The 1153433-nt window shown below is 36.9% G+C and overlaps 5 protein-coding genes, 3 long non-coding RNA genes, 1 other non-coding gene and 1 pseudogene across 17 annotated transcripts; 5 read left to right on the top strand and 5 right to left on the bottom strand.

Moving 5' to 3' along the window:
• The first annotated feature begins 74950 nt into the window (after nt 1–74950).
• FERD3L (Fer3 like bHLH transcription factor) lies at nt 74951–75473 on the top strand. The gene has a single exon (XM_047695650.1). The coding sequence runs from the start codon at nt 74979–74981 to the stop codon at nt 75471–75473; it is 495 nt and encodes a 164-aa protein (XP_047551606.1). The 5' UTR covers nt 74951–74978.
• Nucleotides 75474–109596: 34123 nt separating this feature from the next.
• On the top strand, nt 109597–111601 carry TWIST1 (twist family bHLH transcription factor 1). The gene is made up of 2 exons (XM_047695649.1): nt 109597–110386; nt 110936–111601. The coding sequence occupies exon 1, from the start codon at nt 109739–109741 to the stop codon at nt 110342–110344; it is 606 nt and encodes a 201-aa protein (XP_047551605.1). The 5' UTR covers nt 109597–109738; the 3' UTR covers nt 110345–110386; nt 110936–111601.
• An 88299-nt stretch (nt 111602–199900) lies between these two features.
• On the bottom strand, nt 199901–1138535 carry HDAC9 (histone deacetylase 9). Of its 9 annotated transcripts, XM_047696020.1 has the most exons (27): nt 1138345–1138535; nt 1065096–1065215; nt 742127–742189; nt 653554–653795; nt 648527–648677; nt 647384–647510; nt 645009–645130; nt 608228–608359; nt 604977–605092; nt 594717–594839; nt 591477–591687; nt 590806–591023; nt 572339–572602; nt 500705–500882; nt 483334–483467; nt 470389–470509; nt 464553–464602; nt 436596–436703; nt 405719–405774; nt 405387–405474; nt 399897–400016; nt 399435–399532; nt 333584–333702; nt 266739–266872; nt 242977–243061; nt 223299–223446; nt 199901–203337 (listed from the first exon to the last, which is right to left on the bottom strand). In XM_047696020.1, the coding sequence occupies exons 2-27, from the start codon at nt 1065118–1065120 to the stop codon at nt 203298–203300; spliced, it is 3273 nt and encodes a 1090-aa protein (XP_047551976.1). In that variant the 5' UTR covers nt 1065121–1065215; nt 1138345–1138535; the 3' UTR covers nt 199901–203297. The 9 variants fall into 9 exon arrangements, with proteins under 9 accessions (XP_047551976.1, XP_047551977.1, XP_047551978.1 ...); XM_047696021.1 differs by lacking the exons at nt 199901–203337; nt 223299–223446; nt 242977–243061; ... (1 more) ...; nt 333584–333702; nt 399435–399532 and having other exon boundaries at nt 399819–400016; nt 648527–648668; XM_047696022.1 differs by lacking the exons at nt 199901–203337; nt 223299–223446; nt 242977–243061; ... (9 more) ...; nt 483334–483467; nt 500705–500882 and having other exon boundaries at nt 569960–572602; nt 647390–647510.
• On the bottom strand, nt 450978–451919 carry LOC125081397 (heterogeneous nuclear ribonucleoprotein A1-like). Its single transcript, XM_047696029.1, has one exon. It carries the CDS (start codon nt 451860–451862, stop codon nt 450978–450980), a length of 885 nt encoding a protein of 294 aa, XP_047551985.1. The 5' UTR covers nt 451863–451919.
• Nucleotides 493078–494444, bottom strand: LOC125081259 (26S proteasome regulatory subunit 4-like; annotated as a pseudogene).
• LOC125081401 (uncharacterized) lies at nt 729402–741194 on the top strand. The gene is made up of 2 exons (XR_007121673.1): nt 729402–729516; nt 741146–741194. It is a non-coding gene; the product is annotated as an uncharacterized LOC125081401 (long non-coding RNA).
• Nucleotides 875391–877072, top strand: LOC125081399 (uncharacterized). The gene is made up of 3 exons (XR_007121671.1): nt 875391–876305; nt 876409–876529; nt 876829–877072. It is a non-coding gene; the product is annotated as an uncharacterized LOC125081399 (long non-coding RNA).
• LOC125081400 (uncharacterized) lies at nt 941441–946038 on the bottom strand. Its single transcript, XR_007121672.1, has 3 exons — nt 945885–946038; nt 943196–943270; nt 941441–941489 (listed from the first exon to the last, which is right to left on the bottom strand). It is a non-coding gene; the product is annotated as an uncharacterized LOC125081400 (long non-coding RNA).
• On the top strand, nt 1039426–1039552 carry LOC125081554 (U6atac minor spliceosomal RNA). Its single transcript, XR_007121750.1, has one exon. It is a non-coding gene; the product is annotated as a U6atac minor spliceosomal RNA (small nuclear RNA).
• Nucleotides 1104838–1139350, bottom strand: LOC125080496 (sterile alpha motif domain-containing protein 1-like). The gene is made up of 3 exons (XM_047694370.1): nt 1139054–1139350; nt 1138531–1139015; nt 1104838–1104928 (listed from the first exon to the last, which is right to left on the bottom strand). The coding sequence occupies exons 1-3, from the start codon at nt 1139348–1139350 to the stop codon at nt 1104874–1104876; spliced, it is 837 nt and encodes a 278-aa protein (XP_047550326.1). The 3' UTR covers nt 1104838–1104873.
• Nucleotides 1139351–1153433: the final 14083 nt, after the last annotated feature.

Below are 1153433 nucleotides of genomic sequence, written 5' to 3'. Positions count from 1 at the left end.
CAGGTGACACTCATGATAGATTTTATCCTTCTCCTTGATCAACTGTTTGTCTCCCTCTCTATTTTCATCTTGTTTCATTTTTCCCTCTCTTCCCCTAGGATCTTCCGTCTTGTTTCTCAAATTAATCATATCAGTGAGTTCATATGATAATTGTCTTTCTCTGATAGACTTACTTCATTTGGCATAATACCTCATTGCAAATGGCAAGATTTTGGCGTTTTTTGAAGGCTGCATAGTATTCCATTGTATATATGTGCCACATCTTCTTTATTCATTCATCTGTTGATGGACGCCTAGGCTCTTTGCATAGTTTGGCTATTGTGGACATTGCTGCTCTAAACTGGCATGCATATGCCCCTTCAAATCACTATTTTTGTATCTTTTGGATAAATACCTAAGTGCAAATACTGGGTTGCAGGATAGTTCAATTTTTACATTTTTGAGGAAACTCCATACTATTTTCCAGAGTGGCTGCACCAGCTTGCATTCTCACCAACAGTGTAAGACGTTCCCTATCTCCACATCCTCACCAACATCTGTCATTTCCTGACTTGTTAATTTTAGCTATTCTAACTGGTGCTGTGGCCAATGTCGAAGAGGTTACTGCCTATGTTCTCCTTGAGGATTTTGATGGATTCCTGTCTCACACTGAGATCTCTCATTCATTTTGAGTCTTATTTTTGTGTGTGGTATAAGGAGATGGTCCAGTTTCATTCTTCTGCATGTGGCTGTCCAATTTTCCCAACACCATTTGTTGAAGAGACGGTCTTTTTTTCCACTGGACATTCTTTCCCGCTTTGTCAAAGATTAGTTGGCCATAGAGTTTCAGGTCCATTTCTGGGCTCTCTGTTCTGTCCCATTGACCTATTTGCCTGTTTCTGTGCTAGTACCATACTGTCTTGATGATTACAGCTTTGTAATAGAGCTGGGAGTCCAGAATTGTGAAGCCACCAGCACTGGTTTTCTTTTCCAATGTTCCTCTGGCTATTCAGGGTTTTTTTTCTGGTTCCATATAAATTTTAGGATTATTTGTTCCATTTCTTTGAAAAAAGTTGATGGTATTTTTATAGGGATTGCAGTAAATGTGTAGATTGCTCTAGGCAGCACATAAACATTTTCACAATATTTGTTCTTCCAATCCATGACCATGGAACGTTTCTCCATTTCTTTGTGTCTTCCTCAATCTCTTTCAGGAGTACTTTATAGTTTTCTGAGTACAGATTCCTTGCCTCTTTGTTAGATTTATTTCTAGGTACCTTATGGTTTTGGGTGCAACTATAAATGGGATCAACTCCTTAATTTTTCATCCTTCTGTCTTGCTGTTGGTGTACATAAAGGTTCTAGCATTTTGGGGGTGCATGCTGGTTAACCTCTTTATTACCTAACCCTGAGCACCACTAGAAATATTTGAACTTTAGTATCTACATCAGCAAAGTGGGAATAATTACATCTGCTCTGCACCCCTCACATGACTATTATGAAAAACAAATAGCATAAGTCAAAGCACCTTTTATAAAGTACTATAAACACGGATCGCTACTAGTGCCTGGCACACAGAAGGCACTTAACAAATGTAAATTTTCTGTCCACTTTTCTTATACCCTATATATTCCCTCATTTGTAAAGTGTGCAATGGAATAAATATGCAGGGTGGAGAGGAGAGTTGATATCCAAGAATCTTTCCCCACCTTCCAGTTTGCATTTTTCCATGAAAGCCAAATCTCTTTCGCAAAACAGGGCAGTGGGTTATGCAGTACAAACAGCCAAACAGTAGCTTCACCGATTCAATGCTTACTACCTGGGGCAAGCGAGGCAGGTGTCACAGGACACAGTACTGCCCCACCTGTGTGCTGAGAGGGTAGTTATGCTTACATAAAGGACCCCTGGGACTTTAGAGCCTCCAACATACCTCTGCCCAGCTTGCTCCCCTAAGAAAACTGGGAACCTTAAACACACATGGATTTCAGATGGACTCAGAGTGAGGTATAATAATACTACCTGCTGTACTCCCATAGGTTTCCAAATGTCAAAGTTTAACTCAATAAATGGGGCCAAGGAATGATAAACTACTTGAGAAAGGCACAGGACCTTCTCAATTTAAAAACTGTGATGTTCCCTCTTTTGTCATACAGTTCAGAATATCCCTATGACTCTGTCCCACTCCTCCTCACCACCTAACCTCTGCCCCCTCCTTCTCCCGCAGCCCCTGGGGAAGCATATGCAGAGTACAAGTTCACCAGTGCCCACACTTCCCGTGCTCTGGCCTTGACCCTGTAGCAATTCTTCAAGACTCAAGACAAGAGCTTGTTTCTTTATCCAAATTACTAGAGCCTGCTTAAAACTTTGGGCAGCTGAGAATGCAGCCTGTCCCCACAGGGTATGTATTCACCACCCTATAAAAGTTATTTTTAAAATTGTATTTAAGGAACAGCAGCTGGAGAATAAAGAAAAGAAAGGCAAAACACAATTCCTTTATACCCGGGCTGCTGTCCCTCTCACACCAATCTCCCATGGCTCTCTGTGGGAAATGCATCCATGAAAATGCTTTAAGTCTGGCCTCCCAAACTGGAAACTGGAGAAACTAAAAATAAAACAGGAAATGCAAAAAACCTTTTTGGTCAGATTCTTGTAGTTACGTTGCTTAATTATATTAAGCAAGTTTGACAACAGGCTTAGAATTCTTTCTTTGGATTTGGAGGGCATTACCAAAAAATTAAAGAGATATTAAAATACCACCATATATAATAAGCTCACTGCCATTTGGGAATTGTTTCCTATCAACAAACTGTAGATGTTAATATGGAAGATTTTCCAGGAACTCCTATCCTATGGATAAGAGAGTAATCACTTGAGTAAAACGAAAAAGAAATTTAGCGAACTACAAAGCCATGAAATAACTGAATATTAATGCAGTCTATGTTTCATTAATCTCTAAATTGTGAGGAAAAATAATTCTGCCTCTCACTGCTTTTTTACTAACACTGTATTTGCAATATATGATTGCTGTATTTGTTTATTTTTAAGAAAACAATGCACTGCCAGTTTGGAATTCACCTCAATTAGACCAGATTTATTGAGAGTACCTACTGTGTGTGAAAAGCAGTTCCCACTTCAAGGAATTTACACAATTATAGGAAGAAAACATGTGCATGCACACAAGAAAATAAATATACAAGATGCAAAGTGGTATGAGCTGGGAAAGGGGAAAACACCACATCCAACTGGAGATCACCTTGAGGAGTGGGTAGAATTCTGAGAGAATAGGAGAAAACAGTATAAGTAAGGGCAACAGTGGGAAAGGAGTGTGCATGTCCAGAAAAAAATAAGTCATCTCTCAGCAGCATGAGAAAGTGAGTCAAGATTTCAAAGGAAAATTTTTCAAAGGAAGGAAGGAAATAAGGAAGGAAGGGAAGGAGGGAGGGATGGAGAGAGGAGAGAAAGAGAGAGAAAGAGAGAAAGAAAAGGAAAAAAGAAAAGAAAAGAGAAACAAACAAACTGACAGAAGAGAGTGGCACTGGTCTAACAGAATAGAAGAGGATAGAAAATAAGAAATTCTGTTAGGGTTATTGTATACGGTTATCATTCATCTTTAAGATTTCAGTTTCAGTAGAGGGTTTGGAGGGGAAAGCTAGATTATAAATTGAAAACAATAAACGTGAGAGGTCCTAGAGCAACAATTTAGTGTGTTCCTACCTCATGTCAGTGTATGAAGCAAAGAATTAAGGAAAAAATAGTTTAATGTACATGAGTGTTAAGGTTAAATAAGTTTTATTGCATTTATTTAGGTTATTTATTTTTATGGAATGGATAAGATGAAAGCAAAAAGAAACCAGAAAGAAAGAAGAGGTATAGGATGACAGCAAAAGAAAAGTCATGTCTTAGTGGTGGCAAACTGAATCTAGAGGATTGTTAGTCTTGATTGACAAGGAGATACATCTCGTCTTGAGTCAAAGGTGTTGCAGTTGGTGGAGATACACAAATTTCTTGAGAAGGAGAGGATAATAGCTAAGAAAGGTCATGCCAGAAAGCACCCATCTCCTGAGCAGGGTTCCATGAGTGATTCCTATTAATGCTTGACACTCTGGAAGTAGGAGAGTTACCAATAGTGAAGGATCCCCAAGTACTAGAGAAAGCCCTGTGAAAATGACTGATCATGGGGCCAACAAAGCACATGGAGACAGAACAAGGGTAAAAGACCAAGAGGATTTTGAGTCCACAGAGTGAAGCCTTAAAAGATCTGTGATTAGAGGGTACAAATGTAGAAGGCAAAACACTGAGATTAAGATGATTTAGAGTTTAAAGAGAGTTTTGGTTGGGCCCTCCCTTGCTGGAAGGGTCAGAGTGTTAACACAATGGGAAGGTCTACAGTGGATGGTGACATTCTTCTCATCTGAGGCTTCAGGGAGAAGCTAACTAACACCAAGGGTTTAGAGAGAAGGCCAGCTAATGAACTGGGGGTAGGGATGGCCCAAACTTGGATACCAAAAGCAAATACTGAATGCAGAGGAGTAAGCCAGCATTCAGAGAGCCAATGAAGTAAGACCCTAGTGGGTAAGAAGCATTCCTGAGGACATGCTTGGAGGAACAATCAGTTACAGCACAACAGGAACAGAGGCCCACCAAAGAGGCAAAGTAGACTCAACAAAAACTTTTCTGTGCTCTAAAGAGGATGAAGCAGGATGAAGGGAAAGGGTTTAAGTAGGCAAAAAAGCTGTAAGATCAGAATGCTAGAAAGCTCACTGATACAGGCCTTATGATGTCTCCAAAGATGATAACTGAGGCATAGCGGAGAGACTATTTTAGCAGACTTAACAAAAAAAAATAGATTTGAAAGAGCAAGGTTCCGGGGTGGCTGGCTGGCTCAGTAAGAGAAGTATGTGACTCCTGATCTCCAGTTCATGAGTTCAAGCCCCACACTGGGCATGGAGCCCACTTAGAAAATAAATAAATTTAAAATTAAAATGATAAAAGTAGTGCTTCAGTAAATATTCTTATTTTTAAAAAAGAGAGATAGCTTGTGACTTTGAAAAAGGAAAAGAAAAAGAATGGTCACAGTAGAATAAAAATTATTTAGGTATCTCTATTTATAACAGGGTATTATTATATAATTATACACTATATAATGTATTTTACATAACAATGTTTCTCTATAGTTACTGACATATCTATAAAATAATTAAGAAATAATGTTACTGTGAATTGCATAAATGAGGAGTGCCTGGGTGGCTCAATCAGTTCAGCATTCTACAGCTTAGATCATGATCTCAGTGGTAAGAGATGAAGCACTGCATTGAGCTCCATGCTGGGCATGGAGTCTGCTAAAGATTCTCTCCCTCCCCCTCTGCCCCTCCCCACCCCTCCTCCCTCTCTAAATATATAAATAAATAAATAAGTAAATGTAGTCGTATTTGAGGATGCTAAGAGAAAATAAAATGCTGTCATTCCAAGGAAAACAATAATTTCAAACAAAAAAATTTTGAAATGTGACTGAATTATTTTGATTAAAACGTATAAAGCAATTATTCCCATTTTCTGGGAACTAAAGAATGATTGCTTTTATTGATTTATTTTTTTAAAGAAAATTATTTGTCTTCCTAAAGGTATAATATCCACATAATATAGGCTGGAGTGATTTTCAAAAATTGAACAGTTTTACATTTGATAAATTGTACAAGATAAAATGTGGGTTATATGAATTATATAGCACACATACATTCAAAAATTAAACTGTAGGGCACCTGGGTGGCTCAGTGGGTTAAGCCTCTGCCTTCGGCTCAGGTCATGATCTCAGGGTCCTGGGATCGAGTCCCACATCAGGCTCTCTACTCAGCAGGGAGCCTGTTTCCCCCTCTCTCTCTGCCTGCTTCTCTGCCTACTTGTGATCTCTTTCTGTATGTCAAATAAATAAATAAAATCTTAAAAAAAAATAAACTGTAATTATCAAAGTGTTTTAGGTAATAATACTTGGAACTTTTGCACATAATAACTCATCTCATCTCCATTGTAGTTAATGTTGAAGTGCTTACACTATTTTGTAGCTGTTTCTCTTCCCTAGAAAAGCAGCCGCAGAAGTACAAATGACATCCTATGGGCATGTTGCACTATTCTCCAAGACTTAATGAATTTTTATAGTTATTGAATAAAACACATACTTCTACATATTTACTAAGTGCTGCTGATTATATACTAGAAGTACCTTCCATGTTTCTGTTAAGAATAGGCTGAACTGAATTTTTTGAATTATTTTAAACTCTGCTGTTCAGAAATTATCAATAGAAATGAAATGTTACAAACTGTCATAATAGAACGCGTGCATTGGAATTAGCAGAATAGAACTAATGAGGGTAAAAACATATGTCCAGTTTAATAAGTAGAGTCTGGAAATAACACACATACTGACAGGCTCCAATAATTATCAAACATCAAATCTACACCAGATAGGTACACTGGTAAGCCAGTGGGTCCAGAAGATAAGAGAGACCACAAGAACATTACTACAAAACAAAGTCAGTGAGTTATAATCCACTGACAGTAATTATTTCCTTCTTGATCTGCTCTATCTTATTGTAATAAGGTAGTGAAATAGCCACAACGATGACAGAATACATAAACAAAATCTGCCTCAGCGTTGGACACACTTCCAAATGATATAAAGATCTTCATCAGAACCTAAAGAATTCTAATAGCCAATCATTGAGGCCTCTTTTCATCCCTCTTTCAGCTTGATATTTCACATTAGCAATCACTCCCTCATGATGCGAATAGTCTTGGCTTTATTTTTTGCATTTTTTTACACAAGCCTGACTCCTTTTCCAAGTCCTCTTTCCCTGGTTTTTCTACTTTCAACTCCAATTATAACTCCTATATCTTGTTCACAGTTTCTCCTTTTATTCATTCAACACATATTTATTAAGCTCCCATTGTGTGCCCAAAAGTGGTCAAGGCACAGATATAATCAAAACATATTTAATCTTTGTTATCATGGTCTTGACAGTCTAACTGGAGGGGGAGTGAGAATGAGAATGTGCATTAACAAATACACAGATAACTCATACTAAATTAATGTAGTACATTGATATATGCTCCACCACACAACTGCCAATATATATATATATATGCCCAAGTCTTAATCCTCAGTACCTACAATATGACCTCATTTGGAAAAAGGGTCTTTGCAGATATAGATAAGGATCTAAAGATCGGGTCATCACAGATTGGGGGTAGGGGAAACCTCAATTAAATCATAAGTATCTTTACAAGAAGAGCTTATATAATGTAGTAAGTATGCATTGACCTGTCTTAACAGTGACATGATGGAAACAGAGATACTCTTCACAACTCCATCAGTGTTAATTATAAGGTAAATAAAAGAAAGTTCTTTGTTCAGCAAATAGCAATATGTGAGGTCCATTATTATAAGGTGTGACAGAGACTGATGCTGTTCTGACGTAGCTAAATAGGTTGTTTAGGAAAAAAGAAAGTTAAAACATAACATTTCATGACATGGCTATTAAAAATGTAGATACCTACATACTAGCCACTCTTTCGGGTCATTTTAGCACTTTCGCCACAGAGGTAAGATCTGTGAATGAGATATATTAAGAAAATCTCGTGCTCTCTCCTTTAAAAAGAAAATAAAAGGGACAAAATTCTCCACACACCTTGTTTTTCCCCATATTTACTAAATGCTATTGTGGCAGGGCAATCAAGATCACTACAGGATCATTCAAAAGTAATTAATGCCATTGTGAGAAAAGGATGACTGTCTTACAGTCTGTGCCTTGGCCTGGTTAGGAACACATCTAGATATGGAAAAATTAGCAGTCATTATTTCTAGGAGCAACCATCTTTAAAACTATACCATAGGTTCTGGTAAATTTATGGTATAGCTAGATTTGCAGTCCCCATTTCTTTGTAATTGGTCAAAAACAGCAAGAGATTGTTTTTTTTTTTTTTAAATCATCTCGCCAAAGTGAAATGAAAATTATATTGGTCATATGGATAATCAGCCCACAAATTTGTGGCCACATTTTAGGCACTCTATTGTTTTTAAAATGAATGGGAGAAAATGACTCCCATTGAAAAAGAGAGAACCATCACCACAATCTCACCAGTGGATCTAAAGTCTACCAGCACAGAGTCAAAAAAATTGGAACTTCTTTCAGCTCAAGGGCTCTACTTTATATCTTAGGACTCCAATAATTCAATTTTGTTTTACTCACAATCTCATATGTTATTTTTAAAATTGCTGAAATTAGGGGCACCTGGGTGGCTCAGTGGGTTAAAGCCTCTGCCTTCGGCTCAGGTCGCAATCCCAGGGTCCTGGGATTGAGCCCCGCATCGGGCTCTCTGCTCAGTGGGGAGCCTGCTTCCACCTCTCTCTCTCTCTCTCTCTGCCTGCCTCTCTGCCTACTTGTGATCTCTGTCAAATAAATAAATAAAATCTTTTAAAAAATTGCTGAAATTAAAAATAGTGGAAAGCTGATGGAAACTCTTTGTGGATAAAACATGTATTTTTATTAAGCTACTTTATTCCTGGCAACTGTTTCGTGGTACGGTTGTGGTAGCATTCCTTAAATGCCAACATTCTGCTGGTACTGAACATTGGCACTTTTTATAAATAACTAAGAACTCTTAAAGCTAATCCATGTGAAATTCCTACCTCGTGGCTGGTAGTTTGCATAATATCAGGGCCCCTGAATAGAATGTTAGAACCTCATAATGAATATGCTGATTTAGAGGTAGATTATCAATGTACGTGCCTAATAAAAGTTTAGTGGAGAAATCTGTTTAAATATACAATCAACGGTATCTTAGTTTGTCAGTGTCTTCAGGTTTAGTTAGTTAGCTTGCAAGCTAGTGACTTAAATTAGTCTCTTTTGTGAATATCCTCGTCTTTCCAATTTCTCTCCTTTCTTACCTTTCTTCATGATGTGACTGGGAATCAAGAAGGTGTATGTGACTCTGCAGCACCAGCCTCCTCAACAGCTCCTTTTTCTCCCCTGCAAGCAACCAGAAATTTGTAGATCTTTCACATGGTATAAACAGATTATGACCAGGAGTGTAGTTATTGGTTCATCCATCTAGTCAGCCTTTTCTTCCAATTGTAGCCAGGTCTTGAGCAGGAAGCTACGTTTCTGCTAGAGTCTGAAGCTCTTCTGGATAACCCTGAATGAGCAGACCCCTGATGCCAATGCATAGCCTCCAGTCATACCTACATGTTTGCCCACCCCCTTCAATGCTTAACCCCAGTACAAGAACTTTTGCATCTGATCTCCTCTCCCAAATTCCCATCTGTTCTATTCTATGACATTTAGCATCCTGGATGTGTTGACATAAGTTTAAGGGATTTTGAAAATTCTTTAACTCTCTTAATAGTATATTCTCCTACAGACGTAAAAAAAAAAAAAAAGCATCAGTACTGTCCCTCACCATCCCGTCAGTCAAGGTAACATGAATCTAAAAATATAACTAATTGAATCCCCAATAAACAGAGAGATACTGTTTGTACTATATACTTTCTCAATACTGAGAAACTTCCCAAATTCAAAGAGAAGAAAAGCCTTGAAAATGTTCTTCCAGAGATGATCTATCACTTCTGGGGGTAGAAACGTGATGAGTGGCTCTAGAATGTCATAGCACATCCCTTAAAACTGTTTCAAGGGAAACACTACATAATAATGACCAAGAGTTGATGATGATCATAATTAATGACAGCACAAAGATAAAAGACAATTGTACACAGTCCCTGCAGAAACTCACTTTCCCTAGTAACATACGTGGAGCCTGTTACTAAGGCTGATTCTATGGCCACAGCCTAGAACCACTTGATCAGAACATTTTATTTATTTATTTATTTTATTTATTCATTTAAGAGAGACAGAGTAGTCACAGAGATAGCAAGAGAGGGAGAGAGCATGAGTGCGGAGGAGAAAAAGAAGCAGGCTTCCCGCTGAGCAGGGAGCTCAATGTAGGGCTCAGTCCCAGGACCCTGGGATCATGACCTGAGCAGAAGGCAGATGCTTAACCAACTAAGCCACTCAGGTGCCCCTGGATCAGAACATTCTAGAATGGAAGCTGGTATTATCCATTTTAACAAGTTTCAGGGATGATTCTAATATACATCTATTAGTATCTCATGAAGGGTTAAAGACATTCTCCCTTCCCTGGAAAATTTATGAAGCCTGAGTTCTACTCCGCTGGACTTATACTGATCCAATTTTTGGTAACTTGCTTGTCAGAGATTAGAGAAAAGGGATACATATGTTGGATTCTAAATAATGATACAAATAACATTACATTGCAAAACTTGGGGCACCTGGGTGGCTCAGTGGGTTAAAGCCTCTGCCTTTGGCTCAGGTCATGATCCCAGGGTCCTGAGATAGAGCCCCACATCGGGCTCTCTGCTCTGCAGGGAGCCTGCTTCCTCCTCCTCTCTCTCTCTCTGCCTGCCTTTCTGCCTACTTGTGATCTCACTCTGTCAAATACATTAAAAAAAAAAAAACTTTGCAAAACTTACTATATTATGTCCCAAAAGCTCTGCTTTATTATTATCCCTTGCCATGTAGCAAATCTCAATCACTAATGAGTAATCACTTATTGAATTATATTTCATTAAACATGAAGACTCTCCTTGAAGTTATTGATAATTTAAGTCTTTATGAACGTACAGTTTATCAAATTCATATAATGACTGAGTGGCAAAAGTATTTGCTTTCATGTTAACAGGTAACAGAAGGCTTCAGCAACTTTACCTTAATATTTTAAGGTAATTTCAACTATTGGGGGTTTTTTTTAGTTTTTATCTTTGAGGTGTCAGGAACAATGTTATATTAGTTTCAGGTGCACAACATAGTGATTTGACAATCTATACAATATGCAAGCTCACCATGATGAGTGTAGTTATCATTTGTCACCATACAATATTACTGCAGTATTAGTGACCATATTCTCTATGCTATATTTTTCTAAAAGTTTATCTTAATTTTTGATGCATCTGCTCACACTCTCACACACACAGCTCACCTATACACTTCTTATCCCTATTCTTCAGGCTTATTCTAACATCTTTTTTAAGTATCCTAAGATCCAGTTTAATTATTCACTTTTGTTAATTTATTTACTTTTGCTTTAATTATTTACTTTTATTTATTTTACTTTTGAAAAGCCACCTATCAGTATATCTCCCCAGAATTTAGTTTTAAGTTTATGTGCTGTTAGAAAGAAATATTTATCCCTCACTATTCAAATTTCCCTAAGATAAGATTTCCACTGAACATTTCCAGTCTCTCTCTATCCTCTAGGAGAGAAGCAGAGGATAGAAAGATGTACATGACTGAGAAGATGTGGAACAAGAAATTGACCAGGAGCAACTCCGCCTCCTCACCTTACTTCCTTTTGAAAACCTCCCTGTCTACAATGAGTAGGCATTCTGGTTTGCTCTTCCAAGCCACACATTTTACAAGACAAGAATTCCCATGGAGGAAAGTCTGTGGCTGTTTAAGGCTGTCTGTAACTTAGTGGGTAAGCCTAATTCTGAAGATCAACAATAGGTATTTTATCATTGCCACATCCTGTAACATATCATTTATCTGCATTAAGCTCATATTGTGATATCCATCTGTCTAAATGGTTTGTGTCTATCTCTAAATTGGCTTTAAACTCAGAAGGAAAACAAAAGTAACATTTATTGTATTCCTTCAAACCCCAAACCTATTACACAATTTAAGTAAATATTTATCTAATTTGTAGCATACAGATACTCTTCTTGGCTTTTCCTCCTATTCCTCTTTATCAACCTTCTAAGTAGACTCCATATTTACATTTAAGAAAAGCTATGCAGGAGTCTGCAAATAGTAGCTAAAATATTCCAGAGTAAAAGCCACATAATAAATCGGAAGGTTAAATGAGGCAGCAACATGACAACATCTTTTTTATTTTTAATCTTAGTATAGGATTATTAGTAATATCATTAGGGGAGAATTTCCATTCCCCAGTTCTTTTGTTTCTCTGTGAAGAAGATTCTATTAGAGTAAAATACTTTCCTTTGTCTGAAGGATGAAGTTATGAGGGAAAACCCAAGAATACATCACCCAGCCCTTCTGAATCCTGTCCAATGTTCCTTGGTAAGGAATATTTGGGGTGGTGGCCTCTGTCTTTCCACAATCTCTTGTGCGTGTGCAGGTAATTGTGCTGAAGATTGGGTACAGTGATATGAAGCCTGTTATTTCCACCAACCCAAGCTATATTCTCCATAGTTTTGTCCGGAATTCAGGACACATTTTAATCTCCAGTTTTCCCAACTCCTGTGCCTACTGTTGTTTTCAAATCAGTTGGGGATAGGGGAGTGTTATTTATTAGGTGTCCCCAGGCATCAACAATAATATTACTTTGCATTTAAGCAGGTATTTATTTTTTTCATTCCTATAGTGTCAGCACCTAAAATAGTGCTTATTGCACATTAGGCACTCAATAAATATTTGTTGGATTTGTTGAAAGAATTGGAATTTCATCATTTTCATACCTAAGGCAGTGACAGTGATATACGCCTTCAGTTTTTCAAGGAAAGACTCAGAAAATATGAGGAACAGAAGTTCTTCTGGAGCATGTATATACCCTTTGAGACTAAAAGCTTTTTAATCATTTACATTAACCATGGTCTTCATGGTAATTAGAACCCTCTCCTTATTTCTGAATTCTGTTCCTTTCCGTTGGTTTGTCTTACCCTCCTCGCCTGCTGCAACCTGATTGCCTCTGCCTTCTGGTCTCCATGTCAGAAAAGGTTTGGTTTCCCTCTATTCAACAGACCAAGGAGTACTGGCTGGAATCTGTTAATTCCAATTCCAAATACCCCAAATGAACATGTAGTTGGCCCTGGTTAGACCACTTACCCACCCTAATCAGCTGTGTGAGTATGGGGTCAAGGGAAAGGAGAGAAATAAAGAAAAGTTATATTATATGGCTCTAGACATGCATCATCTTGCCTCACAGGAATAGGAAAAATATATGTATGTATTTGTAGTTTGCCACCCAGCAATATCATATCCATAATACATTTAGATCAGTAGAGATAAGAAACCATGGATATCAAAAAAGATTATCCTACTTAGGAAGACATGTAAAACGTATCTAAATGCTAACCAAATATTATCTGGTTATTAAAGTGATAAGTGATTTTAATTTCTTTTTATTTTTCTATTTTTTCTGTTTTTATCATTTCTATTTATTTTAATATTTTTTAAATTTTATAAATATGAATTACTTTTATGATAATGGCAAATACATTAAAACAAATGTCAAATAAAACTAAACAATAAATTACCAAAGATTACTAAATAATAAATTAACCTTCATTTATTGTTTCATCAATAGATGTTCTGAAAATGTGCATGCAAATTTTAAACTAAACTTAAAATTTAAGAGAGTATTTGCAAAGCATGTGCACATTCAGTAAAATATTAAATTAGTGGGGCTCCTGGGTGGCTCAGTGGGTTAAGCCGCTGCCTTCGGCTCAGGTCATGATCTCAGAGTCCTGGGATCGAGCCCCGCATCGGGCTCTCTGCTCGGCAGGGAGTCTGCTTCCTCCTCTCTCTCTGCCTGCCTCTCTGCCTACTTGTGATCTCTCTGTCAAATAAATAAATAAAATCTTTAAAAAATATATATTAAATTAGTATACATAAAGGATTGATATATATTATAGAATTAGAATATTAATCTGTTAATATTCACTTTGCTATCCTGTAGCAATAAGACAATCTTTAATTACTGAGAATAATTACTAAAGCACGATGAAAAAGAAATTTAGTTAATAAAGCATTTTTCAGATATAAGTGCCAAATATTTTTTTTCTAGGATTGTAATAATTACTATGACTAAAAAATTAATGTGATAATCATTTTAGGCTTATTTTTATGTCCATTTTTTAAACAAAACACAACATTCTCCTTAAAATCATAGAAAGTGCTTAAAAGACAGTAAATAGGCAGTAAATATAGACTGTTATATGGAAAATATGTACATGGCACTGTAGCTAGTTTTGTGCATTTTTTAATGAATTTCCATTAAAGCCTGAATTAATTGTTCTACAACTGAGTATTAGTACACAGACTGAGGCCAGAAGTCAGCTAAAATAAGACTGATTCAAAAAATGGGAAACTAGGGGCGCCTGGGTGGCTCAGTGGGTTAAGCCGCTGCCTTCAGCTCAGGTCATGATCTCAGGGTCCTGGGATCGAGTCCCGCATCGGGTTCTCTGCTCAGCAGGGAGCCTGCTTCCCTCTCTCTCTCTCTCTCTGCCTGCCTCTCCATCTACTTGTGATCTCTCTGTCAAATAAATAAATAAAATCTTTAAAAAAAAAAAATGGGAAACTAGGTAGGATCTCTAGCTCCAGATTATTTTAGATGTTTAAAATCAATTTCATAATCTTTATTCATTGATTTCAAAAATATAAAATGTTATTTCATATATCCATACCAACAAATTGCAACCTCATATTTCTTGATCAATAGAATCATAATTGAATTGCATTCAATGAATCTGCCATTTTTTAAAAATATTTTATTTATTTATTTGACAGAGACACAGCGAGAGAGGGAACACAAAAGGGGGAGCAGGAGACGGAGAAGCAGGCTTCCCGCCAAGCAGGGAGCCTGATGCAGGACTGGGTCCCCGGACTCTGGGGTCATGACCTGAGCCAAAGGCAGACGTTTAAGGACTGAGCCATCCAGGTGCCCCTGAATCTGCCATTTTGATACTCTTATAATTACTGTGATTTCCCTCTTGACAAAATGGAGATTCTGCTTCTTGGTTGTCCATGTAACTCTAACTGTAAATTATCCCTAAAGCCTTTGATTGCACCCAGAATGCCTATGCCACGTAGGTTTGATAAGGCTCCCACTCTACAGGGAAAGATTACATTTTGCCAGGTATAACTTGCAACCACGAGTAAAGATTTGCACAATTAGGTCTTGGAGTTAGCAGGGATCACACCTATGTTTAACAGTTTTTAGATCATCTAAGGGCTGTGAATGTCTGAGAAGAGCACTTCAGGGGGCGCCTGGTTGGCTCAGTCAGTTCAGGACTGATTTTATTTATTTCACTTCAGGTCTTGATCTCACTGTTGTGTAATGGAACCCTGAGTTGGGCTCCATGCTCAGTGTGGAGTCTGCTTGTCTGCCCTTCCTCATAATCTCTCTCAAAATAAATAAAATCTTAAAAAAAAAAAGAAAAAGAAAAAGAAAAAAAGAAAGAAAAAAGAAAGGAAAGAAAAGCATTTCAGTTGTTTTTACTAAAGTCTGTAGGACAGCTGGAGTTAGCGGTAATAAAGACAGATAGTCAGAAGAAAGACAGGCAAGAGGAGACAACCCTTAACAGGAAAAAGACCCCATCCTGTTATTCTACACTTTACTCAATGCCTCAGCTCTAAGTCTTCTTACTGGAAAGACTTACAACTTGTACCTGACGGAAAGGAAAGGAAGGCAATGGCTTTGGTTGTTCCTATCCAGGCCCCTGAGGCCAAGTCAACAACCAGGAGCATATTTAAACAAAGACCTTGATCTGGTGGCCTGCTGCTGGCCTGCATGTCTTACTGCAGTGGTGGCCCCAGCCTTCCTGGTCCTGAACCCTAGGAAGCACCACCCTGGAAGAAGCCCTCCATGCTTTCCCTGATAGGTAAACAAAACCCCGACTGGGTGACAGGCACATGAAGGGTTAATCAGATTAAAACAGCCCACACCAAAGAGCCCATAAAAACCCCTAGATTTAAAGCGCCAAATTGGCAACCCTCTAGGTCCACTCCCTCTCTGGGAACTTTGTACTATTGCTCAATAAACTTCACTTTGCTGCCCACCACTCTGGTCTACCTCTTCTTCCTTTGAGGCAACCTGACCGAGAACTGCGGGCACCAAAGGAAAAGAAATCCTTCGACAGGCCGAAGAAGGCAGGCAGGCTCTGACCACACACCTCCCACGATGGGGAAACACACACAGAGAACAGAGGGTATTCCCCACTCAGTCCTTCACAGTGTGTACCTTGGTGTTCAAACAGAGACTTCCCAAGAAATGGGACAGAGCTTGGACCTGGGTGAAATCATGTATGTTCACTCTGCAGTATGACACGGTTCTATTTGTTATGCCTGGGCTATGTTGCCAGTTTTCCTTCAAATTAGAAACCAAAGTAAAATTCTGAACTTACCTAACAGAAAGACATATTCAGTTGTGTTTTTCAAACTCTACTGCAACCATTTTTTTTTCATGCTCTATTCTGTCTTTCCCCCCCCAGGAGACTTTTTCTTCTGATGCTGGAGAGCAGGGGCAAGGAGTGCGGTGGTCCTTACACCTTTACATGTCATTAGTTGAGGGACCACTACCCAGAAGTGCCAAAAGATGTCACTTTGATATCCAGATGACAAGGAAAACTAAAAAAGTTGCATAGGGACACATGAAGCTAGAGGAAGGGATTACATAGATGTTGAATTCAAGATTTCTATTCCCTAGTCCAAAAGACAGACTGATGGCAGAGGCCCAGGAATCACTGGCCTTAAGCCCAGAGCTGAGCTTGTTAAAGGGTCCAACAGTGACCTTGAACACAGATCTAAAATCATGTGGGTTTGGGAATGGGAAAACACCAAGGCCTTTTTTTCTTTTTCTTCCCCACCCCCCCCCAAACTCCTAGAAGCACAGTTTGAGCTTCTCTCCCTTTGAGCTCCAAGAACTTAGGCAAATGTGATCCTAGACAATTTCTTTCAAAGAGTCTATCAGAGTGATAGCATTATTTATATGGCAGTTTTGAAAAAAGAGTAAAAATATGTTATTGCCCAACATCAGTTTTGTAAAAATTAAAAAATAATAAGATGGAAATGCTAGAAATATAAAACCCATCTATTAAGTTTTACGCCTGGTGTACTTAAAATTACACATTAATCCAATTTGCAGAGTTGGTAATCTGATAAAAATAAACAAAGCTCATATTTAGATATGAACTAAATTCCTCCATCTGTCAGAAAGCAACTACCACTTAAGCTGCTTTTTCACTGAAATGCGTCTATTTCAGGTTGCAACCACTAATGTGCTGGAATCATAAAATGAAAAAGCCTAAAATTTCATGTAAGATAACCTTTCCTCAGCATCCAAAATACTTTGCAATGTGATCCTCTTTTTAGTTTAAAAATCAAACTTTGGTTTACATCAAAAGCAGTTATGAATAATGAAATTGCTGTATGGTAAGCTTGGAAATAGATCAGAGCAGAAGTGGGGGAAGTGGATGGAAGGGTGCCCTGACTTCACAATTTCAATCCTGTTTCCCCAGTCAGGCTGGATTAGTTTAGTGCTCTCCTTCCCTCCCCTATTCCTAATCTGTAGTTCCATCTTTCTCACCCAGAGGCAATGAAAATAATAAAGTTCATTAGGTAATTATTTCATGCAAATCATTATGTTAAATACTAATTAATTCTCACAAATCCCCCCAGGACATAGGTGCTATTGTTATCTGCACTTTAAAGATAAGCAAATGGATACACCCAGAGCATTATTCACAGGAGCCCAAAGGTAGAAGCAACCAGAGTCTGTCGACAGATGAGTGGCTCAATGAAATGTGATATATAATACACGCGCGCACACACACACACACACACTCACACACTCTTTCTCTAGAATATTATCCAGCTTAAAAAGGAAGAAAATTCTGCCATTTGCTAGAATGTGGATGAACCTTGAGAATATTATGCTAAGGGAAATAAGCCAGCTACAAAAATATTAATAATGCATGATTCCACTTATATAAGGTACCTAGAACAGTTAAATTCTAGAAAGTGAAAGTAGAACAGTGGTTGCCAGGGCAGAGACTGGGGGGCGGGAAGGAGAGAGAGAGCTGCTGTTTAAGGGGTACAGAGTTTTAGTTTTGCAAGATGAAAAGAGTTTTGGAGATTGATTACGCAGCAACCTGAAGGTAATTAGCATGAACTGTACACTTAAAATCATTGAGATGGTAAGTTTAATGCAATATGTATTTTACTACAATTTTTAAAATATTTTAAAAAGATAAGCAAACTGAGATACACAGAGGTTAAATAACATTAACTTCACTTGGAAGTTTTGTGTTACTACAGATGCTATAATGAAATTTTAATATTTTTAAAAGTAACTTAAAAATTTTTTAAGGAAGTACATTCCTGACCAACATCCAGTCACCCACTAATTCTTACTGATTCAACCAATAAAATATTCTTTATTTCTAAAGAATATTTCTAAAGAATTTCTAAAAAAATCTCTTCCTTCCTTATTATCATTGTTCCTGCTTTATTCCAGGATGTCATCGCAGGGACCTCTGCGTCACTTCCTGTCTTATCTTCCTGTATCCAGCAAGACCCTTCATTCTAGACTGATCATCAGTCCCAAGACTGACATCCTTCAAATGAAGTTTAAAGTCCCTCATGTGATATACATGGTCCTTCCTGCCAAGCACCTGCTTTCATCCCCTGTCTCATCTCATACCACAATCACTGTTCCATAAGCTCCAGACAAAACCAGCCCCTTGGAGGACCCAAAGATGCCACATTGCTAATCAACTCCTCTGTCTCTGAATATGCTCTTCCCTCCACGTGCAACTCCTCCTTTCCTTTCTCATTGAAAAATATTTCCACGTATCCTTGAAGAATTACTTCACAAGAATCTAGTCTGGGAAGCCATTCTTTTTTTTTTTTTTTTTAAAGATTTTATTTATTTATTTGACAGAGAGAGAGGCAGGCGGAGAGAGAGGAGGGAGCAGGCTCCCTGCTGAGCAGAGAGCCCGATGCGGGACTCGATCCCAGGACCCTGAGATCATGACCTGAGCCGAAGGCAGCGGCTTAACCCACTGAGCCACCCAGGCGCCCCCTGGGAAGCCATTCTTGAAACCCAAGACTGCAAAGGACTCCCTCACAATGATTCAAGAGTTTTACAGAATGCAGAAAGTGGATGAGTTTTAAAGATGCTTCTATAATCTCCACCTCGTTAAAGAGAATAAATATTTGCTAAACAGCACAGAAGAACTATTCAGACAAAAGAAAATAATTCAAAGTCAATCTCAAGGATTGGTCAACAGGAAAAAAAAAATAATTTGACATAGACCAGAAAAAGAGAAAAAATTCTATGCTACTGCAACAACACAACACATTTGAGGTTTTCCACAGAGGCTGAATTTTTGCAATAGGACAGATGATACCCTTTTCCTTCAAGAAAGGGTTAAAAAGAATGCTGAGTCCCTGAAAACCCTGAGGACATTATTAGTCCCAAAATGAAGAAATGCACATTAGCAACTGACAGCTTCCTGCTAAAAAATACAAAGACAGCATAATGAAGAACTGCTATGTCTAATTAAGAGCGAGATGTATTTCTGGACCACGTATATGAGATGTGAATACAAGTTAATCGTTAGTTAATCAAACCCACCAACTGCTATCAAATGCTACCTGACTCAACCTGGGAGGAAACCTGACTTACACGGGAGGACTGAACACAAAAGAAATGGAGGATGCATTTCCAATAATTTCAAAGTCCTTACTGGAAAAACTGGAGGACTTGAGGGCCTAAGTGGCATTTTCTTTCCCTCCAGTTGAAGGTCATGAATTTAGAAAAAAACGTAATAATGGGGTTGAAAAGTAGCTTGAGTCAGATCATGGAGCAAAGAATTCCAACAGATTTGGAGTTTACCCAATAAGTAATTAGGAGCCATTGAAGTTCTTTGCAGAGGAAAGTAAATTTGCATTCTACCTTATAAATTAGACTCGCATAAATTGAATTTATGGAATCAATTAAGTGTGACATAAATGTCTCCAGGATCTATTAAAACTAAATCATTTTATGAGACTTGAAAGACAAAGTATTAAATCCTGAGTGGCAATAACTCTGCTAAGCTTTATTGGACCTTGAAATCATTGGCCAAATATTCTTCAGTCCTCTATACATCAATTTTTTTTTTTAATCTAAAATGCCTAAGGGTACTTATGACTAGTAAATGCACATCAAATCATACGTGTCTTGCAGGAATGTGAGAACAATGCCCACCTCCAGTTCACTGTTTCTATACAATAGGAGCAGTAAAAATAATAGGGTAGTAACACAGCACAGGCACATCTACCTTTCCTGAATTGTAATTCAGGAAATGGAGAAGTATCATCTCTTATACTTAGAGGGCATATTTGGGAAATGTCCATTAAAATATAGATTTATAGCAGTCACAGATTTTCCTATGGGCCTCGAGGAAGTAATAAGGTATAACAAGATGTTTATGTCTGCCAACTGGAAAGGATATGCCGTATTTTAAAAGATGCACTGGAAAAAAATAAATAAGAAATACACTGACCATAAATAAGTATGAATTCATACTTAAAACTGAAAGCCTGGGTGGTTCATTTGGGTAAGTGTCTGAACTCTTATTTCAGCTCAGGTCATGATCTCAAGATTGTGAGATTGAGTCCTACGTCAGGCTCTGTGCTGCGAGAGGAGCCTGTTTAAGATTCTCTCTCCCTCTGCCCCTCCCTCCTTCTCACTCGGCTCTCTCTCTAAACAACAACAACAACAAAACCCCTGAAAGTCTCAATAGTAACCTTTCTTATTTGCATTATATTTAATTAAACTGCTTTGAATTTGTACACTCTACATAATCTGTTCCAAGACCGTGAGAACAGGATTATTTTAAACAGTGTTTAATGATTCTCCAGAACAACCCCAGTGAGATTAGAATGTATAAGTAATCTACACACTGTTTCTAAAAGGATATTCGTTATGGGACCCATAGATTCTTATACAGATCCACTGAAGCCAAAGAACCAGAAGGCCTGGGCTTAATGTTAAATAAACTGTTTGCCAGTAGAAATAGTACTGGCCCAAGTTTTATCACAATAACAGCTCAACTGCTATATACACAGCCCTTGCTATATGCCCGGTACTGTACTAATACAGAAGATGACAGATAGATTGGTCGGCAGACATATATTCATTCCATCTCCATCTCTAGCAAGCACAATCTTCATAACATCCTATGTACTAGGTACTTACTACATTTATGTGAGAGGAAACAGAGACAAAGAGATACTAAGTAACAGCCACCATTACACAGGGAAGAAATGGCAAGGTTGAGATTTAAGTCTAAGTAGACTGATTCGAGAGTCCACTCCCAACCACCAATTTCAATGGTGCTTCTATAAAGTGTTCATTCCATTTCACCGTCCTCTGTGCTTATATATACACCCTATACCTACCTCCAGAGTGATGCTTCTCAAATAATGGTAAAAGAACAGTGTATGTGTGTATATATAGTAACATTATATTTATATATATACAGATATACATATATATACTATAGTTATAGAAATATAACATCATATTAATATTAATGTAGAGATATAAGATATATCATTATTAGTATATAAATAATATAAATTACTGACATATAGTAATATATCGATATATTATAATTACTGTATAATTTTCAGTAATATAATCCAAAATCCTCTGTGAGCCCATTTTGGGCAGAAAAGATCATTGTTTTACATCTCCTTGTACCCATATTCCTAAGGTAATGATCAACACATCATATACACTCAATGAATATATATCTGCTAATGAAAACCCATGTAAACAGCAGACCTACTCACTACTGTCAGGTCCTTCCACCTGCTAGGTTGGCATTCGTACTGTCTTTATGACACCTGACTTTCACCTTCAACTTCTGAACCCTGATCCCTTTTCAAATTGCTATCCCTGGAACTAAAGCAGCGATAATGTAACACCTGCTATTTAAAGACAACAATGATAATAATAACTACAATAAAGACAGGAGTTAACATTTACTGGGCATCAACTATGATTTCAGTCTTTTTTACCCTGGGATGTCACAATGTCTGGGCTCTATGCAATACAGAAAGGAATTTTCTCTGAGTCTGGTCTGTATGGAACCCACAACTGCCATCCAAAGAGCACTTGCATATGGAATGCTGATTCAGCAAAACATTTACTCAAGAAGCACCTGAGAGAAAACTGTAGTTCTTTGTTCTGTGAGAGAATCTACAAATTTTCTTTTAAAAATCAAACCATAGGGGCGCCTGGGTGGCTCAGTGGGTTAAGCCGCTGCCTTCGGCTCAGGTCATGATCCCAGGTCCTGGGTTCGAGCCCCGCATCGGGCTTTCTGCTCAGCAGGGAGCCTGTTTCCTCCTCTCTCTCTGCCTGCCTCTCTGCCTACTTGTGATCTCTGTCAAATAAATAAATAAAATCTTTAAAAAAAAAAAATCAAACCATAGTTCTTCCTTCTGTGTCACAGAGTATCATCTCTAGCCAGAGTGCATTTAATTGAAAGCAAAATCCTACCGCTTAGAATTTTAGCTAACATTTCAACCTACCTTTGGAATGCAATTAGAGGCAGTAACATTGAGTCACAATTTATCTCAGTGTAATGACTTCTGGCATATATATATATATATGGTATTAAAGAATGAGACCAAGAGCTTTCTTCTTCACAATTAATATTTACTAAGTCTCCAGGGCTGAAATTACCTCAGTCTTTTCCTTCAAGTCTACAATCACAGCTGTAGTGTTTTTCCATTACTATAGCAACCACAGGAATGCAAGCATTGTGTTTCCTTCTCTGTCCAAAACATATAAAAGGGGCCAAAGTAGCAACAACCACCAGGAGACAGATAAATACCCTAAAAAATGGTCATAATTAAGAATTTACATTTATGGGAATATTTTGAAAGCACATCTGACTTCAGAGTACTTAGATCATTCAACTATGACAAAATACATATTCATTCAAGTTTATTGAATCAAGATTCATTAGTCTCATTTACAGAGACTTTCCACAAAGGAATCCTAAATTTACCAGTTTTGTCTTTTTGTCTAAACAAATGATAGGAAAAAAAAATCTTCCCCATTAAAGTTATAGAGAACTTTCCAAATTACATAAAACAGTGTCTTATTTATACCCAAAAGAGAGCTAGAATAGGACCAATGTATAAGAAAGTTAATGGGTTGATCCCCAATTTTGTTTATACTTCAAAATCACAGTAATAGTAAGGACATTCCTTCATGCCTACAGTTGTATTTTTAATCTAAATTCATTATAAAGTAACACAATCATGGTATTTTTAAAAGAACTCAATGGAACTTTCAAACATCTGACTCCCTTTCTGTATATCGATGGCTGTGACTTTAGAAGTCCTCAGCCTAATTTTTCTATAATTAAGCTAATTTTAAGGTGAAAGACCCTTGGCATAAATAACAGTATTCTTCGATGTAAATCAGTAACTTTAGGCTTTGGACATAAGCACATCCGTAGATTTGGTTCCTATATATATTTGGGGAAAGGATGGGGGAGGATTTAAAATATCCTTCTCCATCACCTATTCTGATCTCTTGTTTCTGAAAAAAAAAAAAAAACAACTGATAAAAGATAAAATGATGATACATAGGTAAATTGATAGATACCCCAGTTCTCACAAAGAAAGGTTCCCATTATTTAGTAATTGTGGGGATTTTTCATTTCCAAGGAAGATGGCTACCCCAATTATTTTCTAAGGACACAAATATTAAATATGTATACTACCCCTGCCAGTCTATGTAGGGCTCTTCCTTGGAAGATAGACTCCAACACCAATGTGTATAATTTACTGAGATAAGTGCTATAATAGATGCACTGATAAAGCACAATGAAAACACACAGGATGGGCCCAACTTTTCCTGGAAAATCTTCAGAGAGGGAGGAATGTTTTCTGTTGGGTGGTAAACACATTGCGTTCACCAGATGAAGGTATGATTTTAGGCACAGAGAGCCCAGAGGAAGAAGTATGCCAGAAGTTGAAGCAGAAAGTGAGCAGGGAATGGGAAACTAGGAACTCAGTGACAATTTTAAAAAGGATAACTGGGGAGGGGCTCCTGGGTGCCTCAATGGGTTAAGCCTCTGCCTTCGGCTCAGGTCATGGTCTCAGGATCCTGGGATCGAGCCCCGCGTTGGGCTCTCTGCTCAGCAGGGAGCCTGCATCCCACCCCCGCCCCCGCCTACTGCTCTGCCTACTTGTGATCTCCCTCTCTCCGTCAAATAAATAAATAAAATCTTAAAAAAAAAAAAAAAAGGATAACTGGGAAGATGGATTGTAGTGAGGAGAGATTGTAGAAAAAGAAAGCCATTACAGTAAACCAAGGAAGAAGTTAAATAAAGAATTTAGGGTAAAACAGAGGAGATTAATTATAAAGATATTTAGGAGGGAGACTTCACAGGACTTACTTACCTTGGATACATCTCAGAGTCAATAAAATAGACCAGTTGAAAATAACCATGATAATTTCTTTTTGTTGATATATAATTAACATATAACATTTTATTAGTTTCAGGTATATAATATCATGACTCAGTATTTGTGTATATTGAGAAACAATCACCACAATAAGCTTAGCTAAAATCCATCACCTCACATAGTTACAATTTTCTTTTCTTTTTTTTTTTTTTAAAGATTTTATTTATTTATTTGTCAGAGAGAGAGAGGGAGAGAGAGCGAGCTCAGGCAGACAGAGTGGCAGGCAGAGGCAGAGGGAGAAGCAGGCTCCCTGCTGAGCAAGGAGCCCAATGTGGGACTCGACCCCAGGACGCTGGGATCATGACCTGAGCCGAAGGCAGCTGCTTAACCAACTGAGCCACCCAGGCGTCCCACAATTTTCTTTTCTTATGAGGAGAAATTTTAAAATCTACTCTTAGCAACTTTCAAATATATAGCACAGTATTACTATAGTCACCATGCCATACATTACATCCCCATAGCTTATTTATTTTTACAACTCGAAGTTTACCTTTGGACCATCTCCATCCATAATAACTTTTAATTGGAAAAACATAAATGGCAGAAACAGTGAGATATATTAAACTTCTAGATTTGTCCAAAAAATTAGGTGTTAGATGCTCTACTTTGTAGTACCCTTCACTCATCCTTCACTCATTATGCTCTGTCTTTGCTTTCTATTTTACCCTTAAGATAGTTTAAATTCAGTTAGTTTAATGCCTTCGGTAACTCACATTTAACAGAAATGGAAAACAATTACCAAGTAGTCTATGTAAAAAATACCACAGAAAAGTAAACAAGTAATCTCTTGGATTCGCAAATAAACCAGGAACTTTAAATATTTTATAATTATTTTTCCTTAGTCCTTTGACTTCCATTCCTTCTCAGAGAGAAGAAAAATACTTATAAATGTAGTAGTCTGACATTTTTATAATATACTTTTAAATACTAAGGAAAGAATAGCATCTCACAATCACATTGTAGAGGGAAAAAAACTACCTTAGTTTTTTTTTGTTTGTTTGTTTAAATAAATTCATTTTACTATGTAGTAGTTTAAGAAATAACTATAGGGGCATCTGGGTGGCTCAGTCAGTTAAGCATCTGTCTTCAGCTCGGGTTGTGATCCCCGCATCCTGGGATCGAGCCCCAAGTCAGGATCCCTGCTCAACCTGCTTCTCTTTCTCTCCCTCTGACCCTCACTGCCCCATAAGCTCCTGCTTGTGTGCATTCTCGCTATCTCTCTCTCTCTCCCTCCTCTCAGTTAAGCATCCAACTCCTGGATTTTGGCCTAAGTCATAATCTCAGGGCCTTGGAATAGAGCCTTGCAATGGGCTTCACACTCAGCTTGGAGTCTGCTTGAGGATTCTTGCCTTCTGCCCCTCCCCCCATGCTTTCTCTCTCTCTCTAATAAATAAATCTTTAAAAAAAAAAAAAAAGGAAGAAATGGGGAGCTTGAGTGGCTCAGTCAATTAAGCATCTGCCTTTGGCTCAGATCATGAGCTTGGGCTCCTGAGATCAAACCCCATGTTGGACTCCACGCTTAGCAGGCTCCCCCTGGCTTTCCCACTTGTGCTCTCTCTCACTCTCTCTCTCAAACAAATCAATAAAATCTTTTTTAAAAAAGAAATACCTATAGCTTTGTAACATTACTACATAATATTACTAAAGAAGTTTCTGCCTTGCTAGGACAAGGTAAGACAAAACTATAATCATATGATCTCACTACTATTAAAGCACAAGAAAGAAAACAGCATATTAGAAAGAGTAAGTACGTATCGCATTCTCTATCCTACCTTCATTCGATATTATGCTGTTATGATTTATATTATTGTATGTCATTCTAACTGCTGCATTGTAATATGTCAATCTATCACATTTCTTATGTAGTGTGCTTGCATCAGACATCTAGTCTTCCTTCACCTCCCTACTACCACCATAATACTGTAAGAAACAAGACTTAATTTTGCTAAGTACTGTAAGATTGCTTTCCAGATTACTTAGGTCTATGCTTCAATTAGCAGTACAAAAAATTGGGTCTTCCCAAAACTTTGCCAATGTTTGCTAGTGACTCCCTGTCTTAATTTCTGCCATTCTGAGTGAGGTGAATGGTGATTTTTGATATATTAATTTGCATCTCTTACATTGCTAGTAAGATTGAGCATCTCTTCATACACTTGAAAGCCATTCATAGTTCCTCTTCTATGAATTGCCTAGTCATGCTAGTTACTCATTTTGCAATTTTGGTTCCTATTTTATATACTCATTACAGAAATTAAAGCCGATGTGTACATAAAGGCCCCATGTTTTACATAGATAACTAAGAAGTTTAAGCATGTGACTATGTATGCAAAGTACCTGCCTGTGAATAGGCTTGCAAAGGTGCTTTTTGTTTTCCTTTCTAACTTAACCTTAACCTAACAATTGCAAAGCATTATTTATCAGAAACTTTTTTCTTCAGTATTTACATTGTCTGAGAATTTACACTAAGTGGAAAATTCAACTGAGAATCTACATACAGAGCATTGGGAATCTCTAAAGTTTCCAACAGCAGAATAGTGGAGTAAATTCTATATGGTAGAAGTATATGGTAGAATATATGGTAGAATATATATCTATATGGTAGAAGTATATGGTAGAATATACCGTTGCCAATAAAACTACAGTTACAAAGATTGTATAATAATTCATTTCAGAAGCATTTACTGAGAGCTTATGGAGTATCAAGTGCCACATTAGGTGCCAGGAATACAGTCATTACATTTCAGCTCCACACAAAGAGCCTATCATCTAGTGAAGAGAATACATATGCAAACAATTATTATAAATTCTTTGCATACTGTATAGACATGCTTTCATGCAATGTGCTATAAGAACTCAAACCAGGAAAACTCTCCTGGGTGAAAGGAAAGTGCTTTGAAGATGAGTCTAAAGTCAAGCTGAATTTTAAGGGATATACATTTGTCAAGTGCCCTGGCAGGGGAGGGAAACTGCATCCTGGGAAGAAAAGGAAAGCATATGCAAAGGCACTAAGGTGTGAAGGAGCATAGTTTGGGAAATTCTCCACTGTTCTTACTACTACAATCCTAGACAGGTATCCAACTCTTGCTGGAGTGAGAATGGTGGCTGGGAAGATACACAGGAGGCATGTGATGAAAGATTTTTGTGCCCTTCTTTGGAAGCCCCCAAATACTGGATACATAACTATCAGAGGCTTAGTAAGCACAGATATCAGGCATGGGCCTGGGAGTTGGGAATGTGGTAGTGTACCAGACAAGACAAACCTCTACTGAAAAGTATGAAGTGAAGAACTGACCATCCCACCTAATATTTCAGTGGTTAATCTATCTAGGTGCACTGTGGAATAAAGAGCAGAAATTGAATCATACAAGCTAGTTACATTACTAATAGATGTAATAAACCAGACCTGAACTTCAGCAAAAAAAGTAGTTCTGATATAATTATGGGAAGCAAACCTGCAGATACAAACATGCGGTAATCAGCACAATCATCTTATGAAGAGTACTTCACAATATAAAAACTTCAAGTGAATGCTCTAATTAATTCTTACTGTGATCTCTGTGAATAATACTATCATTGCCTCCATTTTTTTAGGTGGATACTGAGCATCATGCCCAAGGAAAACAGCCCAAGGAATGGAAGAACGGGGATGCTATCTGAATTCATTGATCTGATATTCATTCATTTATTCACCAAACATATAATGAATAACTTGTGCTATGTGTCAGATACCACTCTGTGAGCTGGGGGAGTGAAGTGGAATTCCAACAAAATAAAGCCTTCTTCCTACAAGTGTCTGCAGTCTAGAGACAGAAACAGATAAGTGAATAGCCAATTACAATGCAGGGCAATGGGCGTTCTGATAAGGGCTGAGCCAGAACTCCTGTCTGCTCAGAAATGTGTGAAGTATAATAAAGACATAAAGCCAAACCAAAAAGGAAAATCCATTGCATGAAGGCTAGCAGACCTGGAATTTGTATTTTCTTAGAAGTCACTGAACATTGCTATGATGGCACTTCTACAAGGCTAAAGTCAGATAAGGAAAAGAGAATCATCCTCAAACACAGAGCAAAGATGACTTCATGGCAGCCATTTCATTTCTTTCCACTGACAGAGCTCATAGAAACAATATATGTGGTAACTCACAGATAAATATCTGAAACAAATGAGACAGCTCTATAGAGTTTCCCCCAGTTTAAAGAGCTAAGTGTTTAATAATCAATACCAGTAAGTAGACTGAAGAGGTGAAACACAGTAAAATATCAAGAACTAAGGAAACTGGATAAGGTAACATTGTTTACATTAAAGGATAAACATGTCAAATTGGACTTAATTACCAATGATGCCTACAGCTTTCCCAACTTCATTATAATTGAAATCACTTCTCCACTTCTTAACCAAAATATGTTTGAGAATTTGTTTTGTGATACATAAGAACATCATGTTAAAAAGTGTCAATTCTAGACTGTATTAAAAAAACAAATTCATTTTTCATATTACATGAGGGCATTATCCACATAATTCTCAAGTAAATTAAGAATTAGAGTATTTTGCCTATTAGAGGTAAATAGAAAGTTTGGGGTTAAGGGAACTGGGGGAAGGGGTGGTTGGGATGATTGTCTGGAAGACCAAACCATTATTTTACTATTAATTTCACTATTAGGTCTTGCCTTAGTAGAGCACATATTGATGAGAATGTTCATCAATACAAGTCTGAGGGACAACATCTTTTTGTCTTTGATGAAACCATGGTGGACTTTGAAGAGAACTGGAGTTGCAGCTGGAAAGTCCATGTTTGGGTCTACCTCTTGCCAGTTGTGTACCCTTGGGCAAGCCACTTAATAGCTCTGAAATTCAAATTCCTCAGGCAATTTCACATAAAGATGGTTAAGTGAGATAACATGTGCCAGCATTTTCAAAACAATAAAGTATCACATAAATAACAGTTATTTATTACCCTGTAATTGTAAAGGGCATTATTAAACTCTAATCAAAACCAAAATGGTTAAGTTTAAAAACAAATTCTTGACTAGATGCAGGCTTTATCTGCTTTCATTACCTTGTCACCTCATAATATTCATGTTGAAGTTTTGTTGTTGTTTTTTTTTGGAAGATGTAGGGTTATAACTGATGGGGTCCAACAGAACACAATCCAGAACTTTGGAGAACAAGGAAATGATTAACATTTTTCAAGTACTACAGGGAAACTGTAGTAATTAAAGAGTATGTTTTCTGGGAATTTCAATACTCAAAACCTCTACATAATTAACTATTCCTCTGTCCCTTCTTGGTTTGGGTTAGTAATTTTACACTCTTCTTAAGCGAGAGAAACAAAGGTTAAGTGACGGAGAGAAAGCTGAAGCTAGAAACAATCCTTAAATCTTCAGACTCTGAATCCAGACCTGTATTAGCTATGTCACAATAAACCTTTCAAGTTGCCACTGACTCAAATAAAACATCAGCCCATTTGTGCCATTGTTCCTTTATCTGCTGTGCCTATTTGAAATATTACCTTGTTCCATAACAGATAAAGAGAGTGACCTAAAGCAGGCACCTATTCCTTCCACTACCACCTCTGTACCTTCAGAGATGTAAGCCACATCTAAAAAGCCTCCATGAGAAAACTTTCTGTGAAGAAAAAGGGCAAATAAAGTACTTCTAAGCACTACACGGAGAAAAACTTTAGAGGGAAGTTTTTTCTCATTAGATAGAGTCTCATAATTGGCAAGTTGAAGTTCTGACAGGGGTAACACTAATCGTTCCTTTGAGTTCCATGATAAGCCTATTTCGGGGAAAATACATGTTCTCTGGTTACTACATAAGTAGTTCCATTATAGGCTCAGAGATACAAATAACAACAGCAGTAATAATTACATAGCACAGACTGTGTGTCATACACTGTCCTATTCATTTTACATATTACCCCATTGTCCCTACATATCACCAACACTATGTCCAGGGTACCAAAAGAGTAGCCAATATTTATCCTACTACTACTCTTCAGTTAACAATGTTAATCTTCAGGAAACTCTGAAGCAGCTCCTAAGGACCAGCTTCCTGATAGATACAACTTCTACCCTCCTAGCAAAACCACCATCTAGAAAACAAGCAGACCAATCTCAATCCCTTCTACTGAGTATTTAGTACCAAAAGGCAGGAGACATCCTGAGAAATAAAATTTTGTGAGAAATATAGAAAAAAATTTCCTTCCAGGAAATATACAAATGAAAACCTAACTTTTCCTGCTCAAATCGAGGAAGACCAATGAAATCCTACTTACCCCAAGTACAAAAGGCTTTTCGGAGTAGATAGATTTTTGCTAAGTGTTAGCAGAATCATTCACATTGAAAAAAACATCTGTTTCCCAAAAAGTGCACTTATTTGTGCCATAGAAAATAGGAAGAGAAATAACTAGAGCCAGTAGAAATACAGGCACAATAGCTCAACGCTTCACAGATGGCATTTGAGCAATTGCAGACATAAACAAAACACTCTGCAATGAGGATATGGGCTCGGGTTCAAGGAAGTGAGCAGCATGGGGGTCTGTAAGATGTGTGGGCCAGTATAGATCCTGGAAGTGAAGACCCAAAGACAGACTGAAGACCAAAGGGGGTCCTGTATGACCCTATTCTCTGACAATATTCCAGTGAGTGAGCAGGTAAACAGCTGTGTCTGTTTGCTGTTCTGTTTTGTTTTTATTTCTTTTAACTTAAAAGTCGAATTTGGTTGTTTAGAAAACTGTTGAGGGTGAATTCAACTCATCTCTAACCAGTCTTTGGCTGAACTTAGGGATTGACTATCATATACCACCTTTGTGTCTTGTTAGGAAGAAGACTTTCCCAGCCTGTTGTGACCAACCAAAATTGTGGCCACTATTTTGAAAGGTCCATATGGGGCAGAGCAGGCAGTAGCCCTTTTGAAAAAATGGTTTTCTTGAATCAGCATACCCTTCTTGTTTACATCCTGAGCACAGAGTATGAAGAGAGAGGAGGGGATTACTTGTACTAAGCCCATAACCTTTCACAGAGCAAGAGGCAAAAAAAATGCACAACAGTCTGACCTAATTCTGAAGCAGTTTTAATTAACTTATAAACTAAACTTGAAATAACACCCAACCTCAACAGAATTATAACTTACTTTTTCACTCCACGACACTATGTTGAATCTAGAAATAAAGGGATAAGGGCACAATTTGCCTTTTGAACTGGCCAAATGTGCCTGATATGAACATAAAATAATTCCAAAACAGTAATCATAAAGCTTTTTATATTATTAAAGGCTATATCAGAGGATAAAACTCCAGTTACTTAATTCCATGAAATATCTACTTTATAATGCTAAATGCAGGTGAAGTACATTATTGTTGCTATTTAAAATAAGATGAAATATTAAGTTCTTCTGAGACTACAATAAACGGTGGAACCAGATTTTCATACTTATAACTCAATATGACTATTTCTACAGAATAAGAATCTGGCTTAAGTTGTGTAATTATTTAAAAGGTCCCAATGTCTCCTTCCTGGCTCTCTTCTCACCTCTCAAATGTCAAAAACACATTTCCTGACACAGCTGAGATGCATGCCAGCTCCCTGTCAGAGAAAAGTAAGAATGAGAACTTTGACACAATGGCCATCAACAGCTCTCTGTGGACCGCCACTGTTTGGAACCTGTTTCTCTCTCTGGTGATGAAACATCTTGGTCTGGTGCCTCTCCTCTCGGTTCTATATCATTTGCAAGCAATAGTTTCTTTGTGGGACTTTTCAAGGTTCCAAATAACCCATGCAATTTGTCTCTACTCTCAGCCACTACTTGGTTTTGGAACACAAACCATTTCTTAAGATGATCAGGCACCAAAATAATCAAACCCTTAATTGTCTAGCATTCCTGTAATTCTGCAGTGACTGGAAACCTAAAAAAAATACGTACCGAAGGAAATAATCCCACGTGTAAATGTTAAGCTTAGTGAAAGTTTAGGAATAAAACAATAAATAATGGGAAACTAAATTAGGAAAAAAGCAATAGGGTTTTACTTTCAGAGCTAAGTAGGGCTGTATCATTTTGCCTTGTCATTTTATTTAGTGAACTCAATGTTCATTTTTTTATATAACTAACATATGACCATTCAATAAATATTTGCTGTTAGTATTTGTAGTAGTGACTGGGCATTCAGGTACCCCTAAATGGGAGTGAAAACAGAAGCAGAAGAATGGAGAAATACATCGTATTGTATATAATATAAAAATATTCAGGGCTAAGTAATAGTTATTCCAAAGAGATATCCATTGGAAAAATGTACTGTGTGCATGCTACAGATGGTAGCTACATTTGTGGGAGCACAGCATAACTGTAAATAAAGATAATGAGTTATTATGTTACACAACTGAAATTAATGTAACATTGTGTCAACGATACCCGAATTTTTAAAAAATTTTAAATAATAATAATGAAAAAAACTGTGTCAGTGGAGAACTCCATGGAGAAGAGACCCTGACTTCTTGTTCTCCGTTCACATCTGAATTAAGGGGAACACTGCCTGATACATGTAAGACCTTAAATATATGCTGAATGAGGGGTGCCTGGGTGGCTCAGTGGGTTAAAGCCTCTGCCTTCAGCTCAGGTCATGATCCCAGCGTCCTGGGATCAAGCCCCCGCATAGGGCTCTCTGCTCTGCCGGGAGCCTGCTTCCCTTCCTCTCTCTCTGCCTGCCTCTCTGCCTATCTGTCTGTCAAGTAAATAAATAAAATCTTTTAAAAATATGTATATATGCTGAATGAATGAATGCAATCACTCATACTAAAACTTCCCTGTGAGATTCAAAGTACACATGAGGTAATCAAAGACCCTAAGAAGTCCTGCTGTTAAAGAAACCTATTTATGGGGCACTTGGGTGGCTCAGTTGGTTAAGCATCTGCCTTTGGCCCAGGTCAGGACCCCAGGGTCTTGGGATGGAGCCCCACATCAGGCTCCCTGCTCATCAGGAAGCCTGCTTCTCCCTCTCCCTCCGCCCCTCCCACTGCTTGTGCTCTCTCTTTCTGTCAAATAAATAAGTAAAATATCTTTAAAAAAGAAACGAAACTTATTTATCTTCTTTTTTATCCTACAATTTTTAAAATTTCCTGACACAGAACACTTTTTGGGGGGTGGGTGGGATCATATTTCAAGGAGCTGATATGTTAAAAAATGTGTCTAAGGAACAGAAATTTATGGACTATCTTTTAAGTGCAGCATACTGACCCAGAACATACAGACACAATTTGTATCCTCAAAGAGCTTAGTCACATGGTAAGACTGATATATATCAATGAGATATATACATGTATATCTCATTATGATAAAAGAAAGACCAAGGTGAAACATGTGATATTTATTATCACATTTAAAATATACTTATACATTTTATATATTATACTACTATAAATGCTACATTAGTATAAATATATTAGCATAACATAATAACAACTATTGCATCTTACTGTCATAATCTATTATAAAATAAATTATAATATTAGACACATAACACATAAATTTTATTGAAGGCTAGAGGCTCTTATAGTAAAACCAAACTTACAGAGGGAGAGTAACAGGAGCAAAAAAAATTTTTAAATGAACTCTCAGTTTAGTATAAGATTTTTGTGAATTAAATATATAAAATGAAATAAAATTCCATTTTCTCGGGGCGCCTGGGTGGCTCAGTGGGTTAAGCCACTGCCTTCTGCTCAGGTTATGATCTCAGAGTCCTGGGATCGAGCCCCGCATCGGGCTCTCTGCTCAGCAGGGAGCCTGCTTCCTCCTCTCTCTCTGCCTGCCTCTCTGCCTGCTTGTGATCTATCTGTCAAATAAATAAATAAAAAAAAAAAATTCCATTTTCTCTTCTAAATCTTCCCACTTTTCCATTATATACAAAATCACCTTGAAATCAGATCATTCCAATGACATTTTTTAAAGATTTTTTATTTATTTATTTGACAGACAGAGATCACAAGTAGGCAGAGAGCCAGGCAGAGAGAAGAGAGGGAGAAAGGGGGAAGCAGGCTCCCCGCTGAGCAGAGAGCCTGATGAGGGGCTCGGTCCCAGGACCCTGAGACCATGACCTGAGCTAACCCACTGAGCCACCCAGGCACCCCATTCCAATGACACTTTTAACATGTATGAGTCATAGCATCTTACTTTCGAGTCTGCAGCATTAGCTAGCCATCAGTTAGTATAAATTCTCAATCACAAGATGACACAAGACATGCCTGGTTAATTATCTTCTGTTTCCTTGCTCGTGTTATACACAATATTGTTCCCAAAAAATTCGAGAAAGTTGACACGAACACATATATTCCAATATGCAGAGCTGCTCAGAGGTAAAACTGAAATTAAAAGTTTGAGGCATTCTAACTTCAAGCACTTTTCTGATGCTCATGGAAAGAGCATGTCCCAATCACCTGCTATCTCTAAAGTGTTACTCTATTCTTTTTTTTAAAATACCACTGTTGAAAATCCTAATGGAACAACACCTCTATAAAAAGGACTCAGGGCTTGGACTTAACTAAAAGTGAGAAGCAGAATTCTGGTCCTGGTGGCAGGAGACACACATATGGGTCATAATAACAAACACCAATGATTACGTCCACATAGCTTACAATACATATCCCTTAAAAAAGTCGTCCAGGGGCGCCTGGGTGGCTCAGTGGGTTAAGCCACTGCCTTTGGCTCAGGTCATGATCTCAGAGTCCTGGGATCGAGGCCCGCATCGGGCTCTCTGCTCAGCGGGGAGCCTGCTTCCTCCTCTCTTTCTGCCTGCCTCTCTGCCTACTTGTGATCTCTCTCTGTCAAATAAATAAATAAAATCTTAAAAAAAAAAAAAGTCATCCACATAGCTTACAATACATGTCCCTAAAAAAAGTCCCCCACAAGATAGAAGAAAACTAATCTTTGTTCATCCAGTGAGCAACTATATTCTAGATGCAGTGTTTGAATCTTTACATCCATGATACCACGTAGTCCTCCAACAATATTTACAAGTTCTCATGATACCTTAATTAAAAATACAACATGGAGGTGTGGAGAACAATGGTGACCATTTCCAAATCTCCTCCTCACCCAACCAAAATAATAAAATCAACAAGCGTAAGAATTAATCCACACTAGAACCATAGCTTCAGCATTAGATAGACCACACTCCAAGTTCAAATTACATATAAGTAAAAGAAAGAAAAGACACATTCCAACAGAGTTTCTACCACGTGTCCACATTGCAACCAACCCACACTGCAACCAGCCTGTGGATACAGAGAACAACAGAGAGGAAACTGAAAAGGATCTGTGAAAAAACAGAGGGTCTACTTAGAGGAAACACAGGCCAAGTATCCCCAGGAAAAGGAAGTGAAACTACAAATGCAAAAATGATGTAAACAGGTGTGGACCTGGTAGTTTATGGGCCTGGCAATGGGGAAGGAATGTGGAAAGTCAAGGGAAGAGAAGTGGCAAAACTCATAGGAAGTAACATTTCTGAAATTCTATAGGTAGGGGATGAGGATGGGAGATCATAGAGAGTTTGGGCTTTTTAATGGAATTACACAGTTTGTGTCATGAGGCCATCCACAGAAGGATATATTTTCAACTCTGGCCCCAATCAGGAGTCAGAAGAAGTAAAATATTCTGATACCTCAATCTTTCCTATCACAGCAGAGGTATATGATCACAGAACAGACTCTCCAGTTAGAAAGTTGACCTGCAGTACTGAACAAATGAGGGAAGTCAATGCTGGAGAAATAAATGGCTCAGGACACTCCACAGGGCTTATGAAGGGGAAAAACAAAATAAACACTTCCACAGTGATGGTATTAATCAATATTTAGAGATCTTAGAGCAGCTGCAGTAGTAGAGACCAAGTATTTTCTGCAAATAGAAATAGGATCCACTGAAAGAAGCAAAAAGGCATACAAGAACATGAGATAAACAAATTCAGGAACACACAGAACTAAGATCATAAACACCTGTGTAAGACCAGAATCAAACAATTCTCTTATCCATATTCTTTCTTGCACATATCTGTTTTCATCAATTCCTGAATAAAATGACTTGAGGTTTGCAACATTTTTTTCTAAGATGTTATAAAATATTTGGTTAACTGAATAGAAATCTATGTTATTTGTCATTCTCAAAGACTGTGCATATCACCTTCATGAAGTTCTGGATTAAAGAATGTTTCTAAGTATTTATATTCATATGTCTGGGGTTGTGTGAATTCTACCTAATCACTACAATCATATTTTGGGGCCCAAAATATGGGGTCAGGAAAGCCAGTTAAGTTACACCCTTCAAAAAAAATACCTTAGCCACATTTGTTTGTTTCCATGTGTTACTTGTGACACCTTGACTTGTTAAGAATTTTAACTGAAATGGAAAGCAGCTAGTTTTGCAGAATACAGGTAATGATGTGAACAAATTTATTTCCATGTATTTGTTATGCATATCCAATTACAGGCACCTATTTTAAGTTCATAAGATAAAGATATTTCTTTGTTTTCATCAAATAAAGTTTCATGCAAGACTGAATGAAGGGTCTATTTGGAGGAGACTGTTTTTGCCATTGAAAATTCTGTCTTCTTCAGGCATTTGCTGAATGATGCATTAGCAGGAGCTACAAGGGTCACATTGTTTCACACCAAATAGCCTCTACACTTTGATTCATATATCACACATGTTCTGTTTCTTACATTTCTGTTTTCACACCCACTACCTAAGTGCAAAGGGATTTGAAGACAAGTACCACAGTTTTCTAACTGTCAGCTGCTTTGGTTGTATTGATGGAGGAAGTTATGGAACATGTAGAAAATAGAATCAAGATTAAGGAGATCATATTTCTGGTTTATGCCCTATGATGCAGTGAAGTTCACCAAGTAACAATTACTCAAAACATTCATTTTAGATCATTCAGCTTCACTAAAAACCCCTTAAGTTGGCAAATACAATTTTTTAAAAATATTATTTATTCTAGAGAAGAAAGAGTCAGAGGTGTGACTTCATGGAAGGTGAAGGAGGCTATCAATAACAATAAATGGTCGTTACACAAAAGGAATTGATACATAAGTCTCCTTATCTTTTGAGAAAGTTAAAACAAGGAAGTGAGTTTAAATGACTCCAGGAAAGTTTGCTTCTTATAGATACTGAGATACAATAATGAGGATGGTGACATACTTTCTTAATGATGTTCAAAAATACATGTGCATTCTGCTAATGAGTTCCAGAACTTTTAGTAGTTATACTGCCTAGTGATTCTCAGATTCTAAAAAGTTAATTAAACAGATAACCTTAGGGAGTCTTGCCTAATACTATTAATTCACACTTTATAAATTAATTTAGATAAATTCCTAATCGACCAAATGAATAGGTAACACATGTTCACCTCCCTAATTAAGGTTATAAAATTAAAATAATAGAACTAATTTTATAATGGAAAGGACCCTAGTAACCAAAAAACCAAATAAGCCCTTTAATTCTGTAGAGGATGGAAGTGAAGCTAGAAATATTACAGACCTTTCCAATACCACATAGAGTAATAACTAATTCTGTATAGCTCAGGAATCCTGGTTTCCAAGTTCATGTTTTTTGCCACTACACCTCATCTGCTACTTTATCTGAAACTACAAATTTATTATATGGACTTATTGTTCTTTATCCAATCTACCTTGGAGGCAACCTTTCTAACCTCTAGAGTGTCTGGGAAAAAACTTAAGTATCTGTTCTCACGCCACTGCAGAACGTTTTTTGCATAATTTTTTAATGACCACCATGGAGCATGTAGAGTGAAACAACAAAAGCAGTACTATGTCGATGTTAACAAAATGAGCACGAGAAAAATCAAATAGAAAGGCAAGGAGGCGACTTAGCCACAAATTTAATCAAGTTTATGATGGAAGAAGGGAGAGGGTGACCAGAGACCAGAGAGCACAGTGACGAAAACACAGGAAGCACTAAATAAATATTTTTAAATAAATCAAGAGAGCAATACAGAATAAATGGTATCTATAAAGGACAAACATGTGGATTCTTTTTTTTTTTAAAGATTTTATTTATTTATTTGACAGAGAGATAGATCACAAGTAGGCAGAGAGGCAGTCAGAGAGAGAGGAGGAAGCAGGCTCCCCGCTGAGCAGAGAGCCCGATGCGGGCCTCGATCCCAGGACTCTCGGACCATGACCTGAGCCGAAGGCAGAGGCTTCAACCCACTGAGCCACCCAGGCACCCAAACATGTGGATTCTTATATACCCTCCTTTATCTTTCTATCCTACTTCATGATTCCTTAGCCACAGTTTGCTATCCGGGGAACATCTACTTACCATGTGACTCTGCTCTACCAGATTCGACTTTTCATTTCTCCTTAGCAAAAATAGTCATGGAACATAGCTTAATACTATTATCTCTATTCAATTACACTCTATTTTTCAACTTTATCAAAAACCTGAAAAACCTATCAGAAATACTGTCTAGTAAATCCTAAGTCAGTTAACCTGTCCAATGAAAAAAATGCTTTGCAAACATATTTTTGACAAAGTAGGGAAAAAATTCCATATACATTTTTATTATATATGTACATGCACATACAAATCTGACCACCCAAAGTAGATGGAGAATAAAATACTAAATAACATTTAGCGTACAAAGCCACTTCACCACATCTCGCCATTACAAGTGGTTCTAAACATATATTGACATAAAACAAAAATTCCAATTTTTCCAAACAAAGGCTTAATTAAAATAGAAATGTGGTGTTCAAAAATCATTGGCAGTAAATACTAGGGCTTTTGATGGCTAGGATATTGGCCTTTAAAGAAATACAAATCTAAACAGAAACTTTAATTTGTCAAAGAATATAGTCAAAATCCCACTGTTATGATTCATGAAATCCTTAAAGCATTTTCTACACATTACAGGTGTAGATAGCCATGATGCTCCCTTCAGGTAATCACTGACCACCTGAAAAAGAAGGAAAACAATCACTCTTAAAACGTTGAGGACCTAATCTCAAAGGGAGGCCAACTGAAAGCTCTAAAGGAGGGGAAAAGACTGTCAACATCAGCAAAGCTGTATCTAAAAGGCATCTCCATCAGTGTGGACTTGCCTTAGATAGTCTGAGGAGCTACACTGTTAGCGCCTTTCTTAGGACCCTCAACAGGAGTTGGAGAGGATGCAGAAGAAGGGGAACACTCCTGCGCTGTTGGTGGGAATGCAAACTGGTGTAGCCACTCTGGAAAACAGTATGGAAGTTTCTCAAAAATTTAAAAATAGAACTACCCAAAACCCAGCAACTCTACTACTAGGTACTTACCAAAAGGATATAAAGAATACAGATTCGGAAGGGTACATCAACCCTGATGTTTATACAGCATTATTAACAATAGCCAAACTATGGAGAAGCAGCTCAAATGTCCATCGACTGATGACTGGATAAAGATGTATTTTATACATACAAACACCCACGCGCATGTGTGTGTGCGCGCACGCACACGCGCGCGCGCACACACACACACACACAATGGAATAGTACTCAGCCATCAAAAAGAATGAAATCTTAAAAAATCAAAAAGAATGAAATCTTAACCATTTGCAATGGATGGAGCGAGAATGTATTCTGCTAAGTGAAGTAAGTCAGTCAGAGAAAGTACCAAATGATTTCACTCATATGTGCAATTTAAGAAACAAAACAGATGAACATATGGGGGTGGGGCAAGAGGGGGGATAACACACCATAAGCCTCTTAAGGACAGAGAACAAACTGAGGGTTGATGGAGGGAGGTGGATGGGGAATGGGCTGGATGGGTGATGGGTATTAAGGAGGACACTCGTTGTGATGAGCACTGGGTGTTGTATGTGATGAATCACTGGAATTCTACTCCTGAAACCAATACTGTACTTAACGTATGTTGACTAACTAGAATTTAAGTAAAAATTTAAGAAGGAAAGAAATTTTGAAATTGAGTTTTTTAAAAGATTTTATTTATCTATTTATTTGACATACAGAGAGAGCGCGCGTGCACAAGCGGGGGGAGTGGGAGGAGAAGCAGGGAGGCTGATATGGGGCTCCATCCCAGCACCCTGGGATCATAACCTGAGCCAAAGGCAGACACCTAACCAACTTAGCCACCCATGTGCTCCTTGAAATTGAGTTTTAGTGTTTCTTTTGTTTTTAATGTTTTCTGGTTGTTCATAAAAACAGAGTACAGTGCAGTGTCCCTCAGCTTCTTTCCCTAAACAAGCACAAGATCCAGACTGTCTCCACAGTTGCCCAACACAAGAGATAAACCCAGACAACAGCAACTAACTACAAAGGAAAGCTCTTCAATGTTAGGTCATCTTGGATAGCACATGTTTTTGGAGGGGACCGATATACCAATACCTGTATTTTCTCTTGTGAACACTGACTGGCAAGTCTAAGCATATCTAGAGTCATCTAGCTTCTTTAGATTTATTTATTTTAAATTAAAGAGAGATTCCTAAGCTTCTGAGTCATTTGTATTAATTTATATATATCTCTCCCTATTTATGTTCAACTAAAGAAGGTACACATACACAAAGAAGTTTCCCTACTGCCACTTGAAAAACCTAAAACCATCTGGTTAGAGCTATAAATTTAATTTACATAGGGCTCTATTATAATTAGTATTTGGTGAAGAATTACAAACAGACATATCTAGCCTGAAAGATAATTCTTTGCTATGGTCTTTCCATATTTCACATGTCACCATTTTTCCTTATGCATAAAATACTTTTATTTATTTGAAAAACAGCACAATTTTCATTAGTAAAAAGTAGTCTAACAGACACCATGTAATTCATAGGGTCCAAGTGATTTCCAGAAAACACACATACCAATTGAATACCTGAAAAACAGATGACATTACCTAGGTCCTTTATCAAAAGGCTCCTGATTGATTTTTAAAAGGTATGCCCCCAAACCATCTCACAAGTAATAAGGCTACAGCAATCTCCTCCATAATAGACACACCAAATCCTCCTAAATCCTACCTTTAAATCAAATATTTGCATTTAGCACACATGTTCTTGTCAGTGACTGTTCAGCTCTCAGAAACATAATCTAAATGGAATTCAGACAACTGATGACATAGGTCTATGGAGGAACCTGTGTAAGTTCAGAGGACTTAGAGCAGTGCCTTCAAAACCACCTTGATGTAATCACTGGAATTATTATTATTTTTTTGCCTTAACAACATATATGAGATTCTTTTTTTTTTAAATCAGACAGTGGAAGGGGCGCCTGGGTGGCTCAGTGGGTTAAGCCGATGCCTTCGGCTCAGGTCATGATCTCAGAGTCCTGGGATCGAGCCCCGCATCGGGCTCTCTGCTCAGCAGGGAGCCTGCTTCCTCCTCTCTCTGCCTGCCTCTCTGCCTGCTTGCGATCTCTCTGTCAAATAAATAAATAAAATCTTTAAAAAAAAAAAAATCAGACAGTGGAAGACATAATGGTTTATATACAACCTGTGTTCTAATGTCCCTTAGTTTTGCATGAGAGCCATTCTTTTTTTTTTTTTTTTTATTTTTTTCAGCATAACAGTATTCATTATTTTTGCACCACACCCAGTGCTCCATGCAATCCGTGCCCTCTACAATACCCACCACCTGGTGCCCCCAACCTCCCACCCCCCACCCCTTCAAAATTCTCAGATCGTTTTTCAGAGTCCATAGTCTCTCATGGTTCACCTCCCCTTCCAATTTCCCTCAACTCCCTTCTCCTCTCCATCTCCCCTTGTCCTCCATGTGCATGAGAGCCATTCTTAAGGAGGAAAAAAACAAAACAAAACAAAACAAAACAAACTGAGTGAGAAGAACTGATAGAATAAAGGAAATAAAAAACCTTGATTCTTCCCCTCTGGGTATCCAGGATCTCATATCCAGGTTCCCCATCCTCCACAGTTTTTTGATTTTCAAAGAAAGGAATGTGTATCTTACCATGTGGTCTCTATATCCAGGCACAAAATTATGTTCCTATATGATTTAATTAAATTCCCTTGAGTTAAAGATAACTGAAATGAATTTATATTTGTTTTTGACTTTTTCTACTGCACTTTTTTTAGTAGTAAGAAAATAGAATTTTTGTTTTCTTATTAACATGGTGATGAGTTATCTACACCTACAAAGACCTCACATTCCCCCATAGAGTGAGTAGATAGCATTGGGTACCAGCTGCACCTTCTAGAAAGAAGCCACTGGGTGTTATACACAACTGATAAACTATTGGAACACTACTTCTAAAACTAACTGAATACTACATTTGAAACTTTAAGTTGGCTAATTAAAATTAAATTTTAAAAAAAGAGTCTTTCCAAATCCAAGGTTTCCAAAATCTTATTTAAAAATGTATAATCCGAAATAGGATTTACCTATTTGGCAAATAGGTAAATTTACCTTTTTCTCTACCTTCTTGGTCCCTGTTGAGCACAGTGTGTGACCTCAACAGAGAGAAAAATGGATTTTTTAAATAAAATTAACTAATCCAAATGCTGGCAGATACATAGGAAGCTGATGGAAGGACTATCAAGCTAAAGGCAAGAGGATAACATTTTATCACTGATGAACTCCCTGAAGTCAAACCCAACTTAAATGCACTTTTCTTCTCTATTCACCCCTATTTATTACCATAATTTTAAAGTTTTTGGCAAAAACATGGCATAGCTCCATCCATAGCTCAGTAGCCATCGCTCCTATACTGGGTCTTTCAACCCTGTTTGATGTTTTGTGTCTCTCTACCCTGCTCCCTAATGATATTTGTGCTTTTATCTTTTACCTTCTCCCTCTTTAACAACTTTCATTTATCTTTAAAAGTGAGGACCAAAAAATAAATTACTTAAATAATAAAGTAAAACAAGAACAGACAAACCAATATTATGCAACAAAAGCATAAAGTGACATCATGGTCACAGCTACCGCAATTTTGAATGTGCTTAGTTAAGGTTTCCCTTCATTGAGACGTTTTACACACAAAGAAATTCTAAGTAACTACAAAGGAGAATCCAAGGAAGAAAACCGACCAAAAGATATATCATCGAGGAATCTGTGTGGGACTTTTATGGTAAAGCAAAGAGAGGGTTTTGTTCTTAGCCCTTTAAAAACAATAAAGAGTAATCACATTCTGAAAGAACATTCTGAAATTCTAAATTTAGAATGTATAGTGCAAATGAAATACACTGGGAGGATCAACACATGTTAGGAACAGTATAAAATGCAGCTTGAACTAATAATGGTTTGGATCTATTTAGTTATGCTAAATTGAAATTTATCTACAAAGTGAACTCTGGTTTCCTAAGACTATGGTTTAGATGCATTAAATGTTTAAGCACATCTCGCACTTAAATCATGCTCCTGTGGCTTAAGGGTACTGATGCTGGTGTGCACATGCACAAAACAGTGAAGTCAGGAACCGCAGGTACACATTTATATTTTTAAATCAAATTTAAAACTGTGAAAAGTAAACTTTTCTATAAAATTTTTTTCTCTAATTTCTATCTTTGCTGTTGTTGCTTCCCTCTCTCAATTATGGAAACTTAAGTGCAATTGTTGCCAACCTCAGGCATAGAAACCTACTCTCAGACTCACTGGTGTAGCCCAAGGTTGCCAAAACCTTATTTAAAAATAGATTATCCAGGGCGCCTGGGTGGCTCAATGGGTTGAGCCTCTGCCTTCAGCTCAGGTCATGATCTCAGGGTCCTGGGATCAAGGCTCACATCCTGCTCTCTGCTTGGCAGGGAGCCTGCTTCCCCCTCTCTCTCTGCCTGCCTCTCTGCCTACTTGTGACCTCTCTTTCTCTGTCAAATAAATAAATAAATAAATAATCTTAAAAAAAAAGATTATCCTGATGGTGATCCAAACTTGCTTTTATGCACATCACAACATAAAACACACTCATCTTTCTTGCGGCATGTGTGTGTTTGGGATGGAAAGTCCTCTGGAACAGGTCATTTCCTGTCACAATCACTTATATTTTGGCTTAGTCAGAGCACTAACATTTGCTTCACAGGCCATCTCCCTTACCAGCTCAACTGCAAGCTGAATGCAGTTCTTTTAGAAAAAATGTTGAGTTTCCTCAGAGAGACCCAGTGGCAACTTACAGGATTGCTCCTACAGCCGGAATAATGTGAGGTGGGATTCTTATAGGCCACATCATGGCAGCAGACAAGCAACTAGCCGTCACTGCTGTCCCTAGAAAACCACAGTGACAAAGCACTGTCTTTGTGGGGCCGTGTCAGAATGAATTCTGGTTACCAGTTCCTGCCTCAGATATTCACGATTCCTCATTTCACTCCTTGAACCTAAGCTTTACTATAATGTGATGATTTGACGAAGAAGAAAGTGTCCCCACATGAATGGCATCCTGGGCTTACACACAAATATCTCTGGTTACTAGAGCTTTGCCTTCACACTGGGATAACTTCTACCTCTAACATTTCACCAGTTGATACTCACTCACTGAAAGGTTGATACACTGAAAAGATGGCATCTCCTTCTCTGTGCAGTCCTTTGCCAGCCTCCCCAAAATTGCCATGCTGTATTATATAATACTTCCGTAGCTAGATTCCAAGAATTCTATAAGCTGTAATTTAATCCTAGGGAAACCAGAGGATATTAAATGATCTAAACTGTCTTAGCCAGAAATCTCTGATTTGGCTGCCCTTTGAAGTTCGTATCTGAAACTTTTTGATGTCTTAATATTGTTTTAGAAATTAGGGGGGAGAGTTGACTTTGTAAATCATTTTAGGATTGCAAAAATGACATTATGATGATGAATGGCATAAAGCTTTAAAAAAGTTTCTCCGAATATTAAATTAATCGCAAACCAAGGCTGTCTAACATTAGCTCCTGATAACTTAGAGATCTTGTGGCATTCCAGATGCTCTATGAAACAGAAATATTCTGTCTTTATTATGAGCACCTTTCCACATCTGCAATTCTGTTATACAATAAAGTCTTGTTCTTTTGTTGCAAGATTGCCCTGGTTCATTTTTTTATTATTAATTTAAACCATGTGGGTAAAGGGTAATCCAGTAAGCCATAGGATTTCAGATCAGAGCTTTCATACAATCACATGTAACACCAAACATCTGGATATTTAGATGGATAGGGATAGGAAAAAAATTAAAAGAACCACAGCATTGTCTGAATGAATAGCTATTAATTGTGTATAATTTTATACACTTTGAATATAACATATTCTTAGCATACCTAATACAAACAGTGGTCAGATTATAATAGAAATTAAAAATCATAACCCAATTGCATCAGCCACATATAAATACATAATAACCAAATAGCTTTCAGTAAAAAGACCTTAAAATTATTATAAATTGCTTAAGTAACCTAGAATCACTTTTATTACATCTAAAAGCAAGTTTAACAATCCACTTAAAGAGAACCTAATATACAGTTTTCTTGGAGCTCTAAGTCACAAGGTTGTCTATTTAACATAAAACCTGTCCCAGAAACATTTTCCCTCCAAGGCACATTACTAATTATACACAATAATTAATATTTACCTTCGTCTATTTTTTGCCAATCCCTGTACTTTTCCTAACCCTTCTTCCATAAGAGTTTTGATAAAAAGGAAGTCATGATGATGTACCACTGGAAAAAAATCTTCTTTCAAATTTTTATATTTTTTTCAAGGTACCTAAAACATAGGAAAAATAAATAATATAAAGGAGATTTTTAAGAATCTCACTAATGAATGATTCTCTCCTGTGTTTTAGAAGTCTGTTTAAAGCAAAGCAAGGAGGTACACTTAAGAAGCAAAACTTGTCATGCTTAGTAAAATACTAGATTAATATTGTTTGTATTAAAATAAGACCAAGAAGAGTAAAATGTCCTATTCGGTACCAAAGAGGGAGGCATAATAAAGTCAAAGCTAAAAATCATATAGAATTATATAAAGTGCCTATTGCAGTCCAGATCGATTTATTTCCAATGCATGATGCAGACACCAAGGCAGCTCTTCTAGAAGGTTTGCCTGAATGGATGTTATTTGTATTCTGTAATCCAGATGCTGTGTATTTTACTGCCAGGTGCGGACATTCAAAAGTAAAAAACCTAAAGATCAAAGAAACAAAGCCTGATCTCGTTGAAATGTTTAGCCACAAGTCATTCATACAAGTAGAGACTTTTTGTTTCATGAGGTGTTTACATCCTTTGTTGTTAAAGCTATTTATTACCTTTGAAAACAGTTCACCTTCCTTTTTGGAATACTATAGAGTGTGATAAGGTCTTAATGTGTGTTAAGGGAACATCCATGTTTGCAAGGGCAACCACCACCACTATTACTGCAAAAATAAATTCAATCTTTTGGGTTACAGTATAAAAACAGGTCAATGTCTTAACAAAGAGGAACTCAGGCCCATTAAGTAATATGTGATAAATATGGAAACAACAAAGCTGAAATACATGAAGGGGAGGAAAAAAAGTTCTAAAACTCAACTAGCTCCAAAGGTAGTTAACAAGAGGGGGCTGAAGCCACAGGTTATAATTTCTGCAGTAGCGTGCTCTTTTTCTGAGAGGTCTCAACAGAGTTGACCCTCTAAATCCAGCATCTCTTTATTCCTTAATTCAAAATACGTATTTACTGAGTACCTGCCTTCTGTATGCCAAGCAATGTATACACCAGTGAAAACAAGCTCCCTCAAGGATCTTACAACCTACTGGAAGAGACAGATATTTTTTCAGTAGCATAGGAAAGGCAGGTGTTAGACTGAGCAAAGGTCAGGCACAAATATTAAGGAAGGATCTAACTTTTTGGTCCATCTAAGCAGACTTCCCAGAGTGATTTCTATTGCCAGATTAAAAAAATAAACATTGCACATTAGTGAGAGAAGGGGATAGGGGTAAGGGACCCTGGCAGGAGGAAAAGATGGGCAACTTCCCAGAGATGAGGCAAGGCAACAAATATATGTAACCACACGCAGAAAATGAGGACTCTAAGACAAGCAATGGGGAGAGGTAATGTATGAAAAGAAAAAAGAAAAAAAAAAAAAAAGCAAACCTCCAGATCATGAAGAATTTAATTTCTTTTTTCATTTCTACTATCCCAGGAAGGGAAAGTCATCTCAACTCAGCCTTAGGTAAGAAATTCTTAGGTATCATCTGAGAACTATACAGTCCTCCACTACCTGGTCCAAAATACACGATATACATTCTTCCAAAATACAGACTTATTCTATTTTAAATGAAAGAAATACACAGAGAACACTTTACACTAGCATTCAAATATTTACTACTTACTCAAGAAAATATGTATTTTTTTAATCTTTAAAACAATTGCAAATAGCAAGGGAGAAGGAATGGGATCCCACCAGACCCATTGCTCAAAAATAGAGAAACTGTGAACTTAATCTCTCTGTAAACAAGCTTTCTTCCTGTTACCTTTTATTTCCATTATTATTTATATGGTGATAAGATTAATATTAAAAATATGGCATTGGGCATCAAGCATCTAATATCTGCCACACACTCCCCTGAGGTTTTCATGAATTCTCTATTTGTTCTTCACAATAAAGACTTATAAACTAATTACAATCATTATCCTCATTTTACAGAGTAAGATATTGAGTGCCAGTGATCTAAGTAGATCACAGGTCTGATAAGTACAGTTCTAGGACTCAAAAGGAAGACAGTGGAAAGTATACAAATATGCAATGGTAAATTTTCACATATTCTTTTTTTTAAAGATTTTAGTTATTCATTTGACAGAGAGAGAGAGAGAGAACACAAGTGGGCAGAGTAGCAGGCAGAGGGAGAGGGAGAAGGAAGCTCTCCGCTGAGCAGGGGGCTTGACATGGGGCTTAAATCCAGGATCCTGGGATCATGACCTGAGGAGAAGACAGATGCTTAACAACTGAGCTACCCAGGCACCCCAGTTTTCACATATTCTGATAATACACACACAGTCCTAGGTAGATAAATGAATAAAGATTCATCTCACAAAACAAAAATTTCCCAGGTCTATTGGGTCCCACAGAGAAATGCTTACTGTTCTCTGGGGGATGATGAAAGAACTCCTAAGAGATACACACCCTCTGGCATCATAAGAATAGAATCATTCTCAGGCTCATCAAATTCATCCATGGTTGCAAATATTTGTCTCTTTTTCTTTCTGGACTTCTTTCGCCAATAGGTCACTACAATATTTAGTTGCAAACTCAGTCCAATCCCTGAACATTCAGCAACTTATTATTTCCTGCTTTTTGTCTGAGTTACTATAGATAGAAATACTATTTTAGTAAAAAGAGAATCCATATGGCCACACTGACACATTTTATTTTAAACAAAATTACCCGTAACACCCCATAAACCTGAGCAACAATTTGGAGATCAGGTGTTCCTAATATCTAGTACTGAATATTAATCACTTTCAAAACTTAATGGCTTAAAACAATTATTATTTCACATTGTTCTGTGAGCTGACTGAGTTCGGCTGAAGTGGTTCTTGTTTGGGGCCTCTCATTTGACTACAGTTAGAGAGCGGCTGGGGCTAGGATTATCTCAAGGCTTCTTCACCCACATGTCCTGTCTGGTGCCTGTGCTGAAACGGGTGGAATAGCTAGGGGCTAACTAGATATCCATCTGGCTCTCCATGTGGCCAGCAGAGCTTCTTCATAGCATGATTCTCCTGGCACAGTCAGCCTTCTTACACGGAAGGTGACTACACTCACATTGAGTATGCCAGGACGTTATAATGAGAAACTACCAGTTTCTTAAAAGCTAGACTGGGAAAGAGACTCAAGGTCACAATGTCATACTGTTCCGATCAAAAAAGTCACCAAGCTCACTTAGATTCCAGAGGTGGGGATGAGACTCTACCCCTCAATGAAAGAAAGGTCAAGTAATTCGTGACCACCTTTAATCTATGATACTAATTCTTTGCTGGAAATAAAGCCTTAATCTCTTTATATTCTTATTTTTAATTAACTATTAAGATCTTGAAATTTGTTTTTTAAAATGTTAACTTCTTAAACGTCTAAAAGGAGAAAAACAAGAAGTATTGAAATTCAATATGCTTAGTCATTGTTCATAGGAATAAAGTAATTTATATTCTCAGAATTTTAAGTTTGAATTAGCTTATAACTAGCACATATGGTTGACCAAGGGTTCAAATGCACTTATTAGTGTTAGTCTCTAGTCTGAAAATTTGATGGATGGTGTTATTTGGGGAATATAACTTCAATTCAGTTCAGAAGAACTGGCAAAGATGCCAAGATTCAAGATCAGTGGGAAGAAAATGGCAATTCTTTCATAGTACTTAAACTATTTTGGAAAAGTAAGAATTTATGATAGACTGCATAGCAAATAATATGCTCCTTTTGAATGATTTTATAATGATAGTAACAATTTTCATACACTTCCATAGGAGAATTTTTCTTTCCATAAGTATTTTTTAATGACTATTTAAACAATACTTGATATTCACATAGAATTTGAACCATGCTATAATGGCTTGATTCACTTCATTAGTAAGTCTGTGGGAAAACCAGTGGCCCCTTAATTTGGGACTAAAAGGTTTCTTCCTATAGCCTTTAATTTAAATTCCCAGGGAGAATCATAGGATATGACTCTTTAAAGTTACATATATGAAGTTAGGTTATCTCAATCCAGTTTTAACGGCACTGTTTTTATGCTGAATGAAATTTATGATCCAATCCACAAGAGACACTGTGCAAAGACTGTTGACAATAAGATACAGGAGCCCTATGAGTCCACCACTGGGAAAGAAGACAGATAAAGTGTATATATATATACTATAAACTACTGCGTCACAATAGGGAACATATTGAATAGATATTTTAAAAGTAACATAGATCTTAAAATGTAATGTTGAATAGAAAAAGAAAATTATATCTATATAATGATAAAATTTATGTAAACTAAAAATCCACACAACAATATATGTATAGTCTTTGCAAGAACAAATACAAACACAAAGATAAGCCTTAAACACTCTATAATTGCTCAAAGGGTGAAGACAAAGGAGGGAAATTGCAGATAAAATGGGGTAAATGACTTTTTTAAGTAAACAAACAAAGAAACTTTGTACTGGCTAATAACATGATTTGCTACAAGCTCGGTAGTTGTGCTTGATTTAGTCTTTTTCACCAAATAAAACAAGTTATGACCCAATTACTGTCATCTAGTTTTAAGTTACAAATAATTAGATATTATAGATTTCATTCCACAGATGGATTAAATACTACTACCTATTGGCTAAATGTCATATTGGACAAAGGAAACTATTAGAACATCACTGCATATAAAAATCAGTCACATTAAAATAATTTTTAATATGGAACCAAAGGGGAGCCTTCTAGAATCTTCATGATCTATTCATACCTTCTCTGCCCAAGTTAATGGGCTCTTTAAAGCATATTTTAAAGGTTGGCCTATGTCCAAACAACTGCTTTAAGAGATTGACCATAAAGATACATTAAGTTAGAGAGGGTTCTCAGAATAGTGGAATAGTAAGCACCAGAAATCTGTCTCCCCACCTAGACTACAATAGCACTAGCAAAATTTGTCTGGTGCAACTATTTTGGGACTCTGGAGACCAAGGAGGGTTTGTAATCTTTAAGAGAAGGCTTGAGAGGTCAATCGCAGTTAATTTTGGTCAATTTCAGCTCTTGGCACAATAGCAGCAACCTGGTGCCTACTTCCCAGCCACATAACAGGCAGCCATACAGGCATTCCAGGAACTACACAGTTTCTAAAAACCACAGTGGTTAAAAGGACTCTGTCTTCCAAAAATCAGGGATCTGTATTCTGATTACTAGCTGCTGCTTCTAATCACAAAGACACAGACAAAGAGGCAGGTGACCATTTTTGCTGTGACTGCCCCCACTACTGCAAGCCCTTGCCCTATAAAACTCTTAGAAGAAAACATAGGGGGAAAGCTTCATGGTTTTAGATTTGGCAATTATTTCTTGGATATGACAAAAAAGGTATAGGCAACTAAAGAAAAAACAAAAATTGCACTTCATGGAAATTTAAAAATTATGTACATCAGAAGACACTATCAGAAGATTAAAAAAGAAACCCACAAAATGGGATATTATATTTACAGACCATGTACCTGATAATTGATTAATATCCAGAATATGTAGGTAACTCCTAAAACTCAACAACAACAAAAACCCAATTTGGAAACCAGGGAAAGGACTTGAATAGACATTTCTCTACAGAAGATATACAAATGGCTTATAAGCACATGAAAAGATGATCAACTTCATTAATCATTATGGAAATATAAATGAAACTTACAATGAGATACCACCTCATATACCTTAAGATAGCTACTATTAAAAAACAAACAGAAAATAACAAGTGTTGACAAGGATGTGAAGAAATTGGAACCCTTCCTTGTGCACAGTGGGTGGAAATGTATAGTTGCTGTGGAAAGCAGTACGGTAGTTCCTCAAAAAGTTTAAAATAGAATTACTATATGACCCAGCAATTCCACTCTGGGTATATATCCAAAAGAATTGAAACCAAGGTCTTTAATGCTTTCATTAAATGAAAACGAAATATTTATTTCATTTGTACATCCTCGTTCATAGCAGCATTATTTAAAGTAGCTTAAACATGAAAGCCATTCAAGTATCCATCAATGGATGAATAGATAGATAAAATGTAGTACATACATACAGTAGAATATTATTCAGCCTCAAACAGGAAATTCTGGCATGCTACAAGATGGATGAACCTTGAGAACACTGTGCTGAGTGAAATAAACCAGTCACAAAAGACAAATACTATATGATTCCACTTAAATGAAGTACTCAGAGTAGTCAAAATCATAGAGACACAAAGTAGAATGAAGTTGCCATGAGCAGAGGGAGGGGAGAATAGGGATTTATTGTTCAATGGGTTTATTTATTGTTCAGTGTTTCAGTTTTACAAGATGAAACAAGTTCTAAAGCTAGACAGTGATGATCCTTGCACAATGTGAATCTATTTAATACCAGTAAACTGTACGGTTAAAGTGGCTGAGGCGGTAAATTTCACATTATGTATATTTTACCACAGAAAGAGGCAGGGCAGAGTGGGGGAGGAGGCAGGCTCATAGCAATCACAGATCTATTACAACTCTTGAAATACAGCTAAACACACACCAGTTCCTTGATTGAAGCCAGACCAGCTGCCTGAGAGTGATTTACATGGCTATTGGCTTTGCCTTCTGGCCCGTGTTTAGAGCTGAATAACTTTCTATCTGCTTCATGTCTATAGAAGGTTGAAGACCCACAGACCTCTTTTCATTTTAAGGTGACTCTACTCTTAATGTTCTAGTATATGTTCTTTAAAAGCCAGGTGGGTTTCTTGCCTATCAAATTATAATCCATACCACACTGCATATGAATGAGCTAAAGCCAAATCACCAAGGAAAGGTAAAGCATATTTATGACATAGCTGGATAGGTGTGAGAATTTATGTTAAAATTGAAACTTCATAATGTAGCCAATAATAAAGCTTTTATACATTTTTCTAACATGGACCTATTTGCAGAAGATTTTAATTGTTGTTGATAGCATTATGTAAATTGGCTATAAATCTAAAGGAATTTTGAAGAATATTTTGTTGATGTTGATAAATTCAGAGTTAATTTTACATTTTGCAATATTGTTGAATTCAACATTGTCACAAGAGTTATCCAAGAGTTAGTGAATTTATTTAACTTAGACACAAGGTTAAAACTGATGTTTTTCCTTTAAGTTCCTCTAAAAACTATGAACCAGTTTTATCAATATGAATGTAAATGCTAAAGGAAAATGACTTGTGTTTTTAATTAAGTTTTTGGAAAACTTTAAAGTGTATTTTAAACAATTTGGGTATATAATTCTTTTCAACTGGAAGTTTTCTAAAATTTAAATACAGATCAAGTCTATCCAGTAAAATTTTAGTGTCCAACTTGAGATGTGCTATAAGTATAAAATCTACATTGGATTTTAAATACTTAGTACTTAAACACTTCGAGGATTGGAAAGTAACTCATTAATAATGCTTCTATTGACTAACTGTTGAAATGATGATAATTTGTTAGACTGTATTAAATACAATATATCATCAAACTAATTTCACCTATTTAATTTTACATGCGGTTATGTGTCAATTTCAATTTTTTTTTTTTTGAGATCCATATTTACTCTCCACTACCTGCTCCGTAAGCATAGACTGGATTTTTTTTTTTTTAAGATTTTTGTTTATTTATTTATTTGAGAGAGAGAGTACAGTGGGGAGAAGAGGGAGAAGCAGGGAGCTCCCCGATGAGCAGGGAGCCCGATGTGGAACTCAATCCCAGGACCCTGGGACCATGACCTGAGCCGAAGGCAGACACTTAACTGACTGAGCCACCCAGACGCCCTGGACTAGATTCTTAAAGCATTTTGCCTTTACAGTCCATGTGCTTCCAAATTTTGTCTGAGGGTGTTAGACACTGCAGGATAAAGGGGACTCCTCTTCTTGATTCCGAATGCTGAGCTTTTGGTGTTTACCTTCCTCTTGTGGCACAGTTATCAAGAGTATGGGTGTGGACGCCTGGGTGGCTCAGTGGGTTAAGCCGCTGCCTTCAGCTCAGGTCATGATCTCAGGGTTCTGGGATCGAGTCCCGCATCAGGGGTCTCTGCTTAGCAGGGAGCCTGCTTCCCTTTCTCTCTCTCTGCCTGCCTCTGTCTACTGTGATCTCTCTCTGTCAAATAAATAAATAAAAATCTTAAAAAAAAAAAAAAAAGAGTATGGGTATTTGAGGACATCTGGTGGTGCACTGTCCCAGCCAAATTTCTAGAGTACACAATCCCTCAGTAACCTCAACCTTGGAGTAGTGCCCCCACTGCTAAGGTTACCCTTCTTTGAGTACTCTCCCTCAGCTCTAGGGTACCTTTTATAGTTTTCCTTACATTGTCATAACTACTCTTCTTTCTTAACTCAGTAATTCTTTATATTAAACTTTCCCTGCTTTAATTACCATGTGACTTATGTCTCCTGATTGGACTTAAACTGTTATAGGGTATAGGAACAGAATATTTTTAATAACATACGTGGCTTGTATTATATTTATTTTAGGTAGTGTTGCTGTAGAGCATACAACTAGAGAAGGCAGGGGAAGAGAAAGTAGCAGAAAGTTTTGAAAACGATGATTTAAATTTTTAAATTACATTTAAATGAAATTAAGAATTAAAAAATAATTTCAAAAAAACAACAAAAAACAAAACACAAAACAAAACAAAATAATTTCAAGCTTCAAAAGACAAATGAAGTGCTTAAATTGAAACTTCAAAATGGTACTGAAATATGAATCTACCTATTAAGATTCAAAGATTTTGATGGAAAAAGTCTGGAAGTCTTACCTGAGAAGTCACAGTACTTAGCCCACTAAAAGGAAGTTTAAGCCATACCTCAACTGAAGAGAAGAATGGAGAGGAAGAGATAGATATGAAAAAAAGGGGGGGGGGATAAATGGGGAAGTTTTTATGCAAAATAGATACCTCTGGAAAAGGCCAATGTTATGTCAAAAATGATACCAATTTGTACAATTAAACCATGGTCAAAATAAATATGAATATCTGAAAAAAATGGTTTACCCCTTACAAACTTCTAGTCCAGGTCTCAATTAGCAAAAATGAGCACAAATTAAACCACAAAATAAAACCATATTTTAACCTTCTAATGTGAATTTAAGTAAGCAACAAATATTCAGATATAAACAATCTATTGCTTAGAAGTCTGTGATACTCCTTAGAAAAAAGGAGTAATCATTATTGCCTATTAAGAACTACCCCACCAAATGCAAGTTGGTGCAGCCACTTTGGAAAACAGTGCGGAGATTTTTTAAGAAATTAAAAATAGAGCTACCCTATGGCCCTGCAATTGCACTTACTGAGTCTTTACCCCAAAGATACAGATGTAGTGAAAAGAAGGGCCACCTGTACCCCAATGTTCATAGCAGCAATGGCCACAGTTGCCAAACTGTGGAAAAGAGCCAAGATGCCCTTCAACAGATGAGAGGATAAAGAAGATACGGTCCATATATATAATGGAGTATTATGCCTCCATCAGAAAGGATGAATACCCAACTTTTGTGTCAACATGGACGGGACTGGAGGAGATGACGCTGAGTGAAATAAGTCAAGCAGACAGAGTCAATTATCAAATGGTTTCACTCACTTATGGAGCATAAGGAATAACATGGAGGACATTAGGAGAAGGAAAGGAAAAGTGAATTGGGATAAATCAGAGGGGGAGATGAAGCATGAGAGACTGTGGACTCTTGAGAAACAAACTGAGGGTTTTGGAGGGGAGGAGGGCTGGAGGATGGATGAGCCTGGTGGTGGGTATTAAGGAAGGTACGTATTGCATGGAGCACTGGGTATAGTACATAAACAATGAATCTTAGAAACTGAAAATATTAAATTTTTAAAAACTTTTAAAAAAGAACTGCCCCACTGAACTGTTTAAAGTTAGGCGGAATCTCACTGACTGTTCAGACAAAACTTAATACTGTCTATATAAGCAATGTTATAATCATGTTGATTTCATGTTTGATGGGAGACATATCTAAGACTATTTCTTAGTCAAAAATCCTAATTAATTTTGTTCTGTATGGTCTAAAAGTGCATTTAGAGATTTCAACATAATAACTGAATATCTTCAGAACACGAAATGAAGACCATCATATCAATCAATAACAATAGTCAGCAAAGGAACAGAAGGAAATTTTACAGGAATGTAAATTCCACAGCACTCCAACTATAATTTCAGTCATGCAAGGACCAGAATATTAAGCCATCAGAAAAATAATCCATAAGAAAACTGCTGATTCCATGTTTTTTGTACTGAATAAAGTCCTAAAATTATGTTTCAGAAAGTTTGTTTAGTATTATGTAACTACTTCGGTTATGTGGTTTTCATATTTTTTAGTCTATTTACCAAAACCACTGGTCCTACATTTAATTGCTCATCACACAGAAAGGCTTCCTAAGATGAGAATTGCATTAAGTTACATATAGATGATAAATGTAATCGAGATTTTTTTTTAAAAGCATGCTCTGTGTGATCCACTAAAAAAAACTAATATAAATTATGATATAAAGGTCTTTTCCAGAATTACCAACATCAGTTAAGGCAATTACAAACTGGATTTCACAATGCTCTACCCACATTCAATGTTATATACATAATTTAAATAATAGTGTACCAAGCAATCTCAATGAGTTGCTGGTGGCACAAAACCAGGACACTGATTTCAAGGAATACATAATGTGACATCATGGGCCACGATTCTAAGCTGATAATACAACTTAAAAAAGAGAGAGAGATTTTATTTATTTGTCAGAAAGAGAGAGCGAGCAAGAAGGAGTGGCAGGCAGAGGAAGAAGCAGGCTCCCTAAGGAGCAAGGAGCCCAACGTGGACCCTGGGATCATGACCTGAGCCAAAGGCAGATGCCTAACAGAATGAGCCACCCAGGGGTCCCTGATAAAACAACTTTTAAGGTTTTGGGAATTCCAAGTCTATACCTCAGGAACCCAGATCCATTCTCAAGCCACTAACAGCTACATTGTTCAAACCCACTGGTCTGTTGACTCTCACTTTGGGGTGTGTACCATCAGTCTTCTGAGTAATCACACCTCCCATCAACTCTGGAAAGTTAACAAAGTAGCTCAAGGGGAGTTTTGCTTATTAGAGATACTCTATTATAAGTACACGTGTGGGTTTTGTTACCTTTTTTTTTTTTTTGTAAAAGCTTTATTGAAGTGTAACTGACATATAATACACTGCACCTATTTAAACACAATTTAGCAAGATTTCACATAGCTGTACATCTCTGTAAAACTACCACTGCAATCAAAATAATAAGCATATCCATCACCACCAAGTTTCATATTGTTTTCCAAGTCCTCCCTCCCAACCACATACCCTCATTCACTGGCCAACACTGACCTGCATCAGTTATTATAGACAAGTCTGTATTTTCCAGAAATTTGTGTAAGTGGAATCATAATATATGTACTCTTTTTTGTTCTGTGTTTGCTAACTCAGATAATTATTTTAAGATCCATTGTGTTGTAGTGTGTATCAATAATCCATTCCTTTTTATTACTGAGTAGTCTTCCACTGTTTAGATATACCACTGTTTGTTGATCTGTCGATGGACATCTGCATTTTTTCCATTTTGGGGTTATTAAAGTAAAGCTGCTATGAATATTCATGTGCAATTCATATGCTTTCATTTCTTTTGGGTAAGTACCCTAAGAGTGAATAGTTGACTCATACGGTAAGCATATGTTTAACTTTCTAAGAAACTGCTAAATTATTTTACAAAATAGTCATACCATTTTACATTCCAAATGGCAGAATATAAGAGTTTGTTTCATCTTTTTTTAAATTTTTTTATTTTTTATTAACATATAATGTATTATTAGCCCAGGGTAAAGTTTCATCTTTCTTATTTATCCATTCTGATAGGTATATAGTATCTTATTGTGGTTTTAATTTATATTTCCTTACTGATTAATGATGTTGAGCCTCTTGGTTTTCTATCACAAATATATTTGCTTTATTAAAGTGTTTGTCCAAATTTTTCCTAGGTCCAAATTTTTTATTGTGTGGTTTTCTTAACAATTGAGTTCTGAAAGTATTTTTTTTTAAAGATTTTATTTATTTATTTGACAGAGAGAGATCACAAGTAGACGGAGAGGCAGGCAGAGAGAGAGAGAGAGAGGGAAGTAGGCTCCCTGCCGAGCAGAGAGCCCGATGCGGGACTCGATCCCAGGACCCCGAGATCATGACCTGAGCCGAAGGCAGCGGCTTAATCCACTGAGCCACCCAGGTGCCCCTGAAAGTATTTTTAATATATTCTAACTATACTTCCTATGTGTTCAGATATGTAACTTGTAAATAGTTTCTCCTAGCCCTGTGGCTTGTCTTTTCTTTCTCTTAAGAATGCCTTTTGAAAATCAAAGGTTTTCATTTTGATTAAGTCCGATTTATCAATTTAGTATTTTTATGAATCATGTTTCTGCAGCCAAATCTCAGAAATTTTTGGATAACTAAAGATTACAAAGATTTCCTCTTACTTTTTTCTAGAAGTCTTGCAGTTTTAGGTTTTACATTTAAGCCTAAGATCCATTTTGAGGAGCATTATATTTCTCTAAATACACATAAATTAACTATATTGATGAAGAAATACATGTGGATAGGTCAGTGGCCAAAGTTACAATCATAGGTTGTGTGATACAAAGATTTTGAGGATTGTTTTAAAGTCCTACCACCTGGGGCACCTGGGTGGCTCAGTGTGTTAAAGCCTCTGCCTTGGGCTCAGATCATAATCTTGGGGTCCTATGATTGAGCCCTCCATCGGGCTCTCTGCTCAGCGGGGAGCCTGCTTCCCCCTGTCTCTCTGCCTGCCTTCTTGTAATCTCTCTCTCTCTCTCTCTCTCTGCCAAATAAATAAATAAATAAATATTAAAATAAATCATACCACCTGAGATGTTTCACGTGTTTTTTGTTCATTTTTTGTTTTAAATAGCAAATTCAGTCCTTATTGCTCCACCTTGCCCAAAAGTCCTCTACTATTTTTTTTTATTTTAGTTATTTATTTGAGAGAGAGAGAGAGAGAGCACAAGCTGGGGGAGAGGCAGAGGGAGAGAGAAGCAGGCTTCCTGCTGAGCAGGGAGTCCAATTCGGGGCTCGATCCCAGCACCCTGAGATCATGACCCAAGCTGAAGGCAGATGCTTAACCTACGGAGCCACCCAGGTGCCCCTACTCTTTCTTTTTTAAGAGAACTAACAATACAATATCTGTCATTATTTCCTTCCTGAAGAACTAGAGGAGGGGGAAAAAAAAAAACAGAAGGATGTGGTACCAGGGGTGTGCAGAATATCTCACATCAAAAGAGCTAGAGACTAACCATGGTCTATCCCCGGAATTCAAAGAACACCCAAGTATGTGCAGAATAAAGAGAAAAGGTAAGAGATGAGCCTGGAGAGGATGACAGAGATGAGATTAATGAAGACCTAAGTCATATAATGGATTTCTAATTCCCTCCTAAGAATAACTAAAGTCACTGAGAGGTTATAAACAGGATAGCTGTGATTAGATTTGCAATTTGAAAAGAATCACTTTTAGTTTCAGAGTAAAAAATGACATGCATTATAGTGGGGTAAGAAATTCAGAGACCAGTTAGGAAAAGTGAAACATTTGGAGTAAGTCAGGGGTATAGGATGAAAGGTTCAGAGTGTACTGTGACCAAAGGCAAATAATCAGGAACAAAGAAAGCATATTCCTTACATGGTTAAGAGAGAGCATGTGAGGTTTAATGGTACATTAGAAGATAGAGGAATATGGAGGGTTTTTAATGGTATAGGGAATAGAGTTCATATTATATGAATAACAAAATTAAATATTGAGCAAATTGAAGGTTTTGTGTTAAAGAGTATCAGAGAAGTTCTTTAGGTTGGTAATAATATGGCCCATGGGTTAAAGGAGATGAGGGTGAATTTTAAGGACTTTGGAGATAACTGCAGGTATTGATTTAAAGCAATATGAGGTTTGGGCAGATGTGCTAAAATGGGGATTGAAATCAGAACAAAAATCTCTTTATCTAGTTTTAAAGCCTCACAATTTATCCACAGTCACTCCATTAAGCCAACCCCATTTCTCAATTCTGTCATATGTATAGATGATTTTCTTATAAACTTAAAATATTACTCAGCCCTCAAAATGTTTTATGTATTTTAAGTATGTTTACTATACTACTTTATAATACCTTCTATATTATGCAAATCATTTCTGACTACATTTAGAATTATTTCAAGCCACATCATTCTGATTAAGTTTAGCATCTTAATTATAAAAATCCTATCCATCTATTGATTTATACCCTAGCCTGTTTAAGCATTGAATAGATTAATGACAACAAACTGATTAATACTCAAATAAAGCAAATTAACGTCTTCATGACTCTAATTATTTATCAATGAAGGCAAAATGATAAGAGGCTGATGCATTTCCACTTCCCTTTATGGAGAATACTCTTAGGAAATCAAGCTCTGTGATGAAGAAAATATATTGTGTACTAAAATTTGAAATTCAGTTTTACCTATTTGATTCAAAAATTGCATTATAAAACAACTACTGATTTTTCCCCTCAGCCTAAATTACCATTATTGTTTTCAAAACCAAAAAGTTACATCACATCAACGAAACAAATGCTCAAGTTCAATAAAATTATCACCATCGACTTAAAATTTATAAATGACAATTCAGTAACTATACAAGTGAATATACATCCTTCAGTACACTGTGTATGTATGATGACTGAAACCAGATTCCACTAAGAAATGATTCACCAGGGATGCCTGGGTGACTCAGGTGGTTAAATGTCTGCCTTCTGCTCAGGTCATGATCCCCAGTTTCTGGGATCATGCCCTGGGTTGGGCTCCCTGCTCAGGAAGGAGCCTGCTTCTCCCTCTGCCACTCCCCCTGCTTGTACACACTTGCTTGCTCTCTCTCTCAAATAAATAAATAAATCGGGGGGAAAAAAAAAAACTAAAAAAAGAAAAATGATTCACCATACCCTAGAAAGTCATTTAGAGGATGACCTGATACACAAACATAGCACATTAATCTGAGTATTAATCATGTCTTGGCCATAAAATGAAAGAAAATACCCAGCATCAGTTGTGGTAACCAGACCTTTAAGCATCAGATTCCCAACACTTGCAAGGTAGATAAGATGGATGTAAAGAATTTTTTTTTTAATTTAAGTGGTATTTTAACCATTAACTTACAAAACTCAGGGAATCTTTGATGTTCATAGAAAGATGAATGGATAAAGAAGACAGGATAAATACATACAATGGAACATTACTCAGGTGTAAAAAAAGAATGAGATCTTTCCATTTGTGACAATACAAGGAACCTAGAGGGTATTATGCTCAGAGAAATTAGCCAGAGAAAGAGAGCATATGATTTTTTAACATGCAGAATCTAAAACACAAAATAGACACAGAATCATAAACACAATAACAAACTGATGGTTGACAGAGGGGAAGGTTTGGGGGGATGGAGAAATAGGTGAAGGGGATTAAGAGGTACAACCTTCCAGTTATAAAATAAGTCACATGGATGAAAAGTACAGTGTGAGGAATAAAGTCAATAATATTGTAATTAATGTCATATAGCAAAAGATGGTAACAACCACTTCTCATGGTGAGCATAGTTTAACATAGAGAACTGTCAAAGAGCTATGTTGTACACCTGAAACTAATATAACACTGAATTTCAACTACATTTAAAAAAATAAATAAAAATATTAAACAAATGTTAGCTGTTATTATTATTAAAAGACCTATTCCAGGGCAGCTGGGTGGCTCAGTGGGTTAAGCCTCTGCCTCTGGCTCAGGTCATGATCTCAGGTCCTGGGAGGCAGCATCGGCTCTCTGCTCAGCAGGGGGCCTGCTTCCCCCCCTCCCCCCATCCCCCCACCCCTGCCCCGGCCTGCCTCTCTGGCTACTTATGATCTCTATCAAATAAATAAATAAAATCTTTTTAAAAAAAGACCTATTCCATTTTTTAGTACAAAATCTATCTAACTTGACTTTAAGATGATCACATTTTTATATGTACAACTTACATAAAGTTTCAGAGGCTAACAGCTCAAAACAAATATTCCAGTTATGTTATTATGGATTCTAAATGCATCTCATCTTTCTTCTTGTTGACTGAACTATTCTATTAGGAATCTAACTTTGATTAAACTCACATAACGTGTGGTCAGAAAGAAAGTAAAATCAAAGTAAGTTGTTGGAGGCTACGGCATGGTTGGAGTCGTGGATCAAACCAGACCCTGACTTATGACTCCTTTAAAGTCCGGATGACTTTTTTAGGGGTTAAGGACAGGAAAGTTGAGTAACACTGAGAAAGGGTCTGTGCTACGTATCGTGCGCTCGCCTACGTGACTTCCCACACGTTCTCCCTACAGAAGGGAACAATGTGATCAGGGTCATAAATTCTTAGTTGACCCTTGTTGTTCCTGTACTTCCCATAACCTACTCCCTGGTTGATTGTCTTGCATCAATAGTAGCTAATGGCATTAGCCGTGACTACCTGGCATCACGAGATTTGTTTGTAGTTAATGTAAACCTGTTATAGGAACTTGGTGGCTATCTGACTAGATACTGATGTATTATTACTCCTCCTATTGGGTCTGCCTTATAAATGATTATAAGATGTAGAATAAAACCGGCACTGTTGGACATCCCCCTCAGTGCTCCTCCTGCCCCCATCTCTTTGTCTCTTAATTTCTTTTCACCATCCTCTTACCCTCACGTTCCTGGTCGATTTGTCGCACCGGCCGCGACAGTAAGACTTCACTATTTCGGCAATATTGCTTTCCTAATCCATGAATTCAACTGTAAGTGCATTAGAGTCACCTGGGGAATTCAAGTGCTGATTTAATTTTTCTGGGATATTATCACATTGTCAATAGCTTTCAATCTACAGCAATTCCGAGATGTAGACAGGATTGAGAACCACTCTCAGGTTTAACCCATGAACCAAAATTTTAGCATATATAACAATATGCTGGATAGGGCAACCTCTATCATTACATACTGTGATTCCATAACTCAAGGGTGGGTCCAGAAATCTTTCTTTTAACTAGCAGGTCATTCTGAGATAGATTGTGTATAGATCAAGAGAGAATCACTGTCCTAAATGAGAAACAAGCTTCGTATTTTTCTGATACGTTTAAGGCCTGTCTTAAGCACAGATTCCCAGTCGCAGAGGAAAAATAAGACACCGAGTCAGATAGGAGAGGAAAATCAGAAGCAGGGTGACATGTGAATGCTCCAGCACTTTCATAACTTCCACACAATGTAATGAAGAGCAGTAAAAAAAAAAAAGAAAGAAAGAAAGAGAAAAAGAAGAAGAAAATACCCAGGTGAGCAGAAGTTCCATCTATGCAAGCTGTATCCACTAGGACTCTGATCCAATAAAATGTCATAGAATCTGCACCAGAAACTACTTCCCCTTGTGAAGTAAGATGGGGACTAGAGAGAGGCCTCGTGCTCTTCCTAAATGCTAGTGTTTTCTTTGTATTACTGTTACTACAAAAAGTCTCCGTTGATTCCTTCAAAACTCTAGTAGCACCCTATAAACTTCAGTTTTCATAACTTTAAATAAGATTCTGAAAATGGCCTATTTTAAGATATAAATGTAGGGCTTCATTCTACAATGATTCCAACATTCATTGAAATCAACCTTCTCTTGTTAGAGAACAAAGACCCTAAAATGGAACATTCCAGATTAATATTGTACTAAGGTAAAAATAATCCACTGCTTTACTAGGGTATTACTCACAGCCTATCTTATCAGAAAAAGAGCTGCTCCCTCCGGGTATTCATGAAAAGTGAAACTGATTATTTAAATGCCAGAAAATGCCTTGGTCTGGACTGGGACATACTAAGAGAAATACTTAAGCTGGACTCGAACGCATACCTTGAATGAGAAAAGACACAGACAAGAGGTAAACACCAGATGCACAATATATAGTAAGTTCTCAAAAGTATTGTATCATACGATGACCGCTCCCTCACTGCCCGCCAAGGTGGGCTTCCACATCACGGAAATGGACCAGTCCCAGTCCGACTCCTTCCGGCAGGTGCTGCCGCCGCCGCCCACCGCCACACCGAAGGCCCGGTGGTCCTCCTGCTGCGCAGCCCCAGGACGGCGCGCGCACTAGCAATCCGAACCCGCTTTCGCCGCGAGTCTGAGCACTGCAAAGCAGTGCCCATGGCGCCAGCACCTGCGTCCCCTGGAAGCTCCGTCGCCTAGTCCCTGGAGGGGTGTCCCGGGAGGCTAGGAGGCGCCTCCCACGTTTGTCAGCGAGCCCCTATCCACCCTGTACCCCTCGGGCCCCCGCCTGCTGCCCGCGACTCCGCGGACTTGGCCCAGCATGCGGAGGGCTTTGGGGTTCCCGCCGAGAGCCGCGGTCGACGCCTCAAGTCCTGCCCCCCTGCCCACCCCGCCCACCATATGCATGGGGGACCCCGAGGGCGCGGTGCGGTCGCCGCCACCACCGAGGCAGGCCTGACGAACAGAAGCTTTCTGCTGTAACCGGAAGTCCCTAGCCCGTCTCGACCCTAGCACTTCCGCCCCCAAAACCACCTGAAGACCACTGCCAAAATCCAGGGGCTGGCCGATGCGTACCGAGCGAGTCGACCACTCTGCGGCCAGACCGAGCCCGGTGAGCCAGGAGGTGGGCGCCCCTGTCCAGAAAGTCCTTAGTCCCAAAACGGCCTCGAGGCCCGGGTGGCCGACAGCCCCTCCCAACTCCCGGTCTACCTCAACCTGGCTTACCTGCCCCGCGGGAGCAGCGCCTACTAGGCTGAGGAGGAGCTCTTCCGCCGGCGCGCGCTTTGCTTTACGAGCGGCGCCGAGACCAAAGCACGTAAGAGGGCACGCGCGGGCGTCGCAATAGTGCTGTCCCCCGGGCGAGCCGCAGTGGGATTGGGACCTACAAAATTCAAAAGTGGGTCACCCTTTTTTATTTTAATATCATAATACCAGTCATATATTGGCCTAGCGGAAAGGGATATTGATCATGAGATCTGAGAGTCAATGAATAAAAGTATGGCAAGAAGAGCAAAATGAGTAGAAAGAAAAAAGGCAAAAAGGCATAATATGGAACGCTGAAAAAGTCTAAGGCCTTAGAGACCCAACCATTATAATATTGTGTGTGTTTGGCATGTTTCTTCACAGATGAGAGAAAGCGAATTGACAATGGCTAACAACGTAAGATAGTGCTCGCAGTGTTGTTACTTTATTCTAAGGGCAACACTGAACCAGCTCACACTTTCCATATACTTTCCATAGCATGCCAAGTTCAAACCTGATATCCAAACAAGGTCAAAGTTACCACACTGTGAGCTACAGTTAGAACAAAACAAATCATGAAAAAAAAAATTTTTTTTTTAAGCTATGGAGTACACATAATTGTCAGAAACTTTAAAAAAATACCCGACCATTTTCCTTTTCTCCAAGATCTTAACAATTTAACTCCAGTATCTGATCTTCCCTGCTATCTTCAATTGTCTACCATATTATAACAGTACCTTGTAATGAATTGAAAGAAGTTTATCATACACTTCCTAGTGGATTCCAACTGAAGATAACCAATCTGGAGATAATGGTCCCAAGAGCCACTTCAAAGTCAAACTGGCCATAGAGAAGATAACAGATCAAACCATAGTGCATAATCATAAATAAACTAAATAAACCCAGGTAGGAGTAACAGAGAATAAATTTTAAAGCCTGGAGAAATAAAGAGATAAACCGGGACTGCATACATTTGTGACAGAAGGTGTGAGGAGATTTGAGAATAGATCAATGGATATGGCGACTGGTGTGGCAACTTAATTTTAAAAGTCTTTAAGTTAGGACACCTGGGTGACTCAAGTTGGTAAGCAGCTGCCTTTGGCTCGGGTCACGATCCCAGGGTCCTGGGATTGAGCCCCACATCAAGCTCCCTGCTCAAAGGGGAGCCTGCTTCTCCCTCTCACAAACCCCCTGCTTGGATCCCCTCTCTCACTGTCTCTCTCTGTCAAATAAATAAATAAAATATTTTTTTAAAAAAAAAGTCCTTTAAGTTAGTAGTATGTGGGTGAGCCATTGTGGCCCTAAAAGACAAAAGTGAAACCCAGAGTGAATGTATTGAAAGAGGTCTAGAAAGAAGAAAACAAAAGTGTATAACAAACCACTTTGCCAAATAAGATGACTGGTATGATATTAATACCACTTGGTTGGGATGAAAGGAAATTTATTTTAAAAATTGGAATTTTCTCTTGCCATAGATGAACACTTGTGAGAGTGCTCTGGTTCAGGACCCACAGAGATAATGACAGTCATGGCTTCCACCATGATGATGGTTTTCTCCATCCATGATACTAACCAATATGGAGATTCCATAATCCTCAAATGACAGCTATAAGAAGCCACAAAGAGGCTAAAGACAGTGGCAGGATAACCAGAAAACCCTGCCCAAGGAAGGCTGGTGAGTCAAGAAACAGGAAAATGGTTAGGAACCATTTCACTTCAAAGTTTCATTTTGTTAGTTTTGAAACAGCCAGCATTTTTAAGCTTAAGTAAATCACTTAAATTTAGAAGAGATAATATGGGACAGAAATAAATCTAAATGATACCCTTGGTATCCTTACTTAAAGAAAGTTATTTAATGAAAATATCTGGTGAACCCAATACAATATCCTTCACTGAAGAAAAAAGGTGATTAAAAGCATCCAAACTCAATGCAAATCAAATTGAACATGCAATTCCTCAGACTGAAAGTTATCAAAGAAATAATTGTGTTAGACTCTGTGCTGATATCAGAAATATAAAGACATGAGTTAGTGGGAAGCATTTTAGAGAGTCTTCTGCATAAGGCTGTTGTATTAAAGGAAATAATATACGCACAGCATTTAATACGTGGTAAATATTCAAAAACATTTATTATTAATACTATTGCAAAATGGTGGGTGGGGTTGTGTTGTTTTTTTTTTTAATGGTGGGGTTTTTATAGTTGTCTTGGAGTTTCTTGGGAGGGGTAACTCCCCTCGATTACTCACAGGTGACTCCTGTGAAAGTTAAAGAGGGAGGGGGAACAGAATTGAGCTGCCAAGAGCTTGAGGCAATAATACTTATATGACACGTGCGGGGGGCGGGGGGAGGAATGAAGACAACATAGTAAGAACATCAAACTATGATGCAGACCTGAAAAAAAAGCTCTGCAAACATACTAGGGTGCAAATATCACTTATTAGGAAGTCCCACATTAGGTAGAAATGGCCAGGATCTAGTTCCTTCTGTGCTGAGGCTAACCAGAAAGTGTATAGCCTCACCTGGAATGCTGCAGTGACTCCGAAGTCACCAAGGATGGAGCGTGTTGGCTAACTGCAGTCCTTGCGGCTGAAAAAGAAATCTAGTCCGTGTAGTTCCATGGTTACCACAGGGAGTTCATATTCTAATGAGGGAAACTGAAAGTACAGAAGTGAAGAAATAAATACACACTGTGCCAGATGTTTTGTGTGCTTTGGAGAAAGGTAAAGCAATGCAAGAGGGTTAGGGAGTACAAGAGAGAGGAAGTACTAGTTTATATAGGATGGTCAGGAGTGCTTCTCTGATAAGCCAGCATCATCCAGGGGCCTGAAGGAAGAGAAGGCGTGAGTTATGTGGATATCCTAAGAAAGGAGTATTGCAGTCAGATGCAACAGAAATACAAAGGCACTGGGACAGATTATGTGCCTACATGTCTGAGGAACAGCAAAGAGACCAGCATAGCTAAAGCAGAGTGAGGAAAGGGGGAAAATAAGAGATGAGTTCTCATGGGCATTCAAGTATTTATTCAAATATCACTTTCCAATCAGACTGTTCCATGATAACTATGTAAAAAACAACCTGCGGGGTGCCTGGGTGGCTCAGTTGGTCGGGTAACTGCCTTCCACTTGGGTCAAGATCCCAGAGTCCTGGGATCGAGTCCAGCGTTGGGCTCCCAGGGAGTCTGCTTCTCCCTCTGACCTTCTCCCCTCTTGTGGTCTCTCTCAGTCTCTCTCTCAAATAAATAAATAAAATCTTTAAATAAATAAATAAAATAGCCACCTGTCACTAACTTTCAGTATTCATGATATCACTTATACTAAGCAGTTTTTTCCCATAGCACTTACCACCCTCAACACCATAAAGAATTTTTTTGGGTTTCCAACTTGTTTACTGATATTTATCAGATTCCTACATCAATGCCACAAGGGTTAAGCTTGTCATAGGCATTCAATAAAAATTTGTTGAAAAAATTGTATAGTGTATTTTTAATTTAGTGTGCAAAGCATTCAGTGTATAATAGGATAACAGATTATAATTGTATATATTGATGCAGGTAGTACACACATATATAACATTAATTTTAAATATAATTCATTTTCTTATAAAGTAGGAGTGTCTTTAAATAAGTTAAACCAAATTAAATTGTCCACTTTTTTTAGGTTAAAAAATAGTTTGATTTTTGGAAGTTACATATGTTTCAACTTAATATTTTCCCCATATCATACATAAATAGTATAACAGGAAAAACTTTTAAAAAATTATTAAATTTGCAAAGTCACACATATAGTGTTTAATCTCCAAATATACAAAGAACTTATGGAGTTAAGGATGACTATCAAATCTATAATGTTTATTACAAAAGAAAGTCATATTTAAAAATAATGTGCAAAAATATAGTATAGGAAAGGAGATGAAAAAGGAAATTATTTGGGGTAGTAGTTTATAACATCCTGAGGGATTTTTCTTCACACCTCTTTAGTTTTCCACATGTTTTTCAAAAAGAAAGACTTTGGAAAGGGTTTAAACAACAACTAATGTAAGATCTAATATAATAGAAAATTTGGAAAATACATTTATTCCAAAGGCTAACCGAAGTGGAACTATTTCATGTGAAGAGGAAAAACCTGAGACAAAAAAAAATTTAATATCTGACTTTAAGCCATATTTATAAGTGAAACTTTAAAAAAGATATAGGGCTGCTTGGGTGGTACAATCGGTTAAGCCTTCATCCTTTGGTTTCCGCTCAGGTCATGATCTCAGGGTCATGGAATCTGTTTGAGTTTCTCTCACCCTCTCCCATGCCCCTCCCCCTGCACACACACATTCTTTCTCTCTCTCTCAAATAAATGAATAAATATTTTAAAATAGATAAAAAGTAGCATATCACATCCAAAAAGCAAATAACCCAGTTAAGAAATGGGCAGAATACATGAATAGACATTTTTTTCAAAGAAGACATACAGATGGATAACAGATACATCAATATCACTCATCATCAGAGAAATACAAATCAAAAACACAATGAAATATCACCTCACACTGGTCAGAATGGCTAAAATCAACAACACAAGGAACAACAGGTATCAGTGAGGATGCAGAAGGGGAACCCTCTTGCACTGGCTGGTGGGAACAAAACCTGGTGCAGCCACTCTGGAAAACAGTATAGAGGTTCCTCAAAAAGTTAAAAAACAGAACTACCCAAAACCCCCAGCAATTGCACTACTAGGTATTTACCCATAGGATACAAAAATACAGATTCAGAAGGGTACATGCACCCTGATGTTTATGTGAACATTATCAACAATAGCCAAACTATGGAGAGAGCCCAAATGTCCCTCAACTGATGAGTAGATAAAAAGGTGTGTGTGTGTGTGTGTGTGTCTATATATACAGATAGATCTGTATATATACTTATATATATGTACACACACGTACACACACAATGGAATGTTATTCAGTCATCGAAAAGAATGAAATCTTGCCATTTGCCAATGACATTGATGGAGCTAGAGTATATTCTGCTAAGCAGAATAAGTCAGTCAGAGAAAGACAAATACTATATGATTTCACTCACACGTGGAACTTAAGAAACAAAACAGATGAACATATGGGAAGGAGGGGAAGAGAAAAAGAGAGAGGGAAACAAACCATAAGAGACCCTTAATGACAGAGAACCAATTGAAGGTTGATAGAGGGTGGGGGATGGGTTAAATGGGTGATGGGTATGAAGGAGGGCACTTGTCATGATGAACACTGTGTGTTATATGTAAATGATCAACCACTAAATTCTACTCCTGAAACAAATATTACACTATATGCTAACCAGAACTTAAATAAAAATTTGAAAAAAAAATAACAATAAAGTAGCATATCTATCTGTTCCATCTTTCAAGTCATTGTCTAATTTTTTGGGTACCAACAGAAAACACACCAATAAATAAAGAGCTCTGAGATACACTGGAAGTATATTTTTTTCTTATATATTAAGCTGAATTTGAGAGGTACAGCTCTACTCTGTTAGGGCATTTAAAGTAACAGCTTTCTGTTGCCCTGCATTACCTAGGCAGGATTCAGCAACTACAGCCTGAGAATAAAATTCTGCTGCCACCTACTTTTGTAAGTAAAATTCTATTGGAGCTCTGCTACCTCCATTCATTTATGTATTTTCTGTGGCTGTTTTCACCTTACAGTGGTAGAACTGAGTAGTTGTGACAGAGATCACATAGCCTACAAAACCTGAAATAGGTACTATCTGGCCCTGTATAGAAAAAAGTCTCCTAGCCCTTGCCATTGGGTGTTATCCTCATCTACATGGTCAGTGCTAGCTCTCCACCGAAGAACCCACATTCCAGGATAGGGGAAGAGAACAAAAGACCAAATGGAAGGAAAAAATTGCATTTCCTAAGACCAACTTGAACTTGCACATATTATGTCTCATTTACTCTATTGTCATGGGTTAGACATGCTCAGCAAAAATTCAGTGGGTCAGAAATGTGCCCAACTAACATATGTGTGGGTGGGTCTGTTACTAAAAGGAAAAAGGGTAAGTAGATACTGCAGAACGCTGAAGAGTTTCTGCCACAGATATGGGGGGCGGGGGGAGTGGCAGTACAGTTGGAAATAAGAGTGGAAAGGATAAATAAACCTCTTAAAACATCTGCCTTCATTGAATAAATTTTGACAATTAGGAGCACATCACAAAGTAGATGCCTGCCTTTCAGGAATTATGTCTCTTCCTTATTTATTCCTAGTGAAATGTAGTTCACCCTCAAACTGGTAATGCTTATATTTTAAAGAGCAGATCATCAGGGCACCTTGGTGGCTCAGTCATTAAGTGTCTGCCTTTGGGTCAGGTCATGATCCCAGCGTCCTATGATCCAGCCCCGCATCAGGCTCCCTGCTCAGAGGGAAGCCTGCTTCTCCCTCTCCCACTCCCCCTGCTTGTGTTCCCTCTCTCACTGTGTCTCTGTCAAAAGAAATAAATAAAATTTAAATAAATAAATAAATAAAAGTAAAGATCAGATCGTCATATTTTATATTTGTTTTCTTTCAATGACGAGAAATACGCCTTCAGTCTGGGAAAGTGTAACGTTAGCCTGGTATGTATGCCTCCTCTGCAGAGCCTCTTCTTACTCTATAACACACCTCAGTGTAATTTCAGTGATAGTATCTACATATTCAGTTGCTTCAGGAGCATTTTTATACCTCCTATCCCTCTTCCTGACACACATATACAATATAAACAAGATATGTGCTCACCAACTAGATATTCATTTACATGCTTGAATGCTTTATGTTAGCAAGTCCCCATAAGAGGTATCCCAAGGAATGTGAAGATAGGCATATTAAATAGGGCAGAGTCAGCAACTATAGTTCAACAGTTAAAGCCAGCCCACTACCTGATGTTGTAAATAAAGTTTCAGAGACCACAGCCATTCTTTCTCATTTACATATTGTCTATGGCTACCTTTATACTACAAAAGCAAAGTTGAGTAGTTCCACAGAGATTGTACAACCTGTAAAAAGCCTACATTTCTATTTTGCCAATTAAAGAGAAAGTTTGCCAATCCCTGAATGACGGCATTCTGAGGAGCCCTTACTTTCATTTGAATTCAGGATTATAAGTAGAATAGCAAGAAGTTAACTTGAAGGTAAGCAAGAATTTAACTCTAAGTATAGACAGACCCTAGAATTGATATTTATATTTCTTGAATTTTTTTTCCTGGAGCTTCTAAAGGCAGAAAAGGTACTGATTTCCTTTGGAAATACTTTAACAAGATGAATAAGTTTAATGAGGATTAATGGTTCCTTCCAATGGGATGAACTGTTTCATATCATTTATATAAACTTACTACATTTACTATGTATATTTACTGTGAAACCAAATATCCACAAAACCATTTTTTTAATTTTTTAAAAGACTATTTATTTATTTATTTATTTGCCAGAGGAAGGGGGAGAAAGAACACAAGCAGGCAGAGCAGCAGGCAAAGGGAGAGGGAGAAGCAGTGTCCCCACTGAGCAGGGGGTCCTCCATATGGGGCTCCATCCAGGACCCTGAGATCATGACCTGAACCAAAGGCAGATGTTTAACCCACTGAGCCACTCGGGTGCTCCTCCAAAAAAATTATTTGAAAATTAGAGATGTTTCAAAATAAGCAGAGAAAAACAATTTCACTTATTTCTGTTCCACATTTATAAACAAAAAATAGAGTCAATCATTACAACTTAGAGTTTAACATTTTTGCTCTAATTGTGTCACCATGATTAGAACACTGTAGGATAAACTGAAGTTTTTGTGGTATAAGCAGAAGTGTTAACCTTGGTATTTTTTTTTTACATTTTGGGGTATTTTTTAAAGATTTTGGGAATTTTTTATTGCTACAGACATACCTATTAAGACATTTTAAATAAATTCCCTAATATTTTAATATTGATATTTCAACCCAATCCTATGCATTGGGTTCCATTAATTTCTTGCATTCTTTTGTGATAAGGTTATTGAAATATTCATACCTTTCTATAAAATCATGAAGAATTTTAGTCCAAGTAAAATGTTTCAAGTCCCATGATAGCTTCTGACACCTATTTTATTAAATTTTACTTTTAAATCTCTCTCATGTTTCCCTTCAGTAAGTGTCTTAATATATTCTGTTGTCAAACTAGATTCTTACAATATGAGGTATTTAATCCATTTACGTTTGCATTTAAAAAAGAAGTCATGAGAAATATTTAACAACTAAAAATCAACGATAAAATATGTCCAAATACTGAATAATGCATTAAGTTAAACAAGAACTAGAAAGCATGTTAATGCTTGTCAAAACAAAAAAATAATTCTCCCATTTAGTTATCCTTTAGCTACTGTTGAAATTCCAATTCATTTTTTTTTATTTCTCAGTCTTCTCTTTGAAAGAAGTTGAGTAAAAATCAATAGGTAATCATAATCAAGGACCTCATATTCATTAACATCTTTCAAGAACATATATTTCAATTCTTCTCTGCCTGAGTTATCACAATGCACATTGGAGCATAAAGAATAAATGCAAAAGAAAAGAAAATCAACCACAGGACAAAAGAGCAAGGGAGAACACAGACACAAATGGGTTAAAAGAACGAATGAATGAGAGAAAAGGAAAAATTCAAGACGATACTGCTTTAATAGTATCTAGGAGTACACAGGGGAAGGCTAGGAAGAAAATTGTGCTGACCTGTAAGAAATAGGCTGTTTCTGGGAGCTGTCCAATGTACTAACCAAACTGTCACACAACTTACCTCCTTAGTAGGAACTGTCTTCAGGGATTCTTCCTTGAACCAAGGCATCTCTTTACTCATCTTTTACAGCTATTTCTTCTAAGCAATCTTTAAAATGATTATCCCAATATATTACTCTGCCCTTCCGTGTCTTCTTAAAAATCCCTATACCGAATAATTAAGTAAATATAGCCAGTGGCAAAAAAGGAAATATGAACCCGTCTTTGTTAAAATATTAGAGATAATATGAAATCAGTAAAATTTCATTTTCTTTTACCAAATTTTAAATTTCCTTTCATCTCAAAAACATGATCTAATGATAGCTTTTAAATCTCCCTTAAATTGAACTCATATAGTTTCCACTCTTAAGTCCTGTAGGGCAGCACAAATCAATGAGAAAAACAGGCCAGAAGGACGTGAGGATTTATCTTTGTTCACAAATACCGATGGGCAATTTAAAAGTCGAAAGATTTCACAACAGAGGGCTGATCGACCCATTGGCCTATCAAAGGGTAAATCGCATTATTGAAAGGAGATTGAAGTTGTTTTGTTTGGGCGGGGGCCGAGGGTTTGCTTTGCCCCCCACACTGGGGTTACATAGTTAAGTACAATCAGAGAAAATATTAGGAGCCTTTCCCCCCCCCCATTTTATTGCCATCATAACTTTTGCCCTGAAGTAATTTCTTCCACTTTACATGAGTAGGAGATAAGTAGGGAAGGGAAACTCAAGTATCTCTGTTGTTAGGGTGATTACAACAAAACGGACTTTAGAAGTCGGGTTTGTAACACCGCAGGAGAGCTGTTTCGATGCCCTGGAAGGAGAAAGCCGGTTCCAACAGCGACTCTGGGGAATGCACTCTCCGCCCCCCCCTACCGTGCTTACTTAAGCTAATGGAAGATCCTGCCTTTCAGTAGCGGCTGCACTGGGATACCAGACAAACAGCTCCCCTCGACCCCTGGCAGACAGGGCCCCTCTTCAGGACATCATTAAAAGCACATGCACTTATTTCACACCCATTGGCAGCCTCCGGTGGCAAGACTCAGGACTCCTACTCTGAAGCCAAGGAGAAACCAGAGTGGTGGAAAACATCCTCGCTTTGAAAATCCAAAGCTAAATTAAAAGAGCTACATGAGATAAGGAGCCTGAAGAATATTAGTTGGCTGCGGGGGTGAGGAGAGGCACAAAAAGCACAGCAGGTAAGAGGCTGGGGGTTGTTGCCAAAGTGTCCCAGGTGGCTCATGGAAAAGGATCTCAGAATTGGAGGCCTGTCCCTTTGAGACTTCCACGCGTGCTCAAGCTTGTCTTCTTCCATCAGTTTCGAGAGGACGACATTGTCAGAGCCTTCTCTATCGGTGCCACTAATCCTGTTATCATCTTGGTTATAAATATTAATTCCTCTGGCCTTTTCGGTGATGGTGCCGCGTCAGATTCAGAGCTGTTAGGAGTCTCGCCCCTCGCTGCGAGAAACCTATGCGAGGCAAGGCCAAGCTGATGCGATGGCGGCCCATCCGGAGAGGTGCGTGGACGCCAGCGTGCTGGACTTCGTCGCAGACCTGTCCCTGGCCTCCCCTGGGCACCCTCTCCTCTGCGACTTCGCACCCGGGGTTCCCTTTGGGGACCCGGACCTTGTGCTCCGAGAGGGAAGACGCAGGAGGCTGGCACGCTTTGAGGAGGAGGATCCAGAAGAGGAGGGCGAAGTAGACGAGGGGGAGGAGGAGGAGGAGGAAGAGGAGCATGGGAGAGGCGCCTCCCCGCTGGGCCGTCCCAAGAGGAAAAGGGTGATCACCTATGCCCAGCGCCAGGCAGCCAACATCCGCGAAAGGAAGCGGATGTTCAACCTCAATGAGGCCTTCGACCAGCTGCGAAGGAAGGTGCCCACTTTTGCTTACGAGAAGAGGCTGTCCCGAATCGAGACCCTACGCCTGGCCATCGTCTACATTTCCTTCATGACCGAGCTCTTGGAGAGCTGCGAAAAAAAGGATACGGGCTGAGCCGGAGCGGGGTGGAGGTGTCTGCGCCCACCTGCCGGGCGCGCGCGGGCTTGGGGTGCTTCAGGACCCAGCAGGGTGCGGCCGATAGGCCAGGAGGGACTCTTCAAGGCAGAATGTCTTGCCTTCTGCAGTTTGGTTCAGGGTTGTGAAATCCCCACAGCCCTCAAGAAGTGGCAGCCGTAGAGTTAATATACACGCGAACGATCTCAATTGGAGTCTGGGGCAGGGGCGGGCGGGGCGCCTTACGAGTTCGAACGCGCTGGGCTGTTGACGCGAGCGCCGGGACACAGCTTCGGCCGGCCTGTTGGTGAGGAGCTAATCCTCTCCCCAAACTGCAGATTTCCGGGGCTTCTGTAGAGTCCAAACTCTTCCATTTTCTTAAAAAAAAAGAAAAAAAGAAAAAAAGAAAAAGAAAAAGAAGGAAAGAAAGAAAAGGGAAGAAAGAAAAGAAAAAATTAAATAGATGTTTTTACCCTTTTTTTTTTAAAGCCTCAAGAGTCAGTGTTGCCCAATCCCCAATCCCGGGCAGGCACGCCGCTCCCGCCCGCGCGTTTAGGGGGGACCTACGACAGAATCATTGGCAAAGCGTTCGGGTGCGGGTCTTCTGAGAGGCCAAGGGACTCCGGACCTCTGGTCTGATCCTTTTTGGCTTGCCTAGAGACAGAAGGAAGGAGATGAGGACGGAAGGAGAGTCCAGGGGACAGGCGACCTCTGAGAAGGGACATCATTCTCGCCTCTCTTCCCCTTAATTTCCAGAACCAGAAACCTTGCTCGGGTCGCTCCAGGAGACCAAAGCTTGAACCCTGAGGTGGACCGAAGGAGCTCGGTCTCAGAAGGCGGGAATGCTCCCGGGCTTGCCCGGATCCTCGGCTCTCCGAACTTCGGCCGCGGAGCCGGGCTTACCCCCTGCGCTTCCGGGAAAATGACCTGGTCTTCCCAGGTGCAGCGCAGTTTGAGTGCACACTTTCCAATTTTAGCTGTAGGTGGAGAAGACAGTTTTCTTTCTAGCTGCATCTAGGAACAGGCAAAGCAAAAACTCCATTCTTCGACTTTGGAAAATGTATGTGATGGAGAGGTTTGAAGCAGGACCTAGGCGAGAGCCCACCTCCAGTTTGGATGCTCTGCCACTCCGTGGTTTTGCTTTGTGAGCGACCTGCTAACACCTGAACTGGGGTTGTTCAGATAGGAGTAGGTAAGCGAGGAGGAACCTGAGTTAACAAGTACCGTCTAACCATAAATTCAGAAGTTCGAAAGGATAAATCCCAATACTTTATTTTGCCTCTTCACATCGCACACCTTTGCACACACACATACACAATACACACACACAATTCTCCCTCTTATACCTTTAGGAATATAATACATTTTTATTAATAAGTACAATATACTCACCCTATAAAGTTTGGAAAACATAAGTTAAAAAAAGAAAATTTAAATCACTCCACAATGCCATAGTTAGCATTTTTATTTCCTTCTTTTTTCTTTCTGTACAGATATAAATTAAATATGCTTAACAAATTTGAGATACTTTTGGATACAGGTCTTTTTCCATTCAGCAATATAGAACGAGCACCTTTCCCCTGGCTTTAAATACTATTCAAACATAATTTTGATTACTGTATCTGGTCATAACGACGTATCATAATTCAATGCCAGTTCTTTACAAGTAGATAGCTAAGATACTTCCTTTTTAAAAAATAAGCAATGAAAAAAATAAATAAAAATAAACAATGATGCAAAGAGCATTCTTTTAAATGTCTTCTCTGCCTGTGGTAATTTCCTGGTATTAGATAACTAGAAGTAAAATTTCTTCATCACATGAACATTTAAGTTTGTGGCTACAAATGGCCAGATTGTCTTCCCAGGTGGGTTCTGCCAGTTCACACTCCTGCCCACCAGCCCTGCAGTGACTTGCTTGTCTCTCAAGTGTCTTCATTTAAAACTTTTCCTAGTTCTTCTATCAATAGGAACTGAAATAGTTCTGAAATGACCACCCTACCGAAGACGATTTCATATTTTGACTGTGTCTTTTCACCAGGACTTTTTCTACTTCTACCATACAATCTGCATAAACAGGTAAAAGGGAAAAAAAAATCTAACTAGATAAGATAAAAAAAAAACAAAATCAGGGAGTACATTTTTTTATTCTCTAGTGCCTTTAATAAAATGAACTGAAATTTGGATAATGACCCCTACATCAGTCTTATAAAGTAAAATTACTCATTTTCTCTTCTTTTTCTAGACAATTTTTTGGCTAATGAGACTAACATTTCTTTCTGTATTTTTAAAGATAAATTTAAAATTGCTAATTTTAATATGTTGGAAGGACATAACTAATTACTTCTCAACTTTTCATTAAACAGTATTCTGTTTCCCAACTTCTTTTGGACTGCTAGTGGCTCCATCAATACTTCATGTTTATCCAGTTATTTATTTAATTGGTCAAAAATGTGTTGACATTTTATGTATAGTGTGGATGGGTTCAAAATTTAACGATCTTGCAGACTCTCCCTTCCTTCTCCCACATAAAGTCCTCCTGAGAAACATCATGTAAAAAAAAAAAGAAAGAAAGAAAGAAAGAAAGAAAGAAATCTATGGGTATTAAGTTTTTAAAAAATGGTTCAACGCTAAGAATCATCAATATTTTTTTGAAAACCAGAAATTAGAAATAAAAAACTCTGTAGACAAAAGACCTCAAAAATTACTGGGTCCTAAAGAGTAAATACAAGCATCCACCATCCTTAATCCTCTCCCTCACATTCTGAACCATATTGTCCTATTTTTAATAAGCACGTAATATCCTACAGTGAATACCTCTTCAGTGTAGTAAATAATATCTAGAGATTGTAAGTGAAAAACAATTTCATCATTATCACTAGAAGATTTATGTCCACAATTCTTGAATCTGTTAAAGCTCAATCGTTTTCTCTTTGTAATTTATGTTTAGAAGCTGCTTTAAAATGTAAAGTCCCTTAAGACATTTTCTTAATCATTGTACTGATAGAATAATTTGAAGCCAAATAAGTATTATAAACACTGAAAAATGGCTTGACTTATTTCTCACATGAAATCATGCATAGGGATCAGACATGATCATCTGCATCTAGAACATGAATCTACTATACCTCCATATCTTGACACCCAACTTTTATAAGCAGTGTGACAGTTGTAGTTCTTTTTCAATCTTTTCATCTAAGATCCATAAATTTAGTGTAGTTTTAATTTTTTTACTGTAGTTGACACACAATATTCCATCAATCTCAGACATACCACATAATGATTCAACAACTCTATACATTGTTACGCTCACCACAGATGCAGTTACCATCTGTCAGTGTAATTTTTTTAAGATTTATTTATTTACTTACTTATTAGAGAAAGAAAGAGAGAGAGAGAGCTTGAGCGAATGTGGGGGGCACAGGGAGAGGGAAAAAGAAACCCAATCAAGCTGCTCTGGGGTGAGCACCAAGCCTAACATAAGGTAGGGCTTGATTTCAGGACCCTGAGATCACAACCTGAGCCTGAGCCAAAACCAAGAGTCAGATGCTTAACTGATTTCACCACCCAGGTGCCCCCAATGTACTTTTTAGTACAACTGCTTTTAGTGTATAACACATCCTATGTTAAAATATATGATTCTTTATCTTTTAAACTAACATGAATAAAATATAAGTAGATATTGGTTTTTTAATACCTTCCACCAGTTAAAAAAATCCTAATGTCAATTACTTCTGGAAAATTCTAATAATGTTTTTGAAATCTAAACGTTATTTGGACATTTGGAATCTAAATATCATTTCAGATGCTGCTTGGAGGCGATTTTATTTATATACAATTCACTGACTGAAATCTGCCTTTTGGTGTCAAACTAAGTTCCCCACACTTATCTGGTTACTATTAGTATTCAGACATGTAAACCAAGAAAAAATCTAAATGAGATCATATTTGAGACATAACCAGATTTTCCAAGGAAAGTAGAAATAATCAAAGCCTTTGCCATCAATAGACAGCTATTCAGGGCAATTATCTTTTACGGCTGCCCAGTGTGAAAGCAGAGTTTGGCAAAATTAGCACTGAACACTGAATATTATGCTAGTATGCGTAATTCCTGCAAGAACATACAATTAAAACCCTTGGATTGGTATATATTATGGCATTTATCAGCCTTTCCATCACAAAAACACGATGGTGGAAGGTTTATAGCAAAGCTATAAAAATTCTGATTTGAAATCCGATAAGCAGAGTTTAGCATAACTCTTTTCTTAATTACAAATCTCCAAAGAAAATTTCAAAGGCAATGAAGACACTTAAGTACATTTTACATTTGAGCTTCCAAATTGGACCAGCAATTTGAAAAGCCAAGAGACTGTATTTAATATAAAAGGTAAATTATTTTGTTTTTATCAAAAACAACTGGTAGATTAATACCGAATTTAAGTACTAAATCCACTTTTTATAGGGTGATATTATTTCATTAAATTATCTTTAACATAAAGTAGAAAAATGTTTAAGTTTTATTATAGATATCTATCTGGGGACAAGTTCACTCAAAGGTTCCTGAACTTTGCCAACATTCTGGGTGAAGTTAGTCCTAGTTTCTGGTCAGTGACCTCTCTTCCTGTGAATGCTGCACTAAAAAAGTTTGCAAAACAAGAATCAGCAGTTCTGACCATTTTGTTTTGACTTTGGGGTTTCTTTGAATCCAAAGCTCAAAACCAAACCTGGCGGAGGAGGAGAAGGAAAGGAAAGAATCCATGCAAACTGACATGAATAAAATACCAGAGAGATGGAAAAAACTTCAAGTCTCTATAAACCAAAGCCTATAAATTTCCACAAATTTCTCTGTGACCCCAAATTTTTAGTTCTGTGCCTGAAACATGTTCCATAAAGAAATACAAGGAAATGCAACAAATAGTATGAATGTATTTTTACAAACTCTTTATGGTTAATATTTGGCAGAATCGCACCCTTAATCTTGCAGAAAGCAAGAACTTTTAATGCAAAACCAAAAATTTAATAAATATGATGGAAATTATCATAATAAAATGACTTATGGCTACTGAGTGCTTTATGGTTTTCAAAGCACCACTCACAAACCTCCTCTCATTCGATCCTCCCAAATGGATTTCAAAAGGATCTAGCGTCTCTCTATTAAATCGAGTCATCAGTGTACCATCTTAAAAATACATTCACTCATTGAAATCAGCGAGATACTGAGATACCTAAAGAGGGCCAATGGTCACATATAAGCAACACATTACTTTGAAAGTTATTATTTCCAAAGATCAAAAGCACCTTAACACACTTTGTGGATGATAAATTGTACAAAAGGCTAGTAGAGTCCCGCTCCCTCAAAGGCCAAATTTTACCACCTACTATTTAGGGCTCTGTGAAAGAGATTTCCACCTGCAGTCAACATACGTAGATGACCTCAAAGCAGCTGTTACAGACAGCTTTTTATAATTTCCAGTCTTCAAAAGGGAGGAAAATATCTATGAGAATTTGGAAATAGATCAAACAGTTGGTGTACAATAAAAGGCAACAGCATCAAATACATGTGTTTGAATGAACAAATGAATGGAATATGATTACACAACTATTTTACTGTAGATAATTTTGTGATTTCTCCAAAACTTAGTAAAATCACAAGCTGTATTTGTTACCAATCATATCTTGAACTGATGATATTTAGTCCTATAGTTTAGTGAAATGTTGGTTATATTTAATCCCATGTTTAGTGAAATGTTAGAGAAGCTAGAAATGGTCTCAAGGAGAAAAACCAAATAACTGAATTATTAGATCTAGATACAGTAACAATATCTATAATAAGAAGTAGTAATATCTATTATTCTATTTATTATATTGCTTACTTATATGACAACTCATGTTCTAAACACTGAGTTAGGTTCTTTCCATAACTATTAGAGTTCAAATAATAATTTTAGGATATAAACACTATGATTATCCTAGCAGTGATGAGGACAGTATGGAATAGAGAAGTTAAATAAATTTCCCGGGTCAAGCAGCTAACAAAGAGTAAAACTAAGATTTATATCCAGCCAAGGATTTGAGACCAAATTCTTAGGGATTGAGGTTATTTGTGAATGAGTATATGGTTATTATTTTTAAATAGAAATGATATGGTAAAAATACATAAGTATTCTTTATCTTTACTGAGGATCAGAAATGTGGACATGGGTTTATCATGTAGTAAAGGGATATAGTTTCTGCAATTAGATTCGTAAGGTGGACTACTGGTGTAAGTTTTTGAAGAGGCCTTGAAATAATCTTCTATGAATATTTTAAAGCCAAAACTTTCCTCTAGTGGTTTCAGGGCAATCCTGCCAGAAGAGAAGAGACAAAATTCTTTTGGTGAACATAATGATTATAAACACAAGCTTTGGAATTTGACAGAAGCGGGTTTGAATTGCAAGTACATTACATCATGTTATGGAAGCTAGTACAACTTTATTTATTTGTTTATTTATTAGTACAACTTTATTTGATGACCCTCAGTTTATTCATTTTTAAAATAGGAATAATAGGGGCACCTGGGTGGCTCAGTCAGTTATGCATCTGCCTTTGGCTCAGTTCATGATCCCAGGGTCCTGGGATGGAGCCCCGCATTGGGCTCCCTGCTCAGTGGGGAGCCTGGTTCTCCCTCTGCCTGCCACTCCCCCTGCATGTGTTTTCTCTCTCTCAAATAAATAAATTTTTTTTAAAATAATAAAATACGGATAATAATATTATTCCCCCAATAGGGCCCTTATGAGGATTGACTAAAATATGTATGCATAGTAAATGGTGTATCAGCATTCAGTAAATGGTACCTACTATGAAAATATTCATTGTCATCAGCATCATCACCATCACCATCATATCCCTTCCAATTCTATGGCAACAAAACCTCTATGAACAAGGCATCACCTTTAGCACCAATGGTAACATATGAAAGTACAAAATATGTAAAAAGCAGAACTCACTACAAAGTACTTTTAAATAATTTTTTAAAAAATGAGATAACATTTTTTCCTTCAATATTTTTTATTCCTGAAATACTTGAATGTCAGCATTTAGCTCTGGTCCATGCATCTTTCTAAGGGGAACAATACACACCCAACAGGAAAAGAGAGATCAGAACCCCCTCCTTTAACCCACTACTGCAACAGCATATATATTAAAAAAGAAAGGATAGGTAAGTGACTTTAAATCTGAGACAAAATGATTTGAATTCATTCAGAGAAGTTCTAGTCTATCAGCAGCCTAGACATTACATTTAAGTATGTGTTTTCTTTTTTTTTTTTTTCCAGGTACTATTTCTTTTTAAGTATGTGTTTTCTAAGTAACTGTACACGTACTTAAATCCAATAATTTCTGATGGAATAGTTCTGTATCTTAATCTTGAAAAACTAAAAGTTTTTCTTTTTTTTATTTTTAATTTTTTTTTAATTTTTTCAGCATAACAGTATTCATTATTTTTGCACCACACCCAGTGCTCCATGCAATCCGTGCCCTCTACAATACCCACCACCTGGTGCCCCCAACCTCCCACCCCCCACCCCTTCAAAATTCTCAGATCGTTTTTCAGAGTCCATAGTCCCTCATGGTTCACCTCCCCTTCCAATTTCCCTCAACTCCCTTCTCCTCTCCATCTCCCCTTGTCCTCCATGCTATTTGTTATGCTCCACAAATAAGTGAGTTCTGTATCTTAATTGCAACAGTAGTTGCAATAACCCTACGTATGTGATAGAATGACATAAAACTATATCTTTTTACACCAATGTTAATTTCCTAGTTTTGATATTGTAGCATAGTTACGTAAGATGTAACCAATGGAGAAAACTGAGTGAAAGCTACACAGAACTTCTCTACACCACTTTTGTAATGTCCTGTGAATCTATAGTTATTTCAAAATAAAAACTGAAAAAAATTCAGTTAATAACTATGACATTCATTTGAACATATAAAGTACCTAGCAAATGTAAATTGTAATTATTTTAGGGAGACATTCACATGTACTTGATTCTTGTCCTGTTCTACAGTTTTTCTTCAAGAGTTTCCCGTGAAAGTAAAGCCAAGTTTTGTGCATGGTATTATGTGTATCCTGGAATGAAAATCAGGAGTCCACCCATGAAGGTCTTAGCCAAGAACTGATTATCTGATTCTGGGTTCCTTAGTTCATGCTGACTTCCTTGGTCAGACACATTCTCAAGTATGGATTTGAGTGGTGGAAGAGTTATACATCCTAATTCTGCCACTCACTGAATTAGATAATAACTCACTTAAAACATCTGGGCTTCAGTACCAGTCCTGGTCTGTGAAGTAGAAGTAATAAACACAGAGTTAAAGTATCAGAAGAGATCTCATAAAGTGCTTAGTACAGTGCCTCATACAAAGTAAACATTTTGTGAATGTTGTTATTGTTATTGTTTATGCTATTTCAATGTTGAATGTGTATAGAGAGCAAAATGACAATTCAACCTTTTAGAAAGGCTCATGGAAACACATACAAAAACTGTATTAAATTGCTCCTCTTAAACAGAATCAGCTTTTAAATAGCATGGCATTTGTGCCAAATTTAATCTGCCACCATAATAGCAAATTTTTGCTAAATTTTGTTTTTAAAAACATAGAAAGACCCAGCTTCTGGTCCATAACATGTAATCACAATCTTTCATCTGCCAGGAAGGTCACTGTAAACCCTACATTTCTAAAATAACCTCTAAAATTTGCATATAAAGTTTTTTATATGAAAAGGTGATACCCTGATTGGTAAATCCTCTGGGAATTTATTTTTGAGCAACTTCATCTTGAAAGTTGTGGTGTTGGTAATAGTAACTGAGAAGTAGGACTGCCTCAATTACTAAGCATTTATGTATACCTGACCTAGACAAACACGAAATATGAAAACCTGAAACTCCACTCAGTCAACCAGGAATGGAGTACATAATCATGCTTTGTTTTAGGTTCCCTGAGGGATGCAGGGGTCCCTGTGCACCAAGGAAAGTTAAATGCTACCTGCTTTCCACATAGGAGACTCAGAGAGGAAAAGAGAAAAGGATCCTCCCTGGAGCAGCAGAGAAGGAAGTTAGGTCTCAAAGTGCACTCTTGGACATCCTGTGCTATTTCTGCCATTTACATTTTTTTTTAAAAATTTGGCACCTCGCTTTATTCTCTTTATTCACAGATCTTTTTTTCAATGGCAAAAAAATTATGCAAAATCTTTAGAAAGTTTTGTACACTTTGGCCTTGATTTATTTGCAATTTACAAAGGAATTTTTGAAATGATAAAGTTGGTCTGAAATTACACATAATTTCTCAACATTTAAAAATGGATAACCAAAAAAAAAAAGAAAAGAAAAAAATGAAAATGGGGGCACCGGATATCTCCGTTGGTTGAATGTCTGACTCTTGATTTCAGCTCAGGTCATGATTTCAGGGTCCTAGATCAAGCCCCATGTCAGCTCTATGCTCAGTGAGGCATCTGCTTGAGATTCTCTACTTCCCTTTCCCTCTGCCGTGCCCCATCACTTGTACTAAATAAATAAATAAATATTTAAAAAATAAAAATGGGTAATTCTTTTTTCATATCTACTATTTTAATTTTTTTCTTCCTTACATAAAAAGATAAAAGGATAATTGTCACATCTTACTGCTTTTAAAAGCTTTGATTCAACTTCAGGTGGTTTATTTGAGGGATGGTAAAGGGCCTTCTGAAATTAACTAAAATTTTTCTGACTTAGGGAACAGACCTAATTTCAAATATTCTCATCATGGGTTCATACTTTTGACCCAAAAATGTGGTAACTGTAGCTAACAAGTATTTGACAAGAAGTGGTTTTGTTAATTGTAGATCTTATTGAACATGCCACACCAATTCTTTCATCACTATTCGCTTGCTTAATCTCACCGAAGTCCATTAAAATTAGAGCAAATGAGCTCAGTTAAAATATACATACTGAATGCCACTTTGTTTCAAGATGACACAACCACAAATTAAACTTCATACCCTTATTAGTATATTGCATTTACTCAAATTCAATCAACTGCTTCTAAAGTTAACATAAAGCAGGCGAAAAAAGTGCTCAGGACTCACAGTATTACACAACAAATCACAGCAAAAATCTTCCCACATTATATCCACATGAAAATATGCATCATACCTCAATGCAAACCTCAAGGTCCTTACCCAAGACATCTCCAGAGCTTCTCTTTCTTTTTTTTTAAAAGATTTTATTTACTTATTTGACAGACAAGTAGGTAGAGAGGCAGGCAGAGACAGAGAGAGGAGGAAGCAGGCTCCCCACTGAGCAGAGAGCCCGATGTGGGGTTGGATCCCAGGACCCTGGAATCATGACCGGAGCCGAAGGCAGGGGCTTTAACCCACTGAGCCACCCGGGCACCCCTTCAGAGCTTCTCTTTCTAGGTTATAATCCCATCCTTCCATTGTATGGTTCACATACATGCAAACATGCATACATGTAAAAATATATATATCAGAAAGCCTTCACTTGTATTTTAGAGTGGATGGTGCATATGTAAATTTTTTCACTGCTAGCTCAAATCTTAAAAATGGTTTCAATTTGGGCATCAGGGTGGCTCAGTTGGTTAAGCGACTGCCTTTGGCTCAGGTCATGATCCTGGAGTCCCAGGATTGAATCCCCCATCAGGCTCCCTGCTTGGCAGGGACTCTGCTTCTCCCTCTGACCCTCTCTCTTCTCATGATCTCTCTCTCTCATTCTCTCTCTCAAATAAATAAATAAAATCTTTTTTTAAAAAATGGTTTCATTTTTCTTCATTTCTTTCATACTTTGGTAGTTTCGCCTTTTTTTCTTTTAACTAATAGCCATTTCTTTCTTGAATATTTCCTATGTCATAATATTAATGATTGTTGAATATTTCTAACTTTTTTAACCAAAATTCAGGGGAGCATCAGTGTCTTTACATATATTGAAAATAAGCCCAGGAATTACTCCAGTTATCAACTAAACATTAGCCCCATATAAGTATATCAGACCTGAATATAATTACTAAGACTAGCAGCCAGTAAATTGTAGAAAAGAAAGTGTCTGGAATTGCCATTCAGGAAACCTACAGAACACTCATTGATTAGATGAGGGTCATTTACTCAATGAGAAAAACAGAATTTCTCCGGGAGCAGAGCTACTTCCTCTTGGAGAGATTCAAGACTATCTGCAGTTCAGGTAATTTACCGTATCAAGAAAGGTGTTAGAAAAGATTCAAGAAAGCTCTCTGAACTTTGGCTCTAGTTGGGAAGATCTAAGCCGTATTTTACAACATTAGGACATTTTGTGGATTGTTACAGCTTGCTTACAGAAATTTCACGGGTAGGAATTTAGCCTAGGAAAATAATACTATGTACAAAGATTAGATTGCAAAAGATGCATCTAGGTATTATTTATAATATTAAAATTGAGAAAATAACCTAGATATCTAAAAATATAAGTCCTTTAAAAAATGTAAGTCCTCGTTTTAAATTGTTGTGGTCAGTAAGGGGTACCTGGGTGGCTCAGCTGGTTAAGGGTGTGCTTTTAGCTCAGGCCAGGATCTTAGGTCCTGGAATTGAGCCCTGTGTTGGACTCCCTGCTCAGCAGGGAGCCTGATTCTCCTTCTCTCTCTGGCCCTGCCCCCAACTCGTGGGCATGCTCTTTCTCTTTCAAATAAATAAATAAAATCTTAAAAAAAAATAAAATAAATTGTTGTGGTCATTAAACGGATGAGGTATGAAAGAGACTGGGCTGTGGAAAGATGATTCCAATAAATCATAAATGAAAAAGTATAAAGCAAAATTTAAGTCATGATTTCATTTCTGTTTCATATGGGAATGTGTGGAAATACATATGGGTATGTATGCATATCTTTATGTATATAAACATAAATGTTCATTTTATACATGCTATGGGAGAATTGGTCATTTTTGTACTTGTACATACTTTTCCAGTCTTCTAACATTCTCTTGTAGTCAGAAAAAAAACACAATTATTTTAAAACAAGTGGGACCATATCAAACTAAAAGCTCTGCACAGCAAAAGAAACCATCAAAAAACCAAAAGATGGGGCGCCTGGGTGGCTCAGTGGTTAAAGCCTCTGCCTTCGGCTCGGGTCATGATCTCAGGGTCCTGGGATCGAGTCCCGCATCGGGCTCTCTGCTCAGCCCGGAGCCTGCCTCCTCCTGTCTCTCCCTACCTGCCTCTCTGCCTACTTGTGATCTGTCAAAAAAAAAAAAAAAAAATCTTAAAAAAAATAAAAATAAAATAAAAAGACAACCTAAGGAATAAGAGAAAATATTTGAAACCATCTATCTGATAAGCAGTTAATATCCAAAATATGCAAGTAACTCATATAACTCAATAGTAAAAACACATAAATCCAATTAAAAATGGACAAAGGAAGCAAATAGACATTTTTCCAAAGAAGACCTACAAACGGCCAACAGATACATGACAAAGTGCTCCACATCACTAATCATAATGGAAATGCAAATCAAAACCACAATGAGGTATCACCTCCCCACCTGTCAGAATGGCTATTATCAAAAAGAAAAAAGGAAAGTGTTGGCAATGATGTGGAGAAAGGGGAACCCTTGTGCAATGTTGGTGGGGATGTAAATTAGTATTATCACTATGGAAAACAGCTTGGGGGGTCCTCAAAAAATTAAAATAAAACTATTATATGAGCCAGCAATCCTACTTCTGGGTAAATGTCTGAAGGAAATGAAATCACTATTTGGAAGAGATACCTGTGCCCCTCATGTTCACTGCAGCATTATTTACAATAGCCAAGACATGGAAACAACCTAGTGTCTATGGACAAATGGATAAAGAAAATGTGGGAAATATATACAATGAAATACAATTTAGTCATTTAAAAAAAAAGAAGAAAATCTTGTCTTCTGCAACATGTGATGGATTTTGAGGACATTATGCTACAGGAAATAAGTCAGACAAATACTGTATATTCTCACTTATATGTGGAATCTAAAAATGCCAAAGTCAGAGAAATTAGAGTAGAATCGTGGCTGAAGGGAGTTGTACAGCAAAGGAAATGGGAAGATGTTAGTCAAAGGGTACAAACTTCTAGTTATAAATAAATTCTGAGGGTCTCGTATACAGCATGATGACTATAATTAACAATACTCTATTAGAGACTTGAAAGCTGATGAGAGAATGTATATCGAGTGTTATCAAAACAAAAAAAATAATAAAATTATTTTTAGTCAAAAATAGCCACACAATACAAATTGTGAATTCTATTCTTAGTTGTTTGTCAGTATGCTGTTACTTAAGGGAGAACTATTGCCTTCTAACTCTAAAATATTTAAAACTAGGTATTTAATATGCTTTGATAAGATATTCTGTAATATTTTTCTTTGGCTCTGCAGAGCATAACATTATCAACATACTAGAAGGCCCTCTCATGCTTCCCTCCAATTACTGCCTTTTTCCCCTACAAGGACATCCAGTAACCTGATTTTTAACAGCCTTGATTAGCTTCCCAGTTTTTGTATTATTTTATATGAAGGAAATCATTGGGTTTTGGTAAAGAGTGCTTTTCAATTATAAATCTGTCTTCAATAAAACAAGTATTTTGACATTCTTCCCAAACACACAAGAGAAGTTGAAATTAATTAGAAAGATAAGAAATAAAGTTACCATTAAATACAGAGTTAAAAATTATAAGGAAAGCACTTAGCAAATATGCACTTTAATTTTATTGACACTGAAATGGAAAATGCAAATGGAAATTTTAACAATGTTTTGAGCCTTCTTAAACACAGCTGAGTTCACCTGCAATTTACACACATACACACACATACACAAGCCTAATAAAAATAACCATAGTAAACTACACTAATTTCTAAGGAAATTCCTCATTTTTAAACAATTAGCACCACATTTTTCTTCTTATTAGCCCCACAGGAATTACAATGCATGTATGAATGCATGTGCATATGTCTTGTGTGTATTTGTGTGTGTGTGTAAATTGCTTAATGTTTACTTCAACATCTAAAAGGATACATTAGAGCATAACAAATAGCATGGAGGACAAGGGGAGATGGAGAGGAGAAGGGAGTTGAGGGAAATTGGAAGGGGAGGTGAACCATGAGAGAATATGGACTCTGAAAAACGATCTGAGAATTTCGAAGGGGTGGGGGGTGGGAGGTAGGGGGCACCAGGTGGTGGGTATTGTAGAGGGCACGGATTGCATGGAGCACTGGGTGTGGTGCAAAAATAATGAATACTGTTATGCTGAAAAAATAAAAAAAATTAAAAAAAAAATAAAAGGATACATTAGAACCAGATAAGCATGAGCCTCAAAACCACAGTCATATGCATATTCATTTTCATGTACTTTTCATATTCATGTTTGAAAACTGCTATATATTCAAAGAAAAAATTCATTTCTAATATAATTTCAAATTATTTCAAACTTGCACTGCTTTTAATAACTTTTATTGTTTTTAACATGTGACATTTTATCCCCATTAGCAACAACAGATGTCTAATGCATTAAAAGGGAAAATCCTGCACATATGTTGAAATAGAGGACTTTCCTGAAAGGAAAGCATGTGCTTTGATTTATATTAGTCAAAATTTAGATACTGTACTTGTGCTATTTCAGGAAATGAAAAGGTGAGGAAATGGTTATATACTAGTAAACCAGAGCAAAAGTCTCCATAGAAACCAAAACAGTTTCAGTGGGAGCCACACAAGCTAAGTTAATACCTAGACTATGGTCATATTAGCCCCTAGAGAGCTAATTCGTACAGAAGAAAACCCTGTCTCTTGATTCGTTTGTGTTACATAGTATTTACAACTCTTTTGTTCACATTTAATTGTTAAAAACTCATCAGTCATCGACAGAATGAAAATCTCGGTGAATGCTAAAGAGAAAAGATCACAAGTGTTTACTTATTCTTCCCCAAATCCATTATCTTCACTATGAGTCAAAGGGAACACAAAGGGCAAATTGAAAAATAACAAAGGATAAATCCCATGTTATTTATTCGGCTGGTGTTTTGCCTCAACTCTCACAAGCACTTCTGTGGATTTAGCTCCCCACTGCAGACAGTGCCATGTGACGGACAAACCACAAGACAGTAGGGACAGCAATTAATTGATTGAACAACTACTATGCTGCCTACAAATTCTATGTCACCCAATCCTTACAAAATACTATGATGAATATTAATAAATCCACTTTAAAATAAAAAAACAAGTTCAAATTAGGTATAACCTGTCCAAGCTTAGAGAGTGGTGGCACTAGATTTTGACCTACTTGTGTCCTTCTCTAGAGGTAATGGTGACAAATGTTGCTGTAATGGAGCTCTATGCCCTGTCAGTTAGCTGAGGACAGTATACAGTCCTTGCGAACGTGGCCTAGAATTGTGTGTGTGTCCAGTTTGGTAAGGAACTTTTACAAGCATAAACTGAAGGGACTCCTTTAATAGTTACCATCAATTCCTATGGTTTCAATCTATACCAACTTTCAATAGTATATTTGTTGCTAGTAGGGTGGTTTGTATTTCATGCGATTTGTATTTTGTTCCCTTACTCTCGTTTTCTGCATTATTATTGCTTTGTGTTCATAGAGTGTGAAAGAAATCGTTTCTTGCATCTAAATTTGGTTGTTTTCTTAGATGCTTCAGAAATATGTGACACACTTGTACAGCTTCGTACTGGCTGATACAGTAACAAAAAGGCTACCACCTCAAGACCACATAATCCTTGGTATTTCCTCCATGTGATGCATTTCATTAGTCTCTGTTCATAATTAATCATAAGTAGGCTGTCAGCTAAAGTACCCTGTATGTGATATTTATCATATTTATGGTGCTTGGGAACAAAGGGGTGGTGTGGAATACATAAGCATTAGACAAATCTGTGTTTTGGCAGGTGTGTCCTACTAATCAAACTGAATATCACAACCTTTGTGCTAGTGGACAGAGTTACTGTCCATTTTTTTCTTTTCTTCTTTACTCGATTTTCTTACTCTTTAGCAAAATTAAAACTAAATTGAGATGATCCTCTAAATGCGAAATATTAACCTTAAAACAGAGAAAACTTGCTTGTAAGAGTGTCTATTTCATCATCTCCACAAAAGAAAAACACAACTTATGGGCTGAAACTAAGTCTGGTTCATATCTATATTCAGTTCTGGTATAAGACATAATTTGCCAAGTTATAATGCCAAGAAACCCAAAACAATGTCAAGAGCAGCAGCAAGGTCAGAAATGCCAGGTCCTACTTATAAGAGGACAGTGTGGACAAACCCCAAGGAAGCATTTTTTAAGAAGAAAGGGTACTATTCAGACTAACCTAAACTATGAATCTGAGGGTGGCTGGAAATGTTTCATGGAGGCTGACTGCAAATTTACTACTGAGTGGATCAAGTGGCAAAAAGTGAATACAATTCTCAGATTTATGACATTTAATTCAAAAATAGAGCTTCTCCTGAAATAAAATTCAAACCATTGGGAGAATTTCCATGTCAGAAGATAAGATTTATAATATTTTCATCATCAGCTTAAAGTATAAGGCCATTCTTATGTCTCTGATTTTGTGGATGTTCTTTGGATTCCTTCACTATTGCATAAATCTGTTTTTCCTTCATACTGATTGATTTGCTACAAGTCAGTTGTAGTTGCTTTTTAATATTTCTATATCATTAGTAATTGGCTTTCAATGTATGACACTGTATTACAGTTCTACTAGCTCTTCATTGATCATTCATGCCACAAGGATAAGTGGTTATGTATAACAAAAAATAAAATCGTTATAGATCAATTTTTATTCCCTTTACTTCTCTCTCCCCACATAGCTTCCCCCCTCCCCGGCCCCGTTCATGCTGTCACACTCTTGGACTCACTGACTGAATTTTACACAGTAGCATATAAAATTAAAGGTTTCTTTTCTAGAGTCTTTCCTTCTGTTAAAATACACGCAGATTATGTTTCCTATAGAAATTATAGAGAAAGAAACATGAAGATATATTTTACTCCATCAGTGAAGTTAGTGGGCTACATAAGTATCTCCTTTGGGGGAGAGAGGTTGACAAAATGATCAAGAAGGTGCACAATTGCCTGACTCCTCTTTCCCTAGTCAGTGTGCATGGTCATTCTTATGCATAGCCCTAAACTAAGTAAGCACACAAATGTCATAGCGAGGAGAGAGTGAAAAGCAGCAATAACGTAGGCTCAGCTTACATTTAAATTGGACTGGATCGGATTGTGTTTTCTTGCTCTATTCTGCATCCAGTTCTTGTGCTAACTTTCATTACTTACTTCACAAAAATCTATCTAATTATATATTGGATGCTTACTATGGACTTGGCTCTGTTTGCAACACCATTTTCTTATTTGGTTAAGATATCTTGCCTAAAATGAGCTCACAGTAGAATGTCCCTCATTCATCCAGCTTGTGCAGATACTGGATGAGATATGTGGGAGCCTTAGCAACACTAGCTATTGGGATAGAATAGAAGACACGTAGTTAATATATTTTAAGTTCTGTAGTAGCTTACACTTCAATGTCCTTAGGTTGAGGCTGCTGGGAAGAGGTACATTGGCAGGCTGAGTAAAAGGGCCATACACCTAGCATGCAGACTATGATGAGGTCTGAAAGAGTACATTCTCAGGTAAGAGCTACATTGAAGCCAAGATTCATGACTGTTTTGTTCACTACTTGATAAAGAACCTGCTAGTTATCTAAAACTATCCATTCTCCCCTTCCTCCTTTAGCAATAGAAACTGTGAAGGTTGCATTTGATATGGCTATCCACCTAATGACTCTATTTTAGAGGCTCACCTGCAATTAGTTGTGGCTATGGGACTGTAATCTGGTAATGGGGTATGAGCAGTAGTCACAAATAATTTCTAGATAGGGCTCTTAAAAGACGGACATGTCTTCCCTTGGCTTTTCTCCTTTCTCAATGGCTAGAATCCAAAACTGAAATGAGACCTGGGGTGGCCTTGTGGTCTAAGAGGTGGAAGTCATATTTTGAGGATAATAGAGTAAGAAGTTAAATCAACACGGCTCAGCCATTGAGCCAAACCTATAACACCTATCCAAATTTTTAATAAAGTAAATAAACTGTGCTGTTTAATCCACTTTATTTTTCAATTTCTTTATTATAGTGTCATATCCAACTTAATATATCTCTTCCGCCCAGGTGCCTGGGACAGTGCCTGACATATAATAGGGTCTCATTAATATTGTGCACCATGAAGGGGCAGAATAAACTCACACTGCACAAGTTTTTAAGCCTGAGGCCCAGGTGTACACACAGGCAAGGACTAAGTTGAAACTGTCCTAACCATGGTAAGCTGATATGAGAGAGGGAGGGCTACACATTATGCCTTTCCCTCACCTGTTTATAACACACCGCATTTCCTCATACCCAAGTTTCATCTCACAAGGTACCATTCTGAGGGTTTAGAAAAGAAAAACACTCTAACTCTACAAAATGAAAGAGGGCATGAAATGGGACAGAATAGAAATTAGCTTGTGTACATTATAAAACATGACTCAAAGTACTGTCATTCTGCTACAGTATAAACAATATAAATTTGAATGTAATACAATTTTAAAAAAAGTTATCTAAATTTAAAATTTTAAATCATAAGAAATTAAGCATGCTTTTAGTTCATCTGTCTTTTGTGACTTTCCCTTTGACAATGCAGATGTGGGCTAATAGTACTAAATTACAGAAAATTGTAACTGTTAATTGTTACAGTCTTGCCTCCAAATAGGGGCAATAAAGCTTTTAACTTAAGTATGTTTTCCATTTAAGTTATTGTTGGGCTCAATGGTTTTTGCAACCTAGATTACTTCATTTGAGTATCAAGTTTCAGGGAACACAATCTCAAAATCACTTCTCAAGAACTGTCAATATCTCAGCTAAGAAAGACAGTATTGGGGCACCTGGGTGGCTCAGTGGCTTAAGGCCTCTGTCTTCTGCCCAGGTCATGATCTCAGGGTCCTGGGATCGAGCCCCACATCTGGCTCTCTGCTCAGCGGGGAGCCTGCTTCCCTTCCTCTCTCTCTGCCTGCCTCTCTGTCTACTTGTGATCTGTCAAAAAAAAATAATAATAATTAAAAAAAAAGAAAGACAGTATTTATAGAGGATAAACAGAAGTAGATATATTATTCAAGACACTCAAAAATCTATGACAGGACTAAACCACACAATTAGAAAGAAATTACCCTTTGGTAACATTATTTTTAGATAATCATTTTTGTCACCATACTATCCTAAACCTATGTTAAATAACATTATTTTCAAAAAAGGAAGAGCCCTGTGTAATTTGTTGGGTATTTAATATACAGATATTGTCATATGAAACTGAATGCTTCCTTTTCCAATTAACTTAAGCAAAAAAAGAAAAAAAATCTTTCAGGCAGGTCACAGTATCAGGAACAGTTGGACTTCTCCTGGATTCTGTGTGTGTGTGTGCGTGTGTGTGTGTGCTTCCCTTATGGACTCTAAGGATCTCACAATTTTTTGTGACACTTGTTCATATCGTATACTAGAGTTCTTAGAGCCAAGTTTCTGGATCCACCATTAAAAAATACATAGAATAAGAAAGATAAATACAAAATATATATAAATATAAAATATAAATATAAATATAAAAATAATATAAATATAAATATAAAAATAATATAAATATAAAAATACATAGAATAAAAAATACATAGAATAAGAAAGATAACTAGCTACTGGAATTCCTGACATCTTAAATGTAAGTCCTCAAAAAAAAAAAAAATACATAGAACAATGCTTCAGCTAATTTACATTTTACTTTATATCCTTGGTTTCTTTTTGTTTTTTGCTTTGATTCATTTATCTTGCTTATTTTTAATATAGGTCTTCCTACTGACTTTTTTCTCTTTAAATCATCTACCTCAAATCTTTTTCTGGAATTGTTACTTATAAATACATGAATTTTTTTTAAGATGTTCTTGCTTAAGAATTTTTTGTTTAGTTTCACACTTACTCTTGTCATTTTTATAACAACTGGCTGGACCTAGGTTGCTGTATTTCCTTGTATCATTGCTCACCACATTCTTGTATCATTCTTGGTAACTTAAGAATACACTTGAGGGGCGCCTGGGTGGCTCAGTGGTTAAAGCCTCTGCTTTCGGCTCAGGTGATGATCCCAGGGTCCTGGGATCGAGCCTCACATTGGGCTCTCTGCTCAGTGGGGAGCCTGCCTCCTCCTCCTCTCTCTCTCTGCCTACTTGTGATCTGTCAAATAAATCAAAATCTTAAAAAAAAAAAAAAGAATACACTTGACCTTTTGTTGTTGTTAAGAGGAAAATGGTATTTTCTGAGTCTTTCCACGCTTGTCCATATGTTTAAGTGTGACTTTGGCTCATAATGTGAACTTGATGGGCTATGACATTCTTTTGGCATGTGTTCTTATGGAGAAGACCTACATAGCCTTTCTTTTTTAAGTAAATAATCTATGTTCTCCATCTGAATGCCTATAGGATGGTTTCTTTATCTTCTTCAACATTTTTCTGAAAATAGTAATGGGCGTGGACCTGTTTTCATTCACTTTGCTTGGAGTGTGCCATTCCATTCTGTGAACTGGGTTAACTGTTTTTCCCACTCTGGAGAATTATTTTATGTCTTGCATTATTGATTATTGCTTCTTCTCGATGTGTCCTACTTTCTTCTTGGAAAAATGACTTATCTCTAATTTCATAAATATCACTCTACTTAAAATTGTACTGCCCCATCAATCCCCATTCCCCTTCTGATTATTTTTTCTCTACAGAATAATTACCACCTTTGGTTTTTCCACTCCTTACCTCTTCCTCACACATACTCCCATCATGCTCTCCAGCAGTACACAGCTTCAAAGGCCACTGATATGCTGTTATATTCCGAATTTTACCTCCAGTTCAGACCTCCCTCACACACCCCAGACTCACAAGTCCAACTGCCACCCAGCAATTCCACTTGGATTTCTAACTCACATCTCAAACTCAACATGTCCGAAATGGAAGTCTCTCCCCTGAAATGTGCTCCACCACAGCCTTCTCCATCTCAGTAATTGCCAATGCCCCCCTGTTTTTTCTCAAATAAAAAGCCCTGAGGTCCTTCTTGATGCCTCCCCCACACACCTCATAACTTATCTTAAGTGAATCCTACTGGATCTGCCTTCAAAACATAGCTAGAATCCAGTCATTTCTTTCCAATTCTAACTCTACTGTTACCATCCAGTTTGTGTCACAATTGCCTCTCACCTAGATAATGGGAAGGTCCTCCTAACCAGATTCTGTTCCCCTCAAAGAAAAGCCCATATACCCCATAGACCTTAGCACATTGCTGGGTCAGCATTATTTCTTCTATATGGGGATGTCATCAAGTGAACACTCTTGAGTTCTGACACCTGTGGTGGAGTGATATCTTCATATCATGACTGGAATGGACCACTCCTTAAATGGTTGTGCCATCCTGAGGAATCAGAAAAAAAGAGGATTGACGTTTCAGCAAAGAACTAACTATCCTCCCAACTCGAACTGCCACAGCCTCAGATTGGGTACTTCCCTCACTACGTTCTAGCAACTATTTCATCACACAAACCTCCAGCTCTCTGTAACAATTAGGCTGGAAGGTCTTCCTTTTCCTCTAGCTCAGGGTCAGCTGTTGCAACTTCTTCTTTGCAAAAGAAAATAAAACAGAGAATTTACAGATTTTTTTTTTTTTGCTTTACTGTAGTCTTTTACCTCCTCACCAGTATTTGTGCTAGTGCTGCTATAAAAAAAAAATGCTAAATATGTGTGGGTATACACGCATACACACACACATACATATATGGGGCATATATAGCTATAGCAAGACTACATATGTTTATTGAACAATTTCAGAATCCAGTTAGTGGCAATATTTGATTAAATATCTATGGGAGGAAACAGTCTCCAAATTTATTTATTTGTTTATAAAGATTTTATTTATTTGTCAGAGAGAGAGAGAGAGAGCGAGCGAGCGCGAGTGCACACACAAGCACGGGGAGCATCAGGCAGAAGGAGAAACAGGCCTCCTGCTGAGCAAGGAGCCTGATGCGGGACTCAATACCAGGACCCTGAGATCATGACCTGAGCTGAAGGCAGACGCTTAACCAACTGAGACACCCAGGCATCCCTCAAAATTAGTATTTTTAAACTAAGTATTTGTAATATCTGATTTTTGAGGAATATGTAATACTCCATTTTACTGTTCAAGTATATTAGCTAAAATATAGGTTAAGATAACACTGAAGTAAATTAAGAAATATTTAACCTGTGATAGTACCTGCATTTTTTGTACATTTCTAAAGAGAGTAATAATCAATAAATAAGTATTTATGGACTGCCCATTTAGCACATTATGGAGCCCATGAGGAATTTGGGAAGATTCCGGTTTCTTAAAACAATTAGACATCTCAGGAAGAAAATACTAATAAATGAAACAGATTCCAATATGAGTCACTTAACATTAAGCTGTGCTGCAGGGAGTCTCAATGGTGTGAACTCTGGAAATGCCATCTCTGTTGGAGTTGTAAATACACCGCACCCAAACTAACTTCCTACTACTGTGAAAATACCCAGTCTGTCAGTCTTGGTAGGAGACCGTACTCCACATGATCACTTGGATGGAGGAGAGGGTGGTCTGAGAGCAAGAGATGGATTAATGATGGTTTCTAGGTTTTTAGGCTAAGCAATGAGATAAATGAATTACTGAGCTTATGGGAGGAACAAGTTATATGAGAGTGACAATAAGTTCAAGATGTCTGTGAGAAAGTGTCATATCAAGTGGACACTTGAATATGAATCTTTAGCTCAGACAACATACCACCTACTATGGAAAATGGAGGTCATATGCCTCCTGTTACCATTTCTTGGTAGCAAGGGCATAGATAAATTATTGAACCTCCTCCAATTAGTGTCCCCACCCTGAACTTTGAGTCCTCAGGGAGTGAGACAGGAATATAGGAATAGTTTCTCTTCAGACAGAACTGGATCATCAATTATTTTCCTCATTTACCCTTTAAACCCTTCTTTTGCACTTAGAATTGAATGTAAATGCTACATCAACATCTACAAGATATGCATAACTTAGTCCTTATTTAAAATAATAATATCAAACACATATCAAGTGCCAGGCACCATTTTAAATACTCATGACAACCACTGACGATGTACATATTCTCTCTCTTTCACAGGAAGCCTGGGGGAGTAAGTAACCTATCTAAAGTTACACAGGTAGTGAGAAGTTGAGCCATATTTGAACCCAGGCTGACTGGCTCCAGAATCTGGGCTGTCATCTACTACACTGTTCTCCATGACTATTCTATTCTATTCTATTCTATTCTATTCTATTCTATTCTATTCTATTTTTCAGTGTTTCAAGATTCATTGTTTATGCACCACACCCAGTGCTCCATGCAATACATGCCCTCAGTAATACCCACCACCAGGCTCACCCATCCCCCCATGCCCCTCCCCTCCAAAACCCTCAGTTTGTTTCTCTGAGTCTACAGTCTCTCAGACTTCGTCTCCCCCCTCCGACTTCCCCCAACTCACTTTTCCTTTCCTTCTCCTAATGTCCTCCATGTTATTCCTTATGCTCCACAAGTAAGTGAAACCATATAATTGACTTTCTCTGCTTGGTTAATTTCACTAAGCATCATGTCCTCATGATCATTCTTTCTTGTCAGAGAAGGGAGAAGCACTCTGGACTTCTAAAATGTCTTCTAGCGCTAGCAGTCTATGAGTTTACTGAAGTGCTTTTTTTATAAGTAGTTTTTCCAGTTCTGCAAGTGTAATGTTTTAAGAATTTTATAATAAATTAATCCAAAAATGATTATCTAATTTAATCTAAGGAAATGACATGGATTCTTAATCTGCATTCTATTCTATCCTACCCAATCTTATCCTATCCTATTCTCCAATAATACGATCCTCTGCCATACCTATTAACTCAGGGAAAAGACAAAAGCTAAAACACCTTGTGACTGAAGCTTCTGTTGCTGACGCATTCACAAATAAAATCCAACATTCTGTTTTACCAAAGCTGGCTGTGAAATTCTCTCTCTCCCATTTAAAATGTATATTAAGGGGTGTCTGGGTGGCTCAGTGGGTTAAAGCCTCTGCCTTCGGCTCAGGTCATGATCCCAGGGTCCTGGGATCAAGCCCCACATCGGGCTCTCTGCTCAGCGGGGAGCCTGCTTCCCCCTCTCTCTCTGCCTGCCTCTCTGTCTACTTGTGATCTCTCTGTCAAATAAATAAATAAAATCTTTAAAAAAATAAAATAAAGTAAAATAAAATGTATATTAAACAAAGTACTGTAAAATGTTTTAATGAATCTCTATAAAATATCTGGGTGCCCGATTTGTCATGTAAGAATCAATATAATGAACATAAGAGTGAATAAATGTTACATGAACCAAGAAGTGGAGTTGATTTTTCCTAATAATTCTATCAGAGTATAGGCTATTTTGGAGAATGGCCCTGTTAAAAAACAAACTAAACAGAACTCATTTGCAGTGTCTTTTCTTCAGATAGTCTGAGCCTGCCAATATGCTTCAATTTAACATCTCTGTCTTTCTCTTCAGAATATTTTTAACAATTATTTATCCCCGGCCCAAAAACTTGGCTGTGAAATTAAAATTGTCATTAAAGTTGCTTATGACTACTAATGGCTATTTTTATTTTTCTCAGTCATTATATGTCTTTCATATTACATGGGAACAGTTCCACTCTTGAACAGAACTACACCTAAATGGTTCCATTATAATTAAAGCAAAGAGACTGTGATTAATATTTGCTCTTAACACACAGCTGATAGTGAAATAGAAGAGTATGGTTTCTTTGATAAACATTGTTCAAGGTTCTAAGACCTTGGAAGACACCAAGAGGATGAGACAAGACCAGTGGGTTCTTGTTTCCTCACTGTCTCACTGTGCTCTATCTAGAACTGAATCCAAAAGAGAGAAGGGGACATCAGCCACATTGAAGGGCAGGCATGGAAGGCTCGGACAGGCCTTGGAAAAATGGCAAAGGCCTTAGAACCACAATCATTCCTTTCTTAACAACTTTCTTTGACTTTAAATCCCAGCTTTCCAGTTTGTCCCAGTGTCCTTTGTCTACTCTGGGGCCCTCCTTTCCTGAGAAAAATGTCATACAAACGAATTCACTTAAAGGTGTTAGTGAGCTAATGTGTTACCTCACCTTGAGGCCTCTGCCTTCCAATAGAGGAGCCTGGAGAGGACAATGCCAGACCCCAACTTAATGAGTTACCAGTGAAAGGTTTAAAGCATGACTATGGAAAGAATCAAGTGGTTTTGGAGGAAGCCTCTCCTGCTCCCCTTCAAACCACTTTTCTGCTTATTTTACTCATTTTTGGTACAAAAGTTTAGGCCCACAGTTGGCCACAAGCAGTTTGCAGAAGGAAACTCATTCTCATCACTTAGGAAAATGCTTGCAGGTTCCAGATATTGCCAAATTGTGGCGTTAAAAGCAGTCACAGGCAAAACTTTTTTATCTATAAACCTGTCAGATGAGATAATTTCAAAAATGCTTTCAAGTTTATACATTTTTGAACTTTTTTATATTACTGATCTGATTCCTTCATTTTTTTTTTTTTTTTAAGATTTTTATTTATTTATTTGACAGAGAGATCACAAGCAGGCAGAGAGGCAGGCAGAGAGAGAGGAGGAAGCAGGCTCCCTGCTGAGCAGAGAGCCCAATGCGGGGCTCGATCTCAGGACTCCGAGATCATGACCTGAGCCGAAGGCAGCAGCCTAACCCACTGAGCCACCCAGGCGCCCCTGATTCCTTCATTTGATAGATGAGGAAACTAATGTTTCCAAAACTCCCTGAATCCAGTCCTTTCCTCTCAGATTCATTCTCCTGTTCACATGCCCCATAGCTATTACCATGTGTAAGTTCTCATAAGTAAACTGATGTACTTACATAATGTATATTGTGGGTTGATGCAAGAATTTCCAAAATATAATCACATAGCTCTCTAACCCATCCCCGCACCGTCTGTTCACAGGATGATACTTCTAGAATATAAATCTGATCATGTCCTTTCCTTACTTAACATTCTTCAGTTTTCCCAACTGCATTTAGAATAAAATCCAAATTCCTTAGCATGGCACACAAAGTTAGTGATCTAAACTTTGTGTCATTTCCAGACGTCTTCACACCGCTTCCTTCTCCAGCCCTGTAAGACTCCTCCCAAGCCTCCGAGCAGGTCACACAGGCTCCTGCACCCCTGCCGTTGCCCATGCTGCTCCCAGAGTCTTTCCTACCTTCTATCCAAGCGCCTGTCTAGAGTAAAGCTGAGATAAAGGGTACTTCAGAAACATTGCAGTGTATGCCTCCTGTAATATTTATGAATATTTACTTCTGCTGAGGACAATGGAGGACATGAAGCACAGAAATAAGGCAAAGAAAATAGATGACATTACATATGGAAATAAGTAACAAAAGGACATCTTAGACATCACTAAAGTAAGTAGGAAGGGACAGAAAAACTATGTAACATCAAATAGCCATGGGGCTCTCAGGGAATTCCATATTCATGAGGTCTTGGGCTCCCTGTTGGTAACGTCCTACCTGGGCCTCTTGTTCTCTGGCCCAGAAAGATTAAAATCCATAGCTGCTCAGAAGATAAGAGCCAAGGTCTGGCTGTGGATGAGACCATTTGCCCTCTGTAATAGAGCAAGTTATTTGACCTCCAGGCACCCTCCATCACTGCTCACCCTTACCTTGGACCTCTTTAACCATCCCATCAGCAAGGAAGGCTGACAGAGGGACAGAGAGGGAGAGATCACTGTGAACCTGTGTACTCCAGGACCTGGGGAACATGGACCTCCCTGCATGCTTGCAACCTATTCTAGTATATTAACCTACTTGACTTCCTTTTCTTGCTGTGTGTTTTGAGTTAATAAACCATGTGACATGTGCATTTTAATTTGGTCTGTGGGCTTGTGTTTCTCTCTGGGACAGACTTCCTGGAAGTGTAGCTGGAGGCTCCCATGGCAGGGAGGTAATTTCCCAACCCAGAAAGCCATCCTGTCATCTCAGACCAGGTCCACAGTCCTTCCTTGGCGCTCTGTGAAAACATCTATGACAGCAGTTAGCTCTCCATGTTACAAAACTGCTTTCATATTTTACTTCTCATTAGACTGGGACATCCTTGATGTCAGGGACTAAATCTTTTTTTTTTTTTTAAGATTTTATTTATTTATTTGTCAGAAAGAGAGAGAGAGACAAAGCACACAAGCAGGCAGAGAGGCAGGCAGAGGCGGAGAGAGAGGCAGGCTCCCTGCTGAGCAAGGAGCCCGATACGGGACTCGATCCCAGGACCCTAGGATCATGACCTGAGCCGAAGGCAGCGGCTTAACCCACTGAGCCACCCAGGCATCCCTCAGGGACTAAATCTTACTGCAAGCACCTAGCATAATTAGAGACTGACCTCTTTTTGTTAAAGAGTCAAAAAACATGTTGTAAAAAATTAGTGCCACTTGAAACCAGAATTCAGGTCTTCAGAATGTACCATCAGGCAGAACCAGAAGCTTACAGTCTCTCAAGGTCTTGAGTAGGGAAGAGTGAGAATAAAATGCATCACTTAAAGCTATGTCTTCCCGGAAGTATCTGAGGTGGGGAAGGCAAAGGTATTGATCTTGGCTAACAACAGGGAAAGACCGAAGTCAAATAGAAAACAAATGATGAGCTAGGATTTCTAAAATCCTACCAGGGTTCAAAGCCTTTTGCACAGAGTAATGGCATCAGTGTCCCCCAGATATCTTCCTCTCCGCCATCTTGAGAGGCAGGAATGACAACATATATCATCTTCACTCTAATTCTGGATAGACCATATCTGTTAGATGAACACTAACCTCGATTAAAAGTTTCATGGCCCTCCACCCAGTTCCTTAGTCTTGTTAGGACTTCAGTGAGAGTGACAGGGATTTTTAAAATTAAATGCCTATACAGAGGGAGAGGTAGCTACTTACAACAGTCTCTTTGAGCAGAAACCGAGGCAAATAATCTTGGTACTTTTCTGCGTCCCACTGAGTGCAATTCTTTCTGTCTCTTGTGATTTAAGCCTTTTATCATTGACCCCCACATATGAAGCCTGATTCTTTTTCTCTATCAGTCTTGGTCAGTTGTTCCAGCTCTCTCTTTCACTCTTTTCACATTCTTTTCGCTCTTGATCTCTTCCTTGTTTTCACTGTTCTTTTCTTCTTGTCTTTTTCTCTTCTCTTTCCAGCAATTTTGGTCCTCCAGCAGGTCTCAGAAAATGTGATTAGGAAAGGATCTGCAAGAAGATACAAGTGAAAGCAAAAGCATTGAGTTCCAGGGGGCGCCTGGGTGGCTCAGTGGGTTAAGCCGCTGCCTTCGCCTCAGGTCAGGATCTCAGGATCTCAGGATCTCAGGATCTCAGGATCTCAGGATCGAGCCCCATCGCAGCGGGCTCTCTGCTCAGCAGGGAGCCTACTTTCCCCTCTCATTCTGCTTGCCTTTCTGCCTACTTGTGATCTCTGTCTGTCAAATAAATAAATAAATAAATAAATAAACAAACAAATCTTTAAAAAAACAAAGAAAAGCATTGAGTTCCAAATGAAGCGGGGATTTCCCCAGCCGGGTTGGCACCCGCACTCTACCAGAACCCAACCGTAAAATTCTTCTAGAAAAATATTAAGACATGCTTCATTTTAATGTATTATTAATTTACAAAGTAATCGGGATGCTCTGAAACTTTTTTTGAGAAGTAATAAGAAAGAAGAAAGTGATCTTACATTAAACAGTGTGCATAATAATTTGGGGGAAGTGTTGGGAGTTGGTATCTTAAAAATGTTCTTTTTCCCTATCTATGAAAAAAAAAATTTAGTTCTTAACCTACGATATGCATTAAAATATAATCGGCAACCATAAAACATAATTTCCGTGCATTTTTTTCCACGTAAAGACATTCTAAATGTTAAAATTAAAAATTCAAACTTTCAAAGGTATTTTGGAATAGTCACATATTTTTTAAAAAACTGTTTTACATTGCCATAGTTCTAAAATTGAGAAAGCAAAATTCCAGGTCACTCAGTTTTGTACAAAATTCTACTAACATAAAATAAACATTTTCCCTTAAAATCGTAGTATTTTGATATATTTTCATAAACATTTTTCTTTTGCATTCTACAATAAAGAAAAAAGAGAGAATCTCCCAAAAAACCTAACGTTTGAATGACAACTCATGTATATTTTTCAATTAATAAAAGTGACATAAATCAAACAGGCATACCCAAAATGACAGTCACAGATTGTGCAGTACTTCTGCTATTTTGTTAGTTTTCTTCTTCTGTAAGTTTCTTTAAAAACAAAGTTCTCTAGGAAATTGTGTCCTCTTGTGGTCACTGGCAAAAACAACATGTTTTGTGCAGGAAGAATCAATCAAAACAATGGAAATAGGATTTAAGGCTTCAGGAAAAGCCATTTGTGAAAAAAGGAAATCCCTTGAAGTGCAGAGAGATGAAAGTTATGAGTAATCAGAAAAGCAACTTTATCTGGAAAAACACAAAATATAAACCATTAGATTTAGATTTAAATTGCTTGATGATGAAACAGAGAAGATAAAAATGCTTACTAAGCAGGAAGCCTGTGGCCATGATACAAGCCTCCATGAATAACTACATATTTCTTCCATTATTTCTTCAGTTATTCCAGCAGCTCCCCAAAATAGGTGAGAGTGTATTTCACCAAGGTTAACCGGCAGCTAAGGAGGGACCCGACCTCTCTAGCCTGTACAGCCAATAAGCCAATAAAGGTATGTGTGTGGGGGTGGGTGCGGGAGGCTGTTCAATACTCCGTACTTTCCACACGCAGATTCCACTCTACATGTAAGTTCAGCATGTCATGCTTCTTTGCCTTATCCTCATTTGGAATGCAGAATGTCAGATATTTTAAAGATTAATTTATTTGAAAATTTGATTTGCTCATTTGAGGTGCTCTTGGCAACTCAATTTCTTATGCCATACTCTTTTTCATTTTATTTCTGGACTGAAAGTGTCCCATTTTATGATTTTAGTTCCTTAAAGGGTTCAGAGGGGGAAATACAGAATCAGTTAAATTCATGAATTAAACTATTATTAAAAGAAAGAGAAGGACTTATTTAGCGCAAGGAGTTCAAACACCATCAAGGCTGCCTGTGTTGCTAAGAATCTGCTCTACACAGTCAGAGAAATCACTTGTGCTGACACAAACTTTATATTCCACTTTGATAACATTCTCTTACTTTGCTATCAAACTAGGCAATCCCTGTGGAGTGTTCAAAACAAGATGAAATCTAAGATGTACACTCTAATTCAACTGCAGCCTTTTCCAATTTGCGCCCCCTTCTGTGTGAATGCTCCTGTGCTCTATTCATGCAATTCAGAGAAATTATTTCACAAAACTCTAAGCCAACCTGCAGGTGGTAGGTCATCCCAAGACTAAGAAGAAAGACTAGGAACAGATTCAAATACTCACCTTTTGTGCAAACCCAGTTCCAAAATTTACTGTCTTGCCAACAATTCTATATAGCGTATAAATGTTTCTTTTCCTTCTCTAAAAGTATTTATAAATGATTGTTGCTAAGAGAATGCCAGTGCATATACATTCAAACTGGAAAAGTACAGATACATACATACTTACTGCATATGCTCAGTATGAGATTCCTAACTTTGTTTCTTCTAACAGTATTTTTTTTTCAATTTTTAACACAGCACACATTCCTCAGGAAGGACTGCGAACATGCCAAGTTTGCAGTTTTGAAAACAAAGCTCGTTTTGAAATATCCGAGTGCAAAAGAAAAACTTTTTTGTTTTCAGTTAATTTTTTTTTCAGGGAATTTATTTTAGAAGTAGACAAAATGATTTAATTCCAATTAATCCAGTATTCCCAAAGAAGGTAGTTCTCCACTACCGTCCTTCAAGTCAAGCTGAGTTCAGCCCCAAAGGGAAATTTCTAAAACTGTTTTTAAGAGCCTGAAATTAGGATTCTCGAACTAAGTCTGCTTTCCCCAGCAAGTGTGGACAAGAAAATTGTTAGATAAAATGTTAGGTAGGATACAGCTACAGATGAACAGGGTGGGACAATCCGGCCACGAAATATTACAGTTTGCAAAGTAGGGAGTATCAAGCCCCAGACATTCTGAGAAGTAATTCATTTGGCAAACCACAGCCTTCTGCTCAAAAAGTATCATGCAGGCACTCAGAATCCCTCTCATTCTCATCCTCCACTCCTTCGAAGAGTTCAAGAGAAATTTCTTCACAGAACTAAAGTCATTCATTGTGACTCTGTCAGGAAGATTCCATGCTGAGATGGTTCTGGTTAGGTCATTCATTTTAAACTCTCTTATTATAAGCATTCTGGCATCCAGGGCACGGCCTCAGCCCCGGGGGGGGGGGGGGGGGGATCCCTGGTACCCAGTGGCCAGGGACTCTTCATCCCCTAGAAGTTTAGTGACCTGAATAGGGTTCCGTTCACTAGTTTAAGAACCAGTCTTGGAGACTGACGACTTTGCAAGTCCAGCTGGCTAATGATCCGGGGCTGCTGTGTTTTTGTGGACTCGATTTCTCCTCCAGCTCCTCTGCCCTCATTTCCATCCCCCAACCCCAAATCCCCTTGGTCAGGTAAGGTTTCCTTTTACACTTTGCCCACACTTTCCTGTCTTGCTTACCCATAGCCACAAAGGAAAAAGCCCAATTATTCAATCTCTTTGGTTTTAAGAATTCCACTAAAGGGAAAAGAAAAACAAAATTAAGATTTGGGATTGATTTTTAAAAAGAGAGAGACGTGAAGGTGGAAAATTTTCAAGATTTCTGCAGCCACCTTCAAGTAAAAATTGTGGAATAATCGGTGATTCGGAGTTATAAAACAGAACACTTGGTAGAGTGTGGCAGAATTCCTGCCTTATTCTCAGCTTCCAAGAGATAAAATCCTGAAGGCAGGAGATGTAAACAAAAGGGTGACTTAACACAGTACGCTTGGTTTTAAGGATACCTGTCTGCATACTGGTAAGTGGAGTGATCCTTAATTTTCAGACAGGATCTCATTTTAAATAAGGGCAGAGACTCTCCAGGCAGACCAGTGGGCACGCTGTGGTCATTGTTTATGAATCTTTGTAAAAATGGTGATAGCCAAATCCTGCAAGTTGCCTCCAAAGAAGGCACAGCCCCCATTGGACCCCCACGGGAGAGAGGGATGCCTCTTGCCCTCACTTCCCCCCCAGAAGTCTGAGTCCTTCAGCCAGCTCCAGGCGCACCAGACCCCAGGGTTTCCAGACTGAAACTGTGAGCCTCAGCGGGGCACAGCCACATGGCCTGCCTTCCAGTAGCCTGGGCTCCCTCCTCCTCCTCCCCACCCCCAAAGTCGCCACCCTCAGTCAGGCCCAGAATGGGGCCTTTCGCTGAGTTAATTCTCATCTGACAGTCCAGTCTGGGGAGAGCGTGAGCGGAGGGCGGCCTGCACAGGGCACACAACCTCAGCACCCCTAAGTCTCCCCTGAAAACTGACTACTGCTTTTGACCTCTAGTTTGCCTTGCAACTAACGGATGAACACGAAACGATTATTCTATCCCAACTTGTTCCAAAAAAGAGAAACAAGTCTGGCATTGCAAAGAGGGGTTTCTCTTTCCAAGGCTTTCCTTCCAGCCCACCAACTTTTGTTGCCTCCTATTTGCCAGAATCTGCATTAACACCCTCTTTAGGGCTCTGGGGTTCGTTGTTGTTAACGTATTAGATAGAATTGCTTAAAATATACAAGTGTCCAAGTAGCTGGAACGCCTTTGGGTCACACGCAGCGTAACTGCCCACTCCACCTCCTAGGAATGAAGGGTGGAGAAGGTGCCTCTCACAATCGTCAGCCGCGTGTGTTCGGGGGCTTGAACCCCATCTCTCTCTCTTACGAGCCTACCTTTAGAGATCACAATGTGGGGCTTTGAGAGTAGAGTTGGGATGAAATGCCCACAGGGTCCTCCACCTTGGGCTGGCAGCTTAGGAGATCGGGGCCGCAGCGAAGACGCTGCACTGTCCCTCTCTGGTCCCGTGCCTTCTCCAAGGACAGGACTGCCTGCGGAGAAAGCACGCACTGTCGCTAGCACGGTTGGAGGTGTAGACTTTTGAGTGGTAGGAACCTTTAGATCGGGTCTCTGTGGAGGGAAAAGGAAGGTCCAGATGCTTCTCGGGGAGGGGTGAGAGCAGGCCGGGGAGCAGATCCGCAGTCCCCGCGTCGCGGCCACGTCTTCAAAAACGCCCACGAGCTCAGGGCCAGGCGCGGCTGTTTGGCTTCTGCGACTCTGGGGTCCCGTCTACCTAGCTACTGGGGGGAGCTCGGCGGTTGCCAGTACTCCTGCCACTGCCCCCACCCCAGCCATCCCAAAGCGGCCCCACGACCTAGAGAGTACAGGGGCGAGATGAGACATCACCCACTGCGTAGAAGCTGTTGCTGCCGCTGCTGTCACAGCCACTCCGGGAGGAACTGACACCGGGCACCGGGGCCGAAAGGTCCCCTCCGGCCGCTTTCCGGGGCTGCGCTCGGGTGCGGGGGCGCGGCCCGCGCGCTGAGGCGCGGAAGGAAATCGCCCCGCGCCCGCCTGCGGAGGGCGGCGGAGAGGGAAGGGGGAGGGCAGCGAGGAGGCGGGCAGAGGGGCCGGCCGCCGAAGCCAGGTCGTTTTTGAATGGTTTGGGAGAACGAATTGTTAGACCCTGAGGAAGGGGGGGTGGGGACGGGGAAAGGGGGGCTGGAAAGCGGAAACTTTCCTATAAAACTTCGAAAAGTCCCTCCTCCCCACGTCAGGCCAATGACACTGCTGCCCCCAAACTTTCCGCCTGCACGGAGGTATAAGAGCCTCCAAGTCTGCCGCTTTCGTCCAACTCCCAGACACCTCGCGGGCTCGCCGGCACCGGCAGCGTTTCCGAGAGGCCGAGCAGGGTGTGCTTGCGGCCGTTGGGCGCCTTCTTTTTGGACCTCGGGGCCATCCACACCGTCCCCTCCCCCTCCCGCCTCCCTCCCCGCCTCCCCCGCGCGCCCTCCCCGCAGAGATCCTCCCCGCTCCTCCTCCCGCTCCCTCCTCGGCGGGCCGCACCGCCCGGGCCGGCGCCGCGCGCGGGGGAAGCTGGCGGGCTGAGGCGCCCGGCTCTCCTCCTTTTCCCGGGCCGCCCCTCTGCCCCGGGCCTGCGAGGCCGCGCGTTGCCACCTGAGAGATGATGCAGGACGTGTCCAGCTCGCCAGTCTCGCCGGCCGACGACAGCCTGAGCAACAGCGAGGAGGAGCCGGACCGGCAGCAGCCGCCGAGCGGCAAGCGCGGGGGGCGCAAGCGGCGCAGCAGCCGGCGCAGCGCGGGCGGCGGCGCGGGGCCCGGCGGGGCCGCGGGCGGGGGCGTCGGAGGCGGCGACGAGCCGGGTAGCCCGGCCCAGGGCAAGCGCGGCAAGAAGTCTGCGGGCGGCGGCGGCGGCGGCGCCGGGGGCGGCGGCGGCAGCAGCAGCGGCGGCGGCAGCCCGCAGTCGTACGAGGAGCTGCAGACGCAGCGGGTCATGGCCAACGTGCGGGAACGCCAGCGCACGCAGTCGCTGAACGAGGCGTTCGCCGCGCTGCGGAAGATCATCCCCACGCTGCCCTCGGATAAGCTGAGCAAGATCCAGACCCTCAAGTTGGCGGCCAGGTACATCGACTTCCTCTACCAGGTCCTCCAGAGCGACGAGCTGGACTCCAAGATGGCAAGCTGCAGCTATGTGGCCCACGAGCGGCTCAGCTACGCCTTCTCGGTCTGGAGGATGGAGGGGGCCTGGTCCATGTCCGCGTCCCACTAGCAGGCGGAGATCCCCACCCCCTCGGCAGGGCCGGAGACCTAGGTAAGGAACAGGCGCCGCTGCGCCCCTTCGCCCTTCCGCCGCTCAGGTGGCAGACGGACTGACGGCCGGGCCGCGACTCCCCGTCCACCTTGCCTTCCTCAGCTCCCTCTCCCACCCGGCTCTCAGCCTTCCCACCCAGCCGGGCTCCGCCACCTCCACCCCCGAGCTTCCCCGAAAAGCAGGTCGGTCCCGGCTAGGGAGAGGGGGATGCGCCCTGCTGAGGAGTGTACGTGTGCGTGAGTGTGCGTGACAGACAGCAGGGCGGACTGAGAGCGATTCAAGGGTCACGGGTGTAAGATCGGCTTTCTTGCCAGCGCCTCCCTTTCTTCTGGCTTTAAGTTTTCGTTCTCCTTAAAACAAATGCTTCCAAATTCCACCTCCTCCTTCTTTCCGCCCACCCACTTCCTCTTGCCCTTGGGCTGAAATCCTTCCAGGTTGTTCAGCGTAATTTCTCAGTAGTGGTGATAAGAACAGTGCTCACTAGTCTTAGCAAGCAGCCACGGAGACCTAAACAATAACCAACTTTCCCCCCTCTCTGGGTTTTTGCAGATGTCATTGTTTCCAGAGAAGGAGAAAATGGACAGTCTAGAGACTCTGGAGCTGGATAACTAAAAATAAATATATATGCCAAAGATTTTCTTGGAAATTAGAAGAGCAGAACCCAAATTCAAAGAAACAGGGCGTGGGGCGCACTTTTAAAAGAGAAAGCGAGACAGGCCCGTGGACAGTGATTTCCAGACGGGCAGCGGCACCACCCTCACACCTCTACATTCTGATAGAAGTCTGAACAGTTGTTTGTGTTCCTTTTTTTTTTTTTTTTTGACGAAGAATGTTTTTATTTTTATTTTTTCATGCATGCATTCTCAAGAGGTCGTGCCAATCAGCCACTGAAAGGAAAGGCATCATTATGGACTTTCTCCATTTTAAAATGGTAACAACCAGAGGAATTTTAAGAACGTCTTTAGAAATAAAAATACGGGGATCAAACTGACTTGCAAAATCACAGTCAGTTAATTCCTTTTTACAGCCTTCCTCTGAGAGAAAAAAAAAAAACTTAAAATACAAAAAACAACATTCTATTTATTTATTGATGACCCATGGTAAATGCAAATAGATCCGGTGTCTAAATGCATTCATATTTTTATGATTGTTTTGTAAATATCTTTGTATATTATTTTTCTGCAATAAATAAATATGATTGAAAATTTTAAGAACCTCAGAGTTTGGTCTATATTTTTAAAGCTCAGGATTAAGCTGGAGGTAAATACCTGCTTGTTTAACTCTGGAGGCACCCAGGAGGGAGGGGGGCACTAATATAAACAAAGCAGTGAAAAAGGCAAATAAACTAGCTACTGACAGGCACAGGCATGTTAGTTAGAAAGACAGCTTTATTATTATTCCAGTTTGGTGTTCAGTGGGCTTTGTAGCATCTATCCTTCATCTCTTATCATGTCCCCAAACACAAAAACTTAACAAGTTTGTTATTCACTTCTCTTGCTTATATTTTGAGGAGGCAGCTGTAAAACAGTTAAATGCAAATAAGCAATATGAAGCCAGCACTATTTTCTCTTGTTACTGTGTATTTTTGTCATGCCCTCTGCTGTGTGTGAGGATTTCTAAGTAATAGGTTCATTGCACTGAAAGGATGCACGAAGTTATTAAAATGATCTATTTCTGTACACATATAAATCAGTAGGAATGCATAAAAAATAATAAAGTTTAATTCAGCAGTAAAGATAATTCCATTTGCAAAGGAATTTGCCTAACTTTTTTCATGAATGAAAATGATATTTAGCGTCTTATTTCCTTAAAAGAAAAACCAAAGTTAATATTTTTCCATGTTGATGGTACCATTCAGGAAGCAGTCTCCTTCTTTATATATAAAAAACATATAACTATGGAGTAACATACAATAAACAAAGAACCTGAACTTTCAGTATCTTCAGTAACTATTGGAACAATCACAATTTTAAGTACTAGAGCTATTCATTTTCTAGTGAGCCCATTAGCAAATAGATTTTATTCAAAATGACACAGAATTTTCCCCTGGTTACTTACAGGTATACAAAACCTGAAGTTAAGTAAAACAGTAACAGCAAAACAAATGGGGCTTGATTTTTTATTTCATTCTGGTTATTTCTGAGCCAGGAAAATACTGGCTTTTATAACTACTATCATTAGAAGTAACTTTGTATTACTTCTTAACTTTTACATCTAGTTGACTGCATTCAGGTATAATCAGGGAAGCTTTCAAACTGGAAAATAATTTTGCTGTCTAAATCAAACAATGGCTATGACAAACAAGTGTATATGAATTCAAACATATCGTGTTTGCTCAACTCAGATTGAGGTTGTTACTGCCTGAAGGTTTTTGTTTCCCTCCCACACATCATCAGAGAATGCTGACATAACAATATTGTAAATTTACTATTCTGAATATCTTAGACCATGTTTTATGATTAGGAACTTGTAGCATTGACTTACACACAGAGATTAGTGAAGGCTTGGGGAATTAATTTTTGATTTTGATAGTCCTTTACCAAATAACTACATGAGCGGGGAAAGTGATTACGTGTGAGTGTACTTGTAGGGTCTGGGTATATTTGTAGAGTGTGTGTGTATGTGTATGTTTGAGAGAGAGAAAGAGAAAGTGTGTGTGTGTGTGTGTCTGTGTGTAGGGTAGAAATGTAAGGTGGATACCCTGGGAGGATGAGTGAGAGCATCAGGTTGGTAATTCTCTCTTCTGTGTGTATCATCCTACCACCTCCATTTTCTAAACTGTTCATGGAGGAATCTCCTTGTTCACTAGCTTGGTATGACTATTTGATATTTCAGATTTCTTGGTGTACATCAAGATGGAGCTGACCATCATTGCTGAGAAGGTAATCTCTCTTATCTCTGATGATAGAAAACCCAGAAGTTTCCAAAAAAATTGCCTTTTAAAATTTTTTTGGTGTTTATTCTCTTTACATTTCTCATAAGAAAAAACCCTTTGGAGAAAAGCAAATGCCATATTTATGTTGCTAACCTGAAGATAGTATTTCCCCCTAGATTTTCAGGGAAAGAAAGAAATGAATGAATGAAAGGTGATGGATAGCTTTACTTTGAATGAGAATAATTCATGGTGGAAATATTTACTATTAGAATACAATTTTCAGCTTCCGTTTGTATTCCCAATGTCCTCCCTCATATATATGCCAATAGGAATTCTTTTTTAGAAGAAAAATAAAGCCACCTGTGTTTCTCTAGCTCTACCATTATTTCCTGTTTTCATTTTATTTTTGCTACCTATTCTTATATAAAGGGCAATTGGAATGAATTACCTCTGCTTCAGAAGTGAGAATTTAATGTGGTGGCTAGACCGGGGAACTCTATCCTTTAGCCAGAATGCATTTCCTGGAGAGAAAATGCTGTATAAAATTGCCTTGGGTGAATTCTAAACTACTGAGTAAGAATGTGCATCTATGTAATTTTTTAAAAATCTTTTTAATTTTGTTGCATTGATAGCCTTCCCTCATAAGAAAGCAGTACATGTTTGTCCTCATATGAGAACATATGCACACATTTCTAAGCACATGCACAGATGATAATTCATGCACAGTTGCAGGTACCATCCCTAAAGTGGTACATATTGTTAATAAAATAACGTTAAATAGCAGAAACTCACATACTGCGTGTACTTTTTTCCCACACTCAACAACGGCACAAACTTCTTGATCCTTCAGTCTTCAGGCTCATGTTCATAATAGAGCTTTTTAAGGGACACTTGGCCTCTTACAAAAAAGTCGAGCATTTTGCACATTCCACGGTTTGGCAAACTCAGAACTGGTTATTTTCTCTAGACCGGTATCAAGTTCTTCTCAGGCATATGATTTCACTTGAAGTCCTGCCCAGGAATCCTTCAAAGTGAGCGTTTGTCCCGCTCTCATGATGTCAGGCGGTTTTCCCTGCATCTGTAATTTGAAGAAAAACAAACAAACCTGCGGGGAACAAACGCCACGGAAACCCAAACAGAACTCCGTGGGGAGCGGGAGTCTCACCTGCGGCGGGCGCGGGAGGGGGGCGCCGGCCCAGACTCCCCTGCGTGGGTGGCGGGCCGGTGCCACACGATGGGGAGAGTGACAATGTCCGTGTCCTCCTCCGACTGCGTGGACGCCCCGGGTCCCGCGCCTGGCTGCTGCGCGGAGGCGGCGGTTCCAAATGTCAGCGGTAGCAAAAGGAGCAGCGGCAACAGAGTCAGGCAAAGGCCCAACCTCAAATTTCCAGAGACAGGCCTGTATTAGCGACAAACAGGGGTCGGGCGGGGGATCCCCAGGGGCCACTTTTCCAGAATTTTCTGCGTGTGTGTCGTAAAGTGTGCCCCACCCCCAGCACCAGCGAAAGTGGAAGGAAAGTACACCAGCAAAGTGGAAGGAGAAATCGGTCACCTCATAATTTCTCAAAGCCGGCAACCCCACTCTTTCCCAAGTAACTTGGAAACCGAGACCTCGAAAATGCAGACAGGATTATTAATGATCCTTATTTACTGAACAGCAAAAGATAGACCCAGTAAACAGGGTATGGGATACTTTTGCCGTTTGCTTTTGTCCCAAGGCCCCAGGACGTGAGCCCACTTAATGTTCTTAGCAAATCAAAGCACGTGTCCTTTGAAGAAGGTGTGTAATTGGAGTTTAAGGCATGTATGGAATTCCCAGATGTCTATAAAGTAAGAAGGAGCATGTGGCAGGTCACTGGAAGGTGGGGCAGGTTAAAATCACTGGCACAAAAATCCCCCCTTTATACTCTCCTTTATAAGGGCCAGGGAGATAAACCTTGGGGACCGGATGGGACAGGATCATAATGAATATCCAGCTTCTCCTATCAGAGTCCTAGTAACCATGGCAAAAAGCACATGGTCAGAAAACCTCAAAGAAAACACTCAATTATAGCCGGGATTTCGTGAGCGCCCTGCAATGAGATCGTTTGGGGTTTGCTGCAGCGCAGGCCTCGAACGGCTGTCTTTCTTGTTTACGTGGACTGTTTTCTTCTCCTTCCATTCCCCAACCCCTCCAGTTTGTCGATGTGTACTTATGCGTGAACAAAATTCCAGATCAGGAAAAGAAAAAAACATTTCTAAGAACATTCATCCCAAAGGCAGCCTTCTTGGGGGAGGGAGAGATTATGAGCAAGTGAAATTAAATTTCTCTAAAACACGCAGTTTAAACATCTACCAGAGAGAGCAAACGTTCGATGAAAAGACAACCATCAGAATCAGCAGCACTCTTTTTTGATTTCACTGAAGAATGTAGAGATGTATAGGAGACTAAGCGCGAGTTTGAATATTGCTTATTAGGCAGTTTTGTTTTGTTTTGTTTTGTTTTTGGTTTGAAGCCGGAACCGAAGGCAATCTCATTTTCCTCATTGGGTTCAAGATGGTGCCTTCATTTACCTGCACGGCGGAGCCAGAGGCGGGAGTTGTAAGGATGGGGTCGCCCAAAAACGCTGGCCTTGGCCAAGGTTGGCGTTGGGAGGGGGGCGATGTGGGGTCCCAGGAGGCTGGGGGCCGGAGCGTGGGGGCTAGAACAAAGCGCCACCGAGGCAGGCGGGAGGGCGAAACGGACCCACCGGGGGTGATGCGAGTGTGACAAGTGAAAAGTTAAGCAGGTACCTGAAGGAAGTTTATCTTGCCCAGATGTTAGGGCTTTTATGAAATGTCACGTGAAGAGAACAGATGTACGATTTGCAAATGGGGCCACGCCTGTAAATACAAGGAAGGCAAATGCTTGGAGGAAAATCCAGGCATCAATCATCAACCTCCTTTTCTAGATATCGATTTTCTCCTTTAAATACTTGCTTCCGGAAAGGGAAGACACATCTTCAATCGTTAGGTGCCTCCTCCAGGAGAGGTCACAATCTTATCCCTTCCCCAGCGCCCGCTCTTCCCCTAGATGCCTTAGTTGCAGAGGGTTGGGGTGGCTGGCAGATTTCTTCGCTCCCCGCCCCTCGCGCTAGCCTTCTTCACGTTCCCCATCCCCCACGTTTCTGTCTTGGCCTCTCGGAGACTTTTGATCCTGAGAAACGTATCGGGTCTCGGTTTGGAAAAGCTGAAACTAATCAATTGCCTTTTTGAAGGGGTAGAGAGTGATAAGAGGGAAGGAATGCCAGGACTGACAGACCCTAAACCTCCAAGATGCTCAGCTGGGCTGAAAGATGAGCGGGTGATCCCTTCCTCCTGGGACCGGGTCCCAGGCTCTGGGGATCTTTGCTGCCCATTGGGTAGGGCTTTTACGAAGTTAAATTATCGGTTTGATTGAGGATTCTTAAAAATCATGTGTACAAATAAGAGGTTCTCCCATCCCCCACCCTTCCATGCAAGAAGGAAGCTCAGTTCCTAAACAAAATTAAAATGAATTAGTAGTTACCCAGTTGTGGAAGACAGATTCCTTTCTCTGTTCTAAGAGAGATGTTCATAGAGGCTATTGTGAATATTAACGGGTGGCTCAGGCCAGATCTCTGCACATATTAAGGATTTAAATATTTGTTGACAATACCTATACATTAAATGAATGAATTGTTCTGTGGCTCTTCACTTAAATGCAACATTATTCCTAAGTCACTGTTAAATTGACAATTGCACCTGGCTTATATTTATTATATAGCTGCCCATACAGCTCTGTACTTTTTTAAAATTAAAAGTTGGGGTATTTTCTTACACAATATTAAATCTAAATTTACTGTCGGAATTTATATTAATTTTCTTTGGGTTTCCAAAGAATTGAAATAAATTCAAAATGATCACATTAGCTTTAAGGGTGACAGTTTTAAAAATGCGCATGACCAGATAAACAGACACATCTTTTCTCTATGGGATTTAATCTAAATACCCATCCAGCCATCCCTGAAGGAACTTAACCTTGATTTATTACCTTTGGGTACATAACATATCTGGTTATGGCCCCTACAGCGTCCTGGAGGAAGACCTCAGATCCTGCCCCTCTGGGTTTGCCTAGCCAGGATGAATGTTGGGTTGAATTCCAACCCCCAGATTCTCATATGTGTTGCTTTAGGGCTTCCAGACCTCCATTTCTAAACATACTACTGGACACAATAGTCCGAATTTCTTTTCCTCTTTTGTTTCTGAAACAACACCAATTAAAAGAATTGTTACTATTGTCGAAAGCCAACATGCTTCAGAAAGAGACTGAGTCAGTACTGCACGTTAAGTAATGATAATGAACCCTTCAGAGAGGTGCGTTGATGAACCCCTACAATCCTGGGCAGAACCCGACCTTCCAGAGCAGCATTCTTTAAAAGTGTCCTTATAAATCCCTGTTCCATTATGACAGAAGGAAACTTCTGTTAGTCTCTTGCTAAGGTTGCCTCATTCCGCCCTTGACTTCTTCTCTTGCTACCCCCATCAACACACACCTTCTAAAACTTAACTTTGTAACATATTAAAGAGACCTGGAGCAGAGAATCCTTCTTCCTCTTCCTTCTGTCCAGGCCTCCACTGAGTGAAACTTAAAACACATCTCATAGATCAGTTTTCCTTCTCTGAAGTTAGGCACAGTCCACGACCCGGATTTTCAAATAGCCCAGGCTGGAGTCTGCAATATTTAATCCAGTCAGCTATTAAATGTCCTCCAGCTAAATCAAGAGTATAAGAATCCGTGGTGGGATAATGATACCAACCAAGAGCAGTTTGGTAAAGGAAAGGGGGGCTGGGAGGGGGCACGGACTGCAGGGATCCTTTGATTTGGAAAATCCTGTTTTTAGAACTCCCGTCAGAGTAATAACAAAGCAAAGAAACATGAAAGAGCAGCTCTTTGTTCCAGGATATGGTTTTAATGAAATACTACTAACACACACACACACACACACACACACACACACACACACACACACACACACATTCACTCACTCACTCACGAAAAGAAAAGGATCTACTATTAACAACCGCTTCTGAGACTCCGCTTTTCCTTTACCTATTAGGGACTAGCGGGCTGAGCAACGTGATTCCCCCCTCCCCCTTTTCTGCCGCCTCCTTCCCTCCCTAGTTAAGCCGAAGTGATTGTTCTGATGAGTCCCGGCCAGCACAGAATCCCGGACCACACTGCCCTCCGCATCCGGGCTCCAAGTCCCTTCTCCGAGCAAAGGCGGCCCCCGCGGGAACTTGACTGCGAGGGCTTTGCTTCTCCCTTCCCAAGGCGGACACCCGCACTTTGGTAGCTAGTTCTCCGGGTCCCTGGCTGGAGGCCTTCATAGAACCCCAGCACATGTGGCACCAAGGGGATAGCGTGCCCCAAATCTGCCTGCCTTGGCTCCCAGCTGACCCTGCCCAGCGCTTTTTTGTTGACTTAAAACATCCGGAGGGACTGCAACTAATAGAGAGAACGGGGCTGGGGGCAGGGGAGGAGAGCGAAGAGGCAGGGGTGGGGAAACACCAGAGAAAAAGCAACAGCATTTGGGAAGGGGGGGCAATCTTTTAGGCAGCGGGAACGAGGCATTTTAGCAGCCGCGTCTGTCATCTGTAACAGTGGACAGATAAAAACCGTCCCAGATCAAAGAGGTTCGTTCATAAATCACCCGTAAGAAATGGATTGTGAGGAGTAAAAGACACGTGTCCAATAATCTCAGCCCTGCGGTCAGCTAGCTGCCAGCGCCGCTCCTAACTCCCCCTCTCGCTGCACCCGCGCAGCGAGCGCGTCTCCCGGCAGGGGATGTAAGGGGGGGAGGGTCTCTCCCTGCTAGTAGCACCCGGCTCCCCATCCGCCAACCTCCTGCTCTCCACCCCGCCGCCCCCTCGCTTCCGCCTTAGACGCGCGGCTGGGCCATCCCCGCTCCAGACTTGAGATTTCAATAAATCGGTGGACTAGATCGACCCAGGAAGTCATGGTAAAAATTGGAGTCTTCATTTCTGAGGCAAGAAAGTTGCTCTCTCAGAATCTTAGACATCTACCCCTCGAGGTCCCTCTTAGTGTGCTTGTCCCTCTGCTGATTCCTCTAGAGAGAACTCGGAAATTTATAGTGTTACGGTGCAAACGTAACTCAGCCCGGAGAGGGAGTTCAGCGAGAGCAGAAATTGCCTGGGCGGGTGTTTTCTGTTGGGAGTTTTCGAAGTTTCGGATGAACAGTGCTTCGCAGTCAGGTTTGCCGCACTAGCGTTATCCGTAAAGAGTACTTGCTGTCCCTAAACTAGGACCCAGTGAGTCTCTCTCTCTCCCTCCCACCTCCCCAGCTTGGGACTCTCTCGCACCTGCTCCTTTCCTGTTGAAAACACAAGCGAAAGAGAATGTCCAGCCCCGCGTTCTAAACTCTCCAGCCAGCTGTTCGGGCGACCCCAGAAACGCGTACTGAGCGAGTTTAGAAATGCTGTAGTTGGCCATCCCCGAAAAAGCAGCAGACAAATCTAAGACAAGACAGAGCTGGTGAATTTGTGCGGGGGATTTACATCGACAAATACCTCTTACTCCTTCCTTCTCTCTTAAGTTTCAGCATCCTCCAGATAAGTAGGATTTTGCTTATAATAGGTGTTTATGGTTCCAGGAATTGCACTTTGATCTAGGATTTTGGGGGTGGAGTGTCTAAGGGGTCTCTAGACGCTTGTCTGATTTGAATGCCTTTCAGGATGATTTATGGCAAAAGACTCCTTTTTGACACTTCCAGATGCCAAAGCTCTTACCTTCCAGGAAGGGGTGAGGAAAACCTGCTTCCAATAGCAGCGAGCATGGGAGCCGGCGCGCCTACCGCGCCACCCTGCGGGTCCCCTTAAACTGGCAGTATGCACCACCAGCCTTCTTGAGCCCCTGATAACCTTTCCCTGCCTTCCAACTAAGGAGGAGGGAGAGACCTTTTCTGATGACCAAGCTATAGAGGGAAACCAAGTCACCGTTGTAAAGTTAGTCTCTTGCAGTTAACTCTATTTTATGCAATTAACCACCTGCTCCCGCCCTGTTGGTGGTTTGGTGTTAATGCGATTTGACCCCCAAATGTGAAGCGGGGCGGGAATAAGCTCTCCATTGGGACCCCTGGTGGTTTCACCCGCCGGTCTAAGCCTCTGGCCGAGGCCGCGTGGATCGAAATCTTGGTTCCCGCGGGGCGGAGGCCCCAGCAGAGCTCAGAAGCAGCCCGGGCCTCGGGGCAGGGCGGTTGGGGGGAGCGATGTCTTTCCGAAAGCTTCCCGCAGTCTCAGGACGGTGAGGCGAGGCCAGGAAAAATAACCCTCCCGACTCAATTACTGCGAGCTCCACCGTGAAGCTGAAAAGCTGAAATGTGCGCCGCTGCAGGGGGGCAGGTCAGACAGGGAGGACGCCATTGCGATTTTAGGGGACCCCTAGGGCCCGCGGAGTTGAGAACGCGCCGAAGACATTTGTCAACCTGAAGCTAAAGGTGGGCCCGACCTGCAGTAGCCTCCAGCAGACGCTTTTCCCAGTGGAATCGACGTTTTCCAGCCATTTCTTCTCCGAAATGTAGCAGATTGGGGACTGGGGAGGAGGAACTTTGTTTTCTTCTTTTCCAAGGTGAAGGCAAATTAAGGAAGGAATTAGCCGCGCAGGCTTAAAGACCAGCGGTGAGGAGGGTCGAGGCCAGGGCACCGCTAGAAAACGTCTGCTTACAGAAGAAGGTTTAGCCCTGAGTGATATTCTGGTTATTTGCTTAGAATCCCACAAGGCTGGGAATCTGTGATATTTGGGGGAAGAGTGTTTGACTATTTCAGTCTTGCTTTGACGAGTCTCCACACTCCCTCTTCCCCTTGAGATTAGTAACTTGAAGGTCAGCTGTTTGCTTTCCCAATTGAGAAGTAAACCTGATTTCCTGGGTGAAACAGAATGGATTAACTCAAGAAACTTAAAAAAAAAAAGTATTTTCCAATATACAAGCTTTCTTCATTCTTTATAACGTTACAAAACAAAGAACCAGATCAGAGTTTATTGGTTTATGCAGAAACGATCCTGATTTGATAAGCTCAATCATATGACAAAAGACATACCAATTCTTCTCCTCCTCTCTAAGGGCAACCTGAGAGTTTTTGAAAGTCCCTGCCTTCTTCCTTGAGTCCCAGTCACTACATCAAAAGACTCAGGTCACCTCTTGTCTTTTCTGTATGTATATATTCAAGAGCATAAAAATATTAAATAAAAAACTTTTCCAACTTCAAACCTATCAAATGTTTAACAGCTGAAGGATATTCATCTTTAGGAGGCAGGCCAAAATGTCAATAAAAATTTAATTATTTCTGAAACATATGGGAGCACTTACAAGACCCAAAATGTGATACTAAGTATTGATATTGAGAGGAAACCAAACAATACACTTTCATATTTGCTGGTCAAGACCTTATACCCTGAAAAAGTTCCACAAACCACAGAAATTTTTATTCTTCCTGACAGGGTTTCTAAAACTAGCATGAAGGACAGGTTGGTGGTCAAAGGGGTCATCTGTATTCTGTGTAAGGAAAAATTAGTGTTGAACTCTTACGTGTTTGGCATTTATTTTCTGTAGAAAACTGTCTGTGATGTCTGTGATAGTAAATAGTATTCCAGTAGGTAATGGACGGAAGTGCACACTGGTGTGGCCATTTTTTATTTTTAATAACTACCACGAATTGCTTTTCTGAGATGTTTCATCCAAAAATTCTTTCCAGCTTACAATTCTGCCATATTGAGAGCTAGCCCTTTATGCTGGAAGGTGACATTGGTGGTATTATTTCAGTAGTTGGCTGTGATGAACAAGACTGATATGCAACTTGGAATAATCTCTGAAGTATAATGAGGGTCTCTTAGGTAACTACTTTTTCCACTGATGAGCTCTAGCTTATTTTTCACTTACAGCTTCCATAGGACTTTTGATTTCTAAAAAATGACCTCAAACTTCAACTGTTGAATTGCAGGTTAATTTCTTGGTCAGCTGCTACTTTTGTACCAATTCTCCGATAAACCCCGATAGTTGGTTTGATTTCGTTGTCATCATTTCCAGTTTCCCCTGGGGTTCACTTCATAATGTCTTTAGGAGTTTCTTTGGGTACCTGGTTTTCTGCTTCCCTAGACAAGTGGTTTTCAGTGTCAACATTAGCCTGGTGGTGATTTACATACCTTCCTTGACTGATAACCCATTTAATTTGCAGCAAAGGACTCTGGAGTGTTTAAGGTATTTGCCCAAGACTAACTGGGCCTAGTATGTGCTCATTTCTCTACTTGGGAGCATAGTTTCAAAATTCTAACCAGGATAGTAAACTCCAGAATTGGCCCGAGTATAAGAACTACCCATTTTTTTTCCAGCTGATCAGCTATTCCCCAAGACTCACTATTTTTCTCTTTTACTACAGTTTTGCATAAACAAAGCAGATTACAGGACCACGACTGTCTGTTAGTAAGTGAGGCTGGATACCTCCCTGTGTATAGATGTAACAGTTGGTAAAGTATAAAGACCAGCATCCTAGTTAGCTGTTTTATCCTTTCATTTCCCAAGAATGAAAATTTCTTTATTTTTACTAAAAATTCTAATAGTAATATTATGAGTACAAATATGAAATTACAAATTATGAATTACTTTATTTTGATTTTTACAACTACTGATACAAAGTCTTGTGAAAAAATGCCCCAAGTCCATTATCTTTGTCTCTTACAAGGATAATTACCACTAAGAATACTCTTATGAATTCAAGACTGTTGGAAAAGGAAAGATAATTTAACTAGCATGTGCAGAAACTGTTTGTTGGGCAGAAAAACCAGGAGTGTAGTTTGCCCCATGGAGTGATTATGGAATGAGGCAGAACCAAAGGAGAGTGATCATAAGTGGGTTTTCCTATTCTGTGCAAATGATCCCAGAGGCCTTTTCAATTTGTGATCTGTGATGCTATTCTTATGTCTGACATGCTTTCTTAGTGGGTTTTATTTCATGAGTTACTGATGCAGGGGACAATTTGAAATCAAGTTGCCGGTAGCATCATTCTGGAAAGTAACACCCTAGGTAAAAGAGTGTGAGAACTTTCTCGCGTGTAGAGCCACAGGTCACTTTCATTTACTCCTGTGAACGATCTACTCAATTGTCTGATCGTCTGCCTTGAGTTAAATATCATGTAGATCTGCAGAGGCAATTTCAAAATCTTCACTCTTCCCCAACCAGCTGCGTGGCTGGCCACTACGACACTGCCTTCGATTAAGCAGACGTGTGATTTTTCAGTCAACGAACATTTCTTTGGGCCCTCTCGAAAGTCTAAAGTCTATGTAGCAGTCAGTGTGTCACGTTCATCATAACAAACAAAGTAATCTCTAATCACAGAAGGTTGGTCTTACCTGTGGATATTGGCTGCGTCTGTGCTGAAGGCCCCAAGAGGTTTTCTTTGGGGTGGTGCAGAAAATTAGGGCCCCTCTACCTGTGGAAGAACGGAAGTGGAGAAGCAAAAGTGGTTCACTCTGCATTTCTCATTCTCAGAGTGGAAACTTTAGAACAGAGAGTAAAAGTGACGCTAGGAACATTTTCTTTTTGGCCTTTGCTACTTTTCTTTCTTTCTAGTGCACATTCATTATTCTGTAGCAACACCCTATAGAATATAGTTGCTTGTTAGACGAAGCTTTTTGTGCCTATCCAGCTCACTAGTAGAATCCCAGTATTTTGCTTAGCACCTGTCACATGAGATTTTTGTTGATTTGAAAATCACCATTATACTATGAGAGAAACCAATGCAGAGAGGCAGGATTCACATCTAAAAGAACGCTCCCCCCCCCACAACGTGACAATATGACAGTCCCATACTACGATGGTGGGGTAATTCATATGCTTCTCTCTCAGGTTTAGAACGAAAACCCAAATAAGCACAAAAGTAGACATGTATTAAGACAGTGAGGTTCAGGCATTCACTATAACTTCAGTATTTTTTTTTAAAGATTTTATTTATTTATTTGACAGAGAGAGAGAGATCACAAGTAGGCAGAGAGGCAGGCTGAGAGAGAGGAGGAAGCAGGCTCCCTGCCGAGCAGAGAGCCCGATGCGGGTCTCGATCCCAGGACCCTGGGATCATGACCTGAGCTGAAGGCAGAGGCTTTAACCCATTGAGCCACCCAGGCACCCATAACTTCAGTATTTTAGAATGTCTTTCTGTATGGAGCCCACAGCTGTCATTTGCCTGTATAATTTCTTTGTGTGAAGAATTAAAGGATCCCTTTCTTCCAGGGCTTCTGGCTTGCCTATCAGAGCAGGGCTGACTTCAGGTCCCCATTACCCCATGGGCCAGGTGTCCTTGTTCAATGAACATCCCTCTGATTGGTGGATAGCAGCCTTGGCACCTCAAAAGCAGTAATTGTGAAATTTAATAAGAAATCTGGCTTGCTTGTTATCAGTCCATTTTCCTGTCTATGAAATTGATTTCACTGTATTTCTGTCAAAGACCCAAATACAGAGTCCCCACATGTGCCTCTTAACCAAACGGGGGCAGTTTATTCAGAAGGCTCTTTTCTGGTCCAGCCAGTTAGAGTTCCATTTTCCTATGTTCCTGGGCTCTACAGAGCTCTACATCACCCCAGCACCTCCTAAAACAGTATAAACACTAGTAACTAAACAGTGCACATCAATCAGTATTTACTGAAAAACTGAAACTCCAAGTTACTTACTTCTTGCGTATATATCTATACATACATTATTCCAAACCCAAGAGTGGTGGTTTAGGGATTTAAATTGATTATGAATTGAAAAGAGGTATTCTAAAGCTATTTTAAATTTGGCATGATTCGTATGAATGGAGAAAGCCTCTTCTCCACCCCATTCTTCTCCTGCCTTCCCCCTCACTCCAGGGATGCGGTGAACTTGTGTAATTTAAGGCAGGTGGTCCACTCAGTAGGCTGACCACAGAGGATGAGAGAGTGTGCATTTGATACCCTGACTGCTGCTCTTTAATAGACTTTAAATACACTATGACTATTATTTGGCTTTTGGCTATTACATTTATTTTCACTTTCTTTCAAAGGCTTCTCTCTTTCATTTTGTCATTTTTCCACACACTGAAATGCAACCCAGGTCCAATGGCACCAAATGCAGAATTTATCTATATTGTCATCAAATTAAATGCAAACGCAATATCAAAGGGGGGCAGAGGGCACCACTATGTATGGCTCTTGGATGCTGACAGAAAATGCATGCATTTTTCTTTGCCTAGGTAATAACAATACTTTATTTTTATATAAAGCCTTTCATCTGAGAATCTCAAAGTCCTTCAAGATGTCTTTTGGGTCTGGCATTCTTCAAGGGGCTGCCCTTTGTCTCTTTCAGTAAGGAAACACTCCTGCTGGACGCAGCTTCATAACTGAGCTCGCACTTGACTGTGCCCATTCAGGGGTCCCAGGGCACCGAGTGTTTCTTGAATAGATCAAACAAATGACCAGTTATGACATTCTCAAAACAACCCTGAGAGGAACATGGTGGCAAAGGTGATTATCTAATTTGCAGATGGAGCAGTTGTGACACAGCAGGTTAAGTGACTCACCTGAGGGCACACAGTGGAGTCTTTGTTACTGCTGGAAACAGTAGTAACATCTACCAGACCATTAGCATGGCTGTATTTTTTGGACATCCCACCTATCTGCTCCTTGCCCTTTCAGGATGAAAATCTCTAAGAAATGGCACTCTTGTGCGCATTAAAAAAAAAAAAAAGTTCCAATGCAAGGAAGGATACTAGAATAGCAACTTTGGAATTGTTTAAGACAAAGAAATGTGTGGGCCTTCTTCAGGAAAATCAGTGAGTCTAAAATATAAAAAAAATCCCTTGCACATAGAAAGTGGAAGTATGATCTTTAAATTCCATTCCTTATAAGTAAGAGAGCATGTGTTCATCTCAGCCGGGAAGCATAAATTTAATGTGATATGTGTTTCTGTGTGTATATATGTAAATTCTTTAAGCTATTTACATATTTTAACACTTCAAAGAATTTTTCATTTATATCTGATTTATAACTATCTTTTTCTTTCCTGAAATTTTGTTTTGCTCATCATTTCAAGCATAGTCACCTGATTTATAACTATCTTTTTCTTTCCTGAAATTTTGTTTTGCTCATCATTTCAAGCATAGTCACTAGATTCAATATCACAGTTATTAATCTGAAAGAAGCTTGAATCTGGATTTTTCCTTGGCATCACTATATGATTTACTGTTAACTCCATGTTTGACAATTCTGACTGTGATATGCCAGTTAACACATATGTTTTAATATCCTCTAGGGACACCATCTCATAATTTACTTTTAATTTTAAAATTCAGTGCAGCAGGGATCCCAACTCTGCTTTTGCAAGTAAAGCCACTTCTGGATTTTATTCCAGAAGGAGTATGTATATGTATTTTTAACAGAGAGGATTTAATAATAAATGAGACTATAGTTTACATCTGAGCATAACTGTACATTTGAAACAAAATAATTTACTAAATAAAAGATTTATTTGTTTCATTTTTCTTTCCTTCATCTTATATTCCTTTTGAGTTTCTAACATGGAACCTACCTTTCCAAGTGAAGGATTATTATCAAAAACCAAAAAAAAAAAAAAAAGTTCTGGAGCAATTCTAGTATCATACATCCCACAGCCATCATCAGTCCATCTTACTGTCAGTTATATATAAAAAGAAAAATATCCTGGGTATGTATCTTTCTATTTTTCTAAGTTTAGAAATTTTCAGATCCAAGATATGTAATTCAGAAAGTTTAGAAAAAGCTGTTCCTTATATAACATTGGTTTGACCATATCAGGGGTAGAAATCTCTGTGATATGCCCATTTCTTTATCTGTACATACCATCTAGGTTCTCAGCTTAGTTTTGATCTGCTCCAGAAGAAATATGCATAAACAAGCAGGAGTAATGATGAAAAGAAGTTAAAAACTCGATGATCTTATTTTGCCTGAGTTTGAGAGTCTAGAATCCGTACTGCATCTTGTCATTATCAGTCTCTGTCTTCCATGTAATCTCAGTTGCTTTGTGCTCTCTCTACAAATGAAGCCACATTGGAGAAAGAAGGTGAAGTTTTAGCAACATGAAATGAAGAAAGATACTTAAGATTTTTTCCTGCTTTCTTAGATAATCTAAGCATGGTTTTTGCTCTTCTGTCTCTTAGAGCAATCAAACCCTAAATGCTGGTCTTTTTATTGGCATATGTATCTGTGTTTTGAGGTTATGAGGTCTTCTTGCATTATTGATTTGCCCTAAATGAAAGTTCCATGGGTGATGTATAGTTTAGTTAGCTTAAGGTATAAATGAAAAGAGAAGAACAAGTCTAGCCTAAGCTCCGCCTCTTCTTAGCTATGTTATTTGCCAATTAACTGAATTTATCTGGGCATCAGGTTCTCTAAGATTGGGGAAAATGGTAGATTACATCACAAACATCATCATTCTGTCATTCTATGATCTAATATCTCTGATGATGCTTCAGTAAAATACAGTTTTAAATTACCATTGCAGACTAACTTATCAAGACATTTTCTGTTAGATGCCAAATTTTAAATCTACAAGATTGATTAAAATGCTGTATTTTCTAAATAATTTTAACTTAAAAATTGTGAAATAAGGCATTACTTAAAAATCCAAAAACTCATTCTAAACTACAAATTATTAGAGTTAAAAAAACAAAAATATAAACTTGAAATCTGGGAGCAAATGCAAAAGCAGTGGTAAGTTGATAACATCCCTGCTTTTAAAAGTCATTTGCTAATAGCTTAACTATTATTTTCTTGTTGAAGGAAAATATTTGTTATTTATCCCTTAAATCAAAGATTATTTCTATCTTAAATCATTCATAAGATATCTTTACTCGTTGATAGTAATCTTAGTCAGTAGTTCATAGCCATGGTATGTCCATGAGAGACAATGAGTATGTGTTTACGTACAATTAGCATGCTTATTGCTGATAATGAAAATGATGAATACAGGAATGTATATTGGTTTCGAGGCTTCTTTAAAGCATTAGTTCACAATTCTTCACCAAAATTTCCTTTTTCACATATGACATCAAAGTAAGGGTTTATAACTTGGAACTTTTCTTGGGATTCATTCTCTGAAGTATTTCTGTTTCTTGTTTTGTTTTGTGGTCACTAACCACAGAGAAATTTGTCTTTTTTACATACGCTGGAAATAATTTACTGCTTTTAGAAATATTAAACCACAAAAAAAAAAAAACAACAATGTTAAAGAAACATTATGGGTCTGCCGAAGCCCTCAAAAAACCAGGAAATTGAGAGTTAATGTGGAAGCCCTGATTTGGCTCTACGTCCAAGGGACTTTAGACCTCTGAAGAATGACAGGTAGCACCCAGCCCACATACATGCAAATATTAAAAAAACAAAAAACAGTATTAACAGGAGAATGTGGTAGAGGGCACACATGATTAGTGCAATTTATACGAGACATTAATATTCGCACTGACTTACCATAAAATAATACTCTTCATAAACACCAATTCTTGCCTAACCTTAATCCATAGAGAAAAATCACAAATTCAATAGTCTTCTTGAATGACAATGCAGATTTTGATCTGTTGTATTTAACGGTATGAACTTGACAAAAATTACATTCTCAAGTACTGTTCACTTGTACAATCTTTGCATTTCGTGTATGGGGAAACAATGCTTTCAAGTGCATCTGTTTTACTGATTTCACTGAAGAGGCCAGAGATCCAGGTTATTCACAAAGATTAGGTCCCAGGAAATAAAGTCTCCCGTACGTATATAACACAGAAGGCAAAAGTTCAACGGCAGTAGTGTGTATATATTTTTAAAGAGATGTTTTTCAAACATTATCTTACATATAATCATGTAGAAACTGAAATTCATAAGTCAATTCAGAGCAAATTTTTATTGATGAAAACACTTAATAACATTGTATTCAAATAACTTAAATGATGTAACACTTTTCCTCAAGAACTTATACTTGCTTGTTGTTTCCATTTTAATATTTAATTATTATTTAGAGCAGAAAATGTATTTTGAATTTTTAATGAAAACATCAATTTTAAAAGTGGTTTTATTTAAAAAAAATATTGAGTACATTATTTATTATCACAATTAAGAGCCTAATTTATAGAAATTACATCACTCTATTCAATGCAATGCTTAAATTTTTAAAATCTATAAATAGAGACTAACATTTCTTGTATTATAGATATACCCTTGATGGTATCATTCAAAATGAATTGTCATATAACAGTAATAGCACAGTTTTAAAAGTATTTCTGTTGCACTGGAGTTTTTGTCAAAATAATTAGACAGTGATAATTAATAAATTAATGTATTGCTCCATTTATCATCATATTGTTTGCTTTCTTTGTAAACAAAAAAGAAAGGTGGTAAGAGTCGAATGCATCAGTTACTTAAAGTAAGCACATTTGGAATCTGAAAGATAAAGACCTCAATCAGAAAGCACAAACGGCTTCCAATTTTAATTAAGAAAAATAATTTTTGTTTTTTGATATAAACATTACCTCATCAAATATGTTTTTTTTTCATTTTAGAGCTCAGTTTTAAAAGCAAATAAACTGTGAGAATGCAACACAATGGATGATATATTTAAGAAGTACTAATTTCTCAGTATACATTTCAATTTATTGAACATCGATAATTTGCCTGCCTACACTAGTGATTTCAGAAAATACTGTAAAATAAAAATCCTTTAGTGAGACACATTTAACAACCTATTAAGTTGGAGTTAAATTATTTTTATACTTCTAAAAGGATTAACTATTGCAGTCTAAAAACACTTTCCACAGGGATTGAATTTTTACATCTTAGTTTAGATCTAAAGTCTTGCTTTCTGTACTTGAACATAGAAATGTTTAAGACACATTGCTGAATAAAGATTCAGAAACACAATTATAATTTTTCACCTGATAAGTTCCAAATTATGGATTTGATTGGGCTGCAGTTCATGAATAAATAAATGAAATTATTCAACCTACTTTTTAACATAATTTCCCCCCATAAGCACAGGAAACACGTTACCAGGCAGAAAAATTAGTGCAAGAACGAAAGCTGTCCTAACACACTCCTAAAGATTAAACTTTGTGAGCGTAAAAATCACAGCTTTACAAATAAAAATCATTTTGCCTTTCTATTCTGGGCTTAGAGGAAGACATTTGACACATTTACATGGCAAACGTAGTCAATGTTTGGAAATGCTTTGTAGTGGCCAAAAGCTGTGCATTTCCTTCTGTTGACCCGATTTTTTTCTTCCAATAAAGTTAATTAATAGAAGATGCATCAAACAGGATTATTGCAGATGTGCACATACTGCAGTGCTAATTGCTCTTATATTTTACAATCCAGTCCTGCACATGCTTTAATTTATATTTGCCTGAGTTAGCTTTTTAGAGTGAATTAGCGGCACTCTGCCACACACTGAATAGTAATGGGCTTGCATCACTCGATTATCTCAGATGTGTTATTGTCTAGAATCCATGCTCCTAATTTCCTTACCACCCACACCCATCTCTTTCCTCTGGTTGGAAGGCTGATTTGTGTTAAGAAGGGACCACCAAGCTATTAACTCTAGGACATAACTGGCATTGTTCATAGAGAGCAGGGCTTATGATCATATCACATTTTAACTCTTCCACCAGCATTATCCTTGTTTCCCCAGTGCTTTCAAGAGGCAATAACTCCAAATGCCTCGCATGGAAATGATAAACTGCCTGTTGTGCCTTTTCTTTGAAGGAGTTCTCCTGCAGAGTATCATATTTAAATAAATTGCCATTGAGTTTAGCAAGCAGCACAATCATGCCCATTGAGGTAGGGTCTTTTGATCATATTTTGTAATGCAATCAAGGATCACATGAGGATTCTCAATGAGCAGGCCAGCCTTGCTGTGTGCTAAATAGGCGACAGGAGAAAGAAAACATTAATTGCTCTGAATCCCACTGACATAACAAAGCACACCTGTGTCCCAGATACTCCAGACCCTAAGGCGGTGGTTACACCAACGACCAGGGTCACTCTTTTCACTTGATTGGTCAGTGATTTCAAACTACCAGATTAAAAAAAAATGCCGATATATTCATATTGTCAAAAAGGCTAAAATGTGTGCATGTAAGCACAGCATTTATGTACTTTTGGGTAATGGAATGTCCTAGATAGGAAGCTGGAGACGTGGGTTCTAGGCCCACCTATTTGTTGATGTCTCTGCCACTGGTCTCCTCTGCTGTCTCACCCTCTCAGGAGTTAGCAGGACAGGCACAGTAACAGCCTACTTAGGAGAACAACTGTCTTAAGGGTTACGTGAGAGAATTGTTGAGAAAAACTTTAGAAATAGAAGGGACTTTACAAATGTGCTGTTCTGATAACTGTGTAGATGTGTGTGGTACAGACTGTAAATGAACGGTGTCCAATTCTCATGACCTCTTTGCAAACATTTTTACAGTATTAATGTTTCTAGGGAAAAAAAAAGGACTTAGGGGTCTTTCATCTACCAAAGATAAAGAGGCACTAGTAGGGAATTTCTAACTGACAGATTAATTGAGGAAACTTGGGGACACTGTTGAACTTCAGTCAATGGATTTAAAAACAGGCAGCAGATGTGGAAGTGGGGGCTTGTAAGGAATTTCCTGCTCTGCTGGTCCAGCATTTCGACTTTCTGTTCAACTCTAAGATATCAATGAGAAAGAACTAGTCTATACCATTCCAAATCATTTCCTGCTGACAGATACTGTTTATTAACCTGTTACCTCTCTGCTTTTTTTTTTTTTTTGATGGCACAGGAGTGAAATGAAAAATCAAGGAAGTAATTAATAAACATAAACTTTTTTCAATCTCCTCTAAAATAGTTTTGTAGTTCAGATTTATCGCCACCCCCAAGAATAGGATATAACTTTATGTTGCATTCCAGCGAGACCTCAGAAATCAAAATGGAAATGCCATTTTTTTTTTTCTAGAATGTTTCTCTCCTTTCATAAAGAAGAAATGTGGATGTCTGGTCCTAGTCTAATACCTTACCTCTCTGCCAAAAGGGAATAAAAAAACCAAGGGGATTGAAGTAGGAAAGCACATCTTTGGTCCTGAAGGGTGAAGACTGAGACTCCTAAATAAATGTTAAAAAATATTTATAATTCTACCTCCTTATTATGAGTTGAAGTCACATAACCTGAAAAATAAATGACTGAGAAGGCAAATAGGCTATGTGCCTTTCCTATTACTTTAGAGCCTATGTTAGTTAGCTGGGGCTGCCATTAGAAAGGATCACAGGCTGGACTGAAACAACAAAAATGTATTTTCTCACAACTTTGGAGACTAGAAATACAAGCTCCAAGTGTGGCAGGGTGGGTGTCTTCAGAGGCCTCTCTCCTAGCTCGTAGATGGCTGTCTTCTCCCTGTGTCTTCACATAGTCTCTCTTCTGTGTGCTCTTAGGGCCTAATCTCCTCTTCTTATAAGGACACTGGTCATATTGAATTAAGCCCACCCTAAAGACCTCATTTAATCTTACCTCCTTAAAAAATTCTGTCTCAAAATACAGTCACCTTCTGAGGTACGAGGAGGTTAGGACTTCAACATGTGAATTTTGGGAGGACAAAATCTGACCCATAACAGAGCCCCTTTTTGTCCAAAGAATACTGAAAAAGTTTGCTTGAAATCCTTTGAAAAGAAATCTCTTCCCTCAAGTCCTATTGACATTTCAGAAAACATAAAATGTATTCCGTTTACAATCCTGCCAATACAGGTGGGATTCCTGGGAGATACAGTAACGATTTTTGGATTAAAAAAAAAAAAACAACCCTCCAAAAAATCCACCCAGCTGGAGAAATTAATCAAAACCTAAATTAAGGACACCTGGGTGGCTCAGTTGGTTAAGAGACTGCCTTCGGCTCAGGTCATAATCCTGGAGTACTGGGATCGAGTCCCACATCAGGCTCCCGGCTCCATGGGGAGTGTGCTTCTCCCTCTGACCTCCCCTCTGATGCTATCTCACTCTGTCCCTCTCTCTCTCTCAAATAAATAAATAAAATCTTTAAAAAAAAACACCCTAAATTAAAATCAGAAGTGGATAATCCACTAAATGATAAAAATTTAAATAATCTAAGAAACATTTTTTCATTGTATAAGGGAAGAGCTACTTCAAACATCTGCTCTTTTTTTAGATCGTTCCACACAAATAATCCACAGCCCCAATTATAACCCTGTTTTATATTCCCCTATAGCCTTTGTTTCTTGCCTCTCCAACCTGGTAGCTCTGCCCCTGTCATTCCCACCCCATTTTGCAAATGTAAATTTTATGGAGATAAAGTTTTGTCTGTTTTGGTCACTTCTATAACCCCATGTTAGCCCATACAAAGAAAGCTAAGTAAATATATCTCGAATAAGTAGGAAGGTTGTTGCTAAATATTAGGGGCTAGGAATTTGGAGCTCCAAGTTACTCTCTATAGCATCTTATACTTTGTGCATTGCAGGAGCAACAAAAAATAATCTGGGTCTCCTGTAAGTGTTTAGCTAAAGCAGATCTTTATAAAGACTCGAAAAAGTCTGGGGCAGTCTCAGACAAATCATGGAACGTTTTGATTAGTAGATATACCTGTGAGCCAAACACTTTATCAGATAAAAAAATCAGTTGTTTATAAGACAGCATATATCCCATCCATATACACATCACCTCTAATTCTTAAAGTAATCCACAGAGTGATGTATATAATCTTCATTATACAAATGATGTAATAAAGTTCAGAGAGGTTAAGTAACTTACCGAAGATTTCACAGCTATTAACCAACAGAGCCAGGATTTCAAATTAAGTTTGTCAAGTTCAAGGCCCCATGGCCCCACCCCTACGCAACTTCGTTTCTATTCAAAATGGCCACTCTAATGGGGTTGGGGACACATAGCTAGTTAGAGCCTGGTAATATTTTTAAGTATCCTGCTCTCTTAGAAGGGTAAAAGAATTGTTAAAATACTACTCTTCTCAGTAAAGTCAAACAAAAATATTGGCTTGTTGTTATAAATACAACATGTGTAATTAAAAGCTGGGTGGTATTTTCTGAAAAGAAAGGAAAATCATCCATCCTTTCTCAACCGATTTTCTCATAACTTGACTTCAACTAACCTTATTAATCAGGACAATGAAGAAAAAAATTCACAAGACCCATGAGTCAGCCCATTTCAGATTCTCAGTGTCAGCATATGGCCTCAAAGCCCAGATGCAGTATTTTCACATGATGCATCTTTGACTATTTATTACAGGGGAGGTAGGAGAAGAGGAAAGCAGTCTGTTTTGTTATCCATCCAGGAACACAGTTAATTGTCTTCATTCCCAAAGGCAACTTGGCAGTTTTGGGCTTGATGCCCACATTGTTCAAGCTGCGTTTGTTCTCACGTCTCCAGAAGGGCTTTTAAAAAAATATTTTAAATATTCCTGTTTCTTCATGTCCCCTTCCCATCCTCTAGAGAAATCGTTTAAATCATGATTGATCTAATTTAGGCAGCAACTCTGCTACGGCTCTTCAGCAGGGAGACTTGTTTTCTTTTAACTTTATGGTACTTTATATAGGACCCTTTAGTCATTTTTATATAATTTGTAGCAGTCTCTGATCCCAGAGTCTCATCTGTTTTTTAAAATGCTTTATAAATTGAATATTGTGTACACAACTGAAAGTCTTTCTTTCCAGCCATAAGCAAAATAAGGTCTAAAATTTTTTTAAAAAGGTCTAAAAATAAATTTTCTTTTCCATCTACATTTAATTCTAGTAATTGGATTTTAATATGGGTAGAAAGGATGTGTTTGGGGTCCATGTGTATATTCATTATATATAGAAGGTTTTCAGTCAATGGTTGGTGAGTTGAACTAATATGCTGGCCATGTGGCTGTTCACTTGCCCAGACCCCTCCCTCACTGTCACATATTTGTGAGGCCCATGGCCTCCAAAGTCTGTTTCCTTTGATTCACATCTCCCCTGTGGCTGCCCAGCCATATGAGATTTTGCAAGGCGCTCAATCTTTTTACACTTAGTTACCCCATTTGTTAAGTGGACAATAAAGGTATGTGTCTTGAGAGGGTGTGCAAGTTAAATACGATTACCTATCCAGGTAAAGGATTTAGAACAGGGTCTGTCACATCACACTCCCTAATAACTACTTGGTTTTGTTATTATTGTGGTTACTACTATCACCACAGAAGATGTGAAAAAAAAGTCACTCTTCATTTTTTAGGAAAGGAAGAAAAGCTCTCTATGGACTCTTCTCCCAGTGGTTCTGTGTATGTTTGGAGCTGAGAATCCCTCAGCTTTCTAATGCTAACATGGCTGCCTCACAGTTAGCATACAGACTTGCTACCCTAAATCTAAATTTCTTGTTAGCTCTGCCCACACTTTAAGTCCTGTCCCAGCCACTCGCAAATGCAAAAGAAAGTGTATGCAGAGAGGGTGGAAGGTTGGACCATCACTCCCAAATAACAGTAGTTCACTGGGATGAATGGTTTTCCCTTCACCTCTTCCCCTTCCCCCAGTAAATCTGATTTACTCACAGTAAGTCAGGAGCAGTTGAGGTAAGGATGACTATTCCCCAGCAATGGAAAAGGTTGTAAAACTGTTTCTGACTTAACAATAATAGGAAGGTTCCTACTGGGTGGAGGAGGATGTAGGCTGGGTCACTTCATATCTAGGACCAAACATTATTCTAAAAGTCTTTACGTGATTGATCATTTTCAAAACCTTACTGACTACTCAAAGTTTAAGGGTAACAACAACAGCAAAAAGCCCTATTTCATTGGTTACTGACCACACTATCTGTCCTGCCTTTTTAAGGAAGGACCCTCATGGTAGCACTCTCACCCCCCACCAATGCCCCAGCCACAAGAAAGAGAACTAGAGCAGAGCATGTTATGGGTGCTATGTGTTACTTAACATATGGCTAAAAACTTCAAGCGTTTGAACTTGCTATCTTGCTCATCAGTGTCACATGTAATCTACTTCATCACTCAAATCAGAGGAAATAATATGTTCCGCATTTTTACAAAATGTAGGACTCCCTTGCAATTCCTGAGATCTGAGTTTGGAACTGGAAATGAACCTTTCCAGAACTAAGTTAAAACTAATGTTGTCAAGCACAGCATCATGGTTCAGAGGGAAAAAAAGGAAAACATCCAACTAAGGTTCACCACGTAAAAGATTTGCCAGTCCCTTTAGTCATCAAGGGCCTCCTTAGAAACCTTGTTGATAAATTACATGTAAAGCAATCATAAACAAACGTATTATTAACACAAGACTTCAAAGGGAAAAATATTGGGCCATGTGTTCTTTAAATTTTCTAAATATTGTTCAGTTTTACAACTGGTCGGTTTGAAAAGTAGATTTTTTTTTTGCAGCATTATTGAACAATAGTTCACATACCATATAGCTCATCCACATGAAGTATACAAGTCAATGATGTATTCACAAATATATGTATATTCACAAATATAAGCGAGGATTACCACAATTTTTGAAGTTTCACCACATTAAGAAGAAACAGTTTATCATTTAATGATCACCTCCCAATGCTCCCATGCCCACCAGCCTTAAGCAATTAGCAATCTACTTTTGTATTTATTGATTTGTTATTCTAGACATTTCAAATAAATGGAATTATGTATTATGTAGTCTTCTGTGACTGGTTTCTTTCATTTAGCACTACGTTTTCAGGGTTCATCAATGTTGTAGCATGTATCAGTATTTCACTCATTTTTATGGCCAAAAAATACCCCATTGTATGGATGTACTGCATTGTGTTTTCTGTTCATCAGCTGATGGAAAATGGGGTCCTTTTTACTCTTTAGCTATTATAAGTAATACTGCTATAAAAACGGACAAGTCTTAGTTTGGAGATATATATGCTTTTATTTTCTTGGGAATATAGCTGGGAGTGGGATTGCTGAGTATCATAACTCTAACTACTTGAAAACAAAACAACTATTTGAAGAACTGCCAGAGTGCCTTCCCAAGTGGCCTTACCATTTTACATTCCCCCCAGCAGTGCATAAGGATTCCAGTTTTTCCACATTCTTGTCAGCACTTGCTATAATCTGACTTTTTGATCGAGGCAATTCTACTGTGTATGAAGTACTATCTCATTGTGATTTTGATTTGCATTTCCTTAATGGTTAATGATGTCAAGCATGTTTTCATGTACTTTCTGGTCATTTGTGGTGTATCTTCCTTGGAAAGTTGGGTTATCTCTGTGTTATTGAATTTTATGTGTTCTTTATATATTGTGGATACAAGTCCTTCATCATATCTATGACTTACAGACGTTTTTTCACATTCTATGGGTTATCTTTTCCTTTCTTGAGTGCCCTTGAAGCACAAAAGTTTTAAATTCTGGTAAAATCCAATTTACCTATTTTTTTCTTTTGTCGCTCATTCTTTTAGTCATATCTAGTAATTCTTGGCCAAATTCCAGGTCATAAATATTTATCACTTTTTTTTTTTTTAAGATTTACAATTTATTTTTGAGAGAGAGAATGCACACAAGAGAGCACAGGGGAGAGGGGCAGAAGGTGAGGGAAAGAGAGAATCTTAGGCAGGTTCCACACCCAGTGCAGAGCCCAACATTGGCTTGATCTCATGACACTGAGTTCATGACCTGAGCCAAAATCAAGAGTTGATTGCTTAACTGACTGAGCCACTCAGGTGCCCCTCATTATGTTTTTTTCTAAGAGTTTTATATTTTTAGTTCTTACACGTATGTTAATTTTTGTACTTGTTATGAGGTAAGGGCTCAATTTCATTCTTTTTTGCATGTGGCTATCAAGTTTTCCTAGCACCATTTGTTGAAAGAATTATTTCCCCAGTAAGAGTCTTAGAATTCTTGCTGAAAATGGGTTGTTCTTAGACACATGGGGTTATTTCTGGACTGTTAGTCCTATTTATTTGATCTCTATGTCTACCCTTATGTCACCACCATACTGCCTCGAATAATGTTACTTTGGAGTAAATTTTGAAGTTAAGAAATGTGAATCTCCCTAATTTGATTTGTTTTCAAGATTATTTTGTCTACTTCAAATCCCTTGATTTTTCATGTAAACGTTAGAATTAGAATGCCAATTTCTATAAAGAAGTTAGCTGGGATCCTAATAGGGAGTGCACTGAATCCATACATTAATTTGGGAAGTATTGCCACCTTAATAATATGAAATTTTTCAATCCATGAACATAGAGAATTTTTCCATTTATATAGATATTTTAAAAGTCTTTCAACTACATTTTGTAGTTTTCAGAATAAATTTTGCATTTCTTTTATTAAATTTATTCCTGAACACTTTGCTGTTTTTGATATTACTAAAAATTGAATTTTTCTTAATTTCATTTTCAGATAGCTCATTGCAAATTATGGAAACACTATTGATATTTGTAATGATGCAGCAAACTTAATGAACTCAGTTATTAGTTCTTTTAGTTTGCTCGTTTGTTGTTTTAGCAAACTTAGAATTTTCTATAGACAAGATCTGGATGTCTTTTATTTCTTTATAGTATCTAATTCCTGGACCCTCCAGTATAATTTTGAAAGAAGTGGTGAGAGTGGACATCCTTGTCTTGTTACTGATCTTAGTTGGGGGGGAGAATATCATGCTTTTTCATATTAAGCCTTATGTTAGTTGTGGATTTTAAGTAATGCCTTTTATCAGGTTGAGAAAATTCCCTTCTATTCCTAGTTTGTTGAAGTTTTTATCATGAAAGTGTGTTAGATTTGTCAAATGCTTTTTCTGAGTTTATTGAGATGATGTGTGGTTTTGTTTGTATTCTACTGATATGGTATATTACATTAATTGATTTTCAGATATTAAAGCAACCTTGCATTTCTGGAATAAATCTCACTTTGTCATGATGTATAATTATTTTTTTATGTTGCTAGATAGCTAGTATTTTTTTGTGGACCTTCATATACATATTTACCAGAGATAATTGGATTATAGCTTTCTTGTGATTGTTTGGTTTTGGTATCCAGGTAATACTGGCCTCACAGACTAACTTGGGAAGTATTTTCTCCTTTTACATTTCTTGGGAATACTTTGTGAAAATTTGATATTAATTCTTCTTTAAATGTTTGATAAAATTCATCAGTGAAGCCATCTGAGTCTGGACTTTTTGTTGTATATGAATTTCTGATTACCAATCGAGTCTCTTTACTTGTTAAAGTTCTATTCAAGTTGTGGATTCTTTAGTTAATTTTGGTAGTTTGTGTCTTTGTAGGAAGTTGTCTCTTTCATCTATGTTTTATAATGTGTTAGCATATAGTTTTTCATAGTATTCTTTTGTAATTGTTTTCATTTTCTGTAACATCATCAGTGATGTCCCCTCTTTAATTTCTGATTCTATTAATTTGAGTTCTCAGAATTTCTCTTGGTTAATATAGCTTAAGGTTTGTCTAACTTGTTGATTGTTTCAAAGAACCAGCTTTTGATTTCATTGGTTTTTCTATTCTCTATCTCATTAACTTCAACTTTAATCTTTATTATTTCCTTTCTTCTGGTTATTTTAGATTTAGTTCACTCTTCTTTTTCTAGTTTCTTAAAGTGGGGGATTACCTTGTTAATTTGTCATTTTCCTTTTTTTGCATATGGGAATATACAGCTATAAACTTCCCTGTAGGCACTGCTTTAGTTGTGTCCCACAAGTTGTGGATATGTGTCTTCATTTGCTTTAGCTCAAAGTATTTTTTACTTTTCCTTTTGATTTTTCCTTTTGACCCACTGGTTAAATAAGAGTGTGTTGCTTCATTTTTGTTTTTATGAGTTTTCCAAATTTCTTTCTATAATTGACTTACATTTTTAATTCCACTGTGATCAAAGAACATACCTTATATTACTTCTATTCTTTCAAATTTATTGAGGTTTGTTCTATGATCTAACATATAGTCTATCCTGAGGAATATTCCATATGAACTTGAGAGGAATGAATATTCTGCTGTTTTTGGATGAAGTACACTACAGATGTCTTTTAGGTCTAATTTGTTTATAGTTTTGTTCAAGCATTCTATTTTCTCGTTCTACCTAGTAGTTCTATCCATTATTGAAAGTGGGATATTAGAGTCTCTATTATTATTGAGTTTTCTATTTCTCCTCTGTCAAGTTTTACTTTATGTATTTTGGTACACCCTATATTAGGTGCATATATGTTTATAAAATGATTTCATTTTCCTGGTGGTTTTACCCTGTTAAAATGATAAAAATCTCTCTTCTTATCTCCAGCAATATTTTTTTATTTAAAGTGTATTTTAGGGGCACCTGGATGGTTTAGTCAGTTAAGCATCTGACTTTGGCTCAGGTCAAGATCCCGGGTCCTGGGATTGAGCTCCATGTCAGGTTCCCTGCCCAGTGGGGTGCCTGCTTCCCCTTCTCTCTCTCTGACCCTCCCCCTCCACTCATTCGCTCTCTCTCTCAAATAAATAAATATAATCTTTAAAAAAAATAAAGTCTATTTTACCTGGGATATTATAGCCACTCTGGCTTTCTTGTGATTAGTATTTACATGACATATCTTTTTCCAACTTTTACTTTCAATCTATTTGTGTCTTTGACCTTAATGAGTGTATCCTAAAAACAGTGTATAGTTGGACTGGGAATTTAAAAAAATCCAGTCTGACATTTTCTGCCTTTTGTTTGGGTTGTTTAATCTGTTCACACTTAATGTTATTATTGATATATTGGATTTCCATCTGCCAATTTACTCTAACATGTCTAATGTAGGGGTGCTGGGTGGCTTAGTCATTAAGCATCTGCCCTTGGCTCAGGTCATGATCCCAGGGTCCTGGGATTGAGCCCTGCTATGGGCTCCCTGCTCAGCAGGAAACCTGCTTCTCCCTTTCCCACTCTCCCTGCTTGTGTTCCCTCTCTTGCTGTATTTCTCCGCCAAATAAATAAATCTTAAAAAAAATTAAATTGTGTCTCTTTTATATCACTTTCTTTTGCATTAAGTAAAAAAAAAAAAAAAAAAAAAATTCCCCGAGTGGTTTCTTTTAATGCTACTTTATACATCTCAACTCCTCAGAATCAGACTTACACTAACTTAATTTCAGTGAGATATAGAAACATTAATCCTATAGAGCTCTATTCCCTTTCTTCCCTTTCTGTGATACTATTATTTTGGTTATTACATCTATAAATGTTACAAACTGACCAATATATTGTTATAATTATTATTTTGTATTGTTTTATGACCTTTGAAGAATCTAAGAGAAGACTAATAATGTAACACTATGATGATGAGGTTTTTAAAGGCTTTATAGATTCTTACTTTGATCATGAACTGATTTGCAGGTTGCCATTTTCTCCTTTGAGCAGCCCTACTATGATTGTTTTGTTGCTATGGTTCACTGTTGTTACCATTTAATTGCTCCATATCTCATATTGTGTGACTTCTAACAGCAAAGATTTAGATACCAAGAAGGACTTAAGCTACTTAAATGCATCTTAATAATGATGGGTTTAAATCCATAATGCACCTAATCATCAAGATATAAATTAGTTCCTCAACCAGTTGTCTTTTGTGGATAAAAAAATAATAGAAATTGACAAGTTAGAGGAAACTTTGGATTTTTATTAACTTTTTGTTTTGTTTTGTTTTGGAATGGGAGTATCATACCAAGTATAAAATTTATCTTGTGCCTTTATGAAGCAGTGTAAGAAGGTAACAGTGTAAATTCTGTTTTCTGATTTCATATTTTTCCTTCTTAACTACCTTTACAACTTATGACACCTTCCAAATACTATGGTTTTCCTCCTTCCTCAACCTGAGGTATTATATTCTGTTCATCTTGGTTCCTCTAGAACCTAAAAAAATCCTTAGCACATAGTAGATGCTCAGAAATTGTATGTTGACTATTATGAATACTTTAGGTTTTGATCCTTAAAGATGTGGATCTTTGGGGCGCCTGGGTGGCTCAGTGGGTTAAAGCCTCTGCCTTCGGCTCAGGTCATGATCCTAGCGTCCTGGGATCGAGCCCCTCATCGGGCTTTCTGCTCCGCAGGGAGCCTGCTTCCTCCTCTCTCTCTCTCTGCCTGCCTCTCTGTCTACTTGTGATCTCTGTCTGTCAAATAAATAAATAAAATCTTAAAAAAAAAAAAGATGTGGATCTTTTTCCCCCCAAGAGGTTTTGGGGAGATCCCAATTTTATGTCAAGATTGATGCTATTTGAGAAAGTGCAAGATGATGCTTTTATTTCACATCTTCTACTAAATCTCAGCCATGTGATGACTATACTCCTACAGAAGCCAAGTGTGTCTCCACAATATTGATTCTATTTGGTGACCATATATGGTAAGAGGCACAAATGTACAGAACTGTCTGCTCAGCCTTCAGTATATGTGGAGATAATGTAATAGGGGAATCACTAGGTAGGAGTAATGGTCAAACTAGGAAGGTGTTCTGGATTCTGTAGTTGAGGCAGAGAATCAGGCAGAATGGCTAGTAATAATTAAACTTAAGAAGAGTGAGGTAATAATAGTGATGATGGTTGCAGACAGCACGTGGTGAAGTTCACAAATGGGAGAATTGAACACTTGCCTGGGTCTGTGCATAAAGCTTCTGCCTCTCCAGAGAATAGGAGCTTTATGAACAGATTGAGGCAAGAACTTGAACACTGACTGACACCACAAAGAGGTGTGAGTTTAGGATACAGATTTTAATCACCATCTGGCATGTGTTTTGAAGACATCAATCAGAGCATTAAGGAACAATTTACATTTTACATACCATAAAATTTTGCTTTTTATATTTTTTAATTAATGTTCCATTTAATGAAATGGTTTTCTTTCATAGTCACTTTTCTTGGAAGGAGGTAGAAAATTAACCTTTAGATGCTCCTCCTAGATGTGTTTATTAACATATTTAACTCAAGAAGCAGAACAGACTAGTGATTTAGGTGTTTTTATGTCCTTTTTACTGATGAGGAAAAAGAAGTCCACCAAATTTAAATAAAGCAGTCAAAGTCACATAGCTAAGCATTAGTACAGTTGGGATTCACACCATTCTATTACACTACAGATAACAAAAATATTTTTTGACCAAACCAGCTCTACAGGAAATATTGAAAGGGGTCCTCTAAGCAAAGAGAGACCCTAAAAGTAGTAGATCAGAAAGAAACAGAGACAATATACAATAACAGTCAACTTACAGGCAATACAATGGCACTAAATTCATATCTCTCAATACTTACCCTGAATGTTAATGGGCTAAATGCCCCAATCAAAAGACACAGGGTATCAGAATGGATAAAAAAACAAAACCCATCTATATGTTGCCTACAAGAAACTCATCTTAAACCCAAAGACACCTCCAGGTTTAAAGTGAGGGGGTGGAAAAGAATTTACCATGCTAATGGACATCAGAAGAAAGCAGGAGTGGCAATCCTTATATCAGATCAATTAGATTTTAAGCCAAAGACTACAATAAGAGATGAGGAAGGACACTATATCATACTCAAAGGAACTGTCCAACAAGAAGATCTAACAATTTTAAATATCTATGCCCCTAACGTGGGAGCAGCCAACTATATAAACCAATTAATAACAAAATCAAAGAAACACATCGACAAGAATACAATAATAGTAGGGGACTTTAACACTCCCCTCACTGAAATGGACAGATCATCCAAGCAAAAGATCAACAAGGAAATCAAGGCCTTAAATGACACACTGGACCAGATGGACATCACAGATATATTCAGAACATTTCATCCCAAAGCAACAGAATACACATTCTTCTCTAGTGCACATGGAACATTCTCCAGAATAGATCACATTCTCGGTCCTAAATCAAGTCTCAACCGGTATCAAAAGATTGGGATCATTCCCTGCATATTTTCAGACCACAATGCTCTGAAGCTAGAACTCAATCACAAGAGGAAATTTGGAAAGAACCCAAATACATGGAGACTAAACAGCATCCTTCTAAAGAATGAATGGGTCAACCAGGAAATTAAAGAAGAATTGAAAAAATTTATGGAAACAAATGATAATGAAAACACAACGGTTCAGAATCTGTGGGACACAACAAAGGCAGTCCTGAGAGGAAAATATATAGCGGTACAAGCCTTTCTCAAGAAACAAGAAAGGTCTCAGGTACACAACCTAACCCTACACCTAAAGGAGCTGGAGAAAGAACAAGAAAGAAACCCTAAACCCAGCAGGAGAAGAGAAATCATAAAGATCAGAGCAGAAATCAATGAAATAGAAACCAAAAAAACAATAGAACAAATCAACGAAACTAGGAGCCGGTTCTTTGAAAGAATTAATAAGATTGATAAACCCCTGGCCAGACTTATCAAAAAGAAGAGAGAAAGGACCCAAATAAATAAAATCATGAATGAAAGAGGAGAGATCACAACGAACACCAAAGAAATACAGACAATTATAAGAACATACTATGAGCAACTCTACGCCAACAAATTTGACAATCTGGAAGAAATGGATGCATTCCTAGAGACATATAAACTACCACAACTGAACCAGGAAGAAATGGAAAGCCTGAACAGACCCATAACCAGTAAGGAGATTGAAACAGTCATCAAAAATCTCCAAACAAACAAAAGCCCGGGGCCAGATGGCTTCCCGGGGGAATTCTACCAAACATTTAAAGAAGAACTAATTCCTATTCTCCTGAAACTGTTCCAAAAAATAGAAATGGAAGGAAAACTCCCAAACTCATTTTATGAGGCCAGCATCACCTTGATCCCAAAACCAGACAAGGATCCCATCAAAAAAGAGAACTACAGACCAATATCCTTGATGAACACAGATGCAAAACTTCTCACCAAAATACTAGCCAATAGGATTCAACAGTACATTAAAAGGATTATTCACCACGACCAAGTGGGATTTATTCCAGGGCTGCAAGGTTGGTTCAACATCCGCAAATCAATCAATGTGATACAACACATTAATAAAAGAAAGAACAAGAACCATATGATACTCTCCATAGATGCTGAAAAAGCATTTGACAAAGTACAGCATCCCTTCCTGATCAAAACTCTTCAAAGTGTAGGGATAGATGGCACATACCTCAATATTATCAAAGCCATCTATGAAAAACCCACCGCAAATATCATTCTCAATGGAGAAAAACTGAAAGCTTTCCCGCTAAGGTCAGGAACACGGCAGGGATGTCCGTCATCACCACTGCTATTCAACATACTACTAGAAGTCCTAGCCTCAGCAATCAGACAACAAAAGGAAATTAAAGGCATCCGAATCAGCAAAGAAGAAGTCAAACTATCACTCTTCGCAGATGATATGATACTCTATGTGGAAAACCCAAAAGACTCCACTCCAAAACTGCTAGAACTTGTACAGGAATTCAGTCAAGTGTCAGGATATAAAATCAATGCACAGAAATCAGTTGCATTTCTCTACACCAACAACAAGACAGAAGAAAGAGAAATTAAGGAGTCCATCCCATTTACAATTGCACCCAAAACTATAAGATACCTAGGAATAAACCTAACCAAAGAGACTAAGAATCTATACACAGAAAACTATAAAGTACTCATGAAAGAAATTGAGGAAGACACAAAAGAAATGGAAAAATGTTCCATGCTCCTGGATTGGAAGAATAAATATTGTGAAAATGTCTATGCTACCTAAAGCAATCTACACATTTAATGCAATTCCTATCAAAGTACCATCCATTTTTTTCAAAGAAATGGAACAAAGAATCCTAAAATTTATATGGAACCAGAAAAGACCTCGAATAGCCAAAGGAATATTGAAAAAGAAAGCCAAAGTTGGTGGCATCACAATTCCGGGCTTCAAGCTCTATTACAAAGCTGTCATCATCAAGACAGCATGGTACTGGCACAAAAACAGACACATAGATCAATGGAACAGAATAGAGAGCCCAGAAATAGACCCTCAACTCTATGGTCAACTCATCTTCGACAAAGCAGGAAAGAATGTCCAATGGAAAAAAGACAGCCTCTTCAATAAATGGTGTTGGGAAAATTGGACAGCCACATGCAGAAAAATGAAGTTGGATCATTTCCTTACACCACACACGAAAATAGACTCAAAATGGATGAAGGATCTCAGTGTGAGAAAGGAATCCATCAAAATCCTTGAGGAGAACACAGGCAGCAACCTCTTCGACCTCAGCCGCAGCAACATCTTCCTAGGAACATCACCAAAGGCAAGGGAAGCAAGGGCAAAAATGAACTATTGGGATTTCATCAAGATCAAAAGCTTTTGCACAGCAAAGGAAACAGTTAACAAAACCAAAAGACAACTGACAGAATGGGAGAAGATATTTGCAAACGACATATCAGATAAAGGGCTAGTGTCCAAAATCTATAAAGAACTTAGCAAACTCAACACCCAAAGAACAAATAATCCAATCAAGAAATGGGCAGAGGACATGAACAGACATTTCTGCAAAGAAGACATCCAGATGGCCAACAGACACATGAAAAAGTGCTCCATATCACTCGGCATCAGGGAAATACAAATCAAAACCACCATGAGATATCACCTCACACCAGTCAGAATGGCTAAAATGAACAAGTCAGGAAATGACAGATGCTGGCGAGGATGCGGAGAAAGGGGAACCCTCCTACACTGTTGGTGGGAATGCAAGCTGGTGCAACCACTCTGGAAAACAGCATGGAGGTTCCTCAAAATGTTGAAAATAGAACTACCCTATGACCCAGCAATTGCACTGCTGGGTATTTACCCTAAAGATACAAACGTAGTGATCCGAAGGGGCACGTGCACTCGAATGTTTATAGCAGCAATGTCTACAATAGCCAAACTATGGAAAGAACCTAGATGTCCATCAACAGACGAATGGATAAAGAAGATGTGGTATATATACACAATGGAATACTATGCAGCCACCAAAAGAAATGAAATCTTGCCATTTGTGACGACGTGGATGGAACTAGAGGGTATCATGCTTAGCGAAATAAGTCAATCGGAGAAAGACAACTATCATATGATCTCCCTGATATGAGGGAGAGGAGATGCAACATGGGGGGTTAAGGGGGTAGGAGAAGAGTAAATGAAACAAGATGGGATTGGGAGGGATACAAACCATAAGTGACTCTTAATCTCACAAAACAAACTGAGGGTTGATGGGGGGAGGGGGGTTGAGAGAAGGGGGGTGGGGTGTTGGATATTGGGGAGGGTATGTGCTATGGTGAGTGCTGTGAAGTGTGTAAACCTGGCGATTCGCAGACTTGTACCCCTGGGGATAAAAATATATGTTTATAAATAATAAAATTAAAAAAATATATATTTGAAAAAGAATTAATTGTAATATCAAGAATAGGATTATCTTTAATATCCTATATAAGAAAATAAATAAATTACAGCACCCATCCATATGTTGCAATATTTGTAACAAATTATTTTTTGGAAAGAATTTTTAATGATATTGAAAGCAGTTATGATATAATAAGTGAAAAAAGTAAAATGCAAAATTGTTATTATATTTAATCTTAGCTATGCATTTTTTAAGTATTTCTAGAAAAAAGATTTTAAAATATGGGATAATTATGGGTAGTTTTTCATTTTTTTTGTTATTTCAATTGTATTCCTTTGCATTCCAATGAAAGTTATGTTTATAACAATGCAAAATACACTCTATACAAAATCTTTTGCTGTGACCATCAAATTTTGAGTTGGTATATTATAAAAACATTTTAGTTGATTTGCCCAAATTGCTTTGTTTGGGGCTCATGAAAGGACCAATTTCATTAAGATATTAAGTGCCTGGTTAATTGAAGAATTCCAACAATTTCTCATACTACTCTTTAAAAATTTGGTTTATATCTAGGTGTGCTTAACATTAAAAACCAAATTCCTATTTGACTCCTTCTACCTGTACTATAGAGCACCAAGTTCTACAACGTGGAGGAAACCGGAAACTCTAGAATTATCTTTTCAAGATGGCAGAATTTATTGTCTAAATTTTTTTTTAAATAAAACATTTAATTGGGTGGATACTGTTTAAATGCTAACACCTTGCCAATTGTCAAATTTTGACATTGCTTTGTTTCTTGAGCTTTTTTTTTGTTTGTCTCATAATTGTATAGTCAGTTTGGACAGAAGTTTCTATTTAGTTTTTATGTTGTAACATGGATCTGTAGCATATTGGGAGAGTTCTCTAAAATGTTCTTAACATGAGTGATTTTAAGTAATGTTAAATTTTCTAATTGATTAAAACATTCAGGATAATTTAAAAAGGACTTAAAACACCAAAATCTTCTAACATCATTTTAGATATTATTATAAAAGAAACACATAAAAAATGGAAAAAAAATGAAAAGTAGGTAGTTTGAAAGATACCATGTTAGAATTTCAGGTAGTAGATCCTATTTCCTCTGAGCCACTTCTGCGCCAGAGGCCCACAGATATTGATTGTTCATAACAACAACACTGTTAAAATTAATTATTCATTTGTACACTTTTTCATATTCATCAGGGAGAGATGTTTATGATATGCATATCAATTCACATATCACTTAACACTCAAAGGATTCCTGTCATATTTCTCAATTTTTTTCTCTAGCTAGGTTCTTTCCCCCCCATTTTATGATTAATTGTATTATAGTCCCATGTTCCATGTATTTACCCAAAGAGGAAATGCCCCTGATGAAATATGCTTCCATAATCTTCTTCCTATGCCACAGAGTAGTTTCCAGTGAAAGATTCAGAGATGCAAAACTAGAAATTGGAAACAAGAAATTGAGACTAGTAATAACTGCTATTTGTTTGGTGTTTAGCACTTGCTTGTCACCTTGTTGACTGGTTTATATGAATTCATTTATCTAATCATCAAATCAATTCCATGAAATAAGAAGTTGAGGAAAATGATAAGTACAGAGCTTATGAAACAGGTTCAAGGTCAATGTGACCAGGAAATGGAATACGTGAGTGTGGAAACGGACTCTGCTTCAGACTCAGCCTCTTAATCACTCAACTGTGTTAAGAACCTGGAAAGAAGGCTGAAGGTTAAGAAACTATCTAATGTCTTGCTCTTATTTTTGTCAGAGATTGGACCTATCACACAAGAATTACTGGTTCATTCAATAAATATATTGTTAACAAATTCTGACCAATAAACAGGATCTCTATAGTGAGGTCTTAGAACACACCCAGTTTCACGCTGAAGAGGAAGTATTCATCATACAGCAAACACTTGAAATTAGCTTGTTTCACAGGCTGTGGAATAGTGGAATTAAATGTGTTGATTACAAATAACATGTGCAGTAAAATCACCTTAAAGACATGTAGAAATGTACAAGATATGTCAGTCAGTGTGCTTGGTAGAATGAGGTAATAGAAATATTGTGGCCTGTAGAATACAAGTTATACCTTTTCTTTACTCACATTGTGAGTTTCAACAAGGTACCCTCAACAATCCCTAGTTTTTCACCACAGCATGGCCTCATAATGCCTGTTGGAAGAGTTATTATGAGGATTAGTGACAGTGGTTTGAAACCTAGTTGGCATCTGACGCACAATAAATTTTGGTTATTATTATTTGTATTCTAATAGGCAACAGGTACAATTTGCAGGATGAGGGCTCTATATAGAGTTCTAATATCCAGAAAAGATGTTTTGTATTACATTGGGCAAAGAGTCACAGATGCAAATGCAGATATAAGCATAAAAGGTGGTGATTCATATCTTAAAATGAACAATTTTCTCAGTATAGAAGGGTGTACTGATAATGTATATATGAAAAATGACAGCCTTCCTTTCATCAATCATCCAACAGTTATCTAGAGCCTAGTTTATTCTAGGTGATAGAGATATACTCAAACTCCTTACACATAAGGCCTATAGGTAAGAGTGGTTTCCAAGGAAAAGTAATTGGGGCATATATTCAAATCAGCCATTTGTAATTGACTTGTTCCAATTGCAAATTGATAGGCAAGACGTGTTTACAAAAAATGAGTCTTACTTAGGGCTTAAAAAACCATAAAGTAAAATGTGATATTCATGAATAAGAAAATGCTTAAAATTTAAACTTAATTTATTAGACTCTGACTTACTTTTTTTGAAAATGAGAGAATCATTAAAAAAATAAAGCCTGGGATGCCTGTGTGGCTCATTCGGTTAAGCTGCTGCTTTAGGCTCAGGTCATGATCCCAGGGTCCTGCGATCAGAGTCCTACATCGGGCTTTTTGCTCAGAGGGGAGCCTGCTTCTCCCTCTGCCTGCCCTTCCCCCTGCTTGTGCTCTCTCTCTCTCTCTCTCTCTCTGCCTCTCTCTTTCTTTCTGACAAACAAAATCTTAAAAAAAAAAAAAAAAGGCCAACTGATTTGTAAAGTGGATTATTTCTGACTGAAGATCTTGATGTGTAAACACAGTGTATTATGTAATCCAATGGTTAAGGTTACACTTATAATAGATGATCAAGTGATTTAACATAGCAATTTATATTATGCCCACATAAAGTCCAATGAGACATGAGAGTGGTGAGATCTTCCTACAAGGGAGACTGTAGTCCAGGTAAATGGTATTCAAATTGTGGTTTGCGGACTGGCTGCCCATCTAAAACTCAGTGTTACTGATCTTTGGTAAGACAAGGAACTTGTTCTGGATGCAAATCAGCTGTCATTAAGGACACTGTTGAGTATGGTAACACTTTTCTTGATGAGGGAAGCAGTTTGTAGATTTACATTTTGGTGCAAGCTTCTAGAAGTGGACTGGCACTTTGAGTAGCACTAGCTTAGCTGTGTGCCCAGGAAAGAGAGGAAATTGATTTGGCTCCCAATTAGCCTATCTCTCCTAAACCCAGCTAAATAGTTCAAGTAGACATATTTGTGGGAGTGATAATTGGGTCTGGGTTTTAAATATCTTTAAGGTCTTTTAATAGTAAAATATGTTAATTAGATGAAAAAATAATTTGCAAGAAGTTATAATAATGCTCTTTAACAATATGAAAGCATATTTAGTATTTTTTCATGTACCTGTTAGCCTTTCATATATATCTTCTTTGAAGAAATGTCTATTCAGGTCCTTTGCCCATTTGCTTTTTTTGCAAACATTTTTCCCAACTCTAGACTGTTTTTTTCACTTTATTGATCAGTTCTTTTGCTGTGCAGAAGTTTGATATAATCTCATTTGTTTATTTTCAATTCTGTTATTTGTGCACTAGGAGTTATCCAAAAAATCATTACCCAGGCCCATGTCAAGGAGCTTTATTCCTATGTTTTCTTCTAGGAGTTTGATGATTTCAGGTCTTACATTTAAGTCTTTCATCCATTTTGTGTTAATTTTTGTAAGGGATATAAGGTAGGGGTTTAGTTTCATTCTTTTACATATGAATATCCAATTATCTCAGCTCCACTCATTGAAAAGATTGTTTTTTCTCCATTAAGTATTCTTGACTCCCTCAAATATTAATAGACTGCATATGCTTGGGTTTATTTCTGGGCTTTCAATTTTTTTTTTTTTTACATTTTATTTATTTTTTATTTATTTGGCAGACAGAGATCGCAAGTAGGCAGAAAGGCAGGCAGAGAGAGAGAGAGGAGGAAGCAGGCTCCCTGCTAAGCAGAGAGCCTGATGCAGGGCTCGATCCCAAGACCCTGGGATCATGACCTGAGCTGAAGGCAGAGGCTTTAACCCACTGAGCCACCCAGGCGCCCCTGGGCTTTCAATTCTATTCTGTTGGTCTATTTATTTGTTTTTATGCTGATATCATACTGTTTTGATGACTATAGCTTTATAGTGTAGCTTGAAATCAGGAAGTGTGATGCCTTCTGCTTTGTTCTTCTTTCTCACAATTTCTTGGGCTATTTGGGGTCTTATCTGATTCTATATAAATTTTAGGAGTTTTTTCTATCTCTGTAAAAAATGCCATTGCACTCTTACAGAGATTGTATATTGAATGTATAGATGGCTTTTGTTAGTATTGACATTTTAACAATATTAATTCTTCCAATCCCTGGATACAGGGTACCTTTCCATTATTCTGTGTTTTTGTTTTTTTAATTTCTTTCATCGATGTCTTATAGTTTTCAAAGTACAGAATTTTCACCTCCTTAGTTAACTTTATTCCTGAGTATTTTGCTGTGTTTCATGTTATTGTAAGTGGGATTGATTTGTTTCTTTTTCAAAAAAGTTGTTTTTAGTGTATAGAAGAAGTGCTGATTTTTACACGTTAATTTTGTATCCTACAACGTTATTGAATTCATTGATTAGATCTAACAGTTTTTTGGTTGAGCCTCTAGGATTTTTTATATATAAAATCATGTCATCTGCAAATAGAGATAGTTTAACTTATTCCTTTCTAATTCTGATATGTTTTATTTCTTTTACTTGCTTGACTACTCTAGCTACCCCTGTTGTAGGACACATGGGGAAGTTGTTAAGAGAGAAAATCCTAACTATGAGTTCTCATCACAAGGAAAATTTTTTTTTCTTTTTTCTTTCTTTTCTCTTTATTGTATGTTAGTTGAACCGATTATGGTAATCAGTTCACATTATATGTAAATTAAACTATCATGGTGTAAATCTTAAACATACACAGTGGTGTACGTCAACCATGTCTTAATAAAACTGGGGAAAAAAGCCACATATTTAGCTCAAAAAAATGAAAGCATGACCAAATTAAGAATGATTTAAGATAATAATATGGATTCACTGTAATTGTCTGCATGGTAAATTTTTAGAATCAAGTCTTATTATCATTTTAACAGGTAACAGTTATGTTATATATACTCATACAACACATGTTAAATGAGTTAACTCAACTAACTCATATTAAATCAAAAGAAGTCAAACTCTTGATACTAAAAGATGCTACAAAAGGCCTTAACAGATTTGGAATGAAGAGTTTTGCATTCTAGACTTAGAGGTGTAGCTAGCCAACTGTTACCAGATAGAGTGAGCATCCTTGGTGGGACTGTTGGTGGCAATGTCTAGATCAGTTTCAAATGGGTTTTAACTCATGTGTTAGTCCAATGCAGATGTCTGGAAGTGTTGGGTTGAGAATTCTGAAGTGGAACTTAGGCCCATTGGTCAAAAGTACCAAGATCAGTAAGAGATGTCTGCCAAGGGTGGAAGAATAGAAAATACTTTCAAATTAGATATTTGCTATATCTCAACTATGTAATTTATCAGGCTCTTTATATTTCTAAAACAAGTGTTCTTTTGAAGGGTTTAGACATAACTATACTGAAGTATACTAAAGGGAGGATATGAGATAGGGTATGCATAATTAAACAGCAAAAACAAGGAAAATGGAGATGTTTAGAGAGTGATTTCATTTGTTTGATGAGAATTTTCAAAATACAATTATGTCCATGTTTAATGTTAGCACAAAACACATTACAAATTTAAATGTCTCTTGGATTAGTCACCATTTTGAATTACCCACACCCTGTTTCTTTCTTTTAATGTGAAGAATCAAGTTTTTCTGGATAGTATATTTTACCACTGTTGTGACCTATTAACTGGAGCATGGAAATGAACTATCATAATAATACATGAGAGAAATAGTACTGTCATGTCTAAAAAAAGGAGTGTATGTAATACATTTAAGAGGGAAAAGTGACTTACACATTACAGGAAAAAGTGTCTGCAGATGGAATTAATGAAATAGGATTTAGGTTGCACACGCAGATGATGTTTGACATTCCCCTTTAAAATATCTCATATGGAAAAGCCAGTCTCTTCTGGTTAATCTAGCTCTGATGTATCCAGTGAATTTAATCAAGATTGCTGAACATTTACATTGGTCAAAACTATATTTTAAGATTTTATTTTTTTTATATGAGAGAGAGAGAGAACATGAGCAGGGACAGAGGGGCAGAGGGAGAGGAAGAGCGAGAAGCAGACTCTCCACTGAGCAGGGAGCTGGAGATGGGGCTTGATCCTAGGACCCCGGGATCATGACCTGAGCCAAAGGTAGACACTTAACAGACTGAACCACCCAGGCACCCCAGTCAAAACTATCCTGATAATTTAGTATGAAATGAATCTCTTGGTCTCCCTGGGATAAAAAATTTTAAGGTATCATTTTTCTTTATATTCCTAAAAACTACAGATTTGGGATATCTGAGTGGCTCAGTTGATTAAGGGTCTGACTCTTGATCTCAGCTCAGATCTTAATCTCAGAGTCATGAATTCAAGCCCCACAGTGAGGCTGGATGTGGAGCCTACTAAAAACCAAACCAAAACAAAACCCCATGCAGAGTCAAGAGTCAGAAAACCCAGATTCCAGTGTGAGTTCTGTCATGATATGGACACATCTTCATCTGTGAAATTAGTTAATTCAAACAGATGTTTTCTGATACTCATACTGTCCTATGTTTTAATCACAGAACACCAAGAACTTCCTGACTTGTGATTTTAGGTAGAAATTTTGAGAATCACATGAAGGCAGAAAGCTAGAGTTCAATAGTAATAGTCTGTAATTGTCCAATACACTCAAGATGTTAAGCCAGAAATCCCAGATCCATCTTTTATACTCCTTCAAGTGGAATCTATTTCTTCCTCAACCTCTTTGGACTTCATTTTTGGGTGTTTTGGAGCGACAGGCTCATTTTGGTAATTTTGGAGAAAATGTCTGCCAAATACTCATGTCTGAAGGACTAGTTTGTCTACAGTCAGTGAAAAAAAAGACCTCAATTTGTCTTTTCCTATCTCTTCTCTTGCCCCATAGACTTATCAGCAGGAAAGAATGTTTGTTTTTACACCCATTATCTTACACAGAACACATGTTCAAAATATGCCTCTGATTAAATACTGCATAGTATTGTGATAGTACTGATATACCAGATCAAGTTAGTCAGATGACCTTTGTCCTAATGCTGAAGTATACAATACAGAAAGTCACCTACTCTCTATTTTAATTTACCTAAATGAACATAGATGCTTCTGTTTTACATATCTATGTATATGTATATCTATCTATCTATCTAAATGTAATCTCAGCTGAGGAGAAACTGCATCTCCCCAAAGAATAATGGGACAATGAAGACCAAACAGCCAAAACCTCACCCTGGTGGATTCTAATATTTAAAGAGGTAAAATAAGAAAAAGAATGTTTATAATCAAGAAGGTTTAAGCTCTCCTTGGGGAGATTGGAATAGATACAGGTGTGAACTTGGACACAGGGCAGTGACTGGAAGCTAATACCAATTCCGAATAAATGAGAAAGAAAGAAAGAAAATATATAATTTATACATACATATGTATACATATATATATAATTGTTTTTTTAAAAAGATTTTATTTATTTATTTGACAGAGATCACAAGTAGGCAGAGAGGCAGGCAGAGAGAGAGAGGAGAAAGCAGGCTCCCTGCTGAGCAGAGAGCCCGATGTGGGGCTTGATCCTAGGACCCTGGAATCCTGACCTGAGCTGAAGGCAGAGGCTTTAACCCACTGAGCCACCCAGGCGCCCCTATATAATTGTTTTTAAGCAACATTTATTTAAAGGAGTTGTATTTCTCAGAAAAATGTTTTCCTATAAGAACCTTTGTTTGCTTAAGTTCTAAATATACCTCTAATTTTGCTAAGAGACTAAAACTTAATTATTCCAACCACTAAAAAGAAAAACTATGTAATGTGATAGAGGTGATAAATATTACTTCAACGATGATCATATTCACAATATAAGTATCAAATTGGCACACCGTATACCTTAAATTTACAGAATATTGTATGTCGAATATATTCAGTAAAAAATATAAAGCTAGGAATGAACTAGAGAAAACTAATTAGGAATTCTAGTCCTTCTATTTAAATATTTTCTTATTTTGGATAAAGAAATTTAAGATTTATTTTATGTTATAAATAATTTATACTATTTTGAAATAGTATAATTTATACTATTTTGAAAAGCTTTCTGTTATAAAAACAAATAAATCTCAAGCATGACCTGACATAAATATTTTTGTTCAGCATTAAAGAAAAGATTGCTTCCTATTATTTTAATTACCACAAAATCCCAAGTGAAATCCTTTAGCAAAATTTGAGATTTCATATTTTTTAATCAGAAAAAATATCAGGAGTAATCACATGTATCATGAGAATCTAAAGTAGTCCATTACATATGAGTTGGGTTAATTGATAAATATAATAATTGGAGACAACATGTGTCATTTCTTCAATTTAAATTGATAGAAAATTTTGAAAAATTTGTTGAATTACTTTCAAAAGTTTTGTAGACATTACACTGAGTATTAATATTGTTGGCTTTATTTTAGATATCTCTATGAAGGTAAAGCAAAATGTAGAACTAGGCACTTTGCAGGGGAATTTGATCAATGCAGACAATGCAGAATTCCTCCCCCCCCAAATTTTTCCAATTTGGAAAACTGCCTCCACCTTTCTTTCCTTCCATCTTCCCTCCCTTTTCCTTCCTTCTTTCCTTCCTTCCTTCCTTAATTCTGGTAGATGAGCAGATTGCAAATGTCTAAATAATAGCTATTGCTCTGGGATAACTGGAGTGTAGAGTGGTGTGCATGTGTGTATAATCCTCAACCTAATTGTCATATTCTTCTATTTTCACTTTCATCTACTAAATTGAGTGAGAAGTTGGAAATGTGAACTGTTTCTATAAATAAATGAATCATCCAGTAGACTTGGTACTGTTAAGTGAAAAAGTGTAGGAATAGAATCCAAACTTGTTATTCCTCTTCATTCACCTTGGGTGTTCAAAAAATGTAGATCAATGTTAATACCATACGTCAGTTAAAGAAGAAATTAGTTATACCTTGTTAAAGTCCAAAGAACCCATAGGTATAAAGGAAAACCAAATAGATTAAGGTTTGCAATTCACCTGGACTTCTATTTGCTATGTAATCTCAAGCAAGTTACTTAACCTCTTTGAGCTTCAGGTTCTCCATTTTAAAATATGAGTAATAACAGCTTGTGAACATCAAAGGAAATATCATACATTTAAATACATAATATAGCCTCTGATGCAGCATAGACACTTGGTGATTTTCATTCTGTTCCCTTACATTTTTCAAGATAATATTCCAGGTAAAAATTGTCTTAATTAAATTGGTCAGCTCTTATTAACTGGAATTACAAGGTAGCAGTGGGGCTAAAACAATAAGAAGTACCTCCAGTATCACAGGAATTGAGAGTTTAGAAAAGTAAAAGTATAATTTGTGAACCTATAAGAAATTTACTCTTTTAATAGGAAAGTGACACCCTTCAACTGTTTTGGTTGCTTTCTGATATATCAGAATTACTCTCCCAATTAAGTGGCAGTTACTGCCATTATACATCATTATGTTTAAAAGGAGTATCTGGAAGATGTCTCAATTAGACAGTCCTCCCAATTAAGTGTGTCTTATAGGTTAATAGGAACCACTTCCTCTCCCTTGAATAGTGCTATTTGGGAAAAATACCTAAGGCCCAATCATTAAAAGGTCAAAATTATGCTTCTCAGTTAACACTCCATAAAATGGAACTGGGAAAATTGGCCATGACTGCTGTGGTTTTTGTTAGTCTGGCTGCAAATGCATCAAGACAACTACATTTGGAGTTACAGTAGGATGTACACTAGAGGCAAAATAATGCATAGGGAGATCAGGAACACTCCTTAAAAGGGCCCCAAACTGGCAACTGTTGGAATAATTCACCCCAGTATTTTTATTCAGGTTTGATACATTTATAAAATAATTTATGATTGAAAAAATAGATAAATTGGAGCAAAAAAGCAAACTCTGAGGTGATGAAGTCTATAGTTAGAAATTCACTGATTAGTGGGTTCACAAATAATCCCATTGTGTTCAGTACAAAGCACTTTGCACTGTGACATTAACCATAAAGACACAGGAAAATATTTTCTGGCCATGAACTAGAAGACACGAATACTCCTTGACTAGTATCACCACTAATGTCTATAGATACTGGTGATTCTTAAGTCAGAAACCTGTAATCTGGTGTACAAAATATATAGATTACAAATGTCTAGGCTAAATGTTTTGGATCCACCTAAGAGATAGTGTTTCACTTGACTTATACTATCTTAAGCCGTTTATAGTCTGGGAAGAAGCCACTGACGGCAAACATATTGTGCTTTTTCTAAGCTATGCTCTATACAACCTTTCAGTTCTTTGGCGAAGAGGATAAATAATTTTCAAAGACAAAGATGTATGAGAAAGACTTTAAAGATGACTCATTCCGGGGGAGGAGTCAAGATGGCGGAGAAGTAGCAGGCTGAGACTACTTCAGGTAGTGGGAGATCAGCTAAATAGCTTATCTAAAGATTGCAAACACCTACAAATCCAACGGGAGATTGAAGAGAAGAAGAACAGCAATTCTAGAAACAGAAAATCAACCACTATCTGAAAGGTAGGACTGGCGGAGAAGTGAATCCAAAACAACGGGAAGATACCGCGGGGGGAGGGGCCGGCTCCCGGCGAGCGGCGGAGCAACGGAGCACAAAATCAGGACTTTTAAAAGTCTGTTCCGCTGGGGCGCCTGGGTGGCTCAGTGGGTTAAGCCGCTGCCTTTGGCTCAGGTCATGATCTCAGGGTCCTGGGATCGAGTCCCACATCGGGCTCTCTGCTCAGCAAGAAGCCTGCTTCCCTCGCTCTCTCTCTCTCTCTCTCTCTGCCTTCCTCTCCGTCTACTTGTGATCTCTCTCTGTGAAATAAATAAATAAAATCTTTAAAAAAAAAAAAGTCTGTTCCGCTGAGGGACATCGCTCCAGAGGCTTAACTGGGGTGAAGCCCAGGCGGGGTCAGTGCGGCCTCAGGTCCCACAGGGTCACAGAAGGATCAGGGGTGTCTGAGTGTCGCAGAGCTTACCGGTATTAGAACGGGTAGCCGGCTGCAGAGACAGAGCTGAGGAGTGACTCTCAGCTCGGGGTTACCTTGAACCGGTCACAGACTCAGTCAGCTCGGAGCGTGGCCGGAGGCCAGGGTGACGGGAGTCATTGGGCGCTGTTCTCTGAGGGCGCACTGAGGAGTGGGGCCCCGGGCTCTCGGCTCCTCCGGGCCGGAGACCGGGAGGCCTCCATCTTCATTCCCGCCCTCCGGAACTCTACGGAAAGTGCTCAGGGAACAAAAGCTCCCGAAAGCAAACCCAGCAAACCCGAGCGGATTACTCAGCCCGGCCCCTGGTAAGGGCGGTGCAACTCCGCCTGGGGCAAAGACACTTGAGAATCACTACAACAGGCCCCTCCCCCAGAAGATCAACGGGAAACCCAGCCAGGACCAAGTTCACCTACCAAGGAGTGCAGTTTCAATACCAAGGAGAGCGGCGGAATTCCAGAGGAGAAGAAAGCAAAGCACGGAACTCATGGCTTTCTCCCATGATTCTTTAGCCTTGCAGTTAAATTAATTTTTTTTCTTTTTCAATTTTTTTTCTCTTCTTCTGCTAATTTTTTTTTAACTTTTACTGTGTTTTCTTTTTTAACGTTTTTTTAAATAGTTTATCTAATATATATATATATTTTTTTCCTTTTTATATTTTTTCTTTATCGGCTTTCTTATTTTAATAGTTTCTTTCTTTCTTTTTTTTTTTCTTTCTGAACCCCTTTTTATCCCTTTCTCCCCCCTCACGATTTGGGATCTCTTCTGATTTGGCTAAAGCATATTTTCCTGGGGTTGTTGCCACCCTTTTAGTATTTTACTTGCTCCTTCATATACTCTTATCTGGACAAAATGACAAGGCGGAAAAATTCACCACAAAAAAAAAGAACAAGAAGCAGTACCAAAGGCTAGGGACCTAATCAATACAGACATTGGTAACATGTCTGATATAGAGTTCAGAATGACAATTCTCAAGGTTCTAGCCGGGCTTGAAAAAGGCATGGAAGATATTAAAGCAACCCTCTCGGGAGATGTAAAAGCTCTTTCTGGAGAAATAAAAGAACTAAAATCTAACCAAGTTGAAATCAAAAAAGCTATTAATGAGGTGCAATAAAAAATGGAGGCTCTCACTGCTAGGATAAATGAGGCAGAAGAAAGAATTAGCGATATAGAAGACCAAATGACAAAGAATAAAGAAGCTGAGCAAAAGAGGGACAAACAGCTACTGGACCACGAGGGGAGAATTCGAGAGATAAGTGACACCATAAGACGAAACAACATTAGAATAATTGGGATTCCAGAAGAAGAGGAAACAGAGAGGGGGAGCAGAAGGTATGTTGGAGAGAATTATTGGAGAGAATTTCCCCAATATGGCAAAGGGAACAAGCATCAAAATCCAGGAGGTTCAGAGAACCCCCCTCAAAATCAATAAGAATAGGTCCACACCCTGTCACCTAGTAGTAAAATTTACAAGTCTTAGTGACAAAGAAAAGATCCTGAAAGCAGCCGGGGAAAGGAGTCTGTAACGTACAATGGTAAAAATATTAGATTGGCAGCAGACTTATCCACAGAGACCTGGCAGGCCAGAAAGAGCTGGCATGATATATTCAGAGTACTAAATGAGAAAAACATGCAGCCAAGAATACTATATCCAGCTAGGCTATCATTGAAAATCGAAGGAGAGATTAAAAGCTTCCAGGACAAACAAAAACTGAAAGAATTTGCAAATACCAAACCAGCTCTACAGGAAATATTGAAAGGGGTCCTCTAAGCAAAGAGAGACCCTAAAAGTAGTAGATCAGAAAGAAACAGAGACAATATACAATAACAGTCACCTTAAAGGCAATACAATGGCACTAAATCCATATCTCTCAATACTTACCCTGAATGTTAATGGGCTAAATGCCCCAATCAAAAGACACAGGGTATCAGAATGGATAAAAAAAAAAAACCCGGGACGACTGGGTGGCTCAGTTGGTTAAGCAGCTGCCTTCGGCTCAGGTCATGATCCCAGTGTCCTGGGATCGAGTCCCACATCGGGCTCCTTGCTTGGCGGGGAGCCTGCTTCTCCCTCTGCCTCTGCCTGCCATTCTGTCTGCCTGTGCTCGCTCGCTCTCCTCTCTCTCTCTTACAAATAATTAAAATTAAAATAATTACAAATTATCTTACAAATAAATAAAATCTTAAAAAAAAAACCCATCTATATGTTGCCTACAAGAAACTCATCTTAAACCCAAAGACACCTCCAGGTTTAAAGTGAGGGGGTGGAAAAGAATTTACCATGCTAATGGACATCAGAAGAAAGCAGGAGTGGCAATCCTTATATCAGATCAATTAGATTTTAAGCCAAAGACTACAATAAGAGATGAGGAAGGACACTATATCATACTCAAAGGAACTGTCCAACAAGAAGATCTAACAATTTTAAATATCTATGCCCCTAACGTGGGAGCAGCCAACTATATAAACCAATTAATAACAAAATCAAAGAAACACATCGACAAGAATACAATAATAGTAGGGGATTTTAACACTCCCCTCACTGAAATGGACAGATCATCCAAGCAAAAGATCAACAAGGAAATCAAGGCCTTAAATGACACACTGGACCAGATGGACATCACAGATATATTCAGAACATTTCATCCCAAAGCAACAGAATACACATTCTTCTCTAGTGCACATGGAACATTCTCCAGAATAGATCACATTCTCGGTCCTAAATCAAGTCTCAACCGGTATCAAAAGATTGGGATCATTCCCTGCATATTTTCAGACCACAATGCTCTGAAGCTAGAACTCAATCACAAGAGGAAATTTGGAAAGAACCCAAATACATGGAGACTAAACAGCATCCTTCTAAAGAATGAATGGGTCAACCAGGAAATTAAAGAAGAATTGAAAAAATTTATGGAAACAAATGATAATGAAAACACAACAGTTCAGAATCTGTGGGACACAACAAAGGCAGTCCTGAGAGGAAAATATATAGCGGTACAAGCCTTTCTCAAGAAACAAGAAAGGTCTCAGGTACACAACCTAACCCTACACCTAAAGGAGCTGGAGAAAGAACAAGAAAGAAACCCTAAACCCAGCAGGAGAAGAGAAATCATAAAGATCAGAGCAGAAATCAATGAAATAGAAACCAAAAAAACAATAGAACAAATCAACGAAACTAGGAGCCGGTTCTTTGAAAGAATTAATAAGATTGATAAACCCCTGGCCAGACTTATCAAAAAGAAGAGAGAAAGGACCCAAATAAATAAAATCATGAATGAAAGAGGAGAGATCACAACGAACACCAAAGAAATACAGACAATTATAAGAACATACTATGAGCAACTCTACGCCAACAAATTTGACAATCTGGAAGAAATGGATGCATTCCTAGAGACATATAAACTACCACAACTGAACCAGGAAGAAATGGAAAGCCTGAACAGACCCATAACCAGTAAGGAGATTGAAACAGTCATCAAAAATCTCCAAACAAACAAAAGCCCGGGGCCAGATGGCTTCCCGGGGGAATTCTACCAAACATTTAAAGAAGAACTAATTCCTATTCTCCTGAAACTGTTCCAAAAAATAGAAATGGAAGGAAAACTCCCAAACTCATTTTATGAGGCCAGCATCACCTTGATCCCAAAACCAGACAAGGATCCCATCAAAAAAGAGAACTACAGACCAATATCCTTGATGAACACAGATGCAAAACTTCTCACCAAAATACTAGCCAATAGGATTCAACAGTACATTAAAAGGATTATTCACCACGACCAAGTGGGATTTATTCCAGGGCTGCAAGGTTGGTTCAACATCCGCAAATCAATCAATGTGATACAACACATTAATAAAAGAAAGAACAAGAACCATATGATACTCTCCATAGATGCTGAAAAAGCATTTGACAAAGTACAGCATCCCTTCCTGATCAAAACTCTTCAAAGTGTAGGGATAGATGGCACATACCTCAATATTATCAAAGCCATCTATGAAAAACCCACCGCAAATATCATTCTCAATGGAGAAAAACTGAAAGCTTTCCCGCTAAGGTCAGGAACACGGCAGGGATGTCCGTCATCACCACTGCTATTCAACATACTACTAGAAGTCCTAGCCTCAGCAATCAGACAACAAAAGGAAATTAAAGGCATCCGAATCAGCAAAGAAGAAGTCAAACTATCACTCTTCGCAGATGATATGATACTATATGTGGAAAACCCAAAAGACTCCACTCCAAAACTGCTAGAACTTGTACAGGAATTCAGTCAAGTGTCAGGATATAAAATCAATGCACAGAAATCAGTTGCATTTCTCTACACCAACAACAAGACAGAAGAAAGAGAAATTAAGGAGTCCATCCCATTTACAATTGCACCCAAAACTATAAGATACCTAGGAATAAACCTAACCAAAGAGACTAAGAATCTATACACAGAAAACTATAAAGTACTCATGAAAGAAATTGAGGAAGACACAAAAGAAATGGAAAAATGTTCCATGCTCCTGGATTGGAAGAATAAATATTGTGAAAATGTCTATGCTACCTAAAGCAATCTACACATTTAATGCAATTCCTATCAAAGTACCATCCATTTTTTTCAAAGAAATGGAACAAAGAATCCTAAAATTTATATGGAACCAGAAAAGACCTTGAATAGCCAAAGGAATATTGAAAAAGAAAGCCAAAGTTCGTGGCATCACAATTCCGGACTTCAAGCTCTATTACAAAGCTGTCATCATCAAGACAGCATGGTACTGGCACAAAAACAGACACATAGATCAATGGAACAGAATAGAGAGCCCAGAAATAGACCCTCAACTCTATGGTCAACTCATCTTCGACAAAGCAGGAAAGAATGTCCAATGGAAAAAAGACAGCCTCTTCAATAAATGGTGTTGGGAAAATTGGACAGCCACATGCAGAAAAATGAAGTTGGATCATTTCCTTACACCACACACGAAAATAGACTCAAAATGGATGAAGGATCTCAGTGTGAGAAAGGAATCCATCAAAATCCTTGAGGAGAACACAGGCAGCAACCTCTTCGACCTCAGCCGCAGCAACATCTTCCTAGGAACATCACCAAAGGCAAGGGAAGCAAGGGCAAAAATGAACTATTGGGATTTCATCAAGATCAAAAGCTTTTGCACAGCAAAGGAAACAGTTAACAAAACCAAAAGACAACTGACAGAATGGGAGAAGATATTTGCAAACGACATATCAGATAAAGGGCTAGTGTCCAAAATCTATAAAGAACTTAGCAAACTCAACACCCAAAGAACAAATAATCCAATCAAGAAATGGGCAGAGGACATGAACAGACATTTCTGCAAAGAAGACATCCAGATGGCCAACAGACACATGAAAAAGTGCTCCATATCACTCGGCATCAGGGAAATACAAATCAAAACCACCATGAGATATCACCTCACACCAGTCAGAATGGCTAAAATGAACAAGTCAGGAAATGACAGATGCTGGCGAGGATGCGGAGAAAGGGGAACCCTCCTACACTGTTGGTGGGAATGCAAGCTGGTGCAACCACTCTGGAAAACAGCATGGAGGTTCCTCAAAATGTTGAAAATAGAACTACCCTATGACCCAGCAATTGCACTGCTGGGTATTTACCCTAAAGATACAAACGTAGTGATCCGAAGGGGCACGTGCACTCGAATATTTATAGCAGCAATGTCTACAATAGCCAAACTATGGAAAGAACCTAGATGTCCATCTACAGACGAATAGATAAAGAAGATGTGGTATATATACACAATGGAATACTATGCAGCCACCAAAAGAAATGAAATCTTGCCATTTGTGACGACGTGGATGGAACTAGAGGGTATCATGCTTAGCGAAATAAGTCAATCGGAGAAAGACAACTATCATATGATCTCCCTGATATGAGGGAGAGGAGATGCAACATGGGGGGTTAAGGGGGTAGGAGAAGAGTAAATGAAACAAGATGGGATTGGGAGGGATACAAACCATAAGTGACTCTTAATCTCACAAAACAAACTGAGGGTTGATGGGGGGAGGGGTTTTGGGAGAGGGGGGGTGGAGTTATGGATATTGGGGAGGGTATGTGCTATGGTGAGTGCTGTGAAGTGTGTAAACCTGGCGATTCGCAGACCTGTACCCCTGGGGATAAAAATATATGTTTATAAAAAATAAAAATTAAAAAAAAAAAAAGATGACTCTTTCCCATCTCCCTGCAATTGAGTCTCTTCAGTGCACACATACAACAAGAAAATACAAGAGGAGAACATTTCCCAGGAATATAATGTCATCTTGCCAAATATTCTAAAAAATCACAGGATATTTGCATCTTTAAAATATCAGCACAACTGCCAAGAGTAGAAAATAGTAAAAAAGTTTTAAAAATAGTCATTTTCTTATTATGAACTTATAAAATTAGATTTTACATTATTATAAGGAATGTATACACATTACATGTGACAATGAACTTTTTACCTATTCTCCTATTTGCCTCTCAATAGCTCAGTCTACTTCTTGGTGTGTTTATATGCATCCTGAATATGCTCGTAATAAAGCTTTGTATATTCTGTATAATTTTCTTATGTCAAAAAGCAGATGTCATTTTTCAGAGCTAAGGAATATGACAATAATCTTAGTTTCTTCATTTGGCAAGTTCAATCTTTTCTGATTCATCAGGTAATCATGATTCTTTATTGGCGTTTTGTTTCTTTGTCAGAATATACACACATGCATACTTGACAAGGAGAAACTAAATCAAGAATAACACTGCACTGTCGATAAGACAGGACCAATATCCTGGGGAATCAGGGATTCCAATCTCTAGATCAGGTAAAATCTTGGCAGTTAATGTGAAGCATTTTAGTGGATGGCTTACTAGAAAGCTTCAGGGATGTGAAAAATTAAACCAAAACCTATATCCCTATCTATTAAAAAAGGTATTCCAAAAATCATGCCCAGTGGCACCATCTTGGAGCCTAACCTGGTGTCAGGAGCTTGTTGGAGCACTGTGGTGCTGCTCAGACTTCAATTCATGGGAGGACACTTAAGCCTGCTAACAGCAGACAACCTCCAGTGTCAGGCCTTTCAAAGTTTTCTTCAGCTACAGAGGACTATTTGGGTTATCGCCATATTTTTTCCCAGGCAGCCCACATACAATGACTTTTCAAGGTATGATGATAAAAGCTTGACCATTTCAGCTCAATGCTAGATAATTCTGAAGGACTGTTCTAATTTCAGATCTCCTTGTAAGGTTGGCTTAAGTTTTGTAGAGGCTACATCCAAGTTTGACTTCCCCTCTGGCCTGTTCTGCTATCTCCCTTTCCCTTCTACAGGTATTAATCCCCTAAAACATCATCTCAGCCTCTATTTCCAGAGACCCTAACCTGCAACAAGTACAATACAAACTTGTTGATTTTCTGGGTTTCCATATGTCTATTTGCTCTTTTTGTTTGATTGCTTATTTTGTGTTTAGTGACTTCTGTTAGATACTACCTTCCTTCTTAGGAACTGTTTTGCCTAAAGATGTCTGTCCTTCTCTTTGAACCATGTAGCAAATCCTGTGTTCAGAGGCTAGACAGTTTTGGTTCTATAGTACTATCCTTATCTGAAATGAACTAAGTAAGATCTGTGCCTATTGGCACTTACCAAATGATTATCCATAAAGTTACTTAACTCATTTTTTTAAAGATGGACTAAACTACACTTTCAGGGGTAAATTTTTATGTAACAGAACTTCTAGAATTCAAGTAAAGCACTACATTTTAAATAATATTTTGCTATTTCTAATAAACTATTTTAAAAGAGCCAAAAATTAATGAATTAAACATCCAGCTAGAGAGCCCAGGGAAATAACAGAAAACTCCCAACGAAAGTATAAATAATTAAAATAAATAAGAGCAGAAATTACTGAAATAGAGCAGAGGTCAGCAACTGTAGCCTGTGGGCCAGTTGGCTGTTTTTGTAATAAAGTTTTATTGGAACATAGCCACACCAATTCATTCAGTATTGAACATGGTTGCTTTCATACCACAATGTCAGGGTTGAGTAGTTGTTATAGAGACCATATGGCCCACACAGTTGAAAATATTTACTATCTGACCTTTACAGAAATAGAAAATGACTATGATTCAGAGAAATAAAAAACAAAAGTTTGAATCTCTGCAAAGACATATATTGACAAACATTTTTTTTGAGTCTGATTAAGAAAATGAGAGAAGACAAAAATAAGCATTGTTAGAAATGATAAAGGGATCATAAACAATGAATAGTAAGAGGAAATTATGAAGAAATGTAAGTCATTAAATGCGAAAACAGCAGCAGTGACAAATTCCTAAGAAGGTGTAACTAACTAAAACTGTTAAAATATAAGACATATGAATGGTCTTGATAACCACTACAAGAAACTGAGTTAGTAGTTAAAATATTTCCCAAATAGAAAACATTAGGTCCAGATGGTTTTCACAGTCAAGTTCTTAAGACACCAAAGAAACAAAAAAGCTGATATTATACAATTTTTTCCAAAGTAGAGAGAAATAGAAAACACTCCTCTACTCATCTTAAGTGGCTTAAGTAATTATATTCCCAAATGTAGATGAGGGCACAAAAAAGGAAAATTATAGGCAAATCTCACTTAGAAAGGTAAACACACAAAAATGTATTCTACAATTAAATATGACTATTTAATGAGAGCTTAATTCCTACTTTACCATGGATTTTTTCCTAATTAAATCTACTTTTCTCTTTCTTAAAAAAAAATAAAGATAAATGTAAAAACTTGATAAAATACTAGCCAAAACTCCCCTCAATTCTTGTATTTAAAAATAACCCATGACATAGGATTTATCATTAGAAAATAAATTACCAGCCATCATATTAACACATGACAAAGAAAGTCATATGATCATCTCAGTAGATTAATATGAGAGTTAATTTTACCTACTAACTTGACTGGGTCATCGGGTGCCCAGATATTTGGTCAAACGTTATTTAGGGAGTTTCTGTGAGAGTGTTTTGGATGATATTAACATTTAAATCAATAGACTGAATAAAGCAGATGCCTTTCGTAATGTCAGTGGGACTCATTCAATCTGTTGAAGTCCTAAATAAAACAAAAGGCTGACCCTCTGCTGAGAAAGAGAATTCTCCTGACTGATATAGTTCACATAGGAATATCAGCTCTTCCTCCCCAACATCAAACAGGTACTGACTTTTCCTGTTTCTGCAGCAGTCTGTCACCTTTCAGACTCATACTTGAACTGTGATGCTGACTGCAAATTTTGGACTTGCCAGCCTTCATAAGTACATGAGCAAATTCTTATTCCCAATTAATATATAATTTCAATTAGAAAGAACAGGTGTTGGTGAGGATGTGGAGAAAGAGAACCTTCTTGCACTATTGGTAGGAATGCAAACTCATGCAGCTACTCTGGAGAACATTATGGAGGTTCCTCAAAGTATTAAAAATAGAACTACCCTAAAATCTAGAAATTGCACTACTAGGTATTTACCCAAAGGATACAAAAATACAGATTCAAAGGGATACATGCACCTTAATATTTTTGTCAGCATTATCAACAATAGCCAAACTATGGAGAAAGCCTAAATGTCCATCAACTGATGAAATGAATAAAGAAGATGTGGTATACATATACAATGGAATACTACTCAGCTCCCCCAAAAGAATGAAATCTTGCCATTTGCAATGATATGGATGCAGCTAGTGTGTATTATGCTAAGCAAAATAAGTCAGTCAGAGAAAGACAAATACCATATGATCTCACTCATATATGGAATTTAAGAAACAAAACTGATGAACATGTGGGAAGGGGAAAATAAAAAAAGGAGAAAGGAAAACAAGACATAAGAGACTATAAACAACAAACTGAGACTTTTTTTAAAAAAAGATTTTATTTATTTATTTGACAGAGAGAGAGATCACAAGTAGGCAGAGAGTCAGGCAAAGAGAGAGAGAGGGGGAAGCAGTCTCCCTGCTGAGCAGAGAGCCCAATGTGGGGCTCGATCCCAGGACCCTGAGATATGACCTGAGCTGAAAGCACAGGCTCAACTCTCTGAGCCACCCAGGTGCCCCACAAACTGAGACTTTATGGAAGGAAATTATGAGGCTTAGGCTAGATGGGTGATGGGTATTAAGGAGAACACTTGTTTTGATGAGCATTGGGTGTTGTAAGTGATAAATCACTGAATTCTACTCCAGAAACCAATATTGCACTGTATGTTAACTACCTAAAATTTAAATTAAAAAATATATAGTTTCAATTCAATTACAATAAAAACTTCGGATGTCTTTTTATAGAACTTGACAAGTTGATACTAGAATTTATATGAAAGAGCAAATGACCAAGAAATGCTAAGATACAACTGAAGGGCAAATTGGTAGGACTTGCTTCATAAGATATTAGAAGTTATTATAAAACTACAGTAACTAAGATAATGTGATATTTGTGCTAAGGCTAGAAAAAAAATGGAACAGATACATATACAATAGGAGAAATGTATAAGAATGTAACAGTACTGTTCACATTAGCAAAAATATGGAAACAATACAAGGGTCCATCAATTTGACAATGAATGAATGAAATACATTTATATAATGGAATATTATACATACAGCAACTGAAATGAATGAACTACTGAAACATAAAACAATATGTAATGTCAGCAATCCAATATCACATGAAAAAGTGTCAAAACTACAAACATTTTATGCTTTTTACAAATTAAAAAAAGAGGGGTGCCTGGGTGGCTCAGTGGGTTAAAGCCTCTGCCTTCAGCTCAGGTCTCAGGGCCCTGGGATCGAGCCCCGCATCGGGCTCTCTGCTCAGTGGAGAGACTCTTTCCTCTTCTCCCTCTCTCTGCCTGCCTCTCTCTGCCTACTTGTGATCTCTGTCTGTCAAATAAATAAATAAAATCTTTTAAAAATTTTTAAAAAGCACATTAAAAAAATAACTAAAGTATAACTTTAAAGATATTTATGGATGTACTAAATCCATAATAAAAGTAAGACATGGGAAGAGGGGGAGGACCAAGATGGCGGAGAAGTAAGACACCTAAATATCAGGTCCCAGGAGTTCAGCTAGATAGTTATCAAACCATTCTGAACCCCTACAAATGCAACTGGAGATAGAGAGAAGAAGGACAGCAATTCTAGGAACAGAAAAGCAACCGCTTACTGGAAGGTAGGATATGCAGAGAAGTGAATCCGAGTCAATGTCTGGGAAGAGAGACTGCGGGGGGAGGGGCTGGCTCCCAGCAAGTGGTGGAGCAGCGGAGCACAAAATCAGAACTTTTAGAAGTCTGCTCCACTAAGGGATGTCACTCCAGAGGCTAAATGTGTGTGGAACTCTCATGGGGACTGTGTGGTCTCAGGTTCCTCCAGGTCACAGAAAGACTGGGGGTGTCTGAGTGTGGCAGAGCTCCCAGGTATCAGAGCAGGGAGGCCAACTACAGAGACGGAGCCGAGCACTGGGCTCTCAATTCAGGGTTACCTTAAACTGTAATCCATTGCACGGTCAGATCACTGCTCTTCCAGCAGGGACCGAAAAAGCAGTGGATTCGGGGAGATCCCCTCCTTCCTCTCTATGAGAAGTGGTGCAGGAGCATGGCAGGAAACTGCTGGGTTTGTAGACTCCAAATGGGGCCTGGCACCAGAGATAGAAATGCTCAGTCACAGGCTGGGTGAGCACAGAGTGTGGCCGGAGACCAGGGAGATGGGAGGTACTGACTGCTTTTCTCTGAGGCACATTGAGGAGTGGGGCCCCGAGCTCTCCACTCCTCCAGGCTGGAGATTGGGAGGCCGCCATTTTCACTCCTGTCCTCCAAAGCTGTACAGAAAGCGTTCAGGGAACAAAATCTCTGAGAGAAAACCTGAGTAGATTACTTAGCCTGGCCCCTGGCAAGGGCAGTGCATTCCACCTGGGGCAAAAACACTTGAGAATCACGGCAACAGTCCCCTCCCCCAGAAGATCCGTAAGAACATCCAGCCAAGATCAACTTCACAGATCAATGAGAACTACTGAACTCCAGATCTAGGGGAAAGCAACACACAGAATTCATGGCTTTTCCAACATGATCCTTTAGTCTTTCAAAGTTAAATTTTTTTAATTTTATTTTTTTCTTATTCTATTTTTTAATTTTTCCTCTTTCCTATTTTAATGTTTTTAAAATATTTTATCTTTTTTTTTTTTTACAGATTTTATTTATTTAGTTGACAGAGAAAGACACAGTAAGAGAGGGAATACAAGCAAGGGGAGTGGGAGAGGGCAAAATAGGCTTCCTGCTGAGCAGAGAGCCCAATGTGGGGCTCAATCCCAGGACTCTGGGATCATGACCTGAGCGAAAGGCAGACACTTAACGACTGAGCCACCCAGGCACCCCTAACTATTTTACCTTATTAATACTTTTTAAAAAAATCTTTTAAAATTTTCATTGCTGTAGTCATATTTTATCCCTTCATTGTACTTAATCTTATTTTTTGTATACATACAGGCTTTTAAAAAATTTTTTTGGGATACAATTTCTTCCAATAGACCAAAATATACCGTAAATCTAGGACATGGCTTTTTTCTAGTCTCCAGCTTGATCACATTCTTTCCCTTTTTTTTCTTTTTTCAACCAACTTCTTATCTTATCAATTCCTTTCTTAGAGTCTTTTTAAATTTTCATCTTTACAGTCATATTCCATCCCTTCATCATGTTTACTCTTCTTTTTGTATATATATAAGTTTTTCTTTCTTTAAAATTTTGGGAGGTAGTTTCTTTTAACAGGCCAAAATGCAACCAAAATCACACATGTGGCTCTGTTCTACACTCCAGCCTGATATATATATATACATATATATATATATATTTTATATTTTATATATAATATAATATATAATATATAATAATATAATATAATATAAATATATTATATGTATATGCATATATATATATATATATATATATACACACACATTTTTTTCTTTTTTTCTCCCTCTCTTCTTCCCCCAGTTTTGGGTCTCTTTTAGTTTGGTTAGTGTATATTTTTATATTTTTTAAAATTTATATATATATATATATATATTTATATTTATATACAAAAATATATTTATATATTTATATATATAAATATTTTATATTTTTTATATTTTTATATTTATATTTTTATATTTTTCTGGGATTGTTGCTACCCTTTTAGTATTTTGTTCTCTTATTCATCTATTCTTATCTGGATAAAATGACAAGGGAGGAAAACTCACCACAAAAAAAAGAAAAAGAGGCAGGACTGATGGCTAGGGACCTAATCAATACAGACATTAGTAATATGTCAAAACTAGAGTTCAGAATGACAATTATCAAGGTGCTAGCTGAGCTCAAAAAACATGGAAGATATTAGAGAATTCCTTTCTGGAGAAATAAAATCCCTTTCTGGAGAAATAAAAGAACTAAAATCTAACCAAGTTGAAATTTAAAAAGCTACTAATACAGATGTAGTGGGAAAAAAAAGGGCCATATGTACCCCAATGTTCATAGCAGCAATGGCCACTATCACCAAACTGTGGAAAGAGCTAAGATGCCCTTCAACAGATGAATGGATAAAGAAGATATGGTCCATATATACAATGGAGTATTATGCCTCTATCAGAAAGGATGAATACCCAACTTTTGTATCAACATAGATGGGACTAGAGGAGATTATGCTGAGTGAAATAAGTCAAGCAGAGACAGTCAATTATCATATTGCTTCACTTACTTGTGGAGCATAAGGAATAACAAGGAGGACATGAGAAGAAGGAATGGAAAAGTAAATTAGAGTAAACCAGAGGGGGAGACAAAGCATGAGAGACTGTGGACTCTGAGAAACAAACTGAGGGTTTTGGAGGGGAGGGGAGTGGGGGGATGGGTGAGGCTGGTGGTGGGTATTAAAGAGGGCATACATTCCATGGAGCACTGGGTGTGGTGCATAAACAATGAATCTTGGAACACTGAAAAAAATAAAATAACGTTAAGATGTTAAAAAAAAGCTATTAATGAGGTACAATAAAAAAATGGAGGCTCTCACTGCTAGGATAAATGGGGCAGAAGAGAGAATTAGGGGATATAGAAGACCCAATGATGGAGAATAAAGAAGCTGAGAAAAAGAGAGACAAACAACTACTGGGCCATGAAGGGAGAATTCAAGAGATATCTGATACCATAAAATGAAGCAATATTAGAATAATTGGGATCCCAGAAGAAGGCATATTGGAGAAAATTATAGCAGAGAATTTTCCTAATTTGGTGAAGGGAACAAGCATCAAAATCCAGGAGGCACAAAGAACTTGCCTCAAATCAATAAAAATAGGTCCACACCCCATCATCTAATAGTAAAACCTACAAGTCTCAGTGACAAAGAGAAAATCCTGAAAGCAGCTAAGAGAGGTCTGTAACATACAACAGAAGAAATATTAGATTGGCAGCAGACCTATCCACAGAGACCTGGAAGACCAGAAAGTACTGGCATGTTATATTCAGAGCACTAAATAAGAAAAATATGCAGCCAAGAATACTATATCCAGCTAGGCTATCATTGAAAATAGGAGAGACAAAAAGCTTCCAGGACAAACAAAAAACTAAAGGAATTTGCAAACACCAAACCAGCCCTACAGGAAATATTGAAAAATGTCCTCTAAACAAAGAGAGAGCCTAAAAATAGTAGACCAGAAAGAACAGAGACAATTTGCAGTAATAGTCACCTTACAGGCAATACAATGGCACTAAATTCATATCTTTCAATAGTTACCCTGAATGTAAATGGGCTAAAGGCTCCAATCAAAAGACACAGAGTATCAGAATGGATAAAAAAACAAGACCCATTAATATGTTGTCTATAAGAAACTCATTTTAGACCCAAAGACAGCTCCAGATTTAAAGTGAGGGGATGGAAAACAATTTACCATGCTAATGGACATCAAAAGAAAGCTGGGGTGGCAATCCTTATATCAAATAAATTAGATTCTAAGCCAAAGACTATAATAAGAGATGAGGAAGAACACTATATCATACTTAAAGGGTCTGTCCAATAAGAAGATCCAACAGTTTTAAATATCTATGCCCCTAACAAGGGAGCTGTCAATTATATAAACCAATTAATAACAATCAAAGAAACACATCGACAGTAATACAATAATAGTGGGGGACTTTAACACCCTCCTCATGAAATGGACAGATCATCCAAGCAAAAGATCAATAAGGAAATAAAGGCTTTAAATGACACACTGGACCAGATGGACTTACTGGACTTACTTACTCCCTTGGTGTTTTCCTCCAAATGTATGATTTCATTTATTTATATTTTTACAGATTTTATTTATTTGTTTGATAGAGCATGAGCTGGGGGAGGAGCACAGGGAGAGGGACAAGCAGATGCCCCACTGAGTATGGAACCCAACATGGGCCTCAATTCCAGGACCCCAAGATCATGACCTGAGCTGAAGTCAGATGCTTAACCTACTGAGTCACCCAGGTATCCCCCCAATGTATGATTTTAAATAGCATCTCTATTTTGGTGACTCCAAATTTTATACTGCTGACCCAGACATTTCTCTCAGCTTTTACTAGTTCATGGATGCCAGTTATTAAATGTTCAGGTATTTTACAATCCATTTTTCAAAACTTTGGTAGCTTGAGATTAACCATAGTGGTAGTATTTTACCTGTTAATAAAACCTACCCTAATGAACCTATTTAAAGCTGCAATTTTCATACTCTTCCTCTTTAACTCCTGATTCTCCATCTCCTGCTCTCTTTTTTCCATAGCACTGTCACCTAATAGCTTACGGTTTAATATATTTGTTGCCTTTATTATTTGTTGACTACCTCTGCATGCTAGAATATAAATTTACTAGGGCAAAGGTCTTTGATTAGTTTATTGTTATAACCCAAGACAATATCTGACACATAGTAAAAACTAAATAAACATTTGTTGATTGAACAAATGAAAGAAAAGGCAGGTGCTTCCTCTCACTGTGGGACAGGCATAAATAAAAATTACAAGTAACTCTAAATGTTTTTACATCAAAAACTTTAACTTGATGGGTGCCTGGGTGGCTCAGTGGGTTAAGCCTCTGCCTTCAGCTCAGGTCATGATCTCAGGGTTCTGGGATCGAGTCCCGCATCGGGCCTCTCTGCTCAGCGGGGAGCCTGCTTCCTCTCTCTCTCTGCCTGTCTCTCTGCCTACTTGTGATCTCTCTCTCTGTCAAATAAATAAATAAAATCTTTAAAAAAAAAAAAACTTTAACTTGAATAAATGGCAAAGTGAGGGTAATGACTTTTCAAATTGTTTGAAAGCAGGGAGCTGTCCTAGTCTTGACCATTACAAAATTATAAAGAACAAAAAAAAAAACAAAAAAAAAAACAAAATTATAAAGAACATTAGAGTTGAGATACATCAAATTATACCTTATTTGTACATTTTTTTCAGTGTTTCATTGCTGGGGTTTCCATTAGCAAAGACTGGACTAAGTATAGTGTTCACTGCAGACAATTTCACTTAGAGGCAACCAAAAGAAAAATGTATATATACACATGTTACATACCTCAAATTCCTATACTCCATTTGATAACCCTTTCTCTGAAATTATGTGTTTATGTACTCATTGTCTGAAGCACCTATTTTCAGTTTGGCTAGGTATTTCCACCTAACACAGTGTTTAACGGACTTAAGATTTTTGGGTCTTCCTAATGGGTAACTGAGCTTTCAAATGACTCCAGTATGTTGACCTTATAGAAGACATTTGAAAATATAAAGTGATAACAAAAAAAAAGCACCTCATAAATAATGTGGTCATACAACTGTTTCTTGATCAGATGTCATTGAGATATCTTATATGCTAGTGAAAGTGACTTTTCTTTGCAGTATGCTTTTAAGTGTTCCTTTATTGGTCTCTCATGTACTTTCTAGTCAAGGGATAATATAAAGTCATTTTCAAATTGTGATTTGGGATGCTGAAACACTAAATTATACCCACCTAAATAATTACATTTCCCTGGCTACAAATGATAATAAAACAGATCAAGTTCATGTACTTTGCTTATGTCCTTGTCCAACATCAGAAAAACAAATAACACTTCAGAAATATTAAGCATTATATTCATATTTTTTTCTTTTGGGAAATAATAGTTTATATAAACTAGAAGTTTTACACAAAAGTATATCAAGCCAAATAGGAGGAAAGTCTTTTACAAAGTTAAACATCTATAAATGTAACTTACTCTTATTTCCAGGGACTTTGAAATTCTATTAATACCTAAAATGCCCTAAAAGAATCTTGAATGTGTCTCTCAGAAATTGTTTTCTTTTCTTTTTTTTAAATATAGAGAAGATCCCCAAATTGTTATTTCTTTGGCTGATTACAATGTCTGTGGGGGAAATATTACAGATTAATAAAGTAAAGCCTGGATTGAGAAGGGATTCGTGCAAATCAGATGCATATCAGAAATAAGATTCAAAATGTTTTGTGATGAATACACTAAAGCTGTGAACCCTCTCATAAATCTGACACATGAACAATTTATAATCAGTCAGGAACCTTTGTTCAATGAGTCTCATGCTTACAGAACTCCACCGCTCCTAAGTTCTTTTTCAGACTACGCACAGTCATTTCTGCCAACATTACTAAGGACTCTTTATTTATTGTTCTAAAGTGTATCATAAAATCTTAAAACAACCTGCTAGTCTAAAGTCCATGATATTCATGACTTAAGCAAATACCCCGGAGTTGCTGCAAGTCATTACTGTGGCCCCTCAAAATCCAAAGTCACTGAGTCTTGCTCACGGCTCGAGCTGGATGAGATGGATCTTGCTGGTACCCAGCGGCAGGGTAAGTAAAGGTTTGAGGGCTTGTGATTTTTAGTTTGATAAATATATCGACAAAATTGTCTGCCAGTTATTATTGTATGGGTTGGGTTCTGAGACATTTAATCAGTTAGAAATATGTCCTACTGCAGATAAGTGAAAGTCTACAGCATAAAAATCATGGGTTTTTTTCCCCCCTCCATAACATGAAAGTCAGTGGCAGGCTGTCCAAGCCTAGGCAGGTGTTCAACAGCACTGTCCAGGATGCAAGCTCTTTTTGCATCTTTTGTGCATCGGTGTCCTTAGCATGCTTTCTTCCTCCTGCTTGTCATTTCTTGGTGGCAACATGACTGATGCACTAGCAAGCATTATGTCCACAATCCTGGCAGAAGAAACCAAGAGGGACACAGATCTATGCCAGCCATGTCTGCTCCTTTTTAGTGGGAAAGAAAAAGACTTTCTAGAAACTCAGTCCAGCAGACTTATTCTTACAGCTTATTGGCTAGAAGAAAGTTGCATGACTACCTCCTGATCAGTAAGTGACCTAGGAGAATCAGACAACTACAATAGTTCAGACCAAAGGAGACTGGCTTCCTGGCTTAGGGTAAGAGCTAAAAGTCTCTGAGATCAAGGTACTGCAGGTATCACCTGAACAATCTAGGGTTCTGTCAGTAGGCAAAGGTTATTGGATATTTTATAGGCAATGGGCAGATATTTTCATACCCACAGTTCTGCCTTATTCATCTTCAAATTAAACCACTAGCATAAGCAAATAGCACACAAGTCAAAGAACAAAGTACAGCAGAGATTGGCTGAGAACATGCTTAGGCATCCACTTTCATTCATTCCCTAGGTTTTAGGTATGAAGGGTTCTAAATGACTTTCGGATTTATTAATAACTTGACTTGTAAGTATGTCTCAGTTCCATTGTATAAATAAAGTACAATATTCAAGACCTTGGCTTAGATTCTCCTTTCTGACATTTATTAGCTATGGGGCTCTTTGAGGCATATTAAATAAACCTTAATGTTCTCATTTGTAAAACAGAAATATCATCATTTATTTGGGGAACTTATATCATAGTTTGAGTATAAGGATAAAAATCTTTAATTGCAAAAATGCCACAGAGTCTGTCATTTTTAAGTGCCTAATAAATGTTTGTAGTGAGGATTGCTCAGTTATTAGTATTCCTATGTTCAGGACTTATTGAATGAATAAAGGGACCTCAACTCACCATCACTGTGTGGTATTTAAGGTGGTAGGAGTGGGGAGAAGCCATAGTATATCCATATCAGAAATTCTAGCCTCAGTTAAGTTAGCAGCTGATCTTACTAATTTTTTAAATATTAGCCTATTGCTCACTTATCGTGTAATTACAAAACTTAAGACCAAATAAACACTTCTCAACAAATTGGGGACCTCATTAGGAATCAGGGGTATTCCAGGAGATTTTTAAAGACTAGAGGAAAGTGGGATTTTCTTGCATAATATATCAAGGCAATTGCAATGTACATTGCAGTGTAAAAATGTTTTAAAAAATATTTTATTTATTTATTGGACAGAGAGAGATCACAAGTAGACAGAGAGGCAGGCAGAGAGAGGGGGAAGCAGGCTCCCTGCTGAGCAGAGAGCCCGATGCGGGACTCGATCCCAGGACCCTGAGATCATGACCTGAGCCAAAGGCAGTGGCTTAACCCACTGAGCCACCCAGGCGCCCCTGCAGTGTAAAATTTAATGTGAAAACAAATTCCTACCAATAAATAAACAAATTTATACATATAAACCAAATTCTGAGCTATTGTCAATAAAGAAAAAGCCCATTTTTAAAAATATTTTATTTATTTATTTGAGAGAGAGACAGCGAGAGAGAACATGAGTGAGGAGAAGGTCAGAGGGAGAAGCAGACTCCCTGTGGAGCTGGGAGCCTGATGCGGGACTCGATCCCAGGACTCCAGGATCAAGACCTGAGCTGGAGGCAGTCGCTTAACCAACTGAGCCACCCGGATGCCCCGAAAAAGCCCATTTTTAATGATACTCTTATGGCAGTCATATTAAACCTAGAGCAGATGCCACCCTCAGCCCACTAAACAAGTCACTGGATAGGTTCATTTCCAAGCTGACATAGCAGAAATGATGTCTGGTCACCCATCATAAAAGCAAACCACATAAACTTACCACAGATAAAAGATAGAAAGAAAAATGAAATTCTTCAAAGAGCAAAAGGAGTTACATATGAAGCACAGAGATCCTTGCAGGAATTCACATCAAGGGACTAGGACAGTATAAGCATTGGCGTTTTTTAAATATGATTAAAAATAACCCTCCCAACTAAACATGATTTGCCACAGGGATTTCACTCACTATTACCAAAAGATCATTGAGAGGAGAGCCTAGACAACCAACAGACTATCCAAGCTTTACTGAACATCTAAATATAAGACATTATACAAAGGTTGTGGAGGGTAAGTTTTATATTTGGTCATTTATTAAAATTTATTAACTAAAGTTAGTGCTGAAAACTGCTAAGTAATTGCTTTCTGTCTTTGATGCTAAAAATATAAAATCTGTTATAGTTTTTATACAAATTTTCCAAAGGATTAAGAAAGGAAAACATTTGAAGTTACAGAACATTCCAAAGAGTGGAAGACAGCTTGCTTGGATTTTCTCTCAAACTTGAAAAATCTAATTATTACATGTGGGAAAAGACATGTGGAAATAGTATGACAGGGCTTCCCTATGTTCACTACTTAGAGAAAATACACATCTTTCTATAAAATGTGTTCCTTTCCTATTCTCCCAATGTTCATATAGTTTCTGTGTTCCCAGTTGAAAATCTTTCAACTTGTCTACATCAGTCTGGATAAGAGTTCCTAGTTCATAATCCAGTTCTTTGGTGCAGTTTTACTAACATTCATTATGTCAAGAGAAGTTATTACTGCTTTCCGTTCTGTGACATCATCTTCCTCCACGTTGGCCTCTCTAAACCAACACTTTGCAAATCCTTTTGTGGTAAAGAGTGCCAACAATTTGGGCTTACCCTAGTCAAAAAATTGGTCTTCTAAACCCTTCCATATCCAGCAGTTATTGCCTTTCCCACCCAGCACCCTAAGTAACAAACCATTCTAGCCAGTCATTCTGTCTTCCAACATGTTTTCTTACCTATTCTTTCCATCCTCAAGCCACAACATCAAATTTCTTTCAGTGTTGGGGGCGCCTAGGAGACTCAGTCCATTAAGTGTTTGACTCTTGGTTTTGGCTCACAGAGTTGTAAGATCAAACCGCCTGTCGGGCTCTGCACATAGTGGAGTCTGCATGTCCCTCTCCCTCTTCTCCTCACTCTCTCTTTCTCTCTAAAATAAACAGATAACATCTTTAAGATTATTTATTTATTTGACAGAGAGAGATCACAAGTAGACAGGCAGTCAGAGAGAGAGAGAGGGAAGCAGGCTTCCTGCTGAGCAGAGAGCCCGATGCAGGACTCGATCCCAGGACCCTGAGGTCCTGACCTGAGCCGAAGGCAGCGGCTTAACCCACTGAGCCACCCAGGCACCCCAAATAACATCTTTAAAAAAATTTCTTTCAGTGTTAACAACCAGTGCCTTTTTTTCTTTTTAAGATATTATTTATTTATTTGACAGAGACACAGCGAGAGAGCAAACACAAGCAGGGGGAGTAGGAGAGAGAGAAGCAGACTTCCCGCTGAGCAGGGAGCCGGATGTGGGCCTCCATCCCAGGACCCTCTGGGATCATGACCTGAGCCAAAGGGAGAGGCTTAATGACTGAGCCACCCAGGCACCACAACCAGTATCTTAAATGTCTATCTTTTATGGTCGCACCTGATGGATCTGAGAACCTGAAGGTCTAATGATAGCATCTTGGAGAATTTCCCCATAGCAGCATAGGCTCTTTTCTCTGAGGTAACACGGGGATATTTACAGGATCCTATAGAGACCATGTCTTTTTCCTTGTCATCCAACCCAGGGAATTCCCCTGTTAAGAAATACTTAATAGGTAGTACTTAATTTGCTGAATTCTTATTGACCTAATCATAAGCTATAGCTTATTTTTTCTTATCTTCCATATATAAAATTTTATGTAATTTCTTTTCCTTTTCTCCTTATCAATTTGCCATAGCTTATACATTAATTATCCATGTACTGGATGCTTAGGAGACCATTGAGTTTTGAAATGGCAGTAGGGATAAATGATCCCCTCGTAGCCAAAAGTTGTATTCCTAGCTCCAAAACCTCTAACCAAATAGTAAAGTTAAAAAAAAAAAATTAAAGTCAATATTTAAGAAGGATGTGAATTATTTAGTTGTTTCCTACTCATATTCTTTTTTTTTTAAAGATTTTTATTTATTTATTTGACAGACAGAGATCACAAGCAGGCAGAGAGGCAGGCAGAGAGAGAGAGAGAGAGGAGGAAGCAGGCTCCCTGCGGAGCAGAGAGGCCGATGTGGGGCTCGATCCCAGGACCCCGGGATCATGACCTGAGCCGAAGGCAGAGGCTTTAACCCACTGAGCCACCCAGGCGCCCCTCCTACTCATATTCTAATTAGTTTCCAATGCTATTATTGAATTAACATGCACTTACAAAATGTTTTAAACACCAGTTATCACAACTGGAGGTAGACCAATATTGGGGTGTCCTATACTAATTACTGAGGACCACTTCAAACTGATTTAACCCATTTCAATTTGTTTTAATATTTTATTTGATTTATATATTCAGCATTTTATTTAATATTCTACCTTAACATTTTAAAACATTAAGAGAGTTTGAAGTAAACCAATTTTCTATTAATAAATTTTATCTTCATAATTAGGAATGTGTTACTTAGAAAATCAAAACGACATTTCAAATTTGAGGATATTTGAGATCGTTTTCATTTCACAAGTTTTCCATCAATCATTATTATATAGCATCAGTCGCTCATACTCACTAAAGATAGACATAATGTTTAAATTTTCTTTCCCACCATCTGCCCCACCCCCAGCCTCCATAGAGCCATGGCATACCCTATTTTTCCTCTTTAAAAAAAAAAAAAAAAAAGATTTTCTGAGCTAAATACTTTTTTTTTGGAGACAAATTAAATGGTTGCCATGTTCAAATGAAAATATGAATCACCTGTTCCTGGTAACCTGGCCTGAGGCTAGTGACTTCAGGAAACTATGGCTTTGTTGGTTGCGGGAATTAGGACCTAGACTGAGCAGCACCAAAGAACCTACATGTATCTGTGGCAAAATTTTTCCATAGAGACAGGCTAGTGAGGGTAATGAGTGTGTTTTATTTCTACTCTGGGGTGCTATCTGTTTCAGGGAAGTCAGGGCCAATTGACCTTTTGCCAGTTATGTAAGAAATCCCATGTGGAAATCTGTATTAGCTGGCATCATATTACTATTTTTTCCAGTGATATTTCAGTACCTTTTATAGTTGGCTTCCAAAGCAACTGCCTAGTTAGACTACCCCCTAACATGATTCGGCTCACAACAATCATAGTTATCGAATTAACATTCCGGACAGTACTTCCTTCTGATGGCAGGAAAACCCCACTGTGGTAACTGCCAAGGGCAGAAGCTCTTTGTAGAGAAATCCCACAGTGGTGTTATATCTATCATACATTAATCTGCACAGGCTTCACAACTTCTTAGAGCCTTGGAAAGCAAGACTGCTTCTTTTTGTGTGGTTGGCTTCAAATGAAATCATTCAGTAGATCATAGATATTCCCCCTATATGAATAGATGAGTATAAGGATTTTTTTCCACCAAAAATTCTTGACTCAGTGCAGATGAGCAGGAAGAAAAGAGATTTCATTTTCTACTAGAAGAAAGGTTATTAATCATAGCAAAGAGTAACATAGCTCCTCCTTTTGAAGATTTTACAGTCATGCTATAAAGCAGGTTTGTTCTTAGCTCTTTCAACCTTCTTTTTGAAAGTGTCTTCTGCTCTCCTGGTGTTTTCCTTCAAGTATTCATAGGTATTTCTGCCTTCTAAGTTCTGTTTTTCCACAATACCCCTGTGGGTAGATGATTTTAAATTTAATGCACGGTTTTCTTAAGGGTATTTGTCTTTTTCCTTATGAAGCTAAAAACTTTATTTTAAATACATTGCCTGCTGTAAATGATTGGGGGTAAATTTAGGGCAGACGGCCGAATAGCTCTGATGACACAGTTTAGGAATGACTTTGGCACTGAGTCATGTTTAAGAGTTTGCCAGATTTGAACATCACATTCTTATCGTGGCCTCCGATACGGAAACCAGGTTTAGAGAAATACTGAGACAAAGCAAAATGGTTTAAAATTTGGTGAGATATTTGAGCATACAAAAGGAATCTTAGTCCTTCCTACCAGATATGCCAATGGCTTTGCAAAGATTGTTGTGTGGGACACAGACTATTGATAGTGATACTTTTGATTAGGAATGTTGAAGGCACTCTCCTGGCGCCATTGATAGCAAGCTCTTGGAGACACTTACCCCGACTGGGACTATTGTTGTGGTTGGACCAGTCTTGTGCTTCTTACTATGAATGCAGGATATACTTCAGCAAAAATCAGCAGGATACTTAAAAGAACAAGATTATTACTCATAAGGGAGTAAGGGATTTCTTATCCTCCAGGAAAGGTACCTGGCATGTCTGTGGTCCATCTAGCAAGGTCATGAGTTAGAATGTGCAATTTTGGGGTTCTTCTTTTATTAGGGCCTGAGATTGGGATGTCTAAGCTTTTTGCAAGCTCACTCTTTATTGATTAAATCATGAGAGCAGAAATTGGGGAGCAGGAAGGAAGAAATGAGGTCACTCAAGTGGTCTAAGTTACCCATGGTTTTGTGAAAGTAGGACCTTTAGGGCAGGGGGTTGGGGAGCTCATTTGTTATCTGGTTGCTTTGTTAGTAGCTGTGTCATATAGCTGGCAATAGGTCTGTTTAAGATAGATATATTTTGCATTAGGTGCTTCAGTAATCCAATGCTTAATGTTTAGCATTTAAATACTGTAATCAAAAAGCCTAACATCAAGCAGTACACTATACTAGAAGAACATCTTTCCATGTGCTTATTGGTCATTTGTATATTTTCTTTGGGGAAATGTCTGTTCAAGTCTTTTGCCCATTTAAAATCAGGGTTAGTTTTGTTTTGTTTTGTTTTGTTTTGTTTTTGTTTTTGTTTTTTTTTTTTTTGGTTCTTGAGTTAGATTCTTTATATATTCTGGATATTAATTCCATAGCAGATACAGGAGTTGCAAATGTTTTCTCCCATCCCATGGTTTGTTTTCTCACTCTGTTGATAATATCCCTTGATGAGCAAAAGTTTTCAATTTTGATAAAGTCCATCGTCACAATTTTTTCTCTTGTTGTCTGTGATTTTAGTATACCATATCCAAGAAATCATTATCAAATCCAACATCACAAAGATTTTCTTCTGTTATCTTCTAAGTGTTTTACAGGTTTAGCTATTATGTTTAGGTCTTTATCCATTTTGAGTTTATTTTCATATATGATGTATGGTAAGGGTCCAAATTAATTAATTAATTAAATTTTGGTAGCACACGTTTATTTGATTCAGCCACATTTTATAAGGTAAACTGAAACTAACACTCCTGTGTTACTTTCTAGCATTTAATTTTTTTATTATATTAGTCACCATACGAGATGGCAATCCACTTTTCCCAGTACCATTTATTGGAAATATTGTCCATTCTCTGTTGAATGGTCTTGCACCCTTGTCAAATATCATTTGTCCGAATATGTGCAGATTTAGTTCTGGGCTCACTATCCTATTCCATTGATCTATATGTCTGAGGTCATGCCTGTACCACAGTGTTTTAATTACCAGAGCCTCGTAGTAAGTTTTGATTTTAGGAAATATGTCATCAGTGACTGGATATCATTTTAGTATCTTCTTTTCTAATCTGGTGTCTTTATTTCTTTTTCTTGTCTAGTTGCTCTGGCTAGTATTTCCAGTAAAATGTTGAATCAAAGTGGTGAAAGTGAGCATCTCTGTTCCAGATTTAAGAAGAAAAGCTTTCAGTTTCAACCACTGAATAATGTGGTGATTAATTTTAGGTGTCATCTTGATTGGGCTACATGGTGCCCAGACATTTCGTCAGTCATTGTCTTGGAGTGTTCTTGAGGATGTTTCTAATTAACAAAGAATCAGTAGACTGAAAAACTCAGGTTGTCCTCCCTAATTTGGGTGGGCCTCATCAAATCAGTTGGAAGCCTAACTAGAACAAAAATGCTGACGCTCCCATGAGTGAGGGGCATTTCTTCTGCCTCACTGTTTTCACATGGGGACATCACTTTTTTCCTACCTTCAGACTTAAGCTGAAACACTGGCTTTTTCTGGGTTTGGAACCTGTTTACCTCTCAGGCTGGAATAACACCCTTGTCTCTCTTAGGACTTCAGCTTGCCAGATTCAGATATTGGGATTTGTCAGCTTCCATAATCCTGTCAGTCAATTCTTTATAATATTTTTTATATGTATATATCTTACTGGTTTTGTTTTTCTGGAGAAATCTAGTGACTAATGCCAGTATGATGCTGGATATGGGTTTTCATATATGGTCTTTATTATTTGGAGTAGGTCACTTCTCTTCTTAGTTTGTTAAAATTTTATTATGAAGGATGTTGAATTTTGTCAACTGCATTTTAAATATGAATAGAGATGAACATGTGGGTTTTCTTTCCATTCTGTTAATGTGGTGTATTACACTGACTGATTTTTGTAAGTTAAAGTATCCTTGTATTCTAGGATTAGAACCCACTTGGTCATAATGTATAATCTTTTTAACACTCTGTTGAATTTTGTTTGCTAATATTTTGTTGAAGATTTTTATGTCAATATTCAAAGGGAATATTTGTCCATAATTTTCTTTTAGCATCTTTGTCTGGCTTTGATATCAGGCCGATGCTGGCCTCATAAAATGAGTTAGGAAGTGCTCCCTCCCCTTCATTTGTTTGGAAGAGACAGAGAAGGAGAGATGTTCTTTAAATGTTTGTTATAATTCATCACTGTAGCCATTTGTTCTTGGGTAAAACACCTTATTGTTAGAAGGGTTTTGGTTATTGATTCACTCTCCTTACTAGTTATAGGCCTATTCAGATTTTCTATTTCTTCATGATTCAGTCTTGGTACATTGTATTTTTAGGATCTTGTCTATTACTTATCGGTTATCCAATTTGTTGGAGTATAATTGTTCACATTACTCTCATGATCCTTTTTGCTTCTAAAAATCGGTAGTAGTATCCTTTCTTGTATTTCTGATTTTAGGGTTTTTGGGGTCTTTTCTGTTTTCCTTTGTCAAGCTATATAAAGGTTTGTTAATTTTGTGGATTTTTCCAAAGAACCAACTCTTGGTCATGTTTGTTTTCTCTGTTTTTTTCCCCCCCTGTTCTCACTTCTATTTATCTCTGCATTAATCTTATTATTTCCTTCCTTCTGTAAGCTTTGGATTTAGTTTGTTCATCTTTTACTTTTTGTTCCTTAAGGTAAAAAGTTAAGTTATTGGTTTCAGGCCTTTCTTCTTTTTTTTTTTTTAAAGATTTAATTAATTTATTTGAGAGAGAGAGAGTGAGAGTTTGAGTGGGTGGGAGAGGGAGAGAGACTCTAATGCAGACTCCACACTGAGTGCAGAGCCCAATGTTGGGCTCCATTCCATGACTGCAAGATCATAACCTGAGCTGAAACCAAGAGTCAGATGCTTAACCGACTGAGCCACCCAGGTGCCCTGAGACGTTTCTTCCTTTTTAATGGAAATATTTAAACTATAAATTTCCCTTTTAGCTCTACTTTAACTGTATCCCATAAGCTTTCATGTTATCTTTGCTTTATATATTTATGTGCTCTAATGTTTCATTTAGGTATATTTATAATTATTATATCTTCCAGGTGAATTGACCATTTTATCAGTATAAAATGTTCTTTGTCTTGTGACACTTTTTGCCTTAAAATCTATTTTTTTAAAGATTTTATTTATTTATTTGACAGCTGGAGATTACAGGTAGGCAGAGAGTCAGGCAGAGAGAGAGGAGGAAGCAGGCTCCCTGCTGAGCAGAGAGCCCGATACGGGGCTCGATCCTAGGACCCTGAGATCCTGATCTGAGCCGAAGGCAGAGGCCTTAACCCACTGAGCCACCCAGGCGCCCCAAAAATCTATTTTTTTCTGATGAAAATATAGCCATCTCTGCCCTCTTTAGGTTACTATTTGCATGAGATATCTTTTCCTATTGTTTCACTTTTAGCCCATGTGTGTTCTTAGATCTAAAATGTGTCCCTTTAGTTGAAGACGACACAAACAAATGGAAAGATACTTCATGCTCATGGGTTGGAAGAATTAATATTATTAAAATGTCCATACAACCCAAAGCAATGTATACATTCAATGCAATCCCTATCTAAATAGCAATTGTGTTTTCTATAGAACTAGAATAAATAATACTAAAATTTGTACGGAGCCACACATAAATAGCTAAAGCAATCTTGAGAAAGAACAAGAGGTATCACAATCCCAGATTTCAAGATATACTACAAAGCTGTAGTAGACAGAATGGTATGGTACTGCCACAAAAACAGATGCATAGATCAGTGGAACAGAATAAAGAGCCCAGAAATAAACCCATGTTTATATGGTCAATTAGTCTATGAGAAAGGAGGCAAGAATATACAATGGGGAAAAGGTAGATTTTTCAATAAAAGGTTCTGGGAAAACTGTACAGCTATATGCAAAAGAATGAAACTGGACCACTTTCTTAGACCATATACAAAAATAAACTCAAAATGGATTAAAGACCTAAAAGTGAGACTTGAAATTATTAGACTCCTAGAAGAAAGCCAGTAATTTCTTGACAATGATATTAGCAACATTTTTCTAGATATGACTCTGTAGGAAAAGGAAATAAAAGCAAAAATAAACTATTGGGACTACACCAAAATTAAAAAAAAACCAACTTTTGCATAAGGAAATCATCAACAAAATGAAAAGGCATTCTACTGAATGGGAGAAGACACTCAAAGTGGTATATCAGATAAAGGGTTAATATTCAAAATATATACAAAAACCTATCCAACTAAAAGCCAAAAAACCACAAATAATCTGACTAAAAATGGGCAGAGGACCTGAATAGACATTTTTCCAAAGAAGACATTCACATGGCCAACAGACACATGACAAGATGCTCAGCACAGTAATCATCAGGGAGATGCAAATCAAAAGCATAATGAGATACCACTTACACCTGTCAGAATAGCTAGAATCAAAAAGGCATGAAATAACAAGTGTTGGAGAGGATTTAGAGAAAAGGGAATGCTTGTACAGTTGGTGGGGGTACAGCCACTGTGGAAAACAGTATGGAAGTTCCTGAAAAAATTAAAAATGGAAATACCATGTGATCTGTAATTTCGCTACTGAGTATTTACTGAAAGAAAACCAAAACACAAATTTGAAAAGATGCATGCATCCTTATGTTTATTGCAGCATTATTTACAATAGCCAAGATATGAAACCAATCCAAGTGTTCATAGGTAGATGAATAAAGATGTGATATGTAATAATGGAATTATTGGAATATTACTGGATATATATATTATATATATAATATATATTAATATTATTGGATATATAATAATGGAATAATGGAATATTACTCAATCATAAAAAGGATGAGATATGCGTGTGTATATATATGTATATCTTGTGTGTGTGTGTGTGTGTGTGTGTATCTCCTGGAAAATTAGTCATAAAAATATTACTGAGTCCTTTTGCGACAACTTGGGTGGACCTAGGATGTATTATGCCAGATGAAATCAGTCAGAGGAAGACAAATACCATAACATTTCATTTATATGTAGAAACTAAAATCAAACAAATAAAATAAACCAAAAAAAAAAAAAAAAAGCAGAAACAGACCCATAAATACAGAGAACAAACTGATGGCTGCCATAGGGAGGGGGTTGTAGGGATGAGCAAAACAGGTGAAGTGGTGGGAGGTGAGAGATTAAAAAGTCATGGGGATGAAAGGTATAGTGTAGAGAATTTAGTCAATGGTATAATTGTGTTGTATGGTAACAGATGGTAGCAACACTTGTGGTAAGCATATAATAGTCTTGTCAAATCACTATGTCACTATGTCGTACACCTAAAACTAACGTAACATTGTGTGTCAACTACACTTCAATTAAAATTTTTTTAAATAAAATAAAATGTCTCTCATATAGACAGCTCATAGCTGGATCCTGTTTTTGTTTGTTTTTGTTGTTTTGTTTTTTTAGATTTTATTTATATATTTGTCAGAGAGAGAGAGAGAGCACCCACAAGCAGAGAGGAAGGCAGAGGCAGAAGGAGAAGCAGGCTCCCTGCCAAGCAAGGAGTCTGATGTGGGACTCGATCCCAGAATCATGGGATCATAACCTGAGCCGAAGGCAGCGGCTTAAGCAACTGACCCACCCAGGCATCCTAGGATCTTGCTTTTTTTTTTTTTTAAACCCATTCCACCAATGTATATCTTTTGATTAGGGAGTTTAATCTTTTTACATTGCCAGAGCTTTACAATTTCCACTGTGCTCTTTCCAGCCCAAGGGAGGGAATTAGGAATTCGCCCCATTATGGACTCAATGTGTCCCTCTCCTGAACTCATATACTGAATTCCTAACCTCCAAAGCATGGAATTAGAAGTTGGAGATTCTGGGAGGTAATTAGGTTTAGATTATATAGGCCATATAGGTGGAGACTTCATGATAGAATTAGTGCTTTATTAGAAAAAGAAGAGACAACAGAGTTTCCTCTATCCACCGTATGAGGATATACGAAGAAGGCAGCCGCCTTCAAGTCAGGAAGAAGGCCTTAACCAAAACCCAGTTATTCTGGTGATCTCAGACTTCTCCATCTCCAGATTTGTAAGAAATAGATGTCCGTTTTTTAGTCTATAGTGTTTTGTTAAAGCAGTCTGAGCAAAGACAAGCCACTTCCTCCTGACCTGCAGAGAATTGTGCAAGGATGTAAAGGAGCTGGGGCAAAGGTGAAGAGAAGCACCAGGAAATTTACTACCATTCTATGGCTTTTTCTTGATTGGGCATTTGTTTGGTTGTTGTAATCTTTAGCTGTTTTCCAGAGTACCTATAAAGTTATGTCAGTCAGTCTGAGGATGTTTATTTGATAATTTGGTAAGGGAATGAAGCCCCGGAGCTCCCTAGTCCAACATCTTGCTGATACAAACCCTCCTCTCCATAATTGAGAATGTTAATTTTGAGAAATGAGGGATAATGTACACTGAAACCAAGTATGATTCCAAAGTTTGGAAGTTGATCATTGTTAATAAAATTAATATTTTAATCATGATTTTATAAAAATGCCTAATTTCTGATAATTCATAAATTTGATTCCGTAGTTCACCATGTTCACTGTCAAATATTCTGAAGTATACGTGATAAATAGCCAAGTTTCATGCCTAAGTATATATACTATACATATATACAGAGACATTCCTGAGCAGTTACAAAATATGGTTTTGTAATAAGCACTGTGTTTTTTCATATATAACAAATGCATTATTTCCTTGTGCCCAAAATGCAAATTTGCAAATTGCATCCAGGAACTCATCAAATCTGCTGGATGAATTATGTAATTCAATTTGGCAAAATTTTTGCTCACAGTACAAATAGTTTTCTTTGGTTTTCTTGGATTCTGTTCTAAGAAGGAGGTAGCTGGAAAAAAAGTGAAAAATTACAGGATATGATTCATAAAAATCCCACATCTTTTTTGTGTGCTTGTACATTCTTTTTTGAAGGAAAATGTTTTTGTCCCACAGCAATGATTTCTCTTCCTTCTCAGTAAGTACTCTTTAGTTGGAAAGATACCCATGCACAACATATCCAAGGTATTCAGAAAGGGGTAGCCAAAATGAGAGGAAGACGCATGCCATTTAGCATCTAGAGGAACATGTAGCATGTTCATTAAATCCTTTTTTCACCAGAAAGGAATGTGAAGCCTGAACTTTAACATGGCCACAGTATGTACTAGAGAGCAAAGAAATGAAACCTCAGCTATGTATATTCCTGCCAAGCATTAGCCCAAATCTGTTGCTCTCTGACATGTGACGAGTATCTATTTCCCCATCATTTTTTGAGAGACAAGAAAATGATGTCCATGTAACCCTATCCTAACTTCTGAGGTTCAGACAAGTGGAACTCACTGCTATGCCATCCTCTTCACATTTGCTACCAACAGTGAGATTAAGCACATACAACCCAAAGACGGACACCAGCACTGCATTGTCATGGATAGATTACAGAGCATTGAAACAACAGAACGTCAAAACAATTCCTAATTAATTAGGAGTAATTAAATCTCTGCGGATATCACAACTGCTTCTAACCTCCTTTTCTCTCTTGAGGTAGTCTGCGAACTCTTATCATTTTAGGTTTGTGAAAACCCTTACATCAGTAACTCTATGCAGAGTGAGGGGTTCTCTTAAGCAATGGAAGACCAGCGGTTTCAGAAACCAAAGCAACAATTTCATGCATATGAAGAATTCATGGAATAGCAGAGCTAAACAGAACTGTGGAGATCAGATATCCAGTGCTCTCATTTCACAGAAAGAGCCTGAGACCACTTTCAGTACTGTCAGTGTGAAGGACCAGTTAAACAGTAGCAGTTCCCCTGTAAAGATCAAGAAAAACCAAATGAAAAATTCTTTTAAATGTATAGATAAATTCGCCAAAGCCTGCTGGTGAACACCTCCAAGTACAAGTAAGGAAGAAAGCACTGAAAATAAGAGTGGCAGGTGGGAGAGCTGATGCTGCCACGGGCTTGAGATAGGGTCATAGGGATTTGCCAGGGTAAGTAACCCAAGGGGTTATGCTTTAATACCTATGCAAAGATGAACACTTGGGACTTCCTGAGGCAAAAAAAAAAAAAAAAAAAAAAATGGAACCGAAAAACCCATCCTACACACACGTGCTCACAATTAGGGAGGATCTTTGAAAGGGTGATTTCCTAAGTGGTAGGGTAGACTAAAAATTACAATCGCCCATGGACAACAGAATGACAAGGAGGCCCTAATTTCTTTGTGGACACTGGGTGGGAAAAAAATTTTTCCTGATGATTGGTAAACTTGCACACAGATTTGAGACTTAAACTCAAATTAGTTATAAGATCAACAACCTACAAGCAGCAAAATGAACATCAAAATAGTCCTACATAGTAAAACTCCTGAGATCCATGCCAGAAGAAAATCCAAAACTGCTCAAAAGGGATATGTCCTCAATCCAGGTAATATGGAATTTCCACTGGTAAAAGCCCACTGAACATGAATTCACAACAGAACATTTTCAAAAGAATAAATAAACCAATTTAAACAATTCCTGAGTACCTGAGATCATAGAGAACTCTGATAGACACTATAAATTGTATGTGTAGAAAATAATTAAAATGTAAAACAGGAAGTTTAAGCAATAAGAAAACAAGACACCAGGACAATGGGATATTAGGGAAAAAAGGTGAGTATATATGAATAATATGGTCTCTGAAAGTTAAACTTCATAAGATAGAAATGTATAAAATTAGACCTGAATGATAAGGGGAAATTTTGCAGAGGGCAGCATAGAAAAACAATGTAATGGAAAATGTAAAAGGCAAGTTTATGGACAAAAAGTATAGTGAAGCCTATCAGTATGGGTATAATAAGAGCTATATCCAACGAGAGAGAAGGAAATAGAAGATTGAGGGGACTACTCTCAATCATAAATAACTTAAAGTACACAGAATAGAGGAAAGAATTTAATTTTCAGATTTAAGAAATGCAAGTCTCTTGAAGGATAAACAAAAAGATCACAACATCTTACAGAGATGATCTTAATAAATCTGGAGGGAAAAAAGAGATTACTTTCAAAGGAAAAATAATTAGGTAATTACTGACATCTAAGCAGCTAAAGTACAGGTAGGACTACAATAAAATGATGTTATCATTGTGTTGAGAAAAATATAATTTGGAACCTAGAATTTTATGCTCAGCCAACATATTATTTAAGAGTGAGACCAAAAAAACACATTTCGGACAGAGAAAATAGGAGAACATTAATCACTCCAAGCCTGAAGGAAGAAAATAGTGGGGCGTAAGCAAAATTACTGGGCAAGAAATTTGGCAAACATAATGAAATATCAGTAATTATTGACTATTACTATTGTCGCAAATAGAAAATACTAATAATGAGTGCACTAAAGCTATATTATAAATAAAATCAAGGTTCAAAAAAGTGAAATTAAATACTAGACAATGATAAGACATAAAATAAAATAGCATATATAGGAATCAGTGCAATTTAAGGCTTTTGTATTCTGTAAGAGGAAAGTACAGATGGATAATTAAGACTAAATGATGTTAAGTCAAATGGGTATTTTAATAATATAAGTAACCTCTAAAATGATAGAAATATAACGTATAATTTTCCTAAAATAACAGAAGTATAATGTTTAACTTTCAAAGCATTAAAGAGAAAAAATAAATTAAGGCCATAAGATAGGGAATTTACCCAATATCACAAGCTAGTTCATGGTAGAAATGGGTCTGGAGACCAAAAGTTTGGATTTCCAGTTCTGCATTTCCTTCTCTGGGAATACTCTGGGAATAAATACATCAACCAAACTTGAGAGTAAACAAGATTTATATAGTTGGCTACTTTTAAAATTGTTTCTTTTTTTTTCTTTTTAAGATTTTTAAAAATTTATTTATTTATCAGACAGATATCACAAGTAGGCAGAGAGGCAGGCAGAGAGAACGGGGGAAGCAGGCTCCCTGCTGAGCAGAGAGCCCGATGGATGCGGGGCTTGATCCCAGGACCGTGATCATGACCTGAGCTGAAGGCAGAGGCTTCAACCGACTGAGCTACCCAGGCGCCCCTAAAATTGTTTCTTAAAGTTCTATATACCTGACTTGGCTTGATCTCAACAAAAAGGACAGGGATTTTATAACAGTTTATAGTATGGGACCCCATATATGTTTCCATTCACTTTCCATTGAGCTTAAAGGAGTAGTGACAAGAAGGGACTATTTCACTGCATCTAGCAATCCTTTTATAATATTCAGTAATTGCAAAGCAGTGTTTTTGACTATGTGGGATTGCTGGGTCTTGAGAGAGACATACATGTAACTATAAAAAAAAAAAGAAGTTAGAATGCATTTAGTTAAGTATGGGCTGAATTTTAAACTGGAGAAATTCAAATTTCACAGTGGCAGCCAAGTTTAATGGCACAGAGACCCTGTATAAATACAGTCTGATGAGAGTGGTACAGCCTATCAGGATTTGGGGTCTGATCAAAGAACTAAGAGTACCATTTATCAGTATCACTGCTTTAAAAAGTAAGAGAGGTTGGAAATTATGTTTCGTTAAAGGGCAAATGAGATAAAGCAGAAATGGTTATTGAAGAACATGATTATCTGGGACTTGATGCACAGAAATTATAATTAACTGATTAAAAAAATAAATAATGACAAAAATCCAAATGCTTAAAATTTAGGAAGCAATTTTTCTTTCTTTCTTTCTTTTTTTTTAAGATTTTACTTATTTATTTGACACAGAGAAAGTAAGCACAAGCAGGGAGAGCGGCAAGCAGAGGGAGAAGGAGAAGCAGATGCCCACTGAGGAGGGAATCCAATGTCCTGAGATCATGACCTGAGCCAAAGGCAGATGCTTAAACGACTGAGCCACCCAGGCACCCCTAGAAAGAAATTTGAGGGGATTTTTAGGCTCTCTACAAATTTAATCTCCTCGTTCTAATTCTCAACATTATATACTTTTAATTGAATGTTGACATTAGGGATGGTAGACATTAGGGATGAAAGGGACATTAATAAATGCCCTAGGGTGGGGGGTGGGAGGTTGGGGGCACCAGGTGGTGGGTATTGTAGAGGGCACGGATTGCATGGAGCACTGGGTGTGGTGCAAAAATAATGAATACTGTTATGCTGAAAAAATAAAAAATTAAAAAAAAAATAAATGCCCTAAATCATATCGACCCTTTTGATAGATCTTTGCCCAAATCTTCCTGTGAATGTAATTTTATGTAATTTAGAGAACAAATATCTCTCCTATGTATTGTGTGTCTGCCTCTATGTCATAATTCAATGGAGAAAGACAGGCCACACTTTGTTTAAAGCCTTAGTATCACACAATTCTAAACCTAAATCCATTCTTTGGTAGTATTTCTTTTGTAGCTATATAAGAGGGAGTTCTCATGAAACTTTCATTTCTTTTATACAGCCATATTGCCAATTTTCTTGTTATTCTCCTTGCTATTATGAGAACAAGTACTGAATACATGTGACATCTTGTAGGCATTCAGTGAATGCTGGTTACATTGAATATACTTGTTTGACTAGCAGTAAAGAAGATAGGCTTTTCTTTCTGGCAATTAAGCCTCAATTTCCTTATCTATTAAATTATTCCTCCCAAGGGAGCGTTTTGAGAGATAAATGAGAGCCCAGACTAAGGGCTTAATAACTATTAATATATTTATTTTAAAAATAAGCAACTAAAATAAAATGTTTAGTGAAGGAGAAATCTTATGAAGAGCACACTAAAAATACAGATTCTTTAGGGGAAAAACCTCATTTAAAATCGATATAAAATCTTCATCGCTAATCAAATCTTCATGAATGTATAATTTATTAAAAGTAATTTTATCACATGATTAAATTGATTTGCTTTATGACATCTTAAGTTTTAAATCTTAGACTTTTGGAATGATTATTTTTTGGGAAAAAGCAAAAAATGTATGTGGGACTGTATCAAATTTTACATGTACTTTATAAGATTTCAATAGAAAGTTAATAGTCCCTTTTCTAAATATAGTAAGGACTCAAAAAATCTGACTTAACCTAAGTGCAATCTTTCCTTTATTGTATCTCTAGCTTTTTAAATGCTAAAAATGGGAATTCATTCACTTCCATCTCTGAATCTTGTTCCCCTATTCTTATGACATGTGGAAGAGCAACTATCAGTCTTTTCCAAAGTACTTATTAGGATATGTGCAGAATCGTCCAGTTATGGTCAACTGGAAGGAGCATGGGAATTGATACTGATATTACAAAGCTGTAATTATAATATTTGGAAGTATTTTAAGTCAAAAAATTCCAAAAGTGTAAGTAGTAAAAGAAATTCTTTAGTCTTCTATTTTTAACTACAAACTAGTTTTTAAAAACAATACACTCATTCTCATTTTCAGTTACTCTTTTTTCACCATGGAAACTTAAAAGAAACAAAGAACCATGAAGTAACATTTGCCATTCGATAAATCTCATTAAACCAAAGGTGTTTACCATTGAAATTGACTCTACCCACCCACTCCATCTCAAGTTTATTTTCTGTTAGACAAAACATTACTATCTTTCCCCAGAAGGAATCCAAGCCATTGTCCACTGGAAACAGTTATGTTTTAGGCTGTTAAACATTACAGGGGGTTATAAAACACAAAAATAAGTTTTGGTCTTGGAATAGATTTCAAGAGTTTTTGAAATATGTATTCCAAAGACATCTTAGGGTTGTTGGCTGATTAAAGAAAGATGTCGAAATGGGGTTGGGGGAGAGAACTGTTTTGTAACTTGCACTTACTGTACAAACCTAGCCGCAATTACCAAATCCATTTAAAATGATAATTTAATAAAATCATGAGGTTAGCAGAGACTGAGCATATAGTCTATTCTGAAGGTCATAGTTTTATAGTTAAAAAATATCTTTAGTACGCCATCTTTGCCATATCATGTATGCCATTTGGAGAGAGGAAAGACTTTAGAGCCAGATAGATGTAGACAGGAATTTAAGCCTATCTCTTACTATCTGTAACCGTGGGTAAGTAATGAGTTAATCTTTTTCATGCTCCATGCCTCATCTGTAAGTTGGAGTAATGATACATGATGTAGCGGTCATGTGATGAATAATGTAATTCTGCTATAGTGCTCAGTAGAGTAACAGGCACGAGTTTGGGCTTAACCAGTGTGAACTATGATTCTTTATCCTGACCAGCATATTACATTCAAAGAGCAACTCTGTCTTAACCAACTTTTTCTTTTTTTATTAATTCTCCCTTTATAAAGGGGGCTTATTTGCAAATAACCCTTGCAGTTTTTGAAGCCCTTTTGAAAGTGGAACAGTATATGTCACAATAATTTATAATTAATATTTTATTTATTCAGCAAATACTTGTCAAATATCTAGTCTTCAGAGTCTAATGGTGAACATAAGGAGGTAGACAAATAAGAACACTTTTATTTCAAACAGCTTTTATTCACACTAGGACTAGAGGAAAATCTAATTCAGTAGAAAACAGAAGACAAAGGGGGATCTTTCATCCTCTTTGAAGGAGAATCACAACATTAGTAACATTGACAATAATTTGGAACACACCATTGAATTATCCATTCAATATTTTTAAATACAAAAAAGGAATCAGAAAGAAGGTAAACATTCCATGAGCATGTTCAACAATGGTATTGTTATTAGGTATTAATCCTTTATTAGATAATTATTTTTCACATCTGGGAAAACATCACTGGCAGCACAATTTTAAGAAAAGAAGTTTGGCAACATGTATTTTTCTCAGCAGCTCTGGATGACAGATTTTGGTGAATGCTAGCCAAAAAAATTAAGGGCAAAACCACTGGTGCACAGAGGACAACAAAATGATCTTATTACAGAAACAGATATCAGACCACAATAGAAAAGACATTTTCATTTTACACAAAGCCAGAAACTCCAGATTATTGGCATACACATCAACAAGCCTGATCTAAAGTGTTTAATCATGAGAGTAATAAATATTGGTTTCCTGCCTGCCCTGCCCACCTTGTCTAAAAATATCAGGATATTTGCTTTCAAATGACACAAAGTGACGAGGCTATAATCTACAAAATAATCATTCACTTGTAACAGAACACTTCTTAGGCCTAGCAACCACGGAAAGGGCAATTTCATATAACCCAGCTTTTGTGGAGACAGATACTGACACTGCTCATCCAGAAAAAGTTTAAGAATCTTAAAATTTAGAAAAAGCATAGGTAGAGTTTATCTAAAAACAATTTTTTTTCATCCCTAAGGAAGTGCAATTCCTCCTCAGATCTCAGAATTCCTATTTCCTCAGTTGTTTTATTACTTCATTTCTACTCAATTTTAAGTTAATAAAAGCAATAGCCTGAAATTGCTGCAAGATATCAAGTGTCATAAAATGCCAACTCTAAGAAAGGGCACTGAAATGAAGCCTAAAGGACATGACTACATTGTCCCACAAAACATTTGACCCTCCTTATTTTCTTTGATGTTGCAACATTTGCCTCTAATGTGCCTAAGGCCCAAACAGAAAAATAAAAGAACTCCAATTTTCTTTGAATAGTCTGGAAATAATATCTTATTTCCAAATTATATTGATTTAAAATTACACTTCTGCCATTTTTTTTTTCTTCAGGTTAGAGTTTATGCCTCTGAGTTTGACTCACAAAGGCATCATCCAAAGGGCGAGAAAAGTGTATATACAATTTTCTTTATGTGATTACTAGTACAACACAAATAGGCAGTACCAAGAACGGTGGAAACCTATATTGGAGACCAAAAGAAAAATTCTGTATTAATAAAACAAAGTACCAGGTCCAAAATTGTAGACCAAAAGACAATAACTGGATCTATATTTTAAAATAAGAATAGTCAAAAAAAGTCAAGTGGTTCTTGAAAAGGAAAAGGTAAAAAGGAAGATAAAGAGTATCCATCAGAGTTTATATACATGAATCAAAGCACACCTAGTAGTGTTCAGAAAATAAGTTGCCAAGGTTGTTTTTACTTAGGAAATATAGAGATTTAAGTGATTACTCTGATAGTTTAGATACGGCAATTTGGTATTGGCAGTTGGACAAGAGAAGGAGAGAAAGGTGGAAATGACTGGTTAGGAAGACTGCCACTATATGGTGAATTCACCATGTATTTGCTAAAAGTTCCAGTTTGAGAATTAAGATGGTTTGAGAAATTGTTACACCCCTATTACTCTATTATTGAGATTAAGCCCCCAAAGCCCCAGATGAACAGTCTAAGTTTCAACAGTCTGACCCAGCTATTTCCAGCATATTTTAATTGACTCAGTGTTGCATAAACCATTATGTAAAACCAGCCATGTATTTCATAAAAAAATAGACTGCAGCTGATTTGGAGAAATCAAGTTCTAGAGTCCTGTATGAGTAAACCATGTTCATCTAAAATATTTATACTCTGGACCACATGACAAGCATGCTTTGTTTCATGAAGCAGTTGATGGAGTAAAAGCAAGGAGGCACGGGCTATGATTTTCAATGTAAATATGACTGGGAAAAGAAGACACACATGGGCACTTCCATATTGTAGTGATGGTGTTAATTCAGGTGATGTAATACTCATAATACTTTATTCAAAAGGGAGTAAATAGTATAAAATACTGCTGGAGACCAAAATACAATTGTATCCTCTGGGAATACAAGAGATATTTGAAGAAGATCATGGCCATGTTGATGACCAGTTTTGAAGATGACAATAGAAAGCCTCCATTTCTTAGCTTAGATCATCTGGTTTTCATTTCTTTTGGAGGTGAAAATGCCCTTTTTATGGAATAGCTGAACAGGTAGGTGTTGTTCCCTACTACTTTTTTTTTTTCTCTTATTTTCTCAGCAAGTCAAGTGATTTCATTCCTGAAGCACGAAAAGAATGTTAAGATAGATGCCACTAGAAATGACAATGTCAAATTCTGACAGAGTGATTATTTCAATCTCAGAATGAATTGCTTTTAAGACAGAAACCTTTGGCTTGTTTGTTTTGTGGCTGTTGGACATTTAATACTTTCACTGAGATAAACTGAGTGTAAACTTTCAAAAGAAAAATAGTAAGAAATATTTTAAATAAACCATACTAAACATAGATGCTGGTATAAAAAATAAGTATAAAAGTACTGATTGAAGAGAAATTTTCTCCAAGGAGACTTTCCACAGGGTCATTCTATTTTACTTCCATATGGAGTCTGTGATGAAACCCAGTAAATCCACAAAGCTTTACGAATGACCTTCGGAAACAAAATAGTACTAAACTATTAGGAGAGACCAGCCCTTACAGTTTCTGAAATTGCGTGAGGAGTTGTCCTGCTTTCAATGCTTTCTTTCTTTTTTTATAAAAAGGTTTCGAGTAATCTCTACACCCAGCTGGGGCTTGAACTTACAACCCCAAGATCAAGAGTTTCACACTCTACTATCTGAGCCAGCCAGGTACTTCTGCTCATCTTCAGTGAGAGGTGTGTGAAAGTTTTGCAAAGGGTTATAGTCGAAACTGAAGGCAAGGTTTCAATTCTTATGATTGGTAATGAAATGTGATTTGCAATAGTTTTTCATGAGTATCTCTGTTTTCTCTAAAAGTGGATTTCTATCTCTAATATCGATGTTGTAAATTTGTTAAAAATGTTTTAAAATATTTCATCTCAAAATGTTCTTCCTATTTACTAAGCAATAATTAAATAGCCTCAATTACCACTTGAAGTCCATTTTACTTATCCTAATAAAATTGTCTATTTTTAAATTCTATATGCAACCTTGGATTGTACTATATAATTGAGAAAATTTTCTTTTGGTACTTATTATCAAAACATTTTAAAGCCCTATGATTGTTTACGAATTGGTTTCTAAAAAGTCATCATTTTTATTCATCATGTATGAGCTATGAGATTGTGAGAAAGCTTGTGTATTTAACCTTCAAAGTACGGATCAGAAAGATATATTATTGATAATATTTAGAGAGGAGTTCTAATAACCTCTTATTATGAGCAATAAAAATTAAATATATAAGTGAAGAAAACTATTACCACATGAAACCACCCTTTTAAAAAGTGCTGGTCTATCTCAAAAGAAGCATTGATATTCTCCAAAAGCCTCCATTCTGTCCCCGGGGGCTATGCTACAGTTTGTAACGGTCTAATCAAAAAGCACTGGCATTCTGTTCTTACAACTACATTCAGCTGTGATTAATCCTCTCCATAGTTTATCTGCCTCTCCGAGTATCCTGAAGACCTAACCAATTGGGTACAGTATCACATGGGAGGATGTGTGATAAACTCATTAATGTGTCATGTATTAAATTTAAATAACCATGGAGATGTCCTAGCGATTTGGCTTTATCAGGTTGATGGTTGTGTATAGTAGGTAAGTGGCAAGATTATTATAGGCAACTTCAGCAAAGTAGTATGCTTGCACTGTACTGTTTCATTTTTTTATTCAACATCTAAAAAATATCTGGGAGGACTGAAAGTAATAATTGAGATTTGTTACTATCAAGTTGATTTTAAAAAGTCACAATTACGTTCCCAATTAAAATATGATGTAAGTTTCCTTGTTGGGGGTGGGGATTCCTTTGGCTCCACTACTTGGTTTTCTGTAAGTAAATCTCCTCAAGCGATTACAGAAAATAGAAGAGCTAGCAAATATGACTGGCACGAATTTCTCTGAAAATATGAATTTTTTTGCAAAAATTCATTACTATTATGAATCTAGATTGACCTTACCCCTTATGCAATAAAACTAATTTTTACTTAATACTGAGTTACATACCATTTCAGATTTCCTATTTCAAAGGGTGTCTCAAATTTCTAAGATGTTAAACCAAGTATTCAGCCATTTTTGTATATGTAATAAAAGTCTTTAAAATTAAAATGGTAATCCTAAGAAAACCAAATGCATGAAAAATATGGTCTGACTGTATAACAAAAGGGAGTTATATAATTCTACTTGAGTGAGATCTTTCATCTTTGATTTACAGGTTAGAGTCCTCTTTAACTAAAACCATATTGTTCTGTATCTTTCATATCATGGCCTTCCCTAAAACCTTGTTTTAATTAAGGTTTCTTTCAGATTTCTGAATAAAAGCATGACAATCTTCCCTTATGGGTTTAATATATCCTTTGAGTTAGGAAAATATATAAAAAGAAACATCAACGCTTTCAAAAGCATTGTCAGATATTAAATACTGCGAGGTATTCTACATCAATGTCTTTAGGTGTTTGAGCTATATATTGAAATAAAATTTAGGGAGGCAGGGGCATAACCTATTTATATTTAGTAAATCGCTTTTCATCTCAGAAATAAATGTCCTTTATTTTTAGCCTCTGACATTAAGGCAACATGTGCAAAAGTTAAATATGTGTTTTTGTGTGTGTGTTTTTTCCCCCACAGGAAGGCACAACTTTGAGGTTAACACAATTCAAGGTGACTTCAAATAGGCAATGCCTTCATTAACACATTTTGAAGATCTAGAAAATTCAGTGATATTGCTTCATCTCCATGGTGTCTCAGCTAAAAGAACACATCACACCAAGCAACTGTGTTAACCTGAAAAGTTAAAAATAATGAAATACTCAAATCTCCTGAATAGCCAGGGAGATTGTGGGTAATCTTTAGCTTTTCTGTAAGGAAGGAAGGATGAAAGGTAAGAAAAAGCATGTGCTGGAGGAAAGAAGATGGAAAGTGCAAACTAGGTTCTTGATAGATTTGGAAAAAAAAATTAAGACCATCCTCTGTGGAACATATGCTTGATACTACTTCTCATCAAAGCAAGGGACGTATGAGGGGAACCGGAGACCTCATCCTCAAATACAACTGCAAATCCCCCACGTGTGAGAACACACAGAGGGATGTTAAGGAAATAGGGTTATTCTTCTAAAAAAATGGACATAAAATACTGCACCATTACATACAGTATGGGAGGGTCCTTTGGCATTTGGACTTTGAGATACAGGATGGCTTATTCTATTGAAAAAAGCCTCATCCCAGTTTTTCCATCTTGAACTCTTACTAGCAAGAATTGAACCATGTGTTTAAAACAAAGGCCAAAAAACAAACAAAACAAAACAACCCCTGCAATATATTGGGAACTGCTGTCCGTTCATAGCTGAAAACAAATCCTGTAAACAGTTTAAGACTGACAAAAATTATCCATTAAGAAACTGATCAGAATGTCAGGAATGAGTATTTTTCAGGTTTTGCCCAGAATTTCTCTGGCTGTCATAGCATCCATAATAATTAATAGTATCTAATGCCATACTGGATGTTATTAGTTTATACTTAGGGCCTGGCAGTGGGTCACCCAGCATATTAAAAGCATGCTGGAAGCAGTTTCTTCCAATAGTGGTTCACCGTAACTTGAGAATCACAGCGGTTACGTTTTAGAAATCTTTAATGCCCTTTCAAGTCCATCCAAAGAACAAGTGAAGCTGCTGTTCGGAATTTTGTGCCCAGTGTTTACGTTACATCGAATCTGTGCCACCCAGGCAGCAGACAAGACATGTCTGAGGGTGCTGGGTGGGGGGATACACAATGATGTCACACACAGGAAATATGGGGGTGGGGGGCTTGGCACTTCACAAGGCTGGCTCCTCTTCCATAGGCTCACCAGCAGTTCTGTAAAAATAAACAGGCAATCAGAATACGGCATAAGAGTACACAATGACATTGTAGATTTTCATGCATAATCAAAGCTGATTTTTCAGCTCTCTCTGATGTTTATTTGTGTTATTCAGTTATCCATAAATAGAGTTTCTTTCCTAGGAAGTATAAACAAATGTCAAGTGGAAAAACATTTTAGATCCAAGCAATCATTGGAAATGTTCCTGTTTATATTAAAACATGTCAAAATATTTTATAATTCTAGATCCTGAAATGTACATGTTTTGTGTCTAGTACAGTCCAATAATTTATTGAAAAAATTAACTACAATATTTTATTTTAGAAGCAATCACAATGATTTCCTATGGAACCAGTTTGCTAATGAGAGCAAAGGACCCAGCTCGCTTCTGGAGGAGACTCACCAGGGCTCTAGTTTTTGCTTCTGTGCTTTCATAACTGGATTGGCTGCCTGCCGGAGGCATTTCAAATCAAATTCTGAATTTGATTAGCAAATCGCTGCTACAGACTCAACGTTTTTACAAGAAATGCTCTATGGTAGTGTGTAAATAGTTTTTATTCGACATCATCTGTGGGGTGTTCTGCTCAGGCAAAACCAAAACTAATTGCTTGAAAATTTATACTTGATATTTAAACTTAATTTAGTAACACTCTGAGGGTATTTTAGGGCAAACTTTTAGAATGATTTTTAATTTAGTCAAAGGGACAGATTGTAGCTGAAATACAAATACACTGAAGTAGTTGCATTGTTGAGGGAAGAGAACTGGGATTTGAGATACTAAGAGAATTTAGTTTGAATCTGAGCTCTAGGATTTGCTAATGTTGCCACTGCTAAATATACTGTTAGCGGTGGCTTCAGTTCAAAACCATGGGGGAAAAACGTTCCTAAGAGAATTAATGAAGTTTAAAAAAAAAAAGAGGAGATAAAATTCACTTGTAAATAATAAACACTATGAGACATTACTTATTTAATATTTTGGATTTGTCCCTTTGTCATCTAACACATATACAAAATTATGTGAATGGCAAAAAGACACAGAGTTATGTCTATGCTACCACAGGAAGCTAAGGAAACACAGTATTTGGATGATGGCTCTCTTTGGGTGGTGGAATAATAGATAGATGGTTTTCATTTTCTTTTTCATACAGTTTGTATTTTCCAGTATTCTATAATGAGTTACTTTCATATTAGAAAAAAATGCCATGTTTAAAACATGGCTGTTTATGAAGACTAACTATTTAGCTATGTTTGTTTATAGATTTATAATGGAAAAAAAGCCAAGACTTCTATGCATCTATAAGTAGTTGCCATTTTAACTTAGTGTTTTTATAATAATTTAAAATATTGAAATAAAGTTTTTATCAATGAGATAGTAATAAAAAAGATTTTAATGCATTCTCTAAAGAATGAGAAGTATCAGTTATTCATTACTTAACATTATCCAGAAGAGGGAGTTCCACATGAGTCCATGGGGAGAACAAAACAAAAAAATCATGTCTTAGGTAGTCATAGCCTGACCAAGAGTATAATTGATAAAGAGGCTATGAGAAGGTGTTTAGAGTTGCTATATAAGATAAAAGCTATTTAAATGAGTCATACTCCTACTAAAATCGTTCCAAACTAAAATTATCAGCATTCTGAGAAGAAAATTCTTAAAGAAAACATTTAAGTAGCTAATTTATACGTAACATGCAAACTTATTTACATCTAAGAATATGTGGATAATACAGGTGTAGAATCCTCAAACTAGGTACTCTAATGGAGACTGAGTTTTCCTAATTTCTTCAGCTTCGAGACCCAACTGACATACATTATATAAATTTAAAGTGTACAATGTGATGATTTGATGCACATATATATTACAAAATGTTTACCACAAAAACACATCTTTCACCTAAGTACCATTTTGTTGTTGTTGTTGAGAACATTCAAGATTTAATAATATAGCAACTTTCATGCATAAAATACAATACTGTTAACTATGGTCACCTTGCCTTCCATTAGATCCCTGGAATTTGTACCCTTTAACCAACATTCCCTATTTCCCCTAACTCCCAGCTCCCAGTAACTATCAATCTATTCTCTGTTTAATTGACATGTATCATTGTATAAGTTGAAGGTGGTTTCATTTACATTTATTGTGAAATGATTATCATAATAGGTTTAGTTAACATCCATCAACTTACATACATATCGAGGTCAATGTTTTTAGATTTCACATATAAGTGAGATCATACAGATAAGTATTTGTCTTTCTCTGACTTATGTCACTTAGCCTAAAGCCCTCAGCTTCACTCATGTTGAATCTTCTCTCTTATGGCTGAATAATATTCCATTCTAAGTTTAAACCACATTTTCTTCACGCATTCATCCATCAATGGAGACAGGTGTTTAGACTGTTTCCTTGTCTTGGCTATACTGAGTAATGCAATGAACATGAGACTGCAGATATCTCTTCAAGATAGTGATTTTGTTTCCGTTGGATATATATACCTAGAAGTTAGACTGTGGTATCACATGGTAGTTCTACTTTTAATTTCTTGGGGGAATCTCCACCACCACCATTTCTTATCTCTTATCTTTTTTATGCAAGCCATTTTAACTGATGTAAATGATGTCTCATTATGGTTTTTACTTGCATTTCCCTAATGATAAGGGCTATTGAACATCTTTTTATATGCCTGTTGGCCATCTGTATGTCTTCTTTAGAAAAATATCTGTTCTGGTCTTTTGTCCATTTTTTAATCAAATTATTATTTTTTTGCTATTGAATCGTATGTATCATGGTTTACAAATACATCATATACCACATACATACATGGTTTGTAAATATTTTCTATTTCATAGGTGGCCTTTTCATTTTGTTGATTGTTTCTTTTGGTGCACAGAAATTTTTAGGTTGATGTAGTTACACATGTTTATTTTTGCTTTTGTTACTTTTTCTTCTTTTATGTCATATCTAAAAAATCATGGCAAAAGACCCAAATCGAGGAGCTTTCCTCTATGTTTTCTTCTAAACTATAAATATGTTTATAGTTTCAGGTCTTTAAGTTTTCAGTCTATTTTGAGTTAATTTTTGTGAGTGGTGTAAGATGGGATTCAACTTCATTCTTTGCATGTGAGTATCTAGTTTTCTCAATATTGTTTACTAAAGAGATTATTGTTTTCCCACTGAATGTCCTTGGCTCCTTTGGTAGATATTAGTTGAGGGTTTATTTCTGGGCTGTCAGTTCTATTCCATTGGTCTATGAGTCTGTTTTTTCTGACAGTGCCATACTGTTTTGATTACTGTAGCTTTGTAATACAGATTTAGCTCAGGATATGGGATGCCTTTGTTCTTTTTCAAGATTGCTTTAGCTATCAGGGTCTTTTTAAAAAAAAATATTTTTTTATTAACATATAATGTATTATTAGCCCCAGGGGTATAGGCCTGTGAATCACCAGGTTTACACACTTCACAGCACTCGCCATAGCACATACCCTCCCCAATGTCCATAATCCCACCACCCTCTCCCAACACCCCCCCCACCCCCGGGTCAACCCTCAGTTTGTTTTGTGAGATTAAGAGTCTCTTATGGTTTGTCTCCCTCCCAATCCCATATCAGGGTCTTTTCAAATTCCATATGAACTTAAGGATTTTTAAAAATTATTTTTGTGGAAAATGCCATTGGACTTCTGATAGGAATTGCACTGACTCTATAGATGACTTTGGGTAGTATAGATACTTGACCATCATTAAATCTTCTCTCTGTCTTTTTCAATTTCTTTCATTAGTTCTCTTTTTGGTATATAGGTATATAGATCTTATTTTATATTCTGAAACTTTACTGAAGTGGTTTATTAGTCTTAATAGGGTTTTGTGTGTGTGTGTACTCTCTAGGTTTGTCATTAGCAAACAGAGACAATTTTACTTCATCTTTTCTTGTTTGGATGCCTTTAATTTCTTTTTCTTGCCTGATAGCTCTGGGTAGGACTTCTAGTACTGTGCTGAATAGGAGTAGTGAGAGCGGGTACCCTTGTCTTGTTTCTGATCTTAGAGGAACAGTATTAAACTTTTTACTGCTGAGTATGATGTTAGCTTTGGCAATGTCATATATGGTTTTTATTATGTTGAGGTATGTTCCTTCTATAGCTAATTTCTTGAGTTTTTTTTTATTATGAAAAGATGTTAAATGATGTCAGTTGCTTTTTCTGTCATTATTGAGAGGATCATATGATTTGTACCTTTCATTCTAGTAATGTGGTGCATTGCAGTGATTGAGGTGTACGCATTCAACCATCTCAGGGATAAATACTGCTTGACGAGGTTGAATTCTTTTTTTTTTTTTTTAGACTTTATTTATTTATTTATTTGACAGAGAGAGAAATCACAAGTAGGCAGAGAGGCAGGCAGAGGGGGAGGGGGGAACCATGCTCTCTGCTGAGCAGAGAGCCTGATGCAGGGCTGGATCCCACGACCCTGAGATCATGACCTGAGCTGAAGGCAGAGGCTTAATCCACTGAGCCACCCTGATGCCCCATTCTTTTTTTTTTTTTTTCTTCTTTAACTTAATTATATTTTTTCAGTGTTCCAAGATTCATAGTTTATGCACCACACCCAGTGCTCTATGCAATACATGCCCTCCTTAATACCCACCACCAGGCTCACATAACCCCCCACCCCCACCCACATCCCCTCCAAAACGCTGTTTGTTTCTCAGAGTCCACAGTCTCTCATGGATCGTCTTTCCCTCTGATTTCCCCCAATTCACTTTTCCTTTCCTTCTCCTAATGTCCTCGTGTTACCTTATGCTCCACAAGCAAGTGAAATTGTATGATAATTGACACTCTCTGCTTGACTTACTTCATTCAGCATAATCTCTTATTCTTTAAATGCATAGTTGAAAGTGCCAGTATTTTGTTGAGGATTTTTGCATTAAAGTTCATTAGAGGTATTGGCTTATGATTTTCTTTTTTTGTAGAATCCTTGTAGTATCTGACTGTGGATACTACAGGTAAGCTAGTATGAGGTAATATGGGCTACATTAAAATAAGTTTGACAGTGTTCTCTCCTCTTCAATATTTTTGACAAGTTTAAGAAGAATTGCTGTTAATTTTTCTTTAAATGTTCTAGAAGAATTCACCAGTGAAAAGATCTGGGACTGAATTTTCTTTGTTGAGAGGATTTTAATTACAGATGCAATCTACTTACTCATTATTGGTCTGTTCAGATTTTCTATTTCTTCAGGATTCAGTCTTGTATGTTGTAAATTTCTAGGAATTTATCAATTTCTTGCAGGTTATCTAATTTGCTGGCATATAACTGTTCACAGTAGTCTCTCATGATACTTGCATATGTATTGTTAGTGTAATGGGCCCTCTTTTATTCCTAATTTTATTATTTGAGTCTCTTTTGAAAAAAGCAACTGAATTTTGTTGATCTTTTCTGTTTTTAAAAAATTCTTTATTTCATTTATTTCTGCTGATTTCATTTGTTTCTGCGGATTTTTGTCATCTTCTTTCTTCTGATAATTTTGGGCATGCTTTGATATTTTTCCTATAAGTTCTTTAAGGTGTAATGTTAGGTTATTTATTTAGGCATTTATTGCTATAAATTTGCCTCTTAACACTGCTTTTGCTTTATCCCATAAATTCTGTTATACTGTGTTTCCATTTTTGTTTGTTTCAGGATATTTTTTATTTTCTTTTGGTTCCATCCTTGATCCATTAGTTGTTCAAGAGTTAATTTCCACATTTTTGTGGATTTTCCAGTTTTCCTCTTGTTATTGGTTCTAAATTTCATACCACTGTGGTCAGAAAAGATATTTGTATGTTTTCAGTTTTTAAAAATTTGCTAAGGTTTGTTTCCTGACAGAACATGTGGTTTGTCCTGGGGAATGTTCCATGTGCACTTGAGCAAAATGTGTATTTTCCTGCTGTTGAATGAAATGTTCTGTACATGTCTGTTAGATGTATCCATTGTAGAAAGTGAGGTATTGAAGTCTCCTTTTACTGGATTGTGGTGTATTACTCGCTTCAGATCTGTTATATTTGCTTAATATATTTAGGTGTTATGATGTTGGATGCATATATAATTGTTGCATTCTCTTAATAAGCTGATCCCTTTATCATTATATAATGAACTTGTTACAGTTTTAGACTCAAAGTCTGTTTTTTCTTATATAACTAACCCCTGCTCTATTTTGGTTTCCATTTGCATGGAATATCTTTTTCCATCCTTTCACTTTGAGCACACGTGTGTCACATCCTAAAACTAAAGAGATCTTTTGTAGGCAGCATATAGATGGATCTTGTTTGTTTGTTTAAATCCATCTAGCCACTCTATGCCTTTTTCATGTTATTCATTATCATCCTTTCTTTTCAGCTTACAGAACTTCTTTCAGCATTTCTAAGCCAGGTATTGTGGTGATGAACTAACTCAGCTTCTGTTTGGGAAAATTTTTATCTCATCTTCATTTCTGAAGGACAACTTTGCTAAGTAAACTATTCTGGCTGGTAGGTTTTTAATTTCAGCATTTTGAATATATCATCATATTCTCTCCTGACTTGCAAGATTTTTGCTGAGAAATCCACTGACGGTCTTATGAGAGTTCCTTGGTATGAGACAATTTTTTTTCTCTTGACACTCTTGACATTTAAATTTCTATCTTTGTCTTTGATTTAGACAGTTTTATTATTTTATTAACATCATTTTGGATTGGAATTTTGGGTTGACCTACTAGCTTCATAAACTTGGGTATCTAAATCTTTCCTCAGGGTTGAGAAGTACAGCCACTATTACTTTAAATAAATTTTCTGTCACCTTCTCCTTCTGGGACTCCAATAATTCACAGATTGTCTTAATGATGTCCCATAAATCCCTTAAGGGGTTTCTTCATTCCTTTTAATTCATTTTTTACTTTTTGCCCCTCTGACAGAATAATTTCAAATTATCTGTCTTTGACTTTACTGATTCCTTTTTATTTGGTTCAGTCTGATACTGAGCTCTGTACTGAATTCTTTGATTCAGTTATTGTATTCTTCAGCTCCAAACTTTGATTATTTACTGTTTTCTGTCTCTGTTGAACTTCTCATTTTTTTTTATTGTTTTCCTGATTTTTGTTGAATTGTTTGTGTTCTCTTATAACTCTCTGAGCACCTTTATAACAATTATTTCTAATTCTTTTTCAGGCAACTCATGTATCTTCATTTCCTTGGGTCGGTTGCTAAAAGTCTACTCTGTTCCTTTGGTGGCGATCCCTGTGGCTCTGTATCTGGGGCAGGAAGGCACAGTATTTGGTTGGCTCAGGCACCTCAGGTCCACAACACTGACAGCTGTGTTGTCTTTGGTGAGCACTCGGATGGCAGGGCAGGTGGGGAGATGCTGGAGTGACTGCAAGGGATTGTGGAGTCCTCAGTGTCTTCTTCAGTACAGCAGTACTTCAGTACAGCACCTAGGGACCAGGACGGGCCACTGTGGTGGCTAGAGTTGGTGGTGCACACACTTGGCTGCAAGGGCAGTGGGTCTTGGCACCAACTCCTGTGACTGCAAGCCTTCCCAAGGCGCACAGCACTGGAAACCAGTGCTGGGACTCAGGCTGGTGGGGTGCAGGTACATAGGTGGAGGGGCAGATGCAGTTGAGCTCAATGGTGCAGGCTAGTCATAGGAGTCAGGGCTAGATGTGGGCTTCGATTTTTGGAGTATACTCCTATGGCTGAAGGGTCTCAACACGGATATGGGCATGGCATAGGCTAGAGATGTGAGTTGGCCAAGGGTGTGCAGGTGTACAGTTGGAAGGGCTAGCTGCATGTGGGCTCAGCAGATCAGGCAGTGACAGAAAGCAGGGCTGAATCCAGTCTGCTGGCAGTTGTGGGGGTCTTGACTGTCAGTATGGACTCCTATGGCTGAAAAGTCTTGCCATACGTGCATTCATGCCAGTGGAGGCTGGTGATGGGAGTCCAGCCAGCATATGCAGGTGCATAGCAGGAAGGGCTAGCCCTGAGTGTGTGCATGGTGGTGGGTCAGTGGCAGGGTCAAGGTTGGCATCTTGCACTGGTGTAGCCACAGAAGCTGGAATGGGCTGCTGGTATAAATCCCAGGCTGCAGAGGCATGGGTGGCAGAGGGAGAAAAGAGGGAAAGACCTGGATAACTGGTGAACATGTTGAAAACCTGTGGGGGAAAATCCTTAGTGGTAAAATCTGCAGGGGTCTGAAACAGCTGTTTTGGACATTGGTTTCTTCATTGGTGAAAGCTGCTGGGGTCCTTGCAGAACATGTCACTAGAAACCATGATCACTCCCATTGCATATCTGGTACTGGTAGCCCCCACCCTTCTTCCTTGTTCCTAGCCATCTCTATATATCTCCATTTTGCCAATTCTCTGGGTGGGTGAAACTGAAGTGGTTTTTTTTTCCTGCAGTGTCCCAAAAGGCTGGGGATGCTGGTCACTCACTCTGCTCTTTCTTTCCCAGCAAGAAGAACTTTTTCTAGCTCAGGCCCTCTTGGTGCTGAGTAGTATGAGTCAGGAGGATGGGATGACTCAAGCAAAATGAAACCGTTCTTCCTTCCCTTTTTGGGCCGTTATTCTGTTGTTTATTTTCCACTCTGTTGTTTTGTTCCACTCTGTTGCTAAAGTTTCTTGAGCGGACTTCTGAGCTCTCCCAGAGCTATATTTTTGCACTGATAGATGTCCAATTATTGATCTTTGTTGGGAGACTAAAGCTCAGGTCTCTGCTCTCCCATCTTAGTGACATCACTCTCCTGGCTTGCATTTCACTATTTCTAAACCAAAGCAAAAGATAACAGATTGTCTTTTCCCCTATACCCAGGACTCAGTTGTGGCTGGAATTTCAGAGAAAATAGTGTGTAGGAAAAATGTTCCAGGGGTCAGAGATGTACGTAATAAATATCTACCCTTGGTGCAGGATCTGTGCATTCTCCAGATGTATACCTGACCAGCCTGGGCTCTGAGGACATGAGCAGGGTATCTACTATGCAGCCCACACTTACTGGCAAAAATGGATCCTCTTCTATAGAAACACGGGGACTTTCAGGTACAATATAAAACTTCGCATCAGATGCTTCTCTTTCTTTTTCTCCCTTCAAAATCATTTCATACTGACCACTTTTTTGGAAAATAGTCCACTTATAATCCCCACCTTCTACTGAATCAAATACACATCCACATAACTGACCAATTCTCTCGGTGTCTTGCTGCATAGAAATAGTGTTAGTAGCAGAGCAGGTTGGAGAAACTCCTGGATTTCAAGGAATGCTCTGCATTTAAGTCCCAGCTCTGTCACTTTTTAAAATTTAACTTTGAGCAAGTCCACACTTCTAGATTCTCAATTTTCTCTTTAAAAGTTGAAATAGTCCCTGACTTGCTCTTAGGCTTAATTGAATGAGGTAATTTAAGAGAACATGCTTTATATACTGTAAAGTGTTGAAAAACTATAGAAGAATTGTATTATTTATATCTGCCATTGTGATGATTTATAGTATCATAGCTTTCAGAGGAGGTGTACTGTCTTTATTGAATTCCTATCCTTATGTAACTATTTTATATGTCTACATATTTCTTTAAAAAGATCATTTTTAAAGGAAATCTTCTTCATGAAACACTTAGAAAGTCAACTGGTGAGGAATGACCTTTTAATGGTTGTTTTGGTTAAAGACTGAGAAGCAATGCTCTGGAAATGTGGGGGCTTCCCACTTCCATCATCTGTGTACACACACCAAACTTACCTTGATTAACAACAGAGTTGTGGAAAGAGATGGGGAAAGAGAAGAGATGCAATTTTCACAGTTTTGAATTTAATTTCTTTTGTAATTAGGTAAGATGGAGACACAGTAAGGTCAAGAACACATATAAAATAGGGGCGCCTGGGTGGATCAGTGGGTTAAAGCCTCTGCCTTCGGCTCAGGTCATGATCCAAGGGTCCTGGGATCGAGCCCCACATCAGGCTCTCTGCCCGACAGGGAGCCTGCTTCCTCCTCTCTCTCTGCCTGCCTCTCTGCCTACTTGTGATCTCTGTTTGTCAAATAAATAAATAAAATCTTTAAAAAAAAACATATAAAATAAAACCTCCAAAGATAAATTTTAGTTCAATAGTTTAGCTGATTGAAGATATAAACTTCTATTAGAGCAAGCCAACTTCACAGTGAACACTGATCATTTTTCATCAATAAAGGGCAAAGATTACACATATTTAAGAGAAGGATCTGTTCAGTCCAGCAATCACAGGTTGAGAAAACTTCTATAAATATAAAGCAGAAAGAATTTAACTTGAGAAAAGATATAGCATAAAATTAAGTTCTTGCATTTTCCTTAAATTCTTGTACGTTTCCTTAAATGTATTTCATTTCTTATGATTTTTAAAACAGTATTTCTTTATTTATATTAATAATGTTATTTAATATGACATATTTTCTCTTGTTTTGTTGATTTAGTTTAATCTTCTTAATATCTTACTTTCTCTTCCTCCTCCAAGGCAAGCAATCTAATGCTATGTACATTATTTTGATGGTAAGGTGTTCTTCAGAGCTTTATATTATTGTTTTGTGGGCACATATTTTTATTTTATGTAAATTCTATTTTTACACACATATATAATTTCTGCTGCTTGATTTTCTCAGTCAGTATTGTATTTATTAAATCTTTCAATGCAGTTATGTTTATCTAGTCTGTACCTGTTAAGAACTACATGGCATCTCCACGGTATACATCTGCCACGTTTTAACTACTCACTCTCTCAATAATGGATCCCAGGTTTGACTCCCTCTCTCTACCCACCATGAATAAAGCTACAGTGAACAACCTAGTACATGTACTTAAATGACCCTAGATGAGAAAGTCTTCAGTATATACATATAGCACAGGGGCAGGATTACTAGGTCATATGTTTTGTGTATAGTAAATCATACTAAATTGCTTTCCAGAATGGCTGTCATAGTTTTACCTTCCCATAGCCTCCAAAGTTCCACATATCTACTGGTTCTGACATTCAATTTCAAAATTCCACATATCTACTGGTTCTGACATTCAATTACTCAATTTTTCACTGACTCAAACAATAATAGACTGAGTGTCTGTTATACACCCTGACTCTGTTCTAGGTATTACAAGTATAGAGGAGACACAGAAAATATAACAGGGGTATCCGATCTAATTTTGGGATTGATGGTCAGTGAACATTAACCAAGAAGAGGAAGTGATATTTGATCTGAGATCTAAAGGATAAGTGGAAGAAAACGGAGAGGCTAGCACAGGGTCAGTGGGAGGTAAAGGAAGATAAGTATTCCAAACAGAGGGGAGGGTATGTGCCAAGAGGCATGATGTGAACATGAATATGGGTCTTTGGAAAAAATGTTAAAAACCACAAGAAGACACCATTACACACCCACTAGAAAGGCTAAAATTTTTAAGACTGATTTTATAAAGTATAGGTGAGGACATAAAGCAACTGGAATAGTCATTCATTGCTGGTGGGAATGAAAGAGGCACAATCATTTTGGAAAGCAGTTTGGAAGTTTCTTACAAAGTAAAACACATGGCCTCCCTGTAGCTTGGTGATTTCGCTCCCAGGTATATATCAAAGAAAACTGAGTGCTTGTGTTCACAAAATAAAAACCTGAACAAAAATTTCACAGAGACTTAGGTTCCTCAAAAAATTAAAAATATAATTACCATATGATCCAGCAATTCCAGTTCTGGGTATATATCCAAAAGAATTGAAAACAGGATCTTGAAGAGATAATTGCACACTCCTATTCATTGAAGCATTATTCGCAGTATCCAAGAGGTGGAGGCAACCTAAATGTCCATTAATAGATGAATGATAAAGAAAATGTGGCATATACCTACAATGGAATATTATTCAGTTCTAAAAAGGACGGAATCATGTCATATGCTACAATATGGATGAATTTTTACAACATTATGCTAAGTGAAGTAAGCCAGTCACAGAAAGAAAAATACTTCATAATTCTACTAATATGAGGTATCTAAAGCAATAAAATTCTTAGAAACAGAAAGTAGAATAGTGGTTTCCAGAAGCTAGGGGAATGGGGTAAAGAGAAATTGTTGTTTAATAGATAGAGAGTTTTAGTTTTGTAAGATGAAAAAGGTCTAGAGAGATGTTGCACAATAACGGGCATACAGTTAACACTTCTGGTCTATACACTTAAAAATGGTTCAGATGGCAAACATTATGTTACATGCTTTTCACCACAATAATAAAAAATTTTCATAGCAGTTTTATTCATAGTAGCCCTAAATGGCAGAGGATCTGAATAGATATTTTCCTAAATAAGACATACAGATGATTGACAGGACATGAAAAGGTGTCTACATCACTAATCACCAGGTAAATGCAAATCAAAGCCACAATGACACTATTTCATATGTGTTTGAATGGCTATTACCAAAAAGATAAGAAATAACAAGTGACAGCAAAGACGAGGAGAAAAGAAAACCCTTGTGCACTGTTGGTGTATTGTAAACTGGTGCAGCCACTATGAAAAACAGTATGGAGGTTCCTCAAAAAATCAGAAATAGAACTACCATAAGATCCAGCAATTTCACTTCTGGGTATTTATCCAAGGACATGACAACACTAACTCAAAAAGATAAATGTACCCCTATACTCCTGCAACATGACTTACAATAGCCAAGACATAAAAGCAGCCTAAGCATCTATTAGTGATGAATGGATAAGAAAAATGTGATACAATGGAGTATTATTCACCCATAAAAAAGAAGAAAATTGGGGCACCTTAACAGCATAGCTGGTTAAGCATCTGATTCTTGATTTCAGCTCAGGTCATGATCTCATCTTTCATAAGACTGATTCTTGCATGGGGCTCCACCCCATGGAGCCTGCTTAAGATTCTCTTTCTCACCCTCCTTCTGCCCCTCCTCTCCTACCTCCCCCAATCCCCCCTTTCTCAAAATAAATAAATAAATAAATAAATAAATAAATAAATAAATAAATAGTAAAAGAAGAAAATCTTGTCATTTGTGACAATTTGGATGGACCTTGAGGGTATTATGTTAGATGAAATAAGTCAGATGGAGAATGACAAATGCTATATGATCTCACTTATTTGTGGAATCTAAAACAAACCCCTGAACTTACAGAGAAAAGACTAGTAGTTGCCAGAAGTGAGGGTAGGGGTAAGAGGTAGGTGAAGTGTGTAAAAGTTGTCAAAAGGTACAAACTTCCAGTTACAAAATAAGTAAGTCCTGGAGATGTAATATACAGAATAGTGACTACAGTTAATAATACTGTCATTTTTTGTTTGAAAGTTAAGAGAATACATCTTAAAAGTTCTGATGACAAGAAAAAAATTTTAACTATGTGTGCTGATGGATGTTAACTAGAGTTATTGTGGTGATTATTTAAAATTATATACATATATCAAATCATTGTTTTACACCCGAAAGTAACACAATGTTATATATCAATTATGTCTCAATAAAAATCCCTAGCAAAATTAATAGCCCCAAGGGGAAACAAGCCAAACCCTGATCCACAGGTACATGGATAAACAAATTAGTGTGTGTTTATACACTGGGATAATGCACAATAATAAAAATGAACAAACTACTGATGGACGGATCTCAAAAACATTATGCTTAGTGGAGTAAAAGAAGACAGATGAAAAGCTGTATGAACTTCCAATTCCTTTAAATGAAATTTAAACTTTGGCAGAACTAATCTACAGTGTTAAAATGAAAAAAAAAATTACCTTTGGAGAAAACAGCATTGACTAAGAGGCATAAGGAAATTTTCTCGGTAAGGGAAATGTTTTTGATCTTCTTCTGGGTGATGTTCATTTGAGTACGGAATAGGTAAAAAATCTTTTGGTTTGTGCATCCTATTATATGTAAGGTATATCCCAATTTGAAAAAAAGAAAGGAAACAAGTTCAGTGTTGGAACACAGATCAGAAAACAAAGAAGAAAGATTTCAGATATAACGTACAAAATCAAGGGAAGGATTTGATCATGGAGGGCTTATGGGTCCTGTTGAGAATGATGATCTTTATGCTAATGGAAATGGAAAGGCACTAAAGGTTTTCAAACAAAGGCCTGATGACAGGATTTGCTGTCCAGTTGTGTTTTGTTTTGTTTTTAAGAGCTCTCTGATTGCCTGTGTAGAAAATGGATTAGTAAGAAGGCAAAAGTAGATACAGGAACTGGTAAGAAAACTACTACTATAAGAGTTTGGATAAGCAAAGAAGGTACTTTGGACCTGCTGTCAGTAGAAGTTTACAAAAATAGAAGGATTGCTCAAGCTATTGTCTCTATCTCAGATACTTTTACTCTTGTTTACTAGGTGAAATTCTATATATTTTTCTACCCTGGCTCTGTTGTCCTACTCTGTGAATTGTTCTGCTTTTCTAGGCCCATGATAGGTCTTCTTATATTCTAAAGCTCAATATAGCAAATTACTTGTCACTTATTATAGCTGGTTGTTCATGTCTACTCTTGCGGTAGGAAGAATAATAGCTCCCAACAATGTCTATGTTCTATTCCCTGGAAGTTTTGCATGGCAAAACTGACATTGTAGATGTGATTAAAGTTAAGTGCCTTGAGATGAAGAAATTATGCTAAATCATCCTAGCGGAGCTAATCTAATCACGAGTTGTTAAAAGCAGGGAATCTTTCCCAGCTTGTAGGCCAGCTTGCCCAGCTTTCTTCCTTCAGTCAGAGAGAGACATGGTAAGTGAAGAAAGGTCAGCAGGATATAAAGTTGCTGGCTTTGAAGACAGAGGAAGGGGGTCATGAGCCAAGGAATGCAGGCAGCCTCTAGAAGCTGGAAAAGACAAAGATACAGATTCTCCCCTAGAGTCTCAAGGAAAGGACCCAAGCCCTGCCAACCTCTTGATTTTAGCCCAGAGAGACCTATGCCAGCCTTCTGATCTTTCTGTCATTTTAAGTCATTAAATTTATAGCAATTTTTAGAGAAACAGAAAACCAGTATATGAACATTTTGAGGACTATGAGGAAGCTTTGTGACCCTGCCTCTCAACACTTTTTAATCAGAAAGTGTTTAAATAAAGAATGGACTGGATATTCTCCTTCCTCATTCTGCAGGTTGGAGGATAATCCTGTAATGTCAGCATCACTGCCAAGTTTTTCTCCCTCCCTATATACAATTCCTTTCTCCATTCAGACAGATACTTTGCCCCCCCCTATTATGTTTATTCATTCAATCCATATTTATTATATGAGTACTATGGATTCTTGTAATCTGAAAGTTGATATTGTCAATTAGTACTATAAAAGAAAATAAATACAAAACATATTTTGAAAACTCTTATAAAATATAAAAAGACTGATTATCTCAGAAAATACAGTAAATCAAGAGACAAGAACTGCTCAGGTAATCATTATAAAATGTTATGTTACCATTTCAACAATATTTTGTCTTCTGTTTTTGGATTCATTCATTCATTCATTCATTCAGTATTTACTACCTACAGTGTATTAGGCATTGTGAAAGTCTTGAGTTAAGCCAGCCAATTAACTCAATCAATTTATTGCTTAGAGATTATTTGTCAATCTCTTGTTATTAATGATTGTTTTAATGATTTAACCCCTGAACAGTTAGATGCCTAGTACAGCCTCTATATTCTAATATAGATCACTGGATGATGAGCTATGTATTTAAGGAGAAAAAAAATAAATGGTGGAAGAATAAAAATGATGGAAAAATAATAAAACCAATATTTATTGAGTACTTACTATGTATCAGGTGTTGTGTTAAGACATACTATTTTATTTCATCCTCAAAACCTTAGGAAATTCTCCTTTAATTTTAAAGACAAGGAAAATAAAGCCCATGGAGACAAGTAACTTGCCCATGATTGCACAATTATTAAATTGAAGATGGGATTTGAACCTTTGTAAGTTGATTCTAGAGTCACACTATATTCTTCCTTTGTGGTGGGAAGAAGACAAGAGTGAAGGAGTAGAGAGGAAGATGAGAAGATGGGAAGCTAAAGTTATCATGCATCTTATTTTACTTATAGTTCTATTCAAATATGTTTCTTTTTCCTTATAAAACACTTCTTTAAAGAGTTCAGAATGGAACCCTGAATATATAAATGGGCTCTGGATTGAATCCCTATCATACTAAGTCAGACTTCATACAGACCCCATCCCCTGACCACATGGTAGGCACTGAAAACAGAGATAAAAAGATGGTCCCAAAAGGAGGAGGAAAAAGAAGAAAAGAAGGGACAGATTATCCTTCCTTTTATCAGGAGCCTCCAAATCTTAGGCGACCTAGCCCACTTTTCAACTATGACTTTCTTGATACTGGATGAAAATTAAGAATAACGTTTGTATTGGAATGTTTGCCTAGTTAGATAAACAAGTGCTCAAAATAAAGTGATCATAGAGAAAAATCAGAAACCTGCATAATTTATACAATATTTAGCTTTTAGAAGCCTTGGAGACACAATTCTAAGGAATGGAAAACAAAGTTGTGTTTCTAGGTATACTAGACATGAATGTGTATTTAATAGTCATTTATATTTCTATATACACTTTCAGATACAGAAAAATGTGGTTATTAATGTCCTTGGCACACGTTATAGGCCATTAAAAGCTAAGGTAGAAGATACCTGGGATTTTCCAGCATATCATTATACTTCTTTAATATTCACGAATAAGACAGTTACTCCAAAAAAAAAAAAAAAACAAAACAAAAAACAAAAACAAACAAACCAGCTAGACTTGGAATCATATATTTTCTCATGCTTTTGTATTATATAATGATATGAAACCATCTCATTCATGAGAAAAGTTGCCAAAAGCTGAAGACAAAATGATTAAACAAACAACCAGACTAGATTGTACTAAGAAAATCAAACATGATTCACACTATAATCAATAGGTGCAACTGACATTTGAAAAGTGTAACTTTAAGTTTTCGTTTTGATTTAAAAAGAGAGAGATAGATAAAGAGACAGGATTTCTAGAGTATATCTGTGTTCCCAATAACATAATATTTGATCATCCTGAAGTTCTGATTGTTTTTCCTTGATTTTCAGCAGAGCCTGAACTAGTATTCAAGAATAAACCTAAATACTGCACTGCCCTTTTCAAAGTAGAAGCATTTGAAACAGATATCCAACCAATGTAAGTATAATCTTTTAAAGGTGCAGTCTCCCACTAAACAAGAAAAAACCTAAACCTAAAAAAAAAAATGACTTTAGGTCATTTAGAAGCTAAATGCTTCTAAGCATAAATATATATGCTATATGTGATCAGGTCTATCTGTTTAAATATTCTTTGAACATATAAACGGACCCCATTTAATTTTTTTGTCTTTTTTTTTCCGATCCACTAATTTTTTCTTTCTTGCTCAAGTCTTTGCCACCTGATAATTATGTTTTGAAACTGTATTTCAATTAATCATCCCCCAAATGCATCCCCACATATCAGCCTTTTTCAAACAATTTACTCTTCATGGTCCATCAATAAGTTATAAAAATGAAATGACTGTTTTCACTGTGTTGTCATCTCCCTCTTGCCACCACCCCCCCAAAGAAAAATGAACAAAAAATACTTACAATGGTTCTTAGCCAGGAGCATTTTATCCCTTATTCACTAGTGGTAAATGAGTCAGATATGAGTTGGCCAGGAAAAGAGCTGTTTTACCCAAAATCTTAGTACAAAATGAGTCATCTCACTCCAAGCACCAATATATCCTCCAAAATAATTGGCAAGAATTTCCTATAAAAGAATCTTGCCTTCACTCTTTTCCATCCATTTAGTTTTCTGATTTTTCTAATTTTTAAATTTCCTGTGTACTTACAATATTACATTCATAACAAAGGCCCAAGAACATTTCCACCTCTTTATCTCATTCTGAAAGTCTTTCCTGTATTGAGTAGGGGGACAATTTGGATAGCATGCCTCTGGAAAGAATAAAGGTTCTGTGGCTTTCAAGGTTTCTCTGTCTCTGACTCTTTCTGATGAAATTCATGCATGGTTCAATAGACATGCAAAAGTCAATTTTAGAAGAATTTTTCTTTTCCTCTGCTGAAAAAGTGAGTGCAAAGCCATAGAAAATAATTCAAACAAAACTATTTTTCTTTCTCTAGGAAAAAAATCAATCAAAACAGATATAATGTGTCTAATACTGATAAACAAATATGAATCCAGGTCATAAGCATCAACTCTGTTTCCCTACACATCAAAACATTCACATTCCCATTCTTTGCCACCAAAGGAAGCTTAAAAATCACTGTGAACCAAAAAAATAGATAGATAAATAAATAATCACTGTGAACTGAAGCTGGGGGTAAGTCCCTGCAGATTATCAGAAGTCAAATACACCTTTTACCTGATGATAAGCAAGCATGTTTATAGAGCCAATTCCTGCCAAAGTGCTGAGATTTTTATATTACTTGGGGTGTATAACAGAATTTATTATTCTTAATTATTCTAAGCAAAATTATTTATAACTCATTTCACTCTGGTTGGAATTTAGTTTCATTTCTCTATATTAAATGAATTCTAAATAATAGATATACTCCTTTTATATCCAGCACTAACAGATGTTAGTTTCCTCAGTTTTATAGCCCTCAGATGACGGACAACTAACTGCATTTGGCTTTGGGAATAATTGCAACACCTTTGGATTATGAATTTGGTTTGGTTCTTAGTTGGGAACGGCAGGGGGTTAGTTCATATTATCAAAGATGTAAAATAAGTTTTCCTTTATGTTCCACATGCCCACATGAAGATGTTTTCTAATAAAATATTGTACAACTATTTTTTTTCTATAGGTAATCTGGTCTTTAAGTGGTTATAGTAAGAAAAAAATACTTGCTTAAAAATGAAATCTCTTATTCAATGCATCTCCTGCTGTTGACCAAAGCAAGATGTTAAATCCATTAAATTCTGAATATCCAGTAAAAGCAAGAAAGCTAAAACTGTTTAAATTGTGCATTCTTGGGAAAATTGCCAACTAAGTACTAGGTAGCAGGATCTGTGTAATTAATGGTGATGTTATTGACAGAGGGAATATGATTTCCTTCTCAGAGCAATTTAGAAGTGCAAGCTGGCAAACTTCAGTAAAGCCTACCTGATTCATTTGTAAATTGAGAAAATGTGACTTTGAAGATAGCCAGAGAAAGCACCAATGTTTATATATATATGTACATTTGTGATGGCCTTGATTGCAGCAGACTTAAAAAAAATCCTAAATGTAGCATTGTCTGTATGATAGGATGATGAACACCAAAATGCACAAAGTGACAAATATTTCTTAAAGGAGAACAAGCAAACCCAATCTTAGGTTAATATTATTTTTCTTTTCCTGAATGCTATATTCATATGAAGACTAATTGGAATCAACTTCTTCTTATCAGAAAGTGGAATAAAATCAGACTCAAGAGTCCATACATTCCTTTATACAAACTCCTGTCTCCGTTGGAGGCACCTTCTATCTTTACCCAGTCCTTGGACCGAAAGGGCAGTCACAGAAAGATCCTGTATGTATTTAGGTTATCCAACTGACTAGTAATACTTTCAGCTTCCTCTCTCCTTTTTCCACTTTGTTATAGCAGTAATTTTGAAATGATGATAGAAGGAAAAAGATTATCTGGAAAAATAGAGAGAACTAAGGAAAGAAGTAAAGCATACAAGTAGCTCTTTTCCACAATGATCTGCATTTAAATTAGCCAATGAGGAGTGATTTCTCTCACCATGTATCTCATCCACTCTAATTCTCTGTGTACTGCAACCACATGCTCCAGCTCTGTGTTTCCCATGAAGAATGAAACAAATGAATTCTTGGTGGCCTACAGCATTTGCTGTGGAATCTGTGGCTTTGAAGAAGACAAGTGGTGGAAGTGGAGGAGACAGGTGAAGGAAAGCCTGGAGAGAGGTTCACAAATGCTAATGATGAGCCTGGATGTTACTGACCTTAATGACTCCCCCATGTTGGATCCATACCTGCTATCTTCTGAAGCAAAGGGGTGTTCTACATCTACCGTCAGGGAGGCCAGGGCAGAAACAGTCTCGGTCTCCTCCTGCAACTGAGTCCCAGCCAAAGCACAACCCCTTGGCACAGCCACCATCCTTACTGACTTCCAGTACTTGCCTAGGAAAAAAAAAAAAAGCATCATACTTTAATAGGAATTTTAAAGCAGTATTAATCAGAATACTTATATAGATCCAACTCAGAGCAGTTGTTAAAACTATCTATGTTATACACAGCTGTAATTTGGCTTCTTAAATGTTATGATTAAGTCTTTTTCTCAATCTAAGAATGCCAAGTTGTGAAGTACTAATGGTCCCGAGCCCGAGTCTCTCCCTCACTTAGAAGATAATAAAGTGAGGAACAGTCCACGGTCTAATGAACTCACTATCAGACTGACAGCTGTCTCTACAATTAAATAATAACAAACTCTGGGCATAGCGCCCTCTGGGAAACCCTCAAGAGACTAAGAGGTAGAAGTCTCATGGAGAAATTGAATGAAATAGTCATGTTAAAAATTGCTACTTGAGCTATTACCTTTTATAAAAAAAAATACAAGGTTAGAATATTAAAGAAAAGAAAAGCCCAGAAATGCCAGCATGAATCGAATGGCAACTTTGCCAGAACAATCAGGTTGTTAGTCCTGGATGTTCTTTCTTCTCAACCCCAGGGTGTGTACTAGAACAATAATTGATTTAAAACTTTAATATATGCACTGGCTGATATTGGCACCCTTCCATATGTCAGACGGAAGTTTCATTTTTTGAGGCAGGGAAGGGGAGTAAGAGGAAAAGAGGAGGTCATTTCATGAGAACATGCCAGTGGAATAAACATGAAAGAGAGAGTCAATGGCTTTCTCGCAGCCCGAAGCTATTTTTTAAAGTGTTGAATAGTTCGAAATCAAAGCAGGAGAATCTTCCTAGGTGGTGACATGACTTACTAGGTTAGAACTATCTCTGTAGCCTGACCAGTGAGGTAGGAATTTGACATGGATTGGTAAGGAAGATAACTGGGTTCTGGACCACGCTCTGCCACTGACCATCCTATCATGCAGGTAAGATTCTCTGGCACTTCATATCTGCTTCTCAAAACAGGGGAATGATCTCAAATCCCTTCCAGCTCTAACTAACATTTTGCATTCGGCCTTTCCTTATCTTACTGCCTTAAAAAAGAATGGATATCATATTAGGGAAGGAGACTCAGTCTCCCCAACTACTTCCCATGCCAACAGAACCTTCTGACAGTTGTCCACTACAACTTTACTTGCTGTAATTACCTATTCTGTCCTAAGTCTGAGAATCATAAAACTTTCAATTTGGACCAAATGATAGCAATTCTAACTGTGAATAAACCCACAAGCTAACATTTTGAGGTATTGAGGACATAAAGATACTTTCCTCGCACCAAGAAATTCATGGTCTAAATGACAAGACTCTGTGGAAAAGGCCCATGTGATCCTCAGAGGAAGTAAGTAGAACATATACTTATGATGATGGGAAAGTGAGAGAAGAGCTGGCAGAAAAAAATAGTACTTAACCAAGTATTTGAAAGACCATCAGAAGTTAGTCAACCTGAAACAGAGGGAGGTGATGGTGATGAGGTATTCCTAGCACAGGAAAGAGTACACACAAATGTGCACAGACTTGAGTCTCAAGTCTCTGTGGGCTTCTTTTTTGGGGGGCAGGGGGTGATGTGGGTACAAAGTCCACTACTAGGAACTACTGGAATGTTTTAAAAAGTCTTGAGTGTGATGAGGGAGACCGTTGCAGCAAATATGTGCTAAATAACACACAATCTTGAATAACATGCGAATGATCTTGGACTCCAACTTGTAGGTATAAAGAGGGCAATTTTAAGCAGAAGATGCAGGGAATCAGGTTTAAGTTTTTCAAAGATCCCTCTGGACAGATCATGGACAATGAACTAGAAGGTGATGAGAGTGATGGCAGGCTCATAAAACTGGAGACAAGTGCTCACTGTAGAGGAGGAGTAAGGAGTCCATTGAAGATGGAGGCCTGAACTAAAAGTCAAGACTTCGAGATTGGAGACTACACACTAGGCCCAAAGAAATCACTTGGATCACTCTGGGGCACAATTCCCACATTTATAACATGATAGTGAAGGGCTTGATGATAATGAAAGGCTTCTCCCTGCTGTAATTCTCAGTGATTGTGATTTTTCTGATCTCATGTTATGTCTTACTCTTGGATGTTAGAATGAATTTGTTTTGGAAGAAAATCTTACTTTTCTGTGAGTCCGTATACCCGTGAGGAGGTCAGTAAACACTTGCTTTTAGATAATATGGCACATCTAGAATAACCATGGGTTTTAATTTTTAAGCATTGTACTTTTTCCTCAAGAAGAGAATTCTTGGCCATAGACAAAACAAACATCTTTACTCCCTAAACACAATCAGGACAGAAGGTATGAATCATTAATAATGATTTTCAGCAGAATGACTGACAATGATCCTTTAACATTTAGCCTTTATGTATGTGAGTAGTAAGAAAGATTTTAAATAGCTAAGACCTCTTTGAATAAAATTTAATGTGTATAAAATATCCTGCTAAGTTAAGATTAAATGTTGGAAGTTTGGTTTTTATCCAAATGTATGAGGTTTCTGACTCAGAAATAACCCAAAACTTTGAATTCAATATGGCCTCTGGTGAAGCCTATAAAAACAAAGGAAATATTCTACATTAATAATGCATTCATAGACTACTATCTCTACTTGTAAAGGAGAATAATTAAAATGAAGTGGGGATAGCATAGACTGTGCAATATGCAGCCAATCCAAACTCCAAATTTATGGGTTATATTTTCACAAGATGAGTAGTTTGTTTTTTTTTTTTCTTTCAGAAACATATGTGCTAGAAAATCCTATCTGTTGGCATGAGAATAATATGCTTATTAGCACACAAGAGAAATGAACCAAAGTTTACTGCTAGAGTATTTAGGAGCTGCTATTTATAGAGTAAGATATTAGCAACCAGCAACCACTGGGTTGCTCTCCTAAAGCAATAAAACTGTCAAAAGAGAGGGGTTTTCCACTAACACTGGTCATGCACACTCCTTTGGTCATATCCTCTATCCTTATTTGTTTTGCCCACTATGTAAACCTCCCCACTTTTCAGCATTTTCTTTATCTTTTCACTTTCTTCCTCCCTCCCTCCCTTCCCTTCCCCTTTTTTTCCCTTTCCCTCCTTTTCTTTCTCTTTTTTTCCTTCCTTCCCACCCCTCCCTTCCTCTTTTTTCTTCCTTCCTCTTCCTTCTTTCCTTCCTTCCTTCTTTTCCTTTCTTTTCTTACTTCCTTCCTCCTCTCCTCCCCTACCCAGCCCTTTCTTTTTCTTCCTTCCTTCTCCTTCCTTCCTCCCTTCTCTCCTTCCTTCCTTTTCTCCGACTCTCCCTCCCTTCCTCTCTTCCTTCCTTCCTTCCTCTCTGACTATTTAGCCTTCACTACTCTGCATTTTTGTTTTATCTGATAAAGGCAAAGGAAAGAATGAATCTAAAATAAAGGTAAAAACTAGATAATAGATGCAGATGGTCAAGAATTAGAGGGCAGGCCAAAGATGGAGTTACTGGGTCAGATATGAGCCAGGAGAGGACCTCTTGCAGGTACTGAATAATCAGACTTCAGCATAAACCACATTGTTCTTGGTAACGAAAAATTTAGAAAAAAAAGTTTTTGCTGACGTATGAAGGTCTGTGTTAAAAATAACCCAACTGTCAAAAGTTTTACCAACCAAAGCCTCTGACACTGCAAAAGCCTCCTCATTCCAGAAACCTCACCCTTCCCCTCACCATTCTGGGGGCTAAGAGTCACTTCTCAGACTTGTTCTTATGATTTGAATAATATTGTCTTTTGTTATTACACACCATGTTCTCATAGGACAAGAAACTGGTAGTAAACCTTTTCCAAGCCCCAACAACTTCAGAGATTATTATCACCTGGGACTAACAAGACACCTCACTTCATGGATTCTCCAGAGTTCAGAACCTCCTAATAGTTTTTTAAGATAGGGTTTTAAAGCTAAATGGAGAACCTTACTGGGTTCCAAAGCATTGTATATATGAAAAATAATGATATTCTGAAAGTTGGTATATCAAGAGTGACCAGGTAGTTTTCATCCAAGTTGGGGTAATTTTAAGCTTAAAATGGGGCTAAAAATAAAAATTATATGTCATTGAAATGTTTATTTATTGGTCAACAAATTGTTTTCATCAGTAGATCTATAAAATATAAAATAGTCCTATTCAAAAGTTATTTTCACAACTAAAATTCATTCTAAAAAACCAAAAATTGAATAATTCATGTGTGCCACAGCACAATAACTACTTCATATTGATTATCTAAACATTAGAAAATAACATAAGCAGAATTATGATTGCTGATACATAATCACATTAGTAAATTTTGTGGCCATATTTCTCACTGACAGAATATCATTATATTTTTATGAAGAATGTTTCAATGTGGTCTAAGTATTTTAGATGTGTTCATAAAATTGCCTGCACTTCAAAGCGGAGGTTAACAGTTAATTATTTTTGAAATTGTGGCATCTTTAATTACTCTTCTCAAGAGACGATAGTGGTTTTGGTTGACAAATACTGTCTTTACAGGTGTAGTACTATGTAGTAATTTCCGCTAACATGGAATATTTTCACTTCCCCAATTTTTAAGATACTAAAATGAGTGACTATTTCATAACAAATATTTTCATGACTAATGTCTTTTTCCTCCTTTTCTTTTTATTTTTTTAAAAGATTTTATTTCTTTATTTGACAGAGAGAGAGATCACAAGTAGACAGTAGGCAGAGAAGTAGGGGAAGCAGGCTCCCTGCTGAGCAGAGAGCCCCATGTGGGGCTCATCTCAGTATCCTGAGATCATGACCCGAGCTGAAGGCAGAGGCTCGACCCACTGAGCCACCCAGGAACCCCTTTCCTCCTTTTCATAGGTATCTTTCTTTGGCAAACATTTTATGTAAACCAAGCTTATCAAGAAAGTTTTCCCTATTTTTGATTCTATAAAATTTTGCTTACTAAATTTAGATGCTGCAAAATCACATGACTTTTCAGTGTCATTTTATTCCAGAACAGAACATAAATTTATGCCACTAAGAATAGGAATTTTATCATTGATTCTATCAAGAAATAGACACCTTTGAAAGCCCAATTACAGATTTTCAAAATCAAATCCTATGGTTTGCATGTTTATCCTCAACTTGTTCATTTATTCCTTTGCTTTTGTAGGGATTAATTTAAATGTTTTTCTTTAAATTGATCAGAAACACTGTTTCTGTAACTGATACTCTTTTTTTTTTTAAAAGATTTTATTTATTTACTTGACAGAGAGAGAGATCACAAGTAGGCAGAGAGGCAGGCAGAGAGAGCGGGGAAACAGGCTCCCCACTGAGCAGAGAGCCCGATGTGGGGCTCGATCCCAGGACCCTGAGATCATGATCTGAGCTGAAGGCAGAGGCTTAACCCACTGAGCCACCCAGGCACCCTTAACTGATATTCTTTAAAAGTTTCAAAATCTAGTATTTTTCCTTCATTTCATAACTATTTTTTTATCAGCTTCACTGAGTATAGTTTACAGTCAATAAAATTTACCAATTCTAAGGGCAGGTTGTGATGCATATTTGACAAATGTGTGCAGTGATACATATAACGACTACCACAATCAAAATACAGAATATTTTCTTCATCCCTTAAACCGCCTTTTGGCCCTTTGGAGTCAAGTTCTTACCTTCCTTCTTGGCCCTTGACAATCACCGAAATTCTGTCACTCTACATTTGTCTTTTCTAGAATTTCATATAAATAGAACCATATAGGGATGCCTGGGTGGCTCAGTTGGTTGGACGACTGCCTTCGGCTCAGGTCATGATCCTGGAGTCCCGGGATCGAGTCCCGCATCGGGCTCCCGGCTCCGCGGGGAGTCTGCTTCTCTCTCTGACCTTCTCCTCGCTCATGCTCTCTCTCACTGTCTCTCTCTCAAATAAATAAATAAAATCTTTAAAAAAAAAATAGAACCATATACTCTGCAATCCTTAATATCTGGCTTCTTTCACTTAATGTAATACTTCTGAGATTTAAAAGATTCTTATCTTTTTCTTATCATCTCTATTTTTGTTTCTTTGTATGTAATATGATTTTTCTTTTCTCTGGATTCTTTTAAGATTTCATTATAATGCACCTCAATGTGATTTTATTCATGTTTATTCTGCTTGAGATTGATTGAGCTTCTTGGATCTGTGGATTTGCAGTTTTCATCAAATTATAAAACCTTTTCCCACTATTTCTTTATTTTCCCCCATTCTTCTTAAAAATATTTCCCCAACTGCTGCCTTTTCTGGGACTCGAATTATAGATATGTTAGCCAACTGATGCTGTCTAATATACCACTGATAATACTATTTTTCAGTATTTTTCCCTCTATTCTTTACTTGAATAGTTTCTATTACTTCTTCAACTTCATTTTTTGTTTGTTTGTTTATTTGTTTTGTTTTTGTCTTTTGCAGTATATACTCTGCCATTAACCCTTCCAGGGTACAAAATTTTTTAATTTCCAATACTGTTATTTTTCATCTCTAAAACTTCCATTTGCATGTTTTTTAGGTTCTTCATTTCTCTCCACATTATGCTTGAACTTTCCTCTTCATATTAGGAATAACTAACATTCTTGTCTGCTAATTCTATCATGCCTTGAGTTTCTGAGTCAGTTTCTGTTTAATTAATTTGTCTTATATTTCTAGGCCATATTTTCTTACTTCATTGTATATCTGGTAATTTTCATTTGGATGCCTGACATTGTTATTCTGAACATATCTGGTTATTGAATTTTGTTGTGTTCTTCGAAGATGGTGGACTTTATTTCGGCACGTAGTTAAATTACTTGTAATTAGTGTGATCCCTTTGAGGCTTGCTGGTACTCTTTGTTAGACTGGCTCCAGAGCAGGTTTTAGGGTAAGGCTTATTTAGTCTTAAAACTAAGAGAAAACCATTTTGATATCTCTGCATGTTGCCTTATGTATTACAAAGTCTCTCCAGTCTGGCTATTAGGAATGCAAACTATTCCCAATCCTGTGTAAACTGGTTGAATTATTTAACCTATTGGTTTTCTCAGCCTTTTGGAGTTTCACCTCATGCACGTAAAATAAAACAAAGGTTTAAAGCAACTTTTGTACAGATACACAGAGTTCTTTCTGGGAGCAAGAACTTCAGCTCAAATATTCTGCCCCACAAATTATAGTCACTTCAGTCTCCCCAAACTCTGATTACTTTATCTTCAACTCAGAAAAACTGCTGGATTCTATTTGAATTCTCCCTCCCTATGTTGAATCCTGGAAATTGCCTCATATTAGGTAACCTCAGGCAACTGTAGGCCTCATTTTTCTCTTTCCTAGTTTGTTTCTTGCCAGGATCATTGGCTTTTAGTATTTGTTGTCCAGTGTCTAAAAACACTGTTCCATATATATGATTTTTTGGATTCTTAAAAAGTTTCTGACCAAAGGACAATTCCTGTAGTAGTTAGTTTTTCATACATTGGGGCAGAAGTCCATTTATTGACGCTTTTGATTAATGAGTTCTAACTGATTAGAAAAAATAGAATAAAAATTTAGAAACTTATTTATAAAATGGTTCAATATTACTATAGAATAATCATCTTAAACAATTCTAAAGTATAATTGATAATGGGTACCAAAGAAGAAATTTTGATTACAAAATTTTGAACTGCCATGCTGAAAGGTTTTTTTTCTTATCATCAATATCAGCTGTATTTCAAAAACTTAGTGTTTCATTTAACTGTTCATTTACCTGTATTTCACCCTGTGTTTATAAAAAGGTATTGCAAATTTTGAGAAAAAGAGTTTAAATTTCCACTGACAGAATATTAAGCCTACTTGTTTTTTAAAGACATTTTAAATAAAAATTTATTGAACTTATAATTATATTTTATAAAGTTATTTATAAAAAATTAAGGAATTTATGTTCTCCATAACTAATGCCAAATATATTTGTTCTTTAAGATTAAGCTGTGTCCCACCAAAATCTAAATTTGCCTATTAATACAAAATCAAATGTTTCTATTTGTCAGTGTTAGATTTTTACTATAATTTACAATAGCATCTACAATAGTAACTTATGTTTCATTTATGGCAGATTTATTTCTAAAAGCTCTACTCTGATTCTGTAAATTGAATGAAAAATATCAAATCATTATTAGAATTAACTGATTTTTCTGTTTGAAGCATCTAAGGACATTCTATCATTGAACCAAGAGATTCTTCCAGTGGAGTCAAGATATAATAACTATTACCTCACTTTGGAGCTTGAAAAGAATACTTGAAATTGAAAATTTATTTTAAAAATGTAGATGCATGGTTATTTTATCTAAGTAAAAAGTCATGTTTCATAAAGTGATACTTAATTGCTGAGTTGCTTCCTGAAAGCAAAGGGAATACAGAATAGGTAATAGAAGAAGGTAGTTATAAATACCAACTATGGCCACATGATGAGTTACAGTAACAAGGAATATAACTGTTAGGAGTATTTCCTCCTTATTATTATTGATATATTTGTATGCAAATATCTTTGTTTTCCTCCATCCCTTTCTCCCTTATCATGTAACATAAAATGTATCAGCTTTATATCATAGTATTTAAGTATTGTTAACTTTACATCATAGTATTTAAGATATGGGATATTGAGAAGAGCAAACATTATTCAAAACTGTAGCTATTCTCCTGGTAAAGTGCTTAGTGTGTTTTCAGTTGTAGTCAGGAAAGTTGTATCATGTTAGACAGAACTATGATTTTGTTATTGTCTATATATGGAGATGAAGTACGGTTTAAGGAGATGTGTATGGTGCCCAGTTGACAAGAGGTGGACCTGTGATGGTTAATTTTTATTGTCAATTTGACCAGTTTAACACTTGTTTTAACTATTTGGTTAAACTTTGTTTGGCTAAACATTATTTCGAGTATGTCTGTAAGTAACATCCATGTTGCTAAGTAAACATCCATGTTTCTGGATGAGCCTAACACTTGAGTAAAGGCTTGGTAAAGCAAATTGCTCTCCGTGCGTGGGGCTCATTCAGTAAGTTGAAGGCCTCAATAAGGGAGAATTCTCTCTCTCTGACAGTCTTCAAGCTGGGACATCAATCTTCTTTTGTCTTTGGCCTCAGAGTAGAAGTTAAACCACTGGTTTTCCTAGTTCTCAGGTCTTTGTACTTGGACTGGAACTATGCCATCTACTTTTCTGGGTCTCCAACTTGCCAAAGGCAGGTTTTGGAATTCTCAGCCTCAATCACAACTGCATGAACTACTGCCTTAAATATGTATTTATTTGTATTTATATTTGTTATAGTTACTGTTAGTTATATAGAGTATATCTCTCTGGAGGATCCAGACTAATACAGACATGGAAAAACCCAGGTGAACTTAGAACATTTTGTGATGCCAGAAACTAAGAAAGTGCTCACAAGAAGACAAAACCATTTCAAAAGGACACAGGAGCCACCCTGAAAGAGCTCCAAGTGACCAGAGCTAAAATAGCTTGAGTAACAAAATTAATAATGTGAACAAAAAAGGACAGTTCCTCATTACAGATAATTCCCAAATAATAACTTCTAAGGAGTAAGGAAAATTAAAAATCAGCATTGGAATACCAGAGTAATAATTTTTGCAGGTAAGATCCACAAATGGGTGCTCAAATGATTGGACAAAAGTTTGAAAAGAAACAGGACATTTTCATAATTGCAAACTATCTTTCCAACATACTTATTAATTCCAAAGGGAAACAAGGTAACATCACATTAGAGAGCTCTTTAATCAAGTGATCAAGGTTACCCTCACCAATAATAGGACATACTGACATTATGTTCTATGGATCCAAAGCACTAGGCAACTGTTTAACTGCTGTGGTAATCTTGTCCAAAACACACATCCTCACTTTACTCATGAGGAAACATCAGAGAATATCAAGCTGAAAGATGTTCATCTAACTAAGAGACCAGTACTCTTCAAAGTGTCAAGCTCAAAAAAGGCCTGGAAAGACTGAGGATCTGAAAGATGTGAGAAGACTGAGACACAACAACTGAATGTAATGGGTCATAGACTGAATCCTAGAATAGAATAAGGAAATTAGTGAAAAAACTGGTGGACTCCAAAGAGAGTCTACAGTTTAGTTAATAAAATTGTATTACTGTTAATTCTGCATTATATATATATATGTATATATACATATATATATAAAATATATTCTGTATATATATGTATATATATATGAACATATATTATATATTCTGTAATTCTAGTTTCTTTAACTGTGCTATAGTTATATAAGATTCAGGGAAGTTGGGTAAAGGTCATATGAGAACTCTGTATTATACTTGCAACTTTTCTCTAAATCTAAAATCATTTCAAAATAAAAAGTTTAATAAAATCACATTTTTAAATCTGGCAGCAGAAAGGCCACTGATGACCATAGTGAGAATGCAACCAGACTAGAAAGGTTCTGACAGGGATTGGAGCTAAGAAGATGGGGATGGTTAGACAGAAACAATTTTCAAGACTTTGTTCCTAAAGGGTTGAAGAGAAATGGGTGGTAAGCTGAAGGAGTGAGGTAGCTGGAGTTTCCTTTGTGTTTTTGTTTTGTTTTGTTTTGTTTTTTTAAGATAAGGGGTATTTTAGGATGCTTAAATGTTGATGGAAACAAACAGTTCAAAAATAGCAGTTTGGGAGCTACAGTTTAAGGTTTGTTGCTTAGATTAAGGGGGGAGGTAAAGGTAAGGTGGATAGAGGTTTGAGGACAGAGAAATTTGAAAGAGTAGTTTGATAGAGCAAGTTGACTTGAGAAACATAGCAGGATTATAATGGGTCCATTTGAGTTTGATGATCATAAATTTACAGGAGGCCAAACTGCTATGATTCAGGACAATCATGAGCAGACTTGTTTATTTAGGTCCAGTATTGGAAGAAATTTTCTGTAGAATATATCAAGGGTTGAGATTTTATTAGATTGGTAAAGTAGAAAGGTAAGATTTTTAAGGCAGATTGAAAGGTAGAAAGGCAACTGAATTTAAGTGTTACTGTTTTCAAGACGGATGTAAAAGTGAAAAAAAGAAAGGAAAATGAATTAAAAGAAATGAGAAATGAAATGAAGAGTCTTAGGTGTGTGGGTTGACAATTCTATGGCATATGGGTCTGATGTATCCCTCTCTGTCAGAGATATGCCTGCCAGTACTGGCTTGGGATTTTTTTTTTTCCCCTCAAGGTCTGCTAAGACAGTAACAGATGGTCATCTGCTCTCCAGGCTCCTACTATTTCCTTTTTCATTCTTTATTCCTATGAGTGTATGTCTGAAAAACAGAACAAAAACTCTCTTTTTTATTATCTTAGTGCAATTCCATGGAGGAGTGAAAGTACATGAGTATTTTTAATCCATTATCATTATTTAAAAATAGTGCCCTTTCTCCATTTTAACACCACAAATAAGGCTTATTATTCTTTTTTCTCTTTTCTGTTATCTTTCCCTAGCGGCCTGTGCCCTTGTGTACTTGATTTTATCCATTTATTTAAATATGTATATATTTATTTATTTGAATTCATATTTTGTTGAACTTGATCTCTGCATATACTGGGGTCTAAATTAGGGATACTTATCCTCCAGAAAAAAAATTGCATTTGCTTCCTTCAGAACCTGGAGTGGACCAAGATAAAACCTCTTTGGTACCCATTAAATTCATATCCCCAACTATGATGCAGACCTTAGGCCTTCTCATGCACTGATATTATCATCTGACCCAGGGATATTCTCCCGTTTGTGTTACTTTCTCTATTAAATTTCAGCTTATTTCTTTTTCCCTCCTCTTCCTTTACATTCTAGTAAGTCTAGTAATGTATTAAAATAGCCTGTTTTAATGTAGGCAGAATCTATCCTATTTTAGGAGAAGCCTAGTTTAGTGTCTATCCTGGGATACCTGGGAATAGGAAATGTGGTAAAACTCTGTTTATATCTGTGAAGAAAGGAATAGGAGGTCATATGATTTAACAGAAAGTGGGCTTTGATAGCATAGTCATATCAGAATTCAAATCTTGGTTTTACTGCTTGCCTGTGGAAAGACCTGCAAAAAGAGACCTAAACTTGTTTAAGCCTTAATTCACTAATGAACAAGATGAGGAAATCAATTATGCTATTTATGATACGCATATGATCAGGTATAATATAGATAAATACCTAGCAAATGATCTCCTGAACTTGACTTTCTCCCATCCAAGTACTAACCAGGCCCGACCCTGCTTAGCTTCCGAGATCAGACGAGATCGGGCGCGTTCAGGGTGGTATGGCCATAGACTGAACTTGACTTTCTAAACACGCCTTATCTCCGTGAATGGAATCAAATGTATGTGTGAAGCTAATCTGGGTGTTAGCAGTTGACTATATAATCACAATGCATTCCTATTCTTAAAGAGTGTTCAGTCCTGGAAACATGCATAGTTTTATTTATTCTCATAGTTTTATTAGTTTTGCCTTGGCAGAACATGAGTGAAAGAAAAATCATAATTACAGAAGCAGTTGGAATTAAAAAAAAAGTCCAGACAAGACTCTACGCAGATAGCATATTTTCCTTTTGGTTTTGGTACATTCTAGTATTAGTGCTCTACCAAACAATAATCAGAATCTCAACATTTCAAGAGAACGGTTACTTAGAAGTTCAAAATCAACTTTCAAAGACCCACATTACAAGTTTGACCTGGCTCTGATGCGAATAAGGGTTGGTGGGGTTAATAGTAGGAAAATATTTAATGCTGCTTTTCTTCAATGAAGGTCTGCCTGGCCTAGGTCTGCAACGTCAAGGCCTCTGTCTCAGCCAAAAAATCTATGACAAATAGCAGCTCACACCTGACAACAGTCAAGGTTTTAAACTCAACAGGGCAGGGATTTGAAATTCTGCCAATCCTTGCATTTTTCTGTGATTAGATGTATTTTGCAAGTTTACAAGGGGCTCCAAAGTAGATTCATAGCTCCATGGCTCCTTGTAATTTGGTACTACCCTTCTAAAACTAACTGACTAAACCTCAATTTACAGAACTTCCAAAACTCCAAATCTTCAGTTAAATTAATTTTTATCCTAAACATGTCATTTTTTGAAGAAATGAAAAAGGTATACATAAAAATTGCAAAAAAAAAAAAAAAAGAATTATTTGTGAGATAGACTAACATAACAGTTAAGACCATAGACTCTGGAGCTAGATGGCTTGATTTATGATGTTGCCTTTATCCACTTATTAAATGTCTAACTTTGGGGAAGTTAACTAACCTAGATGTGCCTCAGTTTACTTGGCTGTAAACTGGAAATGAAAATAGTACCTACTTCATAGGGTTGTTAAGAAGATTAAATGAGTTAATTTTATATTCATAAGAGTGCTTAGAACAATACCTGGCATACTGAAAACACTCATAATTGTTACTTAATTTGCTAGCAGCTTACAGGATTTGTGTTGTGTAAATAATTTAATCTAATATCCCTTAATAACTTCACTGTAGTAAAAAACTGATACTTAGGATGGTCCTGCCTTCCCTGCTAAATCCAAGCACTTTAATTAACAAAAGTTCTTCTTTTTTTTAAGTAAACTCTATGCCCAACATGGGGTTCAAACTCACCCCATGATCAAGAGTTGCATGCTCTACCAACTGAGCCAGCTGAGCATCCCAAATTTCTTCTTCTTAATTCTAATATTTTCATCTTCCTCTTCAAACCATTTTTCCTTGCACTGTTCCCTATCACAGAGAGTGACACCACCATCTACTCAGTTGTCCAAGTCTGAAATCTAGAAATCCATTAATCCCCTCCATGCCAATTAATTACCATACCAACTCAGTTCTACTTCTGAATTAAATTGCTCATCTATGACAATAAGCAATGCTAAATCTCCTGTCCTTACTGCAGGCCTAATAATCTTTTGAAATGCAGATTTGACCAGGCTCCTTCTCTGACTGAAATGAATCCCCAAATCCTTATGAGTTAAAAGTTCCTTTCCAACATTGTGGGTTATCTCTTATTCTTCTCCCCTGGATTGCAATTGGATAAAAATGGAGGAGAGGGGAAAAGAGAAAGAGGTAAGAAAAAAAAAAAGATAGAAAATCAAAATAAAATAAGAAGGAACAAAAAGAAGAAAACTGAGTGTGGTTTAGGATTTGGGTGGGGAATCAAGAAGCTAGTAAAGCTTTTAAGATGATTCATGCAGCACATATTGCATAGCCCCATGCATAGCCCCATGAGGTCAAGATATTGGACAGTTTCCTTACAAGATATGTATACAATTCCTTACAGCTTAGAAACAATCTGGGTTTTCTTCTCATTTGTCTGGTATAAATGCCCCTTCTCCTTGGTAAGGGGGTAGATAAGGGGTATTAGGCTAATGGGAGGTATGGCTGAGAATGGCATTTCACTTAAAAAAGACAATGGTTGTCTCCTTAGAACAAGTCTTACTTTAATAGCTTTGCTTCATTAATTACTATCTAGATCTCTTAATTGCCAAGAGAACTGAATACACTCCTCTGATTATCCACTTAGTAGGTACATCAACAATGCCTGTATTTTATTTTACCAACTAGTTATTTCTATTGGAAATAGAGTAGAAACAAAATCAACAAAATTAGCTTGCCTTTGTTTGCTTTTAACATCATTTGTTACTTCTTTTTCTTTTCTTTTTTTTTTTTTTTAAGATTTTATTTATTTGTGAGAAAGAGAAAGAGAGAGAGCATACCCACAAGGAGGGGGAGTGGCAGGCAGAGGGAGAAGAAGGCTCTCCACGGAGCAAGGAGCCTGATGCGAGATTCGACTACGGGACCCTGCAATCATGACCTGAGCCGAAGGCAGACACTTAACCTACTGAGCCACCCAGGCATCCCATGTTACTTCTTATTTCATTTTGGTGCTTGAACTAGTGGATACTGACCAACTAAGTCAAATACCTGGTCACATGGTATATTCTGCTGCAATGAGAAAATCCTATCTCTTTTCATACTAGCCTCAAAAGCTGGGTAAATTCAGAGGACCACAAATTCACTTCTCATTGACCTAAATAACTCTGTGTGTGTGTGTGTGTGTGTGTGTGTGTGTGTGTGAGAGAGAGAGAGAGAGAGAGAGAGAGAGAGATTTAGCTATACTGACAAATTTTATATGCTGGAAACATGGATGTTGTTTGACAAGAACATACATGACAAATACTGTCCCTTCCTCATTCTCATTCTGGCCTATGTAACCATTTTGCTGTTATTGGCATAATAAGGAATTCTAAGAAGACCCCAATCTGCTAAACAAAGGAAGAATCCCTAGAGTGGGGAAAAGATGAGTAGAGGCAGATGGGAAAAATACCACAACCATTTTTTTAAAATGATCTTGATTCTTATTTCCCATTGTGTTGCCACAGTAGATCCACCTTAGTAGAGTAGAATGGTGATATGCCATGCCATTCCTCTTGAAATTTCTCAGAAAAGTTAAGTGGCTTATTCATCATGGCTTGTGAGTATTGAAGTTCCTGTCATTTTTAAATCCTCTACACTAGTGTTTTTCAACTTATCAGCTCCAAACCACTGGAGGGTTGTAGCAAAAATTTTAAAGAATCCTCAAATCCTTGTGTACATATATATTTGTCTTGATCTACAAATCAAAAGATATTATGATTATCACTATTATCATGCAGGAGGTCTAGAAAATTGGTTGACACTTAAAAAGAGTACTCTTCTTACTAAACATTTAAATAAATAAAAGGAAACCATGGCTCTATACTTGTGGTTTTCATATTTTGGGGTTTCACAGATCAATATCAATATCATTCATTGTATGTTTTAGAATTTAAAATTATAGTCTTTCAAACTACATGAATTAAGTTTTATGGAAAACTCACTTCATGATTCCCCCCTTCAAAATCAGTGAACATGTTATCATGGGCCAGGACTGGTGTGAAAAAAGGCATTTGGGAGCCTTGCTTCTCACCTTGCAATGCAAAAGAAGGGAAGAAGAGTATAATAGACTCTGTAAGTGGTTAGGATGGGTTTTAGGAAAGGAAACATACCTATGAGGATCATTTATCCTTCTCTGGGCTGACTCTTACCTGGCATCACTTGTTGGTGATTACAGTCATCAGCCAACAATTAATTTCAGCTCTGAGAATTGCCGCCTCAAAGATTAGTGACAGAAATGGTAGCTCCCAAGTAATTCAAATTCTTTCTAACTTAGAAATGATTCATCATTACAGGTTCTGGGAGACAGACAAAAAGAGCTCACATATATTTTGCCCATTTTTCTTATGTTTTCTCCACATGGGTTAGCCAAGGAGTATAATTGCCTTTGTTGGTTAAAAAAATCAACTTGGGCTAAGAAAAATAATGTGGCAAATACTGACAGATAAGCTGTTTCATCCATTCAGTAAATATTTGCACAATACCTACTATGTGCCAGATACTGTGCAAAGAATTCAGCAATTAAAAACAATATCAGCGAAAACAAGCCCTGCTATGAAAACACACGGGAAATGTACCTAATCTAGAATGACAATGAAGGGATATACAGCTTCCCAAAAGAGATAACATCTGAGCTAAATCCAGAAAACTTAATAGGGGATGAGGCAAAACACTTGCTAGAGTGAACAGCATGTGCAAACATGAAGCTTCTTGACCTGACCATCTCTTTCGTCATCTCAAAAATGGCTGATCTTTGTATACATCCACCATCTTGAGATGAAACCAGAACCTGACCTGTCAGAAGGGGTCTTTATTACCTGTCAGAAGAAATGGTTGCCCTGCCGTACTGCCTTGTAAGGTCTTTTCTTCTGGGTTAAAAGAGTAAAACATAAACAAGGACAGGACAACAGGGATGGTCCTGCTGCCAAATACTCTCTACATGTGGCCAGGCAAAGGGCCAATGTTAATCACAGCCTCCAGCACCTGCATACCCTCAGCTGGGGGGCTCAGTTCTCAAAGAGAAATTCATATAAGGCCTGTCAGCACCTTGCTGTCTGCCTCAGGACAAGGCTATCTAGGAACTTGCCTGAATGTTTCCCACATGCTACAAATCCTGCTTCTCAACATTTACATAGTTTTTGGATACTGTAGTCTCAAACTGTAGCACAAAATAATCCTTCACAACCTGTACTAAGAGGTAGGCTGAAATTCAAACACCTCCCAAAGTTAAAAGGAGGCACCTGTGTGATGCTCAGAGACATATGTGAAGAGAAGGTTCTTCAGTTAACAAAGGCTACCTTAGTGGCAACCAGTGCAGCTGCAAAGGTCTTCCATGTACCTAAGAGTCCTCATGTTTGGTTCAATGCTCTGTGGTCACCTTCCTGAATTATGGTAATTTTTTTTTAACATGGAAGCATTCACACATTTTCATTTTGCACTGGGATCCAAATTATGTGGTGAGTCTTGACTACTTTCCCCACCAAAGAGGATATGGGGAGCCCAGTGAAGGGCCTGGATTCCTGTAAGAGCACTTAAAATGGAAGACTGAGTTATAAAACAGAGAAAGGTAAAATTAAGAGCACAGTTTTATAGTTTATAAGGAAATTTAGCATTGTTTGCTAGGCCAGAAGCCCATAATTTTAATTTCTCGAGGCTTTATAAAATTTGGTACTTGGAAACACTGACTTTAATTTTATTGCTTTATGGACCTAATGCAGCCCCCTTCTGTTTCTGTAGTCTGGAAGAGTGGCCCCAAAGACATACAATTAAATTGCCTCAAAAGATACACAATTCACAGAATGACATAAAAATGTACCACATAGGGTGCCTGGGTGGCTCAGTTGGTTGAGCAACTGCCTTCAGCTCAGGTCATGATCCCAGACTTCTGGGATCGAGTCCCGCATCAGGCTCCCAGCTCCTTGGGGAGTCTGCTTCTCCCTCTGACCTTCTCCTCTCTCATGCTCTCTCTCAATCATTCTCTCTCAAATAAATAAATAAAATCTTAAAAAAAAAATGTACCACATAGTGTCAAAGCCAAAGTCTGAAACAACTTTCTCTGTAGTGATTTCTACTCTATGTCCCAAATGACAAGAGATCACTCTCATATTTGTATTTCTCTTTACCTCAACTCACCATTCGGTTCCTTCTCAACCACAACCTTACTTCTTTCTCCCTGTGGTAATCTAAGTATCAGTCTTTCTTGGCAAGTATCTTTTCACATCACTAACCTTGAATTTTATCAGGACTGACTGCATAATTTGCAGGGCTCTGTGCAAAATAAATGTGGGCCCCTTGCTCAAAATTTTTTATACAAATTTAAAGACAGCACTAGTAAGAGCATTAAACCATGCATAGGGTCCTTCTAAGTGTGGGGCCTGTGTGACTACACAGCTGAACACCCAAGAAGCCAGCCCTGAGTCTCAGTGGCCAAAATTGCTTCACGTACCCATTCCTTAACCAATCACTGTTAAGTGGGTTGTCTAGTTTAGCCTTAGACTAAGAACTGATCTCCTGGAGCTGGGCATAAGTTCATTTTCCCCTGGTATCTGGTGACAAGGATTCATGAGGAAAACCAGGCTTCTTTTGAGTAGAAGTGAGGAAGGCATTGTTGCTGAGAAACCAACAACAACATCTACTACATTATATGTCCATGACTAAGAAAGTGGAGGTCTTCTTCAGAAGCTCCCTTTGGAGCAAGCTCTGGTCCCTAGGGCCTTGAAGATCAAATCCAACCTACTTAAATCTGCCAACTCTTGAGTCCCAGGCTCCCATGCACTTCAAACCTCTCCTCTGCTGCCAACCCTTTTTACAGGTACCTGCAGGGGTGAAAAGAATGTGATTCCTGTCCTCCTGATCATTATCCTCTAAGGAACCAAGACTAAGAGACTATAAAATACACAAAAAACTCAAATAATAGAAAAAATTAAAAGAAAAATGCTAATTAAAATCCACATGGTATTGCTAAGAGTTTGGGGGAATATTGGATTTACAAGTGCTAGGTACAATCCTCACTAGGAGTTAGTATTTGCAGGGTGGGGGGGTTGGGTGAGCCTGGTTGTGGTATTAAGGCGGGCACGTATTGCATGGAGCACTGGGTGAGGTGCATAAACAATGAATTCTGGAACACACACACACACACACACACACACAAATTAAACTAAAAAAAAAGAACATACTTCTCCATGAAAAATAATATTCATAAATGTTAAGTTCTTCCATAATTTTACTTTACTAGATTCATAGAAAAATAAAACTGAATAAAATTTAAAAAAAATAGGAAAGGAAAAAAACAGTAAATGTTTGCTGAATTCCAACATCATTAGGACATAACTTATCCTTAGTTAAATTAGACAATATAATCAAAATTTCTAGATTATCTCATTGTTTTGGACAGACACTTAGTGGTAGTAATGAAAAAAAAATCCAAGTACTTGGAAAATATGAGAAATACAAGATTCTACATCTGGAGCCTCTCAGTTATCAGTTAAGGTTAGATCACCACCTTAAGAGCAAGGTAGTAACACATTTAGGTGTGAATATATAATATGTGTGAAGTATAATTCTAAATATGTTTCTCATATTTGGAAACTCAAATATGTTTTTCATGTGCTTTCATTTTCAGTATAAGTTTAATTAGTTGTACCTGATTAGAAATTAAAAAGAAACTTTGAAGACATACTTTGAATTTCAATGATCTTCTGTAAAGAAACAACAGCATTCATATTCGGGGTTTGGTGGAGAATATCCTCGGCAAGCGGCTCCAGCTGCAAGAATAGTAGATAATGATGAGCGGAATATTATGACTTTATAGTAAATCTGAAAGAAGCAAAGCAAACTGAAACAATCCCACCCCAAAGCTTGCTTGAAGAACTAGTTAATATTTTCATTTTGCTGAGAGCAGTTCTGAAAGTATAGCCAGTTTTATTTTCTGTTTTGCAGCCATGTAATTGAATTCCAAGGGGCTTTTATATTGGTCACAAAACTAATCTATGAAGTCCGTGAAGCAGGTGCATGTCTGTGTATTATTCGTTAGAAACCTGAGTTATCTGTGTAATTTTTGTAGGTTCTTTACAAACCAAATTCCATCATGTCTGTATATGCAGCTGGGCCCTGCAAACAAAACCTCAGGGAAGTTGCAGTACACAGAAAGTGGGCAGTCTATTATCTGTACTTTTGCAGTGTTTTTATATTCAACCACTTTACACTTCTGGACACTTCACAATAGAAAGCCATGAGACACAGCTGCTCTTATCCAACTGCTATTAAATAAATGGTAGAGAAAATGTTCAAACAAAACCAAAGCTAAATAACAGTGCATTTTTAAGGGGAAAAAACTGCACATTTTCATTTTACTTCTACTGTTCTTATAACTATGCAGATGTCCATGTGGAAACATGGGACAAATTCCTGCCTTGCAAATGTATAATGATCTTCTGGAATTACACTGATTTTTCAAGGACAAGCTTAGCAAACAGTGCTTTGCGAGAAATGAAGAGGAACTTTAAGTAATATATGGAGTGTTTTGGCAGAACTAAGTCTGATGATACATCCTGGGAATACCTTGATCATGTAGCTTGGTGTATAGCACCAGGAACTGCATAGCCAGAACACTTGCAAACAAAAGGAAAGTAATAATAACAAAGGTATTAACAAAAAAAGGAGCTTTCTTAGAAAATTTAAAGTCAATAGTCTCAAATTCAAACTGATGGTCGAATTATAATATGGCATGAAAAGGAACCAATGTCACCACACACTGTACTGAAATAGAAACTCATCTGTCTCTTCATCTGAAGAAAATAACCTAAAAACTCAGGAATTCCAAGTTTCTACAGCATATGTGAGTGAATCTTCCCCCCAGGGTCTCTCTGAATTGATTATTCTATACTTCAGTCATGGAATCTAAAACAATAGCACCTTTCTTCCAGATGCCATAGGATAACCAACTAGCTTAGGGATATTTATACATGGGTAAATTCACTAAATACAACTTTCAAGAGTGTTTTTCTTAGCTGCCAAAGAAAAACCTTTAAAACATCAAAACGTTATTTGCAATACAGTTTAGTGAGAAAGAAAGAAGTGTCAGTGTAAAGGCTCTGTAATCTCAAGTTCTTACAATTTTTAAAAATATTTTTTAAAAATCTGGTATTTTAGATAGTATCTCCAAGAATATGTTATCCTAGTAACAAGCTCTTAACTCAGAGACACTAATGAATCATAGGCAGAATGTTACTTGGAAAACTTATTCCAGAATTAGATAGTGTTGAGCTATCTTGCTTATAAATACTCTTTCCTTTCACTCTGTCTCAGAGATTAGAGAAAAATTTTAATAGAAATCAGATGGATTTTACTAATAAAACATTTTGAAACATCACTCAGTGTTCAAATATCTAAGAACAAAAGAACGAGGTGATTTCAGAATATAGCTTTCAAAAAGCTTTTCTGAGACATTAGAGGAAAAACGCTGACAAACTGAAAGGTGCTGGCTACTGCAAAGAAAACTACAGGAAGATCTTTAATGTAAAAACCTCACTTCTGGAACTCTCTTGCATTGAGGTTTGTGGGCTATTTTTAAGACCTGGGTTATGCAGAACATAAATGTGATTCAGAGTACTGAGAGTAAAAATACAAACAACTCTAATTTGGAATCATCATTTGGATATGATAAAGTTGTGTCCACTTATAAAAGCAACCTAGAGAATTAAAGCAATTACACTGATAATTTAAACCTCCCAAAACCATTTCCCTGCATGTTTTAGGTGAATGCCATTTAGAGGATTTAAACTTCAATAAATTGCCCCAATCTTCTTCATTTTTGAGGGTATACACACAGAGATGAATTCAGGAAGTTCTCAATGTAGGTTCTTTATTTTTTCTTTGGTAGCTCTGCAGAGAAGATAATAGGTAATACTCTGAACTGACAAGAAGGCAAATGACATTTAGAGTCTGTTTTTATAAAATTAAAACCTTGATAGAGGGACCACAGAACTGAGCTGTCTTTTCTAGAGTGCTGATTTAATCATTCACAATTAATGTGCTTGCTTTGGCAGCACATATAATCATTCACAATCAAAAGCACTAAAAACATCTGATTAAAGCAGCTATTTAACAAATATTTATAAGTACTGGTCATAATTAGTAATCTAATAACTAACTGTAATGAAATAATATTAAATGAATAGTCATTTTTCTTAAATTTGGGCAAAATCATTGCCTACTGAGGCTAATCAATGTTAGAGTTATTAAAAAATAAGGATGTATTTTATGTAAATCAGAGTACTTTTGTATTTAAAAAATGATAAAGCCGATGCAGTTGTAGAAAATGTCTCACACCCATCATGCTATTTCATCAAGTAATAATTATTATCATGGAGTAATAAGACACACAAGGTAATTTTAACACAATCTCTTGACACACAAAGTTCTCATGCAGCTTTATTAGGTCTAAAGCTTAAATGCAACCATTACTTATAGAACTTTATAGAAATTTTCTGACTCTGTGACAGGGACATTTATTTTTCTACATTTTTTACACAAAGTGGCAATACCATATTGATGTACTTCAGATATTTGGTAAGTTTTACTTATCATGTAATTTCTAAGTATACAGCTATTTTGAAACACCATAAAATTGTGACTGTTATAATGTAGTAAGTAAGTAATTTTCATATTCTTTAGAATCAAATCATTTAAATAATCAAAAGTCATTTTAGTTGGCTAAGATGCATTTATAGAAATAGGCAAGAGTATCTTTGGAGAAGCTCCTGAGTAAGAGTTTTAAAACTCACTCTGTACTCATGAGACATGAAAATCAACTTTATTATTTTCATGATTCAGAACAGAACAAAGCTAAATAAAGATTTTGCAAATAAGTACATGAGGATAGATGTATACGTTAATCAAGCAAAGAATCTAACTACTCTTGTTAGCTTTTATGTTTCCCAAATATGTCAAGCATTTTCACACTTTAATGCCTTTATCTGTTCTGTTTCTGCTAAATTCAATTTTCTCTATCCTTATTTGAATGGGTGAAACCTTACTAAATCATCCAAAGACCAACACAAACATTGCCCGCTCTGTGATATCTTTTCTAAAATTCTGATAGAGCAAATTACTTCCATCTCTGTGCTTTCTTTCCACCAAATATTCTTGTTTACTCTACACATTATTGTGGTAAGTCATCTCTGTCATTTTCTATTTTGTTGTGAGCCACTTAAAGGCAAAGATAGAACTTGGGATAAGATGGGTATTTTTAAAATGTTGAATGAATGAAGGAAAGATTAATTGAAAGAAAACGTGAGGAGGCTGCCTTTATTTGACGCTTCAGAGCTAAGAGACATAAGTGGAATAGGTTCTCCCTCTTGGTTGCCTGCTATAGTTGGGGTATGGTTTAGAGTGAAAGACTAGGAATAACAACAGTGATGATTCATTTCTAAATCAATAAATTGATTTTAATTGATATTTTAATTGATTTTTGAACTTTAATTGATTTTTAAATTGAGCATCAATTTCTTTTTTTTTTTTTAGATTTTATTTATTTATTTATTTGACAGCCAGAGATCATAAGTAGGCAGAGACGCAGGCAGAGAGAGAGAGGGGGAAGCAGCCTCCCTGCTACAGAGAGAGCCCGATGCGGGACTTGATCCCAGGACCCTGAGATCATGACCTGAGCCAAAGTCAGAGGCTTTTTTTGTTTTTTTTTTTTAAAGTCAGAGGCTTTAACCCACTGAGCCACCCAGGCACCCCGAGCATCAATTTCTTTAAACTTATTAATTCCAGTAATGTATATATGAATAATCTTGTATAGATTTTCTATATACACAATTATATCATCCATAAAAATTAATAGATTTGTTTACTCCTATCCTCTTATTATTTATTTTTTTCCTACCCTATTGCATAGTCTAGGACCACTGTGCAATGTTAAAACAAAGCAATAAAAGTGAGCATCTTTGCCCAATTTTTGATTTCAATGAAAAATTCCCATATTTCCCTCTTAAATCTGATGAATACTGTAGAACATTTGTAGATATCCTTTATCAAGTTAATAAATTTTCTCTTTATTCCCAGTTTTTCGGAAGTAGTTATCGTAATGGGGTGTTTAATTTATTAACTGACTTTTAAGCATCTATTGAAATGGCATACTTCTTCATCATTCTCTCAATGTAACAAATTATAATTACTTATTTTGGAATTTTTTTTTTGAGGATTTTATTTATTCATTTGAGAGAAAGGTGGGGCGAGAGAGCACAAGGGAGAGGGGAGAGGCGGAGGGAGAAGCAGACTCCCCGTTGAGAAGGGAGCCGGGCTAGGGCTGGATCCTAGGACTTAGAGATCATGACCAGAGCAGAAGGAAGATGCATAACCACTGGAGCCACCCAGACGCCCCTTATTTTGGAACGTTAATATGTTCCTGGCTTAAATACAACTTTGTTATGGGTTTTAAGATACTGACAAATGGCTAATATTTTGCTTAGTGTTTTGGCTGCTAAGCTTACGTGCAAGATTTTCTTATAATAGTCCTTTCTTATAATGTTCTTTTAAGTTTGAAGTATCATATAATACTGGTCTCAAGAAATCAGCTGTCAAGTGTTCTTCCCATCCTCTCCCTCCCTTTACTCTAAAACAGTATAAATTATAGAATTCACTGACAAAGCTATAGGGGTCTAGTATTTTCTCTTGGTAAATTTGGCATTCAAGATTCAATTTCATTAATAATTACAGTGCCATTCAAATTTTCCATCTTTCTGACTTGGTTTTTGCAAAGCTGTATTTTTGTAAGAAATTTTCCATTTCAAGTAAAATTTCAACTTTTTTTTTTACATAACAATTTTTCTTTAATACATTAAAATCTGTAATAAAACCCCCTTTTTCATTTTGAGTACTGGTAATGCATAACTGTTCTTTGTCAATTAGTCTTCCTAGAGTTCTATCAATTTTGTTAATTATTTCAAAGAACGAAATGTAGACTTTTACAAATCATATATTATACATTTGTTTTGTATTTTATTATTTCCTCTCTTTATACTTCTTTTGCTTACTTCATATTTAATTTATTGCTTTGATTTTTTAACTTCTTCAGTTGTATGCTTCTATCTTTACATTTAAACTTTCTATTCTAATATACACATTTATATCCCCCACATTCACTTTACATATGTAAGTGTACAATACATTATTGTTGACTATAGGCATAATGTCATAGAGCAGATCACTAGAGCATAATTATTCATCTTGCTTGACTGAAATTTCAGGTTCATTGATTAGTAACTCCTCATTTCTCTTCCCTCTGGCCCCTGACAACTACCATTCCATTTTCTGATGCTATGAATTTGATTATTCTAGATACCTCATGTAAGCAGAATCACGTAATATTTGCTTTCTGCAACTGGATTATTTCACTTAGCATAATGGCTTCAAGGTTCATTCATGTTTCACATATTGCAAAATTTCTTTCCTTTTAAATGCTGAATATTATTCCATTGTATGTATAGACCACATTTTCTTATTCATTCATCTACCAGTGAACATTTAGTTTGTGTCCACATCTTGTCCTTGGTAAACAGTGCTGCAATGATCATGGGAGTGTTATTATCTCTTCAAGATCCTGATGTTGATTCTTTTGGGTAAATATTCAAAAGGAGGATTGCTATATCATATGGAAGTTCCATATTTAATTTTTTGAGGGCCCTGTATACTGCTTTTCAGAGCATTTTGCATTCCCACCAACACGAATGCAAGGGTTCCCTTTTCTTCACATTCTTGCCAATACTCATTTTGGGCATTTTTGTTAACAGTCATACTGACAGATGTGAGGTGATATCTCACTGTGGTTCTGACTTGTATTTATTGACAATTAGTGATATTAAACAGTTTCTCATATGCTTTGTGGCCATAATATGTCTTCTTTGACAAATTTCTGTTCAAGTTCTTTGCCCATTTTAATACCAGGTTATTAGTATATTTTCCTACTGAGCTGTTAAAGAGTTCATATTTATTGTAGAGATGAACATCTAATCAGATATATTTGGTTTGCAAATATTTTCTCCAATTCCACAGATTGCCTTTTTACTCTGTTCTTTCTTTTCCTGTAAAGCTTCTTAATTTGATGTAGTACTACTTGTTTATGCTTGGTTTTGTTGCCGTGCTTTTGGTGTCATACCCATGAAATCACTACCAAGACAAATGTCATGAAATTTTCCCTAGTTTCTTTTAGGAGTTTTTTAGTTTTGGATCTTACATTTAAATCTTAATACATTTTGAGTTCATTGTTGTGTATGATGTAAGATAAGGGTCCAATTTCATTCTTTTATAAATGAATATCCAGTTGTCCCAGCACCATTTCTTCAAGAGACTATCCTCTCTCCATTATGTATTCTTGGGACCCTAGTTGAAGACCACATATGTGCTTTCTATTCTGTTTGCTTACAAATTTGTCTTTATGGCCCTGCCATACTGTTTTAATTACTGAAGCTGGAGGTATGAGGACGCCAGCTTTGTTCTTCTTTCTCAAGATTGATTTGTTTACTTGTAGTCTTTTGTGGTTTCTTATGAATTAAACATTTTTGTTCTATTTCTGTAAAAAATATCCACTGAGGTTTTGATAGGGATTGCTCTGAAATGTTGATCACTGTGTGAAGTATGGGCATTTTAACAATATCAGGTCTTCCAATCCATAAACAAGGAATGTCTTTCCATTTGTTTATGTTATGTAATACTGATTCTGGTTTAATTCATTGTGGTAAGAGGTTATACTCTGTATGAATTCAATTATTTGAAATTTATTGAAATTTACTTTATGCCCCCAAATATGGTTTGTTTTTGAAAACACTGTAAGAATCCTTGAAAGGAATGATACTCTGTAGTTACGGAGTATGGCCTATTATATATTTCAATGAGGGCTAGTTTATTAAAGTATTTAAATCTATATACCTAATTTTTATTGTCTTCTTTCTCAATCAGTTTCTGAGAGGTGTATTAAAATCTGTCATTATGATTGTGGTTTTGATTATTTTTCCATTTGTTTTTTCAGTTTTTGCTTGATATGTTTTGAAGCTGTGTTACTAGATATATAACTCTTGAACTGTTTCATCTTCTCAGTTAATAGAATATTTTTAGCACTATGAAGTATCTCTATCTCTAGTTCTTTTTTGTCTTAAAGTTCACTTTATCTGATATTAATATAGCTACATGAGCTCTCCAGTTAATTTCTGTAGCTTAATTTTTTCTTCACTTCTATATATTCAAACTTTATTATTATATTACATAAAGTATCCCTTTAAACAGCACTTTTTTATTACAATGTGATAATCTTTGCTTTTATTGATAAACTAAATTAATTTATATGTCTTTTGTGGAACTGCACAAGCTGATTCTAAAATCTTATATGAAAACACAGAAGGGACAAATGTAGCCCCAAGACTATCTTGAAGACAAAAAATAACTGGGAGATTTTTTCTAACAGATATCAAGATTTCTTATGTAACCACAGTAGTTAAGGCAATCTAATAATGTCAAGCAGACAAACAGATCTGTGGAATAGAGAAGCATCACCATGAGTATACAGACAAGGATAGGTCTGTATAGGGGCCATAAGGAATAGATGAACTTTTTAATAAATGGTACAAGATCAACTGTATATCCACATTAAAAAAAAAACTGACTTCTACTTCATGCTACATATAAATATTCAATTCCTGATAGACTGTGCAGCTAAATGTTGCAGTCAAATGCTCTACCACTGAGCTATACCCCCTCTGTGCAGCTAAATGTTGAAGTCAAAAACAAAGCTTTAAGGAAAGATAGAGGAGAATATTTGAATGGCTTTGGGTACAAAGAAAACTTTAAAAGAATGCAAAAAAAACTAATCATAAAGGAAATGATAGGTTTGTACTACAATAAAATTACTTTTACTTATCAAAGGACATGATTAAAAGGATAATTAGATAAGATATTTCAACACATTTAACCAACAATAGAATCCATAAAGAACTGCTCAAATCAGTAGGAAAAATGACAACCTGAGAGTGGAGAGAAGACTTAATAAGTACTTCAAAAATGAAATATACAAATAATCAAAAAGTAAATGAAGATCTGATTTACTTCATTAGCATTTTGCCAAGACAAAACCATGATGATATACTATCACATATCAAAAATAATGTCTAAAATTTTATTTTATTTTTTATTTTTTTTTAAAGATTTTATTTATCTATTTATTTGACAGAGAGAGAGAGCACAAGCAGGCAGAGAGGCAGGCAGAGGCAGAGAGAGAAGCAGGCTCCCCACTGAGCAAGGAGCCTGATGCGGGGCTCGATCCCAGGACTCGGAGATCATGACCTGAGCCGAAGGCAGCGGCTTAACCCACTGAGCCACCCAGGCGCCCCAATGTCTAAAATTTTAAAAGACTGACAATACCAATATATGGAACCAATAAACAGGAAATATACAGAACAACGGAATAGTCATATGCTACTGGTAGGAGTATGAGTTGTGACAACCACTATGGAAAACAGTTTATTATTATCTATAACAACTAAACACATGCAAATCCCACAACCCAGCAATACCTCTGTTAGATATATATTCAGCAGAAATGTGTGTACAAATGCATCAAGAAACACACATAAAATCCATTATAACATTGTACGTAATGGCCCCCAAACTGAAAAATTCCCTATATTCATTAAAAGTAGAATAAATTTTAAAAATGTAAGTAGAATAAACAAACTATGGTATTTTCCTATTCTTTTTATGAAGTGTAGTACTATATAGCAGTACAAACAAATGAACTATATAGCTAGTTGCAATAACATGTATGAGTCTCACAAACATCATACTGAGCAAAAGAAGTTATATACAAAGATATATATATATGGTTTCATGTATGTAAAGTTAAAAAATGGGTAAATTTATTATGTTAGAAAACAGGAAATTGGTTACTTTCAGAAAAGAGAAAGGGAGTACTAATTGGGAAAGAAAATATGGGGCCTACTGAAGTGATGAGATTATTTTATTTCCTGACTTGGTTGATGATTATATATGTGCTTGATTTGTAGTATTTCATTGAGTTGTACGTTCATACCTTATACAGTTTTCTGAATATTATACTTTACAGTTAAAGACATTTAAAAAAGAGAGTATGTTTTCTGACATAAGGGAAACTAAGTCTGGTTCTTGAGTACATATTTTTTCTACTATACTATTGTGCATTTTAGGAAAAAAGTGAGACTATGAGTGTTTCAGCAAAAATAACAAGTTGTATTCTTAGATACAGGCTACGAATTCACTTAAAAAGGGACTGAGAGATGCACTATAGCATGCATGCAAAGCAACACAGAAAAAATTCAGAAAGGGTTTAGTTGTCAGGATCAAAGATATTGCAGAACTTTGGAATAATATGATGATCAAGACCAAGAGGATAAGGGAAGTAGTTTGCCACATAGACCTGACCTTCCAGGCGGATGAACTATTATCAATTCCCCAGTGAGGAGGGATTGGGGGTTAAAACTCAACCTTCATTTAACTAATTATCTTAGAGATGTTTGCAATTAGCTATACATGTTTAATTTGATTGCTTAAGTAAATCTGGTTATAATTTTATCTACATTGTGATTCATGAGTCACTTTCAAAATAATCCCTTTTATTTATTTGAAGTCACTGAAATCCTTGACCAAACAGATTGGGGGGAAAAAAAAAACTAAATGAGGATGGATTCCATTGATAATCAAGTTACTACACTGACAGACTACTAAGATTATTCAGACTGAGTCTGCCTGAATCCTACCTACATGTGGATAATAAAGGGTAATATCACATGGCAATAAAGAAACATCTCTGGCCAAGAGGAATGATATAAATCTAACAAGTCTTATGAGGTATCAGGAAAACCAAGAAACAAAGGGTAAGTCATGACCATGCAGCCCACATAAGATATTAAAGGCACCTTGAACAAAATAAGAGGGACACACAGGCTAAAATCTGAGATTATTATTGAGGTCATTGTTCTATTTAATGCTGGGGTTACCCTAACACTGGGGCACCTGGGTGGCTCAATCAGTTGAGCGTCTGACTCTTGGTTTCTGCTCAGGTCATGATCTCAAGGGTTGTGGGATGAGCCCAACATCAGGCTCTGTGCTAGAGGGGAGTCTGCTTGGGGATTCTCTCCTCAAACCTTCTCCAACCCTTCCCCCCACTCCCCCGCCAAATCTCTCTCTTTCTGTAAAATAAATAAGTAAATACTAAAAAACAAACAAAACAAAACAAAACAACTACCATGACATAAAATATCAGCTAATGAATGGAAGAAGGAAGATTATGAAGAAGTCCCTCTATTCATTATCATATTCAAATAGTACTCCATAGTTTCTATGATATTGAACTATGGCAAGTTTGGACTTAGTGGCATAATTAAACACCTGTAGTAAGAACTAGCTAAATAATTAAAAATGAACTTAAAGGTGAAAAGGAGGCGTAGTGGTGTACTGGGAAGAGGATAATGAATGCAATAAATTGGATAATTCACACTATCAATATTTTTAAGTCCTGAGGTAAGATTATAGATGTGCAATACAATGAGAAAACATTTCAAACCACAGGTGAGTTAGGGAAATAAATAAATAAATACATAGGTGCATGTTAAAATGAAGTTTCAGTAACATTGAAGGGAAGTCTGCTCAGTGCTTTATGTGTAGTTTCCTAACACAATGCCCAGAGTTTAGATATTAACTTTTATAACGAAGGCTTAATTTATTCTATATGCCAAAAACCTTGTTTTCTTGTCCTTGTTTTTCAAATAAGCTTAAATTTGATAGTTATACTTGGTAAGTCATCTTGTTTGATTGTCTTCGATCCTATTTTTTTCCCTCTGCATGTGTTTTTAAATTTTCTCTTCTTTAATCTAATTTGCATTTTAAGCTGCTTTTCCTTGGGGCTTTTGCTTGTTTGTTTGTTTGTTTAATAAAAAAGATTTGTATTATACTCTTTTCCAATGTCAATTTTTCTGCTAAGAAGACCTGTTTCACATCATGTAGCAGTGGTATGCTGGTAAATGTTTAACAGAAATAGCTGTAATTTGTAGCATTTGCTGAATTCCATGCTATAAATATTCCCACCAACGCCTATTTCAAGATACCAGTGTGATGTGACTGAACTCAGATTTGAGTAGAGATATACACACACTTGGCTTTCACAAGCCACTGAGAGCTCCAACATATCACTGATGGACTATTGTTCTGTATATTGATAATCAGAGGAAAACTTTGCCTAATGATTATTTCCTTAAGAAACTCTTTTTTTCTTATATGAGAGTCTGTCTTTTTCAAAAATTACATACTTTGTTGTTATTTTACCCCAAAGTATGGTGCTTATTTAAGTCTTCCATATTTTCCACAGAAATTCCAATTCCTTATCATATTCCATACCACTGATCCAGCCTCATTATTTACTTTTATTCCATTCAAAGTAGCCTTTCCTCTGCCAAAAACAAAACAAACCCAAAACAGAGCCACCCACAATTTCAAGAAGTCTTAATGTCTTTATCTATCTATTTTTACTATAACAGATAAATCCTTTCCTTTGATTTTTGCTTGTCAAAATCTCATTTTTATTTAAGACCAAGGTTAAATATTACCTCTATTAAAATATTCCTCCATCCTCATAGTTAAATACAAAAGGTCCTATATTACATTCCTAAGGTATTTTGTTAATATTGCTTTTAATGTTACTCATATTAGAACTTTTGGGAAAAAAAATAGATATCCAATAAAAGACTACTGAATGAATGGGAAGATAAAGGAATGTTGAAATATGTCTGTTTCACCACTAAAAGAAAATGCTTTCTTTCTTTTATTGGTAATTGGAACCCTATGAAGTATATAGGTTCTTAGCCCACATTCCTTTTAACACCTTCTGGAAATCCTAAAGACAAACAGTATATAACATCTACATGATGGAGTTTTGAATTACCAGTTATCTTCTACTTTATTTGGCATTTGCTAAAACAGATAACAACAACAAAACTATCCTCATATCACTTTGGCTCAGCTTCTTATAAACCTTATAGAATATAAGAAATGTAATATCATAGGCCATATCTACAACAGAAAGTATCTTTAAATAATATTTTCCAAAACATTTTTACTCTCTTTATTCCTACATTCTCTTTCAGAAAATGGATAGGATTCAGTCTAAGAAAAAAAACCTTAGAAAAATGTATTCTGAATTATCATACATTGTCCCTGTATTCAATTCTCCCTTTCTCTACTCATGAATTCCAACTATTTACGAGATTGTAAGCTTTGCCAGATTCACACCAATTCCCCAATGGAGTCGGTCATACATAATTTAAAGGATGAAAAGATGGCAAAAGTTCTTTATTTAAAATCTAAAGCAAACAAAGCCCTGATGACCAACTTGGACAGTACCATCTCCAGAGTTCACCTCAGCGGTAGCTGTCTACACCTATTAGAGTTAATTCAAGGGACTTTTTCAGCATCTTTAGAGCAAAAAGTCACCTTGGGAAGATATCAACATATACAATCACTAAGTGTAACCACTACTGCTGAAATTCAAGTCAGAAAAAAACAGCTGAGCCACTCAACAGAAGACTGCAGTTATTATAAAGAGGAGGGGAAAGGAGAAAAAGAAACAGAGAGAGGAAGGCAAGAAGGGAAAGTGGGAAATAAAAGAGATAGGAAGGTAAAAAAGGAGGGAAGAAGGGAGGGAAGGAGGGAGAAAGAGGGGCACCTGAGTGGTTCAGTTGGTTAAGTGTCTGCCTTTGGCTTAGGTTATAATCCCAAGGTCCTGGGATGGAGCCTGCACCAGGCTTCCTGCTCAGTGGGCAGTCTGCTTCTCCCTCTCCCTCTGTCCCTCTTCTTGCTTGTGCTCTCTCTCTCTCTCAAATACATAAATAAAATCTTGAAAGAGAGAGAGAGCGGGGGAGAGAAAGAGGAAGAGAGAAAAGAAAGAGCGAGGGAGAAAGGGAGAAGAAGAAGGAATGAAGGAAGGAGTAAAAGACAAACCTTAATAAGAGTGAAGGAGATGGAAAAAAAACTATAGTCGATATTTTAATAGCATCACATGGTGACAGATGGCAGCTACATTTGCAGTGAGCAAAGCATAACATAGCAAAAGGCTGAATCACTGCTATACCCTTGAAACCAATGTTGACATTGTTTGTCAACTCTACTCAAATAAAAAACATTTTAAAAAAAGAAAAAACATGCCATAGACTCAAATATAAGGGCTGAACCTTTCGTACCAGAGGCTGTAGCATCATCCCAACAACTTCCACATTGACAGCAATTTGTTTTTTTCTCTAACAAGCTTAAAACAGTCATTTATTCTGTTTTGACAGGTGGCCTTTTAATGGCCATGTTTCCAACTTACTACCCAAGGCTCTTCCTACTATATGTCATCCCCTTTCTTTTACCTGCCTAAAGTTTTTCAATGTTTTCGTTTTAGATTCCATAGGAATGCCAACAGCTTAAGCTTTTCTCACCTCTTGGAAACATTTCCTTCAGGGGAAGCAACCCAGGGTGCTGTTAATTGGCTTTGCATAACAGTAGGCAAATTTGTCCTTAAATTAACTGTGCCACTGTTTGCTGCCACCGCCACCAGCACAAATGCAGACTACCAAAATCATTTTCCCTGAGAACCTCACACATATTTCTATTACTGATTCTAAAAATAATGTAACTATTTGTATAAAGATCTCTGATGCCATTTCAAGCAGCCTGACTCTTCTGATTAAGATAGTCACTTCAATTTCTTGCAAACCCCAAGCTGGTGTTTCTAAGTGCTTCACTGAAGAAGTTCAAAAATATTCATCGTACACTGATTGGACTGATAAATCTAAGTTCTGATCTTTGCCAAGAGAAAGAAAAAAAAATGCACTTATGGTATGTCTTCAAAGTCAGTTGCCTCAAGGAATTTTCTGTACCATGCTTAAACCAGTTTTTATCCAATACTATATTATTTTGACTGTCCTCGTGCATATTTCTTAAAAGGACAGGTAAAAGATGTTTTGGTAACTAGATCACTTTCATGATAAAAAATATTTAAAAGGAAAAATACCTATTTTGGTTGCATCACTCAGATAACTTAATTTTTAAAAAATTAAGTTTTTTTGGTACCCATCTATATATTTACACTAAGATACAGAGCCAAAAGTTTCTGCTGATTTTATAATTCCTTTGAGTTATGTAATACATATTATTCTGCTGATAATAAGTCATATGAAGCAGCATTTTGCTGTACTGACATGGCCTGGCCAAGAACAACAAGGAAAAGAAATAGCATTCAAAAAACTGGCAAAATGTTTATGAATTCTAATCTTCTACACATGAATAAATACCTCTGACAAAGTGCAGAGTCCCTCAAAAAGGCCCTTCTTGACCTTCCTAATTTGAGTTCAATTGCACGTTCAGTGTTGAGAAGCCAAGGCAGGTTCTGCCAATGTTTTAAGCTAAAGCTTTACTACATTTTGCTATTTGTAAAAGTGAAATGCCAGATAATAAGTTATAATTGCCCTATTAATCACTTGAAAAGGGAGTTTAGAGGGAAACTGGGATTTGAAATTGCAATAATTGGTATTTGAAAGATTTTTTAAAAAATTCTCTTACCTAGACCTTACTACATAAAACTACTGTGAAAACTACATGTATGCACTTTTTAAAATGATGAGGTACATGCAATATGCCTTATTATATATTATTTTTTTCTAAAAGAATGAAATTTAAAACTTCAATGTAGTCATGCTGTTAGTCATGATGACCTTTGAACTGGAAAAAATATATAGAAAGCCAGACCTTGGATTATAAATTATATTGTCAATGAAAGTGAGAAGAACTCTTTGTTTCTTAAGTTGTTTCAAGTATTACATTTTCATTTCCTTTTTTCAAATGAATTATAATGCACAACACACATGTATTTTTCTTCCATTTTTCATTAACAAAAAAAATCTTTCTTTTCCTAAGCTTTGTTCCTCTGCATACTGATAGATGTGACACACCAAAATTTACCTTTCAAAGTTCAATATACCAAATCCATCTGTTTCCCTTAAAGTATCTTGTGGGGAAATTTATAATCTTATTTATATTCCAAAGAAACCTCAATGGGAAAAAAGATACAGAAAATCAGAAATCATTTAAACTTGTCTTCCTTTATTTCATGATACACAAATTTTAGATTGTGCTTATGCAATTAAAGATAGTCAATGAAAGAAGACAAGGTGGTATTTAGGGTATTATAATAAATAAAGCAAATTTACGGTTAATAAAGCAGATATTACGGTTGATTAAACTGTCAATATAGCCAAAAATAATCATTTCAGTTGTAATTTACTGGAATTTTTAGTGCCTACACATCCACATGGGCATCTTTAAGACCGACCAATGACATTTTTATCCCTTTCTCTATCTTGAGCCTGGTCTTTTTAAAAATGCAGAGAAAAGGTACAGTAGGTTTGAGAATAGGGCCCAAACTTTAAATTAGGGGGATACTGTTCTAAAGCAATGTCACTAATTACTCTACAAAAACAGTCTGTTTGAGCTCTAAGCATAGCCTGTATAATAAAATGACCACAGACATCCCAGTCAAAAGGTCATGTAGTGGAAGGAAGGTACAAAACACAACCATTTAGCTTTTTAGTATATTCAGACAAATTAAGAAAACCATGTAACTCACACAACTGACTAGAATGTATTCTGAAATAAGTCATCTCTTAAAGAAAGAGACAACACCAAAAAAATTATTCCACTCTCACTGGAAATCCTCCCTTGGAAGAATAAAGTAGGCCAAGTGTAAAGATTACTAGCACAAAGAAATAGAATCTCATTTGAATGAATGTGCTCAAAGAGAACCAGTGAAATCCATAATTTCCTTTCACATAGTTGGAAAAGTACTTGGCTTTTGCAACTGGGTAACATTTTTTTCTGAGCAGGTCAATCATCCATGGAGCTACAATCCACAACCTACTGTGATTTTCTGCACATCTGGCATAAGCTTTATAATGTAAATATTAAAACCAGTCTGCTTCTCTAAAATGTTTCCATATTTAAAATCAAGTAAGTTGAGACTGTAGGTGAATATGCAAAATATGTTTTCTGGTAGGGAAATAGAGCAGCTCAACATTAACTGACAAGACAGAAGCAGCATTGTTTTTTGCATTTCTTTATTGCCATACGTGCAAAAAAAAATGCCCAACATTATTTTTTAAATCTTTTGTTCACAGGAAACTCAGAAGGACTCTAATATTTGGAAAATATTAGACATTCTGAACTTTGTGTGATCTGAAATAGCCAGGCACTAATAATAATAATCATTAGATGGCAACATCCTTGAGTTATTGTGCTGTCTAAAATTATACAACAGAGTAAAGACTTAAAGATTGCTCAAGTTTTCTTTCTCATCTTTTCCTTAAGAAAAATGTACATATTTAATTCAATAGATAAGGCATAATAGTCATGTTGAAGTACTACAGATTTGTAAGATAAAGATGACAATAAAACTTAGGTGTTCAGCATGCAGAAGAAAAAAAACACTTTTTCCCCCTTCATAAAAGACAAAAGCATAAGTCACTGTTAAAAAATAATATGCATGACAAATTTAAAAATGATTTTATGTTTATTTTATAAGCGGTCATATTGTAAGTTCATGAAAAAAGGTAAAACATATAAAACAGTCTTAACACTTGTATATATTCACTATAAAAAATAAAGAGTCACTCTGGAAAACTATATGAAATTTCCTCAAAAAGGTTAAGAAGAGCTACCCTGTGACCTAGCAACTACACTACTAGGTATTTATCCAAAGGACTCAAAAATAGTGATTCAAAGGGGCACATGTACATCAATGTTTACAGCAGCAATGTCCACAATAGCCAAAATATGGAAAGACCCCAGATGTCCATCAGCGGATGAATGGATAAAGAAGATCTGGTGTGTGCACACAAACACATTATATACAAATTACATGTACTATATATAAAATGGAATATTACTCAGCTATCAGAAAGAATGAAATCTCACCATTTGCAATGACGTGGATCGAACTAAAGTGTACTATGCTAATCAAAATAGATCAGTAAAAGAAAGACAAATACTGTATGATTTCACTCATGTGGAATTTAAGAAATAAAGTACATGAACATAGGGGAAGGGAAGGAAAAATAAAATAAGATAAAAACAGAGAGGGAGGCAAACCATAACAGACTCTTAACTATAGGAAACAAACTGAGGGTTGCTGGAGGGGATATGGCTGGGGGGATGGGGTGATGGGCATTAAGGAGGGTACATGATATAAGTAGTACTGGATGTTATATGCAACTGATGAATAACTAAATTCTACCCCTAAAAATAATAATACACCAGACGTTAACTAAATTGAATTAAAAGGAAAAAAAAACAGCTGTGAAGATGGTCACTGAGATCAGGAAAGCAACACAGGAACGAAGTGAAAATATCAAGAAAGAGATTGAGAATATTAAAAGGTACCAAACAAAAATCACAGAACTGAAGAATAAAATAACTGAACTGAAAAATTCAACAGAAGAGTTCAAGAGCAGACTAGATAAAATGAAAGAAAAGATAAGTGAATTCAAAGACAGGTCAGTGAAACTCATCCAGTCAAAATAGCAAAAAGAAAAAAAAAAGAATGAAAAACAGTAAAGATAGCTTAAAGGACTTACAGGACACCATGAAGCAAATCAAAGGAATTACAGGAGTTTCAGGAGGAGAAGAGAAAGGACAGAAAATTTATTTGAAGAAATAGTGGTTAAAAATTATCCTCACCCTGGGAGAGAAACAGACATCCAAATATAGAAATCCCAAAGAGTACCAAATTAGATGGATCTAAAGAGACCCACATGAAGGAACATTAAATTTTCAAAAGTTAAATACAAAGAGAGAATCTTAAAAACACCAAGAGAAAAGCAACTTGTCACAGATAGGGGAATCTCATTAAGTTTAAGAGTGGATTTCTCAGCAGAAACCTCAGCAGAGACCAGAAAGGAGTGGCATGATATATTCAAAGTGCAGTAAGAAAAAACTGCTGATCAAAAATACCCTACCCCAAAAAAGCAGTCATTAAGAACTGAAGGATAGATACAGTTTTACAGACAAACAAAAGCTGAAGTCTTCATTAGAATTAGATTGCCTTTACAAGAGTTGTTAAAGGAAGATCCTCAAGCTGAAATGAAAGAATACTAATAACATAAAAATGTTTGAAAGCATAAAATTCACTGATAAAAGTAAACATGTAATTAAATTCAGAATACTCTAATATTATATTGATAGTGGGAAATCACTTATAACTCTAGTGTAAAGTTTAAAAGACAAAAGTATTAAAAATAACTATAACTACAGTAATTTGTTAATGAATACACAATATAAAAAGTTATAAACTGTGACATCAAAAACATAAATTGTGGGAGGGAAGTGTAAAAATGTAGTTTCTATATACATTAGAGTTAGAATGTTATCAGCCTAAAATACACTATTAGAAGATATTTGCAAGCCTCATGGTAACCAAAAGCAAAAACCTATAGAAGTATGCAAAAGACAGAGAAATCAAAACATAACACTACGGGAAATCATCAATGCACAAAAAAAGATAGCAGGAGAGGAAGAAAGGACTATGCAACTGCCAGAAAACAGTAACATAGCAACAGTAAGGCTGTACCTATCAATTCTTACTTCAAATTTAACAGACTAAAATATCTAATCAAAAAACATAGAGTGGTTGAATGAGTACAAAAATAAGACCTAACTATATGCTGCCTACAAGAGAATAACTTCAGATTTAAGGATATACAGACTGTAAATGAAGGGATGGAGAAGATATTTCATGCCAGTGGAAACCAGAAGAAAGCAGGACTAAGTATGCTTATATCAGAAAAAATAGACTGTAAGTTAACAACTGTAATAAGAGACAAAGAATGTCATATGATGACAATGAGGTCAATTCATCAAGAGTATATAACACTTGCAAATATGCACCCAACACAGGAGCAGCTAAACTTATAAAGCAGATATGAACAGATCTGAAGAAAGAAATACACATAAATACAATATTAGGGGACTTTAATACCCCACTTTCAATAATGGATAGGTCAGCCAGACAGAAAATCAATAAAGAAATGCTGGACTTAAATGATGCTTTAGACCATATGGACCTAAAAGACATATACAGAACATTCTACCGAACAGCAGCAGAAAATACATTATTCTCAAACACATATGGAATATTCTCCAAGAAAAATCATATATTAGGCCATAAAACCAGTCTCAGCAAATTTTAAAAGACCGAAATCATTCCAAGTAACTTTTCTGACTACAATGGCACAAAACTAGAAATCAATGACAAAAAGAAAACTGGAATACTCATAAATATGTGGTAATTTAACAACATGCTCCTGTACAACCAAGGCATCAAGAAATGAAAAGAGAAATTTAAAAATCTTGACACAAATTAAATAGAAACACAACATGCTAACACTTATGGGATGCAGTAAACAATATAAAAAAATCAATGCAACTAAGAGCTGGTTTTAGGAAAATATACGCAAAACTGATAACCTTTAACTAGACCAAGAAAAAAAGAGAAAAGCCTCAATTAATAAAATCAGATTTGAAAGAGAAGACTTATTACAGAAATCCAAAGGATCAAAAGAAACTACTATGAATAATTATACATCAATTAGTTGGATAACATAGAAGAAATGTATGAATTCCTAGAAACACAAACTCTACAAGATGGAATTCTGAAAAAATAGAAAATATGAACAGACCAATAACTAGTAAGGAGACTGAATCAGTAATTAAAAACCTCTTAAAACAGAGAAGTCCAGAATCAGATGGCTTCACTGGTGAATTCTACCAAATATTAAAGTGCTAATATCCATCCTTTTCAAAACTGAATAGGTGGTAACATGTCTGAACTCATTTTAGGAGGCCAGTAAATCCCGGTTACCAAAGCCAATAAAGGACACTACAGGGAAAGTAACTGTACTCCAATATCCCTGGTGAACACAGATGCAAAAACTCTCAACAAAAATATTAGCAAACTGAATTCAACATTACTTCAAAAGGACCATACACTGTGATCAAGATTTACTGCAGGGATGTAAGAATGGTTCAACATACACAAATCAACCAATGTGAAACAATACATTAACACAATGAAGGATAAAAGTCATATGATCATCTCAACAGATACAGACTAAGCAACTGACAAAATTCAACATCTTTCATGATTAAAAAATTTCAACAAATTCAGAATAGAAGGAACATGCTTTGACATAGTAAAATGCCATATATGACAAGCCCAGAGCTAACACCTTACCTAAGATCAAGAACAGGACAAGGACGCCTGCTTTTGCTACCTTTATTCAAGATAGTATTTTAAGTATGATCTAGAGCATTTAAGCAAGGAAAAGAAATAAAAGGTATACAAATTGGAAAGGAAGAAGTAAAACTGTCTCTAATTGCAGATGACACAATATATATGGAAAACCCTAAAAATTCCACCACAAAACTATTAGAGTTAATAAACAAATTCAGTAAAGTTGCAGAAGGCAAAATCAACATAAATAATCAGTTTTTATGTATCAACAATGAATTATCTGAAGAAGAAATAAAACAATCCCATTTACAATGGTATAATAAACAATAAAACATTTAGAGATAAATGTATCCAAGGAAGTGAAAAGTCTATACACCAAAGACTACAAGATACTGATGAAAGAAATTGAAGAAACAAATAAGAACAAATATGCCAAGTTCACTGATGAGAGGAGTTAATGATAATAAAACATTCAAGTTACCCAAAGCAATCTATAGATTCCAATCCAATCCTTATTAAAAGGTATTTTTTTATAGAGATAGAAAAAAAAATTCTAAAACTCATATGATACCACAAAGACCCCGAACACACGAACGGATCCTGAGAAAGAACAATAGTGCTGGAGTCATTACACTTCTTGATTTCAAATATACTACAAGTAATCAATGCATTATGGTACTGGCATTAGAAATAGACACTCAGATCAATGGAAAGAAGAAAGGGCCCAAAATAAACTCATGCATATATGGTGAATTAGTTTTCAACAAAGGATCCAGGAATATACAATGGAGGAATAGTCTCTTCAATAAATGATGTTGGTACAAAAAAGAATAAAAGTGAACTCCAATCTTACATCACACACAAAAATCAACTTAAAACAGATTAAAAATGTAAATGTAAGATCTGAAACAATAAAACTCTTAAAAGAAAACATAGGGGGTAATCTCCTTGACATTAACTTGACAATGTTTTTTTGGATCTGACACCAAAAGTAAAGGCAACAAAAGTTAGCAAACAAACAAACAAAGTGGGAGTACATCAAGCTTAAAAACTTCTGGACAGCAAAGGTGAATAAAATGAAAAGGGTTTAACCTATGGAACAGGAGAAAATATTTGCAAACTGTATGTCCTATAAGAGGTTATTATCTAAAATATACAAAGAACTCATACAATTGAACAGCAAAACAAAAAACAAACAACAGCAAAAAAAAAAACAAAAACAAAAACAAAGGCAAAACCCCAAATAAACCAATTAAAAATGGGCAAAAGGCCCAATTAGATGTTTTTTCAGAGAAGACATATAAATGGCCAACATGTACATGAAAAGGTGATCAATATCAGTAATCATCAGGAAAATGCAAATCAAAACCATAATGAGGTATTACCTCATGTATTATCAAAAAGAAAAGGGTGAGGATGTGGAGAAGAGGGAAACTTTGAGCAATGTTGCTGGAAAGGTAAGATGTATAGCCACCATGGAAAACAGGAGGATATTCCTCAAGAAACTAAAACTACATGTTTTATGCTGTATGATCCAGCAATCTTACTTCCAGGTATATAGCTAAATGAAACAAAATTACTATCTTGAAGAGATATCTGTACTTCAATGTTTATTGCAGAATTATTTACAATTGTCAAGGTACAGAAACAAACTAAATGTCCATCAACAGGGGTGCCTGGGTGGCTCAGTCATTAAGTGTCTGCCTTTGGCTCAGGTCATGACCCCAGGGTCTTGGGATAAACCCCTGCATCGGGCTCCCTGCTCAACAAGGGGGTCTGCTTCTCCTTCTCCCACTCCCCCTGCTTATGTTCCCTCTCTCATTGTATCTCTCTCTGTCAAATAAATAAATAAAATCTTTAAAAAAATGTCCATCAACAGATAAGTGGATAAAAAATGTGGTGTATATATGTGTATATATATATATATATATACATATATATATGTATATATATATACACAATAGAATATTATCCAATCTTTCATAAAGAAGAAAATCTTGTCTTTTTAAAAAAAAGATTTTATTTATTTATTTGACAGAGAGATCACAAGTAGGTAGAGAGGCAGGCAGAGAGAGAGAAGGAAGCAGGCTCCCCACTGAGCAAAGAGCCAGATGCTGTGGGGCTCGATCCCCGGGCCCTGGGATCATGACCTGAGCCGAAGGCAGAGGCTTTAACCCACTGAGCCACCCAGCCGCCCCAGTCTTGTCTTTTTTGATAACATGGACAAACAAGGAGGGTATTACACTAAGTGAAATAAGCCAGACACAGAAAAAAAAAATATTGCATGGTATCACTTATTCTGACCACTCCCCCACTGAAAAAAAAGCAGCCGAACTTGTAGAGACAGAGGATAATAGTGGTTGTCAGGGGCTGGGGTGGGGGGGAGGGGAAAAGGAGATAATAAGATAAGGGGGGTAATAAGGAGAGGTTGATAAAAGGTTTTAAACTTTCAGTTACAAGATGAATAAGGTTTGAGGATCTAATGTATAACATGATGACTATAGTTGACAATACTCTATTATGTAATTAAAATTTGCTAGGAAAGTAGTGTTCTCACCAAACAAAAGAACAAAGGTACAAACAAAAAGTATGTGAGGTGATGAATGCATTAATTTCATTTCATGGAAGGAATCATTTCACAATGTATACATATATCAAATCATCACATTGTACACTTTAAATGTATTACAGTTGTGTCAACTCTATTTCAATAAAGATGAAAAAAATTTTAAAAGCTTTATTTTCTCCCTTGAGCTAATACAATCCTATGGAAAATCTCAGGAGAAATTTTCTTTAAGTTGTCTGTTTTTCAGTGTTTCAATGATTATTAGCTGGGTCAATATACAAAGCATTTCTCCTCCCAAGAGTTATCTTATTTACTGAGCTCATGAATAACCTGACTGAAGGAAGTGATATGTAGATTAACTGGACAATAGTTATACCATATGACAGGAGCACATGTAAACTTCTTAAAAGCTTACCTTCTCTCTTAAAATTGTAAGAGCAACATTGTGCTTTCTGATTACATGGGATTAAAAAAAAGTGCATGCATATAATCCTAGTCCTTTCACCCTACTCTTGTGTACTTTTTAATTTTTTACCTCATTTCCTAGAAGGGCATTTACACAGGCTTCTGAGGCATCACAGATGGCTGTGAGATCATGTCCTCCTTCTAGAGCCAACACCACGTGTCCATCAGCCAATGTCATCAACTGCTTCGTCAAATGACCAAAGCCTATCATAACACAAACAGAATATTTCAAGTATTAAAAGAGAATATTACTAGAATCTAATATTGATTGAGCTTTTATTGTGTGTCCTTTCTCAGCATCTTCCATGGGCGAATTCATTTAATACTTACAATAACTTAATAAATCAGATTCCGTTATTGTCTATTTTACAATTGTGGGAATCAAAACCTGAGATCCCACAGCTAAGAAGTATAACAACCAAAATTTATACCAAACGATATGGCTCCTCACCAATGCACAGTAGTGCCTTTCACAGCACATTCTATATGTACCTGGATGAAAAATTTGATGGCATTTGGCAAGTGTTAATAAGGTAAATAATTTCTTATGGTTGATTTTTGTTTCTTGTCTCCCTCATGTCTTACCTTATAAAAGGAAGCTGTTTTTTTTTTTAACCTATCACCTCAAATTACTTAACTATCACATTAGATTTTTTTTAAATGAAGTTTTTTTTTTAAGGACTTAATTTATTTATTTGACAGAGATCACAAGTAGGCAGAGAGGCAGGCAGAGAGAGAGGAGAAAGCAGGCTCCCTGTGGAGCAGAGAGCCCCGATGCTGGACTCCATCCCAGGACAGTGGGATCATGACCTGAGCTGAAGGCAGAGGCTTTAACCCACTGAGCCACCCAGGCACCCCTATCATATTAGATTTTTATAGATATAATTTTGATTATAAAATAGTTGATAAATGGGGGCGCCTGGGTGGCTCAGTGGGTTAAAGCCTCTGCCTTCAACTCAGGTCATGATCCCAGGGTCCAGGGACTGAGCCACTCATTGGGCTCTCCACCCAGTGGGGAGCCTGCTTCCTCCTCTCTCTCTGCCTGCCTCTCTGCCTACTTGTGATCTCTGTCTGTCAAATAAATAAATAAAATATTTTAAAAAAATAGTTGATAAATGTAAAAAATAAATAACACCTATATATATTATAAAGTATAATGATATGAGAAATACCTGTTCACTCACCTTTCAATTTAAGGAAAATAATGTCAGCAATACTCTTTTTTTTTTTAATATTTTATTTATTTGACAGAGAGATCACAAGTAGGCAGAGAAGCAGGCAGAGAGAGAGGGAAGCAGGCTCCCCACTGAGCAGAGAGCCCGATGTGGGGCTCGATCCCAGGACACTGAGATCATAACCTGAGCCGAAGGCAAAGGCCTAACCCACTGAGCCACCCAGGTGCCCCTGTCAGCAATACTCTTAAAGCCCCTTGTGTATTTCTATTAATATCCTTCCTCCTCCCTATGGGAAATTAGGATCTTGACTTTGTGTTGATAATTCCTTTGCCTTTTTTTTTGAACTTCATAAAATTGGTTTTATATTTTCACAACTTGCTCTTTTTATTCAATATCTTGTTAGCTCACCTCTTTGATAAATGTAGCTATAGTTCTGTGCTATCTAGTAGGCCATATTATGAGTATAAAAGAATTTATTTACCCAATCTCCTGATGACAGATACTTGCATTTTTATTACAGAACTCCAAAGCTTTGTTATTAAAAATAATGCCTCCAGAACATTTTTATAGCACTTCTGTGGTTCACATGTGCAACAGTGGACTAAAACCATTGTGGCTTAAGATCTGCTAAATAATACTAGATTATTTCTAAAAGGCTATAAACTCTACTCTGAGAAGCAGTGTATGTAAGAATTCCAGTTTAGTCACATCCTTGCCAATGTTTGGTACAATTTGCCAAGCAAGTGAGTGAATAATGGCATCTTACTGTGGTTTCATTCAGTTCTAGGAGGGACCTTACTATTTCTACATTGAATTAAAGCTTTTATTATAAATAGATGTTAAATTTGTTTACACCAAGATGAGATTTTTTTCCTATGATTTCATAGTTGTTGTGAGTCACATTAATTAGTATTTCTAATTTTAAGCCATCATGAAATTTATGGAGTATAATAAGCTTTATTTTGATGTAATTATCTATTTTGTACATAGCTGAAATTGTTTTACTACTGCTTTGTTTAGGATTTTTTTCACCTATGTTCATGAATGGGCTTAATCTATAATTTTCCAGTCCTGTATTGGCCATGTTGAATTTGATGTGGTCAGGATCACCTTTTTTTATTATATGATTTTAGAAAGTTGGGTAGAAATCTCCTGGAAAACCATTTGAGTTTTGTGGGTTTTGAGAAAGACTTTTAACTATTGATAGAATTTCTTTAGCAACTATAGGGCTACTCATGCTTTCTATATCTTCATAGGTTATATTTTTCTAGAAATATATTTGTGTTCACATTTATTGAACTAAAGTTATTTATTTATTATCTTATTTTGAAATTTCATTTAGATGTATGTGGTCATGGTCATTATATTCTCAAAGTCTCTTAAGCTTTATTTCATATTTTTTGTCTCCTTCTGTCCTGAATTATAAGTATTTTTATTTCATATCTACCTTCCAGTCTTTCTCCACATGTGTCTAATCTACTGTTTAACATTTCTATTGGTATCTTCATTTCAGTGATTATACTGTTGAATTCCAGGTGCTCTATTTGGTTAGATTTCATAACTTCTTAGTTATTTTATAGTTTTTTACTCTTTGCTCATGGTTTTATTTCTTCCTTTTATTTCTTTACCCATAATTATTTTATATTCTGTATCTGTTATTTTAAGTCTTTATGGCTTAGTATTACTATTTGTTGTTTCTGCTGATTCATCCTCATGATGTCTTAATTCTCCTCTGTTATCTATCTATCTAGCTACCTATCTCATACACATGGAACTTCCAATGTGAGAAGTTTTTGAAGACTGAACTGAACTTGATATCTATTTTTGAAACCTGGAATGGGTGTGATTTTGTTTGCCTCTACTGGATGGCTGGGATACTATCACTAAGAGAAATTTAAATTCTTAGATTGCAGAGACTTTGCTTTTTTAATGCACAGTTATTGTAAATGTGGACTCCTAAAAACCTGATTACAAATTATCATGTAAAAAATGAGATTTAAAAAAAAATGAGATTTTTTTCCCCTTTTGTTTTCATTGCTTTTTCAATTCCCTCTATTTATAGCTCTAGCTAAGATATGTTTGTTGTTTTTATTCAGCAGTATTTCCTCTTCCATTAACCTTTTTTCTTAGAGTTGGCCCTTTCTTATTCCTTTCTTTATGCTGTTCTCCAACAAAACTTCTCCCTTCAGAGGTCCAAGGCTTTGACTCCCTTTTCTAGCAGTAGTCTGTTAAAAATGTTCAGGCTCTAGCCAGTAGAAGACTTTGTGATAGCCCAGGGCAGCCAACAGCCATAGTATTTGCTTACATTCCTTCATCTTTTTGGAAGTGATTCATAAATCTAAAAAGTAGTTTTGCTATTTTCATGTAGAAGTGTTTCAGGATGTATAGGCTGCCAAATATAAATATCTCTCATTCAACATTTAAAAAATTTTAAAATTGCATCCAACTTGCCCAATTTCAAGGACAAGTGCAAAAAAAAAAAGATAAGTGAAAATAAATAAAACTATGTTTTCAATATGGCATTTCATTTTTTTTGTTTTGTTTTGTATTGTGATTTACTTACAAAATTTCACCAAATAATAGTAAGTACCTTTAAAAAAAAATTGGCATTAGTCTTATAAAGGACATTAAGTTAATTCTTAAGCCTACAAAAATTGCCTTAGTAGCAATGTTCCTAGGCATATTATTTTAACTAAAATCTGACTCCAAAGCCCATATATAGTTTCTGATTCTACACATTCAGTTTGAAGTATAATCTAATTAGATTGACAGGAGGACCCAAGCAGTCCTATCAATGTCTACAAGAGGTGTATGTTAGGCTACTGATTACATCCCTCTAGCTGTACCACCATTTATTTATAATGGGACAACCGAGTTGCCCTATTATGCTAAAATATGATTCCTCTGGAAAAAACAAGGCATTATCTAGATTAGCTAGACTGGTCAATAGGATGAGTAAAAAGTGGCTGTCAGTAGTAAAAAATAGTTTCATTTCTTTGAACTTTTTCCTTTTCTGGACTCCTTATTTTTTTCTGATTTTGAAGGCTTTGAAGATTTTGGTTTTCTCTTGTTCATTGCATCAGTTTCCATAGAGTCTTCATCAGATTGAGTGTCATCTTTATTTAACTCTTCATTGTTTTCAGTATCCAGTCTCTGGTTTGTCAGAAATTGGGATACAGATATGTGGAATGGAATGCAAGTGACACTCTGGAGTAAGAATAGTTTCAAGGACATTGTTGTTGAATCAGTGAATGATACCAATATCACCAGCTTTTATTCAACCTCTCAACATGAGTCAAGTGGAGCAGCCCATTCAGTAAATACAAACATATTCTCACCAAGGAAGAAGTAGATGGCATGTCAGGAAATGAGGACAGGGAAGAATTCAGGAATTAATTGGTCTGATAAAGCATACAAAAATTCCCATTATTTGTATGTGCAATGATAGAAATCATCCCAAGGTTCAGTCTTTGGTTCATTATTGCTTTGATCTTTGCTTTCAAAGACCCTGAATTGAACAGATTAAGGGTGCTATAATGTCTACTGAATTTAAAGAGGGTTTGAAGACCCTCCTTCCAGCTATGAATGAAATAATTTTGGGAGCCAATCAAGGTATCAGACAGGTTTTACACAATCTGAGGATGTGGTGTGCATGAAGTAAGGCACTGACCTATGACCAGGTCAGGGATGATTCTCACAGAGCCAAAAAGGATATCAGACTGGGCTCATTTGATGATTCCTGGAAAGTGTTTGTAGCTGGAGAGGAGACTGCTCATTTGTCACTTGTGGACAAGTCAGATCTCTTTTTTCAAGATCATTCAATAGCACCCCTCTTTGTCCATGAGAACTACATACATGTGAAGCTTCCAGCTTCAGGGGGTAACATGAAAAAGCACCTGATGCTTTTTAGCAGAGCAGCAAATAGCATATGTGATGATGACCTAGTGGACCATCACATGCAGAGTAAGCAAAACTGGAGTCTTCTGCCCACACAGGCTATTTATGCCAGTGTTCTTCCTGGAGAGTTAATGAGGAGGTACATGACCCAGTTTCCTACCTTCCCAAGTTGTTGGGGAAGCACTCATCTACCAGCAAACATGATTGTATTGTGAAGGACCTAGTACTGCACCTGAGTCTCAGAGCTTATTCCAGAAAAAGGACTGTAAATGTGGATTATCTGTCACATAAAAGGAATGCACTTGTCCAGCCCATGCATGACCTCACAAGGGGTAGAAGGAGTACAGGATTATTATTGCTCTTATGGATTCCTACTACCTGATGAAAGAAGACTTTGAGAATATCATGGAAACTGACATCTGGGGAGTTCTAGTCCCTTCTTCAAGCGGGATCACAAGGTGAAAGCAGCCTTCAAAAGAACTTACAATAAGGAAGTCCACCTTATTCCATATTCACTTCAGGCAGTAAAGACACCCAGACACAGCACAGGCCTGGCACTGGCATATCATTTTTTTTTTATATGCTTGAAGAACTTGCAAGGAATAAACATTTAATTTTTATTTATTTATTTTTTATTTTTTTTTTAAAGATTTTATTTATTTATTTGACAGAGAGAAATCACAAGTAGGCAGAGAGGCAGGCAGAGAGAGAGGAGGAAGCAGGCTCCCTGCCGAGCAGAAAGCCCGATGCGGGGCTTGAACCCAGGACCTGGGATCATGACCTGAGCCGAAGGCAGTGGCTTAACCCACTGAGCCACCCAGGCGCCCCAACATTTAATTTTTAAATAAATTATATTTTTAATAATTAATGGAATATTTTTTAAGAGCAGTTTGGGTTTAAAGAAAAACTGAGAAGAAAGTACAGAGAGTTCCCATGTACTTCACTGTCATTTCCTCTATTACTAATATCTTGCATTAGTGTGGTACATTTGTTACAAATGATGAGCCAGTATTGATATATTACTGTTAACAAAAGCCAGTGGTTAGGATTCACTCTTTGCATTGTATGGTTCTGTGGGGTTTGACAAATGTATAATGTCATGTATCTACCATTATAGTATTATATAGTACAGTTTCACTGTCCTAAAAATCCCGTTCTCCACCTATTCATCCTTCCTCTCTACCACCAAACACTTGCAAATTGATTACCTTTTTCGTCTCTGTAGTTTTATCATTCATTTTTCAAATTTTTTAGCTTCTTGTTATCCATTCTACAGTACAAAGAACAATTTTTTCATTTTCCTTCATTTGTATGGTACTTATAATATTTAGAATATTTCTAAATCCATAAAAATGTGAAAGAATAATCTTGAATATGGAAGTGCACACTCTGCAAGCCTGCCTGGGCTACTTTCAAACCTGATCTCTGTTCTTCTTTAAAGCACTGTGGTCTTTGTTTGAGAAGAAAGGAATTCTCAGAACAAAGTTGATAGAACTAAATGAAAGCCTATTAAGTATTGAAATAACTAGACTTACCAACCAAACTTAGTTTCTTTAACTTTGGAACAATAGAATAATATAATCTTAATCTTTGGAATGCACTGAGATATCCACCCAATAAACTGTAACTGTCCAGAATTTCAGTTCTGCTCTAGCACTTGAGGTTAGCCAAAAATAAGATTTCACTTCCCCACTGCCTTGAAGCACTTCATTGTTGATTCTATCCACTTAGCTACTATTTTGATAGAAGTCAAAACAGTCGTTTTACAATTACTGTATGTTTCTAAATAGCTGGCAAAAATTATTCTAAAAAGTATTTTAAAATTAGATAAAAACTCTTTTCAAGTACTGTAATGTTCCTCACTTTTTATGGACCTCATGATGATACCAATAAGAGTCTTTTTCTTGGGCCACTTAGAAATGAGTATGACCATACTAAACTCCCTATATTCTTATATGATTACTATAAAAAGAATGCTAAGCTTTCAGAAAATGTGTAATGCAAAGTTCTGATATCTAATGCTTAGAAATGTTCAAAGCTAATGGCACGTAGTAACGAGTTCCATTCCAGAAGATTTAAGAAGCAAGAAATACTCAGAATACTTAGAGGCAAAAAGGCAAATATTTCTGCTAATCATATTGTTAAATATTCAGAAGTTTTTACTATACTCTAAACCAGGGCTATAGTGAGAACTTAAAACACACAATAATAATAAATTGAGCCAGTATGCCATATCTTTCATACTAAAGGGTCCTAACAATTGAGCATTCAGTTATCTAAAGTCATTACTGAGCAGATCAAATCACATGGATTTAGAAAAAGAGAGAGAAAGCCTCAAATCTGATTTAAGTTCACTCTTTCCCATGGAAATAAAAAAAAAGTCCCATAAAATACCAAATTTAGATGGGATAGTAAAAAGTGGAAGGAAAGAATGGAATGAAGCTAATCTTTGATCTCTATCCAAATTCCTCTTTCTTCTACCTACAGGGTTTATTTCCATTCACATGTTAGCCATGTGATTTTGAGCCACAGACTGAAGCAACTGAACTTTTGAGTTATACATGCACAAAAGATTCAAGTGAAATAAAGAAATGAATTTCTATATTATATATATAGAATTTCTATATTATATATATATCTGTGCCCTCTCTTCTACTCCAAGTAAGGAATTCAAGAATAACTTTTTAGCCTTGTTAACCTGATTTCTACTGTGTCCGTTACTGTTGTACATATATATGAGGTACTTAAAAAGCCAAGCATGGCTATTAATGTCAAGGTATTATTTATCAGGACATTTGAGATAAAAGTTTCAGTGGTGTGTGTGTGTGTGTGTGTGTGTGTGTGTGTGTGTGTGTGTATGTATAACATTTTTAATAGGCATAATCGCAAGTTGCATTTAGTACTTTTTACTCCTATCTTCACAAAAGCTCACCCAGCATGTTATAATAAACTTAACCTGAACAGTTGAAAAATTCTACTGAGACCATAACTAGCAATGCTTTTCAGAAGGGGATTGGAGTGTCCTGAGTGTCAGGGCTATGGGAAAGAAGTGATCAAGTGGAAAAACGCATCTATATAACATGCTGCATCTCAGGCCCAAGCCATCACCAGATAGGGTGGTATCACCAGATAGAACTAGGTTCTTAAGGTCTACATATATACATTTAGCTTCTGGATTATTTGTGGGGGGATTGGGGGTAGAGTTTAGGGAGGAGCCTGTGGAGTAGCAATATGGGCAGATTCAGGTTAGTTACTGAAATTGGTATATATTCACTGAAAATGAGACTTGACAGTCTTCCCCACTACCTTACTGCACTGACTAAAACAGAATTCTTTAAGTAATATTTTTTCAAAGTGAAATTTGGCACCTTACACTCTTGAGGAAGTCTTCCAGAATGAGGCATTAACAAAAGTACTAACACAACTATACTACTTCTACTACACTAAGGAATCCTGTATGCAGCCTGGCTGTTTCAAAAAGAATTAAATTAATTTAATCTAATCAGCATTAAATTACAAGAATGAGAATGAAGCTACATTGTAACAAGTCATTTCTTTTCATGACCAAACAGCTGAAGTGGTAACTACCAAGAATGAAATGCCACTCAGAAGAGAACTGGAAGGGCATTTTCACTTAGAAATCCTGTTCAGTTCTGTTGATTTACTAGAAGCAAATAAATTGTTTCTGAAAAGAACCATACAGTAAGTTGTAAATATGGCTGTGGTTCAAATTATCAGTTTCAATTTTATTTTCTGATATTCTATGGGTTATTACTCCTGGCTATATGTCTTACTGTGTCAGCAGTTTATTAGTTCAGAAAAGTTGTTTGAAATGAAAAGTTGCTCAAAGGAGTCTGAACAATTAAACAATACAATTAAAGTGTATTTAATAACCAAGTTATAGGTCAAAAAAGGATTCATTCTTCAAAAGTATGTCTCAAACACTTCTAATGTTTCCCAAATAGTTCCCAGAGCATAGTGGTAATGAAACGAAACACTAAGTAGCTTTATTTTAATTTCCATAAAAAAACTGTTTTGAACACCAAAATTCATATAAGTTCATTGTAGAAAATTTGGAAAATAATAGAAAATAATGAATAAATAGTAAATAAAATAGTATTTTATATATATATGTTGTTATATATGACATAAATGTATTATCTAATAATAAATAAATAAAAGGGTAGTAAACTAATTATAATATATACAATTATAAATTCATAGTCCTACCAACCAAAGATTAGCCAATTCTACTTTTGTGGTATTTCATGTTTGTTGTTTTATTTTAAAAATAAAGCAGTATCATATTATAACTTTTTAAAACTTATACTCACAAATGTCTGTAGTGGGAAACCTTTTTTAAGTCCTTTACAATATTATTTTCAATGTATTAATATAACAACAATACTCTGTTTTTAGATATTTAAGTTGTTACTAGGTTTTCAGCTTTGTATATGATTGCAAATAATATCCTCTTGTATGGTTAAAGTAGCTACTTCATAGCATTTATTTGACACCGGTATTATTATATATTATTTTATAATGGAACGAGACCTGTTCCTTTCACCGTCAATGTTTCTCTCCTTTTTTTAACTTTTCTTATCAGTGATGAGATAAACATTAATAGTAAAGCATATAAAGGAAAAACAAGAACAAAGTTCCCAAACTCTACATATACTTCATTTGTTTAGATGTATTCATGGGGCACCTGGGTGGCTCAGTGGGTTAAGCCGCTGCCTTCGGCTCAGGTCATGATCTCAGGGTCCTGGGATCGAGTCCCACATCGGGCTCTCTGCTCAGCAAGAAGCCTGCTTCCCTCTTTCTCTCTCTCTGCCTGCCTCTCCGTCTACTTGTGATCTCTCTCTGTCAAATAAATAAATAAAATCTTTAAAAAAAAAAAGATGTATTCAGCAATGCCTATTGTGGATAACTGAAACATTATTATCAAAGCCCAGGGAAATGAGATATACTCCCAGATAATCTGTTTCTTTTATGAAATTACAAAACTACTGAATTGGAATTCTCTAGGGAAGTTAAGATGGAGAGAATTCTGTTGTACACTGAGGAACTCTCTCCAACCCACAATTTAGTTACCTTTGCTATTTTGCCATCCTGTAATAGATTAGACTCTAGAATCAGCAACCAACTGCCAGAGAAAGTACCTGGGTCATGATTCACTTGGTTATACAGAGAGACTGTCTGTTTATACAGACAGACAGATAGACACACACGTGCACGCACGCACACACACACACGACACAAAGTGATTGATTAGACAAGTAATTTTATTTCTACTTATATTAATCTCTTAACTTTACTGATATCAGTCTCCCACTGCAAGTGTTTCTCCACAGTTATTTTTTTTCTGCTGAGGAAAGCTTCAAGTAAAAAAAAAACAACCAGATGACAGAGGCAATCCTCACCCCCATATCCGTTCAGGAGAGGTAGTAGAGTACTGACAGCGTCTTTGAAATAGTGACAACCTATTATGTTATTGATTTATATAATTTTTGTAACTCTGATATAGTTAAAAAGTTTATTCATTTTTTAACACGTTAGTGTTACTCATTCATTTTTTAACACTTTAGTTTCATTTGGGCCTGAAATGTTTTTGAAGACCTCATTGCAGATTCAATATTATAGGGATCAAAGGAGACACAATTTTGTCCCATTTTAACTTGAAATTTAATTCTGCATATCTATTAGCATAATTTCTATAGTTAAGTCTAGAAAAGATCACTGAAGAATTCATACACAGTTAAGTATATTAGAGAAACTGTAGCCATTTTCCTCTCTAAACCCCTTCATCATTAAGTTGCCATATTGTTCTTTGGGAAAATGCAGTCAAACTCAAGTTGAGAGAGAAGTTTGGGTAGCATGTGGCTGTCTCATGTATTGTGAGACTCTAGCAGGACTTCAAAGCAGAATCTGATTGTTACAGATGGGAAGAATGCTTTCCACAGAAATACCTTTTTAAGACTCATGGTGCTGTAATTCATATGGTAGGCACTTGTGATTCGTTCCTGATGATGTTGGGATCATTTAACTCACAAAACCATTGTCGCTACCATAAAATCCTTTCATCTGTAGCCAAAAAGGTTTATTTCATGCAAATGAAAAATTTTCATTAAAGTATTACCTTAATAATGGGCAAATATATATATTTTCTGGTCATGTTTAAAATGTAAATTTATGAACATATTCTGAAGATTCATTTTATGCTAAGATCTTTATTTATTTGATGTCCTCAGACTCTCTCCAAGTTCACTGAAACCGGAAATCAATTTTAGAAGAAATATGGAGATTATTATCATTAAATCTTTCAGTTGGCTTATTCTAAGCAGCCCTATAAATATTGCATATGTTTTAAAGAAGGTACTTTCAACTATTCCAGTCAAAGACAGTCCAGGAGATGAGTTTATACTCTCGATATCTTTTGGGAAAAAAAAATAGTTAGTTTATATCTTAAAGTCTGAGACAATATAAAAACTTCAATGCCATTATTTCTGAAAAACAAAATTGGAAAACATTTATCTTGAAGAATTCCTGCAAATAAGATAGCAAAACGGTTGACTGGCATTTTGACTATCCATCCATCCATCCATCTATCCACCATCCATCTCTCCATCTATAATCAACCTACAAATCAATAATTATTTACTAAATTCCTACTATGTGCCACAGTTTTATATATAAATTTGGTATTTCAAATAGATATGTGAATCTGTTTTTTTCACCTGTAAATATAACTAAGGAATATCTTACCTCACAGATTTGAAATGAGTATCTAGTCATAAAAAGGCACATAAAAAAAAATAAGTACCATACATCAAACAGAGACTGGCACATAGCAGTTTTTAATCTTTTTTAAATATAAGATTTCAATCATGGAATTTTAGAACAAGAGATGAATTTTAAGATTATTTATTCCAGACTTTTCGTTTTAAGGATGAGGAAACTAAGATCCAGGAAGGTGAATTATAAAGGTAACAGTTGACAATATAGTTGGGTTGAGAACCCAAAGCTCTCAGTGAGTGTTTCTTACCATTCAGCCAACTCAATAGATATTAATACTGCCCATATTTTCAGACATGATCTTTACTTCAAAAGGAACTTTAAAAAGAGTTCCTAGACACCAAATTGCTTTTACAAATCACTGCTTTGGTGTGTTAAATGTAAACAAACCAGAAACATGTGGATTAAATTTCCCTTAAAATCACAAATAAAAAACCAGTGAGGGGAAAAAAAGTCACTAGAAAATGCTTTTGGACATCACAGGGCCATTTCTTCCTACCCCTCAATAATTTTTTTTTTTTTTTTTGCCAAACCCCAATTGTAATTTGATTTGCCAATCACTAGTTTTTACTGCTGTTTTAGATAATGCATTAAACACATGGGATCTATCCTCTCACCAATGCTCATGCATAACTGGCCAAGTGGGATGGAACAAGAGCAGAACAGACTCATGCTAAGCAATGATGATCCCATTACAGTAGTTTGCACTACTCAAATTCAACCTGTATTTACTGAGCTCATACTGTAATAGCTAGGGAAATACATAGATTAATAACATATAGTTCCTGACTCCAAGGAACTAAAATCTGAGAGGCAAGTAGAGGTAAATAAAATTTAACATGAGAAAGATAATTGTTATAAATAGTTTTTTAACAAAACTTAAGAGTTGGAAGATATACATCTGCTAAGAGCAACTCAGAAGATAACAGGACATACTCAAATATTTATGTGTTATACATTTGTCTATCTTTGCTTTAGCTTTTCATTTCTGATGCAGGAATAGTAATGTTGGTTAGTTTCAGAGAAATAATGTATGTAAAATGCATCCATCTAGTACTTAACATGTAGGCAGTATCAGTTAACTATTACTTCCTCACTCTAGGCCATTAACCCTCTCAATTATTTAACAGCTCTATTAGATAAATAGGCAATATCACCTAGATGGTATCATGTTTTTCATTTATTTAGTTTTTCAACTATTAAATCTAGTTCTAGAATACTCAATTATGCTTACAAAGGATCATACATATCATAGTTCCAGTAAACAAAATAGGGACTGCAAAAATAAATCTGGTGGACAGCAACTGATGTTTCTAGACAATCCTGCTTTTTAAAACTTATTTAAAAACAGTAAATTGCCAAGAATTGATCGACACTTACAAATCTAACATACAGCTTAGTACATGGTAGGTGTACAGTATTTGTCTATCGATAGAATGAGTGAATTTGGAATGAATATATTCAAGTGTACTTGATTGCACTGAAATTAGTAAGGTAAGCAAAATTCTCAGAATAACTCCCAATAACTCTAATGACTCTTACCTTTGTGTAATCCCTTTCTCTTTGAGTGTGGGTAGAACCTATGTGTATTATATATTCCTGTGGTATGGTAAAAGGATTTTTAAGTTGAATAAATAAACCAAAAGGAAATATGGGACAGTGTTGAGCAGAAAGGGGGTGGATATATAACTTAATCATATGAACCCTTTAAAAGCAAAGAGTTTTCTCCAGCTGGTCCCGTAAAAGGAAACTGGAGAGACAGATCTGAAGAATAAGAAAGACCTGATGTATCATTATTGGTTTGAAAATGGAGGGTATCATGTAAAATGGAATGATGGTAACTTTTAGCCAGCAAGGAAATGGGGATTTTAATTCTATAACTTCAAAAGACTGAATTTCAGGGGTGCCTGGGTGGCTCAGTCGTTAAGCATCTGCCTTTGGTTCAGGTCATGATCCCAGGGTCCTGGTATCAAGTCCCACATCGGCTCCTTGCTCAGCAGGAAGCCTGCTTCTCCCTCTCCCATTCCCCCTGGCTTGTGTCCCCTCTCTCGCTGTGTCTCTCCCTGGCAAATAAATAAATAAAATCTAAAAAAAAAAAAAAGACTCAATTTCAGCCAGCAACCTGAATGAACTCAGAAGAAGACTCTTCCATTAGAATCTTCAGAATAAGGAGCCAGCTTGGCCGATATATCAGTCTTGCGAGACCTGAAGCAGAGAACTCAGTTGCGTCTCTCTAGATTTGTGACCTACAGAACCATGAGGTAATAAATGGGTCGTGTTTTAAGCTACTAAGTTTTCAAGTATCTCTGAAAGTAACTCAAGTCTAAGAAAGTTGAAACTACAACAATTAGACATCCTAAAATATTTATCCTGTGCAAGTCCTTGGACTTTGCAGAGATGTTTCATTCAATCCTCACAGCAACCTCATGAGGTAGCTCCAAGAATATAAAACTTTGTATACAGGAGCAAACAAAGAGAAGTTGAGTAACTTTTCCCAGGTCACACAACTAGAATATAGTAATGTCAGGACTCATCTCAGGCTTTAGAGTCTTAGATTACTGCCTGTTCCACTTAGATTACTGCCTGTTCCAAATAAGTGAAAAAAAATAATTAAAAAAAAAAAAAGCATCTTTACTTATCACTTAGAAGACAAGGTAACCAATGTGTGTCACCACGTGCCCAAAGTATTCAACTGTTTTCACCAGTTCTTCACCTCTTTTCTCCAGTAAATGCCAAGTGTTAGTAGCTGAGGAGTAAGACAGTTACCTTGATAATGCTTGAACAAACTGTATATTGGATCTGGGGAAGGTGGGTTGTTGGGAAACAATAAGGTTGTGATCAGTTTTCAGTTGCGCTGAGATTCTTCAAATCAAGTCACTGATGCAGATTTCCCTTATTAGCCTGAACCAAAGCCAAAATCTGGGGGTCATTCTATTTAAAAGAATGTGAGAACTCCACTCCTGGGTGAGCCTAAATTTATGTAGATTAGGGGACCTTTCTCAAGCAGAGTGATTTCTAGAATTGTGGACCCTTCTAAAGAACTGAGGGCTCTGTTAAAGAGGTATGATCACTGGCCACACCTAGTTGGACACTGCAAGGCTTTCCTAATTAATATATCTTGTATTTAAGAAGTCTGGGAGGTCTTACATGCCTGAAAAGAGTATACAAGTTAGGAGAAGATTCTGATCATAGAGATAAGAAAGCATGACACCAGAAAACTCTAGGCTCACTCACATACAGCAGGGAGCTCAAAATGCCAGTCACCCATCCACCTGTCATTAACTTTTTACAACCTTCAGGATTAAATACAAAGCCGTTAAGACATGGTTTCTCTCTCCAACCCCATCTTCTACCATTGACCCACATTTAGTCTTCCCTTGACTTAGAGATTATGAGCTATACAATTTGATGAATCAAATGTTGTCCACAACATTTATGAGCTTGTGCTGATGAAATAACCTGTCCATGTTCAGTCAACACCTACTCGTCTTTTAAATTCAGCACAAGCAACATCCTAAACTCTCTGTGAAATGTAGAATTATTTCTACATGCCACCTTATACATATTGATCTCTATATACTCCTTAATTCATGAGTTTATCCTACCAGGGTATAAACAGGGGCAGTGTCTTGCCTGGTTTTGTATATCCATTTCTCATAAAGTGCTGGGAACTCTCATTTTAATTAAATGGCTGATATATAAATAGTAGAGAGACACAAAGCTGACTTTATGGATCTGGATGCACATGTGATGATAGCTAATTTAGATAAGACTTATTACAGGATAGGCTCTGTGATAAATACTTTAAAACTTATTTAATGCTCAACTCCCCCACCCATTCTCAACACACACATAGACAAAAGAAGTATTTACCGTTTTGTCACTGTAGACATAACAAAACAAACACAGTGAGGTTAGATACATTGTACAAGGTAAAAAGCACAGGTAGGATTTGAACCCTCTCACTGTGGAGTCCCTGTTTTAGACCATAATACCCAACTGTGTGGAATTAGAGTCTAGGATGATAAAGGCATACCTTGGAGATATTGTGGGTTTGGTTCAAGACCACTGCAATAAAGCAAGTCAAATGAACTTTTTAGATTTTCCAGTACACATTAAAGTTATTTTTACACTATACTGTAGTCTATTAAGTGGGCAGTAATAGCATTTCATTTAAAAACACAGTGTACATACCTTAAATAAAAACACTTCATTGCCAAAAAATGCTAACGACCAACTGAGCTCTCAGCAAGGCATTACCTTTTTGCTGGTGGAGGGTCCTTGCCTAGATGTTGATGGCTGCTGACTGATGGGCATGGTGGTTACTGAAGGTTGGGTGGTTTGGCAATTTCTTAAAAAAAGACAATGGTGAAATTACTTGCATCGACGGGCTCGTCCTTTTGCAAATGGATTTCCCTGCAGCATGTGGTGTTTGATAGCATTTTCCCCACAGGAGAACTTCTTTCAAAACTGGAGTCAGTCCTCTCAAACCCCGTGGCTGCTCTACCAACTAAGTTTATGTAATATTCTGAATCCTTTGTTGTCGTTTCAACAATCTTCACAGCCTCCTCACCAGGAGAGGATTCCATCTCAAGAAATCACTTTCTTTGCTCAACCATAAGAAGGCACTCCTCATCCATCAAGTTTTATCGTGAGACTGCATCAATTCAGTCCCATCTTTAGGCTCCACATCTAGTTCTAGTGCTCCTGCTATTTCTACATCTGTAGTTACTTCCCCCACTGATGTCTTGAACCCCTCAGAGTCTTCCAAGAGGGCTGGAATTGACTTCATCCAAACCCCTGTGAATGTTGGTATTTTGATGTCTTCCCCCGAATCACAATGTTCTTTTTTTTTTAATTTAATTTTTTTAAAATTTCTTTTCATCTTAACAGTATTCATTGTTTTTGCACCATATCCAGTGCTCCATGCAATACGTGCCCTCCCTAATACCCACAATGTTCTTAATGGCATGTAGAGTGGGGCAACCTTTCCAGAAGGTTTTCAATTTACACTGCCGAGATTCATCAGAGAAATCACGATTTATGGCAGTGGCAGCCTTGTGAAAGGTATTTCTTAAACAAGAAGACTTGAAAGTTGAATTTACTCCTTGATCTACAGACTGCAGGATGGATGCTGTGTTAGTAGCCATGAAAACAACATCCACCTTGTTGTACATTTCTGTCAGAGCTCTTGGGTGACCAGGAGCACTGTCAATGAGCAGTCATGTTTCTAAAGGAATCTCTTCTTCTGAGCACTAGGTCTCAACAGTGGCCTTAAAGTATTCAGTAAACCATGTTGTAAACAGATGTGCTGCCAGCCAGGCTTTGTTGTTCCACTTGGAGAGTACAGGTAGAGCAGATTTAGCATAATTCTGAAGGGCTCTAGGATTTTCAGAATGGCAGGTGAGTGCTGGCTTCAACTTAAAGTCACCCACTACATTGGCTCCTCACCAGAGAGTCCACCTGTCCTTTGAAGCTTTGAAGCTAGGCACTGATTTCCCCTCTCCAGCTATGAAAGTGCTAGGTGGCATCATCCTCCAAAAGAAGGCTGTTTCGTGTACGTTGCAAATCTACTGTCCAGGGCAGCTGCCTTCATTAATTATCTTAGCTCCACCTTCTGGAGAAGTTGCTGCCGCTTCCACATCAGTTGTTGCTGCCCCACCTTGAGCTTTCATGTTACGGAGATGGCCTCCTGCCTTAAACCTCACGAACAAACCTCTGCTAGCTTCCCACTTTTCTTCTGCCACTTCCTCACCTCCCTCAGTCTTCACAGTATTGAAGACAGTTAGTCTTGCTGTGGCTTTGACTTCAGGGAACGTTGTGGCTGGTGTGATCTATCCAGAGCACTAAAATGTTCTCTATATCAGCAATAAGGCAGTCTCGCTTTCTTATCATTCACGCGTTCAGTGGAGTAGCACTTTTAATTTCCTTCAAGAACTTTTCCTTTGCATTCACAACTTGGCCAACAGTTTGGCACAAGAGGCTTAACTTCTGCCTTACCTTGGCTTTCAACATGCCTCCTTAATCATTCTAAGTTTCTGAGAGATGGCAACTCTTCCGTTCACTTGAACACCTGGAGGCCATCGTAGGGTTATTAGTAGCTGGTCTAATTTCAATATCATCGTGTCTCAGGGAATAGGGAGGCTTGAGGAGAGGGGGAACAAAGGGAGAATGGCCATGGATGGCACAGTCAGAACCCATACATTTATCAGTTAAGTTATCCACTTTATATGGGTGCTGTTCGTGGTGCCCCAAAACAATTATAATAGTTAATATCAAAGGCCTCTGACCACAGATCACAACAAATATAATAATGAAATGGTTGAAAAATTGTGAATATTACCAAAATATGACACAGGAACATGAAATAAGTATATGCTGTTAGGAAAATGGCATCAATATACTTGATAGTAGGTTGTCACAAATCATCAAGTTGTAATTTCACATTATCTGCTAAGTACAATACAGTGAAATATAATAAAATGAGGTACGCATGTACTGGAGAGCAATTTTTGGAGAAAAGTGAAGAATTGCAAGGCACTGAAAGATGTTATGTTCTTGGGGCACCTGGGTGGCTCAGTGGGTTAAAGCCTCTGCTTTCGGCTCAGGTCATGATCCCAGGGTCCTGGGATCGAGCCCCGCATCGGGCTCTCTGCTTGGCAGGGAGCCTGCTTCCTCCTCTCTCTCTCTCTGCCTGCCTCTCTGCCTACTTGTGCTCTCTGTCTGTCAAATGAAATGAATAAAATCTTTAAAAAAAAAAAAAAAAAGAAAGATGTTATGTTCTTAAAATACACCTACTGTAGAATATCTATTTTCCTTTCTCTAGAACTTTAAAAAAAAAAAAAAAAACTGTGGCCAGTGTAAGTAGAACATCATTTTAAAAAACTGGTAAGGAGGAATACCTATGAAAGAAGTTCAGGTTCAAAGAAACAGAAGAGACCAAAGAGAAAAGTCAAGTCTTCTTGTCACAGATTGTTTTTTACATACTATAATATCCATAATGAATTTCATTAATTTATTTTTATAAAAAGTGAAACTAGAATGCCATGTCTTCTAGAGGACTAAATAAAATAAGTACAGCTGATCCATTCATTTCAGAAATATTTGTTGAGAAGCTGCTATGTGACAAGAACTGTGCTGGCTAATGAGGATATAGTTCTGAGTACAACAAAGATAGTCCCTCATATCATTTATTAACTAATATTAGTGAAAGCTAACATCACCAGGCAACATGCTATTTATGTGAAATACATTATTATCTCATTTATTGATCATATAACTACCCTAATGGGAGAATGAATTATAAAGAAATTAACTTGCCCAAACAACACAATCAATAGCAAAATTGTAATAAGATACTGGCTTGTTGAATCCGGGACTCGTACTTTAAACCACTTGCCTGTGTTTAAACCCAAATAATACTGAAGAACTAGTTTAATGTATTAGTACTATAGAAATAAGCTTATACACACTTATATTCATTGTGTATGACTATTGGTAATCAATTTTTAATGAAAATTAATCACTTGTATTCCTACTCAAGTTTTTATTTACATTAATGAAAACTAATTTTCAGAAAAAGAAATATCAGCTTTGATTTTTCTGATATTATCAATTTGAAAAGAAATATATTACCACCCCCATCACTATCATTTCCTTCTTCTCACTCATCCCCACCAAAAAAACCGCATAATTTCTTTTCAAACTAACTAAGCTGTGGAACTAAGCTTGCATTTCAACTTCAGTATAGCATTAATTCATGGCAGTATTCCCCAAATTCTGCTCAGATAATGATGGCCATGCCAATATTTATAGCTACCATTGCCAAAAAGTTGATCTAGTCGTTTGTCCTACTTTGTGGTTACTTCATGACTATTTTTTTTTAATAGATATTTTCAATGAGCACAGTACCTAACACATAGTACCAAAAGCAATCTGGTCTTTACTTGAAACAACAAAACCTCCACTACTGAGTCTCAATGCATACATTTTCCACAAACAGATGCCTATAAACAAGAGAGATGATAGTTCATCATGAGTATCAGTTAAATTTTAAAGGTTTGTTAAGAGGTAGAAAACCAAATAATTCTCTTCTAAGGAATATGAGGACATGTAACTCATTGCCAAAAACATTCCTTGGAATTCCAATTCCCAAATACCTAGGTTTTTCATTTCAAGACAAAAATACCTAATTTTAAAAGATAACTATCTACCCTCGGGGCCAAACTGATGATTTCTCATTTTTCTACTATAAAAAGAGAATCAGGAACTCTCTAAATTACAGGTTTCAAGCAACCATTTAATTTAGATTAAATTAAGGAGCAATTATATGTTAAATAAATATGAAATGGCTCTGAAAGTATTTGTTAAAGATTAAGAATTCTGTAATACTTGGCTTCTGTTACACATTTGTTATTGCTGATTTTTAAAATAAATCACCATTTAATTGAAATACTTATAGAACATTTATAAATGAAAAGAGCATTTGGCAAAATCTGTAAGAATCTAAAAAGCCCAAAAGAGTAGCTCTGTAAGAAGTAGCCAGTGCTACTTCTGCCACACAACAGTGTGGCAGAAGGTCTGTGGTGCAAACCTGGCCAGGATTCTATATAATATTTACAAATGCCATGATTAAATTTGCCAATGTGGACCCAGAAAGGTTTCATTTTAAGTATCTGTTATAAAAAAAATATAAATAAATATCTATTATCAAAGTGGTTTTGGTCTATAGGATATCAGTCCCACTTGCCATTAAAAAATCATTGAATGAAGTAAAGGTAGATGAAAATATGAACTACCTCATAAATCCATCAGACACTTGAATATAACTATCATCCCTTGGAGAAGAAAATTAAATATTCCAGCACATAATGCATCATGGCTTTTATCTTGCATTTTTCCTGTTTTCCCAAGTTGAATTGTGGGAAGTGAAAAAGGAGATTTCCTTTGATCATGCTAGAAGTCTTGAATTTTAAGGCAGTTTCTTCGTTAATGAGGCTCACTATCCAACTTATAGAAAATACTATAAAAACTTCAGCATTGCAAAGACAGAATATTTCAGGGAAGGTGGTAGCATTTTAGGTCAAACACTTGCAGGCACTAAGGAACCTGAAAGACGACAAGACTGGAATATTCAGAGAGTGACGTAAGCAGAGGCCAGATTCAGTATGGGTAGATCAAAGATATAGAGGAGTTGCTAGGACTTTTAGGATTAGCTGGGTATGTATGAGAACAAATGAAGGAGCATAATCTGTTGGTAATTCTAGAATTATTAGAACTGGGAGGTCACGGACATCTTTCAACAAGAGTCTGTAATGGGATTAGGCCACTGATTTTCAGACTAAAGATAATCACAGATGCATAAGGCTAGAAGTCAAACTGGAATACACTTGGGATAAGCAGCTATTGGGTCTACTGCCCCTGCCTTAAAGTTTCAGTTCAAATTCACCAAAAACAGTTAAAACTTCAGGATCTAGATATTAACAGCCAGCCCTAGAGCTTAAAAATGTGGGAATTTTATTATGATGTAACCGGTGGCATTTTTCTTAATCCTGTCATAAGTGTTACAGCTTCAGGAAAAAAAGCAACTAGGTACCCCAAATTACCTAATAATAGATGACATAGAAATTTAAAGTAACTATTAAAGGAATATGGCTTTTATCATAACCATTATGTCTCAAAAGAGCTGTGTAACTCATTGTACTTTCAACCTTAAATTCATTAAAGAGATATTATTCCTCTGAAGAGATAGCCAGATGTTCTCTGCCAGCTGCTTAAATCCTCCCAAGACATTTGCTGATTCTTACTGCCTAAAGAAGTTACCAGAAAAGATTACCTAGTCAGTCCTGTAAAGCATCAGTGACAGCACCAATGTGGTACCACTGATTATGAATTTGGAGAACCTTAATCAAAAATTATAGTGGATATTATAATATAAATGATAGTTCAAGTTCTCTGACATGCGGGGTAAAGCAAATTCTCATGTCCATGTTTTTATTTCTCTAAGGATCACATAAAGGCCTTGGACTAAGTCAGTATCTCTTAAAGGTTAACCTCTGGCTAAACATAATCATATGGGTATTTATTAAAATGCAGATTCCTAAGCCTAACTCTCAATCAAGTTAGAATCCAAATCCCTGAGATGAGACCCAGACTCTGTATTTAAAATAAGTCCCTCAACTGAGGTCTAAGTGCTGTCTGACTACAAAATCTGAAGATTCCTTCATGCTCTGCCATTTGGATTAATTTCTTGATATCTCTTACAATTTCACAGTAGTCAATGATTTAAGCCTACCAAAAACCAAGCAAAACAGATCCAGTTTATTTTGTTTATCAATAAAACAAACAGTTATAAAAATAATAGAGTACATTGGTGTTCCAGGTTTGGGCTTCCATGAAATAGTAGAAGAAATAGGTTTCAACCTGCCCTTTCACCTCTTCCCCGCCCTGGGATGCATTCCAACCTCCCTTTTCTCACTAGTCCTCATGAAATGCACTTTCAAGAAGGGCTCTCACACAGTGAATTTATGTCAGTGGGTTATCCAAGATGCTTTTGAAATGGGGGTCCCAGCTCGATACTTAAATACTCATAAAAAGGTGCCATACTCAATATAAATTAAGTAACTGTTATTTCTAGAATTACAAAAGACTTTTTCCATAAATAAATAAAAAACTTTTTCCTATATTAGGAAGATTTCTCAAATGGAACCATGTCCTGGCTCTCCCAAACTACATCTTAAAGGAAACTATTTTACTCGTATTTAAGATCAAACCTCGTTACTATCATTTTGGTTACTCTTATGATAAATTATAGAGTAAAAAGCCAACACAGAGATGAGTAGTTTATGTTATACTGATATAGTTTAGGTTATATTGATAATAGGCAGCTCTCTGGAAACAATCATTTGCAAAATGATACATAAGTACCCTTTGGACTTACATTTCTAAAGATAATAAAATGTTCCCTAAGCACATTGGATTTTCTTTATAATTAGGTCTTTAAATTAATTATGACTTATTATTTATTAAGTCAAATAATGAGGAGAGTTTTCTGTGTGGTACTTGCCTCTTTATTACCTACTACTCCAAAGTGCAAGGCTTGATTTGAATAGAGGATCTGAGACAGTATATTATTTAACAAAAAGACTTGGGTTATGTTCAAACAACCAGAGAACTAGATTTAAGAGGCCATGATTCTCAATGGAAAATAACTTTTCAGCTCCTGGGATAAAAACAAAGCTTATTAATAGGAGAACTCTGGTGAATTTCAACTGTCATCATCACTGAACACATAAGGAAAAGCAGGTTTTTAGGACACTTACCATTTCAGCTGGTTGATTCAATCAAATAATTGGGTCTACTGAAGTTTTTGTTTCTGACTGAAAAAATGGAGGTAGCAGCATCTTTAGGGATAAATGGTCCAACTGGTTGTGTGTGACTATATTATGCAAGAATATGCTAACTTTTTAGTGTGGGAGAGACAGGCAATAAATAAAAAGTAATAAGAAGATGGCTATCTTAGTGGCTTAATTTCGGGGCAATTTTTAATGCAAAAAAAGCATACAACTTTGTTTATTCTTAGCATAAACAAATGAAAAAAATTGTACATAAACAGATGTATTATTTAAATACATTCACTTGATATTATATAAGTATCAAGCGTATCAAGCGTATCAAGAGTATCATCTTGAATGATACTCTGGTTTTCTGTATCATTAGCCTCCCCACCCCCGGCTTTATGAAACTCTTTCCTTAAAGCTCCTTTACCTGAGAAATATGGTTTCTCCCAATATTCTGCCCTCAACACTCCACCCTCCCTCTGCAAACATTGTCCATGAGAGTATCTTTTCACTGTCATAGTTACATCCATTCACCAAGTAAAGACTGAACTCTCCATCACTACTCTCCTTTTCTAGATCTAATTCTCAATTACAAATTGCCAGTAGAGCATTTCTTTGTATATCTCAATCTAATCAACCAGGTCTAAATATTACCCATTATCCATCTTCTAGTTTCTCCTCCAAAAATCCCCTTAACATGTGCAAATGATAATGCTCAAATGACTTGGCTGGTAATCCAAGCCCCCAAATGCTATACTGTCAAATTGCTGTCCTAGATTGGTTTTTCTTATGGAGAGTGCATTGGATAACAGATTTGGGAGTTTGAATTCTATTTCTCTCTCTGTCACCAGTGTCATCTCAGACGTGTACTTTAATGTCTCTGAGTCTCCATTCTTTTTCTGTGAACTGGGGATAATAATACTTGAAGTTATTGTAAATACATGGGAAAATGTACATATCTACTTAAGCACAATGTGAGGACAAAGTAAAGCCCAACAAATGGTTGTAAAGAACAAATGTGATACATTTGCTTGTGTCCTTCTTTCCATCTGCTTTCTCTCCTCCTCTCATCTGTGTGTAACTCATCACTGAAGAGCCAGCTCAACTTGGAGAAATTTCCTTGATCTCTACACACTTTGCCTACAGAATACCCTTAATCAGATACTGTCTTTTCTTGTGTGTGTGTGTGTGTGTGTGTGTGTGTGTGTGTGTGTGTGTATATATATATATACATACATATCAGCTAGTAAGCCAAAACAGTAGCATTGACTGAATAAATCAAATGCCATTATTTCCCATACTAACTAAAGTCCAAAGGACATTTAGATTTAGCAGTACCCATGCTTAAACTTGAGTTTTCAGTCATGACTGACTGTAAACGTTGGCATGTTTGAGCCAGGGAGATCAGTGCTTTGGGATTTTCTATGTTCTTTCCTCAGGAATGTAGGAAGATTTCATATTTGTGAACTTTCAAAGTATTTTATTATAGGTCACCTTTACTGTCTCTTTTCTGTCTGCCACATGTGCTCACAGAACTTGTAAGGGAATGTGAAATCTGAAGTGCACTGTCTCCTTCATTTGGGCACTGTATAATCTCCAAATGTAATTTCACATGAACAAAGTGTGGACTCTACCCCAGCAATGCTCAGGAAAGCCTCTCAAGGTCCGGAAATAAACATTCTGGGATACTCTGCAGGCCAGATGTGCAGACTACAAGATGGCATGTGGGAAAGGGGAGAAAGAACCAAGCCCATTAAATCTAGCATATTCCCAGGGTGGCTTACTTTTCAAGGACAGGGAGGGGAAATCCTTCCTCCCTGGCTGCTCTTTGCCCACACGTCCTGGATGTTTGTTAATATTGTTTAAAAGAGAAAGACAGAGGTAGGTTTAAGAATAATGGCTCTGATAAGTAGGTAGACAGCAATCCCTAAGCAGCCCAAAGTGTTTATGGGCTTGTTTTTCTCTGAGGTTCAATAGCTTCTATATCCACTTCATTAGTGACATGACAGAATTAACCAAAATTCAATGACATTTTACTGTATTATCTTCAGCAAACTATGCTGCCACTATGAGATGTTCTGTACTCACAAGAAATAATAAAAAGAATTGTTGTAGATGATATTGAAGTGCATATACAAGTCTCCCTTAGTGAAGGACTAATCTTTCCCCCCACATAACAGAGTTCTTCAAGTCAAACTCTAATTACTCTCTTTGGCACTCAAAGAAATGGCTGCCAAATTTCTGGCTGCTGACTGACATTTCATATCCACGCTAGTGCACTTTCAAACACAAACCATCCCGAGCCTTTCTTTGTTCTTTGGAAATGTCTGTTTCTGTCATCCCAAGAAAATGTAAGAACAGCCAAATGCAGGTGTTTGGGCATGGCCTAACAACTATGGTGCTTTGTCTTTTTAGTTTTTTTTCTTTTTTCTTTTTGAGGAGGGATCTGTTTTAATGTACAGAAAAAGTTGCAAAGGCTGATACCAAAGTCTTGACATCCCTCTGGCTGTCTGAAATTCCCTCTCAAGTTCATGGGGATTCTATACTCCACAGGCCCAGATCCATAACTGTTAAATGAAGAAATATCCAAAAGAAGACAATTTCAGTTAACAAGAAAAAAAAAAAAAAAAACCCTTACTACAGAAAAAGTGATTTTGTTGTTGTTGTTCCTGGAAAAAATGGGAATTTAAACAGCACATTTATTTCGTTTTAATTTCTGGGCTGTCAGACATCAGCTCGAAGCCCTGATTCGGAACACATGCGAGGTCCCTTTGAAGTTCTCGCTGCCTTTTAAAAAAATGGCAGAGAGATATAAAGAAATTAAACTGCAACATAATCATGAAACAGAACTTCTGGACTCCTGATTTACAAATCGTCATTAATGCATTATTTCAGGACTTCATTTTCAAAGCTTCATTGTGGTGCATACCTTTTTATAATTTTCTTCCCGTTAAACTCAAGCTTCAGCTATACTTTTCCTTTCCAAAAGAAAGCATTCTACTTTTATTTTAATCAACTAAAAATAGTTTATTGTGGTTTTCTGAAGACAAGAAAGGAACTGGAAAATTTGCAACAATATATTAAATGGCATCTTTCTGATAAAGGCATTGCAATATGGGGTTTAGCTCTTAAAATACCCAATTCTCTTGGCATAGGACAAAAATGTACCTTAAATTTTTAGGCAGTCCAAAGAAAATATCGACTTTGTTTTCATGCTTTAATTACAAACGATCCTTACCAAAAATTTCAACTTTAAGGATCCTGAATAAAAACTGCATTTCAAATTTGGTCTGGTAGATGTCACATTTAAACACACACACACAACACACACACACACACACATACACTGCTTTCATGTTGTCATTCGCTCACTGGTCATACATATTATTTGAACAAATTATGGAATTTTGTAATCCAGTTGCCCCTCTTAAATCTATATGCAAGTATGAACAGGCTAAAAGATTCTTAGCCCCTAAAGTCATTTTCCTTATTGTATATATTTTTTTCTGTAATCTCTTACTGGTTTTATTCTATTAAATATTCTAATATTTATACTCCCAAATACTGCTGTACTTTATTCTACCTCTTTCCATTTTTAAAATGAAACTTTCACTCCAGGGTTTCTTCTGTGCTATAATGTTAATAGTCAAAATTTCAAAAATATTTTTTTGAAAATTTTGAAAAATTTTTTTATCCAATGTACTGACTTTCAATACACTTTCAAGGAGTACTTGTCGTATATTATTTCAAGTTCCAACTCCATACAGCAAGGTGATATGGGACGTTGAAAGACCATCCTCATCAGTGATCAGCTCAGACTAATTTGTGAGAACTGGCTGCCAAATTTTCAGAAACTTTGTAAGCCAGCCATTATTAAATATCAGTACAGATGTATTATAATTGAAAAATTACATTAAAAACAAAGGTATTAAAACTTAAAAATTATCACTTGCTAATATTTTAGTACTTTTGCTATTGTTTATGCTCCTGATGTTATTTGCATCTATTGTATTGATAGGTGAAAAAAATATATGATACCTTGCTACTGTATATATCAGCTTGTGAAAGTGACTTCAAATTGGTAGCTTAAATTGGCCAAGTTGGAATATTATAGCACAGACCTACTTCGTTTTTGTTTTGGAGAACTAGTTTTTATACATTTATCTGTATAATATTAATTGTCCTCTATACCTGAATCATTCACAATAACTAATTTAAAATTTATAATAATCACTTTATATTTTATCTTGAGTATTTCAATTAAGAATTGGAAGCTGGAGTTTATATTTGTTAGTCATACTTTTTGGGTAAGGATTGAAGGGGAGAATAGGAATATGTGAAACTATTTCTACTATTTCTACCTGCCTACAGCTTGAAACTCCTCATACTTCCTTAATACTGCCTATTATTCTTTAATCCCTTCACTGTTATTCAATGTATTGATTTTCTTTTTATATTTCCAACTTCTAGGATTTTAATTTCTCTTATGCCTAGAATAAAATTGCATTTTCACATCTACTAAAACACCTCTTAAACCTTTAATGAAAACTTACAAACTCTTGATGTCAACAGTAATTAAGAAGCTTGGTATAAGATACCTCTTATTTTCTGTCACAGGATCAGGCACATGTGGTCCAAATGAAACATAAAGAAAACTGTACATACATAAATATATATTTTAAAAGGTGTGGGGAATAAAGTGTGTATTGCTGTGTCATTACCTTAGAATCTTGGACTGTAAGTATCTAGAAGGGAGGTACCAAGTATGTCAAGTAGCCTAATCCCTTAAGTATTAAATAATCATCAGATGGGTTGCCAAACTTCCTCCCATTTTACTTTGACAAAGGCCTCATCTACAAATGAAAAACATTTCGATGTCAAGTAGTTTAAATTTTATTATTCTGATATGAATGACTGTCTTGAATACAAACAGATTTTAGACATAGAAAATTAAGATCTCTTCCTTCAGAAGGGATGTGGAAAAGATTTGGATAAGAACTGGAGAAAGTCTGACCATGGAAATTAGCCAAGTGTTGAAAAGACTGCATTATTTATACATACTGCTATAGCCTTTGGTCTAGCTCTCAAGAATGCGAGATTCCCCTCAATGCCCAAAAGAGAATTTTTAAGCAGAGAAATTATTCATTTGTTGTGCTACAACTAAATACAACTTTTTCACTGAAAATTCCTCTTTGGGTAGTTTTCTAATAGTAGTATTAGTATTATTTATAGTGCATGGTGGTAACATTAATCTACACAGGCTACCTAAGCTCTGGTATAACATTTTGAGGAAGCCACAAGCATATCCTTGATGAAAATGGAAGACCTAAATCTCAGGCCTAACTAGGTTCAACACAAATCTGTCTCATCCTAAATACTAGCAAGAGAATTACTCTAGTTTTTATTAGAATCATTGCAAGCAGTATCACATACAATTTAACAAAAAGTTTTAAAATCAGACTAAACTGCACACTATCAACATTTTGGATCAGTTAATGCTTTGTTACAGGGAACTGTCCTGTGCCTTGCATTATGTTTAGCAACATCTCTGAGCTCTATCCACCAGATACTAGTAGCACCAACCAGCTGTGACAACTGCAATGTCTCCAGTATGACAAATATACTCAGGAATGCAAAGTCACCTTGAGTTGAGAACCACTGTAATAGACTTATTTTCAATGAAAATGTTAATCTGACATGGAATGCATTTTGTAAGTTTTTAAGTCCCATAATAATAGTACTTTCTCTCACTTATTGGGTATTTCTGTTTCCAAAGAGTTTTAAAACATTATCTCATTTTTTAATTCTTACAACGACCTAAGAATATACGTTTTTATATCCATTTTCGTAGATGAGGAAACTGAAAATAACTTCCCAAAGATCACTCAGCGATTATGCTAGACCTAAATATATTTAATTCTAAAGTTCCTAGTTACATATTCAATGGAAAATTATTAAGCTTTGACTATATAGAAGCAATGTAACTGATATGGTTCTTACTTTCATATTAGGCTTACTTCTAGAATATGAAGCTTTTTCTTTTTTCTTTTTTTTTAAATATTTTATTTCTTTATTTGACACAGAGAGAGATCACAAGTAGGCAGAGAGGCAGGCAGAGAGAGAGAGGGGGAAGCAGGCTCCCCGCTGAGCAGAGAACCTGATGCGGGGCTCGATCCCAGGACCCTGAGACCATGACCTGAGCTGAAGGCAGAGGCTTAACCCTCTGAGCCACCCAAGTTGCCCCTAGAATATGAGCTTTTAAAAGACTATGCATACATTTTTGAAGTACCAACTATTCCATGTAGCATCTAAAAATAGGTTCCACATAAAGTTTTTTATACTGCATTTTAACATATAGAAGAAAAAAACTTGATAAAAATAGTCTCTTCCTTTAGAATAAAATACATTATCATGAAAACAGCATTATAAAAACAACTAACATATAATGGGTGTACATATTATGTCTACACATTAATATATACTATGACATATATTCTAGGTATAGATTTGCTCAGAACCAGTTCTACAGAAGTCACCTTTAACTCTCACTTTCAAGGTTCTTTTGGATCTGGATGATGCTGAAAATGACCCTACACTCTTATACCTACTCTGAAGATAGCACTATTCTAACCAATAGGTCACTATATTACTAAGAGTAAAGTAAACCGTAGGAATATCTCATATACTATGCATGTTGCCCTTGGTAATTATATTTTCTTTGCAGGATTACAGATTCCATGTCACTAGTTTGCAGGATACTGACGATCATTTGTCCATACTTCTCCAAGGAATTACCTAGCTATGACTCCAAAGGTCTGTGACCCTTCTCATAAGAATGGTACGCTAAGATATCATTGCTGGATTCTACTTTGCTATTTGAGGTTGTGGTAGTTAAATTTTGCCTGTCAAATAATATGACATCGCAAAATCTGTGGGAGAATTCCTAAGCTGGCAGTATGACTCAACTGGTAATAACACGAATGACAGTATCTTTTTTTTTTTTATTTTTTTTTAATTTAAATTTTTATTTTTTTTCAGCATAACAATATTCATTATTTTTTGCACCACACCCAGTGCTCCATGCAATCCGTGCCCTCTACAATACCCACCACCTGGTGCCCCCAACCTCCCACCCCCCGCCCCTTCAAAATTCTCAGATCGTTTTTCAGAGTCCATAGTCTCTCATGGTTCACCTCCCCTTCCAATTTCCCTCAACTCCCTTCTCCTCTCCATCTCCCCTTGTCCTCCATGCTATTTGTTATGCTCCACAAATAAGTGAAACCATATGATAATTGACTCTCTCTGCTTGACTTATTTCACTCAGCATAATCTCTTCCAGTCCTGTCCATGTTGCTACAAAACTTGGGTATTCATCCTTTCTTTTTTTTTTTTTTTTTTTTTTTTTTTTTTACAGCTTTATAAACATATATTTTTATCCCCAGGGGTACAGGTCTGCGAATCGCCAGGTTTACACACTTCACAACATTCACCATAGCACATACCCTCCCCAATATCCATAACCCCACCCCCTCTCCCAACCCCCTCCCCCCATCAACCCTCAGTTTGTTTTGTGACATTAAGAGTCACTTATGGTTTGTCTCCCTCCCAATACCATCTTGTTTCATTTACTCTTCTCCTACCCCCTCAACCCCCCATGTTGCATCTCCTCTCCCTCATATCAGGGAGATCATATGATAGTTGTCTTTCTCCGATTGACTTATTTCGCTAAGCATGATACCCTCTAGTTCCATCCACGTCGTCGCAAATGGCAAGATTTCATTTCTTTTGATGGCTGCATAGTATTCCATTGTGTATATATACCACATCTTCTTTATCCATTCGTCTGTAGATGGACATCTAGGTTCTTTCCATAGTTTGGCTATTGTAGACATTGCTGCTATAAACATTCGGGTGCACGTGCCCCTTCGGATCACTACGTTTGTATCTTTAGGGTAAATACCCAGCAGTGCAATTGCAGGGTCATAGGGTAGTTCTATTTTCAACCTTTTGAGGAACCTCCATGCTGTTTTCCAGAGTGGTTGCACCAGCTTGCATTCCCACCAACAGTGTAGGAGGGTTCCCCTTTCTCCGCATCCTCGCCAGCATCTGTCATTTCCTGACTTGTTAATTTTAGCCATTCTGACTGGTGTGATAGCAGGAAGATTTTCTTTTTTTCCTTTTCACATTCGGAGCATCCTCACATGAAAAGGAGAAACCCAACTCCATGTGCATCACAAAGCTTAGAAACTGCAAGTGGGTTCTATGGAAATAAGTTCCAATAAAACCCAAATGATCCCAAGGGTGGGGAATCCATCCTGCATACCATAATGCCCTTCAGAACATAGAAAGTTGAATTTTTTTCTTTATAACTTTGTTTGAGTGGGAAAAAATGAGTTTAACATAGAGGAGGAGGAAAGAGGTTCTCATAAAAATCAGTAGACTACTCTGATTTGGAAAATGTTTCCCAGGTATAATAGATAGTGTCCAGATGAACTATACATTAAAAACATTTGTCACTAAGTGAGGTATATTAGGAAATTTTATAGTTGAAATTTTTAATTACTTAATTCTTAAGTGTTGAAGTTTTGTCTAAAAAAATTTTTACAATGGGCACATCATAAGATGCTATGATGCATATCAAGATACATCAAGATGTCATAGTGTGAATGACAGTATCTTGATATGCATCATAGCATCTTATGATGTGCCCATTGTAAAAATTTTTTTAGACAAAACTTCAACACTTAAGAATTAAGTAATTAAAAATTTCAACTATAAAATTTCCTAATATACCTCACTTAGTGACAAATGTTTTTAATGTATAGTTCATCTGGACACTATCTATTATACCTGGGAAACATTTTCCAAATCAGAGTAGTCTACTGATTTTTATGAGAACCTCTTTCCTCCTCCTCTATGTTAAACTCATTTTTTCCCACTCAAACAAAGTTATAAAGAAAAAAATTCAACTTTCTATGTTCTGAAGGGCATTATGGTATGCAGGATGGATTCCCCACCCTTGGGATCATTTGGGTTTTATTGGAACTTATTTCCATAGAACCCACTTGCAGTTTCTAAGCTTTGTGATGCACATGGAGTTGGGTTTCTCCTTTTCATGTGAGGATGCTCCGAATGTGAAAAGGAAAAAAAGAAAATCTTCCTGCTATCCCATGTTCTCTCTTTCCTCAGGTTTATATACAAACTGTCTCATCTTTAGGACAAAAGTTCTGGTATTCACTGATCCAACTTAGAGCTTTCCACAGCTTTAAAACTTTAAGACACCCATTAAACTATAAATATCCCACCATCTTCACCATCTCAACCTTGTAGTATGTTGAAGAGAAAAACGGGCTTTCCAAAGTCTATGGAAAAGAGCTTTGGATACATCTTCACTAGCTCTGTAAGAGACAAGGTAGTCTTAGTGTATATCGGCCTACTCTAAGATGCTATACTAAACCCTCAAATGCCTGCAAGCCAGTACGAGATGTAAGGCAAGGTCATGGTTTTTAACAGGACAGAGAAAAAGGGATGAGGAAAAGAAGAGATTCCAAGAGTATCACAAGCTGTCAACAAGAGTAATTCCAGCTGGGAAATTAGGAGGCTCTTTAAGGAGCAGATATTTTATGCTGGAGCTCAAAGATCAGTACAGTTTGGCCAGTGAAAGTGAGAGGAAGAGCTCTGAAGGTGGAGTGTATATATTGGACAACTTATAGAGGAAGAAAAAGCAGAGGATTTGAGGTTATTCTGTTAAATTTAAGGTCTTTATGTAGAAGAGCGCAAACATCACAGTAAGGGGAGTTTGTAAACAGCACAGGGAATCTCTTGAATGTCCTTTTTTCACAAACCTGACCTATATCTGACCATCTTGATTTGAAGTGATTTTCTGAAAGCCTAAAGCACTCACTTTTGTCAACCATTTATCAAACAAAACACATAAATTCGTAAAATTTTAGCAGTGGAATAAATCCAAATATACAGGATGGAAATAAGAGTAAGGTTTAGTTATTCTGTCTTTTATTACTTTAAAATAGAATCTATTTTTCCCAGAAAAACAATCTATTGAGATACTAACTAGTGCTTCTTCCTTTCAGGAAAATAAAAAGATTTTCTTTCCAACCCCTCATCCTCCCAGTACACACACACATACACACATTCTCTTATTCACAGGGAAATCACACACAGCCTTTGGGTTCTGAGTGTAAGGTTCTTCAGTCCTCAGAGGCTACTGATGACGTTTGTTATTCAGGGGAAAAAAAGAAGCTGCCAGGTACAATAATCTCCATCAGGCATTCGTTTGGAAGTCCAGCCCTATTAGGACCATTTAATATAGATCATCACTGAGGGTGAGGAAAAGGGAAACTAGAGCTTGATGTAAAGTGAAACTCACTGGGACAGTAGGGTGGCTCAGTCAGTTAAGCTTCCGTGTGATCACCAGTGGTGATCTCATGGTCATGAAATCGATCCCTGCCTGGGGCTCCACTCTCAGCACAAGGTTCCAGGCTCAGCACTGGGCCCCAGTTCAGCATGGAGTCTACTTGAGATTCTCTCTTCTTCTGGCCCTCCCCTCCTCTAAAATAAATAAATAAATCTTAAAGTGAAAGTGGTCTAATACCAAATATTGTTTCACATAGATGGAAAGGAGAATCCTAAATCTAAAGTATTCATCATGCCACTCTCTGTCAAATCACTGTAATTTTCCTTTAATCCTTACTGCTACCAGTATTATCTATTTTTGTTTGCTGTCTTAATCCCACACTCTTATCACTCCCCAAAAGTAAGTTCTATAAGGACAGTAAATTTATCTTTTTATTTTCATAGTTGCATCCCCAGCAACATTACTTAGGGTTTCAGTAGGAAACAGATGGCTCCTCAAAGGGTGTGAAAAGAGAGTTTAATAAAGGGGCATTTTACAGAGACAGAAGCAACACCTGAAACAATGGAAAGCCATTGCAACCTTTAAGTATGAGGACAATGGAAAGAAGTAAGAGATCTGCAGCTGAAGGGAGAAAAAGGTCATGTAATAGAGGCTATAATGTTAGGCAGAAAAATGTAGCCCTTGTCCAAAGTTAGGTAGAAATAGGAAGGGGTGTCTTGTCCTCTAGGCTCCCGCCGATATCCTCAGTGGCCACGATCATCTAGAATCAAGGGGCTTGGTGCCTCTTACGGCACCAAGCAGGTTGGAAAGTGGATATGGAGGGACTAACAGAGAATACTGCACACATTTAAAATTCACTAAATGAAAAACTAGGTTCTCCAAAATGATAGGGAGAATTATCTTCTCTTATCAGGAAAAGGCAGGAGAGCTGATAGGAAAACATATACATTTTGACATAAACAGAGCACCAAGAGTTTATAAAATTGGGAGCCAAAGGAGAACGAAAACGTCCCTGTGCCTTTTCTTAGCACAGAGTAAGTAAAAATACTTGCCTTCAAATGGCTCAAATGAGTTGGACAGTGAATAGCAGCAACTATGATGGACTAAAGGCTATAGACCCCTCCAAAACTTTTTAAGCATGTAACTCTCTTCGATTTCATTCAAGTCTAAGCAAGACTTTGATTATGGTTAGAGGGCCTCCCACTGAATTTAGCAAGTGTGAAACTGTGAGCCAGATAAAATTTTATTTAGAATAATAAACCAGTGCAGTATTTTATAAATCCAAGAATTTAGAGCAATTTCAGTCCTGCTATATAGTCCCTATTCTTCTAAATAGACTTTAATCTCCATCAGGGCTATTGTGGGTTGAATTCTGTCTCCCCAAAATTCATATCCCAATCTCTCAGTACCTCAGAATATAGCCATATTTGGAGACAGGATCCTTAAAAATAGGTGGTTAAGTTAAAATTATACCATTATATAGGACCTTAATCTAATATTACTGGTGTTAGTATAGGAGAGGGAGAAACATTTTCAAGCCAAGGAGAGTGGATTCAGGAGAAATCAGACTTTCTGAAATCTTAGTCCTGGACTTTGAGCCACCAGAACTATGAGAAAATAAATTCCTGTTGTTAAAGTATTTTAGTAGTAGTATTTTGTAGTATTTTGTTATTTTGTTATGGCAGCACTAGGGCAAAGGGCTAAGACTCCATCCTATGTTAACCATACTTTATTATCACAGTGGTGGAATGGTGCCCTAACCATGACAGCTACACTGTGAATTCTGTGACTTGTTAGCCGTTCTGCCTTATTCTTCTTTTCTAATATATTGGGAGTGTGAAGAACACTGAATCTTTCATAATTATCTTCTACCTCCATTATATAAAGATGTGAAGTAGAAAATAAACCTTACTATTTCAATAAATTTCTACTTCTTACTAAAGTAGAAAATAACCTTTATCTATTTAAAATAAATAGGAAAAATTATATTTTTTATCTAAAATATTTTAAGTCTTGTACTTATTCCAATTTGGGGGAATTATTGGAAAGATAGGAACTGTGCCTGTTGTAATTTCAAGTATTTCAGCTTCAGACATCAGCTGAATCTCTGTTCCCAATCGAAGCCAGCATTATTCTGATTCTAGATCCTTTGCCAGTTGAATAAAGGTCATATAGAGGTGAGCAGAATATAAGGTATCTGGCTCCAATTCTACGTGAAACATTAAAGTGACTCCAGATTGATAAAATAGAGAGAGGGAACAGCATGCTGCGCTACAAAGGAGCCAAACAGTACATTCTTGACTAATGGTAATTGGCAACGAAAGGGAGAAGAGCCCTAGGAACAAATAGAAGCTCCATTTTGATTTAAGATATAGTTAGGACATATGAGAGTATTTGGAAGAAAGAGGACTGAAGACATGAGAGTAAATAGCTGGCAAGAAGGACAAGTAAACAGTTAACATTTTCTGCAAAAAGAGGATAACTTACCTTTTTATGATTAATTACTGGAAGTCAGTGAGATAATGGTAAAAGAGAAAATTAAGAAAGTTAAATGAAATTCTTTATGGATGTCCTCAGAAATTCTAAGGAAGGATTATTTTGAAGGTCATTTTGGAGGTCATTTTGAAGGAGTGACAAGAGTAAGAATATATAAGCCTGAGAGAATTATTACAGATTATCTACAAGCAAACCATGGATATATTGCGAGTCTGGTTCCAGAACCACCACCAGAAAGCAAACAACACAATAAAGTGAGTCAAAGGAACTTTTTAGATTTTCCAGTACACATTAAAGTTATTTTTACACTATACTGTAGTCTATTAAGTGGGCAGTAATAGCATTTCATTTAAAAACACAGTGTACATACCTTAAATAAAAACACTTCATTGCCAAAAAATGCTAACGACCAACTGAGCTCTCAGCAAGGCATTACCTTTTTGCTGGTGGAGGGTCCTTGCCTAGATGTTGATGGCTGCTGACTGATGGGCATGGTGGTTACTGAAGGTTGGGTGGTTTGGCAATTTCTTAAAAAAAGACAATGGTGAAATTACTTGCATCGACGGGCTCGTCCTTTTGCAAATGGATTTCCCTGCAGCATGTGGTGTTTGATAACATTTTCCCCACAGGAGAACTTCTTTCAAAACTGGAGTCAGTCCTCTCAAACCCCGTGGCTGCTCTACCAACTAAGTTTATGTAATATTCTGAATCCTTTGTTGTCGTTTCAACAATCTTCACAGCCTCCTCACCAGGAGAGGATTCCATCTCAAGAAATCACTTTCTTTGCTCAACCATAAGAAGGCACTCCTCATCCATCAAGTTTTATCGTGAGACTGCATCAATTCAGTCCCATCTTCAGGCTCCACATCTAGTTCTAGTGCTCCTGCTATTTCTACATCTGTAGTTACTTCCCCCACTGATGTCTTGAACCCCTCAGAGTCTTCCAAGAGGGCTGGAATTGACTTCATCCAAACCCCTGTGAATGTTGGTATTTTGATGTCTTCCCCCGAATCACAATGTTCTTTTTTTTTTAATTTAATTTTTTTAAAATTTCTTTTCATCTTAACAGTATTCATTGTTTTTGCACCATATCCAGTGCTCCATGCAATACGTGCCCTCCCTAATACCCACAATGTTCTTAATGGCATGTAGAGTGGGGCAACCTTTCCAGAAGGTTTTCAATTTACACTGCCGAGATTCATCAGAGAAATCACGATTTATGGCAGTGGCAGCCTTGTGAAAGGTATTTCTTAAACAAGAAGACTTGAAAGTTGAATTTACTCCTTGATCTACAGACTGCAGGATGGATGCTGTGTTAGTAGCCATGAAAACAACATCCACCTTGTTGTACATTTCTGTCAGAGCTCTTGGGTGACCAGGAGCACTGTCAATGAGCAGTCATGTTTCTAAAGGAATCTCTTCTTCTGAGCACTAGGTCTCAACAGTGGCCTTAAAGTATTCAGTAAACCATGTTGTAAACAGATGTGCTGCCAGCCAGGCTTTGTTGTTCCACTTGGAGAGTACAGGTAGAGCAGATTTAGCATAATTCTGAAGGGCTCTAGGATTTTCAGAATGGCAGGTGAGTGCTGGCTTCAACTTAAAGTCACCCACTACATTGGCTCCTCACCAGAGAGTCCACCTGTCCTTTGAAGCTTTGAAGCTAGGCACTGATTTCCCCTCTCCAGCTATGAAAGTGCTAGGTGGCATCATCCTCCAAAAGAAGGCTGTTTCGTGTACGTTGCAAATCTACTGTCCAGGGCAGCTGCCTTCATTAATTATCTTAGCTCCACCTTCTGGAGAAGTTGCTGCCGCTTCCACATCAGTTGTTGCTGCCCCACCTTGAGCTTTCATGTTACGGAGATGGCCTCCTGCCTTAAACCTCACGAACAAACCTCTGCTAGCTTCCCACTTTTCTTCTGCCACTTCCTCACCTCCCTCAGTCTTCACAGTATTGAAGACAGTTAGTCTTGCTGTGGCTTTGACTTCAGGGAACGTTGTGGCTGGTGTGATCTATCCAGAGTACTAAAATGTTCTCTATATCAGCAATAAGGCAGTCTCGCTTTCTTATCATTCACGCGTTCAGTGGAGTAGCACTTTTAATTTCCTTCAAGAACTTTTCCTTTGCATTCACAACTTGGCCAACAGTTTGGCACAAGAGGCTTAACTTCTGCCTTACCTTGGCTTTCAACATGCCTCCTTAATCATTCTAAGTTTCTGAGAGATGGCAACTCTTCCGTTCACTTGAACACCTGGAGGCCATCGTAGGGTTATTAGTAGCTGGTCTAATTTCAATATCATCGTGTCTCAGGGAATAGGGAGGCTTGAGGGGAGGGAAATTGGTGGAGTAATCAAAACACACACAACATTCATCAGTATGTTTGCCACCTTATATGGGTGGGATTCATGGTACCCCAAAACTCAATAGTAACATCAAAGGCCTCTGACCACAGATCACCACAACAAATATAATAATAATGAAAAAGGCTGAAATATTTTGAGAGTTACCAAAATGCAACACAGAGACACAGAGCAAGCAAATGCTATTGGAAAAATGGTGCCAAATACTTGTTCTACATATTCAATCTGTAAAAAAAACACAGTATCTTGGAAGTACGATAAAGTGAAGCACAAAACAATGAGGTATGTCTGTAATTTTGGCCTAACACGATTGCTTATGTTCTATGCAATGGATTTACATGAACTATGCGCAAAGCTTAGCTGTTAGTTCTGTCTTATAAATGAGGAATCTGAGGTTCAGGTAGGTTAACAAGTGGCCTAAAGTCTCATATTTTACAAAAGGTGGAGAGTCAGGACCTAAACCCAGTCTAGCTCTACAAGCCTTTGTTCTAATTAACCACCAAGCTGAAATTCTATCAATTCTCAAAGAGTTCCCTTTTTCCTACTGTGATCAATAAACTTATTCTTTGGTCTGAACAGGTACACTGTTTGCAAATAAGGTCACACCAGCAAATTACTGAATATATTTGTTCATTTCCCTATTAATAACTTTATATAATACTTTTAAAAAAATATATATCAGACTAACCTTTCCTACAAGGCAAGGGCTTCTCTGCAGAATTTTTTTTTTAATCTATAGTACGATATCATACATAAATTAATGCTCTTGCTATGGATGATTATACTTTTTAGAAAACACTCCAAGGAATGATATCAGTGAGTCCTGGATTCAGAAAGCTTACACATTTAGGGTAGAGAAATGTTTTACTTAAAAATAGTGTGAAGTTTCTTTTTCCCAGCATTTTCTATTCCTTGGGTACTAAAATCAAAAGTATTTCTCTTTTGTTTATGTGCTAGTTTGATTACTTAGCCAACTAATTATATCCTATGAAATCCAACAATATGTTTAACTGAGCTAAGTATATTTTTATTTATTTCAGTGATGCAATTTATTCAATCAACTATTTTCCCCTGCCCTTGTCAATTGTTTCAGTTGCTCACAGGCAATTCTATTAGGAATGAAATATTGTTAGAGGGGATTCTCAAAAAGTGCTTTATCTTCATTATATTAAAAATTCTATTCCAAACGAACCTTTGGGGAAATCTGTTTTACTGACATACTTTACTTTCATAGTTTTGTTTCAAACACAGGGAATTCTTCCTGCCAAATCCTCATTTTTCTCCTTTTTGGCAAAAAGCTCTTTTCTGGAAACTGTTCATTTCCCCCCACCCCTCAGTGGATCTCACCATGATGATTCTCCTTAGGACACATTAGAGGGCTTTCCCCTAATCCGTATTTTACTAAACAGCCCCAGGAGTGAGAAGGACCTTCACTAGGATCTATTAAACAAATGTTTAAAGCCAGTAAAATGTTTTTAAGTTGCAAGAGAAAGCAGCATTAGTGCACATTCCCAAGGAGGGCAGACACTTCACTTTTCAGTCATTATTTAGGATGGAGTGTATTCTTTTTGAGATTAGTTGCAAACGCTGCAGCCTCTAGGGACAGTCACCCATAAGGATAGCACAACACGATTGTGACTTAAGCTATTTCTACACATTCTAGAGCAATTTTATGTGTAACCTTCCTCTTCCACTTTAAAGCGTTATTGAAAGGGCAGAAGAAAATTAAGTAAGACCAAAAAGTTTGTGATCAAGTTGAATATGACTTACCCCTGGGAGAAATGAAAAAGAAAACTACTTGTTTAATATAGTAGATCAGAAATGTATATGTGTAAGTCTAAGGATAAAAAAGGTTAAACATATTAAAACAATTCGTAGAGCTTATTTTTATGACTAAATAGGCTTGGTTATGAAAACAAGTCTATCAAATGTTCAGGAAATGGTTAAAATGAACCACGTTGGTTGAGATATATTTTGTTAATAGTCATTTATATATGCCAAAATATCCATTATATCCAGTGAAGAGGTGGCTAGCAACGAAATGGTTAATGCAATCATTATCCACAATCATGGAGATTCATTTATTTGAGGGGGGGAAAATCCCCTAAGGCATGAGATTCTCCCAGTTGACTGATAATAACAAACAGGCTAGCTAGAAACAAATGGTCACACAATCTCCACTACATAATGTGTTCAATAGATGTAGTTTAAATATCAAGTCGAGCTTTTCTTTTTCCTAATGTCAGCAATACAGATAAAGAAAGGCCTTAAAGAAGGAGCTTTTAAAAGTTTGAGATATTTCAATTCTGCCTCAGCGAAAAATGAAGAAATTAGAGGAAAAGATATATTATTCACACACACTCTGACACACACATACAAATGAGCATCTGATCTGCTGCAGTATGGGAGAGCCCTGGGAATAAAGCATCTTGTTGGGAATCTTTATAGTATTTTATTAAACAATCATGATTAATGTCACAAAATTTAAGCAATTTTTGAAAAGAAGTCAAAATGTGCCACAAAAATTCACTTGATTGTGCCAGTGGGACTATTTCCTAAAATAGCCTCAAACTTCAAAAATAGTATAAAGCACGCAAATGGAGTAAGGGGCAGGGTCCTTCCATTTCTTCCCAAGTATATTTGATTTATTTAACAGAAAAATGTTGGGAAAATTGTGATTCTCATTAACATGAAAAAGGAGCTTCCAATGGTGTCTATACACTGGGTTGTTCACGTGTTGTTTTTCCCAGGGCAAGGGAGGTATTCAAACTTCTTATTGCTTCATGTCACCAGTCTGTAACCCAGATTGTAACTTTTAAGATGTTATCTCCTGGCTGCTCAGATAAACAGCCCATTATGTTTTTATGGTAGGCAGTTCTGAATCCTCAGGGGATTAGAAGATATTGGCTGGAGTTTGTGGTTCCCCTGTTAGACTATCAAGGGGTTCATGGGATGTTGCTTGGACTATATCTTTAAGCAAACACCTCTCTCATAATGGTGTCTCACACTGCCTTCTTGGCCATGGACTTCAAAAGCAGATTGCAGGGAGAGCGAAGAAGGCAATAACCCTTAATATAACAGAACTAGCCTAGAAGGGACAGACAGGGCAAAGGTAAGGCGTCTCTGAGGTTGGCATTTGTGAGTTTAGCCGCATGGGGTGAATAGAGGCCATCTGTTCTTAAATCTGCTAACTCATAGTTTTCACACCATCCCAGGATCAAGTACATTTCATGGTTACTGCTCAGTACTGTAGCACTTTCCCAATGTTAATGATACATATTTTAAGTTTGTTTATCTTTGTTTTCTACATAAAGATAGTATGTGTAGGTGCAAGCATGTGTACGTGTGTGTGTATATATGTTTGGGGGATTTGAGTTATTCTTTCCAGACTTAAAAGTAAGACTTATCACAATAAAAACGAAACTCAAGTATACATTTAGAAAATGCATACATCCTTTGGGGAGGGAGAAAAGAAAATCTCTGAAATGCTGTGCTGCTGCAATTCTTTGCTTTCTTTTAAGTACATTGTGTGAAGAGGATTTTTACTTTATTTTATTTTATTTTATTTTTTTTATTAGAGAATCTCCATGTTTGAGATCCATAGACAGAGGAATCCCCTCTTCAGTTATCTTTCAAATAGTTGTGCATATTATCAACTATTTCAAAGAATACATATTTTAAAAAATTTATTTAAAATTAAAAAAAATTTTTAATTTTTATTTAAAAAATACACCAAACATTCTCACTTTTGAGATCTAGAAATAAGAAATAGGAACCTGAATTCTCCTGTTAATATTCCTTTATTCCTTTTTAAAAAGATTTTATTTCTTTATTTTAGAGAAAGAGAAAAAGAGAGAGAGAGTGTGCATATGTGAGCAGGGTGGGGGCAGAGGGAGAGAGAGAATCTCAAGAGATTCCCTGCTGAGCATGGAGCCCAACTCAGGCCTTGATCTCATGACCCTGAGATCATGATCTGAGCCCAAATCAGGAGTCTGACACTTAACCAACTGAGCTACCCAGGTGCCCCTCTTCTGTTAATATTTCAAACCCAATATAAAATCATTTTTTATATGTCAGGTCATGGAGAGTATGTAGCTTATTAGACATTAGATATGAGTTATATGGATATCTGCCTTTATCTGTACTACTAAGCAGATATAACAAATTATACTGAATAGCTCAAGACTTATATATTGATTTTTTAAAAGATTTTATTTATTTATTTGACAGAGAGAGAGATCACAAGTAGGCAGAGAGGCAGGCAGAGAGACAGGGGGAAGCAGGCTCCCTGCTGAGCAGTGAGCTTGATTCAGGGCTCCATGCGGGGCTTGATCTGAGGACACTGAGATCATGACCTGAGCTGAAGGCAGAGGCTTAACCCACTGAGCTTCCCAGGCATCCCTTATATATTAATTTTAAATATTATTAACCTACTATACTTATACTAATTATTTCATAAGTTAGCTTAGCCACTATCTGTGTCTTCTCTTCCTTTTTTTTTTTTTTTTTGCCCCTGTGTCTTCTAAAGTATTAATTAAAATAACACTAATTTAAATTTTGGAATAAAACATATAATTAAAATTTCTATCCTCTGGAGCTTATAAAAGTATGAGTCATTTAACCAAAACAAAATTAGCTGAAACTTGCTATTAATGAATGACTGTATTTTCGTATCAATGTCTTTAATATAATCTAGCCTAGGCTGCCAGATACTTCATGAATCTCAGTAAATATAATGAAAAAGAAGAAAACAAGTTCATGTTCAGGTATAGGAAGCATGAGTGACTTTCAGAAAAAGTGATGTCAGTGCTAACACCAAGGCACTGGGTTAACTCAATCATACTGATAGTGATTTACTATATCAGAACTCAGTTCAAATCTAAACACAACAAAGAAAGTGCCATCTATTGATGGGACACTGAATCAGCATTTTGATTCTGAGAGAGAACAGACTATAGCTCATCCAAAAGTTATGTTTTCAATCAGCAAAACCATAGCAAATATATCCTAAGATTAAAACATGATTTCTCATTAATAACAGTTTACATAGTGGAGATTCCAAAACCTAAGGCTTTGGAAAACTTCCCTACCCAATAACATCTAACTCAGCAATCTTCTTACCTTTTTGGTAGCATAATCTTAATTGAATGTGAAAAACTATATGCTCTCTTGCGTATTTAAAAGGGATGTCTAATATTTTTATGAACTAGTATTTTTTAAAAGGTGCATTTTAAACATACTATATAAGTGCTTTAAAAATATTTCCTCAAGATATTGGACCACTTGATCCAGCTTATTCAAATTATGGAAAACATCCAGCATACAATGGAATTGGCAGTACCAGTCCTCTTTGTCATAAAAATCAACTAAATCAGGCTTAATTTTTTTTCTTGCCAGGAAAAAGTTTTATTCCATTTTTCCATTCAAATATTGTGAAAGTGAATCTCAATACAGGTAGAAGGATGGCTGGCTGGCTGGCTGGCTGGATACATGGATAAATAGGTAAGACACATACTTAGGTAGATAAGCACATACATACATATGTACATACATACACACACATATAGAAGCAGCCTTCTTGTGAGTTTGCAACCTAAATAAAATGAGATGTTGCCTCCTTCAAGATTGATTACTAAAACTCACTTTGTTTTGTGGCCACAGGAAACCCCCTTAGAGATAATCCATTCCTTTAATCACTTTCCTTCTCATATTCCAAGTACTTTATACATGAGGCCACTCGTTATTTCCATGAAAATACAATGTACCTTAAGGATTCTTTTCATTTATGTGTCTGTCCCATTTGGCTGAGTACCACTGAACATTTCATGCCATACTTAAATTACCTTGTCATCAGTCTCTCCTCAACCAGGTAAACTGATCTACTTCCTCATCTGTGTTCCCACAGGTTACTGTAAGTATTTTATATTTATATTGCCATAGTTGAATACATGGAATATTAAGAGAGCAACCTTAATATTCCATGAACACTTAGCATATTTTAAAGACTCGACTTTAAATGTTCTTAAATGAAACAAGTGAATCAACAAATGATTCAGTAATTGAGAACTAGTTCTACTGAGACATGTCTGAAATAATGCTTTGCAAGGATAGTAGCTATGTAGAAGTGCCTGATCCAGAAGAGGTGATTTCTTTAAATGTACAAAATATATTCTGCTAATTTCTAAACATACAAAAATTTAAATGTTATTATCATCCTTTTTTGTTTCTGAAGAGATTTTTTCATAGGATACATTTTAAGAATGACAGTAAGAAGCTGCAATCTAGAAAGACCACACATGGACATGGTCTTTTAATAAAACTATTTCCATGACATTGCTCCCTGGTGGCAAAGTCCCTTCAGAGGAATGGGGGAGCAATATTAAAAGAACAACCAAATTTAAAATGATATTTGGATGGGGAGCAAATACATTTGTCTTATACTCACTTCTAAAACCTAACTGTACCCATTTAACATATGCAACAAATAACAAATTTTATTTTATTTTATTTTAAAGATTTTATTTATTTATTTACTTGAGAGAGAGAGAGAGAGAGAGAGCACAAAGGGAGAGTGAGAGGGAGAAGCAGACTCCCTGCTGACAGAGAGCTCAAAGCAGAGCTCCATCCCGGGACCCGAGATCATGACCTGAGCTGAAGGCAGACACTTAACTGACTGAGCCACCCAGGCGCTCCGCAAATAAAATTTTAAAATGGAAAATAATTTTAAAATATTATATGGAGAAATATGCTCATCATTGATCCTTTCTGGTTGCCAAAGCAAGCAGCTTAATTGGGCCTTCTCCAGTAGAATATATTAAAATCAAATGTAAACTACAATTTGATCATTTGGTACTCTGCAGATGAATTTAGCAGAAGATAGCAGAAGCCTCCACAGCATGCTTTAAACAATTTGTGGCAAATTAGACTACTAGATTTTAGGAGTCACATGATATTTATCTATTCTTCTATAGATAAACTCTAAGAAAACAATGAGAAAGGGTGCAAAGTCCTAGGGTTTTGAGAAACCATGAATTCTCCCAAGTCTTTGAGCATTTTTCAGATTTCAAAAATTACTCAGTAAACGAACATTTGACAGACCTTATTACTCTTTCCTCACAGGGGAGCCAAATTTCAATATACATCTAACATATGACTTATATTTACATATTTATTTATCAGCTTCTGTTATAAATAAGTATATACAAAAATAGCACAAAAATAGCATGGGTCAGAAGTTGTAACTCTGAACCAATGTTGTTTCTTCTTTAACAAGCCATTTCTCAAAACTTCAGTCAGACCAGCTTTTGTTCAGCCAGCATTTTTTTCCATTATTTAAATTTTAAAAATAGTAAATATTAGTGAAAATAAGCTTTGAGGCATTCTAAGATTACCAGTTATGATTTTACACTAGAAAAATATTAGCACCTGCATTTCCTTTTAAAAATTTTTATTATTTTTTTCTTTTTCTTTTTCTGTTTTTAAAGTAAGCTCTACACCCAATCTGGATCTTGAACTCACAACCCAGAGATCAACAGCTGCATGCTCTACTGACTGAGCTAGCCAGGTGCCCCAGCATCTGCACTTTCTATATTGAATGAATGCATGTTGCTAAATCTTTTAGGATATCTTAGAATATCTTAAGTTATCTTTAAGTGCAGAGGTAGTTTCTTTGTTCATGCTTGTGGTCCAGAAACTAAGAATGAATTTTCCTCATTAGATGGGTTAGCTTAAGTTATCATCGTCATTGTTTCTCAAGAGAGATTTTTTTTTTTATTAAAAGTTTCAGTAATAGAATTTGCACTTCAAAGGTATTGTGTCAGAAGTTGTAACTCTGAACCAATGTTGTTTCTTCTTTAACAAGCCACAGGTACTGAAGAGTGGTGACCGGGTGACCTGTTTTCACCATCACTAACAGAATGATTTTTTTGTACAAAAGATCTTTCCACTTAAAAAATAAAATCTTGTGATACACTGTGAAAATTATCTGGTCTGACATTGAGTTTTTATTATGCTTTGTGTTACTCATGAGAAACAAGAGGATCATGCTCAAGAATGAAAAAGAAAACACTTAAGGGGATCTGGGCAGTTTAAGCAGCATGAGTGAAATAAAACACCAAACAGGATGTCTCTACTCCCTTTGAACTTGAGGCATCCCATGGACCTTAAGCTACTGAATTCTCTGGTTAGTTATGTGGTGCCAGACATTCAGTGTCACTTAATGAAGATAAGTTTTTACCTTCTACTTTTAAAGGTAATGGTGAATGAATCCTGCCTAACCACATTAAGTGTTTTATCAGAGTCTTTGTAAAGTTAGAGAAAATGTGCACATTTTTGTTAGGTCTTAAAGTAAGCAGCTGTCCACTTTCTAGTTTGTGGGGTTTGTTTTATTTGGGGGTTTTATTTATTTATTTTTTGTACCAGCTGCCAATAAATCCTCAAATCAATAGGCAGAAATATTTCCACATTTGTATTTCAAGAATAAACAAAAATATTTGTTCATTTATTTTGGAAAATTAAGACTCTAATGAAAAACAAAATTTAAATTTAAGCATTAACTGATTTTATCTCATCAAATATTTGCTTTTATCATAAATAACACTTAGAATTTCCTACTTACTAGAAAAGTATCATCTTGATTTTTCTCTTTGGCACTAATAAAACCTGTTCCTGTTCTTTTTTGAGATTTCCCTTGTTATACAAATAGACTAATGGTTTCTTTATGGTAGTATATAGTCAAGTAGCATAGAATTGACACCCGAGACACAGTCTTTTGGAAATGAACTCTAAAGAAAGTGACTAAGCCCAATGAAGTAGTACTTAGTAGTACCAGGCTTGTATTTGGAGTCCCTACACAGTAAACTTTAGGAAATTGGGTGGAACAAAAACTTTGATCAAAGATTTGACCAAAATTTTGATCAAATGCAAACCCCAACATTGCACTGTCTAGGCTCACAAGAGAATAGGCCGAGGAGATCTATCTGATGTTATCTGAAGGGAATGCGCTCCCCTATTATTTTTTAGTTTTAAATTTAAGTATCAACTTACTTCATCTTATCAAAATGTTTTGTCTTTCATAAGGAGATAACATTCTAAATCAGAGAAAATATACATTGAATCAATTAAAATTTAAAGTAACTCCCTTTGTGAAAAGATCTTTAGAATAGGATTCTCTTATCCTAGAGATCTAATCCTAGAATAGGATTCTCTTTAGAATACTGATTCTCTTTTATGATCATGACCTGGTCCCTTTAATCAGCAGTAAGTAGAACACTTCTACAATATCAATTCCAAGCATTCTCCTTTTTTATCATCCTCTCATATCTTTTCGGTTTACTCCTTCTACTACCTCAACTGCAATAGTTTTGGGATCTGCAATTCTTTGATCCAATCATTTTTTTCATTTCTCTTATCCTCTCACATTTTTCATTTCTCTCCTTTAACTAGATGAAAATTCAAAGCACATCAGATAAATGCTTCCTTGTCTCTTCCACTTTAATTTAATCCTAGTTAAACTCTATTGTTCAGTGTGGCTTGTGAAAATGACACAGTTCTGCTCAACTGTCTCCCTTTGAAGTGAAGTCCATAAAACTTATTAGGTGGGCCCTTAAAGTTGCTCTACGCCATCTTCTCCTAGTAGATTCCCTTTTCTGCTCTCCTAGCTATTTATGTGTATCTTCTCTTTGGTCTTCAGATCTCCCAAATTTCCTCCCCATTTTCATTCGCAGTGATATCCTTGGTTCCTACTTCACTCTAGAAGTCAATCAGAAGCATATTTCATAAATCTCTTACCAGTACGTTCATGAACCTGCCAGCATCTAGACCCATGTACTCTGCTTTTCCTCCAGTTACTATGGATAAATTTTCCATGTAACTAAGGTCAAATCTTGCATTACTACACTAGATCTCATCCCCTTCATAAATTCAAGGACGTTTCTCCAGAAATTCTTTCCTTTCTCTACAACTACATCAAGATTTTTGCTTTGTATGAAGTCATTTCCAGCATAAATAAATATGCTGTTATTTTACTAATATTGTTTTTTTTTTTTTAATACTCACCTACTCTCCTCTCCCCAGTTACTGTTGGATTTATCTAATCGCTTTAAAGCAAAATTCCTCAAAAGATGGTCTTTCTAAGCAGTCAATTCCTCTCTCTCCTCCAATTCTCTTCTAATCAGGCTTTTAATTAATCAAATCCTTTAGTGATAAGGTCAGCAGTGGCCTCTGTGTTACCAAATTTAATGGCCAGTTCTTATTCTGCTTGCCCCACTGACAACATTTGATACAGCTGATTACGCTCTCCTCTTTGAAACACTTACTTCAGTTGAGTTCAGGACACCATGCTTTGCTAGCGAAAACCAGCCACTCCTCAGGTGGCTCCTCCTCAGGACTCAGATGTCATAATGTTGGATTGGCCCAAATCTCAGTCTTTAGATCTTTCCCTGTATTTGTCCCAAGGGGATCCCACCTGGTCTCAAGGTTTTAAAAACCATCTGCATGCTGGTAACAATTATATCTTTAGGTCTGACTTCTATCCTGAACTCAAAGCATATATATCCAATTGCCTTCTGGATAGCTGCGCTCAAATGTCCAAGAAATATTTCAAATCTAATGTGTATAGTTCTGAATACCTGATCATCCTTCCCCATTTCAATTAATATCCTTCCACAGCCTTCCCCATTTCAGTTAACATCAACTCCTTCTTATCTAGTGCACAGACCCAAGACCTTAGAGTTAGATTTATAGATTTACTCCCCATCCTCACCCAGATTCAATGTGCTAGCAAATTCAATTGACTTACCTTTAAAATAAATCAAAATATAACCCCTCCTCACTTCTTCCTCTTTCCTTCTCCCCTGATGACCGACCTCAGTCCTACTGGCCTCCCTTGCTCCCTGAGCACTCTAAGGAGCCCCTGTCTCAGGACCTTTGCCCTATCTGTTCTCATGCCTAAAACGCTCCTCTCTATGACAGTCTCACAGCTTATTTCCTCATCACCTTTGGGTCGTCATGCAAATGTCATTTATGAGTAAGGCCATCCTGGATCATCCTTTTTAAAACGGCAAACCATACATCTGCCAGCATAACCTGAACCTTTCCCTACTTCAATTTTATTCACAATATATAAAATCTTAATTACTACATGTCTACTTACTTTGTTTCATCTTTAACTACCAGAAAATGCTCTTCAAACGAACTTTCTGTGATAAGGCAAATGTTCTTTATCAGTGCTGTCCACGGTGGCAGCTGCCAGCTACTCATGGCTACTGAGCGCTGGAAATACATAGGTCAATAAATTTAAATTACACTTAAACTTATGTATTTGCCACATGTGTTCAGTGGGTACTTTATGACAGCATGGCTTGGATATATAAGCTACATTGGTACAGGGAGTTGTGACCTATTTAGACTGATGTAGTAGCCCCAGGACCATGGTATTTGGTTGATGAATGGAGCAAAGGGTACATGTTAGCTCCCATTCACAATGCACCCCTTTGTGCAAAGCACAAATCACACAACTACAGGTGGTCACACTGAAAAAGTGACTTGGTTTTGCAGATATTACCAGGTGCAGCTTTCTCTCCTTTCTGATAGCACTACTGCTATCTGTGTGAAAGGGCTAAAACATGGTAGGAGAGTCCTAGATATGGAGGTGTATGCCCATCTCTCTCTACGGTCACTGCCTTAATGATAAAGTTACTTAGAACTCCTTTTTCTTTATTTCCTTTAATCACTTTGACTACTTCAAGCCTTATGTAGGCTTTCAACAGAACTTCAGAAGAAAAGTCAAATGTGAGAAGCATCAATTAACAGCCTGGGAGAAAAAAAATTTTAAAAGATGGGACATAAACTTAAGCTCCTTAAATTCAACAGTAATTATACTTAAAATAAATCTCATCTCTCCAACAAGAAAGAAGTTTCTTCAGTCTTACATGAGGAAGACTTAATAACACTGTATGTCTGGAACAAAATCAAATACATTTTCCTGGGCCCTCTAAATTTGTTCCTGTGAAATCAATCTCTTTTTCCCAGTTTGCTTATCTTTTCATAAAGCATGATAACAGAATAGCTACACAGGGACAGGGTATACCTCTTTCTGTCTTCACAGGACAAGGCACAAGTCTTCATGGTGGAGAGTTTTGTGCTCTCAATATACAAAACAACCTTCCAGGAGAGAAGAGAAAAGAATGGAAATAGCAGAAAAGAAATGCAGCTATTTCAGCCAAAGGACTGAACTTAATAAACTTGGATCTCTATGATGATGCAAGTCCTAGACATGTCCTGTTCCTTGCCCCAACTTATTTTCAAGGTCAATTTCTGATAAAAATATAGAAAGAAAAATATTTTTATCAGCTCTGAAACTAGACCACCTGTGAATTCCAGCAGTAGCTCTTTCATAAATCAGGCCATCTTTTCCCTTTTTTATGCTTTGGTTTCTTCATCTGTAAAATGAGAATCAGAGCAATATCGCTTATCTGACAGTACTGCTATAAAGATTAAAAAAGTAAATGTAATGTGCTTACCATAGATTATAAGCACTTATGAAATGCATACAGCTCTACTTTATATCTATATCTATATCTATTCCATATCTAATCTAGATAGTAAATTTTAAAGCATTCTATTAGTTGTTTCAAATGTTTCATCTTATAGGTGAGGACTAGGGACATCAACTTTTTTTTTTTTTTAAGATTTTATCTATTTATTTGACATAGATCACGAGAAGGCAAAGAGGCAGGCAGAGAGGAGGGGGGAAGCAGGCTCCCTGTGGAGCAGAGAGCCCGAAGAGGGGCTCGATCCCAGGATCCTGGGATCATGACCTGAGCCGAAGGCAGAGGCTTAACCCACTGAGCCACCCAGGCACCCCAGGACATCAACTTTTTAAACTGATATTTAGTGTCTGAATCAGGATTAGAACAAAAGTCTCCTACTTCCTAGTAAAGTACTTTCTAATACACCACTCTAATTTTTACCATGTCCCCTTATTCCTTTTCTATTGTACAAACCTAGCAGTAATCACACCTAGGAGTAATCACAACTAGGAATATTAGAGGCAGAAAGTGTGGCTTAGATTGCAAATAGGAAGCCACTTAATATTTCACTCTTCACGTTTTTTTTTCTTCTCCAATGTGGCAGTCATCACACAAGTCAGGTGGCAGTGTTCTCCTTGCCACTAAAGGGAAGAGATCTGTTCATACAGAGACCTGCCAGGCTGTTATAATACCAGTGCCTCTGTGCTATGTGGAAGGTAACTCTAAATAAATGTGGCCAGTGTAAGGGATTTTAACTTCCAGATGATAAAACTTCAAAACCTTTGGATGATCTACTTTATTGAAATCAAGAACTGACTGGAATTAACTTTCCTCTTGCCAAAAACCCAAGCACCACCTCTGAAGACAGTCATGCAAACAGCCCAGCAGCAAACACACTGGAAAGAGTAAGAAGCTGAACTCTCCAAAAACCTTAGGCTATTACTTTGGCCTGGCACTTACTAGTTATTAAGTCTGGTACTCAATGATTTACTCTTAAAATGCCTGCAGTAGTGTCTTTTCCTAATTGCTGGTCTCATTTTGCACCCTAGTGCCAAATAGCTCCCCTGAGACTACCGAGTAAAACAACAGGAAAAGTTCCAATAACCATCACAATTCTTAATAAAACGCAGCTCTTAAAGTAGACGACCTTCCTGGAACCATCGCAAGTAGCCTGACACTCCTCTGTTTTCTTTGGGCACCTCATGTGCCTGTCAGTTACTGAAGTTAGCTGCATTTAATAAATGATTCCCGCTGCTAGCTACTTAGATGATAAAGTGATTTTAGGATTTCTTACACAAGAACTCTTATATAGATGATTACCCTAAAACAGGAAGTAAATATTGTGCATAGGGACAGTGCTATGGGGAGAAATCTTTGACTAGAAATAACATCTGAGAAAACTGTTTATAGTACATTCAGAAAGCCACAAATAAATGAACATAGCTGGCAACTCTTTTTCAATATGAGATAAGCAATTCTAAATACACAAATATGTGCTATGAAACCCAGCTCAGATAAACCAGCTAAAATGTCCTACACTGAGGGATAGAGGGCACATACCTCAATATTATCAAAGCCATCTATGAAAAACCCACCGCAAATATCATTCTCAATGGAGAAAAACTGAAAGCTTTTCCGCTAAGGTCAGGAACACGGCAGGGATGTCCGTTATCACCACTGCTATTCAACATAGTACTAGAAGTCTTAGCCTCAGCAATCAGACAACAAAAGGAAATTAAAGGCATCCAAATCGGCAAAGAAGAAGTCAAACTATCACTCTTCGCAGATGATATGATACTCTATGTGGAAAACCCAAAAGACTCCACTCCAAAACTGCTAGAACTTGTACAGGAATTCAGTAAAGTGTCAGGATATAAAATCAATGCACAGAAATCAGTTGCATTTCTCTACACCAACAACAAGACAGAAGAAAGAGAAATTAAGGAGTCCATCCCATTTACAATTGCACCCAAAACTATAAGATACCTAGGAATAAACCTAACCAAAGAGACTAAGAATCTATACACAGAAAACTATAAAGTACTCATGAAAGAAATTGAGGAAGACACGAAGAAATGGAAAAATGTTCCATGCTCCTGGATTGGAAGAATAAATATTGTGAAAATGTCTATGCTACCTAAAGCAATCTACACATTTAATGCAATTCCTATCAAAGTACCATCCATTTTTTTCAAAGAAATGGGACAAATAATCCTAAAATTTATATGGAACCAGAAAAGACCTCGAATAGCCAAAGGAATATTGAAAAAGAAAGCCAAAGTTGGTGGCATCACAATCCCGGACTTCAAGCTCTATTACAAAGCTGTCATCATCAAGACAACATGGTACTGGCACAAAAACAGACACATAGATCAATGGAACAGAATAGAGAGCCCAGGAATTGACCCTCAACTCTATGGTCAACTAATCTTCGACAAAGCAGGAAAGAATGTCCAATGGAAAAAAGACAGCCTCTTCAATAAATGGTGTTGGGAAAATTGGACAGCCACATGCAGAAAAATGAAGTTGGATCATTTCCTTACACCACACACGAAAATAGACTCAAAATGGATGAAGGATCTCAATGTGAGAAAGGAATCCATCAAAATCCTTGAGGACAACACAGGCAGCAACCTCTTCGACCTCAGCCGCAGCAACATCTTCCTAGGAACATCGCCAAAGGCAAGGGAAGCAAGGGCAAAAATGAACTACTGGGACTTCATCAAGATCAAAAGCTTTTGCACAGCAAAGGAAACAGTTAACAAAACCAAAAGACAACTGACAGAATGGGAGAAGATATTTGCAAATGACATATCAGATAAAGGGCTAGTGTCCAAAATCTATAAAGAACTTAGCAAACTCAACACCCAAAGAACAAATAATCCAATCAAGAAATGGGCAGAGGACATGAACAGACATTTCTGCAAAGAAGACATCCAGATGGCCAACAGACACATGAAAAAGTGCTCCATATCACTCGGCATCAGGGAAATACAAATCAAAACCACAATGAGATATCACCTCACACCAGTCAGAATGGCTAAAATTAACAAGTCAGGAAATGACAGATGCTGGCGAGGATGCGGAGAAAGGGGAACCCTCCTACACTGTTGGTGGGAATGCAAACTGGTGCAACCACTCTGGAAAACAGCATGGAGGTTCCTCAAAATGTTGAAAATAGAACTACCCTATGACCCAGCAATTGCACTGCTGGGTATTTACCCTAAAGATACAAACGTAGTGATCCGAAGGGGCACGTGCACCCGAATGTTTATAGCAGCAATGTCTACAATAGCCAAACTATGGAAAGAACCTAGATGTCCATCAACAGACGAATGGATAAAGAAGATGTGGTATATATACACAATGGAATACTATGCAGCCATCAAAAGAAATGAAATCTTGCCATTTGCGATGACGTGGATGGAACTAGAGGGTATCATGCTTAGCGAAATAAGTCAATCGGAGAAAGACAATTATCATATGATCTCCATGACATGAGGGAGAGGAGATGCAACATGGGGGGTTAGGGGGTAGGAGAAGAGTAAATGAAACAAGATGGGATTGGGAAGGAGACAAACCATAAGTGACTCTTAATCTCACAAAACAAACTGAGGGTTGATGGGGGGAGAGGGGGGGTGGGGTTATGGACATTGGGGAGGGTATGTGCTATGGTGAGTGCTGTGAAGTGTGTAAACCTGGCGATTCGCAGACCTGTACCCCTGGGGATAAAAATATATGTTTATAAAAAATAAAATTAAAAAAAATGTCCTACGCTGTTAGAATTAAGTAAGGGTTGACAAAAGAAATGAAATCTTCAGTATGCTACCTTGGGCTAATTGGTCCCTCTGGCCTTACTTTCGTCTTTTCATCACTAGCTCCACCTATTCGTTTTCAGATTTTATTGTAGTTTTTAAGAAGAGAACAGTAAACATAGGGGTGATCCGTCATAGATGGTCAATGATTTGGTAAAATAATTTCTTTTTTTTTTTTAATTTATCTAGTTGAGAGAGAGTGAGAGAGAGAGAGAGAGAGAATGAATGAGCTGGGGAGGAGCAGAGGGAAAGGAAGAAGCAGACTCCCCACTGAGCAGGGAGCCTGATGCAGGGCTGGATCCCAGGACTCTGGGATCATGACCTGAGCTGAAGAAGGCAGATACTTAACTGACTGAGGCACCCAGGTGCCCAAAATAATTTCTGAAATAGGTAGTTGGTTCTTCAATTTATACATAAATTCTACCAAATCAGAGATAAAAGGAAAATAGCCTGTATCAGGAGGCTCATCATAGAGTCTGAGATTCTCTCCCTCTCCCTCTTCTTCTCCCCCTGCCTGAGTGCATGCTCACTCTCTCACTCTAAATTTTTTTTCCAAATTTCAAAGTAACTAAATATTTTAGTATTTATTTTCATATAAGTTTGCAAAAGTATTTTGATATGTGAATTCTGAATCTAGTTCATGTGTGTGAAAACAATAGTATCCCCAAATTTAATGGGTACAATATCATAGATATTTTGTTACATTTGGAGTGTCACGTATTAGAAAGCATTTTTTCATTTATTTCCATTATCTCATTTGATTCTCATAATAGCCTTACATTTAGCCAAAAGAATATAATTTATATTATTTCTGTTTGAGAGACAAGAATATTAAGATACAGAAAAGTGAGCTGGTAGCCAATTAGATGCAAACTATAAATCAATTAACTCCAAATCCTGTGTTTTTTTCTTTCTGAAACTAGCCCAGTAGTTCTCAAAATTTGGTTCCTAGACCAGAAGTATCAGTATCACCTGGGAATTTGGAAATCCACATTGCAGGCCCCATTCCAGACCTAATAAATCAAATATTCTGGGAGTGGGGCCCAGCAAGCCTAACAAGGCCACCAGATGATGCTGATGCCTGCTAGTTTGGAAACCACTGTACTACATACACCACCATGGCTCTCCAGTTCATTTAGGAAGTGTGAGAAAAACTTCCTGTAGGTGAAAAGTACACTTTAATTCCTTATAATTTCTTTAATAACTTCATTACACACACACATGCTAGTAGACAATTCTCAGTCACATAGCTGTAGTCCGTATGCTTACAGTACTGGTACAGACCCTATGACATTACTTTACAAATTATTTGACTACCAGATTCTATTCTGTATAGACTTGTAAAATGAACTGGAAACCAACTGTTTTAGTTAGAGTGATCATCAAAATAAAGGGTCAGATGGAGAGGTGACTGGGTTTAACTGGCTCAGTCAGTTAAGCATCTGCCTTTGGTTCAGGTTATGATCCCAGGATTCTGGGATTGAGCCCTGAGGGAGGCTCCCTGCTCAGTGGGAAGCGTCTCTCTCTCTCTTCCTCTCTCTCTTTTGTGCATGCACTCTCTCTCTCTCTCTAATAAATATATAAAATATTTTTTTAAAAAGGGTCACATAGAGATTTCAGACCAAGGAAAGACAATTTTTGTCTAAGCTAAAAGCAAACTCATGTGAACAGAGTCTATTAGCATAGACTCAGTTTGAGATTCTCTGCCTCTCCCTCTCCCCTTGCCCATACCCCCCACCCAAAACAAATAAATAAAATCTTAACAAAAAAAATTTGTCCCTATATTTTTTGTGTGTGTGTGTTTTGTATCATTTTAATTTTTTATTTTCTTGCAATTATATTCAAGAAATATAAGGAAGAATATATTCAAGAAATACTAGAAACCTAGAGAGGGAATATAAAAATGGATCTAAGCTACCATTTTAGTATGGCCTTTGGGATTTTTAAAACACCATATCAAAGAGCAAAATAATATATTTTATTGAATCAAAGATGCCATCAAATGTAGCACAAAATAATAGTGACCATTTTTTTTTTTTAAAGATTTTATTTATTTGACAGAGAGAGATCAGAAGTAGGCAGAGAGGCAGGCAGAGAGAGAGGAGGAAGCAGGCTCCCTGAGGAGCAGAGAGCCTGATGCGGGGCTCGATCCCAGGACCCTGGGATCATGACCTGAGCTGAAGGCAGAGGCTTTAACCCACTAAGCCACCCAGGTGCCCCAATAGTGACCATTTTTTATATACCACTATGAAAATTAAAAAAAAAAAACCCAACACTGCCAATCCAACAATGAAATGCCATCAAATGTAAGAGGCATTGCAATTCAGAAATGTTAAAATATGAAAAAGTGCATCTTAGTACCAATGAAATACAGTCCACACTTTACAGTTGCAACTGGCATCCTCTTTCAGGACAAACTCTGCTTATGTATTTTCTTTTCAAATGCAATGCTGATCTGGCCCCAGTTATGGTACAGTTACAGTAACTGCACTCCTCAAAGTTAAACAGTAGTCATCCTAGCCCAAGGATTGTTTCATGACATCAGTAACTAAGCACTATAGATGGGAAATATGTCACAATTTGGTATCTGAGTTGTCATGTGGTGTAAGGAAACAGGCAACTGAATGAGAAAATGAAGGCAGGATAATAGAAAAACACGAAGCACTCACTGAATAAATCTTTTGGCTATCATTTCAAAATACAATCATTCCCAAAACTAATTTATTTTTTAAATATGCTGACATTTTCCGTCTTAATTAACTATGTTGCTTCTTTATGTTGACTATTACAAGGAACCGTGTTGCCTAAGACATTTACGCATATAATATAAATCTGCTGTAAATCCACTTCTCTCTCTTTGCAGGGGGCCATGTCTTTGCTCATGAGTACAACCAAGAGACTAGCATGTGGGAATTTTGAGTGAAAGACTAAGTCCCTGACTAATTCTTATGCAGAATATTCCATGAAAAATAGCAAATATTATCTACAAACTGGTTAACTCCCATATATTTGGAAAGCTTCGCTTACTGTTTTGACTTGGAAAATTGTATACAAATAAGAAATTCACTGTTGGGAAAATTTCCTTTTATTTTTTGTATTTGCATACTCCAGAATAAGCTTCTACAGCAATTAAAAATCCTACTCATTTATTTAAGATATTTTTAATAACTTGTTGAATCAAGTAGAAACGATGTTAAGCTAGAATTTAAAAGACATGAGATCAAGTTGTGGTTTTGTTACTCTTATTTGTTATTAAGTGAGCAAGTCACTTAATTTTTGTCACTTTTTTAAAAATTTAGGAATATAAATTTCTGCTAAATCATCTTTAGTGATTTCAGGGTAATAAGGAGATCAAAGAATACAAAAATGCAAAAAAGTATGCTTTATATATTTATCTCATGTAATCATAAAAATGAAATGAGATAATGCAGAGTAGTGAGTATAGTGCCTACCACAGAGTAAAAACTCAAAGATTGCCAGCAGGTATTACTTTATCATCTACTAACAAAAACACTGCCAAGATGAAATCAATGTCCCTTTCCAGGGAAGAAAACAATCTTCAAGAAGTTGAGTGATGTTCCTGTGGTCATTCTAAGGGCCCAGGCCAGGATTATGATTCATCTACTGGATGACCAGATTGTATTTTCAACTTCAGGGCCATAGTGCCTTCCACAGTCACTGATAGGATAGCTAACTGGGTTAACTTTGTGTAGAAGATCATCTTTTCAATTTAAGTTTAATTTACAAAGTATTGTTGGAAAACACCTGAAAATAATATTTTATTTATTTATTGCATGACTTCTCATCCATTTTTTCCCTTAAAGTTCAGATTGGACTTGAAGAGTATTAGCAGGGGTGCCTGGGTGGCTCAGTGGGTTAAAGCCTCTGCCTTCGGCTCAGGTCTTGATCCCAGGGTCCTGGGATCGAGCCCCACATCGGGCTCTCTGCTCCGTGGGGAGCCTGCTTCCTCCACTCTCTCTCTGCCTGCCTCTCTGCCTACTTCTGATCTCTCTCTGTCAAATAAATTAAAAAAAAAAAAAAGTATTAGCACACAACAACATCCTCTCTGCCAGTTTTAACTGGAAAGGAAGGGGTATGATATACAAAGTATAAAAAAGTAAAGAGAAGAAGCAAGATTAGTTGTTTGGGTATATGTTTGTCAAAGACAAGGGATGTGGAAAATGGTGTGAGGAATAGTTACAGAAGGTAGAAAGAATTCTTTCCTTGTTTAACTATCTCCCTCCATGTTTATAAGTGTTACATACTGCCATGTACTTTTTGTTTAAGTAATCTCTGTGCCCAAGATAGGGCTCAAATTTATGACCCCGAGATCAAGAGTCACATGCTCTACTGACTGAGCCAGCCAGGCTCCCCCAAGTGCTACATACTGAAAAAGAAACAGGAGTCCAACCTGACCAAAAAAAGTCAGTGTTAGATAAAAGATCTGTGAAAGGATATTCACTTCAACATTATTTATAATAGTGAAAATCTAGAAACATCTTGAAGATCCATTAATGGGAGAATAGACAAAATACATGATGGTATGTGTCCATACTGGCCTAATACAAAGAATTTAAAAGGATATATAAATATTCATGAGTGTAGTTCAAAACAATTTTAAAAGCAAAAAAGCAAGTTCCATAAACTATATGAACAGAATGATAATATTTACCTTTGCAATATATTGTAAATCTAAAACCATATTCACTAAAATACTATTTTATAGTGTGTGTGTGTGTGTGTGTGTGTGTGTGTGTGTGTGTGTACTGGAAAGAATACAGATTATGACAGTAGTTAGAAGAGAAGGGGAATAGGATTTAGGGGCAGTGATTAAAGTGGAGTTCACATTCATTTGCAAATGCTGTTTCTTTTACAAACAAAAAGACTTGGAACAAATATAAAAATATTTGGCTAATATATTCTAAACAGTAGAAGAACCAATGAATTTGTTATATAATTCTTTTTATTACTCTTCATCTTTAAACTACCCAAAATTTTTTTAAAAATTTGAAAATCAGGGACGCCTGGGTGGCTCAGTTGGTTAAGCAGCTGCCTTCGGCTCAGGTCATGATCCCAGCGTCCTGGGATCGAGTCCCACATCGGGCTCCTTGCTCATCAGGGAGCCTGCTTCTCCCTCTGCCTCTGCCTGCCATTCTGTCTGCCTGTGCTTGCTCTCTCTCCCTCTCTCTCTGACAAATAAATAAATAAAATCTTTAAAAAAAAAAAAATTTGAAAATCAGTGTATAATTTTAAAACAAAATTTCTGAATTCCCAGATTGCATTAGTTTATCCTCTCTAAAAGGAAGACATATTAATATACAAATTACTGATGCAAAGCTTAGTAATTATTTATAATGTCTGTTTGACTTCCAGGTACAAGACATGGAGATCTTGCAATGTGAGACATATATGAAGTTTGTTTTACAGATAAGAAATCTTTGGATAAACCAGAATGCTCAATATTTTTTTCCAGGGTTGCTTCAGAGATGAACTATATATAACAGAATAACTACACCAGGCATAATGTGAGAAGTAAATCAGCAAAAAGAAACAAACTACACTTTGCCTCAAAGTAAAGACTGTGTATGTATATATGTGCGCATGTACAGGTGCATGTGTGTGTGTGTGTGTATTCAAAGTAGAGCCAATGGATCCCTTCTCAGAATGTTTTAAGTACATAAAATAAATACATAGTAACAAAGGAAAATACTATATTGAAAATATACCAAACTAACAAAATATGGGGGACAGTAATGGTATAATACATGTAATCCTATATCAATGCATCAAATAACTAATTGGGCAGCAGGTCTGATACCTACTATCACTTCAAAGTAATGATGAAAGCAACTGGTCGCTGGAACTATGTACAAAACAATAAAGTGATATGAAAACAACTATCATTCCCACTGGTGATAAAGTCATCTACTTTACCTATATTATCATGGTTTGTTGCCTATATTTATAATGAAAATAAATACCTTCTTAAACTCATACAGTTAATAAGGGGCAAGTAAAAGGGCAGGTAACAGTTTTATTAAAAAACAGTAATTTTTTTTTCATCTAAGCTCATGGTCCTATGAGCTGTGGACCCAAATTTAAGAATCTCAGAGATGTCTACCATGCATTCATCTACCTCTACTACCAAACAGTTCCTTAAATCTGCTCCAGGTTGTAAAATCAGACAATTTAGTACACTAGTTATATATGTAAAAAATTAAGCACAATCTTAATAAGAACAAGAAGGTGGGTCTACATATTTATAAATGGGCTTTCTGCATATATTTTTGCATTTCAAAAGTGGTTTATTTTCTGATTTTCAACTGTATTTTAGATAGTTCAATTGCTTAAAATGCATCACTGGACAACTTATTCTGGATCAGAGTATTAATAATGTCACAATCCAAGCACACCTCAATATACCAAAACAAAAAGCACAGCTTTTAGGCAGGGAGAACGTGAGTTATCCTCATCACAAATTAATAACATGTTATTTTCTTTTAAAAGCATTGCCATTTGTTCCAGTCAACCCCAGATTTATTATAATAAAGGAATGCATACGGATATGGAAATAAGATGTTTCTTACCAACCTGACTTTTGATTGAAGGGACCACCCACAACTATTTACCTAGAATCTTGCAGCTTCCTAGGATATCTGGCTATCCTCCTCCCTTTTTGTTCAAAGATTTTATTTATTTATTTATTTGACAGACAGAGATCACAAGTAGGCAGAGAAGCAGGCAGAGAGAGAGAGGGGAAGCAGGCTCCATGCTGAGCAGAGAGCCTGATGCGGGGCTCGATCCCAGGACTCTGGGATCATGACCTGAGCCGAAGGCAGAGGCTTAACCCACTGAGCCACCCAGGTGCCCCCCATCCCATTTTGTTCAAATAAGAATCTCAAACATTTTCCAACAAGTTACAGTATTTGTGTTGTATATTTTGTGTTCAAATACATTACCTAAGACCTTTGGTGAATGTTTAGAATTGTTGAAACAATATCACCAATATAATTTAAAACTTTCAACTCACAATGCCTCATCACTTATTCCTTACGTTGCAGGTATAATTTTTATCTCTCTACTCTCCCCCATTTTTTTTTTCTGATTAGGAAACTAATTTGATTACAAAATTAGTAAGGGACAAAGTTGAGACTTGAACATAGATCTTCTGGCACCAAAATGAGTTATTTTGTACTCTCCTCTAATTTTTCATCTTTATTTCAAGTTTATTATTTAAAGGATTCACTCTTCCACTGTACTGCTTTCCTGAACACAAATGAAATGAGTTACCTTACCATCTAGATTCTAGTAGGTATTAGCAGCAGGAATTCAGTGTTTTTGTCCAAAACCCATTGCTTCAACGAAACCATGACTTCCCCCTTTAATATTTATATTCTTTTTAATACTATTTCTATTAAAAGGAAATGTTGCACATGTGACCACTGTCAGAAACACAGGTTTGTGATAATTAAAATATTATAGGAGATAAGAATAATAAACCTTGGAAAGAAGTGGCAGTAATTACAAAAAAGAAAGTCCTAAAACCCAATTCGAGTAGCATCAAATACAGAAGAAAGCCTCTGACTTGCTTAAAAGACAATGAGTTCATCTAGCTTTATTCATTTTAAAAAAGGAGTTATTTAGAAAATGTGCCAGGCAGTGATCCAGCTCTGATGACACAGAACAGAAACGTATGAGAGAGGTTAATCTGATGGTAGCTGGATGGGAAGATACTCTGGTTAATCAACTGTGCATAATATTCCCCCAGTTTCCATCCTAATCTAAAAGAACTGAAACCCTTCAGCTTAAGGTTGATCTTTCATGAAATGGCATTTGGTAAATGTCTTCCAGACACTCCTTTTCTCCATGCCTGTTTGCTATGGTCTGAAATTCTATCATGAAAAGATAAAGCATTGATTCCACAATTACAGATAAATAATAAAAGATGCAACTGCTAAACAGAACTATCACATTAGCTGAAATACACTCATTTTAAAAAGTGTATAATTAGGTAATGAATACAACATACAAGTGAATGTGATCAGGTTCTTTCTAGCAGAGAAAATTAGAGACAGAGGATAGCTATGGACATATTAAGAGAGGGCTAGAATCATCAGTGAGAGAAAAAAAAAAAGTCAACTTCACCAAAATGTAATTAATTCTGGCTCCATCTGCCTTCAACTCTATGGACAAATAAAATGTGCCGACAGAGGACATCTTGAACCACACACTCTGTATACACAGGGAGTTGAAGCACATATATCCATCATAAGCTGATGAAGTAGACCAACATAACCTGATATACCTATCAAGTTAATTTGTTGGAACTATTTGTTGACTGGCTCAACACTCAACTTTTTAGAGACTTATTTTTGGAGGATTGACTAAACAAGGAATTTTTGTACTTCCTCAGGAAAAACACAAAGCTAAGAACGAATTCATTTCTATAGGTACCTACTTCACAAGAGTGCTCTTTCCTTGTCAGACAGACATTCATGGTGGGATAAAAGGAATAAGAGGATAACTAAAAAGGATAAAACATTTTATCAAAAAGAAGATGGTAATTCAAGACTAAGATATGTTATTTGATTTTTTTCACCAACTAATGGGTGTTTTTTACTTGTCCAAATAACATTTATTTATTTGCTGAGGGAAGTAGTTACTATCTCAAAAACTATAAAAATACCCTCTGAAAAAAGATCATTTTTAAAAATCAGACATGGGTATCACCTCACAGTGACTTCTGAATTATTCTAAAGAAGGAAAATTATTATTCACATGATAAAAGAAATTTGCATATTAATACTATATGAAGCCAATGAAAGGAGAGAACATATGTCTTGAAAAGGAAGAAAACATACATTTTTCTGCAAATTAACATGAACTGAAGAAACAATTTTTTTAAATGTTGACAACACCATAAGACCAGGGTTGCTGCAATATGATGATTCAATTTTGTTTCATTTTATTGTTGGAACATGGCACTTAATTGTCATGTTAACCTTCTTAAACTGTAACCTAAAGATATCTAGATCTGAATGAGAATATTTTTAAAGGATACGCTGATAATTTCATGGTAAAGCTTGATGTAGTATTTAGGGTAGGACATAAAGATACTTACTCCTTTCAGTGTGGGCCTTAGTCCTGGTGGTTAATTGAAAAAACAGATTTTAAATAATGAATTCAGACTATTTCAAACTTTGGCACAAACAAATATGAATATTTTTGTTGTAGAGAATATTTAATATGTAAAGAAAGGAGGGGAGAAGAGAGGAAGGAAGAAAAATAGTACTAGCCAAGAATCGACTTTAAATCACCTCTATGGCTGCACTGAAATTTTTGTCATAGCATCAAACAAGTCTTCAAAAAAAATCAGATAACGAATTAGATATCTAAATACAAATATAAGTGAAAACACTAGTTGTTTTGACTTAATTTACCTTTTACTTTTAGGACTATTAAAATTATTTTAAAAGATTTGATGTGCTAAGACCATAAAATTTTAGCATCTGTGACACAGTATGTAAAAACCACTCTCTAAAATCCTTAGACATTCTACTGGAGCAAGGGTGAGTTTAGGTGAAATGGGAAAACATTAGGTTATGAATTTGTTTCCGTAATTTCTACCTATGTTTTACTGTAGTAATTAGCCCAATTCTAGCTTCATTTTGAGACTCCTCGGAAATGGAGAATGACTTCCAGCACAGACAGTGAAGGTCCACTAGTAATTGCTTATGGAGAACTTTCAGACCAAAGCAACATAAATGCATCTGCTACATGGTTAGAAAAAGAACAAAAAGACCCAGGGGTGAGCAATTTGGGGAGCAACTATACAGCTGTCTAGTAATCCTAACCTCTACCTAGTTATGGCAGCATCTCTAGAAAATATGGCTGGTAAACTCAGGCCTCCATGAGATGATACGTGCAAACAGCGGCCCAGAGATTATGCTCTGTGGTTTTTCATTTAAGTATCATGGGACTAGTCAGTGTCTATCACAGCCTGCACCTGGGGAGTTAAGGGTCTGCATCCAACTACTCTGTTCTCAAGCACTTTACAAAACATTTTTCTCTTTAGTGGAAAAAATCCAGTGAAAGCCTCATACAATTTTATCTAAATATGAATTCAGAATAAATATTTTTATCTTAACCCCAATTATTTCAGATAGTAAAATGAATTAGCTTTCTCATCTATGCAATATGTGAACTGTTTTAGGTAGTCTCTACTACCATCTCTTGAGTTCTAGGATTTCCTTTCCTCATCGTGTATCTTTTTCCTAAACTGTAAGTACTCAGAGAGGGACAATTATTAAATCAGTTAAAATTTATGTCTGTCTATTTTTCTTAGGAAACAAATCACCTTGTAAGGAAACATGGTCTGTTGAGTAGAAAAGACACAAGAAGGAAAAACAGATAAGGAGGGGTGAGGGATTGAAGAGATGATAGACAAACTTAGCTGGAACAATGAAGAGCTTACCCCCAAATGGATAAAGAAACACAACATAATAAAGGTCTCAGTGCATTGTACTGAAGATAAAAGGAGTAGAAACCATGTACCTTAGGTCTATGACTAAAAGAAACCACACTATTACTACTTTCTATTCTATTTTCCAAGATGACATTTGATATTTGAACTCCACTTGGCAAAAAATGAACAAACAAGCAAACAAAAAGATTAGTTCCTTCCAGCTAGTTATGAGAAATGGACTCATTACACCTTGCCTCCTTGGCAGGAAGAAACACCCAAATATAGACAGTCCTCCTTCTCGAGGGAGAGTCTTGTATTTAATGGCAAGGAACACCTTTTCTAGATTTCTGTCTTTGCTCCATGTGTTTTCCATTGTTTGGGTATATATCAACTTGAAGTATAAGGTCTTCTTTTCTCTTTATTTAGACTAAACTTGTCACCAGTCTTGATGCTAATTAGGATGCAGTGGGAAGACTGACTTCCCACTAAAGTGGAGTGGAATTCCATGAAGAAAGAAAAGGGATCATAAAGACATCTGATAAAACCAAACACCTCTCTATTCAATTTTACAAACTTGTGAATTATTATGTTTTGTGTTTGTGGAGTTGCCTCTTTCAATGTGTTTTCAATAGACGACAAGGCACCAAAAACCATGGGTAAATAATAGAAGTTAAAAATAGTTACTACCTAACAATGTTACTGGAACAATTAGAGTGTAGAAAACTCTCTCATATGAGAAGCCAACTAAAAACAAAGGTTGGCATGATGCTGGTTCTTTGGTTCTTTTCAAATTAATAAAACACACTTGCTCTAAACTCATCTCTCTCAGTTAAAACTATTTGGGTTGTTTTGATTTGTTTCCAACCCCCACTAAAATACACAATAACGGATTCTTTGTGCAATTCTGCTTTCTGCCTTCTTTTTTATATATATCCAGAGTACCAGCATACATTTGTGTACATGGGCTATACATATGCCTTATTTTCACACTCAGAGAACATGGGAATTATTTTTGAAGAAAGCCTCTTTCTAGCCAGATTCCATTAGGTCACTTTATTCAAATGCAGTATAACATAAAATTCATTTGTTTTCATCTAGTGTCTAGCTGTTAAAGAACAGAGCCAAAACTTTAACCTTTGCAACACAACAGAAGAGGAGTAGAGAACCTGAGCATTGTCTATGGGCATGTACAGAGCTTCTGAGCAAGGGGAACTACACTTTTATATTCAAACCTAGAAGACTATAGCATATATTAGGAAAGAGCTATTTTTTACCATATGTACAATGGAATAAAAACAGTGACTTCCATTCTCTTTTCGAAAAGCCCAGGAGCTTTTCTAGACTCATGACCTCTGAAGTCATTTAACATATTTTAAACAGAAGTCCTATCACTCTGCCTTTAAATAGCAAAATGGGACTCCTGAAAAACATAAGGGTTCTGAAATGCTCCCATCAAGTCTACCAAAGGAAACAATTTAACTTTGTTTTTCTTAAGGGCAAACATCCTTACAGAGAGATGAATCTGACAAAGCAATAAACACAATCTGAATTATTTTCAAAAAGCCTTACCTAAGTTTACTGGACACATGTAAAAGGTGCTATCTATTTTAAAGACCTAAAAGAGATTATTACGTCTTAGCATCTCATAAATTTCTAAAAGATATACTCACATTTTGCTGTCACTTTGTAACCCCCCAGAGGAGGGGCATGGCCTTCTAATGCATCAAATCCAGCGGAAACTAGGACCATGTCTGGATCAAACTCTTTGGCCACAGGCGTCACTACAGTCCTGCACAATAAAAAGGCAACCAGTTACACATGGGAATGGTGAATACCTTTAAAAATTGTGCAATGAAAATGACTTGGCACATCCTCAAGAAGTTCCCAAGAATAAAGAAAAGGGAAAAAGAAAATACTATTTGAATGGATCAAAAACTTATCGTTTCCTTACTAGTGAATCACTGTTATTTTAGCATCCCAATTCAGTCTTTTTTCTTTCATCTTTTTTCTCTCTAAATTAAAAAAAAAAAAATGTTTTGCAGGTACATTCTAAGGCCATCACATTACATGCACATCTGTGGCTGTTTTACCCCACTGCCTATAAAAAAGTGCTTCTTCCAAGGGAGTGACTAATGTTTTACAGAGGAAAGACAAAGCTTTAGTGAAAACCCGGCTTGCTCCAGTTAGTGAGAACTTGGTGTAAATTTGAACTATAAATTTCTTTTGAGAAAAAGTTGCTTTTCCAACTTAAAAAATTTTTTTTAAAAATATTTGTTATGGTAGGGGGTAACTCTTGCAAAGGAAAAATGCGAAATTTCTTTAATAAAATCCAGATTATAATGTTAAGTGAGTCCAAGGTCAGAGACACCAGGAATGTGTTAGTCTCATCCATGACAGCAACCCCTGCTGGCCCTATTCAGACACTTCAGCATCTACCTCTTCAGCCTTCTCAGATCACCCTGACCCCTTTTTCCTTAATGCTGGATTTGAGAGAAAATGACTAATGGATGCTACTAAGCTTTGTAAAATTAAAAAATTAATGTAGGCTTCAAGACCAACTGCCATTATTATTAAGACTCAAATTTCCAAAGACTATTTAATAAGAGCGGGAAAGTGCACATAATAGCAGATTTAAAAAGTGGTAAGGCCTCTGCTGTGTGTTTAGGAGAAATAACTGAACTAAATATTAAAATTGCTATCCTTAAGTAGTGACAAAATTGAGTTCTTTTCATTATTTTATGTTTGCAGATTTCTCAGATTTTTAAAGTGACCACATATTAGTTTTACACTTAAAAATTTAACAAGAAGTTGTTGAAATTATAAATCAAAAAAATACTTATTTGAAATTCATAAATGAATGAAAAGATAGTTCTCAATTTAGTTTTTTGAAGATTCTCCATACTGTTTTCCATTGTGGCTAGACCCAATAGATAATTCTACCAACAGTACATAAAGTTTCCATTTTCTCCACACCCACGCCAACATTTGTTGTCTCTTATATTTTTTATGATGGCCATCTAACAGACCTCACGTAATATCTCATCATGGTGTTAATTTGCATGTCCCTAATCATTAGTGATCTTGAGCATCATTTCATGTACCTGTTGGTCTTATGTATATATTCTCTGGAAAATGTCTATTCAGATCCTTTGTTTCATTTTTAAAAATTGGGTTGTGTTGTTTCTATTGAGTTGTATGAGTTCTTTATATGTTTTGGATATTAACCTCTTATCAGATAAATAATTTGCAATTTTTCCCATTCCATGGGTTGTTTTTTCACTTTGTTGATGGTTCCTTTGCTGGGCAGCATCTTTTTTAGCCTGACATAGTCACACTTCCTTTTTATTTTGTTTCTTGTACTTTAGATATCATATCCAAGTAATTGTTACCAGAGCCCAAGTTAAGAAGCTTTATTCCTATGTTTTCTTCTAAGGGTTTCATGTTTTCAGGACTTACATTTAAGTTTTAATCCATTTCAAGTTAATTTTTGTAAATAGTATAAAATATAGGTTCACACATTATTTTATGTGTGAATTTCCAATTATCACAGCACCATTTATTGAAGAGACTGTCCTTTCTTCACTGAGTATTCTTGGCTTCCGTCTCAAATATTAGTTAACTGTATATTCTTGGGCTTATTTCTGGGCTCTGCATTCTGTCCCATTGTTCTATTTTTCTGTGTGTGCGTGTGTGTGTGTGTGTGTGTGTGTGCGCACGCACATGTGCTAGTACCATACTGTTTCAATGAACATAGCTTTATAGTATAGCTTGAAATCAGGAAGTGTGATGCTTCCCACTTTCTTCTTTCTCAAGGTTTCTTTGACTATTTGGGGTCTTTTGTGGTTCTATATACATTTTAGGAGTTTTTTCCATCTCTAACAATTGCCATTGGAATCTTGATAAGGATTGCAGTGAATCTATATATGGTATTTTATTATTTTTCACACTATTATAAATGGGATTATTTCTTTTTCAGAAAATTCATTGTTAGTGTATAGAATATGCTACTGATTTTTGTATAGTTAATTTTGTATCTTGCAACTTTACTGAATCACTCATTAGATCTTTAAAAAAAAAACTATTTATTTGACAGAGAGAGTACAAGCACATGGAGCAGGAGGCAGAAGGAGAGGGAGAAGCAGACTCATTGCTAAGCAGGGAGCTTGCTGTGGGGCTAAATGTGGGGTTTGATCCCAGGACCTGAGGATCATGACCTGAGCTGAAGGCAGACGCTTAATCGACTGAGTCACCCAGGCGCCCCTGTGATGTCAGTTTTAACATCTCCTTTTGCACTTATAATTTTGTTGATTTGGTCTTTTCTCTTTTTCCCTTGGTCTAGATACTGTGTTTGTCAATTTTATTTATATCTTTCCGAAGGAGCAACTCTTACTTTGGTTAACCTTTTCTATTATTTTTTTCTGTTCTCTATTTCATTTATTTCTTCTCCAATCTTCATTATTTCTTCCATTCTGCTAATTTTGGACCAAGTTTGTTCTTTTTATAGTCCCTTAAGTTATAGAATTAGGTTGTTTATTTGGTATCTTTCTTGGTTCTTAATGCAGATGTTTATTATTTATTGTTTATTTCCTTTAGAACTGCTTGTGCTGCATCCTGCAGAGCGTGATATGTTGTTTCCATTTTCATTTATCTGAAGAAAACTTTTTATTTCCCCCCATTAATTTCTTCTTTGATTCACTCATTTTTCAGGACAGTGTTGTTTAATTTCCATGTGTTCATGAATTTTCCAGGTTTCTTCTTATCATTAATTTCTAGTTTCATGCCATTGAGGTCAAAGAAGATAATTGGTATGACTTTAATCTTCTTGAATTTGTAACTTATATGTGGTCTAATGTATGGTCTATCCTAGAAAATGTTCCATGTGCACTTGAGAAGAATGTGTATTCTGTTGTTGTTGGATAGAATGTTCTATATACATCTGTTACATCCATTTGGTCTATAGCATTGTTCAAGTCTGTTCTTTGCCTATTGATTCTGTCTGCAAGATCTACCTATTTTTAAAAGTGGGGTATTTAAAGCCCTCAACTATTATTGAATTACCATTTATTTCTCCTTTTAGCTCTGTTAGTTTTTGCTTTATATATTTAGGTAATCTAAGGATGGACACATAAGGATTTATAATTATTTTATCCTCTTGATTTATTGACCACCTTATCATTATATAGTGACCTTCTTTGTCTCCTTTTTGCCATTTTCAGTTTAAAGTCTATTTTGTCTGATATAACTACTCCTGCTTTTGTATGGTTACCATTTGCTTAAAATATTTCTTTCCATTATTTCACTCTCAGTCTATGTATGTCTTTAAAGGTAAAGTGAATCTCTGTTAGGCAGAATATTGTTGGTTCCTTTTTCTTTTTTTTCATTTAGCCATTCTATGTATTTTAATTAGATAACTTAATCCATTATATTTATTTTTTAAAATAAAAACATTGGGAGGAGTCAAGATGGCGGAGAAGTAGCAGGCTGAGACTACTTCGGGTAGCGGGAGATCAGCTAAATAGCTTATCTAAAGATTGCAAACACCTACAAATCCAACGGGAGATTGAAGAGAAGAAGAACAGCAATTCCAGAAACAGAAAATCAACCACTTTCTGCAAGGTAGGACTGGCGGAGAAGTGAATCCAAAGCGACGGGAAGATAGACCGCGGGGGGAGGGGCCGGCTCCCGGCGAGCGGCGGAGCAACGGAGCAAAATCAGGACTTTTAAAAGTCTGTTCCGCTGAGGGACATGGCTCCAGAGGCTTAACTGGGGTGAAGCCCAGGCGGGGTAAGCGCGGCCTCAGGTCCCGCAGGGTCGCAGAAGGATCGGGGGTGTCTCAGTGTCGCAGAGCTTACCGGTATTAGAACGGGGAAGCCGGCTGCAGAGACAGAGCCGAGGAGTGACTCTCAGCTCAGGGTTGCCTTGAACCGGTCGCAGGCTCGGTCAGCTCGGAGCGCGGCCAGAGGCCAGGGTGACGGGAGTCATTTGGCGCTGTTCTCTGAGGGCGCACTGAGGAGTGGGGCCCCGGGCTCTCGGCTCCTCCGGGCCGGAGACCGGGAGGCCGCCATCTTTATTCCCGTCCTCCGGACTCTACGGAAAGCGCTCAGGGAACAAAAGCTCCCGAAAGCGAACCCGAGCGGATGACTCAGCGCGGCCCCGGGTAAGGGCGGTGCAACTCCGCCTGGGGCAAAGACGCTTGAGAATCACTACAACGGGCCCCTCCCCCAGAAGATCTACGGGAAACCCAGCCAGGACTAAGTTCACCTACCAAGGAGAACGGCGGAATTCCAGAGGAGAAGAAAGCAAAGCACGGAACTCATGTCTTTCTCCCCATGATTTTTTAGCCTTGCAGTTAATTTAATATTTTTTTCTTTTTCAATTTTTTTTCTTTTTCTCTTCTTCTGCTAAATTTTTTTAACTTTTACCGTTTTCTTTTTTTAACGTTTTTTAAATAGTTTATCTAATATATATATATTTTTTCCTCTTTTTATATTTTTTCTTTATCGGCTTTCTTTTTTTTAATAGTTTTTTTTTTTCTTTCTTTCTGAACCCCTTTTTATCCCCTTTCTCCCCCCTCACAATTCAGGATCTCTTCTGATTTGGCTAAAGCATATTTTCCTGGGGTTGTTGCCACCCTTTTAGTATTTTACTTGCTCCTTCATAAACTCTTATCTGGACAAAATGACAAGGCGGAAAAATTCACAACAAAAAAAAGAACAAGAGGCAATACCAAAGGCTAGGGACCTAATCAATACAGACATTGGTAATATGTCAGATATAGAGTTCAGAATGATGATTCTCAAGGTTCTAGCCGGGCTTGAAAAAGGCATGGAAGATATTAAAGCAACCCTCTCGGGAGATATAAAAGCCCTTTCTGGAGAAATAAAAGAACTAAAATCTAACCAAGTTGAAATCAAAAAAGCTATTAATGAGGTGCAATCAAAAATGGAGGCTCTCACTGCTAGGATAAATGAGGCAGAAGAAAGAATTAGCGATATAGAAGACCAAATGACAGAGAATAAAGAAGCTGAGCAAAAGAGGGACAAACAGCTACTGGACCACGAGGGCAGAATTCGAGAGATAAGTGACAACATAAGACGAAACAACATTAGAATAATTGGGATTCCAGAAGAAGAGGAAACAGAGAGGGGAGCAGAAGGTATATTGGAGAGAATTATTGGAGAGAATTTCCCCAATATGGCAAAGGGAACAAGCATCAACATTCCGGAGGTTCAGAGAACCCCCCTCAAAATCAATAAGAATAGGTCCACACCCCGTCACCTAATAGTAAAATTTACAAGTCTTAGTGACAAAGAAAAGATCCTGAAAGCCGCCCGGGAAAAGAAGTCTGTAACGTACAATGGTAAAAATATTAGATTGGCAGCAGACTTATCCACAGAGACCTGGCAGGCCAGAAAGAGCTGGCATGATATATTCAGAGTACTAAATGAGAAAAACATGCAGCCAAGAATACTATATCCAGCTAGGCTATCATTGAAAATAGACGGAGAGATTAAAAGCTTCCAGGACAAACAAAAACTAAAAGAATTTGCAAATACCAAACCAGCTCTATAGGAAATATTGAAAGGGGTCCTCTAAGCAAAGAGAGACCCTAAAAGTAGTAGATCAGAAAGAAACAGAGACAATATACAATAACAGTCACCTTACAGGCAATACAATGGCACTAAATTCATATCTCTCAATACTTACCCTGAATGTTAATGGGCTAAATGCCCCAATCAAAAGACACAGGGTATCAGAATGGATAAAAAAACAAAACCATCTATATGTTGCCTACAAGAAACTCATCTTACACCCGAAGACACCTCCAGGTTTAAAGTGAGGGGGTGGAAAAGAATTTACCATGCTAATGGACATCAGAAGAAAGCAGGAGTGGCAATCCTTATATCAGATCAATTAGATTTTAAGCCAAAGATTATAATAAGAGATGAGGAGGGACACTATATCATACTCAAAGGAACTGTCCAACAAGAAGATCTAACAATTTTAAATATCTATGCCCCTAACGTGGGAGCAGCCAACTATATAAACCAATTAATAACAAAATCAAAGAAACACATCGACAAGAATACAATAATAGTAGGGGATTTTAACACTCCCCTCACTGAAATGGACAGATCATCCAAGCAAAAGATCAACAAGGAAATCAAGGCCTTAAATGACACACTGGACCAGATGGACATCACAGATATATTCAGAACATTTCATCCCAAAGCAACAGAATACACATTCTTCTCTAGTGCACATGGAACATTCTCCAGAATAGATCACATTCTTGGTCCTAAATCAAGTCTCAACCAGTATCAAAAGATTGGGATCATTCCCTGCATATTTTCAGACCACAATGCTCTAAAGCTAGAACTCAATCACAAGAGGAAATTTGGAAAGAACCCAAATACATGGAGACTAAACAGCATCCTTCTAAAGAATGAATGGGTCAACCAGGAAATCAAAGAAGAATTGAAAAAATTTATGGAAACAAATGATAATGAAAACACAACAGTTCAGAATCTGTGGGACACAACAAAGGCAGTCCTGAGAGGAAAATATATAGCGGTACAAGCCTTTCTCAAGAAACAAGAAAGGTCTCATGTACACAACCTAACCCTACACCTAAAGGAGCTGGAGAAAGAACAAGAAAGAAACCCTAAACCCAGCAGGAGAAGAGAAATCATAAAGATCAGAGCAGAAATCAATGAAATAGAAACCAAAAAAACAATAGAACAAATCAACGAAACTAGGAGCTGGTTTTTGAAAGAATTAATAAGATTGATAAACCCCTGGCCAGACTTATCAAAAAGAAAAGAGAGAGGACCCAAATAAATAAAATCATGAATGAAAGAGGAGAGATCACAACGAACACCAAAGAAATACAGACAATTATAAGAACATACTATGAGCAACTCTACGCCAACATATTTGACAATCTGGAAGAAATGGATGCATTCCTAGAGACATATAAACTACCACAACTGAACCAGGAAGAAATAGAAAGCCTGAACAGACCCATAACCAGTAAGGAGATTGAAACAGTCATCAAAAATCTCCAAACAAACAAAAGCCCAGGGCCAGATGGCTTCCCGGGGGAATTCTACCAAACATTTAAAGAAGAACTAATTCCTATTCTCCTGAAACTGTTCCAAAAAATAGCAATAGAAGGAAAACTTCCAAACTCATTTTATGAGGCCAGCATCACCTTGATCCCAAAACCAGACAAGGACCCCATCAAAAAAGAGAACTACAGACCAATATCCTTGATGAACACAGATGCAAAAATTCTCGCCAAAATACTAGCCAATAGGATTCAACAGTACGTTAAAAGGATTATTCACCACGACCAAGTGGGATTTATTCCAGGGTTGCAAGGCTGGTTCAACATCCGCAAATCAATCAATGTGATACAACACATTAATAAAAGAAAGAACAAGAACCATATGATACTCTCCATAGATGCTGAAAAAGCATTTGACAAAGTACAGCATCCCTTCCTGATCAAAACTCTTCAAAGTGTAGGGATAGACGGCACATACCTCAATATTATCAAAGCCATCTATGAAAAACCCACCGCAAATATCATTCTCAATGGAGAAAAACTGAAAGCTTTTCTGCTAAGGTCAGGAACACGGCAGGGATGTCCGTTATCACCACTGCTATTCAACATAGTACTAGAAGTCCTAGCCTCAGCAATCAGACAACAAAAGGAAATTAAAGGCATCCAAATCAGCAAAGAAGAAGTCAAACTATCACTCTTTGCAGATGATATGATACTATATGTGGAAAACCCAAAAGACTCCACTCCAAAACTGCTAGAACTTGTACAGGAATTCAGTCAAGTGTCAGGATATAAAATCAATGCACAGAAATCAGTTGCATTTCTCTACACCAACAACAAGACAGAAGAAAGAGAAATTAAGGAGTCCATCCCATTTACAATTGCACCCAAAACTGTAAGATACCTAGGAATAAACCTAACCAAAGAGACTAAGAATCTATACTCAGAAAACTATAAAGTACTCATGAAAGACATTGAGGAAGACACAAAGAAATGGAAAAATGTTCCATGCTCCTGGATTGGAAGAATAAATATTGTGAAAATGTCTATGCTACCTAAAGCAATCTACACATTTAATGCAATTCCTATCAAAGTACCATCCATTTTTTTCAAAGAAATGGAACAAATAATCCTAAAATTTATATGGAACCAGAAAAGACCTCGAATAGCCAAAGGAATATTGAAAAAGAAAGCCAAAGTTGGTGGCATCACAATTCCGGACTTCAAGCTCTATTACAAAGCTGTCATCATCAAGACAGCGTGGTACTGGCACAAAAACAGACACATAGATCAATGGAACAGAATAGAGAGCCCAGAAATGGACCCTCAACTCTATGGTCAACTCATCTTCGACAAAGCAGGAAAGAATGTCCAATGGAACAAAGACAGCCTCTTCAATAAATGGTGTTGGGAAAATTGGACAGCCACATGCAGAAAAATGAAATTGGATCATTTCCTTACACCACACACGAAAATAGACTCAAAATGGAGGAAGGATCTCAATGTGAGAAAGGAATCCATCAAAATCCTCGAGGAGAACACAGGCAGCAACCTCTTCGACGTCAGCCGCAGCAACATCTTCCTAGGAACATCACCAAAGGCAAGGGAAGCAAGGGCAAAAATGAACTTTTGGGATTTTATCAAGATCAAAAGCTTTTGCACAGCAAAGGAAACAGTTAAAAAAACCAAAAGACAACTGACAGAATGGGAGAAGATATTTGCAAATGACATATCAGATAAAGGGCTAGTGTCCAAAATCTATAAAGAACTTAGCAAACTCAACACCCAAAGAACAAATAATCCAATCAAGAAATGGACAGAGGACATGAACAGACATTTCTGCAAAGAAGACATCCAGATGGCCAACAGACACATGAAAAGTGCTCCATATCACTCGGCATCAGGGAAATACAAATCAAAACCACCATGAGATATCACCTCACACCAGTCAGAATGGCTAAAATGAACAAGTCAGGAAATGACAGATGCTGGCGAGGATGCGGAGAAAGGGGAACCCTCCTACACTGTTGGTGGGAATGCAAGCTGGTGCAACCACTCTGGAAAACAGCATGGAGGTTCCTCAAAATGTTGAAAATAGAACTACCCTATGACCCTGCAATTGCACTGCTGGGTATTTACCCTAAAGATACAAACATAGTGATCCGAAGGGCACATGCACCCGAATGTTTATAGCAGCAATGTCTACAATAGCCAAACTATGGAAAGAACCTAGATGTCCATCTACAGACGAATGGATAAAGAAGATGTGGTATATATACACAATGGAATACTATGCAGCCATCAAAAGAAATGAAATCTTGCCATTTGCGACGACGTGGATGGAACTAGAGGGTATCATGCTTAGCGAAATAAGTCAATCGGAGAAAGACAACTATCATATGATATCCCTGATCTGAGGGAGAGGAGATGCAACATGGGTGGTCGAGGGGGTAGGAGAAGAGTAAATGAAACAAGATGGTATTGGGAGGGAGACAAACCATAGGTGACTCAATCTCACAAAACAAACTGAGGGTTGATGGGGGGAGGGGGTTGGGAGAGGGGGTGGGGTTATGGATATCGGGGAGGGTATGTGCTATGGTGAGTGTTGTGAAGTGTGTAAACCTGGCGATTCGCAGACCTGTACCCCTGGGGATAAAAATATATGTTTATAAAGCTGTAAAAAAAAAAGAAAGAAAGAAAGAAAGAAAGGATGAATCCCCAAGTTTTGTAGCAACATGGACGGGACTGGAAGAGATTATGCTGAGTGAAATAAGTCAAGCAGAGAGAGTCAATTATCATATGGTTTCACTTATTTGTGGAGCATAACAAATAGCATGGAGGACAAGGGGAGATGGAGAGGAGAAGGGAGTTGAGGGAAATTGGAAGGGGAGGTGAACCATGAGAGACTATGGACTCTGAAAAACGATCTGAGAATTTTGAAGGGGTGGGGGGTGGGAGGTTGTGGGCACCAGGTGGTGGGTATTGTAGAGGGCACGGATTGCATGGAGCACTGGGTGTGGTGCAAAAATAATGAATACTGTTATGCTGAAAAAAATAAAAAAATTAAAAAAAAATAAATAAAATAAAAACATTAATTGAAGTATAGTTGACATAGAATATTAAATTAGTTTTAAGTGTTTAACAGTTGATTCAACAATTACATACATTAGGAAATGTTCATCACAATAAATGTATTACAGTATTATTGACTATATACCCTATGGTGTGCTTTTCATCACCATGGCTTTTTTATTTTAAAACTGGGAGTCTGTATCTCTTAATCTCCTTCACATATTTCATCCATGTTTAAAGTAATTATTGATAAGGCATACTATTGCCATTTTGTTCTATTTTCTGGTTGTTTTGTAGATCCACTGTTCCTTGTTTCTTATCCTGCTGTCTTTTTTTTGTGTGTTTTGATATGTTTTGGAATCAGTATGCTTTGACTTCTTTATTGTGTTCTTTTGTGCAATTACTCTAGGATTTTCCCCTGCAGTTACTATGAGGCTTACAGAAAATATCTTAAACTTCTAACATTTTATTTTAAATCAATAATAATGTCAATAGATTTCATAAAATTAACACTTTTATTTCTCTTCCCCCTCAATTTCAGGTTATTGATGTTACAACTGACTTTTTAAAATATATTGTGTTACTAGTTACACACTAGTTACTAGTTACTAGTTACCTAGAGTATTGTAGGTTTGGCTATTTTTATTATGTTCTTTTTTTAACTTTTAAGCTAGAGTTGTGAGTTATGTGCCACTATTAACATATTGCAGAATCTAACTTTGGCTATATATTTACCATTACCAATGAGGTAATATTACCTTTTAATTTTTTTAGGTTGTCAATTGTTCTTTTACTCCGACTCAAAGAACGCCCTTAAGCATTTCTTATAAAGCAGGTCTGATGGTAATGAACTCCCTCAGCTTTTGTTTGTTCAGAAACATCTTTATCTCTCTTTTGTTTCTGAATGACAGCTTCACCAGGTACAGAATTCCTGGCTGACAGCTATTTTCTTTCAATATTTTGAATATACTGTCCCATTCTCTTCTGGCTTGAAAAGTTTCTCTTGAAAAATCTGCTGATAGTCTTATTGGGGTTCTCTTGTATGGAACGTCTCTTCTCTTGCTGTTCTTAAAACTCTTTGTTTTTGACTTTTGACAGCTTACTTACAATATATTTCAATTTATCCCTATTTGTGTTCAACCAATTTGGGGTCCTTTGGGCCTCAAGAATCTGGATGTCCACTTCTTTCCCCAGGTTTGGAACATTTTCAGTCTTTATTGTTTTAAATTATATGTTCTGTCCCCTTTACCTTCTCTTCTCTTTCTAGAATTCCCATAATGTGAACATTGTTTCTTTTCATTGTGCCCCATAATTCTTATTGGCTTTTTTCTTTTTTTTTTTTTTCCACTCTTTTTGCACCTCTAGGTAATTTCATATATATTCTTTCTTCTGCAATGTGGAGTCTACTTTTGAAACTCTCTTTTGAGTTTTTCAGTTCAGTTATTGTATTTTTCAATTCTAGGATTTTTTGGTTTTGATGGTCATTTCCTTGCTGACCTCATTTTGTTCATGAACTGTTTTCCATAATTTCTTGAAGTTGTCTGTGTCTTCCTGTAGTTCACTAACCTTCCATATGAGGATTATTCTGAATTCTCTGTCTGGTACTACACAGATCTCCATTTATTTATAGAGACAATTATTGGAGCTTTTTAAGTTTCATTTGGTAGTATCACATTTACTTGGATTTTTTGTAAGCCTTGATTGCTTATGTTGGTATCTGCATGTGTGAGTAATGATCCTCCTCTCTCAGACTTTACTGTTTTGCTTTGGCAGAGACTGTTCTTCACCAGTAAGTTCAGTTTGGGTCTGCAGGTGTGTCAACTGGTAATGTCCATGGGCAGATGGGGTCTGCTATTATGGTCTATTTTGGGGAAAGGCAACTGTTTGAGCTCCGAGGTTAGGGGTGGGGAGGTGTGCCACTGGCTGAGAACAGCTGGGTAAAACTGCTGCTTGGTTCCCCACCCATGTAAGGCTATAGGATGAGCTCCACAGTGGCCTGGATTCTCTAGCCCTGGCAAGGAAACATTATGAGAACAAGGGCCTATATAGCTTGTTTGGCAATATGAACTAAGATTGTGCCCCACAGGGTTAATGAGGATGAAACTGGCAGAAAATTTACAGCTTGGTTTCAGAGAACTATTTCCCCCAGCTACTGTGCCTCTCAGACCCCACTAAAAATCCACTAGGTGTCTCTGTAGAAGCCTGGACTCAAGGTCAATGGATAATATTCTAGCTATGAACATGCATTGTATGGCCCTGCATTCTTTACCTAAGATGAGCCCAAACCTTCTCCAGTTTATACAAGCTCTCAGAGCATAACCATAGCTCCTTCTCCTTGTCCTAAGATAACCTCCTGATGTCAAAGAGCTGAATTTTGCCTTGTTCTGATGTTAAGTGGACATGTGATGTATGTTACATCCGTTTGCTAAGTGTGCACGCTCCATCTTTTCTTATGAATACTCGTAAGTTTCCTGGCCCTTTTAAGTCAATATGTGTGTTGGGGCACTTGGGTGGCTCAACCAGTTAAGCATCTGCCTTTGGCTCAGGTCATGATCCCAGGATCCTGAGACTGAGCCCCATGTCAGGCTCTCCACTCAACAGGGAGTCTGCTTCTCCCTCACCCTCTGCCTTCCCCCCAACTCATGTGTGCTCCCTCTCTCAAATAAATAAATACTTAAAGAAAATCAGTATGTGTGTGATCTCAACTTCTATAATTATAAAAAGAAAGTTGTTCTCTCCCCTTCAGGGAGGTGGATTTGAGGCTTGCCCTCCCACACCCATCTCCTCATTTGGCTGCCTCTAAAATAAATCATTCCCTTGCTACATACCTGATAGATCAGTGATTGATTTCGTTATGCATTGGGCAGATGGACCTGCGTTCAGTTACAGAATCAAGCCAGAGTTTTCTCTGGTCAGTTGAATCTACCAGTTTTGCTCTGCAGATGGGGAAGCCATGGGCCATGCTCAAGTGCCACATTTTTAAGCCCTGTACTAGGGCTGTTGAACAGGCTATGCAATTTCCCATGTGCTCTGGTTAGGTTAACTGGTCAAACAGGCTGAAGACAGCATTCAGCTATAAGTAAAGATAAAATTATGTTCCCCACAATGGCACAGAAGGAAAAGCAGCTTGAAAGCCAAGTATAAGACTCTTTGTTGTCTTAATATAAGCCAATTAGCAACCTCCAAATCCCTGATCATACATGGCCACTGGATTTGCTATGCAGACTATCATCTCTGCCCACCCATCTCATGGTTTAAGTGCCACTGTGCTGCACATTCTCCAGGAACTGTCTTTAGCTCTTCTTGTCAGATAGGACAGAAAGACACTCTCTACCGTAGGTGAAGCTGTCTCAGCTCCCTTGCCTGGGTGGCAGTGGGGGGGCCAGGGTAGCTCCAGACAACTTTCAATTTCCCAGATAGATTCTATCTTTTGGAAAGGTCAGGAAGCTACCCTTAGCCTTGGATATGAATTAATTCATCTTCCTGTCTGTGTATGACGGGAAAGCTCCGCTTCTGGTACTGGCTTTGCTTTGGGGGCAATCAGCTCTGCCTGCCCACCTCTCAGGATAAATGCCTTTGGGCCATAACTTCCAGGAAATGCCTCCAGCCCTTCTGGTCAAATGGGGCCAGAAGATACTTGCTGCACTGGGCGGGACTGCATGCAATTCAACTCCTTGTCTGAGCCTTGACAAACCTGGCTCTAGGGCCTACAAAACTCCTTTGAGGATCTGAATCAGGTGGATCTACACAGCATCTTCTCTGGTCAGAGTGTACTCCTGACTTGGTTCTGCAGATGAGCAAAACCACTGGTAGGGACTACTACTTGGGTACTGCAGGTATGAATGTGGGCTGCCCAAATCTGTGTTGTCATTGTTGCAAGACCCTCCCTTCTCTATCTACCACAGTCAGATTCTCAGTGGTTGTGCCCCACCCATTTCCCTATAATCCCTGTGGTGTGAGATCAGAGTAGGGGCTCCTGCAAAACAATCCACAGTGTTGAGGTATTGTCCCCTCTGGATTCTCTTTTCCCACTAAAGGAACCAGAGGCGTGGAGGAGACCTCTCTGTGTGGTGATATGCCATCCTGGGTTAAGAGCAATGTGGTCAATGTATAGCCACTTCTCTTACTTTTCTAATGCAGTCTATCTTGGTCTCTGTAGTGCAGTGTAGTGCTTCAGTTTTACCCCCATGTTCTAGAATACTCTCAGTGGTGTCTTTTCCTTGAATACTTGTTAGTTGTTCTTGTGAGGGGGAGCAAAGTCAGAGACAACCTGTGTACCCATGTTGATTATGTCACTGCTTGGGAAACTTGTCCAAATTTAGAATCTCCTATCCATCCGAACTGCCAATCAAAATTGAGAGTAGAATAATCAAGTTTCAGACATTCAAACTCTTAAAAAAAATAGTATCTCAAAAACTTTTTAAAAAGGCGGGGGCAAGGGGCACCTTGCTGGCTTAGTTGGTGGAGTATGTAACTCTTGATCTCAGGGCTGTGAGTTTGAGACTCACATTGGGTATAAAGATTACTTAAAAAAATAAAATCTTGGAGCACCTGGGTGGCTCAGTTGGTTAAGCATCTGCCTTCGGCTCAGGTCATGATCTCGGGGTCTAGTGATGGAACCCTGTACCCAGATCCCTGCTCAGCATAGAGTTTGCTTCTCCCTCTCTCTCTGGCCCTCTCCCCCACTTATGCTCATTCTCCCTCACAAATAAATACATAAATAAAATCTTCAAAAAAAAAAAATAGGGGTGCCTGAGTGGCTCAGCTGGTTAAGCGTCTGGGCTTCGGCTCAGGTTGTGGTCCCAGGATGCTGGGATGGAGCCCTGTGGTTGGCTCCCTGCTCAGCAGGGATCCTGCTTCTCCCTGCCTGATGCTACCCCTGCTTGTGTGTCTGTGCATTCTATCAAATAAATAAAATCTCAAAAAAAAATCTTAAAAAAAATAAAATAACATCTCTCCCAAATATTTTCATAGGAAGGTACTGGCTGATAAACTCCATTAAAATGAAGGCATAAACTATGAAAGAATAAGACACAAACCATTCACGCTGTCAAAACATTTTTTAAACGTCAATTTTTGCCAAAATTGAAAGAAACTTACTCTTACTTTAGACAAAATAGGAGAAAGGTCCATGGAATGAAATAGGTTTCATTTTAATGCAACTATTTTGTTAATAAAGACATCTTACCCACTTACAGGAAAATTAGATCTATTTATCCATATATCTCCAAATATACAGAATCTACTAGCTTCCATCTGAAGAAAATGTGACTTTTATTATATACATCATTCCTGAATTCACAAAAATGGTTCTTGCAATTTCACACAGGCTTTCAAAATGCTCTATCTTGCAGGACTAATCCCATATACTTGAATTTACTCTAAAAATTTTTAAAAATGGAAAATGAGAAAAACATACATGCCCAGAATTGTGTCTGAGTGGTAGACGTTTGCTGAATGAATTAATGATGCATAATTCCAAGAGCTGTGATGCTATGCTACAATATATGCTGTGTACTGAAGAAATACATGGTAACAGGTGTTTAACATTGGTATTGGTAAGGTTCAATCATTTACTTCAACAAGTATATAATGAGTGTCTACTATGTTACAAACTCAAGTATATAATGAGTGTCTACTATGTTACAAACTCTTTTGCCTTAAAGATATGCTAAATTTTGAACTGAATCTTTATTTTCCTATTGTTGACTTCAAAGTATTTCATGCTCAGTTCTGTGATAAACTGATGAAACTAAGACACCACAGATCTCTTATTGTGGCAATTATTTTAGCAATGTACATGAAAGTGTTTATGCTCTTCTGTTTATGCCAGTATAGACTGATTTTTAATTCAAAAGGTCTATAATGTCTGAAAGATTGATGAAAGATTAAAAAGCACATTTGGGGGCGCCTGGGTGGCTCAGTGGATTAAGCCGCTGCCTTCGACTCAGGTCATGATCTCAGGGTCCTGGGATCGAGTCCCGCATCGGGCTCTCTGCTCAGCAGGGAGCCTGCTTCCCTTCCTCTCTCTCTGCCTGCCTCTCTACCTACTTGTGATCTCTGTCTGTCAAATAAATAAATAAAAATAAAATCTTTAAAAATAAATAAATAAAAAGCACATTTGGGTAAACATAAATAGGAAAAACTGTAATTTTTCTTAAATAGAACAAATCCTCAAAGGCATTCATTTAAATTTTATCTGAACAATTAGGTTTTCTGGTTAAAGAAAGCAAACAAAGTAGATGTGTTTGTCTCCCATCTTTCCCTATATCCCACTGACAGGAAAGCATAAGAAAAAAAAATATATATATAAATTCATGGTTTAAATATATATCAGGCAAACAGTCATAGAAATAACTTTAGGTATGTGTGTATGTGTGTATGCATGGGTTAGTATGTATTTCCTACAATCAGTGGCAGCCTAGTAGCAAAGAGCACCATTAGTACCCAGATCTTGTTTTCTAATATAGATCTCCAATAAAAGGATCCAAGGATCCTTGGAAAAGTGATTGATTCCAAGACTGTGTTAGGGAAAATACCAGCTGTTTCTGAACATCTTGTGATGATAGAAAACAATGAAATGCTCAATTAAAGATAAGGACATGTCAATAGGGCCTACAACTTAATGTGAAGAGCTCCCAATGGCCAAATCTATGACAATCTGAGGAACAAAACAACTAATGACAGTACTGGATTATTATCAGTAGAGTCAAGTAAGTATCTGTGTGTCCACAGAGAGACTAAAAATAATGGAATAGAGAAGAAATAGCTCTGCTTGACAGAAAACTTTCAGGTAGCAAGTATAGAAGAAATGAAGGAAATAGAAAATCACTGTTTGAATAAGACAGAAATAACTGGTACAGGCAAGGGCCATGGAAGGATGCTGAAATTATTGGGTAATAGTTTGCAAAGAAAGATGCTGTTTGCATAATATCTACCAAACTATCTTTCCCAAGATATTCTAAAGAAAAAAAAAACTTTAAAATTAAGAAATCTGCAGATACCATAATAAAGTGATCAAGGTTAATATCCCTTATGATAAGACATGTCAACATCAATAGTCCCTGATATGATACACGAGAAAGGCTGACCAGTTCTATAGTATTCTTGCAAAAATATATAAAACCTCAAATTTAATAATGAGAAAACATCGGGCAAACCTAAATTGAAGGACATTTGACTAAATAACTAACCAGTATACTTAAAAGTCATGGTTAGAAAGAAATTAGGAAAGATTAAGGAATTGGTACAGATTGGAGGAGACTAAGAAGACATGACATCTAAGTGCAGTGTAAGATTCTAGATTGGATCCTACAATAGGAAAAGGACATTAGTGGACAAACTGCAGTCTCATATAAAATCAGAGACCTAACTAACAGTATTGTATAAATTTAATATCTTGTAAATATCTAACATCAGGGGAAACTGAGTGTAGGATATATAAGAAGTTAGTGCTATCCTTACAACTTGCCTGGAAATCCAATAGTATTTTAAAATAAAATGTTACCAAGTATCAGAATACAAAAAAAAATAATTTATGACAATAAAAGAGGAAAGAAGGAAAGAAGAAAAAGAAGGAAAGAAGGAAAAATTTACAGAGATTTTAAGAAAAGATATATTTACTTATTTTAGAGAGAGAGTGTACAAGTTTGAGGGGTGGAGAGGGAGAGACAGAATCTGAAACAGTCTCCCACTGAATGCAGAGCCAGATGCTCGCTGTACTCGGGGCCTGACACAGGAATGTATCTCAAGACTCTGAGATTATGACCTGAGCTGAAATCAAGAGTCAGACACTTAACTGACTGAGCCACCCCAGCACCCCAACAGAGATTTTTTAACAAATTTCTAGAAGAGAGAAATTGACTAGGTACACACTGAAAAAAAAAAAAAATGAAACAAACAAAAGCTACTACCCTGCATACACCCTCATGGGACCACAGAAGAAATGGGAGATACTCCCACCCAATGGAACTCCAGTAAAGAATCATGTGTGGTAAAAGAAAAGAGGGAAGACTGAAAAGAAGAGATTAAAGAAATGCTAGTTGGTTAAGAAGACCAGAACTATATTTCAGCACCTTAATTACTTTCCCTCTCTTTACCAGCAACCAGTGTTTAATACCAGGCAGAACATTCAGATGATTCTCTTAAGAAAAGAAGGTGTGGGGGGCGCCTGGGTGGCTCAGTGGGTTAAGCCGCTGCCTTTGGCTCAGGTCATGATCTCAGGGTCCTGGGATCAAGTCCCGCGTTGGGCTCTCTGCTCAGCAGGGAGCCTGCTTCCTTTCCTCTCTCTCTGCCTGCCTCTCTGCCTACTTGTGATCTCTCTCTGTCAAATAAATAAATAAAATCTTAAAAAAAAAAAAACAAAAAAACCCCTCATCTTCTACACCTGAAACTAAGAGAACACTGCATGTTAATTATTAAAAAAAAAAAGGAAAGAAGGTGTGGGGAAAAAGCCAAAGCTCCTAGTGTAGATACTGTTGCCCCAAAATAGTCTTGTTTATTTTGTGACTTAGGGAGATTCAGAGACCATGAGCCATCTTCTGGAATGCTAACCCCAAAGTGGGGCTTGGTGGTCCACATACTCCATCATGCCACACCAACTGACACAGAACTCCCATTTGACCCATTTATACAACCACAGGAAAATCTTTTTTTTTTTTTTTTAAAGATTTTATTTATTTGTCAGAGAGAGAAAGCACGAGAGCAAGAGCGAGCACAGGCAGACAGAGTGGCAGGCAGAGTCAGAGGGAGAAGCAGGCTCCCCACTGAGCAAGGAGCCCGATGTGGGACTCGATCCCAGGACGCTGGGATCATGACCTGAGCCGAAGGCAGCTGCTTAACCAACTGAGCCACCCAGGCATCCCAACCACAGGAAAATCTGACACCAGTTACTACTTTCAAAAAACCATCAGGGGCGCCTGGGTGGCTCAGTGGGTTAAGCCGCTGCCTTTGGCTCAGGTCATGATCTCAGGGTCCTGGGATCGAGTCCCGCGTTGGGCTCTCTGCTCAGCAGGGAGCCTGCTTCCTTTCCTCTCTCTCTGCCTGCCTCTCTGCCTACTTGTGATCTCTCTCTGTCAAATAAATAAATAAAATCTTAAAAAAAAAAAAACAAAAAAACCCCTCATCTTCTACACCTGAAACTAAGAGAACACTGCATGTTAATTATTAAAAAAAAAAAGGAAAGAAGGTGTGGGGAAAAAGCCAAAGCTCCTAGTGTAGATACTGTTGCCCCAAAATAGTCTTGTTTATTTTGTGACTTAGGGAGATTCAGAGACCATGAGCCATCTTCTGGAATGCTAACCCCAAAGTGGGGCTTGGTGGTCCACATACTCCATCATGCCACACCAACTGACACAGAACTCCCATTTGACCCATTTATACAACCACAGGAAAATCTTTTTTTTTTTTTTTTTAAAGATTTTATTTATTTGTCAGAGAGAGAAAGCACGAGAGCAAGAGCGAGCACAGGCAGACAGAGTGGCAGGCAGAGTCAGAGGGAGAAGCAGGCTCCCCACTGAGCAAGGAGCCCGATGTGGGACTCGATCCCAGGACGCTGGGATCATGACCTGAGCCGAAGGCAGCTGCTTAACCAACTGAGCCACCCAGGCATCCCAACCACAGGAAAATCTGACACCAGTTACTACTTTCAAAAAACCATCAGGGGCGCCTGGGTGGCTCAGTGGGTTAAGCCGCTGCCTTCGGCTCAGGTCATGATCTCAGAGTCCTGGGATCGAGCCCCGCATCGGGCTCTCTGCTCAGTGGGGAGCCTGCTTCCTCCTCTCTCTCTGCCTGCCTCTCTGCCTGCTTGTGATCTCTCTGTCAAATAAATAAATAAAATCTTAAAAAAAAAACCATCAATGGCAAAGCAGAAATTTCCTGGCATATAAGGAGCACCAGTAGTATGAAGAAAGAAAAAAGATTAAAATAAATATAAATAACTCTGAAGAAATCAGAGACAGTTCAAGCAACAGAAATAATAACCTCAAAGAGATTCAGAAAAATATTTTATCTTTAAAATGCAGACAGGCTGATATGAAAGAGAAACATCAAAGAACAAAGGAAGCAATTAATGATAAAAACTACAATTGCACAAACTAGTAGAAGCTCTGAAAAAATAAAATTAAAGTAATTCCTCCTAAATGGAAGCAAACAGACAAAACATAAGTGGGAAAATATGAGACAAAAAGGATTAATGCCAAAGTCCTATCTTTAAACAACAGGGTCCCTAAGAATGCTGAGAAAGAGGGGAGGAAATTTTCAACTAATAACAGAAGATAATGCTTAGGAACTGAAAAATGACTTAAGGCTACATATTTGGTAAGTCCAACTGATGCAAAACCTTATGCATAAAAGCATATACACACTTTTATACATATTCTCATGAAACTTCAAAACCCCAGGGATCCTTAAGAAAGAAAAAAGTCATACTCAAAAGAGATCAAGAAGGAGACTGACTGGAGTCCCAATCAGCAACAGTGAATACTCTCACATTCTGAGGGAAATTATTTTTAAACTCTAATTCTGCTTCTAGCTATTACTACTAATATTCAAGTATGTTAAATTGAAAAAGAATACTTTAAGACATAAGGACTCAGAAATTTAATTCCAAGACACCCTTTCCAAATAACTTATTTAAGAATGTACTCCTGTAACTCAAGGAAGTAAACCAAAGAAACAGAGAAGCATAGGACTAAAGTAGTGTATGTATCACAGGAGAATGATAGAGTCCAAGGACCTGATGATTTGTATGTGTATTTCTTTGCTAGAAAACAAACTACTAAAGCAATAATGATAGCGTATCTGCTTTCTCATCTCCAATTGACCACTGGAGATTCTGTCATAGGAGAAACGAATCCCATTTTGGTTTTATTTCTGTGAACTGTGATTCTTTTTTTTTTTTTTAAGATTTTATTTATTTATTTACAGACAGAGATCACAAGTAGGCAGAGAGGCAGGCAGAGAGAGAGAGGAAGAAGCAGGCTCCCTGCCGAGCAGAGAGCCCGATATGGGGCTCGATCCCAGGACCCTGAGATCATGATCTGAGCTTAAGGCAGAGGTTTTAACTCACTGAGCCACCCAGGTGCCCTGTGAACTGTGATTCTAATTCAGAATGTCCTCAGTTGGAATCAGATCTCCGGATTTATTTCGTCTCTAGCCAATGGTCAAAGAATTGATTGCACTGACATTGAATCATGTGCTTTATTTAGGCTGAGTCACGCTAGTGATTTCCCATGATTCACCGAGGTGTGTGTGAAGTAAACATACACGATGTTGTCCACTCATATGGCATGCTCAGTGCAAGGGAGCACAGATTTGGCTTTGAGAAAAACAAAAAAGTTAGATTCTTCAGCCTTAAGCGCAAAATTTAAAGCATTTCAAAGCTTTATAATCTACAGAATTATCAATATTTTTGTAGACTTTCAGAAGTCTTTTATTGAGCCCCTGTTGTATCAGAGGCACTGGGATTGTGTTGAGATTCAAAGATAAGAACAAATTGTAGTTCTGCCCTAAAGGAGTTCATAACTTAGAAGGAAACATGTTTTTGCAGTATGGCATGGCACAAGGTCAGTCATAAACAACGTACCAAAAGACAGAAGGGCAGTCAACAGGGATGAAGAGTATAAAGAAAGTCCTCCAGAAGAAAAAACATGAAAAGTGAATTTGGACATTAGTGTAAGAGGTTGGCAGGAAGAAAAAAGTAGAGAGAGCAGTTCAGGCAGATGCACTAGCAAGGGAAAAGTTGTGGGCATTTGAAAGGGCATGGAGACTTGTGACAAATACTTTGATATGACTGGAGCATATGGTACATATGGGGTAGCAGTAGCAGAGAAGGTTATAAAAGGCATGCAGTACCCAGCCCTGGCTGAAAGAGGACCAGGAGAGCTTGATGTTGAAGAAACCAGGGGCCATGAGATGGTGGTGACAAGTGTTTCAGGAACTGAAAAAGTGACTGAAGTATAAGTGCATCACACAGTTCATTCAATTCATTTTCTTTACTCATCAAATCTTTACCAGCTTCCTGGGACATTCCAGGCACTACTGTAGGTAGGGTTTGTAGCAAACAAAGTCCCCGATCTCTTGCCTTCATCGAGTTTACATTCTAATAGAGGAGAAAGACAGTGTATAAATAAACAAGAAAGCATGTAAGTAAGGGTTACGGTGAAAAATAAACATGAAGTCATGGGAGGTAGTGCAAGTTAAGTATGGATACGGAGAAGGCCGCTCTGAGCTGGTGACAGTGGAACAAAGCTGCACTGTATGAAGTGAGGATGTAGGTCAAGTGATTTATGGATGAAAAACACTGGCTTGTGGGAATAGTAAATGCACAGGACTTGAAGTGGGAGGTCTTTCGTGTATTCACAAGGACCACAAGGAGGCAATTATGGCTGATATCAAATGAATAAAGGAAAGACAGTTGGAAATGGGGTCAGAAAGGTGGCATAAAGCCAGTTCACGCAGGGCCTCATAGGCCATTGTAAGGACTTTGGGTTTCATTCTGAACAAGAAAGGAAACTGCAAAGTTTTGAGTAGAACAGTGACAAGATCTGATTTATATCATTTCTGTCCTCATCAACTAAACTAAGTATTTTAAAGTGTCTTTTAGAATTAAGAGGTGTTTTTGACCTCTGAGGCAGCAGATTCTGATCCCCTATATAATTCATAATGGCATGTTATAATCATAAATATGAATTACGGGTGAAAATCCAAGCCTATACTTTTCTTTGTATTTTAATTGTAGGTTACCACTTAAACGTATCAGATTATAAAACTGCACATTTTAAAAAATATTTTATTTATTTATTTGACAGAGAGATAGAGAGCACAAATAGGCAGAGCAGCAGGCAGAGAGAGAGGGAGAAGCAGGCTCTCTGCTGAGCAGGGAGCCTGATGTGGGACTTGATCGCTGGACCCTGAGATCATGACCTGAGCTGAAGGCAGCCACTTAACCGACTGAGCCACCCAGGTGCCCCCAAAACTGCACATTTTCAAATGGTACAAGGACTTCTGTTCCTTTTAGATTTTTCTCACAAAAACAAAATGCACATTACAGTGTGCACACATTTTCGGATTCCATCTGTATATGTTTGTACATGAAGAGCAGGAGAAGGATGCTCCCAAGAAAAACTCTTCGTAACGGTTCATGCTTGGACAAGTGATGAAGGCAGCATATCAAAGAACAGCTGCTAAACAGATTCTAGGCAGTGATTGTGGTGGCTGGTGCCTCAGGATGTCCCTCAGCACCTCACTCATCACTAGACCAGCCCCCTTTGGGGGATGCACCAAGGGAAGGGATATTATGGATATCTGTGGAAGAAGGTCAGCTCTGGAAGCTCTAAGCACACCAGGTATACTGGTGTTGTCTACCAGACCCACCAGTCCCAACTTCAGTAAGTCCTGCTCTTCCTCCTTAATTTCCACCTTCCATTTCCTCACACACCCAACAAAGACACACTCACACATATATTGTCCCTTTCTATCACCACCTTCTGTTTTCTTTATTGCCTCAATTTTTCATCTTCAGTGGTTCCCTTTCTCTTATACCCATCTCCAGTCCATTATGAAAGTCTTTTGTCTACACATTCAAACTATATCCAGTAACCTACCACATCTCAACACTTCCTTTGCCATTACCCTGGCCTGTGCCAACACCTCTTATCTCAATTAGAACAACAGCCTCCTAGGAGGTACCCCTATTATCTCTTTTACCTACTTTGTACTCCATTCTCAACACGGCAGCAGGTTGTTATGTTTAGCATATCAGATCCCAGCTATTTTTCTCAGAGTCAAAATGAAGGTTTTTTAAGTGGCTTGCAAGTCTCTGCACAATGAGGCTGCCCAGCATCAATCTGATCCCATCTCTTCCAACAGTCCACCAGGACTCCATTCACAAACAGTATGGACGTATTCTGGCCATCAGGATTTTTACACTGGCTACTCCCTCTACCTGGAGTGCTCTTTCCCAGATGGATAACTCCCTCCCCTCCCTCAAATCTTTGCTCAGGTATCATGAACAAAGGCAGTAAGACCTTTTCCTGATACTCTTCCCCACACTTACCCCACCTCCTTCATTCCTAATTTTTTTATTCTGCTCTTTTTTCCCCCATAACACTTACTATCTTCCAAAGTGATACATGATTTAATTATGTTCACTGTGTATTTTATTATCTGATTCTCCCCAGTAGATGCAAGTTCCCCAAGGGAAGAAGTTGTTTGCCTCTTTGTTGAAAGATGTATCTCACAGACCTAAAATAGTACTTCCCACATGGTGGGTACTCAATAAATAGTTGTTGAACGGAATGCCAAATGATAACCTCTCTGGTTTTTCATGTTTTTGGCTCAGGTTTTCTTAGTCCCTCACTCTTCTTCAGCCTCTGCTCATTTCACAAATATATTTAAAATGCTTCTTTTAGTGAAAGGCCATCTATATTTCTTTTGTCATGTCATTGTATATGAGCTTTGAGTCTAATCATCAAATAATCCCAAGTTCCTCTCTTGGCCAGCTGGTTACAAAACTGTCCAAGCATAAAAACAGAATAGGAATAATTATAAGAATATGCAAAAACCCATTTAATTAATATTTAATCTAGACATTATTCTAATGAGAAAAATTATACTACATTATACTAAACATTATACTAAACATTATACTAATGAGAAAAAAAGGAAAAATGGGACTAAAAAGTCTTCACAACTTCAGAAGATGTAGTGTATATGCAGATTCTATTTCCTCATATAATGTTCTGTTTTCCTCTCAGGCGTCGATATGGCTTTTTCTGCCTCAATAATTCTGCTCAATATGAATTTCCTCTTAGCCTATTTTTGTTGACCAATTTAGATATGATTCTCAGTGTCTAGTTGTTTTATATTTGTACATATTAAGCATTAAAATAGGAACTCTGCCAGTGCAAAAGACATTATTCTCTGACCATTTTGCTTTGATGAGCACTACAACATTTCATGAAAGAGAGGGAGAAAGGGAAAGGTGGGGTTTCTACAAAAGCCTTCAAAAAAGGGGACCAAATTCTGCAATGTTTTCCACTGCATACCACTTCAAAATTGAATTATCTAGCTTTGGTGTACAACTGTAATGAAGTAGGAAGATTGATGGACAACCAACTCAATAATACCTGGTTTCTGTTCTTGCCACTCGTAACTGTATGACCTTAGTAAACTGTCTTTCCTCAGCTATTAGTTTCTTCAACAAAAAAAAATGGAGCTTCACTTAGATGGTCTCTGCATTTTAAAAGAATGTTTTTAAAAGAATGAAATTTTGATGAGAACAAGAAAACTATGTATGAACAGCACTTTCAAAAGCATAATAATAGGGGCGCCTGGGTGGCTCAGTGGGTTAAAGCCTCTGCCTTCGGCTCAGTTCGTGGTCCCAGGGTCCTGGGATAAAGCCCCGCATCGGACTCTCTGCTCAGCAGGGAGCCTGCTTCCTCCTCTCTCTCTCTGCCTGCCTCTCTGCCTACTTGTGATCTCTGTCAAATAAATAAATAAAATTTAAAAAAAAAGCATAATAATAGGTCTAAGATCTCATATTACTTCATTTAAATATGTGTGTATATTATAATACCTCACAATATATTCTAACAGGAACATGTATATTCTAACCAAATATGTGCATACATGTACTTAATGCAATAATATTTATATATTCCTAGTCTAAAAAGTTTATTCTTTTAATTAGAGCTCCAAATGTGACTTTTTAAAAAAAAGATTTTATTTATTTTATTTGACAGTCAGAGATCACAAGTAGGCAGAGAAAGGCAGAGAGAGAGGAGGGGAAGCAGGCTCCCTGCTGAGCAGAGAGCCCAATGGATGCGATGGATGCGGGGCTCGATCCCAGGACCCTAGGATCACGACCTGAGCGAAGGCAGAGGCTTTAACCCACTGAACCACCCAGGCACCCCCAAATGTGACATTTAATAAGTTTATATTTCTTCAGAATATTAAAATGCCAATGCTAAGTTTAGAACTCAGTCATTAAAAAAGAATGAAGAGTTGAAGGGACTAAGGGACTTTCCTTACCTAAGATGTGTCATATGAACAGTAATAGTTCTTACTGATTCAGAGATATTACTCAATGTGTCTTTGAACTGAGAGTTGGGAAGAAAATCTTTCCAAACAGTCGCTCTTCCTGGCTTCGGGACACTGTCAGTGAAGGTCATGTTATTATACTCAGAGTATTATATTTTCTATTCCTCTGTATATGGAATGATGCTGGCTTCCTAAGCAAAATCCTATACATGGGCATAACAAGCTGGGCAAAATTATAAATTGCTAGTTTATCAAAATGGATAAAGTGAATCTTATGTAATTACCATACAGAAACATCGTGGTAATGGAATTAACCAATTTTTGCTTTTGTTGAACTCTATGTAAAAACTTAGTCTAAAAAAAAATTAACAGAGCAGAATTAGGAAACCCTGAGACAGGATTAGTTTGGAGTTTCTAGAAGTCACTTAAGAGCTAATATTAAAATTTTATTGAAATAAACCCTCTTTTGCTTTGAAATATAAAATGAAATGCACGTATGTTTAAAAATGTCCCTTCCCAGTCACTATGAAAGTATATAAATACCATGTATTTTAATATGCTAAAACTGTGGCTATAACTTTGCAATATTGGTTTTCAAGAAATATTTTTTATTTTTTTAAAGATTTTATTTATTTGAGAGAGAGACAGTGAGAGAGAGCACAAGTGGGGAAGAGAGAGAGAAGTAGGCTCCCAACTGAGCAGGGAGCCCCATGCAGGGCTAAATCCTAGGACCCTGAGATCACAACCCCAGCCAAAGGCAACAGTTTACCCAACTGAGCCACCCAGGTACCCCTCAAGATATATTTTATTATGATTCCAAATGTGGGTCTAGTAACTTGTGGATGATCTTAGGTGTTAATTTCCTAAGTATTGCTAAATCAGTTCTTCTAAATTTGTAAAAGCTAGGGCTCTGCCACTATCCACTGAACAAAGGACTGAGTCCTAGGTAACCAATGTTGAGCCAAAACAGAAAGGACCAATAACTTCTCTAGGGTAATGCACTAGAACTATGGATTCCTTCTTGAACCCCTGCAGAATTGCCTGGGCTTTCCCAGAAATACATTTCCCCATATGGTTACCATGACTACCTACAGTGGACTTTAAGCTCTAACTTCTCTTATACCTACCTTATTCCCTCTCTCTTTTCCTTTCCATCTTTTCTTCCCTCTTCCCCCCTTTTCCTCCATTTTTTTCTAATTTTTTCTCTCGTTTTTAGACCAATTTGTTCTTAGGACACAGACATAATTTAAGAAGGCTTTGGGAAAAAATTTACATAACTTGGAACACAAAGTTTTCAATTTTGTTTCTTTCGGGAAAGACCAACTGGACAACTGAGGTAGAAAGTATATTTAGAGAACATAATCCACATATTCGGGCAAGAGAGCCAGAACAAGCCCCTGCATCATGTATCTTTCCAAATCTTTGTTTATTTTCATTTCTATAGCAACCTGGTGGTTGTAAAACATTGCCATAATGAATGGAAAATAGAACACAAATGACAGTAAAATGTTTTTATAACTCAAATAGCAGAGGATTGTTTAGAGAATTTAGAAAGGCTTTTTTTTTTTTTTTAAATGGGCTCATAGCAGGAAAATTGTCTACCTAAGTCAATAGTAAATTTCTCCTCCAGAGGGACAATAAGATGCTTGAGACACGTGCATTTTGGAAACTTAATTATGTGCCCATTTCTTGTTATTACTTTCTTTATCCAAAAAAATCCCTAAAGAGATTTTACTACCATCAAATCAGTCATAGGGATTTCTCTGCTTTCAGTGGGGTGCAATGTGGAGCTTAGTGCACATATTGCATTTCCCATCACCTTATGAGAACAGAATATTCTTTCTGTAAAGTTTCAAATGGGCCTCTCTTTGGTCTTTGCACAAATGATTGCATTCCATAAAATATTACTGCATTAAGCCAAAGGGCCCTGGCTAAAAATTAAACTCAATATTCTAATAAAATCCAATCTAGAATATGTGTGTGTGTATATATATATACACACATACACACACACTTAAAACAGAATGTTAGCTTTTATATTTCTTCTCAGAAGACGATGAAGCTTTGTAGACATAAAAAGAAGGAAAAAGAAAGGTCAAACTTTACTGTAAGTAAATGTTCTGTGGTTTATAGAATTCACAAAACAAATTACAGCATGACATCCTTTTCAAGGAACTGTTTGTGTCTTCGGAAAAAGTGTGTATTATTTTTGGTGAAGTCTACCTTTTGATGTGGCCTTTCTGAGGAAGGCAGCATCATCAAGATTTTTTTCTCTTAATTGCGTAACAATACAAGATGAACAAGAAAAAAAAGGCAAGCTCATTTAGTAATTTAAATTCCTCAGGCACAGCCAGAAAGAGACTGAGAAGGAAAGAACTTGGGAACTGAATGGAGTTCTGAAATATAGTGTGAGGATGTCTCCTCAATCAGGAGACTAGCCCAATATCAAGAAATTTTAATTTTATTTGTAACAATGACAGGGGAGTAAGAGTTACCCCAAAGCTGAAGAAATAGTTCATTTATGGTGGAGGCAAGCTAACTCTTCTCTTCTAGCAACAACAATAAAATTACCAGTCATTCTGACAACGCACCACATGCCAGGACTAGAGTTACATAGCTTACATTATGTCTGGTACTGGAATACCAATAATAAACCTGAATTTATGTATTTTATTCACCCATCTTATAGATAATTAAACTGAGATTCAGTGAAGTGAAAAAGATTTTGTCAAGTTGATTTGGCATATAACTGGCATGAGTGGGATTCAAACCCAGATCTACTTTAATCCAAAGACCAGGTTCTCAGAAACCTGACAATCTCATTGTCTTTTAAGTGCATTACTCAATGAAAAGTTATGTTTTTAAATGCCATAATTCTATGAAGAGATGAAGACATATCATGTGCATCAAATTAAGCATTTCAATGTTTCTGTGAGTTAGAAAGGAAGCACTTATCTTACACCCCATTTTATAGCAGATAGTAGAAATGAGACTGTCTGTGAACATTAATCAGAAACTTATTTTCAGGCACAATTCCTTTTTTTTTTTTTTTTGAAGAACTTATTTATTTATTTATTTGAGAGAGAGAGAGAGAGTCACATGTGTGCATGAGTTGGGGCAAGGGCAAATGAGGAGGGAGAGGAAGAGAGCATCTCAAGCAGACTCTGTGCTGAATGTGAGCATGACATGGGGCTCCATCTCATGACCCTGAGATCATGACCTGAGCCCAAACCAAGAGTCGGGCACTCAACCAACTGAGCCACGCTGGTGCCCCTTTCAGGCACAATTCTAACCACAACGTTCATTCTACCAATAAGTTTCGACTTTCCATGGTGTAACCATGAGTAAATGATATTTACTATTTCTTTAGTTATGAAAAAAAAACATCACCAATGACTGTCAGTTGGATTAGCATGAAAACAATTTTTAAGTATATACAAACATTTGAGATAAGAAGTAAAAACATGATGATCATCCATTTTTCCAGATATCCCGAGGTCTGGCTCCACATACACGAATAGCTAGATATCTAATTAACATCGTTTTTAAAAAACTAGATGCTGTGGTGGCATGGGAGTGCTGCTATAGTGATATAGTAACAAGCTGAACACCTTGGTAGGACCCAAGATTCCAATGAATTAAAAACCTGAAAATTAATCTTCCTTTGTGAGATGTACTTATTTTAAACCAAATAAACCTCTATAGTCATCTACACAGCAGCTGTACATGCTCTTATCAAAAAGATTAGGGTGTAAGGGTGGTACAATTCCACCTCGGGCAAAGACATTTGAGAATCACTACAACAGGACCCTGCCCCAGAAGATCAGCAAGAACATCCAGCCAAGACCAAACTCACTGATCAAGGAGAACAGTAGAATTCTAGAGGAGGAGAAAGCAAAGCATGGAATTCATGGCTTTCTCCCCATGATTCTTTTGTCTTGCAAAGTTAAGTTTTTTTAATTTTATTTTTTTCTTATTCTAATTTTTTGACTTTTCCTCCTTCCTCTTTTAATGTTTTTTTAACTAGATTATTTTAACAATACCTTTCTAAAAAAATCTTTTTATCATTATTATAGTCATATTTTATCCTTCATTGTATCTAACTTTATTTTTTATATACATATAGGGTTTTTTCTTCTAAAAAATTTTGGGATACAATTTATTCTAATAGATCAAAATATACCCTAAATCTGGCACAGGGCTTTGTTCTAGTCTCTAGCCTGTTAATTCTCTCCACTTTCTTTTTTCTTCTTTTTCCAACCAATTTGTCATATCAATTCCTTTTTTAGAATTTTTTGTAAAGACTTTATTTATTTATTTGACAGACAGAGATCACAAGTAGGCAGAGAAGCAGGCAGAGAGAAAGGTGGGGAAACAGACTCCCTGCTGAGCAGAGAGCCAGATGCGGGGCTCAATCCCAGGACCCTGGAATCATGACCTGAGCTGAAGGCAGAGGCTTAACCCACTGAGCCACCCAGGAGCCCCTAGAATTTTTTTTTAATTTTCAACTTTTACAGTCATATTCTATCCCTTCATTGTGTTTACCCTTATTTTTGTATATATAGAAGTTTTTCTTTCTTTAAAATTTTGGGAGGTAGTTTCTTCTAAGAAACCAAATACACCCAAAATCAAGTGGGTGGCTCTGTTCTACTCACCAGTCTAATATATATATTTTAATTAAAAAAATTTTTTTAATTTCTTTTTACCCCCTTACTTCTCCCCCCAATTTGGGGTCTCTTCTGATTTGGTTAGTGTACATTTGTCAGGGGTCTTTGCCACCCTTTTAGTATTTTATTCTCCTGTTCATATATTCTTATCTGGATAAAATGACAAGGTGGAAAAACTCACCACACACAAAAAAAGAACAAGAGGTCGTACCAAAGGCTAGGTACCTAATCAATACAGACATTGGTAATATGTCAGATCTAGAGTTCAGAATGATGATTCTCAAGGTGCTAGCTGGGCTCGAAAAAGGCATGGAAGATATTAAAGAAACACTGTCTGGAGAAATAAAAGCCTTTTCTGGAGAAATGAAAGAACTAAAATCTAACCAAGCTGAAATCAAGAGCTATTAATGAGGTGCAATAAAAAATTGAGGCTCTTACTGCTAGGATAAATGAGGAAGAAGAGAGAATTAGTGACATAGAAGACTAAATGATGGAGAATAAAGAAGTAGAGCAAAAGAGAGACAAACAATTACTGGACCATGAGGGAAGAATTCGAGAGATAAGTGATACCATAAGACAAAACAATATTAGAATAATTGAGATTCCAGAAGAAGAAGAAAGAGAGAGATGGGAGCAGAAGGTATATTGAAGTGAATTACTGTAGAGAATTTCCCTAATATGGCCAAGGGAACAAGCATCAAAATCCAGGAGGCACAGAGAACCCCCTCAAAATCAATAAAAATAGGTCCATACCCCATCATCTAATAGTAAAACTTAAAAGTCTTAGTGACAAAGAGAAAATCCTGAAAGCAGCTCGGGACAAGAAGTCCATAACATACAATGGTAAAAATATTAGATTGGCATCAGACTTATCCACAGAGACCTGGCAGGCCAGAAAGAACTGGCATGATATATTCAGAGCACTAAATGAGAAAAACATGCAGCCAAGAACACTATATTCAGCTAGGCTATCATTGAAAATAGGAGAGATAAAAAGCTTCCAGGACAAACAAAAACTAAAGGAACTTGTAAACACCAAACCAGCTCTACAGGAAATATTGAAAGGGATCCTCTAAGCAAAGAGAGAGCCTAAAAGTAACAGATCAGAGGAAGGAGCAGAGACAATATACAGTAACAGTCACCTTACAGGCAATACAATGGCACTAAATTCATATCTTTCAATAGTCACCCTGAATGTAAATGGGTTAAATGCCCCAATCAAAAGACATGGGGTATCAGAATGGATAAAAAACCAACACCCATCAATATACTGTCTGCAAGAAACTCATTTTAGACCCGAAGATACCTTCAGATTTAAAGTAAGGGGGTGGAAAACAATTTACTATGCTAATGGACATCAAAAGAAAGCTGGGGTGGCAATCCTTATATCAGATCTATTAGATTTTAAGCTAAAAACTGTAATAAGAGATGAGGAAGGACTCTGTATCATACTCAAAGGGTCTGTCCAACAAGAAGATCCAACAATTTTAAATATCTATGCCCCTAACATGGGAGCAGGCGACTATATAAACCAATTCATAACAAAATCAAAGAAACACACTGACAATAATACAATAATAGTAGGGGACATTACACCCTCCTCACAGAAATAGAAAGATCATCAAAGCAAAAGATCAACAAAGAAATAAAGGACTTAAATGACACACTGGATCAGATGGACATCAGAGATACAATCAGAACATTCCATCCCAAAGCAATAGAATACACATTCTTCTCCAGTGCACATGGAACATTCTCCAGAATAGATCACATCATGGGTGACAAATCAGGTCTCAACCGGTATCACAAGATTGGGATCATTCCCTGCATATTTTCAGACCACAATGCTCTGAAGCTAGAGCTCAATCACAAGAGGGAAGTTGGAAAAAAACCAAATACATGGAGGCTAAAGAGCATCCTACTAAGAATGAATGCGTCAACTAGGAAATTAAAGAAGAATTGAAAAATTCATAGAAACAAATGATAATGAAAACACAACTGTTCAAAATCTGTGGGACACAGCGAAGGGAGTCCTGAGAGGAAAATATGTAGTGATACAAGCCTTTCTCAAGAAACAAGAAAGGTCTCAAATACACAACCTAACCCTACACCTAAAGGAGCTGGAAAAAGAACAACAAAGAAAGCCTAAACCCAGCAGGACAAGAGAAATCATAAAGATCAAAGCAGAAATCAGTGAAATAGAAACCAGAAAAACAATAGAACAAATCAATGAAACTAGAAGCTGGTTCTTTGAAAGAATTAGTAAGATTGATAAACCCCTGGCCAGACTTATCAAAAAGAAAAAAGAAAGGACCCAAATAAATAAAATCATGAATGAAAGAGGAGAGATCACAACCAACACCAAAGAAATACAAACAATTATGAGAACATATTATGAGAAACTATATGCCAGCAAATTTGACAATCTGGAAGAAACAGAGGCATTCCTAGAGACAAATAAACTACCAAAACTGAACCAGGAAGAAATAGAACACCTGAACCGACCCATAGCCAGGAAGGAGATAGAAGCAGTCATCAAAAATCTCCCACCAAACAAGAGCCCAGGGCCAGATGGCTTCCAAGGGGAATTCTACCAAATATTTAAAGAAGAATTAATACCTACTCTCCTGAAACTATTCCAAAAAGTAGACATGAAAGGGAAACCTCCAAACTCATTTTATAAGGCCAGCATTACCCTGATCCCAAAACCAGACAAAGACACTATCAAAATAGAGAACTACAGACCAATATGCTTGATGAACATGGATGCAAAAATTCTCACCAAAATACTAGCCAGTAGGATCCAACACTACATTAAAAGGATTATTCACCATGACCAAGTGGGATTTATTCCAGGGTTTCAAGGTTGATTCAACATCCGCAAATCAATCAATGTGATACAATACATTAATAAAAGAAAGAATAAGAACCATATGATACTCTCAATAGATGCTGAAAAAGCATTTGACAATTACAGCATCCTTTCTTGATCAAAACTCTTCAAAGTGTAGGGACAGAAGGTACATACCTCAATATCATCAAAGCCATCCATGAAAAACCCACAGCGAATATCATTCTCAATGGGGAAAAACAGAGCTTTTCTGCTAAGGTCAGGAATATGGCAGGGATGTCCATTATCACCACTGCTATTCAACATAGTACTAGAAGTCCTAGCCTCGGCAATCAGAACAAAAAGAAATTAAAGGCATCCATATTGGTAAAGAAGAGGTCAAACTATCACTCTTCACAGATGATATGATACTTTATGTGGAAAACCCAAAAGACCCCACCCCAAATGTCCTAGAACTTGTACAGGAATTCAGTAAAGTGTCAGGATATAAAATCAATGCACAGAAATCAGTTGCATTTCTATACACCACGAACAAGACAGAAGAAAGAGAAATTAAGGAGTCAATCACATTCACAATTGCACCCAAAACCATAAGATACCTAGGAATAAACCTAACCAAAGAGGCAAAGAATCTGTACTCAGAAAACTATAAAGTACTCATGAAAAAAACTGAGGAGGACACAAAGAAATGGATAAATGTTCCATGCTCATGGACTGGAAGAACAAATATTGTGAAAATGTCTATGCTACCTAAAGCAATCTACATGTTTAATGCAATCCCTATCAAAATACCATCAATTTTTTTCAGAGAAATGAAACAAATAATCCTAAAATTTATATGGAACCAGAAAAGACCTTGAATAGACAGGGAATGTTGAAAAAGAAAGCCAAAGTTGGTGGCATCACAATCCCGGACTTCAAGCTCTATTACAAACTTGTCATCATCAAGACAGTATGGAACTGGTACAAAAACAGACACAAAGAACAATGGAATAGAATAGAAGGCCCAGAAATAGACCCTCAACTCTATGGCCAACTAATCTTCAATGAAGCAGGAAAGAATGTCCAGTGGAAAAAAGACAGTCTCTTCAACAATGGTGTTGGGAAAATTGGACAGCCACATGCAGAAAAATGAAACTGGACCATTTCCTTACACCACACACAAAAATAGACTCAAAATGGATGAAGGACCTCAATGTGAGATAGGAATCCATCAAACTCCTTGAGGAGAACACAGGCAGCAACCTCTTCAACCTCAGCCACAGCAACGTCTTCCTAGAAATATCGCCAAAGGCAAGGGAAGCAAGGGCAAAAATGAACTATTGGGACTTCATCAAGATCAAAAGCTTTTGCACAGCAAAGGAAACAGTCAACAAAACCAAAAGACAACTGACAGAATGGGAGAAGATATTTGCAAATGACATATCAGATAAAGGGCTAGTATCCAAAATCTATAAAGAGCTTAGCAAACTCAACGTCCAAAGAACAAATAATCCAATCAAGAAATGGGCAGAGGACATGAACAGACATTTCTGCAAAGAAGACATCCAGATGTCCAACAGACACATGAAAAAGTGCTCCACATCACTCGGCATCAGGGAAATACAAATAAAAAGCACAGTGATATACCACCTCACACCAGCCAGAATGGCTAAAATTAACAAGTCAGGAAACAACAGATGCTGTCAAGGATGCAGAGAAAGGGGAATCCTCCTACACTGTTGGTGGGAATGCAGGCTGGTAAAACCACTCTGGAAAACAGTATGGAGGTTCCTCAAAAAGTTGCCAATAGAGCTACCCTACAACCCAGCAATCACACTACTGGGTATTTACCCTAAAGATACAAATGCAGTGATCCGAAAGGGCACGTGCACCCAAATTTTATAGTAGCAATGTCCACAATAGCCAAACTATGCAAAGAACCTAGATGTTCATCAACAGATGAATGGATAAAGAAGATGTGGTGTGTATATATATATACATACAATGTATGTATATGGAATGGAATACTATGGAATACTATGGAATGGAATACTATGGAATACTATGCAGTCATCAAAAGAATGAAATCTTGCCATTTGCAACAACGTGGATGGAACAAGAGGGTATTATGCTGAGTAAGATAAGTCAATCAGGGAAAGACAATTATATCATCTCCCTGATATGAGGAATTTGAGAGGCAAAGTGGGGGGTTTGGGGGGTAGAAAAGGAAAAAATGAAACAAGATGGGATTGGGAGGGAGACAAACCATAAGAGACTCTTAATCTTACAAAACAAACTGAGGTTTGCCAGGGGGAACAGGGTATGGAGAGGATGGTTGGGTTATGGACATTGGGGAAGGTATGTGCTATGGTGAGTGCTGTGAAGTGTGTAAGCCTGATGATTCACAGACTTGTGCCCCTGGGACAAATAATACATTATATGTTAAAAAAAAATTAAAAACAAAAACAAAAACAAAAAAACCTCCAAAAGATTAGGGTGCCTGGGTGGCTCAGCGAGTTAAGCATCTGCCTTCAGCTCATGTCATGCTCTCACAGTCCTGGGATCAAAGCTTAAGTCAGTGGGAGATTGATTCTCCCTTGCCCCTTCCCCTGCTTGTACTCTCTTTCTCAAATAAATAAAATCTTAAAGAAAATATTAAAGTTACTTTTTAAAAACTTTACAAGTAGCATATATTTCATAACCATTTTAAAATTGGTTTGTCACATTTCCATTTGAAAACAAAGCTAAAGCTGGATTTTGACAAGGTTGTCTTACTCACAGATTTGTTTACTTGTTCACTCATGTATCCACCATGCATTCATTAAACAACTACACTGAATCTCTTCGCCAAGATGTTGGATTTCATACTATAAAGACAGGTTCCTATACTTGAGGAGCTCACATGGTATGTGTAAAATAGACCTGTAAACAAATTTCCCTCAGTTCAGAATGATAAACTCTCTGATATGGATACAGATTTTTGTTCTCGCATTTCAAAATAGGTACTCTAAAAAATATAGCTATGCCTGTAGACACAGAAAAGGAAGTTATTAACTGTCTCTAGAATATAGAGTTAAGACTTTATAGATAAAATGACATTTTAGTTGGCTTGCTTAAGCAGTGGCTTCGTGGGTTTCAAAATTCTCAAAACACAACCAAGAGCAAAAAAAAAAAAAACATTTCACTTTGTAAACCAACAGACACACACACACACACACACACACACACACACACACACACACACACCTAAAAGTTTCATAAAACAATACTTACATCTTTACATTTTCTACTATGGTCTATTCCAAAAATGCCAGTCTTGACGCACAAAATTGATTTCATAATCTTTTAATATGTTGTACCTCACAGCTTAAAAAATACTAGTTTAGGGAAAGAAAAGCAATTACCCATCTGAAGAAAATAATTTCAGACAAAGGGAACAGTTTGTGACAGTCATGAAATTACTGAAGACTTAACATATAGAAAAATGGTAAAAACTTCAATGAAGTTGAATTATGACAGGCATGGGAGTGAAGAGTTGAAAAGTGAATTAGAAGAATCAAAGAGAGAGAGGAAAAGATAAGGCTGGTAAGAGTAAAATGTAGAACTAGACTATGAATAACCACACTTTATTTACTTCTAAGGAATACACAGTTTTCATGGTGTGACAACAGTGATCCAGCAGGGATCACTAAGGTGGAAAAACAGCATGCTACCTTTGGTCTAGGTAAAAGCAGTAATGTGGAAAAAAGAACAGAATGCAATGAGAGGTGACAGGAAAATAATACAGACCTTAGCCATGGAGGTGGATAATAAGAAGCACCATTAAGAGCTACTTGTAGGAAGAGATTCCAGTTAAAAAAACAAGACATTACAGCATATAATCCTAGTAGAGCTGTAACAAAATGGGATGGTGAAGATGAAATACAAACTAAAAATTTCTCTCATTTCCAAAATTTAAAGCAACCATGTATAGGGATTCATACATTCAACTAAATATTCTAAGCTAACTCCTAAGCTAGCTCCTAGCTCCTAAGCTAGGTTAAATGTCTACCTTCAGCTCAGGTCATGATCCTGGAGTCCCAGGATCGAGCCCCAAGTTGGGCTCCCTGACCCACAGAAAATCTGCTTCTCCCTTTGCCTCTCACCCCGCTTATACTCTCATTCTCTCTCTTCCTCAAATAAATTAATCTTTACTGATTTATGTAATGCATTAATAAATGGATTTGAAAAAACCCACCTTGTTATTAGAGAAACATAAATTAACCAAAAAGTATGCCATTTCCCTCTTAACTCAATTAGAAAAGATTTATTTTATTTTTAAAATATTGTTTGCCGACATATCAGATAAAGGGCTAGTATCCAAAATCTATAAAGAGCTTTTAGCAAACTCAACGCCCAAAGAACAAATAATCCAATCAAGAAATGAGCAGAGGACATGAACAGACATTTCTGCAAAGAAGACATCTAGATGGCCAACAGACACATGAAAAAGTGCTCCACATCACTCGGCATCAGGGAAATACAAATAAAAAGCACAGTGATATACCACCTCATACCAGCCAGAATGGCTAAAATTAACAAGTCAGGAAATGACAGATGCTGGTGAGGATGCGGAGAAAGGGGAATCCTCCTACACTGTTGGTGGGAATGCAGGCTGGTAAAACCACTCTGGAAAACAGTATGGAGTTTCCTCAAAAAGTTGCCAATAGAGCTACCCTACAACCCAGCAATCACACTACTGGGTATTTACCCTAAAGATACAAATGCAGTGATCCAAAGGGGCATGTGCACCCAAATGTTTATAGTAGCAATGTCCACAATAGCCAAACTATGCAAAGAACCTAGATGTCCATCAACAGATGAATGGATAACGAAGATGTGGTGTATACATACAATGGAATACTATGCAGTCATCAAAAGAAATGAAATCTTGCCATTTGCAATGACATGTATGGAACTAGAGGGTATTATGCTTAGCGAAATAAGTCAATTGGAGAAAGACAACTATCATATGATCTCCCTGATATGAGGAAGTGGAGATGCAACGTTGGGGGTTTGGGGGATAGGAAAAGAATAAATGAAACAAGATGGGATCAGGAGGGAGACAAACCATAAGAGACTCTTAATGTCACAAAACAAACTGAGGGGGGCCGGGGGCAGGGGGGTAGGGAGAGGGTGGTGGGGTTATGGACACTGGGGAGGGTATGTGCTATGGTGAGTGCTGTGAAGTGTGTAAACCTGGTGATTCACAGACCTGTACCCCTGGGGCTAATAATACATTATATGTTTATAAAAAATTTTTGAAAATTAAAAAAAAATTAATTTAATTTAATATTAAAAAATTAAAAAATATATTGTTTGCTTATTTATTTAGGTTTTTATTTAATTCCATTTAGTCAACATACAGTGTAATATTAGGTTCCGGTATACCATCTAGTTATCCACAAAGATTTTTTTTTTTAACACTAAAATTTTATATTGGTAAAAGTGAGTTGAAATTGGTACTCATATATGTTACTGGTGGGGTAATTCTCAGGATCATTTTTAGGATTTTTTTTTGGAAATCAACTGGTGGTTTGTAACAAGAAACAAAAACTTATCACATCTGTTGACTGATAATTCAACTTCCAGCATTTTTTCTTTAAGAAAAAGAACTAGATTTAATGGAGACGAACTTAATTCTGCTCAACATTTAAAATAACGAGAGTGTGAAAGCAGCCTAAATGCTCACCCTTAGAAAACTGACTCAAAAACATTATGTAGCTATTAGAAATTATATCTTAATTAAACCTAAATAATAGAAGGGTTTATTTCATAACTTGAGTTTAATTATGGTTTTGTTTTGTTTGTTTTAAAGAGTAAGGACACAAGTAAAAATGGTTATAATGTTGACTTAAATGTTGAGGCACCTGGGTGGCTCAGTCAGCTAAGCGTCCAACTCCTGATTTCAGCTCAGATCACAATATCAAGGTTGTGAGACTAAGCCTGGCACTGGGCTCTAAGGCTGGGTGAGGTGCCTGCTTGGGATTCTTTCTGCCCCTCCCCCCAACTCTTTCTCTAAAAACACAAAAAGAACCCCCCCCCCAAAAAAAACAAAACCCACAAAATTTTTTAAAATGCAGGGGTTAAAATACATGTTAAAGATTTAAAAAATGCAAAATTATTATAGATTACACCTAGATTTTGTGATTCTAAATATTTTTTATTTTACTCTTCACACTTTCATTTTCCACATTCTCTGTAATAAGTATTACCATCATAATTAGAGTATAAAAGATTTATCAGCATTAATTATAGATTAAAATTATAATCATCTCATACAACATTTATTAATATGCAGTTTGTTATTCTGTTTTCTCCTTCATTAAATGGGGATGAAAAAAATACTACCTTCCAGAGTTTAAGGGATTAAATATATGAGATTAAATATACGAGATTAAATACAAAAATATGAGATTAAATATACGAGATTAAATACATAAATATAAGAGATTAAATTTACGAGAAATTGCTATTTTCAAAGTATACATTTTTATGAAAATATTATATGTATTTTTCTCTATTATACATTTTCTAGAAAGGACCTTCCATTGGTATCATCAAAATGGCTTCTGAATAACAAAAAGTTCTCTAATCAGCATTTGCAACCAGAATCAAGAATCAAATACTGGAAATCTTTTAAGGATCCCAATTTAATTTTCCCAAGAAGAACATAATTTTAGTTAAGACTTATTATTTACTCAAAATTATATTTATATTAAATATGGAAGATTTTTAATTGTCATATGCATCCTAAAGTCATGATACAGTTTTTTCTGAGAAGAATTATAGGTGGCAAATTCTGTGTATCTCCGTTTTCCAACTTTTCTCTAACATAGTTATATTCTTATTAGCAAACCAAATTATGAATATGAAACTTTCTATTACTTAGATCAAGTTCCTAGATACATAAGGAGCTTAAGACAGAATGTTGGATACTCTACTTTCTGGGGAGAAGGTAGAATAAGAAACAAAAAGCAAAAGAGAATGAGCCCTTAAAATCACAGAAAGAGATCCAGGAGCCCACAATGCTATAAAAATCAGAAGGGATACAGATTTCAAGAAGAAGAATATCAAATTACTATGAAATTGAGAAGGATGATAATGGCTTAAAAAAGTAAAAAATGAAAAATCATTGGCACTTTGGACTTGGTGAACATGTACTATCCCAAAGAATAGTTTTAATAAGAATGAAAGCAATTTCAATAAAAGATGATGACATATGAATAACACATATAGTGAGTTATCTGCATTACAAAGAGTTTGACCTAAAACAATTCTACATCAACATTCATTTACAGTCCATTTTAAGTGTATATTACATATATATATCAGTCTGCATCCCCATGGGTTCTACAAAAGCCCCAGATGCCAGTCTGAGGTAGGAATATGAGCGGGGAGATGTCCTGGAGAAGAGAAATTCTCTGAATACAGTCCTTTTAGGTAGTCTTGTCTGAAGTCTCAGCATTGTTCTTTGTCATCTTATTTCCAGGAAGATCTGCATTTATGTGACAGAACTGTGATACACTAACAAGATATGTAACTTTTAGAATATATTATACTTCATAATGTACAAGGGTAGCTTTCAGAAATGTACTTGTGGTGATTTTCCATTTAGAACTGGAAATCGGGTCCTTTGTCAATTAGCATATGCTTTCTTGAAGAAAAAAAAAAATCTCTTTAGAACATTTTCTAAGATGAAAAAATATCCTAAAATGTAGGAGACCAGAAAATCTGTATTTGGCTACTGTTGTGATAAAGAGAAATCATAATTCTTACACAGAGGTGAAGTACTTAGTTGATTAGATCATTAAATGTATGTTGATATTTACTATTAAAAAATCATAAGTAATATAAAAGCAGAGTACATAGTAGGAAAACTTAATCTAAATTTTTCTCTAGGTATTTATTATAACTATAGTGGCCTTACTACTTTGGGAAGCCTATTTCAAAACAGTAATGATAAGCACAAATGGCACTTAGCTTGTGTCAGGCCCTATTCTAAGTGCTTTACTTAAATAAACTCACCTATTCTACACAGAACCCTCCAAAGTATTTCTATTAACCTTTCCCAATTTGTAGATGTGAAAAATTGAGGCACAGATGGCTTAACTAACTTGCCCAGGGTCAAACGGCCAGTAGTAAGTAAAGGAGGTATGAAACCAGGCAGTCTGGTTTCTGAGTTCAGGCTCTCAAAAATTTAATTAGGCAATGTGTTTTATAACACTGTGGCAAACTAGAAAACTGGTTCCCTGTATAGAAAAGTTTGTACCTGAACTGATGTTACATTAGATTGTACTGTTCATATTAACGAGAAAAAGAATGTTAACAGAAAACAAGGATTACATTGCTATGGTACTTCAAAGGAAAATGCACATGAAATTCTTTGTTTCCTGCATTTATATCACAAACTAACAAATTGAAATTAGGTTAAGACGCTAATACATTTGCAGAAAATATAACTCTTTTTGCCCACTCCCAAGTTCAGTTTAAGAAAAATAGAAGTTGTATCTAAACAGTTTCTAAAATCAATCAAATAGATGCCCTTTGGAGATTGTTTATATGGAGTAGCCATGAGTGGTAGGAGGAGACTGCCATGTGGTCAACTCTGTCTGCTCCCTGTAATGACCAAAACAGCAAAACACATTCTGATTTTGGGTTAATTCAAGGAATGGATTCTGATTTTTGGGTTAGTTTAGGCGTTAGATTAAAAATCTAATCAGTTACAACTGTTTCTTGGGAGCTGTAAGCTTTATAGAGCTTGAAACTATGATGCAGTATCTCTCAGGATGAAAACTATTATAAAAGTACCTCCTTTTAAACCTGGCGATTCGCAGACCTGTACCCCTGGGGATAAAAATATATGTTTATAAAGCTGTAAAAAAAAAAAAAAAGAAAAAAGAAAGGATGAATACCCAAGTTTTGTAGCAACATGGACGGGACTGGAAGAGATGATGCTGAGTGAAATAAGTCAAGCAGAGAGAGTCAATTATCATATGGTTTCAGTTATTTGTGGAGCATAACAAATAGCATGGAGGACAAGGGGAGATGGAGAGAAGGGAGTTGAGGGAAATTGGAAGGGGAGGTGAACCATGAGAGACTATGGACTCTGAAAAACGATCTGAGAATGTGAAGGGGTGGGGGGTGGGAGGTTGGGGGCACCAGGTGGTGGGTATGGTAGAGGGCACGGATTGCATGGAGCACTGGGTGTGGTGCAAAAATAATGAATACTGTTATGCTGAAAAAATAAAAAATTAATTTAAAAAAAAAAAGTACCTCCTTTTCACAACATACATTCTAAGAGAACAGCAGGATTCAGTCCCCTAACCAAGAGTCCCGGTTTGAAGATCCAACAGATGTTGGTCTGTGTGCAAAGCAGATATCAGCTCTGCTAATGTGGTCTGTGCTGAATTCTTCGTAATTAGACATTTATTCCAGTGTAGAGTCAAGGTCGTTAGAGTGAAAGGCTGTAATGCTTACAATTATATTGCCCCTCATGTTTCTCTGCATGAAGTCAAGGAAGAAAGCAGCACACAGAAGTAAAAGAAGGAATGTTTCTATTACTGCAAAGGTCTCCTGTATCTATAGAAGCTGGGAAACAGACTGAGTCAGTAGTAGAATCGGCTACTCTCTGGGTAGATAGCTGGACCTGGATTTGGCTTAGGATCCCCTTCCCCTTTTTTCTTCCCCCCTGTGCAAGGGAGACATTGACAACGACAGAATGGCAAGCTACAAAATAAGGGGCTAGCAACCACAGCCTAATTAAATTTAACATATTTAAGTAGTGAAACCACAAGCAGCTGAAAAGGAGTGTTCAAGTTCAGCATGGCCACCATTTCTAAACATAGTGGGTGTGATAAACTATGAACAGTACCTTCAGAAGACAAGCAGGAAAGGAGCACTCACAGTGAAATCTTAGAGTACAACCATCTCTCAAATTAATAGGAATAAGGAAAGTAGAGCTGTTGACAATGGGCCAGGTTTAAGAAAAATTATTTCAACTATTTTGTCTAAATAGAGAAAATATGCATTTATGTCAGGTTCATGAGAACAGCCACTAATCAATTAGTCAAGCTTTCAAACTTCTCTACAGTAACGCAATGCTGGGCAAGATAGATCTTTGGGGGATGTATATTTAGAAAAATTTGCTGTGTGCAATCTAGAGTTTAAAAAGCTCTGGGCTTGAAGTCAGATAATTGCTGTGTTTGAAACTAGGCTCTGCCATTCTCTGGCTGTGTGATGGAGGCATGTCCTTTTGCTTTAGATTCTGCCTTTGGAGAGTAGAGCGTGGTGGGATTAAAGATCCCTTCCAGCTAATTTCATCTACCTCTGAAATCTGACACCAATCACTTTAGCAACCAATTGCATCAGTTTTCCCATTACATTATAAAAGCATTATTTCAACCTGTGGTGACATTAGAAATATTTAACAATCACAACAGAAGATCTGACCAGTTTGTACAGACACTGCCTTCTTTGGGGTTTTAAATGCACTGACAAATACATTGACCCAAAAAGCTAAAATGTCAATGACCATAAATTAGAGCAGTTGATATACTGGCATTCTCAATTTTTGTTTTTTCCTTACTGTAGTGGCTCCTTACTCCCATCCATTTTTTAAGAAGTACCCCTGATTTGATTATTTACTCCTCTACTAGACATTTTATATTTTCCTCCATTAATTTTTTTCTTTGGCATTTCGTACTCAAGCCTTTACACTCTGTCCTTACTTCCTTTCACCTGTTTTTTCATTTGTCCTCATTTAGTCATTTTTATGCTTTTTTTACTCAAATAGTGACCCTTCTTCTAATCTCCTTTTCTAATTGATAATATTTTTAATATTTTATTTATTAATTTGAGAGAAAACATGTGTGAGAGCGGGAGGTGAGGGTGAGCAGAGTGGGAGGGAGAAGAAGAGGGAGAGAATCTAAAGCAGACACTGCATTGAGTGTGGAGCCCAACGCAGGGCTTGATCCCATGACTCATGAGATCATGACCTGAGCTAAAACCAAGAGTCTGCCACTTAGCCAAGTGAGCCACCAGTTGCTCCCTAATGGATAATGCTCTCAAAGCATCACGATTATTTTCTATGCTGTAGGATCAATAAGAATTTAGATCCTTATTAAATGACCAGCATCAACATCATCATGATAATTATCACTACCATGAGACCCACAAGATTAATCACTTACTTAATATATATATATCCAAGATATCTAAAATCAAACTATCATTTTTCAGTTCCTAATGTATGTAATAACAACCAGAGAAGAGAGCTAAGCATTTCTCAGGAATGTGTTATATAGCTGCCACTTGACTTACCAAATACATATGGCTATATCACATTAGGCAAATTTCTGGTACAGATCTTATGAAATGTGCCTACAACAATGGACAAAAGGATTTTTTAAAATAAAAATTTTACTCAGTTTTACTTTTGTAGTCTTGACTCTAAAGTCTCCCCAAAATAGATTACTGCCAACTCTACTAGTGGAATTAAAAGTATGTCAGTATGGTCCTAGCAAATTAACTTTTTCCTTGGCTAATTCTGGTTTTCCTAAATGTCACAATCAACTGAATAAATTATAGTTCAATAAGTGGTAAAGATAACCAGACATGTGAATTATTCTTTTTCTAATTTTTTTTTTTCCAGATAGGTAACTTCTGAGAAAAATCCAATCAACTGATTTTGAAAAAAAATCTATTCATCTGGGGGCACTGGGGCTGCTCAGTCAAAGTATGATTATTGATTTTTGTTCAGGTTATGATCTCAGGGTCATGAGATTGAGCCCTGCACTGGGGTCTGTGTGGAGCATGGAGCTTGCTTAAGATTCTCTCTCTCTCTCTCTCTCTCTCGCTCCCCTTCCCCCCAGCTCATGCTTGCTAGCTCTCTCAAAAAATTTTTTTATTCATCTGATTTGTTTAATTTCCATGGATTTTAATTACATAATAGTGCTGTGTAGGGACAGGCATATATACAATAATGAAATCTAATAGTTGAAAGATTATTTCTGCTGCTTTAAGTTCTGCTGAAATGATTTGTTTGATATTTCCAATACCAATATCAGAACCTAAATTCTTAAATCATAATATTTCCTTTTTAAAAGATTTTATTTATTTATTTGACAGAAAGAGAGAGAGGAGAAAGAGAGAGAGATCACTAGTAGGCAGAGACGCAGGTAGAGAGGGGTGGGGGAGAAGCAGGCTCCCTGCTGAGCAGAGAGCCCGATGCGGGCCTCAATCCCAGGACCCTGACATGACCTGAGCCACCCAGGTGCCCTTAAATCACAACATTTTCAAAGATACCTTAAAGGTAAGGATGACACATACTCTGTTTCCAATGAGGCCATAAGGAGAGCTAGTATCAGATTTATAATCATGTCCTGAATATATTTTGAGAATCATGGTTTCAGGATCAAATTTTCAGAAGCCAGACAAAAGAAGAGTCTAAATTACAGAATAAATCATCTTAGAATTGATGCTCACTGTCTGATCTTAATGGTTGTTCAGAATTTTCAGAATTGGTACAGAACCCCCCAATTTTTTTTTTTCCTAATGGACTTAACCCTATTCAGGGTCACCTACACATTTATTTTGTAATGCATTAAAATTTTCCATTTGTTTTAATAAATACATTCATACAAAAGTCCTGGACATGTTTAATATCTTTTTTAAAAAGACTGGGGATGTCAAGTACATTTTCTGTTTCATTTCATTAATATAAATCACTCTGGTTAAGATGAAACACCCTACATGTGAACCTCATTAAAGCAACACTACCCCTTATAAGGAAAGTCAGAGCCAGAACAGCTCAGGGACTTGTTTCAGTCCAGATTTTGGACATTTTCACAAACAGGTGCAGACTCCTCACACCAAAACCAAAAGAAAAGTGCATACCTCCCATGCAAACATCGGTTGCTCTTACCACCCCCATTTTGATTTGTACTGTTATATTTGAACTGATGTCATTATTTTCCCTTTATGGGTCCTTTCTATTCATTCATTCATGCTCTCATTCATTCATTCATTCATTCTCTCATTCATTCATTCATTTCAAATCTACCTTAAAAGATACTGGAAAGAGAGGAAAAAAAACAGAGAGAGAGAGAAAAAAAAAATCCTTTACTTTGATTTCCTTGGTGCTTGCCCTAGGATGAAAAATGTACCCCTGTTGAATTTTTATATCAAGAGCATTCTCTGGCCATACAATTTCTCTGAGAAATTTTCCACCCTTGTAGAATGTCTCTGCTTCCCATCACTGGCTAGATAGCCACTAATTTTATCTAAGGCTCATTACATGGTATGTTGCACACCATTTCATTCAAAATCATGTCAATCCAAGGTATTAGGGTTACACATAACAAGGCATATTTACCATAAGGCTTGTGAGGCTTAATTTCCAGAGCCCCTTATTCACACAGACACTTTCCAAGGCCTTATACCTATTTTTGCATTTCTCCTTCGTATTCTTTTTCTGAGAGTCCCCATGATTATGTAAGATTGAGACCCATAAAACAGTGTCTGCCCCGAGTAGTAATGCTAACATGCCTGTGTTGTATGAAATTATCCTTCCATGGATTCTTGAGGAAGTGGGGGCTGTTTATAAGGCTTAAGTTAGCAATCCTGTGTTCTTTTTCTGCACGGTCAATATCTCAGGCTTTGTTCATTCTCTTTGTTTCATAGTAATTTTCTCTCCCAACCAGGACTGTAAACCTTTTGGGAGGCTGTGGGGTACTTTTGTATTTTCCTCCATAGCAACTAGGTTAGAGCTGAGCTCATATTAGGTCAGTTACTTATAAGGCAGCTTTCTGCACATTCACTGCTTATGAAACATGCTCCAAGCTCCAAAGGCTGAACTGAGACACTGATCAGGCAGTCAGAATAAAGCCATGCCATTTTTATATCACTGAGTAGCCATGTCAGGGAGAGCTTTGTCTGGGGACAAGTTTCCAATAAACCTCAGTTTCTATGGTATTTTCCCCACAGGCATACCTGCCTGCCAGAAAGGAAGATGACATTGTTGAGTGGTTAGTCTTGTATTATAAAGAGGGAAGAAAGTCTAATGAATCTAAGCATTCAGAAAACCAACTTTGAGCTGATGTTTTCGTAAAAGAAAGAAAATGGAAAATAGTTTGCTTTCATAAATATATTTTAAAAGACAGAATTACAGACATTCCATGCTAACAGAATTGTGAAAAGCTGACTGGATGATGTAATATAAATCAATACACTGACTAACATTTCAGAGGAATTATATCCTATAAATCCAGGTCTTAACCTTTTACATGTACCCTTTGAAAATTAAAAGTGCAGTTTCATGGGAAGGCAAAAAAAGGATAATAATTACCAAGAGATAATCATAACTCCAGAGAAACTGTGGGCAGGCACTGTAGCCCAGCTCCTTGGTAGAAATGGGCAAACTGAAACACTGCAACCAGAAGTGGCTTCTTCTCAGTATACTTATAAATCCATTCAAGTTTATCTTGGGAGTCCACTCAGTTTCCCACTTTGAATTAATGGTAAGGGAACATTCAAGCTTTTTTCTAGCCCCAACACTAATTTCCTGTGTGATCTTATAAGTAACTTGTCCAATGTATAAAAATGTTTAAGGACAAAAAAGAAAATATTTCAATTGATGCAGAGCTTTTGAACTTTGATAAAGGAGACACTTCTTTGTTATGCTGGGCCCAAGAAAAAGCTATTGATGGTTCATGGAAGGAAACATTTTGTAGGTCTAGTCAATGAAAGAATTCTTCTCTCAACTATCATTTTGGAGAGAGAATTGTCGCACATCTGCCTTTCCCAGAAGAAATACAAGACTCTGCATCACATTTGGAACATTGCGCCTTCCAGCCACACCATGGTTTCCTAAGCACATCCCACATCCAGCATATTGGAGTCAGGCTCAATTTAGCCAAGAAAGGCTACATTCTTTTGTATTATTCAAGAAAAGTATTTTCTTTCTTTCCTTTTTTTTCTGACTCTGTTAAATGTCATAAAGGCTCACTGTCATAATACTATTTCATGTCTGAATTCTTTGATAGAAAAAAATTCTTTTTTTTTTTTTTTAATTTAGGCTTTTTTCCTTTCACTTACATAATTCAACCTACATAGACATCTTACAGACATTGGTTGAGTATCTATACATTCAGTAAAATGAAAGTGCATTTTAAGCAAATGACTAAGGACTCTGTTGATTTATTGATTTGCTAACTGTAATATCATTTGAATAAATATCTGATAACCACAGTTGTGGATTAATAAAGTTCAGAATATCTGTAATCTAGAAACATTATCTTTAGAAACGAAATGACATTGCCACACCATGATACCACAGGGTCCACTTTCAAAGCCACTTTCTTTTTCAACCAGAAAAGTAATATGTTTTAACATTTATTGTCTTATTTCAGGTATGCTCTCTTATCATGAAAGATACTTGATTAAAACTCTCCCTTACTGACATAAAGACAACCTAATTCCCCCCCCTTTTCCCTCAGCAAAACATAGTCATGAATAATAAATGAGGTCTTAAAACTTTGTAAGTCCATAAATGGATTTACCCATAAAACCAATTATATGTTCACACTGCAATTAGTTGCTATTTGTAAGAGTTAAAAAGAAACAAATCCATGTTTTTAATGTGTCATATCTGATCTAAAGCAAGCTTGGGAGATATGTGCACATATTTAAGCTGAAACAAAATATATACAGTGACTGTAAAATATAGCCAATTTGTTATAATTTTGAATGGCAGTAACTTTATCCTAAGAAAATTCACTGGAGGATTTAATAGTGGTATCAAAGAAAACTGACCCTCTTTTCCCTTTCCTTCTCTTGTTGATTCTCTGTTTCTCCTTCTTTCTTTTTTGGCGTTATGACTCTATGCTATCTAAGAAACATTCAGATACAACCAGAAGAAAATGGAGAAGAATATGGGTCACCCAAATGCTCAGTTTATCTAATAATGCGATATACTATAAATAATATATAACATGCTATATAATGTGTTTATTTTTAATCTGATTGTGAGAATTGTAAGGGTAAATGTATTTACTTTTATATTATGTTTAATTAATAATGAACTGTTTACAATGCTGTTTGTACCCTGTATATCAGAATTTCCCAAACTATGTTCTGTTGAGTGTTAGTTTCTGTAATATTTGTAATTATTTGGAGAGAAATAAACTGAGGAGCAGGACATTCTATATTTAAGTAATTTGAGGAAACAGTACATTAAATAATACAAGATTTCCTTAAGATGAAAAATTATTCAAGTCTTAAATTTGCTTTTGCAAATTATTTATCTTCAAGGGGAGATTTTTTTTTTTCACCACAGGATATTTTTATTGTTGAGAAACACTTCCTAGCATCCCCTGAATCTAGTGTTTAGCACAGTGTACTGTGCTAAACCACTTTTACTGGTATCTCAAATTTAGAGCCATTACTGCGTTGCTTGGTCTCCCAAAGATCTTTGTGGTAGATGTCTTATATCTGCTCAGGCTGCCATAACAAAATACCATAAACTGGATGCTTTAAACAACAGAAATTCTCACAATTCTGGAGCCTAGCTAGCAATCTGAGATTAGGGTGCCAGCATGTGCGTATATGTGCTTTCCTCAGTGCCTGCACACGGGGTAGAAAGAGAGAAGAAAAAGCTCTATGGTGTTTCTTCACTAATCCCATCAGATCAGAGCTCTGTCCTCACAACCTCATCATCTAACTCTAATTACTTTCCTCATCAACCCAACTCTAAATTCCATCGCACTGGGGGTTAGGACATTAGCAAATGACTTTTGGGGAGAAAACTTTTAATCCAAAGTAGTGTCTAATGAGAAAACAAATATTGTCAATTAGCTGAGTATTCTAAGACTTTTTTTATTTTTTTTTCCTAGTGTGAGATGATACCAGGTTCATCACTGCCAGAAGACTGTCACGGACTCCTTAATTTCTTTTAGGAGAGATTAGGGAGTAGAGGCTCAGTTTTGTCTTCCTAAGGCTGATTGCCCTGGGTTCTCCATATGGTTACCTAGGTAGAGCCATATCCTTATGGAGAACTAGTGCCCAGTCCAGCCTGTGCACAAGAATACTCAGAAAGGAGTACTGGATGAATGGTCACCAGGATCATGCATAACATTAGAATACAGTAATGTCAAGTTTACTTAAATAATGAAAAAATAATTAACTTTTTATTTCAAAAGGAGCCAAGTCAGTTGGTATCATTCATGACTTTCTTACCCAAAAAGTGATAAATAGGACAGGAAATAGGCCCTGATTCCATGTTCCTTGGCTTTTATGCCATGTGCAGGTCTCCTCACAGAGGGCTAAGGGATGAATAATTATTACTTCATTAAGACGCATAAACCATTTTTCTCAATTGGACCAAAAGAGGAACAGCAACAAGCTGCAGGAGGACGGGCTCCTTGGTGACACTACAGTCAACTCCTAAGAGGGAGACTACCTCGATTTTGCTTGCTTCTTGGTTTTGGAATGGATCGGGAACATTTTTGTGTAACCTCTTTGTGAAAGACTCTAGAAGCAGGACTTTAATCTTGTAGAGTCTCCTGAGGAATCTTTATTCCTCAGGGTGTCAGGACAATTCTCACACCATAGAAGGGTTCCTCACTTATTTCCACTTCAAAGGGGCATTAATAATAATCCTCCTTTTAAAAGAATCCAACCAGACCTTTTTGGTGTGATGATTAACTGGGAGGTGTTGTGTCTGTGTGTATGTGTGTGTGTATGTGTGTGTGTCTGTGTGTGTGTGTATTTTTTTTCCTCACTATATCAGGTACAATCATTTGAGCCCCTAAAAATAAATGTTCTTTCTGCAAAATATAGGCACAAACAAAAATGTTTTGAAAAGTAATCACTTGTTTAAAAAATGGAAATTGGGCTTCTGTGTTGTAAGGAATGTATGTGCATAACGGTGAAATTCAACACTGGTAAATGATCTGACTACCTCAAAGTGAAGTTTTTGCCTTCCTACAGTGGCCTTTAACCCTGTCCTTTCCTCCAATCTGAGAAGAGCTGATGTTGATGGAACATATAATGGCCCCTTTCCTGTGTAGTAAAGTCAGCAATAAAGCTTAGTAATTAAGGGTACCAGGGAGGCCCAGCCCAGCAGGCTAGTGGTGTGGCGAACACTTTTAGAACTTCAAACAATATCAAAGTCACTAAGAAACGGGCCTAGCTCAGTTCTGGTTTGAATTAAGCCTCACTTCCACACGCACTTTTCAAATCCAAGCTCAGACAAGAAAGCCAAGGCCTTCTGGATTTCATTAGAGCCAATTATCTTATCTGTTTCATCTCAGGCCTGACCCTAAGGCTGGCAAACAGCTATTCAGTGCATTTGTGTGGTTGTTTGAGAAAACCTCCAGTCAGCCAATGGCCCGAGGACCTGCTAATTAAAACACTGTTGCCCCCCTGCCTCTAGTGATTAAATATTTTCAAGCTTTTGTAAATAATTTTTCCATTCTTTGCCCCAAGCCTCAAAGGTCCAATACATGCAGTAATTTATTTAGTTTGTCAGAGAATACTGTTGGAAATAGGGTCATAATGGAACCTTTGGAAATTTTTATACGTCTTCGTACTTCTGAAAGTGACAGTTTATAAACCAGGCAAATGTGTATACTGTTTCTGATGTAATTATGCCCTAATGGCCTTTCTCCTTTTGAAGTGATATAGTGTATAACAGGCTTACATTTTGTCAATAATCATATTTCCTCAAATGTCAACATGATATCTAGCATCGGAATTTAATGAGATCATTTAAGTCCTAGAAATTATATCAAGGTATAGTGCCTTCGAGTTTTTTGCCTGAGGGTGGGTCACAGTCACAAAAACTAGTTTGGGAAGAAGACTAATTGAATTCTTGCTTGCTCTCTGTGGCAAGCAACAGCTAAAGAACACAATGAATTCTTTCCAGAACAAACTTCAGAGAAATCACTGAGTGATAATATGCTGCTGGTTCAGAAATGAAAATATTCAACAAGAATACCGAACTAAAAACTTTCCCCTAGACCTAATTTATATATAGTGATTTATATACAGTGATGAGAATCTCAGGATGATACCTACCTGGCAACTGCATTGTGGGCAGGAGGACATTAAGATCTTCCTTATAGCTCTGACATGCACTAAAGCACATAGGATACCACCACGGCCCTCCTAACATATGGACTTCCCTGTCTCTGTGTTCCTCAGGCTTCATATGGCCACAAGCACAGAAGTGCATGACGCTCCAGGCTAGCATGGACCAAACACAAACAGAGACTGTAGACACAACATACAGACATCTTTCTTCCCCTCTACCCTGCGCACAGCCACACAGACTCACAGCTCTTCTAAGCCAATCCAGTCATGTTTTATTGGAGAAAAATAAAAATTCAGGGTTTTGTTTGTTGTTGTTGTTGTTCTTTTTGAAGTATTATAAGAAGAAATGTTGGCAGGCTCATTAGCTGCATCCAGTGTTCACTAATATACCTATGAAAAAGAACTATGGCACTGAACAGCGCTGTTTCTGTTGTTCTTAAAATGACACTTCGGTCTTATCCTAAATAATAGGCTTTTTTTTTTTCTTTTCTAAATAATAGGCTTTTAATAAAAACATCCACCAAAGGCAAACAATTAAACAATACGTAAAGCACCAGGGGGCAACCTCGTGGTTTAGTTACAGTCTGGAGCCATTCCAGAGGAGAACATGTGGGTATTTTACAAGGAACAATGCACTTTTCCAAAGTTATTATAAAACAACAAAATTTTAAATTGGGCCTCATAAGTCCTTCCACTTTGGTACAGGATTTCATGCTCAGCTCTGATAATGGGAGGAAATCTTTAAATAACTAATTTCTTTAAAACCATGTTTGGAGAACTGTGTCAAACATGTTATACACAAAAATATACATACACACACATATATATTTATGGCATATATGCATATACATGTCCATATACATACATTTATCTATATATAAAGCAATGATATATATGTTTGTATACATGTATGTATATATAGCAAGTATTATTTATAATGCAATATTGATATAGATCACAGTCATTTTAGAAGACAGACAAAATATTTCTTAAGTTGTAAAAAAAAAGTTACACTAAGGTGTAGTCATCCTTCTTGCCAATTAATTAAATATTTTTCTCTTGGATTTTACATATAATTATTTGGTTTTTATCGACTGTCATAGCCTCAAAAAAAAAAACAAACTAAGTGGAATATATTAACAAACTTGGCAGACTTCAGTTCTCTGAAAAATTCAGAATGTACTCAAACAATTTTTAACTAAATCAGTAAAATATGACACACACCAGATTTTATTATTTCTGAACCAGTCTTTTTCACCTGCTATAAATTATACTGGTGTAATTATATTTATTGGCAAGTAGGCATCACTGAATAATTTCTGCAATGTTATTTTCAATCGAGAAATCCTGCACTATAAAAGGAAATTAACAGTATCAGAAACTCACACAAAGGAGAAAACTTGGATGCATAGCAAAGTCAGGGGCCTGATGTGGTAACTTTAACATCTAAGACTTTTTCTGAAACTGAAAGCAGAGGGTCAAGTGACCAACTTTCTTTCTGTTACAAAACTTTTAAATTATAAATTCACGTCCACTCCATTTTTGCTCTGGATTGCAAATAAACTCCTCTTCACTATTTTGCCTTTGACTACTATTCAAGTGAAAATGTTCATTTGTTTGTGAAATTCAGTCTGTTAGAGTAACTCCAATATGGCTTTAATTTCAAGAAGTTATGAACCAACAAAAAATACACATCCTAGGTAACACAGTATTTTGTTTTCAAGTATAGCAATATGTATCTTTAATAAGTCAGATAATGTATAGATGCTCTTTTCTTGATGGACTTTCCCACAACTGACCTGGTATGTAAAATATCTCCAAATTGAAATGTAGGTGGATTTAAAATTCTGCTAAGATTGAAAGGTGACTCAATCATCCATTGTACCTCTTCTCCTACTCACTTTTTTTTTTTTTTAAAGATTTTATTATTTATTTGACAGAGAGATCACAAGCAGGCAGAGAGGCAGGCAGAGAGAGAGGAGGAAGCAGGCTCCCTGCTGAGCAGAGAGCCCGATGCGGGGCTCGATCCCAGGACTCTGAGATCATGACCTGAGCCGAAGGCAGCGGCTTAACCCACTGAGCCACCCAGGCGCCCCTCCTACTCATTTTTTAAATTGCAAAATATAATGGCACTATATCATGGAAATGTATATGCAAAACATAATGGAAGTGTAAAGGCAAGAAGGTTATTTTGTTAAGACTTGCCCATTAGAAGTTATGTAGTTCATAAACCCAATGCCCTCCAAAAGGCTTCACAACAGCAATGCTGCTCTTCAGAGTAGATGTTTAGACAACCAGTCCCAAGACTGTGGTGCCCCCAAGAAAGATGGGCAGATCTGTAACAGATACAAGGAAAAGTCCTCACCCTCTAGAAGAGTGCCAGAGAAGTTTAAATGTCTGCATAAATGAAAACAGATGTCATTTACAAGCTTCATCTACATGACATCAAATCATTGGGATGAAGTCCGGAAAACTGAGTCTATCATCCAGATGTCTGATGTCAGGCAAAGACTTGGACTACTTTCTGAAAGTCCTACCTACCAGAAAATGGTGTAAACTTCAGCCCTGAACCTTAAAAGTAGTATCTGAACAGATTTTCTGTGAACAGAAGTTTCCCAAAGATGATTTCTCTACCTGGAAAGGTTAATAAGTGAATTTTTATTGGTCAACATTATATTTATCTCATTCTCAAAAAAAAAACTATAAATTCACATTTATGGTATATTAAAAATTTTTTCTCTTCTTTCATATTTAGTATCTCAAAAAATTTAGTTATAGCAAACTTTAGGTATAAAATCATGGAAATGAAGGGGTATTATTCAGTTTTAAGAAAACACATCTAAGGGAAGCCTGAGTGGCTCAATTGGTTAAGCAGCTGCCTTTGGCTCTGGTGTGATGGTCATGATCCCAGGGCCCTGGGATGGAGTCCCATATTGGGCTCCTTGCTCAGCAGAGAGCTTGGTTCTCTCTCTGCCTGCCCTTCCCCTTTTTATGCTTTCTCTTGCTATTTCTCTCTCTCTGACAAATAAATAAAATCTTAAAAAAAAAAAAAAAAAGAGGAGTGCCTGGGTGGCTCAGTGGGTTAAAGCCTCTGCCTTCGGCTCAGGTCATGATCCCAGGGTCCTGGGATCGAGCCCCGCATCGGGCTCTCTGCTCTGCGGGGAGCCTGCTTCCTCCTTCTCTCTCTCTGCCTATTTGTGATCTCTGTCTGTCAAATAAGTAAATAAAATCTTAAAAAAAAAAAAAAAGAAAGAAAAGAAAACACCCAAAGGCATTGAAATTTGGTTAACAAATAGCTGTCCAAAGAAATATAGAATAAGTAACTTCTATTTGGTTTTATCTTACCAGTAAATGAAGCATAATCTTAAATATTCACTAAAATTGTGAAAAAGTATGACTCCAGAGTTTAATTATACTTTTATAATAATTAAATGCATAATTCCATTTTTACAAAATGATTTATTTATGCTAATGAATTGATCTGAGTTGTTCAACAGTGCAAAAGATCTGGCTTAAAAAGCTCCACGATATTTCATGGAAAGCTTTCATCTTTTGATATCTCTGAGTATTACACATATGTTGAAAGGATTCTGTGCAAGACAAGAGTTTTATAATCCATTGTTCCATCTTGAAAATAAAAACAAGTCATTTCTAGTCACGCCAATTGCTGTCTTTCTTAGAACGGCTAGGGAAAAGATTTAATTGCACATAGCTACTCTTTTAATTAGTCCTTATTATTTGGAAAACTGTACCATTGTTACACAAATGTTACACAAATTCCTGGAAATTTTTGACTTTAAAATTTCTAAGTCAGAAGGGAAAAATGTTGTCTTAAAATTTTTACAGTGAATCTGACCTTTTAAAATAATAATAAAAACTATGTTGTAGCATTTGAACTACTTTAAATAGTTCTTCATTGCAGATAATATAATTCACCTTTCAAAACTTCAAGCACCTCAAGATACTTCCTGGACTTTTTACCTGAGCTCTATACTGTCTAATAATATCATTTCTCTTTGATGCTCAGCTCAAAAATGAAGTTTGCAAGTTTTCTAAGGAAGACAGGTGTGCATAAGATCACTTTACTCCCAGGGTCAAAGAGCAGAATTCTAAGGGTATCTAGAGACACACACCTATAGAAATTGTAATTTTTTGATGAAAATTGGTACAATATGTTGCACAGATGAAAGAGAAAAAAAGTATTGTTAAACTATACTTGTTGTTAAAACTAAAGAGCAGATAGAAGTGACAGCTTTCTAAAACTTATTCTTATGGATCTTTTTCTCCTGACTGTTCTGATAAAAATTCTCAAAACATTTCTACATGCTGAATATAAAGAAAAGAATCTGGACAATGAGTAAAACTGTTGATCACACCAGCAATAAATTCATATGCATTGCTCTTCATTGAAATAAAATACCAATAGATGAAAATCATTATTGCTTTGTTCCCAAGATTGATTGACAAGTTTGGATTTGAAGCCCACATCTTCTTTATTAGCCAAGTCTTTTAGAAAGAGAAAATGTGGGCTTGATTTGTGAGCTATGATAAATGGTCTGGGAAAGATGGTAGTAGGGCCAATTTGATATGTACAGTATTTCATATTGGCAAATTGCTTCAAGAAATTCCACCCTCTTTCCCAAAATGTCTTCAACATCCTTAGGAAAATACATACTATCATGAGCATAATATATGTGGTTGTCACTAACAATTGAGAATCCATCCAAGACTGGGAAACATCAACCACAGCTCTTATAGACAAAATAAGACCCCAAATCATTTTGCAGTATTGAGTATGATTTTTAGATGACAACAAATCATTATTTATTTCAAAATTGAATCTAAAAGTTCATTTATCACTCTATATTCCATTAAATTTATATTTGGTATTTCTCCGGTTCAATTATATGCTTACTTCAAAAAAATCTAAATGTATACATAAAAAGAAAATATTTATTTTAACAAAGAAGGGAAAAATATATTTCCCATTGTAAATAGTTTGGTTTCAAAGGAAGAAAAATATATGGGTTTCATTCGATAGTCTCCCTTATTATTTCAGATGAGGTAGGAAAGCACAATGAGAAGTGGCTTGGGAGTTATATGATACAAGGGTAGTGAAAATCTAGGGCTTATTTTCAATTTTAAAATAGTGCTGCCAATTTATATGTCCAAATGAGACGTTCGATAGATTAAATGCATTTGCAAAGAATTTTTTACTACATTATTGTTTTGTCACTCCTACTCTTGAAAGAGGAACTATAGTTTTAGAGCTTAGGGCCAAAGGAGTCTGTCTCCACATTCACACTTGTTGCCACTGAGTCCCTGATCATCATTTACCAGCTGTGCAACATCAGGAAACCACTGAAACTCAAAAGGGGCTTGGTATCCTTATGTACCAATTGTAAGCACTCAGCTCAACTATTTGTAAAGATGAAAAGAAATGAGCTACTAGCAAATATTAAGTCTTCATGGAATGGTCTATATTACCATGCTATTATTATCATTATGTTGTTACTTTTATGATGATATTACTTTCCCTTTTCTTAGCATTAAATTATATTAAAATATAAATAACACATAAAAATACTTACTTAGCTGTTATTACCATCAGAAGAGAACATATTTATTATGATCTCATCTCATTTCTTCTTTTTTTTTTTTTTTTTAAAGATTTCATTTATCTAAACAATCTCTACACCCAACGTGGGGCTTGAATTCACAATCCCAAGATCAAGAGTCTCATGCTCTACAAACTGAGCTGGCTAAGCACCCCTCATTCCATTTCTCAGACAAGATTTAGCAACCTCTTTTTCAATCTCTTGCACATGACAAGAATATTTAGACGCCAATGATCTAAAATTTATTAGAATATTAATGATATATTTGTTAAAATAATGAAAAGAGAAAATAAAATATTGTACTTATTAATGTGCCCTGACCAAAATTATCTCCAATCATTCCATGGTAAACTAGACCTGCTGATTAGCTAACGAACACTTGCTCTACAAATAATGACAATAAAGGGCTCAGTTCTTTGCTTTCAAGCTAAATGTATATTCTTCATTTGCCACAAGTGGGGTAGGAATCATGGAAAGCCATGGTTCCTACTTTTTTATTTTTTATTTTTTAAAGAATTTATTTATTTATCTGACAGAGAAAGACACAGGGAGAGAGGGAGCACAAGCAGTGGGAGTGGGAGAGGGAGAAGCAGGTTTCCTGCCAAGCAGGGAGCCCAATGTGGGGCTTGATCCCTGGACCCTGGGATCATGACCTGAACCAAAGGCAGATGCTTAACAACTGAGCCACCCAGGTGCCTCCATAGTTCCTATTTTAAAGATGCTACATCTAGGGGCGCCTGGGTGGCTCAGTGGGTTAAGCCGCTGCCTTCGGCTCGGGTCATGATCTCAGGGTCCTGGGATCGAGCCCCGCATCGGGCTCTCTGCTCAGCAGGGAGCCTGCTTCCTCCTCTCTCTCTGCCTGCCTCTCTGCCTGCTTGTGATCTCTCTGTCAAATAAATAAATTAAAAAAAAAAAAATCTAAAGATGCTACATCTAGAAGAGAATCTAGTTTGATGAACTGAGAATAACTATGCTATCTGGCCAAGCTTCCAGTCAGTCTTGTTTTAATGGATTTTCAATTTGCTTTTATCATTAAAGTAAACAGGTATGAACCAAAGATAGGTGAAAAAGATACAGGCTATAAGGATGGTGTATGTAGTCAGTGATTGGTCTGCTTTGATGATGTAACAAATATGTAACAAATTTTTAAACATTCTACTTTTGTTATGTGGTTGAAGTATTTTAGTAAAGGCTACATTTGCAAGTACAAATATTTTGATTAGCGATACTTCGTAAGTCAATAAAGAAAAAATAGTTTATAAAAACATAACAAAAATTTCGACTAGAGGGGCGCCTGGGTGGCTCAGCGGGTTAAAGCCTCTGCCTTCAGCTCGGGTCATGATCCCAGGGTCCTGGGATCGAGTCCCGCATCGGGCTCTCTGCTCAGCGGGGAGCCTGCTTCCTCCTCTCTCTCTGCCTTCCTCTCTGCCTACTTGTGATCTCTGTCTGTCAAATAAATAAATAAAATCTTTAAAAAAAAAATTTCGACTAGATATATATTTTCTAGATTAGAAAACTCACTCAAATCCCCTTTTTTACTTGGCATACTAAACAGTCCCAGAGAGATAGAGTCATTCAGAGTTTTCCCCTGAGGTAAATATTCCTGAATAACTGGTATTTACAGATCCTTTGCCTTTTGGAAATCTTCACCATCAATACATTAATTATGGTACTAAAGACTATAACACACTGGCCTGGAGAGTTGTTATTTTTTAAAAGATTTTATTAATTTATTTTGAGAAAGAGAGAGAATGCTTGCATGCAGGAGCTGCGGGGGAGGAACAGAGGAAGAGGGAGAAGCAAGTTCCCTACTGAACAAGGAGCCCTAAAGTGCTGCTACTAGATCCCAGGACTCTAGGGTCATGACCTATGCCCTAAGCCAAAAGCAGACACTTAGCCAACTGAGCCACCCAGGCGACCCAAGAGTTGTTATTTTTTGAATCACAACTTGTTTGAATCTAAGGAACTCATACCAATAGTTCTATCCCACTCTTTTAACTAGTTGTCATAGTGTGCCAAATGAGTCATTTATTATTTCAACAAAGGCTTCTGAATTTAAGGTGTTTGTATTTTATTTTTGAAATTAAAAAGCCACAAAGGGATTGTCATTCATTCATTCATTGGATAAAATAGGCAAATTTCAAAAACTACTAGTATCTTACTTCCACACTAGAAATTGCTACTCATTTTTCTAAACACTCAAAGATGTTGTCCTCATTAGATTTAATTAGAAGCATGAGCTATTGTCTCCTGTCCACTATGAACTATTTAAGTGCTTTTATATAAATGATCACTCCAACATTTGCATAACCCTTAAAAAATTCATCTTTAGAAAAAAATGGTATGACCAGTGCTCATCTAGTCACTACGGATGAGACAGAACAATTGGAACTATATATATACACTTATAATGTCAGATATCTTCTCTTCATTCAATATTTTTGTTGAATACCTTCAAAATATACATATATATATTTCACTTCACTTCAAAATATACATATGAATATGTATATATATATGTGTATATATATATGTATATATATGTGTATATATATATGTGTATATATATATGTATATATATGTGTATACATATTTATATGGTTTTTTAAAGGAGGGAGTGTGCACGAACAGGGGGAGGAGTAGAGGGAGACAGGGAGAGAGAGAAACTTAAGCAGGCTCCACACCCATCATGAATGTAGCTCTGATGTAGAGCTCCATCACGACCCTGAGATCATGACCTGAGCCAAAATCAAGAGTCAGATGCTTAACTGACTGAGCCACTCAAGTTCCCCTGGAAACAATATTTTGAAGTGACTGAAACAGAGAGTGCTTAGCAGGCATTCGACAAAATATTTATTGAATAAAGAGAAGACGTCTGACATTTTAAGCAAATAAATGGGTGTTCAAAGTTCCTTGTAAAGTTCTCGAAGGGCCAAGAGATAGTTAGGTTCCAGACTTTTGCTAGGCTCACTTAATACCAAGGGTTTCCAATGACACTGTAACCAGTATCATTCCTTCTTTCTTTGACTCATTCATTTATTCTTTGATTTATTCAGCCAATATTACTGAACAGCTCCTTTTTTGCCATGCTGTGTACTAAACATTTGTGACTTAGACTTGGGGTGAAGGTCTTACATTTTGGTAAAATTTCACTGTGCTTTATCACTCTTTGGTCTTTTAAATCGTGAATAGTAGAAAAGAGCAGCAATGCGGTGTGACAGATTTTAGAGACATAAACTGAGTTCCCACCATGGCCTTTACAATTAGAAGTTCCGTGCCTTATACAAAGCACTTAAGAATTAGCTATAATGTTTATAAAATTTCTAATCTAAGACTTGGCATGTAAGAATATAAGACCTCAAGCAAAATGTAATTATTTTATAAAATGGTAGGCTTGGTGGCAGGAAGGAAGGAGACCCCCAGGACTCCCTTCCCCCCTTCCTTTATTTATTTATTTATTTATTTATTTATTTAATTTAGATTTTATTTATTTGACAGAGTGAGAGAGAGCACAAGCAGGAGGAGTTAGCATGCAGGCACGCAGAGTGAGAGGGAGAAGCAGGCTCCCTGCTGAGCAAGGAGACTGATGCAAGACTCTCTCCCAGGACCTGGGATCATGACCTGAGCTGAAGGCAGATGCTTAACCACCTGAGCCACCCAGGTGCCCCTAAAATGGTAGCCTTGGAATACCTTTTAGTTCCACATAAAAGATATTTGACATTACTGAACATTTTAAAAACTCAAGAAAAATCTTAAATATATCCTGCAGTAATTTGGGGGATAACTTATAGCAAACATGAAAACTTTTTGTTTGCCTGCAATAGTCTTTTTGCTACAGAAAAAATACGTAATAGAAACAAGAATAATATACATGACAAATGTAGGCTGGTACAATAAGCAGCCTCCTTATATCCCCCTATAGCTTCACAGAGAGAGGCTTTCCCTTCAAAGATACTTATCCCAGTCCAGAAACAATGAAAAATTAAGAAAAAAGAAAAGGCACCATTTACTTTTCCCACCATCTCCATATTATACACCCACAAAAGATGCCAAAAACATCTCCAGTTTTAATACTGGTAAACAAGGTAACTACATGATATTACAAAGCATATGCTTATAAGGTAATACTACATCAAAAATTATATTGGAGTATATTTCACTAAAGCCCCAGATTAGAAAGGAATTTATATATTCCCATTCTTTGCCAACAAAAGTTTATGGAATATGATCTCTATTCCTGCCAGGCAATCCCACCCTTATGCTCTTAAGCCAAGAGAGCAAGATCATTTCATGACTAAATGCTTTTCACAGTCTATTCTCTCTTTCTATTACGAGTACCCCCCCACTCCAATTCCTTTATCCCTTGGAAACCCCCACTCATCCTTGAAAGTACAGTCTGAACAATACTTCCTGAAACCCTTCAGGAAGAGTTCATCATTTTACCCTCTCTATGTCTAATCATACCCATTTTCTAGAACAGTGAGTATCACTTCTTTTATGATTCTTGAGAGCAAGTCAGCTCAAAATTCCAAGTGCTTATCACTGTGCCTGGAATACAATCTGTTGTATGAATCTTTTTGAATGGATGACTTAATTTTTTTTTTTTTAAGATTTTATTTATTTATTTGACAGAGAGAGATCACAAGCAGGCAGAGAGGCAGGCAGAGAGAGAGGAGGAAGCAGGCTCCCTGCTGAGCAGAGAGCCCGATGCGGGGCTTGATCCCAGGACCCTGAGATCATGACCTGAGCCGAAGGCAGCGGCTTAACCCACTGAGCCACCCAGGCGCCCCTGGATGACTTACTTTCTTGATTCCTCTATGAGAAGCTCCCAAGTACTTCTAGTCATACAAGTTGAACAGCAAACACAGTATAGTTCAAAATTAATTATTATGGTTTAAATCTGGTTCTTAAATAACTATGAACATTAAAAGATGCAGTTTTACATTTCTGTAGCCTAGCTAAATAATATTGCCTCCTCTAACTAAGCTTAGAAATGGTGACTGCACTGGAAACTATAGAAAAGTTTGCTAATATAAAGTGTCCACATTCAGGCAAAAGGAAGGTACCAATCTTGAGGATATTAAGTCACTTTCAGGAGCCCTGATTCACTTAATTTTCATTCAAGAAACAATAACATATACTTAATATATGTTAATACGTTACAATATATGTTATATATGTTATAATATGTTATATGTTAATATATACTTTATTATAATTAATATTAATACTTATTTAATTATTTAATAACATTGTTGTGTTCAAAGGGGTTCTTTGTAAACATTCTTACCCATCATTCACTTTGTGATGTGAGAACAAGTAGTACAAAATATAAATTCTCCTTCCCTGCTGGGTATGCATAATTCATTTTTAAGTAAAGCCATAGTACCCCAAATAGTATTATGATAATAAAAAACTAAGAATTCTGTATTATAGATCAGTGGTATATAATCATTTGTTATAGGACGATTGAGAACTTAATGTTTCATGCAAGTAATCAAGTTAATTTGGTAAACAAATAAATTCATATGTGATATAATATTAAAGTCTATTATCCCATTAGAGTTCCTCTAAGATACGAATAACATTTAAGTTGCAAATATAGGTAAACAGAATTTATAATAATGAAACTCTCTTAATAATATTTATTATTTATTATTTATCATTATTATTTCTTAATAATAATGAAAGTCTCTTAATGCAGTTTTTTTTAGTTTTATTGTAAATTAACCTAAAATATCTTCACAGACAACACAAGTCTTTAAGTAAAATTATTTCAGCTATTTTTCTATAAATAGTGTATATATTGAATATAAATATATATATATTTTCAAAGTAAAAATCTAGAATGTGTGTAGAATTTTCCTTAATATCCCAAAACCAAACCAAATATATTTACTTTCAACGTATTTTCTTGAAAAAAGCGATTTTCTATCATTTTTCCTAGGCCTGTTTTCAAATGAAAATGACTCTCAAATGAGAAATTTAAGTATGCATTATATATAGGACAGCAGAAACTCACCCACACTTCACTTACTGAAAAATCTCCCTATTATTTCCTTACATTTAAAATGTATTGGCAATAGGATATTCCCCCTTGGGAACTTATAAATGATAAATTTAAAAATAATGTTTTTAAGGTTTCTTATGTAGTTGTTTGTTTTTGCTTTCAACTAAACAAAACACCCCAAAATCATGCATTACCAATGGGTTAAAATATCCTAAAATCTTGCAAGTGGGTACGTATTAACACAATCTGATATTTCTCTATAAAACAGTCCTTTCTAAGGACTGAAAATATTTTTTTTAACTCTAGACAATAAAATACGCCTTTTTCTAAAAACAAATTCAATATTCAAAAGATAGCTTTTGATTTGTTGCATTTCTTGCTTAATTTTAAAAGTTCTTTGTTTAGAAGGACCAAGTAGCAAAATACACTATATATATAAATATACATTTAAATTACTCCCTGCATTTTGTACAGAAACTGAAAACAACTAATTAATCAGTTGATGTTTAATGTGAGAGGTAAAATATTTTATGAAAGAGAAAAGTCACTTACTCTACCATGAAATGAGATGCCTAAGCTAACATTCCAAAAGTGAGCTAGCTCTGCAGAACCAAGAATATTGAGTGGTGCTATGTGAAAAATGAAATCTGTAGTCCAGTGAAGTTTGGGAAATGTCTGTTCAACAAAGTTATGTGGGTAATGAAGGCCTTATCAGAGCATCTAATATGCTAATGTCCATTCTAAATGACAATATTGCTAGAATAGGCACAAGTTTCCAGAATTACTCAATAAATTTTTTTCCCTTCTCTTTTTGGCAGAGAGGGCATAGCATGCCTGGGCCATTGGCCAATATACCTGTACAACTACAAGTAGGCCTTGATGTACCTTTTTTCTTACACATATTCTTTATGTGCTTTGGAGCTATATTCAGGTCCCAAAACAAAATGTTTTTTTGAACATTTAATGGAATGGCTCCTTTAGCCACTTTCCCTTGTTTAAAACTTACATTTCTCTTTTACATTTGGTGTCATTTCAATGGACATTTCTAATTTGCTAGTTTCAGAAAAAGAAGTACCAACCTGAATGCTTCAAGGTACTCTACATCTCCCATGGGGGGATCAAGGCCACCTGTCCAGGCAATATTTATATTGTATCCTTCCCCAAGCCCTGTTCCAACCTAGGAAGAAAAAACAAAAACAAAAACAAAAACCAAACAAAAACAAAAAACAAACAAACAGAAAGCCCCACAACACAGTGGGTAGAGGAGGGTGCAGGGAAGAAAGCAAAAAGAGAGGAAAACAAACACATGTGAGCTCTTGAAATAAACATCAAACAACATGTCAAATCAGCCCAACCTTGCTTGACAACCAGTGCTCTGGGTTATGCACTTGTTCTGCACTGGTTCTGGGTCCCATGGGACAATTCAGTAATCTCGTGTAATTTAAAACACCAGCAAAGGACAAGAAAATTAGGGGTAATCATGCAATGCAATTACCTGAAAGATAAAAATAAAAGTGGGGCTCTAAAGAAATAAACCGAACCTCATTTGGGGCTCCGCTGCCAGGGAAAAAGTTCCCTTCATCATAGCGATGGAGTGAAATATACAGGATGCTGGGGTCAGCATAAAAGGCCTGCTGGGTACCATTTCCATGGTGAACATCCTACAAGGAAAAGAAAACAGATGACAAATACAGTCATGTTAACTGCGTGGAGACAACTTTTCTTACTTCTAGTTCCCTTTCTACCCCACCCTCCTTCTCATCTTCTGTCTTCTCACTATGCCCTCTTCTTCCTCCTGTTCAGCTTGCGTCCACACCACCCCCTTTACTTCCTGAACTTTCAGGCAAATTACCCTTTAATGCACTCATTTTTTAAACTGGCTTCTAAAAATCAGGAAACCACAGCGAACATGCCCTGGAGACTCCAGATGAGCAGTCACTGAGAAAGCCCAGTCCTTTGGTACAATTAGATATTTATACACCGGCCCTTTGTACTCTTTGCTTCAGTGATGGAATCTCGCATCCTGTTTTATGGAGGAATTTTATGACTTATTAACTGCCAACAGTTCATAACCCCTCAGGCTTAATTAACTAGCCTCATTGGCCTCTGAAGAAAGACTAATGTTTAAACTACAAACTAGTATTCTGCAGAAGGATCTATGGCTTACAGAGCATTTTCACAATTCTTGACAGAACACTAAACATACATGCATGCATTGATTTGCCAAGTCCCACCATTAAGGTCAAAGGCTTTGCAACCAGCTGAGTAAATTGGCCTTCTTGGAGCATTCAGTTCAGTTAGCAATCCCTCAGCAGTTAGAATTACTTCAAAAGAGACGCCAGATGCAAAAAGGAATTCATACTTTATTTTGGTAAAATCGTGATGGCAAGAGTTGAAGACACAGGAGCATGAGCTCATCAGCTATTAAATCACTTGGACCACGCAAAAAGATGGCACAGAGCTTCATGCAAACTTGTCCAATCTACCTAATTTTGATATTCTATCATGGTTCTCTTCCTTAGCCTCCTTTCTTTTTTGTCCCCCCACCTCCATACCACCCCATCCCTTCAAAAAAAAAAAAAAAATCCTATATCATTAAAATGAATGAAAAAATTCTTAGGACATTTGTATGTAATAATCATTTAACTCTTTGCAGTTATTTGCTGGTTCTGTTGTTTTATGATATAGACATATAATGGAATTGCTGAAATACGAAAAATAAATTGCTGGGTAAATTCATTGTTAGTTAATACGAAAAATAAAACTTATCATAGCATTTTAAAAAATGTCTTCACTGGAGGACCTCAAGTGTTAAGAAGCTCAAATAATATGTTTCCTAGTATATCCTGAACAAAATAAAATAAAATAGAAATTGAATCTATTTCTTACACTCAAGGCCAAACTTATAGCCATCATATATTAATTTATACTTAATATTCATTACCTCTTTGATCCTGTTAGCAAATCTGTGAAGTAAGAGTGGCGGTCATCACTGCTCCTTACTGAGGTTTATATAACTTGTCTTCACCTCAATCTCTAGTCCAAAACTCCCTCACTAAATACCACCAAAGCCTCCCTTCATTGGATTCTGAAAGCCTGCATTGAACTTGTTATCCAGTGTAGACATACACTAATCATCCCCTCCTCTTACATTATACACATATCCAAAATTAGTTAAGGAATCATAAAATATTGGGGAAGGTATGCAACCAGAAATTTGTTTTGGCTCAAGGCATACACATCAGGGGAAAAAAATAACTTACTGAAAATATACTAATCCCTGGATTTCTGAATGATCAAATAAATAAATAAATACATAAATAAAAGAAGGCAGAATAGCAAAACTATTTTCCTTTATCTGAACAAAAATGAAACAAACTCACAACGTCTTTTGAGTTTGCTACTAGATAACTAGAGGGTGGACAAACAAGAGACTATGAAAAACAACAAGGAAGGAATGTCTGCATTTTTAATACATGATAGAATTTTTAGTCAGCATTGTAAGAAAAATTTGCTCTGGCCCTTAATGGGTCTACACTTTGAAAACCAGAATAATGCCTTGATTACTTATATTTCTGTAGTGATGCTGTGATGGTTTATTTAAAAAGGTCAAATAAAAGATGATGAATTGTCTTAGATATAAAATCATTTATTTTTGAAAAACGTGTTGGGTACTCATTACACACACTTCTGAATAAGAAATATAATCTTGCCTACATTCTAATAAAGGTTCAATAGACATTATTCATTAAAATACATAAATCCATTCTGAAAATACTTGGATAATCTTTGATTTCATGTTCATATTCACAAAATATTTAGGAATAAAGGTAAACCTAAATATGCCTTTAGTTTTGGGCAACAATTTATAGTGTAACCTTGAGAATACTTTTTCAGCTTTCTCTGCTGCAAAATATTCATAAAAAGTACTTACTACTCAGGTACGATCTCAGAATTTTCTCTCCATAACAACAAATATATACTAAACTAATGTAAGAAAATTGTTGGTGACTGTGAGGAATTACTATGGTAATGAGATGAACTGAAACACTAAAGGACTCAAAACTGACCTTATTTCTAAAATATACTGGGAAATGCTGAAAAATCATTTCAATTTTTATTGGTTAAAAATATACTGTGAAAATTTATTTTCTATAAGGATTTAGAGCCAATATATTCTCATTATAATGTTAAAAGAGCTTTAAATAAATCATCTATTTGACCAGCTACTTTATCACTTATAATTATGTAGTATAGGCACTTTTGACAATTATTAAATTTGGTGCTTAACTAACAATGAATTTACCCCAAATCTAGGCCATGTGATGTGACTTTTTAATAAATTAAGTCTAAAAGGTATTATTTTCAACTGAAAGTCACATTGCATAAAGGCTACCTGATTCATATATGCAAATCCTACTTTCGGGGATGGTTCATGCCCCAAATACAATGAAGAGTCTTTTGTGAGTTGAAAAGCAAGTGCACCTGCTCCCTTTCCTCACCAATCTGAATGTCTCTGGACTCTTCCCAGAAAGAGAACTGGAATGAATAAGCTCCACACATCAACTAGAATCATTCCTGCCCCAAATATTCAGTGCCCCTGGATTTGGCTGTGGCTCCAAATAAGAGGTGGATTAGCGCTCTGGCTCTCTATTTACTAGGCATGTAAAAATGCTGAAACTAGTTGTTGGACAATGGAGTAGCTTTGCCCTCTCTTGGCCCAAGAATCTGTGGAGCCAATTCATACTGATCAACTAAAGTTAGTGACTTTGGGTATGCAGGAATTAAATTCTTTTGCCACAGAAGAACCTTCACTTCTCCTTTGCTAACTTGCAGAATAGACCTGTCAGCCAGGGAGAACGGATGTTTCTGCGCCACGTGGCATTTTAAAACTTCCTTCTTGGCAGCTGGAAGAAACAAGGGAATTTCCTCAAAGTATCCCTGCAGCTGCAGAATTTGGAAGACCTGAAAGTAAGAATATGCGGGCTGGTGGTGATCTCAGAGGCAACCCTTTGGACAGAACTTCATATATTTAGAGGATTTGAAACAAAAACTTCTCCTCTACTACAGCCTGCTGGGAAATCAGTATCCTTAATGATTGGATAACAGAGCAAATTTACAATCAAAGGCCGGTAAGCTTACAGGACACTCCTTGAAGCCTCCAACCAACTTATTTTATAAATCATATAGAATTATCTAGAGCAGTCTTGTATTAATATATAAGAATATAAACATTACATATTTAACATAGATATATATTAAATATAAAAAAAAACAATTTTACAGACAAATCTATCACAAGCAAGCCATTTTAGCTCCTGTCTATTGTATAATTCATTAGTTTAGAATTTGGTTATCACAAATGTGCTTTCAAAGAGACTCTTAACAATTATTATCTCCATAGAACCATAAAATGATAGCAGAGTAGATTTCTTAGAAAGTAATACTAAAAGATTTCTAAGGATAGGACAGTTTACCAATCTCCTTCCTACATAATTCTGACAAATTTAGAAAGCTTAGAAAAATTTCTCCACAATCCTTGGTCTTCATCTGCTATCCTTTCTCTAAGTTCTTGGCTTATGTTTCTAGCAGAAGTTATAGTACTAGGACTGTATTAAATTACTTTTTAAATTTACTATGTTAGAATCATACAAATCTATAAATACCAATTAATGAAAATGTCATTTTGTATGTACATGGGAATAGAGGTACTGATGTTCTCATTTTTATAAAATTTTAAGACCTTTAAAGACCTTGCTTTTGTAGTATATCTAGGCCTTCAACACATTTTTTTTAATGGTGAACTATGACCTAGAGTGAAACTCAGCCATATTTGGAAAATACATGGAAAGTTCTTAGCACCAAAGTGCTTGTGGGTAGCGACACTACAGTATGTGGAAAACATCCATTCCTACCAAGCATTAGAAATGGTTATCAGTCTTTCATTCCTTTTATCTTCTTTTCAACTCAACTAAGTATTTCTTCACATGGCTTTGTTCAGACTTTCTAAAACCCTTTAGTTTACTTGCTTAACTGAATCAGAGGGCTGGATGGTGAGGCCACGACTTCCCAATAAGATTTAATTATGAGTGCAGATATGAACAAGATTTAGACTATTAAGCCTTGCACTTCAAAAAAACTTTTAACATATTTTGCCTTTAAATCTTTTATCACCTGCAAAAATTAATTAAGTGCAGATGTAGCAGGTTCTCTTTGGATGCCAGGGTTCATTTCCTGTCTATGCTTTGTCAGACAACCTATTACACCTCCTCGTGAACTAGAGGCAAACTGAAAACGGGGCTCATAAATCACCAGTCAGCTCTCTTTCACCCTTTCCTTGGTTGGCCTTTTTGTATGGGGCAGATCTCCAGCTCATTATTCATGAATATACTATAGACAACATGCCAAGTGTCATCTGCATTTAAACAAACCATTTGTTAAGCAAATTATAACTCTATTGTGTAAGAATGCATCATGTTAAAATGCAAGACTAATCTAATGCCTCTGACTTTTAATCACTCAGGGTTCCTGCCGGGAGTCATCCCAAACTGGCATACATGATCTCAGATCTTTTCAGAAAGAATGACATGCTGACTTGTTTTAATAATACCACTGTTGCACAACAAGCAACATGATTGCTAACCGGGGGAAATGGCCAATTGGTTACCAAAGCAACAGCATTCTTTCCAGCACATCTGACTATTAAAAGTCTATATTCTGTAGGGAAAAGTAAATTCAGGTTCTGTTGGGTTATTTTAACTGTGGAAGTATCAATTCATTTAAGGATCATAAAAGTTGCCCTGATCTGCGCCTTCTTCTCATTAAATTGCAGTTAACACCATGAAAGTGAAACGTGAATGTTTATGGTTTCAGAACTGCAATCTTGAATTTAATGAGTTTCCACATTCAAAGGAAACACACCCGTCAGTTGTTTGCAAGTGCTAAAAGCAGGACAACCTAACAGAGAAATACAAATACACTCCCTTTTATCTAGAGTCACTGAAAATGCAGCTCTGGCCAGGAATACATACCAGATCTACAATCAATATCTTGCTTATATTTAGTTGGTCTCTCAAGTATTTGGCGGTAATTGCAACTGAATTAAAAAAGCAGAACCCCCTGTGGAATAGAGAAGAACAGAGAAATAAGAAAGCAAATCAGCCAGGAAAACCATTATAAATAATGTTCAGAGCATTTTTTAAAATGCTATATGATCTCTGAAGCCATAAATCTGCTTCTGGGAGTACCTTGCAAGATTTTTCAGTCCATCTGCTAACAATTAGAGGCTTCAGAGACATGCACAGGGCAGGTGACCGCCAGGAACCGTGGTGCTTAGAGATGGGCAACAGTCCCTGGTACTTACATGGCTGTGGATTCTTCAGCATGATGGCCTGGGGGCCTTACAACAGCAAACCCATTCTGTAAAAATAAGACAGGTTTTCAATGCTCAGATATGGGAGGATTGCCTGGATCTCCATGTACTACAGAGCATCAGGTGTGCACAAAAAAATTCAAGTCTCTAAGAGGCCTTCAGAGCTTCTTTTCTTGACCCCACTGCCTTTTTTGAGAATGAACAGAAACAATATATATGATAACATTTTATCAGATCATGTCTCAAAAAGAAGGCTCCTACAGAGCAAGGGGGAAGAACAGGGATTCAGGAGTTGTACCTAGCTGGCAAATATATATATATATATCAGCTGTTACACTAGCATGATTCATTCTCAAGAACAACTTCTTATTTTATGAAAACAACATCCTACAGAGGAAGAAGAAATTCACTTTGGTGCAGGTTTGGGTTAAAATTTGGAAAGACCAGGGAAGATCCAAAGTGAAAATTCTTTAGCTGGATTCTCTTAATGGTTAGTTCCACTCCAGTGTCAGCAAAATGATAAATTTATACTCACACACTCACATACACACAAAAGAAACACAGAAAGGTGAAAAAGAGAACAATGGAAGGCCCATATTTCTTCCAGTCTATAAATTTAGCTTGGATGACTGCCAAGACTTGTAACTTTATTGGATTCCCTAAGTCAATTTTTAGCCCATGTTCTGGAATTTTATAAAGAATTCCAGGGCTGAGTAGCAATCAGATCTATCCATGATCAAGGAATGCCTTAACCCCCAGATTAGTTGGAATGCATCACGGAAAGCTGAAGTAACTCCAGCATGAAGGCAAGGAACTATAAATCCTTATAAAGCCAGCATGCTCAGAAAAGTTGGGTTGCTTGACATGAAAAAAAATCATTCATCAGATGGTTCACACCACCTTTCACTTAACTCTTAAGATCAAGTCCTCCTAAGATCAAGATTCAAGTAACATACACAAAGATATTTCTTTAATATAGAAACCTAAAACTTTTGAAATAATTTTAATATACCCCAGGGGTATTTTTTTCCCACATCTTACTACAAGCATAAAGATAATATCAAGAAAAATAATCTATTCCCTAGGACTTTAAATATAAATAAATTTCTCTAGGATGTTATGGTAACCAACATACAATGATTAATTTGTTACACATTTTGATGAGCATATACATAATGATAATCTCAGAAGCAAACTAGAAGTCAAATAACACAATACCAATTTTAAATGTGGGAATGGTGATAAACATATTTCCTATAACAGTTCTTAAGATACTATCTTTCTGGCAATAAAAGACTAATATGAGAGAAACTATTTAATGAACCACACAAGACCAAACAGACTGAAATTTTAAGATTGCAGAGTGACACTTTAGTGTGCTAGAGGAATTCTGAGGATAGATTATTAAGTAAAGATTATGATAGGTGCAATATATCTTACTAGGAAGGCAACAGGATGAAATAAATATAATACAAGGCAATATAATTAGCATGTAATGAATTTCTGTAATTGGATTCATAATACTAATGATCTTTTACAATTCAATTAAAACAAATATGCTTTAAAAAAAAACTACTATGTTTTACAGGGAAAGGGCATGGAGAGACAATACAAAGAAGAAAAAATTCCAGTGATCAATAACTATAAGAAAAAATATTCAACGAAATTAGTAATTAAACAAAAGTAGATGAAAATCCTAATGAAAAAACACTTTTCCACCCAGGAAATTGGATTTTTTTTTCAATACTCTATGCTAACAATGCAACGGTACTTCATAACTCACAAATGTTGCCCAGGAGAAGATAATTTATAAAGCATTCCTGGAAAATAATCCATCTCTATATATATTTAGAGCCTTTAAAAAACATTTACCATTTCAATTACTAATATACTTAAAGGATTTTTGCCTTTAAAAAACATTTACCCTTTCAATTACTAATATACTTAAAGGATTTTTGCCCTAAAAGTGTTACTATGCTTGTAGGCAAGCATTTATATAAAAGATGTTTTGTTTACAATAGGAAAAATGGAAATTACATAAGTTAGCTAATACTAGGAGAATGTGTAAGTGAATTATGGTAAATCTATACTATGGAATATTAGTCAGCCATTAAAATTTTGTTATTATAAATACTGAGTAGAACAGAAAGAAATCAACTTTGGAAGTATTAGTGTTAAAAAATAACACATTATGATATCGCTGAGTGATAGTATTGCATGGTTATTTTAAATTTATAATTTCATATTTTTGAAAATGGTTTTATAATAAACACTAATTATTTCATAATGAAAATGTAACACAAAGAGAAAGTTGAAACACACATTTGAATTGGTCTTATAGGAAGAGCTGTGGTCATAAAGGTAGAGAAAAATTTTAAAGGATATTCTGGGCAGGAGGGAAAAGTATGATATGGCTTGGACGAAAGGATTTTAGAAAGTATTATTTATGAATTTTATACTGTATACCAACTGGAATTTAAACAATAACTTTAAAAAATAAAGAATTTATTTTAAAAAAATCAACCTGAATAGAAATCATGTTAAGGAACAACATGGAAGTAAAATCACATAAATAATTAGCTAGTTTATAGAGGGAAAAAAGTCAAATAGTATTTGATTTCTATTTTTCTCCTCTCTCTTACAGCCAAATTCCTTGAGAAAGGAGTGTGCCTTTCACTTTATAATTTTCCAAAGTAACCTCCACCATTCTGCTAAACTGCTTCTAAAACTGCTTCATCTGGGGTTGAAAATTATCTTCTTGCAATAACAAATCTTTTCCAGATCATTATGATTATGATCCACCCAAAGCTTCCACTGTGCTCTCATTAATGGCAAACACCCCTACATTTTCCCTGTCTTTTCTGAGTGTGCCCCCCTTTCCACAGCCAAAGCCTTGAAGGGGGCTGCTTCTTCCACAGTCTGCTCAAGTGGTAGCTGATTCCTCTCTCACACCATGCAAGCCTGCATTCATAAAAGACGGAACTGATGTACTCCTTGTGTCTCACTGATGCTTTGAAAGCCCCTCCACAATACTTTCTTGTAAGAAAGGATTAGATCACACCCAGAGAGAAAAGATAAACACAGTAAGATAACTGAGACTGAGTCCTCAAGCAGTCTAACTCCTTTTGCCTCCTGTTACACTAGAGGAAATGTTAGTCCTCCTAAGATCAATTTTACCACCTGCAGTTAGGATCCCATCCCCTCCTACTTTTCCACCATCATTTACGTTACATTTTTCTCACTGACATACTAAATTCATATTAAAATTCCAAATTATATATATATTTCATTCAGATTTAAATAAGCTCATTTTCATCTTTAAAATAAAAAATATATATATATCAAAATAATACAGATATATACATATGTACAATACACTATGTGCCTCTATCCTTAATCCCACTGATCCCTCCAATTTCTACACTTTTCTTCCCCTTTAGCAAGCAAAATTCTTGAAATGGTGGTCTACCTTGCTGTCTCCTTTGGCCTCACCTCTGCCTCAATAATAACTTACCTCTAATTTATCTTCCACTTTCTTAGTCCATTAAGGAAGTTTTTACTAAGGTCACCAATGGCCTCCATGTCACTAATTTCAAAGATCTTTTTATGCTCTCAGACTATGGGGCCCCTTGTCAACTTTAAACACTCTGGGCTACATCTTCATTTTAAAAACACTCTAAAAAAATAAATAAATAAAAATAAAAACACTCTCTTCTCTTGGTTTCTGTGATTTCATGCTCCACTGGTTTATTTATCTCTTTCCACTTCCTAATCAGTCTCCCTTGAATACTCCTACTCCTCAGCTTGCTCATCAAATATTAAAATTATTCATGACCCAGTCTTAGACTTCTCTTTCTCTTCTTTCCACACTTGCTTCTGAGGCAATGCCATCACTCTTGTGGATTCAATTACCACTCATCATCAGATACTTCACAGATTTCTATTTCTAAGGTAAGCCCTCCACTGAGCACTGGACCAAAATTATTAGCCCACCTACTCAATATCTTCACTTAAATATTCATTTGGAAGTTCACTTCAAATTTAATATATCCAAAATCAAACTTCTGATCTTCTCCCAGCCTTCCCTAACTTACCAATGATTCATCCAGTGGCTCACGTCAGAGACCCATGAGTTATCCTTAATGGCTCCCTCTCCCTAACCTTCCTCCATTTCATTTTATTTTATTTAGTTAGTTATTTTTTCATGACCAATTCCTGTTGATCGGATTCTAAATATCACTCAAATCCATCTACTTAAGTCTACATCCACTCCTTGAGTATTTTGCCTTTTGAAGTTCTGCTTTTCTCTCTATTATTCCTCCAGTAATTATTCTTAGTGATTTCAATACCATACATACAGACACTCCCTTCAGTATCTTGATATTTCAGTTCTGATTCCTTGTCTTCAATGATTCTGTCTTCCACTTACAGTCATATTCCTAGACCTTGCCATTATCAGTAAGACATCTATTCCATAATGTCGAACATCCTATTCTCTTACTATCCTATTTTCCAGTTAATGCCCCAATTACAACCAAGACTTCCAATTCATTGACCTTATTGAACTTTTGCTATCCATCACTCATCCCTATCACCATATTCCTTCCCTCCTTATCTGGTTAGACTTCAGGGTCCATCACCGTATTCACTTCCTTGCATATACTTTCAGATATCTTGTACTTTTCTCCCCCCAATATACTCTCCTGGTATATTAGTGCACTCAGGCTACTATAACAAAGTACCATAGGCTGGGTGACTTCAACAACAAAAATTTACTTTTCTAGTTCTAGAGGCTGAGATTAAGGTCCGAAGTTGAGATTAAGGTCTGGCAGAGTTGGGTTTGTGTTAAAAGCACTCTTCTCAGCCTGCAAATATCTGTCTTTTTCCTAGGGTCCTTATATGGCCTTTCTTCTGAGTGTACACACAAGGCTAGGGAATGAGAGAATTCTAGTATCTCGTCCCCTTTTTATAAGAGCATTAGTCCTATCAGATTAGGGTCATACCCCTATGACTTCTTGTCACCTTTATCACCTCCTCCCAGACCAAAGGTCTTCAAATACAGTCACATTAGGAGTTAGAGCTTCAACATTATAAATTTTGGGGGCACAAATATCCAGCCCATAAATACTTCTAGTCACTTTGCCCCTTTCTTCAACACGTTCCCCTGATAAAATTACAAAACTAATTAAATATAACTCACATCTGCTTTCTTCCTGCAACTAAGCCTATATAAAAGCGACATAACTGGTCTTCCTCCGAAGTCATGATTACAAACCTCAGATAGGCTATTCAAGAAGCCCAGCAATCGTCCCACATTCCTTAGACAATTAACTCTCTATTTTAGGAGAGTTATTTCTACTTTCTTCTCTTTCTTCAAATCTCCATTAACCCCTGCTCATTTTTTCCCCTTTGCTGATGACCTAGCTTCTTATTTCAACTAAAAAATAGAAGCAATTAGAATAAAATTTCCTCATCTTTCCATAATCAGATCTAACCATCTACTCCTACCAGTCCTTGATCCTAAGAGCAATTAATTCCCTGTGTACTTAATCCCACTGTGTCTTACCCATTCAAAAACACCTCACCTATAATTTTTCCTTTTCCCCCTGTAATCGTTTGTTTCCTATATTGGATTGTTGCCTTGACAATAAAAAACATACATAAAAGCCTTTCATCTTAATAAAAACAAAATAAACAAGGCAAAGTGACAAATAATAGCATTATACTATAATGCTATCATGTACTATATAATACATAAAATAATGCAAATACAAATGTGATAAACAATAAACTCCAATTTTTTATTACTTATTTAATCCTAACATCATCTGAGGGCAGATAACATTATTATCCTCTTTTCACAAATGACAAAATCAAAGCACAAAAAGATTAAAGAACTTGTTCAAGGTTCATAGCAGCAAGTGAGAGGGCTGGGATTCCATCCTAGATGGTCTAGGACCTAAACAAAAGCATTTAAGACTAGCCACACTGTACAACCTGGCTTTGCTTACCTCTTCAGCTTCATCTTGCACCACCATCCACTTTCTTTTCTCCACTCCAGCCACAGTGGCCTTTTGGTTCCTCTAGGGTGCCTGTTTTCCTAGCCACAGGCCTTTGCACAGGCTCCTACTTCATGATGGAATTCCTTCCATTTCTATACCCTCTCCCTTTACCTGGATAACAGCTCCTCATCTGCATATTTCAGCGCCATTATCTCCTGCAGAGAAACCATCCCTGAGCCCCTGCAGGTCAGCATCAAGATCCTCTATAATGCGTACTTAGCGATCTGCCAACCCTTGTTTCTGAGAACTCCTCTTAGTTTATGATGACATAACCTCTTAGTGTGATTATTTGTTTTTATTATTTTCAATTATTGTGACTTATATAATTAATGTCACATCTATACTCCCCATAGTGGGGTCACCCCTTTATGACTTGGCTCACCATTTTATCACCTAGACTTACATAGTGCCTGGCACATAGCCAGTGGTCAGTAAAGAATGATAAAATACATTTGTGAATACATACTACTCTGGCTCTTATCCCTCTCGGCGATTCCTTTGATTTGCTCTTGGCTGTAAGTTTTCCATTATCTCAAAGGTCCCAACTTCTGCATCCCAGCTTTTTGCGGGAGTTCGCCTATTAGAAACACATAAAATACTCTGTTCCTTACAATTAATGGAGGCTTTTGATTTGATCAACTATAGTGGAAAAATGTTTCAGATGAAATGATTATTCTTACAGAAATCTCTGACTTTCTCAGTGGATTCTGAATGGAATTTGTTTTTATTTTTCTGTACCATTGTCTGACATAAAGGTTTATTATATGGGATACCACTTAAACCAGTGTTTCCCTTGGCTCAAGAATATATATATATCTTCAATGAATACTTTTCAATGAGCCTTTTTAATCATCAATTTACTGTATATTCCAAAACACTCAATAATCTACTAGCTTATATAACTATAAGAAAACCTATATACAATAAAGGACTCAGAGGCTCAGTTTATTATTTTCTCATTTAATGCTAATAATAATAATTTTCATTTTATGAAAAAAAATTGTTTTCTCAAACCTTGAGGTTTGTATGATGTTTTTACTTCATCTAATTTTTTGAGCATCTCAGAATGTAGTAGTAAAACCTACCTATCCATATAATTTTGAATTTCTACTGTCATAAAAAAACTCCCTGCTTTACATTTTATTCAAAGTTATGAAAAGTACTTAATCTAAGCAAATGAATGTTAAAGTACTTTTCTGTGATTTTATATCAATTTAAGGGCAATGTAATTTTTGCCTTAATAATCTGATTTTTAAAATCTCTTATCTTTAAGTTTTAAATTCTTTTCAGTCATGAACATTACTAATCATAGAGCTTTGGCAGTATTTTAGCATCACTAACAGTAACAATGTTTCCAGGGTGTTCTCACAACCATATTTTTGTTGCGGTTGTTGTTATCTAGATCAGTATTATGGATGTTTCCCCTTGGTTCAAGAGGAGGATGTGTTCTCTGATGTCATCATATGGGGAAATGCAGGAGACTATTTGCTTCCCATACACAGTCATGGAAAGGGAATCTAGGACATTGTCTATATGTAAAAATGGATTTGAATGAGAGGGAAAGGAATCCAATCATTCTAGACTATAGTCTACTTTTGTAACTCATGAAATTTTCTTTTTCTGGTTAAATTTACCAAAATGTCAAACTTCATGTATTCTTTATATGCATAGTAAAACCCTCACTGGCAAGTAAAGGGCTGGGAGTAAACAAATCACTAGAACCACTTTAAAGTTTGTTTGTTGTTTTGTTTTTTTTTTAAACCTCACCTAAAGTAAAATTTTTCTACATAAGCTACGAAGTTCAAATTCTTCTACATAAGCTCAGATAGCCATGGCACATATGGAACTGAAAATCTGGAGTGTAAAACAATCTGATCATTTTATTAGTTGCATTCATTAAGATGGTCTCATGGATAGGAGAAATGTGTATTTTCATTTTGCTAACAACCCCAAGTATGTATTCAATGGATAGTAAAGAACTACTACTAATTCCAACCTCTGTAGAGTAATTTTGGTTTCAGAAATCATGGAAAATAAAGGCCTAATCACCACTGACAGGAGTAACATAAAAGTCAAGAACACGTTGTATAATAGAATTAGCCAATACATACAGAATCCAAAAGAGAAAAGCAAAGATTCATACACGTTCAAAAATATTAAGCAATGATCTGGACTTAAAATACATAATAGCCAGTAGTCCTGTTAGCAACTTAATAATTCTGATTTACTCTTTATAAAAACATAACTGCAGTACATAGTACTAAAGTTCTCTGTGATATTAATAAACTGACAAGAGATTGTGTTTCTTTGTTAAAAGTAGTTTAATCAGGTATTAGATCTTTACTTAATCTTTAACTCTATTCTGGGACACTATCAGAACAAAATCAAAGAAATCTGTCCTGCTTAGAAAAATGTTTTACATAAAATGTAACTGTGTACTATCCAAAGACTAATTGAGCATGTCAAACCAGCTGACTGAATTCTGTTTTTAAAATTTCTCTTTTAGTGCACTGCTAGTTTAGAACTCAGTAATTACCTCCCAATGTCTAAATATTAACAATAAAGTGTTTCTAAGTGTACTTATGCATCAATCCTCACTGAAATACTATGTATCAAAACCAAGCACAGCATGGAAAAACTCTACAGCATGTATTTCCAAATAAAGATGTGATGGTTGAATTATTGCTTCTAATATAGTTGCAGAATTGGAAATTTATATGCAGTGGTTTACGTGCCTGAATATTTCATGAGAAGCCAAAATCCCAGCTACCCCAGATCCATAATGCATCCATACTGATGCTTTATCAATTTTGAAAATGAATTTAAGAAACATTCATTTACACAAACATTTTTAAATAATTAGAAATATTTTAATCTACTTTGATATTCAATAATAACTATAATTATTAAATATGTTGGTGAATAAACTATTTGGCGCTAGTAAAAAGAAGTGCTGAAAGCAACTAGAATCTGAAATTTACATGTCTATGCTAGGCTAGCACAACAAAATCTCCCAACAAATCCGTATGCTCTTACGTGCCCTTTTTAACATCTCAAGAAATGTGCTTGCCAAGTGTACAAGCCTTTTATATGATGATCAAGAGTAATAAAAATAAAGCATGCATTAGCTGGTTTGACATACTTTAAAATTATTTATAGTAATAAATTTGGGATTCTTTATATTAAGTTGCACAGGGGGAAGAAGTCAGAAACATGGTAAAGATATAATGCTTTTGTAAGAGTTCATTGGATAGAAGGTCCTAAAGTTTTCCTATTATAGTAAATTTTTGTTTCTTAAAAATTATGATTATGTTGTCTGTTAGATCCTGTTTTAGTTGTTGTATGGGCTTTCTTCCTTCCTTCCTTTGTCTCTCTTCCTTCCTTTCTTATTTTCTTTCTTCCTTCTCATTTTTCCTTTCCTTTCCTTTGCTTTTTTTCTGGTGAAGTGGGGTAATATTTGTTGTAACAGGATTTAAAATATAAATACTACTATTCATCTTGTCACATTAAGTACTTTATTTATAAGCATTTCCTTCCCTCTGGTGTAAGTAAAGTGGAATAAGGCAAAAATGTCCATCAAAATTCTCTAGCACCTTGTGAAATACCTATGATGGTTTGTATGAATTTGTGGCTCTGCCCCTCATCCAAAATGGTGCTGGTTACAATCAACATAGCAGTATGAGGGTCCATTCTTTCAGCTAAAGAAGCTGAAAATTGTTCAGTGGAAACTGTTCACATTATCTTTGTTGATATCACTGGATGTTAAAATTTGGAAGGGAAGATCATACATGAAAGTTGAATGAATATTCCTTCCCTCCTACCACTTACTCCCTGATACTGGATTTAGGGATTTAGATGATCGGAAACCAACTCAGGAGCAGAGAAAGAAAAACAGTCTTTCCACCTGCCTTGCTTCCCCCACTTCTGTTTACCTTGTAGGAACTTGTGAAGCAATTGGCTCAGGTGCCCCTTTTCAGGAATGGCTCAGGCACAGGAGTGCTAAGAAGATGTGAAATACCTGCAATCTCAAGTTGACCAAGTTGGATATGATACAGTTTATCATTTGTTTAACATGACTTATACCAGCTCCCACTAAAAGCTCCTAATGAATAGTAACTGTGAACCTTTTGTGTATTCTGAGGTCTTCCTCTTCAGCTAACTAACATCTGTGATGAAAAATAGTCCCACATGATTTACAGCTTGGCAACAATAATGTGAATAGTAAATTCCCCTCCCCAGCTTTAATTTTTTTAGAATAAAATTTTATTTAGAAATAAAAAGAAAGGCATTAAGTCTTCTAAACACTGTAAATAGTTGGGTTTGTCCTATTATGCCTATCTTTATGAGAGAGGATCAAATTATGTCATCTCAAAGGCCTACTACTGACAAATGCTAGACTTCATCTACTTGTATTCAATTTTACAAGTCTTTGGGAAGCACAGTATAACAACTGTTAATTACATATAAAATATTAAATCTAGTTTTGTGATTCTTTCTGAAGGGAAGGAACAGAATAGGATAAAATACTATATTGCAGAATACTTGAACACTAAGTCAAGAGGTATCTCCTAATTATATCTAAACCACTTATAAAATTTGACATTGAAATTAGTAAATCAAGGTCAGTCTTCTGGTTGCCTTTTACAGCAATTCACTGGTATGCATAATATTTTGAAATATGCCAATATAGTCCTCACAACCAGTTAACTTCAACTTTAAAAAGGACTTTCTAAAAAGACAGTTTGCTTTAGAATCAATGCTATTAATCTACAGACTCTGAGGAAAGGAAATTTCACAAAGAAAGTTTGTCTCTCACATACTAGAATCTGGGAGATTAAAGGAGGTAGGGAGATTTGCCAAGAAAACAATAAGGGACATATGGGAATACCATTTTGTTTCTTTGAGTGAGCTCAAGGGAGCCAGAAAAACAGGAGCCCAGCATTAGCAGTTTAACTGAACGGTGGACCCCAAAGCATATGTGCAGCTGCCAGCCCTGCTCCCTGAAGAATCCAGAAGGAAGAAGCTTGATGACAGAACTGGAAAACAGTTCTTAGGAAGCCTGGCATCTGTGGCCCATAATGCCTACAGCCTTCATCCTGGCAAAGATGTAGCTACAGATAGGAATAAACTCAGTCATGAAAAACCAGTCTCCTGGTAGAAAAGAGACAAGGTATTTGATGGTGCTTATATTACACATAATTTAAGTTGTGCCTGGTACAAAAATAGTAACAATGGATCCACTATGAAGTAGTTTCTGTTGGGAGGTTGGGGGATCATCAAAAGAGGCTTGGTAAGGCAATAATAACCCACCTAAAAGCTATTTGTTTAGTTTTTCAATCAGTGGTTTCCGCTGACACAAGGTCCAACAATTCAGTTCCCTGAACTTTTTGAAACATGACTAGTTTTTGGACCAAACTGACCAAAAAAAATCAGGTACTTTTCATTATGTAAACAGAATCGCAGTATGAAAAACTGTTGAGAAAAAGGAAATTAGGGCAAAAGAGTTTTTGGTTTAGTTTTGTTTTTAAGAACCAGAAAAAAAAAACAAAAACATTTTTTAAGACAGATGATCATAGCCTTCTGTGAAGATAATAGCATAATATATGACATTATAATAATAGTAATCATTATAGGATATTATAATAATATTATATAATATATAATGTAATGTATTATGTATAATATATATACTATATAATATAGGATATTATAATAATATTAAAATAATAAGATAATAGTAATGAACAGACCTGAGAAGAGATGACTGGGGGGAACTTCTGTCATTATACTTTACTTACATCTTACTACAGTAGATTTTCATTCAATCAATGGTGGTTCTAATATTCTTGGTACCTTTTGGTACATACATATATTTATTCAGTTAAATACATGAAATTTCAAAAATTTTAAGAGTAGCAATGTACATTTTGTAACTAGTACCTAAATGTCTGGGTTTTTAGGTAGATTATTTTAAAATCTGGTCATATTATTCTAACTCTAATTGTAAATTTTCTTCTTTCATTAAATTCTAATTCTCCATGATCATATACTATAACTAGTACAGATACCAGCAATTAAATTTGTCATTTCAATCAAAAGTAGACAATTGAATAAGAATTTCAACCAAAGGGCCTCCTGGGTGGCTTGTTGGTTAATGGTCTGACTTTGGCTCAGGTCATGATCCCAGAAACCTAGGATGGAGTCCCACATCAGGTTCCCTGCTCAGCGGGGAGCCTGCTTCTCCCTCTCCCCCCTGCTCATGCTCTCATGCTAGGTCTCTCAAATAAATAAATAAAATCTTAAAAAAAGGGAAGAATTTCAAGCAAAGAAATTAAATTACATAGCATTATGTACATAACAGCATTGTCTGGAAAAAACACCTAATCAAATGACCAAACTTCATTTTACAAGTTTTATGTATGAATATGAAATTTATTACCATATAAAATTACAAAGGTGTAAAATACTTATGTTCTCTAAATGTGTATAATACATGTGATTTGGACACTGGTATCAAAAAGCAAAACAATGTCTTTTGCAGAGACTGAAAACAGGAGGACAGTGAACATCTGTATTATGCATAAACCGGCAGGTATCAAATTTAATACTATCAGATAAAAAAAATTAGTTGGAAGATTTTTTTTCTCATTTTATGTTATTAGTGCTCTATTTTAAATATTGAAGTGAAATATCACAATATAAAATGTTTTAAGTAAATGCACAATAGCCTAGAATTTATTTCAGGAAGCAGTCTTTCCCATCTAAGTTATTTTTAAAATAACTTTAGGACTTTGGCTGAAAGAGTAAATAGGTGTCAGGGACTAAGAAAAGGTCAGGAAGGTTTAGAGGGGAGAAAGATGTAGATAGTTAGAGTCTGAGGGCAGATGCAGCAATTTTTAGTCAGTATGAGCTAAACCACATACAAGTAATGAAATCTGGACAGTCCAAAGCCAAGAAACAGATGGAAAGGCTGGAAATAGGCAGATTCAATTACCATGGAGCAGGCAGTTAAAAATAACAAACTAGAAATTGAAATATTAGCCATCAGAAAAGCAGATGGGTAAAATAAAAACCTAGAAAGAAGCAGATTGTGCAGTGGGAACACCACAGGCAGTCCAACGAGGCAACAAGTCTTAACTCCTAAGTAAACAATCTGAGTAAACAGTAGGCTTACCTTTTACTTACTCTAAGGGTTTAAATATTTGCATGTCATTTTTCAAAGCTGTAAATCAGTCCATAAGTTGACTAATTTAAAAGTTTTCAGAAAAGTTGAAGCACTTAGGTGTGAAAGGCAATGAGAAGGTCAAGAACAAGGTCGTTTCCCATAAAAGTAAACATGTAACTGCCAAGGTTTCTCCCTGATTTGATGTTTACATTTCCATTCAAAGAGGATGTGCTGAGAATATACTGCTAACATGTTTGTAATTTCCTTCATTTAAAGTTGAAGAATCAACTAGAGAAGTAAATTAATGGGACCTGTTCTAATTACTGACATATATGCCTTATGAGAATGAGAGATAAAATTTGTACCAGGAGAGAATTTCAATGTACTCCCAAAAATACATTTGTTTTGGAGAGCCAGACCTAATTAGAAGGAAGAAGGATGTACAAAAGGATGGCCTGCAAAAGTAATAATAAATCACTGAACAAACAAACAAAAAAGTACTTTCTTTCTTTCTAAGAGAGAGAGCACAAATGGCAGGGAGACGGGCAAAGGGAGAAGGAGAGGGAGAGCAGGCTCCACACCCAGCCCAGAGCCCAATGTGGGTCTTGATCTCAGGACTGTAAGATCATGACCTGAGCTGACATTAGGAGTCAGATGCTTAGCCAACTGAGCCACCCAGGTGTCCCATAAAATATACTCTTCTTTAAATCACTGAAGAGCTTTGGACACAAAGATTTTAAAAGAATTAAATCCTACAGAAAACAAGCCCTTTCTAGTCTCCACTGATTTTTAAAACACAATGTCTAGTATATAATCAAATATCACAAGACATGCAAAGAAGCAATATTAAAACTCTTAATCAAGTAAAAAATAAGGTAATAGAATATATCCACAAGGGACTCAGATATTAGAATTTTCAAATAAAGAGAAGCTGTAAAAGAGTACAAAAAGATAACCTTAAAAGTGAATAATAAACTGTGTGAAATGAAAAATTATTTTAATGGGATTAATGGCAGCTTGGACACAAGAGAAGACAGAAACAACAAACTTGAAAACAGGTCAAGAGAAATTATCCAAATAGGTGTAAAGAAAGGAGAAAAAGACTAAACAAGATCAGAACACACTCTAAGACCAGTGGGACAGTGTGAAATGATAAATAAACATATAACTGGACTCTAATAATCAGAGGATATAGAGAATGTGGTAAATAAAGTATTTTAGGAAATATTACCTAAAAGCTCTCCAAATTTTATCAAAAATAGCAAGCTACTGACACAATACACTCAATGAATTCAAGCAAGATAAAAACAGAGAAAACCATACCTAATCACCAAACTACTAAAAAAGAGAAAAATAAAAAGTCTTGAAGCCAGAGAGGGAAAAAAAAGATGCATTAAGTCATTAAACAGGTTAATTATCAAAGTGAGAGCTGATTTCTCATCATCAATTTAAAAAAAGGAAAAAACAAAACTGGAAGGATATCTTTAAAGTGTAAAATAATAATTAACATAAAATTTTATATCAAATGAAAATATCAATCAAGGATTAAAGGAAAAGAAAAATACTTTCTTATAAACAGAATATGAATCTGTTGTCAGTACAATTGCAATACAAGGAATGTTGAAGGAAATTCTTTAGACTGAAAGGAAATGATACCAGATGGAAGTCTGCATCTGCCCACATGAATACAGAGCACCAGAAAGATTAAATAGGCAAGCAAATATAAAAGATATTTTACAAATTATCTTTATATTATGTATGTATACCAACTGATTCTCTCTGAGACACACACACACAGAGAAACATACACTTTACAATTTTTTCAACTACTGAAGCAATAGAAATGGTAATTTGTTATGGAGATCTATATTATTTGTAAAAGTAAAATATCTGATAAAATAATACTAGGGGTAGGAGGAGATAAAGAGAATCACAATATTATAAATCTCAGTAAGTATAAAATAATTCAAGTCACACAGAGCCTATTTTTTTCTGACTCTGGCAGAACTGAATTCCACATCAATTGGAGAAATATACACACAAAATCCCCAATTAGACACAAAGTAACACTCTTAGAAAATACATTTCAGGTCCTCTCCCCATAAGAAGAAAAAAAAAAAAAAAGGGTCTGAGCAGATGAATTACTAGTAATGACAATGAATCAGTAATCAAAAACTTCCCAACAAATGAAAGTTCAGGACCAGATGCCTCACAGATGAATTCTACAAAACATTTAAATAAGAATGAATACCTTTTCTTCTCAAACTATTCCAAAAAATGGAACAGGAAGAAAAACTTCCAAATTCATTCTATGGGGCCTGTATTATCCAGATATATAACTAAACAAAGTCACTACAAAAAAAGAAAACTATAAGCCAATATCTCTGATGAGCAACGTATGTAAAAATCCTCAATAAAATATGAAGAAACTGATTAAATAACAATTTAAAAAAATCACAACAATCAAGTAGGATTTATTCCAGGGATGCAAGAGTGGTTCAATATTTGCAAACCAATCAATGTGATATCTCAAATTAAAAAGAGAAAGGATAAAAGTCTTATGATCATCTCAAGAGATGCAGAAAAAGCATGTGACAAAATAGGATATTTATTCATGATAAAAACTCTCAAAAGAGTAGGTTAGAGGGAACATACTGCAACAAAATAAAGGTCATATATGACAACCCACAACTAACACCATACTCAATGGTGAAAAATGGAGAGCTTTTCCTCTAAGATTAGGAACAAGACAAAAATGTCCACTCTCAAAATTTTTATTCAACAGAATACTAAAATTCCTAGCCACAGCAATCATCCAAGAGAAAGAAAGAAAAGGCATCCAAAATGATGAGGAAGAAGTAAAACCTTCACTATTTGCAGATGACATGATATAGTTATTTCAAAAAAAAAGAAGAAAAGTAACCTTAGACTCACTCCACCAAAAATTCATTAGAACTGATAAATGAATTCAGTGAAGTTTCAGGATACAAAATTAATATAGAGGAACCTGTTGCATTTTTCTATACTAATAATAAAGTAGAAAGAAACTGAAAAAACAACCCCATTTATTATTTCACCAAAAAGAATAATATGCCCATCAATAAACTTTACCATGGAAGTAAAAGAGACCTATACTCTGAAAACAATAAAACATTGAGGAAAGGAACTGAGGAGGACACCAATGGAAGTATATTCTAAAATTATGAAATGTAAGAATTAATATTGTTGAAATGTCTATATTACCCAAAGCAATCTACAGATTCAATGCAATCTCTATCAAAGTACCAACAGTGTTTTTTACAGAACTGGAACAAGTAATACTAAAATTTAAACAGAACCACAAAAGACTCTGAATAGCCAAAGAAAACTTGAGAAAGAACAAACCTGGAGGAGTCACAATCCCAGATTTCAAGATATAATACAAAGTTGTAGTAATCAAAACAGTATGGAACTGGCACAAAAGTAGACACATGGATCAAAAGAACAGAAAAAAGAGCCAAGGAATAAAAACTCATGCTTAAGTGGCCAATTAATCTACTGCAAAGGAGACAGGAATATACAATGAGGAAAGGACAGTCCCTTCAATAAGTGGTGCTGGGAAAACCAGAAAAGCTATATGCGAAAGGATAAAACCGAACTTTCTTACATCATGCACAAAAACCAATTCAAAATGGATTGAAGACCTAAATATGAGAAATGAAATCACAGAATTCCTAGAAGATAACATTAGGCAGTAATTTCTTTGACATCAGCCTTAGCAACATTTTTCTAAATGTCTCCTTGTGCAAGGGAAACAAAAGCAAAAAATAAACTACTGAGACCACACCAAAGTGAAAAGTTTTTGCACAGCCAGAGACACCATCAACAAAATAACAAGGCAAGCAACCTAATGAATGGAAGAAGATATTTATAAATGACATATCTGATAAGGGGTTAAGATCCAAAATATATAAAAAACTTATATAACTCAATACCCAAAAACCAAATAACCCAATCAAAAACAGGCAGAAGACTTGATTAGATATGTTTCCAAAGAAGACATACATATGGCCAACAGACACATGAAAAGATGGTCAACATCAAGAATCATGAGGGAAATGTATATCAAAAGCACAGTGAGATATCACTTTATACCTGTCAAAATAGGTAGAATCAAAATGAAATAACAAGTGTTAGTGAGGATTTTGAGAAAAAGCAATGCTCATGGTTTGCTGGTGGGAATGTAAATTGATACAGCTACTGTGGAAATTAGTAGGGAGGTTCCTCAAAAAAATAAAAAAAATATCATATGATCCAGTAATTCTACTACTGGATATTTACCCAAAGAAAACAAAAAACATGAATTTGAAAAGACATATTCACCTCTATGATTACTGCAGCATTGTTTTACAATAGCCAAGCTATGGAAGCAACCCAAATGTCCACTGATAGATGAAATGATAAACAAGATGTGGAACACAGATACAATGAAATATTACTCAGCCATCAAAATGATGAGATCTCGCTATTTGTGATAATATGAATAGACCTAGAGGGTATTATGCTAAGTGAAATAAGTCAGACAGAGAAAGTCAAATACCATATAATTTTACTTATGTATGAAATCTTAAAGATAAAGAAACCAACCAACAAACAAAAAATAAGCTCTTAAATACAGAAAACATTGGTAGAGGGGTAGGTAAACAAGATAAAGGAGTACAAACTTCCAGTTATAAAATAAGTAAGTCATAGAAATGAAAAATACAGCACAGGGAATACAGTCAATAATGTAATAATGTGCTTCAGTGTCAGAAGATAAATACCAATGAGTAATATACAAAATTATTGAATCAATATGCTGTACACGTGAAACTAATTACAATATTGTATGCTAATTTTGCTTCAATAAAATAGGGGGTAAATGGGTAATTATTTGAGGAAATGGCCATATTAATTAGTTTGTAGCAAAAATTTCACTATGTATATCAAGTCCTTATGTTCACCTTAAATGTACACAGTTTTTATTAAAAACAAGAAGAAAGAAATTTATAGCACTAACTGTCCATATTGAGGGGGAAAAAAAGAAAATCTTGTGAAAATAAGTAAAAGAAATCTCACTTAAAATGGATTTGGGAAGCCCTGAAGGGGTGGAGGGTGGTCTCACACACTACCACTAGTCCCAGGAAGCATACCTCACATTCCAAAATTGGAAGCAGCTTATTTTACATATCCCAGGAAGAGGAAGGAAGAATTTCTCCTGGCCCTGTAACAGCCCAGCCAATGAGAACACAGCAAAAAGTCCCTCCCAGCTTCCTTCTTTCCCCTATAAAAGCAAACCCCTCTCCTCTCTTTTCTAGATTTGCTCCTGGTCTGCCACAGTTTCACTGTCCCAAATTGCAATTCCTCTGCTAATCCTTAATAAATGAATTATGCTGGTAAAATAACTGGCTCTTTTGTATTTTTAAGGTCAACAGTCTCAAGTCTACGACCTCAGCTTCTTCCCCCTTAAAAAACTAAAACAAACAAACAAAAAAAAAAACTAAAACAAACAAAAATGAAGAGCAAATGAAACCCAATGTAAGTAGAAAAAAAGAAAATAGTAACAATGAAATCAATGAAAGAGAAAACAAAACAAAACAAAAAAGAATATTAATTAAAACAAAGGCTGGTTCTTTGAGAAGATCAATAAAATTGATAAATTTCCAGCTAGGCTGATCAGGAAAAAAGGAAATGCAAATTATCACTCTCAGGAACAAGAGGCGACAAAATTATAGATTCTATAGATAAAATAGTAATTACTTTGGAGAATAATTTGTCATTCTCTCATAAAGCTACACAAACATTTAATCTACAATCCAATTATTTCTCCCCTAGGCATTTACCCATGAGAAATAAAAAGATATATCCAAAAACAGACTTGGAAAAGTATCTTTACAACAACTTTATTCATAGTAGTACAGAACAGAAATGAATTAACAAATTGCATAATATTTATAAAATGGAATATTACTCAGCAATAAAGGTTAACAAGCTAAGTGATATATGGAATAACACAGATGTATCTCAAAAACATTATATATGTGATAAGAAATAACATAGGAGACATTGGGAGAGGGAGAAGAGAAGGGAGCTGGGGGAATTTGGAGGGGGAGATGAACCATGAGAGACTATGGACTCTGAAAAACAATCTGAGGGTTTTGGAGAGGCGAGGCGGGGGGAGTTTGGGTGAGCCTGGTGGTGGGTATTATGGAGGGCACATATTGCATGGAGCACTGTGTGTGGTGCATAAACAATTCTGGAACACTGAAAAGAAATTTAAAAAATAAAAATTAAAAGAATTACAAATAAAAAAAAACTTATGTGAAATAAACCACACAGAAATGTCTACATACAGTATACTGCCTTATATATAAAGCTCTACAACAGGAAAAATTAGGTAGCTATGAGACTAACCACTATCAGTGTTTGCCTATACTGGAGACCAACTACCAAGGCATATGAAACTTTGATTCATTTTACAATTTGTGGTGGAAACAAGGTATATATATATCATACCCTTGAAAATCTGTACATTCTATTCAATGTACATTATATCTTGGTTAAAGAATAAATCATATTATCTATTTTTTTTAAATGTCAATGATTACTAGACAGTTCATAATCATATACAGTGAGAATATTAAAGAAGGTGAATTTTTAGTTGCTGTTTGTGGTAAGCAGAAGTCCCCCAAACGATGTTCATGTCCTAATCCCCAGAATCTTTGATTGCTACCTTAAATGACAAAAACACTGCAGATAAGATTATCATCAAAGACCTTGACATGGAAAAGGCACCCAGCATTATACAGGTGGTCCCATGCAAATCATATGCATTCTTAAAAGGTGAGAACCTTTCCCACCTGTGGTCAGAGAGAGATGCAATGATAGAAAGAGAAGAGTTCTATGTAGGCACTATGTGCAAAGAACAGAGAGAGGCCTCTAGGGGCTAAAGACAGCGCCCAGCTGACAGCTAGCCAGAAAATAGAGACCTTACTGCTACAACCACATGGAAATGAATTCTGCCAATATCTGTTTAAGTAAAGTAACTGTACATGTCTCACTGGGCTAAAATCAAGGTGTCAACAGGGCTGTAGTGTGACCTGTATACTTTTTCTGACCTTTAGAGCTGAAAATAATAAATGTGTCTTGATTTAAGCCACTAAATCTGTGATAATTTGTTATAGTAATAATAGGAACTGGGGCGCCAGGTGGCTTAGTCGGTTAAGTGGCTGCCTTTGGCTCAGGTCATTATCCCAGGGTCCTGGGATCAAGCCCCGTGTTGGGCTCCCTGCCCATTGGAGAGTCTGCTTCTCCCTCTCCCTGCTGCTCTGCCTACTTGTGCTCTCTCTCCCTGTCAAATAAATAAATAAAATCTCAAAACAAAACAGTAATAGGAGTTAACACTCTGGTATATTAAATGGGCTAAATTATACAAAGGTAACAGCATTATTTTTGTCCCAGTACTAACCTTTCTTCAGTCTTTGTCTGATATAGTTCACAGCTTTTCAGCTATAGAAACAGTTTCATCTTTTTAGATATTAAAAAGTCCAGCTTAGTCTAATTAAACTCTCTAATGTCACATCTAATATAAAGCTATCCTCCACTGACCTGCTGACCCACAGAATCGGGGACCAGTAGTAGATTCAGTGTGTACTGAAGGAGGAGGCTATATAATTTGTAGTTTACCTATTTTCCTTTCATGCCTAGCTTATGGATCCTCCAGCTCTAAAGAGTGGGAGAATAAAAAGGATAAAGGCTGTGAATCAGCAGAGCAATCTGGAGATCTCTTTTGGTTCTTCAAAAGCCCTCTGTCATGGCAAGAATCCAAATGCTTGTCCTTCTTTCATTGGGAGCATTCACAGGTTCCTTAGAGTTATTGTCAGTGACCTCCACTCTGCAGGGTTCACTAATGGAGGCAATGTACTCATTGGCTGACCTTCTAAGCCTCATCAGCTCCCCCTCACATTTCCAGTCTTATTCTACTGGGCAAGGAGTGAAGGAGGTGGGAGATTGGCCCTGGAAGGTAGACCTCTTTGGTATGATCCTTGCAAAATGATTCAAATTTGGCTTTCATCCAAAGTGTCCACTGCCCCACAAGCAGAGAAAAAAAACCCTTGCCCCACCAACAGTGCCAAGTATCACAGCTGGCCCCTTTTTCTTCCATCTGCCCGCATGGCAGTTTCAACCAGCTCTCCACTTTGCAATCTCCAGGAGACAAAACTTAGGCTTCTTCTATCCTTATCCAGTTTCCAAAATCCTAATACCTAATACCTAATATCTCTAGTGAATTTCTTCATTCCCCACTCTGGTGATAGTGTAGAGTGATCCTACAAATTTCTGTAATTCAACATGCATCAAGCTAAGGACTCAAAAGCCATTTCTTCCATTTGTAGACATAAGTCATTTCCTTTGACTCCTTCCCCATCTCTTACAGATTCAGCTTAAGCTGAGGGAAGCCCAGGAACAGAGCAGAGGAGTCAAAATACTTACAGGCCTTTTATTTTTTTTTTTAAGGTTGTATTTACTTAATTACTTATTTATTTAGAGCATGAGCAGGGGAAAGGGGCAGAGGCAGAGGAATAGAGAATCTCAAGCAGATTCTGTGCTGAGTGCAGAACCCCCACTTGGGGTTCAATCTCACAACCCTGAGATTATGACCTGAGCCAAAATCAAGAGTCAGACACTTAACCAACCGGCCACCAGGTGCTTCACTTACAGTCCTTTCAAAGAATTTTCCATTAACCACATCTCTGTTATCTAGTTTTTTGTTATATAAACTAATTGTAGGCCTATTTGACTATTTTTAATAAGTTCATTTAAGTCTTTCTAGCATATGTAATTAATAACCATTGTCCTCAGCTTGGACAAAATTGGAGTCAACACAATTATTGCATTCCATACTTTATTTGTTGTATGATTTCAGGATGGACAGTATGTATTTTAAGAAAGGCCAAACTGGGGGCACCTGGGTGGCTCAGTGGGTTAAGCCTCTGCCTTCGGCTCAGGTCATGATCTCAGGGTCCTGGGATCAAGCCCCCCATCAGGCTCTCTGCTCAGCGGGGAGCCTGCTTCCCCCCTCTCTCTCCCCCTCCCTCTCTCCCTCCCTCTCTCCCTCCCTCTCCCCCTCTCTCTCCACCTGCCTCTCTGCCTACTTTTGATCTCTCTCTCTCTCTCTGTCAAATAAATAAATAAAATCTTTAAAAAAAAAAAAAAGGCCAAACTGGTAGCAAATTGAAGTGGCAATGCAGCTTTCCTTATCTATGATCAGTATTTAATGTAGTAACTGTCCTTATCCTGAAGCCCGTCAGAAACATACTTCTAGTTTTTAATGCTACTATATATACAGATATATATGTATGCTATATAATATATATGTGGGTACATACTATTATTTTGCCTATGACTATCTCTCTAACATCATCTCCTGCAAGGACCTCTGCATATAACTCAGATCCAGAAACATGGATTTTCTCACAGTTCCATAAACAAGTTAAAACTTTACTCTACCTGACAAGAGAGATTCTATACTTGTTTTCTTTGTATAGAATATTCTTTTCCCACTTCTCTACATGATTCTTCCCTATTTCATTCAGCTTAGATCTCACTGTCTTAGTATTTTCAGTATTTATAGTAGTTCTTAGCACATAATAGGTGCTTAGAACATATTTATTTGATAAATTAATGATTAGTAATTAAAATCAGCAACTTTCAGTTTGATGAAGCTGACTTATCACAAAGTATCATCATGGAGTTGCATTAAATTTCAGTTTTGCTAATATATATTTTTAACAATTTGAGTCAGCAAAATCTACTACTAGATCCATGGTAAGCAAAATACAGAATATCAAAGCCAAAAAGAAGACATTATAAACAACCAGAGAGAAAAAGACACAATATCTATAAGGATATTGATACTTTCTATATCAAAACTGGAAACAGGAAAAGCATGGAGGATCTTCAAAGTACTGAGAGAAATGGTTAAGCCTGAACTACATTTCAAGAACGAGGGCAGACAGATATTACAGATAAACAAAAAGTGAGAAATCATCACTAAAGAAAATTCTAAAAAAAATGTATTAGAATAAAGAAAACAACTCCAGAATGGAGGTTTCAGATACAAAGAAAAAGGGCGAAAAGGAAAATGACAACTATGTGGGCAAGTATAAAGAAACCCTAATGGTTTCAAACAGTATAATGTCTCATTAGTGATATTATTTTTTTTTAAAAAGCTAAAATACTGAACTATAATAGCATATATAGATAGGACAGGATAATTGCCTTTAAAGCATTCTAAGGTACTTGTACTGTTACTAAGGAGCATGGAGAGAATAATTAAGTTCAGGCTTTATTAAACAGGTGAGAATTTAAAAGACAATAATTTGCGTATTAAAAAAAAAACTAGAGGTTATACAGAATTAGAAAAAAAAATTAATTGAAAACAAAGCAATGGGTGAAAGGCCAGGGTATACACAACACACAAATAATAGGGCAAAGAGAAAAAATGAAATACAATGAAAAAATGCATTTGCTTATACTACTACTGATGTTAAGTAAAGACTAATTGAGTTTCTCAGTTAAAATACACAATCAGGGGGCACCTGGGTGGCTCAGTGGATTAAGCCTTTGCCTTTGGCTCAGGTCATGATCCCAGAGTCTTGGGATCAAGCCCCGCATTGGGCTCTCTGCTCTGCGGGGAGCCTGCCTCCACCTCTCTCTCTGCCTGTCTCTCTGCCTACTTGTGATCTCTGTCTGTCAAACAAATAAATAAAATCTTTAAAAAAAAAAATACACAATCAGATTATGAAACAAAATCCAGTGATGAGCTATTTACAGGAAACAAACCAAGTACATATAAAAAAGAGAAAGTTTATAAGGGATAAATGATGAACAAAGCAAATGCTAGGGGGAAAAAGGAAGTAATGTTATATTAATATTGTACAAGTATAACTGAGAACAAAAAACCTTACTTGAGATAATTGTTAAATTATTAATAAAAGATCTAAGAAGGATATAACAGTATTAACTTGTCAGAATCTATACCCAAACAACTAAAGGTAACACTTCATACCCACAAGATTGGCAAACATTTAAAAATCTAAAAATGTCAAACACAGACAAGAGTGAGAGCAGTGGTAGGGTCTGAAATTGGCACAATGACTTTGGTATTTGTTTTCTATGTGTTATCTTTTTTTTGTTTTTTGTTTCCTCCATTACTGCTTCTTTTAAGTTAAGTACTCTATAGTGTACAGTTTTGTTATTCTTACACATTTTCTTTTATAATCTTTAATATATTTTTTGAGTTGTTTTCTCACTGGTTGCCCAGTGGCCTATAATTAACATTTAACAATCTAGTTTGGACATGAGCCAAATTTCACTAGTATCAAAAAACATTGTTTTGGGGAGCCTGGGTAGTTCAGCTGGTTAAGCATCCAACTCTTGATTTTGGCTCAGGTCATGATCTCAGAGTCCTGAGATCAAGCCCCACATCGGGCTCTGCACTCATCAGGGAGTCTGCTTCTCTTCCTCTCACCCTGCCCCAGCTCTCACTCTCTCTCTCTCTCAAATAAATAAATTTTTTTAAAGGAAGTTTGTATTGTTGTTACATAACTCCATTTCTCATGCTCTCCTTTGGGCTCGTATTCTCATACAAATTACATCTTTATACACTGTGCGCCCATCAACACAGATTCATGGTTATTGTTTCATGCAGTTGTCTTTTAAATCTGAGAGGAGAAAGAGAGTTAGAAACAAAAAATACAAATACACTATCATGTATACTTATTTACACATTTACTTTTACTGGCGTTTGTTATTCAACCATACGAATTCATATCTTTCTTTGCATGTCTCACAATTGTATGTTAAAAACTAGGCATCTTTCAACAATGTAATATGGCAATTCTGGAAATCAGATTTTCATCCTTCCTGAGGGCTTGTCACTGTGTTTTTTTGCAGGGGGGGGGGTTTCTTTTCTTTTTAAAAAGATTTTATTTATTTATTAGAGAGAGAGAGAGAGAGAGGACAAGCAGGGGGCAGGGGAGCAGCAGAAAGAAGAAACAGGCTCCCACTGAGCAGGGAGCCCAACATGGGGCTCAATCCCAGGACCCTGGGATCATGACCTGAGCTGAAGGCAGACACTTAACCGACTGAGCCACCCAGGTGCCCCAGACTTATTTTCTTTATTGAATTAGAATTATACTGTGTATAAAATAACAACATGTACACAGATTATATGTCACTGTTGTTTTGTTTATTGCCTTTCCTGAACTAATTCTATAAAGTCTGTATTCTATCTTGAGTGTGGCACAGAAGCCTCTGCTTGGCTAATTTAGTGGTCTGTAAATAAGTGGACAGAAATTTCCTGAAATGTTTGGCACCAATAGTGCCAAGACTTTTTCAAGGGTGTATGTGTGTGCATGTGCGTGTGTGTGTGTAACACATTTTCAATATTCAGCCAGGCAGTTGGCAATTCCACCCTGGCCTTCACTTCCTCTTTGAACAGAGTCTGAAAATCAGACTGAGGTGAGAGCTGGTCTCAGGGTCTTTCCTGAATGTAAACACAGCCCTATCACTCATGTGGCCTTCTGGATTCCTAGGTATCTGATGGGGCTCTTTGTAGCCTTTAGCACATCTCATTTCCCAGTTTTTCCTTAGAAGCTTTTGGTTCTCCACTGTTATCTGCCACTTCAGGTAGCCATGAAGTTAACCAACTGCCTTTAATTTTTCAAGACTTGCTTCTGGGGAAAAGCCTTTTCATGTCAGGTGAACTCCAAGTCATGTCAAATAAAGACAGCCTTCCAAGCAGGGTCTGGTACAGAAGCACCAGACAGGCCAATAATGAAAATTCTCAGAGAATGAGGCTTTGAAGAAGCTCCAGGCCCATTCTGGCCCTTCTGGAGACTGCCAAGTTACTGGTTTTCACTGAAAAACGCAGGCTGTTATTTGTTAAGGCTACTGTGGAGCTGGAAAGGGTAAGATGAGAATAGGGTGAATTAAACCACCACAAAGCTCACTGTTCTTACCAAGATTCAGCTGGTTTTGTTTTGAACACATGCTTCCTGAGTTGCTGGACACTTTTGGTTGATTTCCAGAGTTCTTAAAAAATTTATCTTGACAAATTCTGCCAGTTTTGTCAACGATTTTATGGAGAAAAGATTTTCAGAGGTTTAAACTGCCATTTTTTGCTGATGTCATTGTGGCAAATAACTCTGGAATTTGACTTTACATTACTTAACTGAAATTTAATGTGTTTCTAGTGTAGGAGCTTGCCATTTTACTCTTAGTAATGCCACTGTGAAAGAGCAGGCCTGTTAAAGACTATCCATAGCATATTATTCAAAAGAACAAAAACCCAGAAATTAAAACGTCCAACAAAATAAATAAATTATGATGTACAAGGGAATACTTCTCCACAATGAAAATGAATGACTCACAACAATATAAATTCATATGGAGAAATCCTCATAACATGATTTTAAGTGGAGGGAAAGATATCTGAGGAATAATATATTTTATAATTAGATTCCATTTTTACAAAGGTCACAACATATGGTAAAAACTATCAAGGAAAGGAAAAGAAATAATTTTTAAAATACAAGAGATTAATGATTATTTTGGAGTCAGAAAGAGGTAAGTATTAAGAGAACTTTAATAGGGTTAGCAAAGTATTATTTCTTAAGTTGGATGAAAGGCTCATAGGTGTATAGTTTATCATTATAGTCTGTAAGTTATAAGTGTAACTTGTCTTTTTGTATATATTAAATATTTTATAGTAATAAAAAGAGAATCTAGACCATTTGAAAGAGATGGCTTTAACCTTTTATTTTCCCCCTTATATATTTGTGCTATTTCTATAGGAAATTCCTTATAGAGCAGCTGAAAAAGAACAGAGGGTTATGAGATTTACAGGCTTTGGCATTTATTAAACTGTGTACAGGATCTTAAAAAGTTACTTGATGTCTCTGAGCTGGTATTCTTTGGTGGTACTTTCTTTGAAGGCCATTGTGAGAATTAAGACAAATTACAGGTAAACTGCCCAGCCAGGAGTAGGTACTCAATGAATAACAGGACTTATTAGCAACAAGACATTACAATATCCATTTAAACATTAAAGAAATCCATCCATCATTCAGATAATCAGATGGGGGGTTTTTTGCGCAAAAATTTCCACAAAAAACTAAAGCAATTTTTATTTTTATGATGATATTATAGCATTGCTAAAACAGCATCAAAATGAACCCTCATCGTAAAACTTGGGAACTGTTGAATTATCTTTTTTAGCATTACTGAGGTATAAATGACAACACTTATATATACTTAAGGTATAAAACAGGACATTTTACACCATTTTTTTAAACCAAGTATTGAACTATTTGTAACTTGAAAAAATACTCATCTCTTAGAGCTATATCTGTTTCTAGACATAATTTCTTAAATGTCCCATAGAAAATAAAACCATTTTGAGGTAAGTATTCTTCCAATTACAGTTTCCAATACACCTAACATTTCAGCATTTTCAGAATATTTGTGTTCCTTAGTACTAGAATCTGAGAAATGGCCAATTTTAGCATCTACTGATTCCAGAAATTTCCACTTGTGTGAGTGTGTTATACATGAAGATATACATGTATATATTGTTAAAAGCCTAGAAAACTTGAAAGTCCCCGTAATTTCCACTGAACTCCACTGGGCATGTCATTTCTTTGTAAATACACCAATTTACTGCCATAGTTTGCTGCACATGGTCTATTTAAGAATTAAAATGAAACCCACTTCCTCTGCCTGGTTTATTCTAATTCCTTCAGGCCATCAGTACCTTCAGGCGAAAAACAGACAGAACCTGTCAACAGTTAGGGGGGCTGTGATCAAGTTCAGTATGAAGCAAAAATTCCAGGTAATCAAATTTGTCCTCAGCATTTCCCTTTCTCATACACACTCATCTCCTAGGTCCCCACTCTCTATGAGTTCAGTGACTTAAACCTCCAACTATGTCTCACTTCGCAGGTCAGCTTCCATTCAGGACCACCCTATTTGAAATAAAGCTCTTAATTATTCTCTGTTTTCCAGGCAAAATTACTGCAGTGTCACAAAATACAGAATTATAATATGCCAATGTTGTCTCATGAAGTTACATTAATTTACTAGGACAATGGGGGTATAACATGTAGGAAATAAATGTAGATGCTGAAAACCAAAAATGAAACACTGAAGTTGTTTTCTTTTTACATCTCTTATCAGAGGCTAACTTACCAGTGTCCTCAAATAAGCTTCCCTGTTTTCTTCATAGAATGAAGTGATGACTTCATTCAGGCCATTAGTGTTAATGGTCCTGGTGAGCAAGTGTACCAGCCCTGTCATACTGGAATCTGGGACAGGTAGACACTGAGTGACACTTCTTGTTAGCTAGAAGTCCTTAAACATGGTTCTCTGTATTATTCACTGTGGCTGCAAATCATTTGTCACTGCTACCTTTCCCATATGGCATTCCCATAGGCCTCCCAAACTATTTGCAACCAAGTGGCTCAGAAAGATAAACCAGCTGCTGTTATCTCAAATATTCACCAAAATAAGTTGAAATTAACTTTAAAATATCTACTATTTGGTATGCCATAGTATGTATATTGAGAATCAGATCTAATTTTCATTTGCAAATAGCTCAGAATATCAGCACCATGTACAACCTTCAACATTATAAATTACCCCCTAGTGATTTTGCAGAATAAGAAACTGAAGCCCAGAGAAGTTAAGTGATTTGCCATCAATGACATACTTAAGTAGCAGAGTTTGGACCAAGATTTCTTGATTTTTAGGCTGGCTTTTTCTCTATTCTTCTCTTTTTAACCATACCGCTGATTTGTCAACCAAGGGGGAAAAGACTTTGCATGAATTCTTGTTCTTAACATAAATAACCAATGTTAATACAGCTGGTGGTCACCATGTCCATGCTGTATGTTGTTGACAATTTGTTTGGCTATTTTAAATAACTACCTCCTAAAAAAAAGAATTAGGCTTCTGTTCAAAACTCTTCATATATACATTTGGCAATTCTGCATTCTGTGAAGCTAGTAACAAAGATGATTTTGAATGTAATATGTGGGTATTCTACTTGAGAATGTTTCTGAATTATTGACTAAACTCCCACAAAATCACAACAGTTAGAAACTGTGCATGCTAACATAATCATTTTGTTATTAAGTAGCTCTGTGCCAGCCTTACCTTTTAAAAATTATAATACTGTGGCTTAGCTGTTGCATTTTTTTAAAATTCTTTTGAAAACAAGACCTTCAAACATCATTTTTTTTTTTTAAATGCCAATTTATTGTGTTACAAGTGATGTTTTCAAACAGAGGAATTATTGCCAAAATGCTACCAGGAGACAGCCAAAACCTCTCCATAAGGCTGATTCCTTTCCTCTTTCCAGTAGTTCATTACCAAAGGTAAAGACTGAGTAGAATGCACCATATTAATGACCCCATAAATCCCCTGAAATGAACAGTTAATGTCCTGATGTTGAACAAGTCAACTACACATAAGGCATGCATATATATTTTTAAAATACAGCTCACCTTTTCAAAATTATATTTCTATTGGTTCTGACTTCTTAAAGAGTTAAACTAAAGGCTTCTGGGAAGACAGTAAATTGTAAAGTGTACCTTCTTTCCCTGCGATTTTTTTTTTTTTAACCACAAGTAGAACAGTCAGGTGTAACTGAATCAAAATTCAAAATCAAAATCCTAATTAGATTTTACTTTAGATTAACAAAACTTGTGGTGCCTATGCTGTTCACATTAATTTCCCATCCCTAAAATTGCTAGAAATACCAAATCAAACACCACCCAGATTTCCTTATGAAGTGTGTGAACTAGTGCATTAAAAAGTCATGTTAGCACCAACAAAGTTTATAGGGGCAACTGCATTCAAGACGCACATGGCATACCTTTAAATAGCACTGTTAAAATACCAAATAAAATGTCAACGTCTGTCAGGTCTCTGGCTTTTATAAATTGTTTAGACTGGGAAACGTTGGGGTTTAGACATTGTTCTTTTCATATGATGTAGAAAAGAAGAGACCATAAAAAGAAAAGAACAATAAAGCGTAGATCATTTTTGAAGTTCTTTCATGGAAAAACATACCCTGGATCATTACCCTTCTAATCAACAATTTCCTTCTTCCTCCCAATCCTTCCCGTCTGGTATTTACCTTTCTCCCTCACCCCTCCCCTCCCCTCTCTCTGGGTGGTATTCTGAGCTTATACATAGTATTCAGTAATCATATTTTTTTAAATTGCTTCAAAAGAGAATCCCAGGAGGACATGACAGACATGTTATACTGGGTATTTTTAACCTGGACCATAGTTTTACTCACCATTTCTGTACCCTTAAAAACACACCAGAGTGTCCTGACCACAGTTTCCCCACGAAGAGGAAGGCCTTGTGAGCAAAATCAGCTACTACCTACCTACAGATGAGTTATTATCACACCTTAGTGGCCATCTTCCTGCCCTCTTCCCTCCTCCCCTTTCCTTTTATTAGCACACCACACTAACCACAATTCCCAAACAACAACATCACTGTTTCAGCTTCTTCTCTGGATTTCCCACACTTAATGCAACCCAGACCTCACCTTCAGCTCTCCTGAGGCCACTTTGGAAGCCAGCTCGATGACACAGCCAACAGCCATGCGTGCAGCACCGGACGAGTGCAGCTCATTCCAAATGGTGTCACTGTCCACCTGAGCAAACAGTCAGCACAGCCCCAAGAAAGAGAGAGGGAAAACAAGAAGGAGAACGAATAGATGAAACAGGAAAGGGGGGGGGGAGAAGGGAAGAGAGAAAGAAAGCAAATTTGTGAGGAAGGGCTGGCAGGGTAACAGCCTAGGTACAATAACATTAGTCTTCCATCCCGGCCAGCTGAAAAGACCTTCTGGACACGGCTTTGCTTATACTTTTTCTCTATACTGACTTCTCCAATGGAAATACATTCCTGCCATGCCTCACTGCCATTCCCTGTTTAGATTTCTCATTACAAACAGCATTACATAGGCTGGATCTGGCGTAGTTACAGGCCTGCTAGAAACCAGGCCCCAGTAGTAGATAGAGCAAAAGCTAAGAGCACTTAGCTATACATAAAAATCGGATTTGCAAGTGCTAGAGGGGAAAAATTCAAATATCCTTCTGGCTGCAGGTTTACAGGGAGCCAAAGACAATTATTGGGCAAGTAGAAGTAGCAGTCAGGGAGTAGAAAGTAGTAGAACCACAGTTCAGGTTCTCCAACTGAATGGAAGGAGTGTGTGGTCCTCACACTTAAAACATTCACCAAATTCAGCTGCAAGGATCAATGTGATTTTCAAAGTAGAAGCTTAAAATTTCTAACATTTAGTACAGTTTAGCAGCTGGTCTTAATGTAGATTGGTATTATTAAAATTGGGTAGGCCATTAAAATACATGGTTGCTTATATAAGAGAACATTCTTACTAAAACAGAGCAGAAACCAATATTTTTGATTTACCTTTATTAAATGTTATTTACTCTTTTTCATGCATGCAGTAAGATAACATATAACAAGGACAGGAAAAGTATAATAATAGTGGTCTATGATGATCATATGTTACATATTTTTATGTATAAAATATTTCTTAATATAAAAAAACAGAATCAAATGTTTGAAGTCTCTAAACTTATGACACAAATTACATGAAGCCCTAGGAAATGTAATAAAAAATTTGTGACTATACAAATAGCAAGACTTACTCAAATGGGTGAAAGAAGGGAAATCCCACACAAAATAAAATTAAAAAAAAAATTAAGCTTAAGAAGCCTAATGACATGGAACAAATACAATAAATAACAATTATACATATTCACAATGCGCTAAGCAATTTCCTAAGCATTTCAACGTGACTTTTCTCATGAGATCTTACCAACTAAAATTCTGTCAAGAGCAATGAAGAAATAATAAATGAGAAAAGAAAATAAATACATACATAAATAAAAAATTAAGATCTCTTCAACAACAATAAAGTGGTGAAGAGAGAAGTTTCTGAATCAAATTGTCAGGGTGAAGTTACAGCTTCACTGCTAAAACCTGAATCATGGTGGGCAATTAATTAATGAAATGTCTCTCTGCCTTGGTCCCCTTTCTAATGACACAGCAACTTTTTAAAGTTCCATCTGCATATGATTTTGGTGAGGATTAAATGAAAAAGTGATAAGCAAATCTTAGCTACTATGATTTAGGTTACTATTATACCCATTTTATAATGCCTTATACAAAGTACAGGCCTTTTAAGTGTTTACTGAATGACACACTATGGCTTAGAGAGGCTACTCAGCTGGCCTAAGGACCTTCATACAGAATCCTGACACTAACATCACATGTCTACCACAATCCTGAAATAACCCTCAGCTTCTAAGAATATTAAGCCCCTGTCATAGTCAACATCATCAGGTCAACACTACCAGCTAAAAAATAAAGGAATCATCAAATGGAAAATGGAATCTAATCATCTGCCCTCCAAATTAAGTTTTACTTTTACTGAACAATGTAAGCACTTATTTGAGCTTAATATAGACATATCCTTGAGGAATATGGCTGCTCAGGTTGAAAAATGAACACCAACATTTACATTGTGTTGCAGTTTTTAGCCAATTTTCAACTATTACAGAGTTATAGGTGCCACAGAAAGACATCATTGATCAGATCTAAAATTATTGGGAAGGTAAGGAAACATAAAACAATAAATCCCAAAGACTTAATGGGTGAGTCAAAACCATACATAATTCAAAACCCATTTTTACTTGACTTTGGAGTACACTCAAAGTTTTAAAAAAAAAAAAAAAAAAAGAAAAAGAAAAATCGATCAATCAATAGAAAATTTCCTTCCAAAAAGCTATAAACCTACACTTGATTAGAAAAATATTCCAACACATAGGAACAATGTCTCTTTAATCATAATACTAAGGGGCATTAGATAGCCACAAATAACTCCAAAATTCACCTTTTTATCTATATCTTTCTATCTTCCTGGAAGTATTCTTATAGACGTAATATTCTGTGTCTATGTCATCAATTTTGGTGTATAAACCTCTACTAATCAAGATACTTATTTTAATTCAGATAACATTTGTTAGGTACCTACTACGTAAGAGATGCTAAGAGTTATAGTATATGGGAGTTATTTTTATCATAAAGATATGATTATTGATAGTATATGGGGGTTAATTTTATCATAAAGATGATTATTGATACATGGTAGGCACATAGATGCTCAATGGAATGGATACTTGAGATTTTGACTATACCCAAAATTCAGGCTTATCCCTAAACAGGTGCTCCTTAGGAATCTACGAAATTTATCATCCATTTATTTACTTATACTTAAACATAAAAACATTTATTTAAATACTTCAACCCGTTTTATGTATAGTTTATAACTAAATGGTAATAATAGTCAAGATTTTGCATATAATCTATTCATAAACAGATAACTTATTTAATTCTGAATTTATTAACAGATGTTGTCTTAGCTCAGCTACCATAACAAAATACTATAGACTGAGCAGCTTAAACAACAGGATTTTATTTCTCCCAGTTCAAGAGGCTAGAAATCCAAGAATGTGTCAGCCAGTTTGGTTTCTGGTTGAAATTCTGGTTCAGTTCTCATCCTGGCTTGCAGAAGGTCTGCCTTCTCACTATGTCCTCACATGGCCTTTCCTCAGTGAGTGCATGTGGAGAGAGATCCCTCTCTTTTCCTCTTCTTATAAGGCCACGATTCCTATTCAATTCAATTAGGATCCCACCTGTATGACCTCATTTAACCTTAATTACCTTCTAAAAGCCTTATTAAATTAAATCACATCAGAGATAAGGGCTTCAATATATGAATTTGTGGGGAAACAATTCAGTTCACAGCAAGGTTATATCCCAAAAATACGTTTATAAGTCAATTTATAAACATATTTTCCCAAGATATTATATTCAAAGTGGTGTTCCCGGACCACTGGCTACCAAAATTAGTTACTAAAAGCTTCCCACATGTATTTACCATGTTATAGTTTAATAAGAGCTCCAAGGGTAAGAAAATATGCATGGCTTAGGAACTCTCCTGACTATAATCTCTGTCACTAGAGGAGATTCCCAAATCCACTTCCTACTGTTCTCAAAGGCAAGAAGTATTTCTTCTCCTGTTATGTCCCTCTCATTTGTTGGAGATATTGCCAAAACTTTTTCCTGCATTAGTGATAGTGTCAAGAAGGGCACTGTCATACGAAAAGCTCTGATTTTAACAGGTGTAAGACCTTCTGACAAACTCTAGTTAAGAAAGGATGGTTGATTCCACTAATTGTTGGTGGTTCTGGCATGGAACAGGATACTGAGTGGCTGGAAAAGAAGAAAAAAGAGCAAGAAGAATTAGATTTAGGTGGGATATATGAAAACAGGATTAAGAAGCTAAGATGACAATACAATGATGGTGAAAGTAGAGACCAGAAGAACTTAGAACTGTAAAACAGGTGCTCTAGCATTTGAAAGCTGAAGGTAGAGAAATTAGGGAAGTGATGCAGAGTTGGCTCTGGATGTGGAAAATAATTGTAAACAATGTAAACTGTTCTGGATAGGGGATAAGTCCTGGAAAGGGGAAAGAAACGGTAGGGGAGCAGAAAGCAATCCTGCTAACTATACTAGCTGGTTATTAATACCTGGCTAAAGTTGTTAAGACATGCAAAGCAAATTCATAAAATCAAAACTACTATAATTTGAAAAAAAAAATCAATGTGCTTGTATCTTTTTTCTTTCTATACACCATATTTACTTTCCCTTAGCCTCTCCACCAATTTATTCTTCAGCCTGATATGTATGTGTGTGCGCACAGGCACACATGTACACATATGTTAGGAGGCAACAGTATACAAACTAGGCGAGATTAGGATTGATACAAAAGAAATGTGAAGAAACTGACATTCAAAATGGGATTTTGCATCAGTACACATAAAAATCTGGATTTTGTGGTCACAGAGGATTTTTTCCAAATTCTTTTACATAACAAGAATTAAGCCGATGGTCTCAGGTTATAGTCTTACATTGTGACAGCATCAAGACAATCCTACCATTGCCTTTCTGATATTCAGCAAAGAGACTCTTTCTACCTATGACAACCAGGCCTAGAGTTTATTGATTTAGGCTTTAGATAGGATACAGTAAGAGGAAGAAAGAGCCAAAAGTAATCCCTTCAGGTCCAAAGAGATTGGAGAAAGGCAAATAATCCAAAAGTGCAGCAGAAGCACCCCACCAAGGAACCCCACCAGGGAACCCCACCAGGCTTCATCTTGCAGTGAAATCAGGAGAAAATCAGCTGCTTCAAATGCTAGGCAATTAGGAACAACAAGATGGACCAGAGAAATCGCCACAGAAGCCTGAAGATTCCAGAGGACAGCATAAGCATCCAAAAACCTCATCAGGTCTCCATCACTCCCTCAGATATCCAGATATGCCATCTTGAAAGAAGCAGCTCAGAGACTGAGCAATTACCTAAAAGAGACTGCATCCAATAATAGTAAGTTGATCTTGAAGAGATGGATATATTAGTAATTGTGGAAAAGATCAATGTAATTAGGAAAAATAGAGCATATTTATCACACATGAGTGAGCATGACTAATTCTAATGTTGTGTTCCATTTTTAAGGTCAGGAATTTACTCTGCTAGATGACAGAGAAAAGGTCTAACCAAGATGCTGCACAGAAGTCCCAAAGGATATGCTGCATAAATGGCTAGTGGTGTCTAACTATATTTTAGAATTAATGTGGCAATATGCAATTTACTGCCCCCTCAGATTTCATCTGGAATTTTTACCAAGCTTTTGCTTACAGAGTATTCTGAAAAAAATTATGCTTTCAACTTTCAAATATTTCTGTATAAATGTACAAAACATGAAGGCAACTTTAGTAGTCTGCTGAGGAACTACCCAAAGAGGCTTTGTTTTACTGCCAGAATTAAAATCTATCAATTTGAAAATAGCCCTCCAAAAGTTCAACTCACTTATAAACATGTAGAAGGGTCTAGACCTAACATGTATCGAAAACTCTGGTTCAGAAATGTTAGGTAAGGCTGTCCCACAGTAAGTCTTTCTGTAGACGAAGCAAATGTGATGAGAATAGGATGGAAATATACTCTAGAGTAGAAAAATGTACAAGCTTGGCTGATAAAAAAGACTAAGTCATTAGAAGAGGAAGCACAATTCTGAAAACACTACAGAACATGGAACTGAGATCCTCCTAGCCTATATTTCCAGAGCATCATGTCTATTTAGTAGGTAGCAAGGGTAAAGAGAAGAAAAAAGCTGTAAGTAACAACTGAAATAGGCAAAACATTTTATATGCTGTTAAAAAAATGAGATTAAAGCAAAATACTTTGGTATCAATTTGAAAAATTATGTTAAAAGATGGAGAATGTCACATTCTCTATTTCATTACTCAGAGAATTGAGGGAAGGAAAAAGGGAAGAAGAGGAAGGGAAGGAAGGGAAGAGAAGGAAATGGAAGGGAAGGGAGGAAGGAGGAAAGGGGAAAAAAAGAACAAGAGACAGGAAAAAGAGTCCAGCAATTTATAAGCGCATAGCAATTATTCATATTGGTCTCCTAAAATAGTTAAGAAGATGCTGTCTCTATAGAGGCATAGAGGTAGAAGAGAGAATAAGGGCCCCGAAAGGACCAGTTACATATCTACTTATAAAAACTTAGCACTAGGTAATACTATTCACATCTGAAGGAAGAACATCATGTTGCAAACTCTGTATCTATAAAAGAAAAAAAGGAAGATTGCTGAATCAAACCTGATCTATGAAACATGAATGGTAGAAACATTTCATTCACTTGGAGTCACAGCAGAAAGCAACTCAGGAAATAGAGGAAGTGAGAGAAACCTAAGAAGGATATTTCAGCTTTTTCATTTTTATTATATATTCCCTTATTCTATAAAGCTCTGGTCTATATTATTTATAAATAACAATGACAATAATAATAATTGTTATAATTACAGAGTACTTATTAAGATCTGGGCAGTATGCAAAGCTCACTGCCTAGATAAACTCATATAATTCTTACAACAAGCATTGGCATAGATGCTATTATTAAGCACTTCTGTATTGAAATTCAGAGAGGTTGTTTAGCTAACAATTAGTGTAGCTGGAATGAAACCTTGGAGAAGAAGGGTATAAACTCAATCCATATATCCATATTGATTTTTTTATGCTAGTAAAATAAAAATCTAAATAAACTAAATAAAAAATGAAAATATTCTAATTTTATTTATAGAATCAAAGGTCTTCCTAGTGAAATATATCAGCTAAGACCTAACATCAATATTTTATCTTTAAAGGTTTTGAAATTCTACCATATAAAATTGCTAAAATATTAAAAATATTCAAGTACCACAAGTTGTATCTGGAGTAGTTGGGCATTTTCTAAGTTGTTTGCCATCATACTAGAGCAGTAGTTACCAACTCCCCCCACTCCGGGGCCATTTGGGAATTTCTGGAGAGATTTTTGGTTGTCAAGACTGAAGGAGCAGGTAAGCTTCTAGCCTCTGTTGGGTAGAAGCCAGGAACGCTGCTAAACATCTTACAGTGCAACAGGACATTACACAAAAGAAGTATCTTGCCCAAAATGTCAAAGCCAAGATTGAGAAATCCGGCCCTAGAAACACCAAGACCCTATAAATAACAGTGCTACCTTCTTCATATTGGCTACTAGAAACCTCAAAGTAAAATTTGTTGTCCTTATCTAGTAAAAATAGTAGCCACTAGAAAACACAGTTTAAATGCTAATCTCAGTCCCAGATCACTATATTTTCACTTTTGTATGATGACACCTACTTTGAATACACACACATCCACACACACCCACTTCATATTTGTTTTGAAAGCTGCTTTAAATCCTTTATGGAATATGGCAAGAAAAAAAGGAAAATATAGAGAAAGAAAGATTAAAAAAGCAAAAAGAGCAGAGAGAGAGAGAAAGCCCAGAGAGGATTCAGATAAGAGGAGAGAGAGGGAATAGGGAGGAAATAGCTTTATATTTTCATTGTTAACTTTTTTTAAAAGATTTTATTTATTTTATTTATTCCCCCCCCCCCAGAGAGAGGGGGAAATACAAACAGGACAAGTGGGAAAGGGAGAAGTAGGATTCCTGCAGAGCAGGGATCCTGATGCAAGGCTCAATCAAAAACCTTGGGATCATGACCTGAGCTAAAAGCAGACGCTCAACAACTGAACCACCCAGGCACCCCTCATTGTTAACTTTTTAAAGTTGTGTTTTATTTCTTGCCGTTTTTTTGGGGAATACAACCAAAAATGGTTTTTATCAATGTTGTTCTTTTTCTAAATTTATCCAAATAATTCTGTCTCCTGAACAGAACTGACACTACTGTCCTTTTCAGTTTCTTCAGTTTCACAAACGGTAGTGACAGAACCAGGAAAAACCTTTCACAGGTCCCATTCTTTCGCTTCAATCTCAACTTATTTTTCCTCATACATCAATGAAATTTCTTTTAATGATTTCAAAAAAGAAGTAATTATATATCAGTGATGAAATAAAAGATCAAGGACATCATAAGATTATTGGCATCTATACCAAAGAGAGAGAGAGAAAAGAAACAGACAAGTTCTACCTATTAAAAATTAAGTCTTTGAGAAAATGTTTGTTGATGAGAATGTTGGGTTTGTCCCCGCACATATGTAAGGATGGGAGTAAATGGATAGCCGGCTGCCTTTGAGTAGTCATGAGTTAGAGTTATTTTGTTTAGCGAAAATGTCTAAGTGCTATTTGTGAATATATCCACACTTCCAAATGTTCACTTCCTTTGAAAAGAGATTCTCAGTATCTGAAAGCTGGGTACAATATTTCAAAAACCACTGCTTTCATAGTTTCTTTTACTCCACTCTGAATTAAGAGCATGGATTAAAATAACCAAAATCCACGGTCAGGATTTGGCAAGAAATCAAGATGCTTCCTGAGTGCCACTCCCTCCCCTTATTCAGAAGGCTCTGTGCATGTGCATATCCTTCCGGTAACCACTTAATAACTTTCAGTTTTTTCCTTTTTTAAAAAATTGTTTACTCTGAGACTGACCACACAAAAATGGAGAGCAAAATAAAAGTGTGACACACAGTGCACAAAATAATCAGAGTTCCAAGTAAGCTAATTCTCCGAAAGCTCTGTCACTGAATAATATACAGAATTTGTGGTTTTAAATAATAACAGCAAGCTTCCCCCTAAATACTTGCTCAGATCTGCAGCAGCTATAATTTAAATATTAACTGAAGTGTGAAGAACTTCCTTGGTGTTAAGGGATATTGGTGACCCTTTATATAGACAAACAGAATCCATGAACAGGAAAAAGCACAAAAAAATAGCTTAGAGAGGCTTACATATAGAAGTGGTACAAATTTGGGCTCAAGTAGCAGCCACATGTTTAAAGGACTCCAGAGGTCAGACTGGGTAATGTAGATTAACGTAATGTAAGGCAAATGAAAGGCAGGGCCCCTGATGTAATTTTTCAATCTTAAATATTGAGAATTCCCCTCTTAAAAGTTCCCCGGCCATGCTAAAAGAAACTTATCTATGTGCTAAATATGGCTTCTGGGGTATCAGTGCATAACTTTTGCTGACTAGAGTGATTTACTTCTACACAAAGTTTGAAAATTCTGAAGTAGGAAATGGAGAGTTTAACTACTCTAACTCCTAAAGGTGTGTGTTTATAAAGGATTCTAGCTTTGCCTGAGGATAAGACTAGAGGAATGATGCTCAGGTTAACATTTCAGCTAAATGCTACAAATACAGCACTACGCAAAGTTTCATTGCACATTAAAATTTGTTACTTGAGAAAATATACAATGGTGAAACATGCAATTCAGCAATGTTTTTTTTTTTAAGATTTATTTATTTATTTATTTGACAGAGAGAGAGAGATCACAAGCAGGCAGAGAGGCAGGCAGAGAGAGAGAGGAAGGGAAGCAGGCTCCCTGCTGAGCAGAGAGCCTGATGCGGGACTCGATCCCAGGACCCCGAGATCATGACCTGAGCCGAAGGCAGCGGCTTAACCCACTGAGCCACCCAGGCGCCCCAGCAATGTTTTTAAATTATTTTGAAGCTATTAATCGCAGTAATGCCTACAGGCATTTAAAAATGTAGCCTCATATTTCTGACACATCTACCCTAGTAAAAAATGCTAAATAAATAATTAATTAGTTAACTGTGAGGGAGGGGCTTGGAGCTAAGGTCACAAGTCAGGCAAGTAACCTGAACAGACTAATACAGGGGTAAATGGATTCTTGTAAAGAGGAAAGAGAAAATAAAGCAGAAGAAATATTAAAGAGATAATGACTGAGAACTTCTAAAAAATAGTGAAATCACAGATCCAAAAGATTCAGATTATAACTAGAATAAAAATACCATTAATTAATTTATACAGACAAAACTATACGGAGCACATCACAAACTGATAAATTCTTAAAAAAAAAAATTGAAGGCAGTCAGAGGAAAAGACATATCACATAAAATCCTGAACTAGGACAGGAATTCTGGCACATTTCTTAGCAGAAACTATTTAACCCAGAAGACAATGGAGTGACATCTTCCAAGTTTTCAAAAGAAAAACAATGTCAATCAGAATTCTATGCTAACAAAAATATCTCAAAAAAAATCTTTAAAAGGTGAAATAAAGATTTTTCAGAAAAGTAACTGCTTAAGTATTATACTTCTATCAGACCTGACTTACAAAAAATGGTAAAGAAAATCACTGAGGAAATGAAGAGTGCTAAAAATGATAATAATGAAGGCATTCATGTAAGAGACCTTTTCCCTTATTTTTATTCTTTAAAACATTGACTAAAGCAAAATTAATAAAACTTTTGTTGAGTGGTTTATGGCATATGTAAAAATCAGATGTATCACAACAAACTATGTAGAATGGAAGGAGAGGACACAAATGCTATAGGATTTTAATATATGAAGTAGAGTAATATTATCTGAAGGCTAACTTTGATATGTATTAATAGGTATAATGCTAGAGAAACTACTAAAAATATAGACTAAAAAAACTAACAAGCCAGTAGTGGATATAAAAGATATATATTTTTAAAAATATTCAATCCAAAGAGAAGCAGAAAAAGAAAAGCGAAAATATATGTAACAAAAATAAAACAAAGAACAAGATGGTTGATTTAAATTCAACCATAGCAAAAACTACTGGTCTAGAATACTGCTACTCAAAGTGTTGCCCATGGAACCATGGTGGCCCCATTCTATAAGATAAACAAAAGCAAGCATTTAGCAACTTCTATAGCAATTGTTTAGAATTTTATACCTGTTCAATCCAATAAGAATGAGTTTTTATTCTGTATTTTTTTATATCTCATTTTTAGTAATTCTTTTTTATTGCATTTTATAAAAGCATTGCTTAATGGCGGGAAATAAGTAAACAAAATCTTGTTCTTTGCCACTGAATAATTTGAGGAGCACTGATTTCATAGAGAAAGGACTCTCCTTCCAAACTGTACACAGACAGAACTCTATTTGAGTAAGAGAGGTAGAAAGAAAAGGTTAAGCCAGAGGTAAAATTAGAGATGTGTGTTAGGGAGGGTGTCTGGGTGGCTCACTTGGTTGAGCAACTAACACTTGCTATCAGCTCAGGTCATGATCTCATGGTCATAGAATCGAGTCCCACATCCTGCTTGGTCGGTGAGGAATCTACCGGAGAAAATTTTCTTTCTCCCTCTCCCTTTGCCCCTCCCACAACTTGTAAATGTGCGCATGCACACACGCTCTCTAAAATACATACATACATACATACATACATACATCTTTTAAAAAAATTTGTGTTAGTTTTTAAATTACTGCCCCTACCCTTTTTAAAAGATTGTAGTTTATTTGAGAGAGAGCGAGAGAGACTGTGTGTGCACAGGAGGTGGGAGACAGACAGAGATGGAGGTAGCTGGAAAGACTCTCAAGAGGATTTCCCACTAAGCGCAAACTTGACAAAGAACTCAATCTCCCCACCCTGAGATCACGACCTGAGCCAAAACCAAGAGTCAGATGCTTAACCAACTAAGTTACCCAGGCACCATGTTAGGAGTTTTATTAATAAATCATCCTGCACAAGATAAGTCATACACTAAGAGAGAATGACTACCAATAATCTGTCTAGTAATTCCACCAATAGCTTGTACCTAAAGGCCTTTGTAACCCCAGAATTCGGAGAAATTGTCAGGTTTTCTGATAAGCTTCTTTACAGACATTCCAAGGAGCCGGTTTTTGGACTATTCTACCTTTTTCCATTCTTTTGGGCGCTAGCTTTAGCAATGGTTTCATCAATGTTTAGTGCAATATCACTTTATCTATTTGGCTGACTTTAGAGTTAGACCTTAAAATTACCACTTAACAAATTGTTCAAACTTGAACAAATTTAACCATGCTCTAAATAAAAATGGAGATGAGCTCTAGGTTAAAAACGGAGATGATATCACCCTTTTCATAGGATTATACTACCTTCATCATAGGATTATTATTAGCATTAAATTAGTCAATGTATTCAAAGGGCTTAATATAGTCCAGTACAATAGTGAAAGCAGTAAGCTCTCAGTAAATGTTCACTAAGAAAAAAAAATTCCGGGGTTTTGGTTCCAACATTACTTTCTATTCCGCCACACATCAAAAACAAAAATCATCTGTGATAATGCTGCAAGCCAGAAACTACTTCTAATCAGAAAGATACTTTTTTTTTCTTTTTTTTTTTTTTAGCTACATATGGATCTAGTTCAACTGGAGTTTCCTGAATGAATGCTGGCCTTTTCCAAGCACATCCAGCATAGCTCAATCATTGGCACCCGAAACAAAACTATTGCTCTGAAATGCCGCACATGATAGAAATTAAGCTACCTGTACTGAAAGTGGATGTGAAAGTATTTAAAAGGAAAAGAGAATGACTTAGAAGAAAAGGAATTTAGGCACAGTCTCCTTTGTATAATCTAAATGCAGCTTGTTGATTCTTTTCGGAAATATTCCCAGAGTTGAATACAATACTAGTTTGCCCATTAACAGAACAGGTTTCATATGCACCATGCATGGTTAATGTGGCACAGTGATTCTTCCATGGATGCCCTGAATATTTCACCCTGAAAGCTGGGAACTAAAACTCCTCAGCCAATACTAAGCAGTTGAGTAAGCAGCTGCCGCTATGCTATGCTGCTGCTTGGGCCACGGGGCATTTCTGAATAATTGAGTTTAAGATTAAATAATGATCAGATGCCCACAGAAACCTCATGAGAGACACGAGACTCAACAAAGAAACAGGTTTTCATCACAGGACTAATTCTGTGCCATTTTAGGCAGACACTATATAAAAGTTTAAACTATGAAAGAAATTAAGCATTTTTTTAACTTTTGCATTACAACAGGTAAAGTATATCATTTAAATTAATCATCCATTGTGGATCAGCTATTTCTGCAGACAGTATCCTGATTTGGTAACTTAGAAATTATCTAATATTTTTAAATCACTGAAATCACTTCAGCTTGATTTAATTTCTGAGAAACTTCAGTTTTAATTTTTCTACACAGCTTATTCTGTTTTAAGCTCTATACAGTATGTATAATGGCATCTGCAAGTCAAATTTCTTATTTGTTTTAGGAAATAGAATAATTACCTTTCTTTACTTAAGAGGTAAGAAGTTCAATATTTTTCTGTCCTCAAGCCTATACTCTTAGGGTCTAGAGCTGGAGATTCCAGTATATATTTTCTTTCCAGGAAGAGTAAAAGTGGGGGTGGGAGTAGGAAAGATTCAGAGAGAGAAAAGCCTAGTTTGTTAGTAGATTCAGTGGAAGAGACAATAAAATCAAATTAATTACCCAAAAAAGCATAAAGTAAACATCTCCAGTCAGTATCTAAAGAAAGATATAGGAGACAGACTGGAGCTCCAAGTTAAGTTCTGGACACTGTCTTAAACATTTTAGAAACATTACCTAATTTATTCCCCATGATAGCCTAATAAAGATATTTTTAGTCTCTTTTACAAAAGAGAGCTTAGGTAAATGGAACAGTTACAGGGTTAATAACGTACAAACTGGGATTTCAATCAAAGTCAATCATAGATATGGATATTGTTATGGATGGCATTGTGCTCCCCCAAAATTCAAATGATAAAGACCTAACCCCAAAGTGACCATATTTATACACAGGGCCTTTAAAAGAAGTAGTGTGATTGGTATCCTTAGATAGAAGAGGAAGTAGAGGAAGAGACACCAGTGATGTGCACACACACAGAAAAAGTCATGTGAGGACACTGAAAAACTGGCCATCTGCAAACCAAGGAGAGAGGCCTAAGGAGAAACCAATCCTGCCTATAGCTTAATCTTGAACTTCTAATTTCTAGAACTATAAATATACACATATTTTTAAAACAACGTAGAGTTGACCAAATCTTCATTGCTGTCAGGGATAGGATAAAGGCACATATTTTTCTACCCTGGGCATTAGCATCTCAAGAAAAAAGGGGGAATGATTATTTAAAAAGTTAATCAGGTTCTTTTTTTTTTTTTTTTTTAAAGACACATTTATTCGGCGTCATGATCAGACTATTACATTTAGCAATCAACAGCATGGGTGCAAAAAAAAAATCTACATTAAAACCCTTTGTTGGAATGCTTTACACTTTCCACAGAACAGAAACTAAAATAACCTGTTATACAATTAGTCACAAATACAGTCCTCGAGGTTTTTTGCCCATACACATGAGTATTGTCTAAAACATGTCTTCTTTGTAGCAGCTAGGCCCTGCCACCACTGTGCTTGGCTGAGTTCACAAATCTGTTGTAACCTGTAGCTTCCCTGTCACTTCTCTGGCTCTCCTCTCCTGCTAAGCTTTGTTTCCTGGCAGTAATTAAAACCTTCTGCCACTGCCGTAGCTGCTGCTGCTGCTGGAACCACCATAGCCACCTTGGTTTCGTGGTTTGGCGAACTATTGGCCTCCACCACCATAAGGGCCAGAGCTTCTGCCTCCAAAATTGCCTCCTTTCATGGGTCCAAAATTTGAGGATTGATTGTTGTAATTGCCAAAATCATTATAGCTTCCGCCACCTCCAAAGTTGCTTCCATCATTACCAAATCCGTTATAGCCATCCCCACTGCCACCATATCCACCACCACCTCGACTGCCACCAAAGCCACCTCGACCACTGAAGTTTCCTCCGCGACCAAAGTTGTCATTCCCACCAAAACCACCTCCACGACCACCACCAAAGTTTCCAGAACCACTTCGACCTCTTTGGCTGGATGAAGCACTAGCCATCTCTTGCTTAGAGAGCGCTTTCCTTACTTCACAGTTGTGGCCATTCACAGTATGGTATTTTTGAATGACAATCTTGTCTACAGAATCATGGTCATCAAATGTTACAAAAGCAAAACCCCTCTTTTTGCCACTGCCTCGGTCAGTCATGATCTCAATCACTTTGATTTTCCCATACTGTTCGAAATAATCTCTTAGATGATGTTCTTCAGTGTCGTCTTTAATGCCACCAACAAAAATCTTTTTCACAGTTAAGTGGGCACCAGGTCTTTGAGAATCTTCTCTTGAGACAGCCCTCTTTGGTTCCACAACTCTTCCATCCACCTTGTGTGGCCTTGCATTCATGACTGCATCCACCTCCTCCACAGTGGCATATGTAACAAACCCAAAGCCTCTGGAGCGCTTGGTGTTTGGGTCTCTCATTACCACACAGTCCGTAAGTGTTCCCCATTGCTCAAAATGGCTCCTCAGACTCTCATCGGTTGTTTCAAAGCTCAGACCTCCGATGAAGAGCTTCCGCAGCTGTTCAGGCTCTTTGGGAGACTCTGACTTAGACATGACGGCGGTGGGAGGGGAGACTTTAACGATGCTTACTCGGCGGCGTCCACGGGCAGAAAGGTAATCAGGTTCTTTTAAGTACCGTTTTTGTTTTGTTTGTTTTGTGTGTATTTGTTTCTTTTCTGTTCTCTCTGGATTTCTTTGCAGTACAGGCTAGTTATATGTTGCTCCAAACGCAGAATGACTGTGAAGCCTGGAAAGCCATCAATTTTGACTTCATCGGGGTATTTGAGCTATTGTTTAGGAACACCTTGTATTTATATAGCTGTTAGTAAACAACAATTTGTTGTTTAAGCTACCCAGTTAGTAGTATCCTTTTACGGCAGGCTGAGCAGACAAATACAGATATGAACTTAAAAAAAAGATTTTCTATAGAGTGTTACATAGATCTTTTCTTAATGATAATGTTAAGTGGCATTAGTGCAGGGCTATGGGTGTCTTCAGGGTCTGACACATAATAGATCCTTAACAAATGTCAAGTGAATTAATGAATGAATTTAAAAAAGTTAATTCTGTGTAATATATTTGACAGGGTTTGACTATGGCTAAAAATTCTGAAATGTGAAAATCCCCTCCGTACTGAAGTCCTGCATTACATCACTAATTTAATGAAGAACACTTCTCTGTCAGTTAGCACCACACCTAGATTTATAGCTTTCATTTGCTAGCAATAAGTGCCTGCTTCCTCTGGCTTGACAAACAGCAACATCTGGGGTGCCCCTAGTGCCCCAGACCTCTGTTGTCATGGTTCACCCCTGCTCCTCATAGAAACTTCCATGTCTTATAACTATTTGCCCAAAGGAGACAAGCTACTCATGCAAATCTTTTTTTTTTTTTTAAGATTTATTTATTTGAGAGGGAAACAGAGAAACAGAGAGCGAGCAAGTGTAAGTGGGGACGAGGGGGCAGAGGGAGAGGGAGAGGATCTCAAGCAGACTCCCTGCTGAATGCAGAGCCTGTTTCAGGGCTCAATCCAACAGCCCTGAGATCATGACCTGAGCCAAAAATCAAGAGTCGAACACTCAACCAACTGAGCCACCCAGGCTCCCATCCCTGTAAGTCTTAATCAACCAGATGTTCAGTGTCAAACTAACTGGAGGCTACTATCTGATATTTCCAGAAAAATTGTTATCTTTTAAAAAGTTGACTTAAATTTGGATAAAGTATTACCACACAGTAATGCTATATTTGATCCCAAAAGTGATGATAAACCATGTTTCATTAATCACCTCTACTTCAGAGGTAAATAAATGGAGGCCCAGAAAAATTAAATCATTTGCCCATTCACAGTCACACAGGATCTTGTCACTCAGAGTGTGGTCCATGGATCATCAACACTGACATCCTACGTATGGGGTGTTTGTAAGAGAGCCGAATCTTAGGTCCCATCCAGTTCTACTGAATTAGAATCCATATTTTAGAGTTAGAGAACATTTTCTTAAAAAGATTTTATTTATTTATTTGACAGAGAGAGAGTGAGTGAGAGAGAACATAAGCAGGGGGAGTGTGAAAGGGAGAAGCAGGCTTCCCGCTGAGCAGGGAGCCTGATTCGGGGCTTGATCCCAGGACCCTGGGTAAGGTAATGGCTCAGATAATGGTTCAAGTAATGATTTCAGGGTCATGAAATCAAGCCCCGTGTCAGGCTCTGCACTCAAAAGTGGAGCGTGCTTAAGATTCTCTCTCTCCCTCTCCTTCTGCCCTCCCCCCCTCCACTCATGTGAGCTCTCAACCCTCCGCAAAAAAAAAAAAAAAAAAAAAAAAAAAAAGAGAGAGAGAGAAAGAAAAAACTGAAAGGCTCCGATAAGTCAAATCATTACTAAAAGGGAGATTGCAATGCTGATTTCTCTGACTCCAGGTCTGGACAGAAGAACATATCCCTTAAAATCATAAAACCACTCAGGGTGAGTTCTGCCATTATTTAGGTAGCAATACTTCAAAAACTCTCAAGAGCCCTCTATAACTCTATGTGACTTTTACTTCTTCCTCCCATAAGATAATGCTGAGAGTCATATTTTTGGGCTAAGGACCTATGGTATTCTTCATTGTATTTTTTGGTTGGCTCTACAGCCTTTAACTATGTGCATTCTCCCTTCTCCCATGTGATACAACATGCCAGTTCTTTGAATATATATATTCATAGGATGTTAGATGTTCTGCTGAAATCCTGAGACTTTTGAAATGGAGCTGGGATCGATTTATGATGACAATAGGTGGGTAAACCCACATGCTTTCTCTCTTTTGTTCAACACTGGGAGGAACACATGAATGACAGCCCATTCCCTTGGGATCACTTGTAGGTTATAATGCCCACACCTTAGCTTCTTTAGTCATGGTGAGATGAAAAAGAAATAGTGTGGCTATAGGAAGGACCTTCAGATTCCAAGTAAAACCATGGATATGATGAATGAATACTGTGACCAATATTCCATATGGAAAGAAGGCGTGAACTATTAATGTAGCAGCTGGAAGAGACAGGGGGCATGCCATGTACGTTAATGCTGTACCACAAACCCCCTTCCAGTATGATCAAATGCTTTCTGGCAGCCCTACTGACCTTGCATGTACAATTGCTAAGTCACTCTTCATCTTCAGAAAAGTATCCCTTTGTTGTTTATGTGCCAGTGATAAGAATAAGAACATATTTTTAATAACAACATGCTACATCTTGAGACTCTAAGGATTCTTAAGGTACTAGTGGACTCAAGGATTTGCCAATAATGTATCAATTTTTGTGCATTATGTGGTCAATCAAGGAATCTAAGAGTCCTTATTATTGTCAATCACAGTAATCCACTGGTCAGTCCTATTAAGACTACATTAGAGATACAGCCAAGCAATACCACCTCAGTATTTTTTTTAATCTGACGAACATACTGTGGAAAGGATATTTCATAATATGCTAATCCTTGTAATCACTAGACAGTACAAGTTAGAGCCCTGATCCTACCACGACAGCTTAAAAAAATTACTCTGACCCAGTAGATGTGTGAAATAAGATTCTCTTTAACTCTTCCCACAGTAGTTTGGTTCAAGGGCAGAGGTTTTTCACTGTTCTAGTTTGAATTAAAATGCTGTATAGAGGTTCACAATTTTTACCCCGAATTAATGATGTCTGAGTGCGTGGATTTAATATTTCATAGGAATTAAAATAAAGAGAATGCTCTTGATAAAAGAAATAATTGTGCTTTCTTATGGCTAGGATTATTCTCATTTGGGAAATGAGTGTTGATAATCATATGAGATTGACATTATGGTGAAGTTGTGAGTGCACCATACTGGGGTTAAGAGCTTGAGAATGGGGAAATTTCTACTTCACCACCTAATTGTGTGACTTGAACAAGTTACTCCCCTCTCCGAGCCTCAGTTTCCTTTTCTGCAGAATAGGAAGCCTCAGTTACACCTTTAGTAATAAGACTTTTGGGAATGCTGTAAGGATTAAAAGATGTGAAGTAGGTTATCATTGGAAGCTGCATGTAAAGAATGGCTACTCTCTGATGTGAGACTGAATTAATCCAGTTCTATGAAAACCAGTAGGTAGGCTTTAAAGTGTTCTCTGGCCCTGCTGAGGCCAGAACATCTCACCTAATAGATCATCCCCTCATTAAGTCAACCTCCTGGATCAAAGTTAAGCATTATAATTTTACTTAGATGTTTAGAGTATAGCCCTCTATAGCTTAGCTATAACTTTTTATTAATTCACTCCATTTAGTACTGAAGATACTGAGTATCACAAACAGAAAGTTAATAGAAAAATATAGGCCTGGACTTCAGACTCCAAAGTCTGTATTCTTTGTGCTATATAGCACAACACACAATTGGTCATGAACAAAAGAGAAGTCATCATACTCTGCTTCATGCATCGAATGGGGTAAATAAATCAGTTACCTTGAATCTAGCAGCTCAGATATAAGTGAGCAAGGACCAGCTAGAGATAACTGAGGACACAATATAATAGTGTTTACTAAAGAAGCAGCTAAAATGTACATGAAGAACTTCTGGGAAATGTAACACAAATGTCACTGCATTTGCAATATACTTGAAAATGGGCAGGTGTTAGAGTACTGTATCTAATTTTCAGCTGCACAATTTATATAGGAAACGATGTCCAAATAATGTTCCTAGGGACTGGGAACCCCCAAAATGCTGCTAAGATCTGGAGCTACCCAGATGTCTCACAGCCACAGCTTGGGTAATTGCGCCCTCACTTTCAAGCTCCACCATACCTACCAGATCAGATCTTAAAAGAGATTTCAGGATCTCAAGGTGTGACTGTAAATCTACCACACCTCAATACAGGAGTCAAAAAGGAGGCCAGAAATTCTATGTGTTCTGGATAGAGCAACCCTACCGCACAAGATGGTCACATCTTCACAGGCAGGAGTGAAGATGGGGACCCAGAGTCTTGACAAACCTACTCTGGTGCCCCTATTATTCCTCCTTAAGTTAGTCACCACAAGAAGCCAGGACTCCCAGGTCATCCCTCACTCATCAGTGCTAAGCTCCAAAAGGTAACACTTCCCATTAACTACCATTTCTATCCCCAGATTCCATACCATCTTCCTTCCTTGCTTTCTTTTCTGCATAACATTCATCATTTCACACATTTATTTGAACTAATTCATATTTATCTGTCTTCCCTACAAGAATATAAGTTCCACCAGGATAGAATTTTTCTTCTACTTTACTCATTACTATACTTACAGTTCCTGGCTTATAATAATCTTTATTATGTAAACAAGTGAATAAATGAGTGAGGTAGCTTCCAGTTGAAGTTGAGGTAGCTTCCAGAAGCTGTAAGTATATTAAGTCTAAAGCCAATTAGTATTGGGTATTTGGCTTCTTTCATACTTGCTTTTAATAAAATAGTTAGCTGACCCTGAATAGTACACTCACTAGCTCTCTAAATGAAGAAATGATGCCTCTGTCAAAGAAAGCTGAGAAAGGAAGACTGTCTTGTACAAATATCCTATTAGAAAAATGACTTTGGATCTTGTTCAATGAAAAGACCAGATATTTTGCCTTCAGTCCATATCACCATGGACTCCCAGGTCTCTCTCACTGAAGGTCATGAATATAAAAGAAGGAAGATTAACACAAAGTGAAGTATAATAAGGGATATGACTGAGAACTGAAAAGAAAATAAGAAATTTAAAAGAAGAATATGCAGCTAGGGTTGCTCCACACTTAGCACATAGGAGTCTTTGAATACCTATTTATTAATAATTGAATGTATAATGTTGAAATGTCTAAAGGAGAGGCAATAGGTTAAAGGGAAAAAAGAGTAATCTCTTTAGCAGCAAAGACTTTCACTAAGTTCAGGCCTTGTTTTTTATTTCTTTGAATGGGAACACTTCAAAATGGTACAGGATCATTTTAAAGGATATCTACATGTGTCCACAGTAAATGCTAATTAGAGACCATATGCACCATATTATTTAGAATATGGTAACAAAATAAATTAACCAAATAATTTTGGACACATGTCATTCTCAAAGACAATAGTCTTTTAATAGTCTTCATTAAAAAATTTAAAAATATGATTAATGTATGCTTTGTTGCTAAGATAAGTCATTGTTTAATCTTTCAAATCCTTAATTTTACTTGTTATTTTAGATCTTAAAATAAGACCTTGTATAGTAATAATGATGCTGCTAGCCTAGGAGTCAGGAGCTATAGGTTCTACCCAGGAGTTTTGAATGATTAAGTCTGAGGAAATCTGCCATGAACTGCTTGTTATGGCTCAACCATTCAGTAAACAAGATAAACTATATAAAATATAAACTATATTTTAGTTTATTTCAGTTTTGGATTTTGAAAGAAAATGATATAATATGAAAATTTAGAAGTTACACTTTACTAAACTTTCTCTGTCAAAATACTTAAGACAAATCCAATAATGTACCAATATTCTGTATTAGATATTAGCTTATTATAGGGATGAATATCTGCATCAGGAAGTATCCAGGGTAGAAATATGACAAATGAAAATATTAATGCAGTTTTTTCGCATCAAAGTGAAAAGGTGAGATGGGACAGGATTTAACTACATTCCAAGCTGCACAACTTAGAAGATGATCAAAGATTCCTTTTTTCTAAGTAATTTCATTTCCTTTCTAAATGTTCATCTAAACTCAGGCCTTATGTTTTCTTGATGGCTGGAAGTGGAAACCAGTAGATGATTGTATATTCAAATTCATTCAGGTACTTTTTAATTTCTTGGTACTTTTTAATTTTTTTGTTTCATTGAACTATAAATTTCTGGAATTCAAAGCTTAATGTTCATCAAATCCATTTACCTTTAGCAACAGGAGAGTTTAAGTTTCAAGTTTCTTTAGAGAAATCGAATTATAAACCAGAGAAAAATTACAGAACAAGAAATTCCAGAAATGGATATAATTTCTTCTTCTATGCAACTGAAAGAATTGCCATTAGTTTTTGTTTGTTTTTTTGTTTTGTTTTGTTTTTTTACTGTTATTGGGGAAGACCCAATGTAGTGTAATGGGTAAAATAATACAATGATAAAAATGTAGTAGAAAATAGCAGGCAACTTTCTTTTGGTTGACAGTGTTGCTCATATAGTTTTTATAGGTGTTGTGGTCCTGAGAATGTAAAAAACACATGTGTAAAGCTTTGATGATGGCATTTTTAAGATATCTCATGTTGACAACAGAAGAATTTTAATAGCTGTCTTATATTCATGTGTACTTGAAATAAGAAAATGAAAATGGAATTTCAAAATGTATCCTTTTCATAAAATCAAAGAAACAGAAATTTAATCACAAATGAAATACTACAGGTGAGTGATTTAAGAAGGAAGATAAGGTTTTCATTTTTTTTTTTAAAGATTTTATTTATTTATTTGACAGAGAGATCACAAGTAGGCAGAGAGAGAGAGAGAGAGAGAGGAGGAAGCAGGCTCTCTGCCGAGCAGAGAGCCCGATGCGGGACTCGATCCCAGGACCCTGAGATCATGACCTGAGCCAAAGGCAGAGGCTTAACCCACTGAGCCACCCAGGCACCCAAGGTTTTCATTTCTAATTGTCCTCTTCCCTGCAATGAACATTAGACATTTAAAGATTATATACAATTTTACATTTTGTAGTAAACATAGAGTTATGTATATATGTTTATATCTGTGGGGCGTGTCATCTATTTCCTTACAATTATTATTGAGTATATACCATTAGCATAATCTATGCAATACTGGAAAATTCCTTTGTTATTTAGAAGGAATTTCCTAGCTTGCATAATATTTTGTACTGTAATTTCCTTAGCTGGGGCAACATTATCTTTTTGTGGAATCAACAATATGAAACAAAATTCTGAAACAATTCCATTAGGGCAGCTTCTTATGAGTTTTACTTTTTCCAGGTGCTATGCGGTGTTCCTGCTAGTATCATTTGCATCCAGTTTAAAACTAATGAAAATCCACATAGGAGAAGGAGAGATGGGGAAAAGACAGATCCTGAATCTTAGTCGATCCTCACTATTTTGGAGGGAAGAGGGCTGCGATGCATCTCTGATAGCAGGAGTGGAGAAATGAAGCACTGATTGGCAAACCAGGTTTGAGCTGAGCATTAATACAAAGAAAATCAACATTATCCTGATTAGTACATGTAAGAAACACATGCCACCCCCACCTCCTTCTGCAGATGTAACAACAGGCATTGCGTCTGCTTAGGATAACTGGGTGGGAATAGCACAGAATGCATATATACTTATGATAAAAGGAAGGGGTTCCTGACTCAATACCGAAACTTCGGAACGTACATATTTTGGCATAAAGAGTAGGTTTTGTTGTTGCTGTTGCTTTAGGGAAATAAGATTCCTTACTAATCAGCAATACCTTAGTGTGATTATTAAAAATATGGTGTGTTATTATGGCCTAAACAATTAATGCCTGGATATGCACCTCCCCCTACCCTGCACATATCCCTTCCCACAAACTCATATAAATATGTTCATCTTGAAAATTTATTTAGCTTATGACTACTTAAATAGTCCCCACAATGCCCTTCTTTCTTTCTGTTCTGGAAGCCCCCTCCTCTGTGTTCCCATAGCACATGTGTCCAAATCAGCACAATGAATACGCTATAAGCAACTGAGAAAAGTGGTCTCATTAGTCTTTGCATTCCCACACCTTATCTAATGACTGGCAAAAAGTCATCTTTTTCCAGCTCTTCACTCTTCATATGATGGCATATGTTACGCCTTCTAAATACTGATTATGCTTCAGAGAAGACCACTCTGAATAGCAGGAGAAGAATGTATTAATCAAGTATTTCTGTTACCCTGAAGTTAACTGTATGTCTATAGATTTGGTCATAAAATTAATCATTTCCTGATATTATAATACAAAAGAGAAAGTCAGAGAGGTCCTTTAAAGACTTGCCATTAGAACGTTTTTTTTTTTTAACTGTTATTGGGGAAGACCCAATATAGTGTAATGGGTAAAATAATACAAAGATACAAATGTAGTAGAAAATAGCAGGCAGCTCTCTTTTGAGTGTATGCATATAAAATATTTATATATAAGTAAATTTTATATATCAGAGGACAGAGCTTACATTTTTAATATGACAGAATGAAAGAAAGCTTGAGACATTTCATCCAAACCTGCCTCCTGTATAGTAAGTATAGTTAATACATAATACATAATACATAACTGAAATGTCTGCTGAAAACCTCAGGGCAACTGAAATGAGCCTTAAATTACCTCGCCATAACCACCTAGTCCTTCTCCCCATCTCCCCCTTTCCAAATCACAAAAATGACATCTCTAACCTCCACAATGTGTCAGATATAGCAATAATCAAATAGAATATAGGCAGAATAAAAGTTTGTAATAAAAAGCCAGTTTCGTGTTCACAGATTGACTGAGCTGCTGCTGGAGAAGGTGCCTTGACTAAACCTCATACAGCCTCATTTTTTGGCACATCTTTGACCAGTCAGGCGGTCCCAGATTCTGCCCATACTCGGCAATTCCTCATTCCTCCTAGGGAATTGTTCTGCCTCTTCTACAGCTCCTCCTCCACCAATTAAGGGGTCTGACACTGCCCACTGACCACGTTTATTTTTCTGCCTTTTGGCACCAGGAGCTTGTCTTTTGTAGGATATAAGTGGAATTCTCTGCTGTCTGCAGGGCTTTCCCCAGGGAACAGAGCATGAAACCCAAACTTATATATAAAATCATATCCTGTTTGCAAACATCATATTCCCTTTGCTTCTCACTAATCTGGTCCTGTAAACCCCAGCACAGCTGGAGAGCCCATTCCTCATCTAAACAAATGCCATAAGCTCCTTTATACTTTTACAACCATGTCAAAAAATAATATTGCCTGCCAATAGTGATGTGATTGGAGTTGCCTCCTCCGAGCCATAAAAGAAGTGCAGAGTCTGTTATCAATTTCTCTAAGTGTATCAAGGGAATTATGGGTCGATTCAGTTCCAAGTTATAAATGACAACTCAAAAGCCGCAGAAGCGTTTGAAGCTGGGAGCTGATGACGACATTATCATAAAAGCCTGCTCGTCCTTGCTTTTGTGGGGGTTTTTTTGTGGCCTATCAAGTGAAGAGGGAAAAGTAAAGCTGAGAAATGATTTCAAGATTTCTTCACACAGCAGCAGGTCAGATGGCCAGAAAAATGATCACTATTTTTAGTGATAGACCCTTAGGAATGAGTACTAAAGTGGTCCTGCACTGGCTTTTATGTCCAGAGTCCCTTAATTATCTATTTCATTAGATGATGACTAAGTCCTGGGATTTGGTAAAATGCTCTCTGCAACTGATGCATTTTCTTGTACTGCAATCACACACTAATGAGAAGTGAGTCATACCATAGTAACTACCAAAATGAGAACCAAACACAAAGGAATTAGAAACGCTTGCAAATGTTGCTCAAAATGCAATTCTGGAAAACGTACTTTAAAGTTAAATACCATTTGCCCATTGAGCAACTTAACCAACTACTGGCAAATTATCACAGGCAAAGAGTACACTTATCATGATGAGCACTGGATAATGTTTAGAATTGCTGAATTGCTATATTTTACACCAAAAACTAATATAACAGTATATGTTAACTATACTGTAATTTAAAAATTTTTTTAATTATCACATGGAATTTTAGGAGAAAATTTAGTAAGTAGGGATTTTCTAATTTTACAATGTCCCCGGTAGTCTTCCCAAAAGCCAGTGAATCCATCAGCTTTCAGTAGGTATATAATTAAGCCATCCAGTAGCATGGTATAAATTCTAGGGACTAGAGTTTACTTATTGGGGAGCACTAAGTATTTTGGAATTTAAGCCAATCATGTGAACTGGAAGAGTGCCTTAGCACAAGAGCAATTTTGGTGTTTTCCAAGTTCACTGAAGTGCCTCATGTTGTGAAGCTGGACCACTCTCACTTCATACTGGCTCTCTTTGTATACTTAATACATCTAGGACTGTCCCCAAAGTAAAAATTTAGACGGTACAAATCTAGAGGATGCAGAGTTTCTCTGAGGACTTATATTAAACCCAAGATCTGAGGGGCTAAAAGGTTTCTGAATACCTAAGAACACAACTTGGTTTCTGGAAAGAAAAAAAAAGGTCAAATCAAACTCGTTCTCTAGGGTACCAACACCGACAAGCTTATGCATGCACATGCACGCATCACACATGTTCACACTCACTTGGACCTACATAAAACCACCAGAAGACCTTCAGAAGACTAAGAGGTCAATCTGATAAACAGAAGTGCCTCTCTCCAGCACTCTCCAGAATTGAAGTCCAACCAATCCAGTCTTCCACCTTCTGCCTCTGCTTGCTGTAGCTAGATTTAGATACTACCATTGCTGCCACGAAGGTTAAAGTCAGTGTTTGGGGACATTAGCAAGGACTTAATTTATGATACTGACTATGCTTTGTGTTGGACATACAGGGACAAAAGCAGTACTCACTCTTCATTCCTTGGGCACTTCAAAGAGTTCACTAGAGCAGTTCCAGCTGAAGAATAAGAAGTTACCTTGGTACAGGTTTAGAGCAGTTGAGTAACAGTACTTTGTGTTCAAAGACAATGTAGTACAGGTGCAATCCAAGTCAGACTTGGGAGATGGATCCTAAGGAGTTGTCCTCATTTCAGCTCTGGGTCATGAATTAAGTGTAAAGGAGTGGGAGTTTGATGACCATCACTCATTTAAGAGCCATATCATGTCACCATCATGTATCCTCTAATTAGTTATTAGCTTTGTTTCATTCGCAGGTAATCAGCCACTCTCTTAAAATGAGCACTTGGGATTTTAGAAAATAAGCACAAAAACCAGTGAAACCTATTTTAAAAGTGAGTTTATCCTCTGCTTTCACAAATGATTTTTCAAGTTCCTGGCTTCACAGTGGGTTTGCTAAAAATAAGGAAGGGTTTATGTAGGATGATGATTGTCTTGTGCTCAGGGTCAAAAAGTGAAGCTCACTGTTGAACTGCCACAAAACGGACCATGCTATACCAGCCACATTGTTGCACTGCTAGGCTCTAGGGACTGTGGCCAGCCTGTTGAATATGAAAACCATGGAAGGACCTAAAGAACTCTTTTTTAGAACACCTACACATGGACATGCACATCAACTTCACACTTTTTAGCATTTTATCCTTTCCTGTGACTTCAGGAAAATGACATTAGTTCTCTGAGCCTTTAGTTTCTCATCTGCAAATTAGTATTAATAGTAAGAACTATTTTACAAAGCTCTTATGAACCTCAGTTGTATGTTAGCGAACTGTAAAATCCAAGCAGATATTGGTTGTTGTAGTTGCCATTCTTATTTCTAGAAAGGGCAGAATCATAGGTGAAGGACTAGAAAGATAATCCTTGTGAAGTCTAGAATCACTAAAATGATACAATTAACTTAAAATATGTGGGATTTCCCTGTATAAAATTTAGTTATAGCAAAATATTGCCTAAAATATGACATACACAGTTCTTTCCCTTAAATGTCCAAGAAGCCTAATTGATTTAAATTCCTCAGTGCTTGAAACCTGATCTAGAATTATGCGGTCCTAACATGACTTAACACTTAGTCCTACAGGATGACTTTGTTACTGCTAAGGGTTAACTTTAAACAGATTGCAGGTTAAAGGATGTGTTCTAATTATCCACAAAAATGTAGACATTTTTCTTCACATGTCATTGGATTCAAACAAATTTGTCTTTGAAATGTGGTATAAATATCCTGGGCCAAAAAAAGGCTTTGTTAATTACTCAAGACAAAAACGGCCCTAGGGGGTTCACAAACAAAATGTGCTACAATGCAAAGCACTTTGTGAAGGTAATGCTATTTTCATCAGGAATATAATGTACTTGCATATTCAGTGTGACTCTATTGAGAACAGAATTCTACTGCAAAACTGCTAAACCTTCTTGTGTTTCCCCAGCTACATAAGTCTAGCAAAGCTAGCTTTATGGCATGTGACCTGTGCAGTCACACAGAACCCTAGAATTAGAAGGGCCCAATAGTTGGACTAATTCACTGTGTCGCCATCTTGGAATTCTTAATAAATTTTGAGCATGGAGATCTGCATTTTTACTGGGAATTGAGCCCTACAAATTACTTAGCCAATCCTGAAGCCTAGGATAACTTTTATTGACACACAGTCTGAATAGATAAATCAAAAGAGATATTTTTGGCCATTTAAAACAGTAAACAAACTCATACTTACCCCAAGTCCACCACAAGGTAATGAGGAAAAAAACTTTTGAGAGGCATCACCTATACATTAAGAAGACATGTAAAAAATAAATCAATAGGGAATATAATTGTAATTTAAAAATTTTTAGTTTATTAACACATAATATCATGTCACATAATATTTATCACTTGATTTAGAAGAAAATCAATCAAATTTTATATAGGTACAAACTTTAAGCAAATGAATTATTACTATACATACAGTCTATTGCCCCACACGAACAAACATATACCTATGAAATTTGAATCTCAAAAAAATTTTAGCTGCCCTACACATCATTTAATATATCACAACATCTTATATATATATATATATATATATATATATATTTTTTTTTTTTTTTTTTTTTTTTACTTAAAATAACTCAGCCGGTCTCTCAGGATATCCCTCTAAAGTGATGTTTTGAGCTATAAGTTTTTGAAAAACACTGTCATTTTTAAAATGTTTTAAATATTAAAACATCTACTCAAATACACAGATTCTCAATTTCTACTTCAGATATAATTAAGACAAAGTATACTATAAGCCTCTTCAAAGTCCACATTTTTTAAACAAGTCAGGAAACACTATAATAAGGATAGTCTTTTGGGAAATCTATATAATGTAAATAGAAATACATCTTCTTTAAAATGTATACCAAGGTCTTGCTTGTGACTTTCTCTTAGAATTGGCATTTCATGGAATTTTTAATCATTCTGTTTACCTACATTTTCATTTTCTACGTATCTACATTTAATAGAGTAAACAAGAATATTCACTCCTAAACCTCCCTGCAAAGTAATTAAAGGAATAGGCAATGATAATTTCTACCCCAAATCATTTGTTGTACTGATGATCAACAAAATGAGAAATAATGAAAATTGAAAATAGGTTTGTGGCAGACTTCACATGACATGTCAGCAAAAGTCTAACTAGATTTTGTTGTCAAAGAAGAACATTTTTTTAAACATTTTTTTGTAAGCAATAAATTGTTTGTGTTGATTTTTCAAATGTAATTGCTAATGGATGGGAAATGATAAAGAAAAATTAAAGTGCAAATGAAAAAATAAGACATCTCATTATATATAAAGCTAGGAAAAAAAGAAAAAAATGAGAAATCAACAAAAAAAAATAAGGAAACCATGGAAAAATTTTACAACTAGAATAATGACATCAATAAAAAATACATTTAAAAAATTTATAGATAGCCTGGAGAAGGGCAAAATTTCCTTAAGTGGTTGTTGCTCATAACAATAGTTCTGTATTCCTGAATATTCTGCAAGGATGTATTAGTCACATGTGAAATTAAAATATATAATACTGTATATTTTAACCTTTGAACTCTGCATTCTACAGCCAGTGAAAAGGGATAAAGGTGATACTGCAATGTAATAAATTTAAAGTATTTTTAAAAAATCATTAAACTCTAAGAGAATAAAATAAATAATAAGCTGCTTAAGAATTTTTACTTAGTAATGTTTACAATACTATAAAACAGCCAAATAATCAATAATTTAAATTTAGTAATGTGTAAAAAAAGTTTTAATTCACTGAATTGACTGGATTTATTTTTTTAATAATGGTACATTGCCTTATCCATGGACTCAGATCTAGCTAGCTACAAGATAATGTTAACTGAAACAGTTATCCTGAATAACAGGAATATTAATGCAAAGGAAAACCCTGCACCAGAAATGATTGGAGAAAATGTTTTTAAAGTGTCACCTTACAGGGCCTAGAGTATTTAAAGAGATAAATGGTGCCCATTTTCAAATCTACTCATTTTATAAGCTATAGATATCTTTCAAGATACAAAGACTGATAGGTCTGGTTATAATGAACTTTTATTTAAATCCTTCCTCCCTAACTCCAGAATGTAACTATCAAAAACAGTAAAATCATTTTAACTCAGAAAATCACACAACTACATGCACAGTGACAGATACCAACCCCTCTCCCTCTGTGTTGGGAAGGACTAGGGGAGAAAGAAGGATATATGGGAGTGAAAGAAAGGGTTAAGGAGAGGGAAAATATCTCAGTGATTATAAATTTCTACATATTTGTACATAGCAACTTTAAACTGGTCTTTTAGATATAAGTACAAAGCCACAAAAATTCAAATTTCATAAAAAAGAAAAGATAAAAAAATAAAATTAAATAACAACAAATTTCATAAGGAACAAAAAAAGGAGGAAAAGTTGAACTTTTAAAAGAATGAGATTTTTAAAAAATGAGATTATTCACTTAGAATTTGAATTAGGGAAAACAGCTAAGTTTCTGGATTCACATGAGAAACTGAAGTAGTTCAGAGGTATTATCAAAGTTGAATTTAGGGGCACCTCTGTGCCTCAGTTATTTAAGCATCTGCCTTTAGTTTGGGTCATGATCCTATGGTCCTGGGATGGAGCCTTGCTCAGGCTTCCTACTCAATGGGAAGCCTGCATCTTCCCCTTCCTCTGCCCCTCTCCCCAGCTCCTGTGTGCACGTGCATGCGCGCTTTCCCTCTCTCTCAAATAAATGAAATCTTCCCCCCAAAAGTTGAATTTAGTGCTTAAAATAAGGATGTAACAGTGCAACATCCCTATTCATCTTTACTCATGTAGCCTGCACACAATATTGAAATTGCTGCACCGATCCCTGAGAGGTACCTATGGAACTCTTCATGTGTATCTAAAGCTAACTTAAATCACCAACTGTACAAATATTATCCACATTAAATACTAAAAACTAATGACATATATGGCCAATTTATTTAAATTAAAACTGTAAAAACTACCAAGATATGGAAGCAGCCCATGTGTCCATCAACTAATGAATGGATAAAGATGTGGTATATATAAAGAATGAAATATTACGTAGCCATAAAAAAGAATGGAATCTTGTTATTTACAACTACATGGATGGAGCTAGAGAGTATAATGCTAAGTGAAATAAGTCAGTGATAGAAAAACAAATACCATATGATTTCATTCACATGTGGAATTTGAGAAAACGCCTGTGTGGCTCAGTCATTTAATCGTTGGACTCTTGATTTTGGCTCAGGTCATGATCTCAGGGTCCTGGGACTGAACTCTGAGTCAAGTTCCACTCTGGGCATGGAGCCTGACTAACTAAGATTCTCTCTCTCCCTCTCCGTCGGCCCCTCCCCTGCTCACTGGCTCTCAAGTACATACTTTCTCTCTCTCTCCCCCTCACTCTCGCTCTCAAAAACAAAAAACAAAACAAAACAAAAAAACAAGCAAAGATAAATAGAAACACACAGAGAGAGACAAAACAGACTCTTAATTACAGAAAACAAACTGATGGTTACCAGAGAAAGGGAGGGAGTGGATTAAATAGGTGATGGAGATTAAGGACTGCACTTGCTGTGCTAAGCACCTGGTGTTGTACAGACTGCTGAATCAATCACCATATCATACACCTGAAACTAATATTAACACTGTATGATAACTAACTAGAATTAAAACAGAAACTTAAAAAAATGGGGATGGGTATAGTCCAATAAAACTTCATCAATGGACAGTGACAAAAAAATCCTGTTAAAAACTCAACAATTGATACTTGGTGTTTTCATGGCAAACATACATGAAAAAGACCTTTGTCCAGGTTCTAATTATATACTGGAATTCACTTTTAAATCATCACATTTTAAAATGATATATTTGTTGACTATTTTGAGAAAAGGAGTTTTGTTCAAAAGTGTCAAATTTCATTAAAAATTTGTATCGCCATGTTTCCTAAGTATAACAGTTTGGACTTGAAGTTTATTTCTTCATTTCTTCTATAGATATGTCCTTTCTCTCAAACACCTATGTGTAAGTTTATCCCAATTAAACCCCAAGTACCTACACCTATACCTAGGTTGATTTATCATTTGAGACCATAGTTAGAATAAAAAATTAGGAAGATTTTTTACTATGTTAAAAAATTATCAAAATGGACATAGCTTCTTTTCTTTAACTATACGAGTATTTTTACCTTTTAAAACCATGAAAGTTAACGTTCAATTTACTTGATTTTTGTAGTAAACTAGATGGGATTATTAATTCATGTTAAAGTAAGGACAGTTATTAAACAGTATCCAGAGCAAAAGAAGTACTTTATGTAAAAGATTTGCATGTTCAAAGGCTGATTCCTTCAAAAGAAATTGGAAAAAAAAACATAGATTATTTATGTTTGGACCGACTTGCCTATACATTAACATATAACTTTAATTCTACTATACAAATTACTTCTCATGATCAAATTTTAACATGTTTTCTAAAAATTCAGTATTCTTTAGTTTCCATTTCTGTCAATTCCTCTCCAAGCTACCACTACCCACCCTACATGCATGCATATGCTCACATACACTCACCCATATGCCTTTACTTCATCAATTTAGGGATGCCTGTCACTTGTTTTAAGAAGGCAGAATTGAAGCATTATAATGGTTAACTTTTAATTTCACTTTATAACTGCTTTACAAGATGCCTGCCTACACATCATATACTTCCTTTTGTGTTTTTGTTTTTTTTTTTTAAGATTATTTATTTATTTATTTGAGAGAGACAGAGTGCGCGCATGTGCACATAAGCACTCAAAGTCGGGAAGGGGCAGAGAGAGACGGAGAGAATCTCAAGCAGACTCCATGCTGAGTGAGAAACCCGAAATGGGGGCTTGATCATGACCTGAGATGAAACCAAGATTTGGATGCTTAACCAACTGAGCCACCCAGGTGCCCCCATATCCTTGTATTTGAACTCTTTAGGGTCAGTTAACATAAACCATTTATAAATAGTACTGAATTAGGTGAAAGAGTCCAATATTTTGGATCTGATACAATAGGTTTATTTGAAAGAAAGGGACAAGAAAAAGTCCTAAAATGCCTTTTTAGTTAAAATACTTAAAACATGATCGTGGTAGCATACATTGTCATGTCATGTATTATTATTTCATTATAAAAGATTAATGAATTTAATATAATTAGTATTAACTGTTCTGGGTAAAATTAGGTTTTGTCATAAACTTTTCTGAAATCTGTTGTTTTATCGCTCATGTAAGTTTATGTCTGAAACATAAATTTTATTTTAAAATCTGATGGTAAATGTATGAGGATTATATATTACTTAAAATTTATATTTATTAATTTCATACTTCGCCATCTACTTTACTATTTAATTCCATAGTTAAGGCATTCATTAAATAGATTATACCAAGATTTAAAATGCAAGATGCCTGGCTGGCTCAGTTGGAAGAACATGCAACTCTTGATCCTGGGATTGTGAGTTTAAGCCCCACATTAGGTATAGAGATTACTTAAAAAATAATAAATTTTTTAAAAAAATGCAATCTTAACTATAAAACACAGTGTTCTAGCAGAGTAATAAGGAGTTTTAACTTAAAGTAAGTTGGTACTATGATCTTTGTTAAGATCATAGAAAAAAACTGAAAGACACAAAAGAAATTGAAAAGGTGAAGATAAATTTGCATAAAAATGTGACAACTTTTTTTTTCTTTTGTTTAGAACGTAAGCATTTAGTTTAAAAATGTAAGCAAACTCAACAATGCAGCCATTCCTGTAGGCTAAAACATAGTGAACAAATACTATTCAAATAAAGGTTAATTTAAAAGTAAACATCATGGAACTTGCATTATCATTTTTTCTAATGCGAGATTTTTTTAATCTACACTGGCTTTTATTGTAAATGACTCATTCCACAGAGCTGCTGGAAAAGCTGATTTTTTTTTGTCACACTGCTTGCCAAGTATTTTGAACTGACAACAGCATTGACTAATGATAGTGCTGGAATGTGCTGTTCTCAGTAGAATGGAGACCCATACAGACCTAGGAGTGTCCTGGGGTCCAGCTTCTGTCCATCCAGGGGGTTGGTGCCATACAACAGTGAGTGATGTTCAGAATGAACAAGCTGTATTTCCTCCAGGCTGGCTTTTCGACCTTGAATTCGCTGAAAGAAAACGGAAGAAGCCTACAGTACTCCACTGACAACATTTAGAAGAAAGTAAGACCTAAGTCGCATTTAAGATGAGTAACAATGAACCAAATTTCATCATACAGGAATGTGACACTGATTTGCTTAGTAAAGTACTATACTAACATTTAAAAAATGGAGTATATGTAAGGTTCAGATCCTATGGATTGCTTATGCCTAACTGAGTGACTGACATAAAGCACAGTCTTCTTTGGCATAAAAAACAAATCTATAACAAAAAATCAATAGTTAATTCCTTTGTAAAATATCAGCTTAAAAACAAACAGCAGATTAAAAAAAATGAAAAACAACAACGACAATAAAAAACAAGGGCTACTCTTTGGCTGAGAAGTAAATTCATTAAAATCTTATTTACACTCACCTGTAGAAGTTGTTGAAATAAATTCTTTATTATTTCTTTTTTTTTTTTTTAAAGATTCTTTTATTTATTTGATGGAGAGAGAGAGAGATCACAAGCAGGCAGAGAGGCAGGCAGAGAGAGAGGGGGAGAAGCAGGCTCCCTGCTGAGCAGAGAGCCCGATGCGGGGCTCGATCCCAGGACCCTGAGATCATGACCTGAGCCGAAGGCAGAGGCTTAACCCACTGAGCCACCCAGGCGCCCCATAATTCTTTATTATTTCTTAAAGAACATAAGTACCAATAGATTTTAATGTATTTGATTATCACCAAAATGCTGATCACTTCATGTGTGTGCACCTCACAGAGTTATTAATCTAGATCAATGTTTCAAAGTGTGTCTTATGGGGTCAGTAACATTTCAAGAACTGTTCATGAACTGTCTGTGAAGAGGTCTATATAGAAATTCAGAGTAAATATTTAGAAAATTTTATAGTAATTAGACAAACTATTTTTATGTCTATTGGATCTAACATAAATTTGTGTATCTTCAATTTTTATTTTATTTTTATAGTAATTTAATGTATTTTATAAAACCACTAGTCTGTGACAGAACAGAAATTTAACAAAAACAAAAACTGCTGTTTAGCCAGAGATAGTCCGACACACTCTAGACTCAGTCAATATTTTTATGCACATGCTAGGCAGAAACTTGCACTTCAACTAACAAGGCCTGGTCCTTCAATATAGACAAAAGTGTACATTAAGTAAAACCTCAGTTAGTCAATATGCAAAGTATTCTTCCTGGCCACATTTCTCAGTTGGCATATCTACAAGCCCAATAAATATGCTGGGGATGCCTCTGTGGCTCAATCGTTTAAGCATCTGCCTTCGGCTCAGGTCATGATCCCAGGGTTCTGGAATCAAGTCCCACATTGGGCTCCTTGATCAGCAGGGAGCCTGCTTATCCTGCTGCCTGCCACTCCCCTTGCTTGTGTTCCCTTGTTCTCTCTTTCTTGTTCTGACAAACAAATAAAAGCTTTAAAAAATAAAAAATAAAAAATTTAAAAACATCATGCTGGAGTATGAAGTTAATCAGCCGTGCTTTTGAAAATTGCTGTGCTTTCTAAATTAGCCAGGCAGTATTAACATTTCACTTAAAATATGTATTACAACAAGGTACTTGTAATATAATTCCTAGTATCTTATTAGTAGAGAACTACACTGAAATTCAAAGAGAATCCGCTCAGGGAATGCTGTCCTCTCGTGTTCCTGACAATGGAATCACCAGTTGACAAGGAAATATCAGGAGACAGCAACACCTCTCTCAGGACCAGGACAATTCCATACTCAACCTCCCTAATTTAAGGAGATATGGTTGCTGTTGATGTTAAAGAGAATAGGCTGGAAAAATCTCAATATGCTAACACTTCCTAGGGGTTTACTGAGTAGAGGGCAGAGCTGTGCTTGTCGCAGAAAATAAATCATCATGTCACAGTGAGAGAGGACTGGTGGGAGACCGAAGGGGTAAGAACAAGGCAGCGGGAATGATGTAAAACAGAAACTTCTTGACACTGTGCCAAATAAACAAATGTTTATGGAATTTTCTTTGTCATAGCACTTAAGTTCCCAGTTTTTGACACCCAATTTACATTCCTAGAAAAAAATTTTTAAATCCTTTAGAGAAATCATTTCTAGTTAGGTGTTGAATGATGAAATTAAACCAAAAGTAATGCAGAAGATGAAGGCAAATTTAATGATGGCCACTTGGTCAACCACTGCTCTGATCAATAAACAAAACATGTTATTGACATAGGTGGCTTGCTGGTAAACACCAAATTTAGAAGCATTTACGGAAGACCAGAACAAAGAAAGAGAAAAAGATAAAATAGGCAAGAGAAAGTTCAAAGAAATATTAAAGGTTAACATTTTAACTGTGAGATTTCAGCTGGTGGAAAATCCCCCTAGATAAACAGTGGTAACTCCATGGTCTGAGTCATCTAAACTTGGAATGAGCACAGCACTGGAAACCAGACTGTGGTAACCAGTCTTAGTCTGGCAGAATAATGAACAACATGAAATAATAGGGCTTCCAACTCTCCTTTCTGCGAGTCTATGAAACTGACAGCCACTAACATTTCACATGCTGATACCGTGAAACATCTATATCTAAAACAATGTCAGTTCTATAGCTAACAATCAAACCCATGTTTTGACTACTACCAAAAAGTTGTCAATTTTTTTCCCATTCTCTTTTTCTAAAGATACTTTTTCAACTTTAAATTGAATTTTTGCCTCTAGCATAACATTAAATACCATTAATAATAAACACATCTTTATGTTTTCAGAGACTAGTCACATATATTTACATACCATACACTTCATGCTTGCCCCAACTCCTTTCTCATTCTCCCACAATCCCACTAGCATTTATGCTGAATGCTCAATCACACATTTCAAAAATAATCTGTTAACAAGATTTAATTATTGATGGTAGCCCAAATGCTGATAAATCATCAAAGGACACCTGCTGAATCTCAGTCATCCTCTTGTGTAATATCAGTTAACTGACAGTAAGGATAGGATATCTGGTGCAGCCTATTTAGCACTGACTTACTCAGAAAATACACTGCTCTAGTTTACACTCTTGCCCTACCTTTCACTATTAAAATGCAACACAGGGGGCGCCTGGGTGGCTCAGTGGGTTAAGCCTCTTCCTTCGGCTCAGGTCATGATCTCACGGTCCTGGGATCGAGCCCCGCATCGGGCTCTCTGCTCAGCAGTGAGCCTGCTTCCTCCTCTCTCTGCCTGCCTCTCTGCCTACTTGTGATCTCTCTCTCTGTCAAAAAAAAAAAAAAAAAAAAAAAAAAGCAACACAGTTCCCAAGTTTGCACTTTGATTTCTTTGTGTCCCCCTTCTCTCCTCCCTTATGACTCTAAGAAGTATTTTATACTGTTTTTTTATTATAGAAAAAATTTCTCAAAAAATAATTACGCCAAGTATAATGTAGTACTTATTCTTGATAATCACCTCTCTTCAACGGGTGCTAGACAACAAGCCCTACAAAGAGGATGTACATGTTTCTACAGAAAGGGAGCAGTAAAAACCAACTCAGTATGAAAAATGTTTCTACCTGGAGAAATGATCTGGAGAATGCATGTTTTGAGATTTATATCTCACAGGGGCACTGCTGTGGGAACCTGGTGGATGACTAAGCTGAAAATTCTGAAATAGCAACAGTTTTCCTTCCTAACACACAGGATCTCCTGGAGTAGTTCTATTTTGTGTCACTTTTATCAGATGTCTTAAATTTGTCACATTCAACTTTTCCTCTCAAATTGAGGTTCCCAACTGTTCTCTTTCCGGTATTATCATCAGCAATTTATTATATGTTTATGCTTAAATATAGATATTTTCATTTAAGCTCTTCCCATATTTTCTATTTCCTGTGTAGCCTTTATTCTTTCATTCCCCTCTCATGATGCTCTCTTGAGTCAAAAGTCAACAGCATAATGAGTCACAAAATAGGATAAAGTGCTTTGATAATTGTAATTTAGGGAGATACTGATTTCCGTTCTCAGAGATACTTAGCGTGCAGCATGTCTATCTAAAGTCATCTAAGATTCTGACCAAAAGGATTTTTGAGAATTCTGAGTATATTTGGACACTCAATGCATATAAGGGATGGCATTCTTCTGGGTCTTTCTTGCTTGAAATCCAAATATAGGTCTTAAACACCTTACCAATATAGGCTTAGGAAAGAAAACTTAAAGTTCTTCTTTCATTTTCCCAATAAAGAAGCTCGGTGATGTAGGATGTATTCACTACAATATTTTCATTCTCTGTGACTTGCATTCAAGCAGTTCTTCCCTGAGAGTAGTAAAGAAACTAATGTGCAGAGTACCTACTCTTAGTGCTAAGCACCTGGGTATATATATGATCTTATTTAGTTCAGAGCCCCAAACAGTCTATAATCAGGTTGGAAGTTTGACTGAAGTTATGTAAAATGACCATATCATTGAGTCTCACAACACACCATGGTTCTTTCCTAAAGAAATAGTCTTTCTGAAATAAAGCCCGTTAATGCAACCTGATTATAAAAGGAATGTTCTGAACATGAGCTACAAAGTCATACTGTGACAGGATAAAATGCAGCCTACCCACCCCACCCACACACAGAGCACACACACGGCATACATTCATATTTTTTTTTCTGCCAAGGAGCAGGGGAAAAAGGAAACAGTTCTATTCCTTCCCCTCCTGTGTTCAAAGCCTGGATTGAGGCCAGTGTCCTAATCAGTTCTCATTGGCCCTGGAGGAATCAGAACCTTTTGTAAAATATAATAAAGGGCATAAAATCATGATAAAATGCATGAAAAAGCAGTGCCTTTGGTTAGGGAACTAGAAATAATTTAGCAGAACAGATGGATTGCATTGGTTTGGTATTATTGAGGACATGAAAGGGCTCATTTTGTGGCAGTTCCAAACTAAGAGAAAATGTCCAACTTAAATTTGACAAGTCAAAGTACCTGCCTCTGCTGGGGGAGACCCCATTTTCTTTAATCATTTTCAAAGTGGTGACATATTAGGCAACAATTTCCCCTGAAATATTTCATTTTCTGAAGATATTTCATCCAGTATCCCTAAATATAGGGATGCTTATTTTTTTTCCTACAAAAATTCATCAGGTTGCAGACTTTGAAAGTTAAAGAATCATAAATGACATAGGAGAGTCAAAGTTACCTTCTGTTACAAATTCCATACTTAATATTTAATGGATCAGTTCACAGCCTGTTCATTTTTCTTAATACATTTCTCTCTCTTAAATGAATTTAAAAATCTGGTCTCATTGCTCATGCCCAAGTGTACCTACTGGAGTTTTCAAATGCTATAATCAATTGTTTCTTCAAATTTTACATAAAGGATAGTTTCAATCCTCTCCCCCGCAACTGTGTTCTTTCCTTCTAACATCCCTTGTGGTCTAATAACCTTTTTTTGTCAGAGATTTTCTTACAAAGAAAGGGGAGTGAAAGAAGGAAAGAGGAAAGTAAGCAGACAGGTAGCCCAACAGCCTGTGGTGGTTCTGTCAGTCACATGGGAAGAAAATAAACTGCAAGCCAAGAGCTCTGAGTTCTAGGTTCTGACTCTCACCTATCTTTAACATGCCCATAGCTAGCTATAAGACCCTTTTCTGGACCTTTGTTTCTCTATTTATAAACATTAGGGTGTTGGACCAAATTACTTTGACATCTCCCTTTAGTCCTAAAATGGTAAGATTCTATGTGAAATAGTCTTATACACAAAAACCCAACAAAATATCCTTTAATTTATAGATTTGTCTCAGGCAAGCAAACATAATAATCAGAGCAATAAATTACTATGGTTGAGGCAAGAGAGGAGATCTCCCTATGAAGGTTTTCAAAGGAATACTAGCTATTTTTTGTAAGCCAATTCTTATATGCTTAATCATAACTGAAAAACAAAAGTATTTCTTAGAATTCACATCACTACCCTATGATAACTTCAAAGTAAAGAACACTTTTGCAATTTTTAAGTTTGTGTATGAAACTTCTGAGTTAATACTACCTTTGTTTCTTAGATTTATAAATGCCAGCTTCTGTTACTCTCCCATCTCCAAATATTTGACTCCATTAACCTTTCTGTCTCTACTTCATTAAGCTTTGTTGAGAAGCTCAGTTTCCAGTGCAGTCATTTTTAATATTATCTGCACCTCGGAATCAGCTGTGGAAGTTTAAAAGATATTGCTACCTGGGTCCTATTTCCAGAGCTTCCGTTAACTTTACCTGGGGACAGCCTGGGCATCGAGATAGTTAGAACCAACCTGTGGGTTTTAATGGGCATCTTAGGTACAGAACTACAGGTTAAATGGAACTGTCCATTCATTCTGCTCTTAAGTGGATTCAAGAAACTGACACTCTACTAACCCACATTTCAAACTAAAGAGTAGTTACAATAAATGGTTATCACAATGAATGTTGGGAAGTAAAAAAGTTCTATCTGTTCTTCAAAACTAGTGCCTCCACTTGCTTGTAAAACTGTTTGATTCAGTCATTACAATTTATGTAAAAATACTTCAGGGTGCATAGAGCAGTTGGAAAAGCACTTGAGAGAAATAGCAAATCCCATCCAATAATAAAGGTCTGAGTGGTAAAAAGTATATGTACTATATATTTTGTAATGTTTTCTTTTCACTCATTTCAAAACATTATGCTCATCAAAAAAAGTAAAAAATGTTACCCTTTAGTGTCAACTGCTCAGTTTTGATGATTTCATGTAACTAAATCTCCTACATTATAATTATCTTGTAAATAACTATAAATGAACATTTTATTGGTTTTAGTTTTAAGGACTGATTTTTTAAATAGTATTACATATGAAACAAATTTTATCACAATAAATATACTTTAGAACTACAATTTTCAGATGGTTGAAAAACATGTAACTATTCATTTTTGTTAATAGGCTTTAATGCTGCTATTTAAAAAAAATCCTGTATCACTTTCCAAATGGACTCAGAAGGGCAGCCTGTTTTCTTTCCTTTTGTTGGTTGTTTTCCACATTAATTCTTCCTTTTTTGCAAAAATAAAAATCAAACAAAAAATTGAAAATCATCTTAATTCTGATTATAGGTTGCACAAGTAATTTTAATGTGTTTATCTGCCTAGGTCAACTCTATGATTTACAAATATCTCTCAGAATAATGATATAATATACCATGGTTTACTCGTCACATCTAGATCATTTGTACTGCTTCTCAAGACTGCCATATCCTTTAGAAACAATTCACAAGACTCCCTTACTGCTTTGTGGTTAGATTCTAAGACACAAACACACATACAAAAAAAATGTTTTGCCAACTAAACAAAACAGTAAGCTGTTATGTGCTGCCATCTAGTTACTCTATAAAACAAATGTTTAATGAACTGAATTAAATTGCAGTATTTAGTGTTTCTGACTGATGTCAGAAAACCTCCACATTCCAAAAGTATTTCTCCAAAGAGTATTATATTTCTTTATTTAGATTTGCAAAAGGTCTTTTAAAATTACCTGTATGTGCAGGAAAAGCATGGGACCATAGCCTTGAGTTTCTTAGCATCTTAAGATTTTACATTAAAGCTGCTCTCATTGGAACTGCTGAGGAAGTCCCAGAAGGGGCAACAGTAGCTTGGTTTCAGGTCCCAGAACTGTTTTGTAATTACTTTGTGTTGGCACTTGAATAAAAGAGTTAAACATTTCAGCACAGTATGTTGCTTATGGTTTTTACTTATGAATTAAGCGAAACAAAGTTATTCAATATTAGTCACAAAGAGCCAATGCAAATTCCACATAATATGTAATCCAACAAAAGCATTATAAAATGTTATTATTCTCAAAACAAATGTGAGAGCAAGCAAATGTCTGTGGGTGGCTTGGTGGGGCTGAGAGTCATGAACACTTCTGGAAAAACAACTGCAAGTGCATTTCTAACAGACGATGGGTCATTCTCTGCAATTTTTTTAAGCATAGAAAAGCACATTCTTTTTTTCAGGGCACACACATTTTGAAGCCTGGATACCTAACCAAAGGACTTGTTCCTAAAGAGGGCACCAAATGACCCCTCCAGATTCATTTCTTATGGTGATAAGAAAGCTGCTGATTTTGCTTTTTGCTTCCAAAAGAATCAATAAACTAATTATGAATGATTCAACAGGGGAAAAAATTAAATAGTACTGGCATGAAGGACTACTAACCACCTCAATTTAAAAGAAAACAACAGTGCCACGTCATGCCAAAAGAACTTAACCCATGTTACCACTGTAATCTAATATAATGAAGACTAATGTTTTCTCTGGCTGATAATCAGGACTAGTAAGCACAACCAATTTACACTATAGCTTACAAAATAAAAAAGCAATAGGTTTACTAAATATCCTAAAAATTTCTTCTACTCTTAACCAAAGAAAGTGCTATGTTCCAAACGAACTCCTTAGCCATCTAATTTCATACGATGTCAGAGCTGGAAAAGATCCTAGCAAATATCCTTCCTAAGAGCCTCATCTTACACATGGGAAAGCCAAAGATCAGTAAGGTTAAATGATTTGACAAAAGTATACAGATAATTAATGGCAGAACAAAGGTCAAATGTAATGTTGAACCATTACCCTTGAAGGAATCCATTTTGATTAATTTTCCTAAATAAACTGACACAATACATAAGTCTGATTTGTGGATCAGTCTATTATTTTGAAACAAAGGACGACTTTAAATGTTTTCAAATTGCCATCTTTTCCATCATATCATTGTTTAATTGCAAAATTGACTATTCTATTGGTTGAAGGAAGCTGACTTTTCTCTGAATGCCAGTAAAATTGAGAATCCTTACCATTTTTCCCAGTGAAACAGTAATCCTAAAATGAATGTGAATAAAAACAGGAAGAGAACTAAATCTTTAATGTAAGGTCTGGAATATTTCCTCCCTGAATTCTAGGTATAATATTTCTACTTCTAGCTCTTGTTTGGATGGCGCTTCTGATGCTATCAAGACTATGAAGACGACAGACCACAGTCCTTCTCATTTTATTTCTTCCCCAAGCTCAATCAGTAAGAGTCTTTAATATCACTGCAACATAAACTAGTGTCTCAAAACCCCTGGCAATTTTGTGATTATATATTTGTTTATGTGATCATTTGATTAATGTCTGCTGAACCCACCAGACAGTAACCTCCTTGTAGGCAGGGTATGCATCTTTTCAGTATTGCATTTCCGGCTTGTAACACAGGAGGCTGGAAAACTCAAAATTTTGATATACTGTTTTTTTGAATGGATGCATCCCTTTAAAGTGTGGCGGCCAGATCAGCAGTCTCAGGTTTACTCAGATACATGTTAGCAACACAAATTTGTAGACCTTACCCCAATAAGACTCCACTACTGCTGAATCTAAAACTCTGAGTCTGGAGCCCAGCAATCTGTGTCTTAGCATTCCCAATGATTCTGATATATGCTAACACTTGAGCACCACTATAATAATAAATGAATACCACTTACCCAGCCATGAGTTTCTGCTTGCTGGCCAGCAATACATCCCTAGAACTCTGTTGATTCCTTCACTGAAAGCAAAGGCTAATCACTAACTATGGGTAGCTACACAAACCTGGCATGAAATAATGTTGGAAGACAGCAAATCACTCTCTGGATGTTGAGGGAAAAACAAACTGACCCAGCTTCTAGGTGTTGTATTCTTATTAGATTATATCCTTTTCTACAAAATCTAATAAATCCTCTCTCCTTTGAGACAACTGAGCTGAGTTCTTACTGCTCACAACCAGGTCAGGAATTTGTCTATACTGCTTAGGAAGGAGTGATAACCTAGACACAAGGGCTGGTACTCCTATCTCTGGTGTCTTAGACACATAGATTTTACCCTCTCAGTAATGCATACTCTAGATATAATCAAGAAGGGGGGGGAAGCTGGACTTTAACTTCCTGATAGTCTTACCTATGCAAATTTAGAAAAAAGGTTTCATTCTCCTTAAGCCCTTCAGCCACCCTGGTAAATATTCATTAATACCCAAGCTGAAACCTAATTTTTTTTCTTGGAGCAAGTCAAGTCCAACTGGAAGATACTGTCATTGGCCTTTATCTCTTTAGAAGGTTCATAAACACTAACCAGAAAACCTGTTAGCCTATATAGGAAACTTTCTGCCTCTTTAACTGGTTAATAAACCCACCACATATCTAGCCACTTGCCACTTATAGTATACTTCTCTCCTGATTTTTCAACAACTGATTGTATTGAATTTCAGTGAATTGCTAAAAGGCTTGATATATGTTTCCGTCATTTTTCTCTTCCACGTCATTGAAACTTTCAAAATAATTTGGCTTGAGACAGAAAGGTTAGCATCCTTGAAAGATGATTTAATAATATATTAATAAATGTGCATATTAGATTTAACTTGTCAAATCAAAAACTTCAAAAGAAAATCCACAACAAACATGTATCATGTATTTTAGTTGCATTTATTAGGGATAGCACTGGCTAAGGAAGTAGATTCTACTATTTCTGAGTGGGATAAATTGGTTTGAAATAATCTCTGTATGTTCCCTTTTTATTTTCTCCCCAACTCGTCCAAAAGAAACAACCAGGAAAAAAAATAAGCCATATTTCTTGTGGTTCTGTTTTATCCCTTTTGTTACTTTGTTTTATTTTATATAGAACCTGAAAGTCTCTGGAAAAGGGTAATGTCTGTTTGTTACAGATCATTTTTAAAATTCCATTTCGAATATTCCTAAAAACATGTACACACAAAGATACATCAAATTCCTAGGTATATTGTCTTTTAATGGTTTTAGAAATTCCATTTATGATTAGGTCAGCATAAAGTCATAGATACCAGATAATATAGGAGCAAATAAATACATCATGGGCAACAATTTCATCACTTAAGAAATCAAACTGGTGAACTGTTTTCAAACAATGTTAGCAGAAAGAGTGTTTTGCTTATATTACTGTGAAGTTATGGATCATACTTCTGTGCTTTGTCTTCATTAAAAGCAAATCTGCTGATCTGGGTTTTCAAGTGCATAATTTGTAACTGTGTGATTATTTACCAGAGAGACACTTATTTAGCTGACTGGGCTGAGGCTAGACTCACTCGTTCTCATCAGCCCCTCTATACTTGTGCCATTTCACCCTTGGACTGATATCACATCAGTCAGCGCTGTTGTGTAAATTGAATTTTATGCTTTCAAATATTATAGGACTAAAGTAATGTGATGTATAAGGAATTGAAAAAGAAGACTGATCAGAAATGGGTAACAGATTTTTAAACATTATGAGTAGTGTGAGCTATATTACATTCCATTTATTTCAACACTTTGCTCCTTTCATAGCCAGTATTCCTTCAGGTAATACATTTAAGGAATACCATAATCTAACAATGCATTTGAAGACTGGGATCTACCACTGTTAATTGAAGTGGCTAGGGTAAGGCTCCAGGATATAATAAAGACCTGAAAGTGAAAAAAAATGTAAACAGCAATGCCTTAGTTGGCAAAAGCACAGAAAGAATGCCATGCTGGAAAACATCAATAGTTAATGCAAAGGTGAAACAAGAATGTTCACATGAATCAATGTTCATTAAGACCAGTTAACTACAGGTAAGTCCCCTTGCTGGTTTACTTTGTTTACTTCATACAGAATTGTGTAGACGACAGAGTGGTTTAGCCTCCAAACTGGTGAGAACTAGATTGGATTTCCTTCACTCATCTGCAAAGACTGACAACAAAACCACAGAGCAACATGTTAAATTGTCAGTCTGTAATAACAAGGACTCTATTTGTCTTGTGAAATTCTGTAATTCTAGTCCCTAGAACATGTTTGGGACATGGTATAGACCCAGGGAAAAAAAAACAAAAAAACTTTTGATCAATAAATGTTAAAGTAATGTGGAAAAAAAAAAAAAAAACCATGGGGGATATTTTTCTTTTAAAAATGTCTTAGACTCAAACATAGAATGTTACTGGGTCTTAGTCAACAATGGATATTTACAGCAATTAAATCAAACAGCTGCTGATTGTTATATAATTTGCAAATTTGACAACAGGAAACTTTTGGAATTGATACCATTTTTACTTTTGAAGGTCTAAGAAATAGATTTTTCTTTCTTTTTTTTTTTAAAAGATTTTATTTATTTATTTGTTAGAGAGAGAGAGAGCATGAGCACAGGCAGACAGAGTGGCAGGCAGAGGCAGAGGGAGAAGCAGGCTCCCCGCTGAGCAAGGAGCCCGATGTGGGACTCGATCCCAGGACGCTGGGATCATGACCTGAGCCGAAGGCAGCCACTTAACCAACTGAGCCACCCAGGCATCCCAGAAATAGATTTTTCAAATGAAAAACGGGAGTCGAGGAATCTGCAAAAGTGAGTCTAAAGAAATACCAATAAAAAGTACTCAAACCTCTACCATAAAAATGTAAGAACGTCAACCACTTTAATTAAAAGAAGTGACTTTCCTTGGTAAAAGGACAGTTAATCTTTAAATCCAGTCATTTTAATAGGCAAATTTGGCATATATCTGAGTTCACGATATAGTTTATAATAAGAAATAACAATTACTTAGCACTTAAGAGTTTGTGGAGTTTCTCAGAAAATTAACTCAGTAAATGACACCTATTTGGAAACAACCATGCTACCATGCATACCAAAAAATGCTACACAGACATCATGCTGCTGTTCAGTCCATCAATTTGGACTGAATCCCTACTATGTGCACAGTCAAGAGTCAGAAGTGCTGTGCTACCAGGATCAATGATGGTTCATCCATGATGGTGTTTGTACTCCAGCATTAACATTTTTCTGCTATCACCCAAATGAATACTGGCCTCTTTATGTGACATTTACTTATTGTGAATAAGTAAATAAGAGTATAGCAAATTGAGGATTACCTCACATTTATTTAGCAGCCCAGTTTCTTGCAGTCGTGACCAGATGCTCTGTATTCGTCCAGCATGCTCAGGGTGGGTGGTGGAATTGCCACAAATGCACTGGTGTTTCAGCATCAGAGGGTCATAGGCAATTCCTTCAGGACAAAGAAAACACTCAAGACTGAGTAAGGATACAAGGTAATGACACAAGTTAGATGACAATATACTATTCCAAAAAAGATATTCTTTTAAAAATAAATTTACAAATAGAGAAATAATACATATTTGCAAATTCCTAGCACTTAAGAACTATTTAGTCCTGTGTATCTGGATATAAATGCAAAGAAGTTTAACCCACGGATTAATCAGTACTCAGACCCTAGCTTAGTAAATCTGTAGTGATGAAAATGATATTTTAAGAAACTTCAGATTTTTTTTAAAACTGTAATTTTACCAGTATCTTATGAAGTATGTTTAGACAGATAATTCAGTTAAGGTCAAAATTTTATCACTGAAGCCACAAAATAAGCTGACTCTTTAAATCATGAATTAATTTCATGAATAATTCTAGCTTCACTTTAGATCAGGCCTTGTAGTAAACTAGAAAACTTTACAACTGCTTGCCTATTCTGCTTAGCAAGTCCTTCAGAGCTGTGCAGTTTCCTCCCTACTTATTGTGCTTTTCTCAAAATTTATGCCAATCTGTAAGCAATATGGATACTGTAGACCTTATAATGTTGTGGGACATTTGAAGGGTTTCTCTAAAAAAACGAGAAAGTAAAAAAAAACAGTGAATAAATTAATTGTACTACCTTCAGTAGAGATTCCACAGATAATTAATAAAATCTGCTTTTAAATTATCATGAGTTAACATATTTCATATTTTAGTTAGACCCTATGATGAGAAAGATTTTTAAAACTCTGATGAAACAAACTATTATGGATACATAAAATAGGGCTTTTTAAAGCAACAAAATAGATGAAAATTATAACTCTGGTTAATTTTGAAAAGATTTCTACCCTTAATCCAATTCCTTGGGGGAAAAACATGTTACTTACAAAACTGCCTGACATAAGAAATCATTTAACCAATCAAATATTCCAACAAATTACCATAGAAATACATTATCTGGGGGCATGGAGTGAGGGCAGAAGAACTCAAGATCAAAATCAAAGGGCAGGGGCGCCTGGGTGGCTCAGTGGGTTAAGCCGCTGCCTTCGGCTCAGGTCATGATCCCAGGTCCTGGGTTCGAGCCCCACGTCGGGCTTTCTGCTCAGCAGGGAGCCTGCTTCCTCCTCTCTCTCTGCCTGCCTCTCTGCCTACTTGTGATTTCTCTCTGTCAAATAAATAAATAAAATCTTTAAAAAAAAATAAAATAAAATAAAATAAAAAATCAAAGGGCAAAAATAAGTATCTGTTCAAGAACAGATAAAGACCAGTAATTTGTACTGTAAAGTAAGTTTAATTAATGCATTTTATTTACTTTTTGACTTACAATCTCATGTTAGAGGAATGTTACTCAAGAGGAGAAAATATTTATCTCTGAATATATTAAAATCATGCAGAATAATAACATTTGTATTTTGAAATGATGTGGTAAAAATTCTGTCTAAGAAAAAAAAATGTTACTTTGCTGGTCCAAATAATATCCAATCCTAATACTCAAATGCCTTCAAAATACATCCCTATGCTGCTGACTCACATTTTCATCATTAGTGCTGATCCCTCTTCTAAGCAGTACACTTGCACACTTGTCTATGCAACTGCCATCCAAAATCTCATTTGGATGTCTCATGGATTTTATAAAGTGAGAATGTCTCAGATTTGAGTTCATGATCTTAAGCCATACACAGTGTCCCTCACTTAAGTAAAAGACATCATGAGCCACCGTTGCTCAAGCAAAAAACCTCAGTATCCTCTGGACAATTCCTCTCCGAAAAACCAACAAATAGTGTTTGTTTTCCCTTCAAAATATAGCTTGAATCACTCAATTATCTCTAGCCCAAATCACACACAATCCAAGGTACTATTATCTCTAATCTGAACTCCTAAAGTCCTGTAACTGGCTACCTGACTTTATTCCATTTGCCACACCACAGCTACCTTTGTTTAAATCCTTTGGTGACCCCACTGATAGACTATAATTTCTCAAGGCATAGATAGGCCCTTCCCCACTTCTTCAGCTTTATCTCATATACCTCCTCCCTTCATCTCTCTTTCTTCCACAAAAGCCTACCTTCCATTCTTCAAAACTATCAAAATCATACCATCCTTGGGATCTTCATACATGCTATTCCATCTAAGACCAAAATTCTTCCTTCCTGTCCCCCATAACTCCATCCCTCATTTGGCTAATTCCTATTCACACTTTAAGGCTAAATGAAGGTCTCTAAATTAGATCTACTACTTTATGTTGTCATAGCATCCTCTAGGTCTTCAGAGCATTTATTACAATTATATAATTGTATAATCTTGTTAATTGTACATTTTCTTCACTATCTGTTGAGATCTATGAAAGTAAAGACTAGAGTTACATTATTTACCTCTGAACTCTTAGCATCTATATACATGCTTGGAATACAATAGGTCCTCAAAAGTATTTTTAATGAAATAAAGGAACAAATGTAAGAACTAGAGCACTTATCTCCATTATAAAGTCTTCCTTAATGAATCTAACTGGTAGATCTTCTTGGAATCCTGAAGTTTTTGTAGGCTTACTTCTTTAGTATTCAATCTTTTATTTTATATGCCTTACCTTCCTACGGGCAAGTGCCTCTATTACAGGTATTTAAGTTACTCAGCTTTGTATCTCTGCATGGCATTTTGCACAAAAAGATGAATAAATATTTTTTTTAAGATTTTATTTATTTATTGGACAGACAGAGATCACAAGTAGGCAGAGAGGCAGGCAGAGAAAGAAAGGGAAGTAGGCTCCCTGCTGAGCAGAGAACCTGATGCAGGGCTTGATCCCAGGACCCCGAGATCATGACCTGAGCCAAAGGCAGAGGCTTAACCCACTGAGCCACCCAGGTACCCTATGAATAAATATTTTAAAATAAAGTCAAAAGATGGGGCCTGGGGGGATCAGTTAGTTAAGGGGCTGCCTTCGGCTCGGGTCATAATCCCAGGGTCCTGGGAACGAGCCCTGCTTTGGGCTCTGTGCTCAGTGGGGAAACACTTCTCCCTCTCCCACTCCCCTGCTTGTGTTCCCTCTCTCACCATCTCTCTCTCTGTGTCAAATAAATAAATAAAATCTTAAAAAAAAAAAAAAAGTCAAAAGGAAGACACACAGAAAAGGCAGAAGAGAAAATAGGCAGTTATAAAAAGTAACATTCAAAATTTAAAGATACATAAGACATGTCTTTACAATTCAGATACATCAAGTATGTAAGTTGCTATGACATAAGAGGAACTGTTCAATACATTTTCTTCCATCCTTTCTCCCTCCCTCCCTTTCTTTTTTCACCATGACAAGTGTACTCTTTAATCCCTATCACCTGTTTCAACCATTTTCCCCACCAACCTCCCCTCTGGTAACCATCAGTTTGTTCTCTATAGTTAAATCTGTTTCTTGGCTTGTCTTTTTTTTTTTTTCTTCTCTTTTCTTTCCTTTGCTTGTTTGTTTTGTTTCTTAAATTCCACATATGAATGAGACCACAGTATTTGTCCTTCTCTGACTTATTTTGCTTAGCATTATACTAGCTCCATGCTAGTTGCAAATAGCAAGATTTCATTCTTTTTATGCTGAATAATATTCTATTGTATATATATATTCAATGTATATATATCTATATACAATATACTATACAATGTATATATGTGTTCAATATATATATACACACAATATATACAATATATATTCAATGCACCATATATAAGTGTGTGTGTGTATACACATATATGTATACGTATATACATATATGTCCCTGTGGCAAGGCTACTGGGGGAACAAGATTGGCAAGCCCCACACTGTCCTGTGTAAGGTGACTGGCCACTGTGGCTCAGTGTTGGTGCGTCTCATCCCCGCCCCCAGAGGCACTGGCATTGTCTCGGCCCCTATGCCCAAGAAACTGCTGATGATGGCTGGTATCAACGACTGCTACACCTCGGCCAGGGTCTGCACTGCCACCCTGGGAACTTTGCCAAGGCTACTTTCGATGCCATCTCCAAGACCTAGAGCTATCTCACCCCTGACCTCTGGAAGGAGACTGTGTTCACCAAGTCTCCCTATCAGGAGTTCATGGACCATCTTGTGAAGACCCACACCAGAGTCTCTGTGCAGAGGACCCAGGCTCCAGCTGTGGCTACCACATAGTTTTACACAAGAAAAATAAAGTGAACTAAAGGTTGTTAAAATATATATATATATATATTTTTAATATATACGTATATACATATATGTATATACGTATATACATATACATATATATGTATACACACACACACACATCTTCTTTATCTTTTCATCTATTAACGGACACTTGGGCTGTGTCCATAGTTTGGGTATTATAAATCATGTTGCAATTAACGGGTGCATATATCCTTTTGAATTACTGTTTTTGGTTTTTCCTGGGGGTAAATATCCACTTGTGTGAACACCAGATCGTAAGGTTGTTCTATTTTTAATTTTTTAAGGAATCTCCGTACTGTTTTTCACAGTGGCTACACCAGTTTGCATTCCTACCAACAGTGCAAGAGGGTTCCTTTTTCTCCACATCCTCACCAACAACTGCTGTTTCTTGTTTTGTTTTGTTTTAGCCATTCTGACAGGTGTGAGGTCACACCTCATTGTAGTTTTGATTTGCATTTCCCTAATAATGAGTGATATTGAGCATCTTTTCATATGTCTGTTGGCCATCTATGTGTCTTCTTTGGAAAAATGTCTGCTCATATCTTCTGTCCATTTTTAAATTGAATTGTTTGGTTTTGGGTGTTGATTTGTATCAATTCTTTATATATTTTGAATACTAAACATTTATTGGATATGTCATTTGCAAATATCTTCTTCCATTTAGTAGGTTGCCTTTTAGTTTTGTTGATTGTTTCCTTTGCTATGCAAAAGGTTTTAATTTTGATGTAGTCTCAACAGTTTCTTTGTGTTTTTATATTTCTCTTGCTTCAGGAGACAAATCCAGAAAAAGTTGTCAGAGAAATTACTGCCTGGGCTCTCTTCAAGGATCCTTACGGTTTCAGATTTTACATTTAGGTCTTTAATCCATTTTGAGTTTATTTTTGTGTATGGTAAAACAAAATTGTCCCATTTCTTTCTTATGCACAAAGCTGTCCAGTTTTCCCAATATCATTTGCTGAAGAGACTTTTTCCCATTGAATATTCAGTCTTTTGTCAAACATTCATTGACAATTTGGGGTTTATTTCTAGGTCCACTTTTATGCCAGTACCATACTGTTTAAATTACTACCACTTTGTAACATAACTTGAAATCCAGTATTGTGATACCTCCAGTTTCATTTTCATTTTTCAAGATTGCTTTGGATATTTGAGGTCTTTGTGGTTCCACACAAATCTTGGGATTGTGTGTTCTAGTTCTGTGAAAAATGCTGTTGCTGCTTTCATAGGGATTACATTAATCTGTAGTTTGTTTGGGAAGTATAGGCCTTTTAACAGTGTTTGTTCTTCCAATTCATTAGCATAGAATGTCTTTCCATTTCTTTGCATTGCCTTGAGTATCTTCCATCAGGGTTTTATAGTTTTCAGAGTACAAGTCTTTCACCTCTTTAGTTAAGTTTATTCCTAGATATTTTATTGGCTTTGGTGCAGTTGTAAATGAGACCATTTTCTTACCTTCTGCTGTATAGGAATGCAACAGATTTCTGTACATTGATTCTGCTTACTGAACTCATTTACCAGCTCTAATCAATTTCTGGTGAAGTCTTCAGGTCTTCTATTTATAGTATCATGTCATCTTCAAATAGTGACAATTTTACTTCTTCCTTACAAATTTGGATGCCTTTTATTTCTTTGTTATCTAACTGCTGTGGCTAGTACTTCCAGTACTATGTTGAGTAAGAGTGGTGAGAGTAGATATTCTTATCTTGTTCCTGACTTGGGGGAAAACCTCTCAGTTTTTCACCATTGAGTATGATGTTGACTGTGAGATTTTTTATTTTTTGTTTTATATTATTTATTTGAGAGAGAGCGAGAGAGGGGAAGGACCAGAGGGAGAAGCAGAATTCCTTCCCACTGAGTAGAGAGCCCAATGCAGGGCTCGATCTCAGGATGCTAGGATCATGACCTGAGCTGAAGGTAGATCCTTAACTGACTGAACAACCGAGGTGCCCCTTCTGTGAGTTTTTCAAATAAAGCCTTTACTATGTTGACATGTAATAGACCTATTTGGCAGATCTACTTGGCAGAGGGGTTTTTATCATGAATGCATATTGCACTTGTCAAATGCCTTTGACACAGTGAAATAATTATATGGTTTTTACCTCTCTTTTATGGCTGTGATGCATTGCATTGTTTTGAGAATAGTGAACCACCCTTGCATCCTGTGATTAAATCCCACTTGATCATAGTATATGATTTTTTTTAATGTATAGTTGGGTTTGGTTTGCTAATATTTTGTTGATTTCTCCATATATATTCATGAGAGATACTGGCCTTTAGTTCTCTTTTTCTGTGATGTCTATCTGGTTTTGGTATCAGGGTGATACTGGCCTCACAGAATTAATTGGGAAGTTTTCTTTCCTATTCTATTTTCTTGGAATACTTTGTGAAGAATGGGTATTACCTCTTCTTTAAAAGTTTGGTAAATATTCTGACTGGTGTGGGGTGGTATCTCATTGAGGGTTAGATTTGTATTTCCCCGATCCCAAGTGATGTTGAGCACTTTTGGCAAGGATGTGGAGAAAGGGGACACTCCTACACTGTTGGTGGAAATGCAAGCTGGTGCAGTCACTCTGAAAAACAGTATGACAGTTCCTCAAAAAGTTGAAAACAGAGCTACCTTACCACCCAGAAATTACACGTCTTGGTATTTACCCCAAAGATACAAATGTAGTGATCTGAAGGGGCACATGCACCCAAATGTTTACAGCAGCAATGTCCACAATAGCCAAACTATGGAAAGAGCCTAGATGTCCATCAACAGAGGAATGGATAAAGAAGATGTGGCATTTATTGGAATATTATGGAATATTATGGAATGGAATATTGGAATGGAATATTATGCAGCTATCAAAAAATCAAAATCTTGCCATTTGCAATGACGTGAATAGAACTAGAGGGTATTATGCTAAGCAAAACAAATCAATCAGAGAAAGACAACTGTCATATGATCTCACTGATATGTGGAATTTGAGAAACAAGACAGAGGATCATAGAGGAAGAGATTACCGATTCAATCTCCTTACTGATAAATGGTCTATTCAAATTTTCTATTTCTTCCTGCTTCAGTTTTGGTAGGCTGCATGTTTCTAGGAATTTATCCATTTGTTCTAGGTTGTCTAATTTGTTGACATAGAGTTTTTCAAAATATTCCTCTGCAATTATCTTTATTTCTGTGGTGTTGGTTGTTATTTATTTTTTATTTGTGATTTTGAGTCCTTTCTCTCTCTCTCTTTTTTTTGGATCAGTTTGGTTAGAGGTTTATCAATTTTGTGATCTTTTCAAAGAACGAGCTCCTGGTTTCATGGATCTCTTTTATTGTATATTTTAGTTTCTATATCATTTATTTCTGCTCTAATCTCTATTATTTCCTTCCCTCTGCTGGTTTGGGATTTTGTTTTTGTTCCTTTCCTAGCTCCTTTAGGTATAAGATTGGGTTGTTTGAGGTTTTTCTTGCTTCTCATGGTAGGCCTGTATTGCTATTCACTTCCCTCTTAGAACTTTTTTGGTGCATCCCAAAGGTTTTGGAATGTTATGTTGTCATTTTCATTTGCTTCCATGCAATTTTTTATTTCTTCCTAGATTTCTTGGTTGACCCTTTCATTGTTCTGTAGCATGTTATTTAATCTCTGTGTATTATTTGTGGTCTTTCCAGATTTTTTCTTGTGGTTGATTTCTAATTTCATAAAACTGCGATCAGGGAAGATACATGGTATGACTTCAATCTTTTTTAATTTCTTGAGGCTTCTTTTGTGGCCTAACTTGTGATCTATTCTGGAGAATGTTCCATGTGCACCCAAAAAGAATGTGTATTCTGCTGTTTTAGGATGGGATGTTCTGAATATGTCTGTTAAGTCCATCTGGTAGAGCATGCCATTCAAAGTCACTGTTTCCTTGTTCATTTTCTGTTTGGATGATCTGTCCATCTATGTAAGTGGGGTGTTAAAGTCCTCTACTATTATTGTATTACTATTGATTATTTATTCTATTTTTGTTTTATGTATTTGGGTACTATCATGTTGGGTGCAAAAATATTTAAAATTGTTATATACTCTTGTTGGATGTTTAACATTTTCAACTACAATTTCCTACATAAAAGATATATTAATGATAACAGACACAAAAAATACAGCATCTCTCATTGTGAAAACATGTTTTCTTAAGACTAGAGATTTTAATCAAGTTGGTTAATTTTTCTATTTCATCTCTTGACATATCTAACTTTAGCTCCATAATACTGTTTCTCTTTTAACAACATTTTCTCCATAAACCACTGCAAAAAATGTAATAAAACAGGTTATGGTAGCTGGAAGTTATTGCCAAGTATCTGGAGATTATAATACAAAGTCCAGAAGCTCTTGGAAAGACACCTGAATTTAAGGAGAAATAAATAAAGTGTGGAACTCTAAACTTCCACTTACTCATCTTAGTGATGTAGCAATAAGGTGTTAACAGGTAGAGTGCAAGGTAAGACTTTAACCTCATCCTTCATCTCCATTCCTTTCCTCTTTCTTTTATTCAGAAACAAAGACTTTTAGGGTGAGAAATAAGCCTGTCCTTTTCATTGGGATTCATATGGAATTTTCATATGGAGTTTCATATGGAAATTCATATGGAATTTTCTTTGACTCTTTCTGCCCTACTGGTTACCATTTGCAACATAAGCCAATGGATCAATCTCTCTCTCTTGATCAATTTTAACAAGAGTTAAAGTAAGGATTTGGGAAAATACACATAGGAGTCTTATCATAAAGTCTTTAACTGTATTTTAAAGCCTAGAAGTTTATTTTCCATCAAAAAAATATTTTACTACATTTTCTAGATATGCTTAGACTCTACTTTCTCTGGCATTCAGTTTTATTAAATGAGACAAGTTTTTGAAGCATCTACTATCTATTTTTTCCTTTTCTTAATCATTATGTGTAGTTAAGTCATTATTTATCCACAGAAACCATTCCTGTCTAAAGGTTTATACCCAGTGTCACATGACACTGTTAGGCTGAGTCTACTTCGGTCTATGAGTTAAGCTGAGTCTAGAATCTTTAATCCTAAAACACCTAATCCTGATTCCTAATTCTTAACATTCAACTTCATATTTTCTTTCTGGCAATTGCATGAGGTTTTACACCTTCTCAAGGTATCTGCTCAACAACATTTATTTAATATCTTACAGGGCCAAAGGAGAGAAATTTAGCAGGATACATATAGATAGCATGATATCTTTCCTGAAAGATGTAAATGCAATAAATAGTCACTGGATGTTCATTATGATCTGGGTGCCAGCAATTTTTTTTTTTTTTTTTTTTGAGAAAGAGCACTCTTTTTATTGGAGAGGGCTTTTCATATGACCAACAGATGAAGGCAACCCAGTGGGCAATCCTGCATATCACACTCAAAAAGGAACATAGGAGTGGTCTACTAGAGACAGAGCTTCTCAAGTGTGCTTCCTTGTATTTTTTATAAGGAGTATTTTCCTTAGATTTTTTTTTTAAAGTCTTCATTTGTTACTTTCATTCTATGTTCTCTCATGGCCATCAGACCAGCTTCTATACAGATTGCCTTGATATTGGCACCAGACAAGTCATCTTTAGCCATGATCAAGTCATCTACAGTTACATTATCAGCTTGCATTATCCTGCTTGTGTGGATCTCAAAGATATGCTTTGTAGTCTTTTCATTGGGGAGGAAGAACTCAATCTTTCTGTCAATGCAGCCTGGTCTGATAAGTGCTGGATCCAAACTTCCTACTTGGTTTGTGGCCATGATACCTTTCATGTCACCCCTTGAGTCAAATCCATCCAACTGATTCAACAGTCCAAAACTGTTCATTGAATTCTCTTACTACTGGAATTTTGGTCATAGCTTTTTGTTCCAATTGCATCAATTTTATCAATAAACATAATGGATGGTACATGGTTTTCAGCAACGCAAAACCATTCCCAAATGAGTACCTAGGCATCACCTAGGTACTTCTGAGTAAGTTCAGAGCCAACCACTTTCAAGAAATGGGCTAAGGTTTGGTTTGCTACTGCTTTGGCTAATAAGGTTTTACTTGTGCCATGTAGATCATATAATGACCCCCTTTGGGGTATTTATACCCATTTCTTCATCAATATTCAGGATGAGCAGAGGAAGCTCCAGTTTCCTGAATTTCCTGGATTTGGTTGACCAACCCCCCAATATCAGCATAGGTTTCCTGAGGGCCCTTTTCTACCTTCATCACTGTGACCAAAGGATCCCTGTCAAACATGAGCATCCCAATGATGACATGTAGCCAGTGGATGAGTATGACTGAGCAGCCTGGTTCCAGCAGATGTTGTCTTTTACAAAGGAAAGAATGCTGATGTAGTGCTCTGAGCCCACAGATGTAGACATGATGGCATTACTGTCACCAGTGATCTCTTCCAAGGTTCCTAGCAATGTGAGGGTCCCTCTCAGATCACCCCACCCATCTGATCTTTCCTCCTCTTACTTTTCTTCTAAAGGCTTCATTTTTTCCTGATTTCTAATGAATTCTTCCTCTATGAGAAGGTATCTTTAATTCTAACTTCAACAATTTTAACAGGCACTGAGTATGAGGTGTCACCAGTGCCAGCTTGCTGGCAGCTTCTGGTCCCATTGTTTTCTTCTTCTTTCTCCCGCTTTAGTTGGTACAGGAGGTTTGGATTTCTTTTTTTTTTTTTTGTCCTTGTCACATTTCTTGCCAGCTCCAGGGCCATGAGCACCACTCTGACTGATCCATCTTGCTTCAGCCACTCGAATCCTGGGTGCCAACAATTTCATTTTATTACACTTAATTCATGATCTAATAGTAAAGATGAGGCATGTATAAATATAGTTACATACATGTTTCTTAAAAACTCCATACAGTAAGAAAGAAAAAAAATGTACGGGACTAAGAGGTCAACCTCTTAAAAATATTTTTTAAAAAACTTTAAAAAGACCTGAAATGGGTGGAATTACTAAAATGGATATTAAGTGCTATCTTGAACCAAGGGTCATTTCTAATAACCTCCACTTCATACCTACAGTTAGCTATTATACTTTTTATTCATAATTCTAGTCTATCCATAAGGCTTACCTTGCCTTTTTGTTCTTTTTTTTTTTTTTGAAGATCTTATTTACTTATTTATTTATTTCGCAGAGAGAGAGAGAGAGAGAGACAGACAGACAGACAGACAGTGAGAGAGGAAACACAAGCCAGGGGACAGGGAGAGGGAGAAGCAGGCCTCCCATTGACCAGAGAGCCCAATGCAGGGCTCAATCCCAGGACCCTGGGACAATGACCTGAGCCAAAGGCAGATGCTCAACGACTGAGCCACTCAGGCACCCCTTGCTTTTTTGTTCTATATCTACTGTACTCTTTACATTCTAATATCTATAATACTTGTTATAATATCTTTCAACAGGTACACTTAAATGAAATTACCAGTTTAATTATTAACTGAGAAACTTGATTTGTCCAGCAAAAAAATAAAAATATCCAAAAATTAATGTTTAAAATTTACTAAACTATGTCTCTGAGTAGATAAAAAGAATTTCTAAGACTTATAATTTTTATGTAAATCATCCTATCAGAGTATCAGACAGCTAAAAAGGAAATTGATGGAAGAAATCCCACCTTAGGCTTTCCAACTAATACTATATGAACTAGTCTGTTGAAACCTAGGAACTGAACTAGTATTGCCATTCAACAGCATAGCCAAAGAGGAGATTCAACCGCATATAATTGGAAAGAAGTCAAATCAAACAGAATTCACTATACTTGCTGGCAAATACCTGGAAAGATTTCTCTATATTCAAGAATGAGTGAGCAAAGACAAACAAACAAATACAAACAAAACCCAGGGCCTATGAGAATAAGCTACAGAAACTGTAAAGGGAACACCATTCCTACTAGTTAGATCACTGACTATGATTTACTATAGGAACCAAAATAAAACTTTAGAAAACTTTTTGACATCCTCAAATGTCAAAAGACATTGGCCCTATAAAATCTATACTGCAGGCAACAAAACAGGAATTTACATTTCAAGAAACTAAATCACTGCTACTGAATATAAACTTAGAGATGTACATAAGGAAAGGAAAATACAGAAGTCAGAGAAGATGTAGCTGAACAAAAAGTTGTAATTTCCCTCAAGGAGGAATTCACAGTAATTAAATGATAGGAATAATTAAAGAATTTTTCCGTAACTAGAAAGAGACATGTATATGAGCATGTAACTGCAAATGTTCATCATAAAGATGATTTGTTTAATTAACAAGACAAAGAAAACATACTATAAGGCTACAGAAAAGAATTAACAGGCAGCCCACACAGGGACGCATACCAGTATGAATTCAGACTTCCTGTCAAAGCTAAACTGAAACTGTCCAAATGCTTAAGCATTTGACCGTATTTCTAGACCTTTCAGACAAAAAGAGAGGTGCCCCAATAACTCTGTGTCCAAGTATGTGTGAAGGTAACAAGAATGACACTGTCAGACATAAAAAAGCCAAAAAAATTAAAAATATAAATATATATATGTATAAATTATATATTTACTTATAAATACATATGCTATATGTTATGATATATAATATATGTGATCAAGTTCAATTACTCATCTGAATAAACAAAATAGCTACTTTTACCATCTTCAGTGAGATTTAGATGAGCAATTTTTCAAAAAGTTTTTCAGGAGAAATTTCAAGCATGTATACTGGAAGACGTTAATTTCAAAACTGATTATCTTCCCAAAAGAAATTTTCCTTACTCATAAGTTTAAGGCATTTTTCCCAAAAGAAATTAACCTCTCCATTCTGATATAGGTGGTAAGAGAAGTTGCTCTGAGAGGTCTTAAAGTACACACACACACACATACACATACACACAATTACACATATACACATATACTTACAAATACACACATACACAAATATGAATACAAACACACATATAACTTTTCTTCTTATAAGGACAGTCACATAGGAAGAGGAAAACATACTGAAGATAAATCCATATTTTACTTATGGTTACCTCTCAGTGATGGAATAATGGGTGATTCTCCTATACAGTTTTCTAGATTTACCAAATTGCCTTCAATGAACATGTATCCTTTTTCTCTAGTTAATAAAAATATGTTACCCCAAAATTTCACTTAATGTACTAATGATATTTTTTGTAAAATTTTAGGTAATTCATGTCTAATCACTCTCATTTCATTCAGTTGTTCATTTGTTTGTTGACTTACTTGTTTATTATACGGTAATTATATACACTAAACATTTTCCATGTGCTAGCCATGTACCTAAGTACTGGGAATAAAGAAACAGAAAGACAGTCTCTTTCCTCATGGAGAGCCCACTGGAACACAATGCCTGAAATAAATAATTACAGCATTTGAGGAAAAATCCAGTTTGTTATGAGAGATCAGAATAGATTTAATTTGGATTTAGCTGACCAAGCAAGGCATCCTGAAGGAAATAACATATAAACAAAAACAGGGATTAATTGGAGCCTGACTAGAGAAAATAGCTTTCATAGGAAGGAAGGAAGGGATAGAGGGAGGGAGGGACGGAGGAAGGTAGGCCAGTGCTGCTATTCTCATACTGAAATGTTCAAATGTATTTCACTTTCCATCACGCTGTTTTACCCACTAAGCACCAATTTAAAAATTCTTCTAACTAAATTATTTTTAATGGCTTTCACAATGCTGGTTCAGTTTGAGTACTATAATCCTATTCACACTAGATACTAACAAGATAATATTACAAAGAAAGAATTTCTCACAGATTCTGTAAAGCAGCCTAGGGCTGAAAGACAGAAGATCTTAAATTGTATGGGGTGATAGGAAAGATAAAACCAATCAATTCATTTGCCATTAAAATTTTGTTTCAGTGAATCCCATTTGGTACAACTATGTCATATACTATCAATGCCCTGTTGTGAGTCATGGTCAAGCCTCATTTCTGTTAGGAACAGCTGAGCAGAAGAGACGGCTATGGTAAAGAAGACAAAATACACTGTCCTTTCCTTAATTACCAGAATTCATATACACAATAATCCCTGGCTTTAAACAGAACAGAAAACCCACCTCTTAAATTTAATATTATTTTTAAAAAAATATTATTACTCATTACAATATAACATAAAATCCCTTTAAATGAATATGTGGCAACCTGGCTCTACAATACACTCTTCCTTATCACTAGCAGCATCATGATCGTAAGCTCTTCTTGTCCATCCTAGAAATATCCTTACCAGGCATTATGTAAGGGCACCAGGTAGTCACTACATATTAGTCCATTTCTTGGTCCATTCAAGTCCTCACAGGAAACAGACTGAACACTTTATCTTTCAACAACTGACTGAATTCAGACATCTTCCTCTGGGAACACTGATTGGTTCTTTTCAAAAAGGGAGAGGTATGGCTGCTTTATCTGGCTGCTGAGAATCCACATGGAAGGTGCAAGTTTGAAAAGGTATGCCTTGAAAATTATGTGAGTTAACTACTAAATAATTTTTTAAGTTATGGCAAGAAGTACAGCTCTTACAGGACATGTGTGAGCAAATCACCTTTACGAAGTATTTGTTTTCTACTCCTTACTTTTTAGTGGAACAGCTATTAAGTACATGAGACTGTGTAACTTTCTTTTGAAAAAACAAAAACAAAAACAAAAACAAAGAAAAACTAAATATTCCCAAGGAACATACTTGAATGTCACTTTTGATTTTTTTGAATGCATCTACAACAAATAGAAATATTAAAAAATCAAATGAAAAGGAATTTAATGCTTATAGATACTTCTTTTCAAACATACTACTTATGAGTTCACCTTTGAAATCAAGATCATTAGAAACACTAAAATCCTGTGCATTTTTTTTTTTAAAGAGAGCAATCACACATATGCATGTGAGTAGGGGAAGGGGCAGAGGGAGAGGGAAAGAGAGAGTCTTAAGCAGATTCCATGTACCTGAGAGGGGACTCAATCTCATGACCCTGAGGATCATGACCAGAGCAGAAAACCACTTAATCAACTGAACCACCCAAGTGCGCCTAAAATCCCACTTTTTTTTAAGTGTTTACTTAATCACTAGGCAAGAAATGTGCCCTATCAAGTCCATTAAACATGAAAATAATCTCAAGTTCATTTTTCTACTTGTGTTTGGAATACAAACTCTGATAAATACTAGGATGCTGACATTGTAAGAAAGAAACTAATGATCTGAAATGACCAAGCATTTGGTTTAAATGATTAGGTTTGTCATGCTTATGTTAATAGGTTTATAGTCTAGTCTTTCACCTGGATTTTTTTAAGCCCTAACAACTCTGTCCATCTGGCAACACTGTTTTCCTCAACTTGTAGTATCATTCTAATATTCAGGGAACGTGCTTTATTCACATTGAAGGAACATCTAAAAGCAGAGGAAAGGCCAAAGCATGTCAGGAAAGGGTCACTGCTCTTAACTTAGAAAAGAAACTAATCAATAGGATTTCAGTAGTAGAGAGTAAAATACATGGGAATAGCACCATGACTTTATAATTAAAGTTCACTTAAAAATTAAGGAAATAATTTTGAGTGAGTGGAATTGTCATTATGACAAGATGATTACTGCTCTGTGTTCTCTGAAAGCTTATAGCTAAATAAAAAATACTTACAGGAAAAAGAATTTAGAAGAATGTAATTCTTGAAGGCTACCAATCTGAATGGCTACCAAAAGTATTCCTCTACATTATATATCTGGTTTTGAGCAAACACTCTCTAAAAATGAAGGAGAGAACCAGGCATGACTGATCCAAGCGGCTTCTGCTGACACTGGGTTGTAGTCCTGGGTTTTCTGCAATACCAGGGCAGGTCTGTTATGTTCTCAGAAATAGAGGGATCCAAGGCAGTGGGTAATGTGGTGCAAGAAATATATGCAAATATACCCAGCCTATAACGCCTACGATGGAATGCTGGCTTGTGGTATATAACACCTTATAAAAAACAGTTCCTTTGCCTACTTATTAAAGAGGTCCATCAAAGGTAAATAACGTGGCCATTCCATTCATTGATTTTTAAATAAGATGACATCGAGGCTTGGGAATGTGATTTTAGAAAAAGTGGTTTAACTTTTCCAAACACAAAGGGTTGCATGAGGTCACTAAAGCCACAAAAACAAACTCTGAATCCTGAAAATTGATTCAAAAATAAATCAGATAACCTGTGAGAGCCTTTGAGAGAAGGTACACATGAATACTCCCCTTACTGCATCCAAGTTATGGGCCCCTTAGGGATACAGTATCTTTCATTTGATCGGCCTCAAGTTTGAGAGCATGGATATCTTCTGGACTCCATTTTTGTGACGACAGAAAGGAGTATTTATCCACATGGATATTTACAGCAGAGTTCCTTTGGAGAGTGAATAGCACCCCGTTTATGTGTCTGTTCCAGACTTGACCTTCCTCTGGCCTTGGAATTACCTGTTTTTTTTTCCTCTGTAGCCAGGTTCTAAAATATCAAACACAGCTGTAGGCAAAGGAAGAGGTTGGTCAAATAGCAGAGGTGCCATAATAAATAGAAATGGAACTAATGCATGTAGCATTAAACAAGGTTTGACTTGGCACCACTCCCAGGAGTCATTTGTATGGCAGGTCAGAAGAAAACAATGAAACAAACAAAACAACATGAAAAACAAACTGGGGGATAGGCACGCTTTAGAGTCAAATGAAGCTGAACATCATAAATTTCCTAGTGGCCACCACAACTAGAAGAGATGGAGGAACACTGCTAAAGAATGTTGTAGGGATTTTGTTTCCAAAAGGGACCTATGCACCTGTTGATGTGTTTTCCAGGCCCTTGAATGATAACAATTTATGAGGCTATTAATACTAAGCCCAAGATTTATCAGATGTGCTGTTTGTCTTGTGGCCAATATAACCTCATAAAATTTGGGTTGCATTGGGTTAAAACAGAGTGTTCTGCTATTGGAGTTATTCAGAGCATTTAAATCGCTTAATCCTACAAGAACGGTGCATTTAGCCTGCCTATTAGGGAGAGTCTTTAGGGATTCCTACCAGTTGCAGAGCCAGGCTGGAGGGGGCCGTCCATTGCTGGATGAGGTAAAATGGAGGCAGCAGGGGAGGAATGTGTCCTGGAGAAAAGACGATGTTTCTCTAATCCATCCATGCCAACCACAGCCAGCTGAGCTTGGTGCACTGAGAGCGCACGTGTGTGCTGGGGCTCCCGGAAGGGCTGTTGCCAAGAAAAGAGCACAGTAGAGAGAAACATGAGACAAGCATTGAGGGAGACACTGAGAATGACGTGTAAACAAATTAAGTTCATCAGGTCAGAGACATAATAAACGGTGTGAAGGAAAAAGAAAAAAATAGAGAGAGAGAAAAAACAAGATCTAGTTAATAAATCCATTCAACAGATGTTTTCACACTGACTGCCAGGGCTGTCTGACTGGCTGAGGAGGAGGTGATGGCAGGAGGCCTGTCAATTTGAAGTGATTGAAAGAAACAGACCTTTAACCTCAAGAGGAACGTTGACTTAAATTCATTTCCTATCTTGATAGCAACGTTTTGAATATAGCTCTAGAATTTTTGCAACACAAAGTAGGAAAACAATTTAGCTGCTTTAAAATTGCCAATAAGGCTCAATACCGAAAATTCTATCTTGAATTTACTCACTAATATTGCTAATAAAATTTAAGAGAGCCTAAAAATTACCAATTAAATGGCTATGTTTTAATACCTTTCAATTTTCATATTATGGTATAATCTCAATACTATAAAATATATATTATATATATAAATATATATGTAATCTCAATACTATAAAAATGTTTCGTTTCTTTAAAGAGCATTAAATATATAATCTCGGTGATTTAACAATGTTAACATTCTTCATGCTTAAGTTATCAAATCCAAAAGCCAGGGTTTGGAAGTTCCTGGAAGATGCACTTAGGTTGCTTCTGTCTCTAAAAAAAAAAAAAAGGCAATTAAGTTACGAAATCAAAGAGCCACAGTTTGGAAGTTCCTGAAGATTCACTTAGTCTATTCCTCCATCTCGAACAAAGACAATCTCTAAAACACAGGCAGCTAATTTACCTATCAATATTACATAGAGAATATCTTCCCTCTTCTTCAAAATCATGGAATTCATAACTTTCATACTGCTTTTTACATACCCCCATTTCCTTTTCCATATTCTGAACATTGAAAATAGCTGAACATTGATCCAAAAGATGATTACCACATGCCACAGATAAAGAAACTGATATTCCAAAAGATTAATAAAGTTTTTTTAAGTATAAGAGTAATATCTTCTAATTTTAAAATTTTACATGACTTTCTGCTTTGATCTACCTGGATAGCATTTACTCTTTTAAGACTTGATACACACATCACTTCTCCTTAGTGAGGATTTGCCTTATCCTTCCTGTTACTAACCTAACCCAATTGCTAGTATCCAACATGTGCCATTATATGTGATACTTGTATTTCTATATAATGCAAGGCTTGTTACATCCTAGGTGTATAAATTACCCACTTAGAATGCTAACAAAACTACATGCAACACAACTGTATTCAATGCATTCTATATCATTTTATGTCATTACAACTTCCTCTGTATATGAGTTAATGCTGCATATAAATGTGCAACTTATGATTATAAATATATAGTTATAGACCATAGGCCAAAACACTCAGTTTTCAAAAAAATAGTAAGTATTTAAAATTAATTTTAAAATATGTTATAGTTAACATATATGTATATGTTGTTACTGCTGTTTTGCTCTAACTGAACCATCAATCAATTGGAAGGCATTTGTCACATGCTCAGGCTTTGAGCACTGGCTTTGATAAGGATGGGTTGGTCAGGATCTAGTTCTAGTTATAATAGGTTTAATATTTTGACAGGAGTCTAACTTGTTTTCTTGAGTGTCTCCATCTTCAATGCCCTGAGGATACAATAAATAGTAAGGTTGACATAGTCCCTTTTTTCATGGAGTTGATACTCAGAGGGAATGCAAATTTATAATTATGACTTGGGGAATTTTCTGTGGGGAAAAGGGGCTTTGCTGCATATGATCTAAAATGCATGGGTAAATATATACCTGAATGTAATCTCCATCCTTTCTGTCTCTTCCTACTGTAATCTCTTTAACCCTCATCTAACCTAATGCCAAAGTCCGTTGATTGATCACTGTATTTCTAAGACAATCCATCGTATTCCTTCCTGCAAGAATTCTCTTCCAAAAGCCCTCTGTAAGCAAGAAGTTGTCACAAAATTCTCTGAAACGAAGGTTTAAAGAACTTCCCCAGCCTGGCATTTGGGCTTTCTGACCTGAGGGTAACCTGCATTCTCAACATTATGTCTTCTATTCCTTTTCTAGGTTCCAGCCAAATCCTAACTACTGTATAACAAATGTTGTCCCCAGGAGTACATTCTGATTATTATGTTGAGCCTTTTTTATGTTTATTACCTAGTTAGGATACAGATACTAAGTATTTCTAAGTATAATGCAATTATAAATATAATGAGTGCTATATAAGATAAATGCAGAGTGCCATGAAAAAATGTAAAGAAAAGTCTGATACAGAGGTTGAGGCAACTTTCATTTAAGAATGTGATGTTTAATTTGAGTTGTGGAAGTCAAGTTGAATGCATATTATAAGCAATCATAACACAGAAAAACCAAGGAACGACGAGTGAAAAATATAAGAAAATAGAGACAAGACAAAACAATTACCAAATGACAATACTCTGAAATTATTTAGTGTTGGAGCCAAGAGATAATGAAGGAAATGAATGATTTCAGGTTATTTTTCTTCTGTACTTTTATGAGGCTTCCAAACTTTCTACATACCACCCGTATTAAAACTTTAATTAAGAAAAATAGTAAATGTTTTTAAAAATAAACAGTCGAGACTTAGACCCAAGAGCAGACATAGGCCAAATATTTTTGAACCTCTACTTAAAAAAGGACTAAAGAATAGAGAAAAGTTCTTTCACTTTCAAAAGAGTTAACTACATTATACACTTTTACAAATGAAGTATGGCTTTTAATGTATGGGGGAATCTTGACTATCCAGCAAGACACATATTATTATGCTGCATATTTGACATCAAAGTATCACAAAATGGTAAGCCACTTTTATTTCAGATGGGTATTACTCCTCAGCAATAAAAAGCTTCCTGCTTGATGCTGAAAACTGAAGTAGTATTTTCCTGTTATAGCTGGAATGGACTGGAGTGTTTCACTAAAGCTTTTATTTCTACTAACAATTTTAATGAGAGGTAATTTTTTCCATGGTTATTTTTCATAGTTCTAAGTATAAAAGTATATATTTCTCTGTTGTGTTCTCAGACAAATAAAATGTTGAAGAGTACAAAACCTGTTGTTACTAAAAATTAGATGGATACCCAAGTTAAACTTTCATCTATTGAGCCCCAATGAAAAATGCCCATTAAGTGAATAATAACTCTCTCACTTCAAGAAAGCATTTTTGATAATTTTTTTTTTAGATTTTATTAATTTGACAGACAGAGATCACAAGTAGGTGGAGAGGCAGGCAGAGCGAGAGAGGAGGAAACAAGTTCCCTGCTGAGAAGAGACCCCGATGTGGGGCTTGATCCCAGGACCTTGGGACCATGACAGAGGCTTTAACCCATTGAGCCACACAGCCACCCCAAGAAAGCATTTTTGATTAAAATTTTTAAATATACTATATTGAGTTTCCTCCTTTTTTTTTTTTTTTTTAAGATTTTATTTATTTGCCAGAGAGAGAGAGAGAGCGCGCACACACACAAGCAGGAGTGGTGGCAGGAGAGGGAGAAACAGGCTCCCCACTCAGCAAGGAGCCCAATACGGAACTCAATCCCAGAGTCCTAGAATCAGGAGCAGAGTGGAAGGCAGATACCCAACCGAGCCACCCAGGTACTGAGTCTGTTTCTTAAGCATACATTAGTTGTTCTTTTTTCAGGTGATTTAATTGGGGATTTGGTTTCAACTGCTTAATTTACCAGATGGTCATTCTGGGAAATTCTTTCAAGTTACTGAGATGTGTAAGTCAACCTTTTGTTATATGAAGTAAGTCGTCTAAGGCCACTATGCCTGAACATCATCTGTCTCCTCCCACTGATAAAAATTGTAAATTACCTTCACAGAGGAATTATTATGCACCTGTTTTGTAAATTCTTTTATAAATTCTCTTATGCCTAATAAGATGTCAATGTTACTGCGGCCTTGGCCTTTCTAAGTCATGGGAGACAGGGATTAAAAGTAGATAGGAAAGGTCTTGAAGTTCTCTGTATGAAAAGCACAATGTTCTCCCTTAGAGTAAAATATTTATTTGGGGGTGGCTTTTAACAGAGATTATGAGGTAATAAAGCCCCTAGGCAGAGGCAACTGAATAGAGGTTCTATTTTTTTGTAATAGCAGTGATTTTTCGTTACATTTGTTTGGTTTGGTTTTGCTTTCTTGTTGCCATTGCTCAGGGACCTATTTTATGACTTCTGTGTTTTTACTTTGTTTCAGATGGTCACATTTGGTTCCAGACATGTGGGTGGTTGCTAATTATGTGCTCTGATCAATATCATTATGTAACCTCAGCAACAGCCAATACAAAATTAAAATATTATACTGTTTAATCTTTGAAGTAATCATTGAAATAATCAGAATTATCTGAATTACTTTAATAAAAGATATGACCTGGAAGGAAAAAAAAAAGTTCATGGGAAAATAATTATTAAAAACAGTTAAAATTCTATTTCCAAAGTTATTTCTTTAAGCAATATTTTTTGGCATTATGAGCAAATTTAATTTCTTGATTCACAACATTTTGAACTTCAGAAGTCTCGCTTTTCAGAAAATTATAATTGTAGATATCCCTAGAGCTTATCTTATAAAATGCCAAGGGCTGGTGTAAATTTACATCTTCTAAAGTCTTCGTATTATTCAGGATGGGTGTGTAAGTACTGGTTAACTTAAGACTTTTTAAAACTAAACACACATGTTAATAATTTAAAAGTGGCTACTAAATAAGTAAAATTGATGCACATAACTTTAAAGTAGACCAAAAAAATCTTAAGAGAAAGCGGAATGCAAAAGCTGGTGGGAATGCAAACAAGTGCATCCACTCTGGAAAACCTCCACTAGGGAGGTTTCTCAAAAAGTTAAAACTAGAACTACCCTACAATCCATCAATCACGTTACTAGATATTTACCCAAAGAATACAAAAATACTAATTCAAAGGGATCAAAGGAATACATGTGCCCCAATGTTTACAGCACCATTACCTACAATAGCCAAACCATGGAAACAGCCCACATGTCCATCAACTAAGGAATGGATAAAGAAGTTGGGGTGTGTGTGTGTGTGTGTGTATAAAATCTACAGTGGAATAATACTCAGCCATAAAAAATGAAATCTTGCCACTTTTAACAGCAGGGATGGAGGTGGAGAGTATTATGCTAAGTGAAATCAGTCAGAGAAAGACAAACACCATATGATTTCACACATATGTGCAATTTAAGAAACAAAACAAATGAGTGAAGGGGGAAAAAGAGAGGAAAGCAAACCAAGAAACAGACTCTTAACTAGAGAGAACAAACTGATGGTTAACAGAAGGGAGGTAGGTGGGGGAATGGGTAAAATAGATGATGGGGATTAAGGAGTGCCACGGTAGTGATGAGCACTAGATGTTGTATGGAAGTGTTGAATCACTATATTGTATACCTGAAACTAATATTACACTGCTGTTAACTAACTGGAATTTAAATAAAATTTTAAAAAAGAAATAATTTAAATTTATGAAAATACACCATATTGATTAAAAAAAAAAAAGCAAAACCAAGAAGAAATCAACCTAAAATATTTGGAGAAAAAATGATGGAGGAAAAAAGGAAGCACTGAAAAAGCTGAACAATATAATTCACAAAAGGAGATGCCAGAAACAAATCCCGAATCCCTACCTATTATTGAACATAGTTGATGTGAAGGTACTCAATTTACCAGTTAAAAGGTAGAGAGAGTAAAACTGAATTTAAAAGACAAAAAGGCTTTATTCTTTGGCAGAGCAAGTTTACATTAAAAGGTTCTATGAAGACATATAAAAAATACTTTAAAAAAAGGGGGGGGGGAGGAAGAGGGGGAGGAGAAACCTTGCACAGCCACGTTGAAAAAGAGACAAAACAGACCTTATGAGCAAAATATTAGAGAACATCTAGGTGTAAGTATAAAATAATATGAAAGTTTAATTAACAATAACAACAAATTTAAACCTAGGAATATCAGCTCAAAATGTCAGGAGCATAAACTGGCAAAACTATAAAGAAAAAAATGAAAAATTCACATCATGGAAGGAGGTCATAACAAACTTTCCACAGAACAAAGTAGGTTACAGGAGACTTGAATAACACAATTCTCTAGCTTAGAGATATATTAAATTTGTAAAAAAATAAAATATATTTTTTCAAGGACATATGTACATAATTACAAAACTTACCCTATAATAAAGCAAATGTCAACAAGCTTTTAAAAATTAGTATTTATAATGGAGTATTATTCAGCCTTAAAAACAAACTGTGACATGTACAACAACATAGATGAACCTTAAAGGCATTAGGCTAAGTGAAATAAACATGTCACAAAAGACAACTACTATGTGATTCCACTTACATGACATACCTAGAGTAACTAAATTTATCAATACAGGATGGTGGTTGCCAGGGGCTGGGAAAAGGGGGAAACAAAGCCGTTACATAAGGGGTAGAGTTCTAATTTGGAAAGATGAAAAAATTCTTGAGAGAAATGGTAGTGATGGGTGTGCAACAATGTGAATACACTTAATGTCACTGAACTATACCCTTAAAAATTGTTAAATGGTAAATTTTTTGTTACATATATTTTCTGTGAAAAACAATATCACAGATCATGTACACTGACCACACTATAGTCAGAGATATAAAGTGAGATGAAAAGATACACTACACTCCATGATAGAAAGAATTAATATAAAATTAGCAATTCTTCCCAAATTAATTTTAGCATATTTCAGCTGATTCTAAATTTTGTATAGGAGATAAAAGGCAGAGAATAGTCATATGAATTCTGAACATAAAGAGTAAGTTGGGGAGATAGACCAAACCAAGGAATTATATATACTAAAAGCTAAGTCATTTAACACAATAGAGTATTTATAGATCATTGAATAGAGTATAACAGATTAGTAGAATAGCATCCAAAAGGAGACCCATGACTATATGGAAAATCCATATATAACAAAGATGACCTACAGAGTAGCAGTTAAACAAGGAATGTCAATACATGATGCTGGGAAAACTGGTGATCCATAATAGGAACAATGAATTTAGATACCTATCTCATAATACATGCAAAAAACAACTGAAAGGTGTGAAGAATATCATTCTTAAGTCAGAGAAGAAAAGGAGTTAAAATACTTTTATATAACATGAGCCAGTAAAATACAAGCCACCGTTGAAAAGAGAAGAGACTGAACAGGTTAGAATGTACCCTGAGACTGTCTTTTTTCCACTGTATATTTTTTCCTGTTTTGTCGAAGATTATTTGACCATAGAGTTGAGAGTCCATATCTGGGCTCTCTACTCTGTTCCACTGGTCTATGTGTCTGTTTTTATGCCAGTACCATGCTGTCTTGGTGATCACAGCTTTGTAGTAAAGCTTGAAATCAGGTAATGTGATGCCCCCAGTTTTATTTTTGTTTTTCAACATTTCCTTAGCGATTCGGGGTCTTTTCTGGTTCCATACAAATTTCTGGATTATTTGCTCCAGCTCTTTGAAAAATACCGGTGGAATTTTGATCAGAATGGCATCAAACGTATAGATGGCTCTAGGCAGTATAAACATTTTAACAATGTTTATTCTTCCGATCCAAGAGCATGGAATGGTCTTCCATCTTTTTGTGTCTTCTTCAATTTCTTTCATGAGTGTTCTGTAGTTCCTTGAGTACAGATCCTTTACCTCTTTGGTTAGGTTTATTCCCAGGTATCTTATGGTTCTTGGTGCTATAGTAAATGGAATCGATTCTCTAATTTCCCTTTCTGTATTTTCATTGTTAGTGTATAAGAAAGCCACTGATTTCTGTACATTGACTTTGTACAGTGGAAAAAAGACAGTCTCTTCAATAAATGGTGCTGGGAAAACTGGACAGCTATATGTAGAAGAATGAAACTCGACCATTCTCTTACACCGTACACAAAAATAAACTCAAAATGGATAAAAGACCTCAACGTCAGACAGGAATCCATCAGAATCCTAGAGGAGAACATAGGCAGTAATCTCTTCGATATCAGCCACAGCAACTTCTTTCAAGATATGTCTCCAAAGGCAATGGAAACAAAAGTGAAAATAAACTTTTGGGACTTCATCAAAATCAAAAGCTTCTGCACAGCAAAGGAAACAGTCAAGAAAATAAAGTGGCAACCCACAGAATGGGAGAAGATATTTGCAAATGACAGTTCAGACAAAAGGTTGATATCCAGGATCTACGAAGAACTCCTCAAACTCAACACACACAAAACAGACAATCATATCAATAAATGGACAGAAGATATGAACAGACACTTCTCCAATGAAGACATACAAATGGCTATCAGACACATGAAAAAATGTTCATCATCACTAGCCATCAGGGAGATTCAAATTAAAACCACATTGGGATACCACCTTACACCAGTTAGAATGGCTAAAATTAGCAAGACAGGAAACAACATGTGTTGGAGAGGATGTGGAGAAAGGGGAACCCTCTTACACTGTTGGTGGGAATGCAAGTTGGTGCAGCCACTTTGGAGAACAGTGTGGAGATTCCTCAAGAAATTAAAAATAGAGCTTCCCTATGACCCTGCAATTGCACTACTGGGTATTTACCCCAAAGATACAGATGTAGTGAAAAGAAGGGCCATCTGTACCCCAATGTTTATAGCAGCAATGGCTACGGTCGCCAAACTGTGGAAAGAACCAAGATCCCTTCAACGGACGAATGGATAAGGAAGATGTGGTCCATATACACTATGGAGTATTATGCCTCCATCAGAAAAGATGAATACCCAACTTTTGTAGCAACATGGACGGGACTGGAAGAGATTATGCTGAGTGAAATTAAGTCAAGCAGAGAGAGTCAATTATCATATGGTTTCACTTATTTGTGGAGCATAACAAATAGCATGGAGGACAAGGGGAGTTAGAGAGGAGAAGGGAGTTGGGGGAAACTGGAAGGGGAGGTGAACCATGAGAGACTATGGACTCTGAAAAACAATCTGGGGGTTTTGAAGGGGCAGGGGGTGGGAGGTTGGGGGAACCAAGTGGTGGGTATTGGAGAGGGCATGGATTGCATGGAGCACTGTGTGTAGTGCAAAAACAAGGAATACTGTTATGGTGAAAAAAATTTTAAAAAAAAAGAAGTAAAAAAAAAAAAAAAAAAAAGAATGTACCCTGAGAATCTACTAGGCCCCAAAACTGGGCCCAGGATCCTCCTCATCCCAAGCATTGCTTTGAACAGACTCAAGCTCACAAAGTAGGCATCACTTTAGGTTCTGATACAAGTTCATTAAGAACCCACGGCTATGTGCTAATCATATCTGGGCCTGGGTCCAGACCGCTCAGCCCAGAAGAGAGGACAAGGTAAATTGGGGGTAAAATATTTGCAAATATTTATTGGATAAAGTATTTTTTAATGTCTGCATTATATACATAACTCCTAAAAATAAATGGGGACAGAAAAATGGACAAATAGTATGAACATGGAATCCCCAGATAATGAAACATTTCATAAGCCAACAAACACATGAACAGAAACCACCTCAGTGATAACTTAAAAAATGCAAACGAAAACCAAGAAGGGATACCATTTTACACTCATATTGATTCAAAATTTGAAGTCTGACAATACCAAGCATTAGTGAAAATATAGGGCAAGAGAAACTCAGATTGCTTGTAGGAGGATAAACTATTAGACCTACTTCAATGAACAATCCACTGATATTTAGTAAAAGTGAAAATGAGGGGTGCCTGGGTGGCTCAGTGGGTTAAAGCCACTGCCTTCGGCTCAGGTCATGATCCCAGGGTCCTGGGATCAAGCCCCACATCGGGCTCTCTGCTCAGCGGGGAGCCTGCTTCCCTTCCTTTCTCTCTGCCTGCCTCTCTGCCTACTTGTGATCTGTCAAATAAATAAATAAAATCTTTAAAAAAAAAAAGTGAAAATGAACCATAAATCTACAGTGAAATTGGTGACTGAAAAAGCAAGCAAAAGCATGTATATGAAGTTAATTATTTAAGTTAAAAAATGTGCAAGTGAAGAGCATATACTGTTTAAATACGTATATGAATGTAGTAAAAATATAAAGAAACACATGGGAAAAAAGAAAGCAAATTCAGAGGAATAGAAGGGATAAAACAGGAGAGAGATACAGGGGTAACTGCTGTACAACAATATTATATAATAATGTGACATATACCATATAATGTACATTATATGACATTTTTAGGCCGGATGTTATGTTCATTTTTATAAGTTTTATTATTTTTTCTGTATATGAATACATCTAAAGTAAATTTTAAAAGTTGGCATATATAAAACACCAATATTATTCAACATACAATGGTTTTATTGAAAAGGTAAGTTTTTATATGGAAGAAAAAGATTCATTGGAAAATACAAATACAAAGAATGAGTGAAAAAGTAAAAGTAGATGAGAAAAAATAAAACTAAGTATGAAAATATATTTTTATTAAGTCTAAATATGCTAATTTAGGGGTACCTAGGTGACTAAGTCAATTAGGTGGCAGACTTGATTTCCCCTCAGGTCACGATCTCAGGATCCTGAGATACAGCCCCATATCTGGCTCTGTGCTCAGCAGAGAGTCTGCTTGGGATTCTCTCCCTCCCCCTGCTCACTCACTCTCTCTAAAATGAATAAATCCTCAAAAAAATTTGAATTTAAATTTACTTTGAGGTCAATATATACTCATAAAATATAAATTAATTTGTACCAACTTTCACTGATAGATAAATGAATACAATAACATGTACAATTAAGTATATTTTGTCTTTAGAATTTTAACATATTATTCAATTCATCTCAGTGAGAGAACAATGATACTCAAGGGACAGAAATGAGAGCAGAAGGATGTAAATTGGGAACTTAAAATGAAGATTTGGGACAAAAAACATACTTAAGTTTGCAAATTTTAGGAAAAATCTAAAAAGACAATTAGCAGTAATTACTTCTAAACACTGATACTATGATAGCTTTATTGATTGCTACTTTTTATTTTGACTATTTTTCAAACTGTCCAATAAGCATACATTTTAATTTTATTTTAGAGTTTTTTTAAATGTTTTACTTTCTGTAATATCAGTATTTTAATTGGTTAAATATGCTAAGGTGGTGTGTATGTGTATATTTAAAATAAACAAGAACTGACATTAACTCAGACTTGGACAATGAAGGACTCTTAGATACAAGACACCTATGAATAGAAACCCCCACTGCACTGCTACTATTCCAGTCCCAAACTTAGATCCTGGAACAGAACAGGGGGTCACTTAATTTCGTGTTTGAAGAATGTATATATTACATCATAGAAATAGGACTGCTTCTAAAAAGAGAGAGAGAGAAACCAAAAAATAAGACTCTTAATTACAGAGAACTGATTGTTACCAGATGGGAGTGGGTAGAGGGATGGATGAAATAGGTGATGAGGATTAAAGAATACACTTAAGATAAGCACGAGTAATGTAGAGAATTGCTGAATCATTATACTATACTTCTGAAACTAACAATATGTTAACTATGTTGGAATTAAAATTTAAAAATTATAATTAAGTAAATAAAATGATAAACTAGGAGAAAAATTATATAAATGCTGTTATTTTTGAGAGAAAAATATGACTACTTGACTGAGCTGGTAAATCTACATCATTTTTAAATGTAAATTAAATTTGTTTTTCTTCTTCACAATGTACGATAAAATTCTTTGGTAAACCCATCAACAACTCTAGGTAACTAAGATATCTTACTTTGTTTTAACTCACCAGTGTATTAGAATAATTACTTTATCCTATTAAAGTCATGGTTAGAATAGGGTGATTGAAATGAAGTTCCAGAGAAAGTCTATGCTACTGCAGATTATACTGGGTGTGTACAAGTAATTTAGTATTACCTTAGGACCTTAAAGTAAGGCTGAGACACTGGTTGATGACATTTGGCTAAACAGTGGTATAGTGAGGAATAGAATATAAATATGGTACCTGTGAGCTGTAGTCTGCAAGTGGGGTACAAAAGAAAATAGTAGAGCTTCTGCTGCTATTTAAAAGACAGGTCAATGGAGAAAGAACAGTCCTTCAACAAACATAGCTGGTTCAACTGCATATCCACATGCAAAAGAATGAAACTGAACTTTTCTCATACCATACACAAAAATTAACTCCAAAGGGATTATAGAACCAAAGGTAAGAGCTAAAATTCTAAAATTCTTTAAGAAATATAGGAGTAAATCTTCATAGATATAAGACCAAAAGACAAAAGTGACCCTCAGAGCAGATAAATTAAGAGATAATCAGAAGTAAAAACTTTTCTTTCAGAAGGACACCACCAAGTAAACAGACAATCTACAAATCAGAGAAAATATTTGCAAACCATATACTGGGTAAGATATTTGTACCAAGCACATATAAAGAATTCTTATGCCCCAATAACAACAACAACAAAAAACCCCCACCCAATTCAAAAATTAAGTAAATTTCTTGAATAAACATTTCTTTAAAACAGATATACAGGAGCGCCTGGGTGGCTCAGTGGGTTGAAGCCTCTGCCTTCGGATCAGGTCATGATCTCAGGGTCCTGGGATAAAGCCCCTCATTGGGCTCTCTACTCGGCAGGGAGCCTGCTTCTCTCCCTCTCTCTCTGCCTGTCCCTGTGCCTACTTGTGATCTCTGTCTGTCAAACAAATAAATAAAATCTTAAAAAAAAAATTCTTAAACAGATATACAAATGGCCAATAAACACATGAAAAGATGCTCAACATCATAAGTTTACAGGAATTTGCAAATCAAAACCACAATGAGAAATAACTTCACAACAACTACACTGGTTTATAATCAAAAAGATATATAATAGCAACTGTTGGTGAGAATGTGGAGAACTTGAAACTTTTCATACACTTGATAAGAAGGTAATATGATGTAGCCACTTAGGAAAGAGTTTGGCAGTTCCTTAAAAAGTTAAACAATGAGGGAGGAGTCAAGATGGCGGAGAAGTAGCAGGCTGAGACTACTTCAGGTAGCAGGAGATCAGCTAGATAGCTTATCTAAAGATTGCAAACACCTACAAATCCAACCGGAGATCGAAGAGAAGCAGAACAGCAACTCTAGAAACAGAAAATCAATCACTTTCTGAAAGGTAGGACTGGCGGAGAAGTGAATCCAAAGCGACGGGAAGATAGACCACGGGGGGAGGGGCCGGCTCCCGGCAAGCGGCAGAGCAGCGGAGCACAAAATCAGGACTTTTAAAAGTCTGTTCCGCTGAGGGACTTCGCTCCAGAGGCTTAAGCGGGGTGAAGCCCATGCAGGGTCAGCGTGGCCTCAGGTCCCGCAGGGTCACAGAAAGATCGGGGGTGTCTGAGTGTCGCAGAGCTTATAGGTATTAGAACAGGGAAGCCGGCTACAGAGACAGAGCCCAGGAGTGAGCTCTCAGCTCGGGGTTACCTTGAACCGGTCGCAGGCTCGGTCAGCTCAGAGCGCGGCCGGAGGCAGGGTGATGGGAATAATTGGGTGCTGTTCTCTGAGGGCACACTGAGGAGTGGGGCCCTGGGCTCTCGGCTCCTCCAGGCCGGAGACCGGGAGGCCACCATCTTCATTCCCGCCCTCCGGAACTCTACGGAAAGTGCTCAGGGAACAAAAGCTCCTGAAAGCAAACCCGAGCGGATTATTCAGCCCAACCCCTGGTAAGGGCAGTGCAACTCCGCCTGGGGCAAAGAAACTTGAGAATCACTACAACAGGCCCCTCCCCCAGAAGATCAACAAGAAACCCAGCCAGGACCAAGTTCACCTACCAAGGAGTGCAGTTTCAATACCAAGGAGAGCAGCGGAATTCCAGAGAAGGAGAAAGCAAAGCATGGAACTCATGGCTTTCTCCCCATGATTCTTTAGCCTTGCAGTTAATTTATTTTTTTTTCTTTTTCAGTTTTTTTTCTCTTCTTCTGCTAAATTTTTTTAACTTTTACCCTTTTCTTTTTAACGTTTTTTAACTAGTTTATCTAATATATATATATTTTTTTCCTTTTTATATTTTTTCTTTATTGGTTTTCTTTTTTTAATTGTTTCTTTTTTTTTTTTTTCTTCTGAACCTCTTTTTATCCCCTTTCTCCCCCCTCACGATTTGGGATCTCTTCTGATTTGGCTAAAGCATATTTTCCTGGGGTTGTTGCCACCCTTTTAGTATTTTACTTGCTCCTTCATATACTCTTATCTGGACAAAATGACAAGGCGGAAAAATTCACCACAAAAAAAAGAACAAGAGGCAGTACCAAAGGCTAGGGACCTAATCAATACAGACATTGGTAATATGTCAGATCTACAGTTCAGAATGACGATTCTCAAGGTTCTAGCCGGGCTTGAAAAAGGCATGGAAGATATTAGAGAAACCCTCTCGGGAGATATAAAAGCCCTTTCTGGAGAAATAAGAGAACTAAAATCTAACCAAGTTGAAATAAAAAAAGCTATTAATGAGGTGCAATCAAAAATGGAGGCTCTCGCTGCTAGGATAAATGAGGCAGAAGAAAGAATTAGCGATATAGAAGACCAAATGACAGAGAATAAAGAAGCTGAGCAAAAGAGGGACAAACAGCTACTGGACCACGAGGGGAGAATTCGAGAGATAAGTGACACCATAAGACGAAACAACATTAGAATAATTGGGATTCCAGAAGAAGAGGAAACAGAGAGGGGAGCAGAAGGTATATTGGAGAGAATTATTGGAGAGAATTTCCCCAATATGGCAAAGGGAACAAGCATCAAAATCCAGGAGGTTCAGAGAACCCCCCTCAAAATCAATAAGAATAGGTCCACACCCCATCACCTAATAGTAAAATTTACAAGTCTTAGTGACAAAGAGAAGATCCTGAAAGCAGCCCGGGAAAAGAAGTCTCTAACGTACAATGGTAAAAATATTAGATTGGCAGCAGACTTATCCACAGAGACCTGGCAGGCCAGAAAGAGCTGGCATGATATATTCAGAGTACTAAATGAGAAAAACATGCAGCCAAGAATACTATATCCAGCTAGGCTATCATTGAAAATAGAAGGAGAGATTAAAAGCTTCCAGGACAAACAAAAACTGAAAGAATTTGCAAATACCAAACTAGCTTTACAGGAAATACTAAAAGGGGTCCTCTAAGCAAAGAGAGACCCTAAAAGTAGTAGATCAGAAAGAAACAGAGACAATATACAATAACAGTCAACATACAGGCAATACAATGGCACTAAATTCATATCTCTCAATACTTACCCTGAATGTTAATGGGCTAAATGCCCCAATCAAAAGACACAGGGTATCAGAATGGATAAAAAAACAAAACCCATCTATATGTTGCCTACAAGAAACTCATCTTAAACCCGAAGACACCTCGAGATTTAAAGTGAAGGAGTGGAAAAGAATTTACCATGCTAATGGACATCAGAAGAAAGCAGGAGTGGCAATCCTTAGATCAACTGGATTTTAAGCCAAAGACTATAATAAGAGATGAGGAAGGACACTATATCATACTCAAAGGAACTGTCCAACAAGAAGATCTAACAATTTTAAATATCTATGCCCCTAACGTGGGAGCAGCCAACTATATAAACCAATTAATAACAAAATCAAAGAAACACATCGACAATAATACAATAATAGGAGGGGACTTTAACACTCCCCTCACTGAAATGGACAGATCATCCAAGCAAAAGATCAACAAGGAAATAAAGGCCTTAAATGACACACTGGACCAGATGGACATCACAGATATATTCAGAACATTTCATCCCAAAGCAACAGAATACACATTCTTCTCTAGTGCACATGGAACATTCTCCAGAATAGATCACATTCTTGGTCCTAAATCAGGTCTCAACCGGTATCAAAAGATTGGGATCATTCCCTGCATATTTTCAGACCACAATGCTCTGAAGCTAGAACTCAATAACAAGAGGAAATTTGGAAAGAACCAAAATAAATGGAGACTAAACAGCATCCTTCTAAAGAATGAATGGGTCAACCAGGAAATTAAAGAAGAATTGAAAAAATTCATGGAAACAAATGATAATGAAAACACAATGGTTCAGAATCTGTGGGACACAACAAAGGCAGTCTTGAGAGGAAAATATAGCGGTACAAGCCTTTCTCAAGAATCAAGAAAGGTCTCAGGTACACAACCTAACCCTACACCTAAAGGAGCTGGAGAAAGAACAAGAAACCTAAACCCAGCAGGAGAAGAGAAATCATAAAGATCAGAGCAGAAATCAATGAAATAGAAACAAAAAAAACAATAGAGCAAATCAATGAAACTAGGAGCTGGTTCTTTGAAAGAATTAATAAGATTGATAAACCCCTGGCCAGACTTATCAAAAAGAAAAGAGAAAGGACCCAAATAAATAAAATCATGAATGAAAGAGGAGAGATCACAACGAACACCAAAGAAATACAGACAATTATAAGAACATACTATGAGCAACTCTACGCCAACAAATTTGACAATCTGGAAGAAATGGATGCATTCCTAGAGACATATAAACTACCACAACTGAACCAGGAAGAAATGGAAAGCCTGAACAGACCCATAACCAGTAAGGAGATTGAAACAGTCATCAAAAATCTCCAAACAAACAAAAGCCCGGGGCCAGGTGGCTTCCCGGGGGAATTCTACCAAACATTTAAAGAAGAACTAATTCCTATTCTCCTGAAACTGTTCCAAAAAATAGAAATGGAAGGAAAACTTCCAAACTCATTTTATGAGGCCAGCATCACCTTGATCCCAAAACCAGACAAGGACCCCATCAAAAAAGAGAACTACAGACCAATATCCTTGATGAACACAGATGCAAAAATTCTCACCAAAATACTAGCCAATAGGATTCAACAGTACATTAAAAGGATTATTCACCATGACCAAGTGGGATTTATTCCAGGGCTGCAAGGTTGGTTCAACATCCGCAAATCAATCAATGTGATACAACACATTAATAAAAGAAAGAACAAGAACCATATGATACTCTCCATAGATGCTGAAAAAGCATTTGACAAAGTACAGCATCCCTTCCTGATCAAAACTCTTCAAAGTGTAGGGATAGACGGCACATACCTCAATATTATCAAAGCCATCTATGAAAAACCCACCGCAAATATCATTCTCAATGGAGAAAAACTGAAAGCTTTTCCGCTAAGATCAGGAACACGGCAGGGATGTCCGTCATCACCACCGCTATTCAACATAGTACTAGAAGTCCTAGCCTCAGCAATCAGACAACAAAAGGAAATTAAAGGCATCCAAATCGGCAAAGAAGAAGTCAAACTATCACTCTTCGCAGATGATATGATACTCTATGTGGAAAACCCAAAAGACTCCACTCCAAAACTGCTAGAACTTGTACAGGAATTCAGTAAAGTGTCAGGATATAAAATCAATGCACAGAAATCAGTTGCATTTCTCTACACCAACAACAAGACAGAAGAAAGAGAAATTAAGGAGTCCATCCCATTTACAATTGCACCCAAAACTATAAGATACCTAGGAATAATCCTAACCAAAGAGACTAAGAATCTATACACAGAAAACTATAAAGTACTCATGAAAGAAATTGAGGAAGACATGAAGAAATGGAAAAATGTTCCATGCTCCTGGATTGGAAGAATAAATATTGTGAAAATGTCTATGCTACCTAAAGCAATCCACATTTAATGCAATTCCTATCAAAGTACCATCCATTTTTTTCAAAGAAATGGGACAAATAATCCTAAAATTTATATGGAACCAGAAAAGACCTCGAATAGACAAAGGAATATTGAAAAAGAAAGCCAAAGTTGGTGGCATCACAATTCCGGACTTCAAGCTCTATTACAAAGCTGTCATCATCAAGACAGCATGGTACTGGCACAAAAACAGACACATAGATCAATGGAACAGAATAGAGAGCCCAGAAATAGACCCTCAACTCTATGGTCAACTCATCTTCGACAAAGCAGGAAAGAATGTCCCATGGAAAAAAGACAGCCTCTTCAATAAATGGTGTTGGGAAAATTGGACAGCCACATGCAGAAAAATGAAATTGGATCATTTCCTTACACCACACACGAAAATAGACTCAAAATGGATGAAGGACCTCAATGTGAGAAAGGAATCCATCAAAATCCTTGAGGAGAACACAGGCAGCAACCTCTTCGACCTCAGCCACAGCAACATCTTCCTAGGAACATCGCCAAAGGCAAGGGAAGCAAGGGCAAAAATGAACTATTGGGATTTCATCAAGATCAAAAGCTTTTGCACAGCAAAGGAAACAGTTAACAAAACCAAAACACAACTGACAGAATGGGAGAAGATATTTGCAAATGACATATCAGATAAAGGGCTAGTGTCCAAAATCTATAAAGAACTTAGCAAACTCAACACCCAAAGAACAAATAATCCAATCAAAAAATGGGCAGAGGACATGAACAGACATTTCTGCAAAGAAGACATCCAGATGGCCAACAGACACATGAAAAAGTGCTCCATATCACTCGGCATCAGGGAAATACAAATCAAAACCACCATGAGATATCACCTCACACCAGTCAGAATGGCTAAAATTAACAAGTCAGGAAATGACAGATGCTGACGAGGATTTGGAGAAAGGGGAACCCTCCTACACTGTTGGTGGGAATGCAAGCTGGTGCAACCACTCTGGAAAACAGCATGGAGGTTTCTCAAAATGTTGAAAATCGAACTACCCTATGACCCAGCAATTGCACTGCTGGGTATTTACCCTAAAGATACAAACGTAGTGATCCGAAGGGGCACGTGCACTCGAATGTTTATAGCAGCAATGTCTACAATAGCCAAACTATGGAAAGAACCTAGATGTCCATCAACAGACGAATGGATAAAGAAGATGTGGTATATATACACAATGGAATACTATGCAGCCATCAAAAGAAATGAAATCTTGCCATTTGCGACAACGTGGATGGAACTAGAGGGTATCATGCTTAGCGAAATAAGTCAATCGGAGAAAGACAACTATCATATGATCTCCCTGATATGACGGAAAGAAGATGCAACATGGGGGGTTAAGGGGGTAGGAGAAGAGTAAATGAAACAAGATGGGATTGGGAAGGAGACAAACCATAAGTGACTCTTAATCTCACAATACAAACTGAGGGTTGATGGGGGTAGAGGGTTGGGAGAGGGGGGGTGGGGTTATGGACATTGGGGAGGGTATGTGCTGTGGTGAGTGCTGTGAAGTGTGTAAACCTGGCGATTCACAGACCTGTACCCTGGGGATAAAAATATATGTTTATAAAAAATAAAATTAAAAAAAAAAAGTTAAAGAATGAACTAACACATGACCTAGCAATTTCAATAATATGTATATACCTAAGAGAAATAAAAATATATGTTTCACAAAAATTTAAACATGAATGTTCACAACATCACTATTCATAGTAATGTACAAACACCTATCAACTGATGAATAAACCATGGTACATCTATGCAATGGAATATTATCTAGCTGTACAAAAGTAAGTTTTTTGTTATTGTTCATTTATAAATACACAATCTTATTTGCCATTTTCAGGGGAAATACAGGCATTAAACTGTAAACTGATAAAATACGAATGCCTAAAAATGTATAAATATCCCCTCAAAATAAATTATACTAAATTCAATCTTAATATCTTTAAATTTAAAAACCGCAAGCCTGGGACGCCTGGGTGGCTCAGTTGGTTAAGCCGCTGCCTTCGGCTCAGGTCATGATCCCAGCGTCCTGGGATTGAGTCCCACATCAGGCTCCTTGTTCTGTGGGGAGCCTGCTTCTCCCTCTGCCTCTGCCTGCCACTCTGTCTGCCTGTGCTCTCTCTCTCTCTCTCTCTCTGACAAATAAATAAAATCTTTAAAAAAAAAAAAAACAAAAAACTGCAAGCCTACCCATTAAGTGAGGGTCGTAAATGAAACAACACTAAATGACCGACAACACCACATAAGCACAGCCCAACACCACCAAAAGGCCTCCCTCCTCCAGGGGCAGTGTTGGTGAAATGGGTCATCTTGTGGCTAAAAAAGGCTGTGATAAACTGCTGAAGCCAAACATTTAACAATATACAAGAGACTTTACATAATAGAGGTAAGTTCTCAATTCTGGAGAGCTTGGTTAATCAGATTATTGGCAAAGGAAAAGAAAATAGAACACAGGCAGAAGTCTCAGAAGCATTTGAGACCAGAGGTGTAAGAGTCTCTGACCTACCTGTTAGCAGTCCTGGTGGTCCAATGAGCACAACTACCCTGGGAAGCTTCAGGTCAAGAAGCAAAGCGCTGCTCCTGCTAAGCCAGGGTCCCCTTGATTCTGAGAGTCCCTACCAGCAGGTGACAAAGGGCTGTTCTCACAGTACTCGAACAGAAGTTTTTAAAGGATCCTAGTGGCTTCAATGCCGTGTCCAATAAGCAGAGCCCATGCAGGTTGTGTATGAAGTCTCAATCATCCCAGAAATACCAAGAAGAAGTGCAGTTATACAAAGAAAACAGTAAAGTGCCAGAAAGAGACACTTGTGATGCACTGTAAACATCCAATTTCATTGTGGCCTGTCTCTTCAGCTACAGAAGCCAAGTGGTCAGGCCTCCCATGCAGAACTCCATCCCAGAGGAGGCAAAGACACCAGCTCCTCCACAAGTCCCTGAGACGGTTGAGGCAAAACTACTTCCATTTAAAATGATTAACTAGATCGATACACAATGTAACCGCACCTTCAGGCATTTCTTAAAGGTAAAACCACTGGATAGGTTATCCACACTGGGAAAGAAGAGATACAAAAATCTCTCGTCTGGGAAAATACAAATCAGAAGCCTTGACTGCTGTTCCAAGCCAGGGTCAGGCAGGAGAATCCTGGCTCTGAAGAAGGCCCAGGCCTCAACGCAGAGGCAAAGGAGGTAGTGAAACGTGTAAGCTGCTTCTGTCTTCAGCTGCCAATGGAGGCTGAAAAATGGCCAACTGATCGCACCTGGCAGGCAGAGCCGACTCCCTGGTGCCCGAACAGGTAACAAGCAACCACCTAGACCCCGGGGCCAAGGTGCTGTGGCCATCTACCACTGAGGCCCTGGCAACATTCCACACAGTTTATATAGCACTCAAAGTGCTGCCCTTTAACGATCTTCCAGCTCGGTCGGAAGCGTCCTGGCGCAGGCCTGTGCAGCACCTGCCAAACCAGCGGAGGCCCCCATCCGGGTGTCCATGTGGCCTGCAACCCTCCTCTTTCGTGGGGACGCCTGGCCTCGCACAGCTGGTCCCGTCTCTCACCACCCACCTCAGATGCCGCAACAATTCACAGCCAGATTTCTAGCGAAACTGTCAAAAACAGGTTTCTTTGCACAGCCCAGGTTCTCCGACATGCCAGTTGCGTCGGAAAGGGTAAAATGTTTCTTCAGGCTGCCAGCACTGTGTTCGCATATCCTTGAACCTTATCCTTGTAAAATCCTGACTTTCTCACTGGGCTCACCGGTCATGGCCTATGGGGAGTTACGCGGCTCCTTGGAAACCCGACAGAGGCACCGCGCCTGCAGGAAGAGCCGCTGCTGACCGGCTGCTCCACCTTCCAGCCCTGAAAGCCATGAAAACCACCTGCGTGAGCTCCTCCTCCTGACACGGAAGCACGTGATACACAGCACCTGGGATGTTTTGCTGTCTCCTTCTCTAATTTTATCCTTCACAAGTCTTATTCCTGAGGAAACAGAGAATTCCGCTTCCTCCAACACTCCCTACTCTGTCCAGTTCAGCACAGGTACCAACACTATCACAGCCTTGTCCGACGGCCGGCCGGATGAGTCTGGCACAAATGGTACACGGAAGATTTCCGGTCGCACAGCATCTACTAGGTGGTGAGGAAATAGGTTCCGCCTTCCATGCGTTGAAGGTACTAGTGCCTGTACCTGGGACACCGAGCCCCGTCCTGCGGCATCAACTCAGGCCGTGCCTTCCCAACCTCCCCCTTCCACTCCCTACCCCAACCCCCGGGGCCACCCCAAGGCACACGGCCCGAGGCGGACTGTGGCCTGTACCTGCAACACTAACTAGCACACAGTCTTTCTCCGCCAAGATCTCCTTAAGCCACACCACGGCGCCACAGAGAACACCTTCCGGTTCACGGGGTGAAATGCCTCCAGGCGGTCCAAAGGTATAAACTTTCACGGTCCCTGCATGGGTGGCTCAGTGGTTAAGGGTTAGACTTGGTTTCTGCTCAGGTTAAGATCACAGGGTCAATATGGAGCCCAGCCTCAGCTCCACCTGATCAGCAGGGGTTCCACTTGAGATTCTCTGCTTCTCCCTCTGCCCCAACCCCCTTTCTAAAAAATAAGTCTTAAAAAAAAAAAAGGAAAAAAAAAAAGGCACAAACTTTCAGTTATAGATAAGTCCTGGAGATGTAATGTACAGCATGGCACTATAGTCACTAATTGAACACTATTGTGTATTCAAAAGAAAAAAGTAATGAAATGCTGATGCATGCCACAGCATGGATGAATCCTTGAAAAAATTATACTAAGAGGACAACCACAAAAGACCATGTTTTGTACAATTCCATCTACATAAAATGTCCAGAACAGACATTTTTCTTTCATGGAGACAGAAAGTAGATTCATAGTTCCCTAGATTAGAGGTGGGGAATTACTGCTGATGGGCACAGTTTCTTTTGAGCTTGAGGAAAATTTTCTAACACCGACTGTGCTGATGGTTGTACAGCTGTGTGAGTATATTTAAGACCATTGAATTGTACACTGACATGACTCAGCTATTTGATATGTGAATTATATCTCAAAGTTGTTAAAAATAACTTTTTTCATCATAGTGCAAACGGTTTCTATCCCATTACCTCACAAGATAAAATTTATTTACAAATCATCTTTATTTCATTGTTAGCTCACCTTTCTTAATTTCTCCTTTTGTACATATTCTGTTAACATAAATAATACATTGTTGTGGTGATATGCTTATATAATTTGGAGATATATTTTTACATCTGTTTATATATCTATATAATGATTATGTACATAAGTACCTGCTAAAACATTTGTATTACTTGTGATTTTAAAAAGTTGTAGACCATAAGAGTTGGAGAGTAAAATGCTCCTTTTTAAAGTAAAACTTTGATAAGATAGAGGGTACCTTCAACAAATACATAAGACTGCTTATTATTCCCCTTCTCCCATAACAATGGGCAGTAGTATTTCTGAATTCTAGTGTACAAGAGTGGCACCCAGTCCAGGAGAAGCTGGAATAACAAGTTTGTGCTCAACAACAACAGAAAGCACTCACTATTTCTATACTAACCTTCCAGTTCCTAGTGGTGGCCCCTTGTAGCAGAGGTCAGGCTCCAGGTAGATAAATTATTGCTCCCACGTAACTCACTGGTTGCTTCCAGTGAGGTCAGGTCAGTCTCACTCCCTTCTTCTCAGGTTCTTCTCATTCCAAACAAGTCTTTGCTTAGCATATTTTTCATGCCATCAAACAATATACAAAAAGGCACAAAGGAAAGGTAAAATTTTATATGTCAAATATTATCCTCACTTTCAGATCATGAGGAATCTATAAACAACAATATATCTCACAAGGTAGAGCTGTTGGTAGCTGAACACTACAAAATTTTCAGGTAAAGCATCACCAGCAGAATCAGAAGGAATCCTTTTCAAGTGTAACCACCATTTATATACACGTACAATGTGAGTGTGTATGGTGTATAGTTAAACCATGGTTCTGGATCAAGGCTCAGAGGTTTATTTTAATACTATAAAACTGAACCTACTTGACAACATTGTTCCTCAATTAGTTGGAATGTTGGTAAAAGTTACTACATATATGCACAGTATGTAAATTGCTTCCGATGCATTTATAGACGTCCTCAGATATAAGAGTTCCAGAAGAAAATACATTACTAATTTGGTTGTACTTTGCATTTTATCTGTGGTTCCTTTAGAAATGTTTAAGATCCAGCCCCTTTGCAGTGCTCTTGGAAAATGACCATTTTAAATCAGTGGGGATTTTACCCCACTACCAAATACAAAAGAAACCACATTTAATTTTGAAATTAAATAAGTAGCTAGTCCATAATGAGAAAATTCTTTCACAATAAAAAGTAAAGAAAACAAGTTATATTTTTGTTCCTTTGTTTGCTTTTTAGCTCCTACATTTTTTACAATTGCCTGTAGAAAAAAAATTTCAAGAGAATGGATTGAAATTATTTTAATTACATAACAGCCCAGAGGAAGATGAAATTGTGCAATGGCCTAGACTAGCACCCTCTGTCTGGTTGATGGCCAAAGAACAGTGCAGCATGAACAATAGAGCGCTGGTCTAGAAATAATAGCCTGAAGATAAAGAGAGAAAAATAGGGGTTTCTGTTGACTATGATGAATCTCCTGAGCATTTCCTTTATTCCTCCCCTTTGATAATTAGAGTCCAGATATAAAACAAATCATAATGAGAGGGATGACAAGCAATATAAATCATTGCTATTTAAGACACATGAAATAGATGGATTTATTTTGAATAAGCGTTCTTAGTTTAGGTTCTCTGGACAAATTCTAGTGGATATAAAACCCCTGAAATTGTGTGCAAAGTTGCATAAGTATGTGCTTCTGTGAATTTTCTGGAGACAAGTCTGCAACTTTCATCAAAGGAATTCTGAATTTAAAAAAAAAATGGTAAAAATCACAGCTCCTTAAAAATGCAGTAAGTAGCCTTAATAATATCCCACTAATTACAACTTTTAGGTTTCTCTATTAATAAACCAATTTTATGTCCTGAGTGGATTTTTCTTGAACCTATGTGTTTAGACATATAACAAGGAGGGTCAAGTAAGTAGGGTGAGAACTCCTACAGAATCAGGCATTTAAATTTTATACTTTCACTTCTCAGCCCAAGAAAACATCTTACCAAACTCAGCGTTAGGAGAACCACCATATTTCACTACCAGCCTCCAGATCCAATTACATGTGTGCAAATTACCAAATGTCAAGTTCTAGAAAATGTGTGATTTTATGTCCATTTCACCATCTCCCACAGCATGCATATGTCAAAGGCAAGATATTCCATTTCTCTTTTGTCACCAAACTAGAAGTCAGTCATTGATAGCTCCCTGCTAAAATGTTTGCTTACAAAAAAGGAAGAAAAAGAATATTGTTTAGCCTGTATTCCTTCTGGCATTTAACCACAAGCATCCTCTTAAAACAGAAAACTTTCCTCTTAAAATAGACAAGTGTTTGAAGAGGCACACAGATCCACCTGTAGCATGTAAGAAAACATCTTAAATAAACACTTGCCTCTATAAGTCAGAGTTGAATATTGCTGTTTCCTCCATAACTAGACCTTTAACAATAATCCTAGGATCCATTTGCTAAGATAAACATAACATAATACACCTCAAAATACTTTAATTTTTGAAAGGAGTGCTTTTGTAACTATTTCCTCAAACCTAAGAAATAAATATCACAAAAAAGCATTGTAACTTGAACAATTCTGTAATTATTTCTTGACTTTGGTGGAATTTAATGAATTAAATCTGTTCACTCATTCCCTATATTAAGTGTCTAGTAGATGTTGGGCATCCTGTTAGAAACCAGAAGATACAACGATAAACAAAACAGATATAGTCACTCCCCTGTAAAGTTTATAGTCTAGTGAGGGGGACAAATAGTCATCAGTTCTGCACAAATAAATAAAAAGGAGCAACAGAAGTAAGGGGTAAAAGAGACTCAAGAAAAACTTCTCTAAGGAAGGGATTTTTGAACCAAAAGATGAAGAATGAGAAGGATTTAAGTTGACAGAGAGGAAGAAGAATGTCCCATGTGGAGGGAACAGCATGTTTAGAGTGGGTCTGGTGGTAGGGCACTTGGTAAGTAGCTTGGAACAGGTGCAGGTCAGTATGGAAATTTATAATGATAGGAGACTGCAGGAGCATGTGGCGTGAAACTGTACAGAATTTGCATCCTATCTAAAGAGGCTGAATCTTAATCCTAAAAGCAATAGCAAGTCAGTGAATAGTTTTAAGCTCCCAAGAGTTTAGGCCTAGGAATTGACCTTTTAGTGGGGTTGCTAAAAAAAGATTCATACTTTGAAAGTATCATTCCAGCAGAATAACTCATATTTTATGTAGTGTGGATAACTTAATATTCATGCACCTTCCTAAAGAAACTAAAGTTATTAAAAAGAGTAAAAACTCCTAGGTTTATACTCCAAACCTATCATTTTGCAAGTGTGAAAACTGGGGGAAATTTATATAACATCTCAGAGCATCTTTATAAAATGAAATAATAATGTGTATCTGATGAGTATTTTCTTTAAGCTAAAACTGACTATTAACAAAATAACAGGCTGTTGTTGGGTCAATCTTATACCTTATCTCTGGTCTCATGACTGATGTCACAGTCTCAAGATTGTTCAACAACATTTGCCCACTTCAGCAACCATCAAATATAGCACTTCTCAGATTCTATGCTTGTTTAGCTCCTTTGCCAGAATTATACACATTTATTCTTCTTACATGTATCTTATTACATAGGTCTTTATATGTATTTTATTTGTTATATGTATTATATATATTTATATATTTACATATATGTATTTATTATATGGATTTTATTACATATATATCTTCTTACATATATCTTTATTGTTTTACTAAGATTTTATATTTATAAAGCTTCTTGTATTAAAACCCTACATAGTTATCAGAATGACAAGACAAAGCTTCGTAAATCTATTGTGATGTCTCTTTCCTTCATATCTTTTAACTCTTGGTTTCTAAAACATCCCTGGTCTTAACTCTCAGGGGTCAGTAGCTTATCAGCTCACATATCATGCTTATAACAATACTATTAACATTACAACACTATTTTAATTAATAATTTGGCCCACAGTAACGGAAGGTGTGCACATTCTGCTGAGTGGTCTCACTTGGTGCCATAAATTGTCAACATTCACCAGGAGTCAAAATTTCCTTTATTAAATTCACTTGTCACAATTACTTCTGAAGGCTGTTGCCCACTGTATAGGCATATCAAACTCTTCAGTCCTGTTATACAACTTGTATTGTTTTAGTCTCAACTTAGATTAACTTTAGCTACCTGATTTAGTAGTGTTCATCAAATGGAAAAACGTGTGTCTTATTACAATAAGATATCCTTTTAGGTCTGATTTTTTTTTTTTCCAAAATATTTTATAGTTTCTGAAAGAGCATAGTGGTTAAGGAGTATGGCATCTAAAGCTAGATTGGTTGGATTTGAATTCTAGCTCTGTCACTTGTTAGCTGTGTGATTTTTGAAAAGTTAAATTCTCTAAAATGAAGATGATAGTATCAAGTATGTTATAGATTTTCGTAAGTGTTGAAGTAGTATATTAATATACACATTTTATAATGGTGCCTGGCATATATTGAACATTATGTAATGTTAGTTGTAGTTATATGGTTGTTCTCAATTACACCAGAGCTTATCAGCAATAACAGACATTGAAATTAATTATTTTTAAAAATAGATTTATGAGAGGTTTTTTTTTTAAGATTTTATTTATTTATTTATTTGACAGGGAGAGACACGGTGAGAGAGGGAACACAAGCAGGGGGAGTGAGAGAGGGAGAAGCAAGTTCCCCGCCAAGCAGAAAGTGCAATGCAGGGCTCCATCCCAGAACCCTGGGATCATGACCTGCACCAAAGGCAGATGCTTCCCAACTGAGCCACCCAGGTACCCCTGGAATTAATTCTTTAAACTTATAACGTAGAATTAATAATAGAGCGATGTTAGTTGCACTTTTGTTAAAACTCTCACTTAAAAATATTTAATCAAGATAGCATTTTGTTAATATTTTGACGGTATATAAGAAGGCCTTTCCATTTGTAGATTGAAATAACAAACTAGTACTTAAAGTGGTACAATGATCATATTGCCTGTGGTAAGAATTTTATCAGTGTTTATATCAGAAATGACTATTTTCATAAATTTTACAAGTTAAGTGATAATGATTCTCAATTTCAAAATCTTTTCCCAGGTTTCTCCTTACAACTGATCAATAATTTTATCTTCCCTGAGACTGTCCTGTTTGTTACACTGCACGGTTTTTAAAATGTTTATTGATCAGCATTTATCCATTCCTACTTCAGTGTATACTCACCAATCAATAGATATCTTTTTAAAATCCAAAAGGAGATATAGCTATAACTTAGTATTAGCAAAAGAACGTTGCAATATCTAAAAAGAACAAATGCATAATATAGTGCTTTAGACAATGCTTAAAATTTTAGTTTAAAGCAGGCTCCCAGCCGAGCAGCGAGCTCCATGTGGGGCTCGATCCAGGATCCTGGGATCACGACCCGAGCCAAAGACAGAGGCTTTAACCCACTGAGCCACCCAGGCACCCCGAAAATTGTTCTCTTATATGAAAGTGACTTGTTCATGATATACAGCACTTAAGTATGTGGAATTGAATAAAAGGTCCAGCGTTCTTTTTGCTTGGTTGGGAGTCTCGTTTAACAACTATGTTATTTAGCAACTATGTTATTTTCTTAATAATATTTCAAATTATACACATGTACCTCTGTGTGTGTATATGTGTTTGTGTGTGTGTGTGTGTGTGTGTGTGTGTGTGTAGAAACAGGGTGGGCAGGAAAAGAAAGGGAGGAAAGAGCATAGTTTAATCTACATTGATTTTTTTTTAAGATTTTATTTATTTATTTGACAGAGAGAGAGAGAAAGAGGACAAGCAGGGAGAGCAGCAGGCAGTTGGAGAAGCAGGCTCCCTGCACAGCAAGGAGACTGGTGCAGCACTCGATCCCAGGACCTGGGATCATGACTTGAGCTGAAGGCAAACACTTAACCCACTAAGCCACCCAGGTGCCCCAATGTACACTGACTTTTTACTGATTTCGTGAGCTTCTATGTTCCACATACAACTGGAAGTTGAGTTTTCACTGCCAAGTGAGTGACCATACTAGCTGGGATTGTCTACAGAGACAGCAGCTGACCTATACTTCTGACTTCCATCTGGCACTCTTTCCTGCCTAGAATATCCCCTCTCAGTTCCCCATTCTCAGCCCAAAGTTCTCCTTGTTGAAGTTCTCTCACTCCCCGTCTCCCATGAATGCAGACTGTAGACCTCACTGGGACTTCCATTCCCTTCAGCCCTCTTCTGGCTTTATTTCTGTCCCTTTCTAGCATAAACTCCACTATCACTTCAAGCACCCAGAATACTGGTGATTTTTCAGGGTCTTTACCCAGATCTGCAAACTCCTCATCAGTCTCACTATGTGCTTTCTTTATTTTTCAACTGTTACAGAGCGCAGCTAGAGAAAGCCACAAGTTACAGCAGTAGGTGCCCTTCATTAAAAATTCAGTCTCAAGCCTCAGCTGGCCTCTCAAGTCAGCTGGATAATCTGGTTCTATGTCCCAAGTTCCCTTTCTCCCTCTTTCCCCTTAGCAGCCCTTCCAAATTCCCATCATTCTCCATAAACCCTTGACCCCACTCAGCAAATGACCTCACCTTCTACTTCACAAAGGAAATAGAGGCCAACAGACAGCAACTCCCTCAACTTCCTGCCCTCTCCTCTACATTCTTATCAGCACCCACATCCATCCTTACCTCTTTTCCTCATTTTTCAGCTGAAGCAATGTCTCTCTTCTTAGCCAAGGCTAATCCCACCACCTGTGATCTGGATTCCATCCCCTCCCGCTCCCTCAGGGACATGCTCCATCAATCATCCATGCTCCTGTATCTTCAGCCTCTCTTGGTGTACTGGCTCTCTCCCTTCTCCACACAAAAATGCTCTCTTTGCTTCCAACTCAAATAGACACACACACACACACACACATGCACGCACGAGCGCGTGCATGCTCCTTTCCGCCCCCCACCCTCAAGTTACTGCCAGAACTTTCTCTTTTCTTTCTCAGCCAAGCTTCTTAAAAAAGAAAATTTCCTCTGACTTTAAAAGGAATACATGTCCATTTTAGAACATTTAGAGAATAAAGATATCCAAAGAAGAAAATAATAATTGTCCATAATATATACCACCCCAGATGACAACTGTTAATATTTTGGTTTTGGATTTTTTTAGTTTTTTTTCTCTCCCTATAAAAAAATTGGGTATTATACTGCATAAAGGTTCACATCGTTTTTTTCTTTCCCCCCACTCACTGTGACTGCTTTCCCATAGTCTTAAATACTAAATATCTCTTAGTGGTTATTATTGCATTATATATGTAACAATTTAAATACCTTCTTTATTAGACTGTTAGACTGTTTTCAATTTTTGTCTTCTATAAATAATCATAAACATGCTTCCTGAAGACAAACCCATGCTTTTTCTCTACTCCTACTCACTTTTCTGCTTAGACAATCTGTCTTCTACCTCCTTCACTTGCAATTTCGCTCATTGAAGTTACCAATGACTCTTTACCAATGTTGAAGAGATTTTTCTGGTTTATCTCACTGAGGTTTGAGGCGCTTGACATTGTTAGTGATTATTTCCTTGAAATAATCTTCTACTCCAGAATCCAAGAAACAGTGTCCCTATTGTCTACCTTCCTAGGTCCTTCCTATCATCCCTTTTGTACATTCTTCTTCCTGGTCTTGTCTTAGAAAATTAGCTTTCCTGGAACTCCAACACTAGGTCTTGGCTCATATTCCTACACTTTGTTCTTGGGAGTAATCAGTGACTCATCCCTCACTCAATATGCTGTTGGTTTCCAACCTGCATACCCAGTTGGGCTTATCTCCTTTGGGGAGCCTTTTCTACCTCTCAATCAAGCACTCTGAATTCCTTCTCCTTTTCTAAGTTTTTGTGGATCTTAGCCCTAACTCTCTCATGGCATGCATTGCTTTTAATGTAACTGTTGGTGACTTGCCCTTCTCTTTCCACGGATTCTCAACCTCAGTACTATTGACATGTAGGGCCAGAGAATTCCTTGTTGTGTGGTTCGGTCCTATGTGTTGCAAGATGTTTAGCAGCTTTCTCCTCTATCAACCAGATGTCAGTAGCAACCCACTACAATTGTGATCAATAAAAATTTCTGAAGATGTTGTCAAATTCCCTTGAATACAAAATCTCCCCCAGGTTTGAAACTACTGGGGGCTTTACAAGGGTTGCACCTGTGTATTCATTACTTTTTGCCCATCCCAGTGTCCAGCATTTAAATGATGTCAAAGAAATATGCCAAAATACAAGGTAAAACTGAGGGAAAAAAAAGGAACAGATTATTATCCTTACAAAAACATTCCATTTTTATTGTCAACCATCAAGCAAATATTATATTCTTAAGAAGTTTCCTTAATCCATGATAGGTATTGAAAATCAGCAAAGTCCTTAACCTCAAGGAGCTTACAATTTTAGAGGAAGTAAATGAGGCAGACATGCAGTCAGCATGCATAATGGATATTTAGTTATACAAACAAAAATGTTTAGTTTGCTGAGGCAGTTTGGACATTTTATTACTTCTCAGGGAAAAGAAATCAAAAAAGGAAAACTTTCAGAGAAGCTAGACGTCTTCTCACATGGGAACAAAGTCCTCGTTGGTACAAAACCAAGAGAGATGGGTTGTTTCCCAGTCAGTGGGGAAAGAGTTCAAACACATGGGTCAGGGTCTAGGTCTTCAAGGACACAAGTTTGCCCAGACATAAAGCAGATTATTCCTCTGAACTATAGGATTAATTTAGCTACTGAGTGTAGGTTCATGCTTCATTCCAGTGAAGTATGTTATATTGCCTAAGAGGTTTTAAATTAATTAATTTAATTAGTAAGCATGGATATATGTGTTCCATTAATCACTGGCATACGAGATGGCAGACCTATTTCGATAAGCAGATGTGAGCAAGTAAGAGGAGTCGTGCTCCACAAGTTCTCCCAGGTGTTCTCAATAGGAGCAAATTTTGCTCCCTAAAGGACATATGACAATGTCTAGAGACATTTTTGTTTTTCCCAACTGGTGAGGAGGTAGAGAAGTGTGCTACTGGCATCTAGCAGGTAGGAGTAAGAGATGCTGCTAAAATAGTAAAATGCACAGGAGAGCCCCACACAACAAAGAATTATTGGGCTGACATTCTGGAATGTCAGAAGCACTGAGGTTGGAAAAGCCTCATGTTTATGGATCCATAACACCAATTAGCAAGTTAAAATATCCAGACTCCTGCAGTAAGTAGGTATAGATAGATAGATAGATAGATAGATAGATAAATTTAAATTAAAAATCAAGTTAAATTTAAAATTCATTCATTTATTTAATACCTTTAAGCACATGATCTCACTAGATTATTTTATCACAAACCTTGACAGTATACAATATATTGGGTAAAATATATTGACTAAAATTAAAATATACTATTAAGAATAATTTTTCCTGTTTCTTTTTATTTTTCAGTGTGACTACTAGAAAATATAAAATCACATATATGGCTTGCATTTTATTTCTGTTGGACAATCCTTATCTATCCGTTTCTTCTTATCAATAATAAAGTACTCCAGTTCCTGTAAAATGTTGAAAATCTTTTTGAACCAGTGGTAATTTATATTTTACTCCTCCCCTCCCCATCTTAATTTATTATACTGGAGCCTAGTAATTAGTTGCTGGTCATTGGTAAGCTATACAGACTTAAAAAAATTTATTATCCAATCTGTGTATATGCAAGAGGATAGCTCTTCTGCTGCTCAGATGTTTAAAGTTAGATTCGGTATTTCAGCAGCTATTGAAATCACGAACTTTTTTATACTTGGAGCAAATTCTTGCTTCTATACTTGCTTCTAATCCTATTTTTGTCCTACTTTTGAAATAACTAAAAGAAATAGAATATCAAGGTCGAAGCAGATGAGAAGGTCACTTGAGAATGTCCAGTTGTCACCCATGGTTCTGGCTGTCAATGACAATGTGTCAGTCATTCAAGGAGCATCTAGACCTACAGCTACAGTTTAGTTAGAATCACAGTTTTGGAGGAAAAATGGATTGCAACGGAGCTTTATGTAGTACATGGAAGAACACTGAATCTTAAAAGTCACGAAGGGTAAGGAAGAGTTCACAATACTTCCAATATTCCTAAACAAGGAAAGTCCGAAATCTTCCAAAATCAACAGTCATGGAGGAAGAGGAAAGTGAACAAAAGTCAGAGCAGCGTAAGGGCCATGACTTTGGGAATTTGGGACTCCTTTTCTGTGTGTGGCCAGTTCAGTCTTGTGAAGGCTGTGCTGGCCTGGCGGAGCACACAGGTGTTCCTGGGTCCTAATGACAGCGAGGAGACTCCCAGGCTCTCAGAGGATTTAAGAGATGACACTTGCATGGAAGCAGGGTATGCTGCCTATTTCAAAGGGCTGTTTTTGATGCTGTTTCTCTCTCAGCCATCCTCCTCCCCCAGCCCAGGAGTGGCAGGGATGCCACATTAGTCAAGGCAGGACAAGGTCAGGGCTTGGCCTAGGATCTGCTTGTGGGAACATACAGAAGGAAGTGGCTGAAATTAGTAATGGACTGAATGTGTGCCAGTGTTACGGAGAAAGGCGAGACAAGGGAGGAGCAGCTCTGGGTCATGTTTGTATTGCTCGATCTAGAGGAGAAAGTAAGAATACCACACTGCCCAGGAGGGGAGAGAGGGGGGGTGTCTGTTAGCGGACAGTGCAGTTTTCTGCACCCCCCTTGCCCCCCCCACGCACCTTCCTTCAGACCTGTCTGCTAATTTCATCACATTTTTTTCTCCCCAGCTCTTCTAATTTGAAGTCCTTTGTGGATATGTTATATTTCATGTATTTGCTCACTACATCTTAAAAAACTGCATCATATTGAAAATATGGAATTGGGAACATACCAGTGTGTGCCTCTATGTGGAAAAGTGGGGAAGAAATTCAGACAGAGAAAGTCAACATAGATTTGCTCTAACATATCTTTGTCTTCTTAAAGATCAGTTACTAATCTGCACAGTTGGCCATCTGACAATGGATTTCTACCCTTATTGTGACTTTTTGATGTATTCATTTTAATTTCAAAAGTTAATTATTTGGGAAAACTGTGTTTCCTGATATATGAATGTGCATAACAACATGATGGAAATAGGAAGTCAGGGATATCATTACATTACAGCTTAGAAAATACTATAACACCTTTAATTTTTTGGTTTCCTCTGAGCTTCTGTTCAGAAATAAAACACTAAGTATTATTTTATATTGAATGAACATTAGAAAATCAGAATTGGGTTTCTTTTATTATGAAAAAAATATACTCAGGGTGTCTGGTTTTCTTTGATTCAATTTGGAGAGTTTTAGGAAAGAATAAAATCAAACAGGTTTTGAAGAAGAGATCACTGAAACAGATGCTATCTACCATGAAATGTTTAATATTTTCTTGAATTCTTAAAGCATTTGTCATTCAAATGGAATAAGTGTAGGATTCATCTAGTATGTGTGGATTTCAAAATATGTAATTGTCATTCAAATGGAATAAGTTTGGGGTTCATATAGGTTGTAAGGATTTCAAAAGATGTAGATTTTCTTTACTCTTGAGCAGGAAGTGCATACCTTCCACATGAACGTTTAAAGTTAGGCAACAGCTCACTAACTGTTAGGACAAAACCACAATTTTTGTTGCCGACAGCAAAATGTGGACAGAGATTTTTGACAAATGTCAGCATGAAATGTTAATTCTAATTGCTCCGTCGAGTTGTCCTTGATTTGTGACAAGTTTGTTACTATGCAGATTTCCGAGCTGCCATGGCCCATGTGGGAATTTTACCCTGTGAAGTTCCCCAGATACACCCTCCTTTCCGTCTCACCTCTTTATTCCTAATTAGCTTGTCCCTGGGTTCTCTCAGGGTAGCATTATGGTTGACCTGAAGTGTTTTTGATTCGGACCCACTGACAAATTAAGCCATCCAGTGTTTTGCGAAAACACAAATTTAAGTCCCCAAATTGGTAAATCCCTACAGGTGGCCTCCCAGACAGTCACCGACTGTCATCCTGCTCACCACATCCTCTTTCCAGAGGTGCTGCAAGCACCCGCATACCTGTAAACTCGCAAGGTTTTGGCTTGTGTGTTTTAAGTTCTCATTATGGCCCCAAAGTGCCTCTTTCTTGAAGCAATAATGGCACGAGGGCCAGGCAGAGCAATCCAGTTTATCGGTGTGCAATGAAATTTAGCAGGTCTCTGAAAAAGGACACACAGGAAAATCGCAGAGGAGGAAAGAACCACGGAAAGATAGGTCTGATGCTGGTGCCAACAGCCTGTCTCTCCCTTTCCTTGGACCAGCAGCATTCAGACTAACCCAGAATCACGTCTCCATCCTTGCTTCCAAATTGCCTAACATGCAACTTATCAGGAACGTTTCAACTGCTTTCAATAGTTGAAGTCAGTAAATAGGAAGAGAAAGGGTAAAAGGGGAGGGAGGAGGAAGGCAACTAACATTGAGACTTTCTATGTACCCTTTGAGTTGCATTTTTGGCTTCACATTATCCCTATATCCCAATGGAAGCACAGAAAATCAGAGGATTTTGTTCAAGGTTATACAGTAATTAACAGAGCCAGAATTTTAACTTGTCTGTCTCCAAGACGCATGCTCCTTTTTCTACATTCTCTCAGATAGATTTATGGGAAATCATATCTACATGAGATCACAGAATTGTGGGAATCTACAAGGTCTTTGGACAACTCATGGATAGTCCATATCTATTTCATATATAAATTCGTCATGTTATTGGGGGATGCCTTTACCTACAAATTACCCAAAATGATTTGGCTGTTTGTAATTGATTCTGATTAAAAAAAAAAAAAAACCTACAATTTTGCAACAGCATTGCATTTTCTGTTGGGGGGGAAAAATATATATATATATCATATATCTAAGAGCTACTAATAAAATCATTTACCTTTTAGAGACTGCCTTCATCTAAAACTATACGTAAATACTAACCAGCTGAGTTTCATAGTGCTAGTATATAATAAATTTTTATTTTTTTAAACAGATGGCATAACAGGATAAATCTCTATGATAAATAAGAGAACTTAAAAAAAATGTCTTTTTGGCACCAGATCACAGTTGTGTTAAGACACATGTATTCATTATTCTCATACATATCTCAAGTGACTAGAATGATAGGCCAAAGCTGGGAGAAAGTCTCATTCTCTCACAGGGTTGGGTTTTTTGTTTTGCTTGGCTTTGTTTTGTTTTTGCTTAAAGAGGGGAAAAAAAAAACTATGCCATATTTCTTTTCAAAAACACGTTTCTATATATTCAGGTTTATTGATCCTAGCATAAACTTTGCAGAAACACAAATACAACAATTATTAAAATTTTAAAATTATGTTCTATATGTAATCGAAATGTATTTCAGAAATTAGGAAGATGATGGTGGTATAAATGTAGAGTGAATCATTCCTTCCTATGTAGAGGTCCTTAAGTAGTTTCCTTCCATGGTGACTCTGATCTTGGACAGCTGATGTGCTTTGACCAATGAGATAATAATAAATAGCCAAGTATGACAGAAATAGACACCTAAAAAGTGCTTGTTTGCCCAATGGAGTGTGCCCTTCCTGGTCACTGAGAGCCGTTATGCCTCCCTGTATGAGCACACCAGGGCTGGCCCCCTGGAAGATGAGAGACCATGTGGAGAGAGGCCCCAGCATTTGCAGCCATTCCAGCTTTCCCAGAGGAAAGGGGAGGGAGGCCATCCTAAATGATTCAGCCCTACCTGAGATGGCTTCTAAAAGAGGAACCACCAGATGATCAGCACGTTCAAAAGAAATAATTCACGTTTATTGTTTTAAGCCACTGTGTTGACACTGGTTTGTTACAGAGCAAAAGGTAACCGACTCCGTACTGTTCCTCCAAAAATGTAAATATAAATCCAACTAAGACAGAATGACTGAAAACTGTTACTAATTCACAGAGCTAAGAGATGGCTTCATCCCTAATCTCATCTTGATAAACAAATTAGCTATCTGTTTTCAGGAAACTGAATTCTAGAAAGGCAATCCCACTGTCACTGATCTTCATGCAAAAGGCTGCAGGGGACAAAAGGGGGTTTCAGGGAGTGTCAAATTAAGACCGTAAAGACAAGGCAACTCATTCATAAGATTACTGTGTGTTTCACAGAAATACAAAGGCTTCAAAAATACTCTCTCCGCACCTCTCTGTCTTTCTCTCTCACACACACACAGCTGTGCAAGTAGAGGAAACATTCAAATTCCTTAATTGCTCTAAGACCTCAGAATTTTCAGAGCTGTTATCTTTCCAAAAAGGAGACATTTTTTTCTTCTTACAGCATCCAATGCCAGAACAAGCTTGCCTGTTACTCTATCACCATCATCTGTGAGACTATTTCCTTAAATGGGTATTCTTTTTAAGGTATTCTGGCTATTCCAGAAAAGCACGATTCTGAAGACTATTTAGTAGCATGAAACAATGCTAAAGTGTATATGAAAAAAAAAAACTACAAGATTTTACATTTAGGATGAATTCAATTTTGTAAGAATCCTATATATTTTACATATAAAAATAAGCAAAAATAAAAACTTTTAAAAAATGTTTACCCAAATAGTAAAGGACTTTATGGAACTAAGAGATTTTTATTTTCTAGTTTCTAGTTTTCATCCTCAATGGTATTAAAATATATACATAAAATATAAAATTAAAAATTAGCATAAGCTGGAAATCAATGGGGAGTATCTTAATATATAAATATTCTGAGAACCATTTAGGGAAAATAAGCAAGAAATTTAAATGAAATTACAGACGACAGACATTGCCAGGAGTGCGTGCATGTTCATTAGAGTAGTAAAAGCCGGTACAGATTTCGTGTAAATAAATGACTTGATTGATAAATGGAGCTGCACACCATTGAAGTACTTCTAAATTTTGTCATCATGTTCATCTACACTAATGTTTTTTAATACACACTTCTTCCTTGCAATAAGAATCCCTCATTGAGAATGTAACAAATTGCTTCACAGTTTTCATTAGTCTTCTGCCTTATTTCTGTCCCTGTCCCAGTGCATCTTCCTCTCTCTTAAGATTCTAACGCACAGAGAACGTAAGAAATTTTTTTAAAGCAACTCATTCAGTCATTTGAATGTTTGTAAATGTTAACCATTACTCAGACTTTCAGCCTAAGCCGGTGCCCTAGAAATACATCCATGCAGTCCCTCTCCCCATTACTGACTACGCTGAATACTTAAACCGTAATGGTGTTAAGAAGTGCAATAAGGCATGAATCAACGGTTGCCCGGGCTGACCCAGTGCAGGACAGAGTCTGCATATTCAAGATTCCCAATTGACTGCAAGGCCATGCAGTGTGGGCTCTTCAGGTCCTGAAGAGTAACAGATTCTGAAGATGAATTCTTGTACAGTGTTAAAAAGTCATCTTCCCCAAAGGTGTAAGTGAGAAGTTTATTTTTTCCTTCACATAGGATGACTTTAGGAAACCTGTTATTAACATTTTCAGCCTTATCGCATATTGGAGAGTACCCTTTCTTACTGGAATATTTTGCAAATGAAACATGACTTGGGTCTTGAACAACGAATGGGAATAAGAGTTAGAATAATGAATATTGTAACAGAAAAAAACCGAGACCAGAGTTGCCTCCTCCCTGAACGCAATATCCACCTATTACTGACCACTGTGACCTTTCTGGGAAAAGGCACTTCCATTGGATAGGGCAGTGGCCGCAAGGCAGCAAAACACCACTCAGAGTAATTCTTTACAGATGCCAGGAACCGGAAGTTTCAAGGGAAAAAATGAAAGCCATTCACTCTTCCAATGACATAGGCCTTTGATACCACAAAGCCATTTGGGCTCAGAGCTCCAAGGTCAGGAAGGCATGTAAAGATTGGTGATTAGAGAAATACTATATCAGCAAAGTGTGGCAAGCTATTAAAAGAAACTATAGCTTTTATGATTGTGTCGCTGAAGCTCCCCAGGGCTATTTGTATTAGATATTGAGTTAAGCATAACTTATTTAGTCCCAGCATTCCAGAAAACATTTTGATGTCAGCTACTGCAGGAAAGTAAACACAAAGCAAAGGAGGAAACAGAACTGATCTCAAACAGATAAAAATGGCGTAATTTAATTTTCTGAACCCGGGCGTTTTAGAGCATTAAGAATGAGGAATTTTAGAAGGTCCTTTCAACTTGAAAAATAAAGTTTACTTAGGCATGTGGTGGAGGGGAAAGAATACAGAGCTTACATTATCAACTCATTGAGCACGTATTAACTTCCGACCAAAAAATATTTTTGATATACTTAGTGAATGGCGCCCAGGGTTATAATCTGTGAGGATGGTAACAAACACACTTCCCTCCTGCGCCCGTGACTTGATAATCATGTCATTTTTGTTTGTGCCTCTTCTCCTAGAGGGTCTAATGTTAGCATTATTTGTGACATCACTGGTTCATGAGGTGTCTAGCATTCACTGCACACTTCCACGACTATATTCTTTTTTTCTTAAGACAAGGCTTTAACACTGACCACACTCAGCATGTGACAGCCAACCCAAAAATGAAAACGCTGGCAAGGATGAGCATACCAAAAAATCTGTTCAATTCCATTTGAACCAGAGAAAGGAATGCTTGAACGCGGATGCTTAGCTCATGCCAAGATCCCTGAGAAGAATTTCCTTACAGGTCCTATGAAGACTGAGCAAAACCTGGTAACTCAGAGGACAGAGTAATAGGCACCCGAAAACATTAGGAATATCAGTGTCTACAATACTGACCACTTGAAACAATCTTAATAAAGGTGGCATTGCTGTAGAAAGGAACCGGAGCAGGGACATTTTTACTTGGAACATTAGATGTTATCCAAAGGAAGAAATATTTGCCATCTTTGCAAAACAGCTAGGTAATTAGAGAAAGAGAAAAGAGAGAGAGAGAGAGGAGGAAGGGGAGGAGGAAGAGGAAACATGCAGAAATATTAATAGTGCTTGCTTCTGGGGAGTGGGCTTATGGGTGACTTTTATACTTCCCTGTTTTTGCCACATTTTCTGCAAATACTATGTACTCCTTCTGAAAGGGAGAGAAAATAAAAGAGGAAGAAAATCCATGAGTGATAAGAAAGCACACAGGCCTCTAATGTAAAAGACATGCCAATGATTCCATCTCTCGCGGCCCAAGCCTTGCCATGATGAACACGTGCTTCGACATGATCTCAAAGAAGTGCACTAGGATTTACCAGCTGCTGAAGGGAAATTGATAGACCATTTTTAGAAGGCTGTTCCCCCAAGTTCACTATTTGAGACTTTGCCTTCCTCGGTCAGTCTTTTGCTCTTAGAACTCTAAGAGTTCTTGCACTTGTGTCTTCCCTAGCAAAGGAACCCTTCTGGTTTCTTTCACTCGTTTCTCCTCAAAAGTTGTTTTCATTTCTTTGTGGCAAAACTGATAACTCCAGCAAATATTCTGTAAATCCTCTCTCTTGCCCAAGGCTGATGACATTCCGGGAGCATGTGAAGACGACCACTGCTGTTTGGTGTGGTCATTGTCTGTGCCAAATGGTTGTGAAATGTTGTCATTACCACCTGTAGTTGTGCGGCTGTACAATTCCTCACTCAGGTAATCATAAGAATGACCTCAGGCTCATCACTGTTGTGGTTATAGACCTCTAATATCACCACATAATACATGATATTATACTATATAATCTATTATGTAGTATATACTACATAATAGATACTACGTAATCTATTATACTACATCATAAGCACAGCATAGAATCAGTTACATAAATATGCAACTACAACACAGTTTTATAATTTGTGGTGAAGTTTAAGATAATGTAATTATAATTGTGCGGGCAGCCTAGTCCAGTGATTAGTTCGAAATAACTGGTTTAATGAAATTATCATTTTGGAATACTATGTAAACAGAGCGAGTGAATGAATGGTCACCACCTGAATGAAGAGGGTAAGGAAGAGGAAAAGAAGGGATATTAACAACAAAAGCAACCTATCATATTTTAACTGTATGTTTCATAAGGCAGCATCTGTTAGGAGAAAAGCTATTATAGATTCTAACTTTCAAAAGTAAAACTACAGTTTGAGTGCCCTCAGCAAAACTGTCCTACGTGTAATACAGGAACAGTTCACTACCTAGGTACAGTATATGCAAAATACTAGCAAAATAAATAAGAGTGTGAGAGAAAACAGAGGTATTATTCTTCAGGCAACTGAATTTTCTCAAAAAAAAAAAAAGGAACAATTCTTAAGGGCATGCTTCTCTCATTTCTATTTCTTTTGGGTAGTTGTTAAAGAAAGTTCAGGTAAGGATAAGCTCCTGTTGGACAGTCATAAACCAACCATTCATTCTACATTCAGAGTACTAAGGAACACAAACCTGACATCAAGGTAAAAATAAACCCTGTATCTCTAACGTTGGCAACATTTTGAAAACACCAGAGAGATTATCGAGCAAACTGCTCATTCTTTTACCATGGCTCCCTGAGTCCCATTCTGGTCACTGGAAGTGTCACGAGGCTATATAACAGGTTCCTTCTGTGTATCTCAAGGCGAGCATCCACTTTCAGAATCAATCTACTAAAATGTTAAGTACACACGGACTGTATCATGTAAACATAGTCCTCATCTCTTGTTGACATTTTATGTGGATAGTATTTGCTAAATAGCATGGCAGAAAAAGGTAGGGAAACACAAATCTCCCCCGTAATTTTAGTATTTCCTCTATGTGCGTTATCTGGTGTCCCCTCCTCAAAGAGTCCACGTACAGACCTCTAAGGATTCTTTTCTAACTTGAGTGGTGGCCTGAAGCACATGTGCAGATGGAGTTGCTAATGGCGCCATCACTTCTGCCCCATCACCCCACAGAACACCTGTTGCCTCGCCAGACGGAGAGTTTCCTCCATTCGTCCTGGTTCAGGAGATCCAGTCCTGAGATGTACTAAGACATATGTGGGACTGGTTTGTTTAGAATCATGCTTGTGCCTCGCTTATGTCCCTGGTAATTCCATACGTACAGCAACCTTGGAACAAAATACTACTTCGCTCCTTTAGGTAAAGCATCAAGAAAGCTTAGGGTTTTAATAACAACAAAAACAAAAGGTCACCCTCATGCCTATTTAAATGAGAGAAAACAAAAGTAGAAGGAAGGACCTCTCAAACATATCTTCTTTTATTAATACTTTTAAATAGCAAAGATACTCTCCCAAGGGTATGGCCTCTTTGAAGATAAAGGTCCATTTGCATAAACTGAAGGGGCCTCTTTAATGCAGTTTTCATTATCTTGACTCCAAAGTGACGGATGTCAAGATCAAGGGAGTCAATCAGGGCAGATACACTCCAGGACACCACGGAGAAATAAATCAGCCCATCCTCTCCACTCAGGAGAGTCCCTCTCCACGAAAGGGATTTGTGAGTCCCCTTTCTGAAACAGGAGGCCAAGTTCCATTACTGTGAGGACTGACTCTCATCCCTTAGAAGTCTCTCATTCTTTACGTTAATTGGGGTCCCCTGCCTCGGTTATCTCAGAGGCTAATGAAGTTTGGAGACAAACCAGTTCTTGACCATGTCTTGCCCTCTGAACACTCCTGGGAAACTAACCCCATCCAGCCTTTTATCTCCTTATTTTAAAGACAGAAAATTAACTGAAGAAAATGAGTGCACGGTCCCTTGGGTAGTGAATGTGGTCTGGGTCTTCTTGTGAGAAGAGAGGGGCACAGGAAGGAGAAATCACCAAGGTTCATTAGATCCTATGTGACAATTCACCCTCCCTCAGCCATTTTCTCCCATCTGCAATGGCACGTTGGCCATGAATTGTCTGTCTGTTTGCTTTTTCTTTACTTTGGAAAGTAAAGCCTTTACTTCTCTACATGGCCTCTGTAATCTGATGTGTTACATGGTGCAGTGGGCCTACCCAGTCACCATAGGGGTAGGTGAATTAAAAATGTCATCGTTTGGTCTTTATTTCATAAGCTTGACTTAGTGCTGTTTTCACTTGCAAAATACAAACGTGAAAACTATAATTTATTATGGTACTAGCAATTCAAGATGTTTTGCTTGGATCCTATGTGTACCACCGGTTACCAACATTCCAGCCTGTTTTGCTTTAGTTGGCTACTAGTTTACTACCCTCAATTTCATTCTCTAAATCTGTGTTTAAAAACAATTTAACAGCACTTTGATTCTGTTTGGAAATGCAGCTATGGGTCCTCTCACTGATGCACAGCAACATTTTAAATGTGATTAGTAAAATGTCATTTTAAGATAGATGACAGAGAGCAAATGTCTTTGTTAGTGATTCCTTAATTCTACACATGCTATTTTATTAGAGTAAATATCAGAGGTATTCATATACTTCAGGAGTGTATGAAGGGGTTATTTCAATTATAGACATTGGAGTGGCCTTGAAATCCCAGTCTCCTTGAAGTCATGAATCCTATTGCTAGAAGAATCAGCCTCCCTGCTCTATGAGCAGCCCCTACTGGACGACTGATCAATTTGTGCTGTTGCTGGACTAGAAGCATCCATTCTTCCTCACTTTTCTCCTTCTCTCTCAGTGTGCTGAGGGCAGAGAGGGATTTTTTGCTTTTCTCTTTAAAAGTAAGCTGTGTTACTTTCTTCTCTGATAATGAATATTTAGTAGAAAGTTACATCACATAATCCTATAAAGACAAACTGACCTGAAAATTGAATGATGTTATGCTTACTAAGTAATTCATTTAGAAATCTTAAATTGAACCTCTTCTCCCATTCAAAACTATTTTCTGTACATAATAATAACAGAATCGTGTTAGTTTTAATACATGAACCTAATAACTATTAGGAATATGTTACAAGAGACTAAGTAGAAATAAAGATATATTTGTTTGATTTGGTGATCTCTCCTTTTAACAAATAAATGTCAGAGATGACCCTTATTGCTGCATATTGGTTCCTATGGGTCCAAAGATACTATCTACACTGATCGAGTTTTCATTCTTTGCTACTATATAAAAATAAACTAGTGTACATGTTATGCATATTTTATCACAATATAAACATTAAAAAGCCAAAAAAATCAGTGTATAAAGCATCATACTGAAAACATACTTATCACCAGATAGTGAATATGCCTATTTTCTTTACTGCCAACATCTCACTATAATGTAGGGTGTTTGTTTCCAAAAAATGACAGGACAAAACAATTCACTATTTGCCAGTATCCAAATGATATACTTCCTTTTTTAAGATAAACTATGAATAGGTACTTTGATGAAGTGCTTGCATTAGATACCTGATTGTCAGCCCCATCAGATGCTTTAGGTACACTTTTTATCTGTAAAACCAGCAAACAACCAAACTCAGCCACACCACGCCAAGAAAATATTGTACTCATCAGATCTCCAATAACTGTCTGTGGCCAGCAAAGTCTCTGGAATAAGGTATTAACAAGAAATGCTAAACTTTGTCTAAGATAAATGAACTTAGACCCAAATCTGTTTTTTTCCACATGCCACAAAACAGTTAAGAGAGATGGTTTGTTATAGATTACATTTCACTTCAGCTGTTCGATACCTGAAGACCAGGACTGAGGAACTCAATGTCCTACGTCAGTGGTTCAAAAAGTAAGTTCAGCAGAACAGCAACATTTGGAAAAATGTCATGGTCCTATTTTTTTTTCTTTTTTTTTTTTTTCAAAGATTTTATTTATTTATTTGACAGACAGAGATCACAAGTAGGCAGAGAGGCAGGCAGAGAGAGAGGGGGAAGCAGGCTCCCTGCTAAGCAGAGAGCCCGATGCGGGGCTTGATCCCAGGACCCTGGGAATCATGACCCGAGCTGAAGGCAGAGGCTTTAACCCACTGAGCCACCCAGGAGCCCCCATGGTCCTATTTTTTAACGTCATGTTTCACAGAAATAAATTGCTTTGTTGCAGGACTTCTCAGAACTATGCATTTCCCAAAGTTCATTGGGTGTCTCCCAAAAGCTTCCATATAATTCGAAGTCTCTAGGGAACATCTCTCTGGACTCATGTTTGGAAACACAGTTGGGAAAATTCTCTCTAAAGACATCCAGCCTTTCTACTTTGTAAGCTCTTAATGGAAGTGATACTTCTATCCTTTCCAACCTGCAGTTACTGTACTGAACATCTACTCTGTAAAGGGACCTGAAATATGCTGTCCCTTCTAAAACTCACCATATTGGTCTTGGGAGATGGATATTACCTACTCTGTCTCAATGAGGGGGAATTTTGGACTCAGAGCTTAAGAGGTCACATGAGGAGTGAATGGCTAGGATTCAAACCCAAGATGTGCTGATTGCAAAATCCACCTCCTTTCCCTTACACTGTGTGGCACAAATTGTTTCTTTTTGGCAAAACTCTTTAGTGGTTCCTCTGGCATGTCTAGGTCATGTAACTTCATCAGGCTCAAGATGCTCTACCCAGCATTAGCAACCCTGATGGTTTGATCTTTGACCATCTCATACTATGGTAACTCAATGTGAATTTGTCTAGCATGGAAAAATTAGCACATTTGATGCTAATTTTATGTAGAACACTATCCATTCTAAAGGACTGCCATTTATAACACATAGGTAAGATGAAGAATGCATACATGTTAAAATAGTAATCGAAGATAAATGTGGAAACAATCAGAAGAAATTTTGTGTTAGAGAGCAGTTGGAGACCAGCATTCATGTCAGAGGTGGTCTCTGTTTTCCTCCCCTTTACCTACAAGCCAAGTACTACAAAGTCAAAAACCATCAGACAACTCCTTCTACCTCACAGTAATAAGGTATCAAAGCCCACAGAAACATCAGCATGTAATTTAGGTTCTGTTCACTCTTCGGCACTAAAATGAATGTAAGATTGGAATGGGCAACACAAAGTGACCAACCTATCAGAAAAGTTTTGGGAAAGCATTCAAACTTCTGGGTCATCTTGGTCATTGGTTAGCATTAACTGGGACGTACTCCATGTTTACAAAGTAGAGAATTTTTTTCCTATTGGTGAACAGAAATTGACCCTCGTATGCACAAAACAAATTTGAGTCCACAAATGGATCTGAATGCTTTGCTGTTTCTGAGTATCTACCAAAAGTCCTACGTGCTATGCATGTGAAATTATTGTAACCCAAATAAAATGAGCATTTTTCTCAGAATTCTCTAAGAGAATTCCACAAGAGTCATTCAGAGATAAATATACATTAACAAATATTTTATAATATCAGTAATTGTTTTTTTTTCCTTATAATTGTTAGTGGAAAACTATAATCACATGTTACAAGATCACATGGAAATATACCTCTGTCATGAATGAGGACAGGCGAATTCCCTACAGGAATTAAACGACTCTATTATATAACTTTTAATAAGAAAAAAAGGCATGGGGACGCCTGGGTGGCTCAGTTGGTTGGGCTGCTGCCTTCGGCTCGGGTCATGATCCCAGGGTCCTGGGATCGAGTCCCGCATCGGGCTCCTTGCTCAGTGGGGAGCTGCTTCTCTCTCTGCCTCTGCCCGCTGCTCTGCCTGCTTGTGCTCTCTCTCCCTCTCTCTCTCTGACAAATAAATAAATAAATAAAAATCTTTAAAAAAAAAAAAGAAAAGAAAAAAAAAGCATGATGCCAAAACTTGCTAGTTGCATACCCTATGTCTTGTTAGCAAAATAATTTATATAATAAATTATAAAAATAATTTATAAAATATTAAAACTTTATAAAATTTTATAAAATATAAAATATACTATGTATATTATATTTTATGAAATTTTATAAAAATATTATAAAAATAATTTATTCTTTTTGTTCAACCTAATTTAAAGAGACATTTCTCTCTAAATAATTACAGTTATCTTTTCTCTAGAAAAAATAATGTATAATATATATCATAGCAACATTTTTTGCACAAGTGGTACTTTATCAATTTGGCTTGGGTGAAAATAGAGGGCTCCTTCTCACTTTCAGAACAGCAGCAAGAATATAAAAAGGGTTCTAGTGGGGGGACGAGAACACAGAGACTTCTGCCAACATTAGAGAAATGCCTGGAGGGAACGGTGATTCCACAAGGGAGGAACTGGCCAACAAGTTCTGCTCACAGCCACCTCTTCAGCCTCAGTATGCAAAGGAGAGTCAAAGTTCAGAGATAACATTTTCTGGTCAAAAGGAAAATAAAGTATTCCAATATTCCTATCATACATCTATAAACAGCTGTGGGATATGATGTGCAAATAGCTGAGGTCCATAAACGCAAACGGAAGCCACTGCATTTTCACATATTGTTGCCAGCAACGCGTCCTTACAAAAGCTCGAACGTGCTTTGGTTCCCATCTGGTCTTCTTGAATGTGAGGTCTGAATGAACATCTCCTCTGGTAATAGCTAAGGGGGCTCTTGCGGAGAGAGCTGGGGAACAGGCAGCCATGTGCAGGTGGGAACTGACCTGGCAAGACCGCTCCCTGAGCATCAGTGCCTCATTCCAGTCCCTGTCTCTATGCCTTTCTTAAGGATGCTCAGTCCATTTGATGAAGTACTGCTGTTTGATGTCAATAAATCTTGGTAAGGGGAAAAATTACCCACACAAGAATGTCTTATTCAACACTTTATGATGAAATTTGTGCCCTCCCCTATATGATAGATGCAAGAATGCAATTCCATTTCTCAATAAAATTTGGACACTTTGGATTATCCCCTCTCCCTAGATGTAGTATTTTAAGTCAACTCCAGCCACAGAAAAATACACAGCCAACTAAATCAACAACATCCAGCTTAAATCCAAGGAAATTAGGCATTAATGATCCAAATGGCTGCAGGTACAACATGACTGGTAAATCCATCGGGTTCAGCACTAGTCCTTATGGCTCTAGCCAAATTGGCTAGAGCCAACATTGCAGAAAGCCAACAAAAGCTTTAGCCTTAGTGTGAAAATTAAAAAAAAAAAATTAAGAATATCAAGCACTTTCTTTTGGTTATAATACATCCAATATGTTCTCTAAAACATTTCTGTTGGGATCTTTTGGTTATAATTATTTCTTCTCTCTGAATCTGAATCATTCCACACTGACCCTTTAGGTCCTCTGCAGCAATTACCATTGACCCTTGTGACATTGCTTTTCAGCCGTATCCTACTAGAAAAGCCTACACAAATTCCAAATTTCTGAATTTTGAAAATTGTAACAGAGCCCATAGTAATCTCTGACATCTCTCTACTGCCTCCCATGTGTTAGTTTATTTTTTTTCTCATGTGTTAGTATACACTCACTATTTATTCCATAGTGAGAGAAGAAAATGTATTCATGGGGGCTTGTTATAACGTTTGGAAGAGGGAATTGCCCCAAATCCAAATTAAGGATTTCTTCCTTGAGGTTCAGACAGCCTCTAGCAACAAATTTTCATGTGCCAATGGTATTTATGCTTATTTTTCAATGTAAAATATGGTGCAAACCATAGTTTTAATTTAGCTGCTCCTACATATTAGTTTCATTTTATGTGAGAGAATGCAGGTTTAAAGCAATAAAGTGAAATCACTTTTAAAGTGGACTATAATTGAGACTTCCCTTAAGTTAGACTAATTTTCCCCTTCTTTTACTGAGTCAGTGAGGTTTTAATTTTTGTCAGTGGAAAATGGTCTGTGCCAGGTAGCTAACAACAGTTCAAGTGTCTCATGGAAAGATATTTACTTGTCTTAACCTTTCTTTGCAACTGTTAGGGTACTTGTCATTTTGACTTCCTTTTGGCTCGTGACCTCTGCCCTGCTCCAATTTAAAGATAAACTGAGAGACATTTCTCCTGGATGTGTGCTTATTCCAGTTTTTCAGTGGAACCAGGGAGATCTGGCTGCCCTCACTGTCTACCTCCTATTTGAGAGGACTTGTGGGCTAGGTAATTTAGTATTGGAAGAGGGAAATTCAGAAAGAACAGGGAAAAAAAAATGATGTGCTAATTCTAAGAAATAAGCCCAGACAAATCAAAATAAGAAAAGGAAAACTGTGAGAGATAATAAACAAGAAATCTTTCACGAGTTAGCTTTTATCACATTTTATGTGAGCATATGTGGTAGTATTTTTCAAATAATTGTTTTAACTAGGTGACTAGAATTGGGGTTAGGCGAATCATCTTTTGTACCTAGTGTGTTTATATACCAAGTCTCTAAACAATAACACAGAACACTATTTAGAAGTTTAAGGATAAGCATTTCCTATGTCACTGGTGGCTTTATACAGTGGCGTCTTTCCTCCACCTTATCCCGCTGAGAATATGATAATTCTTGATGTTGCTTTTGAAATCTAATTGTTCTCTTGTTGATACACTATGGGAATTGATACTCAAGTGTGATCAAAATGATGACTAGAAAAAGAATTACTCTAAACAGTACACACTATCGCCTAATATATACCATATACATGGATCATCACATATATTATGTATAGATGTGTATGTATGTCTACATATATAAGCTCATACATACATTGTCCTTTTCATTCCATTTGTACATTATATAGGCTGTTTGTGGGGTTTCTATGGTTTTGTTAGCTTGTAAAGTGAAATCGGATAGGCAGCTCACTCCTTTACACATTACATTATGGAAAAACTCTACAGAGAGTATCCAGCCAGACTTTATAGTAGATAATGGGGAAAATTTATTGCATAAAGACGAAAACGATCTTTATTACAAGAGACCACACCTCAACATGCAATGGGGGAAAGTGTCTCCCTTGTGAGAAAACATAATAAAATATGTCCATCTAACTATCTGTGAAACCCTGAAGAAACACTGGCTTCCCCCCTTCCCTCCCTTTCTGAATTCCTATTCATTTGAGTCAGGCTATCTTAGGCCATTAATTAACCTTCCAGGCCTTTGAGGTCAACTCCTTGGATCTGTTCTTTATGTACCAAAATGTTTTATTTCTCAGTGAATATTAAACAGACCTGAATACTGATTATATGTAAAAATAATGATATACTGTATCTGCTAAAATGCCTGGAGTTGTAGAACTGAATAAAAAATTCACTAAAATAACTTTGAATAGCACAGGTGTTATTTACCCTAATACAGAAATTTCTTTCTCATCAATGGGAGTTCTTTTATCGAGGGGAGTTCTATGAGAGTATCAATGATAACTTAAACATACTATCATAATTAAGGCTTATCTTTGAATATCTGTCATTTCCAAAAATCTTAAACTAGTCTGTGGTTTTGCATGCAAATGTACATGAAAGGAACCAGCATGACGAGTAAGTTGAGTGGAAGGTTTATTTAAGCTATAACTGGCTGCAAGGCTCCAAGTCCTCTCTCAACCTCTCTGCATTAGGACTGGGCTTAGAATTTGAACTCAGCCATTTTCTAAATGCCTAACCTAAGGCAACTGTTTTGCCATTCTGAAGCCTCCATTTCTTCATCTGTAATTAAGAGATGGTGACTAACTGATATAAGTTATGTTATATTTATATAATATATTATATGTGTGTGTGTGTGTGTGTGTATAAATGTAAATTGCTGGCCACTGTCTCTGGAATTTAATTAAGTCTCAATACAGATTAGCTTTTACTGTTGTTATTGTCACTATCTAATATCCCTGCCAATAATAACATTTTGGCCTTCTGTACTCTTTTTAATGCTGGGCAACACTGCTTTTGCATTTATTTTATGACTAACTTAGTTGTATTGTTTTCATTCGTGAAAAATATCAAAAACTGTCAGCACAGGATGCATTTCTCCTACCTCCCCGCCTTTATGTAGAAATCTATTTGTCAAGCTTGGTTTAAAAATGCTAAATCAGCATTCACTTGTTTTTTTGTTTTTTTTGTTTTTTTTTTAATTTTAAGCATTTGACAAGACTTTTTTCTCCTTAACCTGTTACAATATTGAAGGAAATTATGTGAAAGGAAAAGGAAAAAAAGAAATTTAAAAAATAAGGTGGACATTCAACATTGGTCTACCTGCCTGATAGCTATCAATGAAAGTGTAAATACTTCTCATCTTTGCATGTCAGGTTGGGGTACATACACACACACATTGGTATATAGATATATATACATGCATACATATGTTAATGTATACACATATACCTGTTTATTTATCAAATTACTTTATAAGCCAACTATCTTCTGGGGTAGGGAATAAGATTCTCAAACCATTGAAGCATAAGTGTTTCATATCAGCTTTTTGGACCTTGATCTTATTTTTAAAATTAAGAGATGCATTATTTAAAAACTGCATGCCTTTCTCAAAGGAGATCCAATCATTAGTACATAGCAAAAGACACCTTTAAATCATCTAAAAAGGATTGACTGCCATGTTAATCAAGACTCTTTCAGTAACTCATTGTAGCTTTCCTAGCTACCAATACTACTAAGATTCTTTTGCTGATCTGCATGAGTTAGTGATTGAAATTCTTATCGAAAAAAAAAAAATTCTTATCTGAGAGTAAAAATGAACTTCAAAATTTTAAAAAGTTACATAATCACAGTTAACAATAGTCAAATGTAACTACATCAAACGTAAAAATTTCCATCAGCAAAGAAAATAATCAACAGAGGAAAAAGACAGTCTACATACAGAATGGGATAAAAGTATTTGAAAAGCATATATTCAATAAAGAATTAACATTCAAAATATATTAAGAACTTGTACAACTCAACAACAACAAAATAACCTGATTTTAAAATAGGCAAAGAATTTGAAAAGACATTTCTCCAAAGAAATATACAAATGGCAAAGATGCATATGAAAAGATGCAAAAATTACTAATCATCAGGAAATAAAAATCAAAACTGAATAAATTATCAACTCATACCAAATATAATGGCCACTGTCCAAACAAACAAACAAACAAACAGTAACAAACGGTGTCAAGGATGTGGAGAAATTAGAATTATCCTATGATCCAGCTATTCCACTTCTTGGTATATATCCCAAGAAAATGAAAACAGGATCTCAAAGAGATACTCGCACATCCATTTCACTGCAAATTATTCACAATAGCCACAAGGTTGAAAAAAAATCACATATATATATATATATATAGAGAGAGAGAGAGAGAGAGAAAGAGAGTCAGTATTACTCAACCCTAAAAATGCAACTCTGCTGTCATATGCTGTAACATGAATAAATCTTGTTATAGCTAAGTGAAATAAACAAGTCACAAAAGATAAATAATGCATGATTTCGTGTATGTGAGTTATCGACAATAGTCAAACTCACACAAACAGAAAATAGAATGTGGTTACCAGGTATTGGGGTAAGGAGAAAACAGGGAGTTGTTCCAGGGGTGTAGAGTTTCAATTTTGCATGATGAAAAACTCTATAGAGATCTTTGTACAATAATGTGCATATAGTTAACACTACTGGACTGTACACTTACAAATAGCTTATATGTTAATTTTTTTTTTTTTTTTACTATGGTAAGTAAGTTCTGTAAATGAAAGCATATTCACAAAATTTACAAATAGAAAACTCAACCCCAGGGGCGCCTGGCTGGCTCAGTTGATAGAGTATGCTACTCTTGATCTTGTTCAAGCCCCATGTTGGTATAGATATAGAGATAACTGAAATATAAAATCCTTTAAAAAAAGGAAAAGAAAACTCAACCCCAATATCTTGACTCAAATTTTGATAATTCCAGTTTGTAACAACAAGTAGAGTTGAAATATAATTAAAAATCGATTTCTAAAAAAAAAACAGATTTGATTTCTGCCAACAATATCCTTCCATTTCATTGAATGAGTGAAAAAATGCAAAGCCCTCCTCAATTTTCCTAAAAGAAACCGGCGATGTCTTTGATAAATCTTCTCCACTGATATAAAACAAAAATATCAACTATTATACGTCTCAGTGGCACTCCCTCTCAGAGTAACTCAGTGTACAGCAGAGGCCATGTGCCTGTGGCGTAGAAACCTCAAGATCTTCCCTATGCTCAGTCTTTAGGAGGTCCAGGCACAAGATGTCAAACCCTTTGCTGAACTCTGAGTTGTACTCACAGGTAGCAATGGTCCTTGTACAGCTGATGTGAGTTATGATCATAGTTCTGCAACTTAAGAGCTAGAACTATTTGATCAAGACCTATACAGACTTTGTGCTTTATATATATTTTTACCATGGTAGCACAAATGACACTGTATTTTCTCCATTTGTTTACTTGTCCATTTCTCCAAGAGACCGTAAATTTAGAAGTCCATATGGCTACCTCATTTATCTTGCCATTCTGTGGTCGTCTTCTCATTCCCTGGCTCAAGTCCCAAGCTCAAGTAGCTGTTCAGTACACGTGCATTGAATTGGCCTGAACTATTACTGATTATACATAGACTGAACTGCAATTTAAAAAAATAGGTGAAGGACTCTGGTTAATTTACTTACCTAGTCACATACTTGTAAGTTACATGCAATAAAATATTAAGCTGATATTTAAAGAAATTTGAATTAATGTTTGTTACAAGTCAAATGATTTCTTCACTCTTTTGACATAGGTGCTTTTATTGACGTATCCTTGGAAATATCTATTGGAAATTGCATAGTTGCCTCCCTCATGGTTAATTTTTTTTGTAACATAAATTAGAATTTTATAAGGGTATGCTTTTAAAAAGAAATCAGGTTATATTATTTAGTTTCTTCTTTCAAGTTAATAATGAATACTCTTAAAAAATCTTAGGCAGATCTCTCTGAATTAACTCCTACCTCATTACTCATTTCAAACCTTACTCATGTTCTACTTTATAACATTTTCAATAAAATCGCAATACTGAAAAAGAGAGCTCTATGAGAAATTGCTGTGTTTCAGTCATAAGTTCATTCTCTATAGAGAATATGGATGTTCCTCAATATTAAAAATATATTCATTCTTAAAAAGTTACCACCACAGGAAGTTTTCTTATATGGATACTGCATAGTAAAATCAATGTGTGGTGGTATATGGATGCCCTCGGGGGGGGGGGGGGGAACACACTCTAAATACACAGTTAAAATAAGATAAAAATGAAAAAGGAATCACACATAGAGAATGAGAGAATATAACAATGAATCTCAAAATAGAAACGATAAGGAAAGATTTAAGTGCAGTTCCCCGGAAGGACTGATGCTGAAAAGCCTTATAAGATTAAAAGCAGAGCTTTCACTTGGCTGTTGTTTGCTTGCCCTTAAACAAAACACAAAATCCCTGCAGCTCATAGGTCCCTAAGAAAATTTAGGCTTGACATGGGTGATGGCAGCCATATTAACCATGGGGTCATTATAAATGTCTACATTGTGAATGTAAATTATGTTGTAGGAATTATGTTGCCTAAGAGGATTTACATACTTAGGTTTTGATTTCCTTTTCTTTTCCATTTAACATTTTTATTTAAAAAATAATCAAAAGATAAGGATCTTCTCTGCAAATTATATCAAAGCGAAATATGCCAATTATTCTTTGGAAAATTCTGAATCTATCGGAAAGCCATAAATATATTAGCTCTGGAACAAAGATACTTCCTTTGAGACTGATCGTCATGTATTCAGTATAGGTCTGTCCCACTGGTTGCTCCAAAGGCCAGGAAATGTCAGAGGTTAGGAGTTGTGTCTTGGCACTTAGGACAGTAGTACACACTGACTAGATGCTCAGTGTGATTGACTTTAACTCTTGGAGGATGTGATTAAGTCCATATGCAAATCTTCTTGAAGTTCTAAACTGTGAATGTGTCTAAAATTAATTAAGAATCTCAAATCTGGGACTCCCAATTTTAAAATGTGGATATTCAAATAAGTTTATCACACTGGACAAGTCACTTTGAATCAGACAAATTGCTGTTAATTCAGCTGGAAGTTTAGGCAGATGTCTTCATTGCAAATCAGAGTCCCAAGCTGCGGTATGTATTTTTCAATCTCTTTCTTTTCCAATGCTCCTCATTAATTTTAAAGCCTGAAAAGTATCAGGAATATAAGAGTGACTGGAATCTGACCAAAGAGAATTTTTAAAATTTGAACATATCAATTAAAAAAGAAAAAAATTAAAAATGTCTTTGACCTTGAAAGGGAGACTAAAATACTGGGAAAAATCCTTGAAGTGACTAAATGCGTTAACCATCATCCTTTCTATGAAAACAAAACTAAAATATCCCTATCCAAAATAGCCAATGAAATATTCTCTTTTTCAACAGTAAATTCACCAACAGATTTAGAGATTTTGCAAGATAAAGAAAATCACATTAAACATACACATGAACCAGTAAAAGAAGCCTGATTTAAAATGACAGTTTGGCAGCTAAGTTGGGGTTAAAATGATTCAATGATAATTGTTTTGAATTTCTACTAACACAGTGGTAACAAGCTGACTAAAAATTTCCGACGAGAAAATGATAATATTCTCAAGCCTATATTAAGCACAAAGAGCGACAGCTCTTCTTCACATCCTTACAATTCCTTTTTTTACCTTCCCAAAGCCAAAATGTTATCATTTTGTATAAATGAAAATCAAAGCCAAATGGGGAAAATGCCAAGATTTGGCTGAGCAAATAGTCAAAACTTCAGTGGTTTTATCTGCAGCACGCTGAGCGGCCAAACAAAGCCAAGATATTGTCCATCTTTTTGACAGACAAAGAGTCTCTGAGGTCCAGAGTGACATGCCCGAAGGCTGGCACGTGATTGGGCTAATTAAATTAAATAGCAGGAAACAGCTTTTCCATATGCCACTGCCTGGCCACACACAAACTGTAACAGTAAATCTTTTCTACTACTCAAGGAAAAACCTAACCATTAAAAAATATATAGTATCAACACACCATCCTAGAATCAGAAGTTGAATATTCACATAACTTCCCCGGCCTGGACTTCAATGCCAGAAGTCTAAGAACTTCCTAATTCACTTCAGGGAGCCATCCAAAAGCCCATGATAATTAAAGAGGATGAAAAAGACACACACACACACACACACACACACACACACACGGCCACATCCACCAAAGTTTATCAACCCTTTAAGCCAATATTCTGATTGCTTTGAAGATACACTTCTTCACTAAATCAAATCAAAACCTCAATACTTCTGAATCCAGGTTAAAATCTATTTTCTACCACTTTTATATCCTCCCTCCCCATTAACCAGATCAATTGAAAAAAGCATAAAACCTTTGTAGACTCTTGAGAAAACTCTTCTCCCATGCCACCACCCCCCACCACTTCCTTACCCAATAACATAACTTTTTCTAAGTTTGCCAAAGTGCTTCTAGCTTTTGGTTAAGACAACATTGTTTTAATATTATTTTAAACTCATCCATATTTTAATGTTTCTAGAAGAATGTCCCTGGGTTGGTAGGTGCTCCCCATTTTTATCTCATCGTTTTCATTAGCTTTGATTTCTACTTGTCAACTTAGATAAAGAAGAACTGTTAATGAAAAAGAAAGGCAAGGAGACTGCTTCACAGGGATCCTGTATTAGAAAATTGCAAGGTAACTTCATAGAGAGACAGAAAATTCAGAATCAGTACAGACCATGGCTTATCTATTTAAACAGAAACATTGAATATATAATACAATATACAAACTGTAAGTGATACTTAATTTGGGGGGAAATTATGTTTATGGTGGCCAGTATTCAGATGTTATAAATATTCCATTATGCTTTTTCTAACTGAATTTAAGGATCTTCATTAGACTAATTATTTCTTACTATATGCAAGAGTTGACTGAATTAATAGACCATGAGCTAATAAAATTATAGCATACCCTTTAACTACAAAAACGCACCCAATTCATAGGGGTTCCATGTTACTCAGAAAAAGAAAAAAAGAAAGAAAACTGGAAAGGAGCAGGTGAAGAAAGAGAAAAATCTAACCTTTAACAGATTTGAAAAGTTTTTTGAAAACTAGTCAGTATTATTATTTTTTACTTGGTTTATTACACATGATTGTAGGATGCCAAATGTCATCCAACAAGCATAGGTTGGCAATGCCCATTTCAGTCTGTGTTTGTGTACCTATGCCAGAAATCATATGTACATATGCCAGAAATCAATATGCAATTGTTATCATTATTTCTCTCTGTCTGCCTTAAAAATTTGTATTTGAATGTGAGGATGACCAATATCCAAGAAATTCAAAACCTAGGAGAAAATGGTCAAGCCACATAGAACTGACTTGGTAGGAGCCTGTGAGTGATCAGCTTCTAAAGTGAAACCAGGCCTGAGTGAGTAGAAGCATTCTACTCACTCTTTCATTCTTTGTCCCCCTCAAAAAGCTGTATTTCTCTCTTCACACCTTTCCTGAATCTCATGCTCCCTTCTGTATCCTCATTCTTGCCACAGGTCCCTGGGCTAATATTAGTAACTTCCTAGGGTCACCCATCCCTTTAAACATCCAGGACAGTCAATAGATGCCCTGAAAGCAGACAAGTTAGTGGGAGAAAAACCAGGTTGAGAGTCCATGCAACTATAGACCTGCCGTAGCACAACTTGAAATCGAGTCTTAGAATGTTCAGGTGATTGATATTCTTTAAAGAAAGAGAACTAATTTAATAGTCTGGCATCTAATGAAAATTGAGTAGACATTAAAAGGAGCAAAAAATAAGAATCACGTTCAAGAAAAAAAAATTAAGCAGTAGTAGCAGACACAGAAATGGCAGAGACAATAGAATTAGCAGTAAAGGGCTTTAAAGTGAATATTATAACTATGCCCAAAGACTTAAAGGGAAACATGAATACAAGAAGGCTATAAATAGAAAATATACAGAAGAACCAAATGAAGTGTCAGAAAAATTCACTATTTTAAAGAAAATCTGTTGGATGGGAATAAATGAAGTTTATTTGCTAGAAGAAAAGAGTATGGCAATAGAATTTATACAAATGGAAATACAAAGAGAAAAAATAGTAAGAAAAAAAAGTGTACAGAGACTTGTAGGGTGGTGAGAGGATATCAAGCCATCACTCTAGGAGTCCCAAAAGAAAAGGAGAAGAAATATTAGAAGACACAATGTCCCACACATTCCAAAAATGTAACAAGTACAAACCCACAGATGCAAGAAGCTCAGTGAACCAAATGAAGCAGGAGAAAGAAGAGAGAAAAGGAAGGAAGGAAGGAAGGAAGGAAGGAAGGAAAGAAAACCTGTATTAAGCCAAAGCCAAATCATAAACAAGTTGCTGAAAACCAATGACAACAAGATCATCTTTGTCGCAGCTGGCGCGACAAATCGACCAGGAACGTGAGGGTAAGAGGATGGTGAAAAGAAATTAAGAGACAAAGAGATGGGGGCAGGAGGAGCACTGAGGGGGATGTCCAACAGTGCCAATTTTATTCCACATCTTACAAGCATTTATAAGGCAGATCACAATAGAAGGAGTAACCGCAAGTTCCTATAACAGGTTTACATTAACTACAAACAAATCTCCTGATGCCAGGTAGTCACGGCTAATGCCATTAGCTACTATTGATACTAAGAAGTTACAATCAACCAGGGAGTGGATTATGGGAGGTTCACAATCAACCAGGGAGTGGATTATGGGAGGGACAGGAACAACAAGGACCAACTAATACAATCAACCAGGGAGTATGTGTGGGAAGTCAGGTAGGGAGCACAGGACACAGAGCACAGACCCTTTCTCAGTGCTACTCAACCTTTCCTGTCCGTAACCCTTTATTAAGGTATTTGGACTTAAAGGGAGACACAGTCAGGGCCTGGTTTGGTCCTCGTCTCAAGCCTTATCGTGGCCTCCAACACATCTTAAAAGCAAGCAGATGAAAAACATACTGCATGATTTTAAGACTTGCTATAAACCAATAGTAATCCAGGTTCTGTGGTCTTGTTGTAAAGTTAGACATAGAGATCAATGGAATAAAAGGAAGAGTTCAGAAATTTGCTCACACATATACGTTTAGTTGATTTCCAACAAAGGCATCAAAATAATTCAAAGGAACAAGCATAAGCTTTTCAAAAACTGGTTCTTAAGAATTTAAGACACCTGTGTAAGATAGTGAACCTCAGCCTTTCTTTACATCATACAATAAAACCGTATGGCTCAAAATGGCTCTTTGCCTTTAATGTAAAAAATAAACTAGAAGAAGAAAACACAGAAGCAAATCTTTCTTAGATAGGGCATTGAAGGATTAACTAGAGAAGAAAAAATTGATAGAATGGGACACATCAAAATTAAACCATTCTGCTCTGGAAAATAAAAAGCTATAGGCTCGTTGAAAACATTTACGACACATATACACATGCAACGGGGGCTCCTGGGTGGCTCAGTGGTTAAACGTCTGCCTTCAGCTCAGGTCATGATCCCAGGGTCCTGGGATTGAGGCCCTTGTTAGGCTCCCTGCTCAGTGGAGTGCCTGTTTCTCTGTCCCTCTGCCCGTCCCCCCACCTCATGTGCTCGTGCTATGTCAAATAAATAAAATCTTAAAATAAAAAAAAAAAACTTGCAACAAAGCAGAATCAACAATTTACCAAAGAAGTTCTACAAATGGCCAGTAAGCATGTGAAAAGATGTGCAACATCATTAGACATCTAGAAACACAAAATAAAACCACAATGAGATTCTATTACACATCCACTGGAGGGCATTATCATTAAAAAAAATACCAAAAAAACCTGACAGTACCAAGTGTTAGTAACAGGAACTCTCTCATACCTTGCTGATGAGAACGTAAAATAATAAATAACCAAAAGTAATTTGGCAGTTTCTTACAAAGGGAAACAAATACCTAACAACTCAAGAATTCCACTTCGAGGTATTTACCCAAAAGAAATAAAGACAAATATCTACAAAGACTTGAACAGAGTGTTCACAGCAGCTATTAATCACCCACACTGGGAAATAACCTAAATTTCCATCAGTAGAAGGAGCATCAACAAATCGCCACATATCCATATAATGGAACACTACTCAGCAATAAGAGAGGCCCGTTACTACTGGTACACTCATGGATGGATCTAGAAGCATTTTCTGACTGGAAAAAAAAAAAAATCCAGCCAGAAAATGTCATAGATTCATTTTATACAATTTGTTTATATGAAATTGTAGGAAAATCAAAACTAAAACTAATGCATGGTGACAGAATACAAAAGAATGATTGCCTGGGGCTGAGGGGAGAGTCCTGGTGGGGGCTTGATTAAGAGAAGCAAGAGGGAACTCTTTGAAGGGATATAAATATTCTATATCTAGATTGTGGTGTACACATTTGTCAAAATTCATCAAACTGTACATATATAATGACTGGGTTTTTCTATATATTTTCAATAGAGTAGATTAAAAAATGAGTAAGATTTAGAAAGTTAAAGTAACTAAAATAAAACCCTCATTTCAATTCATTTAGCTCAACATTTTAATTCAAATTATTATAGAAAGAAAAAAAACCAGGACATTAGAAATTGGACTTTCTAGAATCCCTGGGAGAGCCTCTTGGGAAAAGAACTTTTCATCTGCTTCTCTATCGAGAAGAAAATTATATTGAGATACATACACATACATAAAGGCATACAATATAGTGTGATAGTTGAAATTTGTACGAGGTAAAGAAAATTTAAGAAAAGAGAATCAAGTTGAATATTTTCATGAGTTTGTCAGATGATTCAAGCAATAAAGCAAAAAATCAAACCACTTAAAATATGTACCAGAAAACTGAATGTCAAATTTACTTTGATTGGTGAAGTATAAATACAGAGGGATTTGATACATCACTATCATAACCAAAACATATCTAGGATGCTAAAAAAGAGAGTGTAAAGCTAGCTTATTCTTTATCATGTTAAATGGAGGTAGAAGAGCGAGGACGGATGACTATTCAAAACGAGGGAGCAATTTACTAAGATGGAGGCATTGACGCAGGATTTCTTGCTCCCAGATGGAACAAGTTTAACATTCACCCAACTAGAGAGAGTAGAAAAAAATCCTCCCACCCAAAAAAAGATTCTCAGAGCATTTGTTAAAAAGCAAAGACACAGAAAAGTTTTGTACTTTTTTTTCCCTCTTGATTCCAAAGAAAGGCAGAGCCCAGTGCAAATGGAACAGAATCCCCGATGGGGTCCTGGGCAAGGCCAGTTCTCTGAGGCCTGCTTCCTGCTTGCCGGCTTTGGGGTGGAGAATGGGGCTGGGAATTAATGCTGGAGGAGAGCTGGGCCTAGACAGAGCTTATCAGAAAACTGTCTCCCTGGGTGCCTGGGTGGCTCAGTTGGTTAAGTCACTGCCTTCGGCTCGGGTCATGATCCCGGAGTCCCGGGGTTGAGTCCCACATCAGGCTCCCAGCTCTGCGGGGAGCCTGCTTCTCCCTCTGACCTCCTCTCTCATGCTCTTTCTCACTCTCTCTTTCTCTCAAATAAATAAAATCTTAAAAAAAAAAAAAAAAAACCTGTCTCCCTGGCGAAGATATTTTCTTAATACACCTTTTAGAATGAAAACCATGTGGGGTCAGTCATACCTGGTGTTGTTTTAAGTTTGATGAATCCTTAGTTGAAATCTTTAAATAAGTCCTGGGGTTCTTTCTTTGGTCGCTACAGGAGGTGGAAGGAAAGGGAGCCTAGAGGAAGAGTAAGTTACTCAGAGTCTCGAAAAGGATATCCCAACCTGGGTTGTTCCCCCACAAATTGTGAAGGGGCTGCAGCTGAGTAGGGTCTGGACCGCCTCCTGCAGTGACGTGGGCTCTTCATGCATTGCTCTTTTCTGCGGGCAAGGACACGAACACGGTGGGGAAGCAGGGATCTAGGGCTTTTTAGTGATGAGAAAGCTACTCACTATTAAAAAGTTAAACTGAGTCTGAGATAGGTTCCTACTTGGAGTTCCAAAAAGTTCTTAGTGATGCTACATTAATACCGACATTAATGGCAGCAGCTCATTTTAACTCTGGACCAAGTTTGATACCATATATTATGTTATTTACATCAACTAATCCATTTAAGCTTCATAGCAACCCAACAAAAGACGACAGTGTTATTCTTATTTAACAAATGAGTAAACTGAGGCTGGGCACAATTAAGTAATTTGCTCCAGGTGGTGCTGACAGAAGATGACGAGGTTGGAACACCTGTGGTCTATTGCATCAACATTGTAACCACAGCAGTTCCTCCCATGGTTCTCAAAGACAAGGAAAAATGCCACCATTTAAGTTTGGTGTGTATGCAGTCAAAACAACGTATCAATATTCGGTTACACTTCTCTTTATTTAAATATGCATAAAGATGAGGTTGATTTAATCTCTAAGATTAAATGCATCATTTTTTCTTCTTTCCCAAATATGCCCTTCAAAAACTATCTATAGAATACATGGATATAGGGGCACCTGGGTGGTTCAGTGGGTTAAAGCCTCTGCCTTCAGCTCAGGTCATGATCTCAGGGTCCTGGGATTGAGCCCCGCATCAGGCTCTCTGCTCAGCAGGGAGCCTACTTCCTCCTCTCTCTCTGCCTGCCTCTCTGCCTGCTTGTGATCTCTCTCTCTCAAATAAATAAATAAAATCTTTATAAAGAGAAAAGAATACATAAATATAGAAAAATTAGTATTATGAAACCATGAAAATTATGCTATACTGTATTTTTATTTAAAAAAGGTGGCTCAGTTGGCTAAGCCTACAACTCTTGATTTCAGCTGAGGTTGTGATCTCAGGATCATGAGACTGAGCCCCTAAGTGGGCTCAGCTGAGCCCCTCCATGTCTGCCCCTCCCCCTGCTCGTGCACATGCTCACTCTCTCTAAAATAAATAAAATCTTTAAAAAAATAAAGTGTCCAGTATTACAGTACAATAATGCTTCATATAGAATATAAATTATGACAAATCAATTCAGTTTAGGGAATATCTAATAATAAGTTTACCAAGAAAAGAATTTCCATCATTAACCCCTGGATGAAAATAAAAATTAAATAGTAACTATTATCACTAGAGCCCATGTAAAAGAAAGTATTACTAATGCAGACAATTCAGCACAATAAAAGTCCAACAAGTAAAAAAATCATTCTATATTTCACATAGAAAACAAAAGTGAGCCTGAAATCATAATACAGAAGAAAATGTCCTTTAGCCATTATGAAATTTGAAAGAAAGAAATGTAGAATAAAACCCAGCTCAGGGTGTTATATGCAACTGATAAACTGTCAAATACTAAAACAACTAAAAATCAACAGCAACAAAAAATAAAATCTATCAAATGAAGGTTAAATAAGCACTTCATGGGTTCTTGGTGTGGTGCTAGGAACACTGTATTTGCACTGGCTTCAAAAAGCAAAAAGACATGACAGGTATTAATTAAAGAAAACTTATACAGTAAATTATATGGAACAAATTCCAAATTGACTTAAGAGTTAGGGTGGGTTCGAGAAATCAGAGATGGCATAAAGGAGAGAAAAGCAAAGTAGGTTTTAGAAAAGGGAGTTAAAGTCTTTCCAGATAGCGAAAAAGTTTGATGAAATTCATGAGGTTGGAGTCCCACGCTAGGAATTTGCTGTGCGTGATTAAGTGATTCAGACTGGGAGGATGAGTGCTTGGTCTGAGTATGAAGGCAGAATTATGAAACACCATGAGACCATTTAGATGAAACAATTAGGTAGATGTTGTAGGTTCTGTTATAGAGAAGGTGAAAACGGTATTGGTTTTTTACAGTAAGTTACTGAATTAGTATAAAGATCACACTGATGTGGAAGGATGCTATTGCAATAATAAAAGAATGAATTTGTTTCACTATTAACGTACTGACAGAGGAAAGCAGAGCCAAAGAGAAAGTAAAGAGAGAGGATGGCTTGCAAATCAGAAACAGGAGTAAAAATTGCTTATAAGAAATAAAGGAGAGGAAATAATCAGAGGTGATTTCATGATTATCTGTCCAGTGTCTAAAGAATGGTTCTGTTAGCAGAAATGGAAAAGCCAGATAAAACAGCACATTTTACAGATAGTGAATTTAAAAACTTGGAGATGCAAGTGGAGAGATAAGAGGATTGTCTTTACAACTGCTAGTATTAATAAAGCACTTGGTAGACTTCCAAGTTGTCTTTAAGGTTAAGAAAGGGATCTTTAAACTCTTAAATCATTAAGATGTGCACATCTCTCCTAACACTATCATTTTATGGGTCTATGTTAGACTGAGGAACAGCAATAGAAATATTGTGGCACGAACAAATATTAATTTGTTCAGGTTCGATAGCCCACCTATGTCTAAAATGATGTAGTGAGATCTGTTAATATAATATAAAATGAGAGGAAGATGAGCCAAAGCAGCATTCTATAATAGAAAAAATGTGATATAAAAGAGAAGAAAATACACGAGCCATCAATGCAAGCCACACATATAATCTTACATTTTCTAATAGCCACATCAAGAAAGTAAAAGAAAAGAGATAAGCTTAACCTTAAAAATGTTACATAAGCTAATATATTTAAAATATGATTTTAAGATATAACCAAATAAATCACTTATCACTTATCACTTAGATATTAATATATTTCTGATACTATGGCTTTGAAATCTAGTGTACATTTTACACTTACAGCATTTCTCAATTTATACCAATCACATTTTGAAATTCTCAGTTGATATATGTGGCTACCAGTTTAGAGAGTACAAATACAGGGGTCCTTGCAGAAATTTTGTCAACAAAGGCACATGGATCAAAGCAAATTTGCAAACATGAGTTCAACATAAAATTTAAGTGCAAAGTAGACATGAGCAAAAATGAGTAACCAGGATAGAATTCTGCAATATATATGAAGAAAAATAACTCTGGTTTAGTTTTGAAAGGTCACGAGAGAAAAGCCATTTCTTAAAGGAAAGACAAAGTTAACGTTTTGTTCAGTTTGTATTAGATACAATAAAGAGCAAGACTGTAGCATTTAAATGGTTCATTGGGAGAAAGAGAAAAGGGACAGCCTTAAACCCAGGAAACAACAAGAGACATCAAGAGAAGTGGCAGACAAGCAAGACAAAGATCAGCTAGAAATAAGGAAAACAGAGATGATCCATGAGAAGGTGGTGCCCAACGGTCAGTAAGTTCTTCTCCCTTTAAAAATTGCACAAATGGAAGAATATTTTTTTGAAAGTGTATATAACTGTAAAACAGATCAAAGATCTAAAAGTAAATGCTAAAATTAGAAACCTTTCAGAAGGAAACATGGGTGTACATCTTTGTGACACTGGATTTGGCAATGGTTTCTTAAATATGACACCAAGAGCACAAGCAACAAAAGAAAAAAAATAGCACTTAACAAAAATACAAATGTTTGTGCATCAAGGGATGCAATCAAGAAATGAAAAGACAACCCACAGAATGGGAGAAAATATTTGCAAGTCATATATTTGAGAATTTCTAATTCATATTTCGGATATCCAGTAAATATATTTAAAAACTCTTACAAATCAACAACAAAAAAAACTAAGGAGCCAATTTAAAAATGGCTTGAAGACTTGAACAGACATTACCCCTCCAAAAAGATACAAATGTCCAGTAACTAAATTTAAAGATGCTCAACATCATTAGCAATTAGTGAAATAGAAATCCAAACAACGAGTTAATACTTCACATCCACTAGGATGGCTGCTATATTTTAAAAAAGGAAAATAACAAGTGTTGGAAAGGATGTGGAGAAACTGCAACCCCTCTTATCCTGCTAGTGGGAGTAGAACATAGTTCAGCCTCCATGGAAAACAATATGGCAATTCCTCAAAAGTTAAACAGAATTACCACAGCAATTTCACTTACTCATACTGAAGAGAATGATGTGTGTTAACATAAAAGCTTGCACATAAATGTTCATAGCGGCAATACTCATAAAAGCCAAAGAGTGAAAACCAAGTATCCATCAACTAATGAATGGATAAACAAAATGTAGTATATGCATATGATAAAATATTATTCAGCCATAAACAGGAATGGAGTACTGAAACATGTACCTTGTAAATATCATGCAGACACACTAAAGGCCACATAGTATATGATTTAATTAATACCAAATGTCCAGAATAGACAAATCCATACAGACACAAAATAGTTGTAAGTGGTTGCCAGGGGTGGGAGGGAGGAGAGAATGGGGAGTGATTGCTTAATTGCTACAGGATTTCTCTGAGTTGATGAAAATATTCTGGAATTAGATAGTAGTGATGATGTCATAGCATCATGAACTAAAACCCACTATATACCCAAACCCACCGAATTACATACTTTAAAATGGATAAAATGGTAAATTTTATGTCATATAAATTTTATCTCAACAAAAACACAAAATGCAACAATGTGCAACAAATAGCTCAGAACTTGTGAAGAAAAATAATTCACCGAGTCTTGGTGGCTACTCTATCAACAGGCTAAGCAACTGTTTAAATTAGAAGAGAGAAATAAAACAAAAGGACAGATACTACCACAGCAGTAATAGCAGTAAATATTGTGAGAAGAACCTCTAGCTGAGTTAAAATGCAGACGGAACAGAACAATCGACCAGAAATATGAGATAGTCTATTTTGGAAACTATGAATGAAGAGTCCAAGGAGCTTAGGTAAAAGCCATTAAAAGTCAGGCCATATTTCAGGAAGTGGTTTAGGGCCCCTGGACAGCTCCAGATCTTTCTCTCTGAGTCAGACTCTCCCAAAGGGCTTTAAAAATGTAGACTCCTGAGCTCTCTGTCAGGAGAACAGAATCAGAGCCTCGGGTAGGTGCGGGCAGAATTCGAATGGCCAACAGCATCCCTCAAGAGGATTTTTACGCATCTTACAAGTGAAAAATCACCTACGAAGACAAGAGCTCAAGACATGTCTCTATTTTTCCTTTCCCAACATTTTCTACAGACTGTTTTAGGTCAGAATGGTTATCAACTGCATCCTCACTAGGTCCAAAAAGGTTTTAAAAGGCAGCGTCCTAACTGCTTAGAAATCGGTATTTGGCTTTGGTTGGGGAAGGAAGGGAAGTGGCAAAGGACATCTGTGACCTAGTTGGTATCTTTTTCCTTTTCTCCCCATAGAAAGTTAACCCAAAGGGCAGGCATTCTATTTCACCCCATCCTAAGACTGGCTCTGGTCGGAAAAAAAAGAAACTCACCAATTTTCATGATGCAAATGGTTGAACATCATGTGTCCAATCATCATACTGCTCATCTATGCATCAGACCAAAAAAAAAAAAAAAAAAAAAAAAAAAAAAGAGTCCTAATCTCCTACTTTATAGCAATGATTAAGAGAAAATTGATTCAAAACAGTTTGGAAATGGTGATGGGGAGGAAGGAGAGAGAGAGAGAGAGAACTGATGATTTAATAAACCTGGACAGATGAAAAGAATTATTGCATAAACGCTGTGGGATAGTAAAGGGAGAGAATAAGGACTCGAGTGCCAGAGTGCTTAGGTTCAAATTAGAGTCACTAATTGGGTGACCTTGACCTTATTTAACTTCTTTGTGCCCCAGTGCCCTCATCCCTACAACGAAGACAATAATATCTACCCCATAATGTTGTTGTGAGGACTAAATGAGTTGCTAGACGTGTATGTTTCCAATAGTTAAAAAAGTGATAGTCTTTTTGTAAATCAAGATGGTCCCAAAAGGTTGCATTGTCTAAACCTTATAGTTTATAAGCCTTAAAGAAGGTATTATGAAATCAGAATAGAAAATCTTTCAAATCTAAATTGAGAAGTTCTAAAAAGTCATATTCCCAATATCTTCTTTTATTTGGCAGAATTCTTTGATTGCCCTCCCATGCTTTTAAAACCCAGATGGAGGAATTATCAATAATAAAGGGAATGGTAATCTACCTCTCAAATTCTTCTCTTGTATCTCCAAATTCTTGATTATAATTGGTTATAATTTGTAGACCTTGATTTATCATTGTTAATTCACAATTGCATACCCACAATTCAGTGCTTCCATTATCACATAGAAATGCCAAATTTAAATAAATACTGTTGTCTACCTATACATCCATTGAGTACTAGTTCCAAAAAAAATGATTAGTATCTGAATTCCTTTTTAATGTCCTTTAGAGAAAAAAAGTACAAAATAAAGTAAAAATTTCTTAAAGACAACCTTTTTCAGATCTATGAAAAGTAACAGTCTCCATTTCAGCAGCTACCTTCACCAATGAGAAGGCGGATTTTTACTGCCAGAACATGAAGGCTAATGTTTATTTACTGCAAGTCTTGGCAAAAAATATTTTCCTGAAGAGAAAGTTTTTAACATGAGATTGATATTTTTTATTGAAACCTCCACTTTACACATCAAAAACCGGATATACATTTTAAAAGCATTATTTAATTGGTTCCTCCAACTCTTTTTTGAGGATCTCTGGTACCAAGTGAATCAAGTTTATAAAAGTCCAAAGGCAATTTTTAGGAAATTATAACTAATGGTATTCCCACAATTCTGACAAATTATCAGGCTTATGGCATTACGGGATGATAATCCATTTTGTAATAGTCAATGATATTAGCTCCAGAATTCTCAATAACCTAATGCAATATTGTTGTGGTTTAGAATAATTTTAATTTGTATGATGCTATTAAGGTTTAGATTAAGGGAACAAAAACACAGCAACACATTATGAAGTACTGACTGACTGACGTTTGCTAGCAACTGACCAGACGAAGAGTTGGTTATGTCATGGTGCAGGGATGTCTACAGCCCAGTTTCCTTTATCTGAGCCAGGCCCCTTGTGCTTTACACTAGTATTATAATAATTGTTTCCATAGAAGGGGAGGTCATTTAATTAGTTTTTTTTTTCTTTTTACATTTATGTGCTGTTACTTTATACTTGTAGGTCAGGCTATCACTGTAATAGATAAAATTATTATGATACATGGAAAATTATTTATTTTGATAGTTATTGAGTGCCTGTTACACTGGAGGGATTATGTTAACCTTTTTAAAAATGATTTTTTTAAGTTGAGCTAAGTTAGGAATTAACATTTATTTATATAAAATTTTATATTTGGAAATCGACATCAAACATGATAGCATATCATGAAAAAGAGGCCACACTGGGAAATGGAAAAGGCAAAAAATTTTACATGTGTTTGCTATTTGATAATGGCTGACATAAATAGTTTAAAATCATTGTTGGGTTAATTATTTTTAATGGCATAAGAAATAACTGCTCAAAATATCTTCATTTTCTTGTTTCAACAACGAATGGCAATCGATTTTGGTATATGAGACCTAGCGCATCAGCTTCAGATCCGATTAAGTATACCAAGTTTACACAAAGCCAAATGTATGAAAGGGGATCTTTTAAAAAAAACTTTATTTGAGAAAGGAAGAGACTTATAACAGAAGGCAAGAAGGAAACATACAAACAATATATTTACAACACAAAACAAGAGATCACCTTCAAGGGTGTAAATTATAATAAATACAGTAGATTTGAAAAGAGACATTTATCAATTAATACTAAGATGAATTAAGTCCAGCTTTCTTTTTCACTGGTTCCAGGTAGTTTCTTGATTAAATTCAAAGACTATCAAATTCAAACAATTAATGTCCACCAACTGTACTGATGAAGCTCTCTCAAATGACATTATAAAAAATAGGTTTTTTTTTTGTTTGTGATTACATATCTTTGAAGTAATATTATACAAAAGTCTGCTCAGCCACATGTTCCTCCCCAAATAAAATGTATTTTAAAAGATGCACTATCCCTTTTTTATGAGATTGAAAAAAGACTTTAAAGAAAATGAATATTTATGAGATGGAAAAAATATACAATTTTATCTTAGGAATGCCATATTTTTAATGCAAAACAACTGACAAAGAATCATTTTAATCTTAAGGAATATACTAACCAAAATATGGTGCTAATAGGAAAAGTTGCCTATTATAGGTATTTGTCAAATTATCAGAAGGACTTTCATTATATGGAAAAGTTTTAAACTTTCTAACTTCTAGTTATGTTAATTTAATTTGAATGGAGACTTTTTAAAAAAGGATAATGTATCTTTAGCAGTGACTTTTTTTAAGAAATATTTTTAAATGTCACAGCAAAATGTAAACAACACGTGCCAATAACATACAGTTGTTACAATGTCTACATTTGGCAAAACCGCTCTATCTCCTTTGAAACAGGATACTACACCTTAAAATACCTTGGATTTAGAAATATAAATATTTTAATAGAAAAAAACCTCACAAAGATTCTAGGTCAATTTGGATTATCCATATTAAAGGGGTCTTAATACAACGAATCTTTAACTAGCTTAACAAAAGTAAACCTATAAAACAAGGTAAACATATCAAAAGGGAGTATGAAGGAAATGTTCCAGTGAAAAGCTTCCTTAACAATTTCCCTACTTGCGGTGTTATTTTCTTAGACAATAAATCAATTCATAGAGTGCCCTTTAAAAACAGAAAGAGTAAAACACTATCCTCCGTTTTTTTTTCCCCCTACATTCCTCATTACATGAATCACTTGGACTTCCTGTTTCCACAAGGCATTTCCTGTTCAGCCTCATAGAATCAGTTTTCTGTAGGAGAACAGCAGGAACCTGACAAAGAACGGACTTAAATAAACAGAGTCTTCTGTTGCCTTCAAAGTTGTTTGTATTTCATAGCATCAAAGGACACAGTCCTTCTGAAGGTGCATTATATACAAGTAGATTCCGTTGTTATGCCTAACTTTCCTAAATTTTTATTTGCCAAAGTGGTATGGTATATGCCGAGTCACTATGGAATTCTATCTAAGAGATCTTAGTGATATGATTATAAAATATGATACACCTTCTTCTTTTAAACATGATTGTGACTTCGTATCAGATAATCATCATACCATTACTGTGTTTTCTACAATTGTAGATACAATATAGTATCTGATTGGACCATAATGCTGCACATTATTTCTGGCTATTATCTGCATTGGCTTCATTTGATCTTTTTCGATAGACAATGTCATCAAATAACACAAGATAAAAGTAAAATGAGCAGTGCTAGGTGAGACATAATGTAATACTTAAAATAGTGCTGTACTTTGCAATCTATATATTTAAAACCACCTCTATTCCTAATATTTTCAATTGCATTCTATACAATAACCTAAGGACTATTGGCGTGGTAACCAGAACATTTAACTTAACAAAAAAGAGAGAGGAAGGAAGGGGCAGACTACCTTTAACAGTGTTCAAGACTGTAGTATGATACATTATGTACAACACTGTGAAAATTGAATTCTACATATCAAAAAAAAAAATGAAGAGCTAATAGAAAGTTTCATTGATCAGACTGGGTGACTATACCCAGCAGTCACTGATCTCAACAGAGAAACTAAAAACAACAGTGATTTCGTTTTCCTTAGAATTAATTGGTGTGGCAGGCTTTGGGATGAATTTAAAGCCTATTAATTACTTGTATACTTATGTAGTATAATTTTAGTGTAACAAGTATTTCCTTACCAGTGGAGTTTCAATGAAACCTTGATATCTATATAGAAACCAGTATATAGAGAAATCTCTATATAGATATATCTGCATTAAGTAGAATCCTTAAACACTAAAATCAAATCGTTCAGAAATATAAACAGATAGGAAATAATATCCATTTACCAAAACCGGCAATGCATTTCATATTCAGATAATGACTTTAATTACAAATCCTGGAGCTAAATCTTTGCCTATTACCTGTTGCATAAAAGCAGCCTGCTCCCCAGATTCCATTTCCTGGATCTGAGCATCTTCATCACTGTCCACTGGTTCCTCCTTGACCTTCACCGCCCCAACTTGTCCCAGTGTGTCATCCACACAAGCACTGCTGTCGCTCCTAGTGCTGTTGCCACTAGAGGGCGCTCTGTCTTCCTGCATCGCCTGGTCCCCCTGAAGCTCTTCCTCCGCTTCCTCGAGGTGACTGCCTGGTTGCTTCAGTTGTTCAATAGATTTCGAAAGCAGCTAGAAGAGAGTGTTCAGGGGTTCAAAATTCAATAGTTCTTGGTGGTAACAGAGAAGCAAAACACACTTTCATTTCTAATGACTCTACTTCAGAACGTTCTGGTTTCTAGTTTCTGGACGCCAACGGCGGAATGACTATGTATGCGACAAACTTCCTCAGTGATCCTACATCTGAAGCAGTCCCATCCCTGCCAGATTGTGTTGGTGTGGTAGGCAGAGGACGAGGTCTCTTGAGTGCTTTCTTTCATGGGTTACCCTTTCACACACTTAGAAAATGGTGGGGGAAAGGTAAACAAGAGTTTTCAGTGGGAACTATGAAACTTTGATAAGTACAGTTCATACTGAGACAATTTAATCCAAATAAACCTAAGAATATTATTTTTCAAAAGAGAAAATGTGATGGAATTAATGGAAAGGTAATGAAAACCTTCCACAATCTCATTTTTTGGACAGATGTCAGCCACTATAAAATATGAGCACAAATGCCAAAGCCTTATCTAGTTTTCCCATACCTGAATGGTCAAATGATAAAACACCTTCTTATATATACTGGTAAAACATGGAAATATTGATTTGGAAATCCTAAACTTTAAAAAGATGTGGGATTTTGGGACGCCTGGGTGGCTCAGTGGGTTAAGCCTCTCTGTCTTCCGCTCAGGTCATGATCTCAGGTCCTGGGATTGAGCCCCGCATCAGGCTCTCTGCTCAGCGGGGAGCCTGCTTCTCTCTCTCTCTCTCTCTCTGCCTGCCTCTCTGCCTACTCGTAATCTTTCTCTGTCAAATAAATTAATAAAATCTTTAAAAAAAAAGATGTGGGATTTAAAAAAAATTGTCATAGCACTAAAAATGTTTTATGAATATATCCAAATTAAATAATAGGAAAGAAGGAATTATTTTTAATCTGAAAATTATTTAGACCTTTATTTTATAAATTAAATTGTACTTTATCTTCAGAAGTTTATGAATTAACTGCTCAATGATTAAAAAAACAACAAAACGAGAACAGACCCTAACTTAAACAACAGCAAAATATCACAGTATAAAAGCTCAATAAATGGGGTAACATTCTCAAGATGATTTCATGTCACAGTAGGTTTCTTGTTTTGATTCGCAATGACCACTGATCGTCTGCAGATCTCAGATCTTGAACTGTGGTTTCAAGAGTGATTGGAGTTTTCTGTTAATTCAGTGCCCATGTGAGCAACATGCCAAATATTGTTAATGAGCAGCACACTTAGAATACAACCGCTAAAATCATGAATACCTATTTCTCTTGGTATAGCTTAAGCTTACTACCCGCCCTACACCTATGTTTTTAAGACTGAACACATGCTTAGAGTTAGAATACCAAAGTATTCCAACTCTGAAGGCTGTCTTACCCTCTTTAGGCTAATAGACTTTCCTCCAGGTCACATAACCTCAAATGGCTGTGCATATACCGAGGAAACTCTTCATTTTCACTGTCTGTAAAATTCTTGGGGGGCTTTCCTTCATTTGTGCAACAAATATTTTTGAATGCCAACTAGGTTCAAGGCACCATGCTCAGCATTAGGAAAACAGCCATCACCTTGCCCTTGTAAAGCTTATAGTTTAGTGTCTTAGAAAGGAACCAAAAGATAAATTTATTCATATTTTCAAATATGGTAAATGAAATGGGAAGAAGCCCAGGGCACACACAAGCTGCCGCAGGAGCAGAACTGTGGGTGGTTAAGGGAGCTTTCACTGAGAAGGTGCTATGTTTAGCATGAAAGAGGAAGGATAGACAAGGAGGAGTCATTAGTTACATGCATGTGAGGGGTTGAGATAAGGGTAGAGAGCATTTCTGGCTGAAGGTACAGTACATGCGCTGGAAAAGGGGTCCAGTGCATTGGAGGAAATGAAAGGCCAGTGGGGTTTGAGCTCAGGAAGGTGGGGAGAATGCTGGAAGATGCTGCTGGAGAGAGTGACACAGTTTATAATATGTTTGGGTTGAGAATAAGACTCTAGAGAAATAAAATACAATTTTAGATAAAGCCACACATAAAATGTAAACATCACCAATCTTAAGTTAGACATAATCAAGCTAAGAGAACATATACCAATCAAAATTTATGTCAAAATGAAGAAGGCAATTTAAATATTAATTTCCTCTGTGCTTACAATCCTAACATCTGTTGTTCTGGGGCTGTCAGCATAAGAACAATCATCCCATTGTGCTTTAAATGTCTCTAAGTACTTTTTAAGGAAACTATTTGCAGGACTTTTGTATCCATGCTAATTAGCTCTTCATAACATAATACATAATACCCTGTACATTGCTGTGATTTTGGGGTAAGAGACAATGTAATATTCCTGAACTTCGACTCTACAATTGAGGGATCCCATGTAATTGCGAAAAAGAGCATGTGACGCCATAGGAAAGAGGCAGAATTTTAATAGAAAAGTCCCAGTCTGAGCTGGGACACCAGGGATAGGGACTTTGGGTGACAAGTATCCACCCATTCTTCAGAGAGAGAGCTCATCAGTCAACCCTTACCTCTATGGCTCACCTCAGATGTGACGTACAAGAGTATAATAGAGATTCTTGTGGGGAGAAAGACTGACCTAAGGAAAGGTATTAGACAGGTGAAGGAGGCTGCAAGAGCCCCTTGGAGGGACAATCTGCAAGCAGACGGCTGCAGTTCATCTTCTGGGTGGATGCTTGGTGAGCTGTAGAACATTTCCCTCTCGCTACAAAAGCTTAGCTAGGAAAATTCATGGGAGCTAGCGCATCAGAGCTGGTGGACCAAGGACACGTATGAGTCAGGCAGACACCTCTGGGAGGCATTCAGAAGTTCCTGCACGTAAGAGTCTCTGTGGGGAAGAGAGAAGAAAACCATATGGGATGTGTGGCTGTGAGACAGGAACTGAGGGGGCCGTTCATGAAAGGCCCATGAGGGAGCATGTGAGCATTGTTCTGGAAACATCCCACCAAAAGTCCCTGCTTACTGAGGAATGACTCTGCAACTTCCATGTTTGACTACAGAGACTATTCAGTTACCAAGAGGGAACTGCAGATACCGCCTGCTAAGTAAAAGGAAAGTCTATTGCTATTTCCTTCTCAGTCCCAGTCCCAACATGGCCCCTCACTACCTTGACTTCCTCACATCCGATAGTCTTTTTCTCTGTTCTACCTCAGTGCCCAAAGCTGTGATCATACCCTAGCCCTGGTCTTCATTGGTAGCTGTACACTTTCTTAAATCAGTTTCAAACATGATGTCTTTTTGACTCCTTCTCAGAATATTCTGACCCCAACCAGTCCTAACGCATTCTTGCTGCCACCAGTTCCCCACACCCCCCACATCCCTCCTTGCTGGACTAGGCTCCATTCTCCATTATTAAAAATTACTCCCTTGGGACACCTGGGTGGCTCAGTCGGTTAAGCATCTGACTCTTGATTTCAGCTCAGATCATGATCTCAGGTTCTTGGGATTCTGTCCCACGTCGGGCTCCACCCTTAGGGGGAGTCTGCTTAAGACTCTCTGCTTTCTCTCCCTCTCTCTCTCCCCCTTCTCTCTCTCAAATAAATAAAGAAATCTTTTTTTTTTTTAATCACTCCCTTACATTGTTTTCAACTCCCCTGCCCTTTTGAATACGGGTTTTACTGGAAAAGTAAGACTTCCAACCTCAGTTAATACTACAGCTCTGCCAAACACAAGCAACTGAATAAGCTGGGAAACAAACAAACGAATTACCATCATGCTGAATGTTTCTCTTTAGATTCATGAGCAAAACCCTCAAAAGGGCCCTCAGCGCTGCCTGGCAATCCTACCACATTTCTCTAGTTAATTCACTCCCACTCTTTCAATGATGATTTCAAACTACCTCCTCTCTCCTCAGACCTCTAAAATCCAGACCTCTTTTTTTTTTTTTAAGATTTTATTTATTTATTTGACAGATGACGGAGATCACAGAGAAGCAGGCAGAGAGAGAGGAGGAAGCAGGCTCCCTGCTGAGCAGAGAGCCTGATGCGGGGCTCCATCCCAGGACTCTGGGATCACGACCTGAGCTGAAGGCAGAGCCACCCAGGCGCCCCCAGACCTCTTCTTCACTACCTGCTGTTGCCTGTGCTTATTATTTCACTGAGAAGCAGAAACCTCTGAGGAGAAACTCAACATCCTGCTACCATCGCATTCTCAAGCGGCCCGTTCACCCTTCCTCCCATTATTCTGAAAGCAGTGTCTGCACTCTTATCTCAGGCAATCCCTCAGCTTACGGTCTGGATCCTGTCCACTCCTGCAATGATCCACTCTGTTCTCCAACACATATTTCCCCTCTCTGCTGGAATACTCTTATTTGTGCATTTTCAAAGTGATTTTAAATAAAACCTCCCTTGCTCCCCCCACCAAGGAGTGGGGAGCAAGGGAGTATGTACCTCCATTATGTACCACCATTATGTACCTCCCTTCACAGCAAAACGCCTTGAGTTATCTCTCTTTACTGACTTCATTTCTCTTTTCCTGTTCTCTTTAGAATTCATGCCAACAAGGCTTTCATCTGCACTATTTGACTGAAAACTCTCCTGTTGAAAGTCAGTAATGACCGCATTCACGCCAAATCCAGTGACAATTTAATTGGGATGTTAATAAGTGTCAGTGAGGGTAAAGCACTTCACAAAGGGCACCAAGACACAATCACAGAATCTTTGAAGGTAAGAGGCTGGTATTACTACATAAAGACCAAACTGTGTGCTAACTCCTGGATTGTAACTTTCCGCAGATACCAAGTAGGTTAAAGAAAATCTCAAATAGTTACCAAAGGCTTAGTGTTCACAGAATATATCATACGTACATTTTAACAAAAAACCTTCTGAATTCTGACCTGTTAATGTATTTCTGAGGTCACAGATGTACCCAGAAACCTCATCGTTTAGTCCATGAATCAATTTTGGTCAGTATTTACAACCTCATGGACACAGATGCGTATATAACAATGTTCTGTGTGCAATAAAGAAACAATGCCATTTATTCTAGTCAGTTCCTTTGGCTTCATCTACACTTGTGATGTACTAAAGGAAACATGAGGGAGAAAAGTGCCAGAATGAGTAATGCTATGATAACTGGGCAAGATGGCCAAATGGCAAAATGATCTTCTAAGGGCAGAATTCCTTGATGGTTTGTTAAAAAAAAAAAAAAAAATTTTTTTTTCTTGACATAAAACAGTAACTTATGAGTACAGACTATATTCATATAAAATGTAGTCACTGGAAAATTTCTAATAGCATTCTTCAAACCCTTATTTTATTTTATTTTATTATTTTTTTTTAAAGATTTTATTTATTTATTTGACAGAGAGAAATCACAAGTAAGCAGAGAGGCAGGCAGAGAGAGAGGAGGAAGCAGGCTCCCCGCTGAGCAGAAAACCCAATGCGGGGCTCGAACCCAGGACCTGGGATCATGACCTGAGCCGAAGGCAGCGGCTTAACCCACTGAGCCACCCAGGCGCCCCAAACCCTTATTTTATAATGAAGGAAATTCATGTCTAAGAGAAGCTGAGCCATCTCCAAAAACAAACAAACAAAAAAGAGTAGAAACCCAGAATTTTTTTTATACCCTTCCGGTTTGCATTCTCCTCTGAAACAGCCATGTTCCGATGGCAACCAAATTAATATAAATAATTCCAATGTCTCCCCGAGCTCCAAATTTGCATATTCAGCTGCTTCCTTAACATCTTCCCTTAGATCTAGAATACCTAATAGGTATCAAAAACTTTAAAGAGCTCAAAGAAGACCTTTATTCGTCTCCTACTCAAATGTATTGCTCACCTCATTTTCTCATCTCAGTGAACAGCAATACCCAATTGCACAAGTCTTGTCCTTGATTCTCTCTGGCTCATCTTTTTGCTAAATACCCGAAATCCTAATTGATGTTCAGTAACAGCAGTTTGACATTTTCCTTCCCAGGTTATGAAGCAAATGATAATGTCTACATGAGCATTAACTACCACTTTTTCACCATCTCTGAAATGAAATATGTGCTTTTGCGAAGTTTCACAAAATACACAAGTGATATATGGGGATCTCCGAGAGACGGTTTTGCAAATTGTAAATGCAGACAAGGAGTTAACCTACACTTCTTACTCCAGGTATCTGACTAAAGCTTTTTTTCTTTAAGCCCGCAAATCTGCCAGCGTGGAAAAATTAGCAGTTAACATCAGCAAGAAAAATCTACAGCCCAAAGTCACAGAAAACCTGCCTGCCGGGTTTAACTTATTTTAGGATTTTTAAAATAAAAAAAATTACTTGATGTCGTCTGTAAGTTTCTGGCTCTTTCTGAAGACATTCAAGTCTCCGATTGTATTGTGTCGTATGTGTTTTTGAACTTCAAATGTGACCATTACAAACACGGTATGGGCGAAGCCTCTTCTAATTTGTACTGTCGCTGAGTGGCCCCAGATGCAGGGAGGAGCTGTCTGCTTACTCTCAGTGGGGTAGCAGAGTCTCCCTTTGGTTGAACATCTGGAGGTGATCCCCCAGCAAAGTTGAGCCTTGCTGGCTACAAAACACAAGACGAAACATCTGTGTGACAGATAAATGTGCGAGCCTGTGTGACTCTCGGCCGCGGGCCCATCTGTAAAACACACCGTGTGTCATTCGTCTGACACCAGGTGCACTACTTTGGTGGGGAACCCAGCTGAGAGGAAGATCATGGCTGTGCTTCTCCTACTCCTTCCCTTTCATCTGTGCTCTTCCTCATCTGTCAGTGTTTCTCCGTGTTCTCCCTGCCACTGACGGCGATTGTACTGAACACCAAGAATGGAGTGGCCAATCTATGACCGCTCTGGGCTTGTAACACACACACACACACTCCTCCACACTCACAATGACATGCTATAGACCGGGCAGGATAATTTATCTATGTTTCGAACACCGTTAGGCGTGATCATTCCATTCTTGTCAATCCCTGCTAGGCTCATAATTATGGCAGATCCATAATTTCGATGTTTTATATTCCATGTTAAATATCATATAGTCTACTGGCAAATTATGTAGAATTCATGAAATAATATTTAAAGGCTGTGCTGCTAACCTTTACACATGAGTGCATTAAGCTCCTCTCTGTAAGTTACACTGTTTGAGAAAATCTGGAAATCAACATAAGTTTAAGTGCTATCGAATAAAGTAGCTTTAAATTCCATATTTTGAATTTTTCTCGAGGAGATCTTTCACGTCCCCACAAATATCTTCAGATTTGGAAGGGTAACTAAGAACAAGAGTGTATGAAGAGTAAGTCAGTTACTGATGGACATCTGGTTTTCTGAAATTGTCAACAACCCATTAAGCACAAGTGTTTGAATGTGATTATTAAACTATGCAAAGTGACCTTCAACCCAACTCATCACTTTCTTATTTTGCCTCAGATTTGAAGACAGATTTTACTTGGGGAATGGCACGAGTTTTTGTTTTTGTTCTTTTTTTTTCTTTTAAATAAATGCAAAATTCTTCTTTTGGAAAATGAAACCTTTCCCTTAAGCTCCAAGGAAACTAGATTTTAAAACAATGATAAAATTCTGTCTCAAATCACAAATAGATTAGGTATGTACCAACTGTTCTCAAAAACAACACGCAGAGCATGGAGGGCTTTCAAATTGAGAGGTCTACTTAGAGAAGCACTCCACCTCAAGCCAAAATACTCTATGCCATTTCACTTTTGTGCATTTTAGGGAAATTGCCAGAAGAACACAAACTAAATAACAAGAGAGAAATATTTTCTAAATATTGGTTCATTATCCATACTTATTAAAAGTCTAACTGAAAAATCTTCCTTCTTACCAATATTGAAGAGATATAAAACTAATCTAGGGATGAAGTGAATTCTTAATAAAAACATGATTGTCTGTATAACTTTAATGGTTGTCTAAAACAATGCCTGCAATTAAAATATCCTTTCTCTGGTTTCAAATCACACTAGTAATTCAATAATTTAGATGAGTGTTAACTTCTGGAAAGGCTACTGAAAATTTCCTCCTTTCAGTGTTTCCCGTGAGTTTGAGAAAGTTACCCACCATTCATTCATTGGACAATTTTTTATTGAGTACTTACTATATGCCACACCCTGAGAAGTGCCATCAGGCAACCTCTCAGAGGAAGAGGCAGAAAATAAGCAACTGAAGACTGGACCTTAATGTGTAGAGAGTGATGGGGAAAGGGGTGAGCATCTGTGTCTAATTTGTATGGGCAGGGAAGGACCCTCAGAAGAGGTGATGTTTGAGTGAAGAGAGACTCCAATACCAAGATGGGAGTTATGAGAAGATCTGGTGGTTGAACATTCCATACAGAACAGTGACTAACACAACTGCTGAGGCTGAAATAACATTCCCCACAGACTGGAGAGGAGGCCAGCATAGCTGAAGGTCAGCAAGTAAGGGAAAGGAGTGGGAGATGAGGTCAGCAATGGGGGCAAGAGCCAGATCATGACAGCCTTATAGGCCACAAAAAGATTGGATTTTATCCTTTGTACAATAAGGAGCAACTGGGGAGTTTTAAACAAGCTCTTGACATAATTTGATTTGTATTTGTAAATGGTTACTCCAAGTGCTATAGAAGATTGGATTGAGGCAGGCAAAAGTAGAAACAGAAAGATCAGCTTTCAGAACATAAATCCCCAGCAAGAGAGAGTAACAAGACTTAACCAGAACACAAATGAGCTATTTTTCCTTCTTTTACAACACTGTGTAATCTTATGTCTTTTTATTACATAAATAGGATTCCCCCCCACCCCAATAATCCCCTTTCCAATCTTCAGGTGATAGTATGCTTTCTTTCAAAGATTTCTTTCTTTGCTTTTTAATGGTAATGTACAGAGGCACAGTTAAGGAAAGTCACCGTTGGTGATTTTGGACCGAGCCTCAGAATAGACAAGATCTCAAAGCCAATGATCTTCAAACCAATTGATTCATAAACATCTCCCTTTCTCTCCATTGATCAACCCTTGCTTTGGTAATCTGGAAAGCAGCACAAGCTCTATTTAAAAATGGATGACCAAGAATAAACCCCAGAAAATAATGGCCACATGGAAATATGGGTCCCAGTGTAGCCAGATTTTCAATTTTTCAGACAATGCCAGAAATCCAGATTTGTATTTGAAATCTTTCTATTTTTAAAGATTAACCAATTAAAAAAAAAAAAAGACTGACCAATAATTGAAATGCTTGTTAAGATACTAGGCAAGTCAACAACAGCAGTTCAATGGAATGGCTCCAGTCCACAGAGTGTCCGCCTATGACCTCTGAAAATAATCCCTTATGGCCCTTCTTACTTCAACATTCTAGGGTTTAGATCATTTCGAGCTGATGTCTGCCTGCTCTTAAAATATGCCATCCTTCATACTTGTGAGTTGTTTTATGTTCTCTACATGGTTAAAAAATTCAACTACTTTGCCAGGGTTTGGAGGTAGGGATCGACTACAAAGGAACGACACAAGGCAAGTTTGGAAGGGGAAGGAACTGTTCTATATCTTGACTGTGGTAATTGTGTGACAATAGGCATTTGTGAAAACTCAATGAATTGTACAGCAAGAGGAATGCATTTTGCTGCGTAAATTATACCTCACTAAATAATTCAATAATTAACAGTAATACTGTTCCAAAGAGAAAACAAGGTCTGCTTCATGATGAATACAAAGGCTCAAGCTGGAACCAAATTGAGTGGTTTGGTTTACAACAAAGTAGGCTGATGCAAGATTGAGGCAAGTAGGAAATGTGTATCTTGGAAATATTTTAGCACTTCCAGACAACCAACCATTTTCATTAACAGAATAAGGAAAATGAAGCTATTAGTGCTACAGAAGAATAGAAATGCTGCATTAAAGTTTAGTGCTTACCGTGATCATGAAGCACTTTCAGTACCTCCTTTCATGCACTCCTCACTATAAACCTCTAAAACCTGCAGATTAGAGAATTATTGGATGAGGAGGTTCAATACTTTGTCAAAAGTTGCAAAATTAGTAAATAATTCTGCAGGACATCATACACTTCTCTCGGCAAGGTCATCAAGCATTCTAGATGTTGCATTTCATATGAACTATTCATTATATAGAACGTTCTTCGACTAGAATGATCTGTTTGCAGGTCTATGGGTTGTTCAAGTGAAAGAACATGCCTTCCTATTTTCATTTTTAGCATGCAGCATAATGGTTGCTAGCAAATCTTTGGGGAACACCATGAACGACTCCATGCCAGGAAATTATTTTTTAGAAGTGATTTTTTTATTGCTGGTTGATACAACTAAGTTGATAGTCAGAGAGTAAGGGTGCATTTAGGATATGCAAGGATAGCCCTGGATGCAATTCTGCCTGAAGGAATGGGAATACTCTAGGATCATATGACATTTCAGGGTCACTCTAACCCCTGAGATTTCATATGTATTTAGAGAAAGGGCAGAAAGATACGGGGGACAAAAACTAAAATCAGGACTTTATAAGCAACCAAAATCTATAACAAAGAGACTGCCACACATTGGTGGTTTTCATGTCCACAAATCACTTAGCTTTATTAAAAATTCCTTAGTAAGACTTAATTATTTCATCCTGTCAAATGAAACTATTTGTCAAGGTTGAGAAACAACCGAGTTATTTAGCTTCCCTCTCCCTTTGAACAGCCCAGAATCAACATCAGTCAAACTATTCACATGGCTTAATTCCCCAGATATTTTTCTTTCCCCTATTTTCTTACCTCATAGTCAAGTCCAACTATTGTTTTTCTCATTCAGTAAAAGCGTCTCTGACTAGATTAACAGTGCAGAGTGAAAAGGAAAGGTCGAGGTCCTTCCCTTGGTCTTCGAGTTATGAAAGCAACACTGGGAACGTTTATGAATGTTACCCATTAATCCACTGAAATGGTCATTTAGTTTCTTTTACAAACACGGGATTTCATCACATCTAATAATAAAGCAACAAGCCATTTTCTGTATATTATAAACCATCAACTTGTAATTATGTAGTGAAATGCTTCTATATGAATTCTCTGTGATGATGTAAGCCGGGATGGCAGTAAGTGGTTTTTTTGAAGCTCAGCACATACCTACACAGATCTATTTACACTGGGCTAATCATGTCGAAATAACATCTATTTAGGGGCAAAGTCGAAGTTTCTTCTATAAACCTCTATAGATAGATAAATAATCTAGGGGGCTTTTTACTGTTATAAAATTAAGACTGCCTTTCGGTGCCTGCTAAAGTTTTTGGACATACTATCCATCTAATGGGCAAAATGTAATCCTAAATTGTTGATTAAAGACTCTGCCTGGAAACCTACTGTCAAACGGAGAGAGAGAAATTAAACTTGACAACAGTAATGTCTACTTTCCTAAATGAAAGCCCAGTTCAAATTTCTACTCATCCATTTTTCAAAACTTAAAACAAGGCATTTTCCAACCACCCATGGATGAGATGCCAAATTTGCATTTCAGCTGAACTCAATGAAGTCAGTAGACTTTCAGCATCAGGCTCGCTCAAAGCTCTTACGAGAAGATTTTTCCCCAATCTAAAAAAAAATAATAATAAAAATAACAATTTTGCAATGTCAGGGCCTGGCCGTACTGCACCCACATTACACTGTTGGGAAGCTTTACGATCCAGTGGATATCTGAATGTCCCCCCATGAGAGCCACGTAGAGAGGCTTCCAACTTACTAACCGGATGGAGGGCAATGTGAGAAAAGTTGAGCAGTGGGGTCAGGAAAAGGAGTTTCTTCATCTTGATAAATCCAAACCAATACCAAAAATTAAGACATAAAATAAGATCATCCTCCTTTTTTGTTTATTTGTTTGCCTTGCCTTTAATTGTAAGCTTTCTACTTTGGGCAAAGATAAAATTAGGAAAATGTTGTCTTGGGGCACTTGGCTGGCTCAGTTGGTAGAGCATACCCATGATTCTTGATCATGTGACTCTTGGTCTTGGGGTTGTGAGTTCGAGCCCCACATTTGGTATGGAGCTTACTTAAAATAAAAATGTATTTAAAAAAAAAAAAGAAAAAGAAAAATCTTGTCTCCTGCTCCATGATAAAAACAACACTAAAATCCTAAGTTTAGGTTTAGGATAGACTTTTGGGTCATTCAACCTATGTCAACTGCTGTCAACCTCTGTCAACTGCTAGTCCTGTCATGTTGGTCCACCTACTCAAACCCTGGAAATTAAACTTAGTGGGGCGCCGGGTGGCTCAGTTGGTTAAGGGTCTGCCTTAGGCTTGGGTCATGATCCTGGGACTCTGGGATCAAATCCCAGGGTTGGGGCCTCCCTGCTCAGTGGGAAGCCTGCTTCTCCCTCTCCCTCTGCTTCCCCTGCTTGTGCTCTCTTGCTCCCTCTGTCAAATAAATAACATCTTTAAAAATAAATACAACTCATTAAATTCTGTGATACTATAAAGAGTGAGTTGTTAAGTTTGAGAAGATGACATACATAACAATGCTGGCTTGGTGTCCCAGTTTACAGTGGATCCTCCTTATAACAGGGAGCTGGTATTATGGAAAAGATACCCAAAGTACCTTTGGAGAAGGTGTGGGAGGATGCATAGCTTTTAAAAGAAGGGGAAGGAAAGATACCCTTGGAGTAACAGGCACAGCAAAGAGCAGAAACTGGTTCATGGTTCTCCTCTAATCACACTTAAAATGTCAATCTTCCCACAAGGAAGCCATGGTTAGAAGTACCTTGATTAAAATAAAGCTAATACATAACAAATAACATGGAGGACATAGGGAGATGGAGAGGAGAGGGGAGTTGAGGGAAACTGGAAGGGGAGATGAACCATGAGAGACTATGGACTCTGAAAAACAATCTGAGGGTTTTGAAGGGGCGGGGGGTGGGAGGTTGGAGGAGCCAGGTGGTGGGTATTGTGGAGGGTACGTATTGCATGGAGCACTGGGTGTGGTGCATAAACAATGAATTCTGTTACGCTGAAAAGAAATTTAAAAAAAAATAAAGCTAATATAAAGCATTTCCTTTGGTGTTTGATAATAGGAAGTGTGACTTAAAAAATGTAAACTTTCTGGAATGCTATATCTTTATAGTTGTTCTTCAAATATATCTCCTTGGAAAAATATGCACTTTGCTCAATAGTACACAAAATAGTTCTATTTTAGAAATGCCTTCTGGGATATTTTATAAGGAAACAAGTCACACACACGCACGCACGCACGCTATGTTTGTGCTGACCACAGGCAGCAAAGAGTATGGTCCCATGGGCTGCTGTGGATGGATGATCGGGGACAAGGAGTGGATATGAATCATGAGGGGTCATAAAGAATATGTAACACCGATGTTAGAAAATTATCTCAAGAAAAAGAATAAAAGAGATACTACTCAAATAAAAGATCAAATTCTCTTCCAAAAACGAATGAAAACTCCCCATTTGTTCCATTCCAGCACTTGAGGAGAATTAGATTCATGCCTTCCTTGTCAGACATAATATTTACCTGCTTTAATAAGGGCAACACAGGACATCTGCTTGGCCTCTCCTTTACTCAGCTCGTCTTAGATATATTTTTATTATGATAAAATAGCACTCATGTCAAAATGCCTAAGTATCACAGTAATAAATATATAATAAATACTTATATCTACAGTGAACCTTGACATATAGAAGATATCATCTCATGATTTATGTGGGTTTTTAAAAAAGGTGTTGGCTGATATCCAGTCAAAGGAATGCATAAGATATTTATCACAGAGCATATTACCAAGAGAGAAAGAGAGAAAGAAAGAAAAAGAGAAAGAAAGAAAGAAAGAAAGAAAGAGGGAAAGAGAGAAAGAGAGGAGGAGGAAGGGAGGGAGGAAGAAAGGAGGATATAAAAAGGACAAGATAACTCAGAGAGGTAACTAAATAAGTCTCATCTTACTTCCTCAAAGAAACAATTTTCTTCCTCATGTCCCCTATCCAAGTATTTAACATACTGTATTACTGTTTACTCTGTTTACTGAATATTTCATTCCTCTGCTCCCCACACTGTAAGCTCCAGGAGGACAATGAATGTTATTATTCTCTTGTGCCTAAAATAGCATCTGGCACAAAGCAAGAATTCAATGAGTTGCTAAATGGATAAATGTATAATAAATCAGTATTTCATTCAAATAAGTCCTGAATGAAGAAGTTTCTTGAAATTTCTGCTCACGTGGGTTTGATAGAATGAGTACCAAAAATATGGATACTAGAAAAATTCCAGTTAAAGTAGAAATTTAGTGTGCATCAATGCTATTCTGTTAATACTATAATAGAAATGATTTAAAGCAGGTTTTCACTGGGTAGGGGGCAGAAGTCTATGCCAAAGTATCTCACAACAAAAATGCATGAAGACACTGAGGAAAATTTCTGTATATCATTCCAATAGTGATACAACTAGAGATTGGTCCTTCTATTAATTAGGTAGTGATTGGAATACTTCAAAAATCATAAAAATGGTCAAGTAACTTCAGAGTGTTTTGCTTTCATTAATCACAGTCTTATTTTACCAGAAATTCTGTTGCAATATTTAAACTTAGAATGAGCCCAGAAGAAAATTACCAATACCCTCTTACTTTTTTGTTTGCCATTTTGTATCTATGGGAAAGATTCCTCTTAGAAAGCTTTTTAATCTTCCAATAAAAAAATGAAAGATAACCGGGAAAAACAACAGTCTTCTTTTGATGCTAGTATAAAGAAACTCTTGGTTTTTTGAAAAAACTCACAAGTCGTCATTATAAGAATATACCATACGATAGTAACAGAAATTGTTAAATGCATTTCTCATTTTAAATATCTCAAAAAAAAAAAAAAACAACCCAAAGAGACGTGCAAGCCATGACTTTCTTATGGCTAAACTTCTCAAAATACTTTCCTTGAAAACTGAGTATTCAAACCGATGGAACAGAGAGACAAATCATTCTGATGGGTTTTCCACTCACCTTTCTAGCTTCTATAACAATGCAAATACTATGTAAATCCATTCCAGGCATATTTCTGCTAAACTATTAAATACTTACATCTTAACTGCATGAGACAAATAACTATATTATGACACACAAATTTCCACTGTAAATGTCATTAAAGTAATAAGCAAGGGGTAGGTAAGTTATTTAGTATGATTAATAATATTTATGTTGTAGAGTTACAACAGGCAGGAATGACTGCTTTCATAAATGCACTCAAACAATAGCAAGATATTAGAAAGTTTTCAAAATTTAGTAAGTTAATTACTGTGTAAACTCTGCTCTGAAAAGTACAGCTTTGCTTTTAATTCTTCTAAGGATTATTAGCAATTCCATTACATCGTTAAAAATTTCATAGCAGGAAGGACAATCATATTTCATAGGATACAGGTTTAGGGATAAATCTACTTAGTTTTTTCTTCATTGTCATTGTATTTTTTTGCTTCTCCAAATCTTAAAAAAAGAACCATAAAAAAAGTTGACGGAGCAAACGGAAAGGACATTTTCAAATACGTTATCTGCACACCTACATCTTTATGTGAGCATGTACTTCCTGCTGTAGGAAGTTGCTCAAGAGCAGGGACCATGTTTTTATGATGCCAATTATTTGGCTCTAATCTGACGTGACTCACTACAGATTCATGTGTTATACCAGGAAAAAAATGATATAAATTAAAGTTTCTGTGGTTATTTCTCATTAATGGTCACTCAAAATGGTTAGAGTGTACATAAATATATGATCATACAGAAACTCTTTGGTTTTGGCATCTAAGTTATGGCCCTCACATAATGTGAAATAAATGTTTTCATCACCTCACAGGGAAGGGAGAGCAGAAACAATTCATTTCTTGATAATTCTATTGTGAATACTTCAGAATAGGGACAGAAATTCAATATTTTCTTTAATAAGATTCTTCTCTGTTCCCTTAGACAATTGAGGGCAGGTGAAATGGTTTCAAAATCTGGGGACTACCCAATGTGCATATGCCATTGGACCAAACATATGGAATACATACTTGGAGAACAGCCAACAAGAGACCTGCTTGAGTAATCTAAACACCCAAGCTGAGAGGGGTTAATATATAAAGATCAGCTTTGTACTTTGAAGTTTTCTGGACTTCATTTTGCCTAATTAAGACAAGATTTAATAATCAAACCACTGTACAAACATGTACCTGAAAGTATAGGTTTGTTTCTAATTTGGGGAAGAATTCTTAACAGATTCCAAGGAATCAGCTCCACATGGGAGAAGGTCTCTGATAAGATTTGCTTTTCTCATTGCTCAATGCAAATGCCTGCTTTTCATCTTGGTTTCTTCCATGTGACTGAGGTTAGCATCCGCTTGTCAAAATCTCAAGTGTGATACTAAAATATAAAGATTCTGTTATCAGCATACCACAGAGTCTGAAATAATGTATTCCAAAATATTCTTTAAAGTATTCCTAGGAATCTAATGAACTTAATTCCAGATCAAAATATTATGAGGCAATGGGGTGGGTGGGTGGCTCATTCAGTTCAGCATCAGACTCTCGCTTTCAGCACAGGTCATGATCTCAGGACTATGAGCTTGAGTCCCGCACTGGGGTCTGCACTGGGCATGGAGCCTGCTTAATATTCTCTCTTTCTCCCTCTTCCGATGCCCTTCCCCCGCTCATGCTCCCTTGCTCGCTCTCTCTCTCTCTTTAAAACAAAACATACAAACAAGAAACAAGAACAAAACCCCAAAAACAAAACAAAACATTATGAGGCAAAAGGTAGGGTTTCCAATTTTCTTCCTTCATAAATTTTTCGCATTAGTCACCGGACAATTTATGTAGTAAATTTATGTAGTAAATACGTTGTAGTTTTAAGTAGTGCTGAGAGACCACAAAACAAACAAGCCGAACTCTACCACAATAGAGCAAACATACACAGAGTCACATTCAAGTCAATGAGTACCAGGCCACTCTTACAAGAAGGAAGTTGGTCTCCTCCAGGGAGACTGCCTTGGTACAAAATAATTTGATAAACTTAGAGAAATGTTATAGCAATAACAGCATCAACCTGATGATATATAAAGAGCATGTGGTATCGTGGACTGCCATGTGCAGTGTAGTAAGAGACAGCACGAAAGGCAGTGGCCATGGCCATCCATCGCCAGCGCCCATTTCCCTCCCCCCCCACTCCCACATCATCTTTGAAGGCAGCAAAGGGCTGGGCTGTTCAGTAGTATGGTCTTCAACCCGAGCTCCCTTCCTGGCTCTGCCCTGTGAGAAGAGAAAACCTCTTGCCCTACCTGCAGTAAAGTGAGCGTCTGATGAAGAACCCCTTTCTTCTACTGCTATTAGAAGGGTGATTAGACCTTTACCCACAAGGCATTGCTTTGTTTCTGTCATGATGCAATAAAGCTCTTCAACAGTAAGCCAATTTTTAGCTACCTTTAGTAAACAGAACGGCATTTCTTAATAATCATACCTCTACAGATTTTGTAGATGATACAGTAATAAAGAATAGGATATGAACCATGCTATCCATAGAATCATGCTACCTGGGACGATGATAATGACAATAACATGCCCAGGAATGAGAAGACTTGGCTTTGTAAACCTGTCATAGAGGAGGGTAGTGTCAAAACTGAGTAGACGAGTTTGCTTATGAATTCAAGGAAGATATTTTATGGGCCTGGCCTGCCGACATTGTTATATTGTAATCACTGTTTCTTTGTGGTTGCCTCAGCAGAAGAGCGCCTAAGGATGTGGTGCGATACGGACATCAGCTTCCCACTTGGCCACAATAAGGCTGCCAGAAAATTACCACACATTTCTGAGAAGTTGCTTCAAACGCAGTTTGGAATAAAATGGGGCATGCTAAAAAATAAATAGAACACAGATACATACAAGTTGCTGAGAAATAGTTTGTGGGCTCACCTTGTTGTATCTGCCTGCACCTGTGGGAACTTTTTGAGTTGTCAATCCACCACCTTCAACTCTGCCCCAAGCCTATTCTATGAAACCAAAAAAATGGGGCTCTGCACTCATGTGCCTGGATGTGCTTCTGAATTCAAATAGGTCCTCAATCATAGAAGCCCTCACCAATCAGTTATCTCAGTGTTGCTACAAACATGCTGTGAACGTAATGAGGGTGAAAATACTGATATTGTGAGGCTGTCCCCAGGGCTAGGATGGCAATCTCCTGTCGACGATGATGCAGAGATACCGACATTTTCCTTTTGTGTGCCCAGACCAGAGAAGGGAACCCCACTTTCCCCACTGGTGGTTGTGACCTCCTGACTTTGACTTGGGGGCTTACTTTGTTCATGTGGATCTGCTGCTGGTATTGCTTCTGCTTCTCCAAGAACTGCTGGTGTTGCTGCTGAATGACCAGCTGAGCCAATGTGCTCTGAGGCAGAGGTGCAGACTGGGTTCGATTCAGGGGCCTGTGACGGGGTAATTTGTGGGTACCTCTAATGCCAGGGGAAATTCTCTCCTTTGCTGCCAACGGAGACTGAGGATGTAAGGGAACTCCACCTGAAAAAAAAAAAATATATATATACATGTACACATATGCACAATTTTGCTTAGGAATAGACAAAACAAAACAAAAACACCCATAGAAAATAGATATAGGAGATAAATGTGATGAAAACTAGTGATTCTACTGGGCACACATCAGAAGAAAGCTAGGCTGTAGGGGATGGAGGGAGAAGTGCCAGAACATGAGACAGGTAAGCACCTGACTGGTGACTCACCAGTCATTTGCCTCAGTATGTATGAAGGTTAAATAAGGTGCGGTGTTTCCCCCGGCCATATGTCTAGAGGAATAAACAGAAAAAGTAGCCTTTCCCACAAGACCAAGTCTCAGGGACACCCTTGTGTGACACTTTCAATCTTTAGGAGGGTCTTGAGCTAAAAAGACCTTACACCAGATCACAGATAAATCAAGCCCTAAAATGATCCGCGAATGGTGTCATGATTATTTACCAGCCACGAGAAGCTTCTGCTGTCGCATTTGTTCTTTCAATAAGAGATGCTGCAGGAGTGCTTGGTGGCTGCTATTGGGCTTTCCCTCTAAAGCAACGTGGGGATGGCTTGAAGTCGCTGGGATGCTGCCAGCGTACTGTCCAGGCAGAGGGACGCCTTGTCGGAGCGTCTGGGTCTCACACTTCTGTTTTTCTTTGAGTGAATTCGAAGCCTGTGTCAAGAAGTAACAGGATGGTAATCCTCTTTCACCCACTAGGTCTGTACAGCATTAGCGGAGTTTCTTATTCCGTAATTCTCCCTCCCTCCACCCAAAAGAAAACTCCATCCAACTGATAGCTGAGTAGGGAAAATGTATAACGGCATGTCTTTTTTTTTTTTTTTCCTTCTGGTTTTTTTTTTTTTTTTAATTGAAGTGTAGGTGACATACAATATTACCCACATTTCAGGTGTACAACACAGTGATTCAACATCTGTATATACCAGATGTGCTCACCCTGATGAGGGCTGTCACCATCTGTCGCCAGACGAACTGATTACAATCTCACTGACTATATTCCCCTAGGCTATATTTTTCATCCCTGTGACTTACTTATTTTACAGCTGGAAGTTTGTACCTCTTAATCGCCTCCACCTCTTTTGCCCAACAGTGTGTCTTTTCAAACCAACCAAATTAATGGATGAGAAATAAAAATAGAGTTGAACTATTGGAGATAAGTTAGTATTGAACACCATTGTACTGAACAAAGATTTCCTTTCCACATTGAAAATGATGCTAATTTTAGGCTTAATAACTGGGAAGTTTATTTAAAAAATGTTTTAGCATACTGTTGAAGTAAAAAGGTATACTGGCAATGTAAAATGGATTCAAATCGCTAAACTAATGACTATCGTAGCAGTGAAGAAGCTGGAGATAAAACTGTCTGTAGCTCTGGAGTTTCAAGCAAAAGGAGCAATTCCTCTAATAAGCTCACAGAGCTATAGGGTTCCAATATTTAATTTTTAAAATAAAATTCTTCAGCCAACCCAATGAAAGGTTATATAAAATATGCAGGACTTTGACTTAAACATGTATTTTGTATTAATTCACAACAGATTCCCAAATCTCTAAATATTGAAAATGACACTTCAGATACTTTTGTTTAATAACATAAACTACAAGTGAAATTAGATCAAATAAAAATGCTATTAAGAACTTGAAATGTATGATAACACAGTAATAAGGTAATAATAATTATATCATCAATAGTAATAATGAATTATCCTATTCAAAAAATTTAATGAATGGAGGTAATTTTGGTATCACAAAAGCAGAAGTCTAATACCTCAAAATTATGTGGCGTGTTTCTTTTCAAAACTCATGTTTCATCTTTCAAAATTGCTGTGCACCAGGGAAGCAAAGCAATTTTCAGTGATGGAGAAATTGAAGGACAAAGAGGTAAATGGTTTGTCTTAGTCACATGGCAAGTCAACGCAATGTTTAATCTAGAAGTGATTCCTTCTCCTGGCTTCTTTTCCTAAAAAATTTCCCACTATTCAGTGGGGAAATGGAATATTAGAGATCCCTTTGCCAAAGCAATGCTAAGCTTGAAAAATTAATTGTGATGGCCTCATCCACACCAAAATGGAAGCAAAGAAAAATGAAACTTCAGTCCAAACCACATTGGTTTATTCATCCAACAGTACCAAATTGTATTACCATTGAAACATTAAATGGTCTGGCATTAGTACTTGGTCCTTTGGGAAAAAATTCTCTCTGACCACATTAAAAGTGGTGTATATTTGTGTTAGCTGGTAGGAATGACTTAGAACATGCAAAAAAGGGTGGAAATAAAATGTTTATTCATGTGTCATAAGAAGCTTTTGTGTCACTATTTGCTTATCATCAGAAGAATAGGAAATAGAAAAATAGAAGAAAAACTAATTTTTAGTAAGTGGAAATGTGAAAACATCATCCATGAGTATTTATGTTCAGCTTCATCCCTAATTCCTTTTTTTCTTTTCACAAGAACCAACCGTTTACAAATGCTTCACATGACATTTCAAGGGGGTAACTGAAATCAGTTTATTTAAGCCTTTCATCTTCAATTCTGGATATAAAACAACATGCAAATCCTGCTTTTTCCTCACTGGTATAAGATTACTGTATCATGTAAGATAACATTCCACTCTATAAAAAATACCAAATATAACCAGATATCTTTTAGACTGATTACATAATATAGATTGAACTCAATTACAAAATTTATAATTTTAAAATGTGAGTACAGGTGTGCTTGTGCATACATTAGCCCACCATATAGAGGGCTTAAATTCTGAAAACAAATGAGGCACAAAATGGTCAACTTTTAAAAAATTTCCTGGTGTGGGCATATTGTAAAAGATGTGAATTTGACTGCTAAAGTCTGACAAAATTGGTGCCAAGGGTTGAAATAAATTTCTCTTTAAACCCAACGTATCACAAGACTTCCGATAAGTACAAGTTAATTTACTCACATTTCACAGATGAATTTTTCCAGGGAAAGAGTACAAATCTTTTACAATGGCTAAAATTTATATTATTTTGGGGAATATGTGTAAAATAACTATTGCTATCTTCTGCTAGTAGGACAATTACCTCCCAGAGATCCTATTTCAGATGTCAGGACTTTTAAAGTAATTGATTCACTCTGAATCTCCTGGGAAGAATTTAATATTGCTCTTAGAGAGGTTTTCCAGATACGTATTCCTGAGTACCGCAGAGTCCATAACTTAAATTCCGAAAATAAAGTCATTCACAAAATAAATTCTATAAACATATGCTGCTTTGCTTTGGAAGCTATGCTTCTCAATACTGGCCTGGGTTGAGTCTTAGGACTGCTACTCAATGACTCTGTGACCTTGGGCTTTTAAGTATTCCAAGTCTCAGCTACTTCTATAGTAAAAAGGTGGCCTGCAATCTCTGTTTCATAGGACGGATGTGCAGAGGTACTAAGGTAATAGATTTGGAGGTGCTTTCTTTTCTAAAACCTATAAAACATTATATAAATGTTAGTCATTATTTTTATATATATTAGATACTGTGGAACCAGTGTAATTCTTTAATTTGAAATCAAACTGAACACCTCTGCACAACTCAGAGTGAAGTGTGTGAATTCTAGGAGAAGCAAACTCTACCAAGTTTCCCTGAAGTCTGAATACACGAGAAATGCAAGAAGAGTTTCCCTCCGACATTATCCCTCAGGTCGCTGTGTAATGACTCACGTTGAGCTGCGTTGGCACTGCCGGAAGTCCCAAGGTAATGTTGGGCAAAGAGGGAGAGGTATAAAGACTTAGCAGGTTCATGGAATCTTCATGAATTAGAATGCGTTGCTGGGACACCATTTGCTGTTAGAAAAAAATGAAAAGACAGTCTCAAAACACTATTATATCATAAAATTTACTGTAAAATGTTCACATTTCAGAAAACAGATTTTATATTATCATAATTTGTCAAAATAGTGAAGTATTTCAATTGTTTATTTTATGATTTCTGTATCTGAAAGTTACATGTAAAAATTACAATAAAATTGTGCTCATTAGACACAATCACAGAATCTGAAAGAAAGGGTTTCAATGTTTGGTGTGCAAAATTCTTTTTAAAATTCTACCTTTATCAACCATAGTCCATGTATCTACCATCAATTGGTAAAGTATAACAATTAAAGTGACTAATTCCTACAGGTGTATTTTTGTATTACTGAGTGATGAGTATGTATCTAATACTGCTAGAATCATTATCTTTATATGGATTAAACATCAGTTTACTGATGGGAACACTCACACAAGAATATCTTAGATTAGATATCACTATATAGAACTTCTATAATTAATAGCATGGTTTTTTAAATATAAAATCTATGAATAGACAACTCCGTGTGGTGCATGTTTAGATCATTCATATTCAGAAGCTAAGCTAAATGCTAAAATGTTACGAGTTCCCTGTGCCACAGTAGGCTTCATTTACCCTGAAAATACCTTGAATGTTTTGGCATCACAGTCCTTTTTACAACAAATACCTTTTCTTATTCCAATACTTAGAGTCATGTTTTCCCACATGTGGCCTAATATGGTTGCTTGAATTACATTTTCTGTTTAACTCTTGCTTCCCTCCCAGAACTCTTATACAATAAGAGGTACAAAGGTCTTATTAGACTAAGGAACTCTGGCCCGATATGGTCCCCAAGGGAACAACATCCCTGAAAAAGAATACTCCATGTAACAGTATGACACAGTGACTGCTTTCTTCCCAAACAAAAAGCATATGGGACTCCAATAATAGACCACCTCCAAGAGGGATACTGCACACACGGGCTTTGACTAAAGTAAATATAATAACTTGTCAAGCATGTTTGGGGGAGCTGTAGATTTTCCCCTGGACAAACCTGGGATATCAATTAACTGGGGAAAGTATCATGTGCTAATACAATGCAACCTCAGAATGTCACTGAAGAATGATGCGCCACCAAAACACAGGATGTTATTCCAAAACATCACCTCAATCATACGTTTGTTTGGAGATGAGTCGTAGCCTTAACATAATAAGAGCAGAAGGTTAAAGGAGATTTTTTTCCTCATTGCAACTTGGAATTCCAAGCTAAGTCAGATTTTGTTTTTTCTCAAAAGAAAGTCAGATATTCGTGCATGAACACCCAGAGGCATATTGAAACCTTTAACATTACACTGACCCTTTACAAAATTAAGGTTGTCTAAAACGCCACTGAATGACGATTGCTGGAGAAGATCTTTTATCATTACAGTGAGATTGCATGACTTTAGGAGCTCTGAGTAGCAGTTGCCTATTTGCTCTAATTAAAAAGGCAAGCTTTTATTTTGCTTACACTCATACGCTTTTAACATTAATTTCTAGTTTGGAATATATGCTTGAACAAAAAGAATGTTCGAGGAAGTAAAACATATTTTAACTAGCTTATTAGCAGCAAAGAGTAATTTACAATAAAATGATACTTCATTCACTTATCTGTTTTCAGAGAAGAGAAATACATGTGGAAAAACAAGCACTTCAAGTCATGTATACTATTCATTCCAGGTTGTATCTGCTTATCACAGCACTGAGACTGGACATGTACTGTGGGAATGGCACCAAAGCCACACCACGAGCCTCGCGAAAGAGGCCCTCCTTGTTTCCCAGAATGAACTTCTGCAGTATTTTCCCACTGCATCCCAGGAAGCAAACCTACACTAAAGTAAGAAAAATATTTCTTCTTGGATGTAATGACGGCAGCAGCAGACTAGCTGCTCACGTGGGCTTTGACAAAAGTGAAGACATTTGGGAATACTCTTACTATAGGATTAAACTCCTAAAGTTTCATATCGCAGTTGAGTGGCTCCACTCCCTCTAACAGCGTACTGATTTTCAGCCCCTATTGTGTGCCAAGCCCTCTGCCAGGGACTTTTTGGACATTAACCCATTCTTCATGGGCATTCTGTGGCTCTCATTATGCTTCAGTTATGAAGAAACTGAGTGATTTCCTTAATTCCGGTTCCCATTGGGATCAGCAATACAACTTTTAAACTGACCAAGATTTGTTGTCAGGTACTGGTGTAGAAATTACACAGCCCTCTCTGCCACCATTACCGAAGGATATAGGAACCATAAAAAAAAGTATGGATGCGGGGGAAGCTTTAGAGGAGGAGAGGAAGCAAAATCATATCCTGAGGCTAATGGAAAAGAATAAATGTGTGCAACTGGGAACCAGCTGACCTGGGCATGAGAAGGAAGCAAAAGCCCTAGTTACTTTATAGACATGCGAGTCTTCAAGTCATGGAGACAATTCCTGAGGAAACAAGGGAAGTCCTGCATCCCCCAGATTCACTTGGTACATAGCTGGTTCTTCCCACAGAGACTAACTGGTATAGTATTGTTCCCACAGAACTTCAGGGACTTGGACATTATTTAGTTTACTTCCTTCAATTACAGACAAGGTAACAGGCACAGCTTTTTCATAGGACGACTAGAATCACAAATGACTTCACAGACCTGAAAAAATGTTTTCCTCAAATTATTTTCTTTACATACAACTTCCCCCAATACAGCTTTTCGATCAGCATAGTCTATCTGTTCCAGGTTAGTGTTTTCTTAGCCAGAAGCTGGAGTTGTATTTTATCTACACTGCTAAAAGAGTGTGGACACACTTGAAAGCTAGCCGAACACGTGGTGAGAGATACCAATTCACTAAGAAAATGAAGAATCCTGACCAGTATTCTTACAAGACTGGAAGGTTACCCCACCTTAGTATTGTGGTGAGATCACAAGCATTTTCAGGCAAAGCCAGGGTTTTTTTCAGGAAGCAGTTTTGAAACTGATCCAGCCCTTAAATCAAAGCTGTGCTAAAATGCCAACGTTTTACATCTTAGAACACGGGGAGGATAGTTTTAATCTAAAAATTTTTCAGAACCAGAAGCTATTGCTGCAGTGAGATAAAATGGAAATATTAAAGATATAAATGACTATCTTTTAACATTCATGAAACAATTAACCAATAATTCAGCTGGATTAGCAGTGTGGCACTGGATGATAGACGTACAAAGATGTCCTACATGACCAAGTTCATGTGCTAGTTAGGTGCACAGAAGAGTTGAAAACAAACTCCTATGACCTGTGAGAATTATTATAATTAGAATAGAGTTCAATAACTTCATTGGCACCGAGCAGGGTGTCAGTTTTATATCAGGCTTTGATACACCAGAAGGAGCATAATGTGGAAAACAGGGATAGGACTGAGTGAGGTGTTGGGTCAGGGGAGACCTACTCACATCTCATTAATGACCTTCAAACTGTTTTCTCACCATCAGAGCAACTGGAAGCCCATCTTATGGATAATATTTACAATTCAGATAAATAAAATATACTGAACAATTATATGTCTCTCAATAGAGCTATTCATTTTGCCATTGAAATCAGGAAGCTATTCATTTCAATGAAAAGACTCAATCTCTTGCAAAAAGAATACTGGCAAAAATTAGAAAAACACGAAATCTCCAATGTCACTGGGATGTAGAGAGGTAAAAACCTCTCGGATCACCGGTGGGACTGCAGACTGGTATAGCAATTCTGGTAAATAATTCAGGACAATAAAATAGTTACACTATATACCGTGACCCCAGAATTCTTCTGCAGGAAATTATATCCTCAAGAAATTCTCTCCTTAAGCTCTCATTCATCATCATTTAGGGTGATGTTCATGAGTATGTACTGAAGCAGTTTTTAGTGATGGTGAGAGCTGGAGGCCACTGGGGCATCCAACTGGAGAATGGATAGGTACAATGGAGCACTGGCCACCACGGATTGTTACCATGATTAAAAGCAAACTATTATGTATGTGCTTCCAAAATGACATGACTAGGTCTAAAAACATATGCTTAGTGATAAAAATAAGAAATGGAATAAGACTGGTAACACTGTGCCATTTATACTCACTAAAATTCTTGGATACAAAGCAGAAAATGCCTATGATGTAGAGAGCATACAAACAAAAATACTGAAGAGAATGACTGCCTATGGGGACAAGGAGAACGGAAGTGGGGACAGGAGATAAAGAGGAAGGAAGGGAGGAACAGAATGGAAGGAAGGGAGGGAGGGAGGGGAAAAGAATACTCTTCTCACTCTGAAGACAAGTCAACAGATGCCTTCGATAGAACACTAGTTATGTAAATAATCACCTACTTTTTAAGAAGCTCATATAAAAAGTGGATATAGAATTTTAAATTTACTACATGTTCAAAATTAACCTACAATATGCACAAGCATCAGAAAAAGAGTGTCAGTTATCTACAGAGTTCTGGTGAGGGGCAGTCGGGATTGCTGAAAGAAGTGTGGTCTCAGTGCCCTGCACCCCAGCTCTACTGCTCACTGGCTTGTGACTGGCCAGCTGCCCACTTTCCCTGGGCGTCAGCTCCTTGGGCCTGAGACAGAAGCACGTCTGACTTGTATGATCAGGCAACACCTGTGTGTATTAGGCTGGTATTCAGGAAGACAGGCTTGTAAACCCCAATGTGCTGCAGGTTTAAAAGGCCCCAGACCCCCAAATTAGACTTAAAAAAAAGAGAGACCACCACATTAAAAATTAAAAAAAAAAGAACAAACAACAACAAAACTAAAAAAGAATTCCAAACTAAAAAAAAAAAAAAAGAAAGAAATCTCAATCATTTAATACTTCTTACAGTTTTCACTGTAATTTTTTTAAGTAGTATTCATTTTCTCTTGTCCTTTCAGACAGCTGATAGAAAATGAACAGCTCCACGTGATGCAGAATTTTTCTAGAAACTTAAATCTCTAAATTTTTATTTTTGCTGAATATCCAAGGATGTACTACCATGAAATGATCTGGCGACAAGAAATTATCATCTGACAGGGCTCCCTCTCCATTTATTTATTTATTTATTTATTTATTTATTTATTTTTAAAGATTTTATTATTTATTTATTTGACAAACAGAGATCACAAGTAGGCAGAGAGGCAGACAGAGAGAGAGGAGGAAGCAGATGTGGGGCTCGATCCCGGGACCCTGGAATCATGACCTGAGCTGAAGGCAGAGGCTTTAACCCACTGAGCCACCCAGGCACCCCGTTCCCTCTCCATTTAAAAAGCACTGCTGAAGGTCTCAATAAAGGTCTTGCTTTACAATATTGACTCATGTTATTCCTCCTAAATGACTCTTCTGTCATAGCAACCTCTTCTCCCCAAAGATGGGGGGAAAGCATTTTATTTTCTACCATCTGAAACCCTAGCACCACACCCACGCAGAATGGAGCATAACATTTACAGCAAATGTCACAACAGCCATTACGAAACAATAGGCAGATGAGTCATGTGAGTTGGGGGCAAAACAAGTGACATTTCAGATGATTTCAGAGTACTTAACCTTATTATTAGAATCGTTTTTAAAAAATCATTTGTATCTGCTGGGAAAAAAAAATATGATTTAAAAAAAATAGCATAGCAGAGCCAGCCACTAATGTTCAAATAAAAATAAACCAGCTGCTTGGCTACTGTTAACATAGCTATCAAATAAATCTACGGAATCTAAAATAATGGTGTTGATATTCGTGGAAACATCTTAAGCCACAGGCCCGCAGTATTAACAATAAAGTAACTAGATAGGTAAAGACGCTTCTGACTAGAGCTGGAAATAGAAACTCCTGAGGTTTCAGCTCCCCAACCAAGTTTACAAATGAGTAAAACAAGGAGCTCCAACAATCCGAGTTCAGGACTGAGCATATGCAAGAAATAGAAGAGATGGAACAGAAGTGGTCCGAGCAGATGGAGACTTTCTCTCACATGTGATTCGCTGGCTTGGAGACAAACATGCTAATGAGTTTTCCCTCCTAAGAGTCAGTATTGATAACAACAACAGAAAATGAACTCCTTTCACACTTCACAATTCACCACCCGCCTTCCCAACACTGATTCCTTACAACAACGCTGTTGGAGGAGGCATGGCTGCCATTCACTAGATAAAGAATCTAAGGTCAGGGACAAGTTTAGCGACTTAACTGATGATGACAAAGTAGCTGGTTTCGGAGCCAGGTTCCCGGGGAGCCTTCCGAATGGAAGACCCATACGTTTGAATTCACTGTGCCATTTCCTCAGCGGGGACTTAGGAGTAAATTCTCCTCCTACTTCTGTCTTCACCTCCAGCTATGTTATGCAGGACATGTGAATTATAAGCTAAAAATTTTCTTTTTGCTGAAGCCTCAACATCAGCCTGAGACACAGCCTTACTTTCCTCTTTCCTAAGCAGTAAAAGGGAGTAGAATCCCATTCATGGGCTCTGGAAGAATTCGGTGACGTGCTTTTCTACTTACAGGTCTCAGAATAAAGAGCTCATACAAATGTACACTGTTGAACTATTTAAAAATGAAAATTCACTGGTGCTATTTAACCGAAGATGGTAGAATACGCCTATTTTGTAAATGGTGAAGTGTGAAACTAGCTTGGCTTTTGAAAGTACAGTTGATGATGTATATTTTTTCACGCCTTAAAACTATTTCTGTTGATATGAAATTACACACTATTGTGAATCTTGGAAGATGTCTTAAAACTCTTACTAAATCTGAAATGATTGTTAATCAAGAATTGGCAGAAAATATTTGTTTTCCCCTTTTTCTAGTTTAGGTACAAGAATTTTGTGTTACAGAGCTAGCATATTAATTTGTTGAGAATTTCCGTCTGAATTCTGCTGTCTCTTTAGCTCTCCACTATGAATTACGTTACAGACTTCTGTAAATGGCAATGCAGCAGAAAACCACATGTTAGCCATCAGGGCTGAATTTTTTGTTTTGGGCCACAGAGAGGCTACCCATCAGTGCATAAAGGTCTGCTCACCTGGCCTTTTGGATCATAGTTCAGGCACACAATTAATTCATTATGAAGTAAGTCACTGCTTGCTTTTGAACTAGTCTTTCCAGCTTTGGAGGTGAGTGTCCTGTCACTGACCTGAAGAAATACCTCTACTCTTTCAAACTCCATTAAATCACATTTCCTTCTGTGTGTGTGTGTTGTTTTTTCCCCCCACCCTTACTGGTGGGGTGGAAGGAAAGGTCTGTAGTAGCAGAATGTTCAGTAAATAGATGAAAAGGTAGGGCATTCTGAACAGATTATTTGTGACAGCGAAGGTTATAGGAATAAAAAATAGATTAAAACAGCATAAAAAATTCCTTTAACTTTCATTCTCCAATGTATTTTGAAATTTAAAGATAGGATCTCATGATCTGGGATATTCAATACAACAGGTCATAAAAAGTTTGAAGTAAAGAGAAAAATCTCCCCTTTTCCATTTATTTCTAATCTCAGAAATATATATTTCTTGGTGGTTGTTCTGTGTTATACTAAGTACTATATACATAGATGTGTATTTATAATGAAAGAATACATATATCTTCCTCTTTAGTAACAAACCATGTCTCTCCCCACCCTCCCCACCTTGGTCCCTCCAGAGAGGTAATCATCATGCTAAATTTTGTGGTTATTACACCCTTAACCTTTGTAAAATATACTTTTACTACCCTGCTTTCATGATCAAGAACCCACACTGTTGTTTCTGAACCTAATAAAATATTATCAGATACTCTAAGTGGTCTTCTGTACCTTGTAGCCCTAACAATGCATTTCCAAGAATCATACATGCTGTTGAATGTAGTTTAATGTGACATTTCTTTTTCCAGGGCCACAGAATTCATCCAGAGCTGATTTAGAATCCAGACCCTTTAGTGTTTCCGCTATTACTGAGAATCACATTCTTCAAACTGAGAGGCAATGGAAACCTAAAGTTTTTAGAACTGCCTGTGACGAAATTGTTCTTTTCCTGGAAACTGACTAAAGGGTCACAGAAAACTGACCAGTATTGACAAATAATTGCACTAACAGAAACACAATACCTATATCCAATAGTCCAAGAATCCCACTTACATCTCTGATCACAAATATATGTGAAGTACTTATGCTATCTCGTATCATGTTTTAGAATGGATAATGAAAAAGAGAAAGAAAACCATGAAAAACAAGAAATAGATGAAGGATCTGGAGATAATGTTGAGGCCTGAATTGTTATTCTTTAAGTAGCTGAAAGCTGATCATAAGCAAGAGAATGTGTATTTCTTCTCCCCATTTTCCTCAGAAAATTGAAGGAAATTTTTGAAATCTAGAATGCAGGTATATTCCTCTAGAGAGGATTTATATTTGCTTTTCCAGACACCTACAAGCCCTAACAAATCTGGGGCACTTTAAACCAAAATAACAGTTTGAAATTACAGAAATTTGGGCTATCACTCCATGCAAGGACAAGCTTCTGGTTAAAACTTCTCAGGGAGAAATCCTGTGCCTGCTCTGGTCTGCATCCAGACACTTCTGGGGGTGGGGTGAGGGACTCACCAACATAGTGTAGACACGAGCTTTTGAAATTCCAGCTTAATTTCATGTTAGATTAGCCTCCTTGGTCAGTACTGAGCCTGCCTTCTCTCTCAAGTATTGTGAAGCCCTGAAAACCAAAACTCAAAACTGAAGTTATACAGGGGCCCAGGTGGTTTGGTCAGTTAAGCATCTACCTTGGGCTCAGGTCATGATCCCAGTGTCCTGGGATGGAGCCCCACATTGGGCTCTCTGCTCCGTGGGGAGACTGCTTCTCCCTCTTCCTCTGCCTGCCTCTCTGCCTACTTGTGATCTCTCTGTCAAATAAATAAATAAAATCTTAAAAAAAAACAAAACCCCAAAAAACTGAACTACGCAAATGTTCTCAGAGCAAGTGACTTCATTGGTTTCAGCCCTTAACTTATCAGAAATAACCTCTGGTTTTCTGCCTTCAGTTATATTTTGGCCTGGTAATTTTATAATTTAGAAATAATTTGTTATAAGTGTGTATGTATATGAAATTGTAGAGATACAGATATTGGCATAATGTACCGAAGACATTTCTGTCAAGCGAACTCTCTCAAATCAACTGAGTTGACTCAGGAAAGAGCAAAGGGAGCTCCCTGTAAGTAGAAGTATGCTAACAAAAGTTTGATAATTACACATCAGGAAAGCTATATATTTGATGCAAGAATCAGAGATTTCATCAGTCTCTTTCAACCCTGAGTTACCGTGACTGTATCAAATACAAGGAAAGAAACACGTTACAGTTACATATGAGAAGTTATTGTACCAGCTTTCCCTGCATACAGCAAATCATGGTAAGGAGGCATTACAATGACAGAAAAGAAAAAAACAAGAGTTTCAGTCAATTGATGGTGTCTTCAAAACAGTTGATTCCCTAAGAATGGCTATTTCCAGACTGCTGCCACGGCTTAGCTTAATAACAAAACTATGCAGAAGAAGTCTTGTTGACTCACAAATTTATCTTTCTCTATTCTTAGATCACTGGTTTCCATGAATTAGGTGTTGAAAAACAAATGTTATAACGGCTGACTGCATACAATCAGATCCATTTCCTTTAACATTTCATTCTTCAGGAACAGAGTTCATATCTTACTCATTTTTATATTCCCATTGCTAGGCAAAGTGAATGGCACTTAGTAGGTCCTCTGCTAATGTTTGCTCAGTAGAATCCTATGTAATACTTAAATTATTTTTTCATGACTCTCCAGGGCAAATGGATAAAACCTACTTTGCTAGGCTGTTCTTCTGAGAGGTTTGCACGAAGTCTTTTTTTACTTGCTTTTGGGTCTACCCCCACCAGAACAACCAAGAACCAAACCCAACACTACCGAGTTGCACAACTGCTGGGCAGCGTAACTTCAGCATCCCTAAGAGTGTTTTTTTCTTAGGGTTACATTTCATTATTTCCAAACCGTAATTGTCATGCAAACTTGGTAAATAAGATCAAGCCTAATTCAATTCCATACACGACAAGCCTATAAGAAAAATAACTAAGAACAGGTGGCTTTATACTTCAGAAATATCACTTTGTTTTATAGGGCTATTCAAGGGTCTAATTTTTAAAAGAACCAAAAGAGTAAGAGCCTTACCTCAGCATGAGGAGTAGGTGGCAAAACCGAGGTGTCGTTTTCAGGAACGTTTCCAGCTGGCCCATTGTTTGGTGAGCTGGGACCAGACCCTGGAGAGCTGCTACTGACAGAAGATTCTGGAAGACATTGGGAAGCACAAGCCGATTCACGAAAACCATACAAGGATGAGTTTCAGTGATACTGTAAGTGACATATAGCACCAAACACTGTTTTCCCCACTATGGGAACAACAAGCCCCATGTTAGTCCACAAAAAGGACTGTGAAAAATTTTGAAACATTTCTGAATTCCGCTACCACTTTTCTCCCTGTGTTTTCACTGTTAAGATACAATGCAGTACTCCCATTTCTAGATAAGTAAGAATAAGAGCTAGAGAACATTATAGAAGATTTTGATGAGGGAAAAAAAAAAGGGACATGGGTGTAAAATTCTAAAACACATCTTCTCCCTGCTTTTCTTTCTATATATTTTGCTTGCATTTTGATCAATCCGATTTTTATCTTTAATTCTTTCTTATTTGCTTTTCTTTTAATGAGAAAAATACACGTTAAAAAAAAAAATGCTTCAAGGAGCTAATTTTCTCCCAGACTCCTAACTCTGGCCTTTCCTGTGTGACTCAATACCGATTTCTCATTAATGTCTCATTTTCATATCCTGTCTTTAAAAAACAAAAACAAAAAAGTACTTTTCTTACGTCTGCCTTGTCAATTTAAAGTCATATTATTTCTGTCTTTTGGTGCGATATTCAGACAGAAGTATTTCCTTATGTAGAAATCGCTGCTGTGAGCATGAGAATTCTAGGCCACAAATACATGCTGCAATGGGATTCTACAACACGGCACCGGACCTGGGGAGGCAGGGGAGGTAGCAACTGATTTTCTGGGAACACTGAGAAAATCTCAGAGAAGAAATCAGATGGCAACTGGGGCTTGAAGAGAAGTAGAAGTTGTTCATGAAATGGGGACAACAGAGAAGAAGGGCGCGCAGGAGAAGACACTGGGAGGGGGGCCAAGGCTGAGAATTGTTAAATAACATGGCTTTGGTGGGAAAAGGGACAGAAAACTGTAGAACTTAAAAAACAGGGAGATAGCAAGTGGTTCCCATGTCAACTATTGGGAGGAGAGGAGGCACAGGATTTGGAGAAAGCAGGTACTTGAGCGTAGGAAATGGGGAAGGGAGATGCAGAGTTGGGAGAAAACCTACAATAGCAATTATCTGCTCTATGATGCCACGATGGTCTCAGACTACAGGAAAATAATTAGCATGAAGATCTAAACAAAGCTCATCCACATTATGTGAAAGCTGGCAGAGAAAGGGGGTTGGGGGACAGGTGAATAAATCTAGTTCAGATCCTCCAAAGACATTGAGAATAAGTACAACATACTAGTTTAAAAAAATCTACCAAAGCGTCCACAAGTCCTAGCTCAATGACCAGAAATGTGCATCAAATAAACATACAAGTCCCTTTCTGAAAAATATGGTATTTCAAAAATAGAGAAACATGAGGGAAACTCCAGCAAATTATCATCTCTTTAAGTTAGAATTAATTATTACCCAGATATGTACTGAGCAAAATGCCACTGCAATGTGGCATGTGACAGTGGGGAAAAAGTTACCATCAAGAATAGAAGAGAACGTTGGGATAAATAAATATGCCCTTGGATTGATCAGATTCTAAAGCAAAAACAAACAAAAAAAGCAAAGCAATGTATATGGCTTTCTATTTTCGTCAAGTTTTCCTGTTATGAGGGAGCATACTCTCTCCAATTAGAAAAATCACTTCTATCTATTCACATTAGGCAGTTGATATGTTCATCTTCTTTACATTAAAATAGATTAATTTCCCCTACTCCCCAACCCCACCAAGTACCTCTGTTATGAAAGCTTAATTAAGATTTTTATTTACTTAGGTGCAAATCTGTGTTCTGAAAAAAAAAAAAAAAGTCTGCAGCTCTGAATTTAAATTGGTCCAAATTAGTGATTATATTTGATACTGAAAAAATATACTTTGGTAGAATAATATTTATTAATTTATATATGCATTTATTTAACATTTCTTATCTGTCAAGGAAAAATTTTCCAACTAATACTTTTCTTCAGATAAAGATTTTTTATTAAATCTGTATTAAATTTATTAATCTATCGGGAATGAGTAGGAGACTGCACATTTTGCTTTTCCTAAATAACTTGTCAAACTACCACGTTGCATTAGTGTTCTGTACTTTTCTACTCCCACTTCCACAATCTTTACCCTATTGTCTCCCCAAAGTAGGTGTTCTTATGGCCACAGGAGATACAGAAAACAAATAATTTTGGAAAATTATTACCCTTTCCTGCTAAGGATAAGATCTGATCTTGGAGAAATGATAGCAACTGACTACACTGGTATAAGCACAATCTTCTGTGAGAATGGGAAAAAAAACGGTTGCCGATTACCACTTCTCTATGAATGCAACCGAAGGAAATGACCAAATACAACGCATATAGGTCCAAGTAGGTACTCGATAAACAGTAGTCGGTATTATTATTTTGGCTAGCCTTTTTGGTTCTTGTATCCCTAGGTCTTCTCTAATTTCAGACCAGGTACAGCTGGGACCAGAAAGCTTTGTAAGACATCAGGTTGAATTTCCTAACCTGTTCACCCCACCACTAACCAGGCAGCTAAGAAAATAAGAATGCTTCCATTGGAGACTAGTGAAAATGACAGTTTCTTTCCCTTCCTAAAAGGCAATATATCCCCCTCCTGCCATAAGTCCCAGTTCACTAGTAAACACATAAAGTCATTTATGAGTTCTGTAAATTTGTTGAAAAGTCAAGGTTTTGCTGTTCCACATAGTTTAATTTTCCCAGATGTATTTTGTACATTCGTGTCTGAGTATGGGGGAAGTGTTCCTCTTAGACCTCCCTCTGCTCATTTCTGATCAAATTTCATTAAAAGTTATACTCTTCTGGTTGGCATTCCTAAAACGGACTGCCTGTTTCTGAAAAGATGAAGGTGAACTTTGGCGTTCCCTAGTTATGCCTAGATTGACACACAGTTCTGTTTTTTCATTCATTTCCTGTTTAACACAGTTGGTGAATGCATGGCAAGGTTTACTGAGCTACTTGTGCATGTTCAATATAATTTCCTTTTAAGACATGTTTCTCCTCAAAATAACTTTTAATACGCAACAGCCATATTTATTCTACGCTATTTATTTTCATTCCTCCTACCGGCATTTTTTAGTGTATGTCTGCACAGTCCTCAATTACCTGTCACCTCAAACATTCGCTTCTTGAATGAAGTGACAACATTTCCATCCTTCCGCCTGAGTAAGGGGCTGCTTCTCCTCTCTGCCACTTTCTGTTTTAACCTGGACCGCACCTTCAAGTTGGGCTCAGAGGCTGGGGATTGAGACAAAGAAAATAGATAAAAATTAAAAAATAGAGAGCCAGTTGTTCCTGTGTATAAAAAACGGCTCATACTTTTCTTGGTTCCTTCTCATCTCAAATTAAAATCCCAAGCATGTAAATAAGGCATTAACTCTAAATGAATTAAACAGACAAATATAGTAATTACTTCTATGAAATCTACTTATCTAAATGGAAAGTGAAAAAAGAGTAAAAATATAAGTTTTCTACTTATTTAAGCTGACAGAACTGGGATTGCTGGGAAGTTTAATCACTAAATATGTTTGGGTCAGTGTAAGATTTATTATACGTCATTGTCAGCTCTTTTAATTCTCTCAAGGGTGAAACTCAATACCCACAAAAACAGTACCCTAATGTGATTTTAGAGACTCTGGCCTGACTTCTGGTAATAAGAAGACACCTCTGTAGCATACAATTTATGTCTAATTCTAACTTCTGGAATATTTCTTTGTTGGTAGTCTCTAGCCTGAAATCCTGGGAAAATATACTTGGTATCATAACACCAAACCAAATAGAGTTGCTATGAATAAGCCTTTCTACAGATTTAGTACACAATCAAGAAGAGAGAAAGGGTGGCCAACTCTTAGAATAGAAAGTTCTGAGTAAGGTTATATACTCCAAAGTACAAATGCACATTATTCCTACATAAGTTATTATTATTTTTTGGTTAAACTATTCTAAACAGTGATGCTCTATAATTTAGTTATTATGGATTAGGCTTCTATATAATTATACTCTAAAAGAATGGAAACATTAGATTGAGTCCCTATGTAGTACAAATTAGTGTTGATCATGATGATGGTGCTGGGGGGGGGGTGATGGAAAGAGGGTATACAATGACAACTAGCATCCACAGAATGATTTCTATGTCCACTACTGTTCTAAATGCTTTGTCATTATTAACTTGTTTAACCATAATCTCTTTATATTTGATTATATTAATGAGGAAACCAACACACAGAGAGGGTAAGTAACTTGCCCAAGGTCTCATAGGTGAAAAGGGATGACACCATGATCTGTATCTAGATAATCTAGCTCAAATCTACTCTCCTAAATACTGAAAATACTGCTAATCCACCTTTCCTCATGTATGAACACCCTAACAATTATAAACCATTATCCAAAGAATTCCGAATCATCTCATATACAATGTTATCATGCAGCCAGATTTTTTGATCAGTGAAAATGTTTTCTTCGAAGGAATTTTGTATTTTTGCCTGACTACAAAGGCTATCAAAGTAGAACTTACAATCTTTTCTTTCTTTCTCTCTTCCTTGCTTGTTTTTATGTTTAGACTTCAAACATCTATACTTTAGTTTTGTCTTTTTCTTTCCTGTTTCCCTTCTCTCCAGCTCTACCTTGGATTGAGAACCCCTGCTTACTTGGAATAAGGCAGGTGAAATAGGAGCTTGAAAGAAATATTCAATTATGAAAAATAAGACAAGTTAATTTGTTGGTGTTATACACCTGATTTTAAGGCTGAAAACAGTGAAATAGGGCAGCTTGAAAATACTGCAGAGTGGAAGAGGGAGTGGGCAGAGAGCAAGACTAAGAACAAGAAGCTGTGTCTGAATCCCTGAAATGTATCATTTCCTACCCCCCCACCCCTTGAGGCGAAGAAGGTAAATAGTTTGGGCAAAGGACCAAGGACCTTCCAGACTTTCTGGGAGTGTCAACCCACTTTATCTTAGTAGAGATTTCTGAATCTGAAATACTAGCATCGATTCACCCAGGATTAAAGGGAGAAAAATGGAACTGTATTAATTCACTTAGATTTACCTGTATATATTTATTTTAAAAATCCTTGAAACACTCTAGTTTTTGTCTCTAAAAAGCTGTCAGTCAGTAAATATACTTATCTGAAACCAAGGAAGGAAGAAATGAGGAATCCCTATGTGCTAACTACATTGGTTTCCACTGTAGCCTTGCTATAATGTGAAGACAAAAATAAAGAAAAGATTCTTAGACTTTAATGTAGATATGTCTTTATGATGAAACTTAAAGTATTAAATGCTACCGACTGGCTGTCCAGAGGAAGTAAATCAACTGATTTATCACTGCAAATGGGGTAGAAAGTACACTATGTTTTCTGTGGGAAGAGGTGACGTTGAGTCTACTTCCCAGCTATGGGATATTCAGTGAGACTCTAGTGTTTTCTGATTCTGACTCTTCACTTATGAAACCTGAAAATCTAACACCTTCTTTGTTCTAGAGTTATGGCCATCTGATTAGAGACCTGAAAATAACTGTGAAGATCTGGCTGAATTCAAAAGGGAAGAAACGATTTCTGGGATTTTAATTATTGCTATTCCTGCTAAGGGTTGCAGGGCTAGGATTGAGAGAGCCAGGACTGGGCCCCAGATCCCCTGGTTCTCAGTCCAGTCTTCCTCCCTCTCCTCACACACTGCACCAGCTGGGGCCGAGTTTCTGCAATCAAGACAAAATGTGCCAAAAGCTTGGAAAAACAGCATATGCCATTTAGACATTCTATATGAAACCTAGAATTCCATAAGCTTTTTAGGAAAAAATGACTTTCCAGGTCAGCACATAGCTTTCAATCTCATGTTTGTCTGCTGGAGAATGGGCTGGATATACAGTTCTTAAATTTCTTTCAGAGGTCAACACAAAGAAAGTGAACACCAGACTGGGAATGAGAATTGGGTCTGCTCTTGTTTCTATCAGCTACTGAAATCAATAACCTTGAAAAATTCATAGTCTCACTGAATGTCCATTCATTGATGCAAATCAGCTACAGGTTACTAGTAGTGTACAGAGGACACAGGCTTTGGGTGAATTACTTTGTTTTTTTAAACCTCAGTTTTTCATGTTAAATTGGGGACAGTTTTTTCTTTTCTTTTCTTTTCTTTTCCTCCATGGATTCCATTTTCCTTCTGTGTCTGAGCCCACAGGACTAAACCCTGGGGTTGCATCACTCCAATCCTTTGCTGGTTGGATTTCATTTGGGCTCACCTACTGTAGGACTTTTTAGTGACAAAGGATTAAGGAGGAAGGAGGAGCCAGGGTATCCTTTGCTCTTTGTGTTACGGTGTTGTTCTGTCTCTTCCTGATTTCATCTCCGTCTAGAGGCCTCTCCATGCTTCCAGCTTTCCCAACACCCCAGGAACATTATCTCCTTGTTTTTTCAACCCTTGGGATGGGAATGACTTCTCACTACTGATATTTTCTGGGTGCCGTAACATCCCTAAGCGGTTGTAAGTTGTAAGTAAATATTGTGTAGGTTCTATTTCCTACCAAGGCTCCCATTCACAAAGTCCCTCATTTTTGCAAAGTTATTGTAGAATCACATGAGATAATGTCTAATAGAGCATAAACCAGTGGTTCTCAGTCAGGGGAGATGTTGACACCATGGGATGACTGGCAGTGTCTGCAGAGATTTCTGATGGGCCATGTGGGGTACAGCTATTGGAATCTAGTGGGTAGAAGCCCGGGATGTTGCTAAACCTCCTACAATGCCCAAGACAGTCCTACAACAAAGAATTATCTGGACTCAAATGTCAGTATTGCCAAGTGTGAGAAACCCTGGGGAAGCAATCAGTAAATGGCAGTTGTTAATGACTGTGCTATACAGGGATGATCAAAGGAAATAATACTATCTGTTAGCAATTTGCGAAGAGTAAGAAAGAAAAGAGTATCAGAAACCAGGGAGTACTATAGGTTGCTTGAAAATATTCAATATTTCAATATATTTTATACTTAGAAATTTATTTGTAAACAATTTTTAAAGATTTATTTATTTGAGAAAGAGAGAGAGTGAGAGCATGGCATGGGGGGGTGGGGGAGTGGGGAAGGAGAGGCAGATAGAAGGAAAGGGAGACAGAATCCTCAAGTAGACCCCCTGCTAAGTGCAGAACCCGAACACGGGACTCAATCCCATGACCTGAGCCAAAATCAAGAGTCAGACAGTTAATGGACTGAGACCCAGGTGCCCCATGAAAATATTTTTAATGCCACTGGTTATTTCTGAAGAAAGCAAAACAAGTCAACTTCATGCAGAAAGATTTAATTCTCAATCTTCAGAATGATATCATCTGAGGCATTGTGATATTTTTGTCTTTATCAGTTGAGGATGAAGCTTTTTAAAAACTAGGAATCATTAATATTCTGTAAGTGTAAGAGGAATTTATTTTTTCAAAATACATAATACACAGCTTTCCTAAGTAAAGGTCCATATCCACTGGTTCTAGTAAAAAGTTTTGTCTGTATTTCAATACTGGTTTTGAACCACCAGAGACATTAGTATCTCAATGGTGAGAGTGAAGGATGGAATGATAGATAACCATCATTTAGTCCTTGCAATGCTTTATAAACTCACTCCTAATATTTCAGAAGCCCACACACCGAAGCTCAGCATGATATATATACCCGAGGAGTCGAATTAATGACCTATTGTGCTGACTCAGTTTGCAGTTAGAGTTAATTCCATTTTTAATGCTCTGGTCTCCCCAAAGGCTGAAGATTTCCATTCCAGTGACTTACTAATGGGATGCTAATCCACAAGAGCCCAGAAAGAGATCACTAACTGGGGAGACATTCTGCTTGTATCTCAATGTTATTTCATGCCTAGTTGCACTAATTGCCTTTCTATTTTTACCCCACACCCATCACTCTCTACATCTCAATTAATCACAGAAACAGAAGGCAAGCTTTTCAGTGTGTGTGCCCATCTGAGTGCATTTGTCTGCTGAGATGAAAACCCTGCATGAAAAATTGATCATCATTATTTAAATGAAAACAATCAATATTAAAATAAAGAGGACAGACTTGAAAGCTTTTGCTCTCTTCACTTCAGAGAAATTAAGAAGGGAACAAAAGGAACAGAAAACATGTGCAAGATGCCTCATGAGCTAAATGTGTTTCAAATCTTACTTCTCCTACTGACATCCACGATGCAGAGTAAACTCAGGCATGGCAAGGTAGGGGCAAAACCACCAGGAAAGAAATAGGAGAGTTAGGTAGCAGAAGCCTGGGTTAAACAATTAGGATTCCAACAGTAAGTGACAAGGCCCAGGCTTGTCATTTCACTACAAGATTTGGTGTGAGTGTGGGGGTGTCGATTTTGTACACGTACACACACTTACAGATATGGAAAGTATTTTCTGCGGAAGCAAACAGGTCTCTGACACCAAAAAGACCAGACTCAGATTTTAGTGCTAACTTTTCACGGACTAACTGCAACCCTGGGGGAGTTGTTTGATCTGTGAATCATTTTATCATGTATCACGGAGCAGTAATGATGCCTACGATACAGACCTCATGGTGGAAAACTTAGAGAGTGGAATAAAGTGCTTAGCTCAACTGGCTGTCTGTTCAATAGATAAATGTTGAATGAGCGAGTGTTTAATATAGTTTATATAAAAGACTAAGGAACTTATGTTAGAACAAAACAAATAAAAAAAAGTGGAAGGACTGAGAGCTACAGCTGGTTTACAGCCTTTGCCTAATGCAATGTTACCTACTAAAAACAACAACAAGAATAGCAATAGTCCTTTTTCTGATCTTTTACTCAGTGTATTTAAAACCTTTTTTTGTGGGTGCCTGAGTAGTTCAGCAGCTTAAAGAGCTGCCTTCAGCTCAGGTCATGCTCCTGGGGTCCTGGGATCGAGCTCCACATCAGGCCCCTTGTGCAGCAAGGGGTCTGCTTCTTCCTTTCCCTCTGCTGCTTCCTCTGCTGCTCCCCCTGCTCGTGCTCTCTTGCTCTCTCTCGCTCATGCTCTCTCAAATAAATAAATAAAACCTCTTCTTTTTTTAAAAGATGTTATTTATTTATTTGACAGACAGAGATCACAAGTAGGCAGAGAGGCAGGCAGAGAGAGAGGAAGGGAAGCAGGCTCCCCACTGAGCAGAGAGCCCAATGCAGGGTTCGATCCCAGGACCCCAGGATCATGACCTGAGTCGAAGGCAGAGGCTTTAACCCACTGAGCCACCCAGACGCCCCAATAAATAAAAAAAACCTTTTAAAAAAAATCTTTTTTTGTTGGTAATTGACTCCATGTATTTTCCTTAGTTTTTTTAACTTCCCCGCTTATAATTACTATTTTTTTTAAAGATGTATTTATTCATTTTTTTAACAGAGAGATAGAGATTACAAGTAGGCAGAGAGGCAGGCAGAGAGAGAGAGGAAAGCGGGCTCCCCGCCAAGCAGAGAGCCCGATGCGGGGCTTGATCCCAGGACCCCGAGACCACAACCCGAGCTGAAGGCAGAGGCTCAACCCACTGAGCCACCCAAGCACCCCTTACAATTACTATTTAATTTAGTTTTGTCTTAAATATATTACCTTCTATGGAGAATGATTGCCTACTGTGTGCATTTGTCTCTGTTCACTTTTAATCCTAAATTACGAATATTCTTTACACGAATAATTTAGACAAAAATTCAATACCCCATATCATGGTATATAGAAGTTGTTCATTCTCATTGGAAATGATTGTTAAGGACAAAAGGAAGACATTTCAATTAACAGTCAATAATACTCTTAATTAAGACAATTATCAATCAAAATTTAGTACTAGGTTAATAAGTGTATCTTTATACTAAAGAATATGTATATGTTCAACGATTTTACCTGCAGTGCACATTTAGCACTATGAGCACAGGGGAAGCTGAGGGCTCTATTGCCAACTTCAGATGCCTTCTCTGGCATTGTCATTCTTCCCTGCTATGCCAGATATCTGTGGATTCGTCCACTCAGCCTCTCTCTCTCCTGGATTTCTCCTGCTCTCTCCCACCCACAGGGCTACCTTAGGAGTTGCCATATTCCAACACTCCTGTCACTTGGAACAAGGCACATAAAACCTGTCATTCATTCACTCTCTTTCGAATGCCCTTTAGAAAAATGAAGTTTCCTGCCTGAGTCGCTTCTCTCTTTTAGGCTAGCTCATAGGACTTCATGCCACTGTGAACTGTTCAATTAAGGAATCCTTAAAATTATGAAAATACAATTTGGAGACACAGGAAATTCTCTAATCTAGTTGATCTAAAGATATAGGTTACTCTAATTAAAACTTTTCTTAATCAGACAAAGGCTATATATTTTCAAAGTTAGCATTCAGAATAATACTACAAATCCAACACAACTTCTGCTTTTTTTGGCTCAGATAATATGGACCTTTACTGTTATGAGTCAGATTTTATACATTTTGATATTAGGGAGCAAAATTTCTAACCTAACTCTTTCTAATTATAACCACTTAACAATATGTAATTCATATTTTTATTGTCATGTAATTCATATAATTCAGATATACAAGTTTTAAAAAATCATTTCTTTGGTAATCTTAGCTTCTAGTAACTAGCCACATTTATGGTAATTTATGAATGCGATTTCCTGGAGAAATTATAATATTATTCTTTTTCCCTCAGAAATATTTTTGTAGCGATCTATCTATCTTCTTATTGAGAATATACCAAATATATCTATTTATTAAAAAAAATTATTCTTTTTTCAAAAGCATACTGGTAAGTATTATTCACATTACTCAATTCACAGTGTGGTCTTCTGAAGTGTTTATTTTATAACAACATTTGTTGCTGTCTTCTGATTATGTAGGTCATATATGTTCAATATTTTTAGAAACGGGACAAATTGAGTTTAGTCTGCTAACATGCTTCTTTTGTGCTTTGTACATAAAAGTGCTTGAAAATGAGAATCAAATTTTATTTATGATCATATACTGTTTGTTCACTTAATAATGTATTATGAGTCTTTTCATGGGCAATTATATATTCTTTAGAATGATTCCAATTGGGCACCTGGTTGGCTCAGTTGGTTAAGCAACTGCATTTGGCTCAGGTCATAATCTCAGGGTCCTGGGATTGAGCCCCACGTCAGGGCTCCCTCCCTGCTCAGCAGGGAGTTTGCTTTTCCCTCTCCCCCTGCTCATGCTCTCACTCCCTCTCAAATAAATAAACATCTTTAAAAAAACTAAAAAAAAAAAAAAAAAGAGAGAGAGAGAAAAGAAAAAGATTCCATTTACTGTTTTCCCTTAAAAGTATATTAAGAATCTTTACCCAAGCAGTTACACATTCTTTTAAAAATACCTTATATGGATATATCATATATTATTTAAGTTACATTTACATGTGAGTATGCAATATCTTATTTAAACTGCTTTGAAAGACGGCACAGTGGCACATATCATTGTGAATCTGTGTAGGCATCTGCCAGTATTTCCTTCCACCATTTGACATGGCAGTTTAACTCTTAGGTTCCCCACAACTGAAAACAACAACCACCACCTTGTTCTGATTAGAAAAATGCTAAAGGGAATACAGGGCAAAGAGGATTACTGAGTTTTAGGAAGCAGCTCAGATCAGCATGGAGGTCTAACAGGAATGTGGTCCAGAAGGGGAGGGTTCTCAGCTCTGCGTGGGCCTTCTCCCTCAGTATTCAGGGATGCTTATCTGTGAGCCAGAGTGGGCACTTCTAAATCTCAAGAGCCCACCGAATTTCCTCATACTAAGAGCAATACTCTAGCTGCTGGGTAATCCCGTGCCCTTTTTCATACCAGTGTTTCTCCCAAATGCCTAGTGCTCAGCTGGCTTCGTCAGCACTTAGTAAAAATTGACTGAATGAATAAATGGACATACAGATTGCTACTCATTGCTAGATTTCTTTTAATACTAGGGAAAACAGAAGAGGAAATAACAATTTTCTTTGAATTTTTAGGACATTTAAAGTACGAATTCCCATTTTTTAACAGATACTTTAATCAAACAATACAATTCTGGACAGGAACAAATTATATTAAGTTATAAAATATTTCATCACTTTTTCTAGTTAAAGTGAAATCTTTTTATTTAGTTGGTTCCATTGTTTAATGCCACTTAATTTAGAGCTGTTGAATAACAACATTGAGAACCTAAGCAGCAAGTTCCATGAGGGCTGGGAATGGGTCTAGTTATATTTCATTGCTTATTCAGCACTTTGGCTATACCAGCGATGTAGAATAAACCCATTAGCTACTTATCAAATGAATGAATCAGTAAATGTGAAAAAGCGGGTGTTAAGTGCTGAGGCAAGTGCCTCACCGATATAAAATAGAAAGCCTTTGTCTCCCAGGTATTCATGGTCTTGCAAAAATGAGTGAAAGACTAACAGTGATCAATGCCATATGATAAGTATAAGAATAGGCAGCGTGTCGCTGAAAGGCAGGGAGGGGACATCCTGGGGACTACGTGAGATTCTGACAGGCAGAGGTGGAAGGCAACCTTGTCTAGCGGAAGGTGCTGGCAAACTGAAGGAATAAAGATTAAATATGTTAACAAGGGGGAAGGGATACTAAGTGGAAGATAAGGCTTCAAAGAAATGTCAAGCAAAATTTAGCTAAATTATGCAATACTAAGAGAAGCTGTTCAATCTGTATCTTCAAACTCCCTCTCTCTTTGTGTCTTTCTTCTTAGCACGTAGCCATGTTGGCATCTTTCCCATTCAAATAAAAATAAGTCCTTCTGAGATATAAATATTATTAGCTACTGTCTGTATTTATACTTTAATTCAAAGTAAAGTTGTTTTTTTTTTTTTAAGTAGCCTTACACTTGCCATCACCACTTCCTAACCTCAAACCACTGCAATATGGCTCCAACCCTCCCTGCTTCACTGAAATTATTCTACCACACATAGTACTCAGAAGACTCAATGTAATAATTTTGTGTCTATTCTCAGTACTTAGCAACTGCATAGACTCATGGCGAGTCTCAATAAACAGTTGCTGAATGAATAAATGCAGCTTGGGTATATCCAAGCATGAAAGGTAACTTAATTAAAGGCTGGGTTTCAAATTTTATTGAGAAGAGAACTAGCTGAACTTCAACTTTTCTAATTTCTAAGAATTTCTTGATGCTGAATGTTATGGCAAGAGGTCTTAGAGATCAGATGTGGAATGCAGAAGGAATTTCATTTTTCTGGCAGGCACCAAAAATAACATGTTTTGGATTTAAGGAAATCATAATCCCCTACAGCCTAGAATACCTTCATATGTATCTAGACATATATATCTAGAATACTTTCTTTTACATGCTTTAATTTTTCAAGTATAAAATATTTACTAAGTAAAGACAAATTTTGAAAATCTGTATTTTGAAAATGCAGCAAAATGTTGAATTATCACTTTAATAAAACAAGCTAGATTAGGAACATATTTAGTCCTCTTCAATCCAGTTTCTAATAAAGTTTATAATCAAGTCTTAATTCTAAACTAGTATTTCACAACTTAAATAATGTTCTACTTTGGGGGAATCTGAATTTTATATCTTTTTTATTTAAAGGTTTCTTTATTCCTAACATTCTACCCTTATAAATAAAAATTCAGAATACATCATTCAATTCTGTTAATACTTTGAGTAATGAACTAATTCCTGTCTATGCATGAAAGAAATTATACCATGTACTTTACAGTTTTATTTGCTTTCTTTATTAGATGTATCTTTCATATATTCTTTCAAATAGAAGTGTCATGAAGAGTAGTTTTATTTGAGACATAAAACTTTTAACACACTTTCTACCCAGACACTTCGTAAGAGCTTCATGTGTAAACATAGATGTGAACTGATTTCCTGACAGGGTGAGGACCTTCTCAGGGGTGAGATCTGCACTGGGACAGCCCAGTATTTTTTAGGAATGCAATTTCTCCTAGAAAACAACCTCACAGTCAGGACTATATGGTCCAGAAATTAATACCTATCACCTAATAACTCCTTGGATATCACAATAAATCTAACCTTTTTCGTCCTTATTTGTGCTCTCAGCATGAACCTTACCTGATCACATGCATAAGAGTCTGGTGTTGTTCCCAGCCCTGAATCTGCCACTAATGCTGTGATGGGGGCCAAGTACTATGCAATATCTCTATGCTTCAGTTTTCTTGCTTGCAAATATGGGCAATAATACCCATTCCCTTGGCTTTAAAGAGTTTGAAAGTATTGAAGAGAATGATACATAGTAAATTTAGTAAAATCACTGTCTAATCTTAAATGACGTAAGTCTTATTTCCTTCGAATATATGACTTTAAGTTTTTGTCTCTGATGTTTATCTGAAAATTTTCAGTTTATTTCCATAAAACTATAAAATCATTGTTTAGCTTGTTACTTCATTTGTGTCATTTTCTTCTGACATACCCAGTTTACAGCCAATGAAAAGCAATCACTCAGTCTCTTTCCTACCAAATATAACTCTGAATTACATTCTTAAAAATTCTTTGATAGCGGCACCCGAGTGGCTCAGTCATTAGGCGTCAGCCTTCAGCTAGGGTCATGATCCCAGGGTCCTGGGATCAAGCTCCCTGCTCAGTGGGAATCCTGCTTCTCCCTCTTCCACTCCCCCGCCTGTGTTCCGTCTCTCACCCTCCCTCTCTCTGTGTCAAATAAATAAATAAAATCTTTAAAAAATTCTTTGAAAAAGAATCTTCCTATATTTTTGAATACCTAATGAGAGGTATACTAGCTCCTATTTTACTCTATACATTTATTTATTCATAAAGCTATATTAACTCCGTGTCTATTATGAACTCTCTGAAGATACATGGGATATAATAGTCAACAAGCCATAGATATCATCCTGAAAGATTTCTCAGCTAAGTAGAGAATTCTAATTTTAATATAGACAAATGTACACAAAGATATGTCCAGGTGTATTGGGGCATATATATATTTAGAATAAGGAATGGAGTGAGAGTTTAGGGCAGCCTGGTGGGTGACGGAAAGGCACCAAGAGAAGCTTCACAGAAGGGAAGTATGTATCAGCTGAGCATTTACAGAAACATATGAACGATTCAAGAATACACTTTAGGGGCGCCTGGGTGGCTCAGTGGGTTAAGCTGCTGCCTTTGGCTCAGGTCATGATCTCAGGGTCCTGGGATCGAGTCCCACATCGGGCTCTCTGCTCAGCAGGGAGCCTGCTTCCCTCTCTCTCTCTCTGCCTGCCTCTCTGTCTACTTGTGATCTCTCTCTGTCAAATAAATAAATAAAAATCTTAAAAAAAAAAAAGAATACACTTTAGGAAAAGCAGCAACCATTTGGAAAACCAGATGTGAATGGCTTCTGTAAAGAAAGGCTTTTTCAAAGGACTACAGCTTGTTTGGTCCTTTGGGGGCAAACTGTAGGAGAAGGTAGAGTAAGGACAGGTAAGAGAAGGTTAGGGCAGGAGTGAGGTGGGAGGAGGAGAAAGTTTGTGAATGCCACGTAAGGACTTCAGCCTTGAAGGTGACAGAAGAGGTATCATGTGATTCTTAAGCAAGAGGGTAGGAAGACTAGACTTAGAATTTAAAAAGACAGAGGGTTGAGTGGACAAGAGTATGCTGGAGTCAGAGAATGGTCAGTAACCGGAATGGGCACTGAACTGCCACAGAAGGCATGATGACAGAGTGGAGGCTGAAGGGCAGTGATGGCAGGAGGCTCCCTGAGGAGATAAAGGAGAACCAGTTGCCCAATGTGTCTTGGGCTTTCCGGATTATGTCACTACAAGGAAGGTAGTTCCACCACTCATCTCCTCAGGGAATCACACTGTTCCGTTTAGTTTAAGTGGCTTTCCGGTCAATCTCGTCATTATCATATATATTTATTTAGTGTTTAATTACTACTATTTGAAACTGTTAACTGCTTCAATGCAATTTCGAGCCTTAAGGTGCAGTGGCTAGTATATTTGGCCCTTCAAAACCCAAGACACAGCCAGTTGCCAGGGATCAACAGCACCAGTAAGAAAGGATCAGCACACGGACTTCTGATCAACAGCATTGTGTCCTTTGCACAGCTCAAACACTCCCTGGCTTCCTGTTCTTGTCCTGTTTCAAAACCTTCTAAGTCATTTAAGCAGGTCTTGTTACTAAATTACTTCCCTTGGCAAATTTTTGATTTTGTAAACTTTACGGTTCGGGGACGTTCCTGGTAATTCACTACTGCCTCAATGGAACACACAGCTTTATTGTCTTTATTATAGGCTATCTTTGGAATACCTATTTATAAGAAAATACTCCTATCCACTTCAGACTGATTTAAAGGAAGTATTTTGCCTCTGGATATATTAAGGTCACCCCAGAACCTTCTCTAGACAAACCTTCAGTTATGAACCTTCCATTAGCCAACTTTCTCTGGATGACTCTCTGGATACATAGACCTCAAACTTCAAATAAAATGGTGGAGAAGTAGTTAGTCAAAGGATTCTGTAGCAAACATCATCCTAATAAAAACTCTAAGTTAGCTGTGATAGGTAGAATCATGCCTCCTCGACCAAGGTAACTGTATCCTATTCTCCAAAACGTGTGACTGTTACTTTACCTGGTGAAAAAAGAATTCAGGTTGCAGATGGACTGAAGGCTGCTCACCAGCTCCTGTAATGAGGAAATTATTCTGGATTGTCCAGTTGGACCCAGGAGAATCACACTGGCATTTTGAAATGCCAAAAAGAGAGGCAGAGGAGTAAGCACTGGAGTAATGCAGTTCAAGATTCCACTAGTCACTGCTAGCTTTGAAGCTGGAAGGGGGCCACAAGCCAGACAATGCAGGCAGCCGCCAGCAGCTGCAGACAGAAATGAGATGGAAGAGCCCCGAGAGCCTCCAGAAAAGGTGGTGTCTGGTTGCTGACACCAGAGGCAGACATTTTGAACTTTTGACCTCCAGTACAGTAAGATCATAAGTCTGTGTATTTTTTTTTGGTAAAGATTTTATTTATTTATTTGACAGAGAGAAAGGTCACAAGTAGGCAGACAGAGACAGAGAGGAGAAGCAGGCTCCCCGTTGAGCAGACAGCCTGACTCGGGCCTCGATCCCAGGACCCTGAGATCACGACCTGAACCAAAGGCAGAGGCTTAACCAACTGAGCCACCTAGGTACGCAAGTCTGTGTGTTTTAAGCAACTAAGTTTACAGTAACTTATTACAGGAGCCACAGGAAGCCAATACAGCAGTCTAATGAATTCCAGTGTGGGCAGTGTTTAGGAAGTCTGAAAATTCCCAAATATTTGTCCTGACTAGATTGGGTTTTACTGTGCTATATTTTTATGGCATTATTTTTAGGTAAGCAAGTCAGACATTAAAGAAAGCTTTTAATGATAGATGCCCATCACTTAACAAACAGACAGGACAATAATTTATTTAAAATTAATATTTACTATTTTAACAGATTTAATTTTCTAAAAAAGGTAAAGGCTTTATTGATATATTTTCTTACTTGTAGAAAGATTCAAAGGAGGAAAAAAAGGCAAAAATAGAGCTTTTTTTCTTTAAATTTTTTCTGTTAAAGATCCATGAGGGTGTAAGTTAAGGATCATTTCATTTCTTCTCACCCTATAATGCTAAGAGTACTTTGTATGTATTAAATAGCCATGATAAGAAAGCAATTTCCAAAACTCACTCGGGTAGGAACATTTTATTTTATTTCTTTATAGGTTCCATTTAAGATATTAAATTATTAAGCCAAATAACAACTGTATGATAAGACCCATTCTTAAGAAAAATTTCCCTTTTTTAGTACGATGGAAGTTAGAGGGGGGAAAAAACCAGCTTAAACCTCTAATCAGCTAGTTTCAAAATGTAGTTAATTAAAATATTTATGCTTTTATATATGATCTTCATGGTATGAGATACAATTCCAGGCTCCTACAACTTAATCAGCTGAATAGAAAATGCAAAGTTCCATCTGGTAAATCAATTTAAGAGACATAATTGTGCCCCACCATAACTCAATAAGACACTGAGGAAAACCATTGAAATGCTATTTCCTTTTCTTTAGAAGAGAATTATGTACAATTTCAGCATGCTTTGCATTTCTAAAAGTTAAAGTCAATAGGGAGGTATCACTCTCCTTTACATGAGTTTCCCATGAGAAAATCAACAGCAAAGTATAAAGCCTGTGCTGTTATTCCTGAAACACTCTATAATACTAACTTGGCTTTAACCAGAACATATTATTTGGCAGCTAAAACCTTTAATTAGAGTTGTGGTTTGAACAGATTTTCACTGAATTTATGTTCTATCAGGGCTCAAAGAACAGCATTGTTTTTCTTACCAGTTTATTCTATTTCAGGTGGTTTGAATGCTGTACTTCAGCTAAGAGTAGGGGAAAAAAAGAGAATGTTGCTGATTCTCATTTAATTGGTTTTAATTATGATTCCATGTTTCTGAAGGAGAACTAATAGCAGTCAGGTAAGAAGAGAAGGATGAGACACTCCCTTCAGCAATTATTACCCGAGCACTTGTTCTCTGCAAAGTTGTACATTAAGTATAAGGGAAGGAAAAATTATATATCTAAAAAGATGATTCCTACTTTAAAAAAATGAAAGAGCTGCACTTAGTGTTGGACTGGACAAGAGAGGAGAAAAGATAATGAAGCCATGGGCAGGGGTTTTAGCAGAATCAAGGAATCAGGACATGCCTTGAGGTGGAAGATGCGAAAGTCAATTTTTAAACCCGGGGAAGTGACAATAATTGCAAGACACCTTGGGAATATCAGCCTGGAGTCTGCAGGAAGGTTGAGAATTCAAGATGTAGATTTTGACCACAAATGGAAAAAAATTTTTTTTAAAGATTTTATTTATTTATTTGAGAGAGAGACAGTGAGAGAGAGCATGAGCGAGGAGAAGGTCAGAGAGAGAAGCAGACTCCCCGTGGAGCCGGGAGTCCGATGCGGGACTCGATCCCGGGACTCCAGGATCATGACCTGAGCCGAAGGCAGTTGTCCAACCAACTGAGCCACCCAGGCGTCCCACAAATGGAAAAATTTAAAGGAAAAAATGAAGATGGTCCTTGGTCAGTCTGATCACTGTATGAATGAGGAAGCTGAGTTAAACCCCACTATCAGAGCACTCACCGATTTAAATAAGTAAGAAGTAGTTAGAATGAGTAAGAACTAGAATTAAAGCCTTAATAGGGTGATGATATTTAAAACACAGGAAAATTAAAACTATGGAACATGACACAGAGAGGAGACCACTGATGGGAAATTCTGTCTTGTGGGCTGCAGACATAAAGGACATAGCAATGCAAACAGAGATGAGAAGCAATGAATGGAAGAGCAGCAAATAAAATTTAACTTTAAAGGAGAAAGAGAGTTGGTCAAGGGGGCCAAAAGCCATGAAAGACATGGCAAAGAAAAAAAAAACAAAAACCTAAGAAGAATCCACTGATTTAGAGATTTTTAAGTCACTGGTGTCCTATGAGAATACTGGTAAAGAAGAGAAAAAAAAGAGCTAACTCAGAGGATACAACTTTCTGTCACATCATAAGCTCGCAGAATAACTTAAGTCCCAGTAAGTGCTATTCTGAACTTAATCATACAGGTAATGATGGAATAGACTCAAAGGTTGACAACAAAAGGGGGTGGGAAAAACGAGAACAACTAGTGAATTTTTATTTCAGAGAGTCATGGCCTCTTCTCATGTGCCAGCATCTCCATTTCCTCTCCTGACAGAGTACTTCCCTGTGTTCTCATGTCACGCATCCCTAGGATTTACTCAATTCTCACCTCTGGATTTTAAAGCTCACTTACAAAGAAGTGGAAGGTATTAGGATATTTACAATAACTATCCTTGAAAGATCCAAACTTTCATTTCTCTTCTTGCCTTCTGTAGCAAAGAGCTCTTCATTCTTGAATTCTCCACCTCTTTACATCTTCTTTTCTTCCCTGGGTCCTCTGAGCTTTCTTACTTCTCTCATTCTCTAAACAATCATATGCATGTCCTCGCTCCCACCTACCCCTGCTCTCTGTTTTTCTGCCTGTCTCTCTCTTACACACATACACGCACACACACAAACACACAATTTCTCTTCTAAATGGCTCAAAATGCTCGAAACTTACTAAGTTTTCTCTGTGACTCAATGAAAACTCCAATTCTGAAATTTCAGTCAGTTTATTGTCATCTTTCCTTTGTTTATCGTATTCTTATCTTCATTAGTATAATTAAAACACAACTCATCAACTTTGTTCTCAACATCTTTATATCAGTTGGTTTTAACATTTTTCCATCTCTAGTGAAATCTACAAGGCTAGGCTAATACCCACACATTTTTGGTGTCAAAAAGATTGGAATTCAAATTCTACCTTTGTTGTTTACTAACTGTGTAACCTCAAATACATTTATAAGCTCTCTGAATGTTTATTTTATTTTTTACGGAAGTGATTTAGCTAAGCTCTCTGTTTTCCATTCTTTTCTTTCCTTCGGACCTGCATACAATAACCTGGGATCTATCTTTCCAAAGCTTTTCTTGTTTCATTCTACTCCCATGCATGGAAATGCACTGTACTGACTTCTTTGGTCCTCTTCTTACACCAGGCTTCAAGAGAAAGAGAATTCCTACAGACTGAGTCTCACAGGGGCTTGTATCATCTGGTACTACCTCATCTGGCAGAGTTTCCCCCAATGGTGGCAAAAATAAGTCATCCACCTTCAGATGCTCACTCCTGATCACGCCTTTTGTGCTCCTCCCCAACTCTCTACCTAACCATTGCCTCCAATATGCTGTGAACCCATTCTCTCCACGAAGACTTCCCTCCATACTCCAGCATTCACTCCTTGCTTACACGAGTCTAAAACACTTGAAGAACTTTAAAACACTATCCTCTTGGGGCACCTGGGTGGCTCACTGGGTTAAAGCCTCTGCCTTCAGCTCAGGTCATGATCCCAGGGTCCTGGGATCGAGCCCCACATCGGGCTCTCTGCTCGGCAGGGAGCCTGCTTCCTCCTCTCTCTCTCTGCCTGCCTCACTGCCTACCTGTGATCTCTATCTGTCAAATAAAAAAAAAAAACAAAACACTATCCTCTTAATCACATAATATCTATATCCATATCAAATCTTTTAGGGGAATAAAATGGGTAATTATTTAAAAAAACAATCAAACGAATGTATAAACAGACATGACTTCTGTTTGTATTCATTGCATGTGTCTTCACAACTAAAACCATTATGAAGGCAGAGAATTTGTTTAATAGAGCATCAGAGTCAAAAACAGCATGATACCAAGTGATAACAGGACCAAGGAAAGCATTTCTGGAGTTCTTCAAGGTATAAATTTTATGTTTTTATAAATTACAAAATCTCTGAATTTGGGCATTATCTTTAGGAATATTTCACTATTAGCATTTGCACACTCAAATGTCATGTATGACCATTATTTCAGGTTTTTTTTTCCCTGTTCCTGAGAAAAATGCTTTTAGTTATTCATGTTATGCTACCTTTAAAGGAATTTGAAGATTCTCTCAATAAACAACATAAATAAAACAGGCAAATTAAAAAAAAAATAAAGTTACCCACCATAGATTAGTGCCCACACATAATAGACATTTTCTTTCTTTTCTTTTTTTTGAGATTTTATTTATTTGAGACAGAATGAGCAAGCGAGAGAGAGAAGATACAGTGGGGGCAAGGGACAGAGGGAGAAGGAGAAGCAGACTCCCCTCTGAGCAAGAAACCCAATTCAGGCCTCAATCTCAAGACCCCAGGATCATGACCTAAACTGAAGGCAGACGCTTAACCAACTGAGCCACCCAGATGCCCCAATAGTAGACATTTTAAATCACTTTAGTTAGGGATGAAAAGTGAAGCAAATTTTATAGGGTAGAGTCTGAACCAGAAAATATACTTCTAGAAATCTATCCTTTAGAAATAATAAGCCATTTGCCCAAAGATGGAACTTCTATAATGTTTACTGCAAAATTATTTTAATAGCAGACTTAAAAGTCCAATGCTGGAAGGCTATAAATAAATTATGGTATAGCTGTATGCTAAATTATTATTTACCCAATAAAAAGACATGGGAGATTCAAATTTGATATTAAAAGACATCATAAAGTGAATAATATACTTATGGTTCCAACACAGAAATTACGTTTTTTTCTATTTTACTGATTTATATATTTTGTACAATTAAGATGGGGACCTTTTTAACAAAAAACAGTAAATATAGGGACACCTGGGTGGCTCAGTTGGTTAAAGCAGCTGCCTTCGGCTCAGGTCATGATCGCGGGGTCCTGGGATCGAGTCCCGCATCGGGCTCCTTGCTTGGCGGGGAGCCTGCTTCTCCCTCTGCCTCTGCCTGCCATTCTGTCTGCCTGTGCTTGCTCTCTCTCCCTCTCTCTCTCTGACAAATAAATAAATTAAAAAAAAAAGACAACAGTAAATATATAATATAGTAAGCCAAATAAACAAGTAAGGAAAATTTGTGTGTAGGCTAGGGATAGCTTCTTCAATTGAACCAGTTGAATAGCTTAGCTCTGACAATAAGAGCAAAGGAAAAAAAGAAGAGAGCTGTTATCATTTCAACAAGTAAGTATATTAATTCTTTAGGAGAGAGAAATATTATCCTAGTAACATGTTCAAAAGAAATTATTTTGCTTGAATGCATATGTAGTGGTAATGGAAAGATAATGCATGTATCTTTTTTTTTTTCTTGAAGAATTTATTTACTTGACAAAGAAAGACACAGCGAGAGGGGGAACAGAAGCAGGGGGAGTGGGAGAGGGAGAAGCAGGCTTCCCGCTAGCAAGGAGCCCGATGCAGGACTTGATCCCAGGACTCTGGGATCATGATCTGAGCCAAAGGCAGTTGCTTAACGACCGAGCCACCCAGGCGCCCCAATGCATGTCTTTAAGGAACATTTTCTAAAAGCTGAAGAAACAGTCTTCATAATTTTTTCTTATAACTATGTTAAAAATAAATAATAAATGTTAAAAAAATAGTTTCTAGATGGCATATTTAAAGATATATAAGGTATCTCTAAAAATTCTTATGTATCCACAAGCTTATCAAACTCCCTAAAAAAACTAGTAGATTTCAAAAACAGTATTTTCTTGTACAGTGATGGCAAAGTCATATTCTGGCACTAATTTTATATTTACAGTTTCTCGGAATTCCATTATTGATCAATAAATTAGTTCTTATATTTGATTATAGCAAATATATTTGGAAATTCCAACTTAAAATTATATTTTGTTTCTGGAAGAGTTTATTTTAAAAATGTTTAAATATTTAGATGCAGAAAGAATACACTAATTTATGGTTTTAAATAATTTGCTTTCAAAAGGAAATGTCTATACTAGTTGGACTTACAAGGACTAATCCAAGCTCATATGCTATTTCTAAATTTTTTAAAAATTTTATTTATTTATTTGAAAGAGAGAAAGCACAGAAGGAGAGTGAGATGGAGAAGTAAATTCCCCATGAGCAGAGAGCCCGCTGCGGGCCTTGATCCCAGGACCCTGAGATCATGACCTGAGCTGAAGGCAGACGTTTAACCAACTGGTGCCCCTCTAAAATATTTTGAACACTACTCATCATTAGACTGAAGTTAAATGATAATCAGTACAATCTAAATTGTGATAATTCACTACTTTTTATTTGGATGAATCAATGTGGTCCTATAATGTTAGCGTAATTGCCTTTTTCAATGATACCAGGCAGATACCATTTATTTATGTATGAAACATAGGGAATGAAAGGCCAGATTTCACTGTCTTTGAACCCAACACTGCACTTAAAACCTGGCGTTACGCTCACCCATGTAAATAAAAAGAGAAGTGAGGAAAATTACTGACTTCTCTGTGACTGTTCCCTTGTCTATAAAACTACTGAAAAACAAGGAGATGCATTTCAAGGGTGACTGCATAGAATCATTAAGATATATAGAGAAAATGCTTATAATCATATCTTGCACATAGTGTTATCTATTACTACCATATAAATCTAACAGCTGTTAACATTCCCCTCAAAATTATTATTTAATAAGCATATTTATTAAACCTGTATAAGTTATTCCTGCCAGTAGTAATCTCAAAATCCATAAATTACCCACTTATCCCTTACCAACTATCACAGCAAGGGAATTTGTTGTTCTCTTGTTGATCAGTGTTTTACTATGGAGCAACACAATGTCTGAAGGCAGTAAACATCATCATCATGTAATTAATTAATCATCATTCTCCTCTTGATATGACAGTCTGTATTCCAAAAATGATTTATATCCCAAAGTTCTCAGTGCATTTCTCTGGCAAAAATTCATTTCATAAACCTTGCAGAATCATCTTTCATAATATTTTGCAAAATGGGGGACATGAAATCAATCTATTGTGGTATAACCAGCATTTTAAAATAAAATAAATAGAATAGTAAAGAAACTATTATACATGATAACATTATTGTGAATTTTTATTTGTTTTTAGGATGTGTGTGTATTCCACACTGTGCAGTAGGTCATAGCTAAAAAAATTTTGAAAAACTCTGATGTACCACAGAAAAGTACTGTGATCTCTATTGTTGAGACCAAAAAAATATACAACACAAATCCTGCCACTGAGTAAATTTTGTTTTTACAAAGAGAGATGTTTACATGGAAATAACATAGGTAACAAAGGAAAATTAAGGGAGCTGAATTGTGAAGATTTCAGCATCACTGCTTCAGAAGAAAGACGATTTGGAAAAGCTTCCTACAAATTGTAGTGCTTGAGGTGACTTTTGAAATGAATAGGAAATTCTGACCTGAAGAGACCACTCAAGAAAATTCCAGGGCATGTGTGACAATCACGTAATATTTTGGACAAGAGATTTAATAGGATCAGATCAATGAAACCAGGAACTGGTTCATGGAAAAGATCAACAAATTTGCTAATCCTCATCAAGAAAAAAAGAGAGAAGACTCAAATAAAATCAGAAATGGAGAAATAATAAGTGACACCACAGAAATACAGAGGGTTATAATAAAATGTATGAAAAATTATATGCCAACAAATTGGACAATCTAGAAGAAATGGATAAATTCCTAGAAACATACAACATCCCAAAACTGAATCAGGAAGAGGTAGAAAATTTTAACACACTAATTACTAGCAATGAAAGTTAACCAGTAATCAAAAAACTCCCAACAAACCACAACCCAGGACCAGATGGCTTCCTGGTGAATTCCGCCAAACATTTAAAGAAGAGTTAATACCTACTCTTCTTAAACTCTTCCAAATAAATAAAAGAGCAAAGAAAGTTTCCAAATTCAATCTATGAGGTCTGAATTACCCTGAAATCAACTACCAAAAAAAAAAAAACCAAAACTGTAGGCCATTATCTCTGATGAACATCGATGTAAAAATCTTAACAAAGTATTATTAGCAAACTGAATCCAACAATACATTAGAAATCATTATGATCAAGTGGGATTTATTCCAGGGATGCAAAGGTGGTTCAATATTTGCAAATCAATCAATGTGACACATCACATTAATAAGAGAAAGGATAAGAACCATATGATCATCCCAACAGTTGCAGAAAAAGCATTTGACAAAATGCGACATCCATTCAGGATAAAAATTCTCAACAAACTACACACAGAGGGAACATATTTCAACATAATAAAGGCCATATATGAAAAACCCACAGCTAACATCATACTTAATGTGAAAAACTGAGACCTCTAAGGTCGGAAACAGACAAGGATGTCTGCTTTAACCTTTCTATTCAACATAGTACTGGAAATCCTAGCCACAGTGACCAGACAAGAAAAAGAAATAAAAGTCATCACAATTGGTAAGGAAGGAGTGCAATTTGTACTATCTGCAGATGACATGATACTAAAAAGAGAGAGAGGGAGAGAGAGAGTGCTAATAGAATCAGAACTGCCTTTTAGAAGGATGAATGCTGGTCACAATTTCAATCTGGGCCATTTAGAGAGCAACTATAAATTCCATTCAAACTTTCAGGGTAAGCCTGTGAGGCAGTCTCCCCACCGATGCAATCCATCTCTCTGTAAGAGTGATGCTTGCAGGGTTGGTACATGACCTAAGCTATTCAACTGAATTAATCCTGGGAATTTATCAGAACTGTTTGGTAGAAAGTGCCTGGTTTTCCTATTTTTGTTAAGCAATTAAAAGGCAGGTCTAGGGCTCTCCAGGGTTATCCCTGTCACCATTTGGAGAGAGCATTACTGTATGTAAAGTCTAGCAGCACTAGTATAGGAACTCATACTTCTAACAATAACATGTGATCACATTGAACTAAGATCTAAGCACATGGAAACCAAAAAAAAAAATTCAGTTAAAAGAAGCCCTCCAGGGACGCCTGGGTAGCTCAGTTGGTTGGACGACTGCCTTCGGCTCAGGTCATGATCCTGGAGTCCCGGGATCGAGTCCCGCATCGGGCTCCCGGCTCCACAGGGAGTCTGCTTCTCTCTGTGACCTTCTCCTCATTCATGCTCTCTCTCACTGTCTCTCTCTCAAAATAAATAAATAAAATCTTAAAAAAAAAAAAAAGAAGCCCTCCAAATCCCCTCCTCCTCCTCCTCTTTCTTTCTTTTTTTTTTTTAAAGATTTTTTTATTTTATTTTATTTTATTTTATTTTTGTCAGAGAGAGAGGGAGAGAGAGCAAGCGCAGGCAGACAGAATGGCAGGCAGAGGCAGAGGGAGAAGCAGGCTCCCTGCCGCGCAAGGAGCCCGATGCGGGACTCGATCCCAGGACGCTGGGATCATGACCTGAGCCGAAGGCAGCTGCTTAACCAACTGAGCCACCCAGGCGTCCCTCTTTCTTTTTTTTTTTTAAACTAAGCTAATTTGTATTAGTTTCTTGCTACTTAAAAATTAAGAGTCCCAAAAAAGTCTCATTTTATTTAGACTGTATCTCTTCTTTGGGAGATGTGATTTCAAAATTCTTCTAAGGCTGTGTCCAAACTCAGAAGGAAGAGTTTGCTGTGACTGATGAGTGATGTCTCCCTTGGGCACCAGAGAGATTTTGCCATGACACTCAGGCTGTGTTTCTGCCTGCCTTGGTCTGTACTCGTGCTGTTGTATAGGATAGTAAATAGCTAGCTCCATGTGGATATTTAAATTTAAATTTATTAAAATTTTTCAAAAAACTTATCTCCTTATTAGGCATACTAGCAACATTTATGTTTAATTTCAAGTGGCTACACCTGCCTCATGGCTAGTGAATTAGACAACACAGATACAGAATTTTCCCACCATTATTTTCAAAGAACCACATAAATACAGCTGTAGCAGGCTAGTAAATGCTCTCTGAGAAGTTGTTCCATGTTATCTACTTTAAAATATATATAATAAAATTAAATTGATAATTCCAATTAAATATGCTGACTGCTTATAACTAAAAAAATTAGTATCTCAGTGTCTTCTGTCTATATTCTTTGGGGTTTTAGATCTTTGCTCTTACTCAAGAATGTTCAAAATCTGGGGGCACTTGGGTGGCTCAGTGGGTTAAGCCCTTCAGTTCAGGTCATTATCTCAGGGTCCTGGGATCAAGCCCCGCATCGGGCTCTCTGCTCAGTAGGGAGTGCTTCCCTCTCTCTGTCTGCCTGCCTCTCTGCCTACTTGTGATCTCTATCTATCAAATAAATAAAATCTTAAAAAAAAAAAAAAAGAATGTTCAAAATCTGGAAATGTAAAATAATAGTTCCTCCAGAAATAAGGTGGTCCAAATACTAAAGTAAGCTAATTTTCAATCACCTTTTCAGGAACCTGTAGATATACCTTACTCTGAAGTCCGTGAGCTCATTAATGGCAAAAATCCTCTTTTATGTATATTGATTTCTTTACTACCCACTAAGATATGAGGCACAGCATAAAGTGTGGTTTGTCAGATAAGGAATGAAGATCTCATAAACACACTCTTTGACATTTGTACCCTCTAATTGGGAAGAACAAGATAAAAACATCAGTATGAAATATGATATCTATAATTAAAATATGATTGCCAGCTTTTATAGCAAAAATAATAGTGATATGAGAATACAGATAAGGAAAAAGCCAGAATGCAGGCTTTTTTTTTTTTTAAGATTTTATTTATCTATTTGACAGACAGAGATCACAAGTAGGCAGAGAGGCAGGCAGAGGGGGCAGGGGAGAGGGGGAGCAGAAAGCCTGATGCAGGGCTTGATCACAGACCCTGGGATCATGACCTGGGCTGAAGGCAGAGGCTTTAACCCACTGAGCCACCCAGGCACCCCAGAATGCAGGTTTTATAAAAAATGACTTTTGAATTTATCTTTTATATGGATAGGTGGTGAAGAATGTTTAAATCTTGAGATAAAAATAAAAATAAGCTCCAAAGCAAATGGTTCTATACAAAGAGGAGAGGGGGAAACAAAAATAAAGTGACTCTACATAGGTAAATTAAGGTCATTTGATGAAAAAGCCTAGCATACCAGGATAAACTCTTATTAAAAGCTGCCTTAATACTAAGGTTTTTGAGCAAAAAGATAATGGTTTCTTCCAGATTTATTTGCCATAAAGGACCCCTTCATTTCAAAGCAACCCTGTGAGTGGCTGAAAACTTAAAGAAAATATAATTGCAAACATTTCATCACTTACTTTCTGTCCTCTTTTAATTTATTTCATTAGATATGTCTAGAGATATATAAGTGCATATATTTTCATGGAATCTTTCCCCCAGTGTTTCAAGTTATAAAATTGTGAATATTACAAATTAGGAGTCTTCTTTCAATCATTCTCATGATTATACAACAGATGGCTAAATGCTTTTAAAATCTTAATTATTATTTTTTGCCAATTTCTCATTCCAATCTTATCTAAAATGTCCTGCCTGTTTCTAATTGAGCATTTTATGGAGAGTGAAAAATATGTCATTAGGCTTTGTTACAGTTAATTATAATGAATTTGAGACATAATTCTGTAAGAGCACCATCATTTATTTATTTACATAGTCTTCAAATTATTAACATTTTTTTTTAATCTTACTCTTCATGAAACATGATATTTCCTTCTTAAACTTGTACACAATCTTAGGAATCATTTGCTCCAAATCTTTCCTTTACCTCAGAAATCTGAGATCCAAAATCATGAAGTCCTGTGTTTAAGGCCATATATTAGTGACAAGGTTAAGACCATAGTCCTGGAATCCTTTTGGTATTCCAAGTCTTGCATTATTATACCATCTGACTACAACTACTAATTCCTACCACGAATGCCATACCATCATTCCTAGTCACTCATACAGGAAATACGTACAGAGACTGCCATATATCGGGCACTTTCCTACAATACCTTTACGGCTTATCATAATTCTGCAAGGCAATTATCTTCCATACTTGACACTTGAAAAAAACTGAGGCTCAGAGAAGTCCTTTTAACTTGTCCAAGGCTACATAGCTCTACGTGGTAGCCCCTTCCTAGAATTCTCAGCCAGATCTAACTCCAAACTGTAAGATTACTTTCCATGCTTTGTCTTTCTAGCCTGTATCAGCTTTTTCATAGTAGTTTCCCTCCCACAAATAAACAATGTGAGTTAGATTTTCAAAGTTCTTACAAGGTTGTTTAATTATCACACAATTTGCAATTGGTACTTGCTCTTGGCTCTAAAGTAGTTATCATCCATATTGCACATACAATCTGTGAGACCAGCTTCTTGTTTATTGAATTGTGAAACTTAAGTCATTTTGTTCCTTGATTCTAACTTAATCACAACTAACTTTTGAATACATAATTCTTAGGAACATTAATATCTGTGTTTTAAAGTAATTTTTATATAAAAGTACATATAAATTTATACTTTTTCTATAGGACAAGAAATCTTATCATTCTAAACCATTTAATTCTTAGGTAAATACCACAGTAACTTATCAACTGTAGCATGCACAATCACTAAGAAAAACATGCAAAAGCAAAAACCATTGCTGGTTGAACTATGAAAATATCACCCATTAGACCCATTGAGATTATAAACATGTTTGTTTAAAAAATGAGCATTTTAGAATCAATGACTTAGTTTAAAATAGCCAACTTTTGGGGTGCCTGGGTGGCTCAGTAGTTAAGCGTCTGCCTTTTGGCTCAGGTCATTACCAGGGTCTGGGATCCAACCTGCATCAGGCTCCCTGCTCAGTAGGAAGCCTGCTTCTCCCTTTCCTACTCCCCGTTTGTGTTACCTCTCTCACTGTGTCTTTCTCTGTCAAATAAATATATAAAATCTTTTTTAAAAAATAGCAAACTTTTCATAATTAAAGTGATTAAATCTATCAGAAAGTCTTCTTTCAAAAAGTAAAATTACCTATGTGGAAAATTAAATTCTGTTTTAAAAGGGAATTGTACTCTAACTTTTGGAGGGCCACGATTGGTTTTTCTTACCTTATCAAATCTCTAGAGTTTGATATAATGAGAAAAATAAGAAAAACACAGAAAAAATTTCTTATAATTCCCAAATCTTGCTTACACAGTAGTTTATATACCATCCCAAACCAATGTTTCATCAAATATATTTTCAATGTACCAAAATCAATAGGGTGTTGGTTCCAATTAAGGAGAAGAGAAATATGACATACAGAAGAGGGCATAGAATAAAATATCATAGAATAAATCATTAGGCAAAGACTTCAGCACAAAGCATTGGATTCCTTCCAAAATGTGATTTAAAATTATTTCAGCCTATTCTGTCACAGTTTTTAGCACATGGATTTGTTAGTCATGACCAAGCTGAGAAAGACAGTCAATCATTTATGCTAATCTTTAGAACATCTATTATAATTAATTGGTAAGAATTATATTGCTTAAATATAAATCTGTCACCTCTAAAACTTGGAAAGTTGTGTTTAAAAAATTTTTTAAAATATTTTACAGGTTTAAACGTCAATGGCAGACTTCTGGTATCAACTCCAACATGTAAAGAGCTTGGAAATCTTCACTTCCATCCTCATCACAAGAAAAAAGCTGAGCAAAGTAAAAAATCAAAGTGGTTTTCTTCCAACCTTCAGAGAATAGAGGTCTTAGAGTCCTACCCTGAAATCTGGAGAGCCAGGAAAATACAGAAAATCACAGCTGAGCTCAGCTTACTGGAAGCAGAAGCCCACTGGAGCCAGTAACCGGTAGGAACCTTTAAATGTAATTTTGATGAGTTGCTGGAGGCACAAACTGCTGGAGATAGATACAGACTAGCTTGCTTGACAGTTAAAACCTCCAGGGGTCCAATCTTAGCGAGGGCCTACACATTTATGGGTTTTACTTATAAGAATCCAACCAGGTTCTCTCAAGAAAAGATTAGTGAAAAGTCCCCTCCTACACAAATGAGGGCATGGGATAGGGATGGAAGAGAGGAGAAAAGTAACCATTTTTGGAAACATGCTCAAGGGAAAAGTAACAATTTAAAAATACATCCAGAGGATTTTACTTCACAAAAACTTGCCCTAAAAATATTTTACCAGAACTTTATCTGACCGGGACGGCAGGGCAATTAAAAAAAAAATGAGATTTAATTATAAGATATAGAACCCTGATGCTCCCCAACATTTTACCACCATATCAATAGGGTCCCAACATAACAACAATAGATTATAACTGAAAAAGCTGTAAGACAGACTATTTATGAAGACTTTTTAGGGTAATCCTAAGAAAGGGGAAGAGAACAGATAAAACCAACTAGAGGACACTAAGCCCTGTCAGCTACAGCTAGGGTAAACATTAAATGCAACCCACTTCCAGCCAGATTAACATAAAATCTCACACCAAAATCCTCACCACTCAGTTTCTATTTTCTAATACATCACATCCAGCTTTCAACAGAAAATTGCAAAGCATGCTAAAAGGTAAGAGAAAACACACTCTAAAGAGACAAAGCAAACATCAGACCAGCCTCAGATATGGTGATTCTGGAATTATCAGAGAGAGAGAACTTAAAACACCTATCAGTAATATGTTAAGGGCTCTCATGGAAAAAGCTAACAACGTGTTAAGAACATACAGGTAAATGGAAGCAGGGAGATGGAAACTCTAAGAGAGAATGAAGAGGAAATTCTTGAAATCAAAAGCACAAAATGAAGAGTGCTGTGATGGGCTCATCAGTTGATTGGATGTGACTGAAGAAAGAATCAGTGATCTTGAAGACACATCAATAGAAACTTCCCAAGCTGAAAGGTAAAGGAAAAAAAAAAAAAAAGAACGTAATACCCTGAACTCTGGGACAATTACAAGAGATGTGTACTGGGGATCCTAAAATAACAAGAAAGAAAGGAACAGAATATTGGAACAATGGCTGAAATCCACAGGTATAGGAATATCAGGGAACATAAAGCAGTATAAATATCAAAAGCTAAACACCTAGGCATATCATATTCAAACTACAGAAAACCAAAGACAAAAAGACCATCTTCAAAGAAACCAGAGGCTATTAGAAAGCAACTTGCCTAAAGAGTAACAAGGATAAGGATTATATTAGATTTCTTGTCAGAAACCTTGCAAGCAGATAGAGTGTAGCAAAGTGTTGTGTAGCAAAGTGAAGCAAGAAAAAACCCGCAGCAACTTAGAATCCTGTATTAGGTGAAATCATCTTTTCAACATGAAGGAGAAATAAAACCTTTCTCAGACAAACAAAACCCAAGGGAATTTGTTACCAGTAGACCTGCCTTGCAAGAACTAGTAAAAAAAGGTCTTCAACAAGAAAGATAAGATACAGGTCAGAAAGTCCTATGGATGTAAAGGAAGGAATAATGACAGAAAAATAAAATATTTTATTATTCTTATTTTTAATTGATCTAGTAGATTATTCAAAATAATATCAACAACGTATTGGGTGATTTTTGCTTATAGAAAAAAATGAGATGAATGACAGCAAGGATAGGAGGGAGGAATTGGGAGTGTACGGTGCAGTCTTATTTGAAAGCAGATGCAGCTTAGCCACAAATATGTATTTCAAACTCTAAGGAAATCACCAAATAAAATTTTTTAAAGAGGTACAATTGATACGCTAAGAAGACAGAGAACATGGAATCATAAAATGGTCAATTAAGTCCAGAGAAGCTACAAAACGAGGGTAAATTAAAAAAAAATAATAATAATAAAGAGTAAGTACAGGATTAGAAAACAGTTACACACATGGTGGTAATAATCTAACGATATCAATAACTACTTCAAATGTGAATGGTCCAATACACTAATTAAAATAGACTGTCAGAGTCGATTTAAAAAAAGACCCACTATATGTTGCCTATAAGAAAACTATTTTAAAAATAAAGACACAGGGTGCCTGGGTGGCTCAGTGGGTTAAAGCTTCTGCCTTGGGCTCAGGTCATGATCCCAGGGTCCTGGGATCGAGTCCCACATTGGGCTCTCTGCTCAGCGGGGAGCCTGCTTCTCCGGCTCTCTCTGCCTACTTGTGATCTCTGTCTGTCAAATAAATAAATAAAATCTTTAAAAAAAAAAATAAAGACACAGATAGAGGCACCTGGGTGGCTTAGTTGGTTAAGTGTCTGCCTTCTGCTCAGGTCATGATCCCAGGGTTCTGGGATAGAGCCCCAAGTCAGGTTCTCTGCTGAGAAGGGAGCCTGCTTCCCTCCCTCAGCCCCTCCCCTGGCTCATGCTCAGTCTCTCTTCTCTCTCAAACAAATAAATAAAAATCTTCAAAAAATTAAATAAATAAAGACACAGATAGATTAAAAGTAAAGGGGTGGAGAAAGACATAACACACGAATAGTAGGAAATTACAAATTAATACCAAAATGGGAAACTATCATATACCCATTAGAATGTTCAAAATCTAAAAACTGAAACTGAAAATACTAAGTGCTGGTGAGTATGTGGAGCAACAAGAACCCTGATCCTCCATTGGAGGGTGTGCATAATGGTGCAGCCACTTTGGAAGACAGTTTGGCAATTTCTTACAGAACTAAACATAGTCTTACTGTAAGATCTAGCTATCACAGTCCTATGAATTTACCTGAGTTCAATACTTACATCCACATAAACCTACATAGGAAGGTTTACAGTAGACTTATCCATACTTGGTAAAACTTGGAAGGAGCCAGGATGTCTTTCAATAGGTAAATGGATGAACACACTGTAGTTCCTTTAAACAACACAATTATTACTTAGCAATAGAAGAGTGAGCGTCCAAGCCACAAAAAGACATGGAGGAATCTTAAATGCATATTGTCAAGTGAAGGAGGACAGTCTGGAAGGCTACGTACATTATACCATATGATTCAAACTATATGACATGGTGCAGAAGGCAAGACTATAGAGACAGTAAAAATACCAGTGGTTAACAGGGGTTGGTCAGGGGGAGGGATCAATTGATGGGGCAGAAAGGAGTTTTAGGGCAGTGAAACTATTGCATTATATTGTAATGATGGACACATGTCATGATATTACTCCTGTGTCAAAATCTATAGAACTTTATAACACTAAGAACAACCTTAATGTAAATTATGTACTACATTAATAAGAATGTATCTAGTGGTTCATTGCACATATCAAATGTACCACACTAAAGCAAGATGTAAATAAGAGCAAAGACTGGGCTGGGGGGTGGGTGGAAAATGATCTGGAAGCCCTGTACTATCTGCTCAGTTTTTCCTGTAAATCTAAAACCATTCTAAAAATTAAAGTCTCATAATTTAAAAATAAAGTCAAGGGCAGAAATTAAAACTCAGTTTGGCCCCAGTGAGCACAAAGCATCAATTAGTGTTCCTCCTATGTTAGATGACAGAAACAAGTCTGCTGCTATTTTTGGACACAGTATTTGGCTCTGAAATGCCAGAGAAATAGAAAACTGACAAAACCCTTTATTCCAGTGTTGACATTACTACTGCAAGTTGTACAGAGCTTAAAAAGAAGGCTTGTCACTTTCTCCCCAGTTACTTAATCAATAAATGTGGCAGAATGTTAGACCTTAAAGACTTTCCACAACAATAAGAGATAGAGTTTTAACTTGATAAAAAGAAATGAAACTGAATTCCTTCTCTACTAGAAACATAGAACTAACTACACACTCCCTAAATCCTAGGTATGATCCTAAGCTCATTACACGCAATACTTCATCAGAATTCCTAAAACAACTGTATGAACCAAATGCAATAATTATTCCCATTTTGCAGATGACTGAGTCATAGACTGAGGAGGTTCAGTACATTTCCTAAGACTGACGATCCAGACTTCAAACTGGTAGGTGGATTCAAAGCCTGTTGCTACTGTGCCACATTGCTTCTTAATTCTGGGAAAACTGGTGTAATTTTATCCCCAAAAGATTATTCTAATGATTTTAAGCAAGAGTGACTGTAACAGTAGAACTAAGATAGAGTACTAAGACAGGTAAAAATCCTCCAGTTTTTTTTAGTCTGGAATAAGATTCAGAGCGATGTTTTCACAAGCGTAAGTGTTCTTTTCATGCTCTCTGTATAGAAACATGTGCGCATGCCCATGCGTTCACGTGAGCACGTGTTTGTGTATCATGAGAAAAACACAGAATTAGAGAGACAGAGGAAAGAAGAAAGAGAGATTTTAAAACGTAAGGTAAAGGTGAGGGGCGGTGCTGGGAAGCTCAGTGGGTTAAGTGACTGCCTTCAGCTCAGGTCATGATCCCAGGCTCCTTGCTTGAGGTGAATCTACTTCTCTCTCTCCTCCCAGCTCAGTGCTCTCTCTCTCTCTCTCTCTTTCTAATAAATAAATAAAATCTTGGAAAAAGAAAAAAAGATTAAAAAAACCCTCCTTGTATTAATTCTGGATTATACTAACGTGAATAGGTCACCAAGGTACCAGAACATAACTTCTAACTGCCATTCTGAGGGAGATTTATAAAGCTATCTGTCTCACCTCTGCCTTCTTTCCAATTTACTCAGTGTGGAAAATGACGCCGGCCTTCCAAAACCATAACTTATGTTTGGACCCCTTCCATATGAGTCTTACTCTAGTGTTGCTGACCATTCAAGATGAATATTTCAGCGGGGCTGGAACAGTCCTGTTGGCCTGAGCCAAGCTTTCTATGGCTTGCATGCTTTAAGAGGTTAATCTAGCCCGCCAGTTCACTTTGTTCAAAAGGATTAAATGGAAAGACTGTAACATTCAAAGAAAGGCAAAGCTCACTAGGTAAGACCCCAATAATATAATGGACCATAAAACCTCTAGAACTTTTTACCATAACATTTTATGAAACATATGTATACGCTCACTGGAACAGAATCCAATTCAAATGGTTCTGCAGGTCAATTAAAGTCAGCACATATGCAGTATCTTTGGGAAAAATACGCATTATTTCAAAAGTGCCTGGACCTAGATGCTTCCTTTCTCTATTTTATAGTTTGTTATCAGTCTAGAAATATACTCTATTAGGGGGAAAAAAGGTCACCTACCACAGTATAATATAATTTGGCGCCAAAACAAAAAGTTCAATAAAGTAGTACAAATTTCAGTATCAACAAATCTTTGTGTTGTGGAACAAAAAAGAATCGCAGAAGGTAATTCTAAAAGGAAGTGCTAATTTTAAGTGTGGGTGATAAATATAAAAATTGAAAACAATGATTTCATTCTCAACTTCACAACTAGTTATGAAATCCTTCAATGTGCACTATGAAAGGAGCAAAAGAATCTCAATTCCTACATTTAAAAGAAAAATGAATTAGGAATGGGCCTGATTAGAGCCACCTATTTTGTATTATTCTGATGTTTCCTAAATGCTAGGCGCAACCGTGATCCTCCTAAGGGGAAGGAAGTAAAGGTCCACTTTGCATGACAAAGGTCAGATTTCTGCAGACAAATGAGACCTCTTTGATTGACTGTTCCTAGGTTATCACTGGCTGGCTGGGTCCTAGGAGGTCAAGAGAGGTTCCAAACTGTGCTCACTGCTTAAGGGACACCCCTGGGGCCACTTTAATCATTTTAAGATCATTACAACTTTTCTTATTCTGGTTCCAGCTCTACTCCCTTAAATCTTGCTAATACATATTGGCAGTTCAGTCCTGATGTAGGTTAAAAAGAAATTGGAAGTATTCAGTACTATGTGCAATGGATCCAAAGAGAATCCACTCATTTAATAACTTCTTTTAAATCTAAGATTGAGTTCAGTGAAATTCAAGTAGACCACAGAGGGTGATAATCAGGCCCCAGTAGGAAAAGCTGACTCTGTTATAGCTGTCCTGGTATTTACACTATGTCATCGATGCCACTGCTCCAGATTTCATTTTATACGAGGTAGCTTAATGCAAAAAATATCTTTGTTTCCCCAATCATTACATATATTTAATTGTAATTATTATAATGTTTTACTTTTTTATAATAGCTATTAAGTGATAAACACACAAGAAACGCTGAAATAAAAATCATCACTTGACTGCATTTCAGTGCTCTTCTACTTAGTGCAAATATATGTCTAAACTTTCTCACAGTGGACTGGAAATATATCAAATGGACCGTATTGATAAAAGCAAGAAGAGTTCTGTTCTGCCTATTTGTAATTAATGAAGGATATCTCTTAAGTACTTTAGATAATGTGTACAAACATCTGTATTTAATTATATCGCCCTTCTCTTAGATCATGGGAATTGAATTAAGAAATATTTTGAAACCCCTATGCAGATATAAAGGTATTAATGGCTGTTCAAGAACTTCGTTGGTATAATGCTTGAAGAGTTCAGTTTTATAAATCAATGGCCTGATGCTTCATTAATATCAGATTTTCAATTTTACAAAGGGAATAACCTTAAAATATTAGGCAGATACAGAAAATAGAACATGAGCCAAGACAAGGGCTGGATCTTTTCACTATTACTATGTATCACACAGACACAGAAAATGCCTGTTCTATTAGTGCAGATCTGAATAAAATTTTGTAACATATATAGTGAGCAGGGTTTCTCTTTGAATTCTGTTGTGGACTGAGAATTTTTACAAGAATAAATTAACAGCTCGCTAGTCATTCCTTACAGAGAAAAAAAAGAAAAAAAAATCCTAAACTTGTTCTCATGGAAACTGGGACACAGAGTATAGGTTTTCAGTACTTGTTCTTAAGTATTGAAAAAGATCAGATTTTCTTTCTGGATGCTTTACTGGTTCCAAATGCCACTTCTTTTCAAAGTCAGTGTCAGCTCTGCAGTCAGTTTTCAGTCTCCCAGTGGTAAGAATATATTCAAAGGCTGTGTGCACAGCAGGGTAGAAGTCTTTCTCCATGAATGTAACTGTATCACTCATCAGTAACCTCCTGCCATAAGGGGACTTATGTTTTCTTTCCTTTTAGTGACTCCTCAGGTCCTTGAATGCCAGTCACTGCCCTGAGACCTGGGGCAATAGTCACATAATCTCTGTCAATAGTTCCTACATAAGCCACTGGTGCAACTAAATGTCAAGACAGCAGATCAAAGTCGGCACATTCTAAAACTCATGTCCTTTATGGATCAATTTTCATAAACTATACTCTGTGTTTTAGACATACATGGAAGCTCATTCTTTGCTTTCTTCCTTTTAACCCAGACAAGTTTATTTACATGAAAGGCAATCTGATTTGTACATAATAGTGTGAAATTCTAATGCAATACATAAATCTCATTCTCCTCTTTGCATAGCCCTCTGGAGGTATTTTACTTCTTGGAAGTATTTTACTATACCTATTGTCTTATAGTAGAAATGCAAAACTCCTTGGGCTATAAAAATAAGAAGGCAAAGACTGGTTTGCAATACTTCACTATCCTACCCCAGTGCCTGGTACAAAAGATGGTAGGTAGTATGCTCCTACTTATGATGGATTTTATTTTTAAATCTTCATTATGCTAAGGTAAATTATGACAATAGCTTTAGCATGTGGTTTTACAATCTATATCTATTTTTGTTATTCATGATTGCTTGGGAAAATGAATATAATTATTGGAAAGCATTTTTGCTCTGTAGGATTCAAATACAAACTACATAGATCTAGTCTTCTTAAGTAAACCTGAGTAAAATACAATGGACCAAACTATCTTCTCTGAATATCTTTTCAGATAGTTCTAGATACAAAGATTTTAAAATTTACTTATTTTCCTTAAAAAAAAAAAACTGTACTTGGAAAACATATGATTTAGAACAGAATGCACACCAATGGTATTTATGCTTATATCTAGCTGAACTTTAAATATATTTATTACAGAGGTAAGAGCATGCAACACATTAAATATTCATGTATCAGGGGTCTGAAAATGGAAAATTTGAGCAAACAAATACTAGCCTTAGAGCCAGAAGGTGGTTTACTAAACTCCAAATAGAAGCTTCATTGTCTCAGTTCCCCTAAGCAAATTTTTATATAATTACATGAGATCATTAGGTACAAAGCATCACTCTGAGTTCTCCTGTAATCTGTGAGACATTAGGCAAGTCACTTACTCAGAAGGTAGCCTTGGTCTTATCTTTATTTTAAATTTGCTTTATTGGCTGAATAAATTGAATAAATAAATCAATTTATTTTAAATTATTTTAAACAATTAAAATTTACAAGTGCTAAAATGTGTAAGAAAAAGAAAGTTTATTATTCCTACTTTTGCAGTAAATGCCTGAGGCCAAAGGAAAATTTAGATAAATGGGGGAAATTACAGAGGTCCTCATTAGTGGAGAAGATTTAAATTTTTGGAGAAATCGAATTTTTATGTTCCTTATTCTACTCTTTGTTGGCTTTGTTTTGTAATTCCACTCTTTGTTGGATTTGTTTAAAATCCAAATACGGTGAACTTTTAAATTAGAAAAGATACTTTGATTATATCCCGAATCAACTGGTGTTGAAATCGGGGATGTACGTGTCTGCATGCACATGTTTGTTTGTGCTAAGGGGAGGGGTGGAGGGGGCAGAAGAGCTGTGAGGCAAATCCTTTGGCTTTCCTCTAGAGGATGGCCAAACAAAACTACAGCTACATTATGGAAAAGCAAGTGGGTCTTGCTAAACCAACTTACCAGTTTTTCGAAGGGGGAAATCATCCTTCGTGTCCTGTGCTCCTGGTAATGTGTATTTGTAGGATGGAGATGTTCCACTCAGGGGTGGAGAGCTTTGATCCAGTGACGTGTGGTGGGCAGCCCTACCAAAGAAAAAGAGGCTTCACCATTTGCTCTGGAGTTTTTCCTGCATGTTGGTCAGCAATAATCAGTTGCGCATGCTATACACGTGTCTCAGCTGCGTTTACGTTCTTTCTGTCCAGTGTGTGCAATCACAGCCTCGCGAACCACGCTCACTTTAGCAGTGTGCTACAGAATGTTGCAGGAGCCCAAGAATGACCACTGTGTGTCCGGTCACTCACTTGTACAGACCTTCCCTCACTAACAGAGAATTCACCAAGAGCCTGAGTTTGGATCATCTGAGATCATTGTGGATTTCTCTTAGGTGCCACACTTACAAAAAGGTCACCACCCAAATCCTTTTTAGTCAACAGGGTAGAATAGCCAGAGTACCAGTAAACATATAGAAGGGACTTCGTTTGCAAAAATTGTTAGGTAATACACAAAAGTACACAAAGGTGTTTTTCTACCACAGTGAAACTACCGTTATCACAGTTTCAGATCCCCTGGCTTGAACAGTACTTCCAAGGTAAAGGCTGGCAATCACGTATTTCCCCAATATGAATCTAGTTTTTAAAAATGTTTCCTCTCCCCTACATAAATATAGTGAAAGAGGTGGAGCTGTACTACTGGGGAGGAGTTTTCAGGACTGAACGTCAAGTATCCAGTGGACGTGAACACCCACAACTACGATATGTGAAGAAAACAACCAACAGGGAACAGTATCACCACCAGGATGGTGATTCTATCAGTATCGTTTATCTGAATCACACATTCTCAAAAATTAACTTAAGGACACTTCATCTAGCCCTAACTAGAAAAAAAGTATTAAATTCAGATTCCATAAATTAATGATTTATTGTGTCTGGCGTTGGACCCTACTGAAGTTCAAGTCAGCACAAAAAAGGATTGCTAAGTAAATATTTAATATACCCAAGGGGAAAGCTGAAGAACTTTCAGCTGACATGCAGTTTGCCTCTAGTTAGTTGTTTTCCCACTTAAAAAAGGTATTGCCTCTTCTTAAAATGAGCTTTAACCTACAAGGAATATGAATTAGTTACAAATTATGTATGTAATTTTAGGTAACAAAGTGGTGTTTATTTCTAAATACTTTGTGATGTTTACTGAACATCTGAAAATTTTCTTCAGGGACTGGCTTCTCAAGTCAACTGACATGCCTGATAGAAATTACATAAACTATTAAAAAGTATTTATGCAGCACTCTGGAATCAGCCTTGGTCACTTTTTTTTTTTTTTTTTTTGCATGCTGAGAAGGGCAGATACTTATAAAACAGAAGTATAAGAACTCTTTAACTAGAACTCTTGGGATGTTTACAGTTTCAATATAGAGCAATCAAGTATATATTCCCTTATCTTTGATGAGCTGAAGAATCAAAAAAATGTAAGTCTAAAACCTGATGGTCATTCAGTAAACATATAAAATGAGAAAAATGAAACTACTGTCTATTACAGTCTATTATCCAAACATTTGCTTATCAGTATTTGTCCTGATTTTTTAAAAACACCACATCGTTTCTATTTTCCTGAGAGGAGAACTGTGTATCTCATAGTTCTTTTCACTGGACCTGGGGAAATATGGTTCCGGGCGTCCGTAACAGCAGTGTCTGATGTTGTCAGCTGCTGTGTGAGAGAAGTCAGTGTGCTCAGCTCACAGTGTGACAAGAAATGAAGTCAGATGGTCAGGGGTAAACTTGTCACGAAGACTCCGCTTTACTTCCTTGCCTCCGTTCTCTTTCTCTTCCCTCCTTTGTCTTCCTGCCTTTTTTTTTTTTTTTTAAGTCGAAAAGCTTCTGGTCTTTTAAAAATAGCTCAGATCTCCACCTTCTATCGAGCCAAGTAAAATAAAGTCTCAACCTGCCAAATCTTCAGAAATTATTGTAAAGATATCAGATGCAACATCTGAGAATAGAAAAATGCAAAATAGGAACTAATTTCTATGCCCCACCCCACATTTCTGTTACTCATTCACCAAAAAACATTATCTACTTCCTTGCCCTCAAGATGATACTTGCTAACATTTATTAAGCACTACTCTTGTTGCATACTTGACTGTATTATTTCATAAGACCTTTCTAGCAACCCTAGAGGGCAGGTACTATCATGATCTTCTCACTGAGAAGGACGAGAATTCAAGGAGCTTCTCCACCACCACAGAGCTGAGAACTAGCAGACCCCGGTCCAGTGCCCAGGCTGGCTGAGCACAGAACCTGTGTTCTTGACCCCTGGGAAGGAAAAAGGCCAAACACTGAACATACGTGTACCAGAGCTTGGGATGGCGGCTCACGGAATGATTTTTTCCATTTGTTGGAGTGTCTTTTGTTGCTGATTTACTCAATAGGAATTCTTGAAGCTTCTGCTTTACTTCTGTACTTGCCACTGCCCCTGAAACACACACATACAGAAACGGATTTTGATGTGGGGCTTTGTCCTTCCGTATCTCTGAAGTATTTAACAAAAATTAAGAAGTAACACCACTGGTCACTGCATATGACGCTTTCCTATTAAAAGAAGAAACCAGAGTCTAAACAGGCTTTTGGGAAATGGCATAGGTAATGTTTTGTAACTACTGGTCAAACCGCCAATTTTCAAAGGACCTTGGACGATTTCTTTAATTGCTTCTGCAGAAGGGGGAGTCCCAGAATTAAGACTAATTTTTTCCTGAGGTAAAAAAAAATGAGGAATAAAACACTGCCTTTTAAAAATCAAGAGTCTTAGGGGACCACATAAATGATTGAACACAATACAATGATCTTCCTGAATTGCTAGTTTGAAAAACTCACGTTTTGAAAAACTCTTTTGAGCATTAAACAAATAAATATCACTGACAGTTTCAGTTCTAGTCATCTGATCTTTAGTGCTACATCCTGATTTTGAACTGACCTCAGACAAGGGAATTATTTGGATCTGTCTCCCTCTTGTGGATAGTTTTTTTAAACAAATGTTCTGCCTTAAATCTTCCCTAAGTCCGGGGACTCAAAAACTAGATGGAGGCAAAGGCTTGACTTACAGAGCAATTATTACTTGAGCAGAAGGAAGGTACAGTGAGGAAATGTGGAAGTAAGTTTATTAATAAAACAATATGGCATGGCTAGATTGCTTTAATAGAAACTCATTTTTAAGGTTCAAAACAACAGAAAATCAGTATCTCTGCCAAACAATGCTCAGTGGACTTCCCCGAGACACTGCAGACCAAATGCAGAGAGATGAGATGTGAATGTCAAAAAAGTTTTAGATGGGGGTCCACAATTTACTCTTTAACTAAATGCAGACAGTTTTGACAAGTTTATTTTATTTTACTTTTGACAAGTTTAATTCCACTCCTTATCAGGCTTCACTCTGAATGACGACGAGCTAAACAGGAGGGGAGAGATGCATCTTTTACCCCTGGTGCCTCTTACTTTCTCGTCCTCTATCTTTGCCTCTGAGAGGAGGAAGCTGCTGTTCTCTGCGGTGCCTCTCTACTTCCTGTTCTTGCCTCTGCTGCTCCAGTTTCTGCTCCTTTTCTAGGAGTTCTTGTTGCTGTTTTATGGCTAGAAGTTCCTGTTGCAACTTGCGAGAAGAGAAAGACATGAGAGTGTGCAATTTCTTTAGGCTTCATTGTCATCACTGACCCAAATCAAACTGTTAGGAGCTTCTGGAATTTGTTTCTGTTTAATTTACATTTTTACTCACTTTTTTTGTAAATTATTGAAATCTAAAGACAAACAACTAATTCCACAGATGGTCTTCATGTCATCAATCAGCAAGTTTTTAGGTAGCTTCATTAGCTGTGCTGCCCCACCAAAAGTCATTCCCAAATTTGCTCTAATCTTTACTTCCCTGAGTAGCTTCTCTTTGTAATTCTGAAATATAAGAAACAGGCAAAGGCAAGAATGGCCCAGAAGTCTGTTCTATCAAGTCCCTCCCATTATAAATAAACAACTGAAATCTTTATTTCTTATCCTGAGAAATGGTATGAAAATATCAAACCAAAGGGATGGTGAGAAATGAGTTAATTTAAGGGAAATCTACCTGAAACAGAATGAATGTTAAAAATTTCAAAACCTGGGGCATCTGGGTAGCTCAGTTGTTAAGTGTCTGCCTTCGGCCCAGGTCATGATCCCCGGGTCCTGGGATCAAGTCCCCAATCAGGCTCCCTGCTCAGTGGGGAGTCCGCTTCTCCCTCTGCTGTCTCCCTGATCATTTCTCTCTCTCGAATAAATAAGTAAAATCTTCAAAGAACAAACAAACAAACAACAAAAAAAAACTTCGGGTCGCCTGGGTGGCTCAGTGGGTTAAGCCTCTGCCTTTGGCTCAGGTCATGATCTCAGGGTCCTGGGATCGAGCCCCACATCGGGCTCTCTGCTCAGCAGGGAACCTGCTTCCCCCTCTCTCTCTGCTTGTCTCTCTGCCTACTTGTGATCTCTCTTTCTGTCAAATAAATAAATAAAATCTTAAAAAAATTTTTTTAAAAACCTTCAAAACCTTATAGAGAATGTTCTCGGATTAATGTATCTATATATTCATGGTAGGCATGTCTCTCAAAACAGCAGAAGACCAGTTCATTCATCCAGCAGGCAAAAACCTTCTGATTAGATAGAGATGGGTCAAAACAAAATCATTTCCATTAAAGTACTGTCAGGTTGTCTGAATCCCTTGACTTCAGTTCCAAACAACAGGTAACATGAACATGAAGGATTTTTAAATTTTTTTTTAAGATTTTTTTTAAATTTATTTAATAGAGACACAGCGAGAGAGGGAACACAAGCAGGGGGAGTGGGAGAGGGAGAAGCAGGCTCCCCACCGAGCAGGGAGCCCGATGCAGGGCTCGGTGAGGGGCTTGATGAGGGGCTCGATCCCAGGACCCCGGGATCATGACCCAATCCAAAGGCAGATGCTTAATGACTGAGGGACCCAGGTGCTCCACAACGACAGATTCTTAATAACTGTCTTGACATGTCTGTTTTTTTCTCAGATGGAGAAAGAGATATCTGTGAATAATAATAAATGTGCTCACTGTGGAGTAACTAAAGATTGTGAGTTCTACTTAAGCTCTGATATTACTAGATATGAAATCTAGGCACCTTACTACTACTCAAAGCCCTGGTTCCTTGTACGTAAGAGAAGTTATCTCCATCACACAACATGTTCAGAATGCACATGAGATTTAGTTTGTAAGTTTGAACCATTCTAATTTTAATTATTATTACTGTTTTTAGATCTCAGTCATAATGAAGTTGGTGTAATTTGTTGTTTATATTAGATACCTAAAAATCTGAAATTTATGCCGATAAGTAAGAGAACAAAACCAAAAATCTTTTGTAATGGCATCAGTTACTCTGGAGTGAAAGGAAGCCAACCTGGCGTGCCAACCACGACGGCCTCACCTCTGCCTGAAGGATATGGTTAGAAGCATTTCCGGTTACTCTTCATATTAAAATCTTTGGCATTTTGGCTCTGATATATCAGTCCTTTATTGGATGACTTTAGATACTGCACTGTAAAAGAAAACTTTATAACTTCCCTTAAACTGTGCCTTAAATATTAATTTTATATAGCTACTGGGATTGGTGAAACTGATTTCAACAAAAGCCCCAATCAAATTGAAATTTAATCTATCTTAGGAATCTAGAAAAGTACACAATTTAATTTCCATAGCTACTATTCATTATTGAAGACTGCAGGACTGACACTGAAAAAAAAGAGAAAGAACAAAACATCAACTGCCCATTTTCAGATGTTCTGATACATGACACAGGGAGGATGATGTGGTAGTTCTGATGGCAGACAAGGTAAGACTACAAATCTTGGAACAACCATTTACTGGCTGTGTGGTCTTGGGTAAGTTTCAGTATTTCTCTCTGCCTCAGCTTACTAAGTGGAAGAATGGGATAACATCTAACTCAACAGATATTGATTACAGAAACCAAAGATTCAAAATGCTAACATAAGTAAAGCTTCATATACTGTGTTCCTCATAAACATAAAATCCAAGTGAATGTTAAAAAAAAATCAATTCAGCCCTTCCCATAAAAAATGTAAAGTAAAATAAAACAAAAAAATTTAAAAGTAAAAAGCTTCCTAAACTTAAAAGGAAATTTAAAATAGATCTTTAGTTTCTGAGAAAACAGCCTATCCCTTTGGAAAATCCTTTCAAAAACTAAATTTTCCTTTTAACTATCTCAGAGTCCTTTTTCTGTCAAGAGCCTCCTCTTTTCTGCTATTTTCCAGATGTCAGCAGACCTATTGTATTACTTTGTTTGAGCTAAATTTAATACTTAATTACCTACTTGTTACTATTAACCTGTGAGTAAAATAAAACAATACATTACTTCAAAAATTTTCATGTTAATCTTTACAACTACAAAAGATACCAAATATAAATGAAAAGAAGCATTACTATTGTCCTGTATTCAGTGTAACATGAATCAGTACCACAGCAAAATGAACTATATAGGTACTTTAAAAAAGTATGGTGAAGAATATAAATTTTATTCATTCATCATTGTCATCTTAACATGCCAAGAATGAATGGAGAAGGAAATCTAAACATCAATGCTCCTGATATTTTTTCAAGGGTCAAATAATATGCTTTAAAAATAAGTCAAGGAACACTATATCAAAAACTAATGATGTACTGTATGGTGACTAATATAACATAATAAAAAAAATGTCTATAAACTAAATGAAGGTTTCCTATTCTACAAAATACAGCCATGAGCTACTGGTTCCATATGAGACCCAAAACAAAATCCCTACTCTTAGTTTTAAGGTGTCTTATAGAATAATAAATTGTAAGGGTTCTTTTAGTAAACTTTACTAAAGAAGAAAACTATGATGTTTTATATCAGATGTCAAAGTTGTTTTTTTGGAAAAGAAGATAAAGAGGCCTTTCAGGCTAAGAAAGTTCTTAAAAAAGAAAGGATATAGGAAAGAAGATAGCATTTTTACCTTCTCAGACACTAATATTAATGTGGTAATTTTTTATAATATTAACATAGATTGGTTATCTATATTAATCTGACATAAATGTGTTTGTATTTAACACGCAAGTGAGTAATAGATCAAGTATCTAGAGCCTGTAATTTATTGCATTACTAAGTTAACATGTATTTACATCATTTTGAAGGACATAGACCTAAAAATGGGAATTTTATATAAGTATTTGCTAACTTTTATTACTGTCATAATAAATTCAAACTAAACATCTACTTAATCAGACCAAAGTAGCTTTATGTTTTAAATGTCTTTGTCAAGAATTTGAAAGACATTTCCCAAATAAAGCTAAAGCAATATTTATCTGAAAGATACAAGAAGAAACTGATACCCAGATACATCTAAAGTGACTTGACAAAAGAATAAAAAATTCATAAAAAATTCTGGGACATGGATATAGTTCTCCTAGAATATTTTAAACAATTTGGATCTCAAGCTATCAACTACTCCCAAAATTCTTTAAAAAAATTCTTATCTGCAGCTTATTAAACTTATATAAAAATATTAAAAACATTTGCATCAGTTTCTTCATATGTAATTCTCTTGAACTTTTATGTTATCACTTTAAATGTATACATTATAAGGTCTTCTTCAAGGGGAAAATTAGGATATATTTAGAATACCCTTTTGGGGAGGCAGCTGGGACAATGGTGAAACAGGTGATGGGGATTTAGGATGAGTACCTTGGGATGTAGGAAGTGCTGGGTCACTACACTGTACACCTGAAACTCATATTACCCTGACTGTTCAATAACTGGAATTTAAATAAAAGCTTAAGAAATCCACGTATAGGGACGCCTGGGTGGCTCAGTTGGTTAAGCAGCTGCCTTCGGCTCAGGTCATGATCCCAGCGTCCTGGGATTGAGTCCCACATCGGGCTCCTTGCTTGGCGGGGAGCCTGCTTCTCCCTCTGCCTCTGCCTGCCATTCTGTCTGCCTGTGCTTGCTCGCTCTCCTCTCTCTCTGACAAATAAATAAAAAATCTTTAAGAAAAAAAAAGAAATCCACGTATAAACCAAAAACAAAACAAAAAAGTCTCTCCTTTTATCATTTCTGATAAGTAGTTTATGCAGATCCTGTAAAAATATAAAATGGCTCTTCCCAGGCTCATGGTTCTTGGTGGAGAACAGACAGGGCCAATGAGCAAAATCATATTGAAGACAAACTCAACAGAGGTTGGAAAGTTGCCTTTCCCTACTAATGATGCTGTACACTAATGGACGAGAGTGAGAGAGGCCCCCCCCAAGAGCAAAGCTTGTTTTTAGTCAGCATTCCTACTACTTACCCAAGGTGCTCACCAGTAAAATCACAATTTCTTTCAGGCCATACTCCCGCATCTTAATCATGGTGAAACTCACCTCCCCACCCCCCTCCCAATGCTCCTTCTTATGCCCACGTCCTGCTGCAGGCTTCCTGGGTGAAAAGGTCAGAGGCAAGGAAACATTTGCTACCTTGATGTGTTCCTGGAGCTGCGCCTGGTGCTGCCGTGTCAAGTTCTCATGTTGTTTCTGAAACTCGGCGATCAGGAGCTGCTTCTGGATTTGCTGCTGTTGCTGGATAAGGAGTAACTCTTGCTGCAGTTGCTTCTCACGGACAACAGGATCCACCACAGGCATCATCATCCTGAGGTCGGTCCTCAGGTCTAAAGGTGAGATGGGCTCCAGGCCCACGGGAACTTCTGACTTCACATCCACTAGAGAAGCAGGAGGAAAAAGAAAGGGTGGGAGGGCATGACAGAGGATAGGAAATGAGTATGTTGATTAGGAAACAAACAAAAAATTAAAAACACTATACCCTATATGAACAGATTTTATGTCAACAAGTGAAGTCATTTTTACAACGATAATAAAAGGTCTTTAGTGTATCAGTTTTGGTAAAATGGCCCATACACTAACTTTCACCCAGCGACCCACTTTCATGAATCTTCTGAATTTCTTTTTTCAAAGAGATGAATCCTGCACCCACCACCATCCCCCCCCGGCCACCCCACAAAAAAACCAAAAACCAAGAACCTCAAAGAGATGAATCCAGTTATTTCCTGGTATCAAAGCCATTCACAAAACTTACTCTACTGGACCACTTAGTAGTAAGTTAGGCGAACCTGGGACAAAAAAATGCTACTCTACTGAAGATGAAATGCCAAGTTTAAAGAGAAATTTCTATCACAACTCGATTTCCACACTCGCAGGCACGTTAGTTTGTAATCAGAGTCAGAAGATATATTCTAAGATATATTCCTCAAGAATTAAGGAATTCCTTAAGAATTAAAGCTTTCAACAGTGTATCTGTGGGGCTGTTGGACCTGCCAAAGAACAAGTACAAATCTGCATGCTAAGATGTTGAAAATGGTGAGTGGATTAATCAACCACAAGTGTCAGGTCTTTCAACGATGATAAACTCTATTTCAGTTACCTTATTCCTAAAATGAGTAAGGCATAAAAATGGTGAGGAAGCTTAAAACAAATCAAACCACTAGAGGAACAAAGACTGATGAGATTAATTAATTTGACAAGAATAATTATAGGATATTTAAATTTTAAAAAAATAGATAACATAAAAAATTCTTACTACTTCTATCAGATCATTTGTAGGAGAGTAGAAGCACAAAAATTCATAGACAAGGTAGATAGGAAGTAACAACATGGAGTTGTTAAAAGGATTAACTGGGATAATCCACTCTAAGGACTTACAACATACAGAACATTTCTCAATAAATGCTCTGGGTTTTTTAAATTAATAAAAATGGAATTTTCCTGTGTATGAAAATAAATCAACACAGTGTGGCTAACAAAACAAAAATATTAAGAGCAAGTATGCAAATAAAATTGCATAAGATTTTCATTTAATACTAGAAAATAAAAACACTAAAACTTCTAGAGAAGTGGAAAAAGAATATAGAGGAATATAAATAATCTTTATTTTTTAAGAAGATTTTATTATTTATTTATTTGTCAGAAACAGAGAGAGAGAGAGAGAGAACGTGTGCACAAACAGGGGGAGCGGCAGGCAAAAGGAGAAGCAGACTCCCCAGTGAGCAAGAAGCCTGATGCAGGACTTGATCCCAGGACCCTGGGACCATGACCTGAGCTGAAGGCAGGCGCTTAATGACTGAGCCACCCAGGTGTCCCTAAATAAACAATTTTTAAAAATTTACCTTTACTAGTAAAGAAATGCAAATTCTAAGTCAAAGTAAAGCATCATTTTCCAAACATTAAGTATCATCTGTACGATCCACGTATATGCATATGTGTGTATAATACCCCATTGTGTGGTGTAAGCATTTGAACAAGTAGATAATTACATATCGCAAGTGGTATTACCAAATGGTTAGAGCTTCTGAAAAACAACTTGGTGATATGTAGGAAAAATCATTAAATATTCTACCATTTGATTCAGGTTTGCCAACTGTAGGAATATATCTTAAGGAGACAATAATTACGGGAAAATACAGTTCAATGTCATACCGTCCACTGAAGTATTATCATTTTAATTGAAATCCACCAACTACAAGGAACCGTCTAAGTAAAATATGTCACATCCATATGGTGGAAAAACACATACTCATTAAAAGTAATGTTTATGGGAACATGAAGAATGCTATTACAACATTAAATGAAAAAACAGTAATAAAAGTGACATATACCCTCTGATAACTCTTTAAATAAATACAACTTAAGCCAATACACATTCACATTTATGGAGAGCCTTAAATTCTAAGGGATGTAAGGTTTGGTAGGAAAGCAAAAAAGACAAAAAATTCCAGCCCTCTTGGAGCAAATCTTCTAGTGTGTTTTTAATTGTATTAGTCTCTGAATCCTTGTAGCAAAGACTGGTGACATACAGAACAGAACATAGTTATATTTGGAGTGGAAGTAGAAATAATTTCCCCTTCTTACTTTTCTGTATTTTTCCAAATTGCACTTAATGCTCTGACTACTATTCTTAAGTAACTTAGATTTGTAGATTCCAGGTTGGGAACTACAAAGTTAATTTTCCGTGTGGATTTAAGAGCTATTTTCAGTGAGTCGAAAGGCTAACAGAAATCTTGTCTGTAGAAGTTAAAGCTGCAAATACTGAATGAAACATTAATGTCCTTACTTATCACTTGAATTGCCTATGTGTACAGGGCATGTGGTATGCACCTGTGGGTGGGGTGGGAGGGGGTGCTGGTATCAATCTTGGGTTGTGAACCCTGGTCAACTTTTCAACGTTATTGATCAGAAGCTTTCATTGATGGTACTACACTTGTTACTTTAACGGAAATGGTAAAACAATTTATTAATAAACCATAGTTTGGTGGACAGTGTCTTCTAAAACACTGATATTTATGAAAGGAGAGATAGTAATTGTGACAAGTTTGGGATTAAATGAGGATGATGGCCTGTATGGTTTCTTAGTAGCAGGGTCTGTTGTAGAACTTTCAATCAAGACTCTGGAGTAACACGAGATTTTGAGCATTAATTTACAGAGTTGGTATAATTCCAGCCAAAAGCAATGACAGTTAATGATATATTTCATTTTTGCATTAAAAAGGCCAAACTACAGCCTCCAGTGTTTACATATGGAAATCCCAATAAAGAAAGGTCAGAATTTAACCCTATAAAGACAAAATGTAGAATTTCAGGAGACCCTGGGGTCTTTTCGTGTTGTCATTCTTCTTATCCATAAAAAGTGAACATCAAATCCCTAAGAAGCCTCTCCCACAAAACAAGGTAAGGGGGAAGAAAAGTCCCAGAACTCTCCAAAACAGCTATTGTAAACCTCAAAGGGTAATTTGACTTCTTAACCTGCTATCCCAACAGAAATGATTGTGTCTGCTTGCCTTTGTTCAGAAACTAATCACTAAATTGTGAAAAATCACCCTCGACTTACAAAAACTGCTCTTGATTATAAATAATTGCCCAAGACTGAGAGAAAGCGGCAAGCAAGATCCCAGTCTTTCATCCAATTTATTCAGCAGCAATCCACATTCCATTTGTCTAGACTAAATATAGCAGCGTTTATACAAGAAATCAATAGTGCTTGCAGAGAGGAGAGCAAAGGCATGAATATTTCATCAAACTCAGAGAGAAATGGCAATCAGCAAACCGTATAGGTCATCTTTGGCCTGCTGGATTAGTTCTTTTATTTGGACAATAGCTCATCTCTGGCTAATCATAATCATATCATAACCATTCTTTCTATTTTTAACATTAATTGCATTGTGGGTGACAAAGACTCATCGTATTCCAAAAGAAATGATGGATTTTTCTTACAGCGTCTGTGACAGGCTAATAAGCCTCCCCAGGACTAATAATAGTAACACAAGACCAGGGCTGAGTTTCAACAAGTTACAGTCACTTTCATATCATGAAATGTGAAAGAAAGGGCATTGTCTACAGCTGCTGTATTATCATAATTAGAAATAATCAACTTAAAAGAAAAAACTAACAACCACTTTTAACAGTGAGGAAATGGAATCATCTCTATTCATAACATTTCTTGTCTCGGAACATCCAAATTTCTTATAAATTACTTTAAACAGGTGCCAGTGATACATAAGTTAGAAAGAAGTTGATGCAACAAACTGTAGATATTAGCAGCACTAGCTAAAAACAAATCATGTTTTCTTAACAGATCTCAATTACTTTAGCTCGAGACCTCATAACTTTATTTCGACTCACTATGTTTGTCTGAGATTCCAACTACATGCCAACACATATATATGTTATATTTATATTATTATTCTAATACCAAATGCCCAGTTATAACATTTCAAAATATATATTAACTAGTCTTAATTATCACTTTACAAAGCCTTGTTCATTCTTTCTCCAGTGTCTTTCTTAATTGTTTCTTTGAAAGTTATTTATTCTTCTGTTTAGCCTTAATCAAGTTAGGCAATTTTGTTTTAGAAATAGTTTTTAATGAACATGGAAACAAAAATCTCCCACATCAAAATAAAAATCTCAAACCATATAATCGCATCTATTTAAGCAATACCCACTTTATAGTAACTTAATTTCTTCAACAAATTTTTAAAAATATTTTTTAAAGTGTTAATTCAGAGTTTGAAGGATAACCTAGCCACCATAGAGTATTTAGGTTTTCACTTTAGATACTGTTATTTATAGCACGGGTAAGTAGGGAGAATTTTCATATGTTCAAGACCAGAAATCTTTGGTTGCTCTTTGTCAGCTGACTTACAAACAAGAATCCATTGTTTTTAAGACTGTTTTAGGTGAACAGTTTGCAAACCCGATGGATGGAAAAAATTCAAAGAATGCACATTTTTGACCATTTACAACTATCACAACTATGGCTGAAGACTTCACCCTGCCCCACTGAAATGAGATCTCAAAGTAGTAGCGTGCAAACTATAGGTTTTCGCAAACCATTGGCACAGGCGCAATCTCACCACCATTTGTAGGTGCCAACTCAGCTAAAAGTTGTAACTTGAAAAAATGCAATAAAAACTAGCACCATGTTTATCTCAGTTCATATTCATAACTACAGCAGCTACAACTCGGGGTAGAGCGTCACCATTGCTGTCCAGAGCCAATTTACATGGAAATTAAGTTCTTTATACCAAGGAAATTGTTCTCCACAACCATTGGCAAGTGGACATATCAACTACAAGTGCTAGAATTGGGGAGAAACAAATGTTCTGATCATCTGATCAGCTAACATAAACCGTTCTCATTGCGAACCTTCTTGAACAAAAACTGAAGATGACGTCTGGGGGAAGGGTAGATGACAATCCATAAGTAACACATTACAGTCTTTGTCCTAACTATGGCGCTGTCAATCCCACGCTGAGCAATCCTAAAGAGTTGGCTCTGCAATGGGGGATAGATTCTAGCTTCACTGCCACTTGTCATGGTTATTTTGATCACTGAAGAGTTTTTTTCAGGTAGAATCCACAGATTTTGGGAAATACATGAAGAACTCAAGTCTTTTTTCTTCCCTCAACTCCATAAATTTGATTTAACCCCATTCAAATCCCTTCAATATTCCCTTTTTCTGAAATCCTGCTAGCACCTCCCACCCCCTTCTAAGAATGTTTTGGAACTACACATACACAACTTCATAATTTTATTTACACTTTTGTTCCTTATATCCTATTGGTTATATCAGAGCACAAAACTATCTGATGCTTGTTTGTATCTTGTTTATCTAGTACTTTGTCTTAATAACCATATTACAGCACAAATTCTTAAGTACTATACTATCTTAAGAAAGTATCAGAGACTGCTTAGGGCTGTACGTATCTAAAACAACATTGTAGTCATTGCTTTTATGTATCATCAGGTTGACATCATTTTTCATTAACCCCTTTATTCAGCAAGTATTGGTAAAGCCCTATGAAATAAAAAAAAGTTTTTTAGTCAGCAACAGAAGTAAGGAAAGCCTTCAGAGAATTCATATTTTGCTGCAGAAGATCAACCCATAAACTTATGTAGAAAACATGACACATGAAAGGCAATGATATTGTGTTCCAGAATCCCACCTGGGTCCTCTTCTATTTTCTCACCAGGACTGTCCATGGTCAGAAGAATCATATGGGAATGAAATTAGAAACGCATGTGCACATATGCACACACATACACATTCCCAGTTAAAATCCTAAAGCAATTACTTATTAGGTCTTTATGATTGCTTGAATTTCAGATAAATACTATTTGACTGTTTAAATTATTGATAACTGAATGAGTTTCCAACAATAGTAAGTATTTGAAAAAAAAAATGACTTCAAATATTTTTCTATTTAATGTGCCTTTCCCATGTCCCAGATCCCAATGTACCCTTAAAACTCAGAGTACTGACAGGTGACAACCACCAAAATGGGGTGGGAACCCGAGTAAAATAATATTAACCCACCCATGCGGTTTGTCTTCGCAGGGTTCACCAAGAACAAGCCAGAGTGCAGAATTATCTAAACAATAAGGCTTAATTTATAAATGATCACCCCGTGTTACATTATCAGACATTTCGGCCAGCATTTGGTAAGCTCAGAAATTTTTCATCTCAAATTGGAACAATGAAGAATTAAATTACTACATGTAAATAGAAAAGAACAAATCCTCCTGAAGTTACTTAATCAAAATTCTTTAATATTTCATCTAAAATAGCCAATAATTGATTTAGACTTTTTAAAAAGATCTTATTTATTTATTTTTGAGAGACAGAGAGGGAGGCAGAGGCAGAGGGAGAAGCAGGCTCCCCATGTGGGACTTGATCCCAGAACTCTGGGATCATGACCTGAACAGAAGGTAGACGCTTACCCCACTGAGCCACCCAAGTGCCCAACCAATAACTGATTTAAAAAAAAAATACAGGACACCATTTATTGAAGGTTTTTCATTGAAATGTGTAGTGTCCTTTCTGTCTTGGAAAGCACATTTTCTCTGAATAAGTAAATTAGTAAATTTGAGTGTGCCTAACATCAAACACAGGAAAGGAGAAAACAAGTAATACATTCTCAGCCTGGTGACAAATCTGCCCAAATGTCCCTTTAGTAATACAAATATTCTTAGCTTCCACTGTCTTTACTTATGACAGCATCATCATGAAGTAAAAAAAGAATTAGAAAATTATCGAACATGAAAAGAATAATTTTTATAACAAGAATTATTTAAACTGATTAGTCCGGAAATATAATTCTCCCTCCAAATGATTCTGTTCAAGTTATACATGTCTTTAGTTTCTTCAAGTGCATGGGATACATGGCATCAATGAAAAGAAAATAAATGCAAGAAGCAATCTGGGCTTTGATTTACTATTCTCTTATTTCCCAGGGGTCTGAACAGGAAACAAAAATAACCACAAATGACTAAAATTTCAGTAGGCCTTGAAATATCAACATTTAAGTTAAAGAAAGCTAACTTTTTAATCAAAGCCTTACTATTTTGATTTACTTAATTCAAATTCCCTCTCTGCAAATATGCTTTTGAATTAAGCAGTCATAACAAACCATAACACAAACATGAATTGCCAACTCATTTGTAATACCCACTTAGTTCTAAACCATTGCAGTGTTTGCTAGCTCCTCACTATTTGAGAACCAAGTAAAAGCTTCATTGAGCTTCTTGCAGTATGGAAACAAGATCAAGCCCATTTCTGTGACTTCCAGGTAATATGAGCTAAGCACCTAATCCATATTACTTCGTAATTTGAGATAAAAATTTAACCTGACATAACAGTACCTGTAAATGAACCCTTCAGTAGATGGGAAATCTTAGTGTTTTAAAATAGAAAATATAAGTATTAATCCAGAAAGTTATTTATTTAGCCACATAGAACACTCGTCACCTGGGATGAGCAAACTGACTTCAACAAGAGTTACAATAAAGGGGGGACAGACTGTTTCCTTCACCATGGATTTTTCCTACAACTTACATGTTCTTCTAGGTCACAGATAATAATTCACTTGTTACTTTGCAAAGGGCTAACAATACTTCCTTCTTATTATGAAAATCTAATAGTTGAAGCAGCAGATTCCTTCTAACTCCATGTCATCTGACATGTAAGATAAATTCAATACCTAAGTTTCAGTTTAATGACTACCGATTGACTAAATACCTCTCTCAGCAGATACCCCTCTCTAACAACACTCTTCAGGTCCCAATTACATTTGTGTATTCAGCAAATACAATTTTTTCAGAGAATATATCCCCACCCTTCTATCAGGAACCCTTGTTTGTGGAAGTATGCAACTGTGTTCTTTCATGATAGAGAAAAAGAGCTTTGATTGGTTCTTGTATCCTGCCAGGAAAATTACCTTTAACCAGTGGGGGGGGGGGATTCAATCTTTTCTGAGAGTTTCAATGCTTAATATATTCAAGACAACAACGTGTATTAAAAGTGCAGGAAAGCGGGAGGGGAAAAAGAGCAGAAATGCCAGGTATGGTGCTTCCCTTCTTTTCCTCTTGGCTCCAAACCATCTTTTCCTTTCTACCCTCTAATCTTCAATCCTGCAAAATGAGAACAGGATTTCAACCAATTCACTCTTTTCTTTCTTTCTTTTTTTCCCCTTCTCTAGGTCTGGGTTGTTTGCTAAGTTCTGAGGAAATCTTTATTACAAAACGAAAATTCTTAAAGTCCCACTAAACCCTTCTAATATAGGATTGCACTGGCTTTTAAGAACATTTCTTTAAACAGCTGGACACTTTCTTCAAATGAAATTTTATGAATAGCCCCAACATATAAAACCAGCACAAGCAAAACTGTTCAGGAGGAACCAATGTCTCTCACCCACTAGCTTCCGCTCTGGCTCCTTCCCCTGGGAATCCAGGCTCCATGGAATTCAGTTTGAAAATCACTGTTCTAACGGCATTATTTCTTTATTTGCTGAATTCAAATCAGAGGCAAATTATATTACTGCTCTTTCAAAGAACATGAATTACTGTTTTATGGAATTATGGGAATTTGGAATTTTTGAATTGGAAATAATAAAGTTTCACTTTGTACACACAATTTGGGGGGAAAAGTAAATGTTAAAAAATAAAAAATTCATCTAACATTGCATAATTTCAAATCTAGCCAGACAAATGCATTGGCACCTGTGTTTATGTTTTTGCCACATGGTGACACCACTTTTGCTCATAAGTAGAAATACCCACTATCCTTTGTCAGGAAGCAGTTTGAATATGTGAGTTTTAAAATAATTATGCAAGCCTGGAATTATGCAAAGTTTTCAGGGCTTGAGCATTCTAATAAAATGTGACTTCCCTATGCCGGATTCCAAATTTGGCTTTCTAAACTTGGTTAAGAACAAAGATACCATAATGTTAGTCAGTCTGGAGAGTTGCTTTCTTTTAATTTAAATTATGAAGCCAACACCAATACCAGGGCTTATGATGTGCCAAACACTGTTCTGAATGTTTTATAAAATAAATGTTAATTCATTTATTCTTTTGTACAACACTATAGGAGTTTGGACTCTCCGGGTACACGGGATAGACACGATTATGCTCCTTACTCACAGATGAGGGAAATGGAGGCCACACAGGTTCTCGGCCAGAGTCATACAGCTACTACGTGGTACAAAAAGAATGAGAATAGACACCATTCGTTCCAGAGTCCACGATCTTAGCCACTGCACTCTCACTTGTGAGTTCTACAAAACAGGTATCCAATTTAATCTCTGTGCAATTCTGGTTGGCATATACCTTGGTATAAACGAGACTGAAAAGTTTTTTGTCAAAACAATATCAAATATATATTTTTTTATTTTTAGAGGTAAAGAGAACAATCTACTTGTAATTTCCAATACATACAACATAGAGATTTGTAGTAGAACACATTTCTGCGTATTTTGACACATTTGTGTTTATTCAGGTGAGTTCAAAGCATCTTTCTTAACACCTGTGTTTTGATGCTTTTTTAAGAAACAATTCTGTATTTAGGAAGTGCAAATTTGGTATTTCATCCTTTAGCCATAGAAATTTCTGTTGAGTCTAGACAATTTTTTTTTTTTAAATCCATCTAACTTTCCAATCTGAATCCACTCACTCACAGGTAAAGAGTGCCTAATAATGAAGTTATCCTTAGTACTTGATTAACTAAATCCCCTTGGATTGTATCAGAGGTGGAGATACGGACTCATAATTAACTGTAAATAGTGTTAATGAGATTTAAATGTGTCCATAAATTTTTAGATTACTTTTTTAATTGAAGAAAGTACGTAGTAACAAAAAGGAAGAGGCAGCTGTTTTTTGACAGTGTGAGAAAAGATTTGACAGGATAGACTGTGGTGGTTTTTTTTCAGATTTCAGAGCTTTTTTGGTATATGATTCCCTGTGCCTTATGAGGGATGATCTGCTGCCATTAAGGCACAACTTAGAAGATAAGTGAAGGGTCCACTTCAAAGAAAGGCATGAAGTTGTCAAAAAATCTGATTAAAACATATATATGTATGTATGTATATATATATATATATATGTAAAAATAAGTAGAAATCAGTATATCTGTTTCTGTGCATTAATTAAAAACCCTCATAATCTGGCATAAGAAAGTGTAATAATTTTTCTCTGTTGGTTTCTATTTAATTAGATGTCATTAAAATTTCTATTTCTGGTAGAACTCATAGTATGTGTTTATAGGAATGGCCTGTATTCAGAGAACTGTCAGCATTACAAAATGCTTCTCAATATTTTAAGCACAGCTTTGAGATGATCAGTTTACAACTTGAAGTGGTACACTTTGTACAAAGTATAAGAAATAAGCTATTTAAGGTATTAAAAATAAAGAGGATTTCATAGAGCAGGGGTCAGCAAACTATGGCTCATGGGCCAAACCCAGCCAGTCCCCTGCTTTTTTTTTTTTTTTTTTTTTTACCACCTATGACCCAAGAATGACTTTCACATTCTTGAATGGTTTAGAAAGAAAGAAAGAAACAAAGAAAGAAAGAAAGAAAGACAAGACAAGACATGTGAAGATCATTTGCAATTCAAACTCCAGTGTTCATAAATAAAGTTTTATTGGAACACAGGCACTCTTACTCATTTGCACACTGGCTATGGCTGCTTTCGCACTACAAAGTCAGGGGTGAGTGCCACAGAGGCAGTATGGCCTGCAAAACCTAAAATATTTACTACCTGCCCCTGACAGAAAAACACAATCCCTTCAGTTGCAGAGAATCTATAGCCAATGTTTTATTGTCACACAGTGATATTTCCCTGTGATAACCAAATTTCGAAGCCATCTCTCTATCCTCTACCCTACGTAAATAGGAAGCAGAATAGGTTGACAAGGAAAACACCATGTAAAAGAAGTTCCAACATATTTCTTTGGATTGATATATTAGTTTCAGGCATTGTTGCTTGTTCTTCACATTAAGCAGCTAACTGGAAAACAAAAATATAAATAAGCATGATGGCATTTTTAAGTGAGCACTAGGTACTGAGCACTAGTTACAATTTCTGCATAAATTCTTTTCATGTCACACAGAAGCTTTTTTACTATCCCCAGTTTACAGGTGAGGATAAGGAACACCAGACAGGTTTAAGTTAATTTTTGTAAGGTCATGTAGACAACATCTTTTTTTCAAGGTGCTGTTTTATTTTGCTTACTTAAATTCATGGTAAATTTTAATTTAGAATGATGTTAAATGAAAGCCACTTTAACGTATGCCACTAAACAATTCAGGTAGGTTTTCCTTCTAATTTATCTCCTTTCCATGAAGCAGAGTTAACATGCCCTGCATGAAGCTAGATCTAGAACAAGTATTTGCTCAATTGAAATTTCTTTTAATAAGATAAAGAACATAGACTGCTCCCATCTGCACAGCAGTTGCTATATAACTATATTATATATATATACACATATATATAACTATATTATACACACACACACACACACACACACATATATATATATATATATATATACACACACACATATATATATATTCAAAAGACCAGGATATTTTATAGAAATCAACATTTGAATGAGTTCAGGAAAGGAATGTTTAGAAATTACAGGATACTGTGCTTATTTGACTTTAAAATTTTTCTTAATAATGTGTGGGTTGATTTAGCTTATACTGAATATTTAAAAACCTTGAGGTTTTAAAGAAACATCACATGTACCTCAAGCTACAATAATACTACTACAAGGTTGGCTATTTTGCCCTAGTGATAGATCTGTAGCCAAACCACTAAAGAAATTCGGTGCCTCAAACAAAATAGCCCTAGTAGTTAGCATTGTAAGGGGGGAAAAAAAAACTTAGGGAAAAAAACAGTTACCCAAATGTTCTTCCAGATATTAATATAATTTAAATTAATGTAACCCAAGATCATAGGAAATACATTGCTAATCATAGAGCTTAGCAAGGCCATTCTGAATCTGATGGTTTCAATTTTATTTTCCACAGAATTCATAACATAATGCAGATCAGACTGGGAGAGGAGACTCAGCAGCTTGAGAACTCATTTGTTAAACAAAAATTTAAGTCCTAGTTTTTTTAAAAAAATGCTTTAAATCAATGGTTTGGAATCTGTAATCATTGAAAGAAATTTTAAAAAGTAAATATTGCCTTGGTGAAACCAAAGATAGAGAACAAAAACTAGATGCAATTTGTATTTAACCTAAAAGAAATGCACTTGTATAGGGGTTACTCAGGTTTTCTTTCCCTGCCCAGGTGGCGGGGAGAAGGAAGGAGCTAGAACCCCGTGTGATTCCTGAGGTCAGTAAGGAAGTGAGTTCAACCTTCTGCGTTAGTCACGTGTCTATTTGATTTATGTAGGCTGTTCAATTGGGTTTCTTCATTTCAAGGTAAAGTTGGCAGGAGGCAAGATTTAGTCAAAGCCAAGGTTCAGAAATTTCTGGGCATGTCTGGAGAGCAGGTGGGACCGGCACAGCAGATGTCCATTTGCATAAAAGACTCAGGCACCTCCTAAGAAGAACTCATCTTCAGAAAAGAGGAAGCCAGGCCTGACACACTTGACCTGATAACCAAGCGTCAGGGTCTGGGGGATTCTGACTGTGCATACACAGTTCCCTCCCGTCTATGTGCACCCTCACCTCCTCGTCCCAGGGTATAAACCTCATTTCCACCTTTTATGCTGTTTTGTAAATGCTTTCCCCAAACTCATTGTTAAGATCATATTGTTAAAAACATGTCTGTGGGGGTGCCTGGGTGGCTCAGTGGTTAAGCCTCTGCCTTCGGCTCAGGTCATGATCTCAGGGTCCTGGGATCGAGCCCCACATCAGGCTCTTTGCTCCACAGGGAGCCTGCTTCCTCCTCTCTCTCTCTCTGCCTGCCCCTCTGCCTACTTGTGATCTCTCTCTCTCTCTGTCAAATAAATAAATAAAATCTTTAAAAAAAAAAAAACAAACCAAAAACCATGTCTGTGTTTTACCTGACTCAGTCACGGGGCCCCATTGTTTTAGAGAACAAATAAATGTATAAATTAATATATCAGTCTTCTTTCTGTCACTGGCTCATGACCAGTATCTTGCCAAATGATTGAAGCAGAATATGGCAGAAAGAGAACTGAGTCTGCAGTTCTAATCTTGCTCACCTTATTTCTGTGAGACTTTGGTTCCTCTCGTAGAAAACAAAGCAAAGAGGCTGAAGTGATGATTCTCAAGCCTCTTTCTAGGGCCAGGGCTATTCTCTCCCCACCCCAAAATTATATAGAATATAAATTAGTTTCTATCAGAAAGTCTACCTCATGAGGGAGGCAATTACTGTTGGCCTTCACTGACCTCCTTGGGTAAATCAATAACCAGTAGAGCAGATTCTGACCAGAGAAAAGAAGGGGTCTTAGGAGAAAAGAGAAGAACTCCTACCAAACAGGAGAAAATGAAAGAAAATGGAAAACAGAAAGTCCTTTAGAAAAGATTTATCTAATTTAAAATTATCCTAGGGCAGGCTTTGCCTGAGATACAAAACTCAATTATGGTCAAAACTGTTTTATTCCTTGATTATGCTGTTTGGAAACTTTTCCTCAAACCCTCCATTGTAAATAGCAAAACATTAACTTTCCATTTTCTGTTTCAATGAAAATGTCTTTTTCTACAAGAGTTGTTTCTTAGTGGGGTGTAAGGAACAAAAATACCTATATTTTGTAATTCATTGCTTATAAAAATAAGAATAAACACTTTCCTCACAAGTGATACTACAGAGCAAGACAATATCCAATTTGAGAAAAATCAGGTATATTATTCTGATTTCTATGAAATGTGATGGATATCGAAGGCATGCTCATTGCTTAATAAAGTCACAGAATATTGCCAGTAATTAGGAATTAAAATTAAAAAAAAAGACAACTAAAGTTGAAAAATAAAACTGAAAAAAATTATCCACAATTTAAATATCTTAGAATCTCCTTTTCTGGTTAATGTAAAAAGATAACATTACTTACAAAGTCTCACAGAGGTAACATTAAAGCCTCATCACCAGTTTATTTTTATTATTTCAGGGCATTTAGAGATGAACCAAACGTTTCTTTTTTAGCTAAAATATCCCACCCCTCCCTCTCCCCAGCAAAGTACCCTATACTGTCCAAAGCATTTGGTCCTGTTTAATAGCTAAAAACTCTTTTTTCCCACCTCTTTCTAGTTTGGCTCCAAGTCAATGCTGTTTTTCTCATTCCAACTGTTTTGGACATATGCTGGCCCAACTAACAATGGTAAACACAGCAAGCTGTCTCTGATATGGTGCTGATTAAGTCATCTTGTGAGCAAGCAGAGTTTGGATGTTAAGATGCTAAGAAAGAAATGACTTTCAGAAATTCTCCTCCCTTTGAAAAATATTTAGATTCTCAATTTTAAATTATATGATAAACAAACCATGGGATACTTTGGAAAATACATTCTTCCAATGCCGGCTTAAGCGTTTGAGAGACAAAGAAAACTAAGACATGTTCCTTATAGTCACAGATTCTATCGTTGAAAATTCAGGATAAGGGGTAGCATAGGGAAGAGTGGAACCCAAAGGTGGGCTTAAAAATGAGAGAATGGCATTTCCTATGTGTTACAGGAAAAGAAGGTATGAAATTGAAATGAGGAATATTTTGAATTGTATTTTAATATCCTATTAGCAAAATATTAGTACAAAAGTAGTATCTTAGTCAAAAGAATTAGGAACAAAGACCCAACAAACACCACAAACATGTGGCCCAACACAAACATGAGGTCCAAATGACTGGAAGGAATATAAATATTGTAGTGCATGTACTTGTTATTTATAATGAAAGTAATTATTTTTTTTCTTTTTTTTTTGAAAGTAATTATTTTTTAAAAATTAGCATCTTAGATTCAGTTTTTATACATTAGAAGTAAGTACTTGTTTTTCACTTAGCTTAATTCCTATATGATGACTTCCCCTCATTATGCAAATGGAATAGATAAAACCAAATTGTAAAATAAAGTCAGGAATAAGTCTTCCTTAAAAATACATATGTCAGCGTGCCTGGGTGGCTCAGCCAGTTAAGTGTCAACTCTTGATTTTGGCTCAGGTCAAGATCTCAGGGTTGTGAGATCTAGCCCTACATCAGCCTTCACGCTGGGCATGTGGCCTCCTTAGGTTTCTCTCTCTCCCCCTCCCTGTGCTCCTTACCTCCCAATAAAAAAAATAAAAATAGAAATGCATAGGTCTTTGGAAGCCTAAGCAGAACTGGCAAGTCAAAAATAGGACCACTTCAAACTTAGTATCTCATTTGTTGATCCATAAAGCTCTCACCAAGTTACTACTATCTACAATTTGATATCCATGAAAGCAAGGCAGATTAATTGATTTATTTTTTTTTTAAAGATTTTATTTATTTATTTGACAGACAGAGATCACAAGTAGGCAAGAGAGGCAGGCAGAGAGAGAGGAAGGGAAGCAGGCTCCGCGCTGAGCAGAGAGCCTGATGCGGGGCTCGATCCCAGGACCCTGGGATCATGACCTGAGCCGAAGGCAGAGGTTTTAACCCACTGAGCCACCCAGGCGCCCCACTTAACTCAGTTTTCTTATTTCCAAACTATATGGGCCCTGAACATAGAAAAGGCGAGGACTCGTTGCTATCAAAAGATTTACAGTCTAAGTAGGTTGGGAATCTAAGGGAAGAGAATTGAGAAAGTGAATGAATGGTATAGAATATGATAAAGGCAATACCATCTGAACAGTCAGTAACGTTGATAGGTGCCAATTTTTGAGAGTTTTCTCTGAGAAAGGTATTGTGCTAACAAGCACTTTATATTATGAAATCACAGAAAGAGGAAAAAATAATCTGTCTGTAGGGGTTGTAAAAAAGGTTTGTGAGTACAAGATATTAGAGGCCAGTGAATGGGGAAACAACTAGAAGGCTAACAGCAACAACAAAAGAATACCACAAGAAAAGCATTTAATAATTAGGGCTGCCCAACAAGAAATAGAAAGAAAGGGATGATGCATTTCAGAGACATCTTCCAGTAGAGTCAGCAAGATTTGAAAACCAACTGGATAAAACAAATAAGAATTCTTTTTATAGTATCACTGATATGTTTAAACTATGGTAGAATTACAGCAATATTGAATTTTTTATTTATTTTTAAGTCAGGGAGCAAAGAAACACAGGATTTTTTTCTTAAAGGAGCAAAATCTTCTGACAACAAAAATGGGAGCACATAAATGACAATATACTATTTTCTTAGCCATGAAAATTCCCTAACTGTACAAAGCCACATTATAATAGGTTTAGAAATTCTTGCAAGCTTTTGATCAGTAAATACAATCAGACTAAATAAAAGTTCAGTAAAACATGAACTGCATCAAAAAATAATAAAATTATTATTTTTTAAGTATAAAATTCTTTTTTTTTAAAGGTTTTATTTATTTATTTGACAGAGATCACAAGTAGGCAGAGAGACAGGCAGAGAGAGAGGGAGAGGGAAGCAGGCTCCCTGCTGAGCTGAGAGCCCGATGTGGGACTTGATCCCAGGACCCTGAGTGAGATCATGACCTGAGCCGAAGGCAGCGGCTTAACCCACTGAACCACCCAGGCGCCCCTAAGTATAAAATTCTTAATAAAAAGAACTATGACACTTGCACATGACGTTATAGATCATTTTGGAAAGAAATTTAAGGGGATCTAAATAAATGGAAATACATCCCATGTTTTTGATTAGAAGGCTTAATATTACTAAGAAATAATACACTCTGAATTGATTCACAGATTCAATGCAATCTCTATCAAATTCCCAGTCTTATGTTGTTTGTTTGAAGGAACTGACAATCTGAACTTAAAATTCATATGGAAATGGAAATGAACAGCATTGCAGAAATAATCTTGAAAAGAAAATACAGCACAGAGATCTCACACGGATCTCAAAACTCACTACAAAACCACAGTAATCCATAAGTGACTCTTAATCTCACAAAACAAACTGAGGGTTGCTGGGGGGAGGGGGGTTGGATGAAGGGGGGTGGGGTTATGGACATTGGGGAGGGTATGTGCTATGGTGAGTGCTGTGAAGTGTGTAAACCTGGCGATTCACAGACCTGTACCCCTGGGGATAGAAATATATGTTTATAAAAAATAAAAAAATATATAAAATTCAAAAAAAAAATAGCAAATGATTACTTAGAAAAAAAAACACAAACAAAACTACAGTAATCAAGACAGTGAAGGTCTGGCATAAAGATAGATGTGTTGGGGCGCCTGGATGGCTCAGTGGGTTAAGCCTCTGCCTTCGGCTCAGGTCATGATCCCAGGGTCCTGGGATCGAGCCCCACATCGGGCTCTCTGCTCAGCAGGGAGCCTGCTTCCGTCCCTCTGTCTGACTGCCTTTCTGCCTACTTCTGATCTCTGTCAAATAAATTAAAAAAAAAAAAAAAAAAGACAGATGTGTCAATCAATGAAAGGGCACTAAGAGTCCACAAATAATGCCTTGTATTTATGGCCAATTGTTTTTTGACAAGAGTATTAAGACAATTTATAATAAATACCTAGGCTTTTTGACAAATGATACTGGGACAGTGTAATATTTAGACATACAAAAACTGAAGTTGGAATTTTACCTCCCACCCTACACAAAAAATGAACCCAAAATGGATAATAAACTTAAATATAGAGCTTAAACTATTAAGTTCTAAGAAGACAACATAAAAGTAAATCTTTGTGACTTGGATTAGGCAATGGCTTCTTAAATAGCAAAATTAAAAGCACAAGTGAAAAAAATAGATAAACTGCTCTACCTCAAAATTAAAACTTGTGCTGAAAATAGTAACATCTATCCTCAGAATGGAAGAGCATACTTACAAATCATATATCTGATAAGGGTTGGTATCCAGAATACATTGAAGAAGCTTCTAAGAGTTTAAATTCAACCATATGAATACAAATTACCCAATTAAAAAAAAATAGACTAAAGGCTTGAAAAGACAGTTCTTCAGAGAAGATATAAAAATGACCAACAAACACTTAAAAAGATACTCAGCATCATTAGTCTTTAGGGCAATGCAAATTAAAACCACTGTGAGATACCACTTCATACCTACTATAATGGCTATAATCAAAAAGATCAGAACAAGTGTTGACAAGCCCGTATGACCCCAGCATTTCATTTCTATGTATATATAACACATCCACACAAAAACATGTATGGATGTTCACAGCAGTATTAGTCATAAGAATCAAGAGAGAGAACAACCCAAATGTTCATCAGCTGATGAACTGCTAATTAAAATGTGGCATATCCATATAAAGGAATTATTATTAGCACCAGTAAAAATAAATGTAGTATTGATATGTGCCAACATGGATGAAACATTCTTCTGAGCAAAGGAAGCATCACAGAAGACCAAATGTGGTATGATTCCATTCACATCAAATGTCCAGAATAGATAAATTTATAGAGACATAAAGCAGATTAGTGATTGTTGATGGCAGAGCAGGGGGAGTAAAATCAAATGGGAAATGACTGCCAATGGGTATGAGTTCTTTCAGGGTAGACAGACGTATTAAAAATTAGATTGTGGTGATAGTTGCATGACCCTGTAAATCTATCAAAAAAAATTTAATTCGGGGCGCCTGAGTGGCTCAGTGGGTTAAATCCTCTGCCTTCGGCTTAGGTCATGGTCCCGGGGTCCTGGGATCAAGCCCCGTGTCAGACTCTCTGCTCAGTGGCGAGCCTGCTTCCTCCTCTCTCTTTGCCTGCCTCTTTGCCTACTTGTGATCTCTGTCTGTCAAACAAACAAAATCTTTAAAAAAAAAAAAATTTAATTCTACATAATAAATGAGTGAATTTTATGGTATATCTCAATTAAGTTGTTAAAATAATCTAAAACAATTATCTAAATATACTGAGATCCAGGAATAATATAAAGTTAACATACAGAAAAAGATATTTCTTCGTTTCAGAAATACAAAAGGTAACTTAAAAACTATTGTTTCCTCTAGAAATCTTAAAGCTGGATGTTGTCAATGCCTTATTAGTGTTTAGCAATCTAGTGGTGAAGGTAACATTTTTAATTCCATATGCTTTACTACTAGTTTCTTTTGGAGCAACATGTGTGAAAACATCGACTTAAAATGCCACAACACTGACTCCAACCTTTTTAACCAAAACATTGGGTTTTTCAAGTAAGAGAAAAAAACAATTAATTTTCTTACTCCTTTCCTCCATGACACTTTGCACTTTTCAGGGCTAACTGATAAAGTATGTAGGGACACATGTGGTTGGCTTCATGGGTTCCAGCCTCTTAACTGAAGAACTACTTATTTTCTAATGTTTGGAGGAGAGGATGAGACTAGGTGAGGTCCCGGTGAAATTTCTCAACATGTACTTACACTTTCAAGGCCTTCTTTTCTGCCCCTTGCCTTCCCTTTAACAACCGCTCTCTCCTCACCCACCTCATGCTCCATCTCTGACTCTAGGCAAGCTGAATCCTATGGTCATTACAATTCTCATGTTATCAAAATATTTCACCTTTGTCCATTTCCCCACTATCAAAACACAACTGGCCCTCAGCAAGGTTGCTTCATCTGTGCAGTGATTCCTTCAAAAATACGTAATGCTGATTATGTGTCAATCACTACACAGAGGGACAAAACATTAAACAAGGCACAAAGTTGGACAAAATACTGAACAAGGCACATTCAGTTACACTATGGTGAAGAAGCATAATATCAGAGATATGTACAGGGCGTTCTGGGTGCACTTTACACAGCCACGTTTTCGAGTTGGGCATATGCAGGAAATATCAAGTCTATTATTGTCATGAGAGGTACAGAGAGGATGTTGGTGGCAGAGTGACAAATGTTAAGGGCAAGGAGGAAGCAGAAGCCAATATTACATGACAAAGAGCTTGAGCCTTTAAAAAGTTAACATTTACTGAGTGAATATTCAGTTATAGAAACTATATTAATATTTTTAAGTCTATTTTGTTCAGTTAATTCTCACAACTTTGTAAAGTCTTTAGTATCACAATATCCATTTTACAGATGGGATCTCACGGTTTGGGTTATATTCCAACCTCAGAGTCTCTCAGCTGAGAGGTAATATATATGGAAAGCTAAGTCAAATCAGTTTGAGGCAGTTAGGAAATGATTTTTTTATAAATTATCTGGATGAACCTTGAGATTTCCAGAAATGTTTGACAAATTAATTTTTAACATAATTAACAAATAAACTATTTGCCTTTAGGAACGAAAGGCAAAGTGACTAAAACAAATGGCACACGAGGAAAATGTATTTGTCATTATATGTTCCCTGGCATATTTTAGATTTCAGATCACATTGTATGGTATTGATTCAAGTGAATAAATAATCAATCAGAATAAGTACAGGAAAATATAAGATTTGGGTCACTTGACCCATCTTCAATACTTAAGCTCATTTTTAGGTACTGAGGCCAGCATTACTAACAAGCAAGTAAAAAAACAAATAGATCCTAGAATGTGATATCTGAATGAACAAGTATCTCACAGACCAAATAAAAATTAAAAAGAAGTTATATTCCCAAAGCTGTGACTAAATAGTTGTCTCTATTTTGGCTAAGGCCCCAGGAAAACAGGCATCAACTACTCCCGCATTTTAGACCACCCATGCAGGACGGCAAAGGAACAAACTGACAACCAGCATGGGCATCTCAACACTGTTGGCTTCTCAACACTCAATGTTGTAAAAGAGTTGCAGTAAAACTGGCCAAGGAGTTGGAGAAAAGAGATGGAGAATTCTTGAGAGACAGTGTCAATGCATTCCCCATCTTTACCCCTTCCTCCTTAGTGATGTAAGGCTTTAAGATTTTGGACTTTAAGATTAGTCCAAAGGGCTTCAAAGAACACACTTAAGAGAGCTTGCTAGGCTAGGCTTCCTGAATGTTTTAGAGACCGGGTGCACAGGTTTCTGACCCACGCCTAAGAAATCTAATGGATGAAAACTAGAATTGAGAAGATAGTTGAAACCTCGTGGGAAAAGATGGAACACCTGATCAATAGGTCTAAAGTGTGGGTGTATCATGGAGACCAGATGTGGGCCAGGAGAGAAAGACAGTGACAAGACTGGCCTTGGACTGTGATGGAAACTTCCCAGGAAGGATAACTAATCAGTCAAGGAAAAAACTTCAGCAAGAATATCCCAAAGATGTAGAGGCTTGTGCCCAAAGTGTGAAGGAGCACTTGTAATTAGACATTTGTGGGGTGCTTCACTTAGTTCAGGAACTGGGGGTGAATGCACCCCCAAGGGAAAGAGCCAGCTTTAATCACCTGTCCAAAGCAAGCTGTCTGCTCACAGGAGAATTCAACACGTAAGACCTTTCCTGCTTTCTTATCTCTCCTCACTGGCCCCTCACCCCAAATTTACACTTGGATCAAGCTGGTGGAGGAGGGACAAAAGCCCAAAGCTGGGGAAAACAGGGACGATGACCACACACCTCTCTTTCATTGTATTACAGGCTCATCCATGAAGCTGATCTAAGTTCAGAAACTTTTACTTTGAATGAAGTTTCACTGTTACACTGATAATTGCTGAATGGAAACAATATAGGGTTAAAGTGCCTTGAGGACCTCTGATTATTGGAGAAGGACCAGAAAAGTCATAGGCCTCCAGTTTAACCTCAGTGTTGGGTCATACTTCTCCGGTGCTAGTTTGAATGGGAAGGGAAAGAGATTCAAGTTGGTTTTCTGTTGGCACCCTACAAATTCCACATGCTTCCTATCAAAGTAAAAATAGTTGCGATAAAAAAAACAATTAGGCCAAAGAGGGACTAAATCTACCCCCGACACTGACATTATCAGAACCAAACATTAGTGTGTTAAGAAAGGCCAACCTCAATTTTCACACCTGTAGATGTGTCCAGATGGTGTATAGATTTAGAGGATGGGTCCTGAAATACAGTCATGAAGTGAGCCTTGATATACAGCTTTTAGATGACTGACAGAACAATGCTCTCAGACACCATTCTTGTCACCTTTGCCCGTTATGTCTCTCTAGTTCCTTTACGTGTCATGGCCTATGAAACAAAGACCAATAATTGGAAATATGCTACATTTAGGAATAGGTCGTATGCTTTATTTTTAGTATTAGGAACATGAGTGTGTTTTCTGAGGATTCTGAAAATAGAGTATGTTAAACATGAGAAGAATAACCATCATTAATGATTGGGGCAGAAAAGATAACTGGTTATGGGAAGTTCTGCATGACAAAGACTGTATCCAGTAATTTTGGTTGATTATGAAAAGAAATGCTTTCTATATCTACAGACCGAAGTTTAACAAATAAAAAGACATTCTTTAAAGAGCTTTTTGAAATGTTTAAAGTGTTTGTGCTTACTAATTCCAGGTCTCATATATTGTTAAAATGTTTTTAATGTTAGAGTCTTTCAAGTTCAGCAGGTGGTAAGCACAATTTTAAAAACAGAAATAAACACAAGTGAATGCTGAAATTGAATTAAATATTTATTAAGCTCATAATATGCCAAAAGCCTAATATGAACTACTAATTATGTGTAAATAAGTAAAATGTTATCTTCTTGTTTTAAATTATAAAAGTTAACAGTATGTTCTTGGCAAAATACTGCAACAGTAGAAGAGACAGTAGGAAGACAAATCCCTTTTCCTCACTCCTTACCGCTTACTACTTTTCCTAGAAGAAATCCTTACGAACAAATCCCTATTTTTTCCCCCTGTGTTCTTCATGAAGTCTATCTTTCATGAAATGTTTTGTTTCTAACCCTGGTGTCATAGATAAAACATACAATTGCTGACATGAAGAACAAGCATAAGAATTATATTTTTATTTTCATTTATAATAGAGAAAATTTAGGAAGAGATGACTTTAAAATATACCAGAAGTATTCAGGTTACATATAAAGAAAAACTTACCATCTTGCCATTGCTTTAAAGTTGTCAAAGTCCCAGAATAAAACACCAAAATTATCTGCAGAATCTCCTTTGACCTACATCTGCTTTTTAAATTTTAAGTCAGTATCACATGGAGAATACATCTAGAATGTTGAACAGGACTCCAAAATAGCTTCTTCTGGATTTAAAAATAACTATAATCTTACTATTCCCGAAGTAGCTGGGAATGGGAGCGCAGAATATTCTCTCTTCACTTATAACTAAATGCTAATGAAATCCATTAAAATTGCTCTTGAATCTGTTTGGATTCCCAGGTAGATTTTCTTGTTACAAGATATTCAGAACCCTTCTGAATAAACAGTTAAGAGATTTCTGAATTTACCAGATAGCAAGTAAATAAATATGGCTAAGCTTATAAGAAATCAGACAGTACTTATTAGACTTATTTAATTACTCCAAGGAATGATTTAACACATTACCCCTAACACTGTTCTAAATGAGGTGGAATCCATTCGTTTTCTGCCGAATTATGTAGTATTACCAACAATTTAACAGACACGTGAAAATGTGTGGGGGAAACACTGAGAAACAGAAGTTTTATTGAGTTAAATATTAAGATAAGTGACAGTAAATTTTAAAATATTCAATTTACTTCCAGAGGAACATTTTTCCATATGTGGCATTTGGCTGCTGACTTCAACACTGGAATGAGACAGAAATCAGGGAACCTAATTAAAGAGCTGAGAGAACATCTGGAAACTCAGTAAATATTATTTAGATAGTAAAGATTCTTTGGACTTTCGATTACATATGACAATACTGTCATAAGAGAATTTAACCTTCTTCCAATTTTCAGCCAAAAAGTAGGATAACTGACATTTATACCTCCCCGTGCGAGGTATACCTTCTCTTCCATCTCTTATTTCTGAATCCCCAGCACTCAAGTCCATGCTCTACGAATAATTATTGAATGAACAAGTGAATGAAAGACTCAATGAAAAGTAATATTAAGGAATCCAACTTTATGTTGAATTTACACAAACTCCTGTGACCATTTTTGCATATATGAAATTTGTATTCTTATCCTATCTTTACATCAGACATAATATAACCCCCTCCTAATATGTATTTCTAGCATTAAGTGTTACTTAAAAAGAATACAGCCATCATTTGCAACTATAACTTTTTTAAAAAACATTTTAAGGTTTTATATATTTATTGTGGGGAGGGGTAGAAGGAGAGGGAGAGAGAATCCCAAGCAGACTCCACACGGAGCACAGAGCCCCACATGGGGCTCAATCCTACAACCAGAGCTGAAATCAAGAGTCCGTTGTTTAACCAACTGCACCCCCCAGGTGTCCCACACCTATAACTTTTTTGAACTGCTTGAGACAATATCCCAAAACTTTCAAAACACATACGTAAGTGATCTTTTAATAGAATTATTGGTGATTTATACTTTCTCCAAATGAAAACCATTACATATTTATTTTTAAAAAACCAAGAAAACAAAAAATATTCCAGGATTTTACCAGTTAGAAACAATAATGGTGAGATCTACTTGGAGAATATATACATAATGAGACCAAACTATGGAAAAAAAATTTTTTGAACCTTGCTTTTGTGCTCAATATTATTATACATCTTATTATGTTATTAAAATTTCTCATAAATAAAATAAAGAATGTAGACTTATAGTAATTAATATAACCATTATATTACCTATGCACTTTTTAATTATTTTCAATTCCTTGTTTTTTAAAAAAAATCCTTTTATTATTATACTAGTGAAATGGATATTGTGGAAAATTATGAAATAAAAATAAAAATCAGAAAATATAAACATGAATTTTTAACACCCAGAAGTCACCATTGTTAACCTGTTAACTGCTAAGTGTTAAGATGTAAATATATCTTGTTGGATCTTTTATGTATACACATATCCACATATATGTATTTTTATGTGTATATGTGTATTAAAAGAAGATAATATACTCATACTATTTTGTAGGTATATTGTTTTTCTAGGTTAAGTAATCTTTACCTTTTATTTTAAAATAATTTCATCTCATATAGAAGCCAGATCATATTCATACACTATTTCCCCAAATCGTCCCTTAGACTTGGTTTGTTGAAGTTAGCTAAGGCCCCATTTTTATTACCCAGATTTGATGAAGACTTCCCTATTTTTTGTTATTAGTAACAGTGCTGAAATGGAGACTTTTGTGCATAAGGCTTTTTCTATAATTAGAATTGTTTCCTTAGGAGAGGTTCCCAGAAATGGAATTAATGAATCAAATGCCATGAACTTGTAAATCTCTTGATACCTACTGCCAAATGACTTTCCAAAAACACTCTACTAAATTACATTTGTAATAGCAGGGTATGAGAATTTTCTTAAAATGAGCATAGTTAAACAGTAAAGGAGTCTTTTGAACAGAAATTTAATTTGATGTCAAGAAACAACAAAAATACAAAACTGATACTTACATCATTTACCTGTCAAGTTCGAGTCAGTTTATTAAACATGTACTACACACATAGAATTTAACTAGGTACGAAAGGTGCACAGCACAGTTCTTGTTCACAATAGCATACAATCTCTTGAGCAGCTATGATCCATGCCAAGATGCCAATATAATGTTGGAAGACAATGACAAAGATATACTCCAAACCTTATATGAGCAAACACAGGAATCACCCAACCCAGCCTGAGAAAAGAGGAAGTTAATAAAGGCTTCTTAAAAGCTATAACAACGTAGTTTATCTTGATGATTAAGTAGGAGGTAGCCAGGACAATTAAAAAGTAGGGGGGGGGGGCATCTGCATGGCTCAGTCAGTTTTAAGTGTCCAACTCTTGATCTCAACTCAGGTCTCAATCTCAGAGTGGTGAGTTCAAGCCCTGCATTGGGTTCCATGCTGGGCGTGGAGCCTACTTAAAAAATAAATAAGTAATAAAATAATAAGAAGTAGGGATGAAAAAAGATGATAGTTATAGCAGAAGGATCAGCACAAGTTTTCCGAAGAAACTCTAACATAGTATAAATAGGGGCAACTGCCCCAACTTTTTTCCTGTCTTCCCTCAGCTTTTATGGTAAGTATCATCCCTTCAACAGACTTCCAGCACCAGAGTTCTATAATCACTTCTTATCCATGGAGAGCATACTTTAGCCCCTCCAACTGTCCTTAGGAGGAAGGAGTTTAGTTAACAGCCTCTCTAGGGGACATATGATAAGTATATGAATATATTTTTCAAGGTCACAATAACTAATGACACTATTGATATTCACTGATCAAGGGCCAGGGAAGTTTAACATTCCCAAACAACAAAGAATGGTTCTACCAAAAAGGCCAACAGTGCCCTTAAATACTGAGCCAGACTGTAAGTTCCCTGGAGACAAAGATGGTATTCTACCCCTACCCGCATCACACCTAGAACACCTACATACATCATAAACATACAGTGAATACCTCTTGATAAATTAAAATGAAAATCAGCATAATTTCAAACATAAGTAAAATGTTCAGAGCGATCCACCAAGTGTCTTATTATTTACGACGTATGTGCATCACCACGAAGGCCATTGCCAGAGAAAGAGGAGGATGTCAGCTTCTGCTCTGTGAAATAAAAATCAATGGCAGTCACCCATCTGTTTGCATTAGCAGAGAAAGCAAACCAGCCTTAATTCCCTTGATCACTTGCCACAGGGGGAAAATTTCCTAGAGACATTCAAGTTATGTGAAAACTTGTTTTTCAATCATTGTGGCTCTAATCCCCTACCAATGGTCACCTGGACTGGAATCATAATCTTCTGAAGCTTGAGATTTAACATGAGGGCTGGACAAAATGAGATACAGGTACAGTTTGTTCTTAATTGTTTCATTGGACTTTTTGAAGTCTATAGCATGTATGACCCTTAAAAGTTTCTTCTTAAAACAAAATTGCCGTGATTTATTTTTTTACTGAATCTTTACACACCATTAAAACACAGTCAGTTAGCCTTTAAGACAACCATACTGCTCTTGGGGAGAAAACACCCTAAAAACCCAAGGTTCTTAAGATTTTTATTTTACAATAAAAGAGGCCACAGGCAAATAAACACAGTTCTGAGTTAAAAGTGGCAGGAGCATCAGGTTTCAGAATTATCGTAAAACAGGAAGGTTGTGAGGGTGTAACATAGGATGAAAGCTGCCTCAGCCCCGGAGCCTTCCTGCTGACGTGGGCCATGCCAAGATACACAGTGCTTTACACACAATACAAACACACAGGAAGGTGCACGTGCACTATACTCGAAGGAGTATCTGAGGTAACTCTTATCTTTCATAAAGTCTCCTTTAAAAGTAGAAGATAATAAAATAAAAGGTTCAAAGAGTTAACTCCACTAGTTCTGAAAATAAAATGCCAGTACATTTGGATTACAAATGGTTTTCAAGTACGTGCATATTAGCAGTTTCTATTAAGGTAATGCCATCTGGGAGAATAATCTCTCCTTGATAATTCTACAGACACACATACATACGCTGAAATGCCTGGAAAAGGTGATACCTCCAGTTTTAGGGTCGAATTTCTCTCTGAACAATTGCTTTGAGACTACACCTCAAAGAAAAACGAAATATCTACGTTGGTAAATATGGCTCAAAATATATGTTGCAGCCAAGAAAATATACATGGTGGTAAAGAGTGCTGTACCTACAGTTGGAGCCACATTCCAATAAAAGGAGTGGGAGAATACGCCAAGTGGAGGTAGCAGTTAAACTGCTCACCAGAAAAATAAAGAAAATGGGGTCATTATTTTTCCTTCCCTGAAATAAAGAAGCAGCTTCTGCTTAGTTTGGAACAGTCACTGTAAAAAGGGAGGCTTGTGTTTATTCAACTCTGTTCTCAGCAGTCCAGTTCATTCGGTTGTTTTTTGTTTTTCATGTTTCTTTTAATTTTTTTTAACATTGTTATAATAATTTGTGGGTACTCTAAAGCTTACTGAGGGGGTGGCAACTAGTGCTGTTAGAATATAAGCAAAAGGCAACACAAATACATGCGAATTATTTTCAAAATACTGTGTAGACTCACAAACAAAAATTTTTAAAAACTGGGAAATCTAGCCCTTTTCCTAGACAGCAAAATTGCATTACTAGTCTTTTTCACCTATAATTCTTCCAGTGCGTGGTATGTGAATACTTGATATCCTTAAATAAAACATATGGACAAATTCCATAAGAAGGGTGAAACTTCCATGTGTTAGTCACCACTTGAAATAAATTCCTATATAATTTTAATCACAGTTATTACAAAGAAGTATTTGAAATTTACAAGTCAAATGCTTAATCTTTGAACATGCACAGGGGCAAGAGAAAATGAAGCACAAAAGTTGTTTTATTTATAAAAGATGCCAATAATAACAAATATAATAAAGATAAGCTTAATTTCTTTTTCTTCAAATAAGTACACATAAAATACATTTCACTTTAGCCTCCCATAACAAGTGTTATGGACATCTTATTAAGATATCACACCATCATTTACTGTAAATAATGGGTCAAGTGAATACAGAATCACCATAGAAAAACTATTAACCCCAAACATAGCTCTTAAAGCAATTAAAGCAATGTTGATTCTGTTTCAAATTTGAACAACAAGAATTAGTATACTAAATTTTCAACAAAAATATGATCATGTTTCACACTATAACAATAGAATTAAAAAACTAGAGGTTCAGCAAGATTGAATCCTATCACACCGAGTTGCACTGATGGTAACGTATATTTTAGAATTGGATCTCTTTTGATACACATTCTTTACTTGGCTTGGAAGATATTACATTCTCATGTTTCCTCCTACTGGACTTGCTGCTTTTTCTTGGTCCTCTTTACTGGTTCCTCTTCTCCTTGCTGACCTCTTAATTCTGGGATTCCCCATGGCTTAGTCCTTGGTCCTTTCCTCTATGGGGACTGACTCCCTTGGTGAGCTCATTTAATCTCATCATAAATATCATTATGTGTTGGCAACTTGAAAATATGGGTCTCCAATCTGGACCTCCCTCCTGAACTCTAGACTCATGTACCCAGCTGCCAACAAGCAATCTCAATTTGTATGTCTGAAAGATATCTCACAGTTACCATGTTTAAAAATGAGTTCCTGATTTTCCTCTCAAACCTACTCCACCTGTAGTCTTCTCCATATTGGTTGTTGGCAACTCCCTCCTTACAGTTGCTGAGGCCCAAATTTTGGAGTCATCTTTTCCTTCTTCCATTCTCTCTCATTCTACATCAATTTCATCAGAAAATCCTATTGGCTCTATCTTCAGATACATGTTTTTGACATATATGTATGACCATTTCTGTAACTTCTGTAACTCCACTGCTAACAAAATAGTGTAAGTCAACATCTCTCTCAACAGGATTACCAGGGTCCTAAACTAACTCAGGTCACATGATCCTCTGCTGAAAATCCTACAGTGGCTAGCTGTTTTGTTGAAAGTAAAAGCAATTATTCTCATAAGTCCTATGTGATCAGACCTTTCTTTTCCTCTCTAACCCCACCTCCAATTAATCTCTCACTGACTGTGCTCTAGCCACACTGGCCTCCCTCCTATTCCTTAAAACATTCCAGGCATCTCCCATCTTAGTTCCCAGAAAACTCTTCCCTCAGATCAATTTGTGTTTTAATCCTTTACCTTCTCACACAGCTTCTTACAACTTTCCCTCCATTCCCCACCCCGTAACTCCCATCTCTTGGCCTTTTCTCTGCAATACCTACTAACTGATATTGTAAAAGTTATAAAGGTATTATTTGTATTCTATTTCTGAGAACCCTTCTTAGGATGTAAGCTTCAGGAGTGCAGCAACTTTTGTCTGCTTTGTCCACTGGTACATGTCAAGCCCTCCACAACAGTAGTACCCGGAACATATCAGATACTTGTTAAATATTCATAGAATGGAATGAATGAGATAGAATTGGGAAATCTTAGAATAGAATGGTGTGGAATGGAATGGAATGGGATTGGATAGAAAAGAACAGAACAGGCTGGTACAGCAATTGGCTCTCCTGCTTTGCTATCTACTCTACTTAATATCACTGACCCTGCCTTTGTTTCTAATCTGTAAAACAAAACATAACAAAAACAAACAAAATAACCCAGCTGAACACCAAAAGAGCGATGAGATAACTATGAGATGATCTAGACTTTTCAAAGATGCCAAATATCCAAATTATAATCACAATAAAACTGATTTGTAGTAAAAATATTGCCTTTCTAAAACCTAAGGTACTGCTCTGAAGGCCAGAACCAGTGAGGTTCTGCATATTCCTAAATGAGAAAAGTAAGAAATCTCAAAACCATACACAAAGACAAGTGATTTGGGCCAGAATAAATGAAATGCCCACACCTTACTTCATTCTTTATTCTTTTTAAGGATTTTACTTATTGATTTGAGAGAGAGAGACAGCATGAGCAGGAGAGGAGGATCCCCAGGGAGCAGGGAGCCTGATGCGGGGCTCAATCCCAGGACCCTGAGATCACGACCTGACCTGAAGGCAGAACACTTAACCGACTGAGCCACCCAGGTGCCCCTACACCCATTCACTTCAAAGTAACCATTTTCCAATAAGTAATAGTGTAATACAAAGTATGGCTTAAAAAAAGAAAACCATTTTATTTTGAAGCCACAGAGAATTGCAAAAATTGAACAGAGGACCCTGTATACTCTTCACCCTATTTTCCCCAATGGTTACATCTTACATAATTATAATATTTAATATCAAAATCATTAAGTTAACATTGATACAATTTTTTTTTAAAGATTTTTTTTTTTTTTAATTTGACAGAGAGATCACAAGCAGGCAGAGAGGCAGGCAGAGAGAGAGGAGGAAGCAGGCTCCCCGAGAGAGCAGAGAGCCCGATGCGGGGCTCGATCCCAGGACTCCGAGATCATGACCTGAGCCGAAGGCAGCGGCTTAACCCACTGAGCCACCCAGGTGCCTCACATTGATACAATTTTATATAAATGGAATCATACAGAATGTGTGTGACTTCTTGGGATTGGCTTTTCTCACTCAGCATAATGTCCCTGAGATCCAGCCTAACCACTGCCTTCTCAATAGTCCTTTCACAAGGCACCTGCATGGCTCAGTTAGTTAAGCCTCTGCCTTCGGCTCTCGTCATGATCCCAGGGTTCTGGGATCGAACCCTGTATCGGGGTCCCAACTCATTGGGGATCCTGCTTCTCCCCATCCTTCATTCATGCTGTTTTGTGTGCTCTCTCTCTCAAATAAATAAGTAAAAATCTTAAAAAACAAAACAAGACAGTCCTTTCATTTTTATTTCTGTGTAGTATTCCATGGTATAGACCTACCACACAGTTTGCTTAAACATTAACCTGTTGAGGGACACTGTAGGTGTTTACTGTTTAGACCTATTCCAAATAAAGCTGCAATTAATAATGTTGCACAGTTTCGTCTGTGTGTGTGAATATAAGTTTTAATTTCTCTAGGATAAATTCCCAGAAGTGCAATTGCCAGGTCATATAATAAGTGTATTTTTATATGTTTTAGGAAAAAAACAAACTTTTTCAGAGTGGCAGCATCATTTTACATTCCCATTAGCAAAAATGTATGAATCCAATTTCTCTGCGTCCTTGCCAACATTTGGTACTGTCATTATTTTTAATTTTAGCTGTTCTAATAGGTACAGATTGATATTTCATTGTGGTTTTAGTTTTATTTCCCTAATGACTAATGATATTTAACATCCTTTCATGTGTTTATTTGCTACTTGTATATTTTCCTTACTGAAATGTATCTTCATGTCTTTTGCCCTTTTTTTTTTTTTACTGTTGAGTGTGAGAATTACTTACAGATTCTAGCTATGAATCCTTTGGTCATACATGTAGTGGCAAGTCTTGCTTTTTCTATAGTCAGGGTTTCACCCATAGACTCCTAACATACACACTTATTAAAGCAATGAACCCAAGAGCTCATTACACCACAGATAAAATTATACAGAAATGACTGATAAAAATTCTTTTTGTTTTCGCTGTTAGTTTGTCATTGTCCACTAATATTTTTAACCATTTCTCCTTCCTCCCTCCAAAAATTAAATACAAAAACAATTTTAAATAAAAATATGTGCCAATATACATGCTTCATCATTCATGTACACTAATGCTATAGATGCATGTACTGTGTATTAGGATAAATCCATAACATACATACACATGCACAGGCATGTACACACATTATTCTCAGCTTTTATATTCATGGAACAAACGCCTGAGGGTCAAATCTTGTCCTAGTGTCACTTGGTAGAATACGGACCCATGGGTTTCCTGTTAACTAAGGTCCAACAGTAGCTCCTATTTTACAGAAAATAAAACTTCTCTTTCTCTTACTTAATATGATAAATACCTCACATTCTTTTTGATAATGAAGAGTTTTTTTAACATGAATTCTTTGTTACAAAATTAAAACCTGTCTATTTTAGCAAGCGAAACCTGTGTTTATGTGAGAGTTTCCAGCTCTTGTGTTTTCCTTAAAATTCTTTCAAATGTTAGGTCTTCTGCTCTTTCAATCATAGTACTTCCCCACAGGGAAACAGAATAAAATGAATATGATGGACTTCACTGGGGAAGTACTGGAAGAGACAAAACAGAAAACAGAGGAAAATAAGGTAACCCAGAGATTTAATAAGTACTACTATCTCAAAGATTGGAGAAACTAAGAGAAGACAGAGTACACTAGAGCCCAGAAGCTGGCAAGAGGGAGCCATAAATCTAGAAGGCCATCATTGTGCCACCTTTATGGGCAACAAAACCAGAACCACAAGATTGGTTCTAAGACCAGGGAGAAAATGGAGCCATTTGGACTGATTTGGAGCCATTATATACACTGGGACCATGGCAGGAAGGGCTTCCTGACGGATAGGGCACAGAGTGGGGCAAGGAGTGGAAGGTATGACAGAGCTTTGTTGTCTGCCTTTCTATCTCCATCCAATACTTCCCTTTGGCTAAACCAAGAAGGAGACAATTGCCAAAGGATCATGGGAAATGATGTTTACCAGCATCTGCCCCATGCAAAACAGAGCACAGCAGGGCAAGGGAAGAAAGCGACCACTGGAATAGTGATGAGAACGAATGTACGGTAAACTGAGCTGAGGAAGTTAAATAAGCCAGATTTCAGAGTCAGGCTGCATTTTAGCAACTCTATAAAAAGATTCGATAGAAGTCAGTACTACTATGGATATATATTTAGTCCTATTGATAACCCTGGAGTACAATTATCCATAGAGTCTATGATCTCCAATTCTCCCAGGCTGGCTGTAACAACTGAGCAAGACTAAGGAACACACAAATGGGCAGAAGTTTCACCATGAACACTCTTGGGTGGGTAAAAATGGACTATGCCCCTGATGACATGGTGATTCTCCAACTCTGCTCCTGCTGGGGTCCTTTCTGTGAATGTGTTTACATTTCCTAATGCACTACTGTTTCACACCATGGAAAATACCATCATACAACACAAAATGCCAAGGAAACTAAAATCTGGTTTATTTTAAAATGGTATGATTTTCTATCGGCTTCATCCTAGGCTATTTAAGTCAAACAAAAAAATGGGAACAAGGAAAAGGAAGGTACCAGAACGGGTCAGGTTGAAAGAAGAGAAGCTATGGTCTACTCAACATGTCCTTTAGGGTCAAGTGCAATGTTGGCTACTTGCCATTAGGTAACTTGCCTAAAACTTAAAACAACTTTGAGAGGTAAGAATGTTTATTCCAGGTTTATAGACGAGAAAATTAAGAGTCAGTGAGGCTGAACACCTTGCTCAAAATGTCTCTCACTGACGGTGGGACACAGGGAGCTATTTACATTCCTTTCAAAAAGCCAACTACTGTCTACTACACCAAGAATGTTTCTGTGACTTTATATGCTTAAATCATATTTTACTCTGAAAAGATTCTTTTTTACTTCAAACAAAATAAAATTCCTAAATCTAAGGAGAACATGTCTTTCTAGCATCTATGTAATCACTAGGCAAGGGCATGTAGTGCTTGGCAAAAGGGACAGGAAGAAAAGCATCCAAAAATTTAGGAGATATTCAAATTATTCTCTTACATATTCCTACAGAATAAGATCACAGTTGTGTCAATACGCATAATGTAAGTGAGAATAGAAATTTGTAGTGGTAAAAAATAAGTCAATGTAATCTGAGGAACTAAACATGCAAGCACTAAAATCAAGAAACTGCATTCTAGAGACTCACAGTCCAGAGAGTAAGAAAGCCAAGGTGTTCTTTTTTCCCCCTCCATGATTCTGACCACATACAAATAAGGGGATTCTTAGGGGTTCTCTTAGTGTACAGTGAACTAATAGATAGAATTTCACTAATTACCCTATCATTACCTTGACATTACAGTGCACACATACCCCTTTATTCATTCATCCCATGCCCACCATTTTATAACCATTACATTTCCTGTAATCTCCACATGGATGTTCACTTGGCATCTCACACCTCATACTTGGACGATGGGTGTGCTAGGTGCTGGGACTGCAAGGTACTAACACATAGTATCTACTCCCAAGGAACTTTAAACCTAGCACAGCGGTTCCCAGCTGCCTCCTTAATGGTGCCCTTAGCATCTCGGTAATTTTTTTTTTACCAATCCCCTATGCCACAAGAAATAACTATCAACTGAGTTTACTGATTGGTCAGGTCTAAACAACTTAATAACTATTTATGTCCTAACATTGTGGGCACTATACAACTTTTCAAACCTTGGAATCAGATTAGAAACCACCACTTTATTTTCCTATTCCAGAATAATTTTTACAAAGTACTTGATTTTTATCATGGCAATTTCCAAAATCCAAGTTCTGCAAAGCTATGATGTTATTAAACAGAATGATGGAACACCGGTGATATTTACGGGAAATCGCTGAATCAGTGTATTGCACACCTGAAACTAATCTAACACTGTATACGAGCTAACTCAAATTAAGATGGAAACTTAAACAAATAAAATATAAATAAAAGGATAAAAAGATTGAATGTTCACATTTCAAAGTGCCTGGAGCTACTGTTTCATGTGGTATGTGACCGATGTCTTTGTGGGTCCCCTCAAAGTTTGAGATGTCCCACAGCACTCCTGCAGGTCCACCCTGAGGAACCTAAGCACATAGTTTGGAAACTAAGTCTCTTCTTAATGTAGGTGCTTTGGGCATTGTTGGTTGGGTAATTCTTGTTATAAGGGCTGCTCTCTGTATTGCAAGATATTTAGCAGCATTCCTGGCCACCACGCAGGGGATCCCAAGAGAACACACTCCTTTCAGTTGTAACAATGAAAAATGTCTCCAGACATTGCCAAATGTTCCTTCAGGGTGCAAAATTGCCCCCCTTTAAGATTCACAGGTTTAATGGAAAGCATAGACAAGTAAATGAATATTTGCCAAGGGACAGCATAACATCTATGATAAAAGTAGCCATTTGGCAATGACCTTCCTGGTGCCAGTCCAGTGGTAAAGTCTTAAATGCACTTGACTCATAGGATTACCCTCACTTTCTTAAAACTCTGTCTCCTTTTGCTGCTAATACTGCACACTTACAGTTTTCTGTCCTCTCAGTAACCATCGCTTCACAATCCTTTGGTTCGACCCTCCTTCTGGGCTTTTCATGGTGGAATGGCCCAGAGCCCAGACCTCAGATCTTGTTCCTTCAGTCTCTACTCACAGCCATGTCAGCAGACACGTCAGTACAATTACTTTATCTACTCTATGGTGATGATGCCCAAATTCCTATCTCTGTCCACACCCCTCCTAAACACTCCTGTCCAACTCTTTCCTCAACATGCCCAGGTTGATGTCTGGTTGAATTTTAACACCTAACACAGCCAAAACCCAATACCATGTTTTCATTCCTAAACACACTCTTCACCTAGTGTTTACCGCAGAAGTAAATACCATGAACATGCACCCAATTATTCAGGCCCAACAGCTCAAGTGTCATCCTTGAGGCTTCTGTTTTTCTTCACCCTAGACCAAATCTAATGAATCTTGTCAACCCTATCTTTAAAGTATCTTTCAAATATGATCACTTCCACTCACCTCCACTACTGTCACTTGGATTCAAGCCATCATCAGACTTAACTCACCACTGTGACTGCCTCTGATTATCCTGCTTCTACTTTTACTTCTAACAATCCATTACCCATACAGCAGTAAGAAGGATTTTAAAGCATAAATAAGATCATATTACTACCCTGCTTGAAACCACACTTGGAATAAAATCCAAAGACCTTACTATGGCCTGGATCTGCCATCTGGATGCCCCTCCAGTCTCATTTCTCATGGATCCTGTCTCATAAACCCATTTTCTGTTCCTGGAAGGTATTGAGCAAGCCCAGGCCTTTTACATGTGTTATTTCCATGCCCAGAATGCTTTTCCTTCAGATATTTCTGTTGCTTGTGAATGAAACCAGAATATGTTATCCCCAAATATGTCTCTGTGATATAAAAATTATTTTGAGCTGAAGGCAATTAAGAAGCAACAAATGCAGGAAAAGCTCTCTCAACCCTCTGCCTTTTTTGCATGAAGGCAGGATATAAATTGTCCTTTTCCTGGAAACAGACTCTTATCCCAGAGACAGCACAAGAGGAATCTGCAAACACACCTTTCTCCATTAGTTTTCTCCTATATATTTACTTTCCTACAGTTTGTGACCTTCGGGAGCTTAAAACTACTATCCCTAGTCCTATCATTTTTCTACAACTTTATTGTTGTTTATTGAATAATCTTCCTTAGTTATTGTTGAAGATAAGCTGGAGTTCTAAGTCACCACTTTGAGTTACTCTTTGTTAACGGTTTCTCTCTTATGATGTACACTGTATGCATTAATAACTTTTTCTCTTGTTAACCTGTCTTTTTAATCCCAAAATTTTTGAAGATGGGTAGAAGTAAAGTTTTGCCTCCCCTACACTCTACACTTAGTTATTCGCTTCTTCCAAGTCTTGCTCAATAGTGCCTCTTAAGATAAATTTATTTTTTATGGTTTATTTGTTTACATTCTATCCTCTCCATTGTAGTGTAGACCCCCTTGAAAGCAGGAAATTTTGATTTTTTTTTTCCCCCACCAAGACTATGGCCATTACTTAAAGTGGTATCTGGCATTTAATACTGGCTCAATATGTATTTGCTGAATACATGAACAGCAGGATAGCTAAAGGCATGAGTGAGCAGGTCTGTATGCTATGCTGCAAGAATAGAGAGGGACAAAACATTTGAGTCTGAATGGATTGGTGGTTAGGAAAATCTTCCTAGAGCAAGTGATGCTTTAGCTTCATCTTTAGAGATGAGAAAAGCTAAAGGGGAAGAAAAGCAGTCCAAGTTGAGAAAATGGGTTGGTGGGTCAGTGCTCCAAGGGTGAAGCTGCAAGATGTATTTAGGAAACTGAGCAGGTGAGCGAAGCTGGGGTCATGGGGCAGCAGTCCTCAGCCATTCCGTATCTCCACATTGTGAAAATTCACCATTCACAAGTCTAACAGAAAACCTTTCATGTGGCTCTCAAATGCAGATGCATGCCCCTCTACTTAGGGTGTATCAGAATCTTATAAAGGGTGGGGGGTATGAAACTGTGAAGGAAACCTAGGGAGAACAAGTGCTTAAGTAAGTAGGCAGCATTTGGAGCACCTGGGTGCCTCAGTCGGTTAAGCATCTGCTTTTAGCTCAGGTCTTGGGATTAAGCCCTACATCATGCTCCCTGCTCAGTGGGGAGTCTGCTTGTCTCTCCTCTCCGGCCCTCTCCTTGCTCTTGCTCTCTCTCAAATAAGTTAAAAAAAAAAAAAAAAGTAGGCACCATTTGTCAAAAAATAACTTTAAAAGGAGAGTGTTTATGTGCGCATATTCCTAAATACCTAAAGATTTTTTAAATTACCTTGAAAGTGACGGGGGCATTTTGAACCAAAAATTATCATAGTCAGAGAATTTTCTCAATTTTATGAATAGTATTTGAAAATGTGATATTACACATTATATGACATAAATACCATGAGTTATTTTGTCAGTCTTCTAATATTCATTTTGTAAGTTACTTCTGATTTTTGTAATCATAAGTAAGAGTAATCAACATACTACTTTATTAATTTTTGAGCATATTACTCCCTTAGGATAAATGTCTAGAACAAGATATACTATTAAAAGCTATAAATATTTTAAAGCTCCCATATCTTCTGCCAGAAGAGCCTCCAGAAAGAACATAGCTCTCATTGTTCTCCCAAAAGTTTATCAGTGCCTTTTTGCCACACAGTTATCAATGCTGAGTATTTTTAAAATTTTCTCTAATTTAATACATTTGAATACTACTTCATGATGATATTTTTTATTTTCTTGATTACTAATGATGTTGATCATTGTTCTGTATGTTTTCTATCACTTGTACATCTCCTTAAATCATCTGCATACATCCTTTGGAAAGACAGATCTTGGGAGTTTCCTGTATTGCACAAATATCACTAGCACTTAACAGTTTCCAGTTGTTACTACAAACATTCACTAACTTAAGCATACTATGGGCAAGATGGTGTTCTAAATGTTTGAAAAGCATCAGTTCATTTAATCCTCGCATCAGTCATATGAAAGTGGTTTTATTAGTGTATTTATTTAACAGATGAAGACACTGAGGTATGGAGAATTTAGTAGCTAGATCAAGTTACAGAGCTATTAAAGGACAGAGGTGAAGTTTGCCTCAGACATGTTCTTAACGTTTCTGGAGGAGAATATTTGAGGGGAAAATGAGGTTAATTTTGTACATGTTGACTTTCATGGGGCTATAAAATATCTAAGTTAATGATTCTCAACTGGGGATAATATTGTTCATCAGGAGACATTTGGCAATTTCCTGGAGACATTTCTGATCCTCACGACTGGGGAGGGGTGTTTTTTGTATCCAGTGGGTAAAGGCCAGGTCCGCTGCCAAACCACCTACAAGGCAGAGGGCAGTCCCCTACCACAAAGAATTGGCCAGTCCAAAATGTCAATAGTGCTGAAGCTGGGAAACCTCCATCCATGCGGCTAGATTTTTTTTTTTTAAAGATATTATTTATTTCAATCTCAAGTAGGTGGAGAGGCAGGCAGAGAGAGAGAGAGAGAGAGGAGGAAGCAGGCTCCCTACTGAGCCGAGAGCCGAAGGCGGGGCTCGATCCCAAGACCCTGAGATCATGACCTGAGCCGAAGGCAGAGGTTTAACCCACTCAGCCATCCAGGTGCCCCCACGTGGCTAGATTTAATACGGAGTCTGGAATTCAGAAAAGTGGCCTAGGTCATAGAGATTTGGTACGAACCATCTAGAGGCTCACCATAAAAGGGTGACAGTTTCATGTAAACATATGCTGCATGCTACCTCTCTGCTTACCAGCAGCTTGTATCAAGTTTATTATTAACCTTTCAGAATTAAACTGACTCTAAAAGCTAAACATTTAGCCACACAAAATTCATTTACAGAGCACCCTGTTTTTCAGTAATTGTACAGAGAAATTAGGATTCCTGTTCTTGTTCCAAAAACAATAATGCAAAACAAAATCCCATATAATTATTATGTTTGTCACCAAAATGCTTGCAAGCAAATGGGGTCATTGCTGAGTAACACAAAATGGAGTATTTTAGACAAATTAGGCAATTCCAACAATAGGAAACACAGAATTAAGGGAAGAATATATTAGAATTACAAGAACATCATAAACAAACAGACAAGACACACTTTGAAACACTGGCTAATGAGCCACCTTGTAAAAAGATTATTGCCATGTCGATAGCAAGGCATACTTGACAGTTCAAAGACTTTCTTCAGGAACTTAAGTGCTACTTTTGCTATTTTGGAATCCTGGCTGGCGGGCCACGTTGTCAAGGTCACATTCTGCTGGCAGGCAACAAAGTTAAAGGTACTGGTCCATGCACATTAGCAAGGGGCACGGTGCCAACTGGAGGGCACAGTAAAGGCCGGGTGCTTCCAGAATAATAATAATAATAATAAAAGAGCATTATAACTGGTTGTATTTTAAAGCAGTTTTTCATAAAAATCAGGGTTCCTTGGATATCTGAAACATTTTGTGTTTCTTTCCAGCTAGAAAAATGAAATGACCATGACTACAGAACCCATGCATTTTAATGGGGTGGAGTGTGAGCTCTGGAGTCGGATGCCTGGATTCAAATCATACTCTGCCACTTCAAACCAGTTGTATGATCTTAGGCACATTATTTTAAAACTGCTTCATGACTCAGTTTCTTTATCTCTAAAATGGGAGATACAGCAACATTTATCTCCTAGGGTTCTTACAAGAACCACGTGAGTTAATGAGAAGTTCTTATAAATATTTTACATATATTGAATGCTCACTACTATTGAGTATTTTAATATAATTTTTGCCTTAGTCTGCCTGGACAGCTGTAAAAAAATATCACAGCCTGTGTGACCTAAATAACAAACCAAACCTTATTTCTCACAGTTCTGGAAGTTAAGAAGTCTGAGGAGATTGAGGTTCTAGTGTCAAGTACCCTCTGGGGCAGTGTCTGGTGGTTTGCAGAAGGCTGCTTTCTTGTTTTCTCCTCACATGGTGGTTGGAAGGGGGAATGGTGGAAAGAAAAAGAGAGGGAGTACTCTCTGATCTCTTCTTATAAAGGCACTAATCCCTTTATGAGGATTTACCCTTATGATATCATCTAAACCTTATGATTCGTAATAAAATCACCTTGGAGGTTAGGCCTTCGACATATGAATTATGTTATGCCATCCAGAATAATTTTGAAACAAACAAAAATATTGCGGTGGCTAAATTCCTTTCTTAAAGATAACAGTCTTAAGTCACAAACAAAGAATCTCTCCTCTAGTTCTACATACCTGCTTCATGAAAATTCCCTATTTGTCCAAGGATGTTAATGTCTACTCTAAACTTAGGTTATCATAATTTACTTTGTTTAATATAATACTGACAAGATCTTGAACTACTATGTAAATACCTCATGCCATTTAACTCCTCATATGCTTATACCCTGATTTCTTCAAAGGAATTTTTTATAGTATGCTTTGGCCTGGCTTGATATAAGAATTCGTTTTAATATCAGAATATGCCAAGTCCTTGTGTACCTCCAAGCCTTAGGAAGGTGCCTGATGCATCATTAGGAGTCAATGAATATTTGTTAAATGAAAGAAGAGAAATACTGAATCACATTCTGTTGATTTAATGATGACAGTATTATACATAAGAAACAAGGCTCTAACTTTATAATTCTTTTCTTGTATCTTATAGTCTTCCTATTTGCTTTTCTTTCTTTCTTTCATTTTATTTTTTCAAATTGGCACATGGTAAAGTGGAATCTTTTGGTGTACAGGTCTATGAATTTCAACACATGTATAGATTAATATGACTATACTCACAGTCAGGACACAAAACAGGTCCATCACCCCAAAAACTCCCTTAGGCTCCACTTACTCCAATCACTGGCAACCACCAATCTGTTCTTGGTCACTGTTTGACTTTTAATATTAAATGATTTTTTTTTTTTTTTTTTTACTTTTTCTTTTGGAATTATTTCAAATTTGCAGACAGGTTGTCGAGATAATACGTCAAGTTCTCATCTAGGATGCACCCCACTTGCTCTAATATTAACATCGTACATAGCCTTGGGACATGTGCCAGAACTAAGAAATTAACTTTGATAGAATACTATGAAGTAAACTACAGATTTTACTTGGATTTCATCAGTTTCCCATTAGCATCCTTTTCACTGATCCAAGATCCAATCCAGAGTGCCACGTTGCGTTTAGTGGCTGTATCTCACTGATCTTCTTTGACATGTGGTGGTTTCCAGTCTTTCCTGGGGTTTCATAACCTTCACGCTTCTTAAAGATTACTGCTCAAGTATTCTGCAGAAAGTTCTTCGATTTGAATTTGTCTGACATTTTTGCATTATTAGACTGAGGATATGAATTTGGGGAAAGAGCACAAAAAGTGAAATGCCTTCCTTATCACTCCCACATAAGTACAGTATCTTTACACGTATCACTGGTGATATTCTCTTTGATCTCTTGGTAAGGAGGTTTCTGCCAGGTTTGTCCCCGGCAACATTAACATTTCCCCCTTTCTGTACTCCATTCATCAAGTCCTTAAATTTAGAACCGTTAGTAAGACTACACTACTATTAGCATAATTTATCTACAACCCTATCCTGTGAGAGGCATTACGTGAAAGGTGTTTTGCATTTACTCCTCGGCATATCCCTGAGACAACTATTATCATCCTGATTTCATAAGGGAATTGAGGCTCAGCGGAATTAAAATACTGCTTCACTAGTAAGAAGTAGAAGCAAAATCAGGTCCATGAAGAACGGATTTCCAAACACATGCTCTCTTCTTACCAGATAGCTCTTTCATCTACCCCCAAACAAATATCAGTGAAAGTGAAGCAATAAATTCCTGTCACTGTTGTCAAGTATGCAACTCACATATTTTACTTCTCCACTTTAACATACCAACATATTTGAACTAGCATGTTTATTTCGTAAGGCTGTGGCTGGGCTGTGTGATAATTAGCAAACTGACAGACAGGACCTGTCATTAGTGGGGATATCAGACAACATAGATAAACATCACCAAGTCTGGGAAGAAGAGGCCTAAGTGGAAAGTGAGATCCCACGGGAGAATGAAAGTGAATACATGACCAGAAAAGAAATTCAGGGGTGAATGCCAGAGAACCATACTGAAAATAATGGCAGAGAATTGTCAGGGGGAAAAGTACCCTACCTCTCCTTTTCCCATCGGATCAAGGCTACAGGGGAATGAGTGGCCTACAGCAAAATAACTCTAGGATAACATGCGGGGCACAGCACAGAGCCAAGATCATGCCAGGTGCTGAGAGAAACAGAGCCTGGGAGCTATGGAGCCCTGGAGGTGTGGCCAGTCAACTGAGGCCTTAGGAAAGATGCTGGGCCTCCTCTTTACCCTGCAGTTAAAACTGAGATGCTCAATTGTAGGATCTGGGCATTTTTAAGAGTTGTAAAGTCTGTGGGCATTTCATGGTTAAAAACTCAGATATCTGTATCTGTATCTCCCTGGCCCTTCAGTACCTCCACCACCACATCATTTTTAGGTCAGATTGGATTAGACTTGTTTTCCCTCTGTAGGCAAAGCCCAGTGGTTTTCCTCATATTTAAGGGAATTCCCAGGACCTCACAGTATTATGGCTACTTCTGGCTCTAACTTCCTGTCTCCACTAAATTACTGTTTTCTGCTCCGCATTTTTCACTCTTATCCATGCCCTGGCATCGATCCTGTTAACATAAGTGAAAAGAAAAAAAAACAAAAAAAAAACTATCCTTTTGATCCCTATAAAAATAAACCCACTCATTTGTGGCCTTTTTGTGGTAATTTGATTTTATTGTCAAGTGGGGGAGAGGAGTGTAGCATAAACACTGTAAAATATGAATATGTGACACATCAATTTCTTAAGTTCTTTGGTTTCATACTCTCATTACTTTTCCATACCTTCCCTCCCATTCCACCTCTTTTTTCTTCAGTTCCACTCCTCTAGGAACAACAACAGATACATTTCTTCCATTCTCCTGGCAGAGAGAGTTGGCTCTCTCCTACAGCAGTCCAAAAATCCACCTCTCAATTTCTTCCACTTTTCTTTTCTTTTCTTTTTCTTTCTTTCTTTTTTTTTTTTTTTTAAGACTTTATTTACTTGAGAGAGATAGTAAGTGAGTACAAGTCTTGGGGCAGAGGGCAAAGGGAGAAGAAGGCTCCCCGCTGAGCAAGGAACCTGACGCTGGACTTGATCCCAGGACACTGGAATCATGACCTGACCCGAGGGCAAATGCTTAAACCAACTGAGCCACCCAGGTGCCCCACTTCCCCTTTTCTCAGTTAGAAGATGAGACCGCAGGAAGGGAAAGCCTGGAGGCAAACTTTATTCCAGTTACACCTCAAATGCTAGCTTTACAATGATTCCCATTAACCACACGTCTGTAGAAGAGCAAAAGTATGCGTTGTCCCATAGAACCCAGATAATCCCAGGAGGGTTAGGAGAACGTGGAAATATGGTAGCGAGAACAACATTCCAGTAAACAAACTGCCGGAGGAGCCGAGGAAGTGTGTACACAGACATACTCACAGTATCTCATGCCAGCATTTCTTTCCTAATACGTGTGTAACTTTTTTTTTTTTAAGTTTGAAAGTTTCTACAGAGAGTAGTAACTATATGATTAGCATCACTAATATTTTCACCAGTAAATTCTCATGAATTTATGAGGGCTTAGGCAGGAATTGTACTGAGCACTATTAAGTTAATTATCTCCCATTTTCTTGAAATTCAAGCATTTTTTTTTCAAGCATATGTTTTAATTAACACAGTAACATCTTGGATATCAGAACTGTAATCAAATGAATCATTCAGCATGGTTTGAATTTCTGTGTAGGTAAAGGTCAAATACCAGAACAGTACTAGATGAGCTATTTTAATTGGGAAAACTTAAATTCTCATTTTCTTCAACAGAATATATTGACATAACTGAATGTCTCTTCAGTGATTGTGGGTCATCCTGAAAATTAAATATTTTACCTTTTGTACACAGACACCATACTGTTGAAGAATAGATAACTGTTCCCCAAATCTAAGTGGTCCTTCTGTCATTTGGGTTCTCTTAAACTAGGCAAAGCTTTTTTTTTTTTTTTAAGATTTTATTTATTTATTTGTCAGAGAGAGAGGAGCAAGAGTGAGCACAGGCAGACAGAATGGCAGGCAGAGGCAGAGGGAGAAGCAGGCTCCCTGCCAAGCAAGGAGCCCGATGTGGGACTCCATCCCAGGATACCGGGATCATGACCCGAGCTGAAGGCAGCTGCTTAACCAACTGAGCCACCCAGGCGTCCCCTAGGCAAAGCTTTTAGTGCAAGTGGTTTATTTGAGAGATGATTCTATAAAACACCAGCAGCACAGTAGGGAAATGAAATAGTAACGGAAGGCAGCCAAGAATAAAGCAAATTACAACTAGGGACAACTGGAGCTTCATCCCTCTAGGGAACTCTGGTCGCCAGGGCACAACACATTCTTTAGACTTAACCAAGGGGTAAGGAAGCTGAGATATTTACACATCAACTCCTGTCAGTCGTTGGTTGTAGGATACTTCCTGGTGGCATTAATTCTCTGGCACTTCAGACCTGTCATGCACCTGTAACAGGCATCTGGTGTAGGCTTGAGCTACCAAAGAAAACTCTCAGGCCAAGGGAGAACTGTGCTGGCAAAAGCCAACCATATAAACGAGAGAGCCCTAGGAGGTATGGGTGGTATACCTACACCTTCTGCTACAAGTTCTTAATAGGAATTTGGATCTCTTTGTTTACCACTTCTAGTTCTATCTGCCTCGTTGTGGTTGATCATTTCATAGATTGTTTCTCGCCTGCTGGTAGGCTCCCCTCTTACTTTCTTATGTTTTGTTTTCTGAGCTCTGTGTATTTAAAATGCACATCTCAAAAGCTATTATAATTGGTTATGAAAGAGAATCATATGCTTTTTTGCTTAAGTCCCCTACATTCTATTCCCCAGAGAGGCATTTGTAGACCGAAATGCAAACTTGGGTTTTGCAAAGCTGTTTCTGATATCTTTGTGTTCTAGCATTTCTTACCAATAAAATGAGATTGCTGAAGAGTTCAGTTCTAGAAAGAGGAACTATTACCAAAGAAAGGAATGCATGTAGGTATGAATACATAACTGAAAGAGATCACAAATGTCCATCACAAAATTTAATCTTATGACATTCTCATTAAACTTATGATGTGGATCATAATGAGGTTCTTCAGTAGTCTATTTTAGGAAATTTCTTGGGAAGGTTCCAATATTATTATCTTAAAATACCTCATGTTACAAACAATAATAAGAAGAACATCAACAGTAATAGATATGACATTAATTTGGGGTGACTCAAAAACTGTATGACTTCTGAATAAAAATGGTGGACTGGCCAAATACATTTATTTCTCATCCCTTCAAAATACCATAAAATGTCAGTAAAATAATTAAAATTCCGTAAGCCTATAATAATAAAGGTGATGGAAGAGATCACAAAATTGAGCAAGAGAGTTCAATGAAATTTTAAAATGGACAAGTGAGATGAACAGTGATAAATAGCCCTATTGAATGGAGACCGCACCACCGGAACTAAGTGCCGGGAGGAGGTGCCATCTGGCTCATGCCACAGAAACCCCGAGAGATTCAGAACTTAGGAAGGTGAGTGGTCAGGTGCTGGGTCCAAAGCAGGGGGGCTGGTTTAAGTTCTGATCACAAAGCATTTAAACTGCCATGTCCTCTCCAGAATAGCCAAGAGATTTCTCCCCATCTCTAGGTCTCTTTTCAACCTCCACGCCTACCACACCTGTTACCTCTACAAGACGAAAGAGTTCTTCCCTGGATGAACTGAATGGAGAGGGAACCCTGGTCCTAGCAGAAAACCTGAGATGCATGGAGAGCTGGAAAGCGGCAGATGAGGTGCACATCTCCCTAGTCTACTTGCAAATCTACTTGCTGAGTGAGCTCTGGCAGCTAAGGGTCTTCCCATCCAACAGAAGCCTACAAGAGTTCTCTCTGGAGAGACTGAACAACTCATGAGAAGAAATCTAAAGACACTGGTATGCAAGGATTCCCCAAAACACAAGCACACAAAAACAGATACACTCAATCAAGGAGCTGCTAACAACTCAAGCCTCCCACACAGGAAGCCGTCCAGTCCACAGTCACCACACAAATAATGAGCTTCCACTGAGCAAATGCACACTCTTAAATATGAAAGCTCCCAACATGCAGGAGAGATCAAAACAAATGTTAAGCGTGTGGGGGACAAAGCAAAAGCATAAACTGCGGATAGAACACAGAAATTGGATTAACTTTAATTAATATTTTCTATCTAATAAAGTTGCCTAGGACATGAAAATAAGAACAGTATGCTCTGATAAAGGAATGTTCTTAAAAAGTGAAGAACTTTTTGAAGCACTGGAAAAAATGAGGCTCCAAATTGAAAGGCTCCACAGAATACCCAGCAAAATGAATAAAAGGAGACTACGGCATATGAATGTGAAATTTTAGAACAGAGATAAAGAGAAGAGTCTATAAAGCTTCCAAAGGAGATGAGGAAGCCACATAGAAAGGGAAGAGAATCAGACGGGGGCTAGAATTCACAATGATTTTCAACTGGTGCTCTCTGCCCAGCCACATAAATGCATTAATAATAAGGAGAGAAAAATGACATGTTCAGAAAAACTCAGTAAATATAAGCTACGATAAAGTGTTCTTCACAAAAGAAAAACCAATGAAGAAGCCATAATGATCTAAGAAAGAGCGGATTGCCCAAGAGAACAGCAAAGGAAATGTGTAGGCTGAATGCCATGCGTACAGAGTAACCAGCTCCCAGGAGAAAGAGTTGGAAACTCCAGGACAAGACAGAGTTGAAATGTTGCAGGTTTGGACCGTATTTTTTATAGACACATGGCAGAGATATTTAAGCCCAGAAAACCAGATAAAAGGGGGGTACATTTACAATCAAGGCCAGAAAAAGGGCAGAATGGACCAAGAGGCATGGTTGATTCAGGAGTAAACATTTAACTAGTCATATGAATACTAGTTGACTTTACTTAAGATTATAATACAGCCCCTGGAGTGGGTGGGGAAGAAACGTGCATGCACGTACCCCGGTGTGTATATGTGCGTATGTGCATCAGCACATGTGAGCACAGCATGGGTACATGGTGGGTGAACACAGAAATGGATATTAGGAGGAAATTCCTCATTTCCTCAAGCAGGGAAAACAATATATAATGCTTAAAATTTATAAACTCAATTTCATATAGGAGTACATTATTTAGATTTTTTTTTTAAAGATTTTATTTATCAGACAGACAGAGAGAGAGAGAGAGAGAGCACAAGCAGGGGGAGCAGCAGGCAGAGGGAGAAGCAGGCTCCCTGCTGAGCAAGGAGCTTGGTGTGAGACTCGATCCCAGGACCCTGGGATCATGACATGAGCCGAAGGCAGATGCTTAACTGACCAAGCCACCTAGGCACCCCCATTATTTAGAACTATTAAGGTCAAAGACCAGAAGCAAGAGCAACAACCGGTAAGCGTAGCTGTCCCTGGGGACTAAAGAAGAAATTGGAGAGATGTAGCAAGTGACTGCTACTTTCATCCTAAGAATTGTTACTTTTTAAACTAAACGCATGCCTTATTTTAATTTCTAAAAATGCATACAGAATTAATATATAGCATTTTAGTAATTTTACTTGTCAATTCATAAGAGAACCTGAAATACAAGTTAGTGCTTAAGCCCCCATTACAGTTAATATCAGAGCTGAGAGAAAGGAGGGATAAAATGGATGTTTATGACATTCCATAAAAATTGCATTACCTAATAAGAAAGTACAAATTAATTTTCAGAACTGGCATATTTTATTTATTTATTTATTTATTTATTTATTTATTTAAGATTTTATTTATTTATTTGACAGACAGAGATCACAAGTAGGCAGAGAGGCAGGCAGAGAGACAGGAGGAAGCAGGCTCCCTGCTGAGCAGAGAGCTTGATTCAGGGCTCCATGCAGGGCTCTATCCCAGGACACTGAGATCACGACCTGAGCCTAAGGCAGAGGCTTTAACCCACTGAGCCACCCAGGTGCCCCAGAACTGGTATATTTTTTTTTTTTAGAACTGGTATATTTTAATAAATAATTAGACCACTTCTTTCCCCATCCCTCTATTCTGAAATAATCAAATATTTTAGTCCAGTTAGAAAGATATGGTTAAGAGAGCTCTGGATCTCACTGTAGACAATAGTACTCCTGGATACAGAGGCTAAAATGTGATCTTTCAATTTGAAAGTATTGTAATTCTTCAGATATAAAGCAGAAGAGCAAACAAATGCTTTGGACGAGAAAAATCCATTTTGCAATATTCCTTTTCAGAATCACCAACACTTCGACACAACACAGAGTCCATTTTTCATCATTCATCAGCTTTTTAAATGCATTTCCTTTGCTTGTATATTGAAACTGAGTTCAGTATAACTCAGACAGTACATTGTGGTTCTGGGAAATTAAAGGCATAAGTTTTGCTTACATAAGCACATAAAAACATAATCACATTTTTACAGTTGATGAATCAAAAAGAAAAGTATGAAAAGAACAGAGGACTTTTTCCTCCCTATTTCCTTATTTATAAGAAATTCATAAATTTAGCTATTAAAGATCATCAAAAAGCAACATATACACCTTAAGTTAACTTCAGAGCTACTTGATATTTTTTTTCAATCATAGAAAAAGAGATGATTTTCTTTTAACTTTGTAAGTTTCCAACTTTTTTAAGAGTCCATTTCTTATTTGGTTCTGAATTATGTGCACATCAGAGAAAAGAATTTGAAGAAATTAAATTATCATTTAACAATTTCTCCAGTTTATGTCATTTGCTTAACCTCTTATTTTCTCAATTAAAATAGCACTTTGATGGGATGCCTGGGTGGCTCAGTCAGTTAAGTGGCTGCCTTCAGCACAGGTCATGATCCCAGGGTCCTGGGATGGAGCCTCATACCAGGCTCCCTGCTCAGAGGGGAGCCTGCTTCTCCCTCTGCCTGCCTCTCTCCCTCTGACAAATAAATAAAATAAAAAAAAAAAAAAAAGAAAATACCAATTTGTGTGTAACAACTGTCCTTAACAAAGCACATTTATATGGCGTTTACAGTTTGCCAGGCTACTATATCATAGTCTTACCTACATTCAAAATCATTCAAACCTGCATACACCACAATAAACTGAAGACCAGTAAAGAATCCTATTATCTGTGGGTTTACTGAGCACTAAAAAAAACTTAAAATAATAATAGGGGCACCTGGGTGGCTCAGTGGGTTAAAGCCTCTGCCTTCGGCTCAGGACATGGTCTCAGGGTCCTGGATTGAGCCCCAAACTGGGCTCTCTGCTCGGCGAGGAGTCTGCTTCCTCCCTCTCTCTCTGCCTGCCTCTCTGCCTACTTGTGATCTGTCTGTCAAATAAATAAATAAAATCTTAAGAAAAAAAAAATAACTGGAAAAACTAAGAACAATGGTAACTATGTTATGAAGTGGGGGAAGGAAAAGGAAAATTAGTTATTCTCATTACGATGCAATAAGTCAATAGACAATGCATAAAGTGAACAAATCAAACATCTTATTTAAAGTTATAGATGTTGTTACTGAAGGATAAAAGTCAGAAACTGTTAAAATTGGCTAACATGGGAAGCAGGACTGGGCCTAAAGTGAAATGGGATAGAGAACAGTTTCTTTTCATCATAAACCTCTCTATACTGATTGATGTAAATTTTTAAAACTATGTATCTATATTTCAACTCACAACACTTTACGAGAACATGCATTTTATGTACATGTATTTTTATCTTATACACACACACAAATATAAGATTAAACACCCAATACTTTTACCAACATGAAATATATCTTCACAAGATTGTAACATTAGGGGAAATCCCTTAGAAAGCTGGGTGCACCCAGATGGTGAGTTTACAATGCATAACCAATAACCTATTTCTGAACTTTTAATAAAATAAAAAGTTAATGAATGTAAAATAAGAAACTTCATACCCTTTTAGAGGTTTCTCAGTAAGAGTTTCTTTTTTCGTTCCCCCCCCCCCCCCCCGGAATATTTTGCACTCATTGAAAAATTCCCTGCCATCTCATTAAATGTATAAATCATTCATTGGAGCCACACAGCAGAAGTGGCTTTTAGCAAGGGTATCATTTTTTTGTTCAACACTAGTAAGTAAAACATTGTTTATGTTCTGAAGCAGTCATGGGGTTGGCTAATTTCACATAAGCGAGTCTCCCTCAATTTGGGGAGCAGCTTCCACAGGATGTTAAAAATATTGTTTTTAGAGATAATATATATTATTTCAGAGATAATATATATAAGTGCCCCATCCTTAAAGTATTAAATGTCTATTTTATAAAAAGTAATTAGAACATAAATTAGATGGGGGTGCCTGGGTGGTTCAGTTTGTTAAGCATTCGACTCGATTTTGGCTCAGGTCACTATCTCAAGGTCCTGGGATCAAGCCCTGTACTGGGCTCCAAGCAAGGTGTAGAGTCTGCTTCACAATCTTTCCCTCTCCCTCTGTCCCTCACCACACTCATGTGTGTGTTCTCTCTCTCTCTTAAAATAAATAAATATGTCTTTAAAAGGAACATAAATTCAGGGGCGTCTGGGTGGCTCAGTGGGTTAAAGCCTCTGCCTTTGGCTCAGGTCGTGATCCCAGGATCCTGGGATCGAGCCCTGCATTGGGCTCTCTGCTCAGGGGGGAGCCTGCTTCCTCCTTTCTCTCTCTGCTTGCCTCTCTGCCTACTTGTGATCTCTGTCTGTCAAATAAAATAAATAAAACCTAAAAAAAAAGAATATAAATTCAATCAAATTTCATAGCTAATCTAATTTTAGAGGTAAATAATGTCACAATAAATACTGAACTGTACCACATTGGATCAAGCCTTTTTAAATTGGTGAATTCAACTAGTCCCAGTCACTTTTCTCAATAATATATGAAGGCACTTCCTTCTCAACTGTAAGACTAGTCCATTGACTTACTCAATCTGTTTTGGCATCTACATTGGAAACCTATAGGGAAATTCACCTGTTAACTATCAATTTCTCCAAACTAAGTGGTTGATAGCAACAATGCAGAATGGACAAAAGTACTATCTCTGTTCTCATTCTGGTCTGGACCATTGCCCTCCTTTTATATTGGCTGATTTCCTACCACCTTCTAATTTGCTTTTATGTCCTATGTCAATTGATGACCTTTAGATGAGGAAGGAAAAGGGAAAAAAGATGAGTTATCTTTTTTTCCCTGAAAGGTTACCATAAAAACATTTCACCATTACTTGGACAATTCTTTTTTCCTTTCTGGTTATATCCTGTCTCCTATTCTCAATTATCTTCTTGGCTGAAGGAAATTTCCACTCATTGCTATTTTGTTTAGCTCTTTGAAACCCTCTTTTATTGAGTCACATAAGGAAAAAGGCTTTACACCCAGACAAACATTTCATGGGGCAAAGACATCAAGCAAGAAAACAGAAATAAGGGTACCTGGGTGGTCGGTAGATTCAGCTTGGGTCATGATCCCAGGATTCCCGGATTGAGCCCCAAGTTGGGTTGGGCTCCCTGCTCAGCGGAGAGTCTGCTTTTCCCTCTCCCTCTGCTCCTGCTCCCCAGCCCCCAGCTCATGCTCTCTCTCTCAAATAAATAGATAAAATCTTTAAAAAGAGAGAAAATAGAAATGATACGCAAGTACTCTAGAAAAACTCTGATGACTGAAATGCCTCAGTCACCTCAGGTTTTTCACCTAAGGTTTTTCACTTCTGTTTTCCCTTTGGGAATGTGTATCATTCTAAATATACATGCTCTAGACCAGGCTGAAAACTGATGAAATTGAAAGGAAGAGCAGTGAAGACAAAGAAAGGTTACCTTCTAACGCTTCGTGTTCTGACAGATGATAAGCTATATTCTGTACCAAATCCCCACTCTCACTGACTCCTATCTTCTTGTGTATCTACCACTACCATGAAATGTATTGTTATTCATATTATACTGCAAATTATTTATACACTGGAAACATTATACCACTTTAGAAGTGATTTCCTAGAATAAATCCAAAAAGAATGCTCCTAATATAGGATTATGAGTTGGTTAAGTCAGTTTTAATGCTCTATGAGAGACTACTGAGCAGTCAATAAAGGGACAGAGAAGAATAAGCATTAGTCTTATTAAATATATCTCAGAATTCTGAGTAAAGCACCATAAAGTCCATTCAGTCTGAAGATCCAAAAAGAATTTATTCCACTTCCTTCATTAGGCTTATAAATATATTGGTTTATGTTGATACTCTTTTTGTTTGTACTTATATATAAGTTGCTACACTAATATGCTACACTATACTTCTTATACACTATACAGTATTTATCACTTCTACTTATCAGCACCAAAAATATACTTTCTGAAAAATAAATTAATTTTGACTTGAAATTATTTTAGAAAACAACTCATGGAAGCTATATTTTGTATAGAAGACAGTTTCCATAAAATATCAGAATAGCTTTTTAAAGTAAAATTGTTTTTTATCTTCCAAAAATTATTTTTTTACCCTTTACATAGAGACATACAGAACAAACATTCCAATAAGTTCAGAACTCAAAAAGTAAAATCATTTTAACATTTTTCATCATTTAAATTCCATATGAATATATTAAACAGGAAACTCATAGATTTTTATTTTAATAAAAGATTTTTATTTTGGGGCACCTGGGTGGCTCAGTCGGTGAGGTGTCTGCCTTTGGCTCAGGTCATGATCCCAGGGTCCTGGGACAGAGCCCTGCCATGGGCTCCCTGCTCAGCAGGAACCTGCTTCTTCCTCTCCCTGCCACTCACCCTGCTTTTGCTCTCTCTCTCTCTCTCTCTGTCAAATAAATAAGGAAAACCTTAAATTTTTTTTATTTTAATTTGATTGAATAATTTCTGTAAAAATTATTTACCAAAAATTATTACTGTTTTGTGCAAAAATATCACTTTTTATCCTAATTAGAACTCTCAGAATGACTTTCATATTGTGAACCCTAATTTGGAGAGAGCCAATACAGATATTTTACATTGTATTATTACAAACCTGACAACTTCCTCATTGAGCCACAATATTTCTTTCAGTAACTTTTAAATCTAATTTTGTGACATTACCCAAAACAAAGATCCCCAACAATTTCCTCGGTGCTTCAACATTCTTTTTCAATAACGTGGATTTACTTAATTAGACATAAGCCCAAAAAGCTGAAGGAGGAGGTGGTTAAATGGGAAGAGAAAAGATGGCAAAATGTAAATCATTCGGCTTTAAAATTATGCGAAAGCCCTGCAAGTTTTACTCTCCAACATTTTTTTAATCAAAAATTAGTAAAAGGTAAAGTTTCAAAGAGTGAAAGAAAGTATCAGAATCACTACCACTCTCTGACCCCTCTCTCTTAATGTTCCTCTATCCTTTTTGTAACTGTGGTCCTAGAAGCTGCCCGATGAGACTCCTGTGGAAATGATCTTTTGCTATCACATCTGTGTGAATTTCTATGTATAACCTCAAGAATTCTTTAACCTACCATTCCTCTAAAAGTTCATCTTTTTCTCTACCAAATCATTTTGCAATTGCTGTCTTTTATTGTTATCATCTCTAGAATGGAGAATGTTGCTCTAAATGCTGGCTTACCTTTCGTCCAAAGACATGTTCGCCAAATTTCTTATTGACTAGACTGAATGCTTTTTAAAGCTCCCACCTAAGACCCCTTCGCCTTTGAATTAGTTACTATCCTACATGCTCCCGACTGACCCCATGTATCCTTTTCTCTCAGGCTGTACTTCAGGATACTGTTAAGATCCAGTTGAGTTTTTTCTTTTCTTTTTGAGTTATGTAGGCTATCCTAAGTCACAGATCCTTTGTACTACAAATAGAATGGATACAGTTAATTGAAGGCTCCCTGCTGCTGTATGCAGTCAGCTACGGAGGTCGTCTGGCATCTCAGCGAGTTCTTATAACATGGAGCCCAAAGGCAACTTTAATTCCTCTGATGCCCTTATGAGATTAACTTTGATAATATGTTTGGTGACACATTGACAAGAATTGGCTTTTTCTGCCTTTTACATCTATTGTATTACAACTACTAGAGTCTGAGTCCTCAGAGGTAGATACAGAGTAGTAATAAAGGTAGTGTCAGTTGAAATACCTGTGACAAATTTTCCACTGCTCATAAAATACCATCTTTTAAAATATTTGAGCCTCTTCATACGGGGTGGCCTTGAGTTCTACTAGTTTATTTTGCGGTGCTCATGGCACGGTCCCGTTGGTGTGGAAGGGGTCAGTGGGAGGACCTAGGCATCACTCTAGGAAACAGATGATTCAGGATATATGAATTCCCAGACAGTAACTTAAAAATAATACTATATCATTCCAACGAATTATCATACCTCAAGAAGTTCATACCATAATCCATGATATCCTTTGGGTTCCCTTCCCATGAAGGTGGCAGGCTTCCAGAGGGAAGCGATTCTTTGTGCGCCCCACAGATAGGACCTACGACCATGAGCCCCATCTAGTGAAGTGTGATGGCTGAGTGACATGGAAAGGCACAAAACGGAGAAACTACAGGACATTATGCCTCAGGCAGCAAGGGGATATGGACGGCTAAAGAGGCGGCACTGGCGGTTAGTACTTAAAGTCAGGTGAACCAGAAATCATATGCAGTAAGTAAGAGATCCTTGCAGGAAAACAGTTTAGGAGCTGCATGTTCTCAAAGTGGGATGGAACCGAGGCCAAAGAACCCCAACTCCAGAAAACAGACAGTGCGGCCTCCTACTCTGCTCTCCAAGGCCAGATTTAATTTTTTAAAAAATGGCAGTCCTATATTCATAGAGTATTCCTACTTTTATCATGTCATCGATATATTCTGTTTCAGGAACATATCTTGCTTTATTTTTTTAATATCTGTTTTTTTTTCTTTTTTTAAGATTTTATTTATTTGCCAGAGAGAGCATAAGTGGGGAAAGCAGCAGGCAGAGGGAGAAGAAGTTTCCCCACTGAGCTACCCCCCCACCCCACCTTGCGGGATGCAGGGCTCCATCCCAGGATCCTGCAATGATCATGACCTGACCCAAAGGCAGACGCTCAACTGACTGAGGCACCCAGGCATCCTGAGCATTTCTAATTTTAAATGATACCCTACATTATACATGAGAAAAGGGGAGGTAGGAATATATAAGGTAGCTTTTAAAAAAAGGTAAAATAGTAACTTAAAAAAGGTAAAACAACTCAGTGTTGACAAAAACATGAATTGAGCAGGATGGTTTAGAATGAACATTATTTAATACTCATATGGATTATTTTACTAAAGACTGCAGATGCATTACAGTATTTTGGAGAGAATTAGACTTATTTTCTAAACACTTAAACTTGGCAATTTTAAAGGTTTCTCCTCTGTGATTACCAAAGTGATTAAGAACTTTCAAGAAGGAAAAGAATTAAAGAATCAAAGACTGTTATTTCTGTCACTTTAAAATATCTACCCCAATGAAACTTTTTATCAATTATTTTAAATCCCCAATATTATTTGTTATATAGTGTATATCTGATCCCTGTCCAAGTCATTACATGTGTTAACACATTTGCTCTGAAATTAATTGTAACTTAGTAATTTTTGTCCTATAAGAGCAATTGAAGAAGGAAACTAAACACACAAACCTATGAGGCTTTAGTGATTTGGGCTGTTTTACTAGTTTTTTCTAGTTCAAAATGAAAAACATACTAAAAACTTACATCTATCACTATTATTAAACTTTAAAATGATTTTGGAGTCTCCTAAGATTTCTTAGATGATATATTAAAAGCATTACTCTACATTTAGAAAAGCAACTTTCCTTCTGTATATGTATTTTCTATCTTCATTTCATATCATACATATTGAAATCACTAAATTTTATTACAAACACCTCCTACCTGAAATCTTTTAGACAAACTCTCCATGTATATTTTGAACCCAGTGTTGAGGTGGTAATATTCCATTAAGCAATGTTATAATTCTTATCTACTCACTCCAACCCACTCTCGAAATCTCTGTCTGGGTCTCTCAATCTCTGAAGAGACCCAGAGAGAGAGAGAAAGTATACAGACCTACTCTCTTAATGTTCCTCCTCCCCCAAGCTTGAACTTTATTTTCACATGCATTACTACCCTTTAAAATCTTATGCCATTAGCTTTAGATATAAATAACTCGAACCCCAATGTATAACATACTGCTCTCCTGAAGCCAACCTTCGTATGAGTTGTGTCCTTGCCTTAACTTAGACTAACTACTGAGAATATAGAGTGTGAGCGCCTCTCAACTACAGCTCTGCTAGCAGGCCTCATCACAAAGTAGATGGGTGGCTGAGGCAATTTCAGTTCCCTTAAGTAAGAAAAGAAAAGAAAATTAAAAAAAAAAAAAAAAGTAAGACAAGACAGTAGTCCACATCTGAAATTTACAACTGATTAGTAATTCTGAGGTACAAATCCCTGCGTAACTTAGGGTTTTCTTCAAGTGTAAAAAATGGTTAACTTGCAGTTCCCAAAGAAAGACAGCAGTTAATTACATATGGATTATCCTTCTCATATTCACTATATATGTAAATATATGTATACATGTAGATGTATGTGTGCTGGGTGTATGTGCCAAGGCCCCATTTCCACTTATCTCTCATACTTGATTACTCTGACAATAGTCAACCCAGCCAGATGCTGAAGTTTCCATAGGATGCCTTTTGTCTCTCTACACTTTCACTGCATAAGGTTTTTCTACTCTCCTCCTTCATTCCCTCATTCAGTAAAAATCGGTCAATGCTCCATTCCAGGTCCCACTGTACATCTGTCAGTCCAGATGCGTAGCAAGGCAAGCAATAGGAAGAAAACACTCACTCACACACACGGATTTCAAGTTCCATGAGGGCAAGTGTACAACAGTCTTTGTTTTGTTCCCTCATCGATCTTAGGCACCTACGGTGCCTGGTACATAAGAGGCACTCAAAAGATACTTGTCTAATGAATGAAGAGTGGCATCGCATTTACCCAGTCTGAATGCTAGAAATACAAGAGTCATTTTAGCCCCCCCCCCATTTTTGCATTAATTTTTGATTTCTCGATTTGTGGTCCTTCCAGTTCCTTCTCATTGTTCTGTCACTATTTCTGTCCAGGCACTTAACAGTTAAAAGCCTACATAATAGTTACACAACCCATTTTAAGGAGTATCCTGTCTGCAACCAAAGTTACATTTCTTTTTTCTTCCCAATATTTAATGTATTTATTTGAAAGAGAGAGAGAGCAAGAGAAAGAGAAAGAGAGAGAGAGAGAGAGCATGAGTGAGAGGGTGGGTGGGCAGAGGGAGAGTGAAAGAGAGAGAAACAGACTCCCTGAGCAGTGACTCCTCTATAGGGCTCAATCTTAGGAACCCTGGATCATGACCTGAGCAGAAGGCAGATGCTTAACCAAATGAGTCACCCAGGTGTCCCCAAAGTTACATTTCTATGGATAAAATCTTGCCATTTGCTATGATGTCAATGGAGCTAGAGGGCATTATACTAAGCAAAATAAGTCAGTCAGAGAAAGACAAGTACATATGACTTCACTCATATGTGGAATTTAAGACACAACCCAGATGAACATAGGGGAAAGGAAAGAAAAATAAAATAAGATAAAAACAGAGAGGGAGGGAAACCATAAGAGACTCTTAACTACAGAGAACGAACAGGATTGCTGGAGGGGAGGTGGGTGGGGGGAAGGGCTAAATGGGTGATGGACACTAAAGAGGGCACTGGCTGAGATGGACACTGGGTGTTGTATATGAGTGATGGCTCACTGAACTCTACTCCTAAAACCAATACTACACTTGAGGTTAATGAATTTGAATTTAAATTGAAAGGAAAAAAGAAGTAGTATTTCTGATCATCAGCTATACGGCTTAAAATCCTTCAGAGGTTTACAACCACCATCTTTGCACGGAATTAGAGGCCTCCAATCGTATGTCTCCTGCCTGTTCTGTAACTTCATCTCCTGCCATGGCAACATCACAGATCAAGCCCTTCAGCCATTCTCAAGCACACAGAACTTCCCTTCAACGATCTCCTTTGAAACACCTCTCAGGCCCTCCCCATCTTGCATATTCTGGCTTTGGCATATATTACATATTGTTTACTTTGTCTCTCTCCTAAACTCTAGACAGTGTGCTCTGAAGTAAGACACAGCAACATCCACTCCGGAATAAATTCAATGGTCGTCCATCAGTGCTTCTTGATTTAAATAGTGCAGCTTCCATGTGCTCAGTTTCCTTACTTCTTTTTTCCCACCACCTACAAAGAAGGTTCTAGAGAGGAACAGACGAAATATCATACATTGAAAGTTCACCGCACTTGATACTCACAGAATGTTATTATTACTTTTTGAGATACACCCTTGATCCCCTTTCAGTTGCCTCACCTAGAAGGTCTAAACAGGTGGGGCAACAGGTGGGTCTAAACAGAGAGAGCCATTTTGTACATTTGTTTGCTTGTACGCGGCCCATTTCTTATTTCAGTATTAGCAAATGAGCTGTACGATGCTTCTAAGTGAATGTTAAGACACTATGTATGTCCTGTCCAATTGTAGGTCTGGGAAGAATCTGACTAGGAAAAAATGCTCAATCCTCAGGATCAAGAGAAGAAATGAAAACGTGGCCAGAGATCTGGGAGTGTCGTCTGAGTTTACTGTTAGAAGGTTCTGGCTCCTTGGAGTCTCTCAGCCTGAAGCCTCTCTCCTGGAGTCCTCCACATCCATATGTCATCTCTGATAAAATTCCATCCCTCTATCTAAAGATGTATTTACTTAATCAGACACTTTATGATTTAAAAATCTTTCAGTGTGTGGCTCTTACTTCTGAATGGCCCTGAGAGTTTTTTTGTGCTTGGAAGAGCCAACTTAGCCATTCACAGAGAGGCAATCTCTCTATAAATGAACAGATTTCCACACGTGGGCTGTAATATATGCATAACACATTTCTCTCGGTGTTAATTTTGGTCTAACATCCTCCTGATGGTCTTGATTACCTTGGAGACTTACATCCTGTGTTCATATATACGTAGTTGTTAGTCACTTCTACTAAGTTGCCTTACCACCACTTCTCAAGAATGATAATAGAAAACACAGTATTTTAATAACTCATTTTTCCTTTCAACAAATGTTTATTCAATCTCCTGTTTCAAGGCACTTTGCTAAGACTTAGTTAAATCTAAATCCCATGTAAAATAGACAAATTCTGTGAAGGTCCAGAGCAAAAATAACTGAAACCCTTTGAGGATACCCAGCAGAAAGTTTTATTAATTGAATTTCTATCTTTTAATTTGTAAGTAAAAATGTAAGTATCTTAATATAGATTTCCTTTAACTGGTTTTGTTATCTTTTTTCTAGAAATTGGAAATCCTAGACCACTGTTTATGATCAGTCATATTATTTACACAGCTCTAATGCAAATACTGCGTGAATCAACAGGATTCTGAGAAAGCAATAGGATACGAATAAACATGGTGAGAGAGTGTGGCAATAAATGCCTTTTGGAGTAGTGTATTAACTGTGAATAGTAATAGTAATAATTTAAAAAATTGGAATTATTAAAAGCTTTGTCTACTTTGCTTATTTTATTCCTGGTGTGCTAATCAAATAGATGCATAACTGGGCTCTGATTCTGTGTCAACAATCTATGTTGTGACAAATTTCAAGGCATCTGGTTAAGTCAGATATCTCCCTTTGGGAATTAAAATGAAACTAGAAGTGTTTGCTCTTAAAATCCGTACCCTAGTAGATAGCATCCAACACAGAATCAAACATCCCATCTAATTTTTCCAATACCATGTTTCCAAAAGGAAATTACATTAAATTCCTCCATTCAAAATGCAAAAAGCAAGACATCCAAGAATGAGATTTCCAGCAGAATGTAATTTTAAAGACAGGATTTTTTTTTCCCCATTACTGGAGATATCAAACATTTTAAAAGCCTGTTCTTTCATAATTGGATTCCAGATCATTATTTTTTTGGCCAAAAAGAAAGGTTTTCTGCATTCTTAAAATAATTAGGCAGGATTTCAAATCAAATTATCCAATTTCAAAGCTCTATTTTTCTCTCTAAAATGCCTGTTAGGGAAGGACTGCTGATGACTAAGCTCTGTGTCATTCTCATGGCTTTATTAGGAGAATGTTCTAAGTCCTTCACTTTCTATGTAATCAGAACTATAATTTCTTCAGGTTATTTTAAGACCCAGCTATGGCTAAAGCAGGAAACTCAATTTTATTCTGAGCTCTAGACATGTCGACACAGCAGAGCTGGGCTCCAGCTCTCTGGGCTACCTTCTTTCATAAACCTTGCTTGATGTCGGACCAAGGCTCCAGGCTAGTTGTACTCCACTCTCTGGATATCGGGTAACTCTTCCAAGACGGTGAGGGTAGTAGGACTGTTATTTTGGAAAATGTGTGTTGACATATCATCCCTCGACAAATGAAGAGCTTAGTTGTCCAGAAACTACTACTGACTCTTCCTCACATCAATTTGAAAACCATATTCAACAGAAGGGCAGTTGAGAAACCAGGTGCCAGAAACATTTGATAAAAAAGCAGAACAGAAAGCTCTAACTACACATGTCTCCTTTAGTTCATCATATTCCCTTAGAATTTTATAACTTAATTAACCAACTCTATTTAAGCAGACTGGCTGCCTCTAATTATGCTAAAAAATTTCTGTGCTACAAAGTGATATTAATAGTGAGTGACATTTCTGCAAGTAACAGGTAACCCATTTCTACAACCATGAACTCTATCTAAAGTAAAGAAAGAAGAATAGGACAGTATCATAAATCGTAAATAATAATTATCTGCAAGAGATTGTCTTCAGAAACAAAAACAAAACATCATTACATTAGTATTTTGATCTACACCGGAAGGCTCTCATAGATATGCATAATTAATCCTTTTTAAAAAGATTTTATTTATTTGAGAGAGAAAGCAAGCACGAATGGGGGAGGGAAGGGGCAGAGGGAGAGGGAGAAGCAGACTCTCCACTGAGCAGGGAACCCAACATATAGGGCTGGATCCTAAGACCCCAACATCATGAGCTGAGCTGGAGGTAGATGCTTAACCAACTGAGTCACGCAGGTGCTCCAGACATGTATTATTACTGATACAAATTTACTAATACTTTCAATTTTAACAACACCCTGACATAAAAATTCCTTCTTGCTTTAAATTTTTAGGATGCTCTAACAATTTATCTTTGCTATCTTTTATTCTAGCATTTTTTTCTTTAGATTAAAATACTCTTATTTACTACTTTTCTATTGTTCCTACAACAATAGCATGACGTCATCATAGATCTATTAATTGAGCTTACCATCTTAATGTATATAGTTACACCTTTAGGGACTTTTTTTCTCCACTCAACAATGTATCTAACCCATTCTTCCACATTAATATACTTAGACATTATTTATTAACCTTAATGACTATATAGCATTTCAGAGTATGGATTATGGCAATTAATTTTTATATTGTTCAATACTTAAACCACCTTCAATTTTTCATCACAATAAATAGTGGTGCAAATAAATATCCTAGTTTACAGATTCTGGCACATTTGCACATTTTGTATAGCATTTACATAGAATTATTGGATTGCAGAGTATATACATTAAAAATTTTGATAGTACTGCAATTTGTGATTCTCCAAAATTTCACCAGCATGCTCTTCCACTAATATATGAGAGTGCCCTTTCCTCCAGCCCTAATTAACACTGTGTACTAGAAGTCTTTTTATTTTCACTAATTTAATGGATGCAAAAATGGCACCTCATTGATGTTTTAAGCACGACTGAGAATGACCATCTACTCATTTATAATATTGGCCATTTCGGGTTCTTTCTCTTTGAATGTGTTCTTCATACCTTTGACCATCTTTCTATTGAATTACTGGTATTTTTCTTATTGATTTTATATAGTTTATATTTGCACTTTACAGATCTTCACTGTTTGGGTGTTAGATACATGTCAACTCTTTTCCATCTGTCTGTCATTTAGTGAAAAATAGTGGCATCATTTATCATGTAATTTTTTTCTGACTTAGAATGCCAAGTCAAATGTCCCTCTTTTTTAACTCTCTCCAGATAGGATTACACTGACAGAGATCTTTCCTAGAATGATTGCAACGACCTCACTCATAAGTTCATTAATAGAAATGGAAATATTTTTCCCAAGGCATATTATCTAAACTATAGCTTCTGCTAGCCTCTTTTTCATTTTGGTCAGTGAAGTAGGGCATTGTAAAACCAAGCTTTAGGTTCATTCTGCACAAAGAGTTTCTCAGTCACTTAACGGAGCCAACAAATGTGTGTTAACCTAGTAAACAAGGCACTGGGCTTCCTGATGTAAAGGATTCATTCTCCATCATAAAACTGCTTTATGGGGCAGGAGACACATCTTGTAAACTCAAATATCTAAATTCATATAGGAATAAACATTTCAGATGGACGAAGCTTCTCTCTTAAAATATTATTTTAAATGCCATTTTACCGTTTTAAGGGACTCTTCCTTGATTAGCTATATCCCTCCTTTTAAAGATGTCCACAATACAGAGAACACAGGACCGTCAGTTCCTGCTTTGTGACAAGGAGGTTCTCTAACGGCCTGTTAGGCACAATGGCGGGCCCTGTGAAATCAGGCTGCTCTTTTTGGTTTTAGTTCTAGTTCTACTGTTTCACTATTTATGTGTGTGTTGCGGGGGGTTAGGGGGGCATCCTTCTAGTTTGCTGTTGTGCATTGTGGCTGTGGGTAAACTTAGCTCGAGTACCCTCCCTGTGCCTTTAATATGTGCCTTCTGATCTCAGGTTTGAGAATCCAAATAGCCACATTTGTTATCACTCCTAAAAATGACTATTTCACTTTTGTTGGGGTCACACATTTATTGGAGAACTAGACAAAAAATGGTCTCCTAAGAAAACTGCACATACACAAATATATTAGTGTATGGTCAAATTTCCAAGGATTCAGGGATTGCCTAAAGCCCATTCATGGATCCTTTGTGCTCTCCTGGTTCTTTTTTGGCTCACTTCAAACTCCTGATTTTGGTTCATATCGAAAAAGTTTCTGGGGCACCTGGGTGGCTCTGTCAGTTAAGTGTCTGCCTTCAGCTCAGTTCATGATCTTGGGGTCCTAGGATGGAGCCCCATGTTGGGATCCCTGCTCAGTGGGGAATCTGCTTTTTCCTCTCCCTCTATTCCTCTCCCCACTTATTCTCTCTCTCAAATAAATAAATAAAATCTTAAAAAAAAATTCTGAATAACTGAATCATTAATGGAAGTCAGTATGGTTAGAGAAGACTAATCCCAATAAAGTCAAGCATGTTGAAGACAGTAAACCAATAAATGTGAGAATATGTGAATATGAATAATGCCTTTTTAAATGCCCAATTAAAACATATGAAGCATGTGATTATCGACATTTTCTTATGTTATTTCAAAAGGGAAGACAATGAGAAGTATGTGTGCATACTGTATAGCACTGTAAATTTGAGTATGAAAACTGAAAAAAGAAAATGAAGAGGGTCATTTGTATTTTTAAAACAAAAACTTGTACTTTAGCCAGATGAGCTGTCATTCCAATGACTACTTCAGAAGTAGTCAGGAGTTCCTTAGCATGTGAAAGATTCTGTCCTTACTGACCTGTTTCTTGTCAAATTTGCATCAGAAGCCCACTTTTCACTCCGTTGTCATAATCCTGGCAGAAAACAGATGAAAGGAATGGAAAAAAATGGAATAAGGGCCTCTTTAATTAAGAAACCTTGGTTTTACTCATACTCCTCTACCTGCAAAGTCTTGTCCTTGAAGATTGATGAGATGATCTGATCATCAGTGAGAAAAATCTGGATAAAAACAAGGACACTGAAGGCAGTAGAAAATAGCTAATTCTTTAGAACAAATGTGTAGAGGAAGCGTGATGGCAGCTGGGCAAGACTCTGAGCATGGCAGGGAGGAGAAATGGAAAGGAGGAAATGACTCAAAGCAGTCTCTGCATCTAAGGACCTTACCTTTTAGCTCATTCATTTGCCAAGTTCTGGGTTCTTGATGGGTATCATGCAAACAATCACACACACTTCACACCAACCTACAAGTGGAGAGTAGTAAGGAAATATAACATCCTTGGAACTCGCTTTTGGAAGGCATTCTTTGAACTTTTCTCATTCATACAAACAGGCAGGTGACTCATTTTCCAATCTCTAAAATAAGGTATCTGTGGAACCTCCAAATGGACAGTGGGAGTTGTAGATACAGGTCTAAGGCTTAGGAATGAGGTTGGAGCTCCAGGTGGAGATCTCTGAGTTATCAGCATAGAGCATGGAAGTAAAAACCTGAGAGTAGCCTCTAAAAGGGAAGAATGAATCTAGCCCGTAGCCAACAAAAAACCAGGGTCCTCAGTCCTGTCATGACCACAAGGAGCTGAATCCTGTTGACAAGATGGATGATCCTGAAAAGGACCTCAAGCTCCAGATGATGACGCAGCCCTGGCCAAATACTGTTTTCAGCCCTGAGAGACCTGAGGACCCCACTGCCCATGCCTGGACTCCTGAGGCACAGAAACTGAAAGGTAGTTAGTAGATGATGTTAGGAAGGAAGGAAGGAAGGAAAGAAGGAAGGATAGAAGGAAGGAAGAAGTTGGAAACCTGTGAAATGAAGCAATCATGAAGGTGAAGCCCATTAATTGACATCAATGCCCATAGAAGCACCTGGTGCTCCATATAACCTTTCCAGATGTGTTTGTCTTTAAACATGATTTTTTTCTATGTGTATGGGTGCCAGTTTTGAACCAAAAACTTAGGAATCAGACTATACATTCATGTTTTTTTTTATAATTTTTTTTATTTTTTCAGCATAACAGTATTCATTATTTTTGCACCACACCCAGTGCTCCATGCAATCCGTGCCCATATACATTCATGTTTTATTCAAAAAGAAATAAAAACGTATAGAGAATGCTATTTTTTTTTTTTTAGAAAGTCTAATATCAGATGTTGGTCTTTTAAAGTAATCTTTTTATATAATTTTTTGCTTTTATGCTAAAAGTTGCTTGATTTTTCAGCGAAGCCAGATCAAATGTTCATTTACCATTATCCTAGAATTTAAATTTGACATACATAAAAACACCCCCTAGGGCTCTTTTCTAAAAGCAGTAAGGAAGGCTGTGTCGGATTTTTCCTATTAGTGTTTTCAAGGAAATACGATATTGAGTAGGACTGTAAGTTAACTTTTTTTTTTCCTGAAAGATACTGTAATAACTTCAGCAATCCAGAACATATAAAAGCCCTAAGCATTTGGCCTTTTATTAGCCAAACTACATTTTCTATGGCTACGAACTTAAATGAATATATATTACACACAAGAAATCCTTCCTAAGAGTCTTCTGATCCTTACTTTAGAAACCAGAGTAACTATATCCTTTGCTTTTTTTTTTATTCCCTAACTACAGTGCACATCCTAATAATTTAGGATATCAGAATGTGGTCCACTAGAAAGAGGCCTACAGGTGGATGAAAAATTTAAAGCAAAATGCCATTTTTGTCTGAAGGAAATAGCTGCCCAAACCCTAGTCACTGAAGGATATCCATATTCAAAGTATGACATAATTAATATTCATAAAAAAAAAATAAACCCTTAATAAAAGTATCATAACAAAGAAAGAGAAGTTCTTCCTCAGTTTTATATCAAATCAAATATTGGCTTTTAAAATATATTCTTTATATATCTTTAGGTTTACATAACCCAATGTAATGGGACTAAAAACATATAAGGTACATATGTAGCTTAAATATCAGCTGTTCAAATGATTTTCAATTCATTCATTCATTTAGTCATCCCACAAACATTTGTGGAACAATTATTACATGCCAGGCATTCAAGATCTTAGGTTTGTTTATATGAATTTTCACAGTTTAATTAATTCAGAGATTTCATTTTTATTTTACTGATACTTTCTTAGATATTAATGAATGGTTCAGGGATGGAACCAATTTTGTTCTCCAAAATCATAATGCCTTTTTTTCTTGTGCCCAAGACAGAGGACTGATTACCATGATTCTGTTAACCAGCTATAACTCTTGGTCTAGAATATTGTAGCTCACCAAATGTATACCAAATTCTACCTCATACACCGTTAATACTTAAGCCGAAGATTCCACATAATAATGTCTAACGCTGTGGAGTTAGAAATCTTTGCAAACTGGCTTTCACCAACTACCCAAGTAGCTAAAAAAATTTTCATTCTCAGAGTACTGAATATTTGTGAATGACTGATGTGTTTTTGGCAAAGAAGTGAATACTTCAGTAAGGCACACTATATTCAGCAATGAGATACACTTAACATATGAAAGAAAAATTTCCATGCATTACATTTCAAAAGATTGGAATGAGAAAGAAGGAAAAAATACTGTTGTTATCTTGATTGCAACATGTAGCTCTGGCATCATTTAAATATCACCCAGAGTATGTGTAAAACCCAATAAAATAAGACTCTAGAACCAATAACCAATATAGTCTCTCTCACTTTCTAAACTCTCACAATATTAACGATAAACCTGAGATTTAGAAAAACTTATTAATAAAAAAGTTTCTAAGGACTACGTAGTACTTAGTCCAACATACTATTTCTGCAAAGATAAGTACTTTCATTTAAATACATGGTCAGAAAAAAGATAGGTGGAAATGATGCCTTATCTATTTAACAACTCATTTGCAGCAATTAAATATATAAAGTGTTAAAATTAGTAAGACATTTGAATAAACTTTCTGCTTCTTTATAATAACTTCTGTTACAGTGTTACCAAAACTGAAATTATTACTGTATTTATTTGTCCAAAATAATACCTATTTTTAAAAGTGAAATGCAATTCTAAAGATCAAGAAAAGTCAAATGTAGTCACGGGGCAAAGAGATGGGAAGGAAAAAAAAATGAGCACTGATGATAAAGCCTTATATTTCTGATTAACAGCAAAATGATAATCTTCATTACTAAAATGGAAACAATAACTGGTTCTAAGCTACAAAAGGTTAGTACGTAGTCATAGTTTTCCTTCTGCCTTCTATTACTATTAGAAGAATAGCAAAGGGAAACAGAAAATTAAATCAATTATAACTGTAATACAGGCATTATATGCGTACACGCACACACAGTGCACGTGCGCCAAAGAGACAGGAGGGGACTGTTCTGATTGCTTTAAACTACCAAACTAAGTGAAGGAAGTTACAACATTTACTGAATAGTTCTTTGTAAATGGGTCTGACCAGTGCTTTTGTGAATAGATAAAACATTCAAAACCAGTGAGGCACTAGCACAAGCTTCAGAAGAAAGTTATAACAAATCAGAGCAGAATGAGTTTCTAAATCTAAAATATGTAGTATTGAGGTGCCTGGGTGGCCACCTTCGGCTCAGGTCACAAGCCCAAGCATCTTGGGATCAAGCCCTATGTTAGGGTCCCTCCTCAGTGGGTAATCTGCTTCTTCCTCTCCCCTGCTCATTCTCTCTCTCTCTCTCCCTCACTCTCTCAAATAAGTTAAAAAGCCAAACTTTAAAATACGTAGTATTATAAAACTGAGAGACTAACACATTACTGTAGCAATTTGTCTGCTCCATCAAAATTACTTTTGGAGTACAAGAAAGACAGTGCTATGACCTGATCCATTTCTAGTGATTAAAAGGGAGACTCCCATTTTTAAAGCTGGGAGGGACCTTAATAGTAATCTAGGAACTCCCCTCATGGTTGATAGATGTCAAGACAACTAAATTACCTATTTTCACACAGAGAGTGCCAGACCCTGAGCTAAAATCCCCATAAAGTGTAGCTCTGTGAGACTGGGGCCTGGTGTTTTTTCATCGGTTTCATTTTTCTTAAACTCTTTTACATACTATTACTAGGTTCATAAAAACACGAATGAACATAAAAAGTGATACACCGGGTGCCTGGGTGGCTCAGTTGGTTAAGCGACTGCCTTCAGCTCAGGTCATGATCCTGGAGTCCCGGGATCGAGTCCCACATCAGGCTCCCAGCTCCACGGGGAGTCTGCTTCTCTCTCTGACCTTCTCCTCGCTCATGCTCTCTCTCACTGTCTCTCTCTCTCTCTCTCAAATAAATAAATAAATAAAATATTAAAAAAAAAAAGTGATACACCGAGTTTTCTAGCTATCACATCTACTATGCCATGCAGTATTTAAACTGTTCTTGCATACACTGGGATTAGAATTATATTCAGCATATTTCTGGCATGCATGGACAAATAAAAAGGTAAAGAACATTCTGTTCCGTTAGCACTCAAATGATGCCTTCTAAAGACAAATGACTAGATATTGGTGTGTGAAGACAATGAAATATGAAGACGAGGAAAGGCTTGTGAAATCATCTGTTAAAAGAGTATGAAAACTATGTCATTTTCAGTTTGCTGGAAAAAGCAGTTTGGATGCAGTATTCAAAAGGTCCTTCCCAAAAGGCGTGAAAGGTCACACTAGCCTTTATTCTGAAAACAGCCAAATGTATTTTGGATTTAGGGGCCTTTGCACTGGCTGTTCCTTCTATCTGGAATGCCTTTTCTGGGCATGGCTGGGCTCTTCAAGTCACTCAGGCCTCAGCTTAAAAGTTATTTACTCATTGGTATTTTTAGGGACCCACTAGTAGTATTTTGTGAGGCTTTAGGATAGAGTACCTACCTTTTTTCCGTGACTAAACTGTCATCCCTATTTCACTCAACAGTACTCTAAAATCTGAATCTTTTATTTAAATCAATCTCAAATTGTCTTTTGAGAGTTGGTGAGCTACACAAATATTGAGTACTTCTGTCACCTAATTTAGTTCAACTTAACTAAAATTCTTCCCAAACCTTAAAAAAAAATTCCTTCTCATCCCTCTGTAAAAATGCAAGACCCTGCATACATTACACATTGGCTTGGTAGAAGTTTAAATTGTAACCTGTCTAACTGAATAAAAATGGTATTATAAAAATAGATATTTTGGTGTATCATTTTGACTATGAGTTTATAAACTGAATACATTAATTGTTCCCAAACCATTTAATTAATAGTATGTCCTCTGATCATGGTATGTGATGCAATTCTGTCACATGAAAAGTTATTAATAATAACTCTGTATTTTGTTCCTTTGATCTATTTGTCTATGTCCCTTACCCAACCCATCATTATTAATAAGCTTTGTATGACTTCGTATCTATACTTCTTCTCCTCATTTGTTGTTCAACAAAATTGCCACTTGTGCATTTATTCTTACAATGAATTTTAGTCAGTATGCAATATTCTCTGGTACCATTTTAAATGACCTTGCACTGACCTTCAGTGCACCTGTAAAGCACAGAATTTGATATGGGGCTATCAATGAGGCAGAGAACTAAAAGGCTGATAGAACTGGTGTGGAAGTAAGACTTACTATTTACTATATAATACCATTTAGTACATTTTATTTTTGTATTAAGCATGAATTATCTATTTCTTAAAGATAGTTTGCTGTTTTAATGACAAGGAAATTTATAGATTGAATTGGGAATAAATGACCTTTTTTTTTTTTAAAGATTTTATTTATTTATTTGACAGACAGAGATCACAAGTAGGCAGAGAAGCAGGCAGAGAGAGAGGAGGAAGCAGGCTCCCCACTGAGCAGAGAGCCCAATGCGGGGCTTGATCCCAGGACCCTGGAATCATGACCCGAGCTGAAGGCAGAGGTCTTAACCCACTGAGCCACCCAGGTGCCCCGGGAATAAATGACCTTTTAAAGACACAGTCTTCCACTTTATGAACACAGTATATCTCAAGTTCATTCAGGTATTCTTATTTGCTCTTCAATAATTTTACCAATTTCCCCATCAAAGTTTCAGTTGCTAAGTGAATGGTATCATCTTTTATCACATTTTGTGTGATCTTTTTAATTCTGTTTTATGCTGACCTCGTGCTGAGTAAACAACTCTTTTTTAAATTTCAAAAATTCTTTTACTTAAATTCCAGTTAGCTCACATACAGTGTAATATTAGTTTCAGATGTAAAATTTAATGATTCAAAACTTCCAAACAACACCCAGTGCTCATCACAAGTGCACTCCTTAATCTCCATCACCTAGTTCTCTGAAGAAGGCATACAGATGGCCAACAGACACATGAAAAGATGCTCAACATCACTCCTCATCAGGGAAATACAAATCAAAACTATAATGAGTTATCACCTCACACCTGTCAGAATGGCTAAAATCAGCAACACAAGAAACAAGAGGTGTTGGCAAGGATGTGGAGAAAGGGGACCCTCCTGCACTAATGGTAGGAAGGCAAACTGGTTCAGGCACTCTGGGAAACAGCATGGAGTTTCCACAAAAATTAAAAATAGAACTACCCTACAACATAGCAATTGCAATACCAGATATTTACATGAAGAATACAAAAATACTAATTTAAAGGGATACATTCATCCCAATGGTTATAGCAGCATTATCTTTAATAGTACAACTATGGAAACAGCCCAAGAGTCCAGTGACTAATGAATGGATAAAGAAGTTCTGGTATGTGTGTGTATATATATATACATATAATGGAATACTATTCAACCATTAAAAAGAATGAAATTTTGACATTTGCAATGACGTGAATGGAGCTAGAGAGCATCATGTTAAGTGAAGTAAGTCAGTCAGAAAAAGATAAATACCATATCCTTTCACTCATATGTGGTATTTAAGAAATAAAATAAATGAGGGAAGGGAAGGAAAAAAAAAAAGAGTCTGTTTCTTGATTTGCCTCTCTCAAGTATAGAGAACAAACTGATGATTACCAGAGGGTAAGTGGCGGGTGAGGTGGGGATAACTGAACTTGGATTAGTTTCTTTTACTCTCAAATTCTTATACATCTTAGTGTATGTTCACGTCTTGGAACATTGACTAGAATCTCCAAAGACAAACTTTGTGATGCTAACAAAAACTGTTTTAATTTTACCAGTAAATACAAAGTTTCAGATAGTGTTTTGTCTGATAATGCTTACTTTCTTCTCGTCTTAGTTTACAAAGAATTTCTATCCTAGAAGAGTATTGCATTTTATTGAATATTTTCCTCTAATGAGATGATCATATTATTTTTTTCATTTAATCTATTAACAGGGTAACATTCACTGATAGGATTTTCTCTAACCATTCTCTCATTCCTGGAATTCTATCCCTATAAAAGAAAACCCATAAATGGCTAGTAACATATGAAAACCATTCAACTCTACCAGGAATCAGAAAGTAATGCTATGCTATTTTTCATCTCTCAGCTTGGCAAAAATATCCAATGATGGCAGGTATATGTGAAAAATAGTTCTCACATATATGATTGGTGAAGCATGAGGAAAATCTCTACTACATACTGGTTCATTGTCCAAGGAAGTTGATTGGGGGCAGTAGAAATTCAAGTAAAAAGATGGTCTCTCCCATGTCCACAAAGCAATTTAATATACTTTCTCATCATCTAAAAAACTGAGATTTCCCTAGAATGAATTTAAACAAGGTTTTCTAAAGTTATATTCACACATTCAGGTTCAGGACTATCTTCTGAAAAAGAAAAAAAGAAAAAAAAAAAGACCACTGATCTTTCTAGGCCAATGATACAGGAGAATTTTCATTTAATTATTGGGATAATGGACAGTGAGAGCTGACTCTTGATTAAAGTGTGAGAGAAGTGATTACAGATTCACAGCATTGTTTTTATTATGTTTAATTACCTCTTGCCTGAGATTGTTTATATTGTTTTCCTCCTTACAGTACCAAAGTAGGTTCACTTGGTACACAAATATTTTTTTCTAACATTTATATGTTTACCTTTCAGGAAAGAAAACAGATGATTGAAATCAAGTAACTAAATTTATAGTTGCAAAAATCATAATCTTTGGAAATTTGCTTTAACTAATTCTTAATGCTTAAGTCATTTATTTAACTAATTCTTATTAATGCTTAATGCTTAATATAAGAATGAGAAACTTCTAAATCCAAAGCCAACCAGCTTTGACTTGTGCCATCTCAATGCAACTATTATAGCACTTAGAAACCTACCTATGACTCACGATGATAACATATAATTGGCAAAGTCAGGGAGAGAACACTGGCAAATATTCATTCCTGTGCTCTACTAAGCTGAGTTCAACAGCCATGTCACAAAATTTGGCTTTATTATTCAACCCCTTTCTTGGCCCGCATTATAAATATATATGCCAGTGAACTAACTCAATTATTTTTCTGAGCCTTAATGACTTAATGTACCCTTTCTTGTGCTCAGTTTTAAGGCTAAACCAGAGCAAAGACTACCCAGAAAAAAACTTACATCTTTTCCTACTTATATTACACTTATTCTCTTCACTGTTCCTCTTCCACTTGGACATGAAAATATTTATTTCATTCTTCTCCTTGAATAACTGTGTACAGAGATTAATTCACTCGTTCCATCTGTCTTTCTTTAATAAATCACTATGTGAATTCCCTGTCCTGACATTTTACTTTAGATAGTTTTTTAAATTACTGATCCTCTTGGCATTCAACATTTGGTTATTAAATTGTTTACCAAAAAATCTTTTCCAGTGCCCCCTTCTCAAAAAATACAGCCAATTAAACAATACCTGAATCAATCCAGAATGAGTTCTTAAAAGGGGGTAAAACTGTTCAAATTGATACTACTATCAACCAGAAGAAATCTATCCATTTTTGTCTTATCTAAGAAAACTGTCTCTACATAAAATTTCATGAAGAAGAAAAATAGGAGATAAGTGAAACAGTGTTTGAATATTATAAAAGTACACCTGTAATCATTTTCACAATTTATTCTCCTTGGACCAAAAAGAATGCATTTATATTCAAGCAGTCTTAAATTAACTATTTCATACTTAATATGTTGAATGCAAACACATCTCTCATGAAATTTCTATTGGAATTATTGATTAAAAAATCAAGTCAAATAAGAATATTACAGAACTCCTTCCCTAAAAATAATTGAAATATTTAAGATCATATACATAAGTCAAAGCACTGGAGGTCATTCTTGACTTATATTCTACAATGAATGGTTTCAATTTTTTAAAAAAAGATTTTATTTATTTATTTGAGAGAAGAGAGATTGAGAGAGAGCATGAAAGGAGAAGCTCAGAGGGAGAAGCAGACTGCCGGCAAAACTGGGAGTGCAACGCGGGACTCAATCCCAGGACTCAGGGATTACGACCTGAGCCGAAGGCAGTTGCTTAACCAACTGAGCCACCTAAGTGCCTGAATGGTTTTAATTTTAAGCCAAAGGCTCTGACATCCCAAGAAGTTTACAGTGCTCAGATTTACAAAACAACGAAACAAAAGCTTGAGGACTTATTTTCTACATAAAAGAATGAATCATTTTTTAAAAATAAAAATTTTATAAAAACAGACTGTGATACCACTGTACTCTTTAATCACGCATTCATTCATCTAAAAATAGTCTCAGGGATCAATTATGTGCTAGGCACCATAGGAAATAAAAATAGAAGTAAAACATGATCCTTTTCCTCACAGAGCTTCTAATATAACTAATGAGGGGGATGGGGACACACATACATAAATAACTACACTGTGAGACAGAAAGTGGGAATTTCTAAGATAGTAATAAAGAACTATGGGGGAGGGGATGTGTCATAACTGGGAAACTGTTGCAGGGGTTGGGGGGAAATAGAAGACATTTGAACTGTGCTTTATAAGAGTTAGGATTTCTCCCAGCAAAGATTAATTGGAACAGAGCAGCAGAAGGGTATTTCAGAAAAAGGAAATAGCTGGTTATTAGTGTACACACACACACACACACACACACACACACACACCAGATAAACCAGAAATCTGGCCTAAAAATACAATTGTGAAGTACTCAATAATTGAAATGGATTGATTAAATGAGACAATCCTTGTGGGGGTGAGGGATGTAGTTATTAAACATTCCCTCAAGCTACACACTGTGAAGCCAACAAAGCATGTTGCCCAGGAGTTTGGCTCAGTCCCAATATTCTTGAGGCTAAAGAAAATGGTAGAGGATCTCCTTCCCCTGGTTTCCTCACGTACCCACCGATAAAGGCTTCCTCATCCCTTACAGAAGGCAGAACTCAGTGGAGTTTAAAATAGCTCCAGAACACTTCCTGCTCTATTCTAACTGTGCTTTCATTCCTTTTGACTTAGACCAATTGGAATGTTGAGGGAAAACCCCATGAGGCATCAAGCATGTGAGATCATGTGTCAGTCCCTCAAAAATGTTTGTCCATCCTACTATGTGTATCCAACACTTCCCTACCCATGAGAAAGCAGAACATGTGGGGGAAATAGCTTTTAGCACATTGACATTTCCCCTTTTTTAAAAACAGATCTAAGTATTTCCTTACTCAACTTTTGTAACAATTAATCACAAATCTATCCACTTCCCAACATGATGAAGACAATGTATTCTAAACATTTTGTTTAGATGTTACACTTCTTACATCTACAACAAAGTTGCTATTTATCCCATGATTTCCTTGAATTAAATACTGGGTACATTGTAAGGGTTTAATACAACCCATGTAATGAATATTGTATTATATAATCCCTTAAAGAAGTATTCAATATTGTAAATTTGAGAAAATTTTTATAGACTTTTCTTCTAACTTCAGGGGATAAAGATACACTATCCCATTCTTTTTAGCCCCCAGGGAAGAGGAATTCGTCACTTCACTAAACTCTAGGATGGCTCATACTGCTTGGGTAAGAAGTTTAGACATATTTGAGGTTAGAGCTGGAATGCTGGGCAAAGATGAACCTTTGGGAAAGAACCAAGGTAAGTGGTTAGAAGGTCCTTAATTTCTCGCCAATAGCCTTGATCCTAGGGAGAGGTCTCCTGATTCCAAAATCTGTCTTTGGAAAAGAGAGAAAATCTACAGATAACAGCTTTCCCCTGGCTTTCTCACCTACCCACTGATAAAAGCTTTTCCATCTCTTACACAAGACAGAGGTAAGTGGAGGCTAAAATAGCTCCCGGGCACTTTCTGCTCTATTCTAACTGTTCTCATTCTATTTGTTCTAGATCAAATGGAATGTTGAGGGAAAACTACTTCTTTGGGGAAGACATTCTTTGTATCTTAGCCTCCTCAAAAGGCTTTATTTGAATCCTCTAATACTGCCTTTGCTACTATCAATCACTTTCTATCTCATTTTTCTTTTATTTTTTCTTAGTACTTATTAGTGTCTAAAGTAGGCTTATCCATCCATTATTCAACTGAACAATCAGTCAATCATATATCTCCTGATTTGTTTCATAGTTGTATCCTCTGTGACTAAAACAATACCTGGGGGGGGCGCCGGGGTGGCTCAGTGGGTTAAGCCTCTGCCTTCAGCTCAGGTCATGATCCCAGGGTCCTGGGATGGAGCCCCACATCGGGCTCTCTGCCCAGCAGGGAGCCTGCTTCCTCCTCGCTCTCTGCCTGCCTCTCTGCTTACTTGTGATCTCTCTCTCTCTGTCAAATAAATAAATAAAATAAAAAAATAAAATAAAATAAAACAATACCTGGTACATGGTTGGCTCTCAAATATTTTTGAGCAAAAAAAGAATGCAGAGATGAATGACTATTTCACCTTAGCTTCTAAAACTTCAAGCAATTACATCATCTCCCCAAACCTTCAACCTGCTAATTAAGAGTGGTCGGGATGCAATAAGTTCCTGCAATTTCTTCTCCTTCCAATCCTCTGAATTTATTTACATCAGTAATTCTTTGAGAATACACTTGAATTGCTGTGTGTTTCCTGTTTGTCTGTCATTTTGCAAGTTCCTAATGGTCTGTGGGTTTCTTATATTGCATACAAGCACAAGCAGATTTATCTTTTAAAAAAATAATATGTTTTTCAGTAAATAATTCAGCAATAAAATTATGAATATTCTTATAGAGCTCTAAGTTTTCCATTCTAAAGCATTTCAATTAATGTGTAACATGAAATGTATTACCATACCACTTTAACATTTCATCATCTAGCAACAATGAGTGAATAATCAGGAAATACAAAATGCAAATTTAAGAGAGTAAAATCCTAATTCTAATTTTAAGTCAATAAATCAATTACTAAGATCTGAATTAAACTTACAGTCTAAGTAAGCTAAGAGATCAGTTCTCAAATGTGAAACTGTATTCCCTTTTACATGAAATATGTTGGATTTAACACGAGTTAGTTATACCAAAACAGCTAGCAGAGGCTTCTACCTCCTTTTTTTATATACTGAAATATTTTGTCTAATCTACTTAAGTCAGCACCTTAATTAATTATAGTCATAATATCTTTCATAGCTAGACTTCATGTATTATCACAATAAAGCCAGAAGCATAGATGACATAATTTTACTGGTATCATAATTTATTACTAAGAGTTATTTATTATGTACATTCACTTATTTTTCTACACTGTATAACCAACCCATATATTCACTGTATTTGTAACTTTTTTTTTTATAAACCATCCTGTAGATCCAATCTTCATGGAATTTTAAAAAGTACTGTATATCTTTTGGAGGAATTTTAGAGAATTTAGATTTCTTAGCTTTAAAAAAGTTCTAATTATATTCTTAATAATAGAGTCATTCTTACAAAGTGAAAAAAAAAACGTGTGTGTGTGTGTGTGTGTGTGTATTAAATGCCATTTTCCCTGGAAGGGTCAACAACAAGGAGCCCTGTTTATGAGCCATTTTAACACCAAACAGAGAGCTTAGCAATGTCTGTTTCTAAAAATAAACTCTGTGTGTCTCTTGTTGTCATCATCAACCAGAGTCCTCAGTGCTCTGTGACAGAAAGCATCAAGGCTGCTTCTCTGCCTTTCCACAAGCATTCTACATCAATACCCCAAGTCCTCCCTTTTCTGTCAAGGTGGCAGAGATAAAAAGAATTCTGCAATCAACCTAAGCACACATTTAAACATCACTGCCCCTTAAGCAGACAGTTATCATGTTGTTTTGGCAGCAGGAAGGAATCTGTGGTTTCACTTGAATGTTATTCTTCTTTATTTAAACTACTAGAAATAACCCAAAAATGACAGAATGCTCTTTCTATAAATAATCATTCCAGTGTAGAGTTATATTAGGAGGTAACTCAGATGGCATGATAACGCCTAACAAGCTAATCTTAGACCTGCGATGCCATAAGATAGAAATACCCAGGCTAAGAATAACTGACCCAAAGGAGTCCGCCTGCTAAAGAGAGCCCCACACCAGTGGGCATCTGCAGATTTTAATGCATTTAATGATCTTCTGAAAGCTTCTTTCCCCTGGAAGGCAATAAATTTTGTTGGTCATTAACCTGACAATCAATAATGCCTCCACAGTGTATTCATAGAGATGGTTCAAGAGTCTCACAGCCAACAAGATTACAAAACTTAGTTGATGGAAATCCAGGCGTTGGCTCTTGAAAAGTTGCATTAGTACCTAACTGGTGAATTTAATGCATAGATTTAACTCAAGGTAAAGATAAACGTTGCATCACGTTGGTACATAAAAACATCGCCATCTGGTTTTCACCGAAAATATTAAAATTGGACCCATATTGGACCAATATACATTAAAAAGAGAGTAAAATTTTGTCAGCTAGATTAGTCTTTTGCCTTAAGAATGTAACATAGTATGTTGGGATCAGGATTTGAGAGGAGACACAGACTTGATTGACGCCCTACCCATCCCCATTTCTAGCTAAGGACTGAAGGGGGATGTGGGTATAATTCTAATATTTTGGTCAAAAAACACACTGAACCCCATGGGGCCAACATATGGGGGAAAAAATAAACTGAAAAGGTTCTTCAGCTAAATTACATTAGTGATAATGTGTTACTCTGTGCAAACCTTACCTTTATGACTTATAAGATGTCCTGCGAGTATTGGCAAACTTGCCAAATGCTTTGGGGATACTGGTTCTGTCCACAGTGTGTACTCATTCCACTGCATTATCATCAAGTCTCATGGAACTTAGGAGGCTTCCTGGACTCTCTCAGCCCTGGACAGTGTTAACTTCCCCAGTTTCACTATCAAGCCCTGAGAATGTGAAGTAAGTCTCCTCTACCAAGCCTTTCAACACAGTTGCCTGTTTGTGCCTTAAACCTCCCCAGACTAAGAAGTAAGCCTATACACTTATTTATAAATACAGATGATTCCATATTTTTAGCACCAGGTAGGAAACATATTCTCCTATGCAAAATATCTTTGCCTTTGAGAAAAAGAGGCAGAGACATGGTAAACAGGAACAGAGACATGGCAAACAAACCAAGTTCAAACCCGACCCTGCCAGTTCCTAGCCATGATCACCATCAGTAAGTTCCCCTGAACCTGTTTCCATTTCTGCAAAATATGAATACTTCTGTAACCACCATAGACCTCTTCAAATCCCAGGAAGGATTAAGTGATAAAACAATGCCAGGTACAGAAAAAGCCTCTGAAACATTAGCTTATTATGTTAACACGAAGAATGACAGTGATAAAAAATGATGAAAACATAGGGCTCCAACCACTGACCTCCTAAACTGACCTCCTAAACTGATGAAACAATTAGATCAGAGGGGAATGTGGCAGAAAAACCATGAAAATGATAACTGATTGTGATATGTTTTTAAATCTAAAATGAGTGGTTCTTGACACAAAATCATACATTGAAAATACACAATTGAATTTTATTCATAAGCAGGTTTAAAAAGTACCCTCAGAGAGAGAGAAGGAGAAGCAAACCAAAAGACAGACTCTTAACCACAGAGAACTGTTGCCAGAGGGAAGGTGGGCGGGGATGGGTTGAGTAGGGGATGGGTTGAGTAGGGGATGGGGATTAAGGAGTGCACTCCTCAATGCGATCACTGGGTGTCGTATTTAAGTACTGAATCACTAAATTGCACACCTGAAACTAATACTACACTGTATAGTTAACTAACAGGAATTTAAATAAAAACTTTTTAAAAAGCACCATCAAGCGTAAAATTTAAATCATGTTCAATTCACCAAGAGCTTTTCTAGTTCACCTTACATGCAGTTCCCTGAAAACTTTCTGGGTAAAACCTGTTTTTACTACTGTAAGAACTCCCAGGCCACAACGTAATTTAATGGAAATTCAGTGAAATTTTGTTGGTTATGTTTTGTTTTGTTTTTAATCTCAAATTTTAAAATTTAAAACTATTTTAACCCAGTTTGGATATATATCATGCCCTCGACACCCACCAAAACTTACCTCAAGCAATTGAAAAAGACATCCTCGGGGCTACAACTGTGTCAATACTGAATATAAATTATAAATGAAATGTTTCAATGTAAGTGGTAGGCCACGAGGGGAAGAAGTTAAAAAAAAAAAATGAAGTTCTGGGGTATTTCCAAGCTTATCAACATGCAAAGAGTTTAATCATAAGTAAATGACTAGTTACACTCTGTGGTTTGGTAAATTTCCTTCTTCCTTAGATGTAATTTTCATTGGATTTAATTATTGGGTATTTTAAAAGCACTATATATTAAAAAACCTATCACTTATTTCACTATGGAAAATTTAATACTAAAATAATGAACAGAACTGATACTCTTCCAAAACATAAGAATTGCTTAGTTTTGTATTCATGAACCATAGCATCATAGAGTAACCCTAAACACAATGTTTCTGATAATATTTAAAGTGTAGGTCATTTAGTATTGCAAAAATTCATTTAAATTAAATTTGTTTTGAGCAAGTGACTTAGTGGGGGTAGAATGGAACTAGTAGATACAAGGTATTTTCTCATTCCTTCATCTCTTGATTGTCAATCTCCCAAAAGGAGTAAAGGGAAAACTGCCCATAGTAAGGACACCACACATCCAAGCCAACCACTGGCATTTCATCTTCATTTCAAGAATGGGACAGACCACAGCACTACCACTCTGATTTGGAGCACATGCCAAAATATCTTTGAATTTCATCTACAGAAAGCTTATTTTTAAAGTCATTTTCATGGGCTTTTATTCCAATTAAATTGTTTTCAAAGTATTCCAATTCAGAAAAAAATTGTTAAAATGCAGTTACTATTCCAGATTGTTAAAATTGTTCATTACTCTGAAGATGTAATAATTATAACAACATACTGGCAAAGAAATTGCATTTTGAATATTTTAAAAATAAGCTTCCTTCAGTGTACTGCAAAGTTTATACATTAGATAAATTTCCCTTAATATTTTCTGTATTCTTCAAAGCCAACATTAAAGGAATATTTTACTCAAATTTATAATAAATTCTAGTATTACACTAGTCTACAGCATTGGCTTTCCTCTTCTAAAAAATGATTTACAACCCTAGAGAGATCCAGTGTTCTTCCATAACTACTCTTTTTAGGGTTCCTTCTAACAACAGACAGTATTAAGAAAGGCTTTCTATTCAATACCAATAAAAAACAAATTATCAGTGTTAAAATGATGCATATCTTCATGAAAATGAAGTAACACCCACAATTCAACTGAAAGAAATCACATGGTCTACTTCCTTCATTTAATTATATTTTAAGAAATATAAACTAAATAAAATTACAAAGAAGGGCGACTGGGTAGCTCTGTTGGTTAAGCATCTGCCTTAGGCTTGGATCATGATCCCAGTGTCCTGGGATACAGCCCTATATCAGGCTCCTTGCTCCCTCCCTCTCATGCTCTCTCACATGGTCTCTTTCTCAAATAAATAAATAAAATACTAAAAAACAAAGAAAGAAAGTAAGTAAGTAAGTAAGTTAGTTCCAAAGAAGAAAATTCCAATCACCAGCATACACACTGTAGCAAATACTGCTTGTGCCTCGCTAAGATGCATTCTTCTCCGCCTTTCTTCTTCCTAATAAAAACTAAAAGGTGAGCTGCAGCATCGACCCTTCTAGGTTCAGTATGACCCTAAGGAGCTCTTGTGGTAGTCCCATTCTTCTCTCTGTGACTGGCTAATACATGGGCAGATGCTGCTATTCTGTCCAATAAATTATGAAGGATGATTTACTGAAGAAATTCAAGGTAAAACTTCCTAAAGAAAATATCCAAGGAAGCAAAATGTCTCTTCTGTGTCTCCAGATTTGTTCATCCATAAATAGACACGTCAACTCGTGTCTTGTGGAAAAAACAGACCTATGACGACACCAACTCTAAGGCCAAGAGAGGGGAGCCGTTTGAAAGATCTGATACTGTTGCCATTATTGACCGCCTGGTGCTGTCCGCTACTCTGCTACTTCACTAAGGGATAAACTTTCTTGTGTGTCACTTTGGGGAGGATTTTCTGTTACCTGCAGAAGACAGCCTAATTTACCTACTACTTACAATTAAACACCATGAGGATTTGGGCACAATAGCTTTGTGGGTGGGTATGTAAAAAACCCTTGGTAGAAAATATGGGCATATTGTAAAAATTCATATAAGATGAAAAAGCACAATGAAAACAAAAGCACCCCCACCCCAGCAACAGGATCACCACCACCACACACATGAAACTTTCCCTGATTTCTTTCCATTTATGTATTAATTCTTCTGGGAGATGGATAGATAAAGAAAATAACCCTTCATAAAAGTGAGATCATATCAATGATGTTATTTTTCTTTAAAAGATATGAAATTTAAATGATTTTAATAGAATTAAAAACTGCAACTAGGTACCATAAACATCCTAAATTCTTCCTTCCTATATGAGGTATCATTTCCAAAAAGATCTTCCAAGGGTTAAAGAAGGAAATTATTTTAAAAAATCAGTGTTTGGTGTCTCTCTCTCTCTTTTTTTTTTTTTTTTTTTTTTTACCTCTGTGTTTCTATTTTAGGCAGCAGGGAGTCTGTCCTTGCTCAGAAAGAAAATATCAGCACTTTCACACATCCCTCCATCTCACCTCTCTCTAGTGCCTCATATTGGTTATGTTTATGAACATCGCCCTACTTTATAAAATTTGCTTTCTGTCCTGTAACCAAGTTTTATATGTGTTTAAAACAGATTCACTGTTTGCCCCATTAATCTTACTATGCTCTCTCTACTTCTCAATTTCATTTTTTGCTTTTACATTCATCTCTTCATTGTGTGGGCTTCATTGTCAATCAGTCTAGTTCATGTTTGGGAATTTCTGACCTGCCTACCCATTTTCTCTCTATTATAATAACCCTTGCCTGGACGGACCATCGGATTACACTTCTTTTTGAACACCAAAGATTTTTCTTCATTATCCTCTGCCATTAAATGTTGGAGATTCTTGATAAACCTTCTTGAATCCCATATATATCCTTCCTCCCCACCTTACCCCACCACAGATCTTTGCTTTACCTGATGAACCTCCCAGAAGAATTATTATTTGAAAATCAATAGCCCATTAGGATATGACCCTGTGATGAACATTTGCAACAAACTGTCCTTAAAAAGGAGAGTCCTTTCAATCTATCCATTTATTTTTCTTTTCTGATGAAATAATCTTTCATCTTTTCACAAAATCATCTTCTGTTTCATTGCTTTAGAATATCAGCTTCAGGGATATAAATAATCTCTTTGTTATATGCTGCCTTTGTCTTTCTTATTAATTAACTTCTCCCCAATTGCTTGGGTCCATTTTCCTTTTTTCATTCCCTGTGATTGTCTTGAACCTTTCCCCTTTGTTGGTAAAGGGTTTCACTGATGTCTGTTCTGCTTCCTGCTATTTCTAATGAATATTTTTGTTCTATAATTACCATGGTTTTTTCATTTTCAATTTGTTTCACTAGATCTAAAATATCCCTTTTCATCTCATGCTATTGTTTTATCATCTCATCTCTGAGCTCTTGTTTTATGGAATTTATGTTCTTATTAAGAAGCTCTATTTGTGGGGAGCAATTATTAGACAATTCCATGGATTCAGTAAATTGGTGTTTTCTTCTTGTGGAACATCTAAGATTAGTTGGAGAAGGGTATTTTGTTGAAGAGAACTATTGATCGTTTTCCCAATTTAGACTGTTGCTCTTGAGGCCTTCATTTCTCCAGTGAGGCAATACTTGTCCACATTCCTCCATTTCACTAGTCTCTTTCCAGAATCATTTCAATTATTTCTACCTCACAAGATATAAAAACAACAGCAACGACCACAAAAGCTGAGGCTATCTACTCAGTTTACTTCTCTTCAGATCTGAGGATGTTAGTGAGAATTTTTAGGAAGTCGTCATCATGTCAGTAAAATTCTTAGGAGGCCTAGGATGCAGGCCCTGTTAGGTCTCTCTATTTGGATCAAAACCCCCCAGTTCCATTTCTTCCTTGACTATAAGCTTCTGAGATGTTAGGTTATATCATTTTCCGTACACACTTAATGCTGAATATTGTACCCGTGCATGTGCACGTGTGTGCATGTGTGTGTGTGCGTGCGCGTGCAGGGTGAGTGTGTTTGACAACTTAGACCATTCTGGGATCCCTCCATTATCTATCAGAGGTGAGAAATTATGTAGCGTATTTTCAAATTCTCATTTTCAAAATCAAAATCCTTGTTTTTAAATTCAGAATTTGGGTTTATTTTAGTCTTCTGAGGCATTTTATTGAATCTTCTTGCTCAATGGATGAAACAGTTATTCCACTGCTGTCGTCCACAGAAATATAAAATACTCATTCTTGTCCCCATCCTCAATGGGTCTATTTATAACCAGCTTTCTAATCACCACCTATCAGATATTCAAATTGATAACAGCCACGTAAGTGAAGATAACTTGAGTTAGAGAACAAGCAAAACAGTAATTATGGGAAATACCAGAAGTGATTCTTGACATGACAGGAGCATTTCACAGACTTACATTTTCATAATTAGATTCTGCTTTCCAAGTAGACATAAATGGCTACTGAATCTAAAATGTTCCTTTCCCCTCAACAATGCACACCAAAGTGGGGAAAAAAGATTCCGAAAGGGTGAAGATATGTTTTCCATAAAAGAAATTCAGGATTTAGATTTAAATGCTTTTCTTTTATACCCTAAAATAAGAATACATAGTAAAAAATATGAGTTTTCCTTATTTTAAATGTATTTTACATTAATGCTGTATAAGCTCTAGGAAATTCTTTTATAGTAATTGTTCCAATATTGTCTGGACAGTTCTGCTGTCCAACATGTTAAGCAACATGCCTGGCAAAAGGAGAACGCCCCTAATTCTGCCAGCTACTGCTAAGTGACCTGAGTCAATATTTGTACATGCTTCAGTTTCTGCCACAGTTATCACTTATTCTGGCCCACACAAGCCACAAAAGTAGAGACTGACCTAGCAAAATGGGTCACTTATAACGAATTCCAAGATTCAATACTATAGAGCTTTTTAACTAAAAACACATTAGCAGCTTATGCCGTAGTACCTAGTTCTACCTAACATGTCTTGCCTAGCTGAGTCAATATTCGGGAAAAAAAAAAATGGAACCAAAAATATTTGTGATTCAACAGTCTATAAAGAATTCTGGGGCGCCTGGGTGGCTCAGTAGGTTAAGCCACTGCCTTCGGCTCGGGTCATGATCTCAGGGTCCTGGGATCGAGTCCCGCATCTCTGCTCAGCAGGGAGCCTGCTTCCCTTCCTCTCTCTCTGCCTGCCTCTCTGCCTACTTGTGATCTCTCTCTGTCAAATAAATAAATAAAATCTTTAAAAAAAAAAAAAGAATTCTGAAGAAAATCATCTTTATTAATGCACAGTATCCAGTTTAACTAAAATAGAAAATGGGAAGTTCAAAGCAATAGGTAACAACAAAACAAAGCTTTTTAAAACAATTAATCCCAAGAAATCTGCTATTGGATTTTCACTGTTCAATTACATATTCTGCAAATTCTTTGTGTTTGATTATTACATAATGAGACACTTTACAGAATACACATGCACACACGTGCATGCACGCTTGCACACACACACAAGCTACTCTGATTTACAGTCACAATTTGCACAAGGAAAAGACTGGTTCTTATCAGACCAGGGAAACCAGAAAAAAAAAAAAGTAGCTGATGTATAAAATAACCAAATAAAACTTAGTATCAAAACAAAACATCACTGTTCCATGTAATATACCATCAAATTCATCTATCTACTTTGTTTGGCAAGATAGGGCTTGGTACTGAAGAGCCAGAAGCCCAGGTTCACTCACTAAAAATATAGTTATAATAATAGTGAGCCTGCACTTTAATAACACGTTGTTAGATCTGAACCTCATATGAATGCCAAGAGGTAAACAGGAGGAAATCTTTATTGTTCAGTTTACAGATGAGTAACCAGTTATACAACTGGCTTTCACTAGAACACAGAGTTCTTGACTCCCAGAACAAATAGCGTTCTCTCCACCACTCTGCACAGCTACCAGATACCTCTTTCAGATCCACAGACTCCATCCACTCCTAGGCGTATCAATCACACCCAGGCCACTGGTCCAAAAGGGGGTGGAATGAAATTTGTAGATAAATTAAGACAAACACACCCCAAATTTAGCAAGTGACTTAAAGGAAAACCCTAGTGAAATGGGTCACCAGGATCCCCATCACTTCCTCCTACCCATACGTCCATGATACTCAAAGTTTACTGCACCTTAGGTTTGCTCGTAAGATTTTAAAAATTCCAATATTCAGGTTAGTTCCCATACCAGTTAAGTCAGAAACTCTGGGGGTATGACCAAGGCTTCAGTATTTTGTAAAAGACTCTTGATGACTCCAAGTTTGAGAGCCAACGCCTCAGAGGAAGTACACAATAAACACTGGGGGAATTAAATTTAAGGCCACATCATATTGAACAAAATCAAATATTACACAACATGGTAGTATGGATGCACATGATTTCATATTTCAAATTTTAAAAATAAACAGAACCTGGAGTTTTCTTATTTCTACCAGTTTTGGGAATTGATGTCAATCTACATCACTTTTCATTTAATAGTTGGTGCTTAAAGGATGCTTCCCTTCCTGTAGAACCGACAACAGTATGGACAGTCTGAAATACTTCTCTGCTTGAAAATATTATTGCCTTAGCGTCAGGAAAATGGCAATCTCAACTGAAAAATGGAGTAAAGTTATATGTGATTACCGAAGACACTGAAAACAGGGAGGCTTGCAAACACCTGTAGCCTGTGGCAAGAGTTTCAGTGTCAGCAGCCAGTCCCTGCTGGAAAGGCACAGCTTTGTTTCTACCATGTGGAAGAAACATTAAACTTGCTACACAGAGGCAAGGACTGAAAAGATCCCTAAAATAGTTATTTTTAAAAAGTCGATCCATATTTAAAAAACAAAATGCTAAATTAAGCGACGAGTTCCATTTGAGACCCACCAGCTGACCCCTCCCCAAGCTTTTGTCAACTTTACAGCCACAATGACCATAGAAAATAAACCGTATTAAAATCCTCATACGTTTGCTTCAGATAAGCGGATACTACTAATTAATAGAATTCCTGTCACATAAGTACAAACATCTCAAATGACACAAAACTGATCTCTTAGTCTGAGTGCAAGAAAATAATCGGGTCAGGAGAAGTATCTTAAAATCATCACAGCTGACCGAGGCTTAAAAGAAAACTTGCTTCAGACATAGAGCCGTAAATGGGAAGGTGCTCAGTACTGAGCAGACATCGTGCCAACCTGTGGAATATTTCTTTCACGTCTAGCTCTACCCTAGCAAACGCTGCTTTATGTTGCCTTCTTTGCAGGGAGATCTCTGTGGTGATCTAGAATTACGATTAAGCCCACAAAGGAACTCAAAAAGACGTGAGAGAGAACTTTAAGCCAATTTAGACGGAAGCATTCCAAAGAGGACGGAAATTTTAAAAAGCCCCCAAGCTTTAGGAACTGGCTGTAGGATTAAATGTGAAGAGCAACAATTACAACTAAGTGATACGGCCGGGAGAGTCTGCTCTTTTCACAAATAGAAATTGATAACGCTGACAAGCTCGATCTTCCCCAGCATATCCCCTTGAAGGTACAAAGTACAGACGGCTGGGAAACAAGAATCTGTTACTGTTATCCTTTCAAGGGCCGCACCTGCATGTAACACCTTTATGTGTGTGCTATGCCGTCCATCTGCCTGACAACGCTAGACTCTCCAAATGTTGTTCGAGAAAATTATATCAACCATCTGCTAATAATAATTGTATCCCACCACTAAATAGTTTTATTTGGGGCTGATGAGAGAAAGCCGCATTAAAAACTACCTTTGCAACTCCAAGCAAACCCATTTTGGAAGGCAGGTCTAGAAAGAGCTGTGTTTCTGGATGCACACTGTAAATCTAAAAGCATCGGGCTAGCGCAGGCTGCAGTCCAAACTGAAGGAAGCTCCACTCTGAACTTACCTGATTTTCAAAGTCCCATTAGAATCCCTTGCCATCAGCACAGATCTCCTTCTTCTAGTTGCACAGTAAGGCAAAGCACCCCCAACTACATTTCACTTATCTCAGTCCCAGCTTTCTCCAGAAGCTCTGAGATTTCATTCAGAAGCTGTCGTCCCTAAACACTGAATATGCACAGAAACGGTAATGGAAGGGATCTAAGTTAAACCCTACAGACGCACCAGGAAAACAGCAACATCAACACCAAAAGCAGCAAATCCTTGAGAGGTGCTTTCTCTTAGCTCCATTTCCCAAGTCAGCCTCCTTTCACACGTAAAATGTCTCAGTTATGGAAGAGGAGCTTACCTGAGCTGATCATACTGTGCATTCTCTGCTGAGCCAAGAGCTGCTCTCGTCCAGCCACCCCATCTGAGGAAAAACACGAGTCACTCTCGTAAATTGTCTGCAGCATATTCCAATCACTCTTACTTCAGCTACATGAAAGATTCATCGCTGCTCAGTGCACGGGCCCCAGGAGCTGCCCTCCCTGGTCCTCCCTCCTCCCCGAGGAGAGGCAGCAGCCGACCAACTTCAACAATGATTTCCTTGCTGTTAAGGTGGACATACACTTCTCTCAAAGACCTGGACACTTTTCCTATGTTACCAACCTGTGTACTGAGCAGAAAGGACCGAGTGGATGCTATGGCTCTCTGGAGTTTAGGTTCTCCCGGAAACTAAAAGCAGGTGGGAAACAGGAATGTGCTTCGGGGTTATTGCTTTGTCAGAATAAGTAGAAAAATATTAACTCTACCCACGAGAAAAAGAAACCAATTAAACCTGGCTTCTAGTTCTTCAGGCTGCTAGAGTTTCGTGGCAGGAACCCTCAGCCCTGCAAGTGGCTTCGGCCGGCGCCCTTCTATCTGTTTGTGTGTGTCTCTTCCCCCTCTCTGGTCTCCCTCAGCTCAAGTTGGCTAAAGCTAGTGATAATCCATTTGCATATGAATCAACAACGGCATGGCCCACAGGCACAGAAATAGAACAATGGTCGGCCTGAGCCAAAAATAGGTCAAGCATGGCCGAGTGATTGGAGCCTGCATTAATGCATTTAAAAATACCCCAGCAAACCCAGCTGTCCAGCCTCTATCTTTCAAACCATAATTCTCTATTGCAGGGCCTTAAAAGCAATTAACTCTTTCCTCCCTCCAAGCTTGCTTTACACACTGTATTTCCACACGGGAGATTCGCCTCCAAAGAAAGGCAGGCAAAAAAAAAAAAATTAAGAATCATAATTCTAAGAGGGCAAATGCACATACATTTAATTTCATTTTATTTTTATAGTATGTGTTTTTGGAAGAGAGAGGAGAGAAGTGCAGAGCTCTGTATTGGTTCTAAAATAATACTGGAAGCTTTTGCTCATAATGTGGTTTCTGCCTCACCCACGCACAGCAATCCTGGTGTTCTATTTTTGTTGCCTGTTTCTCCCGCTACACTGCAGTTGGCTGTGGCACTAGAAGCTTTTCTGCCTTCGAGTTTCAAGACTGACAGGAGATTTAGTAGAGGTAGTTTCAGAAAATAAGCACACCCCAGAATAAAATGTTTATGAAGAACTCGCTGGATTTTTTACTTGCTATTTATGTAAGACAATTGACCATTTCACAAACCCTAACAGGATCTCAGTACCACCTCTCAATTTTATTGCATCCAGGTTCTATTCTATCAAATTAAAACGAAAACATAGCTCAGATCTGAAAATGTCCCCTCTATTTCAGCCTCGGAGGCTAAATTCAATGTGGAAAAGAAAAAGGAAAAGAAGTGTGGACGCTGTTTAATGGATAGACGCGGAACCACTGAGTATAATATATGCACCTGTAGATCAATCAATAAATAAGCTGAGTCCCCAGCTTGGAATATTCTGCATTCACCTCTACCTGAAAGACAGACCCCACTTTTCTATAGAAATAGCATTTATAATAGAGGATAGGCTCCCACACCAACAAACATTGTGGCATTCACCTGTAGAGTAAATGAACTGTACTATATACTACTAAACATTATATAGTCTTTGGTGGACGCTTATGGCACCATTTCTCTATGAGAAATAAATTCTGTATCACAAACTGGGTTGGAGCGTCTAGCCACTCCCAAGGGCACACCCAAAATTGATAATCCACTAGTTCTGAGAACTCTTCTCACTTTTCTAAACTAGATCAGCAGGGAGAATGTCATTCTTGACATATTCGTAGCAACAGAGAAGGAAAGGGGAAAAGCAGTGTGTTTCAAGGTTCCCAGAACAATCAGATGAAGGAAGGATCTTGGTCAACCACAGAGTGTGGGGCAGGGGAAAGAGAACAAGGAGACATAGAGTTCCGGTGGAAGGGAGGAAGACTGTTGAGTCTTTAGGCAGATAACCCACGGCTGAAGAAAGTGGCACTGAATTGTCCTTCTTTCAAGGATTAACTTCTACCTCTTGCAAAATTATATTCTGACCGATAAGTTACAAGGTTTTTAAAAAAGAAGTTATTCCGAAGTGCATGTGATTTAAGTCAAAACAAGAAAATCCTATGTTCCTGTCAGTCAAAAAAAAATATTTAATTCCATTTGATATTACAACTAAACTTTGACTCAGTTAAGAAATCATTATATAAAATTCAAGAGATGGAAATCCTGTGGAGTTGGCAATTTATCTCAGGGATGATGGACCCGAGCATTGCATTTAGGACCTGGGGGGAAACTTAGAATTTGCTACAATGGGGGCGCCTGGGTGGCTCAGTGGGTTAAGCCTCTGCCTTCGGCTCAGGTCATGATCCCAGGGTCCTGGGATCGAGCCCCACATCGGGTTCTCTGCTCGGCAGGGAACCTGCTTCCCCCTCTCTCTCTGCCTGCTTCTCTGCCTGCTTGTGATCTCTCTCTCCCTCTGTCAAATAAATAAATAAAATAAAATCTTTAAAAAAAAAAAAAAAGAATTTGCTACAATGGTGTTCAAATTCCCTGTCCCTCAGGATGCTGTGGAACCTGGGAGTGGACTCACAGCACTCTCTAAAAGAGGTTCTTCCCCTAACCACTGCAACCTTCCTTTTATTTTGTTTATACCGGAATATGCAAGAGTTCTTTTGAACAACAGCTTCTCATAGTAAGAAGAAATCCACTCATTTAGGACAAATGAGCTTCCTATTTTAGACCCAAAGAAAGTAAAAAAGGGTGTGCTGAAGGTTACTAAGGCTAGGAAAGCACTCATTAATGAATTTATGACTAAGGGGACCTGCTTAGTCTGGGGCAGGTGGTCTCTAACGCAACAGGCTTCCCATCACATTCTCAAGTCTGCCATCCTGTTCGGGGATTATTATCAGAGAGATTCAGAATAAATTTTAACATGATCTAGTGATGAAAAATAGAACCACCCAATGTTTCAGAGTGGTTTTGAACAGAATATGCAAAACTAGTGATAAACGTGTAAGAGGAATAACATAATCTCACTAATGACATAATAGACATCCTTTTTCATTTTAAATTTAAATCATACCCTCAAACCGCAATTGACAAAAACAGTTTCCCAGCTTTTATCATCATAAAAAATAAAATAAAACTCCAAAAGAGTAAGTTAGTAATTATCCTATTTCTCAGAGGTTCCAGGAAAAGGCATTCCACATAAAATAATGCAATGTGACTTCCTCATGTTGACCAAGTTATTCCACTTGAGATTTATTTACATTTCATCCCACATTTTTTCAGTGTTTGTTTGTTTATTTGTTTTTTCCATTAGTGGTCTTGTCTTTCACCTCTTAACAATGAAACGTTAGTTTCAAGTGAAAAGACACGGGACATTTATCATAAAATAGGTATCACTTGTTTCTCAGAGGAAAAATAAGCATCATTAAAATCACCCCAAGTATATTGATTACCATGGTTCCATGAACCAACAACTTCAATATTAAGATTACTGCATAATTCCTCTCACATCATCTCAACAATGTCTGTGAAGAAATGTCACTAAGTTTCTTTTTGGGCATTTATAAAACCAGTTTTACTGACTTGGAAAGAAAGATTTTAAGTTCTATAATATAAAAACCATAGTAAGCTAACTCAAATGCCAGTCTAGAATAAATAGGCATTTTAAAAATGTCAATATAATAAACGTTAATTCAATTTAATAAAAATGTTGGAAGCTGATCTAAAAATCACTTTACATTCATTTTACACTCATTCAATAATTTTTAATATAATCTACTGTTGAAAAATGAAACCACTGTCTAATTGTTTCTCAGTGGTTTTAAACAGAATATGCAAAACTAGTAATAAACATATAAGAGGGATACCAAAACGTCATTCAAAAGTGATTATGACAGTTCCGATGCTTATTATGCAGGTATATAGGCAAAACAAAAAGATGTATAAAAAACTATCTAGGGGTGCCTGGGTGGCTCAGTGGTTTAAGCCTCTGCCTTCAGCTCAGGTCATGATTCCAGGGTCCTGGGATCCAGCCCTGCATCGGGCTCTCTGCTCAGCAGGGAGCCTGCTTCCCCCCCACCCCCCCGCCTGCCTCTCTGCCTACTTGTCATCTCTGTCTGTCAACTAAATGAACAAAATCTTAAAAAAAAAACAACAAACTATATGGCATCGAAGGATTTCCAGAAATATCCTCAGACCCCTAGCTCACAATGACATTTTCTCAAACCAGTCTTGGGTGCTGACTACAGACCCACTGGAAAGAAGCAAAGAAGGTCATGTAATCTGATTTATTCTAAAACAATAAGGTACCTTCTGCTCATCTGTAATCAGACGCAGACTTTTCATGCAGCATCAAATCCCACGATTCTGGAATCTAGATGCACTAAACTTTAAAACTTGTTTGCCTGAACTATTAATTGCACTTTATAGGAAAGCTACACATTATTCACCAATACCTGTAATTCCTCTCTTGTTCTCTGATGCATTCACATTGCATCTTCTCCCACCCTCACGTTTCTCAAACTATTGTCACAGTTATACAAATTTGCCTGCAGGCAGTAGACTTGGAACCCACAGACTCCCAAAGAACAGGGAATATAGAGTACAGTATACTCACTTTTATTTCTAATTCAAATAGCTTCTTTATCTGAATTTTCTATCTCTTGGAGGAACATCGCCAATTCCTATTAGACAATGGATATTCAATTTACAGTGATTCCTCTCCACTGAAACAACCTAATTGGTTACCAAATGGTCTTCTGATAAGGAAATCTTGCCTCCACCCAAGAGCAGGTAAAGGGTCTGGGAAAACACATCAGCAAAGAAATTCCAGGGAGACTGTTTGATATGAAAACAAAGCAACATCGACAAAAACTCAACAATTGGTGGCCTTGATTTGATTGATAATAACTTCTCTAACTTTTCCCTTCAAATGGGAAGGGTTGATCCATGATTTATGCTGTTTCTAGGGGACTATAGAGCATCAGGGTCACCTGGGAACTTGGTAGAATTGCAATTTATTGGCCCCTATCCCAGATCTACTAAATCACAATCTCTGGGAGGAATCTGTACTTTATATGCCCTCCAATTCATTCTGACACACAACAGAGTGTGAGAATCAGTAGATTAGATCAACGTTTCCAAAGCAATGATTAGAGGGCTAAATGTAAATGGATAACGTATCTTTTGTGGACCCAATTTTAAACTAGCCAGTATTACTAGAGAACAATTTTCCCAAATGAAAATCATTAAATGAGGTAAGAGACTGCTGAAGACACTGACCTTTCAAGGTATAAAAAGGAGGATCATCCCGAAAATGATCTCTGTGATGGCAGACGAGACCAGCATTGTACACTTAGGATGATAGGGATGTGTGCACTGATCTTCTTCACTAAGCTATGTTGTTCTAGGTTCTGTTTTTCTAAAAATTTGCCAGTTGCACATCAGTCCCTCTATGCAGAGCTCAGAGCAGCCCGTCCAGGAGGAGAAAGTATTAATGATATAATATTCTACATGTAATATTGCATTGTTATTCATTCTACCTTGCGTTGTTATTCATTCTACCATAGTATCTTATTAAAATTTCAATAATTAACTTCAAATCGATAATAAATCATAATTTAAAAAAGCTAGGTGCATGTCTGAAAAGATTATCTTTTGTTGAAATCAGTGAAATATAATTGCACATCCATTTTTTGTCTTTATTTTTCTTGGCTTGTAGACAGGTCAGAATCAGACTGTAGCAGAAATGATCTCACAGGACTCCTTAATGTAGTCATCACCATCTAGTATAATCTGAGCAAACAAAGTATTCAATATCTTTTTTGGTAATATTTTAAAGATATTAGTCCAAAGAAATTAACATAAAAATGCATTGTGGGTACTACACTTTATAGTATTGGATCTAGTAACTGCAGTGATGGCAGTTTCTAGAAAAGTCTGGTTATCAACTGCATTGGCTCATGTCCATATGTTCTATTTTTAATTGGTAAATTCCATTGATTATACCACTCTGACTCAAAGTTCTGAAAGAAATATAGCTTCAGTTTCAACCTTCTCTCCCTGCAAAAGTCACTTGAGAAACTTACAACAGTATTTTTTTTTTACACTTTGTATCATGGTACTCAAAAATTATTTCACATAGAAAAACAATTTCATATTAGTGTACATACCAATATGCCTGAATGGAAATATCAATAAGCATCAACCAGAAATCTTGCTTTTGCTTTAAATGGCAGGTAATGGTTCACACTGGTAATCAAACATCATTTTCTTTCTAATAGCATCGACTCTGAAATACAAACCAACCTTGACTAAACTATCCTATGTTTACTAAACCATGTATGTAGAAGATATTTATGAGACCAGAGAGACTCTAGACAGAGATCTTAGTTTTAAGACAAAACATTATTTTTGGCTACAGGGCTATGAAAATCAAAATTCTGGAAGAATTCCAGTTAAGTAAAATTAGCATTCTGAGCTTCACTATTTGGTATGCCTCAAAAATTTAATTTTATATTATTTCACAAAGTAAGTGTCCTTCTTATGTAGCCACACCTTAGTATTTATCATCTTACAAATAAAAGGGATTTTGATCTCCAAAAATCAATAGTGATATGTAACAACTGGATGAACACTGTATTTGAGAGCAATGGTATGACTGTTTTCCACATGCTAATATAAGTATAGCAGACACACACACACACACACACACACACACACACACACACAATCAACCCAGAAATGTCATTTCTTGCCACAAAGGTCAAGCTAATATTTACCATAGCAAACCACTACCTATCACCATGTTAAATCAAGAGAATGCCAGAAAGCTTGCCACTGAAAATAGCAACATTTTTTGATATTGCAATTAAATTCTGACTTAAACGATCTAATTGGATGCCAACTCCATATTTAAGAAATAACAAGCGCCCAACACTTATTTTTTGACTGATCAAAAATATTTATAGCAATGGTGTATAACTAAAGTACAAACATTTGCAATTAGCCATACCACTAAGTTTATCAGACATCCCATGGGTGAGGAAGGAATCTTTGCTATTTCAGGACTATTTCATGTAACAGATTTTCTTTTCATGAACATTTGTCTGATAGACATTTTTTCTATCCTTTTACTTTCATCCTTTGCATCCTTTAAGTATGGCTTTTACAGATACTAGATACCTCTTTTTTTTCCCCCTTTCATCCCAAAGAAATATCTCATACTTGGTAACTTCACGGAAGAAAATAGTGGCCCTTGCTGTTTCATCATCTTCTCCAGAGCAAAAAAAAAAAAAAAAAAAAATAGTAAGTCTATTTCATCTTTCAAACTTTTGCCCCTGTGTTACTTCCTTGGCAAAGCCTTCCCTGATCTAAGCAGTCATGAATGAGAAGACCTAACTCTATCCTAACTTCTGTCATAACAAGAGTCATTGGCTATTTCAACAATTGGGCTCCACATGTGTTTGCCATGCTAGGTATCAGCAAGCCAGGAAGAGAACCGTCATTCACTTACATGCCTACTGCACCCTGCCTAGCAAACAGTAAGCGCTCTATATGATAAGGGAATCTATGTAAATACACATGATGTGTTGATTTTGCACAGGTAAGTATCAGGCAAACAGTTTCTATCATCTTATGCATCAGCCATTCCCATCTCACCACCCACCCTCCCCCAAATCTATCTCCAGACTTTGTTTTCCTATCTTGGGAGGTTACCTCACACACCCAATACCAACATCACCCTGGTCAGATAAATACGATGATGACATCACACACAATACTTTTCAGGACAATATGGTAACCAATCATAAGATCTGTATCATCAGTATAAAACACAGAGATTATAAATTCTACCATGCTTTATTTTCCTAGGAGTAAACACAGGAAATTAAAACATTCAATATCATAGAGAATTTATTTAACACATTTCCATTTTGACACTGAAACTATTTTTGCTGAAAAGGAGTTTTGAAAATGTCCACAATTGTTGCTGTGCTCTTGAGGCTCTCCGGGCTCTTCTAATGATGGCCAGCCTGGATCCAGGACACAATGACATGACTCTTCTGAAAACATCAAAGCTCTAATCAAACAAGTCCCACTTTATATTCTCATTGACTTGAAGATTCCCTTTTAGTTTTAAAGGGCTCCTACCTGGTCTACGTCTTTTGAAGGAGGGGACTTATGTTCACATATTTTCTAAATCAAAGAGAGATATATTCTGGAAAATATGGAAACTTCAGCATCAGATATTAAGTTTATTCAATTCATGAAAAACACAGAATACCTTTCATATGAAGGGCAACTACAGAATACCCTACACTGTGTGACTCATGAGTGGAGAAGGGGCTGTGGATTCAGATGGAATTTGACTTGAATCCCACCCTCTGTCACTTAGTAATCAGTTATAAGCTGTAGAGCTTGGATAAGTTACTTAACCTTCCTTAGTCACAATTCCCTCACTTAAAAAATATTAAACTCGGTGTCACTACGGAGCACCAGAGCATTGAGATAAAGACCTTGAGAGGAAATGGGAGAAGAAAAGGGCTGAAAGAGAACACGTCCTCTACAGTTACCATCTGGACAAAATATTGGCTCTATATGCAAGGGGCTTTCATGTACAAACCTTTAACCAAGATGTGATCTTTATTTTATCTGCGTTTAGTGTTGCAGATGAGTTGTGAACCCAACTGAGGAAGGCATGCCCGTCAAGTACTTCCTCAGATATAGGAAGCCCAAGTATAGAACTGTTACTTGACAGGAGGACCTTCACGTCGCAGCTAACATTGCTTTCTGCTACATAAAATTGGTTTATATGCTCAAATTAGTATCTGCTGAATATTGTAGTAAAAGTGCTTCATGACTGTCATCTGTGCAGCTTAAGAAATAAGAAAAAAAGAATATACACATCACATCTGATAGGAAACATATACCACAAAGCTATATAATTAATATATGCTGAAAATGGTCCTGAATTATCATACTTTCTAAGTCCATGAGAGAAGAAAATACTCATCTTGTGAACTTTGTGTTTTCTTGGTTGATACCGCTTACGGAAGGGTTCATGGAACCATTCACTGCGTCTCTCTTCAACTTCATCCTTCTGCCCCCTCCATGCTCTGCCTATTCTCTCACATTTTGTTCCTCCTACGCCCCCAAACATATGCAACAAAAAAGGGAAGGGCATACTAATTTCCCCAAGTCGTATCAAATTAATAAAGACTAAGAAATCATGATTACAAAATAAACATAGCAAAGACTTTTAAAAATTAACATCTGCACAGTTGCTTTAATATTTAGAAATATGAATATGACATCTCTACCACTATGGCAGGGTACTCATTACCCTGTAGTTATTATTATTATAGCACATTATTATTTTTTTTAAAGATTTATTTATTTTTATTTGAGAGAGTAAGAGAAAGCGAGGACAGGAGCATGGAGAGTGGCAGAGGGAGAGGAAGAGAGAATCCTCAGAGCAGACTCCCTGCTGAGCATGGAGCTGACCAGGGGGCACAATCTCACAACCCTGAGATCATTGCCTGAGTCTAAATCTAGAGTCAGACGCTTAATCAGCTGAGCCACCCAGGCACCCCTTATAGCATATTATTAATACGCGCATCAAGAAGCGAATAATCGAGGGTCTACTTAGATGTCTGTATTCTGAACTGAAATAATCCCTATTCCCCAAAATAAGCTACAATATTAGAAAACAGAATAGAAAAGCCACTTAGTTTCTGTTATTTCCTAGAGGAAAGAAATGAGTACATAAAATTAGATAAGAAAAATTAGAATGGAAACTTCCATCCCTCTCCAGGCTGATAAACCATGTAAATTTAACAAGTCATTGATTTCTAACTGCAAAATAAATGGAATTAATGAGCAAGACGTGATTAGTATGTGTCAGGCTATTTGCTATGCTTACTTTCTGAGGTCAGCTCAGATATTTATTTTATAAAAGATTTTATTTATTTCTATTTGATGGAGAGAGAGAGAGAGAGCGTGAGCATGCAAGCATGGCGAGTGGCAGGCAGAGGGAGAGGGAGGAGCAGACTTCCCGATGAGCAAGGAGCCCCACAAGGGGCTGGATCCCAGGACCCTGGGATCATGACCTGAGCTGAAGGCAGATGTTTGACTGAGGCATGCAAGCACCTCTAAATCACGTATTTTAATATGGGAAACAGGGATTAATAGCAACAATCACATAAAACAGAACCTTCACTAGGTACAACGACATACATCTGTGTTTGTGATTTAATCACAACCTAGGAGTATCACCAAACCACAATGCATTCTCCCTAGCTAATGTTTTCATTCCAGATGGCAGAGACTGTCTATTTAAAAAATCAATAAGCTAACATTAATTATTTCACCTGAAACTGTAACAACCCGCTTTTTTGTAATGAAGTGGAGCCTGTAGTCTTCCTATTTTGGCTCTATCTGAAGGAAATTCTCAACAGTACTTCCTGTAAGTAAAAGAGATCCCTTGAGAGCCAAATTCACTTATTTTAAATACAAGATTTTACGTGGATGAAAATTTACTACTTTTTGATTATTTAAATAATGAATAATTATGTATTGACTTGATGGAGCCCAACCCTAGTTAAAGGAAACTGGAGTCTAGAAGTAATTAATATTCTGAAGGCTAAACCATAAGAAATTTTCAAGCATAGGTTAATGCTGTTCCCATTAAAAGCAAGGGAGAAAACATTAGTAGTCAAGGACATTTAAAACTCTGAGGCATTTCATTTTATTTAAAATATGTAGTTGTCCCTTGGACAACATTGGTTTGAACTACACGAGTCCACTCATACATGAATTTGTTCTGATAAATAATAAATTTGTTTTCTCTTCCTTATGATTTTTCAATAGCATAGCAAATTAGCTTGCTTTACTGTAAGACTACAGTATATAATATATATAAAACATACAATATGTTACCTAAAACATAAAATATGTTTTAATCAACTTTATGTTATCAGTAAGGCTTCTAGTCAATAGTAGGCTACTAGTAGTTACATTTGGGGGGAGTAAAGAGTTATATGTGGATGTCTGACTGCAGGGGTGGCTTGTACCCTAACTCGCATGTTGTTCAAGGGTCAACTCTACTTCACTGAAATGGGATCAATCATACACAGAGCATCCCAATTAAAAAAAAAAATTGTAAGCCAGTATGAGAGATAAGAAATGAGAACCCATACTTATTGTCAAGGTCGATGCTAACATGGCTAGCTTTGTGTCTCATGGTATAAGATTAGTTATATTTTTAATATCCGGTCATTAGAGTGAACCTAAAGTAGTCTTTTCACTACTGTCATATAAATTGTGGATTATCATAACATCACAAGAATGTTTGAATCATTAAACATAGAGTACACTGCCTGTCAGGCATCCCAAGGTGTATGGTTCAAATCAGTTGAGAAGAAGCAGCAAGATTAAAATGGTACTCAAAATTATGAAGCTGTGCCATTGAGTATAATGTACATGCAGTCATGATATCTGATCAGTTTCTGTAATAACAAAATCTATTAACTTGGAACTTCAACATAATTACCAATGTAGCATCGTTCTTAGGAAATCAGACAGAAAAGACAGGAAGAAACTGATTTGTAAAAAATTTTAAATGACTATTAAAAAAAAAAAAACACCTCCTCCAGGAATTACTATGTACATTCAGGAGCAATTTTGACTTTCCAGAATAAAACTTCTTAACAACTGGTGACCTGGATGAGAAGGCACAGTGGATACCCTGCCCACTCTTCACTCCAAGCCCACCCAGATTGTCCTACGCTCACAATAATGAGGTCGACTGACACAATCCATAAATGAAAACACATCACTATCAAACAGATCTCCTTTTTGGGTTCATTTTTCTTGTGATTTGTTTTGTTTTTTACCTTGCCTCATTTTTTTCATTAGGCTGTTCAGGACTATTGTAGCCCAACTGTATCTCAATGCTTTTTAAAATGTCTCGTTGCTTAGGGGCGCTTGGGTGGCTCAAATGATTGACGGACTCTTGATTTTGGTTCAGGTCACGATCTAAGAGTCATAAGATCGAGCCTGGCATCAGGCTCTATGCTCAGTGCCAAGTCTGCTTGTCCCTCTCCCTCTGCTCCTCCCCCACTCAATCAATTTCTCTCTCTTTCTCTCAAATAAATAAATAAAATTTTGGGGCGCCTGGGTGGCTCAGTGGGTTAAAGCCTCTGCCTTCGGCTCCAGTCATGATCCCAGGGTGTTGGGATCGAGCCCCCCATCGGGCTCTCTGCTCAGTGGGGAGCCTGCTTCCCTTCCTCTCTCTGCCTGCCTCTCAGCCTACCTGTGATCTTTGTTGGTCAAATAAATAAATAAAATCTTTTTAAAAAAATAAATAAAATCTTTAAAATGTCTAGTTGCTGATCTCTCTCTCATTTCAGCAATCACTGTCTGTTCTTAGCGACAGGCATTCACACACCATCCTCTGATGCCTTTGTTTACTTGCATACAAATTAAAAATCAGTTTTCTTCCTGCCCCAAACCTAAGCACGTATTCCTGAACCATTAGTGCTCATGCTTCCCCCTACACTTCTTTCATCTTTCTTTGTAGCATCTATGACATAATTCAGTGTCTTTTTCTCTGACTAAAGTTCTTACTGGGAAAACTGGAGCAGTAGCAAAAGTAATCCATCTGACTAGTTTCTTAAAAAAATAGATTAGCCTTTGTTCTGCTTTTAATTACAAAAGTTTCCTCTATTTATACAACAAATATTGATTCCTTTGAAAAATACTGGTCCTTTGAAAGGGTTCTTGGGAAGAAGGGGGTTGGGTGTTCAGGCAAAGTGAGCAGGACCAGTGGGGCAGTGTGTAAGGGACAGTCTGGGAACTGTAGGGCCAGGAACACCTGGCTGTTAATGTTCACTCTCAAACACCATGATCTTGTGGCCCCAGAATAGACATGTATTTGAATACAAGCACTGTGTCTTCGAAAAGATGTCCTACTTCTCCAGAAAAAATAAGATAAAATAAATAAGGGCTCAACATGAATTAGGAAGGAATACTATTCCCCCGTAATTATGAAGGAGTATTCTGGAAGAAAGACATTTCTTTGTAATTCGTGTTTTTATTTTTATTTATTTATTTTTTTATTTATTTATTTGACAGAGAGAGATCACAAGTAGACGGAGAGGAAGGCAGAGAGAGAGAGAGAGAGGGAAGCAGGCTTCTTGCTGAGCAGAGAGCCCGATGCGGGACTCGATCCCAGGACCCTGAGATCATGACCTGAGCCGAAGGCAGCGGCTTAACCCACTGAGCCACCCAGGCGCCCTGTAGTTCGTGTTTTTAATCCTCTAATACTATTTTTTATACTTTGGTCACTTCAGTTTCTAATAGTGAAATAGCAGAATATCATCTCAAGTATTTTGTGCTGCAAGACAACAGAAATCAAAACAAAAATACAAAACAATATCCAGACAGGGGAACATAGTTAAAAAGATAACCCTGGAAAGTGGCAACAGGATACACCCTGTAACAGTTTGAGATGTATGCTGGCATCCATCAGAGAACGTCAGGGGCCACGGTTCTGCTCCTGTTTCCAGTTCAGACTCCTCTTCTTCTTGCCAGAAAGAACAGAATCTGATCATTTCTGTTGCTCCAGCTTTACAGAGGAAATGGAGAGCAGGATCAGAACTAAAGAGGCTCTTGGCTACCTGCTCATGCCTTGGGAATACAAAATTTACAACAGGCATTTGATGACCATACTGGAGAAAAACTAACTATCTCCCTTTAAAAATGGTAGCAGTAAAAAAAAAAAAAAATATATATATATATATATATATATATATATATATATATATATATATATAAAATATATATATATAAAAATGGTAGTGGTGAAGACTTGGCACTGAAAGTGACCCACGGGCAATTACAGACACACAGACTAATCATTTTTCTGCAAATAGTAGCACGGTCTTGACATGAGGAAGTTAACAACCAGACAAAAATCATCAGGCCATAACGGGGCCCCTCAGAATAAACACTCCCGTGTTCAGGCCATGCAAGACAAGAAATCTAGGCTGGACTCAGAGCCCCGCGGTAAAGGTGAGATAGGAACTAAAGATTCACATAAGGAGCCTGCATTTGTCAAATACAATCCTGCCTACTTCGATAGTAAGATAAATCATTGCATGGTTTATTAACACACATTAAATCATTTTATGATCTTCCTAAAGCCCTGAATTAAAAAGCACTTTTCTAGGTTTTGTCATGGATGCTGGGGTAAAACCTGACTACTAGACACAGAAACTCTGCTCCTCAGAGTAAACAGAGCCAAGTATTACCTTATAAATTCACGCCATAGCATTCAGGAGTTCACAGCAGTGTTTGGTTAAGAACACGCATTTGAGTCACCAACCAAAGTAATATCCAAGTAATAACCACGTAAGTGAAGTCCTTTATTTATACTTTTTGAACGAAATGACAGGCCACTCCAGTGCGTGCCGTAGCATGTCAGCTATAACATGATAATTACATTCCACAGAAAATTTGTATTCTGTTAATACACTGTCTAGATAACAACTTTATGGGGTGAAAGGGTTATCAGCTTTGCTCAAAATCTGTGTTAGTGGAAAAAAAAAATTAAAAAAATTGAAAAAAACTATGTTAGTTTGTAGCTTACCATCTTCATCAACACCATGATCATCATTTAGTATTATCATTAAAATTTATAATTATTAGTTGAGGAAAAAGTTGGATGCCTCGCACCCTGACCCCCAAAACCAAAAGCACGAGACAAAACAAAGGACTCTTGTGGAGGAGTGGTGGGTGCTGAGCCCATGCTGAGACAGGGGGTGCCCTGGGGCAAGGGCTGCATTTCAGGGGGAGCCTTGGAGGAAGAGCATTTTGCCATGAGCCAATGATAGCCGAACAAGGCTGGGCACGCGCACTGGTGGTGAGGGACGGACAGACTGCAGGGAGGCACTGGTTTTTAGTTTCTTAAATACAGTCAGCATGGCCCCTGCAGGCAATGTAGCTTTTTCCTTTCCTTTCTTAATTCACAGTTACCATATTTCTACTCTTCTGGTTTCCTACACTGGGGAAAAAAAAAATCACACATGAACCAGAATCCACTTTACATTTTTATTATCCCCTATTTACCAATCGTGTTTGATTTCATGTTTGTTACAGGAGCATGAGTTGTCACAGAACCATCTTAAAGCTTGACCACCGCAAAGCTCCCTTCATTTTCTCTCATTCAGTCCACGGCTCTGACACACAGAAGGTGCTTTCCTCAGTCGACCACAAACGCCTCAGACAGACTCCTCCAGATCTAGTCCTTGGATGCCTCTTTTTCTTCCTACTCCCCCATCCTTCCTAGGAACTGTCTAGCAAATCAGGAAGCCCATGGCCCATAGGACAGGGAAAGGCACTGACTTCTCTTCAGGATCAGCTTGTCTGGCTTTAGAATATTTTACAAGGTCTCTGATTGAACTTCAGTGGTAACATCTTGTTATCTTAGAGGCAGAATGGTACAGGGAGAAGCCCACGACTATATGGCATTCCAACTTTAAAACCTGGGGCAAGTTATTCTCAGTTTAATCTACATGTTGGCTATTGTCACCTACCCCTAATAGAGGTGTTGTATTTGTAAACAGTAGTTGATCAGTAAAATAGTACCTAATTATTATGTCTTAAACCCTCGATACTGTTTACCTTCATCTTAAACAAAATGGAAACAAGTTGGTCAGCAACAGATTAAAAGAAAAAAATAGAATGAAGGAAAGAGTGTTACTAGAAACAGGCAATTCATAATTGTAAAGAAGTCAGAGGTTGATTCATAAAATTAAGGATAAGGAAAATCTTCACTAATATTATGAAGATTTATAACAATAAATTAGCAGATTTAAAACTTCTCCAAGCCTTGTAATCTAGTACAAGTGAGGACTGGCATACATAAACCTTCTTACACACCTCCATATTATATAATAAGCTATTGGCATCTTACATGATATTAAAATGTTAACAATGTTAATGACAGCCTTGAGTGATGGTTAAACTAGATAAAGTGCACCCCATTTAAGAAATCATAGATGAATGGGGCACCTGATTGGCTGAGTTGGTTAAGCACCTGACTCTTGATATTGGCTCAGGTCATGATCTCAGGGGTGTGCCACTGAGCCCAGCAACAGGCTCATGCACTGGGTGTGGAGCCTGCTTAAGATTTTCTCTCTCCCCATCCTCCAGCTCTCTCTAAAAATACATAAATAAATATTATTTCTAAAAAGAAATCATAAAAGGCAAAAGGAAATTTAATATTGAGATAAATTGTGTCCAAGGGTAGAAAAAAAATCAACATTTAATATTAATATCCTTCTTCACTCCATAAGCAAATTCTAAAGTTTGTATGGTATAGCAAAGCTCCAAGGAAAGTCATAGCAATTTTGAAGGAGATCAGAATGGGAACATGGGCCTTTCTGTCCTTCAAGACACATCTGGTAAGTTATTATAAAGAGAATGCATTATTTGTTCAGATATAAACTAATCTGCAAGTTAACAGAATAGAGCAACAAAGAGTAGGCACACTTATGTATGGAAACTTTACTTATGGCAGTTCTAGGACCCCAGAGAAGTGGAGATCTTTAATAAATAAGGCTAAGATAGTTGGCTCTCTATGTTAAATTACTACAGGCCTAGATATTAGATCTTTATATTAAACAATAAATACATAAACACACGTACAAATTAACTCCAAGTAGATTGATGATCTATATACAAAGAGCAAACTTAAAAAAAAATGAGGAAAGAAAATGTAAAGGAGTATGTTCAAATCCCCAGATTGGGATAGAAATGTTCAATAAGACACAGAAAAACACAAATTGTTATAAAAAAAGATGGATATATAGGACATAAAAATATAAGTGTTGTGCAAACACGCCATTAAAAAAGAAAAAAATTAATGATACATTGAGAGAAAACTTTTACAGTGCATTTAATCATCCAATGATTAGTATTCAGAATATAATAATAATATTTACAAAGCAGTTAGAAAACATACAACCAATAACAAAGTAGACAAGAGATAAAAATAGGCATTCACTGAAAAGAAAATGTTAATGTACAATCTATATATAAAACATGTTTAAGAATACTAATAACCAGGAAATAAAAAATTAATCCCTAACAAGGTACAGTTATATATCCAGAAGACAGGTAAAAACTGAATCTAATAATACCAAATATTAATAAGACTGTTGAAAAATAAGAACTCTTACACATTGACAGTGTAAGTTTATTTTGTCACAAACATTTCATTTAATGCAGGCTAGAGTTTCTGAAGAAATTACCATTTGAAGTGGCAACACTTTGTGTTTTCTAAGGCAACTAAATATTCATAAAATCCTAAGTGGAATCTTGGCTAAGCTTACCTTTCTCTTTTTTTCTTTTTTGGCTTAATTTAAACTAAATGTATTCTTTTCAAGATTTTCTCATTGTAATTCTGCTATCAACAATGAGAAATTACTATGGCACCTGAAATAAAAGTTGATTTCCAAATTAAGTAATGAAACATAAAAGGAAAGAGCTAATGTGCAGCCCATCATCTTGAAAGCATAGCATAGAATTAGTAAATGCATAAATTGCACTTAAAAGTACAGTTTCTTTTTCAAAGATGATTACTACTTTAAGAAAAGCTTCATGTCTGTTGATAGCCCTCAGGTAATTAAAGTATGGACTGATCTTTGTCTCTAGTTTCAAAAGCAAGAACCGTTAAATGCAGAAAAAGTCATGATAGGCAAACATATTTTTAACTTAACAAAATGAAAACTACTGAAACTGTTATTTAAAATATCTGAATAAACAGACCACTGCCGGAAAGGGCAAAAGGTAGTTACGCTCAGTGGATGGGTATTAAGAGAACAAGGAAAACTTATAGTCACTCTAAAGTTTTCTTGATTTTCATGAATGTTTGAGGATCAATACAATTTAAGAAAAATGCAAATATTAAAAAACCAACATAACATTAAATTCAGAAAATCACACTTTTGTAATCTGTGAAGTAATAAGACCCTCACCAGTTTATTTTAGAAGATTCACGAATACTAGGCAGTGTGACCAGAAATGAGTTTTGAGACTATCTTAAACTCTTCAATTACACACATGCATTTTACCAGTAAAGAAATACTTCTCCATATGGACATAATTGGACCTTAATAAAGACCCCATCTCAATCATGCTTTGCATATGTAGTCTTCAAATTCCTGAAAGAAGTAAATATGGAGTATTTGTTTGCTTTCTTATACAAAAATGAATTAATTCCTCTGCTAGCTTTGGTTTAGAAAATTTGACACAATGGCTATTGGGCTTCCTTGGACAGCTTTTAGCCACACCTATGGTCAACTGTTAAACTGTAAGCTAAGTTCATGAGGGTCAGCTCAGTTCTCTGAGGCTGTAATTATCTCCCTCACATTCAAGTTCTTGGGGAACTCAAGATAATATATTAGTTGGAACTGACTGCAATGTAACCAATTACTTGAAGCTACTGAATGAAAGATTCATCAGAAGGGATGTTACTTTTCTCTTTGGAGTACGAGAAAGCGTGGAGCACAGTGGTGAGCAGGGTCCACACCCACCTAAGCCGTGCACTGGGGCCAGGGTGTTCAGGCCCAGGCACTGGCAAATTCCTGTAATTAGGCATAGGAAGTCCTGTTTTTCTTAGCAGCAGAATGTTTCCCTAGGAATAATTAGGTGACTATTTGAAAACCGATTTGACATAGGAGATGAGGTCTCCAGGTGGCAAACTTAAATAGCAAAACTTTGGAAACAAACAAAAAAAGGGTCTAGCTAACTGCAGGCTTTGCTTTTCTTGGTTGGAATACAAAACTGGAGCCAGAGTTTCATTGTTCAGAATACAATATATTCCAGCACTGTGTGGACAAAGAATGAAAAAAAACAAAGAACAAGAGAAAAAGAGAAAGAGAGAGAGAGAGAGAAGGTTATTGGCTGCTAGGAAGGAATACTGGGGAAGAAGTAAAATATTTAAGTGGAGTTTTTTAAATGAAGTTTTACTGTGTGGTATTTGTTTGGCTCTCCTCTCTTACTCTATAGCAGTCTGAAACACTAATAATTTAAACCCAAAAGTGTAAGGAGTTAAATTTGCCTTTTTGGGGAATTATAACAAAGTCCAGAACCTGACATACTGGGTTTGGGGACAGATCCGAGGCTCGCTGTGGTGGTCTTGCCACATCTGTGCTCCACAGGGCCAGACCCATCCAGTCATGTTATTAAACATTCAAACCGTATAACTAACAAGCATGGGTTTCAGTCAACATTCTGCCATCATCCTTCTAATTATAATCTGGTTTCCCAGAATTTGCTGGTCAGAGGTCATAAGGGTCTTGTCCCCTGGAGAAATACTTTTCATTGAGCCTATTCATTTGACATTCTGGTTGAATCCATTTGTCTTTGCAGGCATTGCTGATGTGAATTTGTCAAGGTAATGTCATCCTGTGGGGACATGGTAACAGACCCTTGCAGTTAATACAGGAGCCTATACCAAACAATCTTTAATTAAGGTTTTCTATAAACATTACCCCAGCAGAGTGACAAAATTTAAAGGTGATACCTGCTCCTTCTATTTAAAATTCAACAGCATCCAAAATCAAAATTAAGAAGTTCAGATTTGGGCTGTAATAGAGAGAATTCTTTATTTCAAAGAACTGGCCTGTTACCCATAACGGAGACCAAACACGCAATGGGAGATTTGTCTTATAAATACATAGTTGAGTTTCAAGAGACAAGACCTAAACCGTGCTACAGAAAAACAAAACAAAAAAACCACATGTAAAGGTACTCTATTGCAAATCATTGTATCACAAGACATTCCTCAATAGGGCATTTTAATTTTAAGATCACATAAAGCTACATGCTGAGGAAATAATGCTGAAATCGCAATGGGACGCTCCAGAATACTAGTTATCTTGGTGGATTTTGCTGATATTTTGTTGTTTATGACTGACATTACAGAAGCTAGAGTCTAACACAGTCATTCCAGAAGAAAATTTCCCTGCAATGAACAAAGCCCTTTTGTGCTTCTGGTAAAACATGACTCCACTAAGGCAATTAGCTGTTTTAAAAATAAACTAATTCATTTTGGAGATCTGATGTATAATTACGCAGCTGCATGGACTGGGGAGGCATGGTGACTGGCTGGAGTGTTAGTAAAATTAGAAGGAAAAAAAAAAAGCATCACCATGCTGACAGCTAAAGCATTGATTTAATGTCCAATTGCCACCTTTGCATTATGAGGAGCTACAGAACAAAACTCTTACTAAAATACCAAAAATTTCTGATAATGATAGTACGGTAACTCCAGGGATGGAGGGGCTGGTAACTAAAAATATTTATCCAGAGCCTTGCTTTGAAGAAGCTTGGCATTCTCTGTAAAATCAACTCTTACATCTCCACAAAAATATGACTCAGAGAATTTAACTCACTCATTCCACAGACAGAACCATTCTGTACTCCTTCTAGAAGCAGAACATTTGGTGATATGACACTTGTGTGCATTCAGGGGCAGTAACCAGAAGAGGAAAGGGCTCTTGGTCCATTTTCAGAGATTTGCTATTAAGGAAGCAGCTTCCTTGGGCAGGAAGATCGAGGCCTGGCCATTAACCACAGCAGGATCCTTCCAAGTTTTGGGGGCAAGAGGCTCTACCTGATCTTGACACTGAACCTGTCCTTGCTTGCAGCCTCAGCATCCACAAATCCCATGGGGAAAATTCACACCACATGATGAACATTATTTTAAAATTCTACAACACTTATTTGACTGCCTTTCAATTACATTATATACTTCACATGAGGTGAAGACAGCAATATTTGCACACTGTGTCTTTACAGACTCTTTCTGTTGGCCCTTCCTCCTTCCTTTTTAACCTTTCTTTCATTTCACCCTCCCTGTCTTTTTGTCCTTCCCTCTCCCCCACTTTCTCTCTCCTCTTCTTCCTACTTCATTTCCTTCCCGGTCTCCACCTCCCCTCCTTTCTCCATCAGACTCATAGCATTTTCAATCATTTTTCTTCCTCCGAGCATTCCAGATTCTTGCCATGAATCATGTTAAATATCACTGTTTTTGCCTCTCTGACTTCCAGGTTCCTAGTGTTTCTTTTATTAAGAAGTAGTTCTCTAATATCCTGAAACTAGAGAATATGAATTTCAGCTCAAGGTAAACATACAAAATAATCTTTATTTATTTCAAACTTGCTTTTAAATTATGTGAGAATGTAAAGGTTTATTAAAATTTGGCAATGAATCTGCCTCCTAACCCAAAGGAAAAAACTGTAGTTCAAAGACAATAAAATGTGTACAAATAAAGGAATATATTAAAATTCTACGGTTATACAATTTTACTTCCTCAGTCTCATTTTAATACATTCTAAAAATTAGATGCAACCTTTATTTCTCTAAATTTCGTTTCCCTAGGTCTCTGATTTCATCAGCTAAGCAGAACCTTCCCCAGAGATGACTGTAGCTAAAGTTTCCCAGAGAAACACAGATGCTGCAGGGGCACCTAAGGGGGCGACCTGCAATGGGAAAGCACAACTCCCACCTCGAATGTTGCAGATATTTTGTTCAACACTTTATTTAGATCAAGTAAAGCTTACAGAAAAGGTATAGGAATAATGCAAAGAACTTCACATACCTTACATGCAGATTCACCAATTTTTATCAGGGTGCCACAATATGTTGCTGTTTCAAAATTTAATTTAACTTACACAGAATGTTTCCATACATGCATCCACAAAAAAGCTGGGAGATATTACCAAGGCTCAATATCTCAGTGTCAGACAGAAAGACAGAAATAACCTTCCCCAGGCAAATACTGGGATGCCATCCCCTTCCTCAATGTCTTCTGAGGAGGCCTAAAATAACACAGGATAAGAAGCTGAGAAGCACTAGGGCATGAGAGTTAAGAATTGAGTTATTTTATTTTATTTCTGCATTTTAACTGATGTGTGTGGAACACCATAAATTCACACAGGAACATTCTCATTTATTCTATGTTATTTCCCGCAGGGCTGACACAGTATAAGATCCCTCTTAGACTCTGTCTACCCAAGGAGATCACAGAGTTTGATTTTCGAAGTATCTAAAGACCATTTCAAACTATTTAAAATAATTTCACCTGCAGGTTGATCCGTCAGCACGAAGCTCTAAGGAAAATATTATAACAAAACTCTAATCAATGAGAAGTAAACCGATTATCTATTGCAATAGCTGTGAATAATTACACATGCTGTCCAAGGAGAACTTTTGCAGGAGGGAAGTCACGGTTGCCAGAGAAAACTGGACACACCTTTTGTTGCCACACTTGCCTCAGAATTTTCCAAACCAGCTCCTCCTTATAAGGCCAGAAGTTGTTTTAGTGGCTTATGCTATCACTTGATTTGTGTAGCACGTTTTGGACCTGGGGCTGAGCACGTGGGCACACGGGCTGTGAGTACACAGATGAGCAGAGAAGAACTATTGTCCTGTAGAGAGATGTCAGACTGATGTGTATACAGGTCCTGCCAATGGAGCAGAAAATGGAATTGGTTGGGTCTTATAAAAGGATGAAGCGAAAATAAATGGCCTGAGTTAACGTCAGAGGTACGCACACCTTGTGCTAAGTAAGGTTCTAACATCATCACTGCATGTTGTCTCCTCTCAGCCTAGTAACATAATCTGCTGAGCTCTGCAAACACAGAGCTGGCAGAGATCATGAGAAAGGGTGAGCCAAGAGCACAAGTATAAAAGCAGTGACCAAGTCCCAAGTACCCTTCTTTAAATGGGTATTTGTTTCTGGGACCGGAGATTCAGCCAGTCTGGTGACCTTAGCTCCCCATAACCCAAAAGATACTGACTGCTTCACTTCGTTCTCGCTGGCTTTGATATACCTCACATAGGCGCATCTGTCTAGATTCCTGTGCATATGAACGGCTGTGTATCAAGGATGGTTTGGAAATTGCAAAGTGGCCTGAAGTCATGCATTTGTTTAATGAGTACCCAGAAAGTACCCCAGGCACTGCTCTCAACATCTGGGATAGGTTGGAGACAAAGTCTCTACTCTCAGGGAGCTTATATTCTAGTGCCAGGCAGAAAACAACAAACAGGTACACAAAGAAGTGGGATTCGGGATAGTGATCATTGTAACATTGAAACAAAATACAGGGTAATAGGATACAGAGTAACTTGGGAGGCAGGGACCATTTAGAAAGAGTGATAGAGCAGGCGTCTCTCTTGAGCTAGGATCCCCCCTCCCTCCCAAAATGAAGAAACAAGCCTTGTAAACATGTGGGAAAGGCATATTCTAGGCAAAGGGAACAGATCTCTGCCAGTGGAACTACAGCCCAGAAAGGAGTGGCGAGAGGGAAGAAGATGCTCTTGGAGGGAGGAGCAATCCTTGCAGAGCATCTGTCAATCCTTGCGGAGCGCCACAATGGAACTCAGACACAGCTTGGAGGGTTGGGCATGGGTGCGGGGATGGGCCTTTAAGTGGGAAGGAACTCCATTCTAAGACCCCTCATGCTGCAGAGCATGTCCCGGACCATGCTGGGGCAGTGCCTGTCTGGGTGGCAGCTAATCGGGGACAAAACTAGAGGTGACTAGATTAGAGGAAGCTGTCTGAATATTATCTGTGCCATTTCTTACTGTGGAATTTGATTTGAAAACTGCCAGTAACAATCTTTTCTTGGAAGTAGGCAGGGATAGATAGTATAAATAAATATAATCTAAAAGCAAAAACAGGACTGAAAATCAAATCTTCCAGCAAAAGGCAGTGAAATCAGGGCTTCAAATCAAATCTTCAGGTCTAGAGGAAGTTCAAGGCAATTACAGAACACCATCTACAGCAGAGCAGCAGTACAGAGAGAAGTATTGGCATGGACCTGTTAGAGGTCTCAGCTTGGTATGTCTTAGTAGTAGAATGTAAAACATGGCAGCGGGCTTTAGAAAACCAGAATCCAAACAGTCACTTACAGGTTATTTTTAAAAGGCACCCAAATTACCATGTCTAAACTACTTGAGTCTTCCTAGCATCTCTTTATCCCACTCCCACAACCTTCAGGTAATAGTCTTTGATTTTCTCTCCATGGGGTGGATACCTAACAGGACCCCCAACCCAGGGATCAAGTAATGAAACTAAACAGCAGGCACCTGACTTTAGCTGAACAAATCTCAGTCTGTCTCCAGGAATTTGAAACCAGCACAGAACACAGAATGTGCAAAGGCAAAGAGGTAGAAAAAGGTTAGGAGCTGAGTTCTAGTTGGATGGCATTCCAGAGAGAGGGTACAGAGAGCCCTGTTGCGGAGTTCTCACCTAGTTCATTTTCCTGATAGACACTTGGTTAGTTGGCCCTATTGATTTCAGAAGTTGCTGAGAGCAGAAAAATTTTTAGCAAATATCATTATCAATGTTTACAAATGTCATCCTGCTTTGTTGTCTGAACAACAATAGATTTGAGGGCAGGATACATAACCCCCAAATTACTCCAAAGCAATGGAACACTGGATAAAACACAAAAGATACAATGTAAAAGCAGGAAAGCTGTGGCTAAGACACAATTACCTGGATATCAAACACAGGGATGGTCAGGCCACCTAGAGGTAGGGCAACATTTTATGTCAAAAGCACATTCAGTTCATTTGCAAATATTTATCAAAATACCTACCCTATGCCAGACACCTACCCTATTCTATTGTCAGTACCTGGAAATACAGTAGTAAACAGGGGAGAAAAGGTCCTTGCTCTCTTCAGGTTTCCATTTTTAGACTTCGACTCAACAGAAATTTTGCCTACATACTTTCTCTGTCAATTATTGGACATAGAGTTTCCACCTGATAAGCATATGATCTACAAACTTCAGAGTAGTCAAGCTAACTGGAAATCCCTCAGGGATACTGTTTTAGAGACAAATTCCAGCTTCAGGTATTCATTCTGGTGGGAATGGAAATGGAAAGGAAAGGAAAGTTCCCAAACTTGAGTATAAAGAGTACATAGTAATAATATGGCAACTGGGTAACCATGAAAATTCCAAGGGCTTTCTCTCGGAAGTCTGATTCTGGGAGGTATGAGAACCAGATCTTTGCAATATAAACAAATGCTGTAAATCAGGGGTTAAGCAAACCATGGCAAATTTAACCCTCTGCCCGGTTTTCCAAGTATTATTGGAATACAGACACACCCATTGGCTTACATATTGTTTACATATTGTTTATTGTTGTTTTAAAAAGCAGAGTCGAATAGTGACAGGAGACTGTACAGACCACAAAGCCTGAAATATTTAATATCTGAAACTTATTATAGAAAAAGTTTGTCAACCCATACCTTGAGAAATTCTCAGGTAGGCTATCTAATGTCTCTCCTGAAAGCTCTTCCTGCTTCTGCTTTTTAATATTTTTTCAAAAACATTAATTTTAATTTAATACTAAGAGACAGAAAATTCCATAATTGGTCAAGCACAGATATCCAAGGAAACATAAAGAGAATCCTTGCAAATTATAGTAGCTTAAAATCAATGATCATTTGTTTTTTGATTCTCCAGTTTAAAGAAATAACATGCTTGTTTTAGAAACCAATGAGCATTTATAAAAGTACTACTAATTAGTGATACATAGAGATCACTTGATTAAATTTCTGACATATATCCTCATAGTCCTCCTTGTAATTGGTTTTTTAAATGCAGGAAGATACATATGTAGGTGATATAATTTTATTCTCAGTTGATGTTACCTATAATTCATTAGTTCTAAAATAAGTAAAATGAGTAATACACCTATAAGTGCTGAGGTCTCCCCCAATAAACTGAGCTATACACTGGAAGGGACTGTAACTCTTACTCATTTTAATTTTCACAGCAAGCAGGATCCAGCCTGGCATTTAGTTGGGACTCATAAAATGTTGATAGAATGAATGGTAAAGAAAGCTACTAGACAATTATGTTTCTACATAGGTCCTATTCGTGGGAACTTTGTGAATTGCCCTCATTCATGAAGTACAATGTGGTACCATTAGGTTGTTACTATTGAACACCTACACACTTTCTCTTGCTCTGGTGAGCTCCTTGTTAGATGTGTCACCCTTTAAAATGTGTTTTTTCCCTTACTAATGTAAATTTTTCAAGGTCAACCCACAGTTTCCTAAAATAACAATATCTCTGGTGTTTCCCAGAAATAGCATATACAAATAGGACATTTAAAACGGTTCTTTGATTTGTGAGATTTGTACTTGATGGTGAATAACAGTGAGAAGTTCCCAAATTTGAACATGAGAATGCAGTGCTCTTCTCCAGAATGAAAATGGCAGAATATTATAATAAGTTATCACTCTTCCTCTGTCAATACTGTAACTCTGTCGATACATAGATCCCATACACGTAAGTAGTCCTCTGAACAAAAATCTTCTCAGCCTTCTCCTAGGTTTTGATTTGGTCACACTGGCCCCTGAAGTAAAACTAGAAGTTACAAAAACTTGGTGGTCATCAATGGAAAAACTCCAAGGTCACCACAACTATGCCTTGGGTCTGAATCAACAGAGAGTAGGTTAGTATAAAGGTTGAGGGAATGGCCAGGTGATGAAGAATCACAGATAAAAATCTGGAATAAGACAGATACCCAAGGTAACAATGATCTCATCTTTTTAAACACATATAGTATGACAATACAGAGATATGCTTTAAATTTACTTTCGTATCACCTGTTTCCCACCTGGTCTGGAGCAGTCTGGAGACTCCGTGGAAATGAAAAATAACCAAACACTTTGAAAATGAAGATAACTCAAGAATCATCAAGCACTAAATTAGGTTAATGGTATTTTCTCATCTTTACAGATTCCATTCATTCTTCGTTCATGAATTGATTTTTTGTGAGAAATAAATATTGATTTCTAGCCCATGCCAGGCTCTTTGCTAATCTTTTGGGATAAAACAGACATCATATCCATCCTCATGGAGTTTATATTCTAACCAGGAAAAGAGATATTTAAAAATTTACTCCTCCTAATGGCTAAAACTAAAACAGTTTGAACAACAAAATAAGTAAAATAGTGTCGGATTATAACACAAAGAGAAAAACAGGAATATAAAAGAAGACATAGCAAACACCTCAAACATATTACAAAAGGTTTTGTTAAGAAAAGAAAAAGGAAACATTTAAATAAAATGGACAAATTCCTAGAAAGGGAAAGCATATGAAACTGATAGATGAATAACTAAGAAAATCTGAACAGTTATGAAACCATTAAAAAAAACTGAACTCATAATTAAAAATTTTTCCACAAAGAAAAGTCCAGGCTTTATCAGTAGACTGTACCAAAAAATTAAAGGAGAAATAACATTAAATTCTTCCAGAAATAGAAAATTTAGGGAACACTGACCAACTCATTATGTAGATATAGATCTCTTATACCAACTCTAACTAGAGGATTCCAAGACAGGAAAACTATAAACTAGCTTCATTCATGAACACAGAAAAAAAAAAAAATCAGAAAATAGAACTGAAATCCAGACAAAAATAAAAAGGATAGCTTCAATTTCTTTCTTAAGTTATAGGGATATTCTAATTAAAACCCAAACCATATTCCCACTGGCATAGCTAAAATTACAAAGCTTGATGACACCAAGTATTGATAAGGAAACAGGCACCAGTCCTCTCATGCAATGCCAGTAAGACTATGAACTGGTACAACCACTCTGGAAAACTGTTTGACATTGAGTACTAAATTTCAGTGGACTCATATGCTATGCTATGACAAGTCATAGGGTTAAAAACAGTATTCCTCAAGGTCCATGAACAGGAACATTCTATCAGAGTTACTCATGATTGGTCAGAATTGGAGTAGAGTGAGTCACTGAATTCTGATACAGGGATGGAGTGGATACTACAGAGCAATGAAAATTAACAAACTCAAGTTAAAAACAATACTGTGGATGAATCTCACAAACTTGGCGTGAAAAGTCTGGTCACCAAAAAAAGTATACCAGATCATTACATGTATGTGTCATATGAAAACAGGCAAAGTGAAATGAGATCAATAGAAATCAAAGCAGAGGTTACTTATAGGGAGGAGGGCAGAACAGGGACTGGGAGGGCACCTGATGGCCACATTACAAAGTGTGTCATCTGCGGGATTATAACTAGATGTTCACTGAGTACTTTTCTGCATGTGGGTTTTATGCCATTAAAAAAAGTGAAAACAACCAAAAAAGGGGCTGGCTTTTACCAGCACTTTTTAATAACAATAATAAGGTGAACCTGGTGTCCGAATAATTATATTATTCTGGTACATATAAAGGATAGATGAGAACAGGAAGCCTAGATATGTGAAAAAGGATAAGAGGCTGCAACAAATAATCTATTCATCAGGGACAGATCAAATGCTGGAGGGTGACTGTGGATATGAAATTGCTAGAACATTATTACTTGAAAAGTTAAGATATATCATTTTATAAAAAAATTTACAATTTCCAGACTATTCTTTTTTAAAAGGTAAGATTAGAAGCTTTAAACTCTGAGGTTTCTGATAGATACATAGATAGATAAATAGGTAGGTAGATAGATTGATAGGTAGAATTAAATGATGAACAACGGATAGTATTAAATGATAATTCTAACTACTCTATCAAACTAAACTACCTCTTAGTATAGTGACCATGAGCACATTACTCCACTTCTCCAGGCCTCAGTTTTTTTCATCCTAATATAACACTTGGGAGGAATAAATAAGATAATCTATGTAAGATGTTTAGCACAACAGCCCTTACTGCGAGCTATCATCATCATCATCATCATCAGATAAAACTGAATAAAGTTGTATTAAACAGTTTTAGTATCATAAATAATCTTTAAGTCAAATAATTCAATTTAATAAAAATGTATTACTTTTTCTTAAACAAAACAAGTCACAAGCATTCAAACAGTCATATCGACCCTTCAGCCAGCCTTCATCTGTACTTTGTAAGCAATAAATGGGCAAGGAGTCTTGTTTTTCCCCCCTAAAAGACAGCTTTTGGTAAAATTCTTCAATTCCACTTAATCCTGTGGTTAGACAATACTGATAAGCTCCCAAATAAAACAAATCACAGATGATTTGGTTTTGGTTGATTGGGGAACAAAAATCAAACAAGAAAATACATTTTTTTTCTAAAGGATTATGAAAAACATTGTCAGTAATGCTATGAAACTGATGCTAAAATAACTGGGGCAATGTCTCTTTAGACGCTACCCTAGAGCTACTACTAGTAGGCACTGTCACTCCCAAAAGGTGTCAGTTCCAGTTCAGATTTGCCCGTAAAAAAATAAAATGAGAGAAAAGGCAGTTACTTTGTCTAGTACCAATTGAGGTGTTATTTTTATATAATAAAAAATCGGAATCCCATAATCTGACAGCACAGACCTTAACACGGCTGCTAACCAGATCACGTGCAAATGTCCTATTACTAGGTTACAATTTTGTAAACCTTTTAGGAAATATTGGACTTAACTAAAACTTTTTGAGCTTTTTTGGTCTTTTGCATTCATTGTAAACAAAATATTTAGAAATCCTTCAGTTACAGAAGAATCATTTGCATTGAAAGTCCTCTTTGTTATCACTTTAATTTATACTTTACTAAAATTACCAGGGTCTGCCTAACAGGAAAATAATAAAAAATTTTATTTTTAAATTTCATCAATTTTATAATTTTATAGGATCAATCTGTGTCAAGAAAAGATCATTTACATTCTAGAAATCAATTTGGTTTTGATTTCCAGCATTTAGTCAAGTACTTAGGACTCAAAATTTTTTCTGACCACAAAGTCCCTGTGTGTCTGAGAGAAGTGTATGTGTATATTTATACTCACTCACACGCACACACACACACACACACACACACACCCCTTTTTGTTAGACTCTGTCTTGACTTTGTCATTCTTTTCCACAGCTAATAGAGTTCCCCACAGAAAGAGTGCCACTAATTTAATTTTCTCTTTTGGCTTTTTCACTCTTCTCTAGAAACCATTGTTTATTTTCCAGAGTCCATTAAACAGGTTGAGTTGAAATGTTAGTCATAGTAGAGCGTTCATTTGTTTTTATTTTACAATTTTTCTGCTCAACCTACTTCACAAGAAAATGTAGTAGCCTTTCTCTCTTTTTCTATTAGTTAAGGAAAATCCACTCTTGACACCATAGAATGAAGCTGAAAACCATAAAACACAGAAACATAGGAACTTTGCCTCTCCCAAGTGCAGCTGTCATATACTATCTTTCCACATAATTCCATATAATTGAACAAATAATTGTTTACTCTGACCTGCATCCAAGCCAATTATCAAAAGCTTTATTCCCTTTATTATTTCACTGCAAGCACCAGTGCTAGTGGTATTATGAAACATATGTGGTGGTAGGCTAGAATTATACCTTGTGCTCATAGACTACTCCGATTATCAGAAATCCTTTCACATTAACTTCATCATAAGCAGTGTGCAAACTTAAAGATCTGAAATATTTTGATAGAGGAAAATCTATGTGGTTTGAAGATTCTATAGGTTTGATGACTGCCTTTCTCAAGTATAAGGACTGGAAGATAGGCTGTAAGATAACCAGCAGGCAATTTCCTTTCATTTTAATAAGGAAGTTATACGATGCAGCCCAAGGGGGCACACCATCCTCAGAGAACTCTATTAGGCTTCAGCACAATCCCCCAAATCTATACTTGTAAATGTTATTTTGTAATTTGAATACCATGAAAATTAAATCATCACCCTAGGCGGGCTGATTCACTGGCAAGGGAGCAAAAATTGGAGGCCAAGGGCCATTTTCTATGGTTACCATTAGTCAAGTATAGTCAGTAAAATGAAGCTTATCTTAACTGTTAAAAACAAAAAACAACAAAACAAAACAAAACAAACCAAAAACCCGCCTCTCCAAAAAACAACGTCCACAAAAGAACTTGAAAACTAAACCATTTGAACATGTATACTACCAAAGGCAATTTTATTTATCTGTTCAGCATTTTCTTACACAATTTTTTACTATCTCAATATTAATTTTATGCTTTCCTCCGCAATTTCTACCCCACTGGAGTATCTTTTTAAAATCATCTGGGAGCAAAAGAGTTCATTCTTAACCCTTTAGCATCTAAGTAATCTGTTACGATTTAGTAGGAAGTAACTGACCTCAGGCACATGCAGCTAAGGAGAAAAAGGAATCTGGGGGTCTTCTGTAAGCCGTAAAATAAATACGGAGAGGTGGAAAGGCCCAAAGACACACCTAGCCAACCTGAAAGTCTTGCTCAGCTGAGAACCGTACTTCTCAGCATCATGCCAGCTCCTAACAGCAAACCCTTGCAGTAGCCCATGGCAGAACTGGGTCGGGCGCGTCTTGGTCAAAACTGGTGCTGACCACAGCTTTGACTAATAGCCTGGGAAAGAAAGTTACCCTCTTATGCTCAGTTCATTTCCAAAGAAACCAAAGAAACAGGATGAGGTCTGGCTTTACCAAGGAAGAGTCAAGCAGCAGCCAGAGAACAGTACTTACAGTAGGCATTTTTAAAATGCTGAGTTTACATGGAACTCCATTTTTCTTTCATTGATCAAAAGTATTAGGAAACGGCCTTCACCGTGTTTGAATTCACAGATCTCATTCTGCCAGTTAGAAGCTAGATCTCTATTTCCTAGAATAATTTAATGTTATTTCATCCTTAAATCTTTGCTACAGATTACTGGTGAAGGCTGGAATTCTCTTTGTGGAAAGATTTTTTTTTTTTAAGATTTTATTTATTTATTTGACAGACGGAGATCACAAGTAGGCAGAGAAGCAGGCAGAAAGAGAGGAGGCAGCAGGCTCCCTGATGAGCAGAGAGCTGGATGCGGAGCTAGATCCCATCATGACCTGAGCCAAAGGCAGAGGCTTTAACCCACTGAGCCACCCAGGCACCCCTTCTTTGTGGAAAGATTTTTAATCTTTTTTACTAATTATTTTTATTAACATATAATGTATTATTAGCCCCAGGGGTACAGGTCTGTGAATCATCAGGTTTACACACTTCACAGCACTTACCATACATATCACATACCCTCCCCAATGTCCATAACCTAACCACCTTCTCCACTCCCCTCCTCCCCCCAGCAACCCTCAGTTCGTTTTGTAAGATTGAGAGTCTCTTATAGTTCATCTTCCTCCCGATCCCATCTTGTTTCATTTTTTCCTTCCCTACCCCCCAAAACCCCACTCTGCCTCTCAAATTCCTCATATCAGGGAGATCATATGATAACTGTCTTTCTCTGATTGACTTATTTCGGTCAGCAAAATACCCTCTCGTTCCATCCACGTCATTGTAATGGCAAAAGTGAGTAAGGTCTGTTGGAGTAGGAAAGTCAGGTTTAGTAAGGAAAAATCCTTCATGGGAGTGGCAAACATGAGCCAACATCTTTGGTCCTCTCTCTGTTACTGATTTGGGTAGAGGTCAAGGGTTTAATAGATATTAATTCGAAGTTTCGGCCAACTAAATAACAAATATCTTTTTATTTCAAGATATTCTTTTGCTACTCTCAGTCATGAGGTAGAAGACGGCAGTAAGAAACCAATATTCAGTCAAAAGGATTGGCTATGAGCTTTTAAGTCAATCCAGTCTTTGTAAATTTGTATCCAATCCTTACAAAGACAGTAAATCTTACTTGCTCTAGGAAAAAACCAAAAAGGATATTTAAAATATTAGCAGGTTAGTTAGTACTAGTATTATCACAAAGTGATGTGAATTCTATATTTATTGATATAGTTTGGAGTTCACATAATTAGGGGGCTTTTCAGTTTCCTAGTAACCATTTTCTTTTAGAAACATTAGCCATATTTCCCATATGCTAATATAAGTTATCAAGCCTAAAAGAGCTCTCCTCTCGCTCATTGGACAGGACTCTGCCTAGTTACGTTTTTCATTGCAGTATATTCTTTTGATCATTTTCTGCAGAGAGTCACGGTCAAACATCCACATTTTAGTTACTGGCACCCCAACAATGACGGGGTGACTGCTCCTTTTGATAATGTAACACTTCCCTGGGGCAGAATGCCAAAGATTTGTCAGCACAACCACACCTCCTCTTTGATGGCAAAGCAGCAAATGTCACAACACAACAAATGTGATTCAGCCCTAACATTTTTATAAAACCCAACCACACCCGAGGCAAGTCTGCCATATACAACCTCCAAGTGAGAGAAAGAGCACTGTACTCTTCAGTGTCCGCGTGTGCATCTATGTCTACACAAATGTCCTATTGAGCCACACACACACACACACACACACACACACAAGAATTTAGAAATTCTTACCACCTGAAAATCTGTGGGTTCAAACACACAGGGGCCAGTTTAGCAATACTTTTGACCAGTCAATAAAATGGAGCTCTTTGTAAAGAGTATTTTAAAAAAAAATTTTTTAGTATTTAAAAAAAAAACAACTTACCAATGCCTTAATGAGGATATCAAATTCAGTTGGTAGGAAAGAAAATTACTTAGAGCAGAGTTTTATAACATCTAGTTATGAGACCATTCAGGCCCAAATGCAAAAATCAACCAATTTGTAAATATGATGGGTCACTTGCACAGAGGCAAGCAGTCACTATCAGAAAGAAACAATGAAAAGCCTAAGAATAATGAGAATGTTCTTTTTAAAGCCATTATTTGGCAATTAATTTTAGAAGTTAAAATTTCAAAAGCAGGGGCACCTGGGTGGCTCAGTGGGTTAAAGCCTCTGCCTTTGGCTTGGGTCATGATCCCAGGGTCCTGGGATGGAGCCCCACATTGGGCTCTCTGCTCAGCAGGGAACCTACTTCTTCCTCTCTCTCTGCCTGCCTCTCTGTCTACCTATGATCTCTGTCTGTCAAATAAATAAATAAAATAAAATAAAATTCAAAAGCAATTACCTTCATAATGTCCCCCAAATTTTACTCCTTAACTCATTCCTTGAAACAAGTGCCTTTTCCTTTTCACTTAATGGCTATTCTTTCTATTTTATCCTAAATTAAGAGGTGAGGCAGTAGAAATTGAGGGGGTGAAGAGTAAGCCGTTCACTCAACATACTATAGGAAAAGTGGTAGCTTGGAAAAAAACAAATCAAACCAAATCAAACATGGGTAGTCTCTCCTTGTTCATTAGAAAAGGGTGAAGATGAGACGTGGATGTCTGAACTAATCAGAACCTCTGAAACTCCATGATCATCTGCAAGGAATCCTGGGAAAGGAAGTCTCATTTTTCCTACTAGTTCAAGATCTCAAGAAGCACTTGAGCTGTTCTGCCACCTGGCTATCACATAAAACCTGAGCACGAAGCCAACACTGTAGGTCGCAAAACAGCAGCCGAAGAACACCCAGCACCAGTTCTGTGACTGGAATACAGCTCTATCTGAAGCCGGTTCCACAAGCTCCAAGGTTTTCGGTTCTATGAGCCATATTCTTTTTTTTTTTTATTGATTTTTTAATTTTTTTAATAAACATATAATGTATTTTTATCCCCAGGGGTACAGGTCTGTGAATCGCCAAGTTTACACACGTCACAGGACTCACCATAGCACATACCCTTCCCAATGTCCATAACCCCGCCACCCTCTCCCTACCCCCATACCCCCCGGTCCCCCCTCAGTTTGTTTTGTGACATTCAGAGTCTCTTATGGTTTGTCTCCCTCCTGAGCCATATTCTTTTAACTTCAGCCAGTTTGCATGGGACATTTTAAAATCCGCCATCAAAGAGATCGGAAATGGCCCATCGCTCCATATTCCATTTAAAATCTGAAACTCGGGGCGCCTGGGTGGCTCAGTGGGTTAAAGCCTCTGCCTTCGGCTCAGGTCATGATCCCAGGGTCCTGGGATCGAGTCCCGCATCGGGCTCTCTGCTCGGCAGGGATCCTGCTTCCTCCTCTCTCTCTCTCTCTGCCTGCTTGTGATCTCTCTGTCAAATAAAATAAATAAAATCCTAAAAAAAAAAAAAAGAGAGAGACAAACCCACCGGGTTTTAAAAAATAAATAAATAAAAAATAAAATCTGAAACTCGATTTTGATGGATTTAGGTGAGGCACTTTAGCAATACTTTGGACCCATCAACAAAACGCAGCTCTTTGTTGACTTGGTATTTTTTAAAACTCACTGATGCCTTAACAAGGAGAAAAGGGGTCGTTAGTCCCATTTCATAAACATAGAATGAGATAAAGCGGAGAGAAGAGCTAAGCAGAGTGGCTACATCGTCTGAAACTTAGTACAGTATCAGTCATAACCTTAGTTTCTAATATCTGTCACCAGCTCCTTTTCAGGTTTGTGAATCTTAGGAATGAAAGTGGTGAATATATATGAGCTCAAGAGCTAAATATGATCTCAGTAACAATAATGCCAGTGGGTTAACTATGTTATAGGATGAAATTATCTCCACAAAACTTATTGTACTTTGCCTATGCTTACTTCACAACAGATATCAATGCAGAAATGAAACATGGGAGTTATGTTTATGTAACACGTTATTACATTTTTATCCCAAGGAAGTTTGGGATATAGAAACCCACAAATATTCATTAATAGGTTACATCTGCCTAACAGGTAAAAAACTGCTTCTGCTTTTAAGAATAATTTCTTTGCTTCTTTATTTTATCCTTTGGTTTTGTGTTTTCTGGTTATGGCTGATGTTTTCAAAGTTGACACTAATTGATGATAAAGGAAAATTTTAAAACAGCCAGGAAAACACTTTCTAAAGATGCTTTATGGCTCTCGGTAATCTAATTTGTGGGAAATGCAGAATGGAGCACCACAGAGTGCTTTTCAATAATTTATGGTGGAGATTCATCTCCTAAGTTTAGAAACATGATTTGTGACCCAACTGTGCTGTGAACCTATTTGTGTAATTAGACGGCTGGCTACAATCCTCAACCTGGCCCATTCTTCCTGCACGCTCTTCTGGGGCTGCAATAGATTCTTGGATCCATCCCTTAGAAAATGAATAAATGAAAACAGTTATTTATACTGTATTTTAAAAATTCTACTTACTACTAAAGCACAGAACTGGCTGGTAGATTTTCATTGTTAGAATTTTTCCTTCTGAGTTTAGAGGAGAAGAGATAAACACCAATACAAAATGATTTTGTTTTCATTTCATTTTCATGCTTGAATACTGCAGGATTTTTTGATCATGTAATGAAATCAATGTCCTGACTAAAAATTCACCTTAAAGGGGAAAAGGGACTAAGAATATCACAGCTATAAGTATTTCTAGTTCTAGTATTTCAAGGTTTATAGGATTTACAGGATTCATTGAGTGAGACTTAGCATTGAGAAAACTTTTAAAAATCATCTTGAACTTAGAGTGAAAAAAGTCAGTTATTTATCTTTTTGTATTTACATGACTATTCTTAAGTTGTAGAATGTTAAGTGTCTTATAACAAACAGGAAGAGAGTTGGTCTTTTTCCTACATTCATTTCCACATCCCTCACTCTGTTTTATTATCCAAATTTTCATCTTTAAGTGAAACAAATAGGTATTCAGCTTTAAAAGGAGAAAAAGAAAAGGAAAAATCCAGACAATAGACAGCTGTGAATTATGTATGACCTGTGTCCTCAGGGACAATAAACTAGAAATCAGTTAAGAAGAAACTAAATTCTGATGCCATCCTCCTCTATTTTTAGGTAAAAGAAAACTTTTAGTTTGAATATTTGTTGTCAGCAAGAACTAAAATCCACAATGAAAATTTATTTATACTGTTCTATTTTATACAGTCACCAAAAAAATGATTATATTTAACCCAGTCATGAGATCAATGGAATTGTTAAATAAAGCTTGTATAATTAGTTAATTATCAAATGCCACTTTTTTTAGGAAAAATGTTAAAAATAACAGCTACACAAGAGGCAGAAGGCAATTTTATTTAATCAGGAAATTAGAAAAGCGAGTTTCCTGCTATCCAAAGGTCGTCAAGTGAGTAATAAGTAAAGTACAAGAATAAAATTTCATTTTGCCCTAGTAATTTATATTTTTAAACTGTTTTCATGAATATATTCTGTTGAACTTAATGTAACATAAAAAAGGATCTGGGAGTAAAAGCCCAAATACTTGGGTTTGACTTCCAATTCTACTGGCTTTGTGAACTTGAGCAACTAATTTAAACCTTCTGAGCCACAGACGTCCAAAATGGAAAGTGGAGGCAATACTTGACCTATTTATATTACCAAGTTAAGTATCTGAAAACATAGCACTTTGCAAATTGTAAAGCATTATTCATATATAAAATACTGCTATTATAAAATTTGTTTAAAGCTTTAATCTCAAAACTGTAGTGACCCACCTAAAATTAGGCAGTTAATTACACAGCCCAAGAAGGGCTGCAATTCATCACCTTATGAATTCAAAGGTGTTTTCTGAGCTGAAAAAAATTTTAAAAATTTCTAACCTTGTAAATCTCTAGCATTTTCCTAAGATTAATAAATAGATGAATTCTAGATATTGTTTTGTTATATCTAAACTGGTTTTTAATTATTCTATAATTAACACTTTTGGTATTAATTATAATTAACACTATAATTATTCTAAAATTAATACTTTTAATTATTCTATAATTAGTAATTCTATAATTATTAATTTAGGCAATTACAGTTTCTGAAAAAATTGTCTGCTTTCATATTAGATTATGAGGCTCTTGGTGCATAATCTAATTCTGAGAACCTCTCTGTACTTGCTAAATATTTCTGCAATTGAATTGGAAAGGAGCACTGTCTCCATGTATTCAAAGTTCAGGAATCCCTTCCCTTCTGTTTGCAGGCAGTCTAAATGGACTCTGGTTTTCATCTATAGGTTGCTTGGGCAAGTGTATCATTTAAACTAGATCTTATTCATACATGTTCATAATTTAGTCTCTGCTGCATACCATAACTGACATTTACTTAAAGCATCTGTAGGAAAAACTATGGAAAATACAACAACAACAAAAAATATTCTATACAGTGACAGTGAACCCGTTAAACTAATTAGTTAAGGAAAGCTTTTGACCAGAACTGGTAAATATGTGTCCAAATATGTGGGAGGCCCCAACCTCCCAGCCACTAGGACAGCACTCCCAGATAAGCATTACTGATTTCTCGCTGCCAAGATTCAGCCTCTTTCTTAACTCCAGCAAGCAGCTACCAGTTCTGTAGATTTGACATTCAAGGAGAAAAACATTTACTTATTTTTCTATTAAACCATGATGAGCCTGCAGGAGCCTATAACGGTATATACTTTTGATCTGTTTAACCAGATGAATTTTATCTCCAGTATTAACACACATTCCCCTCTGTCAGTACTGATGCTGGACTTTACTGCTTTTATCATTATTACCCTTGGAATAGATTAATATTATCAGAAATAACCCAGGGTGAGAAATACAAAAAAATAAGAAGCAGATGACTATCTTCAATAAATAAAAAGATACACTGCAAATTCCAGTCTTTTGACACAGCAGACATACAAAAAGCAATTTTTTTTTTTTTTACTCAGAACTCAGGAATAGAGACATTCCTAAGGAAAATTCTGATAAGAAGACATAAATTCATTCAATGAGTACCTTATAATTTATGTTGTAAAAAGTCCCACAGCAATGAGAAAAAAAGTGAAAGACAAGATTAATGTGCATTGAGAAACAAGGGTCACTCTTTCTTGGCTTTTTCTGTTGGAGTGTTACAATAGCCAAGTCCAAATTTATATTCTATATTGATGCTACTTATAGGCTGCTAGTCACATGCTCTCCCTGTATGAGTAAATGGCAAGCCTACCTGCCTGTAGCTGCACACAAAGTTCCCTTGACAAATCAATCCCAGACTTTAGCTTGTTAGCCCAATTGTATCACAAGGGCCTCAGCTTCAGCTTCTGAGGTTCACTTTTGATATTTCTGGTTGTTTTCTAAGAGTATCATTTTTACAGATTTATCCTGACCAATGTTCTGACTGCCACTTCTACTTTGTATTTTGGCCAGAGTCCTAGTGCTCATTTTGGCCTATTTCTGCTCTTGAAAGATTGCTGCACAAAGCTCAGTTTGCTGCCATGGCTTAGCCCAGGACTCAGGTCGCGGCTTGATGCTCTGGTCACATCACTCCTCAGTTTGCTGCTGGCCTCTGTCCTGTAACATGATGACCTGCTTTGGAGTCCTCACGCCACCCTCACAAACAAATCGAAGCTGCTGATTAATAAAGTAGATGCTGACTCCATCCTTCAGATACATCCCACAGCATAATTACTTCAGATGTAATACTTTTATACTACATCTCTTTTAGGTTCCGCACAAACCTTAACACCCTGGGATATGCATCTACTGTAAGCATTGCCAGATTGGGGCAGATCCAGTGAAACCACCATGCTATTCTCAAACCCACAGTTCCCCCCAATACCCCCACTTCCCCCTGAGCCTATGTCATTGAGTCAGACTTCTTCCTAAGGATGAATTCTTTTCTAGGGGGTCTCAAAGTTCCTCCTACAATATGCCTTCTGTTCTCCAAGCCACCCCATATCTCAGTTTACCCAATATGCCAATAGGGCTCCCAGGCCGGTATGTTTTTTTTTTAAGAAGTTCCATCTCCAGATAAATCAGTGGCTACAGATAATGTGGAAACAGGGGATGTGCTGTCTGGAGAGTCTACATGGGGGATTTGTACAATCTGTAGTCCTGGTCAACTGATCTTCCCTATTATTTATACATATCTATATATGCACACAAACATACACATATATAATCCACATGGAAACAGAAATTACATGTAGCCTCCACTGCTGTCTTTCCCCTTCTTGATACTTTCCCTTCATTTTGTATGTCTTACTGCATTGTACTCAAAGGGGAAATGTAAGAGATATATGACCAAAACTCTCCTTTCCTTCTGATTAAGAAACTGACCAATCATGGGGTGGTTCAGTTGGCTGAGCCTCTGACTCTTGGTTTCTGCTCAGGTCATGATCTCATGGGTCATGGGAATGAGTCCCAAGTCAGGCACCACATTCAGTAGTAGGGTCTGTTTGAAGATTCTCTCCTCTGCCTGCCTCACACCTTGTAAATGTGCAAGTGTGCTCATGCTCTCTCTAAGATATATAAATCTTAAAAAAACAAACAAACAAAAAAAGCTGACCAATCATAATATAATCTCTGGAGCTCTGCCTCTTCTCAAAAACATAAAGAAAAGAAGCATAGGGTAAAAATTTTTTACTAAATAATAATGTTAGTTATGGTATACCTATGAAGAAATAGTGGAAGTACAACTGAATTTTAGACCTCTGTGTTCAATAAGAAAAAAGGAACTCTTGAAATAATAAGGCATTTCTTAAAGTCTTAAATTTATTTACACATGGTTAAGTGAAGAATGATAATGATGGAATCATAGGTTAGTCTTACAAAATAGCTGGATCCTTCAAGGAAGGTTACTAAAAGTATCTACCCTATAACTAGCACTGTGCAAGAGTAATGAAGGATAAAAATAAAGTGTACATGCTCTGTTACACATTCTTCCATCAATGAAACAAAGTCACTTTTGGAGACATCTTATCTACCATTTGCCAAAAGTAAAGTCTCCCAGCAATATAAATGGTGCTGATCTTCTATTTTTAAAACAGAGGCAAAGTTGGTAAATAAATATCAAACCACGGGAGTTGAACCAGGAATCCTAGATGAAGGATGTAATAATTAGAATCAGACACCATCATACACCAATAGCCCCATTTAGAATCACAATATTCTTGTTGATTTTGCTTGCTCACATGTCCTAGGCGATCAGAATTGGAAAGACTTGCAAACACAGTAATTCATTCCACAGACACCTTTAAAAAGCCTAGTATTTGTCAGGCACTGGCAGGGCAGTGTGATTCCCTTACTTTTCCACTAGCTTCAGCTTGAGTGTTTCCAACAAGGGAGCACACTCTTGGGATATTTGTTTCATTTGTTAGCATCTTCGTTAAAAAGTACTTCCTCAATCAGAAACAACTTAAATTCCCCAAATTAAGGAAATGGTAATACATTTTAGTACTTCCAGTCAATGAAATATTTCCAATTGAAAATATTGAATGTCATGGAAAACAGCTATGTATATAAACATATATAAAACAGTAAAATACATATAAAAAGTATGATATTGGATATATTGTAGGTATAAAATGGAGACTTTCATTATCTGAGATAGCAGAGGCAGTAATAAATTTAAACTTCACAATAAACTGGGGAGGGAAGGAGTGAAGAGGGGAGGACTTTTTCTCAAGTTCTCAAAATTAAAATATAAAAATAAGTTGATTTTAACATGTTTAATAAATTTTATTTATACTTACAACTCTGAGCTCCTTCTTATAACGGACAGAGAGTGAATTAATTATTGTGTTGGGGTGTGAGAAAGAGTAGTGAAGTTTTTTTTTTTTTTAATATAAACTCTTTTTATTCTAATGCTACATATATGGAGAAAAGTGAGCAAACCATAGGTGGAGATCTTGGCGAATTAACACAAAGTAAACATACCCAAGAAACCCACCAGAAAAAGAAATAAAACATTTGGAAAACCACAGCACCTCTCCTCATGCTTGTCTCTGTTACTAATCCCGTCTAAGTAACAACTACTAGCTGGACTTTCACCACCATAGATTGGGTTTGCTCATTTTTTTAACTCTATAAAAATTAAATTATATACTAGGCACTTTCATGTATCACTTCTTTCTTTCAGCATTATATTTGTGAGGTTCACTGATACTGTTGTACGTAATAATGGTACATTTACTTTCGTTGCCATATGATGTTCCATTATATGCATATATCACAATTTATCCATTCTAATTTTGAAGAACATTGTTTTGTTTCCACTTCTGGGCTATTATTAAACTCTTCTATTTTTATTTTCATTCTGTACATGTATTTTTGGTAAATACATCATGGTGCACACATTTCTATTGGGTATGTATCTAAAGGCCTGATGCTGGGTCATAGGGTATGAATACATTCAGATTAAATATAAACTGTTTTGAGTTTAATTGTATCAGCAAAAAAGTTGAATTCCATAACACAGTCTGCAGTTTTACCAAAATGTTCTAGGGCTTTAACAATTTTCCTAAGTGTTTTCTTACTCCCCTGACATACAAATTATTTTCCCTATCCCTCAAATTTTTTAAGCATCAACCATGCGAAATATCTTGCTGGTTCTGTCTTACCAGACTATCAGCAGGTTAAACTCTTAAAAAATTGCAGCAACTTTGTTGTTTAAACTTTTTCCTAATATCATCTCAACAAGTTAATAAGATCCTGCAACTTTTCCAAACTTTGCACCATATTTGCATTATATTTTTTTATATTTTATATTTTTGAAGAGTCCTTTCCAAAAATTGACAGAACACTGACCAAGAAGAAAAATGACCAAAAAGATGAAAATAAATGTTAAGTAAGAATATTTGAGTGGAAGTGAGTTTTATAAATACTCTATTTGCCATGAAATAATATCCTTTTCTTCAGCCTAATAGTTGGTAGAAATCTAATAAGGAACACTCAAATAACTTGAATACAATGGTAGGTATAAAAAAATCTTGTAAGAAAATACACCAAACTATTTCTTGATGGTAGTAATCAAAGTGACACTTTTATTTTAGTACTTTCTTTCATTTGTACAACAAATCTTCATTATTTGTATAAGCAGAAAATATCCATAAGGGTTAGACTACAAGTGAAATTTCCTTCCTTTTCAACATCTTCTCATCAGTCTAAGTTCTGCTTTATGTAAATACACAGAATAAATTCAGCTTATTTTCCATATAAACTCTCTTGAAATACTTTTTAACTGTTCTGATTATTTCTTTTTCACGGGACAAGACCTCCAGATCCTCCTACAGTTCTTTCTATGACATGATTTCAAGAGCTTGTGTGATTTCATTATTCCCCTTTGGACATGCTCTAGTTGTGTTCTTCCAGATTTGTATTGTCCTAGAAATACGTACACAATAGGAACCAAAGAAATCAAACCTGACAACTGCGTTAAATTTATGGTAGCCTTCCTAGATGCACAAGGTAGTTAATGATAAAGTTCTTGCTACAATATTCAGTCTGGATAGTAAATTACAGTTTATACTGTATTTTATAATATATAATATACAGTGCATACAGTTTATACAAATAAAAACATTTCTCCCGCTCATGAAAACAACACCAACTTTATAGTTGAAATTTTCATGGATAAGATCATTACTCTGATGTAATCAAAATTTTAGACTACAAATTAGTAATAGCAGTGGTGGACATAACTGCATTTCTGCTTTTCCCCTAAATGGACTAATAACACAAAGAGTCCTACAATGGTTAAATTCCAAACATTATTTTTTTAAGATTTATTTATTTGAGAGAGAGTGAGCATGAGCAGAGGGAGGAACAGATGGAGAGAAATTAAGCAGACTCTGCACTGAATGTAGAGCCCAACACAGGGCTCGATCCCCCAACCCTGAGACCATGACCTGAGCCAAAATCAAGAGTCAGATGCATAACCAACTGAGCCCCCCAGGTGCCTCAAGTTCAACACATCTTAATCTCTTCTGTTTTATAAATGGTATAACATTATTAAGTATTTATTTTTAATTCTAAAAACAAAAATCCAGTAATATTACAGACCATAATTTTGACAAGGGGTATATAAATGTTTCTGTGAAATATAGGAATATTAAAATAAACAGCAAGAAGCATATCTTCACATAAAGGTTATTTTAGGTGTCAATATATTTCATCATCAGTCATTATAAACGCTTCTATTTTTATTTTCATACCACTGATTCGTATCTATATTTGGATTTTTTGGAAGGTCAATGATGTCATAGATATAATAGGGTCAATAAACATTGTCATTATTTTAAATACACCAATAATTATATTATTTTTAGGGTTGTGAGAAAGAATCTATCAACATGGAAATTCAACATTTTTTTAAACATTCAGAACTTTTGAGAGAAATGTGAAACTCACAATGTCATAAACATTCACTGGTTGATATGTACACAAATATTTATTGAGGCATTTTTTTTAGAAATAGAGAAAAATTGAACACAGAGTGAATACTCAATATTAGGAGAAAGGTTAAGCATATGGATAAGTGCAGCTATTAAATTGAAAGTATTATAGTTTTCTACATATGAGGCTGCATTTAATGTTTCATAGAATTTTTAAAAAGAATCTTGCAGAAAAATATGCCTATCCCTCTCTCTCTCTCTCTCTCTCTCACACACACACACACACACACACACAGAAGCACATTTGTAAATGCAAAGCAAAAAGTTTGGAAAAAACATATTATTAAGTGCTTTCTATAAGAAGTGGAAGTATAGATAAAGAGGGACTTTTTTTAAAAATTCACTCATAATATATTAAAATACAGTTTATGTGGAGACCAGATTAAAGGAGAAGATTTGACTCCAAAATGTACCTCTAACCTTTATTTTCAAGGCTTCTCAAATTTATACTAAACACATTCTTTTTTCTTTCTTTATTAAACCTACCCCCACCTCAGCAAATGAAAGAATAGTGACCAATACTGATGAATGGCTGGCTTCAGAGCAGTGATGTCATGTACAACAACCTAGAAAACCATGAATAAAATCTGAATATAACAATAAACTATTTATTTTTGGCAATCTTCTGAATTCCAAATTAGATACAGTTCTCTAACTTTAGTGGAAGCTCTGTGTATGTGTCTGAGAGTGTGGGAGCCAACAAAGGGTAGTGTTTGTCCCACTGAATTTAAATGTCTCTGCATATTATCCTCTTGGCTGGCCAGATGACAGAGGCCCTTGCCAGTCCTACTCTTTAAATAGAGACCTACACTTTTTAAATAGAGCTTACTTGTTCCAGAGAAAGGTTTTCTTTCCTTGTGCTCAAATTTTACTCTTTAAGGAGCAAATGAGCCTCTCTGCCATCAGTAGCTCATGTACATTCCCAGGATGCGTCTGACTTACGAGCCGGTTTTTGTTCAAAAGGTTAAATTAAAATCTTTTTATTCTCTACTTTAATTTCCAGCACCTAATGAAAAGGTCAAACCATTTTCAGGATATTTCCAAATATTGCTGTCAACTATCTTTTCACCCATTTAACTATCCATGCATAAAAGGTGTATTTGATTCGAGGAGAGCTGAAGTTTCAAAATAATGCCTTCATTCCCAACCATCTGTAAACAGCTCACCTCCAGGCATTTAAGAACAGATAGGCCTCGTTATAACACACAGAAAAACAACTGCTGGTGCAGATGAATAGTATTAGGTTAAATTTCTTTAAAATTTTCTTTAAAAAAGACTCAGAAAGCTCTGTGAACATCCACACGTATAATCACAGGTACTTCCTTTTTCAAGGGTAGCATGTGCAATCTAAAGCACAATGATGGGAGCCATCCAGTCCTATATATTTTGGCATCATGTATACCATCACAACGTAGTCACAGCAATTATGCAGTCAGCAGAAAATGGGCAGCTTCTCAATATGTAAAGTCAATTAAAACCATCATATAGAACATAATGTAAACATATGAACAAATTACCCAACTCATTCAAAATATATTCCAGTGGAAAACGAGGAAGTAGTCACCAAAAAAGTTCAAGGAACTCAACTGTAATTGAATTAACATTATTACTTAAAGTTGTGACTTGAACTAGTAGAACTAATTTCACCTTCCATGATTAGTGAAAGTTGATTACAGTTGTTAAGTATGTAATCTGTTGCCATGGTATGATTATTGTCTTAAGAAAATGCAAAATTTATTTTTCTGTAGCTCTGAATTCTTGTATCACTGATATGGTGAATGCAGCCTCTTGCTTTCTATAATACATACATTGGCAACTAGGCATGACCTTTTCAGGTCATAAAATGATTAAGCTCTTGGGTAATTTGAGAAATTCAATTACAAGTAACATTTCCAGCCCCGAATCTTGCATTGGTTATATAAATGAGAGAGATGAGAAAGATAATTCTTCATATATATGAATTAAGTGCATGAAAGTCACATTATGACCAAGATTATTAGTGGTACTAGATGATAATGAACAAGAAGAGGGGTCAGCAAATCCCCATTTTTTGAAAAATGACAACAGAATAGCATTACCGTTCACAACTTATGCTTTGGTACCAAACACCTATCTTAACATCACAGTTGACAGTATTTTATTGATTCACTAGTGCCTCTTTTGGGTATGGCAGAGTTTGAAAAACTATTAACCTTCAAGGAAAAAAAGACATTATGACAAATCTAATAATCTGACTCTATTGTATCTATGATACCATCATCTCATTCCATATCCTTAAAAAATGAATATATTTGGAAATAGAACCTTAACTACTAAAATAAGTATGAAACATACAGTGTTTAGAGGGTAAAGTACAGTGATCAGGTTTTCTTCTTTTCCTTAGAAGATATGCCACTCAGTATGTAGAAAAATATATACTGAGGCATCTACTTGGAGATTTCGTTACTGCTGTTGATAATAAATCACCATCTTCATTAGTAGCTACAATAGCCTGAATGAAGCTTTTCTTTTCTCCTCTTGCTGGATAGATAGATACATACATACATCCACAAATCATGGCAGTTACATGTATGTGTTCATGTGTGTGCATGCAAATCTAAACTGGGTTCTAGGATCATCCAAAGCATTTTTAGGTTCTGAATTCTATTTTATACATGAAGGATCCTACTCTGCTGATTAACACAGACATTAAACACTAGTTTTAAATACACGTACACACATAAACACACACATAACCTTGAAAGCCCATGACCATTATTTAAAAATAACATGTTTTGGGGTCCCTGGCTGGCTCAGTCAGAGGAGCATGCAATTCTTGATCTTGGGATCATGGGTTTGAGTACCTGTTGGGTGTGGAGATTACTTAAAGAAATAAATATATTTTTTAAAAAATGAACCATATCAAGACTTTTAAAAAATGGTCCTCAATGGGGCGCCTGGGTGGCTCAGTTGGTTGGGCAGCTGCCTTCAACTCAGGTCATGATCCTGGACTTCCGGGATCGAGTTCCGCATCAGGCTCCCGGCTCTTTGGGGAGTCTGCTTCTCCCTCTGACCTTCTCCTCTCTCATGCTCTCTCTCACTCATTCTCTCTCAAATAAATAAATAAAATCTTAAAAAAAATGGTCCTCAATGATAATATTAGTGCTTATTTCCTATTGATTTAACTCTATTCCCTTCCTTGATGTATATGTTCTCTGTACCATAACTAGTTTTCAATCTGGTTTTATGTGGAAGGTGAGTTTTTTTCAGTTGGTCTTCTTCAGTTTAATTTTCTGTCAGAGAAAATACAGTTACATTAAATTTCTAAATAATTTTCTCTAATAAAAAACTTTCTTGACACAAACGAAAACGGAAACACAACATACCAGAACTTGTGAGATGCAGCAAAAGCGGTCTAAGAGGGAAGTTCATAGGAACAAACAACAACATTAAAAAGCAAGAAAGATCCCAAAAATTCCAATTCCACATCTTAAGAAAGTAGAAAAAAAACAAACTGAGCCTCAAGTTAGCAGAAGAAAATATGAAATGCTAGAACAGAAGTAGAGAACAGAAAAACAGTAGAAAAGATTAACCAAACTATAAGTTGGTTCTTTGAAGAGATAAACAAAACTGACAAATCCTTAGCTAGATTAACCAAAAAAGAGAGAAAGGACCCAAATCAACAAAATTATAAATGAAAAAGGAGACATACAATGGATACAGAAGTACAATGGATCGTTACAGGCTAATACAAATAATTATGCCAACACACTGGACTCCCTAGAAGACATGGAACAATTCTTAGAAACATACAATTTATCAACACTGAATCAGGAAGAAATAAAAAGTCTGAATAGATCACTTGCTAATGAGATTGAATCAGTAGGGGTGCCTGGGTGGCGCAGTGGGTTAAAGGAGATTGAATCAGTAACCAAATATCTCCCAACAAAGAAAAGCCTAGGACCAGATGGCTTCATTGGTGAATTTCATTAAACATTTGAAGAAGAACAAACACAAATCCTTCTCAAAGTATTCCAAAAAATTGAAGAGGAGGGAATTCTCCTAAACTCGTAGACACACTGAGAAAAGAAAACTATAGGATAATTGATCATAATCAAGTGAGATTTACCCCTGTACTGCAAAGATAATCCAAACATATGCAAATTAATAAATGTGATATGTCAGATTAATAGAATGAAAGAAAAGGATCATGTAATCATCTCAATTGACACAGAAAAAGCATTTGACAAAATTCAACATCCATTCACAATAAAAACACTTAAAAAATTAGGCATATAAGTAACATATCTCAACATAATAAAGATCATATGTGATATGCCCATAATACTATACTCAATGGTGAAAGATTGAAAGTTTTCCTTTAAGATCAGGAACAAGATCAACATGTATGCTGAGCAATGAGCAATGTACAGAATTGCAGAATCATCATATTGTACACCTGAAACTAACATAACAATGTATGTTAATTACATTTCAATTTAAAAAAAGACAAGAGAGATGTGTTTAAAGAAAAAAAAAATAAAAAAGACAAGGATATTTAATCTCACCAGTCCTATCAACATAAAACTGGAAGTTCTAGCTGGAACAATCAGGCAAGAAAAAGAAATAAAAGGTATCAGAATTAGAAAGGAAGAAGTCAAATTGCCTCTATTTGCAGATGACATGACTTTATATACAGAAAATCCTAATGATTCAACAAAAAAATGTTAGAACTAATCAATGAATTCAGTAAAGTTGCAGGATACAAAAGTAACATACAAAAGGATATGAAGAAATTGATTTCATTTACAGTAATATCAAAAGCAATAAAATAGGAATAAATTTAGCCAAGGAAGTGAAAGATCTGTACGCTAAAAACTACAAACATTGGTAAAAGAAATTCTTAAAAGACACAAATTGAATAGAAAGATATCCAGTGTCCATGGATTGGGAGGATTAATATTGTTAAAATGTCAATTCTACCAAAAGCTATCTAGAGATTCAATGCAATCCCTATCAAGATTCCAACGGCAATTTTTACAGAAATAGAAAAAATAGTTCTAATATTTATATGAAACCACAAAAGTCCCAGAATAGCCAAAGAAATCCTAAAAAATAAGAACAAAGCAGAAAGCATCACACTTTCTGATTTCAAGCTCTATCATAAAACTATAGTAATTAAAACAGTATGGTATGGGCGCCTGGGTGGCTCAGTTGGTTAAGCGACTGCCTTTGGCTCAGGTCATGATCCTGGAGTCCCGGGATCGAGTCCCACATCAGGCTCCCAGCTCCACGGGGAGTCTGCTTCTCCCTCTGACCTTCTCCTTGCTCATGCTCTCTCTCACTGTCTCTCTATCTCTTAAATAAATAAATAAAATGTTTAAAAAAAAAAACAGTATGGTATGAAAAAAGACAAAAAGAAAAAGGAAAAATAATCAAGAGCCCAGAAATAAACCTATGCATTATCCATTCAACTAATATTTGACAAAGGAGCCAAGAATTCTCAACGGGGGAAAGGATAAGCTCTTCAGTAAGTGGTGCTGGGAAAATTAGATATTCCCATGTAAAAGAATGAAACTGAAGCTCCTCCCTTACACCCCTCAAAATAGATTAAAGACTTACACATAAGACCTGAAACCATGAAACTCCTAGAAGAAAACAGCAAAAAAGCACCTTGACATGGGTCTCAGTAATGAATTTTTAGGAATCCCACCTAAAGCACAAGCAACAAAACCAAAAATAAACAAGTGGGACTAATAGCAAACTAAAAAGCTTCTGCACAGCATAAGAAACCACCAACAAAGTGAAAAGACAACCTACAGAATGAGAAAAAAAAATATTTGCAAACCACGTATCCAAGGGTTTAGTATCCAAAATATGTAAAGAACTGACACAAGTCAATAGCTAAAACAAAACAAAACAAACAAAAATCCAATTTAAAAAGTGAGCTAAGGACCTAAACATATATCTTCAAAGAATATATATGAACAACCAACAGGTACATAAAAAGATGTTCAACATCACCAGTCACTAGAGAAATGCGAATTAAAACCATACTGAGATATCATGTCCCATCTATTAGGATAGCCATCATCAAAAAGACAAGAGATAACAAATGCTGGTATGGATGTGGAGAAAAGGGAGCCCTTGTGCAGTTTTGGTGGGATTCTAAATTGATACAACCAAAAAACAGTATGAAGCCTCCTCAAAAAATTTAAAAATAGAGCTATCATATGATCCAGAACTTCCACTTCTGAAAATATATCCAAAGGAAAAAAAAACTAACTTGAAAAGATATCTGTACCCCCATTCTCATAGCAGCATAGTGGCCAAAACACAGAAACCTAAGTATCCACCAATGGCTAAATGGAAAAAGAAATTGTGGTATATACATAACATAGAATATTAATCAGCTATAAAAAATGAGGAAATCTTACCATTTGCAACAACATGGATGGAACTTGAAGGTATTATTATGCTAAATGAAATGTCAAACACAGGAAGACAAATACTGTATGATTTCACTTAATTTGGAACCTTAACAAACAAATAAACCATCAAACTCACAGAAAAAGGTATCAGATTTGTGGTCATCAGAGGCAGACAATAGGCGGGGAGGCGGAATCACATGAAGGTGGTCAAAAGGTACAGTCTTCAAGTTAGAAAACAAGTGAGTACTAGAGACACAATGCACAACAGGATGACAAAAGTTAACACTGTTGTCCAATATATAGCAAAGTTGTTAAAAGAGTAAATCCTGAGTTCTCATCACAAGGAGAATTTTTTTTCCTTTTCTTTTTATTCTAGCTATACAAGCTGATGGATATTACCTAAACCTATTGTGCTTATCATTTCACTGTATATGTAAATCAAATCACCATGCTGTACATCTTAAACTTATTCAGTGATATACATCAATTATTTCTCAGTAAAACTGGGAAAAACAAATTTCCCTGATGTCCTAGACACAAAATTAATGCTGAAATGTAACTTATCTCCTCTCTGTGAAATTTATAATCAAATGCAATGAGAGGAGTTTCTTTCAGGAAAAAAATGTCAAGTCAACAAATTACTTTAGGTGAAGGAAGACCTTGCCATCCCTGGCTAGTCAGTGATCACTGAGATTCTGTCTCATTTCTATGGAAGTGAATGTGTATCAGGGCAGGGACTGCTGTGAATTCTATTTCTATGTGTAATACCCTAGCAAATCAGGGGCTCTCAGTGAGTTGTGTTGATTCAGGAGAATAATTCAGATAAGGACTCAATCAGCCATCAGTCTGGGTGCCTGGGGCATACACTGTAGCTGAATCCCCAAATGGGCCCCCTTGTGAATCCTATTAGCCCCACATCAAAGTCACCTTCTCTAGTCTGAAGCTGTACTTTGTGACTGGGGTTGGAACTGAAGGAACCTCTGGGAACATGGACAAACCAGCTGCTAATTAACCAGACACTATCTTGACTCTATGACCACTGAAAACTCTAGAGAGAAGGAAAATAATAGATTTCCCATGGTACTACAGCATAGAGAATTATAAATAGATATTGCAAAGTGACAGTATGGTGTCAGCAACTTCCACTCAAAAGGCTAAACCTATTACAGACATAGTTTATTCAGATTACTCTGAGAATTATACTATTTCAGATAATGCAGGCTCTTGTATTTCCATCGAAAATGTACCATATTCAACTGACTGGAGGCCCCCTAATGGAGACGAAGGTGAGCACAGGAATACAGTGAACAAAGTAGGGGCGGGTGGATGGGGAGGGTGATGTACAGTGATCACAAGAAATACAAGCCCTAGTTCTGGAAAGTAGGCTAGCAATTAGAGAAAAAAACTGTGTACCTGGCTTTTTCTACTGTCTCAAATTTCTTATTTACAAGCCTCAATGTGAATGTTAAAGTTAATGAAGTATTGTATCTTCTAAGAAGGATAAGTGTGACAGAGAAAAAAATTAGTTTTTCTCATCCAATCTCCACAGCTAATATCGGGGTAGAAAATGCTAAATGCTGATGGGAAAGAAACCCTCTGAATGATATTGCTGTGCATTAACACAGTCATTGGTGGTCATCCATCATCTTTAATTTGCTCTCACTTCGCAGTCTCTGAACTGAAAATCTGTGAAAATTAATTTCCCCTCTGTGTCTCTATAGCTCTTCTAATGGTGTAAGTTCCTCTCGGTAGAAGATGAATGGAAGGAGAGTGGAACCTTGGTATAATTTGCCTTCTTTTGTTTCAGATTTCTAAAATGAAGTCTCCTGAGATCCTCACCTCAAAACAGGTAAATATCAAAAAGTATCTTGGGAATGTAAGATAATTTGCAATATATATTATGCAACGGGAAAAGTAAAAGCTGAAATAAATCACAATATATTATTTCCAAGCAAGCATCATACCACTACATAGAAAAAAATGTATATTTTAAAAGATTTTTTATTTTATTCTATTTATTTGAGAGAGAGAGCATGAAAAGGGAGAGGAATAGAGGGAGAGGGAGAAGCAAACTCTCTGCTGAGCAGGGAGCCAGCCTCCAGACCTTGAGATCATGACCTGAGCCCAAGGCAGATGCTTAACCAACTGAGCCACGCAGGTGCCCCTGAAAATATACATTTTGCATATGCATATATGTGTACATTTGAATACTTTTAAATCCTTCTAAATATATATACTTTAAAATTTAACATCTTATATTGTCTAATGAGTACTAAAATATTAAAAACTCATAAAATGTAAAGGTAAACCCAAAATGGAGGGAAAGACAAATAACAAACACCCAAGTAAAATATTGCAATAAGAGCTGACAGATGATATGGGTGTATGTGATGTACTACATTAAAAAAAAAAAAAAAAGATTGGATGTCTACCTAGCACTGGACATGAAAGAGCCTATGATGTTGCTCGGAGCAATAGAATGATATGGTCTTAGACATATAAATGTTAGATCTTGAAACAGCTGAGTCAAGATCTGGGTTACTCCTCCAGCTTTTATGAAAATCTCTTATCACTATACCCACTTTATAGATGGAGGAAAAAGGTCCACAGACGTTCCTTGACCTGTTGCCAACATCTCCAAGAGCAAAGAGTAAGAGTAAAGTTGGAACCAAAAGCAAGATTTCCTTTCCCCTAAAGCACTGAATGGACTTAAAAAACATTAATCAGGAAGACTGAAGGTCAAGCAGTTTTCAAGATAGGCAGTATTTAAATATAACATGATCAAGTCTCAAAAAAAAAATCCATATAAGGCTGCAGTAAGAAAAAGGATCACATAGATTACAGAGTTCTACAAGTTTTGTCAGGTCTGGTGATTATGGCAAACACAGTAGTTAGGCTTAGAGAGTTACCAGCATCTGAGAGAAATAGAAGCAGAGACAGAGAGAAAGAATCTAAAGCTTTATAAATGATATTTTTCTTATGATGTGCTATGTACACTCTGATACTTTCAATCCTGTGTTTAAATGCTGGTCTCAAAACCAACTAAGTTGATTTCTCAATTGGTCTCCTTGTCAGGGAGAAAAGAGTCATAATGAGGGGTAGGACCTCTCAAGTTGTTGGACCAAGAAATGTCCAGCGTTTTGCAGAAGAGAGAAGAGGAAGACAGTAGTAGGCATATCATCATTTTTGGTGGAGAGGCTGTTGGGAACCTGATAAAGTAGAAAGGAGATGGGCAAAAGATTTTGAGTCTTTGAATAACTAAGAGATTATACTAAGATTGACAGCCAATCAGAGTTTAATTTGTTGCCTTGATTTAATCAATTTTAAACATTACAAAGTTTAACATTATGAGGAAGTCAAACTATAATCCGTTTCCAGTATTTATATAAGACTATTTTTAGAATTTATGAAAATGAGAGATGAAGAAAGAGGCAGAATGGAAGAAATAGAGTCACAGAGAAAGAGCGAATGAGAGATGGAGAGACTAAAACAGCTCCTGTACACGCCATCCTTCCATTTTAATCCTCTGGGATTACCAGAAGAGAAATATTTAGCTTTATTCAAAACCAACAGATCTAATAAATAATGAGCTGTGCAGGATAAATTAACCACTTGTTAAATGGGGCAATTTAAACGCATCCAAAGTCACAGATGATGCACATTCTATGTAAGCCCAGATACTAAGGATGAAGTAAGATCATGCAGACACACACTTCATGTGTGCTAGCTGCAGTATTCAAAAGTAATTTTTGCACTCACTGATTCCCTTAGAGCCTAACATCGCTGTGATGTAGGCAGGGATAATTTAGGACTTCTGTTGGTTTAAAAATACTATTAAAAGTTTAGCCTCATAAAGTTAAAGCAATTTAGAAGTTTAGGGAATAAAAAGTATAAGTAACTCAGTATCCCGGGGCTAACAACTTTTAAGAGTTTGCTGTGTATCCTTCCAGACACACTTTTCTATACACACACACACACACACACACACACACACACACACACACACCATATATATAACATACAATTTCTTTTCACTTTTGCAATCTTAGAGCTTTCCATGTCTAGATATATATCTTGATCCCAGTCTAATGACAGATATACCATAACTTAACCCTTCTCCAATTGTTTTGTGAATACAAATAAAAAGCCTATAATGCATGAGTTTCAATAAATGTATAAATATTTCCACACCATAATTAATTCTACAAATTTGGGTTGATTGCACAGTATCACACTTAAAATTTTGAAATGATAAACTGGCCTTCCAAATGTTTCCAATAATATATCTGAAAGCCCTGTTTCTCATACCAATACCAACACAGTAACACCAATATTCCAAAAACTTTTACCGGTGCTTCATGGTGAACAAGAATAACATATTAACTTTTCTTCTTAAACCTACGTCATACGTTTATTGGTCATTTGCATCTCTTCTATGAATCATGTTTGCATATCCCTTTCTCCATGTTAATACTGAGCTTGTGATCTATACGAACACTTTATATATAACTTATATATTTGTGATATATGTTTACACATTCACCCAGTATTTAATATATGTTAGATATATTATCTATCAGTCTACAACATGTGAAATTTGCAAACTTTTTCTTTATGCCTTCTGAAGTACATATTTTGGTGATGGGAATTTAAAACTAGCAAACAAACAGATTACAGGTGAGCACCTACAGACTCAAGGGTTTAACGGACTCGACCTTGGTCACATAGGTATATACTGGTGATTCTGGGAGTCTGACTTTAGTTGGCTAAAGTTTCTCTGGCTAGAGCTCAAACAAACTACAGTAACAAAAAAGCCATATGATATTTTTGGCAGGCTTTATTTCAAGGTTCTTGAATATATTATACATATATAAACATGCACACATACCACACACACATAACCATACACTTTTAAAATTCTTCTTTTATTCTCACACATAAAAGGCTACTTTCTACAGATCATTTTAGCTTCAGATGAAGTGAAATTGAGTCTAAAATCAATTTTAATTAAAATCAGCTAAAAAAACTTGATACTGGATTGCCAGTGTTAGGAGGAGATTTGCAGAGTTTTAGCTAATAAATAAAACCTCCAGTCCCCTTGAAAGAGAGCCTTAGAAATCCCTCTTGCCTCCCATTAGCATCATCCTGAAGAGAATCATTAGCTAATAATATGTATGGAAGTGGAATTAGTATAGTTAGATTTGTTCATCAGTAAATGATATGAACCAGAGTTTGAACTTCAGGATCAGCAGGCCTATTATTTCTGTCATATCAAAGCTATCTCTTACCCATCTTGTCTTTCCTCCATAAGTAAACAATGCTACACCATCATCTACATTTCATTATCAGGCTACTGCTAAAACAAGGATAATCTGGAGCTACAATCTGTGCATTAAAATAAAGCCTCAGTTGGCAAATGCAAACTTTTTATCAAAACATAATCTACTGAGTTTACAACTCAAAAGGTACAACCACTTTTAGCAGATGTTAAATGTTTTACATTCTTTTCCTTGCAAAGAAGTTAAGTGAAATATTTGTTGTATGTGTAAGGCATCAAATAGTCCCACAGGACAATTCCACGAATAAACTCAGTAAGACAGATGGATTCCTAAAGGTCTGCATATCTTGAAATTAGTGTGAAAACAACCACATATGAATTTTTTTAATGAAAAAATGAATAGAATGAGGAATTTTTCCCTCATTTATCATGCCATTTTTCACAAGAGTTCCTAGTAGGATTATACCAACTTTCAACAACTGCAGATTTTTCCCATTAATATTATTTACCTAATCATTTGAAACAGGTAACCAAAAAATGATATTTGCACAATTTTATTTGAAGAAGAAATTCTTCTCAAAAACATAATTTCAGTTGAATTTAGAATGAGCAAGAACACTTAAGACTCTAGCAGTTATAGAGCCTATAAAATTTACTTTTTTAATATATTGCTTCAATATCTTCAGAAAATAAGAGTCATCAATAGAAGCATTGCACACTTATTACTATTAGTACTATTATACATCGTGTGATAGTATAGCATTACTATTAGTATATTATTAATAGCACATAACTATTATTAGTAAGTTTATATAGTCCATATAACCACAGATTTTGATCTCGTGCATAACATAGCCCTTCTTTCCAAATGTTTCAAGCGCACAAATTGAACGTTCAAATTTCCAACATAATCCTCAGTGTTCAGTAGATGGAAAGTAGCATTATTCCTGATTCCAGGTGAAGATGCGAAAAAGCACATTAGAATGCTTTAACAAAGACCCCAAATCCAAGAAATTGGGGATAACTTGTATCACCAGACTTGTGATGAAAAAACCTATGTCAATTCCCACAATGTTTCTCCATTCATCAATTCAACATTTACTGAGCATCTGCCATGTGCAAAGCTTCAGGCTAGGCTCCAGAAATCCAAATAAATAAGTGAAAATCTATGTCCTCATGAGAGTTCACAGGCTATCAGGAAAAACAGGTAAGTATAACGGTTAAGCAAGGACGTGGTTCTACTCAACAGAGGAATGGATAAAGGAGCTGGCAGGGGGTACAAATAGCAAGAAGGCATGGATGCATATTTTATTCAGGACCCTTCAAATAGCACTTGCCCACAGAAAATGTGAGGAGGACTATGTAGGAGGTGAGGATGAAGAGGTAAAAAGGACACACTACAGAATTCTCACTGTATGATGTAGGCAATGGTGTTCTTTCAGCCCAGTGTTCTTTTTATATATACCAAGTTCTCAATAAATGCTTGTTGAATACACTGACTGAGTGATTTTCTCATAATAGGTAAAGAAATTAATGCCAAAGTACAAAGAAATATGTAATTCACAGCCATACTCAGTATTGCAAGTATTATACAGAATTGAAACCAGTACCTAACTCCATTCTTGAATACAGCAAGCAGCTTTTTAATGATTATTTATTGTCATCATAGGAGTATAAAAGAATAATAATAATATTGGCAGCAACAATATATACAGCATCAAGGATTTATTATATGTATTTAAGCTGTCTGTTTTCAAAGACCATCACAACTACGATCTTATTTGGTCCTTCCTTGATTTGGAGTTCACAGTGTTACTGCAGATATAGTGCATGTACTAAAATTACCCACAAAATTAAAGCATGACAGCTAGTGATTAAGTATCAAGATTGGTGTCATAGACTAGGAAGAAATAAATGGTAAAATTGCACACGTATGGTATAACCATATCATGGGAGTCAATTCCCTAATTCTCATGGCTTCATCAGGGTGGGGCTCTTGAAAATGTAAGAGGAGGTATCCAAGGAATCTCGCCCACTTTTGTGACCTCACAGAAGTAACAAAGTCAGAGACTTTGACATTTAATATATTATTTTGTGTAATCACTATAATCATTAATTTATTTCATCCCTTTGTAGGTTCCTTAAGGTCTGATTTTGTTACATTTTGTATCAACAGTGCTTCATGCATATAGAAACAGTTTCTAAAACAGTGTGTGCATCATAAAGGCAAAGAGTGGGTTGTGGACCAGGATGGGATGGGATGAGGAGAGGAGGAAAAGGGCAGGGGTGGGGGGTGGAGAGTACAGGAGGAGAGGAGAGGAAGGAAGATAGCTGTGTCATGGCGAGGACAAGGTTAAGCTGGGCTAGAACAGAATAGAATATATCAGAGTGTACTACATATAGTGAGGTTATTACATAATGAGGCTTAAGTTTTAATTATATGTATGTGTACAAGTAATCATAATTTAAACATTTTTATTAGTGTAGGTTGTGGCCCACAAGTTTGAGAAACACTAGTTTAGGAGGAAAAGTATAAGCTTTAAATTCAGACTGGGTCAACTTCCAGGTTTGGCATGGCTGGCCCTATGGTCTTTGACAAACAAAATCACTTAGAAGACTCAGTTTCCTAAAATTGAAATAAGGATGTGAAATAAGGATGATATTCTTCAGATTATCAAACTGTTACAAATTTAAAATTTTAGTGAACTAATGTATGAAACACCTATAAGAATTCCTAGGGTGCCTGGGTGGCTCAGTCAGTTGAGCGTCTGACTCTTGGTTTCGGCTCAGGTCATTATCTCATGAGCCCACCATCAGGCTCTATGCTGGCATGGAGACTGCTTGAAATCCTCTCTCTTCCTCTCCCCCTTCCTCCCCCACCCCGCCTTTCTCCCTCTCTTAAAAAAAAAATAATAATAATAAAAAAGAATTCCTAACACCCCAGAAGTAGTCATAAATCACCAGTATTATTTTATGGTAGTCCCTTGGGTAATTTTACTTGAATGCAACTGAAATAATTCTCTCAACATTTCTGTTAATAGTGAAAACATAATCTAAAGAGAAATCCAGCCTACTGAGAAGAGTTTATATTTGATGTTAGCTCTTAAGACTCATTGGAAATGTATCTAAATAGCATAGGAATTCCATGATTTAGTTCAGAGAAATTTTGAATTTCTACCTCTACAAGTTTGCATTTGCATTAATTCTTGATTTGCCTGCAAAAACAGGGGAAAGTTGTATCAAAAATGTAATCTATATCTTCCTTTGTTCTTATTGCGAACATTACATCATAAAGATAAGCTTAACTATACACACACTTGTACACACACAAACTTTCACTGGCTATCTGCAATTAAGAACATAAAAAGAAGCACCAGTATCCAATGGAAAGTAACTTTCCTATAAAAATGAAAGGATGGGTAACATATTTGTAACCAAAGAGAAAAAAATATATTCTTGAGATATAAGCACTTCCCCGAGTTAAGAAGATGGTATGGAAAGAACTTTTCTATAAAAATGGAAGGATAGGTAACACATTTATAACTAAGGAGAAACAAAAATTCACACTCTTGAGATATAAGCACTCACTTGAATTAAGGAAGGTGGTAGTAGGAGACATAAAACAAAAGGAAAGATAAAAAGGAGAAAAGAGACAAATTTCTTATGAATTTATTATTCTTTTTTTTTTCATTCAACAAATTGGAAGTATTTATTGAATCCCTACTTCATGAAAGATATTCTAGGCAAGGGCAGGGGGGATGACACACTGATTGCAAAATAAAGTCCTGCTTCCATGAAATTTATGTCCTAATGCGGGGTAAGAGACTACAAACAACTAAATAAGGACACACCCTACTGGCTGGTGATAAGAGCTGTGAAGAAAGCAGGGGAGGAGAAAGGGAAAGTGGGGTGGGGTGTAGTAGGGGTAGGATTGCTGGTTTAGACAGAGTGGTCAGGAAAAGCCTCCCTAAGAAGGTGACAGTTGGGCAGAGATCTGAAGATTGTTACAGATATCTGGGAGAGACGATCTATGTATCTAATGAGGAGCAGCAGGAAGTACAGAAGCACCAACTTCAGAGTATGCTTGGCATGTGGACAATACAGCACAGAGATCAGAGTGGGAGGAACCAGTGGCAGGGGAAGAATGACAGTGAGAGAGGCACAGATTCTCAAGAGGCCCTGGGATGCATTTCTGCTTTTGCTCTGAGAGAGATGAAAAGCTACTAGAGGGTTCTAAGCAAAGGCGAGGCACAGTATGACTTCTGAAAGATCACTGAAGCCGCTGACTTTGGAATCAAGAAGGGCAAGTTGGAGGCCATGGAATTCGAAGCAGAAGCAAGGTCAAAGAGAAAGCTATTGCAATAATCCAAGAGCCGCAGTACAGGCTAAGATTGGCAGGATTATAGTAGAGGGGGAGCGACCAGGATTCAGGGGATAGGAAGCAAGGGCAGAAAAAAGAGTCAAGGAAGACTGCCCGAGTTAAGACAAGTGAAATTCTAAAATGAAAGAATGAACGAGTAATTTAAAAAATAAGGAGGGAAAGGAAGGAAGGAAAAGAGAAATGAGACAAGTAGATTTAACATGCCAATATTGACACTTATAGAACTCAGAGTAAGTTTTACCCCCGCTAACAACCAAGTGTTCACTCGCTGTTGCAGGTGGGTGGTTAGGCAAGGTCCTGCCACGGAAAAGATGAGGCTCTGGGCACGAACAAGCACCCATGTTCCTTTAAGGGCTTAACTTACTACAAGTTAGGAATAGAACGGAGCCTTCAATTTGAAATAGTTATTAAAGGCAAAGCATATTAGGATGTTGTCGTGCCTGCAACAATTGGTTCTTGCTCTCCAGCTGGTGACTGCCAGCCAGGCAATGAAGGTAATTGTAAGGATCAAAGAGCTGAGCTCCTACCGAGAAGCAAGTGCATACGTTGCCAATATTTCATCATTCAGAGCTACATTCCTTCTTCTCCTAATATGAAAGCTATAAAAGGAAAAGAGGGGGGGAAAAAAAGCCTCTGAAAGTGCTATTGTTAAGACCCAAAACTAATTAGTCATTGCTTCCCAAAGTGTTATGTGAAATGTCTCCAGAAATAATGGTCTGCTTTCTCAGATTTTATAGGTTTGCTGAGTCTAGTGTTCTCTGGAATTTCCTGTTTCCCTTGCTAGGGAAGATTGAGTAAACTTTACAAGTCATCTTGAATAACACAAACCTTTCAATAAAGGCAATCATTTGTGGATTCATAAAGTATACAACTAGCCTTGAAATAAGGATGAGAAGTGTAAATAAAAGCAATCCCGAGATTGTGTATATGAGTGTGACTAAACTTTATGGTTATTACAGGCCTGAGGTAGTCATTTTACGCTCTTTGAAGATGATGAATGAAAAATTCACATTTCCTTTCAGGGTGTTCACAGGTCAAATAAATTATGGTCTTAATATCATAACCCAATGCCCCTAATGTTTGTAAATAATTTGCAACAATTCGACCATTAATTACATAACTATCCCTAGATGAAAAAGTGGCCATTTGATATTAAGTACCATTGTCACTGTATGTTAGCAAAATATTCAGATTCTATGCTTCTCACTAAAGTTTAGAAACAGTATTAGCATTTGTGTAAATGCTGTCACTGATATGGAAACTCACTTGGAGAGTGACAAATGACTTTTGCACAGCAAGTGCCTTCAGAGGTTCCCACGTAGAGAAAATAATAAATATAAAGTACTGACATTTCTCTTCTAAAGCTTTTGATGTATCCCAATCCATTCCCTGAAATTACTCAACCTGATTTAGTCACATAATCATGCCTGGCTTATTCATAAGAAGTATTATACATGTGTTAATACCAAAACTCAAGTGCACATAAATGAGTCTTCTGGTCTGCCGTTGTGTATCTATGTATCACTACTGCACGAATATACAGGGGGTATATTCCCCACTGAGAGCTAGCAATTAGAGTCCCAAATGAAAAAGTATTTCTCTTATCAAAGTTGAACAATATATGCTGGCTGGGTAAAAGGCAAGTTGATTTGCATTCATTAAAAAGGGATATAATTACTTAAGTACAAAATAGACCTGTGATAAGACATATGATGATTCCATCTATATACATAGGATCACAAGAATAATATTGAAGAGACTTGTAGTTTATTCTAGAAAAAGCCCACACCGTGATGAAGCTTGCCAGGAAAAACGTTCTCTCAAGACTTTCTATAGATGTAATGTATAATGAGTATTTAAATGTTAATTCTCCAGAATCACAACCCCCCTAGCACTTTCTACTTCCTGCAAAAGCACCCATAATTTAGTATTGACTGGAAAAGGAAGACCCTTCTTTGGAGCCATGGATAAGACTTAGTTAAATGTTCAACTGTGCCACACAGGTTACCCACTCTGTATTGTGAAAACACAAAACTCTATTTAGCTGACAAACTTCATCAGAGAAAAATCAGAAAGCAGCTCTCCCCCCTACCCGTGGCACCTTCCCACTCGGCTGTGAATGGGGAAATATGTCATACCACCTTCAGCTTTGTATTCTTCTCTTTCATGGTCAAATACCTGCTGAATAATCTTAGCTCTTCTTCAGTAGTTTTCACAACAGAGTTGTCATACATTTTGGATGCAAACTGTCATTTTACAACTATTTCTACAATTGCCTGAACAAAATTTCCCAAAACGGTTTTGTTAGTACTTTTGCATTTAAAAAAATTTTAAAATCTATTTAAACGCAGTTCTACAACTTCTCTCCAAATTCATGTCCAAGTAATTTTACTAAAACCAAAGGTTTAACTTACTAAAGTGTTTTTATGACAAAAAAAAAGATGGGTAATAAAATTTTTTTCACAAATCTTTCTTAGGTAACCCAGAGATATCTCTGTCACATAAAATGAGTACCATGTAATTTGAATACACACTAAAATGATCATAAAATATATCATTATCATTGTTATTGCTTCTTAATTAGATGATCATAAAATATATCATTATCAATGCTATTGCTTCATTTAACTACTAAAGACTAAGGACGAAGAATACCCCTTAGATTTTTTTTTGACGACCTTTTTGTAAAAGTCATATAGTCATGCAATATCTAAAAGGCTGACTAGAAACAGTGCTAAATGCCTTCCCCTTCTGAGGGATGTTATCATTATACAGGATAAGAAAAACAATTTTGAAAAATAAAAATTTTCATATAAACATTATGTATCAGTAAGCATATAAAGCTACAACTTCTAAAATTTGTATCAGACTTCATATTTTTCTATTCATTCTGTCCTCCAAATATTAAAGGAAGATTAGTATTTTTGTTATTATAAAATGTGACTAAAATAACCAAATTCAAAGTGAAGGAAGGCCCTATTTCCTCAATTTTTATACAGGAATTTAATTACTATATTGATAGAAAGTAGAGAAAGGGAAAATCTACTGTGTCTCAGTGACTGTTATGTAATTTATATATAATTACTTTACTTGATCTTCATACCAACCTGATGAGGTAGATATAATTACTCTCATTATACAAATGAGGAAAATAAGACCCAAAGACTTTAAAATAACAGACCAAAATGTACACAGTCAATAAGAGGTAGGATTGGTATTTGAACCAAAATCCATCTACTTCCAACTACTTTTTACTACACCATGATGAAGGGGGATGTTTTTTTAAAAAAAAGAACTCAGTAAACTGTCAAGTGAATAACAGTGAACATTTGGAAACTGTCTGACTTGAGTGAGAAGTACTTTTTATTGTTACATTAAAGATCAATAAAGTAGAATACCATAATTCCAAATCAAGGAATGACAAACTCATGTTTCAAGATTAAGAGTGAATATAAAATCATAACATGATATTTACAAGTAATATATATCAAAAGGACTTACATAATTAAGGAGTTCTCTTTAATTAATTAATTAATTAATTAATTATTTTAAGTAGGCTCTATGCCCAGCATGGGCTTAAACTCATGGTCCCAAGGTTAAGAGTGGCATGCTCTACAGACTGAGCCAGCCAGGCACCCCAGTTAAGGAGTCTTCTCACTAGTCAAGGATATATTTATATTTTGATTGTGCCAGATAGTATCCAAATGTGTTGGCAAATTTCCTTCCTCCTTGTAAATGTACACGATTCCTCCCAAAAAGAGATGGAGTCCATTCCTCCTTTCCTTGAATCTGAGTTGGCCTTGTGACTTGCTTTGGCTCATGTACTGTGGTGTGAGTAGTAGTATGACAGTTCTGAGTGAAACGGTTAAACACTTATAGCCTTTAAGATTCCTAGTACCACAAAACCTAGGCAAAAAAGAAAAAGATGCTTAACACCTCCAGCTTTCACCCCCTTGAGATCCAGCCTCTGTAAAAAAGCTTGGCACTATGAATGATAGGAGTTTACATGTTAAAAAGCTGTGGAGAATGAGAGACCCTCCTGGGCTTGCCATCCTCAGCCCCAGCTGAATGATAGGAGAGCAGACAAGCCAGCCTGCCAAGAACTGTAGAAAATGCAGAACTAAGAGCAAAAACTGATCGTATTTTAACTCACTGTATCTTGGAGTGACTTGCTACACGTAAAATGAAAATGAATATAGTGGTTGATTAAATCTGTTCTTTAAGCTACCTCTTTAAGCATCTTGTAACATCTTATGAATAAAGCTTTCTTCTAAAGGGACACCTTACCATTTACAATGATGTGGATGGAACTAGAGGGCACCATGCTAAGCGAAATAAGTCAATCAGAGAAAGACAATTTTCAAATGATTTCACTCATATGTGGAATTTAAGAAACAAAACAGAGGATCTAGGGGAGGGGAGGGAAAAATAAAATAAGATGAAATCAGAAGGAGGCAAACCATAAGAGACTCAACTATAGGAAAAAAACTGAGGGTTACTGGAGGGAAAGGTGTTGGGGGATGGAGTAACTAGGTGATGGGCATTAAGGAGAGCACTTGATGTAGTGAGCACTGGTTGTTATAGGCAACTGATGAATCACTAAGTTCTGCCTCTGAAACTAATAATAAACTGTATGTTAATTAAGTTTAAATAAAAATAAATAAATAAATAAACAAAGGGACATCTAGTACCTAGAAATGAAACTCTCTCAATATTGTAAGAGAAGTAATAAATTAGGATTACTGATTTTCTAAAAGAATTAAGCCTTAAACTAGATAGGATACATAGATATATATACACCCAAAAGGAGAAAAAAAAATCAGAAGTTATTTGTTCAAATTTTTCACTAAGCAAAGGCATAGAAAGCTAAGTTTGAAACATTCATAAAAATAATCAATGTCTTTTTTTAAATAAAAACAAAAGATAACTGTTCTGAATAAACTGTAGTACTCCAGGTAATTGGTTGTTAAAAAAAAAAAAAAACAAGTATTAATAAAATCCACTAGTTTAAACCTGCTATAATTTTAGTAAAGTGTATCTCAATTACCCAATAGCCATCTGCTATAAAGTGGCTTTTGATAGAAAACTGATGTCTTTGCAGCTATTAGCTCAGTAGAAACCTTTCCACATTAGTCTTTGGAGGCACACACAGGACTATGAGATTGGAAATTTTAAGACTTAGCCCCTCCCTCCTCACATTCAGGGCTGGGAAGAAGCAGTGGAATTATTAACATGAAATTCAGATAGGAAATGAGTCTAAAGAGAGTAAAAAAATAACTTTCAACTCAGTGCATTTTAAGGTTAGTGGCAGTTTTTTTTTTTTTTTTAAACACTAATGACAGGTTGGGCTGTAGCCTGCTGCTACTTCTTTCTCTCTCCAAGTCCAAACCCCACGGTGATTCCTTCCTTTCCCATGACCTATTGCCAGAATTCTGCTTTCTTTCCCCACAGGCTTGGTTTCCCCCTCCTTTGAAGATTCTGTTTTATAAAATCAATGCTTCATTCTTGCCTATAAGAGTGCTCTTTGGAGACCACCGTTAGTAGTCAATTGACGGAAACTGGGCAGAGGAGAGTTGACTCAGATCTCCTACATGTGTGTAAGTTCATAATCTACTCACAATTTGCATTTGCATTCTCCAACCAGGTCGTCTCACCTGCCAATATTAAATCTGTTAGCTGCTGATGGCTTCTCCTTTCTATCTTTGTTCCCTAGCGATCACGGCCCCATAATTTTTTAAATAAAATGGCCTAGGGTTGCAAGAAGTGATTCGATGGGGGAAACTGAGGAGAACGAGAAGAGTTTATTCATAGACTGTTTCTCTCCATTTCATTGTCTGCTAGAAGATGAACTCTAGGAAAAGAAAAAGTCTTTATTGTACTCAGAGAGCGAAGATACGAGAACTAAAGCATGCACTTCCAGATGTGAGAATGTGTCCTCTTCCCATCATCTGGGAAAGTAAGCACAGTCAAAGTTCAGTGAAAAGATCTACATTTAGACACAGTGAGAAAATGCAAGAATATTCAGTAGCTCCTAAAAATAGATTACAACAGAGAATGAAATTATGCCAGTCACAGAAAACCCAGGATCAAGTCATTAAAGATATACCCAGACCGGGAGCAACCATCACGGGGATCCCTTCTGGGGCCGGTCCAGGGCTCAGCCTCCACAAACAATAACAACCAGACTTTCAAGATTTAGTGCTGTCCTTACAAGAGACTGTTTTCACTCAGGGCCCTCATTAATCTTGTGCATTCACCCCGAGCCTAATCACGTGGCAAGCTAAGGTTAAGAGTCTGTTCTTGGGGAGCTAACTGCTTACTTGTGAGGTAAACTCACTCATCCATGACACTGAGCTACCAAGAGGGCAGTGAAAGAAATAATTTAGGAAATTATGCCCTGGAAGTTTCACGTTATGAACATGTGAATCTGTCTTCCAGCTTCAAAGTTTGGAACAAAGTTCCCTGTATCTTTCCAGACATAAGAAGAACTGTGCTTTTCTTTCTTTGTTGTTTTAAGAGATGTTATACCAGCTAATTTTAAGGCAAGTCTTGAAATATAAAATTTGGGGGAAACTGTTTTGAAATTTACCCATTTCTTAAGTAGCCACGTTTAATCTAATTGATTCTGTAAAATTACTTATGTGTGAAATAATTTCCTGAAAACACTACAGAATTAGCCAACACAATGAGATTTCTATAGTTTATGAATAAGAGTTTTCATTCAGAATATACAGACATGAAGGATAAACTGGAATGGAACAGAGTAAAGAAGAAATTTTGAATAGTAAAAGTGAATGCAAATCCAGTTAGCAAGTTGAGGTGATCTAATGGGTGTCTAGCCATGTCCAGATTATAGCAATAGCTTTGCACGAGGCATCTTCTCTGCCTGGAAAGCTTTTCCATCAGATCATTGCAGAGCAGCCTGTTTCTCATGCAGGTATTGCAGCGCTTAAACGCCCCACCTCCTTGGAAGGCCCATCCTTGCCTGATCTAAAGCAGGCTTCCAGGCACTCCTGATTACTTTATTTGTCTTTATTTGACTTAATTTCTCCAAAAGAGTATTACTACCTGGTAGAGTTTGTTCATTTTATTCACTCCCACTCCAGCTCCCAACTAAAACATGAGCTCCATAAGAGAAATCTTATCTTTTCATTTTTTACCACTGTAGTCCCCAGAATCCCTTGGAATGTCTGGCAGAGATTAGGTATTTTATAAAATCTGTGGAGTCAACATATACACAAAGGAATGGATGCCTTCAGAAGGGCTTACTTCGCTGCATAAATTTTATGAGTTTTTAGTACGAAAAATCTGTATCAAGAAGAAACTTTGGTATCCCTGATATAAGGCTGTAGCTAAACCCATAAAAAGAGCAGGAACTCTGTTTATTGTAGATTATTCTGCCAAGCCCCATACTTCAAACCCAGAGTGATTTACTAAGATTTTACTGTTACAGATGACATGAGCATACTAAACTGATATGGTTAGCTCCAGCAATCACAAAAAAATAACACAACAGAAGTCAGTGATTTCTGCAAACAAAATAACTACAGGAAGTACACCTATTCCTGGGCCTGAAATTCAGACTTCATGTCAACAGTCTAGAAAGATAAATAAATCATCCCGGGTAATCAGATAGTGTGCTTGTCCCAAGTGCGGGAAAACTACATTTAGGAAGAGAATGTTTGTTCCTGCCTGGCCTCCCAAACAACTCTGGCAATTTATCTCATCTCAGTGGTTTATAGGTTTTGTTTATTTCATTGAGGTCCACCACTCTGTCCTATACATTTCTGTAGAACAGCAGATCTTTTCGTTTTTACAAAATGGGGGCTGTTTTCCCGGTGCTTGTGCCTGAGGCTGGAATCTGCAGGTGCAGGCCTCCAGGATTCATGGGCAGCCATCCCTGGAAAGCTGCACCATTCCCCAAGTGCAAGAAACAGGCTGCAGAAACTTTCCCCAGTAATGGCGTACGCTTGTAATTTTTAATGAACCTACCCAGTGACATATCCTTACAGCTATTTTCATAAAGAAACCAGAACATTTTTATAAAAATGGAAATATTTTTAGGAGATGTTAGCAAAAGAAAAGATTTATTAAAAAAAAAAAAAGCAGGTTTCCAACCCTCTTCAAAGGTTTAAAAGGCTTATTTCAACAACAGAGTATAATTTATCATTAGCAGCATTCTCCTCTGTATAATAATGGGAGCAATAAATAATACACGAAATGGATTCACTGGCCCTTCTTTGGAGATTCTGAAGTGCGTCTGGAGAGGGAAACAGTGCCACAGTTTTGAAAACACTAAAAAGCCTCTTCTCACTTGGAGTCAGGGGAGTATGGTCTTTTCCTGCCACAGACCTGAGTCGTATGTATAGCTTTCCCTTAGCTGTGACATTGTGAGCAATGACTTAACTTCTTTTTTTTTTTTTTTTTTTTTAAAGTCAGAGGCTTAACCCACTGAGCCACCCAGGTGCCCCAAAGCCTTGGACTCTCTTATCCTGTATATGCAATCTATTATTTTGAGATGCCATACTGCACACTGCATTATAAAAATAAAAAGTAAAATTGTATTTCAAATTAAACTCAGTACTAAATATATATGTATATGTTTAATATTGTATATGTACAGAGAGATTGATTATATGAATTGGTTCGCTGAATTATGGAGGGTAGAAAGCCCCCATGAACGCTGTCTGAAAGCTGGAGAGCCAGGAGAGCTTGTGATGTAATTCGGTCTGAGTCTGAGGATTTAAGAATGTGGAGGCCAATGGTGAAAGTTCTGGTCTGAGTCTTAAGTCCTGATAATCAGGATGTCTGAGGGCAGAAAAAAAAAATGGATGCCCCACAATGTGGATGGAACTAGAGGGTATTATGCTAAGCGAAACAAGTCAATCAGAGAAAGACAATTATCATATGATCTCTCTGATATGAAGAATTTGAGAGGCAGGACGAGGGTATGGGGGCAGGGAGGGAAAAAATGAAACAAGATGGGACCAGGGACCAAGACAAACCATAAGAGACTCTTAATCTCAGGAAACAAACTGAAGGTTACAGGGTCTGGGGAGAGGGATAGGGGGCTGGGTGATGGACACTGGGGAGGGTGTGTGCTATGGTGAGTGCTGTGAATTGTGTAAGCCTGATGAGTCACAGACCTGTACTCCTGAAACGAATAACACAGTATATGTTAAAAAAAAAAAAAAAAAAATGGATGCCCCATGGAAGCTAAAAACAGCAAATTCATCTTTTCCTCTGCCTTTTGTTCTGCTCAGTGTCTCAACAGACTGGATAATACCCATCAGTGTTGGTGAGGGAACATCCTTTATTCAGTCTATGGATTCAAATGCTAGTCTATACCAGAAATACCCTCATAAACAAACCCAGAAAGAATATCTTACCAGCAGTCTAGACATCCTTCAGCCCAGTCAAGTCGACACATAAAACTAGTCATCAGCCACTGAGAAAAAAATGCCTTTTCAAGGATATCATTAATAATGATAACATTCCAATCAGGGTAATAGTAACAAACACAAGTGTCAATTTTTGATGTACTAAGAAATATGTTATATTCAAAATTTACAACTCTCGGAGGTGGTTATCACTGTTCTTTAAGAAATTAAGTCTTAAAGAAGTTAAGTCATTGGGGCGCCTGGGTGGCTCAGTGGGTTAAGCCGCTGCCTTAGGCTCAGGTCATGATCTCAGGGTCCTGGGATCGAGTCCCGCATTGGGCTCTCTGCTCAGCAGGGAGCCTGCTTCCCTCTCTCTGTCTCTCTGCCTGCCTCTCTGTCTACTTGTGATCTCTTTCTGTCAAATAAATAAATAAAATATTAAAAAAAAAAAGAGAGTCCAAGGTTTTGTGTGTGTGAGTATATGTGTGTATATATGGATATCTGTACACACACACACACACACACACACAGAGCAAGAGATCTGATAGACAGATACATAGATAGATCTCCTATTGGTTCTGTTTTTCTGGAGAACCCTGACTAATACACTGGCCATATGTTCATGACAAAGAGGGATGGGATCAAGTCAATTCCTGTTTTCTGGTCATACAATAAAGAGAAACAAATGTTGGGAAACAATCAGAATGAAACATCAGTTTCCAAATAATGTTTGTAAGTAGTGAGGAAAAAACTGACTTTCATATCTTCTATGGGGTAGAGAAAAGGAGGAAATATAAAGATGGCCCAAGCTGGCCATGCAGATATATTCCACTGTCCACAAAGTTCTATGAGTTGTACAGGGCAGAACACACTATACTCAAATAAAAGAATGCTTGAGAAATAATACTTGCTTTCTTGAATAAAGTTTTATGGTAATCAATATTTGTAAATTAAAAAAAAAAAAAGAGGGGCGCCTGGGTGGCTCAGTGGGTTAAAGCCTCTGCCTTCGGCTCAGGTCATGATCTCAGGGTCCTGGGATCGAGCCCCACATCGGGCTCTCTGCTCAGCGGGGAGCCTGCTTCCCTCCTCTCTCTGCCTGCCTCTCTGCCTACTTGTGATTTCTCTCTGTCAAATAAATAAATAAATTCTTAAAAAAAAAAAAAGAAAATAGATAGAGTTAATGTATTTGAACAGTCATGCTGAACAGTCATTTCCAAACTGTTGGCATACCTAGAACAGTAAAACAAAAATTTTATGAGGAATCAACACAGAATGGACTACTTGTATGTATATTTACCAGATAACAACCTAAAAAATAATCCTTATTATCCATCTGCTATCACAAAAAAAATCAATAAAGCATGGAATTTTATCACTAAAAATGTAGGAAGGACATGGTAAAAAATAAAGTCTTTTAAAAGGAATAAGCTTGATTTTATGAAAAACTCCCTACATGTTTCCAAGGTCTGGTGAAGTCATCCTTAAACAGAGGTACTCATCCATGGGTATCAATTTGGGAACCACCTACATAATCTGTTAGATTGCCTGCAAAAATTTTATTTCATGAATTTATTGAAGAGAATTTTACATGTTTGTGCGGCTGTAGTTTTTTGGTTTTTACGTTTTTATAATTTTTATGAGCGATTTTTTATTTTCTGAAAGGTAAAAAATAGTATAAAGCTTGATATTAGGATTTATTCTCCTGAGTTTTACTCTCTGAGGGTGAAATTTCAATATCCAGCTTCAAAGTCTTTGCACTTCAGCTCTCCACCAAGCATGAAAGAACTTCTGCTTTCAACTTAGATGGGAGGAAAAAGAACAGAATTTACCCTTCTGCCTGAGACAACTAAAACCCTGAGACAGACAAAACCCCAAACCAAAACAATGGTTTTTAAGATCTGAACTCAAGGTAACACAGGATACTAATCCTAAGAGATGGAAAACAAAAGAAGGGTGCCCTATAGTTGTCCATGTTTGTTGCCTAGATGTTTCTAGGTGATGCCACAGGGAGGAAAAGCCAAGAGGAGCCTGGTGGTCTACTAGACATGAGGAGACAGATCTGAAATTCCAAGAGAAGGGCAGCTCATGTTTTCAGGACAGAGTACCAGAAAGATGAGGGCTCTAAAGAGCTAGAATTCTGAAAATTGATAAAGGGTTTCTACTAAATATTCATCTGAGTACCAGTCACAGGACCAGCAGGTATCTGTGAGGAAACTGCTTGAGACATAGGAAAGAGCCACCCGAAAACCCTAGAAGTAACTGACCCTAGAGGTAACAGCACACACAGGCTACACATGGTGCCTGCTCCCATCACCCTGGCCACCTTTCATTACCATCAGTAATGAAAATAATTAATCCAAAACAAAATACTCATCTAATCCTTATTTTACTTTACTTATTTATTTGATGGAGAGAGACAGAGAGAGAGCACAAGCAGAAGGAGCAGCAGAGGGAGAGGAAGAAATAGACCCCCCCACTGGGATCATGACCTGAACTGAAGGCAGACACCTAACCAACTAAGCCACCCAGGTGCCCCCATACTAATCTGATCTTGCCAAACAAATCTTAAAAGCAATAACCAAAAGAATAAAACTGTTTACATGTAACTCTACTGTTTCCTAGAACAAAGCAAGATTTAAAATAATACAAAAATACCCAGCACCCAACAAGTTAAAATTCAAAATGACTGACTTCCACTAAAAAATTAGCAACCATTCAAAAAACACAGAGAAATATGACCCATGGTGAGAAAACCAACTAACTGAAACTGACATAGCACTGAAACAGATGTTAAAAGGCAGGCAAGAGATTAAGACAGTCATTAAAACTCTAACCCATATGTTAAAAAAAAGTTAAGTGGAAATATGGAAGATATGAAAAAGACAGGAACTGAATTTCTGGAAGTGAAAATTACAATGTGTGAAACAAAAAATATACTAGATGGTTTAAATGGCCTAACAGACAGTGCAGAAGAAAAGATTAGTAAACTTGAAGGCATAGCAATAGAAATAATCCAAAGAGAAATACAGAGAGAAAATGATTAAAATAATAATAAAAGAATCAGTGGGCTACGGAATAATGTTAAGCAGCCTAATATTTGTATAATTAGAACCCCCAAAGGAGATTGGAGGGGGACAGACAAATATGTGAAAGAAATTATCCAAATTGATGAACTCTATAAGCCCACAGATCCAAGAAGCTCAGTGATCTCTAAGCGCAAGAAGCATGAAAAAAACTAAACTGAAATACATTATAATCAAAGTACTCAAAACCAGGGATAAAGAAATTATAATTTACTAATCCAGAGTAGTACGTGTACAGAGTAACCAAAAATGAAAGCAGCTATCTCACTGGAAACAATATGAGCAAGATGATAGTGGAACAGCTTGCTTAAAATTTGGGAGAAAGAAGATACAAAGGTGAGATCATTAGAGATTCTATAGATATTACAAAAATAAAAAGGCAATTTTATGAACAAACCTTTTCAAAAAGTTGGATGATTTATAAAGGAAATGGACATATCCTTTGAAACACTAACAACCAAAGTTCACTTAGGAAGAAATAACTAATCTAAATAATTCTATATCTATTACAGAAATAGACCACTTTGTTGAAAATATTCCCACAAAGAAAACTGCAGCTTACATGGTTTTACTTGTGAATTCTATCAAAAATGTAAAGAGAGGGGCGCCTGGGTGGCTCAGTGGGTTAAGCGCTGCCTTCGGCTCGGGTCGTGATCTCAGAGACCTGGGATCGAGCCCCGCATTGGGCTCTCTGCTCAGCGGGGAGCCTGCTTCCTCCTCTCTCTCTGCCTGCCTCTCTGCCTGATTGTGATCTCTCTCTGTCAAATAAATAAATAAAATCTTTAAAAAAAAATGTAAAGAGAACTTACTATCAAGTCTATAAAGGTCCTACAAAAAAATTGAAGAGGAGTAATACTATCCAACAGCTTCTATGAGGCCAGCATTATCATACTAATGCTCGATAAGGATATTACTAGGAAAGATAAATATCCCTCATGAACATAAATTCAAAAATTCTAAATAAAATTTTCACAAACTGAATTAAATAATATATATAAAGGAATAAAAATACATCATGGGAGGTAGGGTTTATCCCGAAAATGCATGAATGGTTTAACATTTGAAAATCAATCAACGTAATTCCCCATATTAACAAACGAAATTAAATAAGTATAACAATACATTAAAGTTAGAACAATAGTATTTTCATGCTAAGAATCCACAAAATATGTACAGATATCCTGAGTTGCTTCAGGATCAAAACTTTTAAATGATCTCTGAGAGGAATACATTTGCAAAACTTTGAGTAGATATAACCCCTAGAAAAATCTGATGCTGATACTATAAAATTTCCTTAAATACTACTTTCAGGCAGTTCCTAGCATGGAAGGAAGGAAGGAAGGAAGGAAGGAAGGAAGGAAGGAAGGAAGGAAGGAAAAAAAGAAGGAAGGAAGGAAGGAAAGAGAAGGGAAGGAAGGGGGGAAGGAGGGAAGAAAGAAAGAGGGAAGGAGGAAAGGCGGAAAAGAAAGAGAGGGACTCAAAATAAGACAAACCATGAGTAAGTATTCTTTTAGGAGATTAAATTTTTCCTCTAATCATTATGAGAATGAAACAAGCCTAAAAGATAAACAATGTCAGAGATTAGATAAAAACCCAAAGTGCCTCACTAATCATTTTATCTGTCAGCAGCTAAGTGCCTCCCTTCGATTGCCTCTGGGCCAACGTGTGAGGGCTGTACAGACTGAGCAGTGGTCCCTGAAGGGTACATGGGAACTGGTGAAGCAGAAGGGGGTGCCGTTGAGAGGTCCTAGCAGTGGTTAATTATTAGCCATTATGGAACTGTTTTAGTATTTTAACAAACGGCTCAATAGCACCAGCATGAACTGGCTGAATATTGGCCCTATGGACATTCTTGTTCAGACTGAAAAACATAATATGTATTAAGCAAATGAGAACCACCCCCCAGTCCATCAGCATCACTTCTGATCTAAGAAGTAAGTCCATTAGAGAGTCAGGAAAAGCGGTGTTCCAGGAGCCTGCTCATCGGAGCTCTTGTCCAGCATGGACCAATTAGGGGCCGTGGAAACTCTGTCAGGCGACTTGATGCCTCTCAGCATCAGGTCTCTCACCTGTGAAATAGGAGAGAGAGACAGGAAAACAAAGAGAAGAGAGAAAGGGAACTACAGAGTAAAGAGAAAAGAAAGAGGTGGACACTTTACAGAATGCAGAGGCAAGGGAGAAAGCTTTGGGACACATGGCATTGGGATGAAATCCAAAGGGATTCTCTAAATAACAATAGATTATTCTCTAAATAAAGATGGAGAGAGCAAGATGTTGAGATACAAAATATCAACATCCACCTTCCTCTATTTTCCCATTAAATAATAAATTCAAGCAGGGTAGTCCATAAAAAAATCACAAATAATCTTTCTCCTCCTTCTTTTTGTCTTTTTTTTTTTAATTGTTTATTTCACTGAGCATGTTTTTTTCCCCAAGATTCATACATGTTGTATCGTGTATTAGAAATTCATTCTTTTTTTTTTTTTTTAACTTGAGAGAGAAAGACAGAGATAGGGACAGAGAGCACAAGTGGGGAGGAGAGGGAGAAGCAGGCTCCCCACTTAGCAGGAAGCCCCATGTTGGGCTCCATTCTAGAATCTTGGGATCATGACCTGAGCTGAAGGTAGATGGTTAACTGACTGAGCCACCCAGGCACCCCAACTTCATTCCTTTTTATGGCCAAATAAGATTTTATTATATGTATATACCACATTCTGTTTATCCGTTTTTTTCTCTTAAAATTTTTTGAGATAAAATTAACATTTACCATTATATTAGTTTCATGTTTATAACAATGATTCAATATTTTTGTACCTATTTTGAAATGATCACCAGTCTAGTTAACATCCATCACCACAAAGTTACAAATTTTCTTGTGAGGTGGCCTTTCTTCTTCATTCAAGTTATATTTTTTATTTTTTTCTAAGAAATGTTTGTATTCACTATAACAATGTTCTTTTCCATATATGAGACAATGTCAATAATTTTAATACATTGCCCACATACTTTGTCTCCTCATTAAAGAATAGACAATGTAGGGGCACCTGGTGGCTCGGTGGGTTAAAGCCTCTGCCTTTGGCTAAGGTCATGATCTCAGGGTCCTGGGATCCAGCCCCATATTGGGCTCTCTGCTTGGCAGTGAGCCTGCTTCCCTTCCTCTCTCTCTGCCTACTTGTAATCTCTTTCTGTCAAATAAATAATAATAAAATCTTAAAAAATAATAAATAAAATCTTTAAAAAAAAAGAATAGACCATGAGTTTCATAAATCAAGATGCAGAAATTTGTGCTATCTCAGAGATCACTTCTATATTTGTAATTTATTTCTTACACATATCTAAAGATACTTATGGTAACTTAGGCAATCTATTTTTGGCCAAGGCAAAAAAAAAAAAAAAAATCAAGAGTGATGATGGAAGAGACAAATCTATCTCCCATTGTTTCATAAGAACAAGTATAAGAGTTCCTTTGTTGTTGCTGTTCTTTTAATGGACATTTTCCCCAATCCTAAATTTAAGAACTTATCCTGTGAATCTTCGAATAGTGACATTATAAAATATAATGCTTATACCTTTGCTACATCTTTTAAAAAGCACAATGAAAGTAATTTTTTTCTTTAATAAATGAAAGCGATAATGAAAGTTCTGTTTAGCTCAAATATTTTTCAACTTTTTGTTTCAGTACATTTAAAAAGTAAATGCTAAATAACCACATTTTAAAATGCATTAAGTATTTAATATCTAGCAGCACTCCAATTATGGTACACCTCAGTCTTAAAACATCATTTATTTACTTCTAATTTCTTCCCTCTAGCCTTCTAATTTCCTTTGAAATGAAGCTTCTCATGTGTGGTCTTAGTCTGAAGTCAGTTTATTGGCAGTTTCATTTAAATTTTATCATGACTGGCTTATACGATATTCAAGGCAAAGTACAGAGTATTACACTACACTCAGCTGAACACTAAGACACAGCATTTCCACAGAGTTCATCATTATTATCTCGTCACACAAATACTAAATATCTTGAGTTTCAGGCTGCATAAATATTAGCCTCAGTTCTATAGAGATAGGAAATGTTATTTTACTCACTTGGGTATCTAAATAGAACATCGACTTCCTCGCCTATTCATCATACACTTTATTGTTATCTATTCCTCTAAGTATCCATTTATTTCGAAGATTTCCCCAGCAAGCAAATTTTGTAACATAAGAATTAACATGGTTTCATATGTTTTATAAACAGAGACACATGTAATAGCCAATGGAGCTTCTAATATATATGAGAGAGGTTATCATCCTCTACTAATGTAGCAATAAAGAGTGAAAAATCTCAACAGGTTAAGTCCTGTGTAGCCCTAACAGAAGTTAAGGTATTAGTGTCAGAACCTTTAAATATTAATGAGAACACACAATTTTACGTTGGTACACTCAAGGAATCCAGAGATGGATTCTGGGCAGAAATGGTTATTTCTCAGAATTCTGTTCTTTTTCTTATAGTTTTTTTTTAACTGGACCTAGAGAATCAGTAGTATATATTGTAGTAATCACAACTTCTTCCTCAAATTAAATTTGCTGTGTCTGCAATTCCTCCTGCTCTACCTTCCTTTTGTGATCTCACTGCATGAAATACCAATTCACGGTGGAAATATTTATAGGAGATTATATGCTATTATTTTGCATCTTCTTCAAATTACAGTGACACCTTCCCTATTTGGTCGATAGTTAAAACTAATGAATGCTTTCAAATAATATAGTAATAAACATATATTATTGACTCAGAAGTTTTATAATTTACTTAAGCCAAATCACATTTTTAATTAATCTGAAGATGGCCCTATTTTAAAACCCTGAAGTGACGTTGTTATAATGGGGTTGAAACGGTTTCATATTAATGAGTTTCTAAAGTTTTTCAAACTGATACTCTTTTAAGTATAAAGAAATGATCCATTTCATTACTCTATTGTTTCAAACTTTCTCACACCTTCACTAGAGTCTCCATTTTTGGACTGCCCTTTCTTCTAACATATACATAACTTTGATCTCACAGTCGAACTAAGAAAACACAGGGCTGTATGTCCCTATTGCCTGTGCATACACTTTTTATTTTGAGTAACATTTGCTTTGTTTTCTGCCACAACAGTAAGGAGAGCTCAAGCTGCAGAGCAAGTCAGACAGGGGTATGAGTCTCTTAGCGACACACTGCCTGGCACCTTACCACACCCACCTGAACTTCAGGGTCCTCATCCAACAGGAAGATAAATCATTTCTCCATCATGGAGGGCCTAGAAAACTAAACAGTCAAACTAAACCATGGTGAGGCCCATAGCACAAAGCTCAGAGCGAAGCTGCAAATAGGCACTACGGTGATCCGTCACAGTCCGAGGAAGACTTCCTTTGCTGAAACCCGTGTCTCGGCTGGTATGCTCCAGTATACCTCTGACTAGTACACTCCAACTGTCTTTTATAGAAGTTATTAAAGTGTTCTTGGTGAGCTCTTTTTTGGTAAGTTTTTTCGTTTTTCTGGCTAGGAAATAAAGAATATATACATAAGACATATCCCTATTACTTGTTTTCCAATAAATGTTTCTCCTAGATAGGCAGCATCTAATGAAAGGCCAAATCCTGGAAGTAGGTTCCAGTAACTCATGTAGAATGACTGGGATCTTTCCCAGAAGGGAGTTGCTCACCAGCACTCTGTGTCTACACCAAATACCCCAAGCTGAAACTCCTGGCTTATTAGCTTATTAGCACTTAGCAAACACTGACAGACAAGCCTATGCTGCAAACTGCTTCTTGACGAGCAGCTTAGCGCCTTTTCTCTTGGCAAGAAATACATTTCCAAAACGAGGCTTTGATTCTCAAATACTTCCTTGATGGAATTATAATTCTCTAGAGCTGCCTTTTTTTTTTTTTTCTCCCTTTCCTATCTTAACATCTTTCCTACAAAATGGAGTTTGCTTCCCTCACTAAAACAGTGCACTTTCGGTAAGGCTTATATTTACCACATTTTTAAAAAGACTATTTGCTTGATAAGAACATCCTTTGGAGTACTTTTTCAATTAAAAAAAAATGGAGATGGAAACCTTGCCATGCATTCCTATTCCCACACTCTTGCATTTCATCAGGTCAAAAGAAACTAAGATTTTTCCTTCCTGAAGAAAAATATACTTAAATAAATATAAAAGTAGGTAAGGTGACAAGAACAAATATTTAAGAGTTATATTCCTTTCAACTTTATTGTGTTTGTTGCTTTTTAGTCATACACTTAAAAATGAGATTTTAAAAACTAAACTATTTTTAAAAAGCCATAAAATTGATTCTTTAATCTTTATAAAAATATAGTTTCTTAACAGTGGGGTGCATGTGAGTGTGTGTGTTTGTGTGTGTGTAATTAATTGTCCTGCTCAGGAAGCATTCCCTTTCAAAACAAGATGCTATACGTTCTGAGTGCAGAGTTCTGGAGAAAGGTTCTAATGACTGATGTCAGAATTAAGAGCCCCAACAGGATTGCCCATCCAGCACAATTTTCTTTCCTCATCATTAACACTGACCAATGTCCTATCATTTTTTAAAGGAATACATTTGAAGAAAGTTCCTGTTTTTCTTTCTCTGCAACAAACAGAGGCAATACCTTCAACCTGAAACATTATATATTCACCAATAGAGTGAAAAAACTAATAAAATCCAGTATTTCAAAAGAAATATTTTGAATCATAATTTAACACTGAGAGAAATTCCAACCAACAGAAATTCCCCCCAAAATAAAGAAAAATGTCGAGTTAATAAAACAGGATGGAAATAAAACAAATATTTTCTATAGTTAATTTCCCTTCCTTTTCTTAGTTAAAATAATTCACTTCATTATCTCTCTCTCTCTGCGTTAAAATAAGCTATAATCCTAATTACAAAGAGCTACCAAGATTTGGGGGGAAAATATTAATTTAGTCAATATTTGTCAGTTCCTCCCACCTCCAAAATCACACAGAAAACATATGAATGTATAGCTTCCCAAAAAATACAATCATACCACTTTTTCCACAATTTAGTTAATTGTGTGGAATCATATCCCTAACCACAATATATGTTTTTATATTTGCTGATAAAAAAGCAGACACAAGAAAGGAAATATGCTAACATTTTATTATAACATAAGTGTAATTAAGCAAACACTGTCTTCTAAGGGGAAAGATTAAAACATCAGATTTACAGCATTTCATGTGGTAGAAGCAACTTCTGAAAAAGGAGCAGTTTCTGAGGGCTGAGAGGTGAATGCAGACGGTGTCACTAAGCTTTCAGTTAGTCTCAAAGAGGTACCACTGTGGCTAATTATTTTCTTCTATGCTTCTGTCTATAAGCATTATACTTTTCACTTTTCTATGAAAAAAGACCCATAGTTAATGAGAGCCATAAAGATTCCTTAATCAGCTTATATTGTGAAAGAGTATTAAAGTCTCCACTTTCACAACAGGCACATGAAATACACACTTTTATGATATATTACTAGCACAGGAACTTACATCTCTCTCCCCTTGAACCACCTGCAAATTTTAATAGTCATGTATCGCCAGGGTACCAGAAACTCATAAAAGTTTAACCTGCTAATTAACAAGTAGGTAAAGTGCCAGCCCTGCACCATAATTCGTTTGCTTCCAAGGCATAGTCAGCAAAACCTAGAAAATATTCCTTTGTTGTTGTTTTTTTTCTTTTTTCCAAGGCAGCTATATTCCAGGCGTGATGCTTTATCAAGGTCACCAAGAAGTAAAAGCACACAAAAACAAATAAAAAACCATATCTTTATGGAGGGCATGAAGTTAGTGAAAATGTGGAGGTTTAAAAATGGATTTGATTATCTCCAAAAAAAAAATCGCTACCTGATGGATTTTATTTGGACTCAGTCACTCTTGCTCCAAATTCAATCCGTTCCTTTCCTAGTGTGGCTTCACTATAGGTCTGTGCTGTTTGTTTTCTTCCATTCCCTAGAGGCTGCATTAGAAATTATTATACATTTACTAGGACTGTGTGTTCCTATGTAAATATCCAAACCATGAGCCCAAATGTGGGGCCCACGAAATACAGAAATCTAAAGAGAATACTGCAAGAAAGAAAAAAGCCTCCCAATTCTTTCCTGTAACAATGGTGATGGCTACTAATGACATTCCGATAAGATGACTTCAGGCTATGTAAGTTTCATAAATGGCCCATTAGTGTCAAGCCCTTGGTCTCAGTCCCAGCACAGCTAGCCATACAAGGAATTACTACCATATTAAGAAATTGGTTATTTTTCTGAACTTACAATACCAGGCAGAGCTATTTTCTTTTTCTAGTGTTTTATTTATGTGAACTAGCCTCCTAAGGGGGTAATTAAAAGATTTATACCAGAAAGCTAGTGGAGGTATTATATGATGTCTGACTTTTCTCTAAGTGAGAGCTTATCTACATACATAAAGGCCAACAGACAGGCACAAGTTAGGATGTGGTTCACTCATTCCTTCTTATTTTATTGTGTGCCTTCTATAACATAAGAACAAGGTACTGTAAGTACGTGATTAAAAAAAAAACAACAACAGCACATTCCCAGCCCTCATATATCTGATCCTCTAACGAGCACAAATCATTAGGCTGGTTCTTCCACATTTGCTGATTTTAACAGAATTCATTCCTTTCCAGAGTCAAATTCACAGACTAAGAAGAAGAACAACAACAACAATAACTAGCACACTGAGTACAACTTTGTGCCACATGGCATGGAAGAATTCTATGTATCATCTCATTTAACTCTCCCAATCATTCCACAATGCAAATACTATTTAAGTACAACACTGAGTATCCTGACCAGTAACACACAACTGAATATGACCAGAACACAAACCTACCTCTGCTAGACTCCAAAGCACTTGTCCAAAGCATTTGTGCTTATGACTTCATTATCTCTATCTGAAAAATGATTTACAATCCAAACTTCGAGGATCTCAATCTATCCCAATAAACAAATTTTCTTATATTATCTAGACAAAAGGAAATATAATCAGGTTTCCTTTAATAACTGAGGGTAACAGCATTGTTTTCCTTAACAATCTCCAGAACGTAGTCCTAACTGATGTCTAAAAGACCACTTTGCCACCTTTACCACTATTCTATGAAACCAATGCATCCCTGCTGCTCCAACATTTAACTCATAAACACTTCACAGAACTTTGAGAATTTGAACCACATGTAATTTACTAAGTGCCTAGCCTTGGTGTGCTGGGGATCTTGTGAGCCATGGGACTATTTTGTTTGGAGATTTTACTTCCTGAACTGACCAGTCATGAAAGGATGGGCACGGACTTGGAATCTCCTGTTCCTATTGCCTGTTCGCCCATTTTTAGATTCTCTGTTTGCCTAAATACTTGCCATTCCATATTTAGACTGTTACAGCAGCTTGAGACCTCAGAATGGAATCAAGAGAGAAGCAAACTTTAAATGTACAATGGTATTTGTCCCTGGTAAACAAGGGTTACCTCCTGCAGGGGATGTTCTAGGATTCAAGGAACACTTTCCTTTGGCAGAGAAGAAGTGATTCGTGGGTTACCAAAAGAGATTATCAAATAGAACTCAGAGGTCATTCCGGAAAAAGAGCAAAGAACTCAATGTACAGGTCAGAAAACATACAGGTTATGAAAATTGAGTCTTCTATAGTAATTTGATTAGGATATGTCTTGCCCCGGAAACAAGAACTTTAAAGGTAAGAACTATTTCTATCTTGCTTACCGTTGGTATACCAACTCAGAGTTGGGACATAGTAGATACCCAATAAATGCTTATGAAGGAGGCTATTCATTCATTCATTTACTTACATTTGCTTACTCATTAATTCATCTTGCCATTCAATTCTAACAAACATACGTGGAGTAATTACTGAGATTAGGCACTGTGTTGGACTTTGGGCCTACAGAGGCCACAACCAAATATACAGCAGGCCCTGCCTTCAAAGTACACACAATCTAGAAGAAAAACACAGGAAGTAAAGGAACGTAATATGGTGCTTAGTTATATGACAGAAAGAACTATGGGATCACATGGAAAGAAACAAGTTAAAAAATAGTAAGATCTGTTTTTCCTCTCACCAATAAAATTATTAGTGATCAAATCCTACGATTTATATGCCACTCTATAGGGTGGCATATAAATGGTTTAACCATAAGAGTGACTGAATTTATTTATCGTATCTTCTGTATGTCTCTATTCAAAATAAAATGGCAAATTAGCAATATCTTAAGATGTAAGGATATACGTCACTGTATTTATACACTTAACTGGGAAGCTTATGTCTGTAAGCAGAGTCGATATAATTCCCGCTCCAAATTTGTAAATAAAGAAATTTTGTATCCAACTCGCAAAACATGCAATCAGATGTACAATAAGAAATGAAATGTAAACATATTTCCCTAGCCACTAATTTGCTATCAAGCAAGGGACTTTAAGGACCAAGCCGGCTCTGACTCACAGCTATGCAATTCTATGATTGTGTTTGCTTAAGCCACAAGCCAGTGTTTTATATAATCACTCTGTTTAGAACATCAGATTTCCCGTGGATTTTTTTTTTAGACTTGCCATGCCACCCAAAATTTTCTCTCTGAGGGTTCATATAACGTATATGGCATGTTATTGAGCTTGTTCTTAAAAGAGATGCCCAGCCAATGAGAAGGGCATGAAAGCAACCATTCACTCAGCAGTCTGAGGCGCTGCTATATACTAACAAAATTCATTCCAACCATCAGCGATCTTAAATATTAACCAGTCCCCACCTTCAGATTCATTATCCACATTGCCAGAAGAGTGAATTCTCTAAACCGACAATCTTATCACACTCGTCACATATCTGAAAGCTTTCTGATGATACTTTAACAGCTACAGGATAAAATTCAAGCTCCGCAGCTTAGCAAACAAAAGCCTCCTTAATTGGCCTCTGTCTTCTACTCAGCCTCACCCCCTACTTCCCCCAATCTTGCATTAAGATGCTTAAGGAATTTACAAAAGAGACTGTCAGGAGAGGAATGAGACAAGGCAATAAATAAGTGCCACAGAGGATTATATGAATAAAGTCTGATGGAAGTTGAAAGAGGAAACAACAGATTGAGAAAACCAAGGGAGACTTCTTAAAACATAAGTTTAATTTTAATTGGGTCTCTCAGAATGGGTAAAATCTGGATAGGAGAAAATGGAAAGAGGATCAGAGAAACACCTGTATAAATAAATCCCAAAAGTAGGTAAGGACAGATTGTGAACTAGGAGCAGTAATCCTGGCCAAGAGAAGTGTAGGGAACTGAAGAGCATGGAATGAAAATGACGAGGAGGATGGGAGAGGGCTTGGCGCATGGGGTTCTTTGAAGGCTCATGCATTTAATGAGTGTAGTCTAGAAATGCACGTAATACAGATTTTCAAGCATAGCTTCGACAAGAGGAAAGAGTATTGTTCCTTGCTGATCTAGTGCTGATGAGGCATTTAGTTTTTTTCCTGGCACCGTCACACCCACTCCAACTCCATCACTTGAAACAGGGCTAAATGGGAGCCACTAAGTATTAGGATGCAAAGCATAAAGACCTCAGGTTAGAGAAGGTCAAGAAGGGCTGGGTCTGTTGCAGGAGAACAGGGCCACACCAACTCCCAGCACTTCTGCTCCCACCTCTTCTCCCCAACTACTGAATGTTGTAGACGTCTGTACAATCTTGTGAAGCAATCACATCCAACAGACGTGTGAAGATTAAAGAGGAGCTGTCCTTTCTCTGAGTACAAATCTCTTTCACAGCCCCCTGGAGGACACCATCAGACCATTTTATTTGGGTCTGTTAGTCTATAAATTCATTTGCCTGTAAATTCATATCTGCGTCACCCTTTAAATAAATGTGCAATATTTCATAAAAATTCCAACTCCGAGTAGCGTTCAAAGAGCAAATATTTGACATGCCACAGGCAAAAGGGACTAAAAGTAACGAACGCTGGGCAAAATACAAGATTTATTTCCTCCAAAACAGCCACAAAATGATTAAGTTTAGATTTAAGAGTTTCCCATCATTTTCATACCACAACTAAGGTTTCCCAGCCTAGTGTACACAAATTGGACCGCTGTGTTTATTTAACATCTGATAGCTTAACCTAAACACTCAGGCCCTGCTCCATTAGGAAAAGAAAACTGAGGAAAGTTACTTTTGCAAAACGCAGACCTGATTTACAAGACACAATCTCCAGTTCTTGAAGATCAGTGGAGGCTGCTTTTCCTTTTCCGGGGCCTCGGGGCTACCTGCTTTCATTACACAGCTGAGTTCTCCTTCCTCCGCCTCGCTCATCCAGCGAGCCCTGATTCAGCTCCAGCCTCCTCTACTTGAGTCACACAATGCCACATCTACGTCAAAGCAGGGCTCTCAGATTTGTGTGATTCTTCGGTCATTCCAGAAATTGGCCCCTACTGTCTTACTTACTCTCTTTGGCTCCCATCCACACCTCTTGGACACTCTCTCAGTCAATGTTCACATGTCCAAGGTCATCTGATGTGAGGAAACAAGATTGCCAACCTCGGGGCTCCCAGAATTACACACTTGTCTGAGTCCACACCCAACCCCACACCTGTCTCCCAGATCAGGACTAGGATGTGTCCTCATCAATCACTAGCCCAGCCAATCGCAGAGCAGGGTACTGGCAACAGCAGTGCACTGGCAACCTTACATGTTTCTAACCTGATGATTCAAAGGATCTCACCACAGGCCTTTACTTTTTGGTTGTGGTTGTTAAATTGAGTCTAAAAGGGGGGAAATTGGCTCTTTGTCTACATCTGCCAAAAGCCTTATAATTGTTTTTGTCTTTTTGCCTTCATCCAAGACACGGCTCCAAAGCAGCTCATTCTTCCTGCTATCTAATGTTGTCATCTCTGAGGAGCCATACCTTCCACTGAAATAGAAATAATCAAAGAAAGACTCACCCATCACCTCTCCAGATCCCTGCAGTTTCTGATTCTTCGCTTGGCCTCTGAGGGGAACAGGCCCATGTAAGGGCACCCTGGATGGGTCTTCAAACAAGGGTGGTAGAAGGTGGATCTGCGACCCCCTAAACAACATTGCTACTGTGCGTCCTTCACATTCCCCAGCCAGAAGAGGTAGAGAAAGGAAAGGACTCCACGACTATTGGATCCGAGCTGCCCACTACGCCAGTGCCTGGCCATGTACTGCAGCCCTGTTCCCCACTTCTCTCCTGGAAGGTGGCCTGTGAATATCCTGGAGAAAGAGAAGGGGTTTAGTATCCTTGCTGTGACACTCTGCAAGACACACAGCAAACACTCTGCTGAGGCTCAAGGGAAGAAGCTCGATTTTTCTTGATTAGAATGTTCTCCTAATGCTCCTCTGAGAAAATGTGAGGCTTGGGGAAAAGGAGGCTTGCGGAGGAGTACAGTTATTTGAATGACAGCCACATTCTAGGTTGCTATGATATATGCTGCCACACTCACATTTACTACTATGAGGTGCCCTTGTCAACAAAACAACAAATAAAAATTGAGCTTTATTGTGTTTTAAACAATGAGTGCCATTTGCATCCGGCTTTTAAATCTATACTTAACCGAAATTTTCCATACACTTTGGTTTTTCCTTCTGTACCTTCTATATCTCAGAATTTTCTGTTGTAGTAGTGGAGATCTGAAAGAAAAAGTGTCATTTTTTCCGTTTTAGTGATGCTGGGGATAACTCTCACCCTTGTAAATTTGGTACAGAAGGGTGGATTTTTCAGTTCTCCCATATTGTTTTACTCAGTACCACCTGATAAAAAGCTTATAGAAATTAGCTTTGCCACACACCACTGACCTGCAGAGTCATTTTTCAGCTTCATGAACAAGTCCAAAGGAGAGGAAATTATTTTTTATTAACCAGGTACTAAAAACTAAAGCCTTTTATAAGGGTTGCTTGCTTCTTTCCACTGAGACCAGTAGGCAAAGGAAAAGAAATCCAACTGCAATAACTTTGCCCATAGGCAGCTTTATTAAAATCTATAAGGTGAAATTTTTAATAGAATCAAATCATCATAAAATATGTTAGGTATTTATGGTAAATACAACTATTATTATACACCTTCCTCCTGTGACACCACCCTTGGGAGAAAAGGATTTTGTATGTTTCAAAATGTGCTATTGTAAGGTGCACTTGTGCTCCTCGAGTTAAGGTCAAGTTGCATTTTCCATTATAAACCCGTTTCCAGGGGTTCATTACTTTGTCATAAAAATCTGCTTGGGGCTGAAATATGGCAGAGAGTCTTAGCTCAGCAGCACATTATTTTTAAAAATGTATAAAAATTGGCTAAACTCAGTTTAGTCACACTTAAATGACAAAATTATGATGGAAATATATCTTAAAGAATTCAGTAGGCTAACACAGCTCAACCATCGAGTTGAACAAAGGATCACAACCTAATCTAATGTCTTCCCACTTGTCAAATCTAAGGACCTATAAAGTCCACCACAATGCTTATAAGCAAGGAAGCTGAAAAATATTATAAGCTGTCAAAAGACAAAAGAAAGAAGAAAAATAAACAAACTCAATTCCAAGGCAGTGTTCTATTTTCTGAGGTTTAAAGCAAGAGTTGTCCAAGGACAAAATCTTAGTTTGTGTCATCGGAAATTATCTGAACATAACATATCTAACATACTGCATAACCACTCCCTTCTGCCTTTATTACCTTTCACATTCCGCATCCATTTGTACCTGTATGCACCTGTTCTATTTCCATTCATGCCTATTAGCTCCCTGAATCACCTACTTTCATGCATCTCAAACCTATTCCCTCTGTTCCTTTCTTGTTCTGCCCAAAGACAGGAAACACAAATTTACTTTTTTCCAATATAGCACTGACTTCTCTCCTAAGAAGGGGACATGGTTGGGGGGGGGGGCGGCACACAATGAGGGAGGGAAGGCATTATATCATAAGCCAAAAAAAAAAAAAAAAAAAGAAAGAAAGAAAGAAAAAGAAAAAGAGAAAAAGAGAAAAAGAAACCAAAGGAATTTGGTTTACAGCAAGATGACAAACATCAGCCTAAGGCAATTCTACCATCTAAATAAGCAAAAATGAATCAGGAAAGGTTCTATTTCCAAAGAGAACATGCTAACTGAAGTACTTTTCCCAAGTAAAATTCCAGTATTTAGCAGTCTTTAATGTATTGGCTGAATACAATTAACACCACTAATCAGACACCTGGAATTTTTCAACCTGGTCTCCATAAAGGGGTGTGAAACTTAAGGGCATCATCCCTTAACAGTGCCAGTCAGGTGTAAAAATTAACACCTTGACCTCTATCCTTTAAAACAATTTACAGGGATAGACTTGGGTTCAAATAAAAAGGCAAGGGAAGCCTCAAAGGGTAAATAAAATTACAGTGGAGAATGCATCATGGGAGTGGGGAATATCAACTCCTCTTTGTTTCTGAACTGTTGGGGATAGGAACATCATATTTGCACATCCCAAGTCTCACCCAAGAGGTTAGTCCATTTATACTACTTGCTGTTCCCTCTACAACAGCACCTTACTAACACCTGTGTAATTCTTACCATTTCTGCAATCATCTTACATCTATTTTTAACCTATTTATTGTTTGATTCCCTCACTAGAATATAAGTTCTTTAGAAGTAGTGACTTTGTGTTTCTTATTTGTATCTATTCCCAGTGTCCAGTGTCTGCTACAGTGTTCCTCAAACACTTGTGGAAAGAAAGGAAAAGGGAACTGGGAATGAGAGGGAGTGTGGGAGAAATAAGAAACAATTTGACAGTCACTGTTAGGACAGTCTACATAACTAGTATAGTGTTAAAAGACTGCCTTTTTCCTACTACCTTCCTAATTGAATAAAAAGTGTATTTCAAAAAATATATATATACACATATATATTTTTTCTCATCATGTGAGAAAATATAATCAGAGGTAGAATCAACTACTAGAACAATATATAAATTTTCAAAAGGAGGTATCTCCCAATTTTTCTCACCTAAAAAAATTTTTATTAAATGTTACAGTCAATATGAAGTTCTACAGCTCTAGAATCTTTGAGGAAAAATTAAAAGCGTGAGGCTTCTTCTCTGAAATAATATAATGGTCTTGGAGGGAGCAGTGGTTGAAAGTTTCATGATAAAGAAGTCTTGTATGTGTTGGCAATATCAAGTTTTCAACACACAGAATATATCTTTTATGTCATCAAACATAATAGCAAAGAAATCCAGTCCCCGGGGAGAATGATTGCACCTGAGAACACTCTAGCAAAGAATGCACTCCTTCCCAAAAAAGTGCGGAGATATTCACAATAATTCCCTTTTGGAAGGCTTAGGTTGTAAAAATATAAATGTGAAAATGTTTGGCGTAATATATTTCTTCTGCAATTCCACCATCTACATACACAAAATTACCACATGAAATAGCCACACATGTGTACCTCATTTTCCAAAAGAGAAAAGGTATAAAGTGAGTCCCAATCCAAATAATCAATAATATAGCTTTATATTTATATAGCATTTCACTCATTGTCTCATTTAAAGAACATAACCTTGTCAAAGTTGAAAAAATTAGCCCTATTTTAAGGTTGAATTACTTCCCAGTAATGAACATAATCAAAAATTTAAAAAATAAAATAAAATAAATAAATTACTTGCCAGGTCATACAGCTAGTGGCAGAACCATGGTTCAAAGTCTGAACTTACTTCAAATACCATGCTCTGTCCATTTTATCATAGCTGTCTCTGCATACAATAGCATTTCCACAAAAAAATTCTCTCTTGGTAGGCTGTCAAACATAGTGTAATTATCTATTTAAATTCACATTGTAGACACATAGATCAATGGAACAGAACAGAAAACCCAGAAATGGACCCACAACTATTATGATCAACTAATCTTTGATAAGGTATGAAAGAATATTCAATGGGAAAAAAGTCTCTTCAATAAATGGTGTTGGGGAAATTGGATGCTCAGCAATGTGCAAAAGAATGAAACACATCACTTTCTTACACCATACACAAAAATACATTCAAAATGGGTGAAAGTCCTAAATTGAGACAGGAAGCCACCAAAATCCTAGAGGAGAACACAGGCAGCAATCGCTTTGATAAATGCTGTAGCAACTTTTTACTAGGCACATCTCTGGAGGCAAGGGAAACAAAAGCAAACATGAACTACTGGGACTTCATCAAGGTAAAAATCTTTTGCACAGTGAAGGAAACAATCAGCAAAACTAAGAACACAACTGAGGGAATGGGAGAAGATATCTGCAAATAACTTATCAGATAAAGGGTAAGTATCCAAAATGTACAAAGAACTTACCAAACTCAACAACCAAAGAAACCAAATAATCCAGGTAGGAAATATGCAGAAGAAATGAATAGATATTTTTCCAAAGAAGACATACAAATAGCTAACAGACATATGAAAAGATGCTCAACATCCATCACCGGGGAAATACAAATAAAAACTACCATGAGACATCACCTCACACAGGTCAGAATGGCTGAAATTAACAAGACAGCAAACAACAGGTGTTGACAAGGATGTGGAAAAAAGGGAACCCTCTTTCACTCTTGGTGGAGATGCAAAATGATGTAGCCACTCTGGACTATAGTATGAAATTTCCTCAAAAAGCTAAAAATAGAGCTACCGTACAACCCAGCAATTGTGGTACTAGGTATTTACACAAAGGATACAAAAATACTGATTCAAAGGGACACACACCCCCCAGTATTTATAGCAGCATTATCAACAATAGCCAAATTATGGAAAGAGCTCAAGTGTCCATCAACTGAAAAATATGTAAAGAAGATGTGGTATATATATGTGTGTATGTATATACCAAACTTAATGGGGTGTTACTCAGCCATAAAGAAGAATGAAATCTTGCCATTTCCAATGACATTGATGGAACTATTACGCTTAGTAAAATAAGTCAGAGAAAGACAAAGACCATATGATTTCACTCATATGTGGAATTTAAGAAACAAAACAGATGAACATGGGGGGAAAAAGACAAGCAAACCATAATACAGACACTTAACATGGAGAGCAAACTGATGGTTGTTGGAAGGGCGGTGGGTTGGGGAGGGGTGGGTTAAATGAATGATGGATAGTTAGGAGGGCACTTGTGGTGACGAGCACTGGGTGTTTTATGTGACTGATAAATCTATATATTCCACTCCTGAACTTAATTTTATACTATATGTTAAGTACCTGGAATTTAAATAAAAACTTGAAGAAAGATAAATAAATAAATCCACATTGTAAAATTAGTATCATTTTGATGGAAAATTTTCTGTAAATCATATCAACTATCATATTAATCAGATGACTGTTAAATGTCCCAATATTTATATTCTTAACTCAATGAAGATTTTGCCTTACATTGTTTAATTATGGTAAATGAAATTTTAAAAATTAAATACATAACAATTTAATAAATCCATAAATAACTCTTCTGATTGATTTGTAAAATGTTCTTTGATATAAGAAATTATACACACTCACACTTTCAGCAGTTCTCTTAACTCTTCACCTTACCGTCTCCTAAGTAGTAGCCCTGTTACCACATGGCCTGTAGGAAACCTGCAAAATATAGTTCTTACACAGTGAGTTTCCAGCAAAGGAATTGAGTTTTGTTTAATCGTATTCAATCCTGGAACTTGCTTCTGAATAATTTGTGGAACTTTACATGCACGTCCCATTCCCTTTAAATCCTGAGTCAGAATTTCCAAAACAGGGCCCTTATATACATATTTTTAAAAGAACTCCACAGGGGATTTCTGATTAAGAATCAAGATTCAGAACCATTGCTATAAAGTATGATATTCGTTTCCTGTGACAATTTTTTTGAGAAAATATCTGATGGCGTTACAGAAAGAGGATACGGAGCGGTATCTCCAAGGATTTCAGCCTCTGCCTCCTCCCAGCATTTCACGATCTCTCCCTCTCGATAAGCACAACGTTTCCCAGCCTCCCGTTTCACTTTGTTAAAATCAACAAGGCACTTACAGAATTTTAGAAATAAACTTAGGATAGGTTCCCTGCTTGAAGCGTCCCTTTAACAAAGAAGGTATGATTGTAAAGGATGGCTTCCTCCGAAATACTGAATGTCCCCTGTAGAACTGCGAAGTGAAGATTATTTAAAGACAAGTACACAGAAACCTGACACTCATTTTTAATGGGGAGGTAGACTGTTGTTTATTTAGCTTTTGAAATCTATCCTAAATTTGGCTTTATGGAACTAAAAAAGTCTAGCTTTAAATTAACAGACTGCTTTCTACCGTCCAAGGGATAATTTGAACTTCACTGAGACATGTCTATGAATGGAAATAAAAATAACTCACATTAAACTCTAAGTACTTCCCCACAAGCGTTTCACTTGCCACGAGGCCCATTGTTCCATGCATTGCTTTTAAGCAGCCTGTAGGAAATTTTCACTGAAACAATTTCCCATAACCAAGGAAAGGAAGGCCAAAATGATTTCACTTAAAAATATATATACTTCCGAAGCTTTCAGCATCTAGGGTATTAAAAGCAGCTCTGTCAGAGTAGCAGGAATGGGAAATGGGAGGCTCACATAATACTCTAAAATTCGTAGCTTTAATTTTAGCTCACTCTTCTGTACTTCTAAACAAAAATCTACTCCAGATAAAGTCTTCCGCTCCTTGTTCTCTCATCTCGTCCTCACCTCTTCCATTGTTTTAAAAACTTCATTTTTTCTAGAGTTATTGGGAAATAATTGACCTACTTCACTGTATAAGTGTAAGGCATGCAACATAATGGTTTGATTCAACACATATTGTAAAATGGTCACCACTATTGGTTCAGCTAATATCCACCTTCTCAAACTGATATAATAAAAACAAAGAAAAAAAGGAAAAAAAAAATTTCTCCTTGTGATGAGAACTCATAGGATTTACTCTCTTAATGCTTACCAACACATTACCCACAAGTTGTGTTAGCTAGAGTCATCATTACATCCTAGCACTTATTTACCTTATAAGTGGAGGTTTGTACCCTTTGATGACTTTCCTCTAATCCCCCCTCCTCCACCTCTGAAAACCACAACCCTGATCTCTTTTTCTATGAGTCTGTTTGTCTGTTTAGCTTCTACACATAAGTGAGATCATATAGTATTTGTCTTCCTAGGACTCGGTTTACTCAGCATAGTGCCATTGAGATCCATCCATGTTGTTGCAAAAGGTAGCATTTTCTCATAAAAATTTAACTTTAAAAACTTTTAATTTTAAACCTAGAAACATTTCAAATATCCAGAAAAGCAACAAAATTAATGAGAAGCATGCCTGATTTAAAACAGATTAATATTTCACCATATCTGCTTCTAATCACTTTGGCTGCCCCTTCTCTTCGCTCTCCAGGCCAAATCCATCTTATGGATATGGCCCTGATTGGCTCAAGCCAAAAGATCTCTCCTCCAAAATTCCTTCCCTCCTAATTCCAGTTTTAACCAATTTAACATTTTATCTCTTGGACAAGATAGGTCTTACAAACTTTACTAGTTTAATTCACCACGCACGTTGGCCTGAGTTAATTTTTTTTCTTGCCGACCCTCACGTTTTCTCTCTCATCTTGAGTCAATTTATGTTTTTCTTTTTGAAAACATTCATTTTATCTAAGTTTTGAGAAATTACAGTACACAGTTTTGCCTATTTCCTTATTATTTTAAACCCCTAGCAAAGCATTGTTACACCCATTCCCATTCCTCCCATCCAAGTACTAACCAGGCCCGACCCTGCTTAGCTTCCGAGCTCAGACGAGATTGGGCGTGTTCAGGGTGGTATGGCCGTAGACACCCATTCCCATTCCTAATAACATTTATACATGCCTCCATACTTTTTCATATAAGTCTTGGTAGAATTTTAGATATTTTCAGTAATTTTTTCCAGTCATGTCCAAAAGTACATTCAGCACCCCCCCCCCAATCCTGTCCTGCCTTTTGAGCCTTCTAGTAGACTGAATGTCAATCTGACACATAAACAGCTGGAAAAGGATGTTCAATTGTTTCTTTTAGCCCTCCTCTGACTCTTTTTTAGGCTATGTTGAGACCCTCCAATGGGAAAAGTGAAATGCCATGTCTGCTAGCAAATTAAAAGCATGACACATAGACCCCACCCCCCAACTCAAATGACTTCATTCTCTGCCGTTAATAAGGCAGAATATAAAAAATCTCAATAATAAAATGGAGCAGTTATCGTTCTGCTGAGAAGCTGGAGAAACTGAGCCTTCAGCTGATCGTGGTGAACCGGAAACCAGAACTGAAGATCTCTAGCTGCCAGGCCAGGCCTTGTCTAGGCACAAACGGTGAAAGATCTTAACATGTATCCTGTGGAAAAGGTAAAGCAATTTCAGTTTTTATGAGCAGCAGAAAGCAGGGCACAGAGTACACTGAAGCGGAGAGACATTAGCAGCCATTATAAAACTACTACAGGAACTCAGAAATGACATGCACGGTGGCCCGCCTAGGAGGTGCCAGGCAGAAAAAAGCAAGAAGCCAGAATAAAATCAAACAATCGAGAATAGAAGCAAACCTTGAGAGCTGCTATGAACCAGTAGTTCCTGTGAGAGACAGGACTTGCCGACCTTACGAGGATCTTATCTCAAATTCTGAGGAAGCCTCAGGCTGGCTCAGAAACCTCCTCCCCAGTTCTAGCTGCAGAGTCCTGGGAGCAGTCAGCTACCAAGAGCCACATGAACATTGTCTCACTATTATCGGGGAATTACTTGCAAATGTAACTCTATTTTTTCCCAAAAAAGCCAAGGAAATCATGGTCAAATGTTTGAACAAATTTTTGGTTCTCAGGCTGGTCTCATTCCCTGCTGCCTCTCTTCTCAATCGTGTATGCCTGTGTGTGTGTGTGTGTGTGTGTGTGTGTGTGTGTGTGTGTGCGCGCGTGCGGTCTCTGTTTCTCCAAGGGCAAGCACAACTGAGATCTAAAAATATCTTATTTTTTTCAAAACAACGACACTAATTGATATGTGTTGAGAACATGTTATTCGTGTTCACAAAATGCCAAAATAAATTTTAAAACTATATCCTCAGGAAGTCACACAGTCTTTAAATCGTGCAACCATGGAGACCAACTTTTACTGAACTCCTCCTTTCCTTTGCTACCCTCATAAAAAGCAGAATCGTTCCATCTTCAGAATATCCCATGATATTAACATTAGTTCACAGTTCCTTCCTCACCATTGGTCCTTTACCATGGAGTCATCAAGTCCAATCGCCTCTCGGATACTCCTTTCCCCCTCTCTTATGCATACCCTTGACCACATAAACTGCTTTCCATCTTGAGTCAGAGACCACTACCTAATTACTAAAGGCTTCTCTCCTCCTACACATCTCAGGCCCCCCTTGCGCTGAGATGAAATAATAGCATATCCAATGGCAAGTGAACAGACGTGACCTGTGTCAGTCCGGCTCTGGCCTCTACAGAATGACCAGGAGCGCCCCACCATTTACGGCTCCCTTGGACTGCCACGGCAACACTGGAAGCCATATGCAGAAGATCCTGAAACTACCACCCATATGGACCCGCAAGGGACTCCAGAGAGGAAAGCTGTTGTGCTGATTTAAACTCCTTTAAGGAGGACTCTTATGGACTAAAGACTGTTAAGAACTCTTATGTAAGTGAGAAATAAATCTTTACTGTGATACTCCACTGACGTGTGGTCTGTTAGCACGCCGAGCCTAGCTTAACAGACAAATGAACTGACAACTTGAAACAGAATGAGACCATAACAAAGGGCCTGAATTTTCGTATTAGCTTAGTGGCCAGCATCAGGCATCAAAATACCCAGATACACAGCAACTGGAAAGCTGGAGATCTGTACCACACAAGCAAAACACAAGCCTACAATGACTCAGAAAGTAAGTGTCCTGTGAACTTGCAGCTCTAGGGGAAGCAGTCCACAGAAGACCCGGACATCAGCAGGGGTTATTTATTCCTTCCTGCTTAGTACAAGGCATAACAAGAAAGAGACGAGCTTAGGCAAAATTAACTGGTTTGGAGACAAAAATGAAAGAGAGCAGAGAGTCTAGAAACTCGAGAGTTTGCGGGTCAAAAAAATCAGACCGCGGGCGCCTGGGTGGCTCAGTGGGTTAAGCCGCTGCCTTCGGCTCAGGTCATGATCTCAGGGTCCTGGGATCGAGGCCCGCATCGGGCTCTCTGCTCAGCAGGGAGCCTGCTTCCCTCTCTCTCTCTCTCTGCCTGCCTCTCCGCCTACTTGTGATCTCTCTCTGTCAAATAAATAAATAAATCTTTAAAAAACAACAACAACAAAAAATCAGACCGCATCTGATCTCCAAATAGCAAAAATAAATATAAGTTCATATTTGACCAACGCTGCACAACAGCATCCATTAAAAATTCCCAATTGAGCAAAAAGGCTTTAGGACAGAAATAAGTCTATAGCAAATCCACCCTGATGACTTGCCCCAGCCTTTGTTCCGGATGGATTCAACGTGGCCCACCACTGAACAGAGAACACAGCACAGGAGACCAAAGGAAATAAAAAGGCCGAGTTAGGAACTGCGTTTAGAAAATCACTGAACTAACTGGAAGCAGTGTATCAGAAGCCCTCTACGTTTCTGAAAGAACCACTAAAGCAAGGAGCCTGCTGTAAAAGACCTAAACTATCAGATGAGAATTCCCATAAGGCACTCTGAAGCCGGTCGTCAAACACCCGTCTTCCTTCACTTCTCTTCTCTCCTCACAAGCTGTACAAAACAATACTGGGGCTCCAAACATGGCTTGTGGGGAGTGAGCTATGAAAGCTACATGACCCCCACAAGAGGCACTTTCTTCCTCACGTTCATGGAGGATCGTGAACATGGGAGACCTTTCCAGAGGACTGTGGCAGGCACCACTAAGAATATAAATAAAATATTCTGGGAACGATTTGGGGAGTAGCATCATTTGATTTTGTTAGTGCCACAAATACACACACCAAGGTGATTTTGGTCAGAATATCTATCTTGTTTCCATAAAACATGTCTATGTAGTTAAATGAAATAAAGTCTTTTCTCCTGGACAAGATGAACCCCACACGTCTCCTGTGTATAACTTAAAATAATATTATAGAATTTAAAAATAAAATTTCAGGAATCCTTTAAGGTACAGAAATCACTCAGTTACTGCAATCTATTGTGAATGGAAGTTTTCTCTTCCTTTCTCCCCGCCATGGAAGTTTTTTTTTGCCCCTACAATCTAATTAAAAACATATAAAAAATATGAAGGTGTTTTTCAAATGAGTTGATATAACCTGCTTTTACTCACACACACATAGTCCCTAACATAGCATATAACCTCTTCATGCTATTGGAATTAGTATTTAAAACAGACAAGGAAGGAGATGCTTTTGTTCAATCGTTTATCCTGATACGGATTACCATTATTGTCTTTTTATTTTTGCCACTGATAGGAAAGATTTTTTAAAATTCACACTGCCTTACTTATTTCTAAAAGTCTAAAGATAAGCAATGTTCCTACACCATTGGCTTGGCTAGGAGTACTATTTCAGTTGGAATTTCTCTCTGTTCAGCCTACCTCCTTCCTCATTTTCTACAAGTAGTCAAAATAGCAGAGTATCACTTTTGGAGTGACATGGCATTTCAGGAAAAGCCCACACGACAACTGTTTAAAATATTCTCTGCAAGCTTTTGACTGAGAAATACAACACAGGCAATTTAGAAAACGGCTTTAATTGTGCTAAGATTCTATAATAGCAGAAGAGAATAAGAAGTGGGATTTTTTTTTATAAAAAAATGGACAGGATTATGAATTCAGCATTTAACTGAGCACCTTCTATGTGCAAGACTTCTTACTAGGTCCTGGCTAGAAATACAAACATGAGTAGAGCAAGAACAGTTATGAGCAGAAAAGATGTCACAGGACATCCCATGTCACAGACCCATCCCACGCCAAACACAGGAAACGTTAAGGTTATAAAAACAGATCTTCTGAAGCGAGGAGAGAGATAGACATTCTTTTGAGCTGAAGATATACACTTCCTCTTTAGATCTTCCATCCTCAGAAGCTGAGGGTCACCATTCCTTATCTATCAGCACAAACAGATCAGAGACTAATAATCTCCATAAAAGGCCAGACACAAGGGGTGCAAAGACATGAAAAGACTGACAACGGCTGGATTCGGGGGGTGGGGGAGGGAAGAACAGGGTGAGATTGCTAAGTGGAGAGGACCCATGAGAGATAGCTCTGCCAAAAGCAGAGAACGGATTTGACCACGTGGTGTGTCCCAAAAGAGTAGTACTCAATTCCACAAGCAGAACTCAGTCAAAGAGCTGAAAAGGCTAAAGAAGGCAATCTAGAATCTTCTTCACTCTGGGGACTGAACATGAATGGGAACAAACTGCTTGTTAGAGGCCATTTAAAAATAAAAATCACAAAATGAGATTCCTCGTCCAAGGGATTCGATGACAATAAGATCCCATTTACAGATGTAAAACTGCAGTTAGTGTTAAGTAGAAATCAAGTGAGGTGAGGAATGAGGAATTCCAGGGAATGAGAGAGAGAAGGAGAGGTGCCTGGGTGCTCAGGTGGTGAAGCATCTGACTCTTGATTTTGGCTCATGTCATGATCTCAGAGTTCTGAGATCAAGCCCTGTAACGGGCTCTGGGTTGGGCCTGGAGCCTGCTTAAGATTCCCTCTCTCTCCCTTTCCCTTTGCCCCTCCCCCTACCTTAAAAAAGAAAGAAAGACAGACAGACAGACAGACATGGGAGAACTACAGATAGAAGCTACAGGTGCTCAGAGAATATAACAAGGCTGTCAAGGCTTACCTAGGCTGGCAGGAGAACTTAAGAGTCTACATGAGTATATGGTGTCAGAGGTACAAACAAGCGATCTCTAGGAGTTCACAGTTAGTGACAGGGGAAAGCTTCATTGATGAGTTAAGCTGGGCCTTTAAGGCAAATCAGGTATTACCAGAGATACGGACAAGGAAGATAAACCAGGAAATCAAAATCGTGATGACCAAAAGAAACAGAAAATGAGTAGGTATCATCAACTGAATATTTAATGGTATAATTTTGCTAGAACAAAGGATACACTAAATAATAAAAGTGGCTTGAAACGTAGCATTGGGCTATATGGATTGTGATTTCTTTTGACAAGCAATGGGGAAGCTACTAAAAGTTTCGTAAAAAGGAAAGAGCTTAGTGAAAGGTCCTGTGGTAGGGAATTCTTTCCACCAGTTCTTTGAGGATATCTACAATGGCTGCAATGTTCTAAAGGGTGCTTAAAAATAAAAGAATCAGAGTCTTCAGTCCCTTGGGTTTGTTTGTGCAGGTTGGGAGGCTGTGACATTCACAAGCATGCTGTTTAGAAGGTATTCTCTAAAGCCAACTTAGAAGAAAACTGTGATCAGCAAATAGTTCTAGGGGAACAGTATCTTAACTATGACTATACTCCTTAGTCAATTTGAAATTTGTTCTCATTAGTGAGAGGTTTTCAAATACTATCCAAAGAGAAAAGGCCCCAAACTCAGGCCAGAGAGCAATAAAACGTATCAGTGGTGACATACACAAAATATATTTCAAAATACATCCAAGTTTACTTCAGCATACTAACGCACCCTAGACCCAAACTATAAGCTGGCTGCATTCACTAGCATACTAACGTAAATGTATTCATTTCTTATGGTGCCATTATCCAAAAGGGAAACAATGGGCTTTGAGAAGTGCACATGCAGAGAGAAGAAACCTTCATTGAATGTACACCTATCTACTATAATTAACAGTCTCAAAATACGTCTTCATTTGAGAGTGCTTATTTCTTACCTGGAGCTATAATGCATATATTTGATTTCATCACTTAGCCTCTTTTGTTTTTTTTTTTAAAGATTTTATTTATTTATTTGACAGAGAGAGATCACAAGTAGACGGAAAGGCAGGCAGAGAGAGAGAGAGAGAGAGAGGGAAGCAGACCCCCTGCTGAGCAGAGAGCCCGATGCGGGACTCCATCCCAGGACCCTGAGATCATGATCTGAGCCGAAGGCAGCGGCTTAACCCACTGAGCCACCCAGGCGCCCACCTAGCCTCTTTTTGCAGCAAGAGGCCTATAATACATAGAATTAAAGTCTCCAGAATGTCTGTAATAAGGAAATAAACCTTTTCTGTTTCAACACTAACACTCGTTGCACCCAGAAGAACTCAAACACAAAATTTATAAGATGGTGGGCCGAAAAAAAGAAGGATCAAAGAACTACCTTCAAGCACAGACTCATTTTTGCAAGTGGTAAATAAGAACAAAATGAGCTCACTTTTTATCCAACCCTGATGTTTTGTCTCCAAAAGCCTAATATCACCAATAAGGAGAAATGCATTTATCTTTTTATCCCCTTGAAGGACTGAATGGGAGATACATGGAAGGAATTAAGAGACAGAAACAGAAAAATAAGCCCCCTTCTGCTATGGAAAGATCAGTCCTGAGTTTAAACTTATCTTATTTCTTTCTTTCCCCTCAGCTCTGACATCAAGCAGCAAAGACACCTATAACTGATACTGGTTACCCTATAGGATCTCCCAAACACACACTTGGGATCCTAGCTCTGCCACCCCTACTAGATTTATTGTGGGACATTTCTTTAATCACACTGAGCCTCAGGTCCCTGATGTTTAAAACTGGAATATTATTACATATTTCAAGAGACTGTTCAGAATTCAGAAATGACGTTGGTAAAAAGTATCAAATATTAGAATTTTCTAAAAATTCCTTTCCTACATTTCCCTTCTTAAATGATACATATTCCTTTTTAGAAAACAAGTTTATTGTAGAAAAATTTTTTAAAGTTACCCATAATCTCCCTATCTTAAATAAATGGCTATAAACAGTTTTATATATTTCAGTTTTTAGTATGTGTATGTGTGAATATACACATATTTTCAAATAATATTTTACAACAATATTATAAAACATGTCCAATATGTTCTGTAACTAGTACTTCTAAGATTTAGAGAAGGAAAAGTTTGCAATAATATCACCTCTTCATCCTTTTATTGATTTCTTCCTTCACTTTCATGCTAAAAAGACCTTCTTTGCTTTGATGTAGGATAAATATCTACATTATCTTCAAGCTCTTTCCTGCTTTCTTTTTTTACATTCAATCTTTTGATCCATCTGGAATTTATTTTAGTATATAATGTGAAGTAAAAAACTAACTCTATTTTTTTCCAAAGAGTTCGCCAGTTTTTTCCAGAATCATTTCCGAAATAATCTTTCCTTTCTTTACTAATTTAAATGCCTCTTTTATCCTCTACCTGAATAGGGTGCCAACATGTTTTAACCCATGTGGCTACTCTGAAAGCCTAATAGTGCCTGTCTAGCGTATTCTGAGCTCATGTCCAGGCCCAGCAGGGGAGGGTGCCCAGGTCACACAGCAATGGATGTCTGCCATGGCAAGGAAGATGAGAGGAGACAATAGCTGTGCCACAATATGCCATCCCTGCACTAGTGAATTGGCTGCTGTGTTTTTCAGCTCAGTTCTGTTGCAGCTTCATGATATATTTTGACATCTTGTAGCCCAGGTGCCCTTTTATTTCCCCTCTTAATCAAATTATTTATGGTGGTTCTTTAAAGTTTATTATTCCAGATGAATGTTATTCTCTTTACAAGTGTCCCAGAGAATTTCATTAGGATTATAGTAATAGTATATTTATAAAAAACATAAAGATAAATGACATCTGTACAACAATGAGTCTTTTTTTTTTTTCTTTTTTTTTTTTAAAGATTTTATTTATTTATTTGACAGAGAGAGATCACAAGTAGACGGAGAGGCAGGCAGAGAGAGAGAGAGAGGGAAGCAGGCTTCCTGCTGAGCAGAGAGCCCGATTCGGGACTCGATCCCAGGACCCTGAGATCATGACCTGAGCCGAAGGCAGCGGCTTAACCCACTGAGTCACCCAGGCGCCCAACAATGAGTCTTTCTAGCCAGAAACTTAAGTTGCTCCATTTTGTCATGCATTCTCTCAATTAGAAAAGTACATGTTTATATATGTGTATTCATACATGCTACACATACACATATGTATGCATACTCATACTCAGGTTTCGCATTATATGTACCACATTTTCTTATTAGGTTTTTCCTATACTTTTTTTTTTTAAGATTTTATTTATTTATTCGACAGAGAGAGATCACAAGTAGGCAGAGTGGCAGGCGGGGGCGGGTGGGGGAGCAGATTCCCTGCTGTGCAGAGAACCCGATGAGGTGCTGGATCCCAGGACCCTGAGATCATGACCTGAGCTGAAGGCAGAGGCTTAACCCACTGAGCCACCTAGGTGCCCCAAGGTTTTTCCTATACTTTTTATATTATTTATTGTTATTGTGAATGGAGGTATTTGTCCATTACATAATCGATACGATTATTCTGAAACTGTTATATGTATTTTACATCCTCCTAACTTACTAATTACCATGTAATTTCTAATAATTTTTCTGCTGATACACTGACTTCCTATGTAGACAATGACATATCTGAATACACAAAAGCGCTATCTAAAATTTCATTTCCTTTAAGAAAAAAGGTGTGGGGGGATGCCTGGGTGGCTCAAGTAGGTTAAGCACCTGACTCTTGATCTCAGTGCAGATCTTGATTTCAAGGTGGTGAGTTCAAGCCCCACATTGGGCTCCACACAGGGCATGGAGCCTACTTTAAATAAAATAAAATAAAATCTTCTTCTTTGTTATCATCACTGATTTACCACTCTAAGTAATATACTCCATATACACAGATTGATCTCCAGTGCCTAGAGCAGTGTTTGCCACAGAAAGATGTTCAATAAATATTTGGTGAATGACTGTTGCTTGAAATGAAATAATCCCCCCAAATAATGGGACTGCCCTCTTCATATTTCTAACAGTTACATCTCAAAATTCTGGTTCTAACTTAGTAAATTGGCTAGAACATGGGGTTAGATATTTTTTCGTGTTCTTTACTGAGAATGTCCATGGTAGTTCACTATTACATATGACTGATGCTTAAAAATTGAGTTGGGAATAACTTGTTACTGTTAAGAAAGCATTTTGCTATTACTAAATTGTTTCTTTTCTCCTTTTTTCTTTCTTTCTTTCTTTCTTTCTTTCTTTCTTTCTTTCTTTCTTTCTCTTCCTTTCTTCTTCATTTTTGTTTGTTTGTTTTGAAATAAAGAATGGATATGAACTCCATTTAAGAGATTTCTTAAAAGAAGATTACCATGGTGGTTTTCTCCTTTGATCTACCGAGGTGATTTACTATTTCAATGAAAATAATTTGGGGGGGAAGGAGGTGTTCAGGCCACCTTGAGATGCTGATATTAACACTTTCCAGAAAAACACCACTTTTTTGGTGTTTTTAACCAAGTCTGTATTTAACTTCAGAGAACCGCAAGTTTGTATATAAAACGTGCATAAAAACAACTTTGTATTTAATACCTTTTAGTAAAAAGGCATTAAATTTTTTCATGAACTATCCAAGACTGCATATACCTGAGGCAAAAAAAAAAACATGAAACAATCAAACCAAAACATGTAAAACATTAAAATATTTTCTAGTATTAAACATGCTGCCAAATCCTGAAATAAGACCCATAATATCAGGGTGTTATTTTTTTTATCCTAAAATTTACTCTTCAGTTTGTATGCTCTATTAAATAATTTCTAATCAATATTTTGTTTCAAAAATTATTTCCTTCATACTCTTTTCATAGCATTATATACTTAAATTTCTAAATTGAGTAGTTTATTTTCACTCTTCCTTGATAACAAAACATAGGTCTGAAATTTGCCTATTAATTTTCATTTTATCCTATCCCATACATTTTGACATATGGTCTCATCTCTGCCACTATTTTATTTTGATTGCCTTTTTGAGCCCAAAATTAAGAAAGGTGGTTTTCTTTTGTTGTCTCCAGTATTTTTTTAATTTAAAGCTTCATTATTAATTTCTACTTCATTACTTTGTGTGAAGACAATGTACACTGTGCTCTTTCCAGTTTGAAATATTTCTTCAACCACATTAATTCCTCCAAGCCTTTTCCCAAACCATTTGTCAAAGACTCAGAATAATTGGGTTTCCATCATTGTTAATCTTCTTTTTCAAAAGCTTTACTTTATAAATACGAAGAAACAGCTTTATAGAACCACAGAGCTGGAAGTAACGATATTTGGGGGACCCCAGGATACTGTGCGTGCTTTCTCTCCAGATGAGGGTCACTTTTGCAAACAGTGCATTTGTTTAAAAAAGAACCAAATAAAGTCCCCATTAGAGAAGCCTATAGATCCTTAGTGTGAGTTCTTCTGGAATGGTGATGAAAACCCATGTGTAAACAGATTCCAACAGAGCAGGACTTCAGCCTTCCTTTCTACTCTGTGAGGACCAGATCTGTGCCAGGAGAGCCCATGGGCAAAGGAAAAGCCCCGTAGTCATTGGCTGCATCCTTCTTCTCTGTTCAGACAACTCTCTTCTATTTAATCATGGACCCCTAGCAAGGTTGAACTTATAACAAGGTAAACTTATAACAGCTAATGTCTTAGTCTTTTCCTTGGTACTCTGAATTTCCAAACTGCCAACAATGCAATTTAATCAATGCAATTTAATTTGCCACTCTTTTGTTTTCAGTAGATAAAATGTCACAATTGTTGTTTCACTGTGGATATATCTTTAAAGTATATAAAATAAGCTGATTTTTCTCATTTAATGCTTTTCTGACTTATAGTCTATGAGTTGTTAGAGTAATTTCCGTATTTGTACTTAACTGATACATTGTAACCCATCATTATTTGATTTTAAACATACAGTGTGTCATGGGCACCTGGGTGGTGCAGTCTGTTCCACACTTGACTCTTGGTTCCAGCTCAGGTCGTGACCTCCAGGTTATGGGACTGAGCCGCATTTGGGCTCCACACTCAGCAAGGAGTGGGCTTGGGACTCTCTCCCCCTCTTCGTCTGCCCCATCCCACAGGTCCCTCTCTCTTTCTCTAAAATAAATAAATCACTAAAAAACGAAAACATATTGTGTCATTTTTGTTTTAGACCTTTTGAAAAGAGGCTATCTTTAAGCCTAATATGAGAGAGCCTCTTTGTCTTGAAAAGCGGAACTGTGATGCATCTATATTATCTGGCATAATTTATTTATGTACTGATTGATTGATTTTTAAGTTTATTTATTTAAGTAATCTCTACACCCAGTGTGGGGCTTGAACTCACAAACCCAGTATCAATAAGTACATGCTCCTCCGGCTGAGCCAGTCAGGTATTTCTAACTGGAATAATTTAATGTCTCGTTTCACTTAAGGATTAAAGACTTTATTTCAGGAACTCAACTGGTTTTAGAGCAAGATTAAAATGACTTATTTTACTCATTCTACTCCAGGTGGGGAAAAGCATGAGGGACATCATCCTAGTTTTCGGTGACTTTTTTAGTGAAGAGTCCTACACATGTAAGTCCAAGGGTGTTCCAAGTAGTATGAACCAATCCATTAGGAATTCTGCAGTCTGTATGGAATGGAGACCCCTCAGATCTGTTCAAACTTATAACAAGGTAAACTTATAACAGCTAATGTCTTAGTCTTTTCCTTGGTACTCTGAATTTCCAAACTGCCAACAATGCAATTTAATCAACGCAATTTAATTTGCCACTCTTTTGTTTTCAGTTTATAAAATGTCACAATCGTGGTTTCACTGTGGATGTATCTTTAAAGTATACAAAATAAGCTGATTTTTATATACTTTAAAGTATATAAGCTATGGTTCAAACCATAGGTGAGAGTCAGGAAAGAGAGACAACGTAATTATTTCCAAGAATGCGCTTGAGCCCCAGAGAAACAACCACACAATAAAGACGACAATCCTCCCAGTGAAGTAGAAAAATAAATATTGAAAAAAATTCAGTAACCTTGTGACAGGTTTCGAAACAAAGACAGAAAAGAGAGGCATACTTAATCTTAAATTTTAAAAACTGATTGCAAAGTTAAGATTTTTTGTGTCTCTGCTGAATAGAACATAATTGGTGGGCACCCGATGCCCTATCTAACTCGGTTTAATTTCTGATATAGAACAGAAGGATCCATGAAAACTAGTATTAATTTCCCTAAGACGATGCTCACAAACTAAGTAAGTTTCTTATTGCAAAACAAAACAAAAACTTGTTTTTGGGGACTTTTTGCTACATTGGCAAACTTAAATGTTTGCTCTACTGAAAGAAATGCTAGAAACCAAATGGCAACCACTAATGTAAGACAATAAAGTTACAATTTCAATATATACTTATCAAAGAATCAATATAAGCTTACTAGCAACATACTAAAAATAATGTAGCTGTTAGATTCATTATCTTAAGTGCATCTTCTATTATTCAGAGAAACGAATTTTTGAGTGCTGATTTAAAAAAAAAAAAAGAAAAAGGATCCCATTGCTAAACCAAGAAGTCATTTATGAGTTATGAAGTTAGAAATTTCAGTAACTGTACCTCAACTAAAAACATAGATCCCTATGTGTAATAAGAATAATGATTTTTAGATTAAATCTTTAAAAAAATAAGCTTCAGTTTTATTTTGGTGTTTGAATAAAACTGATGTGCCCGTAGATCAAATAACCAATTACAGTTTTAGATAAAATTGAATTTAGAGAAGGCTTTCCATATTTAGATCTACTAAAAACAATACAGATGTCATTTAATAAAAACAAGTTCCCTTTGCTATCTGCTTTATCACTTCAAGTGCTCAGACATATTGAAATAAAGCCATTTTACTTTGTTTTGGTATGAGCTCTGCTTTTATAAAATTCATATGTTTATTCCAAAATAGAGACTATGCATAGACATAAACATATTTATATGCATATAAACACATATGCATAAATAAATATATATATATGTCAGATATGGATATATATAAAATTTACTTTACTCAGGTAAACATCCACAGGAAAAAAGATTAGATTACTAAAACTTAGCTATCTGTGGTTAGGATCTTTTTTCCTTAATTATTCTTAATGTGAATTTAATCCACACTTAGTTATTTTTACCTGGCATTATTACAAAAACAGTATACTGTAATATGATCAGCAATGAAAAAATAAAATAAATATATTTTCTAAACACATATGAAAAACAGTTTGGTAGGGCTCCTGGGTGGCTCAGTTGGTTAAAAAACTGCCTTCGGCTCAGGTCATGATCCTGGAGTTGCAGGATCAAGTCCGGCTTCGGGCTCCCAGCTCCACAGGGAGTCTGCTTCTCTCTCATGCTCTCTCTTTCTCTCTCTCAAATAAATAAATAAAAATCTTAAAAAAAAAAACAGTTTGGTAAACGTAGTATTATATATAGACACACATATATAGAACATACACACATCAACATATAAATATGTATCCATATACACACACTAAATGATTTATTCTCTCAGAAGTTTAACTGTGGCATTTGTGTTTATGCTAAAAATTACATTGACGTTTGCTCAGACATTCATACAGTTGAAACTCTTTTAACTTTTGACCTCCTAGTTACTTTAATATCTTTTGTATTTTCCTAAATCTGCACTAAATCACCCAGTCATATTTGCTAGTCCCTGAGTACAATCAGTATGAGCTCACCAGACAAAGAGTGGCACCTAATTTAGCTAATAAGTCCCTCTGTTTCTTCAAGTCTCCAGATTTACTAGTTCTATTCTACCTACTGAGATATCTGAGCCCTCCTTTAGGTTTTCTGGAATGAAAGTTAAGTATTTTTCAACATGTATAATTGAACCTCTTCCATGTTCCCTTGTCTATTCAAAGGACCAAGTTTCTACTTCAAATCTTAAGAACAAAAGGTGAAATAATAAAAGCAAAACCCTTATCTTTATATGAATAACAAGATTTAAAATGCTTAAATATAATGACATCCTTAACAATGAATCATTATTACATTATTATCCCTGGAGGATGAAGCAAGAAAGATTGATCAGAATAGCTGCTCAATATGTATCTGTAGCCTGCTTGATTTACTGAAAGAATAAAATATGCTGAACTGTGGAGGCTGATATTTAAATTTCAAATCATACTAGACACCTTCACCACATTCACTCAGATAAGAGGATTTAGGACTTACTCTGAAATTATTTATTATTCTTAAACTTCAACCAAAACAAGTATCATACATATATGTGGACACTGCATATATTTTCCATTCTTAAAAGAAAAAAAAAGTGAAGGAAATTTTCCTGAGAAATAAAGAATATAATTAATAAATATTACTGACTAGTAAAAGACCTACAACATGAACTAATGCTCATTTTAAAAGGAAACCTCTACAAAATCTGGATATCAACTTTTAAAATTTTATTTATTTATTTGAGAGTGAGAGAGGCAGAGAGAGCACAAGCAGAGGGTGGGGCAGAGGGAGAGGGAGAAGCGGACTTCCTGCTGAGCTGGGAGCCCAGGTCCCTGGGATCATGACCTGAGCCAAAGGCAGACACTTAACCATCTGAGTCACCCAGGCACCCCCAGATATAAGTTTTTTCTGTTTTTTGTTTGTTTTGTTTTGTTTTTTTTTTTTAAGATTTCATTTATTTATTTGACAGAGAGAGAGAGAGAGAGAGAGATCACAAGTAGGCAGAGAGGCAGGCGGGAGTGGGGGGGCAGCAGGCTCCCTGCTGAGCAGAGAGCCCAATACAGGACTCAATCTCAGGATCCTGAGATCATGACCTGAGCCAAAGGCTTAACCCACTGAGCCACCCAGGCGCCCCAGAAGTTTGTTTGTTTTTTTTTTTAAGAAGGAAAACATTATTGATGAATTAGTGTGACTGTAAATTAGAAATTCTAAGTCAGAGATGAGCAAAATGTGGGCCCATCCTAAATTTCCAGGCAATTGACTGGATCTTAGCCTCAGCATCACTGGTAGCTCTTTCTTCAATCAAGCAAAGGGAAGGGAACATTACATTAACATCACAGTTAATAGCCAGAAGCTAGAGTCAATATGATGCCAGAATTATTTCATGATTTCTGGGATCCCATAGCAAAAGAAATATATAATAATTCATTCAATAATTCAGCAGTAAAAGTGGAAATATGTATCAATTTGGGGTGGCAGAATATGCAATATGGCGAAGATGATGAATCAGGGCGTTCTGTGTGTGAAGCGGGAGGAAAGTATACATTTATTCTGTGGGTCAAAGTTATGGCATGAGAGCAAGTTTAGTATGATTTTTTTGGTAATATTTATGTGCCAGATGCAGAATTATTACAAATGTACATTTTCAAATCATATATAGAAGAGAAACTGTATTTCTACTTCCAGACTGAATTTAATTTGGTATGATTTGTGATTGAGCAGAGCATAGTGTCATTTGGCCCCAGCAACACCAGCGTCCTGCTCCGAATGCTGCCTTTCACAGCGACTTCTCCCTGCAGAGCCTCACTTCTCAGACCATCTTTTCCTTGGGCTCATTCCCAAGCCCTGGTGCTCTTCACACACAGCAGCTCTGGGCCAGGAGTCACAAAGCTCTCTTGCCCTCTTCTTGAAAAAATCACCCACCTTACCAAATACTACCTCTCAATGTCAATAATCAAAGCATTTTTTATGATCCTGCCTACTCTGCATTAAAAATAAACTGTGCTACACAGACATTTGCATGAGATAGTCTTTTTATTATTTTTCACAGGCATTATTTTATTTCATCTTCCAAAAAAATGACATCAGGATTAGCACTGGAGGACAGATACTAATGCCCTCTGTCTCTATGCAGGAATGGAGAGACGGTTGTTAAGTGGCACAATTAGGGTCATATAACTAGTTAGGGCCGGGCAGGATTCAGTCAGAGACCTTAGGTTCTCACATCCCGGGCTCGCTGGGGCCAAGCCTCCACCAGCCTGGGGAAGTGTGAATGCAGTTCCACACCAGGGCTTGAGGCTGATGAAAAGAAGGGCAGACGGGATTAAACCATCTCTTGTCCCTCAGTAGGTGCCAGGGCAGGGTCCCACCTGCACCACCTGTGTGGGGGCCTGGCTAAACAGAAAGGGGAGGGACAACTTAAGGATAGCCTGCTACATAGCAAGCCCATTATATAAACAATCCACTTCATTCTTGTAAACAATGTTACAAAGTAGATGTTATCATACTCATTTTATGCAAGAGGAAAATAAACCTCTTTGAGGTTAAGTGATCATGTCCAAATCTACGTAGCTAATAAGTGGAAAATGAAAGCTCAAAACCAGCTAAGCCTAACTGTTTAACTTCAATGCCCATCCTCTTTCCTTGCAACACTGCTGTTTCCTACTACATATGCTAAAGGGGCAAGAAATATAGAAAGAGATTTGGAGTATAATATAAGCAAATATATAGTTATATAATATATATTTATTTATGTTACAAATAAACATCTAAGTTTATTCACATAAAATAAACTCTATTTTCAATTTATATAAATGTATATGACAAATATATAAACACATTTATAACATAAATATATATAAAGATAAAAATATTGTATATTTAAATATACTTATAGAATACACATAATAAAGATGTTATATATTAATGAATTATTAATTATATATTATTACTATACATAAAATACAGAGAGAGAAAATAGTGAATAAACATTCATTCAGATTAGAAGAAACACATCTAACAGAGAACTAGTCACATTTTACTTCCACTTAATTTTAATAATTTTTATGTTCTAAAAATTTTATAATACTAATCTACAAACACCTACCATTTTTTTAAAGAGATACTCAGGTTAAGTATCCAATTATGAAGTGCTTTTCATATTTCTAAAAATATCAAGTATCAACCACAAAAAAAAATTCTGAGGTTCACAAGTATAAGTTTACTATTTCTCTTTAAAAGTAGCACGTCTTAAATGCCAGAAAAAATACATTGTGAATTTTTTCCCAAAACAAATGAAATTTCAAGGCAAAGCTTTAAAATGTCAACGATTAGTAAAGAAGTTACCTCAAGAGTTCAGGTTTTCATGTGTTTCTTTCAGAGCTCCTTCAGTTTCACCTGGATTTCAAGAGAAGTAGCGTTGCAAATGTGGCACTTATACCTCATTTCCTGGCAAGGAATCTCTAAACTACTATGAAATCCCATTAAAGTAGAAAAATGTCTTCAATTTTCAAATAAAAGAAAGTCCATCAGAATTGCTGAATTACTCAGACATAAAATTCAACAGAATAGTTGTTCATATCATTGTAAAGACCCTCCAAGCCTGAATATTTATGTATCCTAATGATCCCTTAATTAAGGTAGGTGGTGTGATTAGTCCCATTTTAGAGATGAGTAAACTGAGACACAGGGACATATTTAAATGATCCTTTTATCTTTCTCATGTTAGAAAAAATATATTGGAGGCCCTTGCTAAAATTTTCCCAAAACAAGACTAACTTTGCATAAATGATAACTTTAAAAAAAAACACTCACCTTTGCTTACTATGCTACAAAAGCAAAATGCTCATTAGAGCTCAGCTAGAAAGTACTACAACTGCAGATTAAAAACTCAAGTCTTTTGACTCCAATTCATTTACATTTTGAAACAAAATTAAGCAAATGTTGATTAGACATGAAATTTCTAGTTAAAATCCAAGACATGAAATTTCTAGCTAAAATCCAGTTTGGGGCAGAGAAATCAGTTAATTGCTCAGAACCCTGGTGCTTGTAAAAAATGACTTATCCCTCTTATAATCTATAATACATAGCTCCTATCATAGCATCACTAACATGATCACCAATGCCATTCAACGCAATCAAGTCTGCCAGAAGCTATTCGGCTGGTTAAGAAAGCATCTTCTATGGGCCCTAAGAGATCATGGACTAGACAAGGTCTGGACTGAGCCCAGGTCTCTCATGATTAAAACTGTGCCAGAAATCATTACAGCTCTGTCCCTCTTATCTTCACTAAAATTGTACTCAGCCTTTCAAAAATGAGGCTTAGAGTGGGAAAGGGTGCCTATACTAAGTCAAAACCTTTAAGGGGTCAAAACTTTTAACTTCTGAAGTGATCTTTAGCTACAGGGAAATCCAGACCTGGCAATCAGGTTACTCGTGCCTCACGGGGGCTCTGCGGCCGGTTCAGCCACACCTGCGCTTGTTCGCAGGATTAAGAAGTCCTCTGAAGACCAGCAGGGCAGGCCAGCACTCTAAATGACTCACTGTGTCCATGTAATTTGTTCTATCTGGACACTGATATTCCCACAGGTGTAACCACTGTGCTCGATCTTCCTAGCCCACATTGGTTCTCAAATCTGCCTGCTTTTTGGAATCAGCAGGAAAGCGTTCAGAAATACTGATGCCTGGGCCTCACTGAAAACTAAATCAGAATTTGTTAGGTGAGAGCTACCTTACTGGGCCGTCTGAGCTCATTCGGATTCCATGAATGCCTCATTTGTAATGATAAAATAACCAATATATGATCATCAGTGTCTTTGGAGACTACGGTTCAGTTCTAATTCAAAAGGGTCCCAAAGTGGGCATAAGATCTGCCCCTACCTCAAGAATCTCAGGACAGGGCACCTGGGTGGCTCAGTGGGTTAAAGCCTTTGCCTTCGGCTCAGGTCATGGTCCCAGGGTCCTGGGATCGAGCCCCACATCAGGCTCTCTGCTCAGCAGGGAGCCTGCTTCCTCCTCTCTCTCTCTGCCTGCCTCTCTGCCTACTTGTCATCTCTGTCAAATAAATAAATAAAATCTTTAAAAAAAAAAATCTCAGGACAGCAAATAGAGAGGTACCAGTATTTCAGTATCCGGATTAAACAAAGACATATGACTAATGTCAAAAGATCTCTGAATTCTGGTTTAGTTCACCACCAGGTGAGTTAGTGTGAGAAATGGAAGTAGCACATATTTTCTTGACCTTAGCACCATGTCAGGGGAAATCAAGTCAGAGTCCTTAAATTATCTTACGTTCTCCAAGAAAGAAAGAAAAAAAAATGCCTTCATCCCATAATTATTTAAAAAGATATGAGAAAGGAGAGGAAGGTAGCCTGTGACAGAATACAACAATTAATAATTCACCCACTTTTTTTCTGCTTCTGTGCCTGTATAGTACTTTCAGTGTAATTAGTTCCTAATTTTATTTGGGTTATAGAATTCCTAGTACATTCTCACACACGTATTACAATAGATGTAACAGATATTAAAACACACTTGCTATCTTATACTAAAATAGTCAATGAAATTTATATATACAAAAATGATAACTTTATCCCAAGCATTCATTTAACTCCTTTAATCAGAATTTTAGGGGAAAAATTTCATTAAAATATGTATCTTTCTTCTCAACATTAATTTTAGCAGTTAATAACAAAAGTGCTAGATGCTTTCTACAGAATAAATAAATAAAAATCTCCTGCAGCAACACATCCACATTAAAGTTGTTTTTGAAGGGGAAAATGTGTATCTACGTATTGTTAAACTGAAATCCATACCTCGATTATTGCCGCTGAGCAACTGGCAAGGTTTGTTTAGCAAATTTCATGCCAAGCTTCTGAAGTATGCACCCTATCCCTCTCCACACATAATTCAATATAAACACTTTTCTTCTGACAGACGTTTTGAAAGATCAAAGTGCAGAACAAAGGCAAAGAGTGACAAGAAGCGCAAGTTCTGGACCATTGAGATGAATGGATGGATTAGCCAGAAAATTCACGATGACACCTTGGACCTGCAGAAGTGGTTCTGTTTATGTGATCACAGTTTCAATGCTTAGGAGACCCAAAGCTCTAAACAGCCATTTTCCTCTTTGCCCCTACAGGAAACCCTGCAATATTTCAACAAGCTCATCCATCAGTGTCAATCAGTGCAATTCACCTGACATCTCATTATAGGCTTTAAGCAACTGGATGTCATCTAGAAGAGGACAAATAGTTCATTACACAAACCATTATGGACCCAATAGAACCCTTATGCAGAATGCATCAAACAAAATCCACGATATTGCCGGCAAGGGCTAGATAAAAGTCAAATAAAATAAACTGACTATTGTGAAGTATGCTTCTTACGGAGCACAATGATCCAATTCCCTCACACTTATGATTTACAGACTTACATTATAAGAAGCAGTGTTGAGCTTGCTAAACAAAAAAAATATGGTTTTATGCATATATACTTGAAATAGAGAATTAGATTAGGAGTGAAGTTTTAACTACATGGACTTCTCTGATCTGGGGGTAGAAAAAAAGGAGACTGTTTGGGTTCACTAGCTGGACTTCAATATTTTCAGCAATTTCCAGCCACCCTCTAAATTAATGTTTTCAGCAGTGTCATATACCATCACGTTGATTCCAGAATATGGCAAAACATCAAAATCCTGGCCAGTGTTACTCCTTTCACTGCTAGCTTGAAAGGATATGCAATTAATTATATTGCAGATTTATGGGATTCTAACTAGAACCACACTGACTGGCTTGCTAGTGAGCACAGGAAGAGGGTAACCCACTTGGGGCTTGAAGAACCTAGAGGAGTATATGCACAATGGCTTGCAAGAATAAATTACTTTCTTAATAGCTTATGTTCCAGTCTATTAAAATTCATACTTTTTTTCCTTTTCAGTATCATTATCTCTATGGACAAGTTCTACTGTAGTTATTAAAAAAGGGAGGGAGGGGACCTTCTCGTATCTTTTTAAAATTTTTTAAAAGTTGTAAAGATCTTTAAAAAAAAAAAAGAACTCTTCTTAAATATGCTTTGAAGCTACAAAAAAAATTACTGCATTGGCAGGTGGAGGGAAAGTTGACCTTTTAATTCCTTCCTACCCTAGAATGATTTAAAGATTCTCTATAAACCTTTTTTCCCCCCTCAGAGCAGTAGTTATATTAATGCAAACACTCCCATTTCAGAATGATGGCAAGGACAGACTCAGACAGCAGCACACTTTCTCAATCATCCCTCTGAGTCTCTCCTTGATCGACCATGAGACACCTTTCATGACTTGCTCAGCACGATTCTGAAAAGATTTTTTTGTACAAGATCCTGACTATCTGGTGTTGATCAGTCTAGTGTACAGCCTCCTTCAGTGCAAAGCCCACAGCATTTAGGGGAAATTTATTCCATGCACAATGAGAAATCCCACCAAAGGAGTCATTAAATCAATAAAGAATAGATATGGAGCTCAAGATAAAACATTCTCCAGATTTCAGGGTAAGGCTTTTAACTTACAAAGATTTAAGAGAGAAAACAAAAGAAAATGAAAGAGAAAGAGGAAGGAAACAAAAAAAGAATAGATCTTCTGTAAGTTAACCCTCTTGTTTCATTTCCAGGTAACATGATAAACATGTTGCCACAACATTCTCAATATTGCTACAGAAAATGATGACATAAGCTGTTAATTACTTTTTTCTTGCATTTCAGTTCACCAAAAGGGAATTTTTGAAGTATAAAAATGGTTTACATAAGCATCTCAATATTCTACTGTTTAATGAGAGAGATGGGCTCAAAATAATTCTTTAGCAACACCTTAAGATTTCATGTCAAATTCAAAAAAACAGGGGAATACATAGCATGATCTAGTCAACTGTTTTTATGGTCTGAGACATGGAAAACATGGAAGTATTTTTCACTTTAAACACACAAAGGAACAAAGAAAGATACCAAGATAAAGGGGGAAAAAATTAAGAAAACTCTAAATGTCCCATATGTAAATAGTGTGAAAGCACTTAGCCAGGTAGTAGATGTTCAGGAGCTTAAAAAATGGGTTTAGTAGATTTTTAAACTAGTAACAGAAGAAAAAAAAAGGATAATTTGTCATCACTGTGTCTAGATATTTATAAAGATTCTTGCCAGTAATATAGTCAAGCATAAGGATGTGATCTACATGGTGAGTTCAACAATTACAACCCCTATTCCTGATCAGAGGCACCATAAAAAAGCTCCTTCTTTTCTGGCATTGCCCCTTGGTATGTGAGGGCTTATCTATTCACTTTTCCCTCCTTGAATATATGTTTGAAACCTGGATGTCTTTTCTCCTTCAACGTAAGTCAAGTGTCTCATCATGAAGCTCAGACACTGGAAAGACTAAGTCCTTATAACCAACACAAGGCGGCAGAAGAGAAAAGGCATGAAATTAAACTGATGGTCTTTTTTTCCCCCCATAAAATTAATCTAAACTTTTTTTTTTTTCAAAAAATAAAGCACATCTTCACAAAATAATATGTTTTACTTTGTAAACAAAGAGTTTATGGGAGAGGCAAAGTTCCCATCAATAATACGAAGTAGAGTCCTCATACGGAACCACGTGTTTGATATACAATAAATTTGATATAATGGAATGGTAGCACTGGAGATTACTGACTCGTCTGGGACCCTTGATTAACCATGTGGAAAACAAAAATAAAACTGGATCCCCATCTCATACATTTACACCCACACACAAAGTTCCAAGGTAGATTTAAAGGTAAAATATGATAGGTAATTTTAATTTAGAATAAAACACAGTAAGACATCTTTATGACTTTTCATGAGAGAGAAAACAAGACATAAAATAGTATTAATTGTTAAATAAAAAATAACAAATTTGAATCCATTAAAATTAAAAACTTGTGTGGGCACCTGGGTGGCACAGTTGGTTGAGTGTCAGACTCTTGGTTCATCTCAGTGTCACGGGATCCAGGCCCGCATCAGGCTCTGCCTGGAGTCTGCTTGGGATTCCGTCTCCTGTCTCCCTGTACCCCTTCCCCTACTCTCTTTCTCTAAAATAAATAAGTCTTTAAAAAAATTAAAAACTTGTGGGGCGCCTGGGTGGCTCAGTGGGTTAAGCCGCTGCCTTCGGCTCAGGTCATGATCCCAGGTCCTGGGTTCGAGCCCCACATCGGGCTTTCTGCTCAGCGGGGAGCCTGCTTCCTCCTCTCTCTCTGCCTGCCTCTCTGCCTACTTGTGATTTCTCTCTGTCAAATAAATAAATAAAATCTTTTAAAAAAAAATTAAAAAAAAAATTAAAAACTTGTGATTATCAAAGGACACTATAAATCAAGTGCAAAGACAACCACAACTTGAGAAAAGATATTGATAACATAAAATTGACACATGATTGTATCAGATTATTCCAACAATTTCTATAAGTCAATAAGGGATAGAAACAACCCAAAAGAAAAATAGACAAATGAGGCTTTCCCTAGGACAAGGAACACTATGTTGAATAAGTACCTCCAAAGACACTCAATCTCATGCTTATTTGGGAAGTGCAAATTAAGACCACGTGAATATCCTCCATATGACAAAAATTAAGAAACCGTAATATACAAGTGTTGGGGAAAATGTACAGCAACAGGAACTCTCAGGCACTGAAGATAAGTGCATAAATTGGTTCCAAACATTTTCAAAAATAATCTGGAATTATAAAATTTTATGTACCCATTTTATGACTCAACAATTCCACTTCCAGGTTTACCCTGGGGAAGGAAAAAAAAAAAAAAAAAAGAACCTACAACATGTACCAGGAAACATGTATAAGCAGCATGTTCAGAGAAGTATTAACTATAATAGCAAAAACAAAAAACAATGTAAATGCCTATGAAGACAAAAATAGATAAGCAAAGGTGGTCTGCTCAAGTCATGAAATTAATAAGGTACAGTAGAAAATGAGTAAGTCCTAGCTATACGTTATAACCTAACAATGAATTTTAAAATAATATTCAGTGTAAAAAAGCAAGTTGTAGAAGATTGCATATATTATCATGCTATGTTTACAAAGCTCCAAACAAACCAAACTAGGGATTGTTTTGGAATATATACAGATGCAGTCTCTTTAAAAAAACAAAAAACAAAAAACAAAAAAACCAAAAACATGAGATACATACTGAATGGGCGTAGTTATCATGGAATTGGACTGGTGTAAAGCACAGAGTACTGTAAGTACTGATAGTGTCCTTAAGTGGGGGTGGTGGGTTCAAAAGTAATCATTTGATTATAAATTAAATGTTGCATATTTTTCTGTATAAAACTCTACACTGAAAAGTTACAAATATAATTGTAATATCTAATGTTAGATTTATACATAGAAAGAGTGAAAAAAGCCTGCATACCTGCTCTGTTTGGTTTCTATTCCATCCTTACCATTTTATGTCATTCAAACTTAGAGAGGAGATATTAAAAGGTCTGATTCTGTTCTCTTGAATCATAGGAAGAACTGGTGACCTTAGGCCCATCTTCTTGCATGGTGGAAAACTCAGTGGAACTAAGTAAAAACTGGTCCCTCTAGTCCCATGGCCCCTACTCAGCTTAATTTTTTACCACCCTGCCCCCCTTAGTATCTGAGTTTGCAATCCCTTAGAATGCATCGGAATTAACAATGGCTCTTTCAGAATGCTGGAATCAAATATTATTTTATTTCTTCTTTTTGCTTATCTGTGATTCTGACTCTTCTACTGTGAATATCTATTATTTATGAAAAAGAAACACAAGCATTATTTTGATGGGTATTGCAAGAAAAAAATGAAGAAATTTCATACAAATGGGAAAAGACTGAGAAACAAGTTTTCTAGCAAGGTAGTGAATGATACATGTTAAGAACTGCGTGTTAAAAAAACAGCCAAATTTATGACATTTTAATGAACACGATTAAAAGATTTTCTATGGTTTTTTCTTTTTAACCTAAATAAAGCAAACATTACATAGAAAATATGGCTACTCAACTAAAAGCATCACTTTCACATAACAAAAAGAGAGTCAATTCATTGGAATTTCAAACTGAGAATGGAATATGAGCGAGGTCAATAGCTATGAGCTTTCCTTTTAGAAACCAAGTTAAAACTTTGTAATGGCAAAGATGGAAAGCTGCCTTGTAGCAAGGACCTACAGCTCTGCCAAAAAATGTCATCATCTGTCAGCAACCCGTGTTCTTAAATTTTCTTGAAGAATAGAAAGGAAAAGGTGGTTATGGAATTTATGCATCCCACCCTTTGGCTCTCAGCCCTGCTCTCTTGGAGTGTATTCATGTGAAACTTCACTAGCCAAGGAGATTCTTGGCCAAGTGTGACTGAAAGGCCAGAGCCCATGGAAGAGTAAGTACAAGTCTTGACTGACATTGTAGCAAGTTATTTTGGGGCAGCGATCTTCCACTGGAGCAAATTCTAGGTCGTATATACAAGACAATTTTCATGATCTAGAAACGTTTATTCCCAAGGTCCAAGGCTATATTGGCCATTATTTTCCCCTACCACTTACAGGATACTGACAGCTCATAACTGACCCTGTGTTTTGTGATGGAATCTCTACTTCCATGAGTCACTTGGTAAAGAACTTCTGAAGAAGTCTTGCCTAAAACTATTCTGCAAAGCAACACCATCCATGATCCCTTTTCCTTTACTTTATCTCCATCATATGACACCTAAAGCAAAGGAATTGAAGGAAACAGAGAATTATAGTATTGGGGCATGAGCATGAGAATACCAGTCTACCATTTTATTTTTCAGTCCTAATCCGTAATTCTCGATTGTTTTGCATGCTCACAGAAAATTAGAAAAGAATAATTGACAAACAAGCAAACAAACGGAACAGGGATGCCTCACTGGCTCAGTCAGTGGAGCATGCAACTCTTGATCTCAGGGTTGTGAGTTTGAGCCCCACACTGGGTATAGAGATTACTTAAAACTAAAAAAAAAAAAAAAAAAAAGTAATAAAATCTTTTGAAGCAACATAAAAGGGCATTATGTTATATTCATTCAATTTCTCTTGAACTCTATTTCGACATTGCTACCATTATTTCTATGTTAAAGATGAGGAAACTAAGTTTTTCATTGTAGGAATAAATTAGCTATAATTTACTGAATGACCAGCAAAGAAGTAGAAAATCTGGTGTTCGAATTCCGTAGAATGAATTCTTCCCATCAGACTGTACTTTCTAGAATACGGAATTGTGCAAATTCATACTTTACTTGCCTCTGCTTGAAATACGGACTTCATAGTCACACAGCTAAAAAATGAACTCATTGCCTTATTCCTTTGATGGCATTTCCTATTCCTAGGCTAAGTATTACTAGAGAAAGATCAAATAATGCTAAAAAGAATGATTTACCGTAAATTCATGTTAAAGTTATTTGCTTATTTCTACTGAGTAATTTTCAGACAATTCTAGGAGATCTATGCTGGGGATGGCAAATGTGTGGAGCATATTATTATTAGCATTATTCCACTCCTTCTCCCTGATCACCAACGTCAGGAACTGCTCATCAAGCATAGCTCTTTCCTCTGCATACTAAGTTGGCCTCAGAATCCTTCTCAGCACATCATTCCATGAAGCCACTACCAATCAATCAGTGTTAGCACTGAGTCTAAACTTTACATATACCCCAGTCCTACCTCACTCACCACAATAGCTCCAAACCTATCAGAACACCAGTTACTGAACCTACCCCTGCAGTGTTTACTCCCAGCAAGTCGCCCTGCAGCCTAGAAGGCATCTAATTAGAACACATTTACCCTTCTTGATCTTAAACTCTTTCCAAACTCTGCGTTTGTCTAAGAAGAAGTGCTTTTCTCAAATTCACCATTCAGCCATGTTTCTCCTTTCTATTCCATCTCCCAGTCATCCATGACTTCACAGGTTCAGCCTTCTTCAGCCTTTCACCCACTAGGTGCTACTCGATGCCTACGTGTAAACACATGCTCCACAGTTTTTCCTCATTAAAATAAATGATTCTCCCCTGAACTCTGCTGCATTTCAAGTGAACCCCTTGGGGATCTGGTTAAGCTGAAGATTTAGATTCCTTGAACCTGGGGGGCAGGCAGGGGGAGCTAGATTCAGAATTGCTACCAAGCTCCCAGGTGAAGCGGACGCTGCTGGTCCACGGACCACACTCTGAGTGCCAAAGCTGTACATACCTCTCTCATTTTTGAGTCACTCTTCTTTTTAAGATTTTATTTATTTGAGAGAGAGAGAGGTGCATACGCTGGGTGAATGGCAGAAGGAGAGGGAGAGGGAGAAGTAGGCTCCCACTGAGCTGAGGGCCCAATGCGGGGCTGCGCCCCAGGACCCTGGGATCATGACCTGAGCTGAAGTCAGAGGCTTAACCAACTGAGCCACCCAGGCGTCCTTCTATCTTCTTTTCTAAGACACATCCCATGCTGGTTCCCTCCATGTTCTGATTGCCTTTTTTCTTGTTCCTTTACTGACTTCTCGTCTCCTTCTTTGGGCCTAAAGTTTATTTCTAATATTAATAAAAATGATAGTATTCTTCTGAATATTTCTTATGTGCCCATTACTATGCTACAAAACTTACATTGATTATCTTAATTCTCAGAAGAATCCATGAGAAGTTTTTCATTTTAAAGATGGTAAATTGGGGTACCATCTCCAAACTACATAGGGAGCTGGGAGGGGGATTCAGCCCCCAGCAATTTAACTCAAAAGCCTGGGAACTTCACCTCAGCCATTCAGCCTAAAATCCGAAGCAGTGGGTAAGCCAGTGACGCCAACTTTGCATCTTGGAAGTAAGTGGCTTAAAGTGTGATGAAGAAGGTGAAAAGGCTGCTGAAAGGCAGACTGTGAACTCCTGCAGGGTATCTGATAAAACAACATGGGAAGGGGAATGGATTGCTAGTGCAGAGTAACCTGATACAGCCCGTCCATTCAGAATTAAATTTCCAAACCTGAGGCATCTTTAGGAAAAGTTGGGATTCTGAAGAAAAATATTCATGGTAAGACATTTCACTAAAAAAATCAAACTCTGGGGCAGTTCATATCCTTACAGTTCAAGTCATTGGATCAACCAACACAGTGTAATGTTCTTTGTAGAAAATGCAAAAAAGCAGGACTCTCGGAATTGAGATCCTCCACACACAAAATGAGGAGACACCTGGTAATGCTGCCTTACGTCTCTATTTATGCCTTCCTCAATGCTCAGTCTACTGGCCTTCTCTAATTAATCCTTATAACACTGCACTTCTGAGAGGCAAATTAGAAGCAGAAAACATCTCCATTTTATAAATAGGAAGCAGATGCAGTGACTTAGTGGTACTTAGTAAGTCAGTAACAGAACTTCAAGTCAAGCCTAACTTAGATTCCACTAATTTATCTACACAGCACAGCACCAAATGTACACTTTAAAAGACACAAACAAAAACAAAAACAAAACCCCACAGTTCTTCCTTTCTTAAGACACTGAACAACAAGAAGTCTCCCAAAATTCTTATTTTGTTAATCTAGGCCAAATTCTGCAAAACAGGCAAAACTGGGCCAGTTCTTTTTCTAGGATTAATAACGTTTCTTCTGAAACACAAAATTACTAGACAGATGTCTTGCCCATTAATCCTCACAATTAGCTTTAGAAGTACCTGAGATCAGACACCAGGAAGTTAAAAAAGATATATACCTCATTTGACATTAAGAAAAAGTAAAGAAGGAAATTATATGAAAATCCATTGTGGCTAAAATAAAAGTCATGGATTAAAGGCTTTATGAAAAACCGCCTTATTAAATTCTACCCTTCCTTAAAAGAGATAAATAGAATTAGTATAATTAATGGTTGTAATTACTTTCATAATGTACTTTTCTTGACATAAACATTCTTTAATCAATCCAAAATGCAAAAAATGCTCATTAGTGAGTCTACTATTACAATAACCTTTATCAACACATGTCTAAAACTCATACCTTCTAGTACTTGAATCAAACTAGAATAAATGTTTTTCCCCATAAATTCTACACTTCTGGTAACTGTCAAGCATAGATTTTTACTAGAAGAAAGACACAAACTAAACATAACAACGCATATTTTCTGACCTTTAAAAACATGTCAGAACTCTCACTATTCAGGATTGCTCTACCTTCAAATACAAGACTCACAAATAATTCTTCTGAAGAGATAAGTGCAATATGAGAACAGTTACATGGAATTAAAATCAACAGCGTGATTAATTGATGTATTATGTGGATAAGAGAAAAGAGAAATTTCACCATTCCTAGGCCACTTCTGGCTCATTTCTTAAAGAGAAATCACTGCTTTTTTACTTAACATTTGTACTCATAATAATTCCAAGCTATTTATATCTGTACACCATTGTTTGTGTATATTGCTTTTTCAAGCCTTTAATCGCTTCTCAGCCTTTTGGCTAAGATCAAGTGCTTTTTCAAGCCTTCAGAAATCTGAAGTCCTAAATCTTCAAATTCCTCAGTGTTGAGAATCTTCATCATGATTTTGATGACTGGGCCACACTGTGTTTCCAGTTACTAAGAATCATATTTTTATTAAAAACCAAGTTTCTTCTACATATATAACATGAACACATATCGGTTCCCTCTAACCCAGTCATATAGGGCAAAGACGGTTGCAGCACATAAACATCATAGATTTCCATTCTGTGACAACAGAATCCTTTAATTGCCTCAATTCTGTAGTGAAATTTGGAAATGAGGACTGGAACATCATTATTGCTGAAAGTCCACATGGCTGAGTACGAAAGGTTAGATCATTTGCAGCCTCACAGCTCATTCCGTTCTCCCAGAAACAATTCATAATCAGTGAGGAGAGCTATGGCTCCTAAGAGAACTGGGAAATTCACTGGTGCTCTATTTGTTCCCCACAAAGCGACTCCTCGGGAGCAGCAAAAGCTAGCTCAAGACAGTAGCCAGTGCTGAGTCAGCACTTGTCCTTGAACCAGAAATTCCAGAAGGGTGGGAAGCTGGTAAGTAGAGAAGGGAAGAAATAAGGAGGACTTGTAGGAAAAGAACATATCATATACTGACAATGGGTCTCCTGAGTGTATCAGTAATAAATTGGCTTTCTTCCAAAATGTTTCTCTCTTTCTCTCTCTGTAGTAAAGGAAACAGTACATTAAAGTGTTTTGTGGTCTATGGACAGTTTGGAAAATCACACATTTGCAACACTATTGCTCTATGAATTAAAGTTAAGGTCTTTTCCTTAAACAGAAGTAGTATTAGCTACATAGTCAACAGAAATTCTAACCCTCAGTAAAATTTTATGCCTATTGAAGCAGTTAAAGTGTTTCCAAAATAAGAGAAGTGAACATTTCTTTTGGTTTCCCTGGTGTAATATAACTGAATGTAATTATTTACCAAATATTCAGAATGAGAATACTTAAACTGAAATTTGATTTAAAAATTTAAGTTCTTCCTTGGGGAGGCAATGCTACTCAAACAAGAAATCAACATGTAATAGATGAGTTGTTTTAAAGGGATGGAAAGCAGTGGTTTGAATAACTTCAGGAAAGAGGTGTGAGTAGGATAAAAGAGATCAGTCACCATCTAGTTTCACTTACCTGTGTTTTGTCTGAGATTTTCAATGAGCACCTATAACTTTAGTAACTTAATATTTTAAGAGAAGAAAACCCAGTTTCTCTCCTTGCTATGCCTGACAAGAAAAAAGAATAAATACCTCCAGCTTTTGGAAACTTTACTATATTCTATAAAATGCATTATGGTTATTAGTTATAAGGTAGAGAGACAAAGAATCAGCTAAGGAAAAAAAAAAAAAAACTTCGCTAAACTAAAACATTTTCTTTGAGTTCTCAGAAGAGAAGAAATGCCATTCAGCTCCTGGGAACCAGATGAGTTCTGAATGTGCCTAAGGAACTGAAAAATTTCTTATAACTGTGACATGTCACACAACTGATACCAAACAAGGATGACTCTTCTGCTACATTTCAGATAAAGTCAATCTATAGTCAAGAATTATAGACCAAAAAATGCTCTGGACATCATGAGAGTAAATAATTAAAAGGAAAGAAATCATCCCAGCCCTTGGAAAGTATATGCTTTTACTGGTGAAGAAAGACAAATAAGTAAAAAATTCTTAGCAATGTAGTGTATAATAATTTTGAAATGAGTGGGACCAAGAGCACTCTACTAAGTAAAGGAAGAAATCATTCTTTCCAGAAAGAACATGGAAATCTTCAAGAAGAAGAGGAGACTGCAGTAATAGAGACTTGGAAGAAGTAGAGACTTTATTTGATTAAAGTGATAGAAGAAGGGCATTGGAGGAGAGAGAGGCATGGAAGGGGGAAGTGGTGATTCTGAAATTTTCCTTTTGTCCATAGCAAATGGGGAGCAATCTGGCAACTTTCGGCTAAAGAGATGTTTTGGAAATGTAGGGGAAAAGATCAATCTTTTCAAATGGGATAACAATCAGGAGGTTAACATTTAACAGTCCACTCATGAGTTTCCTAAATGTTTGTAGAGCAGGGAAACAAAGTAAGTAGATGCAAAAATTATTAGCAATGAAAACACTGACTGAACAAACAAGAAAATATAAAGGTAAAGAGAAAGAACTCAAAACTTGACTTCTGCAAAATGAGAAAAGTTATGACCCAAGGAAAATCACTTGGTGTCAGATGTGATCAATCTGTTCAAAAATGTTTAAAAGTAAATGAAAACATTGGAAGATATTCAGGGCAGAAGGTCAGGACTCAAGAATAGAGTAGTCCCCATCTAAGCTGGAATTATAGTTGAGTCCAAGGAGAACTTTCTAAAAACAATCTAGAGAAGAGAAGAGAAGAGCCAAGGACTACAAAGTGAGAAGTTGGTGGAAATCTCAAAGGAAAGGGACAGCACAGTGGGCAACAGGCACTACCGGCAGGAGGAGGGAGTGTCCACAGAGAGCAGCCTGTGTTAGGGGAGGAAAATGAGATAGAAAATGCTCTTGGGTTAGTCACCAGAGTTACTCTGGTAGATCACTAGAGACAGACAGCATGTCCTGAGGTCATGGCTACGTGCAAGGTCACTGAACCATATTCTTCTGTGCACTTCTGAAAAATTCCTTCTTAAGTTTTTGGAAATGTGAATGAGAGTGAAGGAAATGAAAGTAAAAGAATGAAGAGAAGCTAGATTAAGGACAACAGCAAATATCTCTTCTTCCCTTCTCCTGTACCCCGCCACCAATTTAAAGAAGTACAGCAGAGTCACTAAAGGTGCAGGCTTTTGTGCCAGACTCTGTGGGTTCAAATAATAACCCTGCCATGCATTACTCTTGTCTTGGGGTAAATCACTTCATCCTGAGTACTGACTAGGAGACCAGTACTTTATTTCGTGAATTCGAACTATGGGACAGGTCCTTTGCCTAGACTATTTCATTTAACCTTCACATTCTTAGGACATGGTCTCACAAATCAGTTTTCTAGTTCAGGAAGATCAGTGAGAATGCATGTGCCTAAAGTTATAGCTAAAGTCAGGAGCCAAACCTAGCTCTGTTGATTCTAGAGCCCGCGTTCTTCACTACTCAAGGATACAAACAGGGAATACCTGAAGGGAGGAGGTCCTTACATGGTACCCTTTGTTGGGTTCCTAAGCATAAGCACCATAACCGAGACATGAGTGCCTAGATCTTTGTATCTGACAGCTCTTATTTAAAATACATTCAAACCACAACTGTCTTAAAGTCAAAGTCGAATGCCAGCAAGACTCAGGTAACACATGATTTGAGGGCACTGGGGAGCTCACCCCAACTGTGAGATGGTTCTTGAGAATTAGTCATCATTCAGTACCAGTCAATGGTTGCCATGGCAAAAAGCAGCTCCATATTTATGGATCTTTGATTTTTCAAAATCACATGGGAGTGAGATTTTTACGGTGACAATTCAAAGGGTTCTAAAATTACTAGGTAAGGCAAACAAAATATTAAAGTCCTTTGGGTCGGGTCACTACCTCAGCATGACCAGACAAAGGTTCATTTCTACTCCAGTGTCATTAACAGAGCAGTGCTTTTCACATGTCTTTACAGTTTCTGGCAAAGAAAAAAAGTGCTCAGAAAATGGTATTCCAGGGAATGGTGCCTAAAACAGTAACTCCTATTTCCTTACGAAATAAATACCTTGTGGCACCTGCTGACATATTTTGTGTTACATTCAGCTTAACAAATAACTTGAGTGATGAACAGGTCCTACTGAGAGCATTACCAACACTGGTATATTCTCCATACATGCCAGATAGTGTTCTTGGTGCTTTCTATACAAGAACTCTTTAAGGCATCCCAAGAACTATATATTATTATTCCCATTATACAGAGAAGACAACTGAGACAGAGACAGGTTAAATAACTTGCTCAAGGTCACAAAGCTAGCAAGCTCCAGAGCATGAGCCTTTCACAACTATAGGCACTACCTTCCTAAATCTAAATGAGGACAGTCAGGGGTTGATGATGCTATGGAGTTAAACTGCCCTCTGATCCCTCAGAGGTGCTGTGATGACATACATGATGCTTTTATTTTTAGCATTAATGTCATCTTAACCACCTCAGCAGGAAGGAATTTTGTGTGGTAGGTATAAAATATCTCATATGTTGTTTTCCATTATCACTTTGCTCATATCAAGACCACCAATATATATTTATACAACTGTGAGGCATTATTCACAAATGTAAAAGTTCATATTATTTTAATTTGCTACTGGAATACATTAAGCATTGATGAATGCATACTCTACTGACTGAACCAGCCAGGTGCCCCCCGATATTTGTGAATGTAAGTACATGTATTTGTAGATGTACATATACAAAGTCTCCTGGAGGTCATAATATTATTCAAAGGTGGGGTGTGGGGTTTTTGTTTTGGGTTTTTTTTTTTTGTTTTTTGTTTTTTTTTTGTTTTTTTTTGATGTTTTAACCCTCAGTAGTCCATTACTGTATTTGATTAGAGGAGCAATTCCTAACAAAATAATATTAAGGGATATGTAAACATACCTACCAAGTTCTTAGTGTTCTCATCTACTCCCATATTTCAGCACCAATGTTTTAAAAGTTCCAGCCCTCAGAAGAAGAAACACTCATTTGAAGATGTTTGGATTGCCTTGGCTTTTTACAGTCAATGTGAGCTTGCATAAAACTAGAAATACAAGTTATTACTGTTTCCAAAAGTACTTTTAAATATCCCATGAATCATTAACAGCTCTCTCTCAATGTAGCCACATTTAATAAGCTGAAAACTATACCTTTAAAGAAAAATTAAAAGAGCTTTTTCCTCTACTCCCAACATGCAGGTAAAAGTCAATTACAAAATCGTTTTAGTCTAGATTACTACAACTGCCTCCCAAATTTTCTTCAGCATTCCCTTGAGCCCATGTCCAAAAGGACAGACAGAATGATACTTCTGGAAACTAAATGAGATGGTGACATCACTACTTTTCTTTTGCCCTTCAAAGCCGTCACCAAACCTAGAACCAAATCCATGCTCCTCACAAAAACCTTTTGGACCTGCCCCACTACCCCTCTCTCCACATTTTAGCCCACTTCTTATAGACACATGCTCAGTTCTGAGGGTAAGCTGAGCTTCTTCCTGGTTCAGGGTCTTCTCATACTCTGTTCTGCTGATAGAAAGCTATTCCCCCAATCTTTTATTGGCTAGGGCCATGTGAAGTCACTTCCACAGAAACATTCTTCCTGACTACCTAGCCTTAATTTGATCCCTAGAGTTATTCTCACTGTCTTCTTCCTTCTTTGAACTGATTTTGATTCATGATGATGCTTTTCCTTTTTGCTAACCTGTTGTTTGGTCTGTCTCTACCACTGGCTAGAATTGCACAAAGGCAGAAACTGTGTTTGTGTTTTCCCTACCATATAGGTGGAATGTAACAGAATGCCTAGAACACAATGAACATGTAGTCAAATTTTAATGAGAGAAATGAAAAAAGAAGGAGGGAGAGACGAGAAAGAAAGAAAAAAGGAGGGATGGGAGAAGGAAACTTAATTTAACCGCTATATTCATGCAAATGGAATTTTTTTTATCATTGGACTGTATGTGCAGACAGTGTGGATGTCCAGAAGATTCTCAAGTTATTTCTTACTTTTATTTGTCTACTCTTTTAACATACAAACTGGGCTGGATATGTAGGAAGAATTCCAAAGTAAAGATAAAATACAGTGAGTGGGGCCTAAAAGTGTTTCAGATCCCTATATTAAAATCAAAACTTATAAATCTGGTGTGTTGATAAGACCCTGGAACAGTACAAGTTTCTGTTTTTTGTTTTTTTTTAATGCAAAGACCATCAGGAAAAGACCATCACTTATGTGTAAGAGGGGGCTAGTCATTACTTTAAATGACCTGAAGGTATAGAACTTAACTACTAATTAACTTAATCTTTCAACCATATTTGTTGATTTCTACTGTACACAAGACTAATAATAATCGTTAAAAGAACAGGGGAAAAACAATCTTTAGATACCGCAATTCAAAAAAATTTTTACACTTTTTTTTAATACTTGCAGATTTTTAAGTCCTGCATTCCTAATTATCCATACATTGAAGATAACACTGGCATTTCATTCATCTCTTCTCGAAGCCTAATTTTTCCAGTGTAACTTTACAAACTTACGAGGTTTAGGGACTCATATCACAGTTTCCTGGATCTCCCCCTCCTCTCATGTACAAATACTAATTTTGTTCTTTGACTTCTGTCTTTACCTTAAAACGAAGCCTTCTAGAAGAAAAATGTTGTGAAAGTCTTAAGTGAAATTATTCCTATATACCTCTGTAGGTTAGGCCAAAAGATGTTTCTAAGGCATAGATATTCAGAGGTGGGACAGCAGACAGAAAGGAAGGGATGACTCAGCCCAACGCGCTGCTGAAGGAAGGGCCCTCAGCTATCAAGGTCCTCACACAAACCCCTGAAATCCGAAGGTTCATCTAAACCAATGTGGCATCACTGGTAAGTGCAAGTCACTGCAGTTTGCTGGAGGAAGTTAAGGTCTCTGTGAAGAAACTGGTCTTTCTAATAGAAAAACACATGTGCTGCCCTCTATAGGCTGTAAGAAAAAATGACTCAACCTGAAAATTGTGAAAAGGGAAAAAGTAAAGGGAAAGAGGACAAAAAACGCTTATATCCCATCTTTACTGTCCTTCTGACCTAACACATTACAATTAGTGTCAGACTTTAACTTTGAGAAGTAAATTACTATTACCTGGCTGAGATTCTGAATCTGATGTAAACAGTTCTCTCTGAAAACACAATTGTGGATCTTTTTCTTAAAAAAATGTTTCGTTTATTTATTTGAGAGAGAGAGCATATGGTGGGGAGGGGCAGAGGGAGAGAAAGTCTTACGCCCACTGGGTCACTGAGTGCAGAGCCTAACCAGGGCTCCATCTCAAGACCCTAAAACCACCGCCTGAGCTGAAACCAAGAGTCAGTCACTTAACTGACTCTGCCACCCAGACGCCCCTTTTATTAACTCTTTAACATACATTTTTAAAAAGGTTTTATTTATTTATTTATTTATTTGACAGACAGAGATCACGAGTAAGCAGAGAGGCAGGCAGAGAGAGAGGAAGAAGCAGGCTCCCAGCTGAGCAGAGGGCCCGATGCGGGGCTTGAGCCCAGGACCCTGAGATCATGACCTGAGCCGAACACAGAGGCTTTAACCCACTAAGCCACCCAGGCGCCCCGTTAACATGCATTTTAAAACAATTTGGAGGGTTCCTGGCCGGCTCAGTAGGTTAAGCTTCTGCCTTCAGCTCTGGTTAGGATCCCAGTGTCCTGGGATGGAGGCCTGCTTCTCCCTCCCCCTGCTCTTGCACTCTCACTCGCTCCTGCACTCTCTCTCCCTCTCAAATAAATAAACGAAATTTTAAAAAATAAAATAAAACAATTTTATTGAGAAAACTTACCCATTTTGGGGGGTATAATTGAACGTTTTTTAAAATTAATTTATTTGGCAGAGAAGAGAAAGCGTGGGGTGAGGGAGGTGCAGAAACAGAAGGCTAGAGAAACTTAAGCCGACTCTATCCTGAGGACAGAGCCAAAACTGGGGCTTGAACTCAGGACCCAGAGATCGCAACTTGAGCCAAACCCAAGAGTCCAACACTTAACCGACTGCACCACCCAGGCTCCCCAATGATTTTCTAAAATACATTTAATAAATAAAGATAAGTAAATAAATTTACACCAGGTTGTACAACCATCCCCATAATCTAATTTCTGAACTTCGCCATCACACCCAATAAGATCTGCCTTGCTAACTTAAAGCTAATACCCATTCCTGCCCCAGCCCCAGGAAACTGCCAGTCTGCCGTGGATCGCTAGAGATTTGCCCCTCATTTCATTTTTGAAATACGAAAGTCTGGAATTAAATATTCCCTAACACAGGAAAGTCTTCTTTTTTGTAATGTTTCTCCTTCAACTGTCCTGCATTGATCAATGTCATTAAGTGGGAGTTGAATCCCTTATCAAATGAAACTTTTGGGGGAAATACCTATAAATATCTACTATTTCTCAATGTCTCAATGCAGCATATGTTTAACCTTCCACAGTTTTGAAGGTGATGTCAAATCTGTCTCTAATGTCTATATAAAAATTGATCATGAGTATACTTTCCATGTGCTGCACAAAGGTCCATTTCAAAATAAGGTTGCACATCTTAAAGTTTGATAAAGGATTAATGGTTATTATATTTGTCTTTATTTGGTATGAGCATCCCATTTCTAATTGACTATTGAAAAAAAATCTTAAAACACTCCCTCCTTTGGTAATAAGCTTTTAAAAATCTCCATTTTTAATTTGTCAAAAGCTTTTTTATGGACAACTAATTTTCTTTTTTGTGTATAAAGTTGACACACTATGTTATATTAGTTTCAGGTGTACAACATAGTTATTTAACAAGTTTATATATTGTGTTATGCTCACCGTAAGTGTAGCAACCATTTGCTACCATGAAACATTATTACGATGACTATATTCTCCATGCTGTACCTTTTATTCTTGTGACTTACTCGTTCCATAACTGGAAGCCTGTATCTCCCACTCCCCTTTGCCCTTTTGCTCCACCCCTCCCCTCAAGCAACCATCAGTTTGTTCTCTGTATTTATGTCTGACTCTGTTTTTTGTTTGTTTCATCATTTGTTTTGTTTTTTTTTAGACTTCACACATAAGTGAAATCATATGGTATTTGTCTTTCTCTGTCTGACTTATTTCACTTGGTCTAATAACTTCCAGGCTGAAAACATTTTAATCCTAGTGGTGTAACACAGACTCCTCATAGAAACTGAGATTCCCTCAAGAGCCCAGATTCTCAGGAGATAAGATCTAGAACTCTACTCCCTTCTCTGGAGCAGGAATAGCATCTGAAATTTACCATGTTACCCTAGGCAGGGCACTTAATTTTATGTACCTCAGTTTCCTCATCCATACAATGGAAATAGTTTACGTGGATTTAAAAGTGCTGAGATATGTACCTTGAATGCAGCCCACGGTGCTATATACAATCAATACAATCAATATTATCTGAAAATTATTTTACCAAGGATAATTACCAACATTTAAAAGTATAGAATGGATCTGTGATTGGTAGCAGAAAAATTACTAACAATAGGCAGACTGAGGATTCTGAATCATCAATTTATAATTATTTATATCTCATGCATTGTGGATCTTCAGGACCAAGCTGCAGTTTTGGTTCACTTCCAAGCCTAAGGACCAAACCAAGAGGAATTCAAAGGCTGGTCTCAAAGAAGACAACAACGCACATCAGGGCACATCAGGGCACATCAGGGCGTATGTGCCAACAATATGCTAATGCCCTTTAATGCCTTTGTATGTTTTTTTTTTTTTTTTTTTTTTTTTTTTGCCTTAAGAGTTTTTCCCTCACCTTATCCAACTGGTAAACTGCCTACTTCACAAAGATCAGATTATGCAATCAAAGCAAGGTAGAAATGGAATAAATTTAGGTCTGGATAAATAAATTAAACCAAAGAAGAAAGCAAAGATGGGTGGGTATCAATAGTTCGATTTTTAGGTTTCTTTTTTTTTCCCTAAGCTTTATGTATGCTTTAAATGTATGCTTTAAAGCATTATTAAGTTAGGAACAGTACATATCTTTGTGAATCCACTTTAATTAACATAACAAGGCCTGCTGACTTACCTCCACCAAGGGCAGTCTCTAAAAGCACAAATCGGCACATTAATTGCGATTAATTCCTCTCCTTTCAAGCGCCAAGGAGCAGTTTTATAAACAGCAAAGTGTGTTAATTTAAACAAAATATAAAATACCAGTTCTTTCTAGGTGGTAAAGCTTGGTCTGCATATTTTCATTATTACATAATGGCTACCTTTAGGCCATAAACTGTGAGGTCATAGTAAGGTCACCATGAAGTGGCAAATGTAATAAGTGGGAAGAAAAGTAACTAGAGACCATATTTAAGATGACTTTTTCCTTAGCTGGGTAAATGAATGTTCTTTTAGTATAGCTCATTCAGTAGTGCCGCCTTAATATAGGTTTTCTTTTTAAACCACTCATCTATACTCTGTATCGTAAAATGTCTTAAAAATTCCATTCTAGTGCTTTTGCTCTCCCCCTTACAACACACAACCCAGAATTTGCTATGGCTCACGAGGTGAGATTTAAGTTAATGGTTAAAGCCATCCTTCACTTAGAACGTGTATGTACTAATATACAAAAGAATTATGGAATAGGTCACTGTTCTGACCATGAAGAATATGTTAAAATAAATAAGAGGAATAAAATAAAATGTCCAGGCTCTCTGTGTTTCTAAAGGACTTATCCTTTACACCAACAGTTAGTAAATTAATAGAAGGCATCGGTAATTTTAAAAGCTGTGTACCAACTACTTCACTACACAAAAGTACAAAGTCTGTAGAGGCAGAAAATAGCTTGAGATCTTTCTCTCTAAATGTGTTGGTCAATGTGATAACTGTTTTTCATTTATATACTGTTGATACCCAAGATACAGCAAATAATGTCATCAATTTCCTTCAATTACCTCATAAAGGATTCATTTGCACTCAGGGAATAAAAAGGTTGTGACAGTAGCTTCAGGATCACTCAGCAGCAAGAATCAACATTAATAACTATTCTCAGAGGCACAGAGGGAGGAAAAAACGTCATTTACTTAACATTCTTTAATTCTTTGTGGTATAACAAGACTATGTCAAGATTTAGGGTCGAAAAGCACGGTTCTTTTGCTCATGAGAAAAGCCTTTCATAATCTACACATTTTTCCTGACACTTGGAGTTCTGAGATCTCGGGCCACCTTTAAATGTGGTATCCCCCTGCTGACAGCTCTCAAACAGCCTTCAGAGGAAAAAGAAAATCCCAAGATTACTTTACTCCAGAGACTCCAAACAGCCTGGGCCTTACTGCATAAAGATGTCTCTTTATACAAGAGTTAGATAGTGCTGAAGAAAGTAACTTTTGTATGCCTATATTTTAACACAGGGTCATGGATAGCTCATTAAGCATTCTTCCTCTGGTTTGATTACATAAAGAGTTGGTTTTGTAATATAATAGCACGGGAAGGTCAGTATGGTTATGAGAGAAACCTTAGATGCTGTGACAAATCCAATAACTATCAGGGTATTTTGTTCATAAAAGTAAAGCATTTCTCAAAATATTTTGCTGATTTGTTAAGGTACTGGGAGATAGTATGCTGGCTGCTGGGCTGACCTTCTCCGTCACACTAGACAGCGTCAAAGGATCTGACAACTGTACAAGTTCAACTGGCTAGGCTGTCAACAGATTTTCTTAGAAGATACAGATTTGTCTTTCAGAGTAAGGTGGAGACCAAAACAAGGATATTTTAAAGCTGAGTGGCACAGGTATCAGCACTAAGGGGTGAGGGTGAAGACAAATACCAGCGGGCTACCTACTCAGGCACCTAGCTTCAGGAGTTCGGTAGAAGCGGAGCAGACGCACTTTTCAGGTAATCCTCCTACCCCCACCCCACCCCCAGGCCCCGGACCCCGATCCAGCAGTCTAACCATCTTAGCAGAAACGACTTTCCTCTCATGTTTATGTCTCCTCAGAGTCTTTAACACAGAGAGTGATTCACATCTCACAAGGCCAGGCGTCCTCGAAAGGAACATCAGAGGTTTCCAGCTACCTGACGCTGTGGCGACAAATATAGAGCTGCACTGCCCTCCAGAGGTGACTCCTTGGCAGAGACTCTTCATGGGCTAACGTGGTCAGGACCCAGGAGTTATGCTAAAGTCATCCTCTCTGCAATTGTACTTCTGCCTTCTCAAATGCTCTTTTAAATATATGCCTAAAAATCAGTAAAAACCTACTGTTTTCCCTCAGAGTATTACATTTCCTTGGCTCTTCCCTCTCATCTCCTTTCCTTTTGTCCTTTTCGAAAATAATATTTGCTACAGCTTCTGTTAAATGTTAAATATTAATTTTTCTGATGCTTCGGAGGGGCCTGTTTATTCATGTATATTTTTCAGAGACATCAGACTAAAGAGGCAGCCTAGGGAAAACTTAGCTGTTCAGAGAAGCCTCAGAGACGACTTGAGGGCATCAAAGGAGCTCCAGAGAAACTGAGTATTTTGGAGTCTAATCATATTGTCATCACTTAACTGAAACCTGAGGGGTGCCCACAGCTACTGTGAGAAAAAATACACATTTATTTTGAACACTTTTCTTCTTGAGCTTTTATTCTCCATAGTTACATAAACCACTTCTGTCTCACATGCCACCTCAACTAAGGGACAGTTTTGTGGATTGTCACTTTCCCTTTATTCACTATCAGTTCAAAATTTTTGAGACTTAAGGCAAAGCTAATAATTTCATGATAAGAATTATAATAATCAGTATGACTCAGTGACCAATGACTCAAAACACACAAGTGAAAAGCAGCAACTCTCAGACATTGAGCTGGGAAAGTTAAACTTTATCTCTTTATAGAACAAATATTTACATAGGGATTTACAAATAACAACTTAATTATCTTAACATGTTTGATAAAAGTATTATTGTTACTATTTATCTTTTACAGATAAGTCACAAGAGGTTAACATTGCTCAATGTCACAGAGCTGGGATGTGATGCAGCTGAGATTCAAACTCAAGTACTTTGGCTCCTCAGTCCTGGTTCCTGAAATTGAACTTAACTTAAATCATAACTTAAATATACAGATTTTTTTCCTCCCACATAAAAAAAGCATTAATAGGGGCACCTGGGTGGCTCAGTGGGTTAAAGCCTCTGCCTTCGGCTCAGGTCATGGTCCCAGGGTCCTGGAATCGAGCCCCACATCGGGCTCTCTGCTCAGCAGGGAGCCTGCTTCCTCCTCTCTCTCTCTGCCTGCCTCTCTGCCTACTTGTGATCTCTATCTGTCAAATAAATAAATAAATAAATAAATAAATAAATAAATAAATAAAATCTTTTAAAAAAAGCATTAATAAAATAAAATAAAGTACTTTAAAATAAAGTCTAATACTTAAAATAAAGTCTAATACTAATACTTTAAAGCTAATTCTTTTCAGGGATGCTTGTAAAAAATACAGAGCACATAGAAACCTTTAAAAATATTAAAACCCTGATAGATGGAAATACAGTAAGAAACAATGAAATTGTAAATCAGCTTTTTGATGACTTGTAAATATTTACTAGGTCACTATCGTAAAGGGATGGAATGAAAGAAAATATTGAAACAACATGGAAGAGTTTTAACTATCTTCTCCTAAAAATAAAAGCAAATTATATAAGGAAGTCAGCCATTGACCTATCAAAGTCAATATCAAAAGTGTTTTTTAGGGACGCCTGGGTGGCTCAGTTGGTTAAGCAGCTGCCTTCAGCTCGGGTCATGATCCCAGCGTCCTGGGATCGAGTCCCACATCGGGCTCCTTGCTTGGCAGGGAGCCTGCTTCTCCCTCTGCCTCTGCCTGCCATTCTGTCTGCCTGTGCTCGCTCTCTCTCCCTCTCTCTCTGACAAATAAATAAAATCTTTAAAAAAAAAGCGTATTTTAGCTTATAAATATCAAGCAGCTATTTTTCATTTTTCAAATAAATAATTGCGATTATTTTTCCACAGTAAAAAAAGAAATGCAAAAAACCCCACATGATTTATGATGAATACTAAATTCATTTTTTTGAAAGGACAGTTAATACAAGACTTTAGATTCAGTCATAGCAGAAACATCACAAACTGACAGTCATTTAACTCAGAGAGGGATTATAAAATGCACTTCAATACAGTATACATTTCCATGTAATGTAAAAGGACCATGAACCAACTAAGTGTCATACCAACTAAAATACCAAATAAAATTTGAATAGTGGGGAAAAAAAAATGCACTTCAGGTTGAACTTAAAAAAAATGTTCCTGCACCAAGTGTAGGCGAGCCAGCTACCCAGCGGCTGGGATCAGAAACTTAAAAGCCCCTGAGAAAGCAGGTCGGTAACAACAAAGCAAATGCAGTCCATGCCCAGTGTCGTTATGGGGATTAGATGGGGGTCACCACTTCACGGCAGCACCTGCACAGCTATGACATAAGCTTATATCCTACATAAATCATACCCCCTCTGTTTTGAAAGCAAATAATAAAAAAGTTGTTGCATGTCTTTGGACCTTACTTCTGGGAAACTTGGATTTTTCCCTTGTAGCTGTGGAATGTACTAACCATCCCCAGTGGGATACACTTAGAAATCCCTATCACAGAACACATGTATAAATATCCACCTTCTCACTTCCAGCGTGATTTGCATCTTAAATGTCACTAAGTTATTATTATTATTTTTAAGCTGATTAAAGTGATGAAGAAAGGGAGAGTAAGAAGGAAGGAAAAGCAGAGGGGGAGACACCTGAAAGAGGAAATTAAAATCCCAGCACTGATGAGACACATAACTGACCAGCCAGTGATAAAAGGAAATCAAAATCAGATGCCCGTTGCTGTTGACAGTTGCTGAACACTGCTTTGCACAAATGCCAATGAATCTGGTGCACAATTAGTTCCTGGGTCTTTTTTTTTTTTTCGTGGAATACAAATACTCCAAAATCCTGCCCCCCCCAAATATACTGCTTTTCACACCCTAGTACTATCTACTTGAGATCAATGAAATGATGTTGCTAGAACTTACTTGAGAAAACACATGGTGACTGCCCTTACATCACTAGATTATACACATGTACAAAAATCTGAACAACCTATAGATCCAGCTTCCTACGGGGGCAAACCTCAGAGTAGAAGATAAAAGAGTAACAGGTTAAAAACACTAGAAACCTACTGAATTAGCATTACCATTATTTTATGGTAATACTACTACTACTAATGAATGATGACCAGGGCTGGGACACAGAAGTACTGCATCAGCAGGTAGAGTAGCTCCCAATACAGTTTAATCCTCACATGCATTCTAATGCTCTAGCTTCTAAAGGAAGAGCAAGACACATGTGCTGAGAGTATTTTTAATACTGAAGACCAAAGAGTGACTTGAGTAAGGGATCTTTTAAAACACTCTTTTATTCTAATATTCTACCTAGAAAGATATATCTTATTTTCCTCAGAATGATGATATTCCTGTTTGTACAAAAAGTGAAATCCAACAACGTATTTTTTGGTCAGAAACTCTTTTGTGAAAAATATAGCTAATACAGATGATGTTAGGATGACGGCCAAGACCCATCAGTGAGGCTTTAATCTTGTGAAAATTATAAAATCACTATTACAAAGAAGATCAAATATGTCCCTCCATTCAATGTTCAGTATTTAAATATTTCCTGGGTCCCTATTCTCGAGGACTTACATTTACTGGAGAAATATATAAATTTAAAACCCATAGTAGATGTTAGCTATTGATCTCTGCTACAGAGAAAAAATCAGCCAGCAAGACAAAGGAGCTGTGTGTGTGTGTGTGTGTGTGTGTGTGTGTGTGTGTACTCACTAAGGTAGTCTGGTGAGGCATCTCTGGTGGGATGGGGAGAGCTGTGTGGTATATCTGAGGCCAACAGCAAAAGGAAACATCCTAGAACATGTAAGGCATATCATGTGGTATTTTGTGGGCCTCAGGAAGGACTGACTTTCACTCAGAGTAAAAAGAAAGCCACTGAGCAACAAGTATGAGTACTGCGTTTTCCAGTTTGAGGGGAAAGTAATTGAACTCAAGCTATAGGAATAGTATATAAGGCACAGTGGCCAGAATTTGCACCTGGAGACTGGCATATCTGGATTAAAATAATTTCTGTTTCTCAATGTTAGAGCTGAAAGACCCTGTCCTAACTACTGCATTTCTCAACCTCCACATGAATGGCCTAATCCCTATACTGCAATACGACAGTGAGATTAAATAATACAAATGGCACCTAAGATTGTTCCTGGATTATAGTAACTGCTTAATAAATAAGAATGGACATTTGAATAGTGTTGTAAGCAGTTGGAAGATGTGTTTGATGTGAACTTAGGCAGGAAATGCACAAATTTTAAAAGGTCTAAAGATAAGATGGAGGGAGAAAGTTGATGTTAAGACAGGCTTTGAATCTTGAAAGATGCTAAGGGGTCTCGACATCTAAATAAATCTCCAAAAGATACCAGTTCAGAACAACAGATGTTCATAAGGAGAGTTTGATGTCTAATACAAATATCTAATTCGGATAATTAAATTATTATCCCTAGAGTAAGTGATTAATAAAAATAGTGGTATTGCTCAGTAAAAATTAAGTGTTTCTTAGGGCAGATCTAACTGAATCCTCCCAATAACTTAGAGTAAGATATTAAACTTATTTTTAAAATGAGAAACTGAAGTTTGGGGAAGGTAAAGAAAATGCCCTAAATCACACATTAGCAAGTATGCTCACAGCCAGTTCATAGTAAGTGCTCAATAAATGTTTCTCAGATGAATATATGAAGCTTTACTCCAAATATCATGTCTAAATTATTGATATTGCCTCTATAATTTATTGAACCAAATAAGTGTTTCCCAAATTCTTCCAACGATTCAGAATCATCTGGGGCGCTTGTGTTTTCCCCCGTTTCCCGCTGCAGGACCCAGAATCTCTTGAGGAGAAGCCTAGAAATCAGTATTTTTAACAAGTAATCAAAGCGATTCTTATAATGTAGAGAATCTTGGGAAACACCTCACTGGGTATTTACTGCATAATGGCTCTTTTCTAATCTGTAAATGCCACCTAGCTCTCTTTCAGAAAGTAACAATATATGGCCCTTTCAAACCCTCCACCCACTTCAGAACCCAATACTTAATCTGTCTATTCTGCAAAGATAGAGGGCCCTGAAATACAGGCATAAAACTGTTGCAGGGTCTTAACTTTAAGACCCCTTTGTTGATTTTAGCTGAATGGGAATAAACAGACTATACATGGGGGTTGTCGTTCTGTTTTCCCATTACAGGCTGCATATCCACGCAAATGTCTAAGGAAGGATTTTCTAGTACTGAAAGTTTTTACAGACTTCATTATAAAAACCATCCTTCCCCTAACCCCCTGCAGGGGATGGTAATCAAGGTCTCATAGTATGTAGAAACTTTTCTTCATGTTTTCTTTCGGGGAAACATAATTAAGAGTGTTGCTGAAATGAAACCCCCATTTCCTTTACTTTCTGGTAGGAGTGGGAAAACACTCATCATTTGGAAAGTCTTCATTATGCTTTAAAAAATACATATTGCCGTGTATCCTGGCAAGTGCTGAATGGTACACACTCTGCAGTGCTGGTAAACTAGGACAAGGTTAGACACATTAAAATGGTGAGGAACTATTTTTCACAAAGCTTTGTGTTTGAAAAAGAAATTCTATAAAACACTTACTTGAATTGGTACACAGAACAAACAAGAACAACATTTTTTTTTTTTAACTCCCAAAACCATGGAATGATGTAAAGAAAATGACTGATAGGTATGACATTGTCTTTGTGACACCAGATCCTCCTGGGAATGCCTCCTTGGGAATTAGGAGAAACTGGGGAACACTGTTTAGACCTTGGAAATGAAGTAAAGTGGCAGAGTGGTTATTCTACTCTCCTTGGACCAAGAAAAATGATCTGAACGGTTATCCTCTGGCTCCCAAGCAGTAATGGGAAACTCCCATCCTCTCTTGCTTTGAGACTTCAGTGACATTTATTAATGGCATTTATTAATGATGAGAGTCACTAATCAAACATACATACCAGTGTCTACCATAAATATATAAGATTTGAGTCTCCCAATCCCGTTGACCATTAGTTATTACAGAGCAGCCACATCCTACAGATTTCAAGAAGATTCTGAAAATGTGTTTTTTTTCTTTTAATGACAATAAAAGAACCATATGAAAGTTACAACACTTTCATCTAAAATAAACAGGTCTCAGGAAATATTCATAGTCTTCTTTTAGTCCAACACAAATAATAGGAAAAATAGAAAACGGTTGATGTAATTGGAGGTTGTAGTATCCAACAAAAACAAAACCAGAGGCTAAAAAAGCATGTGACAATACTTGAGATTTAAATTATCCAAATTCTCTCATAAAGAAATAGTCATAAAGATTTAATGACAATGACTGATACTTGTTTCAAAGTACTGTGGAACTAAATTACTTTGAAATCATCTAGTTCCATTCATTTGTAACATCAAGCTATTAATTTCAAAGGTTTTACAAATTCTTCTAAAATGAAAACACTTGTTTTCATTTTAACACAATTACTGCTATCTTAAGAGGAGGAAAAGAACTTTCTTCATTGTGAACAAGAACATAATTTTTCTTTAGCAAATGATTTTTAATTAAACTAGATTGAATTCAGAAATTCAGAATATTTTAAATATTTTCTCAATTAGCTTTGTTATACTCCCGTCTCTCTAGAAAAACTTTAAGAAATGTAAGTAAGTGTGTAAAGACTTAAAACATCTAAAATTATATGGTTGCTGCTGTGTTTAGGATGTAAATAGTACTCTACATGAGGCTTTCAGAGAAACAAGGCAGAACCATTAACTGGAATTCTTAGAAAAGATTCAACTCTAATGCATGCCAAGGGCCAGCAGGGGGAGTAAAACCCCCAAAGTATGGATAAAATAAAAGAAAAATGCTAAATGGAGGTACAGGTGGGACAACCTGGAGAGAATCAGTCACCCAACCAAACAAGGAAGATGAAAAGATTCTTTAGAGCCTTAACCTAGAGATAAAAGGATTTTGAATTATCTCTCACCCACCTGGTAAAAAACAAATTCACCTCTTTCTACATATATTCTCTCTTCATCAGTCCACTCAGACCTCAAAACCTTGTCATATTTTTAATCTTCTGTTGATTAATAAAGAGAACAAACTGCCCTACTAGCAGATAATCATATACTTGTATTAAACAAGAATTCATTCACCTAGCAATTTCTTGAAATCCACTGTGTGGTCAGCTAGGAGAGTAAGGATTCCTGTATCATTGATCTCTTAACCAGGCATTTGTTCTAGCACATGAGAGAGAATGATGCTTAACCTGATCTGCATGAATTAACAATTCTGGAAGTACGGGTGAGGGGGAAATTTCTAAAGGCAGTGAAGAAGTAAACCAGGAAAAAATTTCTGGCAATAGGCTAAAATACATTCCATGTTCCTCATGTTTAATTTGAAGACATTTTATGCATAAGGAACACAGCATTATCTAGAAGAAAGGCCTTTAGAAACACAGTAACTCTTTCAGGTCACAGAATTATGAATGTATCTGATTAAAATATTACCTATCACACCTGTCAGGAGCATCTACTACCACCTGACAGGTGTTTGTTGGCTGGTTATTTCACTCACTAAGGCAGTGAAGAGCTACAAACTTCATCCTCTCTTATATGCATTAAGCTGTAAAGCCATCCAAAAAAAAAAAAAAAAGTAAGGTCATCAGGTTTTAGCAGAGATGCCAAATCACCCAATTCTAATTATGCAAACTTCCTGTTGAATGACCTCACAGATTACCCTTTAATAGAAGACATTCTTCATCAAAACCCATATCTTTTTGTGGATTTTACTTATCAACCCTCAGAGGTTGGTAAAAGAATTTTTTCAAGTTAAAAAGAGAGTTTTGCTAGAAAATCTTCAACTGTGCAGTTAACACTGAATTTGATAAACAGTACATTCCCAGTAACAGCCACCAAAATTCCAAGTTAAATCTGTGCCCTTGGAACAATGCCAAAATGCCACAGCATATTTGCACTTTGAACAAATTGCACATTTTTAACTCCTATTTTTTTCTGCCAAAACAAAGGCTCAAATATGCAGATTCTATCCTCTCTGAAAACTTTACAATGGTAATTTTGGATGCAAAGAAAATGCTTTCAAAACCAACAGAGTGATAGATTGATTTGCAACTTTAGTTTTAATACTACCTGAACTATTTCTGGAAATCATATATGAAAACAGATACTGTGAAATTGTCACTATCATCGTCTGGCTTTGAAATCAGGCAATTTATTAGATCTTTCTTTCCTAGTTGGCCAATATCCTTAACCTCTCAGCCTCAATTTTATTATCTGTCAGATGTTGATAATAATACCTCAGAGGCTTGTTGGAAAGCGTCAATGAGATAATAAATGTGTCTAACCTAGTTCCCACCACATAGTAGCTAATCAATAAATGATACCCCTGCCATTATATCCTATATTTGCACCTACTGGGTTCAAGACATTAATCATGATTTGCAAAAGGAAAATAATTTTTAAAAGGCATTTCTAAGCTTTCACTTATCATCTGAAAAATGCCTGATTTAGGACATTATATTAATGAGAAAACTCTGTTAAGAAGTGAGTATTTTCTCTCATATATATCTCATACATATCTCATATCTCCCATTCTTCCCCACAAATACTCATTAAGACCCTATTAAAGGATCTTCTTACTGAATTGTCTACTACAGAACAAATTCTAGTAAAAACAGATAGCATTTTATTGGGACCCAAGAGAGTTGAGTTACTGAAAAAAAAAAAAAGTTTCCCCATGTTATTTCTGGATATATATCACTACTTTATTTCTTTAGTGGGTACCCTATAATAAACATCATCCTCTCCTACTTTTTGATAAAACAAAACTGTAATTCATTCTAGTGGAAGTAAATACATATATAAAGCTAACTTTGTAAGAACAAAAATAATTTTTCTTAGGACAATAAAGATTAGTACAGATAAAAATCTATGTTTAAATGGTGGTTGTTTTACTGAATTCAAAGAGAGAAGATAAATAACTCTCCCAACTAGGACCAAATTTATTTCTTATGTTTTATCTTTTGCTATCTTTTTTAAAAGAATATATTTTACAGGTGCCTAGGTGACTCAATTGATTAAGCATCTGCCTTCAGCTCAAGTCATGATCTCAAGATCCTGGGATCAAACCCCACGTAGGGCTCCCTGCTTCTCCCTCTTCTTCTCCCTGCTGCTTCCCCTGCTTGTAAGTCTTTCATTCTCTCTCTCTCTCTGACAAATATATACATAAAACTCTTCCAGGAAACTGAAAACAAGTGACTCTTTCCCAACATAGTCCCAATTTGAGACTAGCACTACCCAGCCCTAGGGGCACCTGGGTGGCTTAGTCAGTTGTAAGTATCTGCCTTCAGCTCAGGTCATGATCCCAGGGTCCTGGAATAGAGCCCCACATTGGGTTCCCTGCTCAGCAGGGAGTCTGCTTCTCCCTCTCCCTCTGCTCTCCACTCATGCTCACCCTCTCTCACTCTCTCAAATAAATAAATAAAATCTTTTTTTAAAAAGAACGTATTTTAGTCCTATCCTATTAAAAACAAAAATATGCAAATATTAATTTGGTTTTTAGTTTTAATTTTGACTTAAGGTATAGTTCCTTCTCCGCACTGTCAATGTTCTGCAAATACATAGATACAGCTGAGCTGCGCACGCCATATACGTGGGCGATTCTTCTATAGATAATCTGAATGCTATGATGATTTGAAATGTGCCTAATATTGTTTCCATTAAATTGTGTCTAATGTATTATAACTGTGCATTAAAAATTTATATACAATAAATTCCCTTGGAGGTTTTAAATAGCAACTTACTAATTACCTTCCTTGCAAAAAGTTCATAAGACATGAAGTATTTACTATTAAATAGCTTCTATATTTTACCTTAGGGAACGCCAAAATGTTTCCCAATGCATTGAGTTTCCCAATGTTTTCCAATAACTTTAGTGACCCAAGCATTTAGAAAATGATGAGTAAGATACCACAGTGATATGTAAATCCCAAGCTGCTGAGTTTGTTTTGATTAAACAGCCCAGCTTTTTTTTTTTTTTTTTTTGAGAAAGACAAAATTAAATGTGCATCTCCCTTTTCAAGAGAAGATGGTAAGCAATTAGAGTATAGAGATGATCCAAATCACAAATAAATGACTTGGTGAGTTGTTACTGGTAATCTTTAGTCTGGATAGGGGCTTTCATTCTTAGAAGAGTATTTTGAGCACCATATTGAGTGTCCTTGACAAAATTTCCCTCAAGAAAACCCAGCTGACAATATTAAGTTATTATGTTTTTAAAGACGTGTAATTCTTCTCACATATTCAATAGGTCTCCTTAACCCTTTGCTTACAAAAAATATATTAAGCTTTATAAAAAAAAAAAGAAGTAGAAAGTGAATCAAATTAAGTGGACATGCATTTAAAAATGAGAGACTTTTTGTGTGATTTGTAACAGAACAGAAATAATAAGGTGAATAATTTATTAGAAGCTTTCTATGTGTTTTAAATGTTTTACACTGTTATCTCATTTAAATCAACAACCTGGAAAATGGACACGACTATAATTCTAATTTTATAAGTGAGGAAATTGAGGCACATAGGGGCTGAGAAACTAGTCTTCTTAGTTAAAAGGAGAAAAATAAAAATTTAGGACATCATTCTTAAGATACCAAAATTACTATGAATCAGAAACTTCCATTTCCTGTCAAAATGGAATAATGGACTCTTCACCCGAATCAACCAAAAAAATGGACAAAATGTGTGAAACAATGGTTTTAAAGCACTAGAACATCAGGCAACAAAGTACAGTGATTCCCTGAGAGATGCAAAGTATACAAAGTAGGCCCAAAGATTGTATAGCTTAATGTCTTGAAAGGTTTTCTGGTAATGGTACAGTAAGTACAAACCCAGAAAGAACTCAGCAGACTTCCAGAGGTTAAGAGACAAAGCTGAAAGTCTGAGGACAGCAAAGTATTCACAGGACAGAATACTAGAGAGAAGAGTGTAGCATCAGCAACAGAAAGAATTCTAGAGCTTTACAGGACTTCCCTCAAATAATCATTAATCTCAGTTCATATGTGTAAGAAAACCACTATAAAAGATTAGAAAAAATAGTGCCCAATTGTCACAAAGAGCTAGAAGGAGTGCTTATTTTTACCAACAAGACAGGAAAGTCTCATGAATAAGGGAGAAATGAATACAGTAAACTGAAGGGGTTTCCAACAGTAGTGAGAAATAATAAGCTGTAGACTCCAGTAATGTCTCATTGGAACCAAAAGGATAAAACAGTTTTTAATAACTTAACCGTGTTCTTGAATGAAGCTCAAGTATACTTAGAGGAATACAAAAAATATTCAGCATTCAAGAAGGTAAAATATACATTTGGCATGTATTAAAAATTACCAGGTATGTCAGGAAGCAGGAAAATATGACTCCAACTATGGAGAAAAGTCAACCAAAACAGACTAAAAAAAACAGATGATTTAGAATTAACCAAAAAAACACCATATTAAAACAGTTATGAAATGATATCCCACCTGTTCAAAAAATTAAGTAATGACATGAAAGAGTTAAAAAGAACCAAATGAAAGTTCTAGAAATTAAAACTACAATGTGTCAAATGAATACTATTGGATGGGACTAACAGTTGATTAGACATTTCAGAAAAAAGATCAATGGACTTATAGCAACAGAAACTACCAAAATGAAACACATAAAGGAAAGAGAGATTTTTAAAAATAAAAGAGCATCATCAAGATGTGGGATCATTTCATGTGGCTAAAGTAGATGTATTTGAAACTCCCAAATGATGGATAATATTTGAAGAAAAAACAGCCCCCAAAATGTCCATATTTGGGGCACCTGGGTGGCTCAGTGGGTTAAGCCTCTGCCTTCTCTCAGGTCGTGATCTCAGGGTCCTGGGATCGAGCCCTGCATCGGGCTCTCTGCTCAGCAGGGAGCCTGCTTTCCTCTCTCTCTCTGCCTGCCCCTCTGCCTACTTGTGATCTCTGTCAAATGAATAAATAAAATCTTTAAAAAAAAAGTCCATTATTTGATGGAAAACATACACTCACAGATCCAATAAACTCAATAAACACAAAGCAGAAGAAACATGAATAAAGCTACTCCAAAGACTATTATAATCAAGTTGTTCCAAAATGGTAGTAAAGAGAATAAATATTTTAAAAACAGCCAAGGGGTGCAAAGAATGGGAGGGTGGGGAGAAGACACACTTAAAGTACAGAGGAACAAAGGTAAGTATTATGACAACATACTTCATGCTAGAAACATTGCAACCAAGAAGATAATGGAAAAAACATTTTTAAAGTACTGATAGAAAAAAAATATATATCAACATGGAATTCCTTATCCAGCCAAAACATAGTGTTGAAAGTGAAATAAAGACTTCTTTAGACATACAAATGCTGGAAGAAGTATTCCAAGAAATGTTAAAGTTCTTCACATGTAAGGAAAATGATATCAGATGGAAAAATCTGATGATCTACAGAAAGGAACAAAAAGCACTACATGGAAAAATAGAAATTTTTATTATTTAAATTTCTTCTAAAAATATTGTAATGTATAACTAAAACTCATAACAATGCAGTATAGGGTTTATAACTAATGTACAAGTAAAATCTATGACAATAATATCATAATGGTCAGGAAGAGGTAAATACAAGTATACTTTTGGTAAAGTTCCATACTGTACATGGAGTGGTACAATATCATTTGAACACAGGCTTTGATACATTAAAGATGTGTATTACAAACTCTAAAGGAAAGCTAAACAGAGTTGTAGATCACAAGCCACAAAATGAGAAAAAAAAAGCAGTAATTTTTAATTAGAGAAAAGAAGTAAAGAAGAGCACAAGAAGAACAGTAAATAAATAGCAACATGGTGGATTTATACCTTACCATATCAATAACCACACTAAATGTAAATAGTCAAACACTCCAATTAAAAGGCAGGTTGCCAGATTGAATACCAAAACGAAGTTCCATTATATGCTGTGTTCAAGATTATTATTATAAATATGACACAAATAGGCTGAAAGTGAAAGGACCAGAAAATATATACTAACACTAGTCAAAAGACAGCTGTGACAAAAGCAAATTTCAGAGCAAAGAATACTACTAAAGATAAAAATTATCATTTCATGGTAGCAGAATCAATTCATCAATAGGATATATCAACCTTAAATGTTTATGTACCTAGTATCAGAGCTAAATAGAGAAAAAGGCTAATAGAATTCCAAGAAGAAATAGATAAGTCCATAATGTAATAGATTTCAATACTCTTCCCTTTACAATTGACAGAGTAGATAGAAAAATCAGCAAAAATATAGAAGATCTGAATAACACTATCAACAAACTTGACTTTATTAACATTTATAGAAAACTCAACAGTAGAATACACATTTTCTTCAATTACATGTGAAACATTTGCCTCTGAATGTTTTACCATATTTGGTGTCACAAGGCAAATCTCAGTCAATTCAAAAGGATTCAATTCATACATTATATTCTGACCCAAATACAATATAATAATAATATAATAATAACTGATTAATCACTAACAGAAATATACCTGGGAAAATCCTCAAATACTTTGAAAACAAATAAAACACTTATGAATTATCCATGGGGCAAAGAATAAATCAAAAGGGAAATTAGAAAGTGTTCTATGACATCAAAAGCAAAGACAACATAAGCTAAAATAAACAAGTGTAATTGCACCAAATTAAATAGATTCTGTTCAGCAAAGAAAATCGCTAACAAAAAGGCAACCTATGGAATCTAAGAAAATATTTGCAAACAACATATCTGGTAAGAAGTTAATACCCAAAAAATACAAGGAACCCATTCGACTCAGCAGCAAAAACACAAAGAACCCAACTTTTAAATGGACAAATAGCCTGAATAGACATTTTTCCAAAGAAGACATACAAATGGTCAACAGGTTCATGAAACAGTGTTCCACATCACTAATTATTAGGGAAATGCAAATCAAAACCACAACGAAATAGCACTTCATACTTGTTAAAATGGTTATGATCAAAAAGACAAGAGATAACAAATGCTGGGAGTAGGTAAAGGGCAACACTGTACTCTGTTACCAGGAAGGTAAACTGGTAGAATCACTATGGAAAACAGTATACAGATTCCTCAAGAAATTAAAAACAGAACTACTTACGATTCACCAAATGAATCTGAAGGGCATTATGCCAAGTGAAATAAACCAGAGAAAGACAAATACTACATGGTACTACTTCTATGTGGACATTAAAAGGCAAAAAAAAAAAAAAAAAGACAAACCTATAGTAGTTCCCTGGGACTGGGGTCCAGGAGGAGGATAAGGAGAGGTTGATAAAGGAGTACAAACTTATAATTTTAAGATATTGCTGTAAGATGAATAAGGGATGAGGATCTAATGGATAACATGGTGACTATAGTTGATAACACTATGTCATATATTGAAAATGTGCTAAGAGAATAGAACTCAAATGTTTTCAGGGAAAAACAGAAAGTAAATATGTGAGGTGAAAGATGTGTTAATAATCTCAATAGGAGGAATTCTTTCTCAACAGATACATATATAAAATCATCATGGTATACACTTAAAAAAAAAAGAAACCATTCTAAACCAAATAAAGATGAAAACACAACATATCAACATCTGTGGAATGTAGCTAAGGCAGTATTAGCAGTATTTAAGAGAAATTTTATAACACTAAATACATATAATTGAAAAGAAAAAGTTCTCAGATCAATTACCTCAGCTTCCACAATAAGAAACTAGAAAGGGGGGAACAAATCAAATGCAAAGCAAGGAGAAGAAAGGTAATAATGAAGATGAGAGTGGAAATCACAGAAACAGAAAACAGAAGGATAACTGAGAATATCAATGAAACCAAAAGCTGGTTATTTAAGAAGATTTATAATACTGGTAAACTTCTAGTTAGACTGATGATGAAATAAAGAGAAAAGACATTAATTATTAATATCAGGAATGAAATCTGTGACATCATTACAGATTCTACAGAGAGTCAAAAGGTAATAAGAGAATATTACCAGCAACTTTATGCCTGCACATTGGAAGACCTAGATGAAGTAGGAAAATTCCTTAAAAAATACAAACTACCAAATTCAAGAAGAAATGGGTAATGTGAATAACACTGCATCTATTAAAGAATTTACATTAGTAATTAAATCTTCCCGTAAACAAACAAACAAAAAAACAAAAAACCTCTCCAGGCTCAGGTGGAGTTTGCTGTTGAATTCTACCAAATTTTTTTTTTAAGATTTTATTTATTTATTTGACAGAGATCACAAGTAGGCAGAGAGGCAGGCAGAGAGAGAGGAGGAAGCAGGCTCCTTGCCAAGCAGAGAGCCCGATGCGGGACTCGATCCCAGGACCCTGAGATCATGACCTGAGCCGAAGGCAGAGGCTTAACCCTCTGAGCCACCCAGGCGCCCAAATTCTACCAAATTTTTAAGGAAAAAAGAATGCCAACCTTCAGAAACTCTTCGAGAAGACTGAAGACAAGTGACTCTTTCCCAATGTAGTCTCAATGTGAGATTAGCATTACCCTGATACCAAAATCTAACAAACACATTACAAGAAAAGAAAATTACAGGGTACCTGGGTGGCTCAATTGGCTAAGTGTCTGCCTTCTGCTCAGGGCATGATCCCAGGGTCCTGGGATTGAGCCCTGCATCAGGCTACCTGCTCAGCAGGAAATCTGCTTCTCCCTCTGCCCTCCTCCCCTGTCTGCCCCCCCCCTTTACAAAAATAAATAAAACCTTAAAAAAAAAAAAAAAAGAAAATGACAGACCAATATTCCTCAAACGGAAACCATCAGTATATAAAAAGTATTATATACCCTGACTAAGTGGGATAGATCCCAGTAATGCAAGATTGGTTTACATCTGAAAAGCAATTAATGAAAGACACCATATTAATAAACGACAAAACCACGTAATCATCTCAAGAGAAGCAGAAAAATACTAAATCAATTCTTGATGAGCTATGCGGAAACAGGTGCAAATTCTCAATGTATCTAACAGTAAGTGTTCCTCATATCATCAAATATTTACTAAGTATCTATGCACTGGAGCCTAATTCTTGGCTCAGAAAACATTAGGGAAAAAGAGACAAACCCTAGCTTCAGTACGGTTTATATCTTTGTAATTGTTGTCATTATCATTGTAACATCATCATCATTGCTTTTACTCTGTTCAGATCCCTCTATGAATAGTTATGGCACTCTACCACACGCTTCAACTTGCCAACATACTAAGTTGCTATTGCATATCCAATTGACTTTACATACATACTTTGTTTCATCAGAGGCTTATGCACATTGTTTCTAATTTCTTAGACCTGAACTACCTTAAATACAATAATTTTCTACTTCCCTTCTTGTTTAAATAAAACAAAGGCACTTATCTCTATGATAGTTCTAGATAAGAAAACAATAACGAAAAATAATAATCCCTTACACTTGCATAGTGCTTTATAGTTTTCAAAACATTTTCATATTGACTGTATCATGATCTCATTTGAAAAATTCTATGAGGTCACTAGAGAGAATAAGCATTATTTTTTTTTATAGATGAGAAAACCAATACCCAGAGACGTTAAGTGATTTATCCATAATTCACAGCCATGTAATTTCTTCACAAACATAGATGCTATTCTGAAAGCATGTTTTAAAGTTTTATAAAGGACTGTTAAAAAAAAATAACCTTTTAAAGCTCTGTTAACTTAATTAGAAAAACAATCATCTCAATCAATTTATTTAACAGAAATGAACTCAAAGTGCTAAAAAGTATTTTGGATATCCTTTTACCGAATTTCAGTAGAACTGCCTCTGCACAGCTGACAGGAAGAAATGAAGAAAGGTTTCCTCTTCTATAAATAAAATACAGAAGTTTGAGGAGGAGGGGGGCACTTAAAGTTGGTTGATTTGCTGTTCCTCTTTTAAAAATCACTAAATTGCATGTGAAAATAATTCAACACACTAAGCTACTCATGGATTTCTCCAAATGGTTGCAAATCTCTGGAAAACAACCTTACTCTGTTACTATTTCTGCAATAAATTATATACATTACAAAATAATGTCATTGGAGAAAAACCAACAAAAGCATTAAGAGATTATGTTTCTAGGCACATGCAGAGCTCATTTTACTTTAATTATACAGTTCTTTAATTTGGTAATTATAAAATATTCCCTGACAAAATTAGTTTTAGTTATAAACTTAGGCATGTAAATTTCATAGAGCCACCACTTTTTCTGACACACTGTCAGAATGTCACAGTTTTTAAATAATGACAGTACATGGTATGGCACACCACTACTTTTTAAAGAAATACATCCACAAGAACTTAAATGTTCAGTTGGCTTCCTCAAAAGAAAAAACAGATGAGGAATAAATAGTGGCAATAGTTTGCCTGCTTATGGAACATGAAATTAACAGGATAACATTTCAAGTTTCACGCATCATCAGCCCTACTATGTATATCGATACCCACCTCAACTTGAAGAGTGACATTTTAGAATGATTTAACATGAAATTAAGCTAGCAATTATAATTGACTCTCTCTCAAATAGCTAGAACTGCAACCAAATTTCTACCAGTTTTATTCCTTAAGTTATAAAGAGAAGGATGCTACATAAATTCATAATGAAAAGTGCCTAGGTTAAAATGAAGATATTGTTATTTACATTATTAAATATTGTTAACATTAGGCTAACAAGCTTCTGTTTACAGAATTCACTGCACAGCCCCTTTTTTGCTGAGCTGTACATATATATGTGGCTACGTTTGCATCAGTGTTTGAATGTGAACACATAAAAAGTAAAAAGAAAGGTTAAGATACAGCAAATTGGTAATTGTAATTAGATAAACATCTCATGAGGAAGTTGAAATGAAGCTATACCAAAATAATAATAATAATAATAATAATAATAATAATAATAATAGTTATTTGAACCTAATGTAATATAGGCTATGTGCAATTATTATTCCCATTTTTTCAGATGGGGAAACTGAAGCACAAGAGGTTAAAATATTTGTCCAAGGTCCTATGGCTAGCAATCAACTGAGTGAAAATCTGATCCCAGGCATGCTGACTAAAGAAGATGAATCCCTGATTTTCCTAAGGAAAATGGTTGTTTTGAACTACATATTTTTATAATTATTTAATTCATATAAACAATAAAATAAATTAAAAACTGCAAGCCACAAAATGTTTGTGTGGCTGAAAAGCTTTTTGAATTATACTGTTTTATGACTGACGGACACTCATCCCTTACATTTGGATTAGCCTCCCAAACATAAAATTCCTTACCCCGCCACTGCATCTGGCATAATCCCTTTCCCACTCAACTCTTCTGCTGATAGGGAGGGAAAGTAATGATTTGGAATCACCCTACACACAGCATGACCCACAGTCCTGCCCTTTTCTTCTTTACTTTCTTCTGTGAGGGAATTCTAATCATTCCTAGAGAGATCCGCAGCTCAGCGTTTATCTCCAACCCTTACCTGAGAATAAGTCTACTTTCCCTATTAATCTCTTCCATAATGTTCTTCCTAGACTTTTTAAAATTGACATTTCTCATTCTCACCCTTTTCCTCCTCTGGTCCCCAGTAGACTCTTAGAGGCTAAGGAATTAAACGTGGGACCACAGTCTTCTACACTTAGCAGTAAATCCATCTGTATCAAGAATGTCATGGTCCTGGTCTGACCTTGGAACATGTCCATGAGCAATCCAGGATGAATCAGAAGGTGGGATCTCTCACTGTCAGTCCTTACAGCCGAAGAAGTCTGGAATCTTGATGGCATAAAGACTGTGCAAGACTAAGAAATGGAAAGAGTCAAAATGAACAGAGTCCAAGAAAAAAAAAAAAAAGGGAGAGACTGAGTCTAAAGGAAGAAAAAGGATCTGTGGTAGAACAAAGATAGTATCCTTTTCTTGTTTAATTGATGTAATATATTGCTTCTCTCTGAACCCATCGTTAAATTGTCCTAAATTTTCTTCTGTTCCCTGCATTAAAGGTATTTCTTCTGAGTCTTTCCCTTTTTTCTTTTTGTTCCTTCATTTGCTCACTACCTCCCTCTTTCCTCTCCTTCTTTCTCTCTTTTCCTCTCTCTCTTCCTTCCTTCCTCCTCCTCTACTTCCTTGCTTGCTTGCTTCCTTCCTTCCTTCCATCCTTCCTTCCTTCCTTCCTCCTTCCATTTGAAAAGCTTAATTTCTCTCTTCTCTTTTGAAACATCAGGACTTCAGGCCACAAACGGGAAGCAGGTTGACAATTCTTACAGTCAGCAGGTAGACTTTCACTTAATCCCCAGTTTATCAATCTGATTCCTCACCCCCAGCTTCCCATATCCCAGGTGTCCCAGAGTCTCAAAAATCTGTGGAATAATTTCTTCAAATAGGTCTAACACTATTGGGCAAGAAGAAGGGTAGTCTCCCTACTGTGTAGGGTGGTGGGGCAAAGAAGGGAGAAAGGACCAAGTGACCTGATTGCTCCTTAAATAAACTTTCAAAGAACCACTATATATAGTCATTAGCCTCAACCCCACCTGTAATCCCTGGATCCCTTTGAGTTTAGGGGAAGAAAATATCTTGCTTCTCAATGTCACTCTCCCTGTAGACACTGAGTTTGAGTTTCCTCCCTGGTTCTAAGTTAGTGCTCTTCCCATGTTCCAGAAATATGTTGGTATCCCTTCTCTGTAATTATCTCCTCTCCTACTGTCTGTCTCCTATGAGTTCATACTTTTAAATGTTTATTGTTACTTTAATGGAGTTTCTGGAAGTAATAGAAATAAATACATGTTTTCACTAATATACTTGAAAAACTTTGATATTTTGAAAAAGTAATCACCACCAATAACCCTTAATAATATATGATCAAATATAAGAATACCCTCATTTTGACAAGAATGCCTCTGGCAATTCACTCCCTGATTCTGTCTGATTGATGTATATTTTCTTACATAATGAAGGTTATATTATGTCTAGTTTATTAATATTTTCCCCTAGCAATACAAATTGAATTTTGTCATGCTTTTAATCCATCTCTAGTTGAGATTTTTTTCTTCTGATATATTTCTGTAATTAATTACTAATGAATTGCTGACACTAAGTCACCACCTGGCTGAGGTGAATCATTCTTTTAAGCTATTGCTAAGTTTAATTTGTTACATTTTACCTAGACCTTTTCCCTATATATCCATAGTAGGACTGGTGTATAGATACATTTTTGTGATATGTTCTGCTAAGTTTTAGATTCAGGATTATGTGACCTTCAAAAATATTAATTGGGAAACTTTCTATCAACTTCTATTTAGGCAAATAGGAATTTACTTCTTAAAAATTTGAAAAGCTTCCTGGTACAAACATTTTGAGATATTGCAGGTTTTTACTCCAAAACTATAAGTAATCAGCCACTAAAATTTTGCCTGCTATCAAGTTTCATAGAGAATGAGCCTAAAGTTCTATTTTTATTAAAATTTGTATTTCATTTCAACTTCTTTGTTTTCAAAATAACTTTGTTTTACACTTTTTCCTAGTTATATTTCCAAAGATTTTTAAATTATTATTATTATTATTTTAAAGATTTATTTATTTACTTGAGAGAGAGAGAGAGAAAAAGCAGAGAGGGAGAGTCAGTGGGAGAAGCAGACTCCCCACTGAGCAGAGAGCCGGATGCTGGAAGCCATCCCAGGACCCTGGGATTATAACCTAAGCCAAAGGTAGGTGCTTCCCAGATGTTCCTAAATCATTATTTTTAAGAATGAGCTCTTGGATATACGAACCCCCACCTTTCATGGTTTCTTTAAATTTTGTTTTTTATCTCATCCAATTCCCCTTAATATTGTTATGTTTAAATTTTATATTTTAAAAAATATCCTATGTTGTGCTTTGCTTTTTGTAATTTAAAATGAAATAATTTACCACCACATATTTGCCTGTGAATGTGGCTTTGCTGCATTTCAGAAGGGTTTCCCCCTGCCACCGAATAATGTTCTTATTTTCTGAATGACTCATAATTGCAGTTTTAATTGCTTCTGACCCAATAGTTCCAAAAGGCTTATTCCTTCCAAGTAATTTTTTATCTTGTGTTATAGCTTTCTCTTAATAATTTCTGGTTTTATTATATTATAATCAGAGAATATGGTCAACCTAATACCTTTTGGCACACAACTTAATCCCTAAGAAAACAAGAAACTAAATCTGGCATGATAGATAGGCTTCTCACTCTCAAGTAAATATTTTGAGTCAGGATCTTTATGTAAGTTTATCTTTTCACAATAGATGTTTCATCAAAGGGTCTTCCAACTTCTGAAATACAGCCTTCCCAGTGTCTTATAAGGTGCTTGTTGATTTCTTTGCCCTAACAAAATTATAGCTCATGGTCTATTGTACATGAAAAGGAATAACTTCCTCTAGTTTCAACACAAAAGACAGCCAAAATGAGAAGTGGTGTTTTCAACCACTTAAATAACCACCACCTTGAATTAAAAAAAAAAAAATTTTACAGATGAATTAATGGGAATCTACAAAGGCTTAATGACTTGCCTGCCATCTCACATCTAGCACAGAGTAGCCAGGACAGAAAAAAATTTTTGGATTCTTCTGCCATAGTCCCCTTCCAATGTGCTCTCCCCTTTTATTGGCCCAATTATGGAATATATTCACAAATTTTATGTATTTCTCATTAATTTGGTTAGAACAATTATATGGTAGAAGAGAAGCAAAAATTAAGTTTAAGGTACTAAGGAGGGCACATGGGTCGTTCAGCCAGCTAAGTGTCTGATCTCAGGGTCCTGAGATTGAGCCCCATATCTGGCTCCCTGCTCAGCAGGGGAATCTATACCCTCTGCTCCTCCCCCTGCTCATGCTCACTCTCTCTCAAATAAATAAAATCTCTTTTGAAAATAAGGGAGATTTTTAGATTTCTTTAAAAAATAGGGAAAGGATTTTTAGAAAACACACACACACTTAAAAACAGCTACAAACTGTAGACTTGTGAAAAAATAAAAAATCATCTTTGAGATGGGGATGAGGAAACCTCTCAGGGGAACTCTGGTTACGTAGGCCATGTTATAATATTTACTGGTCAGTCTTGTCTCCACCAGACTATTTTAGTCATTAGTTTGAAATGTTTAAGTGAGGAAATAATCAGAAAAGTTATTTCATATCTGTGTAACGTTCCCACTCCTCTCCTAGAAAGAATTTTAATTAGAGTTCCAAAGAAAATAATGGGCATTATTTTTAAACAGGCCTAAACTTTTAAATTTATGTGGTCAGGGGAGGTGCACTGAGCCTGAAAGAAGTTTAGTGTGTGGGTTCCAGTCCTGGTTCTGAGACCTCAGCATCTGTGACTTAGCTCTGTGACTCTAGGTGTTTCTCTAGACCTCCTTTTCCTGAGAGGCTGTGCACAGATGGTCCCTATCATGTCCCTGAACTCAATTTTTGTGAAACCTAACTTTGCAAAGGATAGTGTCCTTTATTTCAGGTAACATTTATTCAGAATGTACTAGGTAATAGATAACAGCATAAGAAAGAGGAGTTCCAGTCCCTACCTACAATGAACGCACAGTCATCCACTATTTCTTCACCTCAAAGAGGATGACTACGTTATTATATTTAAAGTAGTCATTATGCATATTAATATATTTTTCTTGTGCATGCAAGAAGCATTTTGTAACTTTTCTGAGAATTACTTAAAGGCAATAAAAAAAGAAAAAGCTAAATTTTTCTGTAATAGCCCACAAGCTATAGCATAGGTTCAAAAAGTTACATTTTACCACACACCTAACAAAAGGTGGTGCTCTATGTCTCAGCTCCATTTTTGTCTGTGGTTGTCAGAGCTATTTTAAGTTTTAATTGAAAATACGTATTTCCTAAAAATAAGTTAACTGAACATATTGCCTTTTCTTTTTGTTAAAAAAAACCAAACTTTGTATTATGCCAATAATGTCAGAGATTAATAACAAAGGTAAAAGATAATTAAGCAGGGACATTTAAAATAAATGGAATTCGAAATGTACTGCATGCTTGATTGTTTGCCTAAAATTAAACAACGAATCTGAATATGACTGATGGGAATGTTGCCTGAGGAACAATTTAAAAAGTGCAACTCTGGTAAGTTCAATCAGGGTAGGTCTCTTATTTTCCATTTGCCTTTTGTTATTTATACCTGAAATGCAAAACCATATGATGGGTGTCTCACTTCCACTTACAGATGGTGGTGACAGGGAAATCAATTGTTAATTGGTCAGCTCCAATGTCTGTGCTCCTTCCTCTTTGATCTTAAATTTCCTTATGATCTCCTCAGGATTATTTTATTTTTTTGTGAGTAAAACCCAGGATGCCACAGTGCTAAACTTACAACTTTGCCATTTGTTTTAGATTATTCTTCCTACATGCTCCAATTTGCATAGCTTTATTGTTTTGTGGATTCGAAGCTTGTGAATTTATTACCAAGGCACCTGCCAGTGTTACTGTATTTAAGGAACTGTCAGCAGTTTCTATTTTGGGGTTCTAAGTTGGCTACAAAAATTCACTCTGGGCTGAATTTTGGCATGTGTTATAGGGTAGAAACGAAGAGGGAATTATTTTTAGAAAAGGGGGAGAGAGTGGTGGGTAAATAGTTTTTTGCTTTTTTTTTTTTTTTGAGGTATAGAAATATAAACTAGAAAACAGAAGTGAATGGTTTTAAAAGTATTCTGGAAGATTAATCCTCTTGGTTTTTCTGAACCTTTTTCAACCCATTAGTGTACACTGCAGACTCATGCCTTGAGGGACTATGGCAAAACATTAAAATTATGTTTTCTATTTACAGGCAAATATCCTGTGTCTGCATTAATTTTAATAATGGGACAGCAGTTGTCGGGGAGAATCCCCCATTTAGTGAAGACTAGACTAGAACTAACAAGTTTCAGATTCCTGACAAAGGACTAAACATCTGAAGTATGACCTTCAAGTGTGTCAAAAGGAGGTTCTTCCTATCCTACTCCCCTCCTGCAACACATAATCACTATTAACACAGAGTTTCACTAAACTGAGAGGAATCAGGGATGCTCTGAGTTTCATCTAACTTTGAAACCTTGTCTCCAGAAAGAGTCTTCACAATCCAGACCTTTATTTGGCAAGCGGAAAAAAAAAAAAATCCAAGATCCATCAGCATATCTGAAACTTTTATAGAATACTATAATCAGAAACTTTTATTTTTCCAAAGCATCAAGGCATGGAAGATGAGTACCATGCCCTTTCTGTTACCCACACTCATGTGAGAGAATATATGCATACATATCTTAGAATGAGGCAATAAACAATAGTTTATACTTTATACCAAATTGATCTTAGAAGTAAAATACGTACTATTTCCAAGACAAAATGAGTAAGAATCTTGTAGCTAGCTAGATGTTGTATCAATTAATAAATGTCTTTTGAGCACCTTCTGGGGCAAGGCACTAAGCTTAGAGAGTTGGGTTAGTAAGGAATGTAAAACTCTGGGGCATGGATGAAAGTACAATGTGAAATGAAGAAAAGAAAGGGAAGTCTACAGAAGACATCATCTGCATCCAAACACTGTCTACGGGAAGTATACTCTAGTCCACAGTTTTGAGCAAGCTGGTCCCTCTGGCAGGTGTATCACTATTGTGAAATTGGAGACACTGACATAATCAGAGACTAATATCAAACACCAAATCACACAATCCATCCCATTCTCTCTTCAGACCTTACTCTCCCAGTAGCCTTTCAGTTATAATTAGATTTTCCCTGTAGAGTAATTTTCAGTGAGTCAGCACTGAGTAGGCTCACATCTGCATTCTAAATCATTTGGAGCAAAGAATTCTTCTTATAAACCAATATATTTGCATTTGGAGTTATACATTAATATCTTGTGAGTTTGGTTAGTGAAAGCCTGTCCCTGTGTGAGAGTTCTAATCCCAATATGCTAACCAAGTAAGTGCCTAGATCTCCATTGCCAAGGCCCACACACTACAGTCTAGGAGTCCAATCCTGACACATGACAGGAGCTTAATGAATGAGTAAAGGCTGAGACACACTGTAAAAGCCCTGGAGGGTAGCCTGGCCTCTCCTGGTAGCCCATTCTAATTACTATGTAGTTTTTTTCTCCAATTTCAACAGGAACTAAAAAGTTCAAAGAGAAAAAGAGTCATGGTTTGAATTTTTATAATTTCATTTTATTTTAATGAACTCCAAAAATAAATGAGCTAAAGCAAAAAGGCTTCTAAACCATACCTCATTTCCACTCTGATGTTTCCAGTCTCATAAATACTGCTTAAATAAATATCCTTTAAACCATGTTAGATTTTTTTTTTCCTATTTCTATGGCAGCCTATTGCTGAAAGATACCTTAGAATACCAACCTCCCCCTTTACAAAGGAGCAAACTGATGTGATTATTTCATCTGATCCTATAACAATAAAAAAAGGAAGTAAGTACCAAAAGTAGATTAAAATAACCAAGAAGTTGTTCCTCACTAATTAAAATCAGGAAGTTTGGTTAGTTGGATGTTATTAGGAAACAAAAAATTATTTCAGAGTAACTCATATGTATTTTTTGCTGTTGATCCAACTTTGGTTGGTATAGGCTCTTCAAGTTTATCCTCAATTTTCTGGTTATTAATAGTTTTAATTAGCTTTTTCACATTTATGGGATGATAATAAAAACAGCAAGTTCCTCAGAAATATGTGTTTTTCTATTAGTTTTTGTTTTCTTAAGCATAAAAATTTGTACCCCAAGAGTGAAGTGTTGCCTATTTCATGTTTTGTTTTATTATTGTTTTAATTAGTATAACATTCCATGTTTTGGCTTTTAGTATCAAGTTTAACCGTATGTAACTGCCATATGTAGGCCAACAGTGGTCAAATATCAACAATTTCATAAGGCTCAAACTAATATTTACTAAAAAATGTAATTTTTACTGAAAATTAGTTATAGGATGACATTATATTTTCTGGTCAATTATATCTAGTTTGTTCTTTCTATCTAGTTTCTTTTCCCTCACTCCCTCCCTCCTTCCCTCCCTCCCTTTCTTTCTTTCTTTCTTTCTTCCTTTCTCTCTCTCTCTCTCTTTTTTTTTTAAAGTAGACTCCACACCCAGCACAGAGCCCAACACAGGGCCTGAGATCAAGACTGGAGCTGAGATTAGGAGTTGGTTGCTTAACCAAATGAGTCACCCAGGTACCCCTAAATCCTGTTTCTGGAACCAAAAATAGATATGTCAGTATGAGGCTTAAATTTAATTTAGCAAATTAACTCTGCTTATCCTAAGAAATAATTTGATTTCCCTAAAAACAACTACTTGCAATCATACAAGCACTCTACTTACCAATCAATTAAAAATAAAAAAGAGATGTGTCCTTACTAAAGTCCAATAAATACTATGTCAAATGTAAAATGAAATCAAATAAAAATCAGTGTAAGAATTCATTTATAGATAACTTGTCACATATTTCTATGGTGTTTAATGGGTCACTGACACATGGGAAAGGGGGGGCATCCCCCTACTCTTAATTGTTTTTATAGATACCTTGAGGTACTCTAAATCATAAAAGGGCGAAATGATGGAAAATAGGGCACTGAGGAGAAAGATCTATGTTTACCTCAATGATCTTTGTTTACCTCATTCAATTAACAACCTAATATCAGCTGTCTCCTAGATGCCAACTGTGAAGACTTCAGATTTCTACAAACGCTCCATTCTACAAAAGGCAACATAACTAGAAATAAATGACTTTCAAAGATGGACTTACATGAAAAAACATAGCCTATACAGTATACAATTTGTAACTAGACCTTCCTCCAGAATTTTAAAAAATCTAAACAGTTTAAAAGTACTGAGAAATCCAAAACATATATTCATTTTGGTGACAGACCACATGCATTGTGAACAAGCTCCTCTTCCTAATCAGACCCTTTGTTCCAGGGACCAAACACGAGCCAGCATGTTTTATTATTTGTGACAAAAATCAGAAATATATAAATGATGAAAAGAAATTGAGAACTGATAGTTAGCCCCTAGACAGAACATGACTTATCCACCACATTTGAATAAAATAGCTGAGAAAATAACTGCTTCTCAATATCCCTTTATAAGTTGTGCTTCTGGGACACTTGGGTGGCTCAACTGGGTAAGCACTGTACTCTTGATTTCACCTCAGGTCATGATCTCAGGGTCATGAGATTGAGCTCCAGGACAGGCTCTGTGCTCAGCACAGAGTCTGCTTGTCCCTCTCCCTCTGCTCCTCCCCCTTGCTTGCTTTTTCTCTCTCTCTCCAGGAAATAAATAAAATCTTTTAAAAAAATAAAAGTAAATAAATTATACCTCCTTCAAGCTCTCCTTGTCCAAAACCATTTTTTTAAATTTTTTTAAAGATTTTATCTTTATTTATTTGACAGAGAAAAACACAGTGAGAGAGAGAACACAAGTAGAGGAAGTGGGAGATGGAGAAGCAGGCTTCCCGCTGAGCAGAGTCCAATGTGGGACTCAATCCCAGGGCTCCAGGACCACGACCCAAGCCAAAGGCAGACACTCAATGACTGAGCCACCAAGTTGCTCCCCAAAATAATTTTTAAAAAATCCTACGGGGCATCTGGGTGGCTCAGTGAGTTAAACAACCTGTACCTGATTTCGGCTCAGGTCATGATCTAGGGCTCTGTGCTCAGCAGGGTGTCTGCTTGAGGTCTCTCCCTCCCTCTCCTTCTGCTCCTCCCCTGGTTTGAGCTCTCTCTCTTTCTCAAATAAATAAATAAATCTTTTTTAAAAAAATCCTAAGAATGTTGTCATTTGTAAGACAAATATATTCTTTCAGGTAATTTTACTGAAATATACATTATTTGAAGAACATAAGTAGGAATTTTTAATTTGAAGTTCTTGAAAAGTAAAACCAAAACCAAGATGCCAGATGAAAATGCAATTTGAAATAAGACAACACGTCTTTATGTTTACTAATAACAAAAACAATATTAAATAAAATTAACCATAAACAATTTCAGTTCTACATCAGAATCTCACTGATTGAATTTGTCACCAGAAAACGATTTTCACTATTTACAACAACTGTGTATCAAGAATAAAACTCAGCTGAATTTATTTACTTTTGTGAAGCACCATTAGTTACAGCCAGTGACAAAATCAGTTAAACATTCATTTCAAATTATTATTTTTGCCTTTATTACACTAGGTCATGTGACTGTACCACAAACTGAACTGAAATATCCCCAAACTTGAAAATTTTTATGCACTCATTTAATTTTTTTTTTAAAGATTTTTTTTTTTTTTTAGATTTTATTTATTTGTCAGGGACAGAGGGAGAGAGAGCGAGCGAGCACAGGCAGACAGAGAGGCAGGCAGAGGCAGAGGGAGAAGCAGGCTCCCTGACGAGCAAGGAGCCCGATGTGGGACTCAATCCCAGGACCCTGGGATCATGACCTGAGCCGAAGGAAGCCGCTTAACCAACTGAGCCACCCAGGCGTCCCTTAATTTTCTTTTATTAAGTTTTTCATTTTAATTCCTATATAGTTAACATACAGTGTTGTATTAGTTTCAAGTGTACAATACAGTGATTCAACAATTCTATACATCACCACTCAGTGGTCCTCATGATAAATGTCCTCTTAATCCCCTTCACCTATTTCACCCATCCCCCCCACCCATCTCCCCTCTGATGTGTTTAATTCGTTATTTTCCTTTCAATTTTTATTTATTTATTTGACAGAGAGAGACACAGAGAGCGAGGGAACACAAGCCGGGGGGCAGGGAGGGAGAAACAGGCTTCCTGCTGAGCAGGGATCCAGAAGCAGGGCTTGATCCCAGGACCCAGGGATCATGACCTGCAGGGAAGGCAGATGCTTAACGACTGAGACACCCAGGTGCTCCTGATGTGCTTTATTTTAAATGAGTACCCTCAGTTAAAGTTATTATTTTTTTTCAGCAAGAACATTTTTTACTTGAAGCATACTTCAGAATACATGGTTCTGAAAGATATATATATATATATAAACATTCCATCCAAGAAAAATAGAATACATATTTTCCTCAAGTACACACAGAAGAATCCCCTGGTTAAATCACATGAAAAGAGACATAACGAATAATACAAATTGAAGAAGACTGAAATCATACCAAGTATATTTCCAACCACAATGGTATGAAACTAAAGACCAACAATAATACAAAGCTGGGCAATCTATAATGTAAACATTAAATATTTAAATATGTCAATATCAAACAACACACTCCTGCACAAGCAGCGGGCCAAATGAGAAATCAGATGGCAAATCAAAATACATCTCAAAACAAAAGAAAAAGAAAACACAGTATTCCAAAACCCATGGGACACAGCAAAAGCAGATGTTAGAATGAAATTTATGTCATAAATGCTTTTATTTAAGAAAGTTCAAATTAACAACTTCACCTTACACTACAAGGAACCAAAATAAAGAAGAAACTTAGTTGAAATTTAGTAAAGGAAACAATAACCAAGGGGGGAAAAGAGCAAATGTTTGTGTTGTAAATTCAAATAAAATGCAATAATACCTGTAATATTTCTGAAACACTCCTCAAATTCAAAGCTATAAGCTTTTGCATAAATCCAACAATTTCCATTTCATCAGGGAAAGGGACTGAATCATTGAATGTCATGGAAATTATTTGTCTTAACTTTTATTCTGTATCTCCTTTAGAATGTTTTTTGGTTTTTGTCTTTTTTTGAAGGTGGTCACAGTAGAATCATGAGTCCAGTTTCTCTTAAATCCCACACATACATATCTCTGTCTCAGATATACTGAGTGATGCCAGTCTTCTTCTAGAGTCTAATAATCTCTTTAATTCATTTTGCTACTAAAACTTCCAACAACATTAAGTACATTATAACAATTATACAGTGTTTAATGATGTTCTTTCATTAATTGCTTTATTTCTGGCTGTTCTGGTAACTGCAATGGTAAACTTGACAAGATAAAATCAGTACTAGTTAAGAAGAATAATTAATAACTCAATGTTTTGTTCATAATGTCAGCAGAGGAAACTGTAGGCCATTTCTTTGTTTTCATCATTGTTTTTAAATTCAAAAAGTAGGGTTTTATTTTCAAAAGCACTGAACGCCAAGAATTAAGGTAATTGTAACTATTTCCACTCACATGCTTTGTCTTGATCTTTCTCTGAGGAGTCTATTTTATCTCATAGACTTATAGTTACTGGGTCATTTTTATTACCTTTTGGTATTTCTTACTCCTTTTCTGTCAGACAATGATTCAACTTGTAGGTCAATTGTCCTCAATTTAGCTCAGCACTTACATACATGTTAAGTTCTGCAGTTTACACCATTTGGAGAAAAGCAGAAAAGGAAAAGTGTTCATTATAGCTTTAAGAACTTTCAGACTTTATCAGTCAGAAATGAAACTTTATACTATTTTCAATTTGAGCTTAAAACAATCTGTGGTATTTTAGCATTTGGCGTGGATGTCTCATGTCACTTATCACATTATACCCTGCATTATAATTATTTCTGTAAATACTAAAGTTGTTTCAGGGACCTCTAAGCTCCATAAGGGCAAAAGCTATTTCTTATTCATCTTTTTACACTTTACAAAAATGCCCCTCAAGTTTGAGGTACACACAAATCACCTGGGAATCTGGTTAGAATGCGGATTCTGTTCAGCAGTTCTGGGATGGGGCCTGAGGGTTGCAATTCTGACCAACCACCAGGTTTGCTGATCCTGCTGATCAGAAAGCCACACGGTCGGCAGGCAGGTAGACAGCACCAAGTCCAAGCCATGAACCACTTACAGGTATTTCTTTTAATTTTCCTTGAGAGAAATACCTAGTTAGCTTTGGTAGAAAGCTACTGAGTGCCAACAACGTACCAAATACAGCTGATAACTCTCATGTCCCTAGGAGGTAGGTACAATTTTATCTCCATTTTACAGGTAGGGAAATTGAGGCACAAAGAGGTGAGGTTATTTGCCAAAGTCACTGAACCCACCTCTGCCTGACTCAACTACCTCAGCCCTGAATCACATCACCATGTTTCCTCTTAGCATTTCAGAGCCATGATAAATGAGGTCGCCTGGAACACACTCTCTCCCCTTCTCTCTCAGAGAAAATCTCCCATCCATCAAGGCCTGGCAGGACGCCACTTCTCCGACCTCCCTCCATTGTATGCAATTTCCCCATTTCCCCTGAGGCTCTGGGGATACTTGCCGGTCCTGTGAGTATTACAGTTATTTGAGTGGGGTCCTCTGATCTTCCTTGCCAGGTGTCAGAAGCTAAAGAGATGGAATTTGGCCTTACTCAATTAGTGATACCCCAAAAGTTAGAGCATGGGAGCTTTTATTTTTACAAGATTTATTTATTTGCGAGAGTGAGCAAGCAAGAGAGCATGAGCAAGAGGAGGAACAGAGGGAGAGGGAGGAGTCTCCCCGATGAACAGGAAGCCTGACGTGGGGTCAATCCCGGGACTCCAGGATCACGACCTGAGCCAGAGGCAGATGCTTAACTTAACTTAACCGACTGTGCCACCCAGGGGCAGACACAATGTCCACACACCACTCCCAGGGATTCAAATGTATCTGGTCTGGGTTAGAGCCTAGGCACCAGCATGTTTGTGAAACTCCCCAGGGGATTAGAATGGGCTGCCAGGTGAGGATCCCGGATCGTTAAACTCAAAGGACATAATGAAGGCTAGGATGTTCACTCTGAGGGAGGTGGTATCCTGTGGAGGATTTTAACAAGCTCCCTCTGGCTGATGTGTTGAGAACAGTCAACAGGGGAACAAGGGTTAAAGCCAAGAGCTGGGCTATCAAGTAAGACGCCACTGTAATAAACCGGCTAGGAGAAAACCACAGTCAAGACCAGGGGAGTGGCTACGGAGGTGATGTGAAATAGTCATAGGTCTAGATATTTTTTCCATGGTAGAGCCAATACGAATTTAAGACCAACTGTATGTGGGTCTGGGAGATAGAAATGGATGAAGGATAATTCCAAAGTTTTGGGACTGAACAACTAGAAGACTTGGTTTGCTATTTACTAAGAGACTTTCGAAGGGATAAGAGGTGTACATTTGACACTATTCATTCCAGAAGAGGGCCAACTGTCTCTGAGGTCAGTATTATAATGGAGGCTGCTGTTCAATAATGAAGTTCTTTTCCCCATCATATACTCTCCTTCCTGATGTTCCTCATGAAACCAGGTCCCTTCTCTTTCCCAAACTCCAAGTTCTTCCCAGAGTCCTCCTTTCCTCTTATAGATTCTCTCCCAAGCTCTTCCCTATACTTACTGGATGATGTTTCTCCAGAGGGGGCGCCCTTCTTGCTTCTTCCTGCATCCTGAGACTAGCTGCCATTTTTCTCTCCCACAGCAATCTCACATTTTGCCTTCAATCCTGTTCTTAAATCCTGCTTACTCTTATCCCTATCTGTATGGTTTTGTCTCCTGTACCCCTAACTGGAAAAACATACTGGATACCCCTACTGAGTCAGCAATCAGCATGCTCCACACCAGCATACTGTCAAGGTAAAAATAAACAAACACTCTGCCTCTGTCTAGAGCATCATATTTTCAGCATGAAAATATAATCTCCTGGTAAGTAGGAGATAACAGCTGCAGTGTATGAGAAGTGATATGCTCACATTAAGTAAACCCTGAAAATTATTTTCCTTGACAACCAAAGATGTATCTAACCATATTTCCAGAGGGAAATTGTCCTCTGCAATAACTAATATGGTAATCCACAAAAATTTGCTACTTTGTGATAGTCTACGATCATGAAAATTACTCTCAATTCCCCCTAGTTGATATCTAAAAACACGTTTTCCTATGCCCAAAGTCCGTGATTATGAAAAAGAAACAAACTGAATAATCCAAATTATGTTGCTCACATTTAAATCCTGACACACTAAACTAGAAAATATAATTTTCTGATTACACCACAACTTTATAGATGAACAGTGTCTGAAGCCATTAAATCTACCACAAAGAAGGGATGATTTTAATGTTAGCTTTACCAATGGATGAGATTTTTTTTTTCCTACATGTCACTGTCAGAAGATGTTTTAAATAAAAGGGAAAGGATCTTAGAGGCTTAGAGAGGTGGAAGCTATACATTTCTTCTACCAGAAATCTTAAAGGAATTCTCACCTGAAAGACTATAATAAATTTAGCTAGTTTGAAATGTTATATACCTTTTTGAAATTGAGACTAATTCATAATGGAAAGCAGAAATACTTCAATTTTGCCTTGCTCTTTATATAAATTCTAAAAGAAATATTCACAGTTACAGCTCTCCAAGTTAAAAGAAATGGGTAACATTTACATGGTTCTATTGTACATCAAGGTGCACAATTCGATTGGAACTTGGCTTAGGTGAGAAAAGAAAAGTTAATAAGGCAATTGTTCATGTGCTACCTAAATCAGACAGGAATGTGAACCTTCCATAAGTATATAGAGTTAGTATATATACTAACAGTATATATACTATATATAGTATATATATAGATATATATAGTATATATCTATATATATATAGAGTTATAGAGTATAACTCTATATAGAGTATATAGAGTTAGTATATAGAGTTAGTCTCAAAAGGACTAATCTTTCCAAAACTCACCAGTACATACCATTTCAATAACATGCTCTAATCCAAAAGAAGCAACCACTTTCCAATTTAATTTTATTATTCCTATCATTCTACAACACACACACACACACACACACACACACACACACACTTCTTTTTTACAGCTTACAAAATAACTCTGTGGTTAAAATGGAATGATCTTTAGCAACATTAAGGCATCACCCCTATTTAATGTGGCCTGTTCTTGAGTTTACCATCAATTCTGAGATTGTCTTCACTTGCGATCTTTTATCTCACATAGCACATGGGATGTGAGGGTCCAAAACATGTAAGACAGGTAAGAAGGTGAATGAAGTAGGAGGACTGATGATGAAAGGAAAGCATGAGAGGATCATGAAGGGTCTGAAGGCTTGGATTTAACCAGAAAGTAAAGAGAATGAAGACAAGGGGGAGACAGAAAGAAAAAAAAAATTGTTGTAGATATTAAGAATGATGTCCATCTGCGCCACTGTTTACAAACTCAAGTCAGATCTGACTGTAACAGTAAGAAAATCTCATATGAAATTTGTAGAACCTCCTTAGACCTTAAAACGTGGATAGTAGGATCTATTAGTTTGAACCATATGAAATTGCCTGACCTACAAAAATCCCCATTGCATTTGATTCAGCTTACAATAAACATCGGCATAGTCAATGCTAATTATTTCTGCTCTCTCCTCTTCCCAAGCATGACTTAGATAAGTATGCTGAAAAACGGGCAATTGCAAGTTCCTCTAAGGAGGCTATGGGACTGCCAGAACTCACACTGCTAGCCGTACATGGAATAGAGAGCAAAAATCAGAGTTTACCCCCCAGCCCAGGGCTCCTTCCACAACCCCACTGCACCAGTGGGAGGGCCCAAAGAGAAAAACAAAGTGAAAGGAAGAGCAAATGTCAGACTTATTTGCACACTCAGAATTTTACTGAGGGATGAAATTATTTCCACCAAAATAGAGTACCAGAGAACAATGAATAAAAAATGAGTCAGCGGAAAGAATGACAGTTCCCCCAAGTGCTACGAGTTAGTGGCATTTTTTTTTAAGAGTAAATCCCAAGTTTGTCAAACTCAAGATCCTTTGCTGGTGATTAGTTAACATGACTGACAACAAGGGATAGTTTGAAAGCTACCCGTCTGACCACAACACACCTTTCAGGGTTGGACAGGAGAGCCAGGGCAAAGGATCTTACACCCTCAGTCATTATCACCGTCCTAAAAAATAAGAGCTCATATCATTCACAGCACAGTTCCTCCTTTAGCTAAAAGTTAAAGACAGATTTCCAAGTCCCACAGAAGCATTCACTAATGGATTTAATGAGACATCAACCATGGAGCACATCGAGGAGAGAAAGATAAAGAATATGATCAACTATCTGATCAACCCAAATTACTCACATTAACAGGTAATATGGGCCAGAGAAGAAAAATGCTCAAAGTGGATTTGAAAGATCTTCACAGATGTCTTAATAGCCTCAAACTTGTTGAAAGAATTTAATAGGCTGTTACTATATACATTACTTTTAGGATCACTGGGCACCTTAATGCAGCTGAAGGTCCTCAAGTCTTTTCTCCCACAGATAGGCTGATGAGCTCGCTCAAAGCTGGGCAGCTTATGGGGGGCAGCAAGTGCTTGAAAGCACTTGGTCTGCAGAGTGAGAGAAATCACACCCCTCCCCCGGCCATGAGTCATTAAGTTTACAAAATTTGGAACTGAAAATCAGTCAACAATAATAACAACAACAGATACACTAACTAAAATAGATTGTATATCTGAAAAAAAAAAAAAGAGCATTACTCTTCTCAATCAGTTTGGGCTCCAAGAAAGAAAATCAGAATGTTGTGATTGTCTGCTGTTAATGGCAAGGCTGCTATTTTTTTTTTTTTTAAGATTTTTTAAAAATTTATTTGAGAGAGATTGAGACTGAGAGCATGAGAGGGGAGAAGGTCAGAGGGTCAGAGCTCCACAGACTCCCCATGGAGCTGGGAGCTCGATGTGGGACTTGATCCCAAGACTCCAGGATCATGACCTGAGCTGAAGGCAGTCGCTCAACCAACTGAGCCACCCAGCCCCCCGCCAAGGCTGCTATTTTAAATTGCAAAAGTTTTAAATAATGACTTCACTAGTATTTAGGCCTTGCTCTAGATGGCAAATACATCTTTACCTCTTTTTCAAAATTGGGTGGCTAAAATCTTTTCTGAGGAATACAATAGAGGTACCTCATAAATGTAGTCTTGTAAATTTTTGCTGGAACGAAATTACAAGCAATATACTGGTGAGTTGTAAACGTCAAATAAAGAAATTAAATTTAGCATAGTGTTTACAATGGTGATTTCTCATTGCAATAATTATGGGAACTCATAAAATTTAGGCTTTGTGAGAAAAGCAGATTTGTTAGACTTATTTTTAAATTTATGGGCATCAACAAATAGGATAGTTTCCAAATATTTTATTTGATCTGATTTTTAAAAATCTGGCTGGCAATTTGCTTAAAGCATTCATAAGTTTCCATTTTATTGGTGGCTAGATGAGCTTTTATTTGTAAATGCACTGTCTATTTTAAACTGTTTCTTTGGCTTTAGAGTTTACGTTTGAAATGTATAAACGTAAAAAAGAGAGAGATAAGTAAAATCTATTTTAAGCTCTGAGAGGCAATTTTGAAAGTTTTACTGAACCCCAAACTAATCGGCACCAGTCACAGAAACCACTCTTGTTAGCAGCAAATAATAAAGAGATAATAAAGAGAAAGTACCAAAAACTAAATATCGTACAATGTTTTTGTTTCAACCATCAAACGTGTTGAAGGTTATTAGCTTAGAACTGTAAAGCAAACAACAATCATGACAAGCGCTCTTAGATTAATGTTTAATGTTTATTTACACCAGCACTTGTCATACTTTTATGGACAGAGGACCCTCCTCCTTGCCACCAATGTGGATTCAGGTTGAGGAAGTCTGGGAGGAACTTGCGAGTCGACATTTCTAGCATCTTCCTGTGTGATGCCAATGCTGCTGAATGCTGACCTGAGGTCCAGAGTTGGAGTAGCAAAAGTCTGTTATGTATTGAGCACAGCACTAGGCATATTTTTTTACATGTAATCCTCTCCTATCAAATAAGAGAATGGAGGCGAAAAGAGGTTTCATACAAGTGGCAAGTGATAGAACCAACAAACTATGAGCCCAAGTCCTTTGAAACCAAGACCCCTTGTCTACAATATTTCATTGCCCTCATCTCTCCAGAAGACTCTCTCACCATCAGGAGGGAATGCTGCATACAAATAACCTGCTAATCCAAGATAAATGGGTTCAACTCAGTTCTAGAGCAGTTTAAAATTCAGACACTCAGACCTTACCACCTCACCTTATCCCCCATATATTTCCTTTCTGATAAATGTGGTAGGAACTGAGAAGTGTAAATATTTTCATCATCTCCACAGTGATTCTGGAAATCACCAAAGTTACTCATCTGTTATGCTGTCTGAAGAGAAAACCCACTGCAATAGATGTCATCTGCACTCCATTTGTTACTGAAAATGGCAAATATGAGGCTGATCTAGTATGTGGACTAGAGGGAAACCATTTCACCTGTTAAAAAAAAAGTTAGACATGTATTTAACATTTTCTCGTGGATGACAACACACAAATTGTAATCTTTCAATTAATCTCCAGACCTGAGCTATAGTCCTTTGTATTTCTCCCTTATTTCACAAAAAGCTCTAATCCAACAGATGCTGGCATCTCCAGCAGACGTATGCAGGAAACCAGTCCATTCTGAGAGCTTGCCCAGAGGCCAGGACACTGGGATGAAGCTGACTCTGATCTGCTCTTTTTCCTCTCTACTTTTATGCTGTCGCAACAGCAAGCATGTGTCATCAGAGAACAAATGATTAGTCAGAGCTCCTCCTGATGACCATGCTATTTTCTGGAGCTCAGTTAGATAGGGCAGGCTTCTCTCCCCATTTCCACTTTTTCAGAACTTTTCAGAAGAACCAACCATTGTAAAGGGTTTTTACACTGGGCCATTTGTAAAAGATGGCACAATAAAATACAGGAAGAAATCTTGAGCTGTTGATTCAGTAGCATTAGGAGAAAACAGACTCAGCACCAGGATAGCGTGTCATCAGGGACAAAGTGAAATCAGTCACTCAATCGATATTTGGGCAAGATCCATGTAAGCATGATTCTACCATTTCTGTCCACATTAGAAGTGACCAGATATTCATATACCGTTTTTGTTCTCATGTCTTCAAAAATCTACTTTAAGATTCAAGTTTATCAGACAGAAGTCCAGCATACTTTATATACTTTGGGTAAGGGGTTGCTGATAAAGAGAAATGCTCCCAAAAGAAGATAACAAAGTTAATTCTTAGAAAAATAATAAATCCATGAACTATTATTGCTTTAGTTAAGAAACTCTGGGGGCGCCTGGGTGGCTCAGTGGGTTAAGCCTCTGCCTTCGGCTCAGGTCATGGTCTCAGGGTCCTGGGATCGAGCCCCACATCGGGCTCTCTGCTCAGCAGAGAGCCTGCTTCCCTTCCTCTCTCTCTCTGCCTGCCTTTCTGCCTACTTGTGATCTCTGTCAAATAACTAAATAAAATCTTAAAAAAAAAAAAAAGAAACTCTGGCTGTCAGAAGTAAACATATGACACAGATCACATCTTTCATTCGCTATTACACACACAGGGATATTTTTAAATGGGTACTATTTTTAATAGAATCCTATTCCAAAGAGGGCTCATATGGATTCTGGAGGTACAGTGCAGCACAAACCAGCACATAATATATTACTTCCCAATGAGAAGATTGTAAATGTCACACTTCTCCATAGGTACATATTTACGTGCATATTTTGGCAGATAACCTCCAACTGTATGCAAAATTATCAATGAAAATATTCATTAATATGACACTTAAGAGTCCTGACTAATAGAAACATGTCTTCTATTCACATTGCGTAGCATCTGCTATTCAGTGTGGTCCCTGAGCGAGCAGCAGCAGAAGCAGCATCACCCAAGAGCTTGTTAGAAATGCAAAATCTCACAAATAAAAAATAAAAACAAGAAAAAAAGAAATGCAAAATCTCAGCCTCACCCCAGACCTACTGAATCAGCGTATGCCTTTTTTAAATTATTCTTAAGATTTTATTATTTTATTTTTTATTAATTATTTTTGTTAACATATAATGTATTATTTGCCACAGAGGTACAGGTCTGTGAATTGTCAGGCTTACACACTTCGCGGCACTCACCATAGCCCATATCCTCCCCAATGTCCATCACCCAGCCACCCTATTCCTTCCCTCCCATGTATTTGTTTTCTAACTGAGTCCTCATAATGACCCTAGTAGCTAGGTATTTTTCTCTTCATCATTATCACTTAATGGGTGAAGAAACAAGAAATATAATAACTTCTCTGAAGGGTATTAAACAGGAAGGGACAGATTCAGCAAAAGCCCTGTTGTTTCTCTCAGTTGTGTTGTCTTAAAGCAGAATGTCTTCATTCAGAGCCCACAGATAGGTGTTGCATAGTACTCAAAGTTCAGTGCACCTTTCTCATGATGAGGTTCGTCACCCTTCACTGATCTGTCAAAGAATTCTATGATCCAAAACTGTTTAACAATTATTTCCTGAAATACTTGTAAATATGTATAGGGGCAAGTGACCTACAACAAGTTTTCTTTTTTTCTTTTTAAGATTTTATTTATTTATTTGACAGAGAGAGACAGAGATCACAAGTAGGCAGAGAGGCAGGCAGAGGGAGAGGGGGAAGCAGGCTCCCTGTTGAGCAGAGAGCCCGATGCTATGAGTTGCGATGCGATGCGGGGCTCCATCCCAGGACTCTGAGATCATGACCTGAGCCTAAGGCAGAAGTTTAACCCACTAAGCCACCCAGGCACCCCAACAATTTATTTTCTTAACATTAATACTTTATTCCTTGAAATTTGAAGAGGGTCACAACAAATAAAAAAGTCATATTCTAAGCAGTAATTTACATTTATGCATTTCCTTTTAAAAACCTGTGGTCATGCAGTTTTTCTCCCCTGCTTATTTTAGGATGCTTTAGAACTTATATAAAAGGAGAAATGAAAATGAAGGACACTTTGTGCTGAAACTTCTGTCTAACTAAAAGTTGGCTCATCACTACAGATTTTTTAAAGACATAGTGGTCAAAAGCATGACTATAGGAATTCACCTGTTATCTAGGTTTGAATTTTAGCACTACTGGGTATTATATAGTAATCTTGAGCAAGGCATGTGGTTTCCTGAACCTTAGTTTCCTAATGCAAAATGATGATAACGATAGCACCAATTCCTATCCCTATTGTTTTATTATAGAAGATAGTATAAGCAGTGGGCTGAGTGAATTGCTTGGCAATGTAGTAAACACCCAAAATTGCAGTCAATTATTACTAAAAGTGCTGTATCTTATCAGTGATTGTTATATTATAAATAGACTTACTGGAGTTTTTCCAGGGTCCAAGAAAGCTATTCAGCAGGTTTTCTAATCTTTATAGATAAAAGGATGGGCATTTAAGAAGTGAGCACTGGCTTAAAAGCAAAGGGAAGGAAAGGAAGAAGAAACTTAAACTAGTTTCAGTTACATTTTTATTATTAATCAGTGGTTCTCGAAGTATGGTTTCCAGACTACCAATATCTTTGCTGGTACCTTCAATGGATACTTCTTAGAAAAGGCAATTCTCAGGCTTCTCCCCAAACCCACTAAACCAAAAACTCTGGGGCTGGGACCAGCAATCTCCTTTATTTTATAAGTCTTCCAGCTGATTCTGATGCACTATAAAATTTGAGATGTGCTGATATACAGGAAAAGGAGCCCCGAGCAAGGACAAAGATACTCCACCCAGTTTCTAAAGGTCCATCTTTGGTGTGTGGACACCTGAAAATGTAGTTAAATCTCTTGTGATTTGGGACATGGCATCATAAGGATCTTCCCAGGCAGAGGAAATGTGCACCAGCATGAAGAAGCAGCTCTTAATTTCCAGAATTCAGGGTGTTTTCTCCTACACACTTCTCCACCTCGCCAAAGGGGATTAACGTAATCATTAAGTTACGTAGTGCTGTGAACATTTGCATCAAAAGGACATATCCCCATTTTCTACAGAAATAAATGTCAAATCTCTGATCCTAGCTGAAGGCCTGTATTTTACTAGGGCAAAATGCACATCTATTCAGGTTTAAAGCAGAGAAGTGTTTACTAACAGGAAGGAGATTGAGAGAGTATAATGCACAGAGGTTAAGAATACCGATTGCGAAGTCCTGCTGCCTATTTTCCTAACCCAGGTCCCTTAGTTATGAGCTCTGAGACATTGAGCAATTACTGGAAGATGCTTTGCCCCATCACTTTAGTCCAAGGGGATAAGAACAATAGTAACCATCTTCTAAGATGCCAAGGATTAAAGAAATTCACATATGTAGAACAGTGCCTGACACCTAATAAGTGCTCAATAAATGTTCATTTTTAAAAAGGTAGATGAGACAGAACAAAAAATCGGGGCCTCCTCTTTGTTACTGGTCTTATCAAAAGGAATCCATTCTCTTCAATCTTGAGGTTTAGACAAATGCCTTGTTTTCATACTCTGTGTGACACCCACAATAAGGTCACAACATTTATATGGTCACTGTTACTTCATCATTTCATATACTTTTGCCAGGTTTTTTTGACCAGATTGCTAAGAACCACTGAAGACAAAGATTTCTTAAGTTTCCTCATGTTCCCCCATTCTGCCTTCCCTGTAGACCACCTAAACACATATTTATCTGTGATAATACAACATGAAAAATAAAAGTGTGGATTACAGAATACAAACTTCAGAATTCATTTATTTTTAACAAGACAGCCACAAAATTAGAAATATATTTATGTAGCTTAAATAATCCTAAACTTATTTTGAGTTTATTGCTAAAAATCCATTGATACATTGAATAATTTCTATAGTATCAAGCATAACCATTCAACCCAATTGTTTCATGGAGCTAGAATCAAATCACCTTCTTAAGATATTGTAAAAAACCTACTCTTCAATAACATAAAAATGTGTTTATGACATTGAACATAAAGACTGATGAAGGTTATACTATACAGCCCTTCTAAACCTTTAGGTTGTTTTACTGATGCTCCAACAGAGATAAAAAAGAAAGTTATTACCTGAAATAAAACCTCAGCTTCAATTTACTGCCACATTTCCAGGCATCCCCTATCAAACATAACTATAAATAGTAGGATCCTCAAATGGCAAGTCCAGTCTAATTTATAATTTATTTCCCCACTATTCCTGTCTTTCTGTCCTGGAATGCCTCAGCCTGAAAGAAATACCATCATGTTTTACAAGTTGGGTTTAGAAACCGTCACTGCGGATCCACTGCAAATGGGACATTGTTTCCTTGGCTGGACTGTGATGTAAAGATAGGGTAGGCACATAACTATCTTCAGAATACAATGGTTTCCTGGACCACATTTTCCTCTCCTCTCCCTCACATTAGAAACAGTACAGCTATGAGTTTCTATAGAACTTGTCACCAGGGAACTGTCCAACATACTTTGGCGAAGGAATTATTTCACCCTGCAAGAAAAAGAGGATAGGAGGATACTAAAAAGAATAATCTCATGCTTGGATGCTGGCCATCTAATTAAATTCAGAAGGTTATTGATTCTGTCCACTTAAATTAACTTTAATTTCATGTATAACCAAATTATAGATTCAAGTGAGCCAATATACATCCCTGAAACTCCTCCAAAATGTTTCGTGTGTCACTAAATAAAATTTCTGAAGTAAATATGATTGAAGACTGACTTGGATTTTTTATTGTTTTTAAATTTAACATAAAATTCCTAGCACAAAAGGATAAATTGAGGAAGTATATTACGTTTAGCAGAGGCCACACAACTTAGCAACAAAGAAAACAGAAACTTTCTAAAGCTCATTAAGGGTATGTTATTATTCCAGAAATTTATACAATAGTTAAGAGCAGCATTTTAAATTCACAATGTGTGTAATAATCTGTCACCTAACTCATCACACATTATAAAAGCATTTACATATATTAAAATCCAAATATTCGAAGTTCACACATGGTGACAAGGATATCAAATCTTGAATCCTAAATTTGGATAGCCAATATCTAGTTAGATATTCCACATTTTTACTAAATGCTGAGCAAGAGGGAATGAACTACGTATATGGATCTGTGCCTTAATAATTCTCAATGTCGGGTCATAAATCTCCTGACAGAAAAATATTAAACTCTAAAATCACTTCTCAAAAAATCTCCAGCATTGTTTTCTTCAGATTATTTGCTACAGAGCACCAATTTTACTATCTCTGACTTAGTGTGGACATAATGGAGTCAGAAAAAACACAGGATAGACCAAATCACTTGTCCATGCATTTTTACCAACTTTCCATTTGACTGCCTTGCAGATCTATTTCTCATATAATTATCATGCACAAGTATTAAATATTTGCCCCTGAAATTGGTTTAAACATTCTTAAAATGCAAGGATGACAGAAAATGCAGATGATGAAGAAATGTTTTCTTTGTAAAACTGAACTAACAGTTCCCAGAATCGTCTTTGAAGAACAGGAAAGGGAAATAAGCAACTATGCATTTAAGAAAATACATACCTTCCACATAATTTTCCAAATCTCCATGAATTACAGGAAAATAAATCTGAAAAAGTTTTAATGGCTGTGGAGAATAAAGCAGATAGAACTTTCAGAGCGCACAACATTTTGTCCTTCTAGAAATTAACATACACCGTCCCTAATCAACCCACTAAACTATCAGTAAATTGTGTTTCTTGAACTTTTTTAACAGGACCATTTTAATCTTCTCAGAGAAGATTGTGTAGGGCAAAACAAAGATTTACTACCATGATTAACGTTCAGAAGCTAAAAATAGACATCCAAGAAAATTGAGATCAAGCAACTTCCTGACAGAAACTGACCTAATTCAACAGTCTGATCTTTATCAGTCCTTGCAGAAGACTCAGTGGGCTATGAAGATTCTACTAAGAATAAGGGACCCCTAGGGGCGCCTGGTTGGCTCAGTGGGTTAAAGCCTCTGCCTTCAGCTCGGGTCATGATCTCAGGGTCCTGGGATCGAGCCCCGCATCGGGTTCTCTGCTCAGCGGGGAGCCTGCTTCCCCATCGCTCTCTGCCTGCCTCTCTGCCTACTTGTGATCTCTGTCTTAAAATCTTAAAAAAAAAAAAAAAAGAAGAAGGGACCCCACAGAAATCACAGAGCCCTATGGGCACTATAATTGTGAAAGAATCAGGCTTGCAAAAGATTAGAAATTACCTGACATCTGTTAATAAAAGACCTGTTAAGTAAATTTTAGAAAGTCCATACAATGAAATACTATGTAGCTGTGAAAAAGAAAGAAGAAGGGAAACTTCTATATATGGTACTCTGAGAAATACGGTAAGGGGAATAAAAAACAGGGCACAGAAAATGTGTTATGACATGCAAATATTTAATACATACATGCGTACTCACACACACCCACACACACACAACATGGCATTCTCGAGGACCACACAAGAAACAGGGAACAGCGACAGATTCTGGAGTGAGGAGAGGAGCAATCAAGGAAAATGGGGAGAGATAAAAACTGCTCCTACATCTTCGAATTTTGTACTGTATATCTCATACATAAAATACCATATACAAAAACATTTAATGGCACTGATGAGAGGATAATCTGTATTTAAAAATGTTTAGGCAAGTGAGCAGTCCTTCACATCTGTGGAGCATCTGTACGCCCCACAAGGAGTCAGGACAAAAAAGCCCATGGTATTCCCATGGTTTCCATTTCATCTTTTCCTCACTTACCAGGAAGCTCCACATAACAAAGGCTGTTTTAACTTTGGATAAATATCTTTTCCACCTACACTGTTCCTTGGATTGTTTCATATAAATTTCCCGTGGTAGCACAAGGAAGGTAGTTGGGTGGCAAAAGCCATTTCCCTTCTGTATTAATCTTCATCAATCTCTTTACAAAAGCTTCCCAGAACAAGCATGCATTCGCAGTAGAAAAGGTGCCTGCATTGAAAAGGCAGCTCCAGAGCCAGTCCCTAGCCCTTTGTTTCTAACCCCTTCCATAAAGAAATTCTGAGGCCAATACTACACTGATACCCATATTTGAGAGGAAAATTCTCCATTTGGTGCATCCCTCCTTGACAGTACTACAATCGGAAGGTACTCGGTAGACAAGACAGAGCAAAGTGTTGCGAGTGAGGACTTTGAAAACAGACTACCCAAGTTTGAACCCTGAGTTTGCCACTTACTGTGTAAACAGGCATCTTACATAACCTCTGTGTGCCTATTTCCTTCTCTGCAAATTATGGGTAATAATACTACCTAATCTGATAGCACAACTTTGTATTCTTCAGGTTGCAATCCATTAGTGTGAGTAACCAAATCAATTTGCTGAGTCACAACTGGCATTTCTTTAATTAAATGATACAGAAAAACATGGAATAGAATAAGGAAGAAAATAGGAGTTTTAAAAACATAGTACAAGTTGATCATGGATACTTTTCCATTCATATATAACATATAGACTGGGGGTATATGTGTCCTGTGTCTCAGTTTTTCACTGGGGGTCAGTTCAAATGCTTAAAAGTCTATTCCAGTTGACTAAGGAAAAAAATGTATTAATAAATACCAGCACTTAGTACACTGACTACACTTAGTAAGCACTCTAAGGATGACCTCTTGTAAACTTTATTACAAGAGTAATCTATTTTTGTCATCATCATCTGCAGAGCTCAGAGGTAAATAAGTAAAATCAATATATAACTGATGGCTGCAAAAAATATATATAAAAATACAAATCTTACTAAAATTTAATTAATGATATTAAAATATACTGAGAAATAATTGTGAATGATCTCTTGGAAAATTAAAAAAAAATAAAATGGGATGAAATAATATAGTAAGTTTGTGTACTGTAGTTTGGTTGAGAAAAACATTGAATTTAGGGAACTTCAACAATCTGGTGAAAATAAATTGTGTGTGTGTGTGTGTGTGTGTGTGTGTGTGTGAGTGTGAAGGGGATACTTACAGGTTTATAATGACCTGGAGAAAATATCAATTTCTCATTCTTCTGATTCTGTGTTTGCAAAGGAACAATCCATTATTACTTCTGCCTCTCAGCTACAGGAATGTACAGAAGGAGGGGACTGAATCTCATCACAGGACAGAGATCCCTCCAACTCTAGATGTCAACTTGTGTGCACTGAGACTAGATGGGAGGGGTTAACATGAGCATCATGTAAGTTTTACTTCTATGCTTCTCATTGTAATTTGAAAAATAAAAGAGGCATTCTGATTTATACATATGTTCCTTGGGAGTCTGGTGAGCAAGAAGCTACTGCTGAGACACAGACCAATTCTTTTTTTTTTTTTACTGACCAAACCCAATTTCAAGACAACCTGGCTAGAATGATACGGACACACTAAGAGATCCTGTCACCCTGGGAAGACTTCCTGGGCCACCAAACATTCTCCTCCAAAGCAAGATGTATCCCAGTGGTTTTTAAAACTGTGTTTAGTGGCAGAACCCAACATAAAAACTTGTGATATGTGAAACAGAAAACCAAGCTTCCCCTAGTTGACAAAGTCATGAGGGGAGCCTGGGAAACTTTTCCTGATCGTTCCCCAGTAATTCCTTCCCCTTCTGGATGGCAAAATTAAAGGAGCTCTGTGAGATAGTTTGAAAGCCTCTATTCTATCTCGGTAGCTATCAAATGGCAGCAAGCATCAGAATGACCAGGAAGGCCTGATGATCAGCCATCCCCAATGGACGCAGATGGTTGAAGGCCAGGGGTGAAGCCTGAGAATGTGCACTTCTTTCAAGTTTTCCAAGTGAAGCTGATAATCCTGGTCCAGTGACCACACTCTGAGAACTGCTGCCCTCCCATATCCTCAACACATTTGCTTAATATAACTAAAACAAGAGTCACCTATATTTTACTCCTTTGCAACTAATCTGGAAGTTTTAAAAAAAGTACCTTCATTACAATAGCATCCCCCAAAATTCAAGACATAAAAAAGTATTTGGATCTGAGGATTATGTTTTTCAACAAAGCAGTTTTTAAATCCTAGTGATGTAGCATCATTAATTGAGAACACACTCAGTAGGGCATGAGAAGGTTCTGATGAAGTGCTATAATAACAAATTTTCCTAAAAGTTCTTTAGGTACTGTTTGCTTACAGAACAATAAATGTTCCCTGTTTGGAAATAATCCCCAAATGTTCCCTCTATTTAAATTGCATGAATTCTTAACATACATGCCACACATACTGTAATCTGTGACTGAATGGAGGCCTTTCTGTTCTCAAGGAGAATGGAAGGATGTTATTTTCAGGAACAGTGAGGCTACCTTTCCCATTTTTTTCTGACTGGCAAAATACTGCAATAAGGTATTGCTCAACTCAGACTGAAACAATTTTCCCATCTGTCAAAATATTTTAAATAGTATCAAGCTGGTATTACTTTGTCAAAACATTTCATCAGAAACAGTATCTAAATTTAAACAAGCAGTTCCTCGAACTATGTAAGTAAGGTGAATAAACTGTCACCAACACAATATATTTTTTGGGAAATCTGTAGTCTTGTTAGAAAGACCTTGAAGGAAATGGGTGTTTAAACCAAGGATAAATGTACACTCGGTAGAGAAAAACGAATACTGCATAAAGGGCTGAACATTTGATTGTCCTAGAAATGACATATTTTGATTCTTTCCAAACAGCATAAAACAACCCCAGCTTTACAAATAATTCTGCTCACCCTCAGTAAACCTACAATTTTGCAATAAAATATTAATGATATGATTGATGTAGAGACCTTAACTAGCATAAGGACCTTGGGATCTGGAATTATCTCCTTCTCATCCATGTGACCTAGTACAAGATTCCTAATGTTTCTGGGCCTCAGTTCCTACATCTGCCCACACAGGGAAAACCTACCTTATAAAGCAGACTTAAGTTATGACACTAAGAAGGCATCCAATGACTCAATTTTCCTGTTTTCATATTCATCCATAAAAACTCAGAATAATCTCCACAATTTGAGTGTATATTGGGAGACAGTTTGAATAAGAGGGAAAATAATGGCTAGAGAGTTTTCATATCAATAATATATATATAACTTACATTCTGGATTTATATATTCTCTAGTTCTTTTTGTTATAAATCTAGCACACAGAAAGCACTAACAGAATGTCCTTTCCAGGTCAGACCCACCTAAGATTTTCCATAAAGTAGAATTTTCTCCAACTATCTATAGATGCTACCAAAACTTCTGCATCTTAAAGGAATTTAAAATTTACTCTTATGTCTTAAATGCAGGTCACATATCACTTTAGGAGGAAGTATGCTATATTTGTAGCAAATATTACTGTTTGCTATAAACTCTCCAAAGGTTAAGTAACTACAGACCAGCATTGAACTTTATTCTCGTAAGAAGAATTTCCTTTCTTGTACCTAGTCAAACAAACCTACATGACTATGAATGAAACAGGGTTAAAACAGTGAAATTTTTTCCTCTTCGATGTTTAAAATATTCTATGTAGGCTTGGTTTTACAAATTTCACATTCTAAGTAATCTAGATTGCCACAACAAAGTTCATTAGAGGAATTAAGAAGTCTTTAACCATCAAAATTGGTTCATAACACTGTTAAAATGTTTAAACTAGTTGGGAATACAAATGTAAACGAAAGCAAAGTGCTGAAAATTTTACCTAAATTGAGGAAATTGGTTTTGCATAAAGTTTTTTTAATCCTTCTTCAGAATTATAACTTCTAACAGAGACTAACTTATTTGTAACATTTTCATTTTCATATGTATGTGTATTTGCCTGCTTCAGAAATAATTCTCTACTTGTACTTTTTGCATGACTTCAAGTATTTTAATTATCTAGAAAGTACAGCGGGCCAGGTGAAGAATCACAGACTCATAGCTTTCTTTTCACACAATGATCTTTGGTGTTAGCAACTGATACACATTGTTTTTCTGTGTGGGATTACTGCTTTGAAAATATCACTGTTGATTGTTACAATTTTCTAATTGTTATGATTGTTACAATTTTATAATGTCAGAAAAGGTTTTTGGAATCCAAGGACAGCTAAGCACTTAGTGTGAGAAAATGACACAGTATAGCAAGAAGAGCACTAACTTAAAAAAAAAAAAAAAAATTGACCGTAAACAATTACCATTACTTCCACAGAAGTCAAGTTCTAGGGATTATTGTACTAAGAGTCTTCTCTACTGTGAATCAGGTAGAAGTCTCATTTATGTGCATGCCTTTTGTTGTCTTCAACTGATCAGTGTCAATGTCCACGCAGATGGAGGTATCAATTACTTGCCCATGGACACAAAACTCAGAAGTGGGTGAACCCAGGAAGTATGGCTTCAAGACAGGTAGTCTCACCAACCCTCTCAAAGAGTTTACAATCTAGCTGGGGACCCAAGACATAAGCACACAACAAGTTTAATAATAAAAGTGAAAATAACAACTCAACTAATTAATGCAAGACATGTCACAATGTGAACTGTGCAGTGAGGACAAGGCGTGAGGTCACTGCTGGTTCAAATGACCATAAAGAGACAGCTGCATTAAGAGGACTCCTTAAGCAGACACGTAGAACTGGAAAATTTTGACTTGAGACGTTTCACGTGTCCAGAATACCAGGAGCCAGAAAGAGCAGAGTGATTATACATACAACACGGTTGAAGTGAAGGATTGCTATTTGAGAAAATACTGATGAAACTAAATAGTTGAGAAGATAACGAAAGTCTTAAAGTCTGGTTAAGACTGGCAGGAGTTAATCCTTTCCAGCACTAGTATCCATCCAAGAGTTGTTGAGTAGGGAGGTGCCTTGATTAAAAGGTGTTTGAGAAAAATATTCAGCAGTGGCATAAAAACTGGTAGGTGAGGAGACCCCAGAGCTGTAGAAAGGCTTCAGAATCTACTGATCAATTTCAAAGACCCCTAAATTACTCATTGTTAGTTAAATGTGTCTTACTGCTCTCTGTTATTTTCTTACAAATGCTACAAACTTTAGAACCACATAAATGCAGTTTGGGAGCATGTCTAAAGCTGCTTCACTAAGATCTGTTTCTGAAAACATGCTATAGTAGATGCTATTGATGGATCCCCCACATCTACTTGCCTCTACCATGCAGAAAATCCTGGCCAGACTTCAATTTCCAACTGCCAGTGCCTGTATTTCTTTTCCAGTGGCCAGAAGGGCTGGGGACATAACCCCATACTCCCACATGCCCAACCCTGAGTCCTGCCCAGCAGTGCTCAACCAATGGCTAGAGTCAAGAGTTGGCATATAAATATCTCAGTTCCCTCCCCTGGGTAGAATATTTCTGATGTGCATTTTGTGTATTTTCTCCCTCAGTTCCCAGTAGAATTAAGCTTTAGTTATCCAGCATAGTAACTTACTTGGTATCTTCCCCCATACACACTGTCACCCCCACTGTCTTCCACTCTCTTTCCCATTTTCCCTATTAGAGTTTCTTGGACTATTTCTAAATAGTTTAAATTTAATCCTTGCCTTGGGGCCTGCTTGGGGTAGGGATGAACTCAAGCTGGTGTTTCAGCCTACTCACCTTGGCTCAAGTTACTTCTCTTGTTGTAATAGTCTCTCAAGACCCAGAAAGTACCCCTTTCACCCCTCATCCATATTCAAATTTTCCTGATCAGCCCAGCTCATTAGGCCAGCTTCCTTTCCTGAAACTTGAAACAATTATACCTTTACTTTTATGTGTTCTGTATCACGTGATGTGTTACCTATATATCTTACCTTCTCATCTACTAGGCACTCACCTTAGGGATCAGAAACTTTGCTCCTCTTTATCTTCCACAGCATAGAACAGAGTTTTGTGCCATTCAAATGGCTACTGATTACTACTTCTCCATTGCCTTACAGAGCAGAAAACCTGCTGATAAAAGGGGAGTCATACTTTATTTAGCTTAGGATTTAGATATGGTTCTCTGGACACACATGGTTTGGCAGAATGAGAGAAAAGGACCAGCAAATCTGAATCTAGCTTTCTGGCTTCTAAGCAGAAATCCACTGTTCCAAAACATGTTTCCAGTTTCCTAGTCTTCAAGGTTGATATAGAATGTAGAAGAAACCAAGAAAATTCATTTCTCTTTTACTCAAACCTAGCATCACTCATACATTTTCTTATCCAACAAATTGTTTATTGAACACCTGCTCTTGTCAGGCATTAGCATAGCAGACCAGTACATACCGGAGAGAAAACAAGGTTTTTGCTGTGTGTCATGTATGGTTGAGGGTACAAATGAAAGAAGATAAAAAAAGTAAGATGAGAATTATAAAAAGTGAGGCCATGAAAGAACAACACAGAGTCCAGTAGACAAGAACGGCCAGGAGGCAAAGGGGCTGCCCAAATGGTCAGGAAAGGTCCTTCTGCCCTAAAGAATAAGCAGATAAGCAAGAAATATTATTTTTCTTAGCAGGAAACATCACTTAGAAATGCAACCTCTTAAATATTTTGCCCTATTCCAATAGGAATATGGAAAAGGGAGTGGAGAGCATAGACGAACATCCAGGAGAGCACGTTGGTTCTGACAGATCTTTCATTTAGAATCCCACCCTTCCATTCTGTTTGAAAATTCCTCCTGGGGAAGTCACAAGACTTAGATAGGTAAAACTAGATTACCACTCTGTCTCCATTGATATTGACATATGTTCTTGAGTTACTAAGCATTAATTTAATATAAAAGGGTAAAAAGTGTTATGTTCCATGGATTTATGGTAATCTAAGATTCAATGATCCATATTTCCTTTTTGTCACAGAAAAACTACTTCTCTTCAACCTTCATGCAGCATTTATACTGTAATGACTTGTCTATGTATGTATCTTCTAGACTATTAACCTGTTGGGTCTGAAGAAAAGGACAGCCTTGAGGTCCCCACAGCATGATTCATTATATCTCACCTATCCAAGACCTTCAACTAGTGTTTGCCAAATGAATTAGTAACACCATCAGTATTTACTGAATGCTTAGTATTTTCCTGGCACTGTGCTAATTGCAGTTGGTACTATTTATGATTGTGAGCTCTGGAATCAAACAGCCTAAAATTAACACTTGAATGCATCATTACCAGCCCTAGACCTTTGGGAAAGTACTTTATAATCATCATTCCTCAGAGTTCCCATTTATAAAATCCAGATAATAATCCCTAGCTTATAAATTGGTCATGAACATTAAATGACAGAACACACTTAGCATTGTATCTGGTATATTGTAAATGTTGAGCTTTTTTTTAAGTCTTACTTATTTAAGTATTCTCTACCCCCCACATAGGTGTAGTGAACTCACAACCCCAAGTTCAAAAGTCAAATGCTCTCCTGACAGAGCCCACCAGGTGCCCCTAAATGCTGAACTTCTGAACTCTTACATAATCCCACGATAGTACCATGTAACACATGAGGTCACTGAATCTTGGAGACTAAGATCACATTACTCATAATGGCAGAGCTCAGATCAACCAAAATCTATGGGACTCCATATCAGTCAGGGTTTAACTTAACCTGCTATATAACGAAGAAACTAAAAAATACAGTGGTTTAAACAACAGAGAAGTTTATTTTCCCCTTGTGTAGCCTTCCAGATTGGCAGTGCCCTCAGTGACCAATACTCTTTTCTCCTCTTGCCCTGACATTTCCAAGAAATGGTATGGTTGAAGCAGGATCAAAACCACCTAAAGTTCTAGCCAGTAGGAGAGGGAAGAACACAAGAGAGTAACAAGTGAACATCTTAAAGCACAGATCCAAGAAGTGATACACATCACTCACAATCACTTCATAAGAACTTAGTCACATGGCCACACCTACCTCAAATGGGGACTGAGAATTACAAGGCCTACCTGGTCAGCCATGTGCTCATGTGCAATTTCATTTCCAAAGAACAAGGGGGAATGGATTTTAGTAGACAGCTAACAATCCCTACCATGGACTCCTACCTTATGCTTTTCACCATAAAGAATTTAAGACCTCATTCCATAACTACTCCGTTGCCATCTTTAAAAACTTAACAGATTATTATGCTAGCTACTTGACTATGTTACAGTGGGGATACATTTATTACACTCTTAATAATTACATGAGCTTGTGTTCTGCCCTTTCTGTGAAAAACCATCAGTCTCTTAATGGCTAATTTATGCTATTGCATCCAGAAAATTATATGCTTTTAGGAGAAGGTACCAAAGACCAATTGACAGAAATCACCCTTAATATTATATATGTGGGAAATTAGGATCCTCCACAAAAGTTACTTAACTGAAGTCTGAAATAGTCAGAGCTAGTAAATCATCCAGATATAGAACCCCAAAAAGAGAAGAGAATGAAACTAACACTTGTTGAACGCCTACCAATATTCTAAGAGCCTTAATTAATTCAAACAAGTAATTCCTGAGCACTCACTATGCCATAAACACTGCGCATTACTAGAGACCAGACACTGGCTATGCCTTCCAGAAGGTCAGGGTCAACTTTGACATAAATTATTTAATTTTACTTTCACTACCACCTTAACAAAGTAGACATCATAAATGAGAACTCAGAAATGTAGTCAATTTGTGAATGTCACTCACTAGTTAATGGTATCATTTTAAAACCCAAATCCCCTTGGCTCCAAGACCAATTCCCTTTCCATAATGTCCTGACTCCTCACTCAAACCACACCACACATATCAGCAACGACTTAACCCAAAACGAACATATCACACACTTAATATCATTATCTGAAGTTTTTCTCATTTTCTGACTGAAATGATGCATAAAAACTACATATGCCAAGTGAGTCCCCACTGGAGCCATGATTAGAGAACCATGCACATGGGCATACGTCACAAGTGGCAATTAAGTGCATAAAATCAGCAGCACTGACCCAGGAGTGTAAACAAACAAGCAGACTGGGGAGTATTATTAATCACATGCACACTGTCTACTTAATTGCAGCTTGGGCTCTTAAAAGTTAGAAGATAAATTTCCCCTTAAGGAAATTTCCAACTGATGGTAAGACCTCTGTTTTCAATATCTCAGTATTTTAGATAAACATACGACAATACATATGATTTCAAATCACCAAATATTTAAATGAATTACTTTGTCAAATATATAAGCAAAAAATCCTGTTATAAGATTTATACAAAATCCATTTTCTTTTATACTGTATTTTGTCGTAGTGGAGAAGGAACAGGGAAACACAAGACCTTACCATCTGAGAACACCTAAATAACAAAATAGACCTTTTCCCATTGTATCATTTGATCACCCTCATTATTAAACATTAGTACCTATTTGGAAAATAGGAGTACGGGCTGGCAGATTTACTTTGATCTCTTTGTCTCTGTAGCATTAAGTTACAAGTACAACAGTAAACATGTGTATAGAGTATGGTGATGCACTCTATACACATGTTTACTGTTGTACATTTATATGTAAATTCATACATTCAAATACAGTAGAAGTCGCAGTTTTGGTCTCTTTCTATATTTAAATGCTTGGATGTAATACGGAAGAAAAGTATTAAGTTGTTTACTATTCCCAGTGGGATACCTAAATGAAAACTAAGTAAGTCTCTGGAATAAAATAGAGGATTAAATCAATTTATGCAAAAAAAAAAATCTGTGTCTAGATTGTTTTTTGCTGTAACTACATTTAGCGTAAGGTTAAAATAAAGACAACTTTGTGTTCTATTATAAAATTCAACTTCAACTACCATTAACTTGCTCCATCTAAAAATATAGACATTATATCTTCAAATCACTTACACAACAACTCACAATATTATTACCTTAAAATGTAATTCTGATGCTTATATTGAGAAGCTGGAAAGTTCCAACTGAATGAGTTAACTTGAAGGAATATTCTTTTAAGCAATTTTACACAGAATGAGTATTATATGGTCATCCAAATGCACATGCAATAAACATTTTCTTTTTAAAAACTGCAGTGCAGGGGCACCTGTGTGGCTCAGTGGGTTAAAGCCTCGGCTCAGGTCATGATCTCAGGGTCCTGGGATCCAGCCCTGCATCAGGATCTCTGCTCAGTGGGGACCCTGCTTCCCCCTCTCTTTCTCTCTCTCTCTGCCTGCCTCTCTGCCTACTTGTGATCTCTCTGTCAAATAAATAAGTAAAATCTTTTAAAAATAAAAATTAAAATCGCACTGCAGGAAAAAGTGGTTTCACCTAAAGAACAAATACGTTTTCATTTCTTAACTTCAGTTTTAACGAAACAAATTAAATTCTTGAACTCTACTTAATATTTTTGACAGTATTTTTTTCTCAGCCTGGTTCATGAAGAATTGTGTGAGTGCTTCTTTATTAACTAGAATCCATAATTTCAGAGTTTTCAACTGCAGTTTCACAAACATTAATAAAATGACTGTTGCTCCTAAAAGTAATTTTTTGTCAGTTACATATCTGAAATCATATTTGTCTTCCAAAATATATAACCATTTTTTTTCTAGTAAGCACAGATTAGGCTGTGCCAAGCTTTAATAGAACCTACTTGTTTACTTAGAATAGTTTTGAATATAGTATAAGAACTTTAAAATTTATATTTATTAAGATATTTATTTAAGATACCTGCAAACAGAAACACAATTGGTTCTTATGTTATGCCTTACTCTTATTAAAAAAAAAATCCCACCTATAAATGAACACATTGCTTTATAATCTTTTTTCTACTTAGCATACAGAAAATATTTCCAATGTCATGACATATTCTTCTGCAGTGGCTTACACAACCTTCTTTTAAAACATCCTTTGGGGGGCGCCTGGGTGGCTCAGTGGGTTAAGCTGCTGCCTTCAGCTCAGGTCATGATCTCAGGGTCCTGGGATCAAGTCCCTCATCGGGCTCTCTGCTCAGCAGGGAGCCTGCTTCCCTCTCTCTCTTTCTCTGCCTGCCTCTCTGTCTACTTGTGATCTCTGTCAAATAAACAAATAAAATCTTTAAAAAAATAAAAATGAAAAATAAAACATCCTTTGGGGGCGCCTGGGTGGCTCAGTGGGTTAAAGCCTCTGCCTTTGGCTCAGGTCATGATCCCAGGGTCCTGGGATCAAGCCCCGCATCAGGCTCTCTGCTTGGCAGGGAGCCTGCTTCCCCCTCCCTCTCTCTCTGCCTCCCTCTCTGCCTACTTGTGATCTCTGTCTGTCAAATAAATAAATAAAATCTTAAAAAAAAAAAAAATAAAACATCCTTTGGTTCACTGCATTTTTTCATTAAAGCACTGGTAAGTCAAAGGAAATCTGATTCTTACAGAAGTATGCCTTCCACCAATTAAAATCACATTTTACCCTTACATTCCATCTGGAGAAACACTGCTCTAAGAGGAAGAAAACTTGACTTCTAGGGTGGTGATACCTGAGCTCCTGGGAAGTTACTTAATATCTCTTGGGACCTAAAGTATTTCATTGGCAAAAGTCTAGATAATAAAGAATATCTAACTTGTCACAAGAGTCTCTTGAGAAGCCTTCAAAATTTAACATCTATGACTAAAATAGGCAGCTCGCTGGAATTGAGCAGGGGAGGAGTGTTTGCTAAGGTGAAGGCGAATGGCGGGGCCAGGGGGACTTTCTCTGTGCAGCCTAGAGCCCCAGATGATTGATCCTGCAGACTTCCCTTTACATCAGACCAACCATATTTTTCAACCAAGCAGGAGTTTATTCCTGCCTTCTTGAGCTGGCACCCACCCACTTTCCAAATTTTGTCAAGCCATGCATTTTATTTAGTGACAACCTTTCTTCCTCTAAACCCCTCAAGAAGAACAAACACTTCCCCCCCAGACTGTAAAAAATCAAATTTTGTCACCTAATTTCAAGGAAAAGATCTGCCATGGTAGCCAGACCAAAAATGCCATTTGTATGCAAAGAGAGTTAAAGTACTGGAAAAGTACCCTTGCCAGTAGAGTGTGGTATCATTAAACACAGAACTAAATTTGAAGCAGAAGTAGTAGAAAAAAATATATCTTGAAATGTGATAGGGTCCATTACGCTTCTTGATGAGATTACTTGCCTCTCCAATACATTACCCAAAGGCGCTTACAAAACTGAGGGAATATATTACATTGGAAGTATCAGGACTTTCTAAGTAGGTCAAATTTTGAAGTAAAAAAAATACTTCAAATTTTATGCAGTGTTACAAAAAAAAAAAAAAAACTTGGGAACTGTACAGCGAAGGTGCTAATCACTTTTTAAAGTAAATTAAAAAAATAAAACCTCTTACTCTTGCATAAACATTAAATGTATCACTTTAAAATGCAGAGTCACACACCTGAGGCTGTTCTTTCACTGTCATCTTAATTCAGTTTTTCATAATAAACTGAATTTTAATTATATAAATATCTTTATTCATTTGAAACTTTAAAAAGTTGGGTTCTAGGGGCGCCTGGGCGGCTCAGTGGGTTAAAGCCTCTGCCTTCGGCTCAGGTCATGATCTCAGGGTTCTAGGATCGAGCCCCGCATCGGGCTCTCTGCTCAGTGGGGAGCCTGCTTCCTCCTCTCTCTCTCTCTCTGCCTGCCTCTCTGCCTACTTGTGATCTCTCTCTCTCTGTCAAATAAATAAAATCTTAAAAAAAAAAAAAAAAAAAGTTGGGTTCTAGAAAAGCCCGAAATCTAACTCTTAGCATTTTGAACTAAACAGATTCAGTCCAAGCTATCAATATAAAATACTTTTTCCCCTTCTTACTGGGTTTTTATTCATAGTGTTATTACAGAACAGAGTTCTGGTATAACGTTTTCAATAAAATTTTAGTTTTCTTATAGGTAATCCTAAAATAGCAGGTTTACTATTTCTGTAACTTTTCATATGGGAATATTGAGACATCTAGCAGCTGTCGCATCTGCCTAGTGCCCCACACAGCAACGCGATGACATAAAAACTGATTTAAAGACCCATTTAATTAACTCAAGTACAAGTTGAATTTTTTAAAAAAGTTAACTATTTTCAAAGTAAAAATTTCTTTGGAAATCATCTCCAGTGGGGCACCTGGGTGGCTCAGTGGGTTCAGAGACCCACTCTTGCTTTCGGCTCAGGTGAGGATCTGGGGGTTCAGAGACTGAACTCACAGGTGAGTGGGCTCTGGCTCAGGGCAGAGTCTGCAGCAGATTCTCTCACTCCCTCATCCTCCGTGCTTCCCCCTACTCGTGCACACGCACAAGCTCTCTCCAGAGATAAATAAATCAATCTTTTTTTAAATCCTCTCAAAAGGGGTGCCTGGGTGGCTCAGTGGGTTAAGCCTCTGTCTTCAGCTCAGGTAATAATTTCAGCGTCCTGGGATCAAGCCCTGCATTGGGCTCTCTGCTTGGCGGGGAGCCTGTTACCCCCCCCCCCCCCGCCTGCCTCTCTGTCTATTTGTGATCTCTGTCAAATAAATAAATAAAATCTTTTAAAAAAATTTTTAAAGAAGATAAAAATCCTCTCAAAAATGCAAAAATATAGATCTTTTCATTTCTAATGTTATGTTGACAGAGGTTAGGATAAATATGGACCAAAAATATACTTGTGAAAATAAATACTACTAACATAGACCTGCCATGTTAACATATCATCTGCCATGATACCTGAGTAGTCCACCCTTAAAGCACCACTTTAGTTGCAAGCAATGAAGCCCCCAATGAAGATACCATCTGGGCGTGAATACATTACGCCAATAATAGCGTATTGTGAATTACTGTGAATAATACAGACTTGACACATTAGCATCAGTAACTAGCAGGCCTCTGAGAAAAAGGAATGTAGAACTCTAACAGTTGTGTGTGAGGGAGGAAAGAAGAGTGAAGTCCCTCAGGTTTAGGCCCTAACAGGTCGGAAAAATGTTCATGAAGGTTAAAAGAGAGAAAAGATCAAAAGGAAGAGAAAATGTCTTTAAATGATTTTAAGACCAACTTTTTAGTTTGAAGAGGAAGAAATTTAGGATCAAAGAAACCAACAAAAAGGGAAATGGTAAATGGCAGACCTGGAAAGCAACTTTGCTGATGTTACAATCAGCCTAGCACTGATGCCTCTTCGGGTTTTTTGGATAATTAACCCTCTTAATCAGAGGTAAAAAGTTGTTCCAAGTCATATAAAAATTACGAATCAATCCATATATTTACTGTCACAACCTAGTTTTGAATGTTAATCGGCTACAGTAATGCATACTGTAAAGCCAGACAGAGGAAGTCTATGGAATAGAAATAAACTGATAGAGCATTTTAAAATAAAAATAAACAAAAAGCAACAGGAAAATTTCATGATTTTTTTTTCTTAATCCCAACATTATCTGTGGGCACTCCCCAAATGTCATATCTCTTTTCCTTTCATGCAGACTTTACTCTCATCCCACCCTGAAGACCCTCAGATAGCCATCTCCAGTTCTGCCATCTTGATCATGATTAACCCCACTCTGGAACTGCCCTGAGAGAGAAACTCTTCAGTGTCCTGCTGCCAGGACAAGGGCAAATCCAGATAATGAACACGGTACCTCATCTTCCTGAAGGAAGGCACAGATACAAAATCAATCTCACTCTGTGCATTCCTTGTCTCCTCTCCTTCTGTGTGTTTGTTAATAAAACCTCCATTGTATCACCATGTTTAAAACACTGCCCTTTTGATCTTAGGCTCTTCCTTATCCAGGTGTGCAGTCAGTCATAAAAGAGGTCTACTCATTTCTAATGACGCCCCTGTCCTCACCACATGCCTACGTTTCTGTCACTGAACTCGTTTTATTCCTTCCACCCTTCGCCTTGGCAGTCCATCCTAAAGGCACAGATATTTTTTTAAATTGTGGTTACAAAACAAAACAAAACAAAACAAAAAAACCCACAACCCACGCAGCAAGAGATCTACTCTCATAACAACTCTGAAGTGTCATGTAAAGTATGTTATATAGTACTCACTATAACTACAATGTTGTACATCGAATACCTAGAACTTTTTCATCTTGCTTGACTGAAATTTTGTACCCGTTGAAGAGCAACTTCCCATTTTTCCCTACCCCTGATCCCTGGCAACCACCATTACTGCTTTATTTCTCTGTGAGTTTGACTCTACATCATTTGCATAATAAATGGAATCAGGCAGAATTTGTCCTTCTGTAACTGGCTCATTTCACTTAGCGTAAGTTACTTAAGGTTACTCCATGTTGTAGTATATGACAGGACATACTTTCTATGGGGAAATAATACTCCAGAGCATTTATGTCACATTCTCTCTATCCGTTTTGTCTGTTGACGGACATTTAGGTTGTTTCTGCCTGTTGGCTATTGTGAACTGAATATTGCAGTGAATACAGGAGTGCTAATACTTCCTTAAGATCCAGACTTCAGCTCTTTTGGATATGCACCCAGAAGTATGACTGGTGGATCATATGGTTGTTCTAGGATACTATTTTCCACAGCTGCACCATATTGCATTCCCATCAACAGTGCATAGGGGTTCCAATTTCTCCACATCCTCACCAACATTTGCTATTTTCTGTTTTTTTCTTAATGTCCACCAAATAGCTGGGAGGTGATATATCATTGTTTTGACTTGTATTTCCCTGATAATTAGCAATAGTGAGCATCTTTTCATACACCTGTTAGCCATCTGTATTGTCTTCTTTGGAGAAACAGCTATTCAAGTCCTTTGCCTATTTTAATCAGGTTATTTGTTTATGTTTGCCAATGAGTTGTAGGAGTTTCTTACATTTTTTGGATATTAACTCCTTGTAAATAAGATACGTGGTTCATAAATATTGTCTCCCATTCTGTAAACTGCATTTTCGTTCTGTTGATGGTTTCCTTTGCTATGCAGAACCTGTTTATTTTTGCTTTTGCTGCTTGTGCTTTTGGTGTCATATACAAGAAATCGTTGCCAAGAGTAATGTTATGAAGCTTTTCTTCTGTATTTTTTTTTCCTGGGAGTTTTATAGTTTAAGTTATTAGACGTAAGTCTTTAATCCATTTTGAGTTCATTTTTGTTTATGGTGTAAGATAATGGTCTAATTTCATATACACAGGCATACGAAAAGCTCTAATTTTAGATCTTCATTGCCTATACGTACATATGTAGTAAAACTTAAACACAAATTAAAGAACAATAAACAAAAATTCAGAATTGTGTTTACCCTTCTGGGGTGCGGAGTTACAGAGGAGACAGCAATGATAGTGGTTATATTAGTTACCTAAGTTGGTTATATGTATCTAGTATTTCATTATATTTATACATACACATAATTTTAGATTATTTTATAATAAAGTGAAAACAAAAACTTTTTACTCTTTTTAAAGAGTAAAAAAGTAACTTTATCCTTTTTTTAAAAGTGCTTTTTAAAAAAATGAATCTAATAAATTTTAAAATTATTTTTTAATTCCAAAACTTCCCTAATATACACCAGCATAGGAACTTTATTTAAAAGGTTCCAGCTCTGATGTAAAAAGTCTAACATCCATTGGGTGGAGCACTGCCCTCTATTTCTAACCATGTAGATAAATTCTATATTGAAAATTAATTCTACAGAGATAATTCATACAAATGCACTTTATTTTTATTTCTCCACTTCTTTCTACCAAATCTCACAATGAAAGCAAAGTTCAAAAATTACTTGCTCATCAACTTACTGAAAACACAGATAATGAACAAAGAGATCCCCACTCTCTTACAGAAAATCTCTTGTCAAGAACTACTACTGCCAGTGCCTCATGGTGGGTGCTACGTGGGGCTGCATCATCGTCCGTGTTGTTTCCCAACCTCAGCGCTATTGACATTTTGGGTCAAATAATTCCTTGTTGTGTGACGTTGTCCTGGGCATTGCTGGATACTTAACAGCATCCCTGGCCTCTTCCCACTAGAAGCCAATAGCACAGTAGTCCCTAGTTGTGATCTTCACAAGGTCTCCAGCCATTGCCAAATATTCCCAAAGAACACAACTGCCCCCTGGTTGAAAACCACTGCCCTTGGTGAATGGCACACTCTAGAGAGGTGCCCTTAGCAACAGCACCCAGCAGCCTGGACAGTGGAAATACAAATAGGAAAAAAGTGCTAAGTTCAAGCAATTTACACATTAAGGGACATGAATTTAGACCAACATGAATAAGTTAATTATTATTTCCTTGAATACTATACAGCTACATGACCTTTATAAGGAAATAAGGAAATTTGTAATATAAGGAAATTTATAAATAAGGAAGTTTATAAATATACTGCCACTGAAAACAACATGACTCCAGTCTTCACTGATATATTCAGTTAGTCAATAACAAAATTGATTGTCAATATGTCAAAATGCAGTATGTCAAATTGCAATAACATTTTAAAGAAATTAAACTTTCTGTCTATTGTGTGCCAATAAGCGCCACATTACTAAATCCCATGACATTTTTTGGTAATTTATTAGCTCTTTAATTAGCATTAGATACAAGTAACCATTCATTTCCTCTAAATAGCCTGTCTTTTCTGTATTCCATTTTCTCTGACAGCTAACCGTCCATTCCCTTCACTCACCAATTCTCCTCTACCTGCCTTCTAAATCATGTTGTTTCCCATGGTTGGGTACGGAGCCCTCCTCAGCTGTTCTCACTTCATACCATCTCCCCAGGTGATCGTATCTATTTCCAGATCTTCAAATACCATCTATGTGCCATCAGTGGCCTCCCTGATGTACTCCCTTCAACGTTCCAAGAGCATTTCAATTGAGATGTCCAAGTCTGCTCACCTTCCACTTTGCGCCATCCTCATACATGACCTTCCCTAGATCCAGCTATTCATGCCCTAGGATCAGAATTAACATTTTCCTCACCCTTATTTTCACATCGAATTATTTATCAAATCCTATGTCTTATACTGGATTTCTCAGTTCTGTCCACTGTCCTCCTTCCCCACTGGCACTTCTTACTTCAAGCTACTAAGAGTTTTCTAACCTGTTTCTATATGTCTTCTGCTTTGTGAGATCCTATTCTCTACTTTTTAACTATTTAAAAGTAGTATTCAGATCCTGCAACTTCCAGGGTCAGCTTTCAATCATTTCTGATTACAATTGTAACAATATGCAACTTCCCCTCCATGACCTAATAGGCTTTGCACGATCTTGATTCTGTTACTTACACCTCTAAGCAACTCTCCCGTTTTTAAACATTTCAACCACGATGGCCTTTACTCTCTTCTTCAGAGAAGTTAAACTCCTTACCACTTGGCACATGCGACTCAGAAAGTCACAAGAGAAAGTCTTGTGACTTAGAAAGTCTTCCCTGTGACTTAGAAAGATCTTTCTATGTCATTCAGACTCATTTTAAAATGAGCCACCTTTTGATAGAGACTTCCCCTGATCCCTCAAACTATACACTGAATGCCATATAAATTTTTAACATGTGTCATATTATACAATTCACAGAAAGCCCTTATGAGTTTGATATCATTTTACAGGTAAAGAAACTGAGGCTTAGGAAGGTTAGTAAGATACTCCAAATCACAAAGTGAGAGAACTTGCGCCATGGCTCTCTGATCTCTTATTAACACATTCACTCCCTTTCCCAATGTTGTCAGTCCGATGAAGACAGGATATATTCTATGAACTACAACTTCATTCACTTCCTGCAGTTTTGCTCCCCCACTAGTCTGTAAGCTTCCTGAGGGTCGAAGCTGTGATTATTGATCTCTAAATCTCCAGGGCAGGTGATACTCAAAATTTGTGATGAAAGAGTCTAAAGGATAAAAGAAAGAGAGACAGACAGACAGACAGACAGACACAGGACTCATCTCAAGGAAAAACAAATGCCTTTTTTATTCAAGACTTTTAATAAAACAACTAACCCCCAAAACAGCAGTGACATAAGAGCAGTGACAAATATTAAAGATGAGGACAGAAAAAGTCCATTCAGAAGCATGAAGGCACTGGTATCCCATCACTGGTGGAGGTGACCAAAGCCATCAGAAATTACATCAGTGCCTAAAGAAGGTGACCATGACAAGCCAAATGGCCGTTCTGCCTCTGTCTCTAACCATACACAGATATGGAAATTTCCAACTGTGAATCCTTTACAAGTTATCAGCTGTGTGTTCTTATGAGAGAAAGACATTAGAGAAAAGAAAACACAGGTAATGGAACAGTTCTTCAAAAATAATGGTTTGTTGTCACCAGTACTAACTAGCCTCTTTGCTTTCTCAAAAATTTAAGAATCCAAGGATGCTTTGTAACTATGATCTTTTCCAACTTTACTCCCTCCCTGGAGCAGTTGCAGCTCCATTTATCCCCTACTTTCTCTGCAAAAAGATAGCAGGATTTCAAATCTCTTCCAATGTTTTTATAAGTAAAGCTTGGCTGATCCTATCAAGATGACAAAAGTTCTGTAGCCAATGAAGGAAAAATAAAGATGAAAGATTGCTGAATGCACCCCGATTGCCTGATAAGAGAAGTCAATTATTTTATATCTGATGTTCTCATTTTTAGCTGGAAATTCCAGACAGTGTCCCTTTCAGGAAAGGAAAATTTTTTAAAACACCATTACTCCCCTGGAGGGGAAAAAAAAAAAATTCTCCAAAGTTGTGAAATTAACCTCTTCCCTCATTCACACATTTGGTTCTATTTTTACAGTTGTACCAGTAATCTAAAAGAAAAAGCACTGAAAGTCAATCCCAGGCTTCGAAAATGTCTGACAGTGCATGACCCAGTTCTCTTCAGAACCTCCCAGAAGATTCAGCCAAATTTTTATTTCGGCAGTGCATCAGTGTTTATCATTTGTTTTACAACATGGCTGCACATTCTTAAAAATTGACGCAGATGAATTTCACCCATCGTTTACAAAAACTCAAGAGAGACAAATGACCTTAAAAATTAAATCCACCACTGAGGCATGGTTAATTTACTAAAAGAGCATTTCTTTTCTTCCCCTCTCAGTTCAATATTTACTTCCTTACAGCAGTAACTCCACCCCCACCCCACCAGCCTCTTTATTTGTCAAGATTTCTGACATATTTCCAGCTTATAATTAGGCATTATGAACATTCACTGTGGGAAATCTATTGCTAGACAAAAGCTTTTCCCTTCATTTTGGTTTAGAGAAACACTGATGACTTTCACCTTGGGAAGTCTAAGAGCAACATCATGGATGCATTTTGACTGCATATGTATGAATAAACTGATTTCTTAGGGACAAATGCTCTAACAAGTGATTAAGTCAGACAGATCTGAAACAAAATCCTGGTTGTCTCTTATAGCTGGGTAATCAAAGGCAAGCTGCTTCATCTCTCCGTGCCTCCGTTTCGTCATCTATAAAGTGAACATAGTAACACTAAATTTCATGTAGGAATACTAGGGGTATTAAATGAGAAAACCACCCAGTGCCATGCCAGGTACACAGTAAATGCTCAGTCAGTAGCAGTCATTAGTACTTATATTAACGACAAAGAGTAAGAATTTCCACAGAGTAGGGGAAGGTCCTCACCTCCCCACTTGTGGCCATCTTCATAATTTCACCATCCTCATTACTAATGAGAAAAGTATCTAGGCAGCTTGCAGCCCTGGAAGGTCTGAGTAGGTCTACAGAGTTCTGTCTCTGAGAGAAAGGACAAGAGTTCAAATGTGAGGCAGCCTCCCAGGCCTAGCAGCATTGCATACATCCAATGACAATACATCCCTTCTCAGGGATGAGAGAAGCCCATGACTCTCCCCTCAACTTGACTTCTCCTTGCTCTGTGAGCAGAGACAAATTTCTGTTCCCTCTTCCACAAAGAAAGAGGATGGAAAAGACAAACTCTGATACTCTTTTCAGAGAGAATTAATTTGGTGAGTAAGGGCAAGGAGCCCAAGAGCAAGTAAGATGTCTCCATGGACACTTTTCCCAGCCTCACATTATCAAATAATCAAAAGAAAACAATGTCAGAAAACAACCAAGTATGCTCAGACACATGTTTAGCTTTCTGTCTAAACAGAGCTCATCCCTTCTATCACTCTAATCATTTCAGCAAACAGTTGTGGAGCTAACAAAGTGAGCACTCTCTGTTCTCAGCACCTTCCAAGTCTTTACACGTACAGAGGGTCTCATTGTCTCCGATCCTCAAAAAAATTAATACTTTCGTTTATCTTCATTTTTTTCAGGTAAGAAACCAAGGTAGAGAAAGATCAGGAAGCTTCCTCAAAAACACTGGAACCAAAATTTAACCCCAAACAGTCTAGCCCCAGAGTCCACAATGTTTACTACTCTCCTCTAATCCCACTCCCATTGGCCAAACAACTGGAAAGTTGATCTTGCTTTTTTTGACTCAAAATTCAGCTTTCTGCAATGACATTTCTCTAAAACTTATACTACTGAATGGATAGGAACCTTGAGGAGATTCTTGGCCTCTTTCATTTAATGTTCAGAATTGGCATATTTAAAATATTGCAATGCTACAGGGCTAAAGTGGGGAGCATGCCACAGAGGTGTGCATGAAACGTGGACCCGGAGTCCCTAACTCTTGAAGCTGTGTGACACAGCATGGTCAATCTAGGCACTGTACACTCTACTTCTGCTTGTATTTGAGATTTTCCATAATAGAAAGTTAAAAGCAATGCAAATTTAAACCATAGGCTAGATAACTGAAGACCTTAAGCTGTTTCAGAACCCAGAGGGACATCTGGGTTCAGTAACTCAATGACTCTACTGAAGTTACAAAGTCTGGATTGCAAGAACTAAGAGTGCAGGAACTTATCTTTCAAAAATTATACTAGTACAAGTATACTGCCCCCCGAGTTTGACTGTGACCTATGTGGGACAATGAAGATATTGTAGGAGTTGAATCTTCTGCCCACTCATGTTTGCTGTTCCTGGAGCTACTGCTGCTGATCAGAAAACCTTCTGCTTCCCCCTTCTCGTAGCAGGTTTATCTTTCCACAGCCTACACACTACTAAAGATGATTTGCATGATCAAACTTAAAAACTTCCACCCTTTATCGTTTTTACAGTTCTCCTAGAAGATTAAAAGGAAGAAACTTACCCGTTCTGCTGTACATTCCCTCTTTGCCAAAGTGTGCTGTGGTTTCGAAAACTAGCCCAGTCCTTCTGAACTTTTCTGTATCCGTTATAATATTAAAGAGCCACAAGGAAGGGAAGTGGTTAGTCAACTTGCTAATTTTATCAGTCCCTCCCACTGGTTAAATAAGTACCTGATGCTACAGACCCAAAATCAGTTTTCCAGCTCACTTCTCTGCTACAGCACGACTTTATAAAAACAGTCTAACTTGAGGGGAAAGAGAGTGACAATATCTAGTTCGTAGGCATGAGACAGTTAATGAATGAACATTTTATTACTATTAATAAGAAGCCTAACAGACTACAGAAACCAGTGATTTTACAAAATGAGGAGGAGGAAGAGACAGAATGTCTGTCAGCTCCAAACTCCAAGCATACTCTCAGCTGGGTGGGAAGGGAAGGGATTTTTTAATGCAATCAGAGGACGTGTGGGAAGTCACTGGTGTTTCATTTGTTGATAAATTTTCTGTCCTGGAATAAAGCCAGTTTACCAGATATAGAAACTTCCACAAACTGGGGCCCTGACTTAGCCATTAGCAATTAAAACAGGACCAAGCAGCAGACATGTACCTCTGGACAAGGGAAAATTAAATAAATGTCTTCTGAAGAAATACTCTGACCTGTTTTCTAGGTTGAAAATACTTGTAGTAAATGAAAAGAAAATATAGCACCTAAAGACAGATTTTAATGAAATAAAATAATTCTGATGTGACGATCCAACTCCAAAAGATTGCAATATACAAAACACTGTCACCCCAGAGCTTTATATCACATAATTTTCTGAGCTATTTCAATGTGTGGCATTTGAATTAAATATGGAGTACTCACTTGGAAGTGTATGTCCCACTGTAACAGGAAAAAGATTTTCCCAAAATCAAAACGTTATTGACATTCACTAACCCTTGCCTTTGATTGGCTGAGTAACTGAAAATGAGTCCCTTCAGAGAACTTCTAGAAGTTTTATATAATCACATGTGGTGATGGTGATGCAAGCTGCAAGAATAGTGAAATTTGGTAAACTAAGGGAAGCTAGCAATTCATTATGGTAATTTCTCCTTTCTTAGTATTCCCCCTACTCACCTAATCAAACAAGGAAAGGAAAAACTTTGGAGAGCTACTGAATTTATTTTCCATCTCCGTAAGTTTGTTTTCTAATTAGAGCTAAGAAAATGTACTAGACTGAGGTGAAATACTAGTCATGCCTTGTTCTGAGATGCCAGCTACAAGTTCCTTGAAGAGCAACAATTGCACAGTTTAAGCCCTCAAGGTCATAACTTTGTATCTGAGTTTAAGAGGAGGAGAAAATACCTAAAATCAACATTTCACACCCATGACTCTCTCACTTACATGTGTAGCTTCTGCATCTTCAAGGAAGGAAAAGGAAAAGACATGGAACTCTTGAGCAAAAGAGAATTAACTCTCTCTTTCTCAGAAAAGAGCCTCCCCAGGCTTCTACATTGAGGTGAAATTCTTCAGCCTCTTCCAGAAGCCTTTCTCCATTCAAACATACCAACTTGCCTCCCTTTGAAATCCTAGGGCATATTTCATCATCCTCTCAGTCTAATGATAGATTATTTCTATGTAGTATCTTTCTGGAAGACTGTAAGCCTCCTCAGGACTTAGATACATCCTTGATGCCTACCCAGAGCACTAAGCTCATCAAGCACAAAGCCCCTCCCATTTAAAACAAGTATTTTGCAATGCTCTTTTGCTAACCTAAAATGAAACTCAAAGATTCTAAATCCGAACTCTATTCAGCGTATTTTTCAAAATCAATAAAGAGCTCTGACACATGAATATTTACACGTCTCAGAAGTCTTCCAATGCTTGCCCTACTACCCTGTGAGTAAATCCAGATGAAGAGAAGTAATAAGAAGTATTCTTACAAGAAAAGTAGGCAAGTGAAAGACTGGACAGTTGAGTGGGCATGAGAATAAAATCCAGTGTTAAGACAAGAAGCAATGAACCAGACTTATTAGCACATGTTTAAGTAAAAGGAAAAATAAGATTGACTGAAGTCCAGATAACATGCTAAGGCAAATCGCAGACCACAGACATAAAGAAAACATGAAAAATGATTATTATTCCTTGTAGGAGCTGAGAACTATTCCTTATTCATAAAAGATTTCAAAGGAGCATGAACTTTCCTTTTTTCAATACTGAACAAGGGAACTACAAATGCATACTGATAGAGCTGTGTATGTTGGTGAAAATACCATGAGCCATGTTGTTGTCAGTGACATGATTTTCCAAATGGCTAACAATTCATCATAGAGCCTCTAATAATAAAATGTGAAATTATAAGATAGTTGTAGTCCTAGAAAATCAGTGTACACCAAAATGGAATAAAACAGTTTTTATATGTGCAGCCAATTTTGTTTTTAGGCTCAAATAATTGTAAACAGGTGTTTCACCCACTATCCAAATAAATAACTGAAATGCATAACACAAAAATTTTTCCACGTGTAGCAACGTCCCTCACATTACCAAACCCTCACATCCATGAAACTAGCCCACTAAATACTAGAAGAACCCTTCGAACTTTGTGGCATCTAGAAAACATTCCGATAATTTTCTGACACTTGCCTTAGAGACCAAGACAACCTCATTAAAAACTACTACCCTAGAAAATCCACTACCCTTGGCAAACTCACCTGCTTCAGAAGTCAGGCAGGAATATCAAAAAGTGAAGGAAACATTAAATAAAGACCACAAATTTAGGTAATGTGGGCTACCATCAGCTTCTATCCACTGTGACCCAGAGATTATGAGTAGTACAGAGCCTTCCATCTTTCAAGAGAAAATAGACATCCAGATTTCTTTCTTTTTTTTTTTTAGATTTTATTTATTTATTTATTTGACGCAGAGACAAAGAGAGAGCACAAGCAGGGGGAGCTGCAGGCAGGAGAGTGAGAAGCAGAGTCCCTGCTGAGCAGGGAGCTGGAGTAGGGTTCAATCCCAGGACCCTGAGACCACAAACTGACCCAGAAGTAGATGCTTAACTGACTAAGCCACCCAGGTGCCCCTAGACATCTAGATTTCTAGGTGAAATTTCATTTCAAAAGATTCGTAACACTCTTAGGATCATACACAAATTTTCTACAGGCTAACGTTATCTCTAACATTAACTACTTGGTCCATTAGAAAAATAGCAACATTTATAAAATACATAATGTCAAAGACATGATATTTAGTGTAACAAACAGGTGGCCAAGCACTTTGATCTCATTTTGTAAAAACAGTTATACATGACTTATATAGGACTGACTCTGGAGTACCTACCAACATGTTAACAGGAATTCTCTACTGAATAATTTTTCTAAAATGAACACATAAGGTTTTATAATAAGTAATAAGCAACCAAAAGTATACTTAGTTTTAAAACATTAGAGGACAGTAGCTATGAAAATTTCTTTGAACACAATCAGAAAGGACCACAGTTAAAATGTACAAACAAATAAAATTCCTCTCAAATACTAAATTCTGCTCCACGTCAAGCCCTGGTTAAAGACCAGATATAAAAATTAAGCTGCCTGCAAATCAGAAGAAGGATGTGCCCAAATAAAAGGATTTACTACCTTGTGCTCCAGATAATCAGACATTATTTTATCTCCTTTATTAGACAGCTAGCTGGAGGCCACACAGGCCAGGATCTAAGACTGAATGTGTGACAACGAAAATACTCAAATAACTGTTGATTAAAAAAGATCTAGGGCTTTAAAAAAGTAAAAAAAAAATAAAAAAAATAAATTTCCCTATAAGCTAAATAATAATAATTTTAAAAGTTAACCTTTAAAATGAAGGTGCTTTAATAATTTAATTATCTTTTTCCTATTTATAAAATTAATATTAGAAGCGAAGTCATGTTTGAATTCAATAAAATTATTTTATTAACTTTTTCTAAAGCTTAAGAAATACCCTCTTCTGGGGCGGCTAGGTGGCTCAGTCAGTTAAGAGTCTGACTCTTGGTTTCAGCTCAGGTCATGATCTCAGGGTCCTGAGACTGATCTGCAAATCAGGTTCCCCACTCAGCATAGTCTCCTTGTCTCTTTCCCTCTGCTCCTCCCCCTACTCTCTCTCTCTCTCTGGAATAAATAAATAAAATCTTAAAAAAAAAAAAACTTCTTTATAAGCCAGTTTATCCTTCAATCTGTTGAAGACTTAGACTTTATTTTTACTCAAATAAAAGCTTATTTTTTCCCAAATTAGAAACATTTCAAATCTGGTCCTCTTAGGGACCAAACATGACATCCTTGAAGAATAAGCTAAGACCTCGTCATACACATAGTAAGACCATTTAAAATGCTCAGGTATATACACTCAAAATTCTGCAATCACTACTGATTTGGGGGAATTTATAAAAATGTACCACCAGGCTGTATAGAAAAGAACTTTTAGAATCATAAAAATCTGTGTGGAAATGATGATCTGATTTTTGGAAATGTTACTTTTTCTTGTTAGAGAGTAGAGTTTTGCCAGTGCTTACTTTGAAAGGAAATTCACCCTTTCTCCAGTCTTCAGCTATATGCTGACTAGAGCTTCAGTCCTTAAATATGTTTTCAAGTTTATTCATTTCCATTCTGCAGAATCAGAAGATTATACAGTTTGTGAACTAGAACTTTCCTTTCAGTTATGTATTTCAATTTTGATGACAAAAGCAGATGTTTGCAGGTTTGAAAGTTTTCTAGTTCAACACTGTTGGGGAATCCGGGTAAATGCAACAGTTACCACTTGCCCAGCATAAAAGGTGATATGAAAATCTCATAAGAATAGTATCATGCAGCATGTCTTTCTGAGGAAAGCATGCCAGATGTAGTCTCTTTAAAAACACTTTAAGCATCTGACTAAATTTGCTGCTAAGGTGATTATTTTTAGACAAGATCTTGCTTACTGACATATATTGAAATAAAATTTTTAAAACTGCCACTGAATACAATATATTTAATACTTGCTGGGAGGGGGTGCATGTTTGTGCGTGTGTGTGTGTGTGTGTGTGTGTGTGTGTGTGTGTATTCCTCAGTAAATAGGACACACGGTATTCAGCTTCACGAGTAATCAAATAAATGCAGATTGTGAAAGATTAACATTTTTACTTTCAGTTGAGGCTAATATAAGATGATGATAAGCATATGAGGTGAAGAGTATCCTCATATACTACTGATAGGAATGTAAATTGGTAAAACTTCCCTGGAGGAAAAAATTGTCACAGTATATCAAGAATCTTTTTAAAAGTTCATGCTTTTTGGGAGTGACTCTAAGAATCATTTCTAAGGGGGAAAAAAAAGATGTGAAATGATGATTTATGTAGATGAATTTCCATTACACTGTTATTTTAAAATGTTGAACACCTGCAAATTGTCTACATATGCCCAATATAAGGAGAATAATAAAAGAAATTAGGGTATAACTACATGACAGATTATAATACAACTTCGACAAATTAAGATATTGAAAATATTTAATGATGCTAAAAAATTTATAATACAATGTTAAGTAAAAAAAGATACAAAAACATCGGTGTATTACCATCCACATCTTGGAACACAAACATACTCCATTCACAGCCTTCCACCTTATAAATAAAATGTATCCACATATTCAAGAGAAAAAGACTAAAAGCCCAGTATGTGAAGAATAATTCTCTCTGGATGGTATAATTACAGATAAATTTTATATTCTTCTTTTTACCTTTCCTTTTTGGCCAGCTTTTCTACTTTGAGCATCAGGAAAAAAATATTTCATAAGTCTGAAGACATCAAAAAATTGTGCAGTACTTTTCATGAATTTCAGAATCTTCTCCATTATCACAGCAGCCTTTACTTGGTCTTTTGGCTTCAAAAGTATTTTTTATTGTTACTTTGGCTTTGTGGATTTCTCATTTTATTCCTTGATAAAGTGAAGCTTGCCTGGCAACTCAGACAATTTAGGGTGAAATCAACTTTATGTCAAATGTGTTATGTTAATGTCTCAGCTGGTCATCTTAGCTACTCCACAAGATTCAATTACTCTTAAAAACAGACTGCTAAAATCTACATCCAATTTATTGCAAAAGGGATAAGCAAATTTTTACCTGGGGCAATAGTAACAGGGAGTGTTGAATTTAAATGAAGTGAATGAGAAAGGAATCCATATTCATCTAGTCTCCATAATACCAAAGACTTGAAAATTTTAACTCATTTAATGATCTCAGTAATCTTGAGGGTTAAGTTTTCTTCCATCTATTTCACAGATGAGGAGACTAATTTTCCCAAAGACTAGTAAACTGACCAAAGTCTCGTATTTGGTAAATGGAGGACCAGAACTAACTACAGATAATTTTGACTACAAAATCAATGTCTAGCATATAAAAAGATTTTTTTTTTTGACTCCAGATAGTTCACCTGTGGTGATCTTAAAATCAGACAACTTAAAAAACCAAATTTTTGAAGATTATGAAATAAATTAGATTCCAAAGGAGAACAAAACATGCTTTTGTTCTCTGCAGTTACTATAATGGAAGATAAAATAACCAAGAATTGGCAAAACAAAAAACAAACAAAAAAAAAAACACCCCACACAATAGAATATATAATTGAGGTGATGTTTTCTGAGCCAAAAATCAAAACAAATGACACAGAAATGATCCCAGAGTCTCATGCTTCATGTAGCCATCATTTGTCCAGTGTTTAATGGGGATAAAGTGGGGATAAAAAAAAGTTTAAATTAGCAGATCTTGCATATCATTTGTAAATAATAAAGAAAATTCACATTTTTTTAATTTAAAGGGAAGATTTTAACTAATATACAAGTAATATATTGTCAAATCAAATAACAGAAGAAATATATGAGGACAGAAGTAAAAACTGGGGATAAAAAAAAGTTTAAATTAGCAGATCTTGCATATCATTTGTAAATAATAAAGAAAATTCACATTTTTTTAATTTAAAGGGAAGATTTTAACTAATATACAAGTAATATATTGTCAAATCAAATAACAGAAGAAATATATGAGGACAGAAGTAAAAACTGCCTCATCATCCATACTACAAAAATAGCCAATTTTGATGTGGTAACCTCCCATACTTCTTTCTATTCACACACAAACACCATAGTAGTACTTAAGAAAATGAAGGCTGGTTAAATTGGCCAAGTGGTATAGTTGATGACATGAGACAAGGTTTGAACAGACATGTGTCTAACTCCCACAGGAGTGTTTTTTCTACCTCTCATTTGCCTAGGGTAGGGGGATGGGCAGAATACTCCACAGACATAGAAACTGAAGTATGGCATCACTTTGTCTGTTTTTCATACTTTTCGAAAATCCAAAGTCTTAGATGGTTGACTTTGCCCTTTACTAGTACTTCCCTCTGAGCAAATCACTGAATTTCCCCAGGCTGACCTGTAAATAATGGTGTTAACTTCCAAGAGGTCTTAAAGAGTCAATGACTCAGTCACTAAATGGAATTAAAGTTTAGTACTTAAAAATCTCTGTTTTAGAACAACACAACACTCAGCATAAAAATGCAATGCTAACCTTTAGAATTTTAAATGAACTAATTAAGATACCATTTGAGCCATGTGTACTGTACAATGCAACCCATTCTGCAAAGAGGAACAGATAATCAGTTCAACAAATAATAGCCGGCTGTTACACTTTCTGCGGCATAAACTTCGTATTCCACCAAGTTTAAAAATAAATCTTTTACTCACCTTTGATTTACTCTCTCTCTCCTTATATTATTACTATGCCCTACTATGGAATGCCTCCCTCTGCTGGGTTAAAGTGTACTTTGAGTATTAGAACACCGAGCATCAGAAAAGGGTCAAAGAGTTCCACATGTTCTTTATTTGTTTCTAAATACAATGCCTAAAAACCACCCAGAATTCCCAACATTTCTTTCAGGACCTTATTCCAAGGTTGAGAAACTTAGATCTTTAAAACAGTCCTGGGTTCTAGCTGTTTACACAGAGACTGTGTTGTACTAAGTGAAGATTATACCCTGCACCAGGCAGCGAAAAGGAAGTAGTGCCCAGACCCATTTCTTACCGGCCCATTGTGAAATGCAATTACAATATCCTTTATTTCCTGGGATACAAAGGGACAAGTCCCTCACCGAGTCATACACAAGCCAAGTGATCTGCATTCCTTTAAAGTAATTTCCCCCAAGTGATAATCACTTTCCCCCCGGTGCAAATATGTGACTTCCCTTTCTGGAAATGGTCCGGGGGACCTTACAATGTCTTGTTTAACAATAATAGTGTTGTTTCACTCCAGTCTATTCCCCTAAGAATTAAACTGTTTTTATTTCTCAAGACTAGGGAGTCTCAGGGACCATTATGGGATTTTCCTAAGAAATATCCATAATATGCTACCACTAACTCGATGTCTTAGAAATGTTATTAAATGCTCTGGCCTTTATTTTCTCATTTATAGAATGGGGCTAATAATGCCTATTTCACAGAATTGTGAATATTAAGCAAGGTCAATTACAGAAAGGGCCAGCACATTGTAAACGGTTAAAAATTGATTAACCACAATACTACAAGTAAGCATAAATAATATTTATATAGTTTTCTCCTCTCTACTCTGAGAAGGATATTATAATGACTCTGTGTGTGTGTGTGTGTGTGTGTGTTCTTTCAATATTTTTTAAGGTGGCTGTAGGCTCATTCGGGCACATTTTCTACAAGCTTTACCATATGGTTTTTTAAACCCTTTTAAGATCCATAATCCTATTGAATCAGGAGTAAAATGTATACTTAGTTTCAGGCAAACAATAATTCAACAGAAGCCCCTTCAATTTTTAATTACTCCCTCTTTCTTCTTCAAGTTCACTGCTATTCTCTGATTTTTTTAGTCTTGAAAGCCAGTCAGGGTACATTATTTATGTTATATTCCGTAGGGAGGAAAAGAAGAAAAGGAATTTTATTCAGGACACTAACTCTAACCTTGAAATGTTATTTTCTGAACATTTGTTCTGCTCACTGAGCAATTTTTGTCTTCAAGTCAGATGTCTAAATACAGTGCTTGAGCTCTGCTTAAAGGCTAAAAATATAGACTTCGGCACAAGGTGATGGTTACAAAAGAAGGTGTTTAGAATATGGTTCAATAGAAGCTAAGGTAATTGAGCATTAGCTATATAGTTCAGCCTGAAGAATTTCTGATCTACATTGAAGCTTTGGAGTCAAATCTCAGGCCATTATCCTTTGAAATACATTTTCCTTGAAAAGAGAGTCAATTAAATAAGTGGTTCCTGAAATCCTCCACCAGGTCCTCAGTTTTCATCATTTAAAGACTGAAAGTCATGGAAGCCTTTGTCAGCCTTTCTCTCTCTAAACAGAGTACCTATAAAAACATGTTCCACCAAGCATACTGAGTCTGAACAGGAAAACTGGCTACAAAGCTCATGCAGTATTTCCCTCCTTTAGAGAACAATCTGTGGATAGAAGCCAATGAATAATTATGATGCTCACTACTACCTTGTACAACATGGCAAATCGTACAGAAAGCTTATTATCCTCCAGGATACAGAGATGACTGTGACTCTGTTTCAAACTCACAGACAGAGCTCTGCTCTTCAATCTCACACTTGGTCTTCCTCAGGCACACTAAAAATAAAGCATCGAGGTTGGGATGGGAATGGTAAAATAAAAGAAAGAATTATCCTAGAATGAATAAACCTGACTCTGTTTTCCAATGACAGTGAAGACCTTTTAATGTTTAAGATTTTATTCCTTTTGAGAAATTGGAAAAAAAATTGGATGAAGAAAGGGAGATCAGGTTACATAATAAAAATTTTGATGTTCTCATGAGGCAAGTATTGCCTGAATGAGTGAATGGAATGAGTCATAACAATACTAGAAAATCTCAATACATTATCATGAAATCCTCTCTTTAAGTATTTGTTTTAAGTATATCTCATGAGGCTATCCCAATCTTTTTAATACTTTCTCTCCAGTGCCTAGAATTGCAACAGTGTTACTTCCTTAGCAAGTATTTGCTGAATGGATGAATATTTTCCTTTTCCTTCCTTTTTAACTTTTTGATCGTTTTTAAGGTTAATGCACAATTACTTTCTCAAGCCTCTGAGAATTCCCCTTTCGACACTAGACAGAAGAGATAAGTGAAATGGAATAACAATTCCTTAATAAATTTTTCGTGTAAAAAATAGTAGTTGGCCAATGTACACATAGAATGTGAATTAAGCCTTTGAGAAAACTAGCTTCTAGGCAACATTTGTCCTTATTAAAAGGGTAAAATGCAAACACACATTCATACTGGGAAGACATTTGACCAATTTTTTGCATCATCTTCATCATGAAGTCATTGGGTAGAGAAGATCAGAATAAAAAAATTTCCCTAATCATTTCATTTATTCTTATCTCATAACAATCAGAATTGCCTAACCACTACTTTTTAGTAAGAATAAGGGTTAAATTGGTAATATGAAAGCCAGGTAGGCAGATAGTGAGACAAAATAGCTAACACTGGGACAAGAAAAATTATATTCTAAAGGAAGTCTCTATCTGGACTATGTTATGTCAAATGTATTTAATAAAATGTAGTATATTACATTTGAATATTTTTTGTAAATAAGCTTTTACTCTATTAGAATGATTCTGGCAGAGTTTAAGTTGTGCTTTATTTTACAGTGAATTAAATTCTATATGTATCTGAGATAGCAGTCCAATATCTTTCAAATTTATCTCTAAAATGACATAAAGTTTACTTCAAAACTTGGAAACTTCTACATCCATGTTTCTGAGTTTCCAGATTGGACTTTCAGAATGGAATACTCACTACTATAGCAGAGGTAGCTCTTGTTACGGGATTAAAATGCTTCAACAGAAAAAAAAAAAATCACTTTTCACTCTTGCGCTACACCAAACACTTCTTCATACCTTCCAAAGTGACCTTTTAAAATCGAATGTAAAATGCATAAAAGATTATGTCTCTCTCCATATGCACATATTCACAATGTCCTAGGGCATTATTTCACCAGGAAAATTCCTGATATTTTAAAGTCGTTTTTAAAACAAACAAAAATACTTAAGAAATAACTGCATCTTATAGAATTTTAAGTACTTCTCTTTTACCATGTTACATAAAAGGCATATCTAAATTTAGACATATGTAGATAAACATGCCAATCCCTGAAAAACCCTAGACCACAGAAGTTCTAGGGAAAAGTCTGTATTATATTAAACATGAGACTCCATTTCCTTGTTTTGAATTATTGGTGCTGCTGTGGCAACAGCACAATAGAGAACTTTGTTGCACTCTCAGCAGAGCTATTTATATTATTTAACCTCTTCCCTGGGAGTTCTTCCTCTACTGAGTTCTTCCATTATTTTAATAAAGCAGTCCATTCAAAGATTTTTTTTTTAATTTTTTAAAGTCATTACTAAATGTGAACAAACAACACATGCCTTTAAGCTGTTTAGGGCAAACATTCTAGACACGAAGCTAATCTTTTGACATGTTTTAAGTACCAAAATACCCATTTAACGGATCATGGAAATAAAAGGATAATTTCTTGTAACTGAAAGGAATGGCATATGATTTCTAAATGCTCTAAAATTTTACCAAAATATCCAGAAATGGGAAACTGTTAAGTCATAATTAAAACACTTCAAAGGAGGAACTTTCTACAAAATTGAAGTTCAAGGTGGTATTCCTTCCTGATTGGAGGATGTTGCAAGTGTAGGGTTAAGCAAGTGCAGTGACACGGACTGGGAAAAAAAATAACCTTAAACTTTAGTTCCATATACGCACACGTCATAAACATTTTTTAATATGTATCCTCAAGAACCAGTAATATTAACCAAACAAAGAGAAGAATTCATCAATGAAATTTAAATCGGTGACCTGTTAAACCATGAACATTTTCTTTAGTTAGGAAATCGGCCAATCATTTAGTCGGATCAAGGGTAGGACCTTTCATGAAATCTTTTGAACACAGTAACTGAAATGTAAGTCCCATCTCTGGAAATCAAGACACCTGAAAGAAGTTGTTAGGTACTGAGAAAATGAGGTAGGAAATATAACTACCCGTGACTCCTCTCCAATGACTAAGAAATGTCTGGAGTAGGAGGTAGTGCAAGGCAATATAGTAGAGTAAAGCAAAGTGGAAGCAAAGGACTATAAATACGATACATAAATGAAAATTCCACCTTTCTAGATTTATTGGTCATTTCCTGCACAGACCTGGTCTCCATGTACAAGGAAGTTCCCATTTTTCATCAACTAGCCAAGACCTTTACCTCTTCTATCCACTTAGGCTTGCTGTTCCAGTTGTCTGCCCTTCCCTTCTTTTTTTCCTGGCAAATGTACTTGTTTAAATATTTTTTTAGGATTTTATTTATTTATTTGACAAACAGAGATCACAAGTAGGCAGAGAGGCAGGCAAAGAGAGAGGGGGAAGCAGGCTCCCCGCTGAGCAGAGAGCCTGATGCGGGGCTCGATTCCAGGACTCTGAGATCATGACCTGAACCTAAGACAGAGGCTTAACCCACTGAGCCATCCAGGTGCCCCAACAAATGCACTTGTTTAGACTTAGATCAGTTATCTTGTCTGTCAGCTTGCTCAGTGTCACCCCACTCATCCATGCTACTTCAGTGTCACAGGCCATCATCCCTACTTTTGCCTAAGTGCTTCCATTTTATCATTATGAAGGTGTTTTTATCTAGTTCTCTCACTCAAGTCAGGCCTCCTCAAGGGCAGAGTCCACAGAAAACTCATTCATTCATCCTTGTATCTTTTTTTTTTTTAGAACTGCGCTATGATTACTGAACGACTATAATAATAGTATCAAAACAGATTTAAAATTAGTAATAAAAAACCATAACATGTTTTTAAAAATTACAACCTTCCAAAGTGTTTTAAAATGTGAATTCGCTCATATAATAGAATGCAAGAAGACATTTAGGGTCTAGAAGAAAAATAATAAGGATACAAAAAGAAAAATTGAGGAGAAAAAGACAAAGAAGCCACTTCTGTCACTGTCTGTTATGACTATGACCAAACTTAGTAAATATTCTCCTATAAAAACGTTTGAAGTGAATATTATAAAGGCTAAAATGAATAAGCATTATTTCTAGTTTTATATTTGGCTCATAAAAAAAGTAAATTGGGTAAGCTGTCATTCCAATTATTCATTATTTCTTTATAAAATGTAACACCACCCACTTTCTATGGAAAAAAAAATCACATATTTTCTCTTATTAAAACCTATGCCCTCTAGAGGTGCTCTGTCAATCTGAGAAATGGCATGTCAGGAGACATAATATGCTTCAGAGACAGATGTCCCTATTCAAAATGCATGTACAATGATCAATCACAACTCAGAACAGTCCTGAAAACTCAAGTGACACACTTAAAAAACAATTACAGAAAGACATGTTAAAATAACATCAAAAAGCTTGATACACGCTGAATGCATTACCCAAGAAATTCAAAAGAGTATTTGTAGAACATAAGAGGATTTTGTTTTGCTAAGTTTCCACATAAGAATTTAAAAAGTACAGTTAGACAAAATACTGTGCCAAAGTCCACACCTGCTCTTGGGTGAACTCCCCTTGCCTTATGCTACAAGTTAGCCTTTCAATATCCACACCTGGCCTATCATTAATTCCATTCCAAGTTTCATAAAGAACTTAGTTCTTGTCACTTATAAGCAGGCCTTTGATTTTATTTCATATGTGTGTAATCTTAACACAGAGTAAACATATTTTTGAGATTATAGGATTATACATGCCTATCTCATTCATTATCAAAAAGACATGTAATATTCCATTGCATGAAAATACCCCAAATTATTTATCCATTTTCCTATTGATGGATATTTGGTTTTGATTCTGGTTTTTCAGTATTATGAACAATGCTGAAATAAACATTTCTGTACATGTCTTGTGTACACAGCAGTATCTCTGTGATATACCTCCCAGTGGAATTGCTAGATGGGCCCTAATAAGGCACACAACTTGACTACATACTTACGAATATACTGCTCTCAGAAGTGGTACTAATTTACACTTCTCCCCGGTATGGTAGAATTTTCTACCGCTCCACATTCTCACCAATACTTGGTATTGTTGAACTTTGTTATTTTGTCAGAACAATGGTTGTACGTAATTGCATAACCCTGTAGCTTCAATTTGCATTTCCCTGATCATGATTTTAGGTTGTTTAGTGGCCATTTAGATTTTGTTTTATCAAAATTGACTATTCTTGTTTGTCCTGTTTTCCCTGGGTTACTTTTCTTTTTGATATCCTGAATGTTAATCCTTTGTCATATTTATGTCACACATATCTTTCCCCAGTCTTTGACTTGTTTCTTTTTCTTTCACTGAACAAATTTAATATTCATAATTATTGTTCATAATTATCAATCCTTTCCTTTGAGATAGTGTTTTGTATTTTGCTTAGAAAATTCTTCCATTCTCTGTATCATATTTTCCAAATTTGTATTTAAATGTAAATCCATAATTCATCTGAAATTGCTTTTGTGCTTTTATGAGGTAGGGATACAAATTCAATTTTTTGTCCCAGTACAATTTATTGAATAACTCATCTCTTTGATGATCAACAATGACACCTCTGTCATATATCTGGTTTCCACATATAAATTGGTGCTTTCTTGGCAATGTGGTCTAATCCATTTGGCTATGCATCATGTATAATATTAGGGTTTTGTAAGAAGTCTACATATGTTTTAATGCCATTCTTCCCATTTTTTTCTCTTTTTATTCATGACTCTCTTTTCTTTCCTTGGCCCTTTATTTTTTCACATAAATTTGAGAATTAGCTTGTTGAATTCCATAAAAAAATCTGTTGGGTACTTGATTAGAATTCCATAACTCAATTTGAGGAGAATTAAAAATTTAGTAACACTGAATATTTCAATTCATGAGGATAGTATCTTTCTCTATTTATTTAAATCTTCTCAAATGCCTTTCATTAAAGATCATCTTTGTACAAGAAGGTATTTTTTATCTTTTATTCAATTTATTCTTAGGCTCTTTTTTAGCATGTGCCAAATGTTACAGACATCCTCAATTGTATTTTCTAACTATGGAAATACATTGTCTTGATCTTTGTATCCAGCGCTCATTGTACATTCAGTGCTCCTTGTATGTATTTTGATTATGAATCAATGAATGACAAAATGTTGTGATATTTACATGAGAAATAAAATCCTGTAAAGATGATAAACCATAAACATACTATTGGGCATTATTTTGTTTTAATTTCAGTTAAGGTAAAATTAACATGGGGGAAAATTCAGACAAGAATTAACTAAAATTTTAGAGACAAATTTCAGAAGAAACTAAGGGCGGGCAGAAAGTGTTGCAGAAGGCAATATTCCAGACATCAAGAAGAGAAAGCTAAAATCAAGGGTGAAACATTCTTTCTACATTTTTTTTTTTTGACAGACAGAGATCACAAGTAGGCAGAGAGGCAGACAGAGAGAGAGGGGGAAGCAGGCTCCCCGCTGAGCAGAGAGCCTGATGTGGGGCTCGATCCTAGGACCCTGGGATCATGACCTGAGCCGAAGGCAGAGGCTTAACCCACTGAGCCACCCAGGTGCCCCTTAAACATTTTTTTAAATATGATTCATAATAAGAGGTATAAAATTACTTATTGTAGAAAAAATTATCCTTACATCTTACTGACTCTGTGATGGAGTTTTACTATAACACACCCACCCACCCACACACACACACACACACACACACCCACACACAGACCCAATACTTAATTTTAAATATACTGTGTACATATTTAGTATTTTAAAATACATATATATTGAAACATGTTCCTATGAAGAAACAATTAATATGTTTACAAGATTAACATATAATCAAGAGACTGAAAGGAGTAATAATTTCCAGATGTGAAAAGCACCCACCCAACACTGCTAAGGTTTTTAAGTAATGCTTCTCTTAACTGGAAATGTTTGATCTAAATGTGATAACTATACTTTTAGTATGGCTAGCACTCATCTTAGAAGAAAATAAATAAATGTTGGCAATACTGCTATTCTTTAACAATTTACTGCATTACTAAAATTCATGTTTTCAAAGTTCTATGTAATCCAAATCAGAACTTTTGGTGGTAAAAGAAAAACAGCATTCGATGCCCAGTCATTGTTCAGCAAATGCACTATTCTACATTACTTGAGAATTGTTTCTCATGCATTTTACTCTGTCCCCCCTCAAAGTCTGGAATTTAGATTTCTTACTTCATTCAGTCACTCAATGATTTATCAAATATTTATCAAATTCAGTCTATATACTGAGCACTTTAATACATTCTAAAAATACATAAGTAAATAGAATGTGCCTGGCTCCCAGTCTCACAGAGGCTTACGGGCTCCTGGAGAAGACAGATGTTAAATAAGAACTCACCATTCTGTATTAAAGTGTTATGACAAGGGAAGTGCGGGGTGCTAAGAGTACAACTGGGGACCCGAGAGAGAAGGCATCATGGAATGCCCATCTTGAGGAAGTGCTGTAAAAACTAAGGCTTCAAGAAAACTTAGGAATTAGAAAGTAAAACAAAGGGTTCAGCCTGGGGGAAAGTCATGGGGTGCACAAAATTTCAGATCACAGCATTTCTAGGATCCAGGAAAATAAAGGGGAAACTAATATCAAATATTTGTTGACTTCTCACTCAAAACACATGGCAGCCTGAAATATAAGGGCTTTCTGGTCCAATATGATGACAAGGACGCAGAAATGGGAACTAATGTTCTAAGCTGTGGATCTTCTCATTCCAAGACAACATGTATGCACCTAAAATGTACTTACACAAGAAAGCTGGGATTAATTCACAAATAGCTCCTACACAATCTCACTTTAATACACACATCTACATCAAGTGAGTATACAGGTATACAGTCACACATGTGAGATTCGAATAACTCAGATTTCATTATTCTTTTAAAGTCATATACTATACACTTGCAGCAACTATATTTCCTCCCCTAATTATAATTTCTACAAGGAAGTTTTACCATATCATGGCAAGCAATAATGGTGAGAGATGATCAATAGTACATAGGGATGTTTGCAATTCAGACAAACTTCACAGAAATTATTTCTTGAACATTCTGTATAATTATTTTTTTTAAAGATTTTATTTATTTATTTGACAGAGAGAAATCACAAGTAGGCAGAGAGGCAGGCAGAGAGAGAGGAGGAAACAGGCTCCCCGCTGAGCAGAAAGCCCGATGCGGGGCTTGAACCCAGGACCTGGGATCATGACCTGAGCCGAAGGCAGCGGCTCAACCCACTGAGCCACCCAGGCGCCTGTATAATTATTAAATACACTAAGTATTCTTTACAGATTATGTTTAGTATACCAAATCAATGTTGATGCTACATTTGTTCTTGTCAAATCAAATAACACAATTACAAGAAAATTTGGGTAACTTAATTTCAAAAAAAGTAAGTAAAGCTTGTAATTTACTTTTGTCTTTGAATTAAAAATTGAACAAAACGCCAATTTGAGGATACAAAATGCACTCAAACTTAGCTGTTTTCTATTTTATTTGGCTTTTCTAAAGACCATAGAAAAAGAAGGCATTGTTCAATAATGATTCAGAGATGCACATAAAATCTAATCATAATGCCAGAAGCAACCATAACTAATAAGATAGCATTTCCCTTCTTATTCTTCTTTTCACCTAAAAATAATGCATTTACATGTATGTGTACATACATATGTATTCAAAAAATCATTCTTTAAGTTTATAAACTACTTTTTATAAAAACAATGTTATTTAAAAGATTTGGTACATGACCCATATTATGAATGTATAATATTCCACAGAAAAATTAAAAATGAACCATAACAACTTGGCTATTTTCTACATTAGTAGGACATTCAGATATTTTTCTGACTTTATTTGCTTTTTATAAATAATGCAGCATTGGATCTTTTTTATTTCATGCTTGTTCTACTAATAACATGGGAACTCAATGGCAGAAAAAGTGATAGAAAAATAAACCACCTTTCTTCCCCAAATCATCTATTTAAAAAAATGTGTACAAACATTTATTCAAGTCCAACTCTATGCCAGGCCCTTTCATAAGTATAGAGGACACAGAGATGAGTAAGAACAAACACACTTGCCAGGAGGTCATTGTCTATCATAGTCACTTTCAACTAGGACAATTTTGCCTTGCAGAGGACATCTGGCAACAATTGGAGACATTTTTGATTGTTATACTGTGGCAGTAGAGCGCTACTGGCATGTATAGATAGAGGCCAAAGACACTGCTAACCATCCTGCAGTGCACACACTAGCCCCCACAACAAAGAATTATCGAGTCCAAAAGTTCATTCAATACAGCAAGTGTTGAGGTTCCAAAACCCTGTTCTAGTCCTTTTTTATAGTCTGTCTAACTCTGTCTCAATGAAGAGTTCATCTCTCCTCAATGACAACATTTAATGAGTTATACCAATGAACAGGTACAAGAACAATTACCATGAAACTACATATTTAGGTCAACAGAATGGCCGAACCACGAAAAGCCATTCCCAGTTTGACAAGGAGGCACAATGGTTCATATTTCAAATACAATGACTCCATATATTGATCAATGAACCCTGAAGCCTGGCAAGTTGAAGATTTTACATCTGGGGCATAGATTTCTGACTCTGTTCAATGTGGCTTCTCTACTCTCCTTCAGACCTTTAGAGTTTAGGATTATCTCAGGCAAGAAAATGAAAACAAGGTATTTTTAACTACCTGCTCAATTGCTTGGAAAATTACCTCTTAAAACATTTAAACACCCACTTCTCATTTTTTCCAAAGTCCTAGAGTAGCCAAATGATATTAATCACTGGACTTCCTTGATGAGAGATGTAATTTTTCAAAGTTTAGAGAGTTTGTTTTATTTTTCAAGTTGTTTATTTTGGAATGTGTGTGTGTGTGTGTGTGTGTGTGTGTGTAGTATGTGGATACATAATTACTGTTAAATACTATATATATGTTACATATAATATATACATTATATACAATATATACTTATGTTATATAATACATAATATCCGTTATAGAATATGTATGCATATTATAAATAATATACACTATATTACATATTATATTATACTATACTATATATTGTAATATACTATATTATATATTAAAATATATACTGTATTATATATAATACGTATAGATATATACATACATCTGCAAGTCAATCATAAAGTTGCTACGAACCCTGCAGCATTATCTTCTCTGAAATTCTAGAAGATTCAATTTTGATAGACCCACATGAGCCTTCAAAGAGCAGCAAACTCATCACAGCAATTGAAATCCAAGTAATTATAAGTTCTTCAACTACAAATGCAATATTTATTAGACAAAAGAATCCTGATTTTGGGTAATGCTGTATATAATGAGATTGTACATTTCCTTTAATCTTCCATTTGTTCAAATAACCATAGCACAGCTGGCGGCAATAAAAGCTACTCAATTGTTTTCTTACTGTCTAAACTCGGAATAAATGGTCCAGCTCCAGAAAAGAAGTTGTTCTTTTGTCTGATAAGTTCCTTTCAAGTGGTTATCAATTTAAGCAGAGAAGTCAAAGCAAGCCCATCAGTAAATACCTCATCAGATAAAACATCAAATACCAACCACCCCCATTACTGAAAACACTGGTTTGGAAAATAAACAAGGGCAAAATGGCTCACTGCTTTTAATCAGTGTAATGAATACCATTAACTCAAACTGCAAACTCCCTATTCACCAGAAGTGAATTATTTAGTTCCAATATCTTTCCAATGGTTTCTTTTTCTCTTTAAACTTTAATTAAAATCAACCACATTTGAAAACTGAGGAGCCTGAGCCTAAGAAAAGATTTTCAGCAACAAAAGTTTTTTTAAACTTGGGTTCTGGGAACCTCGCTAGCATTTGAAAATTCTTCAACTCAGCTGGAAATGCGATTTGTACAACTTAAACATTCATAAAGGAAGATATAAAATTCAAGCTATTCAACCAACTTTTGTGAAGAAAATTCTATGTGCCGAATACCATGAGTACATAATAAATAAGGCAGGCATCTAAGAAAGTATCAGCTCAAGAATTTTGTTTATCAATTGCATGTTTGCCAATGAAACATGGAACTGATAACTTTTTGAAAATAACGATAAAATAAGGGTACCTGGGTGGCTCAGTCAGCTAAGTGTCTGCCTTTGCCTCGGGTTGTGGAATCAAGCCCTGAATTGGGCTCTCTGTACATCGGGGAGTCTGCTTCTCCCTCACAATCTCCCTCTGTGCTCTCTCTTTAAATAAAAAAATCTTTTTTTAAAAGAAAATAACTTATAAAATATGCAACATAATTAATATTTTTAGAAGAATCATACAAAAGCTTATATACCATTCTCTTTGCTTTCTGAATATTCTAATAGGTTTAGTGTTTTTATTAGTTCTACTAAATATGAGTTCTCATGAAGATATTAATTGATCAAAAATGTACATTTTCAATTATCCCAATAGCTATGAGTACTATCAACATCAATTAAGACTGGCTGTGTTCATTCCTGGTGCTCAGCATTCTACAATTCAGTACTAAGAAGAGGAATCGTAATATTGGAAATATACTATAAGAATGGCTTCATGGGTTTTTGTTGAGATTTTCCTAGTATGTATCCACCTCGCATTTATTGTCTACCACATACAAAGTTATGTAGAACATAGAACCAGAAGCACAAAATATTTCCTGTTGAGGAAACATATGACAAAACTGCCCTTTATAGAATATACGGGACACTATGGGGAAATAAGCCCCCAGATTCAAGGACTGTGCAGAGATTCTCTTTCTTTTTTTTTTTTTTTTTTTAAGATTTTATTTATTTATTTGACAGAGAGAGATCACAAGTAGACGGAGAGGAAGGCAGAGAGAGAGAGAGAGAGAGAGGGAAGCAGGCTTCTTGCTGAGCAGAGAGCCCGATGTGGGACTCGATCCCAGGACCCTGAGATCATGACCTGAGCCGAAGGCAGCAGCTTAACCCACTGAGCCACCCAGGCGCCCCCAGAGATTCTCTTTCTGATCCAACTCTAATTCCTGTGTGTTGAACTAGCCCCACCACAATAGTTAAGAAAACAGCTATCAACTATGAACTAATAAAATATTCCTCCTTGGCAGGTATTTTGACTTTTTAAAATAAATGTCTGATTTTCAAACTTAAAATTCTGTGAAAGAAAGTAGCATGACCAAATAGTTCACAAGACACTGCTTCCAGCAATATTTTTGTGCTTATCATGATTTTTGCTTTGGTCTCCCTTCCATAAGCATGGAGATTATTGTAAGTGATAGTGTATCCATTCATTTGAAACACCTAGTACTGATTTCTCCTTAATCTGAAGAAAGGGAGAAGTTTTCTTTGAATGTTTTCAGGATCTATTTTTTTCACTACCTAACACAGACTGAAATTAAATCATATTCACCATTTATAGTAAAAAGTCTTCATTATTCTTCAATAAGCATCATCTTTTAAACATATGCTCTGAACTTAACAATGCATCATGATGGAAATACACAGATATTCCTCAGCATAATGTTTAAATATCCCTATAACAACTAAACAGTTTTCCCTTAATGGCACTAATGTATATAACAAAAAGTAAATGAAAAAGATTTGGGCTAAATACCACTTAGATGTAGTCAATATTTTTAAAGAATATATAGACCTAAATTTCTAAATTCACTTACATGAACACTTTCACTTACAATCTGAAATTTTTTCTAATTGAAACCTAAATTTGAAGAAGAGCTTTGAAATGTCAGTAAGATAGTAATTAATTAGGATGTAAGAAATAAAATTCATATAGTAGGCGTACATGGGTAAGACTGCCTTAACAAAAATTATCCTTTCTAAAATAAGAATGTGTCAATTCTTGGGACGCCTGGGTGGCTCAGTTGGTTAAGCAGCTGCCTTCGGCTCAGGTCATGATCCCAGCGTCCTGGGATCGAGTCCCACATCGGGCTCCTTGCTTGGCGGGGAGCCTGCTTCTCCCTCTGCCTCTGCCTGCCATTCTGTCTGCCTGTGCTCGCTTGCTCTCCTCTCTCTCTGACAAATAAATAAAATCTTAAAAAAAAAAAAAAAAAGAATGTGTCAATTCTTCAAAATGAATGAAAATGAATTGCTGGCCTCTATATCCATGTCCTTCTCACATCCCCCATACCTCATTTCATGATCATTATAAAATGCTTTCCTTGTATAATTTCAAAGTAAATTTTTTTAAAAACCATGATGTGTCTATGACTTCTTTAATTCATTAGTAATTATATATGTATGTTAAGTCTGTTTTGCTCACCCTTGGCACATTGGTTATTTAAGAGAGTGTTGTTTAATACCCAAGTATCTGTGAATTTACCAAATTCCCTTCTGTTTTTTATTTCTAATGTCATTATATTGTGGATGGATAATATACTCTGCATAATTTCAATCCTCTTAAATTAACTGAAACTTGTTCATAGTCTATCTTAGGGAACAGAGCTTATGCATATGAGAACAATGTATAATACATTGCTGTTGGCTGGAGTGTTCAAACAGATGTTTGTTAGGTCTAGTTGGTTTAGAGTGTTATTGTTATTATAATCTGCTATTTTCTCATGTATCATCTGTCTAGTTTTTCTATTCATTATTAAAAGTGGGTGATACAGTATCTCACTATTATTGTTGGATTTTCAATTTTTCCCTTTATTCAGTGTTTGTTTCATATAATTTGTGGTTCGGTTATTAAGTACATTAATGTTTATAACTGTTATGTCTTCTTCATTGACCATTGATCATTTTTAAAAAAGGTCCTCTTTTGCCTCTAGTAAGAGTTTTTGTCTGATATTTGTATTCCTTTTGGCTACTGGTAGCATGCTACTTCTTTTCCCATCCTTTTATTTTCCAACTGCTTGTGTCTTTGAATCTAATATGTTTTTTAGTACATATTAGATATATGGTGTTTTCTTATCCATTCTGTCAATATCTGGCTTTTAATTAGTTTACTCAATCTACTTACATTAAATAAGTTAGTAATACAATAGAATTTATGTCTGCAATTTTGTTTTCTATGCATGTCTCTCGTTCCTCTATTCTTTCTTTTCCTTGTTCCTCCATTCTTCCATTACTGCCTTATGTTATGTTACACAGATATTTTGTAGTGTACAATTTTAACTCCCTTGTCATTTTTATAAGTATATTTTGTTCTTTTTAATCCCAGGGGATTAAAATTATCTTAATTTGCAACAATGTAGTTCAGATTAATACCGACTTAATTTCAGTATAATATAAAACTTTTGCTACTATTAGCTTTGTTCATTCCTCCCTCCTTTATGTTATTATTGTCATACACATTACTTCTTAATACACTATTACCCATTACATAGTTTTATAGTTACTGTTTTATGCAATTATCTTTTAAATCAAGAGAATAAGAGTTATAAACAAAAATATATTTACATAGTCTTTTATATTACCTACATAGTTACCTCTATCAGTATTCTTTATTTCTTCATGTGGGCTTGAATTGTGGTCTTGTATCCTTTCACTTCGGCCTGAAGGAATTTCTTTAGTAGCAGGTTTGCTAGCGACAAATTCTGTTTTTGCTTATCTTGCAGTATCTTAATTTGTTCCTAGAATTTGAAGGATAACTTTGCTGGGTATAAAATTTTTGGTCGACAATCTTTCAGCACTGAATATGTCATACTACTGCGTCTGTCCTTCATGGTTTCTGAAGAGTAATCATCTGTCATTCATACTGAGGTTTGCTTAATTTGATGAGTTTCTTCTCCTTTGCTGCTTTCAAGATTTTCTTTGATCTTTCTATGACCAGTTTGATTATGAGGTGTCTGGGTGTGGGTCTCTGAGTTTTTCATACTTGGGGTTTGTTGAAATTTGTGGACATGTAGATTAATCCTTATCATCAAATTTGGGGAGTTTTCAACCATTATTTCTTTAAATATTCTTTCTGATCCTTTCTTTCTCTCCTTTCCTTCTGGAATGTCCATTATGTACATGTAGGTACACCTGACAATGTCCACTGGGTCTCTGAAGACCTGTTCATTTTACCTCTTTCTTTTACTTGTCTGTTCCTCAGATCAAATAATTTCAATTGATCTATCTTCAAGCTCACTAATTCTTTTTCTACAGCCAGCTCAAATCTGTTAAGATACCCTAGTAAATTTTTCATTTTGGTTATTGTGCTTTTTAACTCAAGAATTTCTATTTGATTCTTCTTTTTATAATGTCCAACTGTTTACTGATATTGTATATTTGGTTGAGAATACATTGTTCTCATAATCTCATTAGGTTTTAAACATCGTTCTCTTTAGATTTTTTAACATATTTATCATAGCTGGTTTAATTCCTTTGTCTAGTAAGTCTAATGTCTGGGCTTCCTCAGGGACAGTTTTTATTGACCTTTTTTTCCCCCATGTATGGGCCATACTTTTCTTTTTTTTCTTTCTTTTTATGCATATATATAGTACATTTTTGTGAAAACTAGACATGTTGAGGTGCTTGGATGGCTCAGTTTGTTGAGCGTCTGACTCTTAGTTTTGGCTCAGGTCATGATCTCAGAGTCATGAAACTAAGCCCCACAGTAGACCCCATGCTTAGTGGAGAGTCTGCTTGAGACTCTCTCTCTCTATTCCTCTGCCACCCCCCCAACACTCTCTCTCTTTCTCTAAAATAAATAAATAAATCTTTAAAGAAAAAAGAAAAAACTTACATGTTGAACAATATAATGTGGTGATTCTGGATATAAGATTCCTTTCTCGTCCCCAAAGTTTTTTGTTTTGTCTGTGTGATATTGTTATTGCTTCTGCTCCTGCTACTTTTGCTATTTTTTGCTCAGTGACTTTTCTGAATTCTCTGAAGTCCTTTGTATTTTTACTTGCAGTCACTGAAGTTACTGTCACTGCTCAATTTGTGATCAGCTAGTTTTTAGACAAAGATTTCCTTAAATACATGAACCAATATGTCTCCCAGATTTTGTTAAGTGGTCCTATATGCATGTTGGGGCAAAAATTCAATGTTCTGGTGGACAGTTTACAACACTTAGTCTTGACTTCCTCCTTATGCAGAAGCTCAAGATCAGCCAAAGATAAAGATTAGGGTTCTCTCTGGTCTTTCCCAGGCATATGCACATCTCTGCACATACCCCCTAAAGCAGACCCTGAAAAAAGTTCCTTTGTTGTATAAAGGAAGACACTGAAGCATCATCAATAAAAAGTCTTATGTGACCCAGAACCTAATTTACTGTGGATATGTCCTTTACCATTAGCTTGTATTTCTCTGCCTGGCTCTGAATAAGTCATGGTTTTATGCTCATCAGAACAAACTTCTCTGCATATTTTGTAGGTGATTTAAAAACGCAGAATCCAATGCAAGCATTAAAAGTCAAAATGTTACAAGGTTGCATATTTCAATAAAACCTTGAAGATGATAGGGTTCAGGAAATGCCAAAGTGCTTCCCTCTTCAAATTAAAATTCTAAACAGTTGTACAAAAGCTCCTGAGTTCAGCATCTTCTGTACCCCACTCCCCAGACAGAGGTTTCATGATTTTCACACATGCTCAGCACATATAGCTCATTTAGAGAAGGGCTTATAAAACCATACATTTTGACTTCAGAGGCTTTTCCAGAGACCCTCCTAAGAGAGGATAACTGAATTTTTCCAGTGCTGCTTTCTTGTACAGAGATCATCTTATAGGTTCTCTTCATGAGGATGAAAAAGAGCACAGCATTATATCAAACACACCCAATTCTTCACTAAAAGTCACCAGAGACTCTAAACCAGGACATTTCTGGGATCAATCAGTTATCTTTCTATTTTGTCCCCAGATATAGCTAAATAAAAAGGAATTAGCCAAATAAGAAAGCTATCCTTGGAACTTGATATATCAAAATCAATTCATACATTTTTAAAGTTCCACTTGACTAAATTTCCCACAAATTGAGAGTTTGCTCTTAAGATAAATCATTGGATATTATGCTATGCTCATAAAAATTAACGGGTTGGTATTTTACATGTGGATACTTTTAGCTAATAAATAATATCTGGCTTAAAATAAGCTGACTGATGATTACAGTTGGATGCCATAGACCTTTCCAAAGGATTTTATTTAACCTGACAAAAGGTTTAATTTCTGAAATAAATAAATTGACTCTTATCAAATGATACATAGTTATGGTAAGAGGTCATTACAATACTACTCTATTTTTAACTCTTTGAAAAGGAAAGAAGTCTCAGGAATGGGAAAATCTATTAATGAAATGTAAAGTGCAAATTTAAGCACAAAAAAGCCAAGAAGGACAAAAGGTAAAGTTCTCAGGTTAACAACCATTCAGTTATGTTAAATTTAATATGTGTTTAATTAGACTATTAAATGTGTATTTTAATGTACCACAGGTGAAATGCAGAGTAGTTAATGTTTCCATGAGAATTTAATTTCTACACGTCCTTACTTTCCCATATTTAAATATGCAACCTTTGAGTTGGGTTAATATAGCCCTTTGCAGTTAATTGCTTTGTTTTGGTTTTATTTTAAAAAGAAAAGAATAAAGCAACTGACAGTATTTAGTATTATTCATGTTTAAATGGTCCTTGTTGGTTTTAAAAATAATACCTTAGCAAGAGGAAAAGACTAGAGGATGTGTTTATATCTTTGCTAGCACCAACCTGCTCAAGTAGAGATAATTTTTAAGCCAGGCTGTATTAATAAGTAGCAAATTATCATGTTAAAATAAATCAAAAGAAATGATCATTTAATTACATTTTATTTATAGAAAAAACAGCCACAATTGATACATGATATCCTTCTTATAATCACTAATTTACTTCTGTAATAAGAACAAGAAAAACTAAAGAGTAGCTTTTGACTTCACTGACTCCACTCTACAGAAACTTATGACCACCATCAGAAAAAGGTAACAAAATTTCTCTTCTTGGTGTTTATGAAAAGACTATGCCCCCAAAACCTTAGCTATCTTAATCCTCTGCTTGTTTTCTCTATTAGCCATCCAATTTTTGTTGGTACACTCTGTATACCTTAAATACAGAGTATAAACCTTATTTTACAGTGGGAATGAAGATGAGACTTCTTCCTATTAGTCCCACAGAGTTACAGCATGATGGTTTCTGGACCTGTGTGATTACCCTATACTATATCACCCCAGTCAACTGGATTATGATCCATACCGTGGGATCCTTAAGAATCTATTCCCAAGTAAGTGGGAGAGAATGGTAGTGCTAGCTTCAGAAAAGCTGAGTAGGGTTCCCCTTAGAATACATTTTGTTAAGTCAGAAGCAGCTATAAAGTTGTCCAACATGTCTACTCCATGTTTTAGAGCCATAAAATATCTATCATAAGGCTGGTTCAGTTGATTTAACATACTGACTCTACTTTTTCTGCACACAGCTGTTGATCTAGCTCTGGGTGACTTCCCAAGCATAAGCTTAGCCATCCCAGCAAAGTCAATTTCCAGGAAGAGAGCACTATAATGTCCCAGGTCAACCTATTTTGTACAGCCATGCTCTTTGAGAATAAATGGCCTGGTAATTCATTACGTCCTAGTTACTCATTTACTCCTACCCTTACGCAGTAATCAGAGCTTTTAAAAGCAAATCTAAATCCCAGCTACACCACTTCGTAGCTCCATGACTTTGCATAAATTGTTAGTTCCCATACACCTCAGTTTTCTTACCTCCAAAGGAGAGAAAAAAAGAACTTCTCCTAAAACTGTTGTGCTGACTAAATGAGATAATGTCTTTAAAGCTCTAAAAATAGTGCTTGCCAATGAATAAGCAGGCAACAAATACTAGCCTTCTCCACAGCAGTATTGTAAATACTAAGAAGCATTATCAAAGAACACATCTGATTAGCAATGCCTCCACCAAGTTTAAAAGGCAACCATTGGGAACTGATGAAAGGCATAGGCTGCTAGACCAGATCTGACTTCTTATAGTGATCATCATTCACTGTTCATTCAAATATTTACTAAGCATCTGAGTGCTAACTAGATTCCACACAGGGGAAAAAAAAAAAGTTGACAATTTCTCTAAAAGGCTTACATTACTAGGGGAATATAATACAAATACACACATCAGTATGACTGGGGGACATCATAGCCAATGCCAAAGGGCGTAAAAGTGCTTAAACACAGGGATCTCCAATCTGGTAAAAGGGATTATGAAACCATGATATTTCTAAATAAAGTAAGACTGTTTTATTCTGAATATATTCCTTTGATAATATTGGACTCTGAAGGAGATCTCAAGGATAAATATCAAATGCCTTTATTCAATGAATATTTACTGATAGCCTATTATGTGCTAAATACCTCACTCCATTAAACCTCACACAACACTCAGGGATAAAAAAAAAAGGCTTGTCTTTGTAGATCAATAAAATCTTATTTGTTTTAGGGGAAAAATGCAATCAGTCTATTTTGACAAAATTTTAATCCCTACTTAAATACTTCCTGAGGAAAACTGCAGGATTCACCTTCGTTTATATTAACTAAAAAGTACTTATTCTAAAAGATGTGAATCAAATTAGTACATTGTTTGAAATACTGAAGTTGAATGCAGAAGCCTACTGATTTATAAGACTATTTTTGTCACTTTTTAAATGGCTTTCCTTTTTGTTTTTCTTTTTCTTAAGAACCTGCATTTTAAAAGTGTACACTGGATTTAGGACCACACAGACCTTGAGTTAACTTGTTAGCTAAGGCAAGTTATCTGCGCCCAAGTTTCCACCTCTGTAAAAATCTGTAAAATAGGAATCACTATGAGCATTTTTCTTGTACATTGTGGTTTTTTATTTCATTGTGCCAACTTGTTTACAACTAAATCTCCCTTACTAGATTGCTTCTTAGAAACAGATACCATGTCTTGTTCATTTTTACATTCCCAGATTACTTAACATAGTGCTTCACACATGGTGGATAATAACTAAATTACCTAAATGTCTAAAACGTTTCCCCCTTCTTGGATGATAGTAAAAGCATCAGATCTACCTTTAACCAGTAAAATAATATATTTTTATTTCATGTACTTTGCTTTTGATTGTTATGGAGATAATCTCCGAATCCAATGCCATATAAGATTTAGTTAAAACTCAGGTAAGAGAAATATTCCTTTAAGGACTCCTTTAAGGACTCCAATGCCATATAAGATTTAGTTAAAACTCAGGTAAGAGAAATATTCCTTTAAGCTCAGTCAGTTAAATATCTGCCTTCGGCTCAGGTCACGATTCCAGGGTCCTGGGATTGAGCCCCACGAACCCCCACATCACGCTCCCTGCTCGGTGGGGAATCTGCTTCTGCCCCTCCCTCCTGCTCATTATCTCTCTCTCTCTCTTAAATAAATAAAATCTTCTTTTTTCTTTAAACATTAAGTCAATTTTATTTTTTTTAAGATTTTATTTATTTGACAGATAGAGATCACGAGTAGGCAGAGAGGCAGGCAGAGAGAGTGGGGGAAGTAGGCTCCCTGCTGAGCAGAGAGCCTGATGTGGGGCTCGATCCCAGGACCTTGGGACCATGACCTGAGCCGAAGGAGAGGCTTAACCCACTGAACCACCCAGGCGCCCCAATAAAATCTTCTTTTTAAAAAAAGAGAAATAATATTCTTTTAATTTTTACTTATTCCTTTTTGACAAATAAAAATTATAACTACTTAAGGTATACAGCATGATAATTCTATATCCATATACACTGTAAGTGACTACAACAATCAAATTAACTAAATAACTATTACCTCCCATAGTTACCACTGATGTGTGGATGCGTGGGATACAATACTTTATTATAATTTACTAGAGTCCCCATGCTGTACATTAGAGCTCCAGAACTCATTCATCTTATAGCTGACAGTCTGTACCCTCTGATCAATAAAAGATTATCTGAATGGCCAATAAGTCATCTTAGATACTTGAAATCATTGCTCCCCTATAATCCCCTCAAGATTCTGTTTCAGTAGGTCTGAGGTAGAGTCTGAGAGTCTGCATTTCTAACAAGCCCCCAGGTGATGCTGAAGCTGCTGGTCAGCAAACCACACTCTGCTGGCTGGCTCTAAATCACTCTTAAAGTTTGTGCCTGGTGTTCATTTTTTGGTCTTTGCATAAGTGTTTTCCTAGACACTGCTTCGGTATTAAACAATTAGCCAAAAGCATTATAAAGACATACTTTTGAAAGTCCTAAGACAAGCTTTGTCCTATTTACTTGGATGTTTTTGAGGACACTCATTATTTATTACATTCTGTGGGGCTTCTCTAGGAGGACCTAACACAGAGATTTCTCTCTGGACTTGGTATTAGAAAGAGCGGTGCTTCCTTTTGTGCAGCTGGCTTGTTCTTACATCACAGACAGTGCCCATCTTACAAACCTATGGTGTTTTTCTCTTTTTTTTTGTGGCTGCTTGAAAACCCAGAGACAGCTCTGTGGGCCCTTTTTTACAGAAAATGAGTTGTACCGTGACACCTGTTTTTGTATGTGCAACCTCATCTTAAATAATTCATTGATTGACCTTTTTCTTCCCTGATTTCATTACTTTTTGGCTTTTGCATTATTATATTTATATCTTATAAGCAGACTTAAAATCTTGTTTGAAATGGCAGAGGAATGGAAATTGAAAGAGGGGAAAATGACAGATTTTAAGCAGAAAACACATGCATCACAGTTCTCAGACATTCCATCGTCTATTACACAAACTTTTACAATGCACCTTGCTAAAATTTTTTTTCTTTAAAGATTTATTTATTGGAGAGAGAGAAAGAGAGCAGGGGGGAGAGGGGCAGAAGAAGAGGGAGACAGAAACTGAAGCAGACTCCATGCTGAGTACAGAGCTCAATGTGGGGCTCCATCCCACGACCCTGAGATCACGACCTGACCCAAAACCAAGAGCCTTTAACCACTTAACCAACTATATCACCCAGTCACCATGCAGCTTACTAAAATTTTTATTAGCTGACTTAAAGTTATTTTAAAGAAAATTAGGGTTTCAAAATCTTTGCTATCATTCCCATTACTAATGACAATTGGGACTGTCTCTTACCAATAAAACAGAACAGGAATTGGAAAGGTAGGAATGGTCCATCACTGGCTGCCCAATTGGCCTAAAGCTTTTTAAGGGATATGTCATCAATCTCATCACTCAGTCTGGAGGTTCAGAGCCATTGCAATTCTTCCACCAACTTCTCTGAAATCCAGTTACAACTATGAACTCCTACAGAATTTCTTTTCTTTTTCTTTATTCTTTTTCCTTCTTTCTTTTTCTTTTTTTTTTTTTTTAAGAGAGAGAGAGAAAGAGAGAAGGAGGGGAAGGGGAGAGGAACAGAGAGAGAGGGAGAGACAGACTCTTAAGTAGGCTCCATGCCCAGCATCCCGATTGGGACTTGATCTCACATAATTTCTCACTGAAATTAAGACCTGACCAAAGTCCAAAGTTGGGCACCCAACCGTCTCAGCCACCCAGGTGCCCCAGAATTTATTTTTTATACTATTTTTTTTGCTATCTTCCCCAATGCAATGTACAGTGTTGTTATTTTAACATTCATATTTTTATATTTGTGTCTCTCACTTTACCTAGCACCTGACTTCCCATGTAGTCAGAATCAATATTACTTTTTGCTTATTAAGTAACAGCATTACTATTTTTATGTAGGAACCCTACAATAGGGGGCACTGCATAATAATCTTGGATACTCAACACAGAGGTAAGAAATAAAAAAAATGAAAATAAATAAATTTAAAAAACTAAAAATCTGGGACTAACAAAATTAGCCCTTTAAGTTATTAAGAAAAGCCCTTTCTGCTAGCATGGCAGGGTTTCTGAGGAGCAACTGTAACTATGACATCACCTCAGCAAGTAAGATTTTTTAAATAATGCTTTCAAAGCCTTCTTAATATTTCACTCCATTGTAGAAACCCACCAAAGTTCTAAGTCCAAAGTTCTAAGTTCAAAGCTGTCTGTAAAGCTGCTTGGATTTTAAGACTATCAAGGGTATGGCCACAACCTATTTTTCCAAGTTGAGTGATTTTCCGTGGTTCTTTTATATATTTAATTTTCCAGCCAAAACAATTCATTTACTTAAGCTCAAACGGCTTCTCTATCATACCCTTATCTTGCTTATAATATGGGGTCTGCCAAAAGTACTGTCCATGCTTATCACACCTCTAAATCCTAGCCATCCTCCAAGAACCAATGAAAACGTTCCTCCTTCATGAGGGGTCTTTCCTTAGAATGGAATCTCACTCTGCTACATTTATACCAGTTATTCTGTCTCCTGAATCATTACAAAATACTGCCTTTGATTACATTATGGTTTTTTCTGTATCAGACATCTGCTAACTGCATAGCTCCCTGAAGGAAGTTAAGGCTATTTTTTTTTTTAAAGATTTTATTTATTTATTTGACAGACAAAGACCACAAGCAGGCAGAGAGAGAAGGGGGAAACAGATTCCCCGCTGAACAGAGAGCCCAATGAGGGGCTCTATCCCAGGATCCTCGGATCACAACTGGAGCCGAAGGCAGAGGAAGGCTGAGGCTTTAACCCACTGAGCCACCTAGGCGCACCAAGGTTACTTTTTTGTTAACATTCTAAAAACACCTACCTTACTCCCTTTCAACCTAGTCCTTAAATGTCTACTGAAAGAACCCATCAACAAAATCCTGGTAACCATGTACCAGCAGATCGTGGTAAAGCAAATTAAGTGTTATTTATTTATCTGTTTGATCTATGAAACAAGTCTCTTTTAATCACACCTACCATTTATGTGTGTGTGCATATGTATGTATGTCTTTAAGTATACGTTCGTGACTTTGGGAAACACACATTTGTGTGTTTAGTCTGCATATTCCAGTTTTGATTAATCACGAAATAGGTTTCCTTCACAGAGACTGATAAGAGCTACTCATAAAATGCAACTCTACGTAATGGTACTCACCTTGGTACTATTGCACTTAACAGAGCACTTAAAAATTCCTTTCAAAGTACAGAGTGCTCTAAAATACAGGATTCAAATTATTTTACAGAGCATGTAGAGAAGTGAATTGTTTATTTAATCTGTAGAACACATTTGTTTTAAGGACTGGAGGATTCAAATTATTTTAAATGTGTGATTAAATATGCTATAAAATTATTCTTCTGAACACTTATTTTATTTGTTAAAGAACATATGCTCTTCCTCAAAATAACTTGCTATTTTTGAACTATTACTCAGCCACACACACTTCCTACAAGCAGCAAAGGTTACCTCACATAAACCTTGATTTTACAATATTTGAAAGACTTTCCTCTGAAAATTCATGAGTCATAGGTGAATGAAAGGGGCAATCTTGGAGTTAATTTTTCCTTAACGGAACGGTCCTGAAATAAACTCCTTCATAGACATAATTTTGTTTGCTTCAGAGCAATGATGAAAACAAGGATCAGTATTCTTTCCATTTTTCAGAGGATGCAATCAGGTCTTAGAAGAGCTACGCGAATGGTCCAAGGATACGAAGCTAATTAACGGGCCCCAACTCCTTACACTATCACAATTAGTTTAAGATTTGAGGTACTGATTAGTCACCTTTCATTTCAGTACGAAATGTCTTTAGATAGCCACTTCTTTCAATATAGCTGCTTCCAAACTAGCCAAAGAATGTGTTATTTTTCTTCCTTCTCATTATGTTTTTAGTCATTCCTTTTTCATTTGATCCACTGACTTCTGTGTTAAGTTGGAAACTTCTGAAGTATATCAAAAGATCAGAGAAGTTTACGTCAATGTACCATGTTTAAGCACTGGCAGAGGCAGTGCTGTGAATTTCTAACCCGTTTCCTTTTCTTCCAGGGCATAGGGCCAGTTAAGTGCGACCATGTGATTGAGCTATAACCAAGGAAACGTAGTCAGAAGTGGTGGCTAGTACCTCCAGGTCTGGACTAAAAGTGACCCTTTGAAGCAGTCTTCCACACTCCCCTCTCTTGCTTACAGGCCGGATACAGAGCATCCCCTGGGGACGGCAAGGCCTTCACTGACAGTGAAGCCGGGCAATGAAGAAGCTGGAATTCCTAAAAAAATGGGGAGAGTAAAGGCTCCCAACACCTGCCCCACTACCACCAACACTAACTTGAACTGGATGATGACACGGTGAGAAATAATCCTTTATTGTATAAAACCACCAAGATTTAGGGCTTGTTAGTTATATTTACCTACTCTAATTTAAACATGAATGAACAACTATTCCTCTTTTAATAAACATTCTATAAACAAAAGTATGTGATTTCAAGTATAGATTCCTCAGCTATCATTATGTTTCATAATCAATGAAATGCTTTCATGAGTTGCTTTAGTGTAAGGAGGCTTGAAACAAAGAAATAAATCCAAAGTGTTAAGGAGTAGATTATACATAGCTCCTTCAAAACATGACAACAGTAAAGTATTCTTAAGTCTGGTATTTTTAAAGTCATTCCTATATTTCATGCACTTAAGGACATACAGAATATACATACAAGATATATACATGGGTATATCCTATATATAGGATAGAGTAAATTCATTATATAGAATAATAATTAAATTACTCTATTAAAGGGACATTTTGGTGGCTCAGTCGGTCCAGCAGCTGCCTTCAGCTGAGGTCACGATCCTAGGATTCTGGAATGGAATCCCACATTGGGCTCCCTGCACAGCAGGGAGCCTGCTTCTCCCTCTGCCTGCTGCTGTCCCTACTTGTTTTCTCTCTGACAAATAAATAAAATCTTTAAAAAAAAAAAAAAACGATTAAAAACCTAAGATTTATATGGATAGTGCTCACATTTTAATGGCAAAGCAAATACTATTTGTCACCCATGAAGACAGGAGAATGGTGACACCATTCCCAACTTTCAGATAGTGACCTATGGTTCTCCAGACTATTCCTGGAATTGGTTGCACTGCACTGACCGAAGCCACCCTTGTGGATTTGAGTTATCGACGCAAACAGTTGTAGTTATAATTTCTCCCATTCCTGGGGCGCCTGGGTAGCTCAGTGGGTTAAAGCCTCTGCCTTCGGCTCAGGTCATGATCTCAGGGTCCTGGGATCGAGCCCCATATTGGGCTCTCTGTACAGCGGGGAGCCTGCTTCCTCCTCTCTCTCTGCCTGCTTCTCTGCCTACTTGAGATCTCTCTCTCTCTGTGTCAAATGAATAAATAAAATCTTAAAAAAAAAAGAGTCCAACAATTTCTCCCATTCCTGCCCTCCAATATTTCATAATTTTTTTTTAATCTAAGTTACCTATTGAAACAAGAACCTCATGAAAGCAGAAAATCCTAACTTCTCCGTATTAGATATTGCACTGTGGTAGCAAATATTCTGAATATTCTCAAGACCAGCTTACTGGTACATGAAACCATTTGCAATATGTAAAAGATATTTTCTTTAGTGATAGAAGGAAAAATCGAGAGGAATATGAAAATGTAATGCATCATTTTTGGAAAGCATACTCTCAAGGGACATAAGGATATTGTCTCACCTAATTTCCTTCCTTTAATTCGTACCTCAATGAAAACAAAGCAAGTTTCTTATGCTAACTTCATAGTACCTTGCAGAATTGGGAGACACAGAAATCTGTAAGCCACACAGATCTATAAAGTCCTTCAGCTATTATCACTCAGAGAGTTAAAATACATATACCTAATGGAAATTTTATGAATGGGAGTGACAGGGTTGACTTGACCCATATTAGAAGCTGTCCATCATTTTTTTAAATTGCAGGCAAGGTCTTACCTGAAAAAGTTTGAAGGACCAACTGCTAATGTTGTTTCCATCGATGTCACAAAATGTGTTCTTAGAACCTCCCCAACCCTCTATCTGACCCAAATTCCACCCTAGAGCTTAAAAACTTTGATATTTGGGTTGTAACTCATTGACTAAAAAATTATTTACTGAGCACTGACTGGGTGCTAGGTCCTTAGCTAAGTGCTAAAGCCATAGAGTAGTCAAATAACCTTGCCTGCCCTCTGTTTGAGGACCGATTTAAAGAAGAGGCACACTAAGTGCATAACGAGAGAAAATGGGATGATGGAAAGACTAGTGTTAACAATTACCAATAGCAACAGAAGGTTTCAGAAACACAAAAGCTGGGAGGTTGCTGAGTTTAATTCATTCTCTTAGCCTTTTGCTGAGGATTCAGACTGTACTGGAAGAACATGCAAGATGTATTTTTCGTTGCCCAGGAAATGTCTTCTCTTCTACTAAAACCCTGCTTTCTGTTGGGGGAGAGATAATCACTTCCTTCTTGATGTTCCCTCTAAACCCAATACTGTTTGTTTTTCTGTTCCTTCTTATTTATCTCACATAAACCCAACTTCAGTGATATGATAATTTAGAGAGAGAGCCTTTTCACAAATGTTAGACAAGTATGATTTATCAAAATACAGGAGATTTTTCCTTCTTATTTCAATAGTCCACTGCTGCTCCCATTCTTTTTTTTTTTTTTTTAAAGATTTCATTTATTTATTTGACAGAGAGGGAAATCACAAGCAGGCAGAGAGGCAGGCAGAGAGAAGCAATCTCCCCACCAAGCAGAGAGCCCGATGCGGGACTTGAGCCCAGCATCCTGGGACCATGACCTGAGCCGAAGGCAGAAGCTTTAACCCATTGAGCCACCCAGGCGCCCCTGCTGCTCCCATTCTTAAAAATCTTATTGGCATGTGCTTCTTCATGCAATTCCATCTACATAACATGTAGTTCCCTCTTTTGTTCTCAGGAGATTGTTACTTTCTTCGGAGCTGGAAAAACATTACTTTTCTTTGCACTTCTTCAGCTCCTAGGGCAGAATCTTGTCTGCAGTTAGCAGACATCTTCATAATGGATGAAATCCTTATTTTAAAAATATTTACAATCTCTCATCTTAGCTTTCTACTTACAAAGGGGCTAAAACCTATTCATTAAAAGAATGATTAGCAGATATAAAAAAGAAATATTAAAACACTAGGTATCTAACTCTTAATGACTTAATTGGTGTTTTCTCCCCCAAAAATAGAAAGATCATTCACTGATAAGGAAGAGTGAAATTGGGGTTGGGAGGACAGATGGCTGTAAAGAGCAGGAAACACTGAAAGGTTTGTCAACTTACAGCTTATTAAATTTTCTTTTAGGAAAGGATTAGTCCTTTATTTTATTTTTTTAAGTTTATAGATTTATTTAAGTAATCTCTACACCCAACATGGGGCTAAATCTATGACCCCGAGATCAAGAGTTACATGCTCCCTTGACTGAGCCAGTCAGGTGTCCCTAATTTTTTTTAATTAAGATTTTTAATTTTAATTCCAGTATAGTTAACCTATGATGTTATGTTAGTTTCAGGTGTACAATATAGTGATTCAACAATTCCATACATTACCTGGTGCTCATCATGTTAAGTGCACTCCTTAATCCCTGTCACCTATTTCACCCATTCCCCCCACACCTCCCCCTCTGGAAAACCACCAGTTTGTTCTCTACAGTTAGGTCTGTGAGTCTGTTTCTTGGTTTCTCTCTTTCTCTCTTTCTTTGCTTCTTTGTTGTCTTTTTTTCTAACATATGAGTAAAATCATATGGTATTTGTCTGTCTTTGACTAACGTACTTCTCTTAGCATTATGTTCTCTAGCTCCATCCACGTTGTTGCAAATGGCAAGATTTCATTCCTTTTTATAAATGAATAATATTCCACTGTGTATATATACCCCCATTTTTTTTTTTACCCATTCATCTGTCTATGGACACTTGGGCTGCTTCCATAATTTGGCTATTGTAAATAATGTTATAATAAACACAGGGGAGTACGTATCTCTTTGAATTAGTATTTTTGTATTTTGGGGATAAATGGTAGTGCAATTCCTGGATTGTAGGGTAGCTCTATTTTTAACTTTTTGAGGAAATTCCATACTGTTTTCCATAGAGGCTGCGCCAGTCTGTATTCCCAACAACAGTGCATGGGCATTCCTTTTTTTCCACATCCTTATCAACACTTATTGTTTCTTGCGTTTTTGATTTTAGTCATTCTGACAGATGTGAGGTGATACCTCATTGTAATTTTGCATTTCCCTGATGATGAGTGATGTAGGGCATCTTTTTATGTGTCTGTTAGCCATCTGGATGTCTTCGTTGGAGAAATGCCCATCCGTGTCTTCTCCCCAATTTTAAATGTATTATTTTTTTCAGGTGTTGAGCTATTGAACATAAGTTTTTTAGATATTTTAGATACTAATCCTTTATCTGATATGTCATTTGCAAATATCTCCTCTGACTCAGTAAGCTTTTAGTTTTGTTGATTGTTTGCTGTGCAGTACCTTTTTATTTTGATTTAGTCCCAATAGCTTATTTTTACTTTGCTTCCTTTCCCTCAGGAGACATATTTAGAAAGATGTTGCTAGAGCTGATGTCAGAGAAATTACTGCCTGTGCTCTCTTCTAGGATTTTTATGGTTTCATGTCTCACATTTAGGTCCTCAATCCAATCTGAATTTACTTTTTTATACAGTATAAGAAAGTGGTCCAGTTTCATTCTTTTGCACATAGCTATCCAGTTTTCTCAACACCATTTGTTGAAGAGACTATCTTTCACCCATTGCATATTCTTTCCTCCTTTATAAAACACTAATTGGACAATCTTTTTTTTTTTTTTCTAATTGGACAATCTTGACCATACAATAGTAGGTTTATGAAATTTTTATCTGTTTTAGAAATATATCCTGAAATAGGGAAATATAAAGAATATAAAATATTAAAGACAAATTAAGATTTCTTGGGAGTTTTGTGATAACAGATATAAGAGCTTTTAGCCCAACTGAATATGTATGATTCCAGCTGCAAGAAGTCAGAATTTTAGGTTAAAACTAGAAATGTAGATGATATGGGATAGAATAGTGATTATCTGACTTAATTACAAAGCAAAAATAAGTCATTTCTATTTTCAATTGCTGCAGAATGATTGCCTTTAGATATTTGTTTGAATAATCCAAATGATGCTGGATAAATGTTGACTGAATGAATAAATTAATTATTGAATAAATTAATCTAACTCTTTGAAACACAGCATTTAACACAATGATTGGCACATAGTAGATACCCAACAAATGCTCACTGAGATTGACTCTCCCTTCCACAGCCTGGTAAGAAGATGTTTTCAGAACCATTTCTCTCAGACTTTGCTAGCATCTCATATTTCAGCCGCATTCATCTCAGGTAGTGCATGAGAGAAACTGACCTCCATTAGAAATATTCAGCTTGTAAGACAGTTATTGAATGAGAGTAGAGAAGCATGCCTCAATCCAATGAAATCCTACATTTTCAAGCACCAGTGAAATTATCCATTAGTGTTTATAAACACTCATTTGACACTTACAAAGGTAAAGAAATAAGCTAAGCATGAAAGAATGTGCCAGAAGATGTTCTGGAAGTTGTTGGCTCAAAAACGGCTCACAGTATCAGCCAAGTTCCACATTAAAATACCACATCCAATGAATGCAATTTTCCTTCCACTTTTTCATACCGCTCCTTCTCAGAAAACTCTTCTCTAAAACTTTTCAATGTTGTAAGAGCACAAAACTAGTTAAAACAGTTTATTCATAACATGAATATTAGTGGTCTGGTCTTTATATGCTTCTCCATTACTAAAACATGGAAGAAAAGTTAAATTCTTTTCACCTCAGCAACTTTAGAACCTATTTGTGATTTAAAAAATTAAAAACATCAAACAGCAAATTCAATTAGTAAATCTGCAATTGCTTTTTTAATCTTCCATATTTTAAAAATTTAATTATCCCAGACAAAACTTTATTAGCTAAGTTATACATAATACATTTTTATGTACCTAAATATATTTAAGCATTGTAAAGGCCTTAAAATAAGCACAGAATACAATTTCCTGTGTTTCCAAGGGTCTGGAAGGAAAGACTATTCAAATTCTTCCTGTATCTTCAAAGTCTCCACAACATTTAAATTTTCAAAATCTTCTTAGTTTTTTTTTTTTTTAAAGATTTTATTTATTTATTTGACAGAGAGAGATCACAAGTAGGCAGAGAGGCAGGCAGAGAGAGAGGAAGGGAAGCAAAGCAGGCTCCCTGCTGAGCAGAGAGCCCGATGCGGGACTCGATCCCAGGACCCCGAGATCATGACCTGAGCCGAAGGCAGTGGCTTAACCCACTGAGCCACCCAGGCGCCCAAAATCTTCTTAGTTTTTATAGAAATCAACTAACCTACAAGAAGCACATGAACAAAACATTTCCTGGATAGTTTTTAAAACTATTTATATTTTATTTTTTTTAATTATTTTTTAAAGATTTTTATGTGTTTATTTGACAGAGATCACAAGTAGGCAGAGAGAGAGAGGAAGGGAAGCAGGCTCCCCGCCGAGCAGAGAACCCGACTTGGGGCTCGATCCCAGGACCGTGGGATCATGACCTGAGCTGAAGGCAGAGGCTTTAACCCATTGAGCCACCCAGATGCCCCAAAACTATTTATATTGTAAAGCATTAAGTTTATTATTAGTGGTTCAGAAGAAGAATCTTCTCTTCAGATCAGTTTCTTACTCTTCACTATCTCGCCAACGAATTTTTCTTTTTAAATGATAGGGAACGTCCTGCAAATCTTTGGTAAAGAAAATGGAACAATATTTTGCAAAGGCAAGTATCACTCACATGAACTAACCACACAATCCTAAAACAAGAGATCATAAGATTTCTAATGATCGTAAAGAGCTAAAGGACAGAGTACTGCCCCCATTTCCTTCCACTCTTTGGCATGAAAGTCCTCTAAATACTTATCTCTGCACAGTGTTCCAAATTTCTCTTATTCCATATTCCCTTAAACCCACTCTAGTCTGACTTACAAGCTAATCATTCCACATAAGCTGCCCACAACCTGCTAGATCAATAGTCAGTTCAGCAGCACCAGTCTCTTAAGCACTCTCTCTCTCCTCCTTGGTTCAGTCTTTTCACTTGGCTTTCCAGTTACTACACATCCGTGATTTTTCTCCTACTTTGGTTCCTCCTTTTCTGGTTTGTTCTGTACCCCTCACCACTGAAGGAGGGTATGTCCCAGCACTCAGGACTTGGCCTTTTCTCATTACCTGTTCACTTTTAATCCCTCAATGACTGCTCCCACTAAATGGCATTAAATACCCTCTCTATGCTAATGACCTCTAAATTTTTATCTCCACTCCAGGCTGCTTTTCAGAACCCCAGACACACACATCTAACTACTAGACATTTTTGTTTGGATGAACAGATATCTCAAACTCAATCTGCCCAAACTGTGTTCCTGGCGTTCCTCCAAAAACTGTTCCGGCTTCCCCATCTCAGTTGATGGCATTTCCATCCTTTTAGTCACGTAAGCCATGATCACTGGATCAATACTTGACTTCACTTTTCTATCACACCCCAAGTCCAGTTCATGTGCAAGTCCTGTTGGCCCTGGCTTTAAAATATTTCTAGAATCCAATCCCTCCTAAACACTTCCACTACTGCCAACCTTATCTGAGCCATTATCTTCTTACCTCTTTTTTGTTTTAATGTTTTGAGAATAGTTGACACACAATGTTACATTTGTTTCAGCTGTACAATACAGTGGTTCAAGTTCTCTATATATTATGCTATGCTCACCGCAAGTGTGGTTACCATCTGTCACCATATAGCACCATTACGATACCACTGACTATATTCCCCAGGCTATTCCTTACATCCCTGTAACTTACTCACTCCATAACTAAATCAATCTTCTTCCTTCCACCCTTGTCACACATTCCTCCAATCTGCTCTCCCATAGAGCATTTCCTTCTTCAGCTGAAGCTCTGGAATGGTCCTCCACTTCATTCAGGGTAAAAGCCATAGTCCTTACAATGGCTTAAAAGGGATTCAGTTCTCCCTTACATCACTTTCTCCCCTACCAACCTTTGTGACTTACTATGCTCCAACCCACAATGGGTTGCTCCATTACTATGTTCCAACCCACTACCCACAAAATGTCATGTGCATCTATAGAAATAGAAAGCAGATTAGTGGTTGTCAGGGTCTGGGGCGGGGGGGGCGGGGAGAGGAAAATTGGCGGGATGACTGTTTTATGGGTATATGGTCCCCTTTCAGGGTGATGAGAATGTTTTAGAACTAGATAGTGGTAAGGGTTATACAACAATGTGAATGTACTAAGCGCCACTAAATTATACACTTTAAAATGGTTAAAATGATAAATTTTATGTGGATTGTACCATTTTAAAAAAATACCGAGTACACTTCCAACCTTTGTAGTAGGTGCTTCCTCTGCCCAGAGTGCTATTGTCCCAAATATCCACTTGCGTAACTCCCTTCCATCCATGTCTTTGTTTAAGATCAAATTCCCAATCAGGCCAACCCTGATCACCCTACTTAATGCTGCAAACTGCTCCTTACTCTATATATCCCTTACCCTACTCAACTTTTTAATTTTTCCCCCAATACTTATTTTCTAACATAGTAGATCACACACTTATTCAATATAAACATTGTTTATTATCTCCTTTGCTAGCATGAGAGCTCCAAGAGACAGGGGTCTTTGCCTATTATGTTTAGGAACAGATTCCAAGTGCCCAGGTACTTCAGTGCCAGGTGCACAAAAGCAGTCCATAAATCTCCTGTGAATAAATACTCTTCAATATTCCTGGAGATGGACAAGGACTGAACCAATTGTGGTCATTAATTAATTTCTGGAAACTGTTTAACTGAAAACTGGAAGAAAATACACATGTTTTTAAAAAAGGGAAAGAAACCCAAAACCATTATTTTTAAAAACTATTTATAATTTTTATACCTATTTGTTTTAAAACAACTATAACAATTTATCCTGATTTACTTAAAATATATATATTAGGCCTACTCTAAGTGAGGCAATTTTCTAGATGTTAGGAATTCAACGGTGAACAAACAGGCACGATACTTCCTCTTCTTAAGTCTAGTGGGGATTTTATGGCGAATTCACTGTGGCAGAATAACCCCCTGAGAATGTAAGTTAGCCTTCTTTTTCACAAATTTAGTGTCACCAAGGAGGTATAAAAGATTTTTTTCATCCGTGCAACCCTTAGAAGTTAACCTTAAAAGCTACCCCAGTATTCTTAAAGTTGGCCTTTTCGAGTGATGGGTCTGAAAAGAAGTTTCAGCTGGGTGACTGCCCCAAAGAGAAATCCTAACGGGGCCTCTGCACGGTAAGGCCAAATCCCATGGGGCTCTTGAGCTAGTTTTTGTTTGAAAATGGAGGAGCAGCTGAGGTCTCACAGTTGGAAGTGGCCCCATCCCTTGGGGCAAGGTCTGTGTATGTGTGTCGGGGTGGGGGGGTTCCAGACACTCTGAAGAGACAGGGATTTCAATTTTGTAGGGTATAAGATACATGAGCGCATTTGACGGTGTAGCTTCTAAGGAGACAGTACCTCAAGGGGATGCCTGCTGGCAGCCATGAAGGAAAAAGAATTAATACCAAGCACTAAAGCTTTGGAAGCTGAAGCAAAATTTCCCCAGCTGTCCCTGAGTGAAACCAGCGACCAGCGGAGCCACCCAAACTGACAGCACATGCCTAAATGAGGAGCCCAGGAGAAGTGACCAACATGGACCAACAAGGATTGAGTCTCATCCCATCTCCATTTGCTAGAAGCAAATAAGCCTCCAGATGCTCCAACACATGTAGGAAGAAAGGAGAATCTCCGAAACCAGTCTTGATTACGAAAGAAAAACTGAAGACAGAAGTCTTCCAACATCTGACTAAGCAGGAAGAAGGCGAGGATATTATACCACTTGTCTGTAACTGCTGCTGTAACTAATGTAGAAAGTAACTTGTCAAGAAATGAATGAAGAGTGACTTAAAAAAAGATGAATGGAAATCTGTTTGCATTTTGCGGTAGTTTTAATACTTTTCTAAGAAAAAGAGCACTTCATTTCAGTTTCCAATATGTATGGTTTGGGGTTTTGTTTTTGTTTTGGGTTCTGGAAATTTTTTGTCCTATTACTAGCACTGCAATTTCTGTTGCATATAAACAATTCCATCCCTACCACTCCAGCAACTCCTTCCCCCCTTCATAATTTGCTTCCAAAAATTTTTTTAAAAAATTTTTTACCCTTGTTTAGCTCTTCACTTGCTCATATTTAGGACATTACTTATTTTATTTTAAAAACTTACTTTTAAGCTCTTGCCTCAAAGAATAAAGAGCCTTACTGTCATGCTGGGTTATTCAGCAACAATCTATTCCCCTCCATGGGATAAACTCAGCCTTCACCCCATAGTTTATCTGCTCCGGGAGCTGGATTACTGCCTCATAAAACAGCACAACAGTACTATTATCACATAATCATTATCATTACCTCACTTGCAGTCATACAGATCTTTCTAATCCTGAACATCTTGCCTCTCGAATCTTGCTATAGCTATCCTCTCCTGCTGTGAAACTGGTGTGTTCCATTTTCACAGAAGCTTAATGTAATCACAAATGGAAAATAAATTTTTTAACTAGGCTGCATTTATTGATACCACTGTGTTATACAGCAATTTAAAATAGCTCCATATTTCATTCCAGTAAACAAAATAAAGGTAGAGGTGACAGTGAGGTTTGATCTTTACCCTAGGTCCATGTTTTCTCCTCCAGTCTTACCTTTCTGGCTTTGGTCCTATGCTTTAGGACTGACTCAACGGGACACTTCCATGGGGGGACTCCTCAGTCAGCAAAGGAAATCGTCCCCACCTTGAATGGAGTTTGGAAGAAGTGCTGCCATTCTACTGAGATTTGCCCAGAGGCTAGAAGTCATGACTGTTTAATTGGACCTTTTTGTGTTGCCCAGGAAAAGTTACAAGGGATATCCAAAATAGGTTCTTTCCCTGATCACTTTAACAAAAAAAGGAGTCATTCTAACTCTATGAGGATGATGACATAATCTGTGCATTTCAAAGCTTAAAAAAAATAGGAGGACACTGGGAGATGGAGAAGTGAGATGGAGGAAACCAGAGGTGGAGACAAATCATGAGAGACTGTGGACTCTGAGAAACAAACTGAGGGTTTTGGAGGGGAAGGGGGTGGGGATTAGGTGAGCCTGGTGGGGGGTATTATGGAGGGCACGTATTGCATGGAGCACTGGGTGTGGTGCATAAACAATGAATTTTGGAACACTGAAAAGAAATAAAATAAAATGGAAAAAAAATAGGCACTGAACTTGAGTTAAGTGCCACAACTAGAGAGAAGAACTAGAGAAAAGAAAGTTAAGAAAAATTTTATACCACCATCAGTAAAGCCAGATCATCAAAGAGTCTACATTTCTTTATGTACATAGAACTTTTTTATGTATGTTTTCCCACCTGGTGTTTGTTTTTAACACTGATAACACAAAATTAGGAAATAAAAACACACATTAAAAGAATGAATGAACGAGGGGCACCCGGGTGGCTCAGTAGGTTAAGCCTCTGCCTTTGGCTCAGGTTATGATCCCAGGGTCCTGGGATGGAGCCCCACATCAGGTTCTCTGCTCAGCAGGGAGCCTGCGTCTCTCTCTCTCTCTGCCTGCCTTTCTGCCTACTTGTGATCTCTGTCAAATAAATAAAATCTTTAAAAAAAAAAGAATGAATGAATCAAACAGTGAAAAAAGGAAAGAAAACTATGATCACCATAATTCCGATCAATCTGAAAATTAACTAAGATATCTCAATCAGTATTTCAGTGTCTAACCTTCCACATCTTTTCATACGCAAATAGCTAAAATGATATTTGCTTTCCCAAAACTGAATCACCCAGGATGTATTGTTCTGTGCTCCTTTACTCCCTTAACAATAAAGCATTAAGACCTTCTTTAACAATAAATGTGATACAGATAAATTTATCTTTTCTAATGAGACTTTTCCATTCTAAGAGTACATAACACCAAGAAGTTCATAGAAAATGAACTACACAGATGTGGGAGCCAACAGAAACATTTAAGAGAAATATGAGGTAAAAGTGCCCAAAATGAGGATATATGGGAAAAATAGAAGGCAAAAACAAAACGAAACAAAATAAAAAAAAAAAAAACATACAAAGCTATGAAGTATATACACATGAAGTACAACTTTACTTGATGTTACTCTAAAACACAAAATAAAAAGAAAATACTTAATAGTGGCCCTAATCCTTAAGAGAGAATTACACAACTATCTACCATAAATTCCTCTATAAAGAAGAAAAGGAAGAACACCAGAAAAATTGAGCAACTATAGAGTGATGATGATACCTTATCAGATTAAATCATTTCAGGGGTTTAAATATCCCTAAGTTTCCTATCCAGTCATTTTTTTTTCTCAAGTCAATCAGACTCCTGCTTCTTCCAGGCCCTTAGGGCTTATAATATCTGATAAAATTCTTCCATGCAAAAAGTTTATAAGGGTTAATAAGAAAATGGTAGCTGTAAACTACAATTTCAATTCCTGAAGCTATATCAAATAGCTACATATACCAGAAACTGGGTTATATGTTCAGAAACCTTCTCAAGGAACAACAGCCTACTGGGGGAGAACAGGTATCAGGAAATTCTAAGTCAGAGAATGTGACAGAATACTGTATACTGAGGAATGACAAGCAGAAACCCCAATGGCTCCCTTAGCATGGCCTGGAGGAAAAACAAGATTTAGAAGGAATTGAGATGGGGAGAGCATTCTCGTCTTTGGAAGCCAACTCTTCAACGGCCATAACCTAAAACTCAATCCATGCCTAAAAATTTGCTAAAATCCCAGAACTCAGCTGACATTATATAATAGAAGCATCCCAATCTCCTGACAGACTCATACTCTGCCTTACCCTCCTCCATAATCTAGCACCCTTCGTGGCATAGACCAGAAAGCTATTGGATTTTAAGAAGCAACTTCCACTCTTCCATTAGGTGTGGTCTATACAACAAGCAATAGCATCTAGTCAGGTGTATAACCATGATGGTACTTAGGCAATTCAATGTCAGGGAACATGAAGGGTTGGCATGTAAACATGGGTGAGCCAAGCAACCAAAAATTAGCAAATAATACCAAAAATGGTGTTGACTTAGGCTTTTAATTGAAAGATAACACTGCATTTGAAATCATTAATAAAATAGAAAGCAGTTTTTCTTTATTCTTTTTTCTTACTATGACACTGAGGCCTACCTATCATGGAGACCACAAAGCAGCAGCCTGTGAGAAGGCCACAGTTCATTTCCTAGAGACAGGTGTAAACAACACCTGAAACAGCTAAAAGTCAGGAAGAACACAAACAATACAGAAAAAAAAAAAAAAAAGAGCTTTAAGTAATGGAAGGAGAAGATACCTAGAAGGAAAAGATACCTTCTCTCTGTTTAACACGAGGGAAGACTATAAACCCATCTGTGGCAATAACAAGACATTCCCCAGAAGGAATCCCCAGAGAGAATGTTAGTAGATCACATTTTCATTTGAGAAGTGATGTGCTCTCTCTGAATTTTCAGTATATACTTAGTTTTGTAGAGTACCAATTAACAAACTAAATGACTAAAGAAACATAGTTGATAAACAGTATAGCTTGAGCAGAAAGTATTTGTATCTTGAACTTGCCCACATTTTAGCCCCAGCTAAGGAACTCACAGGCCCTTAAGACCAGATGGGATTGCCTCCTTCATTCCAGGCCTTTCCTTGGAAGCCCTTAGTCAGTCTCTCTCTCTCTTTCTCTCTCTCTCGATCTCTCTCTCTCTTTTAATGTCCTAAGTCTCCTAAGGATATCTCCTAATTCCTGGAGTAGAGTTTTCATGATCTGGACCCTATATCCTCCTACAGTAGTGTGTTATTGAATTTCAGATGGTCAGGGAAGGTCTCCAAGATAAGGTGACATACAAACCAAGACCTGAAGGAAAAGAGGAGCAGCAAGTATTGGAAATATCTGGATGAAGAGGGGAAAAGAATGCAAAGGCCGTGGAGTAGATGTATGTTTGCGGGGTGCAAGCACCAGCAAGGAGGCTAGGGTACAGTAAAATGAACAAGGGATAGGGTTTAGGAGATGAAATCAGAAAGGTAGGGGCATGATGCATATCACGTATACCACTGTAGAAAGAAGGGGAGAGTCTAGATTTTGTTTTGAAAAAATAAAAAGCCACTGGATAGTTATGAACAGAAGAATAACATAAAAAGACTTTTAGTAGGATCACCCTGGCTATTGTGTGAGAAATTAACCATAAGGGGCAAAGGTAGAAACAGGAAGTTAAGTTAGGAGACCAATGCAAGAGTCCAGGTTATATTCTTTTTCTCAGAGAAATTCTCCCACCAGCTGTTCAGAGAATGGAATAAAATATTCTTCACATTTTCATAGTAAAAACAGATACTTGAATAACCAGTACATTACAAATTACAAACGACTGCAATCTTTTAATAAGTTTCAATACAAAGAAGGGCCTTTTTCAATAGCAGAACATGCAGCATGGAATAGAAAATCATCTCACAATGCAAACCCAGAACAACAAAAGATACTACCCAAACACAACTGAAATCAAAGAGTCTAACCTAGCCAAGGTTTCCATCAGTACACGAGTAGGAAGAATGGTGAGGAATAACGTGGTAGTTTTGATTGTGCAGTATTTGCAGTTACAAATCCAAGAAATAGGTAAACATTTTAAAAATAATTTACTCCAAAATGCCCATTTAGATCCCAAATAGTATTTTCATTTTTACCTTTAAAAAGTTCCGAGTTAAAAGACCTCTTGTGGCATTATTAAGGAGATGAGACCAGAACATGGACTTTAGAAACACTGGAATTTGCTGTCTTGGAAGATGTCCAAATTATCCAGAGAAAATACACAGCACATATCATAGGAAAGGCAAACTATACAAAGAGTACTCCTTTTAAGAATGTTACCTCTTACATTTCATGCAATATTCCTTTAAACGTTGTTCGTCTTTATTTACCTTGGAAATTTCATCCTGTATTATGATAAAAGGAGATTAAAATTCCGGGAACTATTAACTGTTCCCAAAAGGCACTCCCGTTCTCCTGTGGCAACTTAATATATTTGAAGCTGAGCCCATTTTTGATTAAACTATAGGAAGACTCTGCCAGGTCTCTACAAAAATTTATCACTGTATTTCTCTTTCCTATCATCTGAAATGTTTTTGAAGAAAATCAAAGGTACCTCTAAAATAGAACTTTATTTTTAACTTCTTTTACCACTTGAAAAGAGCAGGGTTGTCAATGACGCTGATCTATGGGTGAAGGGAAGAAACCAAGGTGGCCAGGAAGGCAGCTCAAAGTTTTCACAAAGTCCTTGGTCAGCTTTTATGTACATCAAAATGAAACGTATGGCCCCTGGTGACTGAAAGCCTTCACAGGCTCGCAGCCTCTCTCTAACCTCCCTTCATGTGGCGTGGTTCCAGGGGCTCTTCCTTTCCCAGTCAGGATTCATATTCCTCCTTTGTGACAGTACGGTCTGTTCAAAGTAACCCAGATAAAATGGGGTTCCTTCTAGTTCTCACGGCAGTTTAAACGATTTTAAAGGGATGTTATCTATCTGCTTGCAATAATTTTCATTTTCCTCCCGTGTGCTGGGGATATTCCATTACCTTTTATTTTGGGCATTGTCTTTCGCCGGGGGGTAGGGGGGAAACCAAATACCAAATTTGACATTTGGAAGTCTTTTTGATAAAGTAGGCAATTTCCAACTGTAAGTGAAAGGACACTGAAAAATCTTTAAGATACACTTAAAATACCCATTAGCAGGAGAAGGATCGTACCAGGGTTAGAAATTACGGGAAAAACAACTTGTAAGCATTACCATTATGAAGCTGAGTGCCTAAGGCAATGTTCCTGACCACCACACAAGCCAGTGATTTGCCTCTGGAGTCTGTTCCACACCTCCCTAATAGGCCTAGAAGCTACAGACAATTAATTATTAGATTATGTAACTCCCACTGCTAGAAGTTAGCGGAACAGTATCTGGTTTTACTGAAAGTGTGCTGCTTTTCAGCTAGGGGTGCAATTTCATCAGCTCACTCATCTGCGTCTTCCTGCCACTTAATCCCGGCTTCCTAGGGTTTTTCTTTAATTGGCTCAGCCACCTTCTACCCTCAATCAGCCTGATTTTATTCTTGGGTTCCTAGGTGAAGATGACCGAATCTGAAAATCGTGGCACCCAACTCCTCTAGCAGTGTCAGATGTATTTATCCACCTAAAACCTCTATGTTTAGAGGGGCTGTCTTTCTGAGATTAATGACGGCACATCTCAGCAAGCTTCTAAAGTCTACAGAGTGTGGGGAAGTACCAGAAGAACCACTCAAGACCAGAGTTAAGGTATTTATGGAGCCCTGGAAAACACACTGGTCAAAGAGGCAAAAGCCCTGACTTGGATACAATTTATTTGACCAAATATTTTTGCAGGCAATGCCAACACTCTAAGCCTCCCTCAGTTTGCTTATCTATAAGTTGGGGATGAAACCACCTACTTTGAAGAGTTTTAGTCAGGGAAAAAATGAAATAATAAATGGTAAAATGCTTTGCACACTACAAATGCTAGAGAAATTGAGGGATTAGGGTATTATTGGTATTCTCACAACCTAATTTCCTTATCATAGTAGCAGTAAACAGCTCTTAAGAACTTGATGTTTTTATATTAAAAAGTTAATTAAGAAGACCTTCATTAGCATGTGCAGTCAAGTTCACTGTTCTAACTGGCTCACCAAAATTTCTGTTGCTAAAATAACATGGAAGAAACCACAATAAAATCCTGAATAAATGTTAGTTACAAAGCATCAAAATGTATCAAGGAATAACCAAAAGAATTTGTGGCTGTTGGCATTACTCAACTCAGCTGTCTGCTCCTGTGCTTTTCTGCCACACTGATTCAGGGATACTGTGCCACCTCTCAGGTTTCAACCATCACCTTCGATAAGAAAACAATAATGGGCATATGCTGCCTACTCCTTTCTCGCGTAGGCCGTAACTCTCAAACTGCCTGGAATCACCTGAGTTCCTGACACTTGCCAGTTCTAAAACCGAGTTCACATCAACTGTCTACACTTAGACTTGCCTATTCTTTCATCAGTGGCATCATCAATCTCTCAGTCACCCAGGTGAGGACTTCATTCTTTCTTTCAAGTATCATCCATGCATTATTTTCTTTTGTTCTGGCCATCGACTGCCCGGTGTTACTTTATCATCTCACTTCTAGGCTAATAAATATGTTTCTTTCCTCTTCATCTCAGAACCCTCATATCCTATTCCTAAGTGCAGGATTAACTTTCTTATGAAACCCCACTTTCAGGTATCATACAAATAATCAATTCCCCAGTGCCATGGCAAGCTTTAGAGTCCCACTCGGAGTGATTTTCCTTAATTGAAGTCACTCAACAACAAGATGTTTCCAAGCTTTCATAAAGTGCATTTAGGCTATGTCAGTAATATGTAACTAGATATCTCCAAATCAGTAAAAATACTTAACATCGTGCTAAAAATAACTGCAAATCATGGCTTCTACAAATATTACTTATGTGTACAAGACGTAAGTGACTGTTTCACAGGAACTCATAGTAAACAGTTTCCCTGGAGTTTCCCAAAAGCAGCATAACCTGGGATTACCAGCCTATCAGAGATGTGAGATCAATATGTACCAGCAGAATAAGCAAAGGAAATACCTAGTTCTGGTCTTAAGTAAATTACTATTACGATGATCAACTATTCCAGTTTGTCCAGGGCTAAGAGTTTCCCGGGACAAGGGCCTTTCAACTTTAAAACCGGGGAATCCCAGGGCGCCTGGGTGGTTCAGTTGATTAAGTGCCCGACTCTTGATCTCGGCTCAGCTCTTGGTCTCAGGGTCATGAGTTCAAGCCCCACATAGGGTTCCATGCTGGGCATGCAGCCCATTAAAAAAAAAAAAAAAAGGTGGGGGTTGCAAATCTCAGGCAAACTGGGGTAAGGTGGTCATTCTGGTTAAGAACACGGTGAGGTACACAAAGCTGAAGAATAAGCACAAAGAACAATCACCCGAGTTAGGGGAGTCAAAGCCATGGGATAGAGGGCCAGGGTTACAGTGCAAAGGCCTAAGACCAGTCACATGGACCATATTCAGGCACAGCTTACTATGTCAAATGCTTTACCCTCCCAGCCCACAGCTGTACATAGTGAGTCTTAATTCAGTCAAGTGTATGAACTGCCATCTGACACCACACTAGGTTCCAAGTCTGTGTGTTCACCTCATCTGTTTGGTTCATTCCAGGACAAAATTCCAGGCGCATCCAAAGTGCACACAGAAAATTCGATTTTATAAGCCGCAAACCCAGGTGTGTATGCAATGTAAACTATCTTAATTTCTTTTAAACTAAACTTAATTTCTCCTTTAAATCCCCAATTCCAGTTAACAGCAAACAACGTAATTGAGTCACTTCAAGTAAATGCAATCAAATTAGTGATTACTCATTATTTCTGATTTAAAGTCTGTCAACTTGGAATGAGACAGGTCTTCTCTTCTTTAAGATCTTCTGAACCCTCTGGGGTTCCTGGATAAGACCTAAACGTCCTCTCAAATTTCAGCAAGCAAGAGAATCACTTGGCGAGCCTGTTGATTACAGATTGCTGGCAATGGCCCCACAGTTTCAGACTCGGTACTTCTGGGGTGGGATGCCCCAAAATTTGCATTTTTAACCAGTTCCCAGGTGATGCTGATGTGGTTGGTCTCAGGGACCATACTTTGAGAGCTACTGCCATCCGTATAGAGGTCTTCCGGGTGACTTCAGCTCATTAGTTTTTCTTCCATTCTCTGAATTGTCTCCCTGGGAACTCTCAAAAACTCTCAAATGTTCCATGTGGCAAGAAAACAATTGCCAATGAGGGTGGAATGAATGCCTGAACCATCTAGACCTGTGGACAGGTCAAAGAGAAAACACAAGAGAACGTGGAGTTGCAGGAGCACTTCAACTAATACCTCAAAATTATCATTTTGCTACATCTATAGTGTTATTTTCTCAGCACTGTACATATAGCTCCCCCTGGATGTATTCTACAGCTTCAAGTATTAGTGTCGAGTGAAGGAAAATGACTTGACCAGAGTCCAGAAACTTCTAAGTTAGGCTTTACCTCTTAATAGCCGGCCATGTGTCCTTGGTTAAGTTTTTTTTAAATTTGTCGGCTCTGTTTTCTCATCTGTTAAATAAGACTGACATTATCTTCCCTGCCATAGCTCTCTCTTCAGAGAGCTAGTTGTTCAACGTTTACCGGCAAACCACTGCTTACAGCACACACACACTGGGCCTTTGGGAGGTATATTTCCAGTGTCAGCTTGTGAAAAAGCAATAAACATGTATTTTTCTTTTCCTTTTTATACCACATAAAAATGTTATCATTTGGACAAAATATATTAAAATACATACAAATATGATGTTTTACCAAATTCTTTACCTGCAGCATTGATTTTCAATCTAAAAGTGGGATAAGAATCATCTGAAATATTTGTTTAAAAGGCAAATTTCAGGACCTTACCCCCCTCAGTAATGAGAACACCAGGTCTGAGGAAGGATCCCAAAGGGGCATTTTTTTATAAGCTCCAGGGGTATCCCAAACAGGTGGTCCTGAGATGTCACACAGATCTATGGGCAAAACACAAACCCCACATTCTGGCTTTCAAGGCCCTCTACCACCTGGTCACCAAATTCCCTCTCCTCATCTCCAGCTGCTCCCTAGTGTGAACCTGTCCTGAAATGAAAAGGTACCATCACTGTCCCACAACAGAATCTTTGGAATTTTGTTTTATCTCTTTGCCAGGTTTCCTACAATATAGCTTGAAAGCTCTCCAATGTGGACCCTGAGTTGACAAGATAAAACAGATTCCATAGCCTTTTATACTAGCAAACTTAGCAACTGTTTCAAGGGCACATGCTGGCAATGAGTCAGGACCAACTGAAATCTTGCAAGAAGTGGCAGGGAAAGGGGTCAAGGGAGAAGGATGAAGGTCTGTGCATACATCATTCCCCCACAGACTACAGAATAATGCTGAGCATTTTGCCTAAGCAATTTCACTTCAGTCACAAAATCTTACTATGTAAAAATAACTTGTTTTATGAATTAGCTGTCAAATCCTTGGAGAAGCCAACCATGAACAATTTGTTGTTGGTTATATTTCCATTATTGTCACCATTTAATCTATAGTTTAGTGATTAATGGTTTTCTAAGAAAACTTGTTTGAAGTATAAAGAATGAAATCCGTTAAACCAAGTATGACCCGACAAGATTCATTTGTCTTGGGGGTCTCATCAGTACTGAAACTGCCATGACATAATTAATGGTCCAAGAGATTAAATGAGACTCCTGTTCTGTCATGTCTCCTCTATTTAAGTCTTTTAAAATGAAAAATAATGAGGAAAGGTGTAAAACAAATTGCTTGATGTGCCAAGAAGCAAAATAATCCCATTAAAATAATTAGAATTTCATTGCAAATTATTAAGACACTGCTGTTGCTCTGGAAAAAAAGCTCTGTCTGGGGTGATCCCCTGACATATAGATGTGGGCATCATTTATGACACTGCCATTTGAAAGATGTACTTTCTGAAGCTTGATAAGAAGCCTCTAGACACGCTTCTCTCAGAATTAAAAGGCTGCTTTGGGCAATAATCTTTCAAAAGTTCTAAACTATTGACAAAATTTATTGTTTCTTTAGTTTAACTAAGAGCCTCCTACATATCTGAAAGAAGAGTAGAGAACTCAAAACTGAATCTATATTATGGGTCTCTTGATCCCAGGTTGATAGAAACTGTGTATGCAAACATACCAGACTGGAAACGGCAACAGAAAATGATGACAATAGTTGATCTGTTCAGGGACAGGACACTGGGTATTAAATTTTCCACTGTGCAACAAATATAAATTAAGGATGCTAACATAACTCAACTTGACTCTATGACACAACGGGTCCACAATCTTTGTCCCTGAATGGTTAAACCATTATTTTAATCCAACCTGATTTAACACAATGTACTTTTTTTGAGCACCAACTATTGGAAAGGCATTTTGCTAATGTTATAAGGAAGACAGAGTCAAGGATTCCTGAGAATCCATGCCATCAGGGAACTTGAAATCTAGTGGGGAAAAAGACATGAACAGAAATGACTATGATAGAAAAGTAAAATATGGGGCAATCTGAAAAACACTAGGGAGGAAGTGATTAGTTCCAAATAGGAAAATAGGTAAATATTTTACAGAAAAGACAGGAATAGAAAGAAGACTATAATTTTCCTAACATGTGGAGGCTTGTAACAATGGTGGAAAGGTGATCTCAGGAACCACTAGGGACTACAGTAATAAGGGGAGAAGCACTGAAGAGAAGTTACAATCATACTGTGTACTACCTATACTGTAACCCTGGGAGCTCTTGGTTTTATAACCTCTAGCAGCATGCTTGGCAAATAGCAGGTACTCAACATATTTTGGTAGAAGACAATCAAGCCCGATGATAACAAGGAAAAAGAATACCCCAGCCAGGACAGCCATGCACAGCTAAGATTCTGCTTAGAAGGTAACTAGTGTTTTAAACGTGAAAGTGCAGGCTAAGTCTCATTTTATATACGCTTAAATGTCATAGTTCATAATTACAATAAGCATCACAAATCACAAATGTGCTCATTATTGCATCTTCAATGGAAATTAACTTGCTCTCATTTTTCTACTAGAAAAGTGTTATCTAACTTATTAATATGCATCTTTCCATATGTTCATATATGATCTTACATGTTTCTATTAGTTTTAAGAAGGGAATACAAATATTCCTTTGATCCCTGAGGGATAAGAAAAACTCAGAGACTATTACAATCAAATCAAATAGTACTTCAATTAACACATAGAAGTAATAGTTAATTAACAAACACCCTTGGAAGAGGGTACTTAAACCAAAGCCAGTGTAGCGAAAAACACTCTAGTTCCATCTGCATCCATTTCTCCCATTCTCTACCTTTTAATTCATATGCAGAGGCTCTGGGTCCTCATCTCTCATGCACCCATCAAAAAATTAAGAATCACTACTCTTACCATTCCACTTTAACTATTACCCATTCACTGAAATTAACTCAAAATATTTTGATTTTTAAAGGTCTTTAGTCAGAAATAATTTTTATTCCTAAGAAGGAAAGGCATTTTCTCATTTTAAAGGTCACCTGAAAATCTAGGCAATCTACTAAGACTAAGTAACAGGTTCATAGGCTGTCCTCAACACTAGCTTATATGATATTCCTTCTTCAGGAGGAGGGCACAGTCCCATGTGAGGGGATATAGCTTGATCATCATAAAGTATGGAGAAATTCAGATGCCAATGAATTACCCAATGAATCTGTGCAGTGAAAAACCCTGCACAGCTGAACACGGTAGTCCCACTTGAAGGACAATCTACTTTAATTCTTGTGGGATGACTTGGGGAGGGAGGCACAGAGCACATCTCCATAAGTCACAATGGCTCCTTGCTCTTCTGGGACACTGGCTGAGGCTGTTGGAAACTTTAGGGAATAGAAGAGCATATGTTACATGTAAAGTGAGCCTACATCATCCCAGCAAAGGGCTGTCTGCCAGCAGGTCCCTTCCCTCTACGCTTGTCCCCAGCGGATTTTCCTTTTCCAAGTATAAACCAAGTCCCAGCCCTCATCTCCTTTAACCTTAACTGCTGAAGCTTTTGCTCAAGACTAAGATATTTTCAGCCATTTAAAATTTCTGTAATGTACTTTTGCTTATCTGGAATGCATCCTTCTGCTTCCCAGATTATTTCTGCCTGAGGTTATGAAGTCTCTAACAAATAATTATGTTGTGGGAATGCATTGATTTCATTAATGGAGCTATTGCTGCACCCAGTAAAAATGCTGATGATGACAGGCCTTTTAAACCAACTTTTAAAACCACTTTTAAGAGTTTTGCTTATTTGTGCAAGATCTTTACCTACTTTCAAGAGAAAATTTGAGATGGCTTAAAACACAAAAGACCAAAACCCATTAACACTGCTTACAAAACTCAAGTCAAACAATAAAGAAGAAATGACATAAGAAAACCCAGACTGTAGAACCCCATTTGAGCACAACACATAACTGGGGTAGCTCAAAACAAACAAACAAACAAACAAACAAACAAACAAAAAAACCTAGTAAGTCATTTAGAATGAACACCATTCTGGTGCTGTGATCAAAGAGGAATTTGTCACATAAATCGTTTTGTCTAATTCACCAGACAACATAGTGAGTAAGGTTTTTAACAGCAGCTTTCCTAAGTCCTGCAAAGACGTCTTGCAGGGTCAGCTTCATGGCGATACGACCCGGGCAGCTACACAGCACCTCAAGACTGGAAGAGCCCCATCTCTGCTTTAGTGCTCTGCTGTTGTTGTCCTGAAATCCTTTATTTTTTAGACAAAGGGTTTTCACATTCTCATTTTGCACCGAGCGCTGCAAATTACACAGCCCATTTTGTCATCTTTCATACAGCTTCTTCTGTCAACCCCTAAATTTCTTGTTTGAGGATACTCCTCCTCTGGCAATATAAAGCACAGGACTTGCAGAATTGATCCTATATTCTTCCGAGTATTGAAAATAAATCGCATGGATATATAAAGACCCCTCCCCAAACAAACCCCCAAACTTAAGTCTTATGAATACTAAACATAAACAATAGACTTTTTTTTATTTTGTAGAAAAAAGAAAAGCCACTATTTTCTCCCTTCCTATATTAAGCTCAAGACACCTTTCAACAGAAATAATGTATTTCCTGTGATGTTTTTTATATGCAGTTAGATGTCTCAGCTCAATCTGTATACAGACTTCTAGTTTAAAATCAATCACCCAGATAGATGAAGTATAACGTCATCAAATTAAAAAGTTTTCTCTCTGAATTGTTCATTCCATGATTCTCCCCTTGATCTTCTTGTCTTAAAAAATACAATTTTAAGGTATTCGTAGAGAAGTAAAGTATCTTCAGAGGGCATTTTGTATCTTACTCTGCCTTCCGATCTATTATAATTACTCCTTCCAACCAGAGGGATGGACCCTTAGCCTATTCTTTATAAATTTTGGTGTAGAATTGAAAGATACCTTTCCCATATAGAACACATCAAGTAAAATAGAAATTGGCAGTTGCTGTCCATATGACTGATGAAAACTGTTTCTGCATGTAATTGCACTAAAGGCCTTTATTAGCACATTAAGTACAGCACCAGAACTGTTGCTGTTGGACGTTGCTCCAAGGTACCATGATCCCAGCAGCCCTCCCTCCCAGCTTAAGCCACCACAGCCTTCCAAGCACAGTGCTAGGCACGAGACATACCACAGGGCAAGATGCCTCAGTGTGCCTGTATCTTAGACTCTAAGTGCATTTTGCGAGGGCAGCATCACCACGCCATGTATATGTGATGGGGTGAAATCACAATGGAAAGAAGCGGAGAAGGTTTTTCAAGAATGTGGCATTCAGACTTTTTAAAAAAAATTTAGTTTTATTATCAACTCATAATTTAATGTAACAGGTGCAGGCTTGTGATTGAAGCTAGCGGTGCGTAAACTATGAATTAATGAAGCTTAAGCTCAGGGATCCTGACTTGCCTAGGCACTTTTCAAGAATTGTTCACTCATTTTGTTATTTGTAATTCTGTATCCTTTCTCTTAAAGAGGAGGACCCCCACCCCCAACCCACAAAACCTAGGTCCTCCTCTGCATGGGTCATGTTGATTTTTGACTCTCCCCAGAGTTTCTCTCAGAATGACAGGCTCACAGAACTACACACAGTTTGTTAACATTAGTTCCATTTTACGAACTCAGGGACTGATAACAGGACTAGTTTAGTAGGCTGAAAGCTTTATCCTGATCAATCTAATTTCCTCAGACGAAACTCTCCTCCTGAGCTCAAAGTCTTTGCGTTAATTCCAGCCTTCCCCTAGTAAAAACATAAAGATAATGGCAGGAGGATACACACATTTTCATGTCGCTTCCAGAACCAAAGAGAGGGAAAGCGTCAAAGAAGAAAGTGTGCTGAGGAGGAAGAAGTCATGAGACTGCAGCTCCTTTCTTGAAGGAGAGCTTCTCCTTTCTTGGTCTCACCCCACAGCCAGCTTGAGCTTTCTAGACAACCTCACTGGGGGGAAGGAAACATAATTGGCCTTTTTTTCTCTAGAAGTATTTCCTTCTAATGTCACGGGTTTCCTTTCTAACGGAGAGAGAGAGCATGAGGACTCTTGTACTGGTGAAACTGTATGTTGGGGGATGTGGTGTTACAAAAAAATGTCTTTTAATCAAAGGATTTATGAACCTATCACAAAAAGGGAGTTTTAAGTTTCATTTTGATAAGTTCATCTGCTTTATTTAACAATGAATTTATCCACAAATTACAAGGAAATTATTTAAAAACTTAATTATTTTGTATAGAAAGTCACTTAGAAACAGTAAAAATCACAAAATCAGAATAGAAATAGTGAAATCTTTAAGTATTTAAGCAGTCACTTTTATTCTATGCAACTGTACGTGACTAAAGGTGGGTTTAAAAATGTTTGCAGCTCTTTTGGGAAGCCTGGGTGGCTCAGTCGGTTAAGCTACTGCCTTCAGCCCAGGTCATGATCCCAGGGTCCTGGGATCAAGTCCTGCAATGGGCTCCTTGCTCAGCAGGGAGACTGCTTCTTTCTCTGCCTCTGCCTGCTTGTGTGCGCATGCATGCGTTCTCTCTCTCTCTCTCTCTCTCTGACAAATAAATAAATAAATAATTTTTTTTTAAAGATTTTATTTATTTATTTGACAGACAGAGATCACAAGCAGGCAGAGAGGCAGGCAGAGAGAGAGAGAGGAAGGGAAGCAGGTTCCCCGCCGAGCAGAGAGCACGACGTGGGGCTCGATCCCAGGGCCCCGGGGTCATGACCCGAGCTGAAGGCAGAGGCTTTAACCCACTGACCTACCCAGGCGCCCCAATAAATAAAATCTTTTTTAAAAAAAGTGTCTGCAATTCTTTTGCCACCAAACGTGAATATTTCCACCAGATCAAGCACACTGATTAGGAAGTACAGGCTTAAGAAACTAATTCACATGATGCCACTTCTAGCAAAATTTATTTTGATTTATTCTGGAAAGAAATGCAAATAAATCTTTGGAACACATATAGATTAAAGAAGATTGCCATGAGACTTAAATATAATTATTATAACACAAGGGAAAGTGAATAAAAATGTATTAGCACAGTGGCTTAGGAAATGAGATATTCAAAGCATATAATTCATCCGGTAAGCACTAGCAGGTCACATTGTTTCGTATCAAGAGTGCAAACAAAAGTTCTCAAAATATTAGGAAAATTCTTTGAAAGCTATTATAACATTACATAAAAGCTGTAAAAATAATAATATGATAGCGCTTCTAATAAAGGAAAAATGACAGCAGGCTGCATTGTTAGTTGATGGTGAGGGACCTTCGGCTATAGATGGTACAAGAGTGTCTTTACAAGGAACTTTCTCATATAGACTTAGCAGTTTTATCAGATATAGTTCCAGGCTCTTTATCTGCACCTAAGAACAAAGTTGATAGCAAATTATTATCTTTTGAAATAGTGCAGCCTTTGGATAGTTGTATTTTGGCAGCATTTAAGAAAAACTGGTTGAACAATGCATTTTGGGTACAACTATGTTACTTTTAGCATGTTCAGTTTCCATGAAAATACCTCTTCTCAAAAATAAGCTTTTCCTTTGTTCTCCTACATATCAGGACACTCACAAGATATCAATAGCATCTCACGCTAAACGGTGAATTTTATATGTTCTTTCAAAAAATGTTAAGTCTTTTTATTCAAATAATTGGATGCACCAGAAAACTAAGGAAAATACTCAAGTATTAAAAAGTTTCTATCAGAAGGTGAGAGATCTAAATAAATTTGCAGCACCCCCAAACATAAATTTATTGATCAATATTCCAAATATAAGGCATTCATAACAGATCTGTGTGTATGTACTCAACTTTTAAATAACTCTACTTGAATATCTTGCCCTTCAAGTCAAAACGTACAAAATTAGGCTAATCTACACATTCTCAGCCTTAAACCTCCTTTCTTAACAGGTCTCTCCTTCTCTCCAGTTTTGTTTCCCTCCAAGTTATGGCCAGAATGATATTCCCATTCCACAAATCTGATTATGTTATTGCACTGCTTAAAACTCTCACCATGTTTCCAACTGCCCTTCGTTCACCTGAATTTGGCTCACAACACTCACTGAGGTTTGCTCACAGCTCATCTACCTCTCCACTCTGTCTCATAGTCTAGGCTGTGACCAGGCATGCTGACTTGTTCTGAATGCTATAGATGGATCAAAAATGTCTCTCATCCTGCCCTAAAACTCTTTCCCAATACTAGCCCCTACTCCTGCATCTTAAATCTCACTTCCTCTGACACCCTAAACTAGCTTATGTTCCCACAGCATTCCGTACTTCCTTTCTCATAAACCCTACCCTACCACACACGCTCTTCCTGTTGAGGAGGGGGATGCTCCTTTCCCCACTCTTGAAGTTTCTCTCACGTGGGAGGAGCTATTAGTGTGACACTCTTACTCTTCCCCCAAAGAAGGAGTGACTGACCTGGTGAATTTTTAAAAGGCAACCCAGTGTCATTCTCTCAGGAGAAAAGAATGATTCTACACACAGTGGGCATGTGCTTGGCTTCTCAATGCTATTAACATCACAGAGACCAGGTATTTCTCCCCATAAAGAAGCCTGTAGTTGCCCCCAATACCAGAACACTGTGAACAAATTTCTCTTAGTATTAGAAAGGGTTTAAGATCAGGAAGCCCACTTGCCCCCTGAGACAAGCCACACAGTTTTGGATCATCTCTACCAGCATAAAGATGAGAATTTTGTTTCTCATCCACCATACTCTTTCCTTTCATTTCTCAGTTTGCTCAGAAATCATACAGGGACAAGGAGGGATTTTTACTGAGAATAATCAAACTCCCAAAATTATAACACGTACGGACTGTTTTTGGTAATAATCTATAAGCTCTGAAAGATGGGGGAAACATGTTTCGTTTACTACTATAATCCTCACAACCTAGTAGGTGCCTGGCCAATAGTCGGTGCTCCAAAAATTGTTGTTTACTGAATAAGTGAATAAACAATTAGATGCCATCCTTCCATCTTATCCACTCTTCTGGCACAACTATTGTCTCCCGGGAAGTTGTATCTACTCTTAAAATATGTATTACTTCCAAATCCCCTCTAACATTTTCAATCTAATAAATTCTAGACCTGTGACATCAATCTGATATACTTTAAAAATTTTTATTAATAGCACTCTTTTGAAATAAACTCTAAATTGGAAACAGATGAGCTAGCACATTAAGAATTCACTAATTTGCAGATCATTTTTATCCATTAGTTCATTGCAGAAAAATCACACATTTAAAAAATAGTTCAAACAGCAATTTCAGCAACAGTTTAGCCTTAAACTTCACATACTCTAAATATATCCTATCCCAGAACATACAATAAAGTATAGACATGTTATGGTTAAATATAGTTCAAGATAGTTAAAAAGAGACAAATGGGCATTTTGGGAAGTAGATTAATGGGTTAATGAATTATATTATGAGTCAAGTTAGGGTAGATTAATTATATTCTGAGAGTTTCTAGAACTCTCCTGTAATTTTAACATTTTTACCGAGTATAAGAACAGCTATTAACATTTTAAATATGCTTGCTCATAAATTTTATAAAATTATTATTGAATATCTAAATATATTATTTTAAAAGGACTGATATATTCCCGAACATGCCTTCTTATGTAAAAATCAAGGGACACAAAATAAAATAAAATAATATAAAATCAAGGGACAAGCTTTCCCTCTGAGAAAACAAATCTATATTTTTTTATGAAACTTAACAGAAAAATATAAATCATATAATAGAATTAATCTGTCAGAGAATGTTTTTTTCTTGTAAAGTATCTGTTATTTTAAGTGAAGAATGCCTGCATAAACTAATTTGTGGCAACTTCATTTTTATTCATTCAATTATATTTAAAAGTCCATGTATATGCATGAATACATAATTAAACGTTCTTGTAAGATTTGTCTCTAGACTTGAAGAAAAAAATATATATATTCTCAAAATTTGAGAATTATGATGCTACTGCATAAAACATAGTGGAGGATTATATGTCAATAACTTCCTTTTGTATTTATGACAAAAGGGAAAACATTCCAAAAAGAATTGTAAATGAAGATCTAAGTTGTACAGGACAGGAACAAAATGTGCAAATAAGCAGAAGTCTTTTGGCATGTATTTTTAAACAGGAGGTTTTGAAAACTCCAAATTTAGCTTCATAAAAAGAGGTAGTGCAAGTGTGAAGCATGTGGTCATTTTGGCATAGGCTGTGTATAACTTCTCTCTTTACCTATATAAGGATATAATAAAGCTTCAGAAATGTGCAAAGCAGAAATCCTCCAGTTCTGTTTATTCACTTTCAGTCAGGTAGTAAAATATCCTAATGTTCCATGAAGAAATCTTCAAAATGCACTGCTAAAATAGCCTGCTAAAGAGAAATCAACAACTTCTTTATTTAGGTACTAAGCAGTTTAAAGGAAAGGATCAGTGGGGGTTTGGGTTTTTTATTTTTGAAGCCAACTATGTCTGCAAGGATCAGTCAGTTTTACTGAATTTTCATCATCTTTACTTTGTTGCACTTTTTTCATGCTGTCATGCCCCTCTCTTCTTCTTCTATCCCCCCACATCCTCCAACTTCCTTTCAAGCTTTTTTGGGGGAGGGTGTCTCAATATCCTTACTTTTTTTCCATTTTATCTCCTCTATATTATCCTTTCTCCTTTTTCTGATTCCCTCTAGCCTTCTCTCACTACTATAATTATATTATATTTATATAGCCTCATATTTCTTTTAGAAATTCAATTTCTAAAACATTCGCCATTCACTGCTGCTTCTACAGTTCTTGGCCACACTCTGTAAAGAAAATGTAAACTAAGGCCTCCTTTCTCTTGCTTATCTAAGACACAGCAGCAACGGAAGGAATGGCAAAGAGATTCTGCGTGTGATGTGTGTGTGATGTTGCTGTCTCAGTCTCAAGAGAATACCAAACTCTTCCTGGAACAACCTACAGACTATATGGCAAAAGCATCCACAAGGGAAAAAAAAAAAAAAATCACACCTTTCGGTAGCCGTATTTGTGCTGACAATTTAAACGTGAAATTCTGCCTATTTCAATGGTGCTTGCTATATGACATTCAGTTCAATTTTGAAGAACTCTGGTTTCTAAAGATCACTGGGGTTTCAAATTTAACTTTAAATGGATTTACAGAATCCAAATCAACCAATAACTATCAGCACATGAATGAAACTGGATTTTCAGATATAAACAGCTCATTAAGTAGAGACTTTGACCATCAAGATACCAAAACCATTCCTTCCTCTCTGACACTGAATATACAAAAAGAGGACACAAACTAACCTAATAATCACCAAGTGGAAATCAACTTGGTAAATATTAATGACCAGTAACATACACCACTGTCAAAATGGCACGCAGTTATAAATCTGAATAACCAACACAATCAAGATTTGACCTAGAAATACACTTAAATTAAATGTCCACTGTGAAGTATGTAAACCTGGCGATTCACAGACCTGTACCCCTGGGGATAAAAATACATTATATGTTTATAAAAAATAAAAATAAAAAAATTAAATTTAAAAAAATAAAAAATAAAAAAATAAAATGTCCAAAACCTAAATGAAGTTAATTGTACAACTTTACTAAAAAGGTTTATTTAAAAGATGTACTATTTTCCTGAATAGGATGACTAGTATTGTAAAGATGTTAACAGTACAATTGCAAACTATTCTGCAGAAAGACTTTATAAACTGAATTTAACCTCTTGGTTCCAGAAGAAAAAGTATGTAAGAATAATCAAGAAGAGTTTTAAATAGAAAAAATAAACTAGACTAATTTAAGTAGTATGATACTAGTAGAGAAATAACATCATTATTATAAAGTCTACAAACACACATGTATATACAAATTTAGCATAAAATGAAAATAAAATCAAACTGTTCTATTATTCCTCACACTGTTAAAATGATGAATTCCACAGGAATTGTTGTATTTAAAAATTTATCAAGAAAACAAAAAGTAGAAACAATGTAGGAGGTGTTGTTATTTATTTGTATCGGAAATCTTGGGGTTAGGGAGGTGTCTGCCTGCCTGTATTTGAATTGTGACGACATCAATCGAAGCTGTATAACACTGAATACGTTGTTTATCCATCATCTATAAAAGAATGATTAGCAGTATCTTATTCATGGATCGAATGAGAACAGGCTCATCAAATGCTTAGGTGCCCAACAAACATTACTTGTGGTTTCTATTCTTAGCATAGAAACAAAAGCCAGAAACCATAAGCAAAAGGAATGATAAATATGAATATATCAAATCTTCAAGGTTCTTTTCCAACAAATATCACAATAAAAGTAAAATTCGAAGTATGTAATGATTTACAATGTATATCAAGGATATATTAAAAGCTTTTTAAGGGGTCCCTGAGTAGCTCAGTGAGATAAGCATCCCACTCTTGATTTTGGATCAGGTCATGGTCTCAAGGTGGTGAGATCGAGCCCCATGTTAGGCTCTATGCTGAGCATACAGCCTGCTTAAGTTTCTCTCTCCCTCTCCCTACGACCACCACCCTTACCCACCTCTCCCCTCCCTCTCTTAAAAACAAACAAACAAACAAACAAAAACCCTCTTTAAATCAATATGAAAAATAAGCACCTTCAGAAAATTACAGGAAATGTCATAAGCCAGCTGTTCCCAAGAGAATATAAAGGCCCCACAAACATACCACTAATAATCAAAGAAATAATATTTTTTCTTCTGATTAGCAAAAATTGATTATTCACAGATCAGCAAAAATTGATTATTCATAATACTATAAAAGAGTAAAGCCAAAAAACTTTCTCATGCAATATGATGAGACGATAAAAATTGGTAAAACCTTTTAAGAGAGTGCCTTATAAACGTGTATGCATTTAAATATTTAAATTTAAATATGCACTACCTTTCCCTAACAGTTCTATTGACACGAATTTTGCCTAAGGAAACAGAGAAGTACAAAAACATACAAAACAGGTATTTTTTTCACAGTGTTGTTAAAATAGCAAAACAAACCAATAACATAAGAGGTAAATCTGTAATTACTAATGCAGAAAAAGATCAATAGGTCAACATTCAGTAAGAAAAACAAATTGAAGAATAGCATAGGCAGTATAATCAATCTTATTTCAAAAATATGTAGTGGCAATATCAGTTTATAATTACAAAGAAAAGTTCTGGAAGAATACAAATTAAACTGTAACCAGTGGTCATCTCAGTAGGATAAGATTATAAGAAGCTTTCACTTTTTAATTTATATTGTTGAGTATTGTTTGAACACTTTTCAATATTTAAGAATTGCTTTTATAATATGGGGGGGAAAAAAAGAGACCTTTCCATTTTGGAAAAAATAAAGGATTAAGAAACTCTTAATAATTATTCTCCTAATCTCAGATTCTCACATAATGCTAACAACTACCTGACTTCTTAAAACGTTTTTTGCTTAGGTTCAATAAGGTCCTTGTCAAGAATTAATAGATACTTAAATGGGAACTTCCTCTTTAAAAGAACTACAATTAGAAGAGTCACTTATAAAAGAATTCACAAGCATGTTTCTTAGAGTTTAACTTGCAAGTAACATCTCCACTAGGATTTGAAACTGGGAATTATAATCCATAGCAGGGAGAACTATTTTTTTTTTTTAAATCTTAGTAAGAAGGGGTCTAATTTAATCTGACTTTCAAATTGTTTTTTATACTTTAGAAGTGAAGGACTTCCCTATAGCCTATAAAACCTGTGCTTTGCAGTGTAATTTTTAGGAGAAAAATAATTTTTTCTCATTAATGGTAAACAAATCCATTTCTTTCAGAAACTAGAGTTCTGTGAAAATTTCATAATTAGGATAGTAGAAACAAGATACTCTTTTTTATCAATAAAGAGTATTCGAATATTCTGGAAAGCAAATATTTTGCATTTTCCATGGTTTTTAAATTTTTTACTAAAGCAAGCTCTAACTATATTTAAATATGGAAGGCCACCACCCAATTTAGTGAACAATTTCACTTCCTCAGGAAGCAGAGGAACAGCCATATGACTGGATATTATACCCCTTACAAAGAATTAAGCTGGATTCCTCCGAGAGAAACTAACTTCCCTATCTCTGCGGCATAAAAAATGAACATTACTTGTTCTTAGTTTAGAACTCATTTCTCCTGCCAAAAATTGTACGTCCCTCAGATTCTCTTAGGAAGCCTCATGTTGCAAAGCAGAGCATTCCACACCAACATTTTCCAGATACCTGATTTTGAGAAAGTTTAATGCACACATCTGTAAAATGGGAAAACATCACCTGCTGTGTAAGGATGTGTGAAAACTAAATGGGATGCTGAGGTTAATGTTAATGCAAAATACAACAGAAGGGCTCAAAATATGCTACTTCCTTTTCAGCTTATTTGTAGCCAGGATAATTAAGAGTGAGCATCCCGAGAAAGAAGGAAAAAATTGTGAAATATTACAGTAATTGTAACTGTATAATTATAGTTCTATGATTTTCGAAGAATGTGTTTTCTCATCCTACTTGAAAAAGAAGGTGCTTAAATTTAAAAAAAATGAAAGTGAAGTCACACAAAGGTAAGTGGCCACTGACCAACCACCTCACAGTTCAATTTCCCTTCTTTTTTATAACAGTAAATTCATAAAGGAACAAGAACAACATACCACCAGGAGATCTTGAACAAGAGAGAAGTGATGGAGCCAGTGTTTGGAATCTGATCACCTCATTCCTGGGTTATTGGGCTTTCAGCAAGCATCTTCCTGTCTGCTGCATCACGTCTAGATGAAAGTCCCTCAAGCCCTAGAACCATGACTTCTCTCCCGCTCCAGAAGTTTCCAGTGATACTCTGATGTCTGCTTAAGTTTTCCTGTCTGATAATCAAGGTTCCAATCACACTTACCCTCTCCATATTGAATCTCAGACACAGATTCTCTAGCTGAGGTTAGGTCTGTTTACTCCCAGCAAAACACCACATGGATATCGGTTTCTGGGCAGGATTCATACTGTCCCCAGATTTAGAACACTCCCTGTCACTTAGTTTTGTGCAAGCCAATCCATTCTTCAAATCCAGTTCAAAACTTGTCCCTCTCTCAACAAAATCATGGATGTGTATGGATTTCTACATTTAGAGCCAGTTCCACAGAATGCATCACATCTACCAGTTTCATTTTTCTGTTCATAGTATTAGTCTATGACTTGCTTTGCCTGGCATGGTCAGTTCAGAATAGAGTCGCGGCTAATACTATTATATTTTGAATTCTTTAGAAAACATTTATAAGGATAATAGCAGCAAATTTCTTCATGGGTACCAAAAAATATGTATTTGTCCAGGTCTTCCCCTCACCCATCACATATGTTCCTGGTCAGAATTGGCATAAATTTAATATTCACCCAAAAATCACTGAATTTTTCTCTTTATTTAGGTCTTGTTAAAATATCACTTTCCAAGAACAGTATACATTTCTATACTTATTCTTGTTAGTTCCATACATGCACCATGTACTATGCATGCCAGGCATTATGTAGATAGCATGTAATTCTGAAAACAATCTAGCAAAGGAGGCATTTTTTTTCCTTCTTTACCGGTGAGAAGATGGAGACTAAAAGGGCCAAGGTCATAGAGCAAGTAAGAGACCTGCCCATCTAATAAGGCCCTTGGGATTGCATGGTTTCACCCCTATACTTTGCTTCTGCCTCATATTTTACCTTACCTCACTATCTCAGGCTCTTAATAACATTTAAAGTTTCAAACCAATTATTATCAAACCAATTATTATCAAAAAAAAAGGAAATTTTTTTGAGATCTGTAAAGTTGTTCATGGGGTCCAATTTTTTGTATATCACTGAGAATGCCAATGATATGCAAGTGCTGGGCAGGAAGACTTTTCAAGTAAAAACAGCCATGAGAAGACTGAGAGAGTTGTTTTTTTGTTTTTTGTTTTTTTGTTTTTTTAAAAAAGACTAGACAAATCTCAATTATGCTTTTAGCCCTGGACAAATGTTCTTCGACACTCACCAAATTTTGGCAGATGGCTGACAACAAAAGTAAAAAAAGCATCTTTCCTCACTCTTAACCCATTATTCCAGCAAATGTTCAAACAATAAAATATAAGTTAAGGAACTTTAGTAACCATCAAACAAAGTCATCAGTATTTTCAAAGTGACTCAGTCATCTAATTATTTTCCGGTATTTCTGAGCTCAGTACAGAACAGTCCCTTGTGGAGCCCTAAAGCAAAAGTCCAATGAAATATATTTTCAAAGAAAATAAACACAACATTTTTAATGAAAATTACTTGTATCTTTAAAAGTAATTATAAGGAAGATCTACTTTTAAAAATAGGGAGAAAAATATGTAGATTCAAAGAGAAGGATGTCAAAATAATTCTCCTACCTTATTAACTCATTCAATAATAAAAATTAAAACTACAATTAGATACTATGTTCCCTATCAGCCTCCTTTTATTTTTCAAACATAGTAGCTAGTATTGATGACCAGATAAGAAGCCAGACTATTTTTTATTACATCAACAGGAGCACAGATTTAATACAAACTTCTGGAGAATATTTTGGCAATATGCACATAAAGACTTCAAATGCTTATATGTCTCAACCCAGCAATAACATTTTTAGGAATTTATTTTAGGTAAATGGTAGAAGATGTGTTCAAGAATTAATAAAGAATTTATAATAGTCAAATACTCAAAATGATCTAATTATAAAACAACATCAGTAGATTGTTAGAAATAAATTACGGCATGCCTACAGAATGGATGCTAAGCAAATATATAAAAATCCTATTTTAGAAACACTATTTCATAACATGAAAATTGTTTACAATCTGCTATTATGTGAGAAAAAGTTAAAAATAGCATGTACCCTAATTTTTTTTTTAAATGTTCAAGGTCATATCTTCATTGGGAGGGGAAAAAATAAGACCTTGGAAGATCCACTCTGTGTGGATGGTAGACTAAAGATAATTTTTATATCCTGAGGTCAGTGTGATGACTAGATTTCAGGGAGACCCACGGGCCCCCATCTCTGACATTCACTCCCTTGTGCTATAAACTCCCACAGTGTAACAAGGTTGGTAAAGTGGGATCAGTGGAATCCCGAAGGGATAGTATATCACTTCTAAGGGTAGTTCATGAAGATATTAGAGCTTCTACTTCAGTCTCTGCAGTTTCTGGGATCACAGCTCTCTGGGAGCAGCAAGCAGCCCTGTAGAGAGGTCTACATGGCAAAGAAACTGAGACTTTCTGCCAATAGCCAGTGAGAAACTGAGCCCTCCAATCAATAGACATGTCAGTGAACCATCTTGGAAATGGGTCCTCAAGCCTTGCTCAAGCCTTCAGGTGACAACAGCTCTCGAGAACAGCTTGACTGCTACTTAGTTAAGACACTGATCCAGAAAAGCCCAGATAAGCACTCCCAGATTTTTGACTCTCAGAAACTGTAAGAAAATAAATGTTTGTTGTTTTAAGTTATTCAATTTTAGAGTACACAGTAGTGGTATTTAATAAAGTATGTTTCTCTATATATTCCAAAACTCTTTGGATAACTTGTACTACTTTTAAAATTAGAGGGTGCCTGGGTGGCTCAGTGGGTTAAAGCCTCTGCTTTCAGCTCAGGTCATGATCCCAGGGTCCTGGGATCGAGCCCCACATTGGGCTCTCTGCTTAGCAGGGAGCCTGCTTCCCCCTCTCTCTCTGCCTGCCTCTCTGCCTACTTGTGATCTCTGTATGTCAAATAAATAAATAAATAAATAATCTTTAACAAAATAAAAATAAAATTAGAAAGAGAACAAAATGTTATTTTAAAACATTAGACATTGTCAATGTAACCCTGATACAGATCTTAAGATTAACTTCAGTGACAATTTTTCAAGGTAAATATTGCCAAAGGATCCTTACACAGGTAACACCTGTACTAGTTCAGCAGCACAGAGATCCCACAAATGAAATTCTCCAGTTACAGTAAACTTGAAAGCCTAAAAAGTACCTGGAAAGGTTCTTTGCAAATAAAGAATAAAAATAAATTAACTAAATCTTCAATGCAAATAGGAAAATAATTTTTTAAAAGAGAATAAGCTATATCTAAGGAAAGTGGAGAAAAGAAACACTAAATATATAAGCAATTATTTTTTAAAAATAGTAAAACATCTACATTCTAGTAAATAAACCCAAAGGTCTTTGGAGAGAGAAAGAAGCAAAAGCTAATCTTTGCTCTCAGGAGACAAAGACAAAAAATAAAATGAGAGATAAAACCACTACTACCAAGGGCACCTGGGTAGCTCAGACCATTAAGCTTCTGCCTTCATCTCAGGTCACGATCCCAGGGTCCTGGGATGGAGCCCCAAGGTGGGTTCCTTGCTCTGCGGGGGGTCTGCTTCTCCCTCTCCCTCTGCTACTCCCTCCCACTTGTGAACTCTCTCTCTCTCAAATAAATAGAGTCTTAAAAAAAAAAAAACCTACTACAGAAAAGATTAAAAGAATTATAAAGAATGCTATGCTTTTAAGTTTTGGAGTGCCTGGGTGGCTCAGTCAGTTGAGCATCAGACTCTTGGATTCAGCTCAAGTCATGATCTCAGGGTCCTGAGATGGATTCCCACTCCAATCTCCTAAGTCAGCTGGGAGTCCGTTTGAGATTCTCCTCCCTCTCCCTCTGCCCCTGCACCACCGTACCCCTCCCACCCCCGTAAGCATGCTGTCTCTCAAAAAAATAAATCGTGTTTTAAAAAACAAAAGACGAAACAACAAAAATGTTTTAAAAAATTTTTTAAGATTTTGTTTACTCATTGGAGAGAGAGCACAAGCAGGAGGAGGGGCAATGGAAAAGGAAGAAGCAGGCTTCCCACCGAGCAGGGAGCCAGATGACAGGCTCAATCTAAGGATACCAGGATCATGCCCTGAGCAGAAAGCAGATGCTTAACTGACTGAGCCATCCAGGCACCCCTTAAAAAATTTTTTTTTAAGTTTCAGCAAAATTAAAAGATTCACCCAGAAGAGAAATATATATCAAAAGAGACCAAGAATTCTAGAAAAAAATGGAAGTAAACAACTATTGCCATATAAAGTTTCCAAGCTGTGATGATTTTTTTAAAGGTTTTATTTATTTATTTGAGAGAGATCACAAGTAGGCAGAGAGGCAGGCAGAGATAAAAGGGAAAGCAGGCTCCCTGCTAAGCAGAGAGCCTGATGTGGGGCTTGATCCCAGGACCCTGGGATCATGACCTGAGCCAAAGGCAGAGGCTTAACCCACTGAGCCATCCAGATGCCCCGGCCATGATGATCTTAATATGCTAGTTCTTTAAACACTGAAGGCATAGAAAAATACAGGGATTTTTTAAAAATCTATTTTAGGGTGTTCAAGTAATCCTCACCTTTCTGCTAGCTTATATGGTAGCCTGTGTGTTTGAAAAAGATCCCTTCCTCAAGATACTTCACTACCTTCATCTGCAAAACTAGGTGACAACGTGCAGATTGTACAATCATAAATGATTTGCCCAATAACCCTGACACTGAAACCTGAAAAAGAGCTGACAAAACAGAAAACTACCAGTGTTATTTATGAACACAGAAGCAAAAGTGTTAGATGAAATATACATCAAACACAGCAGGGTATTAAAATAATAATAAAACATGTCCAGTTGAGTTTATTTCAGGAACTCCAGAATGATTTAATATTAGGAAACCTACTAATAAATTTATGACACCAATAGGTCAAAAGCAATTAAAACAGAACACTCCCTCAAAAAAAAAAAAAAAAAAAACTATCTAGATATGTGTCCCTGGGCTAGCAAACCAGGATAGTTTAATGTAGAGTTAGTATCCTATTCAGTATTTAACAGAGTTGTTTTCAATGGTGTGAGATTTACATATGCCCATCACTAACATTAGAATGACAGCATGATGTCTTACCAATGCAATAAGAAAAGAGCTAAGACTTATAAATAGTATAAAGGAAGCTTATATGTGCACATAATGTGGTGGCTTATCTTTTAAAAAAAGAGATTTAACTTATTTTGCTTCTTTCTTTCCCTCTTCCTCTTCTTTCCCCTTGCACGATCTCTCTCTCTCTCACTCACTCACACACACACACACACACACACACACACACATTCATGCACCTCATACTGCTACACACCTAGAAATAAAATTATGGTTATCTAATGAAGAAAGAAAGGAAGGAAAAAGGTTTTCTGAAAAGGTGCAGGACAGAAGAAGCCTTAGTAAAGAAATTACACAATTCTAGATAGCCATCTTACATATTAATTTGATATACCAAGATAAGTGATATCTCTATTTTCAAGGAACGAGATGTGTTTCAGAAATTGTCTAAATACGTATTTATATGACGGAAAATAACAGCTTGGAATGTGCCAGTGGAGCCTAAGGGTCTATAACATATATTTTCAGCCCAATACATGTCTATTCTTTCAGAAGACAAAAGCAACAAAGTCCCTCATTGGATAAAGAGAACAGAAGATTTCCCTTAATCTACCTTATTTGGAGTCCTAACCTCCAAAAGTTACAATATTCTGGGACCACATTTTAAGTTCTATGAACAAAGTACCCTTTTGGTGCCAAATGTCAAAAGCTCTTTGAGGACAAGGACACAGTCATTTCTTTCAATCCTTAACACTTCCTTATTAAATCATTTAAGCAAAGCAGGCAACTTATTAAGCTACTAAACCTTCATATAGGGAAAAAGGAATAATGCACCCACATTATAGACATAGGTACATGTGACAGAGATCACTTTCCACCTATCCTTTTCCATTCCATGGCATCAACAGGATCTCACATATTAACAGAAAACTTAAATATATTGGCTAAATCAGCCTATTGCATCATTCTGAGTTTTATCTGTCCACATAAAGAAAATATTGAAACTCCAGGTGGTTTACATCTCCCATCTAATGACGTTAAATGCTTTGCTCAAATGGGTCAAGCAATAGCAGATTGCACATTTGAATCTGTATCTTAAGTGACTACACTATGTGAGATATGAAAAAAAGGGGGTTAAGTCATTGCTTAAATATAGAATTTTATAAGAGAACAGAAATGACCACTTGATTACCAAGTAATATTTTTGATCCATAACCACCTTTCATTTCCAGAAAATGGCAAATAACATCAACTGTTTGCTAACAGATAGTATAAGCCCTATTTTAAGCCATAGTACTTAAGTACAAGCTTTTCTATCATTTTATGTTACCTTTCAAAAAAATACTTAATGGGGGCGCCTGGGTGGCTCAGTGGGTTAAAGCCTCTGCCTTCGGCTCAGGTCATGATCTCAAGGTTCTGGGATCGAGTCCCGCATCGGGCTCTCTGCTCAGTGGGGAGCCTGCTTCTCTCTCTGCCTGCCTCTCTGCCTACTTGTGAACTCTCTCTCTGTCAAATAAATAAATAAAATCTTAAAAAAAAAAAAAGAGAATACTTAATGGTTCCATATGTAAATAATTATAACAGTATACTCTCCCCAAATGGCCAGAAATAATAAAATGCTTTCCATGATCCTCAGTTTGCTTTCAGTGGACAGAACTACAACCCAGAAATCTTTAGAAATAACGCTTTGCTTTATTTCCTGCTGTCTGTGACACAGTGTATAGGTATCAACTGCTGCATTCATTACTGAATTTCATGATCTTATTGCTTAGTTTGTTATACACATACAAGCAGGATGCAGATTTGGTAAATATGGTGACCATTTGCTTCCTACACTGTGTCATATCATCCAAGAACTTACCAGCTTCTCAAAGCACTATGTGTCAGTATCATTCTTAACTACATATTGGAAAAGCACCAGAATGAGATTTTCCCTGTTGATAGGACTTTTAAAGTATATTAGTTACAGTGTATCTAATGAAGTGGAGTGAGAGAGATGAGATCTGTTCACATATTAATCTAAGCTTAAAATAAATTCTAAGACGCATCACTGTGTTATATAAGAATGGACAGAGGCATGTGTTTATCTCTGGAAGAACAGCTATGGCTAAGTCAAATGCCACTTTTCATAGCTGAATGGGTGGAATTAAAGAGCATGAGTCAGACAGACCATTAAAACAACAGTAGCTTCAAATTCTGACTCTGACACTTTCTCTATGATGTGAATAATTATACTCCAAAGCCATTGCTTCCTTATCTGTAAAACAGGATAAAAATATATACCCTGTAATGTTATGTTGTTGTGAGGCTTAGATGCAGTAATGTATAAAGTGATTAGCAGAGTTCCTGGTACTACAGTAGGAGTAAATAAACCTGCAGCTACTATTATAATGAAATTGATGTTCTAACATAACTAATCCTTTAGATGAAATATCCTCTCCTCTTTAAGCTAGGTGAGGGGAATAAAAAAACCAGTTATGTGCTAAATTCACAATGCTGGAAGGCTTCAAACTATGGAAAAATTATGACACAAGAGATCCTTCCAAGGTGCTCAGCAATCTATTATTTGAGGCTGGTAGATGTCCCAAGAAATAGTGAATACTTCATCACATGTAATGGATGACCAAGGCCTCAAAATGCTTCCCCAAGAAGTGGTGCCACCAGTGAAAAATAGAACTGCTAATTTCACATCTCTTAAAAGCAGGCTGTATCTGAGCTTAGGTCTTCAGAGTGTGAATAGCCCAAACATTTAGCTTATCGGAGTGAGAACTGGATGAAATTAGAATTCAGCTAATATTAGTGACTATGTTTACAGTAATCTTCAGTCAATGAGAGTCAGTCATGGTTATATCAACTAATAAAGAAAATTCCTTCTTAAAGATCCCAGTCATAAAAGTAAAATCTCAGAAACACCATATTAATAATGGTTTGTAGACAAAGAATAATTTAATAACGATTATTAGAATTTATAGTAATTAGAGCTATATAGAAGAAAGTTAAACTAGACAAACCATCTTTCCACAGGTAAAACAAACATATTTATAAAATATGGAAAATTATGGACCCTCACATATACACTAAATATTTTTTTAAAAAATGGAAGTGTAGATCATGAATACTCCTCATCATTATTTAAATGCCAATCTTAAAAATTAACCACTGGCATACAATAAACCTTGAACAGTACTCTCTCCTGTGAATAGGAATTTCTTTTGAAAGTATTCTTGGTCTTACCCTAGAGGGAAAAATTATTAAAATAAATTAACATTTTACTGGGTCTCTAATTGGAAGTGGCTGTTCTCAACAAATATGTTTATCAAACAGTGTGACTGGCAAAATGTATTACTGTAGCTGTAGTTATCCAAATTACATGCTGTCTAAAGTAAAAAGGGCAAAAGCCATCTGGCTCATATAACTTGCATTTTCTAGACAGCTTGCAGCTGGTTCTGATTAAGCAGCACCTCAGAACTCCAAGGGATCTATTTTTATCCCTGGAAGTATATTTTTAGGGCTCACACATCCAAGGCACAAGGCATTTGCATTAATAAATGAACAACTACCTTCCATAAGGAAAAGGTTTACATAAAACCGTGGATGGTCTTCAGCTGTACAAGAGGGCTACAAGTTGAATATGGCAGTCTAAAACCCAATTTTGAGAACCTCCTCCTCTTTGGATGTTCCAAGAGAAGAACACAGAAAAGACACCTCATGTATCTTATGAAATAATTAAAAGAGGACAGCTCAGGGCCCCCCCCGGGGGGGGGGGAGCTCAGTTGGTTAAGCGTCTGACTCTTTATATTGGCTCAGTTCATGATCTCAGGGTCCTGAGATGGAGCCCCATGTCGGGTTCTGCGCTAAGTAGGGAATCTGTTTGGGATTGTCTCTCTCCCTCTCCCTCTGCTCCTACCCCCACTCATGCACTCTCATGTGTGCACTCTCTCTTTCTCTCAACTAAATAAATAAAATCTTAAAAAAATAAAAGATAGCTCAATAAGATATTTGGTTGTATTATCCTATTTATCCTAAGAAGTTGGTATAATTATTAGCCCATTGTACGGATTAAGAAACAAGGTTAGAGAGGCAAAATAACATGTTCAGTATAAAAAAATGCAGTGAATAATGCAACTAAGACTCATCCTGTCTCTTCTGGCTCCAGGGTCTGAGCTCACCACTGACAGGGTTAACAATGGATTTCAGTAATTCACTTTGTCATAATAGAATTTAATAATATTGTATAATGAAGTAATCATAAAAGTTAGTGGAAGAAACATTAGACACTCTAAAACTGAATCTTATAATAATAATAAAGATAGCGAATAATAAATAAGGAAATAGTTTTCTTTATCTTTTTTTTTTTTTAAGAGGGGGTTTGATAGAGATGGGGAGGGGCAGAGGAAGAAAAAGAGAGAGAATCTTAAGCAAGTTCTACACCCAGCAGAGAGCCTGGCATGGGGCTCGGTCTCACAACCCTGAGATCATGATCTGAGCTGAAATCAAGAGTTGAACTCTTAACTGACGGAGCCACCCAGGCACCCCTGTTTTCTTTCATTTAATTCTCCATAGCAGTATCCCTCATCATCCTATTCATCATCATCCTAATCATCAAATTAGGACAAAGACAGTCTTGGATGCTAGATAAAAACATTAAAAAAAAAAAAAGACAGATTGCTGAAAAGATAAGCATTCTAATTTTTATATTCCTCTGTCTAAAGAAACTCAGTGAATCACTGATCTCACTAAACAGCTTAATCTTTTAGAAACTGAAAGATCCTCTTCCACGAGAATCCTTGAATCTAAACCTTTACCTCATGCCACTTCACCCTTTGCTCCCTCCCCTGCAGGGGTCTTTGGTGCTTCAAATATCCACTCCCTCCCTGCCCCTCCAGAACTCCACACCTTTCCATGCCTCCTCCTCACTCTTCCTTCTCAGCTAAAGGCTTCCTCCTGACTTTCTTCACTCCTTCCCCATTATATACTCACACAACACACTGCACCCACCCAAACAGAAATAATCACAAGGGCCATACTTTACATGATCAAATATGTGCTTTATATTGCTTTAAACATTGTTGATTGATGTCCTTCCAATTAGATTTCAGTGTCCATCATTATAGGCGCCAGGTCTTCATTGTACATTTTTCATCCTCAGAACTGAGCCCAGTAACCACCCCTCAGAACTGCTTGCTGAATGCATAACCACAGAACTCATTCTTTCCAGGCACAGACGTAGTAGGTATTTCTTTCTATTCATCGTCCACAGATACCAGCAGACCTCTCTATGTAACTTTGTCATACAGACCAAGTCCAATCACAGTCACAGATACTATGACTGTATCAGAAGGAAATCATGAGGATGCCAACAGCTTCACCACATACATTCCCACGTACAAAGGCAAAACTCAAAAAAAATTTCAGATGTCTTTGACACTGGACTTCCCTCAATATATCCAGCACTCTTAGGCTCAAAACAAACACCAGAAACTCATCCACTAAGTACTATATTTGTACTCAAGATACAGTATGAGGGCCTGAAAATCCATTTTCTTCTTTAAAGTCTTAGATTTGCAGAAGCACCTGAGTGGCACCATCGATTAAGCCTCAGACTCTTGGTTTTTGGCTCAGGTCATGATCTCAGGGTCATCAGCTGGAGCCCCACATCAAGCTCCATGCTCAGCAAGGAATCTTCTTAAGACTCTCTCTTTCTCCCTCTGCCCCAGCTCTCTCTCCCAAATAAATTAATCATTTAAAAAATGTCTCAGATCTGTAATATTGGGACTGGAGTCAGTGGGCTTCTCTGATGAGTGGATTTTTACACAGGCACAAAGGTGGTAAAGCACAGCTCATTAAGGGCTTTGCAAGCTGCTTTAAAATGTAGGTGAAATGTTGTGTAGATGGTTACTGATGGGATTTTCAAATCATTAATCCAAGACTGACATTTTCTCCTTTTATTATTAGACATTCTCTTTCCACAGCTATAGTTACATGCTTTTGTGTTTCCAGGGTACTCTGCATGCATCTTAAGTAAGTATGGTCATTTTCACCATCATGACTTCAAAGGAAAGGCCACCCTGTATAAAAATGTTAGGGAGTGTTTCATTCCTATCCTTGACGTCATTGCCATGCTCTCTTTACAAATAAATACCTTCTGATGGTAAAAACAGATAATAATGAATGGTTGCCAAGTTTCCTCTCCTCCGGACTGTCATGGAGGGTTAAGTGTTAAGATGATGAACTTGGCTACAAATAAAAGGGATCATTTCATTATGGATAAATAAAAATTATCAATTTATAACATGAAAAACTCAGGCCCAAATTTAGAAGGGGAAAGGAAGAAAATCTCAATTTAATTTACTACCTTGAGCTGACAAACACTACGCATATTCACTTAGTTTTGGTTCCACATAATAAAGCAACTCCCAAAAAACAAAACAATACTTTCCTGATTCTGGAAGTCTGTGTGTCATAGGTTGCAAAGAAAGAAAAGGAAGTGAGTGGTTTAAAATAGGCCTGCTAAGTGACTCAATTAGAGTATATTGAACTCTTTTCAACATCCTTTGGTTCTAAAGGTAAAATGTGGGTTCCATTGGAAAAAGGTTTAAAATGATGCTACAAAGTGATTTACGTTGCAATACCTGAAATAAGAAACTCTCCTAGCCAGAACTTATGTTTTTGTTTTTGTTTTTTTTTAAGACTTTACTTATTTATTTGACAGAGAAAGACACAGTGAGAGAGGAAACACAAGCAGGGGGAGTGGGAGAGAGTGAAGTAGGCTACCACTGAGCAGGGAGCCCAATGCAGGGCTCGATCCCAGGACCCTGGAATCATGACCTGAGCCAAAGGCAGAGGCTTAACGACTGAGCCACCCAGTTGCCTCACTTATGTTCTTTATTAGGTAAGTGATAACTGCCCAAAGGTGATGGTTCTCATAAGCAATTTACTGAATTTGAATTATTTGAAAAGTAGCTATCTCATTATACATTGAGTTTTTCCACTAGACTATAAGTTCCTCTAGAGTTGCATCTATATCTTATTCAAGGGGAGCAGTGAACATAGCAGAATATCTGGATTTTACAAGGTGCTCAATAAATGTCTGATGAGCACAATTAAGTGTGAAAGAATTCCCACTATATGCCTCCCTTTCCTCATTATATCAGATAGAAAGTTTACAGTATATATTGCATGTAGTTGTCCTTAGTAGGCAAAAAGAGAACTGACACCAGTGTCAAAAAAAAACTACATACTTTTTTTCCCTTAAAAAACTGCTCCCCCTTCTGATCTGAACTGAAGGAAATTTGAACCAACTCTTCTTACTGCATACCGTCAACAATGATCAGAGCTGCATTTCAGTGATTCAATTCCACAATGTGGTCCAGATAATAACTGCAGCCTTACATTCAGCTCACATAATAGATGATTACATTTTACACAAACATAATTAATAAACAGAGAGCAAAGTGTATCTTAAGTAAAAGTCAGAAATGCTTAGCAAGAGATATGGCTCTGGAAAGAATGCTGCTTTCAAGGTCAAAGACTTGGGTTTTAACCAATATTCAGCACTTATTAGCAATGTGACCTTGGGTTAGTCTCTCCCTAAAATAAGCATTCTCCTATATTAAATGAGGACCATAAACTATTTAACTTGTCAGGTTACTATGGGAAGTAATGCATGAGAAGATATCAAGCTCTTAGCCTGGCACCTGTTACATCAGTAGGGATCAATAAAGTTGTAGCGAATCAGAATGTAAGAGATCACAAAACCAAAAAAGTCACTACCTACCTCTTCCCATTAAAATACCCATGCTTACAATTCTGTGTGGCTGATAACATACCAGAAGGATAATGGAGCTTGGAAATAATTCCTCATAAATAAGGAAAATAAGATTTAAGCAGAGGAAAAGAAGCTAACTAAGGTATGATAATAATTACTTTTGTATATTCAATGGATTAGAACTTAATTAATGGGAATTAAGTTGTATACAATAAAAAACAAATGCAGGGGGGCCTGCATGGGTCAGTTGGTTAAGCATCTGCCTTCAGCTCAGGTCATGATCCCAGGGTCTGGGATCGAGCCCAAGCCCCACAAGCCCCACAGCCACAGCGGGGAGCCTGCTTCTTCCTCTCTGCCTCTCCCCACCCTTGCTCAATCTCTCGCTCTCTCAGATAAAGAAATAAATAATCTTTTTAAAAAAAACAAATGCGGGGCTCCTGGGTGGCTCAGTGGGTTCAAGACTCTGCCTTCAGCTCAGGCCATGATCTCAGGGTCCTGGGATCAGGCTCTCTGCTCAGCAGGGAGCCTGCTCCCTCCTCTCTCTCTGCCTGCCTCACTGCCTACTTGTGATCTCTGTCTGTCAAATAAATAAAATTTTTTTTAAAAAGTGCAAAAAATGCACATCTGAGTAAGGCAAGGGTCCTTTTCAGACTCAGTATTTCAAGACTGTTACTCAGGATTTACATGCTACATAATATACATGGTAAATTCCAGTCTCTCGTTTTTCATTATTAACTCATGCTATTTCATCATTCAACTTTCTCTCCTTTTTCATTGACATCCAGATCAAATTTCTCTAAATTTTCTTTCCATACTCTATGTTATCAATGATGACTTCATTACAACTTACAATGGATGTACTAGGACACTTTGGATACAAATGATTAAGCCTACCACACAAGTTAGAAATGATTTCAGATTGGGGGAGTTATTTTTTGTTTTGTTTGCTGCAGGTGATGGTAAAGTAGAAGAAAGAGCCAGCCATTGAGATGGAAAATACGAAAGGTTGTGATCTGGGTAACTACTAAGAAACATTTGAAGTTATCTCAAATGGAGGATTCAGTAACTTTTCTACATGTTTATTATACCTGCTCTTCTCTCCCAAACATTTCTTAACCTACTGCTTTTTTTTTTTTAAGACTTTTTATTCATCCATTTGAGAGAGAGAGAGAGAGTGTACGCACAAGTAGGGGGGAGAGGCAAGCAGGCTCCCAGAGCCCAGTGTGGGGTTCAATCTCAGGACCCTGGGATCATGACCTGAGCTGAAGGCAGATGATTAACTGACTGAGCCACCCAGGTGTCCCTTATCCCTCCACTCTTAAATTAGGTACTAAACTGCACAAGTTGGATCTGAAATCACCCACAGACAAATCATTAGTTCTTTTAAAGGGAATCACTTGAAAGTACTACAAAGCTAAATGATACAACTAAACTGTGTTTTTTTTTTTTTTAAGATTTTTATTTATTTATTAGAGAGAGACATAAGCGAGAGAGGGAACACAAGCAGGGAGAGTGGGAGAAGCAGAAGCAGGCTTCCCGCTGAGCCAGGAGCCCGACTAGGGGCTCGATCCCAGGACCCAGGGACCATGACCTGAGCTGAAGGCAGATGCTTAACAACTGAGCCACCCAGGAGCCCTAAACTGTGTTTTTCAAACACAAATATAAAGATTTAATACACACAACTAACAATTATAATAAGTGCATATGTGTATGTAATAAGAGACATGACTTGAATAATAAATACATTTACTTTCTTTTTTGTGGTTAAGACTTCCCACTTATTTACATTTTCCTGATAATTTCTTCTTTATATTTCTGCTCATTATTAAATTGGATACATTCTTATAAAATGTCTCAGATCATCTTTTTGAATGAAGAAGTACATAAATCAAATATAAACACTTGGACTAAATTTATTATCAAGTGTCTGCTACTCTTCTCCCTACATTTGAAATTGCTCTGAGGTTACAGAACTTGGACCACTAAAATCATTTCAGCATGCCTCCCAAAAGAGAATTTTTAGAAGGCATCTATTTATTCAAGTCAATGGTCCTATGTATATTTAAATTATTTTTTATGATTCAAATAGGAAACCAACTCTTCATTATCCTTTCATCTCGTGTAACCACAAGAATAATCATGTAACTGGAAGGGCTGAAATTCAAGGAGTCTCTCTGGGAATATTTATCCCCCCACATTTCTTTTCTTTTTTATAATGGGATCCTGGCCAGAAGTGTTCTCATACATTAAAAAGAATTACACAAAAGAGAAAGTCCAAAGACAGTCACCCATTGGGATTAGTTTATTTACGTCACTGAGGTCCTGCTTATTCCTGACCTAATCTGTCAATACAAAAATATTTTTTAAAAAAGCATACATTATAAAACAGAAATAATGAAATGAGCTCTATTGTGCATTTAAATAGGAGGGTTTAAACAACTGATGTACATAGAGTTCCAGAAATGACTACTCTTTGATGTGTGTTTATGTTTTATTTTCCAAAACTCCTGAATGCCTTTTATCCCCTCTTGTCACCAATTAACAGCTGCAGTGATAGAAACTATAATTTACATGCCAAAGATGATCAGTCTGAAGTTTCCATGGCTATAGAACACGGATTGTTTTCTACAATTTCAATCAGGTTTTCATAAGAATATGTTTTCTTGGTTCAAGAATTTCTGAATGACCTATCATCAGTTTCAAAAATTAACATCAATAACCCATCTACATTTGTTTTAAGTGTATGCTAAATCCAATCAAATCTCAGAAGTATTATCAATGAATGTTTGAGAGCCCCCCCAGAAGAAGAAGGAGTATGTGTTCCAATTTTTCCTTGAGTGCTAAACCAAAAACAGATGCTTTTTTAAAAGAAATAAATCAAAGGCAGAATTACATGGAGACTATCACAATAATATTCATAACACGTACATGATGAACTTGAAATTCATCTGAGAAATATTTCATATTAAAGAAAACTATAGAACATAATTGAGAAATAAATAAGATACAGACAATAATCCTAAATGAGATTATAAGATTAAAAAATCAAATGTTCTCAAGTTATTTTATATATATGCAATAGCAATTACAATTAAAATAAAACTTTCATTAGTTTTAAAAATAAACAGGTGGGGATGCCTGGGTGGCTCAGTTGGTTAAGCAGCTGCCTTCGGCTCAGGTCATGATCCCAGCATCCTGGGATCGAGTCCCGCATCGGGCTCCTTGCTCATCAGGGAACCTGCTTCTCCCTCTGCCTCTGCCTGCCATTCTGTCTGCCTGTGCTCGCTCGCTCTCCCTCTCTCTCTCTGACAAATAAATAAATAAAATCTTTTAAAAATAAATAAATAAATAAATAAAATAAATAAACAGGTGAAAATATACTACTCTGTGCTACCAGAGTCCTGTATTCACCTCTCTTTTATGGTTTTTATCACATTATAAATGTGTCTGAGGGTTTTTTCTCATGTCTGTTTTCCTGGAAAGACTTTGATTACCAGGGGTGGGGAAACTAGGTAATTTTCATTTCTCTTTCCACACTTTTTCTGGTATATGATAGAAGCTCCATGATTTCTTTAAAAAAAGGTTGGAGCCCACTACATTTTAAAACTTATTATAAAGCCACAGTATTTTTCTTTTTCTTTTTTAAGAGAGAGAGAGTGAGCGCATGCAAACACAAGGACAAGTGGGGTGTACAGAGGGAGGGGGACAAAGACAATCTCAAGCAGACTCCAAGCAGAGGGCACAGCCCAAGGAGGGCTTGATCTAACAACCCTGAGATCATGACCTGAGCCAAAATCAAGAATTAGAGGCTTAGTCAACTGAGACACCCCAGCGGCCCTAAAGTGTTAATAGTTTAAATAATATGGCTTTGATACTTATTTTGAAATATATCAACAAATTAGAAAGTCCAGTATAAAATATCTAATAATATGTATGAATATAATAGAAAGGAAATTCAAAATAATAAGGGGTGGGAGAAGTACTTAATAAATGATAATGAGAAAACCAGTTGGTGATTTGAGGGGGAAAATGGGTCAAAACTTATACCATGTAATATAATACAAACGTGGGGCACCTGGGTGGCTCAGTGGATTAAAGCCTCTGCCTTCAGCTCAGGTCATGATCTCAGGGTCCCGGGATCAAGCCCCGCATTGGGCTCTCTGCTCAGTGGGGAGCCTGCTTCCCCCCTCTCTCTCTGCTTACTTGTGATCTCTGTCTGTCAAATAAACAAATAAATAAGTCTTTAAAAAAAAATATATATATATATATACACATAATACGAACGTCTCCTTCTCTTTCATTTTGTATGTGTGTGACTGTATATATATGTATAAATATATGATCTAGTTTATAAAAATTAGCAAAAAATAAAATTGAGTATTTTTGAAAGAATAATAGCTTTCTAAACCTTGAGTCAAAAAAAAGAAAAAGATGTAAATTTTTTGTAACAGTTTAATCTTTAACTTTTACTAAGAAAAGTAATAGTCGTGGTAAAAGGAAAATAACATATGGCAGAAATGTTTATAAATACAAGATATCAAAGGTTTTTTTCTATGTTACAAGAGGGGATAAACAATCTGACAGAAAAACAAAATTCCAAAGAAAAATAAAGCAATAACATGGACATGCACGGGGGAATCAAATTATTAAGTGCACTTTAAAAAAAAGAGAGCATTCAAGCATTTTATTTACCAAAGTGAGGCAAATTAAGGCAATGCTGAAATACCATTTTACATTTAACTAACAAATATAAAAAGTCCAAGAATAGAATTATCCAAGTTATACAACACTGTCCCAATTCTTAGAAAAATAAAACTGATAAACCCATACATTATAGTTGGCAATTTACAGTAGAAAGCACTTGACAAAATACTTCAAAAGGCATCTTTTTAAAAATCACATCATTTGACCCATGAAATTATTTGAAACTTTTAACCTCATAATGTCAAGCCAGAAGGTTTAAATCGAATAAATAACCACCCACCAAAAAAGGGCATATTCGAACAGATTTTTGTGGTGACGTAATTTATAGTAGCAAAACATTATAAGTCTAAATCTTTAACATCAGAGGAATGATTAAGTCAACTACTGATTATCAGAAAACCACTCATGGAAACTATTCATTAAAGAGTATAATACATGAAAAGGGCAATTTAAATTGAAGCTGAATATGACTTGAAACCCAAAGGAAACAAACTGCACAGGTTGGTATGGTGAGAAATATCTCCCTTCTGTTGGTAATATTATTTATTCTATAATTAAATATTTTTAAAAAGTGTTTAGATAAATTATTGGTAGACGTTTAAAACTAGAAGACACAAAGATCATATATGAGGCCAAAACTAAAAACAAAATTAATTTCTCTGAAAGAAAATTACAGCTTCTGAAATGTAGTACATGCCCTGGCATTTAAATGGAGAAAAGGCTAAAAATAATGGGAAAATTACTACAGTAAGTAAATGAAACACAAAATAAAAATGCCTATGGAAAGTATTTGTTCCATGGAGATCAAGGACTAAAGCTGAGTTTAAGCTAAAAAACTCTGGTTAATTGGTCCATTCAAAGAAGCTAGAAAATAGGAAAGAGAGTAAAAAGACAAAATAAAATTTCCCTGTGACTAATTTTTTTCACTTTCCCCCACCAGTCAATCCCTCTTAACTCCTTTACACCAACAGTAGCCCACTGGTGTCTAACGACGAAAAGCAAGGTGACAATCAGCTTTGTTTGGGTACATTCATCATTTGCATACAAACTTTAATATTAGCTTTAAAAAGGAACACTGAAAAAGAAAAAGGGAACACTGATGCAGAGGTCTGGAGAAAGGGCAAGCTACACCTTAAATCTGTATAGGATCATTTGCAACATACAGTGCTCCTTCTCATTTCAGTTTCATTAAATGGAATGAAAATGAGAAAATTTGTTATGCCACGGGTGTTCACACAACTCTACCAGGATCAGCCACTGTGTTGAGACACATCTGGTGTGCCAGAAACAAACTAGGAAGTGGTGTGTAGGAGGAAAGAAAATTAAAAGTTGTCAAACATATTTCTTTAGGCACTCAACATAATCTGTTATTCTAATTATTTTCCTGATATTGATGTAACCAAGTTAATTATTATACAAACTAAAGTAAAACTTTTAGGTTCCCCCAAAACTCTTCCTTCACTATTTTTTACATGACATGTCCATATAACACATCATACACACAAACACATACACACTGTATTAGAAAATTTTTCTCCCTGGGGTATTTTATGCCCCCTGGGTATTAGATTATTCTGCATTCCTTGAAAATACCCAACTATTTAATGCTTATTTATTTGTTAATAAATGAAGGACTATCTCCTCAATATTTCCCTTCTAGTCTGAGCAACTATGACTACAAAACAATTTTAGTGCCAAAACCAGGGACAACAATGAAGACAACTATACACAGTCTGGCAGTGGGAAATAAATTGCCTGAAATCATCAGCTGATTTCACACAGACAACAAGAGTCCAGGTTTATTTATTAATATTAAATTATACAAAATTAAGGTTCATAGTCTTTTGATGCATAGTTCACCCTTAAAAATGCAAGCCAGGGGCACCTGGGTAGCTCAGTGGGTTAAGCCTCTGCCTTCGGCTCAGGTCATGATCCCAAGATCCTGGGATCAAGCCCCGCATCAGGCTCTCTGCTCAGCAGGGAGCCTGCTTCCCCCTCTCTCTCTGCCTGCCCCTCTGCCTACTTGTGATCTCCATCTGTCAAATAAATAAATAAAATCTTTTAAAAAAAAATGCAAGCCAGGAATAAAACCTCAGAGAAGATCTTTGTAGTCCAGTTTTCCTAAAAAACAGTGTTCTAAGAAAAACTCTTAAAAATACAGGTAAACACTGATCCACTAACCCAACTAGGAATGTGAAGACTATTCAACAGCTAAGATATATAAAGCACATACGATGTTTCAGACACTGCTCTAAAGTGCCTTCCAGGTATTTATTTCACTTGCTTCTCACCAGACTTTTGAAGGCAACAGCATTAATTAGTATGCCCATTGTGCAGACGAGCAAACTGCAGCAGAGACATTGTGAAAGTCAGTTGGTGGAACGAAGTTTCAAGCCAGGTCCTTTGGTCTCCACTGTGAGTCTCCTCTGGCCCAATGCCTCCCATTGTGCACCATGACTATCTCTGTCCTACTCCCTGTGGCCCAACTTCTCAGTTCTAACTGTAACAGATACTTGCCAGGCCCACTGAGCAAAAATATGGTGATTCACGCAATGTCTGTTCGACCACTTCTTTAGAAACTATTAATTTTACAGGTGATGGTTTCAATGCCAAGAATGCACCAAAACATCTTAAATCTGAACATCTTAACACATAAAATCTGAAATCCACTCTGCCATTCAGTACCTTTTCATCTAAATGTCCTCCAACCAACTGAAAGGAAGCTAAAGCCAAGTGGGCATCATACTGGGGGAGAATCTGCAAGTGTCCAGAACATTACCATGTTCGATTACATTTAATTGACCTCTGAATGGAGTCAAAGTGTCTACACACAGGTGCAACATGTTTTACAAGGCAAGAAACCCTAAAGGAAAAAAATCCCTTAATAGGAAGGATACTGTTACAGGTTCTCTAGGCTGCCACAGGTAACTATCTTAAACTGTTAATGTATAAGGTGAAGAAGAGATGATCACTTAACAAATATCTGGGGGGAAAAAAAGTCATGAAACCTAGTAGCTCTTAACCTACATAAAACTAAAACTCAACTAAAAACGCCAAGACAGTTCTATGACTTGAAATTTTATTCAATTCAGACCCGGAAGAAGACAAAAGCAAAACAAAATAAGATCATTTGACTCTGCCTATAGATACATGGCAATGTATTTATTAAAATATAATGGTGGGTGCTGCAGAGCTTAAGCAAAGACAGCAAATCAACAGGTGAAAGTCCTCCCCCAGCTTTCTCTTAAAAATGTCAGAAGGATACCCTGGTGATGACAGAGGAGAAGAGTTCTTCATTTCCCATTATTGAGAATATTATGAGCATCTGTTTAAAGCACTCTCACCAGCCCTGCTTAATTCCCATTTATTTTCCTCAAATGAAAATGGTCATTTTCCTAGGCTGAATTCACTACCCTTGCTTTTTCAACTCTATTCAGGATGACTCATGATGCAGAAGTAAAAATGTAAATGACACTGGTGTCAGAATGGGAAACAGGAGTGGAAAGGCAAGAAAAAAAGAAAAGACAATGACACCAGAAATGACCTACTTGAAAAGAGGGGCTTCCTATGTATCAATGGAGGGCTGCTCTCATTGGCCAGAGTCCTCGGAAAGAACCCTGGTGGCAGGCCTTGGCTTCCAGTGTGGTCTCTCAGAGGTGCAGCCCCAGATGGCCCTTCCTGAGAGCGGTCCTGCATAGGGGTAGGACGGGGACCTGCGCGCCACACTTCTCCATCTGTGACTGGATGTCTAAGTTCCGTACAGAGCTGTGGGAGGCTCGGGAAGCTAGCTTCAGCCTTGAGTCCAACATATGGTCCAAAGTCCAACATTATTTGTAAGAAGGTAGTAATTTTGTCTTTTTCTCTATCCTACGTTTATTTCTTGATGGTTCCAAATGCGAAGCAAATGGCATAGTATATAACACTTTGAAATCCCAACTAAATGTAAAACAAAATTTAATTTTTTTTTTTTTGGCTGGTCTTCCAAATTCACAGGAAGTATGGACTTATTTTAAAAGCATTAAGGAAAACTACCTAAAGATACAAAATCTGAGACAGGAATAGGGGTGGATCCTAAGCATTGCCTGGGGCAGAGAAATGGTTCCATAGACCAGCTCTGCTATAAAGTGGTCATAAGTTCCAGCCAAAGCTTCCTGTGCCAACTAAGTAACTGGGCCCAGCTCCCCTGAGTGTAAAATGAGAGGACCGGACAAGGCCATCTTCATGGCACCTACAGGCACCAACTTTCTGTGATGTTACAACTAAAATTAACTAGCTTTGGCAGTACTTTCAACGTGAAAAATGAAAACCCACATCAGTCCCACATCCACAGACTGAAGTCAGCCCAGGGCCAGAGAAATCTCTCTTTCAGAAAGAAGAAAATGTTGATCTACAGTAACTTCGGAAACTGGTGAAGAGAGACAATAATATACTAAGAAATTAAAACAGGACATTGACCTCTGTGAAAAGATCAGATACAAGAAGAATAAGTACTGCACTAAGGGAAAAGTAGTCTTTTCTTGTATTATTTTTAAAGGTACGTCCTTGGAAATATTATTCAAAATATTGAATCCTCAATTGCCTAATGGTATTAGTCCACTTCCAAAACCCAGTAAAATCCCAAATTAGCTTGCAGATGAATGATGGCTTTAAGAGTTTATCCAGAATCCAGTGTGATCCTATAGATGGTATGGGCCAAACTCCTCAGAAAATGCCAAGAAAACATTTGAGCCAGGCCAAAAAGTGCTGAAACGTTCCACTGACACAGAACCCACAAGTCAACATGAAGCTTTCACTGGAAGATGCAGGCTTTGCATGCAGTTTTCCAGGGATCCAGCCAAAACTCAGAGATCACTGAAAAAAGCTCTCCAACCCAAAATGATTCCAAATAGAGGTTTGCATGGCAGGGAAATTCTGAATGGAAATTTATCCTTCACAACCAATGGATTCAATAGTTGATCCCATTATATCAGAGGATATTAGTTCTTCCTGGAAATTCTCTACAAATTACAGGTAACTGCAGTCTGAGCAGAACTTCTGTGTATTTTTAAACAAGTCAATTGTTTCAATGAGATAAGTACATTATTTCCACCAGACAGATAATTGTTTTCTTGTTCAATTGCATTACATTTGTGTATCCAGGTATAAAATGTTACAAATGGAAAATTACTGAGAAGCAAAGCAGTCATTAGTGTGACCTATAAATGGAGCAGAGATGTCACAAAAGTTTTACTAATGCTTTTTTATGTTCCCAAATATATATATTTTTTTTATTTTTTAATCTCTTCTATACCTAACCTCAGAGCAAACAGTAAGAGCAGATCTTCATGCCCATACACAACACAAACAGAACGAAGATGTCAGCTGACCAATAAGAATAACTAAGTGACTTGCATATAAATATACACAAAAGTAAAATAAATTCAAGGATAAATTACTCACCTTCATAAGAAATCTAGAAATTTGGGATCTCTGGGAAGTAAAAATAAATAATTTTCAAGTATCATACTGGAAATAGGCAATATTTCTAGATATTACTTTGTAGGTAGAGGAACTGTATCAGAAAATTACATATCTGATTATTGTTGTGACATTGTCTATTTCCAGAGAGAATTCTTATCTATTAACTGTCCTCAATTAAGAAGAGCAAAACAAACAAAAGAGACATTAAATACCAAAAAGAATCAGCACTTTGTTAGTTAAAGGCAGGTTATTTCCAGATGGAATTTTTTTCTTATTAATTATTTTTATTAACATATAATGTATTATTTGCCCCAGGGGTACAGGTCTCTGAATCATCAGACTTACTCATTTCACAGCACTCACCATATCACATACCCTCCCCAATGTCCATAACCCAACACCCTCTCCATACCCCCCTCCCCCAGCAACCCTCAATTTGTTTTATGAGATTAAGAGTCTCTTATGGTTTGTCTCCAGATGGAATTTGCACAGAGACGGTCACTGAGAAAGAATGACCACAGACAGCGTGCCGTTACATACCAGAAAGTATGAAGGCAGACAATTAGAATTATAAACCATATCTAACTCACAATGCATATCCTGGGGGCACAAGTTCCATTTAATAAAGAAAACATCTTTCTTATGTTAGTATTTTAATGCCTTTGGATTAAAGCTTATGGCACCTATTCCCCATCTGTTCATTAGTTTCTGTATCACATATATTATATCAACATACACGCAATACATTTTTAAAAAGAAAGATCATATTTTTTCAAACTTCTTAGAAATTCATATTTCAAACTGTATAGTCAAAAACTTGTTAAAGGATATAAACTACAATTTAAATATCACACATTGATCAAATACTCAAAACTGATTAAAAGCAGGTATTGTGAGATTTTATGAGATTATAGCACACATCTAGAAACACATGAGGAGGTGCAGTAGAATGCTGAGTAAGGCGTGGTAATCCTACAGGGTCGTTTTAACCAGTGATTCTTCTTTTTTAATAAGTTGATTCGATGAGAAGATTTTAAAAGTTAGAAGCTGTGTAATAGAATAAAAATGCCATAAGAATTGAAATTTCTTTACAGCATAGGAGTTTAAGGAAAAATTCTGCTTGTGTGTTTTTATTTTCTGTTTTTTTTTATAGCTATGTTAATTTAAAGCTATATAAAATAGGATTAGGCCCCCTATAAAGAGTTTTTTAAACACACTTAATATTTAGGAGGAAATGTGTTAGTTCAAAGATGCTTTTAGACAAAGTTACATAAAAACTTTGATTTATTTAGTATGTTACAATATTCTGATTAATATTAAATTAATAAAAACTTCCAAAAAAGTGATGAGAAAGATTTGCTATAAAATTTATTTTATGAATTTACCCAAGGCCACTTCTGCAGCTTAGAACAACTTTTTGACATGTACATACTTTTTCCCAGAATTTTTCAGCTGTAAAAAAAAAAGTCCTAAAAGTCCTTAAACCAACCTTCATTTTTTTGGAAAAAGAAATCAAAACCCTAGGAATTAAAATGAGAAACTGGATTTATATGTCTACTTAAATGCCAAGTCAAGATTAGAACAAAGAAATCCTAATTTCTGTTTCATTTTTCATTTAAGGTGAAAAATAAAAGTGAAGTAATGGCCTAGAGATCTCACAAATCCAAAGCACAACCTTTAGAACTGGGGAAACGGGAGCGGGGAAACCACTGCCTTCATGGAACTTACACTCTCACACAGGAGACCAACAAACCCATGTCAAGAGTGAACTCTGTCACCAACTAGGTTTTTGTGTACAGACTCTTCTTTCTTCTCTAGGTTCCTACTTCCCACCTGACCCTCTCTCTCTCCTCTCTCTCTCACTCCCCTGTGGGTTCTGCTCTACCAGGTGACCTCTGTTCACGGGCTTGTCCAGGATTCCAAGATGCCACACTCTGCCCAGCCCACCCAAGCTACCTACCTTACTACAGGCACTTCAGATAATTTCACTGGAATCTCCCATACCACTTCAGAGTCAACAAAACCAAAACCAAACATATGCTCTCTCAGAATTGACTGCGTATTCCAACTTCCCCTGTTGCTAACTAGTATGATCCTCCAGAATTCTCAGCCCCAAATCTTAAGTCATCTTTAATTCCTCCCTCACCTGTAGCATCTGGATCCAGTCAGTCTCCCTAGCCTACGTGGATTAGTCAGAGTTCTCCAAGAAACAGACTTATTATAAGGAACCAGCTCACGCAATACTGAGGCTGGTAAGTCCGTCGTCAGCAGAGGTGGTGCCTGAGCTTGAAGCTAAAAGTCAGCAGGTTTCAGAAGAACCAGGAAGAACAAAGGTTCTAGTTCAAAGGCTGCAGGGTGGAATTCTCCCTTATTTGAGGGAGGTCAGCCCTGTGTTCTATTCAGGTCTTCAACGAATTAGATGAGGTCCACCCACATTGTGGAGGCTCAATCTGCTTCACTCAGTCTACAAATTTAAATGTTACTCTCAAAAACACCCTTACAGAAACACCCAGAGTAATGTTGACCAACTATCTTGGCACCCAGTGGCCTAGCCAAATTGATGTCAGATTAACCATCACATCACGGTTTTACTTTTCAAAAGTCACACTCCTTTTTCTCAATTCACAGTCTCATTCCCATCATCTCAATTCAGGTCTTTATGACCTCCCACTGGTTTTCAAGGATGTAAACCAGCCCCTTCCTCATCCTTCAGTTCCCACATCACTGGATATGCTGTGGACACATTTATTTTCAGAATTGTTTTTAACATATCATTCCTGTTCTGTTACTTAATTCACAATGACATCTTACTCTAAATAGATCCAATTATTTTTCTTACAATATATTGTTTTATATAATCCAGCCCTACTTGCCCTACTGACCTGTTCCTTCTATCACTCTCCTAATTTAGAACTTATATTGTAACTGGCCAATAACTTAACTATCTTTTCCACTTATCCACACCCATTCTTTCCACAATGCACCCACCTTCTCTGGAAAGCACTGTGCACTCTTCTTTGCCTACCTCAATCCCATCTACCTGCCAAGGTTTGTCTCCAGCTACAACTCTTTTCTGAAGTTTTCCTAATTCCCCAAACTATATAAATCTTTTAGTTTTCTAATCCTCATGTTCATTTTAGATAAACATAAGCATTGCTACTCTAAACTACTCTGTCTTATTCGCGAATTTCTATCTTTCTTTCTTTTTAGAAAGTGAGAGAGAGAGAAAGAGAAAGGGAGATAGCACGAATTTGGAGGGAGGGGCAGAGAGAGAATCCCAAGCAGGCTCCATCCCCAGCACAGAGTCTGACACCAGACTTGGTCTCACAACCCTGAGATCATGACCTGAACCAAAATCAAGAGTCAGACACTTAACTGACTGAGTCCCCCAGGTTCCCCTCACGAATTTATTTCCACTGCACATCCCTTTCTCCCTAGTTCCCAGTCTCACCTGATCACCTCCAAATACACATCTTCTGTTTATTTGGGGTTGAAAAATCTTGGAATCTGTGCTGTGCCAAGTATGGTGTAAGGCAGTAGACATACCAAGAGGTGTTGCACCCAGAAGCCTTACAGTCTAAGATGAGAGAGATAATTATTGTAATAATTAAGGAGCAATGTATTGCATACTAGAACAAAGGTAGATACAAAGCTCTAAGGGAAGACAGAGAATATAACAGAAGGAGAAAGTAAATTGGCTTAGTCAATGATGCGGTACGGGATAAATTCAATGGGAGTAGAGGAAAAGGCACTTCAAGTACCGAAAATAACCAGTGCAAAAGAATAAAAACAATGAAGAACATACACACACACACACACACACACACACACACACAGACATAAATATATACACACACATATATATGTATACATATAGAGAGAGACACACACATATATTCATGTATATTCATATAAGGTGTGATGAGACATTTACCATGATGGCAAACAAACTAGATATTCAGGATCATAACCCAGGCATAGAACTGCTGAAAAACAAGAGATTAAATACAGCAAAAGAATCACTGAATAATAGGAACAGAGCCCCAGGAACAAAAATATCTGTAATATTGAGAATGCTAAGTCCAGATCTTGGGTGGAGCAGAGGAGAAGCAGGCATGGCTGGAGCATGGAGCCATACCACTTCGAAACAAGGCAGTTGGAAGTCCCTAGAATATAAGTAAAATTTTATTTGTCCCTTATCCACGATAATAAAGAACAAAGATTTTTCATAATTCATTTGACAGCAACTCTAAGTTCATCTGGCAACAAAAACTGGCCTCAACAAATAGGAAGCTATTTATTATCTTTATCTCATTTAGTATTATTATCCACGAATTTCACTGCAGAAATAAACATTAAATGATTTTATTATGAGGAACTGTCCCAAATCCATTAAAAGTGACATGACATGAGGGGACCCTGGGTGACTCAGTCAGTTAAGCATCTGCTTGGCCTCAGGTCATGATCTCAGGGTCCTGGGATCAGTCCCACTTCAGTGTGGAGTCTGCTTTGCCCTCCCCCCACTGCTCATGTGCACTCTCTCTCTCATAAATAATAGAAATCTTAAAAAAAAAAAAAAAAGTGACATGACATTAACACAGGAATTATGTTCCATATACCTTTTAAAAATCTGATAAATCCTCAACTCCAAACTGGGGTTTTGGATAGGATTCTACTGACCTTAGATTTTCAGATTCCACAGAATGAGTCAGATACACAAGAGGTCTCTTGCCCCAAGAAAGGTTTTAGAGTTCATGGAAGATCTATTTAGAACTGCCTTTTTAAACGGAAGATAAGTTCTCAGTGCTAAACACATTCTATTATTGACCACCTTTGTGATCCATGACAAAGTTATTTTACTTATATAATATTAGTTAAAAACAGAAAATAAACTGCCAACCATGGACTCTTACATCAACCTTTTTACTCCCCTTATAATGCCAAGAATACCAGGAAAAAAAAATTGTAAAACAACATTCTCTTTGCCTCCTATAACCTTAATAGATACTTTCCTGGAATTGTCTATTCAAACAGAAAATTAATTTCCACGCACAGCTGGAAATACCACATTGGCAAGGGAAGAAAACATCAAACACCAGTAGATTAAATAAAAAGTGTAGGAACTATAAAGACTCAACAAAACAGAATTTGCTCAGTAAGATGGTCCTATGAGGACAGCTTTTCACCGTTTATTTAATGTATGAATACATCTCTTAAAGTGAAGTAGCAATAATCAAGGAAGCTTTGGATCCAGAAAAACAATGAGAGGATTATATCACCCAACCAGTTTTCCTACTGTTGTATGAAAGGAGAAAAGGTTAGCACTCCCCTTGCCAAGGTCCTCGGGCCTGTACGCCACAGGTACAGTAAGATACTGCACCAACTTTGTGGCTTCTCATCATGGCTGGGTTTTGGTTTTTTTCCCTACTTTGGGATGATGAAAAAGTTCTAGAGACACAGTGGTAAATGGTTGTGCAATAATAATGTGAATGGACTTAATGACACTGAAGTGTACATTCTAGAAGGGTGAACACGGTCAATTTAATGTTATATATATTTTACTGTGATAAAATACAATTTCAATAATATACAAAAAGCTCTTGAAATCAATAAAAAATAAAGTCTAAAGGAAATATGCAATGGGCACAAACAAATTCAAAACAGAGGATGAAAATCAAAAAAATACATGGAAAAATGTTCAAAACCACTAAGAAGAATGCAAGTAAAAATGATGACAATATGATCATGTGTCATCTTTCAAATTAATTAATGAAGATTAAAAAGATTGAGAATCAAAAAAAGAAAAAAGACAGCTTTTCTAGACCCACCAACAAAATGGGGCCCTGTTTCCATGTTGCCCTCCACTGGCTTCCCTCCTGGGTATCCCTCTTCGTACTGACGGCCATCAGGACAGCAGACTCATGGTGCCCTCTGGGAACCATTCCCTGATACCCCACCCGCATTGGGCAATGACTAGTATGACCAATACTCAACTGATAACCAAATTAAACATAATAATACCCTTTGTACAAACCCTTCAAAAACATGAGACAGAGAGGCAAAAAACCAGAACATCACCTGCAGGAACTACAACAAGCAAGAGGCAGTACCGGTGTGGGAATGACAAAACCACACATAGTATCCAGACCGTCTGCCCCCTGGGCTCTGCTGCCTTGATTGTCAAGACATCGAAAGAAAAATTAAAAATCCCCAGCATGGATGCTTTATAAAGAGCAACAGAGCGAAATTTCAGTATAAATCAATGTGTTATGAAAGCAAGAGAGAGAAAGACCTTCCACGTGGACTTGATCCCTGCAGGACGTCAAAACATGCGAAAGGCTGGGTTCAGGAACATCTGTAGACCAAGCATAATGGGATTCCAAAGTGGCACACTGCATCCCAAGACATGGAGCTCCATCTCTGGGATCTTTGACCAACGACCCCAAACCACCATGTCCTTCAGTACACCTGCTAGGATATCCCACAAGCAAAATGAGGGATCACTTTAATTAGCTACATATAGGAGGAAGTACTTAGATGGCAAACTACATGGTATAAAACAGCTCAGTAAATACTTGTTGAACTAACACACATGGTAGAAGCTAATAAATAAGACCTATATCTACTGATGACATTTATTAGATTATTATTCCAACTTTGCATGGGGCGTAACTGGTAGAGAATACAGGCTTGGTCTATAGAGCAAACAGGAAAGCTTCTACTCATGTCCACTTGGCATCCCCGATAGCAACCAACCCCCAACATTGTGCTCATAGGCTCCTTGGAGATTCATTTCCCCAGAATCAGCATCTCTGACTCACTTTCTAGTGACAAAAATACAGAAATTTTTAAGTATGGGAGTGAAACATAAATGATGCAAAGGTGATCAAAACAAAGATTTTAACAGAAGACAGACCTGATGATACATAAGCCACCTCAGAGAGACACACTCAAATAAACCGGAAGCCAGCCTCTTCTAATATCCTATCTAAGAAATGAGAGGACTCCATCAGCAGCTTCCAATCTTCCTCAGCTTCTACTCACACCTAAAATGTATTTCATATTAAATGAAGTATATTTATACATATATAGAAACATACTTACCTATACAAAATGCAAACATCATTTTCCCAAGTTAATACTGAATCTTACAACACACGTGCACCCTGGTATCTTGTAATATGGTCTGTTCTATTCCACTGATTAAACTCAACCTATGAAATTGATTCCATCACCCATAAGTGTTCACGACATGCAGAAAACATAGGACTAGATGATTCTTTCCAGCTCATTAAAAGAAAAATCATGATTTTACTTAGAAGCAATCTAAAAATATCTACCACTCCTAAATACTAGTTCCTCAATGATCTTTCTAAAGCTAATTCCTGAATGAAATGATATAACCCCTGCAACATTTTTGCCTCCTTTTCCTCTTCACCATAAATACCCATGACCCTTTCCACTCAAAAGTCTTTAAGTGATTTTTCCGGGGTGTACGACCACTGCCACACCTCATGGCAGAGGTGACTGCAAGGGATTTTGCCCACCCCCCAAAAAATTAGACATCTACCAAAGGAACTCTCTTAGCTCATAATAAAAGATATTTGAATCTTTGTAAACCACCAGTCACTAAGCAAAAGTCAAAATGGAACTCAGGCAGCAGCAGCATAGCGCATAAATCTTGATTTTAATTAAATGAAAGATATTTCATAATAGTTACATTCTCCCCTCAAAACTACAGAATTTGTTCCCTGAGATAAAATTATTCTAACTTTCTAGAATAGCATCTTTGTCACTTTTGTAGATTTTCTTAATTGGATGCCTTCTGTTTGTAAGACCCCCCACTTCATCCCACCTCATTTTCACCATCTTTAGTAATGCCCCAAACTTGCTGGTGTGCAGGGATCTCTGGTGAAAAATGAGCTGGCTTTGAGTCAAACAACATCCCCCAATCACAACTGGGTTTTTTTTTTTTTCTGTACAGAGTAGGGAAAGGTCGTGTTTACTTCTTCCCATTATAGCTGAAAACCATCTAAAACATTGTCTCCTCAAAGGCTTTACAATCTAGACATGGAATGCTAACAGCATCATTTGTGCTTGTCATTGACTTCAAAATGCTTTATTCTGTAAACCTTGTCTTGGTTTCTAAGTCCACAGAGTAAAGAAGAAATTCTACATGTATTTAGTAGTATTTGGATATTTTATTCATTACAGTTTATAAAATAAAATGGAAAACCTCAAAGCTTTAACTTTAAAAAGCACTTCAATTCATAAATATGAAAGAAATATTAATGTCAAAAAATTAGGTCCATTGTAATCCTGTAATCAGAGCAATCTGTGTCTTTTCCAAACTTGGCAAGCCACATTTTTATTTTTAATTTTTGAACTACTAATTCTAGAGGAAAAACAAACACCATTAACTTCCTCTTCAGTCACTAGCTGTCTGTGCCATGTGTTTTTATCGCTTCCTGCCACAAGGAAATACGTTTGAAACAAAGAATGATATTCAAAAGAGTGTTCTTAGGGTGATTCCAAAGTCATTCTTTCAGGAATTGAGAAACAGTGTAAACATATTTAAATAATGGTGCAGAGTGATAAAACTATTCAGAAAACCTTGACATTTCTTTTATTATGTGCTAATCCTCAAAACAAGTCTGCCAAGGTTATTTGAGAATAAACTGAATCGTCAAGTTAAACAACTTTCCTTCACCAACACAGCTAATAAATGGCAGAGCTAGAATCTAAATCTACTGTTTCATACCCAACCTTATGGCAGAAATTATATCCTACTGCTTTCCTGATGAATCTTTTGATCAAATTGTAGGTTTTTATTTTAGGTCTTTTTAGCCTATTGGTCTAAACCATCGCAGGTTGTTGCGTTTGAACAGGAAGGAGAGCCTTCACTGAGGTTATAGATGATGAGAAGAATGTGAAGATGGATTCTACCTCCTCAGTTGTGTTCTATACTTATTTATTGAGTCCCATGTTCTAGGCAGTAAACACTAAATACTGGGGATCCTAAACAAGAATGTAAATTATAGCTCTTCCTCTAAGCGGTTTGTAAGAAATTTAGAAAGGAAACTGTTTTAATCTGTTCAGGTTGCTATGACAAATTATTGCGTCTTCATATATGTGTGTGTGTGTAAAATATATATATATATTTCCCCCCCCCCCTCATTGTTCTAGAAGCTGGGAAGTCCAAGATCAAGGTGCTGGCAGATTTGGTATCTAGTAAGAGTCCTCTTCCTCATTGTAGATGACCACCTTCTTGCTGCATACTCACATGACCATTCTTGGTACATGCTCATAGAAGGCCTTCCTACAAGGATGCTAATTCCATCATGAGGGTCCTACTCTCAGGACCTAACCTAAACTTAATTATGTCCCAAAGGGCCCCATCTACATACCAATACATTGAGAGCTAGAGCTTCAACATACAAATTTTGGGGTGACATAAACATTCAGCCCATAACAGGAACCCAACACGTAAAACAAATCATCACAATCAGTTTAATATATGTAATTCCACAAACACAATCACCTAATTACATTCAATAAATATTTATTGATGGTGAAAGGGAAGTACATGTTTGACAGTGAATGAAATCCAAACACCTTCGTGTTTTACAAACGAGAAAACTATGGTTCAGAAATGATAATTTGTCCAAAATCAAAAAGTGAGCAAGTGAGGGAGACTGGATTTAAACATGAATCTACCCAGCTTCAAAGCTCAGCCTCTTTCCGCACCAACAGGAGAGCTGTAACCAAGGGCAACCACAGCCTTCCTCACTGCCTCTTCTAGGATGTGTATAGTATGGCTCTCCCTACCAAGAAAGAGAATAGCTCCAAGAGCCAGGTAAAAACACACACAGCATATACAAACCCTCTGAAGAAAAGATGACTAAGGCCTGAATGATGATACAATAAAAGCAGGTCAGGGAACTAATTAAGGGCACATATCCTAAAGTAGATTGTCACACCTGTAAAAGAGAACATTCTACCTAGTAAATGGTAGAGTCACTGGTTTCATGGCAGACACAGTACCCACAATAATTCTTAAAAAATATTTCATAAGCTGAGTAACAAGAGAATAAAGATGCATACATATTTGAAAGTTTAAATTAATATTAAAAGGTATTTTAATGGTGAAGCAGACCAACCTGGGATGGAGACACAGATCTTATTTATCTTTCTTCAGCTCTGGAAAAAATCACTATGACTCAGTGAACATTAAGGCTGTAGCAAAATTTTAAGGGTATACATCTTTTCTGGAACTTTACATGGTGGGTACTTAATAAATATGCTGGGAATGAATGGATGCAGGCAAAAAAGAATGAAGCAGGATTCAGATTAATTGGTCACATTCAGAATGTGTAATTCCATATCCCATTTTACTTGGGGATTTTTTTTTCTTTTTTTTTTAATTTTATTTTTTATAAACATATATTTTTATTTATTGGGGATTTTGAAATTATTTCCTCACCTTCCAATTAAATGTTTACCCATATTTACTTTCAAGCCTAATGTGTGTAAGAGCCAAAGGAGCTAGGCTTTTTTGTTTTCTGAAACCAAATAACTACCTGCTAATATTTCACTTGCAATTTTTGAAATTTGGGGTTCATAAAAGAATAAAGAAATCTGTACCTATGCAGTGTAATAATGCAGAAAATCTTAAAAACAGGTAATTTGGCCTATTTGTGGTGCAGATTAGGAAGGATAAAGAAAAAAGGAAAAGCAGTGATCTTTATTTCAATGTACTATTTAACAGCCATTTCAATGATGTAGAGGTTTTACAGAACAATATCTCTACTCCATCTCATCGTTGTCCTCTTATTTCACAATCTTATTATTAATGTCTTTATCTTGTAATATTGGGAATCTTTTTATAAACCAGTTTATATCATTTTTTGTGAAGACAAGCCATATGTATGTATATATGAGCCTATACACATACACACATATATATTCATATACATTTATATAAATCCCATAATCATTTATGCATATACATAACTATATACAATTATATATGTATATGTCTCTCTCCTGGGTGTGTTTTCTCTCTCCCTCCCTCTCTCTTCCATTTATACATACACATACATACACGTGCACGCACATACACACACACATAACTTTATATAGAGAAATTTATATATAGAAATTAGAAATTTATATAAACTATATATTATCATATATAAATTAGAAGTTACATATAATAAAATTATATACATAAATTTTACATATAATTTGAAAATGAGATAATCCATATATTAACTAAACATTTTTTACAAGTTAATCTCCTTTATATATTCTATATGTGCTCACATAAAAATATCTCAAGCTCCCACAAATATGAGAAAATCACCTCTCCCAAGAATTCACTTTAATTAATTTGTGTCTGGGTTTTTTGGCACTTGGTTTGCACCAAGTAATGTGTGTAAAAGGATGGCCAAGAGAACCCGGTATAACTAACTGTCATAATGTCAGGCAGTACTGGCTGTTTTCCTAAACAGTCAGTGGTAACAAGAGTCCCAATGTAGTCACAACTACACACCTCTGCTCTGAGACTATCAGAAGACAAGTTTTACCATGCCCCATCAGGCCTCATAGACCCCTAAGCCTTCTGCTAGGTGGGTTCAAGTGGGGCCTGAGAACTTGTATATTAATAAGCCCCCGGGTGACTCTTATCAGACAAGCTGGAAAAACACTGCTATCACACGGGGGAAGGGGTACATTGAGAGAGAAGGCCAGAAATGTGGTTTGCCCTAGACTACAGACTCTGGAAATGCTTTACGAGTACTGCCATTTTTTACACACCATGGCGAGCCATGGAGATTTTTGATGAAGGAAATAATTAGATTTGTGCTTTAGCAGCAGTAACTTTACTAGGCAGCATTGCACAATTAGGCTGAATGAAGGAGAGATTAAAAATAGACCAGCTGGAAGCCTATGACAATAGTTGTAGCCAGAAGCAATGAATGCTAAAGGTTGGCAACAAAAACGGAAAATAGTGTCAATCAAAATCCAAGCCAACTTGATGTGGAGCGGAACAGAGGAAGAGTTTCAAAAAAGGCACCATTGTTTTAAGCACAGGTGGCTAAGGAGATACCTATGATGTTCATAGAAAGAAAGAAGGTCAAAAGGATTTAGACTAGGTGCAGTATTTGAATTCATAAATGTGTGATTAAAAGAAAGACCATTTACAAGGGCAGGAAATAGGGTTTCAACCTCAGTTCTACCATCTCCTTGCCAGGAGGTGCTAGACACATCTTTTAAGCTCTCTAAACCTAGTAAACTCATTCATAAATAACACTAGTAAAACATATTCTGTAGGATCGCGGTGGAGAGTAAATGAAACTATACATAACACTTGATCCTTAGGTTTGTGCTTAACAGACAATTTCAGTTTTTGCCTGTTTTTATTTTCACTGACATTTTCTTTCAATGACTTAAAACCATTCCAGATACACAGTAGGCACTCAATATACACTTGTTGAATGAATGAATTACTACTGCTATTACAATTCTATTGAAGACTGGAAAACAATCATGGGATTTGGCCATTAGATGGTAATTGGTGCACTCAGAGACTGCTTAAATGCCTAGGGGTTTTGAACACTCGGATGAAATAAAAGTCCAAGTGTTTGCTCTGATGAGAACATTTGAAATCAAGTGGTACGGGAGAACAAAAGTTTCTTAGAGTTTCATTCATTTGGTTTTTCTTTATTCTGCATGTTAAATCAATAAAAGCTTCCAGTTAGAAAATTCTGCTTTATTATCCTTAACAGTTTTAAGAACACCTTATCCTTTATTTAGAATTTACAGTATATGATCTCATTTGATCTTCAGCCCCTTGAGTTAAAGAATTCAGTTACTACTTGTCTTCATTTCTATCTTAAAGAAGAGAAAACTGAGAATCAGGGAAGGTAAGTGACTATTAGGGCCTGAGTGCAGCAGTGTCAGAAGCAGGAATTACACTGAGGTCTTTGGTTTACTGAGCCCATTCATGTTATTTCAGATGTGCTCTCTTCCATGCTTCCTCCCACACTGTTTTCCCTCCTACAGTCTGGAAGTGAAGTGCGGGGAAGAGTCTTGTGAGCCTGAGAAGTTGTGAGAATACTGCTCCTTCCTCAAAACCCAGCCAGCGCCAAAGAGCACCCATCCTCCTGAGAGTCCACTGCCTGTCAAGATTGCTACGATGGCAGTGTACCTGTCCCTTATTGGCTTCAGCAGAAAAAAATCTGTTGCTCTCTTGGGAAATTTCAGGACTGACTCTTTGGAAAGTTTCCCTGTAAAAATGACACAGCTTTAAGTCTGATCTTAACCAGCTGGTTAAACAGAAAAATTTATTTTCACATTGGGTTACTACTACTTTGTAACCCTGCCCATGATGTTGACTGCTTGAATTCATATCCTGGTCCCATCCCTAAGTAGATGCACAATCTTGGACATCTATCTTATCTATGTCTCTGAGAATGGTTTCTCATCTTTAAAACATGGATATTCTAGAAAACAGCCCTTACTCCATAGGGTTTTCGTTATAATTAAATGAGATACCATATATAAAGAAAGCTTTGGCACCCTTAGAATTTGAACTATAATGAACACTCAATACATGGTCATTTTTTTTTTAAGATTTTATTTATTTATTTGACAGAGAGACACAGCAAGAGAGGGAACACAAGAGGAAGTGGGACAGGGAGAAGCAGGTTTCCTGCTGAGCAGGGAGCCCAATGCGGGGCTCAATCCCAAGACCCCAGGATCATGACCCAACCCTAAGGCAGATGCTTAACAACTCAGCCACCCAGGCGCCCTTACATGGTCATTTTTACTCACCAAGGTGTGGTATCTTAGTCTTACACGGAAAGCTATTCAGGCCCAGAATGAACAAGATACTTTGCATAAAGTAACCAAACATGACTTCATAACAGTAACCTTCTTTATGGAGAAAAAGTATACAAGATAATCAATGAATTTTTCATTGACTGAAACTGCCACATTCATTCCACCAACTTTGAATTATTAATTTGTAAATTAACGCACATTTTCAGTTCATAAATTGGAATGATGGAGAGAGTAGCTAGACCCACAGTTGAGATTCAAAAATCTTAAACATAAAAAACAGTGAGTTTAGAAACACAGAAAAAGGGTTTTTTAAGCATACGAATATATATTCTCATATATCCTTATAACAACTAATATCTAAATGAAATTAATTTGCATCCCTTCAAAATAGAAGAACTAAGAGTTCAGTTTTCATAACTAATAAGACATTATTTCCTTTCTTAGGAGGTATATATCATCTCCTAATTATAATCACTTAGGAGGTTTAAATGAATACCCACACCTAGGGCTAACAAGGATCCAAACCAAGGATCATTGACTTGCCTAACATCTTTCAAACAGAATGATGGACTTTTTTGCCTTGTTGATTGCTGTCTGTAGATAAGTTGTTTTACTTCAAACCATAATTCTACTTATTCTGAAAGATAATCTAGACTTTTAATCCAAGTTAGATTTCCTTTATTCTAATTGAAAGTCCCATTCCATTAATTTTCCTAATAAAGTTAGGTGGGATGAGTTATGTAAGACTACATTATACACAGCACTCAATTACAGCACTAGAAAAAAACAAGACAGGCAGGTTACAAATTAGGGCTCTGAGGGCTCTGTAGTATTTCTTTAAAGAGTTTATGTATGATGCTAATTTGGTAGTAGCTGAAGTTATAAGTCAATAAGAAAAATGTGATTCTAAGAAAACCAGCACAAGAACTACAGCCATATAACATTAAAATATTTGACACAACCACACAGCTATTCTGAAATCTTTTGCATTCCATACCAGAAAACCCCTCTAACGAATAATGCTGGATCCAGATTGTGGACCAGTGGGGGTTAAAGGAACCAGAGAAGCACAAGAAGCTTGATCTGGTTATACTGACAGGGAACAAGAAAGAATATAACTAACATATTTCAACAGCAATAATTTTGTTTTTTTCCTGTGTTGTTTCATAGTGCTTTCTTATGCATGCTGTATAAGAATATGGAAGGAAATGAAATTCCAGGCACTCTGAGGGAAGCAGGAGGAGAAAGACATCCAACAGCCAAGACACATCACCATTTATGTGTTATTTATCCTTTCAGTAACTTAGTTTACCAATGGTTTAAAAAGACAGAAATACTGAACTACTCTACATATCTTCTTACACTGGCATAACGTCTCCACAGAGCAGTCCTCTTCCACTCCTAACATGGAGTAAGGTGCAAAAATGGAATCCAACAAAGAGCCCAAGGATCTGAAACTAAATCATCTCACAAGAGGAAAGAGAAGAAAGTGGTTAGATTTGTCTCTTTTGAGTCATTCAAGTTATTAAGTAGAACCTTAGGCACAAGTGGAAAAATTTAGGATGGAGAGATGAGTTCATTTGCTTCCTTAAATATCTGAGGATTTTTGTTTTGTTTGGTTTTGCTTTTTTAATGAATTCTGTGTTAAGTGACCAGCAGCCTTAAAGAAGGATAAGATACTGTCCCTGAAAGTTTCAACGTGGCTTAGTCCTTGGCCCTTTCTTCCTCTTCTTTGTCTTTTAATTAATAAGGTCATGCTTGCTAATTTCAAGCTACCCATTTTTTTTTTAAAGATTTTATTTATTTATTTGACAGACCGAAATCACAAGTAGGCAGAGAGGCAAGCAGAGAGAGAGGGAGAAGCAGAGAGCCCGACACGGGGCTCGATCCCAGGACCCTGGGATCATGACCTGAGCCGAAGGCAGAGGCTTTAACCCACTGAGCCACCCAGGGGCCCCTACCCATGTTTTTCAACTGTGACCTTTCTTTAGATGATTCTTAAATTGCTCTCTTCAGGACCAAGTTCTCTTCATCAGCTCTACATCTCAAGCTAATCTCCTGACGACCAGCAGAATGGTGGTTAAGAATACATACTCTAGGGACACCCAGGTGACTCGTCAGTTAAGTGTCTGCCTTTGGCTAGGGTCATGATCTGGGGGTCCTGAGATCGGGCTGGCTTCTTGCTCAACGAGGACTCTGCTTCTCCCTCTGCCCCTTCTCCTACTCATGCTCGCATGCTCTCTCTCTCAAATAAATAAATAAAATCTTAAAAAAAAGAAAAAAAAAGAATACACACTCTAGAATTAGGATGCCTAGTTCTGATTCCTAGATTTGTTCCACTCAATTTACTGTGAGACCTTGATAGAGCAAGATTCTTAACCTCTCAAGGTCTCAACATCCTTATGTGTAAGGTAGGGATAAGAAAAGTATCTACACATCAACAGTTATGAAAAGAGTTCCATGAAATAAAGAAAATAAAGTAATGAAGCCCCTTGCTTGTAGATAAAATTCAGCAAAAGCTGACTATCTTTTCTATCAATATGACTTACTCGCACTAATTCTATTATCATTCTTGAACTTCATAGTTATTTTTGCTTTTGTCTTTCAATCACCATATCCTAGCTATTCTTCTTTTGAAACACTTAAAATAAAACTTTCCCTTCCATTTCTATTTTTCTCACTGAAGCCTGCTTCTAATATTTACAGGTTATCGATTAAAACTGTAGACAGAGGTCCAGCTATCATGTTTCTGAACTTTTAAAAAGTATACATAAACCTGTCAGCTGTTAAATAAAATTTGGTATACCCTACTACCTTTGAAATGGCTTAAAGACAAGGTTTAAATTTAGATTTTCCAGATGCTTCTGGATTCCAGGCCAGAAAGTCTGAGCAGAAGGAAATTTTGTGCCTAAATGTGGACCCTTGGCTTTTACCTCCAGCCATGACCACCCATCTTCCCTAATCTTGCCCACCTCATCTTTTGAAATCTTATCTATCTATGAGGGACATTTCAAATACTTCCTACTCCAAATTTCCCTTGAGCCAGATATGAACTCACCCTCCTATGAGTACCCAAATTATTTTGTTTCTATATATCTTAATGGAACTTAAAGCACTCTGTCTTACATTTTTAAGTAGTAAGTGTACCTTTTTTTAAGTACCTGTGCCTTTGTTTTCCTAGTTATGGGTCATTTCTCCTTTACCAGAGAGTCCCTGTGCTCAATGCTAGCAGAATGTAAGAATTTCTCCATGAGCCTTTAAAAAAAAGACCTCTAGGCTCCACCCAAAATCAAACATGAGATGCAGTGGGAAGCAGGCAGGGATATTTTTCTAAATCTCTATTGTTGATATTGACATGCGGCGAATGTTGATAAGAATTGTATAAGATTATAAATTCCTTGGAGGGCAAGGTCTCTGCTTTATTTTGTACTCAACAAATTCTTTGGAATTGAATTTAAGCTGATACATGTTTTCCCTCCTGCAAAACACTTTCTGGTCCACAGGCTGCACATACCCTCTATAGCTACTGAAATAATTTATGAGCACTGAGGCGTGATGGTGACTTATGTTCTAGAATTCTGTAAAAGGAGACATACAAAAGAATTAATCTTATAGCCTGTATCAAACTATCTCTTTTACCTGTATCTTTGTGTTTACTCTGTATGGTACATCTTATTGACAAATAATGAACTTATTAAAAGTATGGTCAGTGTGTTATTCTTAATACCTAGCAGAGTGTTTGGCATATACCTGGCATGAAATAAAAGTCTGGTGACTGGGTGAGTGAATGAGCAAATGCATGAACAGAAATTACAAACCAGCAAGACTTGATAAATTATTTCAGTCAGGTGTGGGGAGGGTAAATAATGACCCCTCAAAAGATATCCATATTCTCATCCCTGGAATCTGTGATTGTTATCTCATTGGTCGAAAAAAGTTTGGGGGGGGGGTACTTTGCAGATGTGATTAAAGACCTTGAGATGGACAGATTATCCTGGATTACCCAAGGGGGCCCTGAATGCAATCACATGTATCCTTATAAGAGGGAGGTACAGGGATATTAGACAGAGACAGAGACAGAGGAGAAGGCAATGTGACCATAAAAGCAGATATTAGAGTGATGCTGCCACAAAGTAACACAAAAAAAGGCTAGAAGAGGCAAAAATAAAAAATAAAAAAAATTAAAAAAAAAAAAAACAGATTCAGAGGGGGACACACAAGAAGACTGGCATGGCAAATGGTATAAAAATGCATCAAAAGGTTAAGCAAGGCAACACAGTCATTTACTATTGGAGATGGGACAGAGTAGGAAGATAGCATAGAAGGAACAAGTGGGGTGGCATAATTCCATTTGCTCAAAAGTGAACAAGCTTGAGACAGACACATTAGAAATTATGACAAAACGTGTAATGATGGGTCTTCTCACCAGCATGGAAAGACCTACAGACATCAGTGTTCATGGTGACATTCACAAAAGCATAGTTTAGGTCACAGCTGAGAAAAAAGCACAAACTTGTACATAATAACTCTAAATGAACACTATCTGTTTTAGTATCTCTTTTATAATTACATCTTTTATGTATTGATATAACAAATGCATGACATATTTTCCAAATAAAGAAACTGGGACGAAGAAAGATTTAGTGAACAGCAGATAGATAACAGGTAACACTTGTTTCCAGAGCTTCTGTTTAAGTCCTTGGGCTTTTACCAGTAACTTCAAATATGCATTTATGTAATTTCTCAGTAACAGATAAGATAACCAAGAATTCAATGCAAAAGATATGGATTCACTTAGAACTGATGAGTGTGAATACTTTTTTTTTTTTTTTTATAGAGTGAGGGTAGAGGTAGAGAATGATAAAGAATATAAGGAAAGCAGAAGCCAAAAGACCAAACCTCTTCACCTTATATATTGGTTAAGAACCTTTAACCACAGCAGGATGTAAACATTTCCATAATGATCCTAGAGTTATAACAAGCAAAATAAACAATCCAACCTTAACATGTCCCAATTCCCCAAGGACCTCAGGTTCAACTTGTAGTTTAAGAATTAGTCACTCATTTAGACTGAAGCAAACCCCTGTGGATTCAGGGAGTTTGCGATCAACTAATGGGTTATGGCGTTATTGTCAGTGGATGTTACCCCACAGGAGGCTGGACCATTGCATCACTCAGGGTAAAGACATACTTCTTTTGTGTGTGACAAACAAGAGCCTACCCAAAGAGGTTCCACAGGGAGCTGTGAGGGAAAGATATGCCATGCTTACCTGTTCCACATCTGTTCTTTCATTATCTTTAGAAAAATGAACTTCCTGGGCAGAAATGAAAGCAACCCCACATGACTAGATAAATGCCAAGTAAGAGATCACATCATCTATCTAGTGTCATGCAGCAACAATGTCAAATAACAAAGCCAAAGCACATCTTCAATGGAGACATACAGAAAATTTAGGATCCTCATGTAATCTTTATGAAGACTTCAACTACCATGTTAAAGTGCTATGAGTTAATCACTTTAAATGAGAAGACTTGAAAACATATAAATGTCATAAATTTTAAACCAGCTGTTTTCCTTTATACATACTGCGCAGAAGGTCTTTGGAAATCTATTGCATAAAAAACATTACTGTTAATAGTACAGTCTGCAAAATGCATTAATTTTTTAAAAGTTTAAAAATTTTTTTTAAATAATTAAATTTTAAAATAATTTTTAAAATTATTTTTTAAAACTCACTATATAAATCCCAAATGAGGACCAAATGAGTTCTAACTTAAAACAATTTGCTGCTTAACCACAATTCAAAATCCTTTTACTCTTTCTTCTATTCTTAACTACAGTGTGTATTTTTCATGGGGCAGGAGGTAGCTTATAGGTATTGGCACAGGGAGAGGTCCAAGTTACTAGAAGGCAAAAGGCTGGTCAGTCGGTCTCTACAACTGTGCTAGCTAAAGTAGCTCTAAACTTAGAGACTTCACATTTAGGAAACTCAATAGGTGGCCACAGAAGTCACAAATAATAACCACCCTATTGCAATGTTTATTGTTCAAGGGATAGGGAAGCCACCCTAGAAAGACAAAAGCATTTCAGCGGGTAGCACTGAATAGCTCAAAACATTCATGAAGAGGTAAAAGGAAAAGAAAGTCAACAAACAAATAAGAAGAAATAAAGGGAAAGTTCATGATTTACCACGGAGATCAAGCAGCTTCCTTTGGCTCAGATATTTTCAACTGCTTCCCTTCCCTCCAAAGACAGTGCATCAGCCTCCTCACAAAATGCCCTTTGTTCTTTACTGATTTGGCTCCTTTTATGTGCTAGGCAACATATTAGCTAACTAATCAAGCAACCATGAGTAAAATCACCAATTGTCTTATTTTATATTTAAAAAAATCTTAGAAACAGGTCTTTTGTTTTCAAAAAGCTTCATTTATTACTGTGCTAGAATAAGAAAACCTCCACCTCCAGGAGATAAGCTCCATATCTGGTGAGGTAACAGATGTGGGAGGAGTCCAGGATCGCCAAGGAAGGCTTCACAGTACAAGATGTTCAAAGAACGAGATAGAGCCACGCCTTGAACGATAAATAACCAAGTGAAGGGGTAACAGAATGAAAAAGAGGGCACTCCCGACATGAGGTAGTTTCATTCAAGGGTCTGCAGGCAGAAGAGCAGGACCTGGGGAAGGCACACAGCTCCATGTCGTGACCAGAACCGGCTCATGGCTTATTGAGGAGGAAAACAAAGACAAACATGAAAAAGGTCTGGAGTCCTTATGTACCTCAGGGAGAGGTTACAGAGAGTCTCTGACATTTCTCCAACAGGGCAGTGACTTGATCAGTTAGGCTAAAGGAGAAGTAATCTCCGAGGAGAAAACAGACTTGCTACCCAGAAGTTCAGAGCCAATCTATTCCTTCTTTAGCAACTTTATAGAACTTGAGTATATGTACCAAGGGCATTTGCTTTATCCAATCTCCCTTCCTTTCTTTCTCTTCCTCCTCATATATTTTATTTTTTAAAACTCACTATATAAATCCCAAATCCTTCTTGGACTTAGGCAGGATAAAAGAAAAAAGAAAGAAAGAAAACTAAGGTAGTAAGGCAGATGGGTAGGCGGACTATCAGTTCTCCCAACAGAAGGGGAAATGAACTCTACTTTGACATATTTTATTGAAATTCAGAGATTCGATAGCACACATTATCCAACACAAGTTATGGTATGTATTATTTTTCCTCTTTCTATAATTGGCTTCCTGACTTTTTCTACTAATTTCCAGCTCCTTTCACTAAAATACTATTACCTTTAAAATCTGTTTTCTAATTTATTGTTCCACTTTAGACATAAAACCAAAATAATATATATTAAATTCTCCATTAAAAATGAAGCACATTAGTGGCATAGATACATTTTAAAAAATATATAAAACCACCCAGAAACAATTTTTATAGCTTTGAGCTAATTAATTTCCAAAATATCCTTAATCATAACATTACTTTTAATACATGATGAGAGGAGACAGATTTTCAGGAAGAATGATTTCACAATCACTGGGTTAATAATTTATTTCAAAAGATAGTACTCCCTGAATGATAGTAACCATCCCCAAATGTTCATGCCCATGAATACACTGGACAGACATTTGAGATTCCAATGACATACCCAACAAGTAACTACAATGACTTCCTATACTTTTTTCCTACTAGATAAAGATTCTAAAAAGAGGGGTTCTAGATAAAGTTCTGGCTTTGTCCATTTGTACAGCAGTCTTAGATCTGCAGAAAGCATTTGGAATCTCAGAATCAAAAAAACAAGTGAGGTAATCCAACAGCCTTTCCCGTAACAAAAGACCCAGGTATCAACAGCTGTCATTTAACATGCTTATATTCTCAGAAAATCCAAACCCACTACCTGGTGTTTCTTAATACTTTGTACCTATGTCATTTCAGCATTTTTTTCTAAAGAACATCTCTCTCTGAGGTCGAAGTTAAAAGATGAGCACCTGCATAGGTGCTCCTAGGATTATCTGCCCTCTCTTAGGACTCACAGAATTCCAAAGAGGGCAAAATTATTAGGGCAAATTCCAACTTCAAAGGAAATTCCCCAGCCAGGCCAGTTGCCAATGAACTCTGATATCAATACAAAGAGAAACTCTTCTTGGAACTTAAGAGTCTGGGAGACAAAGTTAATTAAGCCATGCCAGCTGAGGAGCAACCACCCACCGTAAGAGGAAAGAACTTTCTTCATATAATCAAATCCCAGAAAGTCATCACAAAAAAAGACTTAAAACAATTTCATAGACCAACTCAGAGTTCTTCTACTCTCTATAAATCAATAGAAGAGTTTAAGGAAATACTCACCAATCAATTAAGTCACAAGTCTCTTTTTTGGGGGTATTAAAGTACCTCTGAAGCAATGTACAAATCTACATATGAGACACGTGTAGATAAAAGGTATTGATCATAATTTGCAAGGATAGGCATGACAAAATCAAAGCCATAATAATCACTCACCTATTAGAAACTCGGGATTTTTTTTTTTTTTGGAAACTCAGGATTTTATGAATCTATATAACAAAGAAAGAGCCAAGAAAGTAAGGGGAATGGGAGATAATTAAAATGTGATTGCAATATTTAAGAAAAAGAAACATATTTTGTTCATAACAGAGAACATTGTGCATTTCGTCAGAACTTAAAGAATTTATTCTTATCTTACTAACGATTTTATTTAACGTGGTTCTTTGCTTTCTAACCCTACAACAAATTAGAACTAATAAATTATAAATGGAGAAGACTGCTCTGTACACTGACATTCTTAAAAGATAACCAATTAAAAATTAAATCAGTAGAAAAACATAGAAGGTAAAGTACTTGAGTATTTAGTGGACCTTATATGGTCCTACATACCTCTGTATTCCCTAAGACTTATTATAATATTGCAAAACAATCTCACACACAGGTGTACATGCACAACCCTGATATCATTAACAGCAAACCCCAAAGTACACACAGAAAAAGAAAATTCTGTAAAAGGTCGATATCCTGTAATAAATAAAAGGTTGACCTTGTGGTTTGTGGAGGTACTAATATTTGCTCCTTGATCTTCAAAACTAAAGTCTAGCATTGTTTTATAATTGTCCTCATGAAAAATCAGTGTAAAACTAGTGTTTATCAAACACGGCCTATTTGACCTAGATTTTCATCATAATATTTGAAACTACAAAGTTGTTCAAAAATGTGATGCAAATAGGCAATGAAGAGCAAACGTTAAGAATGGCAACTATTGGGGCACCTGGGTGGCTCAGTGGGTTAAAGCCTCTGCCTTCAGCTCAGGTCATGATCCCAGGGTCCTGGGATCGAGCCCCGCATCGGGCTCCCTGCTCAGCGGGGAGCCTGCTTCCTCCTCTCGCTCTCTGCCTGCCTCTCTGCCTACTTGTGATCTCTGTCTGTCAAATAAATAAACAAAATTAAAAAAAAAAAAATGTCAACTATTAAATTACTTCTTCCTCAGCATATGTTTAATATAATTTCAGATAAACTGACGTGACTTTTCCCTTCTGCACACAGCCTTCAGCTGCGGCTGATATGACTTTTATACACTAATTAAGGACAAATATTCTATACCATACATATTATTCCCATTTTCTGGAAGGTTCCACTAACAACAAGAACTTGAATTTTCCAGTAGCTACACAGCTTCACTCTTTCACATTATTCACAAAGAAAGGCTTCCTTAAGCATCTCTTAGAAAATATAGAAAGCTGATTTTCTCTAATTTCACTGTTTCTATCTCTTTAAAAAAAATACTTAGCTTTTGACTCACAGGGTTTGTCAAGAGTACATTATGAAATACTCCTACCTCTTGAAAGCAATGCTGTCTTTGCACTCCCAGGTGTAAATAAATATTCAAAACAAATGGGGTAGGAACTGGCCAGCTACTCTCACCAAACTTGTTTCCTCCTCTTCCTGGACCAGTGCTAGACTTCTTTTCCCAGCCTCCTCTGTAGTTAGGTGCGGTTAGGTGACTAAATTCAACCCAAAGAAATGTGGGTGTGCCTATGGAAACGTCCACATAAACCCACTTCTTCCATTTCCCTTCCATCAGCTTGATCTAGAGATGTACATTGACCTTGGAATCCAAAAGCAGAAGACAAGTCACAAGTTAGAAACTGTCTGGGGCCTGAATCACCACTAGAATCCCCACTAGCCTGCCACTCAGGAAAGTCTTTTTCATCTTTATTTGAGGAAGAAATAACCTTCTTTTCTGTTTGAACCATATTATGGGGATTTCTTTAATAGTGCTATGGACATGATAAGAATTATATAATGGACATAATAAGAATTATATAAACTAAATTACCCACCAACATTATTTGTGAAAAGTAAAGTTGAAAAGAAATAAATGCACAAAATAAATTTAAACTGAACATTTTGGTAACAGATTTGTGCCTCACTTTTAAAGTACCGTCCCTCGGAATTGGAGAATAAATAAAATGCTCTCTCTGGTTTATGTTTCAAACTTGAATATCAGATTGAGAAGTTTAGAATTAGCAATGGCAAAAGAATGAGTCAGTTAATTACAAAGTTAAGGTAGTAAAAGAAAACCCAAAATAATATTTAATACATTTAACATTCCTTATTTCCCACCATATCGTATTCCCATCATATTCTGTTACAAAACTTTAAGAGACTGATTTAGAATATTCTTCTTGAACACAACTTGAAATAAATAATTAGCTAGGAGACTGAAAATATTTTAGTTATACAGAGCTTATTGAAATGGGATTTGACCTATTATTTCATTAAAAAGCCAACTGGTCAGACTCATCCGGGGAAGCTATAACCTACTTCACTTGTCCTATGACTCTGTTTCATTTACCATTCATTTTCTACAGTAACATATCGTGAATGAACTGTAGAGAAAATACCCACTTGGACATTTTGATATTTGTTTGTAGCTTTGTCCTGGTTTTAGTTCCCTACTTAAGGACTAAATGGCACCACAGTGGGCAATGCACTGGAGTAAAAGTGGTGAATCATTAAAGAGTTCGTAAATTTTAAAAACAGGGGCAGGCCTTCTGGGCCCCATATGCTTCTAGAAAACCCAATGTTGTGCTGTATTAATTGAACCGTGAAACTTTTATTAGTCCTCTTTAAAAATGCTTGCAGTGAAGCTTTTATTAATGCTTGCCCTCAAATTGTTTATACTACTTAGCATTTCCATAACAATTTATATTTCAAAGAACTTTTTGATCATAAGTTAAATCTACTACATTTCTATAAGAGAATGCAGCTGCTTAGCAAAACAGAAGCATGAAGGGAAAACTCAATTAATTTTTGCCTAACATTTGGCAATAAGAAAAGGAACAGAATATTAGATCTTCCCGCAAACCTTAACTTTTTTTTTTTTTAAAGATTTTATTTATTTATTTGAAAGACAGAGATCACAGGTAGGCAGAGAGGCAGGCAGAGAGAGAGGAGGAAGCAGACTCCCTGCTGAGCAGAGAGCCCGATGCGGGGCTCCATCCCAGGACCCTGGGATCATGACCTGAGCCAAAGGCAGAGGCTTTAACCCACTGAGCCACCCAGGCGCCCCCAAACCTTAACTTCTGTTTGTATATGCCCAGTCCTCTCACTCCATACAGGTGGAATGATTGTTGTAAGTGTTCTCACAATGGTGAAGAAAAGAGAAATTAGTTACCTTTATGCAAGGGCTTTGAAAACTAATGTTACAGGACTTTCCAAGAGCTATAGCAGCTCTACTATCCAAAGTTACGTAGATGCCCACAAGGCCACAGCATTGCCCAAGATCAAGAGGCATCACACACACTGTGTTCTACGTTTCAAAAAATTCCTTTGGCTACATTTTTGTCAAAATTACATTATACAAATTAGATTCATCAAAAGTAAAAGTCATGCTGGAATTACTCTAAGGTTGATGCAGCCTTTATTTATTCACTCTTAAAAATGTCCAGGCTTAAGTCATGTTTTCTATATTCTTGGGATCATACTAAAAATCTGATCTAGGTTAAAATAGATGGAAATCAGTTTTGACTTGGGGTGGGGGATGTCCTCTATCTATGTCTTTGGACCACCTCCACATAAAAACAGGCCACCTGGGTGGCTCAGTGGGTTAAAGCCTCTGCCTTCAGCTCAGGTCATGGTCCCAGGGTCCTGGGATCGAGCCCCACATCGGGCTCTCTGCTCCGCAGGGAGCCTGTTTCCTCCCTTCTCTCTCTGCCTGCCTCTCTGCCTACTTGCGATCTCTCTCTCTGTCAAATAAATAAATAAAAAACCTTTTTTAAAAAATGAAAAAAAAAAAACCAGGATGGCCTAGACAGCAGAGAATACATGTAAAGGCAAGAGAATTTCCCCACAAATTATTACCTCCTAGAGTTTTCAATAGCACTAGCTTTTCACTTAGCAGAAAGCAAAATCACTGAGTTATACATTAGCTCACGGGAGAAATACATATTTCTACATTGAGATAGTATTTAATGATGTATTTTTGGTTTTTCTAGAGTCTCCAAGTGAGAAATTGTAGTGTTTGTTAGACAGATTAAAAAACACTTCCACACTTTGCCAAGTCACAGTGAAGAGCATTATGCAATCTGTTATCTAGTACCCTCCACCCAAATCAACAGCATAATAGTCTTTAGGGGAGGAGTCTGAGAATCTGTATTTAAAACAAGAGCCCCATGTGATATTTATTATCTGACATGTTTGGAAAACTCTAGATTAGATGAGCCCTAAAATCATTCCTTCTGGGATTTGGCAATCCTGATAAAAATTAAATTATTAGAAATGTCATCCACACTGCCATACAGAAGAAATTAATTTCTGTTCCTATATTTATTAAAATAATACAGTGAAGGACCAAGACTACTTACTCGTCTGTGTCTCCCACTAAAGAGTGCTGTCCACAAGGGCAGACCAAGATTTAGTACTCTTTGCGTCCGTACTGAGTAACACAGAGCCTGGCACAAATGCTTAATGAGCTTTGAATGACTGACTGTCGCAACTGCCGCAGCTAGCTGCCATTCTCATCCAGACAGTCTTCCCTCCATTCAGGCTCTTCAGTGCCCAAAAAGCAACACCCAGTGCTCTAACTTAGAACATTATTGAGGCACCAAGATTAAAATAAAAGCCAGTGAATTCTATATTCAAAAATCAGCACTCATTGTTTGACTGAATACATGATCAAGATGGCAATATTTAGTACTTGATATCCGCTATAATTGAACAGGGATGGAGAAGTTTTATGGGGAAAACAAGAATTCACACGATCCCCGAACCAATTTTCAAGACAAACATAAATACTCTATCCAAAGCACTGACTATTAAAGAATTTCTGGAATAACTGGAGTGAGTCTATTTTTCTGGTGCACAATAACTCCTTAGAGCCCTTTACAGAACAAAAGCAAAACAAATGGATGGTGATTGCCTCGGGGCAATTTAAGTCTCTTTTTAGATAGCTTTTCTTTTCTTTTCTTTTTTTAAGGATATGTAAGAAAAACATTTTTTCTAAATCAAACGATTAGGTTATTTCTCAGCAGTAGAATATATATGGCACCATTAGAGACAGGCTAATAATAGCAGAACAATGTTTTCATGTTTATGGCCAGAACATTTTCTTTTACATATGCAAAGTGCATTTCAGGTCTCGATCATAGTTTGCATTTGTAATAAATAGAAAAGATTCCCACCCACCTGGCCCATTTGCTATGACACTCCTCAATTCGTACTTCATTCATAAAAACTTCCCAAACAGAATTAAGACCTCTGTATGCTGCTCTCAATAGAGCAGAATATTTTTTAAAAAGTACACAGGGAAACTTTAGTGAGTCTAACGTCCAGTGAACTTCACTTAGTAGTTGTCTCATTTATCACCCACTTTTTCCCTTCTCCTAACTGAACAAATATCACAGCTGGAAAGAACTTCCTGATTTAAACAGCAGCCTCAAAGGGTATTTTCATATTATAAGATCAATATTCTTGAAGGGAGTGCTGATTTCAACTGTCAAATTTTACAGGTTGTGAGTCAGTATCAGGTATTTGGTATTATTTTGCTTTATGTTTTTTTTAAAGAGTTCAAAGTATTTATCCATCTTACATACTACAATACCTTTATATATATAGAAGCTCTGAGTTAAAAAAAAAAAAAGCTACAAAGTTATCATCCTGAATATAAAAATTTGAGCTATACATCCTATTCCCTCCTCCTCCATATGCACCTTGAAGCAAGGATTCATGTCCACTTTCTACACAACAATCTATGCTGGGTAGACAGTAAGACTTTTATTTAACTTCAAATCCCCTTTAATCATATCTGTTTCTTCTCCCTCAGGAGGGGTTAGGTACGATCACGCTCTGTTTTCCTTCTCTCTTTTACTGCACAAAGTTCAGTAATGTTACTTCCGGCCATTGGCCCCTTACATACCCATACCATGCCCGGAGCTTTCTTGCCCAGTATGCTTTACCTTTTCAGCAGTTATCTCAACAGCAACAAAAATCTCACCCTTCTCCACACATCAGATAAGAAAACTAGAAGTAAAAGTATCTAAAAGTATCACCCTTACACCAACATTCCAAAAAAACCACAACTTTTAGAATGAAATTAGATGTGATATGGACCTACCTGAGAAATCCTCTAAGGTACCCAAAGCTCACATTAAGTATAAATATTTCTCTCCTCTGTTCATCTTCCTGCTCTTGGGTTCACTTTTCTTTAAGCATGTAACATTTTAAAATATTTATTACATAGTACTGATTCTCTTCTTTAACTATGGTTGTCAAAATATTCCTGTATTCACTGCAAGCTAGCTACCTTTAGATAGGCTTTGATGGCCTAAAGTGGGAATCTAACCATTACAATAATGTCATTAATGGGATTATGTGTTTCTCATTACAGACAAGTGGGGCCAAGTGTAAAGGTGTTAGACAAATGGTAAATAAAAACTACACAAGACACTGAAATTGCTACACTTGCACTCTTTAAAAGTGAGTTTGTTTTTTTTTCTTTAAAAAAAGAAAAAATGCTCATCATTCAGTCTGCCTCATCACTCTTCTGGGAGGTCAGTATGGGAAGTAAACCAACAATATGGGGAGGATATGATAGAGGTGGGTGGAGAATAAAGGGACATGACACCTTTCTTTTAAATATGTAAAAAGTCTATTTTCTGGTCTGGAGAATTAAAGACAAACCCCTATATAAATTCTAGATCATAATTTCCAGAAGTGAAGGAAGTTTTCTGCCACTTCTGTACTTAGCCAATTTGTTCCTACTGATTTTCGTATGGTTTTTCAACACATTCCATCACAAGAAAAGGGAAAAAAAATTTTTTGACTACAATGGTTCTAAATTAAATGACTTTTTAAAATTATGCCATTTTGAAACATTACATTTAAAATAAAATTATGTTTAAAATGTAATATATACAGGGACGCCTGGGTGGCTCAGTTGGTTGGACGACTGCCTTCGGCTCAGGTCATGGTCCCGGAGTCCCGGGATCGAGTCCCGCATCGGGCTCCCAGCTCCATGGGGAGTCTGCTTCTCCCTCTGACCTTCTCCTCGCTCATGCTCTCTCTCACTGCCTCTCTCTCAAATAAATAAATAAAATCTTTAAAAAAAAATGTAATATATACAAATATAAAATGCAAACATTTTAAGTTAATAGATTTAATAGATTTAGATTTTACATTAATCTTAATAGAAAGGGTAATAATAGTATGCTACAATTGTGATAAGCAATGTAGCTCCCCCACAGGGCTGTCTATGGGGTGCAGGTGGGGCAGAGAGCAGCAGGGGAAGGAACAAATATAGCAGGCTAGACCAGTGGTTCCCAAAGTATAGTCTCCAGGCAAATAACATCACTCGGGACAACCTGTAAAACATGAAATTCTAGGGCCCCACCCTAGACATTCTGAATCAAAAACTACGGGGATGTGGCTAATTTTTATCAAGCTCTCCCAGTGATGTTAATGCGTACTGAAGTTTGAGAACCACTGGGCTACAGGGACTCAGAGACAAACAGCCTAGGCAACTCTTCATCTGTTTACTCAGGTGACAATGCCAATTATAAATAGTGACTTTAACTAAAAACTCTGGAATATCTTTACTATGTCACTTGGAATCAACAGTCACAATTCTATCCTACAATAATTTCCAGTTCCATATTCAACCTACAAGCTGGCAGGCAGCCCGTTGAGGATGTGAGGAAAGGTTGATGAGACAGTGGAATATCAGAGCAACATATCTGGGAGTGGCACTCCAAGGATCAAAAATCTTAGCAAAAGATTTCCTTTTCTAAATCCTGAATATAATATTATACCAGTTTCAACCTCGGGAGTTGGATAACCCAAGGATATCAACATACCAAAAGGGTTATTTTTTTTTTAAAGAAAAAAAATAGAAATAGAAATAAATTATCCTATAATGATCCAAGCAGAAAATTCTTTTTAAAATTTATCCACGATTAACTCGTGATATCCAACCCTACTCCGTCATTCTGAGACCTGAATTATGTTTGCTCCAAAAGTGACACCCTGTTCCTACAGGAATGGGTGTTGGCTCTGCTGATCACAACACTAAATGAGCCACATATTATACTAGACTCAGAGGAAGCAGGTGTCGAGATTATAATTAAATACATATATAGGAAACAGGAGTGGTGACAAAGAAGACCAGGGAGGAGAAATATCCTTCCTGTGTGTCAAAAAGATGGAGAAGGTATAAATCCACAAGCTGCTTTCCAAGGCCCAAAGCACAATTTAAAAGCATACAGACATGTATTAGGTCAGAAAGACTATGGGTGTGAATTAGATGCCTACATCATATTTAATAAATATTAATAACGTCACAAAATCCAATCCAATGCTACATTAGGAGCAGAAGGATTAAAGCCTGGTGCTCAGTTAACAATGCAAATGAAATTAGTGCCTGGAAAGCAAACCGGGTTATGTAACAGAGGATTAGCTATGGAATACAAAATTCAGAATTCATCATATTAACCAATCTTTGTCAGGAAAAAAAGTCCTTTCATGACTTAAATTGCTTGCTTTGAAGCAACACAAAGCAATGTCTTTCATATAAATTCTGTTAATAGTTTAAGAAGGAACCAGACTGACCAGGCTGCACTGGCGAGCTCATCATGGGACTCTGGAGAAGAACGAACAAGACGGGCTGCAGACTCACAACCTTCCTTCAGCAGTCAGTGTTGGTCCGGGAGGAGTTGGCAGAGGAGAAACCTAGAATGGACAAAAAAATTAGATATGTATGATACAGGTTATGTCAAGCCACACAGGAAGACAGAGAACTGGCTTTGCATCTCAGCTCAGCCCCAGGGGGGCCGTGGGTCTTTGAGGCAGTCATACCAACCTCCCCGGGGTCTTACATCTTCATCCATAAAAAAGCAAATTGACCAGTCATGCTTTAAAACACAGAAATACCAAGAATATCAAGGAATATGATAGGCGTGGAAGGAATCTGTGAGGAAGAAAGCACTTCCCAAAATTATAATTAGTTTCCTGTATACTATTCACTTGAATTTGTTTGCTGTTATCATTACTATACAAATTAAAAATATCTTTTGGAATTTGGATGTAAGTGTCTCATTGCACAGTATGATTAAGTATCACTGTCAAAGATTTCCTTCTAGGGACAGGAGTTCTTAGTGAAAAGAATGTAATGGACCAAAATAAGGAACAAGTAGGTCATGAACTATAAGAGTGAGAGAAACTCCCTATTATAATTTCCATTTCTTCTTGAAATCTTTTGTAATCTCATTCCAGCCAGAAGTAGTAACAACCATAGTCCTTCTAGGAGTGGCACTTACAGGATGGACTTCTTGGAAGGAATTTAAGGGACTTTCTGCTTTTAATTTGAATGTAGTCTCACTTCTAGACACTTCAGCAAAGGAAAAGCAAATGGAAGGACATTTTCCTCACAGTTTACTGGAATGTCAAAGTTTAAAAAAAGAAGAGGAAGAAGAAGCCTTTAAAATTGTACTTAATGAGTTTCTTACTAAAATAGTATATCCAATTGCACTATTTTTATAGAAAGAATGCTGTAAGACTGAGAATTGTACTTCTTTCTCTTGAGGACAACATATTTATTGGGACTTAATTTCCCATCAGTATTTTGAAAGTGTTATTACTATTTTTGCCTAAATGTATAAAGCAGGATATAAATACATACTTCCTTTGAAGAACTATATAACATCACCATGAACACCTATCATACTTTGAGTGGTCTCTACATAGAAATAGGCTAGTAACTAAAACAGTTAAGCAAGAGTCATCAGTTAAGCAGGCTATTTCTCATCTTACCTTTGGTCCCGGAAAAGTATTCAAATTTAGTAACAATAAAATGTATACTTTTATAAGTCTCCTTCAAAAATGACAGTGATGTGCTTGTTTTATACTTCCTTGCACCTAATTACACTGATCAGCATTATTTTAAGAATCTGAATTTCCATGTTGATGAAAAACCAATATTTCTACCAAAAAAAAAAAAAGATGAAAAATGAAAAGCAGAAAACTCTTTTGATTTCTGTATCAGCAGAAGCATAGTGACACTGGCTTTGAAATGAAAAGATGTCAATATCATATTTTAAAGTTATTAATAACACTCATGTGTATAGTTCTTTAGAGTCACAGAGTACTTGTAGATACATTGCCATTTTAATATCATTTTCATGTCAACCATGTTAATAGAGACTAGTAACTCTCCCCTCCCTTTATGGGTGAGAAAAATGAGATATCATCTACTTCATATTTAAAAGGTAATAAAGCAAAACCAAAATTGAAATTGAGTGAGATCTGAATTTATAGACTTTAAAATTAATGAATGTGGACTTTGAAGATTTTGACATTTTTACTTTTTTACACTGCAGTCTGACATATTTCATAAATGCTCTTGATACCCTCTTGATTCTCCATGTACAGTTTAATTTTAAGAATAACAAAAAGAGATAGGAAACCTTAATAGTAGGAAAGTGAAGTAGTACTGAACGGTATCTTCCATCAGGGGCTGAGTTAGTCTGTGTTTAAAAAAGTCTTAATCTATAATGTCACTGTGTTCAACTAATACTTGTTTATGTACAAATACAACTCAATTTAACCAACAATCTCCAAAAGTTCAATTGTGATAAGAGTAAAGCCAAAGTTTTGCTACTTATCCACCAATCTAAGGGCGCCTGGGTGGCTCAGTTGGTTGGGCAACTGCCGTCGGCTCAGGTCATGATCCCAGTTTCCCGGGATTGAGTCCTGCATTGGGATCCTGGCTCCACAGGGAGTTTGCTTCTCCTTCTGACCTTCTTCCCTCTCATGTTCTCTCTCACTGTCTCTCTCAAATAAATAAATAAAATCTTTAAATAAAATAAAATGAAAAAGATATTTCTTTTCCACACACCTGCCATTTATTTCCCCAAACATACGTAACAAATGTCCATGACATGCTGATTCATGGCTAGTTACATAATTGTTGGGTTTTGCCTTCACAGCGCTAGACCTGACTTGCAAAATGCATCTCTGATGGAAATAGGAATTTGGCTTCCCAAATAGCATTAAATATTTAAAATGTAAACTACTCTCTCTGCCATTCAGCCACGTTAATAACTGCCTAATCATGACATACTCTTCTAATATTATGAAAGTCTTGTTATCTGAATACTGTAAAAAGAAAATTAATATGCATTTCTATGTTGATACATACTAGTTTCCACTTACTGCGTCTCCATTCCCGATGAGCCACATTAAACCAAAATTATCATGACGACTATAGTAGCTGTGTAACTGAACTATGGTCATTTAAAAATCTCTCCTAAAATGTTTCAGGAGTATCCATCCTTTATACATACATGCATCGTGTGAGTATAAATGTGTGTATGCACGCACACGCACATCATCAACTAAAGAAACTTCTCTTCTGGGGTGGCTGGGTGGCTCAGTGGGTTAAAGCCTCTGCCTTTGACTTAAGTCATGATCCCAGGGTCCTGGGATCGAGCCCCTCTTCAGGCTCTCTGCTCATCAGGGAGTCTGCTTCTCCCCCCCACTTTCTCTCTGCCTGCCTCTCTGCCTACTTGTGATCTCTGTCAAATAAACAAATAAAACCTTTTTTTAAAAAAAAAAGAAAGTTCTCTTCCCTCCTGGCCAACAAAATCAACAGATTAACAGCCTTGTTCACACCTTTTAGGGACAAAACTGATAAAGAATTCTACACAAATTAGGACAGTTTTTAAGCTGCTTAGAAAAGTAAGAGGGGTCAGTGGGAGAAAATCTGTCTATGAGAATGGGCTATTTATTCTTAAATCTTGCCATACTTCTTTATCCAAATGAGCCACAGAGAAAAAGACTATTTTCTTAGAATGGGGAATTTTCCCGTAGTACTTTAGCCACTCTTACAATAAGCCTGGTGTGGAAATAATAGGCAACTGGCCTTCAAGTGAGTAGATAAATGAAAAAAAGAAGAAAAAGGCAAGTAATGTTGATTGTGAGTACAAATTATCCAAGCAGATACTTGCTTTCAATTAATAGTTTCAATTAATTTGCACATTAATTTGTCCATGCTGTAAAAATATATACATGAACATTTAAGGAGATAAACACAAGCACAGCAAGAGCAAAATTGCTGCTATGAACCTTTTACCTATTGAGATCCAAGAATGGTTATTTTGGTTCCTGAAGCTATTCTTTGAGCTACACAAATCCAAAATAGGGAACTAGGAGTCTTGCTTCAAAAAGATCAGTTCTGACAGGAAGTTGCTCAGCTGCCTAGAAGTAAGTTACTGCTATAATATCTTGGGATATAGCATGGTACAAAAGTCCAAGGGGCTGACATCCTGTAATGCCCTAGCTTGCCCATGCAGCCAGGGAAAGAGAGGGCACTAGCACATTACAGTGCCCCAGCCCACAGTGCTCTCATTAACAGCACTGTGGGATTGCTTCCATAGGTCCTTCAGCCATTCCACCTCCATTACCTGTTCCATAGTAATCACATAGCAAATCAGCAGAACCTTACAGACATAAAGAATTTGCCCAAGGATGATCTCTTCCAAACTTCTCAACAGTCCTTTGGAGTATACTGATAAGTCATTATTATTTCCATTTTACAGAAGAGAAATTGGAGTCTTAGAGAGTTTCAGGGATTTGGTCACAGACAGGTAGGTGGTAATATGGAAGGGCTGATCTTCTGACTTTTAGCCAAGTGTTCTCTGTAGCATCACAACGAATTACAGGCCACTCTAGCAGAGCTGCTTAAATAGCAAGATTGTGTCTACCTACACATTACAATTTCAGTAATGACTCATTAAGTAACAAGTCTCCTTTACTAAAGAACCTTTCTAGCCATTGAATAGACTGAACTCAGTCACACAAAAAACAATAAAATAAATAGAAAATTTGGAATAAATGTCTACATGAACTCTCACAGTTTAAGCTTTCATTACCTTAGACTTCATAGTCCTACCACAATCTTTTTTGGTGTTTTAACTATAGTCTGAGCTTCTTACTATATATTTTTTCTCCTTATGGACAATTGGTATTATTTTGGACAATGTGTCACTAAGAAAACAATGCTTTTTGGGGGGGATGGGTGGCTGGGTGATGGACATTGGGGAGGTTATGTGCTATGGTGAGCACTGAATTGTGTAAGACTGATGAATCATAGACCTGAACACCTGGGGCAAATAATACATATGTTAATAAAAAAAATGCTTTTGTAATTTTGTAACTAATGAAAACTATATCTCTCTAAAATATCTTTCTAAAAAATAAGGCAACTTGTAATGCACAGCTCAGTCTACAAAGCCATTTACATTCATCTGCAGGTCCTTTCTTTTCTTAGTTGGAGCGATTATAGCCTCAATTCCGCTAAAGAGTAGGTAGAGGCTCCATGAGCTGACTCAATTCGTAACATCTACTGTAAGAGAGCTTATTGGTGAAATAAACCTACTGTGCCAGGGCACTGAGTATCATCAGACCCACAGTCTCTCTCTTATGCCTCAGAATGTGAAATTCTGTGGTAATTTCATCTTTAGAGGAAAACACTAAAAAATTACTCTTACTACTCCAGTTAATTCAACAAACTCTTATTACGTACATACAAAACATTCTATTACTCATTTTGGAAACCTCAGATTATATTTCACTTCTCTGATTCTTACATTTCCCACAAATAATCACCAAAGCCAGTACATTAATGTCTTAAAAATATCTTCCATATCTGGGCCCTCCTTTCCATTTCAATGAATGCTACCTTGGCTTAAGTAATTATTTTTTTTAAGCTTTTGTTTATTTATTTATTTATCTATTTATTTGAAAGAGAGAGCGAGCAAGCATTAGGGGAGGGGGGCAAAGGGAAAAGGAGAGGGAAATAATCTCAAGCAGACTACACACTGAACACAGAGCCCAATGAGGGGCAGAAGCCCAATGCAGGGCTCGATCCCATGACCCTGAGATCATGACTGGAGCCAAAACCAGGAGTCAGACGCTTAGCCAACTGAGCCACTCAGGTGCCCCCTAAGTAATTATTCATTTTAGATTCTTTATCAAGCCTTCTGTCTGACATCCCCGCCTCTGGGGACCATCTGAATGAATGAATGAATGAATGAATGAATGAATAAAATTCAGTGACCTGCATATTCTCCACTTGGTATTCATGTTCCTTCATAATTCATTTCTTCCCACCCCACTTTCTCTCCTTCCTTCTTTGCCTCACACATAAGTCCTGTGTTTCCACGCAGCCTGTAATGATGTTCAACATTATAAAGGACGGCTGAGACACAGGCACCAAATAATCAACATGAACACGACCTGAATAGCTCTAGTGAAGCACATCAGCTGATTCTGGGTCCTGATCATTCCTGGGTAGTACCACTCATACTCAAATTTCCATGTTTTAGTACCTCTTTCTGCAAAGGATACTAACATCTCCTCTTCGTTACCTCCCAGATCAAATTCTTTAAGACCACCTTCAATGAGAATTCTTAACCAGCCACTCCAAGGAAAAGGTCAGCTTCCTCATCTATATTCCTTTCCACTGTGTCTTGTACCATACCCATAAGGACACCCCTTGTGTTAGATAATAATAACCCCTCTTATGTTAGCCAAGTACTTTGATCCACCCTAAGACTATGTTCCTCAGTTTAGGGTTGTACTGTGTTCATCTCAGTAATCCCCACACCTAGCACAGCACCTGAAACATATAGATCCACAATAAATACTTGATAAATGAGTCGACAAAGGGGAAGGGCTAAACGAATGAATCTATAGTTGCCTGGCTTTAGGGCAGAATCATTTAATGTTTTAGTACGGAGCTCTGAAGGACTAGAACAAAGTCCTTGGATTTGAGTCAGAAAAAAGTACTCTACAGTTTGGGCCACCACCTAGGAAGACTAGACCCAGATGGGGTGGATACCTTCATGGATCAGGGGAAGACACCATACACCAAAAAACAAATTTTCCTATGAGTGATGTTATTAACCAAGATACCATCATTTTCTAGGCTTTTCGACTGAAGTGATTTCTCAGATCTCTGGAAGGGTTCAGCTTCTCACCTTACTAGCCTCAGCTTTTTTCTCCTCTCAAGGAAATCCATTTCTTTATTAGACAAGCTCTATAAACTCCACAATTCTATCAAAATAACCAAACCACTATTCACCAAGACACAAGAGAATGGGATATAGAGATTTAAGAATCCTTTTTCCCCTTCAATTCTAGTAACAGAAGCAGGACTGTACAAATAATGCTCCTGATGATATTTAAAGTTGTCTTAAGCAACAGGACCCTGGAGACTCTGGAGACTGGGAAAATGATGGACATAACGAGAGCCATACCAAAGATAAAGTCACGTGATTTAACCTCACCTAATACCACAGCAGACACCAGGTGCTCCAAATCACCAAACACACTGGTAAACACTGGCACATCAGCTCCTTTTGGTTCATTCTGGTCTCTGGGCAGTTACCTATGCAAGACTCCCCACCTGCTTGGTTTCACTTCCCACCTGCTTGCCGGATGTTTGCTGACTCCACCTTTGAGCACAGGTAAGAACAAAACGTGTCACCCAGAAAGGCACACATCTCACATGCATTCTCCGTGCTTACATTTTGAGAGAAAATAATAAGTCCCACTCTAAGACTTTTAGGAGAGCCATTTAAGCACAGGCTACAATGTAGGTGTAATATAGAGCAGGGAATGCAGCTTGGGAGGTTAGTTATGCATGTATTTTGCATATTTAAGATGGAATTCAGTAGTCTATACTATAAATGTAACTCAATGGTAACATCTAAAAATACATAACACAATCAGGAGTGGTCTGCTGGTTATTTCATTCCATAAGAAGTTCTGCCAACTACAGTACCTGCGCTAATAAAACAGACCTTTTCTCAGGAAGGCTTGTTTTTTTTTAAAAAAAACATTGGGCTTAGCCCCAGGGACTCCAGTACCCAAGGCATATCCTAAATGGCTTCTATATAATGAGAACCATTTTATCAAAAACTCTTACTGCACTGATTTTTATTGGATCATCTTTGAAAGCCCTTACCTGCAACTTCCCTCCTTGGACAATAGGGAATAGGGGAATCACAGCCACCATTATCATCAGTTTGAGTTTAAAACTAGAATCACAATACCCAGAAACTGCAGGACATACAAGGCTCCTTTTCAGTCATGGCAAAAGGGTTCTTAGAAAAAGAGCTTTGTCTACCTGTAAATACACCCGAGACAGAAGTCCAAAATAGAATTGTGAAAAGGAAGTAATAGTCGAAGTGAAGGAACTTGTAACAGACAACCTCTGATACCTGGGCAGCAGGAGGGCTTTGTAACTCTTACACTATAACCTTCCCTGCAGAACACTGCCCGATCAAGCATGCTTAAAAGAACCTGGCTCCCGATCTACTCCCTTGCCAGTGTGGAGGCACGGGTTATGATCAGCTAGCCAAACACAAAAGACCTTTATCTATTGCTGCAATTTAGATGGACATAGTTCTCTTTTCCAAACTTCAATATTGAATACATTTTTTTTAAATGTCTGTGATTTCTTTAATGCTGCAACTCACCTCTTGAAGATCTGATAATCCCTTCATGCAGCAAATTGCCCATGTAAAATGTCTCACTAGCTGGGTGGTATGGAAGTCAATTAACCTCTCTGAGCCTCAGATGCTTAAACATGAATTATTTAACTCGCCAGGTCGTTGGGAGGCTTGGAAAAAAATAAATGTAAAGTCATTGGTAAGGAGAAAGTGCACAAAAATGTTGACGATTATTATCATTATTAGTATAGGAACTGCGTTTTACTTCAGGCCAAGTTCCATCCCAGGAGGAATCTGCGATACACGGTGCCTCTCACCCTGGAACAGTTCTGAGGCACAGCTATTAATCTTTCTCACTCCACTAGGGTTACAACAGGGATCTAATTACTAAAGCTCTTCTCGTTTCTTTGCTTCTTTCTTTTAGAAGGCAGATGTGCATTCTATGGAAATACAGTGTGCCATCCCTTGCTTGTGAATATATGCTATTTACCTTAATCTTTCACTGACTGACATTGCAAAGATATTTTTTAAATCACTTCTTGGCTATTGATGGAAAGGAAAGCATAAGCATATCAAAAACAGTAAGTTAGGAACCATTATCATTTTGTAGAAATCGGAAAGGAAACAGGAAGTATAGTCCCTAGCACTGTATAAGTCCTTCTAAAAAGAACTTTTCTATTGTTTCAACAGATCACCTTGGGAATTTCAGTAGACTTTAAGGCCTCTCCCTCTATTTTGAGGAGGATTTCACAAATAATTTTACCCACTGTTCTATCTATTGCTGGTGGTCAGTTCAATTTTAAGCCAGCCAAGACGTATCTCCAGACATGGACAGACATGCACCTGAGGGGAAGAAATGACAGCAGCAGAATTCCCACACAATGAAGAAGGGAAACAGGATGAGCCATGAGCCACGAGGGCCACTGCCAGAAGAGGGCAGGTGTCCAGGCTACCCTCCCAATCAATACACACGTTGTCACTGATTCCGTTTACTCCTCGTTTTCTATCTTTGACCCTCTTTTCTACTAGCCTTCTCCCGAATCTCTTCCAACTGAACAAGTCATTTACTTCGTTGACCTCTTTCTGAAGAGACACCCCTCCCTTAACTAATGAGTTGAACCAACCTCCCACCTTCCATCTTTGTCTTCTTCTTATCTCCTCCCAAAGAAATATAGCTTATACCTAAGATTTATCTCAGTTCCTTCCCTGTCGGGTTCTTTTCTTACCTAGGCTTTTTCTTTCTCTACAGAGGCTTTGTTTGAATACACACTGATATCTTAGATACCCCTCAATTTCCAGAATACATGGATATGTAAGAAATAAATCATTTCTTGAACTTTACCCTACCAATTATTACTGACTTTTCTGACACAAACCTTGCATTTATATTCAGGTTAAGATGAATCCAGGTTCAGGGTACGTGGGTGGCTCAGTCATTTAAGTGTCTGCCTTCAGCTCAGGTCATGATCCCAGAGTTCTGCTCTGTGGGGAGCCTGTTTCTCCCTCTCCCTCTGTGGCTCCCCCTGCTTGTGCTCTCTCTTGCTCTCTCTTCTGTCAAATAAATAAATAAAATCTTTTAAAAAAAAATAGGAAAGATCAACCCAGGTCCATGCCACATAGGAACAACAGTTTTAACGATGCTTGAATGTAATGTGTACCTACTAGGTGCTCACTAGGAAGGTTCAGCACAGAGCCCAGAGGGTAGCTCGGATAGTTCCTGCCTCACAGATTTCACCCCCAGGATCTCCATTAGTGTGATCCAAGGACTCCCCTGAAAATGCAGATTCAGATACTTGGCACTGATCTAAGAACCTCCTAGATTAGAATCTTTGGGACAAAGGCCCAGAAACAGTGTTTTTAACAAGCTTCCACAATGATTCTTAACTGAGCTAAAACATGAGAACCACCACATATATGAATAATTAAGAAATAAAATAACAAAACAAAGAGCGAGAGAGTAACACGGTGAACAAGTGCACTGGCTTTACAGTCTGATTGCCCTTAATGCACATTGCATCTTTCTGATTTTCTTACTGCATTCTCACAGGGAAATTATTTTACTACTCTGACCTTCCTTTTGCTCCCAGTAAGTTGCTGACTCTAAGACCTACTCGTAGGGACAAAAAACAATATATTTAAAATACTTAGCACAGTGCTCAACCAATGTGAGATGTCGTTCTGACAGTCAGGGCCCCTGCATTGCAAAGTGGCCCAGGAATTGGGAAACACTGCAGGCTTAATAGGCATCATTTCTTAAAAGGAACAGGACATCACAAGCACAAAGGACTTTGGGAACTTTCCCTGGACTTCAGAGGTAGAAGGGAGAAGGTGCCTTGGAAGAGCTGGCATATAGCTTTAGGGTACTGAATGTTATTCAAACACAACAGCTGGTCAACATGTCCTCCTTCCCGTGAAGTGTCCTAAGTCCTAACCTCAGTGCATTGTAAATAGTGTCAAGAAACAATTTTAAAATTACCTTGCTGTGTCCTTCAACTATTTCGTGATGAAAATATTTGTATTCCCATACCATAAATTATTTTCAGTGTTAAAATAATCCTCCAAGTTATCTCGAGCTCTGTGCTCCTAACAGGATGTTGGTAGTTTGTTTCATGCAGCACATTCCATTCCCCAAAAGATGACAGAATTTTAAACAGACTGCTTCTCAAGTACACCACGTTCTTTATATACAAAGTGATAGTGCTGACTCCCGCCAGGAGGGGTATTCTGGATGGTGACACTGTTATTGCTGATGGGTCACAGGTTTCCTATCATCCCTGAGAGACTTCCAGTGAGGGCTGGGAAGGCTGACTTTAGCCAAAATGAAGATTGACCTGCTCCAGGAAGCTAGCTGGCTCATGACAGGATCAAGAGACTTGATCCCATTAGCAAAACACACTAATCAATTAAGCCAACTGACTCTGAGCCAATCTTATCAAACCTCATTATTCCTATGAAGAATAAAGACCAATTCCTACTCCATTTCAAAAAATGGAGAGAAGTCTCAAATAACAAAACTTGCCAAAATAAGTTAATAATTACTGAGTATATAAATATAATCTCAGAACTCAAACTCTGCACTCAATCCACAGGACATTTATCTCCTCTGAGTGAGAAACCCCCCTTAGACACTGAGTATCTGCATAAAAACAAGGGGGCTAAACCAACTCATTTTACTGCAGGCAACTCCTATTAATGTACATAGGGGAAGAGATGCAGGCTTTGCTTTCATATTCCAGTTCTGCAGGAAAAAATATTCACATATATATATGTGTATATATATACACACATATTAAAATAGACTGAGACAGATCAACACATATAAATAGCTCAATGCAACATCTGTAGCAGTCCTTAAGATTGTATTAAAGTCCTTGCTGTTTATCAGGTTGGTAAATCATATCAGCTCCTAGTTATTTAAATTGCCAGTTGCCGGGCAACCACATCTTCTGTCAACTGTCATTCACTCTTAAGTTCCTCTGCAACACTCCTTTAAGAAAAAAAATAGTGAAAAATTCTTGAGATGCTTATTTTGGGCATTAGAAATGCACTTAATTTTATCCCTGAGCTTAAAGAGTCTGAGACTTGAGTGATATTGAGAAAATAAACATGTTCAGTGAGTTGGAAGAGGGCCAGTATATGGTACAGGTAGTGATGTGGGTGAGTACTCAGACAGAAAAGTTGAGAGATTCTATGAAAGGAAGTTTCTCTTTTGGAAACTGGTCCACAATAAAGGCATGTAAGTGACAGAAGCTTTGCAAAAGAAGATATGGACTCTGGGGAAAATAGGTGATTCTCAACAAAACTGATGTCTAGTTATTTTTATAATCATGCAGTCATCACTGAAAGATGAATAAGCATTATAGTCACAGGAATCAACCACTCCTTGCTTCTGACCAAAAAAAAAAAAAAAGTTACAAATAAAATAATGTACTACCATCTCATGAAAATTTCTACTATGAAAATGTTGTTTTATTTTCTTGGATATAAATCGGCATCCATTATTTTACTCAGCACAAGAGTTAAGTTATCTAGTAATAGTGTAAAACTTCTCTTCAAGGTTAGGTAGACTCCTCAGCCATGAAAATAATATAATGCAGTATCAATGCAATTCACTGTATCAATACAAGTAATTCTAGAATCGGGGCTCCCTGTCTCTCCGGGCCTCAGTTTTAAACTATATCACCCCCTGAAGTTCCTCTAAGCAAAAAAATTTCATAAACTCATCAACCTTTAAATTATATAGTTCTCAACAGTCACAGCCTATATAAAACTGAGCCAACCCAATAAATCAGACTTGTGTTGCTACATGTCACAAATACAGAAACATACACATCTGAAAACAAAACAAAACAAAAAAATATTAAAAGGAACAATTCACTTTGTTGCACAAACATTTAAAAAGTAAAAAGGAATATCTTCCTGACTTCAGGTAGGACAGTATTTCTTCAAGACAAAATTTGTCAACTTTGAAATTAAAACCCTTGTGCAATCAAAGAAGCTCTCGAAAAGGGTAAAGATAAATCACATTGAGGAAAAAATATTGCAATGCAAATAACCAACAAAGAATTAGGAACAGGAATATTTTAAGAACACCCATGAATCAGTAAGAAACCAAAACAAAACAAAAAAAGAACAATTTGGGAAAAGGAAAGGAATGGGCAATGAACTGAAGGGAGAATTTCAGCAGCCAATGATTATATGAAAAGATGCTCAATGAGATACCAATCATACTCATCAAATAGGATATCATTTTTAAATCGTATAATCCTAGTGTTGGCAAGGATAGGAAACAACTGAGATTTCATACATTTCAGAGAGTATATTCTAAGCACATACCACTTAGAATAGAAACTTAAAACTATGTAGTCAAGAGGAAGATTTATAACACCCTATGACCTGTGGGAGGCAGAATAATGATGCCCCAAAGATGTTCATGACCTAATTCCCAGAACCTGTGAATATGTTACATAGCAAAGGGGGTGAAGGTTGCAGATGGAATTTAGTTTGCCAATAAAGTAACCTTAAAATAGGGAGATTATTCCAATTATTCAGGTGGCCTCAATGTATTCAAAAGTGTTCCTAAATGTGGAAGACTGAGGCAGAAGAAAGTCAGATGGAGATGTGACCATGGTATAACAGAGAGCTGCAGCAATGCCGGCTTTGAAAACAGAGGAATGAGGCCACAATCCAAAGAAATTACGCACTCTTTACAAACTATGAAAGCAAGAACCAGATTCTCCCCCAGGGATTCTATAAGAAATACGGCTCTGCCAACACCTGAGTGTTAGCCCACCGAGGCCTGTGTCAGACTTCGGATCTCCAAAACTATAAAAAATAAATTTGGGTTGTTTGAAGCCAGCAGGTTTGGGGCAATTTGTTTCAGCAGTAATATGAAACTAATAAATGACCCAGCAATTATTCTCATAGGGAAATTCTCCCATGTGACTGGTTGGGCAAAATCACAAGAATGTTCATAGCAAGATTATTTAGAACAGAAATTTTGCAAACAATCTAAATGTTCATCAACAGGAGAATGAATATATAAATACTGTACTAATATAAATAAAAGAATACTCTAGAGTAATTAATAAAAAGGACCTTTAGCTAGATATATCAACATGAATACATTTCAAAACTTATTGTAAATTAGTGAAATAACAAGCTCAAGTATTATTTATATAGCATACCCTCTGTAGAAGTTTCAAGAACATACAAAATGATATGGTAATATTTGTGGATAAATATATTATGGCTAACAAATAAATAAATAGGTAAGAATGATAAACACCATACCCCCAACAGTGGCTATCTCTGAGTGACTGAAATGAACAGAGCCCTTCAAATACATCTTAAATGCTTTACTTCATAAAACAAAAAGTCCTGAGGTAAACAGAATAAAATGTAAAGATCTGACAGGGACATATGTGTAGATGACTATTAAATTTATTATTCATATTTTTCCCCATTACTGAAATATTTTACAATAGATAACATATGTTTCAATGATGTGCTTCCCACATGTCCACTGGCAAAGGGGCAACTCAATTCTCCCCAAGTTCACAGAAAATGATCTCACCCAAGGAAGCATCTCTATTAACTTGCCAATTAAATGACAAAAATACCAAAAAGCAAATATCAATATTTGACCCAATTTTTGTAACCTTCCAAACGTACACTGAAGTAAGCAGGTTTTTGTTTTCATTTTCATTTTAAGCAATTTCCTCTTACCTCTGAAAGTCAAGAAGTAATTCACATTGGGAGGACTTCTTCTGAGTGTCTCCAAATAGGCACACCCAGGTGTGAAGAGGTCTATTTGTAAGTGGGTACTTATGAAATGGACCATAATAAATATGCTGTCACCTTTCACACAAAAATTGAGATGGTTCATTTAGAAATACAGTGTTTAAATAAGTTGTCAGATGAAATGATATTCTAATTATCATCATCAAAATCCTCCATCAATATGAATTAATAAGCCTATTTGCTAGAGACCCAAATAAGGAAAAATAGAAATCTCCTTTCTGTGGTTTAATATGTTCCTTGATTTATACTTCTATTGAACATGTTTCAGTTCCTACTTTTATCTTTTTTAAGTGGCAATTCTCTAAATCCCTGAGGGCATTAAGATTAGGAAATGACTATTCCGCTTCTTAGGAAAATATAAGAAATGAGGGGGTTTTCCATTTTGACTGTTTTTCCTCCTGGACGAAAAATCTTTAACTCTTTCTCTAGGGAGCATCTGTAACTTAAAATATTGGCACTAAATTGTTTTTGCTAGAAAAAAAATCAAGAATAATGTATAATAAATATGATTGGTGAGAGTAAAAGTATTATGCTACAGTTGTTATTAACATAAAGCTTACTTAACCTCTAAAAAGCCAAGATCCATTTCTTTTAAGCCTGAGAAAGTTAAATTAATTATATTAGTTCGGGATGGCACAATTTTAATACCTGTGCCTGCCAAAATACCAACCACAACATAAAAAGCAATCACAACACCTCTAAAGAAAAACATGTTCCTTTGTTCGTTTCCTGACCTAGCCAAGCCTGAATCCAGATAATATACTTCAATCAACAATTCTGAATATCTGGGGCGCCTGGGTGGCTCAGTGGCTTAAGCCTCTGCCTTTGGCTCAGGTCATGATCTCAGGGTCCTGGGATTGAGCCCCGCTATGCATTATCATGCTTAAAATAAGAGAGAAACATACAATTCCAGTTTAATTTAATTTATATAATACTATTTGGGGTATTAATAGACCAAGAACTATCATCTAAGAAACAGTGACTTAAGAATTATTCCAGCCAGATAACTGCTTCTAATCAAAGCTTATCTCTTTAACTGATGCCTCACAATTATGTAGAGCATTGCTACCTACAGTATTCCAGAATCACTTTCCCTTTCATAATCTTTTTTCCTTCTGTTTCCCTTTTCTCCAACCAATCAGCATGAAGACACTTGGGTTGGTGAATCAACATTCTTCCATATTTTCTACATGTTCCGTCTCCAAAGAAATGTCATCTCTTGTTCTTATCCACTTCTTCTGAGGGGTCTTCCTTCTCTGGCTAGGATCACTTCCTCTTCAAGTACCTAGGTCGAGTTCCTAGGTCAAGCTCCCTAAACTCAATGGAGGGGGGATCTCTGAAACTATCCTGGCTGCTTTTTTCTCCTTTAGATGGAATTCCCCACTCACCTCTGACACACAGATCACCTCTACCCAAACATATCCTTTATCAAAGACTCATCAAATCCTTCCAGTGATAAGTAGATTATAGGCATTTAAAAGGTGTTCTCTAATGCCTCTCTGTAAGTTTATTTACTGCTTTACTTCATTCTTCTTTTGGTGATCCAAAAATCTCTCTGTTATGTCGTATATTCATTCAATTATTTGAATGCTATCATGTTTCCTTCAAATTGTAATTAAATACCCTCTGTTTTTTAAAAAAAAAATCCTGGGCACCTGGGTGGCTCAGTGGGTTAAGCCGCTGCCTTCGGCTCAGGTCATGATCTCGGGGTCCTGGGATCGAGTCCCACATCGGGCTCTCTGCTCAGCAGGGAGCCTGCTTCTCTCTCTCTCTCTCTCTCTCTGTCTGCCTCTCCGTCTACTTGTGATCTCTCTCTGTCAAATAAATAAATAAAATCTTTAAAAAAAAAATAAAAAATAAAAAAAAATCCTTTAACTGTAATACTTTCAGCCCCATAACATGCACACCTCCCACTATAGATCGATGTCAAGCTACAGTATGACTGACAGATGCCTGGAGAGTACAATGGTATATGTGAAATAGCACAGCCCTTACCATTCAGTCAGTCTAAGAGCAAACTACTACTCTCAGTCCCAACACATCACCCTGGGTTTATTATTTCAAATTATTTATCCCCAATAACATTATCTTACTCACTGGGTGTGTGCTTCTTACTGCTTCTTACTGGGTGTTTGTCTCCTACTGCTAGACTACAATGTCCATGAAAGTGAAGATGCCATCCATCTAATTCATAGGAACCAGAGAACAAGACCTGACATATGACAGCCAATATATACTGTTGACTCTTTGAATAAAATCCACCTAAAATACTGCTTCTCAACAATTTTCACCTGACATATTCATATATGTTCAAGGATCTCTCATTGACTTAAATCATATAATGCCTAAGTGCCAGCCATAAACTGTGGAAATACAAAATGAGTGAAATCTTAGTCTTTGTGGATAGGGAGAGTCCCAAAGTTGGTGATGACAAGGTTAAGTTCTGGAGGAGGAACAGAAAGATTTCATTCAAAACATGTATTTGTATCAAACACCAGCACTGCCATGCCATTCTGTTTCAACTTTTTAGACTTTAGGAGATTTGAAACCTCAAGAAGTTTGGAAGAAATGTATTATAGGTACAGGGAGCAGCATTGGTGAACAATGTAGAAGTAAGAGAAAGGACATTCTAGGAACTGGTAGCCAACTGAGGTGATGGCTAAGGAGAAGGGAGGGAGGAGAAATGCAAGGAGTGGACTAGGAGTTATCAGGGCAGATGATGAAGAGGGCAGTGGGAGCCTCTGAAAGGATTTAAATAAGAATATGACCTGATCAAGCTAACATTGAAAAAAAAAAACCAGAAAATGCTAGTGTCAGAATGGTGCACTCAGCAGAGGAGGGTATGAGTAGGGCCAGAAAGATGGGTAAGAAGCTGCTGCAGAATTCCAAAGAAGAGATGACAAGAGAGTGGGATATGAGGATTGGGGGTAGACCACAGAGAAGGGAGCACATGAATATTCAAGGCAGGAGAGCCAACAGGGCCAAATAATAAAAGGGTGAGAGAAAGGGGAAGTCAAAGGTGACCCCCAAGCTTTCTGACTTGGCGAAACAGAGGAGACCCAGTCACAGAAATCAGGAATCAATAATAGTAGACAAGAAGCTCAGAAGACTTCACTTTCCTTAACAGAGGAAAGGAAACACATCAGTATGTTAATGGTGCCCTCTGAGAACTGCTATTTTTTTTAAAGATTTATTTATTTATTTATTTATTTGATAGAGAGAGAGAGAGAGAGAGAGATCACAAGTAGACAGAGAGGCAGGTAGAAAAAGAGGGAGGAAGCAGGCTCCCTGCTGAGCAGAGAGCCCAATGTGGGGCTCGATCCCAGGACCCTGAGACCACGACCTGAGCCGAATGCAGAGGCTTAACACACTGAGCCACCCAGGCGCCCAAAGAACTAGTATTTAAAATGATCTTATCTCTTAGCCTTTTTTTTTTAATTTCCAAATTTTCTCTAAAAAAAGTATTATTCATAACCAGAAGGTCTTTTTATTTCTTTTTTTTTTTTTCAATAAAACTCCTATTGTTATTTTGCTTATTTACTTTCCACTGAAGAGTCTGAAAGTCATTAAAATTGAAACTAGATGACCCATGTGGATAGATTTGGGGGTTTGGAGATTTTGTTTTTTGGCATAAATCAGCAATGTAAGACTGTGGTGCTACCAGGAAGTCATATCAATCGAGGCTTTTTTCTTCTTCTAATGTGGTTATCTGCCACATGCAAGAAAATGTCTGTGTCATGCTATGAAAAGCTCATATCATGCACAGCCACACTGTGCACAAAATTAATAGGTAAAATAAAAGGGAAACTCACTTCCTCTAAACTAATTTAAGTTGCTTCAGTTTTTATTTAGTTACAGCAGCAACTCATCTCACTTACATACTTAACATCTTGACATGGTAATTTAAACAGATTCTGTCATCCCCGCCAATAAACAGAACTCTTATATAACATGCCATCTTCATAAGAAGTTGACCACAAGCACCACATAATACATGGAGTTTTTTTTCAAAAGTGTCTTAACAACTGTAGACAGTTGTATGGCAAGGGTTAACAAGCAGTCTAACTCCATCTCCTGATCTCTTTGAGGACCTTTTTCTCCAGGTTTGGGGGAAAAAAATATTAGTAGTATTTGCTACAAAATGCAAATATGCCACTATAGACATTTATTCATTTATCGGTAAGTCTAGGTGCATAGAATACACCAGGTTACAAGAGATGAGGGGAAAAAACTCCCTGCTTTTGTGTAACTTACCTTTGGGTGAGAAAGCAGCAGAGGGTAGAGTTTTCAAAATATTTCCATAAGGATTCTATAAATCTAAAGGACCAAAGAGTGGAACTGAAGGACCTTGGTGGGACTGAATAGCCAACAACTAAATCCAATGCTTCTGCACATGCTGCTGATAAAATGGGAGATTTTTACGGAAAAGGCCCCTTCAGCTTGGTGTAGTGTTTGCCGGTGTAAGTCTGCTCCACAGACTTGGGGCCAGGAAGAGCTGGAATCACAAGACGTGAGCATAAAACAGAATACTGCTGACCTGTCAAACCCTTGGGTGTGTGTCGGGGGGTAGAGAGGGGAGAATGAGTGGGTTCCTCTTCAAGGGAAGTAGAAGTCAGCGGCCCTATGGGCCACCAGAGATGAGCAGCAGAGGACAGGGTGAGCTGGGAGGCTCTCAGATTCACCTGGGATGAGCTAGTCCCCAAAAGGACAAAACTATAAGGCCAGTTGTCCCTTCTGCTCAAAGAAGAGAAACAGCTGGAGAATTAACAGAACACTATTTCCCCTGCAAGATGAAGAAAGGACAACAAAATTCTATGTGGTGATGTTGACCTCATCCCAGTAACAACAGAAGAGATTCTCAAGTGGGCTGGGACAGTGCCTAAGACTCCAATGCACTTAATGTTCAAACGTGCATTTTTTTCAAAAGGGAGAAGAACCTCAAAGGTAAGAATGAGAACTGCCAGAGAGGGTAGGAAGGAAGAATAGGAAAAGTGAGGAGTCCCCCTGAGGGTTACTCCTCTGATTATTTTGGAAGCACCTTATTTTTTAAGGTAGAGTTTCACTAGGTCAAATTAAGTTACTTTTTTAGGCCCAATGAAGGTACTTCCAAATCCCTTCCATAGCCCCGTACAGCAGGTGGAGAAATGGAGGACATCCTTAGACCTGTGGGTTCTTTATAGCTTAGACCCATTTTTTTCTAAGCAACAGAAGAGTAACTCCTGCACAGACAGCAGATAGGGGGTGGGATTCTTCAGATAGTAAAATTCTAATTTTACTCAATTAGAATTTAGGGAAAATCCCGAGACAAGGAAAGACTATTTGAAAATTAAGAAACCAAGGATTTGGGGCGGTTGGGTGGCTCAGTCGTTAAGCGTCTGCCTTCAGCTCAAGTCATGATCCCAGGGTCCTGGGATCAAGCCCTGCATCAGGCTCCCTGCTCGGCGGGGAGCCTACTTCTCCCTCTCCCACTCCCCCTGCTTGAGTTCCCTCTCTCGCTGTGTCTCTGTCAAATAAAAAACAAAATCTTAGAAGAAGAAGAAAGAAAGAAAAAGAAACCAAGGATTTGGGGGCACCTGGCTGGCTCAGTCAGTTGGGCAACTGCCTTTGGCTGAGGTGGTGATCTCAGGGTCCTGGGATCCACACATGCATCAGGCTCCCTGCTCAGTAGGGAGTCTGCTTCTCCCTCACCCCTCCCCCTGCTTGTGGGTACTCTCTCTCTCTCTCAAATAAATAAATAAGAACTTTAATTTTAAAAAAGAAAGAAAGAAAGAAACAAAGGATTTGTGTAGGGAAATTGGTGAGGGAACAGAAGGCAAGCTGAGGACAAAGCAGAAGCTGACATCCCCAACTCCCCCACCGTGGGATATATGTGATATTCCTCAGGCATTCCTGGCTGCCCTAAAGGAAAAACAAATAGTTAACTTGTAGAGATCACAATCCTGCAAGACCTGAGTCTCCCTCAGTTTACAAATGTCCTAGTGATTTTTTTAAGATTTTAATTATTTATTTGACAGAGAGAGAGAGATCACAAGTAGGCAGAGAGGCAGGCAGAGAAAGAGGAGAAGCAGGCTCCCCGCCAAGCAGAGAGCCCGATGCGGGGTTCAATCCCAGGACCCTGAGATCATGACCTGAGCTGAATGCAGTGGCTTAACCCTCTGAGCCACCCAGGCACCCCTGTCCTAGTGGTTTATAAGGAAGAAGCTTTCTTATCAATAGCCTAACTTCCAAAGACCCATAACTCAGTTCCTAAAACCCTAACATCATCCTCCCCTCCATAAAATTGAGGGAGACTGAGGCCAAGGGAAATGGAAATGAAGTTAAATTTCTTTTAAACCAAAAGCTCATTGATAAGGACGGGTGATAGCAGGAGTGTGACATTCCTCCATGAAGCTCTCAACTATTTTACTCTTAATACCTTACTAAAAGGAAAAACCACCTTAATTTGACAATGGCAAGGTCTTTGGTATCTTGTAGGTTCTCTTTAGCAGACTAAAGTTCTTTCAAACCCTCCTTTTTTCCTTACCTCTCCCCAATCCCATTGTATATAATCTGCAACCCCTCACAACCCAGTGCAAGGGCTCTTTCTGCCCACAGGTCCTGTCCCCATGCTTTAATAAACCACCATTTTGCACCAAAGTTGTCTCAAGAATTCTTTCTTGGTCATCGGCTCTGGACCTCACCCCACCAAACCTCACTTATATTCTAAAACTTCATCAAAATCATGATTCAATAACTGATAGAGTATTGAAGGCCCTATCCAATATTTGCCTTCTGTATTCAAAACTCTGCTTACATGATATTTAAAGTCTATAAGGCAAAAAAAAATTTTTTTAATAGTATCTTAGAACAAGACCAGGGCTGTGGTCATTTCAACTTAGTAATAACAAAATGACACAAGTAACTAAGAATAAAGGATATATGAAAATGCAAAGAAGTTAAAGATGAGCTCCAAGCCCACTCCATGCCCCCCCCACCCAGCACTCTGAGAGCGCTACAGATTCTCCACCAAAAAACACAAAGCACCTCTGAATGCCCTAATAGTTTAACCTTTTCTATGATGAACGAGGCTATCTCAGTATCTATACCACAAGTACCCTGGAGGGTTGAAAACTTGCTCTATTTATTCAGGGATGTTAGTCCTGAATGTTAGAACTTCATATTAGAACTTAATATTCCTTTCTGAATACCGAAGTTTTAAACACTATTACTATGCAAAATTTTGTGCCCAACCAAATGAGCAGCTCAGAACAGAGCACTGCCTGTGGGCTCTGATGGGTTTTTAGACTCTGCACCTGGATCAGAGGCAGGATTTTCAGATAATTTTAAAGCCCTTGCTAGGGTGCTCAGAAAACATTCAAGGCTTTCAAGTTTATCAGTAGTTGCAGGGGGAGGAGAATCTTTTTTCAAATAGATAATTTTTCTGCAGTCTTGAAAGTGCTTTTTAACAAACCATAATCACCTCAGTCAGATGTACTGCAACTAGCAAGGGAACAATACAGTTTACTTTTGAAAGGACTCTGCAAAATACTCATTACCAAACAATAGAAGCTGTGCTTCAGCTTTAAAATGCCTGAAGCCTAGGGTGGGTTGCTTGCTAATCAGGGCACACAACTTTCCACCAGCTGAAGAAGCTTGTTTTCATAGTGGCTGGTTTATTCTAAAGCAAAGCTCTGCTCATTGAGAATTTTAGTTTTATAAAGGAACAGGAAGTCAAATTCTACTGTAGCTACTTGATTAAAAACTTTCCATTCAAAATGTAAGTGACCTCCAAATTAAATGCTATGTCAACAAAATAGCTTTGTTTTTAATTTGGCATTTACTACTAGAGATATTTAGAGAAAGAACTAGGATATATATATCCAGTGGCATAAGCATATAGATTAAAATCTTTGTTAATGTAAAGAAAAATTAATTTCATTTTTTCTAAGTATGGCATACCAAGGAATAACTTACAAAATTTCTAAGTTATCCTAGTCATAGATGCATTTATTCATACAGCTAAATAAAAGGAAAGTCTTGAATAGTCCATTGTCTAAACATAATTACCAACAATTCCCTACATAATATAGAGCACTGATGCAATTTTCTAATTATATTTGAATTAAGATAACAGTAAGAGACGGGATGAAATCTAGATCCAGTCAAAGAGTAACATAAGTTCTTCTAAGTTCTGGGGAAGATGATATTTTATTTTTCTTATTTTGGTGTGCTCAAAGTGAAAAACCTATAAAAATAACTTGTATGCTGGTATTCCAATTTAAAAAAAAAATACAACAAAATCCATAACATTTAATCTCTTCTTTAAGACTAATTCTGTCATTGCGGAGATAGACCATTTCCTTGCTGCCAAGAATCCCTAAGCAGGGGACCATCCTGCCCCCAGTGGCTCGTCATCGGAGCCTCCACTCTACCTGGGAAAGGGCCGCCTCTAGGTCTAATAGAGATTTCACTTTAGCAGTATGTGAATTGTTCCTGGTCAATGAGTGCCCTGGCTTGGACAGAAAAAAAGGCCTGCATCCTGCCCTTCTCTTTTTCATGGACTGATTTGGATGAAGTTTTGGACTTCTCCACAGTGTTGTATTCATTTCCTCGAGATGCCATAACAAATTATCACAAACTGGAGGCCTGGATCAATAGGATTTATTTTCTCACAGAAGTTCTGGAGGCCAGAAGTCCAACATCAATTTCAAAAAACAAAATCAAAGTGTCAGTAGAGTCACTCCCACCAGAGGCTCTAGGGGAGAATCTGTTTCTTGCCCTGCCCAACTTGTGGTAGCTGTGGGTATTGCCTTGGTTGTAGTAACATCACTCCAATCTTTGCCTCCATGGTCACATTGCTTTCTTCTCTTCTCTATGTGTCACACGTCCCTCTGCCTCCCTCTTATCAGGACATATATGAGTGTATTTAAGGCCCACCTGGATAACCTAAGGAAAATCAGAATAATCACTAAACTCTAAATTTAATCACAACTGCCAGGTCCCTTTTTTGGCCATTTTACAAAGTAACATTCATGGGCACCTAGGTGGCTCAGTTGGTTAAGTGTCCAACTCTTGATTTTTGGCTCAGGTCATGATCTCAGGGTCGTGAGATGGAGGCTGGCGTCAGACTCCTTGCTGGGTATGGAGCCTGCTTAAGATTCTCCCTCTACCTCTGCCCGTCCCTCATCCACATACTTAAGTTTGCTCTCTCTCTCTCTCTCTCAAAAAAAGTAACATTCACAGGTTCCAAGGATTAGGATGTATATGTTTTATAGGGTGCCATTATTCAGCTTACTACAGGTATCTCATACAATCCAAGATATTACAAAATAGTTTATAAAACCTGGCAATTTACTTCTCTGTGACTCTCAGAAAACAAAATAATAGCAAAACAAAGTATGTGAAGATTATAAGTAAAGCATCATCTGTTCCATAATTTCTTGGTGCCAGAGGGTAAAATAAAATGTCAGAAAAAAGTCCAGATTATAATGATATGATGATGATACCCAATAAATTAAATATTTAATATTCTTAAGCATACTTTTCACTCTCTAAAATACATAATTTTTAAAAAATATTTTTAAGTACATTTGATTAGGGGCACTTGGGTGGTTCAGTCGGTTCAGTGCCTGACTCCTGCTTTCGGCTGGAGTCATGATCTCGGCATCATGGAAACGAGTCCCCCAGTGAGCTCTACACTGGTGAAAGTCTGCTTGAGATCCCCTCCCCCTGACCCTCCACTCATTTGCACGTGCACTCTCTCTCTCCCAAATAAATTAAATAAATCTTTTTAAAAAATACATTTGATTATCAGGTTTAGAAATGGAAGATTACTAGAACTGTTGGTAAACACAGGTACAGTTGTAACACACACTTGTTGGGACCCCCATGAAGCCTCATGCTAGAAATCATTCTCTAGAGTGCCAGGAAGGTGTAACGAAGAGAAAAAAGTACTATGAATTGAGTGAGTCATGGATTTGCATCCCTGCTTTGCCCCTGACAACATGAGTGACTTCAGACAAGCACTTATGGTCTGTTTGCCAAACGGTGATGTCAGAGATGTCCCTGGGCAAGTCCCTGCCAATCAAGATTCATAATGAAACTGAAGCTGAACCCCTAATTCCTCAGCTGGTGCAAGTCCAGAGTAATCCTCTCTCTCTCGTTACCAGTTCCTAGGGAGGTTGCAGCCTGTCACCCTTTCTGCTTCTTGAGCTCTCTCCAGCACTGTCTACTTAAGCTAAGAACCCAAGTTTAACACAAAAATAACCACAATAATCATCACCATCATCATTATCAGCAGCAGCACCAGCCCCATCTCTATGGAAATCTTCCCACCATCTCACTCTTTGGTTCCCTTTCTTCCTACCCCCTCATCTCTTTTCCACACTCTCTCCATCTCAGATAAACCCAAGAACCCCAATCCCTTGTCACACTATTCTGCCATCCAGTTCTCACTATGAAGCCTTGGCACCAGCAAGGAGAAGAGAAGCCTTGGAAAGAGAGAAGGTGAGGAAGGCATCAGGTATGTCAAAGCTCATGGTCTCCCCAGAACCTTCATCAAGACTAACACATTTTTCTTCCTAAGGGTAAGTTTAATTTTCATTGAATTTATAAGTCCTTGCTATATTATAAATGGGGTCAATACTACCCACTTAGAAAGGTAATGATAAGAATTAAAAGAGAAAATAATTTAGTATACTGTCAGGCACATATTATGAGCTCAATAAGTATTACTGCTACCATTATAATTATTAATGTTACTATCATGCTATAGGGATTTAAATTAGATCTGTTTAGGTATAAACCACATAAAAAAATCTATAGTCAAGGGCGCCTGGGTGGCTCAGTTGGTTAAGCGACTGCCTTCGGCTCAGGTCATGATCCTGGAGTCCTGGGGTCAAGTCCCGCATCAAGCTCCTGGCTCCACAGGGAGTCTGCTTCTCCCTCTGACCTTCTCTCCTCTCATGCTCTCTTTCACTGTATCTCAAATAAATAAATAAAATCTTTTTTAAAAAAATCTATAGTCAATATTCATAAATGTACTATAAAAATTATTGAAGTCAGAATCACAGTTTGTTTCAACACTATATTTTAAAGGGTTGTCATGCATAAAAACAAATGCCAATGAATTCCATTCTGAAAACAATTTTGCATAGTTGTATTTTTAGTTTCTAAGAACTGGCCTGATTTTCTCTTTCCTCGGTGAACAGAATTCCCTCTGAAATCCCTAATGTAGCAAATAAAGAGAGAATGGTTTCAGGTTTCAGTCAAATATTATTTGGGTTGAGGGTATGGATGGGCATGGAGAGGAGGCTGAAAACCAGAAACACAAATCTGATTCAGAACCACTCTCGGTTTTTAAGAATGACCAATAATGTTGCCCAACGAATGCGGACAACTTAAAATTGATCCTCTTCTTTTTCCCTTTTATGCAATTCCTATAACTAATTTCTGCTTTTAAAGAGTCCAATCCAATTTCCACTGCCTCAAATAGGGCCGTGCATAAGACTCTCTAAGCTACATTCAGTCCACGATTTTGATAATGACAGGTATAAGTATAGCTAATGCTGGAAATTAACCACTAGCTTCACTGGTCTTGATCCATTAGAGTTATAAAAGAATTTATATGATCACCCAAAGGCTCATTTCTTTTCCTAGTAGTCCTTTACTAACACTTCTTAATTAATATACACTACGACATTAGTGAAAAATAAATGCTCTCCAGCAGAAATAGGAATAAAGCAGGTCAGTTTTGTCATCGCTTAGCCACACGAGATTTAGTCTCTGAAATACCAAGCTGCTTGGTAACGGGACTTGAACTTTAAAGCAGTCCCACAGCATGAACACAGAGAACACTATGGTGCCAAGGAGCCAGTGCAGCTACAGGAAACTTCCACAAGGTTATTCACACAATGGTTGTAATGGACCAATTCCAGGAGTGTGAACATTATAATCAAGGCTAAATTTCACTCTTTTGGCCCTGCCTGAGAAGGGGCACTCAGGCATTCAAAAAAAACCAAATAGTGCATGCATGCACGTGTGTATGTACACACACACACACAGATACATAGATTTTTTAAAAAATAACTTCAAACAAGCAAACAGAAATGTAATGCCACAAAAATGTTGCATGCTTCTCCTAGCAACTTCCAATAGTCAAATGGTTTTCTCTGAGTAAGAGACATGAAAGCATTTACAGAAACATGCTGCTTTCCCTTTTTTCTACAATAATCGTTTTTTCCACTTGAGGCTTTTGGTTATCTGACTCGAGTGCCATTTTAAATGCAAAACCACCAACAAAAAATGAGCCCATTAACTCATTAAAAATGTGTTCAGGCTTACAGCATAAACTAAGCGAAAATGGTCCTATCTGCTGAATAACGTGTGTATCCTACAACTGCAAAATTAAGCCCAGGGATAACAACCAGGAAAAACAGCCATCACAGGAAGCTAAAAATAAGCTGATACCAAAGCTACCAGACTTAGCTCCGAAGTGTCCCTAAAATGACAAGAAGTCATGCTGTGTCTAGTTTCAAGTCATGGATATTTGACAAGTCCTCTCATATATCGTCTAGAATATCACCACTGCCTAACAAAAAGCCCGGTGGATTTTTTTTTTTTCTTTCTTAAGAGGTTGATATAAGGAATGAACAGCTCTAAATATATTATAAGGCTCTGACATGTCCGAAGACTATAATTAGTTTCTGTGATTAATCCTGTTTTTTACTGACATGCCATGGGTATGTTGGAGGGAATTAGTTCTGCTTTGAATGGGAGTTCAATATTCTGTTTTTTTCTTATTAATTTCCAATGCAATTTATGGCAGAACCTAAGGATGAGGATTTGGCGGGAGGGGAGCAGAAGTTTGAATCAAGATTCGCTTTCCTTGACAGACCGCTGGTACCAGCTGTTTCCATGGTGAGCAGTTTCATTTATCTTTGAGGCCAGAGGACCTAGTTAGGCCAGGGTCCAAAGTTCATAGCCAAGTGATTTAATTCTGAGAGTTATTTTTAAAGACTGTTAACCTTAGGACGCTTTGCAAAAATAAAATCAAATAAAAAATAAAGTCACCTTATTCAGGAGAGGGGGAGCAGGACACACTGGGATTATGATATAAAGAAACAGTATCATTTGAAAAAGCTGTTCTTCACTCTCAGCCTTGCACAACCCACCTCACTAAAGACAGATTTAGGCTAAACTCTTCATTTTGTGGATAATAAAACTAACATCTCACAGATTCAAAGAACTCAGCCAAAGTCAAAGGTTCTATACCATTTTCTGAGTGATCTTACTTGAAAAAACATACTGTCTTTTTTGGAAATTCATTTCCTCCACTTAATTCAGGGGATAGTAACTTATCTGACTCCACAGGGAATAAGCTAAAAACTTCAATCACAACATTTGAATATATTCATATATGATCAAACATTTTACCTATTATTCCTCATATTACTACAATCTAATGAGAGTTTCTAAACACCTTGAATGTAGTTATATTTTACTTCTGCCGTTAGCAATTTGAAGACCGTTGTGAATTTTGGAAGCTACTAATTGTCTCAAGAAAAGAGAAATAACGTCACTGGGACACATTGGCACACTGAAGGCAAGAAAAAGCCCTTAATTGCTGTGACTTGGGAGCAAAAAGAGGGAAGCAAATGAACGTGCAATAGAGAATTTTTAAAAAGAGGCGTGTGAAGGTGTTAGAGAATGGAACACATTCAACTCCTATTTCTCGAAGTCTGTAATTACCACCTGGACTAAAGAGCAAGCAGTGTTTCTCCATAATCTATCCGTTGCCATTAGCTGAAATAGCTCTTAAATACTTGACGTCAGCCTCTCCCTAACCTAAAACAAATAGAGGAAGGATCTGTCTTATATTTTTACTCCAATTGTCTATCATTACATCATAATTAGTACATTTTGTACTGCTCAGATTACAAAGACCACAGACGAGTACGCATGCCTGCCTGCCTGGACCTGCTCTCTTTAAGGAGGTCTTTCTTTCTTTCTAAAGTCCTTTGTTAGGATTGAAGGCATCCATAGCCTCAGATGGCAGAGTTCACTTTCACCCTCCTCCCTTGTCCAGAACAAGTTGCTTTCCTTCTGTAGGGCATAGAAATGATAATGACCAAAGCTTTGGCCCAGGAAAGACACCGACATTTCTTTCTCTGCCTTCAAAAGATACTTTCTACAACTGACTTCAGACAGTGGTTCAGTAGTGTACACTTTACCTCCCATTCCGCCCTACAAGTGGTCTGGTTAAAAAATAAAGGAAGATTAATACTTCTTAATTTCTGGGGCACCTGGGTGGCTGGCTCAGCAACTGACTTCAGTTCAATCATGATCTCGGGGTCCTAGGATTGAACCTTGCATGGGGTTCCACTCTTCACTGGGGAGTCTGCTTTCCCTGTCCCTCTTCCTCTCCACCCACTATGCTCTATCTCAAATAAATAAAATCTTTTTTAAAAAAATACTTCTTAATTTAATTTCCTAAGTAGGAAAGAAACCTCCTACTTTCCCCAAAACCAAGAAATTCTGATTTATGCTACTGAATTAGTTTTTCAACTATAACATTCTGATTTTCAACAGACTGTGGATATCTAGCCAGCAACCAAACAGTGCTATCAATCAATTAATCAAGTTCATACTAACAAGTATTGGGCACAGAGTTATGATTATTCAATTTTTAAAGCAGAGAATCCACTTATAAAAAAATAACTGGAATAGATTTTAAGTATTTTTCCTTACATGAGCCATCCAAAACCACAAAATTTACACATCCTCAGGTTTTCTTTTTATTTAGAAGAACACAGAAGCTTTATAATGTATCTCTTACAACAAAGGTTCATTCAAGATTCCTAACACTTTAAGTGAAAGAGATCATATTTGGGTAATAGACTAAAGAAGACCAATCTATAAAGATTTCTAAACATTGAAAAATAAGGATTGACAAGAAAGACATCTCTTCACCAATACAAATTAGGCTGTTGCACTTTGCAATCTGAAAGTTGTTCTGAATTTGGAAGTTGCTGATGGTTTAAAAAAAAAAATCACTGGAACAAGTTGGCATGCTGAAGGCAAGAAAAAGTTTGTAACTGAAATGACTTAGAGGCGGAGAGAAGGAAGTAGTAAACACGGAAGAGAAAACTTCAAAAAGAGGCGTGACACAGATAATCACATATTATGATTCCATATATATATATGAAATGTCCAGAGGAAAAAATGTCCATTAGGGCCAAAAGTGAATTAATGGTTGCCTAGGTCTGGGGGAATGAGGAGTTCTAAGGAGCATGGTGTTTCTTTTTGGGGTGATGAAAATGTTCTAAAATTGATGGTTGCAAAGTTCTGTAACTGTACACTCTATCATTGATTTCTGTGCTTTGTTTTTTTTTAATTGTATGCTTTTTTAAAAAGATTTTAAAGATGATTTTGAAGATTTTTTAAAAGATTTTTAAAGATTTTTTTTAAGATTTTTTTAAAGATTTTTATTTATTTGACAGACAGAGAGATCACAAGCAGGCAGAGAGGCAGGCAGAGGAAGAAGAAAGGAAGCAGGCTCCCTGCTAAGCAGAGAGCCCTATGCAGGGCTTGATCCCAGGACCCTGAGATCATGACCTGAGCTGAAGGCAGAGGCTTTAACCCACTAAGCCAGCCACCCAGGCGCCCCTAATTGTATGCTTTAAATGAGTGAACTGTATAGTATATAAATTATGTCTCAATAACGTTGTTACCAAAAAAAATAAAAATAAAAAGAGAGGCCTACAAAGGTGCTGGAAAATGGAACACCAAGAGAAGCAAATGGAAGGGAGTAATTTAGTAATGGAATAAAACATTTAGGAAATTGGGCACTAGGAACAGCATCACCACGTCTTGTGCCACTAAATCCCCATGTTTAAGTTTCAATGCATGGGGCCCACAGGACTCTTTTCTACCTCTGAGCCTTTACATGTACCATGTAATATGATGTCTAACCCACTCTTCATCAGTTCTTTTGTTTTGTTTTTGTCTAGCTAAGAAGTAACTATTCATCCCAAAAGTAGATCTCTCTTAGCTTAAATGTTAGTTCCAGAGAGTTTAAATACATCCAATCTAGAGACGATGTCACTGGTCTTTTTTGAACCCCAATATTTGAACCTCAGTATTCTCCTTAATTAACACTCAATTTGCCATTGCACATTCACTTGTGTTTACTTTCTATTGCCCTCTCTTCCATGGACCATAAGCTTCATGATGGCGGGGACTGTGCCTCCTCTGTACCAAGCACGGTTCAGTGGACAGTTCATTGAGAAAGTAAATATTTGAATAAATAAATGGATTAAGACTAGATGAGTGGCCACCACAACTAATGCCTTATAGGATTCCACAGAGTTGAGAAACCCCATCCCATATAAACCTTTTCCACAACTACCCAGGATACCCAACTCAGTTGGAGCCAGTACTAACACAATAAAGACTCCAGAGATCAACCAGCCTCACCCCCCCCCACTTTATTTCAGATGAAAAAACCAATGTCCAGAGAGAAAAAGTGAGTTGATCCCTAGCAGAGCCAACAGTACACCATTTCTGCTTAGTAGTCCAAAAAGAATTTGGGGCCCGTACAAACTGCTTCATGGTAACTAGATAATAAAACCATTCCCCTAATATGTCCAGTGGTTTTCCAACTATTATCTGAGATTTTTTTGGTAAAAATATAAGTTTCTAGATGCCTGGGTGGCTCAGTCGGTTGGGCAGCTGCCTTCAGCTTGGCTCAGGTCATGATCCCGGGATCCTGGGATTGAGTCCCGCGTCAGGCTCACTTTTCAACAGGGCACCTGCTTCTCCCTCTCTCCCTGCCTGCTGCTCTACCTAATTGTGCTATCTGTCTGTCAAATAAATAGATAAAATCTTTTTAAAAAATTACACACACACACACACACACACACACTCACACACACAAGTTTTCTCGAGTTATGGCAAAGTACAAAGGTACGGGCTTAGATTAATTGTACATAGGATCCCCTGGTCTAGTCCCACCTTGGTACATGGCTATGTAGATAGATACTGAAAACTCTTGAGTTCTCCCATTGTATTCTGATTGCTCAAGAAAGGAAAAAAAAAAAAAAATACCGTAAAGCATTACCTTTTACTAAAAGTGAAAATATAGTTTCAGAATTGTTAGGGATCTCAATCATCCACTAAGTTTTTTTTAAAGTATTTTATAACATTAAAAGGATTATTCACCACGACCAAGTGGGATTTATTCCAGGGCTGCAAGGTTGGTTCAACATCCGCAAATCAATCAATGTGATACAACACATTAATAAGAGAAAGAACAAGAACCATATGATACTCTCCATAGATGCTGAAAAAGCATTTGACAAAGTACAGCATCCCTTCCTGATCAAAACTCTTCAAAGTGTAGGGATAGACGGCACATACCTCAATATTATCAAAGCCATCTATGAAAAACCCACCGCAAATATCATTCTCAATGGAGAAAAACTGAAAGCTTTTCTGCTAAGGTCAGGAACACGGCAGGGATGTCCGTTATCACCACTGCTATTCAACATAGTACTAGAAGTCCTAGCCTCAGCAATCAGACAACAAAAGGAAATTAAAGGCATCCAAATCGACAAAGAAGAAGTCAAACTATCACTCTTCGCAGATGATATGATACTCTATGTGGAAAACCCAAAAGACTCCACTCCAAAACTGCTAGAACTTGTACAGGAATTCAGTAAAGTGTCAGGATATAAAATCAATGCACAGAAATCAGTTGCATTTCTCTACACCAACAACAAGACAGAAGAAAGAGAAATTAAGGAGTCCATCCCATTTACAATTGCACCCAAAACTATAAGATACCTAGGAATAAACCTAACCAAAGAGACTAAGAATCTATACACAGAAAACTATAAAGTACTCATGAAAGAAATTGAGGAAGACACAAAGAAATGGAAAAATGTTCCATGCTCCTGGATTGGAAGAATAAATATTGTGAAAATGTCTATGCTACCTAAAGCAATCTACACATTTAATGCAATTCCTATCAAAGTACCATCCATTTTTTTCAAAGAAATGGAACAAATAATCCTAAAATTTATATGGAACCAGAAAAGACCTCGAATAGCCAAAGCAATATTGAAAAAGTAAGCCAAAGTTGGTGGCATCACAATTCCGGACTTCAAGCTCTATTACAAAGCTGACATCATCAAGACAGCATGGTACTGGCACAAAAACAGACACATAGATCAATGGAACAGAATAGAGAGCCCAGAAATAGACCCTCAACTCTATGGTCAGCTCATCTTCGACAAAGTCCAATGGAACAAAGACAGCCTCTTCAATAAATGGTGTTGGGAAAATTGGACAGCCACATGCAGAAAAATGAAATTGGATCATTTCCTTACACCACACACGAAAATAGACTCAAAATGGATGAAGGATCTCAATGTGAGAAAGGAATCCATCAAAATCCTTGAGGAGAACACAGGCAGCAACCTCTTCGACCTCAGCCGCAGCAACATCTTCCTAGGAACATCGCCAAAGGCAAAGGAAGCAAGGGCAAAAATGAACTATTGGGATTTCCTCAAGATCAAAAGCTTTTGCACAGCAAAGGAAACAGTGAACAAAACCAAAAGACAACTGACAGAATGGGAGAAGATATTTGCAAATGACATATCAGATAAAGGGCTAGTGTCCAAAATCTATAAAGAACTTAGCAAACTCAACACCCAAAGAACAAATAATCCAATCAAGAAATGGGCAGAGGACATGAACAGACATTTCTGCAAAGAAGACATCCAGATGGCCAAGAGACACATGAAAAAGTGCTCCATATCACTTGGCATCAGGGAAATACAAATCAAAACAACAATGAGATATCACCTCACACCAGTCAGAATGGCTAAAATTAACAAGTCAGGAAATGACAGATGCTGGCGAGGATGCGGAGAAAGGGGAACCCTCCTACACTGTTGGTGGGAATGCAAGCTGGTGCAACCACTCTGGAAAACAGCATGGAGGTTCCTCAAAATGTTGAAAATAGAACTACCCTATGACCCAGCAATTGCACTGCTGGGTATTTACCCTAAAGGTACAAACGTAGTGATCCGAAGGGGCACGTGCACCCGAATGTTTATAGCAGCAATGTCTACAATAGCCAAACTATGGAAAGAACCTAGATGTCCATCAACAGACGAATGGATAAAGAAGATGTGGTATATATACACAATGGAATACTATGCAGCCATCAAAAGAAATGAAATCTTGCCATTTGCGATGACGTGGATGGAACTAGAGGGTATCATGCTTAGCGAAATAAGTCAATCGGAGAAAGACAACTATCATATGATCTCCCTGATATGAGGGAGAGGAGATGCAACATGTGGGGTCAAGGGGGTAGGAGAAGAATAAATGTAACAAGATGGGATTGGGAGGGAGACAAACCATAAGTGACTCTTAATCTCACAAAACAAACTGAGGGTTGATGGGGGGAGGGGGATTGGGAGAGGGGGGGTGGGGTTATGGATATTGGGGAGGGTATGTGCTATGGTGAGTGCTGTGACGTGTGTAAACCTGGCGATTCATAGACCTGTACCCCTGAGGATAAAAATATATGTTTATAAAAAATAAAATTTAAAAAAAATTAAAATTAAAAAATAAATAAATAAAAATAAAAAAATTTAAAAAGGCAAAAAAAATAGTAATGAAAGAATCAAGAAAAAAATAGACATGGAAATCAAAAGTAAGAAAATAAAAAAACTACAATGATCAAAGTTTAGATGAAATAAAAAAGAGTTAAAACCATAAACTGAGGTTCTGTGAGGAAAAAGCACAGTACCAGAATGACTAAAAGAATGATTTCAAAACTCTTCTCCATTTTCTCTGCATGGGGTCTGAAGTTCTGGCTTCTGAAGTTACTATGTGTTAAAGCGCTAGCTACATTAGGTTCTGTTAAATAAATATGTAACCTGGAAAAAATAACACAGGAAGCCTGTTAGCACTGATAAACAGGTTAACCCCAAATTATTTCATCAGATTAGTCACTGGACACTATGAAAATCAGTAAGAATAAGGTCTTCACTTAATGGTCCTGAACTGGTAAACTTCAAACTAAAAAAGCAAAGAATGGGGTTTGCTATAGTCTAACTATCTGTGTTCCTCCAAAACTCCTAAACTGAAATCCTAACCCATCCCTCCCACATGACAGGATGAGGTAGGGCTTTGTGGAGGTGATTAAATCGCAAGGTGGAGCTCTTAGGAATGGTATTAGTGCCTTTATAAAGGCCCGGAAGAAATGCCTCAGTTCTTCCACCATGTTGAGGTTACATCAGGCTCGCATCAGATACTGAATCTGCCTGCTCCTTGATCCTGTCCTTCCCAGCCTCCCCAACTCCGAGAAATGAACTTGTTTATGAGCCACCTAGTCAATGGTATTTTGTTACAGAAGTCTGAAGGGACTAAGACAGGGTCAATAAACCAAAGCCAGCAGCACAGTGGGGGCCCTGGACAGCCTTAATGCCTAGAGAAGGAGCGAGAAAAAAGGGCACTACCAGGGTTGCCAAATTAAACAAATATAATGTCATGATAATACAGATTCCAGTTGAATGTACACTTCAGATAAACAACAAATACTTGCAGTCTAAATATGGCCCATGCGATATGGGGAGAAACGTAATCCTGAAAAACGTTTTGTTGATAAGCTAAAATTCTAATTTATTTGGATATCCTGACTTTATCTGGCAATTTAGACACTAATAAAAAGGAATATAAACTTACATGTCACGGGACTTTGGTTGATATCCCAGCTCTACCACTGACCTTATGCAAGCTCTTTACAGTCTCTGAGAATCACCTGAAACCTGAAAGGGTTGTTACAATGCCAGAATTAAATAATAGCAAAATACCAATGCGTCAATATAACCATTTATCCACTTGCCCTCGTGCACTTAATACTTCTGACTGAGGATGGCTTGGACTTGGAAACATTTTCGTATGCAGGTTACTAATTTTACTCCCAATTGCTCCTTCTTGAACCCAGATAGGACACAAGGTGCTTAAAACCTTGGCTTATAATAGAACTACTAATATTTTAATCCAAACCCAAACAGTATGACTTGGAGAAAATGTTTATAGCAAACTGATAGCCAACATTAATAAATCCCTCACCTCCAGAAATTGGTGGTTTTTCCACAGAAGGATTGGACTCTCCGTGGCCAATAAACTAAATTGAAAAATCTCCGACCAACTGTAATAAACACAGAATTGAAAGCTAATAAAACACCACAGGGCATTTCAAGGTAACTCAGCAGGGGAGAGCTCACCAATATTAGATGTGTTTACAGATGGTGACTAAAGATATAATAATTAATCTGCTTTTGAACTAATGAACAAATCACATGCTTCCTTAAAATACAAAGCACAAAGCTCTTAGCTGCTAATTAAGTTCAGGAGTGGAATAAACACTTGATTTGCAGTAAAGGATAAGGCTCATAAACAGTAATATACAGCTATCCAAGTCCTGCTTGTCTGACTCAGAAAAACAAGTGCCCTATTCAGAGTGTAAAAATTGACATGACACTATCATTCACCTGTGGTTTTCAAGTTTTAACAAGATCCAAGAGCATTTATTATTTGACATAATAAATGTCAAATAATGTGCTTCCTTAAGGATATTTTAAAGAGGAATTATTCTAAATTGGTTATAAAAATGTTAAATGTAGTATTTTATAATGATGATGATAAAACATTTAAAGCTTGTCCAAGTTCAGCCATGGAAACGGAAGTAAATTTACTAGAGATCCAACAGATTGGTATTCTCTATCTCCTTGGTAAGTGTTTAGTGCAGCTGACAACATGTATAAGTAAGAATTCCGAATGCAGAATTTAATGGAGTGAGATTCATGCTCACAGATGAGGGTGGGAAGCGGATAGATGGGTAGACAGACAGATAAACAGACGATAGACCTGGGGTCGACAAGCTATACCCCAAGGGCCAGATCTGGCCTTTGGCCTGTCTTAGCAAGGTCCACAGTGTAAGGGTGGGTTTTACATTTTTTAATATTTGAAAAAAATCAAAAGAAGAAAAATTTTTCAAGACACATGAAAATTACGGGGAAGTGAAGGAAACATGAGGGAGTTGTCCATAAATAAAGGGTCCCTGGAACCTGGCCACACCCATTCAGCTATTGTCCATAGTACTTTTGTGCTATAGCAGCAGAGAGTGGAGGACACGGAGCCCAGGCCAGAGGGCCCACGAAGACTGAGGTATCTTTCTTGTCCTTTACAGAAAATGTATGCCAGCTCCTGAGGCAGATGGAGAAGTACACAGACAATACAAACTGTAATCCTCTCTCACCTGCAAGCTGCAGTGGGGTTTACTAGCATGCCAAAGCAGGGTCATTCCAAGCACCAAAGTCCTTTTGAATGTATTTTAGAAAATAATACATATTATCATGAGCTAGTACTCCTCTCGTTGCTATAATTGATGACTGGTATGCTTTCCTTTAGAAAATGGATTTTCATGAGAGGTTCAGAAACTCAGATTATAGCCAGACTTCTGCTCGTCTCTTAGCAGTGCATCTTCGCTTCTCCCTCTCCTGCCCTCATGGTCCACTACCTCTGATGTTGCCAGCTCACCCCTACCCTTCTCAGGTCTCTGATCCTTGCCCACACCACAGGCAGGCCTAACCAGCATCCCTGGGGCAGAATGGCTGCAGCTGGGGCAAAGGGGCAAAGGGTAGAAGAAGGAGGGGATTCCCGCTCCTCAGGGCTCTCACAGCTGTGCTCCATCATGAGTCAGTCTCCTCCAACATACTTTGGAAATATCCAAATCTGGATATTTCTCAGAAATCTAAGTAGATTTTAACTTGGTATTCTGAATTCAAGGAAGCCCTAGTATTCTTTTTTGTGCACTTTGGACTTTCTCTCCAGGCCTAGGAGAAAAGAGTAGGGAGGGTGGAAAACCTCCCTTCACACCACTGTCATCTATTTCCTCTGCTGCTAACAGTTCAAAACAAAACAAAACAAAACTTAGAAAACATCAATCAAGTTATCTGTTGCTTTCGGGGAAGAAGTATAAGAAAAATGCCATGACACTATCTCTTGTGTTAGACTGGGTAATGGAAAGACAGAAACATTGTCAGGAACAACAGTTGTGGGCAGAGCAAAATGGAATAAATCAATCTCTCAGATTCTCCAAAGAAAAAGAAAATAAAAGAAATGATAGGACATGGCCAAGGCCAAGAAACTTCCCCCAAAAGTTTATCAGATTGCCATCAAACCAAAGGCCATCAGATTGCCATATATATATATATATATATATATATATATATATATATATATATATATATCACATATACCACATATACCATATATATATTGTGCATACACACACACACACACACACACCCCATCTCTACCCCCAAAACTTTACAGGGATGACAGCTTATCACTTGGAATCACACAAGAGAGTTGGGAAGGACTGTTCAAGGTTCACTGTTACATCCTCTGTGCTGAAAATACTTCCTGTATAAAGTAGATGCTCAAATAAACGAATCTATCTTACTCTCCATTGTATAGAAACTGGAGGCTCAGGAGGGAAACCACATGACGTTTTCAAGATCACAAAGCTGGTCGGACAGAACTAAAACAAAAACCCAGAATTTATGACCTTCCCCTTGCCCAAGGCCATTCATTGCTCTCTCGTGGCATGCCTTGTGGAAGACACAGATGATTCACCCAACAGATATTCTACCTTCTTTGTCTATAGATCTCCAAATGAGCTTAGCATGGTGCTCAGACAAGGTGGGCAACTGCCTTACCTCCCAGAAGATAATTCACCTGTAGTGTGGAGTCTAAGCCAGCGCCAGAAATCTGATTTGGAATGGCCAGTGACTGGTTTAGGTGCAGACTTTTGATTCCGAATTTTGGCCAAAGGTATGTGAAGGGAAATCTGCTCAGAAGAAGGCCTTCTAGGAGAGATTTTCCTACTTATTACAATTAAAAGGCCACTCCTCATTCTTTATCTTCCAGAGTTTGTTTTGCAAGAGTAAGATCCTTGTGGCTTCAGGGGACATTCTATGGCCATGAGGCTCTGAAGATTTCAAAGACCTAACCTAACCTAGAACGGAGACTTCATTGAGCTGCTGAATGAACCAAAGCTGAAACTTCTTGTTCCAGACTTTGTGAGAAGCTAAACTGCACTATCACTCAAGTCGAGTAGTCTCTTGCTTGCAGCCAAGAGCATGCTAAATCACATATCCATTCTCCGAAGATGCCCCATTCCCTGCCTTATCCTTTATGCCACTAGAGTCTTCACCTAAAGTCATAGGAACTATAGGTATCATCATGAGAAAAAAAAAAAAAAATGCTAATTCTCATTGCCAAGATGGCAGGAGGGCTCCATGAACGCAGCTTTACCCCAGTGAAGCACTAGTCTATTCCAAGCCAAACTCCAACTGCATTTTCCCAATAGAAATATATGTTGTGTGGGCCCCAAGATGATTTTAGAGCAGAAACTGTACTATATGGTTTAAATAAGCTTTCGTAGGTTGGCCTGGAAACGTAACATTGTTTCTATGGAAAAATGTTTAAACTCCAAACAACTGTGTTCCGAATGAACTTTTGAATGCAACCTGTTTTAAATTTGGGGGTTGCATATGTATTTATAATTAAAATACACAGGGATGAAAATGAGTTATCAGATGCAAAAATCACATTTGGACTTCTGGTTTTAAACTGATCAGTGTCCTTTTGCCATTTTGGATAAAAGAGCTCTAAATGAAAAGGGTTTTGACATCTTGCAGTACCAAATAAAAATGCAAAATCAGAACTCGGATAACCTACCAGATTCCATTTTAAAGTAACTTTCTGTTGGAGGAGGGGGTTACCTTACAAATTAAATAGCGCCCATCATGCCAAAATCTGTCATGGTAACCAATGTCTTTAGGGCTCACTGGGAAATATTTCAAGTAGTAATTTGAATGAGTATATGAAAATCTTCCACCAAAACAAATTTTAAAAACCAAAATAGAAAAAAAAAAATTCTATTTAAGGCTGAATCCAAATCCTCAGAGTTTTGTGTTCAAGTCAACCCATAACTATAACTTGTTCCCCTCCCCACCCCCCAAAATCTCCATTTCTTGGTCCAGATACTAAATTGGGGTATAGCAGAAAAAGTACTTCCCAGTGATTTTAGCTTTTTGTTTCTATTTCATCAACTGTAAAATGAAAATAATACCATCTAGATCCCAGACCTATTGTGACATTTACAGGATGGAGCATTCCCCAGTGTACTTGAAGTCTAATAAGCACTCAGCAAGTGTCAGTTCCATGACTTTCTGACTTCTTCTCTCTTACAAGAGTCCTGCCCTCATCTAACATATCCAGATTCACACCAACCTACACACATAACTGAAAACAGAGTTTATTCTTCTGGTAAATATGCATATGGTCTCTAAAGAAAATCAAGTCTAGCATAATCTTTCAACTTTGTGTGAAAATGAATTAACATTTCTCTCCTTGTAGAAAATATTATGATTGAATGCTAAGGGGATTTTTCAATACTGTAATTACTGTAACTTATATTTAAATTCTGCTGAAACCACAGATCAGGATGTTAGCTTCTGGAATTGGCCACGTTGAAGAAACAAAGGGCTGCCTTTGCTGTATAGAAGGGTGAAAAAGAAATTAACAACTATAATTCAAATTGAGGTTTGGTATGATACTCACCTTTGCCTCAACATATCCTCATCTTTTCCTTGTGAACTACAAAGTTTCAGAGTTTCCAAAACTATTCTTTTATGATACAGCAACTTCTTTTTTACTTAAAAATGAATTGTAATGATTAGTGAATGCCCGTGAAAACAATGATGTACGTGTTAACAGAAGGCAGTAAAGATTAGACCTCAGTGTTCTTAATGCTTTGAAATTAAGGTTGAAAAGCAGGAATTCATTCTTTCGGTTAACTTGACTGCCACACTGAGCATATCTCTGTGTACTGCTCCCTTAAAATGTTCAATTTCGGGATGCCGATTAGAAGCTGTGTTCAACTCCTCTATCATTAATTTTGAAGTGTTATTTGCATATTGCTATGGTGCTCATCTATCTCACCTTGGTTCCAGGACCTGTCCTTTCTCCGTTTATTAAATTTACCAACTGACAGAATGAACCCCAGGTAAATCAAAGAGGGGCCTTTGTTCTGGGTGATTATCATGCAAAGTAACCAAAGCTGCTGCCACAAGTCTCCAGAATTAAACTGGATCCCTCACAGGTGTAAAACTCTGGGAGCAACGTCACTCTACACAGGCTGGCTATCTAGATTTTTGCAAAGTACCAGTCCCAAATACTCTATCTCAAAAACAATTTAATATTTTGGCCAATAAATAAATAAATAAATAAATAAATAAAATAAAAACAAAAAAACATGTATTACAGTGAAATTGAGTCTTGACAATTTTCCTAAGTCATACTTCCCACTCACAAAATATAAGTTTTCAAATAAAATAATTCAAGTTAACTTTTCCCACCTCTCATACTCCAATAGCCTTATTTATCTGTCAGGCTTTATCCCAAAATTGAGATTTATCAGTGACTAAAGAAGTAAATAAAACACAGTTTCCTCACGAAGCTCCCTACACCTCCCTCCCCAAAGTGCAATTTTGTCTTTCTCACATCTCTGTATCTTCTAAGACGTTTTAAGTCCAAAATGTCCAAAATCTACCTTACCGCCAGCCTGGAAGTAAACTCTCATCCTCAAGTACCCACAAGGAGTTTTTGATTCCTCAACAAGCAGAGAGCTCTACAAATCACCATCACGCCCAAGAGAAGAGCAAATCAAATTGCTTTTCAAAGATACAAAGAGAAGAAAAACTAAAAGCTCTCATTCTTAATCTAAAAACAATGCATATGTATGAGCAACACTAAACTCTAAATATACATTTGTATTTCACCCACACTGCTTATGACTACAGATTTTTGCCAAAAATATTACATTTAAGTATAATACCTCAACTTTTTGAAAATCTCCAAACCCCCTATCTTTCCTCTCTTCACTGCCTACCCCCAACCCAAATACATTACTACGAACTCCTGGGTGAAGGACAGAAAATCTCATACAGAAGATTTAAAACTGAGGAGAAGGAAGCTTCCCCCATGTAGGGGAAGAAAAAGGTTTGGGCTTAGGTACCATTTCTTAGTTTAAAAGGAGCGGGCCTTAGAGGCTGAGATAGGGATGCTGGCTCTGCCTCTAATGCACCATTTAACACCGAAAAACTGACTTAACCTTTTTGAACCTCAGGAGTAAGAGGGTCTTAGCATCTGCTCTAATCACCATGTACACAAATTCAATAAGCCATTGCCTATAAAGCACAGTTTCTCAGCCTCGGCACTCCCAGCATCATAAGCCGGAGAACTCTGGATGGGGGCTGTCCCGGGGACTGCACAGTATTTAGCAACATCCCTGGCTTCTACCCACTAGATGCCAGCAGCTCTCCTCCCTTCTGCTGACATGGCCAAGCATACCTGAGGGGCAAAACCTTCCCCTGTGGAATACCGTGGAGTTATCTGGCTGATGATAAATGTTTATATCTCATTTGTAAGAGTTGTCATCACTGTTACCCATTAGATACTGGTTTCCAGATAAAAATGGAAGTATCATCCACATTTCAAACTTCCTAAATATTACCAGTGAACATTTTCTCTGGTGGCAAAGATGGGAAGCATGACAAGACCACAGTAAACATCCAGGAGTTGAATCAGCACCTGAATGAAATGTACTCTCAGTATGACACCTATGGTCATCTTTTGTAGGAAGGAAAGGAATTTGGAGGAAGTTAAAGGGAATCTAAAAAAACCTACAGTCTGACATTAAAAAAAAAAAAAAAGAGTGCCATAAAGCATGACTTCGCAGTCCTAATGTTAATCTGTAGCAGAGCTGTGACCAAAATACTGACACGTTTACTCCTAGTTCAACAGAGATTTCATTTCACCATGACAGGCATTTAGGGAAAATCCAAATTCGAGTCACACTTTCCAGGGTCTATTCACTGTCCAAGTGCATTTTCCCACTAATTCCTTTTGGTAAACTAGCTTGGCTCCTCAAACTCTCTTCCTGTCTCCTTCACTGTATTGTGCCCAGTTCTTCAGGAGACAGACAATTCTCTAGGATCTAGAAGACACAAGACAAATTTAACCAAGACAAGTTTGGGTAGCAAGAAACCAGTAGCTTCAATCTCTCTAGTGGGCCATAACAAACATTTTCTATGGCAAACATCCTCAGCTGGCACAGAACAGACAGTCTTTCATATTTCACTTAACCAATGTACATTGCTTGGTCAGATCAGTTTTGCCTCTAAGACCTACTCAAACACTACTGCTTGCTGTATTTTCTAAGAATTTTTAGTATTAGAAGCATGCAACACGGTGTCCATGCCTTCCAAGGAAATGGCATGAAATGGACTTATTATGCACTCTGATTTCAAACAGAACTTCTTTTCTATTACAGGGTTGTAACCTAGCATTTACTAAAAGGTCCTTGTTAGGGATAGATTGTAGAGTTTGTTACTGTGTTCCTGAATAGGAGAATATAAGCAATGAAAAATTAAAACAAGAAACATTAGTTTTTGCTGGCCCTAATTATGGTAATTAAGGATAAATTAGTCTAATTCTAGAGTAGCTTTAGATAAAATATTCTGAAAGAAAACAAGTTCATCTTTGGTATCCCCATGCTGACGCACCTGTGGTCCTCATGGCGTGCCCCAATCCCAAGCCTGAACTACTCTATTCAGTACAGCATTTTTCAGATGCTTCCAGATTCCCATAATTACCCATGTTGGTCACTATCCTCTTAGAACCCAGATACATAGCTTCCATATCAATTGTTAATCTGATGAATTAATCTATATCACTGTGTTAAGGGCCCTCTCTAACAAGAATATGCAAAACAGAGTCTGGCAGCAAAATAAACAAGGACTTGGGACTAGTATTTTTGACCTGGTTACTATTGTGAGCCTTCATCCTTAAGCTGTGCCCTAAAATCATCGGTCTCATAGGTTGCTGTCCCTAATACAGCACCTCGCCCACAGTGAACATCAATAATGGCAACTATATTATTAACTGCCCCATCACAGCCTATGTTGAAACAGATCCAATAACATTTTCCAGCTAGAAAATAAGGAAACTATATTAAAATCATTTTCACAATAAAAAGGGGGTTAAAGTATAACAAAGAAGAAAATAGGGATCCTCTGTTCTGCACAAGAGGAAATGGTGACATGGCCAAAGTGAGAGCACCATGTTGACATAACAACACTTTGCAATGGCTTTCACTCCCTTAGGTATCGGTGGTTACTTTTCCCATGTAGGAAACATAAATACCAACACTACTGCAGCCCTGATTCCCACGTATAAGTGTCTGAAGGCACAAATCAAGAAAAAAGTGAGAAGTCACAGAGAAATGTCATTATTTGGGTCATTTGTAAAGTAGGGATAATAAAAGTATGCTCCTCATAGGTTTCTTGTGATGAGTAAATGACATAATACACATTCAGCAGCGGGCCTGGCCTAGGGGTGTCCCATAAATGTTGGACATGATTGTTACTCAGAACAGAGCAAAATCTTGACTGCACCCACATAGCCAGCACAACCCAAACAGATTAAGTGATGTTGCAAAGGAATGCAGTGGAAGAAAAGAACCCAGTTTTCTCATGTTCTGAGGTGGAGGAAAATGTGGAATAGGGGAAAGAGCAAGTCCACAGAGCACTATCATGGGCTTGCCCTCAGTCTTTCGTTCTCTCCTCTAGTGGTAGTTTCCTAGAGCTGCTCTCACTACCAGGTCACATAAAGCAACAGATATTTATCTCTCACAGTTCCAGAGGCTAGAAGTCTGAAATCGAGGCATCAGCAAGGCCATACTCCCTCTGAAACTCGGTAGAATCCTTCCTGGCCTCTTCTTAGCTTCTGCTGGTGCCTGGCTATCCTCAGCATCCCTTGCCTTGTGGCTGTATCACTCCCATCTCGGCCTCTACTGTCATATTGCCTTCTTCCTGTGTCTCTGACTCTCTGTTCTCCTCTTATTATAAGGACAGCTGTCAGACTGGATTAATGGCTCGCCCTACTCCAATATGACCTCATCTTATCTTGATTCCAACTACAAAAACCCTTTTCCAAATAATGTCACAATCACAGGTTCCGGGGGTTAGGACTTGAATATATTGTTTTTGGGTAACACAAGTCAACCCACAACACCTGTCTCATCTGGAGACATTTTGTTTTCGTTTGGTTTGTGTGGGGTTTTTTGTTGTTGTTGTTGTTGTTGTTGTTGTTTTGGTGAGGACTTAAGCTACAAATGTGAAATTCACTGAAATGATATTCATGCTAATGAGCCAACTTAGAATTATTATAATAAAAAGGCAACTATGTCTACTTAACCATGTTTACTTCTCAAGCTCATTAGTGGTTCCATGTGGTGAGAAAAATTTCCCACTCACTTTATCAAATTTAGCACATTTATTTAGTCTGAGTCAGTGTCTGAAATACCCTTTCATACATTTAAGCCAGCTTTTCCCAAGGTCATGCAGCAAGATAGAAATCATAGATCTTTCCCCTGTGAGTCAATCACTATAAAACATAGCACTGAATTTGGGTGAAAGGAAGTTAGGTGAAGAAATGTGCCTTGAATTATACAGAGTTGTTTTCTTCCCATGTAACACATTTTTATTATATTTTATTATATATACACTTGAACTAAAACCAAAGCATCACTGGTCTAGAGTGAGCTATAATTTCATCTAAATGTTTTCTGTAAGGAAGTAACTTATTTTTTGAGACTGAGTAACAATCACACTTTCTTTCCAATCACAATTCAAAGTAAAAGGGAGTTTATATTACTATCAATATCCTTTAAGCAAAGTGGTATTTAAAGGATAAAAATGATCACTTTTCCCTTATCATAAAACATCAGCAAGCAACATAAGAGATAACTTTTCCAGTCAAGCATAATCTCTCATCATTGCTGAATTTTTGTCAGATGTTCTCAGCCTGAAATTTTTCTAATATAAATTTGGTTAATTTGGATAAAGAAAAATTCGCTCACTTTGCCTTAAGAAAATGAACTAACCATATGTGCCAGACACAAAGCAATCCATGTTAAATTTTCATTAGCGTCCACCCGAAAAATAGCTACCAAATTTGATCTTGTGGAGAAGAGTGTCTCAGCATGAAATCACGGAGAACCACGAGCAAGCTTTAGATGTATCATCTGGATGAAATTTTCACTTTAGAAATAAACATTATATTTTATATATTAAAAAACCCTATAGACACAAGTCAAACATGGGACTAACGACAAGCACACAATACAGAGAAGTGGCTTAGGGTCCGTGCGGAGTCAGGTCAGACTGCCTGAGTTGGAAGCCATGACTTGGAAACTGCAAGAAACTCAAACAGCTACTCAATCTAATCCTCAGTGTTCTCAGCTGTAAAAGAGGGATGATGATAATAGTACCAACGTCTAGGATTTTAATGAATAATAGATGAAATGACTATAAAATCTTTGGCATAGTGCCTAATGTTATTATTATTAAGAGCACAGATCCACACCTGGCAGGTATGGCAAAGTGCCTGGTTTTAAATCACAGCTGCTATGAATTACTGGCAAGGAAATCTTAGGCAAGTAACTTAACCTCTGTGAGCGTCAGATTCTTCAAAAGGGGAAAATAATAGTAACTACTTCAAGAATATAAAATAACAATATATGTGAATTGCTTAGCCCAATACTGGAATACAATTAGATCTCAGAAAAAAATATATACCTCATTATATCTTCATGGTGGAATTTAATTATGCAAATAATTTAATAATTGGCTTTTCATTTACATGCACTGCAAATTTTTTGTCACTCAATAATTATTCTCATAAATCCAAAACAAAGAATGATTCTGTGCCTAGAGGGCCAGAAATATTTTTGCAGGTATGAATAGTGCAAGATTGATCTAGGCAGGGATTTTAGAAATAAATTCCCTTTAGATCCATTTTCAGGGCTCCCCTGTCGTCCAAGAACAGTTTACTTAAATTTCACTCTTTTCTAACATTTTTTAGCTGCAAAGAAAGAAACTAACATATTTCAAAGAAGGCTTGATGTACGGTCTCACAAAAACCAGAAAACAGCCAAGTAATGTGTGTAGTTATACTTGTTTAAAGCATTCTGATATGAAAAGTATTATCAGGCAGATTCTCAGATTACTTTTCTCCGTGCTGGTCTTTTTCACGGGAGCCTTCCCAGCAGCCACGCTTGGAACAGACAGCCTGTTAACACTGGTGCCCTTTCAAGTCCAGGATTGTGTCTCAGCTCCTGGACTGCTCTGTCCAGACTGACATTGAAGAATGGACCCTCTCCTCCACAAAGGGCTGCCTGAAGGCTTTACTTACCTATTAAAAGTAAAGTCTAGATGGGGGCAAAAAAAATTTCTCCTAGGTTTGTAGGTAAAAAGACTAAAAAGGCTGCCTTCCAGATAAGACAAGCTTAAATCGTTAAGAAACAGAAGTGCAAAGGCTGGAGTTACACAGGGCTTGAGATCCTCCCCTCAGCAAACACATTAATTGGCTAACCAAAGCCATTTTCTCTTGTGAGCCATTCTCTCATTCTTTGCTGTCTCTGGCTACAGATGTTGGGAAGCTACATAATCACTTTTCAAACTCTTCTGTAGCTAGGAGCGGCCAATGAGGTATAAGCAGAACACTGCTAAGAAGTACTAAGATTCTCTAAAGCTTTTGCTTTTGTGGCTAAACAAGACACCTAATGCCTGGCACTGTCCCTATCCTGCCCCACCCCCTTTCTCTACCTGGAGCAGGAACATGAGATTTAGACCAGCGGTGGTGGCATGCACCCACAATCAATCAACAAACACAAGGACCAGCTGTCTGAGCAGGGCCACGACAGTGTCTAACAACAGAAATACAGAGCAAAGGGGCGCCTGGGTGGCTCAGTGGATTAAAGCCTCTGCTTTCCGCTCAGGTCATGATCCAGGGTCCTGGGATTGAGCCCCGCATCGGGCTCTCTGCTCAGCAGGGAGCCTGCTTCTTCCTCTCTCTGCCTACTTGTGATCTCTGTCAAATAAATAAATAAAATCTTAAAAAAAAGAAAAAGAAAAAGAAACACAGAGCGAAGCATTATTCTTCCAAATACTAAGGCTAAGACCTCGAGATTCTCAGCCAGATGGGTGAGGCGCTATTAGATTGCAAAGGAGGTAACACAGTGTCAGACTCAAAGATGGAAGCTGTAATGGCAACTAGGCGGCTAGCTGCATGTATTTTCAATACCAATATCCATATTTAGCATCATCAGTACCAGTATCTCTGAATATTTAGACTAATTATTTAATTTATATTTGAAAAATAGGTCTAAAGAAACCTGAAAGGTTAAACTACTATGCAAGCATAAAACAGTTCTTTATTTTACCATATTTCAATTCAAAGAAAAATGGTGCTATCAATATTAATAATGAAAAACTAATGGAACTGAGACAGGATAAGCAAAATGTTATGCCTCTCTTTGATTGAAGCATATATATAAATATGAGTGTGTTAAAAGCAAGAATCCAAGTGAAAAAGTCATAAATTATAATGCTGAAGAAAGTCATGTTCCAAAATAAGACTTGTTTTCTTCAGCAGTCTGGATAACATTTTACCTTGTGTTCAAACTATCCATGCATGCAATGAATGCAGCTTAGTCAACCTCAAATTATACCCCATTTCTGATCATCTTGTAGAAACTCAACCCGTGTCCATGGAAATGTAGCATCACATTGCACAGCTAAGTAAAGCAAATAATACTTGCCATTTAAATGCATGCGATCCCTTTAAATTGACTCTTTTCTATTTAAATATATCCACCTAAAAAAACAGGCTAAAATACAACACAATATTTCAGAGATTAAGTCAACATGAAAATCGTCCCTGGTCAATCACAGTACTCACCTCTCATTCTACAATTTATTCATAAATTAACTGATTCCTTTCTGACTTTCCTTGAGCTCATCCTTCCTACTTCTTAAATTACAATTCACTGATGTAAATGATTTTAATATACCTGTAGTTGAATTTCTCATCTTATGTTATTATTCCTCATCCTTACAAGAATAGACATCCTTCCTGTGTTCAAGGTTTATTTTCCCACAATGCTCTGTATTTCATTTCCTACCATTTTTTGTCACCTTCTTTCAACAGTTACTTCTACCTTCTTCTACCACCAATCTTCCCTCTCTACTGGCTCCTTTCATTAAGACTATAAATCCATTCAAATAAAAACACAAACAAAAAACAAAAAAAGCCCAAACCTGCAAATGTCTTCTGGCTACCTATAACCTAGTACCTAAAGAACATCCCTTCTCTGCCATGCTTTTCAAAAGAGCAGATCCCACTTGTTTCCAAATATCCTGTATATACAACTATTGTGTGTTGATAAATATTTAGCGATTGGTTCTCCTAAAAATAAATATGTATATGTGTTTGTATGTGTATATATATGTGTGTTTATTATAAATCTTACTAGTATAAAAGATATAGCATGCAATTATACATAATAAAAATAAACAATAGTCTTTACCTTCAAATACATAGAACCAAATGGTTTCTCTTTTTTTCCAACTGGTTTCTTATAAAATGCTTTCATTGATACTTATCAAATCTGATATGTTCTGACATGAGTGTTGGTTTTTATTTTCTTTTACATTCATAAACGAGATGAAAGTTAAACAATGAATATGTATGTCAGAACTGCTCTTGCTCATCAAAAATGGGAGCAACTTTTCTACTGAACTGGATAATATTGTACGTATTTGGAGAATATTTGGAAGAATATTTCTTCAACTTTTTGTGCCATTTATAATGCAATTGCTACATATCCAACATACTTTTTTTTTAATAGTTTACTTATTTATTTGACAGAGATAACAAGTAGGCAGAGAGGCAGGCAGAGAGAGAGAGGGAAGCAAGCTCCCCACCAAGCAGAGAGCCTGATGCAGGGCTCAATCCCAGGACCCTGAGATCATGATCCGAGCCAAAGGCAGAGGCTTAACCCACTGAGCCACCCAGGCACCCCTAACATACTTTTGAGTGTAGGCTGTATTATCAACAATATGTATATCCCTTTAAATCTAGACTACAGATAACAAATTCTCATATTTGCAGCTTTGCCAATTTCTATGGTATAAATACCTTCACTGTGGCAAATTTCAAGATACCAAAGTGAAGTCAATGAACACAGACTCCAGAAGAGATATGCTGGAGCAAAACATTATATGGTGCATCCATTATCCAGATAAAATAGATATAAATAATCTTAAGAGTACAGACAATTAAGAAAATGTAGTAAAACAATCAGGTAGGGTGGATTTTGAACATTATATTTATTTTTAATATGATTTATTTAATGATAAGTAGACATAATTCAGATAACAGCTATGGCTATGTTTAACAACCAGCTTGCACAATTGCTGAAAATTTAACAATCTGACTCTCACAAATCCCTAAGCCAGTTCCAGGTCACCACTGCATGAATATATGGCTTATACACCTACCACTCTACTGTATCGGCTCTTGCTAGAGACAACATGGACTTACAGTTGCTAGTCTACTGGAAATTTTGCAGACCTATGTTATTAGATCTCTCTGTCACATTAACCCTTTCCACACACCTTTCAACTACTCTGTCATGCTTTTCTAACTCCATCTTAGAATTTATTTCTTTCACCATTCTCTGTAAATATTCATGTTATTCTAACCTCAGTCCTTCTCGCTCATTTTGCAAATCAAGTCCAGCCAGCCTCACTAATGGTTTTAGTTAAGCAACAATTTACCAATGACCTCAAATCTCTATCACTTAGTAGACCAGACTGTTCTGCTAAGTATCAGAATGGATTGCACAATGCCTTATGAGTTAGGACCCCTTCTTATTTACTTACTAATTAAGTAATTAGTTGGGTAATTATTTGTTTATGTCAGTCTCTCCCAGTAGGCTGTAAGCTTCACAGGCACATGAAACATTATGAGTCTTTTCTTACTGTATCCTCAGAGCCTAACACATTATCTAGCATAAAGCAGTTAATAGAGTTATAAATTGAAGCAAGTATTTCAAACTCAACAAGTACAAAACAGAACTCAGTAAATGTCCCACAAAACGTGTGTCCCTTCTGAATCCCAATCATACCAAATGGTGCCAATATCCAACACTGCCCCATCTAAAAGTATGCCAGACTTGCCCTTCCCCTTATTCTTATCAACTCCTTCATGACAATCTGCTTTCCCATCTCCTCAATACACTTCCAAAGCTGTTCCCTCTTCCTCACCATTACTCTTGCTACCTTAGCTTAGACTCCCTCTTGCTTGGACCACTATAGCAGCCTCCTGAGCTCCTTGCCTCCTGTGTTTCCTTATTCCAACTCAAGTGCGTACTGCTACCAAAACAATCTCTTTAAAATGATGACTATGGCCATCTCTGTTTAGTAATCTGTCAGTGGTGATCTACCAGCTAGAGGATAAACTCCAAACTCCATCCCCCAGCACTTACAAAGCCCTTTATGGTCAAGACCTCTTCTGGTTTCCCAGGCTCATCATCTTCCACTTCCCCAGAAGGAGCCTATACTCCACTTACACCCACATGGCTGTAGTTCCCCCACCCTGTTTCACATCCCTAGGTCTCTGTACTTTGACTTCTCTCAGCCTGGAATATCCTTTTCTCAATTGTTCACATGGTGGTCAAGGCTCATTGTAAGCATCTTTGCTACTGGGAAGTTTTTTTTGACCGTTGCCAAGGAAGACCCCCTCCCTCTCTACTCTCATAACACTCTGATCTTTCTATGACTATATTTATGCCCTTCTATAATGATTACTTTGGAATATTTATTTCTCCCGAACTAGACTATGAACACTTGCCCCAAGTTGACTATAATGACCACAGAGACAAGCACATAGTAGGAACTTAGCACTCCTTGTAGGACTATAAAGTCATTTATTCTGCAGAGAAAATACACATCTAAGTAGAGGCTGTCCCTTTTAAAACCAGTCACCTTGAAAGTTATCCACTTAGTTTAATGATGGTGGCACTACTCCAAGTATTTCTGGAAGTCGACTTTTAGAATTGTCCGGGGAATGTTCTTTAAATTATCTCAAGTGAGGCCAAAAAAACATCATTCTGAACAGATCTGAGGCCTAGGAGGAATCACAGCACCAGTGATACAATTCTCTGTAGAGAATGAGGAATGAAATATGTAAAAGATCACATAATGATTGATGTGGGGGGACTAATAAATTGGCTCAGAGGCATATCTACAGAGAATCTCAAAAAATACTTTGAGTAAAGATCATATTACTTAAAGACATTTACAAATCCTTAAGATGATTTCTTTGATAGACAATATTAATGTGGATGTATAATTATTGGTAACTTGCTCAATCCACTTCGAAGCTCTTCAAATTAACATCTCCTGAAGAATATCCAATGTGAATAGGTATCTAATAGAAACTGGTGATTAAAGAAATTTAATGCACCATATTAAACAAAGTCAAGAAGATTTAGTTACTCCTAGACTTTTCAGAGATGTTAATATCTTGATATGACTCTCCATGATATCCATCAATGGTACATATGGCTTTTCAAATTCTTTTAACTCCATGATTTTTTTTTCTTGCAGATGTTGTAGGATTAATGTTCCATATACTTTGAGAAGTCTGTTGCATGGGACCAGGTGCATCTTTAGGCAGTATGACTTGTAATCTGAAACTCTACTTATACCCAGAGCTACAGAAGAGGTTACTAGGAATTTATTCTAACTGCCTTACATAATGTATCCTATGGATCTTTACAACATATCCTTATAACAGTCTTAAAGTGTAGATAGTACTAGGATCCCCAATTTATAGTTAAGGAAAGAAAAGCTAAGAAATTATATAACTAGTCAGATACCACCCAGCTAGTTAGAAGTGGAGACAGAATGTCACCCTGTCACACCCAGCCCATGAGCCCAAAAGCTTAACCTGGACACTGGGTGGATTCTTACCTGCACTGCCCCTTGGACTTACCAAAAGCTCTCCTGGAATACACTGTCCTTTCATAAATTCCTATTTCAACAGAGCTAATTCCTACCTATTACTTTAAGGTTCAATTTATCTACTTTCCCTGGGATGCCTTCACTGCCAACTGAGTAAAAAGAGCCATCCTCGTGATACATTATTCCTTTCACGGACCTTAAAAATTTACTATCTTGTACAAACTGCTCATAGAGGCCAGATTTGCACAGCTTCAGGGGGTAAAAAAGCGTTTGCCTGGTTAACATATCGCTGATAACAGACAAGTTAACAGTCTAACCTCATTTTTACTGCTTTATCGGGGTACATTTGGGTAAAAACCATAATAACAAATTTGAAATCCTGCTTTAAACATTCAAAGTACTTTTGAGAATATGATCCCATCTATATTTCAACTTGTAAAGGAAGAAAGTAAGTTATCTTATAAATGAAGAACCTGAGTTTGTTTTTATTTGTTATTTATTTGACAGAGAGAGAGACCATGAGAGAGGGAATACAAGCAGCGGAAGCGGGAGAGGGAGAAGCAGGCTCCCCTCGGAGCAGAGAGCTCAACGCTAGGCTCGATCCCAGGACGCTGGGATCATGACCTGAGCTGAAGGCAGACACTTACTTAACCACTGAGCCACCCAGGTGCCCCAGAGAACCTGAGTTTTAAAAAAAAAGTGAAGGGGCTCGGGGCGCCTGGGTGGCTCAGTGGTTTAAGCCTCTGCCTTCCGCTCAGGTCATGATCTCAGGGTCCTGGGATCGAGCCCCGCATCGGGCTCTCTGCTTAGTGGGGAGCCTGCTTCCTCCTCTCTCTGCCTGCCTCTGTACCTACTTGTGATCTCTGTCTGTCAGATAAATAAATAAAATCTAAAAAAAAAAAAAGTGAAGGGACTCAATAAGCAAATCAGTATACCTCAGAACAGTATTTAGCATATAGTAGGTCCTTAAGAGAGGGCTAAGTAAGGGCCTGAGTAAGGCTAACTTAAATTTTGATATTTTTCACACTTTAGCGCTCCTCTCGCTATGGTGTACCATCTGCATATATAGCAGATACTATTGATGCCCACCTCCACCCCGCCACATCCCATGGTCATTACTACTCAAATGTATGCCCACACACTTTCAATTGCCAACACTACTATTTTGTCACCTGAGGGTTTTCTCTGGATCTCTGTGGCAGGTGGGAAGCAGCCTTCAACTAAGAAGTAACTGGTTCTAAGGTGTAATACGCAAGAAGCTCTCTTGCTTTTTGGGTAGACAATTCTAAGGGATACCTTCTTGTATCTTTGTATTCTTTGCCCAAAAGAATAAAGCTTCAGTTACCCAAAATGGTAGCTGGCTTAATACACACCCTTTACTGACAGCATTCTTTGCCTCCTAAATCAAACAACCTGCTCTCTAATCTTTTGTCTTAGAGTCTGATTCTGGGAAATGAAATACAGTAGGATGGTAAAGTATTTGTAGTTTCAAAAACCAAGTGTAAAAAAGTCAGGGATCACATATAAATAATATAGTATAATCACATTTTTCAAAGAGGAAACATTAACCAGACACTATTTGCCACTGCACGGTTTAAAAAAAAAAAAAAAAGAAATCCAAACTGGGAGTTAATGTTGGTACGTGAACTTTAACTTACTAATTTTCTGACATGAAAAGGAAAGAAGATTGCTTTGAAAAGTACAGAAGACACTTTAAAAATCTGTTGAGCAAAGTGCCATTTTAATACCCACTTTAGGCCTTCTATCTAACACCCTCCTCAGGTGTATAGGCTGAGAAAAGTAAAAATTCTCACATTCTATTAATCTACTCTTTTTCAAACAACTTTTTAAAGGCTGGGGGGGCAGGGAGAAGAGACATCAGGATGTTTTAATGAAGACATCTAATTACACAGCCTTTCTTAAACAGCCCACAGATCCCTGATTTTGACTAAATCAAATATAAGCTATTCCTCCCATATGCCTACATTTGATGTCACTTAGTATGTCCATTCATTTGTTCAAAATTTGCCAAACACTTTCTATGGAGAATTCTGAGGATTAACTTATAAACACAGGAAAATGAAAGACACACAGTTCTCCCCAAAGAGTCCCCAGTTTAGCTGGTGAGACAGAAAAATGAACCATTACCATTCAGGATGACAGCAGATGCTAAGGGTGCATGGGGGTCACAAAGGAAAAGCACCTAACCTACACAGGGCAGGAGGAATGAGGTGTGGAGGGAGCAAAACTGGAATAAGACTCTTACAAGATGTTTGCTTTAAAATATGGTTCCCCAGGACGCCTGGGTGGCTCAGTCAGTTAAACTGCTGCCTTCGGCTCAGGTCATGATCCCAGGGTCCTGGGATCGAGTTCCACATCTGGCTCCTTGCTCAGCAGAGAGCCTGCTTCTCTCCCTGCCTCTGCCTGCCACTCTGCCTGCTTGTGTGCTCTCTCTCTCTGACAAATAAATAAATAAATAAAATCTTTTTTAAAAATTTTATAAATTTAAAAATTTATAAAATATGGTTCCCCACACCTAGCTTACCATATTTTATTTGAAATTAAAATTTAAAACTACAAAACATGAACACTTAAGTGCATGGTGAAATTAGTAATATAAATTCATCACATTAATCTCTTTTCACTTTGGGGTGCTCCTGGTTGGCTCTGGAAGATCTACCAAATGCCCATCGTAAGTAATCCACCAGCAATGGTGTGTAAGAAACTCCAGGGGAGATGAGATCTGAGCTAAAGCTAGAAGGAAAATCAGAAATTCTCTAGATGGGTCGAGAGAGGGAAGAGGGGGTAGGATTCTTCTGGCAGAAATATGTAAATGGATATGGGTATCACTGAAAGACAGCATGGGACTCTTAGAAGTTAGTAGATTAGAACACCTGCACGAGGGAGAAAGGGGCAGGTGGGGTATTTGGGAAGACAAAAGTACCAGGAAATGAGACTGGAAACACCAGCAAAAGTGTTACAGACCCTGATTTATTTTTTGAGGTATAATTCACATACTGTAGCATTCACCCTTTTAACCTGTGCATATCAACGATTTTTTTAGTTTATGTACGTACAACCATCAGCTGTACAACTATCAACCCTATGTAATTCCAGAACATTTTCATCACCCCCAAGAAGAAACCTATGCTTTAGTAGTCACATCCCATTTCCCCTCCCCCCAACTCCGACAACCAATACTGTATTCTTATCTCTGATATTTCCTACAAGTGGAACTATAAAATATGTGACCTTACAAAAGATGCTATAAGTCAGGCTTCTTCCACCCAGCCTAATATTTTCAAGGTTCATCCATGAGTACTTTGTTCTTTTTTCATGGCCCAGGATTATTCCGTTGTGTGCATATACCATATTTTGTTTATTCATCAGCTGGTAGACATTTGGGTTGTTTCCACTATTTGGCTATTAAAAATGGCTATAAACATTCATGTACACCTTTCATCTAAAAATATGCTTTTAATTCCCTTGGGCATACATCTAGGAATGGAAATGCTATGTGATATGGTTAACTGTTTAACTTTTTGAGGAACAACCAGACTGCTTTCCAAAGTGCCTGAACCATTTTACATTCATACCAATGCTAAGGAGTCTGAAGTCATCCAGAAGTCCGGTGAGCCACTCAAAGTCTTGAGGTTGGATAGAGTTATACTGAAATTCTAACTTAATTTTTTTAAAAGATTTTATTTATTTATTTGACAGAGCGAGCAAGCGGGAGAGAGACAGAGAAACAAGAGGGGTAACAGAAGCAAGGGGAGTGGGAAAGGGAGAAGCAGGCTTCCTATTGAGCAGGGAGCCTGATGTGGGGCTCGATCCCAGGATCCCAGGACGGCTGGGATCATGACCTGAGCCAAAGGCAGCTGCTTAACGACTGAGCCACCCAGGCACCCCTGAAATTTTAATTTTAGAAAGGTCACTCTAGAAGCAATGTAGAGAATGATTAATTTGGATAATATGAGGCATGAAAGTCAGTTAGGTATCTACTGCAAATAAACCAGGTGAGACAACATAGTCTAATTAGGTTAATAATGATAGCAATGGGGAGGAGGAATTGGAATTGAAAAGAAGAGGAAGGAAAGGAAAATCACTTTTTTTTAAAGATTTTATTTATGTATATGAGACAGAAAGAGTGAGATAGAGTGAGATAGATGAACGAGGGAGGGAAAAGCAGACTCTCCTGCTAAGCAGGGAGCCTGACCCGAGGGGGCTCAATCCCAGACTCCGAGAGTATGACCTGAGCCATATGACCTGAGCCGAAGGCAGCTGCTTAACAAATTGAGGCATCTGGGCACCCAAGGAAATTGCTTTTAAAAATAATTAACTTAAAATTTAAATTACAGGGACGCCTGGGTTGGCTCAGTTGGTTAAGCGGCTGCCTTCGGCTCAGGTCATGATCCCAGCGTCCTGGGATCAAGTCCCACATCGGGCTCCTTGCTCAGCAGGGAACCTGCTTCTCCCTCTGCTTCTGCCTGCCTCTTGGCCTACTTGTGATCTCTCTCTCTCTTTCTCTCTCTGACAAGTAAATAAAATCTTTTTAAAAAAATTTAAATTACACAGGAAGATGAGTATCATAAACTTCAATGCCTAAAAGATCAGGCAAGTAATGAAAATAAATAAAACACAAGACGTAAGCAATAGGGAGTGGAGAGTGGAGACCATAACAAGGAGGAAAGAGCACGCCTAATCTAAGAAAAGGCAGCTATCACTCAGCTCCACCATCCTCAATGCTATGCAGAATGTAGATATAGTATTGTCAGATCTGCAGTTTGGTCAAAAAAAGTCAAAATCTGGATTTCATGTTAAATATCCTGATTTTTAAATATAGCCAATTAACGCAATGTGTCTTTTAAATTCTGTGATATCAACAAAACATGCCTATGAGTTACAGTTTGTGCTCTCCCCAACACGAAGTGAAAGGAATGGTGAGCCAAGAATCAGCATACATACACAGGGAAAGGGTGGACTGAAGATCCCACAGAGGAGACTGAGTAGAGGGCAGAGGCAGAGAGAAAACTGTAAGGGTTTGACATACCAGAGGCTCAGGGATGATTGATTCCCAAAAAGGGAGTAAGTAGTAAACAGTGAAAAATATCACAGGGAGCCATTTCACCCTGGGACTGAAAAGGGGATAAGGATTTGGCAATTATGAAATACAAAATACGGGAACATGAAAAAGAAAAATTGGTGAGCAATTTAGTTTTCTCTCTCTTCTCAAACCTTGTTTTCTTCAAAAGTCAGCATGAAAATTATATGCCTCAAACTTTTACTTATATTTCTCTGAGAAGAGTCATCATTAACTATGTCGCACTCTTCAGCTGACAGATACTAGTCCAGTTTTTTTTAATGACGTCCTACGAAGAAGTTTTGATCTCTACAGTGCACGATCTTTTGTTCCTCTCAAGTTTACAGTTATAAAAATTAACTATTAACAAGTCTTATAAACAAAAAAATTGTGAGAACAGCATATATAGCTTTGTCTGTGTGTGGTAGAGACCCAAACTAACAGCAGATTAGACAAGAGCGAAGTTTCTTCCTCACTCACATCAAGTTCCAACCTGGTATGCAGCTCTGCCTCAAGAAGTCATCACCATTGCTCCAGGCTTTAAAGCTTTAAAAAATATCTGGTTGCTCTGCTATCCTTAGAATGCTGGCCTCTTAGCATGGTCTAAGAGAGTACACCACCATATCCACATGCCAGCAAGTGAGAAGGGAAGACAGAGCACACCCCTGTGCTTTCATGTCCCATCTGGAAGTTATACAGATCATTTCTGCTTACTTCCTATGGCCAGAATTTTGCCACATTGCACAATTCTTTGCTGCAAGAGAAGCTGAGAAATACCATCTTTATTCTGTAGGGGTCTGATCTCAGCAAAAATTCGGGAGCTCTGCATTTGAGGAAGATGGAGAAAGTAGATATTGGAGATAACTAGCAGTCTCCACCACAGAATGGTATTCAATTTTTTAAGATTCTGTTCTTAAAATTCTATAAATAATTTATATTTTGGTTCAATTTTACAAGAGAATATAAATCTGGCCTAACCTTTATGCTTAAATATTGGAAACAGAGCAATGTAACATTGCCACAATTTTGGCTTCAGCGTGCTGGTATTTATGACAGTGCTGAAGAAAGTTAATTTTAATTTGTTCTTACAAAATTATTTTCCTAAGAATTCTAAAGCAACTCTAGTCTTCTTGCCATGCTTAACAACTAGCTTTCAAAAGACTACATTAAAAACTCAAATTATAAAATACAAAAATCATTGACATATTCCTACAGCATATGGAACTATACCACCTCAAAGATTCTTTTAAATTAACACAGTCAATTGTGCCCTTACTGCCAGAAAATGCTTGAAGTAACAACATGCTTGCGCTAAAGCAAGATGTGCTCCTGAATTTTGACACTCTATTCTCATATTAGTTCACAGTGTTATATTTTATTATTCAAATACTAGAGAAAACTAAAAATAAAATAGTTCACCAGCACATAGTTCATGACTACTTGATATGTGAACATTCTAAAAACCTACCCCTGAACTATAGAATCTCCTAATATAAAAAGGAACTCCATAAAAAGCAATACAATTTAAAAGACAGTGATTATAGTTGTTTTATGATCATTCACATCCTATAAATTCAAGAATATATTACTACAAAGCTACCTGACTTCAATCCTTCTTAAGAAACAAGATCATAGGACACCGGACTTCCCTATAGTAGCATCTTTTATCCACATAAAAGTATGTAAATTACTATGCTCAACCAATTTCACTTCTTAATTTACGGCTGGCTTGCTTTAAGAACAATTTTGAATGGTTAGGGCAATGATTAAAATCATCAAGCATAATATAGGACATAAATGACTATTAAAACTTAATTTTTGAAAATATATAGCACAAAGTGTTCATTATAGAAAGTTTGAAATCTACTGAAAATTAAAAAAGAATACCACAATAAACTGCATTAAAGTGAGTATTAAATACTTAAATCACCTCCAAAATTATCTTGACCAACAACATTTTACATGAAAGAGAAAAATGAATGGAGGATACATACTTCTAATCAAGATAAAATAATAGAGATGGGAAATGTACTCTTCTTGTAAAAAATGAAAGAGCTGTACAAAATATATGAAACAATAGTTTTCAATACACTAGATATCAGGCAATAATCCCTGAGAAACAGGAAACATAATGCAAACCCTAAGAAATGGGAAACTGATGACATGAGCTCTATGACTATTCCAGCTTCTAGACAATGGCTCAGGGAAGGAAAAACAAGGCAGAGCCCAGCACAAATCCTGAGCTGAAGAGACGTATCTGAGAATCTAAGGCAATCAGAGCAGCTAGATATCTCCAAAGTACCAGAGGAAGGAGAGCTGAACAGGAGAGATCTCCAAAGATCTGTATATAACCCTCAGGTATTTGGCAAAATACTTATCAGCACTATAAGGGAAACAACACAGGGCCAGATAAAGAACCACCAGAAAGGACTAGAGGGAACAGTACCAAGCACTCACTCAAGGCTGGGAATTGTGCCTATTCCCACCAGGAAGACTGGAAAACATTATAATTCACATGGATTGGGCTAAAGCTGAACAAGACCTGAAAGGATCAAACTTTTTCCAAGTAACTAACTACATCCTATTAAAAAAATGCTTAAGAAGATTTATAGGGATATAAAAATATCCTGCACTGTACAACGTAAAATTGACAATGTCTGGTATCCATCAGAAATTACCAAGAAGGAAAATATAACCCATAATGAGAAGAATCAACCCAACAAAACTGGTCAAGAAATAAAAAGATGTTAGAATTTGTAGACAAGGTCATTAAAATGGGTATTATAAATCTATTCCATATGCTTAAAAGAGACACAGAAGATTTTTAAAATACCTAAACTTTAATGTATGTGATTAAAAAAAACACACACACTAAATGTGATTACCAGTAAGGAACTTAAAGACACATTAAGAACTATCCAAAAATGAAACACACAGAGGAAAAAAAAAAAAAAAAAAAGAACACCAGTGATCCTAATATATATGTAATTGAAGTTCCTGAAAGGGAGTAGAGAGGCAAGGAGAACCAAGCAAATTTGGGGGGAAAAAATAACTACATTCCTTTCAAACTTGATAGAAATCATAAATCCAAAGATCCAAGAAGATCAATGATCCCAAATTACAAGAAACACAAAGAAAGCAATCCCATAATCAAACACACCATAATCAAATTTTTCAAAACCAGTGAAAAAGGGAAAATATTTAAGGACATGTTGTATATAAAGAGGAAAAAAAATAAAATAAAAATAAGGACAACAGCAGATTTCTCCTAAAAAAAAATGCAAGTAGGAAAACAGTGGAGTAACATCTTTAAAGTCTGAAAGGAAAAAACTGTCAATTTAGAATTCTATATCCAACAACAATCTTATAAAATGAAGGTGAAATAAAGATGTTTTCCAATATACAAAAGCTGAAAGAATTCATCAGTAGCAGACCTTTGCCGCATGAAATATTAAAGGAAGACCTCCAGGCAGAAGAAAGATGATACCAGATGGAAACGGTATGAAAGCATAAAAGAAAACGAAGGAATGAAAGGAAAGAAAAGCACTTAAAATGGCAACTACATGAGGAAATACAAAAGATTTGGTTTTATTATGTAATCTCTTTAAAAGACTATTTGTGTTTAAACAAAACTAAGGTGGTGAGGAGTTTATAAGATATGTAAAAAAAATAGGATATGAAATAAAATTTAATGTGTTTCTAATAGCTACTCAAAATTATTAATTTCCCCAAGAACATTTCACATGTGCTATTCCAGAGAAATTAAAACTGTAACCATTATTCTAAAATCCCATTCCATTTGGTCTACACTTTCTCATTTGGCTTGACCATTCTTAGCATTATACTTTTGAATATACAATTTAGGAGGAGTTTATTACATTTGTTTTCATAAAGAAGTAGTAATTCCAGAAAGGTGTCCTTAGTAAATAAGCTAGCTCACACAGTTTCACAGTGGCTTTTGTTGAAATTTATAAATAAAAGCAAATAATTATTGTTCCTCTACAATGCTAAACTCACCAAATATTTTGATGGAGGTAACTGTCAAAATTTGGGTCAAACAGATAAGTAGATTAAAAATATATTTATAGGGGCACCTGGGTGGCTCAGCTGGTAAAGCATCTGCCTTTGGCTTAGGTCATGATCCCAGGGCCCTGGGATCAAGCCCACATCAGGTCCCTGCTCAGCTGGGAGCCTGCTTCTCTTCCTCTGCCCCTCCCCCTGCTTGTATTCTCTCTCTCTCTCTGTGTCAAATAAATAAAATCCTTGAAATAAAAAAATAAAAAATCGAAATATATTTATAGCACAAGTCACAAAACAAAGTTCTCTTCCTTGTTCCCTCAACCTGCCTAAAATGAACATAATGCATAATACACATAATTAGGTATTTTTAGGAAAAGATTTATCAGCAAGTTGGAGCAGAAGATAACAAAACAGTGCTACCTTCTCACCCTTAAGAGGCAGATGAAAACAATCATGTGACCAAAGCACAATTCGCAAGTCATGAGCATAAGATTCTATATATTGCTACTGAGTTTTTCTCTTATTATGTGACATTTATCTAAAAACAAATCTACAAGTTCTCTCAGTGAGTAGCCCTGTGCTGGAATGAAAGTGGAAATAAAGAAATACAAACAAGATGCATCTTTTGGGTAGTAGGGGGAATGTAGTTCCAAGATAAAAATTTTGTATTGACAAAACTGCCTTGGAAAGGGAGTTAACTCAGTCATAAAGTATAGTTTATAGGCTTTTGAATGTATAATCCTGAAAAGAAATTCTGATGCATATTGAAATTTGGGAACTAATACTTTAGACTAAAAGAATGAACAAAGGCAAGTTGCCACACCAAAGTCTGTATTCAAATTCTGCCATGTAAAAAACTATTAAATCTCCAGCAGTAGAGAATGAGTAGAAAATTCGTGTTTCTGCTTGCCAGCAGAGTTCACATCAATTTATTTGCTATTTGGTCTCTATCTAGTTAGTTTCTACCATTACATATCATTAGATTCAACATTCTCAAAAGAATTAAATGAGATAATATATGTGAATATACCCACTACTGAGGTTCAGTAAATATGTGATGAATTTTAACCAAAGTCTTCCTCTTGAAGTGCCACAAGTTGCATAATAGGCCTTGGCCACTTAGAAAAGCATTTCCTATCTTTCTAAAGGGAATATTTTGGTGTATTGATTTCATGCAATTGATACCAGCTGTGAAAATTGTTATGTTTAGATTATATCTTACATAGGGATTGAGTCATCATAAGTTTAAGTGTGGATGATGCCACTTCATTCTTCTTCTCTACCAGAAAGGATAAAATGATATGAAAAGTAAAAAAGTTGATAGAAGAAAAGGAATACTGAGACATTTTTAAGAATATGTAAATGTGGTAGGGCACCTGGGTGGCCTTGTGGGTTAAGTGTCGGACTTTTGATTTCGGCTGGGGTCAGGATCTCAGGGTCCCAGGATCAATCCCTGAGTTGGGCTCTGTGCTTAGTGGGGAGTCTCCTGGAGATTCTCTCTCTCCCTCTGCCTATGCCCCTCCCCCCACTGCAAGCACGCTCCGGCACACAGGCACACACACTCTCTCTCTTTCTCTTAAAATAATAAATAAACAGGGGCCCCTGGGTGGCTCAGTGGATTAAGCCTCTGCCTCTGGCTCAGGTAATGATCTTAGGGTCCTGGGATCGAGCCCCACATTGGGGTCTCTGCTCGGCAGGGAGTCTGCTTCCCCCTCTCTCTCTGCCTGCCTCTCTGTCTACCTGTAATCCCTGTCAAATAAATAAATAAAATCTTTTTTAAAAATTCTGCATTTAAAAAAATAACAAACTAATAAATCTTTAAAAAAAAGAATACATAAATTTGAAGTCAGAATACCAGCAGACATTAGTCTGTCAAATCAAATACGGACTATTATAAACACCATTACAAACAATGATGATAATAATGATGATCAAATACAGAATCCAAGTTTAAATGGCTTATTAGGAGAGAAAAGGTTTAAAATGATGAGAATAGCAAACACAACGAAACCTGGGCAATTAGAAAAAAGAAAGTAAAAAAAAAAAAAGTATATGTAAAACTTACCTGATAAAGTGGTCAGTCTCAGGCCTCTACACTAATAAGGATATGATAAAAACCCAAATCAGATGATGGGATGAATGAAAGGATGACACGCAACGTTGTTGGTCATTTGGGAAAAGAATGAAACCAATCTGATGGAATATATTGCCGTGTGTTTAAAGGAATATAACTCAAATGAATAAATAGAATAATATAATTTTATTCATCCAATAACAACTTCCAACAACATCTAATTACAACCAAAACATGTAGCAGTGTTGGTGATGTGGGCAAAAGAGTTTAAGAATGGAGGCATTATTCCTGAATCTCAGCAGCCTACCAATCATATGACACTATTTTATAATTAAAATTAAGTACAAGTAAATTCAGGCTCTCAGCTTGACCACATTTCAGGTGCTCAAAGGTCACACGTGCCTAGTGACTATGACAATTGGAGAACACAGATACAGAATAGTTCCACTACCAAAGAAGATTCTATTAGACAGCACTGACCTATACAAGCGTTAAAAGTGCCTTGTATATGAAGCATGAGATCGAAAAGAAAACATGCACATGCACACACACACAAACAAAAGCCAATTACTCATCTGCTCTTTCTTTCAGACCATTTACTGAGCATTTTTCACATGAGTTGCTGTGCTAGGCATTTGGAATCCACAGATTAAAACAAAAATAGTCCCTGTCCTTAGGAGTTCACAGTGCCATAGGAAATAACATAAAACAGCTGGTCAATCAGCAAACACTTCTTAGGCACCAACTAACAGAAATGCACTTAGGTCTGTAGAATAAAACAAACAAACAAAAAACAGTAAGCATGTTCTCACTGCCTTCACAGGGTTTACAATCTAGTTAATGACACAACACAGAGTAAGACAAAAATATTTTAAGTGGTAATTAGTATTTGGGACTATGTATTTCAAACTGAAAAGTCTGATGTGAAATTTTGTTTTTCCATTTTGGGTTTTCACTGGGATGACAATATAAAAATATAAAATAAATATAAATATATTGGAATTAATTTCTGAATAAGCATCTTTAAGACAAAATAACCACCATGGAGTTTTCATTCCACTATTTGCAATTGGTGTTTTCAATCATACAGTTACTAGGTGAAGGCAAAACAATACACAGCTTGTTAAACAAATTCCGATGGGGAAAAAAAAAGGTGAGGATGAACTGAGTCACTACAGAACACATGGTAGTAAGGCATCCCGAAGTCCCTGCACTATAGTGGTTAAAATCATCATCGTTCTTGAAGGTGATGCATACATGTTATCTGTGTGTAGTTTCTACACAATCTGAAATCCATTCCTGCGATCTCTGGATATGGCTACACATTTTTACACATTAAAAAAAAATGAATACACATTTTTTTAAAGATTTTATTTATTTGAGAGAGAGAGACAGAGCGAGAGCGAGCATGAGCAGGGGGAGAGTGGCAGAGGGAGAAGCAATGTTACTCCTTTTAATTTCACCAATTCTGCCGTTTATATTTAATGTTGGCTCGTTGGTTTTAGTTTTATAATTTGTGAAATCTAGAAGTAAAAATGTTTGCACTGTATTCCATGTCCCTACATACTTACATAAAATGTTTAGTAAGAATAACTTAGCTTCATACTGGATAGACCAGTAGTCTTAGCTAAAATCAGACCATTCTTCCTATGGTGTTTTATTTGGAAGGGTGCTCATGAGGAAGCCAAACTTCTTCTTCCCTTCTTTCCATCTGGGCATGAGAGGCTATAGATCTCTAGTGGGCTACAGAGGAATTGCAGAGGCCACAAAAAGATTTGTATATCATTTCATGTATTAAATATAACACTATATTTCAAAAGTATAAAGATGCTGTTCTGGGCACCAAAAAAATGCAAATTCCTTTAACGGCTTTACTCACAGTAGCCTTTTATTATTATGGATTTTCCCAATCCATTAATAATAAAACTCAACTTTACATCTGTGTAAACCACTGCCACTGTCCTAAATTACTACAGGAATTCAGAGATGAATGAGATCATTGAGCTACAATAATCAGATGAAGCATCACAAAAGCGGAGGGACAGAAACTGGGTAAAGGAGAAAAGCAGCACAGAGAAGGTACACCCTCTAAATGGGCACACTTTCCAAATCCAACTCCAGAGGAGTAACATTCTGATTTTGGCTAAGAGATGGCTACTGATAGTTCTGGAGGCAGCAGGTTCAAAAAAATGCATTGAGAATCCTAGACTGAAAGAAACTTGTGCTATTTGGTACTCTTTCAATTGCAAAAGACAGAAGCTCAATTTCTGGAAAACTTCTTGCTCACATAATGTAAAACCACAAAATCATTGGTAGAATGGCCTCAAGAATGACGGGATGCTGGAACTGAAAAACGGAAACATTGCTTCTGTTTGTTCCTCATCTCCTCTCTCCTCCCCGACACACTCATTCACATCTTGACTTTTCTTTACATGTCAGGCTGCTTGTTCAATATCTAAAACCTAAGTCACTAACTAGTTCCAAGCTTAGGGCTTATAACCTTAAAGCCATACAGCAAGGAGTGACAAGAATTAAAAACAAAAAGGCAATAAATAGAGGCTAGGTCCAGACTCTGAGAGAACCTGCGTGCCAGGCTAAATGGTTCAGGCTTTTAGGGTCAAAACTGGCCTAAGCTAAATTAGAACATCTAAGTCCTATACGAAAAAAAAAAAAAAAAGTTTATTTCAAGATTTCCTGAGCTGTAACTTGTTGGAGATTAGGTTACGGTAGCCCACCCTAATATGCCACAGCTGAGTGGTCCATAGGTATGCACCTGACCTAACACAATCCAGTCACAGTGCTGCTTCATGGTATTCGGTTTAAAATGTTTACATTTTGACTTAAATGCCCAGGGAAATCTTAAAGTCCTCCTCATACTGCACTGGGATGTGGGGTACAACTCTGCAAAATTAACAGAATACAGATGAGTCCCACTGAGCTCGTATTTTGCAGGAGAGCAGCAATGGGATCTGAGCAAATGATTGCGATCAATGGAACTAGATCCATTTAAAGAAGAGATTTAAGTACATAAAACAGAAGGGGAAAAAAGTAGAATATCTATGAATAGAATTCAGATGCACCACAGAGTAGAAAGGGGGACTGAGTAATAGAAGAACAAAGGAGGAATGTCTCAATAGACTTTTCAAGTAGATCAAAACAGTGGCATCTACTGAAAAAGCTATAGAAAGAACCCTATGGCCAAAGAGGCAATGAGAATTCATCATGTTTCCTAATTGAATTTAATAGAAATCTACATATAGGAGAGAAAGGAGACACAGAGCTTTATATTTCTGCCAAAATGATAAGTAGAAATAAAAATATACAGCCTCCACTCCACATTCTTACTTTTAGATGGAAGACAGACCTATAATCTGCACTTCCTGCTGGGAAAAAAGAAGGCACGACACAGCACACTCTCTCACTCCTCCCTTTAACCCTCATACTCCAGTATCCAGTTCTCACAAGATGAACGAAGGAACCCAAGAGCAATTGTAGTGCCGACATTCACTTCAGTGGGAAAAACAAGCCTGTCCCCTGGAAGCCTCACTTACTGCTTGTGAGTAGGGGATGTGTATGATGAGACTATGGGCTTTGAAATCAGAATTAGATTCAACTCCCGGTGCCACCCATATCTAAACAACCCTTAGCAAGGTATTTAAACTTTCAAAGTTTCCTTTTCCTTGGGAGGGAAGCAAGGGTGGCAGAACTGGGGAAGCAAACTCAGTTGCCAGAGATGGGATGCAGATTAAATGAAACCACTCCTGCAAATTGCCTGGAGCTAGAGCAGTGTTCAGTAGCCCCCCCCTCCGCCCCCAATGCCCCTACACCACACTTGATTGAGCCACAATTGTAGATGGATCTGAGATGGTCTCTGAAAACTAAGGGGAGGCCAATTTGTGGACCTCCAAATCACTATTGGTTTATACAAGGACTGGTGGCAGTAGTCCTTTAAAAATCTTTCATATGTGGAATATATTAAGGACTAATTACACGAATGCCTAGAGTAACATGTTTGTTAATGATTCATCTTTTTAAAGGCTTCTACCCCTTTTTTACCACCACTGTTGCAGGGTTCTTGTCTTAAGAAGTGGAAGAATGAATCTGGTGGACAAAAGAGTGAGATGAAAGTTTATTAAGTGAAGGTGACAACCAATAGGAAAGAGAAAGCCTCTCTAAAGAGGGGTCCCCAATGGGTTGCTACTGAGGGCTTTTATGGGTTGATGGCTTTTATGGTAGGTCTTATATAGAAAATTGACCAGGGAACTTGATAAAGTTCATGTCAATAACATGGTTTGTAAATATCATGAGAACATCCTGTCTATACTTAGAAGGAACAAGGTGTTCTTACAAATATCATGAGCACAAACAAGGTGTTGCCTCCTCTCTGGTTAATATCTCCTGGATTTCTCCACATGGGGGATTTTTGTGAGCCTGGTTACTAGTCCCCCTGGGTGAGTCTAGTCACTTAGCCCCCTAACTGTCTCTCCCTACCCCTCTCCTGTCTCTCACTCACCACCATCCCTAAATGAAGCCTCACTACCCCCATTCCCCTAAATCCTGCAAGAGTTTTCTTCCTCTGGAATTGCATGACTCCAGCTACTCTCTAATTCAAGTCTATTTCCAGATGGTCATCATGCCTACCCTGGTCAAAAACTTCAACATTTCACTAAGCTCACATTTTTGTCCTTTCCTTTGGCAGTACACATTTGTCCTCCATCCGGTAGGGGCCATGAGCAACTGAACCCTGTGGTGACACATGAAGAATGCTTTCTCTTATAATACACAGCTCATCTTCTACTATAGAAGCTGGTGTGCCAACAGTGAGAGAGAACATTTGACTTGCTTCTAATCAATAGAATATGGCAAAGGTGATGGATGTCACAGCCTTGATTAGATTATGTTACATGACAAAAGTGATATGTCACGCTCATTCATTATAAAAGATGGTCTTGTACTATAGCAACAACTCTTCATTGCTGACTTTGAAAAGTAGGCTGCCACATTGTAAAAGTGCCTAGGAGAGGGTCACATGGTCAAGAACAACAGGCAGCCTCTAAAAGCTGTGTGGTCCCTGACTGATAATCAGCAAGAAACTAGACTTCAGTCCTACAACCACAAGGAGATGAATTCTTCCAACAATCTAAGGAAGCTTAGATGCAGATCTTACCCTAAGTGAACCTCAGGACAGCAGGCCTAACCAAGATCTGCTGAGATCCCTGAACACAGGATGTGACTGGGCCATATATGGACTCCTTAATAATGAAAATGAGGTGATAAATGTGCATTGTTTCAAGCTGCTAAATTTGTGGCAATGTGTTACAGAGCAACAGAAAACAAATAGAGTCAATTATCCTCTTGTAACATTTAATGCTTAAATTAACTAAAGTTAGTTTCAATGACTTGCTGTCAAATATCTTGAGTGATATCTGAGTGAACCAAATCTTATCCTTCCTTTGATGGCCATTTCAAATTCCACTCATCACTATTCCGTTCAAACTAGACTAGTCCACACTAATCATATCTTATCATAGGTTCTGTAGAAATGGGAACAAACTACCATTTCCAGCAATTTCAACTCATTTCAGTTTCACCAACAGCATGTTATACTCTCCCTGGTACAGCAAAAAATATTTAAAATGGGTGTTTTCCTCTCTTTGAGGAAATGTAATTTCTAAATGTAATTTGTTACAGTAAATGGCAAACCACACTTGCAAAGTAACTTTTCTCAGTATTTCACACTTAAAATGTTTGGATGAACTCCTATAAACCATACATTTAAGGAAAGGCCAGTAAATAAATAAAACTTAATAAAGTAGAGAACAGCTGGTACTATCTCCTTATTAGAAAATGACGAAAGTATTTTCATCAAATACACAAAGCCTGCATAACATTACGTATTACTCTTTTCTATGAAAATACAATGCTTTCTTGTCCATCGTGGATAATGTATTCCACTTCTGAATCTAACAATATAATATCATAAGTCTTGGCTGTTACAAATCATGTGGGCAATTACCTTGAAAAATTCCAGTGAGATCTGAAAAACAGGGAATTTGAAAAAATGAAGAAAAAGTCATGAGTACCTTCTCCACAGAAAAAGTTGCTATCCTTTCTTTTTTTCTTTTGTTTTATTATTAAGTCTGATTTATCTAGATACAATGTATACATGAACAGAAACAACCAGATAATTGCAGAAACCCTCTGTTCACTTTTGAGTTCTTTAAGCTCAACCAAAGAAGCAGAGCTAATAGAAGATGGGTGTCCTGACACCCAGAAAAACATGATCTCTAATCGATACTGGCTGGCTCTGGAGTGGACGGTCCATTACGGTCCTCAGTCAATATTCTATCTTCTCAAAAATCACATTCTGAGCTCTCACTAGTAGCCTGATGATCTTCAAGCTTGATGATGGTGCTGATAAAATTCAAAGCAGCCTTGACCATTAAAAGGATAGTATGTGATTTATAAGGTTGGGGCAGTGGGGACAGAGAGATATGTAGCACAGGAATTGACTGCAAGAATGAATACCCCTCAGAGATGTGTATGTTTGTTTTAACACTAGCTACTGGGGTCACAGTTCTCCCCCATCAGCAGGCCCCAGTAAGGGCCCCTTCCCTTATGACCCTCTTGGCAGATATAAAATCTGATCAGCATATCTACAAAGCTAAGCACTTTAAAAATCCAAGAGTGTACAAATTTTTGAAAATATCGTTCAACATAGCCACAGGAGCAGCTTGTTATTGTGAACAGAATACAAGAAATATAGATGTTACCCTCAGCTTCACACTGATTCACTAGTGTGTGACCTTGGATCTATCAGGGTACCTGCTGCCTTCTTCTGAAAATGAGAACAATATGTCTTCCTACGTGCCTCTCAAGTGTTTTGAAGAATATCTGAGAACGGTTAAGAGTTATAATAACAAGCTAGGAAACAATGGTACCTATCTGCGGATGTGTGCAATAAGAATTAAGTATGACATCTTTATTGAAAAGAAAGGGCTTCAAACAATAAAAGCCCCCCACCAATTTAAACATTAATACAATTACATTTTAAAACAAACCAAAAAAAAAAAAACCCACCATCGAAGCAAAAATAAAAAGCCACACTTGAATGTAATAAAAAATGTCCTTAACTACAATATTTCACTAATGAGAAGGTGCAGATGCTACATACAGAAGGATTTCATGATGTCCATATGCTTCTCAAATGACTCTCCTTGTTAGCTATTTCTCCATATCTCTATTTAAGAATAACCTACACCTTCCCCACTGAGCAGGTGTAAATTGCAGTATAATATGTTGTAATATTTAAACAAATTCAAAATAGAAATAATTCTAATGAAAAGAAATGAAAGCCATATAGCCATAAAACATCTTTAGATGTTGATATTAATACAAATCTGAATTATGTGTATCACCAAAACTAGTTAGTTAGACAACTTATCCGGTCAGTTGGCTTTATGATTTAAAATTCCTAAAAATACATATATATTCCAAACATACACCAAATATATATAATAAGTTATTATTTATCATTATTATTATTATTATTTGTCAGTAACTTCATAAAGCAACACTGTCTACCAGAAATATGGACATAATAGTGGTCATAAAACACTCAATCCTAAAAGTCTGTTACAGTGTATAAAATTACCTTTTTAATTTCAGAAGAGCCATCATTATTTTTTGAGGATGGCAGTGTAATGTGCCAAACACTCTCGTTTGGTCTGTCTTCCCAGTGAAGGCCAGCCCAAAAGGCTGAATTGCAGAGGGAAAGAAATAGGAAGACTGAGGTTTTTTTTTTTTTTTTTTTAAAGGGGGGGGGGGGAGAAAAATACTTCCTTCCTAACCATAAACTGGTACTTCATTTAAATCTCCTAATTCCTTTTGCAAAATCCTCTGAGCATCTAGCCGCGTCCATTCTGGGTGAAGATGATCAATTCAGGAGAGCTGGGAAAGCATCATTCCTTCTAGCTGGCAGTCTAATTATCAAAGATCAGACTCAGGATTCCCACTCTACCTGCACCTGTTTGTGACTGAAACATAAAAGAAAACATTCACTTTTTCCCCACACAGAAAATGACATATTCCAAGAAAATGAGCTCTTTTTGAGATTTGCCTCATTCAAACAAAATGGATGAATAAATAAATTACAAGAAAGTTTTACAACTGACTAAATTATTTGTCCTTTTGGAAATGCAATATTCTTATTAAGTAGGTTAAATGGAAATGCTTTCCAGAAGGCACATGAGTGATTTGGTCTTTGGGTAAATTGGTCCAAACTGGAATAGTGGTTTAAAAGGAAAAGGAGGACCAATTATTTGTGGTAAAAGCATATACATTAAACAACAAGTTTTCAGTCATCATAATTTCCATAATAAACATCCAAAGTACCAAATAGTAGTTCAAAAGATATCTTTTCCAAACATGATATTTTAATTGTCCTCATTTACTAACTGCAACTTATTCTGTGCAGTTATTAATTACAGGATTTAAAAGATTTGCAGCGCATCAGAAAATAACATCCAGACCTTTCCAAATGTCAAATTGTTTTCTTTCTAAATCATTTAAATTATTCTTTCTTTACTATAAATTCTCTATGTGCTTACTCCCTTTTTCTAGCTTTTAGTAATGCTTGCAAGATTTGAAAACATTGATGTACCCTAAATACCTGTAATTCCTAAATCCTACCCTTTTTGAGAAACCTCAACACACCAAGCATATTTAGTTCTATAAGCACTGTTATACCCTTTGGGGAGAAGAACGTTAACTCTTCACTTTCTTTTCCAGTTAAGTTTAACTTTTTAAGCCCTTCTTACCCCACTCCCACGTTTTGCATACACACACATCATTATGTGTATACACACCCACAATATAGACAGAAGGGTAATATATGTAGATAGCTCATTTCTCACAGATTTCAAAATGCTATAGTTACTTAACCTAAAAGTTCCTTTTAGGAGATTATACACACCTCCCGGCAGGGAAAACAAACGCGACACATCTTTCTGAAATTAGAGCGTAGGAGCCTCACTAGAGAATTTCCAAACCCATATCACCTGAACCGCGTCGTCAGCTCCCCGCTGCAGGCCACCTCTCCTGACAAACCTCGCCTCGGATCTGGAGAGCAGCTCAGTCCCTCTCGATCACACCAAGAACGCACAGGCAGGCCTCTGACACCTCTCACTGCGGACAAGTGGGCGATGGTTTCACGGCCAAACGCTGCCCGCTAGGCACTCAGGGAACGCCCCCTGCTCTCTGCTCCCCCTAGTCCCCCCCGTGACACCCTCGAGGCATTTAATTATCCAGTTTACTCTAATTTTTCGATTTATCAACCTCCTTCCAATACCTAAAAATCACTGCATTATTTCCCATCCCCCAGGCTCCGGAACTTTTCTTAAAACCCAGAATCCTGATGTATAGACTTGAAACTGAAGTCCCCCCACGAAACATCAAAGGTACCCCCACTAAGTATTGCTCCCCTCAAGCAACACGTTGGCAGTACAAACTTTTCATTCATAACTCGGCTCCAGCATAAAGAGTGTGTGTGTATGTGTGTGTGTGTGTGTTGGGGGGGGGGGTGTCATGTCACCGACCCCTCGCCTGGGCATGTCGTAGTCAATGTCTTTTTGCTCAGCAAAAGAAATCACCTGGCACTGAACTTAGGACAAAGGTTCCCTTAAACCCACCAGCCTCTGGGTTGGGAGACGCAAGGCAAGCTGTGTCGGGGTCCGGACTGGGATGCTGTTAACCTGGGGAATCCGAGCAGGGAATCCAGCGGTACATCCGAGGGACGCTTGGCCCCCAATTCCCAGGGCTTTCCCCGGGCACCAGCCGGGGACCGGGCTGTGGTGCCACTCACCTCCGCCCGCGCCTGCTGAGGCTGTCGCGCCTTCCTTCGCCCCGCGCCGGCGACCCCCTAACTTCTCCCCCTTCTCCAAACAGCCATCTTTCGCGGAGAAGAGAATGGCGAGGCAGAAGCAAAGGGGTGGGGGGGGGGGTGAAAGTTGACTCGGGGACCGCCGCTGCTCCGCCAGCAGGGACTTACCAGCCGCGACAGGCGCCGGAGGAGGAGACCGCGGTGAGGGCGGCGGGCGCGGCGGGGCCGGCTCGGTGCGCGCTGCGCGGTGTGCGGGACGCGCCGCCGCCGTCGCGGCCACCGCGCGGTGGGGAGCTCGGGAGGGCGGTGCGCACGGCTGCGAGCTGCGAGCTGAGCCGGTGGCGGCGCGCGGAGGATTTACTAAAAATAGCAACTCTTGGGGAGGAGGGGGGGCGGAGGTGGGAGGGAGACGGAGAGGCCAGGCCGGGAGCCCCAGCGCGGCGGAGGCTGGGCGGGGCCGGTGGGAAGGGAGGCAGGGCGGACGACGGGAGCGCGGGCCCAGGCGCTGGAGACCCGCAGGCCCGCGAGCGGCCGGCCGGGGGCAATGAGGAGTGCGGGGACACCTGGGCGCGCGGCCGAGGCGCGGGGAAGGGCGCGCGGGAGGCAGCAGGACCCAGAGAGCCGCCTAGGGTGGAGCGGAGGAGAGCTCCGGGCTGGACCGGCGATTACTCCCAGGGGAAGGACTGGGTGCCTGAGAGGACTTGGGTTTCTGAAGCGAATCACGCCCACGCGAGGCGCAAGGTGATGGTCGGGCGATCCGCTCTCCTCCTGCGGGGCTCCTCGGCAGCCCGCGGCCGTGATCCAGGACGGCGCGAGAGGGAGCCGGGCCGCCGCCGCGCCCGCCCTCGCTCGAGAAGCCCTGGCCGCTCAGGTGCGCGCCTCGCAGAGCCCGGGGGTCCACAGCTTCGCCACTTCGTTTTGAGAGAAGGGCGCGTTGTGGGGCGGTACCTGGAGGGTCCCCACATTCGCTTGCCGTTGAAGGAATCATTCAAGGGGATTTTAAAAGAAAACGCTACATTTAGGGGTTTTTAAGACCAAATGGGAAATGGGAGGAAATATGGTGATTGCTTGGAAACATGGTTTAGTTGGTCGCGTTTTAAGGCTGAACAGAGAGCACCATCTGCTCTGAGACCAACCCTGAAGGAAGGAGGCAGAATTAGTAGGTCCGAGAACTGATGAGGTGATTCCTTTCAGTGGTTAGTATTTTTACCTTGCAGACCTTTTTTTTTTCTACTGCTATAACTTAGTCTATACTAGTATCACTTAGACCTATAGAATCCTTTATACAGAGTGGAACCCTGAAAGATGTTTTTAAAAATTGTAATCCTCTCTGCCTACTTGTGATCTCTGTCTGTCAAATAAATAAATAAATAAAATCTTTTAAAAATTGTAATCCTAAACAAACTTGTCTAATGCTAACATTTGATCATTCAAAGAGCCTAATATTATGGTGTATATAAAGTGACAAATGAATTAAAGCTAGGTCTCTACATGTACATTTCTGTTTTCCACCACGTCAGCTAAAACACAACTGCTCATATCATCATACATCTTTACGGATGTAAAGAACAAGAGACAGTTAACCTAGTGCCCTCATTTTCAGTGAAGAGAACAGGGATCCAGAGAAGTGAAGTGATTTGTCCAAGGTCTCACAGTTAGTGGCGGGGATCGACTTAAACTGTACTATTAAAACGGAACTATCAATGGAAAAAGACCAGGATAACTCAGAGAAAGCGGGATGGTGTCTAATCTAAAATAGTTCAGCATTTATAGTAGAATGAAGGCGTGTTGTGGTCAGATTTAAACCTTACTTTTCTCTAATCGGGAATTCACAGTACAGAGGTGGTCAGCGAGTTTTAATTAAAAATAATCACAATCCTAAAGCTGTTGGTGCTAGAGTTTAGTTTGCTTAACTTTCTGTCTACACTAGGGATTATGTTCATCAGGAGGATGAATCTTTTTTTTTCTTTTTCTTTATTATTTTTATTAACATATAATGTATTATTTGCCCCAGGGGTACAGGTCTGTGAATTGTCAGGCTTACACATTTCACAGCACTCACCATAGCATGTACCCTCCCCAATGTCCATATCCCAACCACCCTCTCTACACCCGCCCTCCCCCAGCAATTCTTAGTTTGTTTTGTGAGATTAAGAGTCTCTTATGGTCTGTCTCCCTCAAGATCCCATCTTGTTCCATTTTAGGAAGATGAATCTTGATAATGGGATCTCAGTAGTGAATTTGGTTGTGTTGAATGTTGACTAAAAAAATTTAGAGAGACTTCGGGCGCCTGGGTGGCTCAGTGGGTTAAGCTGCTGCCTTCGGCTCAGGTCATGATCTCAGGGTCCTGGGATCGAGTGCGGCATCGGGCTCTCTGCTCAGCAAGAAGCCTGCTTCCCTCTCTCTCTCTCTCTCTGCCTGCCTCTCCGTCTACTTGTGATCTCTCTCTGTCAAATAAATAAATAAAATCTTTAAAAAAAAAAAATTTAGAGAGACTTCTCATTCACATGTGAACTAGGCCTAAGCGGGTATAAACAACTAGTGACCTTGAACCCTTTACCTTCCATAATAGAGTCCTTTCTGAAATTGCCACTTGTCTAGCCTTTTTTTTTCCCTTGAATAATGATTGTGTTTGCCTACTACTGCCCAAAAGGAAACAATTTTTCCTCTCTTGTGTCTCAAGGAAACCTTCCATAGGAAGTGTTTGTTAAAACCCCCCAAAAATGTCTTTTTGAACTCCAAAAAAAGACAAAGTGCTGGGATTTCACTAGATGTTTGTGTAATAAAGATATGTACAGAAGAATTTGAACTGAAATTTGTTTTCTCCTTTTAGGGAGGTGGTACAGGGCATAGCTAATATTCATCTATCTCTATTTCCACCACATCTGGGTCATTTGACAATAGGGAGCTGAATTCCTCATCAATTCTCTTAGATACTCAAATGCCAATTTTAAGCAAGGCACTTGCTAGGTGCTACTGGAGGTACAAATATTTTAAGATAAGGTATAGTGGGAAAGATTAGAGTTTCTCTTAAAAGTCGTAATGGGGCTTCCCACAGTTTTCTGTTCAAACTGATACATTTATGATATAGTATTACAATTTCTTTCTGGTTTTATGCTCTCCTCAACTCTGAAGACGGAGATTACATAACCATACATAACCAAACCATAACCAAATACAAAATACATAACTTTTGTATTTTTTTAATAGACTACTTTTAGAACAGTTTTAGAGAGAAATTTACAGAGAAATTGAAGTTATACAGAGAGTTTCCACATATCCCCCACATACACACATAATTTCCCATTATTGACATCTTATATCAGTGTCATACATTTGTTAACAAATGGTGAGTTAATGTTGAGACATTATTATTAACTGTGGAGTCCATAGTTTTCACATTTCCTTAGTTTTTACCTAATATCCTTTTTCTTTTAATATTTTATTTATTAGAGAGAGAGCACGCATGCAAACTGGGGGAAGGAGAGGGACAAGCAGACTCGTACTGATCATGGACTGATATAGGGCTCGATTCCACAATCACAAGATCATGACCTGAGCTCAAACCAAGTGTTGGATGCTCAACCGACTGAGCCACCCAGTGACCCCCTAATAGCCTTTTTATATTTCAGGATCCCCCCTAGAGATCCCACATTGTATTTAGTGGTCATGATTCTGTAGGCTGCTCTCGGCTGTGACTTTCCTTATCTTTGATAAACATGACAGTTTTGAGGAGTGATCATTAGCTATACTGCAGGATGGCCCTCTACTGGAATTTGTCTGATGTTTTTCTCATGTTTAGACTTGGGCCATGGGTATTGAGAGGAAAATCATAGAAATAAAATACCATTTTCAGCACATCATATCCAGGGTACATACTAACAATGTGATTTATCACTGCTGATGTTGACCTGGCTAAATTAACATTTGCCAGTTTGTAAATTTACTCTCTGTCTCTCCTTCCCATACTGTATTCATTGGAAAGAAGTCACTATGTGCAGTCCACACTTCAAAAATAATTTAATTAACTTTTAATATTGTATATAAACTACACATGTATGTATGTACATCTGTTTTTATTATGCATTCATTTACACTTTTTTTTCTCCAAGGATCAGCATAGTGCCCTCACCATAGTAGGCTCTTACTGCTTGCCAAACTAGGTTTGAACAGGATTTTCTCTTCCAAGAAAACTGATGAAATTTGTGCATATTAGCAGAAAAAGTGTCTCATGCTAAAACCTCAAAACACCCCAGATGTTTGAAATTTCTTTATAGGGAGAGGTACTGCATAAATTTCATTATTGTCTGAAATATTTGTGTCACCCCCTTGGGACCAAAACAATAGGCAGCTTAGCCATATGACTGACTTTGGCCAATGAAATATCTGCAGAAGGTGATGTGCGCCACTTTAAAGCAGAATCTTAAAAGTGGTTCCTTCTGTGGTTCCTTCATTTCTCTTTGCTTTCAGCCACCAGTTTGCAATTTTGGGGGCACCTGGCTGGCTCAGTCGGTTAAGCATCTGCCTTCGGCTCAGGTCATGATCTCAGGGTCTTGGGATCCAGCCCCACGTCAGGCTCTCTGCTCAGCGGGAAGCCTGATTGTCCCTCTCCCTCTACTGTTCCCCCTCCTTGGGCTCTCTAGCTCTGTCAAATGAATAAATAAAAATCTTTAAAAACAAACAAACAACAAATTAACAATTTTGCAGAAATGAAGAAATGAAGACCACCTCCAAATGACGGAGGATATAAACACAAATAAGAAAGAAAACAGAGATTTGGTGATTTTTTTTTGTTATCCAGTCTGATTGCAAATTTCCTTTTGGATTCCTAAAACTGGATTATTAAGTACTGTGCTTCATTCAGTTCTCATCAGTGATCTCCTTTGGGGTATAGCCTTTTAGGACCTATTTGTATTTAGTTATGGCTCAAGTGTATTTTAAAATGATTTTCTAGGGACTCCTGGATGGCTCAGTCAGTTGAGTCCCAACTGGGCTCCTTACTCAGTGGGGAGTCTGCTTCTCCCTCTGCCTGCCAATCCCCCTGCTTGTGTTCTCTCTCTCTCTCTCTCTCTCTCTCTCTCTGACAAATAAATAAATAAAATCCTTTTTTTTAAAGTGATTTTCTATCATGTTTAAAAGTGAACACCACTTTTTATGCATGAAAAAAATCCCATCCTTTTTTATGACATTGTCCAAATTACCTAAACACCTGCTATGTGCAGAACACTATAGCACATACTATATAGTTTTTCTGTATGTTAATTTTAGGGTGATGCCATTTAATTATTTTGTTTGTATTTTTTTTTGAAACTTTCTTTAAATTCCAGTCAGTTACCATATAGTGTAATATTAGTTTCGGGTGTATAATATAGTCATTCAGCACTTCCATACATGGGTGATGAAGGGACCAAAGCACTTTTCTATCATGTGACTTTCCTTTAGTTTGTCAGTGCTCATCACAAATACACTCCTGGGGGTGCCTGGATGGCTCAGTGGGTTAAGCCTCTGCCTTCAGCTCAGGTCATGATCTCAGGGTCCTGGGATCGAGCCCCGCATGGGGCTCTCCGCTCAGCGGGGAGCCTGCTTCCTCCTCTCTCTCTGCCTGCCTCTCTGCTTACTTGTGATCTCTGTCTGTCAAATAAATAAATAAAATCTTAAAAAAAAAAATGCTAACAAATACACTCCTTAATTCCCACCACCTATTTCACACAACCCTCCCACCCACCTCCCTTCTGGTAACCACCAGTTTCTTCTCTATAGTTAAGAGTCTGTTTCTCGATTTGCTTCTCTCTTTTTTCCCTTTGCTTGTTTGTTTCTTAAATTGTATACATGAGTGAAATCATATGATATTTATCTTTCTCTGGCTAATTTTGCTTAGCATAATACTCTCTAGCTCCATCCATAGTGTTGCAAATGGCAAGACTGAATTCCTTTTTATGGCTGAGTAATATCATATATACATATATACCACATCTTCTTTATCGATTCATCAGTGGATGGCCCCTTGGGCTATTGCCATAATTTGGCTATTGTAGATAGTGCTGCTATAAACATTGGGGTGCATATATCCCATTGAATTAGGATTCTTGTATTCTTTGGATAAATACCTAGTGGTACAATCACAGGATTGTAGGGCGGTTCTATTTTTAACTTTTTGAGGAAACTCCAGAGTGGCCACACCAGTTTGAATTCCCACCAACAGTGCAAGAGAGTTCCCCTTTCTCCACATCCTCGCCAAAGGATGATGCCATTTTAAAAAAGTACAGATATTATATTTAGAAGTAAGAGATACAGAAATTTATCAAGAATAATATACCACCAGACGTGGATTTACCACGGAGCTAATAAAACTTGGGCTCCAGGGACTCTCATGTGCACAGGTGCCTGTATTCATAACTTAGTATTATTTTACTTAAAAGGGTCCCAAATATGTATAAGCTTCAGACCCCACCAAACCTGGCTCTTTCCTTATTTACTACCAGATCTAAAAGGATGAAAGCAAATAGCACTAGAGTCCTAAGAATAACAGGTAACACTCCCATAATCTGTATATCTGACCTTCCAAAAAGAGCTCAGTTTAAGGTGGCACTGAAGTTTGGGTTCCTCAATCAAATTTAAAACTGAGTTTGCATGTACATTAATAATAAGAGAAGAATATGTATTTCATCAGGTACAGCCTCCTGAGCCTAGAAACTAATCAATCTGCAAGGCCAATGTCTACCTCCCCACTGTGGCACTTTCCCATCGTGTGGCTTTCATTTTGTTTGTCACCCAGAAAAATATTTGAGTACGTTATTAGTCCTCTCCATAAAAATTCTAGTTTTTACTGAGATCATTTTTTTCCTGGAAGTCATTTCATTTTGAAAATAATTTTCCTCATGGTTGCTGATAATACTTCCTCGGGAGATTTAAGTGACTATTTCATTCTCAATTAATTTTGTCCATTTCTAGGTCTGCAACAATGGATATTGTATTGCTCATCATCTGTTCAGGAATTCCCCATTGAAGGGAGAGGTCTGTGCAGTAATAGAGGTTGTAATATGACCCATTAAGGATTTCTTTCCCTTGCTAAATTTTGAATGGAAACTGGATGAATATGCTGCCTCTATTTTTAATAATTCCTTTCTTATGCAAAAATGTGTGGGTCATAGTAAGTTTTAATCACACCCATTGCTCATTTATGAAATACTTTGAACTGCAATTAGTCCCATGCAAATGTGAAATGTTGTTCTCATGTGCACATTAGCAGGCTGTCAAACCGAGTTTTTGAATTATGAAACCATCAGAGAAAAACCTTTCCTTTTTATGCTTTCACAGTGAGTTTCTTTTAAAAGAATAGCTTTCCTATCCATTTTTTATAAGTATTTCATACTAAGGTACCTCAAATCTATAGCTAATCAGCTTATATTGAAAGAAAAGATTTCAAAATCCAGATATACATTTAGAGGTGTATGCCTATGTTTATACATACTATTGGTAGGTAAAGTCCTCATTAGAAAATAGTGCTAAACATAGATAGGTTTTATGCCACTTAAGTGAAAGGAAGAACATGAACAAATTAATGCTATTTGTGGGGGTTTTTCCAGTATGCTTAAAGTAATCATTAAGTTATATTTCAGCTCTAATATAACATTACCTTATGATGTGACAGCATAAAGTTCATGTTGTCTTTTGAACGTAGAGTGTTCACACAGCTGCATAATGTTGTTCACCATATGAATAAACATACACAAATTTTAGGATGCCTTTTTTAAGGGAATCTATTTTCAGTCCCTCCCAGAATTAAGGTTTGCTTTGAGTTGTAAAAAATCTGAATAAACAGTGGCTTGAGCAAACTAAAAGTTTTATTTATTTATTTGTTAAAACCGTAAGAAGTCTGAAGATAGGAAGCTACTGGTATTATTTTGGTAGCTGAAGGGTAGAAAGGCAAGGTTTTGTGGTTTGTCAGGGCCTTTTCCTTATTATCACAAAATGGCTGCTGCCATTCTAGCCATCAGATCAACTTTCTATAGGATAACGAAAGGGGGAATATAAAAATGGTAACACGTGTATCCAGGAAAACAGAGCCTTTCCCTGCAGTCCTAAACAGTCTTTTCCTTAGTTTTCACTGAACTTTGTCATATCATCAGTCCTGTCTGCAAGAGAAGCTGGGTTGTAAATTTTATTTTGTATTTATTTATTATTTATTTTTCCAGTATCTATACTAGAGAAAGACAGGGGGAAAGAGTTTGAAGGGTGAAGGAACCAACCTGTAATATCTGCCATACCCCCAAAGTTAGTTTTCAAAAATATTGATAGTGACTTGACCAGAAAATTTTCAGAGGACAGAATGCTCAAGCCGACTCCCCACTGAGCATATAGTCTGGCCTAGGCTCTATCTCACAACCTTTGAGATCATGACCTGAGCCAAAACCCAGAGTCAGATACTCAACTAACTGAGCTTCCCAGGTGCCCCCATTAACCAATATTAAAAAAAAAAAAAAAAGTGCTTCATGAGGCTCTTGATCTCAGGATCATGAATTCAAGCCCCATGTTATGTGTAGAGCTTACTTTAATAAACAAACAAACAAAAATAAATAAAATTTAAAGAATGTGCTTAGTTACAGAATTTCATGAAGTTTCAGATCTTCACTATCCTGATTCTAGTGATTACATCCAATCTAACTCAATCTTACAAATGAGGAAACTCAGATCCAGAAGTTTTAAGTAACTAGCCCAAGACCACGGTAGGTCTAAATTAATCCAGAACTAAGAGCCCTAATTTAATACATATCTTCTATATCAGTATTCTCCTCCCCATGTAAAAAACCCCTGCGTAATTTACCTTTTCTGTTTAAGTACTAAAAAGAGAGAGACAGAAAAGGAGAAAAGGAAACCATGCTTATCATCGCATCTAACTTACTTTCTTCCTCTGAGCCCAAATTCCATACATGGTAACATGTTTGTTTTCCAATACATTTTGATATTACTTGAATTAGTATTTAAAGTCAGTTTGCCATTATAACCCTCCTTGTCTGGTTTCTCATTCTAAATCTTCTGCTGTTAACTTTGCAGTTGTTATTTCTGAACATTAAGAACATTATAACACATCTTCCTTCTCTAAAGATAATTATAATTTCCTGTAAAGGAATACCTTCTTTTCTATAGTTCCTTATGGCTGCCTAAGAGGACAGGATACATCCATAAAATAACTTCAAGAAAATTAAAATTTAGAAAAAGATTAATTTGGGGAGAGAGTATTAACAAAAAATTATTTGTTTTACAATAGTTTCGATCACTGAAAGCTATAATCATGTACTATTAAATACAATTGGAATACGTAGGGGAATTTTTCTTAAAATTTATGAAGTGTTTAAAAATCTTAGTCCCTTCATGAGCTCTTCAAGTGACTTCTAAATTCATAATTGTTATTTTCATGCAATTCAGGAACACATAAAAAGCCTTAAGTAAATTAATTCCCATTATTGCTGTTGTCTTTTTTCTTGTAACAATTTGTGGTAATGTGAGTATACGTTTGAAATATATAAACATTACATTTCTAAGCAAAAAAATAGTAATAAACAGCTTTTAAATTATCTGTCATTGGCAGAAAATTCTTAGAAGAAAAAACACCAAGATTTTATAACTAAATTTTCATAAATTACCATGTCACTCAGAAAAGTATGGAGACATGACAATGGTGGAACAGAGCAGAGGATAACATAGATTTGTCTTAAGGGTGGTAGTGCTCAAGTCTTTTCCTGACCAAATGATCAACTTTACTATGAGCCCACAGGACATATGTTTTACTCTATAAAAGGAAACATAAAAAAAGACCTCTGATAGAAAGACAGTGGACAAATAACAACATGACCATGAATGAATTCTGATGACATGAGGAATATATATGCTTTTTTAAAGCTATACACAATTACAAATAACTCCCAAAATCTCAAAAGTTTATTTCATGCTCACCAAACTGATCCTTGGTCATTCAGCTCTCAGTCTCCTCCATGATGTGTCTATTCTATGGTGTCAGCACATAGAGCACAGCTATCTTGAAATTACATTATTATGGCAGAAAGAGCAAATCTATGTGCATGCTTGCACTGCTCTAAAAACTTCCTCATGAAAGTTGCATTCATCAATTTCCCTCATATTTCATTAGCAAAAGCAAATCATTTAGCCAAATCTAACTCTAATGCTGTGGGAAGTATAAGCCTCCCACATGGGGGAGCCTCAAGTAGTATTGATTATAATATAATAATTGTATTTATTTAGGATCACCTATATGCTAGGCACTGGGCTAGGTGCCAGTACATTGATTACCCCTTTTCATTCTTACAACAACTCTGCAGTTTGGGTATTAATGATTATCACCTTTGAAGAAGAGGATATTGAGACAGAGTAAAGTTAAGTAATGCCAAAGTCCCATAGCTCACAAGTAAACATGGGAGCCTAAACTCAGACACAGCCCAAGTCCAGAGCTCAGCTCCTACCTAGCATGCTGAAGTAGCACACGAAGTGCGATCGCACAATGTATGGAATATGCAATACAGAAGACAAAAGATGCAATATTGAGAAATATGAGATAACAAAGGAAGCTCATAACACTTCAGCGCTAAGTTAGCAAGTTTGGTGATACACATATTCAGCAAACTTGATTACTTGCAAAAGCAGTCCATGTATGCTTTGCAATATCCATAATAGCACAGAAAGAGACATTTCTAGAGATGAAGACCAAGAAGACCAGGAAGGATAATGTGAGACAGTTTATATTTATCAAAAAAGACCAAAGATCAAGACCAAGGGAACCCAAAAAATTAACTGAGATGTGGATCCCTAGCCCTTTAAGCTGGTAGTGGTTAGGCAGTTGCTTTCTTTGTACCAAGTTTATCACCCTGGAATGAGTTAAGAGGAATAGGCAGGAGTATATAGAATTAAAGCCCAAATATACACAATCACATGAGAGGTATAGAGGATCAATCAATAAGTTTATTTTCCAAATACACAACCTAACTTTCACCCTATCAGTTCTTTCACTATGTCCCATAGTCAATGAAATAAGAAAGAATCTGATATGATTATATGCTAGTGCAAATAAATTTCCATTAATTTCCTCCCTGTGGGGAAGACCTCATTGCTGTTACCATAGAATTGTTTCTAGGGACTAAATGTGAACAAATGAGTAAGTAAAGCTGTTTGTTACCTGCCTTTTCAGTTTATTGGTAGCACTCTTTCCCTACTAACCAACCTAACTCAACCCAGTCCTCTCTCTCCTGCTCCAACAGGCCCAGTTTCTTCTCCCTTTTCTTTATCTAGCTCTTGAACATAAAATTATCCACATGTGTTTGCATATGCACTTAGAACTTAATTATCACTAAAATTTATCATATAAATTTTGTATATATATTTTATATATATATATTCCATATATATATATTTCTTTCATACCTATTGTTCTAGGGTTCTAATTCTGGCTGTCTTATATACTAAAAAGGAGGAAAGCTGTTTGTTTGTTTGTTTGTTTGTTTGTTTATTAAAAATTAAGTCAGGCTTCAAATATAAGCCACATTTTATGGTAAACCACTTACCTTGAATAGACAAATAGATGACTGAATGGATAAATAGATGAATACAATATTGACTGAGCACATTATTAAATGTGTAGATTCTTTTGGGATTCCAATCTTAACTGCTCCTTTATGCTTTGCTCTTTATCACATGTGCCTTCGTGTAATCGGTAATCAGTAGCTGAGTTTTAGAGTCACATTTTCAGTTTAATTTCAAAGTAATTTCAGATTCAAAGTAATCGGATCACATTTTCATTTTACAGCGAATGTTTCATCCATTCCATCCGGAGCTACTCTCTTTTCCATCTGGCTCTGTACCCAGAAAATTGGCCTCTGCAGACTGTACCACCTGGGCTTCCTTGCCTTTGGGCTCCTGGTTGGGTTTTGCCAGTGGGAGGCTTGGAGAAAGAAGTTACACTGGATGTTTAGTCCCATCAACTCCAGCTCTGCCTGCTGGGCCATAGTTTGGCAACGACTACGTTCTTCCTCAGCCTGGAGCTCTCGCAAATGCAGCTCTCACAGGGTTCTACTCAAACACTCTCACCCCTCAACACCTCAGGCTGAGGGATTTTAAGAACTTGCTGCATTGTAGGTACTTCTCTGTTACTTGTTGACTCCTCTAAGCTGTCCACACCGCTATACAGAATGACTCCAACATTCTTTACCCCTTTGCTTGTGCCATATTTTGTTCTGCTGGGACTGTAACATTGGCTAAAATCATCTGTCTTAAGAATAAGGTTTTAAATCAGTCAACCACAAAATGCTCTGACTGCAGCTACCATATGGTTCCATCCAACACAAGAATAAGATTGAATAACTGTTTTAAGGCATATCAGGGAGCTCAACAAAGTCTAGAATTCCAATGTTTTCCAGGAATCTGGGATTTTCTGGGATGCCTGGGTGCCTCAGTCAGTTAAGCATCCAACTTGTAATTTTGGCTCAGGTTATGATCTCAGGGTCGTGAGATCAAGCCCCATGTTGGGCTCCATGCTCAGTGCAGACTCTGCTTGAGATTCTCTCTTTCTCTTTCTCTCTGCCCCTCCCCTGCCTGCTTCTCTCTCTCTCTCTCTCAAATAAATAAATAAATCTTTTAAAAAAAGGAATCTGGGATTTTCCTATCCAATGTCATTTGAGGTATGTAGGACATGTGTATATTCCTCCAAGCTTTAGTTTCACCAACCAGGGAAGGATCACTATTTTTGTGTGTGTGTTTGTGTGTGTGCACGCACACATGCATGCACACGTGCATGCACGTGTTTCAACTTAAGATGCACATGTATGTCTTCAATGGATATATCTAACACAATAGTAGTATTATTGACATGACATGTAACAAGTTGCGCTGAAGTGGATCATACAAAGTATGTGAATTATGGACCCCCAAAAAATCTATTTTCAAGTAGTTGTCTCAGAAAAGCATTCTGGTGTGTTCTTAGTGGCCACAATTAAAGAAAGTAATATTCCGTCAGTCTTCAACAGAAGGTGTTCAACACTCCCACCCTACAAATTTAGAAGAGATAGTCTAACACCTTAATGAGGTGTTAGGAGAACTGGAAGAACAAGAGGCTTCAGATTTGAGGTTTACCACTGGATATAAAGAGAAAGGAAAACTGTGGTTCATCTCCCATTTGGTTATTTCATTAGCATGACGGTACATATAAAAGCTACCAAACAATGGAAACAAGGAAGTTTGTTGGAAAAAAAAAGTCAAAGAAATCACCTTTAAAGATGGCAAAATAATCAGCAAAATACTTCCAGCTGGCTCACTGAACATGGGTTAGTCCCCTAATGCAGTAAAGGTTAAACTATTTCTGTTGATTTGGAACAGCATGGTCCCTTTTTATCCCTCCAGGGTTTTATTTGTATTTTTTAAAGATAATGTCAGCATTATACCTCTTCTGGATGCTTTTATCTTTATACCTTAAAGAAATGGACCCTCTCTAATGAATCCAGAGTCCTGTAAATCCCCTACCCCATCAATAACATCTTTTTACTCTTCAAAAAGAGACTTTGATCTTTTTTTTTTTCTTGGACAAGAATTTTCTAGTATCACTTGAAAACCCTTGAAAAATAGAATTCAGCGACTATATTTTACATGGTATTACTCATCTCATAGCAGTTGCATATTGCAGTGCTTTAAAAAGGCATTTTAAATTTGTAATGTACAGTAGTCCTCCCTTTCTCTGTGGTTCAGCATCCCATGGTTTCAGTTACCTACAGTCAGCCTCAGGTTCAGAATCAAGTGACCCCCCTCTTGACGTATCACCACTGTCATTATGTCTATATCAGTCGCCTCACTTCATCTCATCACACAGGCATTTTATCTCACAGCCTCCCAGGAAGGAGGGTGAGTACAGTACAGTAAGATATGAGAGAGAGAGATCACATTCACTTAGCTTTGACTACACTATATTGTTAGAAGTGTTCAATTTTATTACCAGTTATTATGTTCATTTCTTATTCTGCTTAACTTCTAAATTAAACTAAAATAAACTTTATCATAGGTGTGTAGGAAAAAATTAGTATTTGTAGGGTTCAGTACTACCCATGGATTCATTCATCCTCTGAGTTGAGGGTCTTGGAATGTATCCTCTGCAGAGAAGGAGGACTTCAATCCTTCTTAAATATGTCTCATTTCTCCTCACTGCCTTGTGCATTCCTCAGACTTGTCCATTTAACACTCAAGAACAAAGTTCCATTTTCCCTAACTCTTTGGCTTGCTAGTAAGAAAGGCATATTTTTTCATCTTTAAATATGAAATACATCCATGATTTTTAAAATATGTTACTTTATAGACTGACAAAGACTGAGGTAAGAAATAGGACACAAAAGACATAAATTAATGTTAAGAAAAAGCTTACTGGGGAAAATATTCCTTTCTGCTTGCTTTTCTCACTTAGAGGTTTTAAAAGGATGGAGATTTCCCCAGAAAGGACTGGGGAATTTCAGAAGAACTAATAGGATATATTCATAAATCCTTATATTGAAATGCTATTTTAATATATTTCATCTGGAATTATTAAGAAATCCTCTTTCCTCCTATTTCAATATGATTTAACCTCAATGGCAGCCAAAATATTTATGCTACAACAAATTCTTTTGATGACTAATTCCTATATTTCATAATAATGACTTTTCTACAATTTTATTTAAACTTAGGGTCTATGAAGAAAAAGTTTAACTGAGAGCATTCTGCTTGGAACTTGAATTAAACATGTGGACTGAACATATAGTTGTCTTGGGTTCTCCTAAAATCCTACTAAACTGACAATAATGATTTTTTTTAAATAACAAATTTATGAAATGAAATGAAAACAGAAAGAATAAGAAAGAAAAGAAGAGCTTCACAACGTGAGAGTTTGCAGAATGAGATGGATGAATTATAACAGATTCAGAAGCTAAGAGAAAGCTTAAATGAAAAATGAGTCAACTTATAACTCAAGAACCGGAAATAACACATCCCCCTAAACAGGAAATCAACTGGTAGATACAGTATTGGAGGTAGAGAGTTAGATAATA

Source organism: Lutra lutra, chromosome 11 (genome assembly GCF_902655055.1).
Source record: "Lutra lutra chromosome 11, mLutLut1.2, whole genome shotgun sequence".
NCBI lineage: Eukaryota > Metazoa > Chordata > Mammalia > Carnivora > Mustelidae > Lutra > Lutra lutra.
Note: the sequence above shows the minus strand (reverse complement) of the source record. Positions and strands in the feature narration are given on the sequence as shown.

What these genes read in the sequence shown, in the direction of transcription:
- FERD3L (XM_047695650.1), top strand. Translation starts at nt 74,979, where the DNA reads ATGGCGGCCCATCCGGAGAGGTGCGTGGACGCCAGCGTGCTGGACTTC.
- TWIST1 (XM_047695649.1), top strand. Translation starts at nt 109,739, where the DNA reads ATGATGCAGGACGTGTCCAGCTCGCCAGTCTCGCCGGCCGACGACAGC.
- LOC125080496 (XM_047694370.1), bottom strand. Translation starts at nt 1,139,350, where the DNA reads ATGATTCCTTCAACGGCAAGCGAATGTGGGGACCCTCCAGGTACCGCC. An exon ending in AGAAACCCAAGTCCTCTCAG is followed by an intron (nt 1,139,016 to 1,139,053) that starts GCACCCAGTCCT and finishes TCGCCGGTCCAG; the next exon opens with CCCGGAGCTCTCCTCCGCTC. An exon ending in TCCGGCGCCTGTCGCGGCTG is followed by an intron (nt 1,104,929 to 1,138,530) that starts GTAAGTCCCTGC and finishes CCTTCTATACAG; the next exon opens with CAAAGGCAGCCCTTTGTTTC.
- LOC125081397 (XM_047696029.1), bottom strand. Translation starts at nt 451,862, where the DNA reads ATGTCTAAGTCAGAGTCTCCCAAAGAGCCTGAACAGCTGCGGAAGCTC.
- HDAC9 (XM_047696020.1), bottom strand. Translation starts at nt 1,065,120, where the DNA reads ATGATGAGCTCGCCAGTGCAGCCTG. An exon ending in TGGCCTCAGGAGAGCTGAAG is followed by an intron (nt 405,775 to 436,595) that starts GTGAGGTCTGGG and finishes TTATTTTTACAG; the next exon opens with AATGGGTTTGCTGTTGTAAG. An exon ending in GCAGCGGAGCCCCAAATGAG is followed by an intron (nt 399,533 to 399,896) that starts GTTCGGTTTATT and finishes TTTTCTTCCTAG; the next exon opens with GTTGGAACAGGGCTTGGGGA.